Genomic DNA, 1,153,433 nt, shown 5'->3' with positions numbered 1-1,153,433 from the left:
GGGTGTATGTAGACTATTTTGATTTTAATCAGACTAATGTATTTTTCCTGCTAAAGTGTAGGGAGTACTTTTTTTCTCTACAATGTGTGTGCATGTAGAAACCATTCTATGATAAGCATTTGTGTTTTTCATGTGTTTGTAAACAGATAACTGTGCAGTTTTTATATTTTGGTAGAATTAGAAACCAGTCATTGTTTATGAATTTGTGAAATGAGTTATGTTATGTTTCTATACTAAAATGTACTACTACTTCTAGATGAAGAAATGTGTTTTGGTATAGTGCAAGGGATAGTGTTGTTTGTCTAGAATCACACAGTGAGTCTGTGTGCATTTGGGAACCACTGTGAGAGAAGCATTTGGGAACATCGTGTATTTGCTGACAAATAACTGTTTTAACTTGTCATGTTGTGAAGTTTTAGTAGCATTAGAAGACAGTTATGGCTTATGATTTGATTAAATGAGTCAGGCTTTGACAGGAAAGTGCAGTCCTGAAATATGTAGATTGTGTGCAGTTCCCTTACCAGTTGCACTGTAGTGAATGAGTTTTGGTAAACTCCTAGGGATAGTGGTGCATGTCTAGAATCACAGTGTGAGTCAGTGTGTATTTGGGATCAGTGTGAGAGAAGCATTTGGTGATATCATGTATTTGCTTACAGATAACTTTTTTAAAACCTGTCATGTTGTGAAGTTTTAGTAGCATTAGAATCCTGTGTTTGCTTTTTTTTTTTTTTTTTAATTTTTTTATTAAGCATTTTTATATTTATGTACAAGACATGGTACGCAAACCCGGAAACCAACAAAAAAAAATACACAAAGCAAACAATCAATTTAGCATGACAACAGTGGTAGGAGTAAGATATTTCATCTGCATTAAAAGCGAGACGGGCCCCAAAATTCTTAACATAGAGACAAGAATACATAGCACCATAAGAGGGAGGCCAACCGGAAAGAAATTATAAAAGACATTAATTACCATGAACCTTAGCCTCCTCCCTTTTGGGGCATAGTCTGCCTACCCATATGGAACTTTTAGTAAGCTTATACACCATTTAAGCGCACACTCTAGTCCACAAAAAGCATATTTGAGCATACAATGCCAGTCCCGTTCAGTGCTTTAAGAAAACTTAAAGGTTCCCTTCCTTCCATTGGGTGATGGGCTCCCAGATTGCCCTGCCCATTTTCCTCCCATTTTTACCTTTCCTGGCATATATCTCTTTCTCCAAATGATACATTGAAAGCAATTTTGCAAGCCACTGATGAAACGAGGGCGGGAGAGGATCTAACCATACAGAGGCTAGGCACAATCTTAAGACTGCTACCGCCACGAACAAGAATTCCCCCCCTAGCTGCAGCTCTCCTTCCTCCTCATTTATACCTAGTAAAATTATTGCAGGAGTTAATGAGAAAGAGTTTAATCCTAATACCGTCTTTATAAAGTTTTCAACCTCCTTCTTCAAAGAATATAAATGGGGGCATGTGGCAAATATATGTTCTAAATCTGCCAAATTACTTCCACATCTATAACAGTTTATTCCTACAGTTCTTCCCCATTGGGCTAATTTAGCTGGGGTGTAGTACAGATGAAACAGTGTTTTGTAGTGCTGTGCCTGCAATGATGCGGAACGCAGAAGTCTATGGCCCTTTCCCAAGGATAACTCGAAACAATCCTGGCTAACTCCAAGGCCATCCTTCCACTTATCGCCCCATTTCCCTAAATCATCCTGCTTTCCTTTCGTTAGTTCGGAATAGAATCTTTTAATCGTACACTCTTTCCCCGATCGTATCAGTTCCATTACCGAGTCCCTACCAAATCCCAGAAATCCACCCGCTTTACTCGACAAGAAGCTCCTAATTTGTAAAAACTTGAAGAAGTGTCTATTATGTAAATTATACCTATTCTGGATTTCTGAGAATTGGCAGACACTTGAATCCCCCATAAGTTCCCCAAAACTCTTAACTCCCTTAACTACCCATTCTGTAAACACCGGATCTCCAAAAATCTCTACTGGTATATTAGGGTTATCTGCTAATCTAGTATAACGGTTATACCTCCCCAAGCCTGCTCTTTTCATAAATGCTTTCCATACTGCAAATGCTGCCATAAGGGTCTTGAATTTTGTTCTCTTATAGTAGCTAGCCTCCGTAAATTTCAAAAACACATTTTCCACCTCCATGCCCAAAGCCAACCCAAATATTGCCACCGTACCTAGATCACTCCCTCCTTCAGCCTCGGCACCCCCTACCAGTCCTATCATATTTTGAAATGTCGCTGCCCAATAATACAATCTTAGATCGGGTACTGCCCACACTCCCCTTTCTTTAGGCAATGTCATGAATCTTAATGCCCTTCGTGTCTTTCCTTTTCCCCAAATAAATCTATTAAGCATGAGTTCTATCCTTTTAAACCACCTAGCATCAAACAGCAAGGGAATTGCCCTAAATAAATATAAAAATTTTGGGAGAATTAACATTTTAATTATATTCGTCCTCCCCACTAAACTCAAGTGCAAGTTCTCCAGTCTGTCCAGGTCTTTTTCCACTTTTTTCATTAACGGGGTGATGTTCCTTTCCACTAATAAATCCAGCTCTGCCGAGATAGATACTCCTAAGTATGTTCCTGAGCATATGACTCGACTATCGGTACAAATGGCAAATCTATTTTTAATTATTTGGGTCTTTCCCTTATTTAACCTATACCCCGACACATACCCAAAATTTGCAGCCTCTATTTCAATTTGTTTGACGGACTCCATCGGTGTTGGGGTGACCACTGCAACATCGTCGGCATAGGCTAAAACTTTACATTGCCCAGTAAGGGTAGGGAGAGCGCTAACCAGACCACATGCTTCGATTCTTCTTAAGAATGGGTCAATATAAATAGCAAACAGCAATGGCGAACAGGGACACCCCTGCCTAGTTCCACGATTTATTTGAAATTGCCTCGTATACCCTGCATTAACCCGAACCGAGGCAACAGGATTTAAATACAGTGCCTTGATTGAATTAATAAATCCCTGCCTTATACCAGATCTTTCCAGCACCCTCCATAAATAGCCCCAGGAGACCCGATCGAATGCTTTTTCCGCGTCCAATAGCATAACAGCCATCGGGTCTCCTGCGACCTCCGTAGTATCAAATAACGTGATCACTTTACGAACATGATGGGTAGTCCCCCTTCCCGGAATGAACCCATGCTGCATTCTACTCACAATATTAACAATCACTCCAGCTAATCTTGTTGCCAACGCTTTGGAGAACACTTTAGCATCGGTGTTCATTAAAGTGATTGGTCTATAAGACCCCGGCTCCTCCGGCGGTTTCCCTTTTTTAAGTATTAACACAATCACCGCGCCCCCCCACGATGCCGGAATTGAGAGTCCTGCTTGCGCCTGCTGCATTAGGATTGCTATCTCCTCCTTCAGGACCCCCCAAAAAACCTGATAAAATTCTATTGGGATTTGATCCGGTCCTGCTGCCTTGCCCGCCGGCAGATTCCATACTGCATCTTTTATCTCTTCTAATTGCAATATACCCTCCAAACCCTCCGAGTCCTCATCCTCCAATGCCGCCCCAGGTATCCCTTGCAGGTACCCATTCACTGTCCGGCTATCAATATCCCCCAGTTCTTCGGTGTACAAACTTTCATAAAAATTCCTGAATACCTCTCGGATTTCCTCCGGATCCGCATGTAACCCGCCCACTGCATCCCTTATCTCCCTTATTATTCCCGTAGACTCATGCTGTCTTGCCCGAACAGCTAGTTGTCTGCCTACGGCTTCACTGCACTCATAACACTTCTCCCTTTTGGACGTATACAGTTTAGCTGCTTTGATAGCGACATCCTTTTCTGCCTCCCCTTTAGCCTTAAGTAGCTCGTTCCATGCCATATCAATTTGAATACCACTCAAGAGACAACTTTCCAATTTTGCCTCCGCCTCAATCAACTTTCCCCTTGCCTCCTCACTCCTTACCCGTTCTTGTTTCCGCTTAAATGAGCTAAAGCTCATTGTCTCACCCCGAATTTCTGCCTTAAAGGCATCCCAGACCACCCCCTCTGCCGCGCTACCTCTATTAATCTGAAAGAAGTCTTTGATCCACTTAGTCATGTGTCCTATATAGTCCTCCTCTTTTAGCAGCCCCCTCTCAAACGTCCAACTAGTGCGCTGTCTTTCATTTGTTTTACTCGAGAGTGTTAGTATTAGTGGGCTATGGTCGCTGAATATCCTTGGTAATTTACCTATCTGCACATTCGCGACATCAGAGCTAGGGACTACAAAATAATCCAACCTGACACACACTTGGTGTGGGGCTGAGTAATATGTATACCCCTTATCAGCCATCCGTTTAATCCCCCAGACATCTATTAGGGCATTATTTACAATTAAGCTTCCCAATGCTCGGCTCACTCTTTTCTTCCTCCCCTTATATTTCCCAAAGGAACCCTGCCCTAACCCATCTGACCCATCGATATTAAAATCCCCTGCAATAATGACTCTCGGGGCCCAGGTAGCTAATTCTACATCCAAGAATTGAAAAATTTCAGGGTCATCTTCAGTAGACCCATAAACGGCAACAAGGGTGGTCCATACCCCGTCCAAGAGACACTCTACCATAGCCCACCGCCCCCACAGATCATGTGCCTTCTTCCTTACCACAGTATTCCTATTCCTAGCAAAGATGGCTACCCCCCTCTTTTTCACCCCCTGCCTAGAACTTACTAATAGGTAAAATCCCAGCTGATTCAGCAAGTATACCTGCGAGTCCATTATATGCGTCTCCTGTATGAAGACTAAATCAACATTCATTTGCCTTAAGGCAATGGATATTCTCATTCTTTTTTGTGGATCGTTTAGCCCACACACGTTCCACGTTACACACCTAATATCCATGAAGACCCAAGTGTATCATTCCTTACATCCTTTCTCCTACCTTCAATTATTTCTTTTTGTTTCTGGCTCTCCCCCCCTGAAATAGTCTCCCTCCACTTGCACGTGATCACTGTTTCCCAGTTACTTGAAGCAGCCAACAATTCTCTTGGCCTACCCTTATATCCCGCGCCTTGCTTTTTTTGTCCATCTCGCCTCTTTTGCCCTACCTGTTCCGTACGCACCATGCCTTGTACCCCCCCGAGCCCCCCAACCCACTCCCCCCTCCCCCCTCCCCCTCCCTTACTGGCAAATAGGTCGATCCCGACTTATGTGAGACAGCCGGTCCTCCCAGGAAGCGCCCCACCCTGCCCACCCAACATAATCCTTCAACTCGTTCAACACTGATGTGATAACCCCATTTTTGCAGCCGAGATCTTTTTCCCCTCTTCTTATCACTTCATTTTCATTTCATACAATTTCACTTTTCACTTCTTTGTCAAACGTTCTGTGTTAGTAATGGCTGCGGCTCGATCACTTTGCCTGTCTCGTTCTCTCTCCCCCCTTCTCCCCTTCTCTTCCTTCAAAAAAGTTAGATATTCTTGTGCTGCAATTTCTGAAAAGAATACCCTAGTCTGCCCATTAACTATCACTTTAAGACGTGATGGAAACATTAGATACACTTCACAACCAATGTTCTGAAATGGTGTAATAAGTTGCCTCATTCGCCATCTTCTCTCGACTGTCATATGGCAGAAGTCTGGGCGGGTAAAGAAGGAGATGTCCTTATATGTTCGCTTCTTCGTTGGTTTAGCTTTCATAATTATCTCTTCCCTCAATAGATAATTCCCCAAGAAGACCAAAATAGCTCTAGGCTTAACTCCTGCCATATTCTTCTTCTGGACCAACGGGAATCTATGTGCACGCTGCACCTCCTTATCCCAGTCCCAATTATCCAACTCCTGAAATGCACCTTTCAGCAACTCCACCACAAAAGCCCGCACATCCCCCCCTTCCCTCCCCTCCTCCACACCAAGAATTCTTATATTGTTACGTCTCTGCCTGTTCTCGAAGTCTTCAAGCTTCCAAAGGACATCCAATGTTGTTTTCTCCTGCTTTTGTCTACCCGCTTGTAGCTCCACCACGGCCTCCTCCACTTTGCCTGTTCTCTCCTCTACTTCCTCCAGCCTGCCAGAGACCTCTTCATAAAGTTTATCCACCTTGCGAAGAGAGTCTTGAATTTTTTTATTCGCGTGTTTGGCTCTTTTGCTCTCCAAGCGAGCCTCTCCCTGGATCTGTTTCAAAGTCGAAAGTAACAAATCGAATTTATCAATACTCCCCTCCATTTGCCCAGATAGTTGCCCTCCGGCTCTTTCCTGGGTTGGATGTGGTTTACCGCCTGTAGCACCCCCCACATTCGATTGTGAGGTAGCTGTCGTCTCCCACGCTAACCTCTTAACAATATCTCCTTGTGGTGGGTACTCCATTCTTTTAGTTCTCCTTCTCGCTCCCCCCCTAGACCTACTAGGTTTCGCCTTTGATTTTACTGCGAGACTCCTCCTTAAAACAGTATTCTTCCCCGCTATCACCTCTGACAACTCTGAGGTCTCTGAGTCCAGCTCCTCTGAGTGACTCTCCACTGAGAAGTCTGTAGACGATATAGAGCTGGAGCCTGTGCCCTCCGGCCCCACATTCCCCTCGTCCTCCTCCCCGTCATCCTCATCCTTTTCATCGAGCCCTGTATAGAAACAGTCGTCACTCGGTGAGCCCGTAACTCTCAATTGAATGCCTCTAGTTCCATCATGTGTGGCCCTTGTGGTTTTGCTCTTTACAGTATGGCTTGTAGATCCGTTAATGCTCCCTCCATCCATCTCACCTTGCTTCTCCTGAGAGTTAAATAACCCCCCTTGATTCATAAGGGTCACCTCACTCTCCTCAGTTGGCTGACTATTTATTATAGCTGGTGCTCCCACCTTCCTGCCCTCCGTCTCCTTTTTCTCCCCAGCAGTACCCATTATTTGACTGTCTTCGCACCCTAAACCGCCATCCAGCAGCCTTGTTTCTGCGACAACAAGCTTTGTTATAGAAAGATCAGGCTCACCAGGTAAGTCTCCTGCTCCCCTGACGTCCGCTGCTGTGAATAATGCCAATGCAGGTGACAGCGTCTGAATCTCTGCCGCATCTGCAGCCTCTACGGCGTCTGGCTGCACATCGCTCACGATCACCTTGACCACGCCCTCTCCGCCTCCTCCTACAAGAAGCACGTTATCCATTGGCTCTGTAACTTTCGCCAAGGCTGGTAACGAAGCCGACATCGGAACCGCCACTGCCACTGCTGCTGTTAACGCCGGGCTCACCGGGCTCGCTTCCTCCATCTCTGTCTCCGCAAGTGCTGCTGGGGGGTCCAAGTGGGCCGTTGATATCCCTGCCACCTCCGCGATCTTCAGACCTTCTCCCTCTGTAAGTTGGGCTACAGCCGCCGACAACCGCTCCGGGTGAAGCGAAGTAAATGATTCGTAAAGTGTGGGCTGCCGGAGGGAGCTATCTTTCTGCCTCTCGCCGCTCGTGATACTGTTATCAACCCCTTTTCCAGGCGGCACTTTCCTCCTGCTGCGATCAAGCTCTCGACCTTGCCTTCGCCTTTCAGTTGCAGCCAAGCGCTCCTCCTCACGTAATCTAGCGGCCTCTTTTCTTATCTGACCTTTCCGTAGATTTTTGACTCTTATGTTTGTGGCAGGTGTATCGGTATCACTCTCCGACGCTTCTTGTCTTCCGATGACTGCCTTCGCTGCTTTCTGACTTTTCGGAGCCATGTCACGCCTAATGTTTTTTCCTCCCCTTGCCTGATATTCAGGGATACAAGTAACCACCAGCTTTATCAGCGGAGACAACTTGCTCCGGACAGTCAGTTTCCTGCCCAGGTTCTTTAAAAGCCACAATGTCAAGGTGTTTGGCTCCCAGAGCATCCCTTTTCTCTGTAATCTTTATATCTTCTTTTATCTCCTCTTCGATTAAAGGCTTAGGCACCCTTGCACCTCTCCTTTATCACATCAGTATATCCTCCGAAAACAAATCATCAGGAGCAGGGTTCTGGGGCTGCTGCTTCCTACGGACTGTCGGCGGCCATCTTGCCTTGTCAAGCGGGGGCGGAGAAAAAAGGGGGGTCCCAAATCGCATTTTCCCCATGCAATTTCCCATATGATCTGTTGTCGCAGCTACAGCCCGAACCGCTGAACGGAATGGCACCAAATTTGGCAAAGAGGTAGTCCTCAGTTCGGACTCGTGCCTTTTGCATATATGGTGTGAATCTGTTCAGTAGTTCCTGAGAAAATTAGGGTAAAAAATTTAGTGACATCTATGGCCGGGGAGGATCCGCGGACCCTACCCGCACCGAAAGCGCACCCTCCCCGAACCGAGCATGCACCCTCCCGATCGCGCGCTGAATGCTAATTGGCTGTCGAGTGTCTCTCTACATTCGAAACCAGGAACTGTTGGCGGCCAATTTCTGCCTCGGTAGAAGCGAGGCTGAAGATGCAAGGGGAATAAGTGTGTAAAACATATAAAGGGTGCAGAGTGGAAATACTCTGACCCTCTAGAGGTGCTTAGGGGTCCCAGAAGGACCCCCTGGGGCCCCACTTTAAAAAAAAAAACGGCGAAATGCCCGCACGGTGCGCGCATCCTATCGCGTTGGATGCACGGATTCTCTCGCGGTGGGTGCGCGGATCCACGGCAACGTTTTTTGAAAAACGACAAGAAATCATTGGTTGTATGACAACTTTCTACACTGAAAGGTAGGGTGTATATTTCTGTTTTTTAAAGGTATGATTGTTATTGGTTAACAAAAACAGATTGTAAGGAACATTATATATGATAAGCTGATATCTTGAAAAGTCAAGCACACTTCCTGTCTTGTGTAGGAACATTGTGTGCTGAACTTGTGACCTGTGAGCTCAGTGCAGTGTTCCATGACCTGTTTCTATGGTAACAGGCAGAAGGCAGATTGGGGGAAGGGTTGAAATGTATTTCAGTTGGAAAGGGTTGAAATGTTTAACCAATAGAAATGTGTGTTTGCTTTTGAGTTTATGTGCGAAGGATTGCGATTTGATGTTTACATGTATATGTGTGGAAAATGAAAGGGAAACTTTTTCATTCTTTGCTTTTGCTGAGAGGTGCACAGTGCAGAGATTCTGTAAAAGAAAATATGGTGAGTGATTGATATACTTCTTAATCTACAAAAGAACTTGATAGATGAGTTATTTAATTGTGAGGGGGTGTATGTAGACTATTTTGATTTTAATCAGACTAATGTATTTTTCCTGCTAAAGTGTAGGGAGTACTTTTTTTCTCTACAATGTGTGTGCATGTAGAAACCATTCTATGATAAGCATTTGTGTTTTTCATGTGTTTGTAAACAGATAACTGTGCAGTTTTTATATTTTGGTAGAATTAGAAACCAGTCATTGTTTATGAATTTGTGAAATGAGTTATGTTATGTTTCTATACTAAAATGTACTACTACTTCTAGATGAAGAAATGTGTTTTGGTATAGTGCAAGGGATAGTGTTGTTTGTCTAGAATCACACAGTGAGTCTGTGTGCATTTGGGAACCACTGTGAGAGAAGCATTTGGGAACATCGTGTATTTGCTGACAAATAACTGTTTTAACTTGTCATGTTGTGAAGTTTTAGTAGCATTAGAAGACAGTTATGGCTTATGATTTGATTAAATGAGTCAGGCTTTGACAGGAAAGTGCAGTCCTGAAATATGTAGATTGTGTGCAGTTCCCTTACCAGTTGCACTGTAGTGAATGAGTTTTGGTAAACTCCTAGGGATAGTGGTGCATGTCTAGAATCACAGTGTGAGTCAGTGTGTATTTGGGATCAGTGTGAGAGAAGCATTTGGTGATATCATGTATTTGCTTACAGATAACTTTTTTAAAACCTGTCATGTTGTGAAGTTTTAGTAGCATTAGAATCCTGTGTTTGCTTATGCGTTGATTAAATGAGTCATGCTTTGACACTGATGTGCTATACTTAAATATGTAGATTGTGTTCAGTACCAATAACTCTTCCAGACTAGAGAATGAGTTTTGGTAAACTCCTAGGATAGGGTTGATTGTCTAAAATCACACTGTGAGTCTGTGTGCATTTGGGTAAGGATTGTGAGAGAAGCATTTGGTAACATAGTGTATTTGCTGACAGATAACTGTTTTAAAACCAGTCAGGTTGTCAAGTTTTAGTAGCATTAGAAGACAGTTATGGCTTATGCTTTCATTAAATGAGTCAGGCATTGACAGTAAATTGCAGTCGTGAAATATGTAGATTGTGTGCAGTTCCCTTACCACTTGCACTGTAGAGAATGAGTTTTGGCAAGCTCATAGGGATAGTGGTGCTTGTCTAGAATCACACTGTGTATTAGTGTGTATTTGGGATCAGTGTGAGAGAATCATTTGGTAACATCATGTATTTGCTGACAGATAACTGTTTTAAAATCTGTCATGTTGTGAAGTTTTAGTAACATTAGAATCCAGTCTTTGCTTATATGTTGATTAAATGAGTCATGCATTGACACTGATGTGCTTTACTTAAATATGTAGATTGTGTGCAGTCCCCTTACCCCTTCCACAGTAGTGAATGAGTTTTGGTAAAGTCCTAGGAGAGTGTTGATTGTCTAAAATCACACTGTGAGTCTGTGTGCATTTGGGTAAGGATTGTGAGAGAAGCATTTTGTAACATTGTGTATTTACTGACAGATAACTGTTTTAAAACCTGTCATGTTGTCAAGTTTTAGTAGCATTAGAAGCCAGTCTTTGTTTATTCGTTGATTAAATTAGTCAGGCATTGACATTAAAGTGTAGTCGTGAAATATGTAGATTGTGTGCAGTTCCTTTACCACTTACACTGTAGTGAATGAGTTTTGGTAAACTCCTAGGGATAGTGTTGTTTGTCTAGAATCACACTGTGAGTCTGTGTGCCTTTGGGAACCACTGTGAGAGAAGTGTTTGGTAACATTGTGTATTTGCTGACAGATAAGTGTTGTAAAACATGTCATGTTGTCAAGTTTTAGTAGCATTAGAACTAGAAGACAGTTATTGCTTATGCTTTCATTATATGAGTCAGGGATTGACAGTAAATTGCAGTTGTGAAATATGTAGATTGTGTGCAGTTCCCTTACCACTTGCACTGCAGTGAATGAGTTTTGGTAAACTCATAGGGATAGTGGTGCTTGTCTAGAATCACACTGTGAGTTAGTGTGTATTTGGGATCACTGTGAGAGAAGCATTTGGTAACATCATGTATTTGCTGACAGGTAACTGTTTTAAAACCTGTCATGTTGTGAAGTTTTAGTAGGATTAGAATCCAGTCTTTGCTTATGTGTTGATTAAATGAGTCATGCTTTGATACTGATGTGGTGTACTTAAATATGTAGAGTGTGTGCAGTACCATTAACTCTTCCAGAGTAGTGAATGAGTTTTGGTAAACTCCTAGGATAGTGTTGCTTGTCTAAAATCACACTGTGAGTCTGTGTGCATTTGGGTAAGGATTGTGAGAGAAGCATTTGGTAACATCGTGTATTTGCTGACATATACCTGTTTTAAATACGGTCATGTTGTGAAGTTTTAGTAGCATTAGAAGCCAGTCTTTGCTTATGCTTTGATTATATGAGTCAGGCTTTGACATAAAAGTGCAGTCCTGAAATATGAAGATTGTGTGCAGTTCGCTTACCACTTTCACAGTAGTGAATGAGTTTTGGTAAACACCTAGGTATAGTGGCTGTTGTCTAGAATTACACTGTGAGTCTGTGTGCATTTGAGAACCACTGTGAGAGAAGCATTTGGTAAGATCGTGTATTTGCTGAGAGATAACTAATTTAAAACTTCTCATGTTGTCAAGTTTTAGTAGCATTAGAAGCTAGTCTTTGCTTATGCATTGATAAAATGAGTCAGGGTTTGACACTAAGATGCAGTACCATGTACTATTCTGTTCACTGTGGCAGAACTGAAAATTTAAAAGTTTTACTTAAGCACTGTCCTAGAAGTAGTCTGATTATTTAGTCAGTTTCTAAGTACCAAATAGACTGCTTCAAATGTCTATGCAGTATGCATGTAGTGTTCTAACATACTATACACTTGTCTTTTACACCTTCAATTCCCAAGTCAGTATCCATACACTTCCTGGAAACATCCTGTCACTTCCTTTGCAGTCCTCTAGAGACCCATCCAACAGCATGTACTAATCCATTCACTGCACCAAACCCTAATAAATTCACCCAGGCACTCTCCTTGCAGTACTCTAATCATTCAGTCAGTACCCAAGTACTCATCCAGTGACCCAGGCCTTAGTATATGGACTGCTTCAAACCCTTGTCCACTATGCATGTAGTCCTCTAACCACCTACACAATTGTCTTTCTCACCTTCAATTCCCTAGTCAGTATCCATACACTTCCAGGAAATACCCTGTCACTCCCTTTGCAGTCCTCTAGTGACCCATTCAGCACCATGTACTAATCCATTCACTGTGCTAAAACCCAAACACTTATAAATTCACCAAGATACTATCTTTGCAGTACTCTAATCATTCAGTCAGTGCCTAAGTATTCATACACTGAGCCAGGCCTTAGCACATGGACTGCTTCAAACCTCCTATGCACTATGCATGCAGTCTTCTAACCACCTATACACTTGTCTTTCACACTTTCAATTTCCTAGTCAGTATCCATACAGTCCAGCACTTGTGACTGCCTTTGCACTCCTCTAGTGACCCATTCAGTACCAAGTACTAATCCATTCCCTGTGCGAAAAGCCTAGCAGTTATAAATTCACCTAGGCACTCTCCTTGCTGTACTCTAATCATTCAGTCAGTACCCAAGTAGTCATGCAGTGAGCCAGGCCTTAGCACATGGACTGTTTTAAATGCCTATGCAGTATGGATGCAGTCCTCTAATCACCAACCCAGTTGTGTTTCACACCTTCAATTCCCTAGTTAGTATTCATACTCTTCTAGCAAACACCCTGTCACTCACCCAGTGTGTCCCCTTATAGTACTGTAATCATTTAGTCAGTTAGCATGTAGTCTTTTAGTGAGGTAGGCTTTAGGGCATTAACTGCTTCAAAGTAGTATGCACTATGCATGTAGTGTTTTAACGATCGTCACACTTGTGGTTTAGGGCTATAGTTTCTTAGTCAGTTTTTATATAAAATGTGTTTGTACAGTAATGGAGTAATGGAATAGTATAAATTTGAAAGTTATTAATATACATTTATTTGTGATTCTTTTTTACAGATACAGAACAGGAGTGTTTCTCATCTGTTTGCACTCTTCTCGTGCAAGATTGTTTGGATGAAGGGTCCTTAGGTGTTTCATCATACTTGCTGTGCCGCACGAGTATTTTTTGTTAGGATCCCCTCGTAACAGAACTCTTTGGCAAATCTTGCGATTGAAGAAGGTGGCATTGGTCTTTGTTTGCCCCTTGGAAAAAGTTAAAAAATTTCTTCACCACTGAAGAAAAACGTTGTGGGCGTGGTGCCTTCTGCAAAAAAAATTCCTCAGATTCGGTAAATATTTTAAAGCGGCAACATTTACCGTTTTTGTAAGTTAAACTTATAAAATGTTGTTAGCTGTATACATTTTATACATCTGTGATTTGTTTCTTGTAGTATTTTGTTGAGAATACCATGTTGGTTTTTTTTAAACAATCTTTCTGATTTTCCAGGTCTGTCATCGACATCCGTGGTTCCCACAGGAGTGTTCCGCCTTGTTGTTTTGTATTATTGTTGTCACATTTTGTTTATTAGTTTATTGTTTATATTTATGTTAATAAAAAAATAAAGTTTGAAAATAGTTTATCGTTTATATATTTATTATTATAAAAAACAAAGTTTGAAAAAAAAATTAATAATGTTTTTGGTTGTTCTCTTAACTGCTGTATGACTCTTTCTTGTTCTTATTACTGTTATTTGATGGAGTCCACCATGGTGTTAAATTTTGGGGCACTTATCGCTGGAATACTGGTGATATCTGCAGTTTGCACCAACTTCTGAATAGTGTGTTAGATTTATCTCAACTTTACTTCCGTTAAAGTGCTGATAATGAAATGGAGAGTAGCCGTTCCCGTGCAAAAAGACACGAGGTGCACCTTTGTGATTTATTCTAAATACTAAAATCCTGTATTGTATTGCACTGAGGTATTGGCTGCACTTACAGTGTACACACAAAATCTATTAAGAAATCTCATTGTATTTATATTGATTGGGAATAGTGCGTCAGGTGCTGGATCTTGACGAGATACACTGCTCAGTTCGTATATTGTTGTGCACATGAAAAAAATCACATTACAACTTTCACACCAATTGCAATGTGATACAAATTCTGGCGATAAGACACGTTGGCACCAGGGATTTAACACCTGCTTTCTGCTGGTGTTAAGCAGGACAACTACCTGCACCATGAAAGGGAACACAGCCAAGAGCCACACCAGAACACCCACAGGTGCCATAGAGTCAATGAGCATGATACAGGGATACCCATGAGGGCCAGAAGAATCACCTCAACAACTCCAGGACCGCCAATGCCCCCCAAACCCACATCTTAGTAAGTGTGTCCCTGTGGTCATTGTCTTAGCATGATAGGCACGAGCCCTGCAACATCACAGTGTGCTGTCACCTCAGCGTTGGCAGTGAGCCTGGATGTGTAGCTACGTACGCATCCTCCTGCATGCACAACTGGCGTGTGCTGGTCTGTCGTTCACAGGTCAGTGCAACGGTTTGCCTATCCAGCAAGGGGAACGGGGTGTCTCGGACATGTCCGTGTACAGGAAGTGTGGTAAGTGTGTCTCTGTGTTCTGGTGTGGCCTGTTACAAGAGCCACAGCAGTCGATGTTGTAAAGTGGCATGCACCACCTCCAAACGGCACTGTGATGTTGTAGTTGGAATGTAGCTGGACAAGCGCAAATAGGCATTACAATGGCGTGCTGTACGAGTGCACGAGATACAACAGCTCACCGTACAAAAGTGTGGGGGCTTGTGGGAGGGAGGAGCAGCTGTTTGGCAACATAACACACAGTGAACTCGACCATGTGCCACATGCTGGGCATCTCATCCATGATGACCACGGTCGCAGACATCCCACAACACCAACGACTGGCCTTTGTACACATCCTGTATGAATGCAGCGTGGTTTTCACTTCTATGCTCGTTCAGTGGTGTGATGTTAGCAGGTTGTGTGACTTGTGCTCCTTGTTGGTGTGTTTCATTTTGGCCATTGTTAGTCTATATGTGTGTTGTACTTAATTGTGCATGTGTACCATTCTGCCCATCTCCCCCCTCCCCCCACTCCCTGTTTCTTCCTTTTCCTAGTGCTGTTGTGTCTATAATTTTGTTGCTGCACACATAAATACATGTAAAGAATAAATTAGAATAGTTCCTTGATTCTTTTAGGTTTCAAAACTTCTCTATTGGTTTCTTTTTAATTTTCCATATGAACCGTTTTTTTTAATATTCAATAACACATAGAAGTCAGAAGTGCAACGTATTCTATCAACACACTTTCTAGAATATTCTACAATACGTGCAGGTTAAAAGTTCATCCATTTTTAAAAACTTTACGATTTTTTTTGTACCATTTTCTTGAACATTTAACGACACATGCAGGTTAAAAGTTGACGATTGTTTTAAGTTCGAACAGTGCCTTCCAAATGCAAGTAGCAGGTGTGGTTGAGCTGAGCAAATTTTATCCTATGATATGTACTCCACGTTGAAACTGCTTTTTCTTAACCAATTACAAAGATGCTTTTCTACAAAACTAATGTGCACCCTACTTTTAAAAAAGAATGCTTTTCATGATATCTTCAGAGATAAGTTATAGATAGGAATTAGCATTTAAAAAAAAACCTTTGAAATTCACTGAAAAAACCATAGGTTTCATGCACGTTATAGTTAGGAATTGGCATTTAAAAAACCTTTGAAATTCACTGAAAAAACCATAGGTTTCAGGGGTGTTATAGTTAGCTGGACATTTCCCTCATACAAAACCCTAGAAATTTTCCTGTTATAGTTAGTTCAGCTAACTATAACTCGCGCCCCCGCAATGCACTGCTGATGACGTCACATATTACATCACTCATGACATGGTCAGTGACATCACTGATGACATCACTGATGACATCTCAAATGACATCACTGATGACATCACTGATGACGTCATCCATTGAGTATGTGTTACTGAACAGTTTTATTATGTTTAATATATATAGCACCCCTGAAACCTATGGTTTTTTCAGTGAATATATATATATATATATAAATATGTGTTAAAGTTCCGTTTAGGGTGTTGCTATGAGAAATATTAAAATACAAAAATACACATTCACTAGCCACCTGGATCTTGTGCAGCGCCTTTTTCTGGAGTGGTGGGGGATAGTGCAGCTGGATTGTCTTGTTGGAGATGGTCGCTGTTTAACTATATAACTATATATATATATATCTATATATATATGTATATTTATATAGATATATATGTATACATATACATATATAAATATATCCAAACAACCCCTACTCCACATGGAAGAGAATACGCACACGAGGGCTGCTGGGTTAAGTTTTATTTATTTCATATTAATTCGGTAGTTATAGTTAGGACCTAGTTTCTATAGGAAAAGCGTTTTGGCGCCTTTTAACAATTCCTCACAATATTTTCAAAACTAGTATGACGCTCACTTCACCTGCTGTCTTGAAAGTTTTGTGGTGATCCGCTAAGCGAGGGCTGAAACAAAGGGGGGTTCCAAAACACGTTTTCCCCATGCAATCTCCCATAGGGACTTTAGACACAGCTACAGCTTGAACAGCTGAAAGGAATTACACCATATTTGGCAGAAAGGTAGATAATGGTCCAGAGAAGTACTTTTTCTGTGTTAATCTGTTCAGTAGTTTTCTAAATATTAACCCCTTCCCTGCGGGGGTAATTCCCCCACGGTGGGGGGGGTCCGCGGCCCGCTGTGCTTGTGAGGCGCTCACCTCATCATGACTCACAGTGGAGCTGTGCTCCTGATGAGGTGAGCTCGTCACGACCCCGCCCACTGATTAATTCTCCCACACAGGCGGGGAATTTATCGCGCGTGGGCGGGCCACAACCGTTATGACGAGCTCAGCTCGTCATGAGCACAGCTCCACTGTGACTCATGATGAGCTGAGCTCGTCATGAGCATGGATGTGGTTAAGGGAAATCCAAATTGATATATATGGACTCGGGTCCTACGAGGATCCAACAGTCCTCGTGCTGAAATGTGATTGGCTGCCAACACTTCAACCAGGAAGTGCTGGCAGCCATCTTGGGATTCGGCTTCAGTGGATTCGCTGAAAAGTAATAGGGGAAAGGGTAGGAATACCCTGACCCACTAAGCCTCTTGGCCCCGCAGAGCAAAAAAAAGTGGGACCACCACCTTCCCGGGTCAAAGTTTTATGATGGGTGGCTCTGCAGTCCCCCTCATGGAGCCATGAATGGCCCTATGGACTGTCACCTCCCAGGGCCAGCACCTGCTACATCCAAATGTGCCCACCCTCTGGAGTTAGCTATTTGGTTTTGCTGACAGCTCCCACTTAGCAAAAGAAAACATAACTCTGCTTTCTGCAAGCCAGAGCTGTCATATGGAGTTTTCAGCTGTTTGCATGCAGGGAAACAGATACAAACATTGCTCTGACTGACAGGGAGCTGCCTTTCAGCAACTCCCTGTCTATCAGAGCTATGCCAGCTCATGTAGGACGCGGGGAGCCAGCTGGAAACCACGGGGGACTTGAGGCTCCCCCCTGCTGTCCCATTTCATACTGTGTGCCCTAGGGGCACCCAGGTGTCATGGCCAGGCCCCAGGGGATGGGCTCGCCAGGGCCAAACCAGCCTGGGGAGAGGGTTGCAGGGTTCCCATTATTAGAAAAAACACTTATTTTTGTAAACTAAATCATCCAAATACGTTCTAAGTTTAAATAGTAGCAACATTCACTAAGAAATTTGACATGACTTTTATGAGAAAGAGCCTCTTTTTGCACAGTCACTCCAATTTATGTAGACTGATGCTGATGGATTTTGAACACTGGGGCATTGCTGACCAATCCCCAGTGTATGTGCTCTGACCCCTAAAACATTGCAAAATTGGGTAACTCCTGATTGAGAGATTTACATTTCCAGAATGGCCATCGTATATGGTGCAGTAAATACAGCAATTGCATGGAAGTTAAATGTCACCTATGGACTGAAGCACATATTATACCATGTTTAAGCCTTACAAGGAAAGAATGGCATTAGGACAACATGTGTAGCCTGACTGCTGCAGCCTTGTTTAAACCTGCAGGCAGACCTGTCACAGTAGCCTCTTTTGACGGAAAAGAACCCTAAATGTAAATATTTAGCAAGTTGCATTGTAGCCCACAATGTAAGGTGTCCATTATTGAAAGTGGAACACACAATAATTTAAGGTTGGTTTGTTCCTAAATATACTAGCCCCCAAAAGCTATTTCATGGTTCAGGGCTGTAGGCATTTCTGTGAGAAAAACTCAAGTACAATTAAAAATCTATTTTTTAACACTGGTATAGAATGCACTAGACAGACAACCACTGTTTTTAATGTTTATTTAAATCCAGTTCAAAGGTGAACATGCATTTTTGGTAAATCTACAGGAACAATATGTTTATAAAGTCATACTGCCTGAATCTACACTAGGCTTAATTGCATTAACCTGCATGGCAGCTCTGCCCACCCTGTCAATGATATCCTCAGAGCAGAGATTATGGTCTGGGACGTTTGGCAGGAAGACCTGGGTATGATTTATGTGATACATCCTTGCTCTGTTAAGGCAGTTGGGGAGGATTCAAGAACTTTATTAACTTCAAAGGGACCAGGGTGAAGACTGCCCATTTATCATTATGTGCAAAGGGATACATGGGGAAGGGGGTCTGTTTGATTCCAGGACACACCGTGGTCATCCTGGCTCCTCCACAGACACAGGGAGAGCTGGTACCAGAACCAGTTTGGTATAGTTGAGAACGGGACAGCTCACCTCCCTAGACACACCCCTTTTGGGCCACCAACCTCCTCCTAAGGCAGAAAGGTTTTGCCATGTTGGATTTCACTAGTAATGGTACACTGCGGGTTAGTTAATAGAAAGGCAAACAGGATGAACAGCAAAAGAGGGAAGAGTTGCCCCCTGGGAAGTGTGTGCTTATTGATTAGGAAGTGTCCACGAATAACCCCCAGCCACTGGCTAGTACAAAAGTGGCATCTCAACCTCAGCTCTGAGGAACACATCCGGACTTCTAAAACAAGAGTAACCTTCCTTCTGTATGTGACTTGTGTGGAAACCTGAAGGGCTAAGCCTGAGAAGTAAACTCCAGTGGTCAGTTGGCTGGCATCTGGTGTGCCTCCATGGACATCAAAAGCTGCAAGAGGCTTTTTTTGTGAAGTGACCAGTTGAGAAGTGGCAAGTGGACTCTAACTGAAGTCTGCTAGTGGTCTCTGTTGGAGTGAGTTCTGGATTCTAAGTGCTGTCCCTAAGTTCCTGGAAGGATGGGATGCGAGGATTAGGTTCTACTTTCTTTACTTTATTGCATGAGTGGCATCGTAGAACATTGCAAACAAATTGAAGTAACTTTTCCAGCAACACCCAGGAAAGGAAGAACAAATTCTCATACAGTCAGGGCTCAGTTCACTACTCTCATAGTGCCTTGTTGCTTCATATGCCCCCTCTTTCTTAGCTGCTCCACAAGCCTGTGTACTGCCAGTTTCCTTAATTTGGGCCTGATAATATTATTAATATTATTACATTTTTATTCATAGATCAATAGCAGATACAATACGCATCTATCTTCCCCTGCACATCTGGAGGGATGGGTAGAACAAAAAGGAGCAGTATAAAAAATGCAGTGTCTTCATACATTGTGAATATATGCTGTAAGTATTGCCAGTGCAGCATAACAGATGACAACCAAGTGTCCATGCATCCATACAAGGCCGCTCAGGTAGCCATGCCAGGCATAGCTCATTCTTCATTGTGAGAGTCCACAGAGCTATCCTATAAAGAAAACATATACGTGAAAAGAGCGTAAGAAGAACAGATGGGGAGAGGTAAAGGGAGGGAGGGAAGGGAGGGTGTCTCTCTGGCCGTCTAATGTGGAGCGATCAGCAATGCACTGTCTTTGCATAGAGGCCTTCGGTCAGTGCCCACTCAGTCAGTATCCACGGAGGCCACCGACTGGTTGGGCAGCCAAGCAGCAAAGTAACTTTGCAGCAGTTCCCAAATATTTTAGGGGCGCGCCAGCGTGGACATTAGTTCCCAGAAATCTGATAGCTGGTAATGGCAAAATGCTGCATCTCTTGTCCAATCAGCCACTTGGGGTTTCTGCCTGAGGCCCCAGCAAATCGCCACTCTCCTTTTGACAAGTAGTAGAAGCATAGCTGATAGCTTCCAATTTTCAGAGGGTACATCGCGCACATAACCAAGCAGGGCAACCAGAGGGGTACATTCAAATCTGCTCCCCGTCACTTCCTCCAGTGTGTCAAATATGTTCCCCCAGTACAGCATGATCCTGAGGCCCTCCAACCCCAGATGCAGGAAGGAGGCATCGCCCTACAACGCACACAACATGTGTCATCACTCAGGCCTGCTTTGTGCATCCTGACAGGGATCCTATACAGTCTGTGAATTAATTTGTTTTGTGTAGAAATTTTTTATTAGCATTTCAGAATCATTAAACAAAAACAAGAAAACTCAAATACAAGTAATAAGGGTAAGGATCATATGATAGAAATTAAAAAGTAAATCCATATATAGAACAATATTTAATATTATGCTATCTAGGACAATAAATATATATAACAATATATAAAGGAAAGAGTGAAAAGCATATACAATCAAGTTTTAAAAACTAAATCATAGCAAATACAAACATGTTAAGAAAGTAAAAAAGGATTCCATATCTGTGAAAATAACGCTAGTTGATCTTGAATATTATATATAATCCTTTCATGCGAAGAACTTCGAATCATAGCAGATAACCAGGACTCTTGAGATGGTGGAGTGGAAGATTTCCATTGTCTTAATATACAGATTTTAGCAGTTGCAAGCGCGGTATGTAGGAAACGAGATTGTGGTTTAGAAAGAGTGGGAACATTTCTGAAATCATGTAATATAATATTAGCTGTGGAAAGGGGTAAATGCAGTGAGATAGACTTATGTAAGGTCTGACCTATGTAAGACCAATAATGTTTAACCAATGGACACGTGCAAAGAATATGAAAAATATCACACCCAGAAGCATTACGTCTCCAACAATTGGAATGCGGTAACAAGCCTTTCTTATATAATGTAACTGGAGACCAATGCCAGTCATGTAGAATTTTAAATAAGCAAAACTTTAAACGAGATTCTCGAGCTCCCTTATCCAAACCATCTAGTGTATTCATCCATTCCATATCTGAAAAAGAAGTCTGTAAACGTGTTTGCCATTTATGTCGGAGATCGCAGGATAATGGGTGTGAAAATAATTGAGATGTAATTGTTTTAATAGAGACCTGAAATTACACCTTTCTGTTTGCCCCAAATTTGTAAATAAAACTCTATTGGTGATATAGATAATGACCAAGGTGTGGAACCAAGAGCTTTGAGAAGAGATTTTCTAAGTTGATAGTATTTGGCATGTATGACAACTGGGATAAATGCAAGGCAATGGTATAATTTTCAATGGAGGGAAGGCTGAGACCACCATAGGAATGATGAGCATTTAATTTATGTATAGCCAGACGAGGTTTAATAGAAACCAATATGAAAGATTTTATTTTGGAATCTATAAGGCGCAATGTGGATAAGGGAACATGAAGAGGAAGCATACCAAGAATATAAAGAAAGCGCGGTAACGTAACCATCTTCACCGTTTGAACTCTACCCCATAAAGACAGACCCAGCGCTTTCCATTTATCAAAATCTCGTTGCATTTGAATGATTAAAGGCCCTAAATTATCTGATACCATGGCATCCAATTCCTTATTAACCAAGATACCTAAATATTTTAACCGAGAAGGTTGCCAATGAAATGGATATCCCTGTATCACATCCCTTGAGGTGCCATCTGAAATGGGAAGTGCTTCACTCTTATCCCAATTTATTTTATACCCAGAAAAAGAAGGAAATTCCTCTATTATTTGAAGTAATGATGGTAAAGATCTGTTTAAATCAGTGATAGTGAGCAGTATATCATCCGCATATAGATAAAGTTTAGATTCACCCACCGGTAAGGAAATACCAACCACATTGGAAGATTGCCGAATAGCGGCCATTAAAGTTTCAATGGCTAATAAAAATAAAAGCGGGGAGAGGGGGCATCCCTGGCGGGTGCATCGCTGTATAGTAAAAGTATCTGAAGTAAATCCTCCACAATTGACCAGTGCAGTGGGTTGTTCATATGACAATTTAATCTTTCTTATGAATTGTTCTCCCAAACTAAATTTTTCTAAGATTAGGAATAAATAATCCCACTCCTCTCTATCAAATGCCTTTTCGGCGTCTAATGATAATGCCAAAGCATCATCCTGTAAAGATTTAGCAGTATGCAGAGTGTGAGCTAGGAAGCGTAAATGATTTCTGGAGGATCGACCAGGTACAAAGCCCACCTGAGTATTATGAATGAGAGAGGGAATAACTCTGCGCAGACGAGAAGCAAGAATACTAGCTAAAATTGTAATGTCACAGTTAAGAAGTGAAATGGGACGATAACTGCTACAAAGAAGTGGATCTTTTCCTGGTTTGGGTAAAACTGCTATTACTGCTTTATTAGATATATATCCTAAGGTGGAAGTACGTTCGGCTTCTTGAAATGCTGCATGCAAACAGTCTATAATTTTATCTCCGGACCAGCAATAAAATTCTGCTGGAAAACCATCCTCTCCTGGTGCTTTGTGATAAGGAAGTTTAAGGATAGCGTGAGAAATCTCTTCTTTACTAATGTCTTCATCCAGTATGGATCTATCTTCATCAGAAAGAGATGGTAATTCTAATCCATTTAAAAAAGACAACGGGCCCGATTCACAGAATTAACTAAAGACAAAATCCTAAACGTACTACTTTTGGTATTCACAGAATGCACTTACTACTTTTGGTATTCACAGAATGCACTTACTACTTTTGGTATTCACAAAATGGATTTACGACTACTAACTTTACGTCCGCACTCGCGCCGGAAATTCCGTCCCGGAGGCGGAGCTTCTGGGCCGGAGGCGGGGCTTCCGGGCCAGAGGTGGAGATTTTGGCCATGGCTAAATCTCCGCCACTGGCCGGAATCCCCACCTCCGGGCCGGAAGCTCCGCCTCCGGGCCGGAATTTCCGGCCCGAGTGCGGACGTAAAGTTAGTAGTCGTAAATCCATTCTGTGAATACCAAAAGTAGTAAGTGCATTCTGTGAATACCAAAAGTAGTAAGTTTAGGACTTTGTCTTAAGTTAATTCTGTGAATCGGGCCCAATATGTTACCCTGATCTATATGGGCGTCTGAAGTGTATAAAGATTTATAGTATGTGGCAAATTCATTAGCAATATACTGAGGACATGTTAACATGGAACCCTTAGAGGATTGTAAAGCAGGGATAGCCATAGCAACCTCTCTTTGCTTCAATTGTGCTGCTAGAAGTCTACCTGCTTTTTCACCCTGTTCATAATGCCCCTCTTTCATTTTTTGTAAGGCATATTCCGCCTTAGAGGTGAAAAGAGAATTTAATGCCATGCGTGATTGTTCCAGTAATTTTCGATTTTGTAAAGTAGGGCTTTTAGTATATAACCGTGTGAAATTGGGAATGTCCTGTTCCAATTGATTTTGTTTAGCAATATTTTGTTTGTTGAACTGGGCTGCATCTCGCATAAGTCTACCACGAATATCAGCTTTAGCAGCAGCCCAAATGACCCTGTGAGAATCCACTGAATTTTGATTAAATGTGAGATAATCATGAAGATGTTCTTGCAATTGTTTTTTCATCATCATCATCGATAACTTTATTTCGGTCACAGCGGACCATAAAAGTGCAGAATAAAGTACACACAAACACTATGTTACAGAGAATAAATAACATGCACCAAATAAAAAACAATCACAATCATATATATACACCTACATTACAGGTTAAAAACCGTCACATATATTGTTTTTTACCAAGGGGTGTTTTATGACGTTGGATGTTCATTCTCCAGGGTTTACGACCTGGTTTGGGTGTCCCAGTCTGTAGACACAAGGGGACCGGAGAATGATCAGAGATGGATGCCTCCAAAATACAAGAATCTTGGATCGATTGGACCGTTCTCTGAGAAATTAAAAGGTAATCCAATCTCGATAAGGTTCCATGGGAGGGAGATGTGAATGTATATTCAACATCAGTTGGGTGTGATAGGCACCAATGATCTATAAGGCCGTTGTCTGCAATGATATCATTCATAAGGGCTCTGTCCGCTGCATTATTCTTATCAAGAGGTCAAGTTTTGTCCAAAACTGGATCTCTCACCAGGTTCCAATCGCCTCCGATGATGTATTGTGAGGCATCAATCTCCGACAGCAAACGATGCAAGCGTAGAAATAAATCTTTTTTAGCACCAGTAGGAGCATAAACTGCACCCACACATATATGAATATTACCAATGCACATTTTTGCAAAAACATATCTGCCTTGTGAGTCTTCCCATGTTTTAAGTACACAAACTGGTAATGTTTTTCTGATAAGGATTGCTACCCCACATTTTTGAGTAGGGCCTGCTTCTGAAGAAGTCCCATTGCTGACACTACTGTGGATAACTTACCCGCCCAATCTCTACGAAGTTTTTCAGACTCAAGTGTATTAAGATGAGTCTCTTGAAGAAGAGCCACATCCACCTTTTTAAATTGTAAATAGGAAAGAACCTTCTTCCGTTTGATATAGTGTGTTAATCCATTGACATTCCAGGATATAGCACATAAATCATGAGCAAGGACCATGTTAGAAATAAAAATAAATAAATAAAACAAAAAAATAAAAAAGAGAGACTTGCAAAAAGATGTGATGGAAAGGGTATAGAAGAGGAAAGGAAAAAACCCACCAATAAGAAAGATAAATAAAGATAAAGTATAGAAAGCAAATAAAGAAAGATTTATAGACTACAAAATTATAATAGAAATAGTATAATAGAATAACAATAGACTTTTAACCGCGGGTCTGGGCGCACTAGAGCACCGCTCTGGGCCGGGACTCCATTAATAAGGAAAATCCAGGGCTAGAACATTTAAAGAGAGAAAAAAGAAGAAGAAAAAAAAGCAATTTAAAGTGGCCAATAACATTGATATGAGAAGCTAGAAAAGAAAAACCCTGAAAGAATAAAATAAAGTAAAAACTGAAAATATGAACTAAGTTGGTAAGGACTATGAAGGGATATAAAATCTGCCCTTTAAAGGATAGCATATTAAGAGAGCATAACATTTATAATATAACATTTTGGAAATATATTAGAAGATTTAAGTCATAGCAAACTACATATTGATAAAGATATAGGATTTGAAATACATAAATATCTAAGAATAGGTCAAATAGTCAACATCATAGATAAAATAACTATATTGCTTGTGATAGATAAATCATGCACTAATAACCTATAAAGGGCATCATCAAGAAATATAATAGTAGTGAATAATCAAAATCCATAAGCTAAATAGTAGCCCTAATAAAAGATAAGCATGAAAAGTTAATACTGAGACATTTTGATGACTAATATATGTGAAATGCTACAGAGTTGTGACTATCTATTCATGAATACAGGAAAATAAATAGAACATTCCAAAAGGACAAGAGAATTTAACCAGTAAAACAGCACAGAGTTCATCTATATCTGTCAATTAGAGAGACATAAGCAAAAGTAGCTGCAACCTATGGCTTAATAAGTTATATAGGAGCCATGACATCAAAATTATTTCTCAATAGAGGCAGACTTTAGAGGAGAACGGGACTTATCTCGACGTTGTTCCTGAGTTAAGGTGGAGACAGTATTTAAGGTGGAAGATGTATCATCTTGACTGCGAATAGACCGTTCAAATTCTCTGCCTCTTTGACGGGATTCATGTAGATTGCGACGCATGTCATCCACAGATGTGGGAATAGCTTGAGGATTCCGAGAAGGAGCAGGGGTAGGAGCAGCCTGCGTGTCCATGTCTTGAGATGTCATGTCAACCAAAAAACGTTGTAAGTCATCTGGATTGTAGAAGTCAATGCTGTCCCCATTCTTAGACACTCGAAAGCGTGCTGGATCAAACAAACCATACTTAATGTCCAATTTCCTCAATTGAGGTCTCATGGAGAGAAACGCTTTCCTTCTTTCATTAGTGTCACGGGAAAAATCAGCTGTCAATTGTATTTCATAACCGTCATAAGAGTAGGAACCCTGAGTACGTGCTGCTATCAGTAGTTGTCGAACTTGCTTATGCCTCAGGAAACAAGCAATAAGGGGTCTTTGACGTGACTCTTTACCGTGCCGTGGAGGACCTAATCGATGTGCACTCTGGATCTCAAGCGGTGGATCGAACTGAATCCCAACTAATTTAGGGAGTACATCACACAAAAACGCTCTGGTATTTTGGCCTTCAATTTTTTCTGCAAATCCAAAAAAACGAATATTGTCTCTTCTGCTGCGGTCTTCTAAATCCACTAACTTACTACGTAGAAAAAGAAGTTCTTCATCTCTAGACTGCGTTGAAGCGATTTTATTTTCAACAATTGTCAAACGTTGATCAAGACCCTCCGCTTTAGCATGGAATAGTGCTTTGGTCAGCTCGTATTGATTTAGTTTCTGAGGAAAGAGATGAAATGTTTATATCCATGTCTGTTAGCCGACAGCTGATTGTTGAAATTTCTTGGAAAAGACGATCCATGGCAGCATTGGATACCGCCGAGGAAGTATTATGTGCCTTATTAGAAGTTGATGCAGTGGAGTTTTTCCCAGACATCTAACGTGGTTGTTTTAATTCATCAGCAAATAAAAGTGAATGAGAAGGTTTGTTTCCACTCTTGTTATTAGACATTCACTTCTAACTTCAAATGTCGGGGAATATTTAACACTGCAGACAAACAACCCTTCAAGTAGAGCGAATGTAAGGCACCAAGATGAATATTAAATGAATTAGCACTTAAATTACATATGAGCCAGATTCCACAAAGCAAGATATAATCAAGTGCTGTTGGAGTCAAAAAGCATTGAGGAAAATATCGCAGCAGTTTTATGTAGATTAGTAGAGTAAGCAACCAGTAAACCTGCAGCTGAAAAATCTCCTTATTTTAATGAAAATTATCATGAGAGAAATAGGTTGCGTATAAATATTGATTATATCATTTGAATATTGTGGTAGAGCATGAAAAGCATGACCAACAAAAATGAGCTCTTAAGCTGATAGACATATGTCTAAATGGAATATTGTAAAGACTTAAGTTGTGAGGAGAAAAAGAAATGAGGAGTCTGCGCTATATGAATAGCATTGATGCATATTGATGTACATGAAGACAGCATTAAACCTTTCAGGTAATGCTGGAAAAATCACTGCAACAATGATTTCCCTCACTTTCTTTCAGTAACAATCCTCATGTGAGAGAAAAAAATGCAGATTGCGCAGTTCTGCACTTTGATTATGTTAAGCCTCAAGTGGAGTCGTCATTCATCATATATAAAATATGAGACCGGGAATATTACATCCGGACTGACGCCTGCAACACTTGTAGCCCAATTAGCAGGTAAGCAGTGAATATAATGTGCTATCAACTCACTTCCTTTTTTAACACATGTCTGTACACCGATTACTTTTAGCAAAAAGTAAAGCTGCCTTTTTTCATAAATAAAGATTGTTTCTTAAACAACCGCAATGGACCGCACTCCGCTAGCTCCTCCTCCGGGTCGCCCCAAGGGAAGCTGGTACATGAAGTTCTTGATTGGTTCACCCCAGTGGGTGCAAGTAAGTACTTATTGAACAGATGATCTCTGATGGAGTTCTTGAGTGGTTCACCCCAGTGGGTGCAAGTAAGTACTTGTTGAACTGATGATCTCTAGACCCGATACATGTCCCGGGTTTTAAAATATCGCCCGAGACATGGCTCGGGTTTCGGGATAACTTACCTCCTCAGTAGAGAAAATAGTTAGGGGTGGAAGAGAGGGCCGCCAAGCAACCGTCAAGGGCCTCAGTGCCCGCACAGGCACGCAGGTGCGTCGTCCAGGAGCTCGTCAGCTCAAAGCTCGAGGGAGCCATTTTTTATAAACAACCGCAATGGACCGCACTCCGCTAGCTCCTCCTCCGGGTCGCCCCAAGGGAAGCTGGTACATGAAGTTCTTGAGTGGTTCACCCCAGTGGGTGCAAGTAAGTACTTGTTGAACTGATGATCTCTGATGGAGTTCTTGAGTAGTTCACCCCAGTGGGTGCAAGTAAGTACTTGTTGAACTGATGATCTCTAGACCCGATACATGTCCCGGGTTTTAAAATATCGCCCGAGACATGGCTCGGGTTTCGGGATAACTTCCCTCCTCAGTAGAGAAAATAGTTAGGGGTGGAAGAGAGGGCCGCCAAGCAACCGTCAAGGGCCTCAGTGCCCGCACAGGCACGCAGGTGCGTCGTCCAGGAGCTCGTCAGCTCAAAGCTCGAGGGAGCCATTTTTATAAACAACCGCAATGGACCGCACTCCGCTAGCTCCTAGATTGTTTCTTATATCCAGGTTCACATTGTTCCATTCTTAGTCCATTTAGCAGAGGAGTCAGCAGGAATACAAGTCACACATGCTCCAGGGTACATAAATTATTACTGGGCCCGGCAGCTGTGTGTTGAAGCAATGTTTCTTATTTCACTGAAGCAGTTGAAAAAAGCTTAACCTTAACCCAGGGAACATAAATTACTGCTGGGCCTGGCAGAAGTGTATTGAAACAATGTTTCTTGCTTGAAAAGGAACTGTGGAAAAATGCTTAAAAAGGCAACTTAATAAAATGAGAGGAGCAGCATTGCTTATAAATGTTGTATTAGCAGTCTTGTATAATAAACGGGAATTGTGACGTGTTTTTTTCCTCAGAATACAACACTTCAGTTATAGATGATTATAAAAAGGGCTGGTTTACCTCATAAAGAAAAAATGTTTTTGACCGGGAATGTTTCCTCCAGCCGGTGTCTTTGGAGTCACAGCCACAGCAGTGAGATCATTGGGAGTTCAGGTCACGCAAGCACCGGGGATCCTAGGATTCTGCTAGGCCCGGCAAGCCACAATGTATCCACACCTCAGAAAAGCCAGTTAGAGATGGTCTAGCAGGACGGAATTTTCACAGCTGACAGCTTCAATGTTCCGATTACTCAGAAATGCCAAAATAACATCCTTAGACACCTACAAATAGATGTTCAATCCATTTGAGTGCCGACCCAGAGCAGAGCCTCACAGTTAGGTGGCCATCTTCCTACGTGGCCAGACCACGCCCCCCTGTGAATGAATTTGAAGTGAATCAATTGCAGTCTATAATTGGGCGACAGCTCCTTAGCCTGTGCGCAGCAATATTCCCACACTCCTTCGTCAAAGGGGGCTCCCAGGCATTCCTCCCATTTATGTTGTGCCGGCGGGGCGCTTATTGGAGACTCACGCTGCACACCAGAGTATAGACGAGCAATTAGTTTGCGAGGTGATGGTTTGGTTAGAAAGTCCCCAAGGACTTTAAATGTTAGTGGTGCTATCGGGAATGAGTCAAAGGCCTTGCGCAACGTGGCTCTGAGCTGGAAATAGGTCAATCTGTCCATCAGTGGGCCTGATATTATTGTTTTGTTGAATACGTCTGTTTTAACTTGCATATTTCTTCCCCATTACTATCCTCACAATGGAACCACACTCAGCACTCTTTTACTGTATCTATATCTTTATTGATCACAGCAGGCTACGCAATGTACTACGGTCCTCTGATTGCATGAAGGTGCACATCCTCTATATTACAAGGACTCCTGATGGAACATGCTCCCTTGTTTTCTCTGATCAGTGCGAGCTCTGAAGTACTATCTGACAAAAAGAAGCCTCATGATTGACCACAGAGCCTCTTGCTTTTTCCCTGCTTGCCACCTGGACTCTCACACCTCAAATGAGGTCTGTCTAAAACTACAAATAAATAAGTAATAGCATGAGGGACTCCGACCCATGTATAAATTGACCAAAGTTTCTTAGGGTATTTGGTGTCCCAAGGCAGTTGCACCATTGATTGAGAGTCCCCCTGACCGAGCTCACCTATACCACTGGCTCTACAGTAAATAGTATTGTACTCACTGTGCACCAATGAAATGCCTTCTACATGGAGGAGGGATTCCTCATCTAACTATCCTGGGATTGTGAATTTTCAAAGGTCGTGAGTGCTTCAGTACACAGGGTGGTCACTGAAGCATCTACGCCTAGAGAGGAAAGTGATGCAGCTGGCATGTAATTGCCCTGAACTCTTCCTGGGGATCAATCAATCAATCAGGATTCATAAAGCGCAGCTAAACACCTGATAGGGTTTCCAGGTGTTTGCAGGTCCCAGATCAAAGAAGTACCATGACCATCTATGGTCCCTAACCTCAAGGGCCATCTGGCAGCATACCAACAGAGGTAAGAAAAAAAAGAAGTACCAACAAGGCATTGAGCTTGGTGACTATGATGGACTGAAAAAAGCATTTGTCTCTCGCACTGTGACTCCTGCAGGGCACCCTTCACCCCTACCCATATGCCTGAGTGTCAAAACATCGGGGGTCCCCTCCATAACACGTACAGCCTCCTAAACCCAAACCCCTATAAGGAGAATGATCCCTAGTGGGACTCTGAAGGAGACTTAGCTCATTATAGACACTGGTGCCTTTCTCTGAACCCCCCCCCCCCCCGCAGCAGTGACAGAACCTCCCAACCCAGGGAAAGACACAAATAACATGTCTGACATGTTAGACCCTGATGACATTCTTCACCCTACAATCTGGAGTGGGCTCTTGTGGAGGAGGTAGCCTCATATGTAGTGAACCACCTAAAAAATCCCCTAGAAAAGATCTCAAACCACCTCAGTGTGAAATGCCCCGACCCTCCTTGGACAAAAAGGTAGCCCTGACAAATGAAATCAACGGGTAGATGGCCACATATATATTAGGGACCCTATAAAAGGTATAGATCACTCATGGTGTTCATGCCGGGACAAACTCTTTGACATAGCAGACCTCCTGACCAAAATCTTGGACACGGAAAAATAAAGGCCATGGATTCAGGGTCATTCATCTCCGACTTTCTATTTGACTATTCTCAGAAAGTTGTGATCTTCCTAAGCATCTCCACAGACCGGCTTAGCTTTCTCCTTATTAGGGTAGTCCCCAAGTTGGGAATCCTTGTTCCCTCAGAAGAGGGACCCATGGTTCAGGGAGGCCTCTTCAGAGACCCTGTTTATTAAGAAACTTGCAAAATTTGTTTCTACTGTCACATCCCTTGATAAGGCCCAGGACTCCCTTAAGAAACAATTTACCCCAACGTTTTTTTCTGGGGCCAATCATGGCAGAGGACGCTCATCTGGGCAATTTTCCACACAAGCCACAGCTAAAGGCCAAGGTTCCAGACACAGCCAATGACGGGACTAATTTTGATGAGGGGAGATTTTTTTCTCTTCAGAGTAATATCGAGACATAGAGGACCAACTTGAAGCTTTTGCAAGAGCAATACACAAGAGAACTTTAATGGTGAGTGTTACCTCTTCTTCCCAACTAAAAGAAGGCAGGAGGTTGGCAAGGTCTGTCCATAATTAGGACACACTGACCTCGGATGCGAGGGTCATCCAATCTGTTTAGGGTTTCCATATTGAATTCTATGGATCCCCTTACTAGTGAAACCAACCACATCCTCTTACATTCTTGGAACTGGATGCTTCCCTTATAAACACAGAAGTTTCAGACTTGATCTCAAAAGGAATGATAATGACAGTCATTCTACATCCCAGGCGGTTTGTGAGCAATCTATTCCTGGTGAAAAAGAAAGATGGGGGCCAATGCTTAGTCATAAACATCAAAGAGTTTACCAATTGGATAGTATTTTGCCATTTCAAGGTGGTGCAAATTCTCCAACTCAGGATGGACCTGGATGGGCCTTCTAGACTGAAAAGACATGTACCTTACAGTCCCTATTTTCCCCCATTGCAGATTCCTATAATTCATTAGAGGCCCTAGGCGATGAATTCACAACATTTGCATTAGGCCTGTCTTAGGCATCATGGTACTTCATGGAGGTACTCATGCGAATGATGGAATACCTTAAATATAGAGTAATATGCCTCATTGTCTACCTAGATGATTTTCTTCTGATAGACCAGTGCCCTGTGAACCTGAAGGAGCATCTTTAGATGACAGTGACTCTGAACGAAAACGAAGGGTATCATCAACAAGACAGAATCACTCATGACACTAATGTAGAAAACGACGTTTCTCAGATGTGTCCTAGACTCAAAGAAAACAATGTTGAGCATTCCATCAAGGAAAGTGGAAAAGACCACACCCTTGCACCAGATTGTTTGCCTGTTGGAATTCCTTTTGTCATCTATACAAACCTTTTCCCAAGGCCACTGAGCTACAGAGTGATTGAAAGCCCACATTCTCCAGAGGGGAATAACGTTCTCAGAGATGGTTCCTCTGTGAGACGACATCAATGAACAAATCAAGTAGTGGTTCTCACATATGGAGGTGTGGAATAGAAGAACATTTTTCGGCTCCAATCCAGATTTGGTTATCGAATTGGGTGCCAGCTGAAGTGAATGGGGCACCAAGTATAGCGCATTATCTACAGGAGTAAAATGGTCAGTACAAGAACAAAAACTTAACTGCCTACAGCTTCTGGCGGGGTCCTTTGCAGTGCAATGCTGGACCAAGTTAGGGATTCCATGCTGTACTCGGCTGAAGATATAGGACATCTCTACAGTTCCTTATATCAATCCACAGGAGAGAACAAAATCTAAGGCTCTATTGGATCTGGCCAAAAATATCTGGAGCTTCTCCCTGGACAATCACATCTCAGTGACAGTCGAATACCTCACGGGCACCTCAGACAATGAAGTGGATTGGCACTCCTGCCATATCCTAAACATGAGTTTGTGCACCTATACACAAAGGTGTTCAATGAGATATGGCAGAGAAGGGGTCCCATCTCAGTTGACCTTTTTGCATCAAGATTGGACCACAAATTGCAGAGATATTACAGTTGGAATCCTGACCCAGGAACAGTGACAACAGATTCCTGCCGTCAGGAATGGAGTTAGGAATCCTGATATGCCTTCTCACCACTCTCCATGATCACTAGATAACCATGATCTCTAGATTATCTGCCCAAGTGAGAATATAACAAGTGGACCTGGCCCTAGTGACCCCGTCATGGAGAGCTCAAGTTTGGTATCCAGTTTTGATGAAACTGTCTTTGGATTGTCCAATCAGTCTTTCCCTTTTTTGGGAAATTATATTAGATCCATCTGGAAGCCCTCACTGATTGGTGAAGGAAGGCAATTTATATTTCATGGTGTGAAGGATTACAGGGAACACTAGAAAACTCCAAGACATACGGAACAAGTAGAACAGTGAAATACACTGAGTTATTGTTTGAGGGGGTGGAATTCTTTGCTTCTATTGTCAAGGATACAAGAAGTCTGGGGTGACAAAAAACTAATGTCAGGTTCATTTGTGTGGGCAGGAGGCAAAGCCCTTTGAAATATAAGCGGGCTGGCTACAGTTTTGCCCCCAACCAATCATTCCACACCTAATCCCCTTTGAGTCACTGTCTGCAAGTAACAAAAGCAGAACCATTCACAGGCATGTGGCCTAGGATACTGGCATTAGGCACCAATGCTTAGTACAAGAAAATGCCAACTTTTTAAAAGTGGATGTTTTCTAAATTGTGACTTAAAATCCAACTTTACCATTCAGAGGATTTCAAATTGAAATTAATTTGAGTCTAAAAGCATAAATCTATCTGCCCACAATCCAAAGTTAGCACTTATTAAATGTGCCAGTTAGGTGTAAGCCAATTTTACTAGTTAAAGGAGAGAGCATGAGCTATTTAGCACTGTTTAACAATGCTAAAGTGTGCAGAATCCAAAACCAACCACTATCAAATTCAGCAAAACAGTCGGAGTGAAGTCAAAACATTTGGGGGAATACCATTTCAAGATGTCAGGTCTAACAAACAGCTTAGCACCAAGGCTTGCATTGATTGCACCGTCATACATTACAGGGCAGCGTGGAAGAGATAGATGGGTTGGTGTCTACAGAGAAACGTGGATCAGTGGGATCCAACATTGTGCATATCTACATTTTTTTGGCAAACTAGGCATCAGACAGAATGGTTTAAAGGTCAGTAAAAAGCTATCAATCTCTTATCTCAGCAAGCCACAAACCAATTGATGGGTATTCGGTGCGTGAACACCAGTAGTTAAGGAAGTTATTGAGTGGAATGTTCATTTATCTTCCCCCAGAACCAATGTCCTTTCCTGGCAGAGAAACAAATACTGTCCATTTAAGAAGTATTCTCTGGTAAACTGTCCATACTTTTATGCCTCATATCATGAAGACCTATTTCAGATGTCAGAGCCCTGAATCCTATAGACAGAGCGCTTACCTTGGATTGGGTTTCGGTCAATATTTACTAAAGAACTAATTGTAACTCTATGGTTGTCTCCTGCCCCGATTTTAAGGATACCACCAAACTGCGTGTGATAAGATGTATTTAGGCATACCAATGTATGACTGAGTAGCTTCGTCCTCCTCCTGCTGTGTCCTCCCCAACTATGCTAGATGGGTCTGACGGGTAATGCAGGAAGGAGGGATTGACACTAACCACTTCAGTGCACATTCAGCTTTAGGGGCAATGAAGACCTTTTTTCTTTTGAAGCATATTTTTGGAAGTCTTTTGAATTCAGCTGAGTACTCATCAGATGCCACATTTGAAATGCTCTACTTTAAGCCAGTCATGGATATGGCTGTATTAGTGGTACTTACGTTTTGAGTGAACATATCCTTACCGCCAGTCCCGACAGAATATAAAACTTCCTAGCTATTGAAACACAAAGTCCCTTAGAGGACTGGGAGATGATAATAAGACCCAGTGTTTTAAAGATTACGTAACCGGTGAGCAACCATGATCTTTATTATTACCATTTGATAACTATTGAAATTATTAACATGTGAATACTGTATATTCTGAATGCATTGCGGTACAAAAGGGGGTGGTGATGGATGGAGCATCAGAACCAATCAAACACTCACACCCAGTCAACTGATCTGACATGGCCATATGCAAATCAGTCTGACCCTGTGCCTCATGGGAACAGTCCAGCCCGAACTGCCAAGCCATGCCTTCCCTGGACCGGAAACGAGCTTCCTAGGACCGGTTTCTGGCATTTCAGCCGTCTTCAGCCAGGCTTGCTTGAATCCAGTGGCAAAGTGAGCAAGGGACTCACGTCTGAGCATACCCTGCCAACTTATGGCGAACAAAGCGGTACAAAAGGGGGTGGTGATGGACGGAGCATCAGAACCAATCAAACACTCACACCCAGTCAACAGATCTGGGTTTGATCCATCACTGTTCTTTAGCCCACTCTGCGACCCCAGTTCAGACAGGGCCATATGCAAATCAGTCTGACCCTGTGCCTCATGGGAACAGTCCAGCCCGAACTGCCAAGCCATGTCTTCCCTGGACCGGAAACAAGCTTCCTAGGACCGGTTTCTGTCATTTCAGCCGTCTTCAGCCAGGCTTGCTTGAATCCAGTGGCAAAGTGAACAAGGGACTCACGTCTGAGCATACCCTGCCAACTTATGGCGAACAAACCGGTACAAAAGGGGGTGGTGATGGACGGAGCATCAGAACCAATCAAACACTCACACCCAGTCAACAGATCTGGGTTTGATCCATCACCGTTCTTTAGCCCACTCTGCCACCCCAGTTCAGACATGGCCATATGCAAATCAGTCTGACCCTGTGCCTCATGGGAACAGTCCAGCCCGAACTGCCAAGCCATGCCTTCCCTGGACCGGACACAAGCTTCCTAGGACCGGTTTCTGGCATTTCAGCCGTCTTCAGCCAGGCTTGCTTGAATCCAGTGGCAAAGTGAGCAAGGGACTCACGTCTGAGCATACCCTGCCAACTTATGGTGAACAAAGCGGTACAAAAGGGGGTGGTGATGGACGGAGCATCAGAACCAATCAAACACTCACACCCAGTCAACAGATCTGGGTTTGATCCATCACCGTTCTTTAGCCCACTCTGCCACCCCAGTTCAGACATGGCCATATGCAAATCAGTCTGACCCTGTGCCTCATGGGAACAGTCCAGCCAGAACTGCCAAGCCATGCCTTCCCTGGACCGGAAACAAGCTTCCTAGGACCGGTTTCTGGCATTTCAGCCATCTTCAGCCAGGCTTGCTTGAATCCAGTGGCAAAGTGAGCAAGGGACTCACGTCTGAGCATACCCTGCCAACTTATGGCGAACAAAGCGGTACAAAAGGGGGTGGTGATGGACGGAGCATCAGAACCAATCAAACACTCACACCCAGTCAACAGATCTGGGTTTGATCCATCACCGTTCTTTAGCCCACTCTGCCACCCCAGTTCAGACATGGCCATATGCAAATCAGTCTGACCCTGTGCCTCATGGGAACAGTCCAGCCCGAACTGCCAAGCCATGCCTTCCCTGGACCGGAAACAAGCTTCCTAGGACCGGTTTCTGTCATTTCAGCCGTCTTCAGCCAGGCTTGCTTGAATCCAGTGGCAAAGTGAGCAAGGGACTCACGTCTGAGCATACCCTGCCAACTTATGGTGAACAAAGCGGTACAAAAGGGGGTGGTGATGGGCGGAGCATCAGAACCAATCAAACACTCAGACCCAGTCAACAGATCTGGGTTTCATCCATCACCGTTCTTTAGCCCACTCTGCCACCCCAGTTCAGACATGGCCATATGCAAATCAGTCTGACCCTGTGCCTCATGGGAACAGTCCAGCCCGAACTGCCAAGCCATGCCTTCCCTGGACCTGAAACAAGCTTCCTAGGACCGGTTTCCGGCATTTCAGCCGTCTTCAGTCAGGCTTGCTTGAATCCAGTGGCAAAGTGAGCAAGGGACTCACGTCTGAGCATAGCCTGCCAACTTATGGCGAACAAAACGATACAAAAGGGGGTGGTGATGGACGGAGCATCAGAACCAATCAAACACTCACACCCAGTCAACAGATCTGGGTTTCATCCATCACTGTTCTTTAGCCCACTCTGCCACCCCAGTTCAGACATGGCCATATGCAAATCAGTCTGACCCTGTGCCTCATGGGAACAGTCCAGCCCGAACTGCCAAGCCATGCCTTCCCTGGACCGGAAACAAGCTTCCTAGGACCGGTTTCTGGCATTTCAGCCGTCTTCAGCCAGGCTTGCTTGAATCCAGTGGCAAAGTGAGCAAGGGACTCACGTCTGAGCATACCCTGCCAACTTATGGCGAACAAAGCGGTACAAAAGGGGGTGGTGATGGACGGAGCATCAGAACCAATCAAACACTCACACCCAGTCAACAGATCTGGGTTTGATCCATCACCGTTCTTTAGCCCACTCTGCCACCCCAGTTCAGACATGGCCATATGCAAATCAGTCTGACCCTGTGCCTCATGGGAGCAGTCCAGCCCGAACTGCCAAGCCATGCCTTCCCTGGACCTGAAACAAGCTTCCTAGGACCGGTTTCCGGCATTTCAGCCGTCTTCAGCCAGGCTTGCTTGAATCCAGTGGCAAAGTGAGCAAGGGACTCACGTCTGAGCATACCCTGCCAACTTATGGCGAACAAAGCGGTACAAAAGGGGGTGGTGATGGACGGAGCATCAGAACCAATCAAACACTCACACCCAGTCAACAGATCTGGGTTTGATCCATCACCGTTCTTTAGCCCACTCTGCCACCCCAGTTCAGACATGGCCATATGCAAATCAGTCTGACCCTGTGCCTCATGGGAACAGTCCAGCCCGAACTGCCAAGCCATGCCTTCCCTGGACCGGAAACAAGCTTCCTAGGACCGGTTTCTGTCATTTCAGCCGTCTTCAGCCAGGCTTGCTTGAATCCAGTGGCAAAGTGAGCAAGGGACTCACGTCTGAGCATACCCTGCCAACTTATGGTGAACAAAGCGGTACAAAAGGGGGTGGTGATGGGCGGAGCATCAGAACCAATCAAACACTCAGACCCAGTCAACAGATCTGGGTTTCATCCATCACCGTTCTTTAGCCCACTCTGCCACCCCAGTTCAGACATGGCCATATGCAAATCAGTCTGACCCTGTGCCTCATGGGAACAGTCCAGCCCGAACTGCCAAGCCATGCCTTCCCTGGACCTGAAACAAGCTTCCTAGGACCGGTTTCCGGCATTTCAGCCGTCTTCAGTCAGGCTTGCTCGAATCCAGTGGCAAAGTGAGCAAGGGACTCACGTCTGAGCATAGCCTGCCAACTTATGGCGAACAAAATGCCAGAAACCGGTCCTAGGAAGCTTGTTTCCGGTCCAGGGAAGACATGGCTTGGCAGTTCGGGCTGGACTGTTCCCATGAGGCGCAGGTTCAGACTGATTTGCATATGGCCATGTCTGAACTGGGGTGGCAGAGTGGGCTAAAGAACGGTGATGGATCAAACCCAGATCTGTTGACTGGGTGTGAGTGTTTGATTGGTTCTGATGCTCCGTCCATCACCACCCTCTTTTGTACCGCTTTGTTTGCCATAAGTTGGCAGGATATGCTCAGACGTTGAGTCCCTTGCTCACTTTGCCACTGGATTCAAGCAAGCCTGGCTGAAGACGGCTGAAATGCCAGAAACCGGTCCTAGGAAGCTTGTTTCCGGTCCAGGGAAGACATGGCTTGGCAGTTCGGGCTGGACTGTTCCCATGAGGCACAGGGTCAGACTGATTTGCATATGGCCATGTCTGAACTGGGGTGGCAGAGTGGGCTAAAGAACGGTGATGGATCAAACCCAGATCTGTTGACTGGGTGTGAGTGTTTGATTGGTTCTGATGCTCCGTCCATCACCACCCTCTTTTGTACCGCTTTATTCTGAATGCATTAGAACATATAGGAAACCATATTAGTAACAATTTACACTTGCTTGCAGGATATGAGACTTACAAGCAAGAATGAGCTATAAATATGGATTCAGATCTGTTGCACCAAAAATGACAGGGCATAGGAATCAATAAGGGTAGCAGCAAAAGCTAGCCTGAGGGCTGCACCCAGCTCCTTCCTGACTTCAGAAGATGCCTTCTTTGTCACTAGCAAATGCAGCACACACCTGGGCTGCCTGCCCTTTGTTTCCCTAGATAAATTGGAACCAAAGTCAGGGAAAAGGGAGGAACTGACCTCAACCACTTTAGGGTTAGACAAAGGGGGTGTCACACACATGGGCTGGCACTGTGTACGAAAGTGGCTTCCTCACAAGCTCTCATCACACTACTCTTTAACATTTGGAGAGCCAGAGGAATGACTACCCTGCAGTCTAAAACCTGAAGGAAGGCTAGACCTGCTTGGCGGAGTAACTTCTGGGGTCTGAAGACCCCAGAATTGACTCTAACGGTCAGTTTAATTACCTCTGATTTCAGCTACAGGGACACAACAAGCTTTCAGACTCCTTTCTCTGCAACTGTTCAGCTGACCAGTACCAATTGAACCTGCTCGAACCCTGTTTCTGGCCTATGCTGGAGTGAATCCTCACTTCCAAGAGGTGCCCCCCCAGGTCCTGGACCCTTGTCTGGTGTTAGAGTTTACTACTCTATCCCTACAACTGCAAGAACTTAACTCTTGATCAAAATCAGGGTTTGTGTTGAAAAGAACCATCCCTGATCTCCTCGCAAATGTGGGCGAACATCATTGAGGCCAACAAGGGACCTGCATCCAACGGTCGATGTGACCTTTGTGGATACAGATACCAGACTTCGCCACCCAGAGCTCTTCACGTCAACAAAAGCTTAGCGTTCCCTGCCAACACTAAGTTCCAATTGTCGACCAGCTCTTCGCCCTGATGACGACTATACCAATGCAAGGTTCTGACTGAGGTCTGGGAATTCAGCAACTTGCTCTTAATGAGCCCCTCTTCTGATCCAGCCTGCAGCGGAACCTTCAAGGAGCTTGCTGAAAAGTGCTACTCACAACAAACTTGACTAAAAAGATAGACGGTAAACTTTCCACCGGGACGTACCTGGTCCCTGCATCCGACACGTACTCCATCATGTTCTATGCGTAAGTATGCCTGGTTTACATTTGTATATGCATAAATAGCTTCAACAGTGCAATCACACTTAAAAACATGTTTTAATTTTCCTTCTACATGACAAAAACTCTATTCTTCATTAGAAATCCCTTTCATCAGTTTCTGGTGGTGTTTTCTCCCATCCTTAACCTGGCTATAGAATTGCAGTTGTCCTTGACAAGAATACATTTCAACCATGTCTAGGTTAGGAATGTGACATAGGCATTTGAGAATACTCACAAATGTGGAAGTTTGTTGGTTGTCACATTCTTATTCTTGAGTTGGTGCTAACACTTCCTCAACATTCAGGAGCAGATTTACTTTCATGTATGAAAACATCTGAGTAAATCTTTTTCGAGTACAAATACATATATTGTGAATCCAAAACATAGATTTACATTCATGAAGCTTGCATTTGCTCATAGTCATTCTGCATAGTTGCACAAAGGGCTTAGAGAATCAAGATCCATGTGTTAGAAATGGGATTCCTGGTTGGCTGAGGTATGCACCCAGGCCAGGCAGGAACCACCTCTTTAGTCAGGGTAAGCTGGATATACAATAAGATAACCTGTGCTCACCCTCAGGTAGCTTTGCACAGAGCAGTCAGGCTTATTTATAAAGGCAATGTGTAAAGCATTTGTTCAAAACACACAGTAACACAATAAATACACCACAAAAATACTCCTCACAGGGTTAAACATATAGATTAAAGTTTTATAAATAAAACAAGAACAACATTTTGAAAATCCATTAAGTAGAACAGGATACTTTAGGTCATGTTAGACGGGGGTAAATCCAAAGGTCAGGCTGACTGCGAGGGGGCGCAGGTTGGTTGCAGTTCCAAAGAGAGCCCAGTGAAGTTTTACCTTCTCAACCTGAGCCAAGAACCCCATTCATGGGGGAGATGGTCGTAAAATGCGCATCGCTAGTGATGATCCTGTGGGCGTGACAAGTCGGTCAGGTATGATGGATGGCAGATGGAGCTTCGTGGTTACAGGCGGTGATGCTTGCTGTGTGAGGAGACAATATTGCAGTGGCTCACGATGATCCTTTGAGCAAGCAGTGCAGTCCCAGTACGAATTGGCTCGTTTGTGGTCATGCAGAGCCCAAAAGCTTGATTTCAGGTACCCAGGAGCTGTAGGTGATGAAAGCAACTGCAGAACCCACTTCTGAGGCCCAGAGCTCGGAGGGGGCACCTCAGGCAAAGGTAGGACTGACAGAAGGTAGATTCCAGCAGCATCAGCAGAATTGTAGGAAGTCTTTTGTGTCCTGGAGACTTCAGAAAACAAGAGTCAAGCCAGGAACACCTTGGAGATCACTTGGAAGGAAGGCAGAGTCCAGCTCTCCTTCCAGTAAAGTCAGATAACAGCAGGCAGCAGGGCAACAAGCAGAAAGGCAATCCTTACAGAAAAGCAGTCCAGTTAAGTCCTTTAGGCAGCTCAGTAGTCCTTCTCACAGAGGTTCAGTTCAAGATCCAGAAGTGTCTGATTTCAGGGGTCAGAGACCCAGTACGTATACTCAAAAGTTCCTTTGATGTAGGGGTGACTTCCAAAGGACTCTCTAAAGTACACAAGGATCCCTTTCAACCCAGTCTTGCCTGCCAGGCTAACCCTGGGGGATAAATCAGTTCTCTTTGTGATGACAGGACACAGCCTATTCAGATGTAAGTGTGAGCCACCTCTCCCCTTTCCTGCCCCGGAAGGCTTGCAGAATGTAGATGAATACAGATGAGTTCTCTATCACACCCACCCTCCCTGTGTTTGTGGCTCTCTAGATGGAATGCACAATATGTAGCTATCACCCAGCCCAGATGTGTATTGGAGACAGGCTGTCAGGTGCAAAGAGCAGTAAGTACAGAGAAAAGGTCCACTTTCTAAAATTGGAATTTCTAAAACAGTAATGTTAAATTCAACTTCACCAGTGAGGAGGATTTATCATTACCATTCCAAACATAGCAAACATGGAAATGCTATTCCTCTCTGATCAGGAATTACAGCTTAAAAGTATATTAAGGAATTCCCAATGCTGGCCTATTAGAGGGGTAGGCCTCACTGTAATGAAAAACAAAATAGGCTGTTTGTCACTACCAGGACATGCGAAACATAAAGGCACACATCCTACCCTTTACTTCCATAGCACCCTGCCCCTAGGGTTAGTTAGGACCTACCTTAGTGGTGACTTTTAAGTAATTAAAGGTTAGTTTGAGGCTTGGCAAGTTGTTTTAAATGCCAAGCCGAAGTGGCAGTAAACTGCACACACAGGCATTTCATTGGCAGGCCTGAGACAGGTTTGAAACACTACTTCTGTGAGTGGCACAATGAGTACTGCAGGTCCACTAGTAGTATTTAAAGTACAGGCCCTGGGTATATGGTATACCACATTTCAGGGGACTTACCAGTACAACAAATATGCCAATCAAATATACACCAATGCCATCATGTTTAGGTTAGAAGCACATGCACTTTAGCACTGGTTAGCAGTTGTAAAGTGCTCAGAGTCCTAAGGGCAACATAAAAAATCAGCAAAAATGGGAGGCAAAAGGCAAATATTTGGGGGAAAGACCACCCTAAGAATGACAGGTCTGACATGTGTCCTCCCAGCTGAAAGTTGGGAGATCTACCCAACCTCTAGGGAGTTCTCATCACTAAGATGGAAAAACCTGGTCAGACCATCAGCATTTGCGTGGACTACTCCTCGTCTGTGTCCCACGCTGAAGCTGATACCCTGTAGGCAAATGGACCACCTCAACAATTTTGAATTCTCACCCCTCATTTGCTTGAGCCACCTGAGGGGCTGTGGTCTACCTGAATCAGGAAATGAGTGCCAAACATGTATAGCTTCAACTTCTTAAGTGCCTAGACCACAGCAAAAGCTTGTCTTTCAATAGCAATCCACCTCTGTTCCCTGGAGAGCAACCCTGCTGGAGATGAAGGCTACCGGTTGGTCTAGGCTCTCCTCTTAATTTGGAATAGTACTGCCCCTATACTGTGCTATGAGGCATCTGCCTGGATGATAAAATCTTGGACGAAATCGGGGGCCTTGGCACAGGACCTGTGCACATGGCTTGCTTCAGGGAGTCAAACAAAGCTTGGCAGGCCTCTGTCCAAATCACATTTCTGGATTGCTTCTCAGAAGTCAGCTCATTCTAGAAAGCAACAATGGTACCATATCCCTTGACAACCCTTCTGTAGTACTCAGTTATGCTTAAGAATGCTCTGACCTCAGTCTGGGATTTGAGGGGTTGCCAGGCTATGATGGTTTCTATTTTGGCATGAAGGGGTTGCACCTTCCCCCTGCCCACCAGGTGTCCTAAGTGCACCACAGACCCCTGCCCTATCCAGCACTTACTTGCCTTGATAGTCAGGCCTTCCTGTTGCTGAACCTGAAGCACTTCCTCAAGGTGAAAAGGTACCAGCTGCTACTGAAGACAGATATGTCATCCAGGTGAGAAGCAGAGAAGGCATCCATACCAGCAAATTCCTGGTTCGTCAGCCTCTGGAAGGTGGCAGGGGAGTTCTTTAATCCAAAGGGCATCACCCTAAACTGATAGTGGCCCTTTGGAGTGGAGAAGGTTGACTTCTCCTTTGCTCCCTCTGTTAGGGCGGTCTGCCAGTACCCTAATGTAAAATCAAAAGTACTTAAGTATTGGGAAGCCCCTGACCTGTCAACGAGCTCATCCGCCCTGGGGATGGGGTGAGCATCAGTCTTGGTTACAAAATGTAGCCCTCTGTAATCCACACAAAACCTCAGTTCAGGTGTGGTGCCTGCTGGGGCAGCTTTTGGCACCGGAAAACCTCAGAACAAGACATGAGGCTACTGGAGGGTTCTATCTTCTTCAACTCCAGCATTTTGGACACTTCAGCCTTAATGCTGGACCTCACCTTATCTGATAACCTATAAGTCTTATTCTTGATAGAGAGGCTGTCTCCTGTCCACATCATGGGTGGGTAATCCTAGGGATAAAGGAGAACGGAGAAGAGTATTGCCCCAACACTCGTGTCAGTCTCTCTGTTGTTTAGACGTTAGAGTGGAGGAAAGGATTACTTCTTCCACAGACCTATCCTTCTCTTTGGCGTCCAAGAAGTCGGAGAGAGGTTCACTCTCCTCTTCCTCTTCTCCATCAGTCATCAACAGCATGGTGAGCTCAGACCTCTGAAAGTGTGGTTTGAGGCGATTTACATGCAGCACCCTATTGCCTAAGTGTCTTGAGGTCCACCTGGTATGTAGCCACACCCTTTCGTTCAATCAACTCATATGGCCCATTCCAGCATTCCTGGAGGGCCCTGTGCTCTACTGGCTCCATCACATACACTGTCTGACCAGGTTAAAATTCAACTGTGGTAGACTTTTTGTCATACCACTCATGACTTCTTGGCAGGCTTAAAGGTTATCGGAAGCTTGCTTCCATAACTTAGCCATCTGACTTCTGAAGGCCAGCATTTTGCTCATTACATCCTGGTGTACCTTCCTTGAAGCCTGCTCCCACACTTCTTTTACCAGACTCAGAGGTCCTCTTGCTGGCTACCAATACAACACCTCAAATGGCTGAAACTCACACCTCTCTGTGGAACCTCACGGTATGCAAACAACGGGCATGATAGGAGGATGTCCCACTTTTTTCTCACGTGTTCAGGCAGGCCTCTGATCATAGTCTTGCTGAGCCTCTCAGCAAGCCCACTGATTTGTGGATGGTAAAGTATGGCGAGCTTGTATGTTACTCTACACTCCTTCCACATTGACTGCATATAAGCAGACATGAGGTTTTTGCCCCGTCAGACATATCTTCCTTGGGGAAACCCACTCAGGTAAAATCCCCATCGGGGTCTTTGCCACTGTGGGTGCAGTAGAAGTCCTCAGAGGGACTACTTCTGGGTGTCTTGTTGGATGATCCACCAAAGCCAGGATGAACTTGTCGCCTGATGCAGTCTGTGGATCCATAGGGCATACAATGTTGATGCCCACCTTCTCAAAGGGGATGCTAATGACAGGCAATGGTTTAAGTGGAGCTTACAGACTCTGCCCTGTATTCCCACTAGCCTGGCAGGTCACACAGGTCCTACAGAATGTATTTGAGGAATTCTTGATCTTATGCCAATAGAAGTGGGGAACAAGCCTTGCAAAGGTCTTTTATTGGCCTAGTTGTCCTGCCAGTGGTATCTTATGAGCCAGCTCCAGGAGGAAGGCCCTGTAGCATTGGGGGACAACCAGGGCCCTTAATGTCCCATGCTCAGGAGCCTTAGGCTCACTGTACAGGAGGTTGTCCTCCAAGTAAATGTGGTGAACACTAGTGGCATCACCTGCTGCTTGGGCTTCAGCCTTTTGCCTCATGCCCACAAGGCTTGCGCACTCCCTCTGTGCCCTACAAAACTCCTTCTTGGTAGGTCCACCTTTCACAAGACATCCAGCAAGCTAAGGTAGGCCACCAAGGGAAGCAATGTCCTCCTCAGTGGACTCTGGGACAGCCACTGCAGGTGACCCATCCATCTCACTGGAGGTACATTCACTTCTTAGAAGTGTGCTGGGCCATTATTCCAGACTCTAGCCCTTCTTGACTCCCTTCACGGGCAGCCATGGTCGTGTCGCAGATCAACTCAGGTAACCCTAACATCAGGCCTGGGCGTAGTTTATGAAGTTTTGCTACGTGGAACTCCGCGAAGTGACAACAAAAACTCAGCGAAGTTCTGCAAGGTGTGGAGTGCAGTGTGAACTGCTGTTTGTGCTGGTCTTTCGTCTGCTCGGGTAGAAATTCTACCCAAGTGGCAGCTCGAGCTCGCGAACAGGAGGAAATAACTCTGCAGCACTACGTGAAGTGGAGTTTTCGGCACTCTGTGATTCTTGCAGAGTGTGGAGTGCAGATATCTCTTCAAACTCCGCGAACGGAGCAGATTTCACCGCCCAGGCCAAACTAACATCTCCACACGAGTGTGCTCCAGCTCATTACCTAACATACAGTCCACATGCATGGCAGGGCTCACTGCAACTTTCAGAAGACCTGAAACCCTTCCCCACTCAATTGGAACCAGGGCCTCAGGATAGTGACCCTCTCTGTTGTCAGCTACCATACCCTGGTGGAATGCATTAGGAATAACCTGCTCTGGGGAAACCAGCTAACAGCTTACCATAGTCCTACTGGCTGCTGTATCCCTCAGAGTCTCCACTCAGAACCTCCACACTTTAGCACTGGTTAGCAGTGGTAAAGAGCTCAGAATCCTAAGGCAAACAGAATGAATCAACTAAAATGGAAGGCAATAGGCAACAATTTGGAGGAAAGGCCACCCTAAGGATGACAGTTCTAACACCATGTGACTAAAGTCATACCTTCTGCACCATTTCAAGATAGAAGTTCACTTCACTCATTGTCATCATGACACTGACTCCAGTCCTGATCTTTTGACCTACAAATCATTGCTATCAGGTGGTGGACAGACAGAATATCGAGTTTTTTATTTCGACCTACCATAATATCGAGTTTTAAATATCGTAGGTCAAGAATATCGACAGCAAGAATATCGTGGTATAGAATATCGACAATAAGGTAAGAAATATCGTTTTTTTAAAAATATTGGGGTCGATTCCGATCCGGGTCAGACAGCTCTCCGAGAGCTGTCCGTAGCCTTACCTTGCGACCAACACGTACCCATAGCCGGTCCGTCCTGTTGATGAAGTACGATGCGCATAACTGCCAAAAACCTGACCGACACGTAGGCTGTGATTCAAGCTTCATTCTCCGTCCGAGCCTTAACTCCTAACGCCGAAACGAGTCGCCCGGAAGCAGTATCCATAGCAGTTTCCGCCCTGACAAGTACGATGCGTACTTCCTACACGCCGGACGGTTCGCCACGTATGGCACGTCACAGCATCCGGAAAAGAAGCATATCAGGAACGGTTCGCGCCACAACTCAATCCACGGCTACGAGACGGACCAGCTTGCAACTGGCACGAGACAGAGCAACAAGCAGCGTGTACGAGATGAACACATCATGAATCCCATCGCGCAGGTCATACCAGCACTCTACATCTATGACCGGATCAGGAACAGACGCGGACGATGCAGATGGTAAGTCAGACACCTACCACACAAACAAACGACACGTACCTGCAATATGGCACACACACACAGCGGATCCACGTCCTGGCCACTAACAACAGGCCACCATAAGGGTTGTATGGCCAGCACCACTACCACCCCCACCCCTAGGGCTCATGTTGACCATCACTAATGCCACCCACACTCATAGGGGACCTGTTGCCCATCACCCCTGCCACCCCCAATCATAGGGCTTATGTTGCCCATCACCCCTGCCACCCCCACTCATAGGGGACCTGTTGCCCATCACCCCTGCCACCCCCACCCATAGGGGACCTGTTGACCATCACTAATGCCACCCTCACTCATAGGGCTTATGTTGCACATCACCCCTGCCACCCCTACTCATAGGGCTTATGTTGCCCATCACCCCTGCCACCCCCACTCATTGGGGACCTGTTGCCCAGCACTAATGCCACCCCACTCGTAGGGGACCTGTTGCCCATCACCCCTGCCACCCCCTCTCATAGAGGACCTGTTGCCCATCACCCCTGCCACCCCCACTCATAGGGCTCATGTTGCACATCACCCCTGCCACCCCCACTCATAGGGCTCATGTTGCTCATCACCCCTGCCACCCCCACTCATATGTTGCCTATCACTACTGCCACCCTCACTCATAGGGGACCAGTTGCACATCACCACTGCCACCCCGACTCATAGGGCTTATGTTGCCCATCACTCCTACCACCCCCAATCATCGTGGGTATGTTGCCTATCACTACTACCACCCTCACTCATAGGGAACCTGTTGCACATCACCACTGCCATCCCCACTCATAGGGCTTATGTTGCCCATCACCTCTGCCACCCCCACTCATAGGGCTTTTGTTGCCCATCACCCCTGCCACCCCCACTCATAGGGGGTATGTTGCCTATCACTACTGCCACCCCCACTCATAGGGGACCTGTTGCACATCACCCCTGCCCCCCCCACTCATAGGGGACCTGTTGTCCATCACCCCTGCCACCCCCACTCATCGGGGACCTGTTGCCCATCACCCCTGTCACCCCCACTCATAGGGCTTATGTTTCACATCACCCCTGCCACCCCCACTCATAGGGGACCTGTTGCCCATCACCCCTGCCACCCCCACCCATCGGATGGGTAATGCGCCTCATATCCATCAGACTCCAACATTAGGTATGTCAGCAAAATACATCCCCCTAACATCATGACAACAGTGTGTGACAAATGCCCACAACAGTGAATATGACTTCGAACATACAATGTAACTAACAGCACATGTGTGACCAAAAAATGAGTGTGACATACACAAGGCAAGCATCACCATAGCTCTGTGTCAATGTAAAAATAACACCCCCTCACTGTGTAGAACAAAAGTTAAGTGTGGGGTTCCAAACTGCAGCAAATGTCGAGCATTGTGGTGATGGGGTCCAAACCCCCCGTCATCACAGTGACCAAAAGGTAAGTGTCATCATGGTCAAAGCTGCAAATGCCAAACAGCATGTATGATTCTTGCTCCCACCACATGAAACACTTTTGGGGCAAAGTAGTGGTTGTGTCCCATACCCACAGAGATGTGGTGAGGCTAACAGTGCTGTGAAAACAAAACATACTCTCGGCCATGTGCAGACAAGCACCACACATAGGGGCTGACAATGCAAATAGTGTACAATGACACAAGAGCAGAAGTGACCATCACAAAGCATACGTACATCTCGAAAATAGACACACCAATCAAAACACCCTGTGTAGACTGTAGGTGTCAGGTCACAAACTCCCATTCCTTGCCAGCAATGGCACCTAACAACCAGGATGAATGTGCACAATGATGTGATATGACTCACAAGGACAGCAGGGAAAATCACAGAAACAGCATCCAGACAATGACCCACAACAGCAATACCAATGCACTGATGCAGATGCACAAACACAAACAGACAACCTCACACTGAACATCTGACACAATGGGTGTGTGTGTGTGTCTCAGTATCCCCAGGCAACTATACAACACATGAGGGGGGCTGAACCACAGTGACACAGATTTGGACACAGTGCCATACAAAAGTAAACCATCATTGGGACACCCTTCATGGGCAATCAGGCATTGTGAGATGAGAGGGAGCACAACAGACACATTGGACACAAGCTGGAAGGAACACAAACTAACACAGCAAGAGACTGACACACAACAGCCCCACCCCCAGGGACCAGGCATTGGGGTGACACAAGCATGCATTACACCTCCACTGTGATGACAAAGGTAGATGTCTTACAAACTGTGAAAACCAGACATGTGTCCTGTGCCACAAACGTACATCACATCTACACAAACACAAATCACTCAGCATGGCCCGTCATCCATGGACAAATGGGAGCTAGGGGCCCATCCATGCAAACATTTACATCAGTCCACCCTCAACACCACACACCCTGTACTGCAACAATGTGCATCTGTGAAGCCCACATGGACAGGTGACATTGCACATGCACCCATGACAAACACAGGAATGTTGGGAGGAACTAAGGTGCACAGACTCATCACACAAGGACAGTTCACAACCCGGGTGAATGACAGACATACTGCACTGGCCATGATGTCAAAGCTCATGTAACCTTCAGAATACCTACCACAGTCCCAGGACAATGCAGAAGCCAAGGAGAACCGCAAGGCACACATGCTGACACCTGCTAACATTGCAGCCCTAAACTGGACAAGTGGGAGCAGTCACACACACATACACATGTCTCAATCCCTGAAAGGTATCACCTAGGGACAACTACATGATATTGCGAACTAACAAGTGCCTTGGAGACCCCTGACTGTGTCCCATCTGCGTCTGACAACATCACCACAACTCAGAACTGAAAAATCCCAATGATGAAACACCAATTAACAGTAGTGTCTCATGCACCCACACATCTGGTAGCCCATGGCAAAGTTGTGGGATGAACACAGTACCACTCAGCAAGCATAAACAACAGGAACATATCAAGGGAACACTGCCTATGTATGAAAAGGGATGTGGACACACACATGCTCACACAACACACACCATGGGCCCAGGCTATGTCACGGAACAACACATCCGTGACATAGCCTGAGGGGACCCAACTCTTGTGGAAGCCCAGCTGTGCCAAACATAGTCACAGCACGTCTCACTCATGTCAGCAGAACACTTGATCAGTCAGCCATCAGTTACCACACAATGAAGGCTCTGGTCACAACAGCCTGGGTGCGTGAGTCTCCCCTAAGTCATCTGCACATACTCAACACATATATACAGCAAGTTGCACAGAGGACCCAGTTGCTCCTATACCAATGAAGCCCACACCTGTAGGTCCAGTGGAGATGCGCCCAAAGTCAGGGAAATAGACAAATTGGACAATGGGAAGCACATCATATGTGCATGGGTGCAAGCCACAGATGTGACCATGCAAATGAAATGTTCACAGAGATGTCCAGAAATTGTTGATCATGAAAAACCCAGTTAGCTGCAAAGGATGACATGGATACCGACCAGAATAGGATACTTATCTCATGGACCACATGGAGTACCTCATATCAACACCTCAGTATTCAACATTGGAAACCAAGCATTACAGGTGCAAGGGCATGCTAAACATCATCAAACTAATGTAAGCTAAATCAAGTTCACAAGGATAAAGAAAAAAGCTTTATTCAGCATATGAAAATGTAAACGTCCGTTCAAACAAAAGGCCAATGGCCAGTCCATTATCAAATGACAAGGAGTGAACTTGAGTGACAACTGTCACACGTTGCTTGCCTGCACTGGTAAGGACAGGGGACATCCCCTCGGAGGGGCATACATGGGGGCAGGCCAGGCACCGCAGGGACAGGATCAGGGCGCAGCAGTGGAGCTGACTGAAGTGGTGGGTGCAGTCACAAATGTGGGGCACAAGTCAGATAGGGTGGGTGCCGGCACAACTTCAGTGGGCAGGTCAGATGAAGTGGATTGGGTCCCCAGTGCAGTGCCCAAGTCAGACAGGGTGGTCGTGGACTCCACTGCAGTGCCTAAATCCATGTGAGTGGAATGGGGTGCAGGTGAGGTCGGCAGGACAGAGGGGGACACGGACCCCACATCAGTGGCACTAACCGTCTGACCGGGTGTGGAGGAGCAAGTGGTAGGGGGGGAGGGCCTCAGCATTTTGGGGATGGTGTATCTGTGGGTGGGGGAACCCGGTGCAGCGTGTGGCGGGGGAACCTCTGGAGTGGTGGCCTGGGGGATGGAGGACGGAGACTTTGCCTTGGAGCTGCGTGGCGGCGGTAGGGTCTTGCTCTTCCAGCTCTGGGGGGACATGCGGGTGGGGGCCTCAGTCTGACTGCACCTGGGGGAGAGTGTCCGGGTGTGAGGGGCACTACCCTCTGTATGTGGGGACTTCCTCTTCCCCTTGTAAGATGGATCTGCTGGTTTGGTGGGTAAGAGGCCAAGGTCACAGAGGAAGAGCTTCTGTGGAGATGGGGTTGCAGGTGAGGCAAGGGAAGGGGGCTGGGAGGGAGAGGTTTCGGAGGACTGCGGAGTGGTTGTGGATGACTGTGTGTGTGTCTGCAAACCAGCCCCTGTGAGTGCGGTATCAGTCCCCTGTGCTTGCTTGTGTGCACGTCTAGGCCTTGGTTTGGGTGTTTGTGTGCTACCCGTGTCTGTGGCTTTGTGAGAATATGCAGGTGTGTGTGTGCTTGGGACAGGTAGGGTGCTAGGAATCGTGGGTTGTGCAGGGGTAGGAGGGGTGAAGGACTGTTGGAGGAGGGACACTGCTGCCGTCAGGGAGTAGGCCATGGACTCATTGGTCCTCTGTAGGGCAGACATGCCCAGTGAAATGCCCTCCATGGACGACACCAGTTGCGTCAACAGAGTGGTGTGTGCATGGAGGACACACAGCATCGATGGCTGCCCTACATGGATCTATCTAAGTAAGTCCACAGACTCCTCACTCAGGGCAGCAGGGGACACAGGTGCAGGGGGTGCAGTGCCTGGCACAAAGGAGACATGCTCCCGAACACGGGAGCCTCCACGGACCTCTGGGATGGGAGCCGATGGGAGGGTGGTAATGGGGGTGGTGGGGGCGGTGGCAGGGACAGCCTCACTAGCTGGGGTTTGGTGGCTGCTGACACCCGCCTCCAAAAGGGAGTCATCCTCCGAGCTGCTATGGCCCTCAGCTGGGGTGGATGGTGCTGACGACTCCTCGGTGTGGCTCCACTTGCCCTCCGTGCCACTGGGTCCCCCCCACTCCTCTCCTTCTGTCCCTCTCAGGCTCTGTGGCTCCTCCTGGTCCGTGGAGCTGTCCCCTCCTGTGGCCGTGGATGTATCTGGATAGAAATAGGAAGAAAGAGAACAACATCAGTCACCTGCACTGACTGCACACACCACAGTGAGTACATCACATCACAGGGCAAGGTCTGGCATCATCAGATGAACACTGCTCAAAGTGCCAACACGGTTTAGAATAAGCCAATTGTCATTCTCAACATCAACCATGGCACACATATCCCTCCTTGACTTGCACCCATATGTCTGTTGCATGTTGGATGCTAACACCCCAATGTGCCGCCATGCACCACCCACACATTTGTTGGACATGCAAGTGAACATGTAGGAGTATGTCACTATACACACAGCACATCTCTTGCCACTGACTCAGTACAGGTGTCCGGATGAAGGGATGGGCAGAGACTCATTTCACTTGCTTGTGATGCATGCCAGCAACACACACTATAATGTTCTCATGTCCTGATAGTCAATGCCACACTGGGGTGCATGGTGCACACTTGAACACAATGCAGGATCACTCATAGCAAGTTAAATGCCATGGCACTGGCATGCCTGGAAAGTCAGTCAACCCTGTCTCCTGTCACAGGGGCAGGGCATCCAGACAACAACAGTATGCACTGTGTCACAATCATAGCTCAGGGGTAAAGAAAACTCTGCAGATGACAAGTGCACTTGCCCATCCCCTGCAAACAACATATCCAGGACCCAGACGACCCCACATCATGCAAATCAGACATATGAGTCTCTGCGAACACAACTCCCTGTACATTAGCACATCACAGTCTGCTGTGCATGTAACCCAGCTGCCTGAAGTACACAGTTGCATACACCATTGTGCGCTGTCAGATGATCACACACCTATATGTCACACAGGTCTTGTCTCTCACAGTCACATCTCAGATGTCCTGCTGACCCTCAAAATCATGGACACCCCAGTTGTACGTAACAGGAAGCCACACCATAATGAGACAGTGGCAGACACCTGAAGGCACATGTCACTAAGCACAACCTGTAAGTTGACACACAGAAGTGGGATAACAGAGTGTTTGTACATGCCCTTGAGTAGGCATGACTGCCCAGGTCTACGTGAAACAGTGTTTGGCCCTGGACAGTAGTCAGGTGGCTAAGCAAGTGTGACATACTTTAGATACATACTCCCGAGGCCCACAAATTGGAGTCCCCTGCTGCATGGTTTTGTTTGAAATACCCCAGCCACATGTGGCGAGTCAGACCAGCAATTGGAACATATATCTAGGGCACACACACATCACATGTCAGATCCCAGGCATTGGGTAAACAATTGACCCACCCGTGAAACACAAAACAGAGTCATGGGAACAGATGCTGTCCGGAAGCTGAAGCATAGCTGACTGCAGGGACACAGTGCCCTAGTGACACAAGCAACAGACTGTAGGGGCCACACCTGTGGAACTGATGAGGAGGGTGCATCACACAATTGAGGGACCTGAGTATTGGACTACAAGACCTACGCAATGTGGATGTGTGACCAGGCCAAAAGACTGCATTTAGCATGTCAGACATAGTACACAGATTAGGCTTGGACCTCCTTGCTGCTGTCTGGCCTTCAGCTGCCTATGCAGGTCTGGAAAGACCACCGCCAGTATCCGGAGCATGTGGGGGGTCAGGGTCCGGTGTCCGCCCCTCCTGCGAGGAGGTGACAGCTTCAGCTGGACTCTTGTGATCCTACGGGTCCAGCCCCGAAGGTCCTGCCACCTCTTCTGGCAGTTGCGGATCCGGTGCTTGTAGACCCCCACCTAACGAACTGCCCGGGCGATGGTCAGCCATATCTCCTGCTTCTGGTGGGCATCAACCTGTGAGGATGACAAAGTTAAAAGTGCATTAACACACATGCCCCATATATGTGCTGCACACATTTGGATATACATGTCATCATCACAGATGACAGCTGGTCATCTTTATGATGACCAGCTGTCAGCTGAACTGACTGTGTCGCTTCTGACACACAGATCATCTTAATTGTAACTTTCTAAAAGTAAAACTACTTATCTGAGAGTCCATGTTAGCTTTGGGCCACCATTTCCAATGAGAAAATTAATTCTTAATTGGAAAATCGTTTTTATATAGGCCTATAGCCCTTAAAATTTCAAGCAAGAGCCTCTTTTTACTTTTTGTCTAGGATTAATGCAACAGTTTTAAAAAAAAAAAAAACAGTTTTCTATGGAAAGTCTAACTAGTCTTGCACCAAATAGGGCCAAGGAAGGCTCCTTGAGTTTCGTTCCTCAGCTGCCCTGTCTTATCAGAGAAGCTAAAAATAGCCCCTCAGCGCAGAACCGGGCCACAGCGAGTGCTCCTGGCCCCCACCTTACAGGCTGCAAGGTCAAAATCTGCCTTGCACAGCCCTGAAGCTGTCAAAGACAAAAAGCCTTCCTAATTTCATCTAAACTGCAATAATTTGGCCTATGGAAAAATTTATTTTAATATACAATTTCCTTTCAGGGGTCAGAAGTTTATTTTCAATTCTCAGATTAGCAGGATCAACTTAAATTAGAACCTACAACCCTCTGAACCCAGCACATTGGCTCACTGATCTACCAAGAACACAAAGCTGCATAGGAACAATTTGCAAATTCGAAATACCCACAATTTTCTCAAGCTAAACTTTTAACCGGTCCCTAATTACTCTTCATTAATACTTTTGTACATTAAGGGTGTCATCAAATCACAGGGGTTGCTCTTTTTCTAGCTACACCCCTCTCAATTTCCTTTTGCGACTTATTGATGGTGATGAGACCAAATTAAATTTACTCCTTAACAATTTCACTTCTCAGAATTCTTTCACATATTCACAGTCATTCAATCACACGCTTTTTCCAGTGCTAGCAACATCCAAAACACAATTTACCACACCATAACATTTAAACACACATTTAACCCACAGATCAACACTTAAGACAGAAACAAAAGACAGCCCACAGACTGTACTTAAACCAAACCATTTGTAAATACTAGTTGCAAGTCATATTCACTAGATTTGGCTGGCAGAACACCAGAAAAAACGCTCTGCATCTCATCACTTATGAATGTTACTAAGTGCACAGACCAGGATCCTTTTATGTACATTTTTAGTTCCTCGGGGTACTAGTCACCAAAGAAGAAAAACTTCTATATACCTAAACCTAGTTAAGTATCCCCTCTAGGGGAGCCGGCTAATTATATACAAAAGAAATGGTACATCCAAGAAAGCAACACATTCATTCATTCACGCACCTTTTCTCCCACATTCGTACACAATCAAACATCTCTTTGCCTAGTCTTTTGCTGAAACATACATTGTTCCACATACTCAATCGTTCGTAAATCAAATGACCCATACATAGGCCAACGCAACTCAGGATCCTTACGAGTGTATTTATTCCATAATGCGCTGTACATTATAGAAGAAAAAACCATACTTAATATACATATCCCTATTAGGCGTCCCCTCCGGGGGCCTGGTTGTGCTTCATCTAGTTTCAAAATTCAAATTGGTACCATTACCAGAGCTACACCTCCAATGAAGTGTGCTAAAAACAGGCATGCCAAAAATAGTGCAGAATATGCAGTATTATAATCAAAGTAGCACTTAAGGTACCTTTAGTACGATGTGCCGTTCAAATCAATTCAGATAGAGAAAATTCTCCTCATTACCTGCCTATATAGATTGCAACCCATATATCAATATATCATAACAAACCAAGTTGGCCAACACAAATCTCCAAATCCAAAAGCCACAGTAAGCGTTACTAAACTACCTTACCAATCCCAGGCATCAAAACCAACAGCAAGCGCCACAGAAGGACACTTACCAATCACTTGGTGTCCAGGTTCCAACTGCCAAGTTCTAAAATTGACCAAATGTTCACTGCACGGCGAATCAACAGAAGAGATCTCAGTCGAGGACCGGCACCACCTGGATGGTCAGATCAAAAGGAAAGGAAAGGAAAAACGCCGTGGTTGCCAAGACTCGGGTCTCATCGGGCAGCGATCGCGTCCAGAGCGAGATTCCAATCCTTTTGTCGCGACCAATCCTTTGGGCATCCGAGTCACCGATGAGTCCCACGTTGAGGCGCCAATTTGTAGAAAATAGGCCTCAGCTAGGCCTACCAGTGCAAGGGGTTCGCCCTTCTCTGCACAGAGTCCTCAGACTATTGGAAAGAAGTTGGCACAGAAACTGAAATAGAAAATACAAAGTTTAATAAACCTTCATGAAGTGGAACCACATTCACCCAGCACCCTGTGGTGCTGAATGAAGGTAGCACACAGAGTAGAAGAACCATGGGTCTTTTATACCCACACAGGGGCTCAGAAAGAGGGCGGTACAAGCATACATGAGAAGAGTTACATACATAGATGGTCATACAGAAATGCACAGTCGACAGTAAAGGAGGAGCTAGCAGTTGCTGACTCTGGTAGAAACAACCTGATAGTTACAGACTAAAAACAGATGTATGGACAGTTAGATATTCCTGCGCATGTGCAGGGTAGCAGAGTCTAAGTATAACCAGTCCTTTAAACAGAGCACAAGGGTAAACAAAATGGCTGCCAGAAATACAAAATGGATTCCACAAAATGTACAAGATAGCCTCTAAATACCAGATGGATTCTGCTAACGCTAATTTAATTGCAGCCAATTTACGACACCCATACAGCTTGCTGTACTGTGGAAGGAGCCGTCCAGCAGGGCCTGGTTCTCCTCCTCAGTGAAGGCTGGGGCCCTCTCCAGAGTAAGTGCCATAGCAGGAGCCAGAGGATACAGAGACAGCAGCAGTGGTAGCAGGGATGTGGTCCAGTTGCATATAGTGCAGGCAAGTGACCTCCCTGGGGGCCAGCCAGCCTTATATCTGTGCTGCAGAGGCAGACTCTGTGCCATGTGTCCCCTGTGATAGGTCCAACACGGTTGCATTCTATGAATCTGGCCAATCCATGGAAATGTACGACTCGTACACGTCTTCCGCATCGTTCAAATCTTCACCTTCATAAAACCCTAGGAATTGCAACATTGTTGTAGGCATGCAACTGAATTTCCAGCGCACAACTCGTACAAGTTTTTAATCCGCATCCGTCTCCATGACAGTCCAGAGCCAATGGATGCTCCCGGCTCGGTCAACTGACTGTACAACGCGTAGTTTGAAAATACACATGCACCCGTCTCCATATGATTCAATGGCCAATGCGTACGCCTGTCTCGGACCATGCCTGCCTGACGCTCATGCATGTTAGTCACCCGCGTCGGACAGACAGTCAACGAGCAACTGACAAACTTCCTCCACGCAAAGAGCTCCAGGCAACCTGCACAAGACCATCTTCCACAGTAATCACCCCACTGCAACCGTCATAATTGCCACCAACACCGACAACTTTGCCATGCTCAACAATGGTGAGGCCACCCCCCTTGACCTCTCCACAGCATTATACACGATGTGCTCACACACTGTCAGCTCACACATCTCCAACACTGGTATCCAGGGGATTGACCAGGATGAAATCACCAAGTAGCTCACCAGCAAGGCCATGGGAGTGGGACTCAAGTCTTAAGCATGTAGTACAGTGGCGTCATCTGGCACATGGCCCAGGGCTCATCTCTCAGCGTGTCAATCTTCAATGTGTCCATGACCCCCCTCTCCACCATCACATGCGCACACAACCTCATCATCATCTCGTATGCCAATGACAGCCAGCTGCTCCTCACCCTCACCAAAGACACAGCCATTGCCAGTTCCAACCTTCAAGAAGGCATGAGGTCCGTTGATGAATGGCTGAACATCAGCCACCTGAGGCTGGACTTGGCCAGGACTGAGGTAATCATCTGAGGATTGTCCCCTTACAGCTGGGTCAACTCCTTGTGTCCCACCCGCCAGGGCACTGCACCAGCACCCAGTGGCCACGCACACAAGATGGTGTGCATCATGGACTCGTCGCTCACAACTGCCATGCAACTCACCAGCATCTGTACCTCATGCTGCAACACCCTCCGCATGATGCACATGATCCACAGATAGATCCACTCCAAGGCAAGACAGACCGTCCCCCAGGTCCACGACACCAGCCGTGTCAACTACAGCCCCGCCCTCTACGGAGCAAGAACAGCCAAACTCCCATAAAACTTGTCCACATCCAGGGTGCATCTGCATACCTCAGCTTCAACATCCCGTGCCCCAGCCACATCACCACCCACCTGAGATAGCTGCAATGTATCACTGTCTGCTGCAGGATGACCTTCACACTCCTCACCCACACTCAGGAGGCAGTCCACAACCCCAGACCCCAAACCAACCTTGGATGTCTGTCATCCAAGACCCCGTTGGGCCAACTCCGTGCATCCAACCTTGCCCTGGCCACCATTCTTCACATCCACCGAACTCCAGCATGCAGGAGATAGTTCTCCCACCTGGCCAAACATACCTGGGACTCCCTCCCCGGGAACCTCCACATGAGCCATGACCTCTACGCCTTAATGATACTCTTCCAAATTGGTCTGTCCGCACAGTATTGCAAGCCCCCCCTCAGCAGCTTGAGGCCATCACGGGTGAATATTGTGCTCCATGTCTGTTTTGGATGATACATTGTGACCCATGTGTGTCCTGTACCGGACTCAGATCCCAGGGTATGGATGGCTGGAGTTAGTTCAACACTCAGGCATAGTTTGACATTTCCCCACACGTATGTTGTGGACTCATGCAAAATGACTGCAACATCTAATTAAAGAAATGTAGTTTTATTCTCGGTGGGGGGGCATGTTTTGTGGGGAAAAATAGATGCTATACAGTGTGCCTAGAATCCAAAGTTCACAGGGGGAGATGGGATCCTTGGCATTTGAAGTCATCAGTGTCCAGAACACAGTGTTTGTCATCATTGGTCAGACTGTGACCAGCAAGTCCATGTGGCAGAGAATGTCAGTGAATGAGGTGATGCTGTTGCGCATGAAGGCCAGGTGCCAGGCCAGGTGACCTGGGAGATGTGGATGGTCCGCTGCCTCTCACGGTCTTTTCCGTGGACGACCCACCTTCCTCGCGGGACCCTCAGATGCAGGCCTTGACGATGTTTGGGACGCTCCGTCGGACGAATCCTCCTCCTCCTCCCTCCCTGTGGCTGGTAGTGGTCTTCGCCTGGTGGCACAGGGAGGGTTGCCCATGTTGTCGGCGATCCGACGGAGTGAACGGCTTATGTCCGTTTGCACCACCAGGAGCTCAGCCAGTCTTGCCTCCATCCGTCCTTGGTGTTCTTGTTGACTGGCGTGTTGCTCGGCCTGCTGGTTCTTAATCTCTGTGAGGGTCTCCACTACCTGGCTGATGGCCCTGGTGTCACGCCGGTATGCGTCCATGATGTTGCGTATGTGTAACATACCGGTCCCTTCAGCTGGCTGGTCAGGTTCTCACCTCTGCCTGCCTCCACTCCCACCACCCCTGCCCACACAAGCCTGGCCTGCCGCTGTGGGCACATCGGGTCTACGGGACCCCTGAGGGATGGCAGTTGCGGGGTTATCTGCCTCCTCCTGGGTGCCCGGCAAACCTTGTCCCTCCAGGTCAGACTGGCTCAGTTGTTCAGTGCGGGCAGGGCTCCTGGGTGTCTCCTGGGATGTGGCAGGAATGGGGGTGGTGGTTGGCACAGATGTTCCTGAAGCAGGTGCTGCAGGGGCTTGGACACCATAGGGTCCAGGTGGGTTGGGGTCATCCGCGGAGTGTTGAGAGGCATCGCTGCCGGTGGGCTCAGGTTCCTCCCGAGCCTGGGACTGTGATTCTTCACCCCCATTGTTGGGGGGAGATCCATCAGGTTGCCCTGTGTGTGAGAGAGAGACAACGTTAATGCTGTTTCATGCGACATCCATGTTTCATACATATTCAAGTTGGCACAGTTCCTCCAGGTAGTTGTATGTGCCTAGCATTCTCCTCAATGTTCACTTGTGGATGGGTATGTTGCGGGGGACAGATTGATATGTTCTCCTGAGTGTTTGACATGTAGATTTTTGGCTTGGATGCTTCTTTGGCTATGGATTGATCTTGTTGTGTCACATGTCCATTGTGAGAGTGGGAAATCCATTGCCTGCTGGTGTGACAGGGCCTGCTGGTGGGTGTAGTGTGATTTGGCAGTGGGTCTCCCAGGTGATGTATCTGTCCCCCCATGGAGCATGCTGCCATGACAGTGAGTGTGAGTTCCTGTCCTATATATCTGAGCTTGTTGTGTTGGTGTTTGAGTTTGCAGTGGTCACAGGAGGGCCTTGTGCTACCTACAGCAGGGCCAAGTGTCAGCTACCTTGTCAGTACTTTGCCAGTCCCTGTGCATTGAGCATGGTGCATGGGTATGTACCTGGGCCATATGGGCTGAGGGTAATGGTGTCTGATTCAGAGTTGAACAATGTGTTTTGGGAGCCCCACCCTCCCAGCATCCCTGACATCCAGTCTTGGGTTAGTGCTTCGTGTAGCCTGGGACATGGCATGGCATGGCCTTGCTTTGTGAATGGGGCATACACATGTTAGTGGCATGAGCGTTGTTTTTGAGTGTGGTTGTGTCCGGTGAGGGCTTGGGGGTAGTTGCGCGCATTTTGTGTAGTTGGGGTGTGGATGCCATTCCCCCCATGTTCCATGAGTTGTTTGTGTACTCACCAGGCTCTGGAAGTCCTTGAAGTCCGTGTACTCCCACCGGCGGAAGCAGGGCCATCACCTTCTCCTCCCAGGGATGGTTATGTACCGGTCTGTGGTGCAGCCCACCTCCAGTGATGTTGCTCTGGGCGTAGTCCTCGTTCATTTTCCGCTTGACTGCCCTCCGCAGATCGTACCACCTGGCTTGGCATTCATTCCTGGTCCTTCAGATGGGTGCAACAGCATTCACCCTATCAACGATCCTCTGCCACAGGTGTGATTTTTGAGCTATGCTGGTCTGTCTGACCAATGATCCAAAGAGCTGTGGCTCGACTCTGATGACTTCGTTGACAAAGATGTCCAGCTCCTCCCTTGTGAACTTTGGATTCTTGTCTGTGGGCATGGTGTGGGGTGAGGGTGTGGATGGTTGTGGGTGTGTGGGTGTGAATGTGAAGGTGTGTGTGGGAATGTGAGGAAGGGGTATGTGTGAAGGAGTTTGTGTGAAGGTGTATATGTTAAGGTGTATGGGTGCAGTTTTTGGGGTGTGCTCTGTAGCTGCAGTGAATCTGTTGCAAAGGCTCATGGTTTGTGTGCGTGGGCCCTTTTTATTGGTCCATTTGTTGGTGTGCCTGAGTTTGAAATTTTGGTGGGTGTGTTATAAGAGGTGGTTGTGAGTTTGGGCCTCTGTTTGCCTGTTTGGATGTGCCAGGTCAGTCATTTTGATGTTTTTTCTACTGTAGACGTGTTTTGTGGTGTTGTGTGAGTCGAATTGACCCTCCTTGTGCTGTTTTAAAGTGTCCTGGTTCAGTACGAGTCGTTTTTGCGTATGTAAGGTGCGTACATATGTGATGTTGTTGTACCGTGCTCGCATACGCAATGTTGTTGTAAGGTCCATACATACGCGATGCTGGGGGACGGGGCTGGGGTACGGTGTGTCCAAGTATGGGGCTGGGGTACGGTGCGTCCAAGTACGGGGCTGGGGTACGGTGCGTCCAAGTACGGGATTGGGGTACGGTGCGTCCAAGTACGGGGCTGGGGTATGGTGCTGGGGTACGGTGCATACGAGTACGGGGATGGGGTACGGTACGTCCAAGTACGGGGCTGGGGTACGGTGCTGGGGTATGGTGCGTACAAGTACGGGGCTGGGGTACAGTGCGTACCAGTACGGGGCTGGGGTATGGTGCGTCTAAGTACAGGGCTGTGGTACTGTGCTGGGGTACGCTGCGTATGAGTACGGGGCTGGGGTACGGTGTGTACGAGTACGGGGCTGGGGTGCGGTGTGTCCAAGTACGGGGCTGGGGTACGGTGCTGGGGTATGGTGCGTACAAGTACGGGGCTGGGGTACGGTGCTGGGGTACGGTGCGTCCAAGTACGGGGCTGGGGTATGGTGCTGGGGTACGGTGCGTACAAGTACGGGGCTGGGGTACGGTGCATCCAAGTACGCGGCTGGGGTACGGTGTGGACATGGGGGGTACGGTGCTGACATACGGGGGGGTACGGTGCTGACATATGGGAGTACGTGCGGACATACACGGGGGAGGGGGGCTGTACGACTTGTATCCCGGGCACAAGTTTACCCGGGATACGAGTGGTACAGAGTTCGCTACGTACGGGACGTTTTACATACGCTTGTGTATTCGGAAGGGCGGTACGGATCGTACTTGTGCGCTCTGACTTCGGTTTTACGATTTGTACATAAAACTGTCCGGGTACGTCTCGTAGACCGTTTCCCGATATGATTATATGTATTTTTCACGTACGAATCGTACTTCACCGTTGGGACGGGACTTGTGCGATTCGTACGTAAAAATATACGGATAAGAGTCGTACGGGAATTTTTTTTACCCGATCGGAATCGGCACCAAAATGTTAATATTAGTATTTACATAACCCAAAGCATTAATGCCACAGTCTTGTAACTTTCTTTTGAACCAGTATTTGCTAAAGAACTTGTTGGAAATTAACAAAAAAGTAGAACCATAGTCAACCAACATAATGGACTTGATCCAATCGATAAAGAGTTTACATGTAGCTGACTTGCAAGGCTCCTGTTCATTTCCAGAAAGAGTTCTAGCTTCTCCGATCATAAGAGCCTTATTAGCAGCTGCCATCTCATCAGATCGCAATTCTGACACATTCTCCTGAATGGCATTGATAACCAGTTGAGATCTGCATACATTATAGAGAAGTGGCCTGCTTTACCAAACTTGAAACAACTTTTGCTATTGGCTGGACATGAAGATTTGTTGGTATGAGCAAAGGATCTACACTTGAGACACTTTCCTTTACTCCCATTGGGGAGAGACTTGTTTTTGAACAACTTGTTTTTGTTAAGATTACATATCAATGCAACATCAAGACGCCCCTCTTTCTCATCATTCAATAACTTGAATTATCTTGTACCTCTTTCAATTCCTTTCACAACCTCAATGACTTCCCTGAGAGAAGGATTCTTGTATCTAAGGAACTGTTCCTGTGTTTTTTATTAAAGCAGTGCATTGATTGGAAATACTGCTCAATGATGGCTCCAAAATCGCAATTAGCAGCTAAAACTCTCAACAATGTCACATAATTTTCAATGGGTTGTGCAGCCATTCGGTGTCTGGAATAAAAATTAAAACACTCCATAACAATATGTAGTTCCACAGTCAAATGTAGCCTCAGCCTGTCCATCGCCTCTGTAAACTCATCATAGTCTTCGATACCTTGAGGTGCACGAAGACTAGGCTAATGATTAAATATTTCCTGAGCTTCAGTGTCAATAGAATTAATTAACAAGCCATTCTTCCATGCACACTAAACGAATCACCATCAATAGCCGCCATAAAATGATAACAAAGCCACAACCACTTACTCTGCTACATGGCTATGTCACTAGGATTCTGAAGTAACGGAGTTGGTGAGGTACAACACTGTTGCATTATGAGAACAAGTAAACACATAAGGAGAACAAAAGTAAAAGACAATACCTGTAAATGTCCCAGTGCCGGAAAATAAATAATGAAACCTTCTTGAACATGAACTTTACAGCTTACACCGGTGCTGCTGAGCCAATAAGAGGGCAGTCCTGATAAGTGTGGCTTGCAAAATTGCGGCACGTAGGTCACATTAGGGTCGGGTAGCTTACGGTGCAGGAAGGTGCTCCAATGGAGGGGCTTGGGGGTGGCATTCAAAGAATGTCCACCCCCGGGCTGATTCGGGCATGGTATTGCCCAGTACGAGCGCGCGCAGGCGAGGCATTCGCTTTAGAATGCGGCTGTTTCAAATGTTGCGTTCTAATTATTGCCAGTCGGGGGTCCTGAGGCAAGGTAGGCGGCAGCGCGGCCGTTTTTGTGCCCCTCCCACCCTCCCTTTATTCATTTAATTGCCCCTCATTTTGGGTTAGCTTCCCGGGTTCTCACGGGGGTTCATTTACCTATTGGCAGATTTGGACGGGATTGAGGCAGGCAGGAATGGTTGGGGCAGGCAGAATAGCTTAGGACAGAGGGAAAACAGAGGACAGAGGAATGAGGCAGGAGGTAGGAAGGGGGACAAACTAAGGAGTTGTAGTCGAGGTTCAAGATGGGGGAAAACTCATGGGGGATCAATATGGGGAAAAATTCATGGGGGATCAATATGGGGAAAAAGTCATGGGGGATCGATACGGGGGAAAATTCTTGGGGGATCAATATGGGGAAAAGTCATGGGGGATCAATATGGGAAAAAAGTCATGAGGGATCGATACGGGGGAAAATGTATGGGGGATCGATATGGGGATATTTCATGGGGGTTCAAGAAGGGGTGGCCGGGTGGGGTTAAATGCAAATTCATTGATTGCATTATTGTATTGAATTGTCGTTGCTGAAATTAAAGCGACCTTTTAAGCCCATCGGTCTGTGATGTGATTCATTGCCCGAAGTAAGGAAACAGCGCTCGCATGAAGCGCAAAGCTGCTTGATGATAGAAGGTCGCAGGGCAGCCACAGGAGCTTGCCGCTCTTCGCAAAATTAACCAGCAATGAAAGGAAGACTTGGGCGGATGAAGGAGCAGTCCTGAGGAAGAAGAGATCGTGGCAAAGAAGAGGTTTGGCATTGCAGAGCCAGTTGGTGGACGGTTATGGTGGTGACACGGAGGACGAGAAAGAAAAAAAACGATAACAATGCCACAGCTGGGACCAAAATATAGTCGCCTAAAATGAAGTAAACATGGAAGCATAAAAAGGTAAGAGTGACGTGTTTATTCACTTAATGGTCCCCAGCAACCAAGATGTCCACCCACAACAGCACAGAGGCATGGAACAACCAATGCCTTATTTAAAATATAAATAAAATCTCAAATAGAACATTACGTGATTAGCGCGAGGTGGAACAAATGAAACAAAACATCTTTCACTATTGCACGTGAATAATAAGACAGAACACTACAGTCGCTCTAATCAGATCAATGAAAGCAAACCAGTACTAGTACACCCAGAAAGCATTAGGTTGACACACAGAAGCCCAAGACTGGAAACTGTGTCTGTAACGACATGAAGTGAAGTGATCACCCTAATAACCCTAATTCAAGATCTGTGTTAGCCAGCAATAAGTGCATGCGTGTTGGTGTGGCTGACCTGCTGAACACACCTGAAAGGAATGCACAAAGAATGTGCATAAAATCAAATTACATATAATGGATTTCCATAGAAATTATTTACACTTTTGAGTGAGTCTGAAAACAAGACATAAATGTACTATGTGGGGGCTCAAAGAGCCTAGCTCTTTTAGTTTTTGTAAGAGACACCTCTAGACACATAGGACCATATTTATTGAAGGGCTGCATCACTTTTGCACTGTGTAACATGGTGCAAAAGCGACGCAACATCTAAAATGCGATTTATTGAGCCACGCAAGTGCCCTGATCTCGAGTAATGCAACACAGCGCAAATCGCTAAGTTGCGTTCCTTTGCCCAGGGAGGTTTTCCATTGGCGTTGAGTGGAAGTTCCCACACAACATCCAAGGATTATCTCTCAGAACTCAGTGGGAGCGAAAATGGTGCTGGGTGCGACTAACTCAAATGAAATGATGGCTTAAAACACGCAGAACCCTTTGACAGTTTCTTTTACTGGCACATACAAACATATTGAACCAATTCTGTTTGTTTTGTATTTTTTGCAGTTCTATAAAGCACGAACTTGGCAGAACGGCGTTGAAGCGCTTTACATGAGCACGAAATTACATAACACTTTTTTTCCGACAAGTGGCAATTAAGTGTTAACCCCTAAACCATAGGGAGTTGAGGACAGGAAAATAATCTGATTTACACTTCACAAAATCAGTAGCTCTGGCGGTTAAGCTCCATCTTCTGTATTGTGTTTCCAAAACACTTCTCTAATATTGTGCAGATCTTGTCGATGATGTTGTCCCCTAATAGTTTAAAAATAAAATAATCGAAAATAAGTTCACATTTTTAAACAAAACAGAAAAAGTTGTGGAAATCCATAAAACGTCCCTTTGCCATTAATGGCTCAAAAACCACGGTCGAGGGCTTCGTTCATGCGAACAACTGTGCAGTGTTTTAGAATGCAAATGACGAATAGTTACACATTTCGACGAGCCGTGTACAGCATGTAGTGCATGGCCAGGGTCTCGCCTTTGATTGATTGCCTGTCACTCCGCAGCACGTGTTTGTGGGTGGAAGATGATCGTTTCAGTCTTCATTGGCAGCCCCCACAGAGCTGCGCTGGTGTGCTTTGGGAAGCCATCGTTTATGTTTTGTCACATTTGAGCAATGGAAGGGCACTGCGTCAGAGGCGGCAGGGCTGTCTCGAAAAAACTCTGCTTTGGCCTTGTGTCTTCATACATGGATACAGATTCGAACACACCTCGCAGTGTACGGTCGAGTACTTTATGCAGATTTGCATCAGGTGCTCGACAGGCTTTCAAGTAATTTTCATCAGGTTGGCAGAATCATCCACTTCCTGTCATGTAAGCTTTAATTTGAGCACTTTTGTCATGCAGGGCTTTCTCAGCTAACAGGTTGTTTGCAGTGACATTGAAGGACTTTACACAACAGACAAGATCAGCTACATTGTTTGCGCCTGTGCAATGCTTGCAAGAAGTAGAAGCTGCATGGTATATTTTGTGTAAAAGTCTCTTTTGCTGCAACCTCTACAATAAACAAGCAGATTTGCTCAGTCTCTACATTTTTTATTGACGAGACGCAGCTTTCCTCAAACCCCTACCCAAAAATGAAAAGTGTCACACTGTATTAGTGTGAGAAATTGGGGTGTTGGTTAAGTGGGGTGTTAACCCCTTCAAGCAACAGCTCCAATCCCTGCCAGGGTGAACCAATTAAGGTACTAAAGTAACCTGTGCTTAACCTGTGGGTAGCTTGGCACAAAAGCAGTCAGGCTTAAATTAGAGGCAATGTGTAAACTATTTACGCAGCACACAAACAATAATAAAGTGGGAACACAACACAAGAAAAATATCACAGTAATTTAGAAAAATAGAGTACATTTTAATAAATTATTTGACACCAAAATAACAAACATCCAATCAGTAGAACCGGAGCCACACATTTTTAAAGTTTAAAATGAAAATTAGCAACTAAAGGACCAAAGCACGTATCATGGACATCTAGTCATGCATACCCAAGGCAAACTCGAAAGTTATGGTCGACCGCGATGGAGTGCAGGTTGGATACAAAAAGTGGATTGGGGCCGGTCTGAGTGTACCTTTGGGCTTAGAAGACATTTCAACCGAGAATGTCTGAGAAGGCAAAGTTTCAGCGGGCAAGGCTGCAGGAGGTGTCAGAGGAGGTGTGGTCATTGTTGGGGATATGCCAGATTACATTGTGGTGAAAATTTCTATATTTGGACTCAGTCTCTTTTTTTGAAGTCGAAAATCTCCAGAGTGATGAAGCTGCAGGCTGTAGCGGACAAGGGTTCCACGAGGCCAGATACCCCTTCTTAGAGGGGTCGCTGAAGAGGATTTACTGCAGCAGTGAGGAACGTAGCGGGAGATGCCACAAAGTCAGGCCGTACAGCAGTGCATATTGTGTGGATCGATGAGTAGGTGGGTCCTGGTTTCCTTTCGGTTCTCCAAGAAATGTTCAGCAAAAAAGGGTTCTTAATCCCAAGTTTGGGATTTTGGTTATCTAGGTACCTTTGGGATCACTTCCAAGGGTCCAAGACTGGAGGGGCACCATTTGGAGAATCAAGACTCACTCAGGCTGGGTCCAGGTGTGGGTTCAAGATAGATGGAGCCTTTTCTGTCCCTGAGGCTCTGATCAGGAAGCCAGGCAACTAGCCATTGAAGTCAACCAGGTTGTCCTGGGTTCAAGAAGTGGAACAAAGGCTCAAGCAGTAGGACAGTCTTTTGAGGGTTCAAGGCAGGCTTCAGGCATCAGAGCAGACCTTCCAGATGTAGCAAAGCAGGCTTCTGCAGTACAGAACAGGCCATAGCAGTAGGCAGTCCTCTAAGATTCCTACCGCAGGTCTCGCAAGTGAACTTAATGTGGATCTGAGGGTTCTATTTGTATACCTGGTGCACTCTTTGAAGTAGGAGAAGATTCAAGAGATTCCCTTTGAAGAGTTTTAGGAATTTCCTTCCTGCTTGCCCTGGCTTCAGCTTGACTACAGATACATGGTATTGTGAAGTCCTTTGTGTGAATCAAAGGCACATCTTATTCATTTTCAAGTGGGGGTGTGCCCAACTCTGCCCCTCTATCTTGCAAGTGATGGCCCACCCAGGCACACCTAATCCCTCTATTGTGTGGCAGCCTGGGAGAAGGAATATATGACGTACAACTGCCAAGTGCACCCAGTCTATTACACATGAAAAGGCTGCAGGCACCAAATCGTTAGGGTAAGAAAATGCCAACTTTCTAAAAGTGGGATTTTTTGGTAATTGTGATTTACAATCTGACTTAACAATTAAAGAGGATTTTAAATGATAATTTCTCAGACACCAAACATGAATTTCGTCCTTGTTCCGATTCAAACGTTAGCACTTATTAAATGTAATAAGGCAACCCAATGCTATGCTATTGGAAAGACCTCACAGTAGTGAAAAACAAATTTATGAGTGTTTCACTACCAGGACATGTAACACTTGAAGGTACATGCTCAACCTTTCATCACAATGCACCCTGCCCTATCGGCTGCTTAGTCCCTGCCTTAGGGGTGACTTATTTGTAATAAAAGGGGAGCTTAAGACATGGCAAGAGGATTAGTTTGCCAAGTTGAATTTGCAGTTTAAAACTGCTAATACTCTGCAATGGCAGGCCTGAGACATGTTTAAAGGTGCTGCTTAAGTGGGTGGCACTATTAGTGCTGCAGGCCTACTAGTAGCATTTAATTTACTAGCCCTGGGTATATGGGATATGTATGAAATTGGGTTACTGGTTGAGGGAGGTGAAACCCTTCTCAAGCAACAACTGCAATTCTTCTCAGAGTGATGTCACAAACAAACTAAATTAACCTGTGCTCGACCCTTGGGTAGCTTTGCACAGAGCAGTCATGCTCAACTCAGAGGCAATGTGTAAAGTATTTGTGCAGCACTTCAAACAGTAATACAATCAAAACATACCAAAACAAAATCCCACAACAGGTTAAGAAAAATATGTTATAATAACTAAAACAAGATCACAATGATATAGTACTGGAGCTATGAAGTTTTAAATACTTCAATGAAAATAGGGTGAAAAAGTCAGATTTTTTACTCAGTTTTTACTCCCTATTCCTGGTGTCCTCTTAAACACTTGATTGGTTGAATCATACATTCGCTGTATTATGTCTTCAGATTGCTGGCAAGCTTGTCTTGTAGCACATCAACTTTCTGTATTACTGGCTTTGAATATAAGATCCTCAGCTTGCTTTGTCTTTGTATCTTTGACATTTGGTTGTACCTTGCATGTTCTGAATCAACCAAATAAACCTTAAAAAAAAGCTTGCACCACAAATCCCCAACTGTGGATATTTGATAGCGGCCGGCTACAGGGATCCAGCTAGGCCCGCTGAGCAAGAGCACCTTAAATCCTGGTTTGCGGAATGCTGTTAGGGTCCGCATCGAAGATGCGTTACACAACTGAAGTGATGCAATGGTTCCAGGATGTGGTGAGGCTGCGATGCGTCGTGCTACGCCATTGTCAAGGGTCCCATTGTCGAGGACATGCGATGCAAAGTCAGACATCAAGGATGTGTTGCGCAGTCGGGGAGATACGTTGGTTCTGCTGAGGAGCTGAGCGGCTACGATGCTGAGTCCAGTGCCTTCATCGATGCTGCCATCGACGAGGGATACAAGGGCCTGCTCTGAGGATGCTTCACTCAGCGGCGGGTCAAATTCGGCAATGGGCTGCGATGTGCTGCATGTCTTTGTGATGGTTCTGATCCATGCAGCAGCAGCGATGTGTCAGTTCTGCTCGGGATTGTGCTGTGCAGCAGAGTAGATGCGTCAGTTCTATTGGATCCATGGTGGCTAGCAGAGTATATTAGGCCAACTTCCAAGGGTCTACAACTGGGGTGGCACCACTTGGCAGTGTAGAATTTCAACAGGACAGAGTCCAGCTGCTGAGTTCAAGGTTGTTGGAGCCTTCTGTCCATGTGACTCTAGTCAGGAGGCCAGCCAATTAGCCCTTGGAGTCAATTTGGGGTCCTGCGTTCAACAGATGGAGATCTAGCCCTTCTCACCCAGGCAAGAGGGCGGCAGGCCAGCACAGTGGGGCAGCAGTTCTTCAGAGCAACACTCCAGCAGAGTGGAAGACCTTTCAGTAGCTCAGCATTCCTTCTTCTTGGCAGAGTATTGACTGGTCCAGAAGTGTACTGAAGAGTTGGTGACTGTGGTCCATTATTTATTCCCAGTTGTACCTTTTAAGTGGGACACAAGCTGCTAGAGGTTTCCCTTTGAAGTCCTCAGGCATCCGGCCTTCCTTGCCCTGGCTCCAGTCAAAAAATAGGGGGCATGCAGTACTTCGTGTGGAGGCAGGACACAGTCGATTCAAGTGTAAGTAGGACTGTGCTCATCTCTGCCCTCCCATCCTGCCAGTGATAGCTCTTCCAGGCACACTTAAGCTCTGTGTATGGCTGTCTAGGAGGAATACACAAAGCCCATCTGTCAGCTGCAACCAGTCATGTGACCCAGAGACAGGCTACAGGCACTAAATGGCTAAGGCAGGAAAACGCCAGCTTTCTAAAAGTGGCAAATTCCACTTTACCATAAGTTAGGATTTTTTATTACAATTTCGATGACATCAACCATGAACTGGTTACTTTCTCCCATTTAGAAATTAGACTTTATTGAATGTGATAAGGTAATTCAAATGTTATCCTATGGTACGTCTTGCAGTAGTGAAACACAAATTTAAGAGTTTTTCACTAATAGGACATGTAAAACGTTAAAGAACATTTCCAACTTTCCAACTGTCCAGAGACTATCCTAGGGGTGATTTATGTGTATTAAAAGGGAAAGTTATGGCCTGGCAAAAGGTTTGTTTTGACAGGTTGAAATGGAAGTTAAACACTGCACACACAGGCTGCAATGGCAAGCCTGAGGCATGTTTAAATGGCTTCTTAAGTGGGTGGCAAAATCAGTGCAGCAGGTCCACTAGCAGCATTTAATTTACAGGCCCTGGGTTATATTACCAATATAGTCAGGACTTATAAGTTAATTAGCTATGCCATTTGGGTGTAAATCTGACATGTTCAGAAGAGAGAGCACAAGCACTGTAGCACTGGTTGGCAGTGGTAAAGTATGCAGAGTCCTAAAGCCAACAAAAACAGGTTCAGAAAACAGGAGGGTGAAGGCAAAACGTTTGGCGGTGACCCTGTAGACAGGGCCAAGTCCAACAGTATACATCTGTACTAGGGTGTGAGAAATTGCCCTCTTTTTGCATGGTCACCCCCACTTTTTGTCAAACTCCTGATGTACTTTGACTGAGTGTGCCCTGGGCTCCTGCCAAACAGGTACCCAGGGCCTATGTTTGTTCCCTAAACTGCATTAAAAACAAAACCCAATTGGAAGTCTTTTGCCACAGGCCTAACCCTTGTAAATGGTACCACAGGTACCAAGGGCACTGTGGCCAGGGATGGCCTCTAAGGGCTGCAGCACTTATTGTGCCACCCTTAGAGGCCCTGTACCTTTACACACACACTGCCATTGCAGGCTGCGTGTTTTGGTGTAGAGCAAAGTGAAGAGTCGACATGGCACCACTACCCTGGCATAGGTCAGCCACCCCTCTAGCTGGTTGCACTATACTAGTGGTGAGGGTACAGGTGCATGAGCCCTGTACCTCTACAGTATCTAATCCAATTCTCTGACATTGTAAGTGCAGTAATGCCATTAAGAGTATATGGTGCTGGGAGTTTGTCATTACGAACTCCACAGCATCATAATGGCTTTGCTGAAAACTGGGAAGTTTGGTATCAAACTTCTCAGCACATTAAACCCACACCGATGACAGTGTGGGATTTAATGAAAAATGGACTCAGAGGACATCTTAGAGATGCCCCCTGAAAAACAACCTAACACTAGTGCCCAGGCTGAGTGGCTGCTCGCCAGCTGCCATCACCAGACTTGTTTCTGGACCCCTGGGTCGAGAGCCTTCTGCTCTTGGGGGTCTGAAACAATGCACATCCTGGGACAAGATGCCAAGTCTCCTCCCCCAGGATGGGTCCACGAAGTAGAAGTTTCAAAGACTTGTCGCCTTTGTGAGATAGCCCAGGCCTTTGCTGCTTCCAGCTTCTGACCCCCACTTTGGGTGGTAGAATAGGCAGGAAAAAAAGGTGAGGAAAGGAGGTGTGCCCACCTTTGCCAACCCCACCCCTCAGATGGGGGAGGTGAGGGGAAGCACAACTCTCAGTCCCTGCCATCTTGCAGATGGGGGACCCAGCCAACCAGAGTGAGGCATATGCTCCCCTACCACTAGAGAGTGGCATAATAGGGGATGTACCCACCCAAAGGAAGGAACCGATTGTTCCCAACCTTTACCTACCTGTAACGCCCCTAAATCTAGTTTTTAGGGGCAACCCTGAACCTTGCCTCCTCAGACAAGAACCGACCATAAGAAGAGAGAAGAAGGACCAAAGAGCCGTGCTGAAACTAAGCAGAGGAGGACGCCCACTGACTTGGCCCCAGCCCTACCGGCCGGTCCCCACCTCGAACCTGCTCTAGCGAAATCCCGGTGTGTTCTGCAGCCACCAACCTCAAGAACCCCAAGGACCTGCCCTGCCTTCCACAATAAAGACTTTGGCTCCCCTGAGCACCAGATTTGCTCTTCCACAGACTCTGTCTCCGGCCAAATATATGAATCTGCACCACTCTGCACCCGATGTCTACGGCCCGAGTTCGAGTGACCCAACACCACGAGGAGGTCTCCCTAGCAATCCTGACTTCAGATCTGGTGATCTCTGACCTGCCTCGAATCTCCAAACGAAGCCTACAGCCTCTTTCTGGAGGATACCCCGACCGTGACCGGAGCTGGTAAGGAAAACCTGCACCCAAAGTCCCAATGCCTTGAGTGGCCCAACTGATGGTGTCCCAGCATCCCCAGGCATCCCAACTTATCTCTCTGGCGGTCACCTCCAGAAGATCTTTGTCCCCAAGCCTGCAGTCTTTGTTACAACCAGAGAATCCCCATTGAAATCAACAGGGCACTCAACGACAAAACAGCACCCTGCACCCAGCTGTCCCTGTGCCGCTGGGGGTGTACTTTGGGCGCTAACTCGGACCCCCTTTGCCCTGACCCTAACACCAGGAGCTTTTCTCCCACAACTTTATGGCCTGCTCATGAGCAGCCATCAACCACAAGCCCCCTATCCCCCATTGGATAACATTGAGTTTCAGCACTCTGCACCCGGCCACCCTAGTGCTGCGGAGGGTGTTTCAAGGGTGCATCATTGACCCTGGGGGAACCCTGGCTCTAACCCCAGAACACCAACTCCCACAAGCTTGTACTTACCTGTAAACTGATAACTCAATTCCTTTCATAGGATTGCATTGACTGCTTTTCTTGAAAATTGTTTTAAGTGTGGAGTTTGTTTGTATGGAACATTGACAAAACTGCAAATGTACTAAAAGTGATTTACTTACCTTTTGTCTAGAAAATGTCTCAGTGCGATATCTAGGCATAGCACACTGATTAGCAAAAGTAATCTGAAAGTAATCTGAAAAGTAATCCAATAATCCAATCCAATAAGTAACATAAAAAGTAATCTGAAAAGTAACTGAACAGTAATTTCGAAACCTTGACTTACCTGTAATTCAATCAACTGCATTTGAACCTGCATTCAATTGTAAACCAGTGCATATGATTTTGCAAAGCATTTATTTCACTTACCTGCACCAGACTTGGCTTGGTTCTAGAAATAAAAATGACTTAATAATATTTTTTATACAAACAAATTGGTCTTGAGTCTGGTCTTTGAGTGTGTGACATCATTTTCTGCCTGAGTATGTACGACAAAGGCTTAACCCTACCCTCTGATAAAGCCTTACTGCTCTCCACACTACCACAAATAGGGCCATATGTAGGTGGCATACACTTTACCGATTCTAAAATACCGAATCATACCGATTCGGTATTTAAGAATCAGTAAAGTGTATGTAGGTAATAATTCGGTAAATGTTACCGAATCGGAGTAAGTCGGTAATTACCGAATCGGTATTTACCGATTCGGTAATGAGGCATACCTTTCCATTGATTGAATCAATGGGAAGGTATGCCTCATTACCGAATCGGTAAATACCGATTCGGTAATGGGGGGAGCACATTCAAGGGTGGCAGGGTGTCACATTGACACCCTGTTGCACCCGTGATTCGTCCATGTGTGCACATGTGGCGCACATACATGCCCTAGGGGCATGTATGTCTGCCACATTGCACACCTCACAGTGCACAAAAATGCATTTTCACACATATTCGTCATTTACCACCAACTATTAGTTGGTGGTAAATAACGAATCCCCACACCCACCACACAGTCCCCCTACATCTCATTTCTGTATTCGGTATTTACCGAATCGGTAAAATTACCGATTCGGTAATTTTACCGATTCGGTAAATTACCGAATACAGAAATGATCCCCCTACATCTCAAAAGCCTAAATACCGGTCGGTAACGGTATATTTACCGAAAATCGGCCGTTACCGACCGGTATTGGGCTACCTACATGAGGCCCATAGAGAGCAATATGCTATCTACTTTTACCTCTGGGTACCTTTGGGGTTCCACTAGACTCTGTGCACACTATACCTCATTTTGGTATAGTATATACATAGCTAGCTTAATACATAGGGAGCTATAAGTAACTTGAATATGGCAATCAGGTTTAAGCACATTTGATCATGTTTTAGGGAGTGAGCACAAGCACTGTAACACTGGCTAGCAGTGATAAAGTGCACAGAGTCCAAAGGCCAACAAAAACCAATTCAGGAAAATAGGACGGGTGAAGGCAAAACGTTTGGAGGTGACCCTGCAGAGAGGGCCAAGTCTAACTATGAGGGTAAGATGAGAATCATTAGTTTCATACTATGTGCTTTTTCACACCCAGTAGAAAGTTGTAAGAGGCTCCTGAGACTCCATAACTTCCTAATAGTCATAGATTTCAGATTGCTTGGTGAAGGCCCAGACCGGTAGTGGCTCCACTGCACCGCAGAGCTTTCGGGGCCTGTGTTATGGTCCTGTTTTTCAATGCTTTGTGGTCAGGGCAAATTACAATGCATGTTTACCCATAATTTTATGACTCTATACATAAACTATGTGTTGTTTTACTCTGCACGGTTAAACCTTTACTCTTCAGCTCAGCTCCCTCCACCCCATGTATCCCTCTTTCCTTTCTCTGTGTCAGTGCTTACTTTGTAAAAAAAGAAATAAAAATAATGATTTCCTAGGACCCTTCTCATCAAGCACTGCAGCCTCCAACACCCACTGCTCCTGCCAGGGCTGCCAATGACATTACCAATATAGCTACTGACTTTCACACTCCTACAAGTGTGACAATTCAGATTATTCCAGGCCGCCCAAAGCTATAAGAATGATTTGGGCAAGAGGTATTAATTTGTTTAATGCATATTGAATTATTAAATACTGTTGTTGTGGTCATCACAAAATTAGACAGACATCGCCACCATGTGGTAGACTGTCATTATGGGCGGTATGGAGAATTAAGTGTCGGTTACGAGCACTGACAACCACCAGCCCAAATTAAAAACTGCTCTGTGAACATTAAAAAAAATCTAAGGCACACTTGCACCAGTCAGCTCAACCACATAAGCCAGTTTGACTATTGCTATAGACGTATCAAGTTGCATATGGACATGTGTCTCCATATACAATAATACAGATATGTGTGTATGTATTCACTTGTGTTTAAGAACGCCTACACATGCATTTATTTTACCATTAACGTCAATGGGGTAACCCAGTATCCCTCAGAACCATAAGTTCTGATTATGCATTTATTTTAAGCATGTTGCAGGACATGCAAAATGATCAAAAAGTACAGCATGTTTAACGGTAAATAGCAGGGCAGTTCAAAAGGCACATTAAAAATACAGACCTGGTTAACACTGAAAATCATGGATGCCAGTGAAAATGTTTTAAATTCATGGCATTTGTACTCTTCATGGCAAACTTGTTCAATTATCTATTATGCATTTTTTTGATTGAGGCCCAGATGTACTAAGATTTTGCATCTGAGTTGCACCACTTTTTTGGTGAAGCCAGGACTCAAAATATATTTCAGGATTTACAAAGCCACGAAAAGCTTGATCTGAATAGCTTTGCATGGATTTGTATAAAAAAGTAACACAAGGCAGCTCTGGCTCTGGATGCAATGGGCAGCTGCTGCTCCTGCAGTAGATGACGGGTCGATACCCAAGGCGATGTCGTGGTTCTGAGGACAATGCATCAGGTGCGATCCATGCAACGATGAGGATGTGCTGGTTTCAACTCACGCAAAGTTGAAGATGCACTGGTTCCAATGAGGATGCGTGGGTTTAGAATGTAGACCACATTAGGCTTCACTTCCAAAGGTCCAGGACTGGGGTGGCACCACTTGGCAGGGCAGACTCACAGCTTGCAGAGTCCAGGTGCAGATGCAAATTGTTTTAATTCTTTGCTATCCCTGGTACTTGGAACAGGAGGCAAGCCAGCAAGCCCCTGGAGTCACTCTGGGTTCAGGTAATGCAGGTCCAGTCCTTCTCACCCGGATAGGACAACAGCAGGCAGCAGGTAAGTTCAGCAAGGCAAGAGCATAGCAAGGCAGAGTCCAGGCACCATGTCATCTATTACACGGATGGAGGCGAGCATCGGCGCTGATTCGCCCCATCGATGGAAGGTTTGTCAGCTAACCCCTATATGATGCAGGCACTGTGTCGTCATTGAGCCGCACTGTCCATTGTCATTGAACCACGACTGCTGTAGAATTGCGGCCATTGGGCAGCCACCGCATCAGTGTCAAAGGGTGATGCGGCGGTTCCACTCAGTGCACAGTCACTGCTGCATTAACGTCGATGTAGAGGTAGACAAAGCTGCCGAAACACACGTCTGAGGTCCCAGGACTGGAGGGGGCACCTTAGGCAAGTGTAGGACTCTCAGATGGCAGTGTCAAGCAGCATCAGCAGAGTTGCAAGAAGTCTTGTGGAAGCTTAAGGCTTGGCAAGTGGTTTTAAATGCCAATTCGAAGTGGCAGTAAACTGCACACACAGGCACTTGAATGGCAGAGCTGATAGTGGGAGGCATAACCAGTGCTGCAGGCCCACTAGCAGCATTTAATTTACAGGCCCTGAGTATATAGTATACCACTGTAAAAGTGACTTACAAGTAGATTAAATATGACAATCATGTATACACCAATGTCATCATGTTTAGGGGAGAAGTGCATGCATTTTAGCGCAGTGGTAAAGTGCTAAGAGTCCTAAGGCCAACAACAATAATTCACCAAAAAAGGGGAGAAGGAGGAAGGCAAAATAGTTGTGGGTGACCCTGTAGAGAGAGCCAAGTGTAACTATGAGGGTAGGATGAGAATCATTAGTTTCATACAATATGCTTTTGTCAGATGTCGATGGGGCCCCCAGTTGAAAGTCATAAGAGGCTCCTGAGGCTCCATACCTTTAGACAGCTACAAACGCAGGAAGGGTATATTTGACAGATAACTCATCTACACTCATCTGCATTCTGATAGTTCTTCCGGGGTAGGAGGAGGTAGGAGGAGCTAACACACCTGAATAGCAGAGTCCTGTGTCCCACACAAAGGGCTGATTACCACCCCACTGCAGATAGCCTGGCAGACAGGGCTGGGATGAGAGGCAACCTGATCTGAACGCACCCCCAATTCAAAGACACATTTGGGTATAGGTACTGTGGCTCTGACCCCACCAGAACAGTAGACTACTGGACCTGTGAAGAACTCAGCCAGAAGAAAAGTATGCTGTGCCACAAGGATTGCCACTTTGCCTAACTGCTGCTCTGAAGAATTTTTTTTCTGCTTTGCTGAGCTGCCCTGCGGCCTGCTGATCTCTTACCTGCATAGTACAAGGACTGGACTTATTTAACATGAATCCAAAGTGGCTCCAAGGGCTTGTTAGATTGCCCCGTGTTTCCAAAGTCTCAGAGCCACCAAAGACTTCCTACAACTCTGCTGCTGCTGGGCTCTGCCATCTGTGAGCCCTACCCTGCCTGAGGAGCAAATCAAGTCCTGAGCCTTGGAAGTGGGTTCTGCAGCTGTTTTGCTTCAAAATTCGATGCAGTGGTGACTGTGTGTTGATTGGAACTGATGCAGTGCCTGTCAACACCGATGCAGTTCCAATCCGAGGACATCCCTGAACTGCTCGACAATGGCGCAGGACTTGACTGTGAGGTTCAATGATGATGCAGCTCATGCATCATAAGGGGTTCGATGCCGATTTAGGACCTGACTGGAAGGTTTGTCTATGATGTATCAACCTGACTGCGTGAATCAGAACCGATGTATCAAGTCATCGACGCCGGCGCTTGCTCTATCCAGGGCACCTTTTCAGCATGCCCTGGGTGGGTTCTGTAGCTGCCCTGCCCTCCATCATGGTCAGCCCGAACTTTAAATGTATCCCGGTCCAGCGCTACCTCAAGTAACCCCTAAGCGCTATTTGTCTCTAAGCACTGTTTTTTTATTTATTCTTTAAAAATTCATATTTCCTGTTCTACTTATTGGATTTTTGATGTTTTGGCCTTGTTTTATTAATAAAAATATTCTCTATTCTTCTCAACTTGTGTGGAACATTTCTGTGGTGTTTTCATTGTGTTACTGTGTGTGTGTGTGTGTGTGTGTGTGCGTGTGTGTGTGTGTGTGTGTGTGTGTGTATGTGTGTTGCACAAATACTTTACACACTGGGGGCCCGATTCACAGAACTAACTTATCAAAATCCTAAACTTACTACCATTTTGGTATTCACAGAAGGCACTTACTCATTTTGGTATTCACAGAAGGCACTTACTCATTTCGGTATTCACAGAAGTTAGGAGTCCTAACTTTAGGACTCCTAAATGCCTTCTGTGAATACCGAAAGTCTTAAAATTAGGATTTTTCTCAGTTTAGTAGTAGTATAGTTAGGACTCCTAACTTTAGGACTCCTAAATGCCTTCTGTGAATACCGAACGTCCTAAAATTAGGATTTTTCTCAATTTAGTAGTCCTAAATCTAAACTTAGGACTACTAAATTGAGAAAAATCCTAATTTTAAGACTTTCGGTATTCACAGAAGGCATTTAGGAGTCCTAAAGTTAGGAGTCCTAACTATACTACTACTAAACTGAGAAAAATCCTAATTTTAAGACTTTCGGTATTCACAGAAGGCATTTAGGAGTCCTAAAGTTAGGAGTCCTAAACTTAGGACTACTAAATTGGGAAAAATCCTAATTTTAAGACTTTCGGTATTCACAGAAGGCATTTAGGAGTCCTAAAGTTATGAGTCCTAACTATACTACTACTAAACGGAGAAAAATCCTAATTTTAAGACTTTCGGTATTCACAGAAGGCATTTAGGAGTCCTAAAGTTAGGACTCCTAACTTCTGTGAATACCAAAATGAGTAAGTGCCTTCTGTGAATACCAAAATAAGTAAGTGCCTTCTGTGAATACCAAAATGGTAGTAAGTTTAGGATTTTGTCTTAAGTTAGTTCTGTGAATCGGGCCCTGTCTCTTTAGATAAGCCTGACTGCTCTCTGCCGAGCTACTGGAGGGTGAGCACAGGTTACCTTTTATTGTGTATCTAGCTTACCCTGACTAGGATTGGGGTTCCTACTTCTGCCTACCTCCGCCAACTAGAGACCCAGGGCCCGATTCACAGAACTAACTTAAGACAAAATCCTAAACTTACTACCATTTTGGTATTCACAGAAGGCACTTACTCATTTTGGTATTCACAGAAGGCACTTACTCATTTTGGTATTCACAGAAGTTAGGAGTCCTAACTTTAGGACTCCTAAATGCCTTCTGTGAATACCGAAAGTCTTAAAATTAGGATTTTTCTCAGTTTAGTAGTAGTATAGTTAGGACTCATAACTTTAGGACTCCTAAATGCCTTCTGTGAATACCGAAAGTCTTAAAATTAGGATTTTTCTCAATTTAGTAGTCCTAAGTTTAGGACTCCTAACTTTAGGACTCCTAAATGCCTTCTGTGAATACCGAAAGTCTTAAAATTAGGATTTTTCTCAGTTTAGTAGTAGTATAGTTAGGACTCCTAACTTTAGGACTCCTAAATGCCTTCTGTGAATACCGAAAGTCTTAAAATTAGGATTTTTCTCAATTTAGTAGTCCTAAATTTAGATTTAGGACTACTAAATTGAGAAAAATCCTAATTTTAGGACGTTCGGTATTCACAGAAGGCATTTAGGAGTCCTAAAGTTAGGAGTCCTAACTATACTACTACTAAACTGAGAAAAATCCTAATTTTAAGACTTTCGGTATTCACAGAAGGCATTTAGGAGTCCTAAAGTTAGGACTCCTAACTTCTGTGAATACCAAAATGAGTAACCAAAATGAGTAAGTGCCTTCTGTGAATACCAAAATGGTAGTAAGTTTAGGATTTTGTCTTAAGTTAGTTCTGTGAATCGGGCCCCCAGTTTCTAACAGACTCAAAATAGGGGAGCCTATTATGCAATTGCCCATATATGCAAAAAGAGCAGATTAATAATGGAGAACCTTATTTGTAGGAGTATTATTAAACATGTGAGGTACATGAAGCTCTGCCAAAATCATGTAGGCATGTATATGTGAGCTGCCATGTTGTGGTATCTCCCATGGGAAGGGATTAATGGGCCCTATTATAGGGGTACAGTGTAAGGAGAGCTTCAATTGTTCAGTTCACACCCGGGAATATCATTGTTGAGGCCTGTGCTGTGTGTGCCTAAGCAAAAAATAACATTTTGTTACCTCTGATAAATGCTATGTTTATTCATGTTATGATGTGATTTTAGAATGGTCCAGCACACATCATCTGGGGTATGATTGTAAATGAGAAAGTGAGTACCCATTTTAGTGGCAGTTTTTTTGCATCGGCTACCACTCTGATATTCTGTAATCCTCACCTTGATAGGTCTAGTTGTCATGCCAATATATCTTTTGGCTCAAGGGCAGGTGACCATGTACCTACAGTTCTTCATGTTACAGTTAGTGTGATTTTTTGGGGTCATGTATGGGCCTGGTTGAGAACAATTTCCTTAATATGTTCAGTCATGTCACAAACCACACAAGAACTGCATGGGTAGTGTCCTGTGACAGGGGGCAAATCCCAGCGGTGGCATTGTTCAGATCTAGATGTCCTCTGTTGTCTGGTGTGGACGATCATGTCTATAAGGTTGTGTGTTCGTTTCAAAGCAATGCATGGTGTGGGAAACTCAAATGAGCCTGTCTGCAAGATGGACCAGTGCTTGCACATAATTTTCTTTACCCTGTTTGAATTTGGAGTAAAAGTAGTAACACAGGTGATGGTGCTATCCTGTATACTGGTGCTGTCTTGTGTTCTGGTGTGGGGTTCCAATAGTGCGGCCCGATTGTTGTTTCTGGCCCTTTTCCATGCTATATTGATGGAGTGGGGTGGGAAGTTGCATGCTGTCAGGCTATCGGTCAGTTGCAGTGCCTGCAGGGAAGTCAGCAGTCCTGCTGCAATTGCGAGATAGTTGTATGAACTGGCCATAGGGCAGATTGTCCCTCAATGCTTTGGGGTGGTGGCTCTCATACAGTAGTAGACTGTTACAGTCAGTGAATTTTTTGTATTTGGTGACCATTAGCAATAGTGATGAATAAATCAAGGAAAGTTAGTCTTTTGTCCGAGATGTAGTTTGTGTACCTTGGGACTGGATTAAGGGAATTAATCCATGAATGGAAATTGTGACATTCATCAATATTTCCATCCCAAAATATAAAAATGTCATTGATATAGCGACGCCATAGGAGTATATTGTTTGTGTAAGGATTGTCAATGCAAAAAATAAATTCTCTCTCGAAGTTAGCCATATAGAGACATGCCAGACTTGGCGCAAAGGTACTTCCCATGGAAGAACCTTGTGTTTGGTGATAGAGTTGCTCTCCAAATTGGAAGAAGTTTTCTTTAATTCCTATGGCAGCACATTCAGTAATGAAACTGATCGCTGTTGATGAGGACCAGGTTTCAGGCTGGAGTATGTTCTCTATCACTTTAGGTGTAGCATTTTGGAGGATGTTCGTGTAAAATGCCTCCACATCAAGGGTCATCAAGAAGTCAATTTAAATGATGTTGTTGTCTCATCAGTAAGGTTAAGGACATCTCTTGTGTCCTTAAGAAAAGATGGTGTTTCAGTAACCAGGGGTTGTAGGAAGTAATCACAGAACTTAGGCAGTCGTTCCAGAAGATACCTATACCTGATTCAATGGGTCTATTCAACGGGGGTCACCCCTTGTATATCTTAGGCAAGATGTAAAAGCATGGAATCTTACGGTGGTGTTATCCAAGAATTCTGCCTCATTTTTGCTTATCCAGCCCTAGGTTTCAGCTGTCAGGACTGTGGACCTGCTTTAAGAAGTAAGCCTTGTGGTGAGGTCCTGGCTGATGGGTCTGTAATATCACCTGTCATTTAGTTGGCGATGAAACTCTTTATTGTAGTCTGGGGTGGACACAGTGCCACCTTTGTTGGCAGGTTTGATTTTAATGGAAGAGTCATTCGCCAATGAATTGGCAGCTGTCTCCTCCTGACTAGACATAGTGTGGAATAAATGTCTCCAATTCAATACTCCAATGTCTTTAAGGACTGCCTGCTAGAAGGTGAGGATTTCATGTGGAGTCATCTCTGCTGAGGGAGTGAATCTAGACGGGTTGCGTAAGCCGTTTTCTGTCACCTTAGGGGTGGGTTTGTCACGAATGAAGCCACGAAGCCTAATTTTCCAATAGAAATCTGTACCTCACATTTCAGTCTGAATTTGTCCTCGTTTGGTGTGGGGACAAAGCTCAAGTACATTTGGAGAACATTATCCTCCTTTATTGTAAGTATCTTGGTGGATAAGTTCACAATCAATTCATTTGTGTTTGACTCCTGGGGCTGTATTACACAGCAACTTTAGACCCTCACGGGTGAGTAGTGCGCTTACAATTGCCTTATTGATGACTGTGCCGGCGCTAGTTGTCGCTGCGCCCCAGAATATGTTTGTGTTTATGTGTGTTTGCTTCTGTGCACTAATACAATATGTGCACAGATGCAAACGCACACAGAGCTCAAAGTCTGCGCCAACATCACAGCACATTACAAACCGATCCTCTGTAATGCCAATAGGAGCATACTCTGGCGCATAGGGACAACTAGCACCAGCCCAGTCATGTGTAATACGGCCCTTGTCTGCATCTGAGGTTCTGGTTGTTGCCACTGGGCCTGTTTTTGCCCCACTCTTCTTCTGCCTCTGCCTCTGCTCCAACCTCTGTCTAAAAAAGGCTGGCTAAAGGGCTAAGGCAAGGGAGCGTGGGGACCTTGGGGAAACATGGGGTAGTGAGGGGGCACATTGGTTGGGGACCCTGATATGGGACCATAGGATACCCATATAGAGGTTGTGGGGGGCCCCATTGACCATAATTGCTTATCCAACTTTCCGTGTGACAGTTGATACTAAGCAAAGTGTTCTTCCTACGTTGGTAGTTACCGCTCTTATCTGAGGAGGTGATGCCCCCTCCTGCTAAGAAAATCTCTATAATATAGGGGTAGACATTCTCTTTTTCGAATTTCTTGATGTCTTTTCAGCTGCATAAATCTTTATGTTTATTAAATTCCGTATTGATCTCTGACAGTTTGGGAGTGACCCCAAGAAGGGTGGTTCAGATTCCCCCCAATAGAGTGAGGGAGAGGTTAAAAATGACCCAGACAAGTCCCAGAGTAAGGGGGTGGTTCTATTGAGTGGTGGCCCAGAACACCCCATTTCCAACCCTTCTGATTTGAGTGCTATAGTTAGGACACAAGCAGGGGGACTATGTCTGTCCAAATTAACTGACCTCTAGAGGGGTGACCACTATGGCCTTGGGGGTAAGTAGTCCCCAGGAGCAAGTCACAGATCATGCCATGATTTCCCTCAGTTGGGAGACAGGCTCAGAGGGTAAGAGAGTGATTCATGAGGGTAGGAGTAATCACTTCCACCAGGTGAAAGTGAATGGGGTCCCAGTCTCTGCCCTGTGGGATACTGGGCCTAGCCAGATCATAGTCGTGGAGAAGCTAGTTACCCCAGAGCTGTACACTGGCCAGGTGTGTAGTGTTACTCAGGCCCATGGGCTGGGCGTTTTCCGCCCTATAGCCCTGGTACCAAGGAATGGGGTTGGGGAGGTGATGAGAGGAGAGTCATAATTAGTCCTCAGATACCCATAGACTATATTCTGGGGAATAAGTTGCCCCTGGGGTCAGCAGAACTGAGAAGGAAGGCTGACAAATGTGCCCTGGCAGTTCAGCTTTCTGGAGGTACCACTCCCAAGTGGAGGGCAAGGAAGCCCCGATGGAAGGGCAGGGTGAAGGAGGACTCTTGTCCCCTGTTCAGCATAAGAGTATAGACACTGGGTTAAAGGACCAGTGTCAGGATACCATCCCTGAACTGGTGGGAGATAGAGTGGAATTAGGGAACAAACCCCCTTAGGCTACTCTCACACTGAGACACCTCAGAGATCAGAGAAACCTCAGGAGCACATAGAGAACTTCTTGCCAGCACCAAGGCTGGAAGAGAAGCCTATCCAATATCCCCACTTAGCGCATCATGCCTCCACCTAGTAATGGATGGCCCGGGCCTGGTTAGTGACATTGACAGCTATCAATGACCTCTGTTGGTTACTGTCCTTATGGGCAGAATTTTCCTTGCGTTGTAGACAGAAGTCTGATCCAAGGGGTGGAATTGGCCTGTTAGACTTGGCATCCTTGATGTGTTTTCACTGACTTTTTACTTCTATCTCCTGCATTTTTCACCATGTGCTGGATTTCTTTTTTGCTGGTTTAGATGCTTTGAGCACTTTTCCATTGCTGACCTGTGTCAAAGTGCAAGTGATCCCTGTATAAATTGTAATTATGATTGGTTATCCACGATTGGCATATTTGATTTACTGGTAAGTCCCTAGTAAAATGCACTGAATGTGCCAGGGCATGTAAATCAAAAGCTACCAGTGGGCTTGTAGCACTGGTTGTGCCACCCACATGAGTAGCCCTGTAAATGTGTCTCAGACCTGCCACTGCAATGTATGTGCACACAGTTTTAAACTACCATGTCAACCTGGCAAGTACACCCAATTTCCAGGCCCTAACCTTCCCTTTTCTTACATTTAAGGCACCCCTGAGGTAAGCCCAATGTACCCCAATGGGCAGGGTGCAGTGTAAGTGAAAGGTCGGACATGTACTGGTGTTATTACATGTCTTGATAATGAAATAGTGTGTATTTCATTTTTCACCATTTAAAGGCTGTTTGCCCCATTGGCTAATATGGGAGCTGCCTTGTAACGTCTTACATGGGTAACTTTTCATTGGGACAAGATGGCAAAATAGAGATTAGGCTCTCTGAACTTAGAATTTAATAGCACACCTTTTGGTAAAGTGTTTTTTTAAATTGTGTTTTTTAAAATGCCACTTTACGAAAGCGGGCATTTTCTTGTCTAACCATGTTGTGTGCCTTTGCCCGTTTGTGTATTCACCGTCTGGTTTTGAAGTGGCAGGAGCTGGGGATGTGCATTCATTCTAGACAGTCAAAGGGGGATTGAGGTGTGCCTTGCCCTGCCTTGGTAACTCACAGCCAGGCTGAATAGACCTTATCTGCATTTAGAGTGGTGGGAGTTGTGTTGCTAGCACCTGAATAGGCTGTGTCTCCTTTGCACAATGCTGTCTACCCCTTGTGCGGTCAAGCTGGACCTGGGAGATCAGAACTGGTTTGGATTGAACTCACAAGCCCTTGCAACAAAGAGAACAAAGAGAAAATGGGGTATAGGTAATGGACCTAAAACCCTCGAACTTTAGATCACTTCTGGAAATAAGAGGACCCTGTCAAGAAGAAGAACAGAAGAGCTGTGTGAGGAGTGTTGCCTTTTCTGTGTGAGGGGTAAGTTGGCCTGTCGTTGCTGCTTCTATCTGTGGGCAGAGGGAAAGGACTGACTCTTTTTGCCTACTGAGGTATCCTACTTGTAAAGAATCTCCAAGTGCTTGTCCCCTGTTTGAGGAAGACTCAGGGACATCAAAGTTTTCCTTGTGCTTTAGCCACTAAATCATTTGACCAAGTTGCTGAGCCTGCCTTCCCCACCCGCTGTGTGCACACCAGAGGCACTGCAACTCTGTGCCACGTCATAAGGCCCAAGGGTTGTGGAAGAAATCTGATCAAAGGTGCAGCTGTGTCAGCTGAGACCAGCGCGAAGGAGTGTCCTGAGTTGCCTGGCAACAATCGCTGAAGCTCTACACAAAAAGAAGGGGGAGGAAGATAGCACCTTATTTCAACCTCCACAAGACACCCCGCCTTACACCTCAGGATGAACGACGATGAACTCTGAAGCTCTACACAAAAAGAAGGGGGAGGAGGATGTCACCTTACTTCAACCTCCACAAGAGACCCCGCCTTACACCTCAGGATGAACGACGAGCCGTGGGAACTTCCCCAAGTTACAGGGCACACCAGATGTGGCTCGTGTGACGTGTGTAGACTCACTGCAAATACCAAGAGTGTAGACGTGGGTTTGAACTACCCCTGGAACAACGCATGCATACTAATTGCAATTCTGCAAATGTGATATACATGATCAAATGCCTGTTTGAATTGATCAATGTGGGAATAACATCAAGGAAAGTGAAAGTGAGAATAATGGAGCTTAGGAGTAACATCCGTTGTGAAAGGACAGCAACACGCCTCATGACACATTATGCTGAGATGCGACACATGGTGGAGGATCTATACTGGACAGTATTAGACAAACCCTACATCTCACCCAACACTAGGGACCCCAGCCATCCCTTATTCCTACGTGAACAGAAATGGATTTATAGGCTACGTAGCCATGATATAGGCCTCAATGACGACATCCCATGGACCTCCCTGGGCAGGCCATGATCAAGGGATCAGAAATATACTTACAACATGTACTAGCACCTGTGGTGCTGATAACGTAAGGGGCCGCTGTGAGTAGAAGGTGTGTTTGACCCCTGTGGTACCTCTTATTCAATAGCATAACCTGAACTAATTAGTGATGCACAGGGTATATGTCTACTTCTTCACTCACTTGTGAATTACACATATGTAATCGCATCACATAACTGGCAAGACAGTGCAGGGTTATCTGAGGTTATTATCAAACGAGTCATGTAGGTTTGAAGAACAATCCCTACACTCTCGGGAGTTGTTTATGTAATGAAATCCAATGGTTGTCCGCTTACCGACATTTAATATCCCCTGAGATGTCGCACTTCAGAGCTATGAGGGATAAATTAGATTTGTATAGTGACCATACTTGGTCCAGGTTGAATATTTCCCTTTATTCACACTTATAAAATCAATATGAGAAATTCCCGACATTCTCACTCCTGAATGAGTGTTCCGCCATCTGGGACCTGTTAAATCAGGATATGAGCTGTCAGCAGCGTGTGGACACACGGGCGTGGTGATGTCACACGCTCACGTCTGATGTCACACGCACATGCCCCATGTCACACATGACAGGAAGTCAGGCAGCATATAAGGGCCCTCGCGGATGGGAGCCAGGTACCTGCACGGCACCAGGAGGGACCACAAAGTGGAGGCGCATCACCCTTGATAACGTAAGGAGGGGTATGGGAGGCTTGAATACGGGCACTCATCGTGTGGAAGCAGGTTGTAAAAGCGATACTTAAAATGGGCCAGTTGGCAATAAAAATGGCTGGGAGGTACCAGGACTGCTTTACCGTACCCGGGTAAGGGTTGTCACCCGAGAGCCCTATAGTTCTATGTGGGACAGGATGTGTGCGGCACATAGGAGAAAGAGCATTTGCCTAAATCTAAAGTTGCCTATCTAACAACAATTTCTCTATCTACTGTGTGACTACAGGGGGTCTACCTCTTACCTCGTGCCAGTTCTAGCTATATACACAGTGAAACTTGGTAAGATGCACCGAGTTGTTTTGTGTGACATAGGCACCTAAGCGCATAGTTTTTAAGGTCTTGGCATGATTACTGTTGTGGGCATGATTTCCTATAAAATACGAGTAGGTGTATTCTTACCTGTTTTAATATAGGCACAATTTGCTTTCTTTTCTGATACCTGCATTAGTGGGATCACTAGCAAGAAAGGGCATCGCTCCCTCACTAGCGGTGACGTTACAACAATTAGTATGGCCGCTTTGCACCAAAAGGTTTATAAATAAATAAAGGTAGCAAATATGGCACTTAGTCACTTGTTTCACTTTGTTGCTTGTTTATGCATTTATACAAGAACTTTCTTCATTTGTATTTTTTATACCTTCCATTTACAGGTCCTAATAGGAGTGTGTTTACTGGACCTTACCACAAAATACAGGTGGGGTAATCTGGAGAAATCTGATATAGTAGTGGTATATTGGTAGAAAGGTAATTTAGCATAGGGATTCGACAGTCCTGATGAATGCCGGTAAAGACACGGATTCTGGCAGAAACATGTCGACTTTTATGCAGAACGGAGGGGTGTTGGGTGCCTAATACACTCATTGCACCACCATCCTAGGGTATGAATTACCTTTTTAATCCTGACAGGGGTGTCCAGGAATAAAACTATTATGAAGATATCCCTTAGTTAGTTTTAGAATTAAAATCTGCACTATTTCTTCTTGGATCCTTTTCCTTTTCTGTGTGTTTGTATTGTCTTCCCCACCCTATTGCTCCGCCTCAAGCGTTGGTCTGCGCTGAGGCATCGCAGCAGCCCTATGATGAAGCATGCCACAATTTGTTGTGGGTGAGGGCAGTTCTCACAAAGTATTGTAATTTGCTACACCATTTTGTAATTCACAGAAGGCACTTACTCATTTTGGTATTCACAGAAGGCACTTACTCATTTCGGTATTCACAGTAAAGTTAGGACTCCTAACTTTAGGACTCCTAAATGCCTTCTGTGAATAACAAAAGTCTTAAAGTTAGGATTTGTATCAGTGTAGGAGTAGTAAAGTTAGGACTCCTATTTTAGGACTCCTAAACTGAGAAAAATCTTAACTTTAAGACTTTTGGTATTCACAGAAGGCATTTAGGAGTCCTAAAGTTAGGACTCCTAACTTCTGTGAATACCGAAATGAGTAAGTGCCTTCTGTGAATACCAAAATGTGTAAGTGCCTTCTGTGTATACCAAAATGGTAGTAAGTTTAGGATTTTGCCTTAAGTTAGTTCTGTGAATCGGGCCCAATGTGTGTTAACAATCACTGAAGCCACAGAGGCCATGCAGCCCCCGGGAAGAGGAATTGGCACTAGGGCAGCCCAGCCAAGCGTGAGAACCAGTGGAGACCCAAGTGTGGAAGTGAGCTGGAACGCTTCCTGTGTGAGGGAAGCAGGAGCCTCGTCTTTGCTTGCATCGCTTGAACCAGCTGCACCGGACCGACGTGTCCCTGTGCGCCGACAGAGGAGAGAATCCTCTTGTCTCCCGCCTCTTTGCAAAGAGCGCAGTGAGTCATTTGTTGATCCTTCCGTGAATGGCAAAGGGGGGGGGGGGCGTGAGTCTTTTCCCTCCCCCCCTTGTGATACCATTGGGGGCATTAGTTCTTTTGGCTCCAGCTAGTCAGGCGGGAAGGAATTCTCAACAGAGGTCCCGCTCAGCCTTTTCCCCTCAATCTACGGTATTGACTGTGGTAGACGGGCAGGTGGCCCGATAGCCTATGTGTTTGAATAGAGAATATACAGTTACTATATATGGCATAATAGGAATCCCAAGATTTTATTGGCGTTATGGTATTATGAATATGGTGATTCTTGTGTTTTCCTCTACTGCATTTCATGTCCTGACACTGGGATCAATGTTGTTTAAATCCCTGAGAAGACCCCATAACAAGCATCATTGTTAGGACCTGCCTGTGATCTTCAGTGGAGCTGTTTATGATATGTGCAACCTATAAACATTTACTGTAATGCTCTAACTGTGATGATTATGACACTGCCTAGTTGGCAGAGTGATTTGTGATTTATGTGATTGTGGTCTGTGTGTTCATATACAATGTGAGATATTTTTAAATAACCTGGTGAGGAGTTTCTTCTGTGGTGTATTTATTGTGCCACTGTGTGAGTGTGTGTTGAGCAAATGCTTCACACATTGCCTCTGGGAAAAGACTGACTGCTCTGCCAAGCTACCAAGGGGGTGAGCAGGAGTTATCTTGTGCGTGTAACTCCCTTACCCTGACTAGAGTGGTGGGTTCTGCCTGGCTTAGGTACATACTCGAGCCAACAAGAAACCCCATTTCTAACAGGGTCACATCACTTTGTTTGCCAATGTGGTACTGTCTGTCTACTGTGATGCATCTGTGAGCAAATTAAAGTTAGGTGCTGCACAGATTGGAGCCACAGGTGAGAAAAAGGGTTCCCCATGGGTCGGTTCAGTGGCTCAGGAGAGTATAGATAGAAGGGTCAAACGGGAGAAGGAAAGGTGTACAACTAACAAGTGCCTCTGCAGTAGTGTCCACGTTCTACTGCCTACGGAGGGAAGACCATCAATGTATTGATTAGTCTCCCCTGGCCTTAGGCTGGAGGGGATCATGTTGGAAATGGTCCTCTCTGAAGGGTCACCCCCAAACTATTTGCTTTCCTCCCCCAATGTTTTTTCAGTTTTGTTTTTAATGGCCTTAGAACTCTGAGCACTGCTACCCAGTGCTAAAGTGCATGTGCTCTCTCATTTAAACATGGTAACATTGGCTCATATGCAATTGGAACATTTAATTTACTAATAAGTCCCTAGTAAAGTTCACTACATTTGCCCAGGACCTGTAAATTAAATGCTACTGCTTGTGCCACCTACTGAAGTAGCAATTTAACCATGTCTCAGGCCTGTCATTGCAGAAATGAAATGAAAATGAAATTAAATGAAAAAAAATATTTAATAAAGCGCACTGCTACCAAGCGGCTTCCTGGCGCTGGGGACCTGGTCAGAGCTCACAGAGGGGATCCGGGGAACCTATGAAGAAAAGGCCTGAGTGAAAAGAAAAGTTTTGAGGGCTTTTCGAAAGTGGGTGTAAATGGGGATGGAACGAATATGGAGTGGAAGGCTGTTCCAGAACTGGGGGGCCAAGACGGAGAGACGAGTGCCACCAGTTCTGGATTTGCGGAAACAGGGGACGCGCAAAAGAGAGAGAGAAGAAGAACGGAGGGTTCGACTAGGGACGTGGGATGAAATAAGGGAGGTGATGTAGGCAGGGGCAGAACGGGAATAAGCTCGAAAGGCAAAACAGGCTAATTTGAAAAGAGATCTGAAGCGGATAGGAAGCCAGTGAAGAGATTTAAGGACAGGAGTAATGTGAGAGGATTTGGGAAGGGTGAAAATGAGGCGGGCAGCTTGATTTTGAATGGCCTGTAAGCGTCGAGACTCGTAGGCAGGGATGCCCACGTACAGGCCATTCCCATAGTCGAGGCGAGAGATGACTAAAGCCAGGACTATGGTTTTGAGTGCATCAGTGGTGAAAAAGCGTGAGATTTTCCGGATGAGACGGAGGGAAAGAAAGCAGGAAGACACAACAGAGCTAATCTGACTATGCATTGTTAAGTCAGAACCAACTTTGATGCCGAGGGTGCGAACAGAAGAGGAAGGCGTAGGAGGGGGACCAAAAGAGAGGGGCCAGTGTGCTGGGGACCAAGGGTTAGATAAACCACCCGTGAGGACAAGTTCCGTCTTATCAGGGTTGAGCTTAAGATGGTTAGCGCTCATCCACTCGGAGATGAAGATTAAGGTGGAACTGAATTTAGGAAGAGAGTCAGGAGAGGAGGAAAGATCAAAGACGAGCTGGAGGTCATCTGCGTAATTATACACAGAGACCCCCAGCTCAAGAAGAGAGGTGACAAGGGGACAGATGTAAAGATTGAAAAGAAGGGGGGAAAGAGAAGAACCCTGAGGAACACCACAGGTGACTGGACGGGGGGGGCAGAAAAGCCGGAGAGATGAACCGCCTGGGACCTATCCCGAAGGAAGGATGCCAGCCAGGAGAAGGCCGCACCCCGAATGCCCGCTGCGCTGACACGGGCGAGAAGAATGGAATGGTCAACCGTGTCAAACGCAGCGGACAGATCGAGAAGGACCAAGGCTTGGGGGAGGTTGGAATCTGCCTTCCCCTTAAGTTCATCCAGAACCGCGAGAACCACTGCCTCCGTTGAGTGACCTGGGCGAAAGCCCGCCTGGTGGGAAGCGAGAAGGCCATTATCCTCGATATACGAGGAGAGGCAAGAGGTGACATGGGTCTCGAGGATCTTAGCTAAATAGGGGAGAAGGGAGATGGGTCGGAAATGGGCAGGGAGGGAAGGATCCAGACCGGGTTTTTTTAGAATGGGGAGAACAACGGCGGATTTAAATGATAGAGGGACAGAACCAGAGGCCAAAGAAGAATTAAGTAAAGTGAGCGGGGGAACAGGAGAGTCGGTGAAAAGAGTTTTTAGAATGCGTGCCGGGGCACAATCTGCAGGGGAACCCGATTTAACTTTGAGCAAATAGTTGCAGAATAGATCAGGAGAAATAGGGGGGAAAGTGGCAAGGGAAGAAGGCGGAGAAATGACAAAGCACCTAGAAGTGGGTTGGGGCACAGTCGGAATGTTAGCTTTAATTCTCACGATCTTGTCTATAAAAAAGTCATTGAGTGACAAACAGAGGGACTGAGAGGGGACCAAACCAAGGGAAGAGCGATCAGAGGTGGCAAGATTGTGAACCAGGGAAAAAATTTCACGGGATTTATTTGCAGAGAGAGCTACTTTCTCGGTGAAATAGGAGGTTTTGGCCACTAGGATAGCTTGTTTATAATCGGTGAGGAGTGATTTATATTTAGCGCGCAAGGAGGGAGAGTACTGTCGTCTCCAGAGACGTTCCGACCGCCTGAGGTCGAGTTTTAAAGCTTTAAGCTCTGGAGAAAACCATTTATGCGCATCGTAAGGGCGAACCGCCTTGATCTTTTTTAGCGGGGCCACACGATCACACGAAGAGGAAAGCCATGTACTGATGGCATTGGCCTGGGACTCAAGGGAAAGGTTGGTAAGATCAGGAGCGGAGGAAGCCAAAGAACGTGAAAGGGAATCAAGGTCGGTCTGATTCCAATTACGGACAAGGAGATTTTTGGGAAAAGAGGGCTTGTCAACCACACCCAAGTGAATAGAAAAGGAAATAATATGGTGATCCGACCAAACACAGGGGGAAATAGAGGGAGGTGAGGCAAGGGGGCAAGAAGACCAGATTTGATCATGGGTAGATGCTGTGACATAGGAAGTGAGATTCAAGCAGTGGAGAGTGGCAGAAAAGTCTTTAGAAGGGAAATCCTCCTTTGGATCTCCTGGCCAGAAGTTGAAATCTCCGAGAAATAAAAAGGTGTGCGCCTTAAGTAATAGCCAGGGGGGGGAGGAGCCAAAGAGCTGCAGCGCCGAGGCCAGACCCGCCCAAGATGGAGGAGCCGCCCGTCCCCCTCCGAGAGTCAGGCGAGGAGGGGGCGATCAGCGGAGGTGGTCTGGTCGCGTGCAGGAGAGAGGGCAGCCAGGGAGGATCAGGGCGCCGGATCCGAGGCGGTATGTGCAGTATTAAACTGCCATTTTGACCTGGTAACTCTCTTGCCAGGCTTAAAACCTTCCCTTTTTATGCACAACATAGGTTGCCCCTAAAATAGGCCCTGTCTAACCCACAGGGCAGGGTGCCATGTATTAAAAAGGCAGGACATGTACTTTTAAGTTGTTAATATCCCGGTAGTGAAAAACTACCAGTTTTGTTTTTCACTACTGCAAGGCCTATATCTCTAATAAAATAACATTGGGATTACTGTATTACCTCTTTTAAGTGTAATCTTCAATTGCGAAGGAATAGACTTTTCAAGTTTGGTGTCACAGAACTCACAATCTAAAATCACAACTCATGGTGAAGTTGGATTTTAAGTTCCAGTTCAGCAAATAACACTTTTAGAAAATTGGCATTTGCTTACTTTATCCATTTGGTGCCTTCTGCCTGTCCCTGAATACACATCTGGAGTGGGCGACAGCTGCGTTCTGCATTCCCTCTAGACAGCCACATGCAAAGAAGGGTAGGTATGACAGAGTGGCCATCTGCATGCTGGTCTATCATCCTGAGCAGGATGGGAGGGAGTATCTGACACTCACACCTGTAAGGGCTGTGCCCTGTCCCCACACAAAGAGTAGCATACCACCTTGTAGTGTGCCAGGGAAGAAAGAGCAGGAACTGTGTGCACTTCAAAGTTTTTTCTTTGAAGTCTCCCCAACTTTTAAAGGCACCCCTGGCATAAGTACTGAACCTCTGACACTACCAAATCAGTACACTTCTGTGCCTGTGACTACTCTGTTAGGAAGAAGAACTGCTGTGCTGCTGAAAGGACTACCCTTCTGCTGGACTAATGTTTTGCTGGGCTCTGCCTTGCTGTGCTCTTGCCTTGCTGAGCTGCCCTGCTGTCTAGGTGAAAAGGAGTTGACCTGCATCTCTTGCCTCCTGTTCCAACACTCAGGGATAGCAAAGATTTAAAACCACCTGACCCTGCACCTGGACTCTGCAAGTTGTGAGTCTGTCCTGCCAAGTAGTGGCACCCCAGTCTAGGACCCTTGGAAGTGAGGCCTAAGGTGCCCTACATCCAGAACCCATGCATCGTCATTGGAACCAGCGCATCTTCGCCTTTGCATGAGTCGGAACCAGCACATCCTCACCGCTGGGTGGATCAGACACAATGCATCGTCCTCGGAAGCAGTGCATCATTGCCTTCAGAATCAACCCATTGTCTACTGCGGGAGCAGCAGCCGTGCATTGCATCTGAAACCAGTGCCTCGCACTCGGAACCAACGCATCGCAGCAGTTGCGTGGAGAAAACTGAGGCATCTTATCCACTGCATGGTAAAAAAACTACACATCTCCTGGGCTGCACCTCACATCCTCGTCGACGATGACACATCCAGACCAAGTGCCTTTGGTTTAGCAGGCCAAGTGGGTCCCCTTATCGAACCCGTGCTCCATTGTAGTCTGCCTGAAATTTTGACTTATTGCTTCTTAGCACTATTTTGACATATATTCATATTTTGACTTCTATTTATTGGAATTTTGACGTTTTGGTCTTGTTTCATTTATAAAAACGTTGATTATTTTTCCTAACCTAGTGTGGAGTCTTTTTGTGATGTTTTCACTGTGTTACTGTTTGAAGTGTTGAACAAATACTTTACACATTGCCCTTAAGTTAAGCTTGACTGCCCCATGCCAAGCTACCAGAGAGTGACCACAGGATAGGTTAGGTTGTGGTGTCACCTACCCTGATATGGATTGTGGTTCCAGCTTGGACAGGGTGCATACTTCTGCCAAACAGGAACCCACTTTCTAACATTGGGTCACAGGCCTTGAAATACAAAAATCATCATACTTGCAGTAGACAAGTCATCTCCTTTCTCTTTTAAAGAAAAAACATTTTCTGAATAACCAGGGAATCATTTCTATCGCCATACTCCCATTCAGTCACAGGTGGAGAGGTCACGCACTTCACTTCTCACTCCAGCACATCTCCCCATGGCTTTCATTTTCTGGTGCCTCTTTCTACCAGTCACGCAACTGCTATACATTCCGCAGTTATTCTAGCATTAGCAAAATTTATGCTCATGCTTCTGTAATTTTAATTCAGCCATTAGACGCTACATATCAGGTTTGCAAATTGTTCCCGCTATGCATCTTGACAACTTGCTGTGTTGTGTTGTGTTGCGTGACAGGGAGAGAGCAGAACTGCACCATATGTACTAAGATATGGTGCATGCCTGCTCTCTTTATAGCGTTGGAGCCCTTCAGGCAGCTTCGTGCAAACCAGGCACCCTTGCTCCAATGTGCAAGCAGGCCTGTATTTTGGGCAATATATCTTATTGTTATGCCAGTTTCTGTTACGCGCACTATTTTGGCATAAACCAAGGTTTACTGCCTTTGGTATATCTGGGATTCTGTCAAAATACAAGGGTGAATGCATGGGAATGCCAATGCATCGCCTACCCAATGCAGTGTAATGCAAGGCACAGTGTTGCGCTACTGTTTTTTTATAAAGCTGCGCAATGCAATGCAAATTGCCCCTTTGCATGGCTTTCTAAATCTCAACTAACATTTTGTGTCATGCCTGTGCCACAAACTGGTGTAACAACAGAACAAAATGTAAGTAAATGTGGGCCTTCATGCCTCCAACTCACAGTTGACCTCTAGGATCATGGTTTGAAAAGATCTCCAATAGATTTCATTGTGATTTCAGATGTGAATATGCCTGCTTGTACTCACAAACATTCTTGGGGAACTTCCTTCTCCCTATGATTATGGATATCTTGCAGATTGTGATTTTGGCAAGTGCTTCAAGCTTTCAAATCACAACTTAAGTGTAGAATACCATTCACAAGCCATTTGCATCTATCTTATGCTGATAAAAACGCAAGTCGGCACAAACTGTGTTCACAATGCTGTGCCCATAAAGCACAAATGACAGCACGAGGTTCTGCAAAAACACTCATGCTTTTTCAAGCACACATATATATTTCAGGTGGGCATAACTCATGGAGTTTCAATCCACGGAATTCCGCAGAGTCACAAAAAAACTGCACGAGATTCTGCGGTATTCCGCCAACGGGTGGAAAATATGCTGCTCGTGTTTCAATTTAGTGGCAGTAGCAAAAATCAGCACAAACTGCACCATGTTGCGCAGGAACGTGCGGCCATTCGTGCTGATTTTACAGCCACTCGAGTTGAAAATCTATTTGAGCAGCAGCAAATCGACTTGAACGACAGCCATCTCTGGCTGCGACCGCCAGTGTCATAAAAGGGCACCGGAAGTCTCTGTGGCAACTGGAAATCGTGCCAAGGGCCAGTATATCTTGCTCACTCTCACAAGTGTGCATTGTGGAGCCAAGCATTGTTCCAGCAAGGCATGTATGATAAAATAATTCCGTCACATGCCGATTGGCGGAATTTGTCATGAACTCCCCATTGCAAGCGTAACGTGGAGTTACCCACATTCTGCCAATTTCACAAGCAGAATTATAACTCTGTCTGGGGCCTAATATAAATATCTTAAAGATACTGAATGGACAGTGACAATTAATGTCCAACTCTAATTGAAATATGCCACTTGTCTAGCTTTATGCAGGCTAGGAAATACGTTTCACTGTTATCACCAATGAATCTCATCAACCTAGAGGCAAGCCTCAAAATAATCAATAATTGTGAAGCCACAATGCTTTCACGATATCCTATACCTAATAGGACCTCCATAAATTATCCTTCTTGACACAACGGTAGGGTGGTTTAAGTAGAAAAATTAAACACAATGCGCTATCCTTAATAATAATTTGACTGAAGTATGCATTATTAAGCACTGATCCACTGTGTTTATCCCTTTTTTGAAGTAAGCTTGCACTCGAGAAAAATATCAGTTGCTCAAGAGCAGTTTCAAATTGGATATAAGTATCTACTAAAATCCTGAGAAGACTTGCCTTGCCACACCATGCCAACTCTGAGCCCATTTTTAGTGGAAGGGGAACAACTTTCTTCAAATACAAATTTTGTATTACAATATCACACAACGGTAGTGGTTGTTTTAACAGTCGCACATCAAATTCTAAAGTTTCTGTTTCTTGTTGTATTTAAAGTTTCTTTCAAATTGCGATGCCTTTCAAGGTGATAGAGACATCCCACTACCACGGATGTTGACCATGGACCTTTTCAGCAATTGAACTGAATCTTTCAATTCACATAGGGAAAAAAGCCTTGAGAAAGTTACACATAGTAACGAAACACGTGTCGGCTGCTTTTGGCTGCTCTTCAACTGCCATCACTGGGAAAGCTCTAGGACTAGGACCTTCATTCTGTTTTATGTGATGAATCATAGCACTTAAAGTGAAGAATTTTCTAATGCATTGTCCAATACTCAGATCCTGTATTCAATCATAAATTTCACGGACTGTATTTTAACCTTATATACTGTATTGAGAGACAAACAGAAAGAATCCTAATATCAAAAAACAATAAATCATATAAAAGAATATATCAATTTGATGTTCTCTTCTCTTGAAATGACATATGTATTGCTCATATCTCCTCATTTGTAAGACAACATATTGAAAAGCATTACAGAATCAGGGTGCTTTTATTTGGCCTTTTGTTCTCAGAGAATTACCATACAAAAAATTGTTTTGTGTTAAATATTAGAGTGCCGAGGTATAGCTGTCTCTAATCACAAATTTTGTATTGTCCTTTTCATGGGCTTTTTTAAGACTACAACACACATGTTTCATAATATAAATATAGAATTTACAATCCAAAAATGATATATTCAAGACAGTGTGAGAAAAGGGGATAAACTGGGATACATTATTATTAATAGGAAGGAATATGCATGACTGAAGCACCTGCCATTCTTAGAACTAGCTTGCATTCTCTGTCTGTGCATCGTGCCAATGTAGTCTGTTTCCTATGTTGATCGGTGGTGTGATTGTAGGTCTTCAATGTCCATAGTGGAAGCCAACTTGTTATTTTAAATATGTGTCTATTTTAACCTGCACAAGTTATTTTTTTTTAAATGTGTTTATTATTTTCCGCCATCTCTTGCTGTAGACAGCACTTCTGAGAGTGGTGCAGGTACATTGCTCGAAATGTGCTGTAGGTTTGTGTCATCTGCCTTTGAAGAGATTGCAACCTCTGGTGCTTCCTAAGTGCTTTATTACTGTTTGATTATAGTCCCCTTTAAATGGCTGTTCGCTCTTGCACAACTCATGGTGCCCTTTGTACTGATTTTTCAATGCTGCTCGCAATACCAGTGCTAAATTGTAGCACGAGCAGCACAAACTTCCTACCCCTAGATAAAAGTCCTGCCCACAGGACTTCAGGTCCTTTACATTCATCGTGCTGCAACTCTATGATATATCAGCCACAGAACTACCCCAAATCTTGCCACAGTCCTGCCTAAGCAGAAGTGTTGTTGCTAGCCTCACTCAACCATAGGTTGTCCTCTTTTCGGAGGCAGGCAGTATTGGATATTAACAAGCCACCCAAGTGGTATCGGAGTTTGTCACACTCCCATGCCTATGCTCTTGGTTCTTGTAGGAAAGTGCCTCTTTTGACATGGTTAGCCCCCACTTTTTTGCTTGGAACATGATGTGATTTCGAATTAGCACGTCCCTAAAAACTGTACCATGGTTGGCACAACTTCAGCAAACCCTGTAAGTCCTTAGTAAATGGTACCCTATAGCATTGAGAATGAAGAGGATCCACTCGGGCTGCAGCACAAACTGTGCCATCCTAGTGGCCCCTCACAAAGACCATGCAAACTGTCAATGCAGGGTACATGTGTTGGTGCAGAGAAAATTGAAGAGTCGACATGGCACTCATCCCTGTGTGGCATGCCCACATACACTGCATGCGGGATAGGTAAGTCACCGCTACTGCAGGCCTTACTGCCCTAAGGCAGGGTCCACTATACCACATGTCTGGTCATATCTGCCTGAGCAGATATAACCGTACAATATCAAATTCCATTCTTGAATATTGTAAGTGCGCTGGGAAGCCATATAAAGTACATGGGTTAGGCACCTGTCATTACTGATTCCCCAGCACCATGATGGCTCCACTGAACTCAGGGATGTTTGGTACCAAACACTTCCTCTTAATAAATTGACACGGATGCCAGTGTTGAATTTAATAATAAATGCACCAAGAGGGCACCTAAGAGATGCCCCCTGAAAACCTACCAAACACTGGTGTGGTCTCTGACTAGTCTTAGCGAGCCTGCCACCATCAGACATGTTTCTGACCTCATGGGGTGAGAGCCTGCACTCTCAGAGGGCGGGAACAATGCCTGCTCTGGGCAGAGGTGCTTCACACCTCCCCCATGCCAGAATGGGAACTCTAAGGTGGAAGCATAGCGGGTATAGACACCATAAAGGTAAGTAGCCATTGGCTACCAACTGTCACCCCCATTAATCCCCCTAAATTCAGTATTAATATGGAACCCCTAAGCCCTGAACTTCAGATTCCATGGTCCTAAGAAGTAAATGGACAACGAAGAGCTGCTGACCTGAGAACGGAGTACCTGCTGCAGAATTGTGGCACCAAACCCTGCCTGCTGCCTCAAAGGTCTCAACCATTGTGGTGTGCTCACTCTTCCTGCTGCTGTGAGGCCTCCAAGAACCTTCAACAATCACCAAAGAACTCCCTTGAAGTAGAGGAACTACTCCCTTGCAGCCGTAGGCACCGAGCCCACAGAGTCTCACTTACCAACTTGCTGCTCCCCGGTGACACCGATGTAGCAACCAAACCAGAAGCGGTACACCAGCTCCCGAGGGTCTGATCTGTCCCCCCTCACCAAAATGAGAGGACATCAGGACCTACCGGAGCTGTGCCGTAGCAATACCTGCGGTACCGAACCACCTGCATTCAACACTGAGACAAAGAGTCTAATCCGGACTCCAACTGCCCAGGAAGCAAGCACCCATTGAGGGACATTGAGATCCCTGAGACCTACTCCCTGAGTGGCCCAGCTGCCCTGAAATCTTCCCCACAACCTGCCTGCTGCCACTGACCTCAAAGACCATCTAGGATGACCCTTTGCTGGTGCAGCTGTGCGCTTTAACAGTATAATATAACATTGATGCACAGAGCCCAACTGATCTATCTGCTCTGCACCCTACCTGCCCGGCCAGGGTACCGCTGAACCCGCTGTGCTGCTATGATCCTGAGGCCCTTGTGACCCGATCACTTGTTGGGGGTCCCCTGAACTTACCTGTAAGTCCCCTTGTGCAGCATGCTTTGAAGTGGCCCTCTTCCTTGTAGCGCACCAGCTGCCAACGACCTCAGCATCCTGACCCTGGCCGAATCCGGGACGCTCCTGACAATCCGCTGGCCTGCTGCTACCCTAAACCTCAAAGGTGAACCCCTATAACAGACTGTACAATTTTATATACAGTGATGTATTTTTCTCCATAAACTTTCATTGTGCCTAATTGAGCACAACAGTGAGTTATTTTCCGAACTTTGAAAATTTCAAAATAAAAAAAGTACTTACCTGTGAACGATTTCTTGGTCTTAAAAATTATATAAAAATCAGTTTTGGTTTTGCACATTGGTCTCGGATTTATTCCTGAGTGTGTGTCTTATTTATTGACTTTGTGAGTACAGCAGATGCTTAGCACTATCCTCTGATACGCCTAACTGCCCGCCCTCACTACCACAAATAGTGCGTTGGTATTATCCACTTTTGCCTCTGTATACCAATCTGGGTCTCACGGGACTCTCTGCACAGTGTACTTCATTTTAGTGCACTGGAGCTTCCTACAGTTCTCTTTCGGTGTAGGGTCCCATCTGACGAAATGGGAGCTAAAGAGAGTGCCTCTTCCTATGTGGACTTATGCAAATACCGGTTAAATGAAATCAATGCATGTCGTTGAAGAGGCAGAATTCCATATTTCATGAATGATAGTTACAATGAAGCAAATATGTGAAAGCACTTACAGCAACCAATGCCTCATGGGGCTGACCTTTTCACCTCTCTGTATAGCTTTTCCAAAACAAGTGAAGATGCTGCTTCTCCAGCATAAATAAAAGATAAGATCAGTAATGAGAGCTAAGTGCCTGTTGTGCAAACTGCTTTTGAATTACAAAGCCTGCAATTTGCAGAAGGCTTAACCACAGCAAAAGCATGAGTACTTTGTGGGACAGAAAAACATATTGACATGCAAAATGCATTTTGCAACTCATTCCAAATCACAAATAGGAGTGACATCCCTTTACTCTGCGAACTGGTATTTAATGCATTATTGGTTTGTGACTGCACCGCCATTGGTCAGTTTCCAACACCCGACATGAATAAGTAAAAGCTTTCCCACTGAGGCATCTTCCACTTGTCAGTCATGGACGGTGGCCTTGGAGGGAGCTAACAGTGGACTATTATATGCTCATCCGCCACGCACCAACGTCATTCCTGGGTTGTCAACTTTTTTTTTTAGAAAAAAGAAGCCTTGTCCAGATGCATAGGGACTGAGTTTGAACATAAATATGCCAGCTGTGAGATATTTAGAGATTGCGATCTGTCCTTCACAGGCCACCACCCCTGCATTTGTAACCATTCACAGGGAGTAGGTGAATGCTTTCTTCGTCAAAAATCATAATAATGTAAGAGGTATTACTAATTCTACTAATTGCTAATACATATTTTGCATTACGAATGATTAGTAAATCAGTTGCAGCACAAAGTGAGCACAAAGTGAGCGGCAGGTCATAAACCAACTAGCGTGTAACAAATACAGACGCTTGTGAATCGCTCTAAGTACATCCATCCCTAAATTCCCTTTTTCCATTATAGAACACTGAAAAACAAATTTAAAATTTGTGGCTTATTTACAAGCCCCTTGCGCCGCTAATGCGTCACTTTTAATGTGGGAAAAAATGTCACAGAGGCGGCTCAAGGGACTTGTAAATAAGCCCCATTGTATTACATTATTGACAGTCAGAGATCCTGGCACTAAAAACTAAATGAATGATGGTGATACCTGATTTGTTAGTTAGACCCACCACTGTCGGAAGTCGGTGTGACGCCACGATCACTAGGAAAAGCTCTTGACTGAGCCCACAAATCCTCCAACATGTAAAAAAAACAAGAGTGGGATAAGAGTAAACTTCTTTGTCCAGCCTGAGAAAGAATACCTTCATGCTGATGTTGTTTCTTTTGGGGAATCAAGCTACATGAAAAAGATAATAAACAATACCAAATGTATTTTTCCCTGGGCCATGTCCTTCAGTGTGATGCCAGTTGCATGCAAGGGTAAACTTGCATGCAACTTGCATCCAACAGTCCAACAAGTAAAATTAGTAACAAATAATTATTTACCATGTTGGATAGAATAAAACTGATGATCTTGCACATGCCATCATGTTTCACCTCTTGATGATGGTGTGACATTAGAAATGATACAACAAGCATTGGTATGCATGCGTTCAGCTGAAAAACAATTTTAGTACAATTACTAAAAAAAAAAAAGAGAGCAGTTATTCAATCTAAAAAAAAAATAGCACCTAAATGCTGCTTTCTTGGCCAAGAAAAAAAACAATTTTAATGTTTATTTTGGAAGTTGCCTTTACAGTTTATGAGTAGTACTAAAGAGATGAGATAAAGTATAGACTCAGGGATTTAAAAAGCGAAAACTTGCCCATTCAGAATCAAGTCACAAGTCAGTTGATATGTTTTTGTCCCCTCGCTAAAGATAAAAAAAAAGGTTAGTTATGTGTCAAGTATATTTTTTCTTCTATACAAAGAAATGCTCCCTATGCAAATTCAAACTGAGCAACTCCCCCTTTTCTTTAGGCAGCAAAATAAGTGATATGAAAGAGTATTCATGAATATTGAGACACTAGACACTCTCCTTGAGGTTCTCGCCTCCTTCATTGGCGGCAATATATATGGATCTTTATAAGTTACTGAGAAAATCAATCCTTGGGACGTTATTGTACTGTATGAGTTTAGTTGTGAGGTATCCTTGCACTTTTACTGTGGAATGTATTCGTATTGTGAGACAGGACTAATCAGACTTTTCTTGGGGCTTTTTACCATAGCTGGGGTGTTCTGAGAAGGCAATGTAACCTATTTTATGTGGTGTTATGTTGTTCTCGAGTCAGGTTGGGCAAATGCGGTTCGATTGGATAAGCAGTTTGAGTGACTGTACGTACCTTTCATATTTTACCACCCTTCTAATCTTAACTCCCAATTACACAATTTTAAAACAGCCAATGCTGACTAACACTTACACAATACATAATGTTAGAAAGTGAACGCAGACAGTGTGCATAGACATAGCTCTGGGTTGATGTTTGTAAAGTTTGTCTAGTTCCCTATTTATCCTTTAGTATGCTTCAGTGGGCTATCTGCATTCTGTAGGCTGCGGAGAGCCAAGTATAAGAAAAGGGGGGTTAACCCTCCTTTCAGCATGCTATGACTAAGTCGACCTGAACAGTTCTTCTTCAACTATCAAGTAAAACCACTTTATTGGAACTCAATGAGTGCATGAAGCATGCACAGTCCAGTTCTGTAATAATACTAAGGTATAGTGCCTCCAAGGCCTGGTGAAGAACAGTTCAGATTAATAATGATGGGCAAAGACATCCAGATTGCATTAACTCTGAGTTACACAGCTGCTGGCAGTGATACACTCATTAACCCAACTAAGTACAACAGAAACAGTGGGCCTTAGCACTAGGCTTTGGTCATGTTCTTCCAACCATGGACATGTTTTAGATAGGACTCAGAGGTTAAATAAGTTCTGGGCTTTTATCACATTCCTCTTTTCATGAACCTGTGTACACCTGCTTATTCCACAATTTATGTTGTTATACCCAACAGTCTTTAACTAACTGATCAGCTACAATCGTTTCGGTCATTTAGGCCGTGGTGGAAAAAGAAGTGGAGTATAAGAAGCTGCAGTGGTCTGACCATTCGGTGGGGTATACTGAAGAATAACATATCCGCTATTCCCAGCCTTGTCCTTCCTGTTTTAAAGATTTTGTATAAAGCAGCCCCCTTTGAATAATGCGCGTACACTCATGCTGTGAATCCCACCGGCATCTACATCAACCTGAACATTTGGCTTTGAAGCTGTTGGCTTTGAACCAGCAAACTGCAAGAAAATCTTTTCTACTTAATTGCATCACTAGACCTCCTGGAACCCCCTGTGTGGACCCCCCTGTGAGCATGCATTTATCTGCATCCCCTGCATGATGATATAATATACAGAAGGGCCCTTTAATTTCACTAGGGCTCCCTAATGTAATTTAAACGCAATCTACAAAACCTCTGTCAGGAATCATTGTTAACGCTACTCTACCTTCCGATAGGTCTTTATATAAATCTTTCTTAACTTGACCACGTCATATCTATTAACTGCCCCTTTTCCTACAAAAGTGCTCCGTACATATCTGCTCCTCTGATAGATTACTGATGTTCAACAACCATTCACATCAGTAGCCTAGCAAGGATGCCATGGGGCCTCCTGCAAGCTAGGAAACTGGACGATTTCACTGGTTGGGGTAGTAAAATACAGAACTCTCATGGTTCAATGGGCCCCTGTGCCACTGCACCTGCTGCACAGACAGCAGCTAAGCACCTGATTCACACATGTATTCAGTCCTACATGCGCTCACTCTTTCAGCATGTGGAATGGCATCTTCATTTACCTGTGATCTCTCTCTTGTGGTAAACCTGAGAGAGGCCCCGGGTAGCACCCACAAAATAATAGCTACAGCAAAGTGTGATTGTACAAAGGTGTCCTCAGGAAATTGAAGAAATACCACTCCGGCCTCCAACATCCTCTGGTTGCAAGCTGGTACCTTACCTTCTCTCCCCTAGCTCTCAGGCTTCATGGGCTCTCCTTCCGGTCAACACCAACCCAGCAACCTTCAATACAATTACAGAATGCCTCAGCTCTGGCTGCCTCTTGATTACAAGCAGCACTCTACTGTCGCAAAAAAGACAATAGAAACCCCCAGGTTAAATGTGGCTCAAACAGTAAACATTAAAATGCTGTAATTATACTTATTCAGACTGTCAGGCAGTTGTAAAACTTTAAGACATCAACCTCATGAGGCTAATGTAGATGTCGGTGGGATTCACAGCATGTGTACGCACATTATTCAAAGGAGACTGCTTTATACAAAATCTTTAAAACAGGAATGACAAGTCTGGGAAGAGGTGTGGCGCAGCGGCCAGTGTGCCTGACTCTGGACCACTGGGTTTACGGTTTGATCACTGGCCCCGGCGACAGGTCAGCCCAGCACCATGTGACTCTGGGCAATAGCTTGCTTAATCTTCCTGACGGCCCCCAGCGTTAGGTGTGGCGCAGCGGCCAGTGTGCCTGACTCTTGACCACAGGGTTTACGGTTTGATCACTGGCTTTGGTGGCAGGCTAGCCCAGCACCATGTGACTCTGGGCAATAGCTTGCTTAATCTTCCTGACGGCCCCCAGCGCCAGGTGTGGCGCAGCGGCCAGGGTGCCTGACTCGGGACCACAGGGTTCACGGTTTGATCCCTGGCTCCGGTGGCAGGTTAGCCCAGCACCATGTGACTCTGGGCAATAGCTTGCTTAATCTTCCTGACGGCCCCCAGCGTTAGGTGTGGCGCAGCGGCCAGTGTGCCTGACTCTTGACCACAGGGTTTACGGTTTGATCACTGGCTTTGGTGGCAGGCTAGCCCAGCACCATGTGACTCTGGGCAATAGCTTGCTTAATCTTCCTGACGGCCCCCAGCGCCAGGTGTGGCGCAGCGGCCAGGGTGCCTGACTCGGGACCACAGGGTTCACGGTTTGATCCCTGGCCGCGGTGGCAGGTTAGCCCGGCACCATGTGACTCTGGGCAATAGCTTGCTTAATCTTCCTGACGGCCCCCAGCTCCAGGTGTGGCGCAGCGGCCAGGCTGCCTGACTCGGGACCACAGGGTTCACGGTTTGATCCCTGGCTCCGGTGGCAGGTTAGCCCAGCACCATGTGACTCTGGGCAATAGCTTGCTTAATCTTCCTGACGGCCCCCAGCGTTAGGTGTGGCGCAGCGGCCAGTGTGCCTGACTCTTGACCACAGGGTTTACGGTTTGATCACTGGCTTTGGTGGCAGGCTAGCCCAGCACCATGTGACTCTGGGCAATAGCTTGCTTAATCTTCCTGACGGCCCCCAGCGCCAGGTGTGGCGCAGCGGCCAGGGTGCCTGACTCGGGACCACAGGGTTCACGGTTTGATCCCTGGCTCCGGTGGCAGGTTAGCCCAGCACCATGTGACTCTGGGCAATAGCTTGCTTAATCTTCCTGACGGCCCCCAGCGCCAGGTGTGGCGCAGCGGCCAGGCTGCCTGACTCGGGACCACAGGGTTCACGGTTTGATCCCTGGCTCCGGTGGCAGGTTAGCCCAGCACCATGTGACTCTGGGCAATAGCTTGCTTAATCTTCCTGACGGCCCCCAGCGTTAGGTGTGGCGCAGCGGCCAGTGTGCCTGACTCTTGACCACAGGGTTTACGGTTTGATCACTGGCTTTGGTGGCAGGCTAGCCCAGCACCATGTGACTCTGGGCAATAGCTTGCTTAATCTTCCTGACGGCCCCCAGCGCCAGGTGTGGCGCAGCGGCCAGGGTGCCTGACTCGGGACCACAGGGTTCACGGTTTGATCCCTGGCTCCGGTGGCAGGTTAGCCCAGCACCATGTGACTCTGGGCAATAGCTTGCTTAATCTTCCTGACGGCCCCCAGCGTTAGGTGTGGCGCAGCGGCCAGTGTGCCTGACTCTTGACCACAGGGTTTACGGTTTGATCACTGGCTTTGGTGGCAGGCTAGCCCAGCACCATGTGACTCTGGGCAATAGCTTGCTTAATCTTCCTGACGGCCCCCAGCGCCAGGTGTGGCGCAGCGGCCAGGGTGCCTGACTCGGGACCACAGGGTTCACGGTTTGATCCCTGGCTCCGGTGGCAGGTTAGCCCAGCACCATGTGACTCTGGGCAATAGCTTGCTTAATCTTCCTGACGGCCCCCAGCGCCAGGTGTGGCGCAGCGGCCAGGCTGCCTGACTCGGGACCACAGGGTTCACGGTTTGATCCCTGGCTCCGGTGGCAGGTTAGCCCGGCACCATGTGACTCTGGGCAATAGCTTGCTTAATCTTCCTGACGGCCCCCAGCGCCAGGTGTGGCGCAGCGGCCAGGCTGCCTGACTCGGGACCACAGGGTTCACGGTTTGATCCCTGGCTCCGGTGGCAGGTTAGCCCGGCACCATGTGACTCTGGGCAATAGCTTGCTTAATCTTCCTGACGGCCCCCAGCGCCAGGTGTGGCGCAGCGGCCAGGGTGCCTGACTCGGGACCACAGGGTTCACGGTTTGATCCCTGGCTCCGGTGGCAGGTTAGCCCGGCACCATGTGACTCTGGGCAATAGCTTGCTTAATCTTCCTGACGGCCCCCAGCGCCAGGTGTGGCGCAGCGGCCAGGCTGCCTGACTCGGGACCACAGGGTTCACGGTTTGATCCCTGGCTCCGGTGGCAGGTTAGCCCGGCACCATGTGACTCTGGGCAATAGCTTGCTTAATCTTCCTGACGGCCCCCAGCGCCAGGTGTGGCGCAGCGGCCAGGCTGCCTGACTCGGGACCACAGGGTTCACGGTTTGATCCCTGGCTCCGGTGGCAGGTTAGCCCGGCACCATGTGACTCTGGGCAATAGCTTGCTTGATATTCCCCACGGCTCCCAGTGCCAGGTGTGGCGCAGCGGCCAGGCTGCCTGACTCGGGACCACAGGGTTCACGGTTTGATCCCTGGCTCCGGTGGCAGGCTAGCCCGGCACCATGTGACTCTGGGCAATAGCTTGCTTAATCTTCCTGACGGCCCCCAGCGCCAGGTGTGGCGCAGCGGCCAGGCTGCCTGACTCGGGACCACAGGGTTCACGGTTTGATCCCTGGCTCCGGTGGCAGGTTAGCCCGGCACCATGTGACTCTGGGCAATAGCTTGCTTGATCTTCCTGACGGCCCCCAGCGCCAGGTGTGGCGCAGCGGCCAGGGTGCCTGACTCGGGACCACAGGGTTCACGGTTTGATCCCTGGCTCCGGTGGCAGGCTAGCCCGGCACCATGTGACTCTGGGCAATAGCTTGCTTAATCTTCCTGACGGCCCCCAGCGCCAGGTGTGGCGCAGCGGCCAGGCTGCCTGACTCGGGACCACAGGGTTCACGGTTTGATCCCTGGCTCCGGTGGCAGGTTAGCCCAGCACCATGTGACTCTGGGCAATAGCTTGCTTAATCTTCCTGACGGCCCCCAGCGCCAGGTGTGGCGCAGCGGCCAGGCTGCCTGACTCGGGACCACAGGGTTCACGGTTTGATCCCTGGCTCCGGTGGCAGGTTAGCCCGGCACCATGTGACTCTGGGCAATAGCTTGCTTAATCTTCCTGACGGCCCCCAGCGCCAGGTGTGGCGCAGCGGCCAGGCTGCCTGACTCGGGACCACAGGGTTCACGGTTTGATCCCTGGCTCCGGTGGCAGGTTAGCCCGGCACCATGTGACTCTGGGCAATAGCTTGCTTAATCTTCCTGACGGCCCCCAGCGCCAGGTGTGGCGCAGCGGCCAGGCTGCCTGACTCGGGACCACAGGGTTCACGGTTTGATCCCTGGCTCCGGTGGCAGGTTAGCCCGGCACCATGTGACTCTGGGCAATAGCTTGCTTAATCTTCCTGACGGCCCCCAGCGCCAGGTGTGGCGCAGCGGCCAGGCTGCCTGACTCGGGACCACAGGGTTCACGGTTTGATCCCTGGCTCCGGTGGCAGGTTAGCCCAGCACCATGTGACTCTGGGCAATAGCTTGCTTAATCTTCCTGACGGCCCCCAGCGTTAGGTGTGGCGCAGCGGCCAGTGTGCCTGACTCTTGACCACAGGGTTTACGGTTTGATCACTGGCTTTGGTGGCAGGCTAGCCCAGCACCATGTGACTCTGGGCAATAGCTTGCTTAATCTTCCTGACGGCCCCCAGCGCCAGGTGTGGCGCAGCGGCCAGGGTGCCTGACTCGGGACCACAGGGTTCACGGTTTGATCCCTGGCTCCGGTGGCAGGTTAGCCCAGCACCATGTGACTCTGGGCAATAGCTTGCTTAATCTTCCCCACGGCTCCCAGTGCCAGGACACCTCTCCGGAGGTAGCTGTGCGATTTACAAATGCTGGCATTTACATTTACCTAATGCTACAAAGGATTTGCTATTTAGCATCTCTGAACACTGTACATTGACCCAGGTGTAGGTAGGACTGTTTAAATTCAGAAACTGAGAACTACTGTGGTAAATTGCCGTAGAACAGTTAAAATGTGATGCGATGCAGGCCTGTACTGAGGCGCAAGGGGGAACTGAGCACTGGAACTCGGGAACTTTGGGAAGGGGAGAGAAGCAAGAGAAGGGGTGGCAGGAGGTAGTTTTCTTCACGGGTGTGACCACCCTAACGTTGTACTGTTTTTTTATTCTTTTTTGTCTGTTCCTAATGCACAATAAAGAACGATAGAAACCTAAGCACAAAAGGTGCCAGCTTCACTTCAGTGCAAAGTGTTCACCTCTGAGAAAAGAGAGTTCACTTCTGAGAAGGTCCATTTAGAACTCCGCAGCATTGTCCTCCTACAGCCAGGATCAGTTTAGACTGTCCTGATAAACAATTATTCACGAACTAGAGGGGAATAATAAAAAGCGAGAACGTGACACGAAAGAGAACACGCCGGTTTAAGAGGCTGCTTCGGAGTGGTGTGCTCGTCTGCACCCACACGATTCAATACTGGACGGCGGCGCTGCGGTAATGGAGCGGCGCCCTGCCGCTAGCCCGCCGCATTATTGCACCTTTGTTGCTCGATTAGGGAAGAATGTTGTTCTCTGTGGGAGCTCAGGGCATGCCCGTGCCCGGATTGTGTGTGGCTGTTTATGTGTCACCGAGCAGCTGTGTGCCTTAGCAGCCGGCCATGCAGGGCTTCCCCATTTCACTCCTGTTACGTTTAATTTATAAGCAGAACATATCTAGCTGAGGGGTTTAGGGAGAAATGAATTCTGAAAAGCATTTGAGGCGCGAGTTTATTGCTGACAATCCCGCAGGCGCCTCACTAGCTGGGGAGGGGGGCCTCAATATTGCAGGGTTGGTGTTTGCTCCAATCAACACTACAGCAGAATCACGGCCCTTGGTTGGTTTTTCAACATCTTACCTGTTTGCATATAAGCATGAAAGGGGCCAATATTAAAGTTCTTTGGAAATGTTACCTTTACACGAGCTCTGATGTAAACAGCCGTCTGGATTCACAAAGCAATCAGCACCGTTGTGAGCTGTAGGCTTTTGGGCTGATTTGATTTGATATGAGGTTTTTAGAACTCGTGACTTTGGTATTTTCTTTTCATTGTGGATGAATCATTTTCCCTATGTCGCCTTAAATACATGGGGGGGCTTATTTACAAGCCCCTTGCGCCACAGGTACGTCAATTTTAAGTTTTTTCACAAAATAAGTGCATGCAACGATTGCTTTATACCACTTATGTGCTCATTACAAGTCCTCCAGGATCCCAGATTCGGGCACAAATGGGGTTGGCGCCAAATCGATATTCCAAGAACTGAGGATATTAACGCACATTCACGTTTTTCCTGATCAAACCCATTACTGCATTGTCCACCATTCTGAGGGGAGACATTCAAACTACCCGGTAATTAATACCTCTAGTAAATACCGAGAAACCGCACCCTGCGGTATTGATATTCACCGACCACGACCTCATTTGTACTTTCTGCCCTATCTCATTCCTTTCCCGCACATTGGGGCATATTAGCAAGGGCAATATCGCCGCTTTAGCGGGACCTTTTCGTGATAAAGCGGCGATAATTCTATCGCCCTATCAGCAAGCTGTCGCTAACAGCAGTTAGCGACAGCTTTCTGACGAGAGCGGCCGGTTTGGGTGCCGCTTTGCATGTCAGCGATATTTATCGCTAATGACATGCAAAGTAGGCGTTCCCGACCAACAGACCTGGTAAACAGCTGCTAACAGGCCTATCGCCTATTAGCAAGGAGGCCCTGGCCCTGGTTAGCAACGTGAAAAGTCGCGCTAACCGGGGTCATCGCCGGTTTTTTAACACCTGCTATTTTCTTGACTTAACCATACCTGACATGGGGGGTGGATTATGCTGATAGGACCACAGGGTCGTATCAGCAAGGTTTTCCCCCTTCCCCATGCAACATCGCTGGTTTTGTCGTGATGTTGGCCCTTCCCTCCCGCTATCGCTGGAATATTTAACGCCATAGCACTAATTGTTGCTAATACAGCGTTAGCGTGGCGATATATTCCAGCGATAGCTGGCGATAAAAAATTTCACGCTAAGCGCGCGCTGCAATATTTTTTGCAGTTCGATGCTAATATGGCCCATTATTCGTTCATGTGGACTTAGTGATTCTGCATGAGTAAATAATGATAAAGCGCACTACAAAAAAAAAATCCAGGCACATGCACACTAATGTGCACCCTGATTGTAGCAATGGTGCTTAAACAGTCTACATATTGGGCTCCCATAACGACGCATCTTCACAAACAAGATGGCACTTTTTGAAAAGATGCAACTTTATGGCGTTTCCGGTGGCCACACCAGAAAGTGCCCGACGTGTGGACTGTTTAAGCCAGCACTGCTTCAAGCAGGACGCATGCGAGTGTGCAGGCGCCTGGATTTTTTGGGACTTATTTTCAAGCCCCTAGTGCCGTCAGTACGCAACATTTTCCCATATTAAAAGTGACACACTAGGCGGCGCAAGGGGCTTTTACGCTTGAAGTAGGAAGTCGGTCTTCACTACCTTAGTTAGTGATGTACACCAAGGCGAAAACCCCGACTTGTGGAAGATTGGGTTTTTGCCATAGTTACCTAATCATTCATAATTACACCAAGGCTAAGCAAGCCTATCAGGCAAGTTTTCATCCCCTTTTGTATCCTAGGAGTAACTCAATATTAAAAATAGGCAATGCATGGAGGAAGATGTGGCGTTCGGCTGGTTACGGATTTGATTCCTGGTGATGGCGAAAAGTGTGACCACCTTCTCGGCACAGGTAGAATTCCAGCAGCTTTCTCTTCCAATCCAGGTGCAACATCCTGGAACAAAAAAATTATGGTAGGGGGAAAGTGTGTGTAAATAAAGATGTAGAAAAAAGACTCTGGGGCATATTTACAAGCCTCTATCGCCACCACAACCTCACTGTTGCAGACGTTGTGGTGTCGATAGGGGCTTTGCCTCATTTACAAGGCAGCGTTAAGCCACTTAACATGGCTTAACGCTGCCTTGTAAATAAGGCACCCTTACACGCTACACTGAGCATGAAAGGGAAGGGCAATGGGTGTTGCAGTGGGCGTTCCACCGCAACACCCATTGATTTTGACGCTGCCCCCTATTTACAAGGATGACGTGAATAGGACCCCTAGCACATATCTAGCTAAGGGAAAACCTGGTCTTACCCTAGCGCAACAAGGAGAAATGTTTAATTTCTGCTCGTTTTTGCTGTTTTCATGTGTGCTGCGTTGTACAGCACACATGGAAACAGCAAAATGCCTCCACATAAACAATCGTTTAAAATAAATTAGGTTTTCCAACTTCTATGTGTGCTGCTGCACATAAACAATCACTCCTCTCAACGCAGCCACCCTTACACTTTGGTGCAAGGGTCCCTGTGTTGGCGGTAGGTAGCTAAATTTAGCGCCAGTGCAGGAGGAAATGCAGAGCTGCACCATATTCTTGTAAATATGGTGCAGCCATGCGTTACAAAAGTGAGGGAGCATGTTGTGAGCCTTCTAGGCTTAACGACTCACTTCGCCACTTTCCCTGTAAATATGCCCCTCTGTTTCTACACACACTTTTTGCAACTTACAAGTAGGCAGTCGCATTTTCAAGGCTTTTTTCTTTGCCTTTAATCCTGCAATATGGTCATAGTTTAAATATGAGGAAAAAACATGGAGCCCAACCGCAATTAGTCTTCATGTTTATCCCATAAAAACAAATTTTCTTCAACTAAAAACGAAGCTCTGTGTTACTACAACACCGAAACACTGCATAATTTGCAATACATCATTTAGTGCATATGTCCAAACTGGGTGTCAAAAGATATTAGGAATGTTGGTGAATATGGACAAACATGACTTAGTGGGGGTTTATGACTCAATAGTCTTCCCTTCAAAGGAAGCACCCTAAAGAGTACACTTAAAAATGCAGACCATTTGCCCTAATTGTGCATGAAACAGCATCTGCCATTTGAAGTCGCAGATGGCCCTATTTGGGCAGTTAATTAAATTGGGCCCTGTGACTTACTTTGATCCTAAATGTATGCTGTTCTCTTCATTGTGTTACTGTAGTAATTGGTAGACATTAAAATCATTTCTCTACAAATCAAAGAACCATCACCATCTTTAAACCTAAATCAATGACATACAATAGTTTGTTACAATGATTTCTTAGCAACATACATGCCCCTTTTCGGAGTTTTTTACGCATGGATCTTTTTGCTGTACACTCAGGGGCTCATTTACAAGCACATATCTATGAGGCTACGCGAAGCCACTTTGCATGGCTTTTCATGACCTCGTAGATATGGAGTAAGGCAAAGAAGCGCAAGTTGCTGCATTGCTTTATTCTGCATCAAAGAGGCTTTCCATGGGTGTTGAGGTGATTGTTCCTGCGCTACAACCATGGTTTTGACACAGTCCCAGATTTACAAGGACTTGTAAACCTGGGAATGTGTCAAAAGGCTATGCATCCCCAGAGGAGGCGCAATGAGGAGAAATATCTTTTTTTATCTCTTTCTATGTGTGCTTCGTTCGGCATTTATTGTTTTTGTGCAGGAAGAAGTTCCTTCTTGCATAAAAACAATCATTCCTAAAACTTAAGCACCCTTGCTCCATGGGGCAAGAATGCCTGTGTTTGCGCAAGGCAGCCAAAATGGCACCAGTGCAGTGGGAAAGGACAGGAATGTGTCGTAGATCATAAATACAATACATTCCTGCCCTTTCCTTTTGACGCATGGCAGCACAGAAAAGTGGCTTACTGCACAGCCCTGCATCAAAAATTAGGCCCTCAATGTCCCTCAAAGTCGTCCAATTTGTGAAAGGAAAATAAAGATGAACTGCGAAATCTTGATCCTAAGTGTGCCCAAAATAAACTGTCAATTGGAAATGACCATCTTTTGCATGTTATTTCCCCAGATTTTTGCCTTCTCTGCCCTATTTTTGCAGAACACGTTTTTGTTGGTGTTAGACCTGGCATTTCTCGGCGTGATTGCCCCTGACTTTTTGCCTCTACCTCCTCTATTTTTGATGCTGTGATGGGTTTCGTTTCAATGGCTTAGATGCTTTGGGCACTTTGCCACTGCTGATCAGTGTCAAAGTGCAAGTGCTCCCTGTGTAAAGTGTAATGGTAATTGGTTGTCCATGATTGGTATGTTTGCCTTACTAGTAAAGTCCCTAGTAAAGGGCACTATGTGTGCCAGGGCTGGTAATACAAAGGCTACTAGTGGGCCTGCAGCACTAATTGTGCCACCCACACCAGTAGCCTTAAAGAGAGAACTCATGCCTGTCACTGCAGTGCCTGCGCGCAGTTTGTTAAACTGTCATGTTGTCCTGACAAGTGCACCCACTTGCCAGGCCTTACCCTTCCCTTTTTATACACATCAGACACCCCTATAGTAGGTCCAAGATACCCCCCTGGGCAGGGTGCAGTGTATGTGAAAGGTAGGACATGTACTGAGGTGTGTACCATGTCCTAACAGTGAAATACTCTCCATTTCGTTTTTCACTGTTGAAAGACCATCTTGCCCTTAGGACAGAATTGGGAGGATGTGTGATATGTTTTCAGCCTATCTTCCTCTAGGCTTAAGAGGGAGACGTGAGGTTTAGTGTGCCTGAACTCACAATTCAATAGCACATCTTTTTGTTAAGGTGGGTTTTGCATTGTGTGTTTAGAAACCACTCTTTTAAAAGTAGCTGGGTTTTTGTGCTTTAACATTTCTGTGTGTCTCTGCCTGGTTGTGAATTGACTGTCTGGATTTGAAAGCAGTAGGATCTGGGGAATGTCTTGACTCAGGGGAGGAGGTGAGACAGCAACAGGCTGACCTGCATCTGAAGTGTAGGGGGGAGGAGTAGCCCCTGGAGGTGAAGAGGCCTGGGCTGCAGCCATAAAACAATAGCTCTATCCCCTGCTGAGTGATTAAGGATTCAGACCCCAATATCAAATGAAGAAGGTGTCACTGGCAGGGAGACACCCAGAACTGGTTTGAACAGGGGTCAGTGCCCCTCTGAACACAAAAACTTCAAAGACATTTAGGGGTATAACTATGAGAGCTGAAACCCCTGAACGTTGGAATGGAATGGAACTGATCAAGACTGAAAAGGATTGAAACTGCTGAAGAGACTGAAGGAAAGGACTGACCCTTGCTGTGTGTTTTGGAGCTGGTCTGCAGTTTGCTGATTTAACCAAGGAGAGGCTAAAGGGACTATGGTGTGTGCTGTGTCCCCCTGCTTGAAAGCACTTTGCTGTGTGCTGTGTCCTGAAGTAATGTATCCCCAAGGGCCCAAGGAGAGCTGGCTCCCTGTTGTGGAAACTCAGGAACATAAAAGTTTCTAGGTGTGTCCCAGCGATGCTATGTGTGTGCTTTTTGCAGCCTGAGACCCTCGTAAGAATTGCCCTGTGATCGTGGACACCTGGAGTCCAAGGAAGTCTCAGCGATACTGTGTGCGCATGCTTCGTGCAGCCTGAGCCCTTCGTGAGGATTGTCCTGTGATCGCATGCACCTGGAATCCAAGTGAGTCTCAGCGACGCTGTGTGCGTGTGCTTTGTGCAGCCTGAGACCTTCGTGAGGATTGCCCTGTGACCGTGCACAACTGGAGTCCAAGTGAGTCTCAGCGACGCTGTGTGCGTGTGCTTTGTGCAGCCTGAGACCTTCGTGAGGATTGCCCTGTGATCGTGCCCACCCAGAGTCCAAGTGAGTCTCAGCGATGCTGTGTGCATGTGCTTTGTGCAGCCTGAGACCTTTGTGAGGATTGCCATGTGATCGTGTGCACCCGGAACCCAAGTGACTCTCAGCGACGCTGTGTGCGTGTGCTCTGTGCAGCCTGAGACCTTCGTGAAGATTGCCCTGTGATCGTGCACACCTGGAACTCAAGTGAGTCTCCACGACGCAGTGTGCGGGTGCTTTGTGCAGCCTGAGACCTTCGTGAGGATTGCCCTGAGATCGTGCACACCCGAAGCTCAATTGAGTCTCAGTGACACTGTGTGCGTGTGCCCTGTTGCAGCCTGAGATCTTCGTTATCGCCATCGGCCCAGACCGGCATCCCCAGAGGAGCTGTACCGCCGGCCTGAACCGGCCGTTGCCAGAAGTGGGACTTCGAACCAACCCAGTCGCGGAAGGGCCCGAGTTCCACTGCCGAAATCAACCAAGTCGCATCGGAGGCCCAAGTCGAGAGAAGAGGAGAGGAGAGCGAGGTCACGACACGCAGGTAACGTGTGTCGGCGCCTGGGGCGGGGTGCGGGTTCAGAGAGAGATGCTCTCGGCCTCTCCCATTCTTGCAGCGCGAGCCTCTGCTCAAGCTCGTATTGTGGCCTGTACTTGCCGAGGAGTGACAGTACCGGGGCCGCAGTGTGGAACTGCACTTTGGTTTACACCATACCCGTGTTGGGGGCATATATTGGCAGAAGCTGACCGCGAGTCAGTACGAGTGGCAGAGAGACAGTCTACAGCACCGTGATCGATGCTGGAGTGCATTAGGCATTGCATTATTTTTGCATAACGAACTACCTGATTTGCTGCATTACGCACTACATTATTTTTGCATAACGAATTGCCTGGTTGTTGCATTACGCATTGCATTATTTTTGCATTACGAATTGCCTGATTGTTGCATTACATATTGCATTATTTTTACATAACGAACTACCTGATTGTTGCATTACGCATTGCATTATTTTGGCATTACAAACTGCCTGATTGTTTCATAACAAACTGCATTATTTTGACATTACAAAGTGCCTGATTCTTGCATTACGAACTGCATAGCATTGCATTAGGACTGCATTGGATCGTCTAGAATTGCTCATTAATACTGCAAGAACCTACAAGGGCTTGCTGGCCTAATAACCGGCAAGGGGAAATATTACAAATACCCATATGTTGGATTTTTTGCGTGTGGTCTCATCGTATATCTTTTTATATAAACATATAATTGTTTTTTATGAAACTCGTGTGGAGTCCATTTGTGGTGTCATCATTGGGTTGCTGAGAGTGTGGTTGCAAACACTTTACACATTTGCCTTGAAGATAAGCCTGGCTGCTCGTACAAAGCTACCAAGGGGGTGAGCAGGAGCTATCTGAGAAGGTGTCCTTCCTTTCCCTGACATAGAAGTAAGGGTCTCCATTTGGCCTAAGGTACCTACCTCAGACAACTAGAGACCCCCAGTTCTAACACTGGTGGTCAGCGGTTTGGAATTTGAACGTGTATTTGCAAATTCACTCACAGTGATTGGTGTACATCACTAGTTAGCGCAGACCACGACGTAACCACACATTGTGTTTTGATTTTTGGTTCTATTTTTGAGCGACCTTTAAGCCACACATCATGTCTCAAAGGAGTCAAGAAGCCAGTGAGGCTGCAGAATCAGAATTCGACATTGAGGCAGTGCTTACTTACAAAGTTGATCAATTGAGGAAATTCTGTAGAGATTTGGTATGTCCCATGAAAAGTTGCGCTAAGAAGGAGGAGCTGCAAATGGCCTTGAATGCCTGGTGGGAAGCCAAAAGGGCTCAGGAGACAGGTGATGTTGAGGTGGATGAGGATGACCCAGGGAATCTGTTTGGTAAACAGTATTTGTCAGTGGAAGGACCAGCCTCAGGGGCTGGTAGTAACCATTCAGGGAGGAGTTTTTACCCAGAGGAGCTGGAGGAAAACTAAAGGGTCAGAGAGCATGAGTTGGAGGTTTTAAAACTCAAGCTCATTGAAAGTGAAAAGCGAGCAGAGGAGAGCAGGAACGCTCTCGCCTTGGAAGAGAAAAAGATTCTCTTAGCTCATGAGTGAAGCACGAGTGAACTGGACATGAAGGTTAAACAGGCAGAGTCCAGTTCACATTGTGGCAGCACACAACCTGTGCCAGTGGGTAAGGTGTACATTCCCAAAGACTTAGTGTGAGATTACCAAAGGGGTGATGATATTTATGCGTGGTTCACAGCATATGAGATCGCACTGAGGATGAATGAGGTGCCTGAAAAACATTGGGGGGTGGGCATATGGAAACACTTTGAGGCTTCTGGGAGAGATGTTTTACCCCCTTTAGAGAGGGTGGGAATCCTGACCTATGCCAATATGAAGGAGGCTTTATGCCTCAGGTATGGGCTCACTCCTAAACAGTACAGGCAGAAATTCAGGAACTTCAAGAAATTGTGTGAATACGTACATGCGCGCACATGATGGTTGGTTGAAGGGCAGCAAGGTAACTAATTTTAAGGGCTTATGCAATTTAATCATTTGGGAGCACTTGAGTAGTCTGTGTGTTCCAGAGCTGCGCCAGCATCTTTTGGACAGTAAGCTGACTGATCCCAGTAAGCTTGCTGAAGAGGCGGACCGCTGGACCAGCACCAGGGTCCACATGGGGATTGGAGGTACCACTACCAAAAGTGTACAGGGTCCCCCACAGAAGGTGGGGGAGGACAAGGGTAGCCACAAGGGGTTCTCTCAAGGGACCCAGAGTAGTTCCCAGGTAAAAGGGTCCCAGTCCCCTAAGGCTAAGAGGTCCTGGCCCCATAAGGGCAAGCCGGACAACAGAGGCCCTCTTACTTGTTATTTCTGTATAGAAGTGGCTCATATTGCCCCTAAATGCCCCAAGAAACCACCTGCACCCACTGGTGCTCCAACACCGGGTTTAGTGAGTGTAGCGTTGGGGGAGGAATTGAGTCCTTGGAATGGGGAGGAGCAAGCAGTTATGACCCCGGTCTCATTAGGAGATCAAGAGATGGTCCAGGAAGTCTCTCTGCCTGAGAATACCAAGAAGTACAGGCACTGGGTGACCATCAATGGAAGGAGGGTGGAGGCTCTGAGAGACACAGGAGCCAGTTTGACATCTGTCAGGTGTCAGTGGGTGTCTGAGGAGCAGGTGATTCCCAATGTACTTCACCCTGTAGTTGCAGCAGACAAGTCCTGCAAGGTGGCGCTAGTTCCCTTTGAGTGGGGGGGAGGGCTCAGGTTCCTTGAAGGTCATTGTAAGCCTGCCCATGCCTGTAGACTGTCTGCTAGGGAATGACCTGGAGAGTTCCCCCTGGAAGGAGTTGGAGCGCCAGGCGCATTTGGAGATGTTGTGTCTGCCTGAGTGGGTTTGTGTGACCACGCGGTCTATGGCAGCCAGTAAAGGTGTTCAAGAGGACCTGGAGCCTGAAACAGTAGCCCAGGTTCCTACCTTAAAGAGAAGGGGCAGGGGGCTCGGGAAACTGGCCCCCAAAGTTCCCATGGTCCAGGAGGAGTCAAACCTTGACTGGGATGCCCTAGAACCTACGGGGGAGCAAGTAGCTGAACAGGGGGACTTACCTGAGCTGACCGAATGGCAGCAGGAGGGAGGGCCCTCCAGGGAGGAATTCTGTGAGGATCAGAAGAAGTGCCCTTCTCTTGTAGGTTTGCGGCGACAGGCAAAAAAACAGGCAGCAGGTGATCAGTCCGGGTCACACTTGATTTACTGGGGGAATGGTCTCCTACATAGTGAGCCTAAGGTTGCTGAGCCTAGGTTAGCCCATGAGCTGGTGGTACCCCAGCGGTTCAGAGCCTTCCTACTGGGATTGGCTCATGATGTACCTTTAGCAGGACATTTAGGGCAGGACAAGACCTTTGAGAGGCTTGTCACCCACTTCTACTGGCCTCAAATGCGCTAGAGTTCTGATACTCATTGCAGGACCTGTTAGATCTGTCAGGCAAGTGGTATGAGTGGAAGGAAGCGCAAGGCTCCCCTCCAACCTTTCCCTGTAGGCAGCACCCCCTTTGAAAGGGTGGGCATTGACATCGTGGGGCCTCTGGATCCCAAGACAGCCATGGGCAACAGGTTCATCCTGGTCTTGGTGGACCATGCCACCCTGTATCCGGTAGCCATCCCTCTCCGGACGGTGACCGCCCCCATGGTGGGCCGTGCACTGATGGGGATTTACTCCCGCATGGGGTTCCCCAGACAGGTGGTGTCCAACAGGCGTACTAATTTCATATCTAGGTATATGAAATCTCTGTGGAAGGAGTGCGGTGTAACCTAAAAGTTCACCACGCCTTACCACCCCCAGGGTAATGGTCTGGTTGAGAGATTTAACCGGACCCTGAAGGGCATGATTATGGGTCTTGAGGAACCCATGAGATGTAAGTGGGACGTCCTCTTACCATGCCTGCTGTTTGCTTACAGAGAGGTGTCACAGAAGTCCTTAGGGTTCAGTCCCTTTGAGCTCCTGTATGGGTACCCTGTAAGAGGACCCTTGAGTTTGGTGAAGGAGGGCTGGGAAAAGGCTCCTAGTAAACACCCCCAGGATGTATATAGCTACATGCTGGCCTTCAGGAACCAAACTAGGCATTTCAGGCAACTCGCTCAGGCGAACCTGGAATCCAGCCAGGAAGAAATGAAACTGTGGTATGATCAGAATGCCACTCCGGTCGAGTTTCAACCTGGGCAAAAAGTGTGGGTGATGGCGCCAGTGGAGCCTTGCGCGCTCCAGGGCAAGTGGACTGGGCCCTATGAGGTGGTGTAGCGCAGGAGCGAATTGACCTACCTGGCTGACTTCCGGTTTCCTATGAACCCTCTGAGGGTCCTCCATGTGAACCGCCTCAAACCACACTTCGAGAGGTGTGATGTGACTATGCTCTTGGCTACAGACAATGGGGCAGAGGAGGAGAGTGAAACCCTTCCTGACCTCCTATCAGCCAAGGAGAAGGATGGGTCAGTGGATGGGGTGCACCTCTTGCCTACCCTGACCCCGGAACAGCAGAGAGACTGTTGGCAGGTATTGGGTCAATTCGCCTCCCTGTTCTCCCTGACCCCAGGAGTCACCCATCGGTGCGTCCATGATGTGGACACTGGAGACAGTCTGCCTGTAAAACAAAGATTTTACAGAGTAGCTGATAAGGTCAGGGCCAGCATCAAGGAGGAGGTTTCCAAGATGCTGGTGCTAGGGGTGATTGAGTCATCCAGCAGCCCCTGGGCTAGCCCAGTGGTCCTTGTGCCAAAAGCTATTGCACCAGGTGCCACCCCCGAACTCCGGTTTTGTGTGGATTACCGTGGGATCAATGCGGTCACCAAGACTGACGCTCACCCCATCCCCAGAGCTGATGAGCTTGTGGATCGTCTGGGAGCTGCCAGGTAACTCAGTACATTTGACTTGACATCAGGGTACTGGCAGATTGCCTTGACTGAGGGGGCCAAGGAGAGGTCAGCTTGGTGAGCAGTTGTGCAATATAAGTTACTGAAACTCCATATAAGTGTTATGACTTGTTTATTGAGAAAGGAAATATACTTTGTAGTAACTGGTGGTAATATAAAGTGGGAAGATTAGGCAAAGAATGGAGTACAAAGAAGAAAAAAACATGGAAACATGCAGCTGGCAAGCACGCCTTAAATGTGTGCAGCCACGGGGAGATTAGGTAAAAGATGGAGGACAAACCAAACATGCACAGCGCAAGCACTATACAGGCAAAACCTAAAGAATCAGGCAGATAACAATCATGAATATACGGTTTATAACAGTAAGACCTTATGATGTGTTGCAAATAAAAAATGGAATGACCGCTCTCTGCCAAGCTGGCGTGGTGTCTCCCTTTGCACACCCTCTTTGTCCCCTTAATGGTTACTCTTACTTAAATCTCAATTTCACAAAACACATGATTAATGATAACTCAATTCCTGTTTAAGTTATATTTTCTTTCATTAAAGTTGTTTATCCACGTTCTCTTGATAAATGTTTTTTCAAATATTCACACTGAAATAATAGCAAAGCCCCTGGACGTGGTTCAATCAGAAGCTTCCTACTACAGATACAAGGCACCTGGTGAGACAATCAAGTCTTACGTTGTGACCCTAAGGATGTTGGCACATCATGCACAATGTGTGCATTTAGGTACTTGGATGAAATGATCTGCGATTCGGTGGTAATGTGCACCACTTGGGTGAAGGCGCAAGATAAATTATTATGTCATAGGAACTGAAGCCTGGAAAAGGTGATATCAACCATTAAGAGCAAGGAAAGGTCAGTTAAGGGAGTGAAGGTGCTACACGAACCAGACAACCACCAAGTGAACATCAATCTAGTCCATAGAGAAGAATAGTCATCAACTAATCGGTTTAGGAAGAGCAACCCAAAAAAGCCTCCAGCACATGCAGTGGCATATCTACATGTTATCGTTGTGGGTCCAGGTCGCATGTGGCGTCTAAAAAAGGATGTCCTGCTTGGGGCAAGGTCTGCAAGGGATGCTTGAAATTTGTTTAAGGTTTGCAAAACATCCCATACAAGGAAAATCTACACAGTATATGAATCCAAATCAGTAGAAGACTCTGGCGAGAATGAACTGTTAGTGAACTTGGTGTTACTGGTAGCCATCATCATCAAAGAAGGTATACAGAACCAGCTCAGGTGCAATGTCCGTGTGAATTGAGAAAATGTGGAGGTGTGGGTGGACTCTGGATCCAGAATCACAATCTAGTCATAGGACACTTACAATATTTTAAAGTACAAGAGACTGTTAGAGGCCAGCAGAATAATTCCAGGTGTCTGTGGTGGCTACAAAATAAAACTATAAGGAATATTCAAGGCGGATTTGGCATTCAAAGAGAAAAACACTTTTACAAGATTTTTTGTGGTGGATTATAATGTCATCATCTTTGGCTGGTTAGAACAACACAAGCTAAAGATGATGATTAGCCCATGCCAACCTCCCTATGTGTTTAGCATACAAGAAGACAAATTGGTAACTGTCCTTGAAGAATTCAAAGGTGTGTTCAGTGAGCAACTGGGATACTTAAAGACTTTCAAACATGAGATCCTTCTGAAAAACAACACACACCCTATCAAACAACGCGTTAGAAACCTACCCTTGTCAGCCCGTGCTGAGGTTAAAGCCATTCTGAAGAGTTGGTGCAGAACTGGAATATTCAGACCGAAAAATGTGTCTGTATGGCTGTCACCCGTGGTCATTGCGAAGAAGAAGAATGGAGCAATCCGCTTATGCATCAAACTTTGCAAGCTGAACCGCCATGTGGTAGCAGATTGTCAGCCCCTACCCCTAGTAAATGAAATTGTAATAACATTGGACAATGCAAAAATCTTTACAATGCTAGATTTCAGTGCAATGTACCATCAAATATAGCTGGATGAGGGATAAAAAAACATACACCATTTATCACTCCTTAAGGAGCATATCAGTTTTGCAGGTTACCTTTCAGGCTGTGTTGGCCATCTGCTGTATTCCAGCACATAATGAATTAACTGTTCTGTGACATGGAAGGTGTCGGGTCATTCCAAGATGACATACTGATTTACAGCAAGACAAAGGAAGAACACACAGCCGCGCTAAGGAAGGTCCTACAAAAGATTCAGGACAGTGGTCTCACAGTGCAAAAGGACAAATGCAAATTTTTCAAAGGGACTGCTGAGATTTTCGGTCACCTTATTGATGAAAATGGAGTCTGACCAAAATCGTCTTTGATATCTGCAATCTCTATATCACCAAACCCGAAGAATAAGGAAGAAGTTGCATCATTTTTAGGCATGTGTAAGTTCCACTCCAAGTTTACACAACATTGCGCTGTTAAAGTCGAACCACTCCTGAAATGGATAAAAAAATGATGCAGCGTTCGTATGGAATGACAAATGCGAGCAGAGCATTCAGGTCATAAAAAAAGAACTTGAGCAAGCACCATCCCTGCAGACATTCAGCACAAAATTGCAAAGCCTAGTGACCACAGACACCAGTCAAATCAGACTGGGGCGGTGCTCAGCCAGAAAACAGAAAAAGGTGAAAAAGTAATCGCTTTGGCATCAAGTAAGCTAAGAGACCCAGAGACTAAATACTCAGTAATTGAGCGTAAACGGTTGGCTTGTGTTTGGGCAGTTACAACATTTTAAAGTTTTCTTTGGGTCAAAGAGTTCATCATCCGCACTGATCACAAGTCATTTCTCAGCATCCTAGAAGGAAAAGGTTCTAATCGACCCTCCCTAAGGATAGCAAAGTTGGCATGTAAATTGCAAGAATATCAGGTTAGGATGGAGTACATTCCTGGCAGAGTGAATGTGTCCGTGGATTACTTGTCACGAGCCCATGTGATAGTGAATCAGATTGTGATGAGGTCATGGAGGATGAACACCTGGTTGAGTACTTGCTTGACCATAAGGAATTAGATGGTGCCATTACCAAATCGGAATGGTTAGTGTCTGTTGAAAGTGACAATGTTTGCAGAAAAAAAAATATGTATATAAGGGATGGCCTTAAGAAAGAGTGTTAGACAAGGCATTGAGACCATATTGGAAAATAAATGATGACATCTGTGTTGTTGAAGATATCATTCTCCGTGGTGAAACTCTATTTGCACTTATATCCCTGAGGGAAAGGTTAATAACATCAGCACACAAAGGCCATGTGGGGATGACAGGTACTAAACAAAGATTAAGGGAGAGATACTGGTGGCCCTCAATGAAGTGTGATGTTGATGTGTATGTCAGTCATTGTTCAGTTTGTACCAAGGCAGACAAGACCATGACTACACACTGATGTCCCATGACATCTGTGGTACTACCTGAGGGTCCCTGAATAAAAGTCGGCATCAACTTTATTGGACCAATGAATGCTTTACCCTTAGAGATGCACTATGCCATGGTTATAATAGATTATTTCAGCAAATGGGTAGAAGTTTTGTTTGGATCACAACCTACCACGTCCGAAGAGGTGAGCTTCTTAAAGGAATTGTTTTGCAGAGAGGGCTTCCCACATCAGTTAGTCACTGATAATGGAGTGCATTTCGTATCCTTGGAGTTGGTTTCCTTCATGAAAAAGAATGGTATAGAACATGTGAGGTCCTCCTTATACTACCCAGAAGGCAAAGGTCAGGTTGAACGAGCCAATCTCCTAGTTAAAGAAACCATCCAAATGGCTTTAAGATCTCACATCCCCATTGAGGCAGCTCTCAGAACTAGGTTGCTGTCATATCTAACAACTCCACTCAACACCACAGGCAGAACCCCCTTTGAGTTGATGGTGTAAAGTAGCTGTCACACAAATGTTCTTTTGCTGGGAAAAAATGGAAAAACAGGAACAGGAGGGAGAAAGAGATCAAGATGAGAAGTCTGGTGGACAAATGCCAGAAGCGCATGCACAGCAATTACAACGCTAGCAATGTGGTGAAGGAGATGTCTGTGAGAGCAGGTGATGTGGTGAGAGTGAAGTATCTTAAGAAAAGAACCAACATGAGTAGGTACGGTGAGCCAAGACATGTGGTCATGACCAAGGGTACTGCTGTTCTACTCGACAATAGTCAATGGTGGAATGAATCGAATGTTGTTAGTAGTAGGAGCCCAGAACCAGTGTGCAGGCATGATATGGTTCAGAACGGTGCATTAGTACCATCAGAAAATGTCAACAGCAGTGAACTGTGAGGAACAAGCTCAGCACATACCACTAGTGAAAATCCCACCAATGTGTCTCCTCCTAGGATTGTAACCAATCGTGATGGTACTGTTCAGAATAAAAGAACGATTTTTCCCAACGTCAGATTTAAAGACTATGAAATTAATTTGTTTGTTTAAAAAAAGGGAGAATATGTAGTGTTCTGCTTTAATGTGCTGTCTTATTGTGCCTTATCCTTGCCCAGTTCCTTTCCTGCTCCACCTTGTGTGTGTGTGGTGAATGTCACACTCTGTTGAGAACATTGTGGGTGAGTGGGCGGTAAGAGAGGGTTAACAGCATTCTGTCAGGAATGGACTTACAGTAAATTAACTGTTGAATCCTGCTCCTGCCTCTTCATTACCACAGATCCTAGGTCGAAGTGTGAGTTGTTAAAGAGACTACAATTATTACCCAAAAGGGTCCCAAATCCTTTACATGGCATGCAAACAGGTGAGACACTTAAAACCCTGAGACTGAAAAATTAAAACATAAATGAATGATTCTGATGGCTATCCATTATGTGTCAGCCGTCTTAAGGGGAGTAAATACACTGATACGTCCATATAAGCCTTAATGTATCCGGTTAAAAAATCCAACAATGGAAAGTAAATCTCTCAGCAAACAACCACTTCTGGTAAAAAAAACATAAAAAGAAAGTGTCCAACCCCGTGTGTCTCAAAAAGTGAGAACCATGACGTATTTGTTATGATATAGTTGTTAGTAACCCAGAATATCTAATATTAGTTATTTCAACATGTAACTTATATGCAGTCACGATGTTAACGGTGAATTACTGTCAAGTCAGTGTAACAGATTATTGAGGTCAATAAACCCTGTATAATTTTAGCCCCAGAATTAGCATACTCAGTATAACATAAGATAACACTCCCAAATGTGATTTCCACAATGAAAATTCAAAAAGAGTTTATAAAATAAATAAGTATTCCATCCTATCATTCAATCCTGTAGGTGTCATGGTATTCAGTCTTTTCATCCAATGCAGTTCTCTCCTTAGTAATATCCTTCTGTTATCCACATCTTCTCTCATGGGTACTTGTTCCAGTTCCACAAATCCTAATTGATTAATGTTGTCTCTAGATGAATTTCAGTGATTAGCTGCCATGGACTTTTCATTCTTCATTCTGATGTTGCTTTTATGTTAAGTTATTCTAGTTTTGGTCTTGTGCTCTGTTTTTCCTAAATATGCTAAGCCACATGGGCATTTGAGCATGTATATTACATTCCTGGATTCACAACTGGTGTTTGTCTTTAATTTGATTTTGGTACCTCTGGACGGGTGATTGATCTCTGCTCCCTTTATTATATTGCTGCAATTGGTGCAATAATAGCATGGAATGATGCCCTTGTATGTTTTCGTTTCATCCGTGGGAGTTTTCGAATGTAATATTTTTTTCATATTTCTAGATCGATCATATGCGAACAAGGGTGTTTGATTGAATATGCCTTTGAACTCAAGTTCAGATTGCAACATTGGCCAATGTTTCAGAATGATGCTTCTTATTTTGGCACTTTTAGTGGAAAATTTGGGAAAGAATATTGTTCTATTTGATTCCTTCCTGCGTGGGTAATGACCAGTAACTCTTGCCTGCTTTTCCCTTCGGCTCTTTGTATAACATCCTCAATCATGTTAGACGGATAACTCCTCGTTTTTGAATTTTTCACAAAGCATGGTTTTGCCCAAGTTATGTGTCTCAGGATCAGATGCTATTCTCCTGGTTCGTGATAGTTAAGAATAATGAATGAATGAATGAATGAATTCTTTATTTGTGTGGTTAATAAAAACCAATACAAAAACAACCAATATATAAATATAATAAAGAATTAAAATGGATAAATATATGTACACGACATATCCATAAAACCTCATTTGCTGTTATTAATTTTAGGAAAATGTAAATAATAACAGTCTTTTAAGTGCAACAAATCATGAAATACACGACATATTCATAAAACCTCCTTTGCTGATATGAACTTAAAACAATGGAAATAAAAGCAGTCTTTTAGGTGCAACAAGTCAGTCTTTCAAATGGTTGCCAAACTGGGTAGGTCCCTCACCCGGATGATAACCATAGACAACCAATATAGACTTATCCATAAGAGCTGTGCGGGTGTGGTAAATAAACTTAGCAAAATTGGCCATGTGCTTCACAGTGTCCAATAGATATAACTCTTGGACTGCCTCATTTGCTGTGCATGTGCCCAGTTGAAGGAGAATGGGCTTTAGGTGGATTTGGCGGACTAGCCGTAGGGCGGGACAGCAAAGTAGGATGTGAGCCAGCGACTCTCGTTTATAGTTGCAGAGGCGACACTCCGTGATGACCGGTCTTACTTTCACCATTGGGTACAGTTCTTTTAGGGGGAGGGGATGCAATCTGACTGCAATAATTCTATGTAAGACTTGTCTCCCTACTGGCTGTGTAAGATGTAGTTTGAGGCCAGGTGATGTGTGGGGGGAACTTTGGGTCTCGTGAAAGCCTCTGGCTGCCAGAACTTCAATGTCCAACATACAAGAGCATAACCGTACTTGCTTTTTTATTGTTATTTTGATGGTAGTATACTTAATTATGTTTGAGTCCCAAATCTCTGTGGCAAGTTTCAAGAGATCTTTGGCTGAGGCGAGGCCAGTAGACCAGGGATTGCCAGGTTGTTGAAAGATATAGTTTATAACAGCCTTCATCGAGTGCTCTGGTGCTGCAGTTGTTAAATAAAAGTATTTCGCTAGAGCCGCTAATTCTTCCAAGTTTTGTCGGTTGAGATTGAATTCCAGATGAATTAAAGTATTCCTGGTGCAGGCTGGCAGACGAAATAACTTTTTGTAAGCTGCACAATGTATCTTTTCCAAGTCCTCAGCAAATTTACCTGGATATGGATACGCCTGTAGCGCATAGTTGAGGGAAGGTAGTAACTTTGCCCTCAAGATTCTTTGAATAGCCGTTGTTGTTGGGTTTTCTAAGACGGCATAGAGTTTGCAGATAGCATAAGTAACCATTTTCCCTTTCTTCTGAAGCTTGTGGCGGTAGACCCGTGAGCGGCCAGTTTCACAGATCCAGACCCCAAGATAGTTATACGATTGTGCTCCACTAAAGATTAATGGGCCCAGACTCCACTTTGCCACTTTTTTGGGGGATAGTGGCCGAAGATCACTATCTTGGATTTAGTTGGGTTAGTGACCAGCTTGTTTTTAGCGTTGTACTTTGAGAGTGCTGTCAATGCTTGTTATAGTCCAAATTTGGTATGATCCAAAAAGACCAGGTCATCAGCATATTGCATCCGCTGGATCTTATTTTGCCCGATCCTGGGGTCGCTAGAGTGGCTCCGTGCAGAGCACTGCCCATGTCCGCTGTGTATAAATTAAAGAGCAACGGGGCGAGTACGCAGCCCTGCTTTAGTCCGTGGTAATTTTTTCTGTAGCGGAGTCACATGAGAGTTTAACTCTCACCCAGGTTCGCGAATACAGGGATCTGATGGCTTGTACCAGTGACAGGCTGATGTTCCAACGTGCCAATTTCTGCCATAGGATGTTGCGATCTACCCCATTGAATGCTACTGTATAATCAATTAAACAAGCAAAAAGCGTCAGGGTGCCGTGAACCACCGCTTGATGTACTAGGTATGATAGGGCAATGATGTTATCTATGCTGGAAACTCCTGCTCGGAACCCGGTCTGGTAGAAGGGGAGGAGACCTTACCTGCTGACCCAATCCACTAGTTCTGCCAAAAGAGTGATTGCATAAGCCTTGCCCTCAATGTCCAATAAGGCAATCATACGATAATTCCTGGGGTTAGTGCTTGGTCCTTTTTTGTATATTGGATGCAGCAGTGACCTCCTCCAGGAGTCTGGTACGTCCTCCAGAAACCTGCATTCGGCATAAAGCTGAGCCAAATTGTCAGCCCAGAAGTCGATGTTCTCCCTGAAGAGGGTGCCAGCCAGGCCGTTAGGGCCGGGTGCTTCATTATGAAGTATTTTTTTCAAGATGGTTCAAATTACTTGTTTGTCTGGGGAGGTAGGATTAACCAGAGGTTCCGTCGGATTTGTTGTGAAGTCAACAGAATTCCCCCCCCCCCAGTATTGTGGTTCTATCTGATGGCTTTACATTCGGGACATCGGTGTGCAGGGATTTTACGTGGGCTATCCACGTGCTTGCGTCTAGTGGGTTCTCTCTATTAGAGGTCCCATGAATTATCTTGTTTAAATATTGTCAACATTCTTGGGATTTGCTTGGTGCCAGCAGCTCGAAAATCTTCAGCCATTTTGCCTCTGTAAGTTCACGTTTTGCCTGCCAAACCAGTAATGAGTGGCTCTTGGCTAGTTAAGAATAAGAAAGATTTTTTTTTCAGAGAAAATTGATGAAAACATGAAAAATGCAATAAATTGTTTCGGTCAGTTGGCTTGACAAAAATTTCTGTTTCTATATGTTTGTTGTTGATGGTTAATTTGACATCTAAAAAGGTATTCTGTGTTTCATGAATTTCATGTGTGAATTGTATGCGATTGTCCTGTCCTGTTTCCTTTCCACATCACAAAGATGTCATCTATGAATCTCAGGTGCATCTTTAAATTAATGGCCCATTTGGAAATTCATGTAGATATGTTCATCTTCAAATGTAGGCATGAAAATATTTGCATAACAAGGTGCTGCACATTATCCCATAGAAGTTCCTTTTAGCTGTATATAAGAACTCTCTTCCTACTGAAAATAACTGTGTTAAAGGGTGAAATGTATTAATTGCAATACAAATATTTTTAAGTCTACATCCAAGTTGGAATTGATTAATACCTGTTCCACTGCAATCATCCCTAGGTTGTGTGGTACAGATGTATATAAAGATTTCACATCGTTGGTGCAGAACAAAGTATGGCAGCTGATCTGTGCATGTTCTTAATGCACTGCAGGAACCGAGCTGCTGCTCGTTTTTAATATTGCCTCGTTTGTGTCATTTATTTTAAATTCCTCATTTATTATACCCTGCTTTTAACTAGCGCTTATTGCACCTGGCCCTTACTTGCATTTAAATTGGGACACCCACCGCTGTTTGGCGGGTCCGCTTCCCGGCGCAGGTCCGTTTTCAGCGCCATCTTGGATGGGGATGGCTCAACACTAACGCTGATTGGCTGGTATCGCGCTCTAGTCGCCAGGAGGACGCTAGGCGGATACTTAAGAGAATCATGCAGACGCGCTGCGGATACGCGCTGCGGGGACGCCAGACTGACGCCGGAGTTACGCCAGAGTTCAGCCCGTCTGCGCCCGTCCGCGTGGAGGACGCGCTGCAGGACGGGCTGGACCCTGGGCCCTCCGACGTTCATCCTTCCCCTCCATTAGAGATTCTGTATGGTACTCTTCTTTCTTTGAGACCTCGTGCACTTTGTTGCCATCACCGGCTTAGACCTGAAGTCCTGAGCCGGGCCCGTTTATGTCCCTCTTGCAATAGCTTTTTTACTCGTCCTACTCAATCCGGTACTCGTGCTACCCCTCTTCAGTCTACCAGCCACATCTGTCAACCCAAACAGGGTTTTTTGGTCAATGCTCGTTCCCTGATTAAACATGGGATCGAATTTCATGATTTCGTCAGTTTGAGGAATCCAGACTGGGTCTTTGTCACTGAAACTTGGGCTTCTGAGTCCGCTGGTCATGATTTGCTTTTGGCTATACCTGAAGGATACACCTTTCTAAGATTAGACAGAGAACGTTGTAGAGGAGGTGGAATAGCCATTCTTTTTAAATCTACTCTCTCCTGCATAATAAAACCTGTATCAGTTTCTACAGATCCTTTTGAAGCGCTTTATTTTTGTATTACGCACACTCCGGTGAGCTCTTTTTCTGGCATATTACTCTATAGACCCCCTGGGTCTAGAGTCAACTTCTGCCCAGAACTTTTTAGAATTTTAGAACCCTATTTTGGTAGGCCTTACTTTACCATTTTGGGCGACATCAATTTCCATTTAGAGGATTCTATATCAAAAGACACCTCCTCTCTGATTAATTCCTTGGAGGCATGTGATTTTGTCCAACTCGTTCTTCATCCGACCCACCAGGCGGGGCACACCCTTGACGGGATCTTCACCAACGATTCCAGACTAGAAGTCGGTTTGCCGGTACCAATTACATGGTCTGACCATTTAGCAGTCCCGCTGTCCCTAGACATTTCCTGTCCTGATGTCACGGCTGACACCGGTAAAAAACAATCTAAAAGGAGCTTCAAAAATTTTACTAAGGAGACACTTGCACCTTTTATCCGCAACATCAGTATTTCAACTAAACAGAAGGTTGATGACTCGGCTCAAGATTTAACTGATGCCATTATCAAAGCTGCTGATGAGCTAGCCCCCCCTTCCTTTAAATCTGCAGCTAGACTGAAGCCATCCGCCCCTTGGTTCTCTGCCGATCTGCGGTTGCTCAGACAAAAATGTAGACAGAAGGAACGTGGCTGGCGTAAATCTTGGGATTTAAAAGATAGAGAAGGCTATAAGAGTCTACTACGGGAGTATAGAAAGCGAATCATTAAGGAAAAACAGGACTATTTTTCTAACTTAACCTGTTCGTTAACATCCTCCAGAGAGCTTTTTAAAATTGTAGACTCCCTTTGCTCCCTTCAGGTTCCTGATCCAGTAGTTGCTTCCCAGGAGCTATGTGACGATATATCGAACTTTTTTTATACAAAGATAGACGATATTTACACAGCCCTAAAGACGCAGAGGAACTCACTCAGTTTGGAGGATTCCGTGCAAATCACACGATTGGAGGCCTGGAATGTAGATTCCCCTCAGTCCCTTGAACACTTCCCGGCTCTTACGCTAGAAGATCTCAACAGCCTGTTGGATAAAACTAAATCTTCATCTCCCCTTGACCCACTGCCCCTCAAGGTGCTTAAAAACTGCAGAGAAATCATTCTTCCTCCGATGCTTGAGGTAATGAATGGAGCCTTGGAACAGGGCATTTTTCCATCACTTTGGAAGAGAGCCATCGTAAAGCCGCTTTTGAAAAAGACCACCTTGGACCCTGGAGTGCTGAAAAATTTTAGACCCATCTCTCTGCTGCCAGCCCCTGCTAAGATGTTGGAGACCCACTTGAACTTCCATCTTTCGAACTTCCTCGACGCCTCTGGCTTCTTGGATGGGTCCCAACACGGCTTTAGAAAGCTACATAGCACGGAGTCTGCATTGACAAAAGTCATGGATAACATCCGCAGAAAAGTAGATTTGGGTCTTACCTCCGTACTGGTGCTGCTTGATCTTTCAGCAGCTTTCGACACCCTGTCTCCCCTGACTTTAACATCCAGGTTAAGGGAGGCAGGGGTAGTCGGACCAGCGCTCAGTCTCATGAGCTCCTTCTTACAACATCGAGAGCAACGTGTCATGCTAGGTGAATACCTCTCCCCTGTCAAGTCGTTGCAATGTGGGGTGCCACAGGGGTCGGCATTGAGCCCGACCCTGTTTAACATCTATGTGGCCCCCCTTGCAAGACTTGTAAGATCTCAGGGGATGGAGGTAGTGTCGTATGCGGACGACACGCAGATTATGGTATCCCTGACCCACTCTGTCAGTAAAACTGCCTCTAACTTTAGGGCCTGCATGCAACTTGTTGCAGATTGGATGGTCTCCAACTCCCTAAAGTTGAATGGGGACAAGACAGAGGTCCTGGTCTTTGGCAAGGACCAGGACATATGGTCAGATGACTGGTGGCCCCCCTCTTTAGGCAGCTGCCCTATACCTACCAAATCTGCTAGAAACCTAGGTGTCATCTTTGACACCCAGCTCTCCATGGAGCTACAGGTGAATAGAACGGTGGCGACCTGTTGGGGTGTCATCAAGACCCTAAAAAGGATTGTGAATTATTTGTCCCCTCAGGCGCGGAAACAGGTGGTGATTGCCCTTGTTGGCTCAAGGCTCGATTACTGTAACTCTGTGTACGCCGGGGCCAACAAGGGCTTGCTCCAGCGTCTACAGGTCATACAGAACGCTGCAGCGCGGTTTGCCCTCGCTTTGCCCTGGTTGTCATCAATGACCTTAGCGAGGAAGAACCTCCATTGGCTCCCCATTCCGTCAAGGATCACTTTCAAACTTCTTTGCCTTACATTTAAGGCTCTAACTGCAGGCTCGGCTGATGCTCTTGGTTCATTACTTACCAGATATGTTCCGAGTAGATATTTACGTTCCAGCGAGCAACACCAACTGGTAATCCCCAGAGCCAAGAAGGTTAGATGGGGGTCCAAAGCTTTTTCCATATTGGCACCTCTAATGTGGAATTCACTCCCCCTTGAAATCAAACGACTTCCTTCCCTTGACCTCTTTAGGAAGTCCTTGAAAACTTGGCTCTTTATTAAGGCATACCAGTAGGTTCTGTTTCTGTCTGCTATCAGCTCTATATTTTGGTTTAGGCGCCTTGACGCCCACTGGGCATAGTTGCGCATTATAAATAATATTTCATTCATTCATTCATTCTCCGTATCCTCAATGGTGATATCTCTCAATTTGTTAGTAAAGTCCATGGTGTCTTTCAAATAAGATCTCATACTCCATACGCTGGATAGTAAATATTGATCTAGGTACTTCCCCATTGGTTCATGAATAGATCCTCTATTCGACACAATGAGTCAAAATGTTGGATTTATTACGTCCTTGTGTATCTTGGGCAACATATAAAATGAAGGGACCCGTGGATGCTCTTGCATCAGATATTGTTTATCTTTATTTTTGACCGATCCTCTTTCCAAAGCCACCCTCAATATGTTATCCAATGTTTTAACAAACTGTTTTGTAGGGTTCTCTTCTGCCATCATGTAAGTTGAAGTCTACATAGTGTGGTTCCTTATGCTTTCCTATTCAAATTGTTTATCCATGATAACCAAAGCTCCGCCCTTATCTGCCATGCAAAATTCTATAGATTCATCCTTAGCTATTTGTTTGATGATTGGCATTTCCTTGTTGGTTAAGTTTGAATAGACCCGTTTCTTGCTTGAGAATATTTTCTTAATCTCCGTGTGGTGACCTAGGGGCGATGCAGCCAATTGTCTGAGCTTGCTGCTCTTCCTCCACTGACTTGTCAGGACATTACGTGTGGTGTGCAGAGATGCGCGCTATTTGATGGCGGATATCGGTGCCCAGGAGAAACTACGACTCTGTAGCTGCGTCTTGGGCACTCCAGTGGATGGGGAAAAACTGAGGCTACATTCTCCAGCGACATGATAGAAAGTGAGGTTTTTGGCAGTCCTTACTGCCTCACTCTCCTTATTTCTATTGCCGCCCCCACTGCCTTTAACATGCTCCCTGGTGCTCACAATTGTACAGGCGGCGATAGGGGACATAAAAAACTGCCTTTTTCGGCTCCAAATTCAAGGACTCACCACCGTAAAGATCAGGAGAGTCACTGAGTGTCCACCAGGTTTCCCATCGGGGGTAAGTGCAGCCTTTGGTTTGTGGTAAGGTGCTACCCTGTCGCGGGTCGCAGGGGAGGGGCCAGAGGTTTGTGCTAGAAGTTGCTTCTATTATCGTTCTTATTTCTATTAGCCATCCTTAGACGGAAAGATTTCCCCAGTTACACAACACACAGCACCAAAGGAAGACTCTATTAAATACAGGATCAAAAAAAAAGGGAGAGGAGAAGGAAAAGAGGTAAAAAAAAGAAAGGTGGGATTGGAGTGAACCAAAAAGGGTGGAAGTGAGTGGAAGGAGAGAGGAAAGAAAAGAAAGAACAATGTGAAGTCACTCTAAACCATTAGGGACTCTAACCCACCTGTATGTGTCAATTTTGACTCAGAGAGTGAAAAATGAGTAGAACAAGCAACAGCATGCGCCAATCGCATAGCCTCCTCTCGGAAAGAGTGTATAATGTCCAGTAACATTGATGGAGACCACTCAACCCCAAGTTGATGTGCAAGTGCAGGTGCTCAAGGACAGGATCATAGTGATTCTCAAGGTTAAGATTATGAGACAGTAGTCGCTCTTAGGTGTAGATGCATAGATACAGTCTCATCTGGTGAGATCAATGAGCAATTCCAAGAAAATCCTGCAGAGATCCCACGGGAGAGGGAGAGGGAGGAGCAGGTGGCCAGTACTGCAAAGTTAAAGGGAATTTCGGATTACCCTCTGTTCATGAAGGCGAAACTTGGTTCGTATTCTGGAGGGAAATCTGCCACTGAGCTAACGGAGAATTCAGATAAAGGACAGCAAGCAGGGTCACAATATTCACGGGCAGCTATCTTGTTCTCTCTGGATCCCACGCCCATCATCTCGGAACAACCATCGGTGCAGATACACGAAGCCATATCCCAGATAGGAGAAATTGATCAGAATGCCCAAGGCAGCAAGGTGCAGAATGAATCCGGTCCAATTTTGACATAAGAAGATACACTCTCAGAGGGCTCACCACTCACAATACAGTGGGATGTTAAATCAATGCTTAACTTCCTCTTGGAGGATATAAGGGACCTCAAAGTCTCACAAACCAAGGAGATTGCGGCTCTACATCTTAGACTCTCCAAAATAAAAGAGACTGTGGCTCAAATTCCGGACCGCCTTAAAGAGGCGGAGGCTCAGATTTCTCCGCTTAAGGATTAAGTGACTATTGTGCAAGAGGAAGTTGCGATATTTCAGAAGCAAAAGTCCTCAACAAGTCTAAGCTAGAGGAGTTGGAAAACCACTTGCGCCGCTTGAATCTCTGGATTGTGGGCGTACCAGAAGTTTTGGAGTGACAGCAAATGCTCAAATGGGTTAATAGCTTTATTGAAATGCATGTCGTCCCAGAACATTGTGGGGATCTCACCCTAAAAAGAGCTCATCGTGTCCCTGCTCAACAGCCTCCAAATCAAAAATTCCTGTGAACGATCCTTGCTAATTTTGAGACTTCTGCATGAAAGAACAAGTACATTATAAAGCTATTAAACTGCAGCAGTTCAGTTCGCCAGAAGTGCCCCTCTGCCACATACTTCCCGATAAGTCAGCATCAGCTGCCAGACGGAGGAAGGAATTTGTAAAAATGCTCTATCTTTTTAAAGCGCAGAGTGCCCAGGCAATAAATGCACAGCAGTCCAAACTGAAGTTGTTAGTAAAAGGGCAATTTCACTTATTCTGAGATGTATCTGAGGCACCAAAACTTTTGCAACAGATTACTAATAAGTCATAATTGAACGACAGAGCTCTATAATCTGCATTTGAGCTATTTATCTCCTAACCGCTGGGTCTAGGTTGAGGTTACTTTTTGATGGTTTTGCGTAATTAGGAGTTGGGTTTCTTTGCTCTCTCTCCCCCTTTTTTCTTTTTTCTTTTTTTTCTTTTTCCTTTGGTTTCCTAACTTTTTCTCTTTTCACAAGTCCTGATGGGGGCAGGCCTGCAAGAGGAAGGCCGGTAGTTCTTGGCACAAGGTCACTATGCCAGTCTTAATGGGGGGCTAAGCATGTCAGGTGTGAGTTGGAAGGGGAACAACTCACTACTGCTTTGGGGGAAGGGAAGATGGAGGAAGGGTAGGGTATGGGCATGCAGGGGGCTGTGGTGGCATGGGTTAAAAGGTTTGCTAAAAAGAGATTCAATATGTAAATGTTTCAAGGGTCTGAATCTGTATTTGGTCTTTACATGTACCAAGGAATAATGGACAGAGATGCAAGAATATTAAGTTTTGATAAATGCACATACTAAGTTTTATTGAATGGAGATATTATTACTGTGCTGAATGCTTTATTATCCAGAAAAGTCTTGGGGGCCTGCTCAGTATGTACAGTAGAGGCTTGGAGTCACTATATGGCTTAATTAATTGGATTCTATTCTATACAGGCGACACAATCCTGGCAGCGTTGCAGCTAGATGAGATTCAGTTAAGTCAGACCACGCAACCACCCAACCCGTTGGGGTAGACCTGCACAGGCATTCATCACCTGTAGACTTTTCATAGGCACTAGACCGGTTTTCCCTAGATGAACACTGGCATTCCAACAAGCGCACCCACCGAACAGGCGGGGGCACACCAGGTGGCACTCGCACACGCAAACAGCTGTAGAAACACGATGACACTCCAACTCAGCTCCAAGTTCCTCTTTCCACCTCCCAGCTATTGTTGAATAAATGGTATATTATTCTTGCTGCAGCAAAACTAGCTTTAACAGGTTACTCGTTACACGATTTACAAGCAGAGGAGCTGGTTTGACTGTACATGCGCAGCATGGCCAAGCAAAGGCAACAGACGATCTCTGCTAAGTGACCTTGCCTACCGATTTAATGCACGCGCAGAAATATCCTTTGGTAACGCAAGAACTGTAGATGATGTTATCGCTGCATGTTGCAGTAGAATGTACTGATTACTGGTGATTAGAATGTATAATCAATAAAATCAATAAAAACATTTTAAAAAAAGAATAATATTTTGAATGTAGGCTTGATGAATGTTAATGGCCTCAATAACAAAAAGAAACTTGGATTAAAACTGAAAGTCCCTCTGTGGTCTTAATCCAGGAGACTCATATTCTAGCAGGGAAGTTATCGGAATTCTTCATATTTAGATCATGGGCAGCATACAGGGGTTCTCATTTCCCAAGCAGTGCAATAGGGCACTGTGATTTCTGTGGGTAAAATATTGGAAGTAGAAGTAGTTAATCTTGCTAGTGACAAAAATGGAAGGTGGTGCGGGGTGACCTGCAGGAGGGGATTAAGATGCCCCACGTTTGTTAGTATTTATGCCCCATCTGAAGATAATGCTGGGCTTTATGAAGAGCTACTCTAATCACAAGTACAAATTCCTGGTGAAGTTTTCATTGGGGGATTATAACTTCCTGCAAAACCCAAAGATTAACTCCACAGCTAAATTAAAATGGCAAATAAAACCAAAAACCTTTAAAGTTATTCAAAATTATTGCAAAACCATGTGACTAATTGATCCCTGGAAGGAGGCCTTTACTACTAAAATCGCGTTTACCTGCTTTTCAGGCACATTTTGTACTTCCTCCTGCATAGATTTCTTTCTAGTATCTAAGACTCTGGTATTTAACAACCAATGAATCTTACCAAATGGATTCCCAGATCACGCAATGATCATTCTGCGTTCAAGATAGGGAAAGCTCTGGTACAGCCTAGGCGCTGGGTTCTAAATAAATAATACTTGCAGGAAGAAAAGTGGGTGCAATTTTGCAAAACCGAGATAAAGGAAGTTTTGGAAATAAACCATGGGACTGCTCCCCCACACATTGTATGGGACACTTTAAAGGCATACAATAGAAGGTTGGAGATAGGAAAAGACGTGGAAAATACAAAAAAAGATAAAGTACAAAAGCAAACCTTGGAAAGGAACGTGCAGCAGGGCTATGAAAGTTTATTAAGAAGTCCATCAGTACCTGACAAAAGAAAACTTGACAAGGTTAAACAGGCGCTAAGCAAGGCAAATTATGTAAAATGTGAAACTATAAATTGCGCCTATATGCAAAAGGTATATAATGAAAGTAATTTCCCAGGGAGATTCCTTGCTTGCCAGGTCTGGGAACAAGCTGAAAATAATCGGATTGACGTGCTGAAATGCCCTGTCACCGGCATGCGAGCAAGGATTTAGTAGAGGTCGGTGAAATTATGTTAGAACACTATTGACGAATTTATGAACAAAAACAATTAATTAATAATGAGTCCCTTGAGATGTTCTTTTTTGGAACAGAATATCCTGGTTCTATCTGAAATTGAAAAGGTAAATAATATTTCGACCCTTTTCTAAAGAAGAACTGGCACAGGTCATCAGGAACCTCCCCAATGGCAAAGCTTGTGGACCGGATGGTCTCCCTGCGGAATCTTTAAAGTCTTCACAGTGGTTGTACTTGAATACTTTTTACTGGTCGTCAATACAATGCTGGAGGGGGACCCGATACCAGCGTCATTTAACAAGTGGAATGTGGTAAGCTTTTTTAAAAAGTGGCAGGATGGACAGGATCCTAACTCGTATCGTCCAATTACGTTATTGAACTCTGATTATAAAATTATCACAAAACTTTCAACTAATAGATTTAATTTAATAGCATCAAATCTGATTAATCTTGATCAGAATGGCTTCATTGCAGGGGGGCAACTGGGTACAAACCCACATTATTTAGCTGGAGCCTTCGTTTATTAGCAATAAATATAACTGCCTTAGTGCTTCTGCTGGATGCAGAGAAGGCATTTGACCTAGTGGTCTGTGAAATGTTAATTCATATCCCTCCCACATTCGGTATACCTGCCCAGATCGCTGGGTTGATACAAAGGGTGTACAATAAGAAGCCAGCATTATTGTCAATACAGCCAAGGTAGGGAGAAATCAAAGTCCAACGAGGGACCCGACAAGGCTGCCCGCTATCCCCTATTTTATTTGCCTTCTTCATCGAACCACTGGCCATTGCAATCCGAGGCAATCCTTATATTCATCCCCCTCTGCCATTCATGGGGAAGATAAAATTATACACAGACGATAATATGTTAATCCTCGACTGCAATAAGGGTATCCTGGAGAAAGTATTTGCGATTTTTGCACACTCTGAGGGACAGTATGGGCCCGATTCACAGAACTAACTTAAGACAAAATCCTAAACTTACTACCATTGTGGTATTCACAGAAGGCACTTACTCATTTTGGTATTCACAGAAGGCACTTACTCATTTCGGTATTCACAGAATTTAGGAGTCCTAACTTTAGGACTCCTAAATCCCTTCTGTGAATACCGAAAGTCTTAAAATTAGGATTTTTCTCAGTTTAGTAGTATAGTATAGTTAGGACTCCTAACTTTAGGACGCCTAAATGCCTTCTGTGAATACCGAAAGCCTTAAAATTAGGATTTTTCTCAATTTAGTAGTAGTAAAGTTAGGACTCCTAACTTTAGGACTCCTAAATGCCTTCTGTGAATACCAAAAGCCTTAAAATTAGGATTTTTCTCAGTTTAGTAGTAGTATAGTTAGGACTCCTAACTTTAGGACTCCTAAATGCCTTCTGTGAATACCAAAAGTCTTAAAATAAGGATTTTTCTCAATTTAGTAGTAGTAAAGTTAGGACTCCTAACTTTAGGACCCCTAAATACCTTCTGTGAATACCGAAAGCCTTAAAATTGGGATTTTTTTCAGTTTACTAGTAGTAAAGTTAGGAGTCCTAACTTTAGGACTCCTAAACTGAGAAAAATCCTAATTTTAAGACTTTCGGTATTCACAGAAGGCATTTAGGAGTCCTAAAGTTAGGACTCCTAACTTCTGTGAATACCGAAGTGAGTAAGTGTCTTAAATTAGTTCTGTGAATCGGGCCCGAAGGGTATAAATATAATAAAAAGAAAACCGAAATAATATTGTGTGGTTGTAATCCAGATGTTCTACCTACAGACTTCGCCGCATGTGCAAATCTTCAACCGAAAAGATATTAAGGAATTATGTTTTCATCACTGATTGTGGATCTATATGATCCTAATTTCTTCCCTTTGCTTTGATAAATACAAGATTTATTTTCACGCTGGAACTCTCTTCCATTAACCATTATGGGGAGGGTCTCTTTGATTAAGATGTCCATTATTCCGTTATTTAATATGTTATTTTCGCCTATCCAATGTATCTTAACTGCATTGTTTTTTGAAAAGGTAGAGTCCATGTTTACGTGCTTTATTTGGAAGGAAAAATCTCACAGAATTGCACTAAGCACTTTAGATGAGGATCTGTAAAAAGGTGGGCTGGGGCTCCCTAATCTTGGGGATTATTATTTTGCGTATTTTGCGCAGTATATGTCCAGGTTTAAAATAGAATCTCACACAGGAATATTGTGGAACTATTTTATGCAGATGGCTTGCGCAGAACACTTGAGTGCAGTGTTTTTTTAAAAAATGCCAGGATTTTATTGGATGATACTTTTTTTTTTTTAATAATGCAACCCCTTTATATGAACTAGTTATTGAATTAGGGGCTAAAGTCCCATCTGAAATAGTACAAAAATGGGCCAAAGTAGTGTTTAGGAAAATATCAGACTTTCTCCTGATGTAAAGATGGCTCACCATTTCTGAAATCTTTGAGTTAATTCAAAATTATTTTCTTCTCCTTTGCTCTTGTAGAATATTATATAAAGCTTTTAGCAATTTGGATGAGGGTCAGATAAACGGGAGTAAAAATATTGTATTCGCTCGATTTTAAGCGTATACAGATAAAAGCCTCGGGTAATGGAAAAATCTGTTGGCCTCTATTAAATGGCCCACCCTTACCCAGAAAGCAATTGCAAAATGGGAAAAATATGAAGGGCTGGAATTAACAGCTAAAATGAGGCCTGAAGTTAGTAAACTTAAATTCAGTGCATTACGTGGAGCTAATTGGCGTTGGATGTTATTTTTTAGTAAATGGCTGCTGTATAGAACCCCACAATTCCTCTCTCAGGATCATCCTAACCAGTCGAGTCACTGTTTTCAACGCTTAAATGGGCCGGCAGCCAATTGGATGCATATAATTTGTCAGTGCCCTTTGGTCCAGGGGTTCTGGAATAAAAAAATTCTGTTTCAGGAGATCGAATGGTAAATCAAATTGGCATCCAATAGTTGGTTGAAAGTCTTGGGATATAATCCATCTCTTGGCCTAATTGATAAATGGGTAACATTAGTATATATTGCAATGGTGGTGACCAGATCTGTTTTGCTTCAAAAATGTCTATCACAACATGTTCCAACAATGAGTGATTAGGTTCGGAAAATGAAGCAAGTCAGAAATACTGAACGGTTATACGCAATGCGAAATGGGGGGATTATGAAGTTTGAAAAGCTGTGGGAACGGTATTTTGAGTAGAAATAAACATCAGAATAGATGATTTAACTGTTATTCTGCCATCTTGCACATCATATCCCTGTTTTAGTATTTTAAGTGATTCACACTGCTAATTTTAAGGGGTCGCTAGAATTGAAGGGCCTCATTTATGAGAAGTAACGCATCGCTGCGTGAAAGCAGCGATGCGTCAATTCTCAGTGCGCCCTCCTTGCGACACCAATGATGCGTCATATTTATAATATGACGCATCATGTCGCAAGGAAGGACAGATACGTCAGTATAACTGACGTATCTGTCGGCGCAAAAAGTGGCGCATTGCTGGAGTTGTGTCGGAAGCCTGACGCAACTCCAGCAATGTTCCTTTCACATGGGGCAAAGCCCATGTGAAAGGGCCTGCGTCACCCTTACACCTGCCATGAGGCAGGCGTAAGGTTTTGACGCATTGGCGTCCTAGTAGTGGCGCAGCGAAATCTCATAGATTGCGCTGCGCCACTCCTACGACCCTTTCTTGGGGGGGTACGCCCACCCTGCATACATTATACCTGGCGCAGTTGTAATGTAGCGCAGGGGTTTACGAAGTGACGCATCTACCTAGATGCGTCACATTGTAAATATGGCGCAACATGGTGCATGTTTTACGCCACTGGTGCATCACAAAAAGTGACGCACCGGTGGCGCAAAAGTGACGCAGGGGCTCATAAATGAGCCCCATAGTATTCATATTTTAGTAATAATATTTTGCACATCTTATCCTCGAATGCACTTTAAGCATTTCGTATTGTCTATTTTCGGAGGCTGCTAGAAATATATATTATACACATTTTATGTTTTTTATTCCTGATGATTCTTTAAGTAGCACCGTTCTTTTTCTTAGCTTGCTTTTTGTATCTCTGAATATGAATATGTATGTTGTATTTATTGATTATCAGTGCATGACCAATATGTTGGTACTGTGTTATACAGATGGATTTGCAATTATGTTGGATCTCAATAAATGATTTAAACACATTTTTTTTTTAAGTGTTTCAATTGTGTCTATGATCTTATGGCTCATAGGAGCTTGAAATTGACTTTTGATTCACAAATCTTTTAGTGTAACTCTTATCTTTGTTAGTTTTGTGTTCACTATAATGTTGTCAAAGAAGTGACGTAATCGTGATGCTCCCATAAATTTGTAAAAATAAACTTACGTCTCTAGTTCATTGAAATGATATGTCGGTATGAACGAGGCCTCTTTTTGAAGAATAGTGTGGTGTAATAATGTGATTGGTTTATTTGAAAATGTTAATCACTGGGTCATTAGCAAGCACACGAAACATTGAAAAGTAAGGGCAGGATGTACGCCCCTTTTCAAATGTATATTAAATACCATAGATATCACAAGCACAGCGCAAGCGCTGTGCAGGCAAAACCTAAAAAGGCCTAAAGACGAACTGGAAAGTATTGCCGCTCCAAGCAGAGGAAGGCTCTGCTTCAAGTTCAGAATGGGGTAATTGCCAGGGACAACGCTGGTTTGCAGTTGAGTACAAAAGCTAAACGATAAATGTGCCTGCCCACGTGGGGAGCCATTGTTACGGTTTGATGTGCCCTTTTTCCGCTACCTACACATCACTTAGGGCCAGATAATTTTGCGAGTCCTTAATAGCGATTTTTACCGCATCGCTGTTAAGGACTCGCAAAATTGAATGTAGATAGGAATCACAAAAATATTAGCATTCCTTATTATTCCTTAATTGCGAATAGCAAATTGAGCTTCCCAATCAAGGAATCCCATCACATTCAATCCTATGGGCCACGAGGCCCATAGGAATGAATGGGATGGGATTGCCAGTTGCACTCCTGAAATGTGCATGGCACTTTGTAAAAAGTCAAAAATTGCTTTTTGAAATGAAATTGCAAAATACCACCAACTTGAAGTTGGTGGTATTTTGCGATTCCTTAAGGCAAAATCGCAATTTGCATTGCCTACCAGCATAGCATTTAGGGAATCGCAAATTGTGATTCTCTAATAGGCACATGCATGAAGCCAAAAACAGCTCGCAAAATTTGCGAGTAGCTAATTGCGAGCGCAAACCACCTATTTCCCATGCATCAAACAAATCCCAGAAATTCACAAAAATACTGACTCGCAATTACCGGGATCCCCGAGAGATAGCGATTCGGATGCTGCACCAACCAGAATTGCGGGAGCAAATAAGGAATCGCAGAATGAACCCGCAAATGGATGCATCAAAAGTCGCTAATAGCGATTTTACCCAAAATCGCTATTTTGCAAGTGCAGAATAAGGAGTATCAGAGGCAGGTGGCAAAAATATTTCTTCCTCATTTCTATGCAAAAACAATCATGTAGCTGACGAGGGCTATTGCAACTAATCAATGAGTCCATGTAGGAGGCACACAAAGGCGGCACACAACATGTGTGATGGGGGGATGAGGACCCATGCAGCAGGGCAGGTCAGACGGAGAATCCAGGAGAGGGCATACTGCCTGCGCATCACTTAGATGTGACACACCCAAGAGGACTGATATGAGTAGTACATGCTCAACGCTGCAATACAAAAGGGGGTGGTGATGGACGGAGCATCAGAACCAATCAAACACTCACACCCAGTCAACAGATCTGGGTTTGATCCATCACTGTTCTTTAGCCCACTCTGCCACCCCAGTTCAGACATGGCCATATGCAAATCAGTCTGACCCTGTGCCTCATGGGAACAGTCCAGCCCGAACTGCCAAGCCATGCCTTCCCTGGACCGGAAACAAGCTTCCTAGGACCGGTTTCTGGCATTTCAGCCGTCCTCATCCAAGCTTGCTTGAATCCAGTGGCAAAGTGAGCAAGGTACTCACGTCTGAGCATACCCTGCCAACTTATGGCGAACAAAGCGGTACAAAAGAGGGTGGTGATGGACGGAGCATCAGAACCAATCAAACACTCACACCCAGTCAAGGGATCTGGGTTTGATCCATCACTGTTCTTTAGCCCACTCTGCCACCCCAGTTCAGACATGGCCATATGCAAATCAGTCTGACCCTGTGCCTCATGGGAACAGTCCAGCCCGAACTGCCAAGCCATGCCTTCCCTGGACCGGAAACAAGCTTCCTAGGACCGGTTTCTGGCATTTCAGCCGTCCTCTTCCAGGTTTGCTTGAATCCAGTGGCAAAGTGAGCAAGGGACTCACGTCTGAGCATACCCTGCCAACAAATCCAAATTGACAACACCAATGCTGCGCTAAACACAGAGGAGCCATGCTAAGGGTCCCCATGTCCAGTTGTAATGTTGCCTGCACCCACAGCATCATGAGGTGTCCAGGGTGTAGTGGCATTAGCGGGAGGGGTATCACTGGGCTCCCACTCACGTGTCCAGATAACCTCCCTGCCTGCCATGATGACTCAGACCCACGACCACATCAGCCTCCCCAGAACCCAAAAGGAATTGATTCCACCAAGACTCCATACAAATATGACTGCACATTTCCCTGATGTGAGTTGAATGGCGAGGTAGCCCACACGACCCATATGTCCACCATCAGTCAATGAGTAGAGCTGCCATGACCGGAATTGTTATCACTCCATCCACGTCCAACCAATGTGCAATGTGGATGACATCATGTCGGATATCGCAGCGCAATCTCCTTGGAGCATCAATGATCCATACATCTTCTGAAACATTGGCATTCACACACGCCTGCTCAGGGGGGGACATGCCGAGGGACACCTGCTAGGTCAGACAATATACTCATGCACACTAAAGCATACTGTAATGGCAATGCGAACCTGACACATACACATTCCACGCTACCCTGTAGGTGATAGTGCATGCGCGGTGAGGTACGATATCCTGACTCCACAGTTGAACACAGGCGCACAACTGTAGCTGCGGTACAACGCACCACACACAAGCACAGGTAATGTTGTTGAAAGGACATTTGGATAGGTCAAGAGTCGCCTCCACATCCTGCACAGACCTAGGGCTGCGATGCAGGACCAGCCGGTGACCTGCTGTCGGAAGGTGGCAGCAGGTGCAATGTAGCCCATCGTAGCTACCACGATACGCATACCCATAGATAACCACGGCACTGCGGACAATCAGCCCCCTGTACACCCACTACACCAGCATCATGGAAGCTATGCGGCGGGGCAGTTGATACGTGCCCACATCACCCAACATCACAACAAAGGTACGTATTAATGAGACAGACACGTTCATCCATCAAATGCTAAGTTTTATTGTCACTTGCACATGGATTCTTGGGTGTCAGAACAGACATGTAGCCTGGGGATACATTGACGTCATGTACCGAGGCACGATGATTAACAAGGTTTAGGACTCAATTGTCAGTCCCTCAGTAGGTCCTGACCATGGTTACGTCACCATGGCCAAATGTCCGGAAGGATGTCACTGCTCAGCGCCTCCTCCCACGCACACCGAGGCGCCTATCTCCTGCTGCGCCCTCCTCACCCATTGGTGGAATTGTAGGCGTCGAACGGCGTGCACTACACCTTCTGCCGGTGCTGACTGGCGCAGACATGCTGCTTACGCTGGATGCCCCCTCACACCCCTCATCGCCAGTGGCAGTGCTGAGGCCACCTACACCAGCCTGGATCTGCTCAACTGCTGTTGTCACCTGTCCAAGGGCCCTGGCCACGTCCCCACAACAATGGCCCATGTCGATTTGCATTGCTGCCGACCGACGTGACAGCAGTGCTGTGGCATTGCTCAACTTGAGGTTTGAGCGTGTCAATCCAGACAGGCGCCCGATGAATTGGCGATGCCTCCTTCGCTCGTTAATCTGTCCCTCCTGCATCACACGCACGAGCTCCTGGAATTTTGCGTTGGTGTCCCTGTTGCCCTCCACAACAGCTTGAGTGAGGGCACTCATGCGCTCTGCCATGGTGGAGAGGTTTTTGTTCATTTTGGACATTTGAAGGCTGATGGCCCCCATGTGGCGTGCCTGCAGGCGCTGCACCCTTGTCATCTGCAGCTCTACGGGTCCCCAGACATTTGGTGTAGATGGCTCCTGCGCAGTTGTCTGGCCCCTTGCCCTGCGTCTACGCCTTGTCGGGACGGGTGTCTGCAGGGTGGTGGTGGTGGACCGGACCCGAGGCGCCCCTTCTGCAGATGCCCTTTCTGGTTCAGGAGAGCTCTCCATTGGCTGCATGGGAGGGACAGTAGCCCTGCGTCGTGTGGGTGCCTGGGATGTGCTGGGAGGTGTGACTGGTCTTGCGACGGCAGTGTCTGCGGTGGACTGGACGTGCTCCCCACATTCGCTGTCATCACTGTCTCCTTCCTCAGCACCCGTTGTGTGAAACAGTGCAGGATTAATGTTTCATTGGATAAAGTTTTGCTACATTGTGATTATGTCTGCTATTACGTTCTCACTCTCTGTACTCCCTGGCTGTACTGCATCTTGGCCACAATGGTCTCACTATGTGCTATGTGACTCAATGATTGGTTCAGGGGACTACAACTCCCATGATGCATCAGTTACTGTATATGGACTGTGGACTGGGGTTGGTTACAGCTGCCTGCCTTCGTATTCCTGTATGGGCGCTATAATGATGTACATTGATGGGTATATCATTGTGCCTCTTACCTTCAGTACTGCAGGCTGCGCCGGATGTATCCAACTGTGTGACCCCCGCAGCAGCTTCAGGCAGGATAGTGCCCTCGACCAGGTCCTCCAGGGCTGTGTTGTCCGGGACTGTGGATGGTCCTCCTCCGGTGCTCTTAGCCTCCCTGAGCCTCTGGGCGATGCGCTCCTTTGCACGGCTGCGCAAATCGTACCAGCGCTTTTTCAAGTCATCTATGCTGCGGTGTGTCACACCCACAGCATTTACCCTTGTCTTTATCTTGTTCCAGAGGCATCGTTTCTCTGCCTCTGGGACTTTCAGGGAGAGCTTCCCGAAGAACTTGTCATGGCTCTTCACCACATCTTCTATTAGGTACTCCAGTTCCCTCTCACTGAACTTCAGTTTTCTCTTCCTGGCACCTGCACCCTCCTCAGCAGCTCTAGTGGCCATTTCCTGGCTTGTCAGTGGTCTGGATATTCAGTGGTCCTCTGCACAGCTCTTTGCAGGCACTCAGCTTCCTGCTCTGGCTTCCTCAGGGAACAGCATGCACCATGAGAAGAGTTACTTCCTGGTTCTGATGTCATCAGGCTGTTCCCGATGCGACTTTTGCTAATAGCGAGATCGCAATTAGCGAGATCGCTATTAGCGATCTCGCTAATTGCGATCTCGCAATATGAGTGCTATCTGAAAATAGCGGATTTTTGGTCATTTTTTGCTAACGCGTTTAGCGATTTTTAGCGATTCGGTACTTTTCCGGTATCTGCGTCATGCATAGGAGATAGCAAGTCCTTATTTGCAATTCCTTATTAATCGCTAATAAGGATTCGCTATTTCTTAGCTTGATGCATGTGCCAGTAAATGCTTGCGCAATATAAGGAATCACAATTTTGTGATTCCTTATTTTGTGAGTAGGTTTAAACTTACCTACATTGCAAGCAGCCAAATAGCGATCGCAAATGCTGAAATTCTGCGAATTTCAGCTTTTGCGCTCGCTATTTGGCTTCCTACATCTGGCCCCTAGTGCATTGGGACGATGTTTGGTAAAGGTCTTGGTCAACGAGAAGGGGATTAAAATAATAAGAGAGTGACTTGACTTTCTAATAAATGACTGATAACCCTTTTATAGTATATGCCTGCGTTTGATGGAAATATTTCACTTTTCCAAATAGTTTCAATTTGGTTTTAATATTGGTGTATGTTTTGCATTCATTTGCACTTGTCTGAAAAATATGATTTTCAAATACACATTTTTTTAAGTTGTGATTGTAACATTTAAATTATGCCCCCGTGCCTGGTTGCAGGCGGTGGTCTGTACACCACTCAAAAACACTGCACATCATACACTGCTCTGCCAGAGTGATTTTGAATTTTTTTGTATTGTTAATGGATACTGTCAATGAGATGCTAACTGGACAGAATGGTAACTGTCTAAGAGATTTTAACTGAACAATGGTAAACTGACAATGAAGTGCTAATTGCGCATCATAAAAAGTAGTAAAGAGGCATAATGGAGACTGTCCGAGAGGTGCTAACTGTCGTAATGGAAACTACAATGATGTGCTGAGGTAGAAGATGTATCGCTTATGACACACAACTATTGCCTTATATGATGCCACGTGTGGGACACAGATGTACATGCAATACCTTGATGAAGACCACGCCCAGTATTTTGAGCGCAAAGGACATTATTGCAAACTGCTTTGTATGCAGCAGATGCTTTGCAAGTCTACAGGTCATTTGTGGATGTGATATGTCCAAAGCAACACTGGTGCCACTGCAAAGAGAGCATGGAAGCAGGCAATGTCCACTGCAGAGTTTGTATAGCTAATGGCCTCAGATCGCATCCTGTGCACAGTATGTATAGTTCATGGTTGCAGGCAATGTCCAGTGTGTTGTATAAACAGGATATAGCTTAAGGCCGCATACTGCTGTAAACCATGCCCTGTGCATATCATGGCATGACCATGGGCCATGCTGTGAGTGTGTAAAATGTACCAGACACAGATATAGACATAACTGCATATTTGACTGACGACACTGCCACAATCACAAGCAAAAATGCAGAGAAATAGCTTCAATTTGGCGTCCTACACATGATTTCATTAAATGCCTATCAGTCACGCCCTGTTTGTGCTATGCACATGGCTCCGTTTAAAATGATGCCGTGCGCATTGTGCAGATGAGATAACATTAGGCCATTCCACGTGTGAGCTTGTAGTGGGCATTGCCCCTGGGCATATCCCACGCGTTGCATGCATAGATCACGAGCGCAGGTACACATTTTTCTTGTTATGTGCTGCAAACAATGCATGATCCCAGGTAATGCGCTGCAACAAATGATGGACGGAATGATGAATGATTCAAACATTCTCCCGCAGTCAAGCGATCTGGGTTAAATCCATCGTTCTTTTGCCCACTACGCCACCCGAGTTTGGACCCAGCCATATGCAAATCAATCTTGACCCTGTGCCTCATGAGAACAGTCCAGAAACAAGCATCCTGGGACCAGTTTCCGGGTATGTCACCCTTCATCAGCCAGGCTAGCTTGAATCCAGTGGCACAGTGAGCAAGAGACCCACGTCTGGGCATAACCGTCCCACTTAGGGCGAAAAGTGTAACTGCAACAAATGATGGACAGAATGCTGAATGATTCAAACATTCTCCCCCAGTCAAGAGATCTGGGTTAAATCCATTGTTCTTTTGCCCACTATGCCACCACAGTTTGGACCCAGCCATATGCAAATCATTCTTGACCCAGTTACTCATGGGGACAGTCTAGACCGAACTGCCAAGCTAGGTCCTCCCTGGACCAGAAACAATCATCCTCGGACCAGTTTTGGGGTATGTCACCCTTCATCAGCCAGGCTAGCTTGAATCCAGTGGCACAGTGAGCAAGGGACCCACGTCTGGGCATACCCATCCCACTTAGGGTGAAAAGTGTAACAGCAACAAATGATGGACGGAATGCTGAATGATTCAAACATTTTTAGGCCCAGATCTCTGTACTGAGGTGAATGTATGACATTGTTCTGCATTCTGTCCATCAAGTGTTCTTTTTGCATTTGCCACCCCAAAGGGGATGGGTATGACCAGACGTGGGTCCGTGCTCTCCATGCCACTGGAGTCAAGCTATCCTGGCTGAAGAGGGGTGAAACCCAGAAACAGGTCCTAGGATGCTTGTTTCCAGTCCAGGGAGGATCTGGCCTGCCAGTTCGGGCTGGACTGTTCCCATTGGGCACAGGGTCAAGATTGATTTGCATATAGCTGGGTTCAAACTGGAATGGCATGGTGAGCACATAAACGATGGATTTAGGCCGAGATCTCTGTACTGGGGTGAATGTATGACATTGTTCTACATTCTGTCCATCAATTCTTCTTTTTGCATTTGTCACCCCGAGTGGGACAGGTATGCCCAGATGTGGGTCCCGTGCTCTCCAGGCCACTGGAGTCAAGCTATCCTGGCTGATGAGAGGTGAAACCCCGAAAGCGTTCCTAGGATGCTTGTTTCCAGTCCAGGGAGAACCTTTCCTGGCAGTTCGGGCTGGACTGTCCCCATTGGGCACAGGGTCAAGACTGATTTGCATATAGCTGAGTTCAAACTGGAATGGCATGGTGAGCAAAAAAACGATGGATTTAGGCCCAGATCTCTGTACTGGGGTGAATGTATGACATTGTTCTGCATTCTGTCCATCAATTGTTTGTTTTTTTGCCCAGGTAATGCACTGTCAATATTGTGCAGCTGAATGGGACACACAGGGCGCGGCCACAGGCTGTGAACCTTACCTCTCACTCACTGGCAGCAGGTACAGCATACAGCTGCAGACTGCGGCCGAGGGCTCAGGGCTGAGGGCGTTGTGAAATGCTTGTTGGGTTATGCCTGGAGCACAGCCACAGTCTGCATAGTGTGTACCCTTTCCACTAAGCATGGATTGAAGCCAAATGTTGTTGATGTTGGTATTTGCAAGTGACTGAGGCACGTGCAGCAGTTTACTGTGTGTCACTGTCTGATGCAGCAGAAATGATCACATTACAAGAGGTTGTAAAAAGGGGCTGTAATAGCTGAATAACACACAGCACACAGGTGAGCCATAAGGTCCATTCCTTAAGGTATTCACTGCAGTCAAATGCTCGCAAAGTATACCATTGCAAAACCCATGAACGATACAGAGTTCTGTTTCATTGGAAGGATTTTTACAGTGGTATAAAAGCCTTTGGAATTCACAAAAAAATTGAGGAACATTAAGGTTATTGTTAGACCTGGCACCTTGGCGTGAGTCTCCCTTCCACTTTTTGTCGCTGTGCCTCATGTGTTTTGCTGGTGTTAGCTGCTCAGAGCACTGTGCCACTGCCAACCAGTGCCACAGTGCAAGTGCTCCCTATTTAAAATGTATATGTTGGTTGGATTCCATGATTGGCTTATTTGGTTTACTGTCAGACCCCAGTAAAGTGCACCAGGAGTGCCCAGGGCTTGTAAATACAAATGCTGCTGGTGGGCTTGCAGCACTGGTTGTGCCACCCACAGAAGCGGCCTAGTAAAAGGTGTCTAGGTCTGCCATTGCAGAACCTGCGTGCAGTCTGGTACTGTCATGCTGACTGGGCAAGTGCACCCACTTCCCAGTCCCTAAACCTTCCCTTAACTTCATATTAGTCACCCCTATGGAAGGCCCAAGGGCAGGGTGCATTGTAAGCATAAGGTAGGACAAGCCCTGATGTGTGTGGCATGTCCTAATAGTGAATTACAGCCATTTTCGTTTTTCACTATTGCAAGGCTACCTGTTCCCATAGGCCAGCATGGGCTGTTAGAATTGTTACATCCTATGATCCTAACAGACCCAGGAAACATGGTAGAAATTCTAGTTTAGTATGCCTGAACTCAGAATAATAAAATACATCTTTTAGTAAAGTTTATTTTAATATTCTGTGTTTGCAAATACCACTTTTAGAAAGTTGGTATTTGCTTGCCTAACCATTTCAGCCCGCCTCTGCTATGATGTGTATCTGCCTGTCTGGTTTGTGTGAGTGACAGGGCTGGGGAAACCCAGAGGGGCAGGACTAGGTAGCCTGGTGGTGAATAGAGAGATTGACATCCAGATGGGGGGGAGGAGTGCACCTGGACTCTGAATAGGGCTGTGCTCTGCCACCACAATGCTGGCTCCACCGCCTGTGGAGCGGCTGATGTCTCTGCCCTGCACCCTCAATAGAAAGTCAGAGTCATGTCAACAAAGTGCTCAGGAACTGGTTTGGACTGGGCAAAGGCCCCTCTACCCCAGAGGAACAAAGGAATTAGGGGTATAAGTATTGGGACCCTGCTCCCAAGAAATTAGATCCTGCTTGACAAGAAGAACCTCTGCCTGAGGAGAAGGAACTGGGAAAGCTGTAAGGAGGAGTACTGTCCCTGACCTGGGGGATTGGCCTGCAGTGGTTGCCTTGCTGCTGAAGGAGAGGAGAAAGACTACAAAGACTTTATTTCAACTTGTGCTTAAAAAGATCTCCAAGGGCTTGGAATAGAGCTTGCCTCCTGCTGAAGTCTCAGGAACAACAGACTTCACCCCCCCCCCCAGCTCCCCAGAGTTTTTTGGAAGTGCCTGCTGCTGTTGTTGGGCCTTCTGAGGGACTGCGTGTTGCAAGGAGCTGGAAGCGCGACTCAAGGAGGAGAAGCGTTACGCCGTCGGAGCTGTTGTCGTCGCATCTCATAAAGCGTGTCGCCGCTGCAGTATCGGATCGAGCGGAAGCGTCTCGCATCATCCAGGAAGTGTCTCGCAACGCCGAAGAAGCGTGTCGCGATCGCAGCCATCGCAGCTGGCGCATCGCACCGCATCAAGAGAAGAGTCTCGCATCGAGGAAGAAGCGTGTCGCCATCGCAGCCATCATAGCTGTCGCATTGCACCGCATCAAGAAAAGCACCTCGCATCCACGGAGAAGCGTGCCGCCGTCGGAGCTGCTGTCGTAGCATCGCGTAAAGGGGTGTTGCCGCTGCAACATCGCATCGAGTGGAAGCGTCTCGCAAACGTCGGAGAAGAGTGCCGCTGCCAAGGCCGCTGTCGTCGCATCGCATAAAGGGTGACACCGCTGTAGCTGACGCATCGAGTCGAGTCTTCTCGCAACATCGGAGAAGCGTAACGCATCTGGAAGATCTTCACGTCTTTATTTCTTTGCACCAAAAAATTTATCGCATCAACATCGTTGCAACACTTTCGTTGCCCTGCGGGTCGCATCTAAAAGGTACATTGACTTAAAGTGTCGCATTTAAGAACTTAAGAGAACTAAGCAAAATTCTACCATCTAAAGTAACAGTATTGTGTATTTTTGTCGTTTAATGGTCTTGTGGTAACTCTATATAAAGAATCCTTATTTTTAATATAAAACCTGTGTGGGGTCCATTTGTAGTGTTGTCACTGGGTTACTGTATGTGTTCACAAATGCTTAACCTATAACGCTCTGAGATAAGCCTTGTCTGCTCACACCAAGCTACCTAGAGGGTGAGCTGGGGTTATTTTAGGAGTGTACCCCCTTACCCTGACTAGAGGAAAGGTTCCCTGCTTGTCACAGGTACCTACCTGTGCCAACCAGAGAACCCGGATTCTAACAGTTATTGAATTTGTGATATCATATGCCAGGTCATCGGTGATATTATCCACAAAGTTATTTAGCGATTCAATTTTGATCTCGTATATTTGGACATGAGCACTGCATGATGGGGGCCGCTCAGATTCGGTACCTTCGGTATGAGAATGTTCCATGTATGGTTCTGCTGATGTGCAGCCCTGCTCGACAAACACGTTTCGCACCGAGGAGTAGGTTCTGAGACCCAGGGCATGTCCCTGTCGCATGGGCGATGCCTTCCTCGTACACAGGACTACTTTTTATGTCCCAGGACATAATCATGGAGCGATGGTGCCAGCATGCCGCTTTCTGAACTGAAGTACAGGACAGGCCTAGTCTCTGTCTTTGAACAGCGAGAATCTTCACTGGCTTCACTCTTGTAAACCTCTGCTATTCCCAGACCCTGCCCTGACATCCCTAACAGGCTAGTGTGGGCATGGAGAATGTATATGGCAGTATGGCTCAATATTAAATGCATGTGCGTGATTGTGAGGGCAGGGGGATTCATTTTGGATCAACACTAGTAAATCAACATATAGTCTTAGGCTCAGGCTCCACAGACAGGCAACGTGTTTCACTGGCACTCTTGAGATGTGGGTTTAGTATCCGACAGTAGATTGTGGGAGGATGGTGGCATGGCTGCTTTAGTTCTACAGCAGTGAAACCTTTTTACTGTGCCTGGTGATTGTCTCTTCCTAGGTACAGCCATTTGGCTTGAAGAAGAGTATGACAAGATGGAAACAGTGACCTCCTTTGTTATGCAGAGCATATTGAGAGGGTCTACCTCTCTGTCTCTCCTAGGAGTGCTACTCTCAAAATCTGATGGCTGCCATGGTCAATGTCATCATGCTTGATTGTGCTCATGTTTTGAGGGCTCCAGTTTGAGACATGTGTCACCACTACCTCCTGTGAAAACCCTCACCTGAACCAAAGGTTGTGTCTGATCCACGAAGGCAAATTACACCTTGGTAATAGAGCTTGCCTAGACTACTGAGAGATAACAGCTTAAGATAACTCTGCAGTATGAGACTGCCCATGGAAGGCCAATCACTGTGCCCGAGTGGAAGGAACCGCTAAGAAGTGCAGACTAGCGTGAAAGTGATATAGGAGCCAAGAAGCGTACTAGATTGGATTTACCTGCCTGTTGATTGCTACTTAAACCTTAGCCAATCACTGCACGAACCATGGAGAAGGAGAAAGCATCCCTCAGTCCTTGAGTCCTTGGTCTCCAAAGACTAAACCTGACACATGTCGTCCTGTGATTCACTTTGCCAGAAAGCAGAGATTCACTTCAAGGGCGGGTTCTTCACTTGTTTGAGAGAAGGGCTTATGCTTTGGCCTCGTTCACAGAATAGGGAACCCACAAATGCCCCTAGGAGGGTAGAGAGGTCCTCGCTTAGAGAGTTGAAGGGGATACGTCCTCCCTGTTAAGTATACCTGAACACCAGAAAGTATCCCTTCTGAAACCAGACGTGTTCCTTCAAGAAAACAAATTACAGGGGACACCTAGGAAGTTTATGCCAGATTTTTGCCGACCCACTTTGGTGGGTGGGAAGGGAACAGAGCCCTTTTCTTAATATAGCCCTCACTCACTCTAATAGTGACATGCTTCATCATCGGGCTCACCCCAACTCCTAAAGTTCGGGGTGGGCTCAACCATATTTCAGGGAGCACTTATGAAGACTTGGTGTATGGGGGCGTAACGTTAAAGATAAAAGTCCTAAAGTATCCTTAATTGAAGGAGTGGGAGGGAAGGATAAAAAACAAAATTGTAGGGCTAGAGGACTTCATGGTCCTGTGACCCTAATTGAGACAACACCATGTTTCAGCCCTTCCTAAGGACCTAGCAAAAGTCCTGGGCTTTCGTCAGGGTGGGATGCGATGAAGTCACTTCCCCCAAAGATGTGAGTGTAAAACTAGAGGTAGTGAGCATTCAACGTGCATGTGTGATGTTTAAAAAAGAAATTGTGGGAACAAGTCTAACACTTGCCGCTGTTCCTACGAGGAATTACCTCACATTAACAGGGCTTTAGCGCCCAACGGGGGCATGAGAGGACCGCCTTGTAGTCACATATTCATCAAAGGTCAGTCCCTGTCAGGAACCTAATGTCTGCTCTGCTCCCCTGCTTGTCCTCCACAGCTTTGCCCCTCTTCCCCAGCTGGAGACGGTAGCTGCCCCTGCGGACCAGCTGCAATCTGCAAAGAGCTCAAAAACAAGATCAGAAGAAAGCAGGGTCATCACGCACATACTGCAGAATATTGACTTTGTGTTAGGGACCTTACTGCCGCTATGCTCAGGTAACACCATTACCTTTGATCTTCTTATCAACAGACATTGGGACAGTTTTGACTTAAGTAAAAGATAGCCTAGTGGTAGGCAGTGACTGTTACACTGAAACACTGGCATACCGGCACTCTCCAAAGAACTGGTTATTCTAATCACAGTGAGCCTGCACCTGTGAGATTATTCATAACTTCATTTGTGTTTTGACAATTCCCCTTATAGTATCACATAAAGATTTGTGTGCCCACAAGCCTATTCCTTTGCATGGTATTGTATTTTGATATAATACTATGCTTCTCTTTTGTTACAGATAGACCCTTGACTGGAGAACCATTATTGAATGCTAATTGGTAGCTGTTCAGCTCTGAGTCTCTAGCTCACTCTTACTTTGAGAAGCCTTGGACTGCTCACCCTGCACCCCAAGAGTCAGATGCTGAAAGGGTGTTCCTTGTGTTCTGTGTGCAATGCAATAGTAGGTCAGGACCCAGGCCTGCAGTGGTAAAAGGCCTCAACCACAACAGTTGTGTCCCAAGAACCCATGATTGTGCCATAACCACCAAACGGGTTCTGACAACAGGCAGCAAGTCGTGTGAGATCTATTGATTCCAGTTTTTACTGTTTCAAAGAGAAGTATAAGTTCAGTTCCATTGCATAATTACCTGCAGAGAGAAATGGCCGGCAGAAAGTTAGTGTTAGAAGACCTTCACACCGTATCCTTAGAGGAGGTACAATGTGTTTGAAGAGAGAGTGTAAAGCTCTGAAAAGCAAGGATATGGATGGAAACCTTGGGTGGGTTTGTTGAGGGCCAGATAGAGAAAATGTTTAATGGGGAAAACAAAAGCTGTGAGGGTACCATGGAAGCCATACAAGAAGTAAGTGCTATGGTCTAAGTCTCTCTTAGCCCCTTACTGTACGTGTTCCCTAGACACACCCCAAATATGTCCCCAATATCGTTTTCCAGATGTTTCTGAGAGAATCTCCCCCTCCCAGATTTCAAGGGCTCCGCCATTACCAACACCAGATGGAATCCTCTGGGTGGTTTAAGTCTGACAGAGACTATTGACCCCTCAGAATACTAAGCCTGAGGAAGAAGAGATGGCCAAGGAGTTTGAGAGAAATAAGTTGAGACTACCTCTCAAACAACAACAGGAGAGGAGGGACATGAATATGAGCCAAGAAGGAAAGGCAAGGGGAAACGTAGGAGCAGAAAAAGGATAAGGAAGGCAGGATAGTTACATGGAAGAGCAAGACAAGGGAAAATAAAGGAAGGAAAAAGAAAAAGAGAGAATGAGGATTGCCTTTGGAAAGCAGAAATCATGGTTGCAGCAGAAAAGGATAGCTTTGGGTTTCTAGACGATAGGACCTCTATGGGTCATCCTAGGACTGTTCTGCCTCAATTCTCTGATAGTTTTTTTTACTAAAATGGGCACTCTGTACTCTGCCAAAGCATCGCAAAGGACCCCAGTTGACACATGAGTCTATAGGGAAAGAGTATCTGCCAGGGACCTTTAGGCATGGACTTCTCACACCCCTGTTTTATAGATACCATTCACTTCCTTTAAAGAAATTGGGAAGTAGTGAGCCTGAAAGTATAGAGTACATTTATGTTGTTTAACAGAAGGTCAATGATGCATGCCTTTCCATATTCTCCGCTGAAACATATCAACAAAAGAGAACACATTGGGAAGTACAAAAACCGTTAAAGAGACATGTAAGAAATTGGGTTACTGGTTGAGGGGGAAAACCCTTCTCAAGCAACAACCACATTTTTTCTCCGGGTAAGGTCAAAGCAAACCCTAAATTAACCCGTGCTCAACGCTCAAGTAGCTTACCACAGAGCAGTCAGGCTTAACTCAGAGGCAAAGTATAAATATGTCTGCAACACTTCAAATGGGTAACACAGTAAACACACACTACAAAATGAGCCCATAACAGAGTTAGAAAAATAGAGTAATTTTTAATATATAAAACAAGACCAAAATGACAATCCAAATAGTAGCCCCAGAGATAGTCAATCTTAAAGATTTTAGTAAAAATAGCAACAAAAGGTATAAAGTGCCAACTGTAGATATCTGGTTGTGCAGAACCGGAACAAAGTCATAAGTTCAGGCCGATCACAAGGTAGCGTGTGCCGGCTTCGGGGACCCATTTAGGCCTGCTGAATAGAGTACCTTAAATCCTGGTTTACAAAACGTTACAAGGATACGAGTTGAAGATACGCCATGCAGCCAAAGCGATGCGTAGGTTTTGAGTTGCGGAGAGACTGCGATGCAATGTCTTGCCGCGTCATCATTGAAGATCCTTAGATGAGAGCTTACAATGGGAAGTCCACCATTGAGGATGCATCGTACAGTCGGTTCAGAGGCGCTGAGAAGCTGTGATGCAGAGTCTGTCATCTTTGTCGAAGCTGCCATCGATGAGGGATGTGAGGGCCTGAACTTAGTATGCATCGTGCAGTGGTGGTTCCGGTGTTGTTATGGGCTGCGATGCAAGGTGGGTCTTTGCAGCAGTTCCAATCCTCGCAGTAACAGTGATGCATCAGTTCTGCTCAGGGTTACGCAGGACAGCAGAGGTTATGCGTCAGTTCCAGTAGAGCCACAGAGGCTGTCAGAGCATCTAAGGCCCCCTTCCTAGGGTCCAGAACAGGGGAGGCACCACTTGACAGGGTAGACTCACAGATGGCGGTGCAGGTGCAAGGTTGTTGGAAGCCTGTTGTGTCCTTGAGGCTTCAGATCAGGAGGCCAGCCAACTTGCCCCTGGAGTCACTCTGGGTTTTGGGTTCAAGAGATGCAGGTCCAGTTCTTCTCTCACAGGCAAGAAGGCAGCAGGTCAGCACAGCACGACAGCAGCACAGCAAGGCAGTATTTCAGCAATCCAGCAGAGTGGCAGTCCTTCAGCAGCACAGCAGTCCTTCTTCCTGGCAGACTATCCACAGGTCCAGGATCGTACTGAGGAGTTGGTGTCTGAGGTTCAGTATATATTCCCAGTTGTGCCTTTGAAGTGGGAGAGCAGTTTCTAGAGGTTTCTCTTTAAAGTCCCCAGGCATCCTGCCACCCCTGCTCTCACTCCAGACTAACTACAAGGGGTATGCAGCCCTTTACGTAGCGGCAGGACACAAACTATACAGGTGTAAGTAGGGCTGGGTCCAACTCCGCCCTCACATCCTGCAAATGATGCCCCATCCAGGAACATCTAAGCAATCTATTGTGTGTGCCTGTCTTGTAGCAATACACAAAACCCAACTGTCTGCTACACCCACTCATATGATCAGAGATTGATGGACAGAATGGAGAACAATGTCATACATTCACCCCTATACAGAGATCTGGGCCTAAATCCATCGTTTTCCTTTGCTCCCCATGCCATTCCAGTTTGGACCCAGCCGTATGCAAATCAGTCTTGACCCTGCGCCCAATGGGAACAGTCCAGCCCAAACTTCCAGGCCAGGTCCTCCCTGGACTGGAAACAAGCATCCTAGGACCGTTTTCGGGCTTTTTCAAAATTGTAATTTGAAATCCAACTTCACTATAAGGACTTTTCATTATAATTCCAAAGGCAGCAACATGAACTGGTCACCTGTTCTCATTTGGAAATTACAGCGTATTAAAAGTAATGAGGTAACTCCAATGTTAGCCTATGGGAAAGGTAGGCCTTGTAGTAGTGGAAAACAAATGTAAGAGCTTTTCACTATCGGAACTTATAAAGCTTAAAATTGCAGGTACTTCCTTTCAAATACACGGCACCACCCTACTGGCTGTCCTTGGCCTACCCTAGGGATGACTTATATGTATTAAAAAGGAAGGTTTGGGCCAGGATAAAGGTTCTTTTTGCCAGGCTGAAATAGCTGTTAAAACTGCACACACAGCCTGACATGGCAGGTTTGAGACATGTTTACAAGCCCTGGGAAAATGTAGTGCCACTTTACTAGGGATTCACAATTAACTTAAATATGCCAATTGGGAATAAGCCAATGTTACCATGTTTTAAGGAAGAAGCACATTTACTTTATCACTGGTTAGCAGTGATGTGAGCAGAGTCCTAAAGCTAGCAAAAATGAGATCAGCAAAAAATGGAGGTGGTAAGTAAAAAGTTCGTGGGAGACCACCCTAAGGCTGACGGGTCTAACAAGAAAAAACCAGGACACAATAAAAATCTCACTCCAATTTATAAAAATAGAGAATATTTTAATGAACAAAAATATTTCCAAATTGAAAAACAACAAAAATATAATAAGGGGAACTAGAAGTACGATTTTTTTAAAGTTTTAAATAAAAGTAGCGCCAAAAAGTGCAAACTGCCAGCTGCAGGAAACTGGTCACACAAGACTGAGACAAAGGTGAGGTTTGAAGACGACTGCAATGGAGCATGGTTCGGTTTTGAGTCCTAGGTTGGTCCTGGTCAAAGAGTTACCTTATGACTTAGAATTTTGCTGCAAAGCTAGAATCCTCTGCAGGGCAGGGCAGCAGGTTGGATGCAAGGAAGGGGTAGTTGATGATGGGTTGCCAAAGGATGACATCTTGGTGAAGCCAATGACAAAGGCAGGAAAAACTCTGAGTGGGAAAAGTCTGAAGTTTGTGCCCAGGTGCTACATCCATTGAATGCTGCTCAGCCATTGGTCCAGTGCAGATTTCTACTTTCTTAATTAGACTCCTTTCTGGAAGTCACATTTTTTCAGTGGGGCAGGGCTCTGCAGGCTGTAACCAGAGATGGTTCAATATTGTTGGATGTTGGTCAGCATGGGTCCCCCTGAATAGGATTTGTTGCTGTGGAGATGAACGTAAAGGGAGCTGCAGTGAAGTGAGGCCCACCAGCGATGCACCCTCGGTGGACTGGCCCAGCAGGTTGGCCCCAGTTCCACAATGGTTCTCCAGGCAAAACGTTTCTAAGTCCTAGGTTTTAGGGTTGGGCAGGAGGAGAACACTCTAACAGCAGTCATGGATTCAAGGGCCTTAGAAATAGCAATTGGTGGTCAGGACACACTCCACAAGATGTCACCAGCATGGTCCAAGGTAGGTCCAGTTGAAACTGGCCAGCTTGGCTCTTTCAGGGAAGTGGGCTTTTTGAAGCTTCTGTGTCCCTGTAGCTTAAGAGAAGGCCAGTCAACTCAACCTTGGAGTCCACGCATTACCCCTGGGTACAAATGGAAGCTAGTTCACTCCTTTGTTCTCTCCTCACAGGTCTCAAAAACCAGGTATGGTCCTTCTTCTGTCTTCAACATGTGCAGAAGTGTTCTGAGGAGGGTGCCTGGGGTGCCACATTTATGCCTTGCAATGTTCTATGGGGGAGTGACTCCTGATCCTTTCCTGACCACTAAGTAAAATGTTCCAAGGGGTACCACTACCCGCTTTTGCAGCAGTTCCTGCGTGCCCCATTGCAAATGGTCCCACCATGACCCTCTCTACTTAAATCATGGCAGAACCTTTACTCCTTTGGGCAGAGCTCCAATACCCACCCTAGAGGTGTGGTCAGGTAAATGAACAAACCCTCCCCTGTGGTCACTCAAAACCAGTTCTATTTACAGGTCCTCTCCAACTGGGGTTGGATTCTGGCTGGGAGGAGGACTATAGAGGGGGCAGGCCAGAGTGTGAACTACATCTGCCTTTGACAAGACAGGTCCCTTTAAAGATAATTAAATTCCTGGACACTGTTCGGATGGTCATCCTGTCAGAGGAACAGGCTACTTCCCAACACCCCGGCCTGTATTTTCACCTCTAGGAGCCAATTCACACCACATCAAGAAGCTAATCAGCTCTTAGGTGACAGTTTGAAGCTCATGCAAATGGGCTTCCATGGGCTTTAGACCAGTGAAATGTGCCTTTTTAAAAAGTACCTTTGGTCAAATATTCGCTAAAACTCCTACTGACATTTTTATCTGGTTCACAGGTGGAGATAACATTATTTAATTTTAATATTAACTCTCAGTGCTTTCCTATAGAACAGCTAACCCTGTTACAGTGAAAATAACGTATTTGTCTTTTCACTGAAGGATATGTTTATATGTTTAACGATAGATGTTTACATGTCCTACTTTTAAATAACAGGCATCTTGCCTGAATTGCACTCAAAGGATAACTATGGGGTGACTAATTAATATTTAAAAGGACAATTTAGGCCTGCCAAAATGTGTTATTTTGACAGGTCTAAATTTCGATTTAAACTTGCACAGCAAGTTACTGGTGGAATGGTTTGCATTGTCACTTTATTGGCAGCACAATATGGATTACTATGCACTAATACATTTAACTTACAGGCCCCTTGTACACTTTCTACTATATAGTAGGGACATTCAGGAAAGTTAAATATGTCAATTGGGAGTATAGCCAATGTCAACGGTTTTTTATGGGTCAGAGCACATGCACAGACTCAAAAATAAATAGCAGCATCAGTCCAAATAAGATGGGTGTGATCATTCAAAAAGACACATTTTCCTACAACAAACTGCAGGTGTAAGGATGAAACTCTTTGACACTCTATGCAAATACGGCACCTTTACATTTTTTACTTATTTCTAAAAGTCTCACACTTTGAGGGCCACTAACCTCCAAGGACATTCCAAACTGCAGGTAGGTGCTCCTTGGGTTCAAAGTTTTGTTACCCCTAGTGAATTCAAATCTTCATGTGTCCCCCCGCTCCAAACCAAGGGCCTAGTCCCGCTTTCCTCTCCTTCTTTGAACATTGGCTGATGGCAGCTAATTATAGTTTTTTGAATACTTATGTGCACTGAGATGTGTTGCCTACTGGCATCGAAGTGTTGAGGTCTAGAGACTCAGAACAGAGATGAACCTCTTTCTATTTTTTTAAATAAATGTTTTGTTTGTGAACATTATGCACTTTGCAACCTTCAGCATGAACATGGTGCATAATGGTTTTCAAATATTTCCGGTATTTCAGTCTGGGTTATTCATAAATAAATGCAAACCTTTAATGTAGCGTAAGAATGGAGTTTATAATATGGGGGGTGAGTGCTGGCCACAGAGGACAAACGTAACCCCTACTTTCTCCCCTGTTGTCCAATGTGATGCTTTCTGGTAGGGATGAAAACTGTGAAGCATTCTGGTAAGGATGAAAACTCAGCATCAGCCTAACTGGTTTACCTTGTGAGATTCAAGGGGATCGTATTGACAATGATCCTCTTCCCAACTGCCCATCTTTGCGAATATAAGAAGAAGCTGTCCTGTAGTTCAATAAATATCTTTTCAATTTGGCCTCCCGGGACCAATGCTATCAAATGTTTTGAGGCGTAGCAGGTCACAGCTATAAAAAATATTTCAAACTACCCAAAATAGCATTTTGTGGCTGCAAACGTGGACGAGTTTGGTAATAATACAAACCTAGATTTAGAAATGTGTATCCCAACTTATATTCTGAGGCAAACTAATCGTGAAAAACGGAGGATTAATCCTAGTAGGAGTCAGAAGACAAAATGATAAAAAACTAAAATGCTCCCTTGAACCATACTGACATTGTTTTGAATGTCCGGGGGGAGAGGGTATGTATTCAATTCTGAGATATATGTATATCCTGTCAAAAAATTAAAAAAGCAATAGCCCAAGGGCAGAGGACCAGGGGTAAGCACTGGCCCAATAAATCTCGGGTTCTAATCAGTTGTGAGATTCCCCTGCTAGGTTTCAGGAGAACCTTTATACCAGGAGCTATCCATATCTACATTTCCAAGGTCAAACATATTGGGGGTTTAAATCATCCCACACAGGGATCAAAATATAACGTGTGTTTTCTCCTGTGATCAAGGCCTTCGAAGAGTGGAATTCCCAAATAAATTCCAGTGCACCTTCTCATCTTTGTAATGGCAGTAAAATATCTTCGAAAAAACAATGAAGGATAAAGCAGCAATTGAGTCGTACAAGGGAGAAGGAAAAACTCACATTTTAATTTCCCTTCAAAAAGTCCCACCGGAGATGACCATGTACTGTAAACTTTTTAAGCTTTTTGAAATAAAAAAAAGAAGGTGAGAGAGCGCTTGTGAGACTGGAGAGACTGCACCATTAATTAAAGAACATTTCATGCACTCCATCTTTACTCCATGGAGCATATTTACAAACCCCTATTGCCATAGGTACGTCACTTTTTTAGGATGTCTCTGTGGCGATAGGGACTGCGTCTTCTTTACAAGGCGGCGTTAAGCCACAACACTAATTGATTTTGACACTGTCCCATATTTACAGTGGTGGCAGAAATATGGGGCAGTGCCAAAATTCAGACCAGGGAAAACCGAGTCTTAACATGGCAAAACGAGGAGAAATGCTTTATTTCTCCTTGTTTTGCAAAACACCATCAATGATTGTTTATGTACAGCATACAAACAATCATTAAAAAATTACAATTTTCAACTTCTATGTGTGCTGCACAATGCAACACACATAGGAGTTACAAATCACCATTTGTGATTGATCATGTGCAGGAAGGAACACCTCCCTGCACATTAACAATCCTTCTCCCCAAAGCAAGCACCCTTGCACTATGATGCAAGGGTGCCTGCGTTGGCGCTAGGCAGCTTAATTTAGCGCCACCACTGGGGAAAAGCACTGGTGCACCGTATTTTTGTAAATACGGTGTCCATGCGTTTTCAGAGTGTGAGTGCAAGTTTTGCTTAACGCCACGCTCCGTCATTCTGTTTTACATATGCCCCCTAGTTTGTTGATTAATCAGTGAGAAAATACAAGTCAGGCTCCTGCTGAAAAATGCATTATACGAAAAACTGACAATATTCAATTTGTTTTAGAAACTAAAGAAATGAATTTAAAACCATATGAGGAGAAATAGATGGAACCCTGTGTAGAGGGAATTAAAGTTAAAAATGGATCATAACTAACTAATGAGGAAGGAGTAACAATGTACACCAAATTAGATGGAAGTAAGTGGTGTGTTCTTAAAAGACCACTTGACTCCAAAAATAAAATTAAGGGCCATATTTATGAGGCCAGTTGTGTCGCACTTGCTCCAGACTGCATGGTGCATGCACAATGCATCTCAAAAATGAGATTTATGAAGCCACGCAGACCTGCTTTTTGTCACCCAGAGTGGCTTCATAAATCTGAAGTAATGCAACGCAGTGCAAATCACTGTGTTGTGTTACGCTGCCCTGGGAAGGCATTACATGGGCATTGCATGGGTGTTCCCGCACAACTCCCATGGATTTTGACATATTCCCAGGTTTACCAGAACTGGTAGACCTGGGAAAGCGCCAAAATGCTACTCCTTCCCAGGGGAGGCATAAAGAGCAGAAATATCTTTCTGGCGGTCATTTATCTAAATTATTGGCAGGAACCGCTGTCACCATGGTTCTTGTCAATGGCTTTTCCAGTTTGGGGCGGTGGTTAGACAGAAAATCAGAAACAAACATATGGTGGAACAAAATATTGTGTCAAGAATATCGAGGACAACAATATTGTGAAGGAAAGTTTCTATAGGTAAGCAATGTTTTACTATATACACCCCACATACATGTACTTTGACAATATAACATTAATATATAATATGGAATTGAAATTAGTAAATTTATACTTACCTATTAGCACATACTTTCTCAATATTTTAGTCCTCGATATATTTGACACAATATTTTGTCCAGATGATATTTCTGTTTCTGATGGTCTGTCAGTGACCCATTTGGTCAAGGCTCCATCAGCGGGACGAAGCCTTGCATCAAATTGTTTACTTTTTTATTTTCAAATAGAAAATCCTGAAACTGGATTTTCTTTCTGAAAATATAAAATGATATGCCTCCCTCACCTTGGGAGTCTGCTCCCTTGGCAAGGGTAGCACTAAGCAGTTTTCACTGCCCCTTACTGCCAGGTTTTTTCTAGCTGTTACAGGCAGTGAAAATGTACCTGTGATTCCACCCATCGAAATTAGCTGGGTGGATTGAAAGGCCAGCCTCTGACGGCCCTTACTATGCAGGGCCACTGGAGGGGATTAACACAGCGGAGAGGGAGTAGTCTCCACCTTGATTAATTCTAAGGTCCTCTCACATATAAATTTGGCAGGTGAACCGTGTTCTTACTGATTAGGATACTCCATCACTAATGTAATAATTACATTGGGCCCTCAATCTCTGAAATGAGGCTTGGATTTCTCCAGCAGAACATGGTGGCAGGCTGTATCCAAAGAGTGCTCTACAGAGTCGGATACTTTCTCTCTAATGGGCCCGCTGAAATGGATTTGTTTCTGTGGTGAGGGTTCAAGTGGTATGAACCTGTTTCTTCAGCCAAACAAAGTTGTGCCTTCTCTAGTTTGAATTTGGTGCTGGCCACCATTACCAGTGACTGGAAGTCAGAATTGTTCTAAGTCCCAGGACTTTGTGGTGGTATGTCATTTTTTCCTCATCTTTTCTCCTAAGGCTCCAAGTTACAGGGGGAATCATAGGACTTCATGGCTTGGTTCTGCAATGTCCTTTGTAAGTCCAGTTTGTTCGGTTTGACTGGACAACCGGTCACCAAGTAAAAAGTGGCCTCCTGCTTGTTGTGTCCCTCTGGCCCCTCCCTATCCAATGGGGTAAATGTTGCCAGGGGCATCATCACTTTGTTCGCATTTCCGGTTTGCACTATTGCAAACAATGCCACAGTGCACTTTCCTAAAAAAAAACCATGCTGAGGAAACCCTTATTTGCTTGTGCACAGCCCATGTACAGACCCAGAGGTGCGCCCCGGAAAATGAATGGCCCCCTCCTTTGTAGTCACGCAAAACTCATTCTGGGGTAGCTTAACTCACCCTGGCTTTAGACCTAGTCTGACTGGTGAAACAAAGTGTTGCCTTTCCCGATATTTACTTGTGATAGGGTGGCCTTTTACACACTATTGAAGTTTCTAGGTCTACCCTAGCTGTTCATGCAAGGGGAAGCAAAACCCCTCCCCATTCTTTGAGCATTTTCCAGACCTAATTAATGTCAATAGCTGGCAAATCAGTTGTAGGCTAATGCTAATTAGCCAATAAGAAGTTCTTGCAAGTAAAGGGAGATTTTCTAAAAGTTACTTTCCTAAATATTTATTCGAAATTCGATTTTACCATTAGATTGAATTTTTATTAAATATTGAAAATAGTTTTAAATTACTTTTGTAGTCGTTTCCTGTTAAACTTTACTGATTAATGTGTATAATATGTACTTTGACATTTTCTAAGAATCAGGTACAGCCCTGCCAGTGAAAATAGCTTTAGGGCTAATCACTTGATGAGCATGCCCTTTTTAGTTTCACACATGTTCCACTTTTACATATTAGGCACTCTACCCTGTATGCATCAAGGTGTGTTTATGGGTGACTTAAGAATTTTTAAAAGCAGAGTTTGCCACTTGTCTAAAAGGGTTATTTTGACAGGTTTGACAGCAGGAGTGTTGGCTGCTGCAGTCAGGCTACACATGATAGGCCTGAAGTCAATTTTAACAGATCCAATCTATGCATGGCACCATATGTGCTGTATTTGACAGGTTGCTTTTAACTTCCAGGCCCTGAATGCATTTCTACATCATATACTGGGGACTTATAAGCAAATTAAATATTTTAGTCAGAAGTAAGCCAATTTTACCATGTTTAAAGGATGAGCACAGGCACTTTGTTCCTGATTAGAAGGGGTAAGGTGCGCAGAGTTAAAGCACCAGCAAAAACAGGATCCAAAAAGGGCAAGAAAGGCAAAAAATCAGGGGTGACCATGCAGAAGGTTGGATTTGTGGTACAAAATATCCTGCACAGAAATTGAAAAAAAATGCTGCAGAAGAAAAAAAGAGTTGTAGATGGTCTTGAGAAATCCCCAGGTTAAGTTGTCTCCACATCATTAGACATGTGATTGCCTGAGGAACCCTTAGTACCTCAGGCACCTTCAGGTGTGCCCAGCATTCTATTGAAAGGAAACAACCTGGAAGGAAATTGTCAAGTATTTGTTTTGTATAAACTTAATGTTAGAAATGGGATTCCTGGATTGCTGAGGTATTCACCAAGGCCAGACAGTAACCACCACTTTAGTCATGGTAAGCTAAATACACACTAAACGATAACCTGTGCTCACCCTCGCGTAGCTTGGCACAAAGCAGGCAGGCTTATCTAAAGAGGCAACACACACACACAATCAAACACACATGGTAACATACTCAATACACCATAAAAAGACTCCACAGGCTTAGAAAAATAGATTATATTATTCTGAACAAAATGACAGAAATCCAATGTATAGCAGTGGAGATAATGAATTTTAAAGAATAAATCCAGTAAAGCGCTTAGAAGCAAGTATCACTTAAAAGATTACTTTGGGTCATGCTGGACAGGGGCAAAGTCAAAGTTCTGGCCAACCGCGATGGAGCGCCAGCTGACTACAGGCCCCACGCAGGTCCCATGAACAAAAGAACCTTTCCTGGTCACAAACAGTGAGATGCATTGATGACGAGGCTCGCAAGTGCAGGATGTGTAAATCTTCTCCCCGCAGTGAAGGTGATGTACCAGTTCTGATGACGGGTACCAGAATTGAGATGCTTCGAGCGATGCACCGAATTCTGCCACACAGTCAAGGGGATGTATTGATCTCACCAAGCTGAAGCAGTGGTGACACAGTGTCCAATGTGTTGATATCTGGAGGCCAAGCACTTTTTCTAATACAATGTTACGATATTACTCACGCAAGTGCGTTGATGCATTGTTTATGTAACATGCAGGCAGGAGATGCCTCGAAATCCATGTTGCAAGTACCTCTGCCACTTCCAGTGAGCCAGACACAGGAGCATGGGTAGAGACTTTGATATTCCAGAGTCTCAAGCAACATGAGGCAAGCCAACAAGCCCTTGGAGATCACTTGGAGTGAATTCAGAGCCCAGCTCTCCTTCAGCAGAGTCAGAAACAGCAGGCAGCAGGGCAACCAACAGAAAAGCAGGCCTTCCAGATCAGCAGTCCAGTTGAGTCTTTTAAGCCGCACAGCAGTTCTTCTGGCAGAGCTTCTGTTACAAGTACAGTAGAGTCTGGTTTTAGGGGGTCAGAGACCCAGTACTTCTACCAAAAAGTGCCTTTGATGTGGGGGTGACTTCAAAGCAGCTCTCTGAAGTACACAAACGTCCCTTTCAACCCAGTCCTGTCTGCCAGTGTGTGGGGGGTAATCAGTCCTTTATGTGGGGATAGGACATTGCCTATTCAGCCCATCCTTTCCATCCTGCCCAGGCAAGGCCATCAAAAAGCAGATGTATGTAGATAGTTACTGAGACACACCTTTCCTTCCTGTGCTGAGCCTGTCTAGAAGGAATGTGCAAAGTGTAGCTGTCACCCACCCCAGATGTGTATAGGAGATCGGCTGTCAGGCGCACAGATCAATGGGTACAGAGAAATGTCCACTTTCTGACAGTGGCAGTTCTAAAGCAGTAATGTTAAATCCAACTTCACTAGGAAGGAGGATTTATCATTACCATTCCAAAGATAGGAAACATGAAAGAGCTACTTCACTCTGATCAGGAATAACAGCTTAAAAGTGTATTAAGGAATTTCCAATACTATCCTATGAGAGGGGTAGGTCTCACAGTAGTGAAAAACAAATTTGGGTGTTTGTCACTACCAGGACATGTAAAGATTAAACACACATGTCCTACCTTTCACTTACTTGGCACACTGCCATTAGGTGTAGTTAATGCCTATCCTAGGGGTGATGGACAGACAATAAAAGGGGAGCTTAAAGTTTGGCAATTAGTTTCAAATGCCATGTCAAAGTGGCACTAAAATACACACAAAGGCCCTGCAATGGCAGACCTCAGACAGGTTTGAACGGCTACTTATGTGGGTGGCACAATCAGTGCTGCGGGCCCATTAGTAGCATTCAGAAATGCTATACAGTCTAGGAGCTTGGCAGACACATGGGGGATGTATAATCCTGAGAACTTAGAATTCACCTTTTACTCCCCTACACATAATTCTAAATGTAGAATTGATTATATTTTCATAACACCTCAATTACTTCCAGCAATAGTTCACGCAGAATTGGATCTATCTTAATATCTGATAACGCACCTGTTTTTCTTGATATAGAAGTGTCAATTGCATCCTCTAGACCAAAAAGACAGCATTTTAATAACTGTCTCTTGAAGGATCAATATTTTGTAGATAATGTTGAAACTTTTCTGAAGGACTATTTTTACTCAAATGTTACTCCGGATCTATTATTTCACATTATTTGGGACGCCTTTAAGGCCTCAGCTATAGGTCATATTATTGCTTATGTTGCAGCCAAAAAGAAAAAATCTCATAAGGAATCTACCCTTATACTCTCATCTGTCAGAAAACTTGAGCATGAATATTTCCCTTCTAATAATGAAACCACTCTTAAACATCTATTTCATGCCAAACTGGCATTTAAAAAAAAAACTACTGAGGAAGATTCTGGTGTGCTTTTAAAGATCAACTCTAAGTTTTATGGAGGAAGAAATAGAGGAGGTAAGCTACCTTAAAGTAAAATCTCAAAAATCCAAAATAGTAAATATTATAGACAACAAAGGGGGAAATCATCTTAAGGATGGTTAGATTTTACAATATTTTACTGACTTTTATCAGAATTAGTGCACACCAGAATTCTCTCCTTCAGCTGCTTCTCTAGAATCGTTTATTGATTATCTTCCTCCTCATTCTCATCTACCTGAAGATTATTCCATACTTGATAAGAATATATCCTTAGCAGATCTCAAGTCAACTTTACCTAAATTACCCAAAGATAAAGCCCCCGGAATGGACGGTTTTATAACTGAATTTTACTTACAATTCTCTCATATTTTACTTCATCTCCTCTCTCTGTATCAATACTTTCTTCTCAATAATGAGGCTCAATGTACTTTTTTAGAAGCAATGCAATGATTGATTCCCAAAAAAAACAAAGACCTCTCTTCCTATGCTAATTGTCGACCTATTTCACTTATTCATTTGGACTGTAAGAATTGTGCAAAACTTTTAGTTCTTTGACTTAACCAATTTATCCCTGATCTCAGTGAGATTGAACAAAAGGGGGTTTGTTAAGGGCAGACATATGGTTGATAACTCAAGAGCCTTCCTAAATATTATTCACCTTGCCTCAAAATGTTCTACCCCAATAGCCACTATTACTTTTGATGCGTAGAAAGCTTTTGACTGTGTACATTGGCATTTTATGATGATAGCTCTTAAATGGCATGGTTTTGACCCTAGAATTTTGCAATATATCAGTCTGCTTTACTCTTTTCCAACTACTTCTGTTTTTGTTAACAGCACTCAGTTTCCCTATTTTTCTCGTCAACGTGGGACTAGACAAGGCAGCTCTTTTATCACAGGCAGACAACATTACTCTATGTGTTTCTGACCCACTAACTTCCATACCTGCTTTCACCAATCTCTTATACACCTACTCCAGTGTATCGACTTACAAACTATATTTTACAAAATCTGAAGTCCTCCCATTAAGTAGATTCTTTTTAAAAGAAATGTTTGCAGGAAATGGTTGTAAATGGAATTCTAATTATATGAAATGTGTAGGGATCTTATATTCCTCTTCTATTACTAAAACCATCCAGATTAATGTAGATGATGCCCTTTGTATTTATCTGGGTGGTGCACGTATAGACACAATAAAGATGATGATGCTCTCCGTCATTAACTTTTATCTATCTATGCTACCACTCAAAATCCCTTTGAATGTTTTTTAATCTCTTAATGGTTCCCTTAGTAAATTATTATGGAGTGGACGGAAACCACGTATTTCTGTATCCTTTTTGTGCAAACCCAAAGATAAGGGTGGTATCAACTTTCCTAATGTGGGACAGTATCATTCGTCCTTTTTGATTAAACAAGTTTTACCTCACATTCATTCATCTTGTGAAACACCTGTGTCGGTTTGGCGTCTCTTAGATGAATCTTTGATTTTCCCTTTTCCTTTCCAGCCCTTGGATCATTTTCCCCATCCTCCACGTTCTTTTGTATCACCCACCATCATCTATTCTATTTCCACTCTATTTCTGATCCTCACCAAATCTTTCACACCCCCTATATGCTTTCCTAGAATCCTCCCTAGGGCACAAATAAATGTATGAGGATATCAAATTGCACTATTTTTGGAAAGATTGGGTTTCAAAAGGAATAGTTCCGGTCAAACATTTATTTCAAGACACATGCCTCTTTCCTCACTTGATCTACAAACGAAATGTGGCCGTTCAACTGACTCCACTCTAAAAACAATTCACTAAAAAATTCCCAACACAACACATCTCTTTTCTTTCACAAGCTCCGTGCTCTACACCAGATCTGTTTCCAGCTCAATTAATACTTCCCCATGCTTTAAGGCTTCTTATATATATAAATATCTTCACTATTCTTTACCAAATCGTCCAAAATGCAAAATAGAACTTTTATGGGAATCAGAATTACAACAGTCTTTTTCTACACAAACCTTCAATTCCATAAGTCAAAAAATACATCACACTTCATGCAACGCTAGCACTACACTAACTTTATACTATTTTTATCATAGATTGTTCTTAACCCCTGCCTCTATTTGTAAATATAAAACTAGCTTGTCAAACTCATGTTGGGCCTGTATAAACACAACTTGCATGTTTTTGCATACATTTTTTCACTGCCCTCATTTTATCTCTTTCTGGAAGGGGATCTGTAAACTACATGTTCTGTTGATTTGCATTTTGAGATCAAATCTATTTTTTGGGGCAGTTCCTCACCTACTTGGATTGGTGCTCATAAATTGGGTACATTTGTGGATTTACTTATTGCTGTTGCTTTTCAAATCATTACGCCTTACTGGAAAGACTCTACCCATGTAACTTTTAATGGAAAGTGGAATTTACTCTGTCCCCACCACAGACTTGACAGAACATCTGCATCATCTACCCTTCCACTTCTTCAGAAGGTTATTTTTTATGTTCACCTCTTACCACTTATTTATCTACTCCCCCTGCACAGATGCGGGACAGCAATTCTAATTTCCAACCGCCCTGAACTTTTCATTTATAGTTTATAACATTAAAATGTTATTATTTGCTGTTATCGTTATACATAATGCCTTTTGTTAGTTAATAATAACTACTTCTGGTATATTTGATTTTTTGTACTAGTACATTTACTGTTTACTTTTTATCTCCTTTTCCCTTCCTCCTTTTCTTTTTTCTATCTTTTTCCCCCTCTTAATGCAAAATATAAAATTCAGTTTTATTATGGTACTACTTTTCATTAAGGTTTGTAAAATGCAGAATTTTTAATATTTGTAATATTTTTTAATGCTCTGATTGTATTTCTCTGCATTACTATGTTATATTATCCTTCTTCTCAGATATTAGAAATGTAGCTTTTTTATTAAATCATTCCAATAAATGTTTCCTAAACTCAAAAAAAAAGAGTAAGGTAGCCAACTTCCAAACCCTTGTCTACTACTGCAACATGGTGAATTCCATATAAAAAAATAATTATCTACAGAATTTTCCAGAGTATAATAACGATCCACCCTTAAATGCCTTTTGTCTTTAATATATGCTTTTCATAATAAATAAGTCAGGCCTGTTTCCTGTGCCATACCTTTTCAAAATAAACAGATCAAACCTATGGCATCTGGCATAGGTCTTACCAATGCACCAATCAAGCCTACAGCCATCCTCATTGGCTTGTCACCCAATCGCGGCCGGCATGACTCGCGGGTGGGGGACGGTTGAGGGGTTCGTGCAGGGGGTGGGGGGATTTAATAAAAAAACTGAAAAACGTACCTTCCAGGGTCTTGCGCCATCTCAGATCCTGGCTGGGGTCCGGTGGAACAGGAAGCAGGCAGCCTCCCTCCCCTTCCCTAAGCCAATCACAACACTGAAATGGCAGTGTTGTGATTAGTGGAAACGGTGCCAAGCCAGGCGCCTATGGGGAGGCCATTTTCTCCATGTAGGCTGCATGCCGCCTACATGGAGAAAAGGGAAAGTGTGTATGACTGGATTGGTTGGTCCTGGGGCCGACCAAACAATCAGGGCCCGCAGTATTGTGCTAGCCACTCCTCCCTGCCCTTCTAGCAGACCTGAACACCCGCCCGCCCCAAACCAAACCCTTCTGCCTTCTCGCAGTGCAAGAAGCAGAAACATAAAATGGTAGTTTTACCATTTTATGTTTCTGCCACTCGCACTGCGAGAAAGCAGTGGGGCGACGCTCCTCCGCCCTAATGGAGGAGCCGCCCCTGTTGTCACCATCAGAGACTCAGGCCTACTGAATTGAATGTAAGCTTTCCCACAAGACAACCACCAGTCAGACATAAAGTTGCAAATATGTACCTAATTACAGTGGGAAAAACAATATTCAAACCTTCGCAAGAAGGGTTAACAAGGATTACAATAGTGCAAATGTGCTATCAAAAGGGTTTGTCAGAGGGTGTACACCTTGCTTATTATTAAAATATGTGATTCCTTGTAACAAAATACCTATCTACCAACTTTAACACAAGATAACACCAATCCATCTATAATGCAATTCGCTTTATAATATGCATTTCACAATAAATACATTTTATAATAAATGAATCAGAGTATGCTATCTGACATAACTTTTTCCAATTAACCAATCAGCCACAATTCCTTTATTGTTGGCATGCCACCATAACCAACTCAGGCCTACTGTACAGCTCTTATACTTTCCAACATGGCAGCCATCGGGCAAACAGTCATAATATTGTGCATATGTATAAAATTAGAGTTGGCAACACAATATACAACTCACCTAAGTGAGGTTAAATAGGATTCTTAAACTGCATACTTTCTACCTCAAGATGTATCAGAGCAGATGTCCTACATGAAAGATTCTTGCTTACCATAGTTAAATGTGAGAATCCATCTAGCACATGGTGTAATATCAATCCATTCTTAAAAATCATAGACCAAAATGTGTGTGGAGCCAAAGCCCCTCTCTCAGTAGTACTTCTTAAAGCTCTTTTGCTGTTGATCATGTAAGGTCTGGCGACAGCTGTGCTATCATGCCACATCTAAATAAGAGCAACCATAGCCAAATCCTTGACTGGAAATGCTGCACAAATTATGAAATACCATTCCAGATCACACCAGAAGTGCACCATTTCTTCCCAATTTCCAAAATATTATTGAAAAACTTCTTCAAAAGGAAATATCTGATACTGATAATTGATTAATTCTCCTGTCTGGCTAGAGGCTCTCACTTTTCAAATTTAAAATACCTCTGACCCGATACACAAAGGTAAAACCAAACGTCTAAGTTTGCAACTTTGGGAATTCACAAAGGACATGTACGACTACTATCTTCATGTCCACACTCAGGCCGTAGATTCAGCCCGAGTGCGAACATAAAGATAGTACTCATCAATGCCCTTTCTGAATTCCCAAAGTCATAAACCTAGAAGTTTGGTCTAAGTTTAGACCAAACATCTAAGTTTACCTTTGTTAATCGGGCCCCTGCTTCGTTTCTTATGTTGCAGGGCTAGAAATCACTTCATGAGTGACTCATTCAAAGATGTCGAGCTTGGTGTTGAAAAAGCTGTTTTCCGAATGAATGCTTCATTGTAATAGTAACTCCAACTTGAGCTAAATTTAGACAAACTAGGCCTGGGAAGCCATCTTTTTCTATGGCATTTCATTGTATCACATAAGTAGGTTTGTTTTTCCATGTCATACTAGACTATAAATCCTATGTACCTTGCTGAGACAGACGACGACTTTCACAGACTGCTCTGAATGATGTGTACTTATTCAAGGTCAAACCTAGCTGTTCCAGAGAAACCTGGTACTATGTGTCCATTTCTGTTCCGTTCGTAGATTGCTTGCTCATGTGAAACTTCATGTGGTATAATTATGAGAAATCTATTGAATGTTGTTAAAATTAGGATACAATGAAGATGGATACTTGTACGTTATATAGATGTAGGTTCATTAGCTTAGTTGTAGGTTACAGCTAAAACCCCACCGGGAGCAGCATCCTGCCGCATAGCCCCTCTCACTCCAATTGTTCACTCATCCAAGAACAAAAACTCCCAATATTCCAACTGTACAATGACCTCACTCACTGGATCAGCAGCAGGGAACATCAAGACTGTGGGTAGAATGCATAATATAGCAAGAGGCCACAACAAATATGTATACTTGGAATGTGTTTCTTTTGCCTTATTCTAATTGGTTCATAGCTGTGAACTATGTTCAACTGTATTGAATGTATGAATACCTTTGTTTGGAACCCTATTAAACAGTGTGACTTCAAGGTGTGGCCGGCACAAGGTAGGAGCGGTGGGGCAGGTTGGAGCAGGGTGGGCCTAGTGTGGTGGGGGAGTGGACAGACGACGGGATAGGTAAAATTTAATAAATAAATAAAACAACTCACCTTGCGCCCGCCTCATCGCAGAGTCGGCGACACTGCGAGTGGCAGGGAAGTGGCTTTATTTCTTTTTTTATTTCATTTTACCTATCCTGTCATCTATTGACGCCCCACCGCTCTTACCTGTGCTAGCTACGCCTGGTGATTTCTTTCTGCAAAAGAGAGTTCCTTTCTCTTTCCTTAGAAGGCGTATCTCTGCCAGATTTCTCCCTCCCTTACGTCTACATTTTGTTGACCTGAACTGTACTTATTTCTTGATTGAGACTGCAACGTCTGTGATTCTTTTTGGACCTATTTTGTTCTACCAGGGCACAAAACGAGGATACACGCGGCATCCACCCACTATTTTCTCAGGGTGGACACCGTCCACCCTGCAAGAAGCTGGACCCCACTGAAATATGCTGAACTTGTCCACGTGTAATTTCCAGGCACCTATATGCATTCAGCAGAGCCTTCACATTGTCTACTTTCTTTCAGAGCAGCAACGTGCAGGCAGCGAGGGGGCTTTCGTATTTCATACTCCCATAACAAAAGCTAAATTTAAGGGGCGATCAGGCCGCCTTTTGTTCTACTGTCCTGACTGGGAGCTCTCTGAGCGTCACACCTAGATGCAAGAGAGGGGAAGCAAAGGCCCGCAGCTTGTTATCTCTTCACAAATACTTCAGAGAGGAGTGCTTTTTACTTTCTTCAATCCCTGTATATATGAGGTATGCATGCACTGTAAGAATGTCAAATGTGCTGGTGTGTCCCAGTATCTACACAAATAACACTTTACATACCATTATTTTATTTTTTCATAGCCTTGAGATATTTTAAAATGTGGACTTTGCAACCAATTAAGCAGAACAGATTTACTGCCACGTTTCTCCTTTTTGCCATTTTCTTTGTGGCAGAGTTTCTGAAAAATAAATATATAGGTTGAGGCTCATATTTTGTGTTGGGAATGTGTCACTTTTTTGGCATAACCCCAACGTAAAATCCCATTTGTTAAATCTCGTAAAGAGCTCAAAAGTACTCCAGATAGACCTGCGAAAAAATGTATGAGATTTTAAGATCTGATGTCACTTCTTGTGATGTCACTTCCAGTGAAGTCATGGGTTGTGATGACACTTTCTGTGACGCAGCACCACGATGCCGCGCTGTGATGTCATGCGAAATGGTGTCACTTGCATACTGCCTAACTTGGTTAGTCCCCCCCACTTCTGTTTTTTAGGACTTGTGCCCTGTGTTCTACATTTCTGCTACTTCAAATTTCAATGATTGATGCCTTAGATTTGAGACGAGTCCAGTGGGGAGCGCCAACGTCTGTCTAAAGACAGCACCACTCTCGGTTCATCCCGGGACGAGCACAAAAGCGAATCAGAAAGGGTTGAGCGGTTCTCAGTGTGAACAAGTCTAAAAGTCGTACTTTTCACCACCGGGTGGTATCCTATCAATGGTCAATCTTCTCTGAGCAGGGAAAGCGTCAAAGGCAATGTATAACTACATCTTTTTCACAAGGCACGTCAAGATACAAAAGTGAAAACAGTGATATGTTCACATAAATATGAGACTGTTTATAGATGTGAATAATTCTCCTTTTGTGCAACACGTTATCCGGGGCTACTTCTTCCCATGAAAATGCGTTTGTTTCTGTGTGTTTGGATTCAGACACTTGTCTTGCTCCGCCTCAAGTTTAATGACGGACACCTGAGAGGGGAAAAGCGAGCAGACACAACATGCGCGACTTCAGTGCAGACCACCGGCCCGCTTGGGACAAGCAGAGAAGCAGCAGACACCCCTGACACCCGTGCGGACTCTGAGGAAACCATTGGACGAGGGCCGGGCTCTGCTGGCCAATTACCGCCCTCTCTGGCTGCGCTTCCTCCCATCCCATCAGGGCTGGGGAGGAGCGGGGGCAGGAGGAGGAGGAGCGGAGGAGGCTCCGGCGGCTGAAGCTTCCTCCGTCTCTCCCGCTGCTATAAGCGCCGCTCAGCCCGCCCAGCAGCAGCTCTGTTGGCACCAAGGACAGCGACTCGGCCGCGAGCTGCTCCCTGTCCCACCTGCCCGCGGCTGGAGCTGCCCGCCCGGATCTGCTGCCCCTTCTTCTCGCCGCTGCATCCCTTCTGTCCCCGGTGCTTGGTTTGGGAGATCTGACACTGCCGGGAACTAGGGGCAACCCCTGGTTGCAGGAGTTTAGGAGGTCTGGTGAAAGTTTCTGCTTCTTCTGGGATACAGACTGGCTCCATCGCCCTGCCGAGGGCCAGCAAGGACCTGCAACAAGAGGGGCGGCTAATATGTGGAGGCAGCGCGTCACCCTAAGGTACCCTGAGTCGCCGCTGTGCCAGTCTGATGAATCTATTGGGTTACTTCTGGGAAGGGACAGAGAGGGGTAGAGGACACATCTTTAGACATGAATCGCATTTTACTCGGTATGTTATGTTTACCGAAACACACTCCCACCAGCCCCATCCCCCTCCAGAGTACACGTTAAACCCTGAGAAATGGGTTCACAACTTACACCTAACATGCCCGCGTCCCTCCACATATGATTCATTTGCTCACCTGGCCAGTGCGCTTTGTTACCCTTGAAAAATACGCGTTCGTTCTCTTATTCGTTTTTAAGCTTTGGGTTCCGTCTTCTTGGCATTTACTCACAATAATGACTGGCATCAGCGCCGATTGACATTGTAGACAAGTTTCCAACTCTCCCACGGCGCGGCCACGCGTGGGAAGGCCAGCGCCGCCAGTCAGCTTCATGCAGGGGAGGAGGGGGCTGTTTGATAGGCTTCTATTAACAATGTACATGCACAGTGGGCAGTGGTGTGTGGAAACGGACAGGAGGGCGAGAGTGGATCTCATGCTGTCGACGGCAGTACTAAGGGACAGGGAGCCTAACGCATCAAAGAGTTTTCTCAATCCCGTATCTATGATAAAATGCTTTAGTACATTTCCATTTAAACAAACTGATTGATCTTGCGCAAATGGCGCAATTCTATGAATCAGCCTCCTGTACAAAAATTTAGTTTAGGAGCAGGTAGCAGGTGTTCACTGTTATAGAAACTGTTATATGTAAGTAGCATGGCATTCACACAAGAGTCCACCAATAAAATCTGTACGGGTATTTGATCATGTAGGAACGACTTAATGCATTATTTGCGTGAAGTGGCCCTTACTAGGGTGTGGGCGACTTGTTAGCTGGTAACCCTATGCATAAGGGAGTACTGTACCCTGAAATAAAGTCCCCGTGCCCTGTATAACGTTCATATTTTGTGCACCCAGAACATTTACTTTTGGGGTACATGAGCATCACGTACCAAAGATGGACTAATTGGATAATTACTGTTTCTGCCTTGCAATTTAACTGTCATCGAAGAAAACACCCTATCTGCAAAAGGTCTGGCTCGCACATTAGGGCTTCCCGCACAAAGTGCACATCGCGGCCCCATTAACACAACCCTGATCTGTAACATTGAATTTATTAGCTGAAGCAGTTGCTGGCCGCTCCACGCTTACGGCCCAATCTAATCAGGTTTCTGCTTGGAGTGTGTGGCACTGCTGACCTCTGGTGGCCATACGAACCAAGGCACCCTTGGTGCCAATTAAGGGTTGAGCCTGATAACGCGGCGTGTGCTCCTTATGGAGTAAGCCCTATAGCTGTCCCAGGACAAAAATAAGCAGTGTGACGTTATCACCCATGCAGTCCCTTTTAGCGGCCAATTTTAAGCAGGACCCTAGGACGGTGTGGTTAACGTGAGTGTGTGGATGCTGTGCTTGGCATTTGAAAGCCTTTCTGTCGCTCTTACAAATCGAAAGGTGCGTTACCCCAATCAAATAACTGTTGCCATGCACATTTCTGAGTTTTATGCATGCCTGCTTACCTGAAGAGACCGTGATGATTTCCTGATTGTATTTTGATGTTATTTTTATTCTGTCTACTCCTTTATATGTATACAAACACTCACATTTGTTACTACAGTAGCAAAAATCAAATGTGCGATTATTACCACAGTATAGCAAAGCTGGCATGAGTAAAACAGCTTTACCTGCTTCCCAGTTTTCTTGTGAAAATTACTCCACGCCGGGAATCAACCCTCATAGTAGTCCCATAACACTATATTGTTTAGCTTAAAGCAGAAATGTGATACCTTGCGTCCTGATTTCGGTTGAATATATTTTGTTATACAAATACACAAGAAACAAATAGCATGTCATGCATGATCTGCAGATGCCCAGAGTATCATATGCTCCTTGTTACAGTTGTTGGGGGGGGGGGGGGCGGGGGCATCCTAAATCTCTTGAGCCTTCGCCTCTTGCGAGTCATGGCCCCTCCCCACACTCAACAGGGTCTGCTCTTCTTTTGAAGTCTGTGGCATGCGTGCAGTCAGGGGGGCATTGCAGGTCCTCGCTTCACTGCAGGCGGCCGCAGGGACATGTTGTGAGCTGTGGGCACCCCTCAAGGTGACTAGCCACCCCAGAGCTCCTTCTGAGAGACCCAAGCTAGGCTGAGGCATGATGCTGTACGTGGAGAGGAGTGCTATGGATATACATATAGCTGTGGGTGGGTTTCTATTGCTTCTTATGTTGGCCCCGAGCAGTCCCTGTTTTTCTCTCGTGGTGCCAAGCTACCCGCTCCATTGACCCGTTCAGACCCGTGCATGATTGTTGGTGAACTCTCGACATGTCACACTGCTTGAGAGAGTCGTGATATGTCAAGTGCAGCTTTAGAAAGCAGACTAGGGCTGCCACCTGGCCGATTTTCCACTGGCACCACCGGTATTTTAATGTCTCAGCTGGTAAACAGATTAGCAAAACCACCTAAAGCAGGATTTTTTAGTCCTTATCTGTACCTAATTCAAACAGCAAATATAAATGAATAACACTTTTCAACAGATTCTAGAGATGCAAAGATTCCTGACTATTAAATAGAGTAACAACAGACAGAGAAGTCATTGTACAATTTTATTTATAGTTCTATTTAGTATTATGTCCAAGCACGTGCAAAACTACAACAAATAGCCAGTATTTTCTTTTTGAAAGGTGGCAACGCTGCCTCAGATTGATAATTAAAGTAAACAAAGTGAAAAAAGCATCACAATGTTTGGCCATCCTCAGGACACTTCTGCTGACTGGGAGGGCCAAAGGTCATGTTTGGGTGGGCCTGGCCCACCCACTAGAACCGTGCCTGGTAGGCTCACAGCCTCTAGGTTAAAGACTTGTCTGTGTCACAGTAGCTGGGAATGCTGTCACGCTCGTAGAAAGGACGTTCACGGGGACATGCACAGCAAGCGATAGTGTGAAAACATGTCGGTGAAATGGGCAGAGGAGCAGAGTGGCAGAAAAGAGGGGGAGGGAAAATGAATGAATGAATGAACGAAGGGAAAAGAAAGGGTGGAATAAAAGGGGGAAGGGAGAAGGGACTGGGAGAGGGAAGGTAGGACGGGGAAGAGAGGAGGAGAAGAGGCAAGGAAGTAAGAAATGAGTGTGGGAGGGTTAAAGAAAAGAAGAAAGGAATGTCAAGGTTAAGATAGGAGAAAAGACATGAAAGAAGGAAGAGAGAAACAAAGCAAAGTTTGTCAGTAAGTCAACAAGTAAAGTAAGAAGATTAAAAGAAATTAACTTACAAATGTGCTAATATAGGAAGAAGAGAAGGGATGAACGAAGGAACAAAGGAAATGAGAAAAAAAGGAAATAACGAAGCAAGAATTGGAACATGACATTATTCCGAAATTGATCATGACATTAAGATGATCCCAAGGCCCACTGCAATACTCTCTCGTCTCATGCTGTTGGCTGTTTGGTACATCATTCTGACCTCTATGATGTATTTCCTTCCATTGAACTGCATGAGGGACTGTTTTACATCTAAAAATTGCACCCAATCGTCATCACACTTGTTCTGTATTTCCTTTATGTATTTTATATATAAATCAATACTCCCTTGATACTACTCCCCAGCTCCAAGAGCATGGGCAGAGCCAGTAGGCCTCACTTTAATATGCTAAACAGGATCTGTGCAGGCAGTTCATTCAAACAGCATTTTTACATGGCTGTATTTTCATGCGCTAGTACATTAAAGTCAAACCTCTTGTCTTTGCCTGTGCTTGTTTTTTAAGAGGTTCCCCAGCCGCCTTAACACGAGCAGTACAACTCTAAAGATTACGTAGCAAGACCCAGCACCAGTTTCCCACCAGTTACACCTCTGTTTTTCGACCGTGCTTCCATTTGCAGCAAAATATATTTGTCTGGGTTTGTGAAATGGTTGCCACAGACAAGAAGCGGTAGCCGAAGAGGCATGCTCGATGGTAAGACTGGCGACTGGTTTCTGCCGGTCTGGGGTCTTCCCCTGGTCTTCCACCTTCACCAGTCTGTGGCATCACCACGAGTGCATGGTTTATATTCTGAGTGCTTCAGGGCTCTGGGCTGCTATCACTGGGGGTGCCCAGGAGCGCTTAGGGTCACGGTGTAAGCTCTAGAAATAGCTTCCTCGGTGATTTGTTGCGGTTCCGGGGAGGAAGGGTGCCCACGTGGACCTACTAGTGCACGATAATACGAGAAAAGATGGCAGGCATGGATATTATTTGCTGCCCATAGATACTGAGAATCCCCAAAATGGCAGATACCTAGCTGAACGGATATAGTCATTTTTTGTGCAAAGGATGGCATCAGCTCGGCCCGTATAAGTACATATGAAAAGTTTAATTGCACTAATACACATCATATGTATGTGTGCATTTAATAACAGAAGTGCATTCATAGAAATATACATATATACATGTTTTCGCAAATATATTCATACAGGCGTTCATATATGCAGTCATGCAAGCATACAATGTGCCTACATACCGGCATATGCTTGCAGGCATGCACACTTACTTGCGTATATCAATATATATATATATATACACATAGACATAGCTACAGGCGAACACACGTTCATTGCTTTGTCACTCAAACGTTCCTTTGCAGTGACTGATTATTCCTGTAGGCTACGGCACCTAAGTTTATTTTTGAGTGACTGATCATATTAGCAAGCGCCCTGCAAGTGTGTTGTTGAAGCAGGAGTCCTCTGGACGGGAGAAGTGTGCACTGTGCACAGTATCTTGTGGAAGACATTTGATGGCTTATGTAGAGGGCTACCTGCCCGGTACCCTACAATGTTGCATTGAACCACCCCTCGTGACCTTACTCGGTCCGAGGGCATAAATAAACAGCCCCCAGGTTGCCTGCGACGTTCGGCTGAGACTATACCTTGTGCCTGGTGTGTCTCCCTTTTGCGTGCTGGCAAGGCCATACTGCGTACCTGAAGGAATGCGCCACATTGGCTACGAGGGCTGAACGGATCCCCGCGTCTTCTCCTGCACTGGAAAGGCAGTATCGGAAGCCAGCGTGTCGCCATTTCCACCCAGGGGGTTCCGTGCAGCCCGTGCCCTCTCCTGAGTAGCCTGTCGCTGTTGCGGCAGTATTTCGGGGCACGAGAGAAGGCTACGTGCATCCGCCAGCATAAGCACAGGCAGCAGTGGTGGTGATCTGCATCCAAGCGGCAGGGCTCGATGCCAGCACCACTCTCCACAAGAGCCCACCCGTGTGTAACACGCTACGCGAGGGCGGTGCTCTGAGGCCTGCAACTCAGGGATTTCCCTACCCGCCTGATCCGAGGCCCAGCAATGCCCAGAGCACGCTCTCCAGAATCAACAATCGGCATGCTGGGGTGCAGGACCTGCCAAAAGAAACACAGGATAAGATAACGAACAAGAACACAATTGGGCACAGAGAAGAAAAAGAAAGAAAGAAAGAAGAACATTGAAGGGAAGCACACAGCAAAAGACCAACACCTCACAGAAAGCAAGAAAGGTCAGTCTCAAAGCCAAGGGACTCATCAAGGCACAAGAAGGGAGAGGGCATACCACCCCAAGGGGGTAGAATTGCAAGGCCACTCCACGCCTGGCGCAGAGTAGTGCAGCCACATCAGGAGAAGCTCACCCGCAGCGTGGCATGGGAGACCTTCCGCCACCACAGGCCTAAGCACCAACTGCGCCACACTCACATGCATCAGCGACACCCATATCCCAGTTCAGCCAGCTTGATAACCCTGCCACAGCGGCGCCCAGATGGAGGCTCTGGGTAGGTCGCCTCAATCACTATTTTACAGGGACCTGAGAAACATATCGGACGGTAAAACGCTCCCTGTTGATGCACTTCGGAGGGGACGAGCTCTACGAGCTGTTTGAGACACTGCCCAATACCGGAGCAGCCCACGAGTACGATGCTGCCATTGCGGCCCTTGACAGAAACTTTGACCCACAAATGAACCTGGACTACGAGCGCTTCAAGCTGCGCCAAGCCAGGCAAACCGATGCGGGGACAGTCAACATGTTCTACGCCCGGCTCCGGAAGTTGGCAAGAATGTGCACAGGCATCGACCAAAATGAAGAGATCAGGGTGCAAATAATTCAGGGATGCAAGTCTGTCGCGCTGCAATGCCAGATGCTCTGACAACCAGGAATATCCTTGGATGTTATCCTGGTCCTAGCCCGCTCCCATGAACTGTCAGACAAGCGGGTGGACAAAATGGAGGCCATCTGAGTTCAGAACACTCCGGCCGTGTCAACGCAAAAGAAAAGGTAGTCCAGGTCAAAGAAGTGACAGTGGAAGTCGTGCAGAGGTGACCCACCCCTGGCCAGAGGAGAGGCACCAGAAACCGGCCAAGTAGCAAGTGTGGGCATTGCGGTTTCGACCACAAAGAGCAAGATAGGTGTCCAGCGAGGGAGCTAACCTGCTCAAAGTGGGGCAAAGCCAATCACTATGTCAGTGTCTGCCGTAGCAGAGGAAGGCGCACACGCGGAGGCGCATCCAGAGGGTGGTCGATGACCCTGCAACACCTCACGCTTGAAGAACACGACAAGCCCGCAGCACCCCCAGAACAAGGCGCTGCCGCCTACTATGAAGATGACAACGACACGTTCATCATATCATTCCCAGGAAGGCCGGGAAAGAAAAGACGCCCACCCCCGATGTGCAACATCAAGGTCAACAGAATCTCAGTCCAAGCCCTAATAGACACGGGTGCATCGGTAAACGTGATGGACTTCGACCAGTACAAACGGCTGTCACCCAAACCATGCATAACGCCTAGTACAGCCAAGATCTGCATGTACGGAGGCACGGAACACCTGCCACTCCACAGGATGATGGAGGTCGAAGTCTCGAGCTCCAAGTATTCAGTGACAACGATGTTCCACGAGACAGAAGGGAAGAAAGGGACGCTGCTGGGGTTTCACATGGCAGAAGATCTGGAGCTGGTATTCTTTGCCAAGCAAGTTCATGAAACCCATGCTGAGGACATGATGAGTGAATTCCCCCAGTTCTTCCGAGGGTTGGGCAAGCTCTGAGGACACCGAGTAGAGCTACACATCAACAAGGTGGTCCAGCCGAGGGCACTCCGGCACCGGCGCATCCCCTTTCATCTTCACCCAGTGGTGGAAAAAGAGCTACAAGATCTCGAGGACCTGGTAGTCATAAACAAGGTGTTGGGGCCCACACCGTGAGTCTCCACGCTGGTAGAGGCACCAAAGCCAAAGCAACCTAGCGCCATTTGACTGTGTGTCAACATAAGGTTTCCCAATCAGGCCATCTGAAGAGAGAGACACGTGACCCCGAAGATGGATGATATCGAGGCAGACTTGAACGGGGCACAATGGTTCTCTAAACTCGACCTGAACTCTGGATACCACCAGTTGGAGCTGGCGCCAGAAAGCCGGTATATCACCACGTTCTCCACGCATGTAGGCCTCCGGAGGTATACACGTCTCAGCTTTGTCATGTCATCCGTCACTGAGGTGTTTCAGACGCCATCAAGGAAGCCCTCTCTGGCCTAGTGTGAGTCATCAACCTAAGCGATGACATCCTTATATACTCACAAAGCCTCGAAGAACACCATGTCCAGCTGAGGGTGACCCTACAGAGGTTGGCTGACTGTGGACTCACGCTCCATAAGAAGAAGTGTCCTTTCCACCAAGGGTCGAAAGACTTCTTTGGGTACGTCATTTCACGTGACGGACTCTGTGTCGACCCACGCAAAGCCGAAGCCATCAGGAGTGCTCCCATCCCCACAGAATCCCACAGAAATAAAGAGCATCCTTGGGATGGCGACATACTGTAGGAGGTTCATCCAGAATCTCGCCACCATAGCGGAGCCCCTCAGGCAACTGACGAAGACTGGCACGCTTTGGGAGTGGACACCCGGAGAGGAAGCGGTATTTTAAAACATCAAGAAAGCCTTGCTAGATCAGACGACCATAGCATATTTCTATCCTAAGAGGATGACTGAGCTCGTGGTCGACGCCAGCCTGGTCGTGCTCGGGGCGGTCCTCCTACAAGAAGACACCAAGGGAACCTGCTAACCCCGACGGAAGCCAGCTACTCTCAAATAGAGAGGGAGGCCTTGGCCATAAAATGGGCGTGCCAACATTTCCATCTGTACCTGTGTGGTCATCCCTTCAGGGTGATAACTGACCACAAACCCCTTCTGCCGCTGTTCAGCTGATCTGCACGCCTGGTCCCCCCCAAGAACCGGGAGATGGGCAGTTCAGTTGCAAGCATACGCCTTTCAACTGCTGTACAGACCTGGGGCAGATAACCCCGCTGACTTTCAGTCTCAGCACCCCACAGCGAAGGATGGTCAGTTGCCGCAGGATGATGCCGCCTGCACTAAGGCCTTCATAAACATGGTGGACGACAGTGCCTGCCCCGTGGCCGTAATCAAAGAAAATCTCTGCAGCGCCACGGACGAGGATGACACCTTGAAGAGGGTGAAGGAGGCCCTGGAAAAGGGGCAGTGGCATCGGTTCCTGGATGGAATCTCTCTGCTAAATGCTGAGGACCAGAATTCCAGATGCCAATCCTGGATAGTGCGACATGAATTCAGCATCAGTGGATCCAGACTAATCCTAAGGGGACAGCGAATTGTGGTGGCAAAGAACCTCTGCCAGCGGATGGTAGAGCTTGCCCATCAAGGCACTGCCAAGTCAAAGGCCAAGATAAAGGCCAGACTGAGAGCAAAGGTGTGGTTCCCCAGCATGGATGACATGGTGGACGCGGAAGTCCGACGCTGCCACCCGTGCTCCATCACCGGAGGCAATCCCGCTCCAGTCCCGATAATAACTGAAGACCCGTGCCACACGCCCTGGATGAAGATAAGTGTCAACTTCTGGAGCTTCCCAGACGGACGGCACACCATGGTCGTTATGGACTCTTTCTCCAAATTCCTGGTGGTAGAGCTGGTGCCATCCACGGCATTCACCCATGTGCAGCCAGCCCTGGAAAGATCCTTTGCCATGTGCGAGCTGCGGGACAAAATAAAATTACAATGAGCCACCCTTCCAAGGGCAGGAGTTCCAAGATTTCCTGAAGAGGAAAGCCATTCAACACCGCCACATCACTCCGCAGTGGCCTCAAACCAATGGCGAGGTAGAGCGGTTCATGAGGACCCTCAACCAGGCCCTCAGAATTGGCGAGGACCAGTACCAAGATCCTGAGGCATGTTTGCATCGACTTCTGCTCGCATACTGGCAAACATCACACTCAACAACTGGATGCACGCCAGCCTCACTCCTGCTAAAGCGCTCGGCATGATATCCAATCCCTGAAGACCCAAGTGGGTGCTGCCCTGCCCTGGTGACCGCAACCCGAGGGGCCAAAGCTTCCACCTTGCACGTAGGATCCAATGTTGTCCTTAAAGATCGTCACCCAGGCTGGAAATTTTGCACGCACTATGAACTTGAGGTGTGGGCAGTCACTCTTGTGGACGGCACCATGATCACAGTGCAAAGAGGCCAACACACTGTGGTGAGAAATGTGTCCTGGTTCAAAGCGGCCCAAGGTACCCCGACTGTCGATCACTCATCTCAAGAGAAAGGTGATGACTCGGTAGGCATGCCCGGGGAAGCCACTGCAGACATTCACGCAGGCCGAGTGCCCGCCTCTAGGCTAGATGGAGCTGGTGCAAACAGAGAGAGCCCCAAGGGTCCATCGATGGCAAGGGAGTCAGCGAGGTCTCCGGAGAACACAACAGGGGAACTGCAGAGAGAACTCTCCGAAAGTCAACGGTACCTGCTCTGACCCAACCCAGCACCCAGCCAAAGGCTGAAAGACTTTGTGTGCGGAGTTAGCAATGCACCTGCCGGCTCCTTGCTAAAGACTGCAGCACTAAAATAGTATAAATATGTGATTTACTTTTGTTCTTATGTTCCTATCCCTCTCGTTTTTAATGTTCCTCTCCTGCTAACTTTGCATCTAAAAAAACAGAGTTATGTAGAGGGCCACCTGGCCGGTACCCTACAATGTTGCATTGCACCAACCCTCATGACCGGGCTCGGTCTTAGGGGATAAATAAACAGGCCCTAGGTTGCACGTGACCTTCGGCTGAGACTATATCTTGTGCCTGGTGTGTGTCTCTGCGGCATGCTGGCAAGGCCATACTGCGTACCTGAAGGAGCGCGCAACACCTTTCACTACCCCCTTTCCTCTACGAGTGCTACAGCTCTTCAGACCCAGAGCATGAGTCAGGAGCCAAGGCGTGGCTCTAGGTCTGGCCCGGAGATCACACAGGTCAGGTGAGAGTGTGTAACATCACAGAGCAAAGCGCTTCCAAGTCCAGCAGACATGTCCTATGTAAGGGTGGGCGTAGTTCGCGAAGTAGCACTTCGCGAAGCTACGTAAAGTGAAGTTCGCACTACGCGAGCTACGCGTAGCACTTCGCGAACTGCGTAGTAACATGTTCGCACTGTGCAAGATGTTGTTTTCAATGATTGCACAGTGCGGACAAGCAACCGGCACTGTGCAATCATTGAAAATGGCATCTTGCACAGTGCGAGCTGTAGTTTTCTGCTGCTCGAGTAGATTTTTACTCGAGCGGCAGCTTTCTCAACGCAAACTGGTAGTTTCTCATCGCGAGCAGTCGCGAGCATACGCGACCCCTCGCAATGAGAAACCTGACATCCTCGCATTGGGAATCTCGCCGGGAGGTTTATTTTCCATGCTCGCGATCGCCAACTTGATGTTGCTGATCGCGAACAAGGAAAAAGTCTCGCCGGGATGTCATTTTGCTTGCTCGCGGTCGCCAACTTGACGTTGAGGACCGCGAGCAAGCAAAAAATTACCGCAGCACTACGCAACACTATGCTACGCGTGTTCGCACTGTGCTACGTGCAGTTCGCGTAGTGCGAAGTAGCGCGAACTTCGCAAGCTACGCGAGCGTAGCGTAGTGCTTCACCCAGGCTTAGTCCTATGGCAGTAGATGCGCTTCCTGTTGGGGCGGTCATGCAAGCACCACAGTAGAAAGCATTGTGGGCATTTAGAGGCATTAGGAAGCTGAAGGGGCGCAGATAATTGTGTGTTAACAGCGTCGTTATACTTTTGCTATGTGGTCTGGGCGATGTGTGCCTCTCTAGGTACCTCTAGTCTTGCATCTCCAAGCCTCGCAGGGCTCGGGTGGAGCCTAGAATCCCCAGCTAGGATGCTTGGGGTCACGTTGCACAGACGGTGTCCATGTTGTTTTGGTGCAGAATACCACAGACCAGACCGGGAGATGATCTGTGTGTGCAATGATACAATTGCCCATGACCAGGCCATGCTAATGGTTTAATGAGCGCATTTCAAAGGCCAAGATGCAATATTAGCAGACTCCACAGAGCTGGACAATATCTGTGTCTAAAAGCTGTACCACTGATTCTTAACACGTGCAGAAGCATCACAAAATCTCCTCCGGAAGTTGAATTCACCTGTTCCTAGACTGCAGCGCGCTAAAGCTAATTCTCCCCAAGATAAAGGCTGCAGGCACTGTTACAGCTTACATTATGCTTTAAATGTTAGCGTATCCAAGCGTCTTCGCCATGGGACATTTTTTAGCCCTGAGTCTCCTTCCTTTCTAGACACGATCAGACCTGTCCCTTAAATAGCCATTGTCCGCAACATGAACTCAACATGCACCTGCACACAAGCATAGAAGGAGCCACGCTCCCACTTAGGAGAAATTGGGCTGTCACCAGAGCGTGCACTAACCTGTAACTCAGGAAATGGGGGTGCCCGCCATAGACATCACAGCTCAGAAACACGAAGCAGTGACCAGCGCCCAGTGTTTCTGATGTGGATTGGTGACCACCCTCAGTGCTTCTGACATGGAGTGGCAACCATTGCACAGTGTTTCAGCCAAAGGTCGGCCACCAGTGCTGTGTTTCTGACATGGATCAGTGACCATCGCTCAGTGTTTCTGACATGGATCAGTGACCATCGCTCAGTGTTACTGATGTGGATTGGTGACCACCCTCAGTGTTTCGGACGTGGATCAGTTATAGTCTAGTCAAATTAGTTCAAAAAATGGGCTAACCTAGAACTAATTGCAATACAATTTCTGTGAGTGGATTGTTATTGAAATTTTTCCATAGAAAACGATGGTGAAAAGTCTACCACTCTATCATGACGCGTTAATCCAATATGGCGGATTTTTCAAAATGGCTGCCCATTATTTGAGATATAGGGTATAACTGTTTATATGCCCATGTGTGGTATCATTTTATATGTTTTTAGGGACGGGAAAGTCAAAAATAACATCAAAAATTGTTTCTGATGACTATAACATCAAATTGGGATTAATACAATAAACAATGATAATCATATGTTAATATGCCAAACATAGTTTTGACATTATTTTTTATTTACATTTTTTTAACATCATTGAAAAGGATAAACAAATTTCAACTAGATAATATAGCACGTCTCAATATAACACTGACAAATGAAAATTGTTTCAGAGATAAATTCAAACAGCACTCCTCAGTTTACAAATAGTATGATTTCAATCATCGTCCATGTCCACTTCCATGGAAATGAAACAGCTTATTCCTCGACAATCCGTGCGACATTGCAGAGTCGCACATTGACTCTTGCTACAGCCACATTTCACAAATTTTAATAAATGGTCTGGTGCTGGTGCTTGACTCATTCTAATGGGAGCCAATCTTCCATCTTTCACCTCAAATCCCCACTGTAATGGATCCATATGAATACCCATCCACTAATGCACCTGATGATATACTCTGAGTGAATGAAATTTGCAGGCATCCTCTGTAGGAGGCAAGACTTCCTGTTTCACATGTATTGTTGATTTTGTTGCCTTTGAAGTGAAAGTTCGAAGTCTCATATCATGTAGTGTGCTGTCTCCTGTTATTCCTCCATACAACTCTATAATAGCATTAAGATCAGCATTTTCAATTTCTTTTGTTGATTTTTGTGAAGTTCGGAATACGGCAGCACTTTCTTTGAAGCTGCCTGATTTTCTTAGCAACTTTATGGAGTCACGTTTTCCTAATCCAAATGGTATCACATCCTAATACGGCGTGAGCAAATAAGATGTGAGAGCAGACGTCATTACCTAAAGCTTTTGCTAATTTCCTGATATCATACACAGTTATGTTTTTGGAAGATTTCTTAGGTTCTGGGCAAAGGAAAATATCAAATTGGGTTTCTTGAAAATGATGAAGGAGTAGTATGAGAAGATCGGTGTCCTCGCCAACAATGGCTGTAGGATGAGTTTTGGCCGACTCAATAGCCTCCAAAACGACCATGGAGTCTGCATCACTATGAGCTTGCTTTGTTTTACACCCAGCTTCTTGTAACTTTTTCGATAATTGATCAATGAAGGCTTGTTTATTTTCATTATTACTCAGAAATAATTGTTTCTGGATGGCAATGGAGGTAGAAGTTATGAAATTTACTTTAGGTCCTACAATACCTCTATTTCTTTTTAGATGGGCTTCTGATTTTGTAGAAAACGTATCTCCATATCCGTCGAATACTATTATTGCCTGGCCATACTTTGTTAGCACATATCTCTCATAGGCACAAAGCAGCTCATGGAATGTCTGATTCGGACTCCAAGGAAGGCGATGTAGTAACCACCCACCATCAATGACGAACTGCATATTTTCGGGCATGTTAGCAACGGCTGGTACTTGCTCTTTAATATAATTGGCAAGCTGGGACTTCCCAGTTTCCCTCATAAGTCCATGCTTATTGAATAAACCAGCTGGGTATGAGCAAAGCTCATAACGAAACACCTCCTGCAAATCCACGCCACTAGTCTGAGCACAAAGCAACAAGAGCTGAAACAATAGTTCAGGATCCATAACAAAGGTTTCTTCTTTCAATTTAAAAGAGTGAACTGATTTCATTACCTTCACCTGGTTGCTTTTTCTGCAAGAGAACTCAGTTACTCTTTTGTCCGTCATCTCATTAAGAATTCTATTTCCAATTTCTTCTGCAAGTTCAGGATTAACATCACTGCCATAAGTAACACCCGTGACAATGTTACGCAGGTTGCTGTCTCGCTCAAAAACATTGAGCTGTTCTACATATACCAGTACTTTCTGTGTATCTCCTTTATCGCGTTCAATTCTTGAACTGGTCATAGTAACATGTTGCTCACTTGCTGCATGCTTCACTGAAGCAAAGTCCTGCATGCATTCATTTAAATGGGCATAAATAGGACGTGACATAACCCAGACAAGCTCCTGCTGTTCTGTCATACCTTTTCCATGGGTCATTCTGCCGAATCTTTTTATATTCTTCATCAGATCTTGTTCAATTACCAAATCAGTGGAAAGGCCACCCCAAAACCTATCACTTCTTCGGACAACATGCAGACCATTTGTAAATGCTGTGTATACATCAGGAGCTTCAAATTCAAGCTCAACCATTCTCTCATAATACAGTCGTGCAGAACTGGCATATAAATTATGGCCACATGCTGCAAAAAAGGGTAGCATCTCCTTTATCATTGCAAGATGTAGATACCAATTTCCTGTTCTTTCAGCTTTTAAGGATTGTTTCAGGATGTTGACCATTTGCAAATATTGCAACCAAAGTCGAGGAGTCCTGTAAAATGTAAGTTCATATTGGCCTTCAGCAGTTTGGTTGCAATTTCGACAACAGCATTATGTGTAACATCCTCAACAGAAAGCTCCCCATTAAGAAGACTGCCCGGGAATGAATTTCCCAGTATAAAAATTGACGTAACACTGTTTGTGGTAGCATGCATCTGCAGCATGTAAATCAGACATATTTTGGATACGTCTCCTAACTTTGTCTGCCCATTCATCATTGCGTTTGTTGCATTTTTCTAAAACTGATGATTTGAATTCAACTGTTCGTGCATTAAACCACGCATTTTTTTCATCTCCCTGAAGTATAAACTTAACTCAGTACCACAGAAAAAACAATTTTTTCTAAAATCAAACGGGGTTTCACACGACCGTAGGACATGAGAAGTTGTGAGATCTGATTCTTTCTCCTGGAACAGAGTTTTCAAGTTAACAAAACGCGCTCTACATTTCTTGTGAACTTTCTGGCCAACACAAACGTGAAACTTAGATATTTTTCTCTCCTTGCATGTTTTTTGAATTCCAGTCACTCCTCTTTCAGTGAGTACAGATACATTGTCATCTTCTTGAAACACCACATCACAAATGAAACACTTTTCTACGTCCATTTTCACTGTATCTCAAAGCAACTCGCAAGAACCTGTAACACATAAATGAAACATTTTTGATTAACAAAAAAAAACAATAACAACAAAGTTACAAAACAAAACACAAACAATAGCAAACTTTTTCTTTCAAAAGTTAATTGTAATATTTACGTTCCTTCACACTTTGTCATATAAGTCAGCGAAAAAATTATACAAACTTTGTCTATCTGACATATTCCACGATTATTTAATATTATGGTCATCAAAAACAATTTTTGATGTTATTTTTGACTTTCCCATCCCTAAAAACATATAAAATGATACCACACATGGGCATATAAACAGTTATACCCTATATCTCAAATAATGGGCAGCCATTTTGAAAAATCCGCCATATTGGATTAATGCGTCATGATAGAGTGGTAGACTTTTTACCATCCTTTTCTACGGAAAAATTTCAATAACAATCCACTCACAGAAATTGTATTGCAATTAGTTCTAGGTTCCACAACAAATTGACTAGTCTATTACCACCAGTCAGTATTTTTGACGTGGATTGGTGACCACCACTCAGTGTTTTTGACTTGCATTGGTGACCATCCCTCAGTGTTTCTGATGTGGTTCAGTGACCACTGCTCAGTGTTTCGGACGTGGATCAGTGCCCACTAAGGTTTTCTGACCAGGACTGGGGATCACTGCTCTGTGGTTCTGCCAAACATGGGTGACAACCACTCAGTGTTTCTGCCACATGGCTGCATCATAGGTGCCACTTTGCGTGTACCTGTGGGCCATAAGCCCCAACAGTGTTTAAGTGTAGATGTTTAAGGGACATGCCATGATTGAAAACGTGTTAGGTGGTTATATAAAGAGTTAATATAGGTAGACGCTGTTAAGGAGAGCTTTCATGGCTGTACTTGAAAGCCATCTCTCACTATTATCTGAGCATTTGCGTTAAAGCATACATTGTTCAAAAATGCTCTCAAACATTTGATTTACCCAGTGAAAACGTTGCATTTAAATGTACAATTCAAACTCACATTCTATTTGTTTGAAGTGTTGCAACTTACTCATGTATATCACATCAATAACATGTTTTTTTCTTTTCAAATGTCCTTTGTAAGATCAATTATATATGTTTTCTGTGGGGCGTGCACAGTCAGGATATCACTCCAGAGCCTTAAGAAAATATATGACATCATCATAAATCCTATAGAGTCTGAAAGGAGAACTGCATTTGTTCCATAGCACACTAATATTCACTTAACAAGTTATAAATACAAAAGCTAATATCATAACAATTCATAGGTGCTTAAGGCAATCTTTCCATTCCTTTGTTTGTTTTATTGCAGAGCAATTAATGAATTAATATTGCTAAACCTACACATTCATTTGCAAATATAGACTGAAGTAGTTGCATAGAGATGAACTGCATGTTGCTGAAAAATGTGCACACGAGTGTGTGAACTATAAACGAGCTGCATATATATGATATACATAGGTTAACTGGCATATCAAACATACATGTGAAAAAAACAACTTCAGTCCTATTCAAATGTAAACCTTTTGTACTTTATGGAAATTCCCAAGGTTCAGAAAAGCATTAGAAAGGCACGTGTCAACCGATTGAACCATGTGATTGACAGGGAACATTGGTTAACAAACTATCAGTCTGATTTCTGACCTGATCTGGTTTCAGAATAGAAATTACCTCAGAGTTTCTGGATAATGCGCATGGCGTCTTGACAGAGGATACACTTGTTTATTTGACTTACACTTGTCCTGATTGATCATGGCAGGCTAACACAACCCTTAATGCACTACTTTTGCTTTTATGCCAACTCCTGGAGTGTTTTTTCTCTCGCACAGACACTTAGTGTTAAGTATTGGGTACTACACTTCTGGAAGGGCTGTGATGCCTTGTAGTGTCTGCCGCCCTGTTCATAGAGCTATGAAGCTCTTAAGCATGTCCCTGATGCCTGTGCACATTTGCATGCGGGTGACTCATAACTGTACCTGAAAACATGCATTTAGGGCACTGCATCACTGTACCATCGTGCCTTGAGGATCTGCAAAGATGGATGCCAAAGAAATTTCTTTTGCTAAAACCTCAGATGACAGAGTTCTTCCTCTAGACCCCTCAGTAAATTTCCTTCTCCTGGATTTATAGAAACTGAAATGCTTTTCTGGTTTTCTTTCTCCCAGAGTGAAGTCTCTGGGTTTCCCTTTTGATCCTGCCCTCACATTTATCCTACACACTAATAAGGTTCTAGCGGACAGCAAGTTTCTTACTCCGTACGATCAAAAAATCAAGCATGGTCATTCTCAAGACCATTTAAAAACCTCAGTAAAGAGTCTCTTTATTTCCAGACTGGATTTTAGAAGAGTTGTCTTTCTGAGTGCTCTCCCATCTATTGTTGCACCGCCAAAAGATATACTCTATGCCGCAACCAGACTTATTAAGACCTTCCACAAATGTAACCACATCACTCCATTTTTAAGTGAGTTGAACTGATCTCCTTATAATACTAGAATACAAATCAAACTCCACGGCTTGGCTTCCAAAGGTTTTCACCATGATAATCCAAAACCAAAGCCACCTTAGGGCGAACAAAGCAAAACCAAAGGGGATGATGAACAGAGTGTTAAACATTGCAAGCTCTCACCCCCAGTCAACTGATCTGGGTTTAATCCATCATCATTCTTTAGCTCACTCCGCCACCCCAGTTCAGACATGGCCATATGCAAATCAGTCTGACCCTGTGCATCATGGGAACAGTCCAGCCTGAACTGCCAAGCCATGTCTTCCCTGGACCTGCTCACTTTGCCACTGGATTCAAGCTAGCCTGGCTGATGATGGCTGATTAGCCAGAAACCGGTCCCAGGATGCTTGTTTCCGGTCCAGGAAAGACATGACTTAGCAGTTCGGGCTGGACTGTTCCCATGAGGCACAGGGTCAGACTGATTTGCATATGACAATGTGGTGGCGGAGTGAGCTAAAGAATGATGATGGATTAAACCCAGATCTGTGACTGGGGGTGAGTGTCTAAAAAGTTTCAGCACTCCGTCCATCATCTCCTTGTGTTTGCTTTGTTCGCCCTAAGTTGGCAGGGTATGCCCAGACGTGGGTCCCTTGCTCACTTTGCCACTGGATTCAAGCTAGCCTGGCTGATGACGGCTGATTAGCCAGAAACCGGTCCCAGGATGCTTGTTTCCGGTCCAGGGAAGACATGGCTTAGCAGTTCGGGCTGGACTGTTCCCATGAGGCACAGGGTCAGACTGATTTACATATGGCAATGTCTGAACTGGGGTGGCGGAGTGAGCTAAAGAATGATGATGGATTAAACCCAGATCTGTGACTGGGAGTGAGTGTCTGAAAAGTTTCAGCTCTCCATCCATCATCTCCTTGTGTTTGCTTTGTTCACCATCATAATCCGCCTTATGTATCCCTCTCCAACTGGAGGTCCACCAATTGAAAACTGTGTTAGCCAGAAGCAATCTTTTAGAGATGCTACCACCTGGAATACCCCACTCATAAATATCAGAAAAGCTCCTTCCCCTGTCTCATTTACTGAAACATCCCCCAAAAACTCTTGTTCTTGCACTTTTTTAACTAATTCCAAACAAATGTTATTGAATATTTTTCTTTTCTCTTCCCCTTTGGACCCTGGGGACTGGGTGGAAGAGCCAACCTTTCCTTAGTCGGACATTGATGGTTTCCACACTAATTCTTGATTCTATGAGGTGCGATTTCTTTTACATATAAAGTCCCTGTATGTCCCTGGGCCATGGAGCGCTCCTGTTAACTAAACCAATAATTAAAAAATAAACAAGTAGCGTTTGTACCACCACTTTCTCTAGAAAATCCACACATTCTCATTAAAGTGCAAAGTACTTGTGATAACTAAGTGATTGGTCTTTCAAAGAATTTCCTGTGACATCACATTCTGTGGTTTACCGCCATTATTACTTAATTACTGTACTATTAGTTACCCATCTATTTAATGACTCGTTCACTGTATTCCATGTGTAAGGGAGGCCATCTTCGATATTCCCTACTAACTAGCTGTGCTAAACAAAGTGAGCGGATTATGCATATTTTGTGTCTGTTCTTTGGAGAATTTGAGATGTGTCGGGGCATCACATGGGCCATGCACAGCATTTGCCCTCCATTAACTCTTAGACCTTTGTGTGAACCAGTAAATTGGTGATCCTGGATCCTAACGCTGCTGCTCATGCACTCTACCTTGGAGGTACAGAGGAAGTGTATGCATAATAGACAGGGTCGGACTAGCCTACATGGCAGAGGTTAATTTGTAAAAAAAGATAAGTGCCAGGCTCTCGTCAAGAGACAGCTTGCACCAGACCATTTATCCTGTTAAAACCATTTCAAATAGAACCAACTACTAACCGTGAAGGTGGGGAGAGGACATGGCGTAATAGCCAGAGTTGCTGACTTCAGAGGTGTGGAACCAGGTTTGAATCTCGGCACTGACTCACCATCCTGTAAATCTGGGCAAATCACTTAATCTCCCTGTGCCTACTCTAAATGAAAAATGCTGGTGTTGATGATTAAGTGCCAGTGTTGAGCAAAGGAAACCACGAGGTCAAATTAAGCGCTGCTATAGGGCAATCTTGCAGTTTTCAGAGTCCTAGTGTCACAGACAAGTGTGTGGGCTGTTTATGTGCCTGTTTTATGGTCTAGTGGGTCAGATTATACCACTGGTTTCCATGATATTAGCACAAGCATTGCCTGCATCTAGCACAAACGCATGCCTAGCTTTCAAAACACGTATAAGTTTGTCTATACACGTTCGAAACTCTCCTGTTATGCAAGCGTGGGCCACTTTTTACCTATCAAATTCGCTAATTGGGGGCACTTTTGTTTTGGTGCCTCGGTTTATTTTCTGTCTCAGTCCGACCCTGACGCTAAACGGAACAATTCCTTAAAAAACATGCAGACAGATCCAGTTTGCACCGGCACAGAATGGGTTCTTGGTAGTGGCGCCCGCGTCACCGCGTTCACTTCTAGGATAACGTTTTGCTCTCTGTGCCCTGGCAAATGTGTAACGCATAAAAATAGATGTGATCTCTTAATCTACAGCCAGCTGCAGGTTTCCCCACAGTGCATTCTTTGGGTAAGACTGGGACAACAGCGCACAGGAGTTTCCAATCTTTTATTATCCCGCTCTATAAATAGCGCCAAACCATGGCACTTAATTCCACATTCCTGTCAGGGGAAAGCACGGTTCACTCAAGGAATGTTTTAGTCTCCAGGGCCCGAGGTCAATCTCCATTTGTTGCCACAAATATTATGGGCAAAGAAAACAAGCTTATGCCAGGCTAAGCACAATAAAACTCAAACAGCTCATCTTAAGCGTCCCCTACACAGTTTGAACCAGGGTCTCTCTCATGAAGTGGTGTCTATAAACACAACCTTAGCATGCGGCTTACCATCAATGCAGTATTACTGTGACAGCGGGTTGCACACTTCCAGCACCCTGGCATGTGCCCTGTGCCTATTTGTGTGTGTGTGTGTGTATATATATACATGCTCTTTGCATAGGGACACATCTGAATTACATGTGTGCTTTCATTCTCTCCTTACAATTGTGCATAATTCCCATTTCTATACTATGCGCAGGCGAATATTTTTTTTCCATTGGAATGTGATCATGCTTGAATCCTGTTTAATGCTTTTCAAGCATTTTGTTTTGTTTGTTGCTTTACTGTTTGTGCATTGTTCACAAATGTTTTACCAGTGGATGACAAGTCTGTGCAGAATATGTCTTGTAGTAACTCGGGAACGAGGGTCCACATTTACTAACATTTTGCGTTATGGGTGCACCACTTTTTTGCTGCAGCCACAATGCAAAAGGTATTTCAGGAGCTACAAAGCCACACAAAGCCCAATTTAGATGGATCTGCAAGGCTTTGTAAAAAATGTCATGCAAGGCAACATGTAGCGTCGGGTGGGCGTTACATGGATGGCACATGAGTGTTCTTGTGCGTCTGCCCATGTATTTTGACACAAACTCTGCATTACTGAATTCAGTAAACCTGGATTTGCACCCAATTGGTATGCATACCTGACTTTGGCATAAGAAGGAGAAATATCTTGTTTTTGTGCACAAAAAGAAACCTGTCCACAATGCAGACACCCTTGAACGATGGTGCACGCGCTGGCATTAGGCAGTCACAAGTGTGCCAGTTCAGAGAGAGCTGAGCAGTGCCATATCTTTTCAAATATGACAGCGTTTATCTCTGCCTTGCTGTGTTATGTGAAAGATTAACAAATCTGGGCCTAGATGTTTGCCACATCCACTGCTAGCAATTCTCATCACATGGCTTTAAAATTGTATGGAAAATACATGAAGAAGGTATCTTGTGTGACTTAAGGATGCTAGGGTATTCCATTTATATCATTTTCACTCAGAGGACAGAGCCAATCTTAATTCGCATAATACGAATACTTTTCAAGAATTTACATATGTTCCATTTTCTAAAAATCTGACATTTTGCCCACCCCTGCACTAAGTAAAATTGTCAAGGGTTCCCCTTTTCATTCTTTTATGCCTGTAGTGCAACATTTTCCACCATGTATACAACCATTTTGGCGTGCAAAACCAGATGCAAAAGAGATTTATGGGCAAAATAATTCACAAAATGACCATCAAATGATTTTTATTACCCCCATTTATGTGTGCTATATTTCCAACCACCATTTGCTCCACGTAAAACACTATCTGACGTTTTTACCTTAAAGCCAGGGGGGAGAGGGGCATTTCTAATTTTGTGTGTGTTTTGTTATGAATACACCATGAAATCTGAAAAATGTGTAACTGGAATTTATGAAATATTTGGAACCAAAATCTCACAATTTGCCAGTTTCGGAGTGCAATTAGAACAGTAAACGATTCGTATGCTTTCAACTCTGCCAAGCTGGGATCACTCGCATCTGCTTGGACACGTGCCGCTTTTCAGCTTCTTCCGCTGTGCCGGCTTTCTGTAGGCTTGTACAGGGCTCAAAATATTCTAAAAATATGCCTGCAGTATTTGCGTCAAAGAAGGTGAATTGTCAAGTTTGAAAATATTGGATCATATGGTACATACTCGAAAGAAAAATTTGTACTGAGTTTCATACTCAAGAGCATGTCGTGAGCATCTAAGAAACACTGATAAATCAATGGGTTTCGATGGCGGCTTTCTATCAGGCATTGTTTTAGAACTCGTCAGCATGGTAAAAAGACTACACATAGTCTGTTTTTCATAGTTGTCCTTTTACTGCAAATAATTAATCTGACACTAGCAGCACAGTGGTGCCCCTGAAAAACTGGTGGTCACTTACTACAGAATATGCACTGCCTTATCAATGAAGACCTAGCTGTAAATGCCAAATAGAGGATCCATTTTATTTTTGCTCCGCATTGATGTACCATGTGGTTTCTGTTTTACCTGGTCACTTTTCAATTAGACTTACTAAAGGCAGAGACATGTACTGAGCCTGAGAGTAAACTTCTCATTTAAAAATAAATTAGGGATGATGATTAGAGGTAAGATACACAAAATGCAACCTATATCACAGAAACTGGATCTGCCTGTCCTCGTTGCACGGTTCGAGTCAGGTGTGAAGTTAGCATTTAGGTGTAATTTTGCAAATTTTGCAAATTTGTATCAAATCAATTCCCTTTCCGGTGTCTGTATCTGTGGCAGAATACGCTTCATGAGTTTTGAAAAAACTATTTCAGAATGGTCAGTTTAGCTCCATTTCTAAATATTACGCCTTTTGCAGTTCAAGATACACTTAAATGTATTTTGACTGAAAATGTATGCTAGCATTAACTCTTATTCTTTTGCACCGGCAAAGTTGCACTGAAAAAGACCATCAATTATTCTCTGTTTGTCCTTTTTCTATTTTTCTTCATTTCTTCAACAATGCGGCATGGCCCTGTGAGCCAAATCATGAAACATTCTGTTTCTCCAAAGTAAATTAGTGGCAGGTAGTGGAAAGTGTAAAGAGCCCAACCAGTTCCTTCTATAACCTATTGTCTGAACTCCTAAAAGGGGAAATGGAAAGAGTTCCCATATTGGTTGACAATTGAAGATGAGGCCAAAAGAAGTAATCGGCTCACGGTTATCCGTATATATTCAAAATAACAAACTGTGCTGATTCAGAAAATTAGAGTCTTTGGGCAGCTGTACATTGAGAATTCATTACGGGAGCAGCGCTTGTTGCTTAATAAATGTTTGATGTTTCTGATGGGTGTCATGCACACAGCATGTCAGAAAGACTAAAAGCACACAAACAATCCTTCTCATTTTTGTTAAATAAGATACGAAGCAGCAGGCTCAGGTTCATGCATGTAGTGTTTTTTGTCATTGCCAAATCTACGTTGCCTTGCATGTAGAAGAAGGACTGTTATTATGACTTCCAGGAAGTCCACAAGCAGTTCGTTACTTTGCAATATCTAAGTGTCACGGGTTGGCTTAGGGGTGGGATGTGCAGAGCAGATCAAACCTGTTGATAAACGCATGTGAATTATACTGATAGCACGACCTGCTTTGATTTTCATTTCAGTGGCTGAGGTTTGCTTTGAGGCAGTGCGCATTGGCTGTGGCCATGAGCTCAAAAACCTATGAATTTTCAGATTAGTGTATGAATGCCCATGTTGAAGTGCCTTGCATGTGTGCACGTTGCTGCTCTGTAGAAAACATTCATGCTCAGAGCCAAGTGGTGGTTTGCCACAGTGTGCACCTGCCTGATCCTATTGCCAGAACTGAAATTCTTCAGTGATGGTTTTGAGCAAAAACAAAGAGCCAGATTTACTTTTTTCACAGATTGCAGCAGCAACACCATTGCAGTGCTGTGTTGTGTGAAAGGAAGAGAGCAGAACAGCCGCCACATCTACCAAGATTTGGCACTGCTGCCCTCCCCCTGCGCTGGCACACTTTAGACTGCCTTGCATTGAAGAACACACCCTTGAACTTGCACTGTAGTAGAAGGGTGTGTGATGCCAGGCATACATTTGTGTCAAAACCCATGGTACGCTTCAGGGCTGGACTGGGAACCAAAACCGGCTCTGGCAAAGAGCTTGGCCGGCACCCGGGGTGTTTGCCAGAGCCATTTCGGCTGAATTTGTGACGGGGCCGATATTGCCGCAATGCTGAAAAAACTGCCCTGTAACAAAAACGGCCCCCCAAAGGCTCAAAACCTGCCCCCACCCTGGCGGCCCACCAGGGAAACGCCCGGTGCCCGCTACGGCCAGTCCGGCCCTGGTAAGCTTCCTTAGCACAAAGGAGCACTACTTTTTGATACTTTGGGGTTACTTTCCAGCACAATATGTGGGAGATTTATTAAATCTCCATGCAACGTAGCGCAGACTCCCGCGAGGCTGCGCTGCGTTGCGCAACAGTGAAGGAGCAGGAGAGCGCTATATTTTTATGATACGGCTCTCTCCTCCCCTTTCCCTTGCGCCGGCGGTGAGTACAGCTGCTGAGCGATAAGCACCACCTTATTGCCACATCGCTATGGTGTGTGTGTGTGAGTCTAGCATAGGTTTTGTACAGGAAGGGTACCCTTCCTGTACAAAATACTATGACTAGACATAAGGAAAAGCTTTTCCCACTTTGTATACATGCTGCACAGTGCAGCACGCATGCAAAGTTGGAAAAGGAAGGAGAAATGAAAGCATTTTGCCTTCCTTGCGCTTAGTTTAAACGGGCACAGTTTTCTCACGCTAAACCCAATCTACTGTATTTAGTAAATTGGGTTTAGAATGAGAAACCTTGGGTGGTTGCATGGGAAAGCCCATGCACCACCCTTGGAACTCCCGCATTGCGCAAAGTAATGTGAAGCAGCGCTATGCGCTGCTCGCATTACTTTTTCATTGTTTAGCGCTGGAAAGAAAATTAGGAAAAAATGATTTTGTACTGTTTGCATCACTTTTGTGACGCAAACACCGTGCAAAATCTTACAAATCTCCACCTCTATGTTTTGCACTGGAATGTAGATCCGAAAAGCAGCACTTTGTGTGGTCTTGCATCACAAACCAGCATAATGTTTCCCCCAAAAATGTGCTCATAATGCACATAAATCCTAGTTGCCTGGATCTCGATCCCAAATTCATTTTTTAAAGATATTGTGTTATTTTGGACAGTGCTGCATAAAAACAAAAAATCATCTGCTGGGCAAGAACAGCAGTTCAAAAAACCTAACAGCAGCTTAAAAGTGATTCTTGAGCTAGTACATCTGATTATGAAAATACAGCTATGACGTGGACTCTAATTAAAGGCAAGAAAACAATGTGAGCTCAAATTAAAGAACGGAATTACTTTAATATTCAAGACACATTCTGTTTTGACTGCAAACCTGTGCGTCAGTGTGCCTGGCAGAGAATTTGTCATGGAAACAAACAACATAAAATGAAAGATGAAAACATCGAATAAAAGGTGAACATTTAAAAACATTAAAGAGGCCTTTCTGAGGTTAATAGGAGGTAAGCATTCCTTAGGTTTATATCAGATAGCCATTTTAATATTGGTGCGGAGAAAAACACAGGGGTACAGACGGGGCCGGACTAGGAACCGAAAACGGCCCTGGCAAACTGCTCGACTGGGACCCCCTGGGGGGGGGGAGGGTGCAGCCGAGCTGTGTGCTAGGGCCGGTTTTGGCCTATTGTGTTACGGGGGGCGATATTGCCGGCCCCGGTAACAAAAACGGCCCCCCAGTGGCGGCCCACTGGGGAAACGCCTGGTGCCTGCTACGGCCAGTCTGGCCCTGGGCACAAGTCCTGGTTAAGAGTTTGGTGGATTGGTACTCTTTCAAAAATGTAATGGGTATCCCATCCGACAGATTAAATGCATTAGGATAAAATGCACATGCAATAACACAGACCAGATATCCGTCCCGTTTGAGGCAAATTACCTACCTGCCAAACACTAAATCAGACCCACAGTCTTTAAAACGTGTTGTGTTATAAAACATGTCCATGGCAGGGTTATCCTATAAGATTAATTTAAGAGGAAAGAAATGCACATGCAGTTCTTAGAGCGCCACTCAACCATCTTTCCCAACTGCAAGCATTTTATCCCACAGTGATAATCAGTGGCGTAGCTAGAGCCTTGGACTCCCGAGATGATCCATTATGTTGCCACCCAGTGCGGGTAAGAGTGGGGGAGAGGTGCTGGCGAAAGACGGCGATACGCAGGGAAATGCGGACAAGATTGACAGATCAGAACGAGTGGTGGAGGGGGGCGTTTGGCAACGCCGATGAGAATCGCCGCCGCTCCCAAAGAAGTGACCAACCCCTCCCCCCTAGCTACTCCACTGATGATAGTTATCTACATATCTGGACGCAAAGTGCAGAAAGTTCTTGTAAGCTGAATATTTTCATTAGGTTTGTCTGGAATTACAGCACAATACGACCTTTGTTTTCCCAAAATAGCACAAAAGCACGTCTAGAATTATTGACATTGAACATTGGAGAATTTTTAGGAGGCCTCATTCATATGACGGAAAGATCAGGTAAATATAATCATTTGTTAGAATATAAAATAGAAAGCCTATTAATAATATTTTACTAACAGCAGGTTTCCTATGAACTTCATAAATGTTGACCAGTCAGAAAGCTCTGACTCCAGTGTGTGTCTTCCAAAATGGATGGCTTCATTTTGCACAGTGCCTTATGGATAATACTTGAACAGTTGAACTGAATATGTTTATTAAATTTATCTAAATATTTATTTATTTATATGGCTATTTCCCAGGACCAGTCAAGTTGCTTCCTGACCACTGTAAGAGCACCTTTACAATCAATTCTTCTGACAGATGTTAACAAGCTTTGGCCAAACCATTAGGTCTCCTAGATTTTGACAAGCGTTGGCCAAACTAATAGGCCAAACCAATAGGGGAAGCGATGCATCAAAATCCAAGATGGTTCGGGTCTGTAGGTGAGTCTTCAATCAAGAAGTGTTCTAAAAGTTGGTACCGCTTTGCAGGTCAGAACTCCCAGCAGTGGAGTTCAGGGATGCTGCAGGTGAAGTCTTTGTTGAACCTGAGACTTCCAACAGGAAGCAAGTACACACAAGCCCTGGCAGACCCTTGGAAAAGCAGGATTCAACAGCAAAGTCTAGTTCTTTCACTGCCCACAGACAGACACAGCAACTGCAGGCCAACACAGCAAAGAAACACAGAGTAAAGGGGCAGTACTCCTCCTGAGAGCTCTTCAGCTGTTCTTCTCAGCAGAGTCTTCAATCAAGAAGTGTTCTAAAAGTCTGGGGTTTTACATCCAATACTGTTACCCCTTTTGGCCTTTTAAGAAGGCATACTTCAAAGGAAAGTCTTTTGTTGTCCACAAGATCCTACCTTGCCTTGCCTTTGCTCCAGCATTGTGAGAGGCCCTATTCAGGTGTCAGTGACAACTCCTCCCACCACTCTAGCTTAGGAAGGCCCATAAGCCTGGTGATGGGCCATCAGAATATGCTGGACACACCTCAGCTCCCTTTGCGTGACTATCTACAGTGAATGGACAAACAGGCCCCTGTCAGCTTAAACCAGATGGTGATTCTACAGGAAGGCAGAGGCACAGGTTGGTAAGAAATAACAAGGGCCCCCTGTCCAATAAATGTACAATTCCTAGGGCAGGGTACTATGCAAGTAGAGTATATATGCCTAGGCAATATGGTCAAGAAGTATGTAATCTATCGATAGATATGCGCCCCTCTGGTGCAATTTTAATTCCAAGAAACAGAGTGCAACAATGTAAAACCCAAACAACACTTACTAAACTTAAAAACATTCATTTAATGACATATTAAAAAACATTTCATAATACACTTTAAAATGAAAATATATGAATATTAAAACATATATGGGGCTACCTTAGGGGTGCCTTACATGTGATAAAAGGGAAGGTGTTAGCCTGGCACATAAGTGCACTTGCTAGTTCATTATGGCAGGTCAAAACTGCATTTGCAGACACTGCAGTGGCAGGTCTGTGACATGGTTGCAGGGCTACTCATGTGGGTGGCTAATAAGTTCTGCAGCCGACTAGTAACATTTGATATACAGGCCCCTGGCACACAAAGTGCCCTTTACTAGGAACTTACCAGTATATCAAATATGCCAATAAAGGATAAACCAATCACCATTACAATATACACAGGGTTCATATGCACTTTAGCACTGAATAGCAGCAGTAAAGTGCCCAGAGTCCTAAAGGCAACAAAAACAGGTCTGACAAAATTAGAGGAAGAAGGCAAACGGTTTGGGGTTAACCCTGGAAAAAGGGCCAGGTCAAACAGTTTTCATTGTGGGTTTGCTATCATCAACGAAGCCAGTAAGCCTACTATGATGGTGGACTTTCCACCAATTTCTACTGATTCTTGCTTTTTGAATAACTTTCATCCAATCCCTCTGACAAAGATCTTATTGGCTCTACTGCATTGTCGCTCGGGCTATCCTTCCGATGCTTTACAACCTTTGCTTTTTGCAACCTTAATTGCCCCAGTATTAACTGAACTTTTAAATCACTTTCTTGAGGTTGCCTCTGTTCCTGCCTGCTGGAAAAATGCCAATTGAATTTCTCTCCTGAAAAAACCTTCTATCGATCCATCCTGTTTCTCCAATTATTGACAAATTGTGTTGCTTCAAAATTAATGGAGAAAGAAGTCAATATCCAATTATCCAACTGTTTGGAAACCAATAAACATCTTCATTATACCAAGTCTTCCGTCTTTGTTAGGAAATTGGGTTTCTGGTTGGCCAGGGTATGCACCTAAGCCAGGCAGAGCCCACCACTCTATTCAGGGCAGGGGAGTTACACACCTAAGATAACCCCTGCTCACCCCCTTGGTAGCTTGGCAGACCAGTCAAGCTTATCCCAGAGGCAATGTGTAAAGCATTTGCGCAACACACACACACGCACCAGTGACACACTAGGCACACCACAAAAAGAGACTCCACACACGGCTATATAAAAATGTCCTTTGTATTTTTCATAAAACACTTTAAACAAAAATCACGTAAATCACTGTGCCACTAGGCAGTTGTCATGATGTCATACAGATTACACAGTTACTTTGCCAATCGGGCAATTGTCATAACAACACCAGTAGTACACTAAAGTAAATATGTGTAGAGTGCACACCTCATAAAACATCATCACTGCACATATAAGCAACTCCTGAGATAATACCTGTGATCCTGACCAGGCATACATGACATGCATAGTGAAACAGGGCACAAAAGACAGTAGGTATGTTAGGCACCACACATAGGAATCTCTCCCTGCATATCCACATTACCATAAATAACAGTAAGCAACGTCAAGAGCAGCCCCTGGGCTCCCGTTATAAGTTGTACTGTAATTATTGCCTTCCGGTAGGCTTCTGGTCCACCTGCCCGCCTACAGCAGGGAATGCGGGAATTATCCCAGAGCTGCGAAAACACTCTGGTGTGATCGAAAAATGGCCCGTTGGGACCAGGACAGCAGAGACAAGTGTGCGCACAATCGGCACCCCCCTAGGTAGGTACCAGCGCAGGGGGGCAAAATGCCTATCTCTGCGGGGCAAGCTTGCTGTGTCCTCCTCCATGTGTCAATCACAAAGCAGCTGCCTGTAGTGTGCTGCTATTACTGAGGCCGTACCTTTACTGGCTGAGTAAGACCTCCGTTGAGGATTCATCCCCGCTCGGCTGAATGGCAAGGGCACTCGTCGGCCTGGTTAGCAAGCAGCAGGCCTCTCCCTCTCTCCCTCCTCTATCCCCGTAGGACCCACAGCTCCTCCAGAGACCGCAAGGCTTCATCTAGCAATGGGCGGGGCTAAACATGGTCAGTGCTGCGGCCGAGGCCACTTTTCCTTCTCCTCGTTTTGTTTGCTGGCAGGCGGGGCCCCACTGAGGGGGTTTTCGGCATGTGGCCGGCGCCTCTCCTGTACTGGGGCAAACCTCCAAGGAATCTGTAGCGCTCACCACGTGCTGACTGTTAACAACAGACCGACCACAGCGCTGGCAGGAATAGTCAGTGCTCATTCTCATTCAGGACACAGTGTGAGCCCATGTCTCGGGCAGCCCACACAGGGGTGGGGGGGCACAGCCCAGGACTCCCACAAAAAGATCAATGCTCCCTAAGGCTTTATTCAGGTGTGTCGCAACCGGCACTGATCCTCACAGCTCCTAGTTCTAGGGGAAATTGCTCCACACACACCTTTGCCCTTTGAGAGTGCCCAAGACGACTGGGGGAACAGTCTAGGGGGGGGCAGACTCACGAGTCCCACAGCCATTCCTAGGCAGCTTTAAAGAGGCCCGGCTGAGCCCCTGGAGCCCCACCACATGAACAGGTGGAGGGCACACAATGTCCACAGCCCCTGGAGAACACTGGGGTACACCATCAGCAGGAAGCAGGCAGCAGGCTAGCACAAAAGCAAGTCAGTTCATGTGGTTCCTCTGGCAGCAAAACAATCCTCTGGTCTGTCTTCAAGGGGTCACAGCCTCTGTACTTATAGTTTCAAAGTCTTTGTTCTGGGGAGCACTTCAAACACTGTGTAGAAGCACACAAAACCCCCATTCACATCTCAAGTCCTGGCCCCAGACACACTGCAGGGGGGCAGAGTCAGCATTGCACAGCCCTATTCAGGTGCAGGTGCAACTCCTCCAACCACTCTAAATGCAGACCAGGCCTATTCAGGTGCAAGGGAAACTTCCCTTGCCACTCTAAAGGCAGCCAGGGTCTATTCATGGAGAGGTGTGGCTCACTGGTTAGAGGCGGCAGACCCGTAAGCAGAGAATCGGCCAGGGACCAAGGTTCCATTCCCGACGCGGCAGGGTCATGGACCAGGGTCAAAACGGACTTGATAATTCTCGCCTCGGTACCTACTCTAACCAGGAACACACTTGGCAACTCTGGGCATTAAGCTTGCCTCATCTCTACAACGGCCCCCCACAGACGCCGGGGATGCCTGGTTTCACCTTGGAGATACCCAGAAAGGGACCATCTCACAGGGAAAACCAGGACGGGTTCCCCAGCGGTCTTGAGCGCCAGGATACTCCATGGAGTCACAGTGCGCTTTACAAGTACACCCACATTTACATTTACATTTACATTCATCATACAGCTGAGTCACCCAGGAAAGGCAGGACACACTTCAACCCCCCTTGTGAATGTCTAGAGTGAATTCACATTCCCCCTCTCCTTTCAGTCAAAACTAGACAGTGAATACACATTCAGGCAGGACACAAAGACTCATACGCACTCAGAAATGCTCATTTCTAAAAGTGACATTTCTAAAATAGCGATGACAAATCCACTTTCAACAATAAGCAGGATTTATCACTACTATTCCAAACATACCAAACATGGTAAAACTACCCCTCTCATCTCAGAAATTACCACTGATGCACATTTCAGGGAATACCCAATGCAAACCTATGAGAAGGCAGCCTCACAGCAGCGGGGAACCAAATAGGCTGTTTGTCACTACCAGGACATGCCACACGGTTAAGGCACATGTCCCACCTTTTACCTACACAGCACCCTGCATATAGGACTAGCTAGGGCCTACCTTAGGGGTGACTTACGTGTAGTAAAAAGGGACTTTCAGTTGTGGCAACCACTTTATATGCCACGTCACTGTGGCAGTAAACTGCGCACACAGGCCCTGCAGCGACTGAGGCCTGGGACAGGTTTGAGAAGCTACTTCGGTGGGTGGCACAAGCATTTGATTATCAGGCCCTGGGTATATGGGATGCCACTGTACAAGGGATTTTTAGGTTTTAGGTAGATTAAATACGCCAAACAGGTGGCCAAACAGGTGTAGACCAATCTTACTAGGTTTACAAGAGAGCGCACATGCACTTTAGCACTGGACAGCAGAGGTAAAGTGCCCAGAGTCAGAAAACCAACAAAAACAGGTCAGAAAAAATACAGGAGGAAGGCAAAAAGTCCTCAACACAGCATTGAGTCTACCCTCTTAGAAGCTATTAAATGTGCACTTAATGAGGGGAAAAGTGTGGCAATTCTCCTGTTGGATTTATCTGCAGTGTTTGTCACCATCTCCCATCAGGTACTTTTACAACGGCTGTCACATATTTGCATGGCTTTGGATCAAGTCTTTCCTCAAAGGGAGATCTCAACAGATCTGGATGGCCACCATATCTCCTCAAAGAAGAATTTCACTTTCGGAGTGTCACAGGGCTCCTTCTTGAGCCCTACCCTATTCAACATTTACCTGGGCCCGTTAGCATATTTCTTTGAATCTCATGAAGTGGCTGCCATTTCATATTTGGATGATACTCAGTTGCTCCTTACTTTTGATCATTCATCTACATGCAAACTTTTTTCCTTCTCCGCTTGCTTGAAAGATGTTTTACTTTAGATGCAGAGAAACCGCCTCCGATGTAATACTGACAAGACTGAGAGTCTCCTTTTTGAAAAGCAAGAGATCTGTGGATCAATTTTAGTTGGCCAAAAGATATTCCTCCTCTTTCTCCCCCAGTAATGAAAAAGCCAAGTTTTCAGGAATTTTATAAACAAAGTAAAACATAATCCATATTGGTAATATGGGTAGGCAGAGAATTCCAGAACCTGGAAGCAGCACCAGAGAAAGAACCACCGCCCCATCTAGCTTTTCAAAATCCATGGATACTGACTTTCCTACCAGAAGAGGACCTGAGTGACCTGCCAGGGATATATATCTATACCAGTTGAATAGGGCAATGAAATGTTTAGACACTTTATGTTGGAGGGCTTGAAAGGCTAAAGAGATAGCATTATAGAAGATGCAGTCCCTAAGAGGGAGCTAATGCGACACCTTGATACCCTCTTTAACCGGAGCACGCTTAGGGATATCAATAACAATGCCTGTAGCCGCGTTTTGAATCACATGCAGCTTGTTCAATGAGGAGGACTTGATATTCAAATATAGGGCACTGCAGTAGTCAAGTCTAGATGAAACTAAAGCAGTTCAACAGAAATAAAAGGAAAGATATTTCTGAGAGGCTCAATAATATAGAACCAGGTTCTAGGGGCCACTTTGACCAGTAACTCTAAATTAAAAAGTGTCTCAAACACCACCCCAAGTATCTTTGCTGATTTAAATGGAGTGGGTAATGGGCCGTATTCTTCTTGCCACTAGCTAACAGACCAGATGGATTCTTACCCCCCCCCCCCACCAAACACCAGCACCTCAGTTTTCCCAATGTTCAGTTTAAGAACACTTTCCTTCATCCAGATGTTTATTCTGGCCATGCAGAGATTAAATTTGTTGGCCACTAGTGGCAGGTCGTCTGAGATAGCTACTATAGTCTGTCTGTCGTCCACATAAGAAAGCACATGAAAGCTGCACAAATGTATGGGATCAGTGAGCGTGCAACATATAGATCGAAAAAAGTGGGACTTAGCGAGGATCACTGAGGGACCCCGCAAGGAAGGCTAAAAGACTTAGCTTTAAAGCCACAACTACAGTGAAATCAGCTAAAAACCTGAGAGTTACAATTGATGACAAATTATCTTTTGACACTCAGATGGAATCAATGGATGGGACCTGTTTTGTCCTCTTACATTCCTTGTGGAGATTCCTGGATTTCCTCCCAGATGAAACTAGGAGTACATTTATCCATTTGTTGATCACCTCCAGATTGGATTACTCTAACTGCCTTTACATTGCCTCACCTGAGTTTTTAATCTGTAAACTGCTGATTGCCCAAAATGCCGCAGGCTGTTTCATAAAGGGCCTGTCGGAAGGGACTCTGTCTCCACTGTGCTGCGTGACTTTCATTGGTTACCTATTTATGGAAGGGCATTTTTTCAAGCTATGATTTTTATGCACTGTGGCTTCTACAGTCGAGCTCCTTCTTGATAAAGAGAATCTTCCACTATATCACCTCTGGGGTTTTAAGTTCGTCGTTGTCTCTGTTAGTTGAGACTCTTAAAGTTCCATTTGGCGAGAGCTGGTGGTCGTTCCTTCTCTATCCTTGCGAGCAGGGCCTAAAACAAACTCCCGCTACATTGGAAAATATTGAAAACTCATCTCTTTCCCTCATACCTATAATAATTGGTTGGCTCATTTTCAGAGCAGTGTTGGCACATCCCTTGGAGTAGCTCTGCGAACATTCATACAGGCACACAAATGAGTCATGATGCGTGTGCAGTTATGTGTACCTGAGACTGCAGCATGACACCAGTGGCCATTTTTAATTTACTAATCTAAGATGGCAGACACCTATCTTAGATCCGTAAATTAAAATATCAAAAAATGTCTTACAAAGTGTGAAAAAGTTGCCAGTGGCAAAATTACACAAGGAGAGGCAGCCAACAACGAGGAGTAGGGGCTTGGGACTGGAGGACAAGAGAGAATGAATTGGGGGTGAGGTGTTATTAAAAAAAAGTGATGGAAAGAGGTAGGGGAAGCAACAAGGAAAGCAGGGGAATTGGTGGTGGAAGGTTGAAAGGGGAGCAGAACAAGGGTTGGACAGCAGAAGATGTGCACTCATATGGAGTACACACAAAAAAAGAAAGTATTTTCCTGAATGTGTGCATGTGTGCAAGTTCAGCAGTAGAAGAATACAAGCTAGCAATCACAACACCGTGAGACTGAAATGCTCCTGGGCTGTAAATAATTTGGAATACCGACGAATACAGAAGAAAGCTATTGAAAGAGGAGTAGTGAAGAGAGATAGACAACAAAGCCATCCAATCATGAACAAGAGGCTGACCCAAAGCCTGAAATGTGTATACTGGAAAGAAATAGTTCTTGGCAATAGATAGGTAAAGCTGTCTGTAGTCTAGACCTAAAGATTAATTGATTTGGGGAACAGGTTTCATCGCAATAGAATTCAGCTCTAAACACTTATTGCTGTGGGTTTGAGAGGATGTGCTTTGCAGGATGAAACAGACTCTTTTCACATTTCCCGTGCGCTGTTATAGCTAATGTTGCATTTTTGCAACATTCTATTGTATTAATTCACCAACTAGTGAAAGTAAAAATTAATAAAAATATTAAAAACAGAAAGATAGAAAACCTATATTTTACAAATGTTGAGATGTATTGATCTCACCTGAGCCCGTATTACTTAGGGCTATGCAGGCCCTCAGTTTGAGTATGCATCAGCAGACAATGGTCTGGTAACAGTGTTCTGTCCCAGGCCTTGCATTGATTGCATCATTGCACAGAATCAAGCCCACCAGACACAGCACAACACTGTAAAATGGCATGAACACATAGCGGGGCAGAATGCCAAGGACCAGCGGGTTTTCCCTCCTCTTCTTGAGAATTTACCGAATCCCTCCATAGACAGAAGCGAACCCCAGCCCTGCTGTTGGAGAACAGAAACCCTTCGTGGGGGTGCGCAATTTCTTATTGCAACACTCACTGCAGATGCCCCAAAACATCCAGCAGGTTTTTGTACTCAATTTCGTAAGGCCCACAGCCAGAATTCTTAATGCCTCGTCTCCTCGTGGGCTTTAGGCACTGCACACGTCTACTCAGGGTTCTTGTTCTCGAACATGCCTGTTCAGTGGATTGTTCATGCTTGACATGGGGGTGGCGCTTTTATACGGGGTATACACAAATGTACATGAGGGAATGCCTCGCTATGATTTGGAACTGTTAACTCTGCACTCATGCAAGCAGCATTATAGAATGCGTGCAGTAACTCTGGAAGTGTACGATTCTGCAGTGTTTTCCACATCATTAATATAATATAACTGTACCTCATTTTGCATAATTAGCAAATGTAAAGTATATTTCTGTCTCAGATATACCAAATGTCACTAATAAGCTCTGCACATGGTGCCATGTAGCAGCAGGCCCTTTGTAAAGGATTTCTATATCCTGGTGCTACACTGTCACAAGTGTATGTCACAAACGAATGCTGCCTCTACAACCAAGCTTTAGCCACGTGCATCAGGGGGTCACTAATGAGGTGAGGCTACTACTCAGAGTGTCCAATATGGATTAAAATGCAAAAATAGCGAAATGATACTGTCACAAGATGTGCCACACTATGCTCTATCATTTTCCTTTCTTGCTGCATAATGAATCACCCCAGTCAGATAATTTGGTACTCCGCTGTGGCATAATTGCAGCGGCCCTGGGCTTTTCGGTAATAGCAAAAGGGAACACAAACAGTTGTGCCTCCTGCACATGTGGCACATTTTTAGTATCTATTCAACATGCGCATGATGACATAGCTAACCTCGAACCCTAGCAATGCCAGGCAAGAGCTTGTGAATTCAGCATCAGAAGGGCTGTTGTTTCATGTTATATAACGATGCTGTTCTCTTTGACACAAGTACACTGCATAAACATTAAACAGATTGCTTTCTTTTTCAGATCTTACTTTCTCTGAAAGTCTCAGAAGAAGGATAGATGTGCTGCGATGGTTACATAAATCACTACAGCAGCACTGGAGAAAGGCACTAAATTCAATTTCCATCCACCTGGTGTTGGGAAAAATTGAAGCCAAGAACGCAGCATGAGTTTTATCATGAAACTTCACAGACACTTCCAAAGGACCATTTTCCTGCTTGCCACCTTTTGTATGGTGAGCATCCTTATCTCGGCGTACTATTTATACAATGGATACAAACAGGAAAATGAGATTTCTGAGGTTTCGTCAGACGTGGATTGCGGAGATCTCCCGCTCTTGCCCTATAGACTAATAGATATCCACACAGTCAATCCATCTGCTGCTTTTAGAACCGACCCTGTGGTGCTGGTCTTTGTAGAGAGCCAGTACTCACAGCTTGGGCAAGATATCATCGCAATCCTAGAATCCAGCCGGTTCCAGTACCATACAGAGATTGCATCTGGAAAAGCTGATCTACTGGTCCTAACCGAAAAGCACCGAGGAAGATATGCACTCATTATCTTTGAAAATATGCAAAAGTATGCAAATATGGATTCATGGAACAAAGAACTCTTGGATAAGTACTGCCTGCAGTTTGGTGTGGGTGTTATTGGGTTTCACAAGACAAGTGAGAACAGCGTCCAGGGCACACAACTGAAAGGCTTTTCATTTTCTCTACATAGCAATGTAGGTGTCAAGAACTGCTGCATTAACCCGCAGTCCCCGTTGCTTCATATTACCAAATCCTCCAATCTGGACAGGGGCTCGTTACCTGGCAACGACTGGACGGTTTACCAGATTAATCATTCAGCGTATCAACCCGTGGTATTTACCAAAGTAAAGCCCTCGGAAAACCTTCCGCTTCCCATTCCTAAAGCTGCTATCCATGCAACCGTCATTCATGATGTTGGACTCCAGGATGGGATTCAGCGGGTTTTCTTTGTAAACAACCTAAACTTTTGGTTGCACAAGCTGATATTTATCGATGCCATCTCTTTCTTGACAAGGAGAAGGCTGACATTGTCGCTTGATCGATACATGCTGGTGGACATTGATGACATCTTTGTCGGGAAGGAGGGAACAAGAATGAATGTCAATGATGTAAAGGTAAGTGCAACTTCATCTGCAGAGCAAACGACTTAATGATATTTTAGATCAAGTTTTTAAATCCAAGAGGAGAAGAAAATTAAATGCTGGGGCAGTAGTAAGACCAACTGGGAGATAATAGGAATTTGCACTCAAGCACAGGTCTGAGTAGTAAATGTTACAAAGTGACTAAATGCTTATAATAAACCTGACAGTATGGTCATAAATGTCTACATGAATGTATTATGTTTTTATGTACTATAAAATAAGGTGGATGCATGGGTTGTAATGTAATTTCATGGTATAATGAAGACACATGCTGTGCCATCTTGGTGTGCCGTCCTCTGCGTCATCATGGACCTCTGGAAAATTCTATTGTGAGAGTTCTATGGTTCACATTTGTTAGCCTTACCCCATTCTTAGAAGACATTCATTACTAAGTTAAACTTGGTCAGCAGCCTGGCCTTGCACTCGGCCCACTATGCAACAACCGCAGCTGAGAATTTCTTTCCACTATGCACCACAGAGGTTCACTGCAGGACGAGGCCTGCAATCAATCCCTGCACCCAACCTCCAATGCCACACGGCAGCCTCTACAAACAAGCTTTAGCCATGTGTATCAGGTATTGACCAGGGTACTTGGGCTCAGGTCAGGCACTCTGCCCAATCCATCATGAAGCCAGCTCTTTTGTGTTATTCAGCCCGTCAGGCTGTCAGTCCCTACTGTATGAGGGTAATGGCTTTGCTATGTGCAGCAAGGGTTGGTAACAGGACTTGGTTTGTGGGTAAGCCCTGCACCCGACCTCTCCGGCAGTCCACTCCCTGTGCACTTGCTTAATCTCTATGTTCAGTGGCGTGACGAAACTTGAGGGGCCCCCTTCCAGACTCAGTCAAGAGCTCTCTGGCCAGGGACTGTGTTGAGGGGGACCCCTGGAGCTCAGTGCCCCCCGCATCACGGGGGCGGCAGGGGCCTATGTTACACCACTGTCTATGCTAGGGATGTTGACCTCAGTGCCAGGCATGTGACTTGGTCCAACACCCATTTACAATTATCCAAACCACACTGTGGCCCTTTGCCTAATAAATCATGTGGATATTCTCAATGCACATGACCTGCAGCCAGTCCAGCAGGCTCTTGCTTCAGGGATTGTACCTACATTATTTACCGTTCTTTTCTGCAGGATTCCAGATCTGCAGCCATAAAAGACGTTTATAAAAATATATATATTTTTTTAAATGTGGATTTTACTATTGATTTCTGAATGCATGGACCAAGATTAGGTTGTGCGACTCCAATACAAAATGTCAGCCTACAGAATCCACAGATCTGTAGGAAGAGTTACAAATACCACCCAAAAATATTTTTTTTCTGGCACTATCTCACAACCTCCTTGTGGTTAGGAGATTCTTCCTCTTTCCCTTGAACCATTATTTCTTTTTTCAAGACATAGGATTTAGTGCATGGTATCCTGTAATGACAGCAGCAACACATATTTTCTCTTGCAACCAAGCAAACATATTGTACAGATACATGGATCCTGCATTGTCTTCAGGACAAAAAGTATTCCCTAACTTAGATTTTAAATTTTAGATCCACAGAACCTCTTTGTTTCCAAATTTATAAAGCATCTGTAAGTTAATAGTTAAGATATAAATTTGAGTACTATTTCTAAATTCACAGACACATTTGCAAAATATAGATTTCTCAAACTCTGTTGAATTGATTTACACAAAACCTCAAATCTTACCAAGTTTGGCATAATTCTGTTTAGTCACTTTTGCTATAGCAGGGAGCTACATTCCTACATGAGCATAAATTAGAAAATCAACTTTTTTGTCCTCCATGTAACATCTGTCCCAGCATGCTTGCAGAAAACATGATATGCTGTAGCCACTTCTTCTAATTGTCTGCTGTTAGAAATTGAGATTCTGGTTGGCTAGGGTATGCACCTAAGCCAGGCAGAACCCACCACTCTAGTAAGGGTAAAAAAACTGGGTCAGGAAAATAGGAGGCAAAAGGAAAACATTTTGGGGATAACCCTGCAAAAAGGGCCAGGTCTAACATCTTCCATATTTTTGGCAGATGTTTCAACTGGACAAACTTAAAAAGAATTTGTGATTGCCTTGGGAATGGTCTTTAATATATGATGCTGTTGTTCCCATACTGTTTGTCTTATACTGCAGTGCTGATACAAGTGTCCAGGTAGATCTGAGGCAAATGAAATAAGACAGCGATGTCTTGAAATGATGTTCAGGGTCTTTTTTATTTTAGTGTTTCTTTATGCTCAGAATGATGCACACTCACAAGGTGCTGGGAAACAGGAAACAGCCTTTACCACACAGGCTAAATTACCATGCAATACCTTTAACATGTGTTATTTACCACACACTGTCTATAAAGCGCAATGCCTTTGCCATTCATATACTTTTACCACGCATGCCTTTACAACGCAAGGTAATTGTATTTAAGGTACATATGTGTGTGTATGTATGTATGTGAGTATATGTGTGTGTGTGTGTGTGTGTGTGTATATATATATATATATTATAAAAATTAGGTTTTAGGGATAGGTAAGGTTATAGGTTTGTAAGGGTGTTTTTAGGTTTATGGGGTGGATAAGGGTATTAGGTGGTAAGGGTGTTTTAGGGCTTAGGGGTGGGTAGAGATATTGCGTGGGTATGGGTATAGGGTAGTAAGCACATTTTTAGGTTTATGGGGTGGGTAGGGTTATAGGGCGTTAAGGGCATTTTAGGGTATGGGATAGGTAGGGGTATAGGGTTCTAAGGGTGTTTAGGGTTTAGGAGTGAGTAGGGATTTTGGTTGGGAAGGGTTTTCTAGGGTTTAGTGGTGGGTAAGGTTATAGAGTGCTACAGTTTAGAAAGGATGACTAAAAGTAATTTAAAATGAGGTGGTAGATGGGTCTGCCCCAATAAGGAAAAAATGTAACTGTAAAATAAATTAGAAATAAGAGATTACACGTACTAAAAAATACATATATATATATACATCACCACTTCCCAACTCTTCTGATCAAATCCTTATCAACCACCGAATTCTTTCCAAGGCTGTTTATTTTGCCCAACAATTCACCATAACGCGTTTCGTCCACAACATTGGTCTTGTTCACATGCCTGCAGCGCCATCCATAAACATTTAAATAGAAGAAAGACTCAAAAAATTGGTCCTATGCAGGTGCAGTTATCATGGTGGAAGCTGTCATAGCTACTGCCAAGTCAGAGCAAATAGCTATGCCCCGGGTGTGGGCACTCAGGTAAATAGCATGAGCTGGCCGTGGGTGTGGGGTCGTGCTGCCCCCTCCTTTGCAGTTCACATGTAGGCCCAGAGGAGGTGGTGGGCCCCGGGTCCATATATGGCATGGGAGGGGTGCCGAACGCCCCCCCTCCCAGTTTAAAGATGTTACCTTGGCCCTGAGGAAGTGGTGGTCCCCAAGTCATGGGGCGGTCTGCAAGGCCCCCTGATTTCTTTGTAGTTTGCCCTGAGGAAGTAGTGGTTCCCAGGGCCCAGGGGGGTCCAGGGGCCCTCTGCACAATTATAATAAAGCCACGGGGAGGTGTTGGTCCCAAGGGGAATCACATGGCCTCCGCACAATGTTTTTAATAAAAGCCCCGGGGAGGTGGTGGTCGCCGGGGCCAAGAAATGCCCATAGAGGGGGGCCTGTGCGACCCCTTCCTTTAATTTCAAAATATGTGGATATGCCCCCGGGACCTGGCCTACCTGGGAGATTTTTTCCTCAGGAAGCGCAAGATGTTTTCTTTTTCATCTTTGATGCAAATTCACACATTTTGGGAATTTGCTGCAACCGAGTTTCAAGATGGCTGCCAACACTTCCTGGTTGAAGTGTTGGCAGACAATCAGAGATCTGCAGTTCTCTGCACAAGCTCGTTATTATTCATGAAATAGCCATGATCGCAGGTATACAATTTTGGATTTCCTTAAATTTCTCAACAACTACTGAATGGGTTTACACCAAGTAAGTGAAAGTGTGATCTGCATAATCAGATCTACCCTTATTCCAAATTCGGTGTAATTATGCCTGCAGTTCAGGCTGTAGTAGTCTTCAAAGCTCCTATGGGAATTAACATGGAAAACACATATTTTTTCACCCTCCTTTTTCCTTGGGCCCTGCTTGACGGATCTCCCCGAAACGTTCTATGCACAACAAGACTCACAATTAAATTTTTTATAGGAAATTTTCATGAAGATTCATCAAACAACACCAAAGATATAGGCAAGTCAAAAAACACTTTTTCTATGGAAACATGGTCTCACCTATGACTACCTACTGGCGACCACCAGTAGTTAATATATATATATATATATATATATATATATATATACATATATACATACATACATATATATCTCTGAAGCTCGTAACACCTCATAACTGCTTTGCTCATCAATGACGAGTGCAGACCTCCAATGGTGCAAATAGTCTTTATTTATCTTTTAGTCTTCTGCCACATATATATTTATATATATTCACTGAAAAAACCATTTGAGATGTCATCAGTGATGTCATGAGTGATGTCACTGACCATGTCATGAGTGATGTAATATGTGACGTCATCAGCAGTGCATTGCGGGCGAGCGAGTTATAGTTAGCTGAACTAACTATAACAGGGGAATTTCTATGGTTTTGTACGAGTGAAATGTCCAACTAACTATAACGCCCCTGAAACCTATGTTTTTTTCAGTGAATTTCGAAGGTTTTTTAAATGCTAATTTCTAACTATAATATGCCTGAAACCTATGTTTTTTCCAGTGAATATATATATATTTATTATACTATGTATATGTGTGAAAATTTCTCGGTTCGCCTGTTTGCCTCGGTGGCACAGAAAAAATGGGTGGAACTGATGTCAGCACGCCGACGAGGTCCTCTTATGGCTCCGATGATGTCATACGGTGTCACTAGCGGAGCCGTGCTATTATGTCGTCCTCGTCAACGTGGGAGAGCTAGGAAAGAATTTCCATGGAATGATGGTGCAGGGGATATTTACCTAAGTGTTCAGGCTAGTCCTTTGGGAGCAACTGTTTAAGTTGCCACTCCAGAAACCGAGACCAGTCATCCGAGGGCAGAGGCCCTGCAGATGGCACACGAGGCGGGGTGCCCAGTCGTGTGCACCGGCGGGGCAACGAAGTGACACGCACCACAACCCACAAAAAAGGTAACAAGGGCACTGAATAACACAGGATCTTCTCTTTGTATCTGGCAGGAACAACAAAGTTAAAATGCCCTAGTACCAAAATGTAGAATTACAAGAGGACCTGCGATGATGCTTCTGCCTCCCGTACCCTGGAGGCGGCACATGGGTCCCGCGATATGGTCATACTGCGGTGGGTCGCACACTCGTTGACCTCTCATGGCACTGCTCCATACTTCAGGGAGGACGCTTTCCATTAGCTATGTTTTCTGATGACATGTCGCGCCGGCCCCGTCCAACAACAGAACTCCTTTAGGAATCCAAACAGACTCTTCCACTTTCTCACTGGAAGTGAAACCAGGCCACGCGGACACTTTCACAATACAACAGCTGGGAATACATTTTTCGGTAAAAAAAACACATACCTTCCTCCTAATTATTCAAATAAACATCTCACTGAAGAACATGGGCCAGCTTCGATTGGTAATCAGCCGTTACAACGACTTTTTTACTTCGTGATACCATTACAACACATGCATTACCCCGCATGAGTTGTACATCGCAAAGTCATTACTACACATTGTTTTAGAACGCATGGTCATTTACCACGCATCCCTTTACAACAAATGTTGTTGTAAAGGTATGTATGGTAAATGACCATGAGTTCTAAAAAACATGTAGACGATCCACGTTGTTGTAAGGAAACAGAGGCTGTTCCGTTTCCTCACAACGACGTGCACCGCACCTCAGAGACGACGTGAAGCAGGAACCACGAGGAGAAAGGAACCACGAGGAGTGAGAGGTGTTTTAGGGTTTAGGGTAGTGCAGTGGTGTTTGAGTAGTGTAGGGGGTCATGCTGGTGGTAGTGTTTTAAGGTTTAGGGTAGTGCAGTGGTGTTTGTGTAGTGTAGGGGGTCGTGCTGGGGGTAGTGTTTTATGGTTTAGGGTAGTGCAGTGGTGTTTGTGTAGTGTAGGGGGTAGTGTTTTAGGGTTTATGGTAGTGCAGTGGTGTTTGTGTACTGTAGGGGGTCCTGCTGGGATCTAGAGTTTTAGGGTTTAGGGTAGTGCAGTAGTGTTTGTGTAGTGTAGGGGGTCATGTTTTAGGGTTTAGGGTTGTGCAGTGGTGTTTGGGTAGTGAAGGGGTCGTGCTGGAGGTAGTGTTTTAGGGTTTAGGGTAGTGCAGTTGTGTTTAGGTAGTGAAGGGGGTTGTGCTGGGGGTAGTGTTTTAGGGTTTAGGGTAGTGCAGTGGTGTTTGGGTAGTGTAGGGGGTTGTGCTGGGGGTAGATTTAGGGTTTAGGGTAGTGCAGTGGTGTTTGGGTAGTGTAGGGGGTTGTGCTGGGGTAGTGTTTTAGGGTTTATGATAGTGCAGTGGTGTTTGGGTAGTGCTGGGGTAGTGTTTTAGGGTTTAGGGTAGTGCAGTGGTGTTTGTGTAGTGTAGGGGATAGTGCTGGGGGTAGTGTTTTAGGGTTTAGGGTAGTGCAGTGGTGTTTGTGTAGTGTAGGGGGTAGTGTTTTAGGGTTTATGGTAGTGCAGTGGTGTTTGTGTACTGTAGGGGGTCCTGCTGGGATCTAGTGTTTTAGGGTTTAGGGTAGTGCAGTAGTGTTTGTGTAGTGTAGGGGGTCATGTTTTAGGGTTTAGGGTTGTGCAGTGGTGTTTGGGTAGTGAAGGGGTCGTGCTGGAGGTAGTGTTTTAGGGTTTAGGGTAGTGCAGTTGTGTTTAGGTAGTGAAGGGGGTTGTGCTGGGGGTAGTGTTTTAGGGTTTAGGGTAGTGCAGTGGTGTTTGTGTAGTGTAGGGGGTCATGCTGGGAGCTACTGGGACCCACCACCACCAGATCTGGGTCACTGAACACCCCAGGGATGCTTTTCGCCAGCTTATCAACCTGATCCCTAAGAGGAGCCAGGGCCCTAGAAATAGCCAGAGAGAGGGCTTGGTCCACTGCTGGAGGGAGAAGATGGGGGGCCATTCCTCCAACACTTCCTGGTAGGAGGAGTAAAAATGGTCTTCTAGAGAAGACATGATAGCAGAGGGCGTGATCACAGAACAAATGCCCTTAAAATCCTTAAGGCAGCCCCCTCTCTTTTGCTCCAACAGCTGGGCTTTCCCCGACGCTGTTATAAGAATAGACTGAGGCGCAATACCAATTACCACCACCAGGTGGCGCTGGTCACTAACGAGGCCGTGTGGGGAAATCACAGCGTAGCGGTGTCAAAATTAGGCGAGGGTTGGTCGGGAATCAAGCGGACACTAAACGAGTGACCGGATTCCCAAATGCGTGTAAAGACCAGCAGGATCTGCCTCGCTCGGACCAGACACACCTGTCAGGATCTCACCGCGCGCTGAGCGCATAGCAGGAGAAACTGCGAGGGGAAGAATGCTCTCGGGCAAGAGCCTGCTGTGCAGGGAATATGAAACAATAACAAGGCAATAATGCTAATAACGTGCACAAGAAACCGCTATACAAACAGCAACAAGGTCAGATTAAGCCAAGAATGTAAGGGATGCACTTAACTGACGAGCAGTGAAGAAAGAGGAAGCGGAAGGGACATCACAATATTATATACGATGGACTGTGATATGATTGGACTATAGTTGCCTTGGAGACTACCCTCCTAATGGTTCATGGGTTGTGTAGTCTTTAGTTTAATGATTGTTGTCTTACGTTTTCTTTGAACTGCTATGCAAATAAAGCGAGGAAAGATATGCATAATCCTCGCCTCCGTCCTGCCATAGAATTCATTAAACTTTATTCGATCTGATTTAGAAACATAGATCATAAAAGTGTACATAAAACAGTAAATCATCTTTCCTAATACAATACAGTGAGAATTAATTAAAACCAGTAGGTAAAAACAGGTGTTACAATGCCCGGTTCAGAGCAACTTCAGGTTAACAGAATCGTAAAGTTCAATGTTTCGCAAGATTAATCTCATGTACTTCGTGCAAAATACGCAATAAGGGGTCCAAGTAAGATGTAACGCTCCAATACCTGACCAGTCTGCACTATATAAAACTGCAGAAAAACTAAGAATAAAAAGTGTTTTGCACACTTCTGTCATTGGGCTATATGTGGGCTACATCTGGGTGATATTTGTGCTACATGTGGGCTCTTTTTTCTCTGGTGGCCATCTTGGCAGACTTATTTGTTATGAAGTTTCCTAATTTCCTCATTTACTGCAGTCTCCTCAGTAGGAAATGCTTTCAGTTTTTTACTTTGATTCCATCAAGAAGGCATTCAGATGTGCCACACATTTGCCATAAATTCAGAATGTTAGCACTCTAGTTGTTCATTAGATCACTGTAGTAAAGCTACTGCTCGCCAGAGAGTTAACTGGAGGTCTACTGCTGGTATTGAAAGTGATTGTTTCAGTCTGCATGTCAGAATTTTCTAATGAAATAGAAGAGGATTTGAGATCTCACTTAAAACATGCCCTAAATGTTCTTTCTGCAGCACTAACCATAATTCCTATGGCAACATGAACCCCCTCCTTTTGTTCCTTTTTAAAATAAATGTTTTAAGTGTTACTAGTCTATTTCAATCAAGATGGCTTCAGGTGTGCCATAATTTTGTCATAAGTAAGACTGTTAGCTCTCTAGTTGTTCTTTAGAACACTCTGGGAAACTGCACAACACAAAGGCATCAACTGACAGGCTGCTCCTGTTGAAATATAACAGGAAGATATTTGAGATCTCAGTTGAAAGATGTCCAATTTTTTCTTTCTACAGCACTAACCATAATTTCTATGACAAAATGAACCCCCTCATTGTGTTCCTTTTTAAATTAAATGTTTTAAGAGTTACCAGTTTATTCCAAGCAAGATGGCTTCAGGTGTGCCATCATTTTGTCATAAGTAAGACTGTTAGCACTCTAGTTGTTCTTTAGAACACTCTGGGAAGCTGCAGTAGAACACAAAGGCATCAACTGACAGGCTGCTCCTGTTGAAATATAACAGGAAGATATTTGAGATGACACTTGAAACATGTCCTAATTTTTCTTTCAACAGCACTAACCATAATTTCTATGACAAAATGAACCCCCTCATGTTGTTCCTTTTTAAATTAAATGTGTTAAATGTGTTAAGAGTTACCAGTTTATTCCAATCAAGATGGCTTCAGGTGTGCCATAATGTTATCATAAGTAAGACTGTTAGCGCTCTAGTTGTTCTTTAGAACACTCTGGGAAGCTGCAGTAGAACACAAAGGAATCAACTGACAGTCTCTGCCCTTGTTGGATGTACATGATTTACTGAGAATGACAGATTTCATTCTCACATGACTGAGAAAGATAATGTGAATTTACAGAAAATATGCTCTCATTTTAGCTTCAGTTTTCTCTCAAACATGATTCATGATATCCCAGCAGGTTTTTCACAGGGTAAAATCACCTTAGAACACACCACAATTCCTGAAATTAGTATGGTACCATCAACAAATGAATTCTAATGTAACTAAAGTCTATTATCACCCTTTATAGTTCTCCTTTTGGTAACCCTCAAAATCTTCGATTCACTACAAAGCATTTCAATGGGGTACTATCATGTATATTGGTCCCAAGATGGCTGCCAGCTATTCCAGGATGAAGTGCTGACAGCCAATCAGATCTCACGATGAGATGTGTCATTAACTCCGCCCAGATATTGAAACTTTTTCTTTTTCTAATTTCTCATACACTACTGAACGGACTTACACCATTTAACAAAAAGGGATCTTTCTGAACCAAGGGCTACCTATTTGCCAAATTTGGTGTAATTCCGTTCAGCAGTTCGGGTTGTAGCCGTGTCTAAAGTTTCCTATGGGTATTAATTTGGAGAAAACACGTTTTGGGACCCCCCCCTTTTTTCTCAGCCCCCGCTTGCCGAATCACCCCGAAACTTTCAGGATAGGAGCTGACCGGAGCGCCCCACGAGTTTTGAAAATTTCGCAAAGATTCGTCAACCGACGCCAAAGTTATTGGGAAAAGAACGTTACGATTTTCCTATAGATAATAGGTCCTAACTATAACTACCTACTGGTGACCGCCAGTAGGTAATATATATATATATATATATATATATATATATATTAGCAGGGCTCCAGACTCACCTTCCCGAGCATTCCACTAGAAGATTTAAAAACAGGAGGAGCATCACGACAATTCACTATGAACTTGAATATTCCCGAGACTCCATATACCAGCATGCTGTGGCAAGGCACGCCCACTGGGGCGGGACTCAAATTAAACACCGTGAGCACGGCGTAGCATTCATGCTGTGATTCTCCTCCGAAGAGCACCACTGACGAAGGGCTCCACAAGCCTGAAACGCGTTTGGACATTGTAACCAGCTCAGAGGGTGATGAAGTGGTCCCGCTGTCCTATCCTAATAAAAGGTGAAAACGTGATTGTGTGTGGCGCCTCACTTGCCGAGCACCTACAATTGGATATATAGCGGTCCGCTCTGACCGCGAGGCACCCCGCTGCGGACGAGCAGCTCCCTCGTGCTACAACTACAAGCACCATGGGAACATCACGACCGCATGGATGGGATCATTATTAGCAGGGCTCCAGACTCACCTTCCCGAGCATTCCACTAGAAGATTTAAAAACAGGAGGAGCATCACGACAATTCACTATGAACTTGAATATTCCCGAGACTCCATATACCAGCATGCTGTGGCAAGGCACGCCCACTGGGGCGGGACTCAAATTAAACACCGTGAGCACGGCGTAGCATTCATGCTGTGATTCTCCTCCGAAGAGCACCACTGACGAAGGGCTCCACAAGCCTGAAACGCGTTTGGACATTGTAACCAGCTCAGAGGGTGATGAAGTGGTCCCGCTGTCCTATCCTAATAAAAGGTGAAAACGTGATTGTGTGTGGCGCCTCACTTGCCGAGCACCTACAATTGGATATATAGCGGTCCGCTCTGACCGCGAGGCACCCCGCTGCGGACGAGCAGCTCCCTCGTGCTACAACTACAAGCACCATGGGAACATCACGACCGCATGGATGGGATCATTATTAGCAGGGCTCCAGACTCACCTTCCCGAGCATTCCACTAGAAGATTTAAAAACAGGAGGAGCATCACGACAATTCACTATGAACTTGAATATTCCCGAGACTCCATATACCAGCATGCTGTGGCAAGGCACGCCCACTGGGGCGGGACTCAAATTAAACACCGTGAGCACGGCGTAGCATTCATGCTGTGATTCTCCTCCGAAGAGCACCACTGACGAAGGGCTCCACAAGCCTGAAACGCGTTTGGACATTGTAACCAGCTCAGAGGGTGATGAAGTGGTCCCGCTGTCCTATCCTAATAAAAGGTGAAAACGTGATTGTGTGTGGCGCCTCACTTGCCGAGCACCTACAATTGGATATATAGCGGTCCGCTCTGACCGCGAGGCACCCCGCTGCGGACGAGCAGCTCCCTCGTGCTACAACTACAAGCACCATGGGAACATCACGACCGCATGGATGGGATCATTATTAGCAGGGCTCCAGACTCACCTTCCCGAGCATTCCACTAGAAGATTTAAAAACAGGAGGAGCATCACGACAATTCACTATGAACTTGAATATTCCCGAGACTCCATATACCAGCATGCTGTGGCAAGGCACGCCCACTGGGGCGGGACTCAAATTAAACACCGTGAGCACGGCGTAGCATTCATGCTGTGATTCTCCTCCGAAGAGCACCACTGACGAAGGGCTCCACAAGCCTGAAACGCGTTTGGACATTGTAACCAGCTCAGAGGGTGATGAAGTGGTCCCGCTGTCCTATCCTAATAAAAGGTGAAAACGTGATTGTGTGTGGCGCCTCACTTGCCGAGCACCTACAATTGGATATATAGCGGTCCGCTCTGACCGCGAGGCACCCCGCTGCGGACGAGCAGCTCCCTCGTGCTACAACTACAAGCACCATGGGAACATCACGACCGCATGGATGGGATCATTATTAGCAGGGCTCCAGACTCACCTTCCCGAGCATTCCACTAGAAGATTTAAAAACAGGAGGAGCATCACGACAATTCACTATGAACTTGAATATTCCCGAGACTCCATATACCAGCATGCTGTGGCAAGGCACGCCCACTGGGGCGGGACTCAAATTAAACACCGTGAGCACGGCGTAGCATTCATGCTGTGATTCTCCTCCGAAGAGCACCACTGACGAAGGGCTCCACAAGCCTGAAACGCGTTTGGACATTGTAACCAGCTCAGAGGGTGATGAAGTGGTCCCGCTGTCCTATCCTAATAAAAGGTGAAAACGTGATTGTGTGTGGCGCCTCACTTGCCGAGCACCTACAATTGGATATATAGCGGTCCGCTCTGACCGCGAGGCACCCCGCTGCGGACGAGCAGCTCCCTCGTGCTACAACTACAAGCACCATGGGAACATCACGACCGCATGGATGGGATCATTATTAGCAGGGCTCCAGACTCACCTTCCCGAGCATTCCACTAGAAGATTTAAAAACAGGAGGAGCATCACGACAATTCACTATGAACTTGAATATTCCCGAGACTCCATATACCAGCATGCTGTGGCAAGGCACGCCCACTGGGGCGGGACTCAAATTAAACACCGTGAGCACGGCGTAGCATTCATGCTGTGATTCTCCTCCGAAGAGCACCACTGACGAAGGGCTCCACAAGCCTGAAACGCGTTTGGACATTGTAACCAGCTCAGAGGGTGATGAAGTGGTCCCGCTGTCCTATCCTAATAAAAGGTGAAAACGTGATTGTGTGTGGCGCCTCACTTGCCGAGCACCTACAATTGGATATATAGCGGTCCGCTCTGACCGCGAGGCACCCCGCTGCGGACGAGCAGCTCCCTCGTGCTACAACTACAAGCACCATGGGAACATCACGACCGCATGGATGGGATCATTATTAGCAGGGCTCCAGACTCACCTTCCCGAGCATTCCACTAGAAGATTTAAAAACAGGAGGAGCATCACGACAATTCACTATGAACTTGAATATTCCCGAGACTCCATATACCAGCATGCTGTGGCAAGGCACGCCCACTGGGGCGGGACTCAAATTAAACACCGTGAGCACGGCGTAGCATTCATGCTGTGATTCTCCTCCGAAGAGCACCACTGACGAAGGGCTCCACAAGCCTGAAACGCGTTTGGACATTGTAACCAGCTCAGAGGGTGATGAAGTGGTCCCGCTGTCCTATCCTAATAAAAGGTGAAAACGTGATTGTGTGTGGCGCCTCACTTGCCGAGCACCTACAATTGGATATATATATATATATATATATATATATATATATATATATATATATATATTCACTTAAAAAACCATAGGTTTCACACATGTTATAGTTAGCTGGACATTTCCCTCGTAAAAAAAGCATTGAAATTCCCCCGTTATAGTTAGTGCAGGCAACTATAACTCACGCGACCGCAATCCTCTGCTGATGACGTCAGATATTACATCACTGTATTTAGACACCTATTTACCCATGTCTTCTTCCATTAATATTTAGCTATACATATATTACAAATATTTATTTTTCAGAAAGACACATATGTAATCAGTGATGTAATATCTGAAGTGATCAGCAGAGGATTGCGGTCGCGTGAGTTATAGTTGCCTGCACTAACTATAACGGGGGAATTTCAATGGTTTTTTACGAGGGAAATGTCCAGCTAACTATAACATGTGTGAAACCTATGATTTTTTAAGTGAATTTGCAAGGTTTTTTAAATGCTAATTCCTAACTATAACGTGTGTGAAACCTATGGTTTTTCTAAGTGAATTTGTACGTTTTTTTAAATGCTAAGTTATGTATTTATTAATATTTTTTTTTTCAGGTTTTTCACCGTGCGCGCACCGTGCGCGCACCGTGCGCTTCGCGCCCCGTGCGCGCCCTGTGGGCGCTTGGTGCGCTTCACGCACCAAGCGCCCATGATGCGTTGTGTATGCCGTGCGCGCACCGTGCGCGCACTCCGCGATTTTTCGAAAAAAAAAATATTGTTTTTTTTACCCTTGGGGGTCCTTCAGTGACCCCCTAAAAAAGGCTAGGGGGTCAGGAACTGTCCATCCTGCCCCCTTTTCACGTTCTCCACCTTTTTTCTTCACTGCCTCAGACTGCGAGAGACAAAATGGCGGCCGACACTTCCTGATTTCGACCGATTCGAATGTTTACTGACATCTAACAACCAATCAGAATTGCGCTCGCGCACGGTGCGCGCCTATAGATATGTATGTACTTTTAACTGCAATTTTCTCAGGAAGTAATGAACCTATTGACTCCAGATATGCAAAAGGCACATCCCTGACCTGAGGACTACCTCTTTGCCAAATTTAAAGTAATTCTGTTCAGCCGTTTGGGCTGTACCTTGGACTAAAGGTCCCTATGGAAAATTGCATGGGAAAAACGCGTTTTGGGACCCCCCTTTTTTCTCAGCCCCCGCTTGACGAATCCACCCGAGACTTTCAGGGTAGGAGCGGAGCGGAGCGCCCCACCTATTTTGAGAATTTCGCGAGGATTAATCAATCGGCGCAAAAGTTATTCCAAATAGAATGTTGCGGATTTCCTATGGAAACACGGTCCTAACTATAACTATCTACTGGCGACCGCCAGTAGATAATATATATATATATATCAGTCATTTGGGATGTCATCAGTGATGTCACTGACCATCTCATGAGTGATATATACATCAGTCATTTGAGATGTTATCATTGATGTCATCAGTGATGTCACTGACAATCTCATGAGTGATGTAATATGTGAGGTCATAAGCAGTTTATTGCGAGGGCATAAGTTATAGTTAGATCACTAACTATAATGACTGAATTTCACTGGTTTTGACGAGTGACACCTGAGCCTAACTATAATGTCTCTGTAGCCTTTGTTTGTTTCAGTGAATTTCAAAGGTTTTTTAAATTCTATTTGCTAACTCTAAGGTCAGTGTAACCATTGTTTTTTTCAGTGAATTTCTATGGATTTTTAAATGCTAACTCCTAACTATAATTGTCCCTTTGACCTTTGTTTTTTTTCGGTGAATTGCTATGCGGAAAATTCATATTCATTTAGAAAATACTGCAACCTCAAAATTACAGAGTCAGTGGTCCTGATCATAGGCGAGATGCGAAAATTACCCTCTTATCCTCTTATTTCGCTTCTATGCTTGACCCAACAGCAGATCCTTTAGAAGTAGACTTTTTAGAGTGAACACCCTGAAGAACATTAGTGCTTTTCGTCCACTCGATGTGATGAGTGATTCTTAAGCAAAATGAAATGTATAATTTGCTAGTTAGATGCAGATCAGATTCAGATGCATCAAAAATCCATAGACATGTTTTCGGTAAAGGCAGAGAGATGGCAACCTCATGGGACACAGATATCTATATGGTTTTCTTTCTGCCTTGGAGTGTATATGCAGCTGTATTACATTGAGTTCAGATATGGTTGGTTGAACTGCTAGTAGTGTTTTGTATTGTAATTGCATTTATGTAGCATTTACTACCCCTGACGAGGCATCAACTCGCTTTTTCGGCGAGTAGCACGCTACTCTGGAACGCATAAAGGATTAGTGGCAAATTTGTATAGTGAAATATGAACTGATGATAAAAATACTGCAGTGTATTTTGTTGCTAAAAGGGAGAGAGTGAAGAGACTTACATTTTAGATTCAAAATACTGGAAATATGTAAAAAGAGGTCACTTTTAATGATTCCAAAATAAGCTCAAAATCCATACCCTCAAAGATTTAGAAATACCAATTATTTAAATGCAGTCGTTTCGCGAGACTGCTGGATTTGAAAAGAGGCGACTTTCAGATGCCTAATCTATTTACGCTTAATGCATTTTATTAACCACGCTGATGGCCCTGTCAGATGCAATGCATCTCCATTAGCTCTAATACCAAAGGAATTCCTTTGCTGCCGAATGTTAAATTGAATGAATAAGGAAGGAATAATTTCTAGAAGCTAAAAAAAGTGTTATCGAAAAGCAGACTTGTGTGTCACATTATAGTTGAGAAAATGGCTCTCCCTGTGGTGCTGTGACTGTGAAAAAATCATAAGGAGCACACAAATTTAAAAAGCTGTTTTTTTTCCTTAAGGATGCTGTGTGCAAGTACCGTTGTAAAAAGTTCCGCCCCGCTTTGACTGACAGCTGACATCATTTTTCATGAAACAGCAGTTCACTCGCACTTCTCTGCTTGGCACATATTCTGCATTCTGAAGTCAACAGACTCTGTTTTATTTTTATCCTCTCAAAATGGCGGAACTTTTTAAAAAAGAACAGTGATGCCATTAAATAGGACGTTCGGACATTTCCTTATACTCAGTGCTTAATTTGTATAAAAGTAAGTGCCAGGGCTTTCGCCAGGAGGCCACTGCAGCATGCAACACGCACTGACCCTGCAATGCTACCAATGATAGTAAAAACACAACTATTAACCATTACATTTCAACAAGTGTGACAATTCAGTCTATTTCAGGCCCCCAGAGCTATAAGAATGTATATTGAATTAATAATTAACTGTTGTAGTGGTCATCTTAAATTAGCCTGGCAGCACCACCTTGTGGCAGGCTGTCACAAGTTCTGGTGTTGACAATTAAGTGTCGGTGCTGAGCACTGGAAACCACCGGCTCAAATTAAGCGCTGCTTATACTAAACATAACAGTGTTTTCCATGTTGTTGCTATGTTAAATGCTGCCAGGTTTAGCAGCCTGAGGCCTTTACATGGAAATGACACCTGAGGCGGACAAGATGTTTATTGTCAGATCTATTATAATAGGAAAGGTGAAACATAATGGTCACATTTTCCTTCATTTTCCACCAACAGGTGTCTGTAATCGCTTACTTTAAATCTGTTTTGAGCCAGTGGGTGTCTAGACTGCATTTCATACCTTTCATACTACGCTATTCGCAACATGAAGGACCGTCTTAAGTAAGAAAACTAGTTACAAGAAAAGTAAAACAAAAAAAAGGAAAAGTTGTTCACAGAGAATTTAAGCAGAACCTAAAAACATTTAAAATAAGGGACAACACGTTTTAATTTGCATTATAAGCATTTCCTCTTAAATAGTGTGAATTTGATATTTACATTAGTGTGTTTTTTACATCTTTGTTGAAGTTCCTTTAGAATCATCTTAGGCCACGTGTTACATGTAGTGCTTGTGTACTGCTTGCACGCAGCATCCACAGTGGTAATGATTGTCAATTATGGGTCGGCAGGGGTTAGAACTGCAGCTTAATCCTCTTTGCAACTCCCAGATGCTGGGGAGTATTTACCCTCATGTCGGTATTCAAAGCCAATGCCTCAAGTGCCACTGCCTTTCAATGCAGATATGTTCGATAGCTGCAGCAAGTAAGGATAGCGGAAAGGTGTTTTAAGTGGGTGTAGGCACTATGGCGTGACTGCAGATCAGGGACCATCCCTCAAGTTTCCTTCCCTTGCAATTGAATAAACTGTGACAGCAGGATTGTACACTGTGCCATTTTTAGGTCTCGCCTGACCCAGCGCATGCGCTGGTCTGGCGAGACTTTTTGAGAGGGCTCCAAAAAGTGCTACCAGGCCAGCCTAGAGCTACAGTGCATGTGCGCGGGCGTGTGCGCCCCGCTTCACCGTGATTACTTTCACTTTCGCGGCTGCACGGCCGCTTGGCATAGCCAATAGGTCTCGCTTTTGGGACCTTATAAGTATTTAGTTATGCAACTGTTGCATGGCTAAACACTTATAAGGTCCCAAAGGCGAGACCTATTGACTATGCCAAAGCTTGTTAATATGTACTTTGCCTGGACTCTCACACTGCCTTTCAGTCCAGACACAAGAACCAGTTGAAAAAAGGGCTGGCCGGCTGCCCGCAACAGCTGTTCAAGAGAAGCCCACACCTTGGGAGCAATTCGGTACAGTCCCGGTAGTATTCTGTCGTAAGAATTCTGGGCGTGGTGTGCATGGGCTTAGCGAGTATGAATGAATAAGAGATTTATAAAGGGCAAACTTCTGCACTAGGGCGTCTTGGGGCTATAAAGACAGGTACAGCTATATAATCTATGGTCCTTGTGGATACGCTGATGACGTCTGGGACAGACCCCGCTCCTAATCCTGGGAGAAGAGCCAGGTTTTCAAGGCTTTTCTAAAACTGAATAGCGAAGGAGCCACTTTAAGATCCAAGGGTAGGCTATTCCAGATCAGAGCAGTGGTCCGGAAAAAGCTCTTCCCACCCCAGGTTGAGCTCCTAAAGGGAGGGACTACAATGTTCAAAGCTGACCCTAATTGTAGCACCCTGGGATGTACCTTTTAAACTTGTCCTTGAACTGAGATGGCCCTAGTCCCTGAAAAGATTTGTAGGCCAGACAAATTGCCTTGAACCTAACGTGTTTGACTGGAAGACAGTGAAGTGTCCTATTGGCTCCTCTGACTGATTCGAATTGAGAGATCTTAAGAAGAAATTGAGCTGACGTGTTCTGCAGTGTCTGAAGCTTTTTCAAAGATCCCAATAAAAGATTAAGATATAAACTATTAAAGTAATCAAACCTTGAAAGTACAAGGGAGATGATAACGGTTTTCAAAAGATCTGATGGCAATAAAATGTCAATCTTTTTTACAAGCCCTAGGAAGCAAAAAGAGGCAGAAGTGACTTTGTTCACTTGTTCTTTTAGCTTCAGTTCTTTATCAAGCAAAAAACCTAGGTTTTTTACTTTCGATACTCGTTCTGGGAGGGGGCCTAATTCAGCAGGCATTCAGGTGCCCAAAATGATGGATTATTGCCAAAAAGGATAACCTCATTTTTCGCTGAGTTTAGCTTCAGGCAAATATTATCCATCCAGTTGCTCACATCACTCATGCAAGTTCTAAAGGCATGGCCCAAGTTGTTCTCATGTTTTGCTAATGACACCACAATTTGTGTGTCATCTGTGTACAAGGCTAGGGAAAGACCAGCTTTTTTAATAAGTTTTGCTAGCAGCGTGACATATCAATTGAACAGTGTTGGGCTCAATGGGACTCCGCAAGGCAAGGAGAAAGGCTCAGAGATTAATTTACCCAATGCCACTCTATGTTGCCTATTTGCTAGAAAGGATTGAAGGAGATTAAGGGGTCTATTACGATTTGTCCGGCCGCCACCGTAACGGTATGCGGGACCGTCTGCCAGAGGTGCGGCAGTCCCGCTGTGGCCATTAGGATGCCAGCGCCACCATGGCGGTGGCATCCCCCATCCACAACATTGTGGCGGGCGGTGCTCACAGCACCGTCCGCCACAATGCTGTGGATACACATTGTGCATTGGCGTGCACAAGGTGACAGGCACTCGCGGTGCCTGCCACCTTGTCCATGCCAATGCCATGCGCACCCGCCAACAAACTGGGGGCCCGCAACGAGCCCCCAATAGCAGAAACCGCATGCCTTTCCATGGCCACAACGCCACCGTAGAAAGGTCCACAGGCAGACACCGCCACCATATTGTGGCAGTTTTCCGCCCGGTGGATGAGTCGGGAAGACCGTCTGCCTCAGACCCCCCAGCCATCCTAATGTGGCAGGGGGTCAATCATGGCAGGATGGTGGGTGGATTGCCCCCGCCGAGCCGGCGGTGGCTACCGCTGGCCCGGGGGTAGGCGATCCGCCTGCCATCCTAATAGAACCCTAAGTGCGGTATCCTCTAGCCCCACTTTCTGCGACCTGTCAACCAGAATATCGTGGTTGACAGTATTGAAAGCCGCAGAGAGGTCCAACAGAATCACAGCCACGGTCCCTCCACTATCGAGCGTTTCTCGGATTTCCTCTGTGGCTACCACCAAGGCAGATTCGGTACTGTAGTTTTTCCTGAACCGAAATTGGGTGTCATTCAACAAACAGTTTTCTTCAATATATTCCAATAGCTGTTCATTCATTACTTTCTCAACCAATTTAGTGGCGAAGGGAAGTCTGTAGATAGGACGATAGTTGTTCAAGTCCAGAGCATTGAGATTGACCTTTTTAAGGAGAGGCAGAACAGAGAACATTATGTTGAAAATGTGCGCAAGATGTTGTGCCACTTTTGCTGGAATCATATGCATTATTTTTGGTGGACAAGGGTCTTGCAGATCACCAGATTTAATTGATGGAATTAAGTTTCTAAGCTGTTCTTCAGATGGAACCTTAAAAGCTGAAAACCTAGGTTGACCTGTTGCTGCATTCAGGATTTGGGACTCTGGCTGTATGGGTGATCTGCCTGCAGAGAATGTGTTAAAGATATTTGCTACTTTCTCTTGAAGAAAATAGGCACGATCATCACAGAAGTTTGGATTGGTTACTGCTGAGTTGGAAATAACTTTAATGACTTGAAAAAGAGTTTTATTTGTGTCACATGATAGTTTTATCTGCTCGGAATAATAAAGAGTTTTAGCAGCTAGAATACGTTTTTTATGTTCGGTACTTTAAATTTGTCAGTTGTTCTTTCTTTGGACTCTTAGTTTTTCCTCCAATTCTCTTCTTGCCTGCAGCACTCTCATCTTGATGTCTTAAGGGCCTCATTATACCACGGCTGAGAGACTTTCACTGTCATAGTTTTTAATTTGACTGAGACTGGAGTGTCCAAGGCTGAGTTTAACCATGTTGAAAACATTTCAACACTCTTCTCTAGGTTACCGGCTGGTTGCCAAGGTGAGGTTGTAAGAATGGCTTCCAGCTCAGCCGGTTGAATTGTATGCCAGGCTCTAATTGGAGTGTGTTGAACTACACATCCGTGCAGTGGTATCTTTTGCATTTTTAGCTGGCAGTTAACTGGCCAGTGGTTGGATCACGTGAGGGGAAGAAAAGGTAGTATGTTAATAGATGAATAATTGGAGAAGACCCCATCTAACATATGTCCAGCCCTATGCGTTGGACCTCTGGATATTAAAGATAAACCAAGACCATTCAAAGTATCGATCAGCTTTGTAGAGTCCAAATCAGTCCCATTTTCCTGATGAAAGTTGAAATCACCCAACACTGAAAAGTTGGAATAGAGGATGGATGATTCGAGGATCACCCTAAGCTCATTCACAAAGCCGCATTTAGGCCCCGGTGGGCGGTAGATTAACATGCCCTTGAAGGGCTGCATGTTGGGCAATTGTACAGAGAAAACTGAGGCCTCAAATTCAAGGGATTTTGAGGGTTCACAGGTAACTTTGAAATGATTTCCATAGAAAACAGCCAGCCCACCCAGCTTTTTTTTGCCTGTCAAGCCGATAGACAGCGTTCCCGGGGGGAGGGGGGGGGGGAGGGGCGCAATAATTTCTGGGCCCGAGTTTGAATCATCAGTTTTACTGGCTGACACAAGCCCAAAGCAAGAGGATGTAGGTTGAAGAGTACCTGCAGAGTGTGTTTTAGAAGTGTAACAACTTAGAAGATCACGCAAGGCCCTGAAGTAAACCTGAGTCCTGATCTAGCTTTTAAAATCCAGTGACAGCCATAGTGCATTATGCTCCATTTGTCAATGGATTTTGGCACGTAGTTACAAGGAAGCTTTGCTAAGCTTGAGGCTATGGTTTGGATTGACCGATGTTCCAATTTCCTTATAGTCCACTGCAATGAGTTGGTAATTAAAGGCTTGCACCCTTTTGTAGGCCTTTGACATTGCTGAGAAAAATTGTGCTGGGTCGCCTCCAAATGACCATAGAGATAACCAGGGTGGCAGTGAGTCTCTATGGTATGAATGAAGGATGACACATTTGTGATTTACTCCCAGAACTTGTTTTAGCAGATTTGCTTGCATCACACTCCACTAGAAGAGTAGTACGGGTTAGCGGGCTAGTCTTTTGCCCGGGATACCTTTAAATGTGCTTGCCGAGGCGGCCGCGCACAGCGGGAGCGCCGCTGGCAAGCCCGTCTGCACCCATCCGCGCTCGGACCGCGCTCGGACCGCGCTCAGCGTCATCCCCCCTGCTCTTTTCAAACCAAGATCGTATCCTGCTCAAAGTTATACCAAAGAACAGTTACTTAAGGTGAGATCTACTCTGATATCTCCTGCGTGTTTATGCCTTAGGTGTGATTCATGTCCTTCCACACCCCAGATTATTTGCACAAACTGTAATTGTATCCTACCCAAAATTTTCATCCAAAGTATTAACCCCTCTACTTCCAAGAGGGTGAACAACACGGCACCAGAGAATATAGTTGTTAAGTGTATCTTATTGAACGCCAGATCCTTAGTTAAACACAGTATAGAATGTGCTGACCTGATTGTGGAAAAAGGTATCAAAATTGCGTTCATTACTGAAACCTGTATGGATGAAGCATCTGGGCCTGGTATTGTTAAAGCAACCCCTCCAGGGTTTCTCTGCCATACTATGAGTAGACCAGTCACAAAAGGTGGAGGTTTAGCAATAATCTTTCACAACTCTTTGAAGACAGGTTTTTGTGCGATGGTGAATTCTTCTTGTGAGGCGAAGTCTTTTAGCCTCTCCCTGTCGGATCACTACACTTTTAAGGGTATTTTACTTTACAGACCCCCTGGGCCCAGAAATACCTTTCTTGGGTCCATTGGGAATCTGCTTGAAGCGGGCTTATGCCTCAATTCCTTTACAATCTTGGGTGATTACAATTACCATCTAGAGGCCTTTGATGAACCCGATACTAGGACTCTCATGGAAACAATGAAGAGCGGGGATCTGACCCAAAGAGTGATTGAGCCTACTCATTCAGCAGGCCATACATTGGACGGTATTTTCTCTACTGATCCTCAACTGATATGTACAGGCGTGCTTCCTCTTACATGGACTGATCACTGTGCTGTGTTTTTTTAACTCACCTGTCCAAATCACGGCCTCAACACGGGGGACTCCAAGAGACAATATGAGAGCAGCTAGTAGAATAAAATTAAGGGTAAAGATCTAGAGGAAGAACTGGTAGCAATGTTGCGTCCGCTTCTCACGGGAATAGAGGAGGCAACAACCTTTTATACGAATTGGCTGGTAGCAGCCTGTGAGAAACTAGCCCCAAAAAAACTTTGCACTCCTAAAAGACTGCATCCAACAGCCCCCTGGTACACGGAGGAGCTGAAAACCCAGAAACGTATATGTAAATCGTTAGAACGTAGCTGGAGAACAAAATATGAGGAGTCAGACAGTAGAAGATATAAACAGAGTTTGGCATTATATAAGGGTTTAATTTTTAATGCCAAGAAATGTTTCTTCACAAATAAAATTGACCTGGCAAAAAACTCGGCGATAGAAATTTTTCAAACAGTATCTGAGCTGGTCTCCCCTCGGTCAGGGAAAATTGAATGAAGTCAGGAACCCTGCGAGGATATTGCGAGTTTCTTTCTGAACAAGGTGGAGATAATTTTTTCCGCTTTCACGCATTTTATTAGTACAGACCAGATACCCCGTCAGGAGGGAGTAGAACTTTTAAAGGATTCCCCCAAGTTTTTAATAAATTTACAGATATATCCCCTACAGACACTAATAAACTCCTCATGGCAATAAGATCAGGCTCGCCCTTTCATCCTTGCCCGGTGGCAGTAATTAAATCCGCCCCAAACCCGGTAGTTCAAGTCCTCACCCCCCTTTTTAATGGTATTTTTGACATAGGACACTTCCCAAAAACGTGGAAAATCGCTTCAGTTTTACCCTTTCTAAAAAAGGCAAATCTTGATTGCAAGGACCCAAATAATTTTCGCCCGATCTCTCGCTTTCCTTTCCCAGCCAAGATCTTGGAGAAGGAAATGAATAGGCAACTAAGTGTTTTCCTACTGGATAACAAAGTGCTGGACCCCACGCAATATGGTTTTAGAGAGGGCTACAGCACGGAGTGAGCACTTATAAAATCAACAGGAGAGATCAGGGAAGCCTTAGATGGAGGAGGGAAGGCTGCTCTGGTATTGCTTGACCTATCAGCAGCTTTTGATACGGTCCATCATGGCTTATTGATGGACCGTTTGCTAGATTGTGGTGTTCAAGGTAAAGCCTGGCTGCTCTTAAAGTCCTTTTTATCAGAGCGCTCACAGACAGTAGCACTGGATAATTTTCATTCTAAGCCTTTCTCCCTGCCCTGTGGATTGCTTTAGGGGTCGTCTCTTAGTCCCCTACTTTTTAATGTTTATGTTTCTTCACTTGGTTCACTGATCAGTTCTTTTGGTTTTAAATTGACTTCTTATGACGATGATACACAAATTGTTGTGTCACTGCGGCCAGGTCAGGATATGGAAGCTGGAAATCAGTTCCATGATTGCATGAAGCTGTGGGAATGTGGATGTCACAAAATTGCCTTAAGTTGAATTCAGCCAAAACTGAGGTTATCCTGTTTGGGAATGATGTAAACTTTTGGACCCCAAATTTGCAGCCTACCACCCTTGGTACTCTTCCCACGCAGTCAAAAAAAACAAAAAACTTAGGAATACTGATAGATGACAAGCTTAATTTTGGTGACCATATTAACTCTATCTCATCGGCCACCTTTTTCGTCCTTAGGATGATTAAAAAGATCCTCCCTTTTTTACCGCCTGACAGTCAACGTACAGTGGTTACTTCACTTCTGATGTCCAAGATTGACTACTGTAATGGTCTCTATTTGAGCAACAGGAATGTTATATGAATAGATTGCAAATGCTTCAAAACGCGGCAGCTAGGCTACTGTCAGGCACAGCCAAATTTGCGTCCATTTCTAAAGAAATCAGTAAACTGCATTGTCTTCCCGTTTGTATTGTTTTTAAGGCCCCTCAGGGCATAGGCATGGAGTTCCTGAAACAAAACATCCAATGGTATCGGCCTAAAAGGACGCTACGCTCTATGGAAGCCATGTTGGTTATAGTACCACGGATAAGGAAGGCTTCCTGGGGCGGAAGAAGTTTCATTCTGCGAACAACAAAGGCATGGAACACCCTTCCGCCCTACCTAAGAATGTGCCCTGATCTCTTGGCCTTCAGGAAGAACCTGAAGACCTGGCTGTTTAATGTGTAATGGCAAACTTCCGTCCCCCCGCTCAGGAATAATGGGTAGTGCCAGGACACCCTCGGGTAATCGCGCGCTATATAAATCTCCGTAACATAACATAACATAACATATTAAAGCACATAGATCCCACACATTCATTTTGATACAGAACAACGTTATTCTTGAACAGTACGATCTTCAGATTTTCTTGAGACTGTGCCTGCCTTATTCACTGGCCGTGAGTTCAAAAAGCACATGATTGCTCACAATGCCATCTGTCAAAATCACCCTCTGGAGGAGTTATAAAAGTCTTGAAAGGTAGAAGTTTCCCTGAAATTCCCCTTGAGTATAGTAGCAGTATAGGAATAATTCTTGGACATATTACTTTTTTTTGGACAGTGTTAAATAATAGTGACAACTTTGTTACTGTGTCTAAGTTTAATATGCAGTCACTTATGGTTGTAATAAAATTACAGCTGTCCTTTTCTCCTATCACCTGGTGATTAGCACTGGCTTGCATTGTTTGTGATCTGATGAGTAAGCCATCAAATAGTCTTGCATAGATCAGGTTACATTAGTTCAGGTGTGAGGGGGCAATGCTTGAACCGCTTCCTTTCCTATCTGGTTTTTATAGAGTGTGACATTCTTTAAGTACTTGATCCCTGTGAAATATGCTTTAATAATTGAGGGAGTCACTGCATGGAAGGTGCTGGAAAGAGAATTTGACATTCTTCAGAATAGTATTAACTTTCTTTAGAACAACGGAATGTTAAGACCTCTTTTGAGGAGAATGGGGTAGCTCCGGGCTTATAATGGCTGGAATAAGCCTTTTGCTCCAACATTCCAATACTTGTCTTTATCTTCCCCTTTTTAATTTAGAACGCCCTACTCTCAGTGGGTGAAATATTCTATTAGCCATATATCTCTTCTGCATTTGCCAGTTATTAAAGGCCCACTCCCTCATTATAGGCCTGAGCCAGGTTCAGAGTCTTTAAGAACCGGTACAGCCCTTGGCTGCGGGGCTATAAAGCTATATGCAAACACTGGAATGATGAGAGCTCCGTTGAAGACAATTGAGTAGCTCTGGGCTTATAACGGCAGTATAAGCCTGTAACTCCATCATTCCAATGTTTGTCTTCCTGTTTCTCCCTCTTTAATTTAGAACATTCTACTCTCAGTGGGTGGGATGTTCTGATGGTCTTATAACCCTTCATGGCTAGTAGAGACCTTCTACTCTAATATTCCAACATTTGCCTTTCTGTTTGTCCTTGTTTAGTTTACATTGTTATATGCTCAGTGGATAGAATTGTATAGTAGCACTATATTCCTTATGCCTCATGCTATAACAGTTGTTAAAGCCTCTTCCTTATTATAATTTCTTGCCTGCCGCTTTGGCCTCTAACTCAGAAAGATAGAGTTTAAAACACTTATAGCCCAGGAAGTGGGTCTATTATATGGATCTCCCAATTTCTACAAGAAATGACATAACTAACTTGGAGGGTCATTACATGGCCAAGTGATTTAGCTAGTGCCTGGCACTAATAATTTGACATTAAGTGATAATTTCAACGGCACTGGCAGCATAACCATCGTAGAACACTATGTACCAGCTTCGCTGTCACATTATAAAGATCCATTTTTTCTTGATGTTTTATCTGAGGACACCGTCTGATTTTGGCACAAAATGTAAGGGATCGATTTCATTTTTATTTATATTTGGTTAAGGATTATTTGAATGTGCTAGATCATAGCTATGTTATCCAGTTTCATGTCACTTCCCTGTTGTCACTTTCTGGGATGTGTTAAAGGTTACCGGCTGCATGATATCATGTCTTGTGGTGGCATTTGTGACACTTCTGTCAGTGATTATGCAAGGCCACGTTCCCTGTTATTGAGGACAAAGGATGCATGATGTCACTTACAGTGATGTGATACTGTTTGGCTGCACATTGTCAGACTTGTGCTAGAAACACAGAGAGGCTACTTCACAAAGTTGTGGATGTAAGTCTCACTTGCTTTTACTACAGAATCTGAGGAGTAAGCTTGGAGAATTACAAGAATAAGTCACCCCTATTCATAGGCAAAACTTTGTGATTGGAGCCTTCTTTTCTCTTAGTTGTGCCCTAAGTACATACAGTTGTGTCTCTTCACTATGGTAATGACAGACCGAAATTGTTGCACCACATGATTCATAGAAGACAGCATGAGAAATGGATTTGAGGACTAGAAGTGGTAGGGGAATAAAACAATAACATTAGCAGGGCGAACCATTGCTGAATGCGCACTATTCAAATGCTGCTTTCTGTAGATTTTTATTAATGGTAGGTACCAGTGAAATGATTTCATTATCTAGCTGCCCATGGAAGTGATGTAGTATAAAGTTTACATCTGTTAATAATATATCTGTCCTTTTTCTGTCACGCATATTGGAATTGTTTCAAGCTGTATTCAACAAATATAATACATATGCTTCTTTTATTAACATTGTTATTGACATTGGTAGAGATCTGATGGCTTTGGATTAATTTCAGAGGAGTTTTTAATTATCTCTTGCAAATAGGCTTCAGTAGTAGGTCCAATCAGATTGTTGCCGTCTGGATAAAAACCTCTGTGACTTTAAAGAGACTTCAGTGGGTCAGCAGAAGCTTTGGCCTGCACCGCGCCGGTGGAGGATCACGCGCCCTATTGAAAAATACGCTACTGCCTTCAGAGCAACTGGTGGTGCAGCAGCTACTCTGAAAGCAGAAGAGTTTGTCAAGTGAGTGAATCAAGAAAGAAAGGGACAGCTAGGGCTTAATAGAGGTCCAACGTACTTGCCCTGAGTTAAGCTAGAAGACAATAAAATGTACGGAGTTCCTCTGTGGCAAGTTGGCCACCTGGTATGTACTCAAGGTAGTGAGGAGCTGGGGACTAGGACCCTCACACACCCAGCAAGCTAGGTGTCATGCTTCATCATATGGGTCTGCTCCTTGTCGAGCCGGCGCTGCAATGCCCGACGGGCACCCATAACGGGTCTCTTTTTCGGAGATCTTTAGTTTCTTGCCGTATAGGTGCCGTGGGTGTGAGGGGCCTAGAGGCGTGTAGATGTGGTGTGTGGATTAAAACAGGTAAGGGAATCCTTTGTGATTATTTTTATTCTAAAAAGGTCCCAACCTGACTAAAAAGGGAAGAGAGGGGGGCGACTATTTTGTTTAAATGTGACAAACATTTGCTCTACCCCCAGATGGTCAACATGTTTCTCACCTCAGAATGTCACGAAGTGATCAGTTGGCGATTCTTCAGGACCAGGTGACTAAAAAACTATCTACAGTGGGTGGTGTGGTGCAACGCCACCTACCACTCTTTCTATCCGAGGGTTAATGCCCCGGAGAAGGGCAGCAAACCTCTTTGGTTCTCATGTGCTGCCTCATCAGATCACAGCGGAGTAATTTGGACGCAGAGTGTAGTGTCTGCTCCCGCTCGGAGCTTCGTGGCTCACCTACCCGCTCCGCTGCATCAGGAAGGTGAACTCCGTACCTTTCATTGTCTTCTCTCTTTTGTCAAGTGAGTGCCATGTTGTTTTGGCCAATGCTGAATGAATTTGAGTTATCCTAAACCAAGCTCACCCTGAAGGTCTGAAGCGCAGGTAGTTTTCTACCTGCCCTTTGGGATCATTGATTTCCCTGCGCAGGACACCTTTCCTCACATGGTGATCCTGGGCAAGGAACTCTAGAGACAGTTATCCTCTCCCAAATAGAGCAGGGTGAATTTCACTGTGACCTAGCAGCCCAGTAGCCCACAGGCCACCCGGTCAACAGTTTCCACTGGTGGAGCTAGATGAGTTTACTCCAGTGGCAGCCGTGCAGTCCCCCTCCTCTAAACGATGGGAGGCACTGCAAGTCTGATAGGGCAAGCAAATTGCCCTTTAAGAAGATTGTCCCACTCTGTCAAATGCTAAATGACCCTTCAAACCAGCTGCTTTTTGCTGGTTGAAAAATAAACCTTCACTGGTGCACCAAATTCACTTTTTCTTAATGTGTTGTGTAAATTATTTTCGATTTTTGAAAAGTCATTCGTGTCTTTATTAGCCTATGGTGTATTTTCAATGCACAAGTGAAAAAGAGTGGACATCAAATGTCACCTTTTTCTTTTATGTAATTTTCTTCCAAAATGGTACATTTTATTCCAGTGCTCACTGCTTTATGCGTGTTGTCTTCCTTTGGAATCCCTACATCCTTACTTTATGTTGTGTGTTTAAGCTGTGTCTATGATCAGCTTGTGTGCCTAATGCATTTTTAGGAATCATCTGATACTGTAGTTACCATTTTAAGGAGGAGATGAGGCTCAGGACATTTTCCTGTGTGTTACTAGAGAGCTGAGTGCTGGTGTGTGCTCCATCTGCTTCTATGTCCTCATTTGTCCTCTGACACAGTTGGCATCTTTGCTGAATTCCATCCATAAATTCATTTGTGCATCTTCCGTTACATCCATGTATCTATCGTACCCTTCTCCACGCACTCTTATGCATCCCTCCAACCAACCATCCTCCAGCATTTTATTCCCTTATCCTCTTTTGATAATTGTGGATCCTGGACAGATATGTAGACATGAGTGATGTGATTAGCTAGAGTTGATTGCATTTGTTTTCAACCTGCATGCAATGACCCAGGGGATCTGAGACTAGTCACCGACACCACCGCACTGAATATAAAAATGAAAAGTATAAGGTAGCTCAGGGATTATCCCCTAACCCAGGGAGGATGTGAGGAATCACAGAAAAACGTATACTTCTCTTAACATTGAAAATAAAATGTATTTGGTATTATAATATGTATAATATCCTGGGATCCAAATTGGAACCATCTTGTGACTGGCATTTTGCTATGTGAAGTACCTGCAAATATTGCTGGATCGCACATGGCACAAAAATACATCATAGGTATATTTGGGTATGGAGATCATTGTCTCACCCAAGTAAAGATGTGGGTGATCACCCTGCCCGCCAAGATTTTTTTTTCTAAATACATATTTAGCATTTTAGTATCTATAGATCCAAATGGGGAGCCGCCTTTCCAGTGACCTGCTTCGGCCCCTCATTCCAATTTGAATGTCTTTTGAGATTTTGAGATCTACATATTGAAAAAAAAAGAATAGGAGGTCTGCAGTGCAAGGATGGAAACTGGGGCAGAAAGACCAGTGCATGACCACATACTGTGAATGGCTGCAGATGATAGGCAATAGGTTCAGGGGTATGGGGGCTCGGTTTTAGAACTGACCAGAGGACATGTTCTATACCAAGAGTCTGCTGTGCAGGGTCAAAGGTTATGTTCAAAAAGTTGTGGCACACAACGGTTAGTTGCAGGACATGGGCAAGGCCATGCTCTGCCCGATATGCAGCCGGTTATTGGGGCACAGGAGCTAAGCTCAGATCAACGCCAGAGGCCATGTCCTTCAAACAATATTGCTTTGCATATTTTAAAACTCTGTTCAGTTGTTTCTTGCTTTCCCAAGGGGCCAAAGTACTGTACGTAATTAAAATATCAAAAAAAATCTTTTTAAATGGCAGTTATGGTTCTCTACTCAACAAAGAAAATCGAATTTTTTATTTTTTTTAAACTTTGAAAATCCACTAGGAATGTCTGTTGAAGCAAGTCTATTGGCATGATGCAAAACATAAAAAATACTTAAATTCACTCCTTATGGAATGCATTGCCACCATATTTTCATATTTCAATTCCTGTACATAGAGATCACAGGGCATTGATGCCGTGGCGAATAGATTTTAGGATTATAGGTCCTATGTGTAGATTATGAACAAAGGGCAGGCCATGCATCCTGCATTCACTGAACATTACTGAATACATGCCCAGTGACCTGTCGAGAGGCAGGAAAATTGAGCACGAGGCCTAACGAGTGACCAGAAATATTTCTGAGCCCATTGCACTGTGTTGGGAGCGGGACTGCCATGGCAGTACCAGGTGCTTCTGAACTGTTATATGTTGTCGATCTTAATGTTGCTTGCCACATATTTCCCATTGGATTGGGGTATCTGGAGCTGAATTCAAACACTGTTGGTTAGTCTTGAATAGTGGTCTGCTTCTCGTTTATCAGGTGGACTTGGTCTCCTTGTAGTCTGTGTGGAGATTGTTCGGTGCCAGCAGATCATGAGGTATCAGTGATCGTTGCTTTGTCTTCCCGTCTCGCCAGATAGTATGTTTGTTGTCAGGAAGGTTGTAAGTGTACCACAGTCAAGCGAGCTTCGCCTTCATGGTATGGAGTTTGAATAGATCATGGCCATCATCTGTTGCCTGGAGGGTCTGGTTGAAGTCACAGAGTTTGGTCTCAATGTTGGCATTGTCATTGGGAGATAACTGCTAGGGAAGCCAGGGGGCGTGTAGTGCTTTGTTGGAAACATTTCTGAATGTTCCTTCCCATGAAATACATGTATAATGCATATAAGTCATAAGTGTGCTTATATTACATTTTTCGAAAACCACTATTTTTTCAGCAACAAAACTTTGCAGGTCACTCCCTCCCTAGAAAATATTTGACTGATTGAGTCACTTTCTACTTTCTTTCCACTCAAAATGTCAATTTCATTCAGGTGTAAGATGGGGGATTCCTAGATTGTTATGAATGTTTAAATAGCAATTATTTGTGAATTTTAAATAAACCTGTATGTCACTTGCATAGCAGCTCCTCTGACAGTGCCTGTTATAAACACACTTTTCTAATCCCAGTCTGATTTTTTGTTGTGCGGCCCTTGTACACATTGTGCAATAACTATATTACAATTATGCACATACATTATGCATTTGTGACTCACTGATAAGTTAAGTATGTGCACATTAAAACCTTTCCCTGGTTTTGGACTACTCTAAAGCAAGAATCAGTTCAAAGCCCGACGTGATTCTCGCACCAGCTACGTTTCATTATTTGAGTGGATCTGCACAAGGATGCTTTGTGCAACTCTGTACTTGTGGGTGGTATTTGTTGTGCTTGGGTAACCTGTGAAAGTTCTTTTTTAAAGTTGTACATTAAGGGGCTCGTTTATGAGCACTGTGATGCAGTGGAGCACAGCAAGTCACCTTGCTGCGCTGCACTTAGTGACAGAAAAAGGGCAGGAATGTGCCAATGGGCTGACTAGCGCCGACGCAGGCATCCTTGCACCGTGGGTGCCTGTGTTGCTTGCAGGATTGTTTTTGTGCAGGAAGGAAAACCTCCTGCACAGAAACAATCCCACTAGACATGTTGCTCTTTCTATGAGTGCTGCACACATAAAAACAGAAAGAAACAAGGCGAAATAGAGATATTTCTCCTCGTTACGCCTCCCCTGGGAATGTGTAAGATTTTGACACATCCCCAGGTTTACAAGTTCTTGTAAATCTGGGGATGCGTCAAAATCCATGGGACTTGCGCGTGATAACAATGCCCATGGAACGTCTTCCCAGCAGGGCCGGACTGGCTACCATGCGTATTTTGCTGGGGTGGCAGGGTGGGGGTCAGGTTCACTGCCGAGGGGCTGATTTTTTTGCTTGGGAGCTACCGGCGTACTTCGAAATGAAAAATTGCAAAACAAATAGCTTTAAAGCATACTTTTTAAAACATTTGTTTTGCATTGTTTATTAAGGAAAACCCGGTAGCCAGTCCGGCCCTGCTTCCCAGGCCAGAGTAATGCAACACAGCAATTTGCCCTTTAGATTTTTGGAGCCACTAAGAGCCACGCAAAGTGGCGATGCATGGGTCCAAAAATCGTTCTTACGGTTTGCATCGCTCTTGCACCACATTGCATGGTGTAAGAGAGACATAATTGGCTGCATAAATAGGCCCATTAAGCCTTAGTAGTTAAGGAAGAGAATCAATCAATCCGTTCATTTCTAGACCGCTGTTTGTCACCTGTGAGGGTATTCAGACATCTGAACTGGTCATTAATTTGCAGTAAATGCCATTTAATACAGAATTTTGCCTTTTCGGCTTCGGGTCCATACATTGACTTGGAATTGTGGCTTGCAAGAAAATGTTGTACAGGAGCTGTCCTGCACTTCCCATCTCTTGCAGTTTCGCCCACAGGACTGCTGTTCCCATGTTAGTGCTTAAAATGTGAACAGTGTGTAGCAATCTGTCTGTCAATGTGATGGAAAGGTGAGGGAGCTTAGCAGTGCAGCATGCTAAGAAAGTCAGCTTCCACGACTCACAAATGTCAGACGTGAAAGAAATTGGATAAAGGAGAAAAGTACACACCAAGCAATCTGGTGACTGACATGTGCAGCTTGAATATCAAGCAGTTTTGGAAAATGGGTCCTGCTTGAGATAATCAAGGAAGATGGCTTGTTTAGTAACAAATTGCCAGAGGTGAGAGATAGCCCCTGGCTGATTACATTATAAAACAACTGAAGTAAATATTACAAATATTATTTTACTAGATTTCCTCGTTTTCACTGAAGTGGACTTGCCTTCGGCACGCCCCTCATCACCCGCAACATAAATATTGCTACTATCTGCAGAATGTATCAGACAGATTATCATGTACAGTGTAGATAATGTCATATGGTGATAGATTTATTAACAAACTTTACTCAACTGCTTTGTAGCATATTAGATTTTAAAATCATATCGCTATTTTAAGAATTATAACTAAATAATAACAGTAATAGAAATAATAACTTTATCACTTTCGATGCACAAGCCTAAACGTGAAGGTGATTGTGATGAAGACAGGTATCACAAAAATGGTGTGATGATATTTCCACACATGTTGTTAACTCTCGTGTTGCAGCAGGAAGGGATTTGCACCATGCGGATCGTTGGTGCAAACTCAAGTACAAGCTGCAGTCAAGCAAACGGATCTTTACTCCCAGCCTAAGGCGTGACATCAGCATATCTAATGGGATACTCTACAGTGATACACTGTAGGCTCTACAGTGATGACAGAGACTTGTAGATTTTCAAACCATAAAGGTTTTTTAGCTGATTAACAAAGTTACAAACTCAAATCATATAATATTCTCTACAGTGATGACAGAGACTTGTAGATTTTCAAACCATAAAGGTTTTTTAGCTGATTAACAAAGTTACAAACTCAAATCATATAATATTCTCAAATGTCAGTAGTCAAAGCTTGAATATATCAGTTTGTATAATTCAAATCAATCCAAAATAGCAAATTCTCTAATATGCTAAACAAGATAAAATCAGGAAATTTGTGAGAGAAATAAGGCTGGAGGTGTCAGCAAGTAAATCCTCTATAAGGGAATATCAAATGAAGATTTAGTCAAGTAAGTGAGAATAGATTTGCCCAGGAGTCTTAACTCTTTCGGGCAGGAGCAAAGGAAAGTCTCTTCTCTAGAGAGTGGAAAGGGCATCTAAGTCTTACTAACATAGCAATGCACAAGTAAAAGCTATGATCTTCAGAGAAAACTAACTCCCAAAGGTTCTGATGAAGAGAAACAATCATTACCATACTCTCTTCAATAAGCCAGTTTCAGCCTTATTCCCAGCCATCACACAATGGAAGTCGCTGCTGCTTGATCTTCAAGAGCTAATCTGTAGTAGGGTGATGCGTCGTGGTTGGCGTGTTCTATGTGGAGGTTCAGTGGTTCATTATTTATCTCTCCATGAAAAACATAAGGATAAACTTTCACACAGAACTAAAACAATATCAACACAATTCAACTAACTCATACTGTTGTCGCTTGGCTCCTGAAATGAGAAGTAGAAAGAAATACACAGCAGACGCAAACATTTAATTTGACATTATCAATTTTTAAATCGAGTCCTACAATAACTATGGTCAATTTCAACATGAGAATCACACTCTATATATGTGTACATGTGGTGCAAATGAATGTAAATGTTGTGCAACACATAAAATAGTGAAAAGGCATCACCACTTGGAGGTAGTTATTGTGGACACTGGTTTTATGTGAATCTTCAGCAGTAGTGTTCTCCATCACAATTTACCCCACTTGCCACATAATCTACCATCTTCTGAATATTTTTTTGTTTTCAGCAAGCATTCGATTTTGTTTCTAGCTCAAATGGTTCATAAAATACTAAACAAAAATATGCACAAACGCAGTGTTGTGAAGTGGCAGACCATTTGGAAGGTTAACTGTCACCTTTCAGTTGCTGTACTCCGGTGTTAATCCGCTACTAATGAGGTGAAAATTGTGCCCATACAGTATTAATTTGTACGAAAATGACAAGATAACAAAATAATTCTACCATAGAATGTACCGCATTGTGCCGCATAATTTTCCTTTCCTTGTCTCATAATTTAGCCAACCCTGTGCATAATGTGGTCCTCCATTGCCACATAGTTCAAGTGTCCCTGGTCAATATGTATGTATGTACACATATTATGTATGAGTACCTACAAAGATGGAGTCTATCAGGGAAGAAACTAGGTCTAAACACTGCTCAGAGCCCGAATGCAATAGAATCATATAATGGGGCCAGCAAGAGTTTTAGTGTGTATGGTGCATAGGGTGTGTACGGTAATGTTCCTCAACGAGCTGGGTCTTCATTTTCTTCCTTACTTGCAGGAGTGTTGGACAGTTCTGATGTCAATGAGAATGCCTTTCCAGATTCTATGTACCTAGACGGAAAGGCCTTTTTTCTTTTTCCTTACTTCTTCCATCTTTTGGCCTCTATTTTGGCAATGTGCTGACTTCATTTGTGACGCTGTCCACCAAAGGTGGTTAGTGTTCTCACCTGGTGAGACAGTGTATAATCTCTGAAGGACATGTAGGTGATGATGGCCTGGCCTTGATGATGAACGGACTCAGAGAGGGACCCGCTGTTGTGCTTTCATCGCTGGGGTGATATGATTGAACTTCTTCAGATCCTGGATGAGGTGAGCCGCTGTCTTTGGGATGCTTAGGGGTGTCTAACGGGGACCGTTGAGCAGAGCATTGCCAAGCAGAGCTCCACATTGAGAACCTCTTTTGAAAACATTAATGCACATATACACACAAATAATAAAATCTTGATTCAGTCCAAAACATGTGAATCAATGCTTTTTAGCTGATGTGCACCAGAGCCCAATCTGCTTTCACCCTAGGTGAGGGAGACATTTTCTATTTGAACCAGCCCCCTACATTTATCCTGTGAGACTTCTTTTTACATGAGATGTGCACTCAGGTAAAAAGAAGTGATGCAAGATACTTGGAAATCTTATTTCACTAAGGTAGTGCACTTTTGTAACATCGTCACAGAATTTTTTGAAATTTCACAATTAAAATGTACGTGGTTTTGCCCTGCTTCTTTTCCTGTGCTCCTCTAACTCCTTAGAATGTGCTTTACTGTGGATATAAATCACTTTATGACTATTTGAGTGTAACTTTTCTGAAGAATCAGTGAGTAGCTGTATGAATTCAAATGCATTTCTATCATTGTATAAGTGTTATATACTGTAATTGGTTAATGTTTGTCCAATGTATGCCAACTGTAAAAATAATCATCTATAAATATTATCAAAGCATGCATTGCCTTCCAGGACAGCCTTTTCTGAATTCCATTAAGGTTCCTGGTGGTCTGTCTCGAATATTACTAGCCAAATGTACGGTAGGGGCTGATCTGCCCTTCGCTTTATCACTTCAAAGAACCCTTTCATGTTTAGTTGCCCTGGGCTGCTAAATGTGGAGAAAGAGGTTATTCAATAGAGTTTCCAGCACAATGGTGGTCCCAGCAATGTTCTATCCAGAGGTCACAAAGACCTTTTCGGGAACACACTCGCCGGTCCTGCTAAGACATTTTTGGTGGAGTATATTCTTAAGCAGATTCGAAGGTGCCTCAGCGGGGCTGTGCTACAAACTGCCTCTTTTTTAATGCAGAAATGTGATTCTTTTTGTGAGGTGTGTGGCCAAGGCACATAGACATTACTGAGTCTTGTGCTAGTGCATGGCCTGCGAGAATTATTGAAGCAAATTTAACATTTTAAGATTTTTGTTTAGAATATATTGTGTAATCAATATGCTTTATAATACAAAGGGGGCACCTATAGGTTCTTATGCAAGGGCCAGCGATGTACGCTTGCATTTAAAACTTTTTTACGTTGCCTAGCAATGCAGTCTATGCAAAATAGTAAAACACACGAGTAACCCAAAGAGGGGGGATTCAATACGTGATTAAATTAACCTTTTATGCAACTCACTTTGTGATCTGGGTTCCCTTTCGGAGCTACCGATTTTTCGCCAATGAACACTGAGGTGGAGGGAAGTAAAGTGTTTTGTTCAGTAACAAATCGTTTGAGCAGGTGAAAAGATTCAAGTCCTAGGCTCACAGTTCTGAAGTCTTTTTGAAATTGAATGGTTCGTCGAGGGACCTTCACACTTGCTGTGGTGGTGCTGTCTGCATGCAGGTCATGCAGCAGTCGCCCTCCGTCATGACTTTAAAGAATCGTTTGTCTAAACACTGGTCATATAGATTGCTTACACCTTGTTTGTCATGTAGCCTTGCACAAAAGACTCAGTCCCAGATTTAGTAATTGACACAAGGTAGGTGCGACCAAAGATGCTGAGCTATGAAGAACAACATCAAAGGGGGAGAGTAAAAATTCCACCATATGTATCAAGAGAGAGTGTATTCCCCCCAACCAGGCCCACTCCGATGCATTTTTGACTTCCATGGTGCAACACACATACCCTTGTGCCATAGTGGACCGGTCAGTATGTTCTTCAGAGCATAGGTTTTGTACTGGAAGGGGAACCTTCTAGCACAAAAACTAGCCTTTAAGACGTGTTCTACTTTGTATGTGTGTTGTACAATGCAGCACAAATGTAAAGTTGGAAAAGTAAGGAGAAATGAAAACATTTCTCCTCTCTACCCCTACCTCGAGGAGGGGGTAAAAGTTTGGCGCAAATGCCGGTGTATGAATGTTGGTCAATGAGGGTTTGCATCAAACCCATGAGTGGGTGCATGGGACTGCCCAGGTACCACCCATGAAATCCGCCCTTGACAGGAAGTAGCACAAAGTAGTGCATAGCACAAATGTGTGTTACTTTGGCATACATACCAAAGCAAAGCCAGTTTGCATTAGAAATCTAACCCTAACACTCTGCGCAGGTTTACAAAAGTAATTCAAACCCAGTGCAAAGTGTTAGTAAATCTGGGCCTCACGGAGTAAGGACGTTCTATGACAGTCACAAGAGCAAGGGTTCAAGGAATATCTTGCAAGGAAAGGTGGAGGAGGGACACCAAATTGGCTGGGGCTCCATCTGAGCAAAGACCAACTGTGCAACCAGCCTAGTCTTTGTTTATTTTTTGTTTACATTGATCTAAAGAGTCAACTGTGATCTTTATAAAGTCTAATTGGTTTCCTTGAATGGTATGTTTAACAAGATAACATATATGTTGTATTTGAGTTCCTCAAGCTAAAATAATAACATATGTTACTCTAACTTTAGTTTCTGTCTCGGGTTTTCAACTGCTAGTTTGCTGAAACTGTTGCCAACCTCACCTTTGCATTCTAGTTCCTCATAGCATCACTTGAAACCATGGGCAAGGCGGGCTTTAGCGCTGTTGGTGCCCGCTGCAACAATCATTTTTAGCACCCACCACCCCCATGACCTCCTCCTCGTATTCCCTCTTGACCACAGGGCAAAGGTGCCCCTCATCTCTCCATAGACACTCACTCACATACATTTAATTTGTTGTAAAGCACTTGTAAAGTCTGACTTTACTAATACGAATGCATATCTACATAAACCACCCCTTTTCAGCAACATTAAGAAAAGATAATGAAAGACTGGGGGTAAAAGCATAACCTCCTAACCTATTTTATGCAGTTTGCATGCAGCTCTTTGATTACAGTTCGTAACAGGCACTGTTCTATATTAGGGATGTATCCTATGTACTGCAGTAACACAAGGATTTCTGTGACAAAAGCTGTAATCTACTCAGCTGTCCACATAAAATACAAGATCTGTGATCTATATGGTAAGAGTTCTTTGCAGCAGGCAAATTATCCCTCTATGCTACTTTATGGCGAGACAAAACTCTGATCTCTCTTTCTCTAGCAGGAACATTATCACAAGAGTTATCTTGACATGTTTAATGCTGCCTCAAAACTGGACTCACAAGTACCTGCAGCTGGTGTTTTTAAATCATAAATTATTGCTAAACACAGACCCCCCCCTTTCCAGGTCAGCGACCCCCTCCCCATGTCGGCACCCATTGCGGCCACACCAGTCGTGCTGTCTTTAAGCCGCCCTGACCATGAGACACAACAAAGAGACCTAATGGGAATATGCATTAGTGTAAAGATGTGAAATATAGAACTCTCATTGGTGCAACAGTACAGGGGGTTTTCCTTCGCAGACCCATAAGGGCCTCATTCTGATTGTCACCAGTAAGACTGCTGGGGCCCATAATGGAAGTTACCAGACACACGAGGGTTACAATGTTCAGGTTTCGGCTGGGGACCCCTACTTCAGAAATATGCGGTTCAAACACTCATGGAAAACATATAGAAATCGGAATCAAAACACCGATTCCCGCGTCTTTCGCCAAAACACGTTATTTCACACACAAATGTGATGAGGGTATTTCTGCCTCCCAAAGATATAAAGGCCCTCAGTATTGATGACGCCGTAGGAGGAATAACGGGCCGGATTGATGCGACCTGCACTCACGGTATGTGGTCAATGGATGCTCTTGACTCACGTGTTGTGCACCGTTGTGCATGTGTGTGTGTAGAATCTATTCAGATCACAAGAGCTTTCAGCCAACAAATGAAAGCAGAGGCAAATGAAACAGAAAAATGCACCCAGCATCACAGTGAGGAGCACACACAGTAGCAAACACTATCAATGTACTTAATAATGGAGATTTGTGGCTATCTGGCCTGACCCGGCAGCATTTCATGAAGTCACCACAGCTGGCCGTGAAACGGAGGCGCGTGACCTTCCGCTTTCATGGCCTACGTCAGTGCGCTCTAATGAAGTGAAGCGCCGCATGAAGAACGGCGGTAAAGCAAGCCTGATTGTGCTCCCGATTGTATTTTATCACTCAAGGGTGCATCCCGGCGCCATTGTGTTCAGCGCTGCTCAAAAGAAGAATTGTGCCTTGTAAGCAATCTGATGTGCGGCCGCCCGAAGAGCCTGGTCAATGGCGCTGCAATGAATGTGCCGCTGTCAAGCCGCTCTGCAGGCCGTGTTTAACCAACAGAGAGCACAAAGCCACCGGGCATCATTCATCCTTCGGTAACTGCCCGAGCCACCCCCCATTCAGGCTACAGGCCGCGCATTCCTGGGATATGGTGGGAGTCTCACAACGCCGTCGCCTGAACCATACCAACAGAAGAAGGGGGGGTGATGTTTCTGTGCGTAACCAATTAGCAGACCAACGTTTCATGACAAGGGGGTGCTTGCAACATTGCACTACATCCAAAAGAGACAAGCACTTTATGTGTTTTTTTACCACTGTAACAAATGTAAAACTGTTTTTGTTGATTTTGATGGTGAATCCTTTGAAGGAACTGTTCCAACTATCTATGACCTTTTAGTAAATCTTAAGGGCGTGGCCATGGCGGGGAGGGGTCAGAAAGATCACAAAGCTGCATTAAGCAGAAAGTTAATGTCTGCAGCTTTACAAAATCCAGGTGAAAAGCGCTAACCTGGTAAGTATTGGGCACTGTTTTGTTTACCATATAATGATAAGGAAATTTAGAAGTGGTCGAAATACCTCTAAATGCAATCTAATGAGTGGTTAGAAATATGCCTGTGGTAAAGTTTCCTCACTGACTTGGACCCTTCTTCCTGGAGAAGAGTCTCATCTGTAGGCTTCTTTAGGATGCTGAAGAAAATGCAAGTGCCACCAAGCACAACTTTTCAGAAAGAAGCAGAATGTCCCTTTGTAGACCAGGAGAAAGATGATTTATATTCTTTGCCTTGATAAGGTTTGGTTATAGCAAAACTATAGCAGGTTTTCCTGATCAAGTTAGACACTGTCGTATTTTCTCTGAATTAATACCTGAAGTAAATTTACTAAACCTATCACAATGCTAGACAAACTATTTTGGGGCATAATTCTAGGCTTAGAGGAATGAGTGCTAGGGGGACAGACTACAAATATGCAATAAGCTGCCTGAAAGGTACATGGATCAAACAAATACAAAAAGTAAGATAACAATTAAGAAGTTAGGTATCTCTTTCCCCACCTTTGGTCTGTGGGTCCCATGAAGCTCTCTACCTCTTAAGGCTAAAATCAGTCCTTCTCTGGAAGTGCCCCGTGGAATGGACACCACTACTCCAGCCATTAGGACATCATATGATCTTCCAAGAGAGTTGAAGAACTGGTTACCTTAGCATCACTTCCTTCGGTTAATAAACCTTGAGGTGATCAAGTACTGGTCAACCCGTTGATTTCCATATGAAGTACTGCTTGTACTGCTCTCATTATTGCTTTTACACTGTTGTTTTTGGTTACTACTCATTCTCCCCCATTTTTATTGCCTTTTTTATGCTGCTGCAGTTTTAGTACACTTGTTACTATAATTACTATTGCTATGTATTATGTATTACCAGCCCTGCCAAGTACCGTGCATAACGCATTTCAGTGTGATAATCCGCATCACTGCACTGAAATTCAAAGTCACGCATTGATAGCTCCCCAAAATTTGAAGCCGGAGCACGGTTAGGTGCACTGTCAGAAAGCCAGGCTGCAGCGCGCGGTCGGGCTCCTTGTTGCAGGCTTGGAGGGGGGCTGGCTCAGCTCGCGACTGGGCTGGCTTAGGCAGGCTGAAAGGCTACAATGTAACAAGATTCACCACTACGGCAATGCATTCAGAGTCACTGTGACGTGATGTTTTGAAAAGGCTGCTGCCGAGAGAGACAATGAGGAGAGGACAGACTCACTGTCTTCCCACATTGGCGGGCCGGCACAGCGGACTGAAGTTTGCTAGCGTGAGAAGTGCACCCAGCCACAGCTGCTCACACGGCGCTTTTGTTGACTGACTCACTCAGACTGTGCAGCAGTGAAATAGACACTCAAGTCTTTTGACGCGAAGCGGGCCCCATCCCAGTCTGGACTGCTGCCTCAGTGATGGTGCCTCAAAGGCATCCTGCTGCAGTGCAGTCCAGCCGCACTGAGCTGCATCCAAGCCCGTGCAAAGGGAGTCATTGCGGTGCATGCTGAGCAGATTTTGTCTCTGCCACCTTAATGATGGCACCAGCCCCAGAACATCATAGTTTTTACCAGTCCCACAGGTGTCTGTTGTGGCTGGCGTGGGCCACTCTTGTGCACTCTTGACAGCTAACAGCTCGGGTGAGACAGAACTACTATCTACAGGAGGGACACTCCTGTCCTCCAGCCCTCACGGGACATTGGCAGCCACTTCACATGTATACACTGTCACTGAAAGGCTTCTGGTCAGTGTAGGCTGAGTGGCAGCAGGATGTTTGAATTTCAAATTCCTGCCACGGCCAGGAATTGCTTCTGCCACCAGCAGAATTAATAATTAATAAACTTCCGTGACCTCCATGACAGCGCCTGCCTCCCCTGGTCGTGGGGGTTCGCTGGTGGCTGTGCCAGTCATAATGAGAACGGGGACCCTGTGTCTAAAAGCATAGGGCACAGCTCTGAAGACAGTGTGCCACGCCATGGCCTCTCACCCTGACTACAATCTACAGCTGCAGATGGGCCAGTCTTGTCTTCAGCACATCACAACACTGTCATAACACCTGTCTGCTCTGAGTGACCCCCCAGCCTACAACTACAGTGACCAGGCTGAGGAGTAGGAATTATTTACCCAGCACTGTCAGTGACTTTGTTGGCAAGTGGAAGATAGTGTGGTGATTAAACATGCTTCTGCTAGAGAGAGAGCAGAGTTTTGTCTCATGCACATTTTGACTCACCAGTAGCACAGTGGGTTAACATGGCTGCTGCAAAGAGCGTGTATTCTGCATATCGAAGAACAGTACTTTATGTGGGTAGCTCAGGGAGTTACTGCTTTTGTCACAGGGATCCTTTTGTGACTTGCAATTCATAAATGTAACCCGTAATCTACACAGTGACCTAAAAACTGTTATCAAAGAAATCAGCTGCATGTAAAGTGCATGGTATGACCAGACCGCGGCTGTTGCAGGAGTCATTGTGGCTGAGCTGGCCCGTACCGCTGTGGCGCTTGCTCTATCACTCATACTAGTGCCAAAGTATTTATCCCCTAATTTTATTTAATTTAGTCAGAGCCGCATCATCATTCTGAGCCTGTAAGTTAAAGCTCTGCTCACAGTTCTGTACTAGATGTGCTCAGCAGTCTGGAATTTTGGCTGTTCGTTAGTTGGGGTCCGGGGTCTGCAGCTGTAGTGCACTTCTTCACAAGCTCTTTTACTTCAATAAACCAGTTAAATCTTATCTGCAATTTGGCATCCATTTATCACTACGAGGCACCTCTGTGAAGTTAGTGCCCTTCCATTTCTGTTGCTTGCTGCAATTTTAAGTTCCTCTTAGAGTTTCTTGTTGCTGAAATCGGTGTAATTTCTAATATTTATAGGTTTCCCTCATCTTCATTGTTTGATTTTGCTCCTGAGAAAGTGTTACTCATAGTCATAAAATGACACTCATACGTACACTGAAATTATGAAAATGTCACACATTGCAATCTGAAATCTTGCCATCTATATGTTATTATAAATTCATTATCTTTAGTGTTTATTACATTACAATTTTGTTGAGGCTGGCATATAAATTAATATCGTTTTTAGACTTGGCATCCTTGGTTTGGTTTCCCCAGACTTTTTGCCGCTACGTCCTGCATTTTTTACTGTGGGGTGGGATTCATTTTTGCTGTCTTATATGCTTTGGGCACTTTGCCACTGCTGATCAGTGCCAAAGTGCAAGTGCTCCCTGTGAAAATTTTGATTATGATTGGTAATCCATGATTGGCAGATTTGATTTACTGGTAAGCCCCTAGTAAAGTGCACTAAGTGTGCCAGGGCCTGTGAATCAAATGGTACTAGTGTGCCTGCAGCACTGATTGTGTCACCCACATGAGTAGCTGTGTAAATGTATCTCAGACCTGCTACTGCAGTGTCTGCGTGCGGTTTTAACTGCCATGTCGGCCTGACAAGTGCACCCACTTGCTAGGCCCCAACCTTCCCTTTTCTTACATGTAAGGCACCCCTTAGGTAGGCCCAAGGTACCCCCATGGGCAGGGTTCAGTGTATGTAAACGGTAGGACATGTGTTGGTGTGTTTTACTTGTCTTGATAGTGAAATACTGCCAATTTATTTTTTCACATTAAAAGTCTATCTATCCTGTAGGCTAACATGGAAGTTGCTTTGTAACCTCTTGCAAGTATAACTTTCCATTACGACAGGATAGAGAAATGGAGTTTAGGCTATCTGAACTCAGAATTTAATATCACATCTTTTTAGGGCGATGGTTTTTAAATTGTGTGTTTGAAAATGTCACTCGTAGACAGCCATAAGGGGGGTGAGGTGTGTTCTGCCTTTCCTGGGTGACTCATAGCTGAGTTGATTAAATCTTGGCTGCATTTAGAGCTGTGTGAGAAGTTTCACTTGCACCTGAGTGCACAATGTTATCTCCATCTCCTGTAGTCATTCTGCACTAGAGAGGACAGAACTGGTTTAGACTGGGCTTAGATTCTCTTGCCACAAAGGGAATAAAGAGAAAATTGTTGATAAGTATTGGATCTTAAACCCCAGAGAATTAGATCACTTCTGCCACGGAACCTCTGCCAAGGATAAGAGCTGGAGAGCTGTAAGGAGGACTACTGCCCCTTTGCTGTGTTGCTTTGCTGGGTTGGCCTGCAGTTGCTGCTTTTGCCAAAGAGAGGACAAAGACTGGAACTTTGCTGTGAACCTGCTTGAAGAAGAATTTCGAAGGGCCTCTGTGTGCTGGCTACAAAGACTTTACCTGCAACCCTCTGACCAGTACCTGGGCTCCTCTGAGGACACCTGCCTTCAAAAGGGCACTAATTCCAGTTCCTGTGCCCTGAAGATTGTGTGGTTTGTGCTGTAAAGCAAGAAAAACAACTCTGATGCTGTCAGCACCGCCACCAGTGATGCCGCAACCTGAACCGAGGCCGGGGGCCCGGCTCGTGAAGTGCACAATGCACCGCCGCCTACATGGCAGCTCTGACATTCTTTGACGCCTGTAGTAATTGGCCTTCCTGCCACCAGTGCTCGCACCGACGCCGTCACTGACAGTGCCAGCATCACACTATCATGGAACCGACAACTGACGAGGGTGACTTCACAAACTCTTTGACATTGCATTGCCTCATCGGAACCGACACCTCACCCCCGATGCCGCCTAACTTCTCCTGCCCTGGATTCGATGCCTCACCTCTTCCTGGGCTGGATGCCTCACCTCCTCATGGCAACCAGGGAACCTGTTTCACCTCAGCACCGATGCCTCACCTCTGCGACGCCGTGCATCATCCATAGATTTCATTTCCAAGGTACTGTGGTTTGGGGGTCCGTGTGACACCGTGCCCGATGCCGCGCACAGCGCTGTCAGCATTGTACTTTGGATTTATGCCTATCATGACGTCATAAAAGCCCCAGGTGAAGCTATTTGTTTCTACAACTGCTATATTTGACGTAACTGTTCGAAAAGTCATATTATGATACATGTATGTTAGATTTTTGTTGTTTGGGCCATCTTTGGTTAGATAAAGATACTTTATTTTGCTAACCTGGTGTGGTGCCCATTTGTGGTTTCCCTGTGTTACTGTGTGCTTGGGTACGAATACTTCACACATTGCCTTCGGGATAAGCTTGTCTGCTCGTGCCAAGCTATCAAGGGGGTGAGCATGGGTTATATAAAGTATATAACTCCCTTATCCTGACTAAAAGCAAGGGTCCCTACTTGGACAAAGGTGCATACCTCTACCAATTATAGACCCCCATTTCTAACAAGCATATTATTCATTTAGCAACAGTTACCCCCTGCCCACCATTTGTCAATTTATTCAATGCAATTTTTTACCACTTAATCTATAAACTTGATAACTTTCCAGACATTCTGTTTATTCTAAAATTAGAAGTCAGTCTGACGATGAAGGCAGACGGGAGTTGGGAAAGTGTTAAGAGAAGCTATCCATAAGTAGATATTATACAGCAGCGTTTAAGTGCTATAAATGGCTTGTGTGATTAGAACCCAGTTTAATGATGTTCTATTTACTAACTCCAGGAGGACAGATGCAGAGTTGACTTTGCCAGGATTCAAAATTGCGATCTTTAGGTTAAGATAGTTGTTAATATCGAGTATTTGACTCACTGTACCATCCTACAACAAACCTTGGACCTCATTTACAAGCTTTTGTTGTAAGGCAGCACCGCAAGCTTTCCTACTGTGCTGCCCTACATCAAAAGAAAAGGTAAGGAATGAGATACAATGCATTCCTGTTCTCTTCCACTGCACTGGCACACAATTGCCTGCCAGGCGCTAACGCAGGTACCCTTGCACCATGGTGCAATGGTGTCTATGTTGTGGGAATGATTGTTTTTGTGTAAGAAGGGACACCTTCCTACACAAATACAATCAATGGAGGTGATTTCCTCCTTCTATGTGTGCTTCTGAATGCAGCGCACATAGAAAGAGGAAAAACGAGGAGAAATAATGCTATTTCTCCTTGTTGTGCCTCCCCTGGGAGGCGTAGGCTTTTCACGTATTTCCAGGTTTACAACTTGTTGTAAATCTGTGAATGTGTCAAATGCCATGTGTATTACATGGGAACACCTCCCGTAACACCCATGGCATGCCTCCCCATCGCAGCGTGAGGCAACACAGGGACTTGCGCGTCCTTGCTTCACACCATATTTACAAGGCCATGAACAGCTACGTAGGGTGGCTTTACGTGGCCTTATAGATATGGCACTGCACTGTGCCCAGCCTGAACGTCAACTAAAGGGAAGCTCTGGCAGCGCAGAGGGTCTTGTAAAATGAGGCCCCTTGTGTTTTTTTCTCAGGGTATCATGAAATGGCGGTGGTGTTTCAAGAGTCGATTCTACAGATGCCATGAAAAGAGTGCCTAATTTGAGCGGGTGTTTTCTGGTGCTCGGCACCGGCACTTAATTGTAAACACCGGCACTTATGACAGTCTGCCACATGGTGGCAGTGTCTGTCTGATTTAGAAATGAGCACAAAAACAATTGTTTATTAATTCAGCATACTTTACAAATGACGAATACCTGCCATCCAAGCATTCTTATAGCTTTTGGGGCATGGAATGGTCTGATTATCACACTTGTAGGAGTGTGATGGTTAGTAGTGTTGCTACTGTCATTGGCAGCGCCGGCAAGGGCCATGGGTGGAGCAAGCTGTAGTGGCCTACTCTCTAGGGTCCTGGCACTTATTTTGTTACAAATTAAGCACTGCATCAAAGAGGAAAGTTACATTTCTGTTCGATCAATGACGTATGCGCTGGACACATTTCGGCGCAATGTATGGAGTGGCAAATGAGTTTAGACTAGAGCATGGTGGATGCAATCCCATTAACTATTCGAAATGTATAGTGCACGCCCCCAAAGAGCAGCGCTTCGTTGCAGTTAATGCAGTGCCAGAGAGATACTGCAGGGAAATATGTAGTTCCTTTTGCAGAGATGATTAGCATTTGCTTCGGCAACAAAATCAATTCCTCTCTCTCCTTCGTCACCAAGATGAACGTCGACAGGAGCCTTGCTCATTTCCCGGAAGCAGGGGGGAGTTGCTTTACTCCGCCAGCAGTAATTTGTTACCATTCAGTGGGCTTATTAGTATTCACTGGAGAAAATTGTTATCGCCTCATTATTTTTGCCCCCCAGAGGATGGAAAACGCTAATTAAGTACATTTAAGGGGCCGGGGTGGAAAGGCCCTCCCTTCTCCTGTCCTCCTTAAGTGAATGTTTCTTTACTTACTGATGCACTTAGTGTTACAATTCACCCGGCAATTATCATACGGCGCTGGAGTTTAATGCCCATGCGAGCTCGGTTGAATGTGCAAAGTTGTGAAGGAAAGAATCGCTTCCCTAACACAACCTCTTGAAGGATGAAACAATGTGCGTCTGCAGTTCTCCGATAAAAACATGTCAGATAGGACGTGTGTCCGCGGTGGCCTGGTGGTCACCTGAAGGGCTAGCGTGTAAGGGCACACTAGTCAACGCTTTGGGGCGAAATATTGTTAGTTGTTTTGGGAGCCCACTAGCTCTCATGGGGCAATAAACTGTTACGTATTTATTTACTTATAACAACATTGTTGTGATTCCTAGGTTCCAGAAGAAAGCTATCATCTTCCTCCATCCATAGAGTTGACCCTTGACCTCTGCTTTCATGTGACATTACCCGTGGACACACAAAACAATTTTCATTCATTAATTCACTCGTAGGGCACACATTGCCCCTGAAAAAACAATCCAAGTCCCATTCTATAGTAAAATGAAAAAAAAATGATGTATAAAATAAAAATTTGGCTTATATAGAAATATGTATTTATTTGAGTCTGTATTTTATTGATCTATGAACTAAGAGAGACATCCTCTTAGACGTTGTTCTATTCGCCATATGCTAAAAGTCTCAACATTTCAATCTTGTGCTTTTGCTGTCGAAAAACTCCAAAACTGCTTGTTTCCCTCTAGGTTCCCTGCTGATTCATTGCATGATCGGTGCATTCATAACATTTGAATATGCGGGGAGGGACATTATGTTTCGCCACTATGCTTAGGGGCCAGACCCAGAACGGAGGGATGCAGTGCACTCCCAGAGCCATTTTGGACCTGCAGGGGCCGGTCAAGCTGCTGAGACGCCATCTTGTACGAGACGCATCTGTCTCATGATGAGAGAATGCCGACAAGGGAAAGCAGACTATGCAGTGAGCTAGGAGACAGAAGGGCAATACATGTGAATTATGTGTTTTGCTAAGGACAGTAGTAGGACATTAACTTTTAGAAATTGATAAGGTGTCATCATCACTCGAACAAAACCATTTTAGTGCTCTGAAATTTCGTTGACCCTGCCTTTTAGAAAGGAGGATATTGGACCACATCATCTTTCTAGGAATACTCGCTCATTGTTAACACTCCAGTGTGAAGTTATCGGTGCCTGTCTCATGGTGAGGGATGGAGCAGGCTTCAAGACTCAGCCTCAGTCCTCTGGTCTCCTTGGGCTGGCTAGGGGATTACGTACCGGTAAAGCAGCAGCACCAACAGTGCTGTCCATCCGCACCGTAACACTTACTCCTTGACAAGAGGGAGTGGGCAACCTGCAGCTCCACACTCTTGGGGATTCTGGCAGAAATAGGATCCGTGCAGGTCTAAGTTCAAAAGGTGAGTAGCTGCAGCTTATATCTCCATAGCAGACAGTTGGCAAGAAGTGTCCAATGCATCCTTCTAGCTCAGATGTCCGGACAACAAGGCTGGGTCATCCTTTGTCTCCTCAGAGAGGGGACTAGGAGGGTGCTCCTCCCAGAGATTAGTGCATTTGCATCTGCTTGTATGCAGAGGCCGAGACAGAGGCTGCCCCGCGTGAAACTAGGTGGATTCCCCCATATAGGCCCTCCTACAAAAATCAAAAGGGAAGAAGAAGAAGGGGTTGTCCCCCATCAACACCACCCTTCCTCCATCTTGTGAATGGCGTTCTTACGCAAAGATAAATGTTTGTGATCATCTACCGTTAACCATAGCAACAGGGGCACATGCACGTTTTAGAAACATTTACCATACCCATTTGTTCCAATGTTTGCACAGCACCATGCTAATGATGACTCCAGACAGTGTTTGTGAACTTTATATTCGCAAAATAAAAAATACACTTAGGGGCCCCAGTATTCCCCAAGAACCTTGACTTCTATTTAAATGGGAAGCCAGTAGGTTTCTCCCTTACATTTACCCCAAAGAATGAATATCCCAAAAACGTTGATAAGCAACCACCAGCCAGAACGTGCAAGGAAGACTAAGCCCACCCACCCGCGTTAATCATAGTGTGGGGGCACATACTTATGGTTTCCCCTTTCAGTGCACATCAAAAGGTGACTGAGGAGCACCAGTTTGCAGTTCGAGGCGTCCCTTGGGATTAGTACATCCACAAGCTGCAGAAAAAAACTCAAATGTAGGGTGCTCTTCAGGTAGAATAGGAAATAACAGGGACGGCAGAGAGGCGCTTTGTGTAAAGGACTTTCATCCTTACACATATCCCCTTCTCATACTTTTCTTAAATGTTACCTAGTGAAGCTAACATTAAAAGCTAATTTATTATTGCTGCAGCCTCTTTTAAGAGCATATACTGCGGGAGCTCTGAATCTCTGGCAACGTTTTCAGAGGAATGTGCAGAAATGTTGGATTCACTATCTTCATTTAGAAAATCCCAAATTTAAACTCATCTGAGCAGATGGTTGACCCTGCACTTTAACAAATGAAGCACAAAGTTAGGAAACTGGAAAGGAAAGCAGGGCTTAAATCCTCTCACCAGACTAAGCAGCCTTCTGAGAGGATTGCAGACTATGCCAAAAAGGCTTTCAAAACTTGTGAAAAAGCATTCCGGCACAATAAAATTACTTCATGCCAGGGCTGACCTCCGAGGCTTTCCCTGCAGTTCAGAATCTGTTACTGCCAACTGCACTGCACAGTTATAAAATTAAATACTATCCATTTGCATAATAGTTGCAATACAATGGCTTCACTGTTCCAATGAAAAATAAAAATATTCAAAGAAAACCTAAAGTTGGATCCTAAGCATCAATCTGTTTTGAATATGTCTTGTGTACAATCACGTCTTGTCCTCTGTTGTACAACCACCTAACTGAGCGAGAAATCTGTGTCAGTCAACTTCAAGCCTAGCCCTTTGAAATATGAGTGTTCTCGAACATTCCATTCCCATTTGGTCATTATAGGGACAACTGATGTACTCAGCAGTGGCCGGTGTTTACTACGAGTGGTGGGGCGGGCTGGGGAGGGTTTAGCGGGGTCTTAAGGGTAGCACAGAGAGGGTGGGAAAATATAAAATAATAATAATTTTTAAAAACTTAACATCTTCGTCACGCTGCTCTGCTCCTCTTCTACAGGCACAGGCTCCCAGCCTGCCCTGTGGCCAATCCTGAAGCTGCTCTTGCCTGAGAGAAGCTTCAAGATTGGCCAGAGTGCCCTTGAGTAGCGCTCCAGGACAGACTGGGAGTCTGGGCATGCTCTCTCCAACCCCAGCAACGCAGTTGGGGTTGGAGAAAGGTTCACTGCGCATGATGGTTAGGCCGGCCGGCCAAACCATCATGTGCAGTGAAGGAAGTGCACTACCACTCCCCTCAGTGCCGTCAATCCCCAGGCCCCGCCCCCAAGACTTGGTAGGAAAGAAGACATAAAACCAGTGTAATTTTTTACTCATTTCCTGCCGTTTTTGGGAGGCTAATACTCCTCTGCCATAGTGGAGGAGCCGCCCCTGGTCTTTCAGAATGGTAAATTATCCCACTATTGGGTTGTTTTTGCTACTATGAATGTCCCTTCGGCTTCTAGCATGATGAATATATATTTTGAAGAAGGAAGCAGGCTGACGCCAATAAACATTTCTCTTATCACTCTAATGCTGAAAAAACCAACTAGGATACTACTGATCCTGGCCCAATTACTGGCCTTGAGGTAAGTAACTTAATGATAGAGCAAGTGGCTGCTTCAAAACTTTGGCAACATTTGAGCAAATGGGATACCCTGGATGCAAGGCAGCCAAGTTTCACATCAGTGTACAGAACACAAATGGCACTGTTATTGGTTGACAAGCCATGTTGATGCCTACCAGGTGGCTAAGTGTGGATGAAAGGCGCTGGAATCTCTTACCTCTGTTAGCCTGTCTATGGTATACTGAGATGTGAATCAATTACAGTTTTCATCACTTAAATGTCACCCCGAGTGGGACAGGTATGCTCAGACGTGAGTCCCGTGCTCTCCATGCCACTGGAATCAAGCTATCCTGGCTGAAGAGGGGTGAAACCCCGAAACCGGTCCTAGGATTCTTGTTTCCAGTCCAGGGAGGACCTGGCTTGGCAGTTCGGGCTGGACTGTTCCCATGAGGCACAGGGTCAAGACTGATTTGCATATGGCTGGGTTCAAACTGGAATGGCATGGTGAGCAACAAAATGATGGATTTAGGCCCAGATCTCTGTACTGGGGTGAATGTATGACATTGTTCTGCATTCTGTCCATCAACTGTTGTTTTTGCAGTTGTCACCCCGAGTGGGACGGGTATGCTCAGACGTAAGTCCCGTGCTCTCCATGACACTGGAAACAAGCTATCCTGGCTGAAGAGGGGTAAATCCCTGAAACCGGTTCTAGGATCCTTGTTTCCAGTCCAGGGAGGACCTGGCTTGGCAGTTCGGGCTGGACTGTTCCCATGAGGCACAGGGTCAAGACTGATTTGCATATGGCTGGGTTCAAACTGGAATGGCATGGTGAGCAAAAAAATGATGGATTTAGGCCCAGATCTCTGTACTGGGGTGAATGTATGACATTGTTCTGCCTTCTGTCCATCAACTGTTGTTTTTGCATATGTCACCCCGTGTGGGATGGGTATGCTCAGACGTGAGTCCCGTGCTCTCGGATACCTATCCCCTTATTAATAAGTGGGTCTCTTCCTCCTGTTCCCCCCTTTCTTCACCTCCCTTCCCTAAACCCGGTTGTACATTTGTGTTATGTCTGATCACGCACCCCTATATTCTGATGAATATATCAAAAAAATCTGCGAGGGTCCCTCTTTATTCACTGACTCTGCAGATTCTCCCTCCCATGCCAATATTTCCTTAGCTGAACAACTTGATAAGTGTAAAAAGAAACAAGTACGCCTTCAACTCATGACCCGCATGCTGACTGAATACCTAAAAGCAGAAACGATTCCCACTGGACTTCAAGTACGCAATATCCCAGGAATATTCACTGATAATCCTAAATACATCAACAGCTTTAGTTACATTGGTACTACCTGCTCGCGACATTGGTTGGTGCTAGGCATCGACACTGCTACAGAAGCCCTCAAAAAACTTGCAGAAGAAATTCTAGAGATAGAAAAACAGATTAAGGAATCTTGTCCACTTGCTGACAGTAAAAAGCTACTGGAACAAATACAAAAAACTGTTGACGATTTCCAAAGAATAGAGCAAAATAAAAAATCTGTAAAGGTCCGCAAAGACATTCGAACATATAATATCGAACGTACCTACCCATACCTACAAAAAGATTTTTACTCCCAAAGGGCTTACTCTAACCCCCAATACAACAGACCTTGGGGTCGCTTCAACAGACGCAACAATATAGTGGGTTTTTCAGATACCTCTGCCGAGTCTTCGGATAATTCAGACACAGGTGAAGGAACCAGCACTTCCACCGGCCCCCCTGGTCCCACCTACCCAGGCCAAAACAGTAATTTTTTAGGCAGAGGCCACAACGAGCCACCAAAACGTGGTCGTGTCAAACAACACCAAAGATGGTACAACCCTCCGGGCGAACGTCAAACTCGCCAAAAGTTTTATCAATGGTAACTATCGACAAACAGCAAACCATACCTATTTTCAATCTATCACAACATGTACTGACAGACCCTGAACTATCCCTACTAAGTAAGGGTTTATCTTTTGTCCCCACTACACACCCCAACTTCCTCGAACTCCATACAGAACTACTGAGATTTTTTAGACGCTTACGTCTACATGCATTCTTCCTTCTGAATCCATCTCCCCCCCAGATCACCCACACTCCCTTCAGACCCCCTTCCAATTTTTCACCATCATCCAGTATGGTCCCCAGTGAGTTGACTACTTTTGAAAAACTAGTTCTTGGTGATTTATCGTCCTTAGAAACCAGAAAACGCTTCATCCCTTACAACATTACCCTACAAGAGAAGAAAGCATTACATCCCTAAAAGAGAACAACTCGTTAGTCATTAAATCAGCAGATAAAGGCGGCGGGATTGTCCTCCAAGAAAAGGACATGTATAAGGAAGAAATTCAACGCCAACTATCAAATACAGACCATTACTGTAGATTACCGACTAATCCCACAAAAGAACTACAGACACTCATTTCACAAATTACCACTGAAGCCAAACTCGAAGGATTTCTTAGTCAGAAAGAATTCCTCTTCCTTAATGTTAAATCTCCCCGTACCCCGGTCATATACACCCTCCCCAAAGTCCACAAGAACCAGACTAACCCACCCGGACGCCCCATAGTCTCTGGCTGTGGCTCGATTCTGGAGCCCCTGGGCCAATACATTGACCATTTTCTCAAGGAATTCGTCCCTGTAACACAATGTTACATCAGAGATAGCATGGCCATGATCAATCTCATTGAACATCACCCCTTCACTCCCGATCTCAATCTCCTGTGCACCATGGATGTAGAATCACTCTACACCAATATTCCACAAATCCCGGCACTTCTCGTTATTCGTGACATTCTAGATTCCAGACCCCGTCCCCATTTTGTCCCTACCCTCTTTATCGTTCAATTGTTAGAACTCTGTCTGACCCGCAACTTCTTCAGCTTCGAAAATGAATTTTTTCAGCAAGTAAAAGGTACATCGATGGGGGCAGTTTTCGCCCCAAATCTGGCCATTCTGTATATGGATTACCTCGAAGTCAAGACAATCCTTTCCAACTCCAACCCATTTTTTCCAGCTATCGGCCTGTGGCGTCGCTACATAGACGACATTTTCTTGATCTGGAATCAAGATGAATCCACACTATCCCAATTTGCCCATTGGCTGAACAACAATTGCTCTGGTCTCACTTTCACCAACACGCATCACAGGTCTCATATCCCTTTTCTAGACCTTACTATATACCATTCTAATGGGGAACTACTGACGAGATTGTACAGGAAAAGCACCGAAAGGAACACGCTACTTCGATATGAAAGTCATCACCCTAGAGCCCTTAGAGACTCTCTCCCATACTCTCAATTTTTGCGGATTAGACGCAACTGCTTTTCAAAGGAAGACTACTTCCTAGAAGCGTCCACCCTTACCAACAAACTGAGAGCCCGTGGTTACCCCAAACGCCTCGTGCGTAATGCCCAGAAACGAGCGTGGTACTGCCCAAGGGAAGTCCTCCTTTCACCAAAAATGAAAACTAATACCAACCGAATAGTGTGCGTTACCACCTTCTGTCCTGTTTCAAATCCCATTCGAAAATCGATTCTACAACACTGGCCAGTGCTCAATGCTGGTATCCTATCACTGGAACGCCCTCTTTTTGCCTTCCGAAAAAACCGTAATCTCAAGGATCACCTTGTAAGAGCAGCACTCCCCCCTCCCAGACCAATGTCAACCTTGGATGAACTTTGGGGCCGTGAGCCCCTTATTGGTCATGCCAAATGTGGAAATTGTAATGTATGTAGTACAACCATCGAAGGAAAGAATTTTGTATTTAACAATGTTCCTATCAAGCTGAATTCTTTTCCCAATTGCAATACTAGCAATGTGATTTACCTAATATCTTGTCCCTGCAACAAAATCTATATTGGCCAGACTACTCAGAAGGTAAAATTGCGCATTGGCCAGCACAAGAGCAGAGTCCGGTGCCAGACTCCAAATGCGCCCCTAGTCGAACATTTCAGGGAAATGGGACATAAAGAACATGAATTCATATGGACAGTGATCAAAACAATCAAGCAGCCACCAAGAGGTGGAGACATTACGAAAATCCTGAACAAAGAGGAGTTAAATATGATCATCCGTACCAACAGTATTAAGGATGGTCTCAATCGGATTGAAGACTGGACCAATCTCATTTAACCACCTCTAACTCCAGTAACACTGACTTCTCAGATTATGCCTACAGTTGTTGTACTATTTTCAAGTTAACTCTGTTTTTATCCATCCACAAATGTTTCCTCGCGTTGTAACTTCTAGCCTTATCATGAATCATAGCCAATTATGACTGTACTATTCCATTACACACGAATTACTACAATCCTAGATGATACGTATATTGTTTAATATTGTATTGCCCTCTAACATCTGCTTCTTTGTCCAACCTTGGAAATGTTATTGCTCTTTTCATTTCATTTGAGTAATTAAGCAGCTCGTCCACCTACTGGTTTTAAATAATTTTTAAATAATTAGTAATTTGTGTGTACTTCCTCTTCTCACCGCACTTGTTATTGTTGTTCACTCTACAATAATTGTTATGTCACACTGATTATTGCTTCTTTTCCAACCTTTCTATTCTTTCGTGTCTATGACGATCTTTCCCTCAGACTATCGAGTCTGTTCTCTGTTTCCTTTCATGCCCAATCCAAGATGGCGCTGTAGTTCCACGCACCTCCCCAGCGCGCGCTTCCCTGTGTCAAAACCCAGGCACACCCCCGCCTCCCTGTCACTCGGAATTCCTACCCGGAAGGACCCAGGCAGTATTGAGGTAAGCGCTACCCCCACCTGACAGTGCTCGCTACCCCCTCTGCCCCAACTCCCCGCATTGTCTAACTTTCCCCTTCCCTTCTCTTCCAACCAGTGCATTGCCACCCTGCCTCCATCCGTTGGATACTCTCTCCTCGGACCTCAATCATCATCCTGTCACTGTACAGGTAACTATCACTTCACCGCTCCCTCCCCGCATCCATTTTTCCTCCCCCGCAGAATTCCCTACCTAGGGTTAACTCTTCACTCTTATCCTCTAGGTTGTAATAAGCATCCCTCGAGCTTATACTTTTTTCATTTCGGTCTCCCCGTACTTTTTCCCTTCAAGACCACAAGTCCACACCGGATTCAATTGGTGAGCGCGTAATTATTCAGAGCTCCTTGGTCACCAGCCCTCACAGGCACGCCGCATGTTTTTTTCCCCCCTCGCCGGTTATTGAACACGGATGGATGTCTCACTTAGACTCGACATCGTAATCACTTTGCCTTGACTCTGCACTTCCGTCGTTCCCACTATTGAATTTTATTAACGATTTCCTTGTATAGGTTGAAGCATCATTTACGGTCACTCTAGTCCTTCGCCGTAATTATTTTCACGCCATGAGCCAAGCAATTTACGTCATTGCACGTTGCTCCGCCACGCTCCACCACTCTGGACACGCTCTTATCAGCTTTACTTTTCTAAAAACTATTGCTACCCGTACCGTGTACAAGCATGAAATAGATCGCTACACGTCACGTTTCCACCACACTGTCGCATGGAAGTAATTGCTCCGCTATTAGACTAAACCACCATCGGACGCCGTGCACCCGCATGTAATCGATAGTTTAATCACAATTGTGTCTTCAATCCTTTAATGAGCAATTCCTCACCCCCTGACGGCTGTTTTACTTTTAGCAAGTAAACACCCACCTGGATTACGTTTGAGTCTCGATGACTAGCTGCATGCTTCCCTTCCAGCATGCGCACTTTTATTCTTTAACCTTCCCCGCCTCTATGTCAATTTTCTTTCTTTACTTCCACAGGCAATTTCTTATGCTCATGCCAGAAATTTATTTTGTCCTGATGATGATCCTAGTATTTCACAACAGGATCGAAACGTCGTCGACCTAAGCAAACAACGTGCACATTATTCCATTGTGTTAAAAAAGTGCATCTGTTGTTTTACAAAAGCTTCTAACATTGGATAATGTACATAAGCTCTGCCCTTCTTGCCTGAAATGCCTTTTTGTTTATTTGTATGTAATTGACCTGTATGTGTTGTCAGTTCTCCCTGGTGGATACAGGACTGTGTCCCACAAAAAGTATATTCTTGTATCTGTGAATATTGCATTGAAGAATTAAAAAGGGTTTGTCCGGCTGGACATCCCCCCAATATAGTATCGATTTCGGACTATATTTATCCTTCCATTATTCTTACTGTTCTAAGGACCAATGTTTCTTTAAAATGCTTCAAAACTTTGGCAACATTTGAGGAAATGGGATACCCTGGATGCAAGGCAGCCAAGTTTCACATCAGTGTACAGAACACAAATGGCACTGTTATTGGTTGACAAGCCATGTTGATGCCTACCAGGTGGCTAAGTGTGGATGAAAGGCGCTGGAATCTCTTACCTCTGTTAGCCTGTCTATGGTATACTGAGATGTGAATCAATTACAGTTTTCATGTCACCCCGAGTGGGACAGGTATGCTCAGACGTGAGTCCCGGGCTCTCCATGCCACTGGAATCAAGCTATCCTGGCTGAAGAGGGGTGAAACCCCGAAACCGGTCCTAGGATTCCTGTTTCCAGTCCAGGGAGGACCTGGCTTGGCAGTTCGGGCTGGACTGTTCCCATGAGGCACAGGGTCAAGACTGATTTGCATATGGCTGGGTTCAAACTAGAATGGCATGGTGAGCAACAAAATGATGGATTTAGGCCCAGATCTCTGTACTGGGGTGAATGTATGACATTGTTCTGCATTCTGTCCATCAACTGTTGTTTTTGCATTTGTCACCCCGAGTGGGACGGGTATGCTCAGACGTAAGTCCTGTGCTCTCCATGCCACTGGAAACGAGGCTATCCTGGCTGAAGAGGGGTAAAACCCTGAAACCGGTTCTAGGATCCTTGTTTCCAGTCCAGGGAGGACCTGGCTTGGCAGTTCGGGCTGGACTGTTCCCATGAGGCACAGGGTCAAGACTGATTTGCATATGGCTGGGTTCAAACTGGAATGGCATGGTGAGCAAAAAAATTATGGATTTAGGCCCAGATCTCTGTACTGGGGTGAATGTATGACATTGTTCTGCCTTCTGTCCATCAACTGTTGCTTTTGCATTTGTCACCCCGTGTGGGACGGGTATGCTCAGACGTGAGTCCCGTGCTCTCCATGCCACTGGAATCAAGCTATCCTGGCTGAAGAGGGGTGAAACCCCGAAACCGGTCCTAGGATGCTTGTTTCCAGTCCAGGGAGGACCTGGCTTGGCAGTTCGGGCTGGACTGTTCCCATGAGGCACAGGGTCAAGACTGATATGCATTTGGCTGGGTTCAAACTGGAATGGCATGGTGAGCAAAGAAATGATGGATTTGGGCCCAGATCTCTGTACTGGGGTGAATGTATGACATTGTTCTGCATTCTGTCCATCAACTGTTGTTTTTGCATTTGTCACCCCGAGTGGGACGGGTATGCTCAGGCGTGAGTCCCGTGCTCTCCATGCCACTGGAATCAAGCTATCCTTGCTGAAGAGGGGTGAAACCCTGAAACCGGTCCTAGGATGCTTGTTTCCAGTACGGAGAGGACCTGGCTTGGCAGTTTGGGCTGGACTGTTCCCATGAGGCACAGGGTCAAGACTGATTTGCATATGGCTGGGTTCAAACTGGAATGGCATGGTGAGCAAAAAAATGATGGATTTAGGCCCAGATCTCTGTACTGGGGTGAATGTATGACATTGTTCTGCATTCTGTCCATCAACTGTTGTTTTTGCATTTGTCACCCCGAGTGGGACGGGTATGCTCAGACGTGAGTCCCGTGCTTTCCATGCCACTGGAATCAAGCTATCCTGGCTGAAGAAGGGTGAAACCCTGAAACCGGTCCTTAGATGTTTGTTTCTAGTCCAGGAAGAACCTGGCTTGGCAGTTCGGGCTTGACTGTTCCCATGAGGCACAGGGTCAAGACTGATTTGCATATGGCTGGGTTCAAACTGGAATGGCATGGTGAGCAAATAAATGATGGATTTGGGCCCAGATCTCTGTACTGGGGTGAATGTATGACATTGTTCTGCATTCTGTCCATCAACTGTTGTTTTTGCATTTGTCACCCCGAGTGGGATGGTTATGCTCAGACGTGAGTCCTGTGCTCTCCATGCCACTGGAATCAAGCTATCCTGGCTGAAGAGGGGTGAAACCCTGAAACTGGTCCTTAGATGCTTGTTTCTGGTCCAGGAAGAACCTGGCTTGGCAGTTCGGGCTTGACTGTTCCCATGAGGCACAGGGTCAAGACTGATTTGCATATGGCTGGGTTCAAACTGGGATGGCATGGTGAGCAAATAAATGATGGATTTAGGCCCAGATCTCTGTACTGGGGTGTATGTATGACATTGTTCTGCATTCTGTCCATCGACTGTTGTTTTTGCATTTACTTCAAAACTTTGGCAGCATTTGAGCAAATGTGATACCCCGGATGCAAGGCAGCTAGGTTTCACATCAGTGTACAGAACACAAATGCACTGTTATTGGTAGACAAGCCATGCTGATGCCATCCAGGTGGCTAAGTGTGGATAAAAGGCGCTGGAATCTCTTACCTCTGTTAGCCTGTCTATGGTATACTGAGATGTGAATCAATTACAGTTGGCATCACTTAAATATGGATAAAACAGTGGTTATGTTGATAGACGCCAAGGCTATATTTAAGTCTTTGAATTCACAAATTGATACATTGCCTTTTTAACCAAGTTGTGAGCAAAAAAACATATGTATAAATGTGGGTGTTATCTTAGATAAAACACTTTCTTTGGAAGACCAAAGTAGGCTGTAAGAAGGAAATTAATGTTCCTGAGTGTCCAACAAAAAAACGGATGAATCCAATCCATCAAACAGCAAGTGCAAACTAAATGGGGGTATTAGCGAACTCTTTCTTGGACTATGGAAACAACATTTATCTGGTAAAATCTGAAAACCCAGCTGCCACATTAAAGCAGTTTACAAATATGGCTGTTTTCCTGATATGTTTAAAAATGTATATGTCAGTAAGGCAACATTTTTGCATTAAGGGGTTTTGGGTTATCTTTAAGTGTAACCTACTAACATTTGTTCCATGGATGGGCTCTTAGACCAGCACAGATAAATAATAGCTATTGTAGGCTCTATTAGTCCTGAAATCCTTGGTGGGGTATTCCCCAAACCTTTTCCCTTCGCCCCCTTACTTTGCTGAACTCGTTTTTGTTAGCATTTACCAAGCCTAACCAGTGCTAAAGTGCTTGTGCTCTCTATCTAAAACCTGGTAAAATTTGCTTGCACCTAACTGATAGGTTTAATTTACTTGTAAGTCTCTAATAAATTGAACTACCTGTACCCAGGGCCTGTATATTAAATGCTACTAGTTGGTGGCAGCAGTAAACATTGTGCCACCCACTGAAGTGGCATGTCTCAGGCCTGTCACCACTGGGTTACCTTATTACATGTAATAAGTGCTAACTTCATATTGGGACCAGTTAGAGATGTTCTGTTTACACTCAAAATAATTGTAATTTAAAATCCTATTTAATGGTGAAGTCGACTTTTAATTTGCAATTTTTAAAAAGCCACTAGTAGAAAGTTGGCATTTTCTTGCCCAAACCAACTGTGCCTTCCTGCCAGTGTCCTGGATCACATGACTGTTAATGGCTCTTCTGTTGGGGTTTGTGTATTGCATCTAGATAGTGAGACAACAAAACCTAGGTGTGAGGGGAGGGGTCTTCCTGACAGGATGACTTGGTAGGAGCTGGTCCCAGCCCTGATAACATTTCAAAGGACACTGCATGCAGCACACAGAAAGGAACCTGACACCAGGCCGGCCCTTACATTTGTCACCCTAAACAGTCTGGAGCCTGGGGAAAGGGAAGAACTTATTAGAACCAGTTTTGGGGGTAGGTAAAGTAATTCCTCACTCAAAGGGTGGCACCAGGTATTAAAAAAAGATCTTTAAAACCCCTTCCAGAACACTCCTGGACTTGTTGAAGATTCAAAAGAAGGACTGCCCTGCTGCAAGAAGGATTGCCCTGTCGCTGGAAGAACTGCCTTGCTGTCTGCAGAAGGGAGATTGGACTTTCTTGCCTTGATCCCAGAATACCCTGAGAGACTCCAATGGTCAGTTGTCTGACCTTCTGTTTTAGCTACAGGGAAACAACAAGCTTTCAGAGGCCTCCCTGCAACTTCGCAGCTTACCAGCACTACCTGGATCTGCCTTGACATGCCTGAGCCTTGCTGCTGATCTTTTCTGGAGTGAGTCCAGATCCTGAAGAGGTGCCCCCCAGGTCCTGGACCATTGGCTGGCATCAGTTACATCTCTTTCACACAAAAATATGAAAATCCTGAAGTCTGGGCTCATTGTGACCATGAAGTGACCTCTTCTCACCTAGAATTAATTGACTGCGACAGCCACCAACGCAAAGCTCCAGCAGAACTGCACTTCGTCAACAGCCACTATCCGTGATGACCAAACCAAAAATGACCATCCGCAGTGATGAACCAATGCGACGCTCCAGCACCAACTGGCTCTTCATGCTACATCAAAGACTGTCCACAAAGCCAATCCTGCTTTTCGAGCGAAAAGTCTACTCCTCGCTTTCCCCTTCAACATGAATGGAACTCTTCAGTGGGAATAACCTGATACCTGTATCTGACCCATGCTCCATTGCGGTTAGCTTGAATTTGTGACTTTACCCCGGTCTAGCGTGACTAGATAACCGCAAGTGGCACTTTCTGCTTCTTGGCGCATTGGTTCTACTGATTGGAATTTTGTTGTTATGGTATAATTTTATTTATTACATTTTACTTTTTCTAAAGTGGTTTGGGATTATTCCTGTGTTGTGTTGTTACTATATTACTGTTTTTTTGCGGCATAAATGTTTTGGACATAAGCCTGAATGCTTTGTGCTAAGCTATCAGAGGTTTAAACACAGGTTAATTTAGGGACTTTTGTGGTTCACCCTGACAAGGATTGTATTAATTATTTTAGTAGATCTTCTACCACTCTCAACTAATTTCTTACAGGCTCTATACCAATGTTATACCTATAATGGTGTAACAGGGGCACATCGGAAGTGTGAAATGTTACAAATGTAACAAAAGCAGTGGATCCAGGCATGTATACCTGGATTAAGGGACCTGGAATTGTCAAAATGTTATAGTTCTATAACGGTTTGCTTTTGCCAGTGCTGGCAGAGACATTAGGCACAGGGAACAGTGAACCACGATGTTCTCCTGAAAAATACTTTCGGCCTTAGCATTTACACATTCACAAATTAACCACTGATATGCATCTCAAAATTGTTCTAAATTGAATCAGAATGAGAAAGGTAAAGCTCCAATCAAGACTACTGGAGCACAGAACTAACACGGAAACCTACCAACACAGTACCCTTGTGCTTCAGGAATGTCATCTTTATCTAAATTGACTGAGAACAGGAATACAAAAGGCTCGATTACGATGTCAGTCGGAGTTGCCTTCGACCGACACCACAATCACAATGCGACCGCAGATGGTGCGGTCGCATATTCCCATTTCTCTAAGGGAGCCTGTGCTGCAGTCGTAATCCAGCCACAGCACAAGCTCCCATAGAGAAATGGGAGATTCTGTTAATTCCTGCACCGCGTGGTAGGCACCTCAAGGTGCCTGCCACGCGTTGCAGGGATTAACAGGGGGACACCTTAGGTACCCCCTCAGACCAAACCAGATACCGCAGGGAGAAAGGGGCACTGCTAGGAGCCCCCAAACTTGCTTTCCGACAGGCTTTCCATGTCGGAAATCCGCCCATGGTAATCCCAACGGCGGAAACGCCATCCATTGGGATTACGTGCCGATCTCCGCCTGGCCAAAGGGCTCCTTGAGCCTGTCAGCATCCAGCTGGAATGACAGGTTTTAGTTTCGACCGCCAGCATTATAATGCGGCGGTCGAAAGTGAAACCTACGATGAGGCCCAGAAAGCCTCCAACACAGGGTGTCATCATAATTAGGCCCATAGTGTGAGTAACGAAATGGAGTACACAATCAAGTTCTGGTAAATAATGGCTGCAAGTGAAAAAACAGATATACAAATATAGAAAAAACAAGTAATTGCAAAGAAAGCAGACTGCATGTTATAAAATAAAAACAACACAGAGCGCGTGGTAGTAAGACTTCAGGAACAATTTTGAAATGATTCACCAAGCAGACTCTAAGCAAAGGAGAATTTTGGGAGTGTACCAATGGCAAGGGATTTTCAAGAACAAATACATAAATGTATCAGATAATGGCAGCATGTCAATTCTGCGAAAATTGCCATGATTGGATTTGTTAAAAAAGTCCAAATTAAATGTGAATGTTCCGAAACCCATTTCAAAAAAATATTTTATCAGTAAAAATGTGCTGCATTTGTCAACTACACACTAAAGGAACACTTTATTAAATAGTCATTAGTCTGTACCTTTAGTTTTACCACCTTCCTTGTCAGCAACCTTCAGAATTTTAGGAATTCACAGACATTTCCATGAGTACTCCTCAAATCCTTTGGCAGTCACAGGTTTCCATGAAACACCTGAAGGGCTTTTGTACGTTTCCATATGTTTTCTTGCGATGGGGTTGCCACATGTGGCAATCATGCATAGGGTACATTAGGGAATGGGAAATGCCTTTGCCTGAATGCAATCAACTTTTACTTGTTTCGTTGAGAATATTTTTTACTATCGAGAAACCACTTCTTCTATTCCTCTCTAACCAAATTCTGTTGGTATTTCTTGCCGAGTTGAACACTGGAAAGGGATTTACTCCTGCCCACGACAATAGTAAATCTCAGAAAGTTTCCAGGGTGAAAATAGGTCATAAAAACATTTGTGAATAACTACAAACAACTTTCTTCTAAGATATGTTCAATATTTCACAATATTTTCATTATGAAATGTCCACTCAGAGTAGTAGGTTTACTCTCCTAAAAATCTTTCTGTGAGTAAATCTTTTTATGACTCTAAAACCTATTTGATATAAGGTCAAAAGGGAATTCATGCCAGTAAATAATACGCCATCTGCTCATATGAGCTAGATTTACACATGCAAGTAGCTTTGTGAATCAGCCCCCAAGATTAAAGTATTGGGGAGGTCCCGAAAACTTCAAAAAGGAGAGCTGGGTCACTTTTAGACTTCCACTTTCTGAAGGCAGCGCTTTCAACTTGCGATATTTATGATTGGAGTTAGGCCAAGGATGAGTGACTTACTTATGCCTGACATATAGGTGTCAGAATTCTTTTGTTGAAGCTGACTGCTCAAACAAACAATTTTTCAGCATGTATTTTAAGGTCTGCACAATTTAAGGCAAAAAATGACACATGATGTTTGGAAAGCCTACACAATTCCCTTGCTATTAACTTCTTCTGTCTTAGTCACAAAATCGGAATGATTGATCATTTGTAGGGAATTCAGATTTAACAGGCTTTGGGATCCATGCTAATTGACACCTTAAGAGCTTCTACCTAGTTAATTATCTTGCGAACTAAAGCTTTATTACAGAGTACTACATCCAGAAGTAGTGAGAAACATTATGTTGTCGTGATCACTGGAGGAGACCTGCTATTGTGGGCCAAGTATATGAAGCCCTGAAGAGCAGTGCTTGCTTGCTGTGGTACCCAATTACCATCATTTAGACCAATTTGGAGCTTCTCTGCATCTTCAGAAGTGCCTCTAGGCACTGTGCGTGAAGCACAAAATGAACTGCAAATTGACACCGAACCTCGTTGGCACTAGGACAAATACCACGCAGGATTTTTGCATTTGGTGGCTCATCCGGTGCGCCCCTCTAGACAGAGGCCCGCTTTATGCAAATCTTTGCTGACCCTGTTCCTAATGGGTGGAGTTCATCTCAAACCGCCTGACGAAGCCCCCTACAGAAGAGATTGCAAGCAACCTGTCTGGTTGAACGCTTGTTTAGAGCGCATGAACTTTTAGTTTCTGTTGTACTTCTATCCTGCTAGTAACTTGATTACACTAAGAGTAAGGAAGAACTGAAGGAAACGAGTTGCCATTGAAGTACTGGGTTTTTAAAACCCAGCGGTGCAGGGGAACACACCGTAAGACTTCGAGTTCTTCCTGTTTCAGACCAACAGAAACACAGAGTCTTCTAGGTGAAGTCAAAGATCTTGTTTATTGGCTGCAGACCAATTACAGGTGTCCGAGAAGTACAACACAATGTATGTTCTCAGGAGACTGCCTCTTTTACAAAAACGGGCTTCTCCTTATATACAAAATATCATGCTTTAGGCACACATTCCTTGTTTTACGATATGGTCATTCATATGTATTCATTACAAACGAAAAGGCAGAGTCATGATGACCATCCCACATTCCAGTTCAGCCAGCCCACAATTATTTACCCAGCGAGGCTCAGATCCCACATCAGATATCAGCAGACCCCAATAAACACGGGCACCTCCTGTTTGTAAAACAAGCCATAAAGCAGGAAGAGTCAGGTGGGAAAGAGATTAGCCGGAGGCTTGTGTGGGATGAAAAGGCTTTATGGTGTGTCAAACCCTGATGCTAATCACAGGTGGCCGTAGGACAGGGAGCTCGTGAGACCGGACTGACCTGGGGCGGTGGAGCCAAGTCGCATAGGTCACAGAGAAGTCAATGAAAGGCACATGTGTTCTAAAGGCCTATACTTGTCCTTAATGTGTAGCCTATGTGAGGGCAACCATAAGATGGCCACCGCTCCAAGATGGAACCCACGAAGTCAATGTGTAATGTCGTATACACCGTGCATTTATCGATAAAATGTTATGCAAAGCATTTGTACATACCGCATTGGCCATTCGCGGTTCGCTAATGCCGGAATAGGCAGGGTAGGGCCCTGCCTCCTACGCGGTCCCAAATTTTAAAGTACCACACCATCAATTACTGAAGACTATATTTTAATTAAATTCCAGACAAATTGTTGAAATTTGACACCAATCGCCTTATGCCTGCATTTGCATACATTTGCAACTTTGGTCGAATTTGAATGCATTCTAGGAGCACTAATTGGGATATGCATTTGATGCGGCTTCCAAGTGGTGCTGATCTGCATAAGCTTTTGTGCATGGAGTCACGGAATAAGTCTATGAGTCAACATTTCTGCAAGCGGAAAGAATGCAAAAGAACTTAGCACTTTTAAAATCGCTTTTTTGTTTCTCCTTAGACAAAATGTTTTGCTCTAGTACAAACTCCATTCCTCACACTCTCACTAATGTTAAGGGTGACCCTCTTAGTTCCCACCCTGAAACAGATTTACCGTAGCTTACTTTGACTGGTTACCAGATAAAAATGATCCATAAAATGTTTTTGTGATTAACCAGAATCTTGCAAGTTTGTGGGTGCCCACCGTCTCTTGCAGGTATTACCATCCTGGAATTCGCTCTACCCACCTTTATAAGATGTACTCTCCTGAGAATTGAACAATACTGGCGGGATTGTAAGTGTGACTAGATCCGTTTCTGATGGCAAAGTCACACTTTTTCAATCAGAATTGCTACTATGTGCCACCTAAGTAGCTTAGTAATGGGTCCCTGAAAGTGTGAGTCTACCTGAAAATATATAGGAGTGCCTCTCATTTTAAACTTTTTGCAAAAATGCCTTAAAATCTCAGCATTGTGCAGCTGTTAAGCAACACCCTGTATGCACATCAAAACTGGCAGCAAATAGTAGCATAGTGTATACTATGTGCACATGTCTTACACATAAACATTTCCGGGGTGGTCAGCTTTACGTTGTCTTGGATTCCACGTAAAGTAGTTTCAAATGTCAAGTGTAAGAATACGAAAAATATAATAGTCGGTTGGGTGGCTATTAGCCCTATTAAATGCCTTTATAAGCAACATCACAAAAGCGATGTAATGGATTCTTTTCCTTTACATCAAATAACACTCAAATCTACAGCAGTGTGGATACTTTAGGTATGCATTGTTGACTAGTTTGAATACATGAGGAGTGAATGAAGAAAGTTGGATGAGTGTAGCAGCGTACCTGGAATAACAAGCATTGGCAAGCCCATTGGTCTGACATTAACAACCTGGTACAATCGGTACATTTTTATGGTTTATGGCAGGGTTATACCACAAAAATAATAATAAATAAAAAATGGAAACATGCCACTTCCTAAAAGTGGTGGCCACATGCTTGAAATAAAAATAGAAATATTAAAATAAATGAACAATTGCATATAATTATATTAGACCTGTTTGGATGCTTCCCGGTAGGACGGTGTACTTTCAACAGATACCATGTTTGTCTTAATGCACATCACTGGGGAATATTATCCTTACTGGTGCAAAGAAAAGGCACTATTGGTTTTCAGTTACTGTAACCTGAAGACATATCTTTATTATTATATTCAACTGTGTAATTGCATTAATCACATAGATTACAATAATAAGTAAAGAGAAGAGAAATACATTTTGCTATCATCATAAATAAAAGATATAAAATAGATACAAATATGCTACATGAGTCATAAATATAAGAATATGGTTAAGATTAGCTTCCACAATACCCTAACTGACAACATAGTTTAAATGCACAAACATGACAGAAATAAAAAGTCCAAAGAATGGAAATAATAAAAATCATTTGCCAAAACTGTGCCACTGTACTGCACTTCTGTGTAGGAGGATGTGCACATATGATTCCAGACAAATGCCATCTCTAACCATGTAAGGGAGTTAATACTTCATATGGGCTGACCCATTGAAGTATGCTACATTTTGTGTTGGGTGGGATGAAAATATGAATGACATCTCAACAGACCAATGTATATATGTGGCTGAGCCAACCCCCCACTGAAGCTGTCTCCAGGTCAAGCCAACAATTTGCTATCAATACTCAGTACTAAAATTATAACAGAAGGCTCCATAAGAACTATACATCAGTTGCATAACAATAGCACCCGCAGTGCAAGGGGGGGGCCTGAGCTCCAGGTGGCCCCCTCCAGCTCTGTGCATGGGCCACTGGCCTGAGCGCTCCTGACTGGGTCCGTAGCATGGGGGGCCCCCTCCATGTTCTTTGCTTCAAGTTTCGTTACCGCACTGCTGTACATTAGAGGAAATAATGTAACATTTAAGTCAAGCAAGGTGAGCTTGTCTGAGGACTCTGATGTGGCAAGGCAGGGCTCTTTTCAGGGAAGCTATTTCATGACAGTCTCCTGATAGACTGAACGAGTTGCTGGAAAAACCCTAAGGACCAGAAACCTCCTTTATTTGAGGTATAGCATTGACATTCTTCTTCCTCCTAGTACACGAGTACTTCAAAGTCAGGAATGGCTCTCTCACTCTTTAGAAATACAATTGGAATGGTAGAAAACTAAGCATAAATGAGGCTATGGCATCAAAACAAAAATCTGTTCAAGTCTATGCAACGTTGCCTTTATCTGATCCCAGTATGTATAGTTACTGTGTGATCCAGTCTGGGCAATCATGTTCCAACTAACATGGAGGCAGAAGCTATCATTGCATACGTTCACTATAACTAAATGCACTTTTAAAATAACAAACAGATTTTTCCCTTTAGTGTGGCTCAACGTATCAAATACTACATGAAAGAGACAAAAAGCGTGATTACCGCCATGATTTTTTGTCGGTTGAAAGTCTTCCTAACTTGTATTTCAAAGGTTTCTCATGCCAACCCTATGCCCACAGGTATTTCTTGGTAGTCTCAGCAGAGAGGCCCGTGGCTGTAGGAACAGGTTTTCCATTACAGATAGAGCACGCAGAGGTGGTCCTTCTCACACCACAGCCTGAAGGATGGTGTAGGAGGCATCGAGTAACAGGGTCATCACAAGGGGAGGGAAGATGCGCATCTTTGTCCCAGCCCCACACTTCCTTGATCCCCCACACTTACTGGATCCCCACTTACATGTTACAACTTGTATTTTACATAATTAAAAGCAGGGCAGACCTACTCCTTCGAGATGCAGCTAATTAGGCAATACCACTAAGTGGCAATAAATACGGTTTCTCTTTCCCCAGCATACTTGGGGGCTTATTTATTAGAGCCCTGCGTCACTTCTCCACCATGTAAAGTCATACACGCGTGACGCAGGGCTCTCATAAAGATTTATGAAGCCACGCAAAGCCACCCTGTGCGGCTTTGAGTGGCCTCCTAAATCATAAATAAGGTCACGGAGCGCAAATTACTGTGCCACTATACTCTGTGCCCAGGAGGCATTGAGGTGGGTTTTCCCCTGCAACACCCATGAAATTTGACGTTGCTCCAGATTAGCAAAGTGATGCAAACGTGCGGCAGGGCCAAATCTTTACGCCTCCCTAGGAGACGCTTAATGATGAGAAATATGCTTATGCTCCTCTTTTTTATCTCTTTCCTTGTGCGCTGCATTGTGCCGCACACATGGAAAGAGAAAAACGCCTCTTTGGGTTGTTTTTGTGAAGGAAGGCGTCATTTCCTGCACAAAAACAATCCTGCCTACAATGGAGGCACCCTTGCACCATTGCAAGAGTGCCTAGGTTGCTGCTAGGCTGCTAAAACAGCATCAGCGTAGGCATAGAGGACAGGAATGCACAGTATTGTTTAAATACAGTGCATTCTTGATCTTTCACTTTGGCGTAAGGCAGCGCAGAAATGTGCCTTACTGCCCTTCCCTACTCCAAAATGCCCTAAATGAGGCCCTAGATCTCCTAAATTATGCGCTTCCGTTTGGATGGGAACTGAATAAGGCCCCGCAAAGTTTTTGCCATTAGACCCAATGAAGCTTCAGATATGCCTGGCAAGTACCAGCACAATTGCACCTGGGCTCCATGTGAATGAAAGGTTTTCACATCCCATGCAGGTGGCCCGCACACACCATCGCCCATCTATTTCACAAATCTAAACAAATGGCACAGAGAACTCAAAGTGTCAACCATAATAGAAATGTGCAAACCCTGCATATGTCACACCACATTTCTCACCTAAGCAATATTTCTTCACAAGCATATTGGACATGCAGCCAACTGCACGGCTATAGAAAGGAACAAAACACATCCCCAACAGGACGGGCCTGCTCCCGCCAGCTGTGACACTGGCTCTCGTTTCCAGGAGCCAGAGCCAGGCCTATAAATCATGTTTGCTATGGTGCACCTGACTGTCGAGAGCAGCTTTGCAGTCATGTTTATTTATTGCTTTCCTCGCGTTGCAGCAATATATTGCCTGTCCTGTTTTTTCCTTTCCGGTGTCATTTAATCTGCAGGTGTCCTAAGGGCTCATCTAATCGAGGTTGCGGCTCGGAAAGGATTCATGACAAATGTAGGCAAAGCGTGGGACATTAATTCATGCAAAGCCGACTTCTGAAAAGTAATGTTTTCAGGCTGACAAAGAAGAAATCCTTCATGGGAAGAAGGGCTCGAACTCCTGATGCGGGCAGCCTGTCCAGTGCCCTTTGTTGCATGTGAAGGGAATTCACATGTATTTTTTATTAAGATTTGTTTTATTTTTTATTCTTCGTGAGTCTAGTATTGGAGGTAGAGCAGGCGAGCAACAAGCCAGGGTAATCTCGTTCAAAACCGTTGGGAGTGTTTTCATCATGTATGTATGTATGTGTGTGTCCTTGAGGCGTCCGCGGTATGCAAAGTTCTGGTTTCCAGGAAAAGAGGTTGATCGGGAAGGTGAATGATAAAAAAAGTTCCAGTGTGCACATTGGCCAGGCGTGGTTAAAGAATATCTGGGGAAATCGATTAATTGAGCACTTAAGGGGTCAGCCACTCTATGCTTGAGGTGAGAATGTTCTGAAGAACCTTAGTGGGTTAGGAATGCTGTGGGAATATGTGCCCTAGTATTGGTGAAAATCAGTTTAAATGATTTTTTAGGGGGATTTTCTAGGTGAGAGTCAGCAGACCTGCAGCTGAGTGTGAGGGTGTGTGCTAGATCTCATGTGGCGTATTTGTTTTCGCGACTTAAATGTCCAAGTGGCCATAATATTTTTGTATTTAAATTATGTGACAATGGTGGGGTAAATTATGTGACAGAGTTGACTTTGCTATGGATCGGCAAATGACAACAATGCAGTGTAAAGGCAGTCTTTTCTTGCCGCCTTGTCATTTTAACACGCACAACTACTGCTACTAAGTGAAAGTGCCACTTCATTAGTACAAGTTTCATTACTGAATACACCAATCAGCAACTGAAACATGACCAGACTTAGCAAAGGGATTTCCACTGTCCAGTACCATGTAGGCTACATTTTTTCTAACTTTAGATCCATTTGAGCTCGAAACCAAAATTGTTGTTGAAATCTGCAAATTATGCAACAGACAGAGGATTATGTTTATTAAATCCGTGTATATGCAGAAAACGTTGCAGCGACAGAATCATATATTTTCAGTTGACCTCTATATGTGATGGGTTCTTTATGGCCACCGAGATAGCCATTAGCCCTCCTCTCTGTAAATGATGTGTAATTATCCATTTCTGGCCAGGGTTGGTGCCAAAGCAGGATGTATGACGTTACAACGCACACTTTTACAACGCATGCACTTACAACGCATGTACTTACAACGCATAATCCATTACAACGCATGACATTACAACGCATGACACTACAACGCATTTTTAAAAAATACCTTTACAACGCATTACCATTACAACGCATACTACCTTTACAACGCATACCATTACAACGCATAATATTAAATTACATTTAAGGTAAGTATTAGATAGTATAGGGGTAAAAATTACTATTCTAACTCCAGGGGGTGCAACAGTAGGGTAAGTGTTGGATAGTGTAGGGGTAAAAATTACTATTCTAACTCCAGGGGGTGCAACAGTAGGGTAAGTGTTGGATAGTGTAGGGGTAACAATTACTATTCTAACTCCAGGGGGTGCAACAGTAGGGTAAGTGTTGGATAGTGTAGGGGTAAAAATTACTATTCTAACTCCAGGGGGTGCAACAGTAGGGTAAGTGTTGGATAGTGTAGGGGTAAAAATTACTATTCTAACTCCAGGGGGTGCAACAGTAGGGTAAGTGTTGGATAGTATAGGGGTAAAAATTACTATTCTAACTCCAGGGGGTGCAACAGTAGGGTAAGTGTTGGATAGTATAGGGGTAAAAATTACTATTCTAACTCCAGGGGGTGCATCAGTAGGGTAAGTGTTGGATAGTATAGGGGTAAAAATTACTATTCTAACTCCAGGGGGTGCATCAGTAGGGTAAGTGTTGGATAGTATAGGGGTAAAAATTACTATTCTAACTCCAGGGGGTGCATCAGTAGGGTAAGTGTTGGATAGTATAGGGGTAAAAATTACTATTCTAACTCCAGGGGGTGCATCAGTAGGGTAAGTGTTGGATAGTATAGGGGTAAAAATTACTATTCTAACTCCAGGGGGTGCATCAGTAGGGTAAGTGTTGGATAGTATAGGGGTAAAAATTACTATTCTAACTCCAGGGGGTGCATCAGTAGGGTAAGTGTTGGATAGTATAGGGGTAAAAATTACTATTCTAACTCCAGGGGGTGCAACAGTAGGGTAAGTGTTGGATAGTATAGGGGTAAAAATTACTATTCTAACTCCAGGGGGTGCATCAGTAGGGTAAGTGTTGGATAGTATAAGGGTAAAAATTACTATTCTAACTCCAGGGGGTGCATCAGTAGGGTAAGTGTTGGATAGTATAGTGTAATATTATGCGTTGTAATGGTATGCGTTGTAATGGTAGTATGCGTTGTAATGGAATGCGTTGTAAAGGTAGTTTTTAAAAATGCGTTGTAGTGTCATGCGTTGTAATGTCATGCGTTGTAATGGATTATGCGTTGTAAAAAATGCGTTGTAATGGTAGTGCGTTGTAAAAGTTGCGTTGTAAAGGTTGTTCCCCGCCAAAGCAATATGTTATGTTTTACACACACTTCAAGAGAGGACGAGTGTCCCCACAATAGGGAAGGTGGGACTAATTATACGTTTGCCTAATATTCTATACATTTTACAATAAAACCTCAAAAGCAAAACCCTTCTGAGGCTGATTTGTCCCTATTATCCTGGTTTACAATTTATTAGGCATAGATTATTAGAAGGCCAGAGGTGTTCACCCCTTGGGACAAACAGATGTTTGCTTAAAAGATGGAATTCTGAGTTGTGTGGATTTTATCACAGAGGGCAATTACCGTCTGGGATAAAATCCACACTCTTTGTTAAATTTCAGCAGGTAAAAATATGCTGGATATTAAAAGGAAAAAAAATAGTACAAATAGTACAGAATGTACATAGCCATGCAAATTGTATGCAGTAAACACCTAAATCTGAATGTTATTCTAACAAAACTTGGAATAGGTGCAATTTGTCAATCAATAAATTCCGAACCCCAGGGATCCAGATTTCAATGGTGGGATTAACAGAATCTTCCCTCCAGTGCACTCAGTATCCGGGCCCTTGTACTGCTTCAATAAACGTGCATTATTCATCTTGAATGATCCAGCACAAGAGGGTGCGAGACCAGAGTTTATTCTAAAGTCTTCTTCCTGTCGCTTCCTAGTTCTCTCTATAAAAGTTTCTCAAACAAAACTCTCTACAGTTAACAAAGCTGACTGGCAGTGTGTACAAACGTTCCTAAAAAGTATGGTGAGAAATTAAAAAGAGAAAGCAACAAAATCACTAATGTGCAGTTAAAAAAATCTATAAGAAATATAGGGTAAAGGTACAAGATCAATTTGAGTTAACAATGCTGAAAATACAAAGGAAATATTACAGATAATAAAAGTAGTGGTGGAATCATGTCCTTTGCTAACCCCGGTAAGCCCAGAGGTGTTAGTTTGCATAAGCAATATCAATAGCTTTGCCATCCAGCTTTAAAAAGACTATAGTAAAATCTAAAGTGTTGGGTGGAAAACCGAAGATGGACTGTGGATAAAATGTCGTTTTTTTAGCATAGCCTTCTTACAATTATATATCACAATTGCTAGTTTTACATCTATATTCTTTAACTTACCATCCTGGTAAATGTACTAAGGCTCCCTTTACGTGAAACATGGAACACTTTTGTAGCCTTAGGAGGACAAAAAATCCAAAATAGCAAAAAGAGAAAGTAATAATATTTTCTTTCAGGTAACAAAAACATACAAGTACATAAAATAGTACCTCGTTAATGATGCTCTTACACAAATTGAATAGAGTAGTTTCTGTTTTCTTGAGTAATTCATGAAATGAAAAGAAATATAAATTGTGATTTATTCCTTCAGAAGGGAGGTCCATCGTAGGTGAAGACACAACAGTCTGCCTTTAGAGTACATTGTATATATTTCTGGTGGTTACCCAGCAAGTTTGTAATCACCTATCTCCATTAAGATGAATGTGGCATCCCTCGTGCAGTTATTAGCTATACTCTGTCATGTGATTTGTTTATTTCATTGCTATAGAGACTGAAAAATACTTAAGATGCTTTGCGTGGTAAATGGAAGTTTCCAAGTAATGTCATAGAAACGAACAACACACTCATTAACTGGACGTGCATTTACACTGCCTTGAATGAATTTGACAAAGAACTCCTGTACTCCTAAGCCTTGACTGGTCATTCATTTCTGGTGATGGTTGAAATCAGCAGGTAGAGCACAACCAGAAATTACAGACGTTGAAAATAAGTTTCAACTGCTATCATAACCCTCAGCCTTAAAATCTACAGATGTATATTTTTGGGGGGAAAATTTGTGTTCACGTTTGAATATTCCTACATTTTTCTAAGGGTCTTCAAAAATCTAAGATTCGTGTTTAGCATTCTGCCCATGGCTTAATGATTTTAATTTCAAAATCCATTTGGCTTCACTTTGGCAAAAGTGGCTGGCATGCGTGACTGAATGTCCCCCCACCTGTCCACTGGTGTGGTTAGATTTGGCCAGTGCTTGAGAGTTCAGCGCCTGCAGTATGCTGCTAGCTTGCTACTCTTTAAAATGTGTTGAAATTGAATATTTTTCATTTTATTTCTTGACTATGCATCTTGTGAAATGTTTCCGCAGGGGCCCTATAGAACACAGGTGATGGAGGCATTGCATTTGAAAAGTACACATTAGTTTGATTATTATGCAGGATCATTAGAGTACAGTAAATACATAAATCTTAATATATACATGTTTCCTAAAATAACATTTGTGAAGACAACTATTAAAGGCATTCATATTTACATAAATGTTCTTAATCCTTTTCCCTTGTCAAGTGCTAGACAGAACCTGTATCAATAAACTCTGCTATGTGAATACCCTCCAAATTATATTTGAACTTTTTATAAGGGTCGTCAGTATTTTTGTGTTTGTTAAAATAATGCATGTCTAAGATTGCCTGAGGCCACTGCAAGAGTTCTGGCGGGGTATTGCCTATCAAGTTATATGCTGTAAGTAAGCGTGCAACTAAAATTGCAACAAAAAAAATGGAATGTGTATGTAGTCTGTGAGTCCCATCATGATTAGATCTTGTTTGATTTCAGCCCGTAAGGGCCTGGAATGTTTTCGGTAATGCATGGTCCTCAAAAAGGTCTTAGGATCAGACATGGGGCAAACATATGGCCTCTAGCTGCTGTTTGTGATGGACATTCTGGACAGGATGGATCCTTGATCTTACACCATTTACTTATCTTCGCTGGCAGTGCTTGGTAGTGCTGTAACCAGTATTTGCCGATAGTAATAATGCTCAAAGACGACTTCAGAGACTCTAGTATTTTTTTTCCTGCATCATTTTGCATTGTAACCGATGAGATCAGTTGAACTGCAGATGCATTCTTGAAAATATCATATTAGCTTTTCAGCCTTAATACACCACCATCAAATAATCGAGTACAAATTTTAGGTAGCCAGTCAGGTGCCAAATGCTAATTTTGATCTATCAATACAGCCCTAATCTGTAGGTAACTAAAGAATTCCTTGGAGTGTAGGATAAATTCTCGATCGATAATCAGAAAAGATTTCAGCACTCCACATGAAAAAAGCTCGTCTGTCAATTAAACGTTATTCTAAGGAGAATATTTGGACACTTCTACTAATTGCCCCAGGGCAGAGTAACCATACAATTTTGGTACCTTACAGAGTTTAAGTATACCCCGTCCTATTTAGGACAGATATCCAAGGCCCTTATATTTAAGGCGTTTCGGTTGTAGTCCGCATATCATCATCATCATCAACGACTTTATTTTCACAATTCAATAGAAATGCATAAAAGTACATGTAAAATAACATTTCCTGGCATACCAGAGCCCTGCCTTAAAAGTATTACAATACAAAAAACGTTAAATTTCCAGATAAAATGAAAATTTTGTATAAAAATAGACAAAAATAGCAGCAACTATAAGTTAATACTTCTGGTAAAACAATAATCTTAGGAAGCGTTTGAGATTATGCTTTAAACCTTGTGGGGTCTTACAGCTGCCAGTACAAAAGAAGACAGTGCATGGCATACAAACTCAGTTTCTATTTGATAGAATAGGGAAAAAGCTAGTGCTGGTGAATGCAGAGTGATTTTTTTAAAAAGTGGAACAATATATATTTTTTTCTCAGTTGTATAAAAGGGATAAAAGAATAGGATATGTGAGGTTGATTGAATCGCTTTATCATCGTATGGGCAAAACTGTAAATTACTTCGAGAAACTACGTTATTAGGATGGTCCAGCATTAACGGAATATAATTTAGTCGAAATCTAATCAGAATATAACGGTGCTGCTTGTTCTCTACAAACACAAGATAAGAACGAGGGTCTTGGAGTATCTGCTGTAAGCTTTCATTGACCTTTACTGATAGTTTTCCTCTATATCTGTCCCACCTATCTAAACCAGCTTTCTTTATAAAAAATATCTTTCAATCTTGATTTGGGGAACTGTTCGCAAAGGGTCAGAGTGTTGTATAAATATGCAAGACCCAGCTATGTAAGAATTTGTCAGACGTATAGCAGCCAAGGAATTTTATGGGCTTGATCTAAATCCATTATATCTTTCAAGATCTTCTGCTTTCAGATTGACTGCGCTCCTTTTCCACATCGAAAGCCAAAGAGGGAGTCGGGCCAATTTATTGGTATCAGTAATAAAGGGTAGGCTTGTTTCCTTATGTCTGATGAAATTATTACATGCTGGTTGAACTGATAATCTTTTAAAAAATGTATCTTCAATAACTTGAAGTGCCTTCACGTCCGATGTCCCCAATATTACTGCTCCATATGTGGCAGTTGATAATGTCTTTGCCAGATAGATTTTAGACATTTCCAAAATTGGCCTACAGCCCAGTTTTTTGGAATATCTAAAAATGGCAGCAATACTTTGGGCCATGAGGTTCTCTCGACTCTGCCACATCTCCTTCCAATTCTGTTTAGAGTCAAAAGCAACCCCTAGATAAATAAAACATTGAACTTGCTCTATTTTTTCCCCAGCTAGATAATCTCATTGATTTATTCTTTATCACCGCCCATCGCCATAATATATGTTTTGGCTTTGTTAACATTTAAGTTAAGATCTGTCATAAACGCCGGGTCTTTCAAGGTGTCTGTCAAAACATTATTTAAGTTATTTATATAAAGGGCGAACAGGAACGGCGCCAAAACGCACCCTTGTCTGACGCCCCTTTCAATTTTGAATGGGTTTGTACACTCGCATCCCAAAACGGACCATGGCAGTGGCATTCATGTATAGGTCCCATATATCATCCACTCCCATTTCCTTCAGAATGTGCCAAAGTTTGCTATGTACAACACAGTCGAAGGCCTTAGACAGTTCCAGAAAGGCCATGTATATATTACCCTTTTTGGCCATGGTATACTTTCCTAGTAACAGTGTCAAATTGAGACACTGATCAATGGTGCCCTGCCCTGTCTGAACCTGTACTGTACTTCTGTGAGAATCTTGTTTTCTACAGCCCATACTTCCAATATATTTAGCAATAACCTACCCATTGACTTGGCAGTACTATCAAGCAATGAAATAGGTTGATAGTTGGCAGGGATAGACACATCCCCTTTCTTGTAAATCGGGATGATAACAGATTGTTTCCAGGAGGGTAGGGACCCGGTCTTAGCTATTGCATTGAAAACCACAGTTAATAATGGGGACCAAAAAGGGATATTTGAGAGAAAGATGTCCATCGGAACCCCATTTGGCCCTCGTGCTTTCATGGATGGTGATTGGGTCAGAGGAAGTTTAATTTCCTTAAGGCCGAAAGAGAGGTAAGTGGAGACATTAGTGTGGGGACAAGTATCTACCGAGTACATTTCACCAGGTTTTTAAATTTCTTGAAAGTACCTTCTCTAGAAGTCTTCATCGATATGTACATCCAAGTAGGACCCAACCTTATCTTGTGGGAGGCAGATTCTGGTATTGTTATCACGGATAAGCAGTGGCAATATTGTTGCTCGCAGCTAGAACACCTCTTGCCTAACTATAGATTGAGGCTAACCCACTTCAATTACTTGCACAGATTATATAGAACGCCATCACAGTTACATCGCATGGGCATACACCCAGACACGAACTGCTGGAGATGCGGGGCTCCTAGCGCTACATTCTCCCACTTAGCATGGGACTGCGGTCCGATAGGAAGATACTGGGAGGCAGTGTTTGGACATATTCGGCAAATCACAGGTCATCAGGTGCCGGTCACTACACTGACGGCGCTTTTGGGCTTTGTGGTCTGAGGTCCCAAAGAAATCCCGTAAGCTTACGGCCATGTTGTTATTGCTGACGAAGAGACAGGCGGCAATTCATTGGAAAAAACAACAGCCCCCTACTATAGTGGCTTGGCTAAACGCAGTGATATATTGTAAAGACCAGCTGTCCCACTATTGGGAGTTAATGCCTAGCAGATCCAGACCGGCAGACATCTGGACGCCACTGGTGGACTGGCTGGCTGCAGGGGGTTCTGACCTTCAGAAGAGCTAAGCAGATAGAAGCTGGAGGGGTCGTCGCAATAAGTGTGCCAGAACTAATCGATGTGGTATGAGTTATACATTTTGGGAAGTAAAGGGAAAGACTCTTTGGGGTCGCAAGACACATAAGGGACTCTGGAGAAAGTGGGACCGTGACAGCCGGGTTGACTGCATGTCATGCTGGGTGACGACGAAATACACTATGAGAAGGTAGATAAGGGTGGGGGGGAGGGAAGGGTTGTTGGGCTGTTTAGATTTAAAATATATACATATGCGTAACCAGCTGAAATAAGATAACGTATGAATACAGCGGATGTTTTACAACGGGTTAGATATATCGCTGCCGGCCTGATGGGTTGTAGGCATATAAGATGTGTTATGTTGATAATCCTGTTGCTGGCAATACGCTGCCGGCCTCCGGGTTGTAGGCAAAAAGCTGTGTGAACATATTTTCTCATGTATATTTTTTCACAAAAAAATAAATAAATTACCTTCTCTTTCAAGAAAGGCGTATTAATCACCTTCCAAAACGCATACCTGTCACAAAGAGAGGATGCTTGCTTTAGTCTGCATATCATATTTTAATTACTTTTAAACCCTGTTTTGTAAATGTTTGAAATTTGTCTTTTGCTAATTTGTGACATACCCTTGTAATACATTTATGAAATAAGGAAGTGCTGTGGTTGTCTTGTGCTTTACTGCTAGTATCACATTGATACTTAAGCAGGTGGCCAATAAAGGGGGCCATTGAAACGTGAGGTGTGGCTTCCAATTTCAACAAATGTCAGCGTCTGCAAAAGAGATTAAAAGAGCTGTTACAGGGTTCAGAAATTTCTGGAAACCCAATCATTTTATTGGAAGAAATCCGTTCATATTTTTTAAGACCTGTCACCTAAGGTGTTTGATTGCACTTATCAGTGCAATGAATGATGAATACATTCTGGTGCCAAACTATAGAGTGAATTTAGAGTTTTGATCCTTGAAAAAAATTTTTTATTTGTGCTACCTTGTTCTTAAAGTAATTTTTTGACACCGAAGTTGTGTTTGAAGAAATTTTACTATCAGCTATGGATAAGTCGCCTATTAGTATTGGTAACATAGTTCACCTTCAGAGATTGACAAATGTTCTGTGCACTGTGGTAGGAAATAGGACAAATGATTTTCCAAACTTTAATATACTGACAGATTCAAAAATATTATACTGATGGTGTGCAACAGGATGTGACGCCTTCAAATTAAAATATGAATGCATCTTATGCTTACATCAATTCATTGTTCATAGTTTTTAATTGAAACAAATTGTTGGGTTTTTTATCCTATGAACGACCGGGAAGATAACCTATACTTTTTTTAACAATTTGCACACATCATTAGTACTTAGGGATGACGAATCTGTCTCTTCAGGGTGTTACAACAATAAATTGATTCTAACACAATTTCAAACATCATTAAGGGCTCAGCTAACATTTTCATGTCTTCACCTTCTTATATATAATATCTACTTTTGGATTGTATGATCAGCCCAAACCAGAGTGTTGAAAGATTGTTATTTCCTAACCATGTTTTTATACTCATTGCGCTTGGTTATTGCGAGGAGTATAAAAAAATTGATATGCTTTGCTTTCACTTAAATTAAACGAAATTCCCCCCAAAATATGTGCTATTAAATGAAATGCGAAACCGGCATTAGCTCTATATGTTACCAGAAATGTTTCCTCTAGTCACTAAAAAAAATGCAAAAAAAAACCCAAGCGCAGCGCACACAGTCACTTGTGTTTGGGTTGTTCGTGTTGCTCTCGTCATATTGTGCTAAAATGTTCCCATGTATGTGGCGTAATTATATCACATGGCATAACGGTGCAACTTTAGGAATTTCACCTAACATGAAATTAGTGAAATGACACTTCATTGTTTAATTATTTTCTGTGAAATTGTCAGTAGTTCTTCTCTCATCAAAATAATAAACATTATCACGTTCAACCGAACTTCTTCTTTGATAGCTTTATTTCGGTCAGTGACCATAAAAGCACAGGTAAAATATGTACAAGCATAAAATACATAAATAATTCAAGATTTGAGATAAAAAATTATTAAACAGCAGTTATCAAAGTGAAGACAGTAAAGAATTACAATATACATATTCGATCTCTAATATAAGAATAAAAACTTTTAAGAGGGACCCAACGCCTTTAAAATCCGGTTACGCGTGTGCCAGACATTGGTCAAAAATTTTGCTAATGCAAAAACAATTGGGCCAGAGAGATCAGTTTTTAAAATTCTATACATTGGTGCGTATTCCCTGCAACCCATATTCCTTATCAACGGGAGAAGCCAATATTTTCGTGCTATTTTGTAGGCTGGGCAAAAGAAAGCCACATGCAAATCAGTTTCCTCCGTGGCATCACAGGCCGGACACTGCTTTAGGGTGGGAGCCGGCAACCAGGTGCTTGTGAAAGACCGGAACGGGAGTGTGCCGTATCTCCATTGGAGGAACAGCTTCCGGGTCAGTACGGGGGAGATAGGATCCAACACCCTCTCAAATCTATAAAAATCCTTGCTCTGCATAAACACTGAAGCTAAGGACCCTTCTGCCTGGGTGCCTTGAGCTCTGGCTAGTTTATATTCGTGGTAGACCTTGGCCAGGGCCTTTTTAGATATATTTAGTGCGGCTTTCGCTGGCTCAGTCCATAAGTCGGGGAGCCCTATTCCCATGCAAATGGCTTGGATATTTTTGACCCAGGGGATATTAGCGCCATTGGGTAGTTCAACCAATTCCGCCCTATATTCTACGAGATCGTTGCTGCTCCACAGCCTACGCCAGAATGCTAAAGGTCTCAGGCTTATTTCGTCAGCTAACGGTCGTAGGCCCAGATCAAGCCTCAGGGGGAGGAGCGGAGTACTGGGCGGGAGTGCGGCTATCTGTCTTATAAACTTGTTTTCCACTAATGACAGACTCTGACAAGGCGTGTGGCCCCATATTTCCGCCCCATACATTATCGCTCCCCTAGCCTGTGCCTTATATATCTGGATCAGTGCCCCCAATGGACGAGATGATGAACCAGTCATCATCCGGGCAATACCCCCAGTGATTTGCGTCAGTTTAAGGTTAGCCCTGCTCTGATGGGATCCCCAAGTCATGGTTTCATTGAGAGTCACACCAAGGTATTCAAAAGTGGTCACTCTCTCAAGCCGTCCAGCTCCCAATTGCGGATTTGGGCGAAGGTTTTGCCTCGGATTCAAAACCATGAATTTGGTTTTTGCCGCATTAATTTCCAGCCCCCTATCAGTACAGAAGGCCACGAAGGAGTCAAGAATCCTCTGAATACCCATGGGGGTTTTGGATAGCAGCAGGGTGTCGTCCGCAAACATAATTGCGGGCACCCTGCTGCCGTTCAATTTCGGGGCATCAGTATATTCGGTGGCATTCAGATGGGTGATTACCCCGTTGACAAAGAGGCAAAACAGGGTCGGTGCCAACACACAGCCCTGTCTTACCCCCCGGTCAACGGGGAATCTGTCGGTCAGTTCCCCCGACCTCCCGCACCTCACTCGGGCGTAGTTATTATGGTGTAATCTCTGTAAGATCAATAGGATGTCCGGGGGGACGCCCATCTCTGCCAAGATGCTCCAAAGTTTCCCCCTGGGCACCAGATCGAATGCGGCCCGTAAGTCCACAAAAATTGTGTACAAACTGCCGCCCTCGATTTTTGCTGCCCGCCAGTAGATCATATTCAATCTAAAAACCTGATCCACTGTGGATACCCCCTTCCTGAATCCCGCCTGGTAGGGACTAAGGGCTCCCGCCTCCTCCATCCAGTCCTGGAGCATATTCAGCATCACCCTACCAAACAGTTTCTGTGCCACATCTATCAGACTGATTGGTCTGTAGTTGGCTGGGAGGAGAGGTGAGCCCTTTTTAAAGATGGGGACCACCTCAGCCCCCAGCCAAGTACTAGGGATTTCCATGCCACCAAGAACTCCATTGAAGAGGGCGGCAAGATAAGGGGCCCAAACCGTAGGTTCCTGTTTAAACATATCCCCTGGTAGACCGTCCAGTCCCAGCGCCTTTCCAGAAGCAAGTCCTGAGATGGCAGCGGTCACTTCACCGAGCGTTATCGGCTCCCCTTCATAGTCCGGGCGACCTGCCCCATCAACAGCAGGGGATTCTCCCAGGTCAGGACTGTATAGGGTCTGGAAGTGGGCCTGCCACACCCCTGGGGCGATATTGGGCTCGAGTGCAGATTTTAGATTCCCCGACCCCCCATTCACAATCCTCCAGAACAGCCGTTGGTTTGGGGCCGCTAGTGCCTTAGTGAGTTCTTCCCACTGTTTTTCCTCCCATTCTGCCTTAGCATGGGCAGTGAGTTTCTTGTAAACTCGTCTGCTTTGTTTTAGGCTATCCCCACCTAACCCCTTCTTGATTAGTTTAAGGAGCTCTGTTTTTGCCCTCCTGCAAGCAAGGTTGTACCATAATGTTTTGCCTCGCCGCCCCCGTTTGTTTTTCGTGGGCTACAGGTGAAATGGGGTGCCGCTGCTTTTATAAGTTCCTCATGGGCTTTGAACAATTTACCCTGAGAGTCTTTGTTGTATGGCTCGGTGTCCAAGCAACCCACAGTTTCCAAAATGGGAATTATCCCATCGTAGAGCCTGGGGAGTTTATTCTTGCTTGTAGCCAGGTGCTCCCACCTGATCCTTCTCCTGTTGTTGTCAAGGAGGAGCGCCGGGGTGTTACCTACCACATTATTCCCTTGCGCTTGGGGGGCAGGATGGACAAGGTCGAGCTCAAGAGCGTTATGGTCACTATCGGACCTTTCCATCACCCTGAAGTCCTGGATTGTCGGCCACTTCACTATTTGAGCCAGGACATAATCCAGACGGGACTCTCTTCCCAGTCTATTATAGGTGGTTTTACTGGGTATGTCCGATTTTATTCGCCCATTGCAAGCTCTGAGTCCAAACTTCAGGGTGAGGGCTGTGATTTGCACCGCTAAAGGGGTCCACGCCTTTGAGGGTGGGGCTTCCACCATGGGGACTGCCCATCTAACTTCTTCTTCAGACGATAGCCCATCCAAGAGACCAGGGAGAGGCTCAAAATGAGAATTTAAATCCCCTCCCACAACATAGTATGAGTCACTCGGTAGGTCAACTAAAAAATTAGAGAGTTCATCTATGGTCGGCGATTCCTTTGCATTCCCCATTGGCCTGGAATAAATGTTAATAAACACCAGTTTAACTTGGTTAGGCCATAATAGAGAAATCGCAAGAATGTCCTCAGAATTGGTCGGCATCTGAATTGCCACACAGCCCAGATGAGATGCAACCCAAGTCGTGAGCCCTCCTGACGGACGGCCTTTGCCTTCCCATCTCGCTGGAATGCAGAATGACATGTAGCCTTGGTGACCATAGTCCTCTCTGGCCCAGGTTTCCTGGAACAAACATATGTCTCCAGTCTCAATATAGTTTGCCCAGTCCGAGTCCCCCAGTTTGTTAGCGAGGCCAGCAACATTCCAACAAATTAGCCTCAGAAATCCAAGGGTGTTGGATGCCGGGCCAGGAGAATTGGAGAGTGTGATTCCGGACTCCACTGCAAACGGGGATTCTAGCACACTGCCAGCAGTGGGGACCGGTGAATCGGAAGGTCTACTGTAGCCATTCTCCACCAGTGTTGGGTCGATCAGAATTCCAGAGGCATTGGGACCATTGTGTGCCGACAAATTGTCCAGGACCGCCGAGTTAATCAGTGGACCATGAGACTTAACAGCTGTCGAGGTAGGTAACTTAAAAGAACTACAGACGCCACAATCCAAAGCCATTGGCGTATGAGCGGAAAGTCAATCAACCCCATCCAAACTATTCAGGCAATTAAAGCGATTGGAATGGAAGTAGGGCCTATCCTGCACTTGGAAACTTGGGCGTTGCACATAGTCCTTTTGTCTATATCTGTGTTCCACCCTTACCCACTCGTCCTGCGTTGGAATGTGGTGCATACGGGTAGGGGGGAAAAAAAAGGATACTGAAAGGGTCTGGATAGTAGAATCCAGTGATCTATTTGTTCCTTTACAAATGTGCAACACAGTACCTGGATCCTTAAAACTTACCAGGATACAGTCCCCTATTATTGTTTTCCTAGTCTTGCCTAACCAGGGGACCCTTCTGACCATGATGATCTCATTGTTAAAATGAGAAGGTAGAGGTCGATTCCAATTTAGCCATTTACTGACCTTATTCTTTAGTGATTGATAATCTTCATTCTCCCCTAGTCTTAAACGGGGGGCACCTGCTAGGACCACCGTTAAACTATTGGCCTCTGGCGGCAAATCTGGTCTCCGTAGACTTGGGGCCGGCCGGCCCGGGGAGGGTAGAGGGATGCCACCAGCTTCCAGATGGCCGCCATTAATCCCCGACTGGGAACTTTGAGGGGCAGAGTCTATTGGCTGTAAGGGCCTGTTGAATGAATTACAGCGCGATGCCTGATCTAAGGTAGCCATTAATGGCTGCAGGGGAGGGGCAGTGGTCACACTCTGGGGAGCGGCTTTATTATCGCCCTTTGTAGTTCCTTTTTTAATAGGGTTTCCTGCGGGGAGATGAGGTCCCATATTATTGGATTGCTTACTAACTAAGGTGTTCAAGGTAGTAAGGGATGTTTCCAATAGGGAGAGCCTACTCTCCACTTTTTTCAAGCTATCATTGATGGGCTGCAAAAGGGAGCGAAGTAGCGATTCTATGCTCCCTAAAGATATAAGAGGGGAATTTCTAATGGATGTGGCAGCCAGTGGGTCGTTTGTGTTGGCAGCTCTCTTGGGACTGAGGATCTTAGAGGGAAGAGCAACAGGGACGATCTCATTATCCCTCCCAGGTTGTGGCACAATTGTGTATTTTTTGCCAAAATCTAGGTGGGACAATTTGGCTTTCCCCCTCCCCCCCATTGAGTTTCTGCTGCGTTTACTCGGTGGGGGCCTATGCAACTCAACCACTACACTTTGTTTAGGCTTGCTTTTCTTAGTTGCATGCAGAGGGGGGGTTTGAGTAGCCAAATTAACAGGGGTAGTGGATGTCATGGGAGGGGTTACGTCTAGAGACTTTCCAGGGGCCAACTCAGGGGAAGTAGGGATATCCCGCAATAGGAGAGGAAAGTCCTCAGGGGTCAGAGGTTTTAAACTGGTGGAGGGTGTGCCTTCCTCTTGAGTAATAGGATACGGGATAATCTCTGGCGGGGGTCTGTTCTTCATAGAATCAATGGAGCGCCGCCGCTCCGCCCTACGTCTCTCTAAAGAATTCTCCTTACCTACGTCTTCTTTGGTAGTTTTGAAGTACTTGTCCAGTGTCCCTGTGTTGCAACCCCCTTCCCTGGCAGTAGATTTGCATAGTCCTGGTGAGGGCATCCCCCTAGGCTGGTTACACTTAGGAGGAAAGGGATGTGGCCCAGCCCGGCCTCCTTTGGCCCCTGACGGCCACAGACGGCCCGCCCTTGGCCCGGGCTTCGCCCGGGCGCTGCCCGCGCGCGTCCCGCGCTGCGTGGAGCCTGGGGGGTTTTTGAACAGCCCGGGCGCTGCCTGATGACGTCAGCGGCAGGCGCCCGGAGCTGAGGGTGCTGGGATTTGTGGTCTTACAGCCTCCCGGCGGTGACCCAGTTCGAATGCAGAAGGATCGTTTCGCCCCTCAAAATGCCGTTCCCCTCACGGCGAGCCTTTGTCCAGTGACAGCAGTGTAGAAACGGAAAGCGCGTCCCGCGCTGCGTGGAGCCTGGGGGGTTTTTGAACAGCCCGGGCGCTGCCTGATGACGTCAGCGGCAGGCGCCCGGAGCTGAGGGTGCTGGGATTTGTGGTCTTACAGCCTCCCGGCGGTGACCCAGTTCGAATGCAGAAGGATCGTTTCGCCCCTCAAAATGCCGTTCCCCTCACGGCGAGCCTTTGTCCAGTGACAGCAGTGTAGAAACGGAAAGCGCGTCCCGAACTACATTAATAGCAACATATATTTTCTGTTGTAATTTGATGAATGAGACTTTTGACAAAGACTGATGATTAGAAAAATATGGCTGCATAGATGTAAAAGTATAAATACATTTTTATTGTTAAAATGGACATAACATTTACCCTTAAGCTTTCAGTGACATTGAATGTGGTTTGCTGGTGCTCTGCAGTGCATAGGAACCAGGGCCGGACTGGGAACCAAAACCGGCCCTGGCAAAATGCTTGTCCAGCCCCCGGGGGAGTTGCTCCCGACCTGTTTGCAAGGGCCAGTTTCGGCCGATTTTGTTACAGGGGGCCGATATTGCTGGCCCCCGGTAACAAAAACAGCCCCCCAGGGGCCCAAATCTGGCCCCCACCCTGACGGCCCACCAGGGAAATGCCCGGTGCCCACTACTGCCAGTCCGGCCTTGATAGGAACTTTGGCGCAGCACGGCAGTCAACTTTTGGCACAAAAATTATTTTATGCATGAAAACTGTTCAGTGATGATGTTTGTGTCGATGCAAAGCACCACGTGTCACTGGAGAGAAACCACATACATAATCAATCTGAGACACAGTTTCATCATTTGAAAGTCAGAAAATGACATAAAGGAACCAAAAGCACCGAAGGTGTAAGCTAGAAAAATAGTGCTACACATTCAGTTTTAAACAAGTACCATATTCTTCACAGGAACCTGAAAGGATGCACAACTCCTAAACAACAAACTACTTTCCGATATAAAAAGGTGACACAGCTCTCTAGAGACAACATTGCTGCATTCTTATAAACGAGAAGATTGAATAGTTCCTCAACTGTTAAATTAAAGTGTTCTAAAAACCCACATTTTGTTGGGAAGAAACAGTGCATCAAATTACCACAGCCCTTTTTCTCCCCTCTCCCATTTTGTCCAACTACAGCTCTGAACCACCGATGCTGGAGTTGTTATGAACCTTAATTCAGTAAACAGATGTCCCGAACACCTGCTCAGTCTTTAGATAGTCATTTGAAATGTGGATGCCTTATTGGGCCTGTTGGAAAGTGGGTTGTTAGTAGTGGTAAATATGCATCTGCCACTGGCAATAAGGCCTCTAACACAGTCTATGGCTCACAATAGTTCTCAGAAAATTATTTCCATGCTAAACCCTTGGTAGCTTGGCTGCAAATGGTAAGGTTTAACTTCAGAGACAGGTATGTAAAGGATTTAAAACCACCAATTCAGTAAATAATTAAGACACAACACACAATAAAGTTCCATCACTAATTTATAATAATAAGAAACATGTTTATCTTTAAAATGACACCAAAACGAAGAAAATCCAATTCAGGGAACCAGAGATATGAATTTTTAAAGATTTAGCCCTTTATAGCACATAGAAACCTATAGTGCCTATTGGGACATCTGGTATCGCAAGACAAGGACAAAGTCAAAGTTTTGAGGCCAACCACGATAGAGCCCTGCACCGCTACCCCTCGCGGTAAGTGTTGGTCAAAGGTTTTGTCTTCTGACTTAGAAACTCTTTTGGAGCTTTTCTTCCCGAGGTCCCTCAAAGCGCTCAGCGAATCCGGATTCGGTGAGGGTTCACCGGATTGCCGTGAGATGAGCTTCCGGTCAAACCTATGGAAGTCAGACCTTCAGAGATTTCCAGCGGGACAAACCAGAGATCCAGGCCGGCTCACGGTTGAATGTGAGCTTTTTCTCGCGGGGTCCTTCGATGCTCTTCACTGTACCAGATTCGGTGAGGGTTCGCTGGCTTGGGTTTTTAGCAACTCCTGGTCAAACTCTGGAAATCGGACCTCCGAAGCTTTTCAACAGAAGGAAAATGGACAGCAGGCCGGCTGGTGGTAGGCGGTCACCGGCTTGGTTGGCAAGGTAGAAATGGTCCACATATATCGCTTTTTTCTAAAGTTGCCCAACATTCTTCAAACTTGTGGAACGTCTTCCTGAAGTTCCTTTGAGGGTCTTAAAGTGTTCAAAACTTTACTTCAAGGGTCCGGAAGCTCCAAGATCATCCTTGAAAGTTTGGGATTTTAATTCCCACAATCCACTTGGACAAAGCCCTTACAAATCCATTGGTAGTACTCCAGGCTGGGTATTCTTGGTGGTAATGGTCCAGGTGAGCTCTGTAAAACTGTAGCTTGCAAGGAGTCCACTCTTCAGTCGTTTTGAAGCAAGTTAGGTCCACAGGGCTGTAGCGCCAGATTGTGCAGCAGGCACTGTTAGTCAGAGTGCAGGGCCTGGTTGGTACAAATCAAACTCCTCAGCATGGACCCTTCTTCTACCTCTTGTTTCAAGCAGCAGATCTGGGAGGCACTGCCTCTCTCAGATACTTATTCAGTTTTCTCTAGAGTCACACAGGAGGGCAGTCCTGTCCAATGCGGTGCAGGGCAACACCCCAGAGCATGACAATTTCCTCCAAAGTGTGCACAATGGTCTCCCAGAAAACACAATTTCTCCAAAATTCAGTATGGCTGAAGTCTCAGCAAAGAGGCAAGAGCTGGCTAAACCAACCTCCAGGATGGCTCATCTCCATATTCACTCTCCTCCTGGCATCTGTACATTCCTTCCTTAAGCCTGCCATATGATTGGGTTCAAAGGGTAAGGGTGTAAATAAAACTGGCTTCTTCTGCCTTTCTTCTCCTTCTTTTGAAAATCATGGTTTATAACCCCATCCACCGTGCTCTGGCATTCCTATGCGGCAGAACCCTCTCCTCCCAGAATGGCTCTTTTACCCCAGGGGCTACTGATCACCTCATCAAAGCAGCCTGACTAATCCACTTAACTCTGACCAATCAGGGCAGATCACTGGAAGGCTGAATTTTGGCATACAGACAAGAAAGTCTTATAAATTTGTGTCTGTACATTTCAGGATAAATTGAACAATAGCATATTGTTGGAGTTATTAATACCATTCTAGTGTGTCCTTGAGTGTTAGTTTTCGGTGTTTCCTGGTGGGAGTTATTAATTAATTACTGAATGCTATGTTAACCTATGTTGCTGGGAATCTGCAATGGGAAAAAATAACTGGGCAATTTCTTCAACACCAGGGCTCATAAAACATCTTCTATAAGGACCCTGCCTATATCTACAGGACCCCCACCCCTGGAAGGCGTAGACTTGACTTTTGGGGTTCTGACTATGTCAAAATATTGCAGATCCTCACTCTACAGTTCTCCTAGCACAAAAGTCAATTTTGGGAAGAACTTTACTACAATGTAGGAAGTGAAGGGTGCAATTTCACTAAACCCAAGGCATATAAAACCTATTTTATAAGGGTCCTCCTTATAAGTACCTGACCCCCCACTACTGGGGGGAGACCCTGGGTGTACCTATTGTGACAAAATATTGTAGTTTATTAATCTTTAAGTGCCCCAAACACCAAAGTCGAGTTTGGGCACAATGTTCATGTTAAAGGCAGTCCTGCAACACAGGGCTGCTTTTAAACTGACCTCAGACCTCAGCAGTGCACACATGCAAGCGCAGAGAGGGCTGCTGGCCTCTAAACTGCCATGCCCTATTATATACTAGGGACTTAAAGGTAGGTTTGAATCCCCTGCCCTACTAAGTACTAGGACCTTATAGGGCAGGTCATGCCAATCATAGGGGTACCCTATCCCATAGTGTACCCTAGTTTATGTAGGTGTTTTCACTGTATTCTAAGTGTTTTTTCAGCATAGCACTGGCCCTGGATTTGGTTAGGCAGAGCCCAAGGACAGTCAGAGTCAGTAACCACCAGTACTAGTCAGAAAAACATGGAGATGTCCTGGGCACAAGGGTGACTTTATAACAGGGCCACAAAGAATGATTTGAATGGAACTATGGTCTACAAGGGAAGGTTATGGTACCACAATATCATATTCAGAATGTTATCTGACTAAAAGATTGTGTCCTCAAAATCTATCCATTGAAGCTAAAGGTAAAAAATCCACAACGAATGGGGACACTATTTTTAAAACGATATTTAGAACATCATATTTAGGTCATATGATATTTCTGTGGACAACATTTTGACATACAAGCTAATGCAGGCTGCCAATGAAGACCTTATAGATGGGACTGATAAGATCAAGGCACCTGGTTGCTAAGAGCATGCACTGTGCAAACTATCACAATGAGAAGTGAGACATGTATCAATCAATCAAGTGTTTTAAGTAACCTGGTGTAGTTCTTTGAATAAATGCATGTTCCACATTTAAACAGTTGGACAAAATTAATTTGCGAAAGGCGAAACGGATGAAAATCAGTCATGGCAAGCAATGTCTCCTGGCATCCACTGCTTGGCTCACAAGCAGCTGGGCTATTAAAGTCCCTGCTTTATTAAGTGAAACTTCTCGAGAAAGTCTGCCCTTCATCCTTCCAAAAAGTGTCCCATGGTTCATGCCACAAAGCTGAACTCTCAGCTTGACTACACCAATTATTGCCTTCATGCAGCAGAACCAATTAAAGACACCATTTTTTAAGTAGCCACGCCGGTTGGCTTGACTTTGTCCTTAAGAAATGCCAGTCAGTCTAATATCATCTTAGCTGGACACTCTGGACCAGAATGCATGCTTCTCCTATCTACCTCTAGAAAGAGGTCAACACAAGCTCTCTCTAAAATGAATGCATGACAATCTTCGAGTCAGGGGCATAACAAAACATAGTGAGTAAAGTATATGGAGGCTCTCCTCACACACAGAAAGACATACAGAGTGAAGGTGACAGATGGCTGAGGGGACCACCCTCAGGCTCGCGATATTGATACAGTGTGGGGCTCAAGCTTTACACCTAAGTAGTGCCCATTAGGAAGAACAAAAACAGAGGGGTTAAATGCATCTACTAAATTGTTCCCTGCCTCCTCCAGCTGCAACACCCCCGCCCCCATGCAGTCCAGGGCAAAGCTTGTCTGAGACCTGACAAGCAAAAACGCCCTATCAAAAAGAAACAACTGGTGACCAGTGTAGGACAAGCCATTATGGAAGCGACCATCTGTACTGCCTTTTGACTCCATGTCTGTGCTTGCAGTAACAGTCACTGCGCGGTTAGGCTGATGGCTGCCCTAAAATGTACTGTTTCATTTGCACGGATGAATTCTGCCTAATATTAAAGAATTTCATTTTAAGGAAGGTGAATGTAACGACGATCTGCTTTTCACAACTGGAAAGCACCAAGATATTCATGCCATGATCCATTTAAAGGACTTACTTAACAATATGTGATAATGATTACACCCTTTAAACCCCAAGTGTCAGAGTTTAACAGGTGCAATAAGTAAGATAGTTAAGCAGTACTAGTGTTACTACCAGTGTTTCTGGCCCTAATGCCAAATAGTTTCGATGCAAATGCATCAAGGAAAGCAATGAGTGGTCTACAGCTCAGGTGGTCTGCAATAAAATGGCACAAATTATTCTGAGAGCAAAGAGTGCAGTCACGTGCAGTGCTATTGGGTCAATTAGTGCAGAAATGACGTCTCACATAAGTGGCACTTTAGCAAAGTGTGGGTTGATCCAGATATGTGTAGACACCAATGAAAGAAGGATGAAAGCGACAAGTGCGACCTAGTGGCAGGAAGGCCTAGCGGAGTCCATGATTACCTATACTTAAATCAGGCTGATTCTCCAGGTCACTCTGCAAAAAATGTCACCCTTAAGGTGATTGGCTAATGCGCACGATTGATGGCTTTTGTGATTTGTAAAGCACCGAATTCCCATGAAAAGCTGCATCTTAGAATCTTCCAACATATAGTTGCACCTATGGCATTACGAGACTTACCTCTCATGCCAGCTACTTTGACAGTACGAAATAATTTACTCTCAAAACGCCTGCCTGGTCCCAGCGCAATCTTCTCTACTTCAACAGCAACCATTCCTTCTTCAGTGTTTTTTATCTCCAAAACAACTGTAAAGGCGGCGACATGAGCTAGCTGCTTACTGCTGGCATCTTCTGTGATCTGAAGGTCAGCATCTGAAACCATGTCAAGGCAGACTCAGTCTTTAATTCTTCCAAAGTTGGTCAACTTTGTACCATTAAATTAGGTTATAGTTACACCTGTTATTTACTTACTACCTGTCTATTCTGTCTTCTTTTTTTTCAATGCACCAGCTTCCAATTTTTATAAATATCCTTATTTCACCAAAATGATGAAAATTCGAAGTGGATTTTAACTACTTCCTAATGCATGCTAAACATTTCGTTCACCCATAGTTGCAGGATGCCTTCCTTCATTGTGAGGTGGCCACAGAGCATACCAATGTGTTTAGGTGTCTTTCGAAATTTAACAAACGCTTTGTTATTTTAGCCCAATAACTTTCATGATACAGACACGTGACCTGGTTTATGAATGATGGTTTCTGATTTAAGATTGTCTTAAATATGCCTTAAACCAGCAGGGATTAGCCTAGTTTACAAAGTATTTTGCATAATGAAAAAAAAAATCTTATGATGGCCTTAAGCCAGGTAATACCATGTTCTGACCGTCTTGAGTCAGGGAAAAATCAAGTTAAATCCGGGCATGACACATGTATGACTGAATAATGATGGAAGCTGTTTTCAGCCTGCCTTAAACCAGAATAAGCTTATCGTTCTGGGTTCAAGACACTTTTAATTCAGGAGCAATCCTTCATAAATCAGCCCACATTATGCATTCCGCTTCCTCATTACATACAAAATGCATATCGATAATTTACATTTTTAAAAAGATGTTCTCAGCAGGACATATGAAAATGACGCATACATTACTGTAAACCAAAGATAACATTTGTTTATGGTTATAGCTCATTAAAAATGCATATTTTTTCAGTTGTGTTCATATTAAAAGAAAGTTAGAAAATGCCTGTTCTTAGGTCTGTTAGGTTTTCATCGTATTTGGGGAATTTACACTTCTGTCCCATTGGCAATTAGTTGTAAGCACTTGAAGGCTTAGAGAAGGAGAGATATGGTGTGCCCGACGATAACAACCTGCATAATCAAACCTCTCGCAGCGTAAAGTGATGTGCAGCAGTGGGGGGTTTATGGGATCTTGCATTTTAATTTGCCCGCGGTTTCTGACCTTTAATTAAAAGGGATTGATGAGATTCTCCCCACTCACTGCAGCCTAATGAAATCATTTAAGCAGGGGTAGAAATATTCAGTCTTTTCTGCAGACCAGTTTTCATCAACAGCTAATAATGCAGAACTCCATGGATAAACACACATAAAGAGCACCCCTAATTGCATTACCTTGTAAAATGCGATTCGTACACAGGAGGCAAAGGAACGGACCTGTCCGCAATAATAGAAGATCAGGAAGAGTCCATACTTGAACTATTGAACCACTGAAAATGAGGCTCCCACATCTGGAGAGTATTAAAGATGGCGGTGTGCCACAGGTCTCGGAAATGGCAGCCCAAGAGTAAACACCATGCCTGCAGGAACACTGGTTAGACCTCATGAGACTCACTCAGTGCAGCTGGACTGTGATGAGCCCTGAAGAATGTGATCAAGCGCTAAACCCAATCCAGCTATCTTTAGGTTTCGCCTGCATAGCGCTTGCACTGTGCTTGAAAAATCCATTGTTTTTAATATAAACTTAAAAGGGGCTTACATCTCGCCCCCTCTCTTTCCTGGCTTCCCATTGGTTTCTGTGAGTGCCACTTAACTTTCCTTCATTTCTATTGGCTGTAGCATATTTTCCCGTATTTACCAATGCTTGTTCCTCATCTGCTTCTCTTATCAGTTTCCCGCCACCGAAATACTGTTAACATCTGCTTTGGTAGAACTATTTCCAAAACAAAAAGTTTTGCCTTTTTCTCTTGAAGCATATTTATATAACAATGTATCATCCGGAGAGCTTAAGTGATTTGCATGGAACCACAGGATGTTGCGCGGCACTGCTGAGACATGAGCCGGGATCCCCAGCTCTCGAGTCAGCAGCTCTGGCCGCTGCGCCCCATCCTATCCACACCTGTGTTATCTGTCAGGGAGCTCTTTCCATCTCTCGGACGATGATTGATAAAAACAGCTCTTTATTCATTACATTAGCGAAACCAATACATTACCAATGCTTGTTGTTTCTAGATACCTGTAGTACTACTATGGTCTATCCAGTTAGTGCAGATGGCAGCGAGATTCCCTCTGTAAGGAACCTCACTGCCATCGAATGAACCACAATCATCTTTGTTCCTCTAGGATCTGCATCCTAACCTCAGCATGTCAGCTATGATCATAGAATTTGGTGGCAATAATTGGGTGGACCAATTACGTATCTTTCCGATTATTGCAGATTGCATTTATAATATCTCTGAAGGGAACCTATCTGCCCTCTATTGAACCAAAAGCCTATCTGTTTCTCCATAATCCCCGTTCTGACCTCAACCTCGGTTTCAAAATCCCAGCATGCTTTGCAGTGGCCCAGTTTAAAATGGGGCAAGGCCAATTTTTAATTGGGAAGTGAGTACAAGGCACTTTAATGTACTTTATTTTATAAGTACTGTTGCTGCTTCTGTTTGTAGTGAATGTGTTACTTGTCTGTAGTGTCTTTGTTTCTTGTGGCATGCAGCATAAGCGATTCACAAAAAATGTTGTGTAATTATACTACTTTTTGTTCAACTTTACATGTTAGTTACAGTAGCCCATCCAATGAACAGGGAAAGGGCAAAACCTCTCTTTAGGCCAAATGTAAATTGCAGTTGCCTCTTACAAACCGCGACTGTTTGCAGGGTAATGGGCCACAGAGTTAGACCATGAGGCTTGCCTCGTCTCTCTCAACTGTACACACTGTCTGACCACTCAAGTGGAGAACAACAGAACACATGGCAAATGACATTCTTATAGCCCCAATCTATTGGCTAACCAAATGATTACTGCAAGCAAGATCAAAACGTATTTGAACACTAGGCATCTATAAAGGATCTGTGTCCCATAAGGTGCATGATCCTAAATAATATAAAAATAGAGTAGGAATGAAGTGCACAATATCTGGAGGTCACCAACATTCTTGCTGCCAATGCCGAATGAACATGAATGCAAAAGATTGAAGTCATCGAAGTGTGCAACATCATCTGTGTAGGATGCCAAGCACAGTACTAATGATGTAACACACCATTAGGCTATTCTCTTTACTGCAAGCAACCCATGGGCAGAACCTATCTCTTATCTTTTTTTCCAGCAAAGAATTTTGGTCCCTTTGTTGTCACATTTGCCATTTTATATGACCTAATCCTGCCTTGGAAGTAGTGTTGTTTCTCCTTCGTATCCACAGCCATTCTGCTGTCTTTATTCAGAAGTTAGTTTTGTCAAATGTGTTACATTAGTCTTTGGGAGTATCTGATGGTTTGTCACTTCTGTAGCAGTGTTTCTAAGCTGTGACACCTATTTTTATCCTTAGCTGTTATTGAAAGGGTAAGTGGGAGCTTAGTTTTTGCCTGATGATATTTCCTGGAGTGAGAGATTTCCACTTCACGGGGGTATCTTCGGTTTCCGCCATGACCCTCCTTTCTTTGATTCATTTGCCCACCTGTTGTGCCTCTTCATATGTTGTGTATTTTTCGATTATGTCTTGGCTCACCCTAACCGCATTCGTTTTTAGGTCTCGCCTGACCCAGCGCATGTGCTGGTCTGGCGAGACTTATTGAGAGGGCTCCAAAAAGTGCTACCAGGCCAGCCTAGAGCTACAGTGCATGTGCGCAGGCGCGCGCCGCGCTTTACCGCGATTACTTTCACTTTCGCGGCCGCGCGGCCGCTTTGATGTGTGTGATCGTGATCGCGATCGTGATCTCTTTCACTTTCGCGGCCGCAGGGCCGCATTGCATAGCCAATAGGTCTCGCTTTTGGGATCTTATAAGTATTTATTTATGCAACTGTTGCATGGCTAAACACTTATAAGGTCCCAAAGGCGAGACCTATTGGCTATGCCAATGCTTGTTGCTACTGCTGTTAGTTGTGTATCTCTCCTTTTATCTGCTTAAATTTAATTGTACTTTTTTTCAATTTCTTCTTTATCTAAATTGTTCAGATACAGCCACAAATTAAAGGTCCCTGGGATAGCAGTAACATTGATATAAAAGAGGCGACCAATAGTCTTACCATTGAAAGTAAACAGCTTCATATACATACCACAGTTAGCTTGCTAGGAAGTGTAGTCCCTTGTTGCTGTGGATAGCAACTGATTTTAGAAGCCACCACAAGTTCCCAAACTGCTCTTCATAACTAGTTAAAAACTGTTATAAGAGTCAGGAGGAGGGAACCCGGAACGACCATTGGCAATGGTAGCCCTGAAAAATGAAAAATGTTGTCATCTCATCCTCATTTAGTAATCATGTCTTCCCAATTGTGAGCTTGTGAAGGATACCACATGAATAGAGTAGAAAGACAGATATCATTGTAGATGTTTGATATGGAAGTGGCATTGAGCTGTCCATCTGTATTTTAGTTTCAGATTACAGCAAACATCAGTGCATCAAATACACAAGCGAGGAACACATTTTTGAAAAAAATATTTCTGAAATATTGAAGGGTACGGCTTTCAGTATTTGAATTGTACTGTCAAACCACTTCCTATAAAAAAGATGTGCAGGAGTCCTAGACAAAAAAGTAATTGCACTGAGTCTGTGTCACGAGGGCCCAATGAAATCACTATGGGGAACTTGTAGAAATGTTCTATCTGCAGACCTGTCCAAATAGATTTGAAGGTCTTTTGACCTTTCTCCTCAACTTATTACGTCCCTCCTAAGTATTTCAGAGTGCTGAGTTCTCTGATATTGGACATGTGCCACTCCTGATCCGATAATCTCCAGAGATTTTCAAGGACTCCATTGGTCAAGGGTAGTGTGAATTCTTTTTTAATTAATGTTTAATACAGAGGCAGTCCTGATGCTCTTAAATATGCCTCAACCTCCCCCATTTAATACTTTTTGTGTTTGAACTTTGGAGAAGCATGGAAAGGGTTAATTGTTTCTATATGGCTGATGACTTGCACTAAGGGTGAATGGCGTCAGCATCAAGTCCAGGAGCTGGGGTGCAGCACCGATCAGTGTAGAGCTTGTTGGGACCTCTTACTTACCCTTGTGTGTGAGTGGCACTGATATGCAGCATAATATGTTTCTGAATTTCATTTTCAACTGGTCCTTGACCACCCACAGAGCACAGGGTTACTGGTTGTTGGTTTCCCTAGGATCTTTTCATGCTCACCTATGCTCGTTGTTTAGCAGACCCCACCAGTGCTGAGGATGCATTTGGCCACATGTGGCCCTAGCAAAACACTAATAATCATTATTGTGTTGATGGCTGATCAGGACAGCGTGTGTTTGTTTCAGAAAGGCTAATGTTTAAAGTCATTTCTACTGAGACGTTTTTGTCTCCTGTTGTCTCCTGTGTCCAGCACGTGGATGTGCTCTTCAGATCCACGGTGCAGTGACAAATCAGGTGATGATTTCCTTTTGTCCCGCCATTGTGCCCACGTGGTTCTGGATTGCTGTCTTTATGTTTAGCTGCGTTGCACACATCTGCAAAGATGTTTCTTTGTCCATGTACAACACATCTGGCAAATAACAGGAAGTGACCCGTTGTGTGAGAATTACTACCTACATCGGTTAAAAGGTGTTTATAAGCTCTTCTTATTAAGAAATACACAGCATTTCACTGACTGCATATGGGAACATTAGCAAACCATGTTCATGATTACAGCACACCAAAACGTTTTTCTGATTGAACAGATGCCCTCCAGATGAGTCCCTTGATCTATGCCTTCACTGCCTGCCCAAAAAACCATAGTTGACTCTTTTGAGATAGGATTCATTGTTATGCTCAGACATGCTGGCATGGTTGTCCCAGGCACCAGTATAGTGGAAATTCTAAACAGTGGCCCCTCTACTAGATGGGCTGCCAGTGCGGAATTCCTGAAAACAGATCCAGCTGATGGGAGGCATGGCCAAGCAAGATGTCTGCATAGTCGCAGCTCAGGGAGCTCCCACCGGCCGTATCATTCATCTGCTGTTATCCTAAGGCTAAAGCGGCCACAACAGTTTGATTTCTACCTGGTTGGTGCCGCTGACCCCTGTCCGGGGGCTACAGAGACTTAGAAGTGGCCACGAGCACCAGAATCCTGAGATCCAGTTGGGTGTCGCCAGGAAACTGGCCGAGCAGAAACCTACCTTGCTGCTGGGAGCAGCCCCAGGAAAGCAGTTGCCCATGAAGACTCTCCCCAAACAGGATAGTGGGAGTGCCTCATTCCAGCGGAGAACTGGGTGCTAGACGACTTCAGCAGCCAATACAGGGGACTGAATTGCTCTCCTTCAACGGGTGGGTCCATGCTGAGATCACACCGGACCACATTCCACGTGCGTACAGCTGTGCAGTGGGGACCTGTTGCCACTGGGCCTCTCTGCAAGCAGCACTAGTAGGAGATGTTCCCCTGGGGCTTGCATATTAAAGAGCAGCAGGCCGGGAAGCGGGTCCCAGCCACATCACATGAGCCAAGGCCCTGGAACCATCTGAGGCGGCCCTGAGCCCAGCCGAGGGAGAGCATCTGGCCAGAGTGGCAGTGATAATACAGAGATTCAGGCACTGCCCACTGTGGAACTGGAGCCCGAGATGCTGCTGCTGCCTCGAGCACTCTCAGGGAATGAAGGGAGTTTAAATATTTGTTGCACGTCACAGACTGGAGACTGGGGGAAACCTTTTAATTATCTCAGTCACAGAGGGGGAGGCACAGAACCTAGAACATCTGCACTCGCTGCTGTCTATTGGGGGGGTTCATGGTCACCCCACTTTACAAAGAGAACGCCACACCCACCCCCGGTGTGCAATGCAGACTCAGTTGCCGGTGCTCTGATATGGGGACTTAGCTGAATATATCATCAGGGATCCCCCTGCAGACTCCTTTTCCCACACAGAGGTACCCGGCCTCATTGGGCAACTAGTGCATGCTGACCGCACAACAGTGCACAGCAATTCTCTGGTGGGGCCCCCAGTTGGGGCTGTGTGACCAGGCCCCAGTGGGGATCAATTGCTGTATCACGGTTGCAAGCACATGATGGCGAAGGACAAATCAGCCAAGTGCAAGCCAATAAAACTGATAACTACGCCTTCCTGTTGCCTTTGGAGGATGCTGTGGGAGAACAGGTGCCCCCACGATGGTTGATATTCTTGCAGAAATAAAGGGCTCATGCGAGGCCATGCTTCTAAAAATTGACACAGTGGCTGTGGAGGTCGCCCTACCCGAGCAGAATTTCACAATATCTCTGAAAAGGATATCCACAACTGAAGCACATGTTGCCGAACTCCAACAGGATGCGGCAGCTCCCCCAAAAATGTAACCACACTTAGCTCGCTCTCCGCACATATGGAAGACAGACTGGAAGATGCAGAATGGCGTTGCAGGAGGAACAACCTTTGTTTTGTTGGCTTCCCCAAGTGTGCCAAGGGACAGTCAGTGGAGGTTTTCTTGGAGGAATGGATCATGACCACGCTGAAACCACAGAGAATCGCTGAATTCTTCACTGTAGAGAATGCCCACTGGGTGCTGCTGCCTGTGTCCTGGCCTGGAGTGCTACTATGTGCCGTCATAGCCCGGCTATTTAACTTTAGAGACAGTGATGCCCTCCTACAACATGTTCGAGTCCAGGTGGTGGCAAAATTTGAAGGTAGTAACCTTATGATCTTTTCAAACTTTACTCGGAAAGTGCAGGAACTCTGCAGGGCTTCATGCCACAACAAGGCATCTGGGACAGCACAAACTCTGCTAAAGTCTCTTGGTTCCTGTGAAACTGAGTGTGCGATTTGAGGGAAAGGTGTTTTTCTTTCCCTACCCTGAGGAGGCCAACGACTGGCTGAATACACTGGGTGAGGAGAAGTGAAGGCACCCTGTGAATCACAAGCTTAATGGTAGTGCTGACAGCAGTCGATCAACACAAACCCGCGGACACCCTTCCAACTCTGGGTCCCACTCTGGTGTCTTCCACACTGGAAGAATACTGGTTTGCCCTGATCGGACATTGGAGGACTTAATTGTGTGCCAGACATCTGTGAAACGTTCCGGAACTTTAGATGGGTCCATGAATACCTGATTGACAGTACTGACATGGGATAGTTTTTATGATGTATGGTGCTTGATGTGCCGCTCCTGGTTTCTGCTGTATTGCTATGACTTGACATATGTTTTTCCCCCCTTGCAGCTCCTAGATATGTAATACAATGGACACCCTGGGATTCCATCTCTACCATTCTGTTTTGTTTGGGATCAATACTCGATAACATACAAATGGCCCATACACATTCACCCAAATCCCTGATGCGTTGGGGGTCAAGTTTTAATGGCGTGAAAATTTGTCTCTCTTCACAGGTTCATGTTAATCATATCTAAATACAATAACTAATATCTTATATCAACTTTCTTTCCTTTCGGTCGACTGACCAATTAATTGAGAAGTTGATGGTAATGATAGCACTATCTAACTAACTATCTAGTTAGCTAAACAATCACAGACTCTTGGTAAGGTTAATAAAGTTTATCTCAGATTGAAGTAAAATAATAATGCTCATTGCATACGGTTACAAATGCAAACAATGAAATCCACAAGAGGAGAGAAAAACATCAGCAAATGCAAACTGTTTTATTCTCATCATCAATATCGAAATGCACATGAAGGAGTGGATAGATTAAGAGACATCAGTTTCAGCAAAAATAATGCGAAACAATATACATATGTTGGAGAGGATAGATGAAGAGACATCAGTTTCAGAGACAAAAATACATTTGCAAATAATTATGCAAAGTACGAGTCAGAAGGATAATACAAACCCAAAGGATCTGTGAAATACCGCCCCCCCCGGTCAAGGAGTTGGTGGGGGTTCCCTGAAATAGAGTCAGGGAAGAAAGACTTCAGAACCCAAGTGCTGGACAAGGACAGGATCAGCTAGGCCTCTCTGCAAACCAACGTACAGAGACGCATCTCCCCTCTCGAACAGCTAACCGCTAATCAGCACTAACCACACTCCTAAAGGCACCCCAGTTATACCCTAAAACCTCCATGTCTGTCCCACATCATTTGCAACATTTCACACGATTCAACAGCTCATTGGTGGATTCAAGAGGTGGTCCGTCACACCACCAGGTTCCCATTCACAATTTGTGTAACCTATTGTTTATTCGGTGCACACATAACTTAATTTCTGACTCGTTTAGTCAATTTCAATACATGATACATTTCAACATTTTCACACTTATTTCTCAGTAACATCTCCGGAAGATGTCTCGGGTCCCACCCACCAGTTCCATCCGTTTGGCAGTCTATCAATGTTCTTTGTGCTGCATAGCCTTGAACCCCCTCAGCGCCTGGACCCCCACCAGCACCGAAGACACCACCAACGTCATGAACTCCATCCACTCCGGCTCCCCCTCCCCCTCTGACCCATGCCCCCACCATATCTTCAACAAAGCCGACACCATCATCCCACCCCATCTCCGGAAAGTCATAAACAACTCCTTCACGTCAGCCACCTTCCCTGAGAGCTGGAAGCACGCAGAAATCAACGCCCTCCTAAAGAAACCTACAGCGGACCCCAAAGACTTCAAGAAGACCTCAAGAACTTCCGTCCCATCTCTCTTCTTCCCTTCCCGGCTAAAGTCATCGAGAAGACCGTCAACAAACAGCTGACTGCTTTCCTCGAGGCAAACAACTCGCTCGACCCATCCCAGTCTGGATTTCGAGCCAACCATAGCACCGAGACCGCCCTCATCGCAGCCACAGACAACATCAGGACCCTGATGGACAATGGAGAAACAACCGCTCTCATCCTCCTAGACCTCTCGGCAGCCTTCGACGCCGTTGACCATCGCACCCTAATAACCCGCCTCTTCCACACCTGGATCCAAGGAAAGGCCCTAGACTGGATTACCTCATTCCTCTCCAACAGAACCCAGAGAGTCCACCTCCCTCCCTTCCGCTCAGAAGCCACCGAGATCATCTGCGGCGTACCCCAAGGCTCCTTGCTCAGCCCAACACTCTTCAATATCTACATGAGCCCCCTCGCCGCCATCGCACGCAAACACAACATCAACATCATCTCCTACGCCGACGACACCCAACTGATACTCTCCCTCACCAAAGACCCATCCACAGCCAAAACCAACCTCCAGGAAGGAATGAAAGACGTCGCAGAATGGATGAAGCTCAGTCCCCTGAAGCTGAACTCAGACAAGACGGAGGTCCTCATCCTCGGACAATCCCCATCGGCCTGGGACGACACCTGGTGGCCCACAGCGCTGGGCACCGCACCTACACCCACGGACCACGCACGCAACCTGGGATTCATCCTGGACTCCTCCCTCACGATGAACAAGCAAGTCAACGCCATCGCATCTTCTTGCTTCAACACCCTGCGCATGCTCCGAAAAATCTTCCGGTGGAACCCCACCGAAACCAGAAAGACCGTCACCCAAGCCCTCGTCACCAGCCGACTGGACTACGGAAACGCCCTATACGCAGGAACCACAGCCAAACTTCAGAAACGACTACAGTGCATACAGGACACCTCCGCATGACTCATCCTCGACATCCCCCGCCACAGCCACATATCCGCCCACCTGAGAAACCTGCACTGGCTCCCCGTCAACAAGAGGATCACGTTCAGGCTCCTCACCCACACACACAAAGCGCTCCACGACAAAGGCCCCGAATACCGCAACAGCCGCCTCTCGTTCCACACCCCACCCGCCAGCTCCGCTCCGCCAACCTCGCCCTCGCCACAGTCCCACGAATCCGCAGAACCACCACCGAAAGAAGATCATTCTCCTACCTGGCAGCCAAAACATGGAACTCCCTCCCCGCACACCTACGACTGACCCAGGACCATCTCACCCTCAGGAGACACCTTGAGACCCTCACGGATGAGTAGCGCACTCTATAAATGGTTTGTTTGATTGAACCTTTACACTTTCTCTGCATCGCTCAAAACTTCTGTCTGTTTTGGCAGGTCATTCTCGCTTATTTTTCAGCCGCTCATCTATCCAGACAACTTAAGAGTAATGGAGGCCCATTCGGCTCACTATGGCAAATGAGATATAAACATTCATTAATTACATGGAAATGCACCTTTCACTGTTTACCACCCACCTTTGCACTTTTCCCTGTTAATGTTTTCTTAGCAAAAGCTGCATTATTCATTATTTTTTAAAGCAAGATGCAAAATGCGAAATGTAAAATGCAGCCTAAACATGCATTCATTCTGTTTCTTTCTAAACCCATTGTAGTATGCGGCCTAGTTCTTTCATGCATTAGTTAGCATTAGTGCACACGTGCGCAAAGCAGTTTCCCACGTGTTCATGAGATGTGTATGTTAATCTCCACTGCAAACTGTTAGTACGCATTATGGGGGTGTCAATCCGAGCAGGTTTTTTTTAAATCCTGCTCCAGCACCCCTATGCCCACTATCCCCAGGATCTGCCACAGAAAACCGCACGACAGTGAGTCAAAAGCCTGCTCAATATCTAGCAGCGCTATAACATAGTGCTCGTCAGCACTGATGGCGTAGACTTGTTTAACTTTTTACAATTTGGGAAGATATCAGCCCGGCTCACGGGATATGGCTCTCTTTTTCTGATGTGCCCCCCCCCCCCCAGCAATCTCAGACTCTGAGGACTTGGCTGAACATGGCAGGGATTCAGAAACGGATCATGCATGTCGTAAGAGCCCTACAGGAGGATTTCACCATGAGGTCCTTGCCAGAACAAGACACGTGGGATGGGATTCTGGGGGCCCTTCTTTCTGCCAAAGAATGGGAGGGTGTTCACGAAGTAGTGTACCTCACTCTGATTATTGGACCATCCCCACGGATGTCAGTCAATGCCTGTTGGGTATGGTACTGGCCCGCAAGAAAAAAAGGAGTTAAGGAGGAAGTTTATACTACTGCGATAGCTACTTGCTATAAGAGGAGAATAGTTGTCTCCTATAGCCCTGAAGGTGTCTGAATAACAGATATGGCAAAATGGGCAGTGGCAGAGGAAAGTCATATGCAACACACTTGTTGACAACAAACTGGAAGATGACATGCTGACATGGGCGGCAATGCTGGCCAAATTCCTGGAGCCCCCGAATGCCCTACCCCAGTGAGCTAGAGGTATGAGACTGAAAGGTGAGATGTAGGTGCTGGTTATGGAATGGGTTCCATTTATGTTACACTTTTACATGGACTCATATATTCTCGCGACCCTGTATCGATCATACAGAGGTATTCATGTCATTAATATTTTATTTTTGTATCATTACTACTTGTCCAAGTGAAGTAAGCTGGGGTGGGTGGGGGTGGGGGTTGATCTAAAGTTCTACATAGTGAGATATATAGCCTTGTTTTCTTAGATTCCAAGAAAAATGTATGCTAAAACAAAACAAATCCAGCTGATGCTTTGCCACTGAAAAACAAGTGGATCCGCACCTCAAAATATGGAGACTCAACAGTGAGTGTGACAGAACAGGGAAAGCACACATGTTTGCTGGCAGCCCTTTCCCACCACTATAAATGACCTCCTTAGACATTTTTCTGAAATGTTCAACCTTTTCTATAGTCTAACATTGGTATCTTTAAAACTCCCAATGTAGCAGTCTCTGCCATGGACATACAATGAAATGATTAAAGGGATATCCCTGCAGTTTCCCTTTATCTTTGTTCGCCACCAAGAAAACTGATCATGTGCTAGATCGGTTTGGAACACTGGAATATAAAATAGTATAGATCGGATGGAATTCCATATCAGCTTGCAGGTTAGTTCTACAACGTTCACCTCCTTTCACTACCATATCAGGAAGAACTGTTAGACTCACTTCTATTTGATCTGAAACTGGGTTGGCCTTGGGCACTGGGAAAAGAAGTGGGGTAGAAGTAGGGTAGAATTGATTTGGAAAAATAGGTTTTTTTTTGTTTTGGGACTGTGGGGTGGTTCTCCCACCTCTGGATGGTGGTGTAGAAATGCTGTTTTGATGGTGTGGAAGAGCTGCCATTCTACGGCAGTTCTTCCTGTTCACCAAACCCTAAATAATGCCCTAAATTGTAGAACTCGCTGCTTATAGGCATAAGTAAGGAGTAAAGTAAAGTAAATACTTTATTGATTGATTAATTAAACAATTTCAATTTAGAAAAAAAAATCAAAAATGCATAATTTAAAAATTGTTTTTCAAGTTGATTTGACGTTGCTAAGATTAAAAGCCAGCAGCTATCAGATTGTGTGAAAAGCCAAAGTGTAAATGCATTGTACATATCAATGCATGAGTCCAATATTAAAATTAAAATTGCCCTGACGAATGCCATATCTATTAAGCAATAAATCCTGTTTAACTAGGTTCCTGATAAAGTTAATTAAAGTACAGGAGTGCTTGGACGATCTCTGTCTGTCTTTAGCATTTATTTATTAAGGTGGTATTTTCTTGTGGCCCTTATTACAGTGGGTTGCCATGCAAATTTTACGGATATTTGGGCCCCTGGCACGCCAGCAGGATAGAGTCTCCACTGAACCAGCAGAATACAGCTTCCTGCAGGTGTGCACTTGCTGTCGTAAAAAAGCAGATCTAACTAGCTTCCTTGTGTGTACTAAAATTGGTGGACATGCGCATACAATGTAAGTTAATGACTCATGTTTGTACCCACATAGGCGGCAGCTTAAAATTGTCAGCCAACTCTTCCAGGAGGGGATGAGGTCTTTTGTTTCTAATTGCCCAAAGCAAAACTTCATAAACTGATGCTTTAGCATGGTTGAGAAATGAGTTGTTAAGTAGGCTTGGGGCTCTAAATGTTGATCTGAAGAGATAAATGTCCATGCATGGAGTTTGGCAGCTAATGTGTTCTCATCTTGCAGCTGTGACAGAGCTTTGGCCGAGTTGTTACTTAGTTGAAAAAAGCATGCTGTTTCCGTGGAGAAGGCCTAGGCCTTCTTCTGGCCTAGGGCAGTGATTACACTCCCCAAGAATTATTTAAATGTGTGCTCATCTAAGACTCAGGGGCATATTTACAAGGGGACTGCACCACCAGAACTTCACTTTTACTGACGTACTGGTGGCGCGATGCCCTGCACCATATTTACAAAGTGGCGTTACGCCACTTTTGTATCTTAAACCTGCTTTGTAACTATGGTACCCTTTCATGCAGGTATCTGCGTGAAAGAGGGCTGCCATGGGTGTTGCTGTGGGCGTTCCACCACAACACCTATTGCTTTACAAGGATCTGTAGATCAGAATCAGTGCCAAAAACTAACACCATGCAATAGCACGTGCTAGAATGGTGCAAAAAAGAGAAATTCATTTTTATTTCTCCTTGTTTCTGCTTTTACTCTGTGTTGCATTTAGCAGCACACATAGAAAGTGCAAAGTGCCATTAATGATTGTTTATGTGCTGGAAGATATCCCTTCCTGTGTTGGCGCTAAGCAGCTATTTTCAGTGCCAGCACTAAGGTAAATACAGGGGTGCACTGTATTGTTGTAAATATAGCAAATCACTGCATTTTGGAAATGGCAGAGAGCGGTGCAACAACATTTGGTGCGCTCTGCCATTTCCTTGGTAAGTATGCCCCTCAGTTTCTTGCCAGAACAGATTTTCAGGGAACTTTTTCAAGTGCAAAGAGTCCAGTATAACTTTATAAATGCATTAATTCTTTGCAGCTCTTGGTTCATTAGGTCAAAATCCAAACAAACTTGAGCTTGTAAAACTGACCTCGGCAGGTGGAAAATGGATTTGTAAACATGTCTTTGTAACTGGTTGAATAAGTCCACCTCTTTTCCATGGGTAATTTCCAGGCCATATGAAATTGTCAGTAGGAGCTGTGTTTCGCTTACTGCAAGTAAATTTTGATGTGATGGACGGCTAAGCTTCTTTTGCAGCTGATTGAATGCAAATGTTAAAGTGCATTTTTTTGCTCTCATCGTGTCAAAGTTCTGCTTGAAAGTCAGATGACTCTCCCTCGCTGTTCCGAGGTATTTATAGGAGGTTACAACCTTTATATGGTTGCCCTTCACCAACCAATTAGGTGATTTTTTTCACCTTTTTGTTTTTAGGTTCAACTCCAGGCCTTGCTGTTCAATATACCCAACCAGTGCCTTGATCAACCTCTGTAGGCAGACAGGAGACTGACATAGAATGACGATATCGCCGGCATATTTCAAATTACCTATTTTGTCTGTTGCCAGTCTTGATGGAAAATATTCCACTTGTGCTAAATGTAAATTTAAGTCAGACAGATAGAGGTTGAAGAAACAGGGGTCCAGGGTGCCCCCCTGTTTGAGGCTGTTGTTGGTTTGGATCTTAGAAGGGATCCTGCTACCATTGCCTACAGTGACCTGTACCCATGTATCACTGTACAGAGCAGTGATTGAATTTAACAGTTTTTCAGGAAGGCCCTGTTCTGCCAGTTTTTCCCAAAGGCGGACAGGGGGGACTATGTTGCATTCCTGCTATGTTGAAGGCTGAGTGGAGGACAAAATATATGAACAGTTGACCCCTTTGTTGTATCGTCTATTCAGCCAAGATAGTGAGTGCTGACAGGTTAGTTATTGTCCCCATGCCCAACCTAAGTCCTGAATCCTGTTCGAGATTTTGGTATTAAGTGGTTCTCATTTGTCCACGTCTGGAGTTTTTGGACTATATTGGATATGTAAAGTTTAGCTTCAACATCTATTAAGGCTATTAGCCTGTAGTTCGGTGGAGATGATTGGTTACCACTCTTGTATATTGGATTAAGTATGCTCTCAGTCCGTGATGGTGGGATGGTGTTGGAGCTATAAATCCTGTTGAAGATAGGTGTTAACCTCTTCCATGCTCATGACGGCTCCCGGCCCCCGCGATTGGAATGTTCAGCACGCTGCGGCGGAATTTGCGCCGCAGCGAAGAGGTTACATTTCTGGCCCAGAAGTTGATGTCTTGCTTGAACAGTGCATTTGGAATGCCATTGGTGCCCGGTGCGCCCTCTGACTTCAATTTCTTTAGTATCTGTGCCAACTACTTTGTGTCTATTAATGACTCTTCAAAGTTGCTTAGATTGATAAAATTTGGTGAAGTCAACGAGGTCCTTTGAGATGTGTCGATGTTTGAACCTTCTATGTGCTGTAGATGTTTGCAAGCATCTGCGGAACTCAATTGGTGTTGGGGCTCCCCCTCGATGGTGTCCAGCTTTGGGATCTCCAAATTGATTTTGTTCATTGCTTTCCCACAGATGACTTCCCTATCTATTTAGGGTGAATGTGGGACACCCAGGCCTCCTCGGAGATCCCTGCGTTGTGATGATGATTTTGTTCCACGACCAGCTTGTGTAGCTCTTCCAGGAACTACTTACTATTGGGCTGCTTACTGTACTGTAAGAGCTTATTCCACATCCCTTCCAGATAGTTCTCTTTTGCTTGCCATGCTTCCTTACTGTAGATTTTTCTTAGCTGCCGTAGTGATAATTTGTCAAGTGCCATGCCTATTCTTACTCCTCTATTAATGTGTTTTTTTATTTTAGACATTTGGCTTGTATTGCAGATCTGACTTTGGGGGCATGAGGAGGCGAGTTTTTCTTGCTGAATTATGTTGTCATTTGAACTGATGGGGAATGCTATAAGTAAATTCCTGATTATCTTCTTCCATGTATGATATCCTGCTTCTGTCGTGCTGTTTGTGTTCTGGATGGAATCTGCTAAGGTGTATACCATGGCCATGATTTACCCTATATCAATGTCTCACTATTTGAGTATTTTTAGATTTTTACAGTGAGGAGAAGAGACTAATCCGGCCTTTGCCGTCAGTTGATGGGAAGCAAATTCTATATTAAAACCTTAAGGAAGGTGATCGCTTTCGGAGCAATGGTCGATTTGAAATGACCTGACTAGAGAGAATGTTTCACTGTTTATTAGAGTTTAATCAATGGTTGAACCAGTCCAGCTGCTTAAAAAAGTTGTTGCTGCCATTTTGTTTTCTCTGAAGTTACCATTCAGGACTTTTAAACTTGATTTCCTAGCTTTTGAGGAACAATGGGAAGTAATTTCATCTTGTTAATCATGGAGTTTGGATTATGACCATTTGTGTTTGTTTTCTTGCCATGCAGGGGGGAGGAAGACTTTGAGATGGTTGTGTTTTGAAGAAGTCTGCTGATGTTAAAATCATCTGAGACTATTAAGGGCAAATTTTGACACAAGTTTTGTGAAATTTTATTAGTGTCAGCAGGGTCAAGATCCGCTCTTCCTTCTTTGATTTACATAGATGGATGTATACATTTATGAGGATGTGGACCTTCCATTATCCATGCTGATCTTTGGATTCTAACGAAGTGGCCTGTAGCCACTCAACCCCAAAGTTATTATTTTCCTGGAACCATTTGTATTTTGTGGAAATAAAGATTGAGGAACCCCCTCCCCCCCACTTGGGTGACCACAGCATGGAATCCTCACTGCGGGAATGTGATGGTCCGTTCTGTGTACCCAATTACTGGTATTGTTTGTAGGCTCAACTTTTACTGTAATACTATGATATTAAATTTGTATAAGTAGTCCACGGTGTCTTTATCCAGGTGCATTTTACCAAACCTGTGTACATTCAAGAAACAGATGTTAATATGATCGTTCTTATGAGGAGTTGATGTTTATCAGGGCCAACTGGGATCTAGCGCTAGCTGCAACCAGGACTATTCTTGTGTTACCCTTTCTTGGCTGAATTACTATTGTTAACTTTGGTAGATTGGTGGATGGAAATTCAGTCCCCAGGGCGCCCCTTAAGACAGTATGCTCATTAGTTGTTGATCTGGCATGTCTTGAGGTCGAATTAAGATCAGGCTGGTTTGTTGGTAACAATGGGACTGGACATCTTGGTGGCTTGACACTTCTTTACTCAATCCCCTATTTTTGAAAGGCTTCCTGGTGATGAAGAACTTGGTTTACAATATCATTTGTGGCCCAAGTCACTAAGGCGGCTTATCATTCACCTAAATGTGGGTGTGGCTGAAATTCTATTGCTACTAAGTGTGAAAATTTTGAGGTACACTACTGTTAATTTCCTTTGTTCATGTTAGCACAACCCCTCAATTTAAGGTAGGAAATGCCCCTCTTGATTTATTGTTGGGGATTAACATTAATTGTCTAGGTGATGTTTTCTGGGTGGCTCTGTGGATAGGATCCCCTGTTTTTTTTATAGGACCTGTGTTGTGACCTGGTCAGGGAACACCCAGCGAGAGCCACCCGATGCTGAGGTATTTGAGATTTTTATTCATTCATGTTGAGAAGGTGACCTCCCTCTGAGGTGGAAAAATCCCTTTTCAGGGATCCAGGAGCCTGGGAACCCACTTGTTTTGGACAATGTTCTGTTACTAGGGGAATAGCCCCTATATTCTAACCAGATAACTCATTAGGCACCCTGTTTTTTGCCTTGAGTCAGCTGCAGAGTAACTTGACTTTGCAACAAAACCACTGGCAGGGTTCCTGCTTGCTTGTGATTAATATCTGTTATTGTGTTGTCTTCACCCCCTTTTTTACAAGAGAATAGACATATTGTTAGTGCACTTTTTTGTTTCTGCTGTGCTTTGCTTGATCTTTTCCTTTCTCTTTGATTTTGAGTCACTCCTTTGTTAATTGTCTCCTCCCAGGAGTGTGTAGTAGATTCTATTTCTTGTCATGCGTCAAGCATTTGAAGTTTGTCTGTCTATATATCCCCTGATCTCTAGTGGATTGGCTCAGGATTTACACTGGGAGATGATAGGGGTGGCGACTAAGGCAGCGGAGGCTTGTGTGTGATTTAATGTTTCATTTTCTGTTGTCCAAAATTTCCCTGGCACACTGTGTGGTTGGAATTTAACTTCCTACAAGATTTCAGACAAGATGCTTGGTAGAACTTATCTAACAGGGAAGAACATTGACAATGGGGGTATTGTATGTAACAATTGTCCTGGGCCCTGTGAATCAGATTATTCAGCAACTACAATTTGCTATCTATGCCAGATACATTGATAACAAGTGTTTTAAGCAGATCTACCTAAAGTTTCTCTGATTGAAAGCTGATAGCCAATGATATTGCCTCCACTGTATTTAGGAGAGCTATCAAGGGCAAGCCTGTGATGCTGCCATTGCTTTTGAGGGGGGCTGAGGTGTTTAACAAGGTGGCATGCTTCTCCTCCGCTGTCTTTACCAGACTTTTGCATGAGTTCGAGTTTGTTCCAATAATGACTTTGGAGATGACTTGTAACTATTTAGGAAAGTGTCAATTAATTTCAGAGTTTTAAAGTTTGCATGCAGTGCTTTCAGTTTGATTGGCCTTAGAGGAGGTTTTGCATCACTCTGAAGACTGTTTGACCCATGGTAATAGGGGCTCAGGCTGACTATGGTAGAATCGAAGAGCAGACTCTTATTAGATGACACATGAAGAATGTGTTGTTGAACTAAGATTGTTCCTTTCCTTTGGGCATCTGATGGGTTAACTTTCTGAAAGACTTAGGATACACGGGTCTTTAGCTACTATGGGGGAAGACTGTAATGAAGATTGTGCAAAATTGGGTCTGTGAACTTCAGATTGTACATACTGAGTGCTTGGCCAATGAGTCCCTCAACTGTCAAGATGTTTGTCTGTTGCTTGGTAAGCTCAACCTGGTCTCTTTTGTTTTCTAAGAAAGAATTTGCAGTACCCTTTACATCATTTGCTATTGGTTTCAGTAGGTCTGTTATTTTGTGTTCTAGACATTTTTCTACTGCCAGTTTTCTTCCTTTTTTGGTGAGATGAGTGTTTACTTCTGTCCTGGTTTAACCTTCTTCTCCTGTTGCTGTTGTGTTCATGTTTCTCGGTCTTTTGATGGCTTTCCTCTTATACTGCCCCGGGTCACCCTGTGCTTTCCCTGACGTCAGTGAAAATTCTTTATTTGGTTTTTTACAACCGTAAAGCATGATGCTAAAAATAATTAAAATACAAGTTAAAACAATTTCTCAAAAAGTGCATAATTATATCCGGGTTTATGTAGAGTTTTCCAACTCATTTGTAACCTTATTTGCAGGTTGAATGTCTGCTTTTCTTAAAAGTGAGTCAATCCGAGTTAAAAGCTTTGCCCCTCAACAAATTAAGATGTTTGATGTTCCCCCCGTCCAGCAGGTTATAGTCTGTCTACACGTACGAATGTTAAGTTCTTTTAAAATTGGTTTTAAAAGCGTCCTTCTACCTTCATTGACTGGAGGACAGACACACATCACGTGGCATAAAGATTCATTATGATATCCACATAGTCGACAAATTGCGTTTTGGAGTTTCCCTTTCCATGTTGGTCGCAAATCTTTGGTTTCATGGTCTCCGATACAGCATGTACCTCTTTTTTAGTGTCAATCTGAAGTGTGCTGCTAGATAAGCTTGCGGTTTGAGTTTTACATAAGAATTTATCACAGTCCAAGAGTGTCGACATTTTGCCACTGTATTTTTGTCTTCTAAAAAAGATAGTTTCTTTGCGGCGTCATTACACACTCTGTTAAACGCCACCCTCTCCATTTTACTGTCCCATTCCTCTTGGATGTCTAGTTCCACCAGAGCTGATCTTAGATGTTCGCCCCATGAGTACGATGTTTTTTTTATCAAACTGGGTCTTTATTTCTGTCCAGCATACATTGTTCATGGAGCCAGGTTCCGAGGAGCGAAGTTTCCAGCACAGTTTCATGAAAGCAGTTTGTCTCTGGAATTTCTGGTTTTGGAGCCCAAATTCCAGGCGGATCTGTGCTGGTGACACTGCTTTGGGAAGGTTAAATACAGCTTTCTTCACTTTTGTCTGTAGCTCGTTTAATATTCCAAATTCCAAATTTTCAAAATATTTCTAAACCACATGCCAGCGCTGGAAGTAATTGTGCTGCCATTGTTTTTAAAAGTAGGCTATAAGAAGGGCAACTCAGTTTCGATTGCAGCTGCTTGTATGCAAAAGTTAGTGTTTGGGCCTTTGCTCTTATTGCTCTTTTTTGATCAGTAAAGGACATGCATCGCCCTAAGTTAATGCCCAAATACTTATAGGTGCCAACTTCCTCTATTTGTTCACCCTTTGCGAACCACCTGGATGTTTTGGGCATTGGGCACGCTAATCGCACCACCTTTGTTTTTTTCTTGTTTAGCTCCAGCCATTGTTGGTCAAAGTAATTTGTCAGATGGTCGATGACTCTTTGTAGGCCAATTGGGGTTTGGCTCAAGACCACTATGTCATCTGCGTATTGCAGATACTGTATGTGGTCTTCTGCCAATTTCGGAGGATGGCCATTTATTTTTAACAAATGGATGTGCAGGTCAGCGAGGTACAGATTAAAAAGGCTTGGGGCCAAGACACACCCCTGTTTCAGACCGTTGATTATGTGGAGGGCTACTATGGAGTTAATTAGTTGTTGTGGTACTTCCCATCCTTTTATTTTTGGCCAAAGTCGATCTTGTGGGACTCTGTCAAAGGCAGATTTTAAATTGATGTTACATGCAAATAGACCTGATCTCTTGAATATTGCTTTTTCCATAAGGATTGCAAATGCTGCCAAGTTCGTACTTGTGCCCATTCCTTGCCTGAAACCGTTTTGATATTTGGGAATCATGCCTTTCACCTCCATCCATTCTTGTAATTGTAATAATATACAGGATGCATAAAGTTTTGCATCAACATCCATCAGGGCTATAAGCCTGTGGTTACTAGGCTCGTTACGACTACCATTCTTGTATATGGGGTGTAATAGGCTCCCTCTCCAAGAGTTAAGGATCTTATTTTGAGAGTACAGGTGATTAAAGAGCGGCGTGAGATAATTTGCCTAAAAGTCCGGTTCATGTTTAAAAAGTGCATTCGGAAGGCCATTTCACCCTGCTGCTCCCTCCGTTTTCAGTTTTTTTATTACTTCTTTTAATTGTGTGTTATTAGTTAAAGTATTTGAGCCATTATGATTTGGTTCCTGTAAATTATCTTCAAATTGTACTTTGTCATGAAGGAGTGAGATTTCTTCAGGTTGTGCTTTTTCCTGGACAAGGAGACTGATGACAATTTCTCTATGCTTTTCCTCCTGCAGAGCATCCAGCCCAGTTTCCGAACTCATTGTCTTTTCATTATTTGTATTGTTGTATATGTTTTGAATGTGTTGTACCCATATTTTCTCGCTTATTCCTGCTTTTTGGAGCATTCCTGTTCCCTATGTTAACTTGTTTATTATGCTCTAAAATTCACAACTGTTTGGAAGTTTGCTGGCCCAAAGTAATTTCTCCCAGAGGTTTTCCATGTGTTCCTTTTTTGCCACCCTACACATCTCCTTGTATTTCTTCCTCATGTCTGTGATTTTGTTGTTCTTTACAGTTTTTCCCGCTGTTGCAGCAATAGCTGTTTTTCTCGCTTCCCTTGTGATTTCCCTTTTCATTTCACAGAGCTGTATATTGAACCATGGTTCATAAGTTCTTCTTTGAGTACCTTGACGTCCCGGGAGTACCGGAAATTTATTTAATATAAACTTTCCTAATTCCTCCCAAACGTCTTCTAACGTTTGGATACACTGCAACCCGCTATCATTTATGTATTTATGCACAGCGTCCATTATTTGTGAGATGTTCGTTCTGGGCCATTTTAGTTTCCTCAGATTATATGTTATGTCATAAAGGAGCTGACTTGGAATTATTTTGTTTACGGAACCATTTTAGTCCAGTTTGGTCTTGCTTGGGCAGTTAGAGTTGAAGTGACAAGGGCAGAGCTGTGGCTGTTTTAGCACGCTTGTAAGTCTATCAACAAGCAAGGAAATGATGAGCAAGAAACTGGGAACTGATGGTGTTCTGAAAGCAGATGTTATTTAAAGCAACTGATAATTAGTAAGGTGGTGCAAGTCGGTGCCACAAGCTTCACTGCTAGCTTGGCTTCCTCACCAGCACCCGAACACACTTACCCTGCTAGCCTAATGCCTGCAGCTGCTTACTAACGGGTCACGTCGTTGGCCAGTGTCAGACCGTATCACTGCGTGAGCTGATGAACTGGTAGACGGGCAAGCAGTGGCAGGCGATTGCTGTGGTGGTGTTGTAGCACAGCAGGCTGGTGAACTGGTGGGCTAGTGGGCTGGCCGGCGGGGGGGCTGTGGACTAGGCTGATTGACCTAGCTCATTGCCTTATGAGGGTGGCGGATAGTAGGGATCTTATTTCTCCCTTTCTTTCCCTTGCTGCTGCTATCGGTGCGCTGGTTGAGCCTCATTTGCTTTTCAAAAAGCCAGAATCTGGGGGCTCACCTGAGTCCAAGAGTCCCCTTATCCTCATACTCCTTCTCCTGCTTACATCGCTTATGCCACACTGCTCCACTCCCGCCACCACTACCGCCCACTTGTGGCTCGCGGCCCATGGTTTTGTAGCTTGCAGCTGTAGCTCTCGTTTTGTGGCTTGGAGTGCGTAGCTCGTCAGCTTGGAGCCCGCCATATAGCTCATCAGCTCGTCAACTACTCACATCACTCCTTCTCCACGTCACGACTAATGGAGTGCTAACGTACCACTCCCAAACTACCCATCAGTAAGGAGTAATGATAACTTGCTTAAGGCTGCTATGTTAAAATTTGTTTTTCATCTGCGAATCACTCCAACGTAGCAGTAAATTTCCTGATGAAGAGTCGGCCACACAAAGAAAATAAGTTTAGATTTTAATGATGTGTATTAATTTTTTGACATCTGGCTGCATCATAATAAAATGTAGAGGTGAGAAAAGCAACTTGTCAATAGTAATCATATGCTAAAATTAATGAGTACATTTCCAAATGTTTGCCCAAGGCATATTAAGCAGTCTTTCCATAGGACATGCCGTCTTCTTTCCAGCGCAGCTAAATAGCGTCCATCTGTTTCAGTGTGTGTACCTGTCCTCTTTTAATGTTTTGTTTTCAAAAACCTAAACGCTGAACAAAATGCCAAGTCACCCAGAAAATTCAGAGACACTAAAACTCAAATGCTATTTCTGTCTCGTTGCGGGAAGCTTTCTTTTTTTTCTTTTCTTTTTTAAAACAGGGGCATTACTTTCCCTGAAAACTTTGGTTAATAAGCGACTATTTTACATTAGGCGGTTATCAAGGGGTTATTCATGAGAACAGACTGTCTGATGTGGGTTAAAGTCAGTCATGTTGAGAAAGAAGCATGCGGCTCTTACGGCGGCGTTCATCGTGCCAGGCCTCAGTTATGCAAGAAGGCAGGACACTAGACCCACACATGCCAAGAGACACAATTCAGGCAGAAGTCCCCTGATTTTTTAAGCCAGAAATGCCTAAAATTGGTTTTGATTCAATAAAAGTCAATGGTGAAAATACATTCCCCCACAAAAAACACCGAAAGGTCACTTAGCAAGGACATGAGGGAGCTAAATGCAAATCCACTGTTAAGCCTACATAGTAATTTTCTGTTTTTCGAGAGCACATTGGTCCTTCAAGTCTGTGTAAAATGCCTTTGCAATATGGTCTCAGGCAATCCACATTCTTAGATTGTGTATGTGTACACTAAATGCGGATGCTATATTCTTTTCAGCTTAACTGTAATTACCTAGAAATGCAAAAATAGTTCAGGGCCCGACCTCATCTTTGGGGAAAAGGGTCTTGTTCCCAGGTAATGAACGAATTCCTTCTCTATAAAGTTGAACATGTTTTTCAAATCAAATCATAACAATATGATTGGCAGGAAGTCTGTTCTTCCTCTGACTGTCTCTGCTTTCTTTAGAAGTGGTGCAGTACCAAAGGCCACCTTTTTGGCCCCAATATTTCCTGTGGTAAAAAACGAAGGGGGGTCACTGACTTTGGAATTGTCCCTAAATCAGTTTCCAACTCCAGAGGAAACTTTTTTCTTTGATATCTTGACCGCTTCTATCTTCAAGCTGAAGCTTATGGCGCACTCATAGCTAGATATTCATGTTAAGCAAGTTGCACATGCAGTCACTATCCATCAGCATCTTCTCCACCAACTTTGCCAGATCCTGAAGTTGTTATATCATTTATTCCTCACATTACTATTCCGTCCCTTCAGAAGAAGGTCCTGTTGACAAGCACTCTGCCTGTGGTTCAGGACTCCATGCATGACATGGCGCAAGCTACAAAAGATGGTTTGGAAATGTTGGGGTAACTATGACTTCCCTGTAGATCTGTTTCTTCTCTAAGAGCTGTCACTGATCAAGCAGGGATTACAAATCCAGGGATCCTAATAGGCACCTAATTATGCTTTCATGCCTTTTTATTTCCAGTGTTATGCATAGCTAATAATTTGGGTCACTAAAGTATTCCACGAAATATTCTTTCTCTACCATTGTTTTTTGCTTTGTTTTGTTTTTCTCATTTCAGTTATAAGTAAGATATGCTTTTTCATCTTTTTGTAACGCTACAGGCCTTGGAGATCCTTACCCATTAGATAGCGATCCTGAAAAAGATAGACAGACAGACAGACAGACAGTTAGATAGATAGATAGAGAGAGAGAGAGAGAGAGAGAGAGAGAGATACCCCTTTTACCCTATCCAAGGGGTGACAGCTCCGTTTTCCCTGCTCCCACTTCTATAATGTGGCATGGGTTCAGAGGTAAAGTGCCTCCTCATTTGCATGGGGCCACACCCCCGTACAAATGAGGGAATGCCCATGGGCGTCCGCAGAAATTTTTCCAGGGGGGGGCGAACCTGGCAAATGAAGGGGCGTGGCTAATGTTAATCAATAGGGGCGGGGTTAAAATGGCAGACAATCGGGTAATGTTCAGGCCAACCTGAGAAAAACAAGCATTGGCATAGCCAATAGGTCTCGCCTTTGGGACCTTATGACTGACTCACTGACTGAAGAACTTATATAGCGCACTTTTGCCAAGGCGTCTTGGCACTGGGTAAGTATGATGCCGGCAGTATAAGTATTTAGTTCTGCAGCAGGTCCCAAAGGCGAGACCAATTGGCTATGCCAAAGCTTGTTGTTATATCTGGGCATGTTGAGAGGCTAGGGGACTGGGTCTCGATGTCGGGTTGGGAGCACAGCAATGACCTACTCAATTTGAATGCGTAGGTAATACAACCGGAGGGGTGAAATGAAAGATTCACTACCAGGAATAACAGCAAGGTAGAAAGTTAGGCTGGTTAGAAAGGTAAGGCGGCGTAGAGGCAGGCATGGTGATGAGGGGAGAAACAGATGCATGCTAGGAGAGTGCGGTGAGGGAGTGAGGCGAAATGGGAAGAGGCACTGAAGGTAGGTCGGGTAAAGACTGTAGTGAGGCAAACAGAAGGGTAGCGAGGGGTGAAGGGTAGACAAAGAAGTGAGGTGTAGAAGAAAAAGATTCAGGAGCAGAGACAGGTAAATCAAAGATGGAGAGAGCACAATAACGCAGCCGTAGAACGTGAGAGGGCCAGGTAGAGAGAGGGAGAGGTGTGTCAGAGACAGGTAGAGACAGCTGAGGAAGAGGGAATAATAAAGACTGAGGTAGACAGGTGAGGTAGAGGGGTGCGTTGATATAAAGGAAGTACAGAGATGTGTCACAGATGTTACTGAAGAGGAAAAGAAGTAGAGATATTGAGAAAGAAGTAAGGTACAAAAAGAAGTAAAGGGGTGAACAGAGGTAGAACGAGTGGAAGGGGAGAGAACACGTAGAAGATGAATGGCAGGGTAAAATGAGCGATCAGGCAGTGAGTGTGAGGAGTGGGATATAGAAGCATATGTGGCAGTGAGTGCGAAGTGCGGGGTACAGAGGGATATGTTGCGGCAGTGAGCACAAGGTGCGGGGTACAGAGGGATATGTTGTGGCAGTTAGCGCAAGGTGTGGGGTACAGAGGGATATGTCATGGCAGTTAGCGCGAGGTGTGGGTTACAGAGGGATATAAGGCAGTGAGCGCAGGCAGGGCCGGCTTTAGTGCTCGTGGCGCCGAGTGCGACAATGCTTTTTGGCACCCCCAATGACCACCTCCACTACAGGTTCTTCATAACCATCCTTTGACAGCGCCCCTCAAGCCTCCGTAACCAATCAGTCTCAGGTGCATTTAATTCATTTTATAGCGCCGCTCCTATCAGTGTAAGGTGTCAGAACACTTTACATCACACAGATTACATAGAGACAATCAATCATAAGTGTGTAAATCAGTGCATAGGAAATGTTACATAAGAGAGAGGACAAGAAGGTGTAGGAGTCACAGGTCATCCGTACAGGTAGGCAGGATAGTTTAAGAGGGCTTGGTCAGGAGAATCAGAAACCTAGAATTTAAAACCTAGCACCATGGATAGGGGGTTCTCTTTATTAATAAGAATTGATTTCTACCCAAATTAACCCATTTTGCCACATTAGGATAATGAAAAACTGGGGGGAAATCATAACGCTCTAGCCCAGTTTGCATGCATCTTTGATAAGTTACTTGCTCACTGTTCCACATTAGGATTTTAACTCATAAAGAGTTATCAACAATATGGTCTCTCTGACAAAAGTGTGACCCACTGACCTATTTACATTACATTATACGCACTTTGTGAGCTGCACGTTCTTTGCAGCAAGCATAGTAACCCTCTGCGCTACCTTAGGATGAGTAGAAACTTCCATTACACAAAACTTTGATCTCTCCCTCCCTCTCTCTCTCTAAGGAAGTGCTTTAATCACTGCAGTCATTTAGACCTTTTTTTTGGTGGCTGAAAATTTATAGAAGTCCAGGAAAGAAGCAGGTGCTTTTAAAATCATCAAATTAGGGCCCCCTACACGAAGTCAGCAGCCGGTGCGGTGGCACCGGTCGCACCGCCTAGAGCCGGCCCTGAGCACGAGGAGTGGGGTACAGGGGGATATGAGGCAGTGAGTGTGGGGAGTGGGGTGCAGAGGGATATGAGGCAGTGAGCGTGGGGAGTGGGGTGCAGGGGGATATGAGGTAGTGAAACACAGGGTCGGGACGTCCTGCCAGACATGATAGGGTGCATACTGGCAGATAGATATGTTATTGACACGAGTCTGTGTACCTTTTAGTGGGATCTGAAATCCGGGCTATGCTGCAACCTCAATTTTAGATATGGGACAATAATGCATCGACTCCCCCTAGACCTTCATTCAGAAGACCCCTTGCTCTCAAGCTACAGAGTGTTAAAAGGAGGTCTTTGTGTCCAGACCTAACCACTCGTGCTTGTGGCGCGCAGCTCAAACTGGCCATTGTCATTCTGTTTGTGATAATCAGCCACAGACAGAATGACAATGGGCGAGAGGGGCTGCGAGGAGGAGTGCGAGGCGCCCCATCAGGGAGTTGAGGCCTCTGGCAGGGAACACCTCTGCTCCCTGCAGGGCCCGTAATTACAGACAAAAGGCGTCCGTAAAAGCATGGGTGGCCGCAGGGGGGGCAAGGAGGAGCACTCCGGGGGGGGGGGGGCAAACGCCCCTCCTTGCCCCCCCTGCGGACGCCCATGGGAATGCCCCTTGAGATTAGGCCGGCGCTGCATGCGTGCTGGTGCAATCTGTATTACAAAAGGGGCCACAAGCATCTGTAAACTCTTCTGTTATACCAAATTGCCCCAGAAGTGCAGAAAGCAATCCGCACACCCTAGCAGTGGCTGCCAATAGAGGCCGTCAAGGTACCACCCATGTCGTTTTTCAAGTTATGTGGATGTTAATTGCAAAGAACAATTACCATCCAAATAAGTTTACTTTTTGTAATTAAATAAGGACTTTAAGACTGTGCAGGGTGCTGATTAAGTGCCTGGGGCCTTTCGTACTTGTGATGAGTAAGGCAGCCATTTACTTTCGAGTGGGACACGTCCTCTAGTGAGCATGCTGCCATCAGCATTTCCCTTTAAAAAAAAAAAGAACTAAGCAGGCTAATGGCTGATTCAGCGCCAGCCCTGGCCTGCAATGTTCAGGGTCTGAAGAGACCTCCCATTCAAGACACCAGCAGCGTCATATTTACAAGCAGTCCAGGCATCTAGGACATAAGCCCTGTACTCCTGGGACTGTATGTCAATCACTTTCACAGGCAGCAAGAAACACCCTTTCCCAACTCGTCACCTATGAAGTGTTGCGAAAGGATGATGCTGGCAGCCTGTGAAGGATTGCCGGCTAGTGGCTCAAGATCACAGTCATGAGGCTCCGTGATCTCCAGCCATCAAAGGTCAAGAGGCCACGCTTGCCCCTCCTGGACTGAAACAGCAGCAGCACACCCTGGTGCAAGCCGCAGTGCGTGTTCCAGGGCAGGGTTTGCAGGTAAGGGTGGCCGGGGAGATGGAGGCCTTCAATCATGCCTGCCAGCCTATGGTTAGTTTTTACTGTCTTAAACAATAAAAACAAACCGCAGGTTGGCACAGCAGAGCTCACACCCGGAGCTCACAAATTTAAAAGTGCTCCTTTTGTGTGCTTTTATCATGCGGGGGCGTTTTTACTTTAGTACATCAGTTTATAGCACTATATTTAGAGGCATTCATTAAAACTGTTACTAAATGCCTCTCAATACAGTTATATAAACTGATGTACTAAAGTGAAACTCTCCTGCTTGTTAAACGCATATAAGAGAGCAATTTAAAATATGTGGGCACAGGATGGGTGCATCCTCAAGTGACATACTCTAAAGTGCTGTAGTCCCTTGTATGCTTTTAACATTCAGGAGCGTTTTACTTTAGTACATCAGTTTATATCACTATAATGAGAGGCATTTATTAATAGTTTTAATAAATGCCTCTCAATGTAGTGATGATGCACTAACCTAAAACGCTCCCACGTGTTAAAAGCCTAGAAGAGGTGCTTCACCCCTTTCAAATGCCACCAGCCGCCACTGGAATGAAAGAACTTGTAATTGCTAAGCCATCCTGTGAGTCAGCTCAGGCTGCTATCACATAGAGCATTTGTGGCCAATCCGCTGCATAACTTTTCCTTTGAAGTTTTGGAATCCACCACTTGCAACTCTTTCTTGTACTCAAGCCAGGAAGCTTGGTGTATGGGGTCTCTTGCACCCGGGTCCACGGCTGCTGGGCACCACTCGCAGCACAGTCTGTTTTATTGCTTCATTATGACATCTGCAGCAGTCACAAGAACATGCATTGCATGATTTTTATAGGATCTCAGACAATATTATCCTTATTCTCACTTGAGGAAGAATGGGAAAAAATGACACAGTTACCACACATAACGGAAGTATGAGTTTAGTGGCTATCACTGCATTTCCGTAGTTTTCCCCAGATAAGTTTCCGCAGGTCGAGCACCAAAACCTGCATGTTATTTCATATTATTGGGGAAGAATTCAAAAATTGGGTACTATTTATCGCGCCTGAGGAATTCTGACCAACTCATTAATGTCACGTTTCATTGAGTGTGATACATTGGGCCACTCATAATGAGGACAATAAAAAAAGTCTTGGAGAATCACAGTTGTGAGTTGTTGTACAGGATTATAGGGAGCTATGGCTACTTAGATGCTTTTTCAGGTACTTCAAAATGGTGCAAGGGTGGATCACCATCCTAGGTATTTACACCATGAGAAGTGTGGCTCAATGGTTAGAGCGGCAGACCCTGATGTAGAGGTCAGACCCGGGACCAGGGTTCAATTCCCTGCCCCGGCGGGTCTTGGGCTCAAAATTCCATGGACCTGATAATTCTCGCCTCGGTGCCTATTCCAATCATGGAGTCTCACTCTGCAACTCTGGGCAATAGCTTGCTTAATCTCCACAACAGCCCCCACAATGCAAAAGGATGCCTGGCCTCCACCTTGGGGGTGCCCAGGAGTGGACGCCTCACAGGGAAAGCCAGGATGGGTTCCACAGCGGTATTCGTACAAGCACCTTGAGACCCTTGCAGGTGAGTAGTGTGCTATACAAGTATCAATTTACTTTTACATGAAGCCTTATGTCTGGAGTTAAAGGTTGACAACAATGTATGAGGCTGAATATGTACTTGTGTGTTTCCTTTCATTTCACAATTAATTTTTATTACATACACAATTGTGATGTTTAATGAAAGGAACATGTATATATGTGGCATTTGTGGGTAATAGTACTTATTGAAACTCAAGCATGTATCACCAAGTTGACGTCATTCCTATTCATTAACGGTTAATTGCATACAGACCCCAACTCAGTTATTGTGATACCACATAATGTGTGTCACAATAGAGTGGTAGTCAGTAGTTGTATTTAAAATATTTAGTGACTAGTATGTCGCTATGCTATGGTTCCCTGGCATCCACATTTCCTTTCTATGTGACACAAGGACCCACTCAATTCACCTTTAAATTAAACCTCACATAAGTCTGAGGAATGTAATGTAAGGTGGATTTGTAGAGCGCGGTATGTCACCGGTGAGGGTATCCAGGCGCTCAAAGGAAATACATTATATAGGAGAATGTGAGGTTTCACTTAATGTACTTAAGTGAGACCTCATATTCAACAACATCTTTAGCATAGTTTCACTCGAGGTAGTGACTTGAGGATAAAGGTAACTAATGATGGACTTTAGCCTAAAGGGCTATACTTGTTGTGGAGAAAAAAAATATATTTTCGATTCAGTTCGGGTCAGTTAGGGTGAGACTCGCCACAGACTATCACTGGGATGCCTCTTAAATTGTGCTTACATTTCCAATGGTACCATTTCCAGAAAATACTGTGTGCTAACCACTGCAGTGGCATCTGTGGTGACATCATCAAGATCTCAGTACATTTGGCATTTTAAAACAAAAGTTCTCATATAGGAAAAGGATTTCATATATTTAATTAGAATCACATTTGAAGAGTATTATTAGAGAAGCCCAAAATAACAGAAAGAGCTTTAATAATGCTGGTGAGATACAATTTTTCAAAGCATAATAAAGGATGGTAGGGATCTTGAAGCATAATGAATATCTTTCACAGTGTTTTAAAGCTTTCAATGTCGATATTGGCCGCCAGTGATGCACTCTAGCTCCTCTCAGTGGGAAGCAAAGTTGCATGCCATTGATATGCATTAGTTGTGGTCAATGGCACTGGAGCAGATGCTGTTGTGGTTTTATATTCAAACTGAGGACACATGAGACACAGCAGTGCGAAGAATCTTTGCAGTTCACATTGCTATTAAGGGAAAGGCACTTCCAGAATGTTTGTTGGTGACACTGTCCCTAATATCCAGGGACAAATGTTGTGAATGAGATTAAGGCCAAGTCATCTAGAGACACCTAGACATCTCATAAATTGGGACCGTAAGGAGTGGCGGTCAAAGGGTGTCAAACATGGCAGAAGTTAATCAAAGTAAGGATTGAGAGTGTTCTGTCTGTTCAGCCTCCCCCATCTGGAAGTGTGTCTTAGTTGATGGAATGCCTGCCAAAAGGATTTCACATATTTGCACTGAGAGGACACTGTTTTTACTCGCCTCATTTTCCGAAAGAACCTCAAGGTTCATAAACAAACACATTCAGTATTCGAGAACTGAATAGAGAATCATCCTCTTATTTGAGATATGGGAGCTACTGTAAATCAAGGCCCTTCTTCCATATTGAGACTGATGGTGGAGACTTATCCTTCTATTCCCTGGCGATATCATGCTTAGCCAGCGTGATGCCAAGAAAGAGCAGGTGGCACTTATATCTATTACCGCCCAGTCCCTCAGTAATATGGAGCATAAACAATCGTGGCGAGAGCGGGATATCCCATCCCAAGATCTGTGACAGACGTGTGGTCTCCGACCTCTAGAACCTCGATAAAGTCGTGCACTGCCATACCGTACGAAGGAAGGTACCCTCAGTGGCCCCACAATGCAGGCAATAGGGGGAGGCGATCACCAGGCACGCCACAGTTTGTGTCCAGTAAAATAAACCTGATGCAAATATTTAAATTGGATAAGTCGCAGACGGCCGCAATCACCGCACTGCGCGAGGACTCCAGCACCTCCACCCAATCATCTTCGTCAATCCATCTACCAGGCATCCCAAGTTTTATTTAGTGTAGTAGGAGTGTTGTTAAGGAGTGTGCGATATATTTGTGATATATTTTGGTTATTTTGTGATCCCCCAGATCTCCCATAAAGACCTTAGCTTCTATAGGGTTAAAATCAGGTATATCCACTTGTTGTGTCAGAGACAGGGGGGCCTATTCACAGAACCAATCTGAGACAAAAACCTAAACTTACTACTTTTGGTATTCACAGAAGGCATTTAGTAGTAGTAAAGTTAGGATTTTGTCTTAAGTTTGATTTAAGTTTGACTTAAGACAGACTTAAGATAGACTTAAGACAAAATCCTAACTATACTACTACTAAATGCCTTCTGTGAATACCAAAAGTAGTAAGTTTAGGATTTTGTCTCAGAATACAGCTGTGAATTGGGCCCGTCGCAATTGAAGATATCTAAAAAATTGGGAGTGGGGCATGGCATATTCTTTCTGGAGTGCCTGAAATGACTTCATAATCCCACCATGCATAACAGCTCCCACTGTGTCAATCCCGATGTCCTCCAATCCCGAAACCCATCTAGATGCACCAACTGTGACATCTGGCCATTATGCCACAGGGGGGTTTCTCTCGTCAATTTACCCCACCATCCCATTATGCGAAGGGCTAGTTTCCAGATCGTGAAAACCGTTTGAGTCACAGGTGGCATGCCCTAATCGCTGGGCCAGAATACAGGACCATATCTCGCGACGCGGCTCCCAGCAGCCAGCACTCGAGCGCATATGCCGGGTAGCTCCTATCACTGTACCACCAGTCATTGAGGACTAGTAGATGTGAGACCGCATGATAAGCCTGGATATCTGGGGTGGCAATGCTCCCACAATAGGTGGACTGAAAGCAGGTCCTCAGTGCCACGCATGGTGTGCCGCCCCCTCAGAGAAACAGAGCGAGGACTGCATTAAGTTGCCGGAACCATGATAGGCTTTATTGGATATGGGTGGTTTTGAAGCTGGTAGAAAAGGCAGGGCAGTGAACTCATTTTAAATATGGCAGCTCTGGCAAATTAAGATAGTGGTACGTGATACCACGTACAGACCTGGTCTCCTGTCTATGCCCATTACAGAGCCAGATTTCTGTCCCAAGAAATGGATTGAGAAGTAGATAGAAACACCCTCAGGTATTTGAAGCCGTCGGGAACTATTGTTACCTCATGCGACCAAGCGCCCAGCTGATCACCCCACGCAGGGGCCACAGACAAGATTTGCCTCGATTCATGCAAATGCCGGAGCTTTCCCCAAAGATTTGCATGATTCTGAGGAGCTGTGGGCCGGTTCTGTCGGGCCCTGTAAGGAAAAACAGTACATTATCTGCATAGAGCGCTATGCGGTCTGATACCTCCCGGGACCACTCAAAGCCACTAACCTGAGCATCTATCCTCACCTACACCGCCAATGGCTCCATAGCCAGTGCAAATAGGTATGGGGAGAGGGGACATCCATGGCGAGTACCCCGCCCTATAGTAAAGCATCAAGAAGTGGAGTCAGTAACCAGAGCTGATGTCGTGATATCAGTATGTAAGAGCCATATTAGAGTTAGTAGGCGGGGCCAATATTTAGGCGGCTGAGAAGAGCGAAGAGGTATACCCAGCTGAGCGAGTCAAAAGCCTTATCCATGTCTGCGAGTAATAGTGCAGCAATAATTAGAGTTTTTAATCCGTTTGAAAACATTTATTTATCGATAACAGTTTAGTTAGTTTTGGTCTCTTTATTCAAATTAGTAAATCAAGTAACTCAGTTTACAGAAATATCAAGAAAATTGTAGTTACAGTTAATTAAGTCAATTACAGCATGCTCCATAAAGGAATATAATCCCTACTCTACTCTAAGCGGATCCTAATCTACCAGAAACCATGAAGAGTATTTTTGTAAAAGAGCAAGGTTTAAAGGAGCATTAAAATAGAATCGGATTTAAGTCAAACTCCTCATGAAGTGTAGTTCCAGAAATTCGTCTGTTAGACCTGGCATCTTTGGCATGTTGATCTCCTGTCTTTTTGCTTCTGACCTCCTGTTTTTTTTTTACTGTGTGCTGCATTTCATTTTTGCTGGTTTCAGAACTCTGGGCACTTTACCACTGCTGTTCACTTCTAAAGTAGAAGTACTCCCTGTGTTAATTGTGATTATGATTGGTTATTCATGATTGGCATATTTGATTTACTGGTAAGTCTTTAGTACAGTGCACTGTGTGTGCCCAGGGCCTGTAAGTCAAATGCTACTAATGGGCTTGCAGCACTGATTGTACCACCCAGATAGGATGCCCTGCAACCATGTCTCAGACCTGCCACTGCAGTGTCTGTGAGTGCAGTTTTGAACTGCCATGGCGACCTGTCAAGTGTACCCACTTGCCAGGCTCAAACCTTTCCTTTTCTACATGTAAGGCACAGCAAAGTTAGACCCAATATAGTCCCATGGGCAGGGTGCAGTGTATATGAAAAGTAGAACATGTGCTGGTGTGTTTTACTTATCCTGATAGTGAAATACTGCCAATTTCGTTTTTCACTATTGCAAGGATTATATCTCCCATAGGTTTCATTGGGGTTGCCTTGCAACATCTTGCAAGCGTAACTTTCAATCTGAAAAATATAGAGATTTGGAGTTTGTGCTCCCTGAGCTCAAGATTTAAAAATACATATTTTAGCAAAGATGGTTTTTAATTGTGTGTTCGCTAATGCCACTTTTAGAAAGTGGGCATTTTCTTGCTTATCGTACCGGCTGGCGGAGGGGCGCGTTAGGTGCAAAGGCCCAGGCATCTTTTGACAATGTAGCCCAGCAAGGTGCGGGCGTCTCACACTCTCAGCCATTGGAACAACTCTCGGTTAGTCGGGAGGTTATGATCAGGAGCAGCACATTGGCCCGCCCTGACATGCATTTTGGGTATTTATTACTTTTTAATCACTGTCCCGTGCACTTCACAACTATTCCATAATCCTGGTCCTGAAGAAGCGCCATTGACCTTTTGCGGCAACAGAGGCGCGAAACATGTTGACCGTTTTGTGACAACAAGGCATAATATGCCCTTTTGGGATTATACTCTACTTCAGAGTCTTTTACTCTGTCAAAGGGGGAAATTACCTGTTCTGACCTTTTTTAGGTCACCCCTTGCCAGTTTTAGATCACTATGCACGCACATTTCATATTACCCCTATATAGGACCCACACACCCCACACACCCTCATGCACCATCCGGCATGCCTCAAAAGATCTCCGATAAAGCGACCCTTCGGGGGACCCGTTGGGTATTGCAGCGCCGGTCCCAACGAGGAGCAATCGCCCGATGATGAAGCATGATGAAGCATGACACCCCTAGGGGTGTGTGAGGGCAACAAGAGGCAAGATATGTTCTTTCCCTTGGTTGATGGGACCACCCCACCTAGAACTTCAGTGTCTTCCTCTATTCTTGAAGGTATATGGATGAACACTTACATCCAACCTTTGGAACAGTGTCCTTTATTTGTTTTGACATTTTCTTGCTTGACCATCCTGGGCCTCTGCCTGCCTGTGGAATCTACGTCTAAGTTTAGACTGATAGTTGGGCTGTGTGTGCATTCACTCTAGACAGTCACACAAAGGGAGCTGAGGTGTGCCCTTCATATCCTAATGCCCATCACCAGGCTGATTGGTCTTCCTGAGCTAGAGTGGTGGGAAGAGTAGTAGTCACTGACACCTGAATAGGGCTGTGCCTGTCCTCTCACAATGCTGTCTCCACCCCCTCCCCCCTGCAGTGTGTCTGTGGCCAGGGCAGGGCAGGGCAAGATCTGTGCTCTACAAAGACTGACTATCTTTGAAGTATGCCTACTTCAAAGGACAAAAGGGGTGTAAGTATTGGACCTGTAACCCCACACTTTTAGAGCACTTCTGGATCAAGAGGAGACTCTGCCAAGAGGAAGAGCTAGAGAGCTGTCAGTAGGAGTACTACCCCTTTGCTGTGTTTGCTTTACTCGGTTAGCCTGTAGTTTCTGCTTCTGTCTTGGAGAGACTAAGGACTGGACTTTTGCTTTGGTATCCTGCTTGACAAGATTCTCCAAGGGCTTGTGTGTGCTTGCCTCCTGTTAAAAAGTCTCAGGTCCATCAAAGACTTCATCTGCAGCACCTGAACCCCTCTGCTCAGAGTTCTGAGCTGCCAAGTGGTGCCTATTCCATTTCTGGGCCCTTGGAGGTGGCTTCTGCTGCAAGAAGAGCTGAAGATCCATGGTTCACCCTTTAGCGTGGTATTTCCTGCAGCAAGCTTGCCCTGCTGGTGAAAAACCAACGCATCACCACAGTGCAGCAGAAAAGGTCTATGCAGCGCCTGTTCTCAGCCACAAGAACTGCCACAGCCTGAGTCTAGAGCACCGTGTCTTCGACGTCCGAGACCCCCGCTCTGACTCTGATGCAGGCCCTGCTGTGCGGCTGAAGGATTCAACACATCACCTGCTTGAGGAGGGAAGATTCGATGCATCGCCTGTTCGCCCACCGCCACATTGAATCCAGCACGTCAGGATTTTTTATGAGTCCGTGTGTCCAGAGAAACGACGCATCACCTCCACGCGCAATAAGAAGCCGACGCATCACCTCATCTCACAGTAAGGAACTGACGCATCACATCCCCTGGGAGCAAGGAACTGATGCATCACCTTCTGTGCATGTAAGGAACCAAAGCATGTCTTTGCTTTCCGGCTCCTCACCTCCACTGCGCCTGTTTTTGCCTTGTGATTTTGACACATCCCAGGTACTTTGTGCTAAAAATGACTCATCCATAGTTTTATATAGACAACACTGTTTTAAGCCTTTAACAGTAATATCTTGATTTAAGTATGTTGGATTTTTGTAGTTCTGGTCTTGCTTGGTTTAGAAAAAGATTGGTTATTTATCTAAACTGGCATGGTGTCCATTTGTACTGTTTTCACTGTGTTACTGTGTGTTTATGTACAAATGCTTTATACATCGCCTCGGAGATAATCCTGGCTGCTCGTGCCAAGCTATGAAGGGGATGAGAAGGGGTTATCTTAGCTGTGTGATCCCCTTACCCTGACTAGAAGGAAGGGTCTCTACTTGGACAGGTTACATACCACTGCCAATTAGAGACCCTTATTTCTAACATCATCTGTGTTTCTTCTCTCACAACAGCATCATCAAACAGTCGCAGTAACAGCTGTTCAAAGTTAAGCTTAGAAAGCAGTAAACGTTTAAGAAAATAGACACCCAGAAAGTAGTAGGCGACAGAAATCACCATCAGCAGTAACCTACAGCTAATAAAACAAAAAGTGCTAAAGGGAAAAAAAGGAACGATCACAGAAGAATGTCCTGGACTAGTCTGAGCAGCACTTACTTAATTCTAACTAGGAACATGTATATTATAAACACAAAAACATATGTTACAATCCATGTCGGTGTTAGGTCATCTTAAGCCAATGAGGAAGGATCGTCCAATAGCTGCTGCTTCTTCCTTAATTCCCAAGGTAAACTTACAAAGTTGGCAAGGTGCTAGCTATAAGTGTCTTTAAGTTGCTAAACAGTCATGTGCATTAGCATCAATCTGAGTTCCCACGAGAACCCTGCTATTAGCTATTTGGTATTCCACTGCGTAACAATGAAATATTCTAAAGGCAGAAACATTCTAGTTGTAACCTACAAGATTAAGTCATGAGATTCACGTCTTCATGTATGCATTATTGTTTTAATACACTAATCAGTATTCAGCATTGTGAATATGTGGTAGCTAGAAAACTAAATAAAATGAGAACGTGTAGCTTAGGAAAAGAAGAAATATATTTTTCAAGTCATCACATTCTACAGAGATGACATGTTTAAGCAAGTCAAGTATGAATCTTTTAGCAAATATTATTGCATAGTTCAGCATTTCCTAAAAGTATTTATTTTCTAAGGAGAAAGAAAGAAACAAAGAAAGAAACAAAGAAGATGGACGAGGTCTAGGCTGGTCTAGTAGAGTAAATACAATGGAAATGAGTGCTTACTGCAAAAATCATGTTATACGTTAATTTAGTATGTGTAGGAAAAGGCATATTTTTCTATGTTTCATTCTATTAATCATTTTCTTCTTATTGCCCAGTGTAAATTATGGCACTTATTTTAAGATAAATCCTCCTGCTCTATGAAAGCCAAGTCCAACACTGGCTGTTCTGGGAGGGAAGTGTCTGATGTGGGATCTTGAATGGTTAGAACATGGGCTGGAATTGTTTGATGGTACCGGGGAGAGTATCAAAGGGTCCAATGTGCAGCGAGTAACATGAGTCACTAGCGATATTGATGTATTTAGCTTGGCTATTACGGAAATACTTAGGATTGGTGTATTGTGAAAAACATTTTAAGATATATTGCCCAATGATGGTTACTGCACTGCTAATATTGCTTTACTAAAGGTTAAATTTCCTTAAACAATATGTATTTCTATTTGCAGGCTTTGCTGGATACCCAAAATTTGCTCAGAACAAAAGTAACAAATTTTACTTTCAATCTGGGATTTTCAGGAAGGTTCTACCACACAGGTAAGAATTGTCACTCTTTCCCTAAGCTTAGACACTTATTTATGAATTATTTATTTTACCCACTCGCACACTCACTCACACATTCAGTCTTTGTCTCTCTTCTCCACTATTCCCATTCTTAGCGCAGAATGTGAATCAATGCAAATGTTCAACGCTGCCGTTTTTTAAATTGAATAAAGACATATATTGCAGGTCTGCTGCATTGTTCTGTGATAAGTAGGTAAGACAACCCCAAAAAACCCTACTTGGTTATATTAGCTGCTGGCGCCTTGTTGATGCTTTTTATGAACAGTTTCTAACCATTCTTCTTTTTTCTAATTTTGAAATATGAAAACCTTTTTTGCAGGGTTTTTGGATGCAAGGTTTACATAGTTGTTTGAGTGGATGTACGCTTAGGTAGTGTGAACTTAGATGTGTTATTGTATACATTGTTTAAATGGTACCATATTTCAAAGTAGGCCCACAGTGTGACCAGGCTTCTCAATCAAAGATTGGATACTGATATATTATATTCTTCCTTCATTCATTTTCTTATCACGTGTATTCTAACATCATCAAACGCCTGCAATGAGAAAACTTTGTCGCTACACATTTGTAATTATGTTTTGCTAGAGCGCATCTGCGTCTCTGTGCCCACTCCTCACAGCCACACAGAGCGGGCGGTATTCTTCCCTCAGAAAGTGTGAGAGAAGTAGCAGTGCAGGTAGGCAAACACTGAGGGCCCGATTCATAAAGAGCCCACACAATCGTGGTGGGATGTCCACAATGAAAAAATGTGCAATGTGGAGGTCCCGCCGCGAGTAAGATCCCCCCCGCCACGACTAGGGAGCCTCCACCACCAGTGCAGAGACCATGTGTGAATTGGGCCCACAATCTCGACGCTAGTAGGATGAGAAAAATGAAAACTAATACCTGAATGTAGAAAGACTGCCCTCGGCTGTTTCCCACTAACACATTCTGAAGGCAGTGAGTGGGTGGTACTTGGTGCTGTGACAGAAAGAGCAGAGCACAAACCTGACCTGCAGCAGTAGCAAGATCACCGTCAAAGGGCACCTGCTAAGTCTAATCGTAGAGAAGAAACACAGCATGGCCGTGCCAAGTGAAGCCAATGGACCCTTCCCATATGGGTACTTTGGAAGGGCTTCCAATAACATATTGAGCTTTACATTTCATTCTACAAGAATATCGACTGATAAAATATTGAAAAGGAATGTCTAGATTTAATATACTTAACCCCACATATTTAATATTCTTAACCCCACATATATTTGCCTTGGCCATTTATATCTTTTCAAAGTATGCAAATGTGAAGATAAGCATAAAAAATCAATGCCTGCCTACATAGAATTAACTTCCCAATATCTCAGTAGTCGATATTCTAATGGGGATTTTTTAGCCCTATAGATTTGTACTTGATAGTCTGGCTTGCGTCCAATTTGGAATATATTGATTTTAAAATGAATGTAAAATCGTTCAACCTTGAATCAGATGTATACTCTTGGAGACTGCTTTTCCACAACTGCAAAGAGGCGGAATGTCATATGAGACACTTTTAGTCAGTCATGGTTATTTTGAGAATAGCATCCTGCATTCTTGGTTTTGTAGTTTATATTTTCATATTAATGATTTCTATTTAAAAATCCAATATGAAAAGTGTTTTTGGTTTAAAGATCTCCCGCTCAAAGTAGGAGCACAAGGAGAGCTAAAATGACAACACATGAGGCAAAAGACACACATGTTTTGAACAATATAATAACCCCAAACGTACGTCATAAGGGTATTGCGTCACCCCTGACACTTCCACGTGCCTAAGTGCTATGTTTTCTTAGTCCTCTTCTTATAGACCAAGTATTGCCATCAGTTGCCCAGGTACTTAACCTACAAGACATTTTGTAATACAGGCACATTTCTGAAATAATCTTTAAGTTCTTGAAACGCAATGCTGGTGCAGAATTGACTTTTGATAATAACACTTGCGTATGCAAAGTCTTTCTTGTTTGTTCTACTGTACGACTGAAATGTCATTAGTAGAAGGCATGTGAACCCAACATAATGCCCCACAACACTGTCCCTCACTCCGACTATTTTGGAATTCCCGATATGTTGATATATGTACCCCAAATTACTGATACTCTTGGAATTTTCGGGATGTGGTATTACTTATAACATATCCCTTATGGAATGAAGAATTACCAGGGAAATCGTTATTACCTCAATGTCTTCCGCTGGTAATTCCCTATTACCAGGCTGTTTTCCAGAGACAAATCTCGCAAGTTTGACCTTCAGAATATGGCTCCATAAAACCCTTAGATACTTCTACTTGGCGGGAAAACCACATATGAAATGACATTAGTCATCAGAATTCCCAATTCCCAAGTCCAGTTTAGGTCGATATTGGGAATGACAAATAACTCTGAATTAAGGCTTGAGACTATGTATGTAGATGGTATGCAGGCAGGAATACGGTTTAAAAAACAATGGATGTTTGCACCAGGCAAATAAGAAAAACATAACTACGCTCACGCCATGGTACACAAATGCACATCTACAGGTACATCAGAAAAAGACAGCATGGTGCCTTAAACATGGGTCATATACGATATAAGCTACTAACTCCTCAGGCATATACACTGTTTCAATGAAACTGTAAAGGGCATAGAGAAATTATGTCAGCTGTGTTTTCTGGAATAATGGGGCAAAACACTTGTGCAGTAGGAGGAAAAGAGGATGAGAACAATTAAGGGACTAGTAATATCGTCTAGAACATGTCGCCAAGCGATTATACTGTGCCTCCAAGGCCGTATCATTAATCTTAACAGTTTACTTTATTAAATTTATCCTCATAGCTGAGAAATATTGGCCAAGGATGATGTTTTGGTTATGCTATAAGAATAGAAAGTGATTATGCCAAGTAACCAAATTGTCGTATCCATACTGGTATTGTAACTGGAAAAATATTTACTACATCTATTTTTATTGATGATATAGTATCCAAGGTATAACGAAATCTTATGAACCATGGATGTACTTTATACATTAAGTATTAAGATTATATTTGGACATAATACGTGTATATCTTATGTACAGCATCTTTTAAGGGGCGGCACAAAGACATTTTAATTACTGGGCAGACAGAGGGTTTAAAGACTGATCATATTGATGGTTTTATCAATATGTATGGTGATCAATAATGAAATGTAATGATAGATAGATAGATAAGTAAACTTTATTCGATATGTAATTTCAATATCATAAAAGTACATACACTTGAGTTTATATAAAATCATTTAAAACAGTAAAATTCATTTAAATCATGAATATGATAAAATTAATAAAAAAAAAATACGAATACAGGATCAGGATATCAGGCATATGTCATCTTAAACCTGCATTGATAGCCGCAACCTCAGTGACATTTTCAGGTAAGGTGAGACAGCTGCTAAGGTTGAAGGTGTGTCCAAGGATATCAATTTTTGGTAAGCCACCTTACATGACCTTATTCCCCAAGATTTAAGCAGTGGTTTCAGAAAAATAGCTCTTGGATGTTGGTAAAATCTGCAGAATAAAATGCTGTGAATGTTGGATTGAGTTGAAAGGTCATCACAAGGGCACTTCGGTAAGTCACTGGACCAGCAGTTTAAAATAGGAAAAGTTAAAAGTCTAAAAAAGGTATTAGTACGAAGACGAGACAGGAGCATGCGCGTATACGGAGATGGTTCTAAGAGTAGATAGTGCTGTGTACCACTCAAGGTGGTTGATTTTTGATAATCAGCAACAGAGCTCTTCTGATTTTCTAGAGACCATCGTTTGGAGCTCCAGTAAGTTAAGACAAGATGCTTTAACGTTGGTTTTGGTATATTGGCTAAGGTTGAAGGGTCAGTAAAAAATTCAGAATGCCCTATGTAACTTGACAAATTCTTGACATAGTTCAACCATTTAATGTTCTTAGCATTTTTCAATTTTAGACAATCTTTAATGATTTCCCTATTAAAAGGTGTCTCTTCGTTGGTCCAGACTTTGTGCCATAACAAGAGGGGCGAGGATCTGATCGTATCCATGATGTACTTAAGGCCCAGTTCAGTGTGCACCATGTGAGTAGAGGTGCCTGGAGGGACGGCCAGGAGATAGCGTAAAAAGGCGTTCTCCAGACGTTGAATTTGGTCGACGGGTTCAATCCCCCAGATCCCGGATCCATAGGTGCCGGTTGGTATACACTTCACCTGGTAGATCTGCAGTAAAGGACTTATTGGGCGACCCCCCAGTTTTTTAGAGAAATTGGTCAAGGCCCCTATGGCTTTAGACAGTGCTAAGCCTCTTGCTTGAGCTGCTGCTCGCCAGGTGCCCCTCTTGTTAAAAGTAATGCCCAGGTAAGGAAAACTATCAATGTTATCCAATTTGTTGCCTTTCAGAAAGATAGTGCATGATTTTTTTCCAATCCCTAGGCCACAAGACATGGTATAAGTTTTAGAGGTGTTAACATTCAATCCTTTTCTTGACATAAAATCAGTAAAGGCATTGACAGCCCTTTGTAGGCCAATAGGTGTCTGGGACATAATAGCGGCATCGTTAATGTTTTTAACGGGTTATGAATGAAATATTGTTTTATGATATTATAGGCAATTTTAATGGTCATTAAGGCATGTTATTACTTCCCCAACATTTGTAATGAACATATGAAATAGCTCTGTTTTATGAAATGTGTTGTTTCTATTGTAATGATTTTAATTAAATGGACAATAAAGAATAATTAACTAATTAATTAAGACTATTAATATCCTCCGTGCAGATGGTACTAAAGGGTAAAGGGGTAACTGGTGGAGGAGTTGGATCTCATTAAATATGAGGAATAGATATGTACAAATAATACTAAGGGCCTGGTTTCGATTCTGACAGATGTGGGACGTCTGACAATAAAGCAGCGACTGTCCCATCTGCGCTATTAATTTATTCAATTTTCCCTCGTTGTCGTCCTGTCGAAATCCCCCCCACCCGGCTCCACCGCTCTTACCTGCACGAGCTGCGTCTGTAAAGGGCAGATGGCATCCACCACTTTCTAGTAGATATCTCCCATCTCCAGGCATCTCTGGCTTCAGCGGGTAGCAACAGACACATTAAGACATGGTCAAAGTGGGCAACTGGCCAGGGCCCGCATCTTTCATGGGGCACCCTGGAAAAGTGGGTTTTCTCTCTATTTGACCCCTGTCTATTCTATCTCAAGCAATCACCCTCTCTGCCTTCCTCTACCTCTGACTGTCTCTTTACCCAGTGTCATCTTAAGGACTTTTGTAGTTCCTTGACAGCCATCTTTCAACATTTTATGAGTGATCCTGTTAAAGTTTAACATATAAATAAGTATTTTTGCTATTACAGGGGCTTATATTGACAGTAATTTGTAATAAAAGACAATGCTTTCTGTACAGGGGCCCCCGAAATATGTTTATGTGGGTCCCCCAAAATCCTTAAGATGAGACTACTCAGCAGACTGTCGATAGCAGAACAAGACCCCCTATTAGCATTGGGGTTCAGTTCAGGAGGCAGCTTTCTACAAACTTGTAGCAAGTGGTTCTAGAAAGAGATACAGACTGGGTGATTAGAATAGTGCACAATGTATTTGCTCCAGCCATGTACAGTGTATTTCCTCTACGGAAACTGTAGGAATTCTTGGCTTTTTTTCTCTTGGATTATTTTCTCCTTTTTAGCCCTGAAGGTGCTATATTTCTACATGAATTCCTAGAGAGCTAAGCTAGCATGTAATTAGAGGATACCTTAAACCAGGCATCTCCAAAGAGTAGCTCGTGAGCTCCTGGTCGCTCAGCAGCCACCTGTAAGTAGTTCACCTCTGTGTAGCCTAGCCTACTAAAATAGAAGCTTTTTTTTTTATGAATTCATATATGTATATCAAAATTGAAAAGTGTGTGTTTTTGAGATGCAAATGTGTTTTATACAGAACTAATGAACTCAGGTTTGGTGAAAATGGTAGAATTTCCAAAATATATTTAAATGTGTTTTTTTGTGATAAATTCTTCAGCTTTGAGGAGACTTCTTATTCCTATTATTTCCTTGGTGCCACTGACATTTCAGATATGGCTGTTACGTATTACCCAATTAAAGGCAGTCCAAATTGATAAAGTCTTTTTTTATAGCACTGCTCTTGCGTATCGTGGCTACTAATGTGATCTGTCTGATATGGTCACTATTACAAAGCTAATAATATTAGTAGCTCTGGATTATTTTCACTGAACATAAGAAGCTCATTACACACAAAGATTGGAGACCTCTGCCCTAAACCAGTCCTTAGATGTAGCTTACCCCCCATTTTAATTTTCATAGCAGTGTATAGTTTAATCTTCATGACAGATAATGACTTGCAAAGTCCACTCACTCTCACGAACAGCTAGAGCTTTCTTACCCCTTTTGCTAAACATTATAAATGGGTGTACTGAGGTCACTTGCAATGGAGAGAACTGGAGAATCAGGACCGGAGAAGGAAAGGCTGTTTATTTAGGAATGTGTGTGGCAGCCCCTGCAAGTCTCTATCCAGCGGTGAGGCATCTCTATAGGTTTGTGGGGGCCAGATGTACGACTGTTTTCAGCTGTTGCAAAAGGACAATCAGGCTGTTTGCGACTGCTAAAAAGGATTGCAGCATGTACAAACCCTATTTTACGAGTTGGTAACCTATTACCGATTTTCAAAATAGGGTCGGTATTAGGAAGGGGCGTGCCAAGGGCGTCCCTTCCTAAGAGCGAGCCCCAAGGCCATATTCAATTGTTTTGAAACCGCAAATGCAGTCGCAAAACAATCGCAGTTTACCTACTACCTACTTCATGTAGGTGGTAAGCCAGTCACCAATGGGAAGGGGTCCCCAACGGATCCCTTCCCCTTTGTAACTAGCAGTGAAAACATTTCTAAAGAGCAGGCAATGGTCACACGGACTACTGCCCACTCTTAAAAAATGAAACAGAAACATTTCTTTTTTCTTTTTTAATTGAATCCCGATTTCCTTTGAAGAAAATGGTCTACATTCAGAAAAAACTGCTTCATTAAATAAAGCAGTCACAGGCATGGTGAACTGCTGACGACCCACAGGCCACCATCCCTGTGAGTGCTGGCCATTTCCAGTGGGTCGCAAATTGCGACCTGCCTCATGAGTATTGATGAGGCAGGTCATTTGCTACCCTATTGGGAATCGCTAAATGTGTCTGAGACACATTAGTGCATTCCGTTTTGCGAGCTGCAAATTGCGGGTCGCAAAAAAATAGCAATTTGCGACCCACAAAACGGAATGGTGGTACATCTGACCCCATTTCTCTTATGCAAACACAGAGGTATCCATTTTTCTTGATTTATCTTAGTGGTATAAACCACCACAAACTATTATCTTCTTATTACTTTGTGCCCTGTTGTGATATTTTCAGGTTTGATCTAATTGTAAAATAACTTTAATGTATGAACTAAGTAACTGCTGCCAGGACTGAGACTTAATATCAGACCAAATATATATTTTTGTCAGATGCAGCTGCAAGCAAGCCTGTCGCCTTTCTGTCTGGCCCACTCAGGCACTTTGAACATATCTTAGTTCACCCTTGCACAACTAAGCACACAGATAAATGGACAAGGTGATTGGTACTCAAGACAGCTATCTTGTAATCATATACCACAGAGCTGCATAAATTAGCACATAGGCACCTTGCCAGTGTTTCCTGTACTTAGTCTAGCTAATTTAAATTTGCAAATTATTAATATTAGACGAGTCCCAGTGTCAGCCTAGTTAGATGACGCAGTGTTAGGAAGTCCTGATGTATCAGAGACCACAGACCATAGCACAAATCAAACATCTATTGGTCCAAAAAGCAACGAAATTGGATAGTTTCATAAGAAGCAGTTGCTTCACACAGCTTTCGGTATGTTGGATATTGGGGAGAGATAAAGGAAACCACAAATAGACTTGTGGAGAGTGAAAGAACACTGGATGTATTTTTGGACAGGGTAGAGAAGGGAAGTGTTTAATGGAAAGGGGAAATATTGTATACATAATTCGCATCAATCCCAATTACTGTAATCCTTAATGCTGGCACTGATGATCCATTAAGGCAGATCAGAACTGCGCAAAAGGCCCAAAGTACGTAAACAAAATGGCAGTGTGGATGCTTTCACCATCGGAAGCTAGATGCTTTCCAACATGGGGTTCTAAGTGAGTCACAAATAACTAGAACTGCACTACTGCACCGATTTACGTAATGATGTTTTCATAGACATATAATCAAAGAAGCCACATTTTGTGCATGGTTAAATCCACAAAGCAAACGTGTATTGCATGTATTTTAGTTCTGCAGTTCTGGATAAGCCTTGATTGAGTAAATGTCGCACCGGTGGCATGTAGGGTGTGGTTGGCGCATGCATTGATGCATGCCTTATCCACAAAGGAAGGAATCTGCTTTTGCGTTTTCCTTGTGCCAGTCATGACTTTCCATAGAGCTGTAACAGAAAAATTCACAATGAAAATAGGCGACGATTTATGATACACAATTGCTTTATTTAAAAAAAAAGAAGGCTTTATATACACTTCAGTGACTTCTAAGGTTAGTGTAGAGTTGACCCATCCCACCATGTCCTTTCCGTAAACAGAAGCATGCAGTGGTTCACAATTATAAAGAAATATAAAATGTTTTTTTCTTTCCTATTTGACAAATGACGATCACTAATTTGGTGCTCTTAAGGAATCCATCGTGAACTTCACTCGAGCCCAGATTTCTCGAGCCATTTCCTCACAATACCTGTTGACCATATTTAGGTCATCAGCCTGTCTTGGCAAATTCTAACACAGCTCCAAACACCAGAATCATCAATAGCATGGGCACTATAACTTGTGATTCCATTTCTGCCTAACTTAGGTTAGAAAGTAAACCAAACACATTTACATTGGCAGGCCTTATGTGGCCAATCGAGGAAAATACGGTCCCTTGGGTCCCTTAGTATTGTGGGCAGAGAGCCGGGTGCCTGCTGCTGGCAACAGACCCGGTCACTCCCCCAGCATGACCAATGTGAACCAAAGCGTAATAAAGTATCAGTCCGACTGGCAGACAGCACTTACACTTCTGGTCGGGACCACCCCCATTACTGAAACTGCACTCACAGATTTTCAATGAACAACCTGCCCAATGCAGACATCCATCATACATTCGAAATCACTCTCATGGAAACATACCTTCTGCTGTTAGCATCACGGTCTATATGCATCCATTTTCAAGCGTGAGAGATGTAAATTCATCTCAAAATATCTTGCAAATCATTCATATTTTGACTGGTACAGACATTGGAACACAAAGTGTTACAGAATATCACAAAGTTAACAACACATATGGGGTGACTTCTTTAAGAGGTGAGAACCATATGCATAAAATGCACATATTGTGCATATGAAGGGGGTAAGCAATGGAGGAGTTGCATTACTCTACAAAACATATGGCAATCCCGTATTTTTGTAGCTTTCTTGCAGATCCCGGGATCTCCACTCTCTGTGAAAGCAGGTGATGGAATGGCATGCAAGAGCCTCCCACTCCACATCAGAGCCTCCTCATCTACCTTGAACTCTGCAAGAACCTCTAGACCTGGCTTTTCAATTAACCAACCAACCATAGGCAGGGCCAGGCACACACACCTGCTCAGTGCCAGCAGACTTTGCAAATACACATAACATAACATCCAGAGATTAGCATCATCTCCAGCTTCTTTAGAAGTCCATGTTGTCCCCTTCTAATATTGGAAAGCACATTCACACAATAACGAGGAGCCAGCAATGGGCTCTTTGTACCTTGGTCAGATTTAGCTCTAGATGTACTAATCTTTGGCTCCAATGCTAACACAGCTCAAAACAATGCATGCTATTTACAATGCAGTGAAAATGTGATTGCACTGGAAAGGCAAACCTTTTTCAGGGCGGAAGTGTGGAGGTTCTAGAGTTTAGAGCTCAACATTCAATCAATAGTAATTGAATTTCCAGCCTGGTGCTTAACTTTTCAAGAAAGAAAAGTACTTTAATGACATAGTTGTACTAAGTATTGAACTCTTCAGTATTCATATACAAGGCAGTTTCTCTAGATGTTATTTCTTGTAGGCGCTGCGCCCAACCAGTTGCATCTCTGTCTCCCTCAGAGGCTGTCTGAGCTGATTCTGGGTTCCCTGCCTCTCTTCAGGGCTTATCAGGAGAAGCATGAATGAGGCTCAGGCGTAGTGCAATCTCCCAGAGTTTATCGTGTGCTCAATATGAAGTCTTACCCCTTCATAGATTCAAAATCTTCAGGGATGCTTTATACTCCAGCACCATTCCCGCACACATGCGAGAACTACAGTGAACAGACAGTCTTTGGTGGAGTTACTACACATGGTTGAGTTTGACAACACCCCCACCTAGCCTTCTTTCATAGTCATAGTAGCCTGGATGGACAGGTGCAGTCTGGCAGTGATGGGAAGTCCGGAGGAAGCTCTAGCCCCGACTGGACCATTGGTAAGTGCGGTTCCAAGGATCCTTCCACAATGGGCATTGTAGCCTATGACTTCAGCACTTTGGCAGAGGCAGCCGGCATGGACCTTCATTGGGTATATGATGTAGCCCTGCATGGTCCATTGATGGTCACACAATTACAGCACAGACTGGGCCTTCAGCAATCACAAAATCACAGGGTTGTGGTTTCCGACAGGAACTGAAGGGAGAGACGAGGGGGTGTCTCAGGCACCAGAGTCTCCTCTTCTTTAGACAGATTCTTCTGGGTGCCCCACAGCCTCCAGTGACGTGCTGGACCTCTCTCCTTGCTGGGCTATCTCTCCTCCTTCAAGGAGCCTCCTCACCTCTGTCAGTGTTCAGTGAGGCTTCTAGGTGCTTCAGGGCAGGTACACAGCTCCTTCACTAAGAGATCAAACGCCATGATGTCCCTCACTTCTTGTAGATGGGTTGTTAGAAAGACACCAGTCCTGATGGTACAAGAGCCATCTGAGTACTCTCTGGAGCACTCCCTTCCTTGGTCAAACTAGTCAAACTAATCAGGTTACTGGAGCAATATGTCTATATGTATTTCTTTGGTCCTTTTGTTCTCTTCTACTGGGCCAGAAGGGTTTTTGCCCGGGGGGGGGCAGGCCAAATATTATTCCCTACAGCCTTTAACACAACATTTCTATGTTACTAATATGTGCAATGCAGTTACACCAGCTTCCACACTCCATGACAAGACAGGGTGTAACACATCTCCCTTTTTTCACAAATGGAAAAATCACAATACAAGACCAGTGGGAATGAAACACACTAACTATAGTAAGGACACTCAAGGGGTGAAACTTCCCAAAATGACAAGCAACACAAGGATAAAAGGAAGAAAATTCATTACTTCACAATGAAATTACAAACTTGTAGGCCCCTGCTCACCACAAGCCCTTCTCCTACTTATCTCCTCTGAACGCACAAAACCCTTAGTTACAACCTCTTGTTGACCCAATTCAAAGAGCCATGTGTAATTTCCCTGGACTGCTCTCAGAACATCAAAAGTCAGTCGCGGCAAACATGTCTAAATAGGCCTCCTCGAATCTATAAAGATTGTTCTTCCTCTGCCATGCAAATGCTTTTCTTCTTCTGCTGCTGTTTCTGCATATGTCACAGACCTCTTCTGGAGACTTTGATGACTGGGATGTGGATTTCCTTTGTAAAGCACTGACAGGTGGGAGGAACAGTCAAAGGTCTCAATTCACAAAGACTTTAGTGCGACTTACTCCTGCAGTTCTAAATTACTCCTAAATTCCAGGAGTAAGCCCAGAGCACCCCGGGCTTACTTCTAGAATCAGGGCCCTTCTTAGGAGGCCACTGCAGCTTGCACCACCCATTGCCCCTGGCAGCGCTTCCAGTGAGTACCAACGCAACTACTAATCATCACACTCCTACAAGTGAGATGATTCAGCAGTGACGGCCCGTGTAGGGCGTTTTACCATGGCGGTGACGTGGCGCAGAGGAGGGGCAGGGTGGGGGTTGCAAAATGCGGCAACCGGACGATTTCAGGTAAGTTACGAAAAAAATTAATAAAACGAATTTCGTTGCGCGCGCTGCATCGCATTTGGCGATGCAGCGCGCGCAACGAAATTCGTTTTATTAATTTTTTTCGTAACTTACCTGAACTCGGCCGTATGCCGCATTTTGCAACCCCCCACCCCGCCCCTCCTCTGCGCCACGTCACCGCCCCGGTAAAACACCCTACACGGGCCGTCACTGTGATTCAGACTATTCTAGTCCCCTAAAAATGTAAGAATAGCTTAGTGGACAGGTGGGAGTACATTTGACTACATATTAAGTAAATAAGCGGTGTTTGAGCTCATCTCTAAAGTAGACAAACAGTGCCACCATGTAGCAGACTGTCATAAGTGACGATGTTGACAATGAAATGCTGGTGCCAAGCACCGGAAACCACTGGCTCAAATTGAGCTCAGCCTGGAACTGAAAGTACAGCAAGAGGAAGTCATAACAAAATCGCCATGAATCCGGCCCAAGAGGACAGCTAGCTTGGGATTTTGACCTCTGTATGGGGCTCTCCACCAGTAAATAGTGTCATTATGTCACAGAAGTAAAAATAAGCACTTTATCACCCACAAACTGAGCTACAGAGTTATAAAAAACAGTTAGAGCTACAGGGAGTGACTGATATTTTGCTGAATCTGCATTTAGGACCCAGGTGTCCAGGTTCTATTGTCGGTACTTTATCCACAAGGCGTCATCATTACCTCCTATTTCGGGTATTGGGAGGCTGTAGACCTTTGAACATCTTTTCATAATAGGCATACTACAATATTTTGCGAACAGAAGTTCAAGGAGGGACAGCAAATATTCCATACAACCAACCAGAGCACATGCATAAATGGAGCCAGAAAACTACTGGTATAGTTATGACACCAATCCAGGCACTTCACAGCCCCTTGCGAGGCTGTAAAAAGTCACAACCACTTTAGAGTCGCGGATGAACAGTGCCAACCTTTTAGACTCCCATTATCCTTGCAATGATGAAAACATATGGTCTGGCATCTAGCCCATCCAGGTTGTGCTCTGGGGTTCAAGAGGGTCATGCCACTGTTCTGAATGTTTTGTTTTTTATACTGCTCTGATTATGGGAGAACCACCGAGCTCCATATGATTGCACCTTGCCTGGTAAGACCGATTCTTTGGTGCCAAATAGTTCATCGAGCTTATAAGAGAACGTTGAAAAGCTATCCCCATGGATTCAATGCAGTGAAATAGACATGCCTGGTTTAGAAACAGTAATTTCTTTCAACAATTGTGAAAGAAATGCAGCAAATCACCTGCTAACGGATACAATGCTCGGGCATCCGTGCCACAGTAAACATTAATCAGCCTTCTGTTGGCCTGACCTAGTAACTATTACTTAGAAACTTAAGGCAGACAATGTTATTAAATAAACACATTCCAGTGGTGAATGATCTTGTCACGGTGTGCTGCCAGGTGTGACCTATTCTTCTCCTTGCCTTAAAGGAGGAGTGATTTGTGTGCATCTGCATTCGAGGAGGATTTATTTGCATGGGTCTTCTAAGCAGGGAAAGAAAGAATGTGATTTACATGGTGACATTTATAGTGCGACTCTAAGGAAGATGCTTGTCCCAGTTTTAAAGTTGAGAACTTGGTACCGATGGTTGTACTGCTGCGCTTCAATACAGAATGGTGCCCTATTTGTATTTATTTGTTTAGCTATTATATCATTTAAAAAAAAAATAATATGGACATCTTGCTCGCTTCTGTTACAGAAGATAGAGTGTGTGGATCTCCGTCAAACTTTCATTAAGCGTGTATGCCCTGGGTTCTTCTTAAATTAACCTCTGGGAATTGAATTTGCACCTCAAGTAGGTGATTTTCAGTTCTGGATGGGAGGTCTCTACCTCTTCCGGTTGCACTCCTTGATCAGAATCTACCTACTGGGAAAATGGGGACAATGAGGAGTCGATGGGATGATAGAATTCACAAAAAAGGGCAAATTGTGTGAAGTGGAATGGCTTCAGATTCTTTATCTGGATTCCAGTTATGTTCTAATTTGGTAGTAGCCCACACCCCACTGGCTGTGGGTGCCTGAGCAGATTGTAAAACTAATGAGATCATTTGGAATATGGGTGGATCCCGGTGGATCAGCGAGCATCATTATTTCCTGCAGAATTTAAAAACCATCTTCTGAATGTCTTCAGCAAGTATGTGATGATTATTTATTTATTATTTCTGCAGTTTTATATAGTATATACTCGGCCCAAGGGCATTGGGGTGCTTGTAATGAGCATCAGTTTACTTACACACAAGGTTTGATTCATTTTATTAAGACGGGGGAGATTAAGTGATTCACTCAGAATCACAGGATGTTGAGGCAGCGCTAAACCTTGAATCTGGCTCTCCAGGTCCAAAGTCGGTAGGTCTAATCGATAGGTAACATCTCGCTCTAAGATGACCATCCTCTCAAGATGATATATCTTTGCTCATGGGGAAAACTGCACAAGGTTGTGAGGAGCAAAGGGTCTTTTTTGTCCACACTGCCATGTTCAGCACGAAGCCTGTTTCAATTTCATTACCGCTCGTTTGTAAGAGCTTTATTAGGGTAAATTGTGAGTCACGTACTGGGGGGAATTCTTTCGATGCTAATCGTGATGCAATTGTCATCCATATTGTACATCATCATAATACGCATAGAAGTGTTTAGGGGCTCCATTGGTTCCATCAAGTTCAGTGTAGAGCTGTTTCTCATTCTCCATGCTTTTCCTCTTGTGAAGCTGCTTGCCAAACCATGACCCTTCCTCTGTGATTTATTGAGAGGATACATGGGCCCTCTGAGGACTTGTGCTTGTCATCAGTGTGATAAACTGCCTACTGTGCTGCAATTCCACTCAAGAGACAATCAACAACGTGTAATTTATATTTTCATTTGGATGTTTTGAAATGGTTACTTTAGGCTGCAGAATAGAAATAAAAATATTGTCCAATAAGAGAAACAAAAAAAACAAGGTAGTGGAGAGGCGCATCCAATCGGGTCAGATAAATGATGATCTGAGTCATGGAGACTGATTCCTTAGAAAACCAGTAAGACTTGCTCAGTTTTAAGGAGTTTCCTGATAAGCTAGTAATGGCGTTTAGGTCTAAAGAAGGGGTTGATTCCGTTCTGTAGCATTGAGCCATCTACTCCAAGTAGATCTACCTCTGGATCTCATCTGCTTGAAAGTGTGCTGACGGCTCAAGTTAGCAGGCGACGAGGAAGGTTTCTGGTTGGTTTGGAGCATGGAGCCAGTGCCTTCAGGCATTTTGGCCTTAAGGCACAGAAGGCTGTAAGGACAGTGCTGAAAACTGCAGAAAGAAAAACACACAGTTGGGTAAATACGATTAAAGAGTCAATCCATGTATAATTGAAAGGAAATATATACAAAATGTCAGCTCTAGAAAATAATCAAGGGTTCAGCAGTTTCAGATAAACGTAAATTGATCAAAAAGCAAAAAGTGAAAAACCTGAAATGAGAAGAAAATGTATCAATAAAAACGAGTTGGTTAACCTCAATACCCACCACTAGGAAGAAGTGTGATAAGATTGTTAATTGAAGGGAACCCTGCTAGACAGACAATTTACACAGATTAAAAAGGCAGAGGATTAGTCATTAATCATGATTTGATGCACACTGTTCTCCTCCTTCACCTCCTTTCCTCCTTTCATTTGCAAAAAAGGAAAAACAGGCCCATGTGATGAGGTGTATGCGTGCCTGTGTGATCATGCTCCAGTTACCACAGAGCGTTCACATATCCACATGTGTATGTATGCATCAAGATGTTGCAGACATCGTTTTTGTCAATTTATTGTTCCAAGATGGCGGACACCAATCTTGGAGTGGTAAATTAAAAAATATAGAAATCGCACAAAAACACATAATTTATATAGTCCAATCGTAAATTGCAGCCCACCAAACATAAAAACTTAAAAAATATATATAAAAGAACACAACAGGGAGTGACATGGGAGAAATGTTGGAATAGGCTGGGATTGGAGGGAACAAATAAATGGTACTGAGCAGTGTGAACAGCTTGGAGCAGGGAGGAGCTGGACATTGGAGCATGGGATGCGTTAATTCCTTGTAAATAAGGCCTTAGGTCTTCAACAACATACACATGAAAGATATCTGTAGGTGAAACTTGAAAACAAAGATGGAACCACATCATACATTAGATGAAGTTTCTCACAGTACTGGTTTAGCAGCAGCTAATGGAATCACTTTTGTAAGGCTGTACTCATCAATTGATGAGAAATAATCATTCCAGACACATATGTCTTACTGTTCTTACAATGAAATTATATTGTACAAGCCTTTTTGTTTGACTTATGAGTAGTTGTTATTAATTGAGCTGTAAAGCAAGGATCTGTTCTTTCTACATCCTAGTAAAAACCTCTACTTTTTGGAGAAATACTTGTCAATTTAAACAACACAGTGGACATTACTGACCCTACCGATGTTTACCACCTTGTATGCCTCCCTCATCTCAGCAAATGATGGTGCTTTGCCTGAGAATTGTTTTTATTGATTAATATATTAGGATTTTGTGGCCTGTAGTGGTATGCAAGTTTTTCATGCGTTAAATGAATGAAACACAGAAATACATTGTTGAGTTTGTAGTAATTCCACATTCAGATGGTGTTTTCTATGAAATTAAACTGAACAAGATTTACTGTAATAAAGTATATTAAAGTAATCAGATTGACATTTGGATTGGAAATATTTTACTTTGTTATGGCCTGCAATACCTGGGCACATGGCCATATGCTGCTGCCATATATTTCAATTAAGATGGGTCTTGTAGTGTACACGGTACCACTTTGGAGGGTCAGGCAGTACTTAGCTACTGACCATTAGCATCATCTAAGTGCAGTGTTTTGTGCTACCAGAGATTATTCTTATTTGAGATGTGCTATTGCCCAGATCTCTTTCACCTTGAAACTGGGATTTAGTCCCATACCCAAAGTCAGTGTGGAGTTGTCGTTTGGTTGGAATGCTGGAGACTAAAAATGTTTCATTACCTGTCGTGTTGCTTGACTCAGGCAGAATAAGTATGTTTCTGGGGCAAACATGCTTATGTATTTGGTGTTCTGTCACCAACAAACATTGAATTCCATTGCATTTCATTTCATTTGATTTACACTGCACGTTTGCCACATTGCTTCACATATTATTAGAAATACAGTCCAAAATAAAATTTAAGCGAAATTGAAAAGTGACATCATTAGGTGGCCTGAAGCTGGACGTTGTATCAAATGTTTAAGAGCAAGTGAGGAATCTGAGCGCAAATAAGATGAGCTTAAGGAGAAATGAAGAAGAACAATATATATTTACATATAGAGGAGTAGTGTAAGGCTAGTTAGAGATACATTTAAAAATATCACAAGTAGATAACACAGAAAACAAGTATGGAAGAGACACTTGTGGAGAGAAGCACAACATAGGGAATATGGGTAGCAGAGAATAAAAAAAAGACAGAAACGAGAATTTAAATATAGACTGAATCTGGGAGTAGGATAGGCAAGGATATCAAGAATAAGAAAGGAGTAGTAATACAGATTAGAAGAGTGAGGATAGGGCGTGGCCAAGATGGCGGGGTGAGCGGACGCCTTTCCTGCCGGCTCCCGCTCCATTGAACCCCCAGCCTCGGTTCTTTCACTGAATCTCCCCCCGGTTCAAGAGAGTATCAGCTGCGGGGGCAGGGGAACCCAAGAGCAAGCCGGTGAGAGGCTTACAACGCCCACGGCAGCCCGGAGACAGACAGCACACGGCCGGAGCTGAGGAGCCGAGAGGGGGCGGAGCCCCGAGCCGGGCTGGACGAGGCTGCGTCCGGCTGCGGAATCACGTGAGTGCCCGGGCCCGTGGTAGGGCAGGAAGGCGAACGGCGGCGACCTCGGACCCTTGCTGGGGGTCGAACCGGAGGATGGAATGACACCTGGTGATAGCGGCGAGTGATATCCGGTCCGGAGGTGGGCCTGCTCCTCCACCGGCAACTGCAGGAGACGGCGGCGTGGGCGGCCTCCCCCAGGGGCCCAGAGCGGTCAAGAATGGCCGCAGCCAGCACAGGCGCCAGCGCTGGGGGCTCCACCGAGGAGCCTGAGACAATACGGCCGTGGGGGGCGCCCGTGCTCACCCGGGGGACAGCGGACTCACCCCAGGCACGAGGGGGCACCGACGGACCCCGGGAGCGACCCTTGGCGGGGGTTCCGCAGGCTGCTGGCGACGCCATTGAAGAGACGCGACAGCCCCGCAGGGAGAGTAGCGGGCGGGACCCGGGGAGACCCAGTTGCAGACCCGGCGGCCCCCGGCTCGTGGGGGTGGCTCAGCCGCCGGAAACCGGGAGAAGGAGCTGTCGAAGGCAGCCAACAGCCCCGCAGGTGCAGCGACGGCCGGGTGGCCCCCAACCCCCTCGCCCATCGGTGGAGTAGCTCTCGGCACCTGGGGGGTGTGGCGGGAAGGAGGAGGGCTGGAGACCGGAGACCCTCTCGGCAGGAGAGAGGGACAGAGCGGAGGACAGCGCGACCCACCAGCCCCGGAGGTGTAGCATGGTTGGGGGAGGCTACGGCGGTGCCATAAGGGGGAGAGCGGGACGAAGCCGGACACAGCCTCTAGTGGGAACCGGAGTAGACTTTCACCCCGGAGGAGCGAGGGAGCCGCGCGCAGGAGTCGGAGTCTAGGCAGAGCGGAGACCCAGGGACGCCGCAGAGACGGTGACGGCGGGAGGCGGACCCGAGGGGTGAGAGGCCAAGCGACACTGGGCCACAGAGACCATGGCTGGCAGTAGAGGACGGAAGAAGGGGGAACGCACCCTCCCCGAGCTACTAGGACAACACCAACAACGAGCAGATCGGGGGCAGCAGTCTCCCGGGTCCTCCGGAGGGGCACAGGATGCTGTAAGCGGAGAACCCCCCATCACCAGGTCCTTTATGGAGTCACTCTTCAGCACCCTCAGGGAAGACTTCCAAACCCTAAAGAATGAGGTGGCAGGTGAGGTACGGGAGCTGCGCCGGGAGGTGGATGGCCTGGGAGACCGGGTAGTCACGGTGGAAGACGCCAGCCACAGAAGAGACGAAGAGTTCGAACATCTGCAACAAGAAGTGTTGCGCCTCAGAGACCAACAGATTGATCTCCAAGCACACGCTGAGGACCTTGAAAACAGGTCTCGGCGGAACAACATAAGGGTTCGAGGGCTGCCGTCCACGGCCGAAGGGACGGACGTAGCAGGATATCTGCAGGCCCTGTTCCGAGAAGTATTGGGAGAGGCGGAGGGGTTCCCTATCCGGATTGACAGAGCGCACAGAGTGGGACCCCAACGCAGAGCGTCGGCGCCGCCCCCGGACATTTTGGCTTTTCTCCCGGATTTCTCGCTCAAGGAACGCATCATGACAGAGGCGCGGAAGAGGCAGCCCCTGACTTTCCAAGGCCATCAAGTGGCCCTCTACCAAGACTTGTCAGCCATCACGCTGCAGAAGCGAAAAACGTTCAAGATGGCCACGGATTTCCTAAGAGCACAAGGCACGCCCTATACCTGGGGACATCCTTTTAGGCTCATCTTCCGCTGGAACGGTACTATGCACCAACTACGTTCCCTGCGGGAGACTTGCGGAGTCCTGGGCATTGCCGCACCAGACGACGAGATGGCCGAGCAGCGGCGGGGTCGCCCCCGAGAGGACGGTTGGCGGAGGGTGTCGGGGCGCAGGCCCCGTGAGCGGTCCACACGACCGGACTCGCTCGTCATCAGAGCCGGCATGGACGAGGCGGTAATGGAGGTGGCCGGAAACACAGGTGTCAGTGACGTCGCATTGACTGCCTGAGGCAGGTCCGGGGGAAGTTCAACACAGCCTTTCTCGAAATGCAGGTTTGGGGGTCGGGCGGGGGGGGGCGGGCGGGGAAGGGGTAGGGGCCTGACGTCCACTGAAATACTATACCGAAGACCTGCTTCCCAGGGAGCCGGACTTGGACATTGATATTCCAGGACTTGGGGGTGAGGAGAGAGGTGTTGCTGGCATGTTGTTGGGGACGGGGCGGTTGGGGTACCAGAGAGTTTTGAGGGACGTTTGGGGGAAGGGGAGAGGGGAGGGGGGACTTTGGGGCAAACGGGGAGGGGGCGGAGGGAACCAGGGGTGTGGGGGGGCAGTCCAGTGCGTGGCCGGGGAGGCCGTTATCATAGTGGTGTACATGCTACAATCTGTCAATTCTCAGGAGACACGGTGGTATTGATGACATTCCCACATGACTTAGACACCTTTTAAAATTGTCACGCTTAATGTCAAGGGCCTAAACAATCCGTTAAAACGGCGTGCTGTTCTGTCCCTTCTAGAAAACACCGGAGCAGATATCTGTCTGCTCCAGGAGACCCACCTCTCACCCCGGGACTGCTTTAGGCTGCAATCCTCCGCATTCCCAACACAATTCTTCTCCTCCAACAACACTAAAACCGCGGGGGTGGCGATCCTCGTAGCCCGGCACTTTAGAGGGGAGGTGCTCCATAAACACACGGAATTGAAGGGCAGGCTCCTGGTCTACAGAATCCGGGTAGCTGGTGTCACGTTTGCGATCGGGTCCATTTATAGCCCGAACGAGCGGCAAGAAAGATTCCTCCACTCAGCACTGGAGGAGACAGCGACGGCTCAGGACAGGCATGTCATCTTAGGGGGTGACCTTAACATGGTTTTTGACGGTGCGGCCGATAGATCCACCCACCGTTTTCCACAGACGGGAGAGTTCTTGGCGGGATGTAGGGCTAGGATGGCGGAGATGGATGTCGGGGACCTCTGGCGTCACATGCACCCCATGGAACGGAGCTACTCATTCTACTCGCACGCACACAAGACGGCTGCAAGACTGGACTACCTCTTAGTCTCAGGGCCGGTCCGTGAGCTGGCAACGGCCGCGGACATAGGAGTGATCTTAGTTTCGGATCATGCCCCGGTGTCGGCTACCCTCAGTTTCCCGCCGACCTCCTGTCCCCCGCGGGTCTGGCGGCTGCGGGACACACTCCTCGGCAGACGCGATGTGGTCACACAGGTGACGACGACGGTCAGGGAGTACCTGTCCCATAATGAGAACTCAGACACGACACGAGCGATCCAGTGGGCTGCGCTGAAAGCGGTACTCCGGGGGGAATTTATCGCGATTTCCTCGGCGGACAACGCCAACAGGAGAGGGAAGCGGGAGGAGCTTACGCAGAAGGTCCGTGAACTGGAGCACATGCATAGCCGGACGGGGGCCCCTAGAATATGGCGGCAACTTCAAGGAGCGAGAAAACTCCTGACAGCCTTAGATATGGTCCGCGTGGAATACGCGGCACTGCGCCTCAAACATGCCTATTATACAGGGGGAGATAAATGTGGCAGACTACTAGCGAGTAAGCTCAGGGTCGCTCGCCAGAAACACACGGTGAAAGCGATCACCGACCCTTCGGGATCCACGGTCACGGACGACGCTGGCATTGCGGAGCGTTTCCGCAGGTACTATGCGAGCCTCTACGCTGGAGACATCCCGGATGCTCTTGCAACCCGGAGGTACTTGGACTCGGTTTCCCTGCCGTCCCTAACGCCCTCCCAGACAGAGGCTCTTGAGCGGGACATTAAAACGGAGGAAGTGATATCCGCAATTGCCCGCCTTAAACATGGTAAATCCCCGGGACCGGACGGCTTTACGTCACTTTTCTATAAAACGTTTTGTACACTGCTGGCGCCCATCCTCACACGTTTGTTTAACCCCTTCCATGCTCATGACGGAACGGTTCCGTCATGAGCATCGGTTGAGCTGTGCTCATGACGGAACCGTTCCGTCATGGCCCCGCCCGCGCTCGAACCCTTCAGCACCGCGGGGGAATCCGCGCAGCGCTGAAGGGGTTAACACCTTTGCGACACCGGGAGCCATCCCGCCAGACCTCTTACGAGCGTCCCTTGTGGTGATCCCCAAGCCGGGTAAAGACAGATCACACTGCGGCTCCTATCGACCAATATCTCTCCTCAATATCGATCTCAAACTATACACAGGGATCTTAGCAGCGCGTCTCGCCCCCCTCCTGCCGGGGCTTATCGATCCGGATCAGGCGGGATTCATCCCCGGGAGACAAACGGTCGATAACACCAAAAGAATCCTTCACCTCATTGAGAAAGCGTCATGTATCCGGGGAGAGAGGATGTTGCTGTTAGTGGATGCCGAAAAGGCGTTTGACCGTGTGCACTGGCCGTACCTAGAACAGGTGTTAGCGAGGGTGGGAGTAGGGGACAAATTTCGCCACATGATTTTTAATTGCTACAGATCCCCAACGGCCATAGTACGAGTCAATGGGTACAGTTCGAAGAGCTTCGACATTGAAAGAGGCACGAGACAAGGGTGCCCGCTGTCACCATTACTCTTTGCATTATATATGGAACCCTTTGCCCAGCGGATCCGAGATAACCCGGCGGTGAAAGAAGTGAAGTTCGGTGGCTTCAGCCATGCAGTTAGCCTATATGCTGATGACGTGCTACTCTCCATCGACGATCCGCTCTCGGCTTTACCAGCGTGCATTAAAGAACTGACCTCCTTTGCAGAGGTGGCAGGATTTAAAATGAATATGGACAAGTCGGTGGCCTTGGATCTCTCCCTGGCGCCGGCGACCAGAGCCCTTTTGCAACACCGAGTCCCTATAGTCTGGTCCCGGGAACCGGTGCCCTATCTAGGAATCCTTTTGGCTTCAACGTTGCCCACAATAGTATTGGCCAACTACACTGCCTTGGGCCGTAAAGTTAGGGATGAATTAGCGCGCTGGGATCGTGGCACCCAGTCGCTGCTCGGAAGGGCGACGGCGGTCAAGATGACAATTTTACCGCAGGTCCTCTATGTATTTAGGGCACTCCCGTTACGCCCGCCAGCTGGATGGCTCCGGCAGATGCAGTCGGATCTGGGACACTTCATTTGGCAGGGCAAGAAGCCAAGAATGCGGAGAGCACTCTCCTTGCTGGCACCGGAGGCGGGGGGCTCGGCATCCCGGACCTCCGCAAATATTTTCACGCGGCACAGTTGCGACACCTGGTGGAATGGAGCAGATGGGAGTCGGATAAACACTGGCTTTTCCAGGATCAGGCGGTGGCGGGGTGACCTCTGCAGGAGATACCGTTCCTTCGCAGAGCGCACCGCCCTGCTAACTTATATGCCTCCTTTCTCACTAGAGTGCATCTCCAAGTCTGGGATGCTACGAATCTCATACATGGGTTGACCACGTTCCCCTCTCCGCTGACACCTCTGGCAGATAACCCGGAGTTTGCACCGGGGATGGAGAAAGGTGCACTCAACCGCTGGCGAGAGGCGGGATGTAGAGCCCTGTGCCATGTGTACAATGCAGAAGGGATTATCTCCTTTACAGACCTCCGACGGGACTACGCATTGCCGGAAACCGAGAGAATGCGGTATTGGCAGATTCGCCACTGGGCGATACACCCGCAGGTGCGCGAAACAGCAGATAGAAGATTCCTCCCTTACGAACGCTGGCTGTTAACGAGCACGTCCGACGCCAAACTCATCAGTGACCTGTACCAATTCGTCCAGGTGCCCCCCTCGCACTTTTACAACCCAGGGCGGGAAAGATGGGAGGGGGAGCTGGGAAGTACCCTGAGCCACGAGGAATGGGGACAGATAGCTTACAGAGCTAGGCACTCGGCGTATCACACGGGACTTACTGAAACCTTCACCAAGGTCTCCACATATTGGTATTACACCCCAGCACGTATACACGCCATGGACAGTAGTAAGGAAGACACCTGTTGAAGGGGCTGTGGGAGGGTGGGTACGTTGACACATATCTTGTGGGAATGCCCCATACTGGGGGCTTACTGGAAGGAGGTGCTCGACGAGGTTGACTCCCACTTTAAGACTGAATTGCCGCGCTTCCCAGCTTACATAGTGCTAGGCCTCCCCAACGACCTGATGTACCCCTTGAGATCCCGCAGAGGCAGACAGATCGCCATAGCGTTGGGATCTGCCATTCAGAACATTTTAATGCACTGGCGCTCTCCCACCCCCCCTACGATCATGGGCTGGCTGCACAGACTATGACATGTCTTGGGCATGGAGAAACTTCCATTGACAGTGACAGGGGACACGGAGACGTTTAATGACCTCTGGCAGCCATTCCGGTCCTTACTGGTCACAGAATTCAGGGAACTCACCTGCCCCAGATACCTTCGCCTCATGAGGCTTACTACACAAGAGAACACCGCCCCTTGATGAGGCGTTATGTTGGGGCAGGACGGGGTCCCCAGACGAGGCAACGCACCCGAGCGGGACTTACTGGAAGCACGCACTGGACTGGGGAGGGGGGAGTGGGGGGGGTGGAGGGCGAGAAAGGGAGAGGGAGGGGGGTGTTGAGATGGGATTGGATTTTTTTTATTTTTTTATTTTCTGAATGTCATGGCAGATAGCAGTCCTGCTGGACCAGTCTCAGCCATAGAGCCCGCTGCAGGGACTGGGCCCCTACCGGCCCCATTAGAGCGCCTTATTGAGGGGTGCCTTGCGGGTCTGATCGCACAGAATATCCGATACACTAATCGTAGCCCACAGTGCTCCCTTTCGTATGATACGCGGCCGGCCCTGAGGGGTTGTAGGCGACATGCTGTGTTAACACTGATTTCCCACGGGGCTGGATAGGAGTATGAGTACACCGCCCCTCTGCCACAGTACAGAGCCGGCCCGCAGGGTTGTAGGCGAAGCTGCTGATGCTGTCCATGGCAATCTGTTTGTGTTAAAACTAATAAAAAAGATTTAAACCTAGAAGAGTGAGGATAGGTTTAACAGAATTGACATTTTCTGAAAGAGTGTGCAACAGAGAAGAATAATTGTTAAAAAAAATCCATTATTAAAAAGAATGGCTTCCTGGTTGTTGGAGGCAAGAGAAGAGTGTATGGGGAAGTACAGGGGAAGAGGAAGAAAGACAATTGTGGTGAAAGATTATAGAGAAGAATACAAATTAATTTAGAAGACTGTCATTAAGAACAGAAATGTTGAAATCATCAAAGCATTGATCCTAGAGAAGCAGCTGGAGACTGTATTCTCATATTCGCCATCAAAAGAAGGGAAAGAAGAAAACATCTGACCAATGTCAGCTCAGCTTAGAAAATATAGGATAGGGTGATCAACAAGATGATTGAAGCAAGAGCAGTGGGGTAAAAAGGAAATAAAAGAGGACCTAGAAAAAATCATGTGGAATGTGAACTTTTTAAGAGGAAGAGAGTCTTAAGTGTTCTTAGCAAAGGGACATCACATTCAGGATAGAGGGAAGAGGAAAGAAATCAAGTGAGGCCAACTACATAAAAAAACAAAAGTGACGTTATCAAATGCAATATTTACAGAAGGAAAAAACATTTTAGTGGATTGAGTGGACCTAAAGTACGGTCGAAAGGAGTCAATAGGAGAATTAGAGCCAACTATAGAGAGATGTACTTATTGACTACAGACTGTAAGAGCTTGGACAGTAAGTAAAGATGAGAAATGGACCAAAATGTGCATGGAGGAGGTGAATCAAGTTAAGACTTTTAACAAAAAGGAAGAATAGTGGATTGTGTGAAGTGATTATAGTTTAAAAAATAAGTCTTTTAAGTGTCAAAAGCTAAAAGGTAAACAAATACACATTGGAAACATGTAATTGGAAATGCAATGCAGTCTATGTATTTTTCTTAAATGTTAATTGTAAACATTTAAAAAATGTATTGCTTTTTCTCACTTTCACTGTGGTTATACTTTTTATTAGTTACACTCACTAACTGACTCTATCTCTACACATAACTCTAACCCTAATTCTAATGCCAACACAGTCAAAATAATAACTGCCATTTTACCTCTCATACTATAAGCTTAATCCAATCATGTTACTGTAATAGCAATCTCACCATTGCCCCCATGGTGTGAAGTACCTTAATCCTAAACTTTAACTACTGAATCTAATGTTAACCTTTTCCTTACCCCACCTAACAACCTTGCTCCAAAACTATATCTAAGCCTTACACAATCCCTCATCATATTTCCAAATATATCCCCCCATATATATCACTCCAGACACGTATGTCTTACTGTTCTTACAATGAAATTATATTGTACAAGCCTTTTTTTTTGACTTATGAGTAGTTGTTATTAATTGAGCTGTAAAGCAAGGATCTGTTCTTTCTACATCCCAGTAAAAACCTTTACTTTTTGGAGAAATGCTTGTCAATTTAAACAACACAGTGGACATTACTGACCCTATCGATGTTTACCACCTTGTATGCCTCCCTCATCTCAGCAAATGATGGTGCTTTGCCTGAGAATTGTTTTTATTGGTTAATATATTAGGATTTTGTGGCCTGTAGTGGTATGCAAGTTTTTCATGAGTTAAATGAATGAAACACAGAAATACATTGTTGAGTTTGTAGTAATTCCACATTCAGATGGTGTTTTCTATGAAATTAAACTGAACAAGATTTACTGTAATAAAGTATATTAAAGTAATCAGATTGACATTTGGATTGGAAATATTTTACTTTGTTATGGCCTGCAATACCTGGGCACATGGCCATATGCTGCTGCCATATATTTCAATTAAGATGGGTCTTGTAGTGTACACGGTACCACTTTGGAGGGTCAGGCAGTACTTAGCTACTGACCATTAGCATCATCTAAGTGCAGTGTTTTGTGCTACCAGAGATTATTCTTATTTGAGATGTGCTATTGCCCAGATCTCTTTCACCTTGAAACTGGGATTTAGTCCCATGCCCAAAGTCAGTGTGGAGTTGTCTATTGGTTGGAATGCTGGAGACTAAAAATGTTTCATTACCTGTCATGTGTTGCTTGACTCAGGCAGAATAAGTATGTTTCTGGGGCAAACATGCTTATGTATTTGGTGTTCTGTCACCAACAAACATTGAATTCCATTGCATTTCATTTCATTTGATTTACACTGCACGTTTGCCACATTGCTTCACATATTATTAGAAATACAGTCCAAAATAAAATTTAAGTGAAATTGAAAAGTGACATCATTAGGTGGCCTGAAGCTGGACGTTGTATCAAATGTTTAAGAGCAAGTGAGGAATCTGAGCACAAATAAGATGAGCTTAAGAAGAAATGAAGAAGAACAATATATATTTACATATAGATGAGTAGTGTAAGGCTAGTTAGAGATACATTTAAAAATATCACAAGTAGATAACACAGAAAACAAGTATGGAAGAGACACTTGTGGAGAGAAGCACAACATAGGGAATATGGGTAGCAGAGAATTAAAAAAAAGACAGAAACGAGAATTTAAATATAGACTGAATCTGGGAGTAGGATAGGCAAGGATATCAAGAATAAGAAAGGAGTAGTAATACAGATTAGAAGAGTGAGGATAGGTTTAACAGAATTGACATTTTCTGAAAGAGTGTGCAACAGAGAAGAATAATTGTAAAAAAAAATCCATTATTAAAAAGAATGGCTTCCTGGTTGTTGGAGGCAAGAGAAGAGTGTATGGGGAAGTACAGGGGAAGAGGAAGAAAGACAATTGTAGTGAAAGATTATAGAGAAGAATACAAATTAATTTAGAAGACTGTCATTAAGAACAGAAATGTTGAAATCATCAAAGCATTGATCCTAGAGAAGCAGCTGGAGACTGTATTCTCATATTCGCCATCAAAAGAAGGGAAAGAAGAAAACATCTGACCAATGTCAGCTTAGCTTAGAAAATATAGGATAGGGTGATCAACAAGATGATTGAAGCAAGAGCAGTGGGGTAAAAAGGAAATAAAAGAGGACCTAGAAAAAATCCTGTGGAATGTGAACTTTTTAAGAGGAAGAGAGTCTTAAGTGTTCTTAGCAAAGGGACATCACATTCAGGATAGAGGGAAGAGGAAAGAGGAAAGAAATCAAGTGAGGCCAACTACATAAAAAAACAAAAGTGACGTTATCAAACGCAATATTTACAGAAGGAAAAAACATTTTAGTGGATTGAGTGGACCTAAAGTACGGTTGAAAGGAGTCAATAGGAGAATTAGAGCCAACTATAGAGAGATGTACTTATTGACTACAGACTGTAAGAGCTTGGACAGTAAGTAAAGATGAGAAATGGACCAAAATGTGCATGGAGGAGGTGAATCAAGTTTAGACTTTTAATAAAAAGGAAGAATAGTGGATTGTGTAAAGTGATTATAGTTTAAAAAATAAGTCTTTTAAGTGTCAAAAGCTAAAAGGTAAACAAATACACTTTGGAAACATGTAATTGGAAATGCAATGCAGTCTATGTATTTTTCTTAAATGTTAATTGTAAACATTTAAAAAATGTATTGCTTTTTCTCACATTCACTGCGGTTATTCTTTCTATTAGTTATCCTCACTAACTGACTCTATCTCTACACATAACTCTAACCCTAATTCTAATGCCTACACAGTCATAACAATAACTGCCATTTTACCTCTCATACTATAAGCTTAATCCAATCATGTTACTGTAATAGCAATCTCACCATTGCCCCCATGGTGTGAAGTACTTTAATCCTAAACTTTAACTACTGATTCTAATGTTAACCTTTTCCTTACCACACCTAACAACCTTGCTCCAAAACTATATCTAAGCCTTACACAATCCCTCATCATATTTACCAATATATCCCCCCATATATATCCTAATACTAACTCTAAACCTAGTCTAAGGAATATCGCTTTTCCCAACCACCCCATAAGGACAATCCCTGCCCTTAGTCTGAACTTTAAATTAGGCAGCAACTTTTAGAAATGGCAGTTTCTAGTTGGCAGAGGTAGGTACCTTTGACCAAATAGGGACCCTTGCTTCTAGTAAGGGGATACACACTTTAGATAACCCCTGCTCACCCCCTGGGTAGCTTGGCACACGCAGACAGACTTATTCCAAAGGCAATGTGTGAAATATTTGTACTCCAAACACACAGTAAGACAGTGATAACATCACAAATGGATACCATACCAGTTTAGAAAAAGAAAGTATCTTTATCTAAACTCAACCAAACCAAAATGATGAAAATCCAACATACATGTAATAAGAATATGACTTAAAACACTTTTTCAAACCACTTGGCCCATAGAAAACTATGGATGCGTGATTTCTCTCAAAGTACCTGTAGTTGTGATAAAATTCACAGGGCCAAACAGCGGCAGAGATGGGAAGCATCGAAAAGCAAAGAGATGCTTCATTTCCTGAGACCATGGGAAGGCGATGCAACAGTTCTGCTTCACGCAGGAGAGGTGATGCGTCAAATCCAGTCTGAAGGGGCAAGTGATGCATCGGTTCCGAGATGGTTCTGGTCCATGGGTGATACGTCGGGAAAACTTGCCACACTCGTACGATGTGTGGAAATTCTGGATGCATTGGTGATTCATCCGGCGGTGTCAAGCGGCGCTGCGTCAGTTTCTTCAGCCATGATCCCTTGATGCATCTGTTCTTACAGTGGCTACAGGCACTGTGTCGGTTTTAGCAGTGGCGCGGCGATGGGTGAAGATTCTTCTCACACAGCGGTGCTGCATCAGAAAAGCTGCTGCAAGAAGAGTGATGCATCAGTTTTCTTGAGTTGTGTTGCTTTTCCAGCTCCCAACAGCAGGAACAACCTCCAGAGGTCCAACACAGTCACAGGCTCCTCTTGGCAGGTCAGAACTCCCAGCAAGGAAGTCTAGGGGAGCTGGGGGTGAAGTCTTTGTGTCCCTGAGACTTCATAACAGGAGGTAAGCTCTACTCAAGCCCTTGGAGATCTTCCTTAATCAGGGGGTACAGCTCACAGCAAAGTCCTTCTCCTTTCCTTGGCAGAAACAGCTACTGCAGGCCAACCCTAGACAGCACACAGCAAAGGGGCAGTACTCCTCCTCCAGTTTCTCCAGCTCTTCTCCTTGGCAAAGGTTCCTCTTGATTGCAGAAGTAGTCTAAAATACTGGGGACTGGGCCCCAATTTATACAGCAAAATAATTTGTTCTCTTGGTGCAGAGAGGCTCTGTGCTCCGCCAAAACCAGTTCTGTCCTCTCTGGTCCAGGTTCCCGGCAGGAGGTGGAGACAGCATTGTCCAAGGCAAACTGGGCCTATTCAGGAGCTAGTAAAAACTCCTCCCACTACTCTGAATGCAGCCCAGATCTATTCAGCTCAGCCCTGACTCATTCAGAAAAGGCAGGACACACATCAACCCCCAAGTGGCCATCTGAGAGACTGCACATCCCCAGCCCCTGTCACTCCAAAGCCAGACAGTCAATACACAAACCAGTTGAGGCACACACGATGGCTAAGCACTTCTCAAAGTGTTATTTTCAAGCACAGAATGTAAACATCATCCTTACTAGGCCTGGGCGGTAAATTCCATTCCGCTTGCGATATTTGCAGAAACGCGGAATTGCCCAAAATTGGGCGATCCGCGGCTTCGCGGAATTTTTTGCTTGTTTGCGCTTTCAAAATGTGTGTTCGCGAGATATTTCTCCCCGAGTACGCAAACAGCGTTCGCGAACAGGAAAAAACCATCGCGAACGGGCAGAACAAGCAATTCCGCGTGTTCGTGGAACTCTGCGCGCTCGTGGAGATTTTTTACCGTTTCGCAGAACTTTGTGTAGCGCGACTACGCAAATTCCACCCACTCCTAATCCTTACTAAACAATGCATCTTTAGATTCTGAGTTCAGGCATACTAAACTTTTCTTCCAATCTTGTCCCAATGGAAAGTTATATTTATAAAATGTTATAAAAGTCTATCTATGGGATAGATAGCCTTTCAATAGTGAAAAACAAAATTGGCAATAGTTCACCATCAGGACATGCTACACACATCTAGGAATACCCTACCTTTCACATACATTGCACCCTGCCCACAGGGGTACCTTGAGCCTACCCTAGGGGTGTATCACATGTAAGCATAGGGAAGGTTAGGGATTGGCAAGTGGGTGCACTTGCTGAGTCGACGTGGCAGTCAAAACAGCACACAGACACTGCAGTAGCAGGTTTGGGTTACCTTTTAAGGGCTACTCATGTGGGTCGCTCAATCAGTGCTGCAGGCCCACTAGTAGCATTTGATTTACAGACCCTAGTACACTCAGTGCACTTTACTAGGGACTTACCAGTAAATCAAATATGTGCATCATGGATAACCAATCGTTCACAATTTACACAGAGAGCAGATGCACTTTAGCACTGATTAGCAGTGGTAAAGTGCCTAGAGTCCTATAGCCAACAACAACAGGTCAGGAAAAAATAGGAGGAAGAAGCAAAACGTTTGGGGATAACCCTGCAAAAAGGGCCAATTCCAAGAGTAACACTAACCCTTTGCAATGCCCTAACTCATAACCCAGTTCATACTGTAATCTTAACTTGTTACTTAAAAAAACAAAAACATTTTAAATAGTTTTTCAAATTCAACAGTCAGCTTTTGGTTTTTCATAGGTTTAATTTTGAACTTTTAATCTTTCACTCTTTTGTGTTTGAATTTTTGTTATAGGGACTTGGAGTGAAGGAAAGTTCTGGAAGAGAGGGAGACATTAGCAAAAGGGATGATGTGAAAGACCTGACTATAATGCACAGATGTAATGCTTGCAGTAGCAAAAGGGAAAGGAGCTTTTTGGTATTACCCGTGCAAAGAAAAAGGCGTTCAAACTCAAAGCTATGAGAGAAATGTGAAATATACTTATTGATATTTTTTTAGATAATAAAAAGTATGTATATTCTTTAAATATGTAGACTCTAATCATACTTTATAAAAAGAAAAAGCTTACGGAAATGATATACAGATGAAAGTGCACAGAGTATTGAAGTTCAATTTTGTCTTTAAAAAAAAGAGTGCAATCATTAAGGCTCACAGAAGTGATCACTTTCCATGTCTAGTTGCTTGAGGAGAAGAAGAATACAGCCATAATGCCTCACTCAATCACAATTAATTTACAGAGCTTGCAGATACTTCTTAGGAAAACTTTGTAGATTCCGGGAGATTTGCCAACTTCATTCTCATCGTCTGTATTTCTTCAAAGAACTTGACTGTTACCATGAGAGTCAAGGTCTGCCAACTGGAAGATCACTTTGTTCTTTGTGTGCCGGATACTGGTTGACTCTAAAGCTCTAACCAATCTTAGTTTCCTTATAGCATTGAGGGCCGAGTACAAAGCAGAAAATGACTCAGATCTTCTGAGCGGCTGCCAACATTTTGCAATTTTGTTTTGCGGGGCTGGATTTGGCTAATTTATCTCCAAGTTGATAATTGTCAGTCCTCACAATGGTGAACATACTCCTTTCTTGTGGATTTGTGAGGCTTCTATGATATGGGTGTTGTCAGAACTCGGCATGAAAAATATCTCTCCATGAGAAGTTAACCATATTGTCAAGTGTCTTGGCTCTTCATAACCAATTCTTTTCGTTCTGCTTAGCAATAACAATTACTGTTTCAATATTGCCTCATTCATTTTTCAATCTCTGAAACAGCAGGCTATGTCTATGGGATGCTTCTCAGTAAAAATCATCCTCTGTGCATTGTCACCAAAGACTCATCACCCCAAAATGAAATGACAATATTTTCATACTCTCTGGTTCTTCCAATGCACCATAATCATAGATTTTATTTTTTACATTAATATTCAAGCTGATGTTTGTGAAGTATACTTCAACTGCTGCAGTTGAGCTACGAGAGCTATTCCGGAACACTTCAGAGTACATATCGTTTATGCACAGTGAAAACGGAATGGTTCCAATTACAAACCTTGTTTAACTCTACATGAAGTCTTAAAACAGGAACTCATATTTCCCTTGTTGATTCAGTCTCATCTGGGTTAAGATGTATAGTATATGAACAGTACAGTCTCATTCATATCTACCCTGCTCAGCTTCTTGTGCTTTACCATGTCAACCACGTGAAAAGTTGAGGCGAAATTAAGAAATGCCACATTCTGTGGCAGTTCCTTTATAGTACCAAATAGGTGAAACAGAAAGGGAAGGAAGCAAACCTAGGGGCCTATTCAAAAAGGCATTTTGCAGTACATAAATTTGTATTCCTGTAGTACTCTTTAACGTTTTCTTACATGCCTTTGTGAGTTGGCCCAAACACCGCCAAAATGGAAATATTTCAATACAATTCACATAAATTGTGAGGACTGTACCCTCTTTGCACACTTACTAGAAGGGCATTTTACATTTTGGACCAGTTCACAAAGACATGTAACAGTGTGTGAAAGAGTACTCCTCAAGTACTACTTCCTGTATTCATAAATATTTTTGAAAATTAGCCATCTTGCCAATTTTTTTAAAGGGCATGCCTGAAAGCCTCCCTGGACTATGTTGAAGGATGGGGTATCCACAAACTGTTTAATAAATATGAATGATAGTATTTGCAAACCATAAAACAGTAAACATGCTGCAAATGTACTGAAACAAGAGCAAAATGGTGGATGGAATGCTTGAATTTATCTCAGCAACTCACAACATCCCTTCCCATCATTTCTTGCCTACTGTAGCACCTCTAGAAAGAGACTAGTCGTGTGAATTTGATCCAGCTCCAATGGGAGCAGTTGAACCTTAACTGGCAGGTCAGATCCTCTCCAGATGAGGACATAAGAAACTCCATACGGAATTCAACCTACATAGGTCACATCAGAGTGGTAAAGCTTGAGTCCTGTGGCACAGTGAGCAAGAACAGCACATGTGGTCATACACATTACACGTATAGCATCTATGACAATAAGGATAAAGGGATGACTAGATTTCTTGAATGAATCTGAGCCACTGGCAATCACTCGGGCGATATTCCAGTTCATCATTTTTCACACACTAATCCATTCTAGACAGAGACCAGTCATTTGCAAATCAGTCTTGTGTCTGCTCTAAAGTGAGCCAGCCCAAATCCCCTTTATATGAGAGCTAAAGCAACACCAGACCAGTTTCAACCTACTTAAGACTTTTTAATTAGATATATCTTGAGTCCCGTGGCGCATTAACCACAGAAGCCATGCATAGGCATACCTGTCATACTTTTGGCGTCTACTATAGGACAAAGCGATGGATGGAATACTTGAACTAATTTCATCCACTGCCATTTGCTCAGAACCTCATCCCTGTCAATTATTTTTCATCCTCTGTGTCACTCTAGACAGAAACTGGTCTCATGCAAGTGCTTTTTGATCCTGCTCCAGTAGGAGCTTTCTAGCCCAAACTGTCAAATAAGGTCCCCTGCAAACAGGAACACAAGCAACCTCAAAGTCGCATGGCAGTTGGGATGGACTGTTCCCATGAGGAGCAGGGTCAGTTATGATTTGCATAAGGTGAGCCTCTATCTAGAGTGGCATGGTGGGTGAAAAACGATGGACTAGAATTTGACCAGAGAGATTGGCAATGGCTGAGATTAACTGAAACATTGCATTCATTTGCCTTGTAGTTTTTGCAATAGCCTCCGTGAGTGCAATGAATATACCCAGACATGGTTTCTATGCTCATTGTACCATAGGGTTCGGGATACACAATACTGTTGAGGCCCAAATAGGAGTGTGGGGCTGCTTGTGTTCCTTTCTCAATGGGGTCCTTACCTGGCAGTTTTAGATGGATTGTTCCCTGAGGACCAGAGTCTGTCCTAATTTGCATATGGTAGACCTCTGTCCAGAGTGGCATGGCGGGTGAAAAATGATGGGCTGGAATTCAGCCCAGAGAGATCGCCAATGGCTAAGATTAATTCAAGCTTTCCACGCACCACATTTTTGTGTTTTGTAAAGGTGCTGTAGTATTGACTGGGTATTAATGCACATATGCACTGTTGGGCTTTAAATGTTTCAGCAAGCACCAAATTAGGATATGAAACTTTCCATTAAGGCATACTTCCAATGCCCTACTAAATTCTCTTTGTATCCAGAAGCCTTTATTTTCCTCATTGCTCATATATTATCATATTTGCTGCAACCATAATCTCATTAATGGATGTTTTTGGTTCATTAAGGACTTCTTAACAAACTCCACTTAAGCAGTTATGAAAAGTTGGGCCCTGAGTAATTATTTTTTACCACTCATGCCTGTCATTTCCGACTGCCAACATCTTTTAGAATCTTTCGGCCTCATTCATGAGGTTTTGTCGTAGGGCAGAGCTGCAGGCCTTCCAGCTGCGCCACCCTACGGCAAAAGAAAAGAGATGGAATGGGCGGTATCTATCAGATATGGTGCATTCCTGTCGTTTTCTCCTGCAACGGTGCATAATGGGCTACTGTTAGCCAACACAGGTACCTTTGCACCATGGTGCAAGGGTGCCTGTGTTGCAGTGATGATTATTTTGTGCAGGAAGGGAAACCTTCCTGCACAAAAAAATCCCAAGAGGCGTTTTCCTCTTTCTAGAAATGCTTCAGAATGCAGCACACATAGAAAAATATCAAATTGGAGAAATAAAGATTTTTTTCCTGCTTGGACCTCCCTTATGCCTCTCCTGGGGAGGCGTAAGTTTTTGGCAATGCGTCAGATTTACGATTTCTCATAAATCTAGGGCAGTATCAAAATGTCATGGATGTTGCTAGGAACGCCTCTTGAGGCCCTTTTTGTTTTGCAGTCTCTTCCAGAAAAGTCAATCTACTGTAAAGGAATGTTTTTTTTTCTTTTTCTTTTCCATCATTTGAAACTCTATTCAATCTACCTTAACTCTTCTGATTGCTGCCTTGTCTGGTCAGTCTATGTAAGTCATCTCTGATGTAGGTGTGCTCTAAATCGAACCTACAAATGTTCCTCTTTGATTTAAGTGACTGATTTGCTTGCAACCTAAGGCATTTGCTGACACTTCTGTGAAAAAGAGCCCTTAAGGCATGCGCAACTATTGAAAGAATTTTAGGATCCATTGTTGAAGCAGCTCCAATCACAAGGAGGATAGAATACACTAGCTCCTGAGTGTCTGGCATTTGGTCCCACTCTTAGACGTGTTCATTGCAGGGCAAGAATGTTTGCACTCTAAAACACCCCTATACCCCTCCCTGGCTCTCCTTCAAACTCTCTTTACCTCCTCGTTAAACCCCTCCCTTTTAGTAGTAAGCATTTCACATTTTCCAGCCAATCCTGCTATCCCTCCCCCATTTACTACTAAAACATATACTTATGTGTGGGATAGACTCCACAGCCGGGACAGAGATCTCTGCACAGGAAAAGATAAGCGAAGCAGAGGCATAAACTTCGAATCTACGTTTGTGAATAGGATTTTGTAGAATGTTTGTAGTGCTGTTGTAGCACTACAAAACGTACTGCAGAGTGCAGTTTGTGAATAGGTCCCCTATCACATGCTGCAAAGCTGGGGAGAAATGATGAACTGCAAAGCCCCTTTCATCCTTTCCAAAACTTCTGCTAAGGCTCCATTCCTGTTTCCCATTTTGACCACAAATCAATCTTCTTGTGGCTGTCAGGGGCCCATTTTACTTTTTTTTGCACAATGCACTACTATTTTCAGGAGCCCTTTTAATAAGGCTGCAGATTCTGGTTTAGCATAGACCTTCATTACTATGATCACAAATTTGACCCTTAATTGGATGTGGAAAATTAGTACTGGGTCGACCCCAGTTTCATGGCTCGTTGTTTGAGTACAGATGTCAGCCCTGCATGCCTGAAGGGACCACCAGGTTTCCAACTACATGTTATACAGTAGCGTTAACAGGATGGTTAATGTAAACAGGTAGCCCACGGTCTTCACCTGGCCAGACCTCTTGCCGATCAATTTTGGAACTTTTTGAGCTCAATAAAGTGGAAAAATTTGGAAGAGAGAAGAGGCAGATCCACAGGTATAGGTTTAAGGACTGTCAGGCAGGAGATGTATTTGTGTCTATTAGGACAGTTGATGTCTTGTGAATTGTTTTGTTAGTGAATAAGAGGATATGAATCTTCTATTGTAATTGAGAGAGTTTAGAGGTTTTTGGCCTCCAAACTTGCGATAAACATAAATGGTGACAAGATGATATTTGTATTCATTCTTCCTAGCTTTGCTCCTCCACATTTTGTTGATTTTAAATCATGACAGCAGCTTAAAATCAGCACAACGCGGCTTTTGCTGATTGGAATTCTGAGGCTTTAACTCGTTTCGGTGCTATTCATGCATTCATGCCATTACAGTAGAAATGTTTAAAAACCATGCATACCCAAGAAAAATCACCCATTATTTGTTTTCGTATACGTTCATTATAAAAACACTAAATAACGAGTATTCCATATATTTATCTGAGCCATGGACAATAACCAGTTGCTTGTTTTTACATCTGATCACATGTTGCGTTTTTGGCACTTTTCAAGTTTCTAAATTGCATATTCTGGTTTACCTAAGCAACTCAACCAGGAACTATAAATAGGAGTGCTACAACTACAACAACAGATATATTTTGTGCTTGTTTCCGTAGGAACCAAGAAAGAGGATGAAGGTGACGACCTGTTGCTGGGATCTGTGGACGAGTTCTGGTGGTTCCCCCACATGTGGAGTCACATGCAGCCTCACCTCTTTCACAATGAGTCATCCCTCGTGGAGCAGATGATTCTCAACAAAAAATTTGCGCTTGTGAGTATCCATTATTTGATTGATCCAGGGGACATCAGTGCCCTGGCAGAATATTCAAAGGTTCTCGCACTTTTATCATAATCACGTTTTTTGGTCAGAATTAACAATTTACATTGCCAACCAAATAATATTTGAAATCCTTGAAAATATATATTGTTGTCTTTCACTCGAAGGTTAAAGAGACATGGCAGCCGTTTACAAGTTTCACCACACAGAAAATATAAGTAATGAGGTTCATGAAATCAATTTGTAGAATTATAGCCAGAGCAGTGGTGTAGCTACGCCTTTTGGCACCCCTGATAGTCGTGGCATTTGCTGCCCCGTGATGGTTGCAGGTGAGAGCGGGGGGTGACGGTACCTGCTGTCTGCCACTTTGTGACGGCGCAGGTAAAAGCGGGGAAGGGAGGTGCCACCCCAAAACTCATTCCGCCCGGATAGACCACCCCCCAAGTAACCCCCTTTCTACGCCACTGAGCCAGAGATAACAATAGAAAAATAAATGTTAGATATGGCAGATTGGATGGACACTTGTTTGAAACAGAGAGCAAACATAAGAGAGCGTAGTTTTAGGACACAATTAGGCTTTTCTGTTTTCAGTTTCTATTTTTGGGAAATTCTGATGTTTTTTTTCCTGTGTTTTCAAATGATTTGAATGCCATTAAAAACAGTGGTTATCAGTGGTTACACATTTACGTGCCATTTAAAACAACAGAAACAGTGTTTTTTCAGTGTTTATTGAACGTTTTACTTTTATTATTGCTTGCTTTCTGCACTGATAGTGCATGGTATATAGACAGTGTACGTACAGTGTATATGAGGTCCAAATACATTTTTGCAAATCAAACTTATTGTAGTACACTATACAATACTTCTTCAGTGAGTCTTTGGTCATGTGCGCTCGCCCTTTCCTTCCCATGCTAACCGTTTTCTGTGAAAAGGCCCACTAAACATTGGCTCTTGAGATGGGCAACGCCAAACAGCCAGTACACAATTTGCTAACTTTGGCCACTGACATAGCTTTCCATTCAAATACTGGTGCACTCGGAGATTGCGATTCTCTGGCCCTCTGATATCGAAGTGTTCAAAAATGAAGCAGCACTTTTGAAACTACAGATAAAATTACCCTTTATGGAAGGGATCCTGAGTACCACAGTGAGGTTTCATTGATTTCAAATGCGATGGTTGGCGAAGGGACATTTCTATGCATCATTGCAAGCCATTTCTCATACATTGTAAAATAAAAGTTCCTGAATTGCTCTCCAACATTACTTTGCTTACGAAGTGGCAGGCACTCTAACATGGAACATGAAACCAGCCATTTTACCTATCAGTGAAAGAGTCAAATACAGCCAAAATATCAAATATGATTTTGATATTTCCTGATTCTCTACAGTTTATAAAATAATTAAACAAGACCTAAAAAATGCTTCTAAACACTGCATCTTTAGACCAAAGACCACAAAACTGTAAAAAGCAAAAGGAAGAACAAACAATATTTTAGTGGCATCCCCAAACAACATAACTCAAGCAGAATAATGTTAGCCCAATCTTTCTTGCAGCTAGCTTGTATAACAAAGTTACAGTGTATTGACCCCTTCAGGAAGAAAAACATTGATTTTTTCACTCTCCTTTTCTTTTCTTTGAATGGCATTTAGTTTGTGGTTGTGTAGGTGTTTTTTCAGTGTTTATATGTTTACACTGGTTAGGGCTATTTCGCTTTCGTTGGGGTTTTATCAATTATTATAGGTTTAAACCTAAATCCGGACAGCCTAGACACAATTAAGGGGAACTATTCTAAGAGGTACCGTGCCTCACCGGTGTCTTTGGGATAAATCTCATAGTCTGAGAGCTCTTTCACAATGATCTTGACAGGATTAATGTAAGATTTGTAGATCCCTTAGGAGAAATAACATTTTGTCACTCACATTCCCCTTACAGTTGACCCCTTGTCATACTTCCAAAAGCAATTGGATGCCACCTGCTGAAAACACCCAGCAGGGCAACTTTGTATTGCTTTAATTAACACAGTTCCTGTTAACCAAGGCATTTGGCCAGGATTGTTTATCAGTGACACATTGCGCTCTCTGCATAGGCATTGCAGCACTGTAAACATGCTGGATCCTGCAGTAGATTCCACTCCACCTGCATGAGTTTCACAGGCTTCTAGACAATATGCATAATGCATCTCCTGCTTGACAGATTACGAAAGCAGAACTATTCTTTACTGGAGAAGGTGCTATGTGTTTAACATAGGTGATTGGTAGTGAGAGAGATAGGTAAGGCTTCTGAAGATGGTGATCGCCAACGGTTGATCATTGACTTTGAAGCTCAGAGGGGAGATGGAATTCACTTTGAGCAGTGATGTTTTAATGGTTGTCAAGGCGTCTGTGAACAGTAAATCCTACACGCAATTAGCATCGTTGGTAACATCTTTCTGGGTCTTCTAAAGGCAAATGAGTCTATATTCAGCCAACTTTCACTAGTAACACAGATTAAAATCTAATGGTAAGTCCAAACAAGTTAAAGATATTTCACTTTAAAACTACAGGAGTGTGGACATCACACTATAATCTAAAATCTGCAATTGTTTTTTCTAAGGGCATCTTATTGATTAAATTAAACAACATCAGGACAACCCCTTAAGCAACGTCAGGCAGAGCCTTTTGTCTACTGCTGAAAGAAGAGAAACTAATGACTTTCAAATGAGTTCAAGTGTCAGCAGAGGCTTCAAATAGTGGTTATGAAGAATTATGCAAGATGCATTCTTTTAAATATCTTAGCACTTTGGCATTATAACAAGTGTGTATACACTTTAATGTGGCTACAGACTGAGAATGTGAATGTATGTCAGAAGTCTGTAGAGTGTGCAACATTGCTCCATGTAGGCCAGATCCAAGCCAGGGGTTAAGGATTACCGCCAACTATGCATCTGATTGTCATTCAGAATCTTCCTGTGTATTTTTTTTAATTCTTTTTTATTAAATAAGAAAAACAGAAACATAACAGTTGACAATAAAGTGACAGTGCATTTGTACATTTACTATCATTTTGTCGCTACCTTCCAACATTTTCATTATGTCCACATACCGTCATCTCTACTTTGTGACTGCCGATCTTCAAGGAGTTATTCATTCCTGCAGAGGGGGGTCAGTAAATGGTACACACAACATTCCCCTTGTTTTATTCCATTTATATGGGTGACTTCCATAGTTTTTCCACAACCTTCCCACATTTTTTAGGTTATTTTCGCCCAATACGACTGTACAATATGGCAATCCTACCACTGAAGTAAACATGTCCCAACCTGGCCACAATCTTTGGGGCATAGTGAGGAGCTTGAACTACCCATTTTAACCAGCGCTACACTGGTATAATAAACTCTGTGGAGAAGCTTAAACTGGATTAATTTGAACATGAACCGAATTGCCACTTCTCAAGGGGATGCCAATGCCTCCTGCCATTCTTCATCGTCTAAGTCTCCCACATCCTCCACCCACTTAGATCGGATTTTCCCCAACGCATTTGGTGTATTATTTAAAATCTTCCTGTAAATCAGAGAGATTGGTTTTGCTTTTAAATAATCATCGAGGAGTCTGTCCTCCAGTGGCGAGGTGGCTGGAAGATCCGTACCCCTAGAGACAGCCTTATACAACACGTTCCGGACTTGGAGGTATCTGCCTCCTATTTATTTTCAACCCATGTGGATCTCCTGAAAATCTGGCATAAATCCAATCCTTCTGTGCCACAGCTGAACACTTCAGTACCAGTGATAAGAGAAAGTGCTCTTTGCTTGTTGCATTGCTTCCTTTACGTATTTGAAAAACAGTGGCATTTTCTCGTGTATAATAAAGTAACAGATTTCTCTGAAATGTTTGCAAAGCACTGTATTTCTGGAATTCAAATTAGATTTTATCACAGAGGGTTCATTTTGACCTCACCGTAAGGTCGCTGCTGAGAGGACGGTCTGCTTGTCCTCATTATTAATAGTCTCTTCAGATTTTGACGCACTCGGGGCCCCTTGGCCTATATTGTCACTTTCTCTGGCACTGAGGTGCTCTTAATTGGAGAGGACTGATTTGTCTGTGCAATAAAACTGCAGTTCGACTGTGAGCACCTCGTTAACTGTATTTGTTTCAAACTATTCATTAGTAGTAGTGGACATGCAATGAAGTAACATTGAAACCTTAAATACCCGAAGTCCCACACAGGTCTCGGTGTCTCCTGCATGAGAGGTAAAACCGCACTAATTGCCCCCGTCAGGTCCTCATGAAATTGTTCAGGCATCTGGAAAGAGGTGTCCTGTCTCAGGATCTATGGGAACGCATTATTCTTGACAAGACTGTGTGCTCTAGTGACTGTACACAACAACACAGTGTTCATAACAAATTTGTAAGTGTAGTATATTATCCTATCCTCTTCTTGTCAGCCCAGCTGCCAATCCCCTTGGATTCTCCACCTTAGAATGTTGGCTCTATGAACTAAAGGGGTGGCAGTTGGAATGACAGTTGTAGGATCTGGGTTCAAACTTACCTTTGGTGGGGCGTCATCTTAAAACACCTGAGCTTTGGCGATGAGGAATTGGATCGTCGACGCTTTCCGAGCACCACTCCTGAATGTTCTAGTGGCAGCAGATTGGTGAGTTGTCGTCAACCCCTCTGATGTTGCCTGGAGTTTTTTTTTATGACCATCCTGGAGAGCTGAGCTGTGCAAAACTGTGTCTGCATCGTAGGGAATAATCAGTTGGTCCACTCACCATCGTTTTACCAGTTGCCTGCTCATCGCTTCCCGCGCTAGTTGTATGGCGCACTGCTTCTTATGACATCTCACCCCAACGTTTACTGTGCTTTCTGATGACGACATCCAATGGACTTCCTCCCTGAACCACAGGCTAGTGTCACCAGGGCAATGACCTTTGAGATGTCAAATGTGATGTCATCATTTTTTCCACTCTGAATCTATGCTAAGCATATCATTAAATTGTGCTTGCCGTGGACTCCCGGCCTCCTACTGCCTTCATTACACCTTGTGGGTTGTTCAGGTATGAAAGGATGCCATTCAGCTTATGTAGGCAGTGGCAGGTGTTTGCAGCATGTGAAGTTCCACCTGCTTAAAGATTTAGATGTTATAGTCAAATGCTTCAAACACAATATGTTGGTATTTTATAAGGCTATGGAAGAGTATGTCAAAGTATTGAAAGAAGTTTGAGGTCCTCTGTTTCTGCATAAGGAATGGTTCCTAAAGTGTCGCTTCTACAGGCCATAAAAGAGGCATATTCCCCTGACAACAAACAAAAACGTTTGTCTTTTATGGGCTTATGCAAATATTGCTTACATTTAGTTAAAAAGAATTGCAATTGTGCACTAACACATGACACAACTCTTACCAAAAGGAGCAGAGTTTGTATGCTGCTCAGAAAAGCAGGATGTATTTAAGGAGCCAATTGCATTTGCCCCCACTTTAAGATTCTTTTCCCTAGGAAAAACGTAGATGCCAGTGCCTAGTGCCAGGAACTGTCCTGTATCAGAAGCTCTGAATGGATTGTGGCCTATGCGTCCAAGACACCAAATAAGACAGAAAGGAACTACGCTGTGATCAAGAGGGCACTACTTGCTTGTGGATGGGCCATAAACTACTTCAGGCAGTAAGTTTAATTTAACAAACTGTTCACAAACCACTTGTACACACATTGTCTCTTGGAGAACCAATGAGTGCCTCTGCCAACATTGCTAAATTGTGTTCCAAACTACAGAAATAGTGTTTTGAAACAATATATATTACAGGAAGAAGAAATCAAACTGCTGACCAGTTGTCTCATTTACCTTGCATTACTATTGGAGAAAGTGAGTGAAAAGAGGATGAAATGGCTGTGGTTGGTGGGGTGCTGGAGATATGCACGTTACCAGGTTGCTCATCAAGGATGTCTGGTGGTCTGAAGACCTGTATGATAAAATTATCGCCCAAATAAAAAAAATGTTTTTTTTGCCATGAATGGACAGCAAAGGAGAAGTTAATAGGTCTTAACATTATTTTTCTCAAATCTCAGCAGAGGTTAGTGTGGTACTGGCTTATTTTTTTATAAAGACAAAGGAAGGAGTATGTGCATTCATTCATAAGGCAAGCCACCAAGGACTCCTCGGCATGTCTGCATCAAAGAACTTGTTAAGAACACATTTCAAGTATGGATGCTTGGGCACAGCAATTTGCCAGGGAGTGTGTGCCACATGTAAAAACAAATGTTGTGTTGTTCTTCTCCTATGCAGCCTGTTCGCTGGCCCAAAGAAGCATGGCAGAAGTTCGGACTGGCCATTGTACGTCCATTTGAGAAACGTTTTTCACATTAACACTATGCCTTAGTACCATTCAAAGTGGCCAGAGGTCACATTTGTTGAGACAATCACTACATCTGTAGAAATAGATTTTTCTGATTCAGGCATGCCACAGGAGGGATTTCCTGAGACCTTGGTCACAGATATTGGAGTGCGATTTGTGTCACATGACATGACTGGATCTTTAGTCGTGCATGGTATCGCTCATGTAACCATGGCCCTCTAGGACCTCCAGCGGTCTGATCAAATGGGGCAGTTCATCCCTTATCTTGCCCTATCCACTCATAAGTCTGTGATATTAGCAGTAAGGAAAAGGCTGCGGTCATACAGAGTTTCACTCAGTCCTGTCACTCGGGCGGGTCCTTTCCTACTGATGAAGGGTAGGCATCCTGTGTGTGAACGGTGCTCATGGTGACTTAGGGAAAAAATGTCTCCCAGTGTAGCTGTGGGACCAAGAGTTAACCTGAATGACATCAGGAGTAGAAAGTCCCCTCAACAGAATGTTGGTATTGAGGATTCAAAGGGTGGAAGTTGGGATGACAGTTGTAGGTTGAGGCTGTCGTTGTAGTGACATGCTTGCGTGTATTAAAGCTTTAAACCTATCTCTTTTGGGCGTTTTTGTCATTTTATACCGGGTAGTTAAACTATAAATATAACAAAACGGTGTTGTTCAAACACGCTACAAGCAGATACGAAGCCACTCCACTTGTTACAAAGCAAAAGGCCCCCCATTCTTCACAGTGCAAGAACCCTTTCTGTTGAATGTGATGCATTAGGTTAATTGTACAGCATATATCTGCATAGGCATCCAGTCATTGATGCAAACTACCTCACCATAATTAGAATTTCATTAACTTTAGCATGGTTTGAATAGTTTCAGATAACCAGTGGTCTAGGAATTGAGATGAACAAGTCACTTTTGTGCACAGATGTGCTCAGCTAAACCAGTGTGGAACTGGGACAGAAAAAAAGGCCCGGGCATGAAGATATAAGTGGCCCCCATTCAGGAATTAGAAAGCAGAAAGCGGCCCAAGTTTGCAAAATGGGGCAGTTTTAAACTTTTAAAGACTTGCTACATAAACATTCAAGGTATGGATGACTGCATGAATTTGAGCTTGGTGCATGCAACGTTTGTTTTAATATCAGGGAAATCAACAGTAAAAATCGGTCCTGCAGACCACAAAACAGGACCACAAATAGTCAAAAAAGCGGCCCACCCACTGACCTGTCAGACCAGCCCATCGGACACGGCTGGTTACACTGTAAGCCAGTGCAACGGTGAGCAAAACCTACTGTTAATCAGTGACCCAAATTATTGCTACATGCACAGAATGTTGCCACCTGATGCCCCCACTAAAAACAAGCAGGCTATACTCATGTCTCACACACACATTTACATTTTCAAGTTTACTTAGATGCATGTGGTTGTGTTTAATCGGGCTCTGGTATTTCAGCCCACTTTAAGTAGGAGTGTGCAAAGCCGCAAATTTATGCAACCTCCATTAAGATCTATGGAAAACTTCACAACTAGGTACCTTGCAAAGATTTTCGTTTCAGGGCATTTGTGTGAAAACTGCAGCATTTGCAATAATCATGCAGCATTAAAGAACGGTTCCCCTAAAATATATATTGTAGAAAAATGTAGTGTCCTTTCCCTCCTACATAGAGAAGGTCTGAAAATGTAAAAGTGCATTCTGGATGGATTTTTGTGCATGGAATTATTTTGCAGATATTGATTTCTGCTCTCTGGGTCGTGTTTGGCTTGCTTGGTTCTCTCTGGTAGCAAATTATTGCCCTAAATGGAGAATACATTTTGGACAGTAGAACACTAAGAAAAACCCAGCAACTATGCAATAGTGAAGAAGGGGAGCATGTAGGTGAGTTGCGCCAAGTGCAAGGCCAGGGCGTAATACTGCAGACCTAATCTAGCACACAAACAGTGGGCTATGAGCCAGCTACTGGCAAACCTGGGTGGGGATAATACTCAGACGAAGCACCTGTTGTTCCGATCCACCCAGCCTAGGAACGAAAGGGACACAAGCAGGGGAAACATGCCCAAGAAATAGGTGAAGTTTGTTACCATTTTAACTGCATGCCCCACAGTTAGTGGATCTAGGTTATCCGATACCCTTGATGTAGATCCCCAAGTATTTAAGGCATGAGGGCTTCCACGGAAAGGGGTAGGTGTATACATCTGCGCGGGGGTCACCCTCAAAACTGACAGGGCCTCGCTCTTGCCCAAACTGATCCTGCAGCCTGATAGCGGCGCGAAGGCAGAGATGGTGGCCATAAGTTCAGGTAGTGATCGGGAGAGGTCTGAGAGCGTGAGTAGGATGTCATCCATGTATAGATAGATGGTTGACACCCCCCTACCCCCAGAGGTGGGATTGCCAGCCAACATTGGGGACTGGTGGAAGGATGTGGCCAGAGGTTCCATAGCCAGCAGAAAGACACGGGTGACAATGAGCCTCCCAAGGCAGACCGGGAATGAGTCTGAGAGGAACCCCCTGCGGTTGACCTGAGCTGAACCACCAAAGCGTTGCGAAGAGGTAGCCCCACTCAATACTATCAAACTCCTTCTCAGCATCCAAGGAGAAGGCGAAGGCTGCTTCGGCAATATCCCTAGTGGAGCACAGTGCATGAGCCAGCAAACAGAGATGGTTACGCGATGAGCGCCCAGGAACAAACCCTACCTGAGAGTAGTGAATTAAGGTCATGATCACCATCCAAAGATGAGCCACCATTACCCCTACCAAGATCTTGATGTCCACGTTAAGCAGAGAGATGGGTCAATAGCTGCCACAGAGAAGAGGGTCTTTCCTTGGCTAGGGGAGGACCGCGATCAGTGCCTTGTTCAAGATGAGACAAAGGAATCTCGTTTGTTCTATCTCCAGGAAGGCCTCATGGAGGGAGTTCCACACTCCCTCCTTTGGTTATTTATTAAACTCCTTTGGGAAGTCATCCTCCCTAGGGGCTCTGTGGTACAGGAAGTCAGAAATAGCCTGCAAAATTTCCACCTTGGTGATCTTCCCTTTGAGCAAGTCCCTGTTTGAGTTGTTAAGGCGAGGGAGATGCACACTACCAAAGAAAGCCTCCAGGGTCCATCACAGTCCTGGTAATTAGCTGCAAACCCATTCACGATATCCTACGGCCGGGTAAGAGTTTTGCCAGCAGTGGACCTGGGGGCTGTGATGGCCAGCGCTTCCTCCTGTTAGTGCAGGTGCACTGCAAGCAGTGTCCCAGTCTTCTCCCTCTGCTCGTCGTGGCGACCCATCAGGTGCTGCCGCGCATACTCCACCTTGGAGGTGTACAATGCATTAAGGTCCATGTGGGCCCTCTCCAGGTGACTCTGGAGGGGAACCGAAATGGTTGTGGTGTAGAGGTGGGTGAGGGAAGCAAGGTGAGTCTCCAGGGCCCTCTGTCGCTTGGTGTTCTGTCTCTTAGCATCCCTCATCCGCTGGTCCCAGATGTTTGCCTTGGCAGCCGCTCACACAGACCTCACACAGTCCTCAGTGAGGCAAATGACCACTGATTGAGCTCTAGGTACATCTGACTGGAGCTGTGCTTTGCCCATGGGAGACAAGTATTGGGATTGAGATATTGAGGCATCAAGGCATACGGCCGAGGCTAGTCCGCTACAGGTCCAGGGAGAGGAGGATCAAGGAGTAGTCCAAGAGCGCAGCATTAAGGATCCAGACATCCTGTGAGAGGACGACCACTGGCTGGGAGACCAAGAAGTAATCTGGGCGGGACTGTGTGCCTTGTATCAGTGAGAGGAAGGTGTTCTCCTTATCCATAGGGTGTGAAAGACGCCAGAAATCCACTAGACCATTGTCCATGGTGATGTCCCCCATGAGGGCCCGGTCCACATTGTTGCCCACGTTCAGTATGCCGGTGAGGTCCAGGACCGCATTGCAGGTCAGGTTCCAGTCCCCTCCCACAATCCAATGTGTGGCATCAATTTCCGTGAGGAGACAGTTGAGCTGGAGGTAGAACTGGTGTTTGGGGCCCATTGGTGCTTATACAGATCATTGCAAAGTGTCTTACTGCCAAGACAAAGGTTAACAAAGGCGTACCAACCCTCCTCATTGGTCCATGTCTTGAGCACCACGAGGAGCAGAAATTTCCGCAGGAGGATCCCCACTCTGCATTTTCGAGGCTACGCAGACTCGTCGATTGTAAGGGTGGGCGACTGCTGTGGATCACCCTTCTCAACCAGTCACGCTGGATCTTCTCCAGCTACGAGAGGTGGGTCTCCTGGAGTACAGACACATACAGACGGTTAGATTGGAGGTATGCCAGCATCTTCTTGTGCTTAAGGAAGTGCCTGAGGCCATGCATGTTCCAGGAGATAGCATGTAGTGGAGCGGGCGGCAGAGTACAGCCACAGGCAGAACGGGGTGGATAAGCAAAAGGAGGAGGGAGGAGGGGGCGAGAGGGGGGGTAGAAAAGGAACAAAAAACACAGAGAAAGGCAGAGAACAGGAGAAAAGATGGGGAGGACAGTGAAGGGAATGGGATGGGAGGAGGAGGGGGGCAGGCAAAGAGAATAAGGGAGATAAGAAGAAGAAAGAGGTGGGGACCTTCCTACAAGGGAGAAGCAGGATGGTAAGAGGATGGGTGAGGGAGGTTAGCTAGGAGGGGAAAAGGGCAGGAAAGAAAGCCCAACCCTGTGGCAGGGTGAGGGGATCGAGGAGGAAAGGAGAGGATCACAGACCAACCAGCAGGAAACCCATGTCTGGTGCCTTGGTGGGAACCTAGAACTTGAAACTTCAAACCACAGGTCCAAATCTGGACGCCCGCGGGCTCGAGAGGCACCAAGCTAGAGGGAAAACAGAGCAAGGGCCAGTGGAGGAGCCGCAGAGTCCATGAAGGAGAGGTGCTTGTTGTGAGGGAGCAAGGGCACAAAGCAGATAGGCTCAGGGCCAGACCATCTAGCCCCTCAACAAGGGCAGGGGCTCGTGGCAGGCTCCCCCAGGGCACACCTGTGTTGATCAGGGTGGGAGGGTTGGACAGGGTCGAACTTGATAAGGCATCCGGGAGGAGGGTTAGGAGGAGGATGTGGGTGGGGTCTTCTTATCACTGGAAGAGGAAGTATCAGGCAGGGAGAGTATATGGGTGAATATATTTGGAAACCAGGAACAATGTACCACTAACAACTGGTCACTAAACCAAACCTCCAGGCAGTAGGGAGAAAAGGAAATACAACAACAGCAAAAATACCAGGGGGGGATTCCGCTAAGGCCGGGAGACAGCGTGGAAGGCAACAAGGTGTGCAGGCTAGGCAGGGTGGATAACATGCTACATCCCGCACCAGCTATTGGAAGGGATGCAAGTGAGCAAATACCTGGAGAGAAAAGGGGGACATCAATAGCAGCAAACAACAGAGCCATCATGTAACAGTGCAAGGATACAGAACCATAGGTGGCAGGCATTCAGGCAATATTCATCTGTTAGTCCAAAGGTCTCAGAAGGCTCAGACAGGGATCAGACTGCAGAGAGAGGGGACTCCACAGTCCTCAGGTATTCCAGGCTTCTCTGGGAACCAGAACATGCCAGACCCTCGATCCCGGGTAAGCTCCGCCAGCGCCCGGATCACCTTGCCCTTGCCGCTGTGGGACCTGCTTGAGTGATGATGCTGTCTGTCTGCTGGATGCCTCCCCCAAGGGCAGTGGTCAGTTAGAGAGATGCTGCCGACAGCTCTGCAGAGGTTGTGTCCATCCCTTGTTCTTGAAGGGCTTACAGGAAGGAGCGCAGTTTCCCTGGGTCAAAGAAGTCATTGGATCTGCCATCCCTGTGATCAAGCAGGCCACATTTGATGTCCAGTTTTTGCAGCAGGCCGAACAGCAAGGTGGGCTTTCCCTTTGTCATTGGTTTCCTGGGAGAAATCCACCGCAATGCAAATCTCATGGCCCTCAAAGTCGAAAGGGTTGTGGGCACGGACTGCAGCAGAAGTTGTCGGACCTGCTCATGACAGAGGAAGCAGGCTATAAGAGGTCATGACTTTCCCGACACCACTGCTCCTAATGGACCTAGGCATTAGGCCAGCTGAATTTCCAGAGGAGGGGAAAAAGTCAGCCCTGTGAGAATGGGGAGGAGGTCTCTGGGGAAGGAGTGGGTGTTTGAACCCTCCACGCACTCCAGAAATCCGAAGAAACATAAGCTTATTGCAGAGGTGCCAATGTCACGGTCCTGAAGACAGTTGAGCTTCTCCACCACTGCTGACAAGTGCTCCACCCCTTCAACCCTGTCATTGAAGCCAGCTATGTCTGCCCGGATATACCTTGATTCCCCCACAAGGGCGGACATCTTGGTGTCCATGCCCTCCAGGCGATGACCTACAGCCATGACTTTCTGTAAGATCCGGTCTTTCATGGGATCATTATTGGAGGGGCCGTGGCAGCCAAGACAGCAGGGCAGAAGCAGGGAATGACTGAGTGACAACCTCTGTGAAAGCAGGTGACAGGTTGATTTACCAGAGGGCATCACCGGTATTACAGGTGTGAGAGGGGCACCCACCCCCTCAACGCATCCGGGGAGGATTCCAGCTAGTGGTCTGGATGATCGTCATGGGGCAGAAGAAGCTGGCTGACACCAATGGTTTAAGGCCTGAGAGTTGTGTGGGCTGAGGCCACTCTAGCATTGGCCCCTACATGCAGCCGCTTAGGTGTTCAGCAGGTGCTCCCGGGCGATCTGGGTCCGCAGCCTGCAGAAGGGGGAGAGGGATGGTTTGCCTGGAGAAGGCCTCCCGATACAGCGGAGCTCTACGGGCAGGAGGTTGTAGCAGTCGGCGGCCAGACTCTGTCCTCCCATGCAACTAGTTTCAACACTAGAGGCCATTATAAGAGGACATCATGGGTTTATTCAGGTACTTGCCACCAGGTTGTACCTAGTGGTGACTGCACATGCAAAACAGTGTGCATGGTGCAATCAGCAGTGCAAAATACATATGATGTGCTAATTCTCATTTTGATACACTTGTGTACATAAGTCCAAATTAACACATGATGCCCGGTGCAAATGCATTTGCAAAAGACGTTTGTGCCACTTATATTTGGTTAAACTAATCCCTAAAAATGTTAAGTATTTTATGGTTTATGGCTACTAGTCTGAGCAGGGTCTTGCTGTGTACAGAGAGCAGATATGCACTTTAAAGGACTTTATCACACAATTGTCGAACCTAGAGATGGCATCAAAGATAGCAAGAAAAGTGTGAAATCCACAATAGTCAAGGAGGATTGAATTCACCCAGTGGCCCTTATCCTTCCTTACCTCTCTTCTGTGTACCACTCTAGCCACGAAATGATTAATAATGTAGAGTATTACAGCTTAGACCTTACTCCACCCCTTAAACTGCATCACGACCATTGGTATGCTGATTTAACACAGCCCTCATCTGACAGTGGGGTTATTATACCCACCACGGCAATGTCTGATAGTCTAAATCACATGTATGATTGAAGGAATAGGAGATTCCCCTGTTTTAATATTGAATTCACTGATATCCTTGTGGTACGTGAGATGAAAAGCTCTACTATACATTTAGCCTGGCCTTGACTCTTCAGAGCCACCCTGTAAACGAGAAAACGATCAAAAGAGAAAAAGACCTTGACCTCCTGTATGCCTTGAACACAGGCAAGGATATGACAATTCTAACTAAATATAATTGTCCAGACCCTCCAGTCATTGTTCCTTCACTTGAAAATGGCCATCAAGTTCTCTATAATCTTCCTATTAAATAATTGAAACAAATGCTGCCACTTTCTTCGTCTTCTCGCTTATACAGGCAATTTCGTTTACAATCAGGCATGTACACATCTAAGTCCTGATGATGATCCTGACACCCTACATAAAGGATTGAAACGCCGTCGACCCTCTCTAAAAATAGCATGCACGTTACTCCAATGTGTTAAAAAGTGCAATAGCTATTTTGAAAAAGCTTATAACATTGCATCTTTGAATAAGCTCCACTCTCTGTCTTGCCTGAAATGCCTTGTCTGTTTTGTTAATGTCTTTGTTCTATTATTGGCACAGGACTGTGTCCCACGTACATTTGTTCCTATATGTATGCATTCTTCATTTTGTATAATTAAATCGGTTGTCCGGCTGGACTCCGGGAATATAGCATCGATTCTGAACTATATTTATTTTTGCATTACCTATTTTTTGAGGATCATTGTTGTCTGTACTAAACGATTACCCAAGGTCCTCATTTACCTTTTTTGGTCCCCTTGTTCTTATGAATATACTTTCCAGAGTCTGTCAGATTATAAAGAACTTTTTCTAAAGATTTCTAAAGATTTAACCAGACAGGCACGTAGGAATCTTGGGGTATTAACAAACTGTGCGGAGCCTGGCTCTGCATAGTTGAAGTTTATTTTCAATTACTTGATAAGTTAGTTTGCAGATATGCCAACACAATTGTTTCCAATTACTGTCTTACAATTCATGATGGACTATTTATTGCTAAGTCAAAAATGTATTTCTATTATCAGTTTGTGTTTTTACTATCTTGCTTGCCGAGAAAACCGTGGCTTATTTTCTTAACACTCATAAGGTCCAACATTATATTTTATCTGCATTTGGCATTAAACATTCTCAGAGAAATGTGTTAAACTTATATTCATGAAGTAAAGCCTTTGTCCTTAAATTACTCACGTGTAAAAATAGTAAAGAAATACTGCGCCAAAATCTGCCACATTATGCCACATAATTTGCCTTTACCTGCTGCATAATTGAATCAACCCTGATGCATATTTTGGTCCTCCCCTTCGCATAATCTCATTGGCCCTGCATATCAGTGAGTATTGAAACAGGATTTGCAGAGTCCAAAGACTAGCTTCTAAAATGGTATAATAGATTAGATGCAGGTCCTGTAGGATGCAGTAATGTAACCACAATTAAACAAGATAACCAATGAGAGGGTCAGACATGATAGTGAAATTCTGATTCTGATGTGGAACACATATTTAAAGAAACAAGCAGTTTTCAGTAGCAACATATTCCTAAAACCTGAGGGCTAAGATTGAGATTGGAATATGTTGTGTATAGGTTTATAATTCATTTATGTTGTATTGCTCAAGGTCTGGGGAAGGTTAGTGTTGGACTTGGCCCTTCTGGCAGGTTCACTCCTAAACTTTTTGCAATTATCCTAGCTTTTTCCCTATGGAGTGTTAGTGGTTTTAGACCCCTAGGCACTTTAGCACGGTGTCTCCGTGTAAAGTGTGTGCGCTCTGTGTTACATTTAGTGAGACTGACCTGCCCTCCCATAGGAATGCATGGGGAATGTATGTGTCCATGGTAGTTCCTGATGCGTGGGGAGTGCAGGGTCGAGTTTGGTATGTGCGAACTCGTGAGATTTAATGCTGCGCGATGATGTGTGCGGCGTTAGTGTGTCTAGTGTAGAAGTGCCACTTCTAGAAGCTGGCACGTCTGTGTAATAAATGTGAAGTGACTGTCTGGCTTGTGATTGGCTGGTGTGCCTGGCTCCAGGAGTCAGGATGGGTCTGCCCCGGTGGTGAATGGAGAGATCTGCATGCTGATGACAGGGAGGAGTACACCTGGGACCTGAATAGGGCTGGGCTTTCCCTACACAATGCTGGCTCCGCTCCCTGTGGTGCGACTGATGTCCCTAGCCTGTCCAGTGAATGGGAAGAAGGGCTGAGCACAACAGAGTGCTCCAAAACCAGTTGCATCTGGTTTTTCCTTAACCCTGCAGCCTGAGACAAAGGGTTTTGTGTATAAAAAGGGGCTGTGACCCCATGTAAAATGTTCTGCTTTGCTGATCCTAACTGGAGGGGCCTGCTGCTGGGCGCCAGGAGGACCGCCACTGGGGACTGCCTCCCTGCCTGGAGGGCCCTGTGAGCTGGCCCCTGGGCCCAGCCCTTACCCCCCTGCCTCCTGAAAGACTTTTCGCTGGGCTGGGAACTTTGCCCTGAAGCGCACTTTCCCTGCATCTGGAGAGGGCTGGGGATTCTGCCTTAGCACGTGGAAAGCGCTCCTGTTCTTCATTTGCAGGGCTGGGCTGCTGTCTGGCCGATATACAACAGTGGGTGCCCACCCCGCATTTTTATCGCCTTTCGCGGGTGCCCACCCCGCATAACTGCCATTTTTTACTACCCCTAGCGGGTGCCCACCCCGCCAGGGACTTTATGCTGAAACCGATCGGGAGCCCACCTCGTATCGGTGCCTTTGCGGCGGAAGCCCACCCCGCATTGCAGTGCTCGGTCGCGGGTGCCCACCCCGCATAATTGCCATTTTTTTTAACTACCCCTAGCGGTTGCCCACCCCGCCAAGGGCTTTATGCTGAAATCGCGGGAGCCTACCCTGTATTGCCTCCAACCTTGCCACAGCACCACGCCGGCTCCCCGCTGATGTTAGAGGGGAGCCGCGCTGAGATTGGTGCTCGCGCCGGGAGTTGCCCGGCAACAGGAGAGCGTCCTCGAGGACGTCAGGCCTTTGTAGGCTTGATCGGGGCAGATGCGCATGCCCCAGCACTGTCCCGGAACCAGGAAATCCCGGAGTCCCAGACGGGGGCTCCCGTGAGGTGGAGGGAAGCCCCAGAGACTCACCCGTGCCGGCTGTCGGCCCTGAAGCTCTGAGACCCACGGGAAGAAGCTGCGGGAGCAAGCAGACCGGCGAAGAGGAGCGGAGTCCCCAGAGAGCAGCCCGGTGAGTTGGAAAGGGCTGGGGGACTCCGGGTGTGCGTTGTTGGTGCCGGTCCCAGACCAGCCTACTTCCTGAGCGGCCCCGCCTGATAGGGGGTCGCTCCAACGTTGGGGCATTGGTGTTCAGAAGTCCCTAAGTGGGGGCTTTCGTGGTACAGCGAGTACCAGACCTAGTTCCTGCTTTCTCCAGCTGCGTCGCAGAGGCGGCCGGCTGCACCACGGGGGCAATTACCTTTAATACCATTCTCCTGATTCTTGGACACAGCTGCGCAGCAGATACCGGCAGCTGCAACGTGGGGGCAGATTGTGTTGAGAAGCCCCAGTGGGGGCCCAAGAGGCACCAGGAGTGCCAGATTGCATTTGCGCCTTTTTCCAGCTGCCCAGCACTTAGTGGGCAGCTGCACCGTTTAGGTTGTGCCCCGGCGCGCTTTTCCTTGGCTGCCTGCTCAGCCCAGCTCTGACACTTTGGACAAAGGGCGTTTGAGCCCCTGAAAGGCCAAGTTGGCCTGGGGACAGTTTTTCTGTGTTGTGCCCTCACCTAGGGTACCTGGTTATTTCTACATGTGTGCTTTTGCATAATGTGCATTGCCTTTATGCTTATTACTATTTCTAAATGTGTCTATGCTTAGGAAATTGTTTTCCTAGTATAGGTTGTGCTAGTGAGTTCATGGTTCCCTGCGTGATATATGCCTAAGGTGTTTAGGATTGCGTAGGGTGTACTTACCTTTTACCAGTAGGTACTGGTTGTGCTCTACAGTTATCATTTGTGTTACAGTTGGTATATGTTCTACATTTACTATTGGTGATTTGTGCTAATTCTGACAGCGGTCCATGTGGCCCTGTCTTGTGTAAATAGTCCCCTGTAAAATTCTGCCCAGTGCCAGTTGGCACAGTGTAAATTATGTGATTATCATCTAATGTGTTTATTATAATACAAAGGCTATTTTTTATATATAACCTTGTGTGGAGTTTCTTTTGTGGTGGGCCTAGGGTGTTGTTGCTGTGTGCGCGCGCAAACGCTTTACACATTGCCTCCGGGATAAGCCTGACTGTTCGTGCCAAGCTACCAAGGGGGTGAGCAGGGGTTATCTTTAGCGTGTAACTCCCCAGCCCTGACTTAGAGTGGTGGTTTCTGCCTGGCTTTGGCGCAAGTCCTAGCCAACCAGAAATCCCATTTCTAACAGTTAGATGTACACTCTATGATGTTATATGGAATGTGGGGTTTGGATTGTGAGGAGAGAGACAGGAGTTGATGACCAGCAGTTTGTGTGGATCTGCTGGGTCCTGCTAACCTGTACCAGTGATCTGTCAATAAAATCTACTTCTACAAAATACCACTGGAGAAGCTTCTTCACAGATGTGGCGACGAGCTGGGTATGAACTGAACTTGGTCAAACTGACCAACTTCTACAAAAAACGCTTCTGGAATTTAAGACAGCGTAAGATAATTTTATCTAATCGGGGTCCAGGGATCGCATTATAAGAAGGGTGCTTTACTTTGGGATATTTCTGTATTGATATGTATGTCCTCAAGTCTGCATTTGTACTTATTTTCATTGATTTAAAAAGAATTTACATTTACCGGTAAATGCGCGAGCCATCGAGCGCGAGCTGCATGCTGTGACAAGTAGTACGTGCTGATTGTCGAGGACGTCTCAAGAGACTTGTGCGCGCACGGATTTAAGCAGCACATACATTCATTGCTTTCTCACCGTTCTAATATTGGCAGAATTTGGTTCAGCCAGCTCCCTGCTGTTTCCTGTTTCAGCGCTCCATGAGCGTTATCAAGCTCCGCATCAAGTGTTAAGCAAGCAGTGCTGTTTTCGTGCTGAGCTCAGTTTCTCATGAATTTGCCTATCGACACAGTACCCAAACGTACATCAGGATTTTACCATAGAGCAGAAGCTCACTGAGTGGTTGTTCTTGCTGCATTCTACAGTGCCCCTTCTGGTCAACTCCAGCATATTTTTACGTGTCAACATTGATTGGCATGCTTTATTGTTCTTAATCTTCTATACAACTCAGGTACTATTTAGTACCTGTCAACAGCGATTGGCACGCTTCATCAAAAAAAATTCTCTCCTCTGTTCTTGCTAGCATAAAACATTCTAGATTGTTACTACAGAGTTTATCATTTTATGCTGGTCGCTTAAAACAATTTTGTGCAGTATGGATTACTGAAGCTCTGTTGTTCAAGTTTTATTTTATTACTGTTCTTGCCTTGCTTATTTTTATTTTTTTAATTTTATTTTTATAGTTGCTTTTTTTCAGTTAGCGCAAAATGCAAACATTAACTCTACCCAGTCCATTTTTACAAGAACTAGGGGAACCACCAATAAAATGGAGGTTATGGTACAGATCCTTTATTGCCTATCTAGGAGCTATTGATGCTCTGAAATTCAAGCCAGATAGGAAAAGAAGTTTACTTTATTACTATTTGGGCGTTGAACGTCAGAATGTGTTTGATCATCTGCCAGCATATACGGGTCATGACATTGAGGATTTAGATGAGTATCAACTTGCAGTAAAACAATTATCTATATATTTTATGGGTAAGGTTAATCTTGTGGTGCATAGACACAAATTCTTTACTCGTGTTCAGGCTCCAAATGAATCTATTGATTCATATGTTACTGCTTTAAAGGCATTAGCAGAATATTGCAAATTTGAAGGTTTTACCTCGCAATTTATCAAAGATCAGATAGTATGTAGATGCAACTCAAAACAAATGTAACAGAAATTATTGTCTTGTAAGATTCCAACGCCGGACGAAGCCATTGACATAGTGAAGAGTAGAGAGTATTTACAATTCGACTCTAAACAATTAGAATTATGAAAATCCACATATGGTTCTGGCGAATTTCAATTCACAGAGTAAAGGAACAGGTTTCATCAAAAATAATGAATTTTCAGTAAGAAGGGGTAAAGGTGGCATTTAACCTATTAGTAAAGGAAGTAGAAATGCAACTACTAGTGTTGGACATCCAAGTAATGTGCGCACATCTTCCAAACTGATTTCTTTAGATGTGGGTCTACTACTCATGAGTCAAATTTTTAAAAGTGTCCAGCTATTACGCAAGAAAGTAGGAAATGTAAAAAAATAGGTCATTTTGGGAAAGTTTGTAGGGGTAGCAGACACTTTTCTGTGAGATCTGTTCTAGACCAAGGGATGGATGATGATTGTGAGAGCATGGAGAAAAGAGTAGAGGAATTGGTACTTTCTGTGCATTGTGTAGAAATTAACAAATACAAAGTGAGAAAAAGTGTAATGATCTACTTATCCCTATTCAGATTGAGGGCACTGTTATTCCTCTTCTTGTGGATTCAGGTGCAAAGGTTACTATTATTTCCGGTGACAGGTAGAAAGAGTTTTTGCCACAGAAAGTGCTACTGCCTCCAGATGTTGTGACAACTGCACTTGAAGGCAATAGGATAGATGTATGTGGATTCTTCTGGGTAGACATTGGTTTTGAGAATAAAACCATAGCAAAATCTGTGTTGCTCTTAAAGTCATAAACATATTAGGACTGTGGCATCAAGCTGAGTTTGGGATGATTGTTAAACCTGGACAAAAATATCAAGTTTCATTGATAAATGCTGTGTGTGATAAAGTATATTGAAAATGGAAATTTGAGAAGGTTTTTTTCAAAACAAAATTGGTCAAATTAACAATTTTGTTTACACCATTAAGATCAAAGAAGGTGTTTGCCAGTAAAACATACAGTAAGGAATGTTACTCATAGAATAAGAAAGGAGTTATCACAAATGTTAAAAGACATGCAGAATGACAGTATTATTGAGACGGTGGATGCTACATTATGAATATCACCAATTGTTTTAGCAAAGAAGAAAACTGGTGATTTGCGATTACGCATAGACTTAAGGTCAGTCAACAAAGACATTTGGGTAGAGAATTTTCCTTTCCCACATTTAGATGACTTGATCACAGTGGTAAGTCAGTCCAAGTGATTTTCCAAATTCGATTTGCGTGTAGCGTATCCCCAGTTAGTGCTAGATGAATGGTCTCGCCATTTGACAGCATATCTTACACCTGATGGTACTTTTCAATTTTGTCACATGCCATTTGGACTGGACTCGGCCGTGTCAGTCTTTCAAAAGGTAATGACCAACATTTTATAAGGCATGCCCAATGTGATAATATTTCAAGATGATATTTTAGTGCACACTGAAATGGAAGAACAACATACTGAGGTTGCAGAACATGGGTTGTCAACTTTACAAAATAGTGGTGTGACTGTTAAGGATGATAAGTGCATTTTTGCAGTGAATAAAATTGAATATTTGGTTCATGTTCTATCTAAAGATGGTGTCAAACCCAAACCAAGTATTGTTGAAGGCATTGTTAATGCTCCACATCCAGTTGACAAGGATCAGTTACGGTCTTTTTATCAGTTTGTGTGAGTTCTATGTAAAATATATCTGACATTTTGCAGGTTTAACAGAATGTTTTAGAAGTTTGTTAAAAGGCCTCTGCCTCATGTAATAAAATCTCCCCAGTGCTCTCACAAACAAAATTTTGGCTACTCCATTAGGCTTTTTGGACCCCAGCACGCCTATTCTCACTAGGTCTCAGGGAGGATGCATTATGCTGGAACTGTAACAATGAAAAGGGGGACCTAGCACATCTTATCTACCAATGCCCAGCACTTAAAACATTCTGGGAGAAAATCTTTGGTCCTAGCCAATTGGAAGGACACAAGTAAGATCTCATACAAAGGCTGGTTCAATTGGATTACACATCTCAGAGGTGAGGACAACATTGCACTACAGAACTCACCCTGGAGACCAGCCTCCAGAGGGATGTGGAAATCACTCGACACGTACCTAGACTTTTACGAACCCCCATGAAAACAAGACATGTCGGCGAAACATACCCTGGTCCTCCTTATGTACGGACAAGTGAATGTAACTGAGAGCAACAATTATGGCCCCGGGGGTCAGTATGCGAGCCAACATGCTTCCCAATTTCTTCACAAGTAAGCTAGTCGTATGTCAGTTTGATAAGCGTTCAAAGGATTTATAACTACGAGCCTGTCTCCTTGTTCTTCTTTCACCCCTTTTTTACTGTCTTTTTCTGTCACCCTTTCTCTTGTTTTCAGTAAATAACGTCATGTGGTATTAGCTAAGTAAATGTGTCATTGTGCCTCAGGGCACTGTTGTATAAACTGTGATTGGTTAACCTTGAAACAGAAATGCTAATGTTTTTGCATAAAAATAAATAATACACTTTTGAAATAAAAAAAATAAAAAAAGAAGTTTGTTAAAAAAGGAGCAGATTTTATATGGACATCAACGTGTCAAGAGCATTTCAACTCATCAAACAGAGTATAGTAGCAACCCCAGCACTTCAACCATATGTTGAATACGTAAATACGTATGTGATGGTTGATGCTAGTCATTATGTTATGGGTGCTGTTCTGTCACAAATAGTTGACGTTAAAGAGGTGACAGTAGGATTTGCATCGAGAAGATTGAAGGAGGTGGAATTGAGGTACTCAGTAATTGAAAAAGAGATGTTAGCCTGTGTAAGGGGCATAGAAAAGTTTAGATCTTATGTATGATGCTGGAACTTTTGGTTAAGAACAGACCATAAACCCTTGGTTGATACTTTGTCAGGTACAAAAAAAAATAAAGAAAGCTACGGTGAGATTAGCTAGATTGACAACAAAATTACTAGAGTTTAACTTAACAGTTATTCACATTGCAGGAGGCAAAAATATTAAGGCAGATTTCTTGTCTAGATTACCAGTGGTGAACAATGAGATGGAAATGAGAGAACAAGAGGATATAGAGGAGTGCATCATTGCACCAGTGGAGGACAGAGTAATTTGTGAGAACATGAAGAATAGCTGTGTGCATTAGAGAATGATGCTATATTGAAACAAGTTAAACATTTTCCAGCTTTTGGTTGGCCGAATGTTGGACTTGGCCCTCTTTGCAGGGCCATCCCTCAATTTTTTGCCTTCCTCCTAGTCTTTTTTCTGACCTGGTGTTGGTGGCTTTAGGACTCCGGGAACTTTAGCACTGCTGTCCAGTGTAAAGTGTGTGTGCTCTCTGTGGTAAACATGGTAGGATTGGTCTGCACCTGTTTGGCGTATTTAATTTACCTGTCAGTCCCTTGTAAAGTGGTATCGCAGATACCCAGGGCCAGAAAATTAAATGCTACTGGTGGGCTTGCAGCGCTGCTTGCGCCACCCACAAAAGTAGCCTTTCAAACCTGTCTCAGGCCTCTGCCATTGCAGGGCCTGTGCACGCAGTTTACTGCCGCTGTGACGTGGCACATAAAGTGGGTGCCACATCTGTGACTCCCCTTTTACCACATGTCAGTCACCACTAAGGTAGGCCCTAGCTAGCACTATGGGCAGCGTGCATTGTAGGTCAAAGGTAGGACATGTGCCTTAAATGTATGGCATGTCCTAGTAGTGACAAACAGTAATTTTGGTTTCTCACTGCTGTGAGGATGCCCTCTCATTGGAATGCATTGGGGATTCCCTGATAAGTGTTTCAGTGGTAATCCCTGATATGAGAGGGGCAGCGTGGTCACGTTTGGTATGGTTGGAAGAGTGGTAATAGATGCTGCGTAATAGTGTGCGCAGATTTATTATCACTAATTTAGAAATGCCACTTTTAGAAGTTGGCATTTCTGTGTGCTATGTGTCTTTGTGCCTGCCTTATGTGTATTGCATGTCTGGCTCTGGAGTGACAGGGACTGGGGAGGTTCCGTGGCTCCAGAGGGGCTGGGTGAGTCCGCACTAGGCTGAATAGGCAGATCTGCATTTGGAGTAGTGGGAGGAGTAGCCCCTGACCCTGAATAGGTCTGTGCCTGCCTTGTACAATGCTGTCTCCGCCCCCCTGTGGTGTGTGGCCAGGACCTTCAATGTCAGAGGTGACTGTTGTGCACTGTAAATAAGATATTAAGTGCCCCCCAGAACTGGTTTTGACTGGATCCCCAAGCTCTGTGCCAGGGCAGGACAAAGACGTGGCTTGTATAAATATTGGGGCTGTTACCCCATGAAAAAGTGTGCTTACTGGGAGCTGTGAAGCTGAAGGACTGCGGGCGCCATGAGGAACCACAACAAAGGACTGCCCCTCTGCTGGAGGGCCCTGTGAGCTGGCCTGCCTGGGCCCAGCTCTACCCAATGTGATGCTCCTGCCTGGAGCATAGGAGGGACTGGACTTTCATGCTTCCTGCTACTCTAGAGGAGAGTGTCTGGAGCGCTCAAGGGTGCTCCCTCGCTGGTTCTGTCGCCTACGGGTGAAGCGCTTTCCCTTTTCATTGCCCTGCTGCCCTTGCCGGTGGCTGCCGAGGGATGAGAGAGGGGAGCCGAGCTAGGAAAACTGTCCTCCTGCGGTGAGCAGCTGGGGCCCTGCTGAGTGGCCCCAGGCTGCAGACGATTGCAACGCGGTTTACTTTCCCCAGGCTGGACGTCACTGGCGTTTCAAGACAACGTCGAAATAGTGGCATTCGGGAAGCCAAATGGGGCGGGGCTCCCCTGTGCCGGTGAGAGCCCCGCGGTCCACTGAGACTTCGTCCCGTGCTGAAGTGACCCCTGCCTGTGTTGCCCAGAAGGGGCAGGACCTCGCAGGCTCTCCGCTGGAGTCCCACTCGGTGGCCGGTCACAGGAAAAGAGGAGGCCGGAAGTCAGACAAGCTTGTGCCTGGAAGAAGGCGGGGCTTCCCGTGCTGAGGAGGAGAGCCCCGTGTACAGGCTTTAGGAGAAGGAGCCTCACCGGGTCCCAGGAGAGGAGGACCGGAGCCTTGTGGGCTCCTTCGGTGACCGCCTCCATTCCACTGCTTGCATCGGCCGCCAGGACAGCCCCGGTGAGTGGGGCTAGGAAGGCACCCTGTCGGTGCCGATTGTTGGTAATACAACTGCACTGCCAGATCGCGGGCAGCTGCGACGTGGGGCACATGGTTAGGGAGGACAAGGGTGAGTTGCACCCCTTCCCCCCCCTGTGAGAATTGTGCCCAAAGTGAGTGCTGCAGCGACAGCCAAGAGAGCCCTGACTATTTGGACAAAAGGCATATGGGACAGCCCAGCTGGGCCCCTGAGGAAGGCCAGTGGGCCTGTGAGCACCTGGTGTGCTGGTAGGGTGCAAGGCCCTAAGGTGATGTATTCACCTGGGGAGTGTTACTGAGGTGCATTGCTAATGCGATTTATGCAAAGTGTCTGTACCAGCAGATACTGGTTGCTTACTACTTATCTATGCATAATGTGGGTGATGCCCAATGTGATTGATGCATGATGTGTTTGTGCTAAGTAATTATTGGTTGTTTTATTACTTAGCAGGTCTGATGGTTCTGACAGTGGCCCGATTGGCCTTGTGCTGTATATAATCTCTTGTAAAGTATTACCTAGTGCCAGGTTGCACAGTGTACTTTTGTGATTACATTCTAATGTGGTTATGAGTAACACAAAGGCTTTTTTTATATTCCCTTGTGTGGAGTTTATTTTGTGGTGTGCCTAGTGTGTCGCTGCTGTGTGTGTGTTTTGCGCAAAATCTTTACACATTGCCTCTGGGATAAGCCTGGCTGCTCGTGCCAAGCTCCCAAGGGGGTGAGCAGGGGTTATCTTCAGCGTGTAACTCCCTTGCCCTGAGTGGTGGTTTCTGCCTGGCTTAGGTGCATGCCCTAGCCAACCAGAAATCCCATTTCTAACACTGAAAGAAAAGCTCTGGAGGTAAATTTACAACCTTACTGCAAAGTGGCTGAGGAACTATCATTGGAAAATAATTTGTTGGTCAGAGGATACAAATGGGTGCCTCTGAGCTGCTATTGACAAAGAATAATGGAAACGGCTCATTCAGGTCACTTAGGTATGACTACAACCAAACGCACATTTTTGAATGGTTTTTGGTTGCCTAGTGTAGATAGAGAGGTGAAGATGTTGGTAAGGCAATGTGTATAATGTTCTTATAGTGATAAGCATCTATCTACCATCACTGCGTGTCCGACGCCTGTGTTATCTCCTGATAGAGTGTGGGACAGAGTGGCCATAGATTTTCTAGGTCCATTTAATGTACTGCCAAATAGAATGAGATATTTTGTGGTTTTGATTGATCATCTTTCTAAGTGGGTGGAGGTAAGAGGAGTTTCAGAACCCAATACCAAGGTCATTCATTTTTTACAAGATGTTTTCAGCAGAGAAGGAGTCCCTGAGAAGTTACTATCTAACAATGGGGTACAATTTACCTCTTCTGGGATGAAGGGATATTTGAAGAAAGTGGGTGTGAAGCATCTACATACTCTGTTGTATCATCCACAGGGTAATGGAAAAGTCGAGAGATTGAATAGGGTGTTGGTAGAATGTTTTTAAAGTGCGGTTAAAGCAAACGTGGATTGTGAAACTGCCATCAGAGATGCTCTGTGGGCTTATAGGACTACTGTGCATTCTGTTAATGGTTCAGTACCATTTGAGTTAATGAGAGGTAGCAAGGTTGTGTCAACTTTGAACCCATTTTGTAAACTTAAGATGGTGGGGGGTGAATGTGAAGTGTTGCAGGAGTCCATGAAAGCTAAACATGCAAGTGATAAGATCATTCGTGATAGATGCAAGAGTGTATATTTAAAAAAAAAAAAAATGAGATGTGATATTTTCAGTGGGGGAATTTGTGTGTATTAAAGAACCTCTGATGTTAAAAAATCGAAAATCAAAATTTAGAGAACCCATTCACATCATCGAGGACAAACGTCAAGCTGTAAAAACAATCAATGGACAATGGTGGAATATGTCACGTTTGGCGAAATATGATAAAAAATATTCAAGTAGAGACCCGATTAAACGTAAGGAAGATCAAGAAACACAAGGGTTGCGAAGAAGTACAAGAAGAATATTATTTCCTGGCAAATTGTATGATCAGGTTATGTTTTGAACCTTGCTATTTGTTCTCTTTGAATGTCACTAGCACATTTAATATACAGTTTAACTTGGTTTTATTCTATTAGTTCACATTTATTTGTTTCACTCTTGTTTGTATTATTATTTTTTGTAAAGGGGGAGATATGTGATGTTTAGGTTTATAATTCATTTATGTTGTACTGATCAAGGTCTGGGGAAGGTTAGATGAACACTCTAAGATGTAATATTGAATGTGGGGTTTGGAATGAGGAGAGAGACAGGAGTTTATGACCAGCAGTTGGTGTGGATCTACTGGGCCCTGTTGACCTGTACCAGTGAACTGTCTATAAAATCTACTTCTACAAACTACCACTGGAGAAGCGTCTTCACAGAACATTAGTTCCATTAGGAAATATGTTTCCTTGAAGGTCAGTGAACGTAGGCAACAACCTTCTGGTAAAAATGATGAAAACATAAATCGGAAATATTTTCAAGATGGCTTGGAGCAACTACGGGTGGCAAAAGAAGTGAGCAATCAGTCACAGTGTGGCCATAATGTGGCCATCCATGTAAAGTTGCGTTACAGAAGAAACTTGCACTTCTATGCAATTTAACATGATAAAGTAGTCAGGCCCATGATGTCTGCTGTGGTGAGCAGTTGATACCAAACAAAATGAAATTGGAGTACTACAGGTAGCATAATAAAACAAACATGCCTTAGATGTGAATCTAATTTCATGCTTCCTGGAAAGAGGAATTAATAGGCTTCTCCTTGGGAGATTGAACAAGAGGCATAAAAATAGCAAATTGACAATTTTCTTTCTAGTCTATCTTGTCAAACAAGCAGGCGTTAGATAAATGCTGATAGTTGAGTCATTTCCGATCCTGCTCTTCCAAAGGAAGAACCCCCAATCTAAACCTAATGTGCAAAATCTCAAGCCAGGAGAATGCATGATTTCTAAGTAGGGTACACTGGCCCTACTACTTTTATTGTTCAAATAGAGGAGACATCTACTAGAAGACACAATCTGAACCAGAGTGGCACACTGTGTCCAGGAGTCAAATTTTTGTTCGACAGAAGAGGCATCACACTTCCACATGAACTTAGAGGAAACCCATTGTTGGAACTGGCATTGTCTGGTTAGCTCAAGGGATGCCCTTAACCAGCAGAACCTATTGCTCCTGTCAAGGGCAAGTGATTACACTTGTTGTATAACCAGTGCTTACTCTTGGGTAGGTTTACACTGAGCAGTCAGGCTTAGATAAAAGGCAATGTGTAAAGGAAAGGCGCAGCAGTCACTCACGAAAAAATACACTAAGCGTCACAAAAGAGACTTAAAAACAGGCTGTATGTATATAACATTTATATTCAACACACATATTGAATCAATATATAGGAACATCATACTTTTGGGCATAAAACATATTTTAAAATATTACTAGCAGTATTAGGCCCACTTGTATTGTGATGAGATCAGTAGTATGCACACTGTGGATAAATCCTAATCCAACCCTCCCCCCCCTCCCCCCCCCATTGGAGAGAGAGAGCACCCTTATCTGGTGCATGATATCAAGCATATGCATACACAAAATTAATGGCACATTTTAGCAGCACCCTGGGCCAGAGCCATGTGCATAAACACAATGTCAAATGCATGCACCGCAGGCCAGTGTCAGGAATCATGGGCAGTCTGCAGACGGTCACTCCCACACACTCACTCTGCACCACTACATGCACATGTACGCACTCAGCACCCTAATGCGGTGCCACTGGTACACATCAGGTCAATGGATAACACCCTGCAGACTCCATGGCCTCAGCCTTCCTCCACCCTCTAGTTCACCCGATGGTCCTATGCTTCCAAACGGAAGATAATCAGCCCCTCCTCCTGGACACTAAGCAGCACGTGGGTGAAGTCACGCGTAGTCTGGGTCCTCCGGAAGCAGGTGGGAATATGTAACAAATTTTAATTAGGAGGTAGAAGTAAACAAGGTGAGTTCAGCAACCAGTCTGGAAGTTCACCCACAGGTAACAAACCAGAAACGAGTAACGCAGTCTCTTGACCCGCCTCAGAACTGTCTCACAAGTGTTCCTTCACCCCAGGCAATTTCTCTCGCTAAAACCTGACACCAAGATGTCTTTGGAGGGGCCAGGTTTGGAGAGGGCAATTGGTCCACCACGATAAGTGTCAAAAGAGAACAACTGAAAAATAGGGAGCAACACAGGGTAGCTTCTCGGTAGGAGTAGGTGCACTGATTGGTACACGATGATCAGGGTCATGCCCAAGCAATCCAGGCATAGCGTCTGGTGCGCATTGGTATGAGTCTTACCAGACACTTCAGATTTCAAACATGAAGAGTTGCAAATTCCACACTTCTCTGGGAATGAGGCACAATGACTGGTGCACGTTGAGATGAGTTCCACCATGCAATTCAGGTCACACAGCGAAGAGTTACAATTCCGTACCTCCCTGGAAATGAAGCATAACTCCTGTGTATAATGATACAGGTTGCACCAGACCAGTCTGTTCACACACACACACAGGCGTAAGTTCAGCAGAGTCTCATGAGGTAGAATGAGGTACTACTAAAAGCCATGAGCATGCAGTCAGCGTGGCGCACGAGAGAGATGCAGTACGTTTTACGAAATGGGCTAAGCAGGGCCCTGAAACCGATGAATCCGCTCACCACCAACTAGACGCTTATGAGTGTCAGGGTTACGGCAGTACAGGAGTCACATGCCTTGGATGCAGACAAGATTTTTGGGCTCCACATGAGACAATCTGGTCTCAAGACACAACTCTTAATTCCACACTCACACCGCACTACCAGTTGATTTCAGTAGCCAGTGTGGGCACTTGAGAGGACACCGTCCCCTAGATGTCGCAGGTAGATGGTGTAGGTCCCTCGTGGGAGACCTTTGATGTTCCTGAGATGTCCGGGAGAATGAGAGGCCTGTGGTTGGGCCCTTGGAGAGCACACTTTAAAGTGACACACTTTAGCAGGTCTTTTGTCCAGGCCAGCCACTATTGTGAAAGGGCACACTGTCCCCTTTACTAGCAGCAATCCTCGATATGCACAACAGAATACTCTTGCAATGTGTACCATGCAGTCTGGGTTCGCCAGTCCTACCCCACAGCACCTGCACTACTGAGGCCACAGGCGCGTTGGGCGGTGGAGGAACCGAACAGGTGAATCCAGGCTCAACAACACAGTTAAAGTCACCTCCTTTAAGCCACGGCAGCCCACCCCAGCTGGTAATCCTGCCGGACATTTTGTCAAGAAAAGTGGCTTGATCCGAATTCGGTGCATAGACCATCTCCATAAGTATCTGTCGGCCATACAGCAGCCTCTCAATAAAATGTATTGGCCTTTTGTATCAACTTCGGTCTCTCCTGTCACAAAGAGAGTCCCTGGCTTAATACACACCAATGCCCCTCTTGTATAGGTAGAACAAGCATTTGCAATGCAATAGGTCTCGCATTTACTAGAATTTGAGCTATTGGCATTGTAAATGACAATGCCTTTTATTTATGTGTGGATTTTTAAAACATTAATAAAAGGCATTGTCATTTACAATGCCAATAGCTTGTTATTATGCTGCCCCCGGAGGGAGAGGTTGTGTTTCAGGGTTCAGAGCTGCAGACTCTGGAGCTGGGGACTGGTTTTCGAGGCTCAGCGTCAGCTCGACATTCTTTAATTCTTAGCAAAGCATTTAATCTCCTGCCCAGGATCTAGCAATTTAAATTAGAACTAAATAAACAAAAAGTGAGTTCTTGGAGGGGCGGTCACAGGGTTTGGTGGGGTTTGGATGTGGGGAGAGAAATAAAAACAAGCCACACGAAGGGCTTGGAGGGTGAGGGGAACAATGGAGGAAGCGTCCACAGATTTCTCAAATTAACATAGCGTCTGCATTGCGTGGTGTCCCTGCAGCGGGGGAGGGGAGCATATTTAAAAGTTATACCTTAACGAACGTGAAAGCGTGCATAGCACACTGCAAATACCAAAACAAAAAAACGGCCCACATTGCTAAAGCTTGCGTCCTACCACTACTCTTTCGATTAATTAAGCGAAGAGTTCCCCCCAAGATCTAATGCAAGCTATACAGTGAGGACACAGGAAAAGGTTCAGTCCTGATGTGAGGTTACAACAGAAGAGAGGGAGGTACTAAGGAGGGACTAATAAGCCTATTAAATCAAGAGCCAACATTTACAAAGGACAGTCACAGCAGCCAATTGAAAAGATGGGCGGAGAGTGGGTGAAGCTTCATGTCCATACCTGAATACAGCATGCCTCGCAGAGCAGCGCATGCGCTGCCCAGGCTCGACCTAAAAACTAGTAAGAAACCCAGGAAGATGGCTGGTTTGGATTATCGATATTGAATATCTAAAGACTCTAAGCTGTTCCTTGTTATCGACTGTGGGTCTGCTATGGGGCTAGGCAATGAATAAATGACATGTTTGCATTTTCCATGATGTACATAGGAGAGAACACATCTTTGGTACATAAATCAAGTAGCTGTATCTACAAACTGATGTATCCTTCCACTGGCACCAACTCTTTTACAGAATGCAAACATGTTTTGGATAAAACCACTGACCAAGTCCTCAGATGTGTATAATAGCTTCTGCAGCAAGGCTTCCCTTGTACTGGAACTACTTTCAAATCTCGGGGTCAATTTGTAAGTTATCTGTTGATGTGCTTGTCCATTCGACCCTATGCAGTCTCAGCGTATGAAGTTAACTTGTCGCTGACTCATTACTTCCAGTTGTCAAGTTCTGAAAAATAAAGCGCATTTCATGACCTTTGTCTATATTGTCTAAGCTCGGCTGTTCCCTCTGTTTATTTCATTATCAAAGCCAACTTACTTTTTAACTTCTAACCTTCCCCAATTTCAGCTTATTTGAAGGAACCTACATTTAGATGAGCAGCTAGAGGTAATATGGAACTTTGACCAGGATAAAGGTTTCAAATGACTACTAGATAGGGACTGTGTTGTTTTATTAGCCTGAGAAAATCACAGGTGCAGAGATGTACTAAAATCCTTGTTTCCATAGGTGGTACCTTGAAGTCATCAAACTCCTGCTGATGATGAATTGGCAGTTACAGAGATGAAACCCACTTGGTCGCCAACTCCCAAAAAGTAAAGGTGGCTCCCATTAGAACTGCTGTGTTCAGGAGGTGGACGCCTCCAGTCTTGACACGGAGGGCCTTAGGATGCCAGGCAGCAAGCACTGTCTCCTATGGAGGAGAAGGGACAGCTGCAGCCACCCAGAATACATGTTGGCCTGCCCACACAGGCAGAATAGAGCAGCCCTCTAATAGTACAGCTGCAGCTTGAGTCCCCAGCTTGTAGACTTATGCTTGCAGTAGAAGAGCAGCACACCTCAGCCCTGACACCTCCATTCGCAAGTGGCTGAGAGACGAGGCAGGAGGGCAGCATTATCTTAATAGTGGGATACATGGGCCTGCCGTCTGACAGCAAATGCTCACGAGTGCTAAAATCGAGCAAGAGCGAGCCGCAGGAAACCCAGGCAGGACTTAGATACCGGAGGCTGGAATAAACAGTGCCCAAACTTGTGACCTGCCGTCTGACAGCAAATGCTCACGAGTGTTGAAATCGAGCAAGAGCCAGCCGCAGGAAACCCAGGCAGGACTTAGATACCGGAGGCTGGAATAAACAGTGCCCAAACTCGTGACCCTGTACTTCCACCAGTAAATACCATTTTGACAATGTCCTCATGGCATGTGTGAATTAATAGGAACACTTGTGCCTGTTACACACATCGAGGAGAGAAGGCTCCAGTTAAATATGGCAGCTGACCAACACAAAAATAAAGGAGCGCGGTGTCCCAGAAGCGGGTGCCGTGCTTATCGATATGAGCTCCAATTAAACTTACGGCGTGGGTAACTTTGCCCTCTGCGAAGTCGCAGTGCCGCAGAGACGCCATGCGTGTGCACATCTCCTTTCCGGCATGTGTCTGCCTTGTGTGAAGCCGCAGAGATGCCTTGCGTGCACATCTCCTGGGCATGTGTCTGCCTTACGCCGTGCGTGTGCATATCTTTTGTCCGGCATGTGTCTGTCTGCCTTGTGTGAAGTTGCAGCGCCGCAGTGAAAGTGAAATCTGAGGTCGTGCGTGCAAAAGTGAGAGCGCGGTGGCAGCTCGTGAAAGCTAAGAGCGCCAGAGAGGAGACGCCATGCATGTGCACATTGGCTGTCCAGGCAAGTGCACATGTCCTGTCCCCCTTCGTCCACCAAACCGACAACAATAGGTCTCGCCAAGGCGAACATCGCATGCGCTGCATCGCTAGGCGAGACCTAAAAACTAGTGGCAAATAATTGTTCACACTAGCGCTTCTGGAGTATGGTGACTTCCCAGAGCATTAAGTGTGTCTCCTGTAGGAAAGCAATATGGGTGAAATGACGTTTGAGGTATGAATAGATGGAGTATCTGCTTGTAGGTGTGGGGATGCCCTGTATGTTCGTGGTGAGAATATTAATGGGAGTCATCAGTGTAATGAAGGTGGACTATGAGTTGGACAGCGGCTGCATACAAGAAGTGCAGTGTCTCAACAGCGGCCAACCTGTGTGGGCATGGGTGTGAGGTAGCGCTCCTACATGTGTCTTTGGATGATTCTTACTCCAGCTTTCTCCACTGACACCCACTTACATACTCATTGCTGCCTGTAAGTGGTATTGGGTGTTAACTGCCTACAAGTAGAATTCAATCGGATGGATGAGTTACCATTTATTAAAATAAACCCGTGGGTTTTATCTACTCTGCTAATTATGGTTTTTTTCGATCTCCACATTTATAGAGATTCTGTAAAAAATGAGGGACAGTTGCTAAAATCTGGCCTAATATCATATTTGTACAAACAAATTACAGCGATTTGGCAGTTATAGATTACGATGAAATAAGGGGGGCGGGGGTAACCTACGATACTGATGAGTTTGCTGCAGCCACAGCCCTTCCAAATTGTCATAGTGCCCTGCGGTGCACAAAAGCAGCATATGTGTCAAAATGTACTGACCCGTGGGGATTCTACCTACTACTTGTAGTAAGTCCCAATGCAATTAGTAGTTTGCTTACTGAACCCTGAACGTAGACTGATGAAGCAGCCCTTGTTGTATGTAGGCCTGGTTAGCTGCAAATGTTGATACAGCAGCAATAACAAGACAATGGAACACAGTAGTATTATACATTTTCACTAGCTTCCCCTTCCTCATTTCTTATTCAACATGAAGAGTGATTTAACAGAAAAATACATAAAGTGTGATATTCTGGGACACAAAGAACTGCTCTTTGTTTTGCTAAACACAGCAGATACCCTTCAGTGGGTGGCAAATGAGGCATGGATATTGTTGGGGATTTTGTTTTGTAAACAAACCAGCTGAATCCTGATCCTGTCTGTCGTGCCTTAAAGGAGTTCTGATGACACCCTAAACCTATGTGAAAATACCATTAGCTAGCAGTCTCTTTCATTCAGACTTTGGCTCAAACCTTTTCTGAAATTTATGTGGTTATATTGCATGCCCTTTGTAAAAGATTAATAAGCGAGATTCCCGTAAATTAGAATTATACACTGAGAATGAGAAATGTAGTCTAGGATCAATAAAGTATGTAAATTAGGTAATATCTCTTCTCTAGCACGGTTCGCCTGAAACCTTTTCTCTAGACTTGGACTGTCTACCTTCATGATTTATTTTGATTACTTTTGTCCTTTTTTCCTGTACCTATAGTTGCCTGAATCTTATTCCACCAGATAATTTTATTGTGACACCTGTCCATTGCCTGTTCATGAGCAGGCAGTGCCTAATTTGTACAATAATAAGTGCAGGAGCTCAAATGTTGGCTCAGAAGCCCGCAGCCCGTGCCGCCATATGCCCGGGTACCCAATACCAACGGTGGGAGTCTTGATTCTGCGCTCCACCATTATCTCGCTCCTGTAGGTTCTTTCTTCATCCCTACTTTCTCTCTTTGTGGCTGTTTTGCAGGTTTTTCATTCACATTCTTTCCACTTTTTGTGTTTTTCTCCCTCTTCTGTGCGTTAATGTCTTTTGAAAAATATGTGCTGATCTCCAAAATTGAGAGCCGATAGCAACACCGCAACTACCGGCTCCAATTAAGCACTGTGAGCAGGTTTTAGTTGTGCTGACCATCATCTTGCAGGCGCATGAGTCCCACACAAACATGCTGCTTGACTTACGCCGAAGACAGATGTACATTGATGCGAATCAGGAGGTAGGAAGAAACTCAGAACCATTTTAGTCGCATAGCTATGTCAATCTAGATTTCAAGGCAACATGACATGCACATCATTTCGCACGCATTGTTCTGGTCTTTGCCATAACCCAAAATGATGGGGGCTCCTGCAGAATGTGGCGAGGAGCCCCTAAAACTCCCATATCTCAGAGACATCTATAGGCTTAAGACTAAATTAGGCCTCCACTGAAGGGTCGACCTCACCCCATGTGCCCCTAGTTCTGGTACAAAAATAAAGTGCCCTCTTTTGTGTTAGATTAGAAAAATTCTTCAAAACCACTTGGATTGAGTAAATGAGGTCTTTGAAGTTAAAACTAAAACACTTAAAAAATCCTTTAAAAAAAAACGGGGAAGTTAAAGCCAAAGAGAGGGTCTCGCAGAGTGCTAAATATGTCTTTCTACAACAGGTGGAAATTTGGATGTGAGCCAGATCTGAATGCCGGAAGCTGGCGTAGCACACTTTAATTGTCTACAATTCACAGAGCTTGTCTTTTGCAGCTAATTAAAAAATCTGCTGTATTCAATATTTCTTTTCTTGCACCGGTATGCTTTTCGACACCACTCTCATTTTTCAAATTAAAAAACACTGCTGCACAGTAGTTATTTTCTATGCATTATTGTCCCTCCGCCCTCAACCTTAGTACAGAAACTGAATGATCTAACATGTATGAACTGAACATAAGTCATAGGTCTTCTGTGGGTGCTTTGACAGGAACTACTGAGGCTGCCTCACAAAAGTTTCTGAATAAGAAGAGTATTTTCCAGTCAGCCCTATTCTTCAATCTCGCTGAAGCCTTTTAGAGCACTGTCTCCCTCTGGGGCTGCCACCTCTTTTGAGTTGTCAGTAGCTTGTCAATGGTTTGTGGCTGCAATGACAGTCACAAACCATCACTCTGCAAATCATAACTAGTAGGTGTAGGATTCTGGCTATTTATATAGTGGACCAAAAAGAGGTACACTGTGTAAAGAGTCCAGGCAAACCCTAAAGAAATTACAGAGGTACATATGACACCCCAAATGCTCTCTTTTGTGGTAGTGCGGGCAAGCAGTTAGGCATATCAGAGGGTGGTGCTAAGAATCTATTGTGCACACATAGGTAGTGAGACACACAAAAAAGAAATATGACACCAATTTATAAAAAATAACACATACGTTTATAGGAGTTTAGATACCAAGATCATTAGAATCAGGTAAGTACTTTTCGAGGTATGAAGTACAGCATTCGGGCGCTTAACAGCAACTTACAGGACTGTTCACCGGGACTTAAGGTGAGTATGGGGCAAGGCCCAAGGTCACACAAACAGGTCACCTTGAGAGGCTCTGGGGCATCTGGTTACCGAGGTTATTTACAGTGTTGAGTTTCCTATTCACTTAAATGGGTCTGTTCAGAAAGAGGCTGCAAGCTGAAACGGGGGCTAGTCCAGGAAAACAAACAGGGCGCTCAACCCTTGAGGTCCTCAGACATGGGGTACTCTGTTAATCCACTTCTCCTCGGGCTGGGGGGCTCAGGTGCGGTGGTGTCTTTTGGCATCGGGTTCTGTTTTTTCATGTAGTCATTCGTGGTTTGAGCGGACCTGCAGAAAGAGGCTGCAGGTGTGAACTGGAAGTCCAGTCTGGGCTTAGCTCTTGTGGATCAGGTGATTCCATTGGCACTGTCACCTCCCTTGGACTCAGGCTATAGAGCGCGGGTGCAGGGATGCTTTGAGGCCTTGGGTGGCGACTGTTGCAGACTCACTTGTTTGTCTTGGTTTCTGTGGCAGAGGGGCAAATAGGGCAGCTGGGCCACTCACGATGTGGGACTCAGTGTCCTTCAAGTCCCTCAACATGCAGGTTGATTTTTCTCATTGTTGGTGTCTGGTCTGGACACATTAAGCCTTGACTGCTTCAAAGGGTCCAGTAACGCAGGTATTGGTGTTTTGCGGCTCCAGTCGGTTATGACGTCCCCACACTTGAAGGGAGGATGGATCTTTCCTGCACGACCACAGCTACCTCTTCCTGGGTGGCTGCTGGATTGATAGTCCCCGGTAGCAGGAGGTCGGTGTACCGGGCATTGCTTCCTTGGTTCCTGTGGCTGCAGGGGAGTAGCTCCTCTACTTCAAGGGAGTTTCTTTGGCAATTGGCGAAGCACTAGCAGCCCTCAGCTTACTTGGAGTCTGCACAGTGGCAGGACATGTTGGTTACTCCATGAGGGTTGGGTGCAGCAGGCAGCCTGGCAGGGTTGGTACCAAGTCAGTCATGCGCCTCGGTTCTCTGGTCAGCGGTCTTCTTTGTCCATTCCTTCTTTTGTGTCAGTCGTAATCTGAAGTTCTGGTATCAGGGGGTCCACTAAATACTCAATTGAGGGACCTTAAGGAGAGTTAGGGGTAACAGCCAATGGGCTACTTAAACCTGGGGGCACTACACCCCCTAGATGACCACTTTCTGTGGGGAGTGGGCATCACCATGTCTCTTAGTTCCTAATTCCGCCACACACAAGATTGTGGAATTTCTAAATTCGTGTTCACTTCAGGCTTGTTCACCCTAGAGGCCTGCCCAGCCTGGCAGTGCAACACACCTCCTGCATAGCAATTTTTCCAGCATGTCCTGGGGCCAGATTGGCTCAGAGGCAGGGGGTTGCATCCTCCCAGTCTAGATAAGCCTTGGGTCGCATATCAAAGGCAGCTGAGGCTTTTGAAGCTTCCTGCCTTGAAATGCTGATTTACCAGCCTTCCTGGATGGAGAGGTGATAACTCCTCTATCCAGAGAAGGTATTGTTTCTTACCTCTGAGAGCACTGCTCTCACCTCCTAGGGGAGTCAGATACCCATCTGTGGTGGCAGGCTGGACAGGACCAGTCAGCCAGCACACTAGAAGGCCAGTTGGGTTCAGGTGGTACATCTAAGGTACTCTGTGGGTGCATGTATTAATAAATCCATCACTGAAATCAGCGTGGGTTTATTAATACAATGTGTTTGATACTGAACACCATAGGTTTCAGTGAAGCCATTATGTAGCTTGGAAACTCATTTTGCCTAGTTTAGACCTCAAGATGGCTTACCTGTTCACTTGTACTGTAATCAATTGAACTGGCCAGAACAGGGGCATATCTTCTCATGCAGAGATGTCCTAACATGTAATATAATGCACCCTGCCTTAGGGCTGTAAGGCCTGCTGTAGTGGGTGACTTATTTATTTTTATTTTTTATTTTTAAGTTTTATATAGCGTGAACAAGATCCCGAAGGATATCAGAGTGCTCTACAAAAAGGATGTAAGCAAGGACATAAAAGCAACGTCGACATCAAGTAAGAATACAAAAACAGGAAAAATTGCATAATTATAAGGCAAATTAGACAGGGAGAGTAATACAGTAGATAGGTATATAGCAGGCTACGCGGGGAGACATGCTATGCGGTAAGGAGGAGCAACATCACATGTCGGTGCCATGGTTGTAGGATCAATGGCTTCGAGCCGGTGAGCTAGTCCAATTAAGGTAAGAATTTATTCATTAGGAACCTTTTGGCTTCCAGTTTGAAGGCAGTCGTTGAGGAGATGCTGTGTATTTCCAGTGAAAGAGAGTTCCATATCTTTTGGGCAGCGCCTGAGAAGGCTCGGTGACAAGTTCTCTTTTTGCTAAGAATGAGTGGTTTCAGGAGGAAAGTGTTAGCGCTTCTTGAAGCTCTACCACCACATGATAGTTCAAGCTTTTGCGCTAGGTACCAGGGGGTTTTGAGATGCAGATGTTTGTGCGCCAGAACGGCAATCTGTAACTGAATTCGAGCTTTGTAGGGCAACCCTTTAAGAGATTTTAGGACTGGAGATATGTGCTCATTTCATTTGGTACCAGTCACCAATCTAGCCGCAGCGTTCAGTGATGCCCTTAGTGGAGCCGGGGTGTATTTGGGAAAGCCACAGAGCGTAGCACTGCCATAGTCAAGCCTCGGCAAGACAATCGCTTGGACCACCTGCTTGAAATAGATTTGTGGAAGGAATGGTTTGATATGTCTAAGTGTCCTCATCAAGTGATTAGCTCCCTTACACACATTGCTGATGTGATGTTTCATATTCAGATGCTTGTCAAGAGTGATTCCGAGGGATTTGGCAGAGTCTATGATGAGAGGGGTGCAGTTGAAAGCAGTGAGGTGATATAGCCAAAGGTCTAGCTTGGGGACGTGGTTCTGAGGCGATATGAGAAGGAATTCAGTTTTGGAGGTGTTGAGCAGGAGATGGTTCTCAGTTAAACAATTTTTTGTAGATGTTTGGGTAGCGTTGAGTGAAATGATGTCATCCGGGTATAAGATTTTCAGATAAAGTTGCGTATCATCCGCATACATATGGAAAAGAATGCTCGTGGAATATAGAGAAATAGCTAATGGTTCCAAGGAAAGGTTGAAGAGGATAGGAGATTGGGCTGACCCTTGGGGGACACCCATGAGTACTGGAGAGGGCTAGGAGAGGGAGTGGTTTGCCTTGATTCTTTGTGATCTGTGGTGGAGGAAGGACGAGAACCATTGTAGTACCTGACCAGAGAAACCCATCCTATTCTTCAGAATGGATAGGAGGTTGTCATGATTAACCGTATCAAATGCGGAGGAAAGGTCAAGGAGGATTAGGAGGCATGAATCATTTTCGTCAAGCATTTTTAAGATGTCATCCATAACTTCCGAAAGCCTGATTGATGCTGGTCTAGGAGTTGGAAGTTCTCTCTGTGAGCACAAAGTTGGGATTGTACGCATTTTTCTAGGAGTTTGGCAAGTGAGGGGATGTTGGAGATAGGGCGGAAGTTATTGAGGTCAGATTTATCTGCGTTAGGTTTTTATAGTATAGGTAAGACCTGAGCTGCTTTTAGGCAGTCAGGGATCGTGCCTTGTGGTAGAGAAGCGTTTACAATCCTTGTCCAGGTAGGGATGAGTATATTCATAATTTCTTTGAAGATGGCCGGAGGCAACGGGTCATTGAAGTGGTTTGATGGGTTGATATTCTGGAGAATCTTGTTGATGTCTTTTTCACTGAGTGGAGTAAAGGTGCCCCATGACGGGTTGTTCTTGGTGTTCATGCTAATAGGATTGCATTTTTCTAAGAGGTCATGGGGAGGTGCGGACCCTGAGGATGGCAGGAGAGCCTTCTTAGAGGAGAGCTCAATGGATATGAGTCTTGATTTCTCAATGAAGAAAGCAGCAAGATCGTCGCATGAGGGTGGTTTGTCTCCAGAGTCAGAAAGATTTGGACCTACCACAGATTGCTATTTGACCAATTCTAAAAGTTTCTTACAAATATTACATGCAGTGTTAGAGGGCATGTCACACCAGTGTGTGCTTTGTTGTGTTTTCATTTGTTAGAGCATCTTGCCATGCAGCCTGCAGTGGCAGTCTGTATAGGTTTGGTGCTGTGTCCCTTAGAGTGGCATAAGATGTGCTTCTGCTCACAGGGGCCTTCTTTAGTACCTATGCTCTAGGTACCAGAGGTACCACTCTCTAGGGACTTATAGAGGTGCTAATAGCCTAGACATTTGGAGATCAAGTGACTACTTGTTTTGCTTTGGGGAAAGAACACTGGCATTGGGGACCTGGGTAGCAGGAACCCACAGCACTTCAGTCAAAGTTGCATCAAATACCAGTAAAAAAGTGGGGAGACTACTGCAGGAAAAGCCCAGTTTGCTTCACAGGATGCCCCTTTCATCCCCCCTTCCTAATAGCAAATTGGAATGAGTCACAGAAGTACTTTTACAATTTGGAAACACTTTTTAGAATAGCCAAATGGAATCAGACTTTTTTGCTGTCACAAACCCAGTGATTTCACAGTTCACAGGGTGTGTGCCCCTGTAAAATCCATTCATAGAGCTGGCTCAAAAACCATTAAAAACTGGAATCTTAAAATGTCCCTGATATTTGAAACTTATGATCAATGTATTTTTTATTTTATTAGCAATGCACAATATCAAAGGCATGTGGTCTACAGGTTCCAGATACCCCATCTGGGAAGTGCATTGGAGGCGTGGACAAATAAAAGGCTTCATGTTCAGGAAATAGCAAAACACACCTTTCAAAGAAGAGCCACCAAACTGGAAATCAATAACACTACATGATCATGGATGGTAAATCATCAAAATTCTAGAGTGAGAGAATATACATCATGCATACTTTGACCAAAGAATTCATTACAAGTTTGACCACTTCTCCTATCCTTACCCACTCAACAGCCTCCAATTTGCTGCTAAGAGTCTAGGCTATATCAATGGAATGCAAGCTGTTGGAAGTAAAGGGGGCTCATAGATCCCTATTTACTTAATGTTATTGTGCTTCATTCATGCCCTCTGTGATGATTAGTTGCACGTGTAATTCCAGCTGCTGCTCCTGGCTAGCCACAATTGGTGTCCATACCCCTGATTGTACTCCTCCTTCACCACCCATGCATCATTCCCCATTTTTTCTTTATCATCTTATCATAGTATAATACATGGGATTCTGTAGTCCTTGTATAAATGTATGTTTCTAATTTCTTTATAATTGATGACTAGTAACACACTCAGTTGCCGCATTTGAAGAAAAGAGGTCAGGACTCAACTATTATAAGATATTGCAGTTGTGTTCTGACATCACAATGCCTTTCTGCCAGAACCAGCAGCCGAGGTGAAAGGAAAGTCAGATCACAGAGCATAATTTAAGCAGCTGTTTAAAGCAACAAAATAGAACCTTGCGTTGCCTTCTTCTGCTCTTTTTAATAGCTAACAGTGACAACCAGAGTGAATATATTTATTTTATGCAATCGTTAGATAGAAGAGAGCTAGAATCTTTCTACAGGCTTCTACACATTCCGAGCTACTGCAGCTATTTTTTATTCAAAACAATGAATTGTATTTCACAGTTTCTGATATCTGTTTGCAACACATATCTAGCAGGTTTTTGATGTGTTTAATTTTGCACTAGAGGTTTTATTTTAATTTTTCATGTTTGCAAACATGCTCGCTATTTCAAATGAAAGAGCTAAGTACAAAGGTTGTAAGTGGTTTGTGGGGAAGGTGATGGTCTGACCATGTGTTATATGGGATAAAGTACCCCCTGGCGTACATGATAAGGATATTGCCAGTCACATTTGAGTTTCATAATATTATAAAGGAACTTGGCAGGTTAAGAAACTCCTCTGTGATCTGCAATATCTTTATAATGTATGGCAGGGAGTACTTTATCCCTTATATTTTGTGATTGCTATTTGTTTCTGGTATCGTCTATGAATAGCTGTACGGTGGTATGTAGCCACTATAGAAAACAAATCATATGAATAAATTTGAGCATGTTAATTTCAGAGATAGAATACATTGAATGTTACACATTATATTTAGTTAGTGCCCCATGTCATCATCACTTAATATCAAACATCTTGGATTATTCCAAATTAATCTTCAAATATTTAAATAAAAAAATACTAATAGCATGAAATATTATGCTCTTAACATACTTTTCTAGTGGGCTAATTTAAACCCATGATTACATGCTAAAACAAGTGCAAGATAGCCTGTGCATTTCTTTTTACACTTTTTTCCTTTGGGAGCTGGTTACAAATTGTACTTGTGAGAGGAGTAGCAATGGCACATACTATTAGCTTGAACATAATTACATTTGTATGTAGTTACAATTACCATTCAGAAGTATGGAAATGGTAATAGAATGGTGTGCCCTTGAACTTAATTAGCAGTCATTGAACCCCACTGACCTGGCCCAAATGAATGGACATTGTTCAGCACATACTATGCTGTAAGTGAATCGCAGGCCCTGCCAAATATTACCACTAAGAATATGTGGGGTCACATAAAAGAAGTGACATTAGAAAGAGAGCTGATTCTAGAGGAAGAGGGAAGACCAACTCAATATGAGTTTTTTAAGCATGTTACCCCCTCCTTGAGACTTTGCAGGGCCCATGAGCTAGCCACTGAACATCAAGACTTGTGGTGACTGGTGAGTTTAAGAGCAAATAAAAATCAGAACTGCTGATAATAATGAATGCAATCAGGGACAGACTATTGGGCAGGCCTGGCCTAGAAACTTCTTCACCTTGAACAACAGAAACTACTGCCCCACCATTCACCCCTGCTATTTACCCAATGGGAGTGTTGAGGATGAACTAATCAGCAGCCCCCTACTAACAAAGTCTTCATGGAATTTCTAAAAATCTCACTGTCTCATCCATCTTGCTTCAATGTCTGGTTGCTTCAGGAATGCAGGTGATACACTGGTAAGATACCTCACCCTCCATATTGTGCCATGCTTAACCACGGCCATAAAAAATGGATCCAACTGGCTTCAGTACTCAGACACTTGCAGGGCCCTACTACCATGGGTGTATCACAGGCTCCCTGTGCATGCACACTTACTCAGCATACATATGGGATGTCACTGCATTTTGTTGGTTCTCACATAACTGTGGAACTTTCCATGAGAGGAGTCAGTGGGCTATACTCTCAAAGAGACCGATAAGAAGGTCTGTTCCAAAAATAAATCACATAAACAAAATATGCTGCCATCTTTGTTCATGTGGTGAAACCCAAAGTGGAACACTAGTCTACTCTTTTCTTAAAGGACACACTCTGCTTGCCCATCCAGATTACAGGACTGGTCCTGCACCTCGCAATTTCAGGGACAGGCCTAGGCATTTACACATTAAATAGATTAGCATGATGCCAGGGCCAAAATAATAGTGAGGATACTGTATTCACTTCTATTCGGGCACTCAGGTCAGGGGAACATGCCTGCATACTATGAAGAGGACATTTCCATCACTACACCCTCACTGTCTCCCAGTGGTTCAGAGAATAAAGTGCAAAATTCTTTGTATTTTTTTTCACAGCAAAGTAGGGGAGCAGCTCAAACACCTACCCACTGTTCCTGAACTATACACAGAGTCTAACCCTAAAGTCTAGGAATGAAAACTTAATCACTAAGGCCATATTTAAGTGCTAGTCATATGGAGGTGGTCCTCCTAAGTGACAGGTGTACCACTCTGGAATATATTGCTCTCAGATCTATGGTTCCAGCAAAATGTTGTCTCTTTCTAGAAAATCTTGAAATAAGCCTCCACTGCCTTTCCTTCATGAACCCATTGGAACTACACCTGTCAACCATCTAAAAAAAGTCAAGGCCTTATTGAGTTCCGTTTCATATTAACTGATTAATGGAGTTGAAAACTCACACAGGATAATTTATCACTCTCAGTCATGGCTTTAATAACATGTACGAAGGGGACGGACATCTTTAGATGTTGGAACCAAATCCACCACCAGCAGTATGAGCTGTCTAGAGCAATGCAAAAGAAATATATAAATATATGGTGGTATACACCACACATAGAATTCTCTCTTGACGATCAGTAGGTGTTGTACTCTTTGCATTGACTTCAGGAGGACACTTTCTTTTTAGACGTGACAGGATTACAATCTCATGCTTGCAATTGTCTGGGCTGAAGCTTTGCCCACTAAGTTCTCCTACCAATTTTCAGTCCATAAACAGTGATCTTATTTTGAATCTTGTGGTTCAGTTTGTCTCAGAAGCTACTGGAGCCAAATATATATTATCTTTAAAATATCTCTGTTATGATGCAATGATACCATAAGCAATGCAATGCATGTAATGATGAAGAAAATCAACTACAGTATACAAAAAATGATGGATGAAAAACTTGACTGAATCTCAACCACTGGTTATTACTCTGGCTGCATTCCAACCCATCATTAATTTGCACACTATGCTATCTCAGGTTGGACCCAGCCATTAGCAAATCAGCCTTGACCATGCTCCTGTAAGAACCGTCTTGCCCGAACTTCCAGGCCAGGCTCCCTGAGCTGGACCTCAGGCAACCCAGGGCCGGTTTCATTCTATTTTGGGCTCATCAGCCAGATATTCCTTGGTTCAAGTGACACAATGTGGACAGGTCCCACGTCTGGGCACACCCTTTCCACTTCAGGTGACACATTAAAGTATACAAAAAGAGATGGATGGAATGCTTGAATTAATCTCAACCACTGTTAATTACTCAGGGTTGCATCACTATCCAGCCCAAACTTGGCTGATGAGTCCTAATTAGGACAAAACCAGTACTGAGTTGCTTGTCTTCCAGTTCGCTTTCTGAACAGGCGAAGTCCAAAGTCGGGGGTCAGGAAGGTGGCATCATCATTGAGTTGCTATTCGACAATTTTTCAGGTGAAGACCTCTTCGTTCGGACTCAGAAACGTTTCTGGAGGTCAGGATCCTTTCAGTGGGGAAAACCAGCAGGTTGAGTCCGACTGGCAATTCAACATCAGTGGCTGTAGCTCGGCAGTGGTCTGGTGGTAGCCCCTGTTTTTTTTGCAGAAAGTGCTGAAAAACTTTCTAAGTGTAGTTTTCAATGTAAATAGAAATAGAGTATACTCTAACACCAGCCAAGGGTCCGGGACCTTTTGGGCGTCACTTGGGGGTTAGGTCTCAATCTCCCAGAAGCCAGCTCCAGAGTCCAGTGCAAATTCACTTGGAACTGGTCATCTAGGATCAGCAGAGATTTGGGCTTCCTGAAGCTTTTGTGTTCCTGGAGCTGAACAGAAGGCTAGCCAACTAGCCCTGGCATTCCCCTCTTCTGTTCTTAGAACAAGTGGAAAGCCTGGGGCCTGGGGCCTGGTTAGCAGGGTCCCAGTGTACTGTGTTCAAAACCAACAGGTGCCACTCTGGCTGCTTGGACAATGCTAGATGCAGGCCTAGATGTGAGTTACATCTGCCTGTGAAGCTTGTGCATTTGGTGTGACATCCACCAGGCCATCCTATCAGGCTGGCTGCCAAGTGAAAGTTGAGGATTACCTCTGAAAAGGCTGCCGGAGGCTTTATGCAGGAAAAAGTGCCATTTTCAAAATTGCAAGTTAAAATCCGATGTGACCATTAGATTAAACTTTAAACTACTATTAATTTGAGTCCTTGAACCAGGTTTCTCGTTATTCCGAAACTGATGTTAAGCATTATAAGGAGTTATAATGCAATACATTGATAATTATGGGTGAGCCAGCCTTGCCACAATGAAAATAAACTTTGGGGATGTTGTCACTGCTAGGGCATGTAAAATGTAGCTACACAGGTCCTACTTTTAAAATACCATGCACCCTCCCTATGGGCGTTCAGAGCCTACATTACGGGTGACTTATAAGTATCAGAAAGAAAGGTTTAGACCTAGCAAATGAGTTATTCTGCCAGGTCGAATTTCCAGTTTTCTAGTTTTAAAACTGCCCACTCAGGCTGAAGTAGCAATCTTGAAGACATGTTTTGCATTGGCACTTTAGTGGTGGCACAATAGGTGCTGTAGTCCAACAGTGACATTTAACTTACAGGCCCTGGATACACTGCATACAGTATACTAGGAAAGTATAGGTCAGCTAAATGTGCCAATTAGGGTTTTTAGCTAATTCGAAATGTTTTTAGGGGTCTGGGTAGCAGGGTCCCAGTGTACAGTGTTAAAAACCAACAACATCACTTTACTAAAAATGGGGGTGATCATGCAGAAATAGGCAGTTTCTTTCAATTCGGATTACATTTAGGATTAGCAATAAATTTAAAGTTAGTATTGGTGTTATTGATTAGGGTTAAGCTTTAGTTTTGGCCTCTTATTATGAGGTTTAGAGCTGTATATCCGGTGAGTCTCTGGTATTAGGTAATTTTATAGGTAAACTTCGGATCAGGTTAGCTTTGGAATATGGTCATATTAGCATTAGGATAATGATAGAATCTGATTTATGGTAAGGGTTAAGTTTAAGGTAAGGGTTAGTATTATGATTAGAGTTTCGGTTTGGTGAGGGCAAAGGCTCTAATTAGTATAAGACTTATCTGTGGCTGTTGTGCTGTAGTCAGGGTCGAGGTATGGAAAAGTATTTTTGTGTGAGTAAATGTTTGAGTTAACATTAGGTGTAGATTTTTTGTCAGGGATTGTCTCCACGCTGACATTCTTCATAAAAGTCTCTTCTCTATCTTGACAATGTAAATGTATTCATTGTTTTCATGTTCATTTCTACGTGAATACATTTATAATTTTTGCTTTCTTCATTATCAAGTGAATCCCTCATAGAAATGTATCATTACCTCAAGGTGCATACAATTTTGTAAGTGATAGATGTTCAACAAAGTAATGTTCCTTCTGTTGTGTGTTCAATCCCTTTCACGCCAATAAGTTTCATTCTGCCAATTCCGAAAGAGCCACCAGGTTTTTTGCTATTTTCATGACCATTTAAAGGCCACACTCCCATGTAAATGCCAACCCCAAGGATTGTAAATCCTCCAGTGAAGAAAACATCGTTCAACTGAGTCAGGAATGATATGGTTCATTGCTGCTCGTGGCTGCTTGTTTCTTCATAAACCTTTCCTCATTCATGGTGTTCTAGTTGATGCCACTCTCTGCTTTTGACACATGCAAGAAATTGCAAATTCTCGTAAAATATGTGTTAATTTGGAAACCATTGATGTAGACAGTGCATTGCAATACAATCTTTTCTACTGGTGTAAGCAGCGAGGAAGTGATTTCAGGTCTTTAGTCACAGTATTTGGTGGCTGTGGGTAAGGATGCAGCTGAGAAGCTGAAGACGTGGGTAAATCGAAATGGAAACACACTAGGGCCTGATTCTGAGTCAATTACTGCAGGAAATGTTGCTCTGCCTGATTCAGAGTAGGTAGGTTTTTCCATGCCTTGTATTTCCGGGTGTGGGAGACGATATCCAATTTTTCCAGCTGAAAAAAAGCACAGGATGCATTGACTGCAGCAAGAGCCAAGCCTCATTCCTCATGTAATGCTCCACCTACCAGAAAAAGCCTTCACCTTTCTTCCTTTACCCCCCACGCCCCTCTGACCTCCCCCTCTCCCCAACCAAACCACAGGCCCCCCATATACATTTACCACCTACTCAGAGCAGGTGGTAAATATATCCCTTAAACCCCCATAGAATTGGGATTATATTGCCTTTATTTATGACAGGACAAATTGGACAAACAGCCCTTCTAGCTTTGAGTGCAGTCTCCCCACCCTGCAGTACGAAAGGGGGTGGTGATGGACGGAGCATCAGAACCAATCAAACACTCACACCCAGTCAACAGATCTGGGTTTGATCCATCACCGTTCTTTAGCCCACTCTGCCACCCCAGTTCAGACATGGCCATATGCAAATCAGTCTGACCCTGTGCCTCATGGGAACAGTCCAGCCCGAACTGCCAAGCCATGCCTTCCCCACCCTGCAGGCCACAGGTGTTTGAAATGGGGTTTCTGGTTGGCTAGGGTATGCACCTAAGCCAGGCAGAACCCACCACTGTAGTCAGGGCAAGTGAGTTACACACATAAAATAACCCCTGCTCACCGCCTTGGTAGCTTGGCAGAGCAGTCAGGCTTGTCCCAGAGGCAATGTGTAAAGCGTTTGCACAACACACACACCAGTGACACACTAGGCACACCACAAAAAGAGACTCCACACAAGGTTATATAAAAATATCCTTGGTATTATTCATGAACACATTAGTCCACAATCAAATAAATCACTTTACCCATGGGGCAATTGTCATAATACTGCAAGTTAGTGCAATCAAGTAAACACTTATAGGTCGCATATGTTACAAAAACACCTAGCCCGATTCACAAAAGAAATCTGAGACAAAATCCTAACTTTACAACTCTCCGTATTCACAAAGGGCATTTAGAAGTAGTAAAGTTAGGATTTTGTCTCAGTTAAACTTAAGTTTTGGTCTTAAGTTTAACTTAAGTAAAACTTAAGTTTAACTGAGACATATTCCTAACTTTACTACTCCTAAATGCCCTTTGTGAATACCAAAAGTCGTAAAGTTAGGATTTTGTCTCAGTTAAACTTATGTTTAAGACCAAAACTTAAGTTTAACTGAGACAAAATCCTAACTTTACTACTCCTAAATGCCCTTTGTGAATACCGAAAATCGTAAAGGCAGGATTTTGTCTCAGATTACTTTTGTGAATTGGGCCCGCAATCACTGCACCTATATGGTGCATCCTGAAGTAATGCCTGTTATCCTGACAAATGCAAGGCATAAACGACATAAATCATAACATCAGTGAATAAAATGCATGAGTAAAGTCCATCAATCATCACTATGATTGGCAGTACAGGCATGGATCACATTAAGATTTCCCCTCCTAACCTAGGGTGCAGCGCATCTGTGCTCGTATTAGGTATAATATGGCAGTTAGGAATCTCCTGACAAGAATGACATCCACCAGTGAAACTAAGACACAGGAAACTCTGCGCATCTAATCCTGGTTTTAGGTGATGTTACAACAATCCCGGGCGCTGAACTGTAGGCTACAGGAACTCCTGCATGCCTACCCGTGGCAAAAGGGTAATCGCAGGATCGGGACCTCCATCGAGGATTTCCCTCCCGTCCTGCCACCAAGTGTAGTTTGCTTAAGGCGCCTCCGGGGGTATAGGCGGATTCAGTGGGGGGAGCACACATTGCCGAGATCAACGGGGAGACCGCACTGATTCCCCTCCTTGGCGTATAGGAAAGACAAATGCAGTTGTCCGTGAGCGTGGTGCAACTGTGAGACACCCAAGGCAGCCTCTCACTGTAGACCAGTCCAGTGCTCCTACACAGGAGCATCATTAAACGAATGACGCTGGGTAGTGCCTTCTCCTAAAGGTGAGCGCCCATCTCTCTGGGGCTCTCCCATGGGAAGGCTGTGTGGCCGCAACGTTGGCTTTGGGTCAGCCGCTCCTCGGAGCGGCTGCTGACAGGTGTGATCCGCCCTAGGGCTTCCTCTGGCCCTTCTCACCACTGAGGCTGTGGGCAGGCGGCTTTAGGATGCAACCATGTTTGGCCGTATCTTCTGCCTTGCGGCACCCAGGGGGGTGATGTTGGCAACCTCAGTCAGTCGGGATCCCTTCCGGGTGCAGGTCCCACTATGCGGGTGCCGCAAGACTCCTTCCTGTGGTCGCACTCCATCTCCCGCCTGGCCAGGCTGCTCCAGCTCATCGCGGCAGTCTGGCACCAAGAATGGGAGCACAGGGCTGTGAAGCAGCGTGCAACATGCATGGCTGCAAGAATCTCTGGGCTCACCCGGCAGGTGCATGCTTGTGCCCCGGGGGCACAAAGGAGCATGCAGCCCTCCGGGGGCACTGATGGCAGGCAGAAAAAGGGAATAGGAGTACTTTCACTCACTACACTTGATTCCTAGCAGTGCCTGATACCATCCCAACATAAGGAACTGTTAGCAGGGGAAATCCAGGTGCGCTCAGCACACGTTGATGCCTGCAGGCAGGAAACAGCGGCTGCTTCCAAAATCACCGGCCATAAATAGAACTAGGGCTGAAACAGGGAGGGAGTCACCCAGTCCCTGGAGAACACGGGGGGCCAACAACAGGGCACAGGCAGGCCAGCACAAAGGTCTCTGTAACAGTGGCAGTCTATCTATCTCTCCACCCAGCAGGTCAGCACTCCAAGCAATCAAGGCCCATGGCGGTTCCTCTTTGAAGCCTGTAGAGCCAACAGCGTCTGTTACAGTCCCACGCAGTCTCTTCTCAACATCATGGTGTCACAGCCCCTGTACTTATAGTGCCAATGTCTTTGTTCTGGGAGGGCACTTCAAACACTATATTGAAGTGCACAACACCCCATTCACATTTCCCGCCTAGGCCCCAGACACACCACAGGGGGGTGGAGCCAGCATTGTGTAAGGCAGGCACAGCCCTATTCAGGTGCAGGTGCAACTCCTCCTACCACTCCAAATGCAGACCAGGCCTACTCCGGTCCAAGGTAAACTCCTCCTGCTACTCTAAATTAGCCAAGGTCTATTCAGCCTAGTGCTGAGGCACCCAGGAAAGGCAGGACACACTTCAACCCCCCTTGTGACTGGCTGGAGTAAATCCACATCCCCTCTCCCCGTCAGTCAGAACCAGATGTTTAATACACATCCAGGCAGGGCACAAAGACACATAAGCACAGAGAAATGCTCACTTCTAAAAGTGGCATTTTTAAAATAGTAATAATAAATCTGCTTTCACCAATAAGCAGAATTTATCATTACTATTCGAAATATACCAAACATGGTTATGCTACCCCTCTCAGATCAGACATTACTACTGAAGCACATATCAGGGAATTCCCAATGCAGCCCAATGAGAGGGCAGCCTTACAACAGTGAGAAACCAAATAGGTTGTTTGTCACTACCAGGACATGCCACACAGTTAAGGCACATGTCCTACCTTTCACCTACACCGCACAATGCCCATAGGGCTAGCTAAGGCCTACCTTAGGGGGTGACTTATGTGTAGTAAAAGGGAAGTTGCAGACGTGGCAACCACTTTACGTGCCGTGTCATGGCGGCAGTAAACTGCGGGTGCAGGCCCTGCTTTGGCAGAGGTCTGAGTAAGGTTGTGAAAGGCGACTTCGGTGGGTGGGGCAAGCAGCGCTGCAAGCCCACCAGTAGCATTTGATTTACAAGCCCTGGGCATATGATATACCACTGTAAAAGGGATTTACAGATAAATTAAATATGCCAGACAGGTGTAGACCAATCTTGCCAAGTTTACAAGAGAGAGCACATGCACTTTAGCACTGATCAGCAGTGATAAATTGCCCAGTCAGAAAACCACCAACAACAGGTCAGAAAAAAATACAGGAGAAAGGCAAAAAGTTCTGGGATGACCCTGCAAAAAGGGCCAAGTCCAACGACAGGGAAAAGCCCAAGAGGTATAATGGCTAGTTCAGCCCAGGCATGTCAACTATGGACTCAAGTGTAATTATAGGATTTGAAGCCTCTGCAAGGCCTTGCATCCAAAAATGCAATTAGAAATCCAGTTCCTCCTTCTTTCTAACATTCAGGATGCTCATAACCGTGACCTTGATACCTGGTTCTCAAAAGAGGACCACTTTCCCACCAGCAGCGGGCCACCAAAACAGCGAGCTGCCCTTTTAGCACTCCTCCTTTACAGAGTGGCATGAACATAGATGGCAGACATCAACCACATAGGATTTCTCAGGAGAGTAAGCACTTAGATCTTCAAAGTCAGGGCAATCCCATTTTTGTGCAAGAGTGGGGCTACACCTATGACAAATATGGCTACTTCAGGAGAGCATAGAACCTGTATATCTAATAGTACAAACATTTAGGCATTAAAGGCTGTACCCAGATTACGTTCCAAGTATACAGGCATGTTGTTGTGTCAGTGAAAATGTTTTACATAAATTCCCTAAGTTTCACCAGAACAGTGAAATTCAGTAAAGCCTCTCCAAGCAGCTATCCTGATGGACAACCTAACAAAGATGTGATTTGATGACTGCGTCCCACATAAAGTGTGTCCATGCTGTAACTGCCATTTAAGCTGCAACCAGAGGAAAGAGAGAGCCAGTGCCATAGCTGTGATCATAAAAGAAGTGTTCTGCCTGCAACTCCTAGCAAACTTGAGAACATTTTAGAAGCCCAGCTGCATGTATGACATGGTTCATGTTGTGCAAACTGGTTGCCATACTTTAGGTAGCTCAAGACACGTTCTACCACAAGAGATCTATAAAAGAATGTGGTTCGGAATCTACTGTCACAGCTGAACGCTGGAAAGATTTGTACTTGAAATAAGCTGTCTGAAAAAACCCAAAGAAATAGATCATAATTAGAGGACTCATCCACAGCTCATGTGCCACTAAGTGCCACTGATGAGTCATGGCTACGGGAAATTAAGCTAGATGTCTTCGGTTTCAAGCAAGATTTAGAACTTGGGCAAATAGTTGTTTGTTGCCGGTTATCGTCAATCCGGGATTACGAGGAAGCCCTAGTCCATCTTGAAGTATACAATGAAATAGTGGGTGCTCCGCATGCATTTTCATTTAAAACTGACTTTTTAGCGGCAGCTAAATGCCCTTTCCACATAGTAATTACCTTTAACTCATATCTATTCACTTGCAACCACCATATTTTTATTAAGACAGTTGCACTGTGACAGGTACATTGTTGTAACATGTTACATTTGGGACTAACAGCAGTGATGATACGGTCTGAAAGTTGCAGGAATAAGATAACTTGCCTCTTCCGGGACATATATTATAGATGTGTGTAAACCCCACTCTGGGTGAGCTGCACAAACCCCTGAATACATTTACAGTCGAATTACAAATGATGCTCTATTTATCAAGGATAGGCCGGTGTAAAAGTGTGTCTCACCTGTCTCAATAATTCACCAACCCACCAGACGCTCACAATCTACGGTATGCCTATAGTGACTGTAGGGAAGAACGGGTCATGAGGTCATTGCCTGACCATATTAGGTCCAACCTTTGTGAAACACATTCAACAGTTCGAAGGGAACTTATTAATGATCACCTGAACTTAGGAAAAAATGCCAGACTTTTAGAAGCCACAAAATCAAACATTATTTGCAATTATGGGAAATGCAGATATTTATGACCTTAAATTTAACAAATGGTGCATACTGAGACTGTTAGCAAACAGGCTGGTGTGTGGGATGATTACAGGACATTATGCTGATTACGCGCCAATCTAACCTGACCACGCGGTGATTGTGGATAGATCACGGTGGTGAGACACTGGTTGGTTAATTTAATTCATCCTTGGTGTATTGTATTTACAAAACCACGTTGAAAATGAATTGGAAAAGGAGCACCTATCACATGTGGAAGTTGGTTGCCTACTGTTTCAAGAGGCTGCCTGGCTGGAGACGTATAATTCACAATTAGCAAGGGGAAATTGAGGATGCCAGCTGTGCACAGGAAAAGCCGCACAGCAGCCTCAGCCATTGAATATGCATAAGATGGATATTCAAAAATCCTTTTTGCATGAGTATGCGAGGCAGTAGGTGACCCACCCCTCATGAACTGGGATACCAATAAAAAAAATCTGATGCTGTAACTTTAATAAAGTTCAAAGACACACAAAAAATGATAATAATAATAATGACCACATTGAGCTTGACACTGATGAAGGCGGTGCATGCAATTTTCTGCTAAAATTACTATTGTCGTAATGGTTATTTCTGTTCAGCACACAGCCCAGCCACACTTGTAATGGCATACCCAACTAAGCGCATGCTTCTAAACAGCGTTCCTCCTTTGTGTTCTAGGAACATGGTATCCCGACCGACATGGGCTACGCGGTGGCGCCCCACCACTCCGGCGTCTACCCGGTGCACCTCCAACTCTACGAAGCCTGGAAGAAAATCTGGAGCATCAAAGTCACCAGCACGGAAGAGTATCCGCACCTGAAGCCCGCCCGCTACCGACAGGGCTTCATCTACAAGAACATCATGGTAAGTAAGAGGTAGCGGAAGCTTACACTTAACCCCTTGAGTGCCCCGCCCTTTCCCCGCCCTGTGCCGGCCCTTTCATTAACGGGCGGGGTTCATGACGAGATAGTCTCGTCATGGGCACAGCGCAACCGCGCTCCATGACGAGACCATCTCGTCATGGGTACTGAAGGAGTTAAAGGGCTATCGACCCTTTATGAAATTCGTAGGCTTGCAAGTGGAAGGGCTTACACAGTAAATATGGTAAAGCAGCATTTTCATATAACATAAACCCTGGTGATTGACGCAAAATTGTATTTTTGTCCTGCTTTTGAATTTTTAGATTTGTGGGAAACAGAAAATGAGGGCAGAACACGTCTCTTCCCCTTGGGATTCAATGAGTTTCTGTGAGCTCCGACGTCACGTCAGCACACCTATAAATACACTGGAATGGCACAATTAATGAAACATCCGGCAATTTACAGCATGCACGTGTTGCATGCGAGATTTTATGTCAGTGCCAAAAATGGATTCTTATCAAGTCAAGTCAGCACATCTAAACGTGCAACATTTATTATTCTGAATTCGTGAAGTAAATATAACCACCATTTTAATTAAGTCTTTAATTGGCAAAAAATGACTTAGCTATTAAAGGGTTTTTTATGCATACTAAATTAGAGTAACTTAGAGTCTGCATGATTATATAATTGAGCGAACACGTGTGAGTGTGTGCAGAAGGGCCCAATTGATTAGGTTGGTTAGAGAGTGAATAAAAGGCTGAGTGAGTAGATTGCTAAATTAGTGACTGACTGATTTATTAAGTGAATGAGGGAGTTTTGTTAGGGCAAAACTAGACCGTGAGATATTTTGTCAGTCAGTGAGCGAATACACCAACAACCGAGTCAGAGTAAGGCATACGGCATACAGTTTGGGCAAACGATTACTGACCAGGCAGAGGGCACTGACTGAGCTACAATGCCACACTGAAAGAGGAAAGGAGGTCTGTCTTAAGTTAGTTGTAAGCATGAATGGCTGCTTTGAAGACGCAGGTAGAGATTAGCACGTTGAGTTACTGAGACCCGGGGACATCATTTGAATCCATATTACCTCCTACTACGGTTAGGATTGTTTTACTGCTGCTTTTGGGGGGGTTTGAAAAGAAAAAAAGATAAAGACATTCTGCTTTCTGGGCTCCCTACAGGCACCAGCAGCAGTCGTAGCCTACATAGCATTGCTTCACATGTAGCAAACAGGAAGGAAATGAGAAAAAATCTGGTTGACTAAAACTAGTGCAGAGTTATATGTTTGTGATTTATTTAGTAATCTTTGCAAGATGCAGTGTCTCCTACACATGTCTTCCTGGAGGCCGATTGAAACCCAGTTACAAAGTAGAATGACTTAGAAATAGGAATTGTAAATACTATACAATTTAAAAAGAGTCAGAATAGTGTAAAATAGCGCAAGACCGGGAATCTCTCGCCACAGGTAACAGTCAACACAGTTTAGTATTATTTATTTAATATATTGAAGAAGCTTATTAACGTTTTTGATTAAAAGATGAATCTGTATCTACAGCCCTGGACCCCAGGATTGTAGCCACCCCTCAAATACTGGTTATAAACTTTACATGACTTTTGTTTATCAACATTGATTTAGGTGTAGTTTATGTCACTATAAGGCTAACATAAATATCTTTCGACATAAATATGATGGCATAAATATGATTCTCAAAAACATTGCTGCACTAAGTGTAGATTTTCTTTTATTAATTCCTATGAAATTATATTTTTGTAAACAAGATTGAAGGGAAAATATTTTTTTGTCATTTTGTCAGACTATTTTTAATGCCATTCTATTCTGGGCCCGTACCTTAGATGCTGTACCGTGAGCATGCAATTTTTCAAGCTGCATCATTTTACACTATACCTTATCATATGTTCTATAGTACAGGGTTCCCGGCATTTGTCAAGGAGGGCCAGATAATATATCCTTGAAAATTAGGCAGTGTTGTTACGTTGTCACTGTGATGTGTAAGCACAGCTCATGGTTTAATATTTTTGTTCATATCTGCTTATGGAGTCCGTGGAAGTTGTGGTCAACTGCGGTAGCAAAATAGAAGGGTGCTTTCCTAATTAGTACAGCTGAACCTTTGCTTTATTAATGATCAAACACATTTAGGGCCTTAATATGATGTCGGTGGGATCACCAACGACAGGCCATCGGTGGCGGTCCCACCGACACCCAGGATAGTGATCCAACTGCTGCATTACAATGCAGACGGTCGGACCGCAGCGGTTGGAGGGATGGAGCAATGCCTCCGACAGGCTCAAGTAAGCCGTTGGGGCAACAGTTGGACCGTAATCCCTATAATGAAGGCGGTACATACGCAGTATCCGCCGCTGGGATTACAATATCCATTTCCAGCCTTTCCATGGCAGTGGAGGCTGTAGGAAAGGGACTTTTGGGGTCCATAGCTGGGCCACTGTCCCCCGTGGGCACATGCGCTTGTGCTGAGGCCCATTATCTGGGTACATGAAGTACCATATACGAGGGACTTACAAGAAAATTAAATGTACCAATTAGGTGTCTTCAAATTTTACTATGTTTTGAAGGGTGAGCACAAGCATTTTACCACTGATTAGCAGGGAAAAAGTACACAGAGGCTTAAAAGCCAACAGAAATAGATTCAGAAAAAGAAGGCAGAGGACAGCAAAATTCTAGGGTGACCATGCAGAGAGGGCCACATAATAGATTTCCATTTCAAGAGTGGAGTCTCTGTTGTGTCTGAGTCCATCTTGGGTGTTAAAAAAAGCATTCCCAAGACATGAGAAATTATTTTCTCTCTGCTGTGGGGTAGGGTAGTTATGGCTGCTCAGGCAGAGCTGGTGGGACAAAACAACCCAGAGTCATCACACTCTTATAGAGTCCTCTACCCCTCCCTTGTAGGATCACATCATGAAAAATATTTAAATACAACTTCACATAGTGGAAAATATTTAAATCAACTTCACATACAACTGAATATTTTCTTCCTGGTCACTCGTAAAGTTCCCAAACTTTCTGAAACATCTTCTGTGATACTAGGCCCCAGACAAGCACCGTAGACAACCTTTACAATAATGTGCTTTAGCAAAGGCCTCTGCCAAAGTCAAATCCCTTTGATCTATTACTTTGTTTTCCAACTTAAACTTCCAAGATGCCATTAGCCCTTTTCTTACTTTGGTGTTTCAAGAGTTCAGCTTCCCTTCCATTGAGAAAGGCTTTCAGATGTGGTGATTCAAGAGAGAGCAGGTGTTTCTTAGTCTTTCATTGGATGACCATACACCTTCTGCATTCTCTTTTTGTCTTATTCAGGTTTATGTATTTAATTTATAAAGCGCTTCAATCACCCCTGAAGGGTTATCTCCGCGCTATGGGAAGCATATCAGAAGGCACAACCCAGAAAGAATTAGTTCAGAAAAGCTCAGTTTCAAGTAGTTTCCTTAAAGGAAGATAATCTGAGCATTTCCGAAGGTGGAGAGGGAGTTGTTCCCAATAGTAGGGGTTGAAATAGAAGAAGGCTTTACCACCCATACGAGCATTTCTAAAATGGGAAATCACAAGCAGGGATTTCATTCATGATCCTAGAGATGTATTTGGCTGGTAGGGAATGAGTTTTCCAGATAAGTAGCTGTGTCCTCTACCATTCAGAGTTTTATGTACAATACAGCAGATCTTGAACTTGACTCACTTGCGTATCGACAACCAATGCAATTGTCGCAAGAGGGGGACAAAAGCCATTCTGCCTGGCAAGTTCTTAACAAGTCAGGCAGCTGTATTCTGTACCACCTGAAGGTTCCAGTAGTATTCTGATTTCCAGGTGGTGAGGGCACTGAGTTTAGAGAGGTAACCAAGCAGTGATATATATTCTGGCAGAACTCCCACACTCTCTCCTCCTAGATTTTGCAATACTTAATGTGTTTTCTGGTAGAAGATTTCTGCAGAAGCATTATTCCTTGGTTTTTCAACTGGGTGGAAGAGGAACTAAGGTCAGCTGTTGGGACAGGGCTGGCCCCATATGGTAAAGAATGTATGGCACTACCCTGAATATCCCAACTGTAATTGAATCTGGCATCCTGACGTTTTTTTTACAATAAGACAAAAAAACCTTAGACATGAAATTCACATGGAGACCCACAGCTCGTCTCTGAGGTCATGCAAGGGTACCAAAGGTGTACCCTTGGCTAAGCACCAGGCTATTGTCTGTTTCCCTGGCCGTGTAGTGGAGACAGCCTACCATGTTATTAGTGACCTGTAGCCAAACAGGCTGTTGTACCTGTTTAGCGATATAAGCACAATTCCTAAAGGCCCACTTGAGTATTTTCATTCCCATGTCTTGAGCAGAACCTGTGCCAACATCCATGTATGAATGTTGACCGTGTGTTTTTGTAAGGTTTATGATAGGAGAACACCATATTGTTTGTGATTGTTTGTATATGCTCTTAAAAGTGGAATCCATTTTGGAATGAACCTGTATCCCATACCCGGTGTAGGTCACTCCCCACCCCTGGAAAAGTTTCCTGGGCTTAAGACGTTTTATGTCCCACTCTCCTGAGCCATATTCGTCTTCCCCCTCCCACAGCATCACTGATACATTAAAAGATTCACAGCATCTTATCTACTACCTCTCTCCACCCCAGTGTCTCCCCTGATATCCCTGTATCATTTTGGGTAAGTATCAGCTGATGAGCAAAGTGTAGTCACGAAAAGTGGCTTTGCATGGCCTTGTAAATATGCTGCGGCACATTGCGCCACTGGAGCATCAAAAAAGTGAAGCTCTGGAGGTGAAAACGTGCCGCTAGAGCCTCATAAATGAGGTCCAGAAGTGTGGATGAATGGAGATAGGATTGCCCTGAGGGATGTTGTGCAATTTTTAACAGAGGATTTCGGATTAGTAATTCTTAAACACTGTCATTTTGATAATGGTTGGGCAATGGGGGTGAGTCCACAGAGAGAGTTGCTAGTGAAGGTTAAGATTCTGGCAAGAGCCGGAATCCTTTGTTTTCCTTTGAGTGGCACAGCCTGGTAGGCTGACAAGTCAGATGCAGAGATGCACACTTGTTGTGCTCATGTTGTGGGTACTCCTGCTTGGAGCCAACATTGTGCAGAGCTTCTCACTTTTTGTGCCCATGTTCAGGGACCTCCAGCCTGGAGGCTGTATCGTCACTTCCTCCTGTCTGGAGTACAACTAACCTACTTTTCCAGCAGAACAAAATGAACTATTAAAACCACATCAAATAGGTTTATTGACCAATGCAGCTGCCACCCTGTTGAGAGTGAAGAGGACAGAGCCTTGCCCCACAGTAGTTTGCCTGCCTGTGGTGGAAATCCCAGCTTCTGAGCCCAGCTTGAGGAGTCACACAATCAATCAATCAATCAGGGAATTGTAAGTGCGCTACTCACCCACGAGGTTCTCAAGGCGCTGAGTGGGTGGTCTGCAGATCCGTTCAGCTGAAGAGCCTTGTCTTGAGAGTCTTCCTGAAGGTGTTCAGGGAGGGGGCGCGTCTGATGTCTGCTGGTAGCTCATTCCAGGTCTTGGCTACAATGTGAGAGAACACTCTTCTGCCTGCTCTGGCTCTGTGGATGTGCTGGATTTCAGCCAGTGCGAGGTTGGAAGATCGGAGGTTTATTTTGGGTACGTGGAAGTTTATTCTGTCATTAAGGTATTTGGGTCCGTTGTTGTGTAGGCATTTGTAGGCGTGGGTGAAGATCTTGAAGGGGACTCTCTTCTCCACAGGGAGCCAGTGGAGTCTCCGCATTTGTTGGCTGATGTGTTTGTGCCGGGGGATGCCGAGGACGAGTCTGGCCGCGATGTGCTACATTGTCTGGAGTTTGCAGAGTAGGGACTTGTTGATGCCGGCATAGAGTGCGTTTCCATAGTCCAGTCTGCTGGTGATGATTGCGTGGGTGACTGTCTTCCTTGACTCCGGGGGGATCCATTTGAAAGTCTTTGCGAAGGATGCGGAGGGTGTTGAAGCAGCTGGAGGTGACGGCGTTGACCTGTCGGTTCATGGCGAGTGATGACTTGAGTACGATGCAGAGGTTTTTGGCATGGTCTGATGGGGTAGGTGGGCTTCCGAGGGCGGTGGGCCCCCAGGTGTTGCCCCATGCTGAAGGGGTGGTTCCGAGGATGAGGACTTCTGACACAGAGAGAGCATACGAAATATTGGAGAGTGCAGAAAAGATCAGGGAAGTGCCTAGGGTTCAACAGGCTCTCTGCTTGACTGCAGACTCAAGTCTGAGTGAGGAGAGGTTGTGTCTAACTCGCCAGTGTCAAATGCAAAGTAAAGACTTACCAATTTTGAGATTGTCATAGAGAAAAACACAGATATCCTGTCCTGATTCTGCCTTCATTGCACTTCAGCGATTAGACCAGTGCCCCAGACCAAAGGAGGAAGATCCTTTCACCATGACCACTGAAAAAGACTGCTGGAGCTATCTTCCTAGAACTGCTGTTGTTCCTGCTAGCTTACACTTGAGAGAAGGTGGGGTTGTACGAATGACTCCAGTGAGTGTGACAGCTAGCCCAATGCCCCAGCCACTGGTGTACCCATGTTTGATAAATGGGATTTGGCACCACGTTAAGTAATATCATATGCCAGACAGACATTGACTATGAGCTTCTGGATAACAGGTCTTGGAGGGACGATTTATTAAGGACTGTTGTCCTCTTACAAGAATTGAATAGTTAGACCTAGAGGTCTCAGAATGTTAGGAAACTGTTAAACCACTCCCCAGCCAGAAAGTGAGCCCGCACCTGTGCTTCAATCATGATATACATCCATGTTTCATTATGCAGAGAATCCCGTAGACCCCATACTGCACCACTAGAGTTGCTACTCTGTGTTTTCCATATTAAGATCTGTTGTGAATAAAATACTTATCATTCTGTAAAAAGACAAGCAGTGGACTGGAAATTGCATGTTTGCATCTATTGTATCATTGCTTCAGTTCTGATTATAAATACCCACCCTACCTCCCTGAGATGCCTTGAAATGAGCAACCACACTACTCTGAAAGTAAAATGTAGAAATGGTGTACTTTGCCCAGTTTGTGAATCCATATTGTAGGTTGGTGTCGGAAATATTATCAAGCAACTGGAAACAGTGGGCATGGGGTGCTTGGTTTTTGTGGGCCAGGATAAAGGATTTAAGACCTCGTATAAGTTCAGGAGAGGTCAGGGCTGGAGAATGTGGATGACACTGAAATTTGAATAGGGGATACCTTTGTTACACTTCTGAGCTAAAGGCAGGCCGGGCATCTGGGGCAAATTTGTCAGTGCATGTACATAAGCCTATCAAATGTATTGGGCATATATTGGCAACATCACTTGTTGTTTCGGCATTCTGCATATGTACCAGTGTGCTACCCTGCCCATATTCCCTACACTATTTTGTTTTCAAGCTCCCAGGTTCCAGTGTCCCCATGTTTCTTCCTTCATTAGGGTACTCTAGTGATTTTACTGATCTGCGTGTGCCAAATGACCCCTCAAATCTAGACTTTCTATACCTTACCTGAGTACTGGGTATCCTGATGCTATCCTTTAGTCGGCATCCAACATTCGCATCATTTCCACAGCTCTGTTTTACTCTCCTGAGCGTCTTTCAGCATTGGGTCTGCATCTTGGTAGGATAAGGCTAGCTACATGCTTCCTGAGTCAAGTGAGATTTGAGCTGCTTACGTCTTAGATTCATGTGGTGCGCATGTATCTACTTGTTTTGTCATGACATTTTCTAAAAACCTTGGAGCATATTTACAAGACTCTATCACCACAGGAACGTCACTTTTAGTGACGTTCCTGTAGTGATATGTGCTTCACCTTATTTACAAGGCAGCGTTAAGCCACTTACCGTTGCCTTGTAAATAAGGCACCCTTTCACGCTATACTTAGCGTAAAAGGGGAGGGAAATGAGTGTTACAGTGGGCGTTCCACCGTAACATCCATTGATTTTGACGCTGCCCCCTATTTACAAGGGCAGCGTAAATAGGAGGCAGCGCCAAAATTAAGACCGGGGAAACCTGGTCTTAAATGGGCGAAACGAGGAGAAATGCTTTATTTCTTCTCATTTTTGCTGTTTCCATGTGTGCCGAGTTGTGCAGCACACATAGAAACAGCAAAAGGGAATTGATTGTGTATGTGCAGGAAGGTGCCCCTTCGTGCACATAAACAATCTTTTTAAAAAAATGACATTTTGTTACTTCTATTTGTGCTGCATTAAGCAGCACAGTTGAAGTGACAAAACTTCATTTGAAGATTGTTTATGTCCCTTGCTGCACATAAACAATCTTCCCCTCAATGCAGACACCCTTGTATCATAGTGCAAGGGTGCCTGCATTGGCGCTATGCTGCTAAATTTAGCTCCAGTGCAGGGGGAAACAAAGGACTGCACCATACCTTTTTAAATACGGGGCAGCCCTGTGTTTCAGAAATGCTGGCACCTGGCGTTAAGCCAAGGAGGCTAACGTCACGCTGCGCCACTTCATTGTAAATATGCCCCCTAGTGTTGCATTCTTGTTCTTGTCATGGTTAACCAGTGGTAGTTCTGTGACAGCACAAGACTGCTGTTTGTGCCATTCTAAACTACTGTCTCTGCTGTCTTATCCACTGTCTTATCCTTTACTTCATTTCCCTCTGTTTCCTAATTGAGGTATTTCTAGTCAGTATCTTGCTTGGAATAGGTAGACGAATGGGACTGTTGGCCAAATCCCTTAATGCCATATTCCAGTCTAGAAATCCTGACAGACAGGCCCTAGGAGACCAATGGCAAATGACCTCAAGCACCACGATTTCTGGCCCAGGAGCCTATGTCTGCCCTCTGCTTCACCCCCTCCCCCCCCCCCCCACCACCACCCCCAAAATGGGTTCCGACCGGCTCAGCTCTTCCCTAGGTCTACCCATTCTACCAAGGTATCATCCTCTTCCCGTTGTAGGAGACCCCACACAGATTGATCATTTTCCCATAGTCCCTCCTTGGCCAGAGATGTCAATGTGTCTCTTAGAATGCCTGCTTCAAATGCCCTTCCTGACTTGTACAGCCCTCTGCCTCTCTTTCTTTTATATGTATCTGCAAGGTGAGTACTGTGCAGGGTGAATCCTGCCAGTGCTGGCTCCTGTTATTATAATCACTTGTTTTACTGATCATCAGCCCACAGCAGGGGAGACTGAGTCAAAATCATCATTATCCAGTAAAAGCATTAATTATGCATCAATTCACACCTTTATGCCAGTGCTCTGGGATCTGTGTAAAAATATAATTATACTCCCTACAGGCGGTTCCTGCCTGAGCAAAACTGGTTTTCGGTGAAGGTCAGCAAGGGCAGAAGTTGACAACACTTGTAGACATCAGTTTTGTGACCCTTGTCATTGGTGAATTACGTTTTCATTAATTCGTTACATTTCACAAGAATAAACCTTGTAGTGCGTTCATAGCCTCATTTTTAAAATATGCTTGGACCAGTAATGTCCAAATACGGGATCACATTATGTCCATAAAATAAGGAAATGTGCAAATAAGAGTATTCTTCTCATACACTTCTGATTCCACTTAAACAACATCCTGGATGAGACTGCAAGCGACTGCTGCATGGACTGGAGTACAGTAGTGACACCTGGGTTTTGGGAGAGGTCAGGGGCCCCAAATCACTTTCAGAATGTGTGCCGCTGCCTCAAACAGTGCACTGGTATCAGTGTCAAGGGCCCAGTGTGGTACAGGCAGCAGAAACAGCATAGTGTGGCCTGGGGATTTAATAAAGGTTGTTTTTTGATATGCACAATAGTCTGCCTCTGTTCTCTCTATTACTTCTGTCAATGTAGGACTAATGCCCAGGCATCCAAGAGCAGCTTGCCTGCCCAATAAAGTTTTCAATAGAACCATGCACTGGCAAAGCCAGTTGGTCTGGTGTTGGCTGCCAGCCTTTGGGTTTTTTCAGTGCCTGTTTTGTTTTGTCATGTGCTTTGTAAAATGTTATTGTTGCAGCTGGTGGAAAGGCTGGACACTCACCAATATAAAAATACAATGTGGTGAAGCAAAAACGTTTTGGGGGTTTTAAAAAGCACACATCGCTGTAGCAGTCCCTGGCAGTGAAGAGAACTACTTTGTGTGCCTATGTGCTCTTGCAGTGAAGTCGGCTGAACCACTGCCACATGCTGTCTGCTGTGGTATCCAGAATACAAAAATGTGAATGACACAACAGACCAAGAGGGCTAGGTGAAAAGCCCTACAAGTCAGCAAGTTACATACATGGCAATGCTTCAAAAGAGAGGTACTGTGAGGTACTGGAAACCTGCTCCTATATAGTTTGAAAAGGAGAGTACATGCACTTCTCAGCACAAGTGGTGGCTGTTGTGGAACAGAAGTGGTGGGGCCGCACAGGCGAATAAAAAAAAAGAAGACTTTTGTGGGCCGCCACCTCGGTCCTCTTCTGTTCCTGTTGACTCATGGCTGCACACAGGCTCCCAGAGTCCCATAAACCAATCATGACACTATTGTCATGCTTGTAATAGCAATACCAGCATGTGAGCAGCATTGTGATTGGTCTTAGTGGCCTGGTTTGCCGATCAGACAGTGCCTGGGACTGCTCTCCAATCGACTGTGCAACACAGCCGGGTGGAGAAGAGCTAAGTGTGCATGTCAGTTTGGCCATCCTACGAGAGCCTGCCAAACTGTCATGCGCATATATGATGCCCACCACTCTTCCTCCCTGATCCGTCGTGATAGCTTAACCCAGCCCGCCCCTCCCTAGACTGCCTTAGTGCTTGAAAATAAAATTATAATAACATTGTTTTATTATAATTTTATTTTTCCTGTTTGCACTGCTGAGAGCAGTGGGGCAATGCTCCTCTGCCTTAACGGAGGAGCGGCCTCTACTCAGCACTGCTTCAATGCATTTAAATGGGAGAATACCTGCATTTCAGGGGACCAAACAGGTACTTAATAGTTTGTGTATGGACTTTTTCAGTATTTTTAATCAGTATGTGTTTTTTAAGTAGATAGATGAAACCAGAACTTCTATATTTCCATTTAAAGCATTGATATGTGATTTTGGTGAATTTAAAAGGACTTGGCCAACACATGCCTAAAAAGAACAGAAGCGCGACAGCAGCCCCAAATGTCCAAGAAGTGGGGCAATTGCATATGCTGTGAGCCCATACTGGAGGAGCAAGACAATGAGAAGAACTGCGGATCACCATTGGCTCAATACGGTTCCTTGGTTCCGGATTAGGGGACGCAGGGGCTGAAGGGGCGATGAAGCGAGTGGGTAGAAAAGAATCTGCAACCATACCATCCTGACTGGCACACCCCATGTTTAAGGATGGAAAACCTGGGAGGCATCCTGTTTGGCAGAGAATCATAATTTTAGGAAATTGACATGTTACATTGTCAAGCGGTTCTCCTGCCCTGCAAAATGATCATGCATTTATTACAAACCTTACAATAAAATATACCACCAATTTATTCATAAAAATGAAGTATTTACGAAGTGATTCCTACGAGTGGAGGAGTTGTGGCAACTGATGGGCTAATGTGTTCAGCTCTGCTGTGCAGCCGTGCGTTCTAAGTGCAAAGTGGCTTTAACATGCTTAGTCAAACTATTTGGAAAAAATGCAGGCCTAGGAGACCGCCGTAAATTCAGAAGCTCTGCTTTGTTTCCTGAAGCTGGGATGTAAAGTGCTAAAATATTGTGAACAGTTTCTCCCGGCAATCTTTTGAAACCTTACAATACGCCCAGCGTGTGTTCATCAGTTGCGTATCTGCAATTACAGAGAGTGAAAGGGCCGCCATTGAAAAGAGAACAATGGCGAATTAGCTGCAGGCTGGGTGACTCACAGCAAGCCCGCTCGTTCACATGTAGATCCCAGTCAGCTCCGAGCTGCGCTCCCGCCCCTCCTCAGACGTCATCTGTATTCTATCCGCTGCCTTCCATGAACTGATAGCAACAGAAGCCGCTTTCTTTATCGGCCATGGGAGAGAAAGGGCCCCGCAGAACGCCAGCCAGCGGAGAGATTAATGGCCCGCTCTGTCCTCCAGATGCCGGATGGCCGCAGCAGTGGGAATCTGCGCCACGGTGGTAGGTAGCCCCATATTACACACTGCACGAGGGCTTTGCACTGGTTTCTTAAGTGGCGAGAAGTGCTGTTTTGCAAAAACAAAAATCATTTTTGCATTTTGTGTGCGTAATATGGTACTAAACAACACCATGCTGCAAATAATACCAGAGGGGCACATTGACTTACTTTTAAAGCAGGCAGCGTATTAATTAAGATGTTCCTGTTACATCTCTGGGGTTGGGCAGAACATACAGTCATACTTGGCTGTGTCTTGTAAGGTTTGACACTAAGGAAGCTAAAGACCGTTGTTTTCTTTTCATTTAATTGCATAGCGTTATGCTGCATAATCTGAAAATACAACCTCCAACATGGAATAAAACGCCCTCTGCTGCCTGTCAGACGGATATTGCGGGTCTCCTCGTGTTCCATCACCTTCAGAAGGAAATAAACGAGCTTGGCCTTCAGCTTGGTTCATGCATATGGTCACATATTTTCTCGATGACTTGTATTATGCATATATTGTTTTTCCAGGGTACTATATCCATCACAAGATTCACGTAATCATAGAGCACTATCCGTATGCTGCACTTGCTGCAGGGTGTCAGCACGTTTACGACCTTCCAATAGCAGTTCTACCTCCTCAATGGCCAACAATGGAATCTAGACTAGGAGAATCTTTGACAACACTTTACGCCGCTCAGAGTCTGGCCATTATTTTATGATATCCCCAATGGCAATGTGCATAGGCTTTTGCATGTTTTTAGTCAGTAGGTTTTAAAAAAAATTGTTATCATCATGACATACCACGTGTTAAAATAATAATTTCGCCCCCTATCCATAGTGTACCTCTCGCGATACCCTCCACAGCACATTTAGATAAAGTGAAATCTTAATAAATAGAATTACTTGATTACAATAATTTGTAAACACATAGAGACTTATTTCCAAAGGTGAATTTGGTCATGCCCGTACGTTTACAGAAACCTTTACTTATTTAATGCCTGTGAGGATTTCCCAAAGGGATTTCTGGGTGGCACACAGTCATTTACCACTCTGGAGTTCTCCACCACCAATCGTACGAGGTAGAAAGGGACTTTTCCAAGGCACAGTTTGCCTTCAGAGTTTGGCATGCCCACAAACACATACATTTGTGGGCCTTCCCAACTACAATCTGACCTCTTGAAATGGAAGGAAATATTCTCAAGCACTCCTTGTAGGGTGGGGAGTGGAACAAATCACCTCCAGATCTGCTGAGGATGTATGGGAAGGGCTGTCTGTTTGTGGGTAAAATGCATTTCCGTAGGAGGCTGTATTCACCCTGTGCAGATTTCTCAGCTAAGGAGAATTCCACCGGGGTAAATAGGAGCCCTCGCAAAACATTTACCGAAGCAGGCCTAGACGCCTGACCCTGGTGCTGCTTTCTGAGCACAGTTCTGGGGAAATTTAGGAGTACGAAAAAACATAAATGTACTATCAGCAAGAGGCATACATATTGTAAATCAATGCAATATGATGTCTGCTGCAGCTCGTCACCCCTTCCCACATCCCATATCCTAAATAAATTCCAGTTCCACTCTCTGTCCTTGTTCTTAATACTAGCTTCAGCAACTAAATTGCAATTCTGGTAATAAATGAAAGTTGTGATGCACGATGGCAATGCAGGCATGGAGTCTGCCCAGATTATGCTGCGGAATATGAGCAATGACTCACGCTGCTGTATAATGTGTAACGTTGTGATGTTCAGCACTTCGCAAGCATTTCCCAAAACTTTGGCACCTTTAAACGTGCCAAGATCACAGAATGTTAAATATTCATTCGCAAAGCCAATAGGTCTTGCCTATGTGAGTGCTATTGCTTTACCAATCCTTTTAGCTAAATTCTACAGCATCATCGCTGCGTAGCATGTCTAAATGTAAAGTTGGAAAAAATGACTTATGAAGTCATAGTGCTTATTTTCTAACTTTACTTTAAGCCTTGTAGTTCAGTAACCACAGCGCATATTCTGTCCCCAACCTGTGATACCACTAGCAAATGTTTTACACAAACAGGATGTCCCGCTCTCCATGAGCATTATGTGGCTGGAAAACAGCCCATTTTAGTAGGCAGTTGGCAGTGCAAAGCTTCCCAATTTGCCCAGATTCATGTCGCACGGATTTACTTTTCTGCCACCCATAGCCCAAAACAGCAATGCAGTGCTACAAAATGGAATTATGCAGAGTATCAAAGTGTTAAACAATAAATATGGTGTTGAACAGTACCTTGGTGCAAAGTAGCAATACCTGGGCTCTTTATGCCATCTTTCCCAGGATCATCAGCATGAGATGGCAAGGAGCGACTGTAGTCCACTGACTCACCTTGTCATACAGTTTGGGCCAATTGTACACAATTTAGGGATTGCAATTTCCTAATATACAAAAATGTACAAGTCTTAAATAGCGATACCTAATGGACCGCAAATCGACCAAGCTCATGCATATATTTCTGAACATCCTCAAAGGGGAAGGAGTCCCATTGGGACCCCTCTTCATTTGCTTTTGGTTACCACCCCCTTTGAGGTGTTGGTAAAAAATAAATGTTTTGTGACTGTAATTCGTTCCCAAAACATTTGTTCGGTGTTTTGAAGGAATGCCCTAAACACACCCCATCCAAATACCGAATCGCGAAACCAAATTGCGATTTGGGAACAAGTTACCGATTTGCAATTATTTATATATACAATAGAAATTGCTGTTTTGCAGTAAAAAACGGGCTGATTCTGCTTGTCGGACCATTTCTGACCTCAAATATGTTTTGTACGTTTGCCCCCTGGATCTTTAGCAAAGTCCAAATCTGCACATCTCTGCCTGTGCTTGGTAGTTAATATTCACACAAAACTCAATGTTTTTCGAGGGATATATTGGACAGACTTTCGCCTGAGGCCGAAGATATGGAGCAGCAAGCCTGCAAACCAATTTACCTAAAGAAGATCTGCCTGAGCCCTCGCTCTGAAATCTCGCCCACAAGAGAAAGCGCTTTCATTTCCCGCCACTGCATAGCCATCGAGAGGAACACATAATAAAGCCATTATGCGCGCCTTACTAGAATAATTTTCTTCCATGCAACATTACTCTATGTCATTGAAATAAAAATAAAAAGTCCCTGGCGTCTAATCATAGGAGCCAGAAGACTCAGAGAGGAGGCTTCAAGCGACAGGATGCGCCCGATTATGACAAAGTGACATCGCCACAATGGATGGGTTTACGCCGCACAATAAGAGTAGTTAAAGTGCTCGAAATCAATATGTTTTTAACATGCTGTGAAAATGGCGACTTTTAAAAGTGATTATAGTGGATGCAATTTCCTCTAAAGAAAAGGTTCTTAAGCAAGTGCTAGGATTAAAGCGTTGGAACTTCCCCGCTTCCACTTAGTAAGCTCCCCCCGGCGGAACCCTAAACTCATTTGTGGTCAGGGAGCTTGAGCTCAGGCTGGAAGTGTGAATTCTCTTGACAGGCACATCAACTGAATGTCATTCTCGCTCCTGCATTTACTCATTCAAAAAGGTCCTTGGTTGGAGAAAAAGGAATATGCAAAATATGTTCAGTCGTTGTTCAAAGTAGCTATTTCATCTCTTGTGACACAGCTGCCACTGTTGTGTGGCGCAGAAAGTCACGCGCTGGTGCCCTAATACCAGATCTGATGGTTTTTAAATGAGCACATAAGAGATGTACCCACTGTACCCACTGTAGGTGCTATTAACAATCTGAAATATATCACTGGGCTTATACGCATATAGAAATCAGACCACTTGGGGATGCAGTCATTGGATACAGGAGACAGCATCCTGCTAAGCACATCAAGTTATCCCAACAAAATCAATTTCCAGACAGCAATGTACCCTTCTGAAAGCCCGGAGCCCTATGAGGACATTCCAGTGGCAGAGCAGGGATACATAGTTAAGAGGTAAAGTGATGTGACAAAAAAGCTGATATGCCAGTCATTAAAGTCATTAACGAGATCATGGATACTTCCCACCTAGAACAAAGCAAACCCTAGAATAGTGAATGAACCATCCTCCACTCCTCTTGCATGTGGCTTCATTTAATGTTGACATCTGAAGTTTATTATACGACATTTCTCAAACATAGTTATGTCATCTAAAAAGGGCACAATGTTACTAACCCCCACATGTTAGCAGATTCAAACCAGAGCCGCCTCTTCTTGTGTATGGGAGCCCCCAAGCAAGGAAGGTCCCAGGACATTTGCAGAAAACGGATAAATAAAGGTCCCAATTTGTGGGATGAAAGTTAAATGCTTGAAGAACAAGAAAAAATGCAGCTCTGAGGGTATCGAGTTTGTGTACTGTACCAGTGCCATTATGTAAAAGACTGAGAGCATGGGGCGAGATGGCACACTGTTGAGCAGTTTGGCTGAAGACCTTCTGTGCAGAATTTGGATAAAAAAACTTTTGAGAAGAGAACGTGAAAGGAAGACACTAAACCAAGAAAAATACCAAGGGAGATAATTCCAAGACCCTAATTGAGCTACCCCTTCATGAATGATCCACAGGTGAACCCAAGGGAAGTAGGTATCGACATGCACAAACATATACGTTGCTGGGGAACATGTGATGTGGGCTCAACAGCCACTGATGACCCAGAGGGTCAGACTGAACAAGAGATGGCGAGAAAGATGTATTTGTTTATTAGGGTTTTTGACTAGTTCCACATAAATTACTTCATTTTGGGCTTCAGAGCTTTCTGTGAAGGATTGGAGTTTTGTACTGGGGCGGTTGCCCTACGCGAAAGACTCCTTACTGGCCCAATGTAATTTCCGTTCCATTGATTGCAGGGCTATGCATCCCTTCACATAAGCACAAGAACAACATTTAGCTGACTGCTCCCATTCCTTTGTACATTTCTGGGGAACACTGGTTTGTATAACAGTAGTCAGAGTAACCCTGCATGGTCCCCCCACCCAATGCTAGGTGGCAATTTCTCACATTAGTTTGGTCTTTAAAGACTGGGGGGCACATTTACTATTAACTCACGCAACGCGGCGCAGAAAGAGAACTTGCAGTGCTCTGTTGCATGAAAGGGAGAGAGCAGAAATGCTCCATATTCACAAAGAAATGAAGCATTTGTGCTCTCTTCTTGCACTGGGGCACTGTGTGCTGCCAAGCACCAACACAGGCACCCTGGCACCACAGTACCAGGGTGCCTGCCAATGGGCAGGATTGTTTTTGTGCAGGAATTGACACCTTCCTGCACAAAAACAACCCATAGAGGTGTATTCCTCATTCTATTTGTGCTGAAGAATGCAGTTCGTATGGAAAGAGGCAGTAACACGGAGAAATAGAGATATCTCTCCATGTTACGACTCAGCCAGGTAGGCGCACAATTTTGGCACAATCCCAGGTTTACAAGTCTTTGTCAATTTGGATTTTCATCAAAATACATGGATGGATGGATGGATGGAAATGCCCATGTTCCACCCAAGTGACACCTACCCAATGCAAAGTAAGACTCAGGCACCTCTATCACTGCCTTGCATTACTTTGTATTTGCTAAATCACGTAAAGCTATGTTAAGCTGCTTTCCGTGGCTTAGCAAATGACAAAAATGATTTTGCATTGGGCTGCGCCATAAAAGTCAAACAAACACAACACAAAAGCATAGTAAATCTGAGCCGGGGTGGTTTCTCACATTCTAGGGGGATTTTGTACATATGTCAAGTGTGAGGGTGACACCTGTCCTTTGAACATCATCTATTAACATAAATGTTACACAGCAATAGTGCTCAAGTTTGTTGGATTTGACTGGTTTTGGGATCAGTTCAGCAAGGATCCTCTGTATGTTGGGGGTCATTCTCTGCTTTACTCACTCCTGCTTCTGTTGTACAGTGAGCACTATGAAGCATAATGAGAATATCCAAGTCTTGGCTATATATGGATCTTGCCATATTTGAACAATGTTTTGCTTGGTGGGGAATCAAATGTTAATTTATTTCTCAAGGAGAGTAGTGACTTTTTTTCCTCCGTTGGTCAAATAAAATCAGACAGTTAATTTCCCTTTTCGCTTCCACAATTTAATTATGAAATGTTGTTATGACTCTAATCTAACCTGAATTTGCTCAGCATATGCCTCCTTTTGGAATGAAAGACAAATTGTGCCTGTGTGTTTTTAAGGCAATTACTATACACATTCCCATTAAATCATAGGCACCTGATATGTGCTGTCAAATGCTCCTTTAGTGTGTTGCCTTTTAAAGTATAGTAGGATTTCCACCTTGGTACCTGTCAGCGATAAACAATGGACTCAGATCCAAGGATTCAATGTTTCACCTTCAAAAATGTGCCATGGTGGCTCTTATGCCTGGAATAGTGGCTCTTCAACATGTCATAAAATTGCCATTCATTTGTCAGCTTTGATTACTGTTAACGAACATGACTACCGGACATACTTCTGACATCATTTTAAATATCTCTTGCCACTGACAGCAACATTGCCTGTATCCTCACATATCATGCAGTTAGACTCTCAATCTGTTTGTGAAGGAGCCTTTCCTCAGCTTGTTTATCGTAAAGATAGCCTGTGCTTATCCCAGTTCTTATCTCACAAATACTAGGGCTGCTCTGCCGAAGGCTACAGATTTGGCAAGTGAAGGCTGCAACCCTACGTATGCTTCTGAGTAGCTACAGTTTTTCGTGTGTAGAGGTGTGGTGCAGCGGCCAGGGTGGCTGACTCTGGAACCCGGGGCTCACGGTTCGAGCCCCGGTGCTGGTGGCAGATCAGCCTAGCACCATGTGACTCTGGGCAATAGTTTGCTTAATCTTCCCAATGGCCCCCAGCACCTTGACGCCCTTGGGTAATCGTTTGTGCTTTACAAATACTGTACATTTACATTTACAATGAAAAACTTGAAGGCTAGGGCAAGAGTTCTCAGAATGTTCAGCAGTCCACTCCTGTGTAGTTATAATGAGATGGTGCACCAGTTTAAATGCCACCTCCCATATCATGTCAGAATATGTTTACCTCACCCAGTCCTTACTTTTGATAGGTGATTGTTCATCCCACGTACGTAAGGACTGCGATGAGCAAGGCTAGAACTCATACTAGTGAAGATTACTGGAATATCAATGTGCCATTCCTCTCACTGAAGCCTTTGCGACCCACCACCGTGTGATGAAGGGTCAGCAGATCCTGCAGCCCCTCATCCTTCTGTGTACCAGCTGACCGAAGCTAGGAACGGTGGAAGCTACTCGGGATGCAGTTGATAGTATGAAGAACAGGTTTCAAGTTGAGAACTGTTTCTGCAACATTTGTGGATTTTTGTTTGAGTTCTTCCTTGCCAATCGGGCACAGACACTCCCTTATTGGGCTGTGTAGTCTGCATAGTTTCAAACTCAGCTTAGTTCTCATCAAAGTGGAACACATTAGACTTATTCTGTTACCTTTTCAGTTCATCCTAGAAGGAACGAAGGAAGGTTGTATTGCCTGTTCTGCTGAATGAGTGTGATGTCAACCAATAAGAAGGTACTAATAGGAGACCATGTCTCTATTTATTTCAGGTTTCCTACAGTTTCTCTAAATAATTCTACAATATCTTTCACTTTATTATTGGCTGGCATGCCTCTCACAAGTAGCCATTTTGCAGAGGCACTGTGGTCCAGCAAGTGCTTCTCGGTGCTCCGTCGTGTTTGCTCAACCGGCATCCCTCTCTGATGCAGCCACAAGCTACATAAATCTGAATAAGTTCCCCAAAACACATATTACATCGTTGGTGCATTATGATACCCGGTAACTAGCTGTTTCGTCGAGTAACTAGCAGTTCAGAGTCCTGGGGTGTCTCTAATATGGTATGATCAGGTTTGATAAACTGTTGACCCCAATGTTCTTTGACTGTATCTCAAGTATGCTGGCGTTTTGCTATTTATGTTTTTAATGGTCCTGTTAAATTTCACTGATTGACGTTCCTACGTCTGCTCCCTTTACTTCATGTCCTACGCCTGCCATTTAGAGCCAGTCCCTCAGTAAGGCTGATGATGCATTTCCAGCACTCTGTTTCCATTAGTGCTAATCAGTGAAAGAGTTTCTTAAAGGTCAGTCAGAGGGAGGTCCAGTGGGCGTTTTTAAGGGTCCTGACAGAAGCAGAACTTTCTTCACAATTAAACTTTTTTTAATCTCACAAAGACAGGGAAAGAGTGTCCTCAAGCCACCAGGCTTCAGTTGCTGAGCAAACACAAGCTTCCCCATAGGTGGGTACTTGTAAATAAACGATGCCATAAAATTTTTGAACACTTAAATATTGGATCAAAATTAACTTGAATTTACTGAGGGAAAGTACTGCAAAAATAGAAATGAATTAACCAGGGTTTGAATAAACTATTCACTCTTATTACGGATAAAAACAGAATAACAAGTGTCCAGAATGTGCCTACTTCAACTGACACATGTGCCAGAGCATCATCAAATACATTCACAAGTGTATGTTGAGGGTTGCACAATTATTCAAAGTTCAGACGGGGAATAACCTTTACAACACAACTTTTACAACGCACTACACTTACAACGCATTTTTTACAACGCAAAATCCATTACAACGCATTCCATTACATAGCATGACACTACAACGCATTTTTAAAAACTACCTTTACAACGCATTCCATTACAACGCATACTACCTTTACAACGCATACCATTACAACGCATAATATTACACTACACTATCCAACACTTACCCTACTGTTGCACCCCCTGGAGTTAGAATAGTAATTTTTACCCCTATACTATCCAACACTTACCCTACTGTTGCACCCCCTGGAGTTAGAATAGTAATTTTTACCCCTATACTATCCAACACTTACCCTACTGTTGCACCCCCTGGAGTTAGAATAGTAATTTTTACCCCTATACTATCTAACACTTACCCTACTGTTGCACCCCCTGTAGTTAGAATAGTAATTTTTACCCCTATACTATCCAACACTTACCCTACTGTTGCACCCCCTGGAGTTAGAATAGTAATTTTTACCCCTATACTATCCAACACTTTCCCTACTGTTGCACCCCCTGGAGTTAGAATAGTAATTTTTACCCCTATACTATCCAACACTTACCCTACTGTTGCACCCCCTGGAGTTAGAATAGCAATTTTTACCCCTATACTATCCAACACTTACCCTACTGTTGCACCCCCTGGAGTTAGAATAGTAATTTTTACCCCTATACTATCCAACACTTACCCTACTGTTGCACCCCCTGGAGTTAGAATAGTAATTTTTACCCCTATACTATCCAACACTTTCCCTACTGTTGCACCCCCTGGAGTTAGAATAGTAATTTTTACCCCTATACTATCCAACACTTACCCTACTGTTGCACCCCCTGGAGTTAGAATAGCAATTTTTACCCCTATACTATCCAACACTTACCCTACTGTTGCACCCCCTGGAGTTAGAATCGTAATTTTTACCCCTATACTATCCAACACTTTCCCTACTGTTGCACCCCCTGGAGTTAGAATAGTAATATTTACCCTTATACTATCCAACACTTACCCTACTGTTGCACCCCCTGGAGTTAGAATAGTAATTTTTACCCCTATACTATCCAACACTTACCCTACTGTTGCACCCCCTGGAGTTAGAAAAGTAATTTTTACCCCTATACTATCTAATACTTACCTTAAATGCAATTTAATATCATGCGTTGTAATGGTATGCGTTGTAAAGGTAGTATGCGTTGTAATGGAATGCGTTGTAAAGGTAGTTTTTAAAAATGCGTTGTAGTGTCATGCTATGTAATGGAATGAGTTGTAATGGATTTTGCGTTGTAAAAAATGCGTTGTAAGTGCATGCGTTGTAAAAGTGTGCGTTGTAACGACATACATCCAGTTCAGACAAACATCAGAATTCCTATACTGCACTTTGTATTCGATCAGGTGCGGCCCATGCAGGTAAGAGCGGTGGGGTCTAGTTGGGGGGGATTCGACCGACGACCACAAGGGAAAATTAAATAAATATTATATTTTCCTTCGTCGTCGTCTGTCGAAATACCCCGCACCCAGCCCCACCACTCTTACCTGCACGGGCCGCTGCTCTATTCGATGAAATAAATATTTGTTAGAATGGACTTAAAGCAGACATTCTTGCACTAAGATTTCCTGAGGGTCAGAACTTCTCTAAGGTGCCTGTGTACCTCACTGTCCACATCTCAGTGAGTAAAAGATTAGAGGATACTCTTTCATACAGATCTTTCATTCACTCCAGAAGTTAATACTGTAGTTGTTGGAGGTAACCTACAACTGTGGTAAGATATCAAGTACCAGAGCCTAAAATATTGCCATATTCAAAACCCCCATATGGAGATAGTGACAGTGCCGCTCCTGCCTCAAACAGCGATATCCGTCCATACGCCAATCCTTTCCTAGGATGGAGGACAAGTCCCAAGAGGTACAGTCTGTGGCATATTATCAGGTTAACTTTCCTGGTCACCGATAGCCTGATGGACCTGGCACTCACGGCTTCACCTTGCTCCCCTTCCTTACTGAGAGACACAGACAGGAGATGCCCAGGAAGCATGCTGTGAACTGCAGCCAATCGGACAAGGCCGGAGCTCTATAGATCAGCAGAAAAAACTGAAAGTTAAAGTTGGAATTTGTTCTGCAAATGATGCATTAGTAGATAACGTTCACAGAAATTTTAAACGAAGGACGTAGAGGAACTATTTGGTAAAGTAGGCAGAAGTTAAATTGAAACCTACAACTTCATTTCAATTTTATGGCCAGATTTAGAGTTGGGTGGCAATTCTTTCTTTTGAAACCCCTTTTGGGTAGCTGTTGCGCTTTACAAATTCAACTAATAAATAAATAAAAATAAAATCTCAGGATAGAGGAAGGAAGAAGCATGCCGGTGAGAAGATGCCTGCTTTCAGAGATAATAGGCTCTCAACACATTTGAATCTATTTAAGTGCTCCCAGTATTATTAGGCGTCTTTTATTTTTTAAATTCTTGTCAGAGTGTCACGCACTCAAGATAAAATTGTTCAGAACTATTAATTTGTCACATTACACACAAAGATTCGTAGCAACCACTTCATCGTTATTTACAGACTACTTATAGCACAGTATTATACATTCTTTTTTATGTAAGTTCACATTTAATTTACATAAGCCATTGTGTTTATCCTTTGAATTCCTATCTGCAGTCATTAATAACGTTAATAATATATTTAAATAGTTATCAAGTGCAATCTCGTAAATGTTTCTACATCTGGGAAACTTTGTAGACTTTATGTTTATCATAAACTTCTACCAACAGTAACATTCTCCTTTGCCACAGTCAGTCTTCACAGTGAGTCTTCACAGTGAGTCTTCATGCTGTGAGAACACAGCCGAAAACCAGAAGTAGACCGCAAGACCATGCTAGATATCTCGTTTCCCCAAATTAACATATATTTTTATAACTTTTTCATGACAGCTTAGAAAAGGATGAATTATTTTTTGAGCATAGAGATGCTATTTAAGGTAACCCTACTATTGTATTGGGGTTTGTGAGAAAAACTTTATTTTTACAAGTTTTCGTGAAAATGAGAGATGTACGTTTTCAGCCGCAGTAGCGTCAAACTGTGTAAGCAACTTTCTTGAGAAAATGTTTTTAGTACAGATGTGGCTTCTTTGAAGCTTGATGTAGCTGGCTTCTTGTTAAATTACAGTAACAATCATTTATTTCTTAGTGGGGTAACATGGGTTTAAACATTGACCTGCATATTAGATGAGATTAGCCAAGGAGTCTTGGCAGCGAATGCACCCACTACTCCTCTGGCCCTTAAATGTCAGAGCCCCAGATCTGTTAACACACACTGTGCCACTTTGCGCCACCCGATTTTGGCTCCCTTACACAGTCACCCGGTGAGGAGTCAAACTCACATGGTGGCAGGAACACAAGCTGAAACCACAGTATACAATGAATTTCAAGCTCTCTCTCAGTGGCAGTAAGCAGCTGATGACCATTAGAAGGTGTGAAAACACCCCAGTGTTTTTTGGGAGAGTGGGGGGCTTGGTGATGAGCAGAGTGCCTTTTGTTTATTTTTTGAGTTTTATATAGCGCAAACTCGACCCGAAGATATCAGGTATCAGAGCGCTTTACATGAGCACACCAGTTTCGTTACACACAGACACATTCATTTGTGTTAGGTGCGGGGAGATTACGCGATTTGCACAGAATCACAAGATGTTGAGCGTCCCTGCCGAGACTCCAACCTGGTTCCCCAACTTCGAGGTTGACCGCTCTAGCTGTAACTACATCCTCTCCCTCTCTTAAGTAGTACATGGCACCAGGTCCCGCCCCCTCCTCACACAGTAAAATTATTTTGTAAGTTGGCAGGTGTGGAGCCCATTGAAATAGGATGGGAGACAAATGTAAGATTTTGGAGTTCATTAGTCATCGACGGCTGAGCTATACTCCTCCAGCACCCTTTTCAGCACGCTAATTACACACATTGCCCCTCGGTGGGCATCTCTGGTGAGGCTTGGACCGGTAGGGTCTGAAACGCATATGGCAGACAATCATCTCTAAGTGAATGCCAGACCTCCAGCTTTAAATAAACATTGGAATCTGCATGTGATTGTGACTTGGGTTTTGGACAAACTCGGACATGATACATCACGGCGGTCCTGCCGTTCAAGACTGCACCACCACAGAAGCAAGATTGTGGGCCCGCTATGGCTCGGAATCGAGTGCAGCCAATTCAAGTGGAATGGCAGATTAGCAAGAAAAGAATTCTGGCAATTTACTTTGAGACACCCACAGGAGGGTTTTAATCATGCAAGAAATCGAAGTATGGCAACACACACCTACTAAAAAGTAATGATCGACACCTTGGAACTTCGAGTCCAAGCATGCAGTGGAAATAAAAGACTCACCAGAGAGGCCTACCGGAGGGCAATGTGTGTAATTAGCGTGCTGACAAGAGTGCCAATGGATTATAGCTGTGACGCCACACTGGCACCTGTGATCAAGGACCGGGGGTGTCCGAGACACGTAAGGCAGACAATCATCTTCAAATGAATGCCAGACCTCCAGCTTTAATGAACAATGGAAACTGCATGTGAGTGCATCTTGGTTTTTGGACAAACTCGTATATATATATTTGCTTTGAAAAAACTAACATTTAAAATAAAAATAAAGAAACATTGAAATTAACCAGTTATAGTTTACCTAAACTTACTGTAACATGCACCCCCACGATGCACTACTTATAAACTCACATTTCACATCACTCATGACATGTTAAATGACATAATTGGTGACATCCCTGCTGACATCTCACCTTACAGTAGTACCACCAAATGCTATTGACAAGCTGCACTTTTGCAGTAACTTACACTTTTGAATATCTTCACTACTTTTCAGTATTCACAAACTGCATTTTTGTAGTAGGTTACTCTTTTGTAGGAACTCACTTTTGAAGTGGTTCCATAACTCCATTATTTTCTATGGGAGGGTGTTACAGTACCAGGTGGTTGGCCATGAATAGTGCTGGACTTACTATAAAAGTGCAACTTACTACAAAGTACAAGTTACCACCAAAGTGCAGTTTGTGTATACTGCAAAGTAGTAAATGTACTCACAAGTTTGAGTTACCTTTGTGGATCAGGTCTGTGTTGAGAAAAAAGAAACACTGTTTGCATTATTGAAGGGTACATTCTGCCTTTGAAATGCAGAGACTATTGAAGAGGTTTTCTTCAAGGTTCAGCTAACAATGGGCAACTGATTAGAATGTTTAGGTTTTGTTTACCTTTTATTAATACATGTTTGATAAAGCAAAGCAAAAAACTGGCAGAGCCAGTGGAATTAAGTGAATCTGTGGCACAATTATGGATTTGCCACTCTTGCCAACTTGGAATGGAGCTTTTTGTGATCAGTAATTGTCTCTAAGGGAACCCTATGCATCAGCATCTATGTTTAGTTTATGTTGTGCTCTTCACGTGGCTTTTTATATAAATGCCAATTTTTTTTTTTTCAGGTCTTGCCCCGGCAAACCTGTGGCCTCTTTACTCACACAATCTTCTACAAGGAATATCCCGGTGGACCAAAGGAACTGGACAAAAGCATTCAGGGAGGGGAACTTTTCTTCACACTAATTCTCAATCCAGTAAGTACAGGAATCCAAATTTTGTCCAATACTTATATATCACTCTCTGAGATGTGTAGATAGATCACCTTGTCTTGCGAGCGACCATTTCAGAACAAAATGGCTTACATCTGCATGTTTACCAGCAGAATCCACATTTACCAAGTCTTCAAAATGTAATTATCCAGTTTTCAGTAATAACTCTTGCTGGCATTTTTGTGACGGATGCCTCTTCAGATGAGTGGAAAACAGACTGAGCAGGCTACAGCATCCTAATTCTGTCATCCTATGACACACCCCATAGATACACTGCCTGCAAAATCCCTAAAAATAAACATCTCACATAGATGAAATTCATCCTCCAAGCACTGTAATGCATTAAGAAGCACTTAGAATGTGTGTCGCTTTTAAGTTTTATTTCATAAAGCCTGCATTGAACACATACAGGACAGCTTATGATGAGCTGTAGACACAGGACGCAAAGGGCGATGAGGAATCATGGCAAAGAGAGTGAATGATTCTGAGTTTTAAAGGTCGAATATGGAATAATGATCAGCTATGGTTTTATTAAATGATAAATCCGCATGTTTTCCCCTTGCCAACCCCTCCAGGTAATTACTGAATGATTTTGTGAGAGGCTTCAATGCTTGACTTGCACCCAATTCCGAATACATAATTGGGCGCTAACTCTGTTTGCGCCTGTTCCCTGCTGTAGCACAGGACTCAGAATGATCCTATTAGTGTCATTACACATACTGTTGGAGACCCCTTGAAAAAAAATTATGTGAAGTCCCAAATTTCTCCTAGGCTTTCAGCCTCGCATATAAACATGGGCCCAGGGACAAGAGAGGAGATCTTGGGAGCTGGAGGAGCTCTGGCACTTCAAGAGCTCCAGGCACCCATGTTATGTCGCTGCCTGTATTGGTTTATGGAATTTCTTTAATAAAAAAAAATGTTGCATCATCCTGTTGAATTTGAGTCTGCAGTGGTTTGTCCAGACTTTGAAAGATTTCATGACGTTTCCGTGCATGGCCCTGTTTAAAGTAAGAGCCGAAAATAAGCATATGACAATATATACAAGGTTGAGAGATGATATTTTTGGCACTCTTTGACCTAACATCAGCTTGTGATATGATGATTTGTCTCTTGATTTTGAACACTTGGAAAACCGCATGAGATTTCGATGCACGGGACTGAGTTTTGTCTGAAACTTCTTCATCAATTTTGTTTCATTCTCAAGCAGGTGGTTAAAGCCATCCCTTTTCTCTCCTGCTTTGCACTGTGCTCTCTCCTTTTTTATCTTATTTGTAATTACTCTTTTGATGATTTGTATGTACTTCACAGACTGAAATTTCGCAAAACGAATTTGGTATTTGTCTTGGGTTTTGAGGGTTGGTACTCTTCATGTATCTTTACACTTTCTGCTACTGAATAGTTGATTTAGTTCATAACTATTGTTTTAGACTTTCACTTTGTGCTCACTTTCCCAAAACAGACTAGTCTATTCTGTTCCAACTGCTTCTGTTATCTGTGGGTAATGCAAGTTCTTTACCTGGTGTTCCCTCAACATGAACTGTCTTTAAGATTGTGCTCTGACATTTTCTGTATTTTGGTTGTCACTTTGCTCTTCAAAATGTGTATAGTTGAAATAGTATGGGTTGCTTAATTTGTAAAAAAAAACTAAGTGCCAGGGATCTTCTCAGAAGGCCACTGCAGGCTCTACCAACCATTGCCCCTGCCAGCGCTGCCAACGACAGTACCAACATAACGCCTAAACATTTCACTCCTGCAAGAGTGACCATTCTGACTATTTCAGGCCACAGAAAACTACAGTATTGGCATGAGAGGCTGGCACTGTTCTTTTATTCAAATCAAATTGGCTTAATAAACATGCCTGTTGTGCTCCTCTCAAAAGATACCAGACAGCACCTGCTGGTGCTGTCAATTCAGTGCTGGTGCTGAGCACCGGAAACCAACGACTCAAATTCAGCACTGGATCCTAGAGATGTAGCCCCCCACAACTCAGGGGCTCAGTCATCAAGATGCCATTGTAGCAGAACTTTGGATGGCAATCATTCATTGATGGTCCTTCTTTTCCTTCTTTTATAAGGGGGTGGCAATGATTGTTAGCCTACATTGATCATCTTTAAAAATAAATTATTCCACAGTATGTTCTATAATTCTTCTACGATCATTTATCCTCCAACCCATGACAATTTGAGCAATGTCCAATATGCAAAAAAATCGCAATCATTTCTACTACTAGTACATCTTTACAAAAAATACATTAATTGTATGTAAAACACAAGTTAAGACATGCAATGTTCATTTCAATTAGGTACTTGCTGTTACCCTGTGTTGATTCTCACCCCATGTACATTTCTCAATGCTTTAAGATTTAATGTTTGCATTTACATGTTTAGATTTGCACAGCATTTAAGCTTGAAGCTACCAAATAGATTTATTTTTGTCGTCTTCGTTTCTTCCGTAAATGTGTTATGCGTCATCTCAAATACTTAGTCAGAAAATGGATAAAGTTTAAATTTTGGAACCTTAAGAAGGCTGTTTTGAGTCAAACAATGACTGACATGATTGATTTGAGTACTGGTATGGACCTGTAAACCTCCCCATTCGGGGTAAATGATACTCTGTTTGTGGTTTCCCAAGTTATCTGTCTCAGTTTTCACTATCTATCTATAAATCAATGTTCATCATGGTTTCTGTCTCAGTAACGTTTGCAATGTAATTGTCTTCTAAGTTATTTGTCTCAGTTTCCACTATGAATTCGTTACAAGTGATTTCAGCAAGTTATCTTTCTCCTTATGCATTATGTATCTGTTACAATACAATTTTTATCATTACTATGTAGCATCTGCAGTTTATACCGGGTAGGCTTAGGTTAAACAAATACATAAATAATACGTACTAGTGACTGCTTTTGTCACTTGATTCAAATGTTCCTCATCTATCTGTTTGTTGCTTTTTACTTTGTTGATATTGACATAGGAGTTGTATTCAAAATTATCAGGTTCTGCAAATCTTTCTGTTCGTTGGCAGTGATTTAGGAAACTTTGAAGAAGAATCGATGGTGGTTAATTTGTTTTTGCATGAGGGTGAAATGAATGGTTAGGGTGCTCCATGCTAGTGAATGAGACTTGTAATTTTGAAGAACATTTGTGTATTGTTGGTATTCCACCTTCTGTTCTGTGAGCCCCCCCAACATTTTTTTCTGAACTGCCCATGACCAATATTTAGGGTTACGCCATTTATATCTTCCTCAGCCAACATTTGACTATAAAAGTGGGTACAGTTGTTCACCCATTTGCAGGCCACACTGCCAAATGACCTGGCCTCATTGACTGCAAATGAGCATGCAATTAGTGTACAATTCTCCTGATAATTGTGTTACCTCCAGGTGGGCTCATATTATCTACATTAATCTGCTCCTTTTAATAGAAAATGTAGGGAATATGCTATTTCTCCCTTCTCCGCTCTTCCTTCTATCTCTTTGCCAGGACTTTCCAGCACAGAGATTCCTACCTGCATCGCTTGCAAATTACTTGAGCAAATAAATATTGTTATTTTTAAGATGTCCTTGGTAGGTGCTGAGATTAATATGAACTTTAAAGGTCTATGTGTTATTTGATGAAATTTACAAATCTGACATGAGTTTGAGATATGACTACCAAATGGTATTGAAGAGCAAGTAGCAACATATGACACGCAATCAGTTAGCGCTAATACTCGGGCCTGTCTTAGTTACGCCTTAGAGGAGGCTTCTTTGTTTAAATGTACTTTGCTTTCCTCTCGATGAATCATGGCCATTAATTACCAAGATGGTGACTTGCGGTGGGTCAAGAGCTGCGCTGCTGGTGCCATGTGTATACCAGATAGCCTGTCCTCTTCTCTGATGCATCACATGGCTCCCTTTGAAGGCAAAGTGTTGAAAGCAGGAACAAAGGCAAAGCTCTTAAAATATACTGCTTCATAATACATGTCAGCTGTTTCAAAGTCCTTAAGTAACAGGTGTTGCTCTGACTTAATTTATATTATTGAATTTACTGATCTTGGAAAGATTGAAGGCTGAGCCTGCCTAGCACGAATGAAACTAGTGGCCTTCACAAACCAGCAATTTTTGCCTGTGAGCTTTCAATTCAGTGAGCCGTCCCACCAGTCAATATGTAGTTTCTGCCCACTAGCTAAAACCTGTGTCTTCTTGGATTATCACAGAGGTATCCTATATAGTTTTTTGGTTAAGAAAAAAAACACTTGCCATAGCGATTACAGTAAATGCTGGAGTTGCAAGAGTGGACTAGCTAGGGAAACCTCAGCTCATCATTGGTGCAGTTGGACTTTAACATTCTCTAACTTTGATGCACCACTGCAAGTTAAAAGCTTTCCCATTACCAGAAACAAAAGGAAAAATACTTGTTTTTCAGTGGGATAGAACATGACTTAAAAATTTGGAGAAGCTATGTCCTATTACAAATATCTAGAATGACTGCTTGCTTATTGTTATAGCCTGCAAATGCCTGGACACTCGTGCAACTTGAGAGTTGTGGATGTCCAAAGGGAACAGTGGAGGTGAGGTGGCATTGGATTCTCCTGGAAGAGTGAGAGCAAGTATGTCACCATCCCTGTACCTGTTTGTGTACAGGAGGAAGGAGAGAATTTAGATTTACAATCAACGTCTTAAATATGGGACTCCAGAAATATCCCACGTATGGATAGCCAGAAAGTGCTGCTCACTACTTTTGAAAACGTAGAAAAACTCTGAGACCAAATCGAGGAACCTGACCAAGATCTGACATGGATCAGGAAAAACACATGACTTTCCTGAACATTTGAAATTTCAACAAAACTCTCCAGCACATTGCTATGTACCCCTGCTCTTATGAAGTTTCTTGTTTTGTACTGTATCGAGGGAATGTCTCTGTAAACACGCCAAAAGGAAGACGGACCCAGAGAAACACCCAAAGCATCCAAAGCCTTTGCATTGACTAAATGTTATCCAGGGACAAGTGGCGCCCAATGGAGCTTTATATAGTTTTCTTTTCTTCTTCTCCATGATGACCCTCCCAACTTAATTAACCTCATAGAGGCTCCAATGAGCTAAGACTTGGAACTCATTCTACTGTGATATATGTTATCCAGAAAAGAAATTATGTCTGAATATAACTTTGCTGCTTAATCCTAAACAGTGATCTCTATCCAGTCACTTGTGAGCCATACTGCCTTTTGGGCAGGGCCCTACTTAAATGTCAAATAGGCATGGTCATTCTATGAAATGTTTCTATGTTATCTTTTAATTAGTACTGTAGGAGTCCATGGTAATGGTTGCTCCCCTTATCTTTCATTGTTTCAAATTAGCTATATTTTTATCTTTTTCTTCCGTTTCATGTGATAGTTACAGCTTGTTGTTTTAATAACTTAATTTCTATCACACAGGGGCATACGTACAAACAAGCCTTTTTGCGATTCCTTAATAGCGATTTTTAACAAATCGCTATTAAGGACTCGCAAAATGCTATGTATGTAGGAATCGCAATAATAATTGCGATTCCTAATATTCCTTAATTGTGAATCGCAAATTGCGATTCGCAATTAAGGAATACCTTCTCATTCATTCCTATGGGCCTAGAGGCCCATAGGAATGAATGGGAAGACATTCGCAATTTGCGAGTACCCATTAGGTACTCACAAATAGCAAATGCAATTTCACGGGGGCAAGAGTGTCAAAAGAACAACCTGTTGCACCCCTGAAATATGTATGTGTGCACATGCTGCCCTAAGGGCGTGTATGTGCGCCACATGCCACTGTGAGAAATGCAAAAAAGTTAATTTTTTACAGAAACGGCAAATTACCACCAACTTGACGTTGGTGGTAATTTGCGATTTCTAGGGCAAAATCGCACAACTTGGGTGCTTCCTGCATTGCATTTAAGGAATCGATAATGGGCTTGATAATAAAGTGGCGATAATTTTAACGCCGTTTCTTGATAATATGCCCCTGAGTTTCTCTCTGCCAAACTTTAACTAAGGACCTTTTTTGAGTGCTTTTTAAATGTCTGTTGTAATTTTAGCCTTTATGGCGAAACTGGCTTCTTGTTTTCATGGTGCTGGACTGTATCTGAGTTATTGAAATGATTGATTTTGTACATTTTATTATGACTATTTAAGTACATTGTTAAAGTTAGAAGTTTTTCTTAAAACATTGCATCAGGATTTGAAGGTTGTCTAGTTAACTTGGGTGTATCAGTTGCCTAGTCTGTAAAGAGCAATTTGCACTATGACTTGGTCAAAAGTTTGTCAAAAACTATATTAGAACATTTAATAATGATCATACAAGCAGATACATTTTATCATTCAAGCCCTCAGCAACTATGGTCTGATCATTGGCAACCCTCTTTGTTGGACCCCAAACATTTATAGACTCCACTCCTTCAGGGGCAAACTCTTTGAATATTTATGAGATATTAAGACCTGGGAGCCCCATTTCATATTGTACAGGTGGTCCATCATGTGTGCGATATGCCACTGGGACTGTCCTGAAAACATAATGATGGGGCCCTTAGAAAGGTGGGGACCCTGGGCCAGAGCCCACATTGCCCATGCCTTAAAACATCCCTGCATATCACATTAAAAGCGTATGAACATTGCATAAAATCACCCAAAAAAACATGAAAGATGCTTTAAGATCTTAGGGCCTATTTCATCTTAGATTCAGAAGCCCATTTTGTTCCTAACACATTGAGTATTTTTAAGAAATGAGAGCACACTAAAACGGATCAATGGTGAACTCAGTGTCTGTAAATACAACAAGGCTCGTTTACACTTCAGATAGGGATGGAAAAACGCCTTGTAAAGACTTAAGTAAAAACAAAATGCAGCAAACTCAATGGAGATATTTTGTCACATGGGCAAATAAGGATGTTGGAAGAATCATACTGCTCAAGTGGGAAACATAACTGCCTTCTGAAATACCCAAGCCTAAACTTAGCTGATCACAAAATCCAAATAACACTTCAACCCAAAAGTGATTTGAATTAAAATATAGTCCTTGTTCTGGGTCTCAGAGAATGATTCCACATCTCTTTCCTGCTACTTCAGATCCCAAAATAATTTATCATCCAGGAGCTGTCCTCTCTACACATCCCACCCTGTCTGAGGAACATATTCGGCCTATCCAGTGCACTGCACATCCACTTTGCATAACCCAGCTAAGGGATTTGGTTACTCAAATCACAATATAAGCAGCCCTCAATAACCGCCCTCTTAAGCGAGGCATGGGGATTGTTCTATACTGAACTCCACAGCAACAATGGGGCCAGATTTAAATAATCTTCCGCAAACTCTAAGCCGAGCTCTTCATGCAATATGAAGCTTGGGCTACTTGGCGGGAGGTCTAAAAGCCTTCTGCAAACTCTGTTTTCTTTGACTTGGAGACTAGTCACTTTTTTACAGCCCAAAATGCTCAATTCGTAAGTTAAGACCGGGAGACATTTTCTCCTATAGATTTCAATAAAGGTGGAAATTGGCTTCTTATACCAATAATAGAGGCCAAAACCCAACACAATTTAGAAAACGTAGACTTGCTCTAGCTACACACGAGGACCAGGAGCCTTGTGAATCGAAAGCAGCCTCTAAGTAAGAGAATTCATGAGTTCTTGCTATGGGTTTATCGTCAATGGCCAGAGGCCGCATTTTAAGATTCTTAGGGCCACAGGTCATTACAAAGGTCGTGGTAGGGTTTTCTAGGAGCCCTCAAAAGACCAGCAAATCGATATAACCTCCTACAAGTTCTTTTAGTCCCTTAGGTGTTCTAGCAAGTAGTACAGCATCATCTGCATAGGTTAGGGTGGGAATAGGTTAGTTCTTAATCACTGGTATATCTGCACCCTTAGCTACCAGTACCTCCTTTAACCCACACCCTTGGCCCACTCCTCCTTTCCGACCCTAAATGGGTCAGTGCATTTACCATCAGGCTCATAGCTCACAGTGGCAAAAAGATCGTACTGAAGGGCCCTCATAAACCCCACAAGTCCCTTATTGTTTCCCAAACACTCCAGCTTATTCAACAATTTGGTCCTCACCATGCTGTCAAAGGCACTGGAGAGGTCCGTGAATCCTAGGAAAATGGATCCCTGCTTTGCTATGATGTATTTGCCAATTACGAGGTGCAAATTGATGCATTGTTCCATGGTCCCCAACTCAGCTCTAAACCCCTACAGAGAACACTATTGTCATCCACCCAAGTTAGTAACCTTTCCAAAATTATCCTTCCGACTTTCTTGACGGCAGAATCTAAAAGAGATATTGATCGATAGCAGCTAGGCCTGCGTTGACCCATTGTAAACAACTGTGATGATGGGTGCCATTCTCCAAGACTAGGCAAAGTTGTCTTGCACTCCGAATTGATAACATTTGTAATAAGGGGAGCCAACAGTCCCATATTTGACCTATATAGGTCCATGAAGACCCCATCGGGCCCAGGTGCTTTATTCAAGGGACTAACATTAGTGCCTCAATAATCTCTTCCAATTAGAACTCAATATCCTGTGCATACCTAGGTGGTTGCTGGTCCATGTCATCCTCATTCAGATTATACACCAGAGAAAAATGGTCAACCCTTTGATCTAAATGTATGTGGGTATCCAATGTTGAATTGCTGCCATTAGACGATTTACTGTTATTTACTGTGTGCTAGAACCCCCTGGCATCTTTCTCCTTGCAGGCAGTAACGAACGTTCTCCATATTTCAAGCTGAGACTCCACTTTCCTTCCCCTCAGAATTAATGTATATTCTTTCCAGCAGCTGGCAATTTTAAGACTATCTCTGGGGATGGCTTATAAGGTATTTTTTAAATGGATGTGGGCAAGCCTACATCCTCTGTCAAACCAGGGCTGGAGCCCCTCTACTGGTACCCTAACTGGTTTCATCAGGTCGTCCCTAGTAAATGGACCCATCTTTTCAAAGTCATTAGCTGACGACATTAGGTCTTGCTCAAATATAATACACTTATTCACCAAACGCAACTGGTCCACACAGAACCTGTGCATAATCCCTGGCAAATCTTCCCCTCTACACCCTAGCCTGCTCCTATTATCTTTGGATGTGACTACACAAGTACCCACTACCATAGTCGCTTTTTTCCTCACAGGGTCACCCATAGTAATAGGTAAGGGATTGTGGTCACTATAGACTCTGGGCTCAATACGTCCCTCTACTAGTTGATTTAGAAGATGTCTAGATCCAAAAATGAAATCTATTATCGGCTGACTCCTTTCAGAAAGATAGGCAGGAGTTCTAAGAGGGAAGGTATCCGAAAGCTCTATGGCACTGCAAAGATCAAATTCAAAAATATAAGTGCGCATGAAAACTTCCTTGTCGGTCCTGCCTTTGGGCTACCAGGTCCCTCTCCCCACCTTCAACAGACTCAAATTGGGGGTATTGAGTTAACTCCCTAACATGGCTTTAAAATCGATCACTAATGCAACATTAGGTCCCAAATTCTCAGAAACATACACTCTAGTATAGTGATCTATAAAATCGAAGAGTTGGGCAAAGTTTGGATTGGCACTCAAAGAAAGATTTTCATTATAAAAATTCATAATTATCAATTTAAAATTATCTTTCCATACCACCTGAAAGGTTTTGAAGAAAGCAGACTCAGTAGAGAGTGCCTTCACAGAGCATCCCAAAGTTGTTTTAAGCCAGACAGTAAACCCTGCACTCGCCCGCCCAGCTGGTGAGGGGATAGCTGGCGTTGTGAAATATGTGTTAGCTCCACAAAACACCCCTTTGATGTGCCATGTTTCATGAAGTAAGACTATATCATATAATTAATCATAATCCAGCCAGCTATCAATATCTACTTGTCCAGCTAATCCTCTAATGTTCCAGTTCAAAATTGTAATCTCTCGTGTCCCCCCACTAACATCAGTGGGTTTCCGCAGATTAGGACATGGAACACAGGATTGAGCTGAAACACCCTCCCCTGAGGGCGCACTTGCAGGTCTTCCCCTGGCACAGCCAACTCGCTCGGGCTCTATGCTAAATAATCTTCTAGATGTGTTGCTACCACCTGCCTCGTTAGGGTGCCCAAGTCAATGCTGCTCCCGCAGATTTGAAAAGGCAGAATACATATTACAAGTTTGTAATACTATTCCACTTGTAAAAGCTACTAACGTCCTTGCTTTATATAACTGGGGCTCCAGGGCTGTCCTCAACCCCTCAAGCCCCAGTAAAAATAACAAGGGTAAGACTTTAAAGCTCCCAGGCACAGCCTGGCCACAATTAAACATCTGTAACAAGTCACCAACTAGCTGTGAATTTCTAAAGTTCACAATAATGCAAGCACCCTCGAATTACTTAGGACTGGGTCCCACCCATCCAACCTGCAAAGAGAATGTCGTTAAACATCCGCAATTGATTATTAGTGTTCGTATGCAGCCAGTGGGTCACTTTATTCATCAACTGATCTGTAGTCTCTGATGTTTTACCGGCCAGACGAGACACGTCAGCTAAAAACCAGTACATTTGGACAGGCTGCTGGGGAGGTGGCAAACTGAGGTGTTCCTGCCTAGTCTCTCTACAGTTGCAATGAAAGGGGTAAGACCCGTAGAGTACATCTGAGTGATATGCGGTTGGACTGTCCCTGTCAGCATAACACTAGCCACGGGGTTAGCAATCAAACTAGGCACCTTAGATGGCTTGTTGTTATTTAACTGCATCCCATGATCCGCTAGGTTAGGTGGCTCAAGGGGTTAGAATTCTCTGCGCGCATGCACTAGCTGCTACAGCATTATTCTCACTCGTCCCCTCAGGGTGCGTATTAGTTGATAGAAAAATCTATTCTCAAGTTTAGCACATAAGGGTTTGGGACAGGTTTCCACAGCGGTTATTATGTTTGCATTAATCCTCAAGACCATGTCAGCCTTGAACTGCTCCATAGCATCTCCCCAAAGTGGATGGGAAGAGGCCAAGGCTGCAGAAGGAATGGATATCTTAGGAGCTGAGGCCTTTCTTTTCCTTTTATTAGATGGGCCTGAGTCTGTTGGGGGGGCGAATAAATAACAGGAGTTAAAGTAGTAATTACATTGGCAACAGGGGTAAGGTCGGCCAGCTCTCCCCTCTCTGCAACGGAGAGTTGGTTATCTGCGTATTGGGCCAACTTGAGGATTTTTGATCTGTGGCCGAGAGGCCAGCAGTGAGAGAAGGCCATCTCTCATCCAGCTAAACCTCTTTATCAATAACTCTACTGCCGGGTGAAAAAACACCTACAGAGTTGTTTTACCAGATGGGGTAACCGCAACATCCAGTTTGGAGAGTCCCAGTTTCCATTTCCCCATGGTAACTGACCATTGGACAAAGACAGCGCCTACACACACATAGTTTACAAGTAGCTTGAACTTCAATGAGGGGAATCCCAGTCCTACCTTTTACAGGTGATGACGGGTGAAGACAGGCTCGGTCATGGTCCGGTCTTAACCCGGGCACGCACCTGGGCATGTCCTGCGTACATCCAGCACAGTGGGCTCAGATCGCAGAATAAATGTGCTTGCTCAGCAGTCTCAAGATGCGGCCCCACCTCGTTTGCCTAGCTGAATAATGGTGCCTGCATTGCTGGCTCCAGAAACTCCTCAAGCGCTAATACTAGCTTATGTTATAGATTGTATTCAGGTAGTAGTTTAAAGTCTGTTTTAGGTCTCTTGTTGATAAGATATATTACTTGTGAGTGCAGTCATTTTTAAGATATTCAATGTGTGTGTTCTATTGTAGTCAACTACTGACACAATGCTTACAATGAAGTATAGGCTCCTGTTTGTGCCTTGCAGAGCTAAATGAGTTTTGATAAAAGGACCTCGTCTATTCTTGTTTCATTTGTGATTGGTGCAAGCCAGCCTCTGATGGTCAATTTAAATAATATTACCTGTATGTATGGAAATATGTGTTTGTTGGTCTCTGTTTTTTCCTCTGCTATTTTGTTTCATTAATACTTGTCTTTCTTAGTGTGTAGGATTAAGGTGCATTTAAGATGAATTATTTTCTATTATGTGTAAATAACTGTGCTTAGCTGCTTTAAAATCGGTATTGTGGGTTCCTGTGGAAGTAGGTATTGCATTAGGAATGCAACTGCTATGTGGTTGAGTCTTATTAGAACCGGCTGTGTTCCAACCTGGTCAACCAGCACAGCAGGTTACATTAGTTTCTTGAAGTCTTTTAGTATTTGCACCTTAGTGTGGTTTTGTGGCCATTGCCGTTCAATGACTTGCTGCTATGACTGTGAACTAATCAGAATGAAAAAGCCAGAGGCGGTTCCTGCATAGAGGCAGTACGGTGTTGACCCTCTGGTTGGATCTGCCTCCCAACTGGCATATATAAAACACATTGTTGCCATGGAAAGCTGCAGCGCAGTGTAGTTGAAGTACGCATGACAGATTGACTGGGCTCTGGACTCGGCCAGCCTGACATGCATAGTTCAGTCTTCTCACTCCAAATCCACTCTGTGTTGACGCCATGCGCTGGGGCAGCAAGAGCACCTCCCCATGTCTACACTGGGGTACTGTGTTGACTTGCCTATCCAATCCTGGCAGAGCTATTATGCAATATAACATTAAACTTCATAAGAGCTGCATTTGGATTGGCTCCTGACTTTAGCGCCAAGCAGCCATAAGCTCTCACACAGTGGATCCAAACTGTGCGGGGTGGGTAGATCAGACAACATGGCCAATTATGGTGCCGCTTTATTTGAAAACGCACAGTGATTGGCTGTGCTGATTATCTTATGTCTAAGTAGCGTATGGGAAGATATGGACTGGAGAGGTGCATGCTAGTAGCTTACAGTGAGTGGCCTTCGTGCACAAAGTCCAATTGGAAATTATATTGAGGTAAAGTGCCTTTTATAAAGCCTCATGTTCTGTACAACAATAAGAGAATGTAGCATCATGGTCAGAGCTGCTGACTTTGGAGAGGGGGAACTAGGTTCGAGACTCAGCGCCGACTCGACATTCTGTGCGAATAATGTAATCAGCCTATACCTTAAAAAACATAATGAATGTGACCTTGTCTAATGCAACTGGTGCTCATGTAAAGCACTCTAGTACCTTCGGTCAAGTCGCACTATGAAAAAACTGCGAATATAAATAACTGTAAGTTAGCAGTTGTTTCCAGGTTGAAAGGTGCTCCTTGTATCCAATACAATTGTCTTCAAAATAGGGCACTATATTTCAGATTTTAATTCTTTAAACACTGTTACCCCTCCATAGTATAATAAAACCAATGGGAGAGAGTTCAAATGGCATTGTCTGATCGCTTCAGGTACCATTGATGTCTACTAATTGCGTCCTCATATCTCTTATATTCATTATCGGAGTTAGGCATAATCAAATTTGGAAGTTTACAATTAAATAGGTCATATCAAAGGGGCATGCCACGGAAAGGGTTCAGTGAAAAATGTGGACATAGATTGCTACTGGAAATGTGCATACAAGGAATGCTGTCGTAATGTGCTTTGTTATTTCACAATTAGAGGGACCACGGGTGGTTGAACCACAATCTCCTTATACAATACCAAGGGACTTGTTTAAAAGCCCCTTGCGCCGCTGGTACTTCACTTTTTCCCCATGTTAAAAGTGACACACTGGCGACTCAAGGGGCTTGTAAATAAGCCCTCAAATGTATAGGTTTCTTTGCAGTGGGCATGAGAGAGAAATAGAGCGGAAAAGAGAGAGAGAGAGAGAGAGAGAGAGGGAGAGTGTCTGTATGTAGTTCTGAGCATGCGTGCAGGCTTTTCTTGCCTTAGTTCTAATGCTTCGGTTAGGTGGCGCTGCAGACAAGAACGCAGTCTGCGGCCGCAGTACTGGACAGGTGCACAGTGCCAATCTGTTATGCCATGAATGTGCAAGTGAAAGGGCACCATTGTGTGCATGCAGTAACTGTGTAAATTGTGCCAAAAGTACAAATGTTATCCATCATTTACTTAAGGTCTTTAATATAGCAATTACAATTCGCATTCCCACCCCTGGAGAGCTATGATTGGGGATTATGCTACTGTAATGCTCATCTGCAAACATTTGCCTGTTAGTGAACGCAAAGACAATAAATGTCCTTTAGCCTGAAACCTCCTTGGGTCATTTGTTGTCAGTCGCTTTGCTCACTCGGTGACAGCCGAAGGTGACTTTTACACCCCACCATTTTCTAAAGCCACTAGCCACCACTGGAAAAAGTGTCCAGACTTGGGTCACTGGAAAACCTAATTCAAACACACAGCATTTGCCATGCCTTACATTAGTCTTCCACGCCCATTTATTAGCTGATGAATGTCTTAGGATAAGGAGGAAAGCGTTGCAACTAGAGAAAGTAAGCACGGATATAAGAGCTCTGCTAACTTTCTTGCTGCCACTGGCTTACCTCAATTGATGTCCAGCTTACTGCACATTGCCAGGTCGATTCTAAGTGTAGCATGTGCTGCTCCTTCACATTTTGTGCCATATCGTTTAATATGCTTTTTTAGTTTTACATGGGGATATGTCTGTACGTATGCGAATAATGAAAAGGCAAGACAGTCTCAGATATACAAGCAATAACAACGATCTACATACAAAAATATGAAAGATATAAAAATACCGGGATCTTGGGAAATCAGAGAGCTAGATTAGAACCTATGGTACAAATCTTTTTACTCTACTGCTCTTAGCTATAATAATGTTTTTATTCTGACCTAATAAGTGAATTGATGAAAATGCTGTATATTTTCAGTCCTCTTCTTCAAATTTTATGTTCATATATTGCTGGAGTTGAATCAATCAATCAATCAATCAGGATTTATAAAGCGCGGCTAATCACCGATAGGGTATCCAGGAGCTTGTACAGTGACTGTTCCAAAGGCAAACCTTTCCGCACATTAAAAAGAGGGCTCGAAATGCCCCACCCACCATTTGGTGTTCGTGGTTGTGCCTTTGCTGCTACTCGCAAAGAAGCAGACAACTTTATCTTGACAAATAGACTTGCTTTTTAAATATGGCATGCTACACATAAGGTATCATAAATGTTGTTGATGCCACATTTCAATAGTCATAGTTGATTGAGAAATCAATGTTGTTGCAGTTCACTATTTCAACGACACTGTTTTGACCCTCATTGAGAATGGCACGTAGGAAATAGTACCCAGTCTGGCTCCACTACATGCAAAATAAAATATGTAGCAAAACTTTTCATAGCAGTTAAAATTATAATAAGAGACGGGTACTCTTGAAATGGCTGTCAGACAGCTTCGAGGGAATAATGCTTATATCATGCTCCTTTTCACACAGTTTTATGTCATCCACTTATCCAGAGCCGGCCCTTTTTCCAGTAGCATCCTGTGCAGCAAGAAATTTGCTGCCCTCATTACTGCTGGTGAGTAAAATACGGGACCAACCCCTTTCAAAGGCCAGTCTCCAGCTAGCCACATCAAAGCAGCGACTTGCCTCTAACACACATCTCCGCACCTTCCTCAGCTCGCTTGAATTGTCTATAATGTAGCTTCCCCCCCATCAGGCTAGTTCCAAGTTGTTTGTTGGGTTGAGGAGGAATGCTGACGTGTGGCGGCGCAGGGTTAGAGAGAGATGGGTTGGGCAAGGTAGGGGACGTATAGGGTGCTAAAATTAGCACATTAAAAACCATTAGAAGTGCTTTAAATGGTATCACTGGAGCCAAGGAAGAGAGGCATTGCTGTTTGCGGGTCCTTCATGCAGTTATTTTCGCCCCTCTGAAGATTGGAGCCTTGGACTTGGACCCAGCTGGCCCATGCCAAAAGCCGGCTCTTCAATTATCATTCCAAAAATACAATCAATGCAGGGAGAAGTTTCCATTTTCTCCTTTTTCTTTTTCAAGAACAATGTTCCCTCTGACGTATGTGCCACAACTGGAGCAGAAAAGTGTAATCAAGGGTGATTTGAGGCTTACTAATGACTGGCACTGGTACAAAAGCCCATCCATCTCAGGTTGCTCACACTTTTCGTTGACAAGTGGCTAACACGTCAGAGGGTAGTTTGGATGTTCTTCATAAAAGTGGATGGCCTGTTGATCATCAAAAGATGAGTGCACGATTCCCACATTTTATTTGTAATTGCTTAATTAAAATACGCAGAATGCAAACTAGTAAGTGAAAATTATTGGTAAAAAGCTAGATTACAATGAAACATGTGAGCCACCCTTTTAATCTATACTGCCTGCTACAAATTACTTCTATTTCAAGCCATGTGGTAAAAAGTTACAGGAACTCCATCAATGACGTTTTGATACAAGCATCCACTTGGTTAACTACAACAAAGTGATTGTGACTGATACAAATTTTGTCTCCGAAAGATTATTGCTTTTGAATAGAAAAACATCACACTAAGTTCCATGCGAACTGATATTGATGGGCACAATATACCAAGCATTTGTGATCTGTGTCTTTGCAAGGAGAAAACAAGGCCAACTGCCAACTGAAAACAATGTGTTTCACTTCCTTGGTGGCATTCTTTTCCAGTACATTTCAGATTAAGGAATTTCTTGCTGCCTCTTGGCTCTCACATTTCTTGTGGCGTGACGTCTATTTGTCCTTGCATCTGTCCCATATCTTTGCTGCTGACATTTCTATAGATGTTTCTCAACTAGAATATAAATATACTTTTGTAAAAGTGCAACTTTCTTTATTGTGGCTTCTCAAGCAGTAGGGTTTACAGTAACGGCAAACATCGCAAATGTCGCAACAGTGGAATGCCTCCATTTTGTAGTAAATTTGAGCAGATTTAAATTCTGGTGGACAGCCCATTGTTCTGCTAGGGAAACGGACTGCCCTTTAGAATTGAAAGAAAAAAAAAAAATTTGCCTCCAAGACATTATAAAGCATTGCCAGAAAGGGGCGTCCGTGTCAATGTAATTTGCTGCTTGGTGCAGAGTCCTTCAACATGACGGAGCCCTGCACCAAACAGTTTTCTTTTTTTAATTTCAAAAAGGAAATCATGCAACAGGATTTTATTTTTGAACAGAGAAAAGAAAATGCTTCCCTCCTCCCATGGAGGGGGGAGCATTTAGCAGTTTTCACTGCCTCTTAACGCCAGGCTTTTCCTGGCAGCGATGGGTACTGAATACTGGCGTGTAGTTGCGCTCATCTAAATTAGGTGGGCGGAATTACAGGTCTGCCTTTGACAGCCCTTACTTCGTAGGGCAGTTGGAGGGGTTTGATCACAGCAGAGAAGGGTCAGTCTCCTCCATGCTTAAACCTATGGTTCGCCCGCATCTAAATAGGGCAGGCAGACAATAATCTTGGTGGGGGAGGTACCAGTGGCAGCCGGCATGGTTTGCAGGGAGTGAGACAAGCGGGTGCAGGGGAGAGTTGCGGGGGGGGGGGGAGGTCGCGTTAGGATGCGCAAAACAAAAATACATTTTAAAAAATTAACGTACCCTCCCGCCCGGGTCCCGCGTCTCTGCTCCTGCTTTCCTCAAGAATCAGGAAGCACAGTCAGGCCCCACTGCTCAAACACAGCGCTGCAAAACAGCGTTGTGATTGGTATGCATCCAGGCTTCCCTGAAAATCACAACGCTGCAATTCAGCATTCTGATTAGTTTTGAGCGTCCTGGTTTGACGCTCAGCCAGGGAATGGGGGCCTGGGCCTTAGTCTCCATGCAGGCTGTAATGCAGCCTGCATGGAGAATGGAGAAAGTGCGCATGACTAGTTTGGGCGGCACGAGAGGGCTGACCAAACAGTCATTACGCACTTAGAAGTGGGCAAACCACTCCTCCCCAGCTCTGCTCCGAGAGCAGAGCAGCCCGCCTACCCACCTGCCTGCAAAGGAAACTTAAAATGATAATAACTGAAAGTTATTATCATTTTATGTTTTCTTTTCTCACTCTGCTTGAAAGCAGTGGGGTGACGCTAAGCAGTGGGGTGATGCTCCTCCGCCATAGCGAAGGAGCCGCCACTGGGAGATATTCCGTCGGCATTGCGAAGGAATATCTATACCACCAAGCTATAAATCGACCCCCAAATCTCTTTGCTCTCATTTCACATGGCCAAATAATTGAGAAGTATAACCTCCTTTTCACTTTGCAGATTATATTAGAATTTAATGGTGAAAATTGTAGATAAGCAGCCCTAAATTCCAGGGGTTCATTTTCAAAGTGAAGTGAAAATGTCCAAACAAATATTGTTTAGCCACTCCATAAAATGTGTAATGTGTACTTACTTACAGATTATTTTCATGCGTACAAATTGCAAGTGGACAAAATGTTAATTGGGTCCACTGGTATTTAATAGAAAAAAAAAATTCTTTAAACAAAAATCGCAATGAGTGATACAACTGGGATCATAATTTTTACATACTGTAATATTTCTTTTAAAGTATACAAATAAAGTTATGTTACACTAGTTTGTATAGCGCAATGACTGTCACTGCATCTGCTCTTGGCCCTTTTTTGAGGTCTCAATGATTAATAAGTTGTCCAACAGGAAAGAGTTCCATTGGAGTGTGGGTTTCAAAATTCCACCTAAACACGTCATGAGAGTTTTATATCCTTAGCTATGCTACATTTACATGTTTCTAATGAACAAATATAGTGGTTATACCTCAGTTTTCTGTAATCAGATGACCCTGTGCCACCTCCATAGAACTAACGGCGTTGTACTCCAGTCCTATGCTTGTATAATAAAAATAATAATATTATTATTATTATTAATAATAATAATAATAATAATAAGTCCTGAAAGTTGTAGTTCTGGTTCCCTTGAGCTGATCAAATTGTGGCAATACTCCTTAAAGTAAAGAAAAAACAGGACAGAAGCATTGCATCCCTGATGATATGAAACCATATCAGCCATTCATATAAAATCAAGTACACACTGAAACTATTTTAAAATTCAGACATTGAAGATAAAGCTCCTTTTTAGCTCGTGGGTTTTCTGTCTTTTCTTTCGTGTCTTCTGAGTGCAGGTGCTAATTACCACCGGGGCACAACAGTGACTGTTAAACACTGCCTATGAGGTCAGGCTCACGTGACGTCTGCGCACCACGCTCGTGGGAGTCGCGCGAGGTCTGACGGTTCCCCAGGGCAGTGTGACGAGCAACAGGAAGGAAAGGCCTGCACACAGGAGAGCTCGCTTTGCCAGTGATTAATGTTGCTGTTCTTTCTAAGCAAGTGCAAGCTGGCCCACTTGCTACGTTCACGTGGGTTTCGGTAACCTCCGATTTTACTTGAGATGGGAAAACCGTCGCACCCCTGCCTCACACCTGAAAGAGTTGGTATTTTCTAAGAACGTCTTTGCGCCTCATCCTACCGTCTATGCCTTGCAGGCTGCAGCTGCTGAATTATTCATTGCTTTACAATTGTATTCTGCTACGGAATGTGGCGGGGTCATTTTTTTCCTGTCACTTAATGCTTTAAGAATAAAATTAAAATTGCTAATGGGGTCTTTCCTGTTATAAGTGCACTGTCACTGCCCAGGCAAGGGGGAGAGTAGCGTAGAAAGCCTTCGAATTAGAAATCCTCGGGAATGTGCAACCTCTCTGCTTTGAGCCCATAAAGCATGCAGCTACCATTACCCCTTATGCATTCATATGTAGCAGCCCAGATAAAATGAGAGCGGCGAGGAGTGGACATGAAGATTGATTGCAGGCATTGCTATCTGTGCATTATGCTAAGTCCTGCCGCACTGTGCAGAAAGCGAAGGTCAATGGCAGGTACAAATAAACCAGCCCTTAATGATGAATCTTTATAAAGCAGAGGGCACGGGCTCCCTCAGTCTTTTACTGGCTGTTGGAGTGCATCTCGCATTCTTATATGTTTCCTGGAGTGCCATTAAACAGAGCATGGCGTGTATCCAGACTGAATGGAAAATTAAGCAAATCAGATTTAAGCAATGCATAATGTCCTGCATTATTGGACCTATAGGCAGGCTTTACCTGGTGGCCATACAAATATTAATAAACCAGCTGACCATCTTGACTTTGCTCTTAGGGAAGCCACTGGAAAGTTCACATGGTTTTTGAGATATATGACACAGCAGGTGACGATCGTCCCCCTCTTCTCTAATACTTACCATTGGGTGTGGAGTCCTACAAGGTGTCACGCTCTCACTGGCACTTTTTTAACAGTTACCCTATTTAAGGGTACCCAAGCATCCACATAATTATATTCAGACGGGAAACACCCATTACAACGACTCCGTGTTCACGCGCTGCCATCGCAACGCGGATTTTACATCGCTGGAGGCTTCACACCGCATGCTTTTACATCGCATGCTAGTAATGCGCAGGCACATTTAAATCGCTACCGTTTAAAACGCGAGCAATTGCGACGCAGAAACTCGTGCGTATGACGGTTGAACTTTAAATCTCTGGCCGAATGGAGACGGAAATGTCCCGTGCCAGTTGTTATGACGGTTGAACTTTAAATCTCAGAATATATTAAACACCCTACGCATATGTCCATCTTTGCATCTTTGCTAAACTGACATCATTTTGAGACAGAAAGTGGCATCTACTTACAGTGAAGGAGTTAAGACACTCCAAAGATGTGATGTGTGTTGTTTCTCAAAACGATTTGCACCTGCCTGAATGGAGGGATTGCGGATTTATGGACGAAAATGTCCCGTGGCAGTTGTTATATTATGAAAATGTGCCGTGGCACTAAAAACACCCAGGTTTTTTGTCGTTTCTTTAAAATGTGCCGTGGCACTAAAAACACCCAGGATTTTTGTCGTTTCTTTACACTTGGGGATGTCAGAACAGGCGCATATCTGCAGGTGGAGGTTGCAGAATAATCGTGCTGCTGTATTTTGCGCTACCTGCAGCTTGATCAGCACGCGTGGCAGTTGTTACTCAGTGGCGGCACAGAAGAATAAAAACACACAGGTTTTTAGTACTTTCCTTAACCCCTTCCCCGCTCATGACGGAACCACGCCGTCATGAGCCACGGTTGCGCTGTGCTCATGACGGAGTGGTTCCGTCATGCTGCGGCCGTTGGCCGACGCTCCGCCCACGCGGCGCTAATTCCCCGCCTGTGCGGGCGATTAGCGCAGTGGGCGGAGACGTGACGGAACCACTCCATCATGAGCACAGCTAACCGTGGCTCGTGACGGAGCGGTTCCGTCACGAGCACAGCGCCACCGCGCTGCCCCCAAACCCCCCCCCAGCGCCGCGGCGGAATTCCTGCCGCGGCGAAGGGGTTAATCTTTAAACTTGGGGATGTCAGGACAGGCGCATATCTGCAGGTGGAGGTTGCAGAATAATCGTGAGCAAGTAATTAGCACCTGGACCAGGGTCTGTCTACAAGTACAAGGAAGCAGAGGAAAGACTTTTTTTACGAGGTGCACAGAGGCAAAGCAAGTGGCACAGGTAGTGTTAATGTGGTCTTTCATGAAGAGGGTTTGGTGGAGCTTGAAACAGACAGAGGCAAAGCAAGTGGCACAGCTCGTGTTAATGTGGACTTTCATGAACAGGGTTTGGTGGAACTTGAAACAGATTCTTTACAACTGGTTTTGGAATTGGGCCACCAGTCCACCGACCACAGGTTGTCGCTGGTCAATTGGAGGCATTTTTTGATCATCTCATCAAGCCGCGATTTTACCACTACCAGGTCTTGCCCACAGGAGATAAGAAGTGGGTGTTGTTGGCGTATGATACAGTCTCAAACCCAAAAGGCTACGTAGACATTAAATAATGTCAGGCCCAGGGAGAACCATGTGGGACTACTTTATTAACGAGCTAAGTGGGTGATTTTAAGGAGGCTAAACAGATGCTTTGGGTTCGGTTATGTGGGACTACTTTATTAACTAGCAAAGTGGGTGATATTAAGGAGGCTAATTTGCATAACAGTGCATATTCGAGCATATGGCGCAAACATGTACTAAAGCGTCACTCCGCTGCCACCAAGTGGACGATACGAAAATAGTCCTGGGGGCGCCGTGTTTGGAAGTTTATACACCTTTTGACACACCTGCTGCAGCGTTTCTTTCCGCCGGCAATTACCAGGCCTCACAGAAATGTCAAGAAAACTCGTGTGATTAGTTAGCATCCTGGAAAGAGATCAGTGTTTTGTATACTTGAGGTTGTGACCTCTGTGAAGGTAGTGCAGAGGGTTAATATGCCGGATGCAATGAACATGTACCAAGGTGATTACAGAGTGCATACGATGTAAACAGATCAGCAGATTACTACTTTCAAAAGAGACATCCTTTTGTTACTTCCAATTTATAATTTAAAGTCCTAATATCAAATAGTGCGCTATTAACTTTAAACCCAGAACTGCAACACACTGCAAAATATACATTAGAACATTGATTAATTTTGCAAAAAGGGTAAATTGGGCTAGAAATCGATTCTTATTATTAAAGTAACCTCCCAACTATGCTGGTTCTTTTTCGACTCTGCGTTTGTTCTTCTCCACACAAAGCACTCTTTAACTACTGGCGATCCAGTATGAATGCCATGTGACTCCTACACTTTCAGTCCTTTGGCTTATGTTTCTTTTCCTATACTGGCGCAAACAAACATTGTACGGTAATAGAAATAAAAGAATTGCCGTCATGGGTAAGGGGGGGGCCGCATGGGGGACGCGATGTTATGACATCCGATGTTACGACGTCCGATGTTAACGTTGGCGAGGTTTCATGCTTGGCTATAGGCAGCAACGCATTCGCGTTGCAATGGCGCGCGATGTTCTAAATGACGATGTGATGGATTTCGCGATGTATTCGCCGCGTTGTTAACGCACGCGATGGGAGCGTGCGCGATGTATCGTCATACATCCTATTCAGACCATACTCACATTTACATCTAATTCCCTGGGGTGCATTGTCCTTTCCAGAAACTATTGCTAAACCTAAACAACATCAATTTTGTAACTTTTTTTATTTTTCGCCCAAAAATTGGACCTTAATACAATTCAGTCACGGATTACTGCAAGTAGAAAATGTAGACTTGATCTTCAGCTCCAAGGCTACACCGACCCCCCCCCCCCCCCCCCCCACACCTCCAAGTGTGGACCTTAGCCAATGTATTTCTTTTCAGTTAGGCAAATTAAGATCTATTCTGATTCTTTAAGCAAAAGCATATGGGGCATTGGTGGGCAGGGCATCCATAATCGCACATCTAGACCACTGCAGCCCCTCTACTTCAGTCTCCTGAAAAGATATGAGACACCAAAGGGCTGAAATGCAACGGTGTGTCAATCATTGGATTGATGATATGAACCCATTTCTCATCCACTAACTCATCCCTCCTACTTTGGCTGCCTGTGGCTGCACATATGAAGCTCAGTGTATCATACCTTACTTATAAATTCTTCAGCTATTTCTCTCTTGTATACCTCTCAGCAACAGCCTCTGCAGTTGCAGTAAGGATCTTCTGAAAATCTGCACTACAATCTCTGTAGTGTGAAAAAGGGGTTCTAAGTCCAGGCCCTAGTTTTTGGTAAACTCCTCCACGGGATGTAAGAATTTCTGTCTCCCTGCTTGAATTTAAGGAAAAGTTCCACACTGTCTTGTTTGGTTAGGACGCTTTTGAAGCAGCGCCAAGAGACATTCTTTGGGTAGTGGTGCTATATAAATTAAGTTAATCAGTCAGTCACTGAGCATGCCCATCTTCAACATATAGTAATTAACAGATAAGGTTCCAGCAATATCTTCCTTAAAATTAAAAAGTAAAGTAAGAAGGAAGCACTCAATATTTTTGGAAGCGAGACACCAAAGATGATGTAGTGAAAATGAGTTCAGACTAAATGGACTCACACGTTAGCTGCTTTACGTGAAGAAGAAACACAAACTACGGAGAAAAATATATCTTTGGGACATTTTTTTAACTGGTTTTACCAAAGTTCTGCTTGTTGTAGTACTTCTAAACTTAATATGTAAATATTTTTGTGTTTTATGTACGACCACTATTTTGTGCGCCTAGTGTAATGGATTTAGAATTGTAGATTCCTCTTAACTATCTACACCATTAATCTCCCGCTGCATATTTGTGATGTGGTCACCAAAACCAGGTCTACAAAATGGCCACCTACCTATAGACACTAAAAGGCCTAAAATAGAGCAACACAGTTTTTAATCCAAAAACAAATCAAAACCGGACATGATTAATGTATCTGCTGCATATTATTCTACTATCTTTTCTCTTATCCCACTTTTATTGAAAACTACAAATCATTAAAAATGTCCTCGGATAGAAGGTGTTATCTTTTCTCATATCACTCCTAACAATATACAAAGAATTCTTACAATGCTTATAAAAACATGGAAGTGAGTTGGCTCCTCCTAGATGTGATGTCAGCAAAAGAGTGCCGCTGAGATGTCAGGCCATTTGTTGGACCGTTCTCCCATATCCCTTCAGCTCCTCCAACTTTTTCCGCAGTCTCCTGAGATAGGGAGCATTCATTTTTAGCAATACATAAAAGATCTGAAAAGAGTCTGATTTTGAATATGTTCCAAAGAAGTATCAATGTTAAAGCATTGTATCTGTAAGCTGCGCTAGCTGTGCTATTCTCAGCGTTACACCATGAGAATGTTATCACTTGAAGCCATCCCAGCTGTTCAAGGAGCTGTACGCATATCACTGTCAGCAAACACATACTTCCCTGTAGGTGCCAGGATTCTACATTGTCTTCGGGTGTTTCATGTGTATGCTATTTATTATGATTCATCTACACATTTGCTTTTGTTTGCTGATGGTGGTTGGCCACATTTTGTAAAATCACAACGTTTGAAGCTCTACAGAAAGATGCCTTGCAACTGGATGCTTTCCAACCCTTTCTCCTTCCCTGCTCCCATTCCACCGAGCTGCCAACCCCTCCTTTACAGTGTATGGTATTTTTTGTATTAAAATGTTTCTTTTCATATTTTCACAATCAAACGAAGGAAAATAAAGGAAAATAAAAACGGGTGGGCTATATTTAACGAGGTCCAGTATACAGGCCCTGAAGTAGTTATGCGAGAAGGGTATACCGTTCCTCTAGGTGTACAGTAGTGTGAAGAGTACACTAGTCCCTGGGATTGAGACAAAGTGGGGAATAATGTCTAGTTAGCCTGGGAGCTAATAGCATGTGATGGATGGGGGAACCCACATTGGTGGAACTAAAACCCTCACACACCCAGCAAGCTAGGTGTCATGCTTCATCATCTGGGTTTTGCTCCTCGTCGGGTCGGCTCTGCAATTCCCGACGGGCACCCAAAGATGGGGCTCTTTAGCGGAGATCTTTTGTTCCTTGCCGAAGGTGAGTGCAAGTGAGGGCCAGGTAGGTGTAGACGTTGGTGAGTGTATTTTAAAACAGGGTTGGTTAGTCTGAATAATAAATTTTATTCGGTCAGTAAACCACCCTATTAAAAACGAAATGAGAGGCGGTGGTCTGGACACAATGGGTCAAGGACTACTCTGCTCTACTCAGATGGTCAACATGTTTCTTGCCTCAAGGTCAGGGGGATCCAGCGGCAATTCATCAGGACCGGTGAAAGGTGAACTATCTACAAATTGTGAGGGTGTGCAAAAAGATTATTATGGTAGTGTCTGGATAAAACTACCCTAGGGAAGTGTCAGGAAAACTAAACACTTCCGTATTGGAATGGCCTAGAGGAAAAGGAGAGAGGAAGCAAAACAGGCCAACACAGCACATTAAAAATATACTTTGTCATATATATACAATTCGTAGTCTGGAGCCAAGGACTCCTCATATGCATGTCCAATATATGCAGCAATTGTGCTAAACAGGAGTGATCATGCATAAGTGGATGCAGTGTGATGGTACGTGTCAAGTGATAAAAATCCAATCCACTCAGAATCTCACGTTATGAGGTCTGACAATGCTCACCTAACGTTATAGAAAGTACCGCTCCAGTCGGTGCATGGCGAGCCTCTTGGGATGGCGTGTTAGCCTACTGTGGATAGTAGTACATTGAATTACATAGGGATGACGACACGGCCCATCAAAACACGCATCACGGAGCACAAAAGCAACATCAGATGCTTAAAGGAGACCACGAAACTGTACTGCCATTTTAAAAGTCTCCATCACACACCAGACTCCTTAAGATGGGTCGTCCTTGAGTCACATCCAGGCATTACATCACAAGCCTTGTTTAGATTAGAACAAAGATGGGTACACAGATTGGCATCTGACACGAGAGGTCTGAATGACGATATACCATGGGGTACCTTAACACATTGATATCCTGATACCCGCCCGAGTATTATCAACAAACCTGACCTAACGGGGGATACAAGGGATGGACTTAGACTTACAGTAATGACAGCGATCCTACATACCCTTTAGCCCCTTCAGGATATCACTGACTTCCAACTGACACAACAAGTGATCCCGTAATGGCCTGATTCAACCCTCACTACCCAATCATATTTCCTGATTCAGTGCATTATGCACACAACTAGCTCTTGATCTGCCCTTATAGACATTGAGACACAAGACTAGGACTTAATGGAGTTCATTACCATTCCCGAGGACCCTCTCCTGGCCTCTGAGATGCACTAACATGACCTGTGGCTGCCTAAACACCCCATTCCAAGATGGCGCCCGTAGTCACTCTACGTAGGCGGGGTTTTTTCCTAAACTAATTCGTCAGATTGCAGACGCCCAATCAGAACTCGCTTACACCTTACCGGATTGGTTCTTAACTGAGCAGTGGGAAGCGAACCACACTTCCCGGTTTCGGCGGAGCGGGGTAGGTTTGCAGACCACCCTTGGGCGACAGAACTGTAAGTAATTACCTCCCGATCAACATCTTTTAGACTGAACGGTCAGGGACTCCCTCTGTTCCGGTGGACGGCTGACCTCGGCTGTTGTGGCGGACCGATCCTCAGGCTGCCTTGTGCTCTCTCCTGGGTGGCGCTCGGGGCTGGGGGTCGGATCGCTCCTTGGGCGGCGGTTTCCGGTTACCGTGGTACCGGGGGACCTTGCTTACCTGTTCCAGATTACACCTAGCACTAGCAGGTGTGTTATTCGTATACACCTACCTGTTTGAGCCTCTTGTTGATACTACTATCCACAGTAGGCTAACACGCCATCCCAAGAGGCTCGCCATGTACCGACTGGAGCGGCACTTTCTATAACGTTAGGTGAGCATTGTCAGACCTCATAACGTGAGATTCTGAGTGGATTGGATTTTTATCACTTGACACGTACCTTCACACTGCATCCACTTATGCATGATCACTCCTGTTTAGCACAATTGCTGCATATATTGGACATGCATATGAGGAGTCCTTGGCTCCAGACTACGAATTGTATATATATGACAAAGTATATTTTTAATGTGCTGTGTTGGCCTGTTTTGCTTCCTCTCTCCTTTTCCTCTAGGCCATTCCAATACGGAAGTGTTTAGTTTTCCTGACACTTCCCTAGGGTAGTTTTATCCAGACACTACCATAATAATCTTTTTGCACACCCTCACAATTTGTAGATAGTTCACCTTTCACCGGTCCTGATGAATTGCCGCTGGATCCCCCTGACCTTGAGGCAAGAAACATGTTGACCATCTGAGTAGAGCAGAGTAGTCCTTGACCCATTGTGTCCAGACCACCGCCTCTCATTTCGTTTTTAATAGGGTGGTTTACTGACCGAATAAAATTTATTAATCAGACTAACCAACCCTGTTTTAAAATACACTCACCAACGTCTACACCTACCTGGCCCTCACTTGCACTCACCTTCGGCAAGGAACAAAAGATCTCCGCTAAAGAGCCCCATCTTTGGGTGCCCGTCGGGAATTGCAGCGCCGACCCGACGAGGAGCAAAACCCAGATGATGAAGCATGACACCTAGCTTGCTGGGTGTGTGAGGGTTTTAGTTCCACCAATGTGGGTTCCCCCATCCATCACATGCTATTAGCTCCCAGGCTAACTAGACATTATTCCCCACTTTGTCTCAATCCCAGGGACTAATGTACTCTTTTCATATTTTGTCATGCTACAATGTTTCTTCTATTTACAAGATTACTTACTGCACTAAGGAAGCTGGACTCCTGGCATTCATTGCACATTAAAAATGATATAATGAATAAATTCATTAAGAAATAAATAGATTAGAGCATGTGGTTGCTTTTGTGTGTAAAAGCATATTGTTCAAAAATACCTAGGTCATTACTCTCAAGTAGATGTGTTTGAAAAATGGGGAAGATTTGTGCATTTGGGTAAAAATGCACTGACCCCATTACACTGCAACTAGCATTTGGAATGAAGCTTTGCTAATAAAAGGCGTTGAGCCAGATTCACAAAGGCAATCTGAGACAAACGTCCAACTTTATGACTTTTGGTATTCACAGAAGTCATTTCCGAGTCGTATCTTTACGTCTGCAGTCGAGCCGGAATCTCCAGCTCAAATTGTACTCTCTGGCTCAAGCTGCACTCTCCTGTTCGGACCGGAATCTCCGCCTCCGGCCGAATGAAGTGTAGTCAGTGGGCAGGAAGGAATGTTTACAAAAAGAAACATTAGGAACATGAGATAAATGGTTTAGGAGGACATGGAAATCAGTTTGGGCAGGGAAAAGGGTGTGGCCAGACACTACATCACATCCCAGAAAATGTTGTTCCTTTTCATCATGGTAATGCAATCCACAATTTGTGCTCCCCTCAGTGTTGACTGTAGTAAGAGGAGCCAAGTCACTAATAATCAATCAGCTTTTCAGCTCCTGTGTGATAGTTGGAAACTCAGGCAAATGGGCATCCAGAGGCTTTAAGCGGGCGGAGGGTAACTTTTGGAAAGTACCTTTTATGAAATATTTGTTACAAACCTGAGTTTACCAATTAATTGGATTTATAGTAAATATTTTTAAAAGTCCAAGAATTAACTTATTTTCTGTTTTTTAGGTGGAGATAACTTTGTTAACTTTTAAAAAGTATCCAATGCTTTTAAAAAGTATCCAATGATTTTCGATGGAACAGCTAAACCTGCTACAGTGAAAATAGCGTTTAGGCCATTGTCACTCTGAGGACATGCTTAACAAAAGACTTGTATATGTTGTACTTTCAAATGGGCATTTAAGGCCTTCCCAGGGGTGACTTATTAATATTTAAACGAAGCATTTAGGCCTGTTAAATCGGCTTATTTTAACAGGTGAACTTTGCTGTTTAAACCTGCACCCCAAGTAACTGGTGACAGGCCTACAGTCATGTATTGCATTGTTGCTTTCCTTACATTTACCCCCATGGATCACCCAGAAGTGGAAGATCTATTTAAACATTACAGTCATATCATGTAACATCTTTTTGCAATCTTGAAAAAAATTCTAGGTGAAAAAATCCCTTCCCCTCAGCTAACATGTAATGTAATGTATTGATATTTGTATAGCGCGCTGTCACCCTACGGGTATCCTGGCGCTCTGACAAAACAGTTGGTTGCTTATGCTGAGAGGAGTAGGCAGCAGCGATGGCGATCAGGCTGCTGGGAAGAGCCAGGTCTTAAGACTCTTTCTAAATTCCATTAAGGAATCTAGCTGTCTGATCCTCAGAGGGAGCTCGTTCCACATCCGAGCACCTACCACACTAAAAGCGCTCCCACCCATCCTGGCATGTTTGAATCTGGGTTGTGCCAGCAAATTAGCGTTAGAGGAGCGCAGCTGTCTCAAAGGGAGATAGCGTGAGAATCTTTCCTGCAGGGGAATCGGGCCCACCCCATGTGTTGCTTTATGGGTCAGACAGAGAGATTTAAAAAGGATCCTTTCTCTGACAGGCATCCAATGGAGCTCTCGCAACGCCTGAGTGGAGGAGGAGTCGCGCCTGCAGTTTAACGCCAGCTTCGCTGTGGCCGACTGAACTCTCTGTAATCCCAGCAGAATATACTGGGGGGCACCCAAATACAGGGAGTTACAGTAGTCCATTCTGCTGACTACTGTACTCCTTACAATCAAGGCACGCATATCCCCTGGCAGAAACAGAAGAATACTGCGGAGCACTCGTAATAGCCCAAAGCACACACTGGCTGTCTTATTCGCCTGCGAGTCCAGTTGGAGATTATTATCGAACAAGACGCCAAGATTACGAATGGTATCTGCTGGAACCAGTGGAGCCTCATCCGGAGCAAGCCTAAACTCCACCTGCAGATGATGAATCTGGCTTAGCGGCGAATAAAACAACACCTCGGTTTTGTCTCCATTAAACTGCAGGGAGTTACGCCGCAGCCATTCTGTGGTCAGACTCATGCAGTTTTGAAATTGCTCTAGAGACACCGCCTGTATCCCTTCGAAAATACCAATTGCGTGTCATCTGCGTAGTTTACGAGCTCAACCCCAAACACCTTAATGATCGCAAATAAAGGTTGTAGGTATATATTAAACGGAATGGGGCTGATGCATGAACCCTGTGGTACTCCACAGGCTACGGGGGATTTCCCAGAGGATAACGGCCCCAGCGTTACCACCTGCTGTCTCCCCGCCAAATAGGAGCAGAGCCACTGCAGTGCTTGGCCCTTTACACCTATTTCCTCCAGTCGCTCTATCAGGATAGGATGACTCACTGTGTCGAATGCGGCTGACATATCCAGGAGCACCAAAACCGCGGTGTTCCCGGTGTCAGCCCGCATTCGCATGTTATCCAGCATAGTGACCAGGGCCGACTCCGTCCCATGACCAGGGCGGAAGCCGAACTGGTCCATGTCTAACAAGTGATGCTCTTCCAGAAATTCCGAGAGGGATCTGCTCACAACCTTTTCCAGGATCTTAATAGGGGAAGGAGGGAGATGGGCCGAAAGTTAGCCGGATTAGCTGGGTCCAGGGAGGGTTTTTTGATAAGAGGGGATACCACAGCCTGCTTCCATCTTTCCGGAACCAAACCTACTTCCAGAGATTGGTTGCAGATCTGGCGCAACCAGGGAAAGGTAAGATGACCGTATGACTTCCACACTTTCTGGGGCAGGGGGGTCAAGGGGTGAGCCGGAGGAGATACTGCTGGCCAAAGAATCGAAGGTAAAGGCCGACATGGTGGGGAAAGAGACCAAAGAGTGTTGCTGGTCCAGGGTCCCCTTAATTGTCTCTTTACCAGGACTTTGGGCCGTCACTTCATTGTCCTTAAAAAGGTCAACAATCTTAGCCACTTTATCTTTAAAGTGAGTGGCGATCTCATGGCACAACTTTTGTGAAGCTTCTACTTTATTCTCCAGGCAAGATGGAGCTGAGATAGTTCTTGCAATTCTAAAGAGCTCCGTAATCCCGTTTGGGGCTTGCAAAATAGATTGAGCATAGAAGTTAGCCTTACTTTCCAAGATACACGACTTGTATCTGCTTAATGCTATCTTCAAAGTAGCCTTGTCCCTATCCAGATATCCCTTCCTTCATGTCCTTTCTGCCTTCTTACATTGTGATCTTAATTGTCTCAGATCTTCTGTGTACCAGGGTGCTGAGATTTTCTTTCTGATTTGCAATTTTTTAATCGGGATCAAATTGTCTAATGCAGCCGTGATATACTCCTGGTAGGTATTATAATTATCCTCCACTGTGCTGGAGCTCTGGAAGAGGCTCACCGTGTGTGGTGGCAGGAGGGCACCTGTCTTTGCTAATTTGGTCCAGTTTCTCCCTTTCCGATACAACACAGCGGTATTAACTTGGGCAGAATAGACAGCTAGCCGTATTGTAAAGTGTAACAGGTAATGATCCGTCCAGATTTGAGGGGAGATGTTTAGGAGTTCCACCTTCGACTCATTAGCGAATAAGAGGTCAAGTATATGTCCTCCCTGGTGAGTCGGAGAGGTGACTAGTGCCATACCATGTGCAGTTATTGAATACCACTTTCGATCTTCTAATTTACACTTTTTTCTGCCTTTACAAGCACATATTTTGAGGGTATTCCCCTGACAAGCTAGGCCATGGATTGCATTGACACTTTACTGGTGGCACAATATGTGCTGAATTCACTAGTGGTATTTAACGTAAAGGCCCTGGATGCACTTTGTACCATATACTAGGGACTTATTGGTAAGTTAAATATGCCAATTAGGCATACACAAAACATCATGTTTTAAAGCTCAAGGCACATACACTGGGCACTTGACAGCAGTGAACCAGTGTACGGAGTCCAAATACCAGCAGCAAAACCTAGCAAAAAGTGGAGATGACCAGGCAACAAGGAGCACTAAGCCGTTTCCCCATTCCCTTACTAATGTCGACATGCTCACCTTAGAAGCTAGCCAGCTAAGCCATGCTATCCTTGGCTCCCAGCCTTACAGAACAAGGCAGCAACACAGTTTAAGACAGCCCAGATCATGCAGCAATGCAAATTTACAACATGAGCAATCCACCCCATAACATGCAACTAGCATAAAAAGCAACAGACGGGATAAACCAGAGCAATAGAAATACCAAAAACATAACAACTTCTGTTTTCCCTTCTGAAACTACATAATGCGTCATCTGTTGTAGTGTCCTTATAATATACTACTTAGTCTTTCTAATTCTGGATGTTTACAGCACACACAGAAGACGAAAATGTACACTACTAGTGCAGGGCTTGTTCATTCACTCAGCTTCGACTTAAAAAATGACACTCACTATGAGTGATGTTCAGGAGAAAAATGATACATTGTTTCTCATACGATTAGACTTTCGCCAACATAGTTTAGTACTTTAGGTTACTATATTCTAGTGTGGTATAAAAATAGAACTGCTAATTCATATAGAAGAAGTACAACTGAAGTTACATAATAGAAAAATATTTTTCCCTCCTGAGAAATTAGAAAATTAAGCAATTGTTGATGTTAGGTAGCAAGAAGTTCAAGCAAACAAGGCATTGAACAAAACCTCATACTGTTCTAGAGTTTTATGATCTCTATATTCTTTTCTGTAGTGCTAACATGGCAGGGAAACGAAGATACCAAAGATGTATCAAGCACTTTAATAGTCAGGCTCTCATGGTGAAACATATAACAAAGATTGAGAGTGGAACCTGGGTATGAACTCATGAGGGGGACACGACTGCGACATCACAAGCATTGTCTCTCCTTTTAATTAATAATCGTAGACTCACTTTGTAATACAACTGCTCTGGGACTTATCTTCTGAAAGACTCCGTAGTATTGTGCTCACAGGATTGCTTTTAACCTCTTCCTTAACCTCATGCTATAAGGAATGGCGCAACAGCCGGGAGGGGCTTTTACTGTTCCCTTTGGCACTAGGTGATATTTCTACTACCTCAGTCAAATACGTTTTTAGCCCATTAGAAACATATAAACCATTCCACTGAAGGTTATTGGTTGCAATCAAACTGTTATTCATCCACACACATGTTTTCTGGACATCAGCTTACTGAGGGTGGGTATTCCCAAGGCCGTGTGAGGTTTAATAGGAGACAACGGGACCCAAAGAATGTTCCCTTGTAGAATAGGAATATTATAAAGAATGACGTTTTTTAATAAGAAAATGCTAATGAAATATGTCCAATACTTATTTGAAATTACTGAGACTAAAGAGATGTTGACAAAAAAATACCTGAAAACTACATCAGTCACTCTTACAAGAAAGATCAGTATTTCAAAATTCCAATGGTTGTTGCACCTTTAATTCAGGCTCTAGTGAAGGCCGCTAAATGTACAAGTAAGAACATAAGGTGCAAGAGTCTCATGGCTATCTAACAGGAGGAAACAGAAATAGAAATGTCTGAACCTGACTGTTTCAACCGACAGCTCCCCAATGTATTAAGCCTAATGAAATCAGCACTTGTTCCATAACCAGAATTCACTTCCATCTTTTCTCTAATACATTTATTCATAATTATTCCAAACACACTATTTTGTCATAGTTCAGGACAATTTCTTAAATATTGTAACCGGAAAGGGAAATTTATAGGTGATGCGGCAGCATCAAATTCTATTCGGCAAATCTATACCATGAGATTTCAGTAAAAAAATAACTTATGCATTTACTCTCCTGCAGAATTAACTTTCTTATGTTGAAAGACAGTCAGAGCCTACATGAAAAATAAATTTATTAGGCGAGGAGTAAAGATCCATGTGTTGCATTAATATCACCACATGTATTTATAGCATGTGTTCACATTGCTCTACATTGCAATTGAGTCTGGCCTGTACTCATGTCGCTGATCTCTCCAGGCTCAGAACATTCATATTGTGTGTACTTTATCCACAGGAGAGTGGAAAAAGTATTAGCATTTCAGGAAGTAGGCAAAGTCCTACTCATTATGACAGTGTGTCACACACATCATGTGGTCCTGATGTGTGTGAGTTTGGAGAATAGTTCCTCTAGTTTCATCTAAATCTTACAAGGCCAAATGGCAAACATACCCCATGTATATCCAGTTGGTAAAGGATTACAACAATGATGTATAGAAAACTTTATCCATGATATACAGTAAGAATGTGGAGAAATAGATGAATTCTTTTGAAGTCTTAGGTAGATGTGTTACTCCTTTGAGTAGTTGTGGGTTTCAAATGCTTTTGGTTTTGCTTCCATGTCTGTGAACAACAACATACACATGCTAAATATTTGGTACCAGCCAGAAGTAGATCAGCAAGATGTTTGAAAGTACTTTGGGAGTTCCCTTTCTTTCGCGGGGTACTTTTTTTCACTTCGAAATTTCATAGAATAGAAATTCAGTATCAACTACAAAACAGCTTTAACAAGCATTGGCAAAGCTACTATATTTGGCCTTTGCACTTTGGTGTACACACCTCAAGAAAATACTATTGACTTTAAATTACTGTAATCTGAAAACATAGTTTAAAATTCACAGCATTGATTAAACAGGATAAAGAATGGAAAGAAAAAACATTGGCAAAGTAAAGGATTGACCAAATAGCCCTGGTCCTGAAGTGAACTTCTTTTTAGGTAGATGTGCACGTGATTAAGCAAAATAGTGTCACAGTCAGAGACCAGAGTTGGCTAATCCATTGCCACATGCTGTATGCTGAGGTGGGTGGAAGTAAATTGTGAACAGCAATTTTTTAAAAGACCAATGGATGAAGAGGGCTGACTTAAATCCCCTATATGTATGTACTTACGCATGTAAATAATTGTTTTTAGAACATGGCTGCAGAGACAGCTAAATCTGTTCCCTTGCCAGACCTAAGCACAATGCAAGGATTCAGCCAATTTATGGATAGGTCCCTAGTTTCTTACTTTGAGGGTTTTCACTGTTCAGTTCAATTTGTGTATAGACCGGGTGGTTACCAAAGCACACACTTCCGTCAGGTAAACTCATCGGAGAGGATGAGGAAATGGCAATGATATAAAGTATGCCACTTGTATGCTGGATTGTTGATGAATACGGGGATGGTGCCAGTGCAATGCAATACTCCTGTCCATGATTAAACAAGGCATGCGCTAGTCGACTTCAGGATAACCTGAAGTCAAAGCAAGTTGGATTTCTAATTGGGCACTACAAGTAGCAACAAGGAATGGAAAAGTACCCATATTTTTATGGCCTTGTTTATTTTAAGTTCACTGTGGGATCACTATTGTGTCAGACTAATAAGACTGTAATGCACTGTTTACCCTTTATCTGAAGGGAATTGCTAAATGCCTATTTACACATATTCATGTTTAGTAAAAAGACGATTCAAAAAGTGTTCTTCTACTTTCATGAAGAATTTCTCAGACGGACATGTACACCATCAGTCAAAGATCCAGACATCCAGTCATCCTTATATTTTTTTAACCCGTTCCGTGCTCATGACAGAACCACTCCGTCATGAGCCACGGGTGCGCTGTGCTCATAACGGAGTGGTTCCGTCATGCTGCGGCCGTTGGCGGTCGCTCCGCCTACTGCGCTAATTCCCCGCCTGTGCGGGCGATTAGCGCAGTGGGCGGAGACGTGACGGAACCACTCCGTCATGAGCACAGCTCACCCGTGACTCATGACGGAGTGGTTCCGTCATGAGCACGGCGGCACCGCAACTGCCCCCAAACCCCCCCAGCGCCGCAGCGGAATTCCTGCCGCGGCGAAGGGGTTAACATCCACTGAATGCAGGATTCAAGGAAAACTGACAATTGCAACTCTCCATGGACTCACTTACTTCCTGATATTTACTCACCTGGATCAGCCAGAAGCAGAAAGTCTACTGAGTAAACGTTGCGGACATATCATGTAACATCTTTTTGCACTCTTGTAAAATATTTTTCTACGTGGAAAATCCATTCCCTTGGGCTGCCATACCATGTGCAAGTACTAAAAACCCCTTTCAATCTTCTAATTGACACTTTTTTCTGCCTCTACTAGGAGATAATTTAAGGGTGCTTGCCTGGCCAAGGAACACATTTGGGTGTAGCACTACAAAGTTCCAACTCTTTGTGGGAGCTCTAATACGTTTCTATGGCCACTCCTTTCCCCCGCCTCCCCATTGCCCTGTACTATCCATGCTTCCATCCCTAGACTTGTATTTATCACAATGTAAAATCCACCATACTAACAGATTTTCCCCAAAAGTAAGTAAAATCTGAGGCCAGAAAGATTGGCAAATCACAATCCTGTGAATGTATATTTGGATATTATGATCTCAAATTCAACATTTTGTGCACTTAAGTTGAACCAGCATGTGTAAAAAGCACAATGAATGTGGATTTTTGTTGTAATAGTAGAGCTGTTTACTGGTCAGAATCTAGGAACACTTTTTCTTACATCATGTGTGTGAGAACGCTCTGGCCCGGTCCTTCTAATTCGATTGTGGTAAATGGACCTTTATAGTAGCATGCGAGGAAACAGAGTTAACAGCAATTTAGATCTTAAAGCACAGTGTGATCGTAAGGACCACACGATAAAAGTCTGAATCAGGAACTTGAAGTTAAAAGGTTTATTACAAACTCAAAGCCAGACTGATATATAACAATCTCAAAAACATAGTATACAAGTATAAAATAGCCAAAGGGAGACCAAAGAGTCTTACAGTATTGGTCCTCAAAAGCAAAGAACATATCTCCGTATCCGCGATATAGAAAATAAGGGAAAGGATTTGATGGCTAGACGAATGGCTTCAATCCTTCTCATACATGGAATAGATTTGTAGCATCTACTAAACCCTACACTAAACTAAATATAAGGAAATCCCTATTGAATCGAGGAAGCAAGAAAGGTGTCATCATCACAACCTCTGTGGAAGTTCTATAAGTAAAGAGTAATGTTAGCATGTAGCCACACAATCAGGGATGCCAAGGGAGGTTTGTACCTCTCTAAGTCTAAAAGGGAATCTGACTAACCCCAAGGTGGGTTCACAAATTAAAATGCTCAAAGAACATTAAATAAATTTGTCCTCATACATATCACAGTACTTTTCCGGTTCCCCCAGAAAGAATTTGGTGCCTTGAAATCTACTCCCATGCTCCAGTCTCGCTTCCAAGGCTTCCTTGGATTCCTCCTTTCATCTGATAGTACCAAATGGTAACACTCCCTCTGTTCTTCATTAAAATCATTCGACCTTGCCAGTTCTTTCTTGCCCTAATATCTCTGATACACAATGTGCTTTTTACTAACTAATGAATGGCTTTGGTCTGCACCTGCAGAGGAAACATGCTGAAAAACAACCTTCACACTAGTATTAAATGTCTCGACTTTAAGATTAAGGCCCATCATCACACTAACTTAACAATTTTCTTTAACTGCATATTAGTTCTACAACCTACATATAATCCAATGAATGAAATCAACTATTTTATACTGTACTCTTGTTTGTGGCACAGTATAACAATACATTTTTAACCAAAAATTACCACAGGTCATAATTTATAAAGAAAACATTAAACACACATATGATTCATTCTCACTAATCCCTGGTGAATACACTGCATTAAATGTATTTTAGCACACCACCTTACAGTCTAAACTTATAGAAGATTAGTATCACCAATCCAGATGTCTCTGAAAAGGAAAAACATTAATTTATACACGCATATATATCAAAACACACAATAGGTGCTCTTTCTATACTTTTAGTGCATCTTGTCTCTTTAGCATTATGGCGTCACATAATGTAAATATATATGTGGCTTACCCAAATGCAAACGGATGGAGCCAAAATTATGCTGCTCCATGTGCAATACAATTTTTAAGTACAATCCTCAAACTATGTCTGTGGTTGTTTAATGTGATTGAACTTTTTGTTTAAACTCATTTGTCAGATATTTGAAGTAGGGAGGAATAAAAAGATGGTATTAAATCAGAAAATATGCTTTATTAACATAGTGTGTCGTTATAGTTGAGATTTTGTATTAGGCATGGTATATTTTCCTAGTGAGATGCTGAAAAAGTATTCTGCTACTATTGTCGCAACAATAATTAGTTTGGTGTGTATTCTCAATCTCTTGCAGCCTGCAATCTCTATCTCTTCCACCACTTTCTACCAGGAGGAAAGTTATAAAAATGTACGGTATTTGCACACATTTAATAGAAAGTTAAAATCACACCTTTAGGGATGTGTGTAAAGAGTTCACAAGAGACTCTAGTTCTACAAACTATTTGCAAAAAATTGAATTATTTTGCATTCATCTTAAAAACCGTTAATATCAGCAGGGGAGAATTAATTTTGCTATCGCTGACTCTCTGATGAGTAAGAAGACGCTTACCTGGAGCTGACTTGCCTCCCAATGTTCACACTCTCAACTCCCCTGCGGTCCCTTCAGAGGAGATCATTTTAATTACTTCCAGCAAGATGTTAAAAATGTAATTGAATGATCTACAGATCAGTATGCAGAACTCATCCGCGAGGGATTTAATGTAGGCACACGGGCAAGGAATGCTAATACCAGAGGAGTGTAGAATATTGCCCTTGTACCTCGGTAGAGCTCACAGACTTCAGAAGTTTAAGCACAATATTTCCCATTTGGGAAAGCAGCAGTATTCAGGCCGATCCTATCTGGGAAGATGTAATTTGCCAATGATAATATCTGCCCAATGGCAGTAAGTTTTAAGGGCATTGGCTTACACGTCATTGTAGACTTTAATAAGGGCAGGCAGGGGATCTCACGCAGAAGCAAATGCACTGGGCACTGAATGGTCAATATAATGAGTCAAGACATTGTGTCAAAATGAGATCGACAGGAAGCTAATTGCTGCTGCCACCATTAATTTACCTTGGATTTTATGAGCAGACTTACTGTTGACAGACAACTTTGAGTAATTCTGGTCATTGGTTTCATTCTGTGGTTGATCACAACAATTCTACAGCCAGCAGCAGTGAAAAAAAGCAGGGGCGGCTGGTGTTAAAGAGCAAAAGGGGCGTTGCCCTGCCACTACGGGGAAGGGGGAGAAAAACCTATGAGCAGCTCTTGTAAAAAAGCTAATGGTTGCTTTTGACTATAGCTGCTCGTACTCGTAGGTTTTTCTCCCACTCCCCCGTGATGGCAGAGCAACGTGCTCTTTTCAAAAGGAATTTTTGTTTGTTTTTGTTTGCAGGAATACCAATCAACACATGTGCCCAGCGACTGTGAATGATTTTCGCCTTGCAGGCACAAACCAGGGCAGTGACATCAATGTGAAGGCTTTTGCTAAGTTAAGCGGCGATGCATTACTTTATTTTAGGCATATACTGATCTGGCCCAGGGCGAGGTCTGGAAAGCTCTATTCATATAACGAAAGATGGCGTGGCAGGCTCATCGGGTTGATGTTGGAGTGGGTGTCGACCATGTAACACAGCCTTCGCCTCCTCCAATGCGTGTGTGTCTCGCATTGGCTCAGGATTCCTGAGGGGCGGAGTCCAGCAGCTTTCGATCCGAACTTCCGAAGTCAGTGAGTGCTGCAGTGCATGTGCTCTGTCGTCATAGCAGAGCTGCTCGTCGTCGTCCGTTAGCTGGGCTGGCTCATTAGTAAGTTTTAGATTAAACTTAAATTAAACTCTTCCTATTGCCTTGCTAACTGCACACATGCCTTCAGTGTGCTCCATTGTGTGTTATTTTTCCCACACACTTCTGGCAGGCCTGACCTTTGTGCGCATCGAGGAGACCTGTCAAAGCCTCTTTTCTCAGGTAACATTACACTGCTGCAGTTGTAGTGAAAATGTGTGTGTTAACCATAGACAAACATGCCCTGGAAGAGGAGGGGGAGGTTAGGAGCATCCTTTTCTCCCCGGTTTCACATAGGCAGAATGGAGTAAAGTGAGACTAATCTACTCACAGGCCTCTCTGCGTCACTCTCTTCTACCCAACCCACGGGGCCCCGGGCAGCGAGAAAGCAGAGGAGCTCCTGACTGCGCAGGGTTCTGTACTTGGGCCTCACGTAAAATGGGAGCTGCGGGAGCACCCCGGGGCTGGCATCCATCATTCGAGTAGGAATGAAGCCACGTTTCTCGTGCATTGGTCATAATTCAAAGTTATTTTTGTTTAATTCTTCCATGAGAGGCAGACTTTGTGAGGAAGCATTTCTTATTCCTAGGCAGCCGCCCCAGAATATTTCACCTTTTGCTTTGAAGAAGTTTCCTATTAATGGAAGGAACTGGTACACGGTATAGCTAAGCAATTGCAGAGCATGGACACTGCAGGGTGCCGGTGCAAATTGCTTCTAAAGAAACCCTATTGCCACTCTTGCCCCACTCTTGAAGTAAAACAAATAATTAGTGAGGTCCCCAGATGAACTGTGCGAGATAATCTGCAAATTGCCAACTAATTTGATTTGTCAGCATTTCTCACCACTGAGGAGTTTTTCCTGTGTGGTGGAGAGTAGGCAAAGCCGGTAGAACAAAAAAGGAATTGCTGTGTAAAATATACATGGTCTAAAATTTACAAAAGTTACTGCAGCAGCAGAAAGTTTTATTGACCTTGGTTCAGAAATATAATCTATGGGCCCGATTCACAGAACTAATTTAAGACAAAATCCTAAACTTACTACCATTTTCGTATTCACAGAAGGCACTTACTCATTTTGGTATTCACAGAAGACACTTACTCACTTCGGTATTCACAGAAGTTAGGAGTCCTAACTTTAGGACTCCTAAATGCCTTCTGTGAATACCAAAAGTCTTAAAATTAGGATTTTTCTCAGTTTAGGAGTCCTAAAGTTAGGACTCCTAACTTTACTACTACTAAACTGAGAAAAATCCTAATTTTAAGGCTTATGGTATTCACAGAAGGCATGTAAGAGTCCTAAAGTTAGGAGTCCTAACTTTACTACTACTAAATTGAGAAAAATCCTAATTTTAAGACTTTCGGTATTCACAGAAGGCATTTAGGAGTCCTATAGTTAGGACTCCTAACTTCTGTGAATACCGAAATGAGTAAGTGCCTTCTGTGAATACCAAAATGAGTAAGTGCCTTCTGTGAATACCAAAATGGTAGTAAGTTTAGGATTTTGTCTTAGGTTAGTTCTGTGAATCGGGCCCTATGTCACTGCCAAGTATTGTGAAAAATGGTCACTGCTAGCCCCGTTACTGCATGCGAACACCTACATCACATTTTGTTTACATCTGCCCAGCCTGCGCATTCCATTAATTAATCACCTCGAAGTCTGTGCAAGACACATGGTTGTACTTGGTTAATGAAAATCCACTACAAAGGAATTACAGCACGTGACAGTGGTTGTGCTAGAAAACAGCCGCAGCCCGTGGAGGGAGTTCCGTGGGGCGGTAAGGCGGGGTGAGGGAGGGGCAGGGTGGGGGTTTCTAAAAACCGGAATATGGATAATTGCAGGTAAGTAAACAATTAAATAAATAAAACGAATTTCGTAGCGCACGCTGCATCGCAAAATGCGATGCAGCGCGCGCTATGAAATTCGTTTTATTTATTTAATTGTTTACTTACCTGTAATTATCCATATTCTGGTTTTTAGAACCCCCCACCCTGCTCCTCCACCACCCCGCCTTACCGCCCCATGGAACTCCCTCCACGGGCCGCGGCTGCTAGAAAACACAGAATGTTATTCACAGGTAAGTAGCGCTGCTAGAAATATAAGGAGCTGAAGCGCCATGGCATACTGGTTGTGAATGCGTCAGAGACGCGCATGCAAGGTTATGCACATGCAAGTGGTTTGGCCACTGGTGTTTGCAGATTAATCGAGGTCTGCCCTAGTGCTAGGCCTCATAGGGCCCATAATATCAACATTATTATTTGAAGATTCAGTAATTCGGTTGAAGGGGGATTGACCGCCAAAATGATTCACAAATAGAATCTGTTGTATTTCTAAATTACCAAAGAGTTTGATTATCTGAAAGGGAACTGGTGGTATAAATGTGATTTCAAATCAAGCTTATTTCGGGTACAGCTCTTAAAACATTAAAAGGTTGAAACCAAATCCAGTAAAAAGATTTGCATGAAATATTAAATCAAGCAACCTCATTGCAGTTAGTAAGTCTTGCTCTTGTAACATGGCACTGCTTAAGTGCTGCCATCATAACATCAGATGTCTAGCATATTCAGAGGTGTTATCACAAAGTATGTTATGAAGTTCTGTAGATATACTGAATAAGCAGCTACCTATGTCATTATCATATGCAATCTATTTATTGATGTCCTAACTATACTTTCACAATTGCTTCATTAACCAACTTGCTTTCTCAAATTTGCTTGAAAATGCACCATTTGCCCACTCTTTTTTTCAAAATTGGCTCACTCACTATGCTTGCTCGCCACCGGTAACTCACGCACAACTTTTACGGCACACCTTTTTCAAAAGTCACCAGCCGCCACTGAAAGAAAGAAAGGTTCTGTGTGAGAGGAAAGGCCCGACCCAGAAGAGTATCAAAAGTGACAACCACGATCATTTGAAAATAGAGGTGACCCACATTTTCTCTCTAATTATAGCACCAATGTCATTGATCTTTGTGCTGCTTTCCATGCCTTGTGGAAGACTTACTAACCAAGCTGTGCTGCATGCAGATAGATCAAAGAAGAAAAGATGCAGTGTGATGCAGGAAAGGAAGAGATGAAAGAAAGTGATCTGGAAGTATTAACTTAATCAACCCAACAGGAAGGAGATAAACAAAGAAAGTGGGACATATAAGGAACATGAATGAGTCGGCCTAGCAAAAAAGTACCACATCTAAGGCAGATTAAAGCAGAGGAAATATTGGGAAATTGGAAAGACAACACTAAATGAAGGGGTTGTGGAGGATAAGAAAATAATTTAAACTTACTTTTAAATGTAGATCATGATATCAGTCAGATGAGTTATTGTCATTTTTACATGAAATAAAAATGCTGTGTCAGATTACATGGGCAATTTCTAATAGGGCTAGTAACCCAGTTGAAAGTTCCATTGATAACTGCAGGGTCTGCAAATTTACAGTTGATCCATGATGTTTCCTGGAGGAACTGGACCTGGATTTACCTGCCTTCACCATAATTCCTCATTTCCAACGTGAATCTCAGGGTTCAAGGTGGATTCCTTATTATTTCAACTCCCCTGGAGTTAACAGGAACACCAGCTTCATGAACCTTTAAAAGTTGAGAATTCATACATTCGCATCCCGGGGCTTCATAATGAGGCCCTAGATTGCACCAGGTTATTTTTCTAAGAATTATGCCTGTATTCTGACAATCTAACAGTAGTTTCAGTTCAAAATGTATTTTTAAAAGAATCCCTACTTCTCTGTTCACAATATATTGCTATTTTAGTTTTGTTTATTTATTAAATTCAACCAGTTAAGAAAATGTTTTTTTTTTATTGGAGTTTGATTTCTTGCCAGTGTGTAGCCACAAGACTTTACATATAATACCCAGGCAACAAATACACTAAATAAACACTTTATTTAGAGTTTGGTAGACGGGATCCTCGGTCACAAATGAGGTTGATATTGTGATCACCATATTACAAGTGCCATACAGCTTTAACATGCTTGTAATACAGCGAATGGGACGTCCTCCACGCATATGATGAAGTATCATGCCTGCCTTACTCTAAATAAGACCCTGAGGGCCAGATGTACGACGGATTATTGCCTGCGCAAATGGCTTTTAGACCCATTTGACCATGCAAAAAAACCTATGGCCCATGTACTAACCCTATTTTGGTAGTCGCTAATTAAATAGCGACTCGCAAAATAGGGTTAGCGCCTCGCTATTAGGAAGGGGCGTTCCAAGGGCGTCCCTTCCTAATAGCGAGTCTGTACCCTGTGTAAGAATGCTTTGCGACCGCAATTGCGGTTTCAAAACACTTGCAGTTTACCACCCTCTTCGAGAGGTTGGTAAACCATTCGCAAACTGGAAGGGGTCCCCACGGGACACCTTCCCCTTTGTAAATGGGTGCGCAATTTTTTTTTCAGAGCAGGCAGTGGTCCCAAAGTCCACTACCTGCCCTTAAAAAATTAAACAAAAACTTTCATTTAAAAAAAAAAAAAAAAAATGCATCTTGTTTTCCTTTAAGGAAAACGGGCAGCATTTAACAAAACTGCTTTATTTAAAAGCAGTCCCAGTCATGGAGGTCTGCTGACCCCAGCAGGCCACCATCCCTGGGAGTGCCAGCCATTCCCAATGGGATCGCAAATTGCGACTGCCTCATGAATATGCATGAGGCATGCAATTTGCGACCCCATTGGCAATCGCAAACAGTGTCTCAGACACTGTTGTACATTGGCAAATGTGACTCCCAAATTGCGACTTGCAATTTGGAGCAATTTGCGAGTCACAATTTCCAGTGTTAGTACATCTGGCCCCAAGTCTTTATCAAGTAAGTCACTCCACTCAAAACCCTCAAACATGGCTTTTCAAAGTTCTCAAAACTCTTTCTAAAGGGATTACCAATTATGCCTTTCAGTTTATGATAAAAACCATCAACAGATTGCCTTTTCTCTTATCATTCACTAGTTCCCCTGAAAACACACCCATCCTCCAATTTTTGTTCCCAGTGACCATGAGTGCAGATTGCAGTGAAGAGGTTGCTGCTCCGAGCTTTTGTCCACCTACAAATATGTGGCAGAATTACTGAAAACTGCATCAGTTTCAAATTGAAATCCATTTTGGGTGCTTCGGAGTCAAACCACATGTCCCACTTTTCAATCATGCAAGGGAAGAAACAAAATCAGAGTATTAATCAAGGCTAGCTCATGCTATACTGTCTTGAGGTCGCGCCACATCTTTTTGCCTTTAAAAATATAGAACAATGTGCTGCATAATCCACAAAAGTGCTGAAAAACATGAAGAAATGACAAAAGTATATTTGAAGTACTATGCATTTTGCAAACTTAACATTCAACTTTCATATCCCCATGTTTTACCTAAATCTTCTAAAAAGTAGAAAGCCAGTGGCAAGAAACGATTAATATTTAGGTTGAGCCTACTAGACTGCACATGCGCTGTCTGTTGTGAGGCATATTGTGGCTTACCTGGTACATAGAGAGTCTTGGAGAGCTCCTGTTGCTTACCATTGGTTGACTTTCTGATCACTCTCTTTTTCCTGCTTCTTTTTCATGTCTCAGCTGTTCATTCTAGTGGTAGTCAAGCCAATGGAGCATTGCCTCTTTACCGATTGCTTTGACTGGCTTGCATCTCTGCTTCCACTGCTTGGTGTTCAAACACCACTTTTTTATTGTCTATTAAGCACTCCATTAAAGTACATGTGTTTTTCACATTGTCTCCCTTGTGTACTTCCCTCTCTGTGCACTCCATGTTGCTCTCTGTGCTCTGAGTTTTTTGCCAACCCCTATTGCGCTTACCTGTGTGCTTCTCTCCATTCTCTCTTACACCCTCTGTGTTCCTTCCCCCACCCGCATCATAAGTGTAGCTTTATCCCGTGCTGCTATTCCCCTCCCATACCCTTTCCTATACTGCTCTGGCTCCTCCCATTGCTTCCATTCCCACCATCTCCAGCTTTCAAATGAAAAAAAAATGTTTTGTGCATTTTTTAATTAACGATTGATATCGGATTGGTAACTAGAAAAGCAAAAATTGGTGTCTGCTTCGTTTTGTAGGTGTACACATGCATTTTGCTATGTCTACAAAATGGCGCAGTGCTCGTGTCAAAAGGGTTTTTAAAAAAAAGTTAATTTCGCCATGCTGCACAGCGTCACAAAGGCAAGACCTATTGGCTTTGTCAATGCTTGTTACTCATGTGTTTTAGTCAGAACACCAAACCCTGCAAGGAATCTTCTAAACACGATTTAGTATATAATGCAGTTATCAGTCAGATGAGCCTATAATTCCTCAAACACATCAGTCCTATTACGCACTACACAAAACTAAACCATATATATAACTTTTTCAATATATACATAGAATTATAGAATGGTTCATCATACAACCAGTAGCGGCTCCTCGAGGGAGTGCTGCGGGGTGGTGGGGCGGGGACGGGGAGGGTCAGGGTGGGTGGTAGTAAACTCCGGCATACGGCCGAACGGAGGTAAGTAAATAAATAAAACGAATTACATTGCGCGTGCTGCATCGCCAATTGGCGTTGCAGCGTGCGCAATGTAATTCGTTTTATTTATTTATTTATTTACTTACCTCCGTTCAGCCATGTGCCGGAGTTTACTACCCCCCACCCTGCCCCTCCCCCGCCCTGCAGCACTCCCTCAAGGAGCCGCTACTGCATACATCATAGACAGTGAGAATGAACATCGAGTCACATATGATCTAATTTGGAACTATGTATTTACCTTATATTTAGTATTTTGTAGAGTAACCCCCTCAATTCTTCCCCTTTAATGTAATGCTATAGATCCACAGTGCAGGGAACAAAGAGTCTTTGGGAGTCACATTCATGATGCTCTTCCTCCCCATCCTCTACTTCTGCCATATTCTCTTTTCTTCCTACGCACTATAAACATCTGGCATCCTACTTCCCTCTTTCACCTCCCTTAGGCCAGTCCTGTCTCCTTTCCTTAATAAATCCAACAAAACAATCCATGTTGTCTTGCCACAGTCTAACACCTCCCTCAATTAAATGGCCCTGTGCCCCTCTAAAAACATTTAACACACAATACCTGCATTCTGCCATCCTTCTATATGGATTTTTAGGAGCACTCTCTCATTCTCCTCTGCATGTATTCCTATACCTGTTTGTTAAAAGAAAAGCTGGCATATTGAAATCTGCCTGACCTCCCTCGATAACAACACCTTAAATAAGTATGAAAAAACAAATACCTGGTTTCCTGTCGGCATCTACTTCTCTTTTGACCACTCTCTTTCACTTTGAATGATATGCTTGCTGCTGCCAAAGATAGAGTTAATTCCATGATGCTGACCCACACACACAAGGCTCTACACAACCAAGTACCCGCCTACTTTGACTACCGCCTGAACTTCCACCAACCATAAAGAAGACTACGCTCCGCCCCTCTTTCACTTGTCCATAACCCCCCCACATCAATCAAGCTATCAATCAATCAAGTTTTTTGTAAAGCACGCCTACTCACCCATTAGGGTCTCAAGGCACTGGGGTGGGGGTGCGGGGATCTGTTGAAGAGCCAGGTCTTGAGGTCCTTCCTGAATTGCTGCAGTGATGGTGATTGCCTGAGGTGCAGAGGCAAGGAGTTCAAGGTCTTCTCAGCGAGGTAGGAGAAGGATCTTCCTCCAGCCATGGTCTTGCAGATCCGTGGGATGGTGGCTAGGGCCAGTTGGGCGGAGTGGAGATGTCTGGTGGGACTGGAGTGTATAAGGAGAGGCGGTGGTTGAGGTATGCAGGTCCGGCATTGTGAAGGGAGCCAATGAAGGTCTCTCAGTTGGCCAGTGATGTGGCTGAAGTGGAGGATGCTCCTTCTCCCACGTTGCAGCAAAGACATTGACAGGTTCCCCATGCATCTCTGGACCATCACCTCCCTTCTTGAATTCCTAATGGCCATGAACACCTGGCTGCTCAGATAAACTTCCAGGTCTGCAAGTGCCTGGATACCCTATCTGGTAATTAGCTGCGTTTTATAAATCCTGATTGATTGATTGATTGATGAAGGGAAAACCCTTATCATTCATGGATCTGTGAAGACCTCTGGGAGTCAGGTTAGATGGTGGATGGTGGTGCAGTGGAAAGACCCGCATTTCTCCATCTCCACTGCACTTGCCAAGACCAAAGGGGACTTGGAAAGATAGGGTAATGTCGCCTACCATCATCATTCCACCTCCTTTGGTTCTCTGGAAATTTGGGAATGTTGTGTCGGGTGGATGCTCAAAAACAATTTGAAACCCATCTTTGAAGGCCCTAACATAAGGAAAATAGAAAGCAAAATCAATTTTGCCAGCTGTTATGTCAGGTCAGTGAAGAACCATGTCTAGATCCAGAATAGTTAACAATGGCTTTCAGTGTAAATCATATATTATATTATTATTATTTTATCAATTTATAGGGCGCAACAGCTACCCAAAAAGGGTTTCCCGGCGCCTAGACACAGCTAGATTGAGGACAGAGAAGGAGGTGACTGTTAAGTGGTTATTGTTCATACAGCCAGGTCTTTACAAGCTTTCTGAACCTACAGTAGTTTTCTTCCTTCCGGATACCGGGGGGAAGCGTATTCCACAGGGAGGGTCCCAGATAGGCAAAAGATCTGCCACCTGTTCCTGCACGTTTAAACCTTGGTATGCAGAAACAGGCTGCTGTCTGTGACCGGAGGTTTCTCTTGGGCGTATAGAGGCAGGCAAGAGATTGGAGATATTTTGGTGCTATTCCTGCTTTTATTCTGAACATGTAGTTCAGGGCCTTGAAGTGAATTCTGCTCTCTATCCTGAGCCAATGAAGATTCCGACGATGGTTCGAGACTCCAGAGTTCTTCGGAATATTACAAAGGAGTCTGACCGCAGCGTTTTGCGCTACCTGTAGTCGTCCGATCACAGATTTATTTGCACCCAGATAGAGGATGTTGCCGTAGTCAAGCCTTGATGTGATAAGGGCATTGACTACGGTCTTTTGCGTTGACACTGGCAACATCCACAGGATCTTCCTCAACCATTTAGCTATGGTGAGACAAAGGCCGGTTACTTTGCTAGCCTGTTTGTCCATGGATAAGGCATTGTCCAATATAAAGCCCAGATTTCGAGCATGGGATACCGGGGTAGGAAAAGTGCCCATCTGGTCCGGCCAATGTGCAGGGTTCCAGAGAACTTGATCCTTACCCAAAATCAGTATTTCCGTCTTGTCGCCGTTCAATTTTAACTGGTTTGTAGTCATCCAGTTCAATATTTTTAATATTCCTTCCTTGAGTAACGACGGGGAGTGGGGACAAGATTCAGATAGGGAAAAAATGATTTGGGTGTCGTCGGCATAATTCATAAGCGTTAGACCTAACTTTTCAACAAGTTCTGCCAGAGGTTTAAGATAGATATTAAAAAACAGAGGGCTCAGGATGGACCCCTGAGGCACTCCATGTGATGCAGGTAGGGTGTCTGACACGGCTTGTGCAGATGCGATCTGAAAGGTTCTATTTGCCAGGAAGGATTTGATCCAATCCAGAGCCTTTCCTCTTACACCATTTGTATATAGCTCTTTAATAAGCGTTTCATGAGAGATGGTGTCGAACGCCGCACTTAGGTCCAATAACACAAGTGCGACCGTCTGGCCTTGGTCAAGAAGTTTTCTGATGTGTTCAGTGACACCTAACAGGGCGGTTTCAGTCGAGAAACCAGCCCTGAAGCCAGATTGCGAAGGATGGAGTAGGGAATTTTCTTCTGCAAAAGTGGCTAAAGTAGAGTGTACGTGTCTCTCAAGACATTTAGAAAAAGCAGGGAGCAGAGATATAGGTCTATAATTGGCCAGTATTTCTGGGTTTGCAGTAGGCTTTTTCAAAAGGGGTGTCACCATGGCATGCTTCCATAAGGTTGGGACAGTGGCGAGATCAAGGGATAAGTTTAAGAGATTGGCAATGATTTCCAAAGACTGGTCATCCATTTTTTTAATAATTTTAATAGGGATGGGGTCCCTAGGGGAGCCGGATTTAACAGTTTTTAGGATTCCTTTCAATTTCTCTAATGAAAGAGTCGGCCAGGCTTCCAGTAAATTTTCACCCAGAGCAATGGGTTGAGGCAAAAATGGGTCAGAAAGAGGGGGAGGGTCAGGATCAGAATTTTTTGTCTTGATGTCTGAGATAATTTTATCGATTTTCTCAGTAAAGAAACAAGCTAACGCCTGGCATTGTTGTGTGCTTAGTGGGGGTGCAACAGCTGTGGTATGTGCGCCCGCCAATTCCTTGACTTTGGAAAAAAGAGTTTTAGGCATGTTAGTTGCTTCGATAATTGTTTTAGAGACAAAAACAGCTCTCGCTTTTGTACAGGCAGCATGATAATGTTTTCTGGCTTCATGATAGCTTCTTTTGGCATTAGGGTTGTACTTTTTACGCCATTTGCGTTCTAGTACTTTGCATTTTGATTTTTCTATTTTTAGGCTGTCGTTAAACCATGGGGCTGGAGGACGATGCCTACTCCCTTTGGTGCGAGTAGAGGGCAGACAATTATTTGCTGCATTTGTTAGCCAGTTTTGTGTTTCAATTGCTACGCGGTCCATGTTGGAGTTTAGGCTTGGAGGGTTATGTTTTAGTGCCGCATTTAAAGCATCGATGTCGACTGACTTCCAATTTTTTCTGAAAGTGACATCAGTGTTTTGTTCCAAACTGGGGGAGGGTGGAAAAGTAATGCTAAAATTAATGAGATGGTGGTCGGACCAGCCAGAAGGTACGGTGGCAATGTACGTAAGTTCCCTGATGTTGGATATTATGGGGTCCAACAAATGGCCCGCTATGTGAGTAGGGCTGGAATTTATTATGGACAGATTTAGTGCAGCTAGGTCTTCCAACAGATTAGAGCATGAGGGGATAGTGGGATCTTCTAGGTGTAGATTTAGATCACCCAGCAGGGAAAAATTGCTTGATGACATATAGTAGGGAGTAATAAAATTTGCGAAGTTTGATACCCATTGAGAAGGGTTGCCTGGAAGTCGATAAATCAGAAGGCCTGACATTGTAAAATTGGGGTTCAAAGAGATTTTGAAAAGACCCGCTTCACAGTCAGGAATTGATTCAGATTCCAAGGTGCATTTGAATTCTCTGTTAAAAATGATAGCAATCCCACCCCCTACCTGTTTTTCCCTGTCTATTCTGACAATGGCGTAGTTATCGGGGAGGGCAATAGCAACATCCGGGCCGGCGCTGTCATGCAGCCATGTCTCAGTTAAGAAAACAGCGCTAGGACTTTCTTCGGTAAGGAGATTGAAGATATCATGCTTATGTTTGGGCAATGATCGACAGTTTGTACTATAAAATACGTATGTTGGCGGCACGTTTTTACGTAACAGTTTGCATTTCCTGTGTCTCCTAGATGGGTCGGGGTGGGGTTGATATACGGTGGTAGACAGTTTACATTCGGAGCAAACATGAGTTCCAACTTTGTGAAGGTTGAACAGAGAGCAATTCAGATTGGGGGTAGGGCGCAACGCTTTCAGAGCGGAAGATGTTCTTACCAGCCTAGGGGGTGAAGTGGGAGTGGGAGCCTTGGCCTCGTGCCCCGTCCTGGCACGGACGGGCACAGACGGGCTAGTCTTTGGCGTGTCTTCGGCGTGCTGATGGTGTGCCCGCTGCGCTCGACCGCTGCGCTGTCGAGAAGTGAGCATGATAAAGAGGGGATAGACGAGTGGGCGTGGCTACGTGGGTGGGCGTGGCCCCGAGTCAAGTGGGTGCAGTGACGCTGAGTAGGGATTTTGGTCTTCCCCCTCGGCGCAGTTTAGTGCAAAAGAGCAAAGCAGCTGACTAAGTGAGTTTTCAGTTTTTTAAAATCAAGACATGAAACAAAGTGCAGTTTGACAATGGAATAAAATAAACGCTAGTCTAGCAGCAACACAGACACCCCGGCTTCCGCCTCAGGGTACTTAGCTGGTCAACACCGGCTTAGAGCGAGCACGGCGCTTTTCTACTTCCTGGAGTGGGCGTGGCTACGTGGGTGGGCGTGGACCCGAGTCACGTGGGTGCAGTGACGCTGAGTAGGGATTTTGGTCTTCCCCCTCGGCGCAGTTTAGTGCAAAAGAGCAAAGGAGCTGACTAAGTGAGTTTTCAGTTTTTTAAAATCAAGACATGAAACAAAGTGCAGTTTGACAATGGAATAAAATAAACGCTAGTCTAGCAGCAACACAGACACCCCGGCTTCCGCCTCAGGGTACTTAGCTGGTCAACCATTATATGCATTTGATGTTTCCGAGGGCCCATAACAGAAAAATAAGCAACAATGCAGAATGGCACCTTACGATGCACAGTGGGCTGCAAAGTATTGCTTTGATAGGAAATGGCTCTTTGCTAAAGAAAGAAGGGATCGGATTTGCGTCCATTGACAGGAGTGCTAAAGGGATTGATTAAAGAGAGGTGGCAAATCTTTCAACCATGTTTTCACTGCAGATGATACCCAATTCATCTATAAGTGCTATTCATGGAAGTACCCACAGCATCAGAAGCTGAAATGGGCTTTTCATGGACAAAGGCAGGTGTGTTTTATATGTGGACCAAATAGGAAGTCCCCTGTGATGCCCTTTACTGAGGTGCACTACAGCTATCACCAGTGTTGTTTGCATCTCTGCAGTGTTTTACTGAAATTCTACAGAGGTACAGCAGGAAGGAAAGGACTCAAGAGATTTGAGGAATTAGTCTTTCTTTCCCTCAGAAATAATGAAGGTTCTTATGAGCTTTCGAGCTGGTAGTTTGGACAAGGGAAAGGAAGATGATATTTAGTTGGCAGGGGACAGCCATGACAGTCTTTTTTCCAAAGCACACCAGATCAATATGACCAATCTGTGAACTAGCCATCCACTTTCTGTCCTAGGCAGATCATGAGGCAGAAATCAAATGAGGGTTTGAACAGGAAAATCGTTCAGACTTCTGGTACAATTTCAGAAGCATGAAGTAAGCTTAAGAGGCACAACCTTGCATTATACTTACCAACTGTGGGCAGGCCCCAGAAGATAGAATCCAAAAGTACAGTGAAAACATGTGAAATATACAAAGGTCATTAACATCAAGGAAACATTTTATGATTCATAAAACGTAGGCAATAGCTAAGGGAATGTGCAAGACCTGTCAGGCAAATATAAATATGGCAATGGGCAAATTAGATGAGTCTGGAGGCTTTTTCTTTCCAGCAACTTTAACAAATCTGTTAATCTATTTAGACAAACGTTTGTAAGATTGAAAAATGAATGAGTGAACCCACCTTCTAGTATGTGTATACATCATGCTATTTCAGTGTATTGGCACTTTAGTACTACTAGGGGGAAACAATTGCTGTGTCTCTTTCAAGAAGTGGACTACTCCGCAAGAATTAGCCAGAAGATTAATCAGGGGATAGAAATTAATGGATGGTGAATCCTCCAATTGTTGCAGTTCACATTGATACTCATTGTTCCAAAAGCTGCTTCAGCATTATGCATTGGTAGGGGGCCCTTTCATAGCTTGTTAAATGCAGCTCTTGTATGGCCCGAAATTATGTTGCAAGAATCCCTCATGTCGTATGAGGGCATCAGTGTAGTTTAGACATGGTTGGCGTATCTTGGTACTATTTTCACATTCCTCCACATCTTATGTGTGACACCAGGACCAAAAGCTCTAGGCCCCCCACTAAACACCTAAAATTGTGATATTTTACTTCTAAACACACAGTCACAAGTGCAGTTACCTTGCAAACAACAGGGACACAATTTGAATGGTGCAGCAGGTGCAGTGACACCGGGCCCAAAAGATGTCAGAACTCTAAGCACCTACTATTGCTATATTTAACTACTATGTAGACATTCATAGTTGCAGTTACCTTGCAGTTGAAAGGGGCTTGATTTAAATGGTGCAGCAGTTGCAGTGGCACTGGGGCCAAAAGCTCTGGGGACCCCACTAAACCGGGGCCAAACGTTGTCTTAACTCCACTAAACACCTATATTATTATATTTTACAACTAACCAGGCAGTCACAAGTGCAGTTGTCTTTCGGGCACAAGGGTCATGATTTGAATGGTACAGCATGTGCATTATGCGAAGGTAAGCGCCGCCATAGGGGGGGTCCCCTAAGTGCACAGCGTGATGTCCAATGAATGAAATGATCCAAACATAATCAAAGATAAAAGACAGGTTAGTCTGTTCTCAATAATTGAATTTATTCAGTCGTCATAACTTCTATTTAATGGATGTTTTGTTCACATGTTGTCAATAAAGAAAGAGATTTTTAGATGAGGCAAATGGTTGCTCCCAAGATTGTTGGTCCCGATGCATTTCAGGCTAAGAGAGGCCCTTCATCAGGGGAATATTAAATGCCTAAACAAATTAAGCAAGAACAAGTGAGGGTCACTGTGCGGTAGTGGTGGTATATTTCGGATTAGCTGTGCAGAGATATCAGTGGTACTCATGCAATCGACACGAGGAATTGGCATAAAGCTCGGGGCTGTGGGTGTGGTCACCGTGGATTGATCGTCGTGGATTGTGGATGGAACTAGGGCTGAAATTGACTGCTGTCGACGCGTTAATAAATAGTGCAATCTCATACAATGAGTTTGTGAACAGTGGTGTAATTAATAAGTAATAAGTTCCAAATAAAGACATGCGTGTGACTGGGTTAAATCATACTAGATTAACTCAGTGTTGAAGCTGGTGGGCCCGCAGTGTGGTCGTGTGTAATAAAGTAACAAACGAGTCTGGGTGAGTAGCAAAATGCAATAAAATAAACATTGCTGTGTTTCTTTACCGAAAAATGGTTGGATGTAACAGAATTGCAAATGGGTCTTGTGAACGGCAAGGCGCAATGAAACAAGCAGTGCTGTGCTTACTGGTGTCGGTAGGTTGAAAGGGTCATGAAAATGTCCAAATGGAGCGAGTTGCCCTATGGTAATGTAAAAAAATGTAAATGCTTTTGGAGGACGTATCCGGGCAAGCCAATGAGTGTGCTTGGATAAAACAAGTGATCCGACGATGGCGTGAAGAAAAATGAAGGACGGACTGGTTCCAAAGGAGTAAACAAACTGAGGAAAACGTGGCTGCCATTTGGGAATGGTAATTCACGTATGAAGATGGAACAGATGTTGTGAGGGGAATTGAAACGTGAATGAAGAGGCGACTGGGAAAATGTGACTGCTATGTACAAAAGTTAATGCAGGCGTTATCTCAGAATGACAAAGCTGTTGTTGAAGTCATAAAGGAATTCTAGAAAAAAATCAATTTACAATAAGTGTTGTAGAGTTAATAAAAATGAAATAAACAAGGAACTGTGATAGACAGGGCATGAATGGTAAAGTCATTACGAAAATGAGACGCGGGGTACAAAGATGAATGCAGATGTTATCACAGAATGACACAGCTATTGGTTGAAATCATAAAGGAATTCTAGAAGAAATTCAATTGACATTGCGTAATACAAAGATAATAAAAATGAGATGAACAAAAAGTGACAAAGAACTGTGATAAACAGAACATGGGTAGTGATATCATTGAAAAAAATGAGACGGATGATATTGTCCTTGAAAAAAATCATGTAGTTGTTAAAAATGGGATTGAAAAAGCGCCATGAGCTCAACTCTGTTCAATTCAATGATGGTGTAATGTGTTGAAGTCATATCTGGTTATAAGAAACAGCTGTATTCCATCCGGTCATTCAGCCCATTCGGGCTTAATGTATCCAGTAGTTTAATCCAGTGTATTTCTCACTGAAGAAGGAATTTGTTGTTATTTGTACCTGAACGTGGTGACACGGTCTCAAGGACCAAAAAATGCATTTGATTTATGTTATGATTGAGTGACTGGAAATGCGTGGCTACACAGGATTTCAGATTATGAGTTTGATCTTACTTTTGTGTTCATTCAGTCTTGTCTTGATTTTGCACAGTTTTTCCGATGTACGCCAAACCGCAGGGGCTTTTCAAGAGATTGATGACATTCTTGCTGTCACAATTGGCAGTGGTACGTAACTTGATTTTGTTGCCTTTGCGTGGGTGAATTATGTAATTCCCCTTGATGATGTTTTTGCAATTATTGCAGTTGAACCATGGAATCATTCCTTTGTAAGACTGTTGAGTGGATCTAAATTTGGGTGTGGATAGGATTTCTTTGATATTTTTACTGCGTTCATATGCAAACATGAGGGGATTGGAAGATATGCCTTTAAAATCCGGTTCCATTTGTAACATTGACCAGTATTTCAAGATCAATTTTTTGAAGCCCAAACTCTGTGTGGAAAATTGTGACACAAGGAGCATGCGGTTCTCTTTGTTGGGTTTGGTGGTTGGTGCCCAAGTTGTTAATTGGAAATGGGAAACACGTCGCACGGCCTTTTTCTAACAAGTTTGATGGTTATTCCCTGTCCTTAAACCTTTTCAGCATGTCCTTCATGTTTGTGGATAGTTTGCCAGGGTTGGAAACTATTCTTTTAACCCATAACAGTTAGGAATATGGCAAAGGCTGTTTCAAAGATGCTTGATGGAAACTGTTGAAGTGCAACAAGTTTTTGCTGTCCGTGTCTTTCCTGTACATGTCAGTCTCTAGCTTCTTACCAGACCTAGAAATATTCACATCTAGGAAGTTGATCAAGGTGTCATTGGAATTGTACGTGAATTCAATGTAATCATTGACGGAATTCAAACACTGAATAGCTGATGCTAATTGATTCTGGGATCCTTTCCACAGAAGAAATATGTTGTCAGTGTATCACACGAACATCAACAGATTGTTTATCCATATATTGTTGTTTAAAATGTGTTCCATCTCGAGCTTGTGCATGAATAAATTGGCGTAGCTGGGTGCTGCGCAATTTCCCATAGATGTTTTCCTGTGAGCTGCAAGAAATATTCATTCTCCCAGCAAAAGTAGGCTGTAGTACAAAGTGCAGTTCAAAAGTTTCTAACAGAAAAATGTTTAAATCCTCATCCCAATCGATTCTGTTCAGAAAGTATTCAACCGCCTCCATTCCTAACTCGTGTGGGATGGAGGTGTAAAGTGACTTGATGTAAATGGAACACAACAATATGTTGGAATCAGCTTCGAGGTGGATGATTTGAATTTTGTTTAAGAAATCCGTGGTGTCTTTAAAGTAGGTTGACATTTGTTGGACCAAAACACGCAGATGATTATATAAATATTTGCCAATGGGTTCATGTAGCGACCCGTGTGTAGACACAATAGGTCTAAAAGTGGGTTTGTGCTGATTTTTGTGGATTTGAAGCAATATATGGAAAGTTGGATAACAGCTAATTCTAGAAGGGTTTTCAGAGTTTGTGTGAATTCATTGGTCGGGTTTTTTCCAAGTTTCATGTAAGTTGAGGGATCAAATACATATTCCTTGGACCTCTGGGGGTTAAATAATGAACAACGAAAACAAAAGTGTCCCTATTAGGAAAGGCCTACTGAATTATCCTATTGTGCAAATGTCTGATATACACAGATTCTGTTAGTTATTTCGTAAACGAGATTTAAACAAGGAGTCTACATACAGTAGCTTGTATATGCACTGAATAAAATTTGAAATACTTGTCAGTAAAATCACACATATTTATTGTTAATGAACATTAAAAATATCCTTCCCTCCCAGAGTGGGTTACAATCTTTTAATAAAATTCAATTCATCACAATAAAAACACATCCTTGTGAATGCATATCACAAAAATCATAATAAAAGTCGACGCGGCGTTTCGGTGATTTCACCTGCTTCAGGACTAAAAACAGTTTGATCAAATCTAAAAAGAAGGGAAAGTATTGTCTTTAAGATAAATGTTGAATAAAGAGTGCAATATACAGTGCTACGTTTCGTGGTTACAGTATGTATCTTAAATCTAAGATGGCTAATTGCCTACATATTCTTGCTGATAAGTAAAACACTTAACGGTATTGTAGTGTTATAAAGGCACATATATTATTCAAATTAATTTTATTCTTATTATCAAATAATCCGATAATTGTCCTTTCAATATTATCTAAATTTATTTATAAACAAATAGATAAAAAGGACCCACGAATACCTCAATTTTCTTGAAATGGAAGGGGTGGACGTTTTAATAGACTGTCCAAATGGAATAACCCTTCACGATAGAGGTATCTATTGTCGAATAAGCCTATAATAGAAGTAGGAGTCATCACTCAACATATACTCTACATTGATGGTTCTAAGACATAACTTGTATTGCATTGGCATACCTTGTTTTCAATTGAATTTAAAAATTATGTTTATGTCCGTAAGAGCCACCGTGGATATACTCGTATTTTCAAGAGAGGCCCACTTTAACAATTTCGGGGATAGTGACTCTAGGGCAACTAATAAAAGAAAAAGAAAAATCTTATTTAATCACTTAGATTTTTTCTTTTTTTTCTTTTTTTCTTTTTTGCAGAACCACTCAACTTCACGCATTTGTGACATATATGACATTTAATCACTATTGCTCACCCCGGAGTTCAAAGGCGTGTAAATTATTTTCATTTCTTCAGCTCTAGTCGTTAGATAAGAAATTTATATAAGACGGGTCATAGACAGTGGATTTTCTCAATTAATCACTTTCCTGTGCTCGATCCTGTACATAAAGAGAACACAGAGCATTGTCGTTTTTTGTGTATTAACTTAACATCATGACAATTATATCGATGCCCTATTTTGTTGACCAATGATAGTATTGTATTTTTTATATTTGGATTAATTACTAATCCATTCCCGGAATATGTGGGCCTAGAGAGGGGGGGGACATAACCACCTTCTAGTTTTATCAGTACTCATTACTGATAACTGTAATAGTGATATAACCTTAAAAGTTAACCGAATTGGCGGTCGAAGAATCGTTTGAGTAAAATAATTACAACCGATGTCCTGAATACCATTAGTTAGAATCCTAGCATACCGAAAGTGATCTGTGTTTGTATAAATTCTACATATTCTTACACAGATTATCGCTGGCACTCAGATCTTACTATTAAGGAGTACCCAACAAATTGAAATGCTCAATGGTGATTGTTTAGTCAAAGCTGCATGCATTTACTAAAGTTACTGCTGACACTCGGATCTTATATTAAAAATTACCGAGAGACTCTGTCGGTTAAATGGTGCTTACCTCCTCAAGGCAAAACGGCCTCCCTGCTCTTACGGACTCCTCGATAACGGCGTATCTAGGGGGTTTCGTTTTCTTGTCTTATATACCCGAGTGTGTCGGATATCCTCGTTGCGTGTTTATGCAATCGAGTCATTTCCTATTTAATCCGGAAGTAGTATGTATTCTACGTTAAAACGAGCAGACATCTTGTAATGGGCCAATCTGATGTTATATTTGACCTGTTGTTGTATGCTCGTCTTTTTAAATTCGAAATAAATCTATTTGGATATTATCATTTTAGTTGTTTTGAGGTATTCTTATTTCCGGATTAAATAGGAAATGACTCGATTGCATAAACACGCAACGAGGATATCCGACACACTCGGGTATATAAGACAAGAAAATGAAACCCCCTAGATACGCCGTTATCGATGAGTCCGTAAGAGCAGGGAGGCCGTTTTGCCTTGACGAGGTAAGCACCATTTAACCGACAGAGTCTCTCGGTAATTTTTAATATAAGATCCGAGTGTCAGCAGTAACTTTAGTAAATGCATGCAGCTTTGACTAAACAATCACCATTGAGCATTTCAATTTGTTGGGTACTCCTTAATAGTAAGATCTGAGTGCCAGCGATAATCTGTGTAAGAATATGTAGAATTTATACAAACACAGATCACTTTCGGTATGCTAGGATTCTAACTAATGGTATTCAGGACATCGGTTGTAATTATGTTACTCAAATGATTCTTCGACCGCCAATTCGGTTAACTTTTAAGGTTATATCACTATTACAGTTATCAGTAATGAGTACTGATAAAACTAGAAGGTGGTTATGTCCCCCCCCCTCTCTAGGCCCACATATTCCGGGAATGGATTAGTAATTAATCCGAATATAAAAAATACAATACTATCATTGGTCAACAAAATAGGGCATCGATATGATTGTCATGATGTTAAGTTAATACACATAAAACGACAATGCTCTGTGTTCTCTTTATGTACAGGATCGAGCACAGGAAAGTGATTAATTGAGAAAATCCACTGTCTATGACCCGTCTTATATAAATTTCTTATCTAACGACTAGAGCTGAAGAAATGAAAAGAATTTACACGCCTTTGAACTCCGGGGTGAGCAATAGTGATTAAATGTCATATATGTCACAAATGCGTGAAGTTGAGTGGTTCTGCAAAAAAGAAAAAAAGAAAAAAAAGAAAAAATCTAAGTGATTAAATAAGATTTTACTTTTTCCTTTTATTAGTTGCCCTAGAGTCACTATCCCCGAAATTGTTAAAGTGGGCCTCTCTTGAAAATACGAGTAATATCCACGGTGGCTCTTACGGACATAAACATAATTTTTAAATTCAATTGAAAACAAGGTATGCCAATGCAATACAAGTTATGTCTTAGAACCATCAATGTAGAGTATATGTTGAGTGATGACTCCTACTTCTATTATAGGCTTATTCGACAATAGATACGTCTATCGTGAAGGGTTATTCCATTTGGACAGTCTATTAAAACGTCCACCCCTTCCATTTCAAGAAAATTGAGGTATTCGTGGGTCCTTTTTATCTATTTGTTTATAAATAAATTTAGATAATATTGAAAGGACAATTATCGGATTATTTGATAATAAGAATAAAATTAATTTGAATAATATATGTGCCTTTATAACACTACAATACCGTTAAGTGTTTTCAGCAAGAATATGTAGGCAATTAGCCATCTTAGATTTAAGATACATACTGTAACCACGAAACGTAGCACTGTATATTGCACTGTTTATTCAACATTTATCTTAAAGACAATACTTTCCCTTCTTTTTAGATTTGATCAAACTGTTTTTAGTCCTGAAGAAGGTGAAATCACCGAAACGCCGCGTCGACTTTTATTATGATTTTTGTGATATGCATTCACAAGGATGTGTTTTTATTGTGATGAATTGAATTTTATTAAAAGATTGTAACCCACTCTGGGAGGGAAGGATATTTTTAATGTTCATTAACAGTAAATATTTGTGATTTTACTGACAAGTATTTCAAATTTTATTCAGTGCATATACAAGCTACTGTATGTAGACTCCTTGTTTAAATCTCGTTTACGAAATAACTAACAGAATCTGTGTATATCAGCCATTTGCACAATAGGATAATTCAGTAGGCCTTTCCTAATAGGGACACTTTTGTTTTTGTTGTAAGTTGATACCCCGTCCCTTTGTGAGTTTCACATTGGGGTAACTCCCTTGTTTTTTGATTACTTTTGGTAATATAATGAATCCATAATTACTATTGCTCCTCCCTTGTCTGCCATGGTAAATCTGATATTTGTGTTGTTGGCAATGTTGGTGAGAATCCCACATTCTTTAGCGGTGAGGTTTGAATGTGTGGATCTGTTACCTTTATACAGTTTGGCAAGTTTTGTTTGACGATGGTTTCAAACAAATCCAGGGTTCTATGGCTAACTGGAGCCATGAACGAACGTTTGTTTCTCAACCCTTTCAGTGTGCCTTCATCTTCTGGTTGTCGATATTCAACTACGTTGGGAAAAAAGTGTTTGAGATGAAGCGTACGCATAAACTTAAAAAAGCTCACCTCAAGTTCCAGGGGGTTGGAGTGGTAGGTTGGAACAAATGATTTTCCCTTTCCTAAGGTGTCCATTTGAATTCGACTCAATTGTTGTGAAGAAATATTAATCACCAACTCATGTTCTGTCATGTTCTGTGACTCCTGGTTATTCTCTTCAAAGCAGCCGGGTCGGAGACAGTTTCTACGCTTGTTCTTACACCTCCTGGTTCGTCATTTTGGAGCAGGCCTTGTCCTAAAAAAGACACCTGGGAGGTGGCTCTACTTGGTTGTTCAGTGAGTGATGGGAGGACTCCTTGGTTGTTGTCGTGGTGCGTCTAATGTCTCTTCTAGTTGTTGAATCACTATCAGTTGATGTTGTTTCAGTGTCTAACGTTTTTATAAGAAGGATTGTTCTGCCGCTGTTTTGGCGTAGACCTTGTGCCAGTTGTACGCTTCGCCTAATTTGTAATCGATGATGTCCCATTTGTATTTATGTATCTTTAGTTCATTTATTTCCTGGGTGTGTCTCTCAAGTTCATTGTTAATATCGCGGAGGGTTTTCGACCAGTCATCAGCATTCATGTTGGTGGACAATTCTTGTTTGAGCTGATTAATTTCAACATTGAGGTCCTCAATGAGTTTGGAAAACTCTTTGACGATGAGTAGAATTAGATCAAGTGAACATTTGTTGAGGATGGCGTACCTTCTTTCAATGAGCCTGGAATTGTTTTTGCAAAGTGAGGATTTGAGTGAAATTCTTAATCCTCTTGGGATGTGTTGTTTGCAGTGGTATTTGATGAGGGTACTTGCATGGAGTCGTTGTGTAATTTCTCTCATGGTCAAATACAGTAAATGTTTGATATTACTCTGGATTTTGCCAGTGCTGGAACCAGCGGTTTCCACTTCATAGATTAGGGTGTAAATTCTTTGTGCTTCATCCTCAGAATATGTAAATGTGCTTGCTCGGCTGTCAGTGAGGTTGGAAATATCCTCGTATAATCGGGTGCTATTTACCAAGATCAGGGATATATAAATAGGTGGAGGTTCATGACACCAGAGTGTGAAAACAAAGTTCAAATGTTCCTTTGAAATTTGGTAGGGTGATGCATGCATCTTTCCTCTAAACACTTAATATCGCTATCTTTGACTACTAAACAGGCGGTCACAATTGTGGTTACCTTGCAGTTAAAAGGAACTTGATTTGAATGGTGCCGCAGGTGCAATGGCACTGGGTCCAAAAGCTCTAGGGACCCCACTAAATCCAGATTATTGCAAAATGTTACTATTAAACAAGACAGTCACAAGTGCATTTATCTAGCAGGCAATAGGGTCATGATTTGAATGGTGCAGCAGATGCAGGTTCAGTAGCACCAGGACCAAAAGCTCTAGGCACCCCACTAAACACCTAATATTGCTAAATTTTACTACTAAACAGGCTGTCACAAGTGCAGTTTACTTGAAGATACCAGGGTCATGATTTGAATGTTGCAGCAGGCACAGTAGCACCAGGCCCAACATTTGTCATGACCTCCTTGAAACATCTAATATTGCTATATTTTACTACTATACAGGCAAACACGATTGCAGTTATATTGCAGTTAAAAGGGGCTTGATTTAAAAGGTGCAGCAGGTGCAGTGGCACCAGTGCCAAAAGGTCTAGGGACCCGATTAAATACAGAAAATTGCTCAACTTTACTACTAAACAGGCAGTCACAAGTGCAATTATCTAGCAGGCACAAGGGCCATAATTTCAATGGTGCTGCATGTGCAGTGGTACGGGGGCCAAAAGCGGTCAGAACTCCTCTAAACACATATATTGCTATATTTATCTACTAAATAAGCATTCACAAGTGTAGTCGCCCTGCAAGAACAAGGGTCATAATTTCAATGATGCAGAAGGTGCAGTGTCAGTGGGGCACAAAGCTCTAGTAACCCCTCTAAAAAGCAAATATTTCAATACTTTACTACTAAACAGGCAGTTACATGTGCAGTTCCTTACGGGCAATAGAGTTGTGATTTGAATGGTGCAGCAGGTGCAGTGGCACCAGGGCCAACAGTTGTCATAATTCCTTTAAACACCAAATATTGCTATATTTTACTACTAAACAGGCGCAAATGCAAGTATTTTACATGCACTAGGGGCAGGATTTGAATGGTGCAGTAGGTGCAGTGGCAACTGGCCCAAAAGTTGTCAGAACTCCTCTAAACACATAATATTACTATTACATCAATTAATTCTATTATTTCCCTCTTTCATTTCATTTTTCAAAATGCTGCTATTACTTACCCGCACTATACCACTAGTAACAGCATGATGTATCACATTTTTGGACATGAACAAGTCTTAACACTTTAACAGACTTTCTGTAACTTATATTGCACAACTGCTCAACAAGCTACAACTTAAAACAAAAAACTGCTTCTTATTAGTCACATAGGTGAAACCTAATGGATTTACCAATGCATGTTTGAACAGGGCTGCCAAATGTGGGAGAACAGCATGACCAGATGTTGGCTCCACCTATCACCTCCCTCTGCTCATCGTCATGCTCTCCTCAGCAGCCTCTTTTCTCTGTGCCATCACACTAGCTTTGTCTCTGCTTCTGACTTTGCTGCACCTCACCTGTTAGACAATGAAGATTGCACTGCTGATGGCCGTGAAGTATTTCTTGTGTTAGGAAGTGAAGCTTGCACTGCTGATGTGCATGCTCTGTCTGCTCTGTTAAGAAACCAATATTTTCACTGCTGATCCCCATGTCGTGTGTGCTGTGGAAGAGAACTAGCCTTGCACTTCTGATGCCCACTAGATACCTTTTCTTGGAGGGATGAAAGAATGAACTGCTGGAACTCATGTTGCATCTATTCTGTTAGCTATGGAAGTGTGCACTGCTCATGACACGCAGTAAGTGCTGCCTTCTACTTGCTAGATGAGGGAAGGTCATTTGCACTGCTGATGACCATTCAGTGTCTGATATGTAAGGGATGAAATGCTTAGACACAACATTAAACTTGAACTTGGCCTTCTCGGCCCACCAAGCACCCACTCTGCTGCGCACATTGTGCCAGCAGGCCCCAACGCGCTACAGTAAACTGTTGCACTACTTGAAATCCAGGGCACCGTCTAGCGCACCGGCCCACCGGGGTACCTGAACCCAGGCAGTCTTCCCAAGGTTCTAATCAGTCCATACGTTGCAGGTTAGGGCAGGAGAGCCCAGGACCAACAGCAGGTCAGTCCCACCTACCTGTTGTACATGCCAATCCTACCCCCTCCTGGGGTCCATCCAGTCACTGAACCTCCATTGTTGTGCTTCCCCATTTGTTGTTAACTGTCAGTGCTCCATGAAGGCCTCACTCTTCTGCCGGGTGGGTGGGTGGTTAAAGACACGCCAAGGGGACAAAGAGGCCGGAAACCCTGGTGGCAGCCTTAAATGGCCGTCCAGGTTCCTACTGCGCCCCATGATGATGTCACCAACCTGACCTCTTTGCTCGGCCCCCTTCTGTTCCCGGAGGAGCTCAGGCCCGTGGCACGACTAAGGGTGACCCTCCCCTAGGCGCGGTGGTGCCTGATCAAGGGATGAAATGATGCACTGCTAATGCCGATGTATTACTTGTTCTCCATGGAGGGTACACTGAAATGTTGTGCCCCATGCTGTACCTTTTCTAGGGAAGGAGAAAGGTTGCACTATTTATTTGCATGTGGTACCCGCACAGTAGGGAAGGAAGCTTTTACTAGTGATGCACATGTTGTGATTGTGTTTGTGCAAGGAATTTTATGCTAATAATGCTCATGTAGTTCTTGTTCTCTGGTCTTACTGAAGCTTAAGAATGTATGTTCAGTAAGCGAAGGGCGAAATGATAGGCATTTCCAATGCTTGTTTTTAGTTTGACAATTAGTTTCTTTAAAATACTTTTGGAATGCATTGGTGAAATACACCGAGGGCTAGATGCGTATGCAGCTTGAGAATCCTAATTGCCTTCCAGCTAAAATAAATAACAATAATAATGACTACAGTAAATAGATTCATAAAAATGAAATAGGAGATGAAAACGCATGATTATTTTTTAACAAGCTAAAACATAAGGGTCGCCCAGCCTCCATAAGCGCTAATGAGTGCCAGTGTGCAGCATCCTTCTTGCACCTCTGCAAAGGATGTCTATTTCTGTTTATATTCAGGGCACAAGGAATCACACAGTTGCACTGGAAGGAGAAATGATGATACAAATACTAAACAGCTATTCCTGTGGTTACTTTGGGCCTATAATAATGCCAAAATAATGGCTTAATCAAGAGACCACCAACAATACAAATAGTAAACCATGCGAGGAAGCAAGAGCAAATGAGGGACTTTACAGTGAGATTTGACAATCTTGTTTTAGTTGGCATAATATGCAACTAGAAGAAAGGATGCTCAGGGCTACTATCAAATATCTATTTTCATGAAACAGCCTTTCAGCAGAGGTTGAGTGATAAAGTAAAAGCACAATAATGAGAGCAAGAGGGTAATGGTGGGTGGAGGCTGTGACTGTGACAAAAAAAGAAACATGGAATGTTCCCTAACTTTACTTTCAGGCCAACTGATGTCACCTCCTGTCTGTGGAAAATTTACAAATTAGACACATTTCAAGGATATCTCTCAGAGTGAGCTTACCAAGAGCATTTCAAAACTGAAATCCTCCCAGCATTTTCCTAATCTTATAGTGCCTCCATGGTGAAGGACGTAATCACCCATTTTGGACAAACCTTGATCAAGGTGAATTTCATGCCTGTTGGAAAAAAGGATATGTCACACCCTTCCTAAAAAAAAGTATCCACTGTATCCAAAGTTATTCATAATTTCATACCCTTCACTGGCCTGAATATGCTAGCTAAGCTAATGGAAATTTGACTTTACACCCAAAGTCAAAATCATAGGAGATAATCCCCTCCTTCATGACATACAGGCAATGTTTAGAACAAGTTGAACCAAGGAAATGATCATGTATCAAATAATGATGCCTTGCTCTTTCTGAACAGTTGGGATACCTGCCTGTTGTTCCTTTCCAACCTGCCACGTTTCTTTGCCTCAGACTCTTTCTGTATACTCTACGGGATTGGGAATGACACCAAAACTCGACTTTACAATGTTGACATGCACCAGTCTTGACTCCATGATATCTTGAACAATATTTTCAATGTTAGTAGATCTGGAGTAAGAACAGTAAATCAGTACTCCCTTTGTATGCTTACCTTGGCAAAAGTGTGCAAGCAGATGTTTTGGTGTCTATATTGTTACAGGCTAATATTGTTATTCTTCATATATTGACATTCAATTCAGGGTGGTATGGGCATTTAGGAAACTGCTCTCAAGTTGTTTACCGCATACTTCCGCAACTCTCCCTCCAAACCTTCAACGTAGATCCACTTGGAGCTCTCTCCCTTACTAATGACACAACTTCTCTCTGAAGGTCTCTTTCTACAAATGACATTTTTGTCCAAACCTCTTTCCTTGACAAATCCAGGTTTATAGAATTTCCTGTCACCTTAACCCAACCATGTTAAAAAAAAAAGAAATCCTCACTAGTCCATCACATTTCTTACTCTTGTTCAATCTGGCTGCAGTCTTTAAATCTTCCTGAGTGCTCCCCCATGATTGAGTGGCCTAACGTCTGTGAATTCAATTCTGATTTTAGGCTAAATGTCCAGACATATTAGTAACCTGCTTAAAAGTGCATATTCCCAAATGGGACTGCATAGCCCAAAATCCGGAAGTCCATCCCTCCTTCTGTATTGATCCTTTCATCACTGTTTTCAAATTTTAACTTGCATACTTCTCATTCATTAAACTTCTCCAGTTTCTCCCTAAAATAAATTTCTCCAGTTTGTCCACCCTCTTTCCTTCAGTCACCCTTTTTCACTCCCTTTTCCAACCCCCCTTTCCTATTCACTGCCCATTATCATCAAAGCTGATATTGTTTGTTATTGCAACTCCATGTTTATTTTATAGAGTGTTCTCTCCCTTCTTTTGACTTTTTATTTTACCTTATCTATGTTGTAACTATTGTTAGTATTTTTTTAATGTTATTTTGAGGCATGGCATGCTTTTCTTGTACACATTATTCCTGTCTCTGCATAACGTGCTCTGATATCATCTGACCCTTTTGGCTGCCACAAACAAATCTTCAAAAATATAATAATTCAAACATAAGATTAAGCAGAGAAATTGGCAGGCAAGATGGGCATTGGATTCCTTATCTGCCATCAAATTCTCTGGGATTATTCGCAAAACAAGCAGCCATTCTTCAAAGTATTCATGTGTGCTGTGTATCAGAAAGTATCATACAGGTGTTAAACCAATCACCTGAATGGAGTCCTTCCTACAGTTCACAACTTGATGTCCAAAGTCTGCATCAAGAAGGCATTTTTTGTCATTGCCAGTGACTCAAAAACTCAACAGGTGCTGAGCTTGCTCACCATATTAATTCCTGCTGGCTTTTCACATCATCTTGTCGACATCGCTAAGTTAAAGTTCATATATATTTGACAAATGGCATCCTTTATATTTGTCCTGGTGGGGAAGGTTAAATACAATAAAAATTATGTTATCTCTGATTGTTCTTTTTACCGTTTCTAACATTCCTGTTGCTATACCTCAAAAGTTCTTCGAGGGAATTAACTCCTTACTATCTTCCTTTCTTTGGAATAAAAGAAGAGCACGTATGTCATTGACAAAACTCATACGTCCTAAATCAGAAGGTGGTGTCAACTTTCCTTATTTTACTACTTACCATAAAGCCTTTAATGTACGCCAATCATCTCATTGGCACACTGGTCCCTCGCCAGAATTCCTCTTTGGGTTATCCTAGAACACTCATATCTAACCCCCTTCTCCTTTCAAGAATATTTATCATTTACTCGAAAACCTCAGAAGTTTATCAACTCCCATTGTTAAACATACAAACAAACTATTAGCTACCTGCTTATTAGATATTTCCACTGACATGAAATCACTCTTAGAATCCTCCATATGGCACAATAATCGGATAACGATTAAAGGTAAACCCATTTATTAAACGTCATGGGGACAGAAGGGTCTTCTCTGGGTCCATCAGCTAATTCAAAATTATGTAATTATATCCTTTTAACAAGATAGAACTATTTTTGGCTTTCCTGTCTCATTTTCTAATAAATATCAGTTGTTACAATATGCTTGGAATTTGGCTGTTAACCAATCTGTTCTATCTTCAGATTCTTCCAATACTACCTCCAGCAGTACCCATGATTTTCTGATTTCGGGCCCCAAAGCATCAAAAATGTACACCTATTTACACAAATTGTCCCCCTCCAGAGATAAAACTTGAGTGGAAATGGATTGGGAACGTGATTTAAGTGTCAATTGGTCCATTCATCCGCAAAAATCCACTCCTTTCGGGTTAGTTCTATCTTTGCCTGACCCCTCCGCAGCGCCTCATGAACACACTTTCGTGTCTGTGGAGGAATTAGATACGTATCCCCCACGGTCCGTACCAGGGGCGGAGAGGGAAAATGCGGTGGGTGGGGGTTTGCCAAATCAGACCCACTCGACACAGGTTGTCCCAGCCAGGGAACGCTCTGGTATCGGGGTTCGCGCCCCTCCAGTGCCAGCACAAAGTATTCCCGATGAGATTGTTATAAGTACAGATACGGTTTTGAGGTCAATAGAAATTCTGTCTTGGAACATTGCTGGGTTGGCCAACAAGTTAGATTGTAGTGAATGGGCAACCTTTATAAAGAAACATGACATATGCATGTTCCAGGAGACGTGGGCTAGAGAAAACTATTGTTACCCTGGGTTTGCAACTTTTAATGTTCTAGCCAGATGGGGAGGGAAGGGCCGTCCGTCCGGTGGTTTGGCAATATGGATTGGCTCCCACCTTGGCTGCAAGGCCGAGATTCTAGAAACCAACTCAGTCGATATCCTGTGTGTGGTCTTACGCTGGCCCACTGGAATGGGCCTGACTCTGGTAAATGTATATTCCAGACCGGTCGGAGTCGCGGCCACGTCAGGGACAATGGAGGCCCTGGTGACATTCCTTGACTCCCTCTCAGGTTCAACAACACTTCTGGTTGGAGGTGACTTCAATATTCAGTACGAACCACTCCCGAATCACCTGGATGGGCTTAGCAGTGAGGAGGATGATCTCTGGGATATTCCAAGTATTGCGGGTCCGCCAGTTAGGTCATCCTCACCACTCCTACTCCAAGTAATAACAATGACCCTTGTAAACTCACTTAGAGCTTGCAACGGCAGGTTCAAAGGGGACACACCTCCGCAACCAACCTTTAATAGACCAGGCCAGGAGTCCCGGATAGACTACATAATGATCAAACTTCAGGACTGGAAACTAGTCTTAGATTTTAAAATAGCCCCAAGGTTCGACAGTGACCATAATGGCCTGATTCTCTCTTTGGCTGTTGATGGCTTTCTTAATGTTGCTGTCCCAGAAAATAGAGTAAGCGCCCCAAGTCTAACCTTATCTAGCAATAGGCGAAGAATAAGGTGGGACAAGCTCCTAGAGAAACCAAACTGTATCAGGACCATCTATGAGCTGGTAGCATCAGCCCTCGAAAAGGTGGGAAGACTTCTCCCACTATTGCCCTCGCCTGACGGGTGCATTTCCCTTGGGGACATTCATCAGACCCTGTGTAGCAATCTTGCCGAGGTATTGAACCCTGTGGTTCGGGACAGGAAAGTGAGGAGAGAAAGAGCCTCATGGTTCAACGCCAGCTGCAGGAAAGCCAAGGCAGACCTTCTCCGGGCATTTAAAAATAAGGAGGCTTTATCTGTAATTAGGGAAAAGCGGGCTGCTTATAAGCTCCTTCTTGAAAATGCCAAAATAGACTGGGACTGGGAGAACTGGTCAGAAATGTCAACCGCACTCAAAACCAGAGACTCAAGGAAATTCTGGCAAATAGTCAAACATGGCTCAGTTGAGCCTGTTCTGGCTATAGAGGGAAACATCGCACCTGAAGTGTGGGAGGAACATTTTTCATTGCTCTACAGTGCGGCTGGGCTGGACCATTTAGGAACCCAGGTTGGGGCATTAGCCGCCCTAACCACTGATAACTCTTCCGAGATGGGAGACTTTAATTTGGAGGAATTGGAAATGGCAATTACTCGCCTTTCCTCGGGAAAAGCGCCAGGTCTTGATAAGATTCCGGGCGATCTTTTAAAGCATGCGGTCAGAATCTGGGCCCCCTACCTTTTGGTTCTCTTTAACGCCATCGTACATGGTATGGCGGTTCCCCCCACTTGGCTCGGGGCGGAGATCGTGCCTATTTTTAAAAGGGGCTCGCCTTTAATCCCGGCTAATTACAGACCGATCAGTCTGATAGACGTCCCTCAGAAGCTTTTTGCAAGGCTTCTGTTGGATCGCCTCTTGGACTGGATCGAAGACAGGGATATTTTGAGCCCCCTCCAGGCTGGGTTTCGGCAAAAGACTTCCACCATAGACCAGGTCTTTAGACTGTCCCTTTTATACTGGAAAACAATACAGCTGGAGGGTGGCAGACTCTATACTGTATTTGTGGACCTAAGGGCAGCCTTCGACCTGGTACCACGTGGTAGCTGTGGGAAGTGTTGGCTAGAGCGGGGGTGCCTGGTGATCTTTTGTCAATGATCATCCGCCTCCACACCAACACCTATGCTCAAGTGAGGTGTGGTAGGCATGGCGCCCTATCAAACAAGTTCCCCGTTGACAGAGGGGTAAGACAGGGGTGTGTACTCGCACCGACCCTGTTTTGCCTCTTTGTCAACGGGGTTATCGATCACCTCAATAGGGTCCCCAATTCCGACGTCCCAAAGCTGGCGGGAAGGAGGGTTCCGGCAATTATGTTTGCGGATGATACCCTCCTTCTCTCCAAGTCGCCGATGGGAATCCAGCGTGTGCTGGACGGCTTTGGGGACTTTTGTGGAGAGCACGGATTGGAGATTAATACTTTAAAGACTAAATTTATGGCCTTCAATCCGCCACCCAGGTTCCACCGTATCCCACGCGTAGGGAACAACACGCTAGAACGAGTCAACACCTTTGAATATCTTGGTGTAACCCTTAATGAGGAATTGGGGTGGGGTCCGCACCAGGAGAAAGCAAGGCTGAAACTAGCGCAACATGTGGGTGGGATACTAAGGATGGTGGGGAAGAATAGGTCGACCCTCAAACCCATAGGCCCCCCGCTCCACATCTACAGGGTGCAAGCCAGAGGAGCAGTAATCTATGGCAGCGAATTGTGGGGTCACAAAGTCTTGGCTAGTCTGACCAAAGAGGAGAATAGGTTTCTTAGGTGCCTAGTAGCCCTTCCTCAAAGTACACCTTTAATGCCATTAAGACTTGACCTAGGCATCAGACCCCTGGAAGAAGAAGTGGCGCTTCGCCCACTGATTTACTGGCGTAGATTATGGGCTGTACCTGAATTGATCCATTACAGACAAGGTTTGCAGGAAGTCCTTAGTCTTCCAAATTCGGGGAACATTGCCTGGTTTAAATTTGTAAGGAACAATCTGGTGGGCCTAGGTCTCGATGCTCTTTGGAACGCCCCCCTGGATGCTTGTCCCAGGCTTCCCAAAAAGGTCTTAACCAAATTGTATTATAATTCTAAGGTTCCTACATTCCGACCTTCTATAACCCTAGGGTCTCTAACGCACCAATTCCTTTGTATTAAAAATGCCTACAGCTTTGAATTAATCCTGGACAATATTTACCCTGTACTAATTAGGAAGCTTTACCTACAATGGAGGCATGGGTCCCTGCCAGTACGTGCACTTACTAGTCACTGGTCTGTGTCTGCACCCAGTACTTGCCCGGCATGCAGAGTATGCGATGAAACTGAGCTGCACATCATATTTTTTTGTCCGGGCTATAGTGAGGCGCGCAGAAAATGGATCACTCCCGTTTGTAGGAATATGGGCTTTACCAGGTGCCACGAAGCCTTCAGAATTCTTAAGAGTGAAATGGCTGCTTACATCGTGTTTGCTGTGGCCAAATTTCTGGGGGCTTTCTGGCACAAGAGAAAGCGGTACCTGAAAATGCAAACCTGATTAATTTTGTACTGGGTTAAATTGTACTTGATTCTATGTAATTAGCAGATATATCGCTCTCCTGGTGTTCTAATGTTCCAACCTTTAACACTTTTTAACTATTCAATGTATGATTTTAAATGTATTTATATTTCTATTTTATGTACCTTTTATGGAGAGATTCTCCGAAATAAAGTTCTTTTGACTTGACTTGATATATGGAATAAAATGTGGCCTAAGATTAGAAAAACATCTAGAGCAGCTAACTAACACCACACAGACACTTTTCTTTATTTATAATAGGTTACTTCTTTCCCACTCTTTTCTCCACAGGATAAACATTGAACTACTTGATATTGGCTGGTCATGCTCCTCTACGGATGTGGACTTACAAAAACTTACTTTTTACTTGCCCATTTGTTCACGACTTTTAGAAACATGTTTGGAAACAAATTACCCTAATTTTTCGTCAAGTGGTACCCTTCTCTTTTACCAATGTTTTTTTGGGCTCTCTTTCTGATGATTGGTCTCAATGTCCTTTAAACATACAGGTTTTGGATTTACTTTTGGGAGTAGCATTTCAACAAATTACCAAACATCGGAAGAATCTGTCTGATCTTTCCTTTCAGGCCTGGTGGTATGCTGTATGTCATAATCATAGATTGGAAACTGTTCATGTATATTCATTGTCTCTGGATGTAAAACCCTTAAGTATATGATCCCCTGTTACGACGTTTATTAATCGTCATGCTAAGCTTTCACACACAAGTAATGTTTAAGAGCAAGAGGTTTCAAAACCTCCTTGACATTACATTTTCTCTTTATCTTTAAATTGTTTACATAGATCAAATAGAACTTTGCTGTTACGTTTCAGATAAATGACCAGCGTTGTTTTATTTTTCCATATATTTTTTCTCTATTGTTAAAATAACCACTCATTCATGTATAATTATGTTTTTGTATTATAATACATATATATCTTTATTGTATTTCCTTTTCTCTTCCCCCTCCCCCTTTATTTCAATAAACTTTACTCTTTTCAAACTTAAAAAAAAAAAAGTTGATATATATGGACACCAACCTCATTGTTGGGCCCCCATTGAACAAAAGGCAAAAATTGGTGGGTATCAGTTGTCCTTCCTTCGCAGAATAATCTGTTATATTTTTGTGTGGATTCTTTTTAATCATTGTTGTGCACTTTAACAGCATTTTTAAATATTTCATATCAATTGAAATAGCAGAGTTTGTTATCTACAGATACTTCTTGTTAACCTTGCATGTCCAAGGTTTTGAGGAGAAAAAAAAGTTAGGACATTCAGATCCTATGATTGCTCGAGCTCCTAGGTGCACAGCTCATGCAGTGTAATTCATGAGTGAGAAAATGCCACAGAATTATTATAGAAGTGACAGGTACCGCAGAAATCATTCATGCTAATTAGTGTATGCCAGGCACTGAACTGATTGGACAAAGGAACCTTACCCCAGCTCCTCCAAGGAGACCATTACCATACTTCTCAGCCACATGAATGATAAAATGTGTTTTTTTGCATATCCAGTGGCAATAAATGCATGACTCGCTTTTCCCTCTGAAGCAAAGTGCTTGTGCTAGCTGCTAACTATGGAGGGACACTGATCTGTGTGCCTCATCATTAAGCCATTTGTCTGTCACAGTTATCTGAAGCAGGACCCGTGAATAGAAATCAATTTGCTAGCAAATACATCTCAATTCATCGTCATGTTTTAGGGTGATCCAGTAGCACTTTGAGCAAAAAAATCAATGTTTCCTTCTATCTGATCCAGCTCCAGAGACTTTGTATTTGCCATCAAATCACAATGTTTCACAAATACTATATTTCAATTTTCTTTGGAATGAGGTGTTCCATTATGTTATTATTATTATTATTATTATTATTTTAATCATTATTTCAGATGTTTACTGAGAATCTTTGTAGTGGTAGGCGAACTAATGTGCCAGTTTTTAAGTCATCAGTTAATTCTGATAGTTTAAATGCTTCAGCTGAAGTGTCGTTCAGTGAGCCTCCTATGCTGTGAAACCAAAGCCAGACAGACAGCTAAACAAGCCTTCCTGCCCGGGTGCCTGCTTGCCTAAAAAGAAATGTAAATGTGTGCAATGAGTTAATTATGCAAATAGAAGGGGTAATATGCACATGTAAATGATGCTTGGGAGCCAGTACTGGCTCTAATTGATCAAATCACACGAATCTTTGTGATGACAAAGATTTATTCTTTTTGAGTGGTAGTGCAAAGGGTTAACAAATGAGCTGTGAAGTGTGTGTTTTTAATTGTATTTATTTAGCACTTGCTACCCCTGACAAGTTGTTGAAGGAGCAGTTATGTAAATAAAAAATTGCACTAAAGTCTGGGTATTACTAAAATCTATATTTTGGAAGCACCATTTTATCTTAAACTGTTTTGCTCATTTTGTAGCAGTCTATCTTATGCTGTGTGTAATGCAAGTTTAAAATAATGACTTACATATTCACAGGCCTTTCTGTCACAGGCTGTGACCTCATAGCACTAAAAACACACAAGTCTCTATTGTCCACTGCACCAACTGAGATTTAATTCTGTGGCTCTCTGGTTACACACAGACCTCTGCAGTGCTTTAACTAATAAAAGCATCACAATATATTATAGTGCATTTCACACTGATTAACATTTTTTTAATTTATGTTTCAGTTAAGCTGCGCTTTATTTTAAATGTAACGACCTGACGGTAAAAGACCAAACAAAGTACAGAATAGTGTGTTTTTTTAGCCACAACTATGGCCCCGCCCCAATTGCATGCAACATTACAGTTCCCATACTTTTTTTTAATGCTCTTTGACCGCTGATATAGACAGAGAGTACAAGGAGCAGCAGGATAATTCATATTACTTAGCAGGCCATCCATAGCAGAAAGCAATGCAGCAAAACACAGATGGTCCTGTCAGTAAAGGCTTGCCCCTCAGTTAATTTACAATTGTAGTGCTACTTCCGTGTTTGTTAAATGTTCAAGTTTGCGGTTTTCTAAATCTGGTCACTCTACACAATGTGCAAACCTGAGTGGTGTAGCCCAAAACTGCCAAATGATGGGAAAACAAACAAACTGTGATGCATTTTGGATTATTGGGATTGTGTCCCCAAAATGAAAGTTTTTAGATAGAGCAAGCAACGAGTCATCATCTGGACTTACCCACTATACTCAGGGAGACCACATAGAATTTAAAATGTGATCGATTACTTGATCTCAACACCCAATCTACTTCTGGGTAGCATTCGCTCATGGTTATTTCTGCTTTACACCGATCATTTTAGTCCATTTGTTTTAATGCGAACCGAAAGTGCCAAAAATGGTGGTAACGACTGTTCTGTTTATTAACACCTTTTCTGTGTGACACACAAATATATATCTGGGCTAAATAGCCAATCCCTACTTAAACTCCGCAATAGATGACTCTCAGATTGTAGTAATTTTGGGGGAAGGCATGACTAAATCGAGCCATCCAGAATTGCAGGGAATATTTCTCCCGTAGGTAAAAGTTCTCTATATGTTTAACCAAAGAAGAGCTGGGTGTCTGTCTAGCGCCACCCGGGGATGCAAGAATCCAACATGGCGCAGCTGAGAATATGTTATCGCAAAACAGGTCCTGGCTGCTTAAGATGTAGCTCTGTTCGGGGAGTCGGGATGCTCGCGAGCCCCGATGCAGCCTGATTCATGGCTCTGTCACTTTGTGAGTCTAATGTTGCGGGAACAGATGTTCGAGAGACTCTAAACACCTGAAACCGAGGCCTTCGGGGTAACGCGGAGACAATATCGAGGCTGTACAGTGTACACACACGCGGAATTAATTGAATGTCGGCCTCTGGGGAGGCTGCTGCACCCTGGCGGCCTGTAAACATTTGCTCAGCAGCTGAAATACTCCAAAAAGAAATATATTAAACCTGTAATTCTTCCCACTTGCGCTTAACACCGCTTATAAATAGATTAGTTAATCAATAGCCCAGCAGCAACAGCAGGGCTGTGATTGCTGTCTCCTTGGTATATGAATGAAAATATGGATGGTTAGTAGTATCATCACGTGAAAAAAAATGCCAAATTCAAATACACTCAGTCGTAATTATGCATGTCAATGAGAAGGTCGGTCGGCTCTCACGGATTCATGACAAATGCTGGTGGAAAAGCTTTATTTTCATCCCTAGAAGCCTATCTGCCCCGGGATGGAACAGCATTTAAAAGGGGGGGGGGGGGGGCTTCAGCCGCAGTGTGTGCTGTAGAAAGATGTTTCCCGGGGGTATAGAACTGAACTCCGAGTGCATGCAGAGTGGAGAGGGAACAAAGTGCACCCTTGGGCCCCGGTCCACCCCACCGGCTTCCATCGGAAGAAGGCACGCATTAATCACTCAGCTTGGGGGTCTCCCCGCCATGTGCGCTTATGAAGGGAAGCAAGCGGTTGGGGAACAACGTGATGATTAACTATCTCTCTTAAAGAGCTACAGGCGCTTGGGGGAATACTTTGAAGGATCACAACATTTCAATATCATTGCGGGCATAACCACAGCAAACACTGCTCCCGCCTCGGCATGCTACTGGTGGACGCGGATCTCTTGTAAATAAGAAGGCGATATTCCAAGAAAAAGTTCTGTCATTTTATTTCTGCCTCTTCTCTAATGAATGCACCCTACTTCCCCCTTACACAACACTTTCCTCCCCAGCCGTGAAGTCACCCTAGGGAACTTTGGGCCTTATTTACAGCAAAATGACGCAGCGCGGCGCTGTAGGCCATTTTGCTGCACCGAGTTTCGTCATTTTGAAAGCACAGGGATGAGTCATATTTACAACACTATGACGCATTCCTGTGCTGCGCTGGCGCACTGTTGGCTGCCATTCGCCAATAGTGCAAGGGTGCTTGCGTTGCAGGCAGGATTTTTTTGGTGCAGGAAGGGACACCTTCCTGCACAAAAACAATCACAAGAGGCTTTTTCCTCTTTCAATGTGTGCTTCAGAATGCAGCACGCATAGAAAGAGGAAAAAACGAGGAGTAATAAAAGCATTTCTCCTCGTTGCACCTCCTTACTCCTTCCCTGTGGAGGCGTAGGAATCTGACACATTCCCAGATTTACAAAATGTTGTAAATCTGGGAATGCGGCAGAATCCATGGGTGTTGAGTGGGAACACTCTAAGCAACACCCCTGGTACGCCCCTCTCACACAAAGTGATGCGTGAAAGGGGCCATATTCAGAAGACCATGAAAAGCCAGGCAGGGTGGCTTTGCATGGCCTTGTAAATATGCTGCACCGCCAGTGGGTCAAAAAAGTGATGCACTGGTGGCGCAAGGGGCTTGTAAATAAGCCCCATGTGTGTATTTTTGAGATTTAAGGTGCAGAAACCAATCCACAAATCAATGGAGTGCTGTACAAAATGGCTGCTTAATGGAGACAAGTTCCAAAGAGAATGGGAATGGTGCTAAAAGGAGAAGGGTTAGATGAGAGAGGAACCCTTGATGAGATAATAAGGGATACGGGCTGGATTCCCCTCTAGACAGATCTGTTAGGCAAAGCCTAACAGATGCAATGCAAGTTCTTGATTGCTGTCTATTCCAATTATTCAAAATTATTTTTTGCATAGAACTGATCTTGTATTCTCACGTATCCTCTGATTATAATCACAAACCTTTGATCTATGTGGATTTGAGGTCAAGCTAATGCAGACGTTGCTACATTACCGCACAGGCGTGTTTCAAAATGCAAGTACAGATGCTTGCTTCGTCAAATCGGTGCACTGGCAGACAGAGTCAGTTCTAAGGCAAGGGCCGTCAGAAGCACCATTGGTGGGAATGCCAAATTGTCCCACAGCATTGGCAGAGAACGCTGCCTTTGTACCAGAGTGAACCTACAGCAATGTCCTGTTAGTGCAATCCTTCCTTATGGCCTGATGTTTATAGTAAAGAATCTCGATAGATATAGGGCTGTGCAGGAAAGTAGTTCACAAACTTACCATTTGACAAGGAGGGGCTGGTGCATGTATAATGTATAGTTTTTACAAAAATTCCAATTGATGCCCCATTTCAGTTTGCATGTGGATTTTCCAATGATTGGCAAATTGTGGTTATTTGTGCAGTTTTCTTAAGGCGAAAACGACCAATTGCTATTTTCCTTCAAGGAATCGATGGAGCGCAATGCCTGGTAACCGCTATCACCTTTCACCATTATATCTCACAAGGAGAAATATTGAATCAAGATTTTCCCTTTCATCAGACAGTGCTGTAAATGTTGCCCACACTCCTTCATTCAACCTCACCAGTTTGTGAAAGCAACAGGGAGAGGCGGTTCTATTCTGTTACCTACTGGTACAGCATGAAGACGAGGTCTGAAATGGAAAGTTGATTAACCTACTGCATTGATGGAGCGGTATACTTGTTTCTGATGGTTCAATTGACAAAGAAATCCTAAAACTGCGCAGAGTTTCATCCTTTTTACACACTTCAGAGAGCGTACACGCTGTAAGAGCACGTTTCTTAAATTGTCCATTCTTCTTTGAAGGATTGCAACACCCACAAACCCTTAAGCGGGTTGAAGCCTATAGCTATATTAGAGGCAATTGGCATGTCCTATGTTTCTAGAACCTATTACCTGAATGGTTTCTTGCTGATGCAAGAGGCTCGTATCGTAATTGAAGTTCTAACAGGGAAATGATCTTCCAATTGGAAACACAATATTGGGGAATTAGAATTAATAGTTTAATACATCACCTTTTTGCATAAAATAAGATATTTAACCTGCCCAGTTCATGGGGGGCACTGCTCACACTGTTTTGCGTGTCAGAGATAAAGTGAAAGGAGATATCCTTCTGTAGTTTCATACAAGCATGACACTGAGGGCCAGATGTACAACCCACCAATTTGCGACTCATAAATTGTGTCGCGTTTGCGACTCGCAATTTGCAACTCGTAAATTGGGATGTACAACAGTGTCTCAGACACTGTTTGCGATTCCTAATGGGGGGTCGCAAATTGCATGCCTCATTAATATTAATGAGGCAGGCACAATTTGCGACCCCATTAGGAATGGCTAGCACGCACAGGGGCACAGGGATGGTGGACTGCTGGGGTCAGCAGACCACCATATCTGTGACTGCTTTTAAATACAGCAGTGTTTTTTTTAATGCAGCCTGTTTTCCTTAAGGGAAAACGGGATGCATTGAAAAAAAAGAAAAATGAAACTTTTCAGTTTCATTTTTTAAGAGCAAGCAGTGATCTCTGGGACCACTGCCTGCCCTTAAAAAATATTTTATGACCCATTCACAAAGGGTAAGGGGTCCCCTGGGGAGCCCTTCCCATTTGCAAATGGTTTACCATCTACTTGAAGTAGGTGGTAAATTGCGAGTGTTTTTCGACCGCAATTGCGGTCGCACAACATTCATACATACAAATGCGAGTCGATATTAGGAAGAGACGCCCTTGGCACGCCCCTTCCCAATAGAGAGTTGCAAACCTCATTTTGCGAATCAGTGAAATTTACTGATTCGCAAAATAAGGTTTGTACACCACCGTGCTCTAAATTGCAGTCGCAAACGGGCCGATTGCCCGTTTGCGACCGCAATTTATCTGGCCCAAGGTTCGCTTGAATCACCTTTAGTGTGGTGGTGCCCTCAGTGCTGGCACAGGAATAGCACATTCCTTTTACAGTGACTATTGACATTTTTTCTTTCTGTAGGGTACCCTGAGGCAACATCTGTCTGCAGCATGCTCACTATTAGATCAGACCCGCTGTTATAAATATCTGATCAAATAATTGCTGGAGGCATATGGAAATCGGCATTGTTTCATTAACACAAAGTATGCATCTGCACAACAAGGCAACATGAGCAATTTCTCACAAACATCTGTTGGTGTTTACCACCTGGCAGTATGCTTCGTAAATGTATTCTGAATTGCAAGAAAAAACGTGAAGGGATTGTAGAATGCAACTTGTAGACACGTGGGATGCTCTTCTGCGGATGCACAAAGCAAATGAATGCCGACTCTAGAGTCACATCTGAACTGACAATCATCAGCAATGGGATATGGATTTTGACAGGTTTGACAGATTTGAAGTCAATATAAGATGTTTACCACCCGCAACCTACCACTACCCTTGGGCTGGAGTTCTTATGGGGTTATTTTAACTCTGTAGAATGTCCATCAAACGTTCACATCCTTGATATGTTGTTTGCCATTTGTAAAGCCTGTAGATGGTAGTCAGAGCCTGGATTATTATGAGGGGATAGACCTCCGGTCCAGAGAAATAATCCAGGGCCTTGCTACAGGTATCAGAGTACAGTGAGAATCCTGGGTTTAGGTCTGGTAGCTTTGGCACAAAGCAATAGGTCTTTCTCCAATAAAGTGTGTGTTGTATGTTTAAAGCAGGACAAAACAACGTTAAGGTTAAAAAAATCAAACAATACATATAGCAAACCAGTTTAGCAAAAATGAGAACATAATTATAAGTAAAACAACACCAATATGGAGAAAACCGGATAAGGGGATTAAGAGTTGTCAATTCTTGAAGATCAAAGGTAAAGAAGAACCAAGAAACCAAAAGCTACAAAGATACTTTATGGGAGCTGGTGACACGGTCTTAGGAGCCTTCTCAGGCCTACTGTGATGCAGAATAGTCCAGGAAAATGAATGGGTCACCCAATCAACAATTGCACCTTGACACTTTGGAGCCTTAACTAGCGATCATCGATTTTTTGACAGTGGATACTCTTTTATCACGGATGAAAGATGAAAGTCAAGCGGGCTTCTATATCTTTTTTCCCCACTTGCAATCTTTCCATAAACAAACGTCCAATAAGAGGGTTTATTTAGAAAAAGCAAAATAAAATAAAAGGTGTGACCCTGCATGTCAGAGACATTTTCACATTTTCCTTACTAGGATCGACAACATTTTATCGGCTTTGCCAGTAGGGTATTACCTTATCCAAATGAACAGGACCATTGGTAAAAATGGAGGGGGGAGGGGGGTCACTGCTGTAATCAAAAAATATCTCAGGGTCTCTAGCTTTGCACCATTTGTCATTCATTCGGTCGACTGCCTCTTGGTTAAACTCGACTCTTCATTGTTTCCCCTCATTTGCATGGTGGTGTATAGACCTCTGGGTCATGTGTGACTTTTTTCTCAACTCCTCGTAGAATCTTTGTTCCCCATAGACATTAACTATGCTAAAGTTCTGTTAATAGGAGACCTTAACAGCAGGGCAAATGAGGAAGCAAGTGAGCTTACTTCAGCAAAACTCACTGATCGACTAAGTAATTTGAATTTAGAAGAGCATATATTTTCTCCCATGCATGTGAAAGGCCATACATTAGACCAGGTACATATGGTCAGACCATCACTTAATTAAGTTTTCGTTAATTGGTCTGACTCCTCCTAAACCTTCTGCATGTCCAGTACATTTTTGTAGAAATTGGTCCCGAGTTAATTTTTCTTGAATCTCTGACTACTTCTCTTCCCATCTCTCATGACAGCATAGACAGTCACGTTGAAGATATTTCTTACTGGCTAGCTCTGGCCATCAATGTACATGCACTCCTTCAGAAATCAAAACAAGCCATGATGCCGCTAAATGGTTCTTGGAAAATTTGAAAACAGCAAAAATCGCCCTCCGCTTTGCAGAACAAAAATGGTGGACTTATTATTCAACAGAGGATAAGGAGCTTTATTCCTCACACCTCAAAGAATATAACAGATCAATCAGGCAAGCTAAGAATGCCTTTTTCCCACTAAAATCTTAGCCTCCGCCAATAAGTCTACGGAAATCTTTTTGAATAGTCTCTGAACCGTCCAATCCCTATAGGGCGACCCTCCCTATCCAACTGACACAGAACCTGTGCGATAATATTAATTTCTTCTTTATCTGGAAACTTAAGATAATAAAGGATAGCATTCCGGCTAGTCCTTCTACCAATGTGACACTCGCTGAAGATAGTAACCCAGTCAAACGATCTGATTATCCAGTTATCAGCAAGGACAATCCCCAATGATACCTGCCCTCAGAGAATCTTAAACATGGTTTTTCATATTTCCCTGATAATGCCACCTCCCTCCTTAATCACTCCCTTAGCCAAGACATAGTACCCAACATCTTCTAGAAGGCTATAGTACTCCCTCTCCAAAAGAAAATGGGTGAGGGCCCACTTACCTTGAGAAATTACCGGCTAATTTCACTGTTACCCTTCCTAGTGAAAGTGCCAGATACACCTGTTTGCCAGACACCTCTACTCCTTTTTAGAGGAATCCCACTCACTTGACCCCCCCCCCCCATCAGGCAGGGTTTTAGCCAGCTCATTCAACTGAGGCAGTCATCCTCTCAGTTATTGAGCATATGCGCGAAAAAGCCAAAAGAGGCACAACACAAGCTCTGTTCCTTCTTGATCTGTCTGCGGCATTTGACATGGTCGACCATGAGCTTCTGATCAGCCATGTTGGAGTAGCGGGCCTTTAAGACTCAACCCCGGCTTTTTAAAGGACCTCTTGCAATCTGTCTCATTTTCTCCCTTCAAATCCCCCATGGTCCGATTAACCTGTGGAGTACCTCAGGGATCTTCCTTGTCTCCCTATCTCTTTAATTTGTACATCCGTTCACTGGTGCGCTCTTAAAGGAATGGCAAATCAGAGTTTGCAGATGAATTACAGTTGTTATTTACCATCAATCACTCCCCTGAATCCATGGAAAGTTTTCAGAACACTATGATGGTCATGCATGATTGGATGAATAGCAACCAACTAAAACTCAACTCTGAAAAGACAGAAATGGTTATTACCCACAATATGTTGGATCTGTGGAAGTCCTATTGCTGTCCCTCTATGATGAATGCTCCACACAGCCTAAGAACTCTATTAAGAGTCTTTGGAGTCCTCATTGATAAAAATCTATCTTTGAAACCCCAGTTAGGACCAGTCAAAGTACAGTTACAGAGAATCAAGAAATTGGCAAACTCCTCACATTTGATGCCTTGTTTCAGGTAATTTTGGTCTTAGACATCTCAAGGCTGGACTATGCTAATTCTCTTTATCTTGGCTTCCCTAACAGCCTTAATCAAATACTCCAGCTGGCACAAAATCAGGCAGCTAGGCAAATTTTTCAACAGCCTAGATTTTGCTACATCACTCTTCTGCTGAGAAAGCTTAATTGGCTGCCAGTTGAAAACTATGCTATCTTTAAGGCGGTCTGTATCATTTTAAAATCTCTTTATGGCAAATGCCCTGCTTTTCTAAAATCCTGAATCAAAAAATACACCCTCAATCGCAACCTAATGTCCACCCACATGAATCTCCTCACAATTTCCTCTTTCAAAAAGAAGAGATTAGGGGGCACTAAATGTTCTGTACTTGCCCCTCATATCTGGAACTCTCTTCCACCAGAGATTAGATCTACATCCAACTACATGAGATTTCGGAAAATTCTGAAGACGGCTTTCAAACAAGCTTATGACTTAGGGCCTGATTCCGAGTTTGACAGGCTTGGACTAGCTGCCACACCAGCGCCCCGCTCCTAGACCTCCAAACCTGTATGCCGACCGCCCACTGTATTCCGATTGGATTACAGGTCCGGCAGTCGTTTGATGGCTGGCCCATGGCTGTGTCTTTCAAAGGCTTGAATGTGAGCCTTAGAAAGGCCCACAAGAGCATGTTTCTGCATGGTACTGACTGTTAAGTCCATGCCATGCAGGAATTGGGGGTGCATGCGTACAGGGGGACACTACATGTGCCCCCCTGCATGTATCCCATGGCCCTGAGACAACCTTGGTTTCCTAACTGCCACTCTTTTCATGGTAGGCTCACTGACATGAAAACTGTGGCAATGAGGAAACTCGGAATATGCTTGGCGGTCTCCCAAGCGCACCACCAGCCCATTGCGGGCCTCAGATCGCTGCAAGACTGCCAGGGATTGCGGATCCCTGGTGGTAGCACTGGTCCTACGGTGGTCCAACTGCCCAACTCTTAACACGGAGGTCTGACAGCTGGTGCGGTGGTAGCCGCACTGCCACCGCAAGTTTGGCAGTCCATTGGACCGCTAAACTCGGAATTAGGTCCTAAGCATCTTCAAACAGTGTGCTATTCTCTGTTCCTTAGCACCAAGAAAACTATTCAGTGAAAATGCACTCTATGAAGCCAAGCAACATAAAATGCCTTGCATGGTGTTTCCTAAAAAGAAAAAGCATTTGCAATGCAATTGATCTCGCATTTGGGAAAGTTAGAGCTATTTGTGTTGTAAATGACATTGTTTTTTATTTGTTTTTTGTTTGGAGTGGAGTGGGTGTATGTTGTTTGTAGTGGAATTATGTGGTTTGAATTGACATTGTAAGTTGTGGAATTGTGTGGTTTAGAACTGTGTGGTGTGTAGTGTATTTATGTATTTGAAATATGTGGTATGGTGAATAGATAGGGTTGAGAGCTGTATAAAATAGCTAAAAAGTAAGATTAAGAGTGATAGGTAGTTTATGTATGAAGTGGTGAATGAACTCTGGATAGAGTAGTACAAAGAGTGTGTGAGAAAGATAGAATGATGGGGAGAGAAGATTATAGACGCATAAAGAGGCTGCACTTATGTATGCAAAAGACACCTTAAGAAGAGGAGGAGACTGTGTATTTACGGTTTGGATTTTTTAAAACGTTATGGTAAAGAAACTGTGCTGAAAGACCTGAAGTAAACCAATATGAAAAATGCTGGATCGGTGCGTGTGTGTGCAATGGAATTATGTGGATAATAATTATGTGGTACTAAGAATAGTGGTATTGTGTGTCATGGAGAGGCATGTATTGAGTGACATTATGTGGCTTGATGTTCAATTATGTGGCATGATGTGGAATGGTGTGGTGTGGATTGGATGTATGTAGTGTGTAGTGGAATTATGTGTTATGGAGTGGAATTTTGTGTGGTGGAATGGAATTGTGTGGAGTTGAATTGTGTTGCGTGAAACTGTGTGGCACTGAGTGAAATTATGTTGAGTGGAATTAAATGCCATGTTGTTGAGTATATTTATGTGGATTGTTGCTGTGTGGCATGGAGTATATTTATGTGGAGTGTAATTATGTGGTATGGAGTGGAGTGTAATTATGTGTTTTACACAATGTTCATTTGATGTCAGAAAAACTTCTGTGCTGTCAGTAAGAAGAGAAGGCTTCAGAGTGAAACTGGGTGCATTCATTCCAAGCCAGAGACAGTGTGTGGCAGTCGTGGCCTGTTTGGTGCTTGACCAGCCATGAACAGCAGAGCTGCACCAGGGCAGATAACAAGAAGACACCATGAGCAGAACCCTCTGAGTGGCTGTTTTTACATTGCCAGTGCCAAGAAGCCTGTGCTGGCTGTGCGCAGCGCTGGGTGTTCCTTCTAAGACATGGATAAGGGGAGATTTCATTGACACTCCCTTCCCACTGCCCCATTCTCAATGACTCTTTAACACGGACAACAAGCAGTCACACATTAGGCATTGCTGGCCCTACAGTCACAGACGATAAGAAATCCATTAGTCACAGTTGCTCAGACTGTGATGCTGGAAAAAATAAGATGAAGCTCAGCGGACATTGCACTAACAGTAATTAAAATGTATTAGGAAGGAAAACGCACATGCGTGAAGATCTGTTCTGATTTTTTTTAAAAGGCCCTGGATATAAAGTAAATGAAACAAGTGGACGAGGACAAGTCCTGGGGGCGAATCATGGGAGTCAACAATTGACAGAAAAAGTAAGCCAAGCAGGAAGCCTTATCCAATTAAAAGCCACATTTTTTAAAGGACACTGACAAAAGACAATCAGAAGCTGGAGGTGAGGTGTAGACCCACTGACTAAATACAGCATGTCGAGAGACAGAGCATGCGCTGCCTAGGCTCGACCTACAAATCAGCCATGCCATAGCCCCACCTTTACAGGGTGAGGCTAAGGCAACTGTGACCTGCTGGATGGCTGCAGCATCAAGGTTTTCTGATGGCAGACCCACCTATCTTCTGCTTTTTAAAACTCAGTGGTTCCCCCAACTCTAAAAGAGGAGCCATCCTTTCTAAAGGGTGGAAACTCTGGCAATTGAAGGCAAGGTTCACTCTCTAAATGAACTCCTTAGATTTCTAACTTGAAGACAAAATCCTTTAGCAAGTAAGGCAGAACACTGTGGCTGGTGAAAGCCATATGTGGCCAGATATGGTGACATCAAGCTCCTACTGAATCCTTTGTTTGTGTGAGCTAAGCGTTCTGAGTGAAACCAGTGGATCCAGTTGACAATTGCAGCTACTAATGTCGAATTACTACTAAGATCACCCTTCTGCCTTTTTATGACTGACTTCTTCCAGACAGTATTTTTCTTTGAGCTTTAAAGTCCTGAGCAGGGCAAGGCAGAACATTGCAAATGTCATAATCTCCATCCCTTTTTTTCAGAGACCCCCAAAGCCTTCACCGTTGGCATCAAAAGATCCATGCGAGGCAAGCCAGAAATTCTTGCCCCCTGCATTTACATCTTGGTTAGATGGCTTTAGCGCCTCATCCTGGTCCTACGGAGGTCCAGGATCTTCTTTCTTTGCTGAAATCCAATCTGATGATCACTTCATAAAGCTCCCAAACTTCAATAGACACACTCTAGGATACCAGTGCACAAGCAACAGTAGGATGCACCTTCATATTCTTATGGTGAGAGTCTGGTCTTTTATGTTCCTTAGACCAAATGAGGCAGGATGAATTGATCTTTAAGAAGCACTTCCGCAGCTTGGTGCAAGGGAAGCAGATTCAAAGGTTGCAGTCCTTTCCACATGCAGAGACAGGGACTAGGTTCATCCTATACTGTTCTTTTCTAAATCTAGGTATGTTATGAAGTCTCTGAAATAGGAACATTTCTGTTAGTGATCACTGGCTAGTGAATGGTGATTGAGGTTATTTTTGAAAGCTCCAACACTTCAGTACATATTTCTTCTGCAGTTTACTCCATTTTGTTGCAAAGAAATAACAGAGTGAACCATTTTGCAGATTTTTAAAGATAGCAGTGTGCCGGGGCCACTCTGTCAGTTTATTATTATTAGAGCTTTCCCTCCAGATTGGAAAACACACTCAGGCTTGTTCTAGGACCAGGGTACCTCCTGCTTTAAAAGGGACCAGCCTGGCTATGAAGAAGGCAACATCAAAGGCAGGTGCATATCAGAGCCCTGTTTGTTGTAAAAATATAACTCCATGTAACTATGGGTGAATGTTCAGTAATTCACCTTCCCATTTCTTTCTGGCAATGATCTGTCTGCATGCCATCTGCCAATTATGGTCCCTGTTCTTACATTTTGTGCTTGGTCCCACTTCACACTTTTAATAAAACGTAGGGAATCCTGATTTACTGTTGTTACAGGGGATATAGTCTAGCAGAATCCGCCTGGGGTCCATAATGGATCAGCTTTTATAGAAAATATTTTTGGCGCATCCTTGCCGAAATCTATATCCACTAATGAATTGTTTTTTTTACCGCAGGAAATAGCTGCTCAGATATATACAATAACATGTATTTTGAATGTTGTGACTGCATATTCATGCACACTCCATATTGAGCATGACTCACTTGTATACATGATGCACCCGGGCCTTGTGGCCTAACGGGTGACTTATCTACTGTTAGAAGTAGGTTTAATGCCACTTCAATGAGCATGCCAGAATGCTGTTTCATTAACACTTTCTAGGATGAATTAAACCCAATAATTAATGGAGGATCCAATTTCCTCTTCCACATGAGTTTCCCCTCAATTTGTGTACCCTCTTGCTCTCCCATTTATCTCTCTCCTCTTCTATGCTTATTTATTTTCCGGTCAGGATGTCTTTCAGTTACCTTCTGCTATACACCAGGTGAGTTCCCCTTGGTTAGTGCACAAGTTTAACTGAAACAAATTGTAATGTGTCGTTGCTTACCAGCAATCTTCATTACCCCGATTAAGGTTCTCCTCATCCCAGTCCTCACAAAATTCCTAGAGAGAGGCACTGGCTGCCCAACCCAGGAAACAGACACAGACCAAGTGGAGCATCTCTGAACATGAGAAGGAGGAACCAACCCTGCAGACATGTAGCACTGGCAAACTTCCAAGCACACTTACCAACCGATGGTAGAAGTTGACACCTTCTTACCCTTAGCAACACCTGAACAGCCCGCCAATAGATTACGGGAAAGATCAAAGCCCTGAGTATGTTGCAGATAAACTGAAGGGCCATCTGAACATCCAAAACAGGAGGAACAAGAGCATCTTCCACCCCTGGAAAACCAGGAAGTACAACTTCTGGCTGTAAATGGAATTTAGAGGGAACCATAGGGAAAAAGGCCAGATCCAACGGCAACACCCACTCTGTCAGGCAGGAGCAGCAAACAGGGAAAGAAACAACCAATGTCCCCAAGACACCCAAACCCGAGCCGAAAGAATGGCCAACAGGAAGGCCAGCGGAGCTGATAGCCACAGAAAAGTGGTTTCACACCGAGGCTCAAAAGGGGGCAAATAAAGGCCTAGCAAGAGAGAAAGCAGAACCCAAGAGGGTACAAGCACAGCAGTGGCTGGGCTCAGAAACTAAAACTCCACAGCAACCCAATCATCAAAGGAGCAACACCCATCAGAGAAACCCCAGAACTCCAACAGACACAGATCACTGCCCACTGAGAAGCCACAGCAGAGGAAAAAGATTCTGCAGAAACCCATCCCCGAAAAATTGAAGAATAGAGGGAGGCACACCAGCCACAGGATCCACTCCATGAGAAGCACACGTACAAAAGGAAGCCAGATGACCCAGAGATGCACACCTCCTGGTGAAACAAGGAACAATGAACCAATTGAGTGCCGGAACGAACCAACAAATCGCTCCCTGCAGCAAAACCGTAAAAACTGAACCGCCCGCAAAAGAGCTGCCAACTCCTGCCAAGTGAAGGAAGGGGTGCTGCGCTTCCGAGACCACTGACCCTTGGCACCCAAACCCAATGTGGCATCCCAGCCCCATAGACTGGCATCAGTCAACCACAACTGAGGAGGCTGGAACTAACCCCCGACCAGGTCAGGAGCGTGGAGCACATATCATATATGTAGCCACCCAGCAGTATGGTAGGCAAGCTGCCAATCAGAAAAGCGACTTCACGTTGAGAATCATCGACCTGTAAGAAGGCAAAGCTTACAAAAGCAGAAAGGGAACATATCTCTGGCCGGGAATCAAACCCGGGCCGTGGTGGTGAGAGCACTCAATCCCAACCACTATACCAGCAAAATGTAAGCCGCACGAGATGGGACCCACGGAGGCAACAGATGGTGCCTCCGAGGCCACAGGTGCAGACTAGCCCAGGGAAACACAGCCGTGGAAGCTGCCATCAACCCCTGCACCCTCAACCAAGCTCGAGCCAGGGCCAACTGCTCAGTCACGAGAACCAACAGAAGTTGAATAAAAAATGCAACCCTGACGCAGAAACCAGGCGAGAAAATGTCAAAATCAACTTGAAGCGCAAGGTTAGGAACCAGTCCATGGCAGCTACCACAGCCAGCCTAACTTTAGAAAGAGAGGAAGCAGAAATCAAAGATTACACCCAAATAGGGAATCAGAGAAACCCTGAAGATGCAAACCCCTCATAGCTGGAGCCAAAACCAAGGCAAAAGGCTGGGGAGCTGTGGAGAGTCCAAAGAAGAGCACCAGAAACTTGAAATGCACCCAGTCCACTGCAGAACCACAAGAACGATGGCTTGCTGGATGCACAGGCACTCAAAACCAAGCATCCTCCAGGTCCAGGGATGCCATTAAGCAGCCATGTCAGATGAAAGGAATGACATGTGGCCATCCAAAAATGATCCAGCAGCACAACCTGGAACATAGCCTATAAAGTCAAATACGGGTGGTAATAATCACCTGGATCAAGGACCAACAAGAGAGGTGAGAAGAAGCAGAAACCTCTATCTGCCTACGGCAATGGGAAAATAGCCCCCACTGCTAGCAAAGAGTCCACACCGGAGAACATATTAATACCCTTCTCAGGGTTACTTGACAAAAGGGCATCCCAAAAAAGAGGCAGAGGAGGGAGACCTCTGACTGGAACCCGGTACTCTGACTGATGACCTACTGACCCCACCGGTCAGAAATTAAACTGGGCCATTGAGCCAGGAAAAACCGGAGTTGGGCACCCATGCTCACCCAGACATTACTGACCAACCCCGTGGAACTGCCGCCAATGGGGTCGGGGCTCAATGAGGAAGGCAGCCCCCAACCCCGTGCCCACCACAAAAGGACTGAGAAGAGGGGAGAACCCCCAAAAAGCGCTGTTTATGGAAGAAGGACATCACCTTCTGCACCGACAGGAAAGGCTACAGCAACACCTTTACTGCTGCAGATCGTGGCACTATGGAGTTCACCCGTCCCCAAAAGGCAAGGACCCACAAAGGGAAGACCTTGAATGAACGGCCTCCAGTACTGTCACCAGATGCCACGGTGTGTCCACAGAGACTGTCCACCAGCCACCGCAGCCCCAGCTGAAGAGAAGAAGCCCATAGGGCATCGAATTAAACAACTGAGAAAAACTTAGCCAACACCTCCAACTGTGCCAAAAAAGACATGGGATCCCCTAGATCCTGGAGACAATCGAAGAAGAACTCAAAATACCCATTAGGACTTGTGAGGCATACGGAGACGAAGCCTTAGGCACTGAAGGAAATACCATACTGAGAACAGAAGCCATCCTCCATCAAAGCTGAAGGGTCAAACTCCAGTACCTCTCGGACATGTGCTAATATGTCTGACTAAACTCCACCCTGGACAACTTCAGGGTGAACTGCAGAGGGGCACGTGAAGCAGACTGAACTGCAAAATTAAACTTGTCCAGTACACACGCCCTGGAAACTGCAAAAGGACATCCTCCTGCAGGTCCTGAACAAGCAACCGTAAATGCAGAAATGCCAGATAGAGACACCGACTCTTCATACCCCATGGGTACAAAGTGCCGCAGGAAGCGACATGTACAACTTCCTATGAAACACTGTTTCCCAACAACCAAGTCTCAATCCCAACGAGACAATGGCAACTGAAAAAGAGCCTTGCTGCCTCCCTAGCAGCCACATACAACGAAGCCACAGCTGCGGGGCCAGGTGCTGCCAGAAGACCTCAACACCCAAACGGCCTAACAGCTGCGCCTGCCCAGAAAAGCTCCCCACCCCAGCTAAGCACATGCGTGGAAGCGCGGTGCAGGCAGAGCAAGGACGTGACCTACCACAAATAAGGTAAGGTCAGCGTGAGTCGGCCCAAACAGCTGAAAACACAGAAATATGAAAAAAATAACTGCAGCTCCTGAATGCACAGTACAAATGGAACCTCCACCCTCACTTCCAGAAACCGCACATCGCGTTGCGAAAGCCCGTTTAGGGACAGGAGATAAAACAGGAATGGCGTGGGACGGAAGGGGTTTATATATTAAAAAATAAAGAAAAGACTAGCATTGTAAAGGCCTGTCGGGGGGGCAGGACTGCCTCACTTGTGGAAGGACTGGGACGAGAGGGTCTTATAAGGGGGTAATGGCGTTGTGAAATATGTCCTATACTTACCCTCCCTCACACACAGTCTAACTCTTAGAGCTATTTGTGCACTTCAAACCTGGTGTGATAATAAATTAATTAATGGAGCATAATCTTGTGAGCTCGCCCTCCGGCAAATGTTGGTGAACACCAAAAAACTCACCAGCCTATGTGTACTGAGCTACATTTTTCACACTGTTTCTCACCATGAAGATTAAACTGTAGAGTAAGGGGTTTCTACATCAAGAAAATTATTATCTTCAAAAAAAATACAGGAGCGCTCTTGCATCGCATTTCTGCGTGTAAAAATCAGCACCTCTTACATTTTCATATACTGAACTAGTTACAAATGTGAGTACTCATGAATTTGCGACTATCGCATATTCGTTTGCCTACTGTGTGACGTCTTTGAATTTCCAAAACATCAGAAATTTGCTCCAAGTATAGTAGTAACCTTGGACAATCCATTTTCCTAGTTTCTCTAAGGAAGTTATGTGAATCTGCCCCATAATGGATATCATTTTCATGATCTAAAGTAATGTGATTTACTGCTCCCAGACCACCTGAAAATGTCCGGACAGTGTTTTCTACTGGAGAACAGCATGCTGTGATTCCAAGGCAATAAATCATGCTGAGGAAGAGTCAGAGTGCACAGACATGTGTATCGAGTACAAAACCATAGAAGGAAGGAAGATACATTTCATTTTCCTGCTCTTTTAACTGAGTCCATGACTGTGGAACGTGATCAGAATTCAGAAGCTGTTTTGCTTCCACTCAGTAGTAGAAGAAATTCTTAGACCAGTGGTTCTTAACCCATTGACTACTTAATCATGACAGGAATCCGGGGACCACCAATTAATCATCCATCATTGGAATCCGGAGACTCCACTGAGTCATTGCTGGAAGCTAGGGACCACAGCTAAAGCAATTTTGATGATTTTAACTTCGAAACAATACATAAAAGAACAAAAACAAGCACTCATTACACAAATATGATGATTTTTTTTTTAAATTTCCAAATAAATATATAAAAAAAAATGTCGTTTTAATAGGACTTTGGGGCTTTTCCAAATTCAGCTGAAGCCACCCCTTGTCTATACTGTAAGTGTTAGATGCTTTTGCAATGCTCCCACGAATCAATCTGAGGACACCAACCTAATTTTTAATCTTCAATTCTAAATTCCTTCACATTTACAGAATGTTTTAATGTTTTCAATTTTACATTTTTTCCTTTAATTATTTACGCTTTATTATTATTCAATTTTCTAAGTAGCGGATACCCTGAGTAGGTGTTGCGGATCCCGTTAACTCCACGGGCCACAGGTTAAGAACCAGTACTCTAGACCAATCACATGCCACACACCGTTCACAGACCTTTTCTATATAAGCAAATATTCCTGGTTATTGTAACAGCTCACAATGTCAGCTTGAATTACAGGTATTCACCGAATTTCTGATAAGTGTATTTTCTTGAGTTTGTCCATCGTGGTTTTCCTGTCTATGGAGCCGATTCACAGAACTAATCTGAGATAAAATCCTAAACTTACTACTTTTAGTATTCAGAGAGGGCATTTAGTAGTAGTAAAGTTAGGACTCATAACTTTACTACTACTAAACTGAGACAAAATCCTAACTTTACGACTTTCGGTATTCACATGCATTTAGTAGTAGTAAAGTTAGGATTCCTAACTTTAGTACTACTAAATGCCTTTTGTGAATACTGAAAGTCATAAAGTTAGAATTCCTAACTTTACTACTACTAAATGCCTATTGTGAATACCGAAAGTCGTAAAGTTAGGATTTTGTCTCAGTTTAGTAGTAGGAAATTTGGTCCTAGCATTTGGGATAACCGCCACGGTTTGATGGAGTATGCCACCCAATAACCTCTAAATAATGCCTTTAGGTATTTATGTAGTTTTGTTAAAAGTGATCCATGTCATATCAGGCATCAGTTTGTACTAATGAGAAGCACAGACATTACAACCTAAGTTGTCACTGGGGTGGGAGACATATTTATTATAGAGGCCATTAGTGTATGAGCTCTATTACGCAGATACTTTGTTCATCTGGATGTCGACAGGTGGATAAAGGTGGAGCCACAACGTAACATGTAATCATTCTTTAACTAGATTTGGTCCTGCAGAGTATGCACTTCTTCAATAATGTCTTCATCTCATCCTGAAACGAGAGGAGCGAAAGCCCTTTAGACAGGAGTGGCAGTAGTGAGCACCAATTTCTAATGGCTGTTCCTAAGAAAGGCTCAATATCATCTTTTTCTTCAACTTGGGAATTTCTTGTTCTGCTCCCCTTTGATTCGCAATGAGTATATACCACTGGAGATCATCAGTTTGTATACAAGCTACTTTAAAGATATTTAAGGTGGTGTTTTAAAGATTTCCTATAAGTACATCTGTGATCAAGCTACAGTGTTGTCGCAGAAGAGGACGGCAAATAAAAAACTAGCAAGTATTAACTGACAAAGTAATATGAAACAAAGCAAAATTAGATAGCACAACTGAAATGAGTACAGTAATAATTAGTTCCCATCTAGATATAAGACCCTCAGTACAAGAATTAACCAGCATTGGCGTAGCCAATAGGTCTCGCCTTTGGGACCTTATACTTGTTTACCCATGCAGTTCATACATACATGACATGGCCAAACATAGAGTGACACACACTTCTGTAGGCCAAACACTGAGAGGTGTCAGATTGGGGAGAAAAGGCACCAAGAGTGACTGCTGCGTTTAAATAGATATGTCATCGGTGGGAGCATCGTACAGCTCCTGCGGCACTCAGGCTGGTACTAGCCAGCTGCCTCCGCCTCTGTAAACTGACTGAATAATATACAATTGTAATCGGAGGTTGGCTCCAGGGGCCAGACGACAGAGATCAGCATGGGAGAGATTTACATTAGGGAGGGTAAAAGAAACAAGTGCTCCATCTGACTCAAGTCTACCTCTAATACACTTACTTACACAGGCTTTCAGCCAGCCCTCTTCAGCCATTGGTCTGTTGTTGTGCCAGTCACACTTTCCTTTCACCCATTAAAGAGCATGGGGCAGTGGGACGGCTAAGTTCAGCCACTGGCTAACTTCACTGTGAGTGATGGAATCCTTCTCTTCTAACAAGGAGCATGTGATACACAGTATAGTTCCATTCAATGGGAAGAACTGCTATGGTATAGTGTCCTTTCAGAGATCAGGAAAATAGTTTTGCTTTTAGCTTGTTTAAATTATAGTGGTGAAATGCCAGCAGCTCTCCAAACAATAAAATTTCACAAAAGACATAACAAAATAAAACAAGCATTAAAAAAGTCAAAAGGCTGGCAGAGAATATGAAACCTATTGACAATGCCAACGCTTGATTGGAATGAACCTAAGGCTACATACAGTTGCTCCTGCTTTCTTAAGCAAGTTGCTAGAGTAGAGTTCTGGGCTATCAGCTGGACATTTAACAAAAGGTTCAACTTTGTAGGCGGTTTGAGGCTGGCCAAAACATAACCCGTGTGTCATCAACCAACACATCCTTAGAATGCCAATTCTTTATTGTGTACTGGGCCTGCGGAGGTATCTGAGGGAAAACAACTGAGGTGCCCTGGTGAGCACTTTTGCAGTTTGTCACACATTCTTGGTCGTTTGCTGATGTTCTTTCTGCTCTGCACCATGTGAAATGCAATATTTATTATTAGTGCTGATTCAGGAGAAACCTTCTAGCCTCCCTCAGCGGCAGGAGCGACGTGCCATCTGCGACCACACAGGCTGTGATAGCTGGACACAAGGTGTGGAGTTCTCCACAGAAGCCATCCCCATGACTGACGACTGCTGACCTGGCCGAAAACCTGCAATATTGACATGCACTAGTTATCCAAATGTGCTGTGCTTACTTAGGCATACTTCAGGTTTCACAGGACTCCAACACTCAGACTAGCTGTTGTACTAAAGGTGCCATGGGCTCAGGAGGATGTCAAATCCCTTGAAACAAGAGAATCCAGTGGCTAGCGGACATCTGGGCATCACTACTGAGAATGTTATTGTCGCCTCTTGGGTATTAGGCAGAAGTGTCATTGGACTCCTCAGTGTGCACTACTGAGATAAGAAACACAGTGTTAAATACATTCGCCCATGTTCTGACACAGGTGGTGACTCCTACTGGAGCACCATTCCAGCGGCTCTGATTTATTTGCAAGGACAAAAGTCATAACCACTATAAAAAAACAGGAGGAAGAAAACAAAAATACAAGAGGAAAGAGAGGCAGTTATGACCTAAAACAGGAGGCAAAATGGATGTAAGCAGGTTTTGGTTTCGCCCTGGAGTCTGGGCCTGGCTGGGTAGGGTGAAGTTGGTGAACTCACCCTTGGAGCCCTGGGTGTTGGCACCCGTCAGCTCGGCCTCCTCTGTGTCCAGGAAGGTGAGGGTCTGAGAGACATTCTCCATAAAACACTGACCCAGAGGCCCCATGAAAGCGAGTGCCTGCTCATTATCTTAAAACTCGCTCGCTGAAAATCAAATGGTAGCCACTTACCACACCTACAGGCCAAATGGATCAGGCTCCCTGGCCCGCCCTTGAAGGCACGGAATCACTGTAGGTAAGAAAACACCAGGGTAACAAAGAAAATTAAAAAATGTATATGAAACAAGAAACACAGCATCCTTGAAGTGGGCACCATGCTACTAAAACAAAAGCTGCGTGGGATCCACAAACATATAATTAAACTAGGTTTGTTTACATATGCTGCCCGCTCCGCCTCCCGAAACACACAGGCTATCGCCTAAAAAAAAAGAAATGCATATTAAACCTGAAGCACGGTGCAAGGACACTGTGCTGCTAACACTGCTGTGGGCTCTAAAAACATATAATAAAACAAACGTTATATACACACACTACCTTCTGGTTGAAAACTGTAAATTCTGTAAGCTGAGCGCATTTCACTCAAAAAGCACAAAAACACCCCATTCCGAAAACACGAGGGAAAACAAAAACAAAAATTGTGCGCCGCAACTAACATAAATTAACAGGTGGGAACGAATACATGTACCAGGGCCAATTGCCATGGAAGGGATCCAAACCCCAAAATGAGAAACAAATACAACCAATGCACCACTCAAAAGCAAGGTTTTAAGAATGGCACACAAACAAATGAATGAAAAGTGATGGCCGGGCTCAAAGCCCATAGAGTAGATACAGCATGTCTCTAACAAGACAGCACATGCACTGCCTAGGTGAGACCTAAAAACCACTGTAAATACTGTATGCCTTCTAATGTTATATATTTAGCTGACCCAAGGAGGGAAATTGGAATCAATGACACTAATTTCAGTTCATTTTCAGTATATATGTGTTTGCTGAGTGTGGAATTAAATGGTCAATCTGTATTAATTTATTCACATTTGATGACCAGTGAATGTGAGAAATTGGGTTATAGGTTTAATGGGGGGTGATCCCTGTTTATGCACCAGCTACAATCCCTGTCATTGTGAATCACACATGTCAATAAATGTACCTGTGCTTAACCCTCTTGTAGCTTGGCACAAAAGCAGTTAGGCTTAACATAGATGCAAAGTGTTGTGAAGTATTTATGCATCACAAAACAGTAATAAAGTGATAACACAACACAAGACATTTTCTACCCCAATTTAGAAAAAACAGAGTACATTTTAATAAATTATAATACACCACAACAACAAAAATCCAATTAGTGCAATCGGAGTTAGGAATTTTCAAAGTTTAAAGTAAAATATAGCACCTACAAGATCAAAACACCAACCGTAGACATCTAGTCACACAAGACTGGGTCAAATTCGATGGAGCAGGAGTTGGAAACAAGAGGTGGATTGGGCCCAGTCGGTGCTTGTCATCGGACTTACAAGAAGTTCTCAGAAAAAACATTCTTTGACGGTAAAGTTAAGCGGGGCAAGGTTGTAGGCTGTGTCCGATGAGGAAGCATCATCGTCAGGGAGCTGCTGGAAAACGTTTCTGTGAAGATTTCTACTTTCAGACTTAGTCTCTTTTTTTGGAAGTCTAAAATCTCCAGTAGGACGAAGCTGGAGGCCGTAGATGACAAGGATTGCACAAGGCCAGATGACACTTTTCTGAAGGACAGTTCAACAGGATTTGCTGCTGCGGAGAAGAGTTTAGAGGAAGCTACAGTGAAGATAGGCCCCCCAGGGATGCTCCTAGGCAGATAGATGAGCAGATTGGTCCTGGTCTTCTCTCAGTTCTCAGAGCAGTTTTTAGCCAAAAATGTTCTATGTCCCAAGTTTGAGATTTTGGCTATATGGGCCCTGTTAGCACCACTCACAAGGCTCAAGGACTGGGGAGGCACCACGTGCAGGGTGGGAACTCACTCAGGCTGGGCACAGGTGTGGTATCAAGATGGTTGGAGGCTATTCTCTCTCTGAGGCTCTGATCAGAAGGCCTGCCAACTAGCCCTTGGAGTCACTCTGGTAGTACTTGGTTCAAGTGATGAAACAGGGCTCAAGCAGTAGACCTCTGAGGCTTCAAGGTAGTGTACAGGTAGCAAAGCAGTCCTTCCAAGTGCAACACAGCAGACTTGTGGGGTACACAACAGGCCACAACAGCAAGCAGACCTCTGGGAGTCCTTCCATAGGCCCAGAAAGTAAACTGAAAGTGGGTCTGCCGGTCCCCTTTCAATACATGGTGCCTTCATTGAAGTAGGAGATGTTTCTAGATAATTCCCTTTGAAGTGCTGGAAGTTTCCTGACTCCCCTGCCCTGTCTCCAAGATAACTGCTTGAACAATGCAGGGATGACAATTCCTTTGTGTGAAGGCAGAGCACAGCCTATTTAGTTGGAAGTGAGGCTCTGCCCAGCTCTACCCCCCATCATGCCAATTGATGGCACGTCTAAGCACACCTACTCCCTCTACTGTGTGGCTATCTGGGAGGAAAAAATAAAGTCCAACTGCCAACCACACCCAGTCTTGTGACCTAGGACAAGCTGCAGGCACCAAATAGTTTTAGGGCAGTAAAATGCCAACTTTCTGAAAGTGTCATTTTCAAAACGGAAACTTAAAATCCGGCTTTACCATTAAAGAGGATTTGAATGACAATTTCTCAGACATCAAAAGTTAGCACTTACTGAATGCAATAAGGCAACCCAATGTTATGCATGCGAGAGGTAGGCTTCACAGTAGTAAAAAAATAATTTAAGGGATTTTCACTAGCAGGACATATAAAACTTACAGTACATGTCCAATGCACCCTGTCCTGTGGGCTACCTAGGGCTTACCTTAGGGATGACTTGTATGAAATAAAAGATGAGTTTAAGGCTTGGCTAGGGGGTTATATTGCCAAGTCGAATTGGAAGTTTTAAATTGCTTTCAGGCTTCATTGGCAGGCCTGAGGCATGTTTTATGGGGGCTACTTAAGTGGGTGGCACAATGGGTGTTGCAGACCCACTAGTAGCATTTAATTTGAAGGCTCTGAGTATATGACATACCACTCTACAAGGGACTTATATAATGATTTAAATATGCCAATAAGGTGTAAGCCAATTTTACCATGTTTAAATTAAAGAGCGCAAGTACTTTAGAGCTAGTTAGCAGTGATAAAGTGCACAGATTCCTAGAGCCTACAAAACAAATTTAGCTAAAATAGGAGGAATGACGCCAAAATGTTTAGGGGAAGACCACCCTAAGGCTGACAGGTCTAACAGTGGAATACAATAACTTCTGTAAACCTGGTGCTGCTTCCACTCGTAACTTAATGGGGTAGCTTGGCCTGTGCATTAATGTTTTGGAAGAGCAAGAATGCAGAGCTTATGCATATGGGCACGAAATCTCAGGAATGATAGCCCTTTCGTGGTCTCTGCAGGTTTTCATTTTTCACTGCACTCTAATCGCTCCAAAGCGATGAAGCACACACCACTCATATTGTTAAAACTGTCATTCTAGTGTTGTGTTCCACCAACACTGTGGAGAACAGTGGCTCTACATAAGGAAAGCAGCTGATGCCACATAAGGCTTAAAACAGGATGGTGGTGGCTCATCTTCTCTCGCTCTGTGCTCTAGGCACGTGTTGATGAAGGTGCAGGTCCCAGGAATGAAGCAGTTGAAAAGCAATGGTGATTGACCTTAGAATTTTACATCCCAATAAGAGGCAGTTAAAAGTTTCCCTTAACAGTGTAGAAGAGATGGAGAGCGGGTGCATGCCAACAGGAATATCCATCTTGGCCTACTGAGGGCTCCTATATCCCAATTCGTGAATGATGGTCTAGTGTGTCTGTGGTGCCCGAAGGGAAAGTAGCTCAACTGTGAGCGAATGAGGTATCCATTGTGCATCAGGTTACGTCCTTGACTATGGCAGCTCCCTTGGACAGGATTGCCTATTTTAAAAATTGCAAAACTCAGAGAGAGACATAATTGAAATCATGTGGTCCCTCATCAAATAAATGAAGAATGCCATCTACACTGTGATTGTTTTTCACTGGTGTTAATAGGGAGACAAACGACTCTTTCCTAAATCCTGCTTGACCGGTTGAAGTTATGGAGATGAAAAATAAGATATTTGTACAGGTTGCAGAAGCGACTAACTACAAGACAAGCGTTTTGGAGGATGATGGTGGGTTAGAGATTAGGCCGTTAAGAAGTGGTAAGAATCACTGCTCCATGAACCAGAAACATGTTGGGTATATATCGACTTATGGTGCTATCCTGAACTTTGGGTTAGAAATGTTTTGAAGCCCTCTGAAAGGGTTTAGGTTCTGAGGTTTTTTCTATGACTACAGCTCTCGGGGAGCCCATGCTTTCCTCCCTTCCCCGTCATATTGCTCTCACGGAGAATAACTTTCAATCTTATCTAACTTTGTAGATCCATGTGTGCATTTGACAGGCAACCTTACTGGCCTAGTCTGCTATACTGAATTTGGAGGTGATACTGCACTGTGTGACTGCCATTACTTATTACTTGCTTCTTGTTTATATTGCAAATATATTTGAGAATCTGTGACCTAAATCAGACCCCTGAATGTATTCTCTGGTTTATTTTTAATACATAATGAGCAGGAATAGCTCTATCTTCTAAAAACGGACACAAATTACTTTATTAAATATGCATATGAGGGAAAAAAGTAAGTCATAACCGAATTTGTGTATACCACGGCATAATACCTCTTGTTTTACTCGTCCTTGTTCTAAATCCTAATTGGTTGAAACAGTTATAGGACTTCCTGAGCTGTATGACAAATAGGTACATCTAACAATGTCCAACTGCGATCAGATTTCAGTTGAATATCTCTGCCATACCGTCCTAACAATGTCTACTTTACAATTCGTTATGATTCTTCTGTGCAAACTCAGAACACCTCCAGAGAATGTCAATTTCCTAAAGGCTTTCATGACGTCATTACGCTGTTGCATGTTAGGCCAAGATCTCGTTGTATTGAAAAGAAAAGCACAGGAGTATATCAGTGGAGGCTGGCATTGATCGGGGTGGGTGGGTAGCGGGTCATCCAGGTAGTAAAAAAAATAAATAATTACTTACCTCCTTGCAGCCACGTCTGTTCTTGTTGACCCTCCTGTCCTCGCTCTGCACCAGCAGGAAGCACCCATGCTCCCCTCAGTGAATCACAACGCTGCTGTGTAGCTTTGTGATTGATCTGAGCGCCGTGGTTCAGCGCTCTGCCAGGGACTGGGGGCCAGGGCATGTTCTCCACCCAGGCTGTAATGCAGCCTGCGTGGAGAACATGCAATGTGCGCACAACTGTTTAGACGGCCTGAGGCCAGCCAAATTGTCATGTGCAGTGATTACAGTGCATACCACTCACGTGGGTGGCTGTTATCCCCCTGGCCCCACCCCCAAAACTCCGGGACACAATATAAAAAGACAATAAACCACGGATTATTATCGTTTTCTTTTTATTTTCTTTGGGTTGCTTGAAGGGGGGGGGGTCTACACTCCTGCGCCATAGTGGAGTTTCCGCCGCTGAAGTATATTCAAAACATAACTGGTCCAGCACTTGATAATACAGGCATCAAAAATAGCCAGCAAAGAACTGTAAATGCATTTGGCACAGATCACACTAGCGTTACTATTTGGAGTGGAGAGCATTTGTACATAAACAGCAAAGTCATTTAGCTAGGCCAAAAAATGTATATTTGTTAAACCGTACCTGCTGCCTTAATATATTTGAGTATTACAAATCAAATGGAAAGGGAGATTAAATCAAAATGTTGAACTGGGTCTTGACTTCTTAATATTGCAGTGCAGGCCTCCCAAAGAAAAGAAAACAAATCACCCACAGTGCCATTAATTAGGCAACAGCCATCATTAGAGATTTCAATAATGCACTGTTCTTTGCAGGCCATTTATTTTGGAAAACTGTGTGTTAACCAACTCGAGGTGGGCCTCATTTAATCAAGGATGAGACTTTGTCGTATCATTTTCAGAAACTTTACATCAAAGCTAATATGTGTGCCAATAGAGATTCAGTAATGGCATTTTGTCCATAGCCCCATGAAAGGAGGTAATTATGTTTCCATAAAGCATTTTGAATGAGGTTGGCTGACTAGTGGTGTGGAAATGTAGGACAGATTTAATAACAAAACAGAATTTTGTCGACATCGCATATCAATTCCACGGCTTTACTTAAAAATACAGTTCTGTCCCCAGGCATGAATTAAGAAAAAGAAAAATATGTAACAATAAGGCAGAGTGAAGGAAATGAGATCCCATTAAAATCTTGCATAGATACATAAGGCATAATTAAAATGAAAACAAAGAGTTCAGTTTGGCACAGAGCACTAATTAGCAGTCTCTTCCAGCTTACACTTCAGCCAGGCTAGCTTGAATCCAGTGGCATAGTGAGCAAGGGACCCATGTCTGGGCATACCCTGCCAACTTAGGGTGATCAAAGCAAACCCAAGAAGGTGATGGACGGAGCACTGAAACTTTTCAGATACTCACCCTCAGTCACAGATCTGGGTTGAATCCATCATTGTTCTTTAGCACACTTTGCCACTTCAGTTCAGACCCAGCTACATGCAAATCAGTCTTGACCCTGTGCCTCATGGGAACAGTCCAGCCCGAACTGCCAAGCCAGGTCTTCCCTGAACTGGAAACAAGCATCCTGGAACCGGTTTCGGGGTAACACCCCTCATCAGCCAGGCCAGCTTGCATCCAGTGGCAAAGTGAGCAAGGGACCCATGTCTGGGCATACCCTGTCAACTTAGGGTGAACAAAGCAAAGACAAGGAGATGATGGACGGAGTGCTGAAACTTTTCAGACACTCACCCCCAATCACAGATCTGGGTTGAATCCATCATCATTCTTTAGCTCACTTTGCCACCTCAGTTCAGATCCAGCTATATGCAAATCAGTCTTGACCCTGTGCCTCATGGGAACAGTCCAGCCTGAACTGCCAAGCCAGGTCTTCCCTGAACCAGAAAAAAGCATCCTTGGTACCGGTTTCGGGTAACACCCCTCATCAGCCAGGCTAGCTTGAATCCAGTGGCAAAGTGAGTAAGGGACCCCCGTCTGGGCATACCATGCCAACTTAGGGCGAACAAAGCAAACACAAGGAGATGATGGACGGAGTGCTTAAACCTTTCAGACACTCACCCCCAGACACAGATCTGGGTTGAATCCATCATCGTTCTTTAGCTCACTTTGCCACCTCAGGTCAGACCCAGCTATATGCAAATCAGTCTTGACCCTGTGCCTCATGGGAACAGTCCAGACCGAACTGCCAAGCCAGGTCTTCCCTGAACCAGAGACAAGCATCCTGGGACTGGTTTCGGGGTAACACCCCTCATCAGCCAGGCTAGCTTGAATCCAGTGGCAAAGTGAGCTAGGGACCCACGTCTGGGCATACTCTGCCAACTTAGGGCAAACAAAGCAAACACAAGGAGAGGATGAACGGAGCGCTGAAACTCTTTCTGTTTGCTTTATTAAGTTTCTTTGTCAGATACCTCATTTGGGTTTTTTGTCAAAACGTGCATTATTTTAATATTATGATGTTCTCTTACTTCTTGGGACTTAAGTTATTTCTGTCCATGATCTTTTGAGGCTGTACGTGATTTGTTGTGCCAGACTTTTGTATTAGATGAGATAGTTGTGGCTTTTCTTTGTAGTGGATGGTGTTGTGTGAGTTAGGAATGACAGAACCCTTTTGCCTCCTGATGGACTTCATAGAACTGTGATATTAGTGTTAGAGCGTAGTGACTTAAATGCAGGTTTAGAATGATGAGTTTGTGGTTACACGCAGAAGAATGAAGACATGTTATACTAAGCTCTCTGTGTGGCATAGTCATTAGCGGGTACCCAGGCTGGGGTGGTTTCTTCAGTTGACTCTTGCTTGCCCTCCCCAAAAAGGTCCCAACCATCTATAAAGGCCTAACAGACTGATCTAGTGTCATGTCATTAATCAGTAAATTCTACATCTCTTGTTGACAATGATTTTTGATATTGAACTATCTCTGGAAGGATTTTCAACTGCATTTTCATGCTTTAATGCAATTATAGTAAAACATTTGAGCTGCAGTGTGGTATAAAGATATATACTATCCTATATATGGTTACCTTTGCAATAAAGTGGTAGTCAATTCAATTCAATAGAAGTGGTAGTCAATGTTGTGAAATCGATATTTATGCAAGTGACCATTTTTGTAGTTAATATTGTGATATACAATGCAAAGGGGGTGCAGAAGAGGCTCTGGTAACAGCAGGAATGAATAAGGCCTGCTGTTGAGAGGGAAAGATCTCTATTTTGTGCTCTTTGCAGAGTATTTGCTGGATATATAAAAATTCATTTTAGGTCTGGGAAAAAGGGGGAAGTAACAAGAAAAAATCAATGCATTCCCACTTGACCTATATATTTTCAAATTGGCTTTTAGTGCCCAGCGTTTCGACCACCAACTGATGCCATGAGCAATACGGTTTTTATGAAACTATTATATTTTTATTTTATTTTGTATCATTTTTCAACCATATTATATAAGCTCATTTGTTTTATCCATACATACAAAATATGCAATAATATCTAGAAATAATTTACATACATATATCAACACATAACAAAAACACAATATATCATACAGTGAGCAATGTTTTCAGATTTTTTTGTATAGGACCCCATATGTACATTCACTCTCCACTTCATACCTCATATAAACACATACTCATTTGCACTACCCATGCCCCAGCCTTGTCTCACATTCATCTTATACTAAATCCAGGACTGTTTTTCTGTTGTGAGCTGGGGTTTTCCACATATTCAGTTTGTATTCAATATTACTTTGACAATGCACCCCTGTTATGTCTTTTGGCTTAATGTTTTTATTTTTGAGTTTGGGGTTTATGGACATATATTGGTTCTGTTGCAGCCATAACTACTAATTTGGGTCTGCTCCTCTTTGATGACCCTTATAATCTCTGCCAAAGGCTTTATAAGTTGTCTTGTTGTCTAATGTGGCATCTCCTCCAAGATATTTTTGTAAGGAAACAATCTCTCCGACGCAACTTCTTTTAAACATGTCTGCACTTTTGTGTCTTTGATCAATTCCCTCCTTCACATTTCACTTTATTTAGGGCTTTCTTGTGTGCTAAGTAGAGGGACTTAATAGAAGTACCTTGATTTACAGATATACTTACTTCCACCGATATAAATTGGTCTTTTTAATGATGTATTGGAGTCAGATTACTACATATCTTTTTAGAATCATTAATGGAAAAGTTAGTCTGGTTAGGCGGTGTAAGGTGCCCAAGCCAGAGGTCTCCTCAGTAAAGGTAGAACTTTCTTACACTTGGATATGGAAGGTATTTTTTACCAGTTTACCCTCTGACAAATGAATGTTAAGTAATGGTAAGGAGTGATGGAACAAGGAAGTTGGATTTATAAAAGTGAATGGGACTGGATTATCAGAATACGTGTTTGCATTTATACGACATCTAAAAGTCTAAAAGTCTGGAAGTTATGGAAAAGGACATGCTGTTGGAGTTAACGTTTGTATTGGAAATTCATGTAGAAATCCCTGAAATCATATCAATATGGAATGTGTTTATCTGATTATTGCATTTCACGCTGCATTGTTGGTGGTCATTAATAACTGAACCAGCCCTCCAAAGATGGTCTTCAGACCTGTTCCCATGTCTTTCTTTTTGACTCAGCTACACTGATGTGCAACACAAATATGGTAAAACCATATCAAAAAATGTTTGTCTTGCAGTCTCTGTTTTAAGGTGAATGTGTGGAGAATGCTTTCCTTTCTCTCACAGCCAGTTTCTGTTTTTACATAAAGGAATGGGATGTCACATGACATCCACCAAAGAGATGCACCATAACCCTGTCTTCCCTGTACCCGGAATGGTCAGAAAGCTGGGAGCAAAAACATGACTCTGCTGTGTTCCTCCTTTTCCTGTTCTTCCCTGAAAAGTCAAGAGTATGTGAGACTGAAGTCATTATCCCAACTCCTCACTTAGTTACCAACTTGGGTATTTCTGTACATCTGAAGTTGGCCGTAGTATGATAAATTCAAAGAAAAAAGCAAATGAGCTGAATGGTGCCCAAAAACCACCTGTTAAACAAAAACAAGATCACACATGTAAATAGGTTTTTCATTTTGTGGACTATTAAGGTATACAGTCAGTCAACTGAGTCACTCTCTTCGGTAATGGACTGGTGTATGATCACACCATCACTATAAATGTTCAGACAATGTTTGCAAGAGGTGAATCAATAGAATTTAAAATACATCAAGTTTCCCAAAATATTATATGAAATGGAACCGTTAACCAATGAAATGCGTGCGGAGCACTGATCAGGATAAATTGAACAGAAGCAAAAGAGAGGTGTTGGTTTTTCATTGGAATAGCTTTTCAAGATTTAGTTGGAAAATGTCAGGGCCAACAGGTATATGAATATCTTTATGGTACAGGAGTATAATAAGAATATTTTGGAGTCTATCTGAGTTATTTTTCACTTACATTAAACTATTGGTATAGGATAACTGGACTTTAGGGTATTCTAAACAATATAACCGTACTACTGGATATCGACCCCCAGGATATCATCATCTCTGAATATCGAGGAGAAAATATCAAGGCACAAACTATTGAAAGTTAAGTGCAAATAGAGAAGTATAGATTTAATATTCCTAACCCCACATCTGCGTACCTTGAAGATTTATGTACCACGTAGGTGCATATATGGAGAGTTAGGTCTAGAAAAGCTAGACATACTTACTCCACATCTGCGTACCTTGAAGATTTATGTACCACGTAGGTGCATATATGGGGAGTTAGGTCTAGAAAAGCTAGACATACTTACCTGTTGATATTTTTTCAATATTCTGTCCTCGATATTCTGTCCCCTCGAGATCCAGGAGTCAATATTCAGGGTGCACACCCAACGATAAGTTGGTGGTGTTCTATGCACCATTGAAGAAGTCCAGTGCTCAGCTTATCTTCTGAATAGCCCCGAGACAGTGGAACCACAGCTCCTTTCAAGACAGCCAGGAAACGGTGATATTCTATGGCAGTCCACATATTCTGGAAAAAAAATCCCTTTGCCTCTGTGAGTTCCTAATGTTGTATCTGCTTAGGAATGTAAAACTGTTTTCAGGAGCAGTCCTGGCAAGCTGCAACTTGCATTTTTTCCAGAATCATTACCAGCATTGTTTTGGGTTGTGTTACCACCTGTGTATGTGAAAATCTCAGAACAAGTTCAAACGCAATAACTATTTTTTTTGGCTTTTTTTCCCATTACCCCCAACAATTATATTTATGTTTCCCTTTCCACTCCCACCTTGGAAATGGATAGACTCTTTCATTTGACAGAAGTAACTCTGACCGTTTCCAGAGTTCAAATGAGGGAACTTTTGTGAATGCCCACATACATGTGAGATTGCCTGGGTGTGCACAAACTCTCCAAGGCATCCGTGCCGCGGAGCACCCACTCCCAGGTCATGGAAGTAGATTTACTTCAGTGTGATGTTTAGTCACTCTGGTGTATTAATAAGCAGGAGTAAATATATTTACAAGTCTATACTTATGACTTGAAAATTTGCTTTCGGAAATCAAGTAAAGTGAACATATGCATTAAAAAATGGCGGGTAGCATGCACATTCTGCACCAGCCACAAATGGGTGGACACATTCAAAGTCAACATTTTTTCACCTCAAAGTCCCTCTGCTAGTGAATTACATATTTAGTGGAGCATCATCTGGTCATTCTCATTTTTCTCCGTGGAACATTCCATTCCATTGCAGGGCTCTGATGTTTGTCGGCTTAATCTGTCCCACCTGATGCGTGAATGCTCACTCCGGCGGTAGCCGCGCCTCGTCTATGCTGGAAACCCTAAGCTTCTGTGAGAAAAACAGCCCCAGAATTATGATTGTTCGTCCATGTTATAAATCACTGCTTATTTCCCGAGGTTTTTGTGAAGAGGAGGGCAATTCTGAGCCTTATGAAGCAGTGGGTGTTTTCTCCAAGACAAAAAAATGCCTGTGTGTGGTGACTTTGATATGTTACACCCATAAAGCTCAAAATGGAGTCCGGGCTGATAATGATAATTTCCCAGTCTCCAGTGACCCTCTAGGCCGGCTGCCTTTATGCTGGTGCCTGGGCTGAATCCCATCAATCTGGAAGGGGCCCGGCTGCCCCAGCTGTTCTTTTGTGCCTTTGGGCTACTGTGTAATTCTGAGGATAACAGGGGCGGTGTATGGGAATGACACGGGTGTTAGCCTGCTGCATGGGAAGCGCGGTGGCATTCAAGGCCTGGCGCTGCAAATGGCTGACATCATGGCTGCATATGCCTCATGTTCACGGATGGCCTCCGACAAATGAAGACACTTTTGCGGGCTCTCACGTGATGAAGTTTCTTTTATTTGTGGCGCAAATCCATTGAAATACCAACATTGTGCAAAAAACCCACAAATTCATTCAAAACACTTATTTCGATGCTTACAGGAAAAGCGTTGTTGTTACTGCATGAAACGAAGAAGGAGGTCGAATGGAGGAAGTTCAATTTCCATATATGGGTTCAAGGAAAATTAGACGCAAAATACACTTTATTGCATATTTATTTCATTTTCTTTTTGAAACAGTATAAACACGATAATAACAATCGAATCGAATCAAATCAACACTCGCAAATGATCAAGTTGTATTAAAAAATTCTCAGAGTGTACGAATCTTATTAATAAAAAATGTGATAAAGGACATCTCTATTTACACATTGGCACATACATAAATTAAGCGAATTAAAAAGATCAAAAGTGAGTTAATAGGCAATGCTATGCACAAACTACATTTTGGCGCCTAATGGGTGTTTGAACTAGTGAAAATTGTTTTCAAGCTGCTAATTGCCAGCTAGTTGTATGACTCTCTGGTTCAGTTAAAAGGGCAGGATATGACAGTTTAAGATGTTTATTGAATATATAACCTCCCCACTCCCTCTCCTCTTTACGTCGCATCGAATTATGATATTCCCTCGAGGGGCGGAAACACATCTACCTTCTAAACTAATAACCTTTTCAAGTTGATATACAGATACGTTACTGTTTGTGCAGCAAGGGCTCGTGGCAGGTATGGGACTGCCAAGGGGTGAACTGACATTATAAATGTCAGAGGCTGAAACCAGGCATTGGAAGAAAATATGCTGTTGAGATGGGAGAGCAGAGCACTGTGGGAATGTTCCCGCCACTGCTCCGCTGTGCGCAACAACGCAGCCGCATTCACGCCGGTGACAGCTCTGCTTCCAGACAGCGTAACACAGCGAGCGCTGCTCCTGCAAAGGTTACCTGTGCCGCAGCAGTATGCACATGCCTCAGCCAATCTGCTTTTGTCTAACGGGAAACTTTCAGATTTGTAATTTGTGATCAATATGTACAGGAGTGGCTCAACAACTGGAGAAGATTCAGGACCAATGCCAGCACTCCGGGGGCAGGTGCATGCAAGATGAATGTACTTTTAAAGGGGAGGCATTTTAAAGGTATACTATATCCGGAGCTGCCGAAAATATGGTGCAACACAGGACGACATTACGCAGCAGCGTTGACTACTGTTGAAAAGTCATCCTGTGCCCTGGGTACCCCCAACTTTTTGCTGACTGGTACTGGTGGTAACTGACTGACTGACCCTGGAGTGCTGAAAACACACTCCGAATACAGTGAAAACACCTACATACACTAGTGTACACCATGGGTTAGCCCTTCACTATAAGGCCCTAGTACATAATAGGGCAGGGGGGTTGAAACTACCTTTAAATCCCTAGGTATATAATAGGGCTTGGGAGTTTAAAGGCCAGCAGCCTTTCTGCACTTGCATATGTGCACTGCTGAAGCCTGTGGTCAGTTTAAAATCATCTCTGTGTTGCAGGACTGCTTTTAAAATGCAGATTGTGCCCAAACTCGACTTTGGTGTTTGGGGCACTTAAAAATTAATAAACTACAATGTTTGGGCATATTAGGTACCCACAGGGTCTCCCTAGGAGTCTCAGGGGTAGTGGTTTAGGTATTATAAGGAGGATCCTTATAAAATGATTTTTATATGCCCTGGGGTTAGTGAAATTGCTAATTTCACTCCCCACATTGTGGCAAAGTGCTTCCCAAAATCGACTTTTGTGCTAGGAGCACTGTGGATCGAGGATCTGCAATATACTGGCAAGTTCAAAACCCCTAAAGTCTTCCCTAGGTGTTCCAGTTGTTGGGGAGCCTGTAGATATAGGCATAGTCCTTATAAAGCATGTTTTATAAGCCCTGGTGTTGGAGAAATTGCCCCGTTCATTTTTTTCATTCCATATCCCAAGCCCCATAGGTTAACATGGCAAGAAGTTATTGATTAATAACTGGAGACAGTGCAGACATACAAATATCATTCAACGACTCAGTAGAATGGTATTGATTAATTCAACAACATTATATTTTTGAATTGATCCTAAAATGTACAGATAAGAAGTTATAAGACTTTCTTGTCTGTAAGCCAACATTCAGTCCTCTAGTGCTCTCACCTGATTGGCCAGAGTTAAGTGGATTAGCCAGGCTTCTTTGATAAGGTGATACGTAGCCCAGGGGGACAAAGAGCCATACTGGGAGGACAAGGGTTCTGCTACACAGGAGTGCTATGGCAGGGGTCATAAAACATCCTCTTCAAAGAGAGGAGGGGACAGAGAGTGTAAGTCAGGTCCAGTTACAGCCCTCCCCTTTGAACCCAGCCAGATGGCATGCTTAAGTCAAGGATATCCAGATGCAAAGTAGAGGGAGCCTATGGAGATGAACTGTCCTGGGGATTGTTTTAACTAGCTTTGGCTCCTCTCCTGAAAATTCTGACATAATGAATTGTGGAGCAGTAGTGCTTTCTGGGAGACCATTGTGCCACACTTTGGAGGAAGTGTTCATGCTATGAGTGTTGCCCTGCACCTCATTGGACAGGAGTGCCCTTCTGTGTGACCCCAGAAAACTAGGAATAAGTATCTGAGAGGGGCAGTGCTTCTCAGGTCTGCTACTTGGAACTGAGAGAAGAAGGATTGCCAAGGTGGAAACTTGATTTGCACCATCAGTCCCTGCACTCTAAAAAGACTGCACCTGCTGCATTATCTGGAACTACAGCACTTTGGATGCACCTTGCATCAAGAGGAATAAAGAGGGGACACCGAGCTGTAAACTTGATTTGCACCATCAGGCACTCCATTCTGAAAATAGTGCACCTGCTTCATTATCAGGAACTACAGCCCTTTGGATGTACCTTGTTTCAAGAGTTATAAAGAGTGGGTTCCCTGCAAGCTGCAGGTTAACAGAGCTCGCCTGCATCTACTCCACCAAGAGTGCCCTGCCTGGAGTGTATCCAGTGGACTTTAAGGGTGTTTGCCAGGTTCATTGTGAGAATTGTGTCCCAACCTTTCTAGGACCATTTTTGAGATTCTAGACCCCTGGATTGTGTTTTGGTAGTGGTGAACCCTCACCCAATCCGGCCTGCTGGAGGAGGCTGCACGACATCTGGTGAGAAATCCTCCAGAAAAGTTTCTAATTGGGAAGGTAACATCTTGACCAGGGCCTCCTGCTTTGTATATACGACCAGGGCTCCATTGCGGTCGGCCTCAAACTTTGACTTTGTCCCGGTCAGAGACAACCAAAATGTCCAAAAGGGGCACTATAGGTTTCTAAGCACTAGAAAGTGTTTAATATTTAAAAAATCATATCTCTGGTTCCCTATGGTGGATTCTTTTCCACTTTGGTGTCATTTTGAAGATAATAATATTTCCTATATATATAAATTAGTGTTGGATTTTTATTGTATATTGTGTCTTAATTATTTACTGAATATGTGTTTTTAAATGCTTTACATACCTGTCTCTGAGGTGAAGCCTGCCTGCTTGCAGCCAAGCTACCAAGGGTTGAGCATGGGACTAATGTACTGAGACCTATTCTGAGCCCTAGTTTGTGTTAGTGGCCTTATTGCCAAAGGTGGATGTGCATTTACCCCTACCAATAATCCAATTTCCAACAACTGCATTTTCACGTTTTTGCCGAAATCTTAAATTCCCCTTATGGTCTCCATCCGAAACTACCAGGACACCTAGTATTGCTAAATCTGAAGCGTGAAGGGGAAAATGGTGTTTTACTGGTCACTCTTGATCCATTTGAGCTAGAAACAATTTATCTGTTGAAATCTGAAAATTAAGCAGTAGGTGTTGGAATATATGGCAAGTGTCGTAAATCCATAATTATGCAGGGAAAACAATGTCCACAGAATTGTGTAATTTGAGTGGCCCTGGCTATTTGTGTGGATGTGCGCAAGGGGCAGAACTCACTCAACTAGCAAATTCTTGTTTGTAAATACCTCTTTATTCTGGTGCCCAACGTATTCATCCACACACACCCACTTTCCACAGATAAATGAACTGCAGTTCAGGGTAGGTAAGAATCCAAAATTACCCAGTTACCCTTCTCTAGCTATCCCTTCAAGCATTGCTAAGCTCTGCAAAATTGAGCATACAAGCCACAACTAAGTAGCATGATCACAATGAAGATTACAGCATCAAAACTTCCAAGGGACCCATGTTCAACAACATTAAAAAAAACATATGTCAGTAAATGACGCCTCGTGATGTAGAATTGAGCAACAAATCCACCCAACAATGAATAGTACAAGTGCAACTAAAACTAGCAACCATTTCACCTGTACTAAAGAAATTTACAACAGATCCTTCCAAATTAATCACCTTCAGACCAATCTCAAAATTCCAATCCATCAGTAAGATAATCCTTAAATAATTTCAAGACTATTTGGAAACATACAATCTCCTGTACAATCAACAATCAGGTTTCAGATCAATCCTCACATCCCTGGATGCAAATCAAACAGCAGCATTAATACCCTTAGACATTTCGGTTGCATACAATACTGATGACCAGCAGATCCTGCCTAGTCACCTAAAAGACTGGATAGGATTGCCAGGAACAGCATTTATTAAATCTGCTTACACTAAATTATATTATCCCTCACTCCTTCAGTTCATCTTGGGTCATAGACCATCCTTGTTCAATTATTGGAAACCCTTTCTATTCTTGTGATCACATTGCTTCTACAGTATCCTTCTTCAATCCATCTCCATTCTTCTCTTACCTCTCTGCTCTGAAGTGGCCATTTAGTATCATGTAAGCACTTTATAAAACTTCTTAATTAAATCAAATAAATAAAGTGATAGTGATATGGACAGGATCACAAAATAATGGAATAAGGGGGAAATGGGACACGATTGGAGCTTATTTCACTCACAAAGAGAATATATTTAATTAAGTCTCATGAATATCAGTGGAAGAGTCTTGATGATAATTAAGGCTTCTGGTAGTCCATTTTTACTGATTTTTACAGATAAAGACAGACCGAAAACAATGTGTTTCCTGTCTGTATTTATTTTTAAAAGCGGAAAAATACTGAAATGGTGCTTGTTGTGAGAGTCTCTCCATGCTGTCTTTCATAAATTCCAGGCAACAGCTGCGCAGATGGACAGTATGAAGAGTTAAAAATCAGGATGAGAATTTCTTAAATACAGGCATATGTCAACATATATTTGTAGTATAACACTAATATTTACCTGTGAGTGTAGTGTTTTCTTACACATGGATGCTTAATTTGCTAAATCGTGACAGTCATCCATGTATGAGTTCAAGTTTGAGAGTTAAATAAACGTGGAAATATACAATTTTACGGATCCATTCATTCTACAAAAAAAAAAAAATATATGGATAAATACCAAAAAGATGGCCAAAAAATAAATATGGATAAATACAGACGAAATGTTAAAAAAATAAATATCATAAAACCGGAAGCCCTAATTATAATATGAGGGGGTTGAGGAGTGGGAGGCAAAATACACTTGAACTTAAAAATATATTTCATACTTCCCAGATAATTTGCAGCCGACACTACAGAAAAATTGTATTTTTTAAATACAATTTAGGGCAAATCCCTGGCATATTTTATTGCATACTGGGGCAGTGATACAGTTGAATATTTATTGATTTTGTGGTTTTGGTACTCCCGCTATAATTTATTTAATAAATACACCATTGGATTAGATTGATTGCAAAGACACTTATGATACATTGCAAATTTACATAAAATAAAAATTGTTCTTAGTTTTGGGCCTCTCATCCCTGTGCCTTTTTCAGTTTACTGAGAGGGGTCCCAGGCCTTGCACCTCTGTGCCTATTGCCGTCTGCACGTCTGCATTTTACTTTGCATGTGGTGCTTCCAAGATAGCCAAAATAGGGCAGAACGAAGTATTTCTAGACAGAGACCAATAATTGTAAGTTAGTAATTAAATTGGTACTTTAATGAGGCAGGAAGAAGGTGGGAGGTGGGACTCCAACCCAGAGGTCAACGTCAGGAAGGAGGCACGCACACTCTCAACCCCTCAATACATTCCCCAACCCCTGTTAAAAATAAATTCTGACTTCACCTGTCCCTCAGACACAATCTTTGAAGTGCACACATGCGTTAGCTGCACCCATTTTTCAAATCCAGTTTGAAAGGTATGATAACTGTAAACCTCACTCAGTGTGTGTCACTTCACCCACATTGTTCTCTGGCCCATTTTGTGACACTCAGTTACCCATACTGCACATCATGTACTCTAAGTGAATCCAATACTCTGTGGCCCCAAGATACTCTGTGCTCCATCCCATACTCTCTCTGTGCTACATCCCATCACCATATATAAAATGTGCCCCCACATGCTCTCTGTGCCCTCACCTGCTCTGAATGCCTCACTGACTTTGCCCTCACACATGCTGTGCCCCCTCACCCAATCTGTTATTCTAACCATGCCGCTTCCTTGTCTAGTCTGGCCCATTAGCTACTTCATGGCCCTTGAGTAACCCTCCTACCTAGTCTTTAAGCTCCCCCCATTGCCGTCTTGCCCACACTATGCCCTCACCCACCCTGGTTCATCCCAGCACTGTACCACCTTTCTCATTCTCATAGCTCTTCTGCTGGAAGTTGCTATGGGGATCCTTTACTTTGGCATGCTTTTCGCCTCACAAATTAATATGAAATGCATTAGAATGCAAGAATATAGTGGATGAACATTGTAAATGGCTGTTAATTATTTAACTCAAACCAGGCAAAAATTAGGGCTGGATCCCTGCACTATGGCCCTTCTAGAGTGAAAATGACTAGTCAATGATTTGCTCCTTCTGTTTCTTGCAGCCGGGCCTCTCCATTATCATCTATTACTATGGTGATTACTATGTTAAAAGAGTAGGGTCCCATTTCAATTGCATTACATATGCCTCCCTCATGAAAGAGCCAGCCCTGTGGACAGCAGTGGCATATGAGCCAGCGGGCACTAGAGACTCAATGAAGGGCTCTGGAGTTCGGCTGCCTTACTCCATACCCGCCCTTTTGCAGGGCCACTGCTTGTATGTTCAATGTGAGAGGTTGTGGTATGCTACGACATCAGGGTCAGAACAGAGGAAGCCCCAGCAATGGTAGTTGACAGGTGGGCTCAGAAATCCACTTTCTTTGGTATACACTGTGCTATCCTAAGTAGAAATAGATTTCCTTGAAACAGACAAGCTTCACACATGAAATACAGTAGACTGGAAAAATACAGTAAATGATAAACCCCATTGATACTGCAATGTTTAAATTAAGGAGGTCTAGAAGCATTGTTTGAGCTACTCTCATAGTACAATGGGGCATATATACAACGAGGCGATAATAAATTATCGCCGCTTTAGCGGCCGTTTTCGGCCGAAAAGCGGCGATAATTTTATCGCTATATTAGCAAGGTCACGCTAACGCGTGAAACCTTGCTTTAGCGTGGGGATGTCTAACGCCCAGCTTTGCATCTCTAATGAGATGCAAAGTGGGCGTTCCTGACCTGACATGATAGGAGAAATGTCGCTAAGCGACATTTCTCCAATCATCAAGTCCCACGCTATGAAGCATAGCGTCAGGAAAAGTAGCGATAACACCTGTTATCGCTACTTTCCTAACACCTGCTTCAGGACTGACTTAGCCATGATATCCTATGTAAGGTGGATATCATGGCTAAGTTTGTGAGTCCATATCAACAAGGTAACGTGAGATTATCGCTGGGTTTCCAGCGATAATCTCACGTTAGCCAGTTAGCGTGAGGATTTTTATCGCTATTGAGATAAGCGTTGCTAATAGCACGCTATCTCAGCGATAAAAATCCGCGCTAGCCGGCGATAAATATCCTAGCGCTAAATGCGCTTTGCGATAATTATCGGCGGTTGTTGTAAATATGCCCCATTGTTTCCAGACATCCATGTTTTTTCTCCGTGGAGCAGGATGTTCTGCTGAGATGGGCAGTAAGAACAGAGGTTAGGGCCACTGTTTCCAGTACATTCCCATAAGACTGGCATGAGGGCTTCTGGAATTGAGAGGTTTTTAGATGTGTAGGATGAGTATGTGAGACAGAAGAGAAATGGAAGCAAACATTGGGTTGACCTGAGGAAATATGAATTTTGTGATCAGTTATGTCCCCTATCGTAGACCCCAACGGCTCCATGTGCATGCTATACGTACATGTATGTTCCCTCCAGTTCCAGTTTTGAAGACGCAAATACATGTGCGTCCACCATCAACATGTCCTCTTTCAGATCCGCCATGAATGGGTCAGATATTCCATTCCTAAGTATGAAAGGCCACCGACTTTATGTGGTTCACTTTCCACATTTTACAGATTCAGGCGAGTAGGCCCTGAATTCTGTCATCAAGCCTTTTCCTGTCTTCTGCCTCTGAAAGCTCCAGTCTGAGCCTGCATCTGTATCTATGAACTTTGTCCTACTCCCTGCGCGGCTAACGGTGCCTGATCCAGCCTGTTGCCTGCCAAAAACTGTATTTCACCTTCAAGATTATCTACTCCGCTCCTCATCCGATGCATTCCTGTCTAGTAGTTTAGGTAAACATTCCTCCAGCTACCGTGCAAAGGGCCAGGCCTCGCTGTCCACATGCAAGTAATTCATAGCCTCCGTTACCATGGAATATTCCTACCCCCTCGCATCTCATGTAGACACTTAGACGCTTGTACACGTACTAACAGTCAGTATAGAATAGATTCTATCCTAGAGACCTTTCCTTTTGGATAACACAGTTCTTTAAACATAGGATATTAGATATGATTTGGGATTAGGTTGACATGACCCCCAGACTTCTGTCTCCACATGTAGAGCTAAATGTCAAGTCCCTTTCACCCTCTAGTTGCACGTCAATCACACGTCATGCGGCTGCGCGCGCATCTCTGCCAAATATTTCTGCTGACATCGCAGGATTCTTTTATGGATCCACCCACTTGTGACATCATGTATAATGACGTTTATTAAATTACGCCCATATGACAGCCTTTATTAGTTACGTATGCACATTTTATCTGTATTATCAGCTGTTACGCCTCTTGCATCTGTTTCACTGTAATGCATTTTCCTATAAAACCGATTATCTGTCAATAATGTATGCCCTTCCTTCCTGAACTTTCGTGGTGATGGAATAGAAGCCTACAATTCGAATTGTATTCCTTTGTATAGGAATAAAGCCTTTTAAAACCTCTAATACCACGGATTCTGCCTCTTATATTTACTGAGTTATTCTTACTAGACTTTACCGCATAAAAAATAGTACCGGTAATGAAATATTTACCACATAAATTGGCGCCCGAATAGGGACACTTTCTCATCTCACGCGCCGGAGGTGCGTTGCAGGCCCGGTCTCCTGCCACAGCTGAACGGACAAAAACGCGTACCTGCAGGATTTCCTGTATCTCCCTCCGGCCAAGCGGGGGCGACTGAGGCTGCGATCAACACCCAGACGAGGCGGTGAGAAGTGCGAAGTATCCCGACCAGAGCCTAGCAGAGAGAGCAAGATCCGAGGTATACAGAGGCCCACCAGGTTCCGAAGTTCCGAGTCCAATCAAGTCGAGTCCAGTCCGGTCCAGTTTCAGTTCCGTTCCGAGGCCTTCCGTTCCGAGCTACCCGGTGAGTACCATTACCGGGGAGGCATTTAACGTGCACATAGTCTGTGCCGGTCAAGACGGGTTTGGGTACACAAATCCGGTCTGCACTGTTTCAGCAGTGTATCTGTACTGTTTAGCAGTATATATAGTATGTCTTGCATATAAATAAGTATTATCTAGTGTCAGTATTATGTCAGTAACTAGTTTTCTATTAGTTATCATCGTTCGTTAAAACTGTTAAGTGTTAAAATGTTTTAATTACGTTCTACATATTGTGGTGTGAATGACTGTTCATTATTGTGTTTACTGTATTAAGTGTGTTTAAGATTAAGTAACCAGATCTAAAAATGCCGCTCTTTTCGAAACTAAGACAGATCAAAACTAGAAAAGGTGTACTCGAAGAAGCTGTTCCCATCCCACCAAGGGATACTCCAGGGTACTTTATGTATCATAAGCATGGCCTAGATGCCGTATTATTTCTTGATTTATGGGTGGACTACACCAAGGATTTGCCAGAAAATCAGAGATGGCCCGCAGCAGGGACCTGGGATGCAGATTGCATCATGAGAGTAGAAGAAGAATTATGGAAAAAGAAAGCCAGACAGTCACAGAAAGATGCCATTGAATTATGGCGTAAAGAATCATACAGACGTACAGAAAAAGCACTCAGACAGGAAGAGAAAGGTAGAGAGAATTCAAATAAAACTCGAGAAAATCTATTAATTGAGGAAGGTACCCGAGTAAACTCAGAACAAGTAGATAGACAAAGAAACACTCTTATGAATGGTATGTATCCTCTTCTGGCCGAAGGGTTACCTAAGGCTACCCCGGAAATACCAAAAGACTTAACTCCTCCATTGCTCCCGATAAAAGCACATCCCAAAACACATCCCAAAACAGCAAAGGACGTTTTCCTTTCCTCCTATTTAGACGACGTAGCTCCCGAGTATGCTAATGCCATACCACACATACCGCTTGCCGATGGTGTTCAACACCAAGAGCATCCGTCTGTATCCCCGCAACTACAACCTCCTACACAAGTTCCCACAGGTCCGTCTGTGTCTACAGTTTTTCCCACATCTACAATCTCTATCCTACGTCCAACGAATCCTTTCGTGCCTAGCACCTCAGATGGTGCTACAGGAGGTACGACAGACATGTTTGCCACACCGCCGCGAAATAAACAGACCCTTAGAGATTTAGCACTCCAACGTACACCCCAATTAGCGACATCCGACATGTTTAAAGAACAGCTTGTGGATTGTAGATACGATCCAGTGCCAGGTAGACAGGACAAATTGCTCATATCATCACTACGTATACGACGAGCTACATTGTATTTAATGACGATACCAGGAATGGTTGAACACCTAGACAATATATATCGCTTTATCCAAACAGGGCGAGGTCCAGAAAGTATTAACGAAGCTATGGAATACCAGAAAGTGGATGTACAAAGACAACTACTACGTTTTTTCATAAATTGTGTAATTAGGAATCAAGACAGGCCCGGGGCAGATCATGATACCATGCAAAGACTTGTCAAATGGGGTCAGAACATATCAGAAGAAAAACATGATAGACAGGCGTGTATAATCGCCATGTGTCGAAAGATCCGCAAGGAAGTAGAACGAATACATAAAGAAAGACGAGAAACAGACAGAGTAGAATCAGAAGAGGAGGAGGAGCAAGAATCAGAACAATTAGAAACGATAGCTTATGTAGGTAGAGGAAGACCCCATAATAATACTAGAGGCTTTAATGACTCGATACACCCGATACGTCCAGAACATAATAGACATTTTCAAACCCCTATGTTAAATACAAAATCCCCTGAACACCTATTCCAAGCCGCGGATAAATTACTCCGAGATCGAAGGGGGTACCACATGCTCGATTCCCTGGACGAACAAGAATTAGCCAGGTCAGCAGTACAATGGGCTGACAGTCCCAGCGACTATAATGATGATGTACTTGCACACACGTTTCTGAATCTTGACCCATACGAACAGCGTTTAGCTAGTATATACATGATTCAACACCTCCTTATATTGTATAAAAGCCAACACTCCGATCCAGGACCCTTACCTGACATATTGACAGAACTACTCACGAATATATGGAGAGGGTCAGGTACTGATTTGATTAAAGAAATTCTAGAATTCCGAAACCAATATTTAACTTTTGTATGCCCAGAACACGTTCCAGTCCCCATTATGGGAAGAAAATTGTATCACATAGATAGACAGAACCCGTTACGCGAAGTACACCCAATCAGAGGTGACGGTAATAACTTTACACGCGTGTTTGTATATACGCCTATAACTAAACTGGAATTATTAGAAATGAAGAAAGTAGTACCCAGCCATGACAAGGATCCAGCAGGTTTCCACCGTGAAATAAAAGACATGTTACTCATGGGAGAGTATACCTACCCCGACATTATGAAAATTTTAAAAGTCCTATTACCCGCCGGTGTTTACGAGAAACTCAAAGAAAAGGAATGGGAGGTGGGAGACCAAAAGATAGATTGGACAGCATTAGAAAACGAAGAAAGGGCCCGAGCTGCAGGAGCAGGACTTGGGGAAAAGACTACAGCACTAGCAGGACTACTAGTGCAGGTACTGCCACGTTTATTAACTACGAAAAAGGAAGACTGGGGTGCAATATCAGCCTGTAAACAAAAGCCAGACGAAGACACTAGTGACTTCTATTCCCGATTTGAAAAATGTTTTGGTATAAATAGTGGTATAAAAGCCAGTAGTGAGTCATATCCACATCTGTTTGTGACAAAATTAGTTGAAAATTCTCTGCTACAAGTCAAGAATAGAGTATTGAAATTCGAAAGTACCTGGCAAGGTAATACCCCATCACAGATGTTACAGATGTTACAATATCACCACAATAGAATTAGAGAAGAACAAGAACACGAACAAAGACGTATGAAAGATACAAAAATGAAAATGCTTGTTGCTCAGTCAGTCCCAGCTGATGGTCATCAAAAGGGTGATTCCGCAGGTCCTACGAAAGGGACATGCAACTATTGTAAACAACCAGGTCATTATATACACGATTGTCCAGTCCTGAAACATAATATTGCTACAGGTAGAACCCAGGAGAGACCACGTCCACCTAGACAGGATCAGAATCAACAACAAATCCCTCAGCATGCACAACCTAGGTTAGCTCCGCAACAACTAGCTCCGCAACAAGGAGCTCCACCACAGACCGTAGCACCACCACAAGCGCAGCCTATTGCTGCAACACAAGCAACAACACAACAGATGTATCAGTATGCACAAGCAGATTATCCCGATTATCAGCGATATACATGAAATAGCCTAGAGAGGGAAGTTGGCTTACCCCTTATTGAGGTTCCTGTAGACCAAGAGGGACCTTATGTACATAGTGAACTATTAGGGGAAGACAGAAAGTTTTTACTTGATACAGGGGCAAGCAGAACGACTATACGACGCAGTGAAGTTCCAGGGGCACCCCTCTCAGGCTCACAAAATATTTCCCTTGGATTCTCAGGAAAACCCATAATTAATGACGTAACACAACCTCTTCCACTTACGATTGGTCCATTGACACGTACTACAGATTTATTGCTTACTAAATCATGTCCAGAAAACTTGTTAGGTATAAAAACATTGAAAGCTCTAGGAGCCATAATATGTTGTTCTCCGGAAGGAGTACGACTATTTCTACGTGACTTCAAAGGTCACTACGTGTCCAGAGACATGGATCACCGACTGCAGAATTTACCTACACATTTATGGGCACAAGGCCCCACTGATGTTGGTTGCATGAACATTACACCATATCGAGTCACACTAAAAACAGGAGTAGTACTACCACGAATGCGACAATACAAGTTACCACCAGATGCTGTTGTGGCTTTGCTGCAAATCATTGACGAACTCATTGCACAAGGAGTGGTTGTTGAAACCGACTCCAATATATGTAATTCCCCGATAATTCCGATTCTTAAAAGAACGGATCCAAAAGCACCACCAGTATATCGATTGGTTATTGATCTGCGCGAATTAAATAAATGTATTGTACCACAATACCCTGTGGTCCCAGATATCTCTTCATTACTAACAGCCATTGATTCGGAAGCAACGTTCTTCACTGTAATTGATCTCAAGAATGCCTTTTTTAGCGTCCCAATAGATCCGGAAAGTCAATATCTGTTCGGATTCAGTCTAAATGGACGAAGTTTTAAATTCACACGCGCACCTCAAGGATTTACAGAAAGCCCCAGCATCTATAGCCAAGCACTGAAACGAGAACTTGACAGTATCCACATGCCCGTTAACACTGCCTTGCTTCAATACGTCGATGATCTGCTGATCACCGCCCGAAGCGAACCTGAATGTGAAAAAGCGTCACTGACGGTTTTGAAATTCCTGGCCGACAAGGGGCACAAGGTGTCCCCTTCTAAGCTGCAATTCTGTGTCCAGCGAGTTGTTTACCTTGGGCACTCGCTGTCCAAGGAGGGAAGGCAGCTTACACCCGACCGCATCCAGTTAATCGCTAACATGCCACCACCCAAGACACAAAAGGAGGCGCGGGCTTTTATAGGCCTCACTTCATACTGTAGGCAGTGGATCCCTCAATATGCATTTCTAGCAAAACCACTCATCCAGTTAACAACACAGGAGGCAGCCACATCGACTGTCCTCCCTTGGACTCAAGAACATACACACGCCTTTGAAAGCTTAAAGAAAGCTTTATGCCAAGCACCTGTTTTAGCAACACCATGTTACAGTAAACGGTTTACACTCTTTGTTACAGAACGCGAAGGTACTGCCTTGTCAGTACTCACTCAGGAACAAGCAGGATCACACAAACCATGTGCTTATTTTTCTAGTACATTAGATCCAGTAGCTCAGGCTCTTCCTGCGTGCCTGAAATCGGTGGCAGCAACAGCTTTAGCAATCAGACAAAGCGATGCCATAGTGTTAGGACACCAATTGACAGTACAAGTACCACACACAGTAGAGGTTCTCTTGAACCGCACACAAACACAACACTTGACTATAGCGAGACTCACCGGTTACGAATTGACATTATTTCAGCCACACATAGAAATCAGACGTTGTAATACGTTAAATCCTGCCACACTGTTACCAGTGGGCGGAACAGATCCATTGGCACATGATTGTGTCGAAGTCATTACTATCACGACGAAACCCAGACAAGACTTGACAGATATCCCTTTGTCAGATCCAGACTTGACATTGTATGTAGATGGGTCATGTATGAGAACAAGTACAGGAGAGTTAGTGGCCGCCTACGCAGTCACAACAGACACTGAAGTCATTGAAACAAATCGTATTAACACTTTGTCAGCTCAAGCAGCAGAGCTCATCGCTCTGACACAAGCCTGTATTCAAGCCAAAAATAAGAAAGTCAACATATACACAGATTCACGTTATGCATTCGGAGTCGTCCATGACTTCGGCGTACTGTGGCGAGAGAGAGGTTATTTAACTTCTCACGGTGCCCACATCCAACACGGACCTCTCATTCAAGCCCTATTGGACGCGATTCATCTACCCACTGCAATATCGATTATGAAATGCAAAGCCCATACAAAAGTTACCGATATCATTTCTCAGGGTAATGACCTAGCTGACAGAACAGCTAAACAGACTGCTCAGAATCAGACTCACACAATTGACGCGACAAAGACAATAGTTCTGACACCAAAACATTGCATGACAGTTAAGGATCCCGCCCTTGATGTAATTGACATACAGACACATGTTACACCAGAAGAAATAAAGAAATGGACTGAATTAGGAGGGATCCAAACGGATCAAGGATGGATGACGAAGGAAAAATCTATATGGTTTCTTCCCGACTCCATGGTTCAAGTCATCATTAACACAATACATAGTCCAGCGCACCTAGGAGAAAAAGCTATGCTAGACAGCATTCAACACATTTGGTTCAACAAACACTTGCGAGCAGCAGCTAAACAGAAAGTACGTACCTGTATGATATGTTGTCAGTTTAATCCAGGTAAAAGCATCCCCGTAGAGCAGGGTGGATTTCAACCTCCCGATCATGCTTTTGAAGTCCTCCAGATGGATTATATCCAGATGGAACGATGTCGAGGATTCAAATATGTTCTTGTAGTTGTCTGTGCTCTTTCCCGTTGGACAGAAGCCTACCCGGTTTCAGATTACACTGCCCCGACTACTGCCAAACAGTTAGTTCGAGAATTCTTCCCACGGTACGGTTTACCACGTGTTGTCTACTCAGATAACGGCCAGCCGTTCTCATCCGAACTAATGAAACACGTTTCCCTTTTGTTAGGCTACCAATGGAAATTCCACTGTGTCCGACATCCCGAGGCAGCAGGTCTCGTGGAACGCCATAATCAAACTCTGAAAATTAGATTGTCCAAAATATGTAGGGAAAAAGGTGTCGATTGGATAGTAGCCTTACCAGTTGCGCTCTTTTACATGAGAATGGTAGCACATTCTCGAACAGGGCTATCCCCGTACGAGGTGATCTTCGGTAGACCACCAAATATGTGGGGGACGCCTATACCTCGCAAAATCACTGATGTTGACTGTAATATGCTGACAGATTACCTGGCTTCCTTGATGTCTGCACTACAATCTTGTCGTTCACAGGTAGCCGCAGCTTTTCCCGATAATACTGAGGTGAAGCCCCATGACGTGGTTCCTGGTGACCTGGTTCTGGTCCGGAATTTCGATCGGAAGACCCAACTGGAGCCTAGGTGGAAGTCGCCGAAGCTAGTTCTACTAACTACAAGGACAGCCGTGAAGATCGAGGGACGCAAAGGGTGGTTGCACTCGAGTCACATCAAGAACTTTTATGGACTACCATCCAGTGTGAATACTCAACCCTGTATTCCCTCACAGACAGACTCAAAACTCCCCTTGGTTGAGCAGTCAAAACCAGAACTGTACAAACTAAAATTGAGGTCTAGCAAGTCAGACAATTTGATTGTTTAAGTCCTCTCCAAGGTGAATCGGTTGAATTCGTCTCTGACATGTATCCTCTAGACCGGAATAGAGAAAGAAATCAACAGATGCAGCTTAAAAAGCATGCGTATTGTAAATCACTTCGTAGTCACTGCACAGTAACACTATTAATTTTGTTTTTTCTAAGTCTTCTGATCATCGTTTTCAGCGTACTATTGCATATGTATTACCCTATTCTTAAGCGTGCTTACAATGTAACTGCAGAACATTCTTTTAGCGAATTACCTCCGCATGAGTTGTCCTATAGATTTGCGCTGCGCAACAACACATTGATTAGTATGTTACATCATTCCCATCAGACCAGCAATGCCACAAATTGTTGGATATGTGGCCGACTCCCTCCCTATCAGAACTATAAGGGAGTTTTGCCCCTCTTTCCATATCCGTTCACACACAATGGCTCCTGTGGAGCATGGTTTAGTTTGATTAATTCCCTAGATTCAAATTCCGCAGTTTACCAAGACAACTGGGTGTGGGGAAACCTGAACCTAGTTTTGCTTAAAGTCTGCTACCCTAACAAGGAGGGACTCCCCAAAAGAACAGGAACTGATCTAGAAAATGAAGTATATGGATTAGGTAATTTTACACTTAACCTCATGATCCTGAACGTTGAATCTGAAGCCACACCAATCTTGCCCGCCATGTCAGTATTCCCAGTAAAAGGGGAATTATGTGTAAGAAAGAATGGTTCCATACACATGGGCCATAGTAAATGCACCACTGTAATAAAATTCAGTGACCAAGGCAAGTCTACATTTAGAGCTTCCCATCATTCCTACTTCATATGTGGCCAGACTGCATATATATGTCTACCTTTAGATTGGGATGGTACCTGTTACATAGCATTCCTTCTGCCACCTGTTTTCCTAGCTCCTCCTGATTATCACAGAAATACCCATTTAGTACACAATAGACAACAGAGAGATCTTCCAATTGTCGATTACACTGAAACAGCATGGGAAAAATACACAGATTTCAATAAAGGTTTCTTTCCCTATATAGGTACAGTCACTAATAGTAAGCTGATACGTAGATTAACCAGAACCCTTGAAGCAGTAGTGAACGAAACTATTTCCGCCTTAGGCAATTTAACAGAAGAGCAGTCTGCTATGCGGATTGTTGTGCTTCAAAATCGTCTTGTCCTTGACGTCATCCTGGCCGATAGGGGCGGAGCTTGTAGGGTCATCGGATCAAGTTGCTGCATTTTCATACCAGAAAATTCGCCGTCGGTATATAAAGCCATAACCCGCCTTCATAAGATTATAAGCCAGATACACCAGAGTCCAGGCACCTGGACTTGGTCCGGTTGGTTCTGGGGCGTGTTGTCAGCCTGGGGATGGAGAATCCTATCCTTCCTAGGTATTGGCTTTCTCATACTATTCAGTTGCTGCTTATGTCTACAATGTGGGCCAGCGATTTGTGGTCTGTGTGCCACATCGTGTATCCCACATCCACGTTTTCGTTCAAGATCCCGGAAGAAGAAAGAAGAACAAATGATGCTATATGAACAGATCGATGGATTGATGAAGATCGATATCTCCTGAGGGTCCGTAGGGGACAAGGAGGGAATGAGGAAATATGAATTTTGTGATCAGTTATGTCCCCTATCGTAGACCCCAACGGCTCCATGTGCATGCTATACGTACATGTATGTTCCCTCCAGTTCCAGTTTTGAAGACGCAAATACATGTGCGTCCACCATCAACATGTCCTCTTTGAGATCCGCCATGAATGGGTCAGATATTCCATTCCTAAGTATGAAAGGCCACCGACTTTATGTGGTTCACTTTCCACATTTTACAGATTCAGGCGAGTAGGCCCTGAATTCTGTCATCAAGCCTTTTCCTGTCTTCTGCCTCTGAAAGCTCCAGTCTGAGCCTGCATCTGTATCTATGAACTTTGTCCTACTCCCTGCGCGGCTAACGGTGCCTGATCCAGCCTGTTGCCTGCCAAAAACTGTATTTCACCTTCAAGATTATCTACTCCGCTCCTCATCCGATGCATTCCTGTCTAGTAGTTTAGGTAAACATTCCTCCAGCTACCGTGCAAAGGGCCAGGCCTCGCTGTCCACATGCAAGTAATTCATAGCCTCCGTTACCATGGAATATTCCTACCCCCTCGCATCTCATGTAGACACTTAGACGCTTGTACACGTACTAACAGTCAGTATAGAATAGATTCTATCCTAGAGACCTTTCCTTTTGGATAACACAGTTCTTTAAACATAGGATATTAGATATGATTTGGGATTAGGTTGACATGACCCCCAGACTTCTGTCTCCACATGTAGAGCTAAATGTCAAGTCCCTTTCACCCTCTAGTTGCACGTCAATCACACGTCATGCGGCTGCGCGCGCATCTCTGCCAAATATTTCTGCTGACATCGCAGGATTCTTTTATGGATCCACCCACTTGTGACATCATGTATAATGACGTTTATTAAATTACGCCCATATGACAGCCTTTATTAGTTACGTATGCACATTTTATCTGTATTATCAGCTGTTACGCCTCTTGCATCTGTTTCACTGTAATGCATTTTCCTATAAAACCGATTATCTGTCAATAATGTATGCCCTTCCTTCCTGAACTTTCGTGGTGATGGAATAGAAGCCTACAATTCGAATTGTATTCCTTTGTATAGGAATAAAGCCTTTTAAAACCTCTAATACCACGGATTCTGCCTCTTATATTTACTGAGTTATTCTTACTAGACTTTACCGCATAAAAAATAGTACCGGTAATGAAATATTTACCACAGACCTCAGAGTAGCCTTGCCAATCTTTTTTGAAGGGAAGAGGGCAGAGACCTTACTAGCCAACAGATTTTCTTGGCACCACTCCACGTTCAGCAGCAGAATCGGGATGAGTCTTGACACTGAGGAGCTCATTCATATTTGGAAAGTGGAAAGTGGGCTCACAAATTACTTAAACCAATTTTCCAAATGGAAATTCCAAATAGCTAATTGAAAATTGCCCACCGAATCCAGCTTCGACATAAGTGGTTTTGGGCATTCCCTAAATGCCTCAAGCCAACAAACAACAGAAGTTCCACTGGTCAAAATAAAATGACAACTGAAACCAACATAAACCATTAGCTGTCTGCACCCCATGTGTATCAAAAAAGGAAGACACATTTAGGGGAGGGGAAGACAGCCAAGAAGATGCTGAAGAAGAAGAGAAAGATGGGGAGAGGAGGAGAAACAGGGAAATACAAAGAGGAGGGAGTCTGTGGAAAGAAAGCGGCTGGTGAGAGAGAACGCTAAGTATTGAAGAGCTAGTGAAGAGCTAGATGGGAAAGAGAAAAGAGAGTTCAAGACAGAGAAAGAGACTGCAGAGATCGAGAGATCAGGAAAGGGGGACAGTAGAATGGAAGGAGAGGGAAAGAGGCAAACTAAAGAAAGAGAGCAATAGGAGAGGAACAGAAAAATAAAAGGGAAATAGAAATTGAGACATGGAAAAAGAAGAGTGATGTGGTAAAGGAGACAAGATCAAAAGAGTGAGACAAAGGAGAACAATTGCATTGAAAAATGAGACGCCACAGTGAAAGACAGGTAGCATTGGATAAGAGTTAAGGAGAGGAAGAGAGGGGTATGAAAGTAAAAGTGAATAAACAGGAAGGAAAGGAAACCTGTTTAACGAGAGGGGTGTGGCAGAGAGACAGATCAGGCAAAGACAAATTAAAAGGAAAGAGAAATGCACATGAGAGGAGAAAGACAAAAACGATTCTGAACAGAGATGGAATGTGTGTGTGTGTGTATTTGTTATGTGTAAGTGAGAGAGAAAGAGAGAGAGTGTGTGAGTGAGAGAGTGTGAGAGAGAGGGTTCGAGAAATAGCATACCATAGAGAAGAAATGGGAGTACACACAAGGTGAGTTAAAGATTAGGAGAACAACTTGCAAGAGGAGCGCGACTTGGGAGAGAAGAGATGAGAGAGAATGAAGGTGCTATTTGAAGGAGAGACAGAGAGAGACAGAGAGCGAGAGTGAGAGATAGTGAAAGAATGAAACAGAGAGAGAGAGAGAAGAAACACCATGGGGAGAGAGATAAGGTAGAAGAGATACAAGAAAAAGAAGAGAGGTTACAGGACCTTCGAATTGAGGTTCATGAACGAAACAGAGACAGGGTGAGGAGAGAGGGGAGAGGGGAGAGTCATTGGAGAGAGACACTTGAACAAAGAGTGAAAGAGAGAGGAAATATGGTTAATTCACTACCAAATGGACATGTATTATCTATCTGGCACAATATGATGGCAATGCATTCTCTAGCACCACATAATGGACTGGCATTTTGGCTAGAATTTGTTTCATAACATGAAGGTCATGTACCTGTGACACACTTAATGGATGCATATTGTGTGACAAAATAACAGGTTGCAGTATTTATAGAATTAATCTTTGGACATTAATCGAGGAAGAAGTCACAGCAAGGCAAATATATATTACATTAGCGTATGATAGCATCAGAGGATGATAAGAATGTGTTAAAATATGAAGGGGTTTAGGAAAACATGCCTGTGATGGGCACAATATGTCTGATGTGTGCACATCTTGATGGTATAACCAGTCAATGATGAACCGCAGTACTTTAACCCAGTCGGAGGCTGGCCCCCCATACACTATTTTGAATGGCCCTAAAATGAACCTATTGTCTTTTATTGTAAAATATCGAAATGCATTACATATATAGGAGAGGTCTGAAAGAAAAGAGAACATTTTCTAGGTTTTAAAATTGCCAGTTTTGGGTTCAATGAGGCCGATTCTTTGGGAATAAAATCTTCATGTTCTCCACTCACTTTTCCTTCAGAGAAAATGTCAGTTATCCATCTTTGACTTGCAGATCGCTTCGCCACCACCAGTGAATTGTGGAGATGTCCTGGACCACACAAGAAAAAAAGGGTCTGATTTAGAGTTTGGGGGACAGGGTACTCTGTCACAAGCGTGACAGAGTACCCTGCCCCCCAAACTCTTGGTCCTCCTGCCCTACTTAGAGATGAAGGGCCTTAGGTATTCTGTCGATGGAAGCGCCTGTTGGCTCTATCGATACAATACTTCTTTCAACCTTTCGACAGAGAAGTGGCTGTTGAAAGAAGGACACTACACCATCTGCCCTATTTAATATAGACAGTGCAATGTCTCATTTTGTTCCCGTCTGTTAAAACCTGGCAGTGAGGGACAGTAAAAGAAAATAATCACCCCCATACCCATGAAGAAAACCCCTAGGGTGTGAGGTCATCATTTTTTTAGTGTTTCAGAAACAAACTACCAGTTTAGGAGCTTGTTTCTGAAAAACAAAGTAATTGAAAAAGTTTGGTGGACAGCCATCAAACCTGGTGGCGGCCACCCACTAAACTTTTTGAACGTAGACACATTCCATTAGGGTGGCGGAGATACTGTTGTCCACTGCTCTAATGGACTGGACTCCATCTGCCAAATCTTAAATAAGACCCCAAGTCTCTTACGGGATAGCCATTCAGTGGACTATTGTTTATCTGTATTATTGAAACACATCTTTTAATCTGAAGCTTGTGCCAGCATGAATCCTTTTTTTATTTTAAAAGAAAAACAAAACAATCCAAACAGCAACAATCATGACATCATGGATGTGTTGCAGTAAAGGCACGACAGCTTGGGTCTCAGGCATTAACATTTTACATTATTGCATGCTTTTTAGAAGTAGGGCAAATTCAAATACTGGGACATAGTATTTTTTCTATCACTCTAAAGGAGTATTCCTGGAGATAATTCTACAATATCTTCTGGTGCAGTAACCTTGTTAACAGTAGTCCGCAATCAAAGACATCCTCCTCTGGCTTACTATCAATGCAGACAGACCATTGCCATATTTCTTTCCTCTGATAACACTCATTTTAGATAATTTCCCTATTTCTTAATCCCATACCAACATGGTGCAGCCACTGTATTATAATACAGTCAAGGACTGAATGCTATGATCATCCTTCTTGTTTTGTTCTTGATTGTCTGAGGAAAGAGAGAGCCTCCCAGTGGGCGCAGTGCCACTCTGCACTTAATATACACGTAGAAGGCGTCTGATGTGCCCTAAAGAGGGTTCCAATGATGAGATAAAACAAATCCACAAAGTGCAGAAAAAGCCTCCTTTGGAATATTGGTAGTTCTTGATTGAAGATAAATGTTACAGACATTTTTTTAAGTAAGGCGCCAAACTAGAGTGAGACAGGGTGGAGTAAGAGCCCATCATAATGGTCTACCACGCCAGGGAATCTAGCTAGAAATCTCCAGCAGAAAAAGGGAGCAAAAATGAGGGACATGAAGGTATTGAAGAGCACGATAAACATGACAAAAATAAGGAGACTAAAGCTTTGTGACACAAACTTCTCCGACAAACGCCTCCTTATAGATGATCTAGGTGGAAAATTACATTACAAGATAAAAGGGTCACACCATCTTGAACTGGAAAACCCAAACAACAAGCACAGGGAATGCCTCTATCTTGGATAAGGAGTTGATTTAAGGCTAGTTGCACGTTCTTCTTCCGGAAAATAGTATTTCCTTGAGGCAGTAAACAAAGAAGAAACATGTGTTTACATCCTTCCTTTCTCCCATGCTCCTTTGCTCTGCCTGCCCATTCCCCTTCGGTCCTCTCTCCCAAGCTCCCATGCTCTCTCTGCCTTATTCCCCAGCCTGGCTTACAGCGCTGTTGTGCAAGATCTCACTGTCAGTGGGAGCTCCTCAAACTGCCATGATCGTAGGATCACAAACACTGTTTGAGTAGAACAGGAGCAAAGTCCTCATTGCCCATTGAACCCAAGCTCCAGAGACACATTGCCTTCTTTTCTGTAGACACAGTGCCAAGCGACTACACTGCTGCCTCTGCTGCGTCTCATTTTTAGATATATAGCACACTACAAACCTGTAGACTATTATATCTTTCTTCAGCTACCGGTGCAGGCTAAGGATACATTATTCCACTGAACGATTAATCACGTTTCTCACAACTTCCTGCATTGTGTTGAAAACACAGTTGCAAAATGTAGCTACAATCACAGTGCAAGACCATGAGCATCCCATCTGCTCTCTTACAGTTACACTTATGACAGGTATCTGGTTGAGCTGGATAAATGTTGAGCCTCATTCACAAAAATGTTGCCATGAGCTGTTGTACTACTGGCTTATTTATATATATTAAGATATTTTAAAAGTAAGCCAGGAGTACTGCTGGCTTACTCCTGGATTTCAGGAGCAGTACAAAAGCCAAGTCATAGTAAGTTAAAGTAATCACTTTGTATGTACACTCTATATACATATTTCAATTGAACCAGCTTAAAGCTGGCATTGCAACTGCTCAATATGGTGCATTGGAAAATATTAATCCCAATTCAGATCAATGCAAACCCGAAGAAGCAAGCTTCCAAACAACACTAAATGTGTAATTGATGGGCTCTCTAAATTGTAAAGAGAATAAGATTCATGCAAGCGCCAGGGATGAGTAGTTCCCAGGTTTAGGCGGAGAGCTACTATTGTTTATGGATTGTGTCCACAACACTAATAACTGTTTAAATCCGCCCACCACAAGTGGATATTTTTATTAGAGAATTTGTAAGCATTGCATTAGCACAGAGGTATCCACACCGAGCAAGAAAAGTGACAAATCTCTTTGACATTTTTGCAGCACTGTTTTTAATCATTGAATTAGCTAGTGCTATTCACACTGACGGGAAAAATGACAAGGCTTTCCTCATTCCAGGCAAAGTAATACAACTGTGGATTGGTATAATATCATCCAAGCCAACTCAGAATACATAAAAAGCAATTTCTGACACCCATTTTTCACTCTGATTAGAGCTTGTCAGAGAAGCACACTTTTGTCTAGCGACAAGAGGTCACCCAGTATAGGCCTTAACCAAACACTCATACAGTCGGACATTTAAAATACTGCTCAAATTTAAAAAAGAGGAAAACAAAAACGTGATCAATTGATTGCTTGAATTAATGTCGGACACAGATAATTACTCTGACTGCAAACCTGTCCATAATAGTTTTGCCTACCATTCCACCTCAGACAGGGACCAGCCATAAGGAAATCAACCTTAATGCTGCTGCAACAGAAAGAGTCCAGCCCAATTGCCAGACCAGGTACCCTCTCAGCAGGAACACAATCAACCCCACTTGTGTTTCAGACTTTTTGGGCTCCATCAATAGGGTGCAGTTTGAACCCTGTGGCACAGTGAGCTTTGGATCCATGTCTGTGTCGCAATTGGTGTGTCACAGCAAAGAAAATAAAACATGGAAAGGTGGATTTATTGGACTATTCTAGCCACTGGTAACTACTCTGGCCTGCAATCTAGATCATCATTTTTTGGCTATCGTGTCACCTGAGACAGGAAACAGCCATATGCAAATCACCCCTGGTCCTGCTCCAATAGGTAAAACCAGCCCAAACTGACAGGCCAGTTCCCCTCTGAGTGTGAACACTAGCAACCCCAATCAAAAAGCGAGGGCCTAATCTTACTGAGCCTTTGAAGCCCAGGCTCTGCCCACCATGAGCCGATGCACCCCTGTTGTCATCGTATCACACCGCACACCTGAAGTGGGTTAGGGCTCCAAAGTTGCCAATACCCCCATAGACCCCATGGTAGGACGGCACACCCAGAAACCACTGGACACCACTATATTATGTGAAAATGGCTGTTTTGATGAGACAGGTGCATAAATCAGGAATCATTCCCATGGCACTTTATGAATACTCACTAAAACTACCGGCCTCATTAAACCTAAACCCCTCGCCCTCCTCTAAATGGCTTAAACATTTATCTGTACAAAGAAACTCTCACGTCACTTCCACATTCCATCCATCCGTAAGTTGCGAATGTCTAGTCAAACACTGTCAACCTATTTTTCACTTTGCACTTCCCCACCCTTCCCCCTGCATCAGTTGTCGTGATAGTCCACATAAGAAAATGTTTTATTTTTCTTTTTTTACGGAGTTTTATATAGCGCAAACTTGACCCAAAGGTATCGGATATCAGAGCGCTTTACATAGCACTAGTTGCGTTACATAAGGACACATTCATTTTTGTTAGGCATGGGAGATTAAGTGATTTGCCCAAAATCACAGGATGTTCAGCGTCATTGCCGAGACTCGAACCCAGTTCCTCAGATTCGAGGTTGACCGCCCTAGCCGTTAGGCCAACTCCTCTCCGCAACTTTGTTCGAGTCCTGCAAATTCCTCTCTGAACCTGCCACCTGAAAAAACCCATAGCCTTTTGTTGCCACCTCTTGACCCCAAAACACCAGTAAAACGTACGTACTACAGAACTAGAATTTCACTCCCAACAACTAAGCCAGAGCTAAGTCCTTAACAGCAGCAAATACAACTCCATGCCAATAACTGATAAGTGAACCCTATTTTCCCTAATAAACCTTGCAGCTTCAAACTTAATATCTAAGTGTTCTACCTTGAGAAAATCCTTTGTGCATCTCCCAATTAACCATTTGATGCACTCTGTCAATCGCCCCTGGCTTCTTCATGTCTCTCCACTGCCTACATTTCCCCCTCTGACAAAAATGTCATAATAGCCCAGGGGCCCATTCTTTTATTGGGGGCTAAAGGCACCCCCCATTCCAACATCAGCTCTTGAAACTATTGTAGAAAATCGTGACAATCCATAGACGGCTGTCCACAATAAAACGGTCATCCAACTAGTGTGTCATGCAATTAGAGGTGGTGACCCAATTAAACAAAACTTTGCGGAAACATACTGAACTTCTCACAAAGGAAGCACAAAATCGAGCAACCTATAGGTATGCCTTGTCCACAAAATAATATGTTTTAAACTGGAAGCCCAGCAACTGAAAATACTCTGGATTTCACCAGTAACATGCGAAAGGCCAATTTCATATCGCACTTCATCATGAGCGCACCCAGTCCAAACTTGCTAACCAGGTCAATGGCATCATCAATTGTTGTGTATTTCACCCTGCTTAATGCCTTCAATTTAAAAAACATTTATGGGCAGCCCTTCTGGCCACAACAGATGTTGAATCAGGCAGAATTATCCTTGCTCCTTTTTAGGAACCACCCCAATAGGTGACTTTATCAGCCTGTCCAAAGGCCAATCCTCAAAGCGTCCAGCCACACATCCTTCACTCATCTCCTTGAGTTAACTTCGTATCAACTCCTTGTGCCTCCTCACTGGTTTCAAATTCTCCACCCACCTCTGTGCTCAGGGACCTGTGTAGCCGAACCGAAAACCAAATTGTAAATCTTGTAACAAAAACATCTCCTCTGTCTCCCCAACTACTACCATTAAGTGTCTCAAATGGTCCACCTTAACAAGTGTGTGAGGCTTCCCCAAAACTGTACTGCAATCCTTGTCCCCTGCATGCTTGTCATTTTGATTGTACCGATTTTCCCCCTTGACATTGCCGCCCAGCCGCACCGCCTGGTTGTGGGCAGCATTGCAATGCTGTATGTTTCCCTGAGCACTTAGAGCATCCATGCCTTAATCTTCAGTATTTCTGTTTGTCGTTTGTTGTTGTAACCCAACATGCTCCTGTCTAGTCCACCTGACCTCATCCAGCACTACACACCCCTCCCTAGGTGAGCTGGCACTAAAAGGGCCTATAAAGTTAAGGCCACCCATTGGCCATATAAGTCAAAGGACCTGGCCTTGAAGGCACCATAGTTTGCAGAAACAACTCATCATCCAACTGCCCTAATACGACTTTTGCACCCTCCACCAAATGGTCCCTAAACTCCACATTGTTAGATCTGTCAGCCTTAGTGTGGTCTTCCCCCAACTGTTCTGCCTGCTAGCCTCCAATGGTGCTGAATTCTTTTTGTTGGCCTTAGGACTCTGAACACTTTACCTTTGCCAGCCAGTGCTAAAGTGCATGTGCTTCTCCCCTAAAAACATGGTTTGAGTTTCTCATCCACAATTGGCATATTTAATGTATCTATAAGTCCCCAGTAGAGTGCACTGCATGTCAATTAAATGCTACTAGTGGGTCTGCAGCACTGATTGGGCCACTCACACAGGTAACCTTTAAACATTTCTCAGGCCTGCCACTGCAAAGCCTGTCTATGCACTTTGCTCTGCCATGTTGACTTGGCATTTAAAACCTCTGGCCAAGCATTAAACTCTCCTTTTAATACATATGTATCCCCTAACATAGGCCCTAGGTAGCTTATAGGGCAGGGTGCTGTGTAATGAAATGCTAGGACATTTATTTTTAAGTTTTGCATGTCCTGATAGGGAAAACATCCAAATTAGTTTTTTACTTATAAGCTGTAATTCCTGATTGTCAAGGAGTAGCGTTGTCATGTTTCATATCATTGGAATGTTGATGATAAATCCTCTTTACGTGATCATGAGACAGATGCCTCGGCGGTTTTTAACAAGAAACTCATTTTCCTTATCCTTCCAAAGAGTCTAATCGATTTAATACCTCTGCCCCTATCTGCCACAGGAGATATCTAATTTGGGAATCCCAGTAATCCTCCGACTCTTTGATCACAGGGTCAAGAAATTGCACAAGATCTACGTTTGTCCTGAAGATGGTCTCATTGACTTGATGCAACAGAGACCAAAATGTTGATGCCTAATCCATTCTTCTCTCTAATGATTGTTAATTGATTTATCTTTGAGTGCAAAATCCTATGTATAGGACAGACTCATCATATTTTTCAAAGAGGATGGAGAACCATACATTGATAACTAGGATATCTTCATATATTTGATCTATATGTTCTCTGTTGCCAATGTTTGTTGAGTTTGTCGTTGTTATTTCTGTACCCTTATTTATCCTATTAATGATATTTGAAGTGTATTTTCCTACTTTGGTTCACCCGGTTGCTGTAATTAATTTACTAATTTATTTTGTTTCATTTAGTTTGAGTTATTCCATTGAGTGTGATTAGATGTCACTCTATATATACATCTAGAACTACTCAAAATCATTTCTTTTCCTTTCTAACTTTTAGAAAGATGCCATTTTTCTGCTCTTAGCCCTGTGTGCCTGCAGCCTGTCTCCAATACATGTCTGGGTAGTTGACAGTTGGACTCTGTGCATTCCCTCTAGATAGCCACACACAAAGGGAACCTATGTGTGAATGAGTTGCCTTCAACATGCTAATAGGTTGTTCCTGGGCAGGTTGGAGGGAGGAGCTGACACACCTGCATAGGCTTTGTCTTGTCCCCACACAAAGGGATGTATAACCTCTGGAGTTAGCCTGAAGCCAGGGCTGTGAGGAATGACCGCTGTGCACTTCAAAGACCCTCTTTGAAGTCACCCGCACTTCAATGGCACAACTGGGTATAAGTACTGAATCTCTTATCCTACCACTTCAGTAGACTACTGGACTGTGCTGTCTTGCTACCTTTAACCCTCTGCCCTGCTGAGAAAGTATTTGACCTGTATCACTTGAACCAAGAGTGACTGCAAGAGCATGCTGGTTTGCCCCCTGTTCTAAGTCTCGAGGACATGAAAGACTTTTCATCAACCTGCAACAGCACATGGACTTTGCTTGCTGCAAGTTTTGCCCTGCCAAGTAGTGCCAACCCATTCCTGGACCCTTGGAAGTGGGTATAAAGTGCTGCAACTGCTAGAATCCACACATCAACGCTGTTTCGCTGATCCAAACCAGCGCATCTCCCTCGGTGCCGACATAATGCAACTGCCGCAAGGACCAAAGCCATCAGATCTCCAACTGCATGACACATCACCTTCAGTTCCCAACGCATCGCCTACATTCTGTGGTTCAACGACGACGCATCTTCGATTTGTGCGGCCCGATGACGACGCATCACCTACAATCCTGTTCTTCGATGACTAAGCATCTCCTTTTGATTCCCACATTGTGGCTCCGTCAATGACACAGTAAAGCTACTTTTAAGCGGGCCAAGGGTGGTCCCCGTATCTGACCTGCTCTCCATCGCGGTCTGCCTGAACTTTCAGATTTGTCCCGGTCCAGCATGACCAGATAGCCCCGGTTGACACTTTTAAACACTACAGATTTATTTATTCTTTAAAAATGTATAACTCTGGTTATACTTATTGAATTGTTGTCCTTTTGGTCTTGTTTTGTTCATAAAAAATATACTCTATTTTCTAACTTGGTGTGGAGTCTTTTTGTGGTGTTTTCTCTGTGTTACTGTTTGAAGTGTTACACAAATACTTTACACACTGCCCATTAAGTTAAGCCCCCCTGCTCTGTGCCAAGGAACCAAAGGGTGAGCACAGGTTAGTTTATGGTCTGTATCTGACTTACCCTACAATTGTGGTTCCTGCTTGGGCAGGGTGCATACCTGTAGGAAACTGGCTCTTTGTATGATATATTAAACTGAGATATATCATGTAAATAGTCCAGAGGTTCCCTTGTGAGTGGAAAGGGGACTTGCTATGGCAATCCCAAGGTGCTCTTCTAGGGGGTAGTGTGGTCAAGCAGCCTTAGGCTTAACACTGAGGAGTGCAAGATACCTGCAAAGACACACAATAGTCAAGAAATGAGACACAAGACTCAAGAAGGAAATCCATGCCAATTTATGAAAATAACACATATCTTTATATTGGTTTAGAAACCAGATGCAATTTGTTCCGGTTAGTATGTTTTTAAATCGAATTTCTTTTTAGTTCAAAAAGTCGACACAGTGCAATTTTCAGAAGCTGCAATGTTATTCTATGGGAGGAAAAGTCAATGAAGCATTCAGGTAAAGTACGTCGACTTATGGGACCAATCTCCAGGAGTTAAGGTGAGTGGTGGGCATGGTCCAAGTCAGCACCAGCAGAACACCACCTGGGGCACTAGGGCGGCCGGGTGCAAAACAGTGTTGGTTGCCCAATGTTACTCCATGGGGATCAATCTTCACGTAAAGAGGCTGCAGGCTTGGACTGGGAGGCCAGTCGGGCTGAACCAAAAGGAGAGCCCAGGCCTCATGATGCTCGGGAACGTAGGGAAACCTTGGGTACTCTTCTCCATGGCCCAGGGATGACGGGTGTGGAGGTATCTTTAGGCACCTGTTTTTTACTTACCGGGAACAGTTGCAGTAGAGGAGGCCTGCGTGCAGAGGCTTGCAGGTGATGTTGGAGAGTTCACTGTAGGTCTCTGGAGGGCTGGGGGACAACAATGCCACTGTTAGCTCACTTTAACTCAGGCTTGGAGTGACTGGTGCAGTGGTGTCTTCAGGCGTCGGGTTTCTGCGGTTGTGAAATCCTCACAGTAGTCTTTGGTTGACTGAAGGGTGCAGAGAATGCAGGTATTCTATTTCGGGAGATCTTGGTTCTTGGGATCACCACGCCCCCTATATGACCACTTCCTCTGTGAAGTGTCCTAACCCTGCCCCAGAGTTCCTAAATGTGCCAACATAAGGATGTCCACTTCTGAAAAGTCATACCCACATCAGGTTAGACCACATTAGGGGGGTGTACTAACCTGGGGGGTGGCCACACCTACATGACTAGTTAATTTCCCACCTGTCCAGGCACCACAGGACTCTGGACAAAAGGGTGTAAGCTCCACCTCCCGTTAGGAGAGCCAGATTTGCAATTTAAAGACGGAAGCTTCTTTGAAGCTCGCTGGCCTAGGAGTGCTAATCAGTAGGTCATCCTGAGGGAGGGGGTGTAAACACCCTCTTCCCATTCTGGCATTGTTTCTGATTTCCTGAGAGCAAAAGCCCTCACCCTGGGAGGACAAAAACATTTTTCGGGTGGCAGGCTGGCAGAGACCAGTCAGCCAACACACCGGAGGCTAGTAGGTTTTCAGGGGGCTCCTCTAAGGTGCCCTCTGAGGATCTCTATTAATAAATCCAATACTCGAATCAGTTTGGGCTTATTAATACGAGATGTTTGATACCAAACATCCCTATCTTCAGAGAAGCCATCATGTAGCCTGACAACTCATTTTCACCAGTGTTTAGCACATGTTCTAAAATGGCTTTACTGTTCACTTGTATTGGCAGTAATGGAACTGACCAGCACAGGGGCATATCTGCTAATGCAGGTATGCCCTCACATGCAGTATTAAGCACCCTGCCTTAGGGCTGTTAGGCCTGCAGTAGGGGTGGCATACAAATACTATATGCAGTGTTAGGGAGAAGGCACACAGAGATGTGTGACATGTCGTGTTTTCAGCTTTATCTGCACCAAAGCACGCAGCCTGCAGTTCTAGTCTGGCATGTGCTTGGTGAGGGGACCCTTAAGGTGGCACAATTCCTGCAGCAGCCCTCGGGGTACCCTCTTTAGTATACCAGGCCCTAGCTACCACAGGTACCACTTACTAGGGACTTAGAGGGTGCTAAAGGTATTGCTAATTAGGGGAAACAATTGTACAGTTTTGTGAAATTGATCTGGCACTAGGAACCTGGTTAGCAGGAACCCAGTGCACTTCCAGTCGAAATCAAATCATGTACTAGGCAAAAAGGGGTGACCATGTCAAAAAGGAGTACTTTCCTACAATATCTCTCCCAACCAGAAACCCAGTTTCTAACACACATCATATCTAACCCAGCAGCCCCCCCATGAAGGTTTTCACCACATTTACAAATAGAGCTAGGCAGCATTCTGGATATATTTTACAGTAAACTCTGGCATAATTGAGAAATGCTGCTGTCCAATTCTCTATAGTTACTGGGACTCCCGTCTTCTAGTCAGTTTAAATTCCTCCTCCTTTGAACCTTCTTTTGGCCGATCCTATGCATACAATATTTTAAAAACCTCTATATATTTGTCTTTTTATATATACACTCTTTGATCAAAACCATTATTTGCACCCTAAAGGTTTTGTAATGTATGGAAGCTTCTTTACCTTCGCCTCATCACTCTTCTTCTTCGGACCTTCTTCATCCTTGCCCTGTCCCCTTTGTCATCACCAACACCCTCCACTGTGTCATTCTCTTTTGGCTCTGCCTTTGCAAGTCTTCAGTTCCCTTTCCTTGATCCTGAACATACCTACCCTTCAAGAGATGGACTAATTGACCTTCTACTTCCCTTTTACAGCCCACACTAATTTATTTATTTGTGCACAACTTTTTGCTACCTGCAACTCCTTTGTTGGCTTTATGATCGGCGACCTCACAGAAAGGTTGCCGTCCTGGAACCAGTTGGCACTCCTGCACTGCCATTGGCACTCACTTTTTCAACTTCTTGAACACTCACCAATGTAAACACTAACTCCACTTCCCTCATCAGCAGTTAAACCCCAATGATGGAATCACTAAGCGGATTCCATCACTCCATTTCTTTCCTACCATCACTGTCCATTCTCTCTCCTTTCCCCAAAACCTCATCATCATAATCCAGCAAAGTGTCTTCAGGCAGACACCACTCATCACCCCGCAGACCTGCACTTCTGCCTGGCAACTCTCCGTCTCTCACATCCCTATTGCCAAATTCAGCTGCCACATTCATCAGGAGTCTTTGTATTGACTGAAAGGAGGCCATTACAAACCTGATCTTCGCTCTTTAAAGGTGGTCCAACGCCATCCCAGAACCAGCCACACAGGCCTGAGCCCTGTCTTTGGTGTGGAATAATTGAACCACATCAAACTCTCCCAGCTGATTCCGCATCCATCCATAAAACTTACTCTGCGGCGTAACCCTCCTCGCCTTGTCCCCATTTTGACTCATCCAGGCTTGCTCCTCCTCATCTCTCTCCTCACTAACCCACAACTAATGGCCCGCCTGCAACGTAAATGCTCCGTCTACCCCAGCTAACCTGTCAGGTGCTTTGCTTCCTGCCCCATTACTGGCCCCACAGGTGGCTGGCAATACTCTTTTATAGCCAAAGGGCCCCACCTACCACTTATCTTGCTACTTGTCTTATTGAGCCTTTCCTTCTAGGGGTGTTTCAACTGCCACCACACTCTTTCCCCCCCCCCCCCCCGCTGTCTGGGTTGTTACTCTCCAGCATCCAATTACTCGCACAATAGAGCGGAGCAGTGCCCCATGCCTGAGCTGGCTGGACGTGTCAGTTCCTCCTCTAAGTTTATCTAGCTGGCCTGCCCTTGTGACACTGTCAAGTAATTTTTTTTGCAGTTTTATATAGCCCGAACTAGACCCGAAGGTATTGGAGCACTTCACATGAGCACCAGTTGCGTTACACAAGGATACATGTATTAATTGGTAGGCACGGGAAGATTAAGTGATTTACCCAGAATCGCAGGATGTTGGGTCGATGCCTTGTTCCCCAGTTCCAAAGTCAGCAGCGCTGACCATTATGCCACATCCTCTCAAGTTGATTTGCAGACTTCAATCATGCTCCTCCCTGCCCCACCCTCCTATGGTGCGCACAACCCGTGGTGACACTCCCCTGCTGCAGCTCCACAGGCCCGTACTTCACAGTGCGGTCCCAACCCGCTCCTTCAGGTACCGCCATACATTTTTTCTTGCCCTTCCCCACCAATGCTGCATGGAGGGGACTGTCAACTAATCAAGGGCCCACTTCAGCGCCTTCTCTCTCCCTGACCTCTTCACTTAACTTTTGGGTTTGTGAAGTGAGCGTGCCAAAATACCCATGCCTGGTCCAGCACACCAGGTTTCATCAAATCTGCCCTCAGTGCGTCACTGACTGCTTTACTCTGCGCACTAGCCAGCATGTCAAAACACTACTCTAACTGCACTACTTCCTGCCAACTACAAGTCCTAAAAACCTTAAGTACTACCTGAACTGCCAAAAGCACTGTCGCAAGATCAGTGCGCCACCCAGGTAGGTCACATAGGAGGTGCCAAATCTAACTGACTGCTCCTCTGAAGAGTAAACTCCACCCACCCCATTCTGGTGGCCAATTGCCAAAACTGTGGTCACCAGATCACACCCCCCGCCTAAAGCGCCCCGGGGCAGAACTCCAAAGTCGCGCACATCTCCCAAGCCCTCATTTGTATTGCTTAATGATGTGCAAATGTCCTCATTGGATTGAGCGAGGCGGGTATGATTTAATAAAAGACATCAACAGCGCTGAACCGTATCAACACCAAACCATTGTCTTTTAGAAAGAATACACCCATGACGTTTTATTTCATCATCAGCCGCTTTGATGTTTGATCGCGATCACTTTCGCGGCCGCACGGCCGCTTTGATGTACTCCGTGAGGCTTCAATAGATTGCAGCAATTAAAACAAGCATTGGCATAGCCAATAGGTCTCGCTTTTGGGACCTTATAAGTGTTTAGTTATGCAACTGTTGCATGGCTAAACACTTATAAGGTCCCAAAGGCGAGACCTATTGGCTATGCCAATGCTTGTTTAAATGTGTTGCCGCGAACCAACAACGTGACTGTGAATTGTTTATCGGAATATGAGTCTAGAAACATGCTAAGGAAGGGTTTGGAGAGATATCTGATGTACCTCGGAAACAATGCGCTCCATCGAAACCACACAATAAATTGTATTCTTTTAATTTTTTCCCTCCATTTTTTAAATATATTAAATACTCTGCATTTCACGAGACTGCACGTTATGCGGACATACTGTATCCTCACACACCTCGGGTATGATGAGGCAGCCAGTTTGAAGAGCAGAACGTTTCCTCTCTGTTCTCCATATTGGAATTCTACTCAGAAACGTGTCCCTTGTCGCGCAGGGAGCCTCCCCAAGGGGCATGCAAGTCAGGGACGTGTAGCGTCGCAGTCAGCAACAGCGGAAGTGTCAAAACTAAACGAGCATTTAGAAACAAGTGTGTTTTTTTACTCAGGATTAAGCAGAGTTTTTGAAAGACAAGGTATTTCCAATGTTGTGGTCGAACTTCATATTCTCTGAAATGTTGTTCAAGAAAATGTTGAGAACGAATTGTGGCGGGCCGCTTATTCTGTTTGGTGTAATGGCTTTAATGGACCGACAAGAGTGCTTAGAAATAAGAGATTCGGAGATAGAATGTTCATCCACCGAAGCTAAAATGTCTTCAGCCTGTTTTTTTGGTTCATATTGATTCACTAATTGTAATAATAGCATTGCAAACTTAGGACATCCCCTCATTTGTAAGCTCTGTTGATTTCTGAATGCGCCGCTGCCCATGTCAGCATTATTTGTTTCAAAGTGAAATCACTGGTCTGTATAATATGGATAAATAATAAATGCATTGTTAGGTATGCAAAACTCACTGGACGTCTATTCTAGCAAGAAATCGTATATATAACGTTATATCATCTCTGCCTCTACCGGTCTGCCTCGGCCTCTCTCTACCTTCCCTCTCACTCTCTCTTTAACCAATACTGTTTGTTTTTTTCCTTGATGATTCCTGTTTCATTCTGCTCTAAAGTGGTGTACCGTTCAGGAAAGAACATACTATTATATTTAAACTGTGCCAACAGTGCCACCTAGTGGTTCGTAGTGGGAATTTTAAATTTACTTGCTATGTTTTTATTTCCTTTTGCCTTTTCAGATCAGCATCTTCATGACCCATTTATCCAACTACGGAAATGACCGCCTGGGCCTGTACACGTTTGTTAACCTGGCCAATTTCGTTCAGCGCTGGACCAACCTGAGGCTGCACACCCTGCCGCCCGTGCAGCTGGCACACAAGTACTTCGAGCTTTTCCCGGAGCAGAGGGACCCGGTGTGGCAGGTAAGGCTTTGCAAATGGCTGCGGTAATGCTTTGAGCAGGGTGGCCAACTGTCCTGCATTTTGCAGGTTTCTCCAGCAATTGTTGCTCCTGTACTGCTGCTGGTACAGAAGCACTGCGGGTCACCCAGGGCATAAGTCCTACAAAAAGAAGTGGGGGGACTGACCATGTCAGACACTATGCAAGTGACATCATGACGCCTGCCATCACAGGACATGACGTCACGACGTAGTGCTATAAAAGAAATAAACTAGTGCTATTTAAATTATTTGTGTAAATACTGGGACAGACCACGCCCTCTGACAGTCTGACAGTGTTTGCACGTATATGCAGTGTTAGACCTGGTACCATTGGTGTGAGTCTCCCTTCCATTTTTTCACTGATTGCCTCCTCTGTTTTTGATATGTTTTGCTGGTTTAGATGCTTTGGGCACTGTGCCTCTGCTATTCAGTGCCACAGTGCAAGTGCTCCCTATGTTAAATTGATGTATTGATTAGTGACTCCATGATTGGCTTATTTGATTTACTTGTCAGACCTTAGTAGAGTGCACCATGTGTGCCCAGGGCCTGTAAATCAAATACTGCTGGTGGGTTTGCAACACTGGTGTGCCACCCACAGAAGCAGCCTGTAAAGTGTGTCTCAGGCCTGCCATTGCAGAGCCTGTGTGCAGTCTCGTACTGCCATGTCGACTTGGTAAGTGCACCCACTTACCAGTCCCTAAACCTTCCCTTTTCTGCATATCAGACACCCCTAAGGTAGGCCAAAGGGAAGGGTGCATTGTATGTAAAGGTAGGTCATGCCCTGGTGTGTGTGGTATGACCTGATAGTGAATTACAGCCTATTTCGTTTTTCACTATTGCAAGGCTACCTGTCCCCATAGGCCAGAATGGGCAGTTTGATTATAACACCTTATAATCCTAACTGACCCAGGGAACATGGTAGAAAAACAAATTTAGTATGCCTGAACTCAGAATGATAAAATACATCTTTTAGTGAAGTTGGTTTTTAACATTCTGTGTTTGAAAATACAACTTTTAGAAAGTAGGTATTTTCTTACCTAACCATCCAACCTGCCTCTGCTAGGTTGTGTATTGCATGTCTGGTTTGCGAGTGGCAGGGGCTGGGGAGGCTCCAGGAGACAGGGTGAGTCAGCACAGGGCTGAATAGACCTATCTGCATGTAGAGTGGTGGGAGGAGTGGCACCTGGGCCTGAATAGGGTTGTGCCTGCCTTCCACAATGCTGGCTCCACCCCCTGTGGTGTGTCTGAGGACCCTGGCCCACACTGACAAAGGAAGAAGGTGTACACTGGCAGAATGCACCCAGAACTGGTTTGAACTAGGTACAGGACCCTCTGCCTTCAGAGTACAAAGGATTTGCTGGTATAAATATTGGGGCCCAGACCCTAGGACTTTAGATCTCTTCTGGAACAACAAGACAAACCTTTGCCAAGGGGAAGAACCAAGGAAGCTGCAGGAGTTTGGACTGCCCCCCTGCCAGTGTGCTGTGTTGCTGGGTTGGCCTGCAGTGGTGTCTTCATTGCCAAGGAAGGGAGAAGAAACTTTTAAAGAACTTTCATCATCTTGCAGATTATTTCTCCAAGGGCTTGAACTTGTGCTTGCCTCCTGCTAAAGTCTCATGGCTACAAGACTTCACCACCAGCTCCCCTCTGAATTTCCTTGCTGGGAATTCTGTCTGCAGAAGCCTGCGTGTCGCTGGGAGCGCGAGTCAACGAGAAGAAGCATTTCGCCGCCGCAGCTGTTGCCGTCGCATCGCCGGAGAAGCGTGTCGCCGCAGCAGAGGTCGCCGCCACATCGCCAGAGAAGCGTGTCTTTGTCGCAGCTGTTTGCCGTCGTATCACCGGAGAAGCATGTCGCCACCGCAAGGGTCGCCGTCGCTTCACCGGAGAAGCGTGTCGCAGGGCCTGTCGCGGCTCCAGAGTAACAGAGTTCGCCGCACGGCCGTTGGGTGTGCACGCATCGTCGTCACATCATCGTATCATATCAAGGGTGCCATCTTATCGCATCGCACCTGATTGTCACATCGCATCGAGGCGCCATCTTGCCGTATCGTAACCGGAACGCAGTACGAGAATCAACGCATCACCTCCTCTCCGGTAAGGAACAAGACACATCCCCTACTCTGCACAAGCATTGAGGAGCGACGCATCGCCTCCCCCGAAGCAAGGAACTGACGCATCACCGTCCCTGCAAACCTTTTGTTTGTTTTGTGTTACGCATCCAGGTACTTTTGTGAGAAACGTGTCGCATTTATCAGCAACTTGAACTAAGTTACTTCTACCATCTTTAAGTCTATTTTGAGTACAGTATTGTGGATTTTTGTCATTTGTGGTCTTGTGTTAAGTCTATATAAAGAATACTTACTTTTATACAACCTGTGTGGTGTCCATTTGTAGTGTTTTCACTGGGTTACTGTATGTGTTCACAAATGCTTAACACACTGCCTCTGAGATAAGCCTGTCTGCTCGTGCCAAGCTACCAAGGGGGTAAGCAGGGGTTATCCAGGAGTGTAATCCCCTTTCCCTGACTTAGAAGCAAGGGTCCCTATTTGGTCAAAGGTACCTACCTCTGCCAACTAGAGACCCCCAGTTCTAACATACAGGGACAGAACAAAGGCAAAAGCTGCCTCTCTTAAATACCTGTGAAGAGATATCAAGCTGCGTGCCTTTGTTTCCCTCCATGATATTTACATTAAATTCAATTCAATTAATCTTTATTCGGATATGTATATATCCATAAAAGCGCAGGTCAAAATACCAGCAATAAAAATCCATACACTAAAAAATACACAGTACGTGAAGCAACAACTTCATAAAAGCAATATTCACGTAGAGACTTATAGCACGTACCAAATAGCAGCAATACAAAATACATACATTATAAAAATACACAGTATGCAAAGCAGCAACATCATAAAAGCAGGGTCCAAGTGAAAACTTATAGCACGTATCAAATAGCAGTATGGTGATGTAATAATATAAAAGTGCAGTCGAGTAAATAACAGTGCAATGATCTAAGGTAATACAAAAAAAGACGCATAAAAGATGAACATGGAAACTATCAGGGCAAAAATAAAAATAAATAAGTGAATTCACACAAATAAACTGAATAATTTTACAGAGCATCAAAAGTTGGTAGGTTAAAAACGATGGAAAACTGCCGCCAGGGGGATGCTCATTGAAGCACGTGAGCGAACTGCCACTTTCAAAAAGCATCCCACATGGAAAACCAGATCATCCCCCTCCAGTTTAAGAATTTCCATGTAGGCTGCTTTGTAATCAGTAATGGCAGTTACCTTAAAAAAAGGGATAAAAATTTGTTTGGTGTATTTTTGGTAAAAATTACAAAAGAATAAAAAATGTAGCATTGATTGGTTGCTGTGATTGTCACAAGGGCAAGGCATTTGCTCAAGATTAACATTAAACTCCAAAGGGGAGCAAAGCAGAAATTTCAAAGTGCCAGCCCTTAGGCGAAAAAGTAGACTTCTTTCCCAGCGACCTATGTTCTTTAAAAGATAGCTAGATGGCAGGTATGATGAGTAACAAATTGCTTCCGCTAGGGACATATACCTTGCAACTGAGGATTTTGAGAACTCTTTTTCATATCTTGCATTACTATACTGTTCATATAGAACCTCCTGAAGGGATTTTTTGTTCATGCCCTCCGTAAATTCCTTATAGCAAACATACTGTGAGGAAGAAATTGGGGCCCCCAGGAGTTTCCGACAAAATCTATTTTTCTCACCCTGCATACTACTGCACTTTGTAAAACCCCAGACTTCAGCGCCATATGTTGCGGTGGAGATGCACTGTGATTTATAAATAATAATAATAGATAAGCCCACCTTGGCCCTTTTTTGTTGTGGGAGGCACAGAATTGAGTTAGTGGCTTTTAAAAACTTGCTCCTACTATGTGCCACATGATCTGCCCAGGAACCGTTGGCTGCAAATACCAACCCCAGATAAGGGAAAGTGCAAGTGCAAAATAAACGTTCGGAACCTAAGGAGATTGAGTTTGGTACAAAGATCTAGACCGGCCATAAAATCCACAAAGCCCCAAACTAAGGTGCGTGGTGCGTTGGGTGTGCGGCCCATTAGAACCGCATCATCCGCATACAGTAGGGCGGAGAGTATATTACCATTCATTCTCGGGACATCGTTGGTAAGTTTGATCAATGCATTATGTAAATCATTAATGTATCAAATAAATAGGAGAGGGGCCAGTACGCACCCCTCCCTGACCCCTCTACCAATATTAATGTCCTGTGAAACCTCCACATCCTTACTGATCCTCACCCGTGCTTTCAGATCCCTATGCAAATAAGCTAAGAAATGAACTAAAACTTCGTCCAACCCATAATTTAAGAGAGTGACCACAAGCGTGACCTGTTAACAAAATCGAAGACTGAGGTAGGGTCCATAAAAGCCAAATAAATGGGAGATTTCCGGGCTATGGAGTATTTGCCAATAATCAAGTTTAGGTTTAGGCACTGTTCCACTGTGCCTATTTTACTTCTAAAACCTAGCTGGCGTGAGTTTAAAATGTGTTCCTCCTCAGCCCAGGATCTGATCTTATTAAACAGGATCCTCCCTAAAATCTTCAATGTATTATCGATCAGGGAGATCGGTCTATAGCAACTAGGGTTGGATTGGTCCCCTCTTTTAAAAATAGGAACGATGATGCTGGTAGACCTTGTGCTCAGAATTATAGCGTTAGTTAAGTTATTAAAAACAGTTAATAAAAGGGTTGCCCAAAACTCTGGTTTATATTTGATGAGATCGATGGGAAGCCCATCAGGACCAGGAGCTTTGTTGCCTAAACTTTGATGAATAGCATCCTCAGTTTCTTACATGGATATCTGAATCCGCAAGGCAGCTTAGTGGTTAAAGGAATCCTCATTCGAGATGGAGCTGAATAAATCTTAGAGAAGTGGGCTTCTCATGCTTCACTAGTTATGTTACAGCTGAGGTAAGTGAGTGTTAGGCCCATTGATCTCATGTCTTTAACTGCTGCCCAAAAAACATTCCCATTATTAGGTCTGGCAGCACATGCTAGGTTAACCCAGCGCTCTTTTAGGATTTGATCTTTTCGTTGTCTTGACATTTGTTTATATTGGCGCCTCAGGGACTTAACAGGCATTGCATCCCTTGGCTTCATTGTAAGTGCCTTGCGAAGCTCTGTCTGCTCGTGAGCAGGCGTTATTAAACCATCTTGGTCTCTGATTGGAATCTACTGCAGGCCTAGAACTCTATTGTTTGATACCTCCACACGACTGAAGGCATTAATTGCCTCAGGGTTGGGGTCGGTTGATGACAAACAGGTGTCAATGAGTGAGGGATGTGCTTTTATCATTTTAGAAAATAAATTGTTGTTATCAACACTTCGCCAGATCACTCTCAAGTTATCGGTAGAGGACACTAAATTATTGGCCCCAAACTCTTTGGAAAATTCCGGTCTAGGGGCGCATCTAATTATTGTTGCGATGGGATTATAATCACCCTGAACAGTTGGTATGACCTCAGACTTTAATAAGCAGTCTTCTAATGAGACAGATATAAAAACGTAATCAATGGTTGAAGCACAACCACAACCTCTGTATGTTGGTTCAAAACACATCTTTATGGGGTACAGCCGCAATTTCCATTACATTAGGTCAATTATGATCAGACAAATGATCCAACAATTCTAAACCTCTTTTACATGGGGGCACACAGGCCAAGGAATCGGTGACTAATTTGGTATCCCTAGGGATCCTGGCATTAAAATCACCACCTAGGCAGATACCAGCTAAATTGTGGTGCATCTTTTGACTTTGTAGGCTAGAAATAAAATTAAACAAATTCATAAAATTCATATTCGTTAAGGCATGAAAATCATTATTATAAAATTTAATAAAACAAATTGAGGCCCCCGTGTGTAAATCAAGGCTTGAAAATTATCGTTATCTGTGACAAGAGCCTTAGCACTACCGCCTGAAGAGATATTGACCCAAGTTGTAAGTCCGCCAGATGGGCGGCCTACCTTGGGAACCTTGAATGGTATTAAAACATTCAAGCCCTTCTAGATGTAAGTCCTGTGTAGACCAAGTTTCTTGCAACATAAGGATATCATATTTTTGGACTATATTTATCCAATCATCAGAATTTATTTTAGATACTAAGCCGGCAACGTTCCAGCTTAGTATGTGTAAATTTGCGTCAGTATCAGGGATAACTAAAATATCATGTCCTGAGGGCTTTGTCATGATGGGGATGGAGATGGTCTTGTCTGGTGTTAAAGTGGATGACAGTCAATCCAGGCTATCTAAGCCAGACAGGGCAGAAAACCTGTTATGTATCATTTGGGAAAAAACATTGTGGGTATTTGGCCCCGGGGTCGGTTTATAGAAAAAAACCAAAGGCAGTGACCAAACAAGAGTTGGGATGGTAGTATTAAGCTCCTGTGTCATCAATATAGATTTTACCAATGACGGTAGTAAAAAGTTAATGACAATAAAATCTCCCTCGATATTCTTCGGTGAGGAACCAACCCACCCTACCCTGTGTGCCATTATGATATCACTAATGTTTGCCATCCGAAACCCTTTGTGTTTTACAAGCCAATCGGCACTTTTGTTTCGCAATTGGTCCCAAGTCTCAGTCTGATTTTTTCTGAGGGGGGGTACACTTGCTAAGACTAATACATAGGGACATGCTGCCGGAGGTAAACTAAGAACTTCCTTACTAGCCTCAGCAATTGCCATACTCACAGAATTTTTGGTAATCACAATCGCACCTTGCGCACTGCCCCCTGGGGTAGCTCTATTTGCAGTGCTCACAGAAGCAACATGAGGAGCCGAATGCATATGTGAGGATGTACTGGATGAGCTACTGGTGCGTCCAACAACAATAGGCAAAAGGAAGTGGAAGAGAACAAGGAAACGGGTATCGCGGCAACGGACAGTGAAGCCCCCAACAGGGAAGAAGTGACACAAAATCTCACTATGGAAGATCAATCGTCCGATAGTTCTAATCCTCACAAACAACAGGGGATCCTCCTAGCCGCCGACTTAGATTCATTAGTCTGCATTAAGGAGGAATGGTATGCACCCACGGAAAACTGATAAAACATCTGAAAGCCGGGGGCAGAGCTATGGGTGCCCCAGGCCCTAATGGCATCCCTCTGATGTTGTGCAAACATGACGCAGACTTCTGGAGCAAGGCTTTATTATCAGTCTTTAAGGGCATAAACTCTAAAGCCACCATCCCGGAATCCTGGAAATGATCAATTATCAGTCCTATTTTAAACAGGGCAACATAAACGATCCAAAAAACTATCGACTAATCGCCCTTATCGACGTAGATACAAAATACTACGCAGGAACAATCTTGGATGAGTTAACTTCTTGGGTCTCAGAGAATTCTATCATTCCTACCAATCAAACTGGGTTTTGCAGTGGCCAAGGAACAACAACTAATATCTTGGCCCTAACACTGTTAATGGATGCAACTAAGGAATAAAAAAAACCTCTTCCTTTGTTTTATTCACTATACAGCTGCTTTCGATCATGTTGACCAAGCCAAACTCTGGGGAAAACTTGAAAGCTGGGTTTTACCAAATTTACTCTTGGATCGGCTCAAGCAGTTACACACAGATACCTGGGTTAGGATTAAATTAGGCGCTGGGACACATATCTCAAAACGAATCATGACCTCGAAAGGCCTCAAGCAGGGGTGTGTACTTGCGCCTCTTCTCTTTAATCCTTTTTTTTAGCTGATCTCCCAGGGGAGTTGGATAGCTGCACATCCCATGCTCCAAAACTGGGAAACCAGGTCTTGTCAAACCTGCAATATACAGACAACCTGGTTTTGATAAGTTGGACTCCCATTGGAACACCCTCCAAATAAATCTTAAGAAAAACAAAATTATGGCAGTTAACTATCATAAAAAGAAGAATAACAGTTGGTTCCTAGATGGCCAACGTTTGGATCAGGTAACAAGTTATAAATATCTGGAAATACTTATGGACCATAAACGTTCCTTTAAACCTCAGCTAGAGTCCATGCCGAGAAAGGGAACTATGACTTATTTAGCATTGAAATCATTGAAGAGACGGCTTCCCGACCTCACGCTTTATCCCTTCCTAGAGGTTCTGCGGGCCAAACTGCTGTCGACATTAACATACGGGAGTGAGGCTTTTAAAGGCAAAGATGCGGCAGCCTTAGACGTAGTAATAGCCAATTCTTATAGAGCAATTTTCCATCTTCCAAAATATGTCTCCCCTGCTCAAATACGGTTGGAATTTGGGCTCCAAAGACAAACAGTGGAAATAAGGAGTGAGTATGTAAAAAGTTGGCATAAAATCCGAAGTGCAGAGGCAGGATCCCTAAACTTCCACCTCTGGAGTGAATTACTTTGTCAGGGCAAATGCCCAGCCAGGGATTATCTCTTTGACTCCATTGCGCTGCTGGGTCTGAACTCTGGGCCATACCAGCAGATCATCTTTCCTTCAAAAAAGCAGTGAAAAAGACAACATCCATGCTATCTGTTTTAGAAGACAAAGCAATTCTTACTAAAAAGGCACACGGCTGGATAGTGCTCAGTGATTACGTAAGGTTCAAACCACAATCCTACTTGTGTGCAGGAGTCAAAATAAGAACAAAGGAAAATTTCCTAAAGCTACGATTGGGGGTTATTGCAATCAATCCCCACCTTCCACCATGGGAAAGGAGAGGAGGTACACTGACTTGCCGTCTATGCGGAAGAGGGAAGGAGGATATTATTCATGTAATCTGTAACTGTTCCAACTTAAAGGATATAAGATGCACCTTGTTACGTCCCTTTTTCAGGTATTATGGCACCCGGTCCTGCAGGCAGGCAGTGAAGCTTTGCTTCAACCCTGTTGACGTTCAGCTTAACTGTTGGCCAACAAAATTCTTTGATACAGTAACCAAGAAACTCAAAAACTTGTCGTGTACTGAAGTATGTAAAAAATAAGGGTACAAGGGCATCTGAAGGGAGTCGCCAAAAATGAATATTAGCACTTTACAGTTGCACCAGCACTTTAATTTATTGCCTATAGTTTTAGAAAACGCTTTTTATATGTTAAATTAACTTAACAGTTTCCCATAGTTGCACTAGCACTTTAAATTAATGACGCCCAACAGTTTAGAACAACGTACATGGTTATGCTCTGTCATGCTGCATGTAAATAAACGTAAGTTACTGTTACTTCAGCTCTCTCTGAAGTATAAGAATTTATTTGTGTTGTCTTACAGAACAGCCAATTGTACAAACTGGGAATATTTTATTGATGATCTTTTTAACGGTGTTTTTAAGCTTAATTAATTTGTGTACAAGGGAATATTTTTGTTATGTATTTGCAAAGATTTTAATTAATCAAGCAAAAATAAATATTACCTTACCTTACCATACCTTACTGGTGCGTCCAGTGTTAGATGTGTTATTCTGGGCGGCAATAGATTTAAGTGAGAAACATTCCTTAACTTTACTGCAAGTGTCGCAGGCACCAGTAGAGGGAATAGATGTTAGTGCCGATGCCTGCGACTGTTGACTAAGATTAAGCACACTAATGGTCTGCAAGTTGGAGTCCGCCCCTTGTTTGACAGTGGGTTTGGGGGTATTGATTTGTGTGCTTAATCTATTTGACAGTGACTCCAAGTGATCTAAACATTTCCAAAGTGCAGTAAAGTTCTTATCCACAAGATCTTTAATACGCTCACATACAGTGTCCACGATAATGTCAATTGAGGTGTCACCAAGTCTGTAGCGAATTGAAGAAACTGCTGCGGTATTAGTCTGGGTATGGATGGAACGGTTTAATGCCTCAACTGATGTTAAATCGGCAGTGGTCTCAGGAGCCTCCGCATTCAAAGAAGATGGAGGGCCCTGTATCCATGAACTCAGGGTAGTACGTGGATGGTTAGCACGAGGAGGTTGTTTCCTCTTGGAGCTGGTGGGTTTGGCCAATTTTCTTTTTCTTTTGGCCCCTAAAATTGCTGGAATCGGGGGAGCGTCCATGTTTAGTGCGCTATTACCACTACAGGCTACCATTGATGGGTCCTCATTGCCCTCCATATTTCAACCAGCTCTTAAAATCGGTGAATGGCTGATAGCACTGATCTGCCTACAAGGAGTCGGAGAAGAGCCAGCACAATCATCTTGGGCCACTCCTACCAAAGGGCAAGTCTGTGGAGCCACCAACCCCAGAGACAAAGGCCTCTTGGTTAGCTCAATCTCAGTAGCAACAATGTTAACTGCCCTTTCCAACATACTATCTATGCTAGTAGGAGGTCGAGAGCTTGGTATACAAGTGCGTTTCCCCATGGCGTATATATTTCAACACTTAATACTATTAGATGTATATGGCTCACCTCGGCAAAGCTTGGAAGATGATGCCTGGAACAGGAATGGCCTTGCCCTGCCTCGTCCGGCCTCTGATGGGCCCAAACGGGCCCGCCCTTGGCCCGCTGCGGGAGCCTTGTCATTGTTTTAAGCGCCTCCTGACGCTTCCCTGTGGTGTTGGCGTAGTTGGCGGCGTGCGCGCCGCTGGGGCTGATTGGGGCTTGTGATCCACCGGGGCCAGGAATGGCTGCAAGTGACTCCAGCGGCTGTGGCGGCAGGCAATAGGAGCTCCTGCGCTGCGGGAGCCCTGTTGTCATTTTAAGTCCCTCCTGGCACTTCCCTGTGGCGTTGGCGGCGTGCGCGCCGCTAGGGATGATGGAGCTTGTGGTCCAACGGGACTGGGAATGCCCGCAAGTGACTCCGGCGGCGGTGGCGGCAGGCAAAAGGAACTCCTGCGCTGTGGGAGCCCTGTTGTTGTTTTAAGCACCTCCTGGCGCTTTCCTGTGGTGTTGGCAGCGTGTGCGCCGCTAGGGCTGATGGGGCTTGTGGTCCACCAGGAATGGTGATGGCGGAAGGCAAAAGGAGCATTTACATTTAAATGTGATGTTCCAGCCGCCTCCAGTCAAGATATTAAAAAAAAGAAAGGAGGGCTGATGGCCCCTTAATTTAGATTTAGCTGGAGGTGAAGAAAAAAAGCCCCCTCGCTGCCTGCACATTGCTGCTGGAAATGGAAAGAAGGCAACGTGCAGGCGCTGCTGAATGTGTCCCGGTGTCTTACACTGGGACAAGTACAACATATTTCTGTGAGGCCCAACTTCTTGGCAGGGGGGATTGGTGTCCACCCTGTGAAAATAGTGGGTGGACGCCGTGGACCTGCGTGTACCCCTGACTCGTGCCCTGAGCTCACCCATTGTCACCCATTTTGATTCCCCGTAACTTTAAAGCATAGCAAAGGATAAATAACTCTAACTTTCTGCCCAATGTGAGCTGTACTACAGGTGATTGTGACTGGGATGCAAAAACTGCAGCAGAGGCGGATCCTGCATAGTGCAGTTTCAGCAGCACGGTCAAATATAATGACACGAATACAGCATCCTGCTGTTAAACAGCCCTGAATGTGTGAATACAACTACCATGGGAACTTGTCCTAGTATTATGCTCTTGGTGTTTATTTCTTCCTTTAAGCCAGTTTCAGAGCTCTCACCTGTTGTCGTATCAGTAAACAGAGGCCCAGAAAGAGTATAGTTTACCCAGGATCAAACACTTTCCTCATGTAGCAGAGCCGGGACTGCAGCACAGTGTTTGCATCAAAGACTAAACATTTGCCACCATATTGCATTTTGATAAATATACTATGAGACTGATTGGACATTATATGTAGGACTAGAGAAGTGCCCTATTGTTTTAACTGCGTGCTTACTAGCAGCTTTACATTGATTCTAAATACTCCCAATCTTGGCAGAAAACAATGGAAGAATAAGTTCAAAAAGTAATTGCCGAAGAACACAATTTGGCCTAATGGAATGCTTGAAATAAAAGCCTTGTCTCTTGATTCCATGTTTCCAAGCAGTCCACTGGGCCATACCTTGAGATAAAGTGCCCCTCCAAGGGAAATATTTGCATGTGCTATCATTATATGCTGTCACAAACAAGTGCCATGTGTTTTTACGACCCTTACAGCATTCTCTTTAACTTTGAAAATGGCCCTTGATTGAGTCGTCTTTGGAACTTGAAAGTGAAATTAAAACGGTCCAGCATCTACCATCCTGTGTTGTGGGTTACGCCCAGCTTTAGAATAGTGTTCGCCTCCAGCATATCCTGATGAAGTGGTAAAGCTGAGATTAGATGTCATTTTCTTAGTTCAGTGGCTAAAACATACCCAATGGACCAGGCCCTGTGGCAATAGGTGCTTACTGGGCAGTTTACGTCGAGGATGCCGATATTTACCATTCATGCTTGAAGGATTACTTTTTTATTTTGTTTGCATACCAGAGTGGTTCTTTTTTCTAAACGTGTCTCTCAAAAGTTGCAATACTTCAAGAGGGGGTAAAGGGATTAGAACTCAAATGCAGTAAAAATAGTACTCAGACTAAATAAGCTCAATTTCCAGGCAAGGTATATCTTTTAAGATAGCCCAATCTAAAGGAAGGAGACTTAGAATGAAACCCTAAAACTGCACTACGCGACTAAAGTCCCCTACACCAAAAAACATCTTCTATTGCCTCTGCGTGCAAGCAATATGTCTTGTGCGCTTTATGGTTTCACACTCTCACAGTGTCCTGCGAAGTGACAATGGAAAGTTGGCCAACATATCTTAGTGGTATGCCTGGAAGGGGAGACATTGGTGATAGTTATTGGTTTTCAACAGTGCTGCATGCCACCAGTCTGATGGTGCAGTGCTTCCCAGTTGTACATCAAGACAAATGGGAATGGAAGAAGAGTTGTCAGAACAATATATAGTATGTTCTATTTCAGTTTTCAATCCAATGATCAATTTATTTTTATTTTGGGGTGGTTGCATGGCATGGGGTTCACGTTTTGATTAAGATGTACATCCTTGTGAGTTGAGATGGGGCACAGCTTTAAGCTGGCAAGAAATTAAGGGCCAGCTGTACGAATATCTGGTTGCAAAATACTGGTCAAAAATTACAACCAGTATTTTTGCGATGAGGAAAAATGTTTAATAACTGACCTATGTACTTGTAGGTCAGTTCTTAAAAGTTCAAATTGTAGTGGATCGCAATCCAACCTACTGCATGAATAATAATGAGATAGGTTGCAAATTACATCTCACTACAATTGAAGAGCAGCGCAAGGATGGTGGCCAGCTGGGGCCAGCAGATCACCATGTCTGTGATTGCTAAATAAAGGAAACTTAAAAAAAATGCAACCCATTTTCCTTAAAGGAAATGGACTCCTTTAAAAAATAAAGTTATCTGTTTTCTTAAGTTTGTTTCAGAGAAATGGTTCTCTGGATCACTGCCTCCTCTTAAACAAACATTGTATTACAGTAAAAAAAGGATCCCACTTATAAAAAGAAAGAACAAGAGGGAAACCTCTTGGACCCATCAGGCCCTGTCAATGAAGAAGAGTGGCCCAGTGGGAGAATCAGAGGGGGTGGAGGAAGTTTAACGGGCCAGTTTTGCACTGTAAGTGGTGGTGGTTGGATCAGTGGGAAAAGGGAGAAGAAGCAGGAGATGCTTCACTGCCACTTAGGCTACTGTCAGAGGCGAAGAGCAGCCCACCGGGGGAAGTGGGAGGCAGCAGGAAACATCACAGACCCGCTGTGCATTGTCAGTGGTGAAGAACAGCCCAGCAGCAGAAAGGAAAGGCAGCACGAAACAACACAGACCCGCTTACTGCTATCAGTGATGAACAGCGGCCCATTGGAAATGTCATGGACTCACCATGTGGATAATGAAGAGCAACTCAACAGGAAAAGGAGAGCAGAGAGTGTAGGGTACCCCCTGCCCAAAAAGAACTGAGAATAAAACCATTTGTAAATTAAACAATTGTAATTTTTTAAAAAAATATTGCAAAAGTGTCTGGACTTCTTCTTAAGGGTGTTTACATCTGTAAAATGTTGCAGGCAGATACCATCACAGGTGGACAATCTGTTAGCCAATGACTAAATACCGCTGAGCCACAGTAGCCAGTGTCAGGAACAGTGAGTAAAAAAAATGCCACTTTATGCTTTTTTATCTATGTCTGTGTGTTTGAAATGGGTTCTTTAGTTGGCAGAGGTATCCACCCTGGCCAAGTAGGGACCACCACTGTAGTCTAGGTAAATCAGTTAAACACTCTAAATTAACCTGTACTCACACTCTGGTAGCTTGGTACAGAGCAGTCAGGCTTATCTTAAGAGGCAATGTGTAAAGTATTTGTGAAACACTTAAATTATAGTAACACAGTGAAAACACCACAAAAAACTCCACACCAGTTCAGAACAATAGAGAATATTTATCTGAGTATAACAAGACCAAAACGACAAAAATCAAATCAGTGGAACTTGAGAACGGATTTTTTAAAATTAAATGTGAAAACAGTGCTTAGATATCACTAGAGGTCAAAAGGTTACTTGAGGTCGCGAGGGACGAGTGCATATTTAAAGTTCAGGCCGACTGCGATCGACAGCAGGTCCGCTACAGGACACAGACAGGTCCTGCTGACATGCTACCTTGGATGGAGCAAAGCGTTGAGGACTCGAGGAGGTGCCGTATAGACTTCAATCCATGGACAGAGGCAAGCGTCTGCGTCAATCCGCTCCTTTGATGGAAGCTTCTTCAACGAACACCTGTACGATGCAGACACTGTGTTGCCATTGAGCCACGCTGTTCGTCAAGCCGCGCCTGCTGTGGAGCCACTGTCATTAAACAGTTGCAGCTTCAGAGTCAAAGGGAGATGTGTCGATTCCGTTCGGCTCAAAACTGCCGCTCCGTTGATGTAGAAAAAGCTGTAGAAACCCACTTACGAAGCCCAGTACTGGAGGGGGCACCACAGGCAATGGTATGAGTCACAGAGTGCAGAGTCCAGCAGCACTAGGAGAGTTGCAATAAGTATTTTGTGTCCCTCAGACATCAGAAAACAGGAGGTAAGCAGTCAAGCCGTTTGAGTCACTCTGGGTTCAAGTGGTGAAAGTCCAGTCCTTCTCACCCAGACAAAGAGGGCAGCAGACAGCACAGCACAGAAGAAAAACAGTTCTCTCATAGCAGCAGTCCCACAGAGTAGCAGTCCTTCAGCAGTACAGCCATCCTTCTTCTTGGCAGAGTATCCACAGGTCCAGCAGTGTACTAACTTGATGGTGTCAGAGGTCCAGTATTTATACTTTGGTGGCCTGGTTCGGAAAGGTGGAATAAGCTTCTAGAAGGGTCCTTTGAAGTACAAGGGTTTGCATGCTTCCCCAACCCTGGCTCCAAGCTAGCTGCACTGGGGTTGTTCATCCCATTGTGAGGAGCTTGTGAGGAGACTGGGCACAGCCTATTCAGGTGAAAATGCCAGCTCCTTCATCCCCTTAGCTCAGGAAGGCCCATCAGCCTGGTGATGGGACATCAGGATGTAAATAACACCCCTTAGTTCCCTTTGTGTGTGACTGTCTAGAGGGAATGCACAAGCCCAGCTGCCACCCGACCCAGACATATATTGGAGGCAGGGAGAGGCACACAGGGCTTAAGGGCAGAGAAACTTTCTAAAAATGGCATTTCTAAATTAGTAATCATAAATCCAGCATCATTAAAGAGGATTTATCATTACAAGTCCACAGGTGCCAAACACTACTATCCTATTCCCTCTCAATCAGGAATTATACTTAATAGCTGTATTAAGTAATCAACAATGTTTACCTATGAGAAGGGTAGGCCTCACAGTAGTGAAACACAAACTTGGAAGTGTTTCACTACCAGGACACGTAAAACTAAAAAGTATATGTCCTGTCTTTTACTTACACAGCTCCCTAGAGCTTACCTTAGGGGTGATATATATGTAATAAAAGGGGAGTGTAGGGCTTGGCAGTGGGTTTTAAATACCAAGTCGACATGGCAGTGAAACTGCACATACAGGCCCTGTAGTGGCATGCCTGAGACATGTGTCAGTGTTGCAGGCCCTCTAGTGGCATTTAATTTACAGGCCCAGGGCACATACAGGTCATTTTACTAGGGACTTATAAGTGAATTAAATATGCCAGTTGTGGATACACCAATGTTACCATGTTTTAGGGGAGTGAGCACATGCCTTTAGTACTGGTTAGCAGTGGTAAAGTCCCAAGAGTCCTAAGGCCAACAAAACAGAACAGCAAAAAGTGAGGCAAAGCAAGCAAAAAGTTCAGGGGAAGACAACCCTAAGGCTGACAGGTCTGCCAGTGTGAGAGAGAGAGGGGGAGGGAGAGAGAGAAAGAGAGAGAGAGACAGAGGGGGAGAGAGGAGAGAGATGGCTTAAGCTTTCGCCAATCACCTCCCCAGTTCACCATATCAAGCAAGACATTACCACCTCGTCAATAAGCTTATTTCTCTCCAATATGGAGTTGGCAGCGCCTTGATCAGACAGCTTCTGCCTAAAGTATTTTCAAATCTAATAATAACATCACTTTATGGACCTCCGATGGGCTATTTGACGTTTAGTTGTGCCCCGACACTGATGGGTCACAGGTCATAGCCCACTATACAATGCACATTCAATATGGTTTTAAAGGATCTGCAAGATTGAGTGGAAATGGACCGCTTCGGTGAGGTGCCACATTTATTATTTACAAGGAAAATAAAGCAACGTTGCTCCATTTTGAGTGTATACAAGAAAAAGAACAACAGCACAAAAATAGCTATAACAAGCAGCGCCCTTCATTGCACGCGTAAACCATCTTCATTGGAGCCTTGCAAGTGATTTTGCAAAAATGACTAAAAGAAAGAAGGTGGGTGCTGAAAACAGTGTCTCAGAAATGCCACATATTTGAATGCATTTTATCTCAGGAGTGCGGCAAACAGGTACATCTTACCATGCAGTTGTTTGGCCATCGTTTTATTGCAAGTCTTGAAGTGCGCGAGACTCGTGTGCTTGGGCATAAAGGAGACAGCTGTATTTGTGACAAATGTGGTGTGTGGAAATATTCATGAGATAAAAGGTGCAGTCAGGTGGAGCTGCCATAATTATTTCCATGAATTCACCAAGCACTTTACAATATCACACTTACATCCCAAGGGAATGCGCCGCAAGAAAAGAATGTGCAAAAAAAAAAATGTAAGCGATTGTGTTACGTTTTTTTAGAACAAACCACTCAAAAAGATAGACTTTAGTATTAGGCCCCCTCATCCACTAGCGAAGTCATCCAGTGAGTCACAAACTTTGATGAGCTAGTTCCTTAATATGATGGATTTTAAAAAGCAAATATGTGTCTGCCTCAAAGTTACATTCATACCTCTCTCCTAGCCCCTCCCGCTCAATATGATTCCTAGATATGACACATGCAATAAAATATAATTTTACTTTTTCTTTTTTCCCCCAATTGCTGCAGAACCCCTGCGACGACAAGCGACACAGAGATATCTGGTCTAAGGAAAAAACATGTGATCGCCTACCAAAATTTCTGGTCGTCGGCCCCCAAAAAACGGGTGAGTAAGTGAGTGAATAAGAGTAAGTGAGTGAGTTAGTGAGCGAGTGAGTGAGTGAGCGAGCAAAGGAGCAAGTGAATCAACGAATGAGTAAGCAAGTGAGTGTGTTGTAAATAGCTGTTTGGGGAAGTTACAGGCACGTGAAGGGAATGGCTTAGTGATTAGGTGCATTTTAATGTAAACATTTAGAATAAAAGTTGTAGGTGCATCATCATCTCAGTCCTATTGTGTTTCTTGTTCCCCGCTGATCAGGGAGAAGAAAGGAGCTCCAACAGAAAGCAGTTGCTAGTTTAATACATTTATATTCAATATGTGCATACTTCCGTAAGATTATTCTCCCTAATATCAGTGTTGGGTGAATTTTAATTCGAGAGACACCAACTGGTATGTCTCCTAGTCCACCAATCTGCAGATCGGGAAAGGTGGGCATTGATTTCACCAGCTGCTGATTTATGAATGCTGCTATAGGTAGCTTTCTTCACAACTCAATGTTCTCCTGCCACAAGTTGGTTTACTAGTTTAAAGAATGTACGAATTCTGCGCATAAATCCATTTGTTTTATACAGACTACTCGAGGTGATCTGTTTTCAGAAACTCTCTGTATTTCCCTGAGGTGAAATGATAAATATTGGTGGAATTCACCCTTTTTTCTTCTTTTGGGAAACAACTTGCCAAGTCCAGTTTCCTGGCTGTCTGGTACCATCGGAGGTAGGAATGGATTTGTCAGGGGTGCCCTGTGATGGTGATTGACAATAGTTCTTTTGTAGTGATTCATTTTCAATTATTTTGCTTTTCAGTGATACATGGGAGTTCAGCTCAAAATTGCAGTTTCTCTGTGTTAATGCAGTTGTGGGTGTTTACTGGTTGGTTGAACGGTTGAAATCAGCTTGTGATGGCTGAACTTGCCAGAGTGAAAGCTATGCATCTTTCTCTGTGCCTCATAGAACATTATGCTCATCAGTTGCAGGAGCTGCAGAGATATTTCATGTTCTATAAACAGTAAAAACCAAGCCGGGTGACGTTTGTGTACATAAGCTCATGAACTCAAGTAAAGTATCAACACTGCTAGCCAATTCTGAGAACCCGCAGGTTATTTCCATTACCCTGGCATATTGATGAGGATCAATAGGTCATTTTTACACATAATCTTTCCAACTCCCTTATGCTCTTCTAGAACCAATACAGATCTGCAGGCTTCGCTTTGTGGGGAAAAAGTGCAAATATGCATTAACTATTCATAATTGACTTACAGTATGTATTCTTCAAACTTAAGTGGTAATGTTATGGTTATGTAAGTACACGGTTTGTTAGGTGCACAACTCCTTAGCCCATACAGAGCACATACTAGCCACTTCACTTTAATCTTCAATTCCAGTGTAATGCTCACTCAGCGAGGTACACAATATCAATTTCTACCCAGTCTACAGAATCACAGTTGTTCCCCGGTGTACTTTCCTGCAGAGGGAGGTCAGCCTGGAACTGTGCCCCCTGGAGTGAGAGTGTTCTATCTTAACGCTGATCTTGACTCTCAGAGTCACTAGCTAACATTTTGATGCTGATCCAATCCTTCTGGCCGGTCTGCACTTGCCACCTTTAGTTCATAAGTAGCCCAGGCCATTATAACATTGTGCTAGTTTCAGAAGAAATAGATCCTTAAAATCGAACCCCCTCTACACGAAGGACTTGGTGGATTTTCTGAATCATGATCTCTTGGTGGACTCAAAGAAGCGTAGCCGATATCCGTAGGGTACATTTTAAACACTGCTTTGTGGTAATTAGTGTTTAAAAGTGAATAATGCACATAAAACTTGCTTTCTCAAGTAAGGTTTTCTTTGTTTCAAAGTGAGCATGCTTCATTCACAAGTTGGTAATTAAGTCTATTGACATGCTTACCACAATTTATTAGTGTAGACTTGTATAGTGCTTTGACAACACAGTGTGCAAATGGTTGGCAAGAATAAGCTGTCTGAGGAGAGGGACTCTTTCTGGTGGTCAGTGGTGGAGGCCTCATAAAAGTGGGTTTTTGGCTCTTTTTGTTGTCTGCAATTTCGAGAATTATCTCAAGTTATAAGATAAATTGTCCATTAGTTTTGAGCTGAGGAATGAAAAGTTCCCACACATCCATCCATGCTTTTTGGCACATTCCCAGATTTACCAATAGTAGGAAATCTGGGAATGCTTGAAAATTGTGCGCCTCCCAGATGAGGTGCAACGAGGAGAAATACCTTTATTTCTCCTCGTTGTCTCATTTTCTAAGTGTGATGCATTTTGCAGCACACTTAGAAAGAGGAAAATGCCTCTAAGAATTGTTTTTGTGTAGAAAGGTGTCCTGGCTGCAATGCCGGCCCCCTTGCTCCATGGTGCTAGGGTGCCTGTATTGGCGCTAGGACGCGCATAGTGTGCGAGCCCAGGGACAGAGCAGGAATGCACCATATTTTGGTAAATATTCTGCATTCTGTCCCTCTCCATATGACATAGCACAGCAAGTTGTCTTCCTGTATAGTGCTGTGTCAAATCTGGCCCAGTGTACATAAGGACGACTTGAGAGGTTCCATGAAGAACTTGTACAGAGAGTGTGAACTGATTGAGCGATGGGGGGCACTTTGATATTGTTTCAAACTACAGAGAAATGTCCATATTTTCACCACTTGGGACTAATTGGACTAATAAGATTTGAGCCAACAGAAAATTACTAGCTTAGTGCTCAAGCTATCTTTATGGGGCTTTGATCAACAAACAATCATTGGTCATGCTGAAAGCTGCAGAATGTACAACAGTAGTTAGAATTAGTTTCCAAGATCGTAGAACAGAAAAGCATTGTGTGCCACTTGGAGGATGGCAGTTTCAGTGCTGCATAATCAAGGAGATCATTAACTGTGATCAGTTGTATGAGCAGTAAGAAGCAGATAAAATTAACTAGCACAAGTATGATTTTGTTACTATTACTCCTTATGCCTAGATTCAGATCTATACAGTTGAGTTTTGTTTGACAATTTTGCTCTGCACAATTGTAAGTGTCCGGTTTTCAATGCAAACATCAAAGAAGGTACTAAGGGGTATATTTACAAGTCCCTGTCGCCACAGGATCATCACTTTTAACAACGTTCCTGTGGTGATAGGCGCATCGCCTTATTTACAAGGTGAAGTTAAGCTACTTAAGGTTGCCTTGCAAATAAGGCATCCTTTCACGCTATACTTAGCGTGAAAGGGGTGAGCAACGGGTTTTGTGGTGGGCGTTCTGCCACAACACCCATTGATTTTGACTCTGGCTGCTATTGAAAAGGAAGGCGTAAATAGGAGGCAGTGCCAAAATTAAAACCAGCGAAAACCTGGTCTTAACATGGCGAAACGAGGAGAAATGCTTTATTTCTCCTCATTGTTGCTGTTTCTATGTGTGCTGCATTGTGCAGCACACATAAAAACAGCAAAACACCATGAATGATTGTTTATGTGCAGGGAGGTGGCCGTTCCTGCACATAAATAATTAATCAAAAAAATTAAGATTTTTTCAGCACACAGACAAGCTTGTGATTGTTGATGTGTAGGAAGGGACACCTTCCTGCACATAAACAATCATTTCCTCAATCCAGACACCCATGGACTATGGTGCAAGTGTACCTGCCTTTGCGCTAGGCAGCTTAATTTAGCTCCAGCGCTAGGGAAAATGCAGAGATGTGCCATATCTTTTTAAATACGGCTCATCCCTGCATTTTCGGAATGGCGGAGAGTTGCGTTAGCCTTTTGTGCTTAGCACCACACTTCACCATTCCCTTGTAAATATGCCCCTAAATGTCTGCATTAAAATGACTTGACTAGAGAATACCATGTTGAATTCTGCATTGGAATTCTGGGTCCACACACTTATTTCCCATTCTGAGGGGTTTAACTCAAAATTGCAGGAATCCAATGTCGAGATTCCGGCTGATAACGGTAATTCGCGCCACCAGGATTCTCTGCATGGAATTCTGTAATACTCGTAATCCGACCCTGGTCTTATACATATTGTAAAAAAAATCACAGAAATAGAATAATGAAACAAAAATATAATATTATCATTAAGCCTTAAAATGTAATTTCTATAACAACCCTTCAAGACAAGTGACCAAAGCACCATTGTAAAGTTAGATAAAATCTGTATTCAATGCCCCAATTTAAAGACAAAGAATATGTGTTACATGCACGCTCGAGCCTTTGCTCCTTTGTTTTTGCTAGACGTTAATTTGGCAAGGAATGAACAAATGTCACTCTTGAGTAGGACCTCTCTAGGTAATTCCGGATTTAACACAGCTTCTATGAGAAGGGCGCTAAGAATACGTCAAACTTCATTGTTACTGTAAGCAAGCTGCCTAATGAGACTATAAAGGGGAGTAAATCTTATTAACTGCTTTAACTTTGAAAATATTTTAGTTGTTTTAATCCTATTCAGTGCGCATTTCTGCTGATTACAAGGAAGCTAATTAATGCAACAGGGTGAATGCAGTTCTACGTTTGCCATTGACAGACAAATGCAATCATTCATCGTGCAGTCTCCCTACACACTTGTGGGGATAGCGCTAACAGCTATTTAGGGCAGCGATATTGTGCACATAAGGCCTTTAGAAACTACAATCTATAACAAGGTCCCGTTTTAGGCATTTCTTTTAAGTTTTACTTGAATGACGCAGCGTTCATGTGCCAAACCCTTTAGGAGATATAATAGGTGTAAGAACTTTTGAATTTTAGGGATTTCCTCATGATTCAAGAGTGAAGAGGGCTTGACCCTTTCAAAAAAAGTGAATCCACCTCTGCTCCTTCCTTCATAGTTTCAGGGTGATCTGTAAAGTGGGTGCTAGGAAAAAGGGGGCGGTCCCAAGTCACGTTTTCCCCATAAATTGTTTCAGAAGAAAATTTGCCACAGCTACAGTCAAAACAGCAGAACGCAATTACACCAAGTTTGGCAGAAAGAAAGATCTTAGTCGAGAAAGTATGCTGTTTGTGATTTGGTGTAAATCCATTCAGTATTTTTTGATAAATTAAAATGTATGTATACATCACCGAAGAGGATCCACTGAGCCGACAGATCTAGAGATAAGAACTGATTGGCTGCCACCACATCAACAAAGATTTGGGGACAGACATTTTAGATCTTGGCAATTCAGTCTCATGTCCTGAAAAGATATACTCTTCCCCCCTAGTCCTGGTTGGAGGGTCCAAATAAATATTATTTCGAAAATGTTACTGCAAATCCACGATGGATCTGCAATTCTGCGGTAAATTGGAAAAACAACAGATTTTGTAAATAACAAAACAAAAACCTGGTCTGGGCCAGGTCCCTGGGGGCACAACACGGCTATGGTTTAGGGGACGGGGTCCCCTTTCCAAGCTTTCTTGATTCCCCAGGGACCCCATTCCCGGGTCCAGTTTCCTTATTGTTCAGGTAATGGGACACGTGCCCCCCCCCCCCCCCCCCAGCCTCTATGAGATCTCAGGGACTCCTTCCCGCTTGGGCTGATATTTGATAATTAGGGTAGGTGGTGCATGGCCACTCACCATGTGTATGAAGTCCCAAAGAACCCATAATCCAGGGCCGTCGTATAATTAGGGGAGAGGGTCATTCAGTTCCCCTCCCTGAGCCGTAAATCACCCCTGGGACCCCATTTCCCAAGGCCCAATCCAAGCAGTGTTTTGGGGACCCCATCCCAAGGGACAATGCTGTTTCCTGCCCGGGAGAGCACAGGCATACCCTACCTGCACTCTCCCAGGCTGGAAACACAACTTTGCTCCTTCCCAGGCAGGAGTACAGAAAAGAACTGCTCTCACTCAGGCAGGAGCAAAGTTAAAGAACCAGCTCCCACCTGCACCGCTATAGATGTTGGCTAGAAAGCCGGCAGGGGGCACCGGGGCCTTGGGGCTCTCCCCACATTCCCCAATGATAGAAGGATTCCCTTCTTGGGCCTTGCAAGGGATTATTACAACCATGTTTTATAATGTTGGGGGTGACTGCAAGGAATGCAGCAGCCCCCCCAACAACATTTAAAAAAAACAGCAAAGGGCTCGATACACAAAGAACCTCCACACTTGTGACATAGGCTCCACAGTCATGGCAGAGTCTCTACACTTGTGATGGAGTTTCCACAATGAGCAAATGCAGTGTGGAAATTCCACCATCAATCAATCAATCAATCAGGGGTTTATATAGCGTGCTACTCACCCGTGAGGGTCTGAAGACACGGGGGGGAGCAGCTCCGGGTCAGTCGAAAAGCCAGGTCTTGAGGTCCTTCCTGAACGTGTGCAGGGTCGGAGAGCGTCTGATATTCACAGGGAGCTCATTCCAGGTTTTGGCTGCGATGTAGGAGAAAGCTCTCCTGCCGGTTCTGTTTCTACACATGCAGAGTACCTCTGCCAGGGCGAGGTCGGCGGAGTGGAGATTCCTCTTGGGTGTGTGGAAGGATACTCTCTCTTTGGGGTATTTGGGTCCGATGTTGTGGAGGGATATGTAGGCGTGGGTGAGGACTTTGAAGGTAACCCTCTTCTCGACGGGGAGCCAGAGGAGGCCTCGTAGATGTTGGGTTATGTGCTCATGGAGCGGTGTCCCATGGACGAGTCTGGCTGCGGTGTTCTGGATGGTCTGGAGTCTGTGAAGAACAGTTCTGTTGATTCCGGCGTAGAGGGCATTGCCGTAGTCCAGTCTGCTGGTAATGAGTGTGCGGGTAACAGTCCTTCTACAGTCGGGGGGGATCCACTTGAAGGTCTTACGGAGGATGCGCAGGCAGTTGAAACTGGCGGAGGCAACGGCGTTGATCTGGCGGTTCATGGAGAGGGAGGAGTCAAGGATGATGCCGAGGTTCCAAGCGTGGTCTGTAGGGGTGGGTGGGCTCCCGAGGGCGGAATGCCACCAGGTGTTGTCCCAGGCGGAGGTGCAGGGAGTGAGGATGAGGGCCTCGGTTTTCTCTGAGTTTAGCGTCAGGCAGCTGTCCTTCATCCAGGCTGCCACGTTCTTCATACCTTCCTGGAAACAGTTTGGTGTCTTCGGGGTTCTTCGTGAGCGAGAGGATGAACTGAGCGCAGAGATTGCACCATGACTGAGGAACTTCCACCACGAGTGTGGAGACTCTTTGTGAATCTGGACCTCAGTCTCCTGGGTCACTGAATCACCATGACCTCAGGAGAATTTACCATATTTTTTCAAAAGTGCTCTGAGCTGGAGATCTATCCTCTTAAGCTGGAGTTCAGAGTCCCCTTGTGGTGGGTTCTGTGGCTGCATTTTGTGGCCTGAAAAATGTTCTAAGAAAGAATCAAAGAATTGTTAAAGCTCTTTGTTTTTTAAAATAAATCTTTATTAAATAAATTATGACAATCACTTTATTGATCATTGTAATGTGTGAATGTATAAAATATACATTTGATTATAATTATTGCTGACTTTTTGACAAAAACAATAGGTATGTTTTATATGTGTTGATGTGCATAGTCTTAAAGAAGCCAATAGGCACACTTTTTATATTTTAGTGATCCGACCATTTGACAAAGTCAATAGGTCTGCATTACTTAAAATGCACCTTTTATTTTGTTACATCACATAGTTAGTCACATACACACCGTGGGGGTTGGATGCAGAGCGTAGTGGGCCTGTGACCAACCTCACGCCTTGCATGGCCTTTGGTTGTGCACTGTTGGGGTAGTACACCCCTAAGGGGTTTTGGTTGGGCACAGGGCCTGGCCAATGCCATGGGTCCTAACAATGCACAGCAAAAGGTGGGTTGGTTGGGCCGCAGCGGGTGGTTAGGTGCAGGACCTGGCCTTGAGCCCTCACCATGCAATGCCAATTACCTTACATATTTCATCAATCATGATATATTCTACGACAGCATTGATAACATCACTGCAACATCTGAAGTTACTGCATTGATGGCAACACTGCACAGGATGGGATGCTTATATCTGTGTTTCTCTGGCTACTTGTTTGTTTGTATTTCTATGCATTTGAATATGTTGTCAGTTTTATTGTAGTGTATTGTATTGGCATTTATATAGCACTTACAACCCTTATTGAAACATTGAATGTGTATATGAATGTTCTGTATTTCCGTGTACCTACAATACAAAGGCCAAACCTATTGGCTTTGTCAGTGCTAATTAAGATGATGCTCACAGAGCATTTACTATGCCATAGGCACAATACCCAAAGGTGAAAACTGTATATTTTGTGTTGCAACTTTAGCAGGTCCTGTTGAACCTTGAGTTTTCCTCCTGTTTTTGATTCTCTGCAGTCTCTGTTTACACTTGGATTTTTTCTCCATACTGCAGGTACCACAGCCCTGTACCTGTTCCTAATTATGCATCCATCTATCATCAGCAACTCGCCCAGCCCCAGAACCTTTGAAGAAGTGCAGTTCTTCAATGGTAATAACTACCACCGTGGTATTGATTGGTAAGATGTGCTATGCAAACATTAGACCTAAGCTAGGATGCATATGCTGTTTGATATTAGAGCCAATAGAAGAGTTGTATGTGTATCTATAGTTGCAGATGCTTACCCTGGGCTCCCATTTTGTCCCATCCTCCTCCTTGCCGTCACTCTGACACCCAAACTAAGATGGCTCCTCGCCTTCAATTCCTCCCTTTCCCCTTGGGCCATTGCTCTGAGGCCCAAGTAACTAACACTGGCACAGGAAGTGTGCTCTGAGCTATAATCCAAACAAGGAAGGTTAGTAAAACAGCCATAATTGGGGTTTAGTTGACCTCTCACACTGCTGGGCCCTGGTGCCACTCCACCCGCAGCACCAATGATACCTACATTTCTGTAAAGCTGGCTGTCTGCCCAGCTCACCCCACTGGGCAATCACTCCAGGCCTTTTTAAACACAGCCCTGTTTCCTTTAAGGAAAATGACTTGGTTTAAAAAAACGTTGTAAAATGCGATTACAGGTATGGTGGTCAGCTGCCCCCTGCAGACCACCCTCGCTGTGATGATAAAAAAAAGGGACGGCCCAATACCCACCTGCAACAAGGGAAACTAACGAAGAACAGTTGTTCCTTGTGGAGCATTACATGTTATAAATTACAATCACTTTATGTAATAAACTATTTTAGTGGTAAACAATAATAATACTATTAAAGTATTACAAGAGGCAATAGAGATGTCAAGACATTCAGCTTTTATATATACAAAACATTTATTTCAACTTGCCCATGCTCAAGTGATCACACATGTAAAATTTAGAAAAGGACAAGAAGGCTGTGTAATACAGAGACTATGGTCTGATACAATAATTGTTTCGATTGTTGAAATAATTAGATTCCTAGACATCAAACATAAAATGCCCATTCAGTGCAGCATTTTGCTCTTGACGTCAATGGCGTTTCAATCCATGACGAATTGGAGCGTCATCAATCATCATCAGAACATGCAATTTCAAACAGAAAGTCACAGGAAAGGGGTCTCTGTGGAGAGAGGGCAAGAGAGGCCATTGTCAGGGGTATTTCCAATGAATGGCGAGATCTATGGGTTGTATGGGCATGTCACAAAAGTAGTGTACTTACACAGTAAAGAGGAGATTCAATCTGTAATGAGATGCCTATGTGAAAGTTGATTAATTGGTGCAAATAAGGGACCATCACAGAAGGTCAGCAACTTGGGACTTATTTGTTTAGAACCTGTCCTATAGATATGTAATAGTTAAAGCGTCCGAGGGTAAGATAACATTTTTAGAGAAGATCATTGAGTGATACCCCCTTAGAGGTTCCATTACCTATTAGTACTGCTGCAAGGAGTCAGGCTATCCATCGGCTATTTAGTAGGAGACATTATAATGTGACTTAAAAGATTACCTAAAACAGAGAATAATAATAAGAGAGTATCAACAGTTTACTCATAATAAAAGGTAAGGGTGGATCTCTACTTGATCCAAAAAGAAGTTCTTACTGGTGTATGAAGCGCTGAAAATCGAGAGGGTGGGCCCAAAGTAAACAGCTCATGCGGGCATCTTCTCAGAGTTTGGAAGTTCTCCCAAAACCTAAAATAAAAGTTATGAGTGGGTGTGTAGTTAAAAAAACAAGCAAAACGGATCTGAAATAGATCCATCCAACTGCCTTTTTTGGCGTCTTTGAGAGTCTAATATAAAAAAGTGAACACGCTGCTACCATGTTCGATGTGCAACTGATGATGGGAATCATCAGAAAATGCACAAAGTTGAGCCACATTTCTGTCAAGATAGCCGTCGCCTTTTGTGTACTATACATGGAAGAGTTCTAGATCATAGAGGGTCGAAAGACATTCTTAAGGCTGTGATTTTTTTGGGTTGATAAAAGGCGTATTTGGGAAAAATCAGGCAAAAATGATATTAAAGAAATAAGTAAATTAAAAAAAATGCAGGGGGCGTGCCGGGGCAATCAATGCGGAGTCATGTACGGTCAATTTAGTTGAATAATGTCATATCGTAGTGGTGCCGAAGTCATATAATGTGTCAGTGCTACATACAAAATATATGGCCCCATATGTAATTGTATCTCTGTAGCGTCATAATCATTAACTACATCAGTGTTGCACTCATTTATACAATCACCTTGGTTTTCAATAGAATATAGAAATTACTTAATTCACAAAATGGTATCTGTATTCAAAGAATCCGTACTGGGTTACTCACAAACAATTCTGGAATACAACAGACTTAATAGTGTTGAAAATACTTCAGAACCCGAATGCTACATGCATTAAGAGAGCCCACGTTCGGTTATACACAAACAATTCTGGATTTAAAAGGAATCATGTAGTTGAATATCAATTATTTTCCTAGTCTGGAATCTAAACCAATATGCTTGAATTTGTACATTGTGACAAGATCCCCAAGTGCTCAGTATCGTATCATCATATTTAAATGTACTTTTGAGGAACAATTATAACAGCTCATATCAACTGTGTCTATAATTCAAAATACTTCTTGTAAAAGATGAGTAAGGAGGCAGACATAGAGTTAGCTGAGAAGTAAATTTAAAAGTGCCATCCAGTGAATGATATAACACAGTTCAAACCCCAAACTGACTTTATCAAACAAAGCAACATGTTAGAGCGCCTATTGTCGGTGGTTGTTAACGATGCAGGGTTGGGTGAAGAGAACAGTTTTTGTCGCTACACTGAATGGCACCTTTAAAACATCCTTGGCATTTGCAGTGACACCCATCCTCATTCTTCCTTTATCTCCTGCACAGTAGCTGCCAAAGCAGCCACACAATTCCCAAGTTATTCTCCAGTGCTAGAGTCTTTACCCCAGCAGCTCATTATAATCAGGGCCACTAGAATTATGCGGCAGGAGAGTGACAAATTATGTGGCAGGGTTAAGTAAATTATGTGGCATAATGTTGCACATTTTGTAGTAGTATTACTTCATTATTTCGTCATTTTTAAACTTGCCAACTCTGCCTGATCATTGGTTGCACCTCATTACTACCAGTTTAATACCCAAATATAGCAATAAGCAATAGAAAGGTGACCTGCCCAAAGGGCCTTACACTGCGTCGCAACATGTGCTGCTGCATTTATCGTAACTTTGAAACCATTTGAGCTAAAAACTATTTTTTTTGTTAAAATCTACAGATTATGCAGCAGATGCTAGATTATTTGGCAAATGCAACAAATCTAAAATTATGCGAAAATTGCTGCACTATTGTGTAATTCCAGTGGCCCTAATAATAATAAGAAACTGATTGTGGGGGTAAAGAAAGCCACTGTTTCTATCCCGCAACCCTCTGGTATCGCGTGTAAGACACACAATTTATATAAGTGCCACTTCTAAAATACTAATTACCAACCAACTTCTATTCTTTCACTTTACCTGATTTGGGTCCTTGGCGACCACCATTTTAGAAAATCCAGTTGTTGTTAAATGCTCAGAGATTACTCAATATGACCAATTTTTCAGTGTGGTTTGACAATTCCCAGGCATAAAAGTGTGGCCAGATGTGCATAGCTTCTTGTTAGAAGGACACAGACATAGGGGTGTACAAACACAGTAGTATCTCAGGTAAAGCAAAATAAACATTGAAATAGCATTTGTGTTATTTCTGGCAAGTAGAAATTGAAAAATCTGACCAATAAATCAATAAAATGTTTACACGTCTTCTTTAAAGTTGAGAGCGAGAGCATGTCTGTAGGCCAAGCCTGATTTAGAGTGTGTCTGAGCTGACACCCATCAAAAACACAGTGGATGTCCCATCCTCCCTATTTAGACTGACTGGGCATCTAAACACTCTAAACCTGTGAGCAAGACATCTGCCTTTTTTGGCCAGTGTGCAAGAGAAGACGTGTAGGACCCTTTTCCATGTCCAGATGAAGGGCACTGCCACATAACTAGCGCACAGTCAGGCGAGAAGCCACAGTTTTCCAGCTAGGCAATGTGTCCTTCCTGAAAGTTTGATGGAGTCAGGAGGGTGAACCCCATCACAGCTGCTGACATCATCCTTGTCCAAAGCCCTAGGTAAAGAGAGAAAACCTCTACAATCCTGGGTCTGTCTCGATTACAGTGACAGGAACATCAGGCAGAGCCTAACTCCAATGTGCTTGAGGGCTACCAGAGTGATATGTAAAAGTTAAAATGAATGTACCTCTTAGTGATTACAATGCGCTCTGCCTGAAACGGATATCAGAATGGCTTTGGTGTTGATCTCGATAAATATGTCAAGATTAATTATCTTCTTATAAGCCAGTGAGATGGCCCATACCAGGTTCTGCTACATCAATGTGACAAGAGACAAGAGTGTGGCACTTATCCCAGTACATGGAGTCTTTATTCACTGAAGTATTTAACATTCTGTACCCAATGAATTAGTGAGCGACACTGGCACATATCACATTTAGACTTTGGATGAGGATGTGTGCCCCTCCTGTTCTGGTCAACGTCAATATAGTCTGTCAAGACATGGTGAAGAAACGCAAAGCTGTGTGTTCTTGCCAGAAGGAAGAAATCTTCTTTCCTAATGAAGCCCTCACCCACCAACCTAGTTGGTGGCATGCTTCATCATCGGGCCCACCTTGTGACACCGAGTGTGTCCCTGGTGTGCTACAACGCCTGTACGACAGCGGAGTGGGTATACTTGCTGAGTGTGGGTGGTGTGAAAGTGAGATTTAAAAACTGTCCAGTGGTCCCAAGAGATTAGTTTTAATGATTGGGCCTCTGGCAGTATTAAAATGCAAGGCAGCGGATGTAGGTGGAGTTGTATTTAGGAAACTCCTGCATCCTGTGTGTGGTCTACATGTTTCAGCCAGGCCTTTTATATAAACTGGCTTTCCTCAGGACCTAGAAACATGAAGTGTGCGATCTACACTCACTCTAGGGTATAGGTCAAAGTATGTGTAGCACACGCTAAGGTGCTCTATGTGTGAGAAGGCAGTTCCTTCTCAAAGCATTCAATAGCGATTAGCTACGAGTATCCCATGGGATTCCGGCAGAGGTACTGGCATACGTGCATGCCCAGGACCTGTAGAAACACCTCTTGTCGCTGCTTCGGATCTGGGCATGCACGTATGCCAGTACCTCTGCCGGAATCTCATGGGGCACTCATAGCTAATCGCTATCGAATGCTTTGAGAAGGAACTGCCTACTCACACATAGAGCACCTGAGCGTGTGCTACACATACTTTGACCTATACACTAGAGTGAATATAGATCGCACACTTCACGTTTCTAGGTCCTGAGGAAAGCCAGTTTATATAAAAGGCCTGGCTGAAACACGTAGACCACTCACAGGATGCAGAAATTTCCTAAATATAACTCCACCTACATCCGCTGCCTTGCATTTTAATACTGCCAGAGGCCCAATCATTAAAACTAATCTCTTGGGACCACTGGACAGTTTTTAAATCTCACTTTCAATCCACCCACACCGCACACTCAGCAAGTATACCCACTCCGCTGTAGTACATGCGTTGTAGCACACCAGGGACACACTCGGTGTCACCAGGTGGGCCCGATGATGAAGCATGCCACTAACTAGGTTGGTGGGTGAGGGCTTCATTAAGAAAGAAGATTTCTTCCTTCTGGCAAGAACACACAGCTTTGAGTTTCTTCACCACGTCTTGACAGACTAGTTCTCATTGATAAAACATAATTACCTAGGGGATATGGACTAGTTCTCATACATCTTCACTCGCCCTTTGATACTAATACTTCAACGTCAATATAGCACACCACCCAATGTGTTGTATGCTGCCTGTGAGGAAGCGAAGAGCTATATATTAACTGCAAAAACAAATACATGGTTTACAAGTATATGATTTAAAGGTTTTCAATATAATGTCTCGTTCCAGGTACATGGATTTCTTTCCCATTCCTTCCAATGTTACCACTGACTTCCTGTTTGAGAAGAGCGCCAACTATTTCCATTCAGAAGATGCTCCAAAGCGAGTAGCGGCTCTCATACCAAAGGCAAAGGTCATCACCATCCTCATTGACCCATCGGATCGCGCCTACTCCTGGTACCAAGTAAGACTTATACACACAGCCACAAGTCATAACCACTCAGGTCAAAGAATGGCACTTAGCGGCATATTACCAAGAAAGGATGCATTGAGGCGCCAAAGCAGCAACGCGTCAGCATTTCTTGCGCCTCCGTGAAAAAATCCTTACGCCCCATGGATGAGCCGTATTTGCAATGCGGAGCTTCATGGTGCAAGGTCCCAAGAATGCATCAGAAATTTTGACTTATGCATGGAAAGGATGCCGAAAGGCTTCCAATCCGAAAGTGGCGCATTGCTGTATTTGGTTATAAAACAGACTCAACTACAGCAATGCATCAAAAAACAGAGGCGATGCGTCCGTTTTGATTGACACAAGTGCCTACGGTATGGGGACCAATGTAATAGAGTGTCAAAATGTGAAAAACTCACCTTCCACTGTATTACATTGGTCCTGGATGTCACACATACAAGTGGACAACGTGTACTTATGTGTACCACTATTCCTACGTATGTGCAACATAAGTAATTAATGGAATGTAATGTGTGATTTACTGTGTTACCTACCTTATGTGTGCACTTACCTGTTGAGGGCATGTGACTTGATTGCAGATTACACTGTTTCAAATCACTTCAGTGGGTCAAATTCCTCTGAAACAGTCAATGCGTAATTCCTATGCCTGAGTTTTAGAGGCGTCGGAATTTTGACGCATCTCAAGCTCAGCGGTCTTCCTCCCGTTAAAAAAGCCAAAAATACTACTGCATCAGTTTTACAGGGGATTTTAGGGAGGAACGCCTCCCTTGCATATATTACAACTAAGGTTGCACTGCCGATTACAATGAAGGGAAAAAACGCAGCGGGCTGATGAAAAGTGACGCATAAGCCTAGATGCATCCCAGTGTAAATATGGAGCAATGACAGCACTGCCGCTGTGCCAAACAAAATGACGCGGCTCAAGCTCCTTGTAAATATGCCCCTTAATTTTAAAGGAATTCTGCTACTTACAAAATGCTTCATTGACATGTATAACAGTTCGCCTACCAAAAACGTTTCAGAGATGTTTTCCAGTTGTATTTATAGGGCATTTCAGTCCTCGCAAAACCTAACCAAAGTCTGAGGAAATGGGAAATGGGAAAAGGTATCCTTGCCACACACTCTCCAAAAGCATATTGTGGGTCAAAATGGCTCAATCTGTGCCATGTTTGAAGAACTTTGTATGTTTGAATAGTTACAATTGTCATATATTGTCTTGAATATTGTTTCGGTGTATAACGTTTTGAAGACCATCACAACTATCACAATTATTGACCCTCTCATTTGACGTTGAGAGCACACAGCCACCTTTTGTGGATTTCATAGTGGGACAACTATAGACAGAGGCTGCCTGAGTCCAAAACATTTAAATGACAATCTTTGAATTGTATAAGGTGGTCGTAAAAAGGATATTGCGGTGCTCTATTTAGGATCATGAAGATCTACAGAAACCCTCTTCACAGAAGGATTCTTGGCTATATTTGGAAACAGAATTATCAATTGTAATGAACTCTAATGTAATTAATGTTATTTATAAAACTGCCAACTCTTTTGTAGGTTGCGTAGAGTTAATAAATAAACCTAGTAAAAAAATAGATGAATATTCAGCTGGCTCTAACAGCTCTCCTACACATGGCTGTACCTGTTTTAGACTTGATTGGATGGGTCCATATGTTACTGCAGTCGCTGGATTGGCCACAGCGAATTAACCATCAGTACCCTGCCCTTGCTATCGTTACCCTCAAATGATCTAAAGGTGCCCTGATGGTTTCATGCACATCTGAGGGCCTCTCCCTAGTCTCCAAGCCATTTCCTTTTCCCCTTTTAGTGGAGGTAACTGAGGAAGACCAGCAGAACCCTTTCTTCCAAAAAAAACATTTACCCTCTTAAAATTCGCATACCTGGTGGCAATTCTGGATCCTAAAGAATTTCCCGATTCCTAGAAAAAGAAGAAGAAAAGATGTGTTCTTCGTGGTGCCAGTGTCCATCTTGGACTTAACTACCTAATACAGCACGTGACTGGAGGGGAGCTCTGCCTGCGGCTTTGTCTGCCTCTCTGTTGTTTACGCCATCAAGTTCTTGGGTGTTTATGTGAACTGATAGCGCCGGATTCCCAAGGAGAATAGAGTTTGAACTCCCACAAACACTCTTGAGATCTTGAGAGCCTGTTTACCATTTACCTTAACCTTCTGCATGTCTGCACACTGGAAAAGTGAGAGACTTTGACTGAGATCCCTGCCTGATGTGCAGCACTCACAGTCTGAAGAAATGTTGACTGACTTTTTCTCACAAGTCCATCCAAGATCATTGTCCCCTCACACTGCAGGCCATGACAGTTAGTGACAGTAAACCTGACTTCCACAAAATGAAAAGCAAGGAAGTAAAATCAGCAAAACCATACAAAGCTGTTGCTGCCAGCATTTACCCCTGATGAGCGCTTTGCACCACCTGCAGATTTTCCTGCCTGGTTTTTCTCTTTTGCTGTGACAACCTAGCCTGCTATCTCACTTTGTGGAGCCCTTACTGGATGAAGTTTTGAGGCCCATCCTGCGAGTTATTTGCTCCCCCCAAAAAAGCTATGGCCTGATTACCCATTGTGCTGAGCAAAATTCCTGTGTGGATTTTCACTTCACATAATTATGGATATCCCAGGCACAGGAACACTGGACCTGATTTTACCCGCCAGAAATTCTGGATGGTCAATTGCTTTCAGAATGCCTATCATCCAGTCCCATTCACAAAACCCTGCTGAACCCTTAGTCAGGGCCCTTCCCCTATCCCGCACAGGAGCCCTCACAGACATTCGCAATGTGCTACCAGCAGTGGCAAATATCTGCAATATTTCCCAAGAAATCGGAAATTCCATGCAGAATTCCAGCAGGAAAAAGCAGGGTGGCAAAGTTAGTTCCCATTCTGTGTTTAAGTTGTAATCGTAGGAACTCTTTGTCGAGATATTATACTGTGTTGGAAATTCCAAACACCTGGAATCTGACCAGAACTTGTAATCTGGCCCTAACAGTAACTTTGTTCTACAGGATTAACCATGTGCACTCACGAGAGGGAAATCTTTAGGCCAATGTCGCTCTGCAAAGTCCATTAGACATACTTTGTTATTGCATCTTACTTGTTTACCTTTTGCAGCTGGCGTCCTTTGAATGCCCAAGGAACTGTGTTAACAGTTACTCCCATTCACTTTCACCGCACTAAGTAAATCCATTTATTTCTATGTTCCCGTTATCATTTTTCTTTAAAAATGTGAATGTGTTCCTAATCGCCTGTGTTATAATAGCTAATCGCATCTTACATCCATACCTGCCATACCTGGGAGGGGGCGAGGCTGTGGAGTGGCACGGTCTGGTGCAGAGAACTATCCAAGAGGTACTCTGCCCCTCAACAAGCCCCCCACCCCCTCCCAATAAAAAAAAGCATTGGCATAGCCAATAGGTCTCGCCTTTGGGACCTTATAAGTGTTTAGCCATGCAACAGTTGCATAACTAAATACTTATAAGGTCCCAAAAGCAAAACCTATTGGCTATGCCAAGCGGCCGTGCGGCCGCGAAAGTGATCGCGATCAAACCTCAAAGCGACCTTGCGGCCGCGAAAGTGAAAGTAATCGCGGTCAAGCGCTGCACGCGTGCCCGCGCACACGCACTGTAACTCTTGGCTGGCCTGGTACCACTTTTTGGAGCCCTCTCAAAAAGTCTCGCCAGACCAGCACATGCGCTGGGTCAGGCGAGACCTAAAAATGACCATCCAGGCTGTTGGCGATGTCCTGGGGTGTTTTTACACCTTTTAATGCGCATGGGCTGCTTACAGCCTCTGAAAACCACTGTTTACAATGGTTTTCAGCTCGTTCTCGCTGCCACTGTGTGATTTCGGTTCCTCACTGAGTGATCGTGTGAAAGGAGCCAAAATCGTGTGACACACGGTGGCACCATGTGAGTTGGCAGGTATGTACATTCATCAGTGAGGCACTCAGCAATCAAACGTTTCTTACTCCTGAGTGACTTGAATAAAGCCTATTTTAATAGCTTGAGTTAAGACTACTGTGGGTAAAGAGTAGTATATTTTTTTTTACAGTGAATGGAGTTCAGAAATGTTGCTCTTTTTTTAAAACAAAACAGGCCTAATTCCTTTTAACCATTTTTGTTCCTCGTGTGATCTAAAAGAGAGCAAAAGGAACCTCCTCTAAATTACAACACCATGGCAATACATGAAGCAAACCGATTTCACAATGTTTCTCTGCGTTTACATACTTGAGGCCTGATATAGAGTTTGGCAGACCACTACTCCATGAAAATGTGCCGGATATGCCGTCACCTTATTACAAGTGACATCGGAAGTATTGTTTTTGTAATAAGGTGGTTAGGATGTGTGTCATGTTTTTCGCCGTGTAATCCATCTGCCAAACTCTAACTTAGGCCCTAGGAAAGGCAGATCATAAAATTATTCTACTTTCTAAATGTGAAAAATTGAATTACAGCATTGGCAAAATCTGTCTGTTGCATTTTATTATATAAGTAACAAAATAGTGCATAACCAGACAAATTAATTTTTTTCATATATTTTTCTCATAAAATGCCATTCATGGGATGTGATTCTTTTCTGCACTCACTGTATTGCCCACTTAGCTTATAAGCAACAGGTGTGGTCTGTATATCTACTCGTGGTTCCATGACCCGTCCTCCATTTCTGCTTTGATGCAAACAGCTTTCTATAAATAGACTTAAGCAGACTATGTTTGCTCCACTCCATTGTAGAGAAGGACTAAAATAATGTAAAATGAAATTGTCCTGTTTTTATACGATTTCAATTTTCGATAATTTGCCCCCCCCCCCCCCCCTGTATGCTTTAGGTGCACACAACACCAGCTGTCATGCCAATTGAATTCAATTCTTTGCTTGTGTTTGGTGGGAAAAGTCTTCCCTATCACCTCTCATGACACTGTTAATGCTTATGGTCCATCCCTCTTTCCTTCTTTTAGGCTGTGATCACATTTTGTTATAAAGATGGTCAGTCCATTAGCAAAATACCGTTCGGCATCACAAATGTTTTTTGAATCCTACATTTTCCTATAAAGATGACCAATGTATAAAAAAAGAAACTGCTCAGCATCTCAAATGATCTTTGAATCTTAAATCATGTCTTGATAACTATTCATGCTAGAAGAAGGACTTCATGTTGACCCAAAATAGTGCTATTTTCATTCAAAGTTCAGAAAATACCGCCATTCTAACATACTAACTACTGGATTTCTTCTCATTCCATCCACCATCTTTGATGTTAACAGATTTCCTGGCCCTCTATAGTGCATGCAATTTAAGTGGCTGCTTTCTCACTTGTATCTCAATTTCTATGCAAGAAATAGCAACAGAACACCTCCTCTTTTCTTGTAGCACCAGCGATCGCATGAGGACCCTGCTGCTCTCAAGTTCACTTTCTACGAAGTGATAACAGCCAGCCATCACGCCCCTTCAGAGTTAAAAAGTCTACAAAAGAGATGCCTGGTGCCTGGCTGGTATGCTACTCACATAGAACGATGGCTAACATACTTCCCTTCTGGGCAGGTAATGTGAAACAATTTTTTTTTTAATAACCTGTCGAAAATCAAGGCTATTACAAAGGGGTATATTACAGTAGAGGAAACTTCAACTAGACTGACCCATCACTTCTGTACTTAGATTTGTAGCACAGGTGGATTGGTATGTTATTCCCATCATGCAAGTGATCTACCAAAGTTATTCTTTACATTTCTGAAGTATTGTGCTACTCCGAAGTACATCTACAAATCAAGATATTCTATATAAAAGCCACATAATTGCGCATGCAAAAAATATGATTTATGTATGGTCTTTATATGTATGATGAAAGATTCCTTCACTGCAATCTTTCATTTTTTTTTTTTTTTAATATTGCTTTATGCTTACAACCAGGCATTTATGATTGTGAAGAGCAAAATATGTGCTCTTATGAGTATGTCACCTGTACAACACAGAAATAACTGCCCTTCAAACAAGGTATGGTGTAGGAAAAAATCACAGCTCAACCAATGACAGGATTCTTGATGTCAGATTCAGGAACTTGTCTTCTCTTTGTGATTAATTTATGCACATATAGCTCATGCAAGTTGTTGGAAAGTTGGTTAATTACGCACCTACCACTACCAATAAGGCCACTAATGCAGTGTACAGTCCAGTAAAGCTCTCAATAAATTAGTCCCTTGCTCAACCATTGGAATCTGCCAGCGAGCAGTCAGGCCTAACTTAGGAGACAGGAGAAAAAGCATTTAAAAACACAAATACACCAAATAAGTAAAACACCAAACCCAATAATTCACTTACTACTTTTGGTATTCACAGAAGGCATTTAGTAGTAGTAAGTCTGTCTTAAGTCTGTCTTAAGTCTGTTGTAAGTTTGTCTTAAGTTTGTCTTAAGTCTGTCTTAAGTCAAACGTAAGACAAAATCCTAACTTTACTACTACTAAATGCCTTCTGTGAATACCAAAAGTAGTAAGTTTAGGATTTCGTCTCAGATTAGTTCTGTGAATTGGCCCCTAAGTGTCCAAAACACAGATCCAAAGGTATGGAATCTCCTAGATTGTCTCTGGGATGTCTGGACTACAATTCCCACAATGCTCCTTGACAAATCCTTAGAAGTCCTCTGGACGCACTCCAGGATAGGGACACTTGGTGGAGATGATGCGGTTGGGCTCTGTTAACCTGTAGCTTGCAAGCAGTCCACTCCTCAATCCTTCTTGAAGCAAGGTACAGTCCCCAGGGCTGAAGTACCAGATTGTGCCACATGTGCAGTCAGTCCACGTGCAGGTCTTTGTGTGCAAATACAGATTTGAGCAGGGCAGTCCTTCTCCTTGTAGTTTCAGGCAGTAGATACGAGAGACTATGAAGCTCTCACATATTCATTCAGTGGTCTGGGGTGACAAGCAGAGGGGCACCTGTGTCCAATGAGATGCTGGATGCCACCTAAAAGCATGACAACTTCCTCCAAAGTGGGACCTCTTCTTGTCCCACAAAGCACTGCACTTCCAAAATCCAATATGGATGAATTCTCTCCAGAGGAGTAAGAGCTGGCTTCTGCAGAACTTCCATCAGATAACCTCTGCTCCAACCTGGCCACTTATCGTCTAATCGAAGCAAACTGGCTAAGCCTATTAGCGCTGACTAATCAGGAGAGACTGCTAGAAGGCTGGGTTTTGGTTCACAGACAAGAAAGTCTTATAACTTCTGTTCTATATTAGTTATGACAAATTCAACAGTGGCAAGTTGTTGAATTCATCAACACCAATCTTTTAAGTTCTTGAGGATTTTTATTTACTCCTTCCCTAGCAATAGTTATCCTTACATGAAATATTGCAATGTTAGCCTATGGGGCTAAGTACCTACAGCGGGGAAAGGTTAAATGGCCAGATGTTCCCTCACCAGGGCATATAAAACATCTTTTAGAAGGATCCTGCCTATAGTTACATGGCCCCACCCCTGGGACACCTAGGGGAGACCTTGGGGTGCCTAATATGTAAAAAGATAAGGCAAAGTATCACTTTCTAAGTGCCCATATCATCAAAGTCAAATGTGCATTCAATTTCATTTAAATTCAGTCAATGACAGCTGGCTCTCAGCAGTGTACACATGCCTGTGCAGAAAATCTGCTGGGTCTCTAAACGTCCATGCCCTGTTATATACTAGGGGCTTATAGGCAGCTTGAACCCCCTAGTCCTATTATATGCTAGTGTCTTATAAGGTCTGCCAATACCCATTGTGAGAATTTACTTTTAAAGGCAGGCTGCAAGGCAGGGCTGCCTTTAACAGGACACCAGACACACAGCAGTGCACACATGTAAGTGGAGAAACTTTGCTGTGCCTCGAAACCTCCATGCCCAATTATTTACTAGGGAGTTATAGGTGGATTGCACACCCCGGGCCCTATTATCTACTAGGGACTTATGGGGTCTGTCTTTACCAATTGTATGTGTACCCTATTATATGTACCTTTTTAAAACATAGCACTGGCCATGAACGTCGTTAGCAGACCCCAGGGTACAGTAAGAGTCAGTTACCACCAGTGTTATTCAGAACAACATGGAGGTGAACAGGCCAAATGGATGACTTTCTAGCACAAGTGTTCACAGTTTAGTGACAAAATCAGGAGGCAAAATACTACTTTGGTTTCTGAAGGGGAAAATGTAAGAATAGTTATGAAAGTGTTAAGGAGCTTAAACATCTCAAGCTGGATATTACACTCCGTGTTATTTTCGAACTTCAGTGTCTGTAAGGTCTTCAAATAGTGTGCCCAAGTATCAATTAATTAGACATGAATTTGCAAAAAATACAGGCTTTAAAAAAAAATGTATGTATGTGGTTCTTAATCAATCAATCAGGCAAATTATTAATTTGTATTTTGTCTTAGCGCATACTCTTTTCGGATGAGAGGGTAAAATGGCTATCCTTCACATGAAATAGGTGAATGCATTTGAAAGATTTTAGGTGTACACCTTCACCTAATAAGCTGCCTAAATAATCCTGTCTCAAGTTTAATTTGCTGCTATAAGAAATTGTCCTGTGATACTAAGGGAAAGAGAGGTCAAACACTTTTAAACATAAAATGTATAATGCTACTGCATGGGTATCCTCACAGAGGTAAACAAAAGATCACCTTTTGTCACCTTTTAGTTGTGTGGAAAAAGTGGAAGGCTTCCTGTTAGGGATGTGGGGGGAGAGTTGCAAGAATATAACAACTGAAATAACAAGGAGTTAAACAATGAAAAAAATGTAAAGCTCACAACAGGATCATACACAGAAATGCATTAACTATTTCCAGAAGGTCAATTGTGCCAACCATGTGTTTTATTTGGAACACGTCTTTAGTGACAACCAGGTGTGTTGACTTTGGGTTATCTACAATATAAAACACATGCAATAAAACCCTTGGGCTCGATTCACAGACATGTTGCTGTTACTTACTCATGTACTCATCAATTTCAAATGTAAACCAGGAATACGCCAGGAATACTGGCTAACCTGTGAAATTATTACGTCAGGAGTGCTACAGGAGTAGGTCACACTTACACACCAGTCTTTGTGAATCAGGTCAATTGAGAGCAAGCAGAAATATTTGTATAAAGAAGGAATACGCCACCAGGAATTTGAAAACAGGGAAGGAAGGGAACAAAGAAATTACTCCAGGAATGTTTTAAATGAAACACTTCCATTCATTTTGCAAAGTGCAAGTAACCAAAGATGCTTCTAATAAGCTGCAGTGGGAAATTCCAGAATACAGCACTGAAGAAAGATTGTGAAATAGTCTTCTAATTAAGAAATCTGATTTGGCAACCAGAGGACCAAAGACCACAAATATTCTCAACTTGGAGATCAGGCATGAACAAGGAGGTATCGCTTTGTTCGCCCTAAGTTGGCAGGGTATGCCCAAACGTGGGTCCCTTGCTCACTTTGCCACTGGATTCAAGATAGCCTAGCTGATGAGGGTTATGAACACGAAACCGGTCCCAGGATGCTTTTTTCAGGTCCAGGGTAGACTTGGCTTGGCAGTTCGGGCTGCACTGTTCCCATGAGGCACAGGGTCAGACTGATTTGCCTATGGCCATGTCTGAACTGGGGTGGTGGAGTGAGCTAAATAATGATGATGGATTGAACCCAGATCAGTTGACTGGGGGTGAATGTTTGATTTGCTCAAACGCTCCGTCCATCATCCCCTTTGGTATCGCTTTGTTCGCCCTAAGTTGGCAGGGTATGCCCAGACGTGGGTCCCTTCCTCACTTTGCCACTGGATTCAAGATAGCCTGGCTGATGAGGGTTATGAACCCGAAACCGGTCCCAGGATGCTTGTTTCCGGTCCAGGGAAGACTTGGCTTGGCAGTTCAGGCTGGACTGTTCCCATGAGGCTCAGGGTCAGGCTGATTTGCATATGGCCATGTCTGAACTGGGGTGGTGGAGTGAGCTAAAGAATGATGATGGATTAAACCCAGATCAGTTGACTGGGGGTGAATGTTTGATTTGCTCAAACGCTCCGTCCATCATCCCCTTTGGTATTGCTTTGTTCGCCCTAAGTTGGCAGGGTATGCCCAGACGTGGGTCTCTTCCTCACTTTGCCACTGGATTCAAGATAGCCTGGCTGATGAGGGTTACGAACCCGAAACCGGTTCCAGGATGCTTGTTTCCAGTCCAGGGAAGACATGGCTTGGCAGATCGGGCTGGACTGTTCCCATGAGGCACAGGGTCAGACTGATTTGCATATGGCCATATCTGAACTGGGGTGGTGGAGTGAGCTAAAGAATGATGATGGATTAAACCCAGATCAGTTGACAGGGGGTGAGTGTTTGATTTGCTCAAACGCTCCGTCCATCATCCCCTTTGGTATCGCTTTGTTTTCCCTAAGTTGGTAGGGTATGCCCAGACGTCGGTCCCTTGCTCACTTTGCCACTGGATTCAAGAAAGCCTGGCTGATGAGGGTTATGAACCCGAAACCGGTCTCAGGATGCTTGTTTCTGGTGCAGGGAAGACATGGCTTGGCAGTTCGGGCTGGACTGTTCCCATGAGGCACAGGGTCAGTCTGATTTGCATATGGCCATGTCTGAACTGGGGTGGTGGAGTGAGCTAAAGAATGATAATGGATTAAACCCAGATCAGTTGACTGGGGGTGAGTGTTTGATTTGCTCAAACGCTCCATCCATCATCCCCTTTGGTATCGCTTTGTTCACCCTAAGTTGGCAGGGTATGCCCAGACGTGGGTCCCTTGCTCACTTTGCCATTGGATTCAAGATAGCCTGGCTGATGAGGGTTATGAACCCGAAACCGGTCCCAGGATGCTTGTTTCCGATCCAGGGAAGACATGGCTTGGCAGTTCAGGCTGGACTGTTCCCATGAGGCACAGGGTCAGACTGATTTGCATATGGCCATGTCTGAACTGGGGTGGTGGAGTGAGCTAAAGAATGATGATGGATTAAACCCAGATCAGTTGACTGGGGTTGAATGTTTGATTTGCTCAAATGCTCCGTCCATCATCCTCTTTGGTATCGCTTTGCACTTTGTTAGAGGCAGATTCTCAGTGCTTAATTTGAACTGGTGGTTTCTTGTGCTCGGCTCCAGTACTTAATTGTCAACACCGGCGCTTGTGACAGTTTGCCAAAGGATGGCACTGTCTTGCCAATTTATAGGAGACCACAACAACAGGTAATTATTAATTTAATATATAAATTAACAAGCATTTACAATGCAATGGTCTCGGCATTGTTTAAGTAAGAGCTATTGGAATTGCTCATGACATTATTTTTGGTTATGTTTTTGTTTTTAAAACATTTAAAAAAACAGCATTGTTATTTACAATGTCAATAGCTTAATCACTCTCAAATGCGAGACCAATTGCATTTGCACCCACACACACAAAGCCACCCACAAACTCAGAGCCACCCACAGAGCCACTCACATAGAGCAACCCACACACAAATAGAACCACCCACAGAGCCACCTACACTCACACACGCAGTAGCCCACTGACCTATTTACATTATGTGCACTTTGTGATCTGCATGGTACATGTTCTTTGCTGCAGGCACATTAACCCTATGTGCTACCTTTCCAGGAGTCAAAACTTCCACTAGACAAAACTCTGATCTCTCCCTAGGAAGAACATTAAACACCAGAGTCATCATGACATTTTTATTGTTGCTGAAAATTGCTGGAGGCCAGGAAGGAGGCAGTAAACGCTTTTAAAACCTTAATTTACTTGCAAACATAATGTTTCCACCCAAAGTCAGCGCCCGGTCTCACCGGTTGCACTACCCTAGAGCTGGCCCTTCTCAAGGGTCCAGTGACCTAAGTGACAGAGTCACTGTTGTTCTTGGCTGTGCTGCTTCATAGGCCTGCTAGCAAGACTGGAGGTGAACTTCAGTATGGATTGTGGTGGACAAACCTTGAAGGTTAACCCAGACTTGCCAGTGCTAGGGTCCACCTGCTGGTGCTAAGACACCAGTGCTTCTAAGGTCTTGCGAAGCCTTCTAAGGTCTAGCATGGGATTGTGCTCTCTCAGCAGATTCGTCTGGTGGACTGGTTATTAAGGCTGAACCTGGTTCCCCAGTTCCAAATTCAGCAGCTCTGGCCATAGTGTCACATCGTCTCCCCCACTGAACACCATACTGTCCCACTGAGAAAAACTCACACTGCCTTCAACTACAACCCAATTGCTGCAGGCTATAAACACCTGGATGAGGCTCAATTTAAATGACGAAATAGACAAGAGCAATATGCGACCTACCAAAAAAAGTAACATCATCCTGGAAAAACCAAACACTCATAGGGGAATGCAAAATTTAGCAAACCATGTGAAATGCAAGCAGGAACAACATTGTTACCTTAACGCTTTTACACTCACTATTCAGAAATCAGTGAGTGCTTTTGCCTGAAAGGGGCCTTGAATGGTCCCATTTCAATGTCCATTGCTGATACCCTTACAAAACGTTAGCAGTTGTTCGCAGAGCCGCAGTACACATTTTGTTTTCCAATCCACACCTTGCAGTGCCTCCAGGATTGGTGCACTAGTTGCAAGCCCCGGGAAAACAAAGACAAGAAAAAAAAATAGCGCTTCACTGGCAAACTCTGTAAAAGTGGCGCTGATGTGTTTGGGTGTGAATAAAATCAATCTGGCCAGTTTGCAACCACTGTCTTACTTTATTTAGTTATTTTTCATATTTTTAACCTTTTATTCCAGATGCTGCACCTTAGAATTAAAATACGACATTTCCAGCAAAAATGATTTTCTTTTTTGGATCCATTTCACAGGGGAGCAAATAAAAGAAAATAGAGGAAAGAGAGTGAGATCCCCATCTTGAAGTCAAGGTTTTCAGTAAGAGAAGAACTGCTAGACAGAAAGAGAGGGAGGATACAGAAACACAGCAGTGGTACTGAGAGTCCCTTCTCCTTTCACCATGAACACTATTGCGCCTTTGGACGTAACCACTGCTTTATGGGAATAAGTGCGCTTCCGCCCCACTGGGTCTCAAACAAGGAATTAAACTTCCCAACTGAATTGAGACTGTGTGTGTGTTGTCGGGTCATAAAAAGATGGAAGGAGGTAAGACCAGCAGCTCAATTCAAAAACATTTTTAATGGCGTTCCTCTACTGATGCACATTCAAACAATACCCCCCTCAGGTAATATTGAAGCCCAATATTGAGGTACATTTGTTGAGTTGAGTCATTGAGGAATGAGGGCAGTATTTCAAGTGGGCAGGTATTATCAGGCACTTCTTTAATTTAGGATAGTATCACCACTTCTCAGCACTTCTGCAATGCTTTTAATGCCGGCACTTCTCAGCAGCACGCAGGTACTCTAGGACAAGGAGTACCTGCACATCTGTATTTCCATTTCAAATGCTGGATCACAGAATACATGAATGAACTCGTGAAGGGCTGAAGGGCCAGTGATCACAGATTAGCACAGAGGTGGAGCCGAGTTCCCTTCTGAAGACTTGGTGGCTTGCCTCTTGCAGGTATCTGCACAGACCATGTTCTGAGGGCAGGGTCCTTGATCTGCTCTGGCACATCCACCACTGGAATCGCAGAGACCTCTAGGGACGCAGGGTTTGGTGACGAGGACGGAGAGACCAGAGGCACAACAGGTTATTATGTTGCTTAGACAATCATGGGTTCGACTCAAGGAAGTAGGTCTTCATGGTTTAGTTTTTCATGTCGGTCAACTTTCCAAGAACTTACTACCTGATAGTATCAAAGGGATATGAATATAGATCGCATTATCAGTATTTTTTTCTTACGTGCCAGATCAAGAAGGAGAGGTCACAAAATAAAACGCTTTTATTATAAAGAAAGCTGCAAATTAGGATTTTTTAAAAGCAGGATGTTTAAAAAATGATGAAAATACTGCAGGCCATGTTGTGTCTCGGTATGCGAAGTCTGCACAATGCAGTGATGCTAACGGATAATCGGACTCGGAGGAGGGACGTAATGATGTCATGTCCCGGCCGCTTCTGCGTAAATTGCAACCCTCATGCCAGACTCATTAGCTGGCTGTTGAACAGAGTAGATGTATGTGAAGGAGAAGGCAGACATCAGCAGTCTGAAGGTCTCCATTTTATGGAGTGACTTTTATCACTGGAAGGACCTTCATAAACCCGCAAAGTGATCAGTATGACATAGGAGTCGCCATGAAGTCACTGGTGCTAAATGTGCAGCTGCGTCGTCGAGCGGAAGATGCAAGATATTATGCCTGCAGGATCGTAATGAATGCAATTATGCGTGACCCAGCCGGCGCCTAACTGCGCGATACCAGGATATTGCATAGGCTGCCATGCTGTACGGGGCGATACTTCACTCGCAAGTTTCTGCCTCACTGAAGCGTGAGACCTTAATAGTGAAGCGGTTCATGCGGCAGAGAGACCTTGAGAATAAAACATCACTACGGCAGCCAATACACTGCACTATGTAGTGATCTGCTTTTAATGTAGTGCATTTCCCTTGCCCTGCTGTTCTCCCCAGCTATGTGATGTCATGTAGAATGTTGTGAATGTTGGGACTTGTAGAGTGGCAGTTGTGGAAGATGGGCTGAGTGGCCAGGAGGCTGCTCCAGGTGGGGCTTACTTAAAGACTTACAAAAGAACCTGTAAAGATACAACTAAGAAATAAACTACAACTACGAGACCAGTCTATGAGACTTCTTTCATTTCTACATTGGCGACGATTTGGAGAAGAATTTACGCGTGAAAAGGTGAAAAAAAAAGTTTGGAACTACAACTAAGGTACTATTTTGAACTATTAAAATTATCTGGCACCAGCCCCACCAGTGACCTCAAGATCGGTCGCCCTAGAAACTAAGGTTGCCAGATTCATTTAATTATCATAAGGGTGAAGAGAAGTTATGGCGTTTTACTGATTTAAATATGAACTGAGACAAGAGCCAGTGTTAATTAAATAATGCAGGAAAGAAAGTTCCAACCCTGACAACTGGCAAGCTAACTGATTAAACTGATTGTACAACGAGTGTAAAACTACAGTGCTTTGAGGAGAAAGTTAACCTGTTGCTACCTTCAGTTTTTTGCCTCCAGTGCGAAGTGGACAGTGACTGTAAGGCTCATTCGTGATTATTTTATGGAGTTATATTTTGCCTTGCTGTAGGATTGGCTTTGTGGCTACACCACTGACACAATTTGATTAACAAGGAAGCGCTGTGATTGCTCATGTATCCTAAAGTAGCCCCGGCCTACACTGCTTGCCCTAGAGTTCTGAGCTCTAGAAAGAGGTGGTTGCGCACGGTAAAGGTGCTTCCAGTGAACTGTGGCAAGCTGTGAATAATACGTGAAGCAACTGAGAGTTACCCCTTAAGACTTATGAGGCTAAGGTGTTTGTACCAGTTTAAATGGAAACTTGTGCAACAAGCTGTAAATTATTTGTGAGTGAGTTGGCTTAGTTTGCCATAATTTGGAGAGACAGCAACTTACAGCAACTTAAACAAAAGTGTGTAAACAGTAAATAGCCTGAAGTACGGAGTAGCTGTTTTCCTGATGTGTGTTTTTACTGCCAAGAAGAAACTTGCTAGTTTAACGCCAGCACCAAAAGTTTAAAAAGCTACTCATCCCAGCGCTGCACCTGATTTAATTTTGGAATACTGGCACCATGGGTTTTCGCCGGTTATCTTGCCTGCTGCAAGTGTGGGGAGTTACACGGTGATGAAATAGTATTTTCTGCCTCGTTTTTGCCAGTGTTTGTTGTTCCTACCATGTGTAAAGGTGACAGTTGCGCTTCGTTTAAAAAATTAAAAGTTGGCACGCGCAGCATACCTTGAGTAAAATGCCACGCGGATCTGTTTCAAGCCATTCATGACGTTTTCTTCCCTGATGAACAGAGTGCTTCGTGATGTCCGATTTCAAAGCTGTTTTAAGACGTTTTAAAGCACGAGCGTGCCGAGAACCACCCGGCATACGTCTCCTGTGCGTGGCGCCATCTTAAGGTCCGTTTTCTTTCCTGCTTCAGACCACGACGTATACACTGGTTTTCTTCTGTGTTTTGCCAACCACGACTTTTTGTTCTGCCAACCACGATCCTGTCTGAACTAATAAGTTTATAACCTTGAAGCTTACACAATCGGTGTATAGAAACTTTGAATTTCATTTCTGGAGTCTGCTAAGGGAGAAATGTTCGCTTGAAGGTATTATCTATTTATGGCAAAGCGCAATAATCTCACTTCATGACTGTAGCGCCTCTATGGGAGATGAACTGCAGCCCCTAACGCTTCTGGGGATATGCCTGGATTCATGTTTATTTTTCATAACGAGCCAAGAGACTGATTTACTTTTAACTTATATTTATCAGTTAATTTCAAATGTATGTACTGTAAATGCCACCATTTTATGTGTTGCTGATTGATGGTTTCCCTGTCACCCCATCAATGGGACTCTTGTGCCTTTTGCTTGATTGGTAATTGCTCCGCGCTACGAAGTAAAGTGCGCGAACTGGATTGAATTCTATAGTGTAATTCAACTTTCATTAAGTGAGATAGTTACTTGTTGAGGTTCTCCATCTTGATATTTTTAGGGTACTAGGCTTTGATTGGTTTTGTGTGGGTCTTTGTGTGTTGGAGCTGGTCTTCACACACTCTATTTTATTCTACAGTGTGGGTAGTGCACACCCTTTACACTGATTCTACCCTACACAGTTTTCATTTGTGCCTAGCATTAGTGTTTCAATCTGGTTACCCTTTTTGTTGTGATTTTGCTGTGTGTTTGATGGTTACCTCTAGTTGTTACATAAGGTTGAAGTGCGCAATGAGCAACATTCTTATTTTATTTAGTTATGCGCAATAGTCACTATAGGGAGGAGGTTTCCCCTGTCCAGTTGGTGAAGTGTGTATGCAGTAGAGGGCATGTAATATTCCCTGGTCCTGCCATTTGTTTAGGGAGGAGGATTCCCCTTTACATTGTGTTAAAAAATGGTCGATATGTGTAGGGAGGAGGATTCCCCCTATCCAGTTGGTGAAGTGTGTATGCAGTAGAGGGCATGTAATATTCCCTGGTCCTGCCATTTGTTTAGGGAGGAGGATTCCCCCTTTACATAGAATTCTATATTTCTTGTTATTTGATTATTCTTACTTATTATTATATTTACAGTATATTTCTTGCTAGATGTTTATCTTCTTTTACTACGCTTATAGAATTGTATGCTATTTCATTTTGTTAATATTATTATTATATTTACAGTATATTTCTTGCTAGATGTTTATCTTCTTTTACTACATTTATAGAATTGTGTGCTAATTCATTTTAATAATATTTAAAGGGGGAGATATGTAGTGATCTGCTTTTAATGTAGTGCATTTCCCTTGCCCTGCTGTTCTCCCCAGCTATGTGATGTCATGTAGAATGTTGAGAATGTTGGGACTTGTAGAGTGGCAGTTGTGGAAGACTGGCTGAGTGGCCAGGAGGCTGCTCCTGGTGGGGCTTACTTAAAGACTTACAAAAGAACCTGTAAAGATACAACTAAGAAATAAACTACAACTACGAGACCTGTCTATGAGACTTCTTTCATTTCTACACACTTGGGCAGTAAGAAGGAAGAGACAGAGTCCTGTTACTTCTCTGCCGCCCGTGAACCATGTGAAATGCAAGCAGGAACAACATTGTTACCTTAACGCTTTTACTCACTATTCAGAAATCAGTGAGTGCTTTTACCTGAAAGGGGCCTTGAAACGCCGAGCCAGGAAACGCCGAGATCAGCCTTGCAGCAAGGAAGAGGCGACCCCACATCCCGCTCCGTTCCGACCACGCACAAAATGGACGAACCTTCCGACGGTAAAAAAAAAAAAACAAACGCGCCCACCACGTGTAAAAGGGGCAGGAAGTAAAAAACGAGAAAGAAGCGAAAAAACACACCCCCGAATCCAAAAACGACGGGGCTTGTTTGGAGAGACAAAGCTCTTCTCCAATGGCTGACCAGCATTTAAGAGGCCAGCCAATGGAGAAGGGGGAGAAGAGGGGCGGGTTCAAGCCCCTCTTCTGAAAAACCTTAAATCTCGGAGCGAGACTGCGCAAGCGCAACCTTCGCAGCCGAGACCTAAAAATTACTATTACCTACCACTCAAGCCATTCTAATAGCTTTGGGGGTCTGAAATGGTCTGCATGTCACACTTGTCGGAGTGTGAGGGTTAGGAGATGTGTTGTTACTATCAGTGGTAGCATGGCAAGAGGAGCAATGTGTGGTGCAAGCTGCAGTGGCCTCCTGAACAGAGCACTGGAACTTCGTTTTTTAATACAGGATATTGTAGACTATGCAGTGCTTAATTTGTAAAAAATGACTGTCGGGGGACTGGTCCAGGTTTGAGTGACCTTAAATAATGTAGGTGTCTAACTTTTAATAGCAGACCCAGTATATCATTATATTCAGAGTCACCTGTAATATTATGAGACTATAATATATTCTTGATTTTCATTTATGTATTGCTTAATAAACAAGTCTTCGCAGGATAATGCATCCATGAATAGTCAAGCAGGCATATATATTGGGGAGATATTGAATATCCTCTGTAAAGCAAAGACATGTTTTTTGTTTACATTAGAGAATGTGAGTATGTGTTGAGAGGGAAATAGTGATCATGCAAGTATTATACACTAAGCACTTGTTAACTTGCTTCATGTAAGGTTTTTGAAACCCTGTGCTTAGACATTTCAAGATATATATGCATCCAAACAGTCTCCAGACAACTATACATTCACAAACTGAGGAATGCGGGGCTTTTCCTACTGGAGCCGGGTACTACAGAAATCATTCACAATGCTACCCAGAATATGTAGTCACAGGACTACTAACCCCCCTATCAGTGGCAGCTCCTCTGCTAAGGCGGAGGACCATCGCACCACTGCTCTGCCTCCTGCTCAGGTGCGGGGTTCGGGCCAGTGCAGGGGGGCAAGTGTAAATCACACTCTTAAAATGCGCATGACGGTTTGACCGGCCCAAGAGGGCCGGTCGAACAGTCAGGCGCACTTCGCATCTTCCCCGCCAGGCTGTATTACATAGCCTGGTGAGGAACATGCAAAGCCTTAAAGCCCCTGTCTAAATGCTGAACCACGGTGCTCAGACCAATGACAACGCTGCCTATAGCAGCGTTGTGATTGGGCAGGGGCTTCTGGGAGGCTGGGAGCTTCCTGTTGCGGCGAGGAGACGGAGCAGAGGCGGCAGCACCCTTCGTCATATAGGTAAGTGAGGATTTTTCTTTCATTCTCCCCTCTGCTCCCCCACCCCACCACCCGTGCTTAGTGCCCCCATATCTCTCATGTTATGACTGTAATCTTTCACCGTTCGCTGCATCAGAACTTTTCTCCCATTAGAGCCAGCATTCACTTTTCTCACTTAGCAAAATTTTGGAGCTCTTTGGCAGTTTGTGTATAGTTTGTGTACTACGAAAAATTGACAGAGAGGAGATTGGGCCAGTATGTTTTTTTTATGTTCATGCACTAGTCACTTTGGGGGCAGATTTGTCATTCTTTCACGCAGCGCAATGCAGCAAGAGACCATGCTGCGCTGTGCTGCGTGAAAGGAATTGATAAATCGCACTTAGGTGTTGCAAAATGTCAGGACAACGCAAAACCTTGATAAATGTGGCCCTTTATATCTGTAGGAAGTGGGGCATGATACTGGTTGTTGATAAAGGCGACAAACCCAAATGCATCCAGCCAGGCCCCCAAAAAAAAGCATTTAGCACTAACGCTACCCTGGTGTCCCAGCATTTCTTCCCATTGGAAATGGTTTGCATATTTAGAGTCATCCATACCTTTCATATAGGACTGATGACTATACCTGAAAAAAATTAATTAGCAGTGACGGGAGAATTTCTCCGGATACATTCAGATGTACATGCTGCCACCCTGGCAATGTGGCAAGAACCACAGAAGCACAGGTTGATCTCCACAGATTTCCATGGAACCTGTAGTGAATAAAGAAACATTGGTAAACTATAAAAAGATTCTATCAGGTTTGGGAAACGTGACATTATCAATGAGGAAAAGAGATACACATGTATTTTATCTTGACTGAAAGGGAGTAAAATGGAATTAAAGGATAGTTGGACCATTTTAATGAAAAACTGTTGGTCAGAGGAAAGAAATTGATTAACAGAGAACACCATATCAAGCACTTGAACATTCATGTCAGATGGGGAAGGGTAGGATTGAGACAAGGAATACAAATTGAAAGAATCAATATTTATATCAGATAACATGGCACAATCAAGCCATTCAGATATTATTGCTATGTGTTCTTTAAGGAATAATTGGTTCAATGAAATGCAGAGTGCTACCTTGGGAGCAGTAATGTGGGCAGAAAGTCAGTGCTTGCCAGGAACAGGGGGGAAAGATCTAAGGAAATAAACTGAGAAGACCTATATTGTTGATATACTAGGTAAACATACACCTATTGTAAATGTTTCCACACACTTTACTTGACCAATCAACGTGAATAATAAACTAACCTTTCAAGAGCAGGAGATTAAAGGGACAAACTGAACCTGCAGAAAAACAATTCTCAGTAAGGAAACACAAATAAAGTTTTAGCACCTCAGTGAGATAATGCGTGTAACTCATGTTCTGATTTGAGGAACTTAATATAAAAGGAGACAATAAAAAATCAAACTGCTTTTAACTAGGTGACGGTGGAAGGAACAAAAAGACAACAGAGACCAGTAAGAGACAATGTACCATTAAAGTGTTGTGCAATCAGAGGGGGGCTATTGCTCTTTTGAGAGAACAAAAGCAAATGTACCTAGTCAGAGAGGTCTTGGGTATGTGTCCTCATGAATGAGGTTATCATCAGATTTAGATGGTTTTATGGGCTCGGTCATCTTCAGCAGTAGTTATCTCACAGTTATAGTAAGTTTGCTTCGATAGGCTGTGTTTTTACTTGTGACATCCATTATAGAATAAGTGTATTAATCTTACCAATTTATAATTTATCTTACCAACATTACAGCCCATTGGTTTTTGCTCATTGTGTCACCAGGGACAGCTATTTGCAAATCAGCCTTGGGCACGCCTCAAAGGGTGCACACTGTTTAAATTCTGTATAAGACAAAATCTTGGAAGCCTAATAGTTGGTATTAGAATAAAGACTTATTAATAATCACAGATATGAAAGGTGTACGCATCACTACCACAATGTAAACCCTTGCTGTTTGTATTACAATGAATACTTGCATTTGTTTATTGCAAATGTACCGGGCACAAACAAACTGTCTTCTACAGACATCATTCAGTCTCCCATACACATGGACTGTGTTGTCTTTTTTGATCCACAGTTGCTTATCGTTGACGGGCAGCTGCTGAGAACAGACCCGGCTACAGTCATGGATGAGGTGCAAAGGTTTCTGGGAGTCTTGCCGCACTATAACTACTCTGAAGCACTTACGTAAGTTGGCTGTACTGTTATGAAACCTTTCAGTAGCTTCATAAAATTATCATCTTCCAAATATTGTGACCATCTTACAGATATTGTGACCTCTCTGTGTGGTGCCTCGTCAGGGCTCTGGTGTGTCTGCAGTGTATTTGTCATATTCCAGTGGCATTTGGCAGCTTTGAAGGCAACTGACGTCAGTAGAAATGGAAATTCATGATCCGCTGATGGCAGCGCTGTGACCTTTGTAAAATGAGCTGGTGGTCCCAGAGCATGTTTCGTGTTGTCAGATGTTATCATCATTCCAACTCTTACTTGGCATGTATGGGCAAACTTGTTGGAAGTCACAAGAGCAATGCTGAAGATTGCGTGCACCAACTCACCTCCTCCCCTCAATTATCCCTTCAGACATGTGAGCAAGACCTTTCCTGGTTGTTGCGGCAGTCGATTTAAGTGGTCAAAGGGGGTGTTTTCTCTTCTTTCTACCAAGCTTTAAAACACCAAACAAAATGTTGTGTGAGGGCCGGTTGGAACTATATTACAGAAGCCAGGATGCGATGGCAAGTTTTACTGTCCTGTTGGGACAGCATTAATCTACACTATACTCTTTGGAAATGTTTCAGTTTATATATTTACTTAGGGATTTTTGACTCAAATGCCCAAGCTAAGATTACAGCTCAGATCAACAGATATTCATGCGAGCTGTTTACCCACCTAGCCATTTTTCTCCAGATAGTTGGGCTATGGGTGAGGTAATTTCTACCATGGTCTGTGTTGGTCTGTAAGTAATGGAATTTTGCCTTATCAAATTTACACATACGCTTCATTGTTTGAGCTAGTAGCATGTCCTTTAGTTTACTATTTTTTCTTTTGTAGGTCCTCTTTTATTTCTTTGGTGCATATTTTTCTGGAGTGTCCCAAAGTTCCTCAGGCAGTCCTATCAGTGCTCTCACAAAGCTGCATCCTGTGCGGCCATTATTGTTAAACTGAATTGGAATCTCAGACTTTACATAGTATATTACTATTTTGCCATTCAAAGATGACCATTATGTTTAGAAGCATATTTTGGCCACCTTGGATCAATACAACACAAAAACACTATAGCATTCAAAGATGACCGTCCTTTGCGCTGTTTGCTGACCTGCCATCTTATAATGGCATTATGCACAGAATATCCTTGTTCTTACCATTCAAAGGTGGCCACCAAGTTGCTACTAAATGTTGCAGCTATGGGCCCTATTAGGATGGCAGGCGGTCTTCAGTGCGCCCACCACCCTAGCGGTGTTGTTGATCGTCTGCCAGCGGTGCGGCTGTCCCGCCCTGTAAATTAGGATGCGACCGCCACTGTGGCGGTTGTAGTCCGTATTAGCAGCACCCGCCGCAATGCCAAAGAAGCACGTCGTGCATTGCCATGCACAACTTGGCAGGCACCGCGTGGTGCCTGCCACCTTGGGCATGGCAATGTAGGGGGGTAACATAGGTACCCCCAAAGTGCAGCCCCCCACCCCTCTCAGCCCCCCAGGGGCCTGCAACGGGCCCCGATGCAAAACTCTGTATGCCTGCATGGAAAGGCCGGTTTTGGCATGCATCCTAATCTGGTGGACGGTGCCTGCTAGGCACTGCCACCATTTTGGGCCCCCTGCACCATCCGCCAGGCAGTCGGAACGATTGCTGGCGGCGGACGGTCTTTGCGTTTGCTGCGGACACAGTGATATTCCCAACGCCATCATAATCTGGCAGTGGGAAAATTCAGTTTGACGGCTAAAGGACCGCCACCGCAGGGCTGGCGGTTGCCACCGCCGGCGCTGCGGTTGCCACCGCCGGCGCTGCGGTGGCAGTCCTTCCGCAATCCTAATCATCCCTTAAGTTTTCACTATAAAACAATGATACATTATATACATTATTGCTGCAAGGTGCCCGCCGGCTGCTGGGTTTTTTAAAAGTTATTTTTGTACCTCAGGCATATTTCTATGATCTTCAAGTGGTGGCATGTTTTCTTTTTTTACTTTTCTTTTTTTTAAATTTATCTCCTTTATGCTTGTTGACTTTGTGTGTCTGTTTTACTTTAAATGGATGAGTGGGTGAATGAATGAGATAGTGGGTGGACGAATAAATGCATGAGTCATGAGTGAGTCGTAGAGTGCATGCATGATGACTTATTGAGTGCCCTAACTCACCAGTGACTGAAGAGGCACTTACAGTTAACATTCAGAAATGACGACCCATAGCACTGTTTATTGAGCTGCCACCTTTTAATGGCATTATGAACAGAATGTCCTTGTTCTTACCATTCAAAGTGATTAAACAAGTTGGTACTAAATGTGGCAGTTATGTTTGCAGTTTAAAATAATGATACATTATGTACATTATCGTTGCAAGGTGACCGCCCATTGCTGTGTTTTATTTTATTTTTATACCTGAGGCATATTTTTATGAACTTCAAGTGGTGGCATGTTTTCTTTTTTCTAATTTTTAGTTTTTTATTTTATCTTCCTTATGCTTGTTGACTTTGTGTGTCTGTTTTATTGTGGATTAATGAGTGGGTGAATGCATGAGTTAGTCAGTGGGTGGACGAATTAATGCATGAGTCATGAATTAGTGACAGAGTGCATACATGATGACTTATTCAGTGCCCTAACTCACCAGTGACTGAAGGGACACTTACAGTAATCATCCAGACCTTTTAGCCCTGTCAGTGCTTGATGTCTTTCTGTTTTCCTATATTTCTACTACTGTTTCCATTTTCTGCCATTTTCTCTCTTGCCTTGAGCCAAGTTAAGATATTAAAAAATAAGTTCCGGTCCCGTCACATGAGTGCCAGTGCCCACCACCTACACCCACCAGCACAAATTAAGCACTGCAAGCACAGAGCTGGTCGTTCTGCATATACAGCAACAACAGACAATTCGAGGGTTAAAGCGCTACAATGTGAAATCCCACAGCAGACAGTGTATTGTGTGGGGTGCCTTTCAGAATTTCTGACGTCATTCTATATTTTCATTCCTCTATTTATTTATTTTACCTGTGGGCTTCAACTGTTCGTCCTTTGCATTCTCCACTCGGGTGCATTCAAATTCTAGGCCACATCACATAAACTTTGCACGGGTGGAAGTAAACCAGAGAAAATGCTCCTTTTTACTGTTTTCGCTTCTTTCGTGATAGGGGATAGAGCAAACTGGATGTGGTCCAATCTATATTGCATTAATATATGTAAGTGTTTCGAATATATGAAACCTAATGAATTAATGGGCGTGTTTAAAATTGTTACGATTTTACTGTTTATGCGACTTCATGACGAAAAGGATAAAGGAGAAAATTGATTTTGCCCTTTTTGAAAAACAGGGACAACTATATTTGTTCAATTTCTTATTACGTGAACACAACAAAAATAGAACAGATTGCGTTTGTTTCATTTTTCTCCATGGTGCAAAACGTTGCACATTTTTGCATCAGTTCATTCTTTTTCTGTAATCTAGTCCACCGTGTATTCTTGCAGCTCTGCCCTTTTTCGAAGGTAGGTACACAATTCTTGAACTCGCTGCCGCCGCAGTCACTCTGTCATGATATAGTCGCTCTTAAAATCGAATTCCTGTAGACGTGGCTGGATTTACTACGCGGCTGTTTTCCATTTTGCTGCCGCTGTGTGTCCTGCGCGAGCAGTTCTCTCGGACGAGCATAGATCAAACGGCCACGGTCGCTCAACCCTAATCTCAGCACAAACACAACATGACCGAATGGAGCCTTTGGCAACAGACAGAGGTGATCTATGTGCTATCGCTCTCCCTCGTTACTAGGCTTTCTGCACACAGCAAAACCTGCAGGCTCAGCTGAGGGCCGCAGTCGATTCACTTGCAACAAATCACTGCTGGAAACATCCAGCCACAGAAATGTCACTGTCAAAGAGCGCGTCTTCTCTATCATGCACTAGCAAGAATAGCCGGGGGACGAGTCCGCGCTCCTGCGTTTACAGCCACTTGACCAGAGAGGGAGGTGGCGAGCGCGCGCGGCTGCCTTCAGCGCGAGCGCATTTCTTATTTATAAGCCTCGCTGTGGAAACGGCCTCGTCTCCACCAGCCTTTGTTCACCTCCTGCCGTCTACCCGCGGCTTCCTGGCCTTTTGAAGAGTAATGCTGCCCGTGTGGTGACTCAGTGGGTTTCCTGATGCGACAGCCAGGGCAGGTGGATGTTAAAGACGTAACTCCTCGTATCCTTCTGATTCTGTCTCCGAGGGCGGTCTGCTCGCTTGCGTGTCCTCCCCACTGGAAGCCGTGTCATGTGCGCTGTTATCTATAGATCACTCGGTGGCAAACAGATGCACTACTTGGAAAAACAACATGAACCGACTTAATGTGAGAACCTGGAATGACCTATCTTCAGGGTCGGATTGGGATCACAGTTAGGCCCGGGCAGTCCTAAAAAAAGTTGCCCACTTTCCCAAATGGTTAGTATTTTTTTTGTAGCTTTATATAGAGTGAACTCGGTCCAAAGGCATTGGAGCAATTACCATGGGCACCAGCTACAACGCACAAATTAAATTCATTTTTATTTTAGGTAGGGAGATTAAGTGATTTTGCCCAGATTCACTGGATGTTGAGCTAACGCCAGAACTCTATTGTACCTCTCCAGTTCAATCAATCAATCAGGGCCGATTCTGTGTGCCGACCAAGCAGTCCGGGCACACAGAATGGTGGAAGCCACTCCTCCCTGACCCGCCCACCTGCCCGCCCACAACCAGGCATAACTCCCGCCCGCCCCCAACCGGGCTGCTACCAATGCCGTCTGCTTTCTCGCAACGCTCCGACGCCCAAATGGAGCGGCCGCCACTGCTTCATTCCTTCGTGATGGTTGGATTTGGCGGTGATGGGGTCCTTGGTGAGGGAGAGGATCAGTTGAGTGTCGTCGGTGTAGGAGATTATGTTGAGGTCGTGCTGTCGGGCGATGTGTGCGAGCGGGGCCATGTAGATGTTGAACAGTGTCGGGCTGAGGGAAGATCCCTGGGGTATGCCGCAGATGATCTCGGAGGCTTCGGATTGGAATGGGGGGAGGCGGACGCTCTGGGTTCTGCCGGAGAGGAAGGAGGTGGTCCATTCCAGAGCCTTGTCTCGGATCCCTATGGCGTGGAGGCGTGCTCGTAGTGTGCGGTGGCAGACGGTGTCGAAGGCGGCGGAGAGGTCCAGGAGGATGAGGGCCATGGTCTCACTGTTGTTCAGCAGGGTCCTGATGTCGTCAGTGGCCGCGATGAGGGCAGTCTCGGTGCTGTGGTTGCTGCGGAACCCTGACTGGGAAGGGTCCAGGATTCTGTTTTCTTTAAGGTATCGGGTTAGCTGTCTGTTGACGATCTTCTCGATGACCTTGGCCGGGAACGGAAGCAGAGAGATGGGCCGGAAGTTCTTGAGGTCTCTAGGGTCTGCCTTGGGTTTTTTGAGTAGGGCATTGATCCTGGCGTGTTTCCAGCTCTCTTGGAAGGTAGTGGTCTCGAGGGAGAGATTGATGATGTTGCGCAGATGGGGTGCGATGGAGCTGCTGGCTTTGTTGAAGATGTGGTGCGGGAGTGGGTCTGACGGGGAGCCGGAGTGGATTGTGCTCATGGTCTTGATGGTATCATCGAGGCTCACATTGGCCCAGGCTAGCAGGGGGTCGTGGTCAATGGTGGGCGGAGAGTCTGTTGTGTTGATGTCTGTTGGGGCTGTCTGGGTGTTGAAGCTGTCGTGGATGTCTCCTATCTTGCGGTGGGAAAAAATGGCAATGGAGTCGCACCGGGCTTGCAACGGCGGGATGTCGTTGGTGTTGGAGCTGGGGTTGGAAAGTTCCTTCACGATGTTGAAGAGCTCCTTGCTATTGTGTGCTTTGTTGTCGAGGCGGTCTTTGAAGGAGGTCCTCTTGGCACTCCTGATGAGGTGATGGTGGTTGCGGATGGTGTCCTTGTGGGCTGCGTGGCTGTCCGGAGTCTGCTCACTGTGCCATTTCTTCTTTAGTTTCCGGCAGGCTCGCTTGGAGGCTAGGAGTTCTGGGGTGAACCAGCTGGCCCTCTTGCTGGTGTCTCTGTAGGAGGGTTTCTTCAGCAGTGCGAGGGTGTTGGCACAGGCGTCGATCCAGCGTCTGAGGCTGTGGGCAGCGTAGTAGGTGTTGGAAGGTTCGGTGGGTGGGCTGAGAGTGAGGTTTGCGTGTAGTTGGTGTTCGGTGATTTTGCTCCAGCAGTGGCGAGGGATCTGTTGGGTGCGGTGGTGTGTGGTGAGTCTCTGGAAGGTGAAGTGGATGCAGCGGTGGTCGGTCCAGGGGAGTTCGGTGGTGTGGCTGAAGGAGACGTGGGAGCTTGAGGAGAAGACGTGGTCGAGCGTGTGGCCGGCGGAGTGGGTAGGTGATGTGACGAGTTGCTTCAGTCTGAGGTTGGCGAGGTTATCGATCAGGGTGGTGGAGTTGCTGTCGTTGTTGTTCTCAAGATGAAAGTTCAGGTCTCCAAGGAGGATGTAGTCGGTGGAGGTCAGGGTGTGCATGCTGATGAAGTCAGCGATGGAGTCGCTGAACTGGGGTCGGGGTCCGGGGGGTCTGTAGACGAGGATGCCTCTGAGGGTGGAGTTGGGGTCTATGTGGATCTGGAAATGCATGTGTTAGGCGGCGCTGAGAGTGTCGTCGGTGCTGGTCGAGACCCTGATGCTGTTCTTGTGGACGATGGCGATTCCTCCCCTGACTCCGTTGGGGCGGTCTCTGCGGGTGATCTTGTAGCCGTCTGGGATGGCAATGGCGATGTCGGGTGTGGAGGAGTTGTTCATCCAGGTCTCTGTCAGGAAGGCGACGTCCGCGGATGAAGTGTCGAGCAGGTCCCAGAGCTCGACGGCATGTTTGCGTGCGGAGCAGGTGTTCAGTAGGATGCATCGGAGGTGATTGTGGTCTTTCTTGGTGGGTGGTTCGGCGGCTCTGAGGCTGGTGTAGCTGCAGTTCCGGCAGGTGAAGGGACCCTGTGTGCATTTCAGGGTGGCTTTGAAGCAGGTGTGGGTCCGTCCAGAGTTGAGAGCGTGGAGTGTGCTGGCATCGTAGCGGCGGCTGTCGTCGTAGTGGGCGCAGGGACCAGGGGTTCTGGTGCTGGGCGCGGTCCAGGCGCGGACGGGCGCAGGCGGGCTTGCCTTGGGTGCGCCTTCGGCGCGCCAGCGGCGCGGCCGCCATATATGGGGAGGTGGGAGGGAGGAGCAGCTGGGAGGCGGGAGGCAGGGCAGGGGCAGCGAATGGGCGGTCAGGGGGGCGGGGCGCAGGGGACGCAGCGGCTGGAGCAGGAGTTGTGAGGGGCGACGAAGGGAACAGAAGGCAAAAGCGGGCACAGGATTACGGGGCAACGAAGGGAGCAGAAGGCAAAAGCGGGCACAGAATTACGGGGCAGCGAAGGGAACAGAAGGCAAAAACGGGCACAGAATTACGGCGCAACAAAGGGAACAGAAGGCAAACGAGGGCACAGAATTACGGGGCAATGAAGGGAACAGAAGGCAAAAACGGGCACAAAATTACGGGGCAATGAAGAGAACAGAAGGCAAAAACGGGCAGAGAAACACGGGGACAGCGAGGGGAACTGAAGGAAAAGAGGGCATAGACCAGGTACAGGCACCGGGGGAAGACAGACAACAGCAGTCACAGACACCAAATAACAATAAAGGCAATGCAATAAGATACAGATGGTGATACAAACCTGGCAGCAGGGGCGCACAGGCGGTGCTGTGCGGAGGGGGAGCGACCTACCTAGCAGGGTCAAGGGTCGCTCCCAACGTCCGCAACTCTGAAACCATGGTACTAAATCCTTTGCGTTTTCTTTCCTCTGGTAGAAGTGACCTAACAGCTAAACCTTTGCAAGCACTCCCACACCCCTCCTCTAAGGGTTAAAAGACACTGGGACCGAGGTGACAAGACTACCCCCTCCCCATCCCATTATAGCCTCATGGTATGACCTGGCAGGGGAAGGGGGGTCTAGAAAAGCTCACGGCTGATGCTAGTACTCCAGGGGGGCTTAGGTGAGAATGCCCCCGTCCCCGGCGAGGCCGCTGCATACTCCCACCCTCTCCATTCCCACCATGGCCTGAAAGTGATGACCCAGCGGGGGATTGACACTGCTTCTGGGCCGGGACGTCCCCACGAGGCACGTGGCCGAGGTGAGCATGCCCTAAGGGCCAGAACAACACTAAGGCCCCCAGCCTCAGTGTGACAGCATGGCAGGAGAGGGCCCATGATACTGACGACACTTTACAGTGGTCTGACAGGGACCGGGGAAGACATTAGGTTTCTGTGGGCTGGCTTACAGATTCCCTAAAAACCAGCCCACAGATGACCCTGAGGCACTGGTCTAGGGTGACCAGAATTTTAATGCTAAAAACCGGGACATTTCCCAAAAATAGAAGGACTACAATTTTACTTCAACCCAGCGCACAAAATGACAGTGCTCCTTAGCAGAGAATTACAGAAGAGGCAGTAAGGACATACATAAAGTGCAATTTTTAGAGCCAGTAGCAGGCCTGTTTAATTAAATTGCTTTCTTATAAAAGCTGCTAACTATCCCTGCTTTGCAAAACATAAAAAGATACCTCCCACTGTTTTCAGCCGACCCTCTCTAATCCGGGACGCCGGGTCACCCTACACTGGCCCAGAGCCTGACTGCCCACCTTTCCAATCCGACCCTTCCTGTGTTTACCCCGTGCAAGGCAGAGAGGTGCGCACTGTCCTTAACAGTGGCATCCCCGTCCTGATTAATCTTCCCATGCGGTAAACGACAAAACACATACACTATGGTAAAAGTCTGGGTCCAAGCGATCACTTCTGGCTTAAAGTTCTACAAGTAGGTCAAACATCACTTACGGATAATTTCTTTTAGTGTTGTTGCAGCGCATGCGCTGTAAACATTTTCTGTACTCTTACTCTACTCACTACTCTAACCGTACTGGGCCCTTTATGATTAGACAATCTGCAGCATTTCCATTGACCACTGAGGCAATGATCCTCTAATGCATCTTTCTCCGCCGTTTGGAGGTGTGGAAATTAGGGTGACCAAGCACCCTGTTAGCTCTCCAATAAGAACCATAAGTTGACAGCTAACTTACAAATTTGAAATCAGGTTTAAGTATGTCACTCTCAAAAACATGCTGTAGAAATAAAGAACTGCAATAGGTAAACCTCCTTAAGAAGTAAAATCAGACTAGAATTATGCAAACCCGAAGTTCTGCTATGGCCACACAGAATAAAAAAAGCAGAACTTGATATTGCGTAAAAGCTTGCAAATTCTCCCTACAACGCGTTTAAAACATTGGAAAATAGCATACTTTCAATGGAAGAACCAACAAGACTCAATGATAGACCCAGGCAGATATTACATTAATTTGGTTATTGTATTGGAGATTCAAGGTTCATGGTAATAAGCAGTATTTAAAGTAATCAGGGTAAAATGATCAGAGCTTGCAATATAATGGCAAACATTTAGGTCAAGCTAAAAAAGAATGAATATTGCATACATCAGATTACAGAGTTTCAGAGTTCCACTACCATCAAAGGCATAAGGATAGTTCATTTATCTAACAGCTCACAATACTAAAGAAAAATGGAAAGGTACAGCCCCCCTCCCCACTTGAAATTTGTGCAAAACTGTGGACTTTTGTTGGATAAAGGAGCAGCTGAGGTTCCTTTCTGGCCCGATGCTCATTTCACAGATATTAAACTCAAACAGGAAGCACTTACAAATATAAACATAACAGGTGCCCCAATTGAAGCTCCACTTCTGTAAAGGAAAAATGATCCTATCTTCCTGTGCTTGATGGAAGGCAAAGTAAGAGTGTATTCTCGGCAAGTCCACATTCAAAAATGATCTGAAATCCTTTGTAGAGCTGAAAGCATAGTTGATCAGAGGTAATCTGTAGTGACTGTGATGGGTGGGTTCTTCTTGGCCTTTCCTGGTGAGAGCAGAGTCCATGGTTCTTCCTCTGCAAATGTGAACATCACTTGAAGCTCGGTCCGTTTGGTCCTGCCCACATACCTTAATAGTATGCACAGGTATTTCTGCCTTTTGCCAGGATGATGGACAGCTTAACAAGAGGTTCCCAGGGTGCTTCCCGTCAATTTTGGTGATGCGTTTTTGATGCAGAGGAATATAAGGACATCTCCACCAAACAGATAAGCACTTACTTCATATAGTTAAGAGGAAGGACCCTTGTTTGGTGGAGATTTACCTCTTTGTCTTCTCTATTGGAAGATTCATTATATCACAGATTTCTGGATAAAGACGCGCGAGAAACAATCACATTGCCAAAATTCACACAAGGTCACTGGAGACATTTCCTTGTGGTCCATTAAGCAGCTGCAGTGTAGAATACAGACTAGACATTACCCAATAAGGTAGCACTTACTAATTAACCAGCAGAAAGAACTGCAGTTGAGTAGACATTTTGTGCAGAATTGTGGAATCTTGTTAAATAAACCGGCAGGTGAAGTTCCTTTCTGGTCCTAAAGCTCATTTCTCAGGAATTAAACCTCAACAAGAGAAACTTGCAAAAAATAAACATAGCAGGTGCCCCAGTTGGAGTTTCACTTCTGTAAAGGACAAATGATCCTAGCTTCCTGAGCTTGGCGAAGGCAAAGCAAGTGTGCTTTCTTGCCAGTTTCACATTGAAAAACTCCTTAGTGAAGGTGAATGCATTGTTGATCTATCAGAGCGCAATCTGTAATGACTGTGACAAGTGGGGTTTTTCTTGGCTTCTCCTGATGAGATTAGAGTAAATGGTCCCCCCTTTAAATGACTAAGAGTATGCAGTTGCTTTCTGTATCTTGCTTCCAAGGTTCTCCAAAGGCTTGTGTGTGCTTGCCTCCTGTTACGAGGTCTCAAAGCCATCAAAGACTTCACCTGCCAGTGCCTGGGCTCTACTGCTGAGAGTCCTGACCTGCCAAGTGGAGCCAAATCCAGTTGGAAATGCAACCTGGTGAGCTTACAGAGAAAATCCATGCATCGACTCCCATGTGCCTGTTTATCGACACATCGCTGCAAACAATTACTGCATAACCGCTGGCTGCCCCGAAGCATGGTTCCCGCTTGACACATTGACCACAGCTTTCTCCACAGGCCCCAGCTCGCCATTGCAGCACATCAGAAGAATTGCCGCAGTGTGAGTCTCAAGCCCTGTGTCGATGACGTTTGTGACACCACTCCAAAGCTGCGGCTGCTTCGCAGCTGAGGAATCGACACAGTGCCTGCTTTGCGGCTGTGAAATAGACACAACACCTGCATCGCCACTGTCGCATCATCACAGCACATCTGGATTTTCAACGTACGTCCCTGGGTGCAGATTCTTCATTGACACTGCATAGTAGTAAGGAACCGAGGCTGCATATCCAGAAGCCGGCGTATCACCTCCCCTGCCAGGAAGCAACTGACACATCACCTCCACTGCCAGTAAGGAACCGAAGCATCACCTCCCCTGCCTAGCAGTAAGGAACTCACGCATTACCTCCCCCGACAGTAAGAAACCAATGCATCACCTCCACTGTGTAGTAAGGAACCAACTCATTGATTTCTTTTCCGGCACCTCATCTCCCCTGCGCCTTGCACCGTCTTTGATTTTTGACGCATCTAAGGTACTTTGTGCTGAAGCAAATGCATCCATTGATTTCTTTGGACTAAACTTGCCTAATCTTTTTTAATTGATATTTGGCTGGTAAATGTTGGATTTTTGTCATTTTGGTCTTGTTATATTCAGACAAATATTGGCTATTCTTCTAAACTGGTGTGGACTCCTTTTGTGGTGTTTTCACTGTGTTACTGTGTGTGTGTATGTGTAAAAATACGTTGCCTCTGAGATAAGCCTGACTGCTCGTGCCAAGCTACCAAGGGGATGACCAGGGGTTATTTTATTTAGGCATGTGCTTCTCCTACCATGACTAGAGTGAGTGCCCCTACTTGGACAGGGTGCAAACCACTGCCAACTACAGACCCAATTTCTAACAAGAACCTACCCTGGACCTTGCTGGTGGCTTCTATTGAAGTGAGTCCTGACCCCACGTGCTGTTCCTGAGATTCTGCAACACGTAGCTGGGGTTATACTGTACTCCTCCTGTCCAAATTGCAAAATCTGGGACTTAGTAGCTTTTGGCCAACTTTTCTTCTGAAGAACCAGCAGTAAAACAGGTCCACCATTGAGCCGAAGCCACCGATGTTGAATCGCTGGCCGAATCTAGCTTCCTGGTATGCCCTGCTAAAGGAGATTTGACCTAAATAAAAGTTTCTAAGTCCAAAAATAGAGGGCTTTACCATGAGCGATACCTAGCCAAAGCTGATCAACATCGCAAACTTCCTGGGCACAGATGCCAGACTTCGCCCACTCTGAAATTTCTCACTTTCATCGATGATTGCCTCAGGACCCCCCTTTTCAGAAACCCCCCATTGTCGAACCCCGAATGGGATCCAGCTTGTCCTGCTAACAACTTGTTAGCAACCACTTTTTGTCCTAAAAAATGTCAACGTCTCAAGGTAACATTTTGACTGTCACTTACATGGGCCTCTTATGCGATCCACGATGGATATTGGTTGGCCTCAAACCTACCTTTTTCCCAATTTAGCATGGCCAGTTGCCCACGGTTGGGGCTTTGTGCTTTTCGGCAGTAAAACTTTATTCCAATTTAACTAATAAAAATGGCCAGTCCCCCTTATTGGATTTTTTAAATTTTGGTTTCATTTGGTTTGTGAAAAAACATTCTCTATTTTAATAAATTGGAGTGGGATTTTTATTGTGTTGTGTTTTTGACTTGTTAACTGTTTTAGTACTTCTAAATGCTTTACATGCTTTCCTAAATTAAGGCTGTCTGCTCTGTGCCATAGCTGCCAGGGGTTGATCTCAGGTTTAAATGATGGTGGCCTTTACTAGACCTAAGAAAAAAAGTTATACTTTTACATGTAGTGGGCTATATCCCCCACAACTAACAATCCACTTTGTCAAAAGGAGAAAATGTCAAATAAATTCTTTCCACAGGAGAGGGTTGGTGTTGTAGTTGAAGGTCAGGGTATTCATGGAAGAGTTATTCATAGAAAATAATGGAGCCATTCAGGTAGGAGGTAAGTTCTTTATTTCATATTGAGACCTTAGGTTGCTGTCACAGCCTCATGTATCCAACTAGGGCTCCAATCCCCCCAGCTCACAAACACCAACATACTTTTCATCAGCCCATTCTCACAGCATCCACACTCAGCATTCTAGAACATGCCCACTCAACCAATAAATACACAAACACAACACGTCACTACATCGTCATCTTTACGTCCACACAGGACAAACCAGGTATGCCATAACACCACAGTTGCTCAGAATGGTGAAAGGAGATCATATTGAGGTTGTGACAGACAGTTAGAATGCCTTTAATTTAGAGCACTGATGAACATTGGAGCCAGTTTGACTGTGACACCCTTGAAAGGTTCGAAAGGTAGAAGCCGAAACCAAAGCTGAGCATAGCTAGTGGCTGGATAGAATGTGTCCTGTGAAGGTGATTCTTCACATATCGGATTAAGTATGACAAGAAAAAAAGAGGTAATAGAACACATAACTGAGCAAATTAGTTACCAGACCACAGAGGACATGAAGCTGATCTAATTTTTGATGACTATCAGCTATTTTTGCGAATAGCTGCGTCCAGGGCAAATAGGGTAAGTAGTGCATCAAAATGATGCTCCTTCCTAAATTATTATACTCACTTCAAGCCATTTACTAGTTTGGAATTGAAGGAGGATAATGTTTGGTCAGAAGTTAGGCAATGGTGGGTAAATCCATTGGGCCCCTCATTCTTCTTCATTGGAATTAGCATGCAGGAAATTCAATATTTCAAATTGCAGTTTTCCCAGGAACAGTATTACCACCCAATTCAGAATAACAGCTGCCCTGCCCAATTTGTGTTCCCGCTCTCAATTTCTGCATATTTCCCTTCTTTCATGCCTCTTTTCCTATGCTAATTCCCCCATATATGATCTGGAGGCACATGTAAGGGGAATCAAGAATGCAGTTAATTTGCACAAATTAAAATCAGGCACAAAGGTCCACATTGGATGAAGGGCCTATGCCTGTGAGTCAAGCCTATGCTTCAATCTCCTCAATTAGCAACTGGGGGCATATTTACATGAAAACGGCGCAGTGCGGTGCCGCAAGTAATTTTGCTGCATCTAGTTGCATTATTTTCAAAATGCAGGGATGCACTGTATTAAAAAGAATACGGCGCATCCCTGTGCTCACCCCTGCGCCAGTGCTACAAAAGCTGCCTAGCGCCAACACAGGCGCACTGCACCATGGTGAAAGGGAGTCTGCGTTGCAGGGATGATTGTGTTTGCAAAGGAAGGGACACCTTCCTGCACAAAAGCAATCATTAATGGCGTTTTGCTCCTTCTATGTGTGCTGCCTAATGCAGCATACATAGAAAGAGCAAAAAATGAGGAGAAATAAAAGTTTTTCTCCTTGTTGCGCCAAATTAACGCCTCCCTTTGAAAGGCATTAGTTTTTGGTGCTGTCTCAGTTTTACAGATCTTTGTAAATCTGGAGCAGTGTCAAAATGCCATGGGTGTTTGCTGGGAGCTCCTATAGCAATACCCATTGCACGTCCCTTTGCCAGAGAGATCTGCGTTGTAGAGGGCCATAATTACAAGGCTGTATTAAGCCACGCACAGTGGCTTAGCCCAGCCTTGTAAATATGTGCTAGCATAGAGCACCACCAGAGCATCAAAAAAGTGATGCTCCGGTGGCGCTAGGGGCTTGTAAATATGCCCCTGGGTTTTAATTATCACTGTCACTTACCAATCCTTGTAATGATGCTGGAAATCCCTGGACCATGCTACAGAAATTGTGCATTTGTTCAAATATCTGACAACTACACTTTGCCCTATTTTTTGTGTGCAATTGTTGAATGACCAACATATTTTTCAAATTTTTCTACAGTCCATTCCGTGGAAAGGTTTTTACACTAGGGCAACAACTGAGTAGATCGATTGTGTAATTGTTGCCAAATATATATAACTAATTTATGGCCTGTAAATCCATTTACCTGTGCAGTTCAGTGGTTAATAAGCAAGCTATGAAACATGGTTCTAACTTATTTTGCACTATTTCTTATACGTCTTTTATAAAACTGGGCAACCAGGATTTTTTTTTTAATTGAGGGGGGTTACTTGCATTTGAAAATTTGAAAAAATTATCTTATTTTATTATTACTCTGCTTCACCTATATTTTTACCAAACACAAAACTTGTTTGGAGGATATATTCTTTTCTTCATTTCCTATCACACAAGTTGCATCGAAGTTCAATATGGTTGTGTCCCTTTTTTTAATCAATGAAAAGTTTCCCTCATATGACCCCAGTTCTTAAGCAAAGTGTCGAAATTCAGAATTAAACGGAGGCTTCTTTTGCCATTTTACAGACATGCTAATTGGAATAGGGTATGTCTGCAGTCCGTGCTCACTTTGAAAATCTGGATATATGTTTTCATTTCCATTCTAGCTTTTCAATTTTAGAGGTGAGTTATACTCTTCACTTTCATTTTAGACTTGACATTGACCCCCTTCTTCCACTCCTGTTTGGTATACTTTAAGCTAGGTTGCAGTGGCTGGGATTAATTCAAGCATTTCATCCTCACTTTTTGTATACTTTAGTGTGTCACCCTAAGTGGGAGGGTATTCCCAGAAGTGGGTCCTGTGCAGTCTGCGTCACTGGAACCAGCTGTACTTGGCTGATGAGCCATAAGTAGGGCGAAACTGGTCCAGGGTTGCTTGTGTTCCGGTTCAGGGAGGTCCTAGCCTGGCAATTGGGCTGTTCACACTGGAGCAGGGTCAAGACTGATTTGCACATTTTGCTGGGTCCAAACTGGGGTGGCGTAGTGTGCAAAGTAACAATGGGCTAGGATGCACCCCTGAGTAATTACCAGTGGCTTAGATTAATTCAAGAATTCCATCCATCTTTTTTTTCTAAACTTTATTACAATGCCAGCACAGGTGCTATTAATGATTTTCTACAGGGGTACAAACTCGAAACAGTCATAAAGAAGATGGATACCTCACAATAACATGGAAGGAATGCTACGAAATTGTAGGACTTCTCTGAGATTTTTAAATTTTGCAAAAGTTTACTTTTAGTGTTTTTTTATCATAAAAATCTAAACTTCGCAAATTCTCAGAGTACTCAACTTTGGGTAACCCACCACAGAAAATTGGATTAAACATGGCCCCTAAATAATGTAAGAACTTTCTCTCTGAACCAAGCACCATAGAAGTATGTTCCACCACATGATAAATATTAATGGAAAAACAAATAGACTGGATAGGATTATTTGTTCCACTGCTTAATACAAAAAGCAAAGACTACAGATATTTAGAGTTGACTCTTCATAGAAAGATGTAATGTGTCTGCAATAGTTTCAAATGTATCCAAGAATTCAATGGATAATTTGTTTTTAGCAGCAGGTTCTATTCAGCGGACTTAAAAACAATGTCTCCGGCGAATTTAACTCTTATTTGAGCACAAAATCAAGTACATCCGTTTACAGCTGCACGAGCTTGAAATGCATCCTGAACTACAAGAATAAGTGATATGTTAGCTGGGAATTGTTACACCGAGACACGCTTCAATTGGTTACTTCAATTGCATTTCTTCAGAAAGGATGCTGACTGCAGCAGTAAAAAGAAAGCATCAGGATTTAGCACTAACCTAAGAATTTTCCACCCAACTCAAATTCAGACCCTCTGTATTTCCCTTCTTCCTGAACATGCTTTTGCTGACAAGCTCCCCGCTGGGCTAAACCAACCGTTTTGGTCTTTTCCATAAGAATCATTTTTATAGAAACGCTGAATTATTCATAGTACCGCAAGCGAATGTGGGAAGCGCATGCATCTGGGTCGGTAAAGGTTTTTGTCAAAGCAGTAAATAGACCTATAAATATCTATACAGTGTTGTCAAATATCATGTCATTTGCAGGCCTGTCAACCTTGAAAAGGTTTACATTGTGTGAGAGAAGAGGTGGGGGGCCCGTGGGCAGAGAGGCTGGGAGGGAATTAGCCCATCAGTGTCTAAAGAGTCAACGAGGGGTGAGGTCCTGGGGAGCAGTGAGTGGCTTGTGAGTCTGCAGCTGAAAAGCCCTGGAGGGTGAATTGACGGCTGACACTTGGGGGCCATTGTGGATTGAGCAGCTTCTCCACCCTCACCAAATTGCCCAAATAAATACTTTTGGAGCTGCATACCATGTCCTGGGGTAGATGCAAACCCTGTAAGGAGTTTTATTGTGGTGCAGAGCATCTGCAAATAAATAGGAGACATATTATAATTAGGAGTTTCTAGCCCAACTTCGTTTTACTGTGGAAGAGAGCTTGTATTATGTGACACATGGTAGAAAATGCATGCATGTTATTTGTGACCATGTAGGTCCAAATTCCTGATCAGGAACTGCAAACAGGGAAGGACGGGGCTGAGCTCAGAGTTTCAGCCGGATCCAGGTACATAAGAAAGCAGCAATCTCTACTATTGTCAAATGGTTCTCTCTCCAATGGCCGCGCCACCTTTGTGGTATGTTGGGGTCCTAGGAGGCCCTCATCTCTCAAACTTACAGTTACATTTCCACTGATTAGTTAAGGATGAGAATGCTAATGTAAACTCCACCGCTCAAGCACTTTAGGATATGTGGGGTTTGTGATCTACAGAGTAGACAGTGTATAGTTCTGTTACCTTCCTGCATCCCTGTGCCTATTCAGGATTCCTCGGGAAAGGGCAGGTATGTGTGCCAGGTTTGCATTTGGGGCTAGATGCATGGGCGCAAGACAATTTTAGGCATGCATCACATTTTATGTGTGTGCATATTCTCTTTGAGAATTAGCAATTGCACAAATTGTGCTTGTTCTAGTCAGAGTAAAAAAGATCTTTGTGAATTGGGCTCACAATGTCAGTGCACATCCGTCGGTCTGTAAATCTCTCATTTATTCTGTCGTTTCGCTTTTGTCACTGTTAGGGACCTGTAAAAATAACAAAATGTGAAAAACTGTCAACACAGCAAGAACACGATCAATTAATGGAAGGGAGTATATTTCAACTTGGGTTTAACTTTGAAGTAAACATGAACATGTAAATGTATGTCCAGGTTTTGTTCTTGAGAATCATATAGAAGGTGGCTCTTAGAACAGTTTGTTCACATAAAGTGTTTTTGGATGTTTCAGGTTCGATTCTCATAAAGGATTCTGGTGCCAACTCCTGGAAGAAGGGAAAACAAAATGTCTTGGAAGAAGCAAAGGTAGACGATACCCACCAATGGACCTAGAGGTGAGATGGTATTTTTAGAGATGCAGTAAAAATGTGTAAATAAAATTATTACTAAACAGCTACGATTATAAAGCATATATTTTAAATGTATAATCAATTAGCACATTGCCAACAATGTTAGTAGTCAGCAAATTGTTAGGGAATGTGACCTGAAAATCAGAGTTTAGGTTGATGGAACAAAACCTAAATAAAACCGGGAAATATGTGATTTCGTGATATTGTCTTCACAGCAAATTAATAAACATAACTTATCACTGACAAAGCACTCACATAAAGGTAGTATGTTACTTGTACACTCAACTTATCAGTCAGAGTAATATTCCCAACAATCTTATTTTTTTCATTTGGCGTTAACACACCAGAATAATCGACAGAAAAGGACCGCACAACTCAACGCTGTCACTGCATCCTGCTACATACCCTGACAATGTTGAGGAAGATCTTGAGATAGCTCCCAAACAACACTAGAAAAACCGTCACTCACTCCCTTGTCACCAGCAGAACTGGACTGTGGAAACACCCTCCACGCCAGGACCACCAAGCAATTTACTATACAAACCATTCAGAACTCAGCAGCCAGGCTGATCCTCAATCTTCTATACAGAACTCACACCACACCACACTCATTAAACTTGCATATAATTTCAATATTATATTATTATGTTGTGGCAGCAGCATAAAATGTGTGCCATGATATAAATACAAAATGTATGATTCAACTAAAAGTTTAATTTTTAGGGTTTTTTTCAGGTTTTTATTTAGGACATACACTGAAAAAAAGCAAATTAGGATGTTTGACGATTAGACGTTGATCATCAGCTAAACAAGCACATTTTGTGCCACAAGCTTTGTTGGCACTCGAGTACAAGCTTAATGAGAAAACCCTAGGAGGAAGCATAGGAGTAACATTTTTGAGGGGGTAGCTTTTAGCAGACACATTAAATGTTGGCGCTACCTGCAAAGCTGAGGGAGGCACAGTGAATCCCGACATGCGACAGTGAAAAGGCATTGGCTTAAAACAGGAAACTGCAACAATTACAAGGTGATGGATGGAATGCTTGAATTAATCTCAGCCACTGGAAATTACTCTAGGCCACATTCCATTCCATCCTTTTCACCCAATATACCACTCAAGACAAAGAGGCACCATATGCAAAAGGAACTGCTGAAGTGCAGAGCAAGTTTGTTTTCTGAAGGCAATGCATGGATGAGAATTATAGGTGTGATGACAGACTTTTCTTACTAGATATAACATACACTCAGGCATTTTAATGGATGTGAAAGTATGCACCCAAAAAATCATGGGGAAAATGGTTAAAATGAAATACCCGTGGGGTGTAATCCAAGGTTTGATAACCAATTTATCAAAACTATGGCTGAAGGTTCTTGAACCAAAGAAGCCAATGACTGCAGGAGACTAAATCAAAGCCATTTAGAGTTTGTATAGAATGCAATAGATATGCCAAGAATGGCACAAGTGCCACTGCATGGCAAACAGAAAAATCAGTCAATCACCTGTTATCTTAGGCTCCAATATTATTCTAATGACTCTAGGTGTTTGGCCACCTGTGTAGTCGCAGGCAGATATCAAATTGTTTTTGACAGTCTGTTTTACACGCATGCTTATTAACTTTTTTCTGCTCTGTGTTGTCATTGGACCTCTTGGTCAGTGCATTAGCACATGGTAATCTCCAGCACAGTAAGAGAGAATGTTTCCAATGATCTTATATCTGGTAGGAAAATTAACTTAGTCTTATGCATAAAGCTTGTCCAAGTTACGATTTACAAAACATCCTATCTTAATACAATACCATTTTACTAAGTAGTGCTCTCTGTGTGCAAATATAAGTAAGCTAAGGGGAACAAGCTGTCATTGGCCACCTCTTTCACCTCCAGGGAGTGCTCTAGGCTCTGCAACAGGCAGGCCAGACTATCAAGGCCAGTAAGTGCCAGATAGGACAGGAGTGTGTGGGGTACTTGGGACACTTGGTGTGCAGTTGTAAGGTGCAGCCCTTCCAGGCCAAGATAGAGACTATCATGGCCTGAGACCCCCACAAACGCCAGACTGAGGTCTGAGCATTCTTGTTCCTCACTGAGTACTTCAGGAGGTTTATGAATGGATATGGCACCATTATAGCCCCCTTGACAGAGCTGACTTTCTAAGAAGCAGCCCAGAAATGTGATTTGGACAAAGGCATGCCAAAAAGCATTTGACTCCCAGAAGCAGGCCATTTGCACAGCCCATGTGCTCAGGGCCCCTAACTTCTCCCAGAGTTTATTGTTCAAACAGATGCCTCAGGACATGGCATAAGGGCAGTTGTATCACAGCTAAATCAAGAGGGCCTAGGTAGCCTTCATTTCCAGGAGGTTACTCCCTAGGGAACAGAGGTGGAGTGCTATAGAAAGAGAAGGTTTTGCTGTCTTTTGGGCACTGAAGAACTTGAGGCAATACCTGTTTGCCACTCCTGATTCAGAATGACCAGAGGCTCCTCAGGTGGTTCATGCAAATGAGGGGTGAGAATCTAAAACTGCTGAGGTGGTCCATTTCCCTACAAGGTATGGACTACAGGGTGGAACACAGATCAGGGATAGACCACACCAATGCCAATGTTCTATCCAGGTTCTTCCGCCTTAATGATGAGTTTTCCCTAGAGGTTGGGTAGATCTCCCCACTTTCAGCTGAAGGGGGGGTATGTGTTAGACCTGTCATTTTTAGGGTGGTCTAACTCCAAACCTTTGGCCTGCTTACCTCCTCTTTTTGCTGTATCTTTTTGTTGGCCCTAGGACTCTGAGCACTTTGCCACTGCTGACGAGTACTAAGGTGCATGTGCTTCTCCCCTATATATGATGTCTCAATGTATACATGTTTGACATATTTAGTTTCCTTATAAGTCCATTGTAAAATGGTATACCTATTCCAAGGGCCTTTAATCTAAATGCTACTAATGGGTCTGCATTGGCTTGTGCCACCCACCCAAGCAGCCTTTCAAAACTGTAATTGCACGGCCTGTGTGTGCAGTTCACTGTCACTTCAACTTGGCATTTAAAACCACTTGTCAAAGCCTTAAACTACCATTTTATTACATGTAAATCCCTGCTAAGGTAGGTCCTGGGTAGCTCTAAGAGCAGGGTGCTTTGTAACTAAAAGGTAGGACATGTACTTTTTAGTTTGGCATGTCCTGGAAGTGACAAACTGCTAAATAATTTCGGATTAAAAAGCAGTAGCTGCATCATCTTTTATATTCTTGGAATTGTAATGAAAAATCCTTTTTAATGGTACAGTTGGATTTTACATTCCTATTTGAGAAATGCACTTTTAGAAAGCAGGCATGTTTCTGCTCGTACTGCTCTGTGTATCTTGCAACCTGTCTCCAATACACGTCTGAGGTAGGTGACGAAGAACTCATCTGTATTCATCTGCATTCTAATAGCAGTTCCTGGGCAGGAAGAGAGGGGGGAGCTGACACTTACACCTGAATAGGTGTTTCTTAACTCACTTATCTTCTGACCTTTCCACTTTCACATCAAACACATTATTTCACTTCACTTAAAAGTGCTCCCACGTATCTGTAGGTCATATCACGCCCAGTTCCGCAGTGGAGCGGGAAGAACCCTATAATGAAGCATGCCACCAAGGTACCTTTTGGTGGGTGAGGGTTATTGTAGAACACATATTGTTTCTCCCATGCTAGAAACCGAATGGTTCTCCTGGGTTTAGTCACTGTTTGTAAGGATAGCACGGTTCTTTGGAATTGAGAGTGGACTCCCTTTGTTTTTTCATTACATGTAGAGGAGGCCAAGTCCACGACTTATTATACCTCTTCACTCCCTTCTTTGTTTTTTGGCACCTGCATATCGTAGTAAGGATTCCAATTTACATTTGTTTTTTATAAGAGTAAGGTTTTGCAAGAAAATTGTCTGTGACATAAAAACCAAATATATAGCAGCTAGAAAGCAAAAGACACACGAATGAGGCATTCATGAAGATTGTGTGAGATATATGTGGCCTAACTTACTAGCAAAAGACCCACAAATTCCTGACGGAATGCACAACAAATCAAAACATTTGCCTCGGTCAAGAGATCTGGGTTAAATCTATCATTCTGTTGCTCACCATGCCACCCCAGTTTAGACCCAGCCATATGCAAATCAGTCTTGACCCTGTGCCTCATGGGAACAGTCTAGCCTGAACTGCAAGGCCAGGTCTTCCTTGGACCGGAAAACAGGTTAGTCACCGCTTTATCCCCACAAACTAGTAGAGTGGGTGAGCGATCCAGATAGGGGGATATTTTGAAAGATTTATGCTTGAAAATGTTTGTCACTGCTCAAAAATAATTTATTAAAGTTATTTCTTCATTTAACATTGAGCTGTTATATTAAATGTGAAAGGGATTGGCAGTATGAATTTTACTAGGTAAACAGTGGCGCTGGAATGATTGACTTCCTGCATTTGTAGAGCTTATCCTGGTCTAAGTGCATGCTCTCACGACCTGGGCTCTGATAGTGTTGAAGATGTTGAAGCCGACCCCTCCTCCTCCCAATATAAGTCTGCTCACACCCGGTGGCTATCTCAAGGTCTGTGAAGAGTACCTGATTGTAAGAGGAAAAAGGGGTAAGGAGAAAAAGATATGCACTTCTGTGATTGGGTTGGGGAAAAACCTGAACTGGATGGTTATGGCACAGCGTCCTTGAGTAAGGTTCAAACATTGTGCAGGTCATCACAGGGTGCAGTGTTCAGACAAACTGTAACTAGCCTCCAAGAGTAGCTGTAAAGTATGATGTAACACCAATGCAGCACGAGGAAGGAGGAAGAGTAGGAAGACGAAACTAAGAAGCACATTGACATTTCACATGAACATAAGGGCTAAGGAACACAGGAAAACAACAAGGGGAAAAACTGCAAAGTTGTGAGAAGTGATAGGTCAGGTGCTTTGGAAGACAATGCTGTGAATGAAAACTTTGGTTCATAAAACGTCCAGAAACACCATAGTCTGGAATAAATTTGCCCGAGAGTTAAAAAGTCCCCTCTCCATATTCTTCACCTATTGAGGTGAACTGCTGAGTGGGAATGGAACTTGGCTGGAGTTCGCCAGTTACCGTCAAATCCAACAGTTCCCAGTCAATTGAGGATAACCTTTGACACCATGTCCACCCTTTTCACAAAAAATACACAATATTGCCTTTCATCTCTGATTCTTTTTAAAATATTACTGAGCTGCATCAGTTCTTCTGGGAAACTCACATCTTCTTTGACTGATTCTGTCTGAACTTGGAGAGATTTCCTCTTTTTTCACCATCTATCAGGGCACTTGATGTGGTTGGTCGATTAGCTAGTAAAAGGGCTGCTTTTAATAATTCTTTGAGGCACTGGTGAAATGCTGCTGCCGCTACCTCATCAGTCCAAGAGGCTTCAACAACCCATTTTTGGAAATGACGGATGTACAAAAGAAAATCCTAATTTCCTTGATGGGGGGGGGGGGGGGGGTAAGAAACCCTGAATGAGCTGTGGCTCGAGTAAGTTTCTTTTACCAAAATTTGCTGTAAACTGTTGAACCAAGGTCAAATAATCAAAGTTTTAGGCTCTGATTAAATTTTAAATGGGTAGCCCAGACTAAAAAATCTTTAGTGAGGTAGGATGAAACAAATGTGAATTTGGCTTGATCTCACAAAAATTGCTGAGGTTTAGTCAGAAAATGCAAATTGTGAGGGTCTCCTGAAAACTTTTGGGATAGAGCAATACCAATAGAAAAGGACAATGATGGTAAAGGAAGACCCTGCATGGAGCTACTCTCTCCCAAATTTGTTAGTGAGGGCAGACTGAAAGGAGTAACTGGAGAAGCACCTTCTCAGTAAGAAGCGGGTTTATCACCAGAATAATGTTATCAAGTAAGTAGGAACACTCTTGCCAAGTGACTTCAAGGATGTCTTTTGTTTTAGTTAGTTTTGTGCCATTGCCTGCAGGTGATTGACCTTGGAATCCATTTTTTCCAACTTAATTCTATTAGGTTTTAAAGTATACCCAGTATTAGGTGGGCATTGCAATCTCACAGTGAAACATTGCTGTATTGTGAAATTGTTATTCACTTCTTTTACTTGCATTGAAAAAAACATGGGGTTCTCCATCTCGCAGATGAGCAACTATATCCTTTATACATATAAGTCAACATTTCATGGCCAGTATAAATCAATATGCATTCACAGTGAAGTAGCTTCCCTAGTAGATTTCTCAGCAGAGGACATAACATGAATTTGTGGTCAACGCACTAGTCCCGACACTGCTTCTGGATCTCCCCCAGGATCTACCTTGTTTCATATGCATAACAAATGGAAGCCATGCTCTATCAAATTATTATATTTGATCATGAATGGTAGCAGAGAGCTTCTCCATTGCAAAAATGGTCCAAATCCTACCCCACCACAATCCACTCATTGGAGGAGCGTGCTCTTTCCACTTTTGGGCGAATGCCTGTCTGACTGCCAATAAAAGCTGAGTAATGAGTTTTCCAGTGTGTGTATGTGGGTCTGATTGACGGATATAAGCGGTCCTCCCCTGGATTACCCAGCAAAATCATCAAAGGCTGGAGCAGCAATGATATGCCCATGGGCGATCGAATATGAGATAGAATTTCACACCAATATGTTTGAGTGTGGACACACAACCACCACATATGATGTTCTTGCTTCACTGCATCCTTTCAAGCATCTATCTGAACTACCAAACATCACTCTCAGCCTCGTGGGTGAGAGATACCAATGGGTTAGCAGTTTATAAGCATTTTCCTTATGTTGTGTGCTATACTTATGTTTTCACTGAATATTTAGTGTCAAATTCTCGGGGGCATAACATGGCTCAGCAGAGCCATGTTATGCTGTTCTAATGAACAGGAGTTCCAAGTACAATATTTCTCTTCATCGCATTCTGCACTGTTCAGGTACCCACCGAGTGCAGTAGTTGGGGTAGGTGAAACTCATTTCAGGGTATTAAATGTATTTCCTGCTCAAACCCTCTCATAGGAGGAGATTACCCCTCTCAAAGACCTCTTCCAGCAATGACAGCTGAGACTTACGCCAATGGGAAAAGGCTGGATCAGTTTGACCAGGTGGAAAACTAGGGTTCTGCACAATCGAAGAAAGAAAAGATGGCTGTGGGGAATTTCCATTATTCATTATTTGATACCAATATTCCTGTAGAATATTTGTAGTTTGCAAGTACAATTGTGGATTATTTCTAGCTCAAAGCGAGAGCCATAAAACATAGTGTAACGTGATTGCTGAAAAGAATTGCTGTATTTGCAGCCAAGGCTTGCGCTCAGGACAATAAATCCATTCCAGGGCCAGACACAATTGGGCAGCCTGGATATAAGCCTATATATATTAGGAAAACCCGGACCTTATTTTGATGGAGAATTAAATAATGTCTCCAGCAGTATACACAGTTTTCTATTTTTCCAAACAAATTCTAATAGTTTGGTTGAATACAGGAATTTTCAGTGCAAGTGTTTGGATGAGGTACAGAAGGTGCAGACATAATTCCTTTCCAGGTGAACAATCCAGCCTAGCCAGGAACTTTTTAACTCCTTTCATCAATATAACTCTTTGTACAGCGTTTGAAAAAGAAGAGGGATGTTTTGGCCACATATGTCCCTTGTCGAAGAAGGGTGCTAGATCCCTAGATATTTAATGATGTTGTTTGCAAAACCAGCCTAGGTCAGTGATGCCAGCCTCAGGAGCTGTGACTTGGCAAAATTAATCATAAAGTCTGCTAACACCGCAAATTGTTCTAACTCATACTGTAACAGAGCTACTTTATGTGTCGTACTGCTCATTTTAAGGCTGCTAATCACAGGATTGTGCTGCATTCTTTGAATAAGGGGTACCAGTGAGAGTGCAAACATGAGGGGTTAAGGGATATTTCTGCCTCATCCAGCACAGAGATCTGGGCCTAAATCCATCGTTTTTTTGCCCAACATGCCATTCCAGTTTAAACCCAGCCATATACAAATCAGCCTTGACCTTGCTCCTCGTCGATCTTGCTCCCAGTCCCAGTCGAGAGGAAGGTCCGAGCATCGCTCCAGGGGCTTGAGGTCATCCCGTAAGAAGCACCACAAGAAGCACAAGAAGTCCAAGCGTGCTTCGACTTCGCCCCGTCCGCTGTGTGGAGAGACAGAGGAGCTTTGGCATTCTAGGCCCCGTTCTGTGGTGCAGGCACCTGGGTCGACTCTGCGTCTCCCTCCCTTTCCGGGGACAGGAGCGACCCCCACCCAGCTTAAGGAATTTTACAACGCCATGTTTTGGCGGCCTGACCCCGCCAGCGCGCCTTCGGGCCCCACAGACCCAGGTGAAGGAGAATACATGGGTCCTGCGGCCTTCGGCTCCGGCAACACAGTCTCCTGTCGGACCCGTGCCCGGGTCCATACCGGCGCTGGTCGCACCTCCGCAACAACCTTCCCCAGCGTCGCGTCCGACACCAAGGTGTCTGGCACTGCCGGCGCTCATTTGTGGCACCTCCCCATCCTCATTGCAAATGATATGGAGCCAGTCTGGTGTCCGCCGAAGCCTGTGCAACAGAGCCGTACGGCTTCCTACCGTCTAACTAGCCCCTTTCTGAAGGTTTAGGGTTGAATGAAGATGATTGGGAGGGGGAGCAGGATCCCTTAGAAATCCCGCAGCCCCAGGACAGGGACTGGTATGATAAACTGGGAGATGCCAGTGGCCTGGACACTTTCCCAGTTACTGGCATGCTGTCTCCCCCCAACCTGGCTATGGAGGAGGGGGCGTCATTTGCTATGGTGGTGCGCGAGGCTGCGGAGGTCCTGGACCTGCAGCTTCCTACAGTGGCAGTTAAGACAAATGTTTGGGTCACCTGGTGCAGGGCGATAGCAGCAGGCAATTTTCCTCACTGAAGGTTGGTGGTCCGGGCTTCCACTTCCCATAGCGTGTTCCTTTCCCCCCCTCTGGACAGGGAATCCAAACGGCTGGAGACCTTTGGGAAGAAAATATTCTCTTCCGCCAGCCTCGCAATGCAGTCGTTGAACACCGCATGCCTTTTGGGTCGTTACTCCCATTCTATATGGGATACGTTTGCGCAGGTGCTGCCTAGATCATGAAGGCGACACAGCATTATATGCTGACAAGAGTCTTCTGTTCCTCAGCGGTCCTCAAACCTCCAAATCAACGCGAACAAATCAAACTTGGTGGATTTGAAGGGTGACGCTGGAGGACCACACTGGTCCCATGATATCCCTATGCGGCGAAACTCCTTCAAATACTTAGGAATTCTCGTGTCTCATCTCCCAGATTTGGCATGGATGCTCAATTTTCAGTGCTTAATCCAGGCCCTTGGTTGGTGGAATAATCTATCCCTTATTCCAATGGGGCAAATCGCACTCTTCAAAATGATCTGCCTTCCCCGCTACCTATATGTCTTAGGAAAACTTTCCCTTTCCCCATAGGTGGTTTCACTTCCTTAACTTTAAACTTACTGACTTCGTATGGACTGGCAAATGTCATAAAGTGGCCTTCCACTCAGCACGCAAATCGGCCCTCGACGGGGGTCTTGCGCTGTCTGATGTCTACATCTATTACCTAACAGTGCACTTGGTGCTCACCAGTGACTGATTTAATGGGGGCTGGAGCTTTACTTACTGGGGTTTGAGGGACTTCTTGACCTCTTATATGAGAGGACACGGTTACCAGCCACATTACTGCCATGCACCCGAGTATCGCTGACAGCTTCGATCTACTCAGACAGGAATGGATGAACTGGGTGGGTGATCTTGACAAAGATGACTGGAGAGAGGACTTCTTTACGACATGTGAACTGGCAATCTCCTCTCATATGTGTATGATTCAAATAAACTATCTCCATGTGACCTTTCTCCCCCCGCACCGAATTTTCCTTGGGACCCTGGCCGCTTATGGCCGGTGCATGCTTACCGCCGCTGAATTCTTCAATATGGACTGGGAGTGCCCGGTGCTGCACTCCTTTTGGGACTGGGTGGGTTGGGAACTTTCGGTGGTCCATGGGAGCCCCCTTGAACTGACTCTGCATACTGCCCTGTTGGGGCTGATGGAGGAACTGGGAGGCCCCTGTGCTGAACGAATTCTCATTGTGGTGGCTTGCCAAGTGGCCAAAAGAGATTTGGCCCACGCATGGAAACGACCAACACCCCCCTCACTCCAGTGCTGGCGCCAGGGGGTTGATTGATGTATGCAACAGGAAAAGCCTATCTACACATAGGTGTGGGGTAAATGGTGTTCCTCCTATGGTTTGTCAATGTAATGTATTTGATTCTACTTGCCGAGATTATGACATGTCCCTGGTATGTTTCTCAATGCACAGCTCTTATTATTTATGATGGAAAATGTACTTGCTGTATAATAATAAAGTTGATTATAAAACAAAACAAATAATCCTGGTCAGTTGTTAGAAAATACAAAGGTTTCTTAAATAAAATGAGAATTACTATTCCATGAGACATTATATGGACCCTTTTCAACTTCGGAATATTCTCTGCCTCGTTCTCCTTTCAAAGATAATTCACTAGTCACAAATGTACCAAAATGCCTATAGAGGCATGGGCTATGGAATTCTCCCAGGTCACCGTTATCCCCAGGAAATTACACTTCAATCAAATCAAGATCAACACTGCCATCTTGAGCCACAAGATCGTACATGGTGTTACACCAAAAGGCCCATGGGAAATTACCATCCTCAAATCCTAACATATAACCTGTTGTTTGCAAACCGATCTAAGGTTTGACCTTAGGTAAACAGTCATTAGGACCAGTCTTCCATCACTTTGTATCCTTCACTAGCCTTCCCATCAAACAGCAAATACCCTTTGAGTCACCCAGTATTGTACACCAAGCTTTCTACAGTGGCGGACTTAATTTTCATTGGCAGGCCATTGCCACATACATTTCTGAGGTCTTCAACTGTATCCTACTGTGATATAGTTCCAGACAATATCAAGTGTTCATAAGGTAAGAAGAGCATCCAATGGTCTGGCATACCAGTGGTGGAACATGCTTCCTGACTGCCTTTGTGCCACTGATGATATGAAATATTTCAGAAAACAGCTAATTACATCGTTTTTCTCTAAGTAAAATGTGCCTTCGCATTCCCACTAACGCTTCATGTAATAATAAGAAGTCATGATACTCCTTGGTTGTTTGTAGGAAATAATACATGCATAAACACATTAAGGCCTTGATTACAGCTAATTGAATACTTCCACTTCAGCTGCAAACTCCAATTTACACATGTGCTAATTGCACATAATATTAAATTTCTGCAAAGTAAATACCACTCACTCTTTACCCACATGCTTTTGGCATGAAAAACCCGGAAGACTCATGTTGCAAATAGCACAAATGTCTGCTTTCTTCACACTGTAACTCAAGTAAATTGGAATTTCACACCTTGGAACTCATTTCTTGGTCAACAAATTGGAATTTCATGCAATTTGCCAATAAGAACCTCATCATATTGTAACTGCTGTAAACCTCAAGGCAAATAGTGCAGGGTATGTAACTTGCACACAGGCAAATAACCCACAAACTGTAATCCTCTTTTAGGTCCAAACAGGAGTTGTCACTCAAAATGGAATTAGCATTGCAGTTGTAATCAGGACTAAAGTGGAGACAGTAATGAGGAGAAATACAGGAGATGGTTTGGGAGAGATAGCTGACAGCGGTACCATTCTTAGTCTCAATCTAAAGCTCAGCAACCCAAACAGATTCCTTTTTGGGGTGTAGTAAAGTTAAGTTTGTGTGCACGCGATATTTGTATGGTGTGAAGATAGCCAAAAGGCAGTGGAGCACTGTTTCGAGAAGAAAACAATAACTATTCTGTCAACAAGTTATTGGAGGGGTAGCTGGGAACAAATAGTGGAAATGGACTGTTACTTTGCTATGAACTGCTGTTCTTTAAAGAGGTCTATTATGAATTGTTTCCTAAGTTGGACCAGTGTGGAAGGAGTCTTGATTGAAGTATGAAAGCTGTTTCCAATCCTGGGTGCATAGATTGAGAAGGCATGTTACTTTTTTTATATCCTCACATCCAGTCTGGTGTCCTGGCTGCCAGTGTGGTGCGAGTAGCTGCAGTTGGTGACCATGTCAGTCGTAGGGGCAGCGGTGCCGGTCCTGATGGCTTTGTCATTCATGCAGATGGTTTAGAATGTGGTGCAGACCATTTAGGGTGCCAGTGGTAATCTATCAGGTTGGGGGTGCCATGGTCCCATTCCTTCAGGGCTTTAAGGAGGCATGCTGCGCAAAGTAGGACGCTCTTCATGGTGGCCAATGTGCATTCTGGGAGGTCACGTAGCTGGACATTAGGCACTGATACTCTAGAAGCTGGATTGTGGCAAAGAGCAGCTCTGCAGTTGTTTTCTGGTGGCAACGGTTTTACTTTGTTTAGTAGACAGAGCTGGTACAAGGCACCTTTTCAAGGTAATGCTCCTTAAGGGTGAGGTTACTATGCAGCATTTATCCAAGTGAATTGGCATTGGTTGAAAGTTGGTGCGTACATTTGTCCTGGTTTATACTGTTAAGTCATGTTTGGACTAGTTACAAAACATTTTTTGGCTGGTGCAATTTCATGCCCCTGGTGACAAGTTAAGGCAGTTCTTGATGTAAAGCTATTGCAAAAACATGTTTCTGGTGGTTGCAATACCTTACAAGAACGGTTTTCCATATTTATTGTGTAGCATTTTGTTGTGGTGATGTGTTTTGCTACTTTTGTGCTGCTCTGTTTTTGTGCTCCATTGCTGCATTGTGATGTTATTACGCTGTACTGTGGTTGTTGTAGTGCTTTACGTTTTGCTGTATTGTGACATTATTTTTTAATTTTGTTGTTGTATGGCAATTGTCGTGGTGGTTATGTTTCCTGTTACTTTATGTGCTGCTCTTTTTTTGTGCTGAATTATTGCCATGTGATGTTACTTTGTAATGTGAATATAGTTTTGCATTCCATTTTGATTTTTTTGCTGTGTTGTATGGTTAGGATTTAAGTTTGCACATTATTGTGTTATGTTTTGCAATTTACTTTGGGTATGTAAAAACTTGGTGGTAAATTTCCAGCCCAAATCAGCACATGCCTTTAATTTCCATTGACAAGCAGATAATTACCATTGTTTAAGGTTGTGAACTACAGCTGTGCCACCTATTAAATTATTTAAGACTCCAGTCAGCCCAAAAATACTCACTCCCCAAAGTATTTTTTTATTGTTCGCTATGTTTTATCATTTCCATTTTTCTGTATGCTCCCTTCTTAAGTAAGGTTTGTGCTTATCAAAAAATATAAGTATAACTTATCGTTTTAAAAGGCTTGCCGTTTTCCAGTGATGCATGTTTGTTGCTGCTGGCTGGAAATAGATAATATGCTTCAAGAGCGCAGAAGAAGATGTTAGTGCTTGAAAGATGAAGAAGGAATGGATAGAGCTATTTTTGGCGCGCATTGTTCTGGTGTCCTTTGAGCTTTAGTGTTTTTGGCGCCTGCTGCTGATGCGTCTCCCGGCTGGTGAGTCAGTGTTCGGAATCTTATCGCAGACATCAACTGCTCTACAGAAGCCGAGCATTCATACATAATTGGGCATTCGTTAGCCAACGAAATGCAAGGAGCATGCTCAGTGCAACGCAGTCAATTTGCACATATTTTATATTCTATTCATGCCCAAGCTGTTTCTTATAAGAATATGTCTTTATAAAGCTGAAAACAAGAAAACTGTCTTAGGGTGGGTAGTAACGCCTACGTACTGCAATAGACAGAAAGAGAAAGACATCTCTGCATGTACACAAACTTTGCTACAGCCTGGGCTCCTATATTTTCTTTAAGATGCCTTTCTATATTTTAAAGTCATAGTGCCTATTTACGAGTCTGGGAGAGCAGTGTCGCTGGTTGGGCAAAGTTGCAACTGATAACGACTAGCCCGGTGTTCCAGTGCCTGGATGTACCTACCATGTGAGGGAGGACCGATATTTAACGCCAGAAAAAAAGCTTGAAACATTGTCTGCAGCGGATCCAAGCCTCTGTCCCCACCCATGCCTGAACTTTTGCAACTGCAGAGGGGTAAAATGCAATGTTCTCCCCTGCAGGTGGTAGTGAGAGCATTAATCCCAGTGGAATAGGGAATACCATGTGGAATTGTGTCTGGTAAAATCAGGTCCATACATCTATTCCCCATTACTCTGGAATTAACGTGTAATTGCACAGTACAGGCCGGGAGTCACTGCATGGTAATGTTAAAATCATGTGCAGAGTTTGGACCCTGCAAATACCGGGCAACTCATAATCGGGGCCATTGAGACCAGTTCACAGAGACATATATGTTAAGTAGTAATGTTGTGGTCCTGAGGTAGTGGTTTCTGCCTGTTTAAGTTAATAGTAATGAGTTTACACTCTTAGATGTCTCCACCCCCCTTGGTGTTCAGGTGGTGGAGACATGCAAGTCTACACTTAAGTGTAAATCTAAACTCAGAAATGGTGAGTAGCATACATTTTTGTGCTACAGTAAATTTACACATAAGTAAACGTTCACTTGTACATTTACCTTTGTGAATAGGGCACATAATATTTAAGCTAAATTACTATTCATCTATATTCCTAACTGCAGGACCAATTTATAAGGGTGTTCATGAGTATGTGAGGCAGCACTTAAGACAACTACTGAACATACTCTTTAAATGTGTCTTCTCACAGTCACAATCGAGTCGCATTATATCGGTGGACATATCTAACCTACTAGATTTGATGCTAGAAAGCACTCTTGTTTCACTCCCTTCTTCAGACTAAATTGAGCTGTGAGGTGTCTGTTTTGCAGTCTTGTTCTGTTATTCCTAACTGAGTGGGTCGTTGAAGCCTTGACTTCAGTAGTGTCTTAAATTGGAGGACCCCTGCTCTGCTACACCTGTTGACTTTGTGCCATGTGTAGAGGTGGAGATAGCACAGAGTTTCTGACAGTGAAGACTCAGCTGGTTCCATTGTCTGAAATTCTTAACCTGGCGGTCCACCTGTTACAGATGTGTCTGGTCACAGCAGCGGATCCCTCACCCAATAAAGGGCAAGGCTTCTTCCACTGATTCCTGGAACACCATGAGAGGTGAGTCCCATGTTCATTGTGCCCGTGAAAAAAAGCCGGACCCCTTGCTTATGGCTGGTTTCTGTCTGAGGTGGCATTGTGAGCAAAGAAATGATGGACTGGAATGCTGCTCTGGGAAATTACCAGTAGCTGAGATTAATTCAAGCATTCCACCCATCATGTTTTTTTTTTCTTCAGTGTCACTACACTAGGTAAAAAAGTAGAAAGGTGAACCTGATGCACAGGGAAAGACCTCCCGAAAAATGGGTAAGTTAAACTGTGCCATACAAAGTTTAACTATCAATCACTTGGAATGCGGTTTCAACAGGCCTTCCTTGAGTGTCAGATGTGTGCCAAGAGCTTTTCATGTTTCCAACCGTCCTTCATTGTGATTATTTTGGTTTCTCTTCTTTCATGTGGAATGGCTTCTATCTCGGTGACAGCTCCACATTGCATTTCAAGATGTTCTTTTAGCTACTGACCTGTGGAATGTTGCATAGGTCTGAATTGGGAATATATGTTCCCACTTCTTTTATGATTTTTTTGTCCATGCCTGAACTGATATTACAGTGGATTTTCTGTGAGTGATTTCATCAGAGTGTGGATATCTATGAGATTTCCATTCTCACAAGTCAAACTTTAAATTACTATTCTGAAAATGCCACTTTTCGAACGTTTGAGGACCATTACGATAAGTCCGCCACCGTAACTGTACACGGGACCGACTGCCAGAGGTGTGGCGGTCCCGCCATGGCAATCAGGATGCCACTGCCACGGTGGCGGTGGCATCCCGCATATATTGCATTGCGGCGGGCGGTGCTGCAAGCAGCACCTGCCACAATGAAATATATGTATGTTGTGCAGTGGCATGCACAACGTGACAGGCACTGCGCGGGGCCTGCCACCTTGTCAATGCCAATGTTGGGGGGTACCATAGGTACTACCCAAATGCAGCCCCCCACCCCCCTGGGGGACCGTAACACATGCCTTTCCATGGCGGAGTCTCCGCCATGGAAAGGCATTGAAAATGCCACATACTAATATGGATGGCGGTGCCTGCAAGGCACTGCCACCATATTATGGGCCTTTTCCGCCTGGTAGGCAATCGGTACGATTGCCTACCGGCGAAAAAGCTGCAGACGGTCATTCCGTCCGCCGCTGTACCCCCCGCCATACTAATGTGGCTGGGGTAAAAGGCCGTCCAGTGGGGTGTGTTGGCAGGCAGATCGCCACCGCAGGTCGGCTGTGGCGATCTGCCCGCCATGCTAATGGGCCCCTTTGTCTTTAAATAATACCTGTTGAGACATTGTTCACTGGTACAGATTTTGGGAAATGAGCAGATTGTTACAAGGCAAGAGACAGGGAGGCATGAGTCGGTATTGCAATATATGAAGACATCGGTCTATATTTAAACACAATGTAGGAAAAAAGAGAAGCACTATATTACATTGAATGTACTTGTAACCTGTGCATACTTGTGCACATGTGTGCTCGTGACAAGGAGTGAATGGTGCAAAGTGACAAGTGAAAAAAGAAAAACAACAGTGAAAAAACGGCGCAAAGCAAAACAATAATGTCAACATATACATAAGGGTTTGTAGTGGTTCAAAATCATTGACAGGAATTTGAAAATTATAAATTATTTGATAAACCACAGAGTAAGCGCCAAGCAATTGCGCTGGGGGGTGGACGACGTTTCGACCTGTTGTAAGTTCAGGTCATCTTCAGGACCAGGTTACAGATTTTTTGCATATATTGCAATACCGACTCATGCCTCCCTATCTCTTGTCTTGCAACCGATGGGCTTATTTCCAAAAACTGTCTTTACATAGTACCTGTTGAGACATTGTTCATTGTTACAAACTTTCTAAAAGTGACATTTTCCGAATAGTAATTTAAAATCTGACTTCATTGTTACATACTCATATTACCCAGGTCTCAACTGGGTCTATGAGTTCCTCCTGTGGTCTGGTCTTGTTACTTTTAGAAAGTTGTCCCTTTCTTGCTTTAGTCAGTTGGTACCTGCTACCTCTCTCTGATCACACGCCGGGGGGGGTGACAGTTGGGCTTTGTGTAACCCAAATACAATGGGAGCTTAGGTGTGACTTGATGGGCCATCCTAGCAGAATGGGAGGGAAGATATTGTCCCAGCCTCACTTACACCTGAATAGACTGTGTCCTGACCCCCCACAATGGATGCATACCCCCCGTAGTCAGTCTGGAGCCAGGGCAGGACATCTGTGCACTTCAAAGGCATCTCTTTGAAGTATCCCCACTTCAAGAGCACCATGGAGTATAAGAACTCAACCTCAGACACCATCATCTCAGAACAATTCTGGACCTGTGGATATTCTGCTAGGAAGAGGAATGAAGTGCTGCTGAAAGGACTGCCATTCTGCTGGACTGCTACTCTGCTTGGCTCCTGCTTTACTGTGCTGTACTGACCTGCTGCTTGCTGCCCTCTTGCCTGGGGAGAAGGACTGGACCTGCATCACTTGAACCCAGAACCCAGTGTGACTCCAAGGGCTAATTGGCTGGCCTCCTGATCTGAAGTCTCAGGGACATGCTTCGGCACCTGGACTCTGCTTTCTGTGAGTCTGCCCTGCCAAGTGGTGCCATCCCAGAGCGGCTGTCTCCGGAGCGCGGGTCTCACGGTTCGATCCTTGCCGCTGGCAGCAGCTCAGCTCAGCATCGGGTGACTCTGGGCAATAGCTCACTTAATCTCCCCAACAGCCCCTAGACACCTTGAAACCTTAAGGGGTGATATGTTCATGCTTTACAAATATGGATTCATATTTTATTATTATTATTATTTGTCAGTTTTATTTTTTGTTGTTGAATATTTTCCAAGGTCTTTTGAATTGCGTTGATCCATTCATTCTGAAAAGGTGCTCCTTTGTCCAAGAAGAAATTAAAAGCACCTTCATGTCTTATTCTTAGTGATATCATGAACATGGGTTTTTAAAATATTTTAGATGCTGCTTGCCTTTGAGTATTATGCTGTTACATCCTATCAGGGCATAACACATGCTCTTGGAGCCCTTCATTGCAGGGGGTGTCAGAACCTTTGAGGAGGCTCCCATTCAGGCCATGCGCACTGAACATTTGTGAAATATGGGAGACTCAGGCCTCAGTGGAGCTACTGATGGGGCTCCCTGGCAGAATGTGATCAGGGGCCCCTGAGTCTCCAATATCTCAAATATTTTCATTGGAGTGGGGTGGAGTGGGGTCCTCCTGAAGTGTTGGAGAAATCCAAAAGGTTTGGAGTCCCTCTACCCCGCAGGGCTGCAGGAGCTTGTGCTGCGTCCCGTCAGGCACCCTTATCTCATGCAGGATGCCCCCATAAGTATGCGTCACACCTCTGCCAATCTTGCCATGATTCATGAAGCTGGAGTAAAATTGATTGTGGTGGGGCAAAGCCTACTATTATAGTCAATGAACATCAGTTATCTTGATCTACACAAATGAATAAACACAATATCATCTTCAATGTCTTTTTTTTATTTTTTATTATCTCTTTTGCCTCAGCTCTTGCTCGAGTTCCGGCCTCTTGAATTCCTTTTGGCAACTTCTGGTCGTTTATCGTCTCCTGTAAACACCAATGTACTGTTGGGGCATACCTTTTCAGGAGAAAACAGAAAAAACGTTGAAATAAATACATTGATGCGGAAAAAATAGCTCACTCCCATGATAAAGCCGATCACTTAGAATGAGATTGTATTGTTATCATTGTTCTTCAGAATATTGTGTATTGTTTGTTAAATGTTCCATAAGATTTTTATCCACTAGTTAATAGAAAATATCGGTGAGATATTACAATAAAACCAATGTTTGGATGTACTCTCTAAAGTAAAACTTTCCCATTTTCTGTCTCCATCAGTCTAGGGCATACTTGTCCAACTACTACAGGGAGCACAGCGTGGAACTGTCAAAACTTTTGCACAGACTTGGGCAACCTTTGCCATCATGGCTGCGGCAGGAGCTTCAGAAAGTGAGATAGCACTGGAGGAAAAAGAATGGAAATGTGTCTTCTTCACCTCAGAGGTCGTTTCTAAGGACACCGCACTCTTCGGAGGAGAGTTCACTGAAAGATATACCTCCCTACAGTGGGAGGAGATGGAGCTCTTCTCGCTGTCCATGTGCAGGCGCGTGGAACGTGGGCTTGTGCTTGTCGCAACTTTGAGGGCCTTCCTGTTGTCCTGTGCCTGGGCCTGTAGAACTGTGGTGAACTGCTGTGGAAATATGTGGAAGTAACTAGCAACTAATCCAGCGTCTGTCTGACATCATGGTGGATATTTACACGTTTATGCTTCGGTCAAGGAAGTACAGTGTACTACGTAGATCACCGGCTTGCTGTCTTTATTCCGTATTTGAGGCGTAGGAAGCGTCTTAGTAGTAAAAAGTGGATGAGGGATCAGCTAACATAGGAAACAGGCTTCTATCCCTGGAAGCAGCAACTGCGGACAGGGATGACTTTCAGAGAGCATCACCAGATCACTGCTGTGATACACCACAACCAGAGGCATACAAAGCTGCGCAGAACTGGTGCAGGTGGGGAACGCAACATGTGGATGTGTCACCTATCAGGTCATTCCACATCTGTACCGCAGAGAATAGGCGGCATGGATGAATGACCTACGCTTGCACTAAGTAATTCCAAACATAGAAATGTGAAAACCTTTTTATGATTTTACAGAAAGTGTTCATTTTTATCCAAGTATTTTGTGAGTTGCCACGCCAGAAGCGCCATCTTGACTGTTGAGTACACAGTGTACAGAGGTGGTTGGTCAGCACGCACATGTTTGCTAAGGGTAGAGGTTTGCACTACACCGTTCTTAACAAGGTCAGCAGCACCACACTAGCGAGCACTATGTGTGCCAATAGGTCTGAAATGTTGGAAAATGCAATGCTGCGTGACACAGCAAAGGAGCACTCTGGGCCTAAGGGGGGGGGGGGGATTTTAATTACAGCAAGGAGCTTGCTAACCCATGGGCTACAGGCCAGCATCACCACCCTCATGGTATAAGGACACCCACCATACTTGAAGATCTGTGCCTGTTTGCTAGAGATCTCTTTTGGAGAAGGTGCATCTCCTAATGCGGCTGAACCACTTGCAGCAAAGCAGGATGCCATGTTCGTGTGGCCTGCTCAGAATTCACGTTTGATTTTGAAAAGCAAACCCACCTAGCGGTAGTTTTATTTCATGTAAAAACAAAATAACACCATCCCTGATGCACAGCGATTTTTCTTCTAGCACACGGGTGCACTGTTTATTTCTCTTCCCCATGTCTACAATGTCTCACATGGGAAGGGATAATATGCAGTAGGAGAACCATCCTAATAAGAGGGTCACCACAGGTTATACACTGGTAGTCCATCTGTGTCAGATGGGCCATTGTGTTGGTGGCTCCACTCAATGACCACCTTTTCCTTCCTGTAATGGATACAAGAGAACCACATGTTTATGTAGGTTCTCATATCTTGCCAAAATCTAAATGACCCCTAAATTCATGTAGAAATTTGACCAAGACCAGACTTATGTAGAAAGCAGCGAATGAATGGACCTCATGCTACCTAATGCAGTGTGGAGCCAAGCAGCCCTGCTGGTGGCTCTCAGGGGTGCAAGCATTGACTTCTTACAGCTGATGAGGCGGGGTCCAAACCAGCACATCGCATGCATCTATCAGTGAGCGAGCAGAGCCCAAGCTTCTTGATGCAGTGTGGTGCATGCCAGCCCTGAAAGTGATCTCAGACATGCATACATTGCCTTCACCTGCATATGGCAGGTCCCAGGCAATGGATGTTCCTACACTCCATAATCTCCCTATTAGCGTACAGCTCACAATGGACATGTTCAATCACAGTTCTTTTTTAAAACATACAATTCACTGATTTGCATGTGTAAGCCCAGTGCTGACGCTTGCGGATGCAAATGTGTGCATAAATTCCATGTATATATTCTACACTGACATGTTATGCACCCAGACATACAAATATATACAAAAATGGCAACATTGATTGAGTCGCTCACAGAAGCCCAGTAGGGCTTGAACAAAGGCAGCTGAGAGGGGGAGACATTGAATGAAAGTACATGAGGCACATCATTTGAATAACAATGAACTGCAGTTAATTTAGTAGAGATGCCTGCTCAAGGGAATGCAGCTTGGCTAATAGCCAAGAAAAAGAAATATGTCATTTTTCTCCTCTGTTTCGGAGAGAACTGCAAATCCATTTTACTCTCTTCGCGTTTGTTGCTGCTTCACATGGCAAAAGCGCCAAGAGGTATGCTTCCCAAACTCAGGGGCATACTTACTAAAAATTCACTCAACACAGGGTAGCGAGCAAAGCTGCTGCATGCGTTGCGTGAATGAGAGAAAGCTGAACAGCTCCATATCTGCTAAGACATGGCGTTCTTCAGCTCTCTACCTGTGCTGGCGCACTTGAGGTTGTATAACGCCAACGCAGGCACCCTTGCACGATGGTGCAAGGGTGTCTGCGTAAATGCAGGATCGTTTTGGTGCTTTCTGCACAAAAACAATCATAAGAACCAATGTATTCTTTCTATAAGTGATGCAGAATGTATTACGTATAGAGAGGGGAAATAATGAAGAAAACTATACATATTTTTCCTTGTTACGCCATGGTTGGGTTGGTTTTCCATTTTGGTGCATCCCAGGTTTACTGATTTCTGTAAATCTGGGATTGTGTCATATTCCATGGGTAGATGTATGGGAATGCCCATACTCAGGGCCGGACTGACTACTGGGCGTTTTGGAATTCTGCCGAGCAGGGGGCTGATTTCACTGCGGTGGGGCTGATTTCGTTCATGGAGACCTGCGTGTACTTCGAAATAACTAAAGCAAAACGAATTTCGTTCAGTACACGCAGGTCCCCATCAACGAAATCAGCCCCCAGCTCAACAGCATTCCAAACCGCCCGGTAGTCAGTCCGGCCCTGCCCATGCTCCATGTCCATACTCCACCAATGAAACACCTACTTCCACGAAATGTAACACAACACAGTGCAAGCCACTGCATTGTGTTACATTTCTTTACAAAGTCACGCAAGGTGACGCAAATACCCCTTGGATAGCTTGGTAAATCTGACTTAAGCATTGTGTTGCCTTTTGTCACCGTGCTTGACGCAAGGTCAGCGCAAAGGCCAAGTACATTTGGGACTCCATCTTTATACACCAGCCTTTCTCTTCAATGTCTCTACAGATAATATAATACAATTGTCCATCTTTTATCATTCCCAATCTACATTTTCCATACATATGTTTAATATAATCTGATGTTAGGGAGAGCACCACAAAATCACAATATTAAAGGAAAAGCACCATATTTTATATTGCAATATTGGAGCACTACAATGTTGTAATGGAATGTGACTGGCCACAGCAGAAACAATATCTGCACCAATTGATCAGTGCAAAACCTCAAATATTTGGATGGCTCATGGGTCAATTAGTGCAAATGTTGTTTGTTACCCAATAGTTCAGTGCAAATCTCAGTGAAAAATACACTGCGCCAGGTTTGCTCAGTGTAATAAGGCCCCTTGACTGAGCTAGGAAATCTAAATAGCTTATTCTAATCAGTGGGCTCTCGAGCTCAGCCATATTTCTTGAAAATGCATAGGCCCTCATGTGGAGACAGACAGTTAAGGGACATCCACCAAAGGAAGCCAGATGTTGCGTCGGCCCTCCACCTAATTTCCCTCTCATTTAGAGTGCAGTGGAAAATGGAGTTCCAGATGATGGAACTGCCAACTCTTCCCTGTAGAACCCCCTTACAGCAGACTCATCACCATTGCTATACCATCCTTTAGTTCCACAGAATAAGCCATCATGGTCATAGGGATAAAAACGAAAAAAACTTTAGATGTCCATCCTTTGAGATGTATGCTGGGTGCATTTGGTATATCATTCCTTGAGATAGACACTCATTGTGTCACATAAGTGATGACTGGTCTGCCACGTCACAATGCATGGAAGACATGCCATCGTTTATCATTTTTCACCTGAAGTGACTTCTGCCATGTATGTAGGTGTTTCGGAGGGGAAATGCTCACAATCGTATATATTTTTAATCCGGGTGGCCCAGTCAATCCCAGCATAGTGGACAGAAGTGGTTTTGCAGCTGGAACAACAAAATGTAAATGAGACCCTAAGCCTTGAGAAATATTATGGTGGCTGACCACTTGGTGGGAAAACTCAATAAGAGAAAATGCCAGGGTACCAGTGGTGGCCTGGTTCTATTCTTTGTATATTCAGAGAGAAAATTTTGAGAACATTTTGGCTTTTTGTGCATTTACACAACTTCTGTGGATAAAGAATTCTGCTATATATCAATGGCAATTCATTATCACATTGAGACATCACTTTTTTTATGGTATTTGCCAGAAACAGGCCACTTTTTGTGTACAGAAAGGGGATACTTTAGGAACAAAATTTGGTGCTACTTTAATACAGAAAAAATCTGCCTAGAAGTAATGAGGAATTGCTCCCTTATGAATTTTATGCACTATAGCTGTGGTGACATCAATCCGTGGGAGCGTACACGCAGGCTTTAACATGTAACATTCCTCAATATTATATAGCAATAATTTAGAGATGCAGTGGTGAGCCACAGTAACCTGCAAATCTGTGGTTCTTACATTGTTCTACCTGGTGACACAGTCATCACAATACAATATGGTAGCTAGTGCCTTATTTACAGTTTAGCGGATTTGATATTCTGTCACAAAAGTGACAGATATCACGTCCATTTTATTACAGGTGCTCTATATCCTATGGCACTTGTAAAAAGGCAGAGAGAATAACTATCAATTTGTGACAGAGTACCCCATCTGCCAAACTCTTAATAAGGCCCCTAAACTGTGATATTGAGTAGAGGACGTTTGTCTACAAGGGATAGGCACAAGGAAGTGAAGGCCAAAAGTAGCCTTCAGACCAGAAGTGTCCAAGGAAGGTCCTTTAGAGCCTGCTCCATCTAGGTTTAAGGTTATCCACAAACAATGCATTTACTTGCAGGTCCTCTGTATGGAACCTATTTAATTAGTCACTGATGTTTCTGTAAAGAGGACAAGAATCCACCCCTCCTGGTCCTCAATGGACATGCCTACTGTAGGCCTATATTTTGAAACATAGGGGCCATGCCACATATTTAGAATATCCATGTAAAAAACATGTACATATATTGAATCTTAAGATAAATCATTTACAGTCAGTGGATATCCTCAAAATAAAGCATGTATCAAGCCTTCCTGGACCTATGATAGATACCGCTACTGTAAGCCAAGCCTAAGGCTACTATTCAACTTGACAGTTCCTTATCACATGTCACATATTATACCACATTGGACAAGCAAACATGCTCACCCCGTTACCCTGTGGAGCTCTCTCAAGTAGCTGCAAAGCATGATGAATGCTCTTCAAAAACAACTAAATAAAAAACATAAAAAGTAGAATAGACAGAAACTGAGAAAAACATGCTTCGAAGCCAGAATGTACAGGAAAAGACAATCTCCTATTGCTACAACTACAAATGCACGCATCCAAGCATTTATGCTGGGAATGAGAAGATTAACTAGTTTTTTTCTCCTGGAGGATGGGGGTCTTTTCTATCAAGGGTGACCACAGGGTGCCAATATATTTTTCTTATGTACTGCTGAAAGAAAAAGAGGTCAGTGATATGCATTTTTGTTACGGGAAACGAGCAACAAGATCAGACTTGTATTTAATACTCTGGGGCAGATTTACGAGTTCTGGCACATCTCTGCAAATCAGCAGGTATGCGCCAGAAAAGATGTGACACGCAATTCCCTCCCTGCGCCACCATGAATGCGTTGCATTTACAATGCAGCGCACCGTGGCGCATGGATAGGGCGATGCGTGTCGCATCCTGTGGCGTAAGAGCGGCGCATTGCTGGAGTCGTGTGTCGCAAGAGCGACGCAGCTCCAGCAATGCTCAGGGGCGCCCTATGCCTAACATGCTGCGTCACTCCTTACGCCTGCTGCAAGCAGGCGCAGGGTTTTGACGCAGCATGGATGTGAAAGTGACTCCGTGAAATCTTGTAGATTTCACTGCGTCACTTTTATGAGGCGTTCCTGCGACGTAACGCCCACCCTGCGCTGGAACGCCCACATGAAACCTAAAGCAGGTTTCATGTGGCGCAGGGCTTTACAATGTGCCGCATCTCCCTAGATGCGTCACGTTGTAAATAAAGTGCAACGTGGCACATGGTTTACGCTGCCTCTGCATCACAGAAGTGACACAACGGTGGCGTAAATGTGGCGCATGGGGCTTGTAAATCTGCCCCTGTGAGTGGTTCTACACTACTCTTCCTTTCCAAAAACCATGCTCGAAGGGCCGCTGGCACATGTCCCACCAGCAAAAGAAGGAAAAAGCAACCAGTGCAGAACCAAAGAAAGACAACCATGAGGCAATTCATTTCTGAATATCTTTCACAATCTGCTTTCAGATTGTCTTCTAACAACTAATCTAGACTACTCATCAACTCAGTTACTCTCTGAGGTTCTGGCACACAGAGTAAGCTATATGCCATTTAAATGTACCCTCTTTAAGAGAACCAGCATTATAACAGAATAATTTTTATTCTAGAAGACAAAATCAATCCTTTAAGGAAGAATTACTTGCGGTTTCAAACATTGACTTCTCTGGCAGATGCAGTAATGGCGTCCTCTAAAGATGTACAACTTCTCAGGAGGAGATGTCATCTAGAGGGCAAGTGTAATCTCAGGCAATAGATGGGTGCCTTGCAGTAAAAGTAGAAGGACAGCTATGAGAAGGTCTGAAGGAGATAACAAGAATTGGGGTAAGCGATGAGATGTACTGGCATCTGTAAAGCATGTTGCTGCCCATGGTGTAGTACTTATCTGATTGACGTTGTACAATTTTGTCCACGTCAGAGTTTGTATGCCCGGTTAGGTCCATGCTGGAGCGTATGCAACAAATTGCCTTGCCCAATGCATAGCAAGCTGAAACTCCCTGGGATGTTTGTTTTCATCAGTTTGTTTTGTGTGGTTGATATTGTGTATGCTTGTACATTGTCCTATTTGGAAGCATTTGCATTATATAGGAGGTCCAAAGAGATGCTGTGACTTAACGTTGTAAGTAAGAAGTATGTGAGAAGGTGGAAAGAGTAGTGTTTATTTTATTAAATTGAATACATACCCCAATGGGCCTATCCTAGGATATAATATAGTGCTACGTTGGCCTGATCTGATCTGGTTTGAGCCAAACCCTGTCTTGTACATCTTGGTACAAGTGGAGATTAGCATGCATGGAAACCTTGTCTAATTTAGTACAAGCCTGGGCATGCATGCATGGTTGCCTTGTCTGATTTGTTGCAAGCTGGGTCTTGTGTGTGAGATTCTGACATGAGGTCTTATAGAAGGAAGTATCATTTTGAAGAATAACATATTCCACATAAATTACTGTCAGTTGAGAAGTTGTGAACCAGTCTTCATACTGGTCCAGCACTATGCAGCCTATACTGGAAGGTTTTGTTTATGGTTGTACTGACAGAGGGTGGTTTCATCCAATAGAAAGCAAACGTCTCTCGAAATGGGTGATACTGTCAAGTGAATAGAGCTTGGGACGCACAGAGAAACAGCCAAACTCACTTCAGATCGCAGTCGAGAAAAACATTAAGTTTCATAATCAAGGTGTTTATCTTTCTCGCCTTAGCTCACTATGACACCACTGAGGACTTTTCAGCAGTTTGAATCCTAATTGATGTATGAGCTGTATAGAGATGTATAAATACATATTTTATTTTATAGCACATTTCTTTATTCTCATCGGAAACAAAGTTTATCACAAATTATAGGTGCTTTCAGCTAAAGCATTATAAATATTTACAAACCCTTGTCTTCAGATGCAATCTATTTTAACATTCCTGTCCATGCAATGAGAAATGCCCCTGCATATCGCCTCATAAGGCCTCAATATGTTTCTGAAGTACAAAACAGGGTCAGTATGGAACAGAAAAAGGCACCGACACCAAAATAAAGTGGCCCTTATTAGTAAAACAGGGAGCTAAAAATTAGACCCACATTTGCAAATCAGGGCAGTTTTAAACTTGGAAAGCCAAGTAATGTAGGTGTTTTGTAAGGTATGTGCAGGGCCACTGAAATTATGTGGTTTTGCAGCCATTGTGTTTTCTGCATACTTAGATTATGTGGAAAATGGGGCAAACTATATATTCTGCTGTATAAGCTGATGATTTCTTCCAAAAAATTGTTTCTAGCTCAAACGGACGAAAATGTATTAAAAACTCTGTTGCACGTGTAGTCGCACTGTGGAGGGCCCTTGGCAAAGTTTAAGTGGTCACCTTTCTGTTGCTTATTTTTTTATTTGGGTATAAAAGTGGTGCTGGTAAGGTGAAACATTTGCCCAGAAAGTGTTAAATTATTCTTTGCAATGTGGCACCTTTTGTATTACCTTATTATTTTTTTCTGTTTTACAAGTTGTTTTTTCTTGCCGCATAATTTAGTCAACCCTACCACATATTTTGCCTCTCCCTTCCTGCATAATTTCCCTACCCCAAGCTATGTTTAACCTACACTTCAAACTTTCGCCACCTCGCCTTCCACACATTGCCTGCTCTCAGCTCGTCGTCTTTCAAAGCTTCATGTTTAATCAATGCCGTTCCAGAACAGCGGCATCTGATTTTTCATATTCAAATGTTCTACTTTCAGAACAATGGAATATGATTTATTTTTTGGGGCTAGCTCAAGCAGCACGAGCAGCAGCACATCTTCCGGTGAGGGCCACGGCATTGTGTTTCTGTAATTGACTCTTGCCTCGTGCTGAGACTGCTCATCCGCAGATCTGCATCCACTTCACCCCCTTTCAGCGCGCGGCCTGTTCTCGACTGGAGAGCGCGTGCTATTCAGCGCCGGAGCCCGCCATCTGGCAGAGCCGTTACACATCCATTCACAGCTATTTCCATTACAAAACACTTGTCATCTCAGGAATGCGGAGCGCTCTTATTATTCCTCAAGGTTTTCTCGGGCAGCCAAACATCGAGCAGATTGTCTGCAATGAGGAAAGGAGGTCAATTGTTTAAAAATAAGAAACAGAAAAATATAAGAGGTTCATTGATAGCAAGTTTAGAAGCGCCCGTTTCAAAAAGCTGTTATTGTCCGGCAGAGCAGCAGTGACTTCAAAGGGGCTGTGCACTTCGGCCTCTAACAAGGCGCTCACAAGAATCAATCGCCTCCGTTTCGATGTGGCTTAACCACAGGTATTGGCGAACATTTTTGATGAAAAGAGAACAGTGGATGATTCTTCATTTTTTTGGTGCTCTTCCCAAATAGATTTCTTTAGAAAAAAAAAGTCAAAATATGCGCTCTGACACGCACCACAAGATAGATAAGAGAGAGACAGACTGCAGATGGTTGTTCCGGGCGGCTGCACCGCAGCCAATAAGAATGTTTAACCAAGGAGATGCGTTATAATTGGTTGATGGCACCGATTAAGAATCTAACAGTCTGACAAAACAGGCAGGGGCAGATTTATGTTGCACTTGCTCCACTTTTGCGCCGCCGTTGCGTCACTTTTGTGACGCAGCAGCGGCGCAAATCCTGCGCCATGGTGCGGGGTATTTACAACGTGACGCATCTGGGAGATGCGTCACGTTGTAAAGCCCTGCGCCACATGTAGGCGTTCCAGGGCAGGTGGGGGCGTTCCGGCGCAGGAACGCCTCCTAAAAGTGGCTGAGTGAAATCTACAAGATTTCACTCAGTCACTTTTAGGCCCATGCTGCGTCAAAACCCTGCGCCTGCTTGAAGCAGGCGTAAGGATTGACGCAGCATTGTAAAGATAGGGCCCCCCAGATCATTGCTGGAGCTGCGTCGCGCTTGCGATGCAACTCCAGCAATGCGCCACTTTTCGGCACAGATGCGTCACGCATCTGTGCCGTTTTTGCCCCATGGTGCGCCACATTATAAATGCGGCGCATCCATGGTGGCGCAGCAGTGGCGCATAATAACTGGCGCATCCCTGCTGATATGCAGGGATGCGCCAGTCGTCATAAATCTGCCCCGCAGTTTATAAAAAACCTTGGGGCAGATTTACAAGCCCCTTGCGCCACTTTTGCGTCACTTTTAACATGGGAAAAGTGACGCAAAAATGGCGCAAGAGGCTTGGAAATCTTCCCCCCTTTGTTTACCTTCAACCAGCCGCGGTCGGTAGTAGGAGTAACTGCAGGGCGGTGACGTGGGGAGGGGGAGGGGCAGGGTGGGGGGTAGTAAACTATGGATTACGGAGGTTTACAGGTAAGTTAACATATAAATTAAGAAAACGAATTTCGTTGCGTGCACAGCATCGCACTTGGGGATGCAGTGCACGCAACAAAATTCGTTTTAATAATTTATTTGTTAACTTACCTGTAAACCTCCATAATTCATAGTTTACTACCCCCCACCATGCCCCTCCCCCTCCCCACGTCACCGCCCTGCAGTTACTCCTACTACCGACCGCGGCTGCCTTCAACTAATATAACGTTGTTCTGTGTTGTGGCTCTCATTTATAGTAGGGCAGTAGTTTGGAATGGCGCAGATACGGCCAGAAGAAAGGACACTTTGCCATATGAACGGGTTAGAAAGACAACATTTCACATACTGGATGCTTTCAGGTGCAGGCATCTACTCCACTGTGTGTCTCTACCTCCTACGGGCACATGATACAAACTCGTCAGGGTTCAAAGGGCGCCTATGTGACCAGGTGCAAAAATACAGAATACTGATCAGGGTCATAAAAATAAATACAGATTGTAAAATTATAAGCCATGAAAAACATTTATTTACCTCCACATGCCAAATCCACTGCAGTCGCTGATAAAAAAGATATCTATCTATCCATCTATCCATACATCACAGTTTGGTGCAGAAATAATGATATAGCAACTGTGCATACTGTAAGGGCAGGGCTTTAAGTGGGCTGGGTCTCACCGGGTCTGAGCACCGGCAGTTTTTTTAAAGGAGGCCTCGAAACGGGTCTCTATCGGGCTCTGTTTTGTGCCCTGGAACAGGCAGTATGTTTTTTCCCGGACTGAAGTGACAACAGGCACATCGATGTGCGCTACTCACATTGCTTACTTCTCACTAGCGGAGAAGCTATGGCATGACGTCTTGCCAGAAGAGCGTTGTAGAGCAAGGGAAATCCTTTAATGAGTCATTTTCTCTCTGGATTTCCCTTCTCTTTTTGAAACTCAGCAGCAGCAACATTGTCGTTGTGTCACCAGGGCATGAAGTGGAAGCTTTTTCAATATTAAATACAACAAGCCATAGTTGCTGCTTATTTATCTTATGCAACTAGCAACTATTGGTAAAGGCAATAGTCCTGACTTGTTGTAGGTATGATGTTACTTGTTGTGTCATATATCTGGATGCAATGACAGAAACCGCAAAATAAAAGTCGGGCGACACACTATGTAAAAACAGATTTTTTGCGTAAATTTTTTAAGCCACTCCCTTAATTACATTGGCCACGCCCCTTTGAGAGACCCCCCAGTTTTTTCATCCCACAGAAAGCCCTATGTAAGGGAATCCTCGATTGTAATTGAATGAAAAAGATTACATTGGAAAAATGATCTTGTATTAAATATTAGCACTGTGCTATAATGTTTAGTTTCTTTCTGGCCTAGTTGTTAAAGAAATATAGGGCAGGGGCAAAATTGACTTGTTTATGTATGAAATGACGGACGCTGCGGCCTGGTGTGCCAGGTTATGATAGTTCCATGGCAGTTGCAGGTGCATTTAAGGGTAGATGACCTGTGTAGACAAGAGGGTGCAAACGTGAGATAATGAAGTAATTGCACCTACAAAAAGAGAGAGATATGGCTGTTTTTGTTCCATAAAAGTTTTTCGAGTCCCCCTTTTGCTACAATCTCCACCAACATAAAAAGGTACTGGAGGGCTGAAAAAAGACTTTGTGATGTGACAAATGCTGCAAAAAAAGGCCTGAAATATAATCAGAAGAGCTAACATCTAATTAAAATGCCCAAAATATGGAATGGAAATTGGAAAACAAGACACTAACTTGTTTCCCAATGTATTTAACATTTGCCTTCTAAGAATTTCACCTAAATATATATTGATGAAAAGGATCAGTTCTCTGAGGAGACAATTGAAATTTCCACCCTTCTCCAGAAGGAAGCCACTGAAAAAACCAAGGTAGTGTGGTGAAGGCCAGAAAGTGAAGATAGAGGCTCTGAAAGTGAACTTCAGTGAAACAGAATATTTCCACTAAACTTTTACTGAGCAGCAAAATGCTGTATAGACTTCGAGTGACGTCAAGTATATATTTTTCAGAGGTTTCTACCAATATGATGTCAGAAACAACTGTGGACCTCTTATAGGTGGTATATGCGTGGTCTTGGTTCCTTGTGGTTGCAATGAAATTGTCTGACAGAAATATTGTGTCCTAAATATTGTTTACAAAAATATCACCCCATTGGAGTTGAACAGTAAATCTACATTCAACTGAATAAGGATTATGTAAAGGATATTTAGGACACAATATTTATTTGAGATGATATTTTTGCTATCGGTATTCTGACATCAAGCCTTATATACCTGTTGTACTAATAGTGTTTAAGCATGAATCATTTTTCTTTCAAAACGTGTATGAAACCGACAAGCCAATTATGGAATAGGAGTTAATTGTAAACCTGCTTGTTGGTGCCACCAATTCAAAACTACGCACCATAAAGATCCCTTCTTATAATAGCTCTTTACTCATGCACTTGTGAGACAATTTCAAATTTATAGGCTTTGTTTAAAATTATTATTTAGTAATGAAACAATTGATATTACAAAATATAGGTTTTTAAATGACATTTAAGACAAAAAATATCACAAATATATTTTTGCACTGTTGAAAAAAATTTCTCCTAAAGATATAATCAGGAAAAACAATAATTGGTTAATGCAGCCCTGCGTTATGAGCTCTGCAATAATACCGCACCCGGTAATACAAAAAGTCCAAAGTGTGGTTTTGTTTACAAGTAATTTGCCTATTGAGTCCATTTGGAAAGGGGAATACCATGCTGCAACTGATGTTACCTGATTGATTTCCTATGTCATTGTGTAATTCACAGTCTTTTGCCATGGACACATTCCTTCAGGTTTGACCTGCAATACTTTTCCATCAAGACCAATGACGTGCTAATGCAGGCGGGAACACTCAGGTCTCTAAATAGTGATTTGATGAGAAACTACTGTTTCCATTCAAATTGGTATTAAGAGATCACTTATAATGAAGGCTACAGTGAAGATATAGCCATGTTCTTCTCATCATATTTCCTTATGTCCTCCCTCTTGTGTACCCCATTAATTATTGTGCTGTTTTAAAAATAAATCTTTTTGAAGGGGTTGCCGCTTCACCAAATCTGTAGTTTCTGCTATCCCCTCCTCTGCTGCGATCTCCCATACATTTAATGAGCTATTTAGTGTATGAGGTTCTTAAAACTGAGTACACTTTGCACTTGAATGATTTGCAAACCCCATGAGCCATTTTAGTGCAAGTGGTTTTGAAGCCAGTTCAGAGGTGGAGATTTCAGGTGGTAATGTGGGTCGATATTTTCTATTGCCCAGATTTTGGCTGTGAGAGATTGATCCTGAGTGATGGACAGCTGGTAAGTCTAAGGGCCTGATTACAGTTTGACCGACGGGTTACTCCATCACAAACGTGACGGATATCCCGTCCGCCGTATTGCGAGTTCCATTATATCCAATGGAACATAATGGAACTCGTAATACGGCGGACGGGATATCCTTCACATTTGTGATGGAGTAACCCATCCACCAAACTTGTAATCAGGTCTAGGTGTCTTTGTGAGAATGGCCTTGAATAATGGCAATGAATGGATGGATTGTACGCATAACGTTTTTTAACTGCCCTATTTGTGTACAGGAATGTGTGCTGAGTCTGACTGCACCTGACATGGTGCTCACCTAAGCCCCTAAGCTACCATTTGCTGAGCCAGGTCAAATTTTGTTCCACAATTGTTTGTAAACTGTGAGGTTTGCATTGGCAGCTGGTGCCACATTAATTCTATTCCTGTTAATGCTCAAGTGGGCCAACTGTGGGAGGACTATCAGAGAAATCAGCATAGGGTGTCACGGGCTGACCCATTGCAAAAAAATGTAAATGAAAAGGATGTTTAGGTGGGGAGAGAGGCAATGGAAAGTGTGCTTTTGCTTTGGGAGATTCTTTGCCTTGGTTAGACATCTCTAGTGCTTCTCAAATCTGCACCATCTCGACCAGTCTCAAGCTGGTGTTCAACACCTGAAATCTATCTTTTGTAAATAACCGGTAATACACAAGAAGATGGGGTATGGCTTATTATTTGCACAGTTGCTCATGTTTTACCTGCTTAACTAATGTGAAACTTCCTGAGGGGGACACGAAGGTAGTTTATTTAAATGTTTCTAGCTGTATTGCCTTTGTCATTCACATTGAATGAAAATTGCTGGAAGAATTTTTTTCTCCATTGTTGATTTTTTAAATGGCTATTATTCTAATAGTGGCATGATATATAAGATGTGCAACAATAAACTCTCATAACAAAATGCTTTTGTACGTGTTCTGAGTATTTTGTGAAATAATGTACTCCTTGTTCTCTGAGGTTCAACATTCATAAGTGACCATTCAAGTTGGTCCTCTCTCCTGTTACATTGTCTTCAACACATGGAGAATCTCCCTGGACAATAGGGAGAAGACAGCACTCTTGTTACTGGACACAAGGGCTTATTAAATCTATCTTTCAAGATCTTGGGCCTTATCACATAAAGCAAGCACTGTGCATGCTAAGACATCGTTTTTGCTGCAGTTTTGGCTTAAAGGTATATTAATTAGTTGAATAAATTGAGCAGCACTGCATTACCACATGAAAAAATTGGTAAGTGGTTGCTTGTCACAGGGAATTTTAAGGCTCGTGCTTTTTTGGCTGGAAGTGTAGCCACATTTTGTGACATATATTAATTAAACAACAAAACACAGTAGAATTCACAAAGGAGCATAAAACATAAGTAAATCTAATAGGGCTTATCACAACAAAACAGTCAAAACGCAATGCATAAAATCCGCTCCCCTACACACAAAAAGATATATTACAATTATGTAGCACAAAAATAGAGTAGCATCCATACAACAGCATACAATGCCACCAATACAAAATACTATACAACAAATATGCGCAAACATTTGTGTTACACAATACCAACTCCAGAATTCTGTTTTCATAAAACTGTGGTAAAAGGAATTTGCTCCAAGCACTGCCTTATCTTACAACCAGGAACATGAAAGATTGCTAGCCAAATATTTTATGATCCAGGTATTTTTTCAAAAAATGAGCAAACAAGTAACTGCATTCACTGTTCAGTCATTCTGTCAAGGTTTGATCATTTTGGCTCAGAGTAGAATGTTGCTGTCCCAGTGCCGAAGGAAGTTCCATATTTTATATGGCTTTTAGGAATGCAGTATTTTTTTTAACTCTGTGCAACTTGCTTCTAGAAAGGCTGCAGACCTCTTCATCCTCAGTTTAAACTGGAATTTTATGACTGCATGGAGTACGGCGGAATCGAGTACTACTGGTGGAACCTGTTGCAGAGCTACCAAACTAGATAAGGCAGAGAGTTATGCAGAAACTCCATGAATAATGGCAGTGAATGGAAGCATTGTACTGGATAGATTTTTTTAGCCCCAATTTGTATCTAGGAGCACGTGCTGAGCATCGAGGCTCCCGGCATTCAGTCACCTGAGCTCCTAAACTACCATTTTCTGAGCCAGGTCAACAGGTTATTTTTGTTCAATTTTTGTTCCACATTTGCATGTAAACTGTCAGGATTGCAATAGCAGCTAGTGCCACATTGAACATAATCCTGTAAATGCTGCAGTGGACCCACTGTGGAATGGCTATCAGAGAATTGAAATCAACAAGGGTGGTGTATTGTCTTGTAAAGAAAGGAATGCTGGAACTCTTTTGGTCCCCACTGTATACTGAAAGGGCCGGGCGTAGGAAAGTAGGATCTGCTTTTATGGTTACCCCCATGTTTTGCCTGGTGCTAAACTGTTATTGACTAGTCTGACTGGGATCCTGCTAATCAGGACCCCAGTCTCTCTGCTTTCTCCCTTAAATTGTTGTAGTCAGTACTTAGGTACATCCCAGATTGGATACTGGGGTACCCCTATCAGTCCCTATTGTATCCTAGGTACCTGGGGCATAGGTACCCCAGAGGTCCCCCAGAGGTCCCCCCGGCATTATACCACCCGTGGGAGACCATTCAAAATGGAACTACAGGCCTGCCATTGCAGCCTGTGTAAGCTGGTGCTAGCACCACTTACTAAAGATATAGGTTTCTTATATCTAGGGTCACTGCAAATAAAACCTATAAGTCAGCCCTATAGCACGCCTTATCAATCTGGAAGGCAGGGTGCTTGGTTCTAAGTGTGAGGGTGCACCTGCACGAGCAGGACACCCCTACTGCCTACGGAGTCCATTCTCACGGGTTGTAAGTGAAGCAGCCATATACTATATAAAGAGGCACCGCACAACTACTGCGATGACCATGTCGAAATCGGCTGCAACAAATCCTATCATGTTTGGTATCAAACATGTTGGAATCATACCCCCACACTGGTGTGGGAGGTATGATTCCAAGCACTGAAAGAGCCCTTTGTTAGGCTCTCAGTGTTCCCAGCACCAGCCTTCTAGTCCCGGACAGCACAAAATGGTTGCTGCAGACCAGAGACAGGATTCCGCCCTCCTGCTGCTGAGCCAAGGTCGAGCAGGGGAAGGCAGAACAATAGGTATCCTATCACAGAGAGGTGTGACCACCTCCCAGACATGATTTAGTGTATTGGGGCAGGGTGGGTGCGCTTACCAGTGCCACTCAGTCTGCATGTGGGGCACATTTGGTGTTCCGAGGCATAGACCAGTTTAAATCAGCTCTGGGAGCCATTGGTTCCCGCTCTGGTGCGAAACTGGACAAAGGAGAAGGGAGAAATCTCCCCACTGTCCAGACCCTCACCTGGGAGGGTCACATGAATCATCCCAACCCTTTCCTTAGGGTACTGAAGCATCACCTGGCCCACACAGCTGCAGTTTCAAGGTCACAGCTAGCTTCCCTGAAACACTTGACATTGGTGGGCATTCGTCTTCCGTGTCTCCAGGCCATTCCTGAGTGGCATAGACTCTTTCCCCTCTGCTTGCAGGTTCTTCACATCTTGAATACACCTTGGGATTCCACCAGACACTTTCACCTTCTCCAGCAGCTGCACTTTCCGGAAATCCTCCATTGGGTTCGACGGCGGTTTCCGACACCACTTCACACCAATGCACCTGGGTTCCCTGATGTAGATAACATGGGTACTAGGGTATACACGGGTGGGGTGGGTCTGCAACCTTCTGTTTTCTATGGGGTTTCTTCAGGGTCCTCTGGGAAGGGTCCTTAATCTTTAAAATTCCAACCGCGACATACACATTGATTTGTACGGAACACACGGTCATGTTCTCACACTGAACATGCTCTCCGGGGGTTCCTAGTCACTCACCCTGGGTGGTTCCTTGGATCCCCACCACTTCTGCGTCTTCTTGACATCGTGTTGACCCGAGTCATGATTCTTATACTACTTTCTTAGTATATGGTTCAGCCCCCTCCTGGGGCCCACTGTGTATTCTGTGCTATTTACTGTATTTCTATGCAAAGTATTGCGTGCATTGTGTTGATCTCTGGATAGGAGATATCTAAACTTGTTAGAGAGTATTATATAATAAATATATATTTTTAATACCTTGTGTGGTTCTTTTTCACTTAATCTATACAATAAGATTGCATTCTGGTAAAACAAGCTGCTTTACATTCATTCTGGACTAAGCCTGAACACTGCTCTCCACAGCTACCACTTAGACAACCTTTGAAAGCTCTCTAAGACCTCCTAAATCACCATAATGGTTGTCTGGACTGGTGCAGGGTGCCAACTTACATTAGTGAACATCATATACCAGGCCAGCTTCTCACACCGGGCCCAAAAGTTCTGGACCTGTTCTAGAATCACAATTCGATGGTTCTTTTTTTGCAGCATGGGAGCGTGGAGGGGTGAAAAGTCATCAGGGAGCCAATCAATTGATCAATAATCTACTTGACACATAGTAACCACCGACATCTACGTAAGGTTAGTTACTGAACACACAGACACCTCAATACAAGGGTATAGAAATACATCGGAATCAGTATAAAGCCAAATCTGTGTATCCAATTTAGACGATGCAACGTGAATAAGACAATTAGTTCAAGAAGTAGCATGCAGAAGATCAGAAAGCATGAGTCCAAGTTCCCTTAAATCGAGGGTTGATTAATAAAATGCATTAAATCTATCCCTATACTAATTCTAAAGTGGCATCCCTACTTAAGCATTGTCAGGAAGAAGGATAACAAAACAAATTATCATCATGTGGAGTATTCCTAAGAAGTCTCCCCACCATCAATGGGTCATGTAGCATAACGCTTCCAAGACAGAGCTTGCTATCAGATGCTCTATCCCCAAAGGCAAAAGAAGAAGTGGGCACTTTCCCTTATCCCAACAACACATTATTCAGAGGTGACATTCCCAAGATTCATTGCTGGTCACGCCATTTGCTTTGGGCACAGTCCTGAAGGTAATTTTCCATGGGACAACGGTGTTCCTTCCTCGATACATTTTGTCCTTGGTTACCAGGCCTTCTTCTGTGTGAAGCACAACGACCTTCCTTTATCGACTCAAGCCACACAATTGTAACATCTTCTCTCCTTGCCTGATTACTAAAAGCAGGACATTATTCTAGCTAAAAAGAGCACTTCTTTCACCTGCAACACAGCACATGAGAAAGAACAAATTCCACAGTACACTTGAAATTCAACTTGTTAATTCTAATGCGAGAGTTTCCAGGGAACTGCATTTCAGGCCCACGAAACTCAACTAACATAAGAAAGCATAATATGAGCTTTATGAAATTGCACAGAAATTAAGACACTTTCGGTGAAAACATCTACCTATATGTAAATTGACACAATAAATAAGCACATTTAGTACATGAATAATTGTCAGTTTCATAACACGAGTTCTTCACGTTAATGGTTTCTGCTAGTTACACTCACTTTCTATGTTGATTCTCCATATTACCTTTCAATAGCCTAGAATACATCACATTTCTGGTTAATACATTTCAAATTCTAACGCATCATGTTACTACAACATAGGTTTATATGTGGATGTGCTCTACACGTGTGATTATAATGCACCCCTACAAATAAAATTCGATTTCCGCTACATCAATACCGTAGGCCTGTGATGTAAGCACCAGAGAGATGAGATGAAGGCAGGCTTAGAATGTAGAATTCTGACTTACACGCAGCAGAATCAAAATGTGTAAAATTACTCTCCGAGTGTGCATGATTAATGGCGAGTACCTAGGCTGGCAGGACACTACAACTGATGACAAGGTAGGGGATACAAAGCCCATACACTGAAAGCGCTCTTCCAGAGAGTTTGCTGTGGTCCAGCGTGTGTGTCACGTGTGCCGCAGTCAAAGAGCAGAATCAACGCTGGCACCTGTGGAGTTTTGGTGCAATGCCAGCCTGTGTAAAACAATTGAAGATGACATTAAAAGTCTATATTTCAGTGGCCAGGAACTGAATGAAACCGCCGCACTTAAATGGTACTGTACCATTACGCAAATTAATGCCATACGCTATACAGAGTATGTACGCAAATGGCGGATGCAACCAGGTTACGAAAGTAGGTCATAGCAATTGTTCAGTACAAGTCCAATTGAAATTCATGTACTATGAAACAGATTAATCAGGTATTTGTGAAGAAACATTGTAGCACAACGCCGACCAAATATGATAACGTTATCTGCTGTCATGGAATAGTAGATTGCAAGTTTTACCTACTTACAGGAATTACTAATGACTCATCGTGAAACGACTTGTTATGGAGCGGCCCCAAAAAGAGGGTCGAGAGTTGTGCTAATGGAGTTGTTCCCAAATGAAGCGGCCCACCACCAAAACAGCTGAGAAGGGGCTCAGATCAACTCCCTGACAGCCATCATGTGAAGAGTTCCGATGGAGAGCAAGGGCGAGATTCAAGCTCCAAATTTAATTAAGGCTGACCCCGCGGCCAGCACATCCTGAGGCGCTAGAGAAGCTAAATCTGATCAAGTTCCACAGGAAGCGCCTGAGACACCACTACTGTCTATCAATGTAAAGAATGCCAACTGCATTTGATTCTGCCAAAAACACATTATTGGTAATAGATAGACTGCATGATAGAGACTTTTGTGGATTTCATGGATGCAATAGATGAAAAAGATCATAAAAAGATTGTAAAGTATCTGAAGAACATGGCTGATGATGGAGTGAAAGAAGCCATGAAAAAGATACCACAAGAAGGTGAAGTGATTTAATATCAAATCAAAACACCTTGACTGTCAAATTTAATCCAGTGTCAAATGTGGATTACAAAAGATACATATTCAGTCACGAACACCAGAGACCAGGTGAAACCATCAACAAGTTTGTTGAGAGACTGGATGTTCTAGTGAAACACCATAAATTCAATTAATTTAATGATGAGGAAGCTGCCCGTCTCAGACTTATCTATGGATGTATGTCAGATTCCTTTTGACAACGACTGCTGAAAGAAACTCTGAGCTTAGAATAAGTCCTCAAGGCATATTGCACTGAAGAGTGCATTGATTATCAAGCGAGTGACATGGAAGCCAGAGGCACCAAAAGTGTGTCAGTAAGGTGCATGAAAAGTGACCCAAAGTACAAGGCCAAGGGACACAAGGCAATGTCTCCACAGAAAAAGAAAACGCGTTACCGATGTGGACTGTCTTTTTCACACAAAAGTAAACGTACCTCCATTGGACGGATATACATCGGCTCTGGTAAAGTGAAACATCTCATGACAACTTGCAGGACGAAGAGAAAAGTAAGTGTGTCACTGCGTGAAGACAAACTGAATGACCAAACGCTACCTCAGCGACATTCGACACATTCCCACAAGACTAAGCCGTCACACCAAATGAGGCAAATCAATACCAAATAAAGTCGACTGTCATCTAAATCATTGACAAAGATTTTCCCATTATCAGTTTCCAGTGAAAGGGACTATGACAATCGTCCATTATCAATGTTTACTTCAAAAATGAATGCACATGTGGGACTAGTTGACTGTGAGGAAAAATCCAAGGTGAAGAAAAATCGACCACAAATGTTCAAACATTGTCTAAAGATCACTCTAAAGATAAACAGGTGTATGATACCATCCATAGCTGATAATAGTGTTGATAAATATCATGCCTGAGTAGAAGTATCAATCTCATTTATCACAACTTATGAAGTGAAAGCCTAAAGTATACACATGGCCTGCCTCAACACCATTAAAGAGTCAAGGTTAATCAATTTTCTCATGTTTCATTGTGGCTACAGTTGTACAAGCGCCTATTCATGTACTTCAATGAACAGCTTCAAGTGCCTGTTTGCTGAGTTTCAACGCTGCTGCTGGTATCCGTGAACTACAATATAAATGCTCATCATGAAATTTTAAGTTGATTTCCATAATTATTTCTTGGGGTAGATCACGAGCTACTGGTTGGAGACCTCTTGGTTAGAAAAAACTCCAAACAATGAAAGTAAAGTTACACGTAAATGAAGATGTTCGTCCTGTTGCTCAAAGGCACAGATGAGTTGCGTTTCACTTGCAAGATGCTATTGAAAAATAACTTAACTTGTTGCTTAAACATGACATCATTGAACGCTCCACTGGTCCGACAACATGGGTTTCTCCCATTGTAATAGTGCCTAAAAGAGACAGTGAAGGAGCTGTATGCATATGCGTTGACATGCGTCAGGCCAAAGATGCAGTTGAGCGAGAGAGACATCCTGGTCCGCACATTGCTGATATGATAACACAATTTAATGGTGTGAAGTTCTTCTCTCAACTTGAACTAAATAAAGTATTTCACCAATTGAAACTTTAAGAAAAATACAGGTACATTACAACCTTTTCTATGCATATTGGTTTGTTTCACTACAAGCAATTAAGTTTTGGTATATCTTCTGCTCAGAACCTTTCCAAGATGTCATTCAGCATATCATACAGCCTGTAGTAAATGCATTTAACTATAGTGATGACATATTGGTTTTCAGAGCTACATAGAAAGAGCATGTCAAAGCTCTCATGCAAGAGTGTTGTTTGCTGAATGATACAGGCTTAACTCTGAATGATGACAAATGTCAATTCCACAAGAAAAGCTGGACATTTGTTGGCCATGTCTTTTCTGATGGGAGTATGAAACCTGATCCAGCTAAAGTACAAGTGTGGTCTACTGCAAATCCCCCACAAGACATTTCTATGTTATGATGATTTCTTGGAATGGCCAGTTACTGTTCCATATACATGCAAGACTTTGCTACGGTCAGTGAACCGTTACGAGATCTAACAAAAAAGAATGCGCCTTTTCATTGGTCAAGTGAATGTGAGAAGACATTCCAAAAACATCAAACAAGCTAGTGAGTGTGCCACTGAAATGGCCTACTTTGTCCCAAACGTCATACAGAGATTGTAGTTGATGCTAGCCTTGTCGGGTTAGTCACAATCCTTGCAGAGCACAATGGACAGCCAAATGCCAGAAGGCATATCATGGCATGCGCCAGTAAAAGCATGTCACAAATGGAACATGCTTACTTGCAACCTGAAAAAGAAAGTTTGGCATTAATTTGGGCTTTTGAGTATATTGCATATTTTCATGTGTTTCTATACGGAAAGCCCTTCACAGTAGTGACAGATCATCAAGCACTGGTGATTATTTTTCAAGACTGCTATTACAATGCCCTGGTACTCCATCTAAGACAGCGGACTCTTACATCAATTTTATTGTTAAATCGAGCACGCCAACTGCCATATCTTTTGAACAAACTGTCTCTGCCGCAAGCCAAGATAGTGACATGTTAAAGTTGAAAGACATTATTGCTCAAAAATCATTGAACCAGCACTCTAATTCCCTCACTAATGGCAACGAGTATTTGATGTAAAGAAATGTAAGAGATGAACTTTCAGTGACTCAACAGAACTTTGGAGTGACGTTTCCCAACATGAGTAGTTTGTAATAACAGGGGATTATAATTGACTGATTCCAAAAACGAAAGACTTTTGAACTGCTTGATTTATTGATTGTTTCGTGTTTTAGTGCTGATCAATGAATCTGTTAATGCCAAAGGGTTGCGCTGTAACAGAGCAGTGCACTTTGGCGCACTGTTGATATTGAGTGGTATGATGGAAGCAAAGGGCTTTGCGGATAGGATGCAAGGTTTTTGAGCTGTCGGGATTTTAAATTAAAACACATGTCACAATACCCCTGACGAAGGGAATAGATATTCCCGAAATGCATTGGGTGTTGCCAATAAAATTGCGAAATGTGGAAACGTACACTCCCTTCTTGTTTGTGTCATCCTTTGCAGTATAACAGACTTATGAGTAAAATAAATTGACGAGAAAATGGAAGAAGCGGCTAAAGTACATGAAATAATGAATAAGAGTACAAAGAAGAAGAATTGTTTACTTGATTTATTGGACTGATAACAGTCCAGGGTTTGGCTGTGCAGCCGGAAGGGTTCCCAGAATGTGGTTCCTCTGTGTTTAGTTTACATTGTATGCGCAATGGGACAGGGCGCGGACCGGGCTTGCACGCCTTCACAAGTTCAAACCATTAAACAAGGTGAACATTATGATGACTTCAGAGAACACAAGGTGTGCATCACACAACTTTCTACTGTTTGTATCACAGAACAGCCATAAGGAAGTATTTCCGAAAGCTGCAGAGGGGCTCAGCTCATGCTTGGGCACCCTCTCACATAAAACCAAGCACCCTGCCTTCAGGATTGTCAAGTCCTGCCATAGGAGTGGCTTATAGGTGTACATGTGTCTATATAGGGTAGTGATATAGGTAGCCTATACCACAGTAAGGGGTGCAAGCACACCCTTACCCAGGCAGCAGTAGCAGACCTGTGGTGTCATTTTGGAGTGCTTCCCAGGGGTGGCATAATACATGCTGCAGCCCCTGGTAGGTTTCTGAGGTACCTATGGCCTAGGTACATAGTATACCATATACTAGGGGCTTATAAGGCCCTCCAGAATCCAATTAGATATGTACCTAATGTACATGGAAACCATTTTTAGAGAGAAAGCAGATAGACTGGGGCGCTGAATAGCAGGATCCCAGTCCAACTAAGTCATAAACCAGCAAAACACCAGGAAAAAAGTGGGGGCAACCATATAGTGAGATTCCACCTTCCTACACCAAGTGCCGGTATTCAGGCATGGGAAGCGCATGACTACTCCTTAAGCAATGAGAAAACAGTTTCCAGAGGTGACCCTACTCACATATGCCTCACTTCTGTGTGTTTTACCGTAAACTACCCCACAGGTCTCGTCTTTCTCTAAAACCAACTTGGAAGAGCCTACCTTCCTCTGCTCAGAGCTCCCTATGCCCACCCAGAGATGTGACTATGATAATGAGCAAGTCCACTCTCCCTTGTGGTCACTTCAAACCAGTTCTAGGTCAGCTCCCTCCTACCACTGGGTTTGAGACCAACTTGTGTAGGAGGACAAAATGGAGGCAGGCCTACTTCTGAGCTACATTAGCCAATGACAGAGTAGGCATCCTTTGCAACCCCGGAAGGGGCGGGGCACAGTCCCTAGGCCATCCTGCTCAAGGAGAAAAAACACCCCCTCACACACACCCGGCACCTTTTACCAGTGTTTGGGAGCAATCCTGATCTCAATACAGGGGAACCATCAGCAGTCCGGTGACACTGAACACTGGCAAAAAGGCCCCTTTACCTTAGACAGAAAAATTACAACTTTCTAAAGTGACATTTCCAAAATAGTAATAAAACAGCAGACCTAAAAAGAAAGCTGTATTTTAAATCACTATTAGAATGAGCCCTTGTACTATTTTTCTAGCTGCTCCCAAACTGAGATTGAGCATTAGTTGCTGTTATAATGTAACCCAGTGTCTTCCTATGGAAGACCTAGTTTTGACTTAGTGAAAAACAACTTTGGGGGCTTTTCACCTCCAGGACCTGTCCATTATTAGGGGGCATACTTATCAAGGTTCTGTGTTGCCTTTGTGCCAAGGAACGAGGCAAGAAGGACGCAAAAACTAAGTGAGATTTATCAAGCCACGCAAGGCTGCCTTGTGTGGCCCTGCATGGTTTAATAAATCTAGAGTTACGCAAGGCAGCGCAAATCACTACATTGCGTTACTCTGTGCCAGGGAGGCGTTCCATGGTTGAAGCATGGTTGTTCCCATGCATCCACCCATGGATTGTGGTGCATTCTCAGTGTAGGAGGCTGGCTTAGTGTATGGTGCACACTTGTTTCAGTGAAGCACCTTTCACAAATCCAAGCAGCCCTTATGGTGATTTTAGTGGTATGTGATAACTATAGAAATCTCTCAAAGTGGAGCTGTGGAGAGCAGCCTTCATGCTTATCTTGAAGGAGTGTGAAGCAGCTTGTTATACCAGGTCTGATCATGTAGTGTAGGTTAAACAAAAAAGAAACACACAGTGTATATATAAAAATATGTCTATTTATTATACAACACTCACTTACACATTGGTATATCTCCTACCCGGAGATATAAACACAAATACACAATAATACTTTAATCGCAAATAAGGTAAGTAGCACAAAATACAGTGGTCTACAGGGGGAAGACCAAACCATATACAAAAAAAATGGAATGCGAACTGCAACCTAAGTCGGGCCGTGAACTAGGAGGCTCAGAGGAGCTGGGGACACAAGGAACCACCCAGGGTAAGTACTCAGGAACCTCACGGAGGCTGTGTGCAGAGTGGAAACATATCCGCGTGACCAATAGAAGTCAACGAAAAAGTCGCAGTCGCAGTTTTTGAGATAAAGAAGCCTTCCTAGTGGAGCCTGAAGAAACCCCATGGAAGACAGGAGGCTGTAGAGTCACCCCCCCTGTGGATACCCTGGAAACCAGGATACCTACACCAGGGAAGGCGGGTGCATAGGTGCAAAGTCATGTCGGAAACTACCGTAGACCACAATGAAGGACCTCAGGAAAGATGCCGCTGGAGACGACTGTGCAAGAGGCCAGTGGAATCCAAGGGTGGATTCTGGAAGAGGAGAACCTGTAAGCAGAGGGGACAGTGTCTATGCCACTCGGAGGTGACCAGGAGGCACGGAAGACCAATGCTCACCAATGACAGATAGTTCAGACCTTGACACTGTAGCTGTGAGGGCCAGGCGACGCTGAGTAAGACCAGGAGCACAAGCTCCCCCATGTTGGAAGTCGAGAACCAAGGGGTCGGTGTCTGGTGGAAGTACCAACAATCCTTGGCAGCTGCAACAGGTGGGGAAAACAAAGAAGGAGCAACGTTGGGACCTGCAAGATCCAAGGGACTGACCACAAGCAGGAAAGTCAGAGCAGGCCCTGAGCAAGCAGGGGAGCCCATTGGAGAAAAATCTGACCCTCAGGAGGACCCACAGGCTGAATGCATAGGAGTCGCTAGAGGACCTCAAGCAGCTTGCCAAAGATGAGGTCCCATGGTGCAGAAGATGCAGTGAAGAGGCTGTACTTGGCAGGAAGAAATACTGGAGGCTGGAGATTCTTGTAGCCCGAAGATCTCTGGAGTGCACAGCCGACAAGACTTGACAACGACAAGTCAACACGGTGCACAGGGGTTTGGTACCAGTGGTTCCGACAAGGGATACTGGACTCAAAATGGCAGAGAGAACAGGTCAAGCCTCATGAGATTTGCAGAACCCCCACCTGTGCTGCTGAGCTTTTTGAAGTCTGTGGGGCGTCAGGAGCAATAGACTGGTCAGCTTTGTTGCAGTGCCTGCAGATGTAGGGGAATGACTCCTTCACTTCAAGGGAGATTTCTTAGGGTGTCCATGATGTCCACAGGTCTGATGAAGATCCTGGATTAAGCACAGACACAGACAATGAAGACTTGCAAAACAGGAAGATCAGGAGCAGCAGGTCTCAGTTCCAGGCAAAGTCCAGCGAAGTCCAAGTGTCCAGACGGTCAAAGAGTGACGTGGTTTCAGGCTTGAGTCTTGTCCCACGACAAATCTGAGGACATATCCACAGGTAAGCCCTTAAATACCCTAGAAATGGGGTTAGCACGACTCAGTAGGCCCTCCCAGAGGAGGGGCTGGACAGAGAGGAGGATACTCCCATGTCCTTTGTCCAGTTTTGCGACTAAGCCAGTTCAGGTGATCTTGGCTCCCGCTCTAACTGGAGTATGCAGGGAGGGCACCAAATGTGCCATTCAAAGCAGTGTAGTGGGCTTGGCTGGGGTGCTTGCCAGCGCCACCAGATTAAGTCTTGTCTAGGAGGTGGTCACAGCTCCCTGTGAGAGGAAACCTATTGTTCTACCTTATCCTGCTTGAGCTCAGCTCAGCAGCAGGAGAGCAGAATTGTGTCTGAGGTCGGCAGCAGAACTAGCTTGCTGGCAGACCCTATGAGGTTGTTACCTGGAGTATTAGGGGTTTCCTGGAGAACCCCCCCCCCCCAGTGCATGGAATAATACCTCCAACATCTGGTAATGCTGTTGGGGTATGATTCCAACATGTTTGATACCAAACATGCCCAGGTTCAGCACAGCCACTACATAGTTAGCCCTCGCGTAATGACAGATGGCCACTATATGCATTAAAAATGGCAGGCCGCACTTACAGAGCCTGGAGAATCAACTCTGGGGTTTGTAGGGCTGTCCTGCTCATGCAGGGGGCACCCTCGCACTTATAACCAAGTACCCTACCTTCAGGAATGAAAGGCCTGCCATAGGGATGACATAGGTTGTAAGTTTAGTGACCACAGATATGGGAAAACATATCTGTTGTAAGTGGTACTATAGCAGGCCTGTAGGCACAGTTTGAGTGGTTTCTCATGGGTGGCACAATACATGCTGCAGCCCATGGGAGACCCCTGGTGTACCTATGCCCTGGGTACCTTAGTACCATATACTAGGGACTTACAAGGGTACACCAGTAGCCAATTGTGGTTGTACAGAAGTACTTGCCATTGTCACTTTAGGCAGAAAGCACAGTGACTTACTGGGATCCTGCTAATCAAGACCCCAGACTAGCCAAAAAAACATCTTGACACCAGCAAAAAGTTGGGGTAACATTGAAAGCAGATCATACTTTCCTACACTCAGATTTACCATTAGTGGTACAACTGGGAATGCGTCAGAATGCTAGGCCTCCCCAGGAGAGGCGTAATGATGAGAAATATTTTTATTTCTCCTAGTGTTTTCCTCGTTCTATGATTGCTGCATTCTGCAGCACACATACAAAGAGCAAAATGCCTCTTAGGATTGTTTTTGTGTTAGGATTGTTTTTGTGCATGAAAGGACACCTTCCATCTACAACACAGACACCCTTGCAACATGACACAAAGGTGCCTGTGTTGGCACTAGGAAGCCAAAAGTGCACCAGCGCTAGAAAAGGATAGGAATGCGCAGTATAATGTTGAATACGGCCCATTCCTGCCCTTTCCCTTTCATGCAGCGCAGTGCAGAAAGGTGACTTGCTGTGTTGCGCTGCGTGAAAGATTGATAAATATGCCCCTGAATATATATAGTTCTATTTTTTAAATACCATGCACCCTGCCATATGAGCATTTGGGGTCTACCTTTGGGTTGACCTATACGTTTATAAAGGAATTTTTAAGCCCCGGAAAAGATCTGTTTTGCCAGTTCAAAAGGGCAGTTTAAAACTGCACACCAGGTTACAGGGGCAAGTCTGAAGATATGTTTTACAGTGTTACTTTAGTGAGTGCTGTAGTTCAGTAATAGTTTTTAATTTACAGTCTCTGGGTCCATGTGGTACTATTTACTAGGGACTGCTACCGAGTGCTGCTGCAGTAAGTGGAGGGATCTTGCATCTTCACTTGACCAACAGCTCAGCCTAGTGTGGGGGTGGAGGCAGCTGTCAGCAAGAACAGGGGGGGAGGTGAGTGGACTTAGTATTGCTTTCCATCACTTCATTGACTGTACCTGCTACCATACCTCTCGTACAGACTTTGTGTTGCTTTTAATCACTTTGTTAATACTACCAACTATCATACCATACCTCTCGTACGGACCCTTAGCATATCTAGGGAGATAGGGAGCTGTCATCTGGAGATCCTATTGACCTTATTGACCTCAGGGGGGCTATATCCCATCAGTAAATAACCCCAAAGGTGAGCTTGCAGTGTTGGAAGAGCTCTTTTTGCCCACAATACTGGAACCTGAACCCTCCGTTCGTCTTCAAACACCAAACAAGGTCCAGTTTTGTTAGATCTTTGTGGTGTTTCTCCCACCCTCTCCGGTGATAGTCTGCTGCTACCTGCTTGCTCTGTTTGTACTATTACTGGTACGGAGCTGGTACGGGTACCGGACTGGCCTGCCCCCTGAGTCTTGTTGTGTCCTGCTGTAGTAGATGTTGTGTAGCCTGTCCGAGTCACCTGCCCCATGTGCTTACTATGGGGAAGAGAGAGGCCTTGGAGGGAGGGCTGAGTACACCAAAGGGGAAGAAATTAAACAAAACCCAGAAATCTGCCAGAGACAATTGTGTTATCAACAGAAAATACAAACTTTTATCAGAATGTGAGCACATTATTGTTACTTCCCCCTCTGCATCATGTACAGGTGTTTACCCAGAAGATCCTATACCTAATGCTGACCCTAGGACTGTCCCGCACAACCACAGGAGAGTTCCCGGAATGTTTACCAGGTCGGGTAGAGCCGGCAAACCGGACAACCAGGGCAATTCAGGCCAGGAACCTGTTTATAGCCCTAGTGCACATCCACACTTACCACGCTCTTCTGTTTTCCCTACTCTACATGCACTTGATGACATACCTACTCTTTGCCCCCTTGATTGAGCCTCCTCAAGAGCTATTATCCAGTCACTCAATACAATCCCCAAATATGCCCTAATCAAATAAAAATAAATAGTCCCAGACCAGCGACCCTAATCGACTTGTATCACCTAGTACGACTCTCAAGGCCCTAGGGTTACTCCTTCAAGATCTCCTGTATAGAGTCTTGGAGGTCTCGTTGGAGAAGTTTAGGGCTATCCTGGCAGCCGAGATCGCACCTCTGCTAACCCGTCTCGATCATCTAGAAGGAAACCTGTTGGTTCTGAATACCCTTGCAACGGCCATTGGAAGGGAGGACTCATCATCTAGCCCAGCGCTCCACCCTTGCCAAGGCCACTCCCAGTCTGTAACTGGTGATTTCTTTTTAGAATAGAATAAAGTCTTTAATGCTTGATTAACAAAAATCATTGCAATTAAAACATCTTAATCGTACAGCATATAAAAACATTAACACATGTAGTTACAGGCAAATAATAAAACTATTTGTGAGCATCTTTTAAAACGATGACAGACATATTCTTGACAATTTATAGGTACATTCATATTTATGCAATAAAACCAATTCACTTTATCAATCATTATACAAATAAACATGACATGAGCTGGATCATTACATATTAAAGTGCAAACGTGCAGTAAACAATAGTTCCATTGTGCATCAATAATTTCTAAAACAGGGTAACTTCATTATTTACATTTCTAATTATTACCCTAGCAGCATAGACACTAAATTCTACAAGAGGCCGTACAGTGGAAATAAGCAGAAAAAAATGCATTCAAGATTTCTCTTGGAATTTAATTATGATACATCTTGAACAGTCGAAACCAAACATTTTTCAGCAGCAACTAACAACTGGTGATTCAAGTTATGTGTCCAAACTCAACCACAAGTACCTCCCTGGTTGGAGATTACTGGTGACCAGAAAATAACAGGGGTTTGGGGGGGGAGGTCTGGGGGTGTAGAGCCAGTAATTTGGCCCAGCACTCAGGGTAAAAGCAGGAAGCCTTTTCCATCTCCTCGCCACTGCAGCGCCCCCCTAGCTTATCCACAACTTCCTCCTGAGTGCACCCCATATTTAATTGTTCTTTGTGATGTTCATGAGCTACTTCCTAACACTAGCGAAAGTCCTGTGTCATTGAGGAATAAGTCAGCACATTGACTACACACCAATGAGAGTTGGCCATGCAACTTAATCGAAGAGATCCTCTCAGTCAGACGTTCACCATGGTTGGGCATCCACCCTAAAGCTTACCATGGGGATTGTGTGTTTGTGAATTTTAAGTCCCCTTTAACTGTAGAATCTTTATTTAGTCGGCTGGATCTGCTGGCACCCTTGGCAAGCCGTGTTAAAGGACTCACGCTGGGGTACTTCTATAGGCCCTTCCGTCCTTTGCTCCCCATGTGAGTTGAGGTGAGACCAGACATTAGGTATGGCTATGCCAGCTCCACATGTGCCAATTCCTATAAAAATCCCCTTGGAATTGTTTCAGGTCCAGGTAACTGGGGAATTCATCCCTGTAGTGGCCAAACATTTCCATTGGAACTCTGATGTCATACCCTTCAGCCCGAGCCCGAGCCGATTAAAAATAAATAATTATTCAAACGTATCTTCTCTGCTGCACTGCCGAACTCCTCTCCTCCGTCCTCCGTTCTCTTCAGATCTACGGGAAGCACCCAGGCTTCTGGACTCTCCCAGCCAATCACAACGCTGCATGAGCAGCGTCATGATTGGTCTGAGTGGCCTGCTTGGCCACTCAGGCAATACCTGGGAGGCTGGGCATGTTCTTTGTCGGGGCTGTTCAACACAGCCCTGTGGGGAACATGCTAAGTGCGCATGACGGTTTGGGCGAGCCGTCATGCACACTTAGAGGAGTTCAAACCACTTTTCACTCTGCTTTGGCATCACAGAGCCCAGCCCCGCCCGAGTGCTGCATAGAAAAATAGATAACATCCTATTATTATCATTTTTCTTTTATGCACTGCTGACATAACATTGGGATGACGCTCCTTTGCCTTAGCTGAGGAGCCGCCACTGGTGCGGCCTGCTCTATGACCACTGATAGTCAGTGCCATCTAACTTGCCCCAACATTGCTCAGAAGCCTGTTTTGTTTGGAACCTTATCACCTGTGGTCATTCACCAGGAAATTCCATTTGCTGATGTTCCAACTTCATCATATCATCATATGGATCTTCCCCTAGAAGGACAACTTCTGTTACCGCAATTCTACCACAACACTGTAACCACTCTCTGTTGCCATCTAATTCATGGGGCCAGCAAAGGATTTGGAACATTCTTTTGTGGAACTTAGCCGGACTTAAATCTAAGCTGGTAGATCTGGACTGGGGATTTTCATTGACAAATATGATATCTGTATGTTCCAAGAGACGTGGTGTGTGGAGTCAGTGTACAGGTCCTGGTTCACAAAAAGTTTCTGTCCAGCATTTTCAGGTGGAAGGGGGGGGGGCGGCCTGCTGGAGGCTTGATTGTGCGGTTCAAAACTTCTGTAACTCTCCATATCATTGAGACAAGATATAAATTCCACAGATGTTATGGTTCACCGCCATGAAAGGGCTGGCGGTAAGGAACATCGTAATGCCTATGGCAGTGCCTGGTAGGCACCACCACCATTATAGGCATTACTCCACCTCCGATGGACGGACGGGCTCCCTGAGCCCGTCGGATCTGTGATGGCCGGTCTTTCCGACTGCCAGACAGCCTCCCGCCATTCAAATGTGGCAGTCGGTAGACTTGGTTACAATGGCTGAGAGACTGCCACTGACAGGCTCTCAGTGGCGGTCTCCCAGCCATCGTAATCAGGCCCTAAGTTTTTTAGGCAAGTGGTGATACCTCAGAGGAAAAATTCCATGTATCTCACAGTGTTCAAACTCCTCATTCTCCAAGAGGTGAAAGTAGGGGTCAACATCTAGGTACAGTTAAAGGCTTCAATAATAATGGCAACAATTGGATGATGAAGCCTGGAGTATGCTACAGATTTAGTCAAACTCAACACTGGACAAGAGATGCTAGAGTAAATAATCAGGTGCAGCAGCCTGTCAACAGGATGTAGATGATATCGAAGGTGAATCCAATGTCACAAAATGGAATGATGATGGTGTCACTGATCCCAGCCAAATAGAGACATGTAGAACACAAAGCAGCTCTACAGAGATCTGCCTTCATCACCATCCTTACAGCCACAGTTACATAATGGAGCACTACAATCTCCACAGAATTTACAGGTTCAAGGGAATGATGATTCTCCAATTATCATACAGAGAGAATCTTGATTTCATTAAAGACAACGGAGGCTGACATTATGCAATAACTTTTATTGGTGCCCAGACATGCAGCCGTTTAAAGTGTAACAAATACATCATAAATAAAAACATTCCAAACAGCATAACAAAGCGCCATGGTAGCCAACTATCTTCCTCTTAGAGCTGCGAAAGGTATAGAAATTGTAGCTTCAACTCCTTCCATAATAAATGACAGCATGAGCTTACAATGAAGCAGAGTCTGAAAAAGAGAAGAGAAAGCAAGTAATACTTGTTTCCAGGTGCGATAATAGCAAAAAGACAATATGGCATTAAAGAAGTATGAGAACAAGAAATAACATAAGAACATTTCTTGTGACAAGTATCTCTTAACAAAAAAACAAGCACCAGGAAGTGGTGGGAGGGATAATGTCAGCCTCCCTTGTCTTTAATGAAATCAAGATTCTCTCTGTATAATAATTGGAGAATAGTCATTTCATTACAAGACCAGAGGCTACATAATGAGAGTTCAAAGCTTTTCAATGCTATAGTGCTTACATGTTCTACAGGTTTAAGGTCCAATTTAATAAAAGTGGAAGTATTTGACCAATCTACTGCTTTAAGAATCTCAGCGAGGTTTCCTCCACCCCAGAATACTTTACTGGCCAATGCGCCACGGGAAGAATGTGCCCCAAACGGGGAACAACCTTTACAACGCAACTTTTACAATGCACTACACTTACAACACAATTTTTACAACGCAACATCCACTACAACGCATTCCATTACATCGCATGACACTACAACGCATTTTTAAAAACTACCTTTACAACGCATTCCATTACATCGCATACTACCTTTACAACGCATACTATTACAACGCATAATATTACACTACACTATCCAACACTTACCCTACTGTTGCACCCCCTGGAGTTAGAATAGTAATTTTTACCCCTATACTATCCAACACTTACCCTACTGTTGCACCCCCTGGAGTTAGAATAGTAATTTTTACCCCTATACTATCCAACACTTACCCTACTGTTGCACCCCCTGGAGTTAGAATAGTAATTTTGACCCCTATACTATCCAACACTTACCCTACTGTTGCACCCCCTGGAGTTAGAATAGTAATTTTTACCCCTATACTATCCAACACTTACCCTACTGTTGCACCCCCTGGAGTTAGAATAGTAATTTTTACCCCTATACTATCCAACACTTACCCTACTGTTGCACCCCCTGGAGTAAGAATAGTAATTGTTATCCCTATACTATCCAACACTTACCCTGCTGTTGCACCCCCCTGGAGTTAGAATAGTAATTTTAACCCCTATACTATCCAACACTTACCCTACTGTTGCACCCCCTGGAGTTAGAATAGTAATTTTTACCCCTATACTATCCAATACTTACCTTAAATGCAATGTAATATTATGCGTTGTAATTGTATGCGTTGTAAAGGTAGTATGCGTTGTAATGGAATGCGTTGTAAAGGTAGTTTTTAAAAATGCGTTGTAGTGTCATGCGATGTATTGGAATGCGTTGTAGTGGATGTTGCGTTGTAAAAATTGTGTTGTAAGTGCATGCGTTGTAAAAGTATGCGTTGTAACATCATACATCCGCCCCAAACTTGGATAAATCTATACCTGCTTCCAGCATCACTGTTCTGACCCATCTCGAAATTGTAGCAGAAGAGACTGCCTTATAGGGTTTGACAAAATAAATCAGTAGTTGACTTTCATTGGTAGGTCTAAAACTAATCATTTTCTGTTCGTACACCTTCATACAACTTACCACACATAGTTTGGGACAATCTAAAAAATAAGGGTAGAAAATGTTCTCGGACATGATCTTGGTCCTTTTCCATATTTCGAACAACACTCCGTCCAGGGAATAAATCCTGTTACATATCTCTAACACTTCAACATCAGACACTCTTCTAAAAGATATTAGGCAAAGAAGTGTAGCTAGTTTAATGGATAATTGTTTCCTTGTAAGAAAACAGTTATCTGGCCAGGACGAAAAAAGGTCGAAGATAATGTTTAGGTTCCATAAAGAATTGTATTTGGGCTTAGGGGGACGTTTAAGTCTTATTCTCTTCATCACTCTGCGTATTAAGGGATCGGTACCAATAGAAAAGTCATTTAACAAAGAATGTCCTGCAGAAATTGCTGATCTATAACAATTTACTGTTCTATAACATAACCCTGAATTAAAAAGGACCGCTAAGTAGTTTGCTACTTCTACTACAGGTGCATCCACGGGATCCATATCCTGTTCCAGGCACCAACTACACCATTTTTTCCAACCACCGGTGTATCTTCTCCTTGTTCCCGGAGCCCATGACTCATCCAGTAGCCCTTTGGGCTCTCCTGAAAGGCTCGAGTATCTTCTTGAACCCCTGAAATCCTCCAGGCAAGAAGGTTCATGTCTCCTTCTAAGAGAAGAGGGTGTACCTCTCCTTCTAGGCCCTGAAGGAGGTCTAAACTCCCTGGGATAAGGCGTGGTACTTCTATCGCCAATTCCATCACACCTGGAAACCATATTTGAGAATTTCAATAAGTAGTAATTAGAACAATGTGGCAACGCTCCATTCGAACTTTCAAGAGAACTCTCTGGATTAGTGCGAAGGGAGAGAAGGCATAGCAAGACAGTATGTTCCAAGGTTGGAGAAGAGCGTCCACTGCAGATGCCAGGGGGTTTGGTCTCCAACTGAACTAATGATCTATCTGGAAGGTCAGTCTGCTGGCAAAAAGATCGATCTCGAAGGGACCCCATAGGTCTTGAATTCTCTGGAAGACTAGAGGATTCAGTTTCCAATCACTAAAGTCTCTTAGGAATCTTGAATTCCAATCAATAAATCATTTGTAAAGCGCACTACATACCCGCGAGGGTCTCAAGGCGCTGGGGGGCCGCTACTGATCGAACAGCCAGGTCTTGAGTATCCTCCTGAAGGTCAGCAGGTCTTGGGTCTGTCGTAGGCTCAGTGGAAGGGTGTTCCATGTCTTGGTGGCGAGGTGGGAGAAGGATCTCCTGCCGGTGGTTGTTCTTCAGATGCGTGGGACGGTGGTGAGTGAGAGGTCGGCGGAGCATAGCTGGCGATTGGGGATGTAGAAGGAGAGCCGTCTGTTGAGGTAGGCTGGGCCGGTCTTGTGGAGTGCTTTGTGTGCATGGATGAGGAGCTTGAAGGATATCCTCTTGTTGACAGGGAGCCAGTGCAGGTTTCTCAACTGGGGGGTGATGTGGCCGTGTCGTGGTATGTCGAGGATCAGTCGTGCTGAGGCATTTTGGATGCGTTGTAGTCGTTTGATGAGCTTGGTCGGGGCTCCCGCGTAGAGGGCGTTTCCGTAGTCGAGTCTGCTGCTGATGAGGGCCTGGGTGACTGTCTCTTTCTTGTATCTGTCAGGATCCATCTGTAGATCTTGCGGAGCATGCGGAGGTTGTTGAAGCAGGAGGAGGAGACGGCGTTGACTTGCTTGCTCATTGAGAGCGTTGAGTCGAGGATGATTCCCAGGTTGCGTGCATGGTCGGTGGGTGTCAGGGCTGCCCCCAGTACCAGGAGTCGTCCCAGGCTGATGGATTGGAGCCGAGGATGAGGACCTCCGTCCTGTCCGAGTTCAGCTTCAGATGGCTGATGTTCATCCAGTCGGCGACGGCCTTCATTCCTTCGTGGAGGTTGGCTTTGGCGGTGATGGGGTCCTTGGTGAGGGAAAGGATCAGTTGAGTGTCATCGGCGTAGGAGATTATGTTGAGGTCGTGCTGTCGGGTGACATGTGCGAGTGGGGCCATGTAAATGTTGAACAGTGTCTGGCTGAGGGAGGATCCCTGGGGTACGCCGCAGATGATCGCGGAGGCTTTGGAACGGAATGGGGGGAGGCGGACGCTCTGGGTTCTGCCGGAGAGGAAGGAGGTGGTCCATTCCAGAGCCTTGTCTCGGATCCCTGCGGCGTGGAGGCGTGCGTGTAGTGTACGGTGGCAGACGGTGTCGAAGGCGGCGGAGAGGTCTAGGAGGATGAGTGCTGCGGTCTCACCGTTCTCCAGCAGGGTCCTGATGTCGTCGGTGGCAGCGATGAGGGCAGTCTCGGTACTGTGGTAGCTGCGGAACCCTGACTGGGAAGGGTCCAGGATTCTGTTTTCTTCGAGGTATCGGGTTAGCTGTCTGTTGACGATTTTCTCGATGACCTTGGTCGGGAAGTGGAGCAGAGAGATGGGCTGGAAGTTCTTGAGGTCTCTTGGGTCTGCCTTAGGTTTTTTGAGTAGGGCGTTTATCTCGGCGTGTTTCCAGTTCTCTGGGAAGGTCGCGGTCTCGAGGGAGAGGTTGAAGACATTGCGTAGGTGGGGTGGGGTGCGATGGAGCTGCTTGCTTTGTTGAAGACGTGGTGCGGGAATGGGTCTGACGGAGACCCGGAGTGGATTGTGCTCATGGTCTTGATGGCGTCATCGACACTCACGCTAGCTAGTGTTCAGTAGTATGCATCGGAGGTGGTTGGGGTCTTTCTTGGCGGGTGGTTCGTCAGCTCTGAGGCTGGTGTAGCTGCAGTTCCGGCAGGTGAAGGGACCGTGTGTGCGTTTCGGGGTGACCTTGAAGCAGGTGTGGGTCCGTCCGGAGTTGAGAGTGCACAGAGTGCTGGCGTCGTAGTGGCAGCGGTCGTTGTGGTGGGTGCGGGGGCCAGGGGTTCTGGTGCTCTGCACGGTCCAGGCACGGATGGGCGCAGATGGGCTTGCCTTAGGCCGGCATATATGGGGAAGTGGGAGGGAGGAGCAGATGGGAGGCGGTAGGCGAGGGCAGCGAATGGGCAGTGAGCAGTCAGGGGGGCGGGGCCGCAGGGGACGCAGCGGCGGGGGCGGTGAGGGACGATGAAGGGAACAGAAGGCAAAGGGGCACAAAAAAATTAGGGAAAACGAGTGTCACAGAAGGCAAGAGGGCACAGAAATACAGGAAAAAAACGAGTGTCACAGAAGGCAAAAAGGGCACAAAAAATGAGGTCAAACGAGTGTCACAGAAGGCAAGAGGGCACAGAAATACAGGGAAAACACGAGTGTCACAGAAGACAAAAAGGGCACAAAAAACAAGGTAAAACGAGTGTCACAGAAGGCAAGAGGGCAGAGAAATACAGGGAAAAAACGAGTGTCACAGAACGAAAAAAGCACAAAGAAATACAGGAAAAACAAGTGTCACAGAAGGCAAAGAGGGCACAAGAATACAGGGGCAGCTGAGAAACAGAAGGCAAAACGGCCGGAGAGGCACGGGGGCAGCGAGGGGTACAGAAGGAAAAACCGGGCAGAGACACGGGAGCAGCGAGGGGTACAGAAGGAAAAACCGGGCAGAGACACGGGGGCAGCAAGGGGTACAGAGGGAAGAAAACGGGCACGGACCATGAACAGGCAGTGGGGGAAGACAGAACAACAGCAGTCACATACACAACAATGAAATACAGGCAATACAATAATACAATAGAGTGCAAGATGAACAAACCTACGGCCTACCACTGGCCACCAGGGATGAGGCGCAGGTGGTAGCCTGCGGGTGGTGGAGGACCTCGAACTTCCTCAGCAGCAGCGGCAGCTGGGACAGGGACACACAGGCGGTGCTGTGTGGAGGGGGAGCGACCTACATGGTGGGGTCAAGGGTCGCTCTCCTCACCGCGCAGCGGCCGGCATATATGGGGAGGTGGGAGGGAGGAGGAGCTGGGAGGCGGGAGGTGGGGGCAGCGAAAGGGCAGTGGGCAGTCAGGGGGGCGGAGCTGCAGGGGACGCAGCGGCGGGGGCGGTGAGGTACGATGAAGGGAACAGAATGCAAAAGGGCACAAAAAACGTGGGAAAACGAGTGTCACAGAAGGCAAGAGGGCACAGAAATACAGGGAAAAAACGAGTGTTACAGAAGGCAAAAAGGGCACAAAAAACGAGGTAAAACGAGTGTCACAGAAGGCAAGAGGGCACCAAAATACAGGGAAAAAACGAGTGTCACAGAAAGCAAAAAGGGCACAGAAATACAGGAAAAACGAGTGTCACAGAAGGCAAACAGGGCACAAGAATACAGGGGCAGCTGAGAAACAGAAGGCAAACAGGGCAGAGACACGGGGCCAGCGAGAGGTACAGAAGGAAAAACCGGGCAGAGACACAGGGCAACGAGGGGTACAGAAGGAAAAACCGGGCTGAGAGACACGGGGCAGCAAGGGGTACAGAGGGAAGAAAACGGGCACGGACCATGAACAGGCAGTGGGGGAAGACAGAACAACAGCAGTCACATACACAACAATGAAATACAGGCAATACAATAAAACAATAGAGTGCAAGATGAACAAACCTACGGCCTACCACTGGCCACCAGGGATGAGGCGCAGGTGGTAGCCTGCGGGTGGTGGAGGACCTCGAACTTCCTCAGCAGCAGCGGCAGCTGGGACAGGGACACACAGGCGGTGCTGTGTGGAGGGGGAGCGACCTACATGGCGGGGTCAAGGGTCGCTCTCCTCACCGCGCAGCGGCCGGCATATATGGGGAGGTGGGAGGGAGGAGGAGCTGGGAGGCGGGAGGTGGGGGCAGCGAAAGGGCAGTGGGCAGTCAGGGGGGCGGAGCCGCAGGGGACACAGCGGCGGGGGCGGTGAGGTACGAAGAAGGGAACAGAATACAAAAGGGCACAAAAAACGTGGGAAAACGAGTGTCACAGAAGGCAAGAGGGCACAGAAATACAGGGAAAAAACGAGTGTCACAGAAGGCAAAAAGGACACAAAAAACGAGGTAAAACGAGTGTCACAGAAGGCAAGAGGGCACAGAAATACAGGGAAAAAACGAGTGTCACAGAAAGCAAAAAGGGCACAGAAATACAGGAAAAACGAGTGTCACAGAAGGCAAACAGGGCATAAGAATACAGGGGCAGCTGAGAAACAGAAGGCAAACAGGGCAGAGACACGGGGGCAGCGAGAGGTACAGAAGGAAAAACCGGGCAGAGACACGGGGCAACGAGGGGTACAGAAGGAAAAACCGGGCTGAGAGACACGGGGACAGCGAGGGGAACAGAGGGAAGAAAACAGGCACGTACCACGACTAGACAGCGGGGGAAGACAGAACAACAGCAGTCACAGACACAACAATGAAATACAGGCAATACAATAAAACAATAGAGCGCAAGATGAACAAACCTACGGTCTACCACTGGCCACAAGAGATGAGGCGCATGTGGTACTCTGCGGGTGGTGGAGGGCCTCGAACTTCCTCAGCAGGAGCGACAGCTGGGGCAGAGACACACAGGCGGTGCTGTGCGGCTGGGGAGCGACCTACCTGGTGGGGTCAAGGGTCGTTTAGGGTTGTGTTTAGATGGCCCGGGATAAATTCTGCTCTCAGAATTATTTTCTGACCCCAGCAAAAGTACCAAATCTTCTTGGATAGATCTGCCAGAATCATTGACCTTGCTCTTCCAAAATGGTTGACGTAGGAGACGGTCGTAAAATTGTCCAGTTTGATTAGTACTACACTGTTTTTCAGAGTTGACTTGAAGCTCATTAAGGCGTTCAAGCTCACCAACATCTCTAGACAATTTATGTGTAAAGGGAGTTCCTCTTGGGACCATATCCTCCCTGTTTCTCTCTTTCCTAATCTGGCACCCCAGCCTAAGTGGCTTGCATCGGATTCCAGAATGTGATCCGGAGTATTTCTGAATATTGCTTTCCCATTCCAACTGCCTAGATTGTTTCGCCACCATAGGAGGTCCTCTCGAGCCTCCAGAGACAGGGGAACAATGTCTGAATAACAAATACCTTTCTTCAGGCCTAGAGATTTCAGTCTCTGAAGGGCCCTGTAGTGAAGGGGACCCGGTGAAATTGCTTGAATGGATGAGGATAAGAGCCCTACTACTCTTGCTAGTTCCCTCAAACTCACTGTGTCCTTGGACAAAACATCCTTTTTTATCTTTGATAATTTCTTCAAGTGGAGCTGCAATTGGGCCGAGGGTGTGTTTACCTGGAAACCTAGGAACTCTAGGCTTTGAGAAGGAGTCATAACAGATTTCTCTATGTTGATGATGAAACCTAAACTCTCTAGAAGGTCTACAGTCCATTTCATGTGAGTTAGCAGTTCCTCCTGGCTTTGAGACATCAGTAAAATGTCATCTAGGTAGATAATTAAACAAACTCCTCTTCTCCTCAGAGAGGCAATCACTGGTCTCAGGACCTTGGTGAAGCACCAAGGTGCTGATGAAAGGCCGAAGGGGAGACAGCCAAATTGTTAGGTTACACCTTTCCATACAAAACCTTAGTTTTTTGAGAATCCGAATTCATAGGGATTGTAAAATATGCCTCCTTGAGGTCTAGCTTTATGAGCCAATCTTTCACTTGGAGGAGGTCTCTTAGAAGACAGATACCCTCCATCTTGAAGTGTCTGTACACAAGAAAGGTGTTTAGATTCTTTAGGTTTATTACGGGACGCCAACCCTTGTCCTTTTTTTTTTTACAATAAAAATTGCACTCACAAAGCCTGGGCCAGTCTTTGAGACTATATAAATCGCCCCTTTGGATAGCATCTGACCCACTTCTGCGTCCACCAGAGCGGATTATTCTTGGTCCAGGGTAAGTTCCCTGGGTTGAGAGGCCTGGTAAGGAGTAGTAATAAAGTCTATTTTGAAGCCTTTTACCGTTTCTAACACCCAAGCATTGTTGGTAATTGATGACCAATTCTGGCTTAAAAGAGAGAGCCTTCCCCCTACCTTTGGGAGGGAAGAAACAGGAGAAAGGTTCCTTACCTTGATGTCCTTGGCCTTGAAATCTGCTCCGGTTGGCTCTGCCTCGTGTGCGACTGTTGCGGCCCCTCTGAGGGAAGAAGGTATTGTTTCCGCTGAAGTATCTCCCATATCCGCGTTGGTTCTGATAATAGAAGGAGGACCTATTGTATCCGCGGCTGGCAGCCGATCCTGCCCTGTCAGCCCTTCCAAAAACTCTACCCCCGAACATTCATTTCATGTTCAATCAATCAATCAATCAAAGCATTTATATAGCGCACTACTCACCCAGACGGTCTCAAGGCGCTAGGGGAGGGGGGTCCGCTACTGCTCGAACAGCCAGGTCTTGAGTTGCTTCCTGAAGGCGAGGTGGTCCTGGGTCAGGCGGAGGTAGGTCGGGAGGGTGTTCCATGTCTTGGCGGCGAGGTAGGAGAAGGATCGTCCCCCTGTGGTGGCTCTTCGGATGCGGGGGACGGTGGCGAGGGCGTGGCCGGTCGATCGAAGCTGGCGTTTGGGAGCGTAGAAGTTGAGGCGGCTGTTGAGGTATCCTGGTCCTTGGTTGTGTAGGGCTTTGTGTGCGTGGGTGAGGAGTCGGAAGGTGATTCTTTTGTTGACCGGGAGCCAGTGCAGGTCTCTCAGGTGTCCGGAGATGTGGCTGCGGCGGGGGATGTCCAGGATGAGTCGTGCTGAGGCGTTCTGGATCCGCTGAAGTCTTTTCTGGAGTTTGGCGGTGGTGCCGGCGTAGAGGGAGTTGCCGTAGTCCAGACGGCTGGTGACGAGGGCCTGGGTGACCGTCTTCCTGGTCTCGGTGGGGATCCACCGGAAGATCTTTCGTAGCATGCGCAGGATGTTGAAGCACGACGAGGAGACGGCATTGACTTGTCTGGTCATGGAGAGGGAGGAGTCCAGGATGAAGCCCAGGTTGCGTGCGTGGTCCGTTGGTTTGGGTGCGTTGCCTAGGGCGGGGGGCCACCAGGAGTCATCCCAGGCGGAGGGTGAGGCTCCCAGGATGAGGACTTCCGTCTTGTCCGAATTCAGTTTCAGGCGGCTGTTCTTCATCCATTCGGCTACCTCTTCCATCCCTTCGTGGAGGTTGGCTCTGGCGGTGGTGGGGTCGTTGGTGAGGGAGAGAATCAGCTGGGTGTCGTCGGCGTAGGAGATGATGTTGAGGTTGTGCTGGCGTGCGATGTATGCGAGGGGGCTCATGTACACGTTGAAGAGGGTATGGCTGAGCGAGGAGCCTTGAGGAACGCCGCAGATGACTTCGGTGGCTTCAGATCTGAACGGGGGGAGGCGGACTCTCTGTGTCCTGCCGGCGAGGAAGGAGATGATCCACTCCAGTGCCTTCTCCTGGATTCCGACGTTGCTGAGTCGCTGCACTAGTGTACGGTGGCAGACAGTGTCGAAGGCCGCGGAGAGGTCTAGGAGGATGAGGGCCGCTGTTTCTCCGTTGTGAAGCAGAGCTCGGATGTCATCGGTGGCTGCGATCAGGGCGGTCTCGGTGCTGTGGTTGGCCCGGAAGCCAGACTGCGAGAGGTCGAGGGATCCGTTCGTCTCGAGGAAGGCGGCCAGCTGCTTGTTGACGGTCTTCTCGATGACTTTTGCAGGAAACGGGAGCAGCGAGATGGGGCGGTAGTTCTTGAGGTCGGTGGGGTTGGCTGATGGCTTCTTTAGTAGAGCGCTGAGTTCGGCGTGCTTCCAGCTCTCCGGGAAGGTAGCGGTGTCGAGGAAGGTGTTGATGATGTCCCGAAGGTGGGGTGCGATGACAGCGTCGGCCTTGTTGAAGACGTGGTGAGGGCAGGGGTCGGTAGGAGATCCGGAGTGGATGGAGTTCATTGTGCGGACGGTATCTTCGGTGCTGATCGGGGTCCAGGCGCGGAGGGTGGTGGTGGGGGGCGGTGGTTCGGTCGTGGCGTGCATTGGTTGGGAGCTGAAGCTGTTGTGTATGTTCGCGATCTTGTTGTGGAAGTAGGAGGCGAGGGAGTTGCAGAGGTCTTGCGAAGGGGTGATGTCGTTGTTTACGGCGTTGGGGTTGGAGAGCTCTTTAACGATGTTGAAGAGTTCCTTGCTGTTGTGTGCGTTGTTGTCCAGTCGTTCCTTGAATGCGGTTTTCTTGGTGGTGCGGATGAGTTGGTGGTGTTTGCGGGTGGCGAGCTTGAGGGCAGTCATGTTGTCCGGTGTTGGGTCTCTGCGCCAGGTTCTCTCGAGGGCTCGGCAGTTCTTCTTGGAGCTCTTGAGTTCGTCGGTGTACCATGGGGCTTTCTTGCTACCGGGTCTGCTAGGCGGGGTCTTCAGGAGGGCGAGGTCATCTGCGCAGTCGCTGATCCACTTCGTGAGGTTGGTGGCCGCTTGGCTGGGGTTTGTTGCGCTGGTGGGTTGGTTCTTGCTCAGGGCGGTCGCGATCTGGTCGGCTGTGATCTTGTTCCAGCTTCTGCGTGCAACCTGTTGCTGGTGATGGTGGGTCGTGGTCCTTCTGAAGCTGAAGTGGACGCAGCTGTGGTCCGTCCAGTGGAGTCCGGTGGCGTGGCTGAAGGCGATGTCCTTGCTGGATGAGAAGACGGGGTCGAGTGTGTGTCCGGCGTAGTGGGTGGGGGTGGTTACCAGCTGCTTGAGTCCGAGGTTGGCGAGGTTGTCCAGCAGGGTGGGGGTGTTGCGGTCGTTGTTGTTCTCCAGGTGGAAGTTGAGGTCCCCGAGGAGGATGTAGTCAGCGGAGGGGAGGGCGTGCGGGCTGATGAAGTCGGCGATGTCTTCGCTGAATTGTGTGCGTGGTCCCGGGGGTCTGTAGATGAGGGTGCCTCTGAGGGTGGTCTTGGGGTTGATGTGGACCTGGAAGTGCAGGTGTTCGGCGGGTGCGATGGTGTCGTCGGTGTTGGTCGTGATGCGGATGGTGTTCCTGTGGATGATGGCAATGCCTCCTCCGGTGTTGTTGTTGATGCGGTCCCTTCGGATGATCTTGTAGCCGTCTGGGATGGCGATGGCGATGTCGGGCGCTGACGAGGCGTTCATCCAGGTTTCCGTGAGGAAGGCGACGTCTGGTGAGGTTGTGTCGAGCAGGTTCCAGAGCTCGACGGCGTGATTGTGGACGGAGCGGGTGTTGAGCAGGATGCACTTCAGGTGGTTGCTGCAGTTGCTGGTCTTGGTCTTGGGTGGTGCTGGAGTGGTGCAGGTCCGGATGCAGGTGAACTTGCAGGAGTTGCAGCGGAAGGGTCCGTGGGTGCGTCTCGGGGTGGCTCGGTAGCATCCTGGGATTCGACCGGCGTTGAGTGCGTTGAGGGTGGCGGCGTCGTACGTCCGGCGGGTGGGCTGGGGTCTGCGGGGGCCAGGGGTCCTGGCACTGGGCGCGGTCCAGGCGCAGACGGGCGCAGACGGGCTTACCTTTGGCGCACCTTCGACGCTCATTCGGCGCGCCCGCTGCGCTTGCACGCTGCGCTTGGGCCACTCTGCCATGTGTGGAGAGTGGGGGGGCAGAGCGAGGAAGGGGCAGCTGGGAGGCGGGGAGCGGGGCGGCGAATTGGGAGGGCTGCAGAGGAGAGGGACGGGGAGCGGGCAGGTGGCGGGAAGCGCGGCAGGGGCCGGGGCGCCGAAAGCACAGGGGGACAATATTACAGTACTAACAGAACGGGGATACAAAAATAAAACAGGGGGCTGACAAAACTACAATACTGAACCAGAGCGGGGATACAGAAAATAAAACAGGGGGCTAGCAGTACACCGGGGGAAACAGCGACGGAGTTACAGAGGTACAATCTTACCAGGAGCCGAAGCACAAGGGGAGACAGGAGGAACGCGGTAACAGCGCGGCGCAGGCGGGGCAAGGGCAGCAATCAGCGGGTACAGCTGGCAGGGTCCCGGCTGCGGGCAGCGGCGGCACTGGAAGGAGTGAGGGGCAGCCTGGTCGCACTCACGAGGAGTGTGCGAGGTGCGTGGGGGTGACCGGCCCAGAGGGACAGAGGTCACTGCACAGCGCCTCGCCCGCCTCATCCCATATGGTCCAGTGGGAGGGAGGGGCAGCTGGGAGGCGGGGAGCGGGGCGGCGAACGGGGAGGGCTGCAGAGGAGAGGGGCGGGGAGCGGGGAGGTGGCGGGAAGCTCGGCAGGGGCCGGGGGCGCCGAAAGCACAGGGGGACAATATTACAGTACTAACAGAACGGGGATACAAAAATAAAACAGGGGGCTGACAAAACTACAATACTGAACCAGAGCGGGGATACAGAAAATAAAACAGGGGGCTAGCAGTACACCGGGGGAAACAGCGACGGAGTTACAGAGGTACAATCTTACCAGGAGCCGAAGCACAAGGGGAGACAGGAGGAACGCGGTAACAGCGCGGCGCAGGCGGGGCAAGGGCAGCAATCAGCGGGTACAGCTGGCAGGGTCCCGGCTGCGGGCAGCGGCGGCACTGGAAGGAGCGAGGGGCAGCCTGGTCGCACTCACGAGGAGTGTGCAAGGTGCGTGGGGTTGACCGGCCCAGAGGGACAGAGGTCACTGCACAGCACCTCGCCCGCCTCGTCCCATATGGTCCAGTGGGAGGGAGGGGCAGCTGGGAGGCGGGGAGCGGGGCGGCGAATGGGGAGGGCTGCAGAGGAGAGGGGCGGGGAGCGGGGAGGTGGCGGGAAGCGCGGCAGGGGCCGGGGGCGCCGAAAGCACAGGGGGACAATATTACAGTACTAACAGAACGGGGATACAAAAATAAAACAGGGGGCTGACAAAACTACAATACTGAACCAGAGCGGGGATACAGAAAATAAAACAGGGGGCTAGCAGTACACCGGGGGAAACAGCGACGGAGTTACAGAGGTACAATCTTACCAGGAGCCGAAGCACAAGGGGAGACAGGAGGAACGCGGTAACAGCGCGGCGCAGGTGGGGCAAGGGCAGCAATCAGCGGGTACAGCTGGCAGGGTCCTAGCTGCGGGCAGCGGCGGCACTGGAAGGAGCGAGGGGCAGCCTGGTCGCACTTACGAGGAGTGTGCGAGGTGCGTGGGGGTGACCGGCCCAGAGGGACAGAGGTCACTGCCATGTTGGTTTGGGCTTTGCTAAATGCGGAGAAAGTAGAGACGTATTTGCCAAGTTCCTGTTTTAAATAGGAAGGTCAGTAACTCTGGATCTAAGTTGGGAGTCATGCCTGCCTTATTGTCCACGAAAGGTTTAGGGCATTCGGACCTCATTAAATTCTGTGAATCCCTCTCAAGGGGTTTTGTGATCCAAGCCTTAATAAATTGGGCTACGTGGTCCAAGGGCCACCAATCTGATCCTCTAGGATGGGTAATCTTGGAGGGGTTAAACATCTCCGTCCCTGACGGGTCCTTAATGGAATCGGAGTTGTTGGGTTGCCCTAAGTACTCATCAAGGAGGTCATTATCAAGTGTTTCTAGAGGATCAAAAATATACTCATCTGCCTCATCATCAATCTCGATTAGGGACAAGTAATCGTTATCATCAGTAGGGGTGATGTCTCTTGTGTCGCGGAGGACACCTGATCTCTGTGTGCCGCGAAGAGCACCTGTACTTTTTGCGCCATGAAGGCCGCTCATTCTCTTTGTGCCGCTCGGGGCACCTGGTCTGTCTGTAGCGCATAGGCTACCAATGGATAGAATTCGATCACTAGTAGCGCGCAGGCTACCATGAGGCTCAGAGTGTTTAGACTTTTTTAAGACCTTACCTCCTTTTTAAGGGAGTGGGTCCTCTTCTCCAGAAGAAATTGCTGTTTCTTCCTCAGGGATATCTCTTTACCTCTTATTAAGTGCAGCCTCTACTGCCTCTTTAAAGGAGGATTTTAGTTGTCTCTCAAAGAGACTCATAAGTGAGTTTTCTGTGAGGGGGGTCTCACTATTAGATTCTGTGTCGTTTTGAGACATCTTCCTTGCCTTTATCTTTTTTTATTAACCAAAATCCCCCTAAAATAATCCCTTTGGACTTAAATTCCTTTCAAAAAGTCCTGAAATACTTTAAAATCGTGAAATAGTCTTATCGAGTGTCAACTGAAACAGCTGGTAAGCTGAGATACTGACCGTTGACTCCGCGCTATGCGTTACCATGGAGACGCACAGCGCGTGTCAAAGCAGGCCCTTTCAGAGGGTTTAATTCGGCGTAGCGGGTCTCATTAGGGGAGAGACCCGTGACGTCAGGTAGGTAATTTCCTCTTTGCGGGTCCCAAAATGATGCAGAAATGGATAGGCCCCGCTCCACGACCATCGTCATGGAACAGGGCGAAGCCGGAGTAGCGGCGAATGCAAGGTAGGCTCACGGAGTGTGGAGATGAAAAATATTCCACACTCCGATATTGAGTCGAAGAGTTAAAAGTTGGTCGGAGAGGGGTTAATCTTCTTCCAACGCATTCTGGTTTTTCAACGATTCTCGAGGATACCGGAGGTCCGTAGAGGAAGGGAAAACAGATCCTATTCCCAATGCGGACCCGACCGGGGTGTTGACACGAGCTAATAAAATTAAATCCAAAATGCTCAAATAGAGGGATTATTAATGGGAGAAAAGGGAAAGGGAAATGATCCAACCATAAATTGGAAGGATACCGATTGAATAGGAAAGTTAGGGATTAATTTATCTGAGAAGCAAAGATAAAACACAGTATATGTTGATAGACTTACTTACCTTTGCAATTGAATCTGAAAAATTAAAGCAAATGTCTACAAACAAACTTATAATCATCACAAATATTTTAGATAAGGAAGAAGTGTACTTAACTGTCCAGGAGCAGCGAATAAAAGAGGAAGATAGTTGGTTACCATGGCGCTTTTTAATGCAGTTTGGAATGTTTTTATCTATGATGTATTTGTTACACTTTAAAGGGCTGCATGTTTGGGCTGCAATAAAAGTTATTGCATAATGTAGCCTCCGGTCTTGTAATAAAATCCAGCACAACGGCATGCATTATTGTTGTGTTGTGTTGTAGACATGTAAAGCGCACAGCTGCCCCAGCAACAGGGTGTCCCGGCGCTGTAAACCGCTGGGGAACCCATCCTGGCTTTTCCTGTGAGATGGTCCCTACTGGGCATCTCCAAGGTGAAGACAAGCATCCCCGGCGCTGATGGGGCCGTAAGTGGAGATTAAGCAAGCTGTTGCCCAGAGTTGCTGAGTGGGATCCATGGTTAGAGTAGGCACCGAGGCGAGAATTGTCAAGTCCGCTGACCTTGGCCCAAGACCCTGCCGTGTCGGGAATCAAACCCTGGTCCCGGGCCAACTTCTGCTCCCGGGTCTGCCGCCTCTAACCAGTGAGCCACACCACTCCACTGTTAGTAATTAGGGATTAGTTTCTACAATTTGCAGCTACCTTAGTGGTACCACAAGAACCTAGTAAGGCACAATGACTGTGACGGGGTGGGATGGGGGCGAAGACTGCATGCTTTCTGCAATTCTTGAGGTAGAACACAGTGAGCCATATGTGGAAGGTACAGTTAATAAATATTCTGTGTCCTTCCTAGTTTACCTAAATTGCATGAACCCACAAAATTCTTCTAATTCCACTGAGTTGGTGAACTTCTACATTCATTGATTTTGCTACAGGCTCCAGCGAATCCACAACCACAGATAAAACACTTACATTCTGTGCCCTCTGCGCTCCAAGCTCATTATATGGTGAAGGGCTTGCATTTAATAATTCATCTATTTCTTCATCCTTATTATCTAAATCATTCTGTTTTGCACCTTCTAATTTATCTTTTGACTGGTTTGATGTGTCCAAACCAGCTACAGAAGGGGGGTCCCCACAATCTCTAACACTGCTCTACACCATGCCTGTTGTGTGTTGCTGCTGCAGTCTGGTATCCATTCAGTCCTGAATAGCTTTGCTAACATGCCCCTCATGCATCTCAAATTTGCTTTCGCATTTGCTTTTGTGTACCATTCTTTAACGCATCAAACCATGCAGGCATTGGCTAATGTTTCATATCATTGCTCGGCACCGGCACTTAATTGTCATCACCGCACTTATGACACTATGACACATGGTGGCGGCGGTCATCTAATTTAGAGCAGAACAATGCTTGTTTATGAATATAAAATACATTAAAAATACTAATACCTGCTTCCCCAGCCATTCCTTTAGGTTTGGGGACTGGAATAATTTGAACGTTCATACTTACAGGCGAGAAAGATGGTTAGTAGTTGTTCTGGTACCGTCATTGGCAGCGCTGACGGTGCAATGGATGGTTCAAGCTGCAGTGGCCTCCTGGTCAGGGCCCCAGCACTTACTATTTTACAAATTAAGCACTGCACTAGGGACAGGAAAGTTTCCAATGCAAATAAGGAAAGTAGGTATAGGTATATAATGAGGAAATCTTAATGCAAGAAAGAATAGTCAAACAGATGGCTTACAGGATCTAAACTAGCAGGCTTACACAATAATGAAGAGAATTCAATTTTGGCTTTCAAGATGAACATACAGAAAAAAGACTATAGTAATTGAACAATCGAAAACGCTTCTTTGGCTTAATGTGTCTCAAGTCTGAATGTATGTGTTGTTACTTCAAGCTTTGGCACGCTTCCACTTGGGCATAATATCAATCCTGTTTTCTTTGGACGATAGTTCAAAAAAATAGAGGAATCATTTGATGCATGCATTGCAAGTCTCCTTTTAATTTGCCATCTGAAATTATCTTCACTTTACTCAAAAGAAATGCGCTGAGCCAACACGTTTATCTCTCATAGCGAGTCGTTGGGGGCAATGAGCCACACGTCATCAATTTTAATGTTATAAGCCATGCATTATTGTGTAAAACTGCAACCCGTGAAACAACATGCTCAAATATCATATGAAATAAACATTTAATACCAATAAAACTGAAGTGTAAGCAACTCTTTCTTTAGCATAGTCTGAGGTTTCACCATCCTCTAGCCACGTCTATGTTTTTACCCTCAAAATGAAATAGCAGAGGGCATATTCACAAGGAGCTATCGCCGAATCAACGGCACTTCATCGCAGCCAAAGTCGTGATAAATTTACCTCCCCATTCACAAGCTGGTGCTAACAGCCCACAGCACCAGTTTACCCGTGATAGCAGCAGCGAAAAACATCGCCACAGAGGCCCCCCCGCAACTATCGCTAATGAGATGCAGAGTGGGCGTTCCCGTGCCAAAAGCCGCGACAACATCACACTTCAACATTCTCAACGACCAGACAGATCTGCGATAAAAACACAAAATAGGCGATAAGGCGCGTTAGCACCAGGAAATCTACACCTGCTCTGACCTGGTGTAAAGTCAGATGGCATCCTGGACCACAAAAGGGGGACCAGCCCAGGGCCACATCGGAAGGGCAACATTTGCCATGGAGCCACCCATCATGCGGCCCAGACACCCAAGAGGGCCACAACACCCTGCGGCACCGCACCCACACCCGAAACCCCCCCCCCCCCGGACCACCCCCAACCCCGGACTAAGAAACTGCACACCAACACCACAAATCAAAATACAAACATTTTGCCTGATGTTGCACGAGCAGGAAAATCAACAGACATGCATGGCCAGGAAATGGAGACTCAGTCAAACAGCAATGCAATCGCCAACACAAAACACCATACAAACAAATGCCGAGACAACCCATCGGATGAGTCCTAGCGGCTCCTCACTGGACAATCTGTAGCACACAGCCTGGAAGACCAAATCCAAGAGAAGAAGGTGTGCCATGCGCCCAACAAAGGAAAGACAGGGAGAGAGAGAGGAAGAGAGAAGGAGTGAGATTGCACAAGCAGCACAAGGCCCCTCGGGCACCTGGCTCCACATGCCAACATGTGTGTGTGTATCGCCATCCGTACACCATGAGCCCAAGGCGGTGTCCCAATCTCCACGCCAAAGCCACATCACATTCCGAAAACGCAAGTAGTAGTCAGACAAACATCAGGGATGAAAGCTCCATTGTTCCAATGCAGAAGGCGGGAGGATACCTGCACCTCTGACCTTGGTCCAGAACGCGCCTGGAACACCCTGAGAGAGATGCTATGGCAGACAGGGATGACTCCCACACCATGCATTCCGCAAATTAACGATCGGACTCATCCACACCCCACACACAGAAGCCCCTGCCTGTGGTACCTCCGCATGGGATGTCCTTGACACTCACGGAAACAGCAACCCACTCTCCCCAACGTTGCACACACATTTGAATCATTGCTCAGAGCTGTGGCATATCCTCCACACAACTATCACAGTTTAGAAGAGTGCCGGTTCCACGAGACGCACCAATGCAATGGCAGGCCATACCGGGCACATGCACAACCCCCGCCACGTGGAACAGTACCATGCACGTATGCTGCATTTACTGGGTGCAGTGCCACTGGCAGTGCTGCGGATCAGTTACCGGCTCAGCTTCCGCATTGCCTACGTCACATGCGTCCAGCCCTGGTTCCACTGCCGAACATGCACATTCGAGTGTCCCATGGATGTCTGCCTATCCAACACAACTGTTGATGAATTGGACTATGACTTGTGTCTGCGCCACCTGTTGGATCACGATCAGGAGTGTAACCGAGACAGCCGTGCATGGAATGCCCTGACATACTGCGTATGTATTGGTAGTTATGCATGGGAGATTGCACAATTCGTCGTGTGCAGTGACCATATCGAGGCGCTCCCCTATTGGGCTGTGTTGCGTATTGGTGAAACGGCATGGGCTGAGCACACCTGCCCAGACCACTTAATGGATTGGCTCACCCTGGGGTTCCTTGAACACGACAATTATGTACTATTGGAACACATTGCACATGAAGCTGCATGGGCATTCAGGGACGAGTAACTACGTTCCTGCAGCCACATTCGATTGTCACCCACAGCACATGTCCCAACAACTTGTTGCATCGTGTAGATTGTTCACACATCCCACCACAACAGAGGATATGTCTGCCTACATCCGGGCTCTGGATGCATGTGCGTGGAACAACACGTGTGTACACACACCTGTGAAAGGTGATGCAGGTTCATGCCCAGTGCAACATAGCGTCGTTTGGCAACATTGCCAATTCGGACACATAGCTGGGGGAGAGCACACACATGGCAATGTAGCATGACATGTGAACCTGTCGGACCCTCACACCTGATCACTGTCAGCAGAGCAGACAATCAGGGCACTCCGGAGGCAGAGCACTATGTACATCCCATGGGCAGTGAGATGTGCCCCCTCACACGGGGCAATGGGCAGATGCCAAACAGCACCTGACTCATCCAGCAAGGCAAGGTGGGCTGAGAGCGTTGCCATCCTTGATGAATGTTCCCCATTTTAGCCCCAACATTTTCTGAACTTCGACATGTACTCATGCTGCATGTAAGTGTCTTAAGCATGTCCCTGCCTGTTTTGGCAGTTGCCTCGTCCGTACTGACACGCACGTGCCAATAAAGTCTATGCAACTCCACTGGTGTCTAACTGTGAGGTGTGTTGTTTGGATTGTCCACTCGTGCGCCACAATGGGCATCGTCCCTACACAGGGAGGAACTGACTGGTGCATGTGCAAGGGGGGGTGTCCCTTTGGCAAGCTCCACCTCTCTGAGCCCGACATTGTTATTGGATAGGTAGTGGACGCCATGTGCACTTACGTAACATCAGAATGTGTCCACACAGATGTGTGTGAGTAGGTATGCGACGTGAACTTCTGGTGTCACATGTGCTGTAGGACACCACTCCTGGCCTGCTTTCGTTTGGGTCAGTCCAACACACAGCCCTATTAAATACATGGACGTGTGCCTACGTTGGGGGTTGTGAGATTGTTGTTGATGTGCAATGGGGACACAGCTAGTACTCACCTTCAAAGTCATCCAATTGGCCATGTGTCTCAGGGATACACATGCCCATAGATGTCAGTTACCAGGGTGTACCTTCATGTGCAATCATTGTACCTACATCCAGCCATACCTCCATACGTGAGTGGACAGAGTGATGACACATCTGTGTGATTTAGAATGTTCTATTCACATTCAGGTGATTGCAGGAGCTGGGGCTGTACATGGCCATGCAAGCCCACATCACATGGAAGCCCAGTGGTGTGCCAACCAGAGTCCTTTGGGGATTGCACAGTGATTGGGAAGAGAGAGAGTGCAGTCTGCAGCAGGAAAAAATGGCAGTCCATGTCGGGTGCGGTTGAAAGTCTGGAGGTCACTATGAGGTGTTTCCCAGGCCATGCTGCATAGGTCATAACCAGGCAAGGTCAGGCCATACGGCGGTGATGGCTGCTACTGCCTCCTTCCTCACACAGTAATTCACATCCCCTTCTTACTCCCCTGTTACGGGTTCTGTGTCCGGTGTGTCTGGTGTGTGTGTGGCGGGGTGATGGCTGCATCACTGTGTGCCACTGACATATCAGACTGCGAAGGTGATGGGGCAGCATCACTGTGTGCTACGGATACATCAGGGGTCGGAGCTGTGTGTGTCGATGTTCCCGCTGCAGTCATTTGGGAACAGCTCAGTGGCAGCAATGGCAAGATGAAGTACTGCAGGGCATTGAAGTCCCCGGCTACTACTCGCTGGTGTCCATCCGTGTCAGACATCCTTCCAGCCTGCATCCGCTCCATTGTCTCCATTGACCTCCATATCTGTCCCAACTCTGTGCTGTCATGGCTGGTGCCTGTCTGCCCACACAGTTCGTGTGTATGATTCATGGCACCAGCGAGGTCAGCCAAGGTCTGTGGTGGACATGGTGCAGACAGAGGGTGTCCGACAGGGACTGTACGTGGTCTATGATGGGACTCAGACACCCATGTATGGCATCGAGTTTGGCTGGCATGCGCTCGAAACCCACCGCAGCTGTTCAGCCAACTCCACCTGGGAAGACCACACACGTTGTATGTGCTCCATGTATTGGTCGGGGGGGTCCTGGAAGACAGCCGTGGTGGTGTGTGTTTCGTTCTGTGTGGTCTCTGCAGGTGGTGGGGTCACCTCGAGGCAGCTGGCCTGCCCTGCTCCTAGGGGTGGGGTGCAGAGGCTGTCCAGTATCCGTTGGAGGGTATCTTGACATATCCGCAGGTTGTCCTCTACATCATCAATGATGGGGTTTGTGTTCTGCTCTGCAGCAAGTGTTGATTGTCTCTCTGCAATGTTAAGGGGAGATGCAGGTTAGCAGAGTTTCATGTATGTTGTTGATTTGCATATGTTTACATTCAGAATGCATGCCAATGTTCATTATGACTGTTTTGGGGGAGCTGGCTATTCGAAGGCAGTCAGTGTGTTTTCCGAATACATGACGGATGTGTGGTTGTACCCGTTCATTATCATCACACTGTGTCAGGCAATGCCAGATGTGAGTGGACAGTTACTACGCACGAGCGGAACCTGTTGTGGGTTCGGTCCTGTGGTGCTGGTGTTGCACATTGTACCACATTGCCATTGTTGCTGATGTCCTGTGATTGCTATGTGTGTGTGCCCCAGCTGCTCTGATTTCGTGTGGCCTTCTCCCTTTGAGGCGGAGTGCCTTTGAATTGTGTGCTTTTGGGGGCCTGATTTGTTTTTGACTTGGGTCATATGTGCTCTCGGACAGATTTTGTGGCCTGGTGCATTGTTCGTCTGCTGCGTGTATTGTAAGGCATGGGTTGAGGGTGCTGTCAAGGTGTAGATTCCTAGGAGCTTGCATGATGTTAGAAGGGTCCACCCCCAGGCAGCTCCAACTCTGACTTATCATAATGACACAGAGTATTAGAGTGGCCAGGTGGCGGAAAGGGTGTTGGGAAAGGAACAGCAGGGAAGGAGATCTGCAATATAAACATAAAATGCGTCCAGCATGAATGATCAATATTGGAGCTAACAATTCTCTGGTAAATAATGTATTAACATAATCACCTGTTCTCTCCTACTGTATGATCAACAGCTTGCAATGAGAGATACACTGTAGTCCTTCCAAAAGTGTTAATGTTTTTTCAGTTTGCTGTGCTGGACCTGCCACGCAACTTTATACAAGTCTCTAGCAAGAGAAAGTTCCTTTCAAAGTATCCAAAGTGTCCAAAAATGATCCTACAAACATAACGCTTTGTAAGAGTGGAGATTAACCTTGCTTAAATCAAATTCACACCTAACGTGCTCAGGACATTATTCTGAACTCAAAGGCATCCGAAAATCTAGAGACATTTGCCCCTTTCATGTTCCAAAAACGGAGTATAAGCGTTTTAGTGCTCAATCGGAATAGCAAAGAGTTTCTTACCCTGATTCAGAAGAATTGGAATTTGATTATTGCTTTTAGAAACACCATGTACTGCTGCACAGCCACTTTTCCTGTCTGGAGATTTCTGCCACTTTTCTGAAGTTCACCGAAACAGCTGCTTCCTTCTTTGATGATACGGAGGAATTTTGAGCACGTTTCTTGGGTGTGGTCTCTTTTTATACAGCACCACACCCAAGGGGACCTGGAGCGTGCTGAACGTCACAACGTTTGGGGGCGTGGTTAACTGCTACTATCGGCACTAGGAAAACAGACCGCATCGCAGTAAAACAATATTGTGAATAAATGCACAAAATCTGCTTTGTAATTTAAAAGAACATTGCGATAAAAAGCGTGTTTGATGTGCGCTTACAAATAAAAACTGAGACAAATGTTCACACTATGGGGCATCATCAGAGTCTTAAAGTACGCAAATAAAGCCAAACACAGTTTAAAAGGCGTGTGCGCACATAAAGAAAATCAGAGCATGCAAACAGTCATAAAAGAATAGGCGCGCACACAAGAGTCTAGTTTACCAGGACATAGGCAACAGTTCAATGTTTCTTGCTGCGGTAGCATAACCACCAATACCGAGCCATGTGCGTGACACAGTGCATCTTACCACATAATGTTTGTGAGCATGTGCCCGTGCCCCTAGAGCCGCAGCCCAAAATCATGACAGGTGCACGTGGACATGTCAGGGTGTGGCCTACTCCTTTACGGATGTGATCCGTACTGGGCTGCCTCCATGTCGATTCGTGGGCCATGTCATTTTTTTGGGCTGCTGCCATGCTATCGGACATGCAGTGTTACTTGCATAGTCAGTGGGGGTCACAGAGCTGCTGCTTTGCTGGATTCGGCACATGTGCATGGGTCGGTTGTGATATTGGTGAGAGGGGGGCCCTCTGTGCACATTGTGGATGGGGGCCTACTTGGCATTTCTATGTGTGCTGCAGTGTGCCAAGGCAATTAGGGACATGTTTCACGGTCATTGTGGGTGTGCAGTGTGCTACGCATACTTGTGCATGTGTGCCATTGTGTCCATCTCCCCCGTCCCCCCGTCCCTGGTCGTTACTCACCCTGTTGCTGTTGGGTCAGGTCGTATTGTGCTGTGTCCAGACTCCCCAATCCTGCCACCATCTCGCTGCTGACTGTGGCCACTATTTGCTCCAGCTCATCCAGCTCCTCCTGTGTTGCAGGAGGCCCACCTCCAGTCATTGTTGCTGCCTCCCTGTTGGTGGCGAGCTTATGTTTGGTCTGCCTTTTCAGATCATGCCAGCGCCTCTTGACCTCCTCCAGTGACCTCCTCGACACTCCGACTGCATTGACGTTGGTAACGATGGCCTGCCATATTTCGGTTTGAGTTGCCAGTGCCGCAGTGGAGTTGCCAAACAGTTGTTGATGGTCGGTCACCTCCGTGACGAGGATCCGGTCTTCCGGTGGACTGAACCCCATCTTCCTCTTGTCCTTGCCCTTCCACGAACGCGGGGTTCCTGGCTGGTCCTCCGTGGAGCTTGTGGTGTTCGGCTTGTCCTCTGCACTCGGCTTGGGTATATCCATGTTGCTATGCAGTTTGAATTGTTTTTGGGCTTTTTATTTTTCTTGCTTTTATTTTGTTTTTTTCTGCCAGACGGGTGGGATTTGCAGGCCTGTGGCTGGTCTTCGTTGATTTGTGTACTGCGATTGTCCTCATCGCATGATTTTTCGAGTTTTGCATTTTTGCGGCATGGCATCGATTTTGACGCTGACATTTGACGCGTTATCTGGTGTCTATCGCATGCTACCGCCTTGTTGTGAATTCCACGTTGACACTGGGTTATTTTCCCGCGATGGGCTGTGATATTGAAAGTTGCGTTATGCTACTCTTGCGGTAGTTATCACACGTTCTTGTGAATATACCCCCAGTTGTTTCTGTGGTGTTCTTGAATACTGCAGAATCACCCACCCGACCAGTCAAATGGTCTATAGATGGAACAGTGTGAACACCAAAAATACACCTTATCAAATGCCATAAAAGTAAACACTTTTCAAGAATCTGATACCATAAATGATCAGCAGACAGCTGTAACTAACATTTTTCTTCAATTGTTCTTATTATTGACTGATTTACATACTATAGCCATTTGTTATTAGGACAACAATAATTTATTATATAACCTTTTATGAGGTAAGGGTGGTTTCCCCGTTTGAGAAAAAATTCTATAGGGCATGTAGAGCATAATGTATATTAACTCACTTCACTTTCAAGATTTTACTATTTGTTTGTTTATAATGACAAAACGTATATTTGTTAAGCGCACTGACACCCTGAAGGGTATCTTGTTGCTGAAATAGGAAATATTTACTATTCCTCAACTCAATGGTACTCATTTTATAGACCTCAGATGGTTGAAAGGCTGAGTGGGCCTGCTAGAGGACAAATGCATGTGTTGTAGGAATCTGTTTTGCCTTACCTTCGCATATTAAAATTCTGAGTCTCTAAAACTGACTTTGTGGCTCAGTGTCAAAAAGAAAGCACAAATAAATATTTAAATGCCTAAGAAAAAACTGTTGCAAATGTATGTTCCTAACAGCCTATGTATATGCTATTCCAAAGGTTTAGCATGAAGTTCTTTAGTCAAAATCTCTCTGCAGTTTAGTATTTGAGGTTTTGTGTGATAACACTTATTGGGGATTTTTCTAACTAATTGAAACACCATTACAAGAACCTCATCACTGCTATTATTAATGTGAACCTGGTGGGGGTGGAGCCTATCCAGGCAGCAAGATGGCTGCTCTGTAAAGGGGCTCTGCTAGCCGAAAATAAAATCTGACTTCTATCTGGCACCATCGGGATTATGCACGGCAGCCGCTTTGCTGAAATCCTCCTTGCAGCTGCAGAGAGCCTTCATACAGGATTTGTTGGCCCCCACCGTGCCCAAGGGCCCTGTGCCACGGCGTAACTCATTGCGGCCTAAGCTGTCCCCGGGCTCTGCAGGTCAGGTGGGGCAGCCGATGATGTGTTCCCTTGTGCTGTCTGTGTGGAGCCGGCCCCTATGTCATCGGCTCCGGTGTCAACACTACTGGGTGCTGCCACTGGGGCACCGCTGCTGCTATTTGATCCCGAGGCCTGCCGGTATGGTGATGAGGGCCTCGTGAATAACCCCCGAGACTGTGGGACACAGTAGGGAGGCGGGTATTTGCATCGGCGTGCCTGCTGTGTGCCGTGTGGGCAGTGACAGGCGGATGGAATGACCTGTGCCGTGTTGCGGTGAGTGCACGCCATATTTTACTCCTTGTTGAAGCTGAGGCCCGGGCCTGGGGTCTGCCACGCTGGCATGTACGGACTACCCTGGACTGCTTTACCTGCAGACCCTGCCTCCCTACTGCTGAATCGGAGATGCTGCTGGAAGGGGCTCTTCTTCTGGACTTCTGCTATCTCTCATATGAAGGGGGCCCCAGCCACTGCTACATTGTCTGCCTCTGATGTTGCTGGTTTGCGGTGGGCCATGCACTGGCCTTCAGCCCTTGCTTGACCCCCCAATGGGCTGTGCAATGATCCTGGTCCTGTTTGAGCCTCCCAGTTCTGGTGGTCACACAAGAGCATGTACATCCCGTTGTTTCCTGACTCCCTGGGTCTGCCGACACTATTGCTCTGTCCCCTGCTTATGCACACGAGCATACCACTATGCTTCTGTCGCCCTGCTCCAGCTCATAGATGCTCTGCACGGCTCAGGTGTGGGTGCTTTCTGGATTCAACCAATCCGCCATGTGGGGTGCCCCTAAACACCTGTGGTTCTGACCAATATGTCTCTCGCTGAAGCCCTACGCCCCCGATGCAATTGTCTGGACCGAGTTTCCCTCTGGACATGTCATCTCCCAACTCTGGTCTTCTCGTGCTCCCCTTAGCTGGCGTGCTGCCTGGTGTGTGGCGGGACCCGAATACACAAGGCCTTGCCATTTCTCGCAGATTGCCTGCCTGTCTTGACTGTCACAAAACCAATGGGACCCACAGAGCCGATGTAGTTGTGACAAAGTGTGTGGGTTTTTTCTCATCAGAACCACAGATCTGCGGATAGCACCACACAGGCATGATGGGCAAACAGGATACGCGCCAATCGAAGCTCTCCTTTGAGGGCAAGAGACACACCCGACACACAGATCAAGTCTCGCAGCATGATGAGCACTCTGATTCCTGATAGTGACATCAAAGAATTTCTAGTGGAAGTTAAATCTAGCCTACGGGCAATTGATGCCAAACTGGACCTCATGGCAAGTCACCTAGTCCGCATAAAGGAGTAGGTCGATAAACATGAAGACCTGCTGGAGCATCTTGAAACAAGAGTATCCGACCAGGTGATGTTCACGCTATTACTAGTGAACACTTCCTGTGCATGGATAAAGTCCTTTACCTCATCAAAGCAAAAAACATAGGTCTTGAATCATGCTCATAGCACAATAACCTTGCATTACCAGAGTTTCAGAGTCTCTTCAGAGAGGCCTTATCACCGGTCTTCATTGTGGAGCCCATTGCTCCCTTGAAGCACGACCACCGTTGGGCGGTCCTGCCCACCCTTACATCGCACAACTACTTAATTACAAAGACTGAGATGCAGTTCTTCACCAGCCCCAGGAGCTCCATACAGTGTAATACCAAGGCAATGTACTCTCCTTCTACCCCAACTTCAGCCTCACGGTGCAGGCTGAACGGAGAAAGTTTATGCCTGCCAACAGACTCTTGCAGAAAGCAAAAATCAACTATGCTCTCCTCTATCCCGCCAAACTGCTTATCCCTCATGAGGGGAAATAGAACCATTTCACTGACGCAAAAGCTGATCTTAAATTTACCAAAAGTATTACAACTGGGGCGGCTGCTCCTTGGGCATCCTGATGTGCCGGGGTGGGGCCTGCTTAGATGAAAAAGATTACAACGGTGATCCACATGCCCAATGGGGTCAGTGATCTCATCCCCCCCTCCTTGGAGGCGATGTTTTGGTGCTCCAGAGAGCCAAATTTGAGAACTGGCCATGCAGTATTCATCAGCTGCCATGACAACTAACTTCACTAAACTATAGCAGGAGCCCTTGGAAACCAACCTGGGTGCCTTGGCCCCTTCGGCCACTCAGCCAGTTCTTGACTGGGCAGTTTGCCTGGCTTGACACTGCCCTTAGGAGAGGAGGGTGGGTTGGGTTTTATCAAACTGTCTGACTAGCATTGTCTTTCTTTTTTGTTTTTTTGGCCCCCAAGGCGAGATAGAATAACACATGCAGCATTCTGCACACAGATCATTGCACTACATGACTCTTTCTGTCAGACACATTATCGACACAGCACACTATGCTCCGGAGTAGTTTGAAGTCTAACAGCTGGTCTGGGTCCTGGGGCCAAACTTTGGGGCGGACACTTCAACGTAACACTAGATGATTAGTTGGATCACTTTGGAACCTCTCACATCCACATCCAGGCGCTGCATCGGCACTCACCTTGATTGTGCAAGACAACCCCTTGCAGGATGTCTGGAGACAGACACAGTCAGGGACACAGGAGGGCACTTGCTTCACTACACACAATAATGCCTGGTCTAGAAAAGATTTGTGGCTGGTCTCAAGAGATGTGCAGACATGGGGACAAAAGTGACACGCCTGCCCCGTACCTTATCTGACCATGCCCCACAATTATTAGGGTTGATGGTTCCTCAAACCCCACCAAGCACTTTTTCTTGGCATCTATATTAAGGGACACTGCATGATGCAGCATTGTGGGAGGAGGTCCACACAGAGATAGTTGAATACTTTGCATACAATGAGGGGTTGATGTGTTCTCAGTCTGTGCTATGGGAGACTTTTAAGGTTGTAATTCATGGTGTGTGCATCGCTAAACAATTAGGAGTTCTAAAGGCTATCCGCGGGCAACTGACCTAGCTGGAGTGTGACATCGGTAACCTAAAGACAGAATACTTTCAAACTAATGATGCAGCCAAGCTAGCAGCAATTTGATAAATAATATCAGAGTACTCTGAGGAGGCTACTTGTGAAACTGATTATCTGGGTTGTGACAGGTTCATTGATATGGAGAAGAAGATCGCCCAGGAAAAACACTGGGGGCTTGCTACACCACCAGCCCTGTGCATCCACCTATGTGGTGTAACTAATGGACGAGAACTCCACACTCCAGAGTATCTGGGGCTCCTAGTTATTATGATGTCCACTTCTACTCTAAGCGATATCCTGCTAGCCCAGTGCACAGTCAGCCAGAATTACTAAATTACCTAGACACAATCCACTTGCTACGGCCGGATGGGACTCATAGGGAATATCTTGATTCACCCATCACTAGAGAAGAAATCATGCAGATTATTAACTCATTACCGATTGACAAGGTGCTTGGGCTCAACGGCCTCACTACTGCTTGTTACAAAGAATTTGCATCCCTGCTGGCACACCATCTCTCGTCCATGTTCGAGGACTAGTTGGATGCTGGAATTCTGCCTCCTACACTTAGAGAGGCTGTAATCCTAACACTACTCAAACCAGTCAAGCCAGCCATTTAGTGCGACTCCTGCAGGCCCCTATCATTGATCAATGTGGATAATAAGATTCTTGCAAAATTCTTACAAACCACCTCATACACCTGCTACCTGACACTGTGAAATCGGACCAGTCCAGATTTATTCCTTGCTGCTCCACGTCATACAACCTACGTACCATCTTTGCCACCATGCACCATCTCGACCCTCAGGTCTCGGCGGTTGCTGCCCTACTCGACGCCACTAAAGCGTTTGATTCTTTAGAATGTGCATATCTCTTTCCACTTCTCCATCGTCTAGACTTCAGTCCGAAATGTATTCATTACATCTGACTCCTTTACACTTTCCCAACAGCACCGGTTCGACTTAATGGGATGGCCTCTGACTCGTTCCCAGTCACCCGTGGTATGCGACAGGGTTGCCTGTTGTCACCACTTCTCTTTGCTGGAGCAATGGAAACCTTAGCTGCCAGACTCCTGTAACACCATGCTATTCGAGGGATCGGCTTTACGACTAGGGGTTTGGTTGTCTCCTTGTACGCAGACGACATTATACTTTACATCTGTAATCCTTGTGAGAACTTAGCTCCAATTACACGCAATGGTTATTCACTTAAGCGGATTCTCTGGCATACAGATCAACTGGGCTAAGTCTACACATTTACCCCTCACTGACAACACCCAACCTTTCAACACAGACTATCCTTTGAAATGGGCACCCAACCCGGTCCGCTATTTAGGTGTATGGCTAAATTCCGGATAAAATCTGTAAGCCAATTTACGGCCGTGTGATCGCATGGCTGTAAGACAGAATACCAATCTGGTCAAAGCTGCCACTTTCACTCGCTGGACGGATAGCATTCGGCAAAATGGTGGTACTCCCTAAATTTCTCCATCTCTTTCATAATGTTATCATTACCCTCAAGGCTCATTTTCTGCGGCACTTAAGGTCTTATCTGGTTACACTAATCTGGGGTGGTGGCCAGTCTCTCCTCTCCTGGGATATACTTGCCCTGCCTCTCATCCAGGGTGGACTGTGGGTACTGGACATGAGACTATATGCTTTATGCGCCCAAGCACAATTCCTATGTGACTGGATATACCTGAAACAATACCAGCCCCACACTACCATCAAAACAGACCCCGCAGCTCCATGGCCCTTAACCACTGTATTGCATGCTCCTTAAGCACAGAGGACAGAGATAGACACTGTGGAATGTCTGCCCTGGGCTTGGGACGTATCAGGAAATGGGCAGGACTAGCCTTCATATATGCATCTTCCATTCCTATCGGACACATCTCACTAGTACCACCATTACAAGACCAAAGCAATAAAACGTGGGCACAATGCCATAACATCACCACTTTTTGGGATCTGTACCCTGGGGCACATTCCTACAGCCCTTTGATGCCACCGCCGAGTCTAAATCCACTGCACTGGATCTTCTCCTGTACTATCAACTCAGGGCTACCTGCTGCTCTATACATAACACCTTCCCGGCCCAGCCACTGATGCTCCAGGCCCTTAAACACAATCTCTACACACCCTTACCCCGCAAACTGATAACCCGTCTTCATAACACAATGCAGTCCTCCTAACCGTTCATGACACACAGAGCTTTGCAGGTATTGGGAGGCCAACATAGGTTCATCAATAACAGACTCACAGTGTGTGGCTTTGGGCAGCTGGAGCTACTGTCACCAGACTACTGCACTTAATACATTTCAAATCTCTACATGTCTTTATTGAACCCCATTACAGCTTTTTAAAAGGCCCTGGGGCGGATTCTCATTGCCTCCAATGTGCCACCCCTCAGGCTTCCTTTATTCACTTGCCTTGGTGGGTCCTAGAGTGGGTGGGGGGGTTATTTATATGCACAATAACTGGACTGGACAGCAGACCCTTGACCGGATTGCTGGGATACGCCAAGGACATTCCAGCTGCAGACGGCAGACTCACAGCTATAATGCTGCTCCTGGCCACGCGCAGGGCAGCCACGAACTGGGGCGGACAACCGATTCCAACAATAGACACTTCGCTGTGGGATGCAGCATACTGTCATGAGAAATTGCCATATTTTTGATAATTAATGTCTTCTCAATCCCACTCCAAAGATATATGGGAAGCGCTGCTTTCCTATTTATGATCCAGAGACATGCCAACACAGTCACCACTTGCAGTCTTACCCAATGAGCCCTCTGGTCTCACTGTTAGTTAACACTATATCCTCCATTGCTTGAATCAGGATCTCACATCAGTCAGCCCTGGGGACCTTGTTGTCAATATAGACTTCATAATTGTCACTAGATGATAATTAATCTGCTGACTCTCTGTCTGGAGGTTAGTACCATTGACTATATGAGTCATTCACATGTACAGGATGTGCAATTGTAAACTATGCACCCATGTTCAGTTGTCATTTAATGATCCTTCCCGCCATTCCTTGCCCCCTTCTTTCTCCCTTCCCTAAAATCCCCCCCCCCCCCCCTGCCTTTAGGTTTCTGGACTTCTCTGTCAATTTCCTTTTTGATTAATTACCATCATGTTTTGGGACATGCTTTTTTATTTGAACCTGACTAATAATGCTCTAAGAATGGTTCCCAAAAAATCCCAGCCACAAATCTTCTCTCTTGCCTTGTGTGTTTTTTTTTAAACAGATCAAGTCAAAATCTAAACAAACATAAACCTTTAATCCAATCTAATGAACATCTAGTGGAAACACTAAGGGCAGCTGGACTGGAAACTATATCCAGCAGCAATCCAATATGGCGGCTATCCATGGGAAGCTTTATTACACAGTTTGCTTTACATGACTCACACGGTTGACAGATAACACAATGAGAACAATATAAATCAACAGAAAGACTTACAGAACACACAGAATGAACAGACAGCAAGATGGCTGACCACATGGGAACATACAGAGAAGTGACTACCGATAAGAACTATAATTGACATCAGACACTATGGAGCTTGATACCTCTCTTTCAAAACTCTTTCTCTACATCCACCCACTGCTTAGTCTGAACCTATCACTGAAAGAGGAACTAGCAAACACTTTTAAAAGCCATATTAAGGTCACCCAATTGATTACAGTTTCAAATAAGTTTTTATTTACCGGCATTTGTAGGCTTTCACAAAATAAATAAGAGCATGGATTCAAAAAATTAAAAAGGTGAAGAACATACATGAGTATGGTATTTATTTGTAGCCTTGAAAAATCCAACGTTGATTTACTTGCTATGTTTGAAACACTTATTACTCAAAACACGTGTGCTGAGATAACATGATGAGAAAGTCAGAAATGTAAAAAAAAAAACTTACAATAACTTAAAATACACTCATATGAAATGATTCATCCTCTTTAAAAAAAATAAGTGGCTATTATATCCAAACGCAAAGTAAGCAAAACATGTCTGGATGGTTGTGGGTGATGGAGGGGCAACATTTAAAATAACAATATTGCTTCAGTCAATGTGCAAAGCAATGAATTGGCAGACTAGCCAATAAATGTACTCTAGAGGCATGAATTGAAAACCTTTTTCTGAGAATTAAACTTGAGCTCTTACCCTGATCATCTGCCAAGCAAGTTCCATAAAGAAATAGGCATTGTTATTTGGAATATCGATACAAAATTACACAAGGGGAAAGTTAATCCTGTTAACTTAAGGAAGGGTTTGCTGCACCAGATCAAGATCAAAACACATACAATGGCTCTTTCCACAAAAAGGAGGGTTCCTTTGTATACTAACCAATACTAACCAATTGTCACATGACTCAGGGAAACAGATACCACTCGCTTCCAAAGTTAACCTACATAATTCTGAAAGTGCTTGTGAATTTTTAGATCAAACAAACCTTTGATCTGCTAAACAATAATCAATATGAAACTAAAGTGACTGAGGAGGACACACAGAGGCCTTTATTGTAGGAGAGAGATTGTTGTGAACTACAAGCAATGTGTAGTTGGGTGCCACAGTCACCACTAATACAGATTAAAAGATACCTCTTCATATGTCCACTGCTACAACTAAAGGAACACAAAAATCACTCTCTAAAAAAAGAAAATACCAATACTGGGAAAAACAGAAGAAATAAACTACAGCAAGCAAAATAAGATTTTTGACTCTTCACAAACTGGCATCAAAGCCTTCAGTCAGCGGCACGTTCAGAAAAACACACTTTATCATCAGAAGAAAGAATACAATCAATGGAGAGAATGGTGAATAGGAGATCCAGAGATCTTATGATGGCAAGCTGAGTCACAACAATGTAGATGCCCCAAGTTGCAAACACAATGGCTTACAAAACCAGCAGTATCCTACGCCGATGACACCCAGCTCATCTTCTCCCTCACAAATGACCCCACCACCACCATACTCAATTTCCAGGAAGGAATGCAGGACATTGCATCCTGGATGAGCAACAGCTGCCTGAAGCTTAACTCGGAGAAGACAGAAGTCCTCATCCTCGGACCCCCCCTGTCTGCATGGGACAACACCTGGCGGCCTACTGCCCTCGGCAACCCCCATACCCTCACGGAACACACCGAAACCTCGGCATCGTACTCAACTCCTCCCTCTCCATGAACCGACAGATCAATGCCGTCGCCTCCAGCTGCTTCAACACCCTCCGCATCCTCCGAAAGACCTTCAAATGCATCCCCCCGAGTCAAGGAAGACCATCACCCACGCACTCATAACCAGTAGACTGGACTACGGATGTGCCCTCTACGACGGGATCGACAAGTCTCTACTCCTCAAGCTCCAGACCAGACAGAACACCGTAGCCAGAATCGTCCTTGGTATTTCTCGACACAAACACATCACCCAACACCTACGGAACCTCCACTGGCTCCCCATTGAGAAGAGAGTCACTTTCAAGATACTCACCCACGCCTACAAATGCCTCCACAACACCGGACCCCAATACCTCAATGAGAAAATCTCCTTCCACGTACCCAAGATAATCCTCTGATCCACCAACCTCGCCCTCGCCTCCGCAGAGCCAGAACAGGAGGAAGCGCCTTCTCCTACATTGTGGCCAAGACCTGGAACGAGCACCCGATCGACATCAGACGCGCCCCCTCCCTGAACGTCTTCAGGAAGACACTCAAGACCTGGTTCTTCGACTGAAAGGAGCTGCTTACCCCCTGCCCCCAGCGCCTTGAGACCCTCACGGGTGAGTAGTGCGCTTACAATTGCCCTGATTGATTGATTGATTGATTGATTGATTGATTGATTGATTGATTGATTGATTGATTGATTGATTGATTGATTGAACCAGCATGTAAACCCTAATTTTTTAACAGGAATTGAACAAAGTGTTGAATCCAATTCTTCAGCTAAGCAGGGAAGGGAAACCAGAGCATTCATGACAGACAAACTACCAGACCTATCCAAAGAAGTAAAAATGCTGCTTCCAGAGACCCAATCAAGAGATCTATTCAATGAGTTAATGCACTATAATTATATATTTGCTACAAAACACCCTCTCTGAAAATCAAACTAACAGGATCATTGTTTGACTAGAATAAAACTGAAGGGATTTAGGAATTCTGGAAAAAAAGAGAACAGAACTCCTTGTTTACTGAATGTTGGAGGAATTAAATAGAACTCATGTAGAAATAGAATAAAAGACAATTTGTCAATCTGCAGAGCAACCAGGGTTCCCTTCTCATTAAGTAGGAACAATACTAATCTCTGGGCAATTCTTGCTCATTTTGTGGACTACCAAATTAATAAGATTTTTCCATTGCACTTCATATTAAAATATTCAAAGTGACAAATCAATTTTATTTTCAAAACTATTCAAATTTGTCTTACAAAACATCTAATCTCAGATTAGACTTTAAACTAATGATCCCAGTGTTAAAAACTGCAGACACTCAAGCTATGTTGTTACAACTAGCAAAATGGAAGGTTTTAGCAATCAGAACATTCAGAATATTCTCTGATCCTGGTTCTGCTGAAGAACTTCTTAAATAACAACATAAAGAGCTATGGTGATCAAGATATGAATGATAATATCACATAATTAATTTTTTTCAAGAATGAATGAAAGCGTGGGCTGTGTGCGAGGGGGACCTTATTGTCTATCATGTACACCAGTGTCCATAAGGGGGGGGTCCCTCATTAGGTTTACAGTTTCACTGTGCTGGCTGTGTGTTTTTATATGTACAAGGCCTAATCTTTGAGGCAAGCATATGTCACTTGCAGGATCAGCCAGGTATCTAAACCAGGTGGATGGGAGGAGGAGTCATGTGCCTGTATTGGACTGGACTTTGCACCTCTCGGGAGACTGCTGTGAGAGGCCGCACTTGCCTGCAGAACAAGAAGTGTGCCGAGACACAGGGGTGCTGGCCTGAGTAGGAGGGACATGACAGAACGTTCATTCAGAACCGCTATGGAAATGCGCTGGGTAGAAAAAGGCAATGGTTCACAGGGCCCGAACCACCAAGCAGCTTTCACAGTAGCAGCACCTTACCTTGTCCACTCTTCTCAGACCGCTGGGGGAGAAGGGGCAAGCCCCCTGGTTGCTTGGTCTTTGATCTGCTGTTTGGCCTCTATGAAAGGCAGATCCTCGAGTTGGACAGTCCAGGCAGTGTGAAAAAACTTTGCTTGAAACAACACCTGAGGCTGACCAAGCAGTCTATCCTTAAATGGATTGAGAGTGCCCAAACAATCTTTGTACCAATATGCCTGTGGAGCAGAGGCTATGTCATAGGTGAACATAAATCCTACATACAAAGTCATGACAAAAAATCCACATTGTCACAAACTTTTAAGAAGGCAGGGCATACAGCTAAATTGCTGAACTATCTATGAGGGCTGGAAAGTTTACTCAAGAATTTTTACAGTGTTAACGTAGGGATCTATAAACTTCAACAAATATTTTTCCTGCTAGGATGAAAAGCAAACTTAGGCCTTTATTTCGAGTTGGGCGAACTCTGCCACAAATGAGACAACTATCCATTCCATCTAATTACAAGTGCATTATGTACTAATTCACCTATAATTAGGCGGATGGGGTATCCGTCACTTTTGTGATGGAGTACCCTTCCGCTAAACCCTAAATCAGACCGTTAGTTTCAATTACTTCCTTTAATATTTGTTGGATCTATTTTTATAAATTATAATTGCCAGTGAAGAAAGACTTAGGGGCATACATTTGAAGGTTTGATCCCCCTTGAGCTACGCAGGTGGGCACAAGGGGAACGTAAAACATAACTCTGATTTATAATGCCATGCAAGGCCACCTATATCCGAGTTAGGTTTTGCGTTCCCCTTGTGCTCCCCTTCGTAGCTCAAGGGTGATGCAAAACCTTCATCAATATGTCCCTGAGTAAAGCAATGCAGCCCAAATCGTACAGAAAAGAATCATATGTTGAAGGGATAACATACCATATGGACAAAGAGAAATGTATATTTTGTAAATTACATAATTAGTCGCCCCCAACTTCCAGTCTATAAAAGCTGAGACATGCCCTAGTCTAAGCTTCAGGGCCCACCTCTGGGTATTTCTACTTTTTTATATACATTAGGTAGGGTTGCATTTTTCTAGGACTTGTGGTAAAGTGAAGGGAGTGGTTTGGGGTCTCTTGTCATAATCCTCAGAAACACATGCAAATGCGATCTCTCTCTCGCCCTTCATTTTATTAGACTTTTCCTGCACAGGATTGAGATTTCCCCACCTTTCAGGATCTGGCCCACCTCTAATTGTCTCCTTATAAATTGTAATAATAATAAACAATGTATTATTATTATTATTATTATTATCATTTGCTTGATTAATAAAACAATTGCAAAGCATATAAAAAGAGAATCACTCCACAGTGGTCACAACTAAAATGTTTCAATGCAATACAAGAGATAAAAGAAATATAAACTGAGCCACAATACGTCTATTAGCATGGCAAAACACAACCAGGGAAAAGTAAAGTGCATTTGTGCCTTGCTAACAGTTCAGTACATAGCGGCTACAGAAAATGTAGTAGTGACACATTGAAACCTAACTAGAACGCTTGCAATTTAAACGGGCAGTAGCTTTTAGATATAAAATGACATTAAGCATGAAAGGGAGCTGCTGTCCAGGAATTAGTCGCAATGATATAAAATTGTTTGATACCCAGCATCCGCCTAGCATGAAACATGCAAGCAGGTTCTTTGGTTGCGTCATGCAAATATTTTGCTTATTCTTCACGTGACTTGAGCATAAGAAAAGCCCTGCTGTACACCCGATAGGAATAGATGATAACAAATAAAAGTGCTTTAGTGTCTAGCACCTGCCCAGCGCAGATCATCAAACGGTTCTTAAAGTGCATCTTGCTAACTTTTTGATTAGTTATTTCAGGACGGGGTATTCAAGTCCCAAGGAACTAGGGGCATATGTATCAAAATCTCCATTTGCGATTCTCAAATAGCGATTTTTTGAGAATCGCTATTTGAGAATTGCAAAACGGGATGTATATAAAAATTTGCACATATTTTGCGAATTCTTAAAATTCCTTAATTGCGATTAGCAAATTGCGAAATCGCAATTAAGGAATACCTTCCCATTCATTCCTATGGGCCAGGAGGCCCATAGCAATGAATGGGAAGTCTTTCTCAAATTGCGAATCGCAATTTGCTAATCGCAAATTGAGAATTATTTCAAAGGTGCAAGGGTGTTATGATGACACCCTGATGCACCCCTGAAATTAGCATGTGTGCGCATATGGCGCACATACATGCCCTAAGGGCATGTATGTGCGCCACATGGCACTTTGAAAAATGCCAAAAAGTGCATTTTTCAAAGAAATCGCAAATTACCACCAACTTGAAGTTGGTGGTAATTTGCGATTTCTTAAGGAGAAATCGCACAACTTGGGTGCGTGTTACATAGCATTTACGGAATCGCAATTTGCGATTTCTTAAATGCTTACGCAAAATTAAGAAATCGCAAAATTAGCGATTCCTTAAGAATGCGATGCGAAAATGTCACATACATCGCGTTTTGCGATTTTGTATTCGCGAACGCTGTTTTTTTGCGATTCGCAGCGTTTGCGAATACAAAATCGTTTGATACATATGCCCCCTAGTGCGTTATCAGGTCTTTCTGTGACAATACTCTGGCCTTCCTGAATAGCAGGTTTTACCCTTGTTAAAGATAAAAAATAATTCAGTTGATGGTTTCATTTAGTGTGATCTCAGTGCATCTAACGTTTTGGCTTTTGCTTCTGTTACCAAGTTTAGAACCTTCTTCTCTACCCTATGAAGATATTTTACTGCTGAGCAGTTCAGGTGAGGATCCCTTTGATTAAAACAGGCTAAATTGTAAATTCTCCTGCCCTGAGTTAAATTGTGTTCCTTCAAATAGGTATTCATTGCAGGCCTTAGCAAACCAGGGACAGTTACCCCAAGCTGATCCTTATAGTTAAGCAGTCTCTGGAAATATTAAAATAATATATTCATCTGACCCAGTTCCAGTCGTACTTCACTGTTTGTTTGACCCTTTTGGCAAGCCTAGCCATATTTTCCAGATACTCCCATCCTGCTGCACTGATTTCACATCCAATATTTCACACCCATATAGCATGAGGCTTACTATTTGCCGTCTCTAAATTTTAAACATTAGTGGAGAAACCATCTGTAGAAATCCATCTGGTATTTAGGACCTTATGCCTAGAAGTAATGCTTGATTTGGTATTACCCCAATAGTGAATTTCAGATCTTCTATGGCTCGCGTGACGGCGCTGAGTGGCGAATGAAGCATTACTTCTAGGCATAAGGTCCTAAATACCAAATGGATTTCTACAGATGGTTTCTCCACAAATCTTTAAAATAACGACATTGGAATTACCTATTCTTAAAATAAAGACAAATCGTCCATCTGTATATCATAAAAGAACAAGTAGAACAATGCTCACAGCTTTCAAGATAGGAGGCCAAACATTTTCTTTATCTGCCCTGAAGAAGTCAGAGAGGACGAAACACGTTGGCTACAGTTTTATCTAATGTGAAGAAGAAGTCACGAATAAAGGGATCAAAACACACCTGCTGAATCAATGTCATATTTAATTGTGCAGCTAAAGAATATTAATGAATGAAAAACTGATTTAGGAATTGTACTGCATTTGTGAATAATTGCGATTAAGTGTGCTGGATCATTCAGGTTTTTATGTTATTGACGGATCCTTGTGGTCCTAGGAGACTTAGGGGTTTGAGTCCCAGGTCCTGAGCACCTTATGACTTTCCTTTGAAACATTATCTTACAACTAGATAAGTGCAATTCAATTTGCCTCAATCCCCTAGAAAGATATTTTTGGTATAAGGCGATTCTGTCCGACTGCTCCCGTGTCCACTCAAATCCTCGGATCAAAGGTCTCGTTGCACCCATGTGGCCAAGGGCACTATAGCAAGCGCGAATAGCAATGGAGACAGGGGGCAGCCCTGCCTTGTGCCACGGCATATAGGGAAAGGAGCAGACCTGTAACCGGCCACCCGTACGGAGGCTGAAAGGTCTGTGTAGAGTAGCTGACCATAGGAAAAAAAGAAAGGGCCGAAGTTGAGGCCTCAGAGAAGTCGAAATAGGTACATCCAACTTAAAGAATTGAACGCTATATTGATGTCGGCTAAAAGGATAGTAGCAGGACGGCCCAGTTCGGGGGCCTTCGCGATGTTGTTATGTATGCGTCAGATGTTATGCCGGGTGGATCAATGCGGCATAAAGCCTGATTGACCTAGGTGTATTAGGTCGAGGATACACGTGCGGAGATGGTCTGCAAGAACTTTACCTAGGAGTTTGGGTTCGAAGTTGAGGAGGGAGATAGGACAGTAGGAGGAGGGGTCATCTGGAGGACGGCCGGGCTTGAGGAGCACAACGATTTCAGCATGACGCCAATCGGGGGGTAGTATGTGTAGTTCGAGAGCCTCATGTAGAGCTTCCAGCAAGTGTGGGCTGAGTGTTGCCATGTGTGGCTGTAAAACATCACTGGGGCAACCGCTGGGGCAGGGTGCCCGCCGGGGGGAATATTAGCTAGTGCTGCGCTGAGTTCTTCTACAGTTATGGGGGCATCTAATTGGTCACGCACAATATCCGATAGCTTTGAAGGGGGTATGTCTGTTAGAAATTCATCTATCAATTTGCTCAATGTGTGTTCTTTCTGCTGCTATAGGGAAAACACTTGAGTTACGGTGTGAGGGGAAGTGGAAAAGATTCCGTTGGCACAGGTGTGGGGGATATCGTGGCCTGACACAGCCTATGTAACATTTTACTTGATTTGTCGCCCCACTGGTAGATCCTGTGTTGTGATGCTAGCCAGATCTGCCGCGCCTCATTAATTAGGAGTTGATGTATTTGTTGTTGTATTTGAAGGAGGTTACATTGCCCTGAGGGACTGCTAAACTGACCTGCGTCCGCCTTAATGGAGCTTTGCCGGTTTTCTAGTTCCAGAATTTGGGCGATACATTTGCGTTTTTCGCCAGTGCGATAACTTATATCCACACCGTGTATCGTGGGTTTAAGAGCTTCCCATAGGATGACACTCGACGGGGTAGACTCAGCGTTGGATGAAAGATAACCAGATATGGCCTGATGGATAACGTCTTGGTAATTGGAGTCGCGGACATGCCAGGGGGAAGGCCTCTGTGGTCCAATGTGTATCTTAAGTGAAATCAGGGAGTGGTCGGACAGTCCCCGGGCAGGATAGAAACCCGGGAGACCCTGTGTATGTAACGATATGGTAAGAAGAAATAATCTAGTCGGGATAGAGAGCCATGTACAGCGGATAGGAACGTGAAACCCATCTCAGCAGGATGATAAGCCCGCCACGCATCAGCCCCCCTGTGCGGTGGCCAGGAGGTGGAGCTTGGATCTCCCCATCTGGGGCATCCACCTCTGCTCCTGCAGATGATCCGAAGGTAACATGACGTCGTTCCAGTCCCCATCCAATAGTGTCATTCCATCCGGGAATTCCCCCCACAGTCATGTGATTCTCTCAATGAACGTTCGTCCCAGGGGAGGGGCAGCATAGATGCAACCTATGGTGATACATTTGTTGTGTAGTGTACCTGACTCAATGTTGTATCTGCCCCTGGGATCGGATCAGAGTTTAGACAGAGTGAAAGGGACCCGCCGGTGTATTAGGACAGCCATACCACGAAAATGTAATGAATTTTAATGCTTTTTCCCTGTGTCAGTTCAGTCACTTGCCTGCTGCAGTCTTGGCTGTGTAATGGGATGGACGATGTTGCTTTAGGCAAAAAGGTGTTATTGGTGCCATTAGTTGTGATCCTGGGTCAAGCTGATGTCATTTGTGGGTGCACTTTTGCTCACAGACGAATCTTTGGCTTTGAAAGCACAGTTTGTGCACCCCAGCATTTGAATTTCACATGTTGGCCCCAATGACTTCTCGTTTCCTGATTGGTCTGTGAATAAAATGACAAAAATGTCTTTGGTGCCTCAATTATGATCAACGTAAGTGACATCTGAAGACGATGTGCTAGGCTGCCATTGTGTCTGTTCTGGTACAATAATGTAGAATTATCTTCTACTGGGTTTTACGCCTCTTGGGATATGACATCTTCAACTTCCATGACAGACTTGTGTGCAAGCTGTGGCATCTTGAACTACTGCACACTTCTTGCCTCATGCTGGGCATTGCATCTCGTGGTGCAGTTCTACACCACAGAAGCTGCTGGAGTGGCACTCCATGTAACTGGTGGTGAGTGAGTAGTTACTATGCTTAGCACTGCTCACAAACTGAAAGCTTCAATTATATCTTTCTTCCTTGATTGTCAACTACTGTTACAGGGACTGATTCCATGCATTCTGCCTTCATGTTGGACTATTTAGGTGATCTGCCTAATTTTAGGGTGTCTCATATTGACATCCCTGGTTTCCACATGTTCAGTTTCCAAAGGACAGATGATCTGCACCCTTATATCAGTTGTGCTTGGACTTCTCTGCATGGATTGTCATCAGTGCATATCATAACCAGATTACACAGTCAGGCATAGAACCCATCAATTAGATCATTCTCATTCTATTTGCTTGTCGCAGTTTGAAGCGCTCGAAGTCAGGGTTTAACTACAGGTTGAAATATGGTAGTAGCTGAACTTGAAGCCTATCATAATCATCTTAGACCCCTGTGTTGGTCAGATTTGTGAAGAGGTTGAATAGTTCTTCCACTGCATAGTGAGACCTTTTTCCATCATTATTAATCTTTTCTGCAACTTCAAACTAATTGTTCTGTCTGTCCATCAGAAAAGGTCATCTAGATGCTGTTTTCTCTCTGGGGGAAAGGTTGCACTCTTCTTTCCCCTCCATATGTCCACTGTCACTCATTGTGTTCTGATGGTGTTTTAAGGATTGCTAGTGAAGTCACTGCTTGTAGTTCACGTCTCACTCGGGTATTATTCGCCATCACCTTGCTTCAAACCATCTTGCGACCAATATGACTGTACTGTTTTTCTTAGATGATTCTCCCCGGCCTCCTTTAATGGCCTTGACCTTCTCTTTGTGACATGGTTGTCAAACAAATTGAAACTATGCTGATTTCTTTCATTTCTTTCTGTGGTACTTTCATTCACTGACCTAGGGGTGTGTGGAAGCCTCGATAAGTTAAATGAAGCATGGTGATTGAACCTCAAGTCAGCATATGGGGGACACCTGCACACATGAGGGGGTGGTATACAGCAGCATTTTGGCCTTTAAATGTGGTTCATAGGCAGCATGACTATTGTGTGTGTTCGAGTTGAACAGCTGAACAAGTTACTCCAGCAGGGAAGTAAGTAAAAGTTGATTAGCTGAGTGCACACATTGAGATGTTCATCCTTGTAAATGTAAATGTAAATGAAAAAATGCATTTATAAAGCGCAAACTGTCACTCTGCGAGGAGCCTCCTGGCGCTGAGGGGATGAGGTATTAGAAGCTGGAAAGGAAAAGAAGATGTGAGAAAATTTTAGATTAGCGCAAAGCAGCGGTCATCTGGGAAGTTGTAAATCCAGGTTTTTAATGCTTTCCTGAAAAGTGATTCCGATTCCTGCATACGTAGACCGATAGGGAGTGCATACCACGCTTTGGAACCAAGGTAGGCAACCGTTTTCCCTCCTTTGGTAGTGAGTTTGAAATGGGGTGGTTTTAGTAGATTCGCTGAGGAAGATCTAAGAGTCCTGGTGGTGGTGTGGGGAGAGAAACGAGCTATGAGGTACCTGGGTCCTGCCCTGCGAGTGGCTTCATGGGTGATCGAAAGAATTTTGAAGAGGATTCGTTTATGGATAGGGAGCCATAGGGTGTTAAGTGCCGAGGATGCAGAGGATCTACGTGGGAGCCCTAATACCAAACGGGCTGCCGCGTTTTGTGCTATTTGCAATCTTTTTATTGTGGCTTTGTTGGAACCTGCCAACAGGCTGTTGCAATAGTCCAAGCGCGAGAGGACTAGGGCAACCGTTACAGATTTCTTGGCTGCCAGTGGAATCAGATCAAAGAATTTCTTCAGAGATCTCATTAAGCTGAAGCAGGTGCCCGCCGTGGCTAGAGCGTGGGGGAGAAATGATAAGGCAGAATCAAACTTGACCCCCAAGTTTCTAGCCACTTTAACCGTTTCCGGTGGAGGGGGAGTGCCTTCCGGCCACCAACTGTCAGGGATGAAGGTCACATTCCTGCCAATGGGTAGGATTTCAGTTTTGTCGGTGTTACATTGTAGGTGATTGTTCTTCATCCACTTTATGATTTGCGAAAGACATGTTTGGAAATTGCTTTCGGCCTCATTATTATTTTTGTCCAGGGAGACGATCATTTGGGTGTCGTCAGCGTATAAGGTGACTTCAATTCCAAAGGATTTTATAAGGAAAATGAGGGGGGCCATGTAAATGTTAAATAACAGAGGGCTCAAGGAGGAGCCCTGAGGGACACCTGTGGTTATGGTCTTCTCTGTGGAAAGGAAGGGGCCTAGCGCAACGGTTTGTCTGCGGTTGGTAAGAAAAGATCTGATCCAAGCCAGGGCGGTACCCGTAATACCGCCACGTTCGAGTCTTCCAAGAAGGATGTCATGGGAGATGGTATCGAACGCGGCGGAAAGGTCCAGGAGGATCAGAACAGCTTTCTTACCCGAGTCAGCGAGGGTTTTTAATACCTCTGTGATCTCTAAAAGGGCCGACTCCGTTGAATGTTTAGGATGGAAGCCGGATTGTTGAGGATGAAGAATATTGTTAGATTCGATGAAGTTTGAAAGTTCTTTGAGCACGAACCTCTCCGTTATTTTACCCAGCACGGGGAGCAGCAAAATAGGCCGTAAGTTAGAGAGCACCGATGCGTCCACGTTTTCTTTCTTTTTGAGGGGTTTAACCAGGGCAAGTTTCCAGTCATCTGGGACAATGCCTGTATTTAGCGAGGAATTGACTATTTGGTTTATGACTGGGTTGATTGTATTAATAAGTTTGTGTAAAATCCTGGGGGGGCAGGCATCCAATGGGAATCCTGATTTACAGGTCATTATAGCCTTGAGTGTGGAATCCAGTGAGACTGGAGTAAAGGTCGAGAAACCTAAGGAAGTTGAGGCAGGGGTGGGGGCTCCAGTCTCGATGTAGGAGGAGTTAAGGGGAATTTTTTTTTGTATTTTGGAAATCTTCTCTTCGAAGTAATTAGAGATATTGTTACACAGAGTTTGTGAGGGGGGTAGGTCTTTCTGTAATCCCTTGGGATTTGTGAAGGAGTTGACTATTTTAAAAATAGATTTCTGATCAAGTTTAGACTCCAGTATGGCTTTTGAGTAGTATACTTTTTTGGTAGTTTTAATATGGACATGGTAAAGTCTTCTACAAGCTTTGTAGGCTCTCCTATCCTCGATAGTGTAGGACTTTCTCCATTTACGTTCTTTTTGTTTGCAATGATGTTGTTCTTTAGCTAGCTCAGGAGTAAACCAGGGAGGTCTCTGAGTTTTTCGTTTCCTTTTTCCTTTTCTGTCCGGAGACTCTAGGGGCGCTAAGTCATTGCAAATGCTGGAGATCCAGGTATGAAAGTGGCCCGAGTCTTGATTCGGGTTAACTGTGAGGGTTGGTGTGCATGACTGAGCATGATACAAAAGTTTGGGGTTATTAATGAGTTTGGACCAGTTGCGACAGGGTTTAGAATTGTGGGGGGAGAGGTCCGGACTGCCTGTAGTCGAGTACTCTAAGGTAAGTGGGATCAAGTAATGGTCCGTCCAAATTAGTGGGATGGGAGGGGACACCGTAAGAGCAGAAAAATTGGAACAGATACCATCTAAAATGTGGCCAGCCTGGTAATGGGTGCTCAACAAGTTGTTTTAGCGTGAGGAGTTCGGTTATTTGAAGAAAGTTGTCCGTACCAGGGGATCCTTTGGATTCCAAATGGAGATTGAAATCCCCTAGCATAGTAAAATTGGCGTATTTGAGAAGTGGCTGGCTTAAGGCATCACCTAGCAAGTCTATGAAAGTAGTGCTATGTCCAGGCGGCCGGTAGATGAGGACCCCTGAAAATGACAGGGAGGCATCTAGAGAGATACGGAAGCCTAGGCTTTCCGCGCCTTTAAAGGAGACTGGGTCTAGAGTGGAACAGGGGAGAGAGTCACGGATGATGATGGCCAATCCACCTCCTCTCCCTTCTGTCCTGTCCTTCCTGTGGATAGTGTAGTTGGGGGGGAGTGCGATGGATATGTCCGGATTGCAGCATTCTTTCAGCCAAGATTCTGTAATGAACAAAAAATCGAGCTGCATATCCAATATTAAATCTCTAATATCTTGGCAGTGTTTGCTAAGAGACCTTGCGTTAATAAGTCCTCCTTGCAACTTGAGTTTGCGGGTTGAAGAGGAAGGGCTCATCTTATTGGTCACTGTGGGGGCGCTATCCAGAAACGCATGTCTACACTTGTAACATGTGTAGGAGCCCCATATTTTATCCGGAGCAACTTGGTGGTAGCATTCACTCCTAACGGTGAGTGACCTTAAGACCACGGAACTGTATGTTAGTGAAGGTGATGTTTGGGCAGGGATTCCTGCCTTAGGCACGTCCTTGGCGCGGACGGGCGCAGACGGTCTTAACTTTGGCGCGCCTCGGGCGCGCCGCCGGCGCGCCCGCTGCGCGTTCGTCCTGGCATGGATTTTATCCCCGGTGACCCGGAAGTGAGGGGGAGAGGGGGGAGGAGTACCGCCCGAGGTCCACCCTCCGACCCTCCGTTCAAACGGCATTTGCCGCGATGGACCAGGGTGCAGGGCAACGTCCAAAAACAACACACAGGTATGATTGTTTCCCCACCGCCCTCCACAGTATTATCACAGTTTCTAAAAACGATTTAAAAGCAGTTTTGGGTTTAAAAGCATGTGCAAATAACGCAAATTACATCAGGGTGCGAGCAGCGCAGCTAGTGCCAATCTACCGCGTCCGCTGCGTGTTCGACCTGGCAAGGATTTTATCCCCGGTGACTCGGAAGTGAGGGGGAGAGGGGGAAGGAGTAACCGCCCGAGGTCCACCCTCCGTTCAAACGGCACTTGCCGCGACGGACCAGGGTGCAGGGCAACATCCAAAAACAACACACAGGTATGATTGTTTCCCCACCGCCCTCCACAGTATTATCACAGTTTCTAAAAACTATTTAAAAGCAGTTTTGGGTTTCAAAGCATGTGCAAATAACGCAAATTACATCAGGGTGCAAGCAGCGCAGCTAGCGGCAATCTACCGCGTCCTTCATCGCCAGGGTAGTGTGGGCCACAAAAGGCCACAACATGGCAAAGAGCCTGAGGTGGTTGCCAGTAGTAATACACATCATGCTCCTTGGACAGTGCATGTACAGAAGTCTGAGACAGATCCAATCTCTTTAGTCCTCTTTTTTGCCGCACCTGGCCTCCCCGGTGCATGTGCTTTGTCCTACGTCATCTCATTGTGCTCATTGGCACAATACAATCACAGATTCCCTTAGTGGGAACGAGCTTCTGTTGGGGCGGAAATGTCCTCCACATGCTGATGGATATGCACCCCTGCCCACTGGATCCTTGGTACCGATCTTTGGTCATTGGCTAGAATGGATCATGTGCGGATGCCGTGACTTAGCCCTGTCTCACAGATTGTGGCTGTGTTAGATCGGGGGTGGCCAATGTGCTACTCCTGTAGATGTAAAGGGCTACTGCCCTTACCTAGAGTTATATAGCACAAGCACTACAGTTGAAGCATATCGCGTCATAGTAACAATAATCACTAGAGTGATCTGGCCCTTTACCTGTGTCACTGGAGTGAGGCCTACCATCTCACTTCTATAAATTTCCACTGCTGTGTTCTTAACTCGTCTCTGGCCCCACATGATGTTAGCATGTAGCTGTGTAACACATGTGAGTATGCATGTGTGTGGTACAGTACATGGAGGCCTGAGTTCCATTTTGGAAACCCATGGGCTTGCAGAGACATGGGGAGGAGCCCTCCCAAACAGATGTGTAGATTGCTACAAGAGAAGTGTGTATGTACCACCCAGCTCTAAGTAAGGGAGAGCCAGGCTTTTATGTGCTCTTCAAAGGGGCCCTGAGTCTGGAAATGTATTATATAAAGGAGAGCTTGAGTCTTTCAAATTGTGAAGCAGTCAGACTGTGGATGTACTACATCAACATAGTAAAGCTCAGCAAGACTTACCCCTGTTGTGTCCGGCACTGGGGACAGAGGTCTGCTATTCTCTCTCCTGGGTGAGGTTACATCATATTGGAGAATCATGGCTATTTTCCCGGTGGCCTGAACCACTAGCATCTGCTTATCTACTGAGACCAGAGGTCCCTGTAAGGAAGAGGTGAGTACTTTCAGGGACCAAGGTCAAGTTGGGCCCTGCTGAGTTGATCCCAGAAGCCAAGAGTGAGGTTCACGATCCAGAAAAGTACTGCTGCACCGATCAGGCCTTCTTGTGTTACCCATAGTAAGTGACCCCGTATGCCTGAAGGAGCCACCATGAAGATCATTACTGTTGCACCAATCGAGCCGTTCACCAAGTGCCGCCCAAGCATGTTGACCTCAGATGCCAAAGGCGACCACACTGAAGAGCAAGGGCCGTCGCCCTGGTACAACGTGCAACCAGAGTACTTACTTGAGCATTGGATACCAAGTAGCCACCCAAGACCTACTGTTGGGATCAGAGGCATGTAAGCCACCGGAGGAGAGCCATGAATGCCCAGCCGCCTTGGCTCAGCAATGAGACTACCACTTATCACCAGCATCCGATCCAATCTACAGCAACGCCAGATTGCTGAACACTCTTCCTTGGTCATCTGTTTCGCAACCCCAGTGGAAGTAGGTAAGACTGAACACCAGACTGCAGAGAAATGGGGGAACTTGCTCTGACTAATAGTGCTACAGTGCTGTGGCACTCAGAAGTTCCACATTGGCATCTTAAAGTTCAAAGACTTGCATTCACCAGCAATGCCTAACCTGAGGGTTGCCACACATAAATAGTAATAACCACTGTCAATCTTTGTAATTGGAAGTCCCCCTTCCCCGCATACTGCGTATTGTTTGTGTGTACCGTATTTCACTATGTGTGTGTATATAAAAATACCTTTATCATAAAAGAAAGTATCAGCCTGACATTTATTTATTGAGGTTACTGGGTGTGTTTTGAGTCATGTGCCCTTGTGAATCTTGCACCTACTTACCAGCTGAGAAGCCTTGGACTACTTGACCAGCACTAACACTGAGAGTCAAGTGCTGAAGGGAAAGTGATTGGCCCAGTTGCTCATAGCCCACAGTAAGCTGGGTCCCGGGACATCAAGAGTAAAGGCCTCAACACGCATGATTGTGCCCAGTAGTTCTCCTTGGCCGTGGCCCTCTGAAGGTGTCAGAACCCTTTTCAATCAAATTGCTACAAAAGGAGTTGGCACACTTGGCAAGTGTGTACCAGTTGTTCTAAAAGCATCATGAAAATGTTCTTCAAAAATTCCAGTGGCCAGAGTAGTGTGCACTGGTTGCCTGACTGCAGAACTTTGATTTATGCTTGTGTCTGAACAATATTTTTGTAGCTACATCAAACCACTCATTACTGTTAAAGTCTAGGTCCATTTTCACAATTCTCTTCAGAGGTGATAGGTCATTCTAATAGAGTGTGTGGTGAAGGAAACAAGGGCCATATCCATCAACACATTTTCCCATAGACACAGAATGGAGAAAAACCCTTTGATGCATCTGGCCCCAAATCACTTGCAATAAATGTCAATACAGTGCAACCATTTTGGCTACACATTAATCCACTTGACTCTTAATCGGCTGTCGAAGTGGCACTCTCATGTGACCCCTCCTTGGTAAAATTCCATATGCCCGGCACAACTGTATACTTTCAGCACCTTTTCAGCCAGATAGTACATTATCTCTTCTTGTCTTTGGCCATAACTCTCCCATGAGAACACCTCTCCTCGCTTGTTACTGCGATTCCCTCAGCCATCTCCTCCTTCTCATGCTTTGCTCTTAACACAAAACTCCTTTATTCTAAATAATGAGGTTAAGCCACACCTGCAATAGAAACAACTCAGCAGCATTAATTCCATGCTTGAAGGCTAAATGTGAATTATATTTCAAATCTTAATGTGAGCAGAAACTAAACAATATTCTTCTTGAGGCCTAGTTTAGTAAATTAACGTGTGCACATGTTTACAGAATAAGTGCACCTTTCAACACATAAAATAAATGCAACTGCTCAGGGCACTAATAAATGTAATGAATTATAAACGTTTCAGTGTAAAGGCATTTGTACATAATTAATTCTGATTATGCATATAAACATTAAACATTAGTTGAACACATTCCAATTAAGTATCTCACAAAACGACATTTCAGGTTATTCTCTACTGTCACGTTAATACATAAATTGTTCCGTAACCTTATTAATCACATTCTAAATACATATATTTCAAACAGAATACACTTTAGTATAAAATATCCACCCCTTTTAGCACATTCGTTACGATAGAGTATATTTGACTGCTGACTATGCGTGGGTATGATGCACTCCTACGTTATCTTCAAATGGGGTCAAGATTACACCTCTACATTACCTTGTTTGTCTCTCCCGTCTTGTCTCTTGGATGATGATAACCTTCACTTACTAAGAGACAAGACTACCAAATCAATTCAAAATAAATTAGTTTTCTTCCCCTTCAAACCCCTCCTTTGGTAAATGCGCCCAGCCCCTTCCTGTTACAAAAAAGAGCCTATAATCCTGTCATCATGGGCTGCAACAAGCCCCACCTGTGACTTAGAGCTGTATAGTGCTAGAGCTCTCAAAAAGACGTAGACTGTGGGTAATGCATTATTGTCTGACCTTAGGACTAGTCAGTGACTGATTTCTTATATCTGAAATTGTTTCCGCTTTAGATCTTTACATGTAAATGCCACTGTGTCTTAATTGTCACTTTCTAAACCAGAAATAATGTATTAATAGATCCTTGTAATGTAAACGTCACTAGGTATGGCCACTCATAGTAATTGAATCAAAACATCTGTGCGATGGAAAACATATACAGTCACCTTGCATAATAAACACAATATATTTATCACCATCGAAGGAACACCGGTAAGTGAAGTAGGTGAGGATTGTAATTTACTCAACAGCGAGATAGAAGTTATAGGATAAAAGGACATCTTGTAAGCTGAGACAGGTTACTGTATCGAAGCATGAACCTAGAAAACTGGCTGCTGAGCAATAAAAAGAGTTGATATTAATAGCAATGCTGTTATTCAACGATACGTTTTCCGAAGCTCTATCACTAGTACAGTTGGCAGCTAGCGACGTTTCCATGACAAGGATTCAGTGTTAAGAAGTCTTATTTTCTAATATATTTGGCTAAGTTGTGGGAGCCCGCTGAGGATGCATTGTCCAAACCATATGCAACAACCACCGGAAGATCTCTTGATCTTGTCTTCCAAGTGTCTGTTCCTCCTACGCTAACAATATATCATCTTTCTCATTTTGAGTGAATGCACCAGTGTCTGTGATCTTATATATCAGCCCAACCACACGTGTTCTTCTGCCAGCTACTGAATGTGGCAACAAAGTGGCAGACTAATTGTAGGAAAGTGCCCCTTTTTGCATGGTTACCCCCACCTTTTGCCTGACATTTGATGCACTATGGCAAGGACCCACGGCACATCGAGTCATTCAGGTTACCAGGGCCTGTGTTCTTTCCTAAATCCTGTACATTTGAACCCACAATTGGCACATATCTGGCCGCAGGTAAGCCCCTTGTAAACGGTACCATGGGTACCAATGGCACTGTGACCAGGGAAGGCCTCTAAGGGCTGCAGCACCTATTGTGCCACCCACACACTTCACTTTTCTCTGCACCAAAACACGCAGCCGACATGGCACACATCCCTGTGTGCCATGCCTGCAACCCACTGCCTGGGGCCTAGGTAAGTCATCCTTCTAGCTGAGTGCACTTGTCCTCAGGTGAGGATACAGTGGCATGAGCCCTGTACCCCTACAGTGTCCAAGACATTGTAAGTACAGTAAAGCCATAAAGAGTATATGGTCTGGCAGTTGGTCATTATGAACTGCACAGCTCCATGATGGCTTCGCTACCAAACCTCCCAGTTTGTAGTTAATGTCTCAGCACAGAAATCCACACGGGCATCAGTGTGGGTTTCAATGTAAAATGCACTCAGAGAGCATCTTAGAGATGCCCCCTGAAAGATGGCCAGCCCTGGTGTGGTTTCTGAATGGCTGCCCACCATTTGCCACCACCAGATAGTTTTCTGGACCCCTGAGTAGACGGCCTCCGCTCACTGGGTCCAGAAACAAAGTCCATCATGGGCAGAGGTGTCATGCCTCCTCCCCAGGATGGGCTAGGTTCAAGAAGCAGAAGCTTTAAAAGCCAGCCACCTTAGTTAGCTGCCCCTGCCTTTTGTTGCCCCCGCAACTGTCTCACACCAATTCTAACCCTCACCTCGGGTGGGCGAATTGGTGGGAAAACCAAGTTAGGAGGAGAGGTATGCCCACCTTTGCCTGAACCACCTGAGGGGTGGGGTTGGCAAGGTGAAGCACACATCTGAGTCCCCTCCATCTTGAAGATAAGGGGACCCAGCCAATTAGAGAGAGGCTAATGCCCCCCTCCCACAGGAGGGTGGCATAATAGGAGGTGTACTCTCCCCAAGGAAGGGACCTATTGGTCCCGACTTGCGCACCCCTTTTAACAACCCTAAATTTAGTATTTAGGGGCAACCCTAAACCTTGCCTCCTCAGATTCGAGGGAAAAAGAAGAAGGACCGAAGAGCCTTGCTGACACAGGAAGAAGAGGACACCAACTGCTTTGGCCCCAGCCCTACTGGCCTGTCCCGACTCAGACCTGCCTACAGCGCAAACCCTGGAATGTCCATCAGCCAGCAGCCCCCAGAGCACAGAAGACCTGTCCTGCACTCATCTCACAGACCCTCTCTGTTGAACAAATCCGGCGCTCACTAGAGTCACTTAAAACACAGAATCTGGATCCAGATGGCTCCGCGGTTCTGCACCACTCTGCACTCGACACCCACGGCCCGAGTTCAAGAGGCCCAACACCATGAGGAGGTCTCTCCAGCTGTCAGAGCTCCACAAGCCTTACCTTATGCTCGCAGATTGGTCCCGCAGAGACGATATGAACAACCTCCTCCATCTCCCACCTCTCTCTAGTAATAGAAACTCTACTGACCTGGTAAAGATGGGGGCCGGGAGAAGGAATGCTAGATGGTATAGGGCGTGTTTCTTCTGTGTGTAGACCTGGTTATGAATGATCTATCGTTATATAGGTGATGGGACCCATCTGGGAACAGCAACCTATTAGGGATAAATCATAGCATTAGATTATCCTTTCCCCAGGGTGACACGCATACTCCCTTTCACATAGAAAGAGAGGAAATACAGTATGAACATACGTATTCAAGTAGTTCATGCCGAAAACTCAGGATATTCCCAAGGTCTTCAGTTAGCACTCTACTAGGGGAAGACGTAAGGATATTCGTTCATATGTGAGAGAAAGGAAATAAAGCTGAAAACGCTCCCAAAGAAAAAACAAACGCTCCTGCGCATGTAGTGATAACAGTTGGATAACTGCTATCAGATAAAATATGCGCTCATGTGTAGGTTAAATCACCAGTAAAGTGTTAAGCGCTCCTGTGCTAACACTGAAGGCTCACCAGTAAGACTATGCGCTCCTGCGCGTGTTCCTCTAATTGTAAGGTGCAAGCACTCCTGCGCTAGTACCAAATGTTTGTCAGCAAACATACACGTTCCTGCACGTGTTACCTTAATTATAAGGTGCAAGCGCTCCTGTATTGGCACCGAAGGTTTGTCAGCAAGACTACACGCTCCTGCGCGTGTTGCTTTACTTGTAAGGTGTAAGCGCTCCTGGCTAACACCGAAGGTTCTCCAAAGTACTACTGGTCAGTACTTTCTGGCTTCGGGGACAAGATGTCCAGGCGAGTCGCAGTGAATTCAAAAAGGTGCAGTGCGGACGCTCTGCAGAGAAACAGTCAAATTCCTGTTGAAGCATGGACTCTTAATCCAAAGCAACGCTGGGTTGAATGCCACGGGTTTAAATGTGGTCTCACTCGGAATTACATCCCGCGCTGAGGCTTCCTGGAATGTTTCCGGCTGCAGGAATCTAGCATGCTAACCTACAGCCACATGACGACATGGAGCTCTGTAGCGCCCACAAGGAAGCGGGAACAATCACTCCTTGCATTCGCTCAACATGTCGGGCTGCCCAGGTGAGCTCCCAGTCCCTGAACCATGACACCAACGAACCTGACCTGGGATCTGGTGACCCCAATCTACCTTGTGCTTCAAGCAGACACCTGCAGACTCAATCTGAAGGGCCCCTCCGACCAGAGCAGGTAAGAAGACCTGACGCCAAATGACACCCCTGCACCCGATGCTTCACCTCCTTGGGTTGCCCAACCGATGGTGTCCAGGCATCCCCCAAGAACCCAACTAACCTCTCCTGCCGGTGGTTGCCTCCAGGAAGCCACATTTAAGAAAAGGCTGCAGTGTCAAGCAAACCGGAGATTTCCTTTGCAAACTACAGGGCTCCCAAAGTCTTCTTTTATTTTTATTTTTTATTTTTTTTGTCCTCATTTGTCAATATGCGAAAACCATCAGGAAAAGAGTCCATTTCTACTAGGGCCGGAGGGCACCCAGTCACTCCATAAGGAGGAGATGTTTTAACCATCCCGGGTAACCTAGGGGAAATATCCCCCCTGCCTGGTCGGAAGGGGCTAACTTCGCTGACACAGGCAAAGGTTGTAATGTAGACACAGATGTGCAAAAGCCTGTAGAGCATATTCTTAATCATACGACCAGATCATTTTGGGGAAGGGGAAAGAAATGGATGACAGCAGAGAGAAAATATCCAGAATCCAATACTTAATTCTATATTCTGGTTTAATGGTGGTCATGGCTACAAACTATCTAATTTCTATAGGTTCCTAACCATTTATCCCATAGTTCCCAAAATGTTGTCTTTTTGCTTAACCTGATCGCTCGATCGAGATTATCCACCCTTTGTACTGAAAGGATCCATTCCACCTCTGTCGGGGGGCATGGAAGTATCCATTTAATGCACAGTTCCCTTCTTGCCAGCAGTATTAAGACAAAAAAATTAGATTTTTGAAAGTTAGTGAAGCTCCCATTATCTGCCGTTCCTGATAGAACCCCAAAGATGACAATATCTAGGCTCACCTCTAGTTCTTGTACTATAACCTCTGATAAGATCTTACCCACTTTCTCCCAGAAGGACTGGATCGAGGGACACTGCCAGAACATATGTGCTTCATTCGTGTTATCTTCACCGCATTTCAGGCATTTTCTTACTGTCCGACTTCCCATCTTTGATAACCTTCGGGGTGTCCAGTAAAGAGATGATTTTTTCTTAATGGGGCGGATCTCACATAACGCCAAAAATAAGCCATTGATACTTGCCATAATGCTTCTTGATCTTTTTCCGGTAGTTCCCTCTTCCAGCTTTCCATCGATACCTTCTGGGGCCCTTCTTCTTCCTGAATAAGCAGCCAATACCATTCTGCGATTTCTTTAGGTGCCTTAGGTCGTGATTTTATTCTTGATTCAGCCTCAGAGTTTGGGTCACCCTTTTTTTCTATTGTCTTTGTCCAACTAACTAGTTAGTAGTATTTAAATTTAGAGACAGTGTTATTGGTTGCCTCAGACAATCTCTGCCATGAAATTAAGTTGGAATCTTCCAGAAGTTGACCCCAGGACTTAATCCCGTTCTCTCGGAGCTGTAGTAAGGTATTTGTAAGGTAAGTCTTATATAGTACCAAATCTTAGCTGCGTTCTGAAGAATCTTTAACTTAACTTTTTTGAAAAATATGGGGTGACCAAATTTACAAAGAAAGAATTCTGGTTGAACTTGGGAATCCTTTACTAGAGCTTTTAGATAGGGGGCTAGACAGGAACTATCTTTTAAAAGCTGATGAAAGTTCTTTAAGTTAAAAGCTCGATAATATTGTTATAGGTCAGGAGTAGCTATACCGCCTTGCTCTTTCTTCCTTCTGAGTATTTTAAAGGCAATTCTAGGAAATTTATTTCCCCAATAAATCTGGTAAACTCTCCTTGATTTTTTTTAAACCATATTTTATTGAACTCCAAAGGGATAGTGTTAAAAAGGCAGGAAAATTTTGGAAGCACCGACATCTTTAAAAGATTAGATCTGCCAAGAAAGGACAATGGCAGCACACCCCAAGCCTGCAGTTATTTGCTTAGTGATGCAACTAGCTTATCAAAGTTTGTCTGTGCTAATTTTTCCAGATTGTGGATTATTTGTATCCCCAAATATTATATTTCTTTCCTTGCCAGGCTACTACAGTGTTGTGTGTTCCATTGCATCAACTCTGTCTTTTGTTGGTTTACAGAGTACCCCGAAACACCTTTAAAAAGATCGAATGTTTCCCAGATAGCCGGAAGAGAATTGGGAAGATCACCTGTAAAGATCATTAGATCATCAGCATACAGACCAATTTTTTTTGACCATCCGTTACAAGAGAAGGGGTGGATGTTTTGATTTGCCCTCGATTTGCAAGACAAAAGCTCAATATAAATGTTAAAAAGGAGAGGGGAAAGAGGGCAGCCCTGTCTAGTCCCTCTTTCAATTTTTATTAGTTTAGTCAGATTCCCGTTTACCAACACCTTTGCAACTGGGTTGTCATACACTGCTTTAATTGTTGCTAGAAAGTTTTCTCCAAGGTTAAGATGTTCTATCGTTTTATACAAGAAAACTCAACTAACTTTGTCAAAAGCCTTGGCCGCATCCAATGTCATTATTGTAAGGGATTTCCCACTCTCTTTCGCCAAATCGATGGTACCAATAGTTCGTGGGTTAGCTCATGAAGTTGCCTCCCCCTTATAAAACCTTTTTGGTCAGAGTGAATTAAAGACCCTATCACCTTATCCAGTCTCTTGGTTAGAGCCTGAGTGAAGATTTTATAATCACTATTAAGGAGAGAGATTGGCCTATAAGAGTCACATGCCCTCGGTTTTTGTTTGGTTTTAAGAGTATAGTTATTGTGGCCATATCCCAGGACGATGGGAGACTCTGTTTGTCCAAAAAGATAGAGTTAAACAACTGTAATAGAATCGGGGCAAGTTCTTCTTTAAGCAAGGAGTACATTTCGTTAGGGATGGCCTCTGGTCCTGCGGCTTTCCCCTTTTTTAGGCCCTTAATGATTAAAGTAATCTCTTCAAGACAGAAAGGACTATTTAGTCTCTCTTTTTCCATTTCTTGCAAATATAGAAGGTCAATATCATTGAAGTATTCTTCGATTTTTTTTTATCAGCATTAACATCTTCCTTGTAAAGATCTTGAAAAAAGGAAACAAATGCGTCCTCGATCTCTTCTTCATTTGAGATTATGTCACTAGAGTTTTGGCATCTAAGATCTCTTATTTGGTTTCTTGTCTGGTTAGCTTTGGCTTTCCATGCCAACAGTTTACCACATCCCTCCCCATAATCATAGTTCGACATTTTACTGGCTTCCCATTTTTTCTTTATAATTATCTCAAAATAGTCGCTTAACTCCGATTTTGCCTCTTGCAATTTTTTCTTTAAATGTGCCATGCTGGAGTCACCCAAATTTTGTTCAATTTGTTCTTGTGTACTTTGGATAGCATTTTCTAATTTATTTATAACAGCCTTGACATTTATGTTGTGCTCAGACGATAGGGACATTACCATACCTCTTATATAAGCCTTATAGGTATCCCAAACAATCCCAAGTGGAGCTGAGTCTATGTTAAACAAAAAGAATTTGTTAGTGGCCTTTTTTAATTGTTCTACTACCCTCTGATCTAATAACAGGGATCGATTTACTGTCCACCTACTAGAGACTGATCTTGTTTTCAGCGTAACCTCTAGGGTAACCGCTGAATGGTCAGGGAAGTGTTCTGGGGCATGAGTTACTTTATTCGTTATTTTACTAATGTAGTTATCTACAAGGAAAAAGTTGATTCTAGATCGATGGCCATACTTTTTATTATGAAAAGTGAAGGCACCCCTGCATGTCTGAGCATTGGTTCTCATCAACCTCCATATATCTATGAGGCCCAGGTCAGACATTAGTTGTTTTAGGGTCCTCCTCATCTCATGGGTGCCCCTCTTCTTTTTGATGTAGTATCTGTGGTTGGGTCTAAGACCACATTAAAATCGCCACCAAGCATAATGGGGGTTTTAATATCTACCAGATGCAACAGTAGAGATTGTAGTGGGGCAGAGTCATCTGTATTGGGACCATGATACCCCACAAAAGTCAGCCAAGACCCCTGTATTTTAGCTGTGGCTATTGCCCATCTGCCAAGAGGGTCAACCCTCCATTCTCCCAGAATGACTTGATTAGATTTTTTAAACAATAGTGCAACTCCCTTAGTCTGACATGTTTGGGTGGTACACACATAATGTTCTACCCATTTTTGTGTTTTAAGTATCTCAGACCATTCATCTCTCAGTAAATGAGACTCTTGTATTATAAACACTTCGCTATCAGAAAGTCTAAAAAATTCTAAAATCTTTTTCCTCCTTGAGGCTACTCTAAGACCATTGAAGTTCCACGATAACATTTTTAGTTTCTTTGGTCTGCCTAAATTGGCCATGTAACTCCAGGAATTTTGGTGTAGTACAGATAATTATAGTTCTTTAAAAAGTCTTCTTTCACTCTGCATCCGGTTGCTTCCATGCCGCTGGTGGTTCAGTTCCAGTGCTGATTGTTGGCCCCTACAGTGCTGATCTTAACCCCAGGAGCTTTGCTCCCGCACATGAGGGTCCTGCTTGTAAGCATCCCCTGACTGAAGGCCCCCTTAGCCCCATTGGCTTAAATTTGGCACCTGCACTCTGCACCCTGCCGCACCAGTACTGCTAGTAGTACAACTTGTGTGCCTACATAGACCTTGGGGAACCTTGGTCCTACCCCCCAAATGCCATAGTTGCAGGTCGTTTATTTATCTGTAAACCGTTAACACTCTTTTTCCCATAGGAACAAATATTATGAGATTTTGTTCCTAAAAATGTCTTTGTTGACCTGTTTTTGTATAGAAGAAAAGTAACTGTTCTTAAAACCAAAAAGTTTCTTACTTACCTTTTTACTGTAGGATCTAAGGTGTGATACTAAGCATATCACCCAAAGTAGTCAAAAAGTAAGCAAGTGTAATTTATATGTATTATAAACTGCATTTTCTTGTAATCATTACAGGTTTGTATTTCCTTTTAAAACAGTTTCAACCAGAACTGCAAAGTTTTGCATGTGAAAGTATATTCTGCTTACCTGTGCCAAGCCCTGCTTGGTTCTAAAAATAAAACATAAGTATACCTTTATTATACTTACCCAATTGGTCTGGATTCTGTCTCTGTTGTATTCACTCAATTAAGGACTGATTACACACACTCAAACGCTTAACACACCCTCCTGATAAGCCTAACTGCCCGACCACACTACCACAAAGAGAGCTGTTAGTGATTATCTACTTTAGCCTCTGCTATACCTCTGGGAATCCCCTGGACTCTGTGCACACTCTACCTTACTTTGGTATTGCTCCTTCCATGCGCAGGACCGCCGGGTGCTTGTGTGTGCAGGACTGCTCCCGGCCATCCTTGTACATGGCACTGGAAATCCCTCTGGCGCAGGCACCAGAGGGAGTTCCTTCCCCCCCCCACCAACAGCCTTGAGAGCTGGAGAAGAGCTTCCCCAGCTCCCAAGGCTGTATTTGTGGTTTCTGTGAAATGATCAGCGCGCACGTCGCGCTGATGTAATTTCATAGAAAACGAAACTGAAATGAGCCGATAGCCCCCTGAGCACGTAGAAAGTGAAACTGAAATGAGCCTATCTCACCTCTCCTGTCTTTCTACATGCTCGGGGGGCTATCATTGGAAAGGGGAAGAGTCTCCCCTTTCCAATGATACCCCTCCCTAATGGATCCCTGCTTGGGGATCGCCCCAGGAGGAGGATCCCCAAGCAGGGACCCACCCACTAGACACCAGGGAGGGGGTCTTTGGGCAAGGGCCATTAATTATGCTAATAAATATTTGGGGGAGCAGCCTTTCTGCCCTCGGGAGGCAGATGGGGGCAATAGCCTGGATCTGCCACCCGAGGGGGGTCAGAAAGTGCACTAGGCACCAGGGATTTTGTTTGTGTGCATATTTTGGGGTGGGGGCTGCCTGAGATGGGCATGCCAATGGCCCCCACAACCCCCTGTAAAATTCCACAGGAAGTGAGCCCTTGGGCAAGGGCCTTTGATTATGCCAATCAATATTTGGCAGGAGGAGTCTTTCTGACCTCCACTGGGAGGCAGATAGGGGTAATAGCCCCCGATCTGTTCCCCCCAGAAGCCAGGGAGACTTTGTCAGCCAAACTCCAGTTCACACACGCACAGTCTGCCAGAAAAATGCTAGTACAGGCAGTGTATGTGGACTCGTGCTTGATGACGGTGTGTGTAGATTGTCGCTTGCCTGGTGGTGTGCGTGGAGTGGCGCTTGACTAGTGGTCTACGAGGACTGGTGCTTGGCTGATGGTGTGCATGGATGTTTCTTGGATGTAGGGCTGGACTGTCCGTGTCGGGCACCGGGTGTTACCCCGGTGGGCCGGAGGGGTGAGGGCAGATTTTCTGACTGTGGGGCTGGTTTTGCTGCAGTGCTGCAATATCGGCCCCCAGTAACAAAAGAGGTAGCAGTGCTTTTTACTAGCACACCCCCCAGGGCTTATTGAGCAGCAATCTGCCAGGGCTGGTTGCTGTACCCAGTCTGGCCCTGCTTGGCTGGTGGTGTGGGAGGATGGTGCTTGGCTGGCGATGTGCATGGGAGGCGCTTGGCTGGAAGTGTGCGTGGATAGTGCTTGGTTGACTGTGTGCATGGATGATGCTTGGCTGGGGGTGTGCATGGATGTCGGTGTGCGTGTACTAAATCTTGGCTGGTGGCTTGCATGGATCCCCCTAGCGTTTTGTTACCCAGAGTGCCGTGCAAACCTCAAATTTACTTACAAAGTCACATTGTCTTCACATTTCTGTGTGGGTAAGTTGTAGGATCACCGCGCAGGCACAAATTTCCTACCACCCAGCATTTCCCTTGGTCTCCTGAGTAAAATGATACCTCACTTGTGTGGCTGTCCAATGCAGAATGGGCTAAAAATGTATTTTGTTTTTAAATGTAGCACTTAGAATTCACTGCGCTATACCCTTAATCCCTATGTTTTTGTCCCTTCCCAGTCACAGACCCTTGGCCCACCCAAACAAATGGGGTATCATTGTACTTGGAAAAACAAGGGGAATTCTGGGTGGTAGGACATATGTGTCAGCCCGGTGAACCCACAACTTTCCCACACAGAAACTTGAAAAAAAGTGATTTTTTTCAGCTAAATTTAAGGTTTGCAGGAGATTCTGGGTAGGGATACGTTGGGGGATCCATGTAAACCACAACTCCCTGGACTGCCCGGGGTCTCTAGTTTTCAGAAATGTGTGGATTTGGTAGCTTTTCCTAGATTGCCGTAGAGTCCGGGGCCAAAAACCCAGGTGACACCCCTTGCAAAACCAGGTAGTTTTGTGATAGGTAATTTTGATGTCTCCATAATACGTTTTGAGCCCTTCCCTGCCGGCGGCACTTGGCTCCTCACTTGTGTGGGTAGGCCATTTTTATCGGTAGACTTTGGAGAATGCAGGGTGGGTGTAGGTTTGTGGACCCACACAGATTCCAGAACTTTCCATCACTGAAATGTGAGGAAAATGTGTTTTTTGACAAAGATTGAGGTTTGTAAGGGATTTTGGGTAACAGAACCTTGTGAGAGCCACACAAGTCACCCCCTCCTGGATTCCTCTGGGTATCTAGTATTCAAAAATGTATAGGTTTGCTAGGTTTCCCTAGTGCTGGCAGAGCTAGGGTTCAAAATCCACAGTTAGGCACTTTCCCAAAAAAGGGTCAGTTTTCACTGTAAAAATGTGGTGTGCCCACGTTGCGTTTTGGCCTGTTTCCTGTCGGGGGCACTAGGACTACCCACACAAGTGAGGTACCATTTGTATCTGGGGACTTAGGGAAACACAGAATTGTAGAGCAACAGTTATTACCTGTTGCCTTTCTATGCATTTCTGCCTTTGCCTTCCAAATGTAAGACAATGTGTAAAAAAGAATTCACTTTGAAAAAGTTCCTATAATTCACATGCTAGTATGGGTACCCACAATTTCGGAGTTGTGCAAATAGCTACTGCTTCTAAACTCTATATTTTTTTCCCATTTCGGAAATACATAGATGTCCTTGATACCTATTTTTCACTCTTTATATTTTACCAAATGAATTGCTATATACTCGGTACACAATGAAAAACCATTACAAGACGCAGCTCAGTTATTGGCTCTGGGTTCCTCTGGTTCTTGGTGAACCTACAAGTCCTATATATCCCCACAACCAGAAGTGTCCAGTAAATGTAACAATATATTGCTTTAAAAAATTTGTCATATTCAGAAGAAGTTACAGGTGAAAACGTTGGCACAAATGGCTGTTTTTTTCCAACTCATTTTCAATTTTCCTATTTTCAACTGTTAGTTTCTATTAAAAAAAACTTGAAGGATCTATTCAAATGACCCCTTGATGAATTCAGAATTTTGTCTACTTTTCAGAAATGTATAGCTTTACGGGATCCATTATTGCTTTCATACCCATTTCTACCACTAACTGGTAAAATGACAAAACTGTGTAAAAAGGTTTGGTTTTCTGACAAAAGTCTGCCTGTCCCTGAAAGCTGGGAAGATGGTATCAACAAAGGGTTTGTGGTGCTGAAATCCCCATTTGCAGGTAAAAAAAAACAGACACTTTCTTCTGCAGCACTTTTTCCCCATTTATTCCCCCAAAAACAAAATGTTGCAGTTTTTTGGGCTAATTTCTGGGTCCCCTCTAGGGGAATACACAATTCCCGGGTACCTTTAAAATCCCCATGATGTTGGAAGAAAAGGGCGCAAATTTGGTGGGGATAAATTATGTGGACAAAAAGTTACAGGGCCTAAGCGCACACTACCCCAATTAGCCAAAAAAAGGCTTAGCACAGGGGGGAAAATTGCCTAGAAGCAAAAGGGAAAGTATATACAGAAACAGCTTCCTACACTGCTTACATTCATTTTTCTATTATTTTAATCTTTCAAACATACATCACATCGCTAATTCACTTATTATCTTAAGCTTTTAGTATATATTGATATTTTGGTTTGGCATTAAATGACAGCTTCCATCCATTTCTACTACAATTCTACATTTTCTGACTGGTGAGACTTCAAGATCAACAACTCAAGTTCGAACAAGCAGCAGAGAGTATTTTTATATATCTTTATGAAGAAAATTGTCCAACATGCTACTGGCCCAATTCACCAAACTATTTGCAGAATTTTGCACAAGTTTGTTTATGAACATAAAATAGTCTTTCGTATAAGTGTAAAACCACTGTTGCTATTCATATAGCATGATTCTTCCCCCACTTAAGTGTTTTAAAATGAATACATGTGTTGTGGCATTAAGCAGCACAGTTCTTCGATAGTTTAGAATCTTTCAGTGTGCTTGGCAATCAAAAATGTAAATTTGTTTGTTTACATTATCAATAGGGAATATGTTACGTGAAATAAATCTTTACAATGGGACAAGAGGGATGGAAGACAGTTCCATGTTGTCATATCAAATCTTTTTCTTGGCATTGGGAACTCGTCATGCATTTTAAAACTAAGCTTGTACTAGCACCAGATCAACTAAAGCACCATGTTTCATTAAAAAAGCACAATTGTTTTGAAAAAAGGAGCATACTGCATATTTTAAGGCACAACTTTGTAAAACCTATTGGGGGATATTCACAAGGAAGTGGCGGAGGGAGGCGTTAGCCTTCTTGGCTTAACGCCTCTCTCCGCCACTTCGGAAAAGCAAGGCTGCACCATATTTACAAGGACATGGTGCAGCCTTGCTTTTCCCCTTGCGATGGCGCTAAGTTTCACAACTTAGCGCCAACGGTGGCACCCTTGCACCAGAATGCATGGGTGTCTGCAAGCAGGGAGGTTTGTTTATGTACGGGAAGGTGTCCCTTCCTGCACATAAACAAAACTAAAATGCCAGTGCGTAACTTACATGTGTGCTGCTTCATGCTGCACACATGTAAGTTCCAAAACAGCATTTTTTAAAAAAAAGGTTTGTTTATCTGCAGGAAGGGATACCTTCCTGTACATAAACAAACCATGGTAATTTGCATTTTCCACGTGTGCTGCACAAGGCAGCACACATGGAAAATGCTAAAACGAAGAGAAATAAAGCATTTCTCGTTGTATTGCCAACTAAAGACCAGGGTTTTCCTAGTCTTAAGTTTGGCGTTAGCTTCTATTTACGTTGCCCTTGTGAATTGGGGGCAGCGTAAATATCAATGGGTGTTGCAGTGGAACGCCCACCACAACACCCAGTGCACGCCCCTTTCACGCAAAACACAGCGTGAAAGGGGACCTATTCACAAGGCAGTGTTAAGCCACGTTAAGTGGCTTAACGCTGCCTTGTGAATAGGGCGAGGCGCCTATCGCCATCACAATATCACTGAAAGTGACGTTGTCGTGGCGATAGGGGCTTGTGAATATGCCGCACTGTGTTTTAGTCAAAATACGTCAGATACTACTGTAGGGGAACTTATAAAATATCCCAATACTACAGTGGGGTACCAAACAAGTCTGATCCTCCTAAGGGATGTACTAAAAGTATTAAGTTTACTGTCCAATTTTCCTTATGATGTGTTAAAAAAAAAGTCAACGTTACAGAAAATTCAAATAATTGTCAGAGACAATCTTGCATGACCTCCTATCATATTTCAAAATGTGTACATCTTCTTTCCTCGCTTCTTCCTATAATATTCCCATCTTGTCCTTTCCAAGTAGATTCTAAGCCTCATATTATGTCTGACAAAGTAGCAGGATTTGACAGGGTTGAAAAACAAAATGCTACATAAATTTAATCTCAGAGGTGCTAAACCTCAGATTAGACAGACTATATACTGAGTAGGTTTAGACAGTTTAAAATAGCAAGCCTATCTATAAGGTTACATCAATATTACAGGCTCTGGTGAAAGTCTGTAGTAGCAGTATCATGAAATGCTTTATCACTTTAAATGATGAAACAACTCCACATGAAACAGCAGCAAGTGCTATGTGGCATAGAGGAAATAACATAAGCATCAATTATCACCTAAATACCTGCATTAAATATATAGTGGATAATAATTAATTTAGGACCTATTTTAATGTTTTGTGATGGAGTAACTCGTCTGCTAATGTGACGAATATACCGTCCACCATATTACAAGTGCCATAGTATATAATGGACTTGTAATACAGCAGACACGATATCTGTCATGTTTGAAACGGAGTAACCCAGTCCACTAAACTCTAAATGAGGCACTTAAAAGATCTAAAATTTATTAGAGACTCAGAAAACATGTCAATTTTGTCCCCAAGCATCAGCTTTTCATTTTGAGTAAGTACACTCTCTTCCTCCAATTTCGAGCTCATCATTTTCACTAAGTGCTGAAAAGTACTAGTAATGCACTGCCAAAATCTCTAGAACCAAGACTGGTTTGGAAATGGCTGGGTCCAATCTGAGGTGACATGATGAGCAAAAAACGATGTATTGGAATGCTGTCCTGAGCGATTGCCAGTGGTTAGACTTATTACAAGTATTCTTCCCATGACCTTTTGTGTGTTTCGCATTATTACAGTGTCACATTATTCCACTGATGGCATGTTGTTGGCTTTCCATGCAACATGACGAATGGGTAACTTTGTGCCTGCACATTAAGGTGGCCTCGGCATACACACACACAAACAGAAACACACACAATGCACATACATGCAAACACTCACACTCACACGCTAATTGTAACAGAGTGGGGTCTTACTCCAATATATTTGCCAGTAGCCATGCAGCCCCCAATACATTTACCAATCACTATGCAGCTCACTGGAAGTCGTGTATCTATTGACTAATGTGTTGTTGGTCTGTGCCAAACTAACATTGGTGAGCACAGTGCCTGCAGTGACGGTGCTTGTATAGATTTGCATCTGCAAGGCCAGGGCTGATGGAGAAAAGTGTTTATAACAATAGCAACTTTTTTCCTGGTCCACAGCAGCAGCCTGGAAAGCTGTCAGTGTATCAGACAATCCTCTGTTACCCCATTATACCAGCCAACTGCTACTTAGCATCTTGGAACCTGCTGGGAAGATAATAATAAAACATCCATTTCATCTTTAAACCAGTACACTGAAAACATGTTGTATTGCTAACATCTTAAAGTGGTCTCTGGTTTTTGTGAGTTGGGAATGCTAATAACTAGGTATCTCAAGCTGCCCCATAGCATGAGTGGTAACAGCAGTCAACAGAGGGCCATATTTACGAGCCCAGTTGGTCGTTTGGTGCAAGAGCAAAGCAACTCAAAAAAGAGATTTATGAAGCCATGTAAGGCCACTGTGCGTGGCCCTGAGTGGCTTCATAAATCTGGAATAACACAACGCAGCGCAAATCACTGTGTTGTGTTACTCTGCCCTGGGAAGGCAATCTATGGGCACTGCTCGGGTGTTCCCACACAACTCCCATAGTTTTTGTCACATTCTTAGATTTACCAAAAGTGATAGACCTGGGAATGCGCCAAAAAGATAAACCTGCTCAGGGGATGCGTAATGAGGAGAAATATCTTTATTCCTCCTAGTCACTTCCTCTTTTCCTAAAAGGAATATGCCTCTCAGGATTAGGATTGTTTTTGTGGAGGAAGGTGTCCGTTCCAGTGCAAAACCATTGGCGCTGAGAAAAGGTCATGAATGTGCTGTATTGCATATAAATATGGCACATTCCTTCACTTTCTCTGTAATTTAGTGCAGGGAGGTAACTTGCTGCACTGCATTGCATTACAATCCCTTAAATATGCCCCAGAGTTTTTTCTGTAACTATAGTTTTACTTTTGTCATTAAACTCAAAAAGCTTTCTCTACCAAGGGGTGCAGAGTTTGAGTATCGGGCGTTGGACAGGCATTTTATTCCACTAGGTATTTCCAGGGTGAACTGAAGCATTTGGAGGCCGGGTTTGAAAGCCCAGTCTGCTCCTGGTGCCTGTGTCACTTTTTCCAGCACCCTGAGGCTAATGCCAACAGGCATGGGAGGTTTCAAGAGACAGAGAAAGAAAGGGAGGGAAAGGTAGAGAGAAAGCAATCAGAGAGATAGGAAAGAGAATGGCTGAATGGATGGATGGAAAGAGAGAATGCACGAGGAGAAAAAGGGAGGTGGGATGGCTTGCGCATTTTCACCATTGATGCTTTGGAGAACCTAAGTGACCTGACTTAGCAGAGGAGCCGCCCGGTATATGATGCTAAGGCGGAGGAGCGCCGCCCCACTGCTTCAGCTGCAAGCTGAATACAAAAAATAAAACGATAAAGTTTAATATTATAATTTTGTTTATTTGTATCCAGCTTGCCGCTGAAGCCAGGCGGGCCGGTTGCTGTACATGTTTGTTTTATTATTCTCCCCTTCTTTTGTTGCCCATGGTTGATTACTCTGACTTTTCTGTTTCGAGGCACCCAAGAGATTCAAACAATGAACAGAACTCTCCTTGAATCACTTCTTTTTAAATAGTTATACCCAGCACGAGTTTCTCTGCGAGCACCGCTTCCTCAGGGCTCCAAGTCTGTCCTGCTTAGTGGTTTCCAGAAGAATATTCTCCTTCTAGGCCGTCAGTGTCCCACGATTATTAGTTACAGGCCCGTGATTGGCCTGTGCTTGTTTCCAGTTCTCTTCGGTCTGCGTTCCTCTGAAGGATATGAAATATAAGAAGAGAATAAAACGTAACTTGGACTGATGCACGTATTTTGATTAAATTACCTTCCATAACCAGGATATATTTGCATAGTAGGTGAGAGATCTGTTTTGTTCATCTTCGATGAGAGTTATAGCCCGAATGACGAGCTTGTAAATTGGTGAGGCAGATTACTGTACTGAAGCATAAACCTGGAAAACCAGTTGCTGACATTTAAAAACCCGCTATTAACATCAATTTCGCTGTTCCACAATAACAGCTGGACATTTTGTGCCACCTACCGGTAAACTGAAGACAAGCCGTCTATGGACAGATGTAATTGAACCTATCTAATTTAACTATTTAGAATTAAATAACACCATTTTTATTATTTTCATCGAGTGTCAAAGAGGACAAAATATGTCCGAAAGTCTCGGGTCTCAGTAATGACTGCTCCATTTCCCGAAAGGTTCTGTCGCTACACAATCCGAGTCTTTTCTAGGCATCCAAGAGATACACACGATTTATGCTCCCACAAAACCACTCTTTTTAAATCATTCCAAAGGTATTCTTTAAATTCTTCACGTATTAATGCTCCACACAAAACTCATATTAAATCATTTATTTTATTTTCGTATTTCGAAAGGAAAGGATTTTTAGAAGCCAGGGACCCCGGCCTAAGCAAATTCTATGATTTGAACCATAAAAAAAAGATACACAAATACAAAAAAACACGTACAAAGTTTTCAGATTTTCAATTTTACTTCTTTGCTAATACTTTATTAATTTTAATATTATTACATTTTGGAAAATAGTTGGCCTCGTGGACCTCCACGAACCAAATGTTAAGAACCACGCTTCTACAGTGATAAGCTTTTATGACACCGCTATTACTGTAGACCGCCACCAGAGCATGTAATATTGGTGTACCCTCATGGATAGGCTTGCTGTCTGATTAGGTTTAGACAGATTTAGTCTAATTTGAGGATTAGAATTTCTGTCCACAGACTAAGGGTTCAAAGACTACAATATTCTTGGAGCATTTAATTTGTCTATTCCAGATAATTAGGCTGAAAATCGACTTGGAAGGGGCAGAATGAGAAAAATGAAGGGCTGGACAGTCGATGTGTGGAAATCTGGTATAGACATATTGAAATATAATAGAAGGTAATGTCAAATTGAGTTTTACAATTATTTTAGTAGCTTATAAAATTCTGTGGGCCACATGCATCATTCAAAATACCGGTCGCAAAGGGGCAGATCCTCAGAATCTGCCCCTTTGCGACCGGTAGTTTTGCATTTGGGATGCCTCAGCCCAAATGCAAGCATCGCAATTTAAGTAAATCGCTAAATTTGCGATTACTTAAATTGGGATTGCATTTATGAAATCACAAATTGCGATTCCTTAAATGCAATGCATTACGCCAAAAATGTTTGCGATTTCGCAATTAAGAAACACAAATTACCATCAATTTAAAGTTGATGGTAATTTGCAAGAACTTCAAAGTTCCATGTTGCACACATACATGCCCTTGGGGCATGTGTGTGCAACATGTGGTAACAAGACAATTTCAGGGGTGCATGAGGATGTCATTTGACACCCTTGCACCCTTAAAATTGCATGCTCAATTTGCGCGTACGTATTTGATACTCGCAAATTGTGTATGCAATTCCCATTCCTATGGGCCTCCAGGCTCATAGGAATGAAGGGAAGCAATTTCTTAATTGTGATTCGCAGTTTGCGAGTTGCAACTAAGGAATGTGTAGGAATCGCTATTTTTTCTGCGATTCCTACATGCATAAGCAATTGCGATTCCTAAATTGCGATTTCTTAAAAATCACAATTTAGGATTTGCAATTACAAAGTTTGATGCATGTGGCCCTATGATTCTTTTAACAAATCTTAAGGGAAATTTGACAGAACGCAAAGTTCTCTTGGGGGATAAAGTCGCCCCCTCCCTCAAGCACCCCTATGGAAGATCAGACGAATTTAGCACAATATGGCCATACTGGAATATTTCATGAGTGCTACTTCAGTATTATTTCTGCTTAAAACACAGTAGGTTGCAATGTATGTGACAATTGTGCCTTATTATATGCAACATGGCCCAATTTTGTCAAAACTTTTCCATGTTTTAAAAATTAAACAAGGTGTTTTTTTCATTGGTCTACCACTATTAGAAAGCTAGGGCCAGATGTACGAATTTCGATGGGGCAAAATACTGGTCACATACTGCAAGCAGTATTTTTGTGAACAGTAAAGATTTTTAAGAACCAACTGGAATGTCTATGTTCCCATTTCAATCAAGTCAACTTTTTTTTTTTTTAAATGCAGCCCGTTTTCCTCAAAGGAAACCAGGCTGCAATTTGACAAAAAAAGATTACTTTTTTGTATGAGAGTTTGCAGTGTTCTGAGGGACGACTGGCTACTCCCAAACAAACTTTACTTTTTAACGCTCACAAATGGGAAAGGGGTCCTTATGGGACTGCTTCCCTTTTGCAAATGGGTTACTCCCCCAACTTAGAGGTCGTAAACCATTGAAAAGTTACCGACCTCCGTTTCAGCTCCAAACCATTGATATATCTGGATAGGGATCAATAATTGAAAGAAACTCCTACAACTTGCCCTTTCCAAATAGCAATTTCTTAACGATTTCTAAACCAATTAGAAGTAAAAAGTTACCAACTAATAAACCGTGTTTAGTAGATTGCTCAAAGCAGTTTTCAGTCGCAATCTTTGAATTGGGGGGAGGGGTTTCCAACCCCAAAATTGCTTTGTTCATCTGGCCCCTTGTTCCATCTTGTCCTATCAATGCACTCACTTTGAAATGCATGACTAGTTCCCATTGTCAACCGGCTTACATCCCTCTTGTCCCATTGTAAAGATTTGTTTCATGCAACATATTCTCTAGTGCTAATGTAAGCAAACAGAGGCACATTAAACTGTTCGATCACCAAGTACTCTGAAAGAATCTAAACATTTAATTGACTCTTTTGTTTAATACCACAACATATGTATTGCTCTGAAAGCAGTAAAATTAGGACAGCAATCATTGTGAGAAAGTGAATTATTAGTTGAAGTGGATAGTAGTCCCAATGGCACAATACAATTCACAGATAGTAGTAATAATGGCACAATTCTTTATTGGGTCCAGTTGGGTTTAAATCAAGAAAACCTGAGGTCAAACCTTCATAGCTGTAGCACACAGCGGACAGGCTCAACTTGGAATAGAAGTGTAAAGCCCTTGCAAAGTCATCATGTGCCCTGGTCACCCCCCAACTTTTTGCTGATTGGTACTGGTGGTAACTGACTCAGTACTGGCCCTGGGGCTGGTTAGGCAGAGCCCAGGGTCAGTCAATGCTGAAAAAGACAATTAGAATACAGTGAAAACACCTACACACACTAGGGCACACTATGGGTTAGGGTACCCCTGTGATTGGCATGACCTACCCTATAAGGCCATAGTACATGATAGGGCATGGCAGTTTAGAGGCCTGCAGCCCTTTCTGCAATTGCATGTGTGCACTGCTGAAGCCGGAGGTCAGTTTAAAAGTAGTCCTGTGTTGCAGGATGGCTTTTAAAAAGGTAAATTGTGCCCAAACTTGACTTTGGTGTTTGGGCACGTAAAAATGGATAGCATAGAATGTGTGGGCATATTAGGTACCCCCAGGGTCTCCGCTAGGTGTCCCAGGGGTGGGGAGTCAGGTGTTTATAAGGAGATCACTTATAAAATGAGTTTTAGATGCCCTGGGTTAAGTGAAATTGCACATTTCACGCCCCACATTTTGATAAAGTGCTGCACAAAATCGACTTTGGTGCTAGTAGCACTGTGGAGGGATGTATCTGCAATATATTTACATATTTAAAACCCCCAAAGTCTCCCCTAGTAATTCCAGGAGTGGGGGGGTCCTGTAGATATAGGCAGAGTACTTTTAAAATATGTTTTTATACGCCCTGGTGCTGGAAAAATGGCCCAAGTCATTATTCCCATTGCAAATCCCCTTCCACACAGGTTAACATGGCAAGAAGTTATTAACTAATAAATCCCGCTAGGAGAATGATAAAATAGCATTCAAAGACTTCCCAGAACGGTATTGATAAATCCAACAATATGATATTGTTGAATTTCTCCTAAAATATACAGACAAGAAGTTATAAGACTTTCTGGTCTGTAAGCCGAGATTCCGTCTTCCAGTGGTCTGTCCTGATTGGTCAGAGTTAAGTGGATTAGCCAGGCTCCTTTGAAGAGGTGAGAAAGAGCCCCTGGGGTTAACCAGCTCTGCTGGGAGGACAGTGTTCTGTTACACAGGAATGCCAGAGCAGGGGGACGAGTCGTAAACAACGGACTTCAATGGAAGGGGAAGACACCAGTGTCATTTACAACTCTGCTCATTCCTTCCTTAAGCCTAGCATCTGGCTGGGTTCAAAAGAGTAGATGCAACGGGGAGAGGCTATGGATATTAGCCATCCTAGGGGTGTGTTTAGCCAGCTCTTCTCTCCCTGCTGGAAAATCAGCCATGATGAATCTGAAAGAATTGGTGCACTCTGGGACAAAACAGTGCCACACTGAAGAATGTGGTCATATCTTGGGGTGTTATCCTGCCCCCCCCCCCATTGGACCAGAGTGCCCTCCTGCTTGACCCAGAGAACTTGGAATAAGTATCTGAGAGGGGCAGAGCCTCTCAGATCTGCTGCTTGAAATCTAAGAGGGCAAGAAGGGCCATGCTGAGGCGTTTGATGTGCATATCACTAAGGCCTGCACTCTGAAGATTGTGCCTTCTGCACCATATACAACTACAGCCCTGTGGACTACCTTTCTGTAAAAGGACTAAAGAGTGGACTCCCTGCAAGCTACAGGTTAACAAAGCTCACCTGTAACATCACCACCAAGAATCTTCAACCTGGAGCACTACCAGTGGATTTGTAAGGGTTTTGTCCAAGTGGATTGTGGAAACTGAAGTCCTCAACTTTCAAGGACCCTTTTGGAGCTTACAGACCCTTGGAGTAAGTTTGAGACACTTTGGGACCCTTTGTGGAACTTCAAGAAGAAGTTCTCCAAGTTTTTAGAAGTTTGGAGCAACTTTAGGAAAAAGCTCCATGAGTGGACTGACTCAACCTGGCCAGCCAGGCTGGCGACCCTCAACTGCGAGTCGTCCTGCTGAAAAGCTCCGTAGGTCCGACTTCCAGAGTTTGACCAGGAGTAGGCGAAATCCGAGGCTGGCGAACCCTCACTGAATCCGGCCTGGTGAAGAGCATCAAGGGACCCCGCAAGAAAAAGCTCCGTAAAGGTTTCTAAGTCCAAACGACGGAAACGCGACCGGGAGCAAGCGCAAGAGTCGAGCAGCTTGCCGTCAACCGCAATACAGCCTGGATCCTTGGTTTATCCCGCGGGAATGCTCTGGAGGTCTGACTTCCATAAGTTCGACCAGGAGCTCTTCGCAAGGCAATCCGGTGCACTCTCACCGACTCCCGACTGGCTGAGAGCTTCGAGGGACCCCAGGAAGAAAAGCTCTAGAAAAGTTTCTGAGTCAGAAGGTAAAACCTTTGACTGAGACCTTCAGCGAGGGGTAACTGCGACGGCCTCCATAGCGGTCGGCCTGAAACTTTGACTTTGACTGGTCTATCGTGACTATATGTCCCAATAAGGTGCAATAGATTTCTATGTGCTATATAACGCTAAATCTTTAAAAATTCATTCCCTACATTGGACTTTTGTCGCTTTGGTGCAATTGTAAAGATAAAAATATTTTCTATTTTTATAAATTGGTGTTGGATTTTTATTGTGTATTGCGTCTTAATTATTAACTGAATTGGGGTTTTGAAATGCTTTAAATACCTGTCCTTGAAGTTAAGCCTGCCTGCTCGCAGCCAAGCTACAAAGGGTTGAGCATGGGAATAATCTTCTAAGACCTATTCTGAGCACTAGACTGTGTTAGTGGCCTTATTGCCAGTGGCATATACATTTGCCCCTACTAATAATCCACTTTCCAACAAAAGCGATTATCAGTGCCAAAGCAGTTAATAAGTAGAAAACACAGCACAATTAAAATCCCACTCAAATTTCTAAAATAATAAACATTTCAATCTTCGAAAAGTCGTATCTCTTGTTCCCAACATCAGGATGGTTTCTATTTGAAGTGTTAGATGTTTTTAGTCTATCTGGTTACGCTAGACTTTGTCAAAGTCAAATGTTAAGGCTAACCTCAATGGAGTGTTGTCAGATATAGGGACCAGGTTCATTCCACTGGAAAGTTTACCTTCTGACGTAGCTGATTTTCTGGTAAAAATCTCATTGACGAGGTAGTTGGCAGGTTGGGCTTTAAGCTGCATCCGAAGGAGGGTTTGTCATTATTGGTTGGCCGAAGTGCAGGACCTCGATGGAAGACTTGGCTTTGGCAGGAAGTACGAGGCTCTTGGTGTTGATGACCGGAAAGTTCTGAGTGGGTGAAGTCTGAAGTCTGAAGTTTGTGCCAAAGAAAGGTCTTATTGCTGGTCGGCGTCTCCTAGACATCAGCCTCAGAATTAGAAACTTTTCTGGAAGTCAGTTTAGCAGGGAAACCAGCAAGTTGAATCCAACAGGTGATTAGATGACAGCTGCTGCGGCTTGGTGACGATCCTGTGGTACCCTCTGATTATTTTCGGAAACAGTTTTGCAGTTCTTGCAGAACAGAAAAAGTTTTTAAATTGTTGCAGAATAGTACACTCCAAAACCAGTCAATGGTCCAGGACCTTGTGGGCAGAACATGGAGGGTTAGGACAACCTCACAGAAGCCACCAGCAGGGTTCAGGGCAAATCCAATTGGAACTTGTCAGTGGGGCTCTTGGAGTTGCAGGCTTCGTGTAGCTTTTGTGTTTCTGGAGCTTAACAGAAGGCTACCCAACTAGCCCTTAGAGTCCACTCTTCTGTCCTGGGTTTAAATGGGAACAGGTCGAGCCCTTCTGGTTTTACTCTCCGGGTTACAGTGGGTACAGTCCTCTTTCTGAAGTCCTCAGAGACAGTACTTCACCTTCTGAGCCCTGTCTTCCCTTGGTCAGATCTCCGGGCCCACCCCTGAGTCTAGGGAAATGAGAAACATGTGCAAATCAGTTCTAGAATGGGTTTTCCTCCTACTGGGATTGGTGCCACTCTGGCTTTTTGCACAATGGCAGGGACTGGCCTAGGGCTGAGGTACATCTGCCTGTGACACACGATGCCCCTTTGAAGCTTGTGCAATTGGTGAGCACATGCCCCAATCCATCTTGTCAGGAGGAGGTTATACGTCCTCCCAGCCAAGTCCCTTTTGTTCCCTTTCCTGGGAGCCATTCACTCCTCACAGCAGGTTGTCAGGTGACAGTTGTGGATTAACTTTGTAAGGGCTAAAAGAGGCTTTATGTAGGAAAATTACAACTTTCTAAAAGTGCTTTTTAAAACAGCCCTTTAAGAACAGAATTTTACATTCCTATTAATTTGAGTCATTGAACCAAGGTTTTAGCTATTCTCAAACTAAAGTAATGCCTTATAAGGTGCTATAATGTAACCCAGTGGTTTCCTATGCGAGAACCAGCCTTGCTACAATGAAAAATGACTTCAGAGATTTATTACTGACTTGACATGTAAAGCATAGGACCACATGGCCTACTTTTTAAATACCAAGTACCCTGTCATATGAGTATTTAGGGCCTACCTTAAGTGTGACTTACTTTTTCAATACTTTAGGTTTATTCCTTTAAAAAGGGTGATTGTAACAAGTTAAAATGGCACATTTAAAACTGCCATTCTGGGCTACTTTGTAACGACTAACGTGACCATGTAAAAGATTAATCTAGAGATGGCACAATAAGAGCTACAGTCCACTAGTTACATCTAATTTACAGGCCATGGATACAGTGGGTACCATATACTACCAACCTATAGGTAAGTTAAATGTGACAATTAGGATCATTGGCCGATTGGAAAGGTTTTGAGTGGTCAGATCACACACACTGGGGCCTGGTTAACCAACCAATAGCATCAATCCTAAAATTGGGTTGATAATAGCAATAGAGTAGTTTTCTTATGTGGTTCCCCCCTCCAGATGAATTAGATGATGAGAACTACCAAGGGAATGCACTGGTAGTTCTCATCATCTAAGTAGAATGACCTGGATAGCCCACCCACATTGGCACGGTCAGAATAGGTCTGTATTCCACCATAAAGCCCATTCACTGTAGGGATATGGGCCACCTCAACAGTTCATGGTACTCCCCTCTCATCTACATTAGCCAGCCGAGTGTCCTGTGGTTAGTTTGAACCCCGAAGTGAGTCCTAAGCAGGTAAGGTCTCAACTTCTTCAGTGACCAAACCATAAAAAGTCTTTTCTCTCATTGGCACCCTAACAATGCTCTCTGGTAAGGAGGCCCCTGCTAATAAAGGCAACCAGTTGGTCCTGGCTACCATCATTTAACTGTGACAACATTGCCCCAATCCCTTGTTCAGAAGCATGTGTCTGGAGGACAAACTCTGTCTAAAGTGAGGTGCTTTCAGTGTAGGTGCTGAACACATTGTTTCTTCCAAGGTGTCAAAGGATTTCCGATGATCCTCAGTCCATAGAACCTTCTTGAGCTGTTTCATTGAAGTGAGTTCTGTCAGAGGGTACAATGGAGCCATAGCCCTTTAGGAATTTCCTGTAATACCCTATCTGGTCTAAAAAGACCCTGACCTGGGTTTGGATTTTGAGAGGCTCCCAAGCCCTGAAGTAGGTGGCAGGCATGTACAGCCTCTACAAAACAATATCCAATCCAAGTAGCCCAGGTATACGACAGATCCCTGTCGTATATGGCATTTGCTGGCTTGGACAGTCAGCCCAGCCTTCTTCAGGTTCTGACACACTTCTTGAGGTTGTTCAGGTTGGCCTGGCAGGTGCAGATGAAGACAGCTGAATCATTTAGATAAGCTGCAATGAAGCTCTTCATCCCAGACAGTACCCTGCCACCAGCATCAGGAAGGTAGCAGGAGCATTCTTTAATCCAAAAGGCATCACTCTAAACAGGAAGTGTCCCTCTGTGGTGGAGAATGCGGACCTCTACTTGGATCTCTCTGTTAGGGTAATCTGTCAGTACCCAGAGGTGAGAGCACCTTGTAGTCCACGGAGAACGTCAGTTCTTGTTTCTCACCTTTTGGGTTGGGTTTGGACACCAGCACCACTGGGCTGGCCAAGGGACAACTGGAGGGCTCATTAACCCTTAGTTCCAACATCTTAGCAACTTCAGCATTGATGTTGGCCTTCACCTGGTCTGATAACTGGTCAGTCTTGCTTTTGACAGATAAACTGTCACCATTGTCCACATCATGGACATACCACTGGGCCTGACCAGTTGTCAGAACAATTCAGCAAGCTGTTCAAATAACTGGTGACAGAACAGCAGCAGAGAGATGGTTCAGTGGAGGGAGCAGTGCTCTCACCTACACTGACAATCCTTGGCATTGTGTGACAAGATGTCTGGGAAAGGTAATCTTTCCTCTTCCTCTAAATATTTGTTTATCTGCTTCATGTACGCTTCTATGGGGGAATGCAGGCACAGTACATAGTCCACTATTTCATACACGAGCTGTTGAGAAGTTTATCCCATCTCTCTCGCACTAAGCTTAAGGGACCTCTCACAGTGTGCCCATACAAAAGCTCAAAGGGGCTGGAGCCCATGTCCTTTTGTAGTACCTTTTGTAGTTGAACCTTATAAGCTCACCACACCTTATCACCTTCAAAAGCAATGGTCTAGTTAAAAGTCACCCCACACTTGTCTGCATACTTGAAAGCTATGTTGGTAATATCTGACAGGGGCAAAAACGTCATGTCTATCTTATGAACCCCCTCTATGGTGAAGACACCCTGCAGGGCTCTGGTCACTGAAGGTGTAGTTACAGTCCTTACAAGTATTACTTCAAGGTAACTAGTAGCATGGTCCACCACCACTAGAATGAATCTATTCCCTTAAGTAGTTGGATGGTCTAGGGGACCAACAGTGTCACATTTTACCCTCTCAAAGGTGACCCAACAGAGGTGGTGGAATTAAGGTAGCATTTGGTTTCCCTCCTGTCTTGCGACTGCACCACCTGCCAAGCCAGTAGCAACAGAACTTCTTCCCCTTCCCTAACATCTGGGGTAAGCAAAGGTGTCTGACCAACCTGTTCCAAATCTTGGTCTGCCCCAGATATTTACCTATCATGGACCATATTCAAGCGGAAGACCCTGTATTTTTGGGATACCTGCAGTTTCCTGGCTGCTCCAGGTTATGAGTTCTTAGCCTTACTATACAGGACACAGTCTGCCCAGTAGACTCTAAGTGGTCCATTAGTATCTCCATGTTCTTGGACTTCTGCTTAATGCCAAAGGCCCTCAAAAATAGGGCAGGTCCTCAGCAGTTTCCAGAGAAGAGTTTTGTCAAGGGCAAAGATGCAAGGAGCTGTAGTAATCTCTGGCAGCTCTCGAAGGGGGGCACCTTCTCCTTCTGGTCCCAGTTCCTCTCCCTGAGGGTAAGACTCATTCTGGTCCCTGGAAATTAGAGAGTCTGGTTTTCCAAGCCTTTTGCCGCTTCTCTTGGTTGGGGGTGTGGGGCTGGGCCAAAGTTCCAGGATGCCTTGAATACCCTCACTTGCCATTTTGGCCCTTGTGGACACGCGATCCCACTCAAGTAGACCCAGCATCTCTGCATGGGTTTTGTTCAAACCTCTGCTTGGTCTGAGGTAGAGAAGATCATGTCCCAGCAGACACTCCATTGGGATGGCAGAGGACACAGCTACCTTCTTTAGGTCAGTAACCTCTCCCCATTCTCTGGGTAAATCAACGTGTCCACCACAGTGGCTATGCTGGCTCCTGTATTCCTCATAGTGTCCACTTTTGTAATATTGATACTATGCCATTGCTTGTACTTCACTATGCTGAGAGGTAAGACAGCCAGGGCTTCAAAATGTACACCACTCAAGCATACTAATATGACTTAAGGGTACTTCTTGATTTATCTCTGGGCAAACATTTACTGCAATCACTACACTAGCAATCCTTTAGGAGTATCCACCGTTGTGGCCTTCTTGGAACACATATAGGGGCATATTATCAAGACAGGCGATAAAATTATCACCGCCTTAGCGGCAGAAAACTGCCGCTAAAACGGCGATAATGGGCTTGATAATATGCTCGATGGAATTCCTATTGAAGCTCAGGTTAGATGTCCTTCACATCTAACCTGGGCTAAAGCGGCGATAATTATATCGCCTGTCTTGATAATATGCCCCAACGTCTCTATTTTTGTGTCCAGGCTGATGACAGCACACCCCAGACTTCAGGGGCTCAAAAAGCTATGACTTTCTCTGGTGCCCTCTTCCTTTAGATGAGTCACAGTGATTCACCATTGGGCAGACTTTGGGGCCCTTTTGAGAACTCATTATTTTATTCCTTGGTGCCCCACTTGTTCCCCTGATTGGGGGGGGTGCTGACCCTCCTTTCTTAGGATCAGCCCCTGGAACTTCTTGGAGATCAGTTGTGTTACCCAGCTCTCTGGGAATAGACAGCTTAGAATCCACTAGGTGCTATTAGAAATTATATCAGCACCTAGTGGATTAAGTTACCTCAAGAACAATTACCCAAAAGGTGCTCTTTGACAATCAAATTGTACAGCCCATGATAAGGTGTTGTGCACCATTGAGGGTATCCCTGAACATGTTCTTATACTCTTCTGGGATCAGGCCAAATGTCTCCACTAGGTCATTCTTCATGTGTCGGTAGGGCTCTGCTACCCCTTTCTCTAGGACTGCAAGCCTATCTCTCCCAGCTACTGGAGCCAATTCCTACAATAAATACCCCAGTGTAGGGTGCCCACCTTCCTCATTTTTTATGTTCCTTTACAGGAGGCAAACAATTTGTTTATGCCATCTGCCATCATAAAACTGGGAACAATTCCTTTGGGCAGCTAAGGGTTGTGCGATCCCTGCCTGTAGATACATTCTCACTTTTGCTGCCACCATTGTTGCTGGACTTCACATCAAGACTGGCCTTGAACAAAAAGAAGTCCAGTTTCCTCTTTGCAAGAATTAGCTGTTTCTCTTTAGGGCTATAAGCTTCAACTGTGCCTCCACCTCCCTTTGTCGGAGGGCCATCTCTGCACTGTTGGAGGAGCTCAGCCAGCACCTATTTCCAGTCCTAGAAGGTGCCTTTAAAAGAGTGGTGAGGAAGAGGGAAATTTATCACAAAACACTCTCTGGAGTTGCCTTTTTCCTACTCCTCTAGAGTTTCCTCTGTTTCAGAGGTGATCTGGGCCAAAAGAGTTTCCTTCCAGTCCATAAGATCCTTTTCATAAAAGCCCTGCTGAGAAAGAGGATTATTTTGGACACTGTGACTGTAGACAGACTGACCAGACCACAATACATGTTCTCTTTAGACTTTTGAGAAGTGCAGAAATTGGAATAAAACATTATTTTGAAAAATGTAAATGACCCAACTAAAAATTAATAACAACATTGGGCTTTTTCATTCTCTACCTTAATAGCTGGGCGGTATTGAAAAACACAATCTCTGGATCCCACTGATAAACACAAATGTGAGAAAGTGAAATGTTAGCAAAGAATGCGCCATTACTATTTGAAGAGGACTATCATCCACTTCAACTAAGTCCATTAGGGTTCAGGACCTTGTGGAACCACTTGGAGGGTTAGGACTTGGTCCAGGGCAAATTCAGTTAGAACTGTTGGGCTCTCGACACAAGCTTTTGTGTTCCTTGACCTCAACAGGAGGCCAGCCAAATGGGTCCAGGGCAGAATAGCGAACTCCAAGGGCTAAGTTGGAGTAGGCAGAGCCCTTGGGGTTTCTCTCCACAGTTTATGGTAGGTGCAGTCCTCTTTCTGAAGTCCTTCTTCTATCTTCCTCAGGTACAGCAGTATTCTAAAGGTGGTACTTTTAAACCTGGCACTAGCTTGTGGGTGGGGGCAATTCCCTGACAAATAGGGAAATAATTCCCTGGGGCAACCCTACCCACCTTAGGACCACACTGCCATGGCAAGAGGTCAAATATCCCACTGGTTCTGCCATGTTGGATTTGGTGAAGAACACTTTCTTATAATGGTCAGAGTTCCGGGCACATCCTTGAAGTGTGACTAGGCAGGGGTCTGCAACCTTTCCAGTAGTACGAGCTACTTATGTTCAATGAAAATCATCCAGCGTTACTGCTAATATTAGTGTTGTAATCTTGTCTGATGTGGTCAGTCTTACATTAGTGGCCACCAAAGGATGATAACCAGCAGTGGTCACCTCATTGCATCAGGCATGGTTGTTAGGTATGACACGTAAAAAAGACTTTTTCAATGCCTATATATATAGTACTGATCCCAGCCATAGCTTCATTGACCGTAGTGCCAAGGTAATAATGTACGTAATAAATTTCCCTAATACTGCATAATTGACCACTCATATGTCAGGTTTAATTGTATTTCCAAAATATATTTATTTTTCACCAAAAAATATACACATTTCTGTCTAAAATACACACTTTTGAATTTGGTATACATATATTTCTTCAACCAATCAAAAGCTTCTAATTTAGTAGTCTGTGCTGTACACAGGTGAGCCACTTATAGGGAGCTGGAGAGCTCCAACGACTGGCTCATGCCTACTGGTAGAAGCCGTGTCTAGGGAAATGAGAAACTCCCATCAGCAAACCAGTTCTTGAACAGGTTTTCCCCGCTGGTATTGGTGCCACTCTCTCTACTTGTACACCAGACCTAGGCCAGCCCCTGCCAATGTTCATCTGCCTGTGATAGGGGAGCCCCCTTTGAAGTTTGTGCAGTTGGCAGGCACATCCGCCAGGCCATCTTGTGAGGAGGAGGTCACACCCTTTTGTTCCCTTTCCTGATAGCCAATCACAGCTCCCAGCAAGCTGCCAGGTGACAGTTGGGGATTACCTCTGAGGCAGAAAATTGCCAATTCTCTAAATGTGGTAATTTAAAAAATAGTTATTTCTAATCTGACATAATTATCACATTGGATTTTAAATTCCTATTCATTTGAGTCCTTGAACCTAGATTTTAGTTATTCCCAAAAGTTTAGTTAAGAATTATAAGGCGTTATAATATAACCCAGTGATTTCCAATGAGAGAGCCAGTCTGGCCACAGTGAAAAACAACTTCTTAAGTTTTTAATGACAGGCCATGTACCCTGCCATATATGAATTTGGGTCCTACCTTAGGGGTGACTTACAATCAGCCTTACACAGGCTTTACACAGGCTTAAACCTTCATTTTGAAATACTTGTAACAGGCCAAAATGACAGTTTTAAAATTGCTCTGCTAGGCTGGAGAGCCAGGCCTGGAGTCAGGTTCTACATGGTCACTTTAGTGGCACACTAGTGGACTGCAGCACTGTTAGAAATTGGGTTTCTGGTTGGCTAGGGTATGCACCTAAGCCAGGCAGAACCCACCACTCTATTCAGGGTGAGGGAGTTACACACCCCAAGATAACCCCTGCTCACCTCAGGGGTAGCTTGGTAGAGCAGCCAGGCTTATTCCAGAGGCAATGTGTAAAATGTTTGCGCAACACACACACACACACCAGTGACTCTAGGCACACCACAAAAAGAGACTCCACACAAGGGTAAATAAAAATAACCTTTGTATTGTACATAGATCCCTTTAGACCATAATCGCATGGTTGGCACAGTGATTTATGTGATTGTCATGACATAACCATTGCCTGGTGACAAAGTGATTTTATGATCTATGTGATAACAACATAGGTGGTGCAATGAGGTAAAAACCCATAGATTGAACAGGTTGTAAAGTGATGTTTTCATCATATATTGTTATACCATCACTGTACATATCCTGCAGTTCCTGAAATAGTACTCGTTTTTGATGCCTTCTATTGGCCAGAATAATGTCCTACCTGCAGCATTTTGTGCCCTGATATGGAATTATGACTGAACAGAAAGCAAATCGGTTTCTAGTGAGGTATGGTGATTTATGTACCATGATGTGTGGCAACCCATCATTTGCTGTAAGCCCATAAGCAAATCACAGGGACCCCTGTGCGCCTTATATATAATACAGTACACATAGAGAGCCTGGCTGTAACATCAGCTTGAAGCCCACACAGCCCTCGCTACCCCTGCACTCCTATTACAGGGAGTGTGGTAATGGTTCTCGTGGTGGGATCAGGACCTCCTCCAAGGTTTTCCCTAGTCCAGGGAACAAGCAGTGCCCCCCCGGTTTGTGTCCGCACTGGGAGGGGCACACTGTATACCCAGGGTGGAGAAACCCAACAGAGTCCTCTGTGTGCAGGGAGACTCAAGACGACTACACGCCACATAGTGCTTCAGCCCTTCACGCTGTAGGCAGCTTCGAATTCCCTGCAGCCGGTAGGGGGGAGGCTACAAACCATCTGAGGTGGGCTGCAGGTTTGGTGTCTGCTCCAGTGCCCGGGATCAAAAGTCACCGGGTAGCAGGAAGGTCACCACAGCAACTCAGGGAGGGGGCACAGAACAAAGTGCTGCATTCAGTCCTTCAGCCGCAGCAGTGATTAACACCTGCCCGCTCTGCCACCAGTGAAGTGCCCAACAGGCGCCGGTCACCAGGATATTCCCCATGGCAAGTGAGCACGCTCCCCGTGCGTTAGGTGCAAGGAGAGTAGAAGGCGCTCTCCATGACCAGGCAATAAAATTAAGGGGCTCTCCAGCACGGCTCTCCTCACGCTGGAAATAGAAAATCAGGGTCACACAACAGCGCTAGCCACGCGTTGCTTGGAGCCAGGAACAAGTGAGCCTGCAATTGAGCAATACAGCACTCACCACATACTAAGTTTTCAAAACACTCAGGGCAGGCCACCCAATCCCTGGGAGATCACTGGGGGCACCAAGCAGGAATAGGTGCAGCAGGCCAGCAAGCAGGAGGTGCAGCAGGCCAGCAAACAGAGTCTTTACAGGGAAGTAGGCAGTCCTTCCTGTCCTATTCTGTGTCCTGCTGGGCTGCAACAGACAAGGGAGTTCAATGGTGGTTCCTCCTGACAGCATTACAGGTCCTTCTGGCAAGGTGAAGTCGGTAGAGCCGGCAGCGTCTGATTACAAATCCATGCAGTGTCTCAAATCATGGGTTCACAGTCCCTGTACTTAAACTCCTAAAGTCTTTGTTCTGGGGGCACATCAAACAACCTATAGAAGTGCGCCCCCATTCAATTCTCAGGCCTGGCTCCAGACACACTACAGGGGGGGCAGAGACAGCTTTGTGAAAGGTAGGCACAGCCCTAGTCTGGTGCAATTGACAACTCCTTCCACTACTCTAAATGCAGACCAGGCGTATTCAGCCCACTATGAAACACCCAGGAAAGGCAGAACACACCTCAACCCCCCTTGTGACTGTCTGCAGTGAAAGCAGATCCCCAGCCCCTGCCACTCCAAAACCAGACAGTGAATACACAACCAGGCAGGGCACAAAGTGTCATAAGCACACAGAAATGCCCACTTCTAAAAGTGGCATTTCTAAAATAGTAACAACAAATCAGCTTTCACCAATAAGCAGGTGTTATCTCTACTATTCCAAGCATACCAAACATGGCCACGTTACCCCTTTAAGCTCAGTAATTACCACTGAAACATATATCAGGGAATCCCCAATGCAAACCTATGAGGGGAACAGCCTCACAACAGTGAGAAACAATATAGGCTGTTTGTTGTGTGGCATGTCCTGGTGGTGACAAAAGCACACATCCTACCTTTTGCCTACACAGCACACTGCCCATAGGGTTACCTGGGGCCTACCTTACAGGTGACCTATATGCAGACAAAGGGAAGTTTCAGATGCAGCAAAACACTTTAAGTGCCACGTCCTGTGACTATGCATGCAGGCCCCACAGTAGCAGTTTACTGAGGCCTGAGACAGGTTTGGAAGGCTACTTATGTGGGTGGCGCAAGCAGCACTGCAGGCTCACTAGTAGCATTTAATTTACAGGTCCTGGGTATATGGGATGCCACTGTACAAAGGACTTACAGGTATATTAAATATGCCAAACAGGTCTAGACCAATCTTACCAAGTTTACAATAGGATGCACATGCACTTTGGGCACTTTAGTACTGATTAGCAGTGGTAGAGTCATAAAACTAACAAAAACAGGCCAGAAAAAATACAGGATGAAGGCAAAAGGTTTGGGGATAATCCTGCAAAAAGGGCCAGTTCAACAACACATAGGTGCCGATCACGATCCGGTAAAAACCGGGTACGAACCGTCGGATGGAGCAAATTCTCCGTCCGACGCGTACCCGGTTGTCAAAATTTACAAACAAGGAATTACGATTCGCACGGAACACCATTTCTGTACGATTCGTAAAAAAGCCCGACCGAACAAAATAAACCTACCAATGCGATCCGGGAAAGGGCCGACCTGACGTCGGGAGGCTCGCAGCCTGCCATTCACGAACCAGGAATCACGATTCGCACCGACGTCATCCCGCACGGTGAATATTTTCCGGCTGCCAAAAACTGCCGGGAAATCAGGACGACGCGAACAAGGACCACCAGTACGCGACGGACAGACAGGACCCCGCGATCAAGGAGGACCAGTACGCGACGGACACACAGGACGACGCAAACAAGGAGGACCCGTACGCGACGGACAGACATGGACCCGAACCTACGTGTCATCCCGGCCCTCATAGCAGTCCACCTCCTCTACAGGTTCCGACGCAGACGCCGCAGAAGGTCAGAACAACTAAGGGAGGGGGGAAAGGGGGGGGGTGGGGGTGGCAGGACCAGGGCAGGCCACAAAACTCCCACCAAAGTCACACACCACACATGCCCAGGACGTACCTGACACCCATGCCCTGGTCACTACGAGGGGGTGGGGGCGTGTCCAGCTAAGCCAGCGACCGCCACAACGGAAGTCCGTCACCACGCGAACCGGCAACACAACCAGACCGGTACGTCCCGTACCCACGCCTCAAGAGCGTGGGTACGAGACGTACCACGCCCACACCCACGTCACCCCAACAATGGCGGGACGGATCGTACCCACGTGGCAAAGGCCTGGGTACGGCCCGCACAAGCATCACATAGCGTGGGGACAGAGATGTACGGACCCTACACCCACCCACCCTATGCATAGAACGTACACCCACCACACCAGTGTAAGTACGACTCGTACCCTCACCCTCGTATGCATGGAGCGTACCCCCACCCCAACAGTGTAAGTACGACCCGTACCCTCACCCGCGTATGCATGGAGCGTACCCCCACCCCAACAGTGTAAGTACGACCCGTACCCTCACCCGCGTATGCATGGAGCGTACCCCCACCCCAACCGCGTATGTACGTACCGTACCCCCACCCCAACAGTGTAAGTACGACCCGTACCCTCACCCTCGTATGCATGGAGCGTACCCCCACCCCAACAGTGTAAGTACGACCCGTACCCTCACCCGCGTATGCATGGAGCGTACCCCCACCCCAACAGTGTAAGTACGACCCGTACCCTCACCCGCGTATGCATGGAGCGTACCCCCACCCCAACCGCGTATGTATGTACCGTACCCCCACCCCAACAGTGTAAGTACGACCCGTACCCTCACCCTCGTATGCATGGAGCGTACCCCCACCCCAACAGTGTAAGTACGACCCGTACCCTCACCCGCGTATGCATGGAGCGTACCCCCACCCCAACAGTGTAAGTACGACCCGTACCCTCACCCGCGTATGCATGGAGCGTACCCCCACCCCAACAGTGTAAGTACGACCCGTACCCTCACCCGCGTATGCATGGAGCGTACCCCCACCCCAACCGCGTATGTACGTACCGTACCCCCACCCCAACAGTGTAAGTACGACCCGTACCCTCACCCTCGTATGCATGGAGCGTACCCCCACCCCAACAGTGTAAGTACGACCCGTACCCTCACCCGCGTATGCATGGAGCGTACCTCCACCCCAACAGTGTAAGTACGACCCGTACCCTCACCCGCGTATGCATGGAGCGTACCCCCACCCCAACAGTGTAAGTACGACCCGTACCCTCACCCGCGTATGCATGGAGCGTACCCCCACCCCAACAGTGTAAGTACGACCCGTACCCTCACCCGCGTATGCATGGAGCGTACCCCCACCCCAACCGCGTATGTACGTACCGTACCCCCACCCCAACAGTGTAAGTACGACCCGTACCCTCACCCTCGTATGCATGGAGCGTACCCCCACCCCAACAGTGTAAGTACGACCCGTACCCTCACCCGCGTATGCATGGAGCGTACCCCCACCCCAACCGCGTATGTACGTACCGTACCCCCACCCCAACAGTGTAAGTACGACCCGTACCCTCACCCTCGTATGCATGGAGCGTACCCCCACCCCAACAGTGTAAGTACTACCCGTACCCTCACCCTCGTATGCATGGAGCGTACCCCCACCGTGTATGTTCCAAGCGTACATATCCAGAAATAGGAGGTGTGTGTGCAGAGTCCTCCCAGCAGTGCCCTGAGACAGGAGGGGTGGGTGTGGAGTCCTCCCAGCAGTGCCCTGAGACAGGAGGGGTGGGTGTGGAGTCCTCCCAGCAGTGCCCTGAGACAGAAGGGGTGTGTGCCTATCACTCCCAGCAGTGCCCTGAGACAGGAGGTGTGTGTGCAGAGTCCTCCCAGCAGTGCCCAGACGCAGGAGGGGTGTGTGCAGAGTCCTCCCAGCAGTGCCCAGACGCAGGAGGGGTGTGTGCAGAGTCCTCCCAGCAGTGCCCAGAGACAGGAGGGGTGGGCGCCTATCACTCCCAGCAGTGCCCAGAGACAGGAGGTGTGCAACACATGTGTGTGAGGCTGGAAGTACCCACATGCATACTGCCTACAAGGGAACATGTCCCCATGAACACATGTCAACAGACTCCACACACAAGTACAGTGATCACCAAGGATGCCACGAATGTTGCAGGTGGAGACATGGCCCTGCATGCATGGCCAAAGTAGAAGGGCTCCGTCACACACACAGCTCATGTAGACACAGCTCTGCGCTAAACATTGGGAACACCCTGCAGGGAAGATATCATGGTACACAGAGGAAGGAATACACCCTGGGACAATTGCACCATGCAGTAACTGCTTACATGAACAAAGAAAGTTAGCTAACACCTTGTGATGGCACACAGATCCCAGGGTCCCCCCAATGAGCAGCACACTACTACATATCCTACACACCCAACACATAAACACCACCCAAAACCATGTAGCAGCCCCACCAACACCAATACCAGCATAGCAGTAGTGTTATAATGAAAATAAAATTAAGCTTTATTCAGCATGAGCACAATGTCCGTGGATCGCAGGCAGTTCAATATTCACAAAGCCCATAGGGCAGTCAATGAGTCTCAGCTGGATGGGGGACACAGTGGGATGCGTGTCCCCTACCTTGCCTGCACAGTTACATGCCATCGTCTTCCACAGGGGTGAGGGCATCATGGGGGGGGGAAGCAACAGGCACCGCAGGGACATCAGGGCAAAGGGGAGGCGTTGTGGGTGCAGGGATGGAGGACTCCACCACAGGGGGTGGTGAAGGGCCAAAGGCGGAGGCCAGGATGGCACTACACACCTTTGCAAGGTCCTCCAGGGAGTCCCCTGCACCCGAAGGATCCACAGGCCCCAAGGAGGGGGGGGGGTCAGAGGGATGGGTCGCAGCGCCACCGGGGGAGGGCGTAGACAGGGGGGGAGAATCAACCACCCTGACCGAGGACTTCCTTGACCGCTTGCGGGGTGGTGTCACTGTGGGGCTCAGGGACAGAGCGGCCATGAAGGAGTCCTTGGGGGAGATGTGGCCAGGAGAGCTGAGGGGAGGGGATTTGGAGGGAGTGGACTGGGTGGAATGCGGACTCCCACTATGGCTGCGTGTCACACGTTTACCCCCCGACCCAGTGGGTGTGCCTACCTCACCCTGTGTGTGCGTGTCAGGAGGAGTGCGGTGGACCTTCCCTGCTGGTGTGGTGCCTGTGTCTGTTGATGTGGGTGCATGCCGACGTCTGGGTGTACGTGGGACAGGCATGGGAGTGGGAAGTGTGGATGGGGCAGGGGTAGGTGGGGGGAGGTCGCGCTGCAGGAGACCCACTGCTGCAGTCAGTGTGGAGTCTATGGACCTCAGCAAGTTGCGTTGGTCAGCCTGCGATGAATAAATGCCCTCCAAGTATGCCTCGATGTTGTTGAGGGTTTGCCCGTGGGCATGGAGGACATTAAGGATCGCAGCCTGACCAACCTGCAGTTGCCGCTGGATGTCCACAGACTCAGCATTGGCGGCAGCAGTGGAGACAGGGGCAGGGGGTGCGGTGCCTGGCATGAAGGAGACATGCGGTGACCGGGCACGCTGGGAAGGGACACGAGCAAGTGGGAGGCGGCTGATGGGAACTGAGGGGGCGGTGCGAGGTGTTGTTCCACTGTCAGCTGCTGGTGCAGCCTCCGCCCACTCGGAGACATCCTCCTCGGACCTGTCAGCTTCGTATTCTGATGTGCCAGTCAACAGGTCCTCGGCCGCACTATCCTCCGCCTCTGTCCCACTCGATGTGCCAGCCCCGATGTCACGGCTGGCACTGGTGCTCGGTCCCTCCGCCTGGTCTGTGTCCATGTCTCCCTCTGTGTCCCCCGACGATGCTGTGGGCAGGGTGGAGAGACAGAAATTAATCAGACACCTGTACACATCTGTCACATGAGTCCAATCTACATAGGTAACATTGCATAGCCTGAAAAGGAAGATCCCTAACATCTACTAAACAAGGTACCGATGTAGGGCATGAAACACACAGTTGGTTGAGCCACCATGCCACTGAAATACCATGGAGAGCATGAGACAATAGCTAAAGACAGGAAACGGAGTCTGACATAGCACCCAGGCCCTGGGGACAATCCAGCACTGCATCTGCACCACACAGCGTTGGCGAAAATACCGATGACCAGGGACCATATCCATGAACTTGAGACACATGCTGCATAGGTAATGCTGAAAACATGCCCAACATGACTCGGTCACTGCACCTTGCGTGTGTGTCCAGACAAACATCACACACTGCCCAGACCCAGCAAGTAGAAATCTGGATTTGACATATAGGCTTTGCCCGCCCCAACCACCCCCTACACGAGGCAAATAGTTGAGACACAGGTGGCACCAACATCTCATAGTCTGGGTGATAAACACAGGAGCAGGCAACATGCAAGATTGGACGCCAAACACCCAAGGTGCGCCTGTACAAATAATGAGGTACCAGTGCCCATCCTCAGATGAGTATAACAAGACACACAGGCACTAGCAACTGTGAGTATGAAGAAGGACATTCAGGTCAGGCTGCACAGTGGACACCTGTACAAAATAGCACGTCTATATACATGGTGCCAGGGGACAATGGCACAGAGCACAACCTACGCTGTAGACACTGAGAGTGTCCACGTGTATGATGACACATACAACACCGATGAAAAGGTGCCCCAGGGGACAGTAGTGGCCACGCAACTCCATGCTCCTGAATGGTAATGACTGCAACCCACGCCACCATCCCTGCACTATGCGTATCGCACACTCATGCACATCATGTCACAGGCCACTACATAGGACATGCGCGCTGTAAGGCATGACACATGAGAGACCAACTCCCATGTCTGGAGTCAGCATCAGTGCCAACTGACATGGAACCCACATGCAGTGAACTTGACAGGGCACAGCCAAGGTCCCAAAACCTGTTACACACCACCCCCACACATGATGCTACAGGCATAGTTCTCGTGGACAAAGCGCCAGCCTACATTACCTTGTAAAGGAGTGACTACACACAGACCAGGGAACACATTGCAAGGAGGGGAAGGGTGGCAGGGGCGCAGCGCTATACTGGGGCAAAATGGATCTGCACAGCACCTTTAAACCCTGGCAGTGAATTCATGCTACTGTGCCCTTACAAATGCCGGTGACACACAACACACACATGTACCTACCCCCTTCCGGCTGCTGCTTCGCCTGTAAGCGCCTATCCAAGTCTGGAAAGACCACCGGCAGCACACGCCTGTGGAGGTGGCTCAGACGGCGGTGCCCGCGGTTCTTGTGGCTCTCAGGTGAGTCCTCCAGCAGGACCCGTGCAATCCTCCGCGTCCAGCACCGGATATCCTGCCAGCGTTTCCTCACCTGGGACAGGCTCCGCCTCCGACCATCCACACCCCTCACGGCACTGACGGCGGTCAGCCAGATCTGCTCCTTGGCAGTGGCGCCTACCTGTGAGGAAGAACAAGTGACACCACATCAATACACCAGCCACATGTCACAGAGAGTCATTTGATAACAAATTAGCAGGTAACAACAAGGCATGTCATGCAGCCAACGCATTGCACCTTTGTCATAGGGACATGATCGTCTGGTGAGGGAAAAAGCAGTACGTGCCATAGTGGGTACACAGGTGGAATGATGGCAATGTCACAATCAATGATCAAGGCTCACACTGTGCATCACACCCACCCCTCCTGTCTCAGGGCACTGCTGTTAGTGATAGGCACACACCCCTCCTGTCTCAGGGCACTGCTGGGAGCACTCTGTACCCACCCCTCCTGTCTCAGGGCACTGCTGTTAGTGATAGGCACACACCCCTCCTGTCTCAGGGCACTGCTGGGAGACATCAGGCATCCCCCCCCCGGGACCCCCCCAACAGTACATGGCATGTGTGTCACACCAGGACACAATGGCAGAAGTCACAGTCACAACATAGGGACAGTCTGTGCCAGTGGCCTATGCACTCACCTGATACCCTGGTCGCCCATACAGCATGGGGTACTGTGGGAGGATCACATCCAGCAATGCCATGTTCTCCTCCAGGGTGAATGGCTGTGACCTCTCCACAGCCCTTGACATGGTTCCAGGGAATCAGTAGCAGCAGCTGGGTCGACGAATTCAAAGATGTGCAGGCAAGTACTCCCTCATGGGACCTGGCTGCCTTATATGTGCCTTTCTGCCCTGTCTCATGCACAGGAGTACAGAGTGATTGGTCACTCACATTTGCATCCTATGTTTCCACCAATCCCTTCAAACCTAGCAGTCTGTGTGTACTCTATCGGTTTCATTCTCCTGCATGATGTCAGCTCCACAAACACATTGCAACAAAGTATTTTTATTCCAACTGACTTCTGCTGTTCACCTTCCAGAAGAAATTCGAATTTTGAACTTGGTCTCCATGACAACCAGCATGCATGTAGGCCTTAATACTTGTCCCTCATGTGTCCCCTATGTAATTTTGAGCTCCACACACAGGTACGGTGCGTTCCGGGTCCCTAGGGCACCCCAAATGCATTGCAACGGCCCGTACACGCGTGACTACGTTCACTATCAGTATGGGTGGCCTCGCGTATGCGTACTCGTAGTGGTACGGGCCGTACACACGCCTGTACGCTCCCTATCACTACGAGTACGCATACGCGAGGCCACCCATACTGATAGGGAGCGTACACACGCCTGTACGCTCCCTATCAGTATGGGTGGGCTCGCGTGTGCGTACTCGTAGTGGTACGGGCCGTACACACGCCTGTACGCTCCCTATCAGTATGTGTGGCCTCGCGTATGCGTACTCGTAGTGGTACGGGCCGTACACACGCCTGTACGCTCCCTATCACTATGAGTACGCATACGCGAGGCCACCCATACTGATAGGGAGCGTACAGGCGTGTGTACGGCCCGTACCACTACGAGTACGCATACGCGAGCCCACCCATACTGATAGGGAGCGTACAGGCGTGTGTACGGCCCGTACCACTACGAGTACGCATACGCGAGCCCACCCATACTGATAGGGAGCGTACAGGCATGTGTACGGCCCGTACCACTACGAGTACGCATACGCGAGCCCACCCATACTGATAGGGAGCGTACAGGCGTGTGTACGGCCCGTACCACTACGAGTACGCATACACGAGCCCACCCATACAGATAGGGAGCGTACAGGCGTGTGTACGGCCCGTACCACTACGAGTACGCATACGCGAGCCCACCCATACTGATAGGGAGCGTACAGACGTGTGTACGGCCCGTACCACTACGAGTACGCATACGCGAGCCCACCCATACTGATAGGGAGCGTACAGGCGTGTGTACGGCCCGTACCACTACGAGTACGCATACGCGAGCCCACCCATACAGATAGGGAGCGTACAGGCGTGTGTACGGCCCGTACCACTACGAGTACGCATACGCGAGGCCACACATACTGATAGGGAGCGTACAGGCGTGTGTACGCTCCCTATCAGTATGGGTGGCCTCGCGTATGCGTACTCGTAGTGGTACGGGCCGTACACATGCCTGTACGCTCGCCATCACGATGGGTACACATACGGCAGCACTCCCATAGTGATATGGGAACGTACACAGGCCCTCTTTGCAGCAGTACAGCGGTATTCACACATCACAGTGGTGACAGGCGGCACACAGGTAGGGATAGGGCGGACATACTTGTCCATGGATGGACATACTTGTCCATTAATTGACATCGAGGCATCGTCTGTGCATCACTACATGTGTGGGGCACAGGTGTGAAAGGCCTGTGATGTGGAACATTACTCCTGAGTCGAGAAGGCACCAGATGTATGATGAGATGTGTACAGATGTACTGTGTGATGGTGCGATGTGTGCCAGGCATGCCCTTGACTCCTTTGACATGTGTGCATGTCGTACTGCGCACTTGTGGTGAGCGTCACTGGCATGGCACGGACACCAACACACGGAAGTGTCCCCTGATGCCCGGTACAGGGGTTATGACACCTGACTTGTCACTACCCACGGTGCACAATGTGACTATGTCATGTATGTGTGGGGGCTTCCCATCAGGTTGATGTTGGAGCACCCTCAAAAGCTGCAGCCGTTGCAGCAACCAACATGTGTCTGTGTGTAAATTGTCATTGCACACTGTTCCGCACACCATGCCACATGTGGTATCGGATGTGAGGTGCACATGTATGCATGGGACACGGAGTAGCGTGACAAGGACATGTCAGCATCCTCACAAGGTATGTGTGGTGAGTCATGACATGTGCACCTTCATGGCAAGGTGTGTGGGCTGGCCTAGTGTAATGTCATGTGACCTGTGGCTCCAGTGTTCCGCTACCAATCTCTGCAATCGGCATCCTACTGCTGCTGATGTGTGGGCGTATGTCACTCCTGTGTTGCGTCTGGCTGTTCACTTGCACTGGGACACAGCTATTCCCATGGCGTGGCATGGGGAGGTTCTCAATCTCCGTGTGTAGCTGGGTCTTTGAAGGAGTGTCACCTTGCATCCATACGTGTCCTGGCCATGTAGCACATACCTGACTCCCTATGTAGCATGTGTGTATTGCCAGATTAACATGTGCTCAGTACACATGAGTTGTTGTCGTAGTGCACTCACTCTTCGATGTCACTTCCAAATTACTGCAGAGCGCCGCCTCTTGCCCGAAGAATTCCAGACTTGGCTGCCATGCAGGATAATGACAGCATCCGGCTCTACCGCTTCACCCAACCGTTGATTCTGGAGTTGACGGCGAGACTGGCACCACACCTGCAACCGCAGCACAGGTATCCCACGGCACTGACACCCCAGCTGAAGGTAATGGCTGCCCTACATTTTCTTGCCACGGGTACCTTTCAAAATACCATAGCTCATGTTGGTGGCATGTCCCAGAGCACGTTCAGCGGTGTGCTGCATGATTTCTTAGAGGCCATGTTGATTCACCTGGATGACTTCATCAAGTTCCCAACCCCTGAACAGATGACTGAGGTCAAGCATGGATTCTATGCCCTGGGAGGGATGCCCCATGTCATTGGGTCCATAGATGGGACACATGTAGCTTTGGTACCACCACACGCACGGGAGGTGGCGTACCGCAATCGGAAGCACTACCACTCCATCAATGCCCTTGTGGTGTGTCTGTCCAACATGGTGATTTCACATGTCTGTGCTCGTTTTCCAGGATCAGCACACGATGCCTACATCATGAGGCGTAGCGGGATGCCTGATATGATGCTGCAGCTGCGCAACGAACGGGCATGTGTTGTTGGTGGGTACAGTCTGTCTGTCCTGTATTCAGTATAGCCTACCAGCACGACCGCTTCACCACTTCTAACGATGACCATGTGCTTTCCATGTAGGGGACGCTGGCTATCCCAACATGCCTTGGCTGCTCACACCTCTCCGCAACCCCATCACGCCGGCCCAGCTCCGCTACAACACCGCCCATGGCCGGACAAGGCGAGTGATAGAGAGGACGTTTGGCATGCTGAAGAGCCGATTCAGGTGCCTCCACAAGACCGGCGGCGCACTCCCATATGCCCCGGCGAAGGTCTGCAAGATCTTCATGGTCTGCTGCATGCTGCACAACATGGCAGTTGAAAGAGCAGTGCCACTCATCCTGAATCAACATGACGAGGACCATCCACCCGTGGAGGACGAAGGGCTTGGCAATGGGGCTAGTGATGTGGAGGATGTGGAGCCGCAAGAGGACATCCGGACTCGGCTCATACGCGACTTCTTTGCATAGTGGTGAGTACCAGTGTCTGAGTGTGCACGCATTGGTCCCCGTGTGGCATGCGTTGTGATGTGTGTCTCCACCTGCATGTATGGCACGTGAGTCAGAGGTGTGTGTGGGTGTGTCACTGGAGTGATGGTGCCAGTGATGGTTGTACTTCCTCAGTCATAATTGTGACCTAGCATGTTGTCATCCATACATGTGTCGAGTAAATGCACATGCAAGTGCCTGTGCTTTTTGTGGCTGACTTCTTGTGTGTCTCTCTTCCCCAGGTACCTGCGCATGCTGTCTGCTGGTTGCATTGTTGTGGCACTGCTATTCCTCATGGACATGACATCGTGGGCTGACTCAGCGTTACAGGCACGGACACGTTTGGAAGTCTCCATGGGGTAAGGGATGCATCTGGGGTGTATTGGGTGTGGCAGTTGTTCACGATGTGTGCACACTGCCCCTGTCGGTGTTTGGTTCCTCTGCAGCCATGTCGCATCCCCATGGGACACGACATGCAGCTGTGTACACCTGAATAGATGGTCTGCCTGGTTGACAGTCATCAGTGATGGGATAGGGGATTGTGATGATGGCATCAATGTGTGTGACACTGCCCTCGGACACATTCGGTTAGCATTGGCTTGACATGGTGTGGGACTTCGACATCCGCGGATCTATGGTGTATGGCAGGCTCTCCGTGTGCAGCTGTGGGTATTTAGCTGTTAGCCGACGCTTGTGTGCCAGTTCCATGGTGAACACGCATGTGTGCTGCTGAAGGGGGGTGCCAGTGTTGGACCCACATGTTACTCCACATGATGTGTTCATGTGTACTTCGAGTTGCCTCTGCAATCCCGAATACATGACTAATAAAGGTGTCCCTATGCCTCCAAGGTGCCTCTTCTCAGTCAATGCTGGTGTGTTGCCACGGTGCATCCTGCTTGTCTGGCATGGTATTCCCTGATTGTGGCTATGTGTCAATGTGTCGAGTGGCAAGATGCAAGCTGTGTGTGTGGGCTGAGACTGTGTATTGGGCATGATGTCCATGACTGTGTGGGTATTGTGACATGTGCCATCCCCATGCATCCAACGTTGGCCAGGCCCCCATTCTCTGCATCCACCGGACTCAAGCTTGCAGGACATGTTTCTGCCACCTGTCTACACATACCTGGGTGCCCCCCAGGACACTGGACTGGATCCCTGACCTCTGCGCATGACTGTTGCTGTACTCAATGTGTGTGTCAGCACGGTTGTTCGGTAACCCCCTCAGCTGGTTGGGCCCATCACGGGTGTGTATGGTGCTCCATATCTGTCTTGCCTAATACACTGTGACCCATGTGTCCTGTGCCAGACTCAGGCCCCAGGGTGTGGGTGGTTGAAGACAAAAGATGACTCAGGCATGTTTTGACTTTACAAGACACATGTTAGGTAATAATGCTACCAGCAGGCATCTACTCTTCATAGTGTGATTTATTATTGGGGGGGGGGGGGGGGGACAACAAAGTGAGTGTCTTTCCGGGAATTTGGAATCCAAAGTTCAGTAGGGGAGTTGGTGTCCTTGCCATTGGATGTCCTCAGAGTCCATGCCACAGTCTTTGTCAACATTGGTCAGCCAGTGACCAGCAGGGCCATGTGGCAGAGAATGTCTCTTGATGCTGTGATGCTGTTGCTCCAGTGGGCCAGGTGCCAGGCCAGGTGTCCTGGGAGATGGTGATGTAGCGCCGACCCTCACGGTCCTTTCCGTGGACGACCCGGCCTCCTGCGGGGAACCTCACCAGCAGGCCGTGACGACATCTGGGATGCTCCGTCGGATGTTTCCTCCTCCTCCTCCTCCTGATCCCTCCCTGTGGGTGGTGATGTTCTCCACCTTCTGGCACAGGGAGGGTCGGCCATGTTGTCGGACATCCGACGGAGTGTAGCGTGAATCCCCTGGAATGCCGTCACTTGCTCAGCCTGTCTGTCCTCCATCCTCCGTTGGTGTACCAGTAGACAGGCATGTAGCTCCGCATGTTGCTGGGCCTGCTGGGTCTTTACCTCATCGAGGCTCCCCTTGATCTCATTGAGGGTGGACACAACCTGGGCCATGCCCGTGGTGTCCTGCCAGTATGAGTCCAGGATGTTACGGACATGGGAAAATACCGGATCCCCAGCCAACTGGTCAGGCTCGTGCCTCCACCGTCCTCCACTCCCACCACCCCTGCCCACTTGCGCCTGGCCTGCCCTTGTGGGCACATCGGGTCTCCGGGACCCCTGAGGGGTGGCATTGGCGTTGTCGCCTGCCTCCTCCTGGGTGCCCGGGACACCGTGTCCCTCCTGGCCAGCCTGGCTGCATTGTGGTGTTGGGGCAGGGATCCTGGGTGTCTCCTGGGATGTGGCAGGAGTGGAGGTGGTGGTTGGCACAGTTGTACCTGACGCAGGTGCTGCAGGCGGTTGGACACCAGAGGGGCCAGGTCGGTCGGGGTCGTCCACAGAGTGGTGAGAGTGGTCGCTGCCGGTGGGATCGGGCTCCTGCAGATCCGGGTCCTGTGAGTGTTCCCCCCCAGTGTTGGGGGGTGCACCACGACGTTGACCTGTGTGTGAGAGAGACAATGTTAATTTTGGTCCATGCAACATCCATGTTTCATCATTTCCAAAGTTGGCACATTTCCTCTTGGAATTAGGATCTGTCTTGCATTCCACTCACAGTGCACTTGTGCATGGGTGTGTCCCTTGGGCACCACTTTGGCCCCTTTAACTATGTGTGGCACAGTCTTACTTACTGCGTCAAGTGTGACTGCAGTCAGCAGTGGAGTGGGCAGGTGTTGCGAGCCATGCATTGGCGCCTTCCGTGTAGCACTGTACATGTGCACATGGAGTTGTTCCACACACTTATGTGATGCAGGTAGCTGTCATTGTGCTCGTGCACAGGTTGTGACATGGCCCTGTGTTTTGCCATGGAGAAGAGGGGGGGTTCTGGCACGGGCCACCCTTGGCTACATGCACGCAGTCTACCTGCTGACGAGCAGACATTCCCACACACCACACGGCTGATTTGCTCTCCCTGTGTCTCCCTCCCTCTCTGTCCCCCTCTCCCTCCCTCTCTGTCCCTATCTCCCTCCCTCTCTGTCACCCTCTCCCTCCCTCTGTGTGTCAGCCTCCTCCCTCTGTCCGTCTCCCTGTGTCTCCCTCCCTCTCTGTCCCCCTCTCCCTCCCTCTCTGTCCCCCTCTCCCTCCCTCTCTGTCACCCTCTCCCTCCCTCTGTGTGTCAGCCTCCTCCCTCTGTCCGTCTCCCTGTGTCTCCCTCCCTCTCTGTCCCCCTCTCCCTCCCTCTCTGTCCCCCTCTCCCTCCCTCTCTGTCACCCTCTCCCTCCCTCTGTGTGTCACCCTCTGTCACCTCAGCCCAGCTTCCTGGGCACACACTGTTAGCAGATCTTTGAGTGGCCCTTGGCTTGTTGATGTGAGTTTGTTTCTGATCTCCAGGCACCCATTGGGTGTGATGTGTGTCTGTGCGCTGCTGCTGTGGTGGTGTGTGCTGCCACTCTTTCACAATGTTGGCTGTTCATTAGCTGCTGTCATGTGCAAAACAGTGCCTTCGCCCCCATGTGTTGATGCAAGGCGTCCGCCATTTGCTGGCAAGTCATTCCTGTGTTGGGACACACTGTTTGTCTGGCTGTGACCTAGGCCATATGGGCAGAGTGCATTGTTGTCTGCTTCGGAGTCGCACTATGTGATTTTTGGGGCACAGCCTCCCGCCATCCGGGTTACCGTGTCATGTGTTGTTGTCTTCTGTGACTTGCCATTGTCCAGCTGGGTGCATTGGGCATGGTGGCAGCAGTGGCATGTGCGTGCTCATGGAGTGTGGTTGAGTCATGCGATGGCTTGTGGTGGTTGCGTGCCTGTTAGTGATTTTGGTTGTGGATGCCGTTCCCCCCATGTGAGGTGCGTTGTTTGTGTACTCACCCGGGTCTCGGAGTCCTTCTAATCCTTCGACTGCCTCCACCGGTAGTATGGTCATCACCCTCTCCTCCCAGGGATGGTACTGTACGGGTCTGCGGGAGGGCCCTCCTCCGGTGGCGTTGGCCTGGTCGTGTTCCTCCTGCCTCTTGGCTCTGACCCTCCTCCGCAGATCGTACCACCTGTTCTGGCATTCCTGCCTGGTCCTCCTGGTGTCCGCAACAGCATTCACAGCATCGACGATGGTCTGCCACATGGCTGTTTTTACTGCCAGGCTGGTGTTTCTGACCAATGTTCCAAAGATCTGTGGCTCGACTCTGAGGATTTGATCAACAAGGACCTCCAACTCTCGGTTACTGAACTTTGGATTCTTGGTAGTGGGCATGGTGAGGGGTGTGGGTGGGGATAGTGGGGGGGGGGTGTGTGGATGTTGGGGGGGGTGTGTGGATGGTTGTGTGTGTGTGTGTGTGTGAATGTGATGAGGGGGTGTTTGTGAGGGTGGTTGTGTGAAGGTGTGCAAGTGTAAGGTGTGGTGTAGCTTGTTGTATGGTTCTGTGGTGTCTGGCAGCAGTGAGTCTGTTGCAAAGGCTCATGGTTTGTGTGTGTGGGCCCTTTTTATTGGTCCATGGGTGGGTGTGGCAGTGTTTGAATTTTGGGTGGGTGTGTTATAAGTAGTGGTGGTGTTTTGGCCCTCTGTTTGTCTTTGGCAGTTGCAGGTCAGTGAAGGTGTATTTGTAGTGTTTGTTGGCCATGTTTAGTGGCTTTGTGCCATTCGAATAGTGTCTTCTTGTGTTGTTTTGTTTTGTCCTGGTTGTGTACGTGCGTTTTGAGCGTGTGTACGGTGTGTAGATGGGCCATTTGGTTGTACGGTGCTGTCCTTGTGTGTGGGTTGGTACGACTCGTACATGCGGTTGTGATGTTGGGGCCTGGGGTGCGCTCCGTACTTAGGAGGTTGTGTTGGGGGTAGGACCGGAACGTACTGGGGTGTACATAGACGGTGGTACGACACGTTCTGGGGTGGGGGTACGACTGGAACGTACTGGGGTGTAGGTACACGGTGGTGCGACACGTACAGGGGTGGGGGTGGGGCTCGAACGTACTGGGGTGTACATAGACGGTGGTACGACACGTACTGGGGTGGGGGTACGACTGGAACGTACTGGGGTGTAGGTACACGGTGGTGCGACACGTACAGGGGTGGGGGTGGGGCTCGAACGTACTGGGGTGTACATAGACGGTGGTACGACACGTACTGGGGTGGGGGTACGACTGGAACGTACTGGGGTGTACATAGACGGTGGTACGACACGTACTGGGGTGGGGGTACGACTGGAACGTACTGGGGTGTAGGTACACGGGGGTATGACACGTACTGGGGTGGGGGTACGACTGGAACGTACTGGGGTGTACATAGACGGTGGTACGACACGTACTGGGGTGGGGGTACGACTGGAACGTACTGGGGTGTAGGTACACGGGGGTATGACACGTACTGGGGTGGGGGTACGACTGGAACGTACTGGGGTGTACATAGACGGTGGTACGACACGTACTGGGGTGGGGGTACGACTGGAACGTACTGGGGTGTAGGTACACGGGGGTATGACACGTACTGGGGTGGGGGTACGACTGGAACGTACTGGGGTGTACATAGACGGTGGTACGACACGTACTGGGGTGGGGGTACGACTGCAACGTACTGGGGTGTAGGTACACGGGGGTATGACACGTACTGGGGTGGGGGTACGACTGGAACGTACTGGGGTGTACATAGATGGTGGTACGACACGTACTGGGGTGGGGGTACGACTCGAACGTACTGGGGTGTAGGTACACGGGGGTATGACACGTACTTGGGTGGGGGTACGACTGGAACATACTGGGGTGTACATAGACGGTGGTACGACACGTACTGGGGTGGGGGTACGACTCGAATGTACTGGGGTGTAGGTACACGGGGATATGACACGTACTGGGGTGGGGGTACGACTGGAACGTACTGGGGTGTACATAGACGGTGGTACGACACGTACTGGGGTGGGGGTACGACTCGAACGTACTGGGGTGTACCTAGACGGGTGGGGGTATACATACACGGGGGGTACGTGTCGGACGTACGGGGGCTGGGGGGAGTGTTGGGCGCGTATGCGGGCACATGTCTCCATGGTTGCTATAGGAGTTCGGTGCGGACGGTGTTTTTTCCATACGGTTGTAAGCTCGGACGCACGGGATGGATCGTGATTCCTCGGTCGGACTTGGCTTTTCACGTTTGTAAGGTAAATCGTCCGAGGACGTGTCGGACACATTTTCCGACCCGAGGACGTGTGGGGAATGATTCCCAGTGCGGTTCGTATGGACTTTTTACCATGCGAATCGTGATTGCCAGTTCGTACGGCACTTGGACGATTCGTACGGTAAAAAGACCCGATACGAGTCGTACGGGGACATTTTTTACCGGATCGTGATCGGCACCTTATTGTGACAATTAACTTACTGGCCCTGCAAACCATATACTACAGACTTGTAGGTAAGTAAAATGTGCCAAATAGGATCTGTGGCTAAGTTAACAAGTTTTAAGGGGTCAGGGCACATGTTTGTGGCCTAGTTAGCAAGGTCCCAATATACAGAGTTTAAAAATGAACAGCATCGGATCAAAAAAATGGGAGTGATCATACAAAAAGAACAATCTCATTACACTTGTGCTATAGATTTCCATCATATAGTAAGAATTTTCTTATTTATAAACTGGGATTTAAAAATCCCAAGAGAGTAGAGTAAATTGAATTGCTTAACAATATTTGTGTGTAAACCTTTTAATGCTTATGAAAACACTTTTGAATTGCAACCGTGGTGTCACGCTCCCAAAAAAGGCTATGTCTATGTTCAAGTAAATGATCGAGTGAATTTTCTTCATATTAATAATTAAACACATTTAATATGAAATGCAAGTTTATGCTAAATTACTTACATATAATTAATGTATTTTTTTTATAGTAGGTAACAATACTTAGGCTAACTTAAATCAGTACATTATTATTTTTTTACACAGTTGCAATGCTTAACTACAGATGCCATATTAACATATCAACATTGAACTAATTCAATGTATGTTACTTTACATGAGACGTGTTTCTCTTTTACTGCAGATGCTGTAACTTTCCAGAAGCCTTCTGTTATTGAATAAGCATTTGTTATATTTTGCACAACTGATAGTGAGATTCTCACTGGGAGAAGAGGAGATGGCAAGAAACAGGACTCCTCTGAACCACAAGATGTGGATGAAGTATCTTTTCAAGGACTTGTTTTTGTGGCCAATTGTGAAGACGTGAAAGTGGAGAGATTACCTGTTCTCAGGGATTTGCTGAACTCCAGTTGGATGCCGAGAATGAGGAATGCATCAATTGTTTCAAGATATGTTTTAATAAATGTATGACAGTGTGTGTCCCTAGAGTAAGTTGTATCACTCTGGACTGTTTTTGAGATCTGTAGGGAGACCTCTCTTCAGGAGAGATCCCCTTTTGAGACCTTTTCCTTTCAAGGATGTCTGCTGATTTATAGCTGAGAACACTTCCCAGCTTGAACATTCTTTATTGCCTAAGAGTAAAGGCTTCATGCTTTTGCACTCTAATCTCACATCAGAACTCTTTATTGGCTTTCTGAACTGACACCTTTTTTTCTTTGGTTAAATAAGAAATTAAATTAAGAATGGCAGATTAGGGAAATTCCTTTATGGGGCACACTTGTTGTATTGCCTCTGTTCTATTTGTGATATTCATTAATTGAGTATTCTACCGTGTTTTTTGAAATACCCACTAATGGATTATTTCAATTTGTAATAATGATGATTAAAAACAAATATTTACTGAAATAAAATATTTTACTAGAATTGTTAATAAAACCCTTTAAGTGACACCAACTCTCTTTATTTCTTATTGTGGAGCTCCAAATGGACTTCACTGTTCTTAGTATCTGATATGAATGATTGCCCCTTTTAAATTCTTATCGACGAACAAAGGTCCATATGACCAGTGGCGGTGTTATTTAATGATTATACCAGAAGACAGATATAAAGATCTCTGTGCCATCAGTAAACAAACGTATTCAAAATTGTGCATATATCTTGATGAATTGGTCCAATAGCCTGTTGGACAATTTGGCTTTATAACAAAAAAAATTATTCTCTGCTAGTTCTGGGCTTGATGATCTTGAAGGAGCGCCAGTCAATAGAATCTAGAACTGTAGTAGGAATGGATGGAAGCTGCCATTTCATTACAAACAAAAACGCCAATCTTCTCTAAATGTTTAAGACAATTATTGAATTTGTGTTAACTTCAATGATTCAAAATACTCAGTTAATTCTGCCTCATCCACCGCCTGTGTTTCTGCGTATAATTGATTAAAATGTGCAAGAAACACCTCAATAATTGCCTGCTTATCATCTGCTAACAGGCCAGTAGATGGGTTTTTAATTTGACTGATTAATTGAGCCGCTTTCTGATTTTCCGTGGACCACTCCAACAATCTACCAATCTGCTGGCTTTCCTCCTAAAGCTTTTGGTGGTAGGCCCTACTACCTGCAATTTCCTCTAACACAAAAAAACCTTGAGTTGCTCCTTGGCTTTTGCTAGTTCTTGCTGTTGTACTCTGATGATAAGCTCTGAGGTGTTTGTTAGGGTTACATTTTGTCTAGCCTTCTCCACGACAGTCTATAGTTCCATTATCTTAGATTTCCGTACATTACTTGTTCTTGCCTTATAAGATATCGTCTGGCCTCTAAAAGTAGCTTTAAATGCCTCCCAAACCATGAACATTGGGGCAGTATTTTCATTAAGCTGAATAACCTCTTTAATAAACATCCTAGTCTCTGTCACCCAGGTAGTATCTTGTAGAAGAGATTGTCAAAGTGCCATCTTGGCCTTTTTTTGGAGTGATACCTAACTTTAATGTAAACAAAACTAGTGAGTAATCCAAAAATGAATTAGCCACTATTTCTGCTGGGCCGGCGGCAAACAACTTATCCACTAGAAAAAACCCAGTCGGGATGATCTATATCTAGCAGAGTAGCAAGTGAATTGCAAGAAACCAGGATGCCCTAGTCTCCAAGGGTCTATTAAGGAGAAATCTTCTGACAACCTATTTATTAATTTTGCAGTTTTAGGCTTTAGCTGGCGTTTTTCCTTATTTGATGTATCCAATGCCAGACTCTAAATAAAGTTAAAATCACCACCCAGGATTAGAATACCTTCCATCCCTACTGCTAATTGATAAATTTGCTCAAGTGCTGTAGTGTTGTCCTCTATAGGACTGTTAGACCTGGCATCATTGGCATGAGTCTCTCCTCCATTTTTTTCTGTTTGCCTCCTCTGTTTACGATGTTTTTGCTGGATTATTGCTTTGGGCACTGTGCCACTGCTGATCGGTGCCACAGTGCAAGTGCTCCCTATGTTAAATTGTTACATTGATTGGTGTTACCATGATTGGCTTGGTTGACTTACTGTTCAGACCCTAGTCTAGTGCACTGCGTGTGCCAAGGGCGTGTAAGTTAACTGCTGCTGGTGGGCTTGCAGCACTGGTTGTGCCACCCACAGAAGCAGCGTGTAAAATGTGTCTCAGGCCTGCCACCGCAGCGCCTGCGTGCAGTCCCTGACTGCCATGTCGACTTGGCAAGGAAACCTACTTGCCAGTCTCTAAACCTTCACTTTGCCACATTTCAGACACCTCTATGGTAGGCCCTAGGGCAGGGTGCATTGTTGGTAAAAGGTAGGCCATGCCCTGATGTGTGTGGCATGACCTAATAGTGAATTACAGACATTTTCGTTTTTCACTATTGAAGGGCTACCTGCCTCCAATAGGCCAGACTGGGCAGACTGATTATTAACTCCATTATAATCTATCTGACTCAGGGAGCATGGTAGCAAGTCGAGTTTAGTATCCCTGAACTCAGAATTTAATAACACACCCTTTAGGATGGATGGTTTTTAAATTCTATGTTTGAAAATAGCACTTTTAGAAAGTGGCTATTTTCTTGTCCAACTATCTAACGGTCTCTGCTGGTTTGGTGTGTGTGTCAGGGGCTGGGTGGCTCCAGAGGTCTGAATGAGTCAGTGTGGGGTGAATGGGGTGTTTACACATAGAGTGAGGGAAGAGTAGCCTGCCCTGCCTGACACAATACTGGCTCCACCTCCTGCTGGGCGACTGATAGCCCTGCTCCTGCCAGTGACAATACTGGCTCCGCCTCCTGCTGGGCGGCTGAGGACTCTGCCCTGCTCAGTGAATAGGCCAGGTGCCTCTGCCTGGCAACACCCACAACAAACCTGAGATGGTGGGAATCTCCCTGCTTGGACAAAGGGAACAAAGGGAAAAAGGGGTATAAGAGAAGGACCCCTGAACCAAGAACTCAGATCACTTCTGACAAGGAAACCTGTACCAAGGACAAGAAGCCTGCTGATCTAAGGACTTGCCTCCCCTTTCTGCCAGAGTGCTGTTTTGCTGTGGAGGAACCTGAAAGCTGCTTCTTTATTTTTGCCAAGGAACAAGGAGAGAGGAACTTGGTGTGTACTCTCTGAACACTTGCTAGGAAATCTCCAAGGGCTGGAAGAGTGCCAGTCTCCTGCTGAAGTCACAGGGCCAAAGGACTTCACCATTTGCTGAATTGCTGGAAAGTGTTGTTTCCAGTACACAAGGGAAAATCTGCAGTCTCGACGCCGCCGACGCCGCCGAATCCAGCTCGACATCGTGAGTAACGGCTCCAGTGTCCCGAGCCTTCGACGCCGGCCGCCGGGCCCGATCGACGCCAGCAGCAACGCCAGTGAGCAGTGGGTATCGGCCCCGGCTCCAAGTGACCCCGTCTCGACGCCGGTATCGACGCCAGTGAGGAGTGAGTATCGGCTCCACCTCCAAGCGACCCCGTCCCGACGCAGCTGCTGACCGCATTGACTCGACGCCCTTCTCGACGCCGTGAGCGCTGCTCCGGCCCGACATCCCTCGACGCCGCTGCAGATCGCCCCGACTCCGAGGCACGATTGACGCCGACCTCGACGCCGACATCTCGACGCCGTGGATCATCGATTTCTTCATTTCTCAAGGTACTGTACTTGTGGGGTCTGTTGCAACTCCAGGCTCGACGTAGCGCTCCTCGCGGTCGACGCCGAACCTTGGGAATCCTGTAGACTCGACGTCGTGTGACTCCCGTGGGAGTTACATTGTTGCCAAAGAACTGTGTTTCAGAAGAATACTCAATTTTGTTGCTAAAGAACAATTTGCCGAGAAGAAACCTTACTTGAACTATTATTTTTCCTGCCAAAGAGTATTTATTAAGACTGTGGTATATTTTTGTCGTTATTTGGTCTTGTGCTAAGCCTTATATAAAAATCCTATTTTTATAATAACTTCTGTGTCGTGTCCATCTGTAGTGTATTCACTTTATTACTGTATGTGGTCATAAATGCTTAACACACTGCCTCTGAGATAAGCCTGTCTGCTCTGCCAAGCTACCAAGGGGGTAGCAGGGGTTATCTGAGTGTGTAATCCCCTCTCCCTGACTAGAGTTGGTTGGTCCCTATTTGTCAGAAGTGTATACCTCTGCCAACTAGAGACCACCGGTTCTAACATTGGTGGTCAGCGGTGGGATTTGAACTTTGCATTTATGACTCATGTGCAGTGATTAGTGTACGCTACATAGTGAAGGCAGACCATAACGCAGCCACAATCTGTTTTTGGTAGGGTATTCTATTTTTGTTCTCCGCTTTCCTGGAGCTTATTTTTTTTAAACACTGCCAGTTTTGACCATGGAGAATGCCGGAGCTACTACACCTGTGGAGATTGTTGTGGGGGAATTTGATAAGGAGAAGATAGATTCCTACACGCTAAAAGATCTAAAAGGATTTTGCAAGCAGTTTAAAGTTCCTACCACAGGTGTCTCAAAGAAAGAGGGCTTCCTCAAAGCGCTGAAGGCCTGGTTAGAGGCCAGAAATCCCTCTGATCCGGTGGGGGTACCGGAAGAGGAAGAAGAAGAGGAAGAGGAAGAGCCCACAGGTGGGCCAGTGTCATCTCCAGGCAGTAGTGCGTCCTCTAGGAGCCTTTCCCCCGAAGAATTAGAAGACAGGGAGAAGGAGAGGGGGTACAAGTTAGAAATGGCAAAACTTAAATTAGGAGGGCAGTTGGAATTAGAAAAAGCAAAGAGCCTGAGAGAAGCTGAGATGGAGAGCAAAAGATTAGATTTTGAGAGAGAGAAGTTAGCATTTGAACGTGAGAAGATGTTGAGGGAGATGGAACTGAAAGAAAAGAGTTTAGAGTTGAATCCCTCTGGTGGCAGCGCTCCATCCGTGCCTGCAGAAAGTAGGTTTTATTTTCCTAAAGATGTGATCAAGGATTACAGTAAGAATGAAGATATTAGCCAATGGTTTAAAGCGTATGAGTTAGCATTGTTGGCCCACCTGGTCCCTGAGAGAGATTGGGGAACGGGGTTGTGGAGCCGCTTTACAAATGAAGGGAGAGATACCTTGTTGAGCCTTCCTGCTGAGGATAGGATGTCTTATACTCATATGAAAGATGCTTTAATGCTGAGATATGGCTTAACTCCAGAAAAGTACCGACAAACCTTTAGAGAATGTAAGAAGTTGCCTGGTACTACGTGGGTTGAATATGTGTCTTTTTTTTGCAGAGCCATGGATGGTTGGATAAAGGGTATCAAGGTTGATAGTTATGATGCTCTTTTTGATTTGTTTGCTTGGGAGCACTTGTCTAATAACTGTTTTCCAGAGCTACGCCAGCACCTTGTTGATAGCAAGATATCTAACCCTAGAAAACTTGCTGAGGAGGCGGACCGCTGGGTCAGTACCAGGGTCCACAAGGGTCCAGTGGGAGACTCAGCCAAAGGTGGGCAGGGTCCCCAGCAGAAGAGTGGGGGGGACAGGGGTAACCAGAGGGAGTTCCAGAAAGGGCCCCAAAGTAATCCCCAAGGGAACCAAGGGAAGGGTTCCCAGCCTCCCCCTGTAAAGAAGCCAGAGGCCCCGACAGGTAAACCTGTTCACAGGGGCCCCATGACCTGCTATGTTTGTAAGCAGGTGGGACACCGTTATTATGATCCCCAGTGTCCCATGAAGGATCCGAATGCACCGCCGCGTGCACCCCCTCGTCAGGTAGCGAGTGTAGCCCTGGGAGGGAATGAGATGGGTTCTCCCGGTGGGTGGGGTCCCGCAGAAATGTCCCTGGTCTCTTTAGGAGACGTGGAAATGGTCCCTCCAACCCCTCTGCCTAATAACACTAAAAAATATAGGCAGTGGGTGACCATTAATGGCCATAGGGTGGAAGCTCTCAGAGACACCGGAGCGAGTGTGACAGCTGTCAAGTGTCACTTAGTGTCCAGAGAGCAGGTGGTCCCTCATGCATTCTACCCCGTTGTAGCTGCTGACAACTCACAGAGTCAGTGTGAGGTAGCTCAAGTTCCCTTTGAGTGGGGGGGGGGTCTCAGGGACTCTTCAGGTTGCTGTGAGGCCCGCCATGCCTGTTGATTGTCTCCTGGGCAATGATTTGGAGGACTCCCCTTGGGCTAAGGTGGAGAGAAAATCGCATCTGGAAATGTTGGGTCTGCCTGAGTGGGTGTGTGCGACCACCCGGTCCATGTCAGTCAGTAAGGGTGTTGATGGGACCCTGGAGCCTGAAAGTACGGCCCAGGTCCCAACCGTGAAGAGAAGAGGCAGGGGGCGCGGGAAACCGTCCCCCATCGTTCCCGCGGTCCAGGAGGGAGCAGACCCTGAGGGGGATGCCCTGGAACCAACAGGAGAACAAGTGGCCGAACTGGGAGACCTGCCCGAGCTGACCCATTGGCAGCAGGATGGTGGTCCCTCCAGGGAGGAATTTTGTGCTGAGCAGAAAGTGTGCCCTTCTCTTGTGGGTATGAGGCAGCAGGCCTCAGCCCAAACGACAGGTGATCAGTCAGGATCACATTGGGTCTACTGGGAGAACGACCTCCTGTATAGCGAGCCTAAGGCTGCTGAACCTGGGTCAGCCCGTGTGCTGGTGGTACCCCAGCGCTTCAGAGCCTTCCTACTGGGGTTGGCTCATGACGTTCTGTTAGCTGGACATCTGGGGCAGGACAAGACCTATGACAGGCTTGTCACCCATTTTTATTGGCCCCAGATGAGAAGGGATTCAGATATCCATTGTAGGACCTGTCAAACTTGCCAGGCAAGTGGGAAAAGTGGGCGGAAGCAGAAGGCTCCCCTCCAACCTTTTCCCGTCGTCAGTACCCCCTTTGAGCGAGTGGGAATTGACATTGTGGGGCCACTGGACCCCAAGACAGCCATGGGCAACAGGTTTATCCTGGTCTTGGTGGACCATGCCACCCGGTACCCGGAAGCCATCCCTCTCCGCACAGTGACGGCCCCCGTGGTGGGACGGGCACTGATGGGTGTTTTCTCCCGCATGGGGTTCCCCAGAGAGGTGGTGTCAGACCGGGGCACCAACTTCATTTCGAATTATATGAAGTCTCTGTGGAAGGAGTGTGGGGTAACCTACAAGTTTACCACTCCTTACCACCCTCAAGGTAATGGGTTGGTTGAGAGATTCAACCGGACCCTAAAAGGCATGATCATGGGTCTTGAAGAACCAATGAGGCGTAAATGGGACGTCCTCTTGACATGCCTGCTGTTTGCTTACCGTGAGGTGCCACAGAAGTCTCTAGGGTTCAGCCCATTTGAGCTTTTGTATGGTCACCCGGTACGAGGACCTTTGAGTCTGGTTAAAGAAGGCTGGGAGCAATCTCCCAGGAAACCTCCCCAGGATGTATATAGTTACATGCTGGCCTTTAGGAACCAGACTCGGCGCTTCAGAGATCTTGCTCAGGCAAATCTGGAGGCCAGCCAGGAAGAGATGAAGCGGTGGTACGATCAGAATGCCACTCTGGTTGAGCTTCAACCTGGTCAGAAAGTTTGGGTCATGGCCCCTGTGGAACCTTGTGCGCTCAAGGACAGGTGGACTGGACCATTTGAGGTTGTGGAGAAAAAGAGCGATGTCACCTACTTGGTGGACTTGAAGTCTCCCAGGAACCCCTTAAGGGTCCTGCATGTCAACCGGTTAAAGCCCCACTTAGAAAGGTCCGAAGTGGGCATGCTCCTTGCCACAGATGCTGGGATGGAGGAGGAGAGTGAGCCTCTTCCTGACCTCCTGTGTGCAAAAGAAAAAGATGGGTCAGTGGATGGTGTTGTCCTCTCTGACACACTGACCCCTGAGCAGCAGCAAGATTGTCGCCATCTGTTGGTACAATTCCCTGATCTGTTCTCCTTAATCCCTGGTGTCACTCAGTGGTGTGTCCATGATGTGGACACTGGGGACAGCACTCCTGTGAGACACAAGGCCTACAGGGTGACTGAAAAGGTCAGAGCATATATCAAGGAGGAGGTCTCCAAGATGTTTGCCTTAGGGGTGGTTGAGTCCTCTAGCAGTCCTTGGGCCAGCCCAGTGGTCTTGGTCCCAAAGGCTGCAGCGCCTGGTGCTTCACCAGAACTTCGGTTCTGTGTGGATTACCGAGGACTCAATTCAGTCACCAAGACTGACGCGCACCCCATCCCCAGAGCTGATGAGCTCATCGATCGGTTGGGGGCTGCCCGGTACCTTAGTACGTTTGATCTAACGTCTGGGTACTGGCAGATCGCCTTGACTGATGGGGCAAAAGAGAGGTCTGCATTCTCCACACCAGATGGGCACTACCAGTTCCGTGTGATGCCCTTTGGGATGAAGAATGCCCCTGCCACATTCCAGAGGTTGGTTAACCAGGTATTGGCCGGGCTGGAAGATTTCAGCGCCGCCTACCTGGACGATATAGCAGTGTTCAGCGCCAGCTGGGAGGAACACTTGCGCCACCTCCAGGAAGTGTTGTTGGCCCTGCGCAGAGCAGGCCTCACAATCAAGGCTAGTAAGTGCCAGATTGGGCAGGGTTCAGTGGTGTACTTGGGGCACCAAGTAGGGAGCGGCAAGGTGGCCCCCCTGCAACCCAAGATAGATACCATCCTGGCTTGGGAACCGCCCAAAACCCAGACTCAGGTGAGAGCCTTCTTGGGTCTCACGGGTTACTACAGGAGGTTTGTCAAGGGGTATGGCAACATTGTGCACCCCTTGACCTCGCTGACTTCCAGGAAGCAGCCGAGACTTGTGATCTGGACTGACGCCTGTCAGAACGCCTTTGACACCCTGAAAACTGCAATGTGTACAGCACCGGTCCTCCAGGCACCCGACTTTTCAAAATAATTCATTGTCCAGACAGACGCTTCAGAGCATGGTGTGGGGGCTGTTCTAGCACAGATGAATGAGGAGGGCCGAGACTTACCTGTAGCCTTCATCAGCCGGAGGTTACTTCCCAGGGAACAAAGGTGGAGTGCGATAGAGCGTGAGGCATTTGCTGTGGTCTGGCGCTGAAGAAGCTAAGACCCTACCTGTTTGGGACTCACTTCCGGGTTCAGACAGACCACAGGCCCCTCAGATGGTTAATGCAGATGAGGGGTGAGAACCCAAAGCTGTTGAGGTGGTCCATTTCCCTACAGGGGATGGACTTTACGGTGGAACATCGCCCTGGTACAGATCACGCCAATGCTGATGGTCTGTCCAGATTTTTCCGCCTTAGTGATGAGGACTCCCTGGGTGAAGGGTAGTTCTCCCCACATTTCAGCTGGAGGGGACACGTGTTAGACCTGGCATCATTGGCATGAGTCTCTCCTCCATTTTTTTCTGTTTGCCTCCTCTGTTTACGATGTTTTTGCTGGATTATTGCTTTGGGCACTGTGCCACTGCTGATCGGTGCCACAGTGCAAGTGCTCCCTATGTTAAATTGTTACATTGATTGGTGTTACCATGATTGGCTTGGTTGACTTACTGTTCAGACCCTAGTCTAGTGCACTGCGTGTGCCAAGGGCGTGTAAGTTAACTGCTGCTGGTGGGCTTGCAGCACTGGTTGTGCCACCCACAGAAGCAGCGTGTAAAATGTGTCTCAGGCCTGCCACCGCAGCGCCTGCGTGCAGTCCCTGACTGCCATGTCGACTTGGCAAGGAAACCTACTTGCCAGTCTCTAAACCTTCACTTTGCCACATTTCAGACACCTCTATGGTAGGCCCTAGGGCAGGGTGCATTGTTGGTAAAAGGTAGGTCATGCCCTGATGTGTGTGGCATGACCTAATAGTGAATTACAGCCATTTTCGTTTTTCACTATTGAAGGGCTACCTGCCTCCAATAGGCCAGACTGGACAGACTGATTATTAACTCCATTATAATCTATCTGACTCAGGGAGCATGGTAGCAAGTCGAGTTTAGTATCCCTGAACTCAGAATTTAATAACACACCCTTTAGGATGGATGGTTTTTAAATTCTATGTTTGAAAATAGCACTTTTAGAAAGTGGCTATTTTCTTGTCCAACTATCTAACGGTCTCTGCTGGTTTGGTGTGTGTGTCAGGGGCTGGGTGGCTCCAGAGGTCTGAATGAGTCAGTGTGGGGTGAATGGGGCGTTTACACATAGAGTGAGGGAAGAGTAGCCTGCCCTGCCTGACACAATACTGGCTCCACCTCCTGCTGGGCGACTGATAGCCCTGCTCCTGCCAGTGACAATACTGGCTCCGCCTCCTGCTGGGCGGCTGAGGACTCTGCCCTGCTCAGTGAATAGGCCAGGTGCCTCTGCCTGGCAACACCCACAACAAACCTGAGATGGTGGGAATCTCCCTGCTTGGACAAAGGGAACAAAGGGAAAAATGGGTATAAGAGAAGGACCCCTGAACCAAGAACTCAGATCACTTCTGACAAGGAAACCTGTACCAAGGACAAGAAGCCTGCTGATCTAAGGACTTGCCTCCCCTTTCTGCCAGAGTGCTGTTTTGCTGTGGAGGAACCTGAAAGCTGCTTCTTTATTTTTGCCAAGGAACAAGGAGAGAGGAACTTGGTGTGTACTCTCTGAACACTTGCTAGGAAATCTCCAAGGGCTGGAAGAGTGCCAGTCTCCTGCTGAAGTCACAGGGCCAAAGGACTTCACCATTTGCTGAATTGCTGGAAAGTGTTGTTTCCAGTACACAAGGGAAAATCTGCAGTCTCGACGCCGCCGACGCCGCCGAATCCAGCTCGACATCGTGAGTAACGGCTCCAGTGTCCCGAGCCTTCGACGCCGGCCGCCGGGCCCGATCGACGCCAGCAGCAACGCCAGTGAGCAGTGGGTATCGGCCCCGGCTCCAAGTGACCCCGTCTCGACGCCGGTATCGACGCCAGTGAGGAGTGAGTATCGGCTCCACCTCCAAGCGACCCCGTCCCGATGCAGCTGCTGACCGCATCGACTCAACGCCCTTCTCGACGCCGTGAGCGCTGCTCCGGCCCGACATCCCTCGACGCCGCTGCAGATCGCCCCGACTCCGAGGCACGATCGACGCCGACCTCGACGCCGACAACTCGACGCCGTGGATCATCGATTTCTTCATTTCTCAAGGTACTGTACTTGTGGGGTCTGTTGCAACTCCAGGCTCGACGTAGCGCTCCTCGCGGTCGACGCCGAACCTTGGGAATCCTGTAGACTCGACGTCGTGTGACTCCCGTGGGAGTTACATTGTTGCCAAAGAACTGTGTTTCAGAAGAATACTCAATTTTGTTGCTAAAGAACAATTTGCCGAGAAGAAACCTTACTTGAACTATTATTTTTCCTGCCAAAGAGTATTTATTAAGACTGTGGTATATTTTTGTCGTTATTTGGTCTTGTGCTAAGCCTTATATAAAAATCCTATTTTTATAATAACTTCTGTGTCGTGTCCATCTGTAGTGTATTCACTTTATTACTGTATGTGGTCATAAATGCTTAACACACTGCCTCTGAGATAAGCCTGTCTGCTCTGCCAAGCTACCAAGGGGGTAGCAGGGGTTATCTGAGTGTGTAATCCCCTCTCCCTGACTAGAGTTGGTTGGTCCCTATTTGTCAGAAGTGTATACGTCTGCCAACTAGAGACCACCGGTTCTAACAAGGACCATAATAATTCACCAAATTAAACACTGTTTCCTCGAACCTTACTTTTATCCAAAGCCATCTGCCTTTTCCATCTTGCTGGACCTCCTTGACCTGCCAATCCAGTGTGCTGGATAGTAGAATCCATATCCCTCTAACCGCTAAATTGGCAGATGAAAAATATGCCTGTGCATATTTCTTGGAGAGAGATATCTTAGGGGTATTGGACCTGAAGTGAGTTTCTTGTAAGAATATAATTTCGGGAGAGAGGGAAATTAGCCAATTCAGAAAAGCAGAACTTTTACGCGGGTTCAGTAATCCATGAACATTACATGTGACCATTTTTATATTCTGGATCGTTATCTCCATCTTGGTTGGCCTCCCTCAGCCTTATCCCTTCCTACATTTTTTTCTGTTATTTTAAGCCTACATTTCCCATCATAGCCCCTCCAAACATGTCTCTGTGATTTCCTCTTTACTTGAAAACAAATCCTGTAAATTTCACACTTTTCCTGTTCATTTTTCACCTCCCCACCCCACCCTACCTTGCCATCCTCCCCATAAACCCCAGAAGATGGAGAATAGCCCACCATACCCCCTGCCCTCTCCCATTGACTACCCCCCGCATTGGGTGCCATGAAATTGCACCCTTAGTGACCCTGCCCCTGCCCCTCCCATAGTCTTGACAAAAAACAACATGCTCTCTTCTTTCCCCTTCCTTCCCCCTTCCCCCTCCCCTCCTCCCCCCCCAAAAAATAGCAACCAAAACCTAATTCTCTACTTTCCCACAATAATTTTTTGAAGGAGCTCCTGTGCTTCATCGAGGCTCGCAAACATATGGAACTTTCCTTGTACCAGTACACGTAATTTAGATTGCTGGGCTATGGAAGCCTGCGCCCCCTGCGCCTTGAACCGGTAGAGAAGTTTAACAAATTATTTCCAACGGCGGGCCGCTGCTGCAAACATATCGGAAAAAATGCGGCAACTAGGGACTTCTCGAGTTGAGATCTGCTTCTTTTGGATAGCCTCAGTCAATACCTTTTCTTTAATCTGAATGGCTGCAAAGTTAACAAGGATTGTTCTGGGTAACTTTGAATTCTGGAATAGCTGAGCTGAGAACCTATGTGCTCTCGTGATGGTGAGATCTCCGGTAAACCCAGGCAACACATTATCTTTATTAAATGTCTCAACCCAGTGGAGCATTTGAGACCCCTCACAGCCTTCGGGAACCCCGACCAATCGCAAATTGGAACGTTGGGAATAATTTTCTAGTTCTTCGAGCTTACTTTCCCCCAAAAAAGTTTGTTTTGTATCCTAAGTTGCCTGATGTTGCATCTCAGTCATCTGATCCTCAAGATGCGATATTCTGGATTCAGCCTCCTGTAATCTTACCGGATAGCTGGCGACTGCTTCTTCAATTTTTGACAAGCGAAGATGTAAGGCTGCAATCTCATTCGCTTGTGTCACTTTCATCTCACGAATCTCGTCCAAGATGAGATTCAACATGGATTTAATGTCACATTGAAAACTGGCTCCGGGGTCTGACTGCAGGATTCCAGGGTGCTCTTCTGGAGCTAGTTGTGTCCAATCTTGGCTTACTACAGTGGTCATAGTATCTCCCAAGAAGGCCGAAGGCTGGCCATCCCTCAATTCCCCCTTTGAGTGGTCCAGGGGTCTAGGAGGTAGAATCGCTGGAGCAAAATTAGACGTTTGAGCGACCAGTGGCTTGCGTTTTCCCCGTGGGTTTTTGTTTTGCACATGGAGGCTGCATAGGTGGTTGAGGTGTTTTGGGTTTCAGAAATAATGGATATTCTTTGGTTTTGATTTGGTATTCACCAGTAGAATCTTCCCTTGCGGACTCTTGATTTGGGCATGTTTCTGGATTTGAAGGGCTTCCTGCTGCTTGGCTATCTTCCTGTATGATAGCGCCCCCCCCGGAAGCCCACCCCCGGCAGCCAAGTCAGATTGAGCCAGAACTAATCCCTCAGTTGTAAGATCTTCATTTGTCTTTTCAAGAGTAAGAGTTTCATAAATTTCCCGGGTCCGATCACCACTAATGGTCTACCAGATCGTCTTCTGAACTAAGTGGGCTTGATATTACAGCCGAGCCTTGACGAGCTCTCTGCAGGCGTTCCGCTCTTACAGTTGCTGAAGCTGTCTTCACTTGGGTTGAACGAGTCTTTGATTTAAGTCCCCCTCATGTATCAACATGGGCTAATACATTAGCAATTTTTAGATGCTTCCCCATCTTAAATAAAAAACAAATCATCAAGAACACACTTTTATTTCAGCCTATTGCAAGGATATCGCCGTAAAGAATTCTCAGGAAACTCCATGGAACTTGACTGTCTCAAGGGAGGCCCTCAAAGCACACCAACATCAATCAGAGCAGCACTGTGCTAAAGTGTTTCAGTCTATCCCTTATTTAAATTAAAATTTAAATAATACAAACTGCAGATGTGCCTCTTTATAGCAGTTATATCCTTTGCATCATTAGGCACTCATTAGCCACTCATTAGTCTCTAATAGCTTTTTGGCAACAAGAGGTTTCAGTTGATCAAATGGAAGAGAGGGAAATAAAACCAAGAGGAGAAAGAAAATGAAGACTTTACTTCCCCACTGTTCAGCAAACCTTTGTTCCAGATAAGGCATCCGTCCGGATCCAGGCCTTTCTTTTCCAAATAGACCGGCAGCATGTCAAACAGTAGTGCTCCGCAGCACGGCCTCACCCCCGACGTAGAGCGTGCACCAGTGATCTGGTAGCGGCTTCCCAAACAGCCGGCCGGGCGCCCTCGCTACTCATAGCACTACCGCACTACAGCTGCTCAGCCTGGCTCAGCGGGTGTTTTCAGGCATGCGGGAGAAGTGGAACCGCAGCCGTGAGCTGCAGCGTAACACCCCGCGGGAGCACTGGACAAAATTCCTCCCACAAAAAATCCAGCGGCTGGCCTCGTACCTAGCAGCTAGGTATGCACATCAGCCGCTTCAGCCGACTCCATTGGAAGGGGAGGGGCCAGCGTCACCTGTGGCTACAGACTGGCGTGATTTGCTGTAGCCATCTTCCGATAATTATTGAATTTGTGATGTGAATTTGCATAATGTTTAAATGACTAAACTATGCAGCCACATTCAGTAGCTGCAATATTCTATACCAGCCCCCAAAACACATGTTCTTCTGCCAGAAACTGGTACATTCAGTCAAAACGATAAGGAAGGTATATTGATAATGTAGGAGACAACATACTTGTCTTTCAGGTGTCTAACTCCAATGTTAGTGTAGAAATCCATTTCTGGGATCAAGAAATGTTACAGGGGATAGGGCGTACGGTTTGTGCAATATAACCTTAGTGGGCATTGGTGGCTTACTTTCTAATATGTTTGGATTGAACTTCTTCTTAACAATAGAGTCTTGCAATGTACTTCCCGCCAGTACTAGTGATAGCACCATTGAAAACATAAACACATATTTTGAATAAATTACAGTCTAGAAATAGGATATATTCACATAATCTTTGAGCATTCTATTTTATTCAACAACGAGAGTTATAGACCAAATGGAGAGCTTGTAAATTAAGATAGGCAGATTATTGTACCAAAGTATAAGCCTGGAAAACCAGCTGCTGACCTATAAAAAGATTTTCTATTAACAGACTGTTCCACAATAACAGCTGGGCTTTTTGTGCCATCTAGCGGTACAATGAAGTGTAGCACCTTATGTAGTTTGGTACATTCATTGTACATATTTAATACTAAATATGAAAATTGTGTTATGTAATTTAACTAATTATTATTGAGAGGCAAAAATGACAAAACAGGTCCGGCACTGGTGGTGCTCATTAATCACTGCGTTCTTTTCCCGAAAGGTGCTGTCACTACACAATCTGAGGCCCAGAATTACAAACATTGGGGTATATGTACAAAGAAACTTTTGAGCGTGGTGCTGCGCATATCTGTGTTTTCCCTAGCACTGGTACTAAAATTAGCTGCCTAGCGCCAACACAGACACCCTTGCACCATGCAATCTATAATGGCGATTGCTACTTCTATGTGTGCTGCAGAATGCAGCCGACATAGACAAAGCAAAAATGAGGAGAAATAAAAGTATTTAACCTCAATGCCCCATTCTAATAGCTGCTCTTTCATGCCATTAGTTGTTGACGCTGCCTCAGATTTACACCTCCTTGTAAATCTGGGGCAGCATCAAAAGCAATGGGTGTTGTGGTGGAATGCCCACAGCAACTCACTGCATGCCCCTTTCACGCAGATACCTGTGTGAAAGGTTAGCATATTTACGAAGTGGTGTTAAGCCACAACATGATGAGGGCATAGCGCCACTGGAGCATAAAAAAAGTGATGCTACGGTGGTGCTAGGGGCTTGTATGTATGCACCATTTTGTGCTGGGTTGCATCACAAAAGCGATGCAAACCAGCACAAAATGTATTTTTAAATGTACTTTCCAGTGCAAAACTTGTTTTGTGCTGGAAAGTTGCATGAAAGTAAATCAAAGTAGGGTAAAGCTCTGCTTTGCATTACTCTGCGTCAAAAGTGCATTACATGGGTGGTACATGGGCAATCCCATGCAAACACTAATAGTTTTTGTTGCCAAACCCTATCTACCAATTATAGTAGACAGTGTTTGGCACCAAAATGTTTTGTCACTTTCAAGCAGGTATTAAAAAGAGAAATGCTTTTATTGCGCCTCCTTTTTCCCATTTTGGATATGTGCTGCAGTTCACCAGGGCATAGTATAAGCTGTAAGGGTATATTTCCAGTAAAAAAAACATAGGCTGGACTCATGAACATATGCTTGTACTATGGTGCAAAGGTCAGGGGCAGCCAGTACAGCTCACGGGTGGGGGTGCGGGTGCCTGGGGGAACGTGGGCTAAATTAACAATACAAAAATAAATATAAAATAACACTTACCCTGCCGCCGCCGTGTCCCGCTTCTTCTCTCCTGCTCGCCTGTGTCCGACTCCAGGATGGAACAGGAAGCAGGCAATCAGGCTCCCACCTCTAATCCAACCACAACACTGCGTGATTGGTCTGAGCACTGTGACACGGTGTTCCCGATGCAGGCTGCAATGCACCCTGCATGAAGAAATGGAAAGTGTGCATGACTGGTCAGCCCTCTCGGGCCACCCAAACCAAACAGCCATTGCATACTCAGGAGTGGGCAAACCACTCCTCCCCTGCCCTACTCCGTAAGCGGAGAAGCTACCCGCCCACCAGCAAAAAAACCATAAAATAGTAATAATTAAAAGTTATTACCATTTTATGTTTTTGCGTCTCGCACTGCGAGAGAGCAGTGGGGCAATGCTCCTCCACCATAGCGGAGGAGCCGCCACTGGCAAAGCTGTGCGCACGGCGGTAGGCAGCCTAATTGAGCACCAGGGCTAGGGAGAGAGGAGGAGTGTGCTTGCTCTCTGTAGATATGGTGCTTTTCTTTTTTATGCCTGTCATGCACTGCAGCACAGCAACTTTATGTGCTGTATTCTTTGATATCTTGATAAATCTGGGCTTAAGGCTTTTCTGTGCTGAGGAACCCAAGAGATTCATACAATGATTAATTCTCCACAAAAAGCTCTTCTTTGATCAGTCCAAAGTTAGCTTTTCTTTTTATATTTCTAACTTTGGGTTGCCTTATTACACGTAATAATTGATAATTTAAGTTTGGGAGCTGATAGGAAAATGATTACACTTTAAAATCCGACTTTACTATTAAAGTCACAATTCTGAAAATGCCACTCTTAGAAAGTTGGCATTTTCTTGTCTTGGCCATTTGATGCCTGCTGTCTGTGTTTTGGCTCACATGACTGGGAGGAATACACAAAGGTCAATTATTCACAGTCAGTGAAACAAGGGTGGACTAGATTTTAGCAGGATGGGCCATCCTACCAGGCAGGGAACAACTCAGCCCCAACAATTTCAAGGCTGCCTCCAGCACAGACACAAAGGAACTTGACACCAGCCTTTTGTCACCCAAGACTCCTTGGAGCCTTGACAGGGGATGAGAGGAACTTTTCATAACCAGATGAGGAGGTATTACAGGGAGTCGCACAAACTCAAAGGCTGCCACCAGATATAAATATTGGACCTCTTGAACCACACAGCAGATCACTTCTGGGCCTTTGGAAGATTTAGAAGAAGGACTGCCCTGCTGCTGGAAGTACCTGTCCTGCTACCTGAGGAAGAACGCCTGGATCTACTCATGAACCTAGGGCCACAAGAGTGACTCCAAGAACTAGCTGGCTGGCCTATGATTCTGAGCTTCCGGGACACAACAAGCTCTAGAGGTCTCCCTGCAACTACCCAACTGACCTGCTGCAACCTGCAACTAGACCTGCCTAAGCCCTGCTGGCCTCTGCTGGAGTGAGTCCCTGTGCCAGCCAAGGGATCCAGGACTGGGGAAGGTATCGAAACTTCCCCTTTCCTAACTGTGCCTGCTTTTGTGGAACCTTCAGAGCGACATAAAACCCCACAAAGCCTTGGCACACAGTTGAAAGCTTCATCAGACCAGAAGCCCAGCAATGTTAAACCTCACAAAGTGTCGTCGCACGGCTGAGAGTTTCATCAGAGCAAATGCTGAGCAGCGCAAAGCCTCACAAAGCTTTGCTGCACGGCTACTAGCTTAATCAGAACCCACACTAAGTGGCGCAAAGGCCAACAAAGCTTCACTGCACAACCTCATCAGAACCGAAGCCAGATGACGTGAAGCCTCACAAAGCAATGCCACACAGACTGCTCACCAAGGACATATGGTACAACTCCTAGCAGGCATAACTTGGTTCGGTGTCCAGACTGTGCCCCGTTGCAGGTGGCCTGAACTTGTGACTTTGAGGGTATATGGTCATGCTGGACCAGGACAGTTAGTGTCCTATGCTTTGAGGTGCTATATTTACTTAAATCTTTAGACTTTGAAGATATGCAGTTTCAATTTTTTATGTTCTGGTATTTTATTTGTTAAAATCTTTGTTTTTATAGATTAGTGTGGCATTTTTTCTATGTGATGTTTTTACGTTATGAAGCACACAAACAGTAATAAATACTTTACACGTTGCCTCTAACTTAAGCCTGACTTATTTTGTGCCACGATACCAGAGGCTTAAGCACAGGATAATTGAATGACTTTTTGTGACTCACCCTGACAAGGAGTGTGGTTACTGCTTGAGAATGGTTTCATCCCCTCCCCCAACCTAAAATCAAAGTTACAGCATTCCTATAGATGAAATGTATGTTAATATTTATTTTATTTCCATCCAGGTTCCAAGATGCTAAAAAGCTGTTGACTGGTTTGGCGGTGTACAGAGGACTGCCCGGTTGACTGGCAGGTTTGTCAGCTACTGTCATGCACTGTACTGTTGTAGAATAGTTTTCTCCATCACCCCTGGCCCTTCAGGTGTGAATGTGTAGAGGCACTGTTGTTACAGGCACTGCGTTCATCCATCTGCGTTTGGCTGACAGCACAGAGTAACAGCACACAGCCAATTAACACTCAGCTTCCAGGAAGCTGTATTTTTTTTGTGTGTGTGCGTGCACGCATGTGCGTGTGTGTGTACATTATGACCGTCTCACCATAAATATACATCCTTGGAATATTGTCAGCTTTCCATATAGCATATCATCAGTGACATAATGTGGCCCTGTCATAATTTGGGAATTGTCATTAATACCTTAGCAATATGACTTTTCTTGGCATGTTGGTAACATCACCTCATGTAATGAGGCTCCACTGGTAATATACCAGACACTCCAGGCATTTCAGTAGCCTAAGAAAAAGGTCCCTCGTGTTCGGAATTTGTGGGCATGTTGTGCATAATGGTGGCCATAGCATAAGGTGGTTATCCATGTTTGTTTTTCGGGCAATTTAAAGATCGTTTTGGTGCTATGGTTTCTTATGGACAAACTGGCATGCGACATATGATGTAATACGGTTTATATCATCGGCATTTTGTGGCTACTTGTATCATATAATGGAATCCTTAATACATACTTGTGATGTATGAGGGTAAGACACATTTTGCCAGTGGGCTAGTAAAACATTTTAGCACACAGTGAAAATGATAAGCTCGCTATTGGAGGTCAAATATGTATGTTAGAAATGGGATTTCTGGTTGGCTAAGGCTTGCGCCAAAGTCAGGCAGAAACCACCACTCTAGTCAGGGCAAGGAAGTTACACGCCAAAGATAACCCCTGCTCACCCCCTTGGTAGCTTGGCACGAGCAGTCAGGCTTATCTCTGAGGCGATGTGTAAAGCGTTTGCGCGCGTACCCAGCAACAACACCCAAGGCCCACCACAAAGGAAACTCCACACAAGGTATTCTATAAAAATAGCCTTTGTATTATACACAACACATTAGATAAAAACACACACTCTACAATGTGCCAACAGGCACGGGCAGAATTTACAAGGGATTATATGTACAGGGGACAGGGCCACATGGACCGCTGTCCGGAATTAGCACTCTTAGAACATAGCACTTGGAACATAGGAAATAAAATTACTGTTGCACAAAATTACACCTAGCACACAACCAGTCACTACTGGTATCAGGTAAGTACCACCTACGCAACCCTAACCACCTTAGGAAAATATTGCGCAGGGAATCAGGACCTCACTAGCACCACCTGTACTAGGGAGAAAACAACCACCTAAGTATTACTATACCTGTAGGGGTCTAAGCACATAAACACATGATGCATAACATTCAGAGGTGTAAAGCAAAGCACATGACGCATAAACACATTCAGAGGTGCAGGAAAGGAACAATGGCGCAAAAACTCACATCAGCCACCACTGTGGCAGTCCCTAGGCCAACTGGCCGTGGAGGGGTAAGGACGCCCTGTGTCCAGCAAGTCAGGGCGCGCCGGCGCAGGCTGCGCAAACCAGCGCGCACAAAGCACCACCTAAACGTGGCAGTTGCCCACTAAGTGCTGGGCAACTGGAGAAATGCTGGGGCACCACTGTGCCTTCCTAAACAAATATGTAGTACTCACGTGGAGCCTCTCCTGGGCTCTAGCTGTACAAAATGCCCCCTAGAGCCTTCGTGGCTCTGAACGTCACTGTGGGGCAAGGTGGGAGTGGCCCGCTGCCATCTGGGGCCACTCAGTCACAAAAGAAATGCCCCCAGAGCCTCGCAGGCTCTACAAGCAATGGGCCCACGTGTTGGAGCCTCACAGGCTCTATCGGAAGAATGCCCCCAACGTTGGAGCTACACGGAGCTCTTAGGCACACCAGGCCCGTGGGAGTCCCTCTGGACTCTAAACAAATAATGCTGGCCGGCGGGGGAGTCCCTCTGGACTCTACAAGATAATCATGCCCCCAGCGATGGAGCTTCGTGGGCTCGACAAAACACAATCCCCACGTTGGAGCGCCTCGCGCTCAAAGACAATCGCTGCCACAGTCGGTGGAGCCTCGGGGCTCTAGTGACCCCAGAAATAATGCCCCCGTTGTGGGAGGGGCCGAGCAACAGGACCAGCACTGGGCGCTGCCGGGGAGGACCGAACCCAGGGCCCCGTCACACCCCCAGTAGCGGACACTCACCGGGTGAACGCGCAGGTCCCGGCCGACGGCAGCGCTTCGTGGAGTCCCGCTCAGGGACTCGGGAATCCTTCGCCAGCACCGATCCCCGGATCCGCTGGCTTCCTCCGGCGACGCGGGACTCTCCTTTGCAGGCGGAGGCGGGGTAGGCTCCCGTCCGCTTCCTGTTTGAGGCGAGGCCCCGCCTACGTCCCTCTGAGATTTGCCTGACTTCCTGTGAGTCCCGAACCGGGCTGCAGCGGTGATTTTTCCCGTCACAAGAGGGGTAGGCTCCCTCGTTACAGTGGATGTACGGCGGGGTGGGCACCCGCCGTAAAATAAACAAATAAGCGGGGTGGGCACCCGCCAACGAGCACAGCAAGGTCCCTGGCAGGGTGGGCACCTGCCAGGGGATTTCAGGATCTGTATAGACGGGGCAAACGCCGGGTGGGCACCGGCTGTTAGAAATAAAGCGCTCCTGAGCGCTAAAGGAAAATGAAAGCGCTTCCAAGCGCTTAGGGACACAGGAAGAGCACTCCCAGCGCTTTAGCCTGAAAAGCACCACAAAGTCCAGCAGAGTTCTTCCCTGCATGCAGCAGGGCAGGGGTGGGGGGCAAGGCTGGACCCAGAGCCAGCTCACTGGGCCTCCAGGCAGGGAGGTAGTCCAAGTGGCGGTCCTCTGGTCCAGCAGCAGCAGCAGCCCCCCTCAGGTAAGATCCTGGCAGAGAACAGTTTCTGTGGGGACACAGCCCCATTTTTATACAGCAAAAGTCTTTGTTCTTGGTTCAGGGTGAGGGGGAAAACCAGTCGCAGCTGGTTGGGGAGCACCCTTGATGTGCTCAGCCCCTCACTCTATTCACTGGAAGGGCTAGGGTCGTCAGTCGCACCACAGGGGGCGGGGCCAGCATTGTGTGTGGAAAACCCTGTCCTATTCAGGACCCAGGTGGACTCCTCCCACCCATCTAGCTGCTGATCTCCCCATTCACCACTGGGTGACTCATCCTGACACTGGGGAATCCCTAGCCCGTCACATGACATGACCAGCCAATCACGCGACAGACACACTGCACACAGAAGTGCCCACTTCTAGAAGTGGCACTTCCACACTAGGTACATACACGCCGCACATATCATCGCGCAGCATTCACTCCCACGAGTCCGCACATACCAAACTCGGGCCTGCACACCCCACGCATCAGGAACTACTAGGGACACATACATTCCCCATGCATTCCTATGGGAGGGCAGGCCTATCTCACCACATGCACTCAGAGCACGCACGCACTTTACCCTGGGACACAGGGAAAGTGCGCAGAGACCAAACAATTACCACACCAAGTCACCAATAAAAAGCAAAAAAAGTTCAGGGGTGAACCTGCCAGAAGGGCCAAGTCCAACACAACCCCCTTCCAGCCAAAACGCAGGGCAGACCAATCACCACCGTGATGGACTTCCCTGCTTGGGGCGATAGAACACGGACGCGGGCCCGCAACTGCATGGACACCCTCCGGTTCTACGCCACGGTGAACCCATGGAATTCTTTTTAACACCACTGTCTGGACCAACTGGGCTACCCCACTGGTACTCCCAAGCTGTCCGCGGCCAAGACCAGGCCCTAGGCCACCCAGGTGCCACTGGTCTTTGCCTAACCACAGAGTGGGGGGTAGTAACCCCTGGCACATAGCGGCCATTCTCCACTCTTCCTCTCTGAAAGACAGGACTAGACTGCCACTGGTTCTCCAGCCTAGGGTCTACACCCTCAGGCGGACCAGGAGTCTCAGGGAAGGCTCTCCTCCCCCTACCTCTTCTCCTAGGGTTCCTCCTCCTCTGGCGAGGGGTACACCTAGAACGCCATTCCAACCCAGGGTTTAACCCCTCAGGTTGTACCGGGGGCAGAGGTGGGCTCTCCCACCCTCTGCACCCCCTTCCAGAACCCTGCTCCCTACCAACTGGGGCGGTACCTCTGGAAGAAGAACTGGTCGGGACGCTGATTACAGACGTCCCACCCTTCAGGTCAGGCTGATCCTGAACCTGGCCTCCCAACCTCCGGCCTAGAACCTTTGGTGGAATAATTGCCTGGCACTCCAGGACTTCTGGGGATTTCCACTCCATCCCCCTGAGGCTATCAAAGGACACATATGTCGAGCGACTGTCTGTCTGGCGCTGATCTCCCGTCCCCTGTCCACCTGACAGTGTGCGGAGATCCCCCAGAACAGAAGTGGTGCCACCCTGGCCACTACACGGGATCCTAGCCCAACTGGGTAGTCCCTGACCCACAGGCTCTTCCACTGGGGAACTCATCCCCCAATCACTCCTCACACTGGACTCCTGTACCCTCCCTACCGGAGCGGTACTGCCAGACACTAGAACCACAGGAGCCCTGTTTACAGGCGCTCCAGGTCCTCCACTCACTAAGAGATCTTCCTCAAGTGGACTAACAGGACAGCCTAGGTCCCCAACTTGGTGTTCCCTCATGAAACCATCCAAGTCCTGAGGCAGGGTTTCGGGCGTCTGGGGACCCTCGGTCACCCCCTCACTCCTGCTCCACTGAGCCAGGCAGTGAGCCCCTACACCCTCCTAGCTATCCTGGGACCTAGCTGGACTACACTGTGCCTCCTCCACCACGCTGGGCTGGAGGATCTCTGAACCACTACTGTTGGAATCACTCTCCCATTCCTCATCAGAACTTGGGACCCCTTCCCAACGGTCTGCTTTTCTTGCCAGGGTCCAAGGATCCAAGGCATCACATCCCAACAGGTGTTGGCGCAACCCGGGATAAAAACTACTGCATAGCTGTTCTTTGATAACCAGAGCATACAGTCCATCAAAATCCCGTTTCGTGTTTACACTTAACCAATCATCCAGTGCATCCTCACATTTACCCACAAACGTGTCCCAAGTCTGGTGAGACAGCTTCCTACTGCCCCTGAATTTCAACCTTAACTCCTCCTCCTGGGGAACAGGTACCAGACTGGGATTTCCTACACTGGAATCTATCTGGCTGCTACCACTGGACTCAACCCTCCCTGGGGAGTCCAGAAAACCTCAACTGCGCTCAGGGGATAACCTACCCTCCAGAGCTAGTTTCTCTCTGGCAAAGGCCCTCTCAGCCTCCGCCATCTGTCTTTTGACCTCCAGCTGCGCCATAGCCTGGGCATGCTGCAACCTGAGCTTTTCTAACGTCAGCTGGTGCTCCCTTTCTTTCCTCCTATCTTCCCACTCCTCTGGGGACAGGGAAAGGGATGAGGCGCTGCCTCCTACGCTGGACCCAGCAAGGGACTCCCTACCTATGGGGTCTTCACTCTCTACTGGCGTCCAGGTATTGTCATCCTCTACCTCCTCTTCTGACTCTTCAGGGCTCCCCACAGACCCACCACCCTCCAGGTGTGAGGCCTGGGCCCTTTCCGTACTGCGCTCAAGATCCCATGGACCCTTTTGCCATAGGACCAGGTGGTCCTGAAGTTCGTACAGAGTGTCGGACTCTCCCTCTGTACAGTACCTTTCTAACTCCTGCCTCTGGCGCCAAGCTAGCTCATAGGGATCACAAGCAGGCTCCATTCTGGCGGACGTTATGGTAAAAATTATACAGGGAACCTAGGGGTCTGAGTTTCACACAGGAGCACACAATTCACAAAAACATTCAGCAAGCTCTCTAACCCAGAGAACTCACACTCACTTGCCTAGTGCCACACACCCTTCATCCACACACAACCCTCCCCTCGGACTGGTAAGGCAGTTTCTACCACCCCTGATTCCTCAACCTGACCACCACGTGACACAGGTACCAACTCTGGGCGCAGGGCGGGGGACAAATGTACTGGACACTATTACGCTGCCACCACTGGATCCCACCCTCTGGTGAATCCAGAAAACACAATGCACTTAGGGGGATGATCTACCCTCCCGAGCTAGGGACACCTAACTCACAGTGCACAAAACCACATTTCCAAAGAAATGACAATTAAAAACAATTTTAAAACAATAATCCCTATACCATGTGATTTATCTAAATGCAGAGTTTTGTAGTGCGGCCAGTTGCCGCTGCGGTACAGCGCAAACGCAAGTCCAAATCCCACCGCTGAACACCAATGTTAGAAATGGGATTTCTGGTTGGCTAAGGCTTGCGCCAAAGTCAGGCAGAAACCACCACTCTAGTCAGGGCAAGGAAGTTACACGCCAAAGATAACCCCTGCTCACCCCCTTGGTAGCTTGGCACGAGCAGTCAGGCTTATCTCTGAGGCGATGTGTAAAGCGTTTGCGCGCGTACCCAGCAACAACACCCAAGGCCCACCACAAAGGAAACTCCACACAAGGTATTCTATAAAAATAGCCTTTGTATTATACACAACACATTAGATAAAAACACACACTCTACAATGTGCCAACAGGCACGGGCAGAATTTACAAGGGATTATATGTACAGGGGACAGGGCCACATGGACCGTTGTCCGGAATTAGCACTCTTAGAACATAGCACTTGGAACATAGGAAATAAAATTACTGTTGCACAAAATTACACCTAGCACACAACCAGTCACTACTGGTATCAGGTAAGTACCACCTACGCAACCCTAACCAGCTTAGGAAAATATTGCGCAGGGAATCAGGACCTCACTAGCACCACCTGTACTAGGGAGAAAACAACCACCTAAGTATTACTATACCTGTAGGGGTCTAAGCACATAAACACATGATGCATAACATTCAGAGGTGTAAAGCAAAGCACATGACGCATAAACACATTCAGAGGTGCAGGAAAGGAACAATGGCGCAAAAACTCACATCAGCCACCACTGTGGCAGTCCCTAGGCCAACTGGCCGTGGAGGGGTAAGGACGCCCTGTGTCCAGCAAGTCAGGGCGCGCCGGCGCAGGCTGCGCAAACCAGCGCGCACAAAGCACCACCTAAACGTGGCAGTTGCCCACTAAGTGCTGGGCAACTGGAGAAATGCTGGGGCACCACTGTGCCTTCCTAAACAAATATGTAGTACTCACGTGGAGCCTCTCCTGGGCTCTAGCTGTACAAAATGCCCCCTAGAGCCTTCGTGGCTCTGAACGTCACTGTGGGGCAAGGTGGGAGTGGCCCGCTGCCATCTGGGGCCACTCAGTCACAAAAGAAATGCCCCCAGAGCCTCGCAGGCTCTACAAGCAATGGGCCCACGTGTTGGAGCCTCACAGGCTCTATCGGAAGAATGCCCCCAACGTTGGAGCTACACGGAGCTCTTAGGCACACCAGGCCCGTGGGAGTCCCTCTGGACTCTAAACAAATAATGCTGGCCGGCGGGGGAGTCCCTCTGGACTCTACAAGATAATCATGCCCCCAGCGATGGAGCTTCGTGGGCTCGACAAAACACAATCCCCACGTTGGAGCGCCTCGCGCTCAAAGACAATCGCTGCCACAGTCGGTGGAGCCTCGGGGCTCTAGTGACCCCAGAAATAATGCCCCCGTTGTGGGAGGGGCCGAGCAACAGGACCAGCGCTGGGCGCTGCCGGGGAGGACCGAACCCAGGGCCCCGTCACACCCCCAGTAGCAGACACTCACCGGGTGAACGCGCAGGTCCCGGCCGACGGCAGCGCTTCGTGGAGTCCCGCTCAGGGACTCGGGAATCCTTCGCCAGCACCGATCCCCGGATCCGCTGGCTTCCTCCGGCGACGCGGGACTCTCCTTTGCAGGCAGAGGCGGGGTAGGCTCCCGTCCGCTTCCTGTTTGAGGCGAGGCCCCGCCTACGTCCCTCTGAGATTTGCCTGACTTCCTGTGAGTCCCGAACCGGGCTGCAGCGGTGATTTTTCCCGTCACAAGAGGGGTAGGCTCCCTCGTTACAGTGGATGTACGGCGGGGTGGGCACCCGCCGTAAAATAAACAAATAAGCGGGGTGGGCACCCGCCAACGAGCACAGCAAGGTCCCTGGCAGGGTGGGCACCTGCCAGGGGATTTCAGGATCTGTATAGACGGGGCAAACGCCGGGTGGGCACCGGCTGTTAGAAATAAAGCGCTCCTGAGCGCTAAAGGAAAATGAAAGCGCTTCCAAGCGCTTAGGGACACAGGAAGAGCACTCCCAGCGCTTTAGCCTGAAAAGCACCACAAAGTCCAGCAGAGTTCTTCCCTGCATGCAGCAGGGCAGGGGTGGGGGGCAAGGCTGGACCCAGAGCCAGCTCACTGGGCCTCCAGGCAGGGAGGTAGTCCAAGTGGCGGTCCTCTGGTCCAGCAGCAGCAGCAGCCCCCCTCAGGTAAGATCCTGGCAGAGAACAGTTTCTGTGGGGACACAGCCCCATTTTTATACAGCAAAAGTCTTTGTTCTTGGTTCAGGGTGAGGGGGAAAACCAGTCGCAGCTGGTTGGGGAGCACCCTTGATGTGCTCAGCCCCTCACTCTATTCACTGGAAGGGCTAGGGTCGTCAGTCGCACCACAGGGGGCGGGGCCAGCATTGTGTGTGGAAAACCCTGTCCTATTCAGGACCCAGGTGGACTCCTCCCACCCATCTAGCTGCTGATCTCCCCATTCACCACTGGGTGACTCATCCTGACACTGGGGAATCCCTAGCCCGTCACATGACATGACCAGCCAATCACGCGACAGACACACTGCACACAGAATTGCCCACTTCTAGAAGTGGCACTTCCACACTAGGTACATACACGCCGCACATATCATCGCGCAGCATTCACTCCCACGAGTCCGCACATACCAAACTCGGGCCTGCACACCCCACGCATCAGGAACTACTAGGGACACATACATTCCCCATGCATTCCTATGGGAGGGCAGGCCTATCTCACCACATGCACTCAGAGCACGCACGCACTTTACCCTGGGACACAGGGAAAGTGCGCAGAGACCAAACAATTACCACACCAAGTCACCAATAAAAAGCAAAAAAAGTTCAGGGGTGAACCTGCCAGAAGGGCCAAGTCCAACACAACCCCCTTCCAGCCAAAACGCAGGGCAGACCAATCACCACCGTGATGGACTTCCCTGCTTGGGGCGATAGAACACGGACGCGGGCCCGCAACTGCATGGACACCCTCCGGTTCTACGCCACGGTGAACCCATGGAATTCTTTTTAACACCACTGTCTGGACCAACTGGGCTACCCCACTGGTACTCCCAAGCTGTCCGCGGCCAAGACCAGGCCCTAGGCCACCCAGGTGCCACTGGTCTTTGCCTAACCACAGAGTGGGGGGTAGTAACCCCTGGCACATAGCGGCCATTCTCCACTCTTCCTCTCTGAAAGACAGGACTAGACTGCCACTGGTTCTCCAGCCTAGGGTCTACACCCTCAGGCGGACCAGGAGTCTCAGGGAAGGCTCTCCTCCCCCTACCTCTTCTCCTAGGGTTCCTCCTCCTCTGGCGAGGGGTACACCTAGAACGCCATTCCAACCCAGGGTTTAACCCCTCAGGTTGTACCGGGGGCAGAGGTGGGCTCTCCCACCCTCTGCACCCCCTTCCAGAACCCTGCTCCCTACCAACTGGGGCGGTACCTCTGGAAGAAGAACTGGTCGGGACGCTGATTACAGACGTCCCACCCTTCAGGTCAGGCTGATCCTGAACCTGGCCTCCCAACCTCCGGCCTAGAACCTTTGGTGGAATAATTGCCTGGCACTCCAGGACTTCTGGGGATTTCCACTCCATCCCCCTGAGGCTATCAAAGGACACATATGTCGAGCGACTGTCTGTCTGGCGCTGATCTCCCGTCCCCTGTCCACCTGACAGTGTGCGGAGATCCCCCAGAACAGAAGTGGTGCCACCCTGGCCACTACACGGGATCCTAGCCCAACTGGGTAGTCCCTGACCCACAGGCTCTTCCACTGGGGAACTCATCCCCCAATCACTCCTCACACTGGACTCCTGTACCCTCCCTACCGGAGCGGTACTGCCAGACACTAGAACCACAGGAGCCCTGTTTACAGGCGCTCCAGGTCCTCCACTCACTAAGAGATCTTCCTCAAGTGGACTAACAGGACAGCCTAGGTCCCCAACTTGGTGTTCCCTCATGAAACCATCCAAGTCCTGAGGCAGGGTTTCGGGCGTCTGGGGACCCTCGGTCACCCCCTCACTCCTGCTCCACTGAGCCAGGCAGTGAGCCCCTACACCCTCCTCGCTATCCTGGGACCTAGCTGGGCTACACTGAGCCTCCTCCACCACACTGGGCTGGAGGATCTCTGAACCACTACTGTTGGAATCACTCTCCCATTCCTCATCAGAACTTGGGACCCCTTCCCAACGGTCTGCTTTTCTTGCCAGGGTCCAAGGATCCAAGGCATCACATCCCAACAGGTGTTGGCGCAACCCGGGATAAAAACTACTGCATAGCTGTTCTTTGATAACCAGAGCATACAGTCCATCAAAATCCCGTTTCGTGTTTACACTTAACCAATCATCCAGTGCATCCTCACATTTACCCACAAACGTGTCCCAAGTCTGGTGAGACAGCTTCCTACTGCCCCTGAATTTCAACCTTAACTCCTCCTCCTGGGGAACAGGTACCAGACTGGGATTTCCTACACTGGAATCTATCTGGCTGCTACCACTGGACTCAACCCTCCCTGGGGAGTCCAGAAAACCTCAACTGCGCTCAGGGGATAACCTACCCTCCAGAGCTAGTTTCTCTCTGGCAAAGGCCCTCTCAGCCTCCGCCATCTGTCTTTTGACCTCCAGCTGCGCCATAGCCTGGGCATGCTGCAACCTGAGCTTTTCTAACGTCAGCTGGTGCTCCCTTTCTTTCCTCCTATCTTCCCACTCCTCTGGGGACAGGGAAAGGGATGAGGCGCTGCCTCCTACGCTGGACCCAGCAAGGGACTCCCTACCTATGGGGTCTTCACTCTCTACTGGCGTCCAGGTATTGTCATCCTCTACCTCCTCTTCTGACTCTTCAGGGCTCCCCACAGACCCACCACCCTCCAGGTGTGAGGCCTGGGCCCTTTCCGTACTGCGCTCAAGATCCCATGGACCCTTTTGCCATAGGACCAGGTGGTCCTGAAGTTCGTACAGAGTGTCGGACTCTCCCTCTGTACAGTACCTTTCTAACTCCTGCCTCTGGCGCCAAGCTAGCTCATAGGGATCACAAGCAGGCTCCATTCTGGCGGACGTTATGGTAAAAATTATACAGGGAACCTAGGGGTCTGAGTTTCACACAGGAGCACACAATTCACAAAAACATTCAGCAAGCTCTCTAACCCAGAGAACTCACACTCACTTGCCTAGTGCCACACACCCTTTATCCACACACAACCCTCCCCTCGGACTGGTAAGGCAGTTTCTACCACCCCTGATTCCTCAACCTGACCACCACGTGACACAGGTACCAACTCTGGGCGCAGGGCGGGGGACAAATGTACTGGACACTATTACGCTGCCACCACTGGATCCCACCCTCTGGTGAATCCAGAAAACACAATGCACTTAGGGGGATGATCTACCCTCCCGAGCTAGGGACACCTAACTCACAGTGCACAAAACCACATTTCCAAAGAAATGACAATTAAAAACAATTTTAAAACAATAATCCCTATACCATGTGATTTATCTAAATGCAGAGTTTTGTAGTGCGGCCAGTTGCCGCTGCGGTACAGCACAAACGCAAGTCCAAATCCCACCGCTGAACACCAATGTTAGAAATGGGATTTCTGGTTGGCTAAGGCTTGCGCCAAAGTCAGGCAGAAACCACCACTCTAGTCAGGGCAAGGAAGTTACACGCCAAAGATAACCCCTGCTCACCCCCTTGGTAGCTTGGCACGAGCAGTCAGGCTTATCTCTGAGGCGATGTGTAAAGCGTTTGCGCGCGTACCCAGCAACAACACCCAAGGCCCACCACAAAGGAAACTCCACACAAGGTATTCTATAAAAATAGCCTTTGTATTATACACAACACATTAGATAAAAACACACACTCTACAATGTGCCAACAGGCACGGGCAGAATTTACAAGGGATTATATGTACAGGGGACAGGGCCACATGGACCGTTGTCCGGAATTAGCACTCTTAGAACATAGCACTTGGAACATAGGAAATAAAATTACTGTTGCACAAAATTACACCTAGCACACAACCAGTCACTACTGGTATCAGGTAAGTACCACCTACGCAACCCTAACCACCTTAGGAAAATATTGCGCAGGGAATCAGGACCTCACTAGCACCACCTGTACTAGGGAGAAAACAACCACCTAAGTATTACTATACCTGTAGGGGTCTAAGCACATAAACACATGATGCATAACATTCAGAGGTGTAAAGCAAAGCACATGACGCATAAACACATTCAGAGGTGCAGGAAAGGAACAATGGCGCAAAAACTCACATCAGCCACCACTGTGGCAGTCCCTAGGCCAACTGGCCGTGGAGGGGTAAGGACGCCCTGTGTCCAGCAAGTCAGGGCGCGCCGGCGCAGGCTGCGCAAACCAGCGCGCACAAAGCACCACCTAAACGTGGCAGTTGCCCACTAAGTGCTGGGCAACTGGAGAAATGCTGGGGCACCACTGTGCCTTCCTAAACAAATATGTAGTACTCACGTGGAGCCTCTCCTGGGCTCTAGCTGTACAAAATGCCCCCTAGAGCCTTCGTGGCTCTGAACGTCACTGTGGGGCAAGGTGGGAGTGGCCCGCTGCCATCTGGGGCCACTCAGTCACAAAAGAAATGCCCCCAGAGCCTCGCAGGCTCTACAAGCAATGGGCCCACGTGTTGGAGCCTCACAGGCTCTATCGGAAGAATGCCCCCAACGTTGGAGCTACACGGAGCTCTTAGGCACACCAGGCCCGTGGGAGTCCCTCTGGACTCTAAACAAATAATGCTGGCCGGCGGGGGAGTCCCTCTGGACTCTACAAGATAATCATGCCCCCAGCGATGGAGCTTCGTGGGCTCGACAAAACACAATCCCCACGTTGGAGCGCCTCGCGCTCAAAGACAATCGCTGCCACAGTCGGTGGAGCCTCGGGGCTCTAGTGACCCCAGAAATAATGCCCCCGTTGTGGGAGGGGCCGAGCAACAGGACCAGCGCTGGGCGCTGCCGGGGAGGACCGAACCCAGGGCCCCGTCACACCCCCAGTAGCGGACACTCACCGGGTGAACGCGCAGGTCCCGGCCGACGGCAGCGCTTCGTGGAGTCCCGCTCAGGGACTCGGGAATCCTTCGCCAGCACCGATCCCCGGATCCGCTGGCTTCCTCCGGCGACGCGGGACTCTCCTTTGCAGGCGGAGGCGGGGTAGGCTCCCGTCCGCTTCCTGTTTGAGGCGAGGCCCCGCCTACGTCCCTCTGAGATTTGCCTGACTTCCTGTGAGTCCCGAACCGGGCTGCAGCGGTGATTTTTCCCGTCACAAGAGGGGTAGGCTCCCTCGTTACAGTGGATGTACGGCGGGGTGGGCACCCGCCGTAAAATAAACAAATAAGCGGGGTGGGCACCCGCCAACGAGCACAGCAAGGTCCCTGGCAGGGTGGGCACCTGCCAGGGGATTTCAGGATCTGTATAGACGGGGCAAACGCCGGGTGGGCACCGGCTGTTAGAAATAAAGCGCTCCTGAGCGCTAAAGGAAAATGAAAGCGCTTCCAAGCGCTTAGGGACACAGGAAGAGCACTCCCAGCGCTTTAGCCTGAAAAGCACCACAAAGTCCAGCAGAGTTCTTCCCTGCATGCAGCAGGGCAGGGGTGGGGGGCAAGGCTGGACCCAGAGCCAGCTCACTGGGCCTCCAGGCAGGGAGGTAGTCCAAGTGGCGGTCCTCTGGTCCAGCAGCAGCAGCAGCCCCCCTCAGGTAAGATCCTGGCAGAGAACAGTTTCTGTGGGGACACAGCCCCATTTTTATACAGCAAAAGTCTTTGTTCTTGGTTCAGGGTGAGGGGGAAAACCAGTCGCAGCTGGTTGGGGAGCACCCTTGATGTGCTCAGCCCCTCACTCTATTCACTGGAAGGGCTAGGGTCGTCAGTCGCACCACAGGGGGCGGGGCCAGCATTGTGTGTGGAAAACCCTGTCCTATTCAGGACCCAGGTGGACTCCTCCCACCCATCTAGCTGCTGATCTCCCCATTCACCACTGGGTGACTCATCCTAACACTGGGGAATCCCTAGCCCGTCACATGACATGACCAGCCAATCACGCGACAGACACACTGCACACAGAAGTGCCCACTTCTAGAAGTGGCACTTCCACACTAGGTACATACACGCCGCACATATCATCGCGCAGCATTCACTCCCACGAGTCCGCACATACCAAACTCGGGCCTGCACACCCCACGCATCAGGAACTACTAGGGACACATACATTCCCCATGCATTCCTATGGGAGGGCAGGCCTATCTCACCACATGCACTCAGAGCACGCACGCACTTTACCCTGGGACACAGGGAAAGTGCGCAGAGACCAAACAATTACCACACCAAGTCACCAATAAAAAGCAAAAAAAGTTCAGGGGTGAACCTGCCAGAAGGGCCAAGTCCAACAATGTGTATTTACTAAAAAGCAAGTATTTGTTGTAAAAAATATAAAAATATTGTGCATTTTTGCTTGTGGGAGAGTGAGTGCATTTACTCAAAATGAAAATATGGTGTTTGGGAACGAAGTAGACATGTTTTCTGAAAAGGCATAACTGTTGTTTGTGGTCTAAATTATTTATTTTCAAGTTAATTCTGATATTTGTGTGATAATTGATGCCGATGTGATTTCCTTTGTGTCAAGTGGCACTTTCTGCTGTAGCATGTTGAGTCATTTCATCATCTATATTGATACTGCATTTCATAATATGGCTACAACTGTAGGCTTTCACCAGGGCCAGTAATACTGGTGTAACCTTGGGGATAGGCTTGCTATCTAAAACTATCAAACTCTAATGTGGCTAATATGAGGTTTAGCAACTCCTCAATCTGTTAACTGAGCTTATAATATCTATGTAGTATTTTCCTTTTCAAGACCATCTGCTCCAGATAGTTTGTCAGACATAATGTTAGGCATAAAATCTACTTGGAAGGGCAGAATGGGAATATTAAAGGGGGTGAAAGGAATAAGCAAGGAAAGATTACATACATTGTAAGATCTGTCAGCCTTAGGCTGGTCTTGCCCCAAAATTTTGCTTTACTCCTCCTGTTTTTGCTGAATTTGTTTTTGTTGGGTTTAGGACTATGCACACTTTACCACTGCTAACCAGTGCTAGAGTGTTTGTGCTCTCGCCTTTAAACACAGTGAAATTGGCTCTCACCCAATTGGTACATTTAATTTACTTGCTAGCCCCTACGAAAGCGGTAGTATACGTACCCAGGGTCTGTAAATTAAATGCTACTAGAGGGCCAGCAGCACATCTGGTGCCACCCCGCTTAAATAGCCCTCTAAACATGTCTCAGGCCTGCAAATGCAGTCTGTAGGGGCAGTTTTAACTGTCATTTTAATTTGGCAAAATAAGCCTTCTGCCAGGACTAAACCTTTCATTTCAATACATATAAGTCACCACAAGTGTAACCCCAGACAGCACATGGGACGGAATTCAGTGTATTTCAAAAGTTGAACGTTTACTTTTAATTTTTACATGTCTTGGTAGTAGAACACAATCTTATCTTTGTTTTTTACTACTGCAGGGCACTCCTCTCCCATAGGATAACATGGGGGTACCTTTTTGCTTTAATAAGTGATAACATTCAATTGGGAGCAGGTAGGAATGGCATGCTTAGTCTCTAAAGAACTGTAATGTAAAACTCTCTTTGATGGTTAAAGTTAGATTTTAAGTCACAATTCTGACAGTGCAACTTTTAGAAGGTTTGCATTTTCTTTTCCCAACCATTTGGTACGTGCCCGCAACCCGTATCTGGGGTCATATGACAGTGTACAATACACAAAGACCTACTGTCAGCTGCACCTAGAAAGTGAGACAAAGGGTGGATCGTGTTGGCAGGATGGGTCTTTAACTTGATAGGAGGGAGAAGCTGGCTCTGCCTCAGCACACTCAAAGAGTTTCACACTAGTCTTTTGTGCCCCCAGACAGACCTGGGCTACAGCAGGGAGGTAGGAAATTACAAACACCTCTGGGGGTTGAACCCTCTAGAAACTTCTCCTGCTTAAAAGCTGCCACCAAGGATAAATAGTGGAGTCTCAGACCCAAATCTTCAGTACACCTCTGCACCTGTGGATGAATCAGAAAAACTGCTGTACTGTTCTGCGGCAAGAAGGACAGCTACTCTGGTGATCCTTCTCACTAAGGCAACAGGGCAGCAAAGTAAATCCAAGGGCTAGTTGGCTGGACTCCTGATCAGATCCTCAACAGAAAAGGCTCCAACCACCTTAGAGCAGGTAGAGTCCAGGTGCATGGTTTGAGTCTTGCCCCCCAAGTAGTGCAACTGCAGCCCTAGACCCTTAGAAGTGGGCCCGATGGTAGGCTGCCACGCTATCTGTTGTCCTAGCACAACCAACGCAGCACGATGAATCTCCTTGCAGCTCTGCATCGGAACCACCACTGCACGCAGCATCCCGGATACAGGACTGCGCAGCTCTTCAGAACCTCTGCTGCACGACACATTCTTGACACAGGACTTAGCTTCACAGCCCGCAGCTCAACCGAACTGACACTGTGTGGTGCATCCTAGACATGGGATCTTGCAATGCTCCACAACCAAGATATAAGGTACTTTGTTCAGCAGGCCTAACTTGATCTCTGCAGTCAGCCCGTGCTCCCTCACGGTTGGCCTGAATTGACTTTGTCCTGGCCCAGTGCGACTAGATAGCCACAGTTGATGTGACTAGATAACCAAAGTTAATGCTTTGTGTTTTTAAGCACTATCTACCTAAATCTTTAAAATTGCATATCTCCGGTTCTTCTGTTTGGATTTTTGTTGATTTAGAGTAAATTTATGTGAATTATTTGACTCCAGTTTTCTAGATTGGTGTTGGATTCTTCTTGTGTCATTTTCACTTTATTACTGTTTGCGTTCTGCATAAATACTCTACACATTGCCTCTAAGTTAAGCTCGTTTGCTTTATGCCAAGCTACCAGAGGGTTCAGCATAGGTTAATTTGGGGGTTGCCTGTGTTTCACCCATACAAAGTTTTCCCAGGGGAAGAATCCCCCCGCGACGCCACTTATTACAGTCGGGTTCACTCGCTCGCCATTGGGAATCATCTCAAACCTTTAGGCCTCTCCACTTTAAAATGTCACCAGCCGCCATTGTGTACGCAAATCTTTACATCAGAAAACATTTTTACGCACATAAAACCTCATTTTTGATAGAAACAGTGGCTTTACACAAAGGCTATTTAATGTTAAATCTAAACTAACGTTTGCAAAATTTTGCAAATAGCTTGCGAATTGTCCTAATAGCCTGTTGGTTAATTTTGCTTCATAAAATTAATTAAAATTATTCTCTGCTGCTTGTCAGAACTTGAGTTTCTTGATCTTGAAGTATCACTAATCAAAAACTGTAGCACTGTCGCAGGAATGGATGGAATCTTTCGTTTCCGACACACAAAAATATCAGTAAATACTAAGGGGCAGATTTACAAGCCCCCTACCCCACTTTTGCGTCACTTTTCCCATGTTAAAAGTGACGCAAAAGTGGTGCAAGGGGCTTGTAAATCTGCCCCTAAACGTTTAAGATACTTGAATTTGCGTAGTGTAAAAGAATTTAGGGGCATATTATCAAGCCAGGCGATAAAATTATCGCCGCTTTAGTGGCAGAAAACTGCCGCTATAACGGCGATAATGGGCTTGATAATATGCTCTATAGAATTCCAATTGAAGCCCATGTTAGACGTACTTCACATCTAACATGGGCTTCAATTGGAATTCCATAGAGCATATTATCAAGCCCATTATCGCCGTTATAGCGACAGTTTTCTGCCGCTAAAGCGGCGATAATTTTATCGCCTGTCTTGATAATATGCCCCATGGCGTAGAAATCCATTTGGAGCATCAGGAGATCTTACAGTGGGTGTGACATACAGTTTGTACAATGATTCCTCAGTGGGCGTCGGTGGCTTATGTTCTTATATGTTTACATTAGACTTCTTTTTAACAATAGATCCTTGTAATGTGAATGTAGCCAGCTGCCGACAGTACTAGTGATAGCCCCATAGAAAACATATGCACATATATTGTTTAAATTACCTTCTAGAAACAGCATACATTTACATAATAGGTGAGCATTCAATTTTGTTCAACGGCGACGGGAGTTATAGACCAAATGGCGAACTTGTAAGTTAAGAAAGACTGATTACTGTACTGAAGCATAAACCTGGAAAACCAGCTGCTGAACGAAAGAAACAGAAGCCTATTTTAACAGCGATTTTCTGTTCACCAATAAAACCTGGACGTTTTGTGCCATCTAGCGGTGAATTGAAGAGTAGCACTCCATGAAGTCTGAGACATTTTATTGTACATTTCCAATTTAACATTTTAGTATTCAATAGCACCATTTTATTATTTTAATTGAGGTGAGGGGGAGGACAAAATAGGCCTGGTACTGCCAGTGCTCACTAATCCCTGCGCCCTTTCCCCCAAAGGTACTGTCGCTACGCAATGTAAGTTTTTTCTGTGAAGAGGGACGCAAGAGATTCATACAAAAATAAATGTTACCCACAAAAACACCCTTTTTAAATCAGTCCAAAGTTAGTCTTTAATTTCTTCACGTATTAGTGCTCCACACAAAATCCTTCTTGAATCGGTCCAAAAATATATTTTCTTTTCATACTTTGAATCATTTAGAGGAATACAGATCAAAGATATTTGGGATTAAGACGTTCATAAAGTGTTATGGACTTTTAATGAATAATCGTGGGAAACCGGGTCGGACTGGCCTATTTGACAGGCTGGCAGTGCCCGAAGGGCTGCTCTACTAGACCGGTGTATGTGCTATGTTTTGGCTGTATATACGTAAGTTTTTACTGAACATTTCTCTGATATTGCCACCAGCATCGCTTGCAGCAAGTATACATGCATGCATTCTCCAATATCTTGAAAACACCTATAGATTTTGGCTTTAACACTTTTAAAGCAGCCCTGATTTTCAAATGTTGGCCACTTTTTAGCTATTTAATTTAGTAATAGGGCTACTTTTAATTTGGTGCCCGGCTCTATTTTCTGTCCCAGGCTGACACTGGTGCGAAATCGACTGTAAAGAATGAGGACATTCTGAAAACGAGTAAAGACACCATGTCTGAACCCCAAAAAACCACTGCAAACAAACCACGCGTTGGGTATCAATATAACAACTGTTGATTCAAGAAGAGTTTTGATAATTCACTGTTTGAATCTCTTGGGGTGCCTCAAAATAGAAAACCTCAAATTAATCACACCATGTGCAACGAAAAAAGTGTGTGAAAAAAACCCATAAAAGCTCAGCAGTTGTTCTAAAATGTATTTGCTCAGTGCTCACTTTCAGCACTAAGCTCCCAGACGATTTTTTTTACTTTGATATTCCGGAACGAAAGTAACAATGTGTCCAAAATACCCCCAAAATGCCATGTTTCATTCTTGAAGGTATACAACACCATTTGTTGCTTGAAAGTTGTTGGACCTGGCCCTTTCTGCAAGGTCACCCCCAAACATTTTGCTTCCCTCCTCCCCATTTTGCTGAATTCGTTTTGATGGCTTTACTACTCTGGGCACTTTACGACTGCTAGCCAGTGCTAAAGTATCTGGGCTCTCCATTTAAAACATGGTAACGTTGTCTTATCCCCAAATAACATTTAATTTACAGGCCCTGGGCACATATAAGTCCCTAGTAAAGTTCACAAGTAAATTAAATATGCAACCAGTGGCCCATCAGCACTGATTGTGCCACCCACGTCCGTAGATTGTGTGTGCAGTTTTAAACTTCCAGTTCAACCTGGCAAGTTAACCTACTTGCCAGACCCAAACCTCCCTTTTTATTATATGTATGTCACCCCACGCCCTAGGCAGCCCTAAGGGCAGGGTGCAGTGAATTTAAAAAGTAGGACATGTACTTTTAGGTTTTACATGTCCTGGTAGGGAAATACTCTTGCATTTGTTTTTCACTGCTGCACTCTCTCCCATTGGTTAATATTGGGATTACCTTGTTACATAAGTTTCATTTTAAATTGGGAGCAGACAGACATTTCGAGTTGTTGTTTGGGTACTCACAATCTAAAACCACAACTTATGGTAAAGTCGGATTTTAAGTTGCAAGTCTGAAAATACCCCTTTTAGAAAGTTGCCATTATCTTAATTTAGCCATTCTGTGCCTTCTGCCTCTCTGCTGAACTGCTTTGCTATGTTGGCCTGCTGCCTCTTGCCTGGGAGTGAGAAGGACTAGACCTGCATTTTTACATTCTCCAAGAACTTACATGACTCCAGGGGCTTGCTGGCTTGCCTCCTGTTTTGAAGTCTCAGACCCATCAAAGACTTCCTTCAAACTCTGCTTAACCTGCTGAACTCTGCCAACTCTGAGTCTTGCATTGCCAAGAGGTGCCAAGTCAGTCCTGGGCCTTGAAAGTTGGTTCTGCAGCTGTTTTTCTACAAAAATAGACACAGTGATGACTTGGCATCGCAAGACACTGCACCAGTTCCGATCGGCGCAGACACAGCACAAGGCTTGACAACGACGCATCTACCCAACTGTGTGGATCGCAACCGAGGCACCAACACTTGCTCCATCCAAGCTACTTTTTCAGCAAGACCTGCATGGGTCCTACCCCTTCCCCCCCAACGTGGTCGGTCTGAACTTTGGATTTGTCCCGGTCCAGCTTGACCTCATTTAACCCCCTAAGCGTTATTTGTTTTTAAGCACTAAATTACAGTCTATTCTTTAAAATCCGATAAGTAGAACTTAAGACCAAAACGACTAAAAGTTAATATCTTGTTTTACTCATAAAATATTCTTTATTTTTCTAAACTAGTAGAGTCTATTTGTGGTGTTTTCACTGAGTTACTGTAATTTAAGTGTTGCACAAATACTTTGAACATTGCCTCTCAAGTTAAGCCTGACTTCTCTGTGCCAAGGTACCAGAGGGTGAACATAGGCTCACTTAGGTTGTGTATATGACTTATCCAGACTAGGATTGGGGTACCTACTTGAACAGGTGCAATCCTCTGTTAAGATGACTTTTGTTAGAAATTGGGACTCTAGTTGACAAGCACTACATTTTGGACCTGGATGATTCTCAATTTAAGCTAGAAATTGAAAAATTCAATATGCTCAGGCATGATACTACTGCCCAATTATCTGAATTAAAGGAATGTATTTATAGGCTCAGAACACTATGTGCCCGATTCACAAAGGGAGTTACATGTAGTAAAGTTACAAGTGCGTAGTATCTGCACTTGTGGCAGAATCTCCACCCTCTGGCGGAATCTCTATATGGCGCATTCTCTGCAGTGTGCCGTGCAGAGATTCCGCCCGAGTGCAGAGCTTCCTTCATGAGTGCAGAGTCTCTGCACTCATAAATTTACTTTGCGCAGTACCCTTTTTGAATTGGGCCTACACATGGTGCTTAGAACCAAAACTCAAAAACCTTTCTCTAGCAATGCGTAGACAATTATAAGTTATACAGAGTTCTCAAGTTGTTCATTGTCACATATATTCCATATGTTGTTTTAAAAAAATCTGTTTAATGAGTAGCTTATTACATATAAGTGAGATAAGTAAAGCAAACCATGTACTGTGTTGTAACCAACAAGCAAATAATGTATAAATGTGTCCCTACTGAAACCATTGTGCAATTTCCCTGTAATTCCAGTTGATTCCCATGTGGACGTACTGTCTGTTTAGAGTATTACGTATGTAAGTAATAGAATCTATTGACACTGACTCGCCAACCCTAAACACAATTTGTACAGCTGAACAGGAAAACAAGGTTCGATTACTACTATGTTCTCATGTTACCCTCCATCCTACATCTTTTGTGTTCCATAATCTGTTCCCAGTTGTCTCCATTCTGCCTGGTACTAGTTAGTGTGTATGGATGCTCGTTGTCATGTTGATGTGTGATGCAGGTCCTGGGTAGGATGCACAAAAGTGGCCAGTTTCTCATTCCAGTTCTAAGCTAAGTTGTACTTCCTAATGCCTTTCCGGTCTTTTTGCTGTAGTAGCACATACTTACTTGGCCCATTTACTGACATCATTTTTCCACCTTGATAATGGTGGCTCTTCGTCTGATTTCCAGTGCATGGCTGTGCACCATGCGATCAAGATGAGGGTCAAGTTCATCCCAAATAGCATATCAGGGCCCCACATGTCCAAACCATGTGTGGGTAGTCTGCATCTATACTTCCACATCTTGGCCACTTCTGAGGGTTGTTTCCCAGTATGTGGTTTAACAGTTTAGGTGTTAGTTATGTGATGTGTAGGTAATAAAATTGGATATATGTGCGTCTAGCATTTCTGGAGACTCTTTGGCTCAGATTTACTAAAACTCACGCAACGCAGCCCAGCAGCCAACAATGCTGCGCTGTGTGAGAAGGAGAGAGCAGGAGAACTCCACATTTCTGTAAATATGGCACTCTCCTCCCTGCTCCCAAGTGCCAGCGCTGAAATTTCCTGCCGTGCGCCACACACTCACCTTTGAGCCATAGTGCAAGAGTGTCTGCATGAGTCTAGTATAGTCATAGTATTTTGTACCAGAAGGGTATCCATCCAGTACAAAACCTTTGCTAACTTTAAAAAGTTTCCCACTTTGTATGTGTGCTGTACAGTGCAGCACACAGGCAAAGCCAGAAGAGAAAGGAGAAATAAAAGCATTTCTACGTAATAATGCTTGTTTGAAATGGGTGCTCTTTTTTTATGCAAAACCCTGTCTAGTTTTTTATTACCTAGGGTTGTGCATTAAAAACCTTGGGTGGTTGTATGGGAATGCCCATGCACCACCCATGGAATGACCCCTTGGCACAAAGTAATGCAAAGCAGCACTATGTGCTGCTTTGCGTTACTTTCACCTGATTTTACAGTTCAAGACAAGTTTTGCGTTGGAAAGTAAATTGGTAAAAACGGATTTTCCATTGATTTGGGTAACTTTTGTGATGCAAACATGGCGCAAAACCTTATTAAATATACTCCTCAGTGTGTAGTCTATCATAGCCTCCTGTTCTATATCCGTGAAAGATCTCTTGGTGTAGGTCTCCCATCTGTTCTAGTGGCTACCATATTGTTTCTAATCATGGCCTATATGATATCTTGCAAAATTGTTTTCAGGCCCTGGAGCCAGCGGGGTGCAATATAATTTGCCAGATTTACAAAATATTTAAATAGTCTTGGTAGTATTACCATTTTTGAAAGCGTTATGCAACTCATCAATGAAATAAGAAGAGTGGACCAAAATTTCATGCTGCCTTTTAGAGTCCTCAATTGCACCCCCAAGTTGCCATCCATTAAGTCAGTGTCATCATAGTATATCTATACGCATAGGTATCGGAAAGCGTGCAGTAACCACTCAGTGTTCCAGTTCGTTACTGTTTCTGTGGTTATCTAAGAGCCAGAGGGAACCAGGAATGTGCATGACTACCCCCAATTAGACTGAAGTTCTGAGAGCTGCCCAAACTCATTTAGTGGAGGGATCATCATTGGCAGATCGGGGTCCCCGTTTTTGAGGTATAGTATCATGTAATCCTCATATAAGGATATCGACTGTGTTCCATTCATTAGTGGTATCCCCTTGGTCACATGCTTTCTCCAGATCAGTGCAGCAAAAGGCTCAACCGCCAATGAAAACAACACCGGGAGAGTGGTCACCCTTGGCGTGTTACTTGAGATGCTTCATAAGTGGATGAAACGAGGTACCTGTTTCACACGCGCTATGGGTTAAGTGCATAATAGGTGAATTCAGCTGATTTCATCATCACTCATATTCATGCTTCCGATAATGATGTGCAGAAATTGCCAACTAAGAGTGCTTAATGCCTTTACTAAGACAATAGAGAAAATCAACGCTGTTGCTCCGATCTCCCTCCATGTCTCTTTTAGTAAACGAAATAACCGTCATATGTTAGCTGAGGTGTTTCTGCCTGGTATAAACCCATACCGATCTGGGTGTACCAAAATCGTTATTAAGGGCAAAAACCTGTTAACTCCAATTATAAAATCCTCAGTAAAGTTTTAGCTAAGTAATGATAATGGTCTGTATGAGGAGTTAACCATCAGGTCTATGTGTGGTTTAGGAAGCGACACTGTGAGAGCCTCCTGCATCGATAATGGTGGTTTACACAGAGACAAAAGACTCAGATGTACTGGCACCAAACCTGGTGAGAGTATGCCCGAGTAAGTGAGGTAAAACTCAATTGGGAGACCGTCAGTCCCCGGTTGTTGGACTTGGCCCTTTCTGCAGGGTCATCCCCAAACGTTTTGACTTCCTCATCAAATTTTTGCTGATCTCGTTTTTGCTGGCCTCAGGACTATGTGCACCTTATCACTGCTAACCAGTGTTTGTGTTCTCTCCTCTAAAAATAGTAGAATTGGATCACACCCAAATGGCACAAGTAAATTATATATAAGTCCTTAGTAATGTGGTCCTACATGTGTCCAGGGCTTGTAAATTAAATGCTACTAGAGGGACTGCAACACTGACAGTGCCACCCACTTACGTAGCCCCTTAAACATGTTTCAGGCCTGGCATTGAAGCCTGTGTGTGCAGTTTTTAAAGTTCAACATCGCCCTAGCAAAACAAAAGACCTTTTCCAGGCCCAGCCCTTCTATTTTTAATACATATAAGTCACTCCTAGAGTAGTCCCTGAACAGCCCATATTGTGTTATGAATGAAACTATCCCGGTTTGCACCCTAAACAATACCCCCTTGGATAGGAGAAGTAAACAGTTGCATATATCTGACTCCTCCATAGTTTTTGTAGTGTGGTGGGTGTCTTGCAGTAACCCCATTTGAACTCCTCTCTTCCAGAGACACACACGTATTTTATAACGCTTGACAGCAGAGCCCTTTCCCCTCATGGTCCATGTGAGGAGGGTGTTGTAATTCATTAGGGCAATGTCAGGTGAATATGTCACCTGTTTTTACACCCCCCAACTGGGTGATGTTAAATGGGTTCCCCTCCATGGTCCCAGATGGTTGGTTGTATCACTCCCCTCTGTGTCTTAGCGATAGAATAATATATTTCCCCATTAGGTTTCTAGCTCCCCATCCCCAGGGCTGATGGCAATTAGCCATCCACCCAATAACACAAGAACAAAAGGCTATATAAGTGTTCCACCTCTTCACTAATGCCATCAGAAGAGGCAGGGTAGTGGTCAGTTCTACTATTGCGATTAGATGGAAATAAGGATAAGCATATGGCACTTCTTAAAACATGTTTATTGAAATATGTTCAGGTGTATTGTACATGCTGACAGCCAGAGGGAGGATTCAGTCATCGGTGCCCTTGTCATATGGTGCAAACTTCATGGCAAATGAATTGCCTGTATACTTACAAGCCCACTCAACTGTGAGCAAATCCACCTTGAGTGTACAACCTCAACTTTGCAGTTCATAGGTCATCTGCCATATGTGGGGTAATGTTCCGGAGGGCTTCTTTCTCAGAGAATTGGATGTCAGCATCAGAGCCCTCACCAAAAACGCCGGGTGTTGTAGTCTCATCTACTTTTTTTGGGTGGGGTAACCTAATGCTGCTACAGTCGCCAGTGCTGCCATTTTGCTTTCTCTTTCCTGCGCCTTCATTGGCATGTTCACATTTCTCTGTTGAGGGCTGGGGACGTGTTTTTGTTTAGACTCAGCACCCGAGTTAGTCTGTGATTCACCACTTTCTGGTTCTTATTTGTCCACCCAGACACAGGCCTCTGCAGTGTCTGTAAAGACGGTGATCACACGTCTAACATCACTTTCAGTCTTGCTGTGTACAACAATATGCACTGGATGGCTTCCTTCCTGAGTGCTCTTTTTACCTCGACAAAGGATGCTCTCCTTCTCTGCAATGCAAACGTGTAGTCCGGGAAAATGGGTACCTAATGATACCTGATCATGAAACTGCTAGATTGCCTCGAAGTCCGTCACAGTCTTTGTAATGTAGCAGTCATGCTACTACTGGTCTGGGGCATTCTCCTGGTGGGAGTCTCTGGACAGGTATACAGTGTGTTCTGTCAAATACAAAAAAGGATGTCAGCGCCTGTGGCGCTACAGTCATGGGCATCCATTGTTCTAAGTATGCCACCATATCTGTTTCCTCCTCGCTTTCGGGTAACCCACTGATGCGCACATTGTTCCTCCTGTGGCGGCTCTCAACACCATCAGCTTTGTTTTCCAGCAATTACAATTTGCCAGTAAGGTTGCTGACTTTTTTGTTTAAACCATCAAACGTTGGGTTTATTCATCCAACTGCAGTTCAGTCATCTGCAATTTTTCTGCCAGTTTTTGTGATCATCGTGTAAAGGTCCAAGTCAATCAACACAGCATCAATTTTTATTTCAAGGAACTCTTGGGATGACGCAAAGGCATACTGTGCTTTCAATAACAGGTGAAAAGGAGCATATAATTATTAAATCAATAAGGCTTAATTCAGAGCATTAGGACAAGTTCCATATAATACTAAAACACAAAATAACATCCAACAATATTCCTCGGGAGTCTTGCACATGAAATTCAAATCTGCCATAATAGAAGTTTTTTTTTTTAATTTGCATGTCAGCCCAGCCCTGCCAACGTGTTTCGTCCATGAGGACATCATAAGGGTTGGGTTATTCTTCAATTTCTAAATTCTCACAATATAGGAGAATATAAGAAAGCAGATTACCACTCTATATATTATTTGGACAAGTACCCTCTTATTCAATCTCAGTTGTCCATGTCTGGGTTGCGAATCACAAGCAAACAGGCTGCTTCGGATGTTATTGTTAGTTTTGGGCTGTTTGTGACTTCTAAGCAGTGGTTACATGAAAAGATGAGCACAGAGAAAATATATAATAACCACAATAATATACTAGTGCAACATTCAATGACCCACACTGCTAGTGCTTAATTTCTGCATTCTGTACTTTGTCCACTTGTGGTCCTCAGTGGTCACCTGAACATCTATGCCCTGCATCTGATCAAGACCTTCGAGTCCCTTGGCAATGGCTTTTTTAGTCAAGGAAGTCGACGGCATGGCGGCATCCATCATTGATCTATGGTGTGCTCTGGAGCTCATGTGAGCTGGCTACTTTGCAGTTGGCTGTGCTTCTAGCATTCCTGATTTGTAATCTTGCTCCTTTTGGAGTATCTCAGGTACAAGGGGTGGGTGGGTAACTCTAAGTTTCCTAAAGGATATGCAAAGGTTATGCAGTCCATTTTTGGGCTCTTATCCTGTAGCCCTTAGATCCCACAGGTTGGGCTCAGAATGCAGGTCACAACACAGCTATTAGGGCTGCCCGTTTACTTCATGATTGGTTGAGTAGAGTTGTTCATTCCCCGTATCTTGGCAGTAGGGTTTGTGACACCCTGGTATCATACTTTTATTCGCTGTGCACATAAGTATCCACACCTCTGTGCCTGGGTACCACCAAAGTCAAAATAGACCCAGTGGTCAGGCTCTCTTCACTCCAGGGGGCACCCAGCTGCCATGCACCTTGAACTCACACATTACTGTTATGGAATAGTTTCCCATCAGCCCTGGCCTTGCAGCTGCAGATATATACAAGCACTGTCACTGCAGGCACTGAGCTCACCAGAGAGAGAGAGAGAGAGAGAGAGAGAAAGAGAGAAAGAGAGAGAGAGACAGAGAGACAGAGAGACAGAGAGATAGAGATAGATAGATAGATAGAGAGAGAGAGAGAGAGAGAGAGAGAGAGAGAGAGAGAGAGAGACCCAGGTCCCCATAGGAACATCTCTGTCAATTTTTACACCTTTTAACAAAATTGTCTTGTGGGGACCTGTGCTTCATAAAGTGTGTGTATATTTTTGCTCATATCTGCCCCTTTCGACAGGAGGCGGTACTGCAGTCTTAAACACACTGCATTTAAACACGCTTTGTTCTTTTTGGAGTCATCTTTGACTCTATAAAACATGGCTTGAGGCGGGAAATAATCCTTACACCATGCACAGCTACTTCTGCATAGGTTGGTTTGTTCTCAGATTGACGATTGTTTTCTAGAGCAGCATACTCCTTGTTGCTTTGTTGAAGGGCTTGTCTGCCTTTATGGCGGTGCTTTCCTTGGTGATGTTCTGGCTGTCCATAGCTTATCTTTATCTCCTCTACCAAGCTGCTTAAACAATAGGGGAATGTACTCAACATTTCCATTATTTGGGTACAGAGAGGTGATATTAGCATAAAGATCTCTCTGCATCCTAGATATTAGGCTGTTTAGTGCCTAAAACTTTGTATTGATTCCGAAGATGAATACTGCAGTGATATTTAAAAGGTCACCCTGTATATCGAGTTTGGATGAATGAAAGTTCCTAGCATGAACAGTTGCCTTTAGTATGTCCAAAAAGGGTAGCACAACATTTTGAGTAATCTAAGTTCTCTTTCGCTGAGGTGCTAGCTGTCTTCTCAATGCCCAGATTAGGTATAGATCTAAGGCAATTAGATCTGGGTTCGGGGGAAGCCTGCACATTTGGAGTGTGGGCAGGATTGTTTGCAGAGTTGAGAGAAATGTTCTCCTCGCTTATGGAGCGCCTATTGAGGCTGTTGGAAACCTTCTCTTGCCATTCACTTTCATGCTAATTTTGGGTCAAAATAATGTAATTATTTTATTATTTCTATTAGGCGTTATGTCTTCTCCCTACCTCCATTGTTTTCTATGAGAGTGTGATAGAGTACCTGTGAGTGGCAATATGTGTTTGCTCCAAGGCTAGGCTTGAGCACACCCCCTAATGTTTTGTGACCTGTGAGGCTGAGTTTTAGAAGTGTAGTTTTATAAGTAAGATTTGGAAGTGTAGTTTGTGAATACCAATGATCTTATATTTTTATGGGTGGGTGGGTGTTTATTTTTGCTTGCCCGTCCTTAAACCCTTTTTTGCCACTTTCTTAACCCCTCCTTATCCTATACTAAACCACTCACATTGGTCTCTCCCAAATTTAGTACTAAATAGCAAACATACTTGTACAGAGATCTCTGCATGAAAAAGACAGGTGAGATGAAGATCTCTTCATGTAGGTTTGTGAATTGTATTTAGTAGTAAATAAGTATTACTACTGTTGCACTACTTTACGTTCAATAAAATAATGCTAGTGAATCGGGCTCACAGCCTATAATAGTGGGAACTACAATGTGAGTACCATAACACAATGTCACTGTCTGCACTATTTCTGAGGAGGCCTAGGCATCACTATAATGATACAGTTGCTCTAGACTAGAACATAATTATCTTCACACACTTTTTTTGATTTGAGCTTCCCTATTATTGCACATTAGTTCAACTTCCCACAAAGACAGTCATTCATGATCTTCCTATTTCTTCACGATCTATGATCTTTGTTTGGAATTCAACATGATCATCTTCACATACTAACTTTGTGGGGACTCAATCATGGTCAAGTCCCGAGAGTAATAATGTGTAAAGATTATGTTTATTTTCAGATACTATCTCTCTGGAGCTTTAAGCATGATTATATTTTAACACTATCTCAGTGGTGACTTTAACACTACTATAGTCACACACTATGTGGAAGCTTGAACATGCCTATAAACACACATCTCTGTAGGGGCTCGGTATCATTATCTTCACACACTATCACTATATGGACATGATCATGATATACTACATACACTATCTTGGTAGGGACTTAATGCGTTACCAAAGATAAGTAACTTGTTCTTTATCTGGTAGAGACAATTTAGCTGCAGATTCCTTACCTTTGAATTTGCCAGGCGTCAGGCTTGATCCAGAAACCTTTGCACGAGCAATAGACCATGCGTGCGTCATCGGTTGGCTCCATTCGGCTCCGTATGACGTCATCGGTGTCGTCGGGATCGGTTATGATGCCATGTCACCTATATAGGCACCACCCAGGTGACCGGAAGTCAGTACTTTTTTCTCATGCCAGAAGCGCAGAGCTATGCCATAAAGGATATAAACGTGTGCAAACTAGGGCCCTGAAAAAGGAAGTAATCCTAGCCCAATCAAAATCTGTCCGCAAAGCGGGGAGGCATGGGTGGGCCTGTAAGGAATCTGCAGCTAGATAGAGTCTCTACCAGATAATGCATTACCGAAGGTAAGGAGCTTGTTAATCTGATAGAGACTTCTAGCTGCAGATTCCTTACCTTTGAATTAGATACCCAAGCCATACTCTCCCGGCAGTGGGCCAAGTCCTCACACTAGGAACTCCTGCAGGACCTAACTAGCAAAATGTCCATCCCTGCGTACCAGACTATCCAGGCAGTAGTGCTTGGCAAACATTTGCAAAGATGCCCACTTTGCTGCCTGACAGATGTCCAGGACTGGGACACCAGATTGATGACCGTAGATGCAGCCTTTCCCCTGGTGGAATGGGCCCTTAATCCTTCAGGGGACTGCTTCTTAGCCAGGGCATGGCAGATCTAAATGCAGAGAATGAATGGCCTCTTCCTGCACATAAATTATCGCCCCTGCAGCGCAGGCACGCTTGAAACATGGCGCAAGGCAGCTTTTTTAGTGCCAGCACTAGGGGAAATGCGGGGGTACACCATATTTTTGTAAATACGGCGCATTCCTGTGTTTATAAAATGTCAGAGCATGGCGTTACCAATTTTGGCGTAGCACTGCTCTCTGACATTTTATTGTAAATATTCCCCTGAGAGTCTTCTTGTAATTTACTAGTCCATCCTCGCTGCTGTGGGCTTTTCCCACTAGGGCCTTAGAATGTTGATCCATATGACCAAGGGATCATATGTAGACTTCTAGATGTTGACACATGTTTTGAGGAAAGCCCAAGTTTGAATTTATTTTCTAAATTCTAAATATTTCTACCTCAAAGTTCTTCAAGATTTTCTGTAAGGAGGGATGGTTAGTAGTGATGCCAGTCTCAATCTAAGGTTTCTCCTTAGAGCGTTTAGTTTGAATCTATTTACAGGGAAATTGGACCAGTGCTGTGTTTTGCCATGCGGGTGATGCAGAGCACTATGAAGGACATTATTCTTGCAGCAGGTAAAGTATGAAGGGCTTTTATGACCGGGGTGATGTGGTCCCCATTTGTTCATGCTTAGAACTTACCTTGCGGCAGCATTCCAGATTTGATTAAGTTTGTCGAGTAGGTGCTTTGTAAGTCCCATGTAGAGTTCGCTGCCATAGTCTAGATATGAGAGCACCTGGGCTGCTGAGGCTTGAAGTATGAAGTAGCAAAATGAGGGGAAAATCCATCCTAGTGTTTTCATGATGGTAAATACACATTTTGTCACATTGTTTACCTCTCTTTTCAGTGTGAAGTTGGAATCTATGATCAACTCAGGTTCTTTACTACTTCAGTTTACGTGATTTGAGGGAATTCAATCTCCTTAAGAAAAGCTGTAGTTGAATCCTATGTTTTCACTGTTTCACAAATTAAGATTTCAAGTAGGGATTTAGTTTCATGTAGTTTTGTATACTTTGCTGCTGCTCGTGTGGAAGAGGACTGAGCATTCTTCTGTTAATTAGAGAAAAGAAAGCTGCAGCTACACAGAATATTTATTTTGCATTTTGAAAACCCGGAGCCCATGTAAAAGTGTGTCAGACAATAAATCGACGCTGTTTTGTTAAGTGGACGTGAATCAACATTGCCATCTAGTGCCTCAAATATAGAACTTTTTTTCTGTGATTTCATTCATTGAACTTAAAAGCAGCGTCCAAACCCTGATTGAAAACACTGCTTGATAAAATAATAGCAGACTATGCATTTATCAGTTCTGCAGTTATTTCTTATAGTTATTTCTTGGCATGAAGAAAGGCCCTGGACATAACGATTAAATGTTCTAAGTATCAGGTAACGATCCTTAAACTATTAACTTTATACATCATTTATTCGTAGAGAAGAATTTTTAATATAATCTAAATATAATTAGTATGATACTTTTTTTCTAGATACATAAATACATATACATATATGGATATATAAATATACATTTTTTTCACAATAAACAAAGGTTACAGGGACGTTACAGTTAAGAAATAGAATTTTTTTAAAACCCTAGAAATTCATTAAAAAAACAAAGGTTACAGGAACGTTATAGTTAGGTTCAGATTTCACTCCTACAAAATCATGGAAATCCAGCAATTATAGTTACCCAAGCTAACTATAACTTATTCCCCCTCAGTGCACTGCTTATGACCTCACATATTATATCACTCATGGCATGGCATGGCAGATGGAAAATATCATAGATGACATTGCATAATCACCTTTGTCCCCCTAAACGGATCATGCAAACACATCAAGTAAGTCTATTGGCTTAATTAAATGGTTAAGAGTAGCAAACCATATGTTAAAGACATCATTTTGTAATCATCAATATTAAGAATAATAATAATAATAATAATAATAATAATAATAATAATAATAATAATAATAATAATAATAATAATAATGCTAGAAATAATAATAACAATAATGTGTAACTGTAAATGCACTTTATTGTCAGTATTATTATTCCAATAAAACTTGTAAAATGAGAAAATGTGTCTGAGCACATTTCATGGATTTTTAAACCATGAAAATGCAATCATAAAAACAGCCCTTGAGGATATCACATTTTGATTACATAGTCCCACAACCATAGACTTAGCCCATAGAGGGTGCTGTACAACATGTACTCTTCTCTAACCTCTTTAGACCACAGAAAGGACACAATACACTTAGCCCATATTGGTGTTGAACCTACAGCTGCAGAGCAGAAGTTCAATGCTGAGGAGTACTTTAAAACATTGTTAAAATACTTGGAAGGCCCAGAATTATTGACCCCCTTAGACATAGGACCAGCCTTTGTAAAAAACATTTTTGGGGGAAGCTGCTGTGCTCCTGCAGCCCCCACACTTTCTTTGTTTTGCTGATGGTGCTCCTGTCATCCAGGGGCCACCACAAGTGAAAAAAGATATGCAAATACAAAAGCCCAACAAGGCATTATGGGGCGCCCCTAAAAGTGCAGGAGTTTAGTTTATTAGCAGCTTTGCTGCAGCTCTTGGTAAAGCCATGCAACCTCACAACATGCAGCAGAATCTACCCTTTGTGTTTTTAGAGGAGGTTCTTTGTTCCACCTGAGCGCCCCACATACTTTCTTTGTTGGGGCAGTCCAGGGAGCCCATCCCTGGCAGCCCTGTCCAGCTTCCCGCTCTGGCAGCACTCCTCTGTGCTGCAACGGAAGCCAGGCTTTCTCTGTCTTTACCTGCTCCAGCAAGCAGATGCTCCTTCTTGTGGTGGCTGCTCGCTCCTCCCAGAAACAGACATGAGGAGCAGGGTAGGTACACCACTAGTGGGGGTGGGGGTACAAAAGCACTCCCCCTGTCTTTGGCTGCTCAGCGGTGGGGTCCAGGCTCCCTCCTCAACAAATCCAGCCTGAGGGATAGGTCCCTGGGTCAAGGAAGAGTCTTGGGACCCAGGCATGCTCCCTCCTACAAAAAATTGAAAGTGTTGGCCCCCAGGGAGATGAGGGCACACGGGCCATGAATGAGCCTGGGGAGTGGGCTCCATAAATGTCCCCTCCGTGGGTGTAAATAATAAAATGTTCCTTGCGCCTATTGGAATGGGTGAATACAATGTCAATGAATATCATGATATGTGCAGGCCCGCCAAGGACAATATCAGTAAATGCAATGTGAACATATGCCATAGCCCGTGCCCACATAACCACATGAATGCCTGTCAATGCAATGTCAATGTATACCGTAACTTGTGTCCACACAGAAACTCTGACATCAGCAGTAATTATATCAATGTATGTCATAATTCATACTTGTACAATATTATTATTGTTTCCAATAAGAACAAAGTCAATGTACATTCAAATGAAAGCAAACATAACTTTGCCAATACCAGTAAGATAAATGACAATGTATAAGATGACAATTGTATGTGTAATATTGATAATGTAGATAAAAATAATACAAGTGGCTACCATATTATTCTTAGGCAGTCCAATGAACTCAAATCATTGCTGTTGGATTCTCCCAAGGTGACCTCCCCATCACCCCAGAGTCAGAGACATGTGGTCAGGCAGGTCATGCGACCTACACCTATTGAGTAATGGGTCACGGGTGGGGTCCCCCTTAAACTAAAGGCAAACATGCACCCAGGGAAAACCCTGATCAATTCCACAGATAGATAGTTGCACCACAAACAAGTCCAAGGTCAATTATCCCAATAAAACACATTTGGTTAAAGGCTCACGTTCCGCAGAAATACCACAAAGCTTGATACCACATGTAATTAGGTTCACTTAACCAACGAGGACACAACATGCACACCACACGTAGTAATCATGTGCTCCTCATGCCGGACATCTGGACCCATACACAATGGCCCACATCAGCTGCTGAGTCCCCATTACGCCGGGCTACCTGTGTGCAGTCACCGGGCTCGGCACGGCACGACAATAGTCTCCCATGCACAGCCCACACAACGGTTCATGTATAACCAGCCAATTGCCCCTTACCCTTGGTGCATCACAGCAGCCCTATCCTAAAAGGCAGGCACTGGCGGTAAACACGTGCAGTCCGTTTGCCATGTGAGACTCACCCACAGTAAAAGGGTGATCCAAAAAGCAAAATATCTGGGCATATTGAATGGGTATATAGAGATGTTTACTTTATGAGCTTTTAACTATAAAGGAAAATCAGTGTAGACTTAATTCATAAGGCATAAAGAATAGTCTTGTTAAACTATGAACACTGAATGACATTTTAAGTCTTTTTAAATGAAGTATGATTTACAAAATAGAAGTACTATATAAGACAATAAGATCCTTTAGAAACATTCACCTATGTTTTGAGTTTTGTTAATAACAAAATCCATACAAAAATAATTATGCATTTATGCAATGATTTATTTTATTTTATGTACATAAATAATAGTATAAAATACTATATACCAACAGTTGGTGAAATGTCAAACAAAACCAGTAAGAAGTCTTTTGTTGACACATATGACTGTTAATTATATGCACTTGTCACTTTAGGAAATGGTTTAGAATGGAGCCGCAGCGCTTGTCATGTAATGAAGGCCTGTGAGGGCCGAAACGAGTAATGGCTGACAGCAAATAAATATTATTGCCCTTATTTGGTGGTCCGTGCTCTGATTTTGCCACAAGAATTGAAGGCAGTGTTGGAGTTCTTCGATATTTATAGCCGGGACGGCTTCCCCCAGCTACACAAGGCCCCCTCTCATACCAAAGGGCGATGCGTGAGAAAGAAGCCAAGAGTCTCCAAGGGACGCTTTTGGAGCTAACCTGAATCCGGAAGGATTTACTGCATCTTCCCCCCAGCATCAGCAATTGGACCCGAACCTGATCGGAGTGGGCAGAATCCGTGCCAGAAGACAAAAACAACGCCGACGACGTGAAAGGTAGGGCCTGGTGAAAAGGCTGGGTTGGAGAGGTGGGCTTGATGAAAATAGAGTGACCACCTTTATCGAGAAAACTCTTTCTAGTCATATAAATTTACGGATAATTGTCCGGCATGTCAGCCGACAAGCTGCGGTACCGGGAGGCAGCAGAGGCAGAAATGTTTGATAATGCACCCTCATCAGTGATATCGATACCAACAAGTGCTGCAACACAAGGTAGCAGCAACAACGATTTGAGAGATAAAATTAGAAAATTGGAAAAAACAATGAGACAGGAACAGAGTAAATGGTGGGAAGGAAAATCTTTGCAAAGATACCTTGATGTGGACAGGATTCCATGTGGATTGAGAATCCTAATAGCGCTAAGCTATGAAAACTCAGACCCAAACATGATGAAGGAATGGGCTGAGTGTAACTTGGACTCAGCCATAAAACTAGTACAAATTTTAGTCAAATATGCAGAGAAGGACAGAATAGACTTACAAAATCAAATTGACAATATCAATGAAGAATTTAGTCAAATGGAGCAGAGTGACAAAATAAACACAATGCGTGAAGAAATGTTGTGTTATGATAAAAAAAAAATTTTGAGCGCACTTACACCGGGGAGGTTTCATGGTGCTTTTTTGGTTGAGATCAAGGTCATAAAAAGAAGGTTTATAAAGCCTGTCGGAAGAGCCAAGTTTTCAGAAGACTCCTGAAGCCAAGAAGATTGGTACAGGATTGAATTTCGAGGGGAAGAGAATTCCAGAATATGGGGGCTAAGGTAGAGAACCTGGCACCACCAGTGCGCTTTAATCTAAAATGAGGTATAAGTAATACATTTTTGTGAGCTGAACGAAGATTTTGGTGCCAATTACGATCCGGCAAAAAAATTCCCCGTGCGACTCGTATCCGGTCTTTTTACCGTAAGAATCGTACAAGTGCCGTACGAACTGGCAATCACGATTCGCATGGTAAAAAGTCCATACGAACCGCATTGGGAATGATTCCCCACACGTCCTCGGGTCGGAAAATGTGTCCGACACGTCCTCGGACGATTTACCGTACAAATGTGAAAAGTGAAGTCCGACCGAGGAATCACGATCCATCCTATGCGTCCGATGTTACAACCGTATGGAAAAAACACCGTCCGCACCGAACTCCCATAGCAACCATGGAGACATGTGCCCGCATACGCGCCCAACACTCCCCCCCGCCCCCGTATGTCCGAGACGTACCCCCCATGTATGTACACCCCCACCCGTGTATGTACACCCCAGTACGTTCGAGTCGAACCCCCACCCCTGTACGTGTCGTACCACCGTCTTTGCACACCCCAGTACGTTCGAGTCGTACCCCCACCCCTGTACGTGTCGTACCACCGTCTATGTACACCCCAGTACGTTCGAGTTGTACCCCCACCCCTGTACGTGTCTTACCACCATCTATGTACACCCCAGTACGTTTGAGTCGAGCCCCCACCCCTGTACGTGTCCGACCCCCATGTATGTACACCCCAGTACGTTCGAGTCGTACCCCCACCCCTGTACGTGTCGTACCACCGTCTATGTACACCCCAGTACGTTCGAGTTGAACCCCCACCCCTGTACGTGTCGTACCACCGTCTATGTACACCCCAGTACGTTCGAGTTGTAACCCCACCCCTGTACGTGTCGTACCACTGTCTATGTACACCCCAGTATGTTCGAGTCGAACCCCCACCCCTGTACGTGTCGTACCACCGTCTATGTACACCCCAGTACGTTCGAGTTGTACCCCCACCCCTGTACGTGTCGTACCACCGTCTATGTACACCCCAGTATGTTCGAGTCAAACCCCCACCCCTGTACGTGTCCGACCCCCATGTATGTACACCCCAGTACGTTCGAGTCGTACCCCCACCCCTGTACGTGTCGTACCACCGTCTATGTACACCCCAGTACGTTCGAGTCGAACCCCCACCCCTGTACGTGTCCGACCCCCATTTATGTACACCCCAGTACGTTCGAGTCGTACCCCCACCCCTGTACGTGTCGTACCACCGTCTATGTACACCCCAGTACGTTCGAGTTGTACCCCCACCCCTGTACGTGTCGTACCACCGTCTATGTACACCCCAGTACGTTCGAGTCGAACCCCCACCCCTGTACGTGTCCGACCCCCATGTATGTACACCCCAGTACGTTCGAGTCGTACCCCCACCCCTGTACGTGTCGTACCACCGTCTATGTACACCCCAGTACGTTCGAGTCGAACCCCCACCCCTGTACGTGTTGTACCACCGTCTTTGTTCACCCCAGTACGTTCGAGTTGTACCCCCACCCCTGTACGTGTCGTACCACCGTCTATGTACACCCCAGTACGTTCGAGTCGAACCCCCACCCCTGTACGTGTCCGACCCCCATGTATGTACACCCCAGTACGTTCGAGTCGTACCCCCACCCCTGTACGTGTCGTACCACCGTCTATGTACACCCCAGTACGTTCGAGTCGAACCCCCACCCCTGTACGTGTCGTACCACCGTCAATGTACACCCCAGTACGTTCGAGTCGAACCCCCACCCCTGTACGTGTCATACCACCGTCAATGTACACCCCAGTACGTTCCCGTCGCACCCCCAACACAACCTCCTAAGTACGGAGCGCACCCCAGGCCCCAACATCACAACCGCATGTACGAGTCGTACCAAGCCACTCACAAGGACAGCACCGTACAACCAAATGGGCCATATACACACCGTACACACGCTCAAAATGCACGTACACAACCAGGACAAAACAAAACAACACAAGAATACACTATACGAATGGCACAAAGCCACTAAACATGGCCAACAAACACTACAAAAACACCTTCACTGACCTGCAACTGCCAAAAACAAACAGAGGCCCAAAACACCACCACTCCTTATAACACACCCACCCAAACTTCAAACACAGCCACACCCACCAATGGACAAATAAAAAGGGCCCACACACACAAACCATGAGCCTTTGCAACAGACTCACTGCTGCCAGACACCACAGAACCATACTATAAGCTTCACCACACCTTACACTTGCACACCTTCACACAACCACCTTCACAAACACCCCCTCATCACATTCACACACACACACCTGCACAACCACACCCACACACCCACAACCATCCACACACCCCCCCACCATCCACACCCACACCCCTCACCATGCTCACTAACAAGAATCCAAAGTTCAGTAACCGAGAGTTGGAGGTCCTTGTTGATGAAATCCTCAGAGTCGAGCCACAGCTCTTTGGAACATTGGTCAGACAGACCAGCATTGCAGCAAAAACAGCCATGTGGCAGACCATCGTCGATGCTGTGAATGCTGTTGCGGACACCAGAAGGACCAGGCAGGAATGCCAAGCCAGGTGGTACGGTCTGCGGAGGAGGGTCTGAGCCAAGATGCTGGAGGAACACAACCAGGCCAACGCCACTGGAGGAGGGCCCTCCCGCAGACCCGTACACTACCAGCCCTGGGAGGAGAGGGTGATGGCCATACAGCCGGTGGAGGCAGTCAAAGGATTAGGAGGACTCCGAGACCCGGGTGAGTACACAAACAACGCACCTCACATGGGGGGAACGTCATCCACAACCAAACTCACAAACAGGCACGCAACCACCCCAAGCTATCGCATGACTCACCCACACTCCATGAACACGCACATGCCACTGCCGCCACCATGCCCCATGCACCCAGCTGGACAATGTCAAGTCACAGGCCACAGCAGACACCAACACATGACACGGTAACCCGGATGGCGGGAGGGTGGGCCCCAAAAATCACATTGTGCAAATCAGAAGCAGACAACAATGCCCACTGCCCATATGGCCCAGGTCACAGCCAGACAAACAGTGTGTCCCCACACAGGAAAGACTCGCCAGCAAATGGCGGACGCCTTGCATCAACACATGGGGGTGAAGGCACTGTTTTGCACATGACAGCAGCTAATGAACAGCCAACACTGTGAAAGAGTGGCAGCACACACAACCACAGCAGCAGCGCACACACAGACACTACACCCAATGGGTGCCTGGAGATCAGAAACAAACTCACAGCAACAAGCCAAGGGCCATTCAAAGGACTGGAAAAAGTGTGTGTCTAGGAATCTGGGCTGAGGTGACAGAGGGTGACACACAGAGGGAGGGAGAGGGGGACAGAGAGGGAGGGAGAGGGGGACAGAGAGGGAGGGAGAGGGGGACAGAGAGGGAGGGAGACACAGGAACACGGATAGAGGGAGGAGGCAGACACACGGAGGGAGGGAGAGGGGGACAGAGAGGGAGGGAGAGGGGGACAGAGAGGGTGGGAGACACAGGAACACGGACAGAGGGAGGAGGCAGACACACGGAGGGAGGGAGAGGGGGACAGAGAGGGAGGGAGAGGGGGACAGAGAGAGAGGGAGACACAGGAACACGGACAGAGGGAGGAGGCTGACACACAGAGGGAGGGAGAGGGGGACAGAGAGGGAGGGAGACACAGGGAGAGCAAATCAGCCGTGTGGTGTGTGGGAATGTCTGCTCGTCAGCAGGTAGACTGCGTGCATGTAGCCAAGGGTGGCCAGTGCCAGAACCCCCCCTCTTCCCCATGGCAAAACACAGGCCCATGTCACAACCTGTTCACGAGCACAACGACAGCTACCTGCATTATATAAGTGTGTGGATCCACTCCATGTGCACATGTACAGTGCTACACGGAAGGCGCCAATGCATGGCTCGCCACACCTGCCCACTCCACTGCTGACTGCAGTCACACTTGACGCAGCAAGTAAGACTGTGCCACACATATTTAAAGGGGCCAAAGTGGTGTCCAAGGGACACACCCATGCACAAGTGCACTGTGAGTGGAATGCAAGACAGATCCTAATTCCAAGAGGAAAAGTGCCAACTTTGAAACTGATGAAACATGGATGTTGCATGGACCAAAATTAACATTGTCTCTCTCACACACAGGTCAACGTCGTGGTTCACCCCCCAACACTGGGGGGGAAGACTCACAGGACCCGGATCTGCGGGAGCCCGATCCCACCGGCAGCGACGACTCCCACCACTCTGTGGACGACCCCGACCGACCTGGCACCTCTGGTGTCCAACCACCTGCAGCACCTGCGTCAGGTACAACTGTGCCAACCACCACCCCCACTCCTGCCACATCCCAGGGACACCCAGGATCCCTGCCCCACCACCACAATGCAGCCAGGCTGGCCAGGAGGGACACGGTGTCCCGGGCACCCAGGAGGAGGCAGGCGACAACGCCAATGCCACCCCTCAGGGGTCCCGGAGACCCGATGTACCCACAAGGGCAGGCCAGGTGCAAGTGGGCAGGGGTGGTGGGAGTGGAGGACGGCGGAGGCGCGAGCCTGACCAGTTGGCTGGGGAACCGGTATTTGCCCATGTCCGTAACATCATGGACACATACCGGCAGGACACCACGGGCATGGCCCAGGTTGTGTCCATCCTCGAGGGGATCAAGACCCAGCAGGCCCAGCAACATGCCTGTCTACTGCAACACCAACGGAGGATGGAGGACAGACAGGCTGAGCAAGTGATGGTGTTCCAGGGGATTCACGATACACTCCGTCGGATGGCCGACAACATGGCCGACCCTCCCTGTGCCAGAAGGCGGAGAACATCACCACCCACAGGGAGGGAGCAGGAGGAGGAGGAGGAAACATCTGATGGAGCATCCCAGACGTCGTCACGGCCTGCTTCTGAGGGTCCCCGCAGGAGGGCGGGTCGTCCACGTAAAAGACCGTGAGGGTCGGCGCAACATCACCATCTCCCAGGACACCTGGCCTGGCACCTGGCCCACTGGAGCAACAGCATCACAGCATCAAGAGACATTCTCTGCCACATGGCCCTGCTGGTCACTGTCTGACCAATGTTGACAAAGACTGTGGCATGGACTCTGAGGATTTCAAATGGCAAGGACACCAACTCCCCTCCTGAACTTTGGATTCCAAACTCCCGGAAAGCCCCTCACTTTATCCCCCCCCCCCCAAAATAAAAATTCACACCATGAAGAGAAGATGCCTGCTGGTTGCATTATTACCTTACATGTGTGTTGTAAAGTCTAAACATGCCTGAGCTCTCTTTTGACTCCAACCATCCACACCCTGGGGCCTGAGTCTGGCACAGGACACACGGGTCACAGTGTATTAGTCAAGACAGACATGGAGCACCATACACACCCGTGATGGGCCCAACCAGCTGAGGGGGTGGCCGCACAACCGTGCTGACAGACACATTGAGTACAGCAACAGTCATGCGCAGAGGTCAGGGATCATGTCCAGTGTCCTGGGGGGCACCCAGGTATGTGTAGACAGGTGGCAGAACCATGTCCTGCAAGCTTGAGTCCGGTGGATGCAGAGAATGGGGGCCTGGCCAATGTTGGATGCATGGGGATGGCACATGTCACAATACCCACACAGTCATGGACATCATGCCCAATACACAGTCTCAGCCCACACACACAGCTTGCATCTTGCTACTCGACACATCGACACATAGCCACTATCAGGGAGAACCATGCCAGACATGCTGGATGCACCGTGGCAACACACCAGCATTGACGGAGAAGAGGCACCTTGGAGGCATAGGGACACCTTTATTAGTCATGTTTTCGGGATTGCAGAGGCAACTTGAAGTACACATGAACACATCTTGTGGAGTAACATGTGGGTCCAACACTGGCACCCCCCTTCTGCAGCACAAATGCGTGTTAGCCATGGAACTGGCACACAATTGTCGGCTAACAGCTAAACACCCACAGCTGCTCACAGAGAGCCTGCCACACACCATTGATCCGCTGATGTGGAAGTCCCACACCATGTCAAGCCAATGCTAACCGCATGTGTCCGAGGGCAGTGTTACACACATTGATGCCATCATCACAATCCACTATCCCATCACTTATGACTGTCAACAAGTCTGACCATCTATTCAGGTGTACACAGCTGCATGTCGTGTCCCATGGTGATGCTACATGGCTGCAGAGGAACCAAACATCGACAGGGGCAGTGTGCATACATCGTGAACAACTGCCACACCCAATACACCCCTGATGCATCCCTTACCCTATGGAGACTTCCAAACGTGTCCGTGCCTGTAACGCTGAGTCAGCCCACGATGACGTGTCCATGAGGAATAGCAGTGCCACAACAATGCAAGCAGCAGACGGCATGCGCAAGTACCTGGGGAAGAGAGACACACAAGAAGTCAGCCACAAAAAGCACAGCCACTTGCATGTGCATTTACTCGACACATGTATGGATGACAACATGCTAGGTCACAATTATGACTGGGGAAATACAACCATCACTGCCACCATCACTCCAGTGACACACCCACACACACCTCTGACTCACGTGCCATACATGCAGGTGGAGACACACATCACAACACATGCCACACGGGGACCAATGCGTGCACACTCAGACACTGGTACTCACCACTAAGCAAAGAAGTCGCGTATGAGCCGAGTCCGGATGTCCTCTTGCGGCTCCACATCCTCCACATCACTAGCCCCATTGCCAAGCCCTTCGTCCTCCACGGGTGGATGGTCCTCGTCATGTTGATCCATGATGAGTGGCACAGCTCTCTCAACTGCCATGTTGTGCAGCATGCAGCAGACCATGAAGATTTTGCAGACCTTCGCAGGGGCATATGGGAGCGCGCCGCCGGTCTTGTGGAGGCACCGAAATCGGCTCTTCAGCAGGCCAAACGTCCTCTCTATCACTCGCCTTGTTCGGCCATGGGCGGTGTTGTAGCGGAGCTGGGCCGGCGTGATGGGGTTGCGGAGAGGTGTGAGCAGCCATGGCATGTTGGGATAGCCAGCGTCCCCTACATGGGAAGCACATTTACATCGTTAGAAGTGGTGCAGCGGTCGTGCTGGTAGGCTATGCAAAATACAGGACAGACAGACTGTACCCACCAACAACACATGCTCTTTCGTTGCGCAGCTGCATCATCATTTCAGGCATCCTGCTACGCCTCATGATGTAGGCATCGTGTGCTGATCCTGGAAAACGAGCACAGACATGTGAAATCACCATGTTGGACTGACACACCACAAGGGCATTGATGGAGTGGTAGTGCTTCCGATTGCGGTACGCCACCTCCCGTGCGTGTGGTGGTACCAAAGCTACATGTGTCCCATCTATGGACCCAATGACATGGGGCATCCCTCCCAGGGCATAGAATCCACGCTTGACCGCAGTCAACTGTTCAGGGGTTGGGAACTTGATGAAGTCATCCAGGTGAATCAACATGGCCTCTAAGAAATCATGCAGCACACGGCAGAACATGCTCTGGGACATGCCACCAACATGAGCTATGGTATATTGAAAGGTACCCGTGGCAAGAAAATGTAGGGCAGCCATTACCTTCAGCTGGGTTGTCAGTGCCGTAGGATACCTGTGCTGCGGTTGCAGGTGTGGTGCCAGTCTCGCCGTCAACTCCAGAATCAACGGTTGGGGGAAGCGGTAGAGCCGGATGCTGTCATTCTCCCGCATGTCAGCCAAGTCCGGAATTGCTCGGGCAAGAGGCGGCGCTCTGCAGTAATTTAGAAGTGACAAGGAAGAGTGAGTGCACTACGACAACATTTCATATGTACTGAGCACATGTTAATCTGTCAATACACATATGCTACATAGGGAGTCAGGTATGTGCTACATGCCCAGGACACGTATGGATGCAAGGTGACACCCCTACCAAGACCCAGCTACACACGGAGATTGAGAACCTCCCCATGCCATGCCATGGGAATAGCTGTGTCCCAGTGCAAGTGAACAGCCAGACGCAAGACAGGAGTGACATACGCCCACACATCAGCAGAAGTAGGATGCCGATTGCAGAGACTGGTAGCGGAACACTAGAGCCACAGGTCACATGACATTACATTAGGACAGCCCACACACCTTGCCATGAAGGTGCACATGTCAGGACTCACCACACATTCATTGTGAGGATGCAGACATGTCCTTGTCACGGTACTCCGTGTCCCATGCATACATGTGCACCTCACATCCGCTACCACATGTGGCATGGTGTGCGGAACAGTGTGCAATGTCAATCCACACACAGACACATGTTGGTTGCTGCAACGGCTGCAGCTTTTGAGGGTGCTCCAACATCAACCTGATGGGAAGCCCCCACACATACATGACATAGTCACATTGTGCACCGTGGGTAGTGACAAGTCAGGTGTGGTAACCCCTGTACCGGGCATCAGGGGACACTTCCGTGTGTTGGTGTCCGTGCCATGCCAGTGACGCTCACCCCAAGTGTGCAGTACGACATGCACACATGTCAAAGGAGTCAAGGGCATGCCTGGCACACATTGCACCATCACACAGTACATCTGTAGACATCTCATCATACATCTGGTGCCTTCTCGACTCAGGAGTAATGTTCCACATCACAGGCCGTCACACCTGTGCCCCACACATGTAGTAATGCACAGACGATGCCTTGATGTCAATTAATGGACAAGTATGTCCATTCATGGACAAGTATGTCCATCCATGGACAAGTATGTCCATCCATGGACAAGTATGTCCGCCCTATCCCTACCTGTGTGCCGCCTGTCACCACTGTAATGTGTGAAAACCACTGTACTGCTGCGAAGAGGGCCTGTGTACGTTCCCATATCACTATGGGAGTGCTGACGTATGTGTACCCATCGTGATGGCGAGCGTACAGGCATGTGTACGGCCCGTACCACTACGAGTACGCATACGCAAGAACACCCATAGTGGTAGGGCCGTACGCACGCCTGTACGCTCCCTATCACTATGGGTGGCCTCGCGTATGCGTACTCGTAGTGGTACTCGTAGTGGTACGGGCCGTACACACGCCTGTACGCTCCCTATCACTATGGGTGGCCTCGCGTATGCGTACTCGTAGTGGTACGGGCCGTACACACGCCTGTACGCTCCCTATCACTATGGGTGGCCTCGCGTATGCGTACTCGTAGTGGTACAGGCCGTACACACGCCTGTACGCTCCCTATCACAACGTGTACGCATACGCGAGGCCACCCATAGTGATAGTGAGCGTACAGGCGTGTGTACGGTCCGTACCAATACGAGTACGCATACGCGAGGCCACCCATAGTGATAGGGAGCGTACAGGCGTGTTTACGGCCCGTACCACTACGAGTACGCATACGCGAGGCCACCCATAGTGATAGTGAATGTAGGCACGAGTGTACGGGCCGTTGCAATTTATTTGGGGTGCCCTAGGGCCCCGGAACGCACCGTACCTGTGTGTGAAGCTCCAAATTACATAGGGGACACATGAGGGACAAGTATTAAGGCCTACATGCATGCTGGTTGTCATGGAGACCAAGTTCAAAATTTGAATTTGTTCTGGAAGGTGCACAGCAGAAGTCAGTTGGAATTAATCTACTTTGTTGCAATGTGTTTGTGGGGCTGACATCATGCAGGAGAATGAAACCGATAGAGAACACACAGACTGCTAGGTTTGAAGGGATTGGAGGAAACATAGGATGCAGATGTGAGTGACCAATCACTCTGTACTCCTGTGCATGAGATGGCCCAGCAAGGCAGATATAAGGCAGCCAGGTCCCATGAGGGAGCACTTGCCTGCACATCTTTGTATTCCACGACCCAGCTGCTGCTACTGATTCCCTGGAACCATGTCAAGGGCTGCGGAGAGGTCACAGCCATTCACCCTGGATGAGAACATGGCTTTGGTGGATGTGATCCTCCCACGGTACCCCATGCTGTATGGGCGACCAGGTTATCAGGTGAGTTCAGTGTCCACTGGCACAGACTGTGTCCCTTTTTAGTGACTGTGACTTCTGCCATTGTGTCCAGGTGTGACACACATGCTATGTACTGTAGGGGGGACCCAGGGGGGGGAATGCCTGATGTCTCCCAGCAGTGCCCTGAGACAGGAGGGGTGGGGGCCTATCACTCCCAGCAGTGCCCTGAGACAGGAGGGGTGTGTGCAGAGTCCTCCCAGCAGTGCCCTGAGACAGGAGGGGTGGGGGCCTATCACTCCCAGCAGTGCCCTGAGACAGAAGGGGTGTGTGCAGAGTCCTCCCAGCAGTGCCCTGAGACAGGAGGGGTGGGGGCCTATCACTCCCAGCAGTGCCCTGAGACAGGAGGGGTGTGTGCAGAGTCCTCCCAGCAGTGCCCTGAGACCGGAGGGGTGGGGGCCTATCACTCCCAGCAGTGCCCTGAGACAGGAGGGGTGTGTGCAGAGTCCTCCCAGCAGTGCCCTGAGACAGGAGGGTTGGGGGCCTATCACTCCCAGCAGTGCCCTGAGACAGGAGGGGTGGGGGCCTATCACTCCCAGCAGTGCCCTGAGACAGGAGGGGTGGGTGTGATGCACAGTGTGAGCCTGGATCATTGATTGTGTAGTTGCCCTCAAACCACCTGTGTCCTTTCAATGGCACGTACTGCTTTTGGCCTTCCCCCACAGGATCATGTCCCTATGACAAAGGTGCAATGCGTTGGATGCATACTATGCCTTGTTGTAAACAGCAAATGTGTTCTAATCTGTGTCCCCGTGTGTTGGACAGGCCACATGAAGGGCTCGCTCCCTCCCCGCATGACACGGCCCAAGCCCCGGACTCCTAGGTGTTACCCACAAGAGCAACCCGCACCCCGTCTCCCGACGGAACTCCTGCCCCCGGACATCCATGTATCATGGGGCCGAACCCCTATCGGCTCCCCCGGCCAGATCAGCCGCCATCTTGGACACTGCGCCACGAGGCCGCGTGGCCTCAGCTCGACCCTAACCCTGGGCCTGGCCCGGCCCCGACAGCCCGGCACCACCATCCACCCAGGAGGTGAACGGACCACTTGGCAGGTCAATGGGAGAAAGAAGTGTCGATGGCTCTCCCCCGCCAGGTGCCAATCGCCCTCCAGCTCCCCCGGGCGCTGGCTCCACCCCCTGCTGGGTGTCTGGACTCCCTCATCCCGGACCCCCCGACCTCCAAGTGCGAGGGTCCGGACATCAAAGGGCACCAGACCTATAACTAGGGCAGCTCCAGAGCAGGAAGGCAGTTGTATCCTGGAGTCGAGAGACACCGAGAAGAACTCAGCCTTGACGGACTACTGGCGCTGCCGTAGCCCTGCCTTGTGAATTATCGTCCTGCCTGCTGGCGCTGCCGCGGCCTTCTGCATCATCCATCCTCGTCGGGACCTACTGGCGCTGCCGCGGACCGTTGTAACGACCACCTTCATCGGGACCTGCTGGCGCTGCTGCGGACCGTGTAACGACCACCTTCATCGGGACCTGCTGGCGCTGCCGCGGACCGTGTAACGACCACCTTCACCGGGACCTGCTGGCGCTGCCGCGGCCCGTCCAAGCTAGAACACCGAGCTCGAGGATTGTGAGCTACCCACCATACCATCTCAGCTACCAGATTGGTAACCAGACTGTCCCGCTACCCCCTTTTCCCAAACCAAGAGACTAGAATCGAGGGGACCCCTGAGTCCAGACCTCCTTGTACCATTTCATCGTACCTCAAGAAATCGCCTATAAAGAACGTTAAATCCTATCCTTGTGTGGTGTGTATCTGTGGGGGGGAAGTTACTCATCTGTACGATCGCTGGAGACGGCTCTCCCCGGAGACCTCTCCCCTTGTCCTCGGCCGACCCTCCCGGTCCGTCTAACATTGGTGGCCAGCGGCGCGATCCGAATCAACGCGTAATCGTACAGAGAGTAGCTCACCCCACGACAAAACCACGATGTCAACCAAAGAGAGCGGATCCACCGAGAAATTCCAGATGGATAAATTGGAAGAGTATAGCCATCGTGAACTGAAACAATTCTGCATGGAACTAGGCATTGCTACCACCGGCCTGAGTACCAAAGACGATTTTAAGCACGCCATTGAGTCGTGGGCAGAAATCGGGGTCGCCGGATCCCCAGACCAAAACGGTGCAGCATCGGAGAGGAACGCCACGGCTCCCGAGGAGCGAGGAACGGGCCTCTCGCAGGAAGAGATCCAAGAAAGAGAAAAAAACAGATTACATGATTTGGAAATGGCACGACTCAAAATGGACGGTGAACTAAAATTAGCCGAGCAAAAACTGAACCTAGAACATCTGCGGCTCCGAGAAGAACGGGAAGAAAAACAGAGGCAGAGAGAGCTCGAAGAAAAAAGACTAACATTCGAACACGAGCGCAAACTGGCAGAAATAGAACTACGGAAGCAGAACAAAGAACCGGAGGTGCCCGAGCGACCGCGCACCCCGGGATCGACAGAAAAGAAAGTCCACATCCCCGAGGATGTTGTCCGAGAGTATGTCCGAGAGGACGACATACAACAGTGGTTCAAGGCCTATGAGATCGCCATGACCTCCCACCGGATCGATCGGAGTGACTGGGGAGCTGGCCTATGGGGGAGGTTCGTCAACGAAGGCCGCGATGCCCTACTGCAGCTCCCAGACCATCAGATGTCATCCTATGACCACATGAAGGCTGCCCTCCTCACCCGATATGGGCTCACATCCGAAATGTACCGCCAGAGGTTTCGGGACTGCACCCGGATCCCGGGTACAACGTGGGTGGAATATGTCAACTATTTCAGCCGAGCCTTCGAGGGTTGGATCAAGGGAAGCCACGTAACGACCTACGAGCAACTTTTTAACCTCATGGTGTGGGAGCACCTGTCTAACAACTGCTTCGTCGAGCTCAGGCAGCACCTCCTCGACAGTAAATTGACTGACCCACGGCAACTCGCCGCCGAAGCTGACCGGTGGGAAAGCACCCGAGTGGGCCGGAGAGGGCCACACGAGCAAAACCGGAACAACCAAGGTCAGCACCGTCCCCGAGGAGGAGGAGGAGGCCAGGGGCGAGGGAGAGACACCGTCCCGGCCACTCCCGCTGCCAGCACCCCGCCCCCGGCCGGCCGGGGCAACCCCCCGATGCGCCCGGGGTTCCGAGCCAACGTCACGTGTCACCGATGCCAGCGAGTCGGCCACTACGCCAATGACCCGAACTGCCCGCAGAACCAAATGCCAAAACCCCGCCAGGTAGCTGCCGCCGCCCTGGGGGGAGAACAAATCTCCGAGGAACAAGAAGAATATGAGCAGGCACAACAAGAGTGGGAACCGGCCGCCATGGTTCTAGCGTGCCTAGGGGGAAAAGACATGGTCCCGCGGGCTCCCCTACCCGCCAACACCAGAAAATATAGCCAGTGGGTGAACATTAATGGGCGCCGGGCCGAAGCCCTACGTGACACAGGGGCCAGTGTGACGGCCGTCCGCTGTCACCTGGTAAAACCAGAGCAGATCCTGCCGAACATTCTCTGCCCCGTCCGCTCAGCCGACAATTCCGAGAGTCTATGTCGGATGGCCTACGTCCCCTTCGAATGGGGAGGGGTCTCCGGCATGTTGAAGGTGACGGTCCGGGATGATGCCCCCGTGGACTGTCTCCTGGGGAATGATCTTGAGAGTTCCCCGTGGGCCGCCGTCGAAAGAAGAGAGCACCTGGGGATGCTGGGCCTCCCGGACTGGGCGTGCGTAACCACCCGGTCCATGGCCGCCCGTGCCATCCCCCGACCAGAAGAACCAGAATGGCCTGCACCTCCTCCCCCGATCGCTCCAGTAGAGGACACCGACTATACCGACCCCCCAGAGCCAACCCCCGAAGGGGTCGCCCAGCCCCAGGACCTTCCCGGCCTGGCTCAGTGGCGTCAAGAAGGGGGGCCCACCCAGGAACAGTTCCGCCAGGAGCAGAAGACCTGTCCCTCCCTCGAGGGACTCCGCCAGCAAGCCATCGCCCAGAGCGCAGGGGACTCCACCGGAGCCCATTGGGTCTATTGGGATAACGACCTGTTATACAGTGAACAGAGAATCGCGGAGTTAGGGGCCAGTCGAGTGCTGGTGGTGCCCCTCCGTTTCAGAGACTTCCTGCTAAATTTGGCCCACGATGTCCCTCTGGCGGTACACCTGGGCCAGGACAAAACCTACAGTCGCCTGGTGACCCACTTTTTCTGGCCGAGGATGCGAAACGACGTCCTCAACCACTGCCGGTCCTGCCCCACGTGCCAGGCCAGCGGGAAGAGCGGCCGCAAGCTCAAAGCACCTCTGCAACCCTTCCCAGTTGTCACCACCCCGTTCGAGAGGGTGGGAATAGACATTGTGGGGCCCCTGGACCCCCGCACAGCACAAGGACATCGGTTCATCCTGGTACTGGTGGACCACGCCACCCGCTACCCCGAGGCTGTGCCCCTGCGAACTGTAACAGCTCCGGTGGTCGGCCGGGCCTTAATGGGGATCTTCTCCCGGGTGGGCTTCCCCCGAGAAGTCGTCAGCGACCGAGGCACAAACTTTATCTCGAAATATATGAAGTCCCTCTGGCAACAGTGCGGGGTCACCTACCGATTCACGACCCCCTATCATCCTCAAGGAAACGGACTAGTTGAGCGATTCAACCGCACGCTCAAGGGAATGATTGGGGGATTGGAAGAGCCCCTCCGTCGCCAGTGGGATGTACTACTTCCGTGCCTCCTCTTCGCCTATCGAGAAGTTCCCCAGAAGTCCCTCGGTTTTAGCCCCTTCGAACTGTTGTACGGGCACCCTGTGCGAGGGCCCCTCAGCCTAGTCAAAGAAGGTTTGGAGATGGCCCCCCTAAAGACCCCTCCAGACGTCTTCAAGTACCTCCTGGCACTACGCAATCAGACCCGGCGATTCAGGGAAATGGCAAAAGGCAAGAATCTTGAGGCCAGTCAGGAGGACATGAAAAAATGGTATGATCAAAATGCCTCCTCCGTCGAATTCGAACCTGGTCAACAAGTGTGGGTGATGTCCCCCACCGAACCATGTGCCTTGCAGGACAAGTGGACGGGGCCCTTCAAAGTGGTCGAACGCAAGAGCCCCGTCACCTATCTCATCGATATGGAGTCTCCCCGGAACCCCCTTCGGGTCCTCCACACCAACAGACTCAAACCCCACTTTGTGCGCTCGGAACTCAGCCTCCTGATGGCTACAGACAGTGGGGCGGAAGAAGACTCCGAGCCTCTCCCTGATCTCCTGAAGACTCAGGAGAAAGACGGTTCCGTGGACGGGGTCCGGCTCTCCGATGCCCTCACCCCAGAGCAACGCCAAGGCTGCCGGGACCTCCTGCTGCAGTTTGCTACTCTGTTTTCCCTCACCCCAGGGGTCACCCCCTGGTGCTTGCACGACGTGGACACGGGGGACAGTCCCCCTATCAGACACCGGGCATACCGCGTACCAGATCGGGTGCGGGCCTGCAACCAAGAGGAAGTGTTCAAGATGCTCACGCTCGGGGTCATCGAGCCCTCGGACAGCCCCTGGGCCAGCCCGGTCGTGCTGGTCCCCAAAGCCGCTGCCCCCGGCACCACTCCTGAACTCCGATTCTGCGTCGACTATCGGGGCTTGAATGCTGTCACCAGGACCGACGCTCATCCCATCCCCCGAGCGGATGAATTGATCGACCGCATGGGGGCTGCCCGCTACCTCAGCATCTTCGACCTGACAGCGGGCTACTGGCAGATCGGTCTCACACCCCGAGCCCAAGAACGGTCCGCCTTTTCTACCCCCGATGGCCACTACCACTTCAAGGTCATGCCCTTCGGCATGAAGAATGCCCCAGCTACTTTTCAGCGACTAGTGAACCAGGTCTTGGCGGGGCTCGAAGAGTTCAGCGCCGCCTACCTGGACGATATCGCTGTGTACAGCCACCACTGGTCCGACCACCTCCACCACCTCCGAGAGGTCCTGCAAGCCCTCCAGCGGGCCGGCCTCACAATCAAGGCCGGCAAGTGCCAAATTGGTCAGGGGTCCGTGACCTACCTCGGACACCAGGTGGGAAGCGGTCTGGTGGCCCCTCTGCAACTCAAAATCGCTGCCATCCAGTCCTGGCAACCCCCAGTCACGCAGACCGAGGTCCGAGCCTTCTTGGGACTCACCGGCTACTACCGGTGGTTCGTGAGGGACTATGGCAGCATTGTGGGGCCCCTCACGGGTCTCACGTCCAAAAACCAACCGAAGAAGATTAACTGGACCCCCGACTGTCAAGCGGCCTTCGAGAAGCTGAAAGCCGCCCTGTGCACCGCCCCTGTGCTCCAGGCCCCCGATTACAGTCGGGAATTCATTGTGCAAACGGACGCCTCCGACCACGGCATCGGGGCGGTTCTCTCCCAGCTGAACCCCGAGGGTCTTGACCAGCCGGTGGCCTTCATCAGCAGACGCCTCCTGGCCCGAGAACAGCGCTGGAGCACAATCGAGAGGGAGGCCTTCGCAGTGGTGTGGGCCCTCAAAAAGCTCCGGCCCTATCTCTTCAGTACCCACTTCCGGGTGCAAACCGATCATCGACCCCTGCAGTGGCTAATGCAGATGCGGGGGGAAAACCCAAAACTATTGCGCTGGTCCATCTCCCTGCAGGGGATGGACTTCACTGTGGAACATCGACCGGGCCAAGACCACGCCAACGCAGATGGCCTGTCACGCTTTTTCCGCCTCGACGAGGAGAGTCCCCAAGAGGATGGGTGACTCTCCCCGCCTTCAGCTGGGGGGGACGCATGTTGGACAGGCCACATGAAGGGCTCGCTCCCTCCCCGCATGACACGGCCCAAGCCCCGGACTCCTAGGTGTTACCCACAAGAGCAACCCGCACCCCGTCTCCCGACGTAACTCCTGCCCCCGGACATCCATGTATCATGGGGCCGAACCCCTACCGGCTCCCCCGGCCGGATCAGCCGCCATCTTGGACACTGCGCCACGAGGCCGCGTGGCCTCAGCTCGACCCTAACCCTGGGCCTGGCCCGGCCCCGACAGCCCGGCACCACCATCCACCCAGGAGGTGAACGGACCACTTGGCAGGTCAATGGGAGAAAGAAGTGTCGATGGCTCTCCCCCGCCAGGTGCCGATCGCCCTCCAGCTCCCCCGGGCGCTGGCTCCACCCCCTGCTGGGTGTCTGGACTCCCTCATCCCGGACCCCCCGACCTCCAAGTGCGAGGGTCCGGACATCAAAGGGCGCCAGACCTATAACTAGGGCAGCTCCAGAGCAGGAAGGCAGTTGTATCCTGGAGTCGAGAGACACCGAGAAGAACTCAGCCTTGACGGACTACTGGCGCTGCCGTAGCCCTGCCTTGTGAATTATCGTCCTGCCTGCTGGCGCTGCCGCGGCCTTCTGCATCATCCATCCTCGTCGGGACCTGCTGGCGCTGCCGCGGACCGTTGTAACGACCACCTTCATCGGGACCTGCTGGTGCTGCCGCGGACCGTGTAACGACCACCTTCATCGGGACCTGCTGGCGCTGCCGCGGACCGTGTAACGACCACCTTCACCGGGACCTGCAGGCGCTGCCGCGGCCCGTCCAAGCTAGAACACCGAGCTCGAGGATTGTGAGCTACCCACCATACCATCTCAGCTACCAGATTGGTAACCAGACTGTCCCGCTACCCCTTTTCCCAAACCAAGAGACTAGAATCGAGGGGACCCCTGAGTCCAGACCTCCTTGTACCATTTCATCGTACCTCAAGAAATCGCCTATAAAGAACGTTAAATCCTATCCTTGTGTGGTGTGTATCTGTGGGGGGGAAGTTACTCATCTGTACGATCGCTGGAGACGGCTCTCCCCGGAGACCTCTCCCCTTGTCCTCGGCCGACCCTCCCGGTCCGTCTAACACCGTGACATGTGCAAGGTGTATTGATGTAGTGTCACTTGTTCATCCTCACAGGTAGACGCCTTTGCCAAGGAGCAGATATGGCTGGACGCCGTCAGCGCCGTGAGGAGTGCGGATGGTCGGAGGCGGCACCTGTCCCAGGTGAGGAAATGCTGGCAGGATATCCGGTGCTGGACGCGGAGGATCGCACGGCTCCTGCTGGGGGACTCACCTGAGAGCCACAAGAACCGCGGGTGCCGCCGTCTCTCCCACATCCAGAAACGTGTGCTGGCGGTGGTCTTTCCTGACTTGGACAGGCGTCTACAGGACATGCAGCAGCCGGAAGAGGGTAGGTACATGTGTGTGTTTGTTGTGTTTCACCAGCATTTGTAAGTGCACTGTTCCATGGATACACTTCCAGGGTTTATGGTGCTGTGCAGATCCTGTTACCCACAGTGTTGCAGGCCTCTCCTGCCTCCCTTCCCCACCTTGCAATGTGTTCCCTGGTCTCTGTGTAGTCACTCCATCACAAAGTTATGTGGCCTGACACCTTCTCCAAGTGTACAATGCCTGCAGCATCATGTGTGGGGGTGGTGTGTAACAGGTTTTGTGACCTTGCCTGTGCCCTGTCCAGTTCTGGACTTGTGGGTTCCATGTCAGTTGGCACTAATGCTGATTTCAGACATGGGAGTTAATCTCTTGAGTGCGAGGCCTTCCAGCAGGCATGTCCCATGTGGTGGCCTGTGACATGATGTGCATGAGTGTGCGTTACGCATAGTGCAGGGATGTTAGCGTGTGTTGCAGTCATTTCCATTCAGGAGCATGGAGTTGTGTGGCCACTACTGTCCCCAGGGGCATATTTTCCTAGGTATCATGTGTGTAATCCGAGAATGTCGACAATCTCTGTGTCTACAGCATAGGTTGTGCTCTGTGCCATTGTCCCCTGGCACCATGTTTCTTGACGTGAGATGTATTACAAGTGTCCACTGTCCAGCCCGACCTGATTTTCAAAGTACATACTCACGGTGGCCATTGCCTGTGTGTCTTGTAGCAATCATCTGATGATGCCCATTTGTACATGATTCTTTGGACAGGCGCACCTTGGGTATTTGGTGTGCAATCTTGAATTATTGCATCCCATGTGTATTTCACCCAGACTAAGAGATGTAAGTGCTTCCTGTGTCTCCACAGATTTGTCTCATGTAGGGGGTGGGTGGGGCGGCCATGGCCTACATGTCAAGACCTGTCATCTCCTTGCTCGGACTGGCCAGTGTGTGATGTTTGTCTGGACATACACTCAAGGTGCAGCGTGCCAGTCAGGGTGGGCATGTTCTCAGTATTACCCATGCTGCATGTGCCTCTAGTTCCTGGATTTGGTCCCTGCCATCCCAATTTCCTGCCACGCTGTGTGGTGCAGATGCCGTGCTGTATTGTCCCCAGGGCCTTGCTCCTCAGTCAGAATAGCATGTCATCTCATTTGCTATTGTGTCATGCTCTCCATAGTTTTTCCATGGCATGGTGGGTCACACAACTGTGTCTTTCAGGGCCTACGTATGTACCTTGTTTTGTAGTTGTAACTCATCCTTTGTTTCAGGCTATGCACTGTAACCTACGTAGATTGTACTCATGTGACATATGTATACAGGTGTATGATTAATTTCTGTCTCTTCACCCTGCCCACAGCATCGTCGGGGGACACGGAGGGAGACATGGACACAGACAGCGCGGAGGGACCGAGCACCAGTGCCAGCGGTGACATCGGGGCTGGCACTTCGAGTGGGACTGATGCGGAGGAGAGTGAACCCGGGGACCTGTCGACTGGCACAACAGAGTATGAAGCTGACGGGTCCGAGGATGATCTCTCCGAGTGGGCGGTGGCTGCACCACCATCTGACAGCAGCCCTACATCTGGCACCGCCCCCTCCATTGGCATCAGCCGCCTCCCACGTGCTCGTGTCCCTTCCCAACGTGCCCGGTCACCACATGTCTCCTTCCTGCCAGGCACCGCACCCCCTGCCCCTGTCTCCACTGCTGCCGCCAATGCTGAGTCTGTGGACATCCAGCGGCAGTTGCAGATTGGTCAGACTGCGATCCTTAATGTCCTCCATGGCCACAGCCAGGTCCTCAACAACATGGAGGCATACTTGGAGGGCATTCATTCATCGCAGGCTGACCAACGCAACTTGCTGAGGTCCATAGACTCCACACTGACTGCAGCAGTGGGTCTCCTGCAGCGCTACGTCCCACCCCCTACCCCTGCTCCTTCCACAATTCCCACTCCCATGCCTGTCCCACATACACCCAGACGTAAGCATGCACCCACCACAACAGACACAGGCACCACACCAGCAGGGAAGGTCCGCCGCACACCTCCTGACACGCACACACAGGGTGCAGTAGGCACACCCACTGGGTCGGGGGGCAAACGTGTGACACGCAGCCAGAGTGGGAGTCCGCATTCCACCCAATCCACTCCCTCCAAATCCCCTTCCCTCAGCTCTCCTGGCCACATCTCCCCCAAAGACTCCTTCATGGCTGCTCTGTCCCTGAGCCCCACAGTGACGCCACCACGCAAGCGGTCAAGGAAGTCCTCGGTCAGGGTGGTTGAGTCCCCCCCCCTGTCCACACCCTCCCTCAGTGGCGCTGCGACCCATCCCTCTGACCCCCCCCCTCCTTGGGGCCTGTGGTTCCTTTGGGTGCAGGGGAGTCCCTGGAGGACCTTGCCGAGGTGTGCAGTGCGCTCCTAGAATCCACCTTTGGCCCTGCCCCACCCCCTGTGGTGGAGTCCTCCATCCCAGCACCCACGGCGCCTACCCTTCACCCTCCTGTCCCTGCGGTGCCTGTTTCTCCCCCCCCCACATGATGCCCTGACCCCTGTGGAAGACAACGGATTGTAACTGTGCAGGCAAGCTAGGGGACACGCATCCCACTGTGTCCCCCATCCAGCTGGGACTCCTGGACTGCCCTATGGCCTTTGTTAATATTGGACTTACGTCATACTAGTTTTTTGCTCATGCTGAATAAAGCTATTTATTTTTTGCCCTTGGAACACTCCTGCATTGCTGGCATTGCTGTTGGTGGGGCTGCTACATGGTTGTGGGTGTTGGTCATGTGTTGGGTGTGTGGGTAATGTAGTGGTGTGCTGCTCATAGGGGGGACCCTGGGATCTGTGTGCCATCACACGGTGTTAGCTACCTTTCTCCATTCATTTAAGCAGTTGGTGCATGTTGCAATTGTCCCAAGGTGTATTCCTTCCTCTGTGTACCCTGACTTCTTCCCTGCAGGGTGTCCCCTGACTTTAGCACAGAGCTGTGTGTCCATTAGCTGGGTGTGTGACGTAGTCCTTCACCTTTGCACATGCATGCTGAGCGATGTCTCCACCTGCATTATTCGTGGCATCCTTGGTAGTCATTGTACTTGTGCATGTGGCCTATTGACATGACTTCATGTGTACATGTTTTCTTCTCTGCGCTATGCATGCGTATACTCCCAGCCTCGCACACATGTGGTACATGTAATGCAGGGTCTTTGTGCACCTGACTGACATTTGTGGGCATGGTATCTGTGACTACTCCACCCTTTGCGTTCCATGGGCACTGCTGGGAGTGATGGGCACCCACCCCTCCTGTCTCAGGGCACTGCTGGGAGTGATAGGCCCCCACCCCTCCTGTCTCAGGGCACTGCTGGGAGTGATAGGCCCCCACCCCTCCTGGCTCAGGGCACTGCTGGGAGTGATAGGCCCCCACCCCTCCTGTCTCAGGGCACTGCTGGGAGGACTCTGCACCCACCCCTCCTGTCTCAGGGCACTGCTGGGAGGACTCTGCACACCCCCCCCGCCTGTCTCAGGGCACTGCTGGGTGTGATAGGCCCCAACCCCTCCTGTCTCAGGGCACTGCTGGGAGTGATAGGCCCCCAACCCTCCTGTCTCAGGGCACTGCTGGGAGGACTCTGCACCCACCCCTCCTGTCTCAGGGCACTGCTGGGAGGACTCTGCACACACCCCTCCTGCATCTGGGCACTGCTGGGAGGACTCTGCACCCACCCCTCCTGTCTCAGGGCACTGCTGGGGGGACTCTGCACACACCCCTCCTGCGTCTGGGCACTGCTGGGAGGACTCTGCACCCACCCCTCCTGTCTCAGGGCACTGCTGGGAGTGATAGGCCCCCACCCCTCCTGTCTCAGGGCACTGCTGGGAGTGATAGGCACCCACCCCTCCTGTGTCTGGGCACTGCTGGGAGGACTCTGCACCCACCCCTCCTGTCTCAGGGCACTGCTGGGAGTGATAGGCACCCACCCCTCCTGTGTCTGAGCACTGCTGGGAGGACTCTGCACACACCCCTCCTGTCTCAGGGCACTGCTGGGTGTGATAGGCCCCAACCCCTCCTGTCTCAGGGCACTGCTGGGAGTGATAGGCCCCCAACCCTCCTGTCTCAGGGCACTGCTGTGAGGACTCTGCACCCACCCCTCCTGTCTCAGGGCACTGCTGGGAGGACTCTGCCCCCACCCCTCCTGTCTCAGGGCACTGCTGGGAGGACTCTGCACACACCCCTCCTGTCTCAGGGCACTGCTGGGAGGACTCTGCACCCACCCCTCCTGTCTCAGGGCACTGCTGGGAGTGATAGGCACCCACCCCTCCTGTGTCTGGGCACTGCTGTGAGGACTCTGCACCCACCCTCCTGTCTCAGGGCACTGCTGGGAGTGATAGGCACACACCCCTCCTGCATTTGGGCACTGCTGGGAGGACTCTGCACCCACCTCTCCAATTTCACAATATGTACGCTCATGACATACACGGATGTGGGTACGCTCCATGCATTCGAGGTGGGGGCACGTGTCGTACTTACACTGTTGGGGTGGGGCTACGCTCCATGCATTCGAGGTGAGGGTACGTGTCTTACTTACACTGTTGGGGTGGGGGTACGCTCCATACGTACGCGGGTGTGGGTACGGGTCGTACTTACACTGTTGGGGTGGGGGTACGCTCCATACGTACGCGGGTGTGGGTACGGGTCGTACTTACACTGTTGGGGTGGGGGTACGCTCCATACGTACGCGGGTGTGGGTACGGGTCGTACTTACACTGTTGGGGTGGGGGTACGCTCCATGCATACGGGGTGGGGGTAGGGTCCGTACATATCCATCCCCACGCTATGTGATGCTTGTGCGGGCCGTACCCAGGCCTTTGCCACGTGGGTACGAGCCGTCCCGCCATTGTTGGGGTGACGTGGGTGTGGGCGTGGTACGACTCGTACCCACGCTCTTCAGGCGTGGGTACGGGACGTACCGGTCTGGTTGTGTTGCCGGTTCGCGTCGTGACGGACTTCCGTTGTGGCGGTCGCTGGCTTAGCTGGACACGCCCCCCCCCTCGTAGTGACCAGGGCATGGGAGTCAGGTATGTCCTGGGCATGTGTGCTGTGTGACTTTGGTGGGGGGTTTGTGGCCTGCCCTGGTCCTGCCACCCCCACCCCACTTTCCCCCCTCCCTTAGTTGTTCTGACCTTCTGCGGCGTCTGCGTCGGAACCTGTAGAGGAGGTCGACTGCTATGAGGGCCGGGATGACACGTAGATTTGGGTCCATGTCTGTCCGTCGTGTACGGGTCCTCCTTGTTCACGTTGTCCTGTCTGTCCGTCGCGTACTGGTCCTCCTTGATCGCGTCGTCCTGTCTGTCCGTCGCGTACTGGTACTCCTTGTTCGCGTCGTCCTGTCGCGTACTGGTCCTCCTTGTTCGCGTCGTCCTGTCTGTCCGTCCCGTACTGGTGGTCCTTGTTCGCGTCGTCCTGATTTCCCGGCAGTTTTTGGCAGCCGGAAAATATTCACTGTGCGGGATGACGTCGGTGCGAATCGTAATTCCTGGTTCGTGAATGGCAGGCTGCGAGCGTCCCGACGTCAGGTCGGCGCTTTCCCGGATCGCATTTGTAGGTTTATTTTCGTCGGTCGGTGTTTTTTACGATTCGTACGGAAATGGTGTTCCCGTGCGAATCGTAATTCCATGTTTGTACATTTTGACGACCGGGTACGCGTCGGACGGAGAATATGCTCCGTCCGACGGTTCGTACCCGGTTTTTACAGGATCGTGATCGGCGCCTTAGTGTAGGAGCATATTTGTTAATCATATCATCAACAAAGTTTGGGCTCTTTCCATAAAGTGACTTAAAAATAAGACATCCAGTCTTGAAAGCGCACCGCTGAGCAACCAGAAGCCAGTGTAATTGCTTCAAGAGAGGAGTAATGTGATGATGCCTAGGATGATGGACAATCAGACGAGCAGCCTGATTTTGTACTATCTGTAAGCGTCTGGAAAGATAGAGATGCCAAAATATAATGAATTGGTATAATCGACGTGGGACATGACCAAGGCGAGAATCACCTGAATCCGGGCATCATGAGTGAGATATCTGCAAATCTTTTTTATTTTACGAAGTTGAAAAAAACAGATGGAGATCACTGAACTAATCTGAGGCTTCAAAGTAAGATCCTGACTGATGATCACCCCGAAGCTTTTAGCCGAACTAAAAGGAACAGGGGGCTGACCCAGCTCCATAGGTCAAAAATGAGGTCCCCATCGATTTTTAACAATGCCACCTGTTAAAACCAGCTCTGTCTTGTCCGGATTGAGTTTTAAATGGTTCTTGTTCATCCATTGACTGATGACCAGCATGGTCGATTGGAAAGCATGAACCGACGGACAAGAGGGAGGAGATAGACATTGAACAACAGGGGAGAAAGAGATGAGCCCTGAGGGACTCCACAAGAGATTTTGACTCTAGGAGCGGTGAACTGGGCTGTACCGACTGCCTGGGAGCGATTTTCCAAAAAGGAACTAATCCAGCTGAGGGCAGGACCCGCAATTGCTGCATCCCTCACACAGTCGACCAAAAGGGAGTGGTCGACCGTTTCAAAAGCAGCGGAGAGATCAAGCAGGAGGAGAGCCTGCGAGGAGCCACTATCGACCTCAACACGGAGGATGTCTAGAACTGTGAGAATTACTGCCTCAGTAGAATGCGCTGGACGAAAACCAGCTTGATGGGAATCCAAAAATTCGGATTCCTCCAAGAAGTCTGTAAGACACCCTGTAACATAGGTTTTCAAAATCTTAGCTAAATAGGGAAGAAGGGAGATAGGGCGATAATTAGTCAGGATGAGTGGATCTGATCCCACTTTTTTTAAAAGGGGGACAACAATTGCCTCATTAAAAGTTACAGAGACAATTCCTTGAAACAAGAGGTTGAGAGCAGGACTAGGAAGGACAGTAACAATCTCCTTCAAAATGCTGGGAGGGCAACAGTCATTGGGAGAGCCCGATTTGACTTTTGAAAGAAGGTTGATAAAAGTGTGCTCACAAATAGAAGGAAAATGTGTGAAAGAGCTTCGGTTTAAAATGGGATGAGAACTAAAGTCCAAATTTTGGAAGACTGGGATATTGGACTTAATTTTAATAATTTTGTCGATAAAAAAGAGGTTCAAAGCATTGCAGAATGTTTGTGAGGGGGAGAGTTTGCGTAGTATTCTGTCGGGGTTAGATAGCTCATTGACAATATGAAAGATCTCCTTCGAACGATTAGTTGCCGATAGGATTTTGGATGAAAAATGCGCCGCTTTAGCAGTTGACACAGATTTCTTATAGATTTTCAAAGAGTTTAAGTAGAGTAATTTATCTTTGGGTTTGTAGTTGATGAAAAGATTGCCCAAAGATGAAGAAAGAATAAGAGAAAGGAAAAAATGTGATTACCTTAAAATCTCCAAATTTAGCTCAGCAAATGCAGAAACATCGAGTACAGTAACAAACAGGGAAAGATATGCCTACACCTCAAATTCTGATTTAAGTTCCGCAGTAGAAAGTGAATCGTAGTTGGATCCACGTAATCCTAATGTGAGGCAAGTACCATCAAAGCTTTCATTGGCAGAGGAGATAGATTTTTTTTGTCAAGATCGTAGACAAACTCTTCGCCCAAGAACACAGGAAACAGAAGAAATAACAAAACCATCAGCCGGGGGCAGCGGAGAAAAGCGCACAGAAAACAAGCATTGGCATAGCCAATTGGTCTCGCCTTTGGACTTTATAAGTGTTTAGCCATGCAACAGTTGCATAACTAAATACTTATAAGGTTCCAAAAGCGAGACCTATTGGCTATGCGATCAAACATCAAAGCGAAAGTGAAAGTAATTGCGGTAAAGCGCGGCACGCGCGCCCGCGCACATGCACTGTAGCTCTAGGTTGGCCTGGTAGCACTTTTTGGAGCCCTCTCAATAAGTCTCGCCAGACCAGCGCATGCGCTGGGTCAGACGAGACCTAAAAATACCACCTACTCCATAACAAAGACAGTATTGAAAATAATGAGTGCAGTGAAACAGCTCAGTCGACAATATTTAATTTGACCATATCAGATCTGCCACTTTTGAGAGCTCTACAAGAACGTGAGGAGGAAAATGATATAGCATGTTCGTAAGGCTGATGGACAACGATCCAGCTACTCTCACAACAAACAAGGGTAGAACCATCACACCTTTTAAACCAAAATCGACATTCAAGTCCATTACACCAAGGGACTTTATTGACATATTTCATGAGCAAATAGTGTCAGATATTAAAAAATTAAACCACAAAGTGCATGGTACCGAGCAGAAATAAAGTAAACAAAACCATCAACACCATAAACTAATGTCCAAATTATGTTACAACAATCGGATCATAATTCGCAATTCTGACAAGGGAGGCAACCTTGTAATTTGGGCAAAGGATGAATACATGGATGAAGCCATGATACAACTTAATGACAGAACTTGTTACAAAAAGAGCAATGCATTGTCTCTTAGGGCAATCTACAATGAGTTCTATGCTAAACTACTAGCATGGAAAAGCGCTGGGCTGATCTCCATGCAAGGTTACAAATTCCTCAAAAATGAAAACCCTACTGTGCCTTGTAATATATTTTATACCCAATGTAAAAAAAAAACCCGCTCAAGCCACCAGGAAGACCTATTATATACATATGAAACAGCCTACTGGAGAAGACATCTCACTATGTAGATTATGTCTACAGGAACATGTGCATAAACTGCCCTCATTTCTCAAGGATACTGGTGACTTCCTCACAAAAGTGAATGACTTTAATTGGCAAGAGGATTTCCTGTTGTTGACCCTTGACGTAACGTCATTATATACCAGCATAAACCACCAGGATGAACTAAGGGCATTACAATACTATTTGAACAACAGGCTGGCACAAATGGTGCAACACAACAAAATGCTCATAAATATAGTGCAATTTTGTTTTAACAACAATGTATTTATATTTCCTAACATGTTGTACCAACAATTATGCGGGTGGCTATAGGAGCCAGCTTCTCCCCCAGCTATGCATGTCTACACATGGGTTGGTGGGAGGAGTTGGTTCTAAGCAACACCCATAGCATGTACACAACCAACAATGTAAAATTATGGTTGCATTATATAGATGATCTATTTGTAGTCTGGCAAGGTACCCCTACAAGTGCACAGGAATTTGTCAATGAGAATAATGCCAATGAAATTAATCTGAATTTCACTGCAACCATTAGTACTGAAACTGTCAATTTCTTAGATGTCCAAGTTTACATCCATAATGGCAAGATCGAGACCAAACTACATCGAAAGGAAAATGCTGGCAATTCGGTATTGCACGCAACAAGTTTTGACCCAAGGCATTTAGTTCAAAGCATCCCCTATGGGGAAATGCTAAGAATAAAAAGAATTTGCAGCAATATTACGGATTTAAAGGCAGCACAACAGGCCAGTAAGGTTCAGGTTCTTAGAGAGAGGTTACTCGATTAAAACAATCAATGCTGCAGTTGCAAAAACCAATGTCTTAGATACACCAGAAATGCTCAAAAACATGCAGGTATACAATCAAACCCTGCCCACAGTGACGAAAAAAGTGGTAAACCCACAGAAGGGGACTATGTTAAAGACATTGTCCCCTTCTGTGGGTTTACCACTTTCTTCGAATAATTTTAACATACAGTAAACAGGAGCGAGCAATAATAAACATCATCAGACGAAATTGGCCCATAGTTCTTAGTGATCCGGTAAGTGGCCAGTCCCTGCCTAAAACTCTGGCTATTACACACAGTAGGGCAACATCGATGAGGGATTGCTTGGTAAATAGCAGTCCTGAGGTATTTGCGGGAACCACATGGCACAGCGAAAAGGCTTTTACAAATGCAAAACATGTAAAGCCTGCCAGCTTGGTATCAACAAAACATCTTATACGGTCCCCTTTGGTAACAAAGAACGCAAAAATCTCAAAGGCCCTTACCTGCAAAACAGATCATGCAGTATCTGTGCTGGAGTGTGCTTATGGCTTACGATATGTGGGGAGTACGATCCTTCAAGCACACAAAAGAATACTCCAGCACATCCGAGCAATAAATAATCAGGACCAGTCATATCCAGTGGCATGCCATTTTAAAGACAGCCACAACTCAAATCCAAAACATTTACAATACTTTCTAATTGATTCTGTGCCACCTAACAGGAGCGGGGGCAATAGAGAGAGGGTTTTACGTCAACTGGAAACCCGTTACATCCTTGATTTAGATTCCAAACACTCGGGGGGACTAAACATAACAGAGGACCTGTACTTTGTCTCTAACAACTGTAGTAGTAATAGAAATGTTCCAAAACTGAATAGAGTATAAGCATGCTATGACGCACATAGTCCATTAAGGAAATGTGGTCATGGACCTTTGAACAATGGGGGTTACAACTTTGTAATATTAAGATTGACATCAATTTATCACATGGATGATGTCATCAGAGATGTCATCACTGATGTCATTTGAGATGCCATCAGTGATGTCATCAGTGATGTCACTGACCATGTCATGAGTGATGTAATATGTGACATCATCACCAGTGCATTGCGGGGGCGTGAGTTATAGTTAGCTGAACTAACTATAAGGGGGGAATTTCACGGGTTTTGTATGAGTGAAATGTCCAGCTAACTATAACTTTCTCTAAAACCTATGGTTTTTTCAGTGAATTTCTAAGGTTTTTTAAATGCTAATTCCTAACTATAACGTCTCTGAAACCTATGGTTTTTTCAGTGAATTTCTAAGGTTTTTTAAATGCTAATTTCTAACTATAACGTGCCTGAAACCTATGTTTTTTTCAGTGAATTTCAAAGGTTTTTTAAATGCTAGTTTCTAACTATGCCTACAGAGGTAGGACATGTGATGAAAGAAGAAACAACGCACAGAAAGAAAAAAAAGAAATGCAGAAAGAAGCAACAGAAGTCCACAAAGCCGAAGAAAAGTGCATGAAGAAGAAGAGATGTGCAGAAAGAGCCAACAGAGGAGCAGAAAGTCCTCCTGTGCACACAACTTTTTCAGACGGGTACTGGTGGAAACTGAATCTGACTAACCAGGCCTAGAGCCAGTGCTATGCTAAAAGACACTTAAAATACAGTGAAAACACCTACATACACTAGGGAACACTATGCGTTGGGGTACCCCTGTGATTACCATGATCTCCTCTGTAAGACCCTATTACATAATAGGGCAGGGGGATTACAACTACCTCTTAAAACATGCCACAGGGCGCGTTTGCACACTGGTGAAGGGAGGGGGGTGCCTGAGGTGACAAGTGTGCAAACACGCCCTGTGGCCGTTTTAATTTGGGAGATAAAGTCCCCTTGAATCCTGAGTGTCCCTTGGGTCCAACTAGCGCACCAGGTATCTCCAGTAAGCGCCACAGAGCTGCGTTGCAGAGAGGTGTAAAAAGGTGCATAGCCTGGACCACCTCTCTGCAACACAGCGCAGTGGCGCTTACTGGAAGCACCTGGTGGGCTAGTTGGCCCCCAGGGGCCCTCAGGATTGAAGGGGAATCATTTCCCCAACTTAAAACACGCCACAGAGCGTGTTTGCACACGTCACCTCAGGCCCCGTCCCCTCCCTTCACCAGCGTGCAAACACGCCCTTTGGTTGTTTTCAGTTGGGAGATTAAGTCCCCTTGAATCCAGAGGGACCCTAGGGTCCAACTAGCCCACTAGGTACCTCCAGTAAGCGCCACAGAGCTGCATTGCAGAGAGGTGTAAAAATGGGCGTGGCCTCTGAACACCTCTCTGCAACACAGCTCCCTGGCGCATACTGGAGGTACCTGGTGGGCTAGTTGGCCCTCAGGGACCCTCAGTATTGAAGGGGAATTAATTCCCCAACTAACAACTTGCCAGGGGGCGCGTTTGCACAATGGTGAAGGAAGGGGGCGGGGCTTGAGGTGACATGTCTTCAAACACGACCTGTAGCGCGTTTTAATTTGGGGAATTAATTCCTCTTCAATCCTGAGGGTGTCTGGGGGCCAACTAGCCCACCAGGAACCTCCAGTATGCGCCAAAGAGCTGCGTTGCAGAGAGGTGTTCAGAGGCCACACACCTTTTTACAACACTCTGCAACGCAGCTCCGTGGCGCTTACTGGAGGTACCTGGTGGGCTCGTTGGCCCCTAGGGGACCTCAAGCTTGAAGAGGAATTAATTCCCCAACTTAAAACGTACCACAGAGCATGTTTGCACACATGTCACCTCAGGCCCCGCCCCCTCCCTTCACCACTGTGCAAACGCGCCCCGTGGCGCGTTTTAAGTTGTGGGATTAACTCCCCTTGAATCCTGAGGGTCCCTGGGGTGCAACTAGCCCACCAGGTACTTCCATTAAGCGCCACAGAGCTGCCTTGCATAGAGGTGTAAAAAGGGGCATGGCCTCTGAACACCTCTCTGCAACGCAGCTCCCTGGTGCATACTGGAGGTTCCTGGTGGGTTAGTTGACCCCCCAGGGGCACCCAGTATTCAAGGAGAATCAGTTCCCCATCTGCAAACGTGCCAGTGGGCGCATTTGCAGAGTGCTGCAGGGAGGGGGCGGGGCCTCTGGCGCGATGCTGGTCTTTTTCTTTTTATTAATTTTTATAAGAACAGGGGCTGTGTAGCCCCCCTTCTTTTCCTATTTTATTGGCCCTGGGGACCCCATCCAACCATGGCCTGACTACTATTTATTTTTTTTAAATTGGAAGGGAGCCGCGTGGCCCCTATCCCGAGGCCATAATCGGCCCAGGTACCCCATCCCCCGGGGCATGGCCATTTTTTTCTTCAAATTAATAGGAGGGGGGCTGCATTACCCCCCTCCTTAGGACCCCATCCCCCGGGGGCCGGACTTTGTTTTATTTTATTTTATTTTTTTTATTTTCACATTTTTGACCCTCCCGGGCCACTTCTTGCCCCGGGGACCCCATCCCTCGGATCTGGCCCTCTTCGTTGGGGACCGTGGAGGGGTCCCCAATTCCCCCACGGTCCCGCCAGCTCCCCGCCTCCTGCGGGAGCCGGCATTGCTTTTCCACATGGGGAGCTGCTAAGATGCAGCTCCCCGTGTGGAAAAGCAATCGGCTTTGTTTTATGGAACAGAGAGCAGGTTTCCTGCTCTCTATTCCAAAAACCAAAGCAGAGTTTGCTATGGCAGGGCGGGAGCCGCAAGCCTCCCGCCCTGCCATAGCAAACAGCAGTGTCCCGGGGGTGGGCACCCCGGGACACTGCAGGAGCCGGTCCTGGGTGGTGGTGGTCCCCAGGGCCATCGAGGGCTCCCTCCTAACATTTGCAAAGCCCAGGGGGGTGGTGGTCCCGGACCCCTCAATTTTAATAATTAGAGCCCCAGGGAGTTGGCAGTCCCCGGGGCATGTGGGGGGGTTCAAGCCCCCCCACACAGGTAGTTAATTTTTTTTAAAAACAAGCCCCAGGGGATGGTGGTCCCCGGGGCTGCGGGGGGCATGTGACCCCCACCAATATTTTATAAAAGCCCCAGGGGGTGGCAGTCCCCGGGGCTTGAGGGGGCCTTTGAACCCCCTACTCATTTAAGATAGAAGCCCCGGGGATTGGCGGTCCCCCGGGCTGGGGGGCCCCCCATTATAATCTAAACATTGCCCCCGGGACTTGGCACACCCGGGTACTAATTAAAAACGAAGCACGGGAGCCCACGCTTCGTTTTTTTCATTTTCGTGGTCGGATTCATGGATCCTCCACGCATCCCGCGGGTTTAAAAAAAAAAATGCTTTTTTTCGCCCTGGGGTGCCTTGTGAAGCTCGTGAACGGGAGGGTGCGCGGATCCTCCATGCCTCTAGATAGCACTATCTTTATTTCTTAATTTCTCAAAAACTACTGAACGGATTTACACAATTCTTAAAAAGGTCGCTTTCTGAGCCAAGCAGTACCTTTTTGCCAAATTTGGTGTAATTCTGTTCAGCAGTTTTTGTTATAACAGTGTCTAAAGTTTCCTTTGGGAAAATGATTTTTTCACCACTATTTTTTTAAATTCTCTGGAACTTCTGAACGGATTTACCCCATTTAAAAAAAGGGCACTTTCTGAACCAAGGGCTACCTTTTTGCAAAAGTTGGTGTAATTCCGTTCTGCAGTTCGGACTGTAGCCGTGTCTAAAATTTCTTATGGGAAATAACATGGGGAAAACGCGTTTTGGGACCCCCCTTTTTTCTCAGGCCCCCGCTTGACGAATCACCCCCAAACTTTCAGGATAGGAGCTGACCGGAACGTGTCATTAGTTTTGAAAAATTTGCAAAGATTCATCAACCGGCGCCAAAGTTATTGGGAATAGAATGTTACGATTTTCCTATGGATAATAGGTCCTAACTACAACTACCTACTGGCGACCGTCAGTAGGTAATATATATATATATATATATCACCTACTGGTGGTCGCCAGTAGGTAGTTATAGTTAGAACCTAGTTTTCATAGGAAAAGCATTTTTCAATTTGATAATAACTTTCGCGTCGTTTGACCATTGTTAACAAAATTCTCCAAAAAAAGGTCTATCCTGGTCAGCTCCTATCCAGAAAGTTTGGGGTTGATTCTTCAAGCTGGGGCTGAGAAAACAGGGAGGTCCAAAAAGTGTTTTCTCCATGTTAATTTCCATAGGAAATTTTATTACAGGCTACAGCCCGAACTGCCGAACGGAATTACACCAAATTTGGCAAAAAGGTAGAGTTTGTTTCAGAAATCGACCTTTTTTTTAAATGGTATAAATCCGTTCAGTAGTTGCTGAGAATTTCAAAAAATCATTTTCCCATAGGAAACTTTAGGCAAGGCTACAGCCCGAACTGCTAAGTTGAATTACATCAAATTTGGCAAAAAGGTAGTGGTTGATTCAGAAAGCGTCTTTTCTTTTTTTAAATGGTGTAAATCCATTCAGTTGTTGCTGAGAAATTCCAAAAATAAAAGTTTCGATATCTGGGGCAGCGGTGAGTTCACTCCCCCTCCTGACTGCGCGCTTCACTGTGATTGGGTGCCACAACCACGAGCTTCAGCGTGATTGGCTGCCAACACTGCAAACCAGGAAATGTTGGCAGCCATCTTGCGACTCGGTTGAACCGAGTTACAAGAAAGCAGTTGAAAAAAGATTAAAAGAGAAGAAAAGGGGGCAGGGTAGAAACACCCTGACCCCCTAGTACCGCTCACGGGGGTCCCACAAGGACACCCAGGCCTAAAAATTGTTTATTATTTTATTTTAAAAACGTCAGAATGCACGCTGGGTGTGCGAATCCGGACGAAAAAAAAATAATGAAACGGGGGCTCCCCTGCTTCATTTAAATGAGCCCCTGGGTGGGCCAGGTTCGGGGGGCATCCTGCATGGCCTCCACAGCCCCAGGCACCGCCACCTCCCATGTAAATTAGGTGCAGGAGGGCACACGGCCCTCCCGCAGCCCCAGGGATCACCACCTCCCTGGGGCTCGTTTTGTAATTGTTCAGGGGCCTCCGAGGCCACCCCAAGTCCCAGGGATCGCCACCCTCCGGGCTTTAATTAAATAAGATGGGTGGGCATTGCGGGCCCCCTGAAGCCCTGGGGACCATGTCCTCCCAGGAGCTTTGAAAATAGAGGGAGGGGGTCCGTCCGGTTCCCCTCCTGGAGCGCTTGATGGCCCTGGGGATGACCATGGGGACCGCAATGTTCCAGGGTGTGCACCCCCGGGACATTTCTGTTTGCTATGACAGGGCGGGAGCATGGCTTCCACCCTGTGATAGCAAACCGTGGTTTGCTTAGTTGAAGTGAGAGGAGGAAAACCTTGTCTCGCTTCTATAAAGGAGGGAGAATTGCTTTTGGGCAAGGGAAGTTGCATGTTAGCTGCTCCCGTTGCCCAAAGCAATGCCGGCTTCCGCATGAGTCGGGGAGCCGGCGGGACCATGGGTACATCGGGGTTCCCCCACGGTCCTCAACAGAGAGGCCAGGCCCTGGGGATGGGGTCCCTGGGGCCAGAAGTGGGCAGGGGGGGTCACATGACCCCCATCCCCTTAAAAAAAATATTTATGAAAAATTATGAAAGTCCCCGTTTAAAAAAAAAAGTGTGGAGTCGCGATCCCCCCTGTCCACCCCCCACAAACAAATGTGATAGCATCCTTCTGAAATCTGGAACGTAACAAATTGGCTGATGACGCACAATTATAAAAATCAAGATGCATGTGAGGTTGGACAAATGAGAATCATAGTCATCTATGGATGTACATATAAAACATTTTATTTATACAAAACAACAAAATAAAAGTAGGTACAGCCATGACGTGTCATCCCTTGAAAATCTGTGAATCACAGCCTGCAAGACAAAAAGTAAGATAAGATTGTGTGTTATGCACCCATCAAAAGAGAGAGAGAAAGAGTGAGAGAGAGAGGAAGAGAGAAAGAGAGAAAGAGTGAGAAAGAGTAAGAGAGACCAAAAGAGAGAAAGAGTAAGAGAGTGGACGAGAGGGAGAAACAGAGAAAGAGTATGAGAGAGAGAAACAGAGAAAGAGTGAGAGACAGAGGAAGAGAGAGAGAAAGAGTGAGAGAGAAAGGAAGGAAGAAAAAGAGAAAGAGAAAAAGAGTATGAGAGAGAGAAAGGAAGAGATGGAGAGGGAGAGTGAGTGCCGACACTGCGGACAAAATCCTCACAGCTCACCTTTCCACCACTGGTGTGTCTCTAACCACGTGCCAGGACATACTCTAGCCCTCAAGCTCACTCATCTGAAACATAGTATAGTATCACTAATGGCAGAATATATACAACTTCTCATGTCTTCATCGCTGAACCGCCCCTGCGCACCCAGGTTGCTGCATTCCATCCACTCCTGCCGCCCAGAGGTGTCTGCTTGCCCCTGCACACCCAGGCTGCTGCACACCATGCACTCCTAATGGCCAGATGTGTCTGCCCGCCCCTGCGCAGCCAGGCTGCTGCACACCATCCACTCCCACCGCCCAGAGGTGACTGCCCGCCGCTGCGCAAACAAGCGTCTCTGCTCACCTTCTGCCACCGGCATGTGTCCAAGAGGGCCCATGACGTGAAGGTCACACATTTGATTCTGGGTCTTGATATCGCAATGTACGAGAACATATCAAAGCACCGCGCCGAGGAGTGTGTAGCGTACATGCGGTCCAGCCGAGCTCACAATTCAAATCGGGTCTTGATTGCCAGGATGCTGTATCGAGGCCACGCATCATCGCAGGCTGCACACCCGCTCAGTTCTGGTGGCACTAACTCAGTGGAAGTCAAATCATCGCCACATGGCGGGAGGCCCGTGTCGGGGGGGCATTGACAATCTGTGAATCACAGCCTGCAAGACAAAAAGCAAGATAAGATTGTGCATCATGTGCCCATCAAAGGAGAGAGAGAGAGAAAGAGAGGAAGAGTGAGATAGAGGAAGAGAGAGAGAAAGAAAGAAAGAGTGAGAAAGGAAGGCAGAGAGAAAGAGTGAGAGAGAGGAAGAGAGAGAAAAAGAGAGAAAGAGTGAGAGAGAAGAAGATAGAAAGAAAGAGAGAAACAGTGTGAGAGGAAGAGAGAGTGAGAGAGAAAGAGAAAGAGTGTGAAAGAGAGAAAGGAAGGGATGGAGAGGGAGAGTGAGTGCCAACACCCAGACAAACCCTCACAGCTCACCTTTCTGCCACTGGTGTGTCTCCAACCACGTGCCGGGACATACTGCAGCCCTCAAGCTCACTCATCTGAAACATAGTATAGAATCAGTAATGATAGAGTACATACAACTGCACACGCCTTCATCGCTGTCCAGCCCCTGCGCACCCAGGCTGCTGCACCCCATCTACTCCCGCCGCCCAGAGGAGTCTGCCTGTCCCTGCGCATCCAGGCCTCACTGCTCACCTTTCCGCCACCGGTGTGTCTCCAACCACGTGCCGGGACACACTGCAGCCCTCAAGCTCACTCATCTGAAACACAGTACAGAATCAGTAATTGCAGAGTACATACAACTGCACATGCCTTCATCGCTGTCCCGCCCCTGCGCACCCAGGCTGCGGCACACCATCCACTCCCACCGCCCGTTCCTGCACATCCAGGCCTCACTGCTCACCTTTCGCCACCTGTGTGTAGAAAAGAGGGCCCACCACATGCCAATGCAAGCCCCAAGTCTGGGGTCTGCAGACAGGGCAACCTCCACATCATGCAGTCCCACTCCACAGGCCACCAGGTCTCACATTTGGTGCTGTGTCTTGATATTACCATGGCACAGGACATACCACTGCACCCATCATCATCGCAGGTTTCACATCCCCTCAGCTCTCGCGGTGCCACTAACTCTGTGACCAGCAAGGCCAAGCCACGTGGCGGTAGGCCCCCGCTGTTCGATGGCTCAGTCCTACACTGCGGTCCAGCAGGGCACACAAAACCTCACCTGTCTGGACCGCCGGGATGGGGCATTATTGCAGGCTGCACACCCGCTCAGCACTTATGGTGCCCCTACCTCAGTGCACTGAAAGTCACCGTCCCGTGGCGGTGTGCCTGTGCCGGCCGCAGTCCATCCGGTGCCAGCAAGTCTGAAATGGAAATGGCGTAGAGCACATGTGCCCGGTCTTTTTTATTGGCAGGGCCACGTGTCCTGTAACGCCTGTGCTTGATGGGTGTGGTGTGGGTATAAACCAGCCACGAGTGAGTGGCTGTGGCGTACTGACAACTAGACATGTGACCAGTAGATCACTGCAATGAAAACCTGGGCCATGTAGTATTGTTGTCCCTTCCTGTAAGCGTGAGCGGTGAGGGCTGGCCTGGCGTATGCCAGTCCTGCGTGAGGCTGTGAACAATGACTCCAGAGCTCTGGGTGTGGTTCCGTCATGGATTGTATGAGGAATCAACTGATGCAGGTGTCCCTGTTGTAGTGCTGCCGCCACCCGGGCCGCAAGCGCCAATGTGTCACCCTGTAACCCAAGTCCCACAACATGGCCAACATGGAAGGTAGGGGGAATCACTGACCCTACATTCATCCATACTTCCACACATGAAAGATCGTGCACATGACATATTTGTGTGGCTATGAATGTTTATTGCACATTCAGTAGAGTGTTGCAGCTGTAGCAATACAGGGCCATGCAAAGCCCAAATTTCAGTTTTTGGCACATGGAGGTCAGCCAATTAGAGCCAAGCTCATGCTCAGGGGTTAAGCTCTGCCAACATATGTACTGATCCAATCACTCTGCCAATTCCGAAGCACTTATAAATTCACTATACATTCTCCTTGCAGTACTCTAATGATCCAGTCTCTACCTATGTACTTATACAATGACTGAGACAAAGTTACATAACCAAAGGTTTCCCCACTGAGGTAACATGGTTGCGAGCGCTGTCCACAGCACAATGTAATGTGGCAGGGCCCAGGGGCGCATCATGCATACATAATGAACACACGGACACAGTTTGATAGATAGTGGAACTAGGCACGTGCGCTCGGCCCCTTTTTATTACCAGTGTCACATGTCCAGTGACGTCTGTGCTGGGTGCGTGTGGGGTGATTGTAATCAAGCCCTCAGGTAATGGTTGGTGCTGGCAACAAGTACAATAGTAATCATAGGATCACACAGAGATTCAGTCATAAAGGGTCCATGACTTGTGCTGCACTAAGGTAAGGGCACCAGATGTGAAATGATACACAAAAGATTCTATTGTAAAGGGTTCATGACTTGTGGTGCACTGAGGAAGGGGCAGCAGATCTGAATTCATACACAAAAGATTCTATCATAAAGGGTCCATGAGTTGTGGTGCACTGAGGTAGGGGCATCAGAAGCATTCTGTGTGTGCACAGCTAGCGCTGATGCGTGGTCCTTGAGGGCCGCACTGGTAGCAATGTCTGTTGCCTACTGGACTGCATCATCTGCAATCGCAACTCGATCTGAATTGTGAGCCCTGCAGACCGCAATGTAGATTGAAGGCAGTAGTCAGCGCAGACATCGAGGAATGTTTTTTGTCACTTCCTCTTGACAAAATCTGAGGACATAGAGTACAATTCTGTCTGCAATTAATATATCATGTCTCAATGTAAATTGTGAGCTCTTCTGACTGCAGTGTGGGCGTATGGAACAAAAGATGAAATATGTATGGACTAAATTGTCGAAATATGTAGGTTTCAGGGACGTTATAGTTAGTTGCCTACTGAACTGTGAAATTAATGAATCAAGACTGAATTTGAATTGTGAGCCTTGCTGACCACAGTGTAGGCCGGAGGCAGCGGTCAGCAAAGGCCCACAACCACTTGCCGTTGACTTTAGCTGCACAGATTGGGAGCATTTGGTCTTCTTAACCGATTATACTCTCTTACACAATTTGCATTGATACTAATCTTGAATTGTGAGCCCTGCTGACCGCAGTGTAGGCCAGAGGCAGCGGTCAGGAAGGGTCCACAGCCAAGTGGCATTGACTGGAGCTGCACAGAGTTAGTGGCACCTGAAGCACTCAGCGTGTGCGCAGCTAGTGATGATGCGTGGTCCGGGCGGGCTGCAGTGGTAGCAATGTCTGTTGCCTACTGGACTGCATCATCTGCAATCGCGACTCTATCTGAACTGTCAGCCCTGCTGACCGCAGTGTAGGCTTGAGGCAGCGATCAGCAAGGGCCAACAGTCATGTGGCATTTAGTTGAGCTTCACAGTTAGTAGCACCTGAACCGCTCAGCGGGTGAGCAGCCAGCGGTGATGCGTGGTCCGGGCGGGCCGCACTGGGAGCAATGTCTGTTGCCTACTGGACAGCGACATCTGCAATCGCGACTCGATCGGAATTGTGAGCCCTGCTGTCTTAAGTGTAGATCGAAGGCAGTAGTCAGCACAGACATCAAGGAATGCTTTTTGTCACTTCCTCTTGACAAAATCCGAGGACATAGAGTACAATTCTGTCTGCTGTCTGCAATTAATGAATCATGTCTCAATGTAAATTGTGAGCTCTGCTGACCGCAGTGTAGACTGCCATTCAGTGTTCCTTTGGACTTGCAAGATGAATGTGGTAATTGTACTAAAGATATAACTGATACAAGTTCTTGAAGCAAGGATAGTAAAAGGATATTGTTTGGATACACTTGGAGGACATTGACTTTTATTTTGGTGCACCTTCCCGTTTGTACATGGATTACGTTATAGTTAGTTGCCTACTGGATTGTGAAGTTAATGAATCAAGATTGAATTTTAATGGTGAGCCCTGCTGACCGCAGTGTAGGCCGGAGGCAGCAGTCAGGAAGGGCCCACAGCCACGTGGCGTTGACTTGAACTGAAAAACCAAAACAGTTCAAAGAAGGGGGTCCAAGGGAATGTTTAAAGATCACAAAAAGATTTATTCCCCAGCCAATATATCAGAAACAGTATGAAATCTTTGGGTCTATACAAAAGCATCAAAATCGTATGATAAGATACTCCTGAATCATAATAAGTCTATCAACACAAAATCATAGGCAAAACCTCGCAGCAAACGCTGTGGGCAAATTTCTTTACAGGACGAAATCTCTCACTCACCATAGGTGACATGCTTCATAATTTGGGATTCTCCTCCAAAAGGAAACACCTAGTTCCTTTGGGGGCTACAGCCCCCTCTCTACGAGGGAGGAGCTCAGGGATGTTTTCAAGTATTGGTGGAATATTCTAAATCCACAAGTGATGAGTAAAGACAGTGTGAGTGAGGGCGCAGCGCAAAAATTGAAAAGAAAATGTGAGAAATGTACGGTTAAAACTGGCTAGGGAGTGTCAACAATGTACTTTATTCTAATGCACCCACTGCCAGGGTTAAAAAACAGTGCACCCGCGGTATGCATATGAACCGCTCAGGTGGAATGAGACATAGTGGTCAACATGTTTCAGCCTAAGGCCCAACCATGGCCGTGGCTTTCATCAGGACCTCTAGTGGTGCTGCTGCGTCAATGTGTAGGTGATACAAACACCAAAAAAGGATATATGAACAGGAACTCAATTTAGTCCGTCTGTTCCTCTTAAGGAAAATTACCTAAAAACATAAATCAGAAAAACAAACATGAGGTATATATTCAATTCATGTTTCATTATGTAATGCCAAAGATAGAGTGCTGTGTAATAGACAAAAATGACAGGCTTACCCGCAGACTGCTGGGTACACAACCCACCTCAACCTGGCGACAGCTCAGGAAGGGGGCACCGCTCTAAAAAGAAAACCATGTGAATGTTATCAATTAACCATCCTCTGCCAAGGGCCAAATGAAAAACTCTGTTCCAATTAATGACCTAGCGCAGGGATCCAATCACAAGCATATTTAATGACAAAAATCCACTGTGTGAGAGCAAAAACCAAAAAGATTGATTGCCAACTATAGCAGAACAACAAAAGAATAAGGGCTCAATGTGGCTCTCAGATAGAAGATGTGCTAAATCTCCAATGTATATCATAACTATTGTGCCAGATATACGAATCCTATCGTGTAGGGATGATAACAGAGCGCATGATAATGATTCTTAAAGCTGAAAAATTCTTTAAACCAACATTTCTGTGTTCGGATTCTCCAAAAGTGCCAACATACTATCAAAGTGCCAGTATGCTGTCTTAAAGTAGTATCAAGAACGCGAATTAAAAACCATGGGTCTAGCATAAAGAGCGCAACATTAGTTCATCCGCCCTTCTCATGTTGAACTACCCCCAATTACAAAGTCATCCAGTGGGTAAGTTTAGAATTCAAAGACAAGGAAACCTCACCTCTCCGTCGGTACTCCAGGCTTGAAATGAGCTTGTAACCGGAGGTGAGGGACCTGTCGGTGTTAGCAGCTTAAATACTTCCGTGATTGCTACCAAGTTATATCAGGTGTTGAGAAAGGCATCAGTTAGATTATGGTGCGCATGCACGTATTCAAGACTCCTCGCGGGTCGCGCCTGTGTAGAAAAACGTCGGTCCTTTTACACAGCGCATGTGTGTATTCAGAAATACTGGCCAGTCACGCATGTGCAGTGTGACCCGATGTTAAAATACGTAAAAAGAATGTGTAAAGCCTCGAGCACCATGTAATACAGTAATCATCGTGTATACTGAATACGACACCAAAAAAGTTGTGATTTAATGGAGCAATATTCAACAAAATAAATTTTGAAGAGAATCAAGATAATAATAGCTCCAATGAAAAACAAACAGATTCGTTCCATAGACTTGAAGGACTACAACCAAGCCAAAGTAAGTTTTTGTATATATATATATAGAGGCCACACGACTGCGCACACGGTTTGGACATTGAACACACAAGATAATAAAAGTGCAACTTGTCCATAGTATCCACAAAAGCCGATACATTAGATGAAAAACTGAAAGCCCTAACCCAGGCACATATTACAAAGCAAAGGTTCCTGGCTACAACTTAGCTGGTAAAAAGAGTGGCACAGAAATGCTAGGAACACAGATTATAAAGAGACCCATGGAATGTCATCTTTCAGGCCTATATCATCTGTCTTCAATTTGTGTACCCACCATTGTTCGCGCCTAAATAGAAATGGAGAAACATCAGTAATATGTCTGGGAATTAATGGTTTCTCAAGGACAGACCACTTGAGGTCTTGGGGGCCATGTTGGGCCGTCAAAAAATGATTAGTCAATTTTGTTGAAGCCCTCTTACATCTAATAGTGCTAGGTGTTTCCTTTGGGAGGAGAATCCCAAATGATGAAGCATGTCACCTATGGTGAGTGAGGGATTTCGTCCTGTAAATGGAATTGCCCACAGTGTTTGCTGTGAGGTTTTGCATATGATTTTGTGTTGATAGACTTATTATGATTCAGGAGTATTTTATCATACGATTTAGTTGACTTGAACTGCACAGTTAGTGTTACCTGAAGCACTCAGCGTGTGCGCAGCCTGCGATGATGCGTGGTCCGGGCGGGCCGCACTGGTAGCAATGTCTTTTATCTAATGAATTCTGCCTTAATAAGGCTATGCGGCGATGACTTGTGGTGCACTGATTTAGTGGCACCTGAAGCAACCAGCGTGTGCGCACCTTGCGATGATGCGTGGTCCGGGCAGGCCACACTGGTAGCAATGTCTTTTGATAATGAATTCTGCCTTATTAAGGCTACGTGGCGAGGACTTGTGGTGCAGTGAGATAGTGGCACCTGAAGCACTCAGCGTATCCGCAGCCAGCGATGATGCATGGTCTGGGCAGGCCGCACTGGGAGCAATGTCTTTTGTCTAATGGATTCTGCCTTGATAAGGCTACATGGAAATGAGTTGTGGTGCACTAAGTTAGTGGCAGCTGAAGCAGTCAGCATGCGCGCAGCTTGCACTGATGCGTGGTCTGGGCAGGCAACACTGGGAGCAATGTCTTTTGTCTAATGAATTCTGCCTCAGTAAGGACACATGGCGGTGACTTGTAGTGCACTGAGTTAGTGGCACCTGAAGCACTCAGTGTGTGCGCAGCCTGCGATGATGCGTGGCCTGGGCGGGCGCACTGGTAGCAATGTCTTTTGTCTAATGAATTCTGCCTTAACAAGGCTACGTGGTGATGAATTGTTGTGCACTAAGTTAGTGGCACCTGAAGCAGTCAGCATGTGCGCAGCCTGCGATGATGCGTGGTCCGGGCAGGCCACACTGGGAGCAATGTCTGTTGCCTACTGGACTGCGTCATCTGGAATCGCGATTCGATCTGAATTGTGAGCCCTGCTGTCCGCAGGGTACATCGAAGGCAGTAGTCTGTACAGACATAACTCTGTGGTGCTGTGCTGCTGGGTTCGCAGGGGGCCTGTGTCGGGGAGGCCGGCGGACACGGCAGCGGACTCATGGCAGGGTGAGGGCCACCGCTGTGTCAGACATGTTGGCCATCCCAGACGTGAACCACACCCAGTGTTCTGGCCTGTTTATTCACACTTCTACGCTGGGGTGATGTACGTTGGACCAGCCCACTCCGCTTCTGCTTCCACTTACAGGGGGGCGGACACAGCTACATGACCGAGATCTTTCCCACTGCCTGAGGTAACATGGCTGCGTCCACTGTCCACAACACTACAAGCACCAACAGTATATATACACATGGAGAGGTCTGTGCTCTGCATAGTGAGGTCTGTCAAGCACATTACCGCTACACTTGGCATTGTGTGCATTGTTATTGATGGGTGACTTGCGTCCTTCATACATACTTGGTTGCCACATGTTCAAACAGTAAGTTATTGTGTTGCAGAGGGGCCATGCCATTTTGGGAAGGTCCGCTGTCCTGTTCTGCGCTGCCTCGGTGGTAGTAGGGGGGTGTGATCCAGGGAATGTCCTGGGGGTGGTGGCGGTGGGTGTTGTGCCCTTCTTGGGTGTCGGAGCTGTATGATCAGTAGCTCTATGACATGTGTTGGTCTTCAGATGTGGCTCTGGGCTGCGCTCCTTTTCATACTGTAGGTAGTCATCCTGCTTTACACCAGTAAAAGGCAGATGTAAAATTCTTACTGCTAACGTGGCTTTTCGCCTGTTTTTGGATCGCATCACAGATTTAGCTGGTCGTTGAAAATATCGGGAAGTGGTGTTTTCATGTTATTTTTGCACGGGAACGCCTACTCTGCAAATCATTAGCGTTAGTTGTCGCTCTCACTTGTGGGGATTTTTTTTGCGGACGCTATCACTGGAAAACTGGCGATATTGGCAGTTTTCACTAGGTTGACAATGGGATGAAAATTTTAAATCACAGAAAAAAACATAGGTTTAGTGAACATTATAATTAGAAATCAGCATTGAAAAAACCTTTGAAATTCACTGAAAATACCATAGCTTTCAGGCACGTTACAGTTTGAAATTAGCATTTAAAAAACCTTAGAAATTCACTGAAAAAACCATAGGTTTCAGGGACGTTATAGTTAGTTGGACACTCTTCTCGTACAAAACCATAGAAATTCCCCCATTATAGTTACTTCAGCTAACTATAACTCGCGCACCCTCAATGCACTGTTGATGACGTCACATATTACATCTCAAATGACATCACTGATGAGATCTCAAATGACATCACTGATGACATCACTGATGACATCATCCACGTGAAAATCTGATGCACCTCTTCACACTCTAATATAACCTTTGAAACACTCACTGTAAAACACAGACTACCATTTTCGAAACCATTGACACTCCAATACCAGTTACTATATACTTACTCACTGATTCCTAGGTCTACACACACATCCACTCATTCACCCATACAATGACACATACATACAGTCACTCATCAATACAACCCTATCATAAGCACTCATACACCTATACATGCACTCACACACCACAACTCATCTAGAGTTACTCACACACGTAGTCAGTCATGCAAAGAATCAATCACACTTAAATTTACTGACCTATGCAGTTATACACACACCACATCACTTATTCAAACAGAAAGAAATGCATACTTACTCTCTTATACAATCACTCCTACAAGTACACACTCATCCATACAGCCACTCTCACAATAGCTGACTCTCACGTATAGTCATTTATATACTTCAACTCTCACATACTCTGCCTTTTACATATGTAGTTACTTGGATATGTACCATTGAGACATCCATTCACTCACCAACAAATCCATAAACACATTCACCCATGCATACAGCTTTTCCCACATTCACTCTTGAACCCATACACACAGTGAATCAACTACTCAAACATCTATGCACAGAGATACACACCTTCCACCAACCCACACACACACACTCAGGCACCCATACAAATACTCAGGCAACCAATCGATAACCCATATAGACACTCATGTAGCTACTGAGCAACCCATGCAGCAGCTTATACAAAAACAGACAGACTAATACAGACATTCACACAGTTTAGTCACTAACCCATGCATTCAGTAAGACACATGTAATCACTCATTTAAACAGTCAGTCACACACCTACTAAATCCTACATCCAGACACTTATACACCCACTCATTCTTCAATACACCTTGGCATATACATAATACATATTTACACTTTAAAGAAAAACACTGTCACTAGATGATGTCATCAGTGATGTCATTTGAGATGTCATCAGTGATGTCACCAGTGATGTCACTGACCATGTCATGAATGATGTAATATGTGACATCATCAGCAGTGCATTGCGGGTGTGCAAGTTATAGTTAGCTGAATTAACTATAACAGGGGAATTTCTATGGTTTTGTATGCGAAGAATGTCCAACCAACTATAATGTCCCTGAAACCTATGGTTTTTTTCAGTGAATATATATATACATATAAATATATATATATATATATATATATTCACTGAAAAAACCATGGGTTTCACACACGTTATAGTTAGGAATTAGCATTTAAAAAACCTTAGAAATTCACTGAAAAAACCATAGGTTTCACACACGTTATAGTTAGGAATTAGCATTTAAAAAACCTTAGAAATTCAGTGAAAAAACCATAGGTTTCACACATGTTATAGTTAGCTGGACATTTTACTCGTAAAAAACCAATGAAATTGCCCCGTTATAGTTAGTTCAGCTAACTATAACTCGCGCGCCCGCAATGCACTGCTGATGACGTCACATATTACATCACTCATGACATGGTCAGTGACATCACTCATGACATCACTGATGACATCTCAAATGACATCACTGATGACATCACTGATGACATCATCCAGTGAATGTGTGTTTTTCTGAAAATTAAATATGTTTTATATATGTGTATCTCAAGGTCGATGGAAGAATAAATGGGTATATAAGTGTCTAAATGGATGATTTGTTTTTGAAAAATTGATTGTGTTACTGACTGATTAAGTGTATCTCTCACTTTGTGTATAAGTGGCTGCATGGGTTGGTGAGTAGCTACATGGGTGTCTATATAGGTTATTAGTTGTTTTTTTGAGTATCAGTCTGAGTGTCTGTATGGTACGGTGGGGGGTATTACGTAGTGCATAGATGCATGAATGAGTGACTCACTGTTTGTATGTGTTGAAGACAGCATGTGTGCAGGACTGTATGGGTGGATGAGTGTGTGTATGGGTGTGTTAGTGAGTGAATGACTGTCTCAATAGTGTCTTCAGGAGTAACTACATATGTTTTTAACTAGTATATGTGACTATTGGTGTATATATGTGAGTATATGTGAGAGGGAGAGATTGAAAGAGTTCCTGTATGAATAAGTATGTGTTTCTATAAGTGATTGTTTAAAAGACTAAGTATGTGTAAGTTTCCGTAGAAGTAAGTATGGTGGTGTGTGTATTACTGTATATGCAAGTAAATGTATGTTTTATTCTTTATTAGCATGAGTGACTATGTGTGTGAGTAACTCTATGGATGAGTGGCATTGTGTAACAGGATGTATAGATGTATGAGTACATATGATGAGTGAGTACATGTATGAGTGACTGTATAGGACTGTTGGTGAATGAGTGGATGTGTATGTGGATCTTAGAATTACTGAAGAGGTTGTTGTAACTGGTATTGGTATGTCCATTGTTTTGAAATTTTTAGTCTCTATTTTTGAATGTGTGTATCAAAGCTTATATTAAGGTGAGAGGAGGTCTGCCACTCTATCACAAGGATGATGTCATCAGTGATGTCATCAGTGATGTCATTTGAGATGTCATCAGTGATGTCATGAGTGATGTCACTGACCATGTCATGAGTGATGTAATATGTGACGTCATCAGCAGTGCATTGCGGGCGCGCGAGTTATAGTTAGCTGAACTAACTATAACGGGGCAATTTCATTGGTTTTTTACGAGTAAAATGTCCAGCTAACTATAACATGTGTGAAACCTATGGTTTTTTCACTGAATTTCTAAGGTTTTTTAAATGCTAATTCCTAACTATAACGTGTGTGAAACCTATGGTTTTTTCAGTGAATTTCTAAGGTTTTTTAAATGCTAATTCCTAACTATAACGTGTGTGAAACCCATGGTTTTTTCAGTGAATTTGCAAGGTTTTTTAAATGCTAATTCCTAACTATAACGTGTGTGAAACCCATGGTTTTTTCAGTGAATTTGCAAGGTTTTTTAAATGCAATTTTTTTTTTTATTCTTCATTTTTTTCAAACATATTTTTAATGTAATTTTCTTATCTTTTATAAAGACTATGCTTAAATTTTTAAAATCCTTAAATATTTTTTTTATATATATTTTTTAAAATAAACATGTAAAATTTATTTCCAGTTTTTTTTTTTTTTTTTTTTTTTTTTATAGTACGCGTACCGTAAGCTCACGGTAAGCGTACGGTTTACGCAACGCCCGTAATCTATCTACGCTGCTTGCGTATAGTTACGTACTTTGCGTAGCCGCGCGTACTGCGCGTGGGACGCGTGCGCGCTTACGCAACACGCGTACGTTACGCGGAAGTGCCGGGGAGTGACTGTTATGCGCATGCGCGCAAGCGCGTGTCTTTTTTACGCGCACGCGTACTTTTTGCCGTAAGCGTACCGTAAGCGTACCGTAAGCGTACGGTAGGTCATGTGATCTTGAAACACAACTTTTGATTGGTTGAAACTACTTTCAGTTCTAGAACTCTCCTACACCACACCCATTCCCCTCATTTCTGCTTGTGATCCCTTGGGAGAAGGAGCTGGTTTGTCTTTGGGATACGATGGCAGAACAGCAGAGCTCTTCTGAGAGTGAGGCTAGCACCAGCAGCACTGTCTTGAGGCAGAGAGCGAGGAAAGTAAAGCCTTCTTATGTTTGGGATTATTTTACTTTTCCAGAAGGCCAGCAAAAGGTGAATGCACCCTTAGTTACTTGCAAGCTGTGTAAGCGTGTACTTTCTAGAGGTAATCCTAACAGGAAGTATTCCTTTGGGAATCACACCATGAAGAGACACCTCCAGGAAGTACACAGAAGGACACATGGTCATCTTTTTGGAGGTAACTCTTCAGAAAGACGAGCCAGTACATCCACAGCAGCTCAGCCTGGACCATCATCTGCAGGGCAGACTCCTTCTTCTGCAGGTCAGGTGAGCCCTTCATCTGTGGGGGGAGAATCTCCTTTTGCTGGCCCTCTGGAAATTAACCCTCGGTTTGCGAGGGTTGAAGTACGGTGCGCCACTTGTCACGATCTAATTACTTATAGGGAGACCAGTGTTTCCCTGGTGAACAGTAAAATAGATCAGCACACTTGTCGTACCGTCTAATATTCCCAATCTTTCTTTCCTCTGTCCCTGCATGAACACAACGGTTCTTTTAAGAGCCAACCTTATCTTTCATCTTTTTTTTTCTTTTTTTTTAAAAACTTTTTTTTTTTTTTTTACCGTACGCGTACGGTAAGCGTACCTTTTTTTTATTTTTAAAAAAAAAACACTAAAAATCATTTATCTCATTACAAAGTCCAAGACGCAATAAATCTCTGCCTATAATTCTTCTATGCACACAGAGTCATGTTTTCACATTAGTGCCAAAACGAAATTTCTTTGCCAATTTGAAAGCACACTTACTGCTCTTTTTTTTTCGGGCCAAGTGAAAATCTCTTTTTACAATTTGAAATCACTTTTACAGACTGACACATTCTGAATCCTTTTTTTTTAAATTTATTTAAATGCACATGTACAAGCTGTTTTTTTTTCAGACCACCACCGTGTGTATTCTCTGTGACTGCCTACACTCCAGCAGGGGCAACCAGCCTTAGTGATGCTGAATGTATTTGCATTACAGACTTAAACCTGAAAACCCCACTCGCTTCTAATTACTGTGCATGACTATACATGGCAAGCACATGGGTGTGTGCTAAGCCTCTGCTTCTTCCCCAAAAAATTCGCTCCCCCTTTCCATCTACTGCAACTGTGAAATCACCAGAGCAAGACGCAATAAATCTCTGCCTATAATTCTTCTATGCACACAGAGTCATGTTTTCACATTAGTGCCAAAACGAAATTTCTTTGCCAATTTGAAAGCACACTTACTGCTCTTTTTTTTTCGGGCCAAGTGAAAATCTCTTTTTACAATTTGAAATCACTTTTACAGACTGACACATTCTGAAACCTTTTTTTTAAATTTATTTAAATGCACATGTCCAAGCTGTTTTTTTTTCAGACCACCACCGTGTGTATTCTCTGTGACTGCCTACACTCCAGCAGGGGCAACCAGCCTTAGTGATGCTGAATGTATTTGCATTACAGACTTAAACCTGAAAACCCCACTCGCTTCTAATTACTGTGCATGACTATACATGGCAAGCACATGGGTGTGTGCTAAGCCTCTGCTTCTTCCCCCAAAAATTCGCTCCCCCTTTCCATCTACTGCAAATGTGAAATCACCAGAGCAAGACGCAATAAATCTCTGCCTATAATTCTTCTATGCACACAGAGTCATGTTTTCACATTAGTGCCAAAACGAAATTTCTTTGCCAATTTGAAAGCACACTTACTGCTCTTTTTTTTTCGGGCCAAGTGAAAATCTCTTTTTACAATTTGAAATCACTTTTACAGACTGACACATTCTGAAACCTTTTTTTTAAATTTATTTAAATGCACATGTCCAAGCTGTTTTTTTTTCAGACCACCACCGTGTGTATTCTCTGTGACTGCCTACACTCCAGCAGGGGCAACCAGCCTTAGTGATGCTGAATGTATTTGCATTACAGACTTAAACCTGAAAACCCCACTCGCTTCTAATTACTGTGCATGACTATACATGGCAAGCACATGGGTGTGTGCTAAGCCTCTGCTTCTTCCCCCAAAAATTCGCTCCTCTTTTCCATCTACTGCAACTGTGAAATCACCAGAGCAAGACGCAATAAATCTCTGCCTATAATTCTTCTATGCACACAGAGTCATGTTTTCACATTAGTGCCAAAACGAAATTTTTTTGCCAATTTGAAAGCACACTTACTGCTCTTTTTTTTTCGGGCCAAGTGAAAATCTCTTTTTACAATTTGAAATCACTTTTACAGACTGACACATTCTGAAACCTTTTTTTTAAATTTATTTAAATGCACATGTCCAAGCTGTTTTTTTTTCAGACCACCACTGTGTGTATTCTCTGTGACTGCCTACACTCCAGCAGGGGCAACCAGCCTTAGTGATGCTGAATGTATTTGCATTACAGACTTAAACCTGAAAACCCCACTCGCTTCTAATTACTGTGCATGACTATACATGGCAAGCACATGGGTGTGTGCTAAGCCTCTGCTTCTTCCCCCAAAAATTCGCTCCCCCTTTCCATCTACTGCAACTGTGAAATCACCAGAGCAAGACGCAATAAATCTCTGCCTATAATTCTTCTATGCAGACAGAGTCATGTTTTCACATTAGTGCCAAAACGAAATTTCTTTGCCAATTTGAAAGCACACTTACTGCTCTTTTTTTTTCGGGCCAAGTGAAAATCACTTTTACAGACTGACACATTATGAAACCACCATGTGTAACTACAACAAAAACAATTCCCATTTCTATTATTCATTTCTTAAGTTACCACATACATCCCCTCTCAAACTGTAAACTCACCTTTAAAATTAGTTAGTTGTGAAAGAAATGTGACACTCAAACAGCAGATTATCAGAGCCAGGATCTCTGTTCTCTACACCTCTCTCCTCTCAGCAGAACCAGATAATGGCAAACTTTCCCTCTATTTTTCCACACATATACATGTAAGTTTCAAATCTCAGTGCTTCCCCCTTTTTTTCAAATGTAATGACACATTTCTATTGGTTGAAAACCAACCCTTTTCCAAAAGTACCCTGCCCCCAACTTGACTTCTGCCTAGTACCCTTCCCCCAACTTGACTTCTGCCTGCTACCATAGCAACAGCTCATGGAACACTGCTGTGTGCAGTTAGGTCAGAAGTTCGACACACAATGTTTCAATTCCACAGAGCAAGAGTGCTTGACTTTTCAAACCTAACAGCAAATCCATAGTACTGTTCTTTGGTTACACATTTTTTTGTACCAATACAAAACATGCTTCTTTTAATTTTCACATACAGCCTAGTTTTTTTTCTAGAATGGTATGAAACAGCCAATCAGTTCTTTTTGTTTTGTAAAAAATATGTATGCCTCCATTTCCAAACTGTCTTTCTTTTCATATTGCCATTCTACTGAAAGACACCTCCTGAGTGCATCCAGTTCTCCTTTGAAGATGTTCACAGTGTGGATTGTAGGGCACAGCTATGTCTTCTGGAGTGAAAAGTTTGCAGAGAAAACAGATATGGTGAGAGACCTTGCTTTGCCAAATGTAGACATTAAATGGATTGGTCAGAGAGGGTTAAAGTGGCACCAATTGATGCCATTGGTGAAATCCTTCATTCAAATCCAACACCCTGACCTCATAATAGTGCACTGTGGTGGCAATGACCTAGGCACTTTGACTGGGGTAGGTCTGGAAATGCTTATGAAGGACACCTTTGCACAACTGTTTACACTTTTCCCTAAAACTGCCTTTGTGTTTTCCAACATATGCCAAAGGCAAAAATGGAACTGGTCCAATCATTTCTGTCCTCAGATTGACAAAGCAAGAAAGCACGTCAACAAATCTGTTTCTGCTTTCCTCCGTGACTATGGTATGGGTGCCATTTACCACAACAACTTGCGTTACGACATGCAAGACATTTATAGAGGAGATGGTGTGCACTTCAATGATGAAGGGAACAGAGTCTTCCTCTTGAACCTTAGACTCTGCATCGGTACTTACTTGTAGGTACCACTAAAAAAATGACTCCATAAACACAACAGCTCTTTTTAGAGCTCCCTAATTTCTAAACTCTTAAATCTGCTTTTCATTTATTTATTTTTTTTTTTTTTTACCGTACGCTTACCGTAAGCTTACCGTACGCGTACCCCGTGATTTTTTTTAAAATCAATAAATGTTTTTTTTGTACTTTTCTGTCCTTCTTTGACCCCCTTACAATTGTTAGGGGGTCTGTAACTCTCCTCATTGCCCCCTTTCCTTGTTTTCACTCTTTTTTTTCAGAGTGAAATACACAAAATGGCGGCCGCCGCTTCCTGGTTTCGGCCGATTCGAATGTTTACTAAGATCTAAGAGCCAATCAGAATCGCGCTCGCGCACGCCACCGTACGCTTACCGTAAGCGTACGGTAAGCGTACCGTAAGCGGGCTCAGATATATATATTGATTTAAAGGCTATTTTCTCAGAATCTACTGAACAGATTTACACCAAACCTACAAAAGGCACTTCCTTGACCTAGGGACTACCTCTCTGCCAAATTTTGAGTAATTCTGTTCAGCCGTTCGGGCTGTAGCTCGTTCTAAAGGTCCTATGGAAAAATGCATGGGAAAAACGCGTTTTGGGACCCCCCTTTTATCTCAGCCCCCGCTTGACGGATCCCCCCGAGACTTTCAGGGTAGGAGCGGAGCGTAGCGCCCCACCTATTTTGAGAAATTCGCGAGGATTCGTCGACCGGCGCCAAAGTTATTCAAAATAGAATGTTGAGGTTTTCCTATGGAAACGTGGTCCTAACTATAACTACCTACTGGCGACCGCCAGTAGGTAATATATATATATAACGCGTTTCAAGACTCTTCGTCTCTTTATCAAAGGCAGCTTTACAAGTGAGTATGATTTGCTCTTCCATCATGCCTATTGTTTTAGTGCAGCCCACTGAGGGCAAACAACCAATGAAAAAGAGAGAAAGTTGAATAAAGGAAGAGCAAATCATACTCACTTGTAAAGCTGCCTTTGATAAAGAGACGAAGAGTCTTGAAACGCGTTAGGCAAAATACATTGAATTTGAATGCAAGGAGAGTTGTTCAGGAAAAACCGGAAGGTGGGCTTGCTGTCGAGTGCGTCCTGTGAAAGCTCAAGGGCATTTGGTGAAAAAATGATGTACACGGCGGCCCGCGCCGTGACAGGACTGCACCATCTTCGAAATTAAAGAGGCTGCGTGTGAAACTATTTCCGACCGAGACAGCACAGTAAGCCTGACACAATGAACTTTCCTGTGCATCCAGCATCCTACTACAGGAAAAAGAAGCGCTTTTATTTTTCAAGTGAGCATGGACCCACTGTGGGTGTTACAATGTCGCTTTTCCTAAACTACGTGTTCCATCATGCCTATTGTTTTAGTGCAGCCCACTGAGGGCAAACAACCAATGAAAAAGAGAGAAAGTTGAATAAAGGAAGAGCAAATCATACTCACTTGTAAAGCTGCCTTTGATAAAGAGACGAAGAGTCTTGAAACGCGTTAGGCAAAATACATTGAATTTGAATGCAAGGAGAGTTGTTCAGGAAAAACCGGAAGGTGGGCTTGCTGTCGAGTGCGTCCTGTGAAAGCTCAAGGGCATTTGGTGAAAAAATGATGTACACGGCGGCCCGCGCCGTGACAGGACTGCACCATCTTCGAAATTAAAGAGGCTGCGTGTGAAACTATTTCCGACCGAGACAGCACAGTAAGCCTGACACAATGAACTTTCCTGTGCATCCAGCATCCTACTACAGGAAAAAGAAGCGCTTTTATTTTTCAAGTGAGCATGGACCCACTGTGGGTGTTACAATGTCGCTTTTCCTAAACTACGTGTTCCATCATGCCTATTGTTTTAGTGCAGCCCACTGAGGGCAAACAACCAATGAAAAAGAGAGAAAGTTGAATAAAGGAAGAGCAAATCATACTCACTTGTAAAGCTGCCTTTGATAAAGAGACGAAGAGTCTTGAAACGCGTTAGGCAAAATACATTGAATTTGAATGCAAGGAGAGTTGTTCAGGAAAAACCGGAAGGTGGGCTTGCTGTCGAGTGCGTCCTGTGAAAGCTCAAGGGCATTTGGTGAAAAAATGATGTACACGGCGGCCCGCGCCGTGACAGGACTGCACCATCTTCGAAATTAAAGAGGCTGCGTGTGAAACTATTTCCGACCGAGACAGCACAGTAAGCCTGACACAATGAACTTTCCTGTGCATCCAGCATCCTACTACAGGAAAAAGAAGCGCTTTTATTTTTCAAGTGAGCATGGACCCACTGTGGGTGTTACAATGTCGCTTTTCCTAAACTACGTGTTCCATCATGCCTATTGTTTTAGTGCAGCCCACTGAGGGCAAACAACCAATGAAAAAGAGAGAAAGTTGAATAAAGGAAGAGCAAATCATACTCACTTGTAAAGCTGCCTTTGATAAAGAGACGAAGAGTCTTGAAACGCGTTAGGCAAAATACATTGAATTTGAATGCAAGGAGAGTTGTTCAGGAAAAACCGGAAGGTGGGCTTGCTGTCGAGTGCGTCCTGTGAAAGCTCAAGGGCATTTGGTGAAAAAATGATGTACACGGCGGCCCGCGCCGTGACAGGACTGCACCATCTTCGAAATTAAAGAGGCTGCGTGTGAAACTATTTCCGACCGAGACAGCACAGTAAGCCTGACACAATGAACTTTCCTGTGCATCCAGCATCCTACTACAGGAAAAAGAAGCGCTTTTATTTTTCAAGTGAGCATGGACCCACTGTGGGTGTTACAATGTCGCTTTTCCTAAACTACGTGTTCCATCATGCCTATTGTTTTAGTGCAGCCCACTGAGGGCAAACAACCAATGAAAAAGAGAGAAAGTTGAATAAAGGAAGAGCAAATCATACTCACTTGTAAAGCTGCCTTTGATAAAGAGACGAAGAGTCTTGAAACGCGTTAGGCAAAATACATTGAATTTGAATGCAAGGAGAGTTGTTCAGGAAAAACCGGAAGGTGGGCTTGCTGTCGAGTGCGTCCTGTGAAAGCTCAAGGGCATTTGGTGAAAAAATGATGTACACGGCGGCCCGCGCCGTGACAGGACTGCACCATCTTCGAAATTAAAGAGGCTGCGTGTGAAACTATTTCCGACCGAGACAGCACAGTAAGCCTGACACAATGAACTTTCCTGTGCATCCAGCATCCTACTACAGGAAAAAGAAGCGCTTTTATTTTTCAAGTGAGCATGGACCCACTGTGGGTGTTACAATGTCGCTTTTCCTAAACTACGTGTTCCATCATGCCTATTGTTTTAGTGCAGCCCACTGAGGGCAAACAACCAATGAAAAAGAGAGAAAGTTGAATAAAGGAAGAGCAAATCATACTCACTTGTAAAGCTGCCTTTGATAAAGAGACGAAGAGTCTTGAAACGCGTTAGGCAAAATACATTGAATTTGAATGCAAGGAGAGTTGTTCAGGAAAAACCGGAAGGTGGGCTTGCTGTCGAGTGCGTCCTGTGAAAGCTCAAGGGCATTTGGTGAAAAAATGATGTACACGGCGGCCCGCGCCGTGACAGGACTGCACCATCTTCGAAATTAAAGAGGCTGCGTGTGAAACTATTTCCGACCGAGACAGCACAGTAAGCCTGACACAATGAACTTTCCTGTGCATCCAGCATCCTACTACAGGAAAAAGAAGCGCTTTTATTTTTCAAGTGAGCATGGACCCACTGTGGGTGTTACAATGTCGCTTTTCCTAAACTACGTGTTCCATCATGCCTATTGTTTTAGTGCAGCCCACTGAGGGCAAACAACCAATGAAAAAGAGAGAAAGTTGAATAAAGGAAGAGCAAATCATACTCACTTGTAAAGCTGCCTTTGATAAAGAGACGAAGAGTCTTGAAACGCGTTAGGCAAAATACATTGAATTTGAATGCAAGGAGAGTTGTTCAGGAAAAACCGGAAGGTGGGCTTGCTGTCGAGTGCGTCCTGTGAAAGCTCAAGGGCATTTGGTGAAAAAAAAATATATATATATATATATATATATTACCCACTGGCGGTCGCCAGTAGGTAGTTATAGTTAGGACCCTATTTCCATAGGAAATCCGCAACATTCTATTTTGAATAACTTTGGCGCCGGTTGACGAATCCTCGCGAAATTTTTAAAACTAATGGGGCGCTACGCTCCGCTCCTACCCTGAAAGTCTCGGGGTGATTCGTCGAGCGGGGGCTGAGAAAAAAGGGGGGTCCCAAAACGCGTTTTCCCCATGCATTTTTCCATAGGACCTTTAGACACAGCTACAGCCCGAACGGCTGAACAGAATTACTTGTAATTTGGCAGAGAGGTAGCCATAAGGTCAAGGAAGTGCCTTTTGTAGGTCTGGTGTAAATCTGTTCAGTAGTTCCTGAGAAAATAGCATTTAAATCAATATATATATCTGTGAGCGCGCTCCGTGCGCTTACCGTGCGCTTACGGTAAGCTTACCGTACGCGTACGGTGCCGTGCGCGAGCGCGTTTCTGATTGGTTGTTAGATCAAAGTAAACATTCGAATCGGTCGAAACCAGGAAGTGTCGGCCGCCATTTTCTCTCTCGCACTCTGAGGGGGGGAGGAAAAACAAAGTTGGATAGCATGAAAAGGGGCAGGCTAGACACCTCCTGACCACCTAGCCATGGTTAGGACGTCCCTGAAGGATCCCCAAGGCCAAAAATAATTTTTTTTTTGTTTTTTTTTAAAAAGCCGAATGCGCTTACCGTACGTGTACGGTAAAAAAGTAATAAAAAAAAAAAAAACTCCACATATTCCCCTCCCGTGTGCAAAAGGTGGCCGCAGGGCACCTTTTGTGCATGGCAGACATAACATATGAACATTTAATAGATAATCTTTCACAACGAAGCGCAAAATCTGTCCTCCGTGTGCGGACGGTGCGCGAAGTGCATCGTGCGTACATGGCCCATCCAGCTTAACGTGGGCACGCGGTGCGCATAGCGCACCGCGTGCCCACCGTGCATGCACGGCACTAACTGCATAAAGTGGGCGCGCGGTGCGCAAAGCGCACCGCGTGCTCACTGTGCGCGCACAGTGCGCGAAGCGCACCATGCGCGCACGGAACGAACTGCGTGAAGTGGGCGCGCACGGCACGAACGGCGTAAAGTAACTTAGCATTTAAAAAACCGTACAAATTCACTGAAAAAACCATAGGTTTCACACATGTTATAGTTAGGAATTAGCATTTAAAAAACCTTGCAAATTCACTGAAAAACCCATAGGTTTCACACAAGTTATAGTTAGCTGTACATTTCACTCGTAAAAAACCAATGAAATTCCACATTATAGTTAGTGCAGGCAACTATAACTCACGCGACCGCAATCCTCTGCTGATGCTAATACTGTATTTAGACACTTATTTGCCCATGTCTTCTTCCATTAAATTTTAGCTATACATATATTACAAATATTTGTTTTTCATAAAGACACATATGTCATCAGCAGAGGATTGCGGTCGCGTGAGTTATAGTTGCCTGCACTAACTATAACGTGGAATTTCATTGGTTTTTTACGAGTGAAATGTACAGCTAACTATAACTTGTGTGAAACCTATGGTTTTTTCAGTGAATATATATATGTTAGAATATCGGATTCACGTAATCAAGCCAACTGTTCTAATTTCATTATTGGTATTATTTTGTTCTAATTAATTCTATTGATCACTGCCCACTTGGGCTCAACGGTTAAAAATGTTCAAAATGTTTTGAAGGTAATATACCAAATGTAATTACTGTTCTTGAAAACAATGTGATAATTATTCACAGTTGACCGTGTTCAACACATGTTATTAATGTGTATTTAATGTTTTATTGTTTGTTACGTGAGTCAACCATTAGTGTTTCACTTACCTTAGAACTCTTCTATGTCCTTTACTAACCTTATGTCACCAAGGCAACCACTTACGTTTGACATAAATGTTGAAAACTGAGATAGGACTGTAATTGAGTGAAAAAATTGGGAAAGTGAGCAAGGCGGACTCGTCCGCCGAAACGCGTCTTGGTTTTGGACCGCTGTTGATGGAATAAATATCTTTGGAATCATCCCACGGTGTCAGTGCCTGTTCGTAATGTGTTAAGCGGGATTGGACTTAATATATATATATATATATATATTCACTGAAAAAACCATAGGTTTCACACACGTTATAGTTAGGAATTAGCATTTAAAAAACCTTGCAAATTCACTGAAAAAACCATAGGTTTCACACATGTTATAGTTAGCTGTACATTTCACTCGTAAAAAACCAATGAAATTCTACGTTATAGTTAGATCAGGTAACTATAACTTGCGCACCCGCAATCTACAGCTGATGACGTCACATATTACATCACTCATGACATGGTCAGTGACATCACTCATCACATCAATGATGACATCTCAAATGACACATTGTGGATTGCGGTCGCGCAAGTTATAGTTACCTGATCTAACTATAACGTGGAATTTCATTGTTTTTTTACGAGTGAAATGTACAGCTAACTATAACATGTGTGAAACCTATGTTTTTTTCTGTGAATTTGCAAGGTTTTTTAAATGCTAATTCCTAACTATAACGTGTGTGAAACCTATGGTTTTTTCAGTGAATTTGTACGGTTTTTTAAATGCTAAGTTATGTATTTATTTTTAATTTTTGCGCGCATGGTGCGCTTCACGCACCGTGCGCGCGCTGTGGGCACTCGGTGCGCTTCGCGCACCGAGCGCCCACGTTGCGCATTTTGTACCGTGCACGCCTCGCCATTTTTTACAAAATATCAATTGTTTTTTTCTCTCTTGGGGGTCCTTAGATTTATATATTAAATGTGATTGTTAATTCTTTTTTTTTATTTTTTTTATTTTTTACCGTACGCGTACGGTAAGCTTACCGTACGCGCACCCCGCGTTTTTTTAAAAAAATTATTAAATTTATTTTTCATACTTTTTGGTCCTTCGTGATCCCCTGACGAACGCTAGGGGGTCTGCAACTCTCTTCGTTGCCCCCTTTTCATGTTATCAACCTTTTTTTTTCAGTGCGAGAGACAGAAAATGGCGGCCGATACTTCCTGGTTTCGACCGATTCGAATGTTTACTTTGATCTAACAACCAATCAGAATCACGCTTGCGCACGGCACCGTACGCGTACGGTAAGCTTACCGTAAGCGCACGGTAAGCGCACGGAGCACGCCCACAGATATATATATTGATTTAAATGCTATTTTCTCAGGAAATACTGAACAGATTTACACAAGACCTGCAAAAGGCACATCCCTGACCTGAGGGCTACCTCTCTGCCAAATTTCACATAATTCTGTTCAGCCGTTCGGGCTGTAGCTCGGACTAAAGGTCCTATGGAAAAATGCATGGGGAAAATGCGTTTTGGGACCCCCCTTTTTTCTCAGCCCCCGCTTGACGAATCACCCCGAGACTTTCAGGGTAGGAGCGGAGCGTAGCGCCCCAATAGTTTTGAAAATTTTGCGAGGATTCGTCAACCGGCGGCAAAGTTATTCAAAATAGAATTTTCAGATTTCCTATGGAAACACGGTCCTAACTATAACTATCTACTGGCGACCGCCAGTAGATATATATATATATATATATATATATATATATATATATATATATATATATATATATATATATATATCAAAACCACGCCAGTTCCCAGAAGGAAAAGCACGACACACTCCGGAAACAATTGAGGGCTTTATTTTCAGTGCTAGCAGTCCATGAGATTCAGGCAATTTTCAGTGCTGGCAGTCCATGTGAACTAGTGGCATACGCGTTTCAGCCGTAAGTTGCCTTCATCAGTGCCGGTTACACAGGGTCCATCAGGGGTCAGCAAACAGTACAGCTGCTCTTCAAACCGTTCCTGTTTAAATGATCTTTGTGCCCCTCCTCCAAATCATGTGCCCCTGCATCGCGCTGACACTCCCACAGGCAGTTGCATTCTGGTACCTGCAGTCCGGTTGGGCGGCTGAAGAGTTTCAGGAACGCTCCAAAACATCCAGTGATGCTCCCAATTTGATGAGCACGGGCCACACACCAGCTCAAGTGCCCGCGGGGGTGAAAAAGCAAAGTCCTCCTTGATTCCTTAATCAGGCACACCGTGATGCCTCCTCTCTCCCCAATGCAGTCCATACAACCAAATGGCGATACACCTGCTGGGGGGGCGCCTTGTTTTGCCACCAAAGCAAGAATCCACAGTGCTGGTTTCCCAAGGTGCTCCAGAACGAGGGGGTGTGTCGTTTTGTCAGCAACCAGCTTGCTGACTCTACACCAAAACCACGCCAGTTCCCAGAAGGAAAAGCACGACACACTCCGGAAACAATTGAGGGCTTTATTTTCAGTGCTAGCAGTCCATGAGATTCAGGCAATTTTCAGTGCTGGCAGTCCATGTGAACTAGTGGCATACGCGTTTCAGCGGTAAGTCGCCTTCATCAGTGCCGGTTACACAGGGTCCATCAGGGGTCAGCAAACAGTACAGCTGCTCTTCAAACCGTTCCTGTTTAAATGATCTTTGTGCCCCTCCTCCAAATCATGTGCCCCTGCATCGCGCTGACACTCCCACAGGCAGTTGCATTCTGGTACCTGCAGTCCGGTTGGGCGGCTGCAGGGGCACATGATTTGGAGGAGGGGCACTACCTTTGCGTATTTTGCACATTTGCATTTTGTTGCACATTGACAGTACCTCTTTGCACTTTAGATATGAAATCTTGCACCTATTATTGCGTATTTGCACAACGTAGCACTGTCCCTTTAACCTATGTAGAATAACTTGTAGTTATAAGGTTGTGATATCGCTATCAACATAAAAGAGCAGTTTGAATCAGGTTCACCGATTTGCATTACTATTTAACGTTTCCGACCCACGCTGGTCCATTTGCCAATGTATTTGTATTTGTTACATGTTTTCCATCACTGTATAACAAACTTAGAAACCAATGTAGTATTTTTTCAATGTCCATGGACACAAGTATCACGAGATGTTAAAGTGCTCTTGAAGTATAAAAGCATAATGTTTCAGCAGTTACTTCATGTGATCAAGGCCATCTGGTGGCCGAAACGCGTTATGGCGTGCTGTGTGGGTGCTGAACAACATTAAATACTTTTGAAGCACGATCTGGTGTCCGTGTGCTTCTTCCTCGCTGGCTGGAGGTGGGAGATAGCTGTTTGGATTCTTATACCAATCATCCGGTAGTGGGTCTGCTACCGTTCACGGATCCCCTCGAAGAGCGTGGGCCGCCGTTTTCAGCCGCTTCATGTAATGTATTCCTGGTAAGGAACAACGCGGTGGCTCCCCCGTACGGACTACATATCCCAGAGTGCCCATGGTGAAGTCTTGCCGGATGCGATTCTCCGACGCATTTGTTGGTTATTCCAGGCAGTCTCCCTGAACTTGGGCCAGAAGGATTTCAGACGCGTATGGGTTTCGAGGTAGTGCTTCAGTATTCATCCGATCCGGGCACATCTCCGGATCTTGACGAGTAAGTGACATCACCACCCCACAGGCATGTCAAGTAACGTCCAGCGGGATCGCGAGGCGGAGGCCGAGGAGCTTTTCAAAGATCTGATGGCAGCATCTGCAAAACCCTCAGATTCTGGCATTGGTCCGACTGCTAACCCAGACCTTAGAACACTACTTAAATCACTCGAAAAATGCCAACGGAGTGAAATGACAAAGTGGTGGGAGGAGATATCTTTAACTAAATATGTGGAAGCAGGTCGGATCCCACGAGGCTTGAGGATTATGCTGGCACCCAACTTCGACAACATCCACCCAGAAATGCTGGTGGAATGGGCGGATAACAACTTAAATGCGTCCATGAATGCAGTGAAAATCCTCATCAAATATGCCCGAATCGATCGTGATGCACTCATCAAACAGATAGAGGATATCAACGACCAACTTAACAATCGTACAGAAAAGGAAGAAATTGCCAAACAAAGAAAAGAAATCGAGGACAGGATTAAGGTACAACAAGAAAAAATCAAACTGAGGAAATTACGAAAATTCGTAAGAGATAAAGAGGACTATAAGCTGGGGCAGATCTTTACTTTTGCCCGCCGCTATGATGGTGCGCGGAAGAGACGATCGGATAAATTGGCTACCACCACGCGTGAAATACCTAATAGTGGCGAACAATGCACGACAATAGAATCCGATACAGGTGATTCTGCTTCCCTGACCAGTGGAAGCGGCAATGAAGGCGATGAAATGATCCGAGGCAGTCTCATGTCCGGCATATTACAACCTGGTGAGGAGCTGAATTTTTTAGCCGAGGACCGCCGTCAAACCCTGAGGCCGCGGAATCCACAAGTATCTGCAGGGCAAAACAAAACAAAAAACGCAATGCCAGAAGGAAGGCCCGCCGCGCAAAGAGGCAGGAAACCACAATGGCGGCGACGTTAGATGAGGACCATACCAACAAAAACACCGTAGTGAATCTATCCAAGATCGTGCTCACCTCCAAAGAGGAGAATATCCTTTCCTTGGGCCTCTCATATTGCGCTGGCAATAATTTCAACTACTGCAAAACCAGAGCAGATTTATTCAATTTTACAAGGAAGTTGAAATTAAAAAAGTTTTTTACCATCAAATCTGGCAGTAAAACGAACATGGGCCCTAAGGACACCAGTGCAATTCCCAATGACTACAATTTGGAATCTGCAGATGCTCAGTTACTTCTTACTCTGGCGGATCTGACCAGAACGAATCAGGATTCCCCCAGCCAGACAGTCGACATACGGCCCTCTCAAGACAGACTTACTTCAATCATTGGCACAGAAGCTTGTGCAGGGCTAAGCCCCTTTAGAGGCAAATCCAATTTCATCCCTATGATGCCCAAGGACGCGATCGACATCTTTCAAGAGATGGTAACCAATGACCTAAAGCATCTCTATCGGGTCACTAGTTCCAACAGCAGGAAAACAAAACAACGAGATCTAGAATATAAGAACTTGATCCGCAAATTGAATAGTAACCCTGGCCTCATAATTTGCATGTCCGACAAGGGGGGCAATGTGGTCATCTGGCCCAAGGAGGAATACAGGCTTGAAGCAAAAAGGCAGCTTTCAGACATTGAGTGCTATGAGAAAATCAGCCTGAAGATTTACAACACTTCTAAGGAATCCCTTAAGAAAATGTTACATGCCTATAAAAGGCAGGGATTAATTTCTAGCCAAGAATTCGAGTTTTTGTTCAATGAATTTCCGATCATCCCAACGCTCCGCCTGATACCAAAAATCCACAAAGGCGTGAGACCAGTACCTGGCAGACCAATCATTTCGTCTATTGGGAGCATCAGTGAAAACGCCAGTAAGTATGTGGACTATTTTTTACAGCCATTAGTCCGAGCCTTACCAACGTACATTAAGGATACTGGCGATTTTATCAGGAAACTAGCTCAAATTGAATGGCATGAGGATTTCTTATTGGTCACTCTTGACATAGAGTCCCTGTATACTAGTATAGAACACAATACAGGGATTGCCGCCACTAAACACTATCTGGACTGCAGACCAATCAAGTTTTATAATCATAACAATATGCTTTTAGAACTTATCCACTGGGCATTGCATAACAACTATTTCATGTTTGAAAATGAACTGTATTCTCAAAAGAGGGGAGTTGCCATGGGAGCTTGCTTTTCCCCCAGTTATGCCTGCTTGCATGTTGGCTGGTGGGAGGAGCAGGTTCTCATGGGAACCCATGCTAATGTGTTTGGATCTAAAATTGCAGAGTGGTATAGATACATTGATGATGTTTTTATGGTTTGGAGAGGCGATCGTGAAAGTGTGATTATATATATATATATATATATATATATATATATATATATATATATATATATATATATATATATATATATATATATAAAATACCCTTTCAGGCATAGAGTGACAAATAAATTATGCAAAAAAGAAGCAGAGAACTATTGGTAGGTCTCAAGTTTAGGTGGAAAGCAGCTCCTGTATGGAGCACTCTCAACACCAACCACACTCTACATCTGCTCACCTCAAATGTCTGTTTTTCTATCACAGTCTTTAAGCAGAGGATTAGCACAGTGCCATCCATGCCGAGATAGAAAAGGACAAAGTCTTTTTTTTTTTGTCCTCATACATTGGCATAAGACATGTGACTAGGGCAGTGTGCATACAAACTGGGGTAACCGCCACAACACCTCTGCCCAGGAAGCCTAGGCCTTATTGAACTATATATCTGGAGATATTAGCTATCTGACCGAACTCCAGCATAGTTTAGTATGCCTCAATCATTGGACTTTACTGTCACCTCTTCTTTATAAGCTACCAAGCAATGAGGTGCCCTCAGTTATCTTCTTCTGATAGCATCTCCCATATTGCTCTCCACATTTTTAATCCGTCTAGATAAGCCTTTAGCACAATCTAGCCTACAGGTATTTTTGACATACAAAATCCATTCTCTTAATGATGGTGCCGTCTGTGTTACCCATTTTGTGCATATTTCTCTGCATGCCATAATTATCGATGCAAATAATAGATGTGCCTGAGGTATCTTCGCTATGTAATTTTTATTACCTCTATGCGATATCCCAAAAATAATGAGATCAAGGCTTACCTGGATTTTAACTCCTAGTGTTTTGGAGGCAAACTCACCTACCTCGCGCCAGAAGATCTGGATTACCGGACAATTGTCATAACATGTGTACGTCGTCCGCATTTTCCAAACCACACTTAGGACAGTATCTTCTCGTGCTTCCAAGGACAAAGTCTTTTGCCATTTCTACAGCAAAGTATTTAAGCATAGGACTAGCCATTTACCACTCCAGGCACAGTATTACAGCTTTGAATTGGTAAAATACCAACCAAGCCAACCTGAAATGAGCAAAAGCAACCCCTGACACAGTGTTTCGCTCTAATTAGAGCTCTTCAGACAGGTATAGCTTTGTCCAGACACAAGGGATCGCCCAGTATGAGTCAAAAAAATACCCTTTCAGGCATAGAGTGACGAATAAATTATGCAAAAAAGCAGCAGAGAACTCTGGGTAGTTCTCAAGTTTAGGTGGAAAGCAGCTCCTGTATAGAGCACTCTCAACACCAGCGACACTCTAGATCTGCTCACCTCAAATGTCTGTTTTTCTATCAAAGTCTTTAAGCATAGGATTAGCACAGTGCCATCCATGCCGAGATAGAAAGGGACAAAGACTTTTGCCATTTCTACAGCAAAGTCTTTAAGCATAGGATTAGCATAGTGCTAATCTTATGCTTAAAGACTTTGCTGTCAAATTCTATTCCTAAATATAATGTCCCTATAACCTTTGTTTTTTTCGGTGCTTTTTAAATGAACTGTGCAAAAACAACAGTTAATGGACAGAATGCAGAGGGAATCAAGCTATCCTGGATGAAGAGGGGTGAAACCCCGAAACTAGTCCTAGGATGCTTGTTTCTGGCCCAGGGAGGAACTGGCTTGGCAGTTCGGGCTGGAGTATTCCCATGAGGCACAGGGTCAAGACTGATTTGCATATGGCCAGGTCAAAACTGGGCTGGCATGGTGAGCAAAAGAATGATGGATTTAACCCAGATCTCTTGACTGGGGTTGAATGTGTTGATTTGTTCTGCATTCCATCCATCAATTGTGTGTCTTTTGCTTTCTCGCCATAAGTGCGCCTGGTATGCCCAGATGCGGGTCCTGGGCTCACTGTGTCACTGGATTCAAGCTATCCTGGCTGAAGAGGGGTAAAACCCCGAAACCGGTCCTAGGATGCTTGTTTCCGGTCAAGGGAGGACCTGGCTTGGCAGTCGGGCTGGACTGCTCCCATGAGGCACAGGGTCAAGACTGATTTGCATATTGCCAGGTCTAAACTGGGGTGGCATAGTGAGCAAAAGAATGATGGATTTAACCCAGATCTCTTGACTGTGGGTGAATAGTTTGATTTGTTCTGCATTCCGTTCATAAATTGTGTGTCTTTTGCTTTTAAATGAACTGAGAAAGTTGTTTCCTGAGGCCCACTGGAGGGCTCGAAATAAAGAAATAAATTACTGCAGCTCTGCAGAACCCACTGAAGGGTAAGAATTATACCTAAGAACACCCCAGATACCGGCATCCCTTGAAAAATTAAACTCACCTGTGGAGCCCACCAGAGGGCAATGGGTCTTTCTTGCAGGAAAATAAAATTGCGCTTTGGATTTTCTGTGAAGTTACAAGCAGCCTATGATTAAGGAGCAGAGGGGCTCCAAAACGCATTAGGCAGGAACAATCAGGATTTAACATGCCGGTTTCCCTGAAAATAATGATTTCTGTTGAAATGCCTGCAGTGGAGTGCATCCTCAAATCATGATAAACATGGGAGCATATATATATATATATATATATATTCACTGAAAAAACCATAGGTTTCAGTCCTGATATAGTTAGGAATTAGCATTTAAAAAACCTTAGAAATTCACTGAAAAAACAATAGGTTTTAGGGGTGTTATAGTTAGCTGGACATTTCACTCGAACAAAACCATTGAAATTCCTCTGATATAGTTTGTTGTACTAACTACATCTCACGCGCCCGCAATCCACTGCTGATGATGTCACATATTACATCATTCATGACATGGTCAGTGACATCACTGATGACATCTCAAATGACATTACTAATGACATCACTGATGACATCATCCAGTGAATGTGGTTTGGTTCGTTATTTAAATATGTATTATATATATATAGCAATTTGCATTGAAGAATGAGTAGATATATAAATATAAATATCTGGATGGAGGATTTAGTAGCAGTGTGATTGACTGTTTATTTGACTAATTTATAGTGTCTCACTAAATATATTGGATAGTGACTAAACTGTGTGAATACCTATATCACTTTGTCAGTTGTTGTGTAAACTGCTGCACCAGTTGGTTACTAGCTACGTGAAAGTCTATATTAGTTATTGATTAGTGTGACTGCCCAAAGATGTGTGAATAGTTGATTTAGTAGGTATATGAAGTTAAAACTACATGTTATAACAGTTGTTTGAGTGAGTGAATATCTTTATAGGTGTGGTGATGAGCCAATATATGTCTCAATGGTACATGTCCAACAAACTAGAAAAATAAAAGCCAGTGTATGTGTCAATTGTTGTATGTAAATAAGTATACATAAGACTCAGTGATTTTATGAGTGACTGTATGGATAACTGTATACTTGTAATAGTGTTTTTATAACACACTGAGGGGCCGATTCCAATGGACGGTCGGACAGCTGTCCGAAGCCTTACCCTGCGACCGACACGTACCCGGACCCGGTCCGTCCTGTAGAGTATGTACGATGCGCATAGCTGCCAAAAACACGACCGACACGTAGGCTGTGAATCAAGCCCCATTCTCCGTCCGAGCCGTAACTCCTAAAGAGGAACCGAGTCGCCCGGAAGCAGTATCCATAGCAGTTTCCGGCATGACAAGTACGATGCGTACTTCCTACGCGCCGGATGGGTCATCACGTACGGCACGTCACAGCATCCAGAAAACAAGCATATCAGCTACGATTCGCGCCACAACTCAATACACGGCTACGAAACGGACCAGCTTGCAGCGGGTACGAGACAGAGCAAAAAGCAGCGTGTACGACACAAACACATCATGAATCCCATCGCGGAGGTCATACCAGTACTCTACATCTATGACCGGATCAGGGACCGACGCCGACGGCACAGACGGTAAGTCAGACACCTACAACACAAACAAACGACACGTACACGCAAAATGGCACACACACACAGGGGATCCACATTCTGGCCACTAACAGCCCACCATAGGGGTTGCATGGAAAGCACCACTAACACCCCCACCCATAGGGGGCCTGTTGCCCATCACTACTGCCACCCCCACCCATAGGGACTATGTTGCCCATCACCCCTGCCACCCCCACTCACAGGGGACCTGTTGCTCATCACTACTGCCACCCCCACACATAGGGACTAAGTTGCTTATCACCCCTGCCACCCCCACTCACAGGGCTTATGTTGCCCATCACCCCTGCCACCCCCACTCACAGGGGACCTGTTGCTCATCACTACTGCCACCCCCACCCATAGGGACTATGTTGCCCATCATCCCTGCCACCCCAACTCACAGGGCTTATGTTGCCCATCACCCCTGCCACCCCTACTCACAGGGCTTATGTTGCCCATCACCCCTGCCACCCCCACTCACAGGGCTTATGTTGACCATCAGCCCTGCCACCCCCACTCACAGGGCTTATGTTTGCCATCACCCCAGCCACCCCCACTCACAGGGGACCTGTTGCTCATCACCCCTGCCACCCACACTCATAGGGGACCTGTTGCCCATCACTACTGCCACCCCCACTCACAGGGGACCTGTTGCCCATCACCCCTGCCACCCCCACTCACAGGGGACCTGTTGCCCATCACCCCTGCCACCCCCACTCACAGGAGATCTGTTGCCCATCACCCCTGCCACCCCCACTCACAGGGGATCTGTTGCCCATCACCCCTGCCACCCCCACTCATAGGGTGTATGTTGCCCATCACACCTACTCACAGGGCTTATGTTGCCCATCACCCCTGCCACCCCCACTCACAGGGCTTATGTTGTCCATCACCCCTGCCAGCCCCACTCACAGGGGACCTGTTGCCCATCACCCCTGCCACCCCCACTCACAGGGCTCATGTTGCCCATCACCCCTGCCGCCCCCAGCCATAGGGCTTATGTTGGCCATCACCCCTGCCACCCACACCCATAGGGGACCTGTTACCCGTCACTACTGCCACCCCCACTCACAGGGGACCTGTTGCCCATCACCCCTGCCACCTCCACTCACAGGGGACCTGTTGCCCATCACCCCTGCCACCCCCACTCACAGGGCTCATGTTGCCCATCACCCCTGCCACCCCCAGTCATAGGGCTTATGTTGCCCATCACCCCTGCCACCCACACCCATAGGGGACCTGTTACCCATCACTACTGCCACCCCCACTCACAGGGGACCTGTTGCCCATCACCCCTGCCACCCCCACTCACAGGGGACCTGTTGCCCATCACCCCTGCCACCCACACCCATAGTGCTTATGTTGCCCATCACCCCTGCCACCCCCAGCCATAGGATGGGTGATGCGCAACACATCCAGCATACGCAAACATCAGGTATGTCCGCAAAATACATCCCCCATGACATCATGACAACAGTGTGTAGTCTATGACAAATGCCCACAACAGTGATTATGGCTACGAGCATACAATGTAAGTAACAGGACATGTGTGACCAACACATGAGTGTGACATACACAAGGCAAGCATCACCATAGCACTGTGGCAATGTAAAAAGAACACCCCCTCACTGTGTAGAGCAGAAGTTAAGTGGGGGCTCACAAAATGCAACAGATGTGGAGCATTGTGGTGATGGGGACCAAACCCCCCTCATCACAGTGACCAAAAGGTAAGTGTCATCATGGTCAAAGCTGCAAATAACAAACAGCATGTATGATCCCTGCTCCCAACACATCAAACACTTCTGGGACAAACTAGTGGTTGTGTCCCATACACACAGAGATGTGGTGAGGCTAACAGTGCTGTGAAAACATAACACTCTCGTCCATGTGCAGACAAGCACCACACATGGGGGCTGACAATGCGTACAATGACACAACAGCAGAAGTGAGCATCACCAAGCATGCACACATCTCGAAAATAGACACACCAATCAAAACAACATGTGTAGACTGTAGGTGTCAGCTCACAAACTCACATTCCATGCCAGCAATGGCACTCAACAACCAGGATGAATGTGCACAATGATGTGAAAATGACTCACAGGGACAGCATGCAAAAGCACAGAAACAGCATCCAGACCAAAGCCCACAACAGCAATACCAATGCACCGGTGCAGATGCACAAACAGGCAAACTCACACTGCACATCGGACACAACATGTGTGTGTGTGTGTGTCACAGTATCCCCAGGCAACTACACAAAACATGAGGGGGGCTAAACTACGGTGACACAGATGTGTACACAGGGCCATACAAAAGTAAACCATCATTGGGACACCCTCAGTGGGCAATCAGGCATTGGGAGATGAGAGGAAGCACAACAGACACATGTGGCACAAGCTGGAATGAACACCAACTAACACAGCAAGAGACTGTCACACAACACCACTACCCCCAGGGACCAGACAGTGGGGTGACACAAGCATGCATGACACCTCCACTGTGATGACAAAGGCAGATGTCGTACAAACTGGGAAACCCAAACATGTGTCCTGTGCCACAAACGTACATCACACATACACAAACACAAATCACTCAGCATGGCCCCTCATCCATGGACAAACAGGAGCTAGGGGACCATCCATGCAAACATTCACATCAGTCCACCCTCAACACCACACACCTGAACTGCAACAATGTGTATCTGTGAAGTCCACAAGGACAGGTGACATTGCACATGCACCCATGACAAACACAGGAATGTTGGCAGGAACTAAGGTGCACACACACATCACACAAGGACTGTTTACAACCCTGGGGAATGACAGACACACTGCACAGTATACGGTACATGGCCATGACCTCAAATCTCATGTAACCTTCAGAATCCCTGCCACAGTCCCAGGACTATGCAGATGCCAAGGAGAAACACAAGGCACACATGCTGACACCTACCAGCATCGCAGCCGTGAACCCGACAAGTGGGAGCAGTCACACACACATACAAATGTCTCAATCACTAAAAAATACCACCTAGGGACAACTACATGATAGTGCAAACAAACAAGTGCCTTGAGGAACCCTGACTGTGTCCCATCTGTGTCTGACAATATCATCACCACTCAGAACTGACAAATCCCAATGATGATACACCAATTAACAGTAGTGTGTCATGCACCCACACATCTGGTAGCCCATTGGAAAAGTAGTGGGATGAACCCAGTACCACTCAGCAAGCATCAACAACAGGAATATATCAAGGGAACACTGTCTGTGTATGAACAGGGACGTGGACACACACATGCACATACAACACACACCATGGGCCCAGGCCATGTCACTGGACAACACACTAACTTGAGGGGACACAACTCCTGTAGAAGCCCGGCTGTGCCAAACATTCACCGCAAGTCCCACTCATGTCTGCAGAACACTTGGTCAGTCAGCCATCAGTTACCACACAATGAAGGCTCTGGTCACAACAGCCTGGATACGGGAGTCTCACCTAAGTCATCTGCACATACCCAAAACATATGTCTAGCAAGTTGCACAGAGGCCCCAGTTGCTCCTATTACAATGATGCCCACACCTGTAGGGCCAGTATTGATGAGCACGAAGTATGTGGAAGTGACAATTTGGACAATGGGAAGCACATCATATGTGCAGGGGTGCAAGCCACAGATGTGACCATGCCAATGAAATGCTTACAGAGAGATGTACACAAATAGTTGATCTTGACACACCCAGGTAGCTGCAAAGGATGACATGGATACCCACCAGAATAGGATACATATCTCATGGACCACGGGGAGTACCTCACATCAACACATCAGTATGCAAAATTGTAAACCAAGCATTACAGGTGCAAGGGCATGCAAAACAACATCAACATAATGTACAGCTAAATCAAGTTCACCGGGAAAAAGAAAAAAGCTTTATTCAGCATATGAAAAGTGAAACGTCTGTTCCAACAAAATGCCAATGGCCAGTCCATGTCCAAATGCCAAGGAGTGAAGTAGAGTGACAACTTTCACACCTTGCTTGCCTGCACTGCTAAGGACCGGGGTCATTCCCATGGAGGGGCATACATGGGGGCAGGCCAGGCACCGCATGGACAGGATCAGGGCGCAGCAGAAGGAGGCAGTTGAGAGGTGGGGGGTGCAGGCGAGACACTTGCAACTGCACTGGAGATGACTGAAGTCGTGGGTGTTGTCACAACTGTGGGGAGGGTGCCGGCACAACTCCAGTGGGCAGGTCAGATGGAGTGGATTGGCTCACCACTGCAGTGCCCAAGTCAGACGGGGTGGTCGTGGACTCCAAAGCAGTGCCTACATCCATGGGAGCGGAATGGGGTACAGGTGAGGTTGGCATGGCAGGGGGGGACACAGTCCCCACATCAGTGGCACCAACTGTCTGACCAGGTGTGGAAGAGCAAGTGCTAGGGGGGGATGGCCTTAGCATTTTGGGGATGGTGTATCTATGTGTGGGGGAACCCGGGGCAGGGAGTGGCGGGGGAACCTCTAGAGTGGTGGCCTGGGGGATGGAGGACGGAGACTTTGCCTTGGAGCTGCGTGCTGGCAGGGGGGTCTTGCGGACTTGCGGGTGGGTGTCTCGGTCTGACTGCGCCTGGGGGAGGGTGCTCCCTTCTGTGTGTGGGGACTTCCTCTTCCCCTTGTAATCAGGATATGATGGGTCGGTGGGGAAGAGGCCACGGTCACAGAGGAAGAGCTTCTGGGGGGATGGGGTTGCAGGTGAGGCAAGGGAAGGGGGCTGGGAGGGAGAGGTCTCGGAGGACTGTGGAGTGGTTGTGGATGACTGTGTGTGTGTCAGCAAATCAGCCCCTGTGAGTGTGGAATCAGTCCCCTGTGCTTGCTTGTGTGCATGTCTAGCCCTTGGTTTGGGGGTTTCTGTGCTTTGGACAGGTAGGGTGCTAGGAATCATGGGTGGTGCAGGGGTAGGAGGGGTGTGGGACTGTTGGAGGAGGGACACTGCTGCCGTCAGGGAGGAGGCCACAGACTGGTTGGTCCTCTGTAGGGCAGACATGCCCGAGGAAATGCCCTCCATGAATGACACCAGTTGTGTCAACAGACCTGTGTGTGCATGGAGGACCTTCAGCATCGATGTCTGCCCTACATGGATCTGTCGAAGTAAGTCCATAGACTCCTCACTCAGGGCAGCAGGAGACACAGGGGCAGGGGGTGCAGTGCCGGGCACAAAGGAGACATGCTCACGAACACGAGAGCCCACAGGGACCTCTGGAATGGGAGCCGATGGGAGGGGGGTGGTGGTGGTGGTGGTGGTGGCGGTGGAGGAGACAGCCTCACTAGCTGGGGTTTGGTGGCTGCTGACAGCCGCCTCCACAAGGGAGTCATCCTCAGAGCTGCTGTGGCCTTCAGCTGGGGGGATGGTGCTGACGACTCCTCTGTGTGGCTCAACTCGCCCTCCGTGCCACTGGGTCCACCTGACTCCTCTCCTTCTGTCCCTGTAAGGCTCTGTGGCTCCTCCTGGTCTGTGGAGCTGTCCCCTCCTGTGGCCGTGGATGTATCTGGATAGGAATAGGATGTAACAGAACTACATCAGTCACCTGCATCGACTGCACACACCACAGTGAGTACATTACATCACAGGGCAAGCCCTGGCATCATCAGCTGAACACAGCTCAAAGTGCCAACACTATTTGGGATAAGACAATTGTCATTCTCAACATCAACCATGGCACACATATCCCTCCTTGACTTTCACACATATGTCCGTTGCATGTTGGATGCTAACACACCAATGTGCCAACATGCACCACCCACATATTAATTGTACATGCAAGTGAACATGTAGGAGTATGTCACTATACACACAGCACATCTCTTGCGACTGACTCAGTACAGGTGTCCGGATGAAGGGATGGGCAGAGACTCATTTCACATGTTTGTGATGCATGCCAGCAACACACACTATGATGTTCTCATGTCCTGATGGGCAATGCCACAATGGGGTGCATGGTGCACACTTGAACACAATGCAGGATCACTCATAGCAAGTTAAATGCCATGGCACTGGGATGCCCTGAAAGTCAGTCAACACTGTCTCCTCTCACAGGGGCAGGGCATCCAGACAACAACAATATGCACTGACTCACAATCCTAGCTCAGGGGTAAAGCTGACTCTGCAGATGACCGGCGCACTGGCCCATCCCATGCAAACAACATATCCAGGACCCAGAAGACCCCACATCATGCAAATCATTCATATGAGTCTCAGCAAACACAAATCCATGTACATTAACACATCACAGTATGCCATGCATGTAACCCAGCTGCATGAGGGACACAGTTGCATACACCATTTTGCGCTGTCAGATGATCACACACCTATATGTCACACAGGTCTTGTCTCCCACAGTCACATTGCAGATGTCATGTTGACCCTCTGAATCAAGGACACCCCAGTTGTACGTAGCAACAAGCCACACCCTAATGACACAGAGGCAGACACCTGAGGGCACGTGTCACTAAGCACAACCTGCAATTTCATACACAGGATTGGGATTACAGAGTGTTTCTGAATGCCCCTGAGGGGGCATGACTGGGGAGGACTAAGTGAAACGGTGTTTTGCCCCAGACAGTATTCAGGTGGCTAAGCAATTGTGACATACTTGATATACATACTCCTGATGCCCAAAAATTGGAGTCCCCTGCTGCATGGTTTTGTTTCGAATACCCCAGACACATGTTGCGAGTCAGACCAGCAATTGGTAAACATCTCAAGGGCACACACAGTTCACATGTCAGATCTCAGGCATTGTGTAAACAATTGACCCCCCAATGAAACACACAACAGAGTCACGGGAACTGATGCTGACTGGTACCTGAAGCATAGCTGACTGCAGGGACACAGTGCCCTAGTGACACAAGCAACAGAATGTAGGGGCCACACTTGTGGAACAGATGAGGAGGGTGCATCACACAAATGAGGGACCTGATTTAGGGACTACAAGACCTACGTAATGTGGAAGTATGACCAGGACAAAAGACTGCTATTTGCATGTCAGACATAGTACACAGATCAGGCATGGACTTACCCCCTTCCTGCTGCTGTCTGGTCTTCAGCTGCCTATCCAGGTCCGGGAAGACCACCGCCAGTATCTGGAGCATGTGGGGAGTCAGGGTCCAGTGTCCACCCCTTCCTGCATGTAGGTGACAGCTTCAGCTGGACTCTAGCTATCCTCCGGGTCCAGCCCCGAGAGTCCTGCCAACTCTTCTGGCAGTTGCGGATGCGGCGCTTGTAGACCCCCACAGAACGAACAGCCCTGGCGATGGTCAGCCAGATCTCCTGCTTCTTGTGGGCATCAACTTGTGAGTAGGACAAAGTGAAAAGTGCATTAACACACATGCCCCAGATTTGTACAGCACACAATTGAATATACATGTCATCATCACAAAGGGAAATAAATTACTCAGGTAGTGCAACCGTGGTGAATGAAAACTCAAATGCATGTCAGAAATGTTAACAATGCCTGGATAGTTTAAGCTTGCAATAATGCACTTTAGCAGTAGGAAAACTATTCATTACATGTACCTACACACTTTGGTGGATGAAAGTAGTCAGTGAGAATGCTTGCCACTGGTGTACACACTGCTAGTACTGCTAGTCAAACAACATGCATAATTAGGAAGGCAGTGGCCAGCACACTCACCTGCTCCCCTGGTGTCCCTTAGAGCTTTCTGTACTCTGGAAGGAGCCCGTCCATCAGGGCCTGGTTCTCCTCCTCAGTGAAGGCTGGGGCCCTCTCCAGTGTACGTGCCATAGCAGGAGCCAGAGGATGCATAGACAGCAGCAGTGGTAGCAGGGATGTAGTCCAGTAGCATGTAGTGCAGGCAAGTGAGCTCCCTGGGGGCCAGCCAGCCTTATATCTGTGCTGCAGAGGCAGACTCTGTGCCATGTGTCCCAAGTGATAGGTCCAACACGGTTGCATCCCATGAATCTGGCCAATCCATTCAAAAGTACGACTCGTACATGCCTTCCGCATCGTTCAAATCTTCACCTTCATGAAATTTGAAATTGCAACATTGTTGTAGGCATCCAACTGAATTTGCAGTGCACAACTCGTACAAGTTTTGAATCCGCATCCGTCTCCATGACAGTCCTGAGCCAATGGGTGCGCCCGGCTCGTTCAACTGACTGTACAACGCGTATTTTGAATATACACATGCACCCGTCTCCATACGATTCAATGGCCAAGGCGTACGCCTGTCTCGGACCATGCCTGTCCGATGCGTATGCATGATAGTCAACCGCGTTGGACCTCATTGGATTCAATAACAAGGCGTACGCACGGCTCGGTCATGAACCGTGTAATGCGTACGCATTGTCAACCGCGTCGGACCTCATTGGATTCAATGACAAGGCGTACGCACGGCTCGGTCATGACCCGTGCAATGCGTACGCATTGTCACCCGCGTCGGACCTCATTGGATTCAATGACAAGGCGTACGCACGGCTCGGTCATGACCCGTGCAATGCGTACGCATTGTCACCCGCGTCGGACCTCATTGGATTCAATGACAAGGCATACGCACGGCTCGGTCATAAACCGTCCAATGCGTACGCATTGTCACCCGCGTCGGACCTCATTAGTGTGACTATTAGACAGATGCAACACACATATACTGGCCATGGACACCTTTACACACCTGCCACACTAACATTGGCCACACATTGTCCCATGGCATGTGAGGCTGCATTCCCTGGGTGTTTGAGGGGGCCACAGCTGTTTTTTTGTCTGGCACTTTGTGCAGCCACTCTCAGGCTGTTATCTTGTACATGGGGGCAGAGTCCTTTGTGTGTTGTGCACATTAGCACTGTGATGTGCAATTGGACAGTAATGGGCATGAGTGATGGCCACAGTGTCAGGTTGGATATGTTTAAGACATGTCACATACACCCTGAGTCCTGGGGGTGATGGCATGTATGTCACAGTGAGACCTGTAGCCCCAATACTGATGTGCACCCGCAGTCTGTGTGCATGTTGTGTCGTAGATGTTTTGATCACATGTTACCAATGGGTGACAGTCTCCACAACCATGTGGTATATGCATCAACCTTGATGGGGTGTGTGTCTAAGAGACATACATGTAGGGCCGGCAGGAACAACAGTGGCCACTACCTGTGGGACTTACGCTTGCCTTGTGGTGTGTACGTGCTATGCCATGTCCATTGCTGTGTTGATGTGGCAATACAGGGACCCTGGGTTTCTGCATGGCAAAGATCTGTGATGCCTGGGAGACATGAGTCCTCATTTGTCACTGGGGTGGTTTTTTTTAACGTTGCAGCAGCACATAGGTTGGGTGACACAGCCAGATGATTAGCCCATTGCACTGCATGGCACTCATGTGGACATGTGGATTTGAGATGTGAGGTGGTGGTCTTGTAGGTGACATATGTGTCCATGCCCAACAGCACACACCTCAGTACATTGTGTAATGTCATGAACTAGCATGTGATAGTGATCATGGTCATGGCCACATGGGTGGATGTACTGACAATCTTCCTTTGTGCATCTCTGTTCTGCAGGGCACCAGCTGTCCATCGGCAGTTCCCAGACCTTGCAACCATGCAGGAACGCGACAAGATCAGATGGTACCGCTACACCAGGCCACTGATTGAGGAGTTGGCGGAGCAGTTGGCGCCACATCTGCTACCTGGCCGTACAAACTCTACAGCACTGACCCCAGAGGTGAAGGTGATGGCAGCCCTGCACTTCTTTGCTACCGGTACCTTCCAGTACACTGTGGCTACTGCTGGTGGTATATCGCAAATGATGTTTAGTCGGGTGCTACGCGATGTCTTGGAGGGGATGTTGCAATTCCTCGACGTGTATATCAAGTTCCCGAGCCAAGATGAACTCCCTGAAATTAAGGATGCCTTTTATACACTGGGGAGGATGCCAAACGTCATTGGATCCATTGACGGGACACATGTTGCCCTGATACCAACACAGGCACATGAGCAGGAATACCGGAACAGGAAGCACTACCATTCGATCAATGCTCTGGTGGTCTGTCTTGCTGACATGTTGATCACACATGTGTGTGCACGGTTCCCTGGTTCGGGGCACAATGCCTACATTATGAGGAGTAGTCACATTGCAACGCTGATGTCACAGATGCCAGCCCAGCGTGCCTGGCTTGTCAGTGTGTTCTCATTGTGTGTGTTTGTCAGTGTTGTATTCCGCACTCCTACCTAACTCAGCTACTTGTTCATTTTTATGTGTATAGGTGACTCTGGATACCCCAACATGCTGTGGTTGCTGACACCCCTCAGGAACCCTGTGACACCAGCCAAGCTGCGCTACAATGAGGCACATGGTGGGGGCAGGAGGGTGATTGAGCGGACCTTCGGCCTCCTGAAAAGCCGCTTTCGCTGCCTGGACAAGACCGGAGGGGCCCTCCGATATGAGCCTGCAAAGGTGTGCAAAATAATACTGGTCTGCTGCATGCTACACAACATGGCGGTGCAGAAGGTGGTGCCTCTCATCTAGGATGACGATGACGACGACCAACGTCCGACACCTGTGGAGGATCCCGGCCTGGGCCAAGATGCCAGTGATGATGAAGATGATGGTGACGTCCGCTCCCAGCTCATCAACAACTTCTTCACCTGAATGTGAGTTTCCAGTGTTGTTATGTGAATGTATGGAGGTAGCCTGGAATGTGTTGAGCCAGCTCTGTTGCTGTCTGTGTGTGTCTGTGTGCCACTTGACTGGATGCGTGCTGTGATGTGTCCATTCAGGTGGTGTGTACTCCACAATAGGGTAGTACTGCTATCTAGTGTTTGTGTAGGTGTTTTGCAACATGTTTTGTGCATGTGTATTGCATTTCTCTCCTGTTCATCTGTGCTTTTGACTGTATCTTGTCTGTCCTTCCCAGGGTCCTTTGCCTGTTGTGTGGTCAACACTGACCCCCAACACCCAGAAGCCAACACCAGTGTGGAAGTTGACAATTCCCATCAACTGATGTACCACACATCCCTGGACTTCCATTCTCCAACACATTGTGAGCGTGTGTCCACTGTTACGTAGAATTACCGTGCAACTAGTATGGAATAAACGTGTTGCTGATGTGTAATGAACCTGTGCTACGCTTTGTTATGTGCGTTGTCTGTCTTCCCACATCTGAGTGACATCTGCTTACCTCACCTGTGGACCACTGACTGTGCTTAGTGTTGTGCCTGTGCATGCCAATGTGTTTCAGGTCAACATCATTGTGTGTGATGAGTAACATGGCCATGGTGAGTATGTTTTGTGTTGCCATAGTGGTGTATCTCCCTCACATGTGTCACATCCCCATGACTGACCTTACGTTGGTCACATTGTTGCAGTATTTGGCATGCACTGTGTTGTGTAGCAGATCGACTTAGCCCTGAACATGACAAGTTGGAATCACAACAGAGGCAAGTATGGTGTACTGGTGAGTTTATTTACAAACATGTGTGAGTGAAGTGCACAGGATGGTGGGTGCTGTACAGTGGTTTGGGAATCCAAAGTTCACATTGAAGTTGGAAGTGCTGGTAGAAGAAATGTCCAGAGTAAAGTCCACAGTCGTCTGCTACATTGGCCCAACATGAACCCTTCATGTAATGTGGGCGAGTTGTGTGCGATTGGACAAGGTGAACGGGTTGCGCACAAAGAACATTGTCCAGAACAGGTTTGGAGGCCCTGGGGGATGTGCTGGGACATCTGCCTCTCACATGTCCTTCTTCGGACGACCCCTCTTCATCCAGGGGGGGGATCCTCATGTGCATGCCTCTGTGGTGCAGGGGACTCTCCACTAGAGTTTTCCTCCCTCCCTGTGGCGCTGGCAGATGGTGTTGCGACAGATGTTGTGGGCACACAGGGGGGTGGGAACAGGTTGGTGTTGATCTGGCAGAGGCATTGTAGTATGTCCCGATGCACCGCAGTAAGGGAATCCCACTTTGCCTCCATGCGGGCATGGTGGGTGACCTGCTGCTGTTGCATGTCCTTGAGGATCCCCACTACCTGGCCAAATCCTCCGGCGCTATCCTGGTACGCATCTAAGATGCGTGCCAGTTGGGGGTCATCATGCAGTCCAGACCCCTCTGCAAGGCGTGCCCTGTGCCTCCCACCCCTCCCAGCACCCCTCTCCACACAGGCAGGACCGGCGGCGGTACGCACAGGTGACACTGGTAACACCCTTGGGTGGTGTTGCTGGTGGTGTTGGCTGTAGCTTCCGGGGGGTCCTGTGTCCCTGTGCTGTGGGGGCTGATTGTCCTTGGTCTGTCCATGTTGGCGGGGTGCCCTGTCAGTGTCCAGATGTTGAAGTAGTGGGTACAGGGGGTGCAGATGTTGCTGCTGCTTGTGCTGCATGATGGCTCACACCGGAGGGGCCAGGTTGGTCGTCGTCATCCGAAGAGGACAGTGAGAGAGTCAGACCAGAGAGCTCAGTGTCCACCAGAGTCTGGGACTGGGTATCCTCGTCATTTGGCGCTGGGTGCCCAGCACGACCTGTGTTTGGAAGAGACACACAATGTAATTTATGTTTCTAAATGCATCGTTGGTTCACAAACATGACATTTTCTACTTTTCAAACAGATGCCTGCCTGTACACTGCTTTTTCCAAGCTTGTCACAGACAGAGTTTGATTTTGTTGTTGGCCATTTGCCAGCATGGCCTTGTGCTCCCCACAACAGAGCCCAGTGTCAGACATCTTGTCAGTCCCTTCCCACTCCCTGTGGGGCGAGTATGGTTCAGGTTGATCTTGCAGGGCCATGTGGGTGGGTGTAGGTTGTCTGTGACTGAGAGTCCCATCATACTCTTCGCTACACCCCCCTTCCCAGCATGCCCATGCTTCCTCCCTCTTGACTCTGCTTCCCTGCGAGGGGGTGTGACATCAATGGCAAGATGGCTGACTGTGAAATCCTGGTGTTTGTTTGGCTACCAGTCCCAGCATGACCTTGTGCTCCCCACAAGAGAGCACAGTGTCAGAGATCTTGTCAGTCCCTTCCCACTCCCTGTGGGGCGAGTGTGGTTCAGGTTGATCTTGCAGGGCCATGTGGGTGGGTGAAGGTTGTCTGTGACTACGAGTCCCATCATACTCTTGGCTACACTCCCTTTCCCAGCATGCCCATGCTTCCTCCCTCTTGACTCTGCTTCCCTGTGAGGGGGTGTGACATCAATGGCAAGATGGCTGACTGTGAAATCCTGGTGTTTGTTTGGCTACAAGTCCCAAGTGAGCCCCTGTGCTTCACACAGCAGCACCCAGTACGGGGTATCTTTTGCTGATATTTCAATGAGGTGTGTGTCAATGCATTGTACCCGGTGAGTTGTGTGGAGTTTGTGTTGGGGGGGTGTCTCCCCATGCTGAGTAGTATGGTCAGGGCTGTCAGTCCTCCTTCCCATCATGGAACGTGCTTCCATTGTAGGGCGTGCAAGTTGTCTTTCAGGATGTCAGTCAGTGGTGTCCTGCTTCTGATTTGCACACAAGCCCTAGCAGGGCCTTGTGCTCCCCACAGCAGGACCCAGTGTCAGCCATCTTGTCAGTCATTTTCCACTCCCTGTGATGTGGGCATGTTTCAGAGGGGTCTTGATGGGCCAATGGCATTATCTGTGACTACAGGCCCCATCATGCTTTTGTCTACACTCAATTCACCTGCATCCCCACTATTCCTTACTGACAGTCAGCTGCACTGTGAGGTGGTGTGTTTGTGGTTGCAAACTGTCTGGCTTAGTGTATTTGGCTTAGTGCCACTGTCTTGCTCTATTTGTTTGTAGGTTGGTGCATGTCGTGACACAGTTCCCAGTCACTATGAGATGGCAGGTATTGTGTTTGTGTGACTGGCATACACATCTTGGGTTGATTATCTATTGGTCAGTGTAGCTTTGCTTGCGGTGCATGGTTTCACTGTCCCCTTGCCACACAATCTTGTATATGTTGTTTGTGTACTCACCAGGCTCTGGGATGTCTGTTAGGCCATGGACGCTCTCTGGTGGTAGGATGTCCCGCACCTTCTCCTCCCAGGTCCTGAATTAGACTGGTTTGGCAGGAGGGCCACCGCCGGTGCGCTGACTCAAGGCGTGATCTTTCCCAATTAGTTTCTTGACCCTCCTGTGCACGTCATACCACCGGTTTTGGATATCGTCCTTTGTGCGCAACGTTGGTGCTTGTGCGTTCACCTTGTCCACAATCCTCGCCCACATCTTGGTTTTCTGTGAGATGGGGGTCCTTTGAAGCAATGTACAAAACAAATGTGGCTCTACTCTGATGATCTCGTCTACCAGCACTTCTAACTCACTATCTGTGAACTTTGGATTCTTCTTTGGTGGCATGGTGATGAGTGGTGGTGGTGTGGGATGTGTGTGTGAGGGTGCAAGTAATGTTTGGTTGGTGTTGGTTTTGCTGTGTGTATGTGTGTGTGCTTTTGTATGAGGTGCTGATGGTGTGTGAGTTGTGTGATGGGTGAGTTGTGAGTGTGTCTTTGGTTGCTGTGTACTGGTGTTTGCTGCTGGCTGTGTCTCCTGTTTGCAAGGGATGATGGTAGTGATTGTAGTCCTTTATATAGTTGGAGTTTTGGGTGTGTCTTTGTCCAATTCATTTTTTATGGGTATTTATTGGCTTAGTCATTGCTTGTTTGGTCCTTTTTTTTGTGTTTTTTCCTTTTTGTTTTGTAGGCATGAAGGAGACGTTCATGTGATGGAACTGGACGCTGCTGTTGTCTCGTGCGGGCTTCTCCGCCTCGTTCACGCTGCCTGTCTTCTGTGTTTGGTACGCGTCGTTCGCGGCAGTCTCTATTGCTTGTGTGCCGGGTTGTCTGTGCGTGTCGGTCGTGCGACTTGGTCTCCGTGCGAGTCGGTCTGGTTTTACACGCATTGCATCGTACTGCGCTAATCGTACATCGCGGGTACGGGTCGGTTGGGTTCATTCCGGGTTCGTGTCGGTCGGTGAAAATCACATCGGTTTTCCGGCCGGATCACTATTTTCCCTCCGGCTCGGACGTACGGCTTGTATTCCGTACGTGTCGGTTGTAATTCACTCGCGTTGCATCGTACTGCATGGGTCGTACGCCACTGGTCCGTGTCGGTCGATATTCGGTCCCGGTCTGTGTCGGTCGTTTTGTTTTCCGGCCGGAATCAGAATAAGCCCCTAAGTATGAGTTCTTATCTATATGAATAGATGAAGTGATGTTTTTATAAGTGTACAGCTAAGTAAAAATAAGTATGATCCATTGTTTGCATAAGTGAGTAGGGTGACTTCATAAGTGATTAGGATGTGTGCTGGTGTGTAATGTCGATATAGGTGTATAAGTATATTTGATAGTGTTCTATTGATAATTGACAGCATGTATGAGTAAATCTATAGGTAAGTGATTAGATGTGTGTATAGATCTAGGAATCACTGAGTTGGTGTTTAGAAACTTGTATTGGTGTGTCAATGGTTTTAAATCTGGCACTGTGCATTTTACAGTGAGTGATGAAAGGTTATACTAGTGTATGATGAGGTGTATCTGATTGACACGTGGATGATGTCATCAGTGATGTCATCAGTGATGTCATTTGAGATGTCATCAGTGATGTCACTGACCATGTCATGAATAATGTAATATGTGACATCATCAGCAGTGGATTGCGGGCGCGCGAGATGTAGTTAGTACAACTAACTATATCGGAGGAATTTCAATAGTTTTGTTCGAGTGAAATGTCCAGCTAACTATAACACCCCTAAAACCTATGTTTTTTGTGTGAATTTCTAAGATTTTATAAATGCTAATTCCTAACTATAACGTGCCTGAAACCTACGGTTTTTTAAGTGAATTTCAAAGGTTTTTTAAATGCTAATTTCTAACTATGCCGACAGAAATAGGACATGTGAAGAAAGAAGAAAAAACACACAGAAAGAAGAAAAAGAAATGCAGAAAGAAGCTACAGAAGTCCTCAAAGACAAAGAAAAGTGCCGGAAGAAAGAAGACGTGCAGAAAAAACAAACAGAGGAGGAGAAAGAGTCTTTGATGCAAAATCATCCTGTACCCTCAACTTTTTCAGATGGGTACTGGTGGTAACTGACTCTGACTAACCAGTCCTAGAGCCAGCGCTATGATAAAAGACACTTAGAATACAGTTAAAACACCTACATACACTAAGGAACACTATGTGTTGGGGTACCCCTGTTCCTCCTCTGTAAGCCTCTAGTATATAATAGGACAGGGGGATTAAAACAACCTCTTAAAACACGCCACAGGGCGCTTTTGCACACTGGTGAAGGGAGGGGGGCTGAACTGACGTGTTCAAACACGCCCTATGGCTGCATTAATTTGGGGGATAAAGTCCCTTTGAATCCTGAGTGCCCCTTGGGTACAACTAGCCCATCAGGTATCGCTAGTTAGCACCGCAGAGCTGCTTCCCAGAGAGGTGTAAAAAGGGGCGTGGCCTCTGAACACCTGTCTGCAGTGCAGCTCCCTGGCTCACACTGTAGATACCTGTTGGACTAGTTGGTTAGGGACCCTCAGTATTAAAAGAGAGTTACTCCCCCAACTTAAAACGCGCTACGGGGCGTGTTTGCACAGTGGTGAAGGAAGGAGGTGAGGCCTGAAGTGACATGTCTGCAAACACACCCTGTGGCGCGATTTAAGTTGGGGAATTAATTCCTCCTCAATCCTGAGGGTCCCTGGGGGCCAACTAGCCCACCAGGTACCTCCAGTATGCGCCAGAGAGCTGCCTTGCAGAGAGGTGTTCAGAGGCCACGGCCCTTTTTACAACACTGCAACGCAGCTCTGTGGCGCTCACTGGAGGTACCTGATGGGCTAGTTGGCCCCCAGGGACCCTCCAGATTGAAGAGGAATTAATTCCTGAACTTAAAACGCGCCACATATCACCTCAGGCCCCGCCCCCTCCCTTCACCACTGTGCAAATGCGCCCCGTGGCACATTTTAAGTTGGGGGATTACCCCTCCCTTGAATACTAAGCACAAAAAAAATAATAAATCAATGGCCGGCCCCGGGGGATGGGGTCCCCGGGGCCTTAAGTGTCCAGAGGAGGGGGAGGGGAGCTACGCAGCCCCCTCCATAAAAAGATTTTAAAAGTTGGCCATGCCCCGGGGGATGGGGTCCCCGGGGCCCGGAATTGGCCACGGGAGGGGAGCCACACGGCCCCTTCCTGTAAATCTTTTTTTTTATTTTAATTTGGGCGTGAGGCCCTGGGGGATGGGGTCCCCAGAGCCACAACAAAGTAAAAGGAAGGGGGGCCACACAGCCCCCCTTTCAAAAAAATAAAATAAAAAAGACACTCATGTAGCTACTCACCAACCCATGCAGGCACTTATACACAAAGTGAGAGACTGATACAGATATGTACATATTTACACAGGACTTGCTAACCCATGTATTCACTAAGATACACTTAATCTGTCAGTTATACAATCAATTTTACAAAAGAAATCATCCATTTAGACACTTATATACCCATTTATTTTTCCATCGACCTTGAAACATACATATATGTATTTCAGAAAAACACACATTCACTGGATAATGCCATCAGTGATGTCATCAGTGATGTCATTTGAGATGTCATCAGTGATGTCATGAGTGATGTCAAGGCCATGTCATGAGTGATGTAATATGTGGCGTCATCAGCAGTGCATTGCGGGCGTGCGAGTTATAGTTAGCTGAACTAACTATAACGGGGGAATTTCTATGGTTTTGTACGAGTGAAATGTCCAACTAACTATAACACCCCTGAAACCCTATGCGCACCGTTCCCGATCCCTGCGTGAAAGCATCCGCGTACGGTATGCGTTGGGTACGTGTTTGGTGCACGATTGCAATGCGACCGGTACACGACTCCAAGCCTGTACGTGACACGAATGATGCAAGTTATGCGACGCTTGCGCGCTTCCGCGATATGTTATATGCGTATATGACACGGTGGGTGCGGAAATCCCACGAAATATTTTACATTTAAAAAAACATATATATATGTATTTCATGTGAATATTAATTGAAGACAAAATATAAACTACTCATAAAAGTAATATATTTTTACTTCTAATCCTATATTGTTTTTTAATTCAATTTCGTGGATGCGCGCTGGGTACGTGCTGCATATGCGCACGGTGCGCGGATCCCATGTCCTATTCTAACTATTGTAAGACCCCACCCATTTCAATCATTCTTCTTTGACCTTCTTTGGAGGAGCATCTCTCTGCAGAGAAGAACTTTTTTTGGGAGATTTCCACAGCTGCCATTCTTTTCATTCTAAACAAAATGGCTTTTGGACAGCAAGCAGAATCTGATTCAGAACATTATTCAGATGATGGGTTTCTTCCAGAAGCTCCTCACCCTCAACAATATAGTTCAGTGGTATGGAAATGTTTTACCTTTCCTGATGGAGAAACAAAGACAAATGCAACTAAGATGATGTGCAAAATTTGCCAGAGAGTCCTATCAAGAGGAGATCCAACTAAAAAATACTCTTGCGGAACTGCAAGCATGATGAAACACCTCAGGACTCTCCACCCCATCAACCTGGCAAGGGAACAATGCAGAAGAATGCGTCACAACCCTCCGCCAGCAGTGGCAACTACATCTACAGCACCGCCAACTGTTGTTCACCCGGACATACGTCCCGAATTTGGACAACTTAAAAGTAGTTGCATTAAATGCAACAAAGTGCTGTGTTACGGTGAGCAGTTCGTTCAGCTTATCTGCAGGGCGCAGAGAAACCATCACTGTTAATTTATTTTTATTTTTTTCCTAAAGTTCACTTTTTTGTTCTTCATGTTCCCTTTTTTGTTTGAAAAAAATAAATCACAAAATCGTTGAAAAAACCAACAAAAAAAAATTTAAAAGAAAAAAAAAAGTTCTTCTAAAATCTAACGTTCCTGGTTTAAAAAAAGAGCTATATTTGTTTGTTAGTGTGTGAAAGTATAGATGAATGTATGTGTAGTACGTAATTGACTGAACAAATGCATTAGTAGTGTATGGTGGATGTATAAGTGCAGAACTATGAGGAAGTTCTGCAGCATCACACAGTAAGCTCTTTAACTGCAGTGTGCTGTGGTACTTCCGAAGCACAGGGATGCAACATATGTATGTAAATATGTTGCAAATCTATGCTTCTCTCTGCACAGCTGCTTAAACTGCAGCCATGTGGTGACACAGGCACCCTTGCACCATGGTGCAAGGATAACTGTGTCATGTGCTGTTTGTTTTTGTGCAGGAAGACACACCTTCATGCACAAAAACAATCAGGAAACGCATTTTTCTCCTTCAATGTATGCTGAACATTTTAGCATGCATTGAAGATTAAAAAATGAGGAGAAATGAAAACAATTCTCCTTGTTGTGCTTTCCTACACCAATTGGAGAATGGTGCAGCATTCGCACACATATCGAGATTTATGATTTCTGATAAATCTGAAGATGTGTCTTGTTCTATGGATATTCAGTGCAATCACGCACAACAACACTTATAGAAAACCCTTTCAACGCAAAGTGGTGTGTATGATGAGGTTGTATTTACATGGAGTAGACAAAGTACACAGAGTGCCTTTTCCTCTCTTTGTAAATATGAAAGAGTGTCTTGCGCAATAACTATGTTACAAAAAGTGACATATTTCAGTTTTTAAAATTGCTTGCGAATGATAGAAGGTAAGCACAGAGTTTTGCCTGCAAAGATGCTCAAAGAAGAATGATTGAAATGATTGCGTTCCTTCAATACGTACAATGGGAAATATTATGAACCACTCAAATCGGTTTTTTTGGAAGTCACATGATGTCCGATAACAAAGAGATTCCCAAACTACATAGGTATAAACAGAGTGCCCGATTCACAGAACAAACTTAAGACAAAATCCTAAACTTAGTACCATTTTTGTCAGGATCCATATATAGAGCGCCTGCCGAGACTACGGTTCCCAGAATCCCGTGTGTAGAGGGGGAGGAGCCAAGGGCAAAAAACGCCCGGGACGCACGCAAGACGTTGTGCGTAATTAATGATTCCTGAAGAGACGGGTGGAGACCCGTACAACATTTTCCCGCGGTATTGGAGCCGTGGGGGAGAGCTGCACCTTTTGGCCGAGAGGATCGGCATTTTCCAAATCCGTTAGACCCGGAGCCCGTCTCCGTGTCTTGGTTCCCGGCAGAGAGGCTGGGAGTGTCTGCATCGCGTTTTCCGAGCGCTTCGGCAATTTCTGGTTTTTTGTTTACTCGGAGCCTGCCACAGTGTCCTGGGTTTCCCGGCAGAGCGACGGGGAGTTTACGGGCCATCTCCAAGGGAGCGGCGCCTACTGTAAACATTCGCAGGTGGGTAAAGAGAGAACCGCTACCCCGGCGGAGTTCCAACAGACCGGCAAACAGCAAGTATCAGAAGTGTGGGTGTGTCCTGGACATACCGGAGCTAACAATGGTACAACGTAACGGAGTGCAGGCCGGCTGGCCGTTGGCAGTTGTTTTTCTTGGTCAAAGTAAGCTTCCGTAATTGGTCTGGAGTAAGACCTATTTTCTAAACGGTGTTTTGAAAACGAGTGAGAAGTCATAGAAGTAGCTTAGAGGGTATTGCTGATTCTTAGAGAGGTGGTGTACCATTTACTTGACTTCATTTGCGGAGATATAGCTGGAGAGAGCTTCCAACTGACTGAATGCTATATCACTTCAGAGACAAAAGAATAACCCTATCTAAGTATAATCCACAGAGGTCTCGGTTCGTAAAGTACGGCATTCAGAGTGTTAGCACAGCCCTGGTGTCCGGATAGGTTTCCCTGAGTGCGTACAGGACTGTCCATCACTCGTTAGTTGAGAGGGAGACAGCCAACCCTCGCTCTTGAGTTCAGTGTGTACACGACAAGGCCCAGACCTTATGGGTTTTATATTGCTTGGTTATCTGACGAGAGTTGTGTATGGGTAAAACAAGAGTGATGGTATGAGTGTTTCAAAGGGCATAAAAAGGCTCTGCATTATAAAGATACAAACTAGCGAGAAGTACTGAGAGTAGTCTTTTGTGTCTTGCATTGTGTTATGTTTTGTTTTGTATGTTAACTTTCTTTACAGGTTCTACTCCCCGCTGTTCCCATCCTTCCCTTCCCTCGCTCGATTGCTCCAGTCTTCCGTGCCTTTAGTGCAGGAAGTTGGTGACGTCGAGAGGTGGACCCCATATAGCGTCGCCCGAATCCTGAGGAGTGTTTGGACCTGGGACGGATTCTTGACAATTTTGGTATTCACAGAATGCACTTACTACTTCTGGTATTCACAGAATGAACGTACTACTTTTGCGATTCACAGAATAAACTTACTACTTTTGCTATTCACAGAATGGATTTACGACTACTAACTTTACGTCCGCACTCGGGCCGGAAATTCCGGCCCGGAGGCGGAGCTTACGGCCCGGAGGCGGGACTTCCGGACCGGAGGCGGGGCTTCCGGGCCGGAGGCGGAGCTTCCGGCCCGGAGGTGGGGATTCCGGCCAGTGGCGGAGATTTAGCCATGGCCAAAATCTCCACCTCTGGGCCGGAAGCTCCGCCTCTGGCCTGGAAGTCCCGCATCCGGGCCGGAAGCCCCGCCTCCGGGCAGAAGCTCCGCCTCCGGGCCGGAAGCTCTACCTCCGGGCTGGAATTTCCGGCCCGAGTGCGGACGTAAAGTTAGTAGTCGGAAATCCATTCTGTGAATAGCAAAAGTAGTAAGTTTATTCTGTGAATACCAGAAGTAGTAAGTGCATTCTGTGAATACCAAAATGGTACTAAGTTTAGGATTTTGTCTTAAGTTTGTTCTGTGAATCGGGCCCAGAGTGTTTTTAAAAACGTGTTCAAACTTTGTAGCTTCTTGCAGATCTGCCCATTCTGCATATTAATACGTAGTTAAACTTACCTTCACAGTAATAGAAATTAAAAATGGTATACAATTTTTTCAGATTTTTTTTGTAATGTAAATTGATGTAAATTGCTTATTTTAAAATTAGGATCTGAGAAAGAAAAGAAAAAATAGTTATAACATGTAATAATAAATTTTTTACAACACAGCATAATTTCAACAAAGTAATTAGTTTGCCTTTTTTGCTGTTCTCAGAATATATTGAATTTCACTAGAAATAGTGATTTCAATCGTACTTATCACTTAACAGCGGGCAAAAAAAAACAATCAAAAAGATTGTTTAAAAAAAACCAACATGCTATTCTCAGTAAAATACCAGAAAATACAAATCACACATATATGAAATGCTTATGGCTAACAAAATTTTGTAACTTTAACTTATAAAAACTGTAAATGTTGTCGCTTTAAAATATTCACCGAGTCAATGAGCACGAAAAAGTCCATAATTCAAACATATACCTTTCCTTGAGGCCAAATGGTATTTTTGTACACCTTTTTATGTAAATTGTCCAATGGTAATCCTATTAAATTATAATAATACATTTCTCAGAGAGTGAATTATCTTCCTAAAACTTTGACTTTAAAAATATTAGGTAGGAATTTCGTAATTCCCTAGGCAAACGTTGTTTGAAAACCAACTGGGAATCATTACAAAGTGTCCAGCCTTTGTCACATTTTAGATAGGCAGTGTAATGTCCAGATGTGGTGGAAGGGCCATCATGGAAAAGTATTGCAATTGCTACAAAAGTCCTTCCTGATATTGATAGTTGTGGTGCTACAAATTGCTTTATTAAAGTATCCAATCTTCTTCCATCAGCTGTACAACGTTGCATCATTAAAATTATGTATTGTCCATATTTTGTTAAAAATAATGTGGATAACATTTCTGATTTACATTGGCTACACTCCATGTTTTGATTTGCACCTTTAACTAATTTATTGAAAGACACTGATTTACAGTCTGGTAATGTTAAATATAGAAATCTTTCAGTGTCTACATTAGTGGTACATGTATACATGCTATTTTCACAATGATGTTCCCATTTGTAAGAAAGGCCAAAAATATTTTCTATTTCTACACCTTCATTTTCAAAAATGGTAAGCATATACATTAAATATTCCTGAGCATCTTGTTGGATATTTTGTGTAAATTGTGTAGAACCAGAACACACATCCAAAAGATTACGAACATCTGAAACAGATTGTATTTTACTTGTATCTGTTGTCAATTTTTCATAAACAGAATGCAACAGAGAACAAAATCTTTTTAGCCAATTCTGCATAATTTGTTCTTGCAAACCTTCAAGATAAAAAACAACATTGACCACTACATTAGCATAGCAGTTGACACCTGAACTATTTTCAAACTGATAACCAACAATCTCTTCAACAGTGTCCGATTTCTTTTGACTTGCAATCACAACATTATGTTGTTCTTTCCCCTTCTCGACACCTTCAGAACAGATATTCTCAAACCTTCTTTTTCGACCAACCACACGCTTTTCAAATAGAGGATATTGACCTAAATTTGGAGCATACACCCTTCTTAACCTATTCTACTCTTTTACACAGTTTGCATCTGCAGTAACCTTTGTCTCATCAAAATCATTCAAAAACAAACCAGATAATGTTCTGACTCGCGACAAAGCAACATATGCCATACCCTCTTTAAATACGGTAGATCCAATGTTCACCAATGCACTGTCTACACTTTTTTATATTGGAATTTGCCTCTCGAAGAAATTCAAGTAAATCATCCCAAGCATACTCAGCACAGCTTAGTGTAACAAACCATGTAGGAGTTCCCAAGTTCCGTAGCATACATTTCAGTTTTCCATGACGACGGTACCAATATTCATTAGTCCCACGCTGACATGCCATCAGATTAATCAACTGAGATTCTAAATGATCATCTCTCTGATGCACTTTATCCATAAAATCCTTTGCAGTTACATTTTGCAGATGCATCCCAGTTTTTAAAATGTGATTTACTGCATATGAAAGTCCAGACAAGTCACTTTCAAACAGAAGATGAAACATATAAGGGATACATTGTCGAAATCTTGGATCTTCTGCATATAATCTTGTTGTCCGATATTCAGATGCAGGAATCTGCAAAGGACGTTCATCATATCGTCCACCTTTTCCTGTTGGAAACAAGTGCGGGAAACAACGAGCTTCCAAGCTCTCTTCCCAAACACTCATGGGACTTCCTCTTGCTTTTTTCATTTGGAACAACTCAATCGTATTCCCCATCACCTCTTTGGAATAAAGTGGATGTTCATAGATTTCTTCACATCTGGACATGTCCACTTTTTCAATTTCTCCACTTGGTGGCAGATTCCGATGGCCGGTCGGACAGCTGTCCGTAGCCTTACCCTGCGACCGACACGTACCCGGAGCCGGTCCGTGCTGTATAGGAAGTACGATGCGCATAACTGCCAAAAACACGACTGACACGTAGGCTGTGAATCAAGACCCATTCTCCGTCCGAGCCGTAACTCCCAAAGAGGAACCGTGTCGCCTGGAAGCAGTATCCATAGCAGTTTCCGGCATGACAAGTACGATGCGTACTTCCTACGCGCCGGACGGGTCATCACGTATGGCACGTCACAGCATCCGGAAAAAAAGCATATCAGCTACAATTCGCGCCACAAATCAATACATGGCTACGAGACGGACCAGCTTGCAGCGGGTACGAGATGGAGCAACAAGAAACGTGTACGACACGAACACATCATGAATCCCATCGCGCAGGTCATACCAGTACTCTACATCTATGACCGGATCAGGGACCGACAACGACGGCCCAGACGGTAAGTCAGATACCTACCACATAAACAAACGACACGTACCCGCAAAATGGCACACACACATAGGAGATACATATCCTGGCCACTAACAACAGCCCACCATAGTGGTTGCATGGCCAGCACCACTAACACCACCACCCATAGGGGGCCTGTTGCCCATCACCCCTGCCACCCCCACTCACATGGCTTATGTTTCCCATCACCCCTGCCACCCCCACTCACAGGGCTTATGTTGCCCATCACCCCAGCCACCCACACCCATAGGGGGCCTGTTGCCTATCACCCCTGACACCCCCACTCACAGGGCTTATGTTGCCCATCACCCCTGACATCTCCACCCATAGGGGACCTGTTGCCCATCACCCCTGCCACCCCTACTCATAGGGCTTATGTTTCCCATCACCCCTGCCACCCCCACTCACAGGGCTTATGTTGCCCATCACCCCTGCCACCCACACCCATAGGGGACCTGTAGCCCATCACCCCTGCCACCCCCACTCATAGGGGACCTGTTGGCCATTACCCCTGCCACCCCCAGCCATAGGATGGGTGATGCACAACACATCCATCATACGCAAACATCAGGTATGTCTGCAAAATACACCCCCCACGATATCATGACAACAGTGTGTAGTCTGTGACAAATGCCCACAACAGTGAATATGGCTACAAGCATACAATGTAACAGCACATGTGTGACCAACACATGAGTGTGACATACACAAGGCAAGCATCACCATAGCACTGTGGCAATGTAAAAAGAACACCTCCTCACTGTGTAGAACAGAAGTCAAGTGGGGGCTCACAAAATGCAGCAGATGTGGAGCATTGTGGTGATGGGGACCAAACCCCCCTCAACACAGTGACCAAAAGGTAAGTGTCATCATGGTCAAAGCTGCTAATAACAAACAGCATGTATGATCCCATACACACAGAGATGTGTTGAGGTAAACAGTGATGTGAAAACATAACACTCTCGGCCATGTGCAGACAAGCACAACACATGGGGGCTGACAATGCACACAGCGTACAATGACACAACAGCAGAAGTGACGATCACCAAGCATGCACACATCTCGAAAATAGACACACCAACCAAAACAACATGTGTAGACTGTAGGTGTCAGCTCACTAACTCACATTCCATGCCAGCAATGGCACCCAACAACCAGGATGAATGTGCACAATGATGTGAAATGACTCACAGGGACAGCATGCAAAGTCACAGAAACAGCATCCAGACAAAGACCCACAACAGCAATTCTAATGCACTGGTGCAGATGCACAAACACAAACAGGCAAACTCAGACTGCACATCGGACACAACATGTGTGTGTGTGTGTGTGTGTGTGTCTGTCTCAGTGTCCCCAGGTAACTACACAACACATGAGGGGGGCTGAACCACAGTGACACAGATGTGGACACAGTGCCATTCAAAAGTAAACCATCAATGGGACACCCTCAGCGGGCAATCAGACGTTGGGAGATGAGAGGAAGCACAACAGACACATGTGACACTAGCTGGAATGAACACCAACTAACACAGCAAGAGACTGACACACAACAGCACAATCCCCAGGGACAAGACATTGGTGTGACACAAGCATGCATGACACCTCCACTGTGATGACAAAGGCAGATGTCGTACAAACTGGGAAACCCCGACAAGTGTCTTGTGCCACAAACGCACATCACACATACACAAACACAAATCACTCAGCATGGGCACTCATCCATGGACAAACGGGAGCTAGCATGCAAACATTCACATCAGTCCACCCTCAACACCACACACCTGAACTGCAACAATGTGTATCTGTGAAGTCCACAAGGACAGGTGACATTGCACATGCACCCATGACAAACACAGTAATTTTTGCAGGAACTAAGGTGCACACACACATCACACAAGGACTATTTACAACCCTGGGGAATGACAGACACACTGCACAGTATGCGGTACATGCCCATGACCTCAAAGCTCATGTGACCTTCACAATCCCTGCCACAGTCCCAGGACTATGCAGATGCCAAGGAGGAACACAAGGCACCCATGCTGACACCTGCCAGCATCGCTGCCGTGAACCCGACAAGTGGGAGCAGTCACACACACATACAAATGTCGCAATCACTGAAAACTACCACCTAGGGACAACTACATGATATTGCGAACAAACAAGTGCCTTGAGGAACCCTCACTGTGTCCCATCTGTGTCTGACAACATCATCAACACTCAGAACTGACAAATCACAATGATGATACACCAATTAACAGTAGTGACTCATGCACCCACACATCTGGTAGCCCATTGGAAAAGTAGTGGGATGAACCCAGTACCACTCAGCAAGCATCAACAACAGGAACATATCAAGGGAACACTGTCTGTGTATGAACATGGATGTGGACACACACACATGCACATACAACACACACCATTGGCCCAGGCCATGTCACTGGACAACACACTAACTTGAGGGGACACAACTCCTGTGGGAGCCCAGCTGTGCCAAACATATTCACTGCAAGTCCCACTCATGTCTGCAGAACACTTGGTCAGTCAGCCATCAGTTACCACACACTGAAGGCTCTGGTCACAACAGCCTGGGTATGGGAGTCACCCCTAAGTCAGCTGCACATACCCCAAACATATGTCTAGCAAGTTGCACAGAGGACCCAGTTTCTCCTATTACAATGATGCCCACACCTGTAGGGCCAGTAGTGATGAGCACGAAGTATGTGGAAGTGACAAATTGGACAATGGGAAGCACATCATATGTGCAGGGGTGCAAGCCACAGATGTGACCATGCCAACAAAATGCTCACAGAGAGATGTACACAAATAGTTGATCCAGACACACCCAGGTAGATGCAAAGGATGACATGGATACCCACCAGAAGAGGATGCATATCTCATGGACCACAGGGAGTACCTCACATCAACACATCAGTATGCAACATTGTAAACCACGCATTACAGGTGCAAGGGCATCTAAAACAACCTCAACATGATGTACAGCTAAATCAAGTTCACAGGGACAAAGTAAAAAACTTTATTCAGCATATGAAAAGTGAAACGTCTGTTCCAACAAAAGGCCAATGGCCAGTACATGTCCAAAGGGCAAGGAGTGAACTAGAGTCACAAATGCAGTATATGAAATTCGAAACGTCTGTGCAAACAAAAGGCCAATGGCCAGTCCATGTCAAATTGCCAAGGAGTGAACTAGAGTGACAACTGTCACACCTTGCTTGCCTGCACTGCTACGGACCGGGGTCATCCCCTCGGAGGGGCATACATGGGGGCAGGCCAGGCACCGCAGGAACAGGATCAGGGTGCAGCAGAAGGAGGCAGTGAAGAGGTGTGGGATGCAGGCGAGACACTTACAACTGCAGTGGAGATGACTGAAGTGGTGGGTGCTGTGAACAACTGTGGGGCACAAGTCAGATGGGGTGGGTGCCGGCACAACTCCAGTGGGCAGGTCAGATGGAGTGGATTGGCTCACCACTGCAGTGCCCAAGTCAGACGGGATGGGCGTGGACTCCAAAGCAGTGCCTACATCCATGGGAGCGGAATGGGGGACAGGTGAGGTCTGCAGGGCAGGGAGTGGTGATACGGTCCCCACATCAGTGGCAGCAACTGTATGACCAGGTGTGGAGGAGCAAGTGCTAGGGGGGGATGGCCTTAGCATTTTGGGGATGGTGTATCTGTGTGTGGGGGAACCCGGGGCAGGGAATGGCGGGGGAACCTCTGGAGTTGTGGCCTGGGGGATGGAGGACGGAGACTTTGCCTTGGAGCTGCGTGCTGGTGGGGGGGTCTTGCTCTTCTTGCGCCGGGGGGACTTGCAGGTGGGCGTCTCGGTCTGACTGCGCCTGGGGGAGGGTGTCCGAATGTGAGGAGCACTCTCTTCTGTGTGTGGGGACTTCCTCTTCCCCTTGTAATCAGGATCTGCTGGGTTGGTGGGGAAGAGGCCAAGGTCACAGAGGAAGAGCTTCTGGGGGGATGGGGTTGCAGGTGAGGCAAGGGAAGGGGGCTGGGAGGGAGAGGTCTCGGAAGACTGTGGAGTGGATGTGGATGACTGTGTGTTTGTCAGCAAACCAGCCCCTGTGAGTGTGAAATCAGTCCCCTGCGCTTGCTTGTGTGCACGTCTAGACCTTTGTTTGGGGGGTTCTGTGCTTTGGAAAGGGAGTGTGCTAGGAATTGTGGGTGCTGCAGAGTTAGGTGAGGTGTGGGACTGTTGGAGGAGGGACACTGCTGCCGTCAGGGAGGAGGCCACAGACTGGTTGGTCTTCTGTAGGGCAGACATGCCCGAGGAAATGCCCTCCATGAATGACACCAGTTGTGTCAACAGACCTGTGTGTGCATGGAGGACCTTCAGCATCAACGTCTGCCCCACATGCATCTGTCGAAGTAAGTCCACAGACTCCTCACTCAGGGCAGCAGGGCACACAGGGGCAGGGGGTGCGGTGCCTGGCACAAGGAGACATGCTCACGAACACGTTAGCCCAACGGGACCTCTGGGATGGGAGCCAAAGGGAGGGGGGTGGTGGTGGCGGAGACAGCCTCACTAGCTGGGGTTTGGTGGCTGCTGACACCCGCCTCCACAGGGGAGTCATCCTCAGAGCTGCTGTGGCCTTCAGCTGGGGGGATGGTGCTGACGACTCCTCTGTGTGGCTCCACTCACCCTCCGTGCCACTGGGTCCACCTGACTCCTCTCCTTCTGTCCCTGTAAGGCTCTGTGGCTCCTCCTGTTCCGTGGAGCTGTCCCCTCCTGTGGCCGTGGATGTATCTGGATAGGAATAGGAAGTAAGAGAACAACATCAGTCACCTGCACTGACTGCACACACCACAGTGAGTACATCACATCACAGGGCAAGCCCTGGCATCATCAGCTGAACGCAGCTCAAAGTGTTTAGAATAAGACAATTGTCATTTCCAACATCAACCATGGCACACATATCCCTCCTTGACTTGCACACATATGTCTGTTGCATGTTGGATGCTAATACCCCAATGTGCCAACATGCACTACCCACACATTAGTTGTACATGCAAGTGAACATGTAGGAGTATGTCACTAGACCCACGGCACATCTCTTGCGACTGACTCAGCACAGGTGTCCGGATGAAGGGATGGGCAGAGACTCATTTCACATGCTTGGGATGCATGCCAGCAACACACACTATGATGTACTTATGTCCTGATGGGCAAGGCCACAATGGGGTGCATGGTGCACACTTGAACACAACGCAGGATCACTCATAGCAAGTTCAATGCCATGGCACTGGGATGCCCTGTAAGTCAGTCAACACTGTCCCCTGTCACAGAGGCAGGGCATCCAGACAACAACAATATGCACTGACTCACAATCCTAGCTCAGGGGCAAATATGACTCTGCAGATGACTGGCGCACTTGCCCATGCCATGCAAACAACATATCCAGGACCCAGAAGACCCCACATCATGAAAATCAGACATATGAGTCTCAGCAAACACAAACCCATGTACATTAACAAATCACAGTCTGCCATGCCATGCATATAACCCAGCTGCATGAGGGACACAGTTGCATACACCATTGTGGGCTGTCAGATGCTCACACACCTATATGTCACACAGGTCTTGTCTCCCACAGTCACATTGCAGATGTCATGCTGACCCTCGGAATCATGGACACCCCAGTTGTACGTAGCAACAAGCCACACCCTAATGACACAGAGGCACACACCTGAGGGCACATGTCACGAAGCACAACCTGCAATTTCACACATAGGAGTGGGATTACAGAGTGTTTCTGAATGCCCTTGAGGGGGCAGGACTGGGCAGGACTAATTGAAACAGTGTTTTGCCCCGGACAGTAGTCAGGTGGCTAAGCAATTGTGGCATACTTGCGATACCTACTCCTGATGCCCAAAAATTGGAGTACCCTGCTGCATGGTTTTGTATTGAATACCCCAGAAACATGTTGCGAGTCAGACCAGCAATTGGTACACATCTCAAGGGCACACACAGTTCACATGACAGATCTCAGGCATTATGTAAACAATTGACCCACCCATGACACACACAACAGAGTCACGGGAACTGATGCTGACTGGTACCTGAGACATAGCTGACTGGTGGGACACAGTTCCCTAGTGACACAATCAAAAGACTGTAGGGGCCACACCTGTGGAACAGATGAGGAGGGTGCATCATACAGATGAGGGACCTGATTTTGGGACTACATGACCTATGTAATGTGGAAGTGTGACCCGGGCAAAAGACTGCTATTTGCATGTCAGACATAGTACACAGATCAGGCATGGACGTACCCCCTTCCTGCTGCTGTCTGGCCTTCAGCTGCCTATCCAGGTCTGGGAAGACCACCGCCAGTATCCGGAGCATGTGGGGAGTCAGGGTCCGGTGTCCGCCCCTCCTGCGTGGAGGTGACAGCTTCAGCTGGACTCTAGCTATCCTCCGGGTCCAGCCCCAAAGGTCCTGCCACCTCTTCTGGCAGCTGCGGATGCGGCGCTTGTAGACCCCCACAGAACGAACAGCCCGGGCGATGGTCAGCCAGATCTCCTGCTTCTGGTGGGCATCAACCTGTGAGGAGGACAAAGTGAAAAGCACATCAACACACATGCCACAGATTTGTGCAGGACACAATTAGATACACATGTCATCATCACAAAGGGAAAATAATTACACAGGTAGGGCAACCCTGGGGAATGAAAACTCACATGCATGTCTGACATGTTAACAATGCATGGATAGTTTAAGCTGGCAAAAATGCACTTTAGCAGCAGGAAAAATATTCAGTACATGTCCCTACACACTTTGGGGGATGAAAGTAGTCAGTGATAATGCTTGCCACTGCTGTACACACTGCTAGTACTGCTAGTCAGACAACATGCTTAATTAGGAAGGCAGAGGACAGCACACTCACCTGCTCCCCTGGTGTCCCATAGAGCTTTCTGTACTCTGGAAGGAGCCCGTCCAGCAGGGCCTGGTTCTCCTCCTCAGTGAAGGCTGGGGCACTCTCCAGTGTACGTGCCATAGCAGGAGCCATAGGATGCATAGACAGCAGCAGTGGTAGCAGGGATGTGGTCCAGTAGCATGTAGTGCAGGCAAGTGAGCCCCCTGGGGTTCAGCCAGCCTTATATCTGTGCTGCAGAGGCAGACTCTGTGCCATCTGTCCAAAGTGATAGGTCCAACAAGGTTGCATTCTATGAATCTGGCCAATCCATTTAAAAGTATGACTCGTACACGCCTTCCGCATCCTTCAAATCTTCACCTTCATGGAAAACTTGAAATTGCAACATTGTTGTAGGCATCCAACTGAATTTCCAGTGCACAACTCGTACAAGTTTTGAATCCGCATCCGTCTCCATGAGAGTCCTGAGCCAATGGGTGCACCCGGCTCGTTCAACTGACTGTACAACGCGTATTTTGAATGTACACATGCACCCGTCTCCATGCGATTCAATGGCCGAGGCGTACGCACGGCTCGGACATGAGTCATGCAATGCGTACGCATTGTCACCCACATCGGACCTCATTGCATTCAATGGCCAAGGCGTACGCACGGCTCGGACATGACCCGTGCAATGCGTACATTGTCACCCGCGTCGGACCTCATTGCATTCAATGACAAGGCGTACGCACGGCTCGGACATGACCCGTGCAATGCGTACGCATTGTCACCCGCGTCGGACCTCATTGCATTCAATGACAATGCGTAACCACGGCTCGGACATGACCCGTGCAATGCGTACGCATTGTCACCTGCATCGGACCTCATTGCATTCAATGACAAGGCGTACACACGGCTCGGACATGACCCGTGCAATGCATACGATTGTCACCCGCATCGGACCTCATTGCATTCAATGACAAGGCGTACGCACGGCTCGGACATGACCCAAGCAATGCGTATGCATTGTCACCCGCGTCGGACCTCATTGCACTCAATGACAAGGCGTACGCATGGCTCGGATATGACCCGTGCAATGCGTATGCATTGTCACCCGCATCGGACATCATTGCATTCAATGACAAGGCGTACGCACGGCTCGGACATGACCAGTGCAATGCGTACGCATTGTCAACCGCGTCGGACCGCTTTAGTGTGACTATTAGACGGATGCAACACACATATTCTCGCCATGGACACCTGCACACACCTACCACACTATAGCATTGGCCACACAGTGTCCCATGGCATGTGAGGCTGCATTCCCTGGGTGTTTGAGGGGGCCACAGCAGTTTTTTTGTCTGGCACTTTGTGCAGCTACTTCCAGGCTGTTATCTTGTACATGGGGGCAGAGTCCTTTGTGTGTTGTGCACATTAGCACTGTGATGTGCAATTGGACAGTAATGGGCATGAGTGAAGGCCACAGTGTCAGGTTGGATATGTTTGGGGCATGTCACATACACCCTGAGTCCTGGGGGTGATGGCATGTACGTCACAGTGAGACCTGTAGCCCCAATACTGATGTGCACCCAGTCTGTGTGCATGTTGTGTCTCAGATGTGTCTGATCACATGTTACCAATGGGTGACAGTCTCCACATCCTTGTGGTATATGCATCAACCTTGATGGGTTGTGTGTCTAAGAGACGTACATGTAGGGCCGGCATGAACAACAGTGTCCACTACCTGTGGGACTTACGCTTGCCTTGTGGTATGTACGTGCTACGCCATGTCCATTACTGTGTTGATGTGGCAATACAGGGAGCCTGGGTTTCTGCATGGCAAAGATCTGTGATGCCTGGGAGACATGAGCCCTCATTAGACACTGGGGTGGGTTTTTTGAACGTTGCAGCAGCACATAGGTTGGGTGACACAGCCAGATGATTAGCCCATTGCACTACATGGGACTCCTGTGGACATGTGGAATTGAGATGTGAGGTGGTGGTCTTGTAGGTGACATTTGTGTCCATGACCAACAGCACACACCTCAGTACATTGTGTAATGTCATGAACTAGCATGTGAGAGTGATCGTGGTCATGGCCACATGGGGGATGTACTGACAATCTTCCTTTGTGCATCTCTGTACTGCAGGGCACCAGCTGTGCATCGTCCGTTCCCAGACCTTGCAACCATGTAGGAACGCCACAGCATCAGATGGTACCGCTTCACCAGGCCACTGATTGAGGAGTTGGCGGAGCAGTTGGTGCCACATCTACTACCTGGCCGGACATACCCTACAGCGCTGACCCCAGAGGTGAAGGTGATGGCAGCCCTGCACTTCTTTGCTACTGGTACCTTCCAATACACTGTGGCTACTGCTGGTGGTATGTCGCAAACGATGTTTAGTCAGGTGCTACGCGATGTCTCAGAGGGGATGTTGCAATTCCTCGACCTGTATATCAAGTTCTCGAGCCAAGATGAACTCCCTGAAATTAAGGAGGCCTTTTATACACTGGGGAGGATGCCAAACGTCATTGGATCCATTGACGGGACACATGTTGCCCTGATACCACCACAGGCACATGAGCAGGCATACCGCAACAGGAAGCACTACCATTTGATCAATGCTCTGGTGGTCTGTCTTGCTGACATGTTGATCACACATGTGTGTGCACGGTTCCCTGGTTCGGCGCACAATGCCTACATAATGAGGAGTAGTCACATTGCAACGCTGATATCACAGATGCCAGCTCAGCGTGCCTGGCTTGTCGGTGTGTACTAACTGTTTCTCATTGTGTGTCTTTGTCGGTGTTGTATTCCGCACTCCTACCTAACTCATCTACTTGTTCATTTTTGTGTGTGTAGGTGACTCCGGATACCCCAACATGCCATGGTTGCGGACACCCCTCAGGAACCCTGTGACACCAGCCGAGCTGCGCTACAATGAGGCACATGGTCGGAGCAGGAGGGTGATTGAGCGGACATTCGGACTCCTGAAAAGCCGCTTTCGCTGCTTGGACAAGATCGGAGGGGCCCTCCCATATGAGCCTGCAAAGGTCTGCAAAATAATACTGGTCTGCTGCATGCTACAAAACATGGCGGTGCGGAAGGAGGTGCCTCTCATCCTGGATGAGGATGACGACGACCAACGTCCGGCACCTGTGGAGGATCCCGGCCTGGGCCAAGATGCCAGTGATGATGAAGGTGATGGTGACGTCCGCTCCCAGCTCATCAACAACTTCTTCACCTGAAAGTGAGTTTCCAGGGTTGTTATGTCAATGTATGGAGGTAGCCAGGAATGTGTTGAGCCAGCTCTGTTGCTGTCTGAGTGTGTCTGTGTGCCACTTGACTGGATGCGTACTGTGATGTGTCCATTCAGGTGGTGTGTACTCCACAATAGGGTAGTACTGCTAACTAGTGTTTGTGTAGGTGTTTTGCAACATGTTTTGTGCATGTGTATTGCATTTCTCTCCTGTTCGTCTGTGCTTATGACTGTATCTTGTCTGTCCTTCCCAGGGTCCTTTGCCGGTTGTGTGGTCAACACTGACCCCCAACACCCAGAAGCTAACACCAGTGTGTAAGTTGAAAATTCCCATCAACTGATGTACCACACATCCCTGGACTTCCATTCTCCAAAACATTGTGAGCGTGTCCACTGTTATGTAGAATTACTGTGCAACTATTGTGGAATAAATGTGTTGCTAATGTGTAATGAACCTGTGCTACGCTTTGTTATGTGCGTTGTCTGTCTTCCCACATCTGAGTGATATCTGCTTACCTCACCTGTGGACTTGTTACCACTGACTGTGCTTGGTGTTGTGTCTGTGCATGCCAATGTGTTTCAGGTCAACATCATTGTGTGTGATGAGTCACATGGCATGGTGAGTATGTTTTGTGTTGCCATAGTGGTGTGTCTCCCTCACATGTATCACATCCCCATGACTGACCTTACGTTGGTCACATTGTTGCAGTATTTGGCATGCACTGTGTTTTGTAGCAGATCGACTTCGCCCTGAACATGACAAGTTTGAATCACAACAGAAGCAAGTATGGTGTACTGGTGAGTTTATTTACAAACATGTGTGAGTGAGGTGCATTGGATGGTGGGTGCTGTACAGTGGTTTGGGAATCCAAAGTTCACATTTGAGTTGGAAATGCTGGTAGATGAAATGTCCAGAGTAAAGTCCACAGTCATCTGATACATTGGCCCAACATGAACCCTCCATGTCATGTGGGCGAGTTGTGTGCGATTGGACAAGGTGAACGGGTTTGCTCACAAAGAACATTGTCCAGAACAGGTTTAGAGGCCCTGGGAGATGTGCTGGGACATCTGCCTCTCACATGTCATTCTTCGGACGACACCTCTTCTTCCGGGGCGGGAGGGATCCTCATGTGCAGGCCTCTGCGGTGCAGGGGACTCTCCGCCAGAGTCCTCCTCCCTCCCTGTGGCGCTGGCAGATGGTGTTGCGACAGATGTTGTGGGCACACAGGGGGGTGGGGACAGGTTGGTGTTGATCTGGCAGAGGCATTGTAGTATGACCCAATGCACCGCAGTAAGGGAATCCCACTTTGCCTCCATGCAGGCTTGGTGGGCGACCTGCTCCTGTTTTATGTCCTTGAGGATCCCCACTACCTGGCCAAATCCTCCGGTGCTATCCTGGTACGCATCTATGATGCTTGGCAGTTGGGGGTCATCATGCAGTCCAGACCCCTCTGCAAGGTGTGCCCTGTGCCTCCCACCCCTCCCAGCACCCCTCTCGACACGGGCAGGACCAGCGGCGGTACACACAGGTGACCCTGGGACCCCTTGGGTGGTGTTGCTGGTGGTGTTGGCTGTAGCTTCCGGGGGGGTCCTGTGTCCCTGTGCTGTGGGTGTTGATTGTCCTTGGTCTGTCCGTGTTGGCGGGGTGCCCTGTCGGTGTCCAGATGGTGGAGGCATGGGTACAGGGGGGCAGATGTTGCTGCTGCTTGTGCTGCATGATGGCTCACACCGGAGGGGCCAGGTTGGTCGTCGTCATCCGAAGAGGACAGTGAGAGAGTCAGACCAGAGAGCTCAGTGCCCAACAGAGTCTGGGACTGGGTATCCTCGTCACTTGTCAGTGGGTGCCCAGCACAACCTGTGTTTGGAAGAGACACACAATGTGATTTATGTTTCTACATGCATCGTTGGTTCACAAACATGACATTTTCTACTTTTCTAACAGATGCCTGCCTGTACACTGCTTTTTCCCAGCTTGTCACAGACAGAGTTTGATCTTGTTGGCCATTTGCCAGCATGGCCTTGTGCCCCCACAACAGAGCCCAGTGTCAGATATCTTGTCGGTCCCTTCCCACTCCCTGTGAGGCGAGTATGGTTCAGGTTGATCTCGCTGGGCTATGTGGGGGGGTGTAGGCTGTCTGTGACTGCGAGTCCCATCATACTCTTGGCTACACCCCCCTTCCCAGCATGCCCATGCTTCCTCCCTCTTGACTCTGCTTCCCTGTGAGGGGGTATGACAGCAATGGCAAGATGGCTGACTGTGAAATCCTGGTGTTTGAGTGGCTAGTAGTCCCAGCATGGCCTTGTGCTCCCCACAACAGAGCCCAGTGTCAGACATCTTGTTGGTCCCTTCCCACTCCCTGTGAGGTGAGTATGGTTCAGGTTGATCTTGTTGGACCATGTGGGTGGGTGTAGGCTGTCTGTGACTACGAGTCCCATCATACTCTTGGCTACACCCCCCTTCCCAGCATGCCCATGCTTCTTCCCTCTTGACTCTGCTTCCCTGTGTGGGGGTGTTGCAGCAATGGCAAGATGACTGACTGTGAAATCCTGGTGTTTGTTTGGCTACAAGTCCCAAGTGAGCCCCTGTGCTTCACACAGCAGCACCCAGTACGGGGTATCTTTTGCTGATATTTCAATGAGGTGTGTGTCAATGCATTGTACACGGTGAGTTGTATGGAGTTTGTGTTGGGGGGGTCTCCCCATGCTGATTAGTATGGTCAGGGCTGTCAGTCCTCCTTCCCATCATGACACGTGCTTCCATTGTAGGGTATGCAAGTTGTCTTTCAGGATGTCAGTCAGTGGTGTCCTACTTCTGATTTGCGCACATGCCCTAGCAGGGCCTTGTGCTCCCCACAACAGGAGCCAGTGTCAGCCATCTTGTCAGTCATTTTCCACTCCCTGTGATGTGGGCATGTTTCAGAGAGGTCTTGATGGGCCAATCAGGAGGGGGAGCATTATCTGTGACTACAGGCCCCATCATGATTTTTTTTTCTACACTCACTTCACCTGCATCCCCACTATTCCTTCCTGACTGTCAGCTGCACTGTGAGGTGGTGTGTTTGTGGTGGCAAACTGTCTTGCTGGATGTATTTGGCTTAGTGCCAGTGGCTTGCTCTATTTGTTTGTAGGTTGGTGCATGTCATGACACAGTTCCCAGTCACTATGAGATGGCAGGTATTGTGTTTGTGTGACTGGCATACACATCTTGGGTTGATTATCTATTGGTTAGTGTAGGTTTGCTTGGGGTGCATGGTTTCACTGTCCCCTTGCCACACAATCTTGGGTTTGTTGTTTGTGTACTCACCAGTCTCTGGGATGTCTGTTAGGCCATGGACGCTCTCTGGTGGTAGGATGTCCCGCACCTTCTCCTCCCAGGTCCTGAAGTAGACTGGTTTGGCAGGAGGACCACCGCCGGTGCGCTGACTTTAGGCGTGATCTTTCTCGATGAGTTTCTTGACCCTCATGCGCACGTCATACCACCTGTTCTGGATATCGTCCTTTGTACGCAACGTTGGTGCTTGTGCATTCACCTTGTCCACAATCCTCGCCCACATCTTGGTTTTCTGTGAGATGGGGGTCCTTTGAACCAATGTACCAAACAAATGTGGCTCTACTCTGATGATCTCGTCTACCAGCACTTCTAACTCACTATCTGTGAACTTTGGATTCTTCTTTGGAGGCATGGTGATGGGTGGTGGTGGTGAGGGATGTGTGTGTGTGAGGGTGCAAGTGATGGTGGGTTGGTGTTGGATTTGCTGTGTTTCTGTGTGTGTGCTTTTGTATGAGGTGCTGATGGTGTGTGAGTTGTGTGATGTGTGAGTTGTGAGTGTGTCTGTGGTTGCTGTGTACTGGTGTTTGCTGCTGGCTGTGTCTCCTGTTTGCAAAGGATGAAGGTAGTGATTGTAGTCCTTTATATATTTGTAGTTCTGGGTGTGTCTTTGTCCAATTAATTTGCGTTGGGTAGTTATTGGCTTAGTCATTGCTTGTTTGGTCCTTTTTTTGTGTTTTTCCTTTCTGTTTTGTAGGCATGTAGGAGACGATCATGTGACAGAAACAGACGCTGCTGTTGTCTCGTGCGGGCTTCTCTGCCTCGCTCACACTGCCTGTCTTCTGTGTTTTGTAGGCGTCGTTTGCGGCGGTCTCTCTTGCTTGTGTGCCGGGTTGTCTTTGCTTGTCGGTTGTGCGGCTTGGTCTCCGTGCAAGTCGTCTGGTTTTACACGCATTGCATCGTACTGCGCTAATCGTACTTCGCGGGTATGGGTCGGTCGGGTTGATTCCGGGTTCGTGTCGGTCGGTGAAAATCGCGTCGGCTTTCCGGCCGTATCACTATTTTCCCTCTGGCTCAGTCGTACGGCTTGTATTCCGTATATGTCGGTTGTAATTCACTCGCGTTGCATTGCACTGCACGGGTCGCATGGCGCTGGTCCGTGTCGGTCGGTATTCGGTCCGGGTCCGTGTCGGTCAGTTCGTTTTGCAGCCGGAATCGGAATCGTCCCCCTAATGTTTCAGTATCTTCTGCTAAATCTATTTCTTCTTCTCCTACAAACACATTTCTATAGTACTCATTATTTTTATCAGATACAATGATGCCTTTTGCACTTTTCTAACATCCACTAACTCTTGCCAGATTTTCTTATTCTTAGTAGGAACACCATTAACTAGAATGACTAGTGGTTCATTTTCTGCATGGTCTACACCAATAGTTTTAATATTTTTCTTTAAATCTAACTGTAAATACACATCTATTCCTTTCAATCCTCTTTGTAACTCTGATGGAGGTAATTTACCTGTTTTAGGCTCCATACGAACAATAGCCTGAAACGGGTGCACACATTGAATGAGAATAGACTCATAGGTATTTAAATCTAGAAGCTCTAGAGGAATAGCAACCAACTCTAGATTATTATGAACAGCTCTAGCAGGCATTATATTCTCATCTAATTTGTTATGACAATATTTGCAAATACGCTGCTCAGATCCCAAATCAAAACAATCCTCTACCAACAAATAGGTTGCAAATTCCATCCACTTATCATTATCTTCTATTTTACCTTTTAAATACGGATTGACACCCCTAGTCTGATTTTTATAGTGACTTCGCCGACAACAATACAAAAAACATTTGGTCTTTCACCTGAAATTACCTTAAACTTTGTGATTTCATCCTCAAAATCTTTTGTAATTACGGGTTCTACATCGTCTTCAACATTTTGTTCTAGTAATGTGTCAGTTTCTGCACTCTCTTGCTGAGGACCAAAGTAACAAAACTCAATATCATCACAAACCTTCTTCATATCTGATACTGACCCACGCAAAAGAGCACTGTTCAACTCATTTAACTTTAGTGCTGGACTTTTTGCATAATACAATCTTCTCACTAACTTCCGCATTTGAGTATGATGTACTGCCAGCATCCTGAAATGGTGAAAAACACTTTGACAAACTTTCCTACAAAGACAAGCCAGAGAATGACCTTGCAAACTAGTATTTTTTCTCACTCTGCAAGGGTCTAGTCCTTGCAACAACTTAATCTTTTGTTTAACACTTTTTTTTACTATATGCTCGTAAAAACGACATAATTTATCAATAGATTCTTGTCGTACACTACAAATACTACTGCAATCCCAAATGTACACAGAGTGTTTAGGACGTCTCCCTAGAACTCATCAGCTATCACTTCTTCTGCATTTCTTTCAACCATTTTCTCTTTCTCAATTGGACAACCATCTCTAACCTCATAACCTCTACCAGTGGTGTCAACTGCATACAATAATTTTTTGCTCTGTAAATAACCCTCTTCATTAAAGAAAGGCTCTGAACTGGAACTGTGTTTCCATTCTCCCAAAAAAAATCACAATTTTTTTTTCTATTAATTACTCTTGTCCTCCTCCTTTGGCCTTCATTAAATGGATTGTGTATCTAGTGATCGAATTCTGTTTAATACTAAAATGAATAGTTTCTTTTTTACTTCAAAAGCCCTTTTCAGCAATGGTTTCAATATGCTTCTTCTTTTTATAAAATAGAGCTCTCTTTTATATTTCTTCACATCTTTCAGCAAATTATGTACTACTCTCTTGTAAAATATTTTTTTGCGTAATTCCTTATACTGATTCTGATTTTGCCTTCTTTTACCATACTATCTCCTTTGACTGTCCATTTGCTTTTTTGCTTTTCCTCTTATTTTGAAGTTTTTTTTCTAGTTCAAGCATTCTCGGAGGTTTCAGCATTCTGTACATTCTGTTTGGTCCTACAAACATTTTTAATAAATTGCTTTGTGATCTTACCAGAAGATGTTTTCTTTTTAGCCACATTATCTTGTTCATTCAATACTTGTGGTTGATGTTTCTTCAAGTAATTCTCCTGTCTCTGTTCTTTTCTTTTTCTTTTTTTTCTGGCATGATTTCTCTATTTTAACGTTGAAAAACAGTATCTGTAAAAAAAGAATCACAAATAAATGCATATTAATAACTTTCAAATGTATACTATTGTATTACTGTACAAACACATTTTATATAAATACTGACTAAGAAACTATAGCCCTGAAGCACAAGTGTGATGATGGTTAAAACACTACATGCATAGTGCATACTACTTTGAAGCAGTTCATGCCCTAAAGCCTACCTCACTAAAAGACTACATGCTAACTGACTGAATGATTACAGTACTATAAGGAGACACACTGGGTGAGTGACAGGGTGTTTGCTAGAAGTGTATGAATACTGACATAGAAATTGATGTGTGAAAGACAAGTGTGTAGGTGATTAGAGACCTACATGCATAGGGGATACGTGTTTGAATCCATCCATATGTTAAGGCCTGTCTCAGTCCAATAGTACTTGGATACTGACTGAATGTTTTCAGTATTGCAAGGAGAGTGCCAGGATGAATTTATAAATAGTTGTATTTTGGTGCAGTAAATACATTACTACATGATGCTGAATAAGTCACTGGAGAAGTATAAGGGGAGTGACAGGGTGTTTTCTGAAACTGTATGAATTCTGTCTGGGATATTGAAGGTGTGAAAAACAAGTGTGTAGCTGGCTACAGACCTACATGTATAGTGGATAGACATTTGAAACAGTCCATAGAGTAACACTTGGATCACTACAAAACTACCTGATTACTGACTGAATCATTAGAGTACTACAAACAGAGTGACTGGGTGAATCTTTTTAAGTTTTTGGGTTCTAGTTCAGTGAATAGATTAGTACTTAGTGCCAAATGAGTCAGTGGAGGTGTGCAATTGAAGTGACAGAGTGTTTATTGGAGTTTATAGATACTGACAGAGAAATTGAAGGTCTGAAAGACAATTGTGTTGGTACTTAGAGACCTCCATGCATAGTAGAAACACGTTTGAATCAATCCATGTGCTTTTTTACGGCAGCCAAAAATGCCGGAAAACTGAGTCCGACGTGAAAACGGAGCCCCGGTACGCGACGGACAGCCAGGGACCCCATCCTACGTGTCATCCCGGCCCTCTTAGCCTACGACCTGGTGCACTGAACCCGACGCACATGCTGCAGAAGGTGAGAACAACACCCAGGGGCCAAGGGGGGCTGAGGGCAGGAAACATACCCCCTACCCAAATTAAAACCTACAATATTGAGGACATACATTACCTCCAGGGTCTGGTCACTCCGGGGGGCGTGTCCACCAATCCCTGCGTCCCACAACAAGGAAGTGGACATGTACGCGTACCCCTATGGCAACACTACAATAGTGATACGTACCGTACTCACACATCCATAGCGTGGGTACGGTCCGTAGCACTATATTAGTGGTGCCGTGGGGGTACCCGTGGTACGGACCGTACAAACGCCCTCAGAGCGTGTGTATGGTCCATATCCCTATTGTAGTGGTGCCGTAGGGGTACGCGGGGTACAGACCGTACACACGCCCTCAGAGCGTGTGTACGGACCGCATCACCATTGTAGTGGTGCCGTAGGGGTACGCGTGGTATGGACCGTACACACGCCCTCAGAGCGTGTGTACGGGCCGTATCACTATTGTAGTGGTGCCGTAGGGGTACGCGTGTTACGGACCGTACACACGCTCTCAGAGCATGTGTACGGCCGTACCACGCGTACTCTTACGGCAGCACTACTATAGTGATACGGACTGCACCCACACATACATAGCATGGGTACGGGCCGTATCACTATTGGATTGGGGTCGTAGGGGTATGCGTGGTATGGACCGTACACACCCTATGAATGTGGGGGTACAGTCCGTATCACATGTACCCCTACGGCACCAGTACATTTGGGATACAAGGCATACACATGCCACGAAAGTTGGCCTACGGCCTGGTGCAGCATATTACCTTCATATTGGTGTGTGTGTAGGCCCAGGACAGCAGTGTACTGCACCAAGGGGTGGGTGGGTGTTTGGGTGGCTGCATAGGATTCCAGAAGTGAACAGACATGTGAGGGGTGGGTGCAGAGGACTCCCAGCAGTGGACAGACATATGTGTGTGGGTGCAGAGGACTCCCAGCAGTGGACAGAGACATGGGGGTGGGTGCAGAGGACTCCCAGCAGTGGACAGAGACATGGGGGTGGGTGCATATCACTCCCAGCAGTGGACAGACATGTGAGGGGAGGGTGTATATGACCACCAGCAGTGACCTGCAATACGAGGGGTGGGTGCATATCACTTCCAGCAGTGGACAAACATGTGAGGGGTGGGTGCAGAGGACTCCCAGCAGTGGACAGAGGCATGTGGGTGGGTGCAGAGGACTCCCAGCAGTGGACAGAGACATGGGGGTGGGTGCATATCACTCCCAGCATTGGACAGACATGTGAGGGGTGGGTGTTTGTGACCACCAGCAGTGGCCTGCAATTATAGGGGTGGGTGCATATCACTACCAGCAGTGGACAGAGAAATGGGGGTGGGTGCATATCACTCCCAGCAGTGGACAGACATGTGAGGGGTGGGTGCATATCACTCCCAGCAGTGGACAGACATATATGGGTGGGTGCAGAGGACTCCCAGCAGTGGACAGAGACATGGGGGTGGGTGGATATGACTACCAGCAGTGGACAGACATGTGAGGGGTGGGTGTAAACGACTACCAGCAGTGGCCTGCAATATGAGGGGTGGGTGCAGAGGACTCCCAGCAGTGGACAGAGACATGGGGGTGGGTGTAAATGACTACCAGCAGTGGCCTTCAATATGAGGGGTGGGTGCAGAGGACTCCCAGCAGTGGACAGAGACATGGGGGGGTGTACATCATTATCAGATGACCACAACTCCATGGGTGTATGTACGCATCCCTAACTTTGGACAATGATGATAGTGCCATAATAACACATCACTGACAGTAGTGTCTTACTCCTAGGAGGATGGATGTCTTTCCCCCACTGCATGACACACCACATGTGGGTGTGAGGACAAATAACACATGCATACCCACCCCTGGCGGATGCAGCACAATACACACACTGAGATCATGCCACAAGACTGTATAGTCATGTCTCTGCCTACTAAACTAAGAGAGCCAAAGGGAACACACACTGTCACGCACATCCCAGGACTGATAGGAATGTACAGGTGCTGGGCCAGCCACCAAGACGTTGTCTCTCATGGAAGGAATAGGGTGGAGTTCCCACAGATACAATGCCCACAATTGTGAGTCAGGTGCCCAAATACCCTGCAGAACAAGTACCATATGTGTGCTAGGCCGGGAGTACACACATGCATAGTGCTGAAAAGGGAGAATTTCTCCATGAAGGCATTTCAACATACTCAATACACAAGTACAGTGACTAGCAAGTATGGCACAGACGATGCAGCCGGAGACATTGCTGAGCAGGCATGGCCATAGTTGAAGGGATCCGTCACCAACAAAGGAAATGTAGACACAGGTCAGCACAACAATTGTGCAACTCTTTGCAGGGAAGAAGTCAGGTGCCACAGAGGAAGGAACACTTCTTGGGACAATGTCTCCAAACCAAAATAACACACACTACCAATTATTATTTGCAGAGACCTTGTGATGGCACGCAGATACCATGGTCCACCTCATGACCATCAGACTAGAACATTTCTCAGAACCATAACACATTACCACAACACCAACTCCTGGAGCCTCAGCACCAACATCAATATCTGAATTGCAATAGTGTTCAAAGTAAAAATAATATGCTTTATTCAGCATAAAAAAGAAAATATTAAATCACACTATATACAAAGGCCAATGGCCAGTCCATAATAGAAGTCCTTGGGGGGGACACATGGGCACGCGTCTCCCCTAGCTTGCCTGCACAGTGGAACCCTCAGGTTCGTCGACTGGGGGGGCATCATGTGGGGAAGGACCAGGCACCGCAGGGACAGGAGGGGGAAGGGTAGGTGTGGTGGGTGCAGGGGTGGATGTCTCCACCACAGGGGGTGGGGCAGCGCTAAAGGTGGAGGTGAGCTTGGTGCTGCACACTGATGCCAGGGCGTCCAGGGTAAGCCCTGCACCGGAAGAAACCCCAGGGCCAACGGAGGGGGCGGGTGGCCAAGGGATGGGGTGCAACGCTCTTGGGGGAGGGGGTGGACAGGGGGTGGACTCGATTACCCTACCCGGGGACTTCCTCGCCCGCTTGTGGGGTGGTGTCACAGTGGGGGTGATGGGCAGCTCACCCATGTCGACCTCTTCCAGATCCCCCCCTTCTCGTAGGCAGTGAGGATGACAAAGTGAGACAACATCACTACACCTGCTCCATGTCACAGAGACACACATTTGAACATCTTTGATATGTTGAACAGGGCATAGGATGCTGCCAAGGAATAGCATCTTTCTCATATAGACATTGGCCTATGTGGAAGCCCCAATGCACTACATGGCATTGAAAGTACACAGGTGGCAGGAGGGGTGCGACACACTCCCTGATCATGGCACACACTGTGCAACACATGCAACACTAGGCTGATGGACAGCACCTCGAAGCAGTTACATGCACCAGGCCACTGACGCAACCTCAGCAGAGTACACAGACACACACAGGCACAGATCAATCACCTGCCATTGGCAACAGCGGATACAAACCTGCACATGTGCCACTTGCCTGTGGGGTGTCACAGGTGTTGGGCTAGCTCAGCAAGTCAGACACACAGCACGGCTTACTTCTCACATCAGATGTTGCCTCCTCCATGCAGCTGTGGTGCAACACTTCACATAGACACTCACCCACATGACAAGGAACCTTCACACACATCAATGTCCAGGAGGGCGTACACATCACTAGGACACTCTCACCACAGCTCCACTCAACTCATACACATCTGTGGGTACAGTCACCTGTCACACCGGGGGGAACACTGAATCACCACAGGACAATAGCCAGAAAATGCCACCAAGGATTTGACAGGCTGAATGTGTCATGCACTATGCAGTGAATGTCACAGTAAGCACAATGCAAGTGAGGAGTGCACACAGGACCTACATCATGCCCTGCATGAGAGACATAAGCCTTTACCCCCCTGGGACCCACTCTAAACCACATTGCATGTCTGTCACACCTGGACACAATGCCAGAAGTGACAGTCACAAAAAAGGTGCACAGTCAAAGGTAGTGGAGTCAGCACTCACCTGCACCCCTGGTCTCCCATACAGGCTGGGGTACTGTGGGAGGAGGACATTCAGCAATGCCTCATTCTCCTCAAGTGTGAATGGCTGGCCCCTCTGCACAGTACGCGACATGGTGCCAGAGGATGCACAGACAGCAGCAGTGTGGTCGACAGGAAAGTAGTGCAGGCAAGTGCCCTCTCATGGGTTCTGGCTGACTTATATCTGTCTTGCTGGGGGCTTTCATTTACAGGAGTACAGAGTGATTGGTCAGACTAATTTGCATCCTACGTTTCCTCCAATCCCTTTAAACATACACCAATGACACGAATTTGCATGGTTCAAATTTTGAGCATCATAGCAAGGCAAACACCACTTTGCAACATTGTAATTTTTTGGGCCAACTGACTTTTCAAGCCCACATGATGGCCACATTGCAACTGAAATCTCTGTATCCATGACAATCAGCATGCATTTTGGGCCTAATACGTGTCCCCTATGTAATTTTTGAATCCAAAAAACATGTACGGTGCGTTTCACACGTACCCGTACACATACGGCACCACTACAATAGTGATATGCACCGTACTCACACATCCATAGCGTGGGTACGGTGCGTATCACTATAGTAGTGGTGCCGTAGGAGTACGCATGTGTGTACGGTCTGTACCACGCGTACTCCTACGGCACCACTACTATAGTGATACAGACCGTACACACGCTCTCAGAGAGCGTGTGTACGGTCCGTACCACGTGTACTCCTACGGTACCACTACTATACTGATATGGACCGTACACACGATGTGTGTACAGTCCATACCACGCGTACTCCTACGGCACCACTACTATAGTGATACGGACCGTACACACGACGTGTGCACGGCCCGTACCATGCGTACTCGTACGGCACCACTACTATAGTGATACAGACCGTACGCACGCTCTGAGAGCGTGTGTACGGTCCGTACCACGCGTACTCCTATGGCACCACTACTATAGTGATACAGCCCGTACACACGACGTGTGTACGGTCCGTACCACGCGTACTCCTACGGCACCACTACTATAGTGATACAGACCGTACACACGCTCTCAGAGAGCGTGTGTACGGTCCGTACCACGTGTACTCCTACGGTACCACTACTATACTGATATGGACCGTACACACGACGTGTGTACAGTCCGTACCACGCGTACTCCTACGGCACCACTACTATAGTGATACGGAACGTACACACGATGTGTGTACGGCCCGTACCACGTGTACTCGTACGGCACCACTACTATAGTGATACAGACCGTACGCACGCTCTGAGAGCGTGTGTACGGTCCGTACCACGCATACTCCTATGGCACCACTACTATAGTGATACAGCCCGTACACACGACGTGTGTACGGTCCATACCACGCGTACTCCTACGGCACCACTACTATAGTGATACGGACCATACACACGACGTGTGTACGGCCCGTACCACACGTACTCGTACGCACCACTACTATAGTGATACGGGCCGTACACACGACGTGTGTACGTTCCATACCACACATACTCCAATGGCACCACTACTATAGTGATACGAACTGTACACATGACGTGTGTACGGTCCATACCACGCGTACTCCTATGGCACCACTACTATACTGATACGGACCGTACACACGACGTGTGTACGGTCCGTACCAATCGTACTCATACGGCACCGCTACTATAGTGATACGGACCGTACACATGCTCTGAGAGCATGTGTACGGCCCGTACCACACGTACTCGTACGCCAGCACTACTATAGTGATACGGGCCATACACACGACGTGTGTACGGTCTGTACCATGCGTACTCGTACGGCACCACTACTATAGTGATACGAGCCGTACACACACTCTCAGAGCATGTGTACGGTGCGTTTCACACGCTTACACTGGTGATAGGAGGCGCACATGAAAGGAATGGAGGTCTCCGACTCACACAAGGCTGTACATCAAGTCATTGTCATTGCAGACTTTCATGTGCAGGGCCTAGGTGTGTCAGGCTGTGATATTGCACATGTCTCCTCATGTAGTTGCACAATTGATGTGTGATGACCTGTGTGCACATCATGTGTGATGGGGCACTATGTGGCACACTTCCCCTTCACACTTTGCACATGTGTGCCTGTAGTACAAACGTGTCAAGCACAGCATCACTGGTATGGCACAGTCACCACCACCAGCAACTGTCCCCTGATGCCAGGGACAGGGACACTAACAACTGACATTTCGCGATCAGCGTGCCCCGATGTGACTATGTCATGTGTGTGTCATGTGTTCCCATGAGCTTGCTGTTAGTGTTCCGTCAACTACATCTGCTGTTGCTGTATCCAACATGTGTCTGTGTGGAGATGGGCATGGCACACATCTACGCACACCATGCCACATGTGAATTCCCACGTAAGCAGGGTCTGTATGCATCGGACATGATATTTTCACATGAGGACATATCTGCGTCGTCTCAATGTCTGTGTTTTCTGTTTTGACGTGTACCCCTTCATCGCAATGTGTTTGATCTGTACATTTGACATTCCATGTGACCTGTGCGTCTAGCTTGCCGTCAGCTGTCTGTATGAGATGACATCCTTTAAATGCAGCTATGTGGATGTATGTCACTCCTGTGATGTCTCTGGCTGTTCACTCAGACTGGCCCCCAGATCGTTTCAGGGCATGTCATGTAGACTTGCCAATCAACGGGTGTATCTGGCTTTTCGTAGGAGTATCACCAAGCTGGCATACGTGTCCTGGATGTATTGCACAGACCAGACTCTGTATTTAGCTGATGTGTAGTAGCAGTTTAGCATGTGATCTGTTCATTGACATTGATGTTGTTATGCTCTCAATGTTCGTTATTCAATACAATTTTCTGCAGGGCACCGCCTTTCCCCCGACCAATGCCAGACTTGGGTGCCATGAGGGAACGTGCCTGCATCCGACGTTACAGATTCACTCAACAGTTGATTGAGGACTTGACCGCCAAGCTGGCACCACACCTCCAACCGCGACACAGTTATGCTACTGCGCTGACCCCCAAGATGAAGGTGATGGCAGCCCTACATTTATTTGCCACAGGTACGTTTCAATTCACCATAGCTGATGTTGGTGGCATGTCACAGACAATGTTCAGCCGTGTCCTGCGTGATGTTTTGGCAGCCATGTTGGAGCACCTTGATAAATTCATCCATTTTCCTACTCCTGAGGAGTTGACAGGTGTCAAGGGTGATTTCTATGCCCTGGGAGGGATGCCCCATGTCATTGGGTCCATTGATGGGACACATGTGGCTTTGGTACCACCACAGGCACAGGAGGTAGCCTATCACAACCGTAAACATTGCCACTCTATAAATGCCCTTGTGGTGTGTCTTGCTAACATGCTGATTTCCCATGTCTGTGCACGTTTTCCAGGGTCAGCACACGATGCCTACATCATGAGGTGTAGCAGGGTGCCACAAATGATGCTGCGGCTACACAACTAACGAGCATGTCTTGTTGGTGGGTATACTCTGTTTGTCCTGTGTGTTGCGGTATCTTTGGCTCTTACGGCATCTCCTGACCCACTTATTTACATGATGTTTCCATGTAGGGGACTCTGGCTATCCCAACATGCCATGGCTGATGACGTCTCTTCGCAACCCAAGATCAGCTTCAGATCACCGGTACAACAATGCACACGGGCAGACCAGGCGAGGGATTGAGAGGACGTTTGGCCTCCTGAAGAGCCGATTCCGGTGCCTTCACAAGACAGGCGGGTCCCTCCCATATGCAAAGGCGAAGGTCTGCAAAATCTTCCTCGTGTGGTGCATGCTGCACAACATGGCAGTGGAGAAGGCAGTGCCACTCATCCTGGAGCAGGATGAACAGGAACATCCACCCGTGGAGGATGAAGGGCTTGGTCACGAGGCAACTGAGGAGGAGGAGGAGGATATCTGGAGTCAGCTCATACACAACTTCTCCTCATAATGGTGAGTCACTGGGTCTGAGTGTGCACACTTGTAGCCTTGGGTGGCATGTGTTGCAATGTGTGTGTCCAGCTGACTGTATGCTAAGTGACTTAGATGTGTGTTCTGATGTGTCACTCGAGTGATGATGTCATTCCACACATTTTAGCAGAGACACTTTCTTTTAAATTAGCATGGGGACAACATTGTTCATGTTTAGTATATGGCCATGTATGCGGAGACAAATCTTTTATCTGACTTCTTGTGCATCTGTCATTCCCAGGTTCTTGCGCATGTTGTCTGCTCACGTCATCGTTGTCCTCCTGCTATTCCTTATGAGTATTGCAACGTCTGCTGAATCAGTGTTCCATGTACGGACATGGGGAAATGTCATTTTGGGTAAGGATTGCAGCAAGGCATTTTGGGGGTGGTACGTGTTTGGAATGTGTGGGGACTGCTTCTGTGCATGTTGTGTTACCATGCATACATGTCGACTCACCATGGGGCACAAAACATGTAGCATGACTCCCATGAATTGATAGTCACCCTTCGTGACAGTCATCTGTAATGGATTTTGGATTCTGATGAAGGCATCAATGTGTGTAAAACTTCCCTCTGAAACATACGGCATGCTACGGGTGGACATAGTGTGGGACATCCTCATAACAGGCTCAATGTGGAATTGCAGCCTCTCCGTGTGTAGCAGGAGGTGTTTGGCTCATCCCCTTAACGTGTGTGCCAGTTCATTTGGATTTACAACATCCGTGTTGTGAAGGGGGTGTCCAGCGTAGCTCCCACATGTTCAGTCAAATGACCTGTGAGTCTGTTTATATTGATGCATTTCCCTTAGTGTGAGCTTGAGTAATAAAGGTGTTCCTCACCCTCCAAAGTGCCTCATCTCTGTCATTGCAGGTCTCTTGCCACTTTGCATGCATCATCTCTGGCATCGTTGTCAAAGATTGTGCAAATGAGTGTATGTGTAGTTCGGCAACATGCATGCAGTTCTTCATGGCTAATAATCTCTATTGTGCATGAAGTCCATGGTTGTGTATGTATTTGGGCAGGTTGCTCCCCCCAACGGGCCGTCAACGCCTGCTGAGGGTGTGTCTCCTGTGCACAGCTCGGCCTTCTGTCTCCTGATCCTGTGTCAGTCATCTTTGGTAATTGGTCATCCATTTTCTCTGGGTGAGCCATGAGTAACCTGACACTCCTTCCTTTACATACGCCTGTTGCAGTTGTCCTTTCTGACATCCTTGTCTTTGTGTGCTACTTTCGGCCTAGTTTCCAGTACATGCCGCCTGCTGCTGCGGCCCCTGCAGCAAGGGCCCACCAAGTTCCCGTATTCTGAAACCCACACGCCTCCAAGATGCTCCTCCCTTCCTCCCTGCACCCATTCATTAGGCTGTCATCAGCTTGTCTGTGCCACTGTTGCAGCCACGCGGTGCCAAAGTCAGGACCGTCAGTGCATGCAACGTGCACATTGCACGACCCTCATGTCCTTGCATGACCCACAGCACACAACAGTCTCATGTTGCAGCCACCCTCCAAGCAATGTCCAACCGAAATTCAAGCGCCTGCTCTCAGGCATACCCTAAGTGCACACACGACACCTTTGCATGCTGAGTGTGCAACTCCAACTGCCCACACAGCGCTGCCCCGCCTTCCAGGCCCTGTCACACCAACCAAGTCATGTCCCTCCTACTCCACATCGGCTCCGCCCAACAGCACGCCATTAGACTCTGTTACCTCCTCAACACAACAGGCCCACACATCACCTTCATGACAGTGACCTGGATAAAAGCATCCTCAGCACACAACTTCTTCATTGCCATCTCAGACGGATACAAGAGCACCCGCAGGGACGGCACTAACAATCCCGGAGGATGAATTGATATCTATTCACAAGTACGCACTCAGGGTCACAAATCCGGTTTGGCACAAACCCCCTGCAAACCCTCAGAGTAACACTCATCTACAGATATCCAGGCCTACATCCACAATTCCGCAAAGCCATCAACACGTCCATCGTCACGCACGCACTCACATCCACAGGATACATGTGGCTGTGGGCCAGGAACTTCTGGCTGGATGAGAACCACACCAGCATCCATCATTGGTCCATCCACATTAGCATCCACGTCTCCGACGAGCAACACACTGCCACACACCCTGCTACCAATCACCCAAAGATGCTTGATGTAAGTCAACACAGACATGCTGTGTGGGACACTGGAACCAACACCACCGCCACACCCTGCAACCTCACACACTGGATCAGCAACTGATCCAACAATCTAGCCACGTTGACGGACTTTCCTGTAACGCACATCAACAATTAAGCCACCTGGGACAAGGCAGACCTACTGGACTCATATACGTCTAGCAGGACTCTTGTGCACAGCTTGCAACACAAATAACCATCAGTGGCCTTACAACCCTGGAAAACTGCAAACACAGCCATCACCATATCATCAGCAAGGACAATTGGAGATCCTTCAGATGGGGCCGAGGCCAAAAAAACGCACGACATCAAGGAGCTCATCAGCATTGTGAGTGCACTGACATCAGCTCTCCATCCAAAAGACACCTCACCCTTGCAAGGCTGAGCCAATCCTTTGCAACTTTCTACCACTGCAAGCTCATGGACATACATGCAAGCCTTGGCACACAGAGGCAGAATGGACTATTATACGCGGGACCAAACCCCCTCAGGTTTTGGACTTCCATCATCAGCAGATACAATACCCTGCTCATGTGCATCATCCCCTGGGGATCTCCATCAGGCCCCTTCCCACACAACATCTCAACCACATCATTCCCCATCCTTGTAGCCCCCGTCCAGCACGTCATGTATGTATCATTGGAGTTAGCCACATTCCATGGTAGATAGAGGCATACAGTGACCCAGGCCCTTCTTAGACAATGGACGGCAGGAACGCAGGCTCTCAAGGAACATCACCGTGCTTCCCTAGCCAGCAAATGTCATCAGAAAGACAGTCAACGAGCAACTGACAAACTTCCTCCACGCAAAGAGCTCCAGCCAACCTGCACAAGACCATCTTCCACAGTAATCACCCCACTGGAACCGTCATCATTGCCACCAACACCGACAACTTTGCCCTGCTCAACAATGGTGAGGCCACCCCCCTTGACCTCTCCACCGCATTATACACGATGTGCTCACACACTGTCAGCTCACACATCTCCAACACTGGTATCCAGGGGATGGACCAGGATGAAATCACCAAGTAGCTCACCAGCAAGGCCATGGGAGTGGGACTCAAGCCTTCAGCATGTAGTACAGTGGCGTCATCTGGCACATGGCCCAGGGCTCATCTCTCAGCTTGTCAATCTTCAATGTGTCCATGACCCCCTCTCCACCATCACATGCACACACAACCTCATAATCATCTCGTATGCCATTGACAGCCAGCTGCTCCTCACACTCACCAAAGACACAGCCATTGCCAGTTCCAACCTTCAAGAAGGCATGAGGTCCGTTGATGAATGGCTGAACATCAGCCACCTGAGGCTGGACTTGTACAGGACTGAGGTAATCATCTGAGGATTATCCCCTTACAGCTGGGTCAACTCCTTGTGTCCCACCCGCCAGGGCACTGCACCAGCACCCAGTGGCCACGCACGCAAGATGGTGTGCATCATGGACTTGTTGCTCACAATTGCCATGCAACTCACCAGCATCTGTACCTCATGCTGCAACACCCTCCGCATGATGCACATGATCCACAGATAGATCCACTCCACGGCAAGACAGACCATCCCCCGGGCCCACAACACCAGCCGTGTCAACTACAGCCCTGCCCTCTATGGAGCAAGTACAGCCAAACTCCCGGAAAACGTGTCCACATCCAGGGTGCATCTGCACACCTCAGCTTCAACATCCCGCGCCCCAGCCACATCACCATCCACCTGAGATAGCTGCAATGGATCACTGTCTGCTGCAGGATGACCTTCACACTCCTCACCCACACTCAGGAGGCAGTCCACAACCCCAGACCCCAAACAAACCTTGGACGTCTGTCATCCAAGACCCCGTTGGGCCAACTCCGTGCATCCAACCTTTCCCTGGCCAACATTCTTCACATCCACCGAACTACAGCATGCAGGAGATAGTTCTCCCACCTGGCCAAACATACCTGGGACTCCCTCCCTGGGAACCTCCACATGAGCCATGACGCTCCGCATTAATGATACTCTTCCAAATTGGTCTGTTAGCACAGTATTCAAAGCCCCCCCTCAGCAGCTTGAGGCCATCACGGGTGAGTATTGTGCTCCATGTCTGTATTGGATGATACATTGTGACCCATGTGTGTCCTGTACCGGACTCAGATCCCAGGGTATGGATGGCTGGAGTTAGTTCAACACTCAGGCATAGTTTGACATTTCCCCACACGTATGTTGTGGACTCATGCAAAATGACTGCAACATCTAATTAAAGAAATTTAGTTTTATTCTCGGCGGGGGCGTTTTTTGGGGGAAAAATAGGTGCTATAAAGTGTGCCTAGAATCAAAAGTTCACAGGGAGAGATGGGATCCTTGGTATTTGAAGTCATCAGAGTCCAGAACAGAGTGTTTGTCATCATTGGTCAGACTGTGACCAGCAAGTCCATGTAGCAGAGAATGTCAGTGAATGAGGTGATGCGCAGGTGCCAGGCCAGGTGACCTGGGAGATGTGGATGGTCCGCTGCCTCTCACGGTCTTTTCCATGGATGACCCACCTTCCTCGCGGGACCCTCAGATGCAGGCCTTGACGATGCTTGGGACGCTCCGTCGGACGAATCCTCCTCCTCCTCCCTCCCTGTGGCTGGTGGTGGTCTTCGCCTGGTGGCACAGGGAGGGTTGCCCATGTTGTCGGCGATCCGATGGAGTGAACAGCTTATGTCCGTTTGCACCGCCAGGAGCTCAGCCAGTCTTGCCTCCATCCGTCCTTGGTGTTCTTGTTGACTTGGATTTTGCTCGGCTTGCTGGTTCTTAATCTCTCTGAGGGTCTCCACTACCTGGCTGATGGCCCAGGTGTCACGCCGGTATGCGTCCATGATGTTGCGTATGTGTGACATGCCGGTCCCTTCAGCTGGCTGGTCTGGTTCTCGCCTTCGCCTGCCTCCACTCCCACCACCCCTGCCCACAAGAGCCTGGCCTGCCGTTGTGGGCACATCGGGTCTACGGGACCCCTGAGGGATGGCAGTTGCGGGGTTGTCTGCCTCCTCATGGGTGCCCGGCGAACCTTGTCCCGCCAGGTCAGACTGGCTCAGTTGTTCACTGCAGGCAGGGCTCCTGGGTGTCTCCTGGGATGTGGCAGGAATGGGGGTGGTGGTTGGCACAGATGTTCCTGAAGCAGGTGCTGCAGGGGCTTGGACACCAGAGGGTCCAGGTGAGTTGGGATCATCCACGGAGTGTTGAGAGGCGTCGCTGCCGGTGGGCTCAGGTTCCTCCCAAGCCTGGGACTGTGATTCTTCCCCCCATTGTTGGGAGGAGATCCATGAGGTTGCCCTGTGTGTGAGGGAGAGACAATGTTAATACAGTTTCATGCGACATCCATGTTTCATACATATTCAAGTTAGCACAGTTCCTCCAGGTAGTTGGATGTGCCTAGCATTCTCCTTACTGTTCACTTGTGGATGGGTATGTTGCGGGGGACAGATTGATATGTTCTCATGAGTGTTTGACATGTAGATTTTTGGCTTGGATGCTTCTTTGGCTATGGATTGATCTTGGTGTGTCACATGTCCATTGTGAGAGTGGGTAAATCCATTGCCTGCCCCGGGGGTGTGTGCTTGTGTAAGGGGTGTGTGTGACAGGGCCTGCTGTTGGTTGTAGTGGGATTTGGCAGTGGGTCTCCCAGGTGATGTATCTGTCCCCCCATGGAGCATGCTGCCATGACAGTGAGTGTGAGTTCCTGTCCTAGATATCTGAGCTTGTTGTGTTGGTGTTTGAGTTTGCAGTGGTCACAGGAGGGCCTTGTTCTGCCTACAGCAGGGCCAAGTGTCAGCTACCTTGTCAGTACTTTGCCAGTCCGTGTGCATTGAGCATGGTGCATGGGTATGTCTCTGGGCCATATGGGCTGAGGGCAATGGTGTCTGATTCAGAGTTGAACAATGTGTTTTGTGAGCCCCACCCTCCCAGCATCCCGGACATCCAGTCTTGGGTTAGTGCTTCGTGTAGCCTGGGACATGGCATGGCCTTGGTTTGTGAATGGGGCATACACATGTTAGTGGCATGAGCGTTGTTTTTGAGTGTGGTTGTGTCCAGTGAGGGCTTGGGGGTAGTTGCGTGCATTTTGTGTAGTTGGGGTGTGGATGCCATTACCCCCATGTTACATAAGCTGTTTGTGTACTCACTAGGCTCTGCAACTCCTTCGAGTCCGTGTACTCCCACCGGCGGTAGAAGGGCCATCACCTTCTCCTCCCAGGGATGGTAATGTACCGGTCTGCGGAGCAGCCCACCTCCATTGATGTTGCTCTGGGCGTAGTCCTCGTTCATTTTCTGCTTGACTGCCCTCCGCAGATCGTACCACCTGGCTTGGCATTCATTCCTGGTCCTTCTGATGGGTGCAACAGCATTCACCCTATCGACGATCCTCTGCCACAGGCGTGATTTTTCAGCTATGCTGGTCTGTCTGACCAATGTTCCAAAGAGCTGTGGCTCGACTCTGATGACTTTGATGACGAGGATGTCCAGCTCCTCCCTTGTGAACTTTGGATTCTTGTCTGTGGGCATGGTGTGGGGTGAGGGTGTGGATGGTTGTGGGTGTGTGGGTGTGAATGTGAAGGTGTGTGTGGGAATGTGAAGAGGGGGTATGTGTGAAGGAGTTTGTGTGAAGGTGTATATGTTAAGGTGTATGGGTGCAGTTGTTGGGGTGTGCTCTGTAGCTGCAGTGAGTCTGTTGCAAAGGCTCATGGTTTGTGTGTGTGGGCCCTTTTTATTGGTCCATTTGTGGGTGTGCCTGAGTTTTAAATTTTGGTGGGTGTGTTATAAGAGGTGGTTTGTGAGTTTGGGCCTCTGTTTGCCTGTTTGGATGTGCCAGGTCTGTCATTTTGATGTTTTTTCTACTGTAGACGTGTTTTGTGGTGTCGTGCGAGTCGAATTGACCCTCCTTGTGCTGTTTTACAGTGTCCTGGTTCAGTACGAGTCGTTTTCGCGTATGTAAGGTGCGTACATACGCGATGTTGTTGTACCGTGCTCGCATACGCAATGTTTTTGTAAGGTCTGTACATACGCGATGCTGGGGTACGGTGCATCCAAGTAGGGGCTGGGGTACGGTGCTGGGGTACGGTGCGTCCAAGTACGGGGCTGGGGTACGGTGCTGGGGTACGGTGCGTCCAAGTACAGGGCTGGGGTACGGTGCGTCCAAGTACGGGGCTGGGGTACGGTGCTGGGGTACAGTGCGTCCAAGTACGGGGCTGGGGTACGGTGCTGGGGTATGGTGTGTCCAAGTACGGGGCTGGGGTATGGTGCTGGTGTACGGTGCGTCCAAGTACGGGGCTGGGGTACGGTGCGTACTAATACGGTGCTGGGGTACGGTGCGTCCAAGTACGGGGCTGGGGTATGGTGCGTCCGAGTACGGGGCTGGGGTACGGTGCTGGGGTACGGTGCGTCCAAGTACGGGGCTGGGGTACGGTGCTGGGGTACGGTACGTACTAGTACAGTGCTTGGATACAGTGCGTACAAGTACAGGGCTGGGGTACGGTGCGTCCGAGTACGCGGCTGGGGTACGGTGCTGGGGTACGGTGCGTCCAAGTACGGGGCTGGGGTATGGTGCTGGAGTGCGGTGCATCCAAGTACGGGGCTGGGGTACGGAGCAGACATGGGGGGGTACAGTGCTGACATACGGGGTGTACGGTGCTGACATACGGGGGTACGTGCGGACATACGCGGGGGAGGGGAGGCTGTACGACTCGTATCCCGGGCACATGTTTACCCGGGATACGAGTGGTACAGAGTTCGCTACATACGGGACGTTTTACATACGCTTGTGTATTCGGAAGGGCGGTACAGATCGTACTTGTGCGCTCGGACTTCAGTTTTACGATTTGTACGTAAAACTGTCCGGGTACGTCTGGTAGACCTTTTCCCGATGCGATTCGTATGTACTTTTCATGTGCGAATCGTACTTCACCGGTGGGGCGGGACTTGTACGATTCGTACGTAAAAATATACGGATACGAGTCGTACAGGAATTTTTTTTACCCGATCGGAATCGGCACCTTAGTGTAGAAACATGGCTCATTTTGCAAATTAAAAAAAAATGACTGGTTTCTAATTCTACCAAAATATAAAAACACCACAGTTATCTGTCTGCAAACACATGAAAAAAACAAATGCTTATCACAGAATGGTTTCTACATGTACACACACTGTCAATAAGATTGTAGACAAAAAAAAGTACTCCCTGCACTTTAACAGGAGAAATACATTAGACTGATTAAAATCAAAATAGACCACATACATCCCCTCACAATTAAATAACTCACCTTTCAAGTTGTTTTGTAGATTAATAAGTATATCAGTCACACACCAGATTTTCTTATACAGAATCTCTGCACTGTGCACCTGTCAGCAAAACCAAAGAATGGCAAAGTTTCCCTCTCATTTTCCACACATATACATGTAAACATCAAATCACATTCCTTCCCACATAAATTCAAAAGCTAACACACATTTCAATTGGTTAAACATTTCAACCCTTACCAAATGACATAAATTTGAACCCTACCCCCAAACTGTCTTCTGCCTGTTACCATAGAAACAGGTCATGGAACACTGAACTGAGCACACAGGTCACAAGTTCAGCACACAATGTTGCTAATCAAAACAGCAAGTGTGCTTGACTTATCAACATATCAGCTTATCATATATAATGTTCATTTCAATCAGTTTTTGTTAACCAATAAGAATCATGCGTTAAAAAAACAGAAACATGCACCCTACCTTTCAGTGTAGAAGGTTGTCAAACAACCAATGATTTCTTGTCTTTTTTCAAAACTGCATCTTAGCCACCATTTTAGAAAAATCTTACTTGTCAAACTGCCATTTCATTTACAGAAACCATCTGAGTGCATCCAGACCTCCCTTCAAGATGCTTAGAGTGTGGATTGTGGGACACAGCTATATTTTCTGGAGCCAAAGGTATGCAGAAAACAAAGGCATTCACAAAGACCTAGATTTGCCAAATGTAGACATTAAATGGATTGGACAGAGAGGGTTAAAGTGGCACCAATTGATGCCATTGGTAAAATCCTTTATGCATATCCAACATCCTGACCTCATAATAGTGCACTGTGGTGGCAATGACCTAGGCACTTTGACTGGGGTAGGTCTGGAAATGCTTATGAAGGACACCTTTGCAGAATTGATTTCACTTTTTCCCAAAACTGCCTTTGTGTATTCTAACATATGCCAAAGGCAGAAATGGAACTGGTCCAATCATTTTTGTCCACAAATTGAGAAAGCTAGGAAACATGTGAATAAATCTGTTTCTGCTTTTCTCCGAGACTATAGAATGGGGTCCATTTACAATAACAATCTGCGCTTTCACATGCAAGAGATGTATAGGAGAGATGGAGTACACTTTACTGATGAAGGAAACAGAGTCTTCCTCAACAACTTTAGACTCTGTATAGGTACTTACTTATAAGTACCAAAAACTCTCAATGAACACAACGGTTCTTTTTAGAGCCACTCAAGAACAAAACACTTAAGCTTGATGTTTATCTCCCAAAAATGTAATTTTTTTACCTTGCATCCGCGCACCCAATGCGTTTGGAACCGCGCACCCAACGCGTGAGAAACCGTGCACCCAACGCGTTAGGATGCGCGACTCCTAATTTTACCGTAAAAAAAAGAAAACCCCTATCACTAATTTTTATTATCCCTGGGGACCCCATCCCCCGGGGTTTATTAAACAACGTTGGGGACCGTGGGGGGAGCCCCAACGCCCCCACGGTCCCAGCCGGCTCCCCGCGTCCTTCGGGAGCCGGCATTGCTTTTCCACATGGGGAGCTGCTGACATGCAGCTCCCCGTGTGGAAAAGCAATATCGTTTGGATTTTGAAAGAGAGAGCAGGTGTCCCTGCTCTCTCTTTCAAAATCCTAACGAAGTTTGCTATGGGAAGGCGGGAGACTCCCGCCCTCTCATAGCAAACAACAGTGTCCTGGGGGTGTGCACCCCAGGACACTGTAGGAGCCGACGTGGGGTGGCGGTCCCCAGGGCCCTCAAGTGCTCCAGGAGGGGGGCCAAGCAGCCCTCCTCCCCCATTCATATGTAAAGATTTTACCCCCGGGTTTTGGCCCCCCCGGGGGCTAATTATTAACGAAGCGCGAAAGCCCGCGCTTCGGGGCTTTTTTTTCTCAGCCGGAATACATATTTAAATAACGAACCAAACCACATTCACTGGATGATGTCATCAGTGAGGTCATTTGAGATGTCATCAGTGATGTCACTGACCATGTCATGAATGATGTAATATGTGACATCATCAGCAGTGGATTGTGGGCGTGCGAGATGTGGTTAGTACAACTAACTATATCGGAGGAATTTCAATGGTTTTGTTCGAGTGAAATGTCCAACTAACTATAACACCCCTAAAACCTATTGTTTTTTCAGTGAATTTCTAAGGTTTTTTAAATGCTAATTCCTAACTATATCAGGCCTGAAACCTATGTTTTTTTCAGTGAATTTCAAAGGTTTTTTAAATGCTTATTCCTAACTATATCAGGCCTGAAACCTATGGTTTTTCAGTGAATTTCAAAGGTTTTTTAAATGCAAATTCCTAACTATATCAGGCCTGAAACCTGTGTTTTTTCAGTGAATTTCAAAGGTTTTGTAAATGACAATTTTTAATGCATTAATTGTTATACTGATTTTTTTTATACTGATGTTCTACATTTTTTTAACTATTTATTTTTAGATTTTTTTAAAAATTACATTATAATTACACTATACATTAAAATACAAAGTATGCTTTCTCAGAATTAATTACTTTAGTTTAAATACTTTGCAAATAGGCAATAGACTTTTAAGTACAGCAGTTACAGGTGTTGCAATGGGCAAGACAATTTCAAACACAATGCAACATTGAGCTCAATGTGAATTTTTAGTCAAATGCAATTAGTTACTTTATGGATTACTTTTCTATCCACAGAACTGGATCCTAGATTCAGTCCTTGGACATCTCCTGTAAACAGTTGAGTGAAAGCGTTTTGGTTACAGTAGTGATTTTTAAGGAATATTATTGTATTTTAAAAGTTGACACTTGGAAAAATTTTCACATAGAATCACCAATGTTATCCTATGGCAGAAAATTCACTTAGCTGGTAAGTAGTGTTATCGTTACTTTTTCTTACTCAGTGGTGGATCCTGGATCCAGCACTAGTGAATCTCCTGTAAACAGTTGAAAAAATGTGTTTAAGTCATAGAGACGATTTTTTATGAATATTTTTAGTTTGTGAAAATAGACACTTAGAAACTTTTCTGCTGAAAACCACACAATGGATTCCTATGGAAGGAAATACAAGTTACTGGTAAGTACGCTTAGAACTACTTTTCAGGGTCAGTGCTGGGCTAAAAGATGCAGCACTGGGTTCTCTCCTGATAACAGGTGAGTAAATCGGAATTCGTAGTTTGGCTGATTTTAGAGGAATATTTGTACAATGGTGAAGGAAGGGGACGGGGCCTGAGGTGACGTGTGCAAACACGCCCCGTGGCGCGTTTTAAGTTGAGGAATTAATTCCTCTTCAATCCTGCGGTCCCCTGGGGGCCAACTAGCCCACCAGGTACCTCCAGTATGTGCTAGGGAGCTGCGTTGCAGTGAGGTGTTCAGAGGCCACGCCCCTTTTTACAACACTCTGCAACGCAGCTCTGTGGCGCTTACTGGAGGTACCTGGTGGGCTAGTTGGCCCCTAGAGGACCTCTGGATTGAAGAGGAATTAATTCCCCAATGTAAAACGTGCCACAGGGCGTGTTTGCACACATATCACCTCAGGCCCCGCCCCCTACCTTCACCACTGTGCAAACGCACCCCGTGGCTCGTTTTAAGTTGGGGGATTAAGTCCCATTGAATCCTGAGGTCCCCTGGCGGCCAACTAGCCCACCAGGTACCTCCAGTATGCGCCAGGGAGCTGCGTTGCAGAGAGGTGTTCAGAGGCCACGCCCCTTTTTACAACACTGTGCAACGTAGCTCCGTGGCGCTTGGTGGAGGTACCTGGTGGGCTAGTTGGCCCCTAGGGAACCTCTGGATTGAAGAGGAATGAATTCTCCAACTTAAAACGCACCACAGGGTGCGTTTGCACAGTGGTGAAGGTCGGGGGTGGGGCCTGAGGTGATATGTGTGCAAACACGCCCTGTGACGCATTGCGAACTACAGTGTGGGCACCCCGGGAACTGCAGGAGTTGGCCCTGGGGGGTGGCGGTCCTCAGGGCCTATACAAGGCTCCAGGAGGGGGGCTGTGCGGCCCCCCTCCCACATTTTGAAGTTGCCCCGGGGGTGGCGGTCCCTGGGACTGGGGGGGCCTGAGATCCCCCACACCAAATGTTTTGAAGCCCCGGGGGTAGCGGTCCCCGGGGCTGAGGGGCCTGAGAGCCCTCCCACCCATTTTAAGGAAGCCCCGGGGGGTGGCGGTCCCCGGGGCTGCGGGGGGGCTGTGAGCCCCCACCTATATTATGTTAGAGCCCCGGGGGGTGGTGGTCCCCGGGGCAGTGTGGGGGGATTGGGACCCCCTCACACTTAATTTTTCATTATGCCCCTGGGATTTGGCCCCCTGGGGTCAAATTAGCATATTTAGCACAGGAGCGCTGATTTTTTTTTCCCTATCCTCCCGTTTAAAAAAGGCCTTGGGGGTCTTTGTGGGACCTCCTGAGCAGGCCTAGGGGGTCAGGGTGTTTCTACCATGCCCCCTTTTCACATTTTGCGACCTTGTTTGTGTTTCTTGTGCCTCGGTTCTACTGAGGCACAAGATGGCTGCCAACACTTCCTGATTCAGAGTGTTGGCAGCCAATTAAAATTCAGCTTGTGATCGGGAGGGTGCGCGGATCCTCCGAGACCATAGATATATATGTACTTTTAACTGTAATTTTCTCAGGAACTACTGAATGGATTTGCACCATTTAAGCAAAAGGCACGAGTCTGAACTGAGGACTACCTCTTTGCCAATTTTGGTGTAATTCCGTTCAGCAGTTCGGGTTGTAGCTGCGGCTAAAGGTCCTATGGGAAAATGCATAGGGGAAAATGCGTTTTGGGAACCCCCTTTTTTCTGGCCCCCCGCTTGACGAATCACCGTGAAACTTTCAGGATAGGAGCGGACCGGAGCTGGCAAAAAGGTTTGGAAACTTTCGCGAAGATTCGTCAATCGGCGCCAAAGTTATTCCAAATAGAATGTTGCGGATTTCCCAGGGAAAATAGGTCCTACCTATATCTACCTACTGGCGACAGCTATTAGGTAATATATATATAAAATCGGGAAAAAAACAAAGGCTATAGGGACGTTATAGTTCAGAAATATACATTTTTTACATTACAAATTCACAGAAAAAAACAAAGGTAAGGTTACAGGGACGTTATAGTTAGGCCCACATTTCAATTGATACGAAACCTGAGAAACGCAGTAGTTATAGTTAGCTAAGCTAACTATAACTAACGCCCCACAATGCACTGTTTATAACCTTACATATTACATCACTCATGACACGGTAAGTGACAGCACTGATGACACCTGAACTGACATCTCTGATTACATCATCCAGTGATTTTGAATGTTTTCTAAAAGTAACTGAGTGTTAAACATATATACACTAAGGTAAGTGGCTGTGGGAGTGTCTCTATGCGTGAGTGAGTGGGTATGTAAGTGGTGTATAGAAGAGTCAGTAGGTATGTGAGAGACTGTAACATGAGTGAGTGACTGTACATTTTTGTATGGGTGAGCGAGAGGATATGTCAGTGGCTGTAAATGATGAATGGGAGGGTGCATGAGTAGCTGAATAGGTGACTGAGCATGTACATAAGTGTCTGTATGGGTCAGTATTAGGGTATATGCGTGACTGTATGGGTACATCAATGGGTGTGTAAGTGCCTCTATGAGTAAGTGAGTGGGTGTATGAGTGGCTATATTGCCTCAATACAATATGGCTGTACTAAAATCTCAATCTCACGAGAATGCATCTGTTTTTATAGCTTTCGTCATAATTGGTGACCTCACTCTCATCCTGTCATCAGACCACTACTACTTTTCAATGCACTTGGCAGCTCCATTTATCCTGTCCACCCGCCCCCTGATTGATTGCCTCTGTGCAATGTGGCTTTACCAAGGTTTTGATCTTTCTAAAATTCAGGCATCCATCTAGCCTTCAGTACACCCGTTAGCTTACTCATATCCTACTACCAAGCTAATTTTCCTTTTCAGGAAACCCACCAGCTCATTTTTATCGTGGTGCCAGTATGCTGCTGCATTTTCATCCCACATGACACTCCTTCATACTGCCATCAGTCTGCTGCTTGAAGGCTTCAATGCATTATAATCACATCCGGTCTTGATTTTGCAAGACTATGGGCCTAATCTAGCTTTCTGAAACCCAGCAACCTTCTAATATCTTGCCAGTGGGCAATTAATAACAAACATTGGCAAAGCCAATAGTCGCTGGCTCGTGGCTTAAAGTGCAACCCAGACCTATAGCACTGTCAATGCTTGGTTTTTTATTACAAAGCTGCCATATTTTCTTAGGAATCCAAATATTTAAGAAAACACACAAAAAGTGAAAAATGTCAGCATGAGCAGGACTTAAACAAACAAATCTGAGATCTATGTCCTCATCGCCTATAGCAATGCACGCATAAGATATGTAGCGGTCATAGTTACTCACTCCAGAAAAATAAATGTTGTGAAGCCCCACTTAACTTAAATTCATATGGCTAAAAAGTGCAGTTTTCTCTTAGCCAATGTATTCTTCCAAGTACCAACTGTTTAATTTTCAGAAATGTAATTGTTGCAATTTGCTCAATTAATATTTTTGGCCAACACTGCCACCCTTTTGCCATGATTGCCACAGAACTGCCTTTACTGTATCCTAATTGACATTATCCTGGGTGCAAAAGTTGCCTGATCATGACACAGACTGGTCTTCTGGATGGAAAGAAGACCTGCTGTTTAGGTGCCCTATCCCACCCAAGTTCAGTTACATTTGACAGCATTAGGTGTCTTCCTCTATCCTATATTCACATTCTTACTTGCCATATCTCCACTTAAATGCTTGACTTCCAATCTCACTTCTTCCCTTCATTCTCTCCTCTCTCTTTATTAATTTCGGTCCTTTCATCTTATCCCCTGCACATCTGCTATTGAAGACACATTTGCTTTCTCTCTCTCCACACTTCCAAATATGAAATAATTTTCTTTTTCAACTGTAGTCTCCTTCTGTCAGTGTTCTTTGTTATCTAAGCATTTCTGCTCTTGTATTGGGAGAGGTCATTGCACTAATGCATCCTTGGCAGAGACCTTTCTTTAATGACCTTGGTCACCGGATTGAATTCATCATGACGTTAACAGCATTTTCATCCCCTCAAGGTTTATAAAACAAGCTCTACTACCTTGAACAAAAATACAAATTTCCTATTAGTTCCAAGAAATCAAAAGTGTGCTTTATAAGATAGACTTATGTTAATGCTGCCTTTTTTCTCTTCAGTACTCAGCTTCAACATTACGTTTAATCAGTCCAGTTGGAAATCTGCCCTTTCTGCAGGGTCACCCTGGAAATGTTTAGCTATTTTTGCTGAACCCTACTTTTGCTGATTGTAGAACTCTGTGCGCTCTACCGCTGCTAACCAATGGTAAAGTACTTGTGCTCCTCCAGTCAACATGGTAAAATTGGTATATACCAGATTGGCATACTTAATTTACCAATAAGTCCATGTTATATTGTACCAAGGTGTACCCACAGCCAGGAAACGGCCTGAACAACGATTTTTAAACAATGAGTGGCCTTAACAACGATTTGTATACAACGACCTGGGACTGAACCACGACCTCCTTAACAACTACTTCATTAAACGAGTGGTCTTAACAACGACTTCGAGCTTTCAACATGAAAACAAATGTAATCAGTACACTTTGAATGTAAACTATTATTAATAAACATCTAATGATCGTTTTTTGTTTTTTTAATTTGCCTTGTGAGGCCAGTAGATGGCACTGTAGGATTGTTTTCAAGTGGGAGGACCCCGGGCACAGACAATTGGCACAGGGATTTATTTCACTGTCACTTCCAGGCACAAAATCTTTGGTGCAGTGTATGTGAGACCCAGGTAGATCGACCTTACCAGTCGCAAAGAAAAGGAGGGAAGGGCAGGCACCTAGCCTGTCCCTCAGAGGCGTGTAGTTTTAAAGATGCTAGTGATAAAGGCGCCCACTGTGACCCCAAGGATGCTATGGTGCAGATGTAAACAAATGAGGTGTCTTCTTAAACAGAGGCAAGTAAGGCGGTCTGTCGCATCTGCTGTATTGTAGATGCCGACAGTTTGGTGAACTATGAGGGTGCTTCACAAAATTATAATTTTGTATGCTGTGCCATCATTGCAATTAATAGAAATACATTCCTCTTTCAAAGTTCAATTGGGTCCTGATTTGAATATATTTAATTGAAAATGTCAGGGGAAAAAATCGGAATATTTGAAAGTTGTAATTAATTATTTGGTAATATATTGTACATTCATTTAATAAAAGTAGTACTTTAATTTAAAAAAAACATATGTTGGAACTTGATATTTAAATATTTGATAGAAAGATATATCTGATAAACATGATAATTAAATTGTTTTACAAGTTTAAATGAAGCGTTGTTTGTCACATAGTGGTAAATTTGATTTATATGTAAATAGAATTTTTTTCGTGGTTTAATGAGTCGTGGTTCAATACATGGTGGTTGGGATTTGGTCATTGTTTAGCCTTCGTGGTTTAGGCACTCGTGATTTCAGAGGTAGTTGTTTAATCATACAACCCCCACAGCTGTATGTTAAATGTCACAAGTGGACTGCAGCACCTATTGTGCCATCCACTACAGTGGAAATGTAAACATGATCACAGGCCTGCCACCACTAGCCTGGGTATGCAGGTTTTAAGTGCTATTTTGGTATTCCTAAACTTTCCTTTTAAATATTTACAAGTAAACCCTAAGTAGGCATTATTGCCCATAGGGTAGGGTGTATGGTAAGTAGGGTGCATGGTAGGTGGAACATGTAAATGTTTAATGTTAAGCATATGCTCACAGTGAAAGAGCACTAAAAGCTATTTCACTGGTGCAGGGTTGGCTGTTCTATAGAAAAGCACTGGGGTATAATATTAAGGTTAATAAAAGTTATATCCGCCTAGGAAACAGCTACAACTTTAATATTTGGACTGATTGAAATATTCATTGCAAGCCCATTTTTGGAAATATGATTTTTTCAAAGTTAGCTTTGCCCTGGCTAAAGTCCCTGGACGCTAAATCTGTGCTTTGTTCTCCCACTTTTGCCAGACAGTAATTATTATGTGAGCAGGTGTGAATAAATGTGAATTTGTTCACAGAACAAGCCTTGGGTGTAGGGAGAGGTTGTTGTGCCCTTGGCAGGATGGCCTGTGGGCTGGAACCACAAACTTGATGAACTAACATCCAGGCCTCCACCATTCTTTACAGTCCCCCAGCCAGTGGGCTCCTTGTTGACATCATAGCATCAGATCCTACTGGAGTTTCAAGACAGGTCACTTGGGGTTTTATATGACATTTGGGTCACACTTTAAAGAAGGAAAACAGAATGCCAAAACAATTTGTTGTATCCAGTGTCGGGCTACTGAAAGCAATTTTTCTTATACCAGACTGCTGTCGCTGAGTTTGTTGGGGGGTACAGGGACTGCTTAAACCTTCATTTTAGTGTTAGATGTGGAGAACACTGGAATCACCATAGTACACACTCCCCACACACACATATACCCAGCCATCAGAGCTCAAGTTTAATGTGGCTCGCAGGGCCTCATTTCTACAATGAAACCAGGAGGAACACTGCAGACTAGAGGCATGGACAAGGACATGGAATAAGAACTTAAAGCTGATATGGCACATTTCTCTGAACAACAGACCACTGAATCTGATGAAGAATCAAATGTTTCGATAGACGTAAAAGAGGATTTGAAAGAATACACACAAAGGAAACGATCACTATAATCATGAACTTCTATGACTTAAAAGATCATATCAGAGAAAAACAAAATGAGTCTGAAAAATTAAGCACTGCAAAGCTCATTTGGATATAATGCAAGAAGTTAAAATCTATATTACAGAGATTACCAGTGGTATTTACCCATGAAGCAAACTGAACCAAGCTGAGGACTTGCACACGATAGAAAGTAAATGTAAAGAGCAAAAAATAACAGTGGAACCTTCACTTGACCAGCACCTAACCTTCTATAACTCTACCTGTAATCGACCCTATATATGAGGGAAGAACGTGTGCACACTCAGTGGCACCCACTGTTGAAATGCCTATTCCCTTAGGAATCCGAGTATATAACAAAAAACAAGAGGTGCACCACATAAGCAATTTGTAAAACAAAGGAATCCTTTGCGATTAACGGATTTTCTCAAAACTCATTCCTTATGAACATTTATTTTCATTTATATAATAATTCCAAAAAGGACATGAACAAACAGTTTGTGTGACTTTACAAACAGACCAGCCGACGCGTTTCGTCCTGAAGTAAATGCTTGAATGCCGTTGGAGCTGAATGACAACATGCATCACACAGGAGATATAAATTAACAAAGAAGGCAAGTTTTCGGAGTAACCAGCGGAAATTATATTCACATTTTTTAGGAAAGCATGAAGAATATCAAATCATTCTCAAGAAAGACAAGTCAAGATTAAATATGGGTGGGGCAGAAGACTCTTCATGCCAGATCACTCCCAATGATTATCTTCAAATCAATAAATGTATATAAATACCCTAGATGCCACCACAGATTTCCCAATTTTCCTACATTCCAGAAAATGTGTTCTATGCCCATGTGTTTAAGCAAGTTTTTATTCTTGAACTAAAAAGTAACATCAATTGGAATGAACAGTGCAACGTTTTCTTTTTTTAATTGTGTAGACAAATCGGATTGCTTACAATTTCATCCTATTTGTAACTAGCAGGTCGATTTCAAAATTCAAATATCGACATGCAACATCATATAACTAAAAAGTGAATTCATAGTTTTCTTATAACTATTTGCTCTTGCAATATACATAAATTGCTTTGACATTACTCTGTTCATTTCATCACCCTATTCATTGAAAGTTGGTGCTTGCGATTATGTCCAGTACTGCATAATCAATGAATGTGCAACTGGCATGAAAATGTATATAAGTATTTTCTTTAAAGATCAAATTTGTTCAGATCCATAGTTGAGCCTAATACTATTATACATGGACCCAAATTAATTCTTTGATTTCACCTCTGACTAATAAATTGACAAATTCCATCCCGCAATCCCAGATTTTGTGCCACTAATTCCTATAATATCAATTTGCATCTAGAACAGATGGGGGATGTGCTTGAATGCATCTTGTTAAAAAGCTTAGGTGTACAATATAGCATCCATTTAGAAAAAGAATCCATGTGCCTAAAAGTGGCACCTCAAAAAAAGTCTAACCTATATTTTACTTGCCACGCTTTATGAAAGAATCGTAAACAAATCTTTCTATCCCATCTATTAAACAATTCAATTACATAGTTTTCATGACTGCTCTGCTTCAAAATCTGTATCAAGACCCCAAAACTTTGGTAAAAGAGCAAATGGTATTTTTACAATATCATATGAATAACATTTAGTCAAATCTAAATAGGTGTTTACAAAAAGGTTGACCTTTTTGAAAGACATCCAGTACCCTTGTTTAATTTATGGCACATCTATGATGTATTTGTTCCCATGTTTTACATTTTTTGATTGCTGATTCACAAGTGGGATTCACTAGGGTAAATTATCTTCTAATGGAATTGGATGAGAAACAGTACAATCTCATTTTCAAACTGACTAACAAAATGGAAATCCTTTGGAAGTATTTGATTCACAAACTCTCAGTTCAACTCTCAGTTCAACTTCAAATGATTGAGGCAGAAGCAAAAACGAATGAGGAAAAATGACAGGAGGCATTCCTGTGAATGCCTCCGACTGTTGCTATATGCAAGGATAACAAATTGCAGCTGAGCATTCTAAACTTTTGTAAGACTATTCAAATTAATAAGATTAAAATCATTAGTACTTTAAAGGGGTTCCATATCTATACATAATGTATTCTTTAATGTATTCTTTAATGTTAGGAGGTGACAAAAAGCATTGACACAACTAATCATCATACTATCAAAAACACTGCTTAAATCTGGAATACAATTTCTATACTATGTATGGCAAGTTTTATCATTGCCACTGGTGCAACATATTTTCAATAGAAGGAAAAGTCTCTAGTTGCAATCTGATTTTGCCATTTACCTTGAGCGAACCAAAAATCTGATTTCTGCTTAAATATTGCCATGAAAAAATAAAAATCATACTGCAACACTTTTTGCCAATGTTATATAAATCCTCTGTAAAGAAAGGAAGAAGACCTTTTGCGGCCCACCAGTTTTTTAAAGAGGGTTGAGAAACTCTATTTCCTTGATTAGATGCCAGCCCCAAAGGCAAGGCAATCTGAATCAAACACGTAACAATTGTAATCAACGGATCAAACTGAGTAGTGAAAGTAAAATGTACTACTACTGCAATCCATCTAAAAAAAATGCTCTCGCTAATTGCATGCAGTGCAACTAAATTCCATGGCTTTACTGTTGGAAGTCAAGGCATTGGCCAAAGTGTAATAATGGAGCCATAACAGATTTTGGACAAGAGATTTTATGTCCATTTAGGAAACTACATCCATGACAATGCTAATGGATACGGTTTAAATGTGCTGTTAATTTGCAGAATAAAGTTGTTTATAATTTACATAGTAAATTATGATACTTTTAAAATGCATAGTAAAATGTCAGTTTCTACATGCATAGATAATTATTGACAATATACATTTCATCAAGGTGTGAGAAGAGAATTTAGAGTCATTTATTTTATTAAATTTACTATAGTGATGATTACAGCTACCAGTCACATTGTTGCTATCCAGCCTCTGAATCAAAACTTTGTGGGTATGAACGAGCTTCTCTTTGCTTTTTCCAGGATGGAACCTGTGGTCATAGGGCCACTGAGGGTCCTCAAAACCTACTCAGGGGGTCCTCTACTGCTTAGAAAATTAAATAATACTAACAGATTATTAAAGTGTACATAAAAAAGAAGCAAATTGTAAATATTTCATCATTTGGGTATTTGTTTGCTGGTTCTTTGTTACCTTGTGTTTGTGCATTGTTTTGTGGCACAACTTATCGAAATTGCTTAGGCAGGGGTCTCTGGATTCCAATAATGACTCAGAGGGGGTCCCAGAATTCCAATAATGATTCAGTGGAGGTCCCTAGATTCCACTAATGATTAAGTGGGGCGTCCGCAGAAGTCAAAAGGTTAAGAATCACTGCTCTAGAGAGAAATACAGACATCAATTTGGTGGCTCCAGGGGTGCTGACCTACCCCCTCAGTGGCCAAAATGTCAACTGGTAGAGGCCAGATGGGCTGCAAGAACCTGGGCTATCTGGTTTGTGGCTCCAGGGATTTCAGCTAATCTGGTCAGCAACTCCAGGCATCTGGGCCAGCTGGATAGTGCTTCCAGGGGCGAGGGCCATCTGGTCAGTGGCTACAATGGTTTTGCCCATTGGATCAGTGGCTCCAGGTGCTTTGGCTATCTTGTTAGTGGTTTTGCGGTGACTGGGCCAGCTTGTTGTATGTTATAGGACCAGATGATCAGATGCCCAGCAGGGGTGGCTAACTCCAACATTTTATTCCTCCTTGGCTACAAAAGCCCCGGTTCATGACTCAATAGTTTAAAAACTACCTCCCGAGGAGTTCCAGAGAGTGCATGGTGCTTAATCCACCGTAGCTATCCTGCTCTGGGTTCAGGGAAGGTAACAGGCTGTCGTGTTCACGGCGCTTGCCGCCTCCCCCCCCCCCGCTCACGCGCACACGGACCCGATCGGGAGACTCACTTCCGGGTGGAGGTTGTGTCCCGGTCTAGTCGTTTGTCACAGACGTAAGGCACGGAAGCACTTCCGGGGGAAACGCTTTAGAGCGCGTTTTCCCGCCGGCTCCGTGCTTCGAATTCCACTGGAAGTCCCCGAGTCCAGAAGAGCAGTTCACAGGAGCCGAGACGCGTCGGATGCAAGCAGAAGGACTCTCGCTGTGCCGATGCTGAGGGTTTCACCTCTACGGGAGAAGACGAGTGGAGGTACTGATCTGAGCATTGCGGGACTCGCAGGTTGGTTTTGCCGCGCAATAGCGCTTCCTGATGATTTTGGTTTTGCCGCGCAATAGCGCTTCCTGATGATTTTGGTTTTGCCGCGCAATAGCGCTTCCTGATGATTTTGGTTTTGCCACGCAATAGCGCTTCCTGATGATTTTGGTTTTGCCGCGCAATAGCGCTTCCTGATGATTTTGGTTTTGCCGCGCAATAGCGCTTTCTGATGATTTTGGTCTTACCGCGCAACAGCGCTTTCTGATGATTTTGGTCTTACCACGCAACAGCGCTTCTGATGATTTTGTGTTTACCGCGCAGGAGCGCGTACCCTTGTATCACAGGCGTGCACAAGAGGTACTGGGTGTTACTTCTCCACGTGTAGGAGCATTTTCTTTTGGGCACTGAGGAGCAGACATATCGATATCCTGGACAAACGATTCCACTGATCTGCACTACGATGTCCCTTGGTCTACCACGCACTGGTGAGTCTCCATAATCGGGGACCAGGGTATTCGGTGTGTGCAGTACTAGTTGCATCACGAGTGGGAATTTGGGTCCTTACTGACCTGGATCTTTTCCTGTTTCCTAGTTGGTCCCGAGACACCCTACACAGCAACCCATTGTTTTCTGGCTCCCTTCCCTGCGTCCATCTCATCCCTGCTGGGTTCTACTGTCCACGAGGGTTAGGTGGGTACAGGGGCGGGCGCTCTTGTCGTCTCTGCGGAATCGCTTCGCAAGACCGAGGTAAGTCTTGTGGAGCACTTGACAGAATTCGAAGCCCACGTTAATCATTCCGCCTAGACGACATGGGCGACCCGGAGGTTACCTTGCAAGACATAGCGGTCATGCTGGCTACCATGCAGGCCGAGAACCTCAGTTTACGCCAAGACATGACCGCCCTGCAGGGCCAGATGGCAGCCGGGGTCACAAGTCCTTGGGGAAGTACCCCTAGCCCCCAGGTCAGGCAAGACGGGCTCTTACGACAGCCTACTTTTGTGTTTGGGGGGTCCTCCGCTGCCACCAACCAGAACACGGACGTACGCATCATAGCCCCCCATCCCGTACAGCTGGCTCCACCTGAACGCTTCTACGGTGACAGTACCAAGTACGGCATCTTTATCCACCAATGCCACTTGCATTTTATTGCCAGAAACACGGCTTTTCCCGACGACGCATCCAAAGTAGCCTACATCCTGTCATACATGGGCGGAGATGCGGCTCAATGGTCTATTGCATTGGTAAAACATGACGATCCCATGCTACACCACCTACCAACGTTTAAGGAAGCCATGAGACGTATGTTCGCTCGTCACACATTTGTACAAGCAGCGGACAACGAGTTGCTCAATCTAAAACAAGGCAACCAGGACCTGCTTCACTACATCACCATGTTCAGCAGGCTTGTGATCGAGTCCCATTGGCCGGAGGATAAGAAGGTATCGGTGTTTTATCGGGGATTGCGCGACGACCTGAAGGACCTCATTTCCCAGTTATCTGACCCACCGGACGAAATAGGCCCATTCATCGATCTGGTGGTAAAAATGAATTTCCGTCTACAGGAAAGAAGGACCGAAAAGGGAAAAGGCAGTGACTCTCGTTTCTTGTCCTTTGGGGACAAGGGTGCGGACAAGGTCAAAGAGGAGTCCACTCCCCAGGGCGAGGCAACCGAACCCATGCAAATTGGGGGCATAAGAGGGCCTTTGACGAGTCAAGAAAGGGAACGGAGGAGGAAGCAAAACCAATGCCTATACTGCGGAAAAAGCGGACACTTCGTTCGAGAATGTCCAGTGAAGCCAACCAAACCGCGGGGTAGAAGGCCTTTTGCGTTGCCCATCACCAAAGAAGACAAGACGGGAAACGAGATAACCCAGTAGACAAAGGGATCCGTCCTCTGGGTTCATCGTTTTGCACCGTAGCGATCCCTGCTGTTTTCGACGGCAGTCACCACATGGGGGTGGACGTCTCCTTACAGAATCATGCGGGCAAAACCTGGCAGGTAACCGCTATGCTGGACTCCGGGGCAACAGGCTGTTTTATTGATACCGAATATTCAAGCGCCTTGGGCATGCACCGAGTGTCAAAAGCTCAACCCGAAACCGTCAAGGCTGTCGATGGAACGGACCTTACTTCTGGCCCTATCAGACATCAAACCGAGAACATGAATATGTCCTTTGAAAATCACCACGCCGAGTCCATCTGCTTTGACGTCATAGACGCCCCGCAATTCAAGGTGATACTGGGATTGCCGTGGTTGGTGAAGCACAATCCTCGCGTTGATTGGGTGTCCCGAATAATACATTTGGACTCAGAACACTGTTGTGGGACCTGTTACGCGGAAGATAACCCCCTGGGAGAGCGCTCCATTCAAAAAACGATCACTGCCGTTACACAGTATGGGGATGGTGTCCCAAGCAGCCATACCAGAGGAATACCAGGACCTGGCTGAAGTCTTCGACAAGAAAGGAGCCAACACCTTGCCACCGCATCGGTCATTCGATTGCCGAATAGACCTGATCCCCGGATCCACGTTGCCATGCAGCAGAATCTATTCTCTCACAGAGAAGGAAAACCTCCACCTTCGGTCCTATTTGGACGAATATCTGGACAACGGTTTTATCCGTCATTCCAGGTCTCCGGTCTCCTCCCCTCTATTTTTTGTAGCGAAGAAAGAGGGTGATCTGAGGACCTGTATAGACTTTCGAGCGATGAACGCCATCACCGTGAAGAACCGTTACCCACTACCGTTGATCACCAACCTCCTGGAACAGGTTAAAGACGCCTCAGTATACACCAAGCTTGACCTACGGGGTGCTTATCATCTTGTCAGAGTCCGAAAGGGTGACGAATGGAAGACTGCCTTCCGGACGAAATTCGGCCTGTTCGAGTACCAGGTCATGCCTTTCGGGCTCTGTAATGCTCCCGCAGCGTTCCAATATTTTATCGACGAGGTGTTAAGGGACTACATCGACGTCTTCTGTATTGTCTACATAGACGATATATTGATATTTTCACAGACCATAGCAGAACACGTGCAGCACGTTCGCTCCGTCCTACAACAGCTGGGAAGACATCGTTTGTACGTGAAACTGGAGAAGAGCGTTTTTCACGTCACCTCTGTTGAGTTCCTAGGACACATCATCACTCCGGCAGGCATCCACATGGACAACAAAAAAGTAGAAGCCATCTTATCATGGCCTCCTCCGGAGTCCGTAAAAGGGGTCCAATGGTTCCTAGGTTTTTCCAACTACTACCGTAGATTCATCACAGGGTTCTCCGAAATGGTGGCTCCTATTACCCGTTTGTTGCGCAAAGGAGTGCGTTTTGGTTGGGATCAGGAAGCAGATAACGCCTTCCAAGAACTAAAGAGGCGTTTTACCGTAGCCCCGGTTCTGGTGCACCCTGACACCGAACAGCCCTTCATTGTGGAGGCGGACGCCTCAAAAAACGCCATAGGGGGGGTACTCTCCCAGCGAAGCACCAGCACAGGACAATTGCATCCGGTGGCCTTTTACTCTAAGAAACTCCAACCAGCGGAACGCAACTACACAGTGTCCGATAGGGAGCTACTTGCTATCAAAACTGCATTCGAAGAATGGCGCCACTTCCTAAAAGACGCTAAACACACTGTAACCATTTACACGGACCACAGGAATCTCCAGTTCCTTCGGTCAGCACGGGCACTCACCGCCCGACAGCTTCGATGGACGCTATTCTTCAATGAATACAACTTTGTAATTACGTTCCGGCCTGGGAAGGAAAACGCCAAAGCCGATGCTCTCTCACGACTAGAAGACTCCGACGAGGAGGCCGAAGACACCGAGCCAGTTCCCATACTGTCAGAAACGCACTTCCAGGGCGTAGTAACGTCCTCGGACTTCATGAATCAGGTGAATACGGACACGCTGCAGTCCGACCTAGAGGCTCTGACAGAGGTACACGAAGGGTTGACATGCGTGGAAGGGTTGCTGTATCGGGGAGAAAAGTTATACCTACCCGGGCAGCCCAGTCAGCAACAAGCAGTCCGTCTGTGCCTCGATCACGTCCTCTCCGGCGATCCCGGATACCATAAGACACTTGAGCTCCTACGGAGACAGTTTTGGTGGCCAACAATGGTGACTGACACAAGAAACCACATGACGAACTGTGCCGTTTGTCTCTTGAGTAAGAACAGGTTGGAGCCTCCTGTTGGTCTACTACGTTCCATTCCTGTGCCGCCATCTCCTTGGCACACCATCTCCATGGACTTCGTGGTAGAACTACCAATCACCAAGACGGGGTATACCACGGTTCTCACCATCGTGGATCATCTCACTAAGATGGCGCATTTCGTACCCTTGCTGAAATTACCCTCTGCTGCGGAACTGGCCCTGATCTTCATGCATGAGGTGGTTCGCCTCCATGGCATTCCATCGGTGGTTATAACGGACCGGGGATCACAATTCGTGTCCCGATTCTGTAAAGAAGTGTGCAGGATCCTCGAGATGGAAATACGCTTATCCTCTGCGTACCACCCCCAGACGGACGGTCAAGCCGAAAGGACTAACCACACCATGGAGCAGTACCTCCGTTGTTTGCTGCTTATGGTAGAGAAGGAATGGTCCGAGGTGCTGTGAATGGCGGAGTACGCCTACAACAACAGCAGACATTCGGCCATCGGCATGTCCCCGTTCTTTTGTCTTCACGGACGTCACCCTCGCACCTCTGCCTGGGAGGTGCCCCGGAACAGCCAGCTGCCGACGGTACGGGCCTATCATGAATCCTTACGTGGCCTCTGGCAGCAAGCACGGTTTGAATTGGCCAAGGCAAAGGACACCTACAAGGCGCATGCCGACACCCATAGACAGAAGGAGCCCCAGTATCGCTTGGGTGACCGGGTGTGGCTGTCTATTCGGCACCTCAACGTACGGGGCCCCAAGAAACTGTTACCCCGTTTTGTGGGTCCTTTTGTCGTTGAGAAGGTGGTCAATCCCGTGGCTATGAAACTCTCTCTTCCTCCGCACATGAAGATTCACCCGGTCTTCCATGTCTCCCTTTTGCAGCCGGTCCGTTCTGGTAGTACGGTCCCCTCTCCTCCTTCTCCGGTGGTGGTGGAGGACCATGTGGAGTTTGAGGTCAGGGCCATCTTGGGTTCTCGACGTTCCAGGGGTAAGCTTTTCTACCTGGTGGACTGGAAGGGGTACGGCCCGGATGAGCGGTCTTGGGAGCCATTGTCCCATGTCCGTCATGCCCCCGTTCTGGTTCGTGCCTTTCATCTGAGTCACCCTTTGAGCCCGCGCCCTGCTTCCCCTTTCTGAGGTGCTGGCACCGGGGGGGGGACTGTTTTGGGAGGGGGTACTGTCGTGTTCACGGCGCTTGCCGCCTCCCCCCCCGCTCACGCGCACACGGACCCGATCGGGAGACTCACTTCCGGGTGGAGGTTGAGTCCCGGTCTAGTCGTTTGTCACAGACGTAGGGCACGGAAGCACTTCCGGGGGAAACGCTTTAGAGCGCGTTTTCCCGCCGGCTCCGTGCTTCGAATTCCACTGGAAGTCCCCGAGTCCAGAAGAGCAGTTCACAGGAGCCGAGACGCGTCGGATGCAAGCAGAAGGACTCTCGCTGTGCCGATGCTGAGGGTTTCACCTCTACGGAAGAAGACGAGTGGAGGTACTGATCTGACTCTGAGCATTGCGGGACTCGCAGGTTGGTTTTGCCGCGCAATAGCGCTTCCTGATGATTTTGGTTTTGCCGCGCAATAGCGCTTCCTGATGATTTTGGTTTTGCCGCGCAATAGCGCTTCCTGATGATTTTGGTTTTGCCGCGCAATAGCGCTTCCTGATGATTTTGGTTTTGCCGCGCAATAGCGCTTTCTGATGATTTTGGTCTTACCGCGCAACAGCGCTTTCTGATGATTTTGGTCTTACCACGCAACAGCGCTTCTGATGATTTTGTGTTTACCGCGCAGGAGCGCGTACCCTTGTATCACAGGCGCGCACAAGAGGTACTGGGTGTTACTTCTCCACGTGTAGGAGCATTTTCTTTTGGGCACTGAGGAGCGGACATATCGATATCCTGGACAAACGATTCCACTGATCTGCACTACGATGTCCCTTGGTCTACCACGCACTGGTGAGTCTCCATAATCCGGGACCAGGGTATTCGGTGTGTGCAGTACTAGTTGCATCACGAGTGGGAATTTGGGTCCTTACTGACCTGGATCTTTTCCTGTTTCCTAGTTGGTCCCGAGACACCCTACACAGCAACCCATTGTTTTCTGGCTCCCTTCCCTGCGTCCATCTCATCCCTGCTGGGTTCTACTGTCCACGAGGGTCAGGTGGGTACAGGGGCGGGCGCTCTTGTCGTCTCTGCGGAATCCCTTCGCAAGACCGAGGTAAGTCTTGTGGAGCACTTGACACAGGCTCTCCCAGGTTCCAACGATTTACCCACTGTAATCTGGTGATCCCATTCAGCGATCAACCCAGCAAGCGCATGAAGCGACACTCCAGGTTGTCCTTGTACAAAGGACAAGATCTGGCTAACTTTGGGCATCTTGGGCTGATAGCTTGAGTCGCAAATCTTACGTTGGGACAGCACGTGCTTCAGAATGTGCCACCTTCAGCAGGCACATGGCTCTGCAAGCAGAAGGTGGGGAATGGCTGGTGTGGCCCACCCAATGATCTATGGCATTGCACTACCCTAGATGTAGGACAGGAAGGAGGCAGATACATTTGGTGCTAAACTCCAGACACTAAGTGAAGGTAACTCTGAGCATTCAGGACAGCTTTTCACAAGCCCTGTGAGGACCCCCAGCTCCTCCAAGATGAGAGTCTCTGTAGAAATGCAGGTATAAACACCTTCAATATCTCAAGTGCAGCCAGGATGCATACCCTGAACTTGACTCCAGCCACCAACTTGGTGATCCCCTCCTATAACCAGAGAGGAAATCCACAGGCCTGCGGGGAAAACCTGTACTCCTCTGGTGTGTCAAGATCAGGCTAGACATCAGACAAAGCAACAGAAAGCTTGCTTGCCTGTACTTTTGGGTCAAAGCCCCGGGAATGCTCCATCAACCAACTGGAGGGGACCTTGGCACTTCCACAGCACCATGGGAATTCCAGAACTCCGCACACCATATAAGTTCATAATAGTGCTGGATGCCCAAACTCCTCTGAAATCCCATATGAGGAATTATTCGGAAAATGTTATGGTTTTGGATCTCTGGGGTGGTCAAGTGCATTCAATGGCTTACCAAGAGAGAGGAGGTGTGAGAAGAGAGGGGGTCGAGAAAGTGGATGTATGCCAGCTTAGCAGATAGTAAAGGTCTGATATAGAAAATCTTTAAATGTTATGTTATGTTAAAAAGATTTCTAAAGTACATAGATGCCCCCAGAAGCGGGCTTCCTGGTGCTGGTCACAGGTATGACAACAGCAGTGGAGGAAAAAGCAACCACTAACTTAGTTGTTTCTGAAAGCTTATTTAGTTTTGAGTCTTTCTTAGTGAAGATAGCAAAGAGATCCATAGGATTGGGGCTAGGACACTAAAAGAACATCCAACCATCCTTGATCTTCTGTGGTGGGGTACAGAGGCCAGATTCAAGTCTGCTGAGTATAAGGCTTTCCTGGGGGAATATTATTGCATCAGTGCAGCAAGACTTGGCAATCTTTTTTTATAGAGGATCTTCTGGCAGATGCAGAGGGCTTCACACTCTGTGCACTTCTCAACAGGTAGCCAGTGAAGCTTGATTAAGAGATTAAGAGATGGGAGGACAAAAAGAATTTGGGGATGGAGAAAAGAAGCCTAGCAGTGGCATTTTGGGTGACCTTTAGTCGATTCAAGACTGATTTTTTAGCGCCTAGGTAGAGACTGTTGCAATATTCTAGGTGTGAAATGACAAGGAATTGAACAATCAGTTGGCAAACTTGTAAAGTGAAGAAACCCATGATGGATCTAAGGCTTCTCAGGATGTCAAAGCAGTGGTCTGCTAGGGTTTTAACCTGGATTTTAAAGCATAGTGAGTCATCCATCCTTACACTGAGGTTTTTAACCACAGACAGGTTTGGGAGGAGGTCCAAGCACTTCTAGCCACCAATTGTCTCCCCATAGATGGGTGTATCTACCCAACAGAAGAATCTCCATCTTGCCGGCATTGAGTTTTAAGTAATTTTCATGCATCCTGCTTGTGACAGCAGTAAGACAGTTTTTAAAATTTTCACTGTCATTGGCTGACTCTGAGGACAAGGAAATGATAAACCGAGCATCATTGGTGTAGGACCTCAAGGAGAGACTGTGTGCTAACGCTCTATGGGAGTAAGTGAAAGGAGTGGCGATCACTGTGAAAGACCAATCCTTTTAAAGGAGGTAAACCAGCTGAAGGTTTTGGCCTGAGCCAACAAACCAATGATTGGAGAAGGTGGCAGCCTGTGGAGACAACATGAGGTAAAGCAGGATGATGAATTTCTTGGTCATGAGCAGGTGAAAGGTTAATATATGGACAATTGTAGATGGTCAGGTGCTTCCAGATTAACTTAAATGAAGCCACCAGAAGAGAAGACATTGGTTCACAACTTCATTGATTGAAAACATTAGTTCGTTCACTGTTGGCATTTCCCTATACGTTTGTTGTGTTTCCCATATCTATATTCTGATTTCCCTCGCTCCTCTTACTACTACTTGCCTAAAGGATTTTTTCTAATCTGATGATCTCTGGTCTTGGTTGGCATTCTGCATCTGTCTTAGCTGCTGGTGCTCCAGAGAGTCGGGAGGGTTCCTGGAATGCTCCTGCAGTCATTTACTGCCCCTTCAATGATGTATCAGGTAAATAGACAAAGGGCATCAGAGAATTATACCAATTTACTAACAGTATGTGAATGTTATAAATAATATTTGAATATTTATATTTCTAAAGAGTTTGAATACGAAAGCAGCCTAAGCCCAATATGAGCCAATAGATGAATTGCTTAATGGCTTTGTGAACTTTAAGATGGAGCCATGTGTTATCCATTGTTTACCTCTCTCCTTCATGCTCACATCCTACCCCCATTTTCCCCTGGAGATTGAGTGCCTGTACAATTTTCCTCTCTTGTGCACCCCCTTACCCTTTAAATAGATTGGTAGATTATGGTTGGTAAAACGTTTGTCAAAACATTGTCTCTAGAGCTTGCTTTGTGAGACAGTGGTACAAAGATTTCCAAAAGGTCTAGTTGCCCTCCCCTGAATTGCTAAATAGATTGTGATGGAGAATGCCCCACCACCCACATATGTTGGCACGGCACTTGGGCTGTAGTCACTCATCCAAGCATATTTTCCAATGCAACACAGTGTTACTCATGCAATGGGAAGGCTCCATACATTCATCTTGGGTGACAAGCTCAGACAGCAGGCACAACCATGCACTACCAAAGGCATAGGCCATAGACCTTGACCCCAGTCCCTGACCATGGGCACACTTCCTATCAACTGCATATTTCCACAAGCCTGGTAAGGGATTACTTGTTCCTCTTGAGCATCACTCTCTCACAGGTCCCCAGTAAGTGGCCCAGAAGCCAGGGGTGGCTCCTCCATTAGGGCGGAGGATCGTCGCCCCACTGCTTTCTCGCAGTGCCAGAATTAGAAACATAAAATGAAATTTAAATACCATTTTATGTTTCTGCTTCTTGCGCTGTGAGAAAGCAGAATGGTATGCCAGGTTGGGGGCGGATGGGCGGGTTGGTATGGAGCAGTGGCAGCTGGTGAATTTTCTTTTTTTTTAGTTTAGAAAGCTTTATTGAGTATAATAAACAAAGTAAAACATCAGTACAAAATAACATCAATAGGCAATGAAAAAGGACGATAAAAGCATTAAAATTCTAACAAGGTTGAAGAGATGCCTAACAGAACCAGGGAATATACTGAGGGAAAAAGCTTTTTTAAAGGTATCATGTTTAAGGGGCAAGGGAAGGGAAAAAGAAGAGCGAGGGAAAAGAGGGAAAAGAAGGGAGGGGAAAAAATAATCAATACAGTGGGAAGAAAAAAATCATGTAGTAAACCAGGGAAATAGAACAGTATAAGGGAGAAAATATACACAAAATTAAAGTAGCGACTAAATAAAAGAGAATGCAAAAATAAGATATTCAAGGGGTAACTTGAGAAAGAAAATTAGTTAAAGGCAACCATAACAAATCTCTTTTGATCAAAAGGGGTACAGTGGTAGCAAAGGCACGATCAAGTCTGTGGTGATGACACAGTAAATTCCACCAGGCATTGTAGGAGATTTTGGAGGTGTCTTTCCAATTCGTAGTAATTATCTGTAAAGAAATTGCTATATACAAATCCATAAATTTACGTACATTACAAGAGACATTCCATATAGATGAAGTGCCACCCAAAAAAATATGAACAATCTCAAAAGAGTGGTCAGTAGATAGTATTTCATTCAATTTTAGCCAAATACGCAACCAGAGAGATTTAACTAACGGGCAGTGAAAGAACATGTGGAAAAAGTCACTATTAGTATGAGAGCAAGACCAGCATTTTTTAGAGTCAGAAAGTTTGAAATTATGTAAGTCTGAAGGAGTGAAAAAAAGTCTGTTATAAAAAAAGTACAAAGTCTGTGTGGTGCTAGCAGAGCGGGAAGCAGTGTGTATCTTAGACCATACAGAATTCCAAATCTGAAGGGGAAATTTTTGGGCAAGATCTTTTTCCCAAGAAAGTTCAAGTTTGGATTTGGGTCGTTCAGCAAGGGGGCTAGCAAGAAGTTTATAAATAGCAGCGGCCTTAAGAGGAATGGAGAAATCTGGTAAAGACAGAGAAGGGATTATGTCAGGAGGCGGGGGAGAGATAACTTGAGAGAGAATGTGATTGAAGGAGTTTTGAAGTAAGATATACTGGGAGGAGTGTGTGTTGGAAAGATGAAAAGAAACACGAATATCCGCGTAGTCTCGCAAAGTATTATTTACAAGGAGATGATTAAAGGTGATAATACCTTTATCAATCCATTCCTTCCAAAAAAGTGCTCTGTTATTGATCTTTAAGAATTTGTTATACCAGATTGGAGTCGAGGAAAGAAACTCTGACTGTGAAAGAGAGGAACGAAACAACGAGAGAGCAAGTGCTCTAGAATGTCGAAAGATAGGGGTAAGAAAACGCTGCGGAGGCTGAGATAATCGAGTAGCAATATTAAAGGAAAAAGGTGAAAGCTGCGCAAGTTCCACAGAGCTCCAGGCTGTCAGAGGAGGATCGGATGAGTCAGATAAAAAGGGCCAAATCTGCTTTAAAGTAAAAGCAGAGTGAAAGCGAGTGAGATTGGGAAAATTGACTCCGCCTGATTCTTTGGGTTGTTGAAGACGGGAAATAGAGATTCTGGCCTTGCGGTTGTTCCACAAGAATGAGGTAAAAATGCGATTAATTGTTTTAAAGAAATAGAGTGGTAGGGAAACAGGAAGCATAGAAAGGTAAAAATTTACAATAGGAAGAAGCATCATCTTAATAGTGGCTAACCGCCCCCACCATGACAGGAAAAGCAGAGACCAAGTAGCAATAAGGGAAGAAAGTTTTTTAACTATATCATTCTGATTAAGCTTAATGATATCTCTAATATTGTTAGTGTAGAGAATACCAAGGCATTTAATACTGCCAGAATTCCATTCAAAGCCGGAGCCCTGAAACATATAAGGAAGGCAAAATTTGTTAAGAGGTAAAACCTCAGACTTGTCTATATTAAGTTTATAACCAGATACTAGAGAATATTCATGCAACAGTGAAAAGAGTGAAGGTAGAGATGTGTATGGATTAGAAATATAAAGTAAAATATCATCAGCATAGGCAGTGAACTTAATGTGAATGTTTTGAAATATGAAGCCAGTGTATGATGGTGAGCGACGAATTTTTTCCAGAAAGGGTTCTAACGCAAGAATGAAAAGAAGAGGGGAAAGAGGACAGCCCTGCCTAGTGCCTCTATGTAGAGGGAAATATGGAGACTGAGAACCGTTAACCCAGATCGAAGTAGAAGGGGCAGAATATAATAATTGAATATAACGAATAATAGTGGGGCTAAAACCATGCCACTTCAATGCACCAAACATGAAGTCCCAGCATACTCTGTCAAATGCTTTTTCAGCGTCTAATGTAATAGCAGCGACTGGGGAATCCATCCTTGAGGCAAGGTGAATGATATTGAGAAAGGTTCTCGAATTATCAGTAATGGATCTGCCCTTGACGAAACCAGATTGATAAATATTGATAAGATTAGGAATAATTAGATTAATACGAGAGGCAAGAATTTTAGCGTACATTTTACAGTCAGTGTTAATTAAAGAAATAGGCCTATAGTTTTTACAAAGGGAAGGATCCTTGTCTTTTTTAGGGATTAGACATAACATTGCCTGAGTAAAGGAACCCCTGGACTCTCCTTGAGCAAGAAAATGAGTAAACAAGGAAAGTAGATGCGGCAAAAGGATGTCCTTAAAATACAAATAAAAACGGACTGTAAACCCATCACGGCCAGGTGTTTTATCTTTAGAGAGAAGAGTAATAGCGTTGAGCACTTCGTTTTCCGAGAGGGGGACATCAAGGGAAGAGGGATCAGGAGAACTACCGGAGGGCTTGGGAAGAGACTGAAAAAAAGCATCAATTTGATCCTGAGAGGGGACGGTTTCTGGAGTATAAAGCGAAGAGTAATATTGGACAAAGCATTCAAGGATTTTATCATCAGTGTGGTGGCGCTTCCCATGTGAATCAGCAATAGTGACTATTTTGGATTTTTGCTTTTTGATTTTAAGATAATTAGCGAGAGATTTACCCGCTTTATTACGACCTCCGTACATCTTGGCATGGAAATTAAGGAGGTTGTTACAAGCAGAATCCCAAGAGTGTTTGTTGTATTGCATTTTAGCTTTAATAAGAGAAGAAAGTACATCCGAGGAGGTAGTAGTGAAATAAAGATGCTCCAGGTCTCTGATTTGTTTAAGAATTTGAGCAGACATAGATAGAGCTTTTTTCTTTTTTCGAGATACAAAATCAATAATGAAGCCTCTGGAAGTAGCCTTAAAAGCGTCCCAAATAAAATGAAATTGAGAGGTAGAGCGAAGATTATTTGTGAAAAAGTCTGCTGCAAAGAGCTTAAATTGTTCAATAAACTGTGAGTCGGGGAGGAGCGAATTGTTAAAACGCCAGCGCCTAGAGGTACGAGTAGGCGAAGGAAAGTCCATATCAACTATGACAGGGGCGTGGTCGAATATTAGAATAGAACCAATCTCTGAATTAGTCATGAATTGAAAGGTGTGCTGAGTAAGAAAAATGTAATCAATGCGAGAGTGTGATGCGTGTACTGGAGAGAAAAAGGAAAATTCTAAAGTGTCCGGGTGAGAAAGTCTCCATGAATCTATAAGACCTCTGGATGAAATGGCCTTAAAAAAAGACTTTTGCATCTTATTAGGTACATATCTGGTGAGCGACTTGCGATCCAAAAAAGGATCCATAAGTTGATTACAGTCACCCCCAACAACTAAATCGTCAGTAGCATGAGACGAAAGAAGCACAGAAAATTAATTCCAAAAGGCTAAGTCTACACCGTTAGGGCCATAAACATTACAGAAAGAAAGTTTTGTGTTGTTAACAGTAACATCTACAAATAACCACCTCCCACAATTATCATGAAATTCATTCAGTAACTGAACAGACAACGATTTATGAAATAGAATAATTACACCATTCTTGTTATGAGCTGCCGGAGAGCAGAAGGCCTCCCCAACCCATTGCTTACGCAAAGAGGACAAATCCTGTGAGTTAAGATGAGTTTCTTGCAACAACGCAACCTGGCATTTCAGTCTTGCTAAGTGAGATAAAACACGCTGCTTTTTAACAGGGTTACGAATATCTTTGACATTCCAAGAGATAACACGAAGACCATTCATTTCTTAAGGTAAAAAAGAAATATATAAGCAAGAGAAAGTAGAGAAGTTAAAATAGAATGGAAAACGAGAGAGAATGGAATAAAAGATGTTGAAAGAAAATGAATAATGGAGAAGAAACAAAGGCGAAAAGACCAACACATGTGCCCACCACAAAAATAGTAACGGGAATAACAGAAGAAAACACCAGAGTACCATAAACATTAAGGAAAAAGAGAAAAGAAAATAGAAAAGGTAGTGTACATATTGCCCGAGAAGTAGAAAAAAAAGGGGTAAAAAGGGAGGGGAAAAAGGAAGAAAGGTAAGAAAAAGGAAAGGAAGGGGAAAGGAAGAGAAAGAAGGAGAAATAGAAAAGGGAATAAGAGGGAATCAAGACCCCCAAAAAGTAGCAGAAAAAAGATGGCAAAAAGCCAAGGGGCTTCAGCCATAGCAAACATCCAATCAGAAAACATTAAAGTGGGAGAGGGGCAACGAAGAACAAGACAGCCGAGCTAGGAGAATACAATAAAGAAGAACAGGCTATCGCAGTCGAAGAAGAAAACAGACAGTGGAATGGAATACATAACAGAAGGCAACCAAATAGTACAGACAAAGGAACTTACCAACCAGCAAGAGAGGAGGGGATGGCAGCAGGATAAAACACACATTATAGACAACAAAGCAACGCGAATGATGACCATAACAACAACACCGTGAGGGGAGGATCTGCAAGAAAAAAAAGAGGAATCAGCAGAAGACGTACAAGAACTAGACTATACATTGTAAAGTAGAATAAAACTAGATGCGATACATTAAACATAAACAAAACTTAAAATTAGGGTTTGCTCAGTTCCATGAGTTCTCCTTTGTGAGTATGGATGAACTTCCTCAGGTCTGCAGGATCTTCAAAGCTGTAGGTTCTATCTTTATACGTCACCTTGAAGAAACAGGGGTGTATCAAACCATAGCGTACGTTCATGGATCTTAGCGCGGGCCGAAGGTCCAAAAATTCCTTTCGACGAGAAGCAGTAGGTTTGGAGACATCCTGGGCGAAAAAAACTTTATGACCAGACCAGATCACTTGCTTATGTTGCTTGGCAGCCTGAAGAATCGTCATGAGGTCTGAATAAAGAAGGAAATAGGCGATAATTCCCCGAGGTTTAGAAGTAGAAGAAGTGTTCCGAGGCCCCAGACGATGGGCACGTTGTATATTAAAGTCTGAGGATTTCGGGAGGCCAACAATCTGAAGAACTTGAGTTTTCAAGAAATGAATCATGTCCGCCCCTTCAGAACCCTCCGGAACACCATAAATGTGGAGATTATTGCGCCTATTGCGATTTTCTAAATCTTCTGTGACTCTCTTAAGCTGACTGATCTCCCCAGTGAGAGTGTCAACTCGTGCAACCACATCCTGCGCATCACTAATCCTCTGCTCGACATCAGAAAGTCTTGTATCCAGACTAGACCACTTGTCATCTAACCGCTGAAGAGTGGCAACAGTGTCTGTCATAAAAGGGAGGATAAGGCGCAGCTCCTCCATGATGTCTTCGAGAGTAAGAGGCAATGGAGACTTATTGGGAGAGGGCGGGTCTTTCTTGGACCGTTTGACAGACGAAGAACTAGAATCTTTACGACCCCCTGAGGAGTCTGCATGAGGCTTACTTGAATGCGCAGTATCCCTATTGAAAAAAAGTTGCAGTAGATGATGACAGAGGAAGGCAGACGACAACAGCAGGCAATACTGGTGAAGCCACAATAATAAAAAGAAGTGTGGCGCAAAAACAGCAAAGGATATCGTTGAAATTTGACACGCGTAAATGGTACCACAGGGAAGCAGTGAGTTGTTGATAGAAGCAGAACTAAGAAGTCATCAGCACCAGCAGCAACATAGAAGCCAGGACCAAATAACAGGGACCATCCGTCAAGAAGATTCTGCACCTCAAAGATAACACTCCAAACCGACAAACAGGCACAACAATGTGGGGCTCCTCACAAAACAGTCATCCCGTCTCGCCGTGTCGTACACATATCATAAAAAGGGTCTTTAACAGGTTCTTCCGGTGAGCAGCGCCACGCACATTTAAGGCCGTTTAATCACAGCACCAACCAAGGAAGCCATCATGATGAGTTTATTGCTCGTCCGGAAAAACCAATGCCAAATGATGAGGAAAATCGCACTATGCGTCGTGAGGCAAAAAGGTTGCATAAACACCCATCCTGCGGCCACTTGAAAGACTCCTCAGAAGCACAGCAATTTCCACATACAGTCAATGAGGCATTAAACTTCTGTAAACCCACTGCTCAAACGAAGCCCAGTACACAGAATGAAGAAATAATGCCAGCTGGAGGTAATACCTGTGTAAATAAAGGCGCCATGGACAGGAGAAGGAACGCAGTAATGCAGAGAGTCCAGTTCAAAACGCCCGTGCTCCTCGCGCTGCCACCATCTTAAGCGACGGGTCTGAGGAGAGTACGAGCACGAAGAAGAAATCGATGGAGAAGGCACTCCATAAGCGCCGAAACGCCTCCGCCGTGTCAGCAAAGCCTTCCAAAGCTGAAATCCGATAGTTGAGCCGGCTGAAAGAACTCCGAGCTTCAGGGCACAAACATTGTGAGTGAAGACGCGCCGGAGCTCACAAAGCTGAGGCCATCTTGGCTGCGTGCAAGCCACGCCCCCTCCCAGCTGGTGAATTTTTAAAGTGGTGAGACTTATTACTAGCGACAAAGCGAGTGAGCTTGACACTAGTAAGTGGGGTTTGGGGCGGGGTTCTTGCATGGTCTTCACAATGTCAAAGTGTATTTATGTAACATGTAGAAGCTTTGACATTATCACGGCACACAATAGCACTGCTCTGAGAAGCATGTATTAATTTTGCTTAAACATTAACTTATAATCTGCCCCTACCCCCACCCTGGTGACAGTGACATTAGTGCACTAAGAGGCAAGGCAGTTGTGATGTGCACTCTGCATGTGAGCTAGATTTCATGAGCTAGAGCAACATTGCAGCAAATTAAATAAAACACACCCTGTTTCTGTACAGCTTGCATTTTAAACATGTAATGTGCTCACATCACGGAAAAGGAAGATCAGTGAAATAAAATATTTAAAGTTTTAAACTTACCTTGCCGGCCATTTGGAGGCTCTGTCCCAGTCTGTCCTGCTGTTTGGTGAGATGAGGCCACAGTTGGGATGCTGCCGGTTGCTAGAGGTGTCCGATTCCCACCCACAGTTCATAGAGGAGCTGAAAGTGAAAGCTCTACTCTGCGAACATAACAAAAATGCTATAAACAGATACACTGAGACACAAGCATGCTGAATGCTGTTTACAGCATTCAGCAGGTGACTGACGTCACAGGGTCATGAGTTGAGTCTCATGACCCTGTGAGGTCATGTCATACTAGCTCAAATGCATTTTTTTTACAAAATGCAGCGTTACTACATTAAGCACAGCACGATATATTGTGCTTTGATTAACGTAGTAAGTTGATAACGCTGTAAATAAAAAAAAAAGAATAAATCACCCTTCCCTTTCCCCTCCCGTCACAGGGATAACTTGGGAAAGGGCGGGACATTAATGCAACTCCTGTAATAAGCAGCTTCGGGAGGTACAGAGCTTAAACTGTAGGCTACTTTAAAACATGACGCTGCCTTGCGTCATTTGTGGGAGGTCTCCAAGGACCTTGATATACTGAATTGCAGGGCTGACACCATGTCAGCCCGTATTTCCAGAGATGCATTAGACATAATTTGTGACACATGCGCACTTACATGTGTCACAAGAAGCCTGCCTGACTGCCGGTCTGCCTGCCATCTCTGACGGTCATGTCTGAACGTAACCCATCAGGCAGGCAGCAGTGCAGGAGTTCGATTCCAGCACTGGCGCTTCCACATTTCTTTTAAAATGCTAAGGAACATCGTCGCTGGTGTTAATTAACATTTTAAAAGAAATATGGATGCCCGTATTTGCTATTTGCAATTACCATGATGGTAATTGCATATAGCAATTACCGGCATGAGCCACAGTCATGCAATAGGGTGGGCCTAGCACCCTAATGAAGAAACCGGCCCTGGGGAGGAGTATGCACAAGGGTATGCCTTGTTGGGGGTGGGAGCGGTGGGCCGGTTGGGGAGGAGTGGCTTGCCCAATTCTGTGAGCCCTGACTGTTTGGTCGGCCCTCTGGGGCTGACCAAACCAGTCATGCACACTCTGGATTTTCTGTGTGTAGGCTGCATGCAGCCTACATACAGAAAATGGCCTCCCTACAGGCACCCGGTTAGGCGCCGTCCACACCAATCACAATGCTGCCAATGCTGCCAATGCAGCATTTGTGATTGGCCTAGGGGAGGGGAGGGAGGATGTCTGCTTCCTGCAGCAGGAAAACACGGGCGCAGGACCGGCCAGGAGTGGAGGCGGAGCGGGACCGGGTAAGGTAAGATTTGTTTTTTTTATTTAATCCCCTCCCCCCACACAATCCCCCACCCGTCTCCCTACCCCCTGTCATGCGAGCCGCGACTGCCAGAAGGTCTGCTTGGGACTCTGGGGAGGCCCCCAGACCCGAGCTCTGTCCACAGATCCAAGAAATTTCTTCATAACCAGAACTGATTTCCAAAGGTCCTTTAAAGACACCTGTACATTAATACAACATCAAGCTCTGACAAGGCCGTTATTAGAGCTCTGGGAGGCATCCCTTCATATGGAGCAACAGCCCCTGATCATGGACTCCAACCCCTAGATCTGAGATTTCCTTCACGTCCAGGGCGAAATTGCTCAGACCCAGCAATGACTCTTGTGCTCCCTCATTGTAGGGCTTTGATAAAGGCCAGTATCCCACACCTCTAGAGCACAGTGGGCACATTTGGACTTCAGTCACTAGGCAGCTCTCCATATGCCAGGTAGAATTCGATAAGGCCTAGGAGGGCTCTCTTGATCACTTTGGGTGGCACGTTCGAACAGAAAACCAGTTATAGCTCCAGACTGCTCTAGTGCATGACTGTGGAATCACACCTGTGCCTGGGCTTCAGTCATTGGTTCGAGGCAGGCCTTGCCACCCACAGCAGAATTCCAGAAGGCCATCAGAGACTCCCAAATTCCCCCAAGCTGAAAAGCAGATTAAATCAAGAATGTTCTCACCACTACCACAGTCTTTTCACAAACATTTAGCAGTGCCCCCGAGGACACAAGCAGGACTCTGGGGGCCATGCTTTACATGAAAAGTGCAAGAGCAGCTACCACTTGGTGGAGAAGTGTGGCTCACTGGTTAGAGGAGGCATACCCTGAAGCAGAGGTCAGACCCGGGACCAGGGTTCAATTCCCGACGCGGCAGGGTCTGAGCCCAAGTGTCCACGGACTCAATAATTCTCACTTCGGTGCCTACACGAATCATGGGTTCACACTCTGCAACTCTGGGCAATAGCTTGCTTAATCTCCACTGCGGCCCCCCCCCCCTGCGGCGGGATGCCTGGCTTTCACCTTGGGGATGCCCAGTACGGGTTATCTCATAGGGAAAAAGCCAGGACGGGTTCCCAATGCAAGCGCCAAGATGCCCAAGGGTAAGTCGAGCGCTTTATAAGAACACACATACATACATACATACTTAATTTCCTTTGAAATGCATGTTACCATCAAGAGCCTTGCCTCTAAAGCCAGCTATTTGCTCTCATGTCTAAGAATGTATGGAAATACCAAATGTTTAAGCTGCTCTTGAAGTTCTGATGAGGACTCCTTTGACACTTTCCTCCGCTTGTGACAAGAAAAAGGTCTGATACGTTTGTTTAAGTGTGCTCATCTCTCATGCTGGGTGCACTGATTGCTAGAAAACTGGTTACCTTCCCTCGGAATAATATAGACAGGGTGCTTCGAACTGTTAGGTCTTCTGATCTGGTTGTTCTACCCATGTGGTGCAAATAACTCTTACCCCCCTCCTGGGCCCTTGCCTGTACCAGCTTCCAGTTATACAAACAGCTCAACTGGCTAGTGCTTTTTTCACAAGGCGTACCCTCTATGTAGTAGTCAGGTACATAAAGTAGCTATAACCAGATGGTGACAAGAGGGTGGCCTGCCTGGGGACAGTCTACCCAGTCTATGCTCTGCTTGCTTGGGGGCAAAGATCCCTCTAATAATTGTTTCTCTCTCTGTGTGGTAATGGAATGGTTGTGAGAGCAGTTTTCTTAGCTGTGAGCAGAATTGAGAATAGCTGTGACTCACTATCTAGAACAAATTACTGCAATGAGTGGAGTAGGAGGGGGAAGAGCAGGATTGTGTTAGAAATTGGCTCTCTAGTTGGCAGAGGGTTGTACCCTGTCCAAGTAGGGACCCTCACTCTAGTCATGGTAAGCAAGTCACACAGCTAAGGTAAACCCTGCTCACCTCATTAGTAGCTTGGCACAGAGTAGTCGGGCTTATCACAGAGGCAATGTGTAAAGTATTTGTACACACACACACACACACACACACACACACACACACACACAGTAACTCTGTGAAACACTATAAAAAGGACTCCACACCAGTTTAGAAAAATAGCCAATATTTATCTGAATAAAACAAGACCAAAACGACAGAAATCTAACATACAGAAGTCAAGGTATGAATTTTAAAAGATTAAAGCAAGTTTAGTTCATAGAAATCAATGGTTGTGCTTAGGTGAAGTATTTGATGGCCCTGAGATTTCTTAACAGGAGGCTCAACTAAAGCCCTCAGAGAACCTTGGAAGCAGGATAATGAAAGCAAATTCCAGTCCTTTCACTCCCAGGGCAGATGCACCAAGCAGCAGGCCAACACAGCAAAGCAAACAGCAAAGTGGCAGCACCTCCTGACAGCTGACCCAGCTCTTCTTCCTGGCAGACTGTCTTCAGTCCAGAAGTGTTCTAAAGATATCGGGTCACAGGCCCAGTACTTATACCCATTTTAGTCGCTGAAGTAGACAGACTTCAAAGGAAAGTCTTTGTAGTGCACAATACCATGCCTGTCCCTGCCCTGGTTCCAGACCCAATACAGGGGTGGATATCTCTTTGTATTAGGACAGGTACAGCCCTATTGAGGTGTCAGTGTCAACTTCTTCCACAACTCTATCTCAGGAAGAACCATCAGCTTGGCGATGGGCCATCAGGATATGCAGGGCACACCTCAGCTCCCTTTGAGTGACTGTCTAGAGTGAATGCACAAACAGCCCAACTGTCATTCTATCCCAGGCAGAGGCACAGAATGGTTAAAGAAAGAAAATGCCAACTTTCTAAAAGTGGCATTTACAGACCTACAGTTTAAAAATCAACTTTATTAAAAGATGTATTTTCAAATTGTGAGTCAAAAGACCCCAAACTGCAATTTTTTATCAGCTCCCAATTGGAAGATACATTCACAAGATGTTACAAGGCAGCTCCAATGCTAATGTAAGGGACAGATAGGCCTTGCTGTAGTGAAAAACGAAACCTGCAGTATTTCACTACCAGGACATGTAAAACACAGCTGTGCATGTCCTACCTCTTAAATACATCGCACCCTGCCCATTGAGCTACCTTGGGCATACCTTAGGGTTGTCTTACATGTACTAAAAGGGAAGGTTTAGGCCTGGCAAGTGGGTGCACTGGCCAGATTGAAATGACAGTTTAAAACTGCACACACAGACACTGCAGTGGCAGGCTGAGACATGTTTACAGGGCTACTCATGTGGGTGGCACAATTAGTGCTGCAGGCCGACCCGTGTCATTTGATTTACAGGCCCTGGGCATACACAGTGCACTGTATTAGGGACTTACTAGTAAATCAAATATGCTACTCATGGAGAACCCAATTACCATTACATTTTACACAGGGAGCACTTGCACTTTGGCACTGGTCAGCAGTGGTAAAGTGCCCAGAGTCCTAAAATCAGCAAAAATGGAATGCAGCACACAGTCAAAAACAGGCGGTCAGAAGCAAAAAGACAGTAGAAATCATGTCAAAAGATGCCAGGTTTAACAGATCCAATAATATTCAATATCTGAGCTTTCAGCAACACAGTCCTGCATTGCTTTTAATAGGTTGTATCATTTTTAATGTTGTTTGGGATCAGGTCATTTTATTGTAAATAAGTTTACAATTGATACTTGCACAGCTGGAGCAGATGTCTGAGCAGCTATCCTGCGATTCTTGGATACAAAAATACATCATGGTCATCTGAATAATTAAAATGTGTATGAAGAGACTCGAGATCATACTCCAATAGTTTAGTATTAAATGAGAATATCTGGGAGTTAAACTGGTACTATTGAGTTGCAACCAATGCCCAGACAGAGATAACAAGTGAACAATGAACAAAATAATGAAGTAATACTATCACAAACCTCATTCTACTACTGTGTCTCCAAAATAACCCTTTCCAGACTGTTCCCACCTCTATCCATCCTCAGTTCATCTCAAGCCTCATTTTACTACTGAAATCTCCCAAACAACCTGTTAGACCTGGCACCATTGGTGTGGGTCTCCCTTCCATTTTTTTCTGTTGCCTCCTGTGTTTTTGCTATGTTTTTGCTGGTCTAGAGGCTTTGGGCACTTTGCCACTGCTATTCAGTGCCAAAGTGCAAGTGCTGCCTATTGTAAATTGTTGTAATGGATTAGTGACTTCATGATTGGCTATTTGATTTACTTGTCAGACTCTAGTACAGTGCACCATGTGTGCCCAGGGCCTGTAAATCAAATGCTGCTGGTGGACTTGCAGCACTGATTGTGGCACCCACAGAAGCAACTTGTAAAATGTGGCTCAGGCCTGCCATTGCAGAGCCTGTGTGCAGTCTGTGACTGCCATGTCGACTTGACAAGTGCACCCACTTGCCAGTCCCTAAACCTTCCCTTTCTACCTATTAGTCACCCCTAAGGTAGGCCCAAGGTACTCCTGTGGGCAGGGTGCATTGTGTGTAAAAGGTAGGACATGCTCTGATGTGTGTGGCATGTCCTGGTAGTGAATTGCAGCCAATTTTGTTTTTCACTATTGCAAGGCTACCTGTTCCCATAGGCCAGAATGGGCAGATTGATTATAACATCTTCTAATCCTAACTGACCCAAGGAACAAGGTAGAAAAACAAGTTTAGTATGCCTGAACTCAGAATATTAATATACATCTTTTAGTGTGGGTGATTTCTACATTCTGTGTTTGAAAATACCACTTTTAGAAAGTAGATATTTTCTTGCCTAACCATCCAGTATGCCTCCGCTAGGTTTGTGTATTCCATGTCTGGTTGGTGAGTGACAGAGGGCTGGAGAGGACATTGGCTCCAGCAGTCTTATGGGCCAGGGCTGGGCTGAATAGGAACTGCATTGAATAGAGAGTAGGGGGAGGAAATATCCTTTCACTTGCCTGAGCCTTCATAGAATAGAAAGTAGGGGGAGGAGACTTCCTTTCAGCTACCTGGGCCAGGTCTGCTTTCAACAATGCTGTCTCCACCTCCTGCCAGGAAGCTGCACCAGGGAGGACAGAACTGGTTTTGGCAGGGCACAGACACTCTCTGCCTTCAGAGACCAAAGGATCTTGCAGTATAAATATTGGGGCCCAGACCCCAGAACTTTAGATCACTTCTGGGAATCAAGACAAACCCTTTGCCAAGGAGAGAAACCAAGGAAGCTGAAGGAGGAGACTGCCCCAGTGCTGTTTGGGGTTGGCCTGCAGTGGTTACTTATTGTCAAGAAAAGGAGAAAAGGAACTTTGTGTGTACTTTAACTATCTCGAGGAAGATCTCCAAGGGCTTGAAGTTGAGCTTGCCTCCTGTTCTAAAGTCCAGGAAAACATCCCTCTGGTGCAATGCCTTCTCAAGCCTCCTCAAAGTTCAAGAAACCAGGGTCATCCCTCACGGAAACAAACTCACAATCACCCCTTCTACAAATCTACATGCAGACCTTACCATCTCCTTATACAACAGCGGCACCATCCTGATTCAAGGGCCTCCCAAAAACCTCATCAAATTTGCTGACCTCTTCACCCTCCTTAAAAAACATATTCACAACCCAGCTCAGTCCCCACTCCGGCCACTCCTCCCTGCACCCACTCCGCCTAGTATACCCTGCATCTCACCAACCACTCCTGCCTTGGGGGGACCCGGCCCTGCCAGTGGCCCTGCCTTGGGGGGTCCCAGCCCTGCCTCCTTGTCACTCGTGCCCGCCATCCACTATGCCCCATTACCACCACACCCAGACCTCCCAGGAAACCCTTCTCCATCGAACACCGAAGCTCCCCCTAGGATCCACCCCTCTCGTCTACCCAGCCCCACCATCTCACTTCCAGCATTCACCAGAAGCGTCCCCAAACCCTTAACCTACAGCCACCGGCCCCCTGTAACCCCGGTTAGGGATCTCAATACTGATTTGGAAACACCTCATTTGGCCCAGAACCCTGGTCGAGTTAACCCCTCCGCCAGACTGCTTTTTCATTCTGGCAATATCGCTCCCACCCGCCTAGCCCCTTGCCCACAAGACCCCTCCTCACATAGGGACACGGAGCAACCTAACCCCCCTCACTCTATCCCAATAGCACCCCGGCCTCCAGCCCTCAGCCCACCTAAACCCACCTCGAGGCTACCTGAACATACCATCAGAACGGCTCAGTCTCTCCCTATAGCTCACCCACCATCAGCCCTCAGCCCGCCTGATCACACCGCTAGGTTACCTGAACATTCCATCAGAACCGCGCCCCGGCAACGGGCCTCAGGCCTACCTGAACTCTCCTCTCTTTACGATATGGATTTTCTCCACCGCAGATCCTCAGAGTTAACACTGAGCATCCACAAATTGATTCTGGACCTAAAGCACCTCCTTCACATCACTGAACTCTCCTTCTCCAAAATATGGCTCTCACAGACTGAGACTCACATCCCCTTCACGAAGCCCCTCCTTCACCCTCTACCTCTATCCCAAAGACACCTACGCTCTCGCAAGCAACCCTGCCTCCTCTCTGAGGAGGAAATTCTTGCTCTCCTCTACACCTACAAACCCTCCCCTGGCATGATCAATCCCTCAGAACTCACGGAGGAAGAAGTGGTTGACCTCTTACGCAGCTACGACTCTGCCTCCTTAGCCCCTTGCCCTTTAGACCCGGAAGGAGAACACCCTATCTGCACGGTTGCAACCAACACAAACAGAGCTGCTACCCGCCGCGTCTGAGGGGTGGTAAACAGCAACCTAGCTAAAGCTGCCACCTCTGCCTCTACTGTCGACACCCACTCCTACCCCTCCCTAGCCGGCCTCCTAATAAACTGCCAGTGAGCTGTAAAGCATGCATCCGATGTCGCCGACCTCATCATGAAACATAAATCGGACCTTGCGATCCTGACCGAATCTTGGCTCAAGGATTCCTCATCATCCCTACCTTGACCTCTTAGTCCCGCCCAACTATAGCATCGTAAGGCTGGACAGACACTCAAAGAAAAAGGGGGGTGGCATTGCCTGTATCTACCGCTCCAACCTCCTTGTTACAGAACTGCCGGTGGACCCCACGGACTCTTGCGAATACCTCGCACTCGCCATCTCCAACAACACCTCACAGCTGTGCAAATTGCACATTTTTTACCACCCCCCCCGGCAAAAATGACAGCTTTACGGACCTCCTCATGGAAATCCTCACTGCTAAGGTGTCCCCAAGCTCTAACGACATTTTTCTTGGTGACTTTAACTTGCATTGGAACGATCCTAAAGATCCTCAGGTTAATGCAATCATAGACCTCTTGGCCGATCTAGCCCTTGCCCAAGTTTGCTCCCTCCCCACTCACGCGAAAGGTGCCACCCTCGACTGGATCATTGCTAAGAAATCAGCGGTCAAACTTATCTCCATTGATCATTGTGATTGGTCTGACCACCACGCCATCACCTTCCTCCAGCCCAGCACTCGCAAATCATGGGCCCCCCCATCCTGTGATTCCCAAACGATGGGTCAGGGACACCAAGAACCTCGACCACGAGAAATTGGCAGCCTGTTGTGAGTCTGACCCCCCCCCCTCCACAGTGCACAGCGGTCACAAACCTGGCGGACCACTACTCCTCCATATCCGACATCCTTGATGACCTGGCACCGCTAAAACTAAAAAGATCACAGATCAAAGACAGAAACCCCTGGTTCAGTGGATCCCTCAACAAGGAGCGGAGATCCCTGCGACAGTCTGAACGAATCTGGAAAAAACACCCATCTGCAGCACATCTAAATCTCCTTCGCCAGGCCAGAAATGTCTACAACAAGAAAATAATCAACACAAAAAAAGAATTCCTCAGAACTGAACTGGAAAATGCGAAAAATCGGCCCGCAAGCTGTTCGACTTGGTCAAACATCAATCCAACAAACTAGTGAAAACTGCCAAAGAAACACCGAAACCCTTAATATCAAGTGAGGAATTCACTTCCTTCTTCTGTGACAAAATCTCGGCCCTAAGAAATGAGCTTAAATCTGCAACCGACCACCAAAATCAAAATCAGCCAGCTCCACCTCTTCTCTCTGTGTTGTCCACCCAAACCTCACCCAAAAACCTAGCACACTGGTCCAACTTTAATATATATGACGATCAATCTATCTCGAAAACTCTTGCCTTCCTAAAACCGAACAATCACTTTAACGATCCTCTCCCCTCTAACTGTCTAGCTGCTGCCTCCAAGGCTATCATCCTTCCTGGACCTCAATAATCAACGCCTCCCTCCCACAGGGCTCAATTCCTGACTCGCTCAAGGCGGGTCAAGTTGTCCCCATCCTAAAGAAACCTACGCTGGACCCTGCCTCCGCCGAGAACTATAGACCAATTTCCAACATCCCACTCCTTGCCAAAGTTCTGGAAAAATGTGTGCAACAGCAGCTAAGCCTTCACATCAACAACTTTCACTTGCTAGATGACTTTCAATCAGGCTTCAGACCGGGACACAGCACAGAAACCACCCTCCTCCACATTGTTGATGACGCTCTCCAAGCCCTAGATCTAGGCAAAACATGTCTCCTAATCCTTCTAGACCTCTCTTCCGCCTTTGATACGGTGAACCACGAAATTCTCCTTGAACGCCTCAAATCCAGGATGGGGTTTGAGGGCACCGTCCTTGAATGGTTTAGATCCTTCCTCCAAAACCGCTCACAAAGAGTCCTCATCAATGGTGATCTATCCGCCCCTTCTCCAGTCTCCGTGGGAGTCCCCCAAGGATCAACCCTCTCCCCTACTCTTTTCAACCTCTATCTTGAACCTCTCACCAAGGTGCTTCGTGCCGCCAATATCTCCTACCTTATGTACGCCAACGACACACAGGTCTACATAAAAATCTCTTCCCCTCAGGACATTCTCTCCCTAAACAAGGCACTGAAGCTAACAGTCCACTGGCTCACTGCCAACCAGCTTAAACTCAACGCAAACAAAACCGAATTCCTTCTGATCTCCCCACCCAAACCAAATCCAGACATCCAGGAATGGATCAAGACAATCACTGCACTAAACTGCCCTCCTACCATTGTTGACTCGGCAAAATCCCTGGGAATAACCCTTGACGGCAGCTTGAACATGCACAGCCATATAAACGCGATGGCCAAAACAGCTAGATTCCACCTGAGCTACCTAAGAAACCTAAAACCCTTCCTCGATAGGTCCGACCTTAAAATGGCTACCCAGGCCCTTGTCATCTCCAGACTTGAATATGGATGCTCTACTCTCGCAGGGCTACCCAAAAACTCTCTGGCCCCACTGAAAGCCTGCCTCAACACCGCTGCCAGACTCATAACGGGCTCAAAAAACTTTGAACAAATCTCATCCCACCTCAAAGCTCTGAACTGGCTTCCCCTGGAGGCCAGAATACAATTTAAACTGGCTTGCATAACTCACAAAGCTCTGTACACGAACTCACCGACATTTCTTGCACAAAAACTCGTGATATCCGGACAGGCCAGAAATTCCCGATCTGCCAAAAACCTGCTGCTGCAGCCAGCACACTTCCGGAAGAAAAAAACCTACAATCGAGCCTTCTCTGGAGCTGCTCCAAGAATCTGGAACTCTCTTCCACCCTCCATTAGAAGACTCCCGTCCTTGGCACACTTTAAGAAGGAGACCAAAACTTTCTTAATGGGAAAATACCTCATCTAGCGAACTCTTTACAAGCACCTCATAGACTTGCCTCTATTTATCCCAAATGTAGCGTCGACCTCAGCTATGATGCACCTCGTGGATTGGAAACCTTTTTATTGTTACTCTGCATGCCTCAATTTTTCTCCCTTATGTAGCTTGACTTTAAACTGCATGCTCCTCCTGTTTCCCTCTCTCTCCCAGTGTGATCCCTCCCATCCTTATGTTTTATTCCCCCCCTTCAATCCTGTAAAGCGCTCTGATACCCTCACGGGTCTGGTTTGCGCTCTATAAAACTGTAAAATAATAATAAATAATAACAAAGACTTCACCACCAGCTCCCTCCTGAATTCCCTTGCTGGGAATTCTACCTGCAGAGAGGTGCTTGCTGTTGTTTCGGGCCCTCTGGAGACTGCGTCTCGCTGGGAGCTGGAAGCATGACACAACAAGGAAGAAGCGTGTCGCCGCCGCAGCAGTTGCCGGCGCATCGCCGAGGAAGCATGTCGCCGCCGCAGCCGTTCACCGTCGCATTGCCGAAGAAGCGTGTCGTACCACCGGAGAAACATGTCGCCTGCCACAGAGGTTGCCGTTGCATCACCGGAGAAGCATGTATCAAGGCCTGTTGCGTCTCAAGAAACCATCTATTTTGCTGCACGACCGTTCGGCGTGCCCGCATTGCATCCACGTTGTCGCATCACATCAAAGACAGCATTTTGTCGCATTGCATCGGATCAGCGCATCGCATTGAGGCGCCATCTTGTCGCGTCGTAACCGGAACACAGTACGAAACCAACGCACCACCTCCTCTCCGGTAAGGAACTGACGCATCACCTCCCCTGCGCTGCAGTAAGGAACCGACGCATCACCTCCCCCGAAGCAAGGAACCGACACATCACCTTCCCTGCGGCCCTTTTGTTTGTTTTGCCTGACACATCGAAGGTACTTTGAGAGTAAAGTGTCGCTTTTACCATCCTACATTGAACTCAGCTATTTCTACCACCTGAAAGTCATATTTCTATTACTGTATTGTGGATTTTTGTCATTTGGTCTTGTGTTAAGTCTAGTAAAGATTACTTATTTTTCTAAACTGGTGTGGTGTTCATTTGTGGTGTTTTCACTGTATTACTTTATGTGTTCACAAATGCTTTACGCACTGCCTCTGAGATAAGCCTGTCTGATTGTGCCAAGCTACCAAGGGGGTGAGCAGGGGTTATTTTAGGAGTGTACCCCCTTTCCCTGACTAGAAGCAAGGGTCCCTATTTGGACAAAGGTGCAAACCATTGCCAACTAGAGACCCCCATTTCTAACACAACCCTTTCTAAATTCTTCATTTATGTATCCCTCCTTTGAATCATCCCATACTTCATTTTACAATGATCTCCCTAATCCCTTTCTAGAAACTCTTCCCTCCTCCATCACTCATTTTACTCATCCCAAACCCCATTTTACTACTATGATTTCCCAAATAACACTTTCTAGACTCTTCCCTCTTCTATCCCTCCATTATCCTATTCAATCCAACTAACAGACGTGCATGTCTACCGCTCAAATTAAACCATATTTCCCTATATTAATCCACCACTAATTCTTTTTATGTTCCCGGGTAGCGTGCTATGCACTGAAAAGCACTTCAACGCCTGGTCAGGGGTATTAAGCCCTATATAAATACAATTTACAATTACAGTTACAATTACAATTACAATAGGTGCTGCATTATGCCACATAATTTGCCTTTTCATGCTGCATAATTTACATAACCCTGCCACATTATTTGGACCGCCATAATTCCAGTGGCCCTGAATACTGGTATGTAGCATAGCCTATGAACAGTATGGTTGGCACTGTGTGATGTTCGAACGTGTTCTCTAATCATGTTGCGGGGAAGTTGTTGCTGCACCTAAGCAACAGGTGAAGCAAAGAGATGTGGAAGAGATAGGGTCACATTTGTGTACACTTACCATCTCTCACTTAGGTCCCTAACTATCTTTGTAATCAGGCCCATATATATACTTCGGTTCCATTTCACTGCACGTTCAGTTTGAGAGAGTACACAGGACTCCATTGGTGAAGAGGTGCAGGGGGAAAAGAAGGTTAGTTTCATTTGATTTTTAATATGAATTATCATATGAGGTCAGAGAAAAAGTTTCATTTCAAAGATGTTCTCAATCAAAAATGGCTGTATTGTTCACGATGATTGTAACATGTGGTAAGGTACTGGTTCAACTGAAGTCAAAAAATAAATTACTTGTATTGTGCGGCACTGAGGTGGGACCTCTGCCGAGATCTGAAGGTCCCAAGCGCATGCACAACATATAATCAGGGTTCCATCCTTCAGAGGTTGGCATATTGAGTACAACTCACTGGATAATAATCATACCAAATTGAATAATATCTGATATTTACAGAGATGACAGCATAGGAAGTGTTGTATTGCTACATGAAAGGACAAGTATTTAAGCAACACAGACCACTTGTCTTATCCTATCCTTGACACTTCACTACCAGCGATGCCGCTGGGGGAGACACTTTGATATTCTCACCAGCCACCGATCTATCTTTGATAATATATTGAAACTGTGCAAGTGATGCGAAATAAAACATAAAAAGCAAATACATCAACAAGGCTTCTTTGCAGAAAGGAAGTTCAATGTGCTAACAACCCATCTGCTTATTTTGACACGAGCAGGACTCAAGGGTGTATCTTGTTCTTCGTTTCTGAGAAAATGCTTTCAGGACAAATGTCACTATTTCCAAGAAGCCACAGAAAGGCTTTTTTTAAATGTTTAAATTTATATTGAAATTTTGTAGAGCTCTTTTTGTCCTGCACAGTTCTTGAAACAAGGCATACTGCATTGGATCCAAAACTGGAAAGAAGGGAAGTAGATCTGTTAAAAAAGAAAAGTGCTTAAAAGTCAAGGCACACCGATAAGGGAAGCTTTCATTATCACCTTTCAGATGCGTGTATGCCTCCACGCTCCAGATCCCTCCGTGCACGGCAGGGAGAAGGAAGCTGCGCATGCGAGCAGCCTAGACGGAACTGTGATTGGGCGGATGCGCTTCTCTCAAGAATTGACTTATTGGCTAGTTGCTACATAGTAAAGCTTCCACTTCTCACCATCCAACTGAGCAGGCGTACCTTAGATAGGCCCTCTGGGACATCCTGAGAATCCAAGAAGCCTAACATCTAATTCAGTGATCCCAGCAGAGTGATGCTAAATACGAATATCCATGCAGCAATCCTGCATGCAGGCCTGTTGTCGATCTGCCCTCAGTGCATTTCTCCAATAGCTCAAAGCAACCATACCTTGGAGTGTTCCTGCCTCTCCAGTGATGAGAAATTAGGATACCAATGCATCTCTCAGCCTTGGATTCAGTCTATTCCTCTGTTGAGGGGCAGGATGGGACCACGACTCCTATGTATGTATCATGCCTACTGTTTGTGGACTCAGATTGCAAACTTCAGTGAACAACATGCATGTGGCTCAACCACGGAACCCACTCAATTGTTGCATTCGTATGGTCGATCCTGCAAGTAGAATATGCTTGGCTGAAAGTTAAAGCTATGCATGTTTAAGTGCACACTGGTAGTACAGTACAACTGTTATTGGCAAATTAAATCCGTTGTGGATCCCTTGATCACTCCATCTGTTACTCAAATAACAAGGGTAGTTCTAAAGCTAATATATGCCAAGGAGCGCTGACCTCCCATGATGCCTAGATTTATTAGACTATGACCAATCCAGATTTGCCAAACTGCTTTTTTTTTTTAAAGAATTTTATATAGCACAAACATGACCCGAAGTTATTGGGTATCAGAGGCTTTACATAGCACCAGTTGCGTTACATGAGGACACATTCATTTTTGTTAGGCACAGGGAGATAAGTGATTTGCCCAGAATCACAGGATGTTCAGCATCATTTCCGAGACTCGAACCCAGTTCCCCAGATTCAAGGTCAACCGCCCTAGCTGTTAGGCCAACTCCTCTCACTTTGTTGACCCTAAACAATCTTCGGCTGATAGCATATCCCTGTGAAAGTGAAAACACATTTGAATAGCTGCCAAAGTTTGAGGTAATCTTTGTGCCTACCATATTGGCCATGGTTAATGGAGAATCAGTGTTCAATCAAGAAGCTTGAAGGACCTTAACAATGGATACAAAATCCAGGGAACAAAGCATGCATACAAATGACCTACCCCAGAGCTAGTGAGGAAAACTAACTATATAGGACAATTATGTGCCCTGTAATTGAAATGTGTATACTTCAAACCCCTTAACAAGGGTTCTTTGGAGAGTAAGGGCCAGTTTTATAGTTTGGAAGATGAAGGATATCTGCCAAAAAGCTGTGTATGTCCCATTGGCAGCGAAACACTCTCTATTGGGTGGACAGGACAGTTATCACTTTTTGGGTGGATGGCCCATATCTACCGTGTATATTAAAATTGATGTAGTTAAAATCCTTGTTGTTGGATTTTGGTGTCCATACTAGAAGTACTGGTTTACCTGGTACCTTCCCATGTGTGCAACACAAAGTTTTAGGCCCCCACTCTCAAAAACCTAAGACCTCGCGTTCAAAGGTATCACAGAAGTGGGTTACTCTGTGCCAGCCGCAAGGCTGGAAGTGAGGCCTACTACAGGCATAAGACTGGACCTTCCACCTGTCAGTGACTGGATAGGGGCCTGGTTCCCAACACTGACAGCTGCCGCTGGTTACTTGCCTTTGGGGCAGCATGGGACCGCTCTCGTGGACCGAAGCCTGACCTGGAAAGCAAGATGGGACACATCACCTTGTTAGCCATGGTGGTGCTATTCTCCTACTGGTTTGCCTTTGTGGGTAGGCTAGGGTTAGTTCTCTATCCCAAGTGGGGTCTGCAGATGAGAAGGTGAAGCTAGAGACAGAAAAGTAAGCAGATATTTAAAAATGGTATCTCCAAAACACAGGTACAAAGACTGCAAAGAAACAGCACAGAAAGAAGGCCAAGGCACAAAATTAATGAATATTCATATTACAACAAAGACAAAACAAAATGCAAGTGTAATAAATAAAAATAAAAGTAATGCACAATGTTTAAGATTAAATAATGGCAAACCTTTTTTAAAAATGTAAAAATATTTAATAAAAGCATATATAAAATGAAATTAACCGTCACTAACGAAAAAAAATTCCTGCTTGACATTAAATTAAGAAAAGATTAGCCGAAAAATTAGAACAACCCTTCAACAAGCACAAAACCTACCAACCCGAAAAAAAGAGAAAACTCCAAAAACTAAGGGCCCGATTACGATGGCGGAAGGCCCGCCACCGCGAGCCGTGCAGTGGCGGGCCCGCCACCATCTGACTGCCAATTTTCCCCGCCACATTACGATGGCAGGGGGAATTGTTCCTCAAGCGTGGCGGGCTCAAAGACCACCCGCCATGTTTCCGCCACAGGCAATCGTTACAATTGCCTGGCGGAGCGGACAGGAACTGTAAAATGGTGGCGGTGCCTAGCAGGCACCGTCTGCCAGATTACAATGCTGGCTTCAGCCAGCATTTCCATGGCGGGGAAACCGCCATTGAAAGGCTGGTGGAAATTGGATTCAGGGGCCCATTGCGGGCCCCCTCTGTGTTGGGGGGTGCACTGGGGTACCCATGGTAACCCCCAACATTTCCCTGCTCTAAGTGTCAGGCGTGGTGCCTGCCACAAAGTGTAAGGAAATGCACTGCATCTCATTTTAACAGTGCGAACGGTGCTGTTGCCAGCAGCACCGCCCGCAATGTTAAAGCCTCGAAATGTGCCCCCAATACTGGCAGGTGCATCATAATTTGATTGGCGGGATCGCCGCATGACTGGTGGGCGGTCGCAACCACCGCAACGATGGTGGGCGGACTCAAGTCCGCCCGCCATTGTAATGACCCCCTAAGTACTAAAGTAAAATATAAGATGTCAAAAGCTGCAACTTATATCACATTTTAAGGTGAAATTACAGTTAAGTTATATGGGATACACCTATAGGAAAGAAAACACTTATAATGAAAGAACATATTGGGAATTCACAAATTATTACTTTAATATTTGGAATTGTAGGGCCACAACTTACGAAGATACTGTTAAAAGTGTAAGACAACATAAGCACCCTCCAACCATGACTGAAATTCAAGTTAAGAACATCCTAAAGGACATACGAGAAGCAAGCACAAGTTCACAGTAGATTACAGGAGCCATGCTAAAAATATAATTACCCGAGGTGATAAAGAACTTGCTGGGCCTCTCCCACCCACAGTAAATCTAAAAAGACTTATAACAATAAGAGGGATGATTGTTAGGAAAACATCCAGCTTACCTAGAACATACGAAGGAATAGAAATACTGCCAAATTTCACAATAACATACACTAACCAAGATGTCTTACTGCTTGACAATGAAAATAACAAAAAAGAATCTTAGGGCCCGATTCACAGAACGAACTTAAGACAAAATCCTAAACTTACTACCATTTTGGTATTCACAGAAGGCACTTACTCATTTTGGTATTCACAGAAGGCACTTACTCATTTCGGTATTCACAGAAGTTAGGAGTCCTAACTTTAGGACTCCTAAATGCCTTCTGTGAATACCGAAAGTCTTAAAATTAGGATTTTTCTCAATTTAGTAGTCCTAAATTTAGACTTAGGACTACTAAATTGAGAAAAATCCTAATTTTAAGACTTTTGGTATTCACAGAAGGCATTTAGGAGTCCTAAAGTTAGGAGTCCTAAATTTAGGACTACTAAATTGAGAAAAATCCTAATTTTAAGAATTTCGATATTCACAGAAGGCATTTAGGAGTCCTAAAGTTAGGAGTCCTAACTATACTACTACTAAACTGAGAAAAATCCTAATTTTAAGACTTTCGGTATTCACAGAAGGCATTTAGGAGTCCTAAAGTTAGGACTCCTAACTTCTGTGAATACCGAAATGAGTAAGTGCCCTCTGTGAATACCAAAATGAGTAAGTGCCTTCTGTGAATACCAAAATGGTAGTAAGTTTAGGATTTTGTCTTAAGTTAGTTCTGTGAATCGGGCCCACAGTCTTTGCTACTAACAATAACTTACTAATCCTCACACAATGCAACACACAGGAGTGGGCAAGCTTTTGGAGAAGCATGTAAATCAATGCCTTTTCCTAGTTCTAGAATTCAATAAAATTCTGAATCCCACCCAGATAGGGTTTAGGCCACAGCATAGGACATAATCGAAAGTTCTTGTGGTAGTTGAAGAATTTAAGATGCTCCTTGACCAAGAAGACTCTGCTGCAGTTATACTTCTAGACCTTAGTGCTGCATTTTATACCATAGACCACGGAATTCTCATTCAGAGAATTATCAATGTGGGAGTAAGAAACAGTGCATTACAATGGCTTACATCATTTCTTGGGGACAGGACCTTTCAAGTGCTAGAAATTACGTTCCATTGAAATGCAGAGTGCCCTAGGGATCTGCACTCAGCCCCACTCTTTTCAATCTCTTTATGCATCCTCTAGCTGAGATTGTACAAGCATTTGGGTTGTCAATTTTCTCATATGCAGACAATACCCAAATAGTACTGTCCTTCCCACCAGAGCAGTGTTCAAAATCCCAGCAACATGCACCCTACTTGAGAGAAGTGGCCAAGTGGAAGGCCAGGTGCTGCCTTAAACTCAATGGGGATAAAACAGAGATTATGCTGTTGGGCAACAAACCTAACATTCAGTCCCTGTCTGCCTGGACGCTCCAGATCCCTCCGTGCACGGCAGGGAGAAGGAAGCTGCGCATGCGAGCAGCCTAGACGGAACTGTGATTGGGCGGATGCGCTTCTCTCAAGAATTGACTTATTGGCTAGTTGCTACATAGTAAAGCTTCCACTTCTCACCATCCAACTGAGCAGGCGTACCTTAGATAGGCCCTCTGGGACATCCTGAGAATCCAAGAAGCCTAACATCTAATTCAGTGATCCCAGCAGAGTGATGCTAAATACGAATATCCATGCAGCAATCCTGCATGCAGGCCTGTTGTCGATCTGCCCTCAGTGCATTTCTCCAATAGCTCAAAGCAACCATACCTTGGAGTGTTCCTGCCTCTCCAGTGATGAGAAATTAGGATACCAATGCATCTCTCAGCCTTGGATTCAGTCTATTCCTCTGTTGAGGGGCAGGATGGGACCACGACTCCTATGTATGTATCATGCCTACTGTTTGTGGACTCAGATTGCAAACTTCAGTGAACAACATGCATGTGGCTCAACCACGGAACCCACTCAATTGTTGCATTCGTATGGTCGATCCTGCAAGTAGAATATGCTTGGCTGAAAGTTAAAGCTATGCATGTTTAAGTGCACACTGGTAGTACAGTAAAACTGTTATTGGCAAATTAAATCCGTTGTGGATCCCTTGATCACTCCATCTGTTACTCAAATAACAAGGGTAGTTCTAAAGCTAATATATGCCAAGGAGCGCTGACCTCCCATGGTGCCTAGATTTATTAGACTATGACCAATCCAGATTTGCCAAACTGCTTTTTTTTTTTAAAGAATTTTATATAGCACAAACATGACCCGAAGTTATTGGGTATCAGAGGCTTTACATAGCACCAGTTGCGTTACATGAGGACACATTCATTTTTGTTAGGCACAGGGAGATAAGTGATTTGCCCAGAATCACAGGATGTTCAGCATCATTTCCGAGACTCGAACCCAGTTCCCCAGATTCAAGGTCAACCGCCCTAGCTGTTAGGCCAACTCCTCTCACTTTGTTGACCCTAAACAATCTTCGGCTGATAGCATATCCCTGTGAAAGTGAAAACACATTTGAATAGCTGCCAAAGTTTGAGGTAATCTTTGTGCCTACCATATTGGCCATGGTTAATGGAGAATCAGTGTTCAATCAAGAAGCTTGAAGGACCCTAACAATGGATACAAAATCCAGGGAACAAAGCATGCATACAAATGACCTACCCCAGAGCTAGTGAGGAAAACTAACTATATAGGACAATTATGTGCCCTGTAATTGAAATGTGTATACTTCAAACCCCTTAACAAGGGTTCTTTGGAGAGTAAGGGCCAGTTTTATAGTTTGGAAGATGAAGGATATCTGCCAAAAAGCTGTGTATGTCCCATTGGCAGCGAAACACTCTCTATTGGGTGGACAGGACAGTTATCACTTTTTGGGTGGATGGCCCATATCTACCGTGTATATTAAAATTGATGTAGTTAAAATCCTTGTTGTTGGATTTTGGTGTCCATACTAGAAGTACTGGTTTACCTGGTACCTTCCCATGTGTGCAACACAAAGTTTTAGGCCCCCACTCTCAAAAACCTAAGACCTCGCGTTCAAAGGTATCACAGAAGTGGGTTACTCTGTGCCAGCCGCAAGGCTGGAAGTGAGGCCTACTACAGGCATAAGACTGGACCTTCCACCTGTCAGTGACTGGATAGGGGCCTGGTTCCCAACACTGACAGCTGCCGCTGGTTACATGCCTTTGGGGCAGCATGGGACCGCTCTCGTGGACCGAAGCCTGACCTGGAAAGCAAGATGGGACACATCACCTTGTTAGCCATAGTGGTGCTATTCTCCTACTGGTTTGCCTTTGTGGGTAGGCTAGGGTTAGTTCTCTATCCCAAGTGGGGTCTGCAGATGAGAAGGTGAAGCTAGAGACAGAAAAGTAAGCAGATATTTAAAAATGGTATCTCCAAAACACAGGTACAAAGACTGCAAAGAAACAGCACAGAAAGAAGGCCAAGGCACAAAATTAATGAATATTCATATTACAACAAAGACAAAACAAAATGCAAGTGTAATAAATAAAAATAAAAGTAATGCACAATGTTTAAGATTAAATAATGGCAAACCTTTTTTAAAAATGTAAAAATATTTAATAAAAGCATATATAAAATGAAATTAACCGTCACTAACGAAAAAAAATTCCTGCTTGACATTAAATTAAGAAAAGATTAGCCGAAAAATTAGAACAACCCTTCAACAAGCACAAAACCTACCAACCCGAAAAAAAGAGAAAACTCCAAAAACTAAGGGCCCGATTACGATGGCGGAAGGCCCGCCACCGCGAGCCGTGCAGTGGCGGGCCCGCCACCATCTGACTGCCAATTTTCCCCGCCACATTACGATGGCAGGGGGAATTGTTCCTCAAGCGTGGCGGGCTCAAAGACCACCCGCCATGTTTCCGCCACAGGCAATCGTTACAATTGCCTGGCGGAGCGGACAGGAACTGTAAAATGGTGGCGGTGCCTAGCAGGCACCGTCTGCCAGATTACAATGCTGGCTTCAGCCAGCATTTCCATGGCGGGGAAACCGCCATTGAAAGGCTGGTGGAAATTGGATTCAGGGGCCCATTGCGGGCCCCCTCTGTGTTGGGGGGTGCACTGGGGGTACCCATGGTAACCCCCAACATTTCCCTGCTCTAAGTGTCAGGCGTGGTGCCTGCCACAAAGTGTAAGGAAATGCACTGCATCTCATTTTAACAGTGCGAACGGTGCTGTTGCCAGCAGCACCGCCCGCAATGTTAAAGCCTCGAAATGTGCCCCCAATACTGGCAGGTGCATCATAATTTGATTGGCGGGATCGCCGCATGACTGGTGGGCGGTCGCAACCACCGCAACGATGGTGGGCGGACTCAAGTCCGCCCGCCATTGTAATGACCCCCTAAGTACTAAAGTAAAATATAAGATGTCAAAAGCTGCAACTTATATCACATTTTAAGGTGAAATTACAGTTAAGTTATATGGGACACACCTATAGGAAAAAAAACACTTATAATGAAAGAACATATTGGGAATTCACAAATTATTACTTTAATACTTGGAATTGTAGGGCCACAACTTACGAAGATACTGTTAAAAGTGTAAGACAACATAAGCACCCTCCAACCATGACTGAAATTCAAGTTAAGAACATCCTAAAGGACATACGAGAAGCAAGCACAAGTTCACAGTAGATTACAGGAGCCATGCTAAAAATATAATTACCCGAGGTGATAAAGAACTTGCTGGGCCTCTCCCACCCACAGTAAATCTAAAAAGACTTATAACAATAAGAGGGATGATTGTTAGGAAAACATCCAGCTTACCTACAACATACGAAGGAATAGAAATACTGCCAAATTTCACAATAACATACACTAACCAAGATGTCTTACTGCTTGACAATGAAAATAACAAAAAAGAATCTTAGGGCCCGATTCACAGAACGAACTTAAGACAAAATCCTAAACTTACTACCATTTTGGTATTCACAGAAGGCACTTACTCATTTTGGTATTCACAGAAGGCACTTACTCATTTCGGTATTCACAGAAGTTAGGAGTCCTAACTTTAGGACTCCTAAATGCCTTCTGTGAATACCGAAAGTCTTAAAATTAGGATTTTTCTCAATTTAGTAGTCCTAAATTTAGATTTAGGACTACTAAATTGAGAAAAATCCTAATTTTAAGACTTTTGGTATTCACAGAAGGCATTTAGGAGTCCTAAAGTTAGGAGTCCTAAATTTAGGACTACTAAATTGAGAAAAATCCTAATTTTAAGAATTTCGATATTCACAGAAGGCATTTAGGAGTCCTAAAGTTAGGAGTCCTAACTATACTACTACTAAACTGAGAAAAATCCTAATTTTGAGACTTTCGGTATTCACAGAAGGCATTTAGGAGTCCTAAAGTTAGGACTCCTAACTTCTGTGAATACCGAAATGAGTAAGTGCCCTCTGTGAATACCAAAATGAGTAAGTGCCTTCTGTGAATACCAAAATGGTAGTAAGTTTAGGATTTTGTCTTAAGTTAGTTCTGTGAATCGGGCCCACAGTCTTTGCTACTAACAATAACTTACTAATCCTCACACAATGCAACACACAGGAGTGGGCAAGCTTTTGGAGAAGCATGTAAATCAATGCCTTTTCCTAGTTCTAGAATTCAATAAAATTCTGAATCCCACCCAGATAGGGTTTAGGCCACAGCATAGGACATAATCGAAAGTTCTTGTGGTAGTTGAAGAATTTAAGATGCTCCTTGACCAAGAAGACTCTGCTGCAGTTATACTTCTAGACCTTAGTGCTGCATTTTATACCATAGACCACGGAATTCTCATTCAGAGAATTATCAATGTGGGAGTAAGAAACAGTGCATTACAATGGCTTACATCATTTCTTGGGGACAGGACCTTTCAAGTGCTAGAAATTACGTTCCATTGAAATGCAGAGTGCCCTAGGGATCTGCACTCAGCCCCACTCTTTTCAATCTCTTTATGCATCCTCTAGCTGAGATTGTACAAGCATTTGGGTTGTCAATTTTCTCATATGCAGACAATACCCAAATAGTACTGTCCTTCCCACCAGAGCAGTGTTCAAAATCCCAGCAACATGCACCCTACTTGAGAGAAGTGGCCAAGTGGAAGGCCAGGTGCTGCCTTAAACTCAATGGGGATAAAACAGAGATTATGCTGTTGGGCAACAAACCTAACATTCAGTCCCTGTCTGCCTGGAAAGACTGTCTAGGAGACAACCCCTCCTCAAAACTCCTATAACGAGCTTGGGGGTTTGGCTTGACAACACTCTTTTGAAGGACTCTCAAGGAAGAAAACATTCGGCAAGTTAATGGGGCCTACTCCGAATGCTTAGAAAAATATTAGTTCTGCTCCCTCAAAAAATAAGTATAAATTTCGAAAAAGCAATGATTTCAACAATCTAAGGCCCAGATTTACTGTCATTTTGCTCCAGAGTTTAATCGAAAATGGGAGACAAACCAGGCCAAAATGAAGTGGTTAGGTTTTCTTTACAATACAGGTCATGATTTGCATTGGAGAGTTGCCTAGATAAATGCAAAGTAGCACTATGCTCTACTTTGAACTACTTTGCATCAGGGCGCATGTACCATGGGTGGTACATGGACAACCCCATGCAACTATTCATGGGTTTTGATGATAATCCCGATTTACTAACATTTGTAGACAGGGCTCTTCACCAAAAAGACATCTCCTCATGGCAGGCATAACAGTGGAGCAAGTTTTAAAATTCTCCACATTTATCCAGCTTTGCATATATCCTGCACTGTGCAGCATACATAAAAAGCAGGAAAAGTATTAAAGCATAGCTTTTGGATTGGACGGGTCCCTTCCAAGTACAAAATATATGCTCGACAGAATGGGGAAGAGAAAAACAGCACTATATCTTTTTAGATATGGTAGTATGCTACGCGACATTGTGCCAAAACATAGTGAATTTTCCCACAACAGTGAACACACACAGTAATGCACGGGTGCACCTAGCATTTTAATGAGAGTATATGGAGGCACTTACAAAAAACAACACCTAGTACAACAAATACCACAAATGCAGAATATGCACATGAAGCAAAAAAAAGTATTGCATTATGCTATGTCCCTGTCACTGAAGAAACCAACCACTGTATCCTGTTAATAGAATCCCCATGCTACTAAAAACATGAAAACAAACTCTCATCACTAATGGACTATTTTGAAGGAACTTGGGGGCTGATTATGATGGCGGAAGGCCCGCCAGCACAGCCGTGCGGTGACGGGCCTTCCGCCATCTGACTGGCAATTTCCCCCACCACATTACGATGGCATGGGGAATTGTTCCACAAGCGTGGCGGGCGCAAAGACCGCCTGCCACGCACCCGCCACAGGCAATCATTACAAAAGCCTGGCTGAGTGGACAGATGGTGGTGAATGGTGGCGGTGCCTAGAAGGCACCGTCTGCCAGATCCCAATGCTGGCTTCAGCCAGCCTTTCCATAGTGGGGAAACCGCCATAGAAACGCTGGCGGAGAATGGATTTGGGAGCCCGTTGCGGGCCCCTCTGTGTGTGGGGAGGGGGGTGGTGCCCTGGGGGGGTTCCCATGGTACCCCCCTGCATTTCTCTGCAAAAAGTGGCAAGCACCATGCTGTGCCTGCCACATAGAGCAGGGAAATGCACTACGTGTCATTTTCACATTGCGAACGGTGCTACAGCCAGCAGCACCGTCCGCAATGTTAAGGGCCCTGGATGCGCCCACCAAAGTGTCGGGCGCATCATAATGTGCTTAGTGGGACCACCACCTTACCGGAGGCCGGTCCCATGCACCACAACAATGGTGGGCGGACTTAGGTCTGCCCGCCATCATAATCGCCTCCTTTGTTTGGTTGCCGGCATTGATCAGGACGCAGGCATGCACCCAGATTTAACATTATGGTGACGATTCCGATCCGTTAAAAATAATTTCCGTACGACTCGTATCCGGATGTTTTTCCGTACGAATCGTACAAGTCACGTCCGACCCGCGAAGTACGATTCGTACGGGAAAAAGTACATACGGATCGGCCCGCTCCGTACGAATCGTAGCGGGAAAAGTTGTACGAGACGTACCCGGACACTTTTCCGTACGATTCGTAAAAAGACAGTCCGAGCGTACAAGTACGATCTGGACCGGCTATCCAATTTACGAATCGTACGGAAAACGGCCCGTACACGGGGAATGACTCTACCCGCTACGAGGCGAAGTTTGTACGACTCGTAGCCCGGGAAAAGTTGTTTGCGCTGGGGGTACGGTACGTACATACGGGGGGTGGTGGGGGTACGGTGTGTACATACGGGGGTGGGGGTACGGTGCGTACATACGGGGGGTGGTGGGGGTACAGTGCGTACATACGGGGGGTGGGGGGTCTGTACGACTCGTACCCCTGGGGACTCAGCTTTTATTGCTGTTTTTGGCTCCCGTAAAAAAAGAGCCGTACGGAGTGCCGTAGGGACGGATCGTACTTGCTGGGCCGTAAAACGCTGCTTACATATGTACGGACGGCACGTACAGGCTGTCCCGGATCTGATTCGTAGGTTTTTTTACCCGTACGGTCTTTTGTATGATTCGTACGGAAATAGGCTTTCTGTACGAATCGTACTTCCTAGGTTGTACGGACAGTTTACCGGGTACGAGTTGTACGAAGAAAACGCTCCGTACGACGATTCGTAGGGCCTTTTTACCGGATCGGAATCGGTACCTATATGGAAACATTTCTATGATAGCCTTTTCGATCAAGAAGCAAAAACTAACAATTCAGTGGAAAGGTGGCACAGCTCCTTTTAAGAGTGAAGCTACCAATAGTTAACACTAGAATAAACACTTTTCCAGCCAAAAATATCCAAACAAACTAAACAAATGCATTAAAAGATAGCAAGCAAAGGGGATTATTTACAAGCCCCTTGCGGTGCCGGTGCGTCACTATTAACATGGGAAAAAGTGATGTACCGGTGGCGCAAGGGGCTTGTAAATAAGCCCCAAAGTTTGATTATTTACTAATAACCAAGGCCTGCTTTAACTGAAAAAATAGCCAGAACATTACTGTAAAATATCACCAGGCAATATCACTAACTAGGGGTCCGATCACGAGTACGGCGGTACTCGTGATGGTGGTTCAACCACTGCCACACTGTGAGTCTGCCTGCAGTATTACAGGTGTGGCAGTCGGACCGTCACAGGACCACTGCGTCCGCCGGGGATCCAAGATCCCAAGGTGGTCATGCAGCGGTCAGGGAGCTGTAATATTACAAGTTGGCTTTCCATCACCCCATTCATGGTGGTGAGTCTGCCATGAAAAGTGTGGCGTAGAGGCAACAAAGGGGGCCGTAATAAGGTCCACTGCCACTTCTGGGCCTAGGGCTGCATGCAGTACCCCCCTGGATTTGCACCCCTAGTTCCTGAAAGGTGTGGCATGCATGCCACACCTTGCAGGAAGTTGCAGTTGGCGCTATGACAGCGGCTGTGTGAATGTTAGGCTCTTCTCTAAGCATAACAGCAACCACCGTCAGAGCCCCGCAGCACTGGCCACTAGATCAGGATTGAATGGCCACTAGATCAGGATTGAACTCCTAATCCGGCAAAAAGGTGCACAACAGCTTTGGCTGTCCTAACTCAGATGGCATGTTGCCATCGCTGGACTGCCAAAGTCTAAATCACTTTTATCACTCAACAAAATGCAAATATAGAGATAAAAAAGCAAATCAATCAATTTCCACCACATAAAATCCAGGGAGGGAAAACTGCAAAAATGGGGACATGAACTTCCCTTGAAATACCATTTATGTACAAATCGTAAAAAACTACGTGCGGCGAAAAAATACCCACAATTCCAATCCGGGACAGCGCGTACGCGACGTACGCACGGAGTCAGGCAGCCTTTTACGGACAAGCAAGTACGATTCGTACCCACAGCACTCCGTACGGCTATATTTTTACGGGAGCCAAAAAGTGCCAGAAAAGCTAAGTACGCCGCGATGCACGAGGAAAAGGGGACCCACTACGCGATGTACATGCCATCACCCACATCGTACGTGTCATCATGTACGGTGCGTACCCCAACATTGCATAAGTACGGACCGTACCCCCCACCCCCGTATGTACGGACCGTACCCCCCACCCCCCTGTATGTACAGACCGTACCCCCACCCGCATATGTACGCGCCATACCCCCAGCCCCGTATGTACGCGCCGTACCCCCACCTCAGCCCCGTATGTACGCGCCGTACCCCCAGCCCCGTATGTACATGCCATACCCCCACCCCAGCCCTGTATGTACGCGCCATATCCCCCAGCCCCGTATGTATGCGCCGTACCCCCAGCCCCGTATGTATGCGCCGTACCCCCAGCCCCGTATGTACGCGCCATACCCCCACCCCAGCCCCGTATGTACGCGCCGTACCCCCACCCCAGCCCCGTATGTACGCGCCGTACCCCCACCCCAGCCCCGTATGTAGGCGCCGTACCCCCAGCCCCGTATGTACGCACCGTACCCCCAGCACTTACGGCGCATACATACGGGGCTGGGGGTACGGCGCGTACATACGGGGCTGGGGGTACGGCGCACTTTCCCTAATGTTGCACTCACTGGAGTGGGAATAGTAATTTTGACCTCTCCGCTATCCAACACTTTCCCTACTGTTGCACTCTCTCGAGTGGGAATAGTAATTTTTACCACTTCTCTATATAACACTTTCCCTACTGTTGCACTCACTGGAGTAGGAATACATTTTTTTACCCCTCCACTATCCAGCACTTATCCTACTGTTGCATTCAGTGGAGTGGGAATACTAATTTTAACCCTCCACTATCCAACATTTTCCCTACTGTTGCACTCACTGGAGTGGGAATAGTAAATTTTGCCCTTCCGCTATCCAGCATTTTCCCTACTGTTGCCCTCACTGGAGTGGGAATAGTAATGTTTACCTCTCTGCTATCTAACACTTATCTTATTGTTGCACTCAGTGGTGTGGGAATAGTAATTTTTACTCCTCCACTATCCAACACTTTCCCTACTGTTGCTCTTACTAGAGTCGGAATAGTCATGTTTACCCCTCTGCTATCCAACACTTTCCCTACTGTTGCACTCACTGGCGTTGGAATAGTAAATTGAATTATTTTGCTATCCAACACTTTCCCTACTGTTGCATTTATTGTATAAGGCAATTTATGTTTAAATATTTTTTATAGTTTAATGTTTTAATTTATACTAGAATTTTTTTTTATATTTTAAATTATTTATATGTATATTTATATAATTTAAAACTTTTAAAATAAATTTAAGAAAATAGTTTATTATTTGTGATATTTTGTAAAAATGTATATTAAATGTACTTTATTTTGTTGAAATTAATGTTTAATCTATTAAATATATATTATTTTATTTTATATATATTTAAATCGATACTTTTTACATCTATATTTTTTACATCAATATTTTGTATTCAATATTTTTGTGCTTACCTTTTTACATATAGGTGTCGATATTTTTGTTGTCTATATTTTTTTAGCGATATTTTGTACATCGATGTTATGTCAGTGATCCCTTCTTCATACCAGTCCATGACTTCTTCATACTGCTGGTATTCTAAAGGCTCCAGTGACCCCTCTCATTCTTTTCCCAAGCCTGGCCTGTCTCGAAAAGGCTCAGGGAACAATATAAGACAAATGAGCCGGTCGGTGCCAGAATCAGTGTTGGTCAATGCTGTGATGGCTCCGTATCGTCAGGTATGAGAAAAGGGCTGGTGCCACAGTCCCAGGATGCTTGTTTCTGGTGCAGGGAGGTCCTGGCCTGGCAGTTTGGGCAGAACAGTTCCAATGGGGATCAGGGTCAAGACTGATTTGTATATGGCTGGGTCCTAACTAGAATGGCGAGGCAAGCAAAACAATGATGGATTTAACCCAGATCTGTGACTTGGGGTGAATGTTTGATTTGTTCACTATTCCCTCCATCATCTGTTCTTTTTGCACTTGTTGCTCTAAGTGGGTAGGGTATACCTAGACGTTGTTCCCTTGCTCGCTATGTCATTGGATTCAAGCTAGCCTGGCTGATGAGGGTTGATACCCCGCAACCAGTTCCAGGATGCTTGTTTATGGACCAAGAAGGATCTGGCTTGGCAGTTTGGGCTGGACTTTTCCCATGGGGAGTAGGGTCAAGGCTGATTTGCATATGGCTGGGTCCAAACTGGAAGTGAGGTAGTTAAATTTACTTATATTTGTATTCAGCAAAAACAATAGTCCCTCATGAATTATGTAGAAACTATAAGTAGCTAAATCAAGATTAAGCTCAACCCATAATAAGATCTGAAAAATGCAAGAAATATACACACATCATGGGTTTAATACAAGGTGCAGCAAAGCAACTTTTCTAGTGGTGGTAAGCATGAGATTGTCTGGACCTACTGGCAGAGTAACTGGTAGAAAACAAAAGTCATGAACCTAACAATGCAAGAGAAGGAAAACCATTTAAACACTATCATGAAATTCAAAGAGCCGGTGCATGGTGCAAGACTGATGACTAGACCACATATAAAATCTATCTAATAGTTAACAAAAATAATGGTGGTTTATTTCTATTCTTAAACCAAAAGTCCATTAATTGGAAAATGCAAGTAGTATTGGATTAATCACAAAAAACTCACACAAGTCAATATCCCATATAAATGAGTTGATTAAATGTCACTTAAAATGTAAACTGTTAGGATTGGATATGAACCCTACAATGGTATCTTGAAGCTTGAACTTTATGAATGGGATTAGATCCCTTTTAGAAATTGGACTGTTTATTGACAGGGGTGTAAGCCCTGGTCAAGCAGCAACTACAATCCTTGTCAGGGTAAGGGTAGGCAAACCCTAAACTAACCTGTGCTCACCTTCTGGTAGCTTGGCACAGTGCAGTCAGGCTTAACTTTAGAGGCAGTTAGTAGAGTGCAACACTTCAAACAGTAAATTAGTGGAAACATCACACAAAAAGATCCCACACCAAGTTAGAAAGTTAGATGTGACTTTAATAAATAACACAAGACAAAAACAACAAAAGCATAATTAATAAAACCGAAGATTGGGTTTAAAAGTTTATAGTGAAAGATACCGCCGGGATGCACACAGCGCTATTGTGTATATCTGGTCGCTCACTGATCAGGACAAAGTCACAAGTTCAGATCAACCGTGATGGACCGCAGGCTGGGTCTTATGACCAAGTTATCCCGCTGAACCTTAATTCCTGGTTGCGTAGTGTTGCATAGGTCCACGTCAATATACGTCGCACAGTCGAGGTGATGCGTCGGTTCCGAGATGCGGCAAGGCTGTAGTGCACAGTCCTGATCCTTTGACTTTGAGGATCCTGTTGTCAACACTTGCAATGTCAAGTCTAGTGCCAAGGATGCGAGGCGCAGGTGAAGCAATGCATTGGATCTGATGAGTGGTGAAGCTGTGATGCGGAGTTTCAGTATGTGTGGAGCCTGTAGTCAATGAGGGATGTGAGAAGCTTGTGCCGTGAAACTCCATTAGGGAGACCCAGCATTCAGCGGAGATCCAAATACTAGAGGTTAAACAGAAACTTTTTTAGTTTTCATCTGCTATAAACCATGTTCTTAACATGGTGGAAGCACAGTGTGTATAATGCCACAGAGAGTGTGAGAACATATATCATTCCATATTAATGTACTTACCACCTTTAAAGTGGACAGTATCAAATATGGAAGCTGACATTGATATGTATTAGTTTGGTCCAATGGGGTGTATGGCCTCCAATCAGTAATATCAAAATCCAACCTACTGATGGCCTATTCAACTACCAGAGGAGTACTTTACTAAATCCACTCAGGAGAGATATAGCATTCAACCACTGGAGGCACTGTTAAACCACCAAAGAATTATTATTTGGAGTCCACTCTGGGTGCAAGAGGGTCTGCCAATTGCCCCCGAAGCCCTGAAGGGTAGCTTGCATGTCAATAGTAGATCGCATGAAAACATGATCATGTAAACCTGATTATGCTTTCATCCACAAATTCAGTATGAATGATAGCCTTAAGCCCTCCAGCTGATGAAAGGAGGAGATGGGTGAATGGGCTGTTCATGTTTGAAGGCATAATTCACCTATGTTCTCACACTTACAATTCATATACTTTTGCAGATGTATTGCACATGCCTCAGCAGAACAGTACATCAGTTCAAATGGAGCTAATAAGGTGCTTATTAGGGGGGCGTGGCTTGGCACCAGAGTGGATGACGGCTGCCGAATGGAAAAAGAGCGTCCATGGATGTATGAACATTTCGGGCGTGCTTTGGAGCCCTCGTGGACCTCTTTGCCGGTAATGCGTCTTTCTTTTCTCTGAAGGGAATGCTTCAGCGGCGCCGTTTCGGCAGTGGCCACCATTTCGAATTTATCGCGCGAGTGTGCGTTTCCTCACGGCAATGAGAAAACACACAACAAAAGAAGGCACACTCAGCACGCTATTTCTCCCTTCTATATTTATTAGCTCTATGCCAATTATGTAACCTGAACTATATGGCAGCTATCTTTCTAAGGAGACCTGAGACATGAACTAGTGTTTTGAAGGACGGAGTTCTCCCTGTTCCACCTTGTCATTGCTCTTTGCGCCTAGTGCCTGTTCGTTGTGTCTGAGTACTAGCACACTAGTACGGGCTCGGAATGCGCTAATAGAGTTTTATGGGTAGAACAAAGACACCACATTCTTCTGTCTTCAAACCAAAACGTATTTTTATAAAATATTCAAAGATTTTTTCAGAACTTTCTAAATTAGAAAACTCTTTAACTCTCAATTCAAATACAACAATTGAACCCCCGCCCACAGCTTCAGGAAAATCCAACACCAAACGCCTAAAGAAAGATCCTCCATCGCCTCCTAAATTGACTTCACCGGTATCAATGGAGTTACTCTTGGAGGAGATTAGAGCTCTTCGGCCTTTCATGGAAGAAACAAACACCAAACTACAAGTTCTAACGGACAATTGGTCTCAACTGGAGGCTAGGGTCTCGTCAGTAGAGCATAATGTATCCTCTTTTAAGGAAACCTGTGTTACTGTTTCTCATTTACACTCTCAAGTTTCTACGCTTCAGAAGCAAGTTGAGGACTTGGAAAATCGTAGTAGGCGCAACAACCTACGCATTTATGGCCTGGGAGAAGGTCTTGAAGGGACAGATTCTCTTACGTTTTTCAAGTCATTCCTCCCTAAGCTGCTTCATATGCCGGAGGGAACGATCCTTAACATTCAACGCGCACATAGACTTGGTCGCCTTCCAGCTCATCTGATGCACGCATAACGACCTAGAGGAGTCATCATATACTTTCTCGAGTACACAGATCTGTTGAAGGTTCTCTCAGCGGTTAGAGTGTCTCCTAAAGTCACTTGGTCTGGCTCGTCACTATTCTTTGCGCAGGACTATGCTAAAGCTACTGCTAATAGACGCAAAGCCTTTTTGAACATGCGTGAAGATTTACGCTCAATCGGAGCCAGATATGGTCTTTTCCATCCGTGCCTCTTCAAAGTTACATATAATAACAAAACCACCACATATGAGGATCCTGTGCGTTTGCAAAGTTTTATCAATTCTTGCAAGCCAGCCACCATGGATTCCTCTGGTTCGGCATCTGCTCTTTGAGTTTTTAATATGGTTTTTTCACTCGCAGGCTGACTAAATTTTTGTTTCTTCCTTTCAAATGTTGGGTAATATTGCTGTTTGTTCCTTATTTGCAGATGTTCTTGTTATGCTTCTCCTTTTGAGATTTTGTTTTTTCATGTTCCTCAGTTCCCCGATCAATGTCTCTATGTACAAATATTCAAATGCTGATTCAATTTTGTCGTCACAGGCTCCCTATTTCTGCTTTATGATGTCTTCCCGGCCTTCCGTTTTGCTGATCTCTGGTGCGTCGTCCACCCCATGTGGTTCCACCCTCCTCCCTGTCTCTGCTTGGTTGCTCCCTATGTAGGTATGTTCCCCTTTTGTATACCTATCCTTTCTATTTTCTTTTTCTCTCTGCTTTTCTTCCTTTTATTTATCCTTTCTATTTCTATTTCTTCTTCGAATGTAATTGGATTCTTTTTCTTTCAACTATTCTGTTCTATTTCTTTTGTATTCTCTCTCCTTTTTTCTATTTCCATTCTATCTAGCTGCTCACAAATCCATACTTTCTGTTCACTGTTCTTTCTTCGTATTGACTTTATCAATTTTACTGTTATAATTTTTTTCCTCTCCTACCTTTTTATTGATATGTTTATTAGTTTTCAGTCACCTACTGATTTTCTTCTTACAACTGTTTATCGCATTGTATGTTTATGGTTTAATGATTTGATTCATACACAGTTGAGTTCAGAGTTACCACATGGAATATTAAAGGATTAAATCATCCTATTAAGAGACAACGAGTATTATCCCACCTAGCTCGATTAAAAACTGATGTTGCTTTTCTTCAAGAAACCCATTTGTCTGATACTGAAGCGACCAAATTAAAGAAGAGTTGGGTTGGTAATGTGTTTTCTTCTCCGGCTCTGGGTAAGAAAAATGGTGTTCTCATTCTATCCCATAAAAAGTTTAATGTCTCTATTATCTCTCAAGAAATTGATTCTGATGGCCGTTGGGTTATTGTTAAGTTACTTATTGATAAAATACCATTAGTTTTCTTTAATGTCTATGCTCCAGTTTCTGTTGACAATGTCTTTTGGTTGCAGATTTCTGATAAATTACTCTCCCTTGAGGATGATTATATTATTTTTGGTTGTGATTGTAATCAAATATATGATCCTATTTTGGATAGGAATTCCCCTGTCAGATTTGTACATCATAAAATGCACTCACAATTTACTTCTGCCATTCACCAAAAACCTCTAGTCGATATTTGGAGATTGTGTCACCCTGATTTACGAGAGTATAATTTCTTCTCCCCCCCACACAAATCACAGTCCCGTATTGACTATCTCTTTTTTAGTAAATCTCTAACGCAACATGTTCTACACTCTGAAATTGGTTCCATTTTAATTTCAGACCACGCCCCGGTTTCTGTTGATTTTGACCTAATTCCTTACACTTCGTCTGCTAGACGTTGGCGATTTAATAATTCATTGCTCATGGATCCTACTTTTTCTAGCCAATTCAGTTCTTTCGCTTCAGAATTCTTCACCATAAATACAACTCTTGATTCCTCTCCCGCTATGATTTGGGATTCCTTCAAGGCAACTGCAAGAGGTTTCATTATAAATTTTGTTTCTCAGAAGAAAAAGATTTCTGAGAAACGTTCGGCTCAATTGCTTGCCCAAATAAAAAAATTTGAATATGCTTACTATCATTCCTACTCTGAAACTTCCTTGAAAGATCTTATTACTGCCAAGATTACTTTTAATAAATTCTCCACGGAGGCAGCCTCCTCATATCTATTGAAGAGTAGTGCTCGTTACTATGGAGGTCAGAACAAAATGGGGAAATTACTGGCTAATTATCTTAAAGCTCGTAGGGATCGAATTAGGATAGATTCTTTAACTAATTCCAATGGTGATACTCTTCTCAAGGACGAGGATATCTTGTCTGAATTTGTGTCCTTTTATAAAAATCTTTACACTCCTGAAACCCAAGCTCTTCCCTCGGACCTGTCTTCCTATTTTCAATCCATTAGTCCTCCTCCTTTACAACATATTGATTTTGACCCGTTACAGACAGATGTCACATTGGCGGAAATTATTCATGCTGTGTCGGTTTTACGTCGAGGTAAAACTCCTGGCCCCGACGGGTTTACCATTGAATTTTATGATCACTTTTCAAAGCTTCTTCTTCCCCAACTTCTTCTTTTATTCACTTTCTTTATTGAGAATAGATCATCTTTAGGTACTTTTCAAGATGCTATGATTTGCTTAATTCCTAAGGAAGGCAAAGACCCTTCTTTCTGTAAGAACTATCGCCCTATATCTTTAGTTAATACAGACTACAACATTTTTGCTAAGATTCTTGCCTTACGTATTGACCCTGTTTTGCCTGAGCTTCTTGGACCAGAGCAGTCGGGCTTCGTAAAGGGTCGTTTATCTTCTGACAATTCTAGAGTCTTTTTTAATGTTCTTAGTAAGGCTTCTTCCCTAGATTACCCGCTTGCTGCCATAGCTGTAGACGCTGAAAAAGCTTTTGAAAGGATAGGCTGGGACGTTATGTTCCATGCTCTGAAATGGATAGGGTTCCCTCCCAAATTGATCTCATTGATTTCTCTGTTGTATTCTGGTCCCAAAGCATCTATTTTTGCTAATGGTAAGGTTTCTGATTATTTTTCTCTTTCTAGAGGTGTACGTCAGGGTTGTCCTTTATCCCCTCTCTTATTCGTAGTTGCTTTGGAGCCATTTCTTACTAAACTTAGGCAGGATGCTCAAATTACGGGCTTCCAACTAGGCTCCCATCAAGTCAAAATGTCTGTTTATGCAGACGATATTCTGTTATATTGTTCTAATCCAGATACTTCACTTTCCCCTTTCCTTTCTCAGGTGGATGCGATCTCAAAAATTTCGGGATACCGCCTAAATCGGGATAAGTTTGAAGTTCTGCCCCTTAAAATGTTATGCCTTAAACACTATTTTGCTCAAACTGGCTTTTCCTGGCAACCCTCAAAATTAAAATATTTAGGTTTATGGTTTTCCTCATCTATTTCGGACACGTTGAAACAGAATTTTGAATATATCACTAAGAAATTAAATGATTCAATTACTAAATGGCACCCTCTTTTTCTCTCCTGGTGGGGTAGATTGGACTCCATTAAGATGATGCTTGCTCCCAATATTTTATATTCTCTTTCAATGATTCCTGTCCATATCCCGGATTATTATTTTAAAAGAATTGATAGCATTTTATTAAAATTCCTTTGGAAGGGCAAACCCTCTCGAATAGCTTTATCCACTCTTAAAAAAGACAAATCAAATGGCGGACTTAAGTTTCCTGATTTTAAATCTTATCATTATGCATTCTCTCTAAAATAAGCCTCTCATTGGCTCTCCTCTGACTCCTCTACCTATCCCCCGATTTGGTTGCGCATGGAAAAATTCTTCACTTCCCCCTTTGGCTTTCTAGAATCCCTTGCTTTCACTGCTAACACCTCTTTTCTGCGTTATTCAGTCATTTCTCATACACATAAACTCTTATCTCCCCTTTTACCATCTTTCTATCCCTCGCTTGTTTCACTTTCTCAACAACCCATCTGGCATAATAAATTGTTACGCATAAAAAATCGTGCTTTCTATTGGAAATCGTGGCATTCCAAAGGGCTGACCTGGATTTCTCAACTCTTGTTCAATAATCAACCTTTATCTTTTTCAGATCTTAAATCTATTTTTGCTCTTTCTAACTCTTCCAAGAAACAATATGATCTTTTACTTCCTTCTCTTTCCCATTATCTTTCGCTACTCCCACCTTCTCCTGTTCTTGCTATCACATGCTCTACATTATTTCCTTTAATAAATACCTCCCCTTCTGCATCTTGCCTTTACAAATGTCTATTATCTTCTTCGGTGCGCTGCAAAACGAAGACTGAATTGGCATGGGAAAGGGACCTTTCGCAATGTTGGCCTATCTCTCTATGGGATAAACTATGGTTAAAGATTCACAAAACTTCACGGGCGGCCAACACCACTCAAACCCTTTATTTTGTATATCAACGTTTATTATTTTCTCCTGCAACTTTAGCTTCCTTTTCCTCTAACACCTCATCATCATGCTGGTCCTGTAAATGCTTACAGGCCGATTTAAAACACATGTTATTTGAATGCCCTAATATTAATAAATTTTGGCATCTCGTTTGGTCTCAAATTAACAAAATATTTAATACTAAGGTTTCCTTTTCCCTTCTTAATATTTTTCTAGGTTCTCTATCCCCCTCTTAACCTAACTCCCCATCTCATTCTCACCTAATTGATTTGTTACTCGCTATAGCCTTACATTTAATTGGAAACATGCAGATAAAGTTACTTATAGAGCCTGGTGGAACGCCCTCTGTTTCCATCATAGACTTGATACTAATTATGTTACCCCGGTGTCCTTAGCAATTAAAAGAGATTTGCTTTGGCTTCCTTTCACAACATATTATCCTCCTCAAACACTTCAACTACTACTATTGTGAGCACATCAGATGAAGTCCGTAAACCGCCATGATTTTGTTTCGTTGTCTTTTTACTGAGTAATTAATGCTGTTCTTCATATTCTATTCACATAATTATATATAGAATATCTTTTTTAATGTTTTTATTACATGCAATGCTTTCATTTTACTGTTTCATTTTGCTTTGCATTTTTTCTTTCAAATGAGATTTATACTGTTCTTAACTCTCCCCTCTCTCCCTTTCCTTTTTTATTCTAGGATGCAATGTTTATTGTTACCAGTATATTTATTTCTTATCATATATTATGGTTCTTTATTGTCATGTCTTTGTGGTTTCAATAAACTCAAACTTAAAAAAAAAGGTGCTTATTAGTGCATCTCGTTGCCCATTGGGAAGCCAGACAGAACTTCAACTTTGGGTTCTTAAGCCCTTTACCAGCTTTTGAGCTGGAGCAAGATTTGACTTGCTTTCATCCCACCCATGCTGCTCAATTCAGCTTTGTAGTTGCAGGCTATGGCCAGGGGCGCAACTTAGTCAGTAAGACTAGGGGGGGTGAGCTTCAGATTTTCCGACAGTCACGATGGCATATCATGTCAATCATTATATGAGAAGCTGCGCATCACAGGGGCTTTAGGGCCAGTGGAAGGTGAAAGGAGTGTGGATTGTGAGGGAATACTTAAACACTAAGGGGCCGATTCCGATCCGGGTCGGAAGGGCACCGAACGCGATCCGGCCAGAAAACCTACGCGCCGTACGCGTGTATTCCGCCCGACTCGTACAGCTGTACGAGCGAGCAAGTACGATGCAAGCTACATGAAATTCACCGACCGACTCGTTTCCGGGTCCGAACCGCTCCGTACATCTCGGTCGTAAGCTAACCGTGGCGTGCAATGGATGCGATTCACGACCGAGCCAGTACGATGCACGAGTCAGACAACCTATGCGAGCCGGAGTGTCCAGCTTGCAAATCGTCCAGGTGGTTGCCTTTGGGGGTCCGCGTCGGACCCCCTGTCACCCGCAGCCCTACGAATCGGACACAGGGGGAGACCCATGGATCTCCCCAACACAGGCATGTACGGTGCGGATGGCACCGATGCGCACTCACTGTAGAGGGCGCACTTGTCCACGACGTACCCATTCAGTCAATGGGAGCCCATGTACGCGTCGTACGACCGGCTCCCATTGACTTCTATGGGAGTCCGGCCGAACCGAGTCCGACAGCATACGGCCGCATCGTACTCGCTCTGCAGGACTCCGGCTTGGTCTGAAAACACTCCGGATCCGGCTCGGTCGGAGTGCTTTCCTACCCGGATCGGAATCGGCCCCTAAGGGCCAGATGTATCAAAGGATTTTGCATATTCTGTGTCTATGGGAAAATGTGTTTGTGCATATGGCCCCAAATTTTGCAAAACATCCATCAAGACTTTTAACACACAGACAAGAGTGTGTGTGTTTTTGTCTGAGTGAGTATTTAAAAATCCCAGGTGAAATCAAAACGATACCATACTATAACCAACTGAAAGCTCCTGCACCCAACTATTTATTTAAAAATACATTTATTAGGGGGGAGCAACGCCCCAAACACCCCTTCCTGAAGCTACACCCCTAGTTATGGCGCAGGAGTATTGGCCTGTTGGATTTGTGACTTCACCTTGCCGTGTAGAATTGAAAACCCCCTGTTAGAACAGGGATTGTTTCAAACAGAACTTTGGTTTTCCATCAGAAGGGCTAATACCCGCTGTCTTACTTTCTACTCTGGTTGATGGATCTTTGCCTATTTCTTTAGAGAAGTTTAGGAGCTGTACATCGCATTAGATTTTCACAGTGACTAAACTATCTCAGTGACTAAATAGAATTTATTTTTGAGTTAAAAAGAGTTTTATTATTCTTATTTTAATTAATTCTTCTTCATTAAACTCACAAGTTAAATGTTATTATTCTCAGTTACCATCATTAACAGAAACGATAATCAAAATAAGTAATCAGTAAATCATAGTAAAATGCACTAATCTTTTTTCATACAGGAACATATCCCTATTCTAAGGATGAGAAGGGAAAAAATTATGTCAGACCAGAGACCCATAAAGAGTTCTGGAATCGAGAGAAATCATAAAGCATAAAGCTTCAGTATCCAAGTTAGCTAAATAAGTCAAGAATAAATGAAAGCAGAACTCCTCACAAAGAGAGGTTCAAGAAACTCAGTAGAGTCTCAAAGCAGCGTGGACAAAGTGTGAAGAGCTATGGATGAGATTTGATGACCTACTCTAGGAACACATACTATTATACACAAACAAAAATATTGTTTCAATCTTCATGCAGCTTCTTCTTTCTTTTGTTGGCCACACAGCTTCTAATGCACTCATGGGAACAAGTTCACTCCCCATCTTCTCATAGGAACACACTATTTTTCAGAGAGCAACTTCTAAAACAGCAACTATGTCTTATCATTTCTAAGTTTCTCAGAACTTTTTCTTCCATTCAAGTCTACATTCCCATGTGTGAAACTTCATCCCTAATGTACTAAATAACATGTTTATTCATTAGCTAAAATTGTCTTTTTAGAAGCTGAAACAACTGTATAAACAAGAAGAATTTGTTCTTGCATAACAACCATTTATTAGAAAAAACAAGTCTGTTTAAAAGGTCATGCTCAAGTTTAAAGGCAGAATTCACAGCTTCTTAGCTCTATTAATTTCAATATGGCAGTGTATCAGCACATAAGGCTTAACACGTTTAAGTATGATTGCCAAGGGCAATTGTGCACTAAATTCACATTATTAATACCGCCAAGAGGCACAGTGAAGAACTCCTTAAAGAGATTGTTGATTTGGAGGAGAGTATTAAAAGAGACACCACTCTTGCTGATACAAAGGAGCAGTTGGCAAGGATTCAGGAAGACCTGTCTGATTATAAAAATTATATGATTAATCAAAAAATAAAAGGTTTAAAACGCAACCTAGAACGGTTTACCCACGCATGGGCATTTCCCTATGTTGAGGATCAACAAGTAACTGAACAATGACAAGGGGGTGGCCTGGCGAGGGGAGGGAGACAACCAGCTAGGCGCACACCATACAACTGGACGTTTGATAATACTTCCAGCGAAGAGGACGATGTAGGAGCACAGGCAGATAAAACTAATAGGGTTAGATTTAACCAGCAAGAGCAATCTAATGAAGATTTGGGAGCATTACTGTGCTCTTTTTTAGGAAAAAATCAGAGAGGCCACAGACGGGGTGGTCAAAGAGGCAGAGGACAAATACGACAGAATCAGGATTGGACATAGCAGACCTTTTTGCCGCAAACTACTCGCAGCCGGGGAAGGAACCTGCTGTGAACGATATCGTGGTCAATCTGTCTCACCATGTACTTACCTCAAGTGAACTGCAGGTATTGAATAAAGGGTTGGGATTTGTTCCTAACCCTACACACGACTCTTTTAAATGTCGTTTTGAATTTAAAGAAACTATGAGAAAAATTAAACTCAAAAATATTTTTGCAAATAAAACACAGGATCCCCCATCTCTATTTTGTACCAACCTACATCGGCCTTCACAGTTTTGCCCTCCCTCTTCAAGTTTAGGTCCGGAGGTTTTGGTGTTTGAAAACAAAGTATTAGATGAGATCACTTCCCTAGAGCGTACTGCATAGTATAACATTTTTAACAACATGAGCAGAGATGACTGGCAGGCAGTTAGGAGTCTACAAGACAACCCTTTGATCACTATAAAATTAGCGGACAAAGGTGGTGCGGTGGTTGTCATGAATATCACTGATTATGAGAATGAAGTTATGAGACTGCTAGGCATGCGGGAGAATTACCGCCTGTTGGCCCGTGACCCTGTAAATGAATTGTTGGAAATTATCAAGCAGCTTGTAGGTGAGGTAAAAGAGAAAAAATGGATCACTGTTAAAGAGGCCGAGTTCTTGGTTGATTCCAAACCAAGAACTCCGGCTTTTTACATATTGCCGAAAATACATAAGGCCCAGCAGCCCCCGCCGGGTCGCCCAATTGTTTCGGGTATACAGTCGGTTCTTGAGCCTTAGTCACAATTTGCTGATTTATTTTTAAGAGAGTCGCTCATAAAACAACCTGCGTATGTTCAGGATACCAGGGATCTCCTCAACATTTTGGAGGACACATATTTTGATTCACAGTATGAGTTTTTGGTGACAATTGACATTGAGTCACTGTATATTTGCATACCCCAAAATGCCATGCTGGTGGCAGCAGCGCGGGCACTTGGGGAGCAAGAGTGGTTTATGACACTCCACAATCCTTTGTTTTACAGTGTATTGAAACTGCTCTAACTCAAAATTATTTCAGCTACAAAAATGACCTTTTTCTTCAAGTCTCGGGGACGTCTATGGGTGCGACCTTCGCGTCAAATCTGGCCTGCATTTATGTGGGCCAGTTTGAGGAACACTGCATTTTTCATTCATCAAACCCCTTCCAGAGGAATATTCGCCTCTGGAAGCAGTATATTGACGATGTTTTATGTATTTGGTCAGGCACTGAGTTTGTGTTGCTTGAATTTCTGAATTGGTTGAATACCTTAGATAGCAGTCTTAGGTTTATCTGGTCTTTCAGTAACCAAAAGGCAGTGTATCTAGACTTGGACATAATAGCGAGTGATGACAAACTCTGTACCACGGTGCATCAGAAGGCAACTGATAGGAATTCACTGTTGTATTACAATTCATTCTATCCCTGGGCACTTAGAGATAACTTGCCTGTAGGGCAGTTTCTGCGGTATCGTAGGAACTGCTCATCCACAAATGACTTTGTACAGCAGTCAGAGGTGTTATGCGATAAATTGGTGGAGAGACAGTACCCCAGGAAGATAGTCAAGAATGCCAGAAAAAGGGCTTTGAATACACCACGAAGTGTATTGTTGGATAAAAATGTAAGATCTAAAACTGATTGTCTTCCGGTGGTCATGACCTTCGACCCTTTGGCGAGTAAGATGCGCCAGGCTATTCGTAAACATTGGGCCATACTGTCGACTTTGGATTTTAATATGCCTCCACCTAGATTTGCTTTTAGAAGGGCTGGTAACCTGAAGGATAAATTGGTACATTTGCGTCCAAAACTATGCCCAAAAGAATCTACACTCCCTGCCGGACATTACCCATGTGGCTCATGTTCGGTTTGTGATCTCACGGTGAGGACACATAAAGTGGAGCTATCTGATGGGAAGGTATGGCAGCTGACAAAGTTTACAAATTGCAATACAGTGAATGTGATTTATCGGTTGACGTGTGTATGTGGTCTACATTATTTAGGGCTCACATCCAGAAAAGTCAAGATCCGCATTCAGGAGCACCTCAGGACGATCAGAGCAGGCAAACTTACAAGGCTTGTACAACATTTCAAAAATGAAAATCATGATGCCAGGTCGTTGGCCTGGGTAGTGTTGCAGAAAGTGGTGGGCGACACCTTGAATATGGAAAAAATATTATCCAAAAGAGAGGCCCGCTGGATTTTTTGGGAAAAAGGAGATCAAGTCGGGTTGAATGATTGTACAGAGTGGAATAGGGTCAGTATTTGACCCATTATATCAGGGCTCTGATATTGATTGAGAATTACTGCTCCCACTTTGTTCAGCAATGGGTGTCTCTTTCAGAAATCACACCAACAACTCTATAAATATACAGCCCGACAGTCTCCTGTCTTTCAAACATATTGTTTTTAATAAAAGCGGTGTAGTTTGCTCCTATTGAAACTTTATGATAAGGAATTGTTCTGCTTTACATCGTGGACTTTAAAACATAGCTTGAGTCATTCTGGCTATATGTTTTTTTGGCTAACTCTGACTGTGTGTATAAAAAAAGAAGGGCTATAAGCAATTGATGTGTTGAATGTAAAAAATCGTAATACCCAAGTTATAAGAGGATGGACGATGCATGCCATTCATTTAAGATCTCTTCCAAATCAGTGTTTCTGGTTTAGAGTACCATTCCAAGATGGCGCCTGTATTGCAATGCCGATCACATGACCGGAAAGTACGGCATCTCCCCGGTCGTCTTTGCCGGTTTTAAATGAGGAGACTGCGTTTTGGCATTACGCTGTAATGAGACAAGGCTCGCTGCGTGAAAAGACGCAGTAAGATCGTTTAAATTTACATGAGGGGCTGTTGTGAAACAGTGAATGCCTGTAATTCACTTGGAATGAAACGAGAGCGCGTGTGTTCCCAAGGTTTTTCTAACTGTGGGAGATGTAAATTGTGGAAAGAACTTGAAGCCGGCATTACTGGCTGCAGTATACTACTTGAAAGTTATATGTTGGACATGTTGGACATAAGGTGAAAGTGGTTTTTGCTTTTAGTAGCATAGCGGGCTGGCAACTGAGGCTACTATGGATGTCTGGTTGAAAATTCTGACATGAGCAAGTGGGTAGGATGTACAGGTGGCGGATAAATCTGAACAGGGTCATAAATTGATCATAACGTTTTATGATCATTTGCATGTACCTTTACATCTAGATAATACTTGTTGAGAAAACTGTCTCATATGAAGTCCCTGAAACATGTTTTTCCTTGCAGAACAAGGACAACATAAGTGTCTTTTTTATGAAAGAGGGCGATTAAGAGTTTATAGCTCCTGTGTGACGAGGTGGCAAGCTGGTACGAGGGGCCTTGGCTACTACCAGGTAAATATATATGCCTGGGTGTAAAGACATACAGTTTGAATGCACCAATTAGAATTCTGTACTGGCTGGATGTGCTTTTAATGAACCTCCTTTTGTTTAAACAGTCACTATGTGTTTATAATAAGGGTCCAGAAAAGGTGGATGAAGTCCTCGTGCCCTGAAGAAATTGCCACTACAATTGACAGGCAATGAAACATGTCGGCCCATCATTACTTGGTCTGCAAACATGCAGTATATTTTTATTTTTATTTTTATTTTTATTTTGAATAAGCCCACGAGTTTAGAATAAAAGTGGTTCTCTGTGGCTTTATCTCAATTTTAATTACACGGGGTTGAATTGTGTGATTTTTACACAGATGTTCACCGGTTCACTGGACACCAATTATTTTTGTTTTTCATGAGGTAGCAACCTATGATGAGAAATGTGGGCATAACTGCTTCCTTAAAATCATCCATAATTCGTCACATTATCATCATCTCAGAGATAAAACTCAATATGAAGCTTTAGAAGCTTCAAGGCATATGTATATTCATTTTTTTCACATAATCTCATCAAACACACCATCTTTTTAGATCATGGAATACTCCTTCCTCTCTATTCGATGTATTCTGATATGAAGCCACTATACAAAACACATCACAACATGGCGCTGATTAGGACCTTTACAACAGGGAACCTAGTTACATTACCGTCAGTCCGCTTTCTATAGCCTCGACACACGCCCAATATCAATGGTGCCTAGCACGATCTGACAAACACCGATATACACGGAAACACGGACAGAACACGGTAGAAGTTACGGAAAGGTAAGACTTAGATACACTATTTTTTTATCTCTAATTCAACCGCTTTTAGGGAGATTAACATGGCACGTCTTTTGAATTTACAGCGGTGTAACTAGCGCCGCAGGTTTTTTACCCTGTTTATCAAACCGATGCACTATGCGGCCATCGCGCAGGATTAACTTCAAACTTGATTTTTTCACACAATCTTTTTCACCGCACATATTCATAACACCATCATGTATATAGCCACTCCAGCAGCTTTCACATCACGCAGCCCCTATGCTTAGAACACTGTTTACAGCACAGCCAACTTTTGTCGTTTTATTATTGTTTATTTAATAATATGGCAAGACAACTGAACTATCATCTAAATACATGACATTGTTGACAAATGGATATATTAACCTAAATTGAATCGTTGATCTAAAGTATTATATACATATATATTAGGATGTGGAACCTCATACAGTTAATTTTGTGTTTTATTTAGATTTCCCCTGAAGAAGTGCACATGAGTGCACGAAATGCATTGGGAATATTTTCCAAAACATGTTGTAACATTATTTGAAGATGAACAAATGAAATGATACAACAGATAAATGGATTAACTCAAGGATTGAAATCAAAAAACTTTATTTTCAATTGAATAATTGTCTTATAAATCCTACTGAAGATATTTATGTTGAACTGATGTGAATCGCATTAGCGATCTATTACCCAGCGCCCAGAGGGTCATCCACTAAAGCTAGGGGATTGTTTTTGACAACGTACAAGACAGATCTTGCCAATGCACACACCAGACTGGCGCACTCTCGGCGTCGGCTCTTGACCGTCTACACGACTTGGGGTTGTGTGATTTGTGGCGTAGCTTCCATCCGCAGAGCCGAGAATTTTCGTATTATTCTCATGCACACAAGACATATGCTCGGCTGGATTACCTCTTGGACTCTTCTTCGGTCAGGGCGATGGCATCAGGGGCTGAGAAAGGGGTGGCTTCCCTTTCCGACAAAGCTCCGGTGCTTGTTACTTTGACTCTACCACCGGTGGTGCAGCCTGACAGGGTATGGCGACTCAGAGACACTCTGTTACACCGGGAAGATGTACTAGTGCAGATCCGACGGTCCATCACTGATTTTCTCTTGCACAATGCCAATACTGACACAACATGAGTGACACAGTGGGCGGCGCTGAAGGCAGTCCTCAGGGGTGAGTTTATTGCTATTTCGGCCGCTGACAATTTAGAACGTAGACGTAAGCGGAATGAGCTCACCCAAAAAATTAGGCAATTGGAGCAAATGCATCAGAGGACGGGCGCCCCCGGAGTGTGGCGCCAGCTTAAAGTGGTACGGCAGCAACTTGCGGCTCTCGATCAGGATAGGGCAGAGTACGCTGCCCTGCGCTTAAGGCACGCTTACTATACTGGGGGGGACAGGTGCGAGTGCCTTCTCGCCGATAAGCTTCGGGAGGTTCGAAAACGCCAGGGGGTCAGTGAGATCTGTAAAGAGGATGGCACGCGAGTTACAGAAGACAGGGATATAGTCGAGGCATTCCGTGACTTTTACGCTAACCTGTACGCAAGCTCCCAATTGACCGCTGATAATGGAGCTGCCTTTCTTGACTCCGTCACGCTCTCAACTTTGACCAAGTATCAGGCGGATCAGCTTGACAGAGACATTCGTCCTGAGGAGGTGATTGCTGCCATCTCCCGGTTGAAATTGGCGAAAGCCCCTGGGCCGGATGGCTTCACCGCCATTTTTTATAAGAAGTTCTGCACTCTGCTAGCACCTCTCCTCACCCAGCTATTCAACTCCTTCTCAGCCGCGGGAGCGATTCCCCCGGACCTCTTTGGCACTTTTATAGCAGTTATCCCCAAGTCGAGGAAAGATCGGACCCGCTGTGGGGCGTACCGTCCCATTTCGCTGTTGAACGTCGATCTTAAGCTCTATACGGGAATATTGGCCAGTCGGCTAACACCCTATATGCTGGGTCTTATTGACCCGGATCAGGCGAGGTTCATCCCAGAGCGGCAAGCCCCTGACAACACGAAACGTGTCTTGCATTTGGTTGAAAAGGCCTCACGTACGGTGGGAGAATATATGCTGCTCACGATCGACGCTGAAAAGGCGTTTGATCGCGTCCACTGGCCCTATCCGGAGTGGGTGTTGATACGGATGGGTCTGGGAGAGAAGTTTCGCACCCATATTTTTAACTGCTACAAGTTCCCGTCGGCTTCGGTGCGGGTGAATGGCCACAAGTCCTCCAGCTTCCCTATAGCGCGGGGCACGAGGCAGGGGTGTCCGCTGTCGCCTCTGCTCTTTGCCGCATATATGGAACCCCTTGCCCAGAGGATTAGGCAAAACCCAGGGGTTTCAGGAATCAAGTTTGGGGGGTATGTCCATACCATCAGCCTCTACGCGTATGATGTGTTGCTATCCTTATCTAACCCGCGGGAGGCACTACCGGCCTGCATGGCGGACCTGGATGCCTTCGCGCAGGTTGCGGGGTTCAGCTTGAATGCCGACAAACCGTTAGCCCTTAATCTCTCCCTGTCTCCACCCACCCAGGAGTACTTGCAGAGCTCACTCTCCTCCCAGTGGGCGGAGGACTCGGTTCCATACTTGGGGATTCAGTTGGACTCTACACTTCCACGGGTGGTGGCTCTCAATTATTCGGCCTTGCGTCGGAAGATCCGCAGGGAACTCGGGCAGTGGAAGTATTATCCCCTTTCTTGGCTGGGCAAGATTGCGGCGGTCAAGATGACCATACTGCCGCAAATCCTCTATCTCTTCCGCACCATTCCCCTACAGCCGCCCGCCGGATGGCTACAGCAGACACAATCAGAACTGGCCCAGTTTATTTGGAACGGGCAGAAGCCGCGCATGAAGCGGTTGTTGTCCACTCTCCCACCTGAAAATGGGGAGCTCGGGATTCCTGACCTTCAGCTCTACTTCCAGGCCACACAGTTACGTCACTTGGTGGAATGGAGCCGCTGGGAGTCGTAGAAACATTGGTTGATTCAGGATCAAGCGGTAGCAGCACGACCTCTGCAGGAAATTCCCTTTCTACGCAAACAGCATAGGCCCCATAATCTCTACGCTTCCTATATCACCCGTGTCCCTCTGGAGATATGGGACCGCACTAATGTCTCCCATGAATTCACTACCTTTCCCTCCCCGCTCACTCCCCTGTTCGATAATCCGGAATTTGCCCCTGGGGTTGATTCGGTAGCCTTCGGCGGGTGGAAACCGGCCTGATGTTGTTTTCTCTATCACATGTAGGATGCAGACGGTGTGCGCCCGTTCCAGCAATTCAAGCAGGAGTACGGGCTGCCAGAAACGGATCGGCTCCAGTACCTTCAGGTTCGGCACAGGGCGCTCGATGAGCGGGTCCGTCCATTTGCAGATCGAAGGCTCTCCCAGTATGAGCGATCGTTAATAACGCGCACATCGGACAAACAGTTAATCTCCGATCTGTATAGGATGATGCAGGTTCGATTCGCACACACTTACAATTCAGGCAAGACGCAATGGGAGAGGGAGCTGGGTAGAACTCTGACACACAAGGAGTGGGAGGGAATCTATTATAGGGCCCAGCATTCAGCTTACCATATGGGACTCACCGACACATTCACAAAGGTTGCGACATATTGGTATTAGTCAGTCAGTATTCTTTATTCGATGAATAAAACATCATAAAAGCACATAAATACATGGTTAAAATACAATTAAATCATGTGAGATCCTGACTGTTACAACACATTTAAAAGAGTAAAACAACTCGTCAATATATTTCATTTAACAATAAAAAAATCGAATATATAATATCATAATACACAACTTATAATAAAAAGCAGATATGCTAGATAAGTGGTAGGATCATACTACCCACTTTCCAATTTGTCTAATGCCAATAGTGTCAAATCTATATTGTTAAAAGCCCTCTATCCTGTTGGGTAAGTTGGGACTTAAGTCTCCTTATTCGTATCAACCAGGCTCTTTCAATGAATTTGGCTACGCCACATACCATCAAGGTGGAAGACGTATCAGTACAAAGGACCCTCAGCACCATTACATGGCACCTGAGGCCCAATTGTTTACACAAAGGTTTTAACCAAATCCTCCTCGGCACCCTATAAGCTGGACAAGCACACATAAGGTGTGCTACAGATTCTAAAGGTGCTGCACAGCACGGACAAGCCTTAGAGGAGCCACATAGGTTGTTCTACCCAGAGGTGAATGCATTTACTGGGAGGATCCCAAACCTAACTTTTAAATACAGTGATCTATCCAAGGGCTTCTCAATAAAATCAAGAAGTGGTTCAAATATCCTAGACCATTTGAACTCTAGGAATCGCTCAGTAAGAGCACCCCCTGTGCCTCTTCTAGAAGTCTCACACTGCACCCAATCCCAATACAGCTTCTTAATAACTAGCTTGGGTGGGGGGGATTGACTCCTCCATAGATCGCTCAGACCCAACAAGCCAACCATCTGTCTCAGGTTACACAGCCACTTAATCCTATTGCCTCTATCGAGTAGGATAAGATCATCTACAGCGGCTGCATAGTTTTGGAGCTCTTCAGTTCTTCTCAGACGCACCCAAAAAAGTAAAGGGCGAAGGCGCACTAATTCTTTAAGGGGGCGCCTGCCCATATCAAGACGTAAAGGGATTAATGGAGTGGAGACTGGTTATGCTACAAGATCCCTCAGGAACTTGTTTTCTGAAGTGGTTATCTCCGGGATGTTCTCAAACCCCCATAATTCAGAGCCATAGAGTGCCGATGGCAAAACCTGTCCTTCATAAATTGCGAGGATAGGTGCCACTGGTTTGCTCAATGACGCCCTATGTTCTCGCAAAACGGCCCCAGCTACTCTTTTAAAGTTTAATAGCATTTTAGCCAGATGGTCTTTCCAGGTCATCCGGCTATTCACCCTAACCCCCAAATAATCAAAACTATCCACCATCTCCAGGATTTCACCATTTAACATGAGGGAGTTCTTAAATCTTTTGGGTGGTGCGAAGGCCATTAGCTTCGTTTTGGAAGTGTTGATTGTGAGACCCCTATCCTTACAGAACTCACTAAAGCGGTTCAAAAGCTTTTGGAGCCCAGCTGGGGTTTTCGAGATCAAGATGGTGTCATCCGCGAAGAGAAGAGTAGGGGTTTTTTCCCCGGCCAGGTATGGTGCATCCGCCGGCTCTTCCCTCAGATAATCCACCACACCATTCACGAATAGGGAAAATAAAGTCGGCGCCATAACACAACCCTGGCGAACTCCTCTCCTCACGGGCACCCTCTCCGTCAGTTGTCCCTGAGTGCCTCATCTGATCCTTGCATAATTATCCTCGTGGAGTCTCACAATGAAATCCAACAATGGAGCCGGGAGGCCCATCTTCTCCAGGATTTCCCACAGCCTTGCGCGAGGGACCAGGTCGAGCGCCATCCTGAGATCTATGAAAGCCAGATAAAGGCTACCACGATTGATTGTCACCGACTTCCAATAGATCGCAAGTAAGCGGAAGACCTGGTCCATCGTGCCCACTTTTTTCCGAAACCCGGCCTGGAAATGGGAGAGCACCTGTTCCTCCTCCATCCATGCACCTACCCTCAAGATGATGACCCTGCCAACCACTTTCTGGATCACGTCGATCAGACTGATCGGTCTGTAGTTAGCAGGGTCATCCCTATCACCTTTTTTATATACTGTGATCACCTCAGCACCCCTCCACGAATCTGGGATGGGGTGCCCCCTGGAAATTAATTCATTATCAATGCAATAACTGAAGCCCAGGTTGTGGGATCTTCCAAAAGGAGATCCCCAGGTATACCATCTTGACCGGCGGCCTACCTCGGGGTTAGGTGTTTTATAGCCAATACTACTTCCGAAGTCAAGAACGGTTCCACGGGCGCCATGATGGAAGAAGCCCGTCTGGCTGGATCAAAAGGGGAGGATCTGGTTGCCTCCAGTCCGCTATATATTTTTGAAAAGTGGGAATACCATTGTTGACTGGTAATATGATTCACAAGTACAGGTTGGTTACCCTGTCTAGCCTTGTTAATCAGATCCCAAAACAATGAAGCATTTTTCCTTTCGGAGGCACTTTTGAGATCCTGCCAATACTGTTCTTCCCAGTCTTTTTTTGCTCGTATTTGTTCTTTTGCATATTCCTTCCTTGCAACTCTAATTAGGGGTTGGTTCTTTTTGCGGAGGGCTATAGTTAACTCGCGTCTTTTAGCCCGGCACTTTGCAGAGTACCAGGGGTTACTAGGTTTGGGGGTTGTTTTTTTTGAGCTCGAGATTAGAAAATAGTTGCCCACTTTCTCGATAGCCTTTTTATAAATCTGGGGAAGAAGCAGCTCGTGAGCATCCCCTGTTTCTGGATCTAATCCCGTCAGTTCACAAGTCAGGTCTTCGATATGAGCCCTGATATTAACCAGTTTCTCAGGGTCGGAGCTAATCTTCTCCCATTTCAGCCTCCGATTTCCATTATATGGGACCACCTCATTTGTTCGCCTCAGTGGGGGTTGCTCACTACTACTTTTTAATTTGCTCCACCCTAACTTCAAACTCAGTGGGTTATGATCACTGTCCTGCGAGGGAACTACCTCCATATCCACTAAGTCACACCACATGGTGATGTCCAATAAAATGTAATCAATTCGGGACGGGCCATTAAGTCTATTAAACGTCATGGCCCCTTCCCGATCAGAGGATGATCTACCATTCAATGCTCTTAATTTGAAATCGACAGTAAGAGCGTTAATCTGCAGTGCCTTGGTTGTCCATTTCCTGATTGGAGGAAGTGACAAGGTAGGGATAGACCAGTTTGCATCCTCCTCCGCTATGCCCAGAATGTCATCCCTGCTTAGCGGTTCGAATGTACAATTGAAATCCCCACCTACAAGGAATTTAGATGATGGGGAGCAGTTACCTAAGGCCTGCTCTAAGAGCATAAAGGTTTTTGACGTTTTATCTCCCTGGATCCCTCTATCATAAATATTAAATAATTCCACTCGGCTATCTTTTGCCTGGCCTACGATTGTTAGATGTTGGATGTCCTCACTTTCCAGATCATGAGCAGTAACCTTCCAATTTAATTCTACTTTTATCCATATATGTAGTCCCCCGGCTGGTCTGCCCTTACCACCGCTATGAGCGGGTAGCCAAAAGGTTACATACCCCGATTTAAAAACGGGGGTTAAACTCCATGTTTCCTGGAACATGCATACGTCGTATTTTTCGATAAAGTTGTGCCATTCTGGGAGGGCCAACTTTTTCCTCAGACCTGCTATGTTCCAAGAAACTAAATGTATGATCTTTTTATTGTTGGAGGGCAGAGTAATGGGGACTTCTTTGCTACCACCCGCTTCTCGTGGTTCCAGGGCATTGGGAATTTGGGAGTACACTGTAGGGATTAGGGGATAACTCCCTCCGTCCATATGGACCGAAAATGAACAATCCAGACCTGAAGGATCCGCAGGGGCCATTTTCCCATTAGGCAATTCTTTAGTCTTACCGTGGACCAGCCCATTTCCCATTGGCCTGGATGCACTAGAGCTAACCCCCCCTTCCTTCTCAATCCTTAAACATCAATCACAATCATCCATACCCGAGAACACATCGAACCTATTCATTGTCTCCAGGGGTGTAAAAGGCCTCAAGTACTCCTTTCGCTGATTATTATGCCTAGTAAGTCTAGGAGGGATCACATTCCAACCCTGGGGGTCCGGTAACATATTCCTGCCATAGGGTATTGTCGGAATACTTAATTTTGCTTTATCCTTATTCATGTGATGGGATGGAGGGAAAACCAGGGATCTCGGATAAAAATAGGTTAAAGCTCGAGGGCTAATACAACTATCACTCACTCCCGGGGGCCAATTTATTATGTAGTCAACTACACCCGGGTCTCTAAAATTGATCAGGACGATATCTCCCTCAACATCTTTACATCTGCCACCTATCCAGGGGAGGCGCCTAACGTGTAATATCTCCCCATTAAGATTATTGTTTATTGGTCTATGTATACTTAGCCAATGGACAATTTTGTTTTTCAGCTGGTAAAAACCCTCTCTCTTATTGTCCGCTAACACGGGAACCCCCGTTAGGACCACCACCAGAGGCACCGCCTCAGAGGGTAAGTCTACTTGTGGCCCGTGATTCCCCATATTACCATAATGGCTAGAACTTCCCTGTTCCTGCCTCATAGACTCCTTAGTAGCCATAGCGTTCCCTTCCACTGGCTTAGTAATAGACTTACTGATTGGGTGTTTCCCTATCATAGGGGGCCCCTGTCTATGTAAATCAAGCAACGGCTGGTTTAAGTTCTGTAAGGGATTTATACCAGGTTGGGGGGGTTCCTTAGGAGCATGGGTGGGGGGGGTTCTAGCATGAGTAATGTTCTTATGTGCTTGGACCATTCCCGGACTGGTCATTTTACTCAGGGTAGACTATGCCCTCCAACCTCTGCTCCAATTTCTTCAAACAATTGGTAATAGGTAAAATAAAGGTGCTAAACAGCTCTCCCAATTTGGTACACAGTGATGTAGATGAAGCGTCCGACTCTGCTAGAACCTCGGGGGTCAGATGGATTTCAGAGTTGGTCACGGCCAAATCAGAGTCCGTAAAAGGGTGGAATGGATTCAGATTTGGTCTGTTAACTGGTCCAACCGCCAGCTTTGTACCAGCACTATGTGTAGCTGTGGTATGGCACCCAAAATCATAATGGTTGTGTTTTGTTAATTTAGCCTGGCCCAGCCGCTCCTTATGTCTTATTTTCCTCGGGGGCGGGCCATAGAATTTACCCTTAACCAACTTCTTGTGCTTTTTCACTATTAATTTACCACGAGCAGGCAACAGCTTTCTAGGCACCAGAGGGCTAATTATAGCATTAGAGAGGGCAGTATTACTAATATCATGTACTTCGGGGGGACAACCCACAGGTGAACAATCACGTAATAGCAAGGGCACACCATCCTGAGAAAAGGTAGCGTCACTGACCCCGCCATTACCATCAGCGCCCAAGGGTTCCTCAATAATACTGACTTCTACAGCCCTACGCTTCATATTTTCAACGGAGCGACGGCGCTCAGTCCTACGTTCATCCAAAGAAAGGTCCCTCTTTTCCTCCCTGGCGACCTTCCTAAAGTACATATCCAAAGGGCCATAAGACGAACCCCCCGGCTTTTCCCCACTCACTTTGTCAGGGCTCTGGGCCATAAGTACGGTAATATCCCTCAATAAGGTAGGCAGCGTATCGCTTACAGGGCGTACATAACCAAGCCCTGCCCGGCCTCAATCGGTCTCAGAGGGCCTTAGAGGGCCCGCCCTTTGCCCGGGCTTAGCCCGGCACCCGCCCGCGCACGTCCCGCGACGCGGGAGGAGCGGCGTTCTTTTGAGCGCCTCCGGGCGCTTTGGTGACGTCAGATGGCGCTAGGGCGCCTGGGAGATGTGGTCTCCACTCGCCGGGGCCGCAGGATAGCGTGGCGGCAACAGCAACGGCAGTGGGACACCCAGCGGGACAGCAGCGGCACTCAGGTGAGCAGATGCGGACAGGGCAGGACACCAGTAGTCACCCCCTCGCTTTTCGTGGCTCCAGAGGTGTCAGGGTTCCTGTAAAGATCTTCCCGCTCCACCAAAGGAGCGGCGTTCTTTTGAGCGCCTCCGGGCGCTTTGGTGACGTCAGATGGCGCTAGGGCGCCTCGGAGATGTGGTCTCCACTCACCGGGGCCGCAGGATAGCGTGGTGGCAACAGCAACGGCAGAGGGACACCCAGCGGGACAGCAGCGGCACTCAGGTGAGCAGATGCGGACAGGGCAGGACACCAGTAGTCACCCCCTCGCTTTTCGTGGCTCCAGAGGTGTCAGGGTTCCTGTAAAGATCTTCCCGCTCCACCGAAGGAGCGGCGTTCTTTTGAGTGCCTCCGGGCGCTTTGGTGACGTCAGATGGCGCTAGGGCGCCTGGGAGATGTGGTCTCCACTCGCCGGGGCCGCAGGATAGCGTGGCGGCAACAGCAACGGCAGAGGGACACCCAGCGGGACAGCAGCAGCACTCAGGTGAGCAGATGCGGACAGGGCAGGACACCAGTAGTCACCCCCTCGCTTTTCGTGGCTCCAGAGGTGTCAGGGTTCCTGTAAAGATCTTCCCGCTCCACCGAAGGAGCGGCGTTCTTTTGAGCGCCTCCGGGCGCTTTGGTGACGTCAGATGGCGCTAGGGCGCCTGGGAGATGTGGTCTCCACTCGCCGGGGCCGCAGGATAGCGTGGCGGCAACAGCAACGGCAGAGGGCCACCCAGCGGGACAGCAGCGGCACTCAGGTGAGCAGATGCGGACAGGGCAGGACACCAGTAGTCACCCCCTCGCTTTTCGTGGCTCCAGAGGTGTCAGGGTTCCTGTAAAGATCTTCCCGCTCCACCGAAGGAGCGGCGTTCTTTTGAGCGCCTCCGGGCGCTTTGGTGACGTCAGATGGCGCTAGGGCGCCTGGGAGATGTGGTCTCCACTCGCCGGGGCCGCAGGATAGCGTGGCGGCAACAGCAACGGCAGAGGGACACCCAGCGGGACAGCAGCGGCACTCAGGTGAGCAGATGCGGACAGGGCAGGACACCAGTAGTCACCCCTCGCTTTTCGTGGCTCCAGAGGTGTCAGGGTTCCTGTAAAGATCTTCCCGCTCCACCGAAGGAGCGGCGTTCTTTTGAGCGCCTCCGGGCGCTTTGGTGACGTCAGATGGCGCTAGGGCGCCTGGGAGATGTGGTCTCCACTCGCCGGGGCCGCAGGATGGCGTGGCGGCAACAGCAACGGCAGAGGGACACCCAGCGGGACAGCAGCGGCCCTCAGGTGAGCAGATGCGGACAGGGCAGGACACCAGTAGTCACCCCCTCGCTTTTCATGGCTCCAGAGGTGTCAGGGTTCCTGTAAAGATCTTCCCGCTCCACCGAAGGAGCGGCGTTCTTTTGAGCGCCTCCGGGCGCTTTGGTGACGTCAGATGGCGCTAGGGCGCCTGGGAGATGTGGTCTCCACTCGCCGGGGCCGCAGGATAGCGTGGCGGCAACAGCAACGGCAGAGGGACACCCAGCGGGACAGCAGCGGCACTCAGGTGAGCAGATGCGGACAGGGCAGGACACCAGTAGTCACCCCCTCGCTTTTCGTGGCTCCAGAGGTGTCAGGGTTCCTGTAAAGATCTTACACCCCGGAACGTTTACATGCTTTGGACCGGATGAGGGACGCGAAGTGTTGGAGGGGTTGTGGGCGGATAGGTACCCTGACCCATTTACTCTGGGAATGTGAGCATGTCCAGCCATATTGGTCCCAGGTGCTAGATGAGGTGGACAAGCACTTTAATGCGGCGATACCGCACTTCCAGGCGTACACACTGTTGGGCCTCCCAAATCCTCTGACCTGCCCGCTTAAATCGCGTAGGGGTCGGCAGATAGCCATAGCACTGGGCTCAGCGACACAGAACATACTTATTCACTGGCGCACCCCCAACACTCCAACTTTCACTGGCTGGCTATACCGGTTGTGGCATGTCCTAGGCATGGAAAAGCTTACGCTAACGCTGGCGGGGGTGGGCTCCAAATACGGGGAGCTTTGGAAACCCTTTCTGGCACTGTTGTCCTCAGAATTTCGCGAGGTCACCTGTCCTCGCTACTTGCGCTTGCTGCGCGTATCCGATGACCAGAAGGAAGAGTAGGGATCAAGACCTGTAGAGGCAGCGGGGGGTGGGGCTGATGGACGTGGAACATGGGGAGGGGGTAGGTAGGGGTGGGGCGAGGGAAGGGGGAGGGGTTTGGAATTTTCTGTTTGACGGTACCCTTGCAGGAACTTCTTACGACATCTCCAGGGTGGGCAATGTCCAGCTTGGATTTCAAACTTAGTGATAAGGGGCCCGGCCATTCATCCTGAATCCACAGGGTGCTGATCATCTCCTTTGTTTCTCTGTGTGTTTTGAAATGTCAATAAAAGATTTACACCATAAAGCTAGGGGATGCATGTATGGTTCTGAAATTAACACTCCATGGTCTAGGGAGTGAAACCTCCGAGGCACGCGACATAATCTCAAACCTAATACATATAAGAGCCTGTGCGCAGCCAACCTCTACATTATTGAATTTTCCTGCATACCAATATGACCTGCCCCCGGACCCTGTTGTTGGCCTTTGCTGGAGTAGGTCCTGACCCTAGAATGCAGTCTCCAAAGGTCCTGGACGTTTGGCCGGTGTAAAAGTGTACTGCTCCTGAAGTTTCCTGAAGTGTGGGACTTAGAAACATTTTGCCAACCTTTTGCTCTGAGAACCGAAAGGGGAGCAGGACCAACCACCAATCTGACCAAGGTGCATTGCCGCCAAGCAAAAGATCAAGGTTGCTCCCATTTAGAGAAGGTGTTTGGCCCCGTAAAACCCTCTTTGGCTACAGCCTGCAACCTTACCCTGTTGGAAGAATTCAAGCTCCAAAAAAGTGACCAAATTCGAAGGTAGAACTCTTCACCAGGTGAAGGCACACAGGTATTCGGCCAGCAAGGGACCTTCTCTGGGGTTGAAATTCAACTTTCTCCCACTCTGAGTTTTCCCACCAAAAGTCAAGGCTTAATGAAGACACCATCCAGTGGCTATCTGACGACATGGAGCCCTCTTCGGTCACAGCCTGCTGCCTTGCCCAGCTGAGGATTTTTGGCTCCTATTCCAGAGGCTAAGTTCAAAGTTAAAACTTTTGGGACAAACCTGGTCCCTGTATCCGACCCATGCTCTATCAACCTTAACTTTTGACTTTGTCCTGTTCAGGTGCAACCAGATGACAGCAGTTGGCGCTTAACGCTTTTTGCTGCTATTTGGAACCTTACACTTTGTAAATTCATAATTCTGCTTATACTAATTAACTTTTTCTCATTCTGGTGTCATGTTACTTATTAACATTTTGTTTATTTTTCTAAATTGGTGTAGAGTTTTCCTTGTGTTGTGTTTTCACTTACTTACTGCTTGAATACTGCCTAACTACTTTACATTGTCTCTAAGTTTATTCATACTGCTTTTGTGCCAATCTACCAGAATTCTAAACACAGGTTTTTTTTACTGACTTTTGGTGTTCATCCTGAAAAGGGTTTTGATTAATATTTGAGGTGGATTCTCACCCCATTCAACTAATACTACAATCTCCTAGAGGTGTGGTTTATTTTACATGCAATAGCTTGAAAATAAGAGCTACCCTTCAACCACGTGAACCTGGGTAATTTTATGATACTTGACAACAATAATTCAAATGGTTTTCATTTATCAAATTTTATGCTAGTAGTCAGTTCAATAGCTATATGCAATTAATGCTACTCAATCAGAACAAAACAACTTCATGGTTTGTATTAAAAATTATATTAAAGATGGCAAAATCGCATCTTGCATATTTAATGGAAAACTCACATTTTCAGTGATATGTGTACTCAGTTCATAGTGCAAAAACCACAACCAGAAGTGAGAAAACATGCAGAAATTACCAATTGCGTCTGTGTTTTTTTACAACAAAAGCAATGCTCAGTTCAAGATGTTTTCTACAATGTTGTAAAGTTTGTTAGTTGTATTGTCAATGAGATTTTGAGCCTTGTGAAGGTGTACAGGTCCCATCAGGACATTATGATTGCTAGGAAATCTGTCAAGAAGTATGTTAGATAATGATTACTGAGGTGAGGTGGCATTGTGTATTTACTCCAAAAGGTGTGGAGTGTAATTGTGCCCCCTTGTCAGTCACACACCAATATCCATAAGTATTCACAAGACTCCATTCTTGATTTAGTGATCTATTTTAATCAATTTAACTCCATTTCTTGTCAAATATTTTTGGAGTACTCACACACTAGTAAAGTAAAAAAAAAACACAAGAAAAATCGCACCCCAATTTTGAAAAATAAAGGACATTTTAATAGTTAAGTACTTTAGAAGTTTTTAGTGAAAACTAGTGTCTTAAAGATCAAAGCGCCAACTGCTGACAGCATATAGTCATGTTAGACCTGGGCAAAGTCAAATTTTATGGCCAGTCGTATTGGAGAGCAGTTTGAATACACGAAGTGGATGGTGCCCGTTCTTGGCTTATCTTCGGACTTTAAAGAAATTTCAAAGAAAAATGTTTGGGAATACAGTTCAGCGGAGGAAGGCAGCTGGGTTTGTCTGAGGAGTAGGAATTGTCATTGGGGAAGCCATTGGACAAAGTCACAGTGAAGGCTTCTACATTTGGATTTAGTCACTTTTTTGTAAGTCAAAAATCTCCACGGGGACAAAGCTGCAGGCTGTAGCTGAGGAGGGCTCCACGAGGCTGGGTAAATCGCTGAAGAGGAGCCGTTGAACAGAATTTGCTGCTGCGGAGAAGAACATACCAGGAGCTACTGCAAAGTGAGGCCGACCATCAATGCAACTAGGGCATATCAGCAAGCAGGTAGGTCCTGGTCTTCTGTCGGTTCTCAAGCCAGTGTTGGTGGAAAATGTCCATAGTTTCTGTTTTGGGCTGTGTGGGCACATCTAGCACTACTTCCAAGGGTCCAAGACTGGAGGACACTACATGGAGGATAAGACTCAGGCGGGGTGCAGGTGCAAGGTTAAAGTTGTTGCAGATTTTTGTGGCCCTGTAGCTCAGAACAGGAAGCCAGAAGACTAGCCATTGGAGTCCTGGGATCAAGCAGCAAGGCAGGCCTCAAGCAGACGGGCAGTCCTCTGGGGGTAAAAGGGAGGCATCAAGCAGCAGGACAGTCCTCGGGTAGCAGCAGGGCAGTCCTCTGAAGTACAAACCAGGCATCAAGCAGCAGATCAGTCATTTGAGGTTCAAGGCAATCCTTCTGGGTGTCCTCTGCAGGTTCAAGAGTGTACTGAAGAGTTGCTCTGAGGGTCGAATATTTATACCAGGAGCCGGCCTTTGAAATTGATTTGAATAATTTTATAAAGCATGCAAACACCCAAAGGTGTCTTGGCACTGGTGTCTGCTAAATGCAGTACTGAATAAAAGGAGTACGTAAAAGATAATATCACAGGGGACAAGAAAACAGCCAGGTTTTGAGATGTTTCCTAAAACAAGACAGGTTTGACTGACATTTGAGATGTCCTGGCAGATTTCTCCAAAGTTGGCAGATGGTGTAAACAAAACTTTTACCACTCCATGTAATTTTCTTAATTTTAGAAAAGTTGACTGTTCTGGAGGCTACAGAACACAAGGTTCTTCACACAGCCGTGGCCCATGCAGGTAGGAGTGGTGGGGAGGTGAGGCCGGGTCCGGGGATTTCGATGGACAATGACGGAAAATTAAATTAATAATTATTAATTCCCTCATCATTTTCCATCAAAATCCCCCCCACCAGGCCCCACCGCTCTTACCTGCATAGGCCGCGGCTGTTTTCTCAGCATGTACCAGGAGAATTTCTTCTTCAGGTACTTGAGCCTACACCAAGCAAAGACATGTGTGGCAAGCAGAGTACCTAAAAAGCCAACCTTTTTTTGACTGGGAGCCAGTGAAGCTCCACTAATGCCTGTGAAACAGTCTTGAACTTATGGATTCTCTTGAGGAGGTAGGTCACTGAATTCTGCAGAATCTGAAGCTCCTTCAGTGACCGTTGGTGAATGCCTACATATAAGGCAGCACAAAAATCCACCCTGGACAAGACCAGGGCACTGACGACAGATTTCTGTAAGTAGAATGGAATAGAAGATTTCGCAACAGAAAAACACAAGATGAAGTTAGTTTATTGATCTGGTCGATAAGAGAGACTGGAATTAAAGATCCCCATAAATTCCTAACTTTTGATACTGAAGTGGAAGGAAAGCCTAGGGTTTAAGGACGCCAAGATTGATCCTAAAAGGAAGTATCCTTGCCAAAAAGAAGAGCTTCGGTTTTCTCCAATTTCAGTTTGGGGCTCTTGTTACTCATCCAATTAACAACTCATCGCTGGAGATTGACACTACAATTTGCATATCATCTGCGTATGCAACTGATGAGAAGACAAATGTACGGATTAGTCTGGCCACGGAGTCTACATAAATATTAAAGAGCATAGGGCTCAGTGATGACACCTGAGGGACACCACAGGGCAAGGGAAAACGCTTAGATACAAAGTCCCCCAGAGTGACTGTTTATTTCCTGTTGGAGAGGAAAGAGAGTAGGCGATCGAAAGCTGATCCACCAATTCCAATCTCTGCAAGGCACTCCAACAGAACAGAATGACTCAGCGGCCGCTGCAAGGGAGCACGAGCAAGACCTCTGACCTGCTGGTCAGGGACCTGCTCTCTTCCCCTGCAGCTCCGCTGGTAAGTGCTGCTTCCCTCACTGTGCCACGCTCTGTTCTGCCAGGGGTTCGAGGCCCGCTATTGTGCCTGTATCCCTGCTCGGTTTCTGGTCTTGTCTTAATTACTGTACTGTTACTGATTGTCTTGGATCATACTATGCCCGTTTTCTTTTGGCTTTTCCCCCGCATGTTAGCCTTGTCTTAATTTTTCTGTACTGTCACTGGATTGTATTGGATTTGCCTGTGCTTGTTTTTGTTTGGTTTTCCCCCCGTTTTTTGTCTTGTTGTTTCCACTTCTCTTTCTCTTCTCACCCGTTCCCTTCCCGATGCTGCTTCCCCCGCGGCCCCTCCCCCTGCTGATTCCCCGCTCCCACCTTCCAGCTGCGATTCCCTCCACCTCCCCTACTTAATGGCAGCCGCTGCGAGGGAGAACGAGCAAGATCTCTGATCTCCTGGTCAGAGACCTGCTCTCTCACCCTGCAGCTCTGCTGGTAAGTGCAGCTGCTGTCGCTGTGCCTTGCTCTGTTCTGCCAGGGGTTCGAGGCCTGCTATTGTGCCTGTATCCCTGCTCGGTTTGTGGTCTTGTCTTAATTACTGTACTGTACTGTTACCGATTGTCTTGGATCGTACTGTGCCAGATTTCTTTTGGTCCCCCCCACCCCCCATGTTAGCCTTGTCTTAATTTTGCTGTACTGTAACTGGATTGTATTGGATTTGCCTGTGCTTGTTTTCGTTTGGTTTTTCCCACATATTTTTGTCTTGTTGTTTCCACTTCTCTTCCTCTTCCTGCCCGTTCCCTTCTTGCCACTGCTGCCCCCAAGGCCCCTTCCCACTGCCGATTCCCCGCTCCCACCTCCCAGCTGCAAGTACCTCCCCCTCCCCTACTTAATGGCGGCAGCTGTGCGGCCGCGCCACTGACGCACCACAAGCAAACCCATCTGCGCCCGTCCGTGACCCGACCAGCGCCAAGAATCCTAGAACTCCGTCCCTCCACCACTAAAATCCGGCTGCTCTCCTCGCACTCAACCCTGGGATGAACAGCAACTACCAGCTGTCACCACGGAACACAACCCATGGCCAAATCTCCTTTCCGTCACCGCCGACATTCCTTCACCATCCACAGCACCTCTCCAACTGCAGCACCCACGCCGGACACCCACACCAATGAAGCCCTGAAGGGCATCCTCCTCAATGTGTGCTCCCTGCACAGACATGCCGTAGAAATCTGGGACCTCCTCAACACCCTCTCGCCGGATGTCGCCTTCTTCACAGAAACCTGGACCAATGCCGCCTCGCCCCCAACATCGCCACCGCAATCCCCGACAGATACAAGATTCAGAGGAAAGACCACCCCCACCACCCAGGAGGAGGACTTGCCATCGTACACAAGAGATCCCTCCAACTCTCCACCTCCAGCACGAGCAACACCCTCTCCAACACCTAATACCTTCACTTCCAGATCCGGAGCAGCCCCAGAACCATGCTCTGAGGCACCCTTGCCTACAGACCCCCCGGACCCAGTGCTCTTTTCACCACCACCATTGCTGACCTCATTGCACCCCACACCACCGCCTCGACGGACTACATACTTATCGGAGACCTCAAATTCCATCTCAACAGCCGCAGCGACCCCAACTCTACCACCCTCCTGGACAACCTCACAGATCTCGGACGGAAGCAGCTCACCACCACCCCCACCCACAAGACCAGGCACACCCTCGACCCCATCTTCACAGGAGGGACCAACATCCACTTCAGCCACACCACGCAGCCCCTCTGGACAGACCACCACTGCATACACTTCTCCTTCAGCAGCACCACCATGCGCAAGCCCTTCCTGGTCCCACCACGAAGGAACTGGAGCAAGGTCACTGATGAGGACCTCAACTCTACCCTTGTCCTCAACCCCCCGCCACGACTGACGCCAACACCGCAGCCATGGATCTACACCACTGGATCTCCAGCTGCGCAGAAAAGCTCACTCCCCTCTGCCGCACTGACAGACACAGCCCTCTAAAGGCCGCCTGGTTCTTCACCAACCTCCAAGAAGCCAGACGCTCATACCGACGGCTTGAGAAATGATGGAGAAACAGCAAAACCACCGAGGACCAGTCCACCTATAAGCACGCCTTGACAGAATACCGCCAACTCATAAGAACCACCAAGAGGACTTTCATCAGGAACAAAATCCTGTGCAACACAGCAGCTCAAAGGAACTTTTCAACATCATCCAGCAGTTCACCAAACCCCCCAGCGAAGCCACGGAATATTACACCATCCCAGGACCTCTGCAACAAACTTGCTTCCTACTTTCACCTAAAGATCAAGGCCCTCTATGACAACTTCAATGAACAGACCCCCAAAAACACCCCCTGCTGCAACAACAGCCAGCCCACCATCACCACTTGGACACCAGTCACCAAAGAAGACACCACCATGACCATGAAAAATGCCAACTCAAGAGCCCCCACGGACCCCTGCCCACCTCACATTTTTTGCAGAGCCACCATCGTGCCCAAACTCAGCCGCATCATCAACGCCACCTTCAAAGCCGGCATCTTCCCCGACGACTGGAAGCAGGCTGAGGTCAAGTCCCACCTAAAGAAACCCTCGACCGACCCGACAGACCTGAAAAACTACCAACCCATCTCTCTCCTTCCCTTCGCAACCAAAGTCGCTGAAAAATTCATCAACACACAACTAACCACCTTCATCGAAGAGAACGACATACTCGACCTTTCCCAATCCGGATTCCGCAGCAAGCACCGCACCGAGACCGCCCTCCTCGCCGCCACCGATGACATCCGCATGCTACTCGACCAGGGACACACCAAGGCCTTTATCTTGCTGGACCTCCCTGCAGTCTTCGACACCATCTCCCACCGCACTCTTGCAACAAAACTCCACGTCGCCGGCATACAAGGACTCACCCTCGACTGGATCCGTCCTTTCCTCACTAGCAGAACCCAACGGATCAGACTCCCATCTTTCCTCTCCAAGCCCACAGAGATCAGCTGTAGCGTACCCAAGGGATCTTCGCTCAGCCCCACGCTCTTCAATATCTCCATGGCCCCTCTTGCCGCCATCGTCAGACAGCATGGGCTCAGCATAGTATCCTATGCCGCCGACACCCAGCTCATCCTCTCCATCATGAAGAACCCTGAAGACACCAAACTTGTCGTGCCTTCCAAATCCGAGTCCTCAGGGCTGTGTCGATGCTCTATGGGGGCCCACCTCTGAATCGACCCAAGTCTGGCGCATGTAGAATACACAGACTCTTGGGGCAATTGAGCGGGGGAAGGAAAGGATGGGGACTGCTGGGAGGGAGACCTGTAAAGAAAAGAAAGGCAAAGTGCAACACATACACATAGGCAAATGAAGAAAATGAGAAAACACAACTACTGCACAATAAAGTGCTCCACCATGGAACACATATCGGAACACGTTGTTGCCTGTAGAATGCCCCACCTGGAGCAACAGTTAAATAAGTGACTTCTGAGGTTGCCTCCTCAGATCACAACAGTTGCGTGGCTAAGGGCCCCGCACCCTCTTTCTATATACTCAAAGTCAAAGTGAGGAGGACGGAAAAATATGGAGGTGTGTTTAATCCTCCCTCAAGTCAATTCACACACCCACACTCACTGCGATGAGTGTTCGCTCTGTTGTGTACTGTACTTCCCAAAGTACGAAAGGCACCGCACACTGCACGCTCTCCAAACAACTGTTTAGACTTGACTGCGTGTCTCTATCAAAAGTACGAAAGACACTGCACACTGCACGCTCTCCAACAACTGCTTATGCGAGACTGCGTGTCTCTTTCAAAAGTACGAAAGACACGGCACACAGCACGCTCTCCAACAACTGCTTAGACGTGACTGAAAGTTAACTCGCGGGCACTATACCCTCCCTGCAATAAAGGACCACGAGTCGGCCTTTTTCCAACAGGGAGCAGGTAACCCACGCGCCACTACGGGCGACGACTCCCCTCTGCATGTAACGGCTGGGAAGCACGTTACGGCCAACAGAGGAGATCCCAGGACTTGGGTTGTCCGAATGACGGACCAAGGCTATGGAATGGCGGTTCCGTGAGTAAAGACTCCAGAACCCTCTTACCGCTACCACGGAGGCGAAGACTTTCTCTCCGCCACTGGAGCAGACCACAAAGGAGGAATAATCGGCAACGCCGCCCGGGGCTCTGCCGCTTTGTATCCTGCTTCTTGGTTCCGGCTCCGCCCTTGCTGGCGCACGTCGCGTCACTCTGGGCATTCTGGGGAATGTAGTTCCTGGCCGGCAATACGCGCGTACAGCTAGCGTAACACCCGGCCAGGAATCGTGACAGGACATTCCCCTTCCCAGAAGACGCTAGCTGTCACGTGGAGCATTCGGATGGAGTCTATAAAACCGGGCAATCAACTTGGGCGCGTGAACCGCATCCTTGGGCTCCCAGGAGTTTTCCTCTGGGCCATACCCTGTCCATGCGATTAGGTACCATAGTTTGCCACGAACCCTCTTAGCGTCTCGTATTCCCTGCACTACATATTCCGGCTCCCCTTTTATTAGCACAGGACCTGGCCTTTTCTGTATCTTTCCCTGCACAGGTTTCAGAAGGGAGACATGGAATACTGGATGGAGGCGCATATGTGAGGGAAGTTTGAGTTTGATTGCCACAGGATTTATGTGTTTCACAACTTGATACGGACCTATGTATTTAGGATGGAATATACTAAGTTTCTTAAACCGTATATGTTTTGTGGCCAGCCATACCCACTCCCCCTGCCTGTACCTCGGAGTAGCCCTTCTGTGCTTATCCGCTTGTTCTTTATACTTCTTTTTTGCTTGGATTAAGTTGTTTCTTGTCTGGATGAGCGTTTTCCGCATGTGTAACAACTTCTCTCGAACATCGGGAAAGCGGACTTGTGTACTAGGAAGGAGCAAGGGGGAGAATCGGGGGTGAAACCCATACGTGCTGTAGAATGGAGAGTGTTTTGTGGATGAATGTATTGCGCTATTGTATGCTATCTCAGCAATCCATAGCCAATTGACCCATTCGTCGGTGTTTTCCGCTACGTAACATCTGAGGTATTGCTTGAGTGTTTGATTCAGACGTTCAGTTTGGCCATCCGTCTGAGGATGGAAGCTGGTGGACAGGGACGAAGATACCTGTAGCTCAGAACACCATGTTCTCCAGAACCCTGCGGTAAATTGAGCCCCTCTGTCCGAAACAATGTCTGTGGGCAAGCCGTGAAGACGTACTATGTTGATTAACAACAGCTTGGCCAATTGGCTGGCCGTGGGTGCTTGTCTGCAGGCGATGAAGTGACCCATTTTTGTCAAGAAATCGACCACTACTATTATGGCTGTGTTGCCTTGATCTGCTGGCAATCCCACCACGAAATCCACCGAAATCCTTTCCCATGGGATCTTTGGTGTGGGCATGATTTGTAGTTGTCCTGGCATTTTCCGGTGATCTACCTTCATCTGTGCGCATTTTGCGCATTCTTTCACCCAAGTTAGAACGTCGGGGCGCACCGTTGGCCACCAGAACTGTCGTAGTATTTTCTCCAGGGTTTTCATGCCTCCTAGATGCCCGGCCCAGGCAAGATCGGGGCACCATGAGAACGCGATCTTGCGTAATCTCTGGGTAGGAAGCAGCACTTGTTGGTTTTTTACCGGGAGCCCTTGCCTCATTCGCCATTCCGGATGGCTCTTGATCCAGTCTTTCCACTTGAAGGAGCAAATTCCTTGACGTATTTCTTGTAAGAACTCATCAGTGTGAACAGCACCTAACACCCTACTGGGTTCGATTATGGAGTTTTCAGTGGGACATGTATCTGGGAGCGAGAGGTCTTGTCTCGTCAGGGCATCTGCTTTCTTGTTCTGGATCCCTGGGCGAAATGTGACCACGAAATGATACTCAGCAAAGAAAAGCATCCACCTAAGTTGTCGAGGGGTTAGATGTCGAGCTGCCCGCATAAATTGCAAATTTCGATGATCGGTATACACCGTTACTTGATGACTCGCCCCCATCAGCCAATGTCTCCATTCAAGAAACGCTTCTTTAATCGCCAATAGTTCTTTCTCTGCGATGGTGTAATTCCGCTCTGCGGGATTGAATTTTCGTGACATGAATGCTATAGGATGCATACATCCGGTCTCTTCGTGTCTTTGAGACAGGACCGCGCCCAATGCCACGTCCGAAGCATCGGCCTCCACTACAAACGGCAAAGACGGGTTGGCGTGTCGAAGGACTGGAGCTGTGGTGAATGCGGTTTTGAGACTGTCAAAAGCCTCTTGGGTGTCTGCCGTCCACTCGAATGGTTCCTGTTTTCTGGTCAACCGGGTTAAGGGGGTTACCAAATCCGAAAACCGACGAATAAATCGACGGTAGAAATTGGCGAATCCTAAGAGACTCTGGATTTCCTTCACGGAGCTAGGACGAGGCCAGTCCAAGATGGCCTTCACCTTTCTTTCGGCCATGATCTGACCCGAGGGGGTGAGCATGACCCCTAGGAACTCTACGGTGGTGACGTGGAACTCACATTTCGTGATCTTGCAGTACAAGGAATGCTCTCGAAGGGCCTGTAATACCATACGAACATGATCAACGTGTTCTTCATTGGTGTTGGAATAAATCAAGATGTCGTCAATGTATACGACTACAAAACGATCCAGGTACTCCCGCAATACCTCGTTTAAGAAGAACTGGAACGCAGCGGGGGCATTACATAACCCGAAAGGCATTACCAAGTATTCGTAAAGCCCATACCGCGTTTTAAATGCGGTCTTCCATTCATCCCCTTTCTTTATTCGGACCAAGTGGTACGCTCCCCGGAGGTCCAATTTGGTGTATATCCCTGCCGTTCGTACTTGCTCCAGAAGCACCGGTATTAGGGGAAGCGGATACTGGTTTTTCACCGTGATGTCATTCAGCGCCCTGTAATCGATGCAACAGCGTAAATCTCCGTTAGCCTTCGGAATGAAAAACAGGGGGGACGCTGCAGGCGAACGTGAAGGTCGAATGAAGCCCAAAGCTAAGTATTTGTCTAGGTAGGTTCGAAGATACGTCGTTTCGGGCACCGTAAGGGCATACACTCTCCCGCAGGGGACGACCGCACCGGGTATCAGGTCTATCCGACAATCATACTCCCTGTGGGGTGGTAGCTCCTCTGCCTTGGTGTCGCTGAATACATCAACAAAATCTGCGTAGCAAGTGGGTAGGTCCACCTCTTTTTCAGCCGCTGTTGCAACATGGTGAATGGTGGAAAGAATTCGAGCAGGCTGAGGACCATTCGTAACACAATGGGTTTGACAGTATTCTGAGTCAAATGTTAGCGTCTTGGTGGCCCATCGGATATTCGGATCATGTTGCTGCAGCCATGGAAGACCTAATATGATCCCGTAGTGTGGTGCTTGTATGATTCCAAATGACACGATTTCTCTGTGGTAATCTTCGGATACCAATTCGCAATCCGGTGTGCTATGGGTGATGGGGCCCGAGTCTAATTCTTTACCATCCACTGCATATACTCGTTCTGGCCGTGGTTTAGGTACCAAGTGAATTCCTAATCTAAGAGCCTCTCCTTTATCCATGAAACACCCCGTGGCTCCTGAGTCAATCATGACCAGTACAGGATTACTGGTTTGATTTATTTCCAGAGTCATGGAAATAAAGAAGTGGTCTGTTTTGGTAAAAACAAAGGTATCCATAGAAGGGATGGATTGACCGCTTGAGACTCTCCCTTCTTGAGTGCTCAAGCTTTGAAGTTTCCCTCCTCTTTTTCAGTGGCTAGAGCTACCACCTGTCCTTGTCGGGGTCTACTGAGCTTGGGTTTAACTGGACATTCCCTCAGAAAATGGCCCTTCTTCCCACAGTACAGACATAATCCTTGTTTCCTGCGATAGTCCCTCTCACTGACCGTTAGTGAAGCCCTTACGGTCCCTATTTCCATTGGTTCCGCCGAAGTAGTCGGTTTGTCCAGAGGGGAAACTCGATCCCCAGTGAGAGGATGGCGATCTTTTTTCTTATGGTCTCCCCGACGTTCTCGCAGCCTGTGATCCAACCTCAGGGTGAGGTCTATGAGCGCGGAACATGTTCGGGGTTGAGGATCTATTTGCGCCAACACATCTTTTAGGTCGTCCGAGAGGCCTTGATAAAATATCGCCGACTGTTTTTCTTCCGGCCAATCGGTTTCGGCGACTAAACGACGAAAGCTGTTTAAATAACTGATCAGTTCGGAAGACCCCTGTCGCAGTCCCAACAAATCTCTATCCGCCGAGAATGTTTCGGCTCTTCTATCAAATGTCTTTTCAAAGCACTTGCTGAACTCATCCCAATCATACAACTTCGGGTCATCTCGTCTTACTATGGGGACCGCCCACTGAGCTGCTTCTCCCCCTAGGTATGAGATTATAAATGCCACCCGAGCTTGGTTTGTAAGGAACATCTTTGGTTTGCATGAGAAATGTAGAAGCACCTGTGTGAGGAATACCTGAACTTTCTTTATATCCCCATAGAATCTCTCTGGGGGTGCTAGGGGAATTTGTGCCGGCATTTCAACTACCACCGACTGTGGGTGCGAGGTACTCCCTGCATCAAATGGGTTCCTTTGCATTCTGTCTAGTCTGGCATGGAGAGCCGTGGAATCCTGCCGTGATGTGACTAATTCAGCTTGGACCAGCGCTAAGGCGGCCACTACATCTTCTAATGTGGCCATCCCTACTTTCAACACAACCGGGAGGAGACTAATTCGTGGGCCGATTATTCTGTCGTGCCTTCCAAATCCGAGTCCTCAGGGCTGTGTCGATGCTCTATGGGGGCCCACCTCTGAATCGACCCAAGTCTGGCGCATGTAGAATACACAGACTCTTGGGGCAATTGAGCGGGGGAAGGAAAGGATGGGGACTGCTGGGAGGGAGACCTGTAAAGAAAAGAAAGGCAACGTGCAACACATACACATAGGCAAATGAAGAAAATGAGAAAACACAACTACTGCACAATAAAGTGCTCCACCATGGAACACATATCGGAACACGTTGTTGCCTGTAGAATGCCCCACCTGGAGCAACAGTTAAATAAGTGACTTCTGAGGTTGCCTCCTCAGATCACAACAGTTGCGTGGCTAAGGGCCCCGCACCCTCTTTCTATATACTCAAAGTCAAAGTGAGGAGGACGGAAAAATATGGAGGTGTGTTTAATCCTCCCTCAAGTCAATTCACACACCCACACTCACTGCGATGAGCGTTCGCTCTGTTGTGTACTGTACTTCCCAAAGTACGAAAGGCACCGCACACTGCACGCTCTCCAAACAACTGTTTAGACTTGACTGCGTGTCTCTATCAAAAGTACGAAAGACACTGCACACTGCACGCTCTCCAACAACTGCTTATGCGAGACTGCGTGTCTCTTTCAAAAGTACGAAAGACACGGCACACAGCACGCTCTCCAACAACTGCTTAGACGTGACTGAAAGTTAGCTCGCGGGCACTATACCCTCCCTGCAATAAAGGACCACGAGTCGGCCTTTTTCCAACAGGGAGCAGGTAACCCACGCGCCACTACGGGCGACGACTCCCCTCTGCATGTAACGGCTGGGAAGCACGTTACGGCCAACAGAGGAGATCCCAGGACTTGGGTTGTCCGAATGACGGACCAAGGCTATGGAATGGTGGTTCCGTGAGTAAAGACTCCAGAACCCTCTTACCGCTACCACGGAGGCGAAGACTTTCTCTCCGCCACTGGAGCAGACCACAAAGGAGGAATAATCGGCAACGCCGCCCGGGGCTCTGCCGCTTTGTATCCTGCTTCTTGGTTCCGGCTCCGCCCTTGCTGGCGCACGTCGCGTCACTCTGGGCATTCTGGGGAATGTAGTTCCTGGCCGGCAATACGCGCGTACAGCTAGCGTAACACCCGGCCAGGAATCGTGACAAAACTCAGCTTCCAGGAAGAAATGAAGGATGTCGCTGCCTGGATGAGCGACAGCTGCCTAAAACTGAACTCGGAAAAGACTGAGGTCCTCGTCCTTGGACACTCCCCCTCTGCATGGGACAGCTCCTGGTAGCCCCCCGCCCTAAGAAACCCACCCACCCGGATGAACCACGTCCAGAACCTCTGCATCATTCTAGACTCCTCCCTCACCATGACCCGCCAGGTTAACGCAGTCGCCTCCACCTGTTTCAACTCCCTCCACATTCTCCACAAGACCTTCAAGTAGATCCCACCCGAAGCCAGAAAAACCATCACCCACGCCCTCATCACCAGCAGGCTGGACTAAGGAAACGCCCTCTATGGTGGAATCAACAAATCCCTGCTACAGAAACTCCAGACCATCTAAAACACTGCTGCCCACGACAGGAGCACATGACCCAACACCTTCAAGACCTCCACTGGCTCCCCGTTGGAAAGAGAGAAGCCTTCAGGCTACTCACCCATGCCTACAAATCCCTCCACAACATCGGACCCAAATACCTCAACAAGAGAATCTCCTTCCACGCACCCAAAAGAAACCTCTGCTACACCGACCTCACCTTAGCAACAAACCCATGCATCCGCAGAGCCAGAGCCGGGGGAAGAGCCTTCTCCCACGTTGCAGCCAAAGCCTGGAACGAACTCCCAGTCAACATCAGAGGCTCCCCCACCCTGCACACATTCAGGAAGAGCCTCAAGACCTGGCTCTTCGGCCAACCCTGAGTTGCACCCCCCACCCCAGTGCCTTGAGACCCTTACGGGTGAGTAGTGCGCTTTATTTATTTATGGGATTTGTAGAGCGCACAGCTACCCCCTACGGGGGTGTCCTGGCGCTGAGGCTGAACTGTAGGTGGCAGAACTGGTAGGCACAGAAAATGAAAGATTAGACTAGGTGCTCGTAAAAAAACAGGTTTTCAAGGTCCGTCGGAAAGTAAGTTCTGACTTCGATAGGTGGATGGAGAGTGGCAGGGCATTCCAAAGTTTAGAGTTTCCAACCGCAAAGGCTCTGCCCTCGTCCTGGCCTTACGAAAGCATGGGATGACTAGGAAACTCTGGTGGTTAGATTTCAGGGCCCGGTCATGATGGTAGTATCGGAGTCTAGCTCTCAAATACGCAGGACCAAATCCCCGGAATGCTCTATATGCCAGGGTAAGTGCCTTGAATTCAATGGGCCTGATTCACAGAACTAACTTAAGACAAAATCCTGAACTTACTACCATTTTGGTATTCACAGAAGGCACTTACTCATTTTGGTATTCACAGAAGGCACTTACTCATTTCGGTATTCACAGAAGTTAGGAGTCCTAACTTTAGGACTCCTATAGGCCTTCTGTGAATACCGAAAGTCTTAAAATTAGGATTTTTCTCAATTTAGTAGTAGTAAAGTTAGGACTCCTAACTTTAGGACTCCTAAATGCCTTCTGTGAATACCGAAAGCCTTAAAACTAGGATTTTTCTCAGTTTAGTAGTAGTATAGTTAGGACTCCTAACTTTAGGACTCCTAAATGCCTTCTGTGAATACCGAAAGTCTTAAAATTAGGATTTTTCTAAATTTAGTAGTAGTAAAGTTAGGACTCCTAACTTTACGACTGTTAAATGCCTTCTGTGAATACCGAAAGCCTTAAAATTAGGATTTTTCTCAGTTTAGTAGTAGTAAAGTTAGGAGTCCTAACTTTAGGACTCCTAAACTGAGAAAAATCCTAATGTTAAGACTTTTGGTATTCACAGAAGGCATTTAGGAGTCCTAAAGTTAGGACTCCTAACTTCTGTGAATACCGAAGTGAGTAAGTGTCTTCTGTGAATACCAAAATGAGTAAGTGCCTTCTGTGAATACGAAAATGGTAGTAAGTTTAGGATTTTGTCTTAAGTTAGTAGTTCTGTGAATCGGGCCCATAGTGTTTGATAACAGTCAAACAATGCAGGATCCTCGGGTGGGGGGAAATAGAGTGACGGAAAGGAATTTTACAAATCAGTCTGGCAGCCGCGTTTTGCACTATCTGCTGCTGCCGAGTCAGGTAGGGGGGAACCCCCCAGATAGAGGTTGTTGGTGTAGTCCAGGTGGGATGTAATCAGTGCATGGACGACTGTACAACAGCATTCCAAGGGAAGGAAGTGGAGGAATTTCCGCAACGTATGCAGCTTCCCAAATCAGGAGGAGAAGACATGCTTAATTTGTGCTTTACAGGAGAGATCATTGTCAAATCTGAAGCCAAGATTTCTCACAGAATCAACAGGTTCTGGAGGAGGGTACATCTCCTGAGGCCACCAAGGCACATTGGGAGGGGGAGATTTTTGATTAAAAAAGAGTACCTCTGTTTTTTCCGAGTTAAGCTTGAGACAGTTTTGTGAAATCCAGGCCTAGATGTTACTCAGGCAAGTTCTGAAATTGGAGAAGGCTGCCTCCGAGTGCTGCTAGAAGGAGAACACCATTTGGGTGTCATCAGCACAGGTGACAACCCTCACCCCGCAAGATTCCACCAATGCCGTGAGGAGTGAAAGGTATGCGTTGAAAAGGATTGGACTCAAAGCAGAGCCCTGTGGAACCACCTCAGAGCAAGGGCTTCTTGTCCGAGAGAAAAGGGCGGAGAAAGACTTGCTGAGATCGGTTCCCAAGTTAGGACCGGATCCAGGAAAGGGCCGTGCCCTGAATACCCAGGTCTCTTAACCTATTAATGAGTATGGGGTGGGCAACAATGTCAAACGCCGTGGATAAATCGAGCAGCACTAGCATAGCTTCTTTGCCCAAATCGATGCTCTCGCGAATACTCTCGGACAATTCAAGGAGGGCCGTCTCTGTGCTGTAGCCAGCTTAAAAGCTGGATTAAGAGTCATGAAAAGAGATCTGGATTCCAGATAATTGGAGAGTAGTTCCTGTACAATTTGTTCAAGAATTTTAGTAGGTGCTGTTAGCAGGGAAATGTGTCTAAAGTTTTTAAGAGCTGCGGGAACAGCATCAGGTTTTTTGAGGATCAGCAAAAGATAAGCTTATTTCCACACTGCGGGGAAAATACCTGAATTTAACGAGGAGTTCCAAATCAGATTCAATGGGGTATTGATGCTGGGTGCCAGGAGTTTGAAATACTGAGCCGGGCAGGGGTCGCCTGGTGACCCTGATTTGAAGGTTAAGAGTTTTTGAAGCGATGTGTCAAGAGAGAGAGGGCGGAGAGTGGTCTTGCATCATTGCTGACCAATAAGATAGAAGGTTCTGAAGTGGACTGAAAGGGGGGGGGAAGGTGGTATATATGGTTTTGAATGTATCCTGAAAAAAGTCTGACAGTCCTGTGCACGAGGCGGTGGAAGGGAGAACTGTACTGGCAGAAGTGGAAGGCTTAGTGAACTCCTGAACAATTTTAAAAAGAGTTTTTGCTGAGTTCCCTGCTAGATTAATCTTATTGGAGAAATGGTCTTGCATCGTGAAGTACTTGAGTTTATGAAAGTCTTTAAAGGCTTTTTAATAGATCACCTTAGCAGCGGGGTCATAAGATATTCTCCAGGAACGTTCCAGTTTCTTGCAGTGACTTTTCACCGCACGGAGCTCCGGAGAGAGCCAGGGGGCTGATGGTCTCTGCCTAGGGGCAGAGACAGGATTGAGGGGGTCAACAGTGTCTAAGGCTGCAGAGAGACAACTGTTAAAGCTTGATGAATCTGAGTCTGGGTTGCCTGATAGTTGGAAGGAAGCTGTAGCAAGTACAGGTGTCATGCTGTTTAACGTGACGTTATGCCACAGCCTTCTCTTTTCTAAGATTTGGTGAGGTCTGGAAATACAGGAGTTCAGTGACAGGCTAAAAGGTACTAGGAAGTTATCTGACCAGGTGAGTGGTAGGGGTTGACCAGCACTCAGATGGGAATTATTTGTAAAAATGAGGTCCAGTGTATGGCTGGCAGAATGTGTAGGGCCACTAAGCAGCTGTGACAGGTTGAGGTGACTGATAGTATCGGCTAGATGTCTAGCTATGGTGCAGTTATCATCATCCATGTGTACGTTGCAATCCCATAGGATCGTAAAATTTGCATACTTGAGCGAGAGGTCAGCTACTGCATCATAAAGTTCTGAAAGGTGCCTGACTGAGGAACTAGGAGGTCTTTAAGCAAGAATCCCGGCCATTGCCAGGCCAGGAGCTAACTTGACACAGACGAATATGGCTTTGAGTGGGCCACAGTTCTGGATCTTCCTGTGTGAGAATTTCCAGCCAGAGTGGAGGATCACCACTTTATAATCCCCTGATTGATTGGTGTCAAACGATCACCGCAGTCTCACTCATTTGTCCGGAATGCTTCTTAGCTCTGACCCAACACAGTACTGTGATTTGGTCTAAAGCCGAATTTCGCAGAATTCAGAATTCCATTAACATTCAAAAAAGATAGAGGCCTTTTTCCACTCAGAAGGGAAGTGACCTGAGTTAATGAGGATATTTAATAGAGTAGTGATTGGGGCATCTACAGTCTCTGCTATGTCAAGTAGACATTTTTTTGGCGGGCAGGGATTGGACAGGGCTCCTGACTTCGTATGTCTATTAAGTTCTACAACTCCTTCCGTGGTGAGAGAATCAAAATTAACAAATTTAGTTTAGTAGGGATGTACCCAGTCTGCCCCAGAGGCCGGGGCTACAGCACTATATATTTCCTCCACTTTGCTTTTAAAACTTTGCTTAGCTTGTCACATAGCAGTTGGTTGGGGGACAGAATGATATTGGTTGTAGGGCTAGAGAGCACCTGAACTCGTGAAATATGAGAAACTGAAAGACTTTTCCCCACATCTGCTTCTGGAATTTCCTTCCTCCCCTGCCCAGGCTCCAGGAGGCCTAGGGTGATGAAGAACTGGTGTCAAGTTCTTATGGGTGTGCTGAGGCAGCCCCTTTTAAATGTGGGGCTCAGAACAGCTCCACCCCTCTCATCCTGCCAACACCTAGTCTACCTTTGTCTCACTGTCTGAGCGGAATACACAAATATCAACTATTCACAGTCGTGTGACCCAGGATACAGGCTGCAGATACCAAATGGTTAGGACAAGAAAATGTCAACTTTCCAAAAGTAACATTTTCAGAAATGTGACTTAAAATATGACTTCACCATTAAAAATTATTTTAAATCACAATTGTTTTGAGAAACAACATGTAATTTCAACTGATCTCAAACAAGGTTCCTCCTTTCAACATGGTTAGCCCCCACTTTTTGCCTGCTGTCTTATTTAATTTTGAGAAGGAGTGCACTGGGTCCCTGCTAATCAGGTTCCCAGTGCCAGATCTCCTTTCCCAAAGGCTGTACCACAATTGGCACAACTCCCGTCTCCCCTGTAAACCCCGGTAAACCCCTGGTACCTAGGGCATGGGAACAGAAGAAGGTCCCCTAGGGACCACTCACCTGGACACGGCAGTGCTGCTGTAAAAGGCTGCGGGTCCAGGTGCAGGACAAACACAAGAGTCAACATGACACACAGCTCTGTGCGCCATGCCACCCTTACACTGCATAGGTTATAGGTAAGCCACCCTCAAGGTAGGCCTTAAGCCCTAAGGCATGGTGCATAATATCCTAGGTGTGGGTATATATGGGATCTTGTAAGTGAATAGGGAAGCCATAAAGAGTACATGGGCTGAAAACTTGTCAACATGAGTCTCCTAGCTCCATGATAACTTCACTGATTTCTAAGATGTTTGGTACCAAACATCTTGTCTTAATAAATCCTTGCTGAGGCCAGTATTGGATTTATTAATAAATTCACACAGGAGAGCGTGCTAGAGGGTCTTCTGAAACCTACCGACAACTGGTGTTGTCCGTGTAGTTTTAGCCAACCTGCCATCACCAGACATGTTTCTGGATCCCTTGGTAGAAAGCCAGAGCTCTGCTCTGGTTGGAGGTGGTCACACCTTTCCCCCTGCAGGATCTGCCTCGGCAGAAGCAGGAACTTCAAAGTGCATGTCGTCTTTGAACCCTGTCCTCAGCCTTCTGCTGTTAGAAGAAGATGGCGACCCCCCAGTCCTGCTCCACTTTCGTCCGGAGGAATTCCGGGAAAATGAGGTAAAGTAGAAGGTGAGTCTACCGTCACCCTGGACCACCCCTCAGTTGGAGCAGGTGATGTAGACCCCACTTTTCACTATCTGCCAGATAGGGATAGTAGCCTATTAGGAGTCTGGGTATACCCACCCCCCACCTGGATTGAGCATAAATAGGGTGTAGGCACCCTACAAGTAGAAAGCCTATTGGCTACTACCGAGCCTCCCTGAAAACACCCCTAAATTAAATATTTTGGTGGCTCCCTGAGGAACCTGACTTTATATTAAATTGACACAAGACAACGGAAGAAGACTGCTGTGGTTCAATAACTGAGATCCGATGCAGAAGAAACTGGCACAAACTCCTGCTGCTGCTAAAGTCTCAACTTTTTCAACCTGCTGTCCTTCCTGACACCTGTGAGGCCTCCAAAATCCCTGGAGACCTCCAGCCTTCTCCAAATTCCCAAGAACCTCTCTTTGGGCTAGAGGCACTAGTCCCTAGTGACCACCAGTAAAAAACCATGATGCTGAATATTGGCACATGTGTTGATGCTACTCACCACTGTAAAGAAACTTTCCAGCATGCCTCCACCACCTCGAAGGATCCTCTCAGTACAGCGACCGACACTGCCTCACTCCTGAGAGCCCGTACAGTCCTCCTAGTGGCTCCAATAGTGGAAGCAGCACCGTGGGCACGACCACCTTTCCTCTATGACTGTCTACCCTGCAACCCACCTGTGTGTGGCCCGACCGCTGTCGGTGAACTCCAAAATCCAGCAACCATGACTTCTGGTACTCCTGCTCCAGGTACATCTCGACTCCTAATGTACCCGAGTCCTGGGCCTCCAAAGACCTTCATCCAGCTAGTGAAGAAGACCTCTGACTGGCCCATGTAGTGTGGTTTTCCGAAACTCCTCGGCAGAGTCCTCCTTCCAGTGACTGCAAGGTTAACTGTGTCGGCGGTACTCCACCATCCAAGACTAAACCTTTATCCCAGCATCCGCGACTTCTGGATTTGGCAGGTTTCTATAGTACTACAGTGACCTGCTGCCGGCAACCACGATGGTAACTGTGTTGGTGGTCTACTAAACCCCATTAAAGCTATACACCTCCTGGGCTTCCTCGGCTGACAGCAATATTAAATATTTGACAGTATCGACCACTGTGTGCCTAGATACTGAAAGTACTCCATACTTTGAATTGCATTGCCTTTTATTCTGACACCACAGTCTATGAAGTATTTATGGAAAAATTTTAACACTGTACAAAGTATATTTCTGATTTGAAGTCTTGCTTCTCAAAACATATATAAAGAATCTTACTATATGTATACAAAGTTGGTCTCGGATTTATTCTAAAGTCTGTGTCTCATTTATTGCCTCTGTCAGTACAACAAATGCTTAACACTGTCCTCTGATAAGCCTAACTGCTTGCCCACACTACCACAAAAAGAGAGTTAGTATTATCTACTTACTGACTCTATTTTCCTCTGGGGATATCTTGCACTCTCTTCTAGTGTACTTCATTTTAGTACACTGTACAGAGAGCCGGTATCTTACATTGGTGGATCAATGGTGGGTTATACAACTTTGCATTTGCTGGACCAGTTTGTCAATAAGTGACCACAAGAGTAAATCTAAAAATTGCCTTTAGGTAGTCTAATTTTTGATTGGCCTATTTTTTGTAAATTTCTAACATAAGCTAATAGGTCCTTGGTTAAGTCCCTGAAACAAACAGGACATTTTAAGATCTGTACTTTAGTTAGGACACAGGGGTCGATTCCGATCTGGGTCGGACAGCTCTCAGAGAGCTGTTCGTAGCCTTACCTTGCGACCGACACGTACCCGTAGCCGGTCCGTCCTGTTGATGAAGTCCGATGCGCATAACTGCCAAAACCCGACCGATACGTAGGCTGTGATTCAAGCTTCATTCTCTGTCCGAGCCGTAACTCCTAACACCGAACCAAGTCCCCCGGAAGCAGCATCCATAGCAGTTTCTGCCCGGACAAGTACAATGCATACTTCCTACACGCCGGACGGGTCGCCACGTACGGCACATCTCAGCATCCGGAAAAGAAGCATATCAGCTACGATTCGCGCCACAACTCAATCCACGGATACAAGACGGACCAGCTTGCAACGGGTACGAGACGGAGCAACAAGCAGCGTGTACAAGACGAACACATCATGAATCCCATTGCGCAAGTCATACCAGTACTCTATATCTATGACCGGATCAGGAACAGACGCGGACGACGCAGACGGTAAGTCAGACATCTACCACACGAACAAACGACACGTACCCGCAAATTGGCACACACACACAGGGGATCCATATCCTGTCCACTAACAACAGGCCTTTATAGGGGTTGTATGGCCAGCACCACTACCACCCCCACCCATAGAGCTCATGTTGACCATCACTACTGCCACCCCCACTCATAGGGCTTATGTTGCCCAGCACTCCTGCCACCCCCACCCATAGGGGACCTGTTGCCCAGCACTACTGCCACCCCCACCCATATGGGACCTGTTGCCCAGCACTCCTGCCACCCCCACCCATAGGGGACCTGTTGCCCATCACTACTGCCACCCCCACTCATAGGGGACCTGTTGCCCAGAACTCCTGCCACCCCCACCCATAGGGGACCTGATGCCCATCACTTCTTCCAACCCCACCCATAGAGGACCTGTTGCCCAGCACTACTACCACCCCCACCCATAGGGCTTATGTTGCCCATCACTACTGCCACCCCCACTCATAGGAGACCTGTTGCCCAGCACTCCTGCCATCCCCACCAATAGGGGACCTGTTGCCCAGAACTACTGCCACCTCCACCCCTAAGGACTAGGTTGCCCAGCACTACTGCCACCCCCACCAATGGGGGACCTGTTGCCCAGCACTCCTGCCACCCCCACCCATAGGGGACATGTTGCCTATCACTACTGCCACCCCCACTCATAGGGCTTATGTTGCCCATCACTACTGTCACCCCCACTCATAGGGGATCTGTTGCCCAGCACTCCTGCTACCTCCACCCATAGGGGACCTGTTGTCCATCACTACTGCCACCCCTACTCATTGGGCTTATGTTGCCCATCACTACTGCCACCCCCGCTCATAGGGGACCTGTTGCCCAGCACTCCTGCCACCCCCACCCATAGGGGACCTGTTGTCCATCACTACTGTCACCCCCACTCATAGGGCTTATGTTGCCCATCACTACTGCCACCCCCACTCATAGGGGACCTGTTGCCCAGCACTACTGCCACCCCTACTCATAGGGCTTATGTTGCCCATTGCTACTGCCACCCCCACTCATACGGGACCTGTTGCTCAGCACTCCTGCCACCCCCACCCATAGGGGAACTGTTGCCCAGCACTACTGCCACTCCTACCCCTAGGGACTATGTTGCCCAGCATTACTGCCACCCCCACCCATAGGGGACCTGTTGCTCAGCACTCCTGCTACCCCCACCCATAGGGGACCTGTTGCCCAGCACTAATGCCACCCCCACTCATAGGATGTGTTATGCACCACACATCCATCATACACCAGCATTATGTAAGTCAGCAAAATGCATCCCCCTAACATCATGAAAACAGTGTGTAGTCTGTGACAAATGCCCACAACAGTGATCATGACTTCGAACATACAATGTAACTACCATCACATGTGTGACCAAACACTGAGTGTGGCCTACACAAGGCAAGCATCATTAGCACTGTGGCAATATAAAAATAACACCCCCTCACTGTGTAGAACAAAAGTTAAGTGTGGGGTTCCAAACTGCAGCAGATGTTGAGCATTGTGGTGATGGGGTCCATAACCCCCCTCATCACAGTGACCAAAAGGTGAGTGTCATCATGGACAAAGCTGTAAATGCCAAACAGCATGTATGATTCCTGGTCCCAACACATGAAACACTTATGGGGCAAAGTAGTGGTTGTGTCCCATACCCACAGAGATGTGGTGAGGCTAACAGTGCTGTGATAACCTAATATACTCTCGGCCATGTGCAGACACGCACCACCCATGGGGGTTGACAATGCATACAGTGTACAATGACACAAAAGCAGAAGTGACCATCACAAAGCATACACACATCTCGAAAATAGACACACAAATCAAAACAACCTGTGTAGACTGTAGGTGTCAGGTCACAAACTCCCATTCCATGCCAGCAATGGCACCCAACAACCAGGATGAATGTGCAGAATGATGTGATATGACTCACAGGGACTGTCGTAAATAAAGTATTACGCGCTCAGAATTTCTATATGTATCAATATGATCATGCATAAAGCAAGAGGCTGAGTCTGTGGTATCAGGTTCAAAAGGGCTTTATTCCAATAACTCGAGTTATAGGGAGAATAGTTCCATCACCACAAGGGATCAGGAAGGGTCTTCTGATCAGAATTCTCAAAATATTCTCAAACTTTATTCACAGAGTACAGTATATATACATTTTAATAATATACGTAAGCAGGAGTGCTTCAGGCGGAGCAAGAGAGAATGAGATAAGAGCATGTGGGTGTGTAGGTAGGCGTGAAGGTGGGCGTACACTTGATGATAATAGGTGAGTGTCATAGGTGGGTGAATGCCTGGAGGGGGTTGCGTGATCAGCTGGAATTTTACTGGAACTTTGCCTTACTTGTGCTCAACTCGAGCATGACGTGTAATTGACGTGGGGAAGGGTTGCTGTGCAACCGGCGAGTCTGGAAGTGAGGCCTTCAGTGTCAGGACGACCAGCACATCTTGTATTATCTGATATCTAAAGTCTGGAGCAGGGACTGATTTGTGACATAGGTTGCCAATCACCAAGAGCCAATGTGGCATCTATTTCTTCATTTACTGCGTAGGCCTTACATGGGGGCTATGGGCTTTTCATTGACGTGAGCTTTGCAATCACACGAAAAGAGACAGAAAGGCTAGGCTCTCTCCTTTGCAGACGGGTCGTGTTTATTCCTCCTTCTCCAGGCAGGAATGTGGTTCAGTAGGAGTAAGCAGATAACCGTGCTCAATACTGTCTCGGCACCTCGGACAGGGCCCCTTTGGTTGAGGCCCAAGTGTGCAAGGCCAAGGATACGCAGCTGCAGCTCTCAGAGCGTCTGAGGCCTGAAACCTCTTTTCGATTCTGGCTGAGCCACAAACATGGGTTTTCATGAAAATGCGGGAAAACATGATGCAAAACGCGTAGGCCTCAGTGCAGATTTGTCGTTTCTCTCATGGGAGACTGGATGATGGCAGGCCACGTTATAGCAGAAGCATCATGATAGACAGGCCATGGAGGGGAAATGCATGGGTTACATGCATGTGTACATGAAGCGTTGGGGGGGCACATAGGGGATACATAATTTTTATTTCCTCATTCCCTCCTTGTCCCCTAGTGGACCCTTCATGTCACATCTATTCTCATGAGACAGTCAATCTGTTCTTGCAGCATTATTTTTCCATTTTCAATGCTCTGTAAATGGGGATGTGGAACACATGCAGCAGCACACAGGCCGCAAATGGCCGGGCCACACTGCAGACATAGGCAACAACTGAATACCATTAGTAGTATTAACCCACAGACGGTCAACACTTTCCTTCCCCATGCCGATATTACTCCCCAGAGCCAACTGGACCAAGTCCACGTGCCTGGGTCTTGATGTATGCTTTGGGCAATCTTGTGGAGCCTTGTTATTGCTTTGTATACAGACGGTGCATTATTAGGAATAAAAACGCAACAGCTGGAGCCAATGACCCTACAAGCCCCGCCCCTATCCGCCAGGATGACGTCAAGAACAAGACGATTCTGAAGAACGACCATCCTCATAGCAGACTGTTCCTGGGTCAAGTTCCCCAGGGCTGATGCAGTCTCATTTGCAACTGTTTCTAGAATCCTTGTTAACCTGCGGATAAGTTTACTATTCTGGACGGGACCTATGAAGAAAAAGAATCCTTTGTTGAAATCTGTATATTGCTCCCAAGCTGTCTCAGTCTGGTCAATGCCGGAGGCATCGAGCCCTCGTCTGTGTCTGATAAGTGCTAGTTGGAGATCTTGATGATAGTTCGATGGGGCCAAGAAAACGGGTGGTAAAAGAAATGATATGTAGCACGTCCCACCCCAGTCTAAGGGCAGTTGCACATAGGCTGTCTGGCCACAAATAAAGTAGGTGTGTCGTGATGCTCTGAAATAGGACTTTCCTTTGTCTTTAAACATTATTATAGTATTACACTCGCTGTGCCCCAAATGTACTGAGCCTTCTTTTCTGACACACAAGTTCCCTTTTACTGGCAGGACTGTAATTGAGGATGGACCTAAATTGTGTATGGGCTTGACATTCAACACTATAAAGTCGAGGGTCGCATTTCCTTGCAGATACTCTTCATTTTCTAGATCTGTACCTTTCCTTTGGGGAAGACCTTCTTCATCTGGGAAACATGCTTCATTCATGACTTTATTCAAGTTACCCCATACCCAGTCGCCCCTACACTCCTTGTCTTGACATTCTTTGGCATCACCGTTGATGGATGTCATTAAGGCAAACCATGCTCCGCAAGAACCATTATGGGAGAATGGAAAAGGGAAAAGAGGCAACACTCCCTTCACCTTCTGATACGGGGGAAGTCGGCCACAGACCCAGCAGTCTGTGGCATTGCTAGTCTGATGTGAATGGTGCAGCATTTGAATAAAGGTATTGTTGCGTAAGGCAAGTCGATATGATAGCTCATGGGATGGCAGATCACTAAATGTGTGCTTTATGGTATCATTAGTGGAGGAGTGTAAGAGTGAGGCAATAGGAGGAAAAACAGCATGTAGTATTACGCTGACACATATTATCGTGATGCACAGAAGAAATAGAAAAATCAAAGTCACTATACATCTACCACGTAATATTTTACAGTATTTGCTTTTCATCTTGCTCTTTTTATCATTATCATTGTCCAAGATCTTATGCAAGTCAGAATACATGTCCAACCGCTTCACCACCTAGTGGACTTAATTGATCAAACGGGTTCTGACTTTTTAGATCTAAGTTTAGCTTTGTACTCCTGCTGGGGAGTCTCTTCTAGTAAAGGGGGCTCAAAGTCTGGAAAGTTCGTGTCCTTTTTAAAAGAATCGTTATTCCCGAAGTAGCGTTTACAATGATGAAGATGAACCCATCCTTTCCGTCCTTCGACTTTAACGGCTGTCCTCGTGGTTAATAACACTAGCTTCGGCGCCTTCCACCTCGGCTCAAGAGGGCTTTATCTATCAAAGTTCCTTATTAGGACATAATCCCCAGGAGCGACGGAGTGTTCCTTCACCTGGGTGTTGTCAGGGAAGGCGGCAGCAACCTGCGAACGACAAGAGAGTAGTGCAGACATCAAAGAAGCCAGGTAATCTGTCAGCATGTTACTATCAACATCAGTAATCTTTTTAGGCATTGGAGTGCCCCACATATTCGGTGGTCTACCAAAGACCACTTCATAGGGAGATAAGCCTGTTCTAGAATGGGCTACCATTCGCATGTAAAAGAGGGCAACCGGCAGGGCTACCATCCAATCTACACCTTTGTCTGCGCAAATCTTTGCTAGTTTTATCTTTAAGGTCTGATTGTGTCTTTCTACAAGGCCTGCTGCCTCAGGATGTCGTACACAATGGAACTTCCAGGTATACCCTAACAGAAGGGACACCTGTTTCATGAGTTCAGAGGAGAAAGGCTGACCGTTGTCGGAATATACGACACGCGGTAATCCATAACGTGGGAAAAACTCTCGCACCAATTGTCTGGCGGTAGTTACAGCAGTATAATCAGGGACTGGATAAGCTTCGGTCCACCTTGTCAGTGAACATACTACTACCAGGACATACTTGTAACCTCTACATCTGTCCATTTGGATATAATCCATTTGGAGGACTTCAAAAGGATGGTCAGGTGGATGGAATCCACCTTGTTCCATCGGAATGCCTTTACCTGGATTGAATTGGCAACAGATCATACATGTTCTGACCTTTTGTTTCGCTGCTGCACGCAGGTGCTTGTTGAACCATATATTCTGTAAGCTGTCTAGCATTGCTTTCTCTCCTAAGTGTGCAGGACTATGTGCGGTATTTATGATCACTTGTACCATTGAATCAGGAAGAAACCATGTTGTTTTGCCCTTAGTCATCCAACCCTGATCAGTCAGTACCCCTCCTTGTTCCGACCATTTCTTTAATTCGTCTAGAGTAGCATGTGTCTGTATGTCTTGTACATCCCTGGAAGGATCCCTGACTGTCATGGCTTTGGACATTGATGGTATCTGTGAGTTCGTCATGTCTAGTGGGGTCTGAGCTGTCTGTTTAGCAGTTTGGTCTGCCAGATCATTGCCTTGAGAAATGGTATCTGTGGCTTTAGTATGTGCTTTGCATTTCAGGATAGCTATGGCTGTTGGTAAATGTATCGCTTCCAGAAGGGCTTGTATAAGGGGGCCATGCTGTATCTTGGCCCCGTGAGAGGTCAAGAAACCTCTTTCTCTCCACAGTACTCCGAAGTCATGAACTACCCCGAATGCGTATTGTGAATCGGTGTAAATGTTTACTCTCAAGTGCTTAGCTCTTATGCATGCTTGTGTCAGAGCGATGAGCTCTGCTGCTTGTGCTGACAGTATGTCTATTCTTTTAGTCTCTATGATTTCAGTAGCAGTGGTCACTGCATATGCTGCCACTAATTCTCCCGCCCCCGTCCTCATGCATGAGCCATCAACATAGAGTGTTAGGTCAGGGTCTCGGAGTGCAACATCTGTCAAGTCTTGTCTTGGTTTAGTCACGGTATGTATTACTTCAACACAGTCATGTGGTGGAATGTTTTCTGTACTAGAGGGCAAAAGAGTAGCAGGATTCAGTATGTTGCATCGTCTGATCTCTATGTGTGGTTGAAATAACGTCAGCTCATAACCTGTCAGTCTCGCTACAGTCAGGTGTTGGGTTTGTGTTCGGTTCAAGAGAACCTCCACTGCGTGCGGTACTTGTACTGTCAGGGGGTGGCCCAGCACTATCGAGTCACTTTGTCTTATGGCTAAGGCTGTTGCTGCAACAGATTTTAGGCACGCAGGCAAAGCCTGTGCTACTGGGTCCAATGTACTAGAAAAATAAGCACAGGGCTTGTGTTTTCCTGCATGATCTTGTGTTAGGACAGATAGTGCTGTTCCATCCCGCTCTGTCACAAAAAGCATAAAAGATTTGTTGTAATCAGGGATCGCTAAAACTGGTGCTTGACATAAAGCTCTTTTTAATTCTTCAAATGCCACAGTGTGTTCTTGTGTCCAAGGGAGGACATTAGTAGAAGCTGCCTCCTGTGTCGTCAACTGTATTAGGGGCTTGGCTATGTAAGCATACTGGGGAATCCACTGCCTGCAATATGAAGTGAGGCCAATGAATGCACGTACTTCCTTTTGTGTCTTGGGCTGTGAAAGGCCAGAAATCAATTGAATACGTTCTGGTGTCAGTCGCCTACCCTCCTTGGATAGCAAGTGCCCAAGGTACGCCACTTGCTGTTCACAGAATTGTAGCTTCGAAGGGGACAATTTGTGCCCCTTGTCAGCCAGGAAGTGTAAAACCGTGAGTGATGCATTTTCACAGTCAGTTTCCGATCTTGCAGTGATGAGAATGTCATCTACATACTGTATCAGCGCTGTAGTGGTAGGCATATGAATACTGTCTAGTTGTCGTTTGAGTGCCTGACTGTAGATGCTAGGACTTTCCGTGAAGCCCTGTGGTGCTCTTGTGAATCTGAAGCTGCGGCCTTTTAAACTGAAACCGAAAAGATATTGGCTGTCCGGATGTATTGGGATACTGAAAAATGCGTTCTTCAGATCGATAACTGTAAAGAACGTAGCCTTCGCATCAATGGCAGTCAATAATGAAGAAATGTCCGGGACCACAGGGTACTGTGGCACCACACATTTGTTTAATTCTCGCAGGTCCACAACTAATCTATAGACAGGTGATGTATTGGGATCAGTTCTTTTAAGAATAGGAAGAACAGGTGAATTACATATGTTTGAATCTGTCTCTATCACCACCCCTTGTGCGATGAGTTCATCGATTATTTTCAGTAACCCTACTTCAGTCTCAGGTGGGATTTTGTATTGTCTAATCCGTGGCAGCACTACTCCTTCCTTGAGGGTGACCTGGTGTGGTGTAATGTTCATGAAACCTACGTCAGTCGGGCCTTGTGCCCATAGGTGCTGTGGTACATTTCGGAGCCTGATGTCAATATCTTTCATTACAAAATGTCCCTTGAAATCACGTAAATACAGTCGCACTCCTTCTGGCGAGCAACAGATAATTGCTCCCAGTTCCTTTAATGTTTTTATACCAAGTAAGTTTTCTGGACATGATTTAGTAAGCAGTAAGTCTGTTGTATGTATTAGTGGACCAACTCCTAAAGAGACTGGTTCTGAAACCTCATTAATAATAGGCTTTCCTGAAAAGCCCAGGGATATACTCTTTGAGCCCAAGAGGGGTGCCCCTGGAACCTCGGAATGACTGATGGTAGTTCTACTCGCCCCGGTGTCAATCAAAAACTTTTTATCTTGTCCTAGTGAACGTGCATGTACATAGGGACCCGCTTGGTCCACAGGAACTGGAATAAGGGGAAGTCGAATTCCCTCTCCGGGCTGCTTCATGAATATGCTTGGTATTCTGGATAGTTATTTTGAGCGTGCTCATACATTTGTGTTGTGGCGTGGGCTGGTGCATGTGCATGGACAGGCAGTGGCGGCGGTGGAAACGTATCTGATGTCTGACGTGTGTTATTTTCCTTGGGAGGATAAGGACGTGGCTTTGTTTTACCTATAGCTATATTGTGTTTCAGGACTGCACATTAATTTACGAAGTGGCCTGGCTTCTTGCAATAATTACAGGTCCCATTAGTTTGTTTCGTGCTATTCTTGTTCGTGTTTGTGTTTGCCGGTGTCGATTGGGCCACCAGCATCTTCATCTTTGTGTCTTTCATGCGTCTCTTTTCCTGGTCGTGTTCTTCTCTAATTCTGTTCTGGTGATATTGTAACATCTGTAACATTTGGGAAGGGCTGTTTGCTTGCCAAGTACTCTCAACCTTCAGTACCCTATACTTTACCTCTGGTAGGGAATTTTCTACTAGTTTGCTCACGAAAAGATGGGGATATGAATCGCTACCGGGCTTAAGACCACTATTGATAGTGAAACACTTCTCAAACCTAGAGTAAAAATCGCTAGTGTCCTCGTCTGGTTTCTGTTTACAGGCTGAAATAGCATCCCAGTCTTCTTTCTTGGTAATTAATAATCTGGGCAAAACTTGTACAAGGAGTTCAGGTAAGTCTTTAGCTCGGGGACCCAGACCAACCCCCGGGCCTCTTGCTTCTTCCTCTGTTTCCAACAGATCCCAGCTGATCTTTTTCTCTCCCACCTCCCAGTCCTGTCCTTTAAGCTTCTCGTAAATACCAGCAGGCAATAGTACTTTTAATAACTTTAGAATGTCAGCATATGTATATTCTCCTAAGCGGAGAATGTCTTTTAGTTCTCGGTCAAAACCCCCCGGGTCTTTATCATGGGAGGGCAACCTTTTTTTCATTTCCAGTATCTCTAATTTTGACAAGGGGGTGTAGACATACACCCGTTGCAGCTCATTGTTTGCATCCTTTACAGGATGAACCTCTCGTAGGGGGTTCAGCTTGTCGTATAACTGTCCCTTAACCTGTGGTGGAGCGGGAAGCAGGGACCTAGTCACGTATACTATATATTTGTGTCGCTGATCCAGGATGACATTAATCAATTCAGTACCCATGTTCATCCACCTGTCTAGTATTATGTCGTCCAGCAACTTATACAATAGACCAGGACCAGAATACTGACTCTCATACAACGTGATCAAATGTTGGACCATGTAAACACCAGCTATGCGCTGTTCGTTTGGTGGGAGGCTCAAGAACGTCTGTGCTACGATATCATTATTATATATATCATATTGGGATACCCACAGGGTGGCTGACCGTGCTAATTCATTTTCGGTCGGGGTGAGGGGCTGATCGTTACCTAACCATTTATTCACCGCTTTTTCGGTGATTTGGAACAAACTTTCAAGGGAATATCTTTCTTTTATAGCCGTTCCCTGTTTACGGTGATTGAGGCCCTTGGGCCTTTCGAATCGCCGGGCATGGCCCACATAATGTATTCTGTCTTTGTCCCCTGCTTCATCATCAGATGATAACTCAGCCTTTTCGTTTGGGCCTCCTTCGTGTGACGCTATTATTGCCTTTCGGATTTTGGTCAACATGTTGTCTGTCTGTCCTGATTTATCATGCTGACCGGCATCTATGCGATCACTCCAACCAATATAACAACGGTCTACGTCCCCGTCACCTTCGTCTTTTTCCCTGATCAGACAGTTAATTAGGAAGCGAAGGATATAGTTCTTAATAATTACTTTTCTATTTTGTACAGCTTCTGCTATGCACTCAGAACCTTCCTCTGTTCTTATGAATGTGTACATTTTCTTTAGATGTTTATCCATATCTGGTAATTTTTCCAAATCTGCGACTGCTCGTCTAAGCCGTAGTGAAAACACGAGCATTCTGCCCTTTCCTGGATCTGGATCATATATACATTCGGAGATGTCTACTTTTACTGTCGGCCCCCCTCCTGATGTTGCCCCGGATCCTCCCTCCCCGCCGTCCTCGAGCTCCTGGAGCTGTTCTTGCGTTGGGGGTGCAGGGAAAAATCCGTCCACGTATGCTGGTGGGGATTCCTCTAGGTAGGTGTTAATGAACGTTTCGGATGCTGTTTGTTTTATTTTTCGGGGTACTTGCGGTGGCACTCTAATGGGTCTTTCTACTGGGGCCACTTTTGCTAGTTCCTCTGAAAGGACGGGATAAATACCAGCAACGACAGTATTTTTTTCTCTTTCAGTCTGCTCTCTTTTTACCCGTTCCCCTTCCTCCTGTAATTTCTCTTCTTTGGCTTTTTCGGACTCCTGTCTACTCTCTGCTTTGTGGAACTCTTTCTCTGTTCTTCTATGTGACTCCTTGCGCCATAACTCAATGGCATCCTTCTGAGCAGGTCTAGATTTTCTCTTCCATATCTCTTCCTCTACCTTCATAATGCATTCCGCAGCCCACGTTCCCGTGATGGGCCATCTATACTTTGTCTCTAAATCCTTCGTGTAATCCACCCATAGTTCTAAAAACAACACGGCATCTAAACCATGCTTACAGTACATGAAATGTCCAGGTGTGTCTCTAGGCGGAATGTTAACTGGTTTCTCTAGTACACCTTTTCTGGTACATATCTTACGCAGTTTCGAAAACAACGGCATGTTGGAATGTAACCGAAAACAAAAATCACAATGACTCAAAAAAAACAAAAACCACAATGAAACAAACTTACATAAAAACCTGACACATTCAAACCTAACTGAACCTGACTTAGACAATAACATTCATACAGTTAAATCGGTGCACCTGAATACTTGGATTACTTTAATTCTTTAATACTTTAATACTTGATGCATGCTCTTGAACATACCGGTCTCACAAGTGAGACACGTCTTTACCGTGTTCATTAAATGAACCCGTCTTTATTGCAACCCCCATGAAAAACTCACCGGGAAGCAGAACTTGAAGGCCTCGGACACTTGACGCTGCGCAGGGAATGGCGTATCTTAGGTGGATCTCTAGAAACCTCGGACACAGCTCTCTCGCAGGGTGGGCTCTGGGTCGGGACGATCCGCAATCCTCACCGCCTCGTATGGATGCCTGGTCGCAGTCCGTCTCCTTCGTTGGCCTGAGGGAGTTGGCGGGAAAACCCGCGACGTGTACACTTGAAGTCCGTCACGGCTGTGGAAGGGGGCAAAACTGGACCTTCATCTCCGGCGCGTGGGGAAGGAGATTCGTCCCTATTCGGGCGCCATTAATGTCGTAAATAAAGTATTACGCGCTCAGAATTTCTATATGTATCAATATGATCATGCATAAAGCAAGAGGCTGAGTCTGTGGTATCAGGTTCAAAAGGGCTTTATTCCAATAACTCGAGTTATAGGGAGAATAGTTCCATCACCACAAGGGATCAGGAAGGGTCTTCTGATCAGAATTCTCAAAATATTCTCAAACTTTATTCACAGAGTACAGTATATATACATTTTAATAATATACGTAAGCAGGAGTGCTTCAGGCGGAGCAAGAGAGAATGAGATAAGAGCATGTGGGTGTGTAGGTAGGCATGAAGGTAGGCGTCCACTTGAAGATAATAGGTGAGTGTCATAGGTGGGTGGATGCCTGGAGGGGGTTGCGTGATCAGCTGGAATTTTACTGGAACTTTGCCTTACTTGTGCTCAACTCGAGCATGACGTGTAATTGACGTGGGGAAGGGTTTCTGTGCAACCGGGGAGTCTGGAAGTGAGGCCTTCAGTGTCAGGACGACCAGCACATGTTGTATTATCTGATATCTAAAGTCTGGAGCAGGGACTGATTTGTGACATAGGTTGCCCATCACCAAGAGCCAATGTGGCATCTATTTCTTCATTTACTGCGTAGGCCTTACATGGGGGCTATGGGCTTTTCATTGACGTGAGCTTTGCAATCACACGAAAAGAGACAGAAAGGCTAGGCTCTCTCCTTTGCAGACGGGTCGTGTTTATTCCTCCTTCTCCAGGCAGGAATGTGGTTCAGTAGGAGTAAGCAGATAACCGTGCTCAATACTGTCTCGGCACCTCGGACAGGGCCCCTTTGGCTGAGGCCCAAGTGTGCAAGGCCAAGGATACGCAGCTGCAGCTCTCAGAGCGTCTGAGGCCTGAAACCTCTTTTCGATTCTGGCTGAGCCACAAACATGGGTTTTCATGAAAATGCGGGAAAACATGATGCAAAACGCGTAGGCCTCAGTGCAGATTTGTCGTTTCTCTCATGGGAGACTGGATGATGGCAGGCCACGTTATAGCATAAGCATCATGATAGACAGGCCATGGAGGGGAAATGCATGGGTTACATGCATGTGTACATGAAGCGTTGGGGGGGCACATAGGGGATACATAATTTTTATTTCCTCAGGACAGCAGGGAAAATCACAAAAACAACATCCAGACAATGGCCCACAACAGCAATACCAATGCACTGGTGCCGATGCACAAACACAAACAGGCAACCTCACACTGCACATCTGACACAACATGTGTGTATGTGTCTCAGTATCCCCAGGCAACTACACAACAAATGAGGGGGGGCTGAACCACAGTGACACAGATGTGGACACAGTGCCATACAAAAGTAACCCATCAATGGGCCCCCCTCAGTGGGCTATCAGGCATTGTGAGATGAGAGGGAGCACAACAGACACATGTGACACAAACTGGAATGAACACAAACTAACACAGCAAGAGACTGACACACAATAGCACTACCCCCAGGGACCAGACATTAGGGTGACACAAGCATGCATGAAACCTCCACTGTGCTGACAAAGGTAGATGTCGTACAAACTGAGAAACCCAGACATGTGTCCTGTGCCACAAACGTATGTCACACCTTCACAAACACAAATCAATCATCATGGCCCGTCATCCATGGACAAACGGGAGCTAGGGGCACATCCATGCAAACATTTACATCACTCCACCCTCAACACCACACACCCTGAACTGCACCAATGTGCATCTGTGAAGCCCACATGGACAGGTGACATTGCACATGCACCCATGACAAACACAGTAATTTTGGGAGGAACTGAAGTGCACAGACTCATCACACAAGGACAGTTTACAACCCTGGTGAATGACAGACATACTGCACAGTATGCGGTACATGGCCATGACGTCAAAGCTCACGTAACCTGTGGAATACCTGCCGCAGTCCCAGAACAATGCAGAAGCCAAGGAGAACCACAAGGCACACATGCTGACACCTGCACATGTCTCAAACACTGAAAGATACCACCTAGGTACAACTACATGGGGACCCCTGACTGTGTCCCATCTGCGTCTGATAACATCATCACCACTCAGCACTGACAAATCCCAATGATGAAACACCAATTAACAGTAGTGTGTCATGCACCCACCCATCTTGTAGCCCATGGCAACGTTTTGGGATGAACACAGTACCACTCAGCAAGCATCAACAACAGGAACATACCAAGGGAACACTGCATGTGTATGAAAAGTGATGTGGACATACACACACATGCTCACACAACACACACCAAAGGCCCAGGCAATGTCACAGAACAACACACTTACTTGAGGGGACTCAACTCCTGTGGAAGCTCAGCTGTGCCAAACATAGTCCCAACAGGTCTCAGTCATATCAGCAGAACACTTGGTCAGTCAGCCATAAGTTACCACTCAATGAAGGCTCTGGTCACAACAGCCTGGGTAAGGGAGTCTCCCTTAAGTGATCTGCACATACTCAACACATATATCCAGCAAGTTGCACAGAGGACCCAGTTGCTCCTACACCAATGATGCCCACACCTGTAGGTCCAGTGGAGATGCGCCCACAGTCAGGGAAATAGACAAATTGGACAATGGTAAGCACATCATATATGCATGTGTGCAAGCCACAGATGTGACCATGCAAATGAAATGTTCACAGAGATGTTCACAAATTGTTAATCATGACACACCCAGTTAGCTGCAAAGGATGACATGGATAGCGACCAGAATAGGATACATACCTCATGGACCACATGGAGTACCTCACTTCAACACCTCAGTATTCAACATTTGAAATACAGCATTAGAACTGCAAGGTCATGGTAAACATTATCAACATAATGTACAGCTAAATAAAATTCACAAGGATAAAGAAAAAAGCTTTATTCAGCAGATGTAAAAATTAAACGTCCATTTAAAACAAAGGGCAATGGCCAGACATTATCAAATGACAAGAAGTGAACTTGAGTGACAACTGTCACACGTTGCTTGCCTGCACTTCTAAGGACAGGACACATCCCCTCGGAGGGGCATACATGGGGGCAGGCCAGGCACCGCAGGGACAGGATCAGGGCACAGCAAAAGGAGGCAGTGAAGGGGTGGTGGATGCAGGAGAGTCACTGGCAACTGCAGTGGAGCTGACTGAAGTAGTGGGTGCAGTCACAACTGTGGGACACAAGTCAGATGGGTTGGGTGCCGGCACAACTTCAGTGGGCAGGTCAGATGGAGTGGATTGGGTTCCCACTGCAGTGCCCAAGTCAGACGGGGTGGTCGTGGACTCCACTGCAGTGCCTAACTCAATGGGAGCGGAATAGGGTTCAGGTGAGGTCGGCAGGACAGGGGGAGACACAGTTCCCACATCAGTGGCACTAACCGTCTAACCGGGGGTGGAAGAGCAAGTGGTGGGGGGGAGGGCCTCAGCATTTTGGGGATGGTGTATCTGTGGGTGGGGGAACCTGGGGCAGGGTGTGGCGGGGGAACCTCTGGAGTGGTGGCCTGGGGGATGGAGGACGGAGACTTTGTCATGGAGCTGCGGGGCGGGGGTGGGGTCTTGCTCTTCCGGCTCCGGGGGGACTTGCGGGTGGGGGCCTCAATCTGACTGCGACTGGGGGAGGGTGTCTGGGTGTGAGGGGTGCTCCCCTCTGTGTGTGAGGGCTTCCTCTTCCCCTTGTACGATGGATCTGCTGGGTCAGTGGGGAAGAGGCCAAGGTCACAGAGGAAGCGCTTCTGTGGAGATGGGTTTGCAGGTGAGGCAAGGGGAGGGTGCTGGGAGGGAGAGGTATTGGAAGACTGCGGAGTGGTTGTGGATGACTGTATGTGTGTCTGCAAACCATCCCCTGTGAGTGTGGTATCAGTCCCCTGTGCTTGCTTGTGTGCACGTCTAGACCTTGTTTTGGGTGTTTGTGTGCTGCCCATGTCTGTTGCTTTGTGAGAATGTGCAGGTGTGTGTGTGCTTGGGACAGGTAGGGTTCTAGGAATCGTGGGTGGTGCAGGGGTAGAAGGGGTGTGGGACTGTTGGAGGAAGGACACTGCTGCCATCAGGGAGGAGGCCACTGACTGATTGGTCCTCGGTAGGGCAGACATGCCCGATGAAATGCCCTCCATGAAGGACACCAGTTGCGTCAACAGACTGGTGTGTCCATGGAGGACACTCAGCATTGATGTCTGCCCTACATGGATCTGTCTAAGTCCACAGACTCCTCACTCAGGGCAGCAGGAGACACAGGTGCAGGGGGTGCGGTACCTGGCACAAAGGAGACATGCTCCCAAACACGGGAGCCTCCACAGACCTCTGGGATGGGAGCCGATGGGAGGGTGGTGATGGTGGTGGTGGGGGAGGTGGCGGGGACAGCCTCACTAGCTGGGGTTTGGTGGCTGCTGACACCCGCCTCCACAAGGGAGTCATCCTCCGAGCTGCTGTGGCCTTCAGCTGGGGTGGATGGTGCTGAGGACTCCTCAATGTGGCTCTACTCACCATCCATGCCACTGGGTCCCTCCCGACTCCTCTCCTTCTGTCCCAGTCTCTGTGGCACCTCCTGGTCCATGGAATTGTCCCCCCCTGTGGCCGTGGATGTATCTGGATAGAAATAGGAAGAAAGCGAACAACACCAGTCACCTGCACTGACTGTACACACCACAGTGAGTACATCAAATCACAGGGCAAGCCCTGGCATCATCAGCTGAACACTGCTCAAAGTGCACACACTGTTTAGAATAAGCCAATTGTCAGTCCCACCATCAACCATGGCACACATATCCCTCCTGGACTTGCACCCATATGTCTGTTGTATGTTGGATGCTAATACCCCATGTGCCGACATGCACCACCCACACATTTTTTGGACATGCAAGTGAACATGTAGGAGTATGTCACTATACACACAGCACATCTCTTGCCACTGACTCAGTACAGATGTCCGGATGAAGGGATGGCCAGAGACTCATTTCACATGCTTGTGATGCATTCCAGCAGCACACACTATGATGTTCTCATGTCCTGATAGTCAATGCCACAATGAGGGGCATGGAGCACACTTTAACACAATGCAGGATCACTTATAGCAAGTTAAATGCCATGGCACTGGCATGCCTGGAAAGTCAGTCAACACTGTCTCCTGTCACAGGGGCAGGGCATCCAGACAACAACAGTATGCACTGTGTCACAATCTTAGCTGAGGGGTAAAGCAAACTCTGCAGCTGACAAGTACACTTGCCCATCTCCTGCAAACAACATATCCTGGACCCAGAAGACCCCACATCATACAAATCAGACATATGAGTCTCTGCGAACACAACTCCCTGTACATTAGCACATCACAGTCTGCTGTGCATGTAACCCAGCTGCCTGAAGTGCACAGTTGCATGCACCATTGTGCACAGTCAAATGATCACACACCTAAATGTCACACAGGTCTTGTCTCTCATAGTCACATCTCAGATGTCCTGCTGACCCTCAAACTCATGAACACCCCAGTTGTATGTAACAGGAAGCCACACCATAATGACACAGAGGCAGACACCTAAAGGCACATGTCATAAGCACAACTTGTAAATTGATACACAGGAGTGGGATTACAGAGTGTTTCTAAATGCCCTTGAGTGGGCATGACTGCCCAGGTCTCCGTGAAACATAGCTGACTGCAGGGACACAGTGCCCTAGTGACACAAGCAACAGACTGTAGGGGCCACACCTGTGGATCAGATGAGGAGGGTGCATCACACAATTGAGGGACCTGAGTATTGGACTACAAGACCTACGTAATGTGGAAGTGTGACCAGGCCAAAAGACTGCAATTAGCATGTCAGACATAGTACACAGATTAGGCATGGACTTACCCCCCCCCCCTTGTTGCTGTCTGGCCTTCAGCTGCCTATCCAGGTCCGGAAAGACCACCGCCAGTATCCGGAGCATGGGGGGGTCAGGGACCGGTGTCCGCCCCTCCTGCGAGGAGGCGGGACAGCTTCAGCTGGACCCTTGCGATCCTCTGGATCCAGCCCCGAAGGTCCTTCCACCTCTTCTGGCAGTTGCGGATCCAGCGCTTGTAGACCCCCACAGAATGAACTGCCCGGGCGATGGTCAGCCATATCTCCTGCTTCTGGTGGGCATCAACCTATGAGGATGACAAAGTTCTTTAACACACATACCCCATATTTGTGCTGCACACATTTGGATATACATGTCATCATCACAAAGGGAAATGAGTGACACAGGTAGTGCACCCATGGAAAAGGACAAATGACCTGCATGTCTGACATGTTAACAATGCCTGGGAAGTTTAAACTTGCACAAATGTACTTTAGCTGCAGAACACCTGTTCATTACATGTACCTACACACTTTGGAGGATGAAAGTACTCAGTGAGTATGCTTGCCACTGGTGTACACACTGCTAGTACTGCTAGTCAGACAACATGCACAATTAGGAAGGCAGTAGACTGAACACTCACCTGCTCCCCTAGTTTCCCATACAGCTTGCTGTACTGTGGAAGGAGCCCATCCAGCAGGGCCTGGTTCTCCTCCTCAGTGAAGGCTGGAGCCCTCTCCAGAGTACGTGCCATAGCAGTAGCCAAAGGATGCAGGGACAGCAGCAGTGGTAGCAGGGATGTGGTCCAGTAGCATGTAGTGCAGGAAAGTGAGCTCCCTGGGGTCCAGCCAGCCATATATCTGTGCTGCAGAGGTAGAATCTGTGCCATGTGTCCCAGTGATAGGTCCAACACGGTTGCATTCTATGAATCTGGCCAATCCATGGAAATGTACGACTCGTACACGTCTTCCGCATCGTTCAAATTTTCACCTTCATAAAACCCTAGGAATTGCAAAATTGTTGTAGGCATCCGACTGAATTTCCAGCACACAACTCGTACAAGTTTTGAATCTGCATCCGTCTCTATGACAGTCCAGAGCCAATGGGTGCGCACGGCTCGGTCAACTGACTGTACAACGCGTATTTTGAAAATACACATGCACCTGTCTCCATACGATTCAATGGCCAAGGCGTACGCCTGTCTCGGAACATGCCTGCCCTACATGCATGCATGATAGTCACCCGCGTCAGACCTCATTGCAGTCAATGGCAAAGCGTAACCACGGCTCGGTCATGAACCGTGCAATGCGTACGCATTATCACCCGCGTCGGACCTCATTGGTGTGACTATTTGACGGCTACAACACATAATTACTTGCCAGGGACACATGTGCACACCTACCACACTACAGCATTGGCCACACAGTGTCCCATGGCATGTAAGGCTGCATTCCCTGTGTGTTGGGGGGCAACATTTGGTTTGTTGTGTGGCACTTTTGTTCAGCCACTCCCAGGCTGTGCACATGTTCATGGGGGCAGAATCCTTTCTGATGTGCACCCACAGTCTATGTGAATGTTGTGTCTCAGATGTGGATGATCAAATGTGCCCTATGGGAGACAGTCTCCACATCCATGTGGTATGTGCAGCAACCTTGATGATGTGTGTGTCCAAGAGACGTCCATGTAGGGCCTGCAGAGACAACAGTGGCCACTACCTGTGGGACTCACGCTTGCCTTGTGGCGTGTACGTGATACGCCATGTCATGCTAGTGTCGATGTGGCAATACAGGGACCCTGGGTATCTGCATGGCAAAGATCTGTGATGCCTGGGAGACATCAGGCCTCACTTGTCACTGTGGTGTGTGTTTGTAAGGTCACAGCAGTACATAGGTAGGGTGACACAGCCCAATGATTGGCCATCGCACTACATGGGACTTATGTGGACATTAGGAATTGAGATGTGAGGTGATGGGCATGTAGGTGACATATGTGTCCATGCCCGACAGCACACACCTCAGTACATTGTGTAATGTCATGATGTATCATGTGATATTTTGCTTGGTCATAGTCACATGGGTGGATGGACCGACAATCTTCCTTTGTGCATCTCTGTTCTGCAGGACACCAGCTGTCCATCGACCGTTCCCAGACCTTGAAACCATGCAGGAACGCGGCTGCATCCGACGGTACCGCTTCACCAGGCCACTGATTGAGGAGTTGGCAGAGCAGTTGGTGCCACATCTGCTACCTGGCCGGACATACCCTACAGCACTGACCCCAGAGGTGAAGGTGATGGCAGCCCTTCACTTCTTTGCTACTGGTACCTTCCAGTACACTGTGGCTACTGCTGGTGGTATGTCACAAACTATGTTTAGTCGTGTGCTACGCGATGTCTTGTAGGGGATGTTGCATTTCTTTGACCTGTACATCAAGTTCCCTAGCACAGCTCAACTCCCTGAAATAAAGGATGCCTTTTATACACTGGGGAGGATGCCGAACGTCATCAAATCTATTGATGGTACACATGTGGCCCTGATACCACCACAGGCACAGGAGCAGGCATACTGGAACAGGAAACATTTCCACTGGATCCATGCTCTGGTGGTATGTCTTGCAGACATATGTATCACACATATGTGTGCACGGTTCCCTGGTTCTGCGCATGATGCCTACAAAATGAGGAGGTAGTCGCATTGCAACCAGCGTGCCTGGCTTGTCGGTGTGTACTGACTGTGTTCCATTGTGATGTTTGGCAATGTTGTATTCCGCACTCCAACAAAACTCAGCTAATTGTTCAATTGTTTGTGTGTAGGTGACTCCGGATACCCAACATGCCGTAGTTGCTCAGGAACCCTGTGACACCAGCCAAGATGCGCTACAATGAGGCACATGCTCGGAGCAGGAGGGTGATTGAGCGGACATTTGGCCTCCTGAAAAGCCGCTTTCGCTACCTGGACAAGACTGGAGGGGCCCTCCCATATGACCCTGCAAAGGTGTGGAAGATTATCCTTGTATGCTGCATGCTACACAACATGGCAGTGCGGAAGAAGGTGTCTCTCATCCAGGATAACGATGACCGACCTCCGCCACCTGTGGAGGATCCCGGCCTGGGCCACGATGCCAGTGATGATGAAGATGAGGGTGACGTCCGCACACAGCTCATCAACAACTTCTTCACCTGAATGTGAGTTTACAGGGTTTTTATGTCAATGTATGGAGTTAGCCTGAAATGTGTTGTGGCTGCTCTGTTGCTGTCTGAGTGTGTCTGTGTGCCACTTGACTGGATGTGTGCAGTGATGTGTCCATTAAGGTGGTCTGTACTCCACAATAGTGTAGTACTGCTAACTTGTTTCTGTGTAGGTTTCTTGTGACATGTTTTGTGCATGTGTATCGCATTTCTCTTCTATTCTGCTATGCTTTTGACTGGGTCTTGTGTCTGTCCTTCCCAGGGTACTTTGCCTGTTGTTTGGTCAACACTGACCCCCAACACCCAGAATCCAACACCAGTGTGGGAGTAGTCAATTGCCATCAAGTGATGTGCCACACACCCCTGTACTTCAATTCTCAGACACTCTGTGACTGTGTGTCCACCGTAACATACAATTGCCTTGCAACTATTTTAGAATAAACATGTTGCTGATGTGTAATGAACCTGTGCTGTGCTTTGTTAGGTGCGTTGTCTGTCTTCCCACATCCGAGTGACATTTGCTTACCTCACCTGTGGACTTGTTACCACTGACTGTGGATAGGTGTTGTGTCTGTGCATACCAATGTGTTTCAGGTCAACATCATTGTGTGGGATGAGTAACATGGCCATGGTGAGTATGTGTTGTGTTGCCATAGTGGTGTGTCTCCCTCACATGTGTCACATCACTATGACTCTCATAACGGTGGTCACATTGTTTTAGTATTTGGCATGCACTGTGTTGTTTAGCAGATCAACATCTCCATGACACATGACAAGTTGGAATCACAACAGAGGCAAGTATGGTGTACTGGTGAGTTTATTTTCGAAAATGTGTGAGGAAAGTGCACAGGATGGTGGGTGCTGTACATTGGGTTTTGAATCCAAAGTTCACAGTAGAGTTGGAAGTGTTGGTAGATGAAATGTCCAGAGTAAAGTCCACAGTCATCTGCTACATTGGACCAACATGAACCCTCCATGTCATGTGGGCGAGTTGTGTCCGATTGGACAAGGTGAACGGGTTGCGCACAAACAACATTGTCCAGAAAAGGTTTAGAGGCCCTGGGGGATGTGCAGGGACTTCTGCATCTCACATGTCCTTCTTCGGATGACCCCTCTTCTTCTTGAGGGGGGGAGATCCTCAGGTACAGGCCTC

The 1,153,433-nt window shown here is 45.3% G+C and overlaps 1 protein-coding gene across 1 annotated transcript; it reads left to right on the top strand.

Annotated features, from left to right (window-relative positions):
* Positions 1-180,270: 180,270 nt before the first annotated feature.
* On the top strand, positions 180,271-714,719 carry LOC146862305 (bifunctional heparan sulfate N-deacetylase/N-sulfotransferase 3). Its single transcript, XM_085641499.1, has 14 exons — positions 180,271-180,625; positions 217,151-218,273; positions 350,716-350,803; positions 388,182-388,336; positions 442,513-442,698; positions 468,766-468,894; positions 613,645-613,827; positions 631,188-631,284; positions 639,571-639,694; positions 645,565-645,739; positions 651,142-651,312; positions 667,063-667,172; positions 685,344-685,446; positions 704,407-714,719. The coding sequence occupies exons 2-14, from the start codon at positions 217,293-217,295 to the stop codon at positions 704,524-704,526; spliced, it is 2,622 nt and encodes an 873-aa protein (XP_085497625.1). The 5' UTR covers positions 180,271-180,625; positions 217,151-217,292; the 3' UTR covers positions 704,527-714,719.
* Positions 714,720-1,153,433: the final 438,714 nt, after the last annotated feature.

The sequence above is a fragment of the Triturus cristatus genome, chromosome 2_2 (assembly GCF_964204655.1).
Source record: "Triturus cristatus chromosome 2_2, aTriCri1.1, whole genome shotgun sequence".
Lineage (NCBI taxonomy): Eukaryota > Metazoa > Chordata > Amphibia > Caudata > Salamandridae > Triturus > Triturus cristatus.
Note: the sequence above shows the minus strand (reverse complement) of the source record. Positions and strands in the feature narration are given on the sequence as shown.

Excerpts from the sequence above, each read along its gene's own strand:
- LOC146862305 (XM_085641499.1), top strand. The coding sequence starts at position 217,293 with ATGAGTTTTATCATGAAACTTCACAGACACTTCCAAAGGACCATTTTC. Across the intron at positions 218,274-350,715 it reads TGAATGTCAATGATGTAAAG|GCTTTGCTGGATACCCAAAA; the intron begins GTAAGTGCAACT and ends TTCTATTTGCAG. Across the intron at positions 350,804-388,181 it reads AGGAAGGTTCTACCACACAG|GAACCAAGAAAGAGGATGAA; the intron begins GTAAGAATTGTC and ends TTGTTTCCGTAG.